Source organism: Castor canadensis, chromosome 1 (assembly GCF_047511655.1).
Source record: "Castor canadensis chromosome 1, mCasCan1.hap1v2, whole genome shotgun sequence".
Lineage (NCBI taxonomy): Eukaryota > Metazoa > Chordata > Mammalia > Rodentia > Castoridae > Castor > Castor canadensis.
Window position 1 is genome coordinate 20339833 of NC_133386.1, and position 964350 is coordinate 21304182.

The following is a 964350-nucleotide window of genomic DNA, read 5'->3' on the forward strand; positions in this document are numbered from 1 at the left end:
TTGTTATTGTATTGCAGGCATCTAATGGTGCTCAAAAATCTTTTTTTATTAAATGAATAAATAAGAGCAACAATTCATGTTTTTAAAAGTTCATTGTGATAGCTCAATATGAAAAACCAAATTTTCATGGACATAATTAAATGTAACAAGACATTTAAGTCATGTATGATAATCATCTAGCAGTGCAAATGGAGAGGACGGAATGGATCTCAGCCCTGTCAAGAAGTAGGATCATCATCTTATGTGGCTCAGATTTCATTCTGAAACTAGAACCTATCAGCCTAAAGAAATTGCTAAATGTCTGTCATGGTAATTTTAGATGTTTCTAGGCCTTTGGATTCAGAAATTTCCTCAAAGCAGAAAATTCCATTATTAATATGTAGGTTTATTTAAACAGTTACAAGAAGCTCTAAGGTAAATGGAAGTTGGTGCTATTTTGAGAGGTATACAGAGGGGAAGGGAAAGAGATCCCAGAGCATATATATTTCAAAAAGAAGTTCTTAATGTGAAATTTATATAAGTCCTGTGACTACTCCATCCATCTCATTGGCCCCTCATCTAAGCAATTTGGTTTGACTCCATTGAGGATGGGCAATGACTGTTATTAGAATGTTGATAACAACTTAGAGAATGTGTCAACTGTGAGCAGCAAGATATTTTATGTTGCAAATAGCTTATTCTAGATGAAAGGAATAATATTGTTTCTCATCTTCGTATCCAGTGTCTTAGAAAAGACTTAGGCAGTATAGTATAGTCTTAGGTCCCAATGAATTTCAGAGAAAACCTGTCAGTATGCTAATCTATTCTAAAGCAATTGAACAGAAAAGTCATCTTTCTAGTTTTCAAAAGATAACTTGAAGACCTGACTACAGCAACTCCATGTTTTTTCTCTTTCAACCATCTAAATGCATTTGGCTCTTATACATACAAGTTTCGGAATTTTCAGCGTGCTTTGTCACCCATGAATGTGCCTATTACGAAGCATTTGCAGAAATTTCTCTTTCAGTTAGTGTGCTTCTGTGAATGAACTCATCTTCTTAAATGTGGAAAAACATTAGGGCCATTCAAAGCACTCTGCAAGATGACTATTAGGGATGCAAATGTGCAGGATATGGACAAAAACAGTAGTTCCACTTGTGCAACATTTGGGTTTGGGGAATTTAACTTAGAGAAAAAGAACTGTAACTTTCCACTTGAGAAAAAGTTTTTAATTCTTCATATCTGCATATTCTCTGACTCTGTTTCCTTCCCTATCCCCAGATGTGGTTGTACACTTAGTCCTCAGCATTCCAACTTTCTTGTCCTACATTATTTACCACAGAACTCTCATTCACCTTCTTAGCTTCACTATTAGTTCTTTCCTATGGACTCCTAATTTACATTTGCTTCTCTGAGATTTAGTTCAACTTCTTTGACTACCTGCTAGGACATTTTTTACTCAAATTTAAGATGTCATAAACCAAGCTCATCACCTTATACCTACTGATACTCACAGAAACATTTTCTTTCAGTGGCAATGAACTGGTGGTAAGTCAGCCTTAGCTTAAAGCTTTCTGTGTAGACATTTTTGCATGGTAATCCAGTGCTAGTGACTCTCCCATCACTCCTGCTACTTGCCAAACCTCTCCTTATCTACCAGCATTCCCTTATCCTTGCCAAGAGTTTTTCTTGGCTGGCACCCATGGTTCATGGGTCACTTGCTCTAACCTTACCCAGGCTCTCAGTATGTTGTGTTCTGCCTGCAGCTGTTGCAGTGTCACTCTGGTGAGATCCAGAATACCTCTCACAAGCCAAGCTTCCTCACACTCCATCTCGCAATAGCTCTCACTGTATCTTCCTATAAGTATATCTGGTACTTATGTCCAAATACGTACTTGTCATTACTTCCAGGATATTAGTTCAAAAATAAACAAAAATAAATAAATATAAATAGCTGTTTTTGCTGTTCCAGTAAAAGTATGTGACATGCTGGTGGCCAGAGGCTTGTAGATCACAGAGCAAATGCCGTCAGTGGACTGGAGGTCTTTTCTACTGGTCTACCATTGGAGGTTCTGGATAATTGACTCTAAATTCTTTGGCCAATAATTATTTAAGTATATTGCATCTGTTCTGATTTTCCAAGTAAAAATCTCTTTTCCTTAAAAAACATCTATCTTGCCTCTTTTAGCTCCTGTACTATACCTGTCTTTCATTTCTGAGACAATTTCTATAATCAAATTCTCTCCATACACTTTTAAACTCAATGTTTTCTCACCTACTTAATCATTTGGCAATGTCTGACCAGCCATTAGATGCTAATGATATCACATTTCCAAGGTCATCAATGTTCTCTTTGCCTTTTTCAGTCTCCCTCACTATCCTGCCTTAACATTTAACTCTTTTCTGCCCCTTTATCTCTCTTGCATAGTTTCCATGGCATTGTGCTTCCTGCTCAGCAGAGCCTTTCCCTAACTTTGTGACTAAAAAATTATTCTTATCTTTCATTGATTCCCTCATAGCCCATCTTCATGGCTCATCACAGTTCTGGCCACATACTTTTATTTTCCTCATTATCTACGTTCTTTCTTGTTAATTTTTTCTATTACTACTATTTTTGCTTCAGGGCTCATTTCTATAGAAATAGATCTCACATTTTGTGTTTCTAGTCCCAATCCTCTTCTCATATTTCAGGTATTTATTCACTACTAACACATTTCCCCAGTTTTTGCGTGTCTAAAATCAAAATCATGATCTTTACTAATTGCCTCCACTTCCTGGGTTTCTTTTGTCTTTAATGGTCCCAGAATTTCTCCAGTCTGCATCTACTAAATGTGCTCTTTCAGCAAACGTTTAATATTCATACTGTATCAGTTTAAGCATCCAAACAGAAAACCAATTCACATGTCATAATATTCACTCACTGATGATGTATAATACAATGTTTTTTATTATAATCATGGAATTGTGCAAATACCACCACAATTTTAGAAGATTTTCATCACCTCAAAAGAAACCCTGTACTCATTAACTGTCACTCCCCACTGCTAAAAAAAAATCCTCTCCATTTCTTTGAAGACCAATTCAAGATCCAGTGATCCCTGTATTTAAGCATTACTCTCAATTCTGAAATCTGAAGCTTTACTATGCATACGACCCATTTGAATTCCCATAGTGTGATTCATCTTTTTATGCAAGTGTTCTGTCTCCCCAATTAGATTATAACCCTCTTAAGAACAAAACTCTTGTCTTGATTGGAGTTGGAAAAAAATATTTAGAATTGTAGCTTCCTCATCAAATTTAATCCTCTTTCATTTGTGCTTTGATTAACTCATATTACTGCAAATTTTTCCCCTAATAGAGGTTGCTTTTTTCCCCTTAATCATTTCCTCCAAGAAAATAATTCAAAACTGATGGAATAGATTTAACCAGAAAATCTAAGGAGGTCATTAAAATACAAAAATGGAAGAGATGAGAAGAAAAAAACACATCAAAAATTACTTGTTACTCTAATCTACTGTCAAGATGCATTTAAGATGTGCTGGAATTGTTAAAGTTTCTTTTATTCCAGCATTGCAACAGTGTCTCTGCACTGTAGTTTATAACAAGGGGAAAAAAGGAGGAATAAAACACATTTATTTCCTCTAATAGATGTTAATTTTACAAATTTAGCATGATATTATACTTAGTGCACCAGCTGATCAGTCTTTCAAATGCATAAATATTTCAATGTGGTATTAAATACATAGGTAAATATATCTTTAAACCTTTTTCTTGAATACTCATTTTAAAATTTTCCTTATTTTTAACAAATATCAGAGTTATCAATAAGTAAACTTTTCCTCCTTTATCTGTCTATACCTTTCTTTCCTTCATTTTTCTCATCTTTTCATTCTGTTCTTAAATCCCTCTTAGTCTTTCCATTTGCCTTAGGGAGACATTGATACAACATCTTATATTTCTTAGGAGCAATAGTTGTTGAAAAGCTAAGAAAATTAAAATAACTGTCAAAGGAAAGAACATTTATGTAAAAGTAGCACTAGGTTTTCCCCATCTTTGTATTGTATAATCACCATTAAAATCATAATAAGTCATATATACTGGTTTATATTAAGCATTGAAATAAATTCTTACATTGAATAGTATTTTGGAATATGGAAAATGTTTGAATTAGATAGCTACAGTAGCTATCTAATAAACTATTCTATAGTACTTATTCTGTCAAGACTTGTCTAAGTAGTTGGGGATGTTTCCTAATCCAGTTTAGAAAGATATATGAATAAAACAATTATAAGACAGTAATAAAAATAATACATACAGTGTCTTAAGATTCCTGACCATGATCATTCAGTTCACAAGTATTTGTAAAAGCTGAGCTTGTGCCAAATACTATCTGGATATTGTAAATGCAAACTATTTTCCTTCAAGCAATTCATGATTAACATAAAATGACCCTATGATGTGATCATCTCCAAGTCAAAGGTGAACACAGAATATTTCAGAAACTAGCACATGAGGCCCAGACTAAGAGGGGAATTTCAGGAATCAGGACAATATTTGAAAAGAGTTTTCTCCAGACTTGAATATTACACAATGAGTAAGTGTAGAATATGCTGTACTTCATAGGGAATAAAGACTCATGGAAATGGGAGGTTAAGGAAAGAGTATGAGATATAGAAGGGATGGCACACAATTAACTTAGTCCATTCAGCATGCTGTAGCAAAATGCCAGTAAACTATGTGGTTTATAAACAACTTGTGTTTTAGAATAGTCAGCCTACTTCAGTGACAGGATAATGTTAATATGTTTAGGGTTGGGGGAAAAAAGAGATAGAAGGAGACCCAAAAGAATCAGACTTGTTCCCCAGTAAGAAGTGATCTTTGTTTTAATCAAGGCACTGGTAATGGATGGAGTGGAAAGAAAGAAGGAGAGAAAGAGTTAGCTTAGAAACAACAGTACTTGTTCTTCTAATTGTAGAAAGGGAATAGAGAACAAAAATGATTCTTACATGTCTGGTTTGTAAAGCTTGTAAGGAACCAGGAAGAAGAATATTTGAAAAGAAATGAGATAAATTCTGATCATTCTATTTAGCCCTCTAAGAAATGTAACTTTTTTGGCATTTGGAGGTATGGTTGTATGTTTTAGGAAAGCTAGTAGTGCTTATGGTATGCAAGTATGATAGGGAGAGGGAAAGAGAGACCAATAATGTTAAGATATGGGTGAAACCACTAAAGAAAATGAACAGAATAAGAAGAGAAGAGATTTATGCCAAAATAAAGCTTCCAAAACACATAGGAGGAGAGATCTAAGATGGTGACTAGGGTGCAGAACCAGACAGCATGAGCTCCGTGACTCCAAAACCTTGCTGAGACACTGGAGCCACACTTGGCAGAAATAAAACACAAAGGAGGATCAAAACTTTGACATCCTTGAAGGATACATAGTCTTTTAATATTTGCCCATAAAAGAGTTCTCCAAAATTTCCAAATGTTATGCTTTAGGCAAAATTAGAAGATTTCTGGTTAACTGTGCTTTCCTAAATCTGCCCAACAAATTTTGTACTCATGTTCTTCTTAAATGATATGCAAAATAAATTGTACTTTTAAGGGTGTTAAAAAAAAAAAAAACTTTGACATCCTGAACTCCTAGCCCATGGAAAGCTTCTCCACACCATGTTACACTAAGAAAACAGGTGGTTTGCCCCCACCACTGCCATCACCAACACCACCAGCAGCTCCAAACCAGCCTGGAAGACATTCAGCAGATCAAACAGGTGAGCACCAAGCATCGTGCAGAATTTCCTCAGCCAGTCCCAGGATAAACCAGCAGAGCCCCCTGGGCAGACTGACCCCATCCCCCTGCCAAAAAAACCTGAACAATAAACAGCAAACTGAAATCTAGCACACAGCAGAAGGGGCAGGATAGCTGAAAGTGTACTGGAGAAATGGGGAGAGGAAAGGAGCTAATCTCCATGAACTATCAGTAAACAAATGCTGGAAAGGCAGAAGCCCAAGAAGAGGGTAGGTGATAAGCCACTCCCTGAAGCAGGGCAGATAGCAGATCACAAAACTCATCTCCTGAGCCAGTGAGCAGCATCCAAAGTCACACTGCTCCGCAAAATTGAAAAACAGACAGCGAACCATCACAACACACTGACAGCAGGGGAGCAGCTGGTGGATCACTGACCTTGTCCCAGAGAAAGGGGGTGATGCAAAGAAAAAAGCCCCCAGTAAACATGCACAGCAAAATGTCACCTCCAAAGCAGGACAACTAATAGACTACAGAGCTGATCTCCTGAACCTCCTGTGGCAAAAAACTGCCACACCTCACTGGGGAAGGAGTTAACCAAGCAGCTGCAGCTGAAAGACAGAAGAACAAAAAACTACCCACTACCTGGATAGACTACAACAGAGCTTCTGCTTAAAGGCCAACACCAGGACTGGATGCTGGAGGAGTAACACCAGATCTTAAACTAAGACTGAAATTCTATTGTTCCTGAACCTGGAGGTTTTTTTTGTTTTTTTATTTGTTTGTTTGTTTGTGTTTCTTGTTTGTTTGTTCTTCTCTCCCCATTGATTTCTTTGGGTTTTGTTTTGTTTTCTTTTATTAGTTTTATTATTGTGGGTTTCCTAGTTTTACTTTAATTCCTATTATCTTTTTTATTCCTTTCTCTTTCTATACTATCAACTTTACCATCACCATTCTCTCATCCCTACTCTCACCCCCTTCACTCTCCATCCTTCTCTTGCTAAAACCCATTGCTCCCCTCTCCAACAACTCGTTCTGCCCCCTCTCACCCACTGTCTTCTCCCAGCCCTCTCCTTTCCCTCCCATTCTTCCTGAACCTGTCACCAGACTACCCCTCCCTCCTTCACATTTGTCACCCACTGAACAGCCTACTATACCAAGTTTACACAAGCCCAAGCCCTTGCAATCCCTAACACAAACACCTTCTTCTACAACAACAGAAATATACCCAAACACACAAAAGGACCACAATAACAGCAGCCGCCACACTACTTTCCCTACTCATGGCCTTATTTCCCATCTCTACTTTTGGTGCCACCCTATCCAACTCCCCAAATTTCTATAGCTAGCATTACAAATGTTAACCTCCCAACTCCCACTGCTTACAGATATTATCACCAAGGGATCTTCTGTATAACACATAAACTATTGGTTGGGTATTAAACCTGTGAATTAGGTTATACTAAATTTTTCCCAGACGGGACAGAAATAGCATACCACTTTAGACAAAAACCCAAGACAGCCACAAAACAAAATTTAAATCAAAGGAAAGAAAGCAGGTGAGTGAAACCACCAACAAGAACACAGTTGCACAGCACCAAGTAGAGCAGTGGGAAGAAGAAAAAGGAATGGAAATAATTCTCCCCCCAAAAATAATTTGATACATGATTCAGAGGGAAATTAAGAAAATGGATACCCAGTTCCAGACTCCAAAAAAACAAATATAAATGGCACTAAGCTGGGTATTGAGGGGGTGGAGGGGAGAGGGAGGGGGCGGAGTGGATGGTAAGGGAGGGGGTGGGGGCAGGGGGGAGAAATGAAAGCCTTGTATGCACATGTGAATGATAAAACAATAATAAATAAATAAATAAATAAGAAATTAGAGTAAAGAAAAAAAATAAAATAAATCTGTTTTAGTTAAGGGAAGAACAGCATTGTGCTCACTATGGATTGGTAAACTTGTAAACCGCATCAGTAGAAAACAGTTATCAAATTTCAAAATACTCATGTCTTTATATCCAGAAACTCCACTTCTAAAATCGACTCCAGATGGACTAAGAGTGAACTCTTATGAAGAGACTAGATGTTAAGGTCAAAATCTAAGTGAAAATCGCAAAATACCCTGAAATCCTTTTAATCCACTTCTAAGTGCAAAATACCCTAGAGAGTTATAGTGCAATCCTTATGTAAGACATATATGTGTAGAGATGCATATGCAGGACATGATTTTACAGGACTTCTAGTATCAAAAGTGACTTGCACAATAAGTGAAATAAAAAGACAAAGCTGGCTTTATTGATTATTAAAATAAAAGGGAAGTAAGTGACTGAGGCATCTTCTTTCATAGAACAGACTGCTGATCTCAGCCAGGTTATTTTGAAAGCCTGGAGTTCAAGGCTAGCCCATTACCAGAGTGATAACATCACACATGAAGCCTGATAAACTACAGTGAGACTGCATTTGGACGGTTGGGTAGTTAGAACCAGTGGTGGCTTCATTAGATTATCTCATCCCTGACTGACTGAATTTCAGGAAAGAAGGGTTGACATCCACTAGTTCACTTGTAAAACTGTTTCATTGTTGATCCATTTGTTTATTATGCTCCTCATAAACTCTCATTAACTTATAATGTTCCTAATAAACAGTTCTGATGAAAAAAATAAATGACACTGAGGAACCCAATGATGTCCACAAGAACTCTCTCAAAGAAGAAATCCTGCAAGTAATCACTGAGAATTTCATGGAGATGTTACTAGATATGGTTAACCAAAATGTACACGAGGCACTCAAGAAATTTCAACACACCAAAAATAAAGAATATGAGAAGAAACAGAAACAAATAAATAAACTCATAGGAGCCCTAAATAAACACCAAGGTGAAGCAGAGAACACTATAAATAGAGAGATAAATTAATTAAAGATGAAAATAGACAATATTAAAGAAGAAGTGACCCATGATGTGAAAAACCTCAGAAAAAAGAATGAAACAGGAACACAAAAGACAGTGGAAGGCCACTCCAGCAGACTAGAACAAGTGGAAGACAGAATCTCAGAAATTGAAGATAAAAAGGAAACCAAAGGAAAAACTGAAGAGCTATTAGTCAAACAACCAAGTCCTGCAAAAGGAATGTGCAAGAACTCACCAACTCCATCAAACCAAACCTGAGAATCATGGGCATTGAAGAAGGAGAAGAGGTCCAAGCAAAAGGGATTCATAATATATTCAATAAAATAATGGCAGAAAATTTCCCAAATCTAGAGAAAGTTATGCCCATTCAGGTACAGGAAGCTTCTAGGACACCAAACAGACTTGACCAAAATAGAACTTCCCCATGACATATTATCATTAAAACAACAAGCACAGAGACTAGAAAAAGAATATTGAAGGCGATAAGAGAGAAAAAAACAAATAACCCATCAAAGGTAGACCCATCAAAATCACAGATTTCTCAACAGAAACCTTAAAAACAAGAAAGACATGGAGTGAGATATTCCGAATACTGAATGAAAATAACTTCAACCCTAGGATATTCTACCTAGCAAAACTATCATTCATAGTAGATGAAGTAATAAAAGTCTTCCATGATAAGTAGAAACTAAAACAATATATGACCACCAAGCCACCATTACAAAAGATTCTCTAAGGATTTCTGCACACAGAAAATGAAAGCATAAAAAACCATGAGAGGACAGGCAGCACCAAACCACAGGAGAAGAAAAGTTAAGGAATCAGAGAGTAACACTTGATTCAGCTGCACACAATCAAACCCTTAAACAAATAAAAGACAGGAATCACCACATACTTATCAATAGGAATGTCAACAGACTCAAAACCTCCATAAAAGACACCATCTGGCAAACTGGATTAAAAAGGAAGATCCAACAATCTGTTGCTTACAGGAGACCCATATCATTGACAGAAACAAACACTGGTTTTGGGTGAAAAGCTGGAAGAATATTTACCAAGCCAATGGCCCTTGAAAATAGGCAAGAGTAGCAACACTTATCTCAGACAAAGTAGTCTTCAAACTTACATTGATGAAACAAGATAAAGAAAGACACTCCATACTAATAAAAGGGAAAATACACCAAAAGGAAATAACAATTATCAACCTATATGCACCAACATCAATGCACCTAATTTCATCAAACATACTTTGAAGGACCTAAAAGCATATATTAACTCCAACACAGTGGTAGTGGGAGACTTTAATACCCCCCATCACCAATAGATAGGTCATCCAAACAAAACATCAATAAAGAAATTCTAGAACTAAATCACACCATAGATCAAATGGACCTAGCCTATGTCTAGTCTATGTTGGACCATTTCATCCAACATCCACACAATATACATTCTTCTCAACAGCCCATGGAACTTTCTCCAAATTTGATCATATCTTAGGGCACAAAGCAAGCCTTGGCAAATATAAGAAAAGAGAAATAATCCCATGCATTCTATCTGATCACAATGCATTAAAACTAGAACTTAACAATAAAAACAACAGCAGAACATGCAAGCAATTGGAAGCTGAACAACACATTGCTCAATGATCAATGGGTCATTGATGAAATAAAAGAGGAAATTACAAGGTTCCTGGAAGTTAATGAAAACATGACCTACCAGAACCTATGGACACAGCAAAGACAGTCCTAAGAGGAAAGTTTATAGCCATGAGTGCATATATTAAAAGGACAGAAAGATCTCAAATCAATGACCTAATGATACATCTTAAACTCCTAGAAAAACAAGAACAATCAAAACCCCAAACAAGCAGAAGAGAAATAATAAAAATAAGGGCCAAAATTAATGAAATAGAGACCTCCCCCCAAAAAAAAACCATACAAAGAATCAATGCAACAAAACGCTAGTTCTTGGAAAAAATAAATAACAGTGACAGACCCCTGGCAAATCTGACTAAAATGAGGAGAGAAAAAAAGCCATATCAGTAAAATCAGAAATGCAAAAAGGTAGATAACAACAAACACCACGGAAATCCAGAGAATCATCAGAGACTACTTTGAGAACCTACATTCCAATAAATTTGAAAATCTTGAAGAAATGAACAAATTTCTTGATACTTACAACCACCCAAAATTGAACCAAGAGGATATTAACCACCTAAATAGATCTATAACACGAAATGAAATTGAAGCAGCAACAGAGTCTCCCAAAAAATAAAAGTCCAGGATCTGATGGATTCTCTGCTGAATTCTATCAGACTTTTAAGGAAGAATTAACAGCAACTCTCCTTAAACTTTTTTGCAAAATAGAAAGGGAAGGAACACTGCCTAACTCATTCTATGAAACCAGTATTACACTCATCCCAAAACCAGACAAAGACACCTCCAAAAAAGAGAACTGTAAGCCAATCTCCTTAATGAACATCATTGCAAAAATCCTCAATAAAATAATGGTAAACTGAATCCAACAACAGATCAGAAAGATCATTCACCACCAAGTCAGCTTCATCCCAGGAATGTAAGGGTGGTTCAACATACTCAAATCTATTATTGTAATATATCACATTAAGAGAAGTAATGACAAAAACCACCGATCATCTCAATAGATGCAGAAAAGGCCTTTGATACGATCCAACACCACTTCATGATAAAAACTCTAAGAAAACTAGGAATAGAAGGAATGTACCTCAATATTGTAAAGGCTATATATGACAAACCTACAGCCAACATCATACTTAATGGTGAAAAACTGAAACTATTTCCCCTAATATCAGGAGTAAGACAAGGGTGCCAACTATCCCCACTCCTATTCAACATAGTCCTGGAACTCTTAGCCAGAACAATAAGGCAAGAAGAAGAAATAAAAGTAATACAAATAGGTAAAGAAACTGTCAAAATATCCCTATTTGCAGGCAACATGATCCCATATCTTAAAGACCAAAAAACTCTACTCAAAAACTCCTAGACACCATAAACAGCTATAGCAAGGTCGCAGGATACAAAATCAACTTAGAAAAATCATTAGCTTCTTTATACACCAACAATGAACAAATTGAGGAAGACTATATGGAAACAATTCCATTTACAATAGCCTCAAAAAAAATCAAATACCTAGGAGTAAACTTAACAAAAAATATGAATGACCTCTACAAGGAGAACTACAAACCCTGAAAAAGAGACTGAGGAAGACTACAGAAGATAGAAAGATCTCCCATGCTCATGGGTTGGTAGAATCAACATAGTAAAAATGCTAAAAGCAATCTACATGTTCAGTGCAATTCCCATCAAAATCACAATGACATTCATCACAGAGATTGAAAAATCTACCCTAAAGTTCATTTGGAAACACAAGAGACCACAAATAGCTAAGGCAATGCTCAGCAAAAAGAGCAATGCTGGAGGTATCACAATACCCGCCTTCAAACTATATTACAAAGCAACAAAAACAGCATGGTACTGGTGCAAAAGCAGATATGAAGACCAGTGGAACAGAATAAAGGACCCAGATATGAATCCACACAGCTATGCCCACCTTATTTTTGACAAAGGCACCAAAAACATACAATGCAGAAAAGACATCCTCTTCAACAAATGTTGCTGGGAAAAGTGGTTATCTGCCTGCAAAAAACTGAAACTAGATCCATGCCTATCACCCTGTACTCATATCAATGCAAAATGAATTAAGGACTTTAATACAGACCCCAAACCTTGAAGTTTCCTTAATAGAAAGAACAGGGAATATACTAGAAGCGATACGTATAGGCAAGGACTTCCTCAATAGAACCCCAGCAGCTCAGCAACTAAGAGAAAAAATGGACAAATGGGACTACACAAAATTTAAAAGCTTCTGCACTACAAAATAAATGGTCTCTAAACTGAAGAGACCACACACAGAATGGGAGAAAATATTTGCCAGCTATACATCAAACAAAGGACTGATAACCAGAAAATACAGGGAGCTCAAAAAGCTAAACTCCTCCAAAACCATTGAACCAATAAATAAATGGGCAACTGAACTTAACAGAAATTTTTCAAAGGGAGAAATTTAAATGGCCAAAAAACACATGAAAAAATGCTCACCATCTCTGGCCATAAAGGAAATGCAAATCAAAAGCACACTAAGATTCCACCTCATTCCTATTAGAAGAGCTATCATCAAAAACACCACCAACAAATGTTGGTGAGGATGTGGGGGAAAAGAAACTCTCATATACTGCTAGTGAGAATGCAAGCCAGTACAACCACTCTGGAAAACAGTATGAAGGCTTCTTAAAACTCTAAACATAGATCTGCCATATGATCCAGCAATCCCACTCCTGGGGATATACCCAAAAGAATGCGACTCAGGTTACTCCAGAGGCACCTGCACACCCATGTTTATTACAGCACTATTCACAATAGCCAAGTTATGGAAACAGCCAAGATGCCCCACTACTGATGAATGGATTAAGAAAATGTGGTGTTTATACACAATGGAATTTTACTCAGCCATGAAGAAGAATGAGATCTTATCATTTGCAAGTAAATGGATAGAACTGGAGAACATCATCTTAAACTAAGTTAGCCAGGCTCAGAAAGTCAAAAATCATATGTTCTCCCTCATATGCAGACTTTAGATCTAAAACAAATGCAGTAATATTATTAGATTTGGCTCACATGCTAAGGGGAGAACACATATAGGAGGAATAGAGAAAGGTAAGAAACCCAAAACTTGAAAGTGTTTGATGTTCCCACTGCAGAGGAGCCAATACAGTAACCTTAAAATTACAGAGGTCAATAAGGGAAGGTGACCAGGCTGTAGTAAAGAGGTTTGGTAGAGATGAATCAATTCTGGTTGCAGTACACTTGTACACGAAAGCAATGCTAGGAATCTCTCTGTATAGCTATCCTTATCTCATCTAGCAAAAATGCTATGTCTTTCTTATTATTGCTTATGTCTTCTCTTCAACAAAATTGGAGAAGAGGGCAGAACAGGTTCTGCCTTGAAGCAAGGGGGTTGGGGCAGAGAGGGAGGGAGTTGGAGACAGGAGGGAAAATGGCCCAAACAATGTATGCACATATGAATAAATGAACAAAGAAAAAAACCACATAGGAATACCAATAAACCTTAAGCCTTCTGCAGAGACACAGTCAAATGATAAAGAATAGAGAAGCAGAAGGAAAAGAATTACAGAAGTTGCTAGAACCAGAGGAGTAGTTCCAAAGGAGAAAAGATAACAATCTCAAGCTCCATAAGAAGGTATGCAAATTTGCTTTTGACATACATTTCTATTTTCTACCCTCATCATTTATTTTGCTAAATGAAAACTCTCATAACCAGCATCACTCCATTATTATGCATTATTAAGCATTATTCCTTATTTAATATTATTTCATGGGGAAAAAGTATATTCTTAAAGCCATGGAGACAACAAAATTTCTGTTTTACAATGTCATTTCCACTGATAGCAGTTTGGAAGTGTTAATAGTCCCTCCTTTTTTAGTCTATTTGGACCCCCAACAGATTGGACAATGCCCACTCATGGCTGCTCTCCTTCTTCAGTCTACTGATCCAAATGCTAATGTCTTTCAGAAACACTCTCATAGACACAACTAGACATAATGTTTTACCAGCTATCTGGACATTCTGTACCCAGCCAAGTTGATACATAAAATTAACCATCACAGAAGGGAAATGTAGAAGAAAATAAAAAACAATGCAGCATATTCTCCTAGGTAGTGTATCCTCCTTGTTTTCCATTCTAGACATACTCTAGTAGAGATTGGCTCTTCACTCCCCAGCATGTGGTATAATTACAATTTTTGCCTCCACTTGTAGTTGAGCGCACCTTTTGAGTTTTGGCAATAAATTGTGAGTAAATGGAAGTTGGGCCACTTAAAATTCACAGCACTTTCTTGCTAACAGGAGGCCCCTTAGAGTTCTCTTACCTGTGACACTGTAACCATTTTTGTTTGATTTGGTGGCTGGACAGTTGATGGCTGAGTTCTTGAATGATAACAGTGAGTAGAATTCTATTTGACCCACTGTAGATACTGCTGTGGTTTGAATATGATTTGTCCCCTCTTAAAATTCAAGTTTAAATTTGACTCCTATTGTGAGGTACCAAGAGGTTAGAAACTTAATCCAACTACCATGTTTAGAGGTAGGGTCTTGAGGAAGTAATTACAATTAGATGAAATCATTAGGGTAGGGCCCCCCAATTAGTTATTGATGTCTTTATAAGAACAGGGAGAGAAACCAGAAAAGTCACACACATATGTTCCCTGTTTCTTTACATGTGATACCTTGTCCCCACCTCAGGACTCTGCCAGAAAAAAGGCTCACACCACACGCAGCCTCTCAACCTGAGAACAGAACTGTGAGCTAGAATAAACCTCTTCTCTTTCTAACTTGCCCAGGGATGGTACTATGTTATTGGTGATAAAAAATGGACTAATATAGACACATGTCAGGAGTGAGAATTAAACTCCTGGGGCTCAAAGGCACCAAGACTTGGAAAGTCATCCTACACAAGCCTAGCCTAGCTCAACAGATATAAAAACTCCTGGTGGTTCAGGCACTGATGAATCCAGATCCACAACTCCAGCTCTAACTCCTGAAATCCAGACACTTATTTTGTCTGCCTTTGGGATTTCACATGCATTTCAATTTGACCAATCTAAAATGAACTCATTAGCAGTAACTGCATTTTTTTCCTGAGAACTTATTCTGTCCTAAGTGTTTCTTATGCCTTTTATATAAATTATATCTTCTAATTTATATAATATCCCCCAAGATCTAGACATTATTTATATCCCTGTTTTAAACTCTAAATCCCAAGGAAACCAAGAGGTAGTAAAGGGAATGGAGACAGTGTAATAAGAGATGTGGAAAGACCATGACAGCCAAAACAAGGAGGGAATGGTAGCCAATATGGAGACAGAGAAGGCAAAGGAGATGGGAATAAGATGATTCCACTGCCCTGAGGTTACTTGTAAGTTTGAGAAGTATATTCATAACTGTAGTGAGGTAAGGAGTACAAGAAATTTAAGGAAGTAAGAAGGGTAAGTGTGGAAAACTCAGAAACTTGGGTGGTAATCAAGAGAAGGAAGGAGATACGGTCTTAGCTGGAAGAGGGCTCAGGAGTTGAAAGGTTCAATTTGGGGCTGTTTTTTGTTTAATTTAGGGCTTTAACAGCAAAGTATGACATGAGTACATCTAGCATAGGTAGACCAAAAATATATGAACATAAATACAATAAACACGGTATTTCTCAGTAATTATTGGCATTATGGTTCAATTAAGCTAATTTTTATTCCATTTAATCTGAACAGCATGCTCTAAATTTTAAAGATTAAATTTATTTTAAGCTGATAGATAAAATCATAAAATTATACATATTAACAGAGTACCATGTGATACTTTTGATACAGGTATACACTGAACACTATGTAAGTAGATTAAACACATCTATATCTTCATTTCATTTTGTCATAGTAAAAACAGTAAAAATCTCTCTACCTTTTTGAAATGTACCATAGAGTATTGCCATCTGCAGTGAACCTAGTGTGAACTAGTGCACCAGAATGTCTTACTCCCTCCTAGGACCTAATACCCACTGATCAACCTTTCCCCACCCCCTCCAGGCCTTCCTACTTTCCCTAGCCTCTGCTAACCATGACACAATTCTCAACTTTTACGAGGTCAATGCTTGTATATTCCCCATATGAATGAGATCATGCAGTATTTGTCTTTCTGTGGCAGACTTTTCACTACCTAATGATCTCCAGTTCTATTCATGTCAGAAATGGCAGTATTTCATTCTTTTATTGCTGAATAGTATTCTATTGTGTATATATGCCACATTTTCTATATCCATTTATCAGTTGATAGACACTTCAATTATTTCTATTTCTTGGCTACTATGACTAGTGCTACAAAGATCATGAGAGTGTAGCTGTCTTCCACATATTGATTTCATTTCCTTGAGTACACAGCCAGTAGTAGGATTGCTGAGTCATATGGAAGTTTCATTTTTCATTTTTTGAATGATTGTACTAATTTACATTACCATCAAAAGTGCGCAGGGATTCCCTTTTCTCTACATTCTCACCAGCACTTGTTCTCCTTTGTCTTTTTGATAATAGTCATTCTTACTAGAGCAATGTGATGTTTAGTGTGGTTTTCATTTCCATTTCCCTAATGATTGGTGACAGTGAGCATTTTTCATATACCTGTTAGCCTATTTCTTCTTTTGAGAAATGTCTATTTAGATCTAGTGTCCATTTTTTAAATTAGGTTACTTGTTTGGGGGATTTTTATGGCATTTTTGCTATGCAATTTTTGGAGTTTCTTATATATTCTGGATATTAACTTGTCATCAGATGTGTAGTCTATAAATATTTTCTCCCATTATGTAGATTGTCTCTTTGTTTTGTGAATTGTATCTTTTGCTGCATAGAAACTTTTAATTTAATATAATTCCATTTGTCTATTTTTTTTTAACTGTGCTTTTGGGGTCCTGTCCAAGAAATTCTGAAGCATTCCCCTATACCTTTTTCTAGAAGTTTCATTGTATAAGATCTTATATTTGTTTAAGTCTTTAATCCAGTTTGAGTTGGTTTTTGTAACTGGTGAGAGATAGCAATCTAGTTTCCTTCCTCTGCACATGGATATATAATTTTCTCAGTACCACTTATTGAAGACTGTCCTTTCTCTACTGTACATTCTTACTACTCTGTTGAAAATAAGTTGCTATAGATCAAGATGGGGGAGTTGTGTCTATTCTCTTTACTCTGTTCCATTTGCCTATGTGGCAGTTTTTATGTGATACCACACATATTTTTTTAAATTTTATTTTATCATTTTTACATTTACTTACATGTATATACATTATTTGGGCCACTGCTCTGCCCCCCTCTCTGGTGGTGTTTTCAATGATAGCTATTCTAACAGGGGTGAGATGGAATCTTAGTGTGGTTTTGATTTGCATTTCCTTCATGGTCAGAGATGGTGAGCATTTTTTGGCCATTTGAAGTTCTTTCTTTGAAAAAGTTCTGTTTGGCTCAGTTGCCCACTTCTTTATTGGTTCATTAATTTTGGGGGAGTTTAGTTTTTTGAGCACCCTATATATTCTGGTTATCAGTTCCTTGTCTGATGTATAACTAGCAAAGATTTTTCTCCCATTCTGTGGGTGGTCTCTTCAATTTAGAGGCCAAATCTTTTATCATGCAGAAGCTTTTTAATTTCATGTAATCTCATTTGTCAATACTTCCTCTTAGTTGCTGAGCCACTTGAGTTCTACTGAGGAAGTCCTTGCCTATACGTATTGCTTCCAGTATATTCCCTGCTCTTTCTACCAAGGAAACTTCAAGGTTTGGGGTCTGTATTAAAGTCCTTAATTCATTTTGCATTGATGCTAGTACAGGGTGATAGGCATGGATCTAGTTTCAGTTTTTTGCAGGCAGATAACCACTTTTCCCAGCAACATTTGTTGAAGAGGATGTCTTTTCTGCATTGTATGTTTTTGGTGCCTTTGTCAAAAATAAGGTGGGTGTAGCTGTGTGGATTCATATCTGGTTCCTCTATTCTGTCCCACTGGTCTTCATATCTGTTTTCATGCTAGTACCATGCTGTTTTTATTGCTATGACTCTGTAATATAATTTGAAGTCAGGTATTGTGATACCTCCAGCATTGTTCTTTTTCTCAGTATTGCCTTGGCTATTCACTGTCTTTTGTGGCAAACACCACACTTTTGATCACTATAGCACTGGAAAATATTTTGAAATCAGGAAGTGGAATGTCCTCTGCTTTGCTCATTTTGCCTAAGATTGTTTCAGCTATTTGTGTATTTTTTGTGATTCCATACAAATATTAGGATTTTTTCCTAATTATGTGAAGGATGTCATTAGTACTTTGATAGGGCTTGCACTGAATATGTAGCTCATTTGGGGTTGTATGGACCTTTTGACAATATTGATTCTTCCAATTCATGAACAGAAGATGTCTGTCTGGTTTTTGTGTGTCCTCTCCATTTGTTTTTAAAGAGACATAGACCTATTTATAGACTAGAGATTAACATGAAAATTTAAACATGCAAGAAGAAAATGAAAGACTAAGCTCCATGAAGAGCTAAACAGAAATGGAACTATGAGCACAGATTTAGAGTTAGGCAGGAAAAGAAATTTCTATTCTTCTCAAATTAGGTAAGAAAGAGGGGCTCACAGTTTTGGTGGAAGAATCAAAACTTCTAAAAGTTCATATCTGAGGTTTCCAGAAATCCTTATTCAAATAGCAGGTCCATCTCCTCAGAATTCTAGAAGAACAGAGCAAGAGGGTCCTCTTAAAATGTTTGTTCAAGGAGGGATTCCAAGATGGCGGCTAGAGGGAGGAAGCAGAAAGCGAGCCTCCTATAGTGAAATCTTGGAGAGATGCTGGAGACACATTTTGCAGGCATAATCACTGAGAAAAGGCATAACTTTGACCCCTCCACACCTCCAGCCAGCACAGAGAATCTCCACTTCACGTCAAAAGGAGAAACCAGGAGGGCCCCCGGGCCGCCAGTTGCCAGCACCCAGACGGCTTGGGAAGACGCGGACCAGGTGAGCTTCACGGTACCGCGGTACTCCCACAGACAAGCCTGGGCCAGAGCAGTATAGCACCCTGGACAGACTGACCTCCACCTGGGGAAAAAAGAGAAACTGAGTAATAAGCAATAAGAGCAATAAAGACAAGCTGGAAAAGGGTGGGGCGCCCTGCTGAAGATTGGGGGAAGGGAATCCTTCCCGGGACTGTAAATAAACAAGCCGGGTGGGCCGGAGAGGCTCTGGCGGGAGCGGGGTGCGCACCCAGCAACCAGGAGCAGGGAAGCTTCTGAGAGTGGCGGAGGGAAGAAAACTCCACAGGAGAGGAGGGAAGACCCACTTCCCACGTGAGCTGTAAACAAACATGGCGGCTGGCAGGAGCAGCAGCACCACCCAGTAATCAGGAGCAGGAAAGCTTGTGAAAGTGGAGGTGGGAGGAGAACTGCACAGGAGAGGGGGGAAGACCCACCTCCCACATGAACTGTAAATAAACAAGCAGGCCTGAGAACGTGGGTGCAGTGTCACCTTTCCCAGTGCTTGGAAAGGGGAAAACCTGTAGCAGAGGCTCCCGCACAGGAGAAATCTGAGCAAATAAAGCCTGCAGGGCCAGGTGAGTGCTAAGCTCACCCCAGAGATCTGCATAAATAATGCCTCCAGCAACAGCAGACTGACAGCAGCGGGCAGGCAAGCCACAGCTGCAGATTCCATTCTCAGAACTGTCTCCAGACTCTTTTTTTTCTCTTTTTCTCCCTACCTTTGATGAGAGAACAACCGAATTACACCTGCAAGCTGAAAAACTTACTGAAACTGTATTGCATTTGAACTTGGGACACTTGGTGGGTTTTTTTTTGTGCGTGTGTGTGTGTGTGTGTGTGTGTGTGTAGTTCTGTTCTACTTTATGCGTCCCCTTTGATGAGACAACTACAGAACAACATCTGAGGCACCATCTCCAGGATTGGAGACTGAGACTTCACTGCATTTGAACTTGGAGGTTTTTGGTTTTTTGGTTTTTTTTAAATTTTCTATTTTTTCATTTTATTTTAATACATTTTTATAAATAGATTTTTCTTTCATTTACTTATTGTTTATTTTTATTCTTACCTTTTTTTTTTTGATTTTCAATCTTCTCTCTGTCTCTCTAATGTCTGTTCAGCTTACTGTCGATTAGTACACTAAAGCTCCCTGTTTATACCTTTGAAATCTTCTTGTCTGATACCTTGTTCTGTTTTCTCCCTCCAGTCTGTGTATTTGTTTTTCCCATTTCTTTAACTTCTTGCTTTCCATCTCAGCTCACCCTTCCATTCTAAATATTACCATTGTTATTATTACAAGCTAGAAAATACTTAATTGCACACAGTACAGGGACGGTAACAACACCAAAGATAATGACAGGAAGACAGAAAAAACAGGGAAACCAGTTTTCCCACAGAAAAAAATTAGTACAGGAACCAGAGGGGAATGAAGAAAACAGGTACTCAGATCCAGACTCCAACAAAATGAAGATAAACTATGCCAAAGGACCCAATGAAGCCCACAAGAATAATTTAAAAGAAGACATACTACAGGTACTCAATGAGAATTTTATAGAGATGATACTGGATAGGGTCAACCAAAATGTACAGGAGACACTCAAGAAATTCCAAGACAACAAAAATAGAGAATTTGAAAAACAAAAGAAGAAATAAAGGAAACCATAGAAGCACTGTATAAACACCAAAGTGAAAGAGAGAACACGATGAATAAACAGATAAATGAACTCAGGACAAAAATAGACAACATTAAAGAGGAAAACAGCCAGGATATGGAAAACCTCAGAAAAAAGAATGAAACAGAACTGCAAAACAAAATGGAAGGCCAATCCAGCAGAATAGAACAAACAGAAGACAGAATCTCAGAACTGGAAGATGAAATGGTAAATAAAGGAAAAACCGAAGAACTATTAATTAAACAACTCAAGACCTGTGAAAAGAAAATGCAAAAACTCACCGACTCCATCAAAAGACCAAACTTGAGAATCATGGGCATCGAAGAAGGAGAAGAGGTGCAAGTGAAGGGAATGTGTAATATATTTAACAAAATAATAACAGAAAATTTCACAAATCTAGAGAAAGATATACCCATACAGATGCAAGAGGCCTCCAGGACACCAAACAGACCAGATCAAAATAGAACTACCCCACGACATATCATCATTAAAATAACAAGTTCAGAAACTAAGGAAAGAATATTGAAGGCTGTAAGAGAGAAAAAACAAGTAACATACAAGGGTAAACCCATCAAAATCACAGCAGACTTCTCAACAGAAACATTAAAAGCAAGAAGTGCATGGGGTGAGATCTTCCGGCACTGAATGAAAATAACTTCAACCCCAGGATACTCTACCCAGCAAAACTATCATTCAAAATAGATGGAGCAATAAAAGTCTTCCATGATAAGCAGAAACTAAAACAATATGTGACCACAAAGCCACCACTACAAAAGATTCTTCAAGGGATTCTGCACACAGAAAGTGAAACCCAACTTAACCATGAAAAGACAGGCAGCACCAAACCACAGGAAAAGAAAAAGCAAGAAAGTAGAGAGTAACGTCAACTTAGGTACACACAATCAAACCTTCAAACAACTAAGACAACTAAATGACAGGAATCACCACATACCTATCAGTACTAATGCTTAATGTTAACAGAATTAATTCACCCATCAAAAGGCACCACTTAATGAAATGGATTAAAAAGGAAGATCCAACAATTTGTTGCTTACAGGAGACCCATCTCACCGACAGAAATAAGCATAGGCTTAGGATGAAAGGCTGGAAGAAGATTTACCAAGCCAATGGCCCCCGAAAACAGGCAGGAGTAGCAATACTTATCTCTGACAAAGTAGACTTCAAACCTACATTGATCAAACAAGATAAAGAAGGACATTCCATACTAATAAAAGGGGAAATAGACCAAAAGGAAATAATAATTATCAACCTGTATGCACCCAATGTCAATGCACCCAATTTCATCAAACGTATGCTGAAATACCTAAAAGCATATATAAACACCAACACAGTGGTTGTGGGAGACTTTAACACCCCATTATCATCAATAGATAGGTCATTCAAACAAAAAATCAATAAAGAAATCCAAGATCTAAAATATGCAATAGATCAAATGGACCTAGTTGATGTCTACAGAACATTTCATCCAACTTCTACACAATATACATTCTTCTCAGCAGCCCATGGAACCTTCTCCAAAATAGATCATATCCTAGGGCACAAAGCAAGTCTCAGCAAATATAAGAAAATAGAAATTATACCGTGCATACTATCTGATCACAATGCAGTAAAAGTAGAACTCAACAACAAAAGTAAAGACAAAAAATATGCAAACAGCTGGAAACTAAAGAACTCATTACTTAATGAAGAATGGATCATCGATGAAATAAAAGAGGAAATTAAAAAGTTCCTGGAAGTCAATGAAAATGAAAACACAACCTACCGGAACCTATGGGACACAGCTAAGGCAGTTCTGAGAGGAAAGTTTATAGCCATGAGTGCATATAGTAAAAAGACTGAAAGATCCCAAATCAATGACCTAATGATACATCTCAAACTCCTAGAAAAACAAGAACAAGCAAATCCCAAAACAAATAGAAGGAGAGAAATAATAAAAATAAGAGCTGAAATCAACGAAATAGAAACTAAAAAAACCATACAAAGAATTAATGAAACAAAAAGTTGGTTCTTTGAAAAAAATAAACAAGATCGATAGACCCCTGGCAAACCTGACTAAAATGAGAGAAAAAACCCAAATTAGTAGAATTAGGAATTACAAAAGGGGAGATAACAACAAACACCATGAAGTCCAGGAAATCATGAGAGACTACTTTGAGAACCTATATTGAAATAAATTTGAAAATCTTAAAGAAATGGACAGATTTCTAGAAACATATGACCACCCAAAACTGAACCAAGAGGAAATTAATCACCTGAATAGATCTATAACACAAAATGAAATTGAAGCAGCAATCAAAAGTCTCCCCAAAAAGAAAGGTTCAGGACCTGATGGATTCTCTGCTGAATTCTATCAGACCTTTAAAGAAGAACTGATACCAAGCCTCCTTAAACTGTTCCACGAAATAGAAAGGGAAGGAAAACTGCCTAACACATTTTATGAAGCCAGTATTACACTTATCCCAAAACCAGGCAAAGACACCTCCAAAAAGGAGAACTATAGGCCAATCTCCTTAATGAACATTGATGCAAAAATCCTCAACAAAATGATGGCAAACTGAATTCAACAACATATCAAAAAGATTATTCACCATGACCAAGTAGGCTTCATCCCAGGGATGCAGGGGTGGTTCAACATAAGAAAAATCAATAAACGTAATAAACCCCATTAACAGAAGCAAAGACAAAAACCACTTGATCATCTCAATAGATGCAGAAAAAGCCTTTGATAAGATCCATCACCATTTCATGAGAAAAGCTCTAAGAAAACTAGGAATAGAAGGAAAGTTCCTCAACATTATAAAAGCTATATATGACAAACCTACAGCCAGCATTGTACTTAACAGAGAAAAACTGAAACCATTCCCTCTAAAATCAGGAACTAGACAAGGATGCCCACTATCTCCACTCCTATTCAACACAGTACTGGAATTCCTAGCCAGAGCAATTAAGCAAGAAGAAGGAATAAAAGGAATACAAATAGGTAAAGAAACTGTCAAAATATCCCTATTTGCAGACGACATGATCCTATACCTTAAAGACCCAAAAAATTCTACTCAGAAGCTTCTAGACATCATCAATAGCTATAGCAAGGTACCAGGATATAAAATCAACATAGAAAAATCATTAGCATTTCTTTACACTAACAATGAGCAAACTGAAAAAGAATGTATGAAAACAATTCCATTTACAATAGCCTCAAAAAAAATCAAATACCTAGGTGTAAACTTAACAAAAGATGTGAATGACCTCTACAAGGAAAACTATACAATTCTGAAGAAAGAGATTGAGGAAGACTATAAAAAGTGGAGAGATCTCCCATGCTCATGGATTGGTAGAATCAACATAGTAAAAATGTCAATACTCCCAAAAAGTAATCTACATGTTTAATGCAATTCCCATCAAAATTCCAATGACATTCATTAAAGAGATTGAAAAATCTACCGTGAAATTTATATGGAAACACAAGAGGCCACGAATAGCCAAGGCAATACTCAGTCAAAAGAACAATGCAGGAGGCATCACAATACCTGACTTCAAACTATATTACAAAGCAATAACAATAAAAACATCATGGTACTGGCACAAAAACAGACATGAAGATCAGTGGAACAGAATAGAGGACCCAGATATGAAGCCACACAACTATAACCAACTTGTCTTTGACAAAGGAGCTAAAAATATACGATGGAGAAATAGCAGCCTCTTCAACAAAAACTGCTGGGAAAACTGGTTAGCCGTCTGCAAATAACTGAAATTAGATCCATGTTTATCACCCTATACCAGTATCAACTCAAAATGGATCAAGGATCTTAATATCAGACCCCAAACTCTAAAGTTGATACAGGAAAGAGTAGGAAATACTCTGGAGTTAGTAGGTATAGGTAAGAACTTTCTCAACGAAACCCCAGCAGCACAGCAACTAAGAGATAGCATAGATAAATGGGACCTCATAAAGCTAAAAAGCTTCTGTTCATCAAAAGAAATGGTCTCTAAACTGAAGAGAACACCCACAGAGTGGGAGAAAATATTTGCCAGCTATACATCAGACAAAGGACTGATAACCAGAATATATAGGGAACTTAAAAAACTAAATTCTCCCAAAACTAATGAACCAATAAAGAAATGGGCAAGTGAACTAAACAGAACTTTCTCAAAAGAAGAAATTCAAATGGCCAAAAAACACATGAAAAAATGCTCACCATCTCTAGCAATAAAGGAAATGCAAATTAAAACCACGCTAAGATTCCACCTCACCCCTGTTAGAATAGCTATCATCAGCAACACCACCAACAACAGGTGCTGGCAAGGATGCTGGGAGAAAGGAACCCTCTTACACTGTTGGTGGGAATGTAAACTAGTACAACCACTCTGGAAAAAAATTTGGAGGCTACTTAAAAAGCTAAACATTGATCTACCATTTGATCCTGCAATACCACTCTTGAGGATATACCCAAAAGACTGTGACACAGGTTACTCCAGAGGCACCTGCACACCCACGTTTATTGTGACATATTCACAATAGCCAAGTTATAGAAACAGCCAAGATGCCCCACCACTGACAAATGGATTAAGAAAATGTGGTATCTATACACAATGGAATTTTATGCAGCCATGAAGAAGAACGAAATGTTATCATTCGCTGGTAAATGGATGGAATTGGAGAACATCATTCTGAGTGAGGTTAGCCTGGCCCAAAAGACCAAAAATCATATGTTCTCCCTCATATGTGGACATTAGATCAAGGGCAAACACAACAATGGGATTGGACTTTGAGCACATGATAAAAGCTTTAGCACACAAGGGAGGGGTGAGGATAGGTAAGACACCTAAAAAATTAGCTAACATTTGTTGCCCTTAACGCAGAGAAACTAAAGCAGATACCTTAAAAGCAACTGAGGCCAATAGGAAAAGGGGACCAGGAACTAGAGAAAAGGTGAGATCAAAAAGAATTAACCTAGAAGGTAACACACACGCACAGGAAATTAATGTGAGTCAACTCCCTGTATAGCTATCCTTATCACAACTAGCAAAAACCCTTGTTACTTCCTATTATTGCTTATATTCTCTCTACAACAAAATTAGAAATAAGGGCAAAATAGTTTCTGCTGGGTATTGAGGGGGTGGGGGGAGAGGGAGGGGGCGGAGTGGGTGGCAAGGGAGGGGGTGGGGGCAGGGGGGAGAAATGACCCAAGCCTTGTATGCATATATGAATAATAAAAGAAAAAAAATATTTGTTCAAACTTATAAAAAATAAATATAAAATTAAATATCAAAGATGCAAACTGGAAAACATTTTCTAGAAAATAGTAAATTCCATAATGAGTGAAGAGTCAGTGCTTGTTCTTGGCCACAGTCACCTTCTATTTAATCATTCATGAAGCTAAGCGGAATGAGATGACTGCAGCTTACAAGGAAACTTAAACTTTGCTGTTGTCAATATTCTAATTTCCCCTAAGAATAAGTTTTCTGATGTGTCCCAAATATGTGATTTAAGTGACTTCTCAAGTTGGTAGGAAGACTGGTCAAATATATCATTGAACCAGCAATTAACAAACCTCACCCTTCCAAATTTTGCCACCTTCTGAAAGTTGCCTCCCTTACCTGTTTTTGTAATTACTCACTTGTCCACTCCAGCTCTATCACCTCAAATTACTTCCTTCTATTCTTCCTCCTTGCATGCCCATTTCCGTGTATAGTGAGAGGGCTTCTGACCTTTAAAAAGAAAGAAGATGCAAGAGAGTGAAGCATTTTGAGTAAACATCCAAATGCAACATCTGTCTCTGTGGATCAAGAACTTGCTCTCTTAACTGTAACTGTCTCCTCAATGTCCAGAGTGGTCATGGATCCTGGGGCCTTCTGGTGCAAGTGATAGCACAGCATAGGAGTTCCTTAAGCTTCAAATGGACTGTAAGAAAGTGTGTGTGCTTTATGTGTGTGTGGCTGTGAGTGGCAGGTGTTATGTGTGCGTGTATGTGGTATGCATCAGTGTGATACATACTGCTATAATCAATAAATTTACAATATAGCAGCTTACCATAAAGGACATTTCTTCCTTTCTCATGTTCCTGGTTTGTGGAAGTTTTTCCTTTGTGCAATAAGTCAGGGTCCCTTGCTCCTGCTGTCATGTGGTTCTGCCATCCACTCAGTTCTGAGTTACTGTGCAGGCAGAAGGGGAAAGATAAGGCAGAGAAAACATGCTCACTTCAGCCAGAAATAATGGACACCATTTTCTCTCCCACTTCCTTGGTGAGTACTGATCAAATGATCTCACCCTGAACAATGTGAGGCTGGCAACAGGGGCCACTGGCAAGGCACCATTTTCCCTCCAGCAACAACAATCATAATAAGCATCAGTAGTTAAGGAAAGTGAGATGCCTCTGCCACAGCCTGCCTCTCTGATTCGCCCTTCTCTCCTGACATAAAATACATTCACTGTCACCCCTAGGAAGGCAGCGTCAGACTATCCAGTTGCTCTGTTGGCAAAATGTCCAGGATATTCTGCTTTTGTACAGTGCTCCCCATTAGGGACAGATGTATGTCTGCATGTGCCAGTGCCCTATAGTCCAATTAAAAGTTCCCTTGCACTTCCTCCTCTTCTGTATGTGTGTGTGATATCTTCCTCTGCCTTCTCCTTATGAAGATGTATGCAATTGTATTTGGGACCTACCCAAATCATAATCTTCCCATTTCCTCATATGTGACCTCAACACATATGCAAAGAATCTTTCTCTAAATAAGGTGACATTTACAGATTCCAGGAATTAAGACCTGATATTATGTAGCCTATTATTCACCCCGTATTAGGGTAGCAGGTCATTAGCCATATCTGATTCAGGGAGTATGGATGGTTGTGTGTTATGTATGTTCTGGTAATTATGGGGGTATATTGTGGCATATATATTGTATGGAGTGTGTAGGGGATAACTGTATTTGTGATTTGAGGGAGTATGTGTCTTTGTTGAGTATGTGTCATGTAGTAGGAATGTGTGTTTAGGCATGTAATGTACACATCTGATAGTGTACAATGTGTGTGTTGTGTGTGTTTGCAGTGTACTTGAGTGTCATGTGGAGGGAAGTGCATTAATATGGTGCGTATGTCTGTGATGAGACTTGTTGGGTACATGCAGTATAACTGCATACTTAGGAGATGTGTATATTTATGATATTGTATAGCACAGAGGGTGTTTGGATGTGTGTGAGGGTATGCATTTGTGAAGTCTCAGCTGGTTTGTGTATGTGTGGTGGTGTGGTTCTGTGTGCAGATAATGTGTGTGTGATGTGTTTGTGCATGGTGCGTGTACATATGTGTATTGTGTGTGTGGTTTGAAGTGTATATACACATGCATATTTGTACTCTGTGTATGTATATAAGATTCTTCAAAGCCTCACCCAAGAAAATAGGAAACTACAGTCCAGAATTTTATAAATTGAACTCAGTTTCCATTTTCTTCTGTTGTATAGGGATTTTTCTAGCCCCCCACATCTTGGTGCCTCCTTGAGAGCTTTGAAGAATTTATTAGACAAAATTTCTCTCCTGGCTCTCACTAAGAACTCTGAATAACAGGAGTTTCCAGGGCCAAACTCTGAGCTGTGTCCTTGCACACAACAGACAATGTCATCCCAGTCCTGCGGTTGCCTTGTTAAGAAGGTGAACAATGAGAAGGTGTGGGCTGGGCCTCCAAGAGGAGGGGAATGAGGAGAACACTTGCTTTTGCTCTGTTGTCTCTACTTTGGTAAAGCAAACAAAAGCCCAAGATTTTCATATACATGAGGTATTCTTTGCAATACCTTGTCAAATAAATTGAGTCTTTAACGTGCAGTATGCTCTCCACCCCTCCCAAACTTTCACTATCAAGAAGACGCACTATCAAAGGGCTGCACACACTCAATTTCACGAACCAATAAACACAGATTTTGCATTAATTACCATTTTCAGCTCCTTGGAAAAGAGTGACAAGAGTTATCAGGAAGATGTTCATTATTGCCAGGCTTTATCTGATGGAAATGAATTTCTTGCTAGTCACAAACTGAAGATTCCCAAATGAGAATGAGCTATCACTTGAGGGAACAGAGCTGGCTGCTCCCAAAGAGTTAGCTCCTTGAACATTTTATTAGCAGCATTAGGCTGCAGGTAAAGCTTCTCCTTTTTGCAGTCTTCTCTCCATTGTCTGTAGTATCAACAGGATGTCAGTGTTCCTCAGTTCAAACCTCAGTGGGTCAAGACCATGTGACCTTGTGCTCTAGGCCATCAATAGAAGATCTAGATGAGCATCAATCTCACCCAAGCTGCCAGCCACAGTCTCTCCTATGCCTAATGGTAAGGGCTAGGGACTCATGTTCACTGAAGCCAAACTGAGTTCATGGCAAGAGTTGAAGGTAAAGAGGACATTATTTTCCGTTCTGAGACCCAGAGTTGCACTAAGCATTTTCCTTCCAAACTTCAGGCTGTTCAACCCTAACTTTATGAGCTTCCCTAATATCTCTAGTTTGTTCCAGTGACGTCCTTTAGTTTCATTTTTTTTAACTTATGAAAGATTGGTTTCTGTTTCTTGCAACCTAAAGAAATCAAATTAATATTTCCTTTGGGATATTGCTTAGAAACCACTAAGCCAATTATATTTTCAGCATATTGCAGAAAATGAGCCCTAAATCCTCCTGCAGAAAGGCCTCAACATTTTCAGAAAATGTGTAACCTTCCTCACTTCCCCCAGATTCTAAAAACAAATTTCAAGGAATCTGAGAATTCATCACACTCTACCCAGGGACTTGACCTGCTACATACCAAAGTACAGTTGCATCTGGGGACACATGGCAGAAGATAAATCAGGAAGAGAACAGGGTTTGAGAAATTTCTGTGTTTAAGCACACAAAAGTTTTCCTGATACCCTCTCAAGTACCTTCATAAAAAATTCCCCTCTCACACCAGACAGTGGATTTCCAGAAAGTTCTATAAGCTTGTACCACAGCCATTTCTATGCCATCCAGGGATCCATAACTCTGGAGCCCCATGGGTGGGGATGTCCTCCTTGGGGTCCTCTAGCTCAGTCTGAGGTGCAATGGCTGCTCTTTACATCTATTCTTCTTGTACACCTTAGAGTTTTCTTCACTTCCTGTTAGTCAATCTCTCATTACATTAATCCCATTAGAGTTTCTAATTTTTTTATACTAAACTTAAGTTCCAGCATAATTTCTGTCTCCCAGGTGCACGCTGACTGGCTCTATTTTAGAGTACTGGAATAGCAATTCTGACAATGAAGGCTCTTAGCCAGACCTGAAGATCCCAGTAGTCCACAGGACTTCTGCAGACATTCAGTGACTAAACAGGGCAATCTAGATAAAGTCTTTAGATATAAGGCCTTTTAAACCACTGCTACTTAGTGTGATCTGTAGACCTTTTCTGGTTTGCAAGCTGTTTATTACTGATGGCAGTGAGATAAGTACAAAAATTAGAAAGTTATTGCTGGTTTGTGTCCAGAGTTTCATGTGTTGTAGGCTTGGTCTCCAGTGTAGAGAGGTTAAAATGTGGTAGAACCTATAAGAAGTGGGGCTTTCTGGGAGGTGATTGGATCATAACTACTCTTTGGAAGAGTTAATGTTGGTCTCATGGAATGAGTTAGTTCTCTCAAGAGCAGGAAGCTTTAAAGCTAGAACACCTCCCTTGGCCTCTTCTTTACATGGTTGGTTCTCTTTACATTTCCTCATCAAGGGAGTCCTCACCAGGACACTGGCACCACACCGTATAAGCCCACCAGCCATAAGAATCTGAACCAAATAAAGCTCTTTACTTTATAAAGCACCCCCCTCAAGTATTTTATTATAGCAATAGAAAAAAAAAGTCTTATAAGTACAAAATCTCAGGGAGAATAAGTTTTTGATTTTGTTTTTGTTTTTGATGTCTAATGCACAGTGTGGTGGATATATTTAATAATAGTGTATCATACATTTCAAAATTGCTAAGACAATGAATTTCAAATGTTCTCACCACAAATAATAAGAAGTATTTGAGGAAATTGATATGATAATTAACTTGATTTAATTATTCTGCATTATATTTATAAGCTATAACATCACTTTGCATCCCTTAAATATATAAATATGAATTTTCAATTTACAATAAAATTTTAAAAGAAGAAAATTCCAAACTCCTGCAATATACAGCAGTTTGCATTTTTATTTTAGTCTACAAAAATACAAGTCCACAACAGATTGGCAATAAAGAGGGAAAGTTTAAATAACGACTGCTTCCTTTACCACAGTGTTTGAAACCTCAGGTCCAACATTGAGTATAAATGAACTCTGCAGTTTTTGCTGATCTTTGAATCATACATTGAGCAATAAGGATGGAGATGAAAAGAGATTATGGCTGGCATAATTATTCCCACAACATCAATGTGCAGTGAAGCACTATGGGATCAGCTATCTGCACTTAATTTTTTAAAGTATACGGCTCGATAGACGCTGTACAGAAATGTCTTTGGACTTCACAGTGTTTTAACCATATTAGCATAATCATCAATGTCTTTCCAGATATCTGCATCCATCATCAATTAAGGAAATATCAAATAAGCAGTCTAGATGAAGACAAAAGTTATATTTAGCCACATTAATTTTCTTATTCAAGGGAAGGTATAATTTATAAATATGTTCAAAATATGATAATGTGAATGAATACCTTTAGTTCTCATTACATTTCTTTTTATTTTTTGGTTCACTCTTATGCTTAGCTCTCACTACATTAATTGGTTGTCATATTTGCGAAATGACACATATATGGCAGACCTGAGCTAGTCTGTGGTGGATACAGAAGTCATATGAGATCCCTTGCATGCTATTTCATATATGAAATATATTATATAGAGAGACAAACATATGTATAGAGAGAAGGTGGGGAGTTTGAGGCCATCCTGGGATTATATATTTATACAATCTGACCCAATCTCAAGACTGTCAGGGAAGAATGGAAAAACAGCAATGGAATAAATTCTGTGGCATAAACTCTAACTATTCTAGAAGGTGTGAAAACAGAGAGCTCAGTAAGTGCTGAAATGATTGAGTCATGGGAAAGGAGGCTCTAAGTTGGTCCCTGACTATCCCTTCCCTATGCGGTGGCTAAGATAGCCTGACTGGAGGAACAGAAAAAGCAGTACAAAACACTTAGATCTAGAAAGACTAAAAACCAGAGAATTCCCCCAAAAAATGAGAGTTAGAAGCCTGCTTGTCACCACTCACAGCACATCAATCCTGCCTTTCTCTTTGGTTTTAGAGGATGTCACCACGAAAAGAACAGGTGTTCTAGATTCTCTTCCTTGGAAAATGCAAAATAGGCTGAGCTTCAGTCTGGTAATGTTTTCTTTGGCTGCTTTTCTTTGACTGCTAAGTAGAGGAGTGATCCTCAAAGAGAGAAAAGAGTTTGGAGGAGGAAGCGAAAATAAATTTATTTACAATTGTGTGTTTCTTATTAACAGAGTTTACTCAGTAGAATGCCTAGCAAAAGAAATGAACACCTTCAGATAATGAGTTTCCCTTTAAATTCCTTTTAAAACGTATTCAAAACAAAAAAAAAGTATACAAGAATTTTAACACACATTCATGTCTTTTTCATAAAAAAGTGCTAATTATAATATGATTTTTGTGGGAGAAGAGAATGAAGGGACACTACAGTTTATGCCTAGACTCAGTGGAATGGATTAGAGGCTGTTGTTTGCTTTGTTTTGTTTTGCTTTTTATGTTTACAATTTAGAATTTTTCCACTTTTCTTATAAGCAGGCTCTTTCGTGTTTTTGTTTGTTTTTTTATTTTGGACTAGGATCTTGCTATGTAGCCCAGGCTGGCCTGGAACTCATGATCCTCCTGCCTCTGCCTCTGGAGTGCTGGGATTACAGGTGTGCACCACCAAACCCGATTATTTTTTTCCTTAAATTATAATTGGAACCTTTGCTTTTACAGCTAGAAATTCTCTGCTCTCTGCTATCTACACATTTTCTATGGATACATGCCAACCAAACAAATAATAAAGTGCATTAGAATTGTGTGTAGAAAAAAAGTAAATAGATTTTGAGTAAAAACATGAATTACTCTTTATGAACCTTACGTCTTCAACACATATTCCTGATCTTGACATTTATTAAGTGTACTAAAAATTTTAATAATTTACCATGAAAGTTGTTAAGTAGAAAATTTCAACAAAGACAATGTCATTTAATTAGAGCTCATTTGATTTCTACATCTCAAGGAGGCTGCAGTTGTCAGATAAGTGAACTTCAGGTAGTTCTGTCACCTGGGGTCTGTCACTGCTTACTTTAGATAGCCCTTCAGAAGAAGCACTTTGACTCCCAGGAAATGTGGTCCTCATTCCTGCAATCTGAGCAGTGATCGCATCTCAAAACAGGGAACTCTCCTCATCAGTCAGCCTCTCCTAAGCTCAAAGAATCCAGCTTTACAAGGTCAGTCTTATGCAGAGATGGACACCCTTGCAACTGCTGTCCTCCTGCTAATTTGCTGTCCCTTAATTCTGGCCCTTTTCAAAAGCACAAAGTCACCTTCGTCTTACATTCTATGCAAAAAAAAAAAAAATGTTGCTTTCAATTTTGAGAAGTCAGTTGGATTATAGTCACCTCTTGGCCTGTGGGTCCAGTGGATATAAACGATTAAGTTAAAAAAAAAAATAACATCAGCCTTGGCTAAGATAAAGAGAAAGCGTAGCAGCTGAGGGTATTGAATAAGCCTTGGGAAGAAGCTCCTGATCTGGTCTGTTGTAGCTGCTGGACAGAAAAAGGATAAAAGGTGAGAAAATAGTAACATTCCTTGAAAGCAGGATGGAGTGAGCAAAGGGCACTGATAAAAGATCGTGTTGAATGAAAGTTTCCTCAGTTTATACCTCTATGGTCCCGTCTCGTTATCTTTACTGAGAGCAGCAGTGTGCTTCCTCAGATATTTAACTGTTTGCCATAAATTTTCTGTTTAAACTCTCAGAAATATAACCCCTAACCACAACGCGTACGAGGATCACAAAGCTCATAAAATTTTGATTTAAGAAATAAAATTCATTCCCATAATTTGTAAAAGAACACTTTCAGCCTTATCCACATAACATTTTTTATTTGGGTATTATTCATTTCCTTCTGGTATCAGACGACCTTATACCTTTCTGTCTCATTTTTTTCCCTTGAAGATGTATGAAAGAAAGGGTGTCTGCAGATTCTAACCCAAATGCACAACAAGAAGCCATTTTCTCCACTTTCACAAATACTGGTCTACAAACAAAGTTTCATGAGTCTGCAGAAACTTGAGGAAAACAAGGAAATGGTATATTTGTTGAACAAATTATTATTGAACACCTATTATGCGCTGGATAAACACAAAGTTTGTCCAAAACAAATTTATTTAAATTTAAAGACTCACTTATGCTGATATTATGCTCTTCCTACTGCTTGGGATGTTAAAATATGGTGATACAAAATGAAAGTTGGTTATTTTTAACTCCTCCTTGGCAAAATAAAATCTTTGCTGCTGGATACCAATACCCAAATTTATTTTTGCAATTTTTACTGCTCCCTGAAATTCCAAAAGGATGCACCACTCATCTTATTCCTTCTTCCTCTGACTTATCTATTCATGACTATAGATCCAGCACCTAAACTAGTCACCAAGTTATGCTTACTGAATAAATGATTTCTGGATGGATGGGTGCATGTATGCATGTATCCAAATCTCCAACCCAGTTTACTGGTTAGAAAAACCAAAGTGACTAAACCAGGGAACCAAGATGTTCCAGATGTGCCTGAATGGAACACCAGTCTACAGCAATACTATTATGTTATCCTGTGCCACCTACTCTAAGCCACTTGGGAATGCTAATTCATTTAGGCACAAAGTGAATCACTAAAGAAAATAATCTATAGCCTCATTTTACAGAGAGGAAACTGTTCCAGAGAAGATTAGAAATGTGTTTAAATGGAGAAGTCCAAGGTTCAGCTCCAGTTGCCAACATTACTCTGCTCTCTTTTACAAGGAAAGCTATAAGAAAATAAACCAGGAAGGGAGGACAGAAAATTTGCCAGTGGCTTCCAAATCTTACACACCCATCTCACTCCCATGTGGATTGTGCTACAAATTTTAACTCACAGAACTCCTGTTCTCTCAATCATGTCAAGCAAAGCTTATTGTTATCTTCAAGTTTTAGACTGTGTGTTCTTTAGGAACATCTCAGTGTCCATTCTGTCCTCTGTGGGGCCTAGGATTCTGTCCTGCTCACAGTAGGCACTCAACTATGTGTGTTCAATTACATTCTTCTGGAGTTCTAAGATTTGAACCTCGTAAGTGCAAGCTGCCAAATCACACAACTGAAGCAGCTGAGTGTGAGGTTAGGCAGAGGGACAGTTCCTGACATAAAGGAGCATCCTAAGGGCTTAAAATAAACATGCATGGAGATCACCAGAGGTTCTGAAGACTCAATCAATTATGTCGAAAGACCCAGGGAAATAAATACACCACCTCCACCTCCAAAAGAGCACCGAGCAAAGCCTTTGCAAGGCAGTACTTCCTTGGTGCACTGAAAGCACAATATTAACTGTGTGTACCCAATGGCAGTTCAATGTCATGTAAATTATTGCCATGACAACTATGTCTCCAGCAATGAAACTGAAAACCCCAATTTCCCTAGCAGACAGAAGACTTATGAGTAGCTATTCAGACACAGTTTAATGATCCCCCTCAGATATCATCACAGACAAAGCACCTGTCTAGCTATACAGATTCTTTCCACCTTAAAAACGGGGTGGTGTACCAGAAGACTATGGGAAGTGCTTGCATTTCAGGAGGAATTGTGCCATAAAGACAAACACGTAGGTATTGTTGGAGTTCCACACTTATCCACAGAGGCTGAGCAACACATGACAGCTAACATGGACTCCATTTGGGGAAGGGAGAGAATGTTCCTTGCCTAGATTCGTAAGCAATCAATAAAAGTAAGAAAATAAATGTACTCTGGAGAAAAGCCTCTACATGGTGTTGGTGTTTCCAGGTTGATGGTGTTACCTGGTTGCTTTGCTCTGGTAAAAGCCACCATCTCCAGCCATCTGCTTTCTGGTTCTCTCTACTTCTGCCTCACACACATCTCTTCCTCAACCTTTTCGGGTCCCTCTGAGCTCAGGATCTCTGGACATGTTACTTCCGTTTTGAAAGCTTCTATATTAAACATAAGGTCAAGCAAAGTTTACATTTATTTTCAGATTTGAGATTGCTGTGCTTGTTAGGTACATGCCTGGGTGTCCATTCTTTCTCTGCAGGGCCTACCATTGTGTCATGCTCACAGTAGGCACACAAGAATTATATAATCATGGAATATTATGAAGCCATAAAGAAAAATACAATTATGTCATTTTCTGGAAAATGAATTGAACTGGAGATGATCAAGTTGAGTGAGATAGGCCAAACTCAAAAACCCAAGTATCACATGTTCTCACTCATTTGAAGAAACTAAACCTAAAGTGATGGTGATGGTGGTGGTGGTGGTGATGTGACAATGGGGCATGAATGTGAAAGGGGGAGGGTTCAGCAGGAAAGGATAGGGAGAAAGGAGAGGACATTGGGAGGGGAAGAGGATCAAAATATATAGCATGTATATATTCAAAGACAGCATAATGAACTAACCAAACAATGCATAAAAAGGAGGGAAGGAGAGCAGGTAGTGGAAATATAACAGAGGGGTGAACTTGTTCAAAGTACACTGGACAGTGTATGGAATTACCATAGGAAACCCATTTGTATTATTAATAATACTAATCCAAAATATCATAAAACGGTCATTAAAAAGAAAAATAAAGTTAGTGGATTCAGCTAAGCTCCGCCTCTTCACCAAGCTACCCCTTATTCATCTTCACCTGTCAGACTGGGGGACCATCCAGAAGAGGTCCAACAGCAGACAGCACCCTGACCTGGGCATTTTTCTCAATCGTAACTGTTAGCAGTTACTGTGGTTACTTGTCTGAATACAGACACTCCTCAGTTTATGCTGGAGTTGCATCTGATGAACCTGTTGTGGACTGAAAATACCCCGAGTCTAAAATGCGCCAAACCAATCGACTGTCAGAGCTTTGCAACCAGTGGAGAGTATTGACTGTTTCCCCTCCTTGTTATGGGATGAGTAGGAGCTGTGGTTCATTACTGGGACCAGCTGAGAGAGAGAGAGACAGAGAGAGAAAAGTGAAAGAACTGGTAACTCAGGAAAAGATCAACATTCAAGCTTTTACTGAATGTGCATCACTTTTGCACACTGTAAAATCAAAAAGGCATAAGTCAGGGACAATGTTTCTTTAATCCTGTCTCCCCAACAAGTTCAATGTCAGCTGTCTTGGTCACTTCAATGTCTCCATCGCCTTTCCAGAGGCTGTGTTCAATATTTATTCTATAAATGAATTTTAAAACCAATCTCTTGAGAAAACATAATACAGGATTCTCAAACCGTGCAGCAGTGTAAAGATGTCTCAGAAATGCAAAAAGGAAGAGAAAAGGGATTTTCTAACCTGCTGAAAGAGAGGGAGGTTAGAGTTTCCACAGTGGAATAAACGTTGGGGAAAAGGTCAAAACACACGGGCGGCCCCATCCTTGCACGCTTTCTTTTCAGAGTAGACAGAATTGATAGGATGGACCATTGCATCTTAAAATCCCTAAGCCTGACCTGAAGGGAATGTTATGTGGATAGCCTAAGGCTGTCTGCATCAGTTTATCCCAGAAGGAAGACAAGCAGGATGATGTCAAAATACAGGTGGCAATTCATTCATTTAGTACAAACAAAATTTAGGAGTTTGTAACTTAGGAAATGCCATTTCAGGGAAGTACTAGTGCGACTTGATAAAATTAAGTTGAGTTAAGCTTATATTTTGTCTTTTCTCCATTCATTCAGTTTTTTACAGTGTCCCATGTCTTGAGCAAGGGCTCAAAGATGCAAGATGAAGAAGATGAGTACCACTGAGAAACTCAGAATGAAGAAACTGGACAAGTAATTATGAGACAAGGTCTTGTGAGTCTTTTGCCAAAAGTGTTCCACATGGATAATTCATCACAGGGGTTTGCCAGAGGGAAGGAGAGAGTTGACAGGGCTCTGGGCAGGGGAGCTTTCAAACTGAGATTCAGGAGCAAAGGAGTTTATCTGTCCAACAAGGCCAGGAAAGGAGGGAAGGAAGGGCATGCACCAGCTGAGCGCAGTAGTATGTATGTGGAGACAGGACAGGTTCTCTGTGGCTGGAACAGAGAATTCAGGTTGTAAACTAGCAGCCATGAGCCTGGAAAAGGAGCTGGGTTAGATCCTAAGCAGGTTTGCAGCTCACGCTTTTGAATTCCTTAAGACTAATGAATTTCAATCCCTGTAAACACACTCAGCTTCTTTCAGAATATCTTATCTCAAAGTCCAGCATAGGAAGTACAAAAAGGCAGAGTTTTTCTGGGGCCCACCAGGGCCACCATCTCTACCCCAGCCTAAGGTGCTTCTTTGAACTCCAAGACATCCAAGAAAATGACATCAGTGGAAAGTAGTGCCAGGTTTTTCAGGCAGAGCCTGGGCCTAATAAATAAATTAGCAAGAGTCACAAGACCAAGTGAGGCTTTCATTGGTGCTCTAATTTTTGCTTTTGACATTGTCCTGACTAGAATGCAAAAGCAATACAGCAAGGAGCAGATGCTGGTTAGAGCTGGGGTGCCAGGGTCACAGCTCAGAGTATTCTGTGCCCCTCACATTCCCCTACACACTCTTCTGCTCTCCAGAGTCCAGAGGAGAAATAAGTAATTACAATAATCCCTCCTTAGGCACAGTTTCATTTTCCATGATTTCAGCCACACATGTCCAAATAAATTAAATGACAATTTCCAGAAATAGACGGTTCACAAGGTTTTGTTTTGTTTACGGTACAAGGATTTGAACTCAAGGTCTCATGCTCGCTAGACAAGTGCTCTACCTCTTGAGCCACACTACCAGTCCTTTGATTTTGGGTTGTTTTGTTTGTTTGTTTGTTTGCTTGTTCAGATAGGGTCTCACACTTTTTGCCCAGCCATCCTCAGACCTCGAACCTCCTGCCTCTACCTCTGGATGAGCAGGGATTACTAATGTGTACTATCACACCCAGCTTGTTTTTGAGAAAGGGTCTCACTTTTTCCCAGGCTGGCCTTCAATCTTGATCCTCCTATCTCTGCCTCCCAAGTAGCTGGGATTATAGATGTACACTATCATGACCACCCAATTCATAAGCTTTAAATTGTGTGCTGTTCTGAATAACATGAGAAAAATCTTGCCTGACATTTGTCATCGTGCCTGAAATGTAACTCATTGATTTGTCTAGTGTATCCATGATGTTTATACTATTCATCACTTAATTGCTCAATAGCTATCTTGTTATATTGTATGCTTTTGTTTTTTAAGACAGTGTCTTGCTATGCAGCTCAGGCTGGACTTGAAATCATGATTCTCCTCTTAGCCTCCCAAGTGCTGGGATTATAGGCGTACACCACCATGCCTGGCTCTTGGTTATCTTTTCAATTGTGGCAGTATGGCCATGCTTGTGTTCAAGTCACACCTATTTTACTTTATAATGGCCCCCAAAGTGCATAGTAGTGATGAAAAAGAGGCATCGTAGAATGGGGAAGAAGAGATTAGCTCAGATACTATCTGGCCATACTGCAGGAAAAAACATACAGGTTGGGGCACCCGTGGTGGAAGAGGAACTTATCGCCTGCAGATAGGGCTGTACTGTGATCCTCAGGCAGAAGTTGGCTTCTGACAAGGGGAGAGCACATTTGGGTGATATAGAAATAGGTAGAAAACCCAAAACAAGAAAGCGTTTGATGTCCCCACTCCAGAGGAGCTAATACAAAAACCTTAAAGCAACAGAGGTTATCATGAGAAGGGGATCGGTAACCAGGGTAAAGATCAATTAGAGATGAATCAACATGGGTCATAACACATGTACATGAAAGCAATGCTAGGAATATTTCTGGATAGCTATCCTCAACTCAACTAGCAAAACCACTTTGTCTTCCTTATTATGCTTGTCTCTTTTCTTCAACAAAACTAGTGATAAAGGCAGAACAGGACCTGCCTGGAACTCAAGAGGGAAGAGAGAAGAGAGTGGAGGAGGGGGGCAGAGGGGAGAAATGACACAAACAATGTATGCACGTGTAAATAAAAGAATAATAAAATACAATAAATTTAAATAAAAAAAAGAAGTTGGCTTCTGACCTGCTCAGCTGAACCACAAGTGGCTCCAGGTAAGGAGAGGGTATCCCAATCTAGTAGGGATACTAAAATCAAAAGCAGAGACAGACCAAGAGTGTCATGCATGGGTCTGACGCTTAAACAATTTGAGAGGTGTCTTTAAAAGAAATACCAAGTCAAGACTACAAAATTAGATAAGAAACTACTTTAGACAGAGAAAAGAAATCACAATGAATTATAAATTTTGAAGGCATTTGAAAATGAATATGTATACATATGTAAATATGATGTTTTTATTTATGAACTGCTTTGCAATGCCATGTCATATGGTTTTCACTTATATTTTTAGCTTCATGTTTTCTTGTGCCTCTTCATATGATAATTGTTTATTTTCTATAGAAAAGATAGATAACTCAGTTTTTCTTCTAGCATGGTCAGTTGAATTCTGGTATATTACTGTCTTTAGTTATTATTGAAAGTTTAAAAAAGTTTCTTTCAGCTTTATAACTCCTTTTGGTAAAATCATGTAAGTTTTAGAATACTTAAATTTAGAAAAACCTCTATCAAGTTTCTTTTATATATGAGCTGCAAGATTTGGGGTCACTTCAAGTTTTCTGTTGTCCTGACAAGTTTTAAATACCCTTCTAATTGATGGTCCCCATTGACCAGTTTGTCACAGATATCTTCATTGTAGTGTATGATCATTGAAGTCATGGTGTTAAGTCAAAAGGCAAGAAATTTACATTTTTCCAATGTGTTCATGAGTCACTCAGATTCATTAATTGGATTATTACACAGTCCAAGGGCATGTTCATTACTTATGTTTATCACTTTCACACAGAAAGAAATTTTGGCTGGCAAAATAATTAAAGCCCTTCATGGGGTTTCGGTGAGAACAGCCACACATAATGACCAACTAACCACATTTGGTGTAGGCTTTTCAGTGAGGTAATAATAGTTGGTGTCTAGTTTATTTACCTGATTTAACACCACATTTTACACACTTTCCCATTGTGTCATTCTGATAAATGAGTTAGAAAATTAAATTACATTTTCTTTTTCATTTTGACATTTTCCCAAGGGCTCACATGAAAATTAATCAAATGCAGTAGTATATTCAGTAATTACCATGATTTCAATAACCATCATTATATAAAGAATGGTGCTCTCATCGCTTCCTCTCAAGATCAAAGCTCTCTCTCTTAAACCACTCGTAGACATCACCGATGTTTCAAATGCGTAAAAACAATGCTAAGCACTAATAAAAAAACTCTCATTTGTTTTTGGTTCTTGAAAGCATTGGTCTTGATTGACAGGTAATCCATAGCTTCCTGTCTGTGAATTCCCCCTCAGTTTCAGGAAGTTATGTGTGCCTATTAGAATACTTCTCAAACTGCGTAATGTATACAACGTCCTATCTTGGACTCACCACCTGGGATCTCATAACAGATTGAGCATTGTTCTTTTTTGCTGCTCTCTAAAATAACTTAAAAAATATTTCCATTGCTCGGCTGGGGTGTGGCTTAAGTGGTACAGAGCTTGCCTAACAAGCACAAGGCCTTGAGTTCAAACTCTAGTATGCCAACAAAAAATGGATTATTTCCATTGTCCATTACATGTTCTATTAAATTTCTTGTCAATATTACTTACATGATTTCTTTGATGAAGCAGTGCTGGAGGAAATTTATCAAGATAAACATGGTATTTATCAAAGTCAATTAATTTCCCAGTAAAGTTGTTGAAATTCCTGCATGGACAGGCTTCCACACAATTGTTTTGTTGTTTCCTTTTTTCTTCCTTCTGTTTGTTTTCAGTTTGGAAGTCTGTCAACTTCTTTATCTTTTCTATTAATATTCATGTTAGTTGCTCATGTTTTGTTTTGATGTGTATATCATGGTCCTTTTTTTATAGTTTCAACCCTCAGTTGCAATCTTTTTTTTCGTCCAATTTTGTCTGATATGTGCCAAGTTGTATTTACCAAAATTATCTTTTTATTACATCTCTGGTTTTCAGTAGAATACTGTCTCCTCATAGTATCTGGATTTTTATATAATTAATAATTCTGGATAACCATGTACAGAATTAATCTGAAATTAATTAAGGTATATATAAAATAATTCAAATACTATGTTGTAGTGAGTTCTATAGTTGCATAGTAATGATGCTTTAATATTAAATATATTAATAAATTGATGAGTGCATGAGGTCTAACATGGAATCCCTTGTTTCTTCTGGGGGCTTTGCTATGTTGGTGGTCATTTTTCATGACAGGTCATCAAGAACTCCCAAGTTTCTTCAAGACAATATGCCTCAGGTGCATGAAGAGCAGAGAAAAATGCTGGGATGCACAACACACAATTTTCACTCACAAAAGTACTTAGTGCTTTGAGAACTGCTATATATTTGTAGTGCTCTGTAGTATTTGTAGTGCTCTACAAGTATGGAAATTCTGATAAACAATATTTTTAAGATTTTCATTTTAAAAGAAAAAGGTATGTGCTATTTAATTCAATATAATGCATTCACAAGTATATTCCTTACACAACGTCTTGGCTAGTAGTCAGTAGCAATTGCTTCAACACTAGACATCCGAGAATGTTCCATAGACTAGCCTCTGCTCCCAGACTTCTCACACCTCACTTCTCTTGCGGAGACTCAGGCTGCACTTACATCACAATTGGCCTCTGGTCCTGCACCAGTGTTTCACCACACTTTGAGAGTTGTGGGATTTCTGGATGCCCACTCCTATTCAGACAGCTAGCAACAATGAACTCATACACAGGAGGCACTGAACATGACCTCAATGAACTAATTTTCCTCAGTTCAACCTCTACTTAGCAGGATCTCCAAGGTGCCAGCAGACCTCCAAAGCCACCCAACATAAGAAATCAGAATAGAGACAGTGGTCTCAACTGACATGGGTAAAATATTTTATATTTAAAAATTTGCACAAATAGATGACCAAGTGAACACCTGGCTAGGACCCGTCTAGTAACCTGGGAAGGGCTGTTATCAAGTGAGGGTCCTTGAGGCTAGTGTTATTAGTAAATCCAGTTCTGGGCAAAGGAATGTGAAAACATTGGGATCAGAAAGGAAAGGGAACCTGGCCTGTGCCATAAGTACCTCAGAGAAAGACTAACTGCTGCGTCTGAGGAGGCTGAAATCTTAACAGCAAAATGCCCTCACTCCATGAGACATCTAAGCCACAAAGACACCATCTTTCAAGGACTTCAAAATCTTGGGCAGTTGTGATTTTATAGCAAACTAGAGGGGCGATCTTTAAGCCAGATTTTTTTACCAATGCTTTTTTTTTTTTTTGTGGTAGGTCTGGTGCAAGGTCTTCGTGCTGGCAAAGCATGTACTCTTCACTTTAACCACGCCTTCAATCCATTTTGCTCTGTTTGTTTTGCTTTGCTTTACTGTTATTTCTAACTAATTAGGAACTGCCTACTCCCCAGAAATGGCCAGTTTATCACTCGTATGACAAGAAGTAGGTTAGGCTACACTAGAACACAATAATAAACTGTAATACCTCCTACCATGGGCAGGTATAATTTCAGTATTCTGTGTTATGTATGTAATATCCTAATGACACCTCAGTAAGAGAAAGGCTGGTAACAAACTTATATCATTATAGGTAAAAATACAGCATTAATCTAAGAAACTATTAAGGACTAAGATATCCCAAACATTCCTATCGGTATTTATTCATATTTCCCTTTTTGTCAGCACTGTAAAAAGTGACTGATTTCCAGCTCTGTAGTTACATTTTGTTTTCTTTATTGTTTAGGCCAAAAATCAGAGGGGAAATTTTTATTGAGAAAGAACATTACACTGCTTTGCACTTAAGTTTTTCTAGACCTTCTGTTGCAAGGTAATCAGAGACCATAAGTGATCTTGTACCTCCATGAGATTTTCTGGATAGAATCACCTTGCTTACAAGGTGGCCCTGGTTTCCAGCCAACACCAAAAGAACAGCAAGCATTGCATTCACAGTTCTGCAAAGAACATTGTAAAACACTGCTGCCTGACAAATAATCATTTCCCTGAAAATGATCTCATTGAGTTGAGCTCCTAGCACTGAATAAAGCACAGAGTATGTATTTGCTGGCCAATCTGAAACATGATATATTTTGAGTTATTCCAGCACATATGCAGTCTTTCAGCCTGTGACCTGTATACTACCATGAATAAGTGTAACACTGGGTGGGAATGTAGAGAAGAAAAGGGGATGATGGGTACACTGCCACCCCAAATTCCTAGAGGAAAAACAAATTCTAGGTGTTAAAGTCACAATAAATGGTACATAAAACAGGATGTCAGGAATAACTATTTTGAGACATAAGTCCCAGTTCCATTCTGCCACAGGATAAAGTATATTGATTTTTCATTCAGATTAAAAGAAAACCTTTGAGTGCTCTGCTATAACTTAAAGGATGATGACACTGCAATGTTTTCATCTCCCAGGGGAGATCTATCCCTAGCACCTCTAAGAAGTCCACATCCTTACAAGTGTTTTGGTCACTGTGAGACTGTAAGATCATACCGCATAGGCTGGAAGGGATCTGGAAGGAAATGTAGATGCTCAGCAGCTGAGGTAAGAGATGGCATCTGGTGAGTCATTCTGTGTTCCAAATCACCTGGCGTCACAGAGGCCTCAGGCTGGAAGAGGACTGCACAACTGGAAGGATTTATCTAGGAAAATGAAGGTACTCACTTCTCCTTCAAACTCACTGGTTTGAGGTCAGTCTCCTCCAAGGTAGGAATATCCACAGTAGGATCTGCATCATCTTGAAGCAATTATGTATTCCGTTGCTGAAAATGAGCCATTTTTCAAGAAGTAGGCAGAATGGTTAAGAATGGCTTGATCTGAACACAACTTATACTCTGTCCCTTTGCAATTTTTTTACAAATGACTTGTCTTGCTGAAATCTCAACTTCTTTCTTTCCTCGCATCCCCCATAGGGATCCAACCCAAGTCCTCACACATGCTAAACAAGCGCTCTACCGCTAAGTTATACCGTCAGCATATACTATTCATTTTTCCCTTGCTTTGTTGCCCAGGCTGGGCTCAAACTCTTAGACTCAAGCAATTCTCCTGCTTACTCTCCCATATAGCTGGGACTAAAAGCATCCACCACCAAACCTAGCTTCTTTTTCATAGAGATAATGCTATCTCTATAATTCTCTTATATTAGGCAAGATAATATTTATAAAGTGCCTGTCTTACAACAGACTAAAAAAATTGAGAGTAGTATTATATTCCAACTCCAGATGATACACTTTTCACTTTCGAGTCATCCATTCAGTCATTCTAAGTAAGAGTGTATTCATCAAATACACTCTGAACAACTGTGGGCCTCACGTTAAAATAGAGATTTGTGTACAATACGCAAGACATAGTCCTTGCCTACTCTACTTGCCCAAAAGACTAACCCTTCATCATCTTTCTTTCCCTTTTCCATCTCCTGGCAAACCTGAACATGGTAACTGAAAGATCTAGACCTGTGGAGTAAGAAATAAAATTCTCCATTTCAGCATTGCACTACTCCAGTCAGTATCAGAACTTGCATTGTAACATCAAGTGCCTTTCCAAACTAAGAAAGCTATACTTTCTTTCCTATTCAACTAAAATTAAATGCCTGGACTCTTAACAGGAAGGAGGTTTAGATGACACCCGCAAATCATCAAACATACTCCAGAAGTCTTCTTTCGGAAGATGCAATTTGAGAATGTGGACAGTGAGATTGGCAAAGACAGATGTTTCAGAAGATGGGGAGAAGGTGCAGGAAAGTGAGGAGACACACAAGAGTGTGGTGTCCATGGGAGGTAGTGAGAGCTTTGTCAGAGTGAAAAAAAGGGATCCCACCTTGATTCTGGGCTGGGACCTTGACAGAAAGTGCAGCAACTGCCCCTGAGAGTGAAAATCAGGATCAACAGTGGAAAATAACAAATTCTTGATCTTGACAACCCCAGGGCAGAAGCATGGACATGAAGAAGCTTATCTAATAGTTACACTTTCCAACATTTGCCCTCTCATTTATTCCTCAAAACAGCTTTCTAAAATAGGTCGTTAGCACATAAGAGATGAAGAAATAAAAGAACCAGTGATTTGCTTTATCCTTTGTCTTCTAAACCAGAATACTTTTGTGAATAAAAATGGGCCACTCTTAACAATACACTGAAGAGCAAATGTAAATTGAGATGGTCCTGTGAAATCTGGGAGAAAGTGTCCACATGGGTAACAGAGTATGAACTTAAATACAGAGCTCAAGTCCACACATTTGATGCTTGTTCTGCACTGTATCTGTCCTTGCAGTCATAGTAAAGCAGTGTTTAGTCCACCTGCTATGGTTTGGATGTTTTCCCCTCCCCCCCCCCACAGAGGTCTATATTGTGTGAGCTTGGTCTTCAGTGTCATAATGTTTGGAGTTATGAGCTTTAAGGTGTATGTGGGGGGTAGTGTAGGACGAGGTCCTTAGGTTAATGTGGTGCATGGGAATTAAGGTATTTCTTGTGGGACCTTGGTTAGTACTCATGAGAGTATTATTATAAAACCCTGAGTCTACAAAAATCACTAACTTCTCTATACTGACAAGGAACAATGAAAAAGAAGTCAGGAAAACAACCCATTAACACTAGCCTAGTAAATAACTAAATAATAGCTTAACCAAATCATAAACTTAACTAAAGATGTTAAAGGCCTATATAATGACAACTATAAAACATTGAAGAAAGTGCTAGAAAATGGGAAGACCATCCATGTTCAAGAAACAGCAGAATTAATATTGTTAAAATGGCCATATTATCAAAAGCAATTTATATACCCAATGCAATTCCCACCAAAACTTCAATTTCGTTTTTCACAGAATTAGAAAAAATAATCCTGAAAGTCATGTGGAAGCACAGAAGACCCCCAATAAAAAACAGTACTGAAGGTATCACAATACCTGACTTTAAACTTATACTACAGAGACATAGTAACAAAAACAGCATGGTATTGGGACAAAAACAGACATGTAGACCAATGGGATAGAAAAGAAGATCCCGAATTAAACCACACAGCTATAGCTTCCTGAACAAAGCTATCAAAAACAAATGTCGGAGAATGACCACCTCTTTAACAGATGGTGTTGGGAAAACTGGATACTTACACGTAGAGTATGGAAATTAGATCCTTACCTCTCACCCTGTGCAAAAATTCATTGAAAATGGATCAAAGACCTTAATATAAGACTTGAAACTTTGAAACTGCTATGGGAAAACACTCAACATATAGATATATGCAATGAATTTCTGAATTTCTCTAATAGCTCAGGAAATATGGGCAAGAATTGACAAATGGTATTACATTAAATTAAATGCTTCTGCACAGCTAAAGAAATAATCAACAAAGTAAAGAAACAGCATACAGAATGGGAGAAAATATTTGTCTACTATTCATCCAACAGGGTATTAATATTCACAATATATAAATAACTGAAAAACTTAAACACAAAAAGGACATGTAATAAAAATCAATAAATAGGCAAATGAACTGAATGGACACTTTCCAAAATGCAGAAGTAAAATTGGTTCTGAGTTTAAAGGAGTAGTGAGGAAAGTAATTTTGTTTACAACAACAATTCTTAAAATTATAAAAACATCAACAACAAAAGAAAATACAAGGGCAATTCAGTTCTTAAAGAAAAGGCAGAATTTGGTAGAACGATGAAAGTCTTTCTCTCACAACAAGAATTTAAATGAAGACAGAAACCTCATGTGTTTTTTTAAATTATTATATTATTGTTTTACTGGGACTGCATTGTGACATTTATCAAAGTTCTTAGTTGAATTCACTCCCTCCATTGTTCTCCCTTTTACCCCTTTCCCCCCATTCCTGGAATAGTTTCAGCTTATCTCGTTTTTCCATTTTCATACATGAGTACATAATGTTTCTATCATATTCACCTCCTTCACCATTTCCATACATCCTCCCCCTTCCCACTGGTACCAACGCCCAGACAGGACCTGTTTTATCTTCCTGGAGAGCTTCATGTGTTCTTCCTCTAATGCTTTCCTGAAAGTAGTAAGGAAGCCATTCCAACAAAGATGTATGTATCTAGAGTTACCGTTTCAGAAATTTCGGTGTACGTGTTTATTTACATGAGGGGAAACTGAAATGTAATTCCTTAAATCTTCAATTTTTAGGACTAGAAAATATTTGCCAATGGTCTTCAGAAATTTGTCTTAAAATTCTTGTTCATTTAATAAAGCTGTAACTTTATTTTTAAAAGAAGTACAAATGGCCAGTAAATACTAAAAAATATGTTCAACGTCTTTAGCCATCAGGAAAATGAAAATCAAAATGACATTGAGATCCATCTTATCCCAGCCAGAATGGTTATCATCAAGAAAAAAAACAAATGTTGATGAGGATACAGGGTGAAAAGCAGCCCTTTATGTACTGCTGAAGGGAATGTAAATTAGTCAGCACTGTAGGAATCAGCATGGAGAGTTCTCAAAAAAGCAAAAATAGAACCTCCATATGAACCAGCCATACCACTTCTGAGTACATACTCAAAAGAATCAAAGTCAGCTTATTACAGCGATACCTGCACGCCCATATTTATTGCAGCACTATTTTATGGATTCAGTCTAGGTGCTCCTCAATGGATGAATGGATTAAGAAAATGTAGTATATATATACACAATGGAGTTTTATTCAGCTATAAAGAAGAATGAAATATCATTTGCAAGAAAATGGATGGAACTGGAGATATCATATTAAGTGAAATGAGCCAGTCCCACAAAGACAAGCATTGTATGTTTTCTCTCATATGTGAAATCTGGGGTTGAGAGAATCACATGAAAATAAAAGGGGATTATCAGAGATGTGGAATGGGAAAGGGAAGAGAGGAAGGAGAACAAGAAAGTATAATAGCGAGGGTGGATATGATGAAAGTACATTATATGTGTGTATGGAAATATAATAATGAAACCTCTTACTTTGTACAATTCTTTAATGAAAAACCTAAGCCTAGGCCCAGCCGGTGTCTCTCCATCTTCTGCTTCATCATGTGGTCCCGTGTTCCTACATGTGCCATGATGGGATGCTATCGAGAGGACCATCCGCAGAGCTGAGCCAGTATAGGTTCCAAGCCCTTGAACATCTAGAACTATGAACTAAATAAACCTCTTTTTCTTCATAAGCAGCTGCTTCAGTACTTCATCAATCAACAAAAATGTACTAATATGCCATTCTAGAGCAGTGTTTAAAAGAAGCTTTTTATTTTTGAGATAAGATATTCTTATATAGTGCAAGTTGGCCTTGAACTCACAATCCTCCTGCCTCTGCCTTCCAACTGCTGCAGTTATAAGCATGCACCACCACATCTTGCTTTAAATAAGCTTTTAATAAGAGCAAATAATGGTTGGAGAATTTAAACCAATACCCTAACACATTCAGTAAAAGTCACAAATGTTTAATGCATACAAAATGAGACAAACAGGGCCTTAATTGCAGGTAATTTAGTTTTATAGTGAAAAGCCAAAGAAAATATAGATTTAATCCATTCTGTTTTACACCTCATGAAACAAATTGGACACAGGACTCCTTGCTGTGGCCAGTGATTTGTGTGAACAAAGGGAACTGGTGGGTGAGTGTGGAAGAGATTTCCCCTGGACTTGTGAATAGACTGACCTTAGAGCTCATCACCCAGACCATCCTGTTTCAGAGTGAAAGGTGATTTCGTCAGTAACTATGCCCACACATCAAGTGTAAATCTACTGCCTACGGAAAACTGGGGTGTAGGGTCACCCTTTAAAAGGGAAGGTGGAAGATTTTCTTCTTCATTCAGTCATGATGGTCTGGTTCACAAGCCTACCTTTCTTTTTAGAAAAATATTGCAGTTAATGAGGGTTTGCCCAGAAGATGCATTATTTTCTTTTAATTAAATAACACACTGTCCAGAAATGTATCTCTCTCATATCTGTAATTACAGGAAACTCTAGATGGTAAAGCAATCATAATTCCTGGAAATGTTTTGATTGTATATAATACAAACATTTATACATTAATAAATTCTTGTTTGCATGTATTATTAATAACTGTCTGCCCTAGACTAGAACAATGTTACATAAGCACAGCTGCTTTATCTAATAATACTGCTGAATAACTCTTAAGAAGTAAAGAAGCTGTGTGCTGGTGGCTCACACCTGTAATCCTAGCTACTCAGGAGGCAGAGATAAAGAGGAACGCAATTTGAACCCAGCCTGGAGAAATAGTTCGCAAGACCCTATCTAGAAAAAACATCACAAAAAGTGCTGGCTGGCAGAGTGGCTCAAGGTATAGGCCCTGAGTTCAAACCCAAGAGCAGTAAAAAAAAAAATAATAAAAAATAAAGAAAGGTCCATTTGGCCCAGAGGTTAATCTGAACAACTCGCATATAAGCAAGTCTAAATTTACACTTATCTCCTAAGTTTTTCAGTTCTTAATGAAAGTAAAATTTCATACAGAATTATGTAATAAAATATGAACAGGAAATTGGGTGTAGAAAAAATAATTTATCTTGACTTGGATACGTTTGAAGAAATTGGGCATCTTTTGTACATATTTCTCTATACATATTTTCTTTTAGTTATATCATCTTGGAAGTCTGAAAACAGAAAGCCCCCACCCCACCGTAACTTCTTGGACACACTTGCTTGGATCTGATCACCTCACAAGCAAGAGCAAGGGTCCTTTGGGTTTCCACAGTTGTGTTCCTAGTGGCCTCTGGGAAGCAACCAGAGAGGTGAGTGATTTGCCTTCACATTTGATTTATGTGTGTGGTCATTGCCTATGTTTCATGTTGTCACAGGGAACACAAAAGTGCTATTCTGGATGTTTGCCACCATTATGGACTTCAGCATTCAAAGATTTAAATGCAAATAAGATAAGAAGATCTAGAAATAGTCCCCAACACACTGTACCCAAAACACTTAGTGTGTATAGAATAGTAATACATAGCAGTAGCCACATGTGACTACTACAGTGACTACAGGTGCCGACTATCATTACTCTAAGGACATAACAGCAATTGGGTGAATCCTTATTCCTTGGTTGTGCTGATATTTCTTCAATAAACTGTAACCCCAAATGTTAGTCCATTGCTAGCTTTTTTAGAGGTTGATGTGGGGAGTCACTCATGGATTCTCCACTTCTCTGGGAGCTAAGAACCCAAGTAAATCTTCCCTCTGAATGCACAAAGCAATGATGTGTTAGTGATTTTGCATTTGCCAGATGCATTCTAATGTTCTTATTTGAAAGAGATGCTTTTTTGGCGTGTGTTCCAGTTATCTTTGTGTTGAAACAAACCATTGAAATTTAGTGACATAAAATTATGACCTTTTTATTATGCTTACACATTTTATACATTAGGATTTAGGAAACAGCATAGCAAGGACAGCTATTCTTTGCTGTAAAGTGTGTGGGGTCTTGGCCAGAAAGACTTGCATGGCTGATCAGTGGAAGAGCCAAGGCAAGAGGAGTCACTTCCAAGATGTCATCTTTGGTCACATGTCTGGTTCCAGGGATGGGTGACAAGAAGACTGATTAGCTAAGCTGTGGGACAGCACACATACATGTTGTCTGTCCATGTGGCTTTCTCACAGCATAAGGACAGGATTCTGAGTGAAAGTAGCCTACAAAGCCAGTTCCAGGAAGACAGGCAGATACTACACAAAGATTACTACTTTCCCTGTGCACTGTTGACCAAAGCATTAACAAATCCAGCCAGATGCACAAGGAAGGGATGCAGACCTCACCTCCTAGGAAGAGGAGTGACAAAGCATTTTGAAGCAATGTTTCAAAACCAACATACATCATGTTAACAAAAGTGTTCCTTTTTCCTTCATCCTTCTCATCAGAATTACAGTTAGGTCTTGCTATAACACAACCACAGCAACAGCCATTATAAGTCTTATTTTTTTTAAATATTGAACATGTTAATAGATGATTTAAGAAATAGAATATTGTTGCCAGTGTTTTTGCCACCTTCGAGGTAAGTAATCCAGGATGATAGTGCAAACAAAGAGTACAGAAAATACTGAATCCAAACCACTGACTCAGGACAACACTCAAGGCAAACCCACACAAGGCACACCATGGTCCACTGTCTGGTCAATGGTTTGCCCTCTTTCTCCGTCCACTCCTGCTAATCGTGGAGCTTCAAGCAGTTGCCATCCAGCCTGCTGAGACCTTACTTGCTCTCCAGGGACAGATACGCCAGGGCTTCTTTTCCCCATTTTTAGTCTTAGAGTCAACAGTCATTAGTTTGGGATAAAAGTATATTCAATGAAGACAAATGGTTAAGTGCTTGAATTGAGGGCCTTGGTGTCTGAGCCCCTAGACTCTGATGACCCTTTTGCTACTCATAGTACTTTTATATTGCTGGTTAAGCTGTTAGAACAAATTGCCAAAGACTGGATAGCTTAAACAACACACATTTATTTTTCACAGTACTGAGACTGGAAAGTCAAGATCAAGGTACCAGAGGTGTCTGGTGAAGACAGTCTTTCCAATTTGTAGAGGCTATCTTCTTGAATTTCACATAGTAAAGGAGAGATAAAGAGATCCCAGGTCTTCTCTTTTTCAAAGGGCATTAATCTCATGATGAGGTCCCATCCTTATAATCATATAAAACTTTACTCATCTTCCAAAGACTACACTTCCAAATACTGTCACATTGGAGGGTTAGGATTTCAGCAGATGAAGGGGAGGGCCCAAACATTCGTCCATAATAGTAGTGATGGTGGTATTTTAAATGCTGGTGGTATTCCTGCAAAGCTAATAATCAGTTCTGGAGCTAGTACAAGTGGGCTCCAGACCACCACTGGCCATGGCTCCTAAATATTAAAACATTATAATCATGAGAAATTTGAACTGGAATGGCTCTGAGCAATCAGCTTGTCCATTACTGGTCCCTGGTGAGTATGGGCTCCATTGTGTGGCAGTTTGAGGAGACTGGATCAGCAGAGTACATTCTGATCTGGTTCCCAGATTCCTGTGATATGAATCACGATGAAGAAAGCATCTCTAGCTATGAGGGCCCTTTTGAGGGGACTGAAGCAGGGGAATTAAAAGGTTTGAAAGATAGTAGAAATGATTGGGTTGGTCTTCTTTTTTTGTGCTGGTCATAGGTAAAAGTCCAAAGAACTAGAACAGCTCTCTTTCCCACCCCTCCATGTCTTTCTACCCCATCTAACTAGTGAAACCCAACCCTTTTTTTCTTGGTCCTAGTACATGGGACACTGATGGAGAGAAATGGTACAGTTGTATATATTAAGGATTCAAAGGTTTGTGACTTCTATGAATTCCAGCTCTGCCCTTTTCTAACTGTACTGTCTGTGTCACGATCTTAACCAGTTTCCCCTATCTGAAAAACTGAGAAAAGTACCAACTTTATATGGTGGTTGTAAAGCTTAAGTGAAATTATGCATGTAAAATGTTTAGCATATTATAAATATGCAGTAAATCAGTGAATGTTAACTGTTCTTAGCTATTATGATTCCAGTCCCAGCTGGAGTTGATGATTTTAACTTTTCCCTCTCCCATTCTGCATAATCACAATTTTGAAACTTCGTTTCTCCCCTTAAAGCTTTATCATTTTCATGCTTACCCTCAGTTGATTGCTTCTGAATTTACAGAGAAAATCTTTCCCTTGGGGGTACCCAGACACTCCCAAGGCTCCAAAGTTGTCTTAGGGTTTTAGAGTCTTGATATATGCCCATATGCATATATACAGCACAGAGCATGGCACATGGGAACAGAAGTTGGCCTGGCATTCAAACAAAGCCCACTCTCCTCCTCAAGAGCTGTCATTCCCCTGCTTCAGTCCCCTCAAAAGGGCCCTCATAGCTAGAGATGCTTTCTTCATGCATGATTCATATCACAGGAATCTGGGAACCAGATCAGAATGTACTCTACTGATCCAGTCTCCTCAAACTGCCACACAATGGAGCCCATACTCACCAGGGATCAGTAATGGACAGACAACTGATTGCACAAAGCCATTCCAGCTCGAATTTCTCATAATTATAATGTTTTAATATTTAGGAGCCATGGCCAGTGGTGGTCTGGAGCCCACTTGTACTAGCTCTAGAACTGATAATTAGCTTTGCAGGAATTTTTCAGCTGTTAAACAAAATCATTATTAAAAAATAAATCATGTAAACTTACAATGAAATTAATTATTAAAAAACAAAGGTAACAGGCCAAGAACCAACAGCTCACACCTATAATCCTGGAACTTGGGAGGCAGAAATCATGATTCAAGTCCAGTCTTGGCAAAAAGTTCATGAGACCCCATCTCAACCAACAGCTGGGTTTGATGGGGGTGTGCACCTGTTATCCCAGGTATGTGAGAGGCTGAGATTATGAGGATCGAGGTTCTGGGTCAGCCCAGGCAAAAAGATCACGAGACCCTCAACAGAAATAGCTGGGCATGGCAGTATGCACTTGACATCCCAGCTACTTTGGAACATATTAAGTAGGGATTCTTCTCCAGGCCAGCCTGAACAAAAACTGGGACCCTGTCTCCAAAATAACCAGAGCAAAAGGGTACAGATGTGGCTCCAGTCATAGAGCTTCTACCCAACAAACACAAAACCAGAAGTTCAAACCCCCGTACCAGGAAAAAATAATGACTGATCCTAACTCATCACATCCTAGTTGTTTTACTGCATTTTCCTATTATAAATGCCCTTGAGGTTTTTTTATGCTTATTATACAAGTATCGTAGGAACAATACACGATGACACACTACTGTGCATCTCTTCACAGCTATGCAATTGGTGACATTAGTAACTTTAAATTAGCCTCAGTGGCTACCAATCAGAGATTTATTTATTCTTTTTTGATAGTCTAAACATGAGAAAGTGAGGGAGAGCATGTTAATAATGCAGATTGAACTTACAAGTGTTGCCATTGCAATGTGAATAGCACAAAAAAATGAAAACTCCTCTCCCAGTATTTGATGCAAAGGGGTTGCTCACAGAATTGATGCATTAATGAGATTCTGACACACATATTTAGTGTATCTATTATTTCACTTTGGTCTTATTCATTAATTTAAATAAAAATATTGACCTACGTTCATATCAGACCTACACTGGTACAACAATTGCAAGCATAAGTTGGCTACATAAGGATGAAGAGTTCAACAAAAATTGGCCATAGGACCCTGTGAGAATGAAATGTCTAAACAGAATTTACAATAAAGAATACTGTGTATTTCGTTAGTTTTTGTCAATTGTGTGCTATGCATCCTTTAGAGAAGTAAAATTTATAATGAACTTATGTTCATTACACATACACATATATGTGCATAACTTTTTTTTGGAAATCTTATTGTGAAACACTTACCAGTTCTTCACTGGTGCTAGGACTGTTTCTATTATTTCCTTATAGAAAAGTCAGACAGAGGTCAGAAAATGTGAATCTATGTTCAAATGCCAGGTATGGGAGTTTCCAGAATTCCCAAAGCATTGATCTCTACTTCTTCAAACACTTGTGTCTTAGTCCATTTTCTGTTGCCAAAACTGGATACCACAGACTGGTTAATTTGTTAAGAAAACAAGTTTATTTGTCTTATGAACTAGAGATAGAAGCCCAACAGCATAGTACATGCATCTGAGGAAGCCTCTGTGGAGGAGGGCATTACATGGCAAGACAGAACAGGGACGCCAGCCCAGTTCTCTTTTTACAAAGCCACTATTGATGCCACCATGGCGTCCCATCTTTGTGACCTTTTTTAATTCTAATTACCTCCAAAGGCCTGGTCTGCAAATACTATCAACATATAAATTTGGAGATTAAGTTTCCAAACATGAATTTTGTGGGGACACATTCAAATTACAGCATCTTGTGATGACACCTTTGCCTTACAGTATGATAATGATGTAATTCATTAAGCTGAAGCAGTAACAGACCTCAGCCCTTGATCAGCCCAAGGAAGAAGTCCTAGATTTAGAATACAAAGAAAGCTTCATGAGGCACCAGCTCCCTAGCATCTGCCATTCTGTTTGGTGTTGGTGAAGGATTAGGACAAGGCAAAAAAGGTTCCCTGTGTGATGTTCTAGGTACAGATGGCATTTGATCTGCTCCATCCTTGTCCTGTTCTCTCACTGCCTCATTAGGCCTGACCTAGTGATACTAGCTGCTCCTCTTGCTCCACTAAAAGGAGGCACAAAGCCTTGTGGATTCCATCTAATCAGCAATAGTGTATGACTTAAACCTTTGATTACAAAAGGGGATAAGTCTTTGAGTGATTGCACAAAGGTCTTGTATGTACCTCTTTTCTCCAACAACTTGGCCAATGTAAATAATAATGACCCCATAGAGTTGCAAAGGACAACTCAGAGTGATTCAGCAGTCAGATGGAATGACATGTAAAGAGCCTAGAAGAGCAAATTTATGTAGTAGAAAAGAGGAGACTTGGAGGGACATGGTTATAGCCTATAAATTCTTTCAAAGTAACAATAAAGTACAGGAAGAGAATTGTTGGAAGCATGGATTAGTGGGAGTAAATGTCGACAATATTTGATGCAAAGGAAGAAAATCTCTGCCTTTGAGAACAGGAAATATTTTAGGAAAAAAGTAATTCATAAGTTGCCTTCTAAGGTAAATAAGATACTCTTTCTAATGAGTATTAAAGAATGAATTATATGTTACTGATATGAGGAAAATTATAATGAGGAAAGTTCAAAGTAAATGATGCTTTTATAGGAGAATATTTATTATATTCAATGGCAAAGACTGTATATGTCGGTTAACATTGAAACTACAACTTTATGGGTTCACTGGATCTGTGACCATATTTTTCCTTAAGACAGGGTTCACACAATAATAGCAACTTGTGGGTTCCTCCTTTGTACTTCTCACAATGATAAACTTATTGTGTATGATTTCATTGGGTTACCTAACTGGGAGTACAGATTAGATTTCTACATAATTGTTTGGATGTAACATTTTCATTAAAATCACATGTGAAATTCTAACAGTTTATTGAGTTTCTACCATGTGCAAGGCACAGCAACAATGGAGGAAATAATTAAGTAAAACACAAGTGCTAAGCACATCAACTCTGGGGAACCTATAATAACCTCAGAATTTTTCCATAAAGAAAAGAATATTATATTATGTATGAAAATGGAAAAATGAGACCTGTCAAAACTACCCAGGAATGGGGGGAGGGAGGACAAAAGAGAATGATGGAGGGGATGAATTTAAATATGATATATTGTAAGAACTTTTGTAAATGTCACAATGAACCCCCAGTACAATAATAATATGATAATTTTAAAAAAGAATATTTAACCTTTACCTTATTGGCTTTGGAAATTTCCAGTTTGCAATTTAGGAGATGAAATTTTACCTCCTGATCATTCTAAATCAAGAGCTTTTGAATACATTTAACACTGTTGTTGGGGTTTTTTCTAAATAAAAAAAGGAGCTGGAAAGGAAATGTAGAAATGAGATCAACAAACAGATTCAATAATTTACCATCAGAAGTTTCCTCAGAGCTGCCAGTAAATCCCTTGCAAAGTACACAATTAATATTTATGAGTGAGACATGTAGGTCCTACATCAGCCAATACTTGATAATTAATTTAACTTCTCTATGGCTTTCTTAGCTTTATGGTAGAATAAATTTACCCAACTCCCTTGGGTTAGGAGATAGGGTTTGATATGGAAAAAGAAAAGATTTAAAAATTTAAAAACATAATCTAGATTGAATCATCCTTCTTAGATGACAAAGAGAAACCAATTTGACCTAGAAGAGATTCTTGATCCAAACTCAGGAAAAAGTCACAGTCACTTATAATAATGCCAGGGTTTGTCATTCTTTCTGTACCTAAGATGTGACCATATTATCAAGGAAAAAGAAATTTTGGTTGTGACAATGAGTGTTAGAGTCCTATGAAAACTTATGAGGAAATTTACTTGACCTATCTTTGGTGGAGAGAACAAAGTAGATTGGAAGGTCCTATTTCCATCAGTACTTGCAAGATTGTGACCCATAGTCTCCCCTCTGAATAATAACCAAGCAGAGAAAAGACTCCTGCATTAATACTAGGATGAAGGCTGGATAGAAAGGGTAGTGGAAGGATTTTCACATAGAAAGTAATAAAGGTGATCAGGGAGAGATATCAAGAGACTAGAGGAATTATATTAAAGGGGGGAAGTAGACATGGAAAAGAGGGTATGGAGATGAAGGAGAGCAGGAGAAGGAGGGAGAGTTGCATATGGGCCAACCTCTTTTTGAGGCTAGGTCCTTAGATAAAGATACAATTTCCTCTCATCCTTTCTGAAGCCCAAGTCCTTAGGAAAACTGTCTTCCTCCTTCCTGGTTAGATATGCAATAGGTTAGAGAGGACTGGCAGGGTGGGGAGAAGAAGGAGGCTACCCTCAGGAGAAAGATATCCCTTGTCCCTTTCTTTGCAGGGATTTGATCATAGGTGGAATCAAGCAGAAACTCCTCCATCCACTTCCCGACTTCATACCAATCCTGGAGACTTCTAGGCAGAGCCACCAGTGACTCACAGAGGTAGAGATACATAGATCTGCAACAGCAAAGAACACCTCACTTGCCCACATAGTAAATAATCTAGAGATAATCTAGAAAGGAGCCATCTTCGAGAATGGGAAGCAATAAATCTTCAAAGGTGAACTATGAGCATCAAATGAAATGATTTAGATAAAACTACAGAAATAAAGATTTTTTTTATTATACACTAATAACCCAACTATGTACACCTTGATCTAAAGTTACTTGTCTTGTCTTCCATCTCTAATACCAAAGTAATTTTTGGAAATGCCTGCCTCTTACCATTTTGGTCTGAAAGTCACCTTGGATTAGGTATGGATTCTTTATCAAACAATTGGCATATTCTCAAGGTAGGCTAGGACAGAGTGTGAACAGAGATATCTGCAGCCTAGAGTCTAAGTAAGAAGGCATACATTCACTCACTGAACTATTTTGGAGCAACTACTTTGGCCCAGACAGTACGAAAGGTACCAAAGGCAAAACATAAAGAACAACTTGTACTCTCAGGACATGTCACTGTCAGGGAGGAGACAGATGACAATTCAGTTGAATTTAGGACAGGATGTGCTATGATAGGAGCATCATTCTTCTTGGGGACAAATCAAAGAGAAAAACATTTATTTTCCAAGGAGCTGACCAGCTATATGGCTCACAGAGTTAGCATACACCTCAGATACTATGCCTACCAGTAGGGAGCTAAAATGGATTGCCTCGTCATTGAGACTGGCATATTTGTTGTTACTTAGAATTAGATTTGTTAAGAACTTTGGGTTATAAGGAACATAAATTCCTTCTAGAATATGATATTTGTGGAAAGGGAGGGTGAACAGTAGAATAATAACAAACATGGAAAGAAAACACAAATCTCAAGCAGACAGAAGTGGTGTTCTATGAATTTAGAGTTTAGACTATGTTTGAATTCCACATCCTATTCCCTACTTGTGTGGCTTTGGGCAAGTTACTTAACGTTTTCTGCCTCCATATCTAATTTGTAAACTGGGTCAATAAAGAATAGCTTTATTAAAGAAAATATCCTTTCTTAAAAAACCTTTTAAAAGAGGTCTTACAAAAAAGCGAGGGTTCCATAAATGTTATATGTTATGTTTCTAGGTTCTCGATGTGGCTCAGGCAGTAGAGTGCCAGCCTCACAACCACAAAGCCCTAAGTTCAAACCTCAGTACTACAAAAAAAAAAAAAAAAAAGTTAAATGGCAAGAATTCTGGGGAAAGAATATCAATTTCAGGCAGGCCTCATGAAGTTTGGAATTACTGGGAAGTCATTGAGAATCTGAGTACTGCTGATGACCAAGTTATTCTTTTCCCATCCTCTTAAACCCCAATACTTGCTCAGCTAGCGATCTGCCTGCTGTCACCCAGCCTCATGATTGTGACTCAGCATTACTTCCACACTCTGTGTCTGTATTCCTTCCTTGATTTCCATGCTTTTGCCTTTATAGCTTCTCCTTCATGACATCCCCACCCTTTCTTTCTGGGTAGCACCTAACTCCTCTCCCCAACATCTACTCCTAGTGTCTCTGTATTTTACATTCAAATTTCCTAAGGGGGACTCTTAATTAGTCCTGAATATTCCTGCCAGGCAAAATATTCCTATCAACTATATGATGGGTATTTGGCAAAACGAGTATGCTTCCTTGAGTTGGGTATCTGCTGCTGGTGCAATTTGCAATTATGATGACATAGGATGGAGCAGAGAATGGTCACCCAAGTACCTATTTTGTACGTTTCCCATCCAAGTACTAACCAGGCCTGACCCCCCTTAGCTTCTGAGATTAGATGAGATTAGGCATGGTCAGGGTGATATGGCCTTAGACTAGTTTGTACATGTTTGTACATCCAATCTGTGCACCCCTTTTTGGTTACGTCTGTGTATCCATTTGCAAATGTACCCTTCCTTCATATGGACAAAAAGAATTAAATATTTAAATGCTTGAATGTTTGAAGGCTCCATTTTGCAGGAACAGAGACCCAGATCAGATGTGCAAATAGCTACTTGCAGATGAGAAGGGGTATATGGCACACATATACATAAATGAAGACCCATGTAAGTCTGCTTCCCAATCCAGAGCTTAGGCTGGACTCCCCATATGGGAACAGTGGCTACATGACAGAGTATGAAGCTTGAACTCTGGTTTACCAGTACACTTCCAACCACAATCTGTCAGAAAAATTAGTCACATACTTTTTAAAGTGCACAGAACACACAATAAAATAACACTACCTTCTGATAAGTTTCAAATGCAATAATTAACATGATGGAAGTTATTCTCAGTCATTATATGTCCAGAATTAACACTACTTGTGTCTTCTTTCATCAAAGAATCTATGAGGCTATAAATTTTGTTGATGACTAAAGGATCTAATTTCCCTTCTCTATAAAATAAGGCCACTATACTACATTGACCTTGAAGGTCTCAGCTCTGACATTCTGTAATCTGTGACTCCGTGTGTTCTATAACCTGTGTCCTGTGCTGCAGGCCACTTCTAACTCTCATGGGTTCAGGGCAAGAGTACAAATGGAATCCCACCTAACATAATATAGCACGAAGGTTATATAAAGCAAGAAAGCAAGATGAAATATATTTGATCCCTCTAACTTGATTAACACATCTTTAAAAGAACTGAGAAGCTAGATTTGAATTTAGATTCTTGGATTCCTTGCAGTGCTAGAAGGTGCCTGTGAGAGCCAGACACCCCACCCAGATCCCCTAGCTTACAGCCTGCTCCTCTTCCCTCCTTAGCTTAGGTACTATCCTGCACAGTGAGAGGTCCTGTGCACACATATGTAGATGTCACAGTTCACGTCAAAACCATTCCTCCTTGACAAGCCTTAGGCCTCTGGGTGTGCACACCTCAATCTGCTTAGGAATGTCAGACTTGGGAGGCTGGCTTGAGGTCATTTGGGCAGGGAACTTGAAAGTCTTAAATACTTCGAGTATTCTTGGTGAGGGGGACACAGGGGCTCTAGGAAGTCACATCCTATTGGTTCCCAACACGCCTCATGTGACTAGAAGTGGCTTGGACAGAGGAGGAAAGCCAAAGCAGGGGTCCTCTTACCTATGTCTCACAGGAGACAGACATGCTGCCTGCCATTCCCAACCTCTGCTATCAAATTCAGACAAATAAGTTACTAAGTAACTGTTTTTTCTGAATTTCTTTTTCTGGGCTTGAAATTCTATACACTTAACTTAATAAAGAAATAAACAGAAACATTTTACAGATTAATAGGTTTATTTGGTAAACTTTAATTTACATTGTACTGTGTCCAAAGCTGCCAGAAAGGAACCTTGTCTCTATAGTGATAGAGTCTTTAGTTCAATCCCCCAATAGCCTGACCTTTCAGATCTTATGAAGAAGAGGAAAGGGGCCTGAAATTCAATAAGATTTTAATTTTAGTTACTTGGTTCCTGCTATAGGTGAGTATACTTTTAAAGGTTATAGATTGTATTCATGTCATATTTTTAAAGAAATCTTGCTACTGTGAAAACTTAGAGAAACAGGGAGGAAATAGCCACACAAGACAAGCCATGAGAAAATGATATTAATGAGTTGCTAACATTTGTCACAAGTTTCCAAGCACTGGCCTCATGTTTCAACGCATTCTCTCATCTAACCTTACAAGAATTAAATGAGGCAAATGCTTTCATCCTCATTTATAGATTTCTGAATTACAAATTTCAGAAATACAGAAAAGTGAGACATAAAGAGTTTTCAGGGCTGAGTGTGGTGGTGTTGTCCTGTAATTCCAGCTATCTGAGAGGCAGAGGTAGAAGGATTGGGGTTCAAGGCCAGCCCCAGACAAATCCAGAAGACCCTATCTGAAAAACAAACTTAAAAGCAAAAGGGCTAGGGGAGTGACTCAAGTGGTAGATCCCTTGCCTAGCAAGCACGAGACCCTGAGTTCAATTCCCAGTATGACCAAAAAGAAAAAAAAAGCTTACAGGGTTTGACCACAACAGTTCTGAAGTGGTTATATGAGATTCTGACCAACTCCAAAGTCAAGATTCATTAATATTCTCAATTTCAATGAGATAAAACCTGTTTACAACATTCCTGTGACTAGGAATGAAGTATGGACTTCACCCTATTGACAAAAGTCATCTGAAAATATTTAGATTATGCTTATTTGCTCAAAGTAATATGTTTCATGCACAATTGAATTCCTGTGCAATGCATGAATGTAAAATAAAAGGAAATATATCTTTAAATTCAAATCATTGTGGTCTGCACAAGACAACAAATCCATTTATTAAAGAGGATATGTAAATTAGGACAGCCAACAGGATCAACAAAATCTGCTCTTCTCTTTAAAATATTGCAGTGCAACCTTAAAATTTAGTTGAGTTCAAATATACATGCACACACAAATAAGCAGAATATTCCTCTCTCGTACTCTGCAGGAAGGATGTTATTGGTTTTGATTCCCCAAAGTAAAAAATAGAATTTCTGCGTTCTTGTTTTTTTTAAAGGAATGAAAAGAAATTACCCATTTTAAGAAAACATTTTTGCCACCTCAGATAAAGGAAAACATAATTATTGTTTAATTTCCAGAACAATTGATTGTATTTTGCAAACCCAGAGAATTTCTGCAAATGGCAAGTTCACAGAGCCTTCTGGGTGAGGTTCCAGACATGCTTGTATTTGCCAGCCCCACACCACTCCCCTACATAGGTCATTACATTCTCTTGGTAATGAGCTTGCTCTTCTCTTTATGGAATGCCAGCCACCTCCTAAAACAACCAGTAAACTAAATCTTTAACATTAGGATTACTGAGAGAGATTTGTTAATAAACATTCGATAAGTTTACTTAATGCTTAATTTGTGATAAGCACTAGTATGGCTCTAAACACAAAGCAATAGAAGAAACAGACAAAAATATCTATCCCATGACACTTACATTCTAGTGATGGGACACAAAGAATGTTTAAAAAATAATTATCAGTAAAACCTTCGGGATGTTATATTAATTAATGCTATGAGGAATATAAATCAGGGAAAGGAAAAGAAAAATGGTGGAAGGCAGAGCTGGCAAGTTTACTAAGCGTGGCCTGGGAAGGTCCCACTGAAAATATTTGTGTAAATACCTACTTAAAGTTAATAAGAAAACAAGATGTGCATATTTGTGGAAAGAGTATTCTTGGCAAAGAGAACAAGTGCAAAGTCCCTGGGATGGTTGTATGTATTAGTCTGCTAAGGCTGGAGTGGCTTAAACAACAGAAAAAATTTTCCCATGCTTCTGCAGGCTGGAAGTCCAAGATCTAGTCTAGTTTCTTCTGAGATCTCTCTCCTTGGCTTGTGGATGACTCTGTGTTCTGTTGTTGTTGGATGGAATTACTGTAGATGTGTTTAATGTTCATTTAATCTATACTGTCACTTAATTCTGAAGTTTCTTTGTTGATTTGTTTATCTGAGTAATCAATCCAGTGGTGAGTGTGGGGAATTGAAGTCATACACTGTTATTGTGTTGAGAGATCTGATTTATGTCCAGTCATATTTGAAATTGTGTGCATTGATGTTTGGTGCATATATGTATGTGTACAATCATTGTATTCTTTGATGGATTGTTCCGTTTATCAATATGAAGTGAACTTTCTTGTCTCTTCTGACTAATTTTGGTTTGAAGTCTGCTTTGTCAGGTATGAATATAGCTATTCCTGCTTGCTTTTGTGCTCCATTTGCTTGTAATACCTTTTTCCATCCTTTCACTTTAAGTATGCATTTGTCATCACCAGTGTTGTGCATTTCTTACTGTCAACAAATGGTTAGGTCTTGTTTTATAAACCAACCCACCAATCTGTGTCTTTTCATTGGAGAAATGAGACCATTTGGAGTTATTATTGAAAGGTGTGGCTCAAGTGGTAGAGCACCTGCCTAGCAAGCATGAGGCTCTGAGTTCAAACCCCATTGCTGCCAAAAGAAAAAGATTTTAGAGGGTGTGGAGTAGTGGTCATTAATTCCTTTGGTTTTTGCTTATCATTGAAGGTTTTTATTTCTCCTGTAATTATGAAAGCTAGATTGAATGCAGTAATCTAGTTTGGCAGTTATTTTCTTTTAGGGTTTAAAATGCATCATTTCATCCCCTCCTGGCTTTTAGAGTTTCTGTTGAGAAATCTGCTGATATTCTGATGGATTCACCTTGATGCTTTGTGACTTGGGGCTTCTCCCTTTCAACTTTCAATATTTTTGTTTTGTATATACTAAGTGTTTCAACTGTAATATGATGTTAAGAGGGTTTTTTTTCTGGTCTTGTCTGTTTGGTGTTTTAAAAGCTTCCTTTACTATGAGATCATCTCTTTGTCAATATTTGAGAAATCTTCTATTACTATTTTATGAATTTGTTCTCTGTGTCTTTAAATTGTAACTCTTCTCCTTCCTCTATGCTTATGATTCATAGGTTTGGTCTTTTAATGGTGTCCCAGAGAGCTTAAATATTCCTTTCATACTTGCTTATTTTTATTCTTATCATTGTCTGAATATTCTGATTCATTTACCTTGTCTTCTTTCACATCTGAGCTCTTCACTGTTTAACTTCTCAACAGATCCATGTCAGTTACCTCTATCATGGCTGTCTCTCACTCAGACACTGTGGCTGGATGCCCCAGGTTCCCTGAATTACAATTGTTTCTCGTTTTTTGATCACTATCACAGCTCTGTCTCCAACAATACCCTCTACCTCAAGATGGCACCCCAAAAAGGGAATGAGAAAATGTCTTTCCTCTCCAATGCTAGCCTATTACACAGGAGTAGTCATTACAACACCAAATACCCACACTAGGTTTAAGGTTTGTGAGAAGTGTGGGCTTGTCCATGACTTGGTCTGCCAGTCTGTCACTAGAACCCTGTAGCTTACCTTGTTGTTATGCCTTTGGTTTCCCCTCTCCCCACTCCCAGGGAGCTGAGGTTGTAGGTGCCACTTTCCTCTGTCACTTTTCTGTTTCTCCATGCTTTTTAGATCTCCCAGCCCTCTTTTGTGACTGGACTTGTTCTCCTCTCTTCAAAATATACTCTCCTCTTTGTTGCCCTGATTCTGTTCATTCACAGAGTCAGAGGAGTTTCTAATCCACCATCTTGTCTCACTCAAAATAAAATTTTCATGCAACAGACAGATGACCATAATATGAAGGTCATGCATTTTGGAGTGAGAAAGACTTAGTTTGAATTCTCAACTGAATATATGGCAAACACCCTGACATCCATGAAATATAAATAATAACACTTACCTCACAAGTCTACTCTACTGAAATATTGAATGAAATGTATGTATCTATTTGTGTTTAATATAAGATACAGAGTGTACCACAATGTTAGCTTCCTTACTTATAAAGTGTTCATGTTTTTGCATATGTCAGGTTTTTTTTTAATGTCAACTATAAGTAAATCCTCCTTTTCTGGTAAGTAAATAGGTAATACAATTTCAGTCTCCTCATTTGTATGTGCAACTTGCCTTTTTGCTTGTAATGCCATAGTTACTGGATACAATAGACTAGTTTTCTCATACTACAAATATAATTCCTCCATGAGAGTAGGAAGCCAACTAAAAATACAGTATTAAGCCAAGTGTGGTGACTCTTTCTTGTAATTCTAGCTAACCAGGAGGTGGAGAATGAGAGGATTGCAGTTTGAAACCAGCACAGACAAACAGTTACCAAGACCCTATCTCAACCAATAAAATCTGGGTGTTGTGGTGTGCACCTGTCATCTCAGCTATATGGTAAACATAAACAGGATTGCAGTCCAGGCTAGCCTGGGCCCTACTCAGAAAAAAAAGTAAAGCAAAAAGGGTTGGCAGCATGGCTCAAGTGGTAAATGGCCTGCCTTACAATCACAAGGCCCTGAATTCAAACCCAAGTACTACCAATAAGTAAATAAATAAAGTATTAATGAAACAAAAATTGTTTGGGATGAGAGAATCACTCACAGAATCACACACACACACACACACACGCAACTTATCATGAACCTGCTTTCAAACTATAAAATTTGCATTCTGAATGCAAAACATAAGGTAAATTTAGAGTTTTTTCTTTCCTACCTATATTTAGACCAAAGAAAATTCAACTCAGCAGAATAAGAAACATAAAGATTTCATTGTTACTGTGTCTCTTAAATTTATGACAAGTATTCCCCCAAAATAGACCTTCTCAAATTATATAATTTATTCAAATTATACTAGAATTTCTGGCTTTTAATTTTAGAGGGAAGAAACAAGTTAATAGAAAATAAATTCATAATTAAAGCGATAAGGAGAGAAATTTTCAGACTCTGCCCTTGAGTCTTCTTTTTATTAGTATTTTACAGTTTCTACATCATAATTCTAGGTAATAAAATTAATACTCATAACATGTAGACATGGGGAAATTTCCTATGTTCAAGGGAAAATGACTTTTCCTCATAGTGTTTAATTTACAAAACAGGGAGGTAAGAGGACTGTGGTCCCAGGCTGGTTCAGGCCCCAGAGAAAAAGTAAGACCCTATCTGAAAAATAACCTAAAGCAAAGAAGACTGGAAGCACAGCCCAAATGATAGTGTTTGTGTAGCAAGCAAAAGGCACTGAGTTCAAGCCTCAATACTGCCAAAAAAAAAAAAAAAAAAAAAAACTTCTAATCAAAATTCAAAGGGCTCATAAGTAAAGCACTAGGATACAAACCTAAGTAAATTAGACTTGCTACAAAAATTGTTCAGATGTCTGGAGTATTTGACCCAAGAGTATTTGACCCAAATCTACTTGGAGAATGGGTACATTTTGGACATCTGTCTTTCATACTAAATTGTGGACACAAAACAGCCCCACTGTGGAATATATTGATGCTCCATCCTTTGTAGTGTTGCTGAATGTCTGAGACCATTTTCTGTTGCTAATAACACAACAGACAGGGTAAATTGGGTCCAGAATCAAGGCACTGCATCTGTTGATGACTTCTTGCTGGGAGAGTCCTGAGGTGGTACAGGGCATCACACGGGAAGAGATAGGGAGCACATGAGAGACCTAGTCAAACTAACTTTTATAGCAGACCTGCTCTTGAGATAAACCACTTACTCATTAATTACATGAATGAATTAACACATTCATAAGGGCAGAACCTGAATTACCACTTAAAGGCACTGCCGTAATGTCCCATAATGAGACTTAAATTTCAACATGAGTTTCAGAGAGGACAAACCATATTTAAACCATGGCACTGTGAATTGTACCAAACCACGCCCAAGATTATTCAAAAGAAAAGTAGATTCATGAAGAAGTCTGCTGTTTGTAGGACACTGATAGATAAGGCAAGCGAAAACACTATTCAACTCACCCTGCAGTGGTGGTTGGCTTGTTCACTGAAGCATGAAGACCCAATTCTCCTAACTTTGATTCTGCTGGAGTTCTTTTGCCTTTTTACATGGAAAAAAGGAGACTCCTTTGTTAGGTTTAAAATACCATTCCACTATGAAACGAAAATGACAAAGGTCAAGGTTACAAGACATTCAATCTTCAGGGAATATGCCTTGTCCATCGACTTTGTGCCAGACCATGTTTTGGGAAGCAGAGTCATAGGCAGAGCATTTAAATAGCCTCATAGAGTCTGCAGTCTGACAAAGAAGAAGATGGTGGGATAGTTACAACTATGATGATAATAGTTATGTAAATTAGCAAGGCACAATAACAACAAACTTCAGGCACCCTACCTCTGGAACGTCAGGCAAGAACATGCCTCTTAAAGTGTCATTTTAGCCTAATACCCTAAAGAATGTATAGAAATTGGTCATATGATTATGGAGGGGAAAATACTCCAGGCAGAGGGATGAGTTGTAGGTACAGTTCAAGCAGCAGACAGAAGGTCTTGTGACTGGAGTACAGTGAGAAATGTGTGTATGTATGGGTGTGGAGGGGGACAGAGAATAACGCTGGCGAGGAGGACAAGAACCAGAAAGCATGACCTCAGAGTCCATTAAAACTCTTGGACACTACTGTAAAATCACTCAGCAGCTCTGAAGATTTTAAACAGGAGAATTAAATGATTAGCTCTTACCATTTTACAAAAGATTGCTCAGGAGGTCAGCCAGGCCCAGAAGACAAAATCATATGTTCTCCCTCATATGTAGACATTAGATCTAGGGCAAATGCAGCAATGTGGTTGGACTTAGATCACATGACAAGGGGAGAGCACACACGGGAGATATAGGGATAGGTAGAAAACCCAAAACATGAAAGCGTTTGATGTCCCTACTCCAGAGGAACTAATACAGAAACCTTAAAATGACAGGTTATCATGAGCAGGGGATCAGGAACCAATGTAAAGATCATGGGTCGTAATACATGGGTACATGAAAGCAATGCTAGGAATCTCTCTGTATAGCTATCCTTAACTCATCCAGCAAAAACGCTTTGTCTTTCTTATTATGCTTATGTCATTTCTTCAACAAAATTAGTGATAAGGGCAGAACAGGAACTGCCTGGAACTGAGGGTAGGAGAGGGGCAGGGTGGAGAAATGACCCAAACAATGTATGCACATGTGAATAAATGAAAAAATAAAAAGATTGCTCAGAAAATGTAAGATAATAAATTTGTGTTGTTATATGACAAAAAAAAAAAGATTGCTCAGTGCTCAGTCTGAGGTTGGTTTTCCATGCTAAGAGAGGATTAACAAGCATATAACACAGGTAGCCCCTGCTTGCATAAGATGTGTTGGGCAAATGCAGGTGCTCATCACAGGGAAACTTTGGAAAACAACTTTCAGACATATCTTCTTCTGACTGCACAGAGCAATGGTCTGGCACAGATCAATTTCTCACCAGATCAGAACTCTTAGTTGCCCTTCATTGACATTGACCAGCACTATGGATATAAAAAAAAAAAATTCCCCTCAGAGGTTTTAACAGTCTGCTCTACAGTTCAGGTCATAGCCTGTCTCACAAATAACTTTTTGTCAAAAATCAGGCACCATTATGTCATCAAAGAGACTGTTTTTCCTTTGCTTCAATATTTCCTTTGTTAATCCCAGTAAGAACAAAAAAGAGCATGTGTTTCATGTAGGTGCCTTGGTTCATATGGATCTGTGGCTCTATGAAGTCCCTATTTTATTAAGTCGTATCAATGGCTTTATTATAGGACCCACTGTCTGGAGTTACATGCTCTAAGTCTTCTGTCTTAATAAAAGAAAAAAAAGCCTTCTTTTGGGGAATAGTTATAAGCAGTATGGGTGGTACTTTTACATTCCTGTTTTCTTGGAGGAAAATTTATGGTCTTCATACAAATATGTTTTTCTGATGGTGGTTCTGTTTGGAGGCTAATTTCCAGTGGTGTGAAATGTCCTTTTACCCCAAATGGTTTTTGCTTCAGTGTTTTATTCAAGACCTATATTGATATTCCAATATAGGGTACCAATTTCTTCTGACCAAAGAATCTAGTGGCACTTGGTTTTAGCATTAACTAGGGAACATGTTTGGTAAGAGCATATAGACCTCCGGTTACTATACTGTCTAATCAAAGAGGTAAAATTCTTTTCCTTCCATTGACTGCACCCCCATAACCTTCTTTCACCCTTACTCCTAGATTCACCAGGATACCAAAGGGTCTTGTACATTCCAGATTTACAAGACCCCAAATTTAGTCAACAATCTCAAATGTGTGGCCACTATCTGAGCTTCCCAGATTCAAACCTGGTGGATTCTATCTAGAACTAACCAGCCCACCTTTAAAAACTCCAAGAACAAAATTCAGTGCTTTGTCTCCAGAAGCATAAATACCCTAGGATTGTGTTCACAAAGCTTGATTTCCACATTTCTTTGGAGCCCAAAATCACGGTGGTTAAATGACACTTGGCTGAACCCTGACTTCATGGAACTCAACTCTGCATTATCACAGGTAGACCAAGTCTGAAATCTGGTTCAAGGATTCAATTTCATCTTGGCCAGCCAGATTTTTTATGTTATCAGATAAAAGTGGTTAGTTATTGAGACATTAGGATTTCCAAATTGATCTTCATAGGGTCCACTGTGCCAGATGAATGGAGAATGAACTCTAGAATAGACTTCTTCCCAGCAAACCGAGAGCCAAGGCCTCAAATAAGTAAAGATTGGGATGACACATCACAGACATTCCTCAATTCACATCTCCATCCCACTCTTCCCTTCTCCATCTGTGACCTATATGAGAAGAACACACTGCCTTTGTGAAAAACTTCTATTTAGTTTTAGACTTTATTTTTTAGAGCAATTTAGAATTTACAGAAAATTTGACCAAAAAGAGTTCCCATATTCTACCTTCCCTTATTTTTCCTATAATTAATATCTTGTATCAGTGTGGTACATTTGTTACTACTGATGAGCTGATATTGATACATTAGTATTAACCAGAGTTCACAGATTACATTCAGAGAGCCACTCGTAGTGTAGTATAATTGTATGGGTTTTGACAAATGTGTAATGTCAGGTATCCATTATTGCAATATGACATAAAATAGTTTCACTGTTCTAAAAATCCCCTGTACTCCACCTGCTTACTTCTCCCTTCCTCTCTCTGAATGTTTTGCAACCATGAAGCCTTTTCTGTCTGCATAGTTTGTTCTTTTCCAGAATATCATGTAAGTTGAAGTCATACAAAATGCAGCCTTTCCAGAGTGGCTTTGTGCATTTAGTCATATGTTTCTAAGTTTCTTCGATGTCTTCCTGTGGTTTGGTAGCTCATTTCTTCTTGCTTAATAATATCTCTTTGTCAGGATGCACCACCATTTCTACATATATTCACCTATTGAAGGACACTTTGTTGTTTGGCACCTATGAATAGAGCTGCTATAAACACTGACGTGCAGGCTTTTGTGTGGGCCTGTTTTCAACTCATTTGCGTGAATGCTGTGTCATATGGGAAAATTATGTTTACCTTCATAAGAAGCTTCCAAACTGTCTTCCAAAGTAACTGTACCATTTTCATTCTCACCAACAATAAGTTAGAGCCCCTATTTCTCCATAACCTCTGCAGCATTTGGTGCTTTCAGTATTTGGATTTTAGCTATTCTAATAGGTATTGTGGTATCTCGTTTTAATTTTCAATTCTCTAATGACATATGATGTTGAACATTTTTACTTATACAAATTCACCATCCATATATATTCTTTGGTGAAGTGTTTGTTCATTTTCTGTCCATTTTCAATGGGAGTTTTGCTTTCTTATTGTTGAATTTTAAGAGTTCCACATGTTTTAGATAACCAGCCTTTTATCAGAATGTTTTCCAAATATTCTCTCCTAATTTGTTTCTGGTCTTTTCAACCTCTTGAGTGTGTCTTCACAAAACAGACAGAAGAACACAATGCTTTTGTGAAACACCTGTATTGAGTTTAACCACACACTGGTTGTTGAAGGTAAGCCTAGTCAAAGTGCTCTAGACACTGTACGGCAAAAGTAAGTGAATAGGTAAAATAAGACTTTTTGGTATGCCAGTGTTATTCCTATATCTATAAGTAGGGTTATAATATAGTACTGTTTCCAATAATCTATAACTTCCAGGATTTCATTCTTGAATATATTTGATAAGGAGAAACAAGTGACTATATAGAAGCAATGGCATAGTTTCTCAAGAGCATAGCAAGAAGGGAGGTAATTGGCACCTTATGAGTTAGAGGAGCATGAAGAAAATATTCACTAATTCAACAAACACTGTGTGCCAAGTAATATTCTGATGCTTAGGCTATGTTAAAAAAAAGATCCTTACATTCATGGAAACTTACATTCTAGTGCATAAAACAAAGAATAAGAGAAAAATAAGGTGGAGAAAGTAGGATGACATGTTGTAGGTAGGGTGAAATCTTAGAGTGACAGGAAGTCCTTCCTTCCTCAGAAAGGTGACCTTTGAGGAAATACATAAAGGAAATGAACAAACTAGCCATGAGAATCTCTGCAAGACAGCAGTCCAGGCAGCTATATCAACGAATGCAAAGGCCTGGCATGGTTGACCAACAGTGAAAAGGCCAGTGTAACTGAAGTGGAACAGAGGAGGAGGGGAGAGGAAAGGAAGAAATATTTAGGAATGAGCCAGTTCACTCGGACCCATAGAAGGGACTTTGGCTTTCACTCAGAATAAAATAAGGAGCTACTGCTCTTGAGGTAGAGGCATGATGTGATTAGTGCTATATTTTCACAAGATCTGCAAAGGACAGAGGCAAGAACCAACTACAGATAATTGAAATAATGCAGGTGAGATTCAGTGGTAATTTGGGCTGTGACAGTAGTAAGAAGTGGTTAAATCTTTTTTCATTCTGTGTTCACTTGTCTGCTGTAGCTATTATTTTTCACTAGCAAAATAAAACATCTGAACAAGTGAATGGTTTAAAAGGTTGCTGATAGTCTCTGGCCTTGCTGCACAACCTTTGGATTATAGTCACAGGGTACCCCAGGAAGTGTCTAGACTTCCAAACTCAATAGTGTGACCACCTGGTATACTTCTAACCCCTGTATTTGGAAACTGGGATTTGGTTACATCAGGCAATAGAGAGAAACCAACAGACAGGCTAGTAGGTAGGCAAGCAGATGGAGACAGAAGTGCAAGTATCTACTTTGCCATTCCTTTCTCACAATGTGATTGTTTTTGAGAGTCCCCGGGCATACTTCTAGGCCATTGTGATGTTATTGCTTGGGTTGTATGCCATAGTTTGGATATGAAATGTGCCCCAAAGGCCCATCTGTTAAAGTCTTAAGCCCCAGCCTAGAGAGGGATTATAAGTCCCTAGTTTCTCTCTCTCAATCTCTCTCTCTCTCTTTCTCTCTCTCGCTCTCTGATTCCTGGCTACTTAAGTCATTGATGTGATACCTCATACTGAAAAGAATTAGTGCCAACCAACTATGGACTGAAACCTTCAAAAACAATAAGCTAAATTACACCTCACCTTTTTTTAAGTTTATTGTCTCAGGTATTTTGTTACAATGATGGAAAGCTGGCTAGCAATGTAATTCAGAGACAGGCAAAAAATGGAAGCACAATGTGGATGCTATCATTTTGGGCCTAGAGTACCCCACATGGGTCAAGGCATCCTGAGGGAAAATACAGAATTTAGAAAATAAACACCTTATTCTAGCCTAGAAAAGTGCATTCCCTGGCTCCTGGAAGAATCGGGCCCATCATTTTTCTTTTGTTTCTCTTTGTTCTGGTGAAGGTCTTTGCTCTCTGTGGAGTCAAGTTGCTTTACATCTGGTTCTTCTAGAAAACACAATGCTTCAATCATCTCCACTTTGAAACATCTCTTCTAAAGTCAAAGGTGTTTTTCAGCTGGCTCAGGGAGTTTACACTCACTTCCCATCTGTGATGAAATGGGAAGTCTCTCTCCCAAGTGCTGGGTCACTGAACAGTAGATTTAATCCAATCTAGTCTACTGGGGCCCCAAACTAGCCAGTCAGTTGTCACAACTAATTAAGAGAACACTTTAAATTCATCTCATGAATGAGTCACAGACATATCTCAGTGTCCTTTGTATTTCCATTGTCAGTGGATCACAGAAGTGAATATGCTTTTAAAATGTTCCATGGCTTAACTAGCAACCACTTCAGTCATTTGTCCTTTTTCCCTATTTGTCCTTAGCCCTATCAAGGGCCTTGAATTCTGGAAATTTTTTCTTTCATTTCATACAATTTACTTCTTAGCAGATCATCCTGTCACCAATTTTTCCCCTTAAGTCTCATGATTTCTGCTCTATTGTTTCTATGCTGTTAATTAGATGGTGTATCTTCCTAAACCATTATAACTACTATGTAATAATGGCCATCCTTAAGGCCTGCTACACAATAGTTTCAAGTATTCTGTCACCAATTCCAAGGTCAATGAACCAAACCCATAAGGAGTTATTAGAAAAGTAAATGGAAATTCCTCATGATTGTTATCTATTGGATCCCATAAATTTTTCATAGTGTTGATTAAGAAGATAAAACAATCACTTGACATCAAGTATGACAGTTTTACTACTAAACTTTCTCCAAAGGAAGTGAATTACCTAACATTTACAGCCTGTGTATTACTAATGCTGGCAGGTTATAATAGCTAAAAAATTCACTTGCTCACAGAATTCCATGCTTCCTAGCCAGCAGCCTGGCAGTGTAAGAAAGAGTGCCATCAGCTGCCATTTTTCATTCTCCCCCTTGATTCCTCCCTGCCTGGGATTGCAGATGAGCCAGTGCTCGTCTGCCCCCTCTACTAACCTGGCTTTCCCTGATGCTAAGAGGAAACATCCCAAGGCTTTGTTATACCCTATCTGTACCGCAAATACAGTAAAGGTAAATATTTATGTCCAGAATTGAGTCTTTGATTTGGCCCTTGATGTCTAGGGAAGATGCCAGGACCAGGTACAGAACAGACCATGCAAGGGAAATTCCTATGCTTTGCTGAGGAGGCGTCTCTCATCTTCGTAATTTGTGTTGTGATTATAGAATGTATACTTCAGTTTTCAAAGTCATGATGGAACAAGGAAGAAAGGAATGAACAAACAAGAAAGATGGAGTTTTATTGATGTGGATTAAAGACATAATAAATGACCTTGAATTGTCAGTGTTCAAACAGAGTATCTGACATCCTTTATTTAGGTTATACCTTTGCTGCATTTACAAAGGGAGTAAGATGGAACAAAATACGAACAAATGGCTTTTTCCCCTGAGTCAGATGGGGATTTTCTGTCCTGGAACTAGATCTCCAGAATTCTGGAGCTTTTGACCATGGATTTATCAAGAAGGTCAATGAGTTTTCCAGGTGTTATAAAGGAATTAGGTAGAAAATCAGCCTGCATGATAGGCTAATAGTTTGTGAAACATGAATACCAAAACAAAGATGGCTATAGACAGAGAGGCCACCGCAAAGAGAATCAACGGAGGATGAGAAGAGATTACGTTGAAAAGAGCAATTTCAAGATGCTTTGTTAAACTAGAAAAATCAATGGCTCCTTAATTAAAAGTTACACACCTTTTGAGTTCCAGTTGAATCTTCAGTGTGAAGCCTTGCTCACCATCTGACCCATCCCCTTCTTCTGTCTTCTATCAGTTCTTCTGTAGAACTGCCATCTGGACACTTTACATTGTAGCGCTATCATTAGTCTGTGGATTGTTTGCATTTATAACCAGATAAAGAAAAAATTTCCTTGCTAATCATGTCTTTTTATACTCTCTCCAAATGCATTCTATTCTTGAGAAACTGAGACTTAAGGTGGAAGAGAGCACAGACACTAAATGGCAGAATAGGACTTAAGGCCAGGTCTAGGCTATCGCATGTCTCAAATGGAACATTATGCTTCCTATAAAGTGTGATCAACCAATATCCTTTGATGGACTGTGTGTTAAGAGAGTACATAACTTAAGAACAATTTTAGAACTCTAAATCACTAGAAATTTGAGGAAAATATTTCCATAACATCAAATTCCATGTTTTAATTTCCTTAATAAAGACTTGGGATAGGATCTAGGAGTATGGAGAGAAGAAGGACAGTCATTTCTTTCCAATTCACCAGTAACTTGCATATATTTGTTAGTCAATGTTTTAACCTCATATACTTTGGTTTATCAGAAAAAAATGAAGACAACACCAGACATTAGGTTATGTTTTCTAATTATGTAAAGAATCTTAGGCAACCTGCACTGTTCTGAGCCATAGAATATTAACTGGAATTATACAGCATGCATTCCAAAAATTCTTGATTTTTAAGAATAACTAAAATAGAAAAAAGAAAAGAATCATAGAATGGGACATCTGCCATTGTGAAAACCAAAGTCTCAGAATTCACTGAACCGTATCAGCACAAAGATCCAGAATATACCATCACTGGACGCCTTCCTCCATTTCCTCAAGAGATGAAATTCAGAGCCGGTTTGAATGTGAGCAGCCAGTCCTCACCCACTGTGATCACACACACATGGAACCTTGGAGAAGACTGATAGGAGGAGAAGGAAGTTTTCTTTCCTGACACAGAGCAATTTATTACTGTTAACTCAATTATACTAAAGAAATATTGATTGAATGTCTACTATATAGTAGGCACTGTGCTCTGGACTGAGTACACTGCTATACCCACCTTATTTTAGACAAAGGCACCAAAAACATACAAAGGAGAAAAGACAGCCTCTTCAACACATGGTGTTGGGAAAAGTGGTTACCCATCTGCACAAAACTGAAACTAGATCCATGCCTATCACCCTGTACTAGTATCAACTCAAAATGGATCAAGGACCTAAATATCAGACCCGAAACTCTGAAGTTAGTACAGGAAAGAGCAGGGAATATTCTAGAATTAATAGGTATAAGCAAGGACTTCCTCAATAGAACTCCAGCAGCCCAGTAACTAAGAGAAAGAATGGACAAATGGGACTTCATAAAATTAGAAAGTTTCTGTACAACAAAAGAAATGGTCTCTAAACTGAAGAGTCCACCCACAGAGTGGGAGAAAATATTTGCCAACTACACATCAGACAAAGGACTGATAACCAAAATATACAGGGAACTTAAGAAACTAAACTCTCCCAAAATCAATGAACCAATAAAGAAATGGGCAAGTGAACTAAACAGAACTCTCTCAAAAGAAGAAATTCAAATGGCTAAAAAACACATGAAAAAATGCTCACCGTCTCTAGCCATAAAGGAATGGCAAATCAAAACCACACCAATATTCCACCTCACCCCTGTTAGAATAGCCATCATCAAAAATACCACCAACAAATGTTGGCAAGGATGTGGGGGAAAAGAAACTCTCATACACTGCTAGTGAGAATGCAAGCCAGTACAACCACTCTGGAAAACAATATGAAGGCTTCTTAAAACTCTAAACATAGATCTGCCACATGATCCAACAATCCCTCTCCTGGGGATATACCCAAAGGAATGCGACACAGGTTACTCCAAAGGAAGGCAACACAGGTTACTCCAGAGGCACCTGCACACCCATGTTTATTGCAGCACTATTCACAATAGCCAAGTTATGGAAACAGCCAAGATGCCCCACTGCAGATGAATGGATTAAGAAAATGTGGTACTTGTACACAATGGAATTTTACTCAGCCATGAAGAAGAACGAAATGTTATCATTCGCTGGTAAATGGATGGAACTGGAGAACATCATTCTGAGCGAGGTTAGCCAGGCTCAGAAGACCAAAACTCATATGTTCTGTCATATGCAGACTTTAGATCTAGGGCAAAGGCAGCAATGTGGTTGGACTTTGGTCACATGCTAAGTCTCGAGCACATACGGGAGGAATGGGGATAGGTAAGAAACCCAAAACATGGACGTGTTTAATGTCTCCACTGCAAAGGAGCTAATACAGATACCTTAAAATGACAGAGGTCATATGGGAAGGTGACCGGGAAGTCAAGTAGACTTGAAGAGGTCAGGTAGAGACGAATCAATTCAGGTTGTAACAGAGTTGTCCATGAAAGCAATGCTAGGAATCTCTCTGTATAGCTATCCTTATCTCAACAAGGAAAAACGCTTTGTCTTTCTTATTATGCTTATGTCTTCAACAAAATGGAGAAAAGGGCAGAGCAGGTTCTGCCTGGAAGCAAGGGGGTGTGGGGGAAAAGGGGGACTGGCGGTCAGGGCAGGGGAGAGAAATGGCCCAAACAATGTATGCACATGTGAATAAATGATTAAAAGAATTTTTTTTAAATGAGTTCTGCTCCAAGAACTTCACAGAAAGCCCAAGTGAATCCCTATGACTCAATGGTGTGGATAAAATAGAAATCAGAATCCGTTTCACTAGAGAAGAAGATAGCACACCAAAACTGGAAAAGCAAGCAGTATGTGAGGAAAAGACACAGAAGCAGTGCAGATGCACATGAGACAGAGCATGAAACAAGGGTAGCACAGCAAATACTTCAGTGGCAAAAAAAGAAGGGTGGTAGTGAGGAGGAAGGAAGCATGGTAGAGTCTGACAAGGTAATGTTGGAGAGGTAAACAGAGGTTGTGTCTTATAAGTCTGATAAGAAACTTAAGTTTGAAAGGCCCAGGGAGTACAGAGATTGTGATGTTGGAGTTTAAAATGCAATGTTATGAAAAGAGAGGATAGCAATAGTCTATGATGGTTTTGAAGACCAAGACTGATGTATAACAAAAGAGGTTGAAAAGTATGGGCTAGGTATCAAGGCTTTAAAAATCTACATGATTTGAAAATCAATGGACTATAGGTAGATAGAGAAGTAAATTAAATAAGTGAGACTCCTCTCAGGTATCTGGCTTGGAAATCAACTGATAGGTGATATCGTTCACCAATGTAGACAAAATGTTTGCTTATTTATTTATATGCACATGTGTTTAGATAAGATAATAAGATGTATGCTGCAGACATTGAGCTTGTGGTGCAGATATTCAAGGTCTTGAATATACAGAGATATGATCTAGGAGCCCAGGCTATTATATCTTTACACTTAAAACTTAGAAATTGGAATTATTGTTTAGGGAATATAGAGTAAGTGAATAAGAACATGAGGTTAGAACTGTCAGAAATTGAGAGGGATGGGCAGAGAGAATGAAGTGTCAGGAAGGAAGAAAGACATCCAGAGATAGTGGTATCTAGAAGACAAAAGAGAGGGTCTACAGCAGGAAGAGTCCTCAAAGTACCAAATCCCACAGCATTGATGAGAAAACAGCATAGCGCGTCAATTAAAGAGTGTAAACATCCTTTTCTAGGGGTTTGAGGGGTGAGTGGGCTCTGAAAAGCTAAAGGCAAACTACTTAATGGTAAAGGGGTGCCTTGATACAGGGCTCTAGCTGAAGAAATGCAAAGGATTGACAGAGGGATTCATTTAAAGTGAGAAGAATGCTATCACATTTGCAAGGTGTTGAGAAGCTAGTGAAGAGCAAAAGTCTAAAAATACAGAAAAGGGGTAAATATAGAAGACACAGGAGAGGATGAATGAGCTCAAGATCAGCTATAAATAAAAGCTCCTTTCTCTGAGGCTAGAAGGAAAGTGAAGATTTCAGGGAATGTGAAGTTTATCCCACTTCAACTTCAATTATCTTTGGGATGTAGACAGCATCTTTTCCAGCTAAGAGAGGAAAGGGCAAATGTGGAATGAAGAACTTGAACATGGTAGTAGTTAAAATCTGTGATACTCAGATGGTGAATGACAGAGGACACTGAGCAGAGGCAGATAAAGGTCTTGTTCAAGTGTATGATTTTTCTCTCAGATTGAACAATTCATGTGTAGAAACAGGAAAGGTAAACAGGTAAATTCAATTGCTTCTAAGACTTCACGCAAGAAAAACAAAAAGTAGTAATTGAACACCTAGGGAAACATTTAGTTGAAGTAACAAATTCGGAGATTTGCTCTGAATAGAGACAAACATTAAATCATAAGAAGAATGAATAGGGAGAAAGAAATAAAAGGATTGAGGGACAAGAGAGGGTGATGATGGTGAAGAATGACACATGTACCGGACATGCAGCCTGCAAGAAGGATGGTATTGATTCACAAAAGGAAGTTCTCTTTTGTTTCCCACTCAACCTTTAACCCTTTTGGGCAAGGACAGAAGATAGAGGGTCCTCTGCTTCTGGATGAAGGGGATCTCAACTCCTCTGGCCTTTCTCAGGTAGCAAAAAGTTCTACTGGTCCTTTAATTCATGAACAACTCAGTAATCAAACATACCCTGCTCCATATTAGCCCACAATTCAGTTCTCATTAAAAGATAAGCTTTATCCCCTATTCACTCTGGACTAAGGCTGGTTCCAGGTGGGCTGCCCGCCCTGGGAAGAGAATAGTTTCCTCTTCCTACTCCCCACTGCTGTTTCAGCCTTAGCCAGCAGGAAAGCAGTGGGGAGAGGTGAGGGAGGTTGGTAAGTTTATTTGACTACTCCTGTCTTCAGGTGTCTTTGCTCTCAGGATTAAGCAAATATTTTAAGCTTGATTCTTTATCTCAAGGATATTTTTGTGCCTTCTTCACGATCTTACCTTCCGGGCCTTGCTTACCACAATTATCTTAATGCCCAGAGTTCTTTCCTCCAGCTAACAACCCCTGATTCACCCTGTGTGTCTGTTTCTACTTTTAGCTTCTTGTTCCCTCACCTATCAGGCCAAAGTCTAGAGAAAAAATAAGTATAAAAATAAACACATTATGTAGTCGTGTTTAATAGTAGGGATACATCCCAAGAAATGCAGGTGGATGATTTCATCATTGTGCAAATGACAGTGTGCTTACACAAACCTGCATGCATGGATGATACAGCCATCATGTATGATACAGCCATGATCACATACACAAGCTGTTGTTAACCGAAGCATCATTATGTAGCATATGGCTGTATGCATAAGACATAGGTACCAGTTTTTTATAGACACACTTACATATATTCATTTCTTCCTGTAGATTTGAATAATTGTATGATGTCATTTCCAGAGTTCTTTGTATTTGTGGTAGGACAGGTCTGCTGGCACCAAATTCCCTCATTTTTATTTTATGGGAATATCTCTGTTTCACCTTCATTTTTGCAAGAAAGTTTCATTAGGTATAGGATTCCTGATGGACCATTTTTCTCCTTTCAGCACTTTGGAGATCATTCCTCTGACTTCTGGACCCCTTCTTTTGGGGAGAAGTCAATCCCCCACATGTCATTCACCTACATGTAATGAGTCACTCTTCTTTCTGCTTCCAATATTTTGTTTTTCCTTTTTGCTTGCTTACTTGTTTGTTTTGTTTTGTATGGTTGTTGTTACTGTTTTGTGGTACTGGGGGTTGAACACGAGTCTTTGCACTTACTAGGGAAGTGCTCTACCTCCCCCTGTCCTTTCATTTTGCTTTTGACTGTTATCAGTTTACTTATGATGTCTATAAGTGTTTGTCTTGGTATTTTTTGAGCTTCTGGGATTTGAAAATCAACATTTTTATCAAATTTGGAATGTCTCCAGTCATTATTTCTTCAGTATTTTCTTTTCTTTTCTCTCTTTCCTCTCCTTCCATTGAGGCCACTTATATTTTTACACTAGACATGTCCCACAGGACTCTGTTCATTTTTCTTCTATCTTTTTTGTCTCCGTTCTTCAGATTTATCCACATTAAAGTTCACTGGTTATTTTTTTTTTTTATTTTTTTTTTTTTTTGGCCATCTCAAATCTGCTCAAGAACCTCTAGTGAATTCCTTGTTTCAGGTGAGATTTTAGAAATTTGTTGATTTTAGCATTTGTTGCCCTTAACGCAGAGAAACTAAAGCAGATACCTTAAAAGCAACTGAGGCCAATAGGAAAAGGGGACCAGGAACTAGAGAAAAGGTTAGATCTAAAAGAATTAACCTAGAAGGTAACACACACACACAGGAAATCAATGTGAGTCAATGCCCTGTATAGCTATCCTTATCTCAACCAGCAAAAACCCTTGTTACTTCCTATTATTGCTTATACTATCTCTACAACAAAATTAGAAATAAGGGCAAAATAATTTCTGCTGGATATTGAGGGGGTTGGGGGGAGAGGGAGGGGGTGGAGTGGGTGGTAAGGGAGGGGGTGGGGGCAGGGGGGAAAAATGACCCAAGCCTTGTATGCACATATGAATAATAAAAGAAAAAAAAAGATAAACAAAGTAAAAATGGAACATGCAAGACCTCTGAGACACCATTAAAAGACCAGACCTACAAATCACTGACATAAAAAAGAGGTGCAAGCTAAAGGCATGGGAAAATATCCAATGAAATAATAGCAGAAAAATTCCCAAATCTTAAGAAAGATAGTCATTCACATACAGGAGTCTTTTAAGTCTCAAACAAAGACCAGTATACAAAAGCAAACCTTACACATTATATAAAATAGTTAATACATTTAGTACATAAAACAAGGAAAGAATATTGAAAGCTGCAAGAGAGGTGACAAATCACATATAAAGGAGAACCCATCAGAATAAAAAAACAAAAAAACCTAAAATTTCAAAGCTTTTATTTGTCTTTTTAGAGTCTCTACTTCTCTCTTGCAATTCCTTCAATGCTGATGCATTGTCATAATATTGTCTTTTAATTCTCTGAGCATATTTATAACAATTGCTTTGAAGTCCTCATTTGCTATGCTTACACTTAGAGCTACTCTGGGTCTATTAGCTGGTTCTTGTTCTTGAGTATAAGTCACACCTTCCTGTTTCTGTGTATGTTTTATAGTTTTAGGTTGAAAATGAATATTTAAGATCATTTATTATAATAACTGTGGATTAATTTATTTATCTGATTGCTACTTTTAAAATAATTTGTGTAGACATATACTGCCGTGTCTAGCTCCTCAACAGTGTACACCTTCTAATGTCTCTGATCAGATTTTTTATTCTTGTTTTATGTTAGCCTGACTTCCTACAGCAGTCTAACTCAGTGATCACCACTAACATGGCTGAGGTTATGCTTATAGGAGTCCATTGTCTGCCTACAGCTCTGCATGTAGGTTAGAAAGTGCAATCCAAGTTGCAGCCAGCTCTCATATGTCCCTGGTTTTATACATCACGATATGAGAAAGCTATAATAGGGCTGGCAGAGTAGCTCAAGTGATAGAGTGTCTGCCTAGCAAGCAAGAGGCCTTAAGTTCAAACCTCAGTACCACTACCACCAAGAGAAAAAAAAAAAAAACCTGGAATAAATGTAATTTCCCAGTAAATCAGGAGTATGGAGACTTTATCTCAGTCCTGCTATATCTTCTTTTTCCCAGAACCTTCTTATAAAATTTTTGCTAGCCCTCTGCTCACCTATACCAGGAACATAAATTTGGACCAGCAAAGTGATGAGTCTTCCCATTTATTCCCAACCAAGTTCTTCTCTTTTAGCTGACACAGTTATGGCTCTTTGACCCCTCTCCCAAATTGATTCTGTCTGTTTTGGCAATAAACCAGCTAGGTTTTGCAGCTATTCCCACGTGGTAAAACTGTACTTCTTGCCAGCTGCTCTAGGTTAGCTCAAGAAAAGGGCCATAGAATCTGCTGTTCTTACCCCCAAACACTCCAGTGTTTTAAGAACACATGCCTCTAAAATGCTGGTCACACAATTTGGGCTCTGTGATTCAGTCATTAAATATTCTTTTCTTCTTAAATTTTGCCCAGTTTGACTTGGAGGACTCAATAATTTCTTCTTGTGCCATAACTGGAAGTTCTCCTAGGACTGCTTCTTTTTAAATGACGTTGGCTGCCATGACTAGTGTGGATCCCACATGCAGTCCCCAGGAGTCACCCTCTGGGCTGCAGCTGAAAGGTAATGGTGTTCACACACACAAGCCACTTCCCATCACAACCACAAGTTAGCTATCTGTAGCATGAAACCAGTCCCATTCTGCTGAGCCTGCTACCTGCATTGACTGCACACCAAGAGCAATCCCCTTGGAGCTCCTCTTCACTAGACAGGTTTAGGAGACAACAACTCCTGGTACACATACATTCTCTTCTGGTAGTTTGAACTCAACGGGATAGTTCGCCCCAAAGAAATCTCCAAATTCTTCATACTCAGTAACTGGATAGTCTTTAACCTTTAATGTCATTGAAGAGTCAATTCAACCACAGTGGCCTGACTTACAATTCCTTCTTGAAGATGGCATCTACTGCCTTGACGTCATTTATATTGAGATAGGATAAGTCCAATTTTAACATCTTGCTACAGAAGTAATCTGGTGGAAGATTTGCAAGTTCATAGGTCAAGATTAGATGTGTTACAACATATTGTAACACAGAGGTTTACTTGGCCCAAATGGAAAGTGATTCTTCTAATTTAGGCACCTTCAATTTAGTCCAGTCTTAGAAATGAATTGACATCCTCCATTCCTGGTGGAAAGAAACAACTACCTTAGTGTGCAGCTCCTGCAGACAGCTAATTGGATGAAACAAAAGTTACCCCTAGCATAGGAAGTTTCATTAAAAGGCCTTTGCGGATGATTCAAGTAATTATGCCTGTCAAGGGAGGATATTATAGGAAGAGCAGAGAGAGTTATTAATGTTATATTTTGGCAGCCTGAGACATGGTAGTACCCTTTAATGTATCATTTCCCTTAAGAAGATCAAAGAAGAAATCTCTCTGTCTACCTTTTGCAGAAGTTAAGAGATTTAAGAATGGATGAGCTTGATTGTAATGCACGAAGTAAACAAGAGATTAGGGACTCTAGTAATTCCTGTTTCTATTTTTTTTTGTTGTTTTATTCACTCAACAATTGACTAATTAGGCTAAAGACAGGGTCACATCTCTCAGACGACAGTGCTTCAATATTGCCAATGTTGGTCAAGAAAGATCTGCTGTCATCTCCAACTCCCCTGAGGAGATATTCAATCAGAAACAAAGATGTTAAATGAATAATGTATATGTGGGTGCATTGGGAATGTTGATGAGATGGCGTGTACATTCATAACAAGCACTTTTTTATGTAAGCTGCCTTCTTAGATCTTTTTTTGGCACCCACAGAAAATAGTAAGCATACTGTTGGTCAAATTACTTTTTGAGGTCACCATTTCTCTACCTATATAATGAGAGAATTTAACTAAATCACAAATGGGAAATGAATTTTCCATTAAAATTCAATGGTAGTGGCTATCTGAGTTTCATAAACAAAAGGATTTTGAGGGTACAGAAGGGATTATAAAAAAAAGTGTGCTCTGATGGAAATGTGATGTCTTCCATAATTAAAGGATAAGAGAGTGATTTAAGTGGCAGTTTGACTGTCACTGGACAATATACGTAAGGATCCTTTAGGAAATTAAATTATCATACTATGCTGTCATCTGATAATATTGATAAGCCTGTATGTTTTTCCTGCAATTTTCAGTTTATCAAACACTTTCACATTCAATTTTTCTTGTGGATTGTTGTGATTTCATACTAACCCTATAAGGCAAATATCCTTGTTCTTATTTAAGGCAAAGAGCTTGGGATCTAGTGAGGCTATGTGAATTGGCTGCCCAAGATTCCCTGGCTAGAGATGATAAGCACTAGAGATAGAACCTGGACCCAAAGTATTTGACACCAAGTCCAGACAGTTTTACACCACACCACAGTTAATCCTTTATAGTAGTTTCCAACAGGAAGAAGAAAATAACATAAAATCAGTGAGTATGGAAGAAGGCAGAAATAAAAGATACTGGCGGGGAGTGGGGTCAAGTGTTTACAAAAGAAAAGGAGAATCAAAGTCCCTAAGCCACAAGTTACAGACTCCTCACCTTTGTATTTCAACACTGTGTCTACAAAAAGAATCATTGCCTTTTACCCCATCCTCTTACCCTGCCCAAATCCATTCCCTCCACAGTTTTCTGCATACCATTAGATGGTGAGTTATTGTTCTAGGGCTGCCATAACAAAATACCACAGACTGGATGGCTTAAACAACAGAAAATTATTTTCTCACACCTCTGGAGGCTGGAAGTCAAGCTCAATCTGTCATTGTGGTTGGTTCTGACAAGAGGTCTCTTCAACGCTTGTAGTCAGCTGCCTTCTTGCTATGTCCCCACTTGGACTTTCCTTGGTGTGTGTGCATGGAATGAAAAAGACCTCTTTCTCTTATATGCCTTGCCTCTCCTTCTTATAAAGGTGCCATTTCTATTGGATTAAGATTTAGCCTAATTAATTCCTTAGAGGCCCTATCCATTTTGGAATTTAGTATTTTAATATATGATTGGGGGTAATGAAATTTTGAATATAATACCTGAACAACCTTTTCCCAAATCACTTAGAATTCAATCTAAACTCCTTTCTAGAGTTGGGAACATCTTGAACAAGCTCATCTCCAAGCAATTTCCCCCAAGAGCATGAAGCTCTGCAGCCACCCATCCTGATGTTCTCTCTCCCTCCATCTCCCTTTACCTCTCTCCCTCCTCCATCTCTCCATCTCTCCTCTCTCTCTCTCTCTCTCTCTCACACACACATACACACACACACACACACACACACACACACACACACACACACACAGAGTGTCTCATTATGTAGCCCAGGCTGGCCTCAAACTTATGATCCTCCTACCTCAACTTCACCTCACCCTGTGTGGTGATAGCCCCACCCAGGTTCTCTTTCTTCTCCTTGAACATTCAAAATCCTTTCCATCTTAAAGGCCTGGGCTTCCTTTGACTAGAATATTAGATTTTCCCAGAACTGCCCATGGCTCAACCCTACTTCAGTCAGACTCTTTTCTTTCATCAACTGGGAGAGCCTTCCATGGTCACATCACTGAAGTAGCCCCTAGAACTCAAATTATGACAACCACACAGCTCAGGCACAACAGGCACCACCATTCTAGGAAACTCTTGCCCAGAATGATGAGGTTGAAGGTAACAGTTGTTGTTTATTTCAAAAACTTCCCAATATCCATTTATCCAAACAACAGCATACTTCATGTGAGCAAACTCCCCAAATCAGAACAATGAATTGTTCATATGGGCTCATAGAACACAGTGTATTCTTTAAATCTCTCTTTTTGATCTATGTTTCTCTGTTTCCAGCAATTCAAGTCAGACCCAACATTGAAAGATCTGCCCTAAACCAGACTTCAGGAACATCCCTCCCTTTACCCCAGCTGTGAAGTACTTTAAGACCTCATCAAGATAATGTCCTTTCTGCAAGAATGCAGATTAACCCAGCTTTGCTTTATTGGCAGATCATTTTGATGAAGTGGCAGGAGTTGGCATTTGACTCTACTCTCCTCTACTTACCCTTCTTCATTTGTATTCATATCACACCCAGAAGCACATAGATAGCAATTATTTGTTACACATTTATCGTTTTTCTCCCAGAGTAGAATATAAGATCCATAATGGCAGCCATCGTATCTGTCCTATTCTCAGCAAAATTCCTAGCAACCAGAACAGTGCCTGGCACATAGAAGCACCTCATTGAATGTAAAATGAAACACCAACAACAACAAATGCTGGCCAGGATGTGGGGGAAAAGAAACCCTCATATACTATGGGTGGGAATGGAAATTAGTGGAACCATTATGATCGCAGCATGGAGGTTCCTCGAGAAACTAAAAATAGAACTGCCCTATGATCCAGCAATACCAGGATGCAATAAAAACACCTGCACATCTGTGTTTATTGCAGCATTATTCACAATAGCCAAACCATGGAAACAGCCCAGATTTCCTATATCTGATGAATGGATTAAGAAAATGCAGCATAGAAAAGCAATGGAGTATGAATCTGCCATAAAGAAGAATGAAATTTTGTCATTCACAGGTAAATGGATGGAAGTAGAGAATGAATGTTAAGTGAGGTAAGCCAGGTTCAGAAAGACAAAGAGTCTGAGTCCCTGGCTCAGTCATTGCCATGAAGAAATAAATGAAGACCAATCAAGTGAGAATGCACAAGACTATTAAAGAAGATAGATCTAAATGCAAATACAAGCATCATCATGTATACATATATGCTAATAGAAAACATGATTCTAATAGCAGGACTATTAGAGGAGACCAGAGAAGTAGGGAAAGAAGAAGAGAATGATAGAGAGTAAATAATATTGAAATATGTCACATTTGTGTAGGAACAAAACACAACAAAATGCACTGAAAACTGTTGAACAATATAGGGTACTAGGGGAAGGGAAAATGAAGAGGGTAAAGAATGGTAAATGGGGTTAATGCATTTTATACCCATGTATGAAAGTGGGACACTGAAGCCTGTTGAGGTAATTTTAAGAAGGGGGAGGGACAATAATGGAGGAGATGAACCAAACTAGGGCACATTGTACACATATTTGGAAATGTCACGATGAAACCCCTTACACTACTAATATATAATAATAGAAACATTTTTTTTAAAAAGTGAAATGAGTGAGCTCTGTGATTTTGCTCACTCAGGATCAGAAAAACCAGACAGATAGAGAAAACCATCCACAGTCAGAAGAGTCATGTTTCTGGTCCCTGGGAGGACACAGAGGCTGTCAAAATTGCCCAACAGCAGAGCACAGAAGCCTTGGGTGCTGCAAGGCTTCTCTGCATGGATTCTGTCCTTTCTGGGGCCTCTGTCCCAAACACTGAGCTCACCAGTGCTCTGCTCTATGCTCCTCTCCCACCTTCATAGACAAAAGGACATGACAAAGTAGGAAAAGGACTGTTTCTGGTTCTTTCTGCCCTTCCTTCTGATGTCTGTGCTCCAAACAAAACCCAGGTAGAGAGAGGCTGCATGAGAAGCAGACATATGACAAAGTCACAGTCATGGCTGCTACTGGAGACATGGCGACACTTCAAGAAGAGAACCTGTATGTGGGCTGCTGGACTACATCCAGGAAGCTAAGTTGATTAAATAGTCAGATAACCAGTAAATACTATTTTAGCACTATAGGCCCACTAATCCATTTATACTACTTGTTATTTATCTGAAACTCAAATTTAACTGGGTAGTTTCTATTTTAATTTGCTAAGTCTGGTAACCCTAACCTATATACTTTTAGCAAGCATATATAATAAATATAAAGGAACAACTGAATGCAAGTTCTTATATATCAGGAGTTTTGCCAGTTTTTTTAAATATATAAATCCCGATTCAGATATATGAAAGCAGCATTAAGGAACACATGCTAAACTGAGCAAGAGATAGACAGGAATAAATAAAAGTCCCTGGATCATTCAGTGCCATGAGGAAATAAATGAAGACCAATCAAGTGAGAATGCACAAGACTATTTTTTCTGAGTTTGCAGAGGAGTTAGCCACTGTTACTTGTGTTTTGGCAAACACTCAACAGCAGGCAGAAAAGTGGGAAAGTTTACAATAGAAGAAAGAAGTTTCTTTGTATGCCCTAATTGCAGGTTGTTGGTCTGAGGAAGCTACAGGCAGCCTACCTGGTAATGGGATATTGTCATATGATTACCCAGGGCTGTGTGTCTGGCTTTCTCTGGTTGGTCTTCAATTAGAAGTGGAAATAAAAGTTAGGGAAGCTGTCAGTTATTATTCAATTCCTGGTCATTGCAAAAAATTATTTGGCTTAATTGGTTGTTATTGGAGATAGTGCTTTGACTTCCTACAAGCCTGACTTACAGCAGGCTGGCTTTCTGAGCATGGTTTCCTGGACAGATTGCTAGAGATAATGACTGTTTTTACAGACTGCGGCCATTGTCTGCTTGTATATTCAGTCCTTCAGGTACAAAGCTGCACCAACCAAACTGGTAGCCACTAGACATATATGACTATTGAAATTTAAATCAATTAAAATTAAAATTTCATTTTATGTCACATTAGCCATGTCACAAACATCAGTAGTCACATGTAGCCAGTGCACTACAAAGTTTGATGGTACAGCTATGGAAAATTTTCCACATTGCGGAAAGTTCTATTGAACAGCCCATGAGAGATGACAAAATGATTTTTAAACATTTTTAGACTTCTAAACACCTTTAGAAAAGTGCGGCACCATTATCACCCCACTGGAAGTTTACACCTTCTCATTTTCCCTCAGAGTCTCATTGATTCTGTTTTCCCACAGCTTTACATTCTTCATTCTCTTTCTTAATTAGCAGACTGTGCCTTTGCCCTGTTTTATGCTTTCCTAGTTTGCTGGGTTATGGTCTTCTTTATTCACAAGTAGTATTTTAAAAGTTACTCTAGTGAACATTTACTGAATCATTTAATTCTACTTTTCTAGAAATTGCCTTTTTCTCTGCTATCCAAGGTTAGTCTGACACTGACATGTTCGTACAGCAGGTCGCCCTTCCCAGCCCTGTGGTCTCATTGATTAGTACTAGGCACAGTTGGGCAATCAGTCCCTTTCCTGGGAATTGGGAAATAATTCTTTAGTTTGAGAGAATAAGAAATCTGCTTCCTACTGGGCCACTGGTCTGCTGTAAGCAACTGTTACTTGGACAGGAAGTGCCAGTCATGTATACAAGGCCAGATAGCTGATACGAAAGCAGTGAGAGAGTCAAGAAAGAGATGTACATGGTGAAAGGAAGAGATGAAACATGGAGCCAGGACTCTGGGTTCCCACCATTGGATTCCCAAGACCTGGCCACTTTATTGCCCTCAGATTTAACCATATAGTCCATTATCTTTCAAATAAATTTTCTTTTTATCACAGAGTAGTTTGATTTGATTTTCTGTTATTTGCAAGTGAAAGAGACCTAATCAATATAAATTGCAATAAAGGGAATTAGAAAATTGCCTACAGAGCATGTCTCTTCCTCAAAGTATGACCATCAAGCCAATTTTGTACTGGCTGGTGCAAGAGGTGTATGGCTAAGGACCCATCTCTTCAAAGAAAATGAAGGAACACAGGACACAATATGAATAGTAGGTTATACTTGTTTTTAGAATAAAGTACAGTACCACAATTAATAAAGTTTACATTCCAATCCTACCGTAAAAAAAACTAGTAAAAGGAAAAGGCAGAGGTGGCATTTTCTGTAACATTACCCAAGTCATTTTAACAGTCCATAATCATTTTTGAAAATAGAAAAAATAATCCTTGCTTTTTCTAGTCATTTATAATTTATTACTCAATAAATATTTACTGGACATCTTTTATGTGATGGGTACTATGGAAGATGCTGGTATTTCTAAAATATACCTTCCAAAAATCTACAAAATAAATACATATCAGAGCCATTACTCAACTTGATGAGAGAACTGGGGAGGGCAATTGTAATCCTTTCTCTATTGTTCAATATTCCTGCCCCGTATGGCCTCTTGAGCATTGAAGCAGACATGCTGTAAGGATAAGGAATGTCTCCTACCCCCTCTCCAGAGCCACTTGCTCTTCACATTTTAAGGATATTCTCCCACAGAGTGGCTCATCTCCTTTATGCTAGAGACATTCAAAAATAAATGACATATTCTTTATCTCCCTGCAAGCCAAACATTCACTTTCCAGTGTAAAGATCTTCTCTATAGTTTGGCAATTTGTTTACATTCTGGGTAAAATGTAATCTAGTGAGCCAGGTGCAGTGGCTCATGCCTATAATCCAGGGTACTTGGGAGGCAGAGCTCAGAAGGATCATGGATCCAGGCCAGCTTTGGCAAAAAAGTAGTAAGATTCCATCTCTGTCAATAAGCCAGGCACGGTGGTTCATGTCTATGGTCCCAACTGTGCAGAAAGCCATGTGTAAGAGGATCATGGTCCAGGGCCAGCCCAAGCAAAAATGCAACACCTTACTGGAAAATTAGCCTAAAGCAAAAAGACTGGAGGTATGGCTCAAGTCATAAAGCACCTGCCTAGCAAGTACATGGTCGAAACCTTGGTACCACCCAAAAAAATAAATAAAATAAAATAAAAAGAAGAAGAAGAAAAGATAATCTGGTGATGAATCTCTAATAATCTCTTTTTTTTCTCTAGAGGGAAGGATAGAGTACATGTTCCAGCTTCTATATTAACTCCAAGATTGATCATTTTGTAGCTTCTCTCCTATGGTAAAACTCCTAGACCAGAGGTACAACTACCTGGCTCTCGGTGAATTTACCAGTATGGTGTTGGACATGAGGAACCAGAAATACAGTGCTGTACAGTTATTGCTATGAATAACAAAGATGTTATTTTCCTATTCACAGTCTGGTGTTTCTGCAACTATGATAACTTATGAGATTCTTCAGTTTCTAATTTAGCAGGAAATTGAAAAATATCCAAAACTAGTTCAAAGGAGAATTTGAGGGAATGATAGATGATGATGATGATGATGATGATAGATAGATGATAGATAGATAGATGATAGAATTAGGAATGCTGAAATTAACTGACTGATTGGTATAAATGCAAAACTAGAATGCAATGTATTGGATGTTACCCTTTCAATAAGAAATAAAGATACCAAACAAGAATCATTTGCACATCTGTTTTCTGTTACTTAACTTCTACACATACAAAGCTGTAAAATTGCCAGTCAGCAGAAAGATAATCAAACAGACTCAGTTGCTCTTTGGAGGGTAAGCCAGCCTTCCATCACCATGATAAAATCATGATCACTTAGCTTGTTTGCTTCTAAGCTGATGGTGACACAGAACATCATGGCGGGGTGGAGCAAAACTACTCACCTCATGATAGCCAGGAAGAGAATGAGAGAGAGAGAGAGAGGAGAGAGAGATCAAGTTAAAATATACCTTTTAGGGGCATACCCATGGAAGCCTACTTACTCCAACTATGCCCCCACCTCTGGATTTATCCACGGATGAAGTTAGGGCCCTCATATCAAAACACCGTTCAAGGCTGCACTGCTGAACACTGCTGCTTTGAGGACCAAGCCTTCAGTACATGAGTTTTCATATCCAAATCACAATTAACCAAAGCCCAACACCCCAAAGAAAAGGCATCTGGTAACTTCTTTTGCCCATTTTCAAGAGCTGAGCAATTTTTCCTGATAGAAAAAAGAGCAAAAACAAACTTTGCCCTGACTTTCTAGAGTTTACAGTCTTGGGAAAGAGAGTCATATGATAGCAATCAAATAATCATAAAAATCTTTGAATAATTGAAAATTGCTGACTAAATTAAAGACATGGTATACAGTGATATGAAATAGGAAACCTGATATGATTTAGATCCAGAAAATAGCCCTTAGCAAAACTTTTTGTCATAAATCAAATGTTTTTCTTACGGTTAAATGTAGATGGTATAAAATTCCAAAGGTACCAAGTGATGTAAAATGAAAAGCAATTTTCCCTCCAAGTCTTCATCTCAAGTCACCCTGTTCCTTTTCTGGAATGAACAATGTCTACAAGTTGTGGTGTATTCTTCCATCAAACTGTAGACATGACATATTGGTAAATACACTCAAGTATACATACATTTTACATGAACAATTGCACGCTGTGTACTATATAAAAGACACCACTGTGTCTTTTTAAAATTTTAACAATATGTCTTTGAAATTACTTTGTATCAGTCCATGTAAAGAGTCTTATTCTGCTCAAAAGAAAACTGTCCATGGAAAGGGTATACTACCATTAATTTAATCATTTAGATAAATATTTTATTGAAGAAAAATATCTATGAATGTGAAAACTTTAACTAAAATACAAGCAGTGCTTCACATTTCATACGTAAGATTCATTTTGCCAAGGTCATATTAGCTATCACATAGGTGAAGAGAGTGTTAGGTTGGTTGATGTACTTATTAAGTACTAGACCTTGGGCAAATTAATTAACTTCAGTTGCCTGGAAATTTTGAATTAAAAATGCCTATCTAATCTGGTTTGAAGGTTGTGGTAATAATACACGTCCATGGCTTTGAAGCTTGATGCTTACAGCCCTAAGAGGCAGAGACCTGAGGGCTCTGAGACGCAATTACCTTCATGCCTTCCTCCACACACACCCTAACCTGAGTATCTCAGTCATTTACTCTGCTTGTTTATCTTAAGCTTCCAAGAAAGCCTTTATTTAGAGACAGAGGGAGAGAATATTATTGTTGACTTTTAATTTGGAAAAAGCCTGGGAAGTTATAAACTCCATAGCAGTGCATACATATAACATATCCTTGTTATTACCAGTAAGATAAAGAAGGAATCATAAAGAAAAGGGGTAACGCAATCAGGGTGCCAGCAAAGCCCCAGGTGCAGCAAAACTCATTTCCTGCCAAGTATGCCTTCCTGCAGTTGAGGCATCTGGTAAAAAGCAATCTTCTACCAGAAGCCATTGAGGGAGATCACTTAAGGAAGAAAACAAGAGTAGGAAACCCAATCCCAGTTTATTACTTCAGAACAAAAAGCCTGCGAGGAAAAGTCACCAAACGAATGACTAAGTATGCAATTTACAATCAAAGCATTGAGCCTACACTGGATCTCTGAATGGGTACAGGTCAGTAATCTGTGGGCTACTAAAATACTCAGCTTTTTCCTGAGAAAAGTGCACAAACCCTAACCAGTATCTTTGGCTTAAAACTTCTGGAAAGAGTGAGTCTTTTCTAGGTGTTATAAATTACCTTATTTTTTTAACTCAGTACCATTGGGTGAGACACACTTTGCAGTATCAACCCTCCAGAAGTGTAAAGCACCACGCAAATATTCTCAATACAGTGCAACAGATTTACCCACTAGATAAAAAATGTCTTCCTCTTCTGAGTCTAAGAAAGAAAGATTACCCACTAGATCACATGAAATGTCTTCCTCTTCTGAGTCTAAGAAAGAAAGATCTGTGTGCTCTTCCTGTGGGTTGAACACTGTACCAGGCACTGGAGATCCAGAAATGAGAGACATGCAAACACATTCAAAAACCTCGGTCTCAGGGGAGATGACCAGCAGGTGTCTAGGAAGGGCATTCCCAAATCGAGGCTTTGCTGGTGAGAATTATTGGGGTTAACAAGACTAAGCTCCATCTGCAAAAGTGGGAGGCTAAACCTAGAGCAGTAACAGAAGAAGAAACTGAAAGTATTTCAGTTACTTGACTGGGCTCTCTTCTGGTTTCACTTAACCCCTGTGGTTAAGTTAATCTTTTTTAAACCCTCCACTTAGCCATGCTTTAAGCTAGCTCTTAAAAAAGATGTATATATTTCCATACTGATGTTTTCTCCATTCTATTTTCATTTTATATTAGTGGTACAAAGGAACATTATTGAAGTTTGTATACTTTTGAGCTCTCTTTTAACCCAAAGACTTTGACCATTTATTTTCTTTGCTGTTCTTAAGAGATGGATAATATTTTTAAGCAATGGTAGTTTTACTTCCTTCTCTCCTGTCTTCATACCTATCATTTCATCTCTTTTTCTTATTGGAAAGGCCAAGACCTACATTTTAATAGTAAACAGTAAGCACTTTGTCTTATTCTTGCATTTAACAGGAATATGTTCTTAACAGTCCATCATTAAATATCATGTTTATCTTTGATACTTGTTAAATTAAGAAGTTTTATTCTGTTCTTAGTTTGCTAATTTATTTTTCTTTTGGTGGTGCTGGGGTTTGAACTTAGGGCTTCATGTTTGCTAGGTAAGTGCTCTACCACTTGAGTCATGCCTCCAATGGTTATCTTTAAGATAGGGTCTCACTTTTTCCCCAAGCCAGTGTAGACCACATCCTCATATTAATGCTTTTTGCTATGAACTGGGGTGACAGTGTACACCCCACCCCACCCAGCTACTGGTTGATACGTAGGTCTGCAAAGTTTTTGCCTGGGTTAACTTTGAAGTGCAATCCTTCTAACCTTAGCATTTGGAGTAGCTAAGATTTCAGGCATGAGCCACCATGCCCCAGCTAGTTTGCTAAAAATTTGTATTGCTAATAGATTTATCGTAAGTTGATGTTAAATTTTGTCAACTGCTTTTTTTCCTACAATGGTTCTTCTTTATGAATCTCCAGGTAATGAGGGCATTATATTGACAGATGTTCTAAAGATGAGCTATCTGTTCATTCTGCAATAGACCAACTTGGTTATGATGATTACTTTAATATTCTGTTAGATTCAATTTCCTGGACCACAATATTATTTTTTTTATTGTCTTTTTCCAATTTTTATAAATAAGGTAATAAAAATGAATCAAAGAGCCTCAGCTCTTTTTATATTTTTAGATACATGTCTTTAATAAAACATGACTTGACTTTTCTCTAAAAGTTTGCAAAAATTTGCCTATAGACTGGGCCTACTATATTTTGGGGGTGGAGGAGTAGACAAGGGAGGAATTTTTATTTGAATTTTTACTTCTCTGTTCATTATTGGTCTACAGATTTCAATTTGTTCCTCTTAAGTCAATTATTATAACTTACCATTTTCTTTAAATTTTTTCATTTCATCTAAGTTTTCTTTTTATGTCTTTCTCTTGCCCATGACAAGTGTGGTTCTCATCTTAACATTTTGCTCCAAGCATTTAGCAGATGCTGACCTCAAGAACTAACCAATCCAGTTTTCCTCTTGCTGAGACCCAATATTAACCAGCGTGGGTTGCTGCCTCTCAATAATAGTATGACACACTGGCTTCTTTCAGTTCTGTCAATGAATATCACATAACCCAGCTGTTACTGTGACAAGAGAGCTTCTTTACTGAGACTTTAAACTTTCAACTGGCTTCAGTACGAGGAAAATTATTTCTGTTGGTTGCATTTGCAATGGCTTAGAGTGATTCTTGTGAGGCAAGCCAAAGGGAAAGTTGTACATTTTTGCAATAAAATGTAGCTATGCAGCCTAACTATATTTTATGTGTTTTTTTTAACTTTAGTTTGAATTTGATGAAGAACAGAGAAGTCTTAACTACTTAAGGGGAACTTTTAGGTATCTAAAGAAGATCACTTTTTGAATGACATGGTTAAAGAGAATTTGAAAGGCTGGGCGGTGGCACACACCTGTACATAATCCCAGCTATAGGGGAGATGTAGGTAGGAGGGTCCTGGTCCAAGACTGGCCCCAGGCAAAAACATGAGGTCCTATCTGAAAAATAACTCAAGCAAAAAGGGCTGGGGTTTAGCTCAAGAGGTAGAGCACCTACCTAGCTAGTGTAAGGTCCTGAGTTCGAACCCCAGTAACACCACAAAAAAGAAAGAAAAGAATTTGACACTAAAAGAATGTAATCCAAAAGAAGATAGTGTAAATATTCTAAATCAGACCCAATGAGAAGCATTTCTTTTAGAATATTTAGTGCCCAGAATCACTCAACCAGAAAAACACAAATATGTGCCTAGATATTGTCAGACAAGAGATCCTTTTGCCTTTGAAAATAAAACACAATGAAAACTCTACCTGCTCTGTCATCAGCATGCTTGCCTTCTTCACGTTCCGAGCCCCTCCTGTCTGCTTCATCTGTGGTATTCTGATCCTTCTCCCTTGCTTCAGCACCCACTTCACCACCACAATTTGTCCTAATGTGATTGGTTGTGGTTTCAATGCCCACTTATAACACTTTTCAGGTATTTTATGTTTTTAGGTGCAATTATTTTCTTTTACCCTCTCTTCAGCCATGCAGCTCACGGCCATGCTTTGTCATCATGAAAGACTACATACAGTAGTCCCCCTTATCTGCAGCAGACACAGTCCAAGATACCCAGTAGATTCTTGAAACTGCAAATATTCTCAAACCCTATACTTGCTATATTTTTTCTTATGCATACATCCCTATAATAAGGTCAAGAACTTCTTTTACTGAATGAAGCACTTCATAGCTTCTGTTTGGTACGTCCTAATCCCCAGCATCAGTACTCCTGTGCTTTGGGAGTATTATTGTGTGAACTAAGGGTTCTTTGAGCACAAGTACTGTGATACTGCAATAGTTGATTCAATCACCTAGATGGCTACCAAGTGACTGCTAGGCGGGTAGCATAGACAGCATGGATACACCAGACAAAGGGATTATTTAAGTCCCAGGCAGAACAGCGCAGGACAGCAGAAGGGTGAGCAATTTAAAACTTAGGAGTACTCATTTTTTAAAGTTTTAATTTAATATTTTCAAGCAATAGTTGAAGTATTGTAGCTATGGTAGAAAATATCCTTAGGAGATATTTTCTCCTAATGTTAAATACTCTAATGTTAGAGTATTTAGAAATGCAGTGATGATGACAAAGTACCTTCAAATGGCTCCATAAAATATACTCTGTGTATGTGCAGAGAGGGAGAGAGAAACTGAGGTTCACTGAGGGAGGAGACACAAATATGGTAAAAATTAATAAGACTGGATGAAAGGTTGTTGGTTGCTCACTATACTATTCCTTTTTACTTTTTTGTATAGGTTTGATATTTTTCAAACTAATTTGAAAGTAATTTTAGAAAAATTAACAATGTTATGATAGTTTGGGAAAACTCTGAACTTTAGAAAAATCTTTTTTTCTACTTAAAGTAAAAAAAAGATTTTAATCTATTAAGCAAAGTATGTAGTCAATCCAAATCCTTTATGATTTTTCTTTTAAAAAAAACAGGAAATTAGGTTTAGAAGAGAACTTTCTTTTCATTTGATTGAAGAAATCTAACCAAATTCTTTATCCAACATAATTCTGAAAGGTGAAAATGCTTTTAAGTTCAAGACTGAAGTTCCTGGTAAATTAAATATGCAACAAATATTATACATACTCTTGAAAGGAGGAAATATAAGTGTCAACAGATGCAGAAAATAAGACCAGCTATATAGAAAACCCAACAGACACATTTCTGGCAATATGGTATGCCACCAATAACTGGAAATGCTCTCTTCTCTTGCAAAACACTAGAGATGCTGGAAAATATAATAAATATCTCACAAGAACTGGGAATTCCAGGAGCCAAAGCAAAGAAGACACTTTAAAAAATAAAACAGCAAGCAGAAGACCATGCTGCCACTGTGTGGCCCAAAGTGCACATCCTGGATACCAAAGGACTTGGGTTCTAAAAGCCCCACAGGAACAAAAATGAAGACCTCAGACTCACGTGAGGTAAGGAATTAGAACTAAAAGCCTCTCATGAAGCCAGGATTCTTGAGAGGCTAAAGATCCCATAAAATGGTAGATTAGAGAAATATCATTCATCATCCCAGTGAGATGACATGGCTTCTTGTCTGCCTAGGATTAGTATCTTGATTATTTTTTTTGAAAAAAATACCACCCAGAACACTCAGGCCCATGTATACCTGAATGTGGAGTTTGAATTTGCACTATCTGTGTCATCTAAGAATCCTTAGGGTAAGAAATCAACATACGAATTGTTCCAAGATGATGATAGCACATACTTAAGGAAATGTGTATACTCTTTGAAAGAATGAACTATCTTCTAAATACACAAGGTCACATCACACCCCACTAAACATGAGCTCATAACCATAGCTTGTATAGCTCACAAGGAAATGATTCTTCATAAGCAGAATGTAGCTGACATAACAAAAAGCAAAATCAATACCCTAAGAATTTGATATCATAGAATTATCGAAGAATAGGTTCAAAAATTAAAATGATTAAATATTTGTAGAAGGAATTTAAATTTATCTATGCTATGAAATTAAAATCTCAATGGACAAACCAAAGGATAACTGGGTGCACTAAAGAAATAGTAACATGGAAGATGAAACTTAAGAAATTAACCCACTGACCAAAAAATTGAATCATAGAAAATATGGAAGATTAGTAATGAAACAGAGAAGATGTAATGAGAAGATGCAACATACATCTCTTTCACTTAAACATTTTTTTTCAGAAGATGAGAATAGAAAGATTGGGAAAAGCTGCTATTTTAAGATACAGTTGAGAATTTTCCAGAATTGACAAAAGACACATTAGCTACCAGAAAAAGGAAGCTTTGGGTTTATTAATCCAAGCATTAAAATAAATGTATGACTAGCATAATAAATATGTAAAATACCAAAAACCTTAAAAAAACAGGCAGAAAATATGGTTCATTGACATGAAATGAATTGTACTAAAGAAAGATATATCTGTGTCAACAATTGAAAGCACAAAAGAATCAAGTAGATTTTCACTCAGGATTACATACTAACTAGCAATGAATTAAGGCAAAGTAAAAACTTTTCATATAGACATAATTTTAAAGTATATTAAACAGACTTCATATAAGGATGCATTCCAAGGAAGAAAAGAAAATGAACCAAGAGCAAGAGCCATTAAAAAGACACCTTATCTATATCAGTTATGTTGTTTTTTTTATTTAAAAGAAGCAGATATAGTCAAATGTTAACTACTGTCAATGCTGAGCGGCAGAAATATAGGTATTTGTTATATAGTTGTTGTATTGCTCTGAAATGTTTATATTTTTGCAAAATAAAATCATAAGGACACATAGTGGAATACCCTCAACAAACTCTACGAGACAATGAAGCTTACAATATTTTTTTAATATTGTAGGAAGTGAAATATTTTGAGCTTCTTTTAATTTAAACATAATTTACAAATTCTGCTATTTGTCAGACGTGGTGCCAGAAACTGTATAAGAGAAAAGATAAGTATTTTATCTAGCTAGTATATTTCAAGTACTTCCCTTAAAATATGGGAGGGAAATAAAAGCAGCATACAGATCATCATTTTCCTGTCATAATTTTAAATGCCCAATAAAGACAAAACTTGGTAAGCAAAAAACAACCAAAAGAACCATCATCACTTATGTGTTCATTGTATCTATTTGAATTAATATCAGAAATATTAATATTTATGATTCTTAAATTTGGTTCATTGTCTCTGGCCAAAATATAACTTGTTAATTCCAAAAAGTCACTGGTAAATTTTTAAAAAATGAAGCAATCTTGCCATCCAGAGACTGATAGCAATAACTCAGTATATACCTTGCTTAGAAGAAGGAAAATAGATGTCCCTGCTTTCAGGTATGTTTCTAAGATAACAGGAGATGGACCACTGACAAAAACCAGGAGCTAATATGATTGTCAATTAGAAAAATAGCAAGAAAAATGCATTTTAATAGGATCTCCAACTCTTATCCTGCAAGTGATTTGCAGGCAGACTCAATTTGTTTTCTGTACCTGAAATGCTCTTTTTCATTCTCAAATGAAAAGTGTTTTCAAACTATACCTTACTGTTCTCACATCGTATTTCAAGTAATAGGTAAAGGAATATAATTAGATTCTATTAACCCTTAGAATAACTACATAGATATAAGTTTATAAGGGGGGTATTTAGTTTTGTTATTAATAAAAGGACCTTAATTTTGACATAAAATACAGTTTTACTGAGTGTGGTTACTGACCTGAGTATTTTAAAACGCAAGTATAAGCAAGTAAAGTAAGTCATTGCTGGGGAGAGGTGGCAAGAAAGTGAGGGTCTCAGAGGAATAACTGGGACTTGAACAGGGTAAAGGCTCAGAAAGCATAAAAGGAACTGCTAAGATGTGAAATTTTTGCGAAAATTCTATCAGTCTTTAGTAACAGAACCAGTTAGTGGTATCTCTACAGTAGGGAACTGTTGCTGAGAGAAGGAAGATGGTCATTCCTTCAGAAGGTGTAAAACAGGAGATAAACAAGTGCCCATGTTTTGTTCCTTCTTCAGAATCCATTGGTATCAATATGAGGTAGTAGAAAGAACAATTCTTATGAGCACGTCTGACAGTAATTTAAATTCCAGCTCTGCCTGTCCCTTAGCCTAGAGCGTCTTAAGTACTTTATCTCATTGTTTTGCCTCAGTAAGATGGGAATTAAACTTTCCATCTTTTAGCATGGTTTAGGAGATGATAAATATTATTTTGATATGTGATCACATAGTAGGTACAAATATATAATAATTAATTTTTGTTGATAGTATCTTTCCAATTCCTTTGAGATAAATTATACTCTTTCATTCTATGTGCTTTGTACCAAATTACATATGATGCTTCTCAAGTAGGTAGATCCATGGCTTATAAATAAGAGCAATAAAATGATGTTCATTAAGGTTTACCTGTTGGTAACAGTGGTATCTTTTCGAATACTGGATGCTAGCATCTGCCTCCTATAAGCAGGTAGCATGTAAGTCAATGTATTATCAAGAGGACTGACTGGAGTGCAACTATCTTAATCCATTTTCTGTTACTATAACTGAATACCAAAGATTGGGTAATTTATAAAGAAAAGAGGTTTATTTAGTTCATGATTCTGAAAGTCCAAGAGCATTGGCACCAGACATCTGTTTAGCATTTGGTGGGGGCCTTCCTGCCAGATCATGGCATTACCAAAGGTATCACATGGCAAGAGAGACAAACTATCCTGAGAGAGCTCTTGGTTTCAATATGGGTATATTCTCCAGGTCTGTGTGTTAAAAGGCTTGGTCTACAAGGTGACACTATCAAGAGGTGCTGAGGATGTTTAAGAGGTGAGACCTTATGGGAGATCCTTGGGTCACTAGGGGCATGGAGTTGTGAAATCTCTCTCTCTCAAAATTCTCAAAATTCTCACAGAGAATTTTGATCCTACAATTTCTCTTCTGACAAGCTCCAACATAGCTAATACAGGTACAATGAAGCTGACTACTTCAGTTCCCTTTTATAACAAAACCATTCCCTAATAACTCATTAATCCACGAATCCACTAGTTTAAATGGGGATTAGTCTACCCCTGAGGTTAAAGCCCTCAAAATCCACTCACCTCTTAACAGTTCCACCTGGTCTCACCTCCTAATACCTAACAATGGAGAACAAATATAACATTACTTTGGAGGGGGCAGTAAAGTCACAGTAGTGAGGTAAGTGTATTTTCTCCTATATTTTTGTACTCGGCCCATCAGACAAGCCACTAGATTTTTGTACCTGTCTGATACAATTGTTTAGTTCAAACATCCTCCATTTCCTGCTGGGAATCTCTGAAGTCTTGAAGAGAGAGCTCCTGACTTATCAATTTCAGAATCAAGTGTCTGTTTAGACATATCTATACTAATCAGTTACAAAGTTGAAACCAACATATTAATCAGGCACTAAGCGAGAAACAGCAGCAGGAGACTTGTGCTTCTGGCCATGATGGAGAAACTAGCACCAATGTTTTCCATTCTCTTCAACAACTTAAAGGCTGGATAAACAAGAGCCCATCACTTTCAGGCAACAGACAACCAGGGGTGTAAGCGCTATAATTACTCTGGATTTCTGCTTGGAGGCACTTTCTGGATTGAAGAACAGGGAGAAGAAACAAAGAAGAAGGTAGTCTTGTGCGAGGAAAAATTAAAAGCTTCAGGGAAAAAAAAAAGATAAAGTGACTTTGACCTGAAAACAACAAAACAGACCATACAAACTGAATCACACAAAAAATAAGATAAAATGATTTTTTAAAAATTAACAGTTTCTTACTGACTTCTGAGACAATGTCATAATTTAATATACATGCAATCAAAGTATCAGAGAAAGGAAATGAATTTGAAAACACTTGAGTAAGTTATAGGCAAAAAAATCTCCAACTATACTAGAAGCTGTAATTTTACAAATCCAAGGAAATGAATATCCAACCTTGAGTAAAAGAAACAAAGAAAAATCACACCACAGTACAAGATAATAAAACTACTAAGAACTAGTGACAACAGTAAACTTGTTAATACAGACAAAAAAAATGAGTGAGTACAGACTTCATGTCAGAGGGGGGAAAAGGCAAGTTAAAAAATAATGGTGGAATATTACACCATCAACTTATAATTCTATAACTAGCAAAAATATTCTTCAAAACTGAAAGTGAAGCATCTGGAATTTATTGCAGGAAAGTGAATGTGGTTCAACATGAATGATCAATCAATGTGCTATACTATATTAATAGAATTAAAGAAGAAATGAAAGCACATGATCGTCTAACTCGTGTACAAAAATCACTTAACACATTATGAAACCCTCACCAATCTTGGACTGAAAGGATTTTCTTCGACACAAAAAGAACATCTATAAAATACCCATAGCTAACAACGTACTCAATGGTGAAACACTTAAATCTTTCCTAAAATCAGAGAAAAGACAAAATGTGCACTTTCATACTTGTTTACAATATTATATTGGAAGCTCTAGCCAGAGCACTTAAATAAGTAAAAGAAATGAAAGGCACTCATTGAAAAGAAAGAAGTAAAACCACAAATGCCATGAATTTGTACATAGGAAATAGAAAAAGAAATCACAAAAAAAATTAGAGTTAGTAAACTAATACAGTGAAGTTGTAAGATGCAAGATCAAAAAACACAATCGTCACTTGTATGTATAAATAGTAGCAATAAGCAATCTGAAAATGAAATTATGAAAAATTCTATTGACACTAGCATGAAAAGAATAAAACACTTAAGGATATATTTAGTCAAGTGGAGATATAAGACATGTACAGGAACCTACAAATGAAACATTACTGAAAGAAATTAAAGAAGACCTAAACAAATGGAAAGACATCTATAATTGCATTTGGAAATGATTTGGGACAGGCAAGTAGAAAAGGAACAGTGCACAGAGGAGCCAATGATGGAAGTGTTTTGGCTCCACACTGGGGTGATTGTCGGACAGCCTCGTGGGTGTGCTAACATCACCTGATTGTGCACTATGCAGCGGTTAAGAATATACTCTTTACAATGAGGTACAATTGTACCTCAATAAAAACACAAAAAAATTTTCAAGTCTGATTTTCCTCTCTCATTAAAAAGCAAAGAAAAGAGAGACTTTGTATAAACAAAAACTGAGAGAATTGATTCCATTATAAAATTATCATTAAGCTAATAAGAGAAGGAACCCAATAAAGACTGTGAGTGTGTAAGAAACCCCTTGGCTGGCGTCAGACCTAAGAGGGAAAAACTGAACTCTTTTTCACCTGAAATCAAGAATAAAACAAGGAGCCTATTTTCACCACTTCCAATTCAACAAATTACAAAAGAGCCTAATCAGTACAATGAGGCAAAAAAAAGAAATTAAAAGCATACAAATTGAAAAGAAAGGAATGGAACTATCTTTGCTGGAAGACAACATAGTCTTGTAAGTAGAAACCACAATTCACAGAAGACTAGTAAGTTAATTTAGCAAGGTCCCTGGAAGCAAGACACACATAAACACCCACACACATCCACACACACACCCACACACACACACATATACCCCCCCACACACACACTCACACACGCCCCAGGTATATTTCTCAGTGCTGTCAAAAAACAATTGAAAAGTGAAATTTTTAAAAATATCATCGTTCATATATTTCAGGAAAAGTGTCAGTAAAATGATACACTCATGGATAAATTTATCAACATATGCATTAAAATCTACATAATGAAATATCAAAATGTTTCTATAAATTATTATAAAACAAGTAGCGAGTTATACCATGATTGTAAACAAAAAGAGAAAATGTTGTAAAGATACCTTTCTACCCCAATTAATCTATAGATTGATCACAACTTCACTCACAATCCCAGTTGGATTGTTTAGTACATAAACCAATAACTGAACTTAAAAATTTTTACAGAAACTTATAAGATATACTGTACATGCATTTTTGCCTATGTTTTTGCAATGCTGAAGTTTGAACTTGGGGTGTTGTGCTTGCTAGGCAAGTGCTCCATCACTTGAGCTGTGTCTCAGATCCTTTTATGCTTTAGTTTATTTTTTAGGTAGGGTCTCACTTTTGCCCAGGTCCAGCCTTGGGCCACAATCCTCCTCTTAATGCTTCCCATATAGCTTCAATTACAGACATGTGCCACCATGCCTCATTTGTTTCTGAGAAAGATCTTGCTAACATTTTGTCCCCCCAAGCTGGCCTCGAACCATGATCCTCCCAGCTCCCCCCCACACGCAAATGGAATTACAGATGTGTACCCCTGCTGGTCCCCTACTTGGTTTTAAAGACATTACTAGAAAGTCTAAATATTTCAAAAGGTCAAGACTTATCTTTGAAACCTTGGGTTAAACAAAAGACTAAAAAGAAAAATTGACAAGTTGAACTTTATCGAAATTAAACTTTGGCTCTTTGAAACATAACATTAAGGGTGAAAAAGGGAAGTTCTATAGTGACAAAAAGGATTCATAATACATATACCTGACAGAGGCCTTACACCCAGAATTTATAAGGAAATTCTGCAAATGTAATTGGAAGACAATCTAATAGAAATGGATAAAGGATTGGAACAGACTCTTTAAAATGATGAAAAGGCACAGGAAAAGATGCTCATCACTAGACACCAGGAAAATCAAAATAAGATAAACGGACAGACCCATTTCAAGGACTAAAATTAAACACTGGCAATGCCAAATGTTGGAAGGACATGGAAAACTCATTCACTTTGCTGATGACAACACAAAGCAGAACAACCACTTTGGAAAAGTGGTGATTTCTTATAAAGTCAAATTAGTCTTACCATACAATGCATTGACTCAAGAGAATTGCTTGGTAGGCAATATTGCAATTACTGATATACAATTTATTCCAATAATGGATTGGCAAGATGATACATCCATACAATATAATTTTACTCATTGAGAAAAAGAAGTAAACTTTAGTTACACGCACAACTTGGGTAAGTTAAAAAATAAAACTTTTTAGCTATCCCTAGCTACTTGGGATGCTGAGAACAGGAAGATCACAGTTTAAGGCTAGCCTAAGCAGAGTTCTTGAGATTCCATCTCAACCAAAAGCTGGGTGTGGTGGTACATGCCTGTCCTCCAAGTTACCTGGGAGGTGAGATCCAGAGGATTTTAGCTCCAGGCCAGCCTGAGCAAAAAGGTTTGTAAAACCTCATCTCAAGGGAAAATCTGTGTGTAGTGTCACACTTCTATCATTCAGCAATATTGTGAAGCTTAAAATAGGAGAATTGCAGGTCATGCCAGCCTGGGTAAAAAGTAACATCTTATCTCCAAAATAGCCATAACAAAAAGGGCTTAAAAGCATAGCTCAAGTGGTAGAGTGCCAGCCTAGCAAGCACAAAACCCTGAATTCAAATCCCAGTACTATCTAAATAAATAAATAAATTCAATAAATAAACAAATAAAATAAAAAATACCCTGACTTCAAACTGTACTACAGAGCCATAGTAATAAAAACAGCATGGTACCAGCACAAAAATAGACATGAAGACCAATGGAACAGAATAGAGGACCCAGACATGAATCCATGCAGCTACAGCCATCTGATTTTTGACAAAGGACCCCAAAACACATGTTGAAGAAAAGATAGACTCCTCAACTAATGGTGCTGGGAAAACTGATTTCCACTTGCAGAAGACTGAAAGTAGATCTCAGTCTCTGACCCGGTACTAGTATCAACTCAAAGTGAATCAAGGATCTTAATGTAAGATCTGAAACTATGAAACTACTACAGGAGAGACCAGGAAAGACAGGGAACATATCAGCATAGGTAATAACTTCATGAACAGAACTCCAGTAGCTCAGCAATTAAAAGAAAACATTGACAAATGGGCCTGCGTCAAACTAAAAAGCAAAGTAAATAGTCACTAGATTAAAGAGAAAGCCTACAGAATGAGAGAAAATCTTTGCCAGCTTTACATCTGGCAAGGAATTAATGACCAGAATATACAGGGAGCTCATAAAACTAATCCCACAAAGAATCAACAACCCAATGAAGAAATGGGCAAATGAATTGAACAGACAGTTGTCGAAAGAAGAAATACAAATGGCCAATAAATACATGAAAAAGTACTCAAAACCTTGGCCTTAAAGGAAACACAAATCAAGACAATATTAAGATTTCACCTCACTCCAGTTAGAATGGCTGTCATCAAGAACATAAACAACAAATGCTGGTGAGGATGTAAGGAAAAGGAACCCTCATACACTGTTGGTGGGTAAGCAAATTCTTTCTTGCCTGAAATTAATGTTGGGTATCAGCATGAATTGCAAAGGAGATGATAGTAATTGAGTGCTTTGATGGTTACACAGAGCTACACATTTGTCAAAATTTATTAAAGTTTTTCTTTAAAATTATGCTTTTTTCTATACTTCTTCTGCACTGTTATGAATGGTGCAAGAAGAATGGAATCCTGTCATTGGCAGCAACACAAATGGAACTGGAGGTCATTATATTATGTGAAGCAAGGTGGACACAGAAAGGCAAATGCCATATGTTCTCACTTATTTGTAGAAACTAAAAAGTTGATGTCATAGAACAATAGAGTGGGATAATGGTCACTGGGGACAGGAAAGGGGAAATGGGAGGGGGACAGAGGGAAGTTAGGTAAGGGACACCAGAACACGGTCAGATAAGAGGAAAGTAGTGCTGTTTCTCTTCATCACACAAGGGTAATTGGTTATGACGATCTAGTCTATGATATGCTCATAATAACTGGAAAAGAGCCACAGAAGTTCCCAAAATGTAGAAATGTTTAAAGTTCGAGAAGACAGTGTTTATTACCTTATTACCTATTATTGTATTTTGATCCCTACACGTTTTATAACTGTATCAAATTATCTTACCATACCCCATAAAGAGGTACAGATATTATGTCTCAATTTCAAAATTGGTACATCTGTCTTAGGTGAACTATAACTCCATAAAACTAGTTTAAAAGATCAGAAAAGTGTAATACATATATTTTTAATGGTATTATATGTTAGGGCTCCTGTGGAGGAGTATTTTAATGTAGGAGTATTGAACATATATATGGGGGGGAACTTTTTTTTCCTTGCTGAGTAACATTTCATGAACCCCAGGCACATTTCTTCCTGGCAGACAAAGGACAATGGAGGAAAGGGAGGACTTTCTTGTGATAAAACCTGCCCCACCCGATTCTCAGTTCAGGCACTATGTGAAGAAACTTTCAGGAAGCCGCAAGGGCAGAGATCAAAGTCAGATCCAAAAGCAACTTCTAACCCACCACAAAAGAAAACCTCAGAACATCAGTTTTGGCAATGACAGGGAGTACAAAGGGCCCAGGATCAAGGTATGAAAATATCAGACATGGGGAGGTCTGCTGTGAGCATCACAAATCAAAGGTGAAGCCATGGCAACTCAGGAAGGGAACCTCTCAACTACCAGTTGAAATGTGAAATCTGACCACCAATGGCCCTGACCTTCACCACAGTCAGAAATTTCAGTGGATCATCCGTAGAGCTTTGAAACACATCATTTGATCAATGGATCATCCCTGTATCCAGATGGAGTATAAAAGAATTTCTCCCCTTTGCTGCTTCCTCAAGGAGTGAGGAATTTTTGTCATCAGAAAAAGAAGAAATTATCTCCTGATGACAAAGTAGTTGATTTAATAGTTTAGGACAGTGCAGCTACTCCATTAAGATTATTTTGCAGGTCTGATGTGAGCCTTGGAGATTCTAAGCAAGGTTTTATTCATTCCAGTGGATTCAGTCATTGTCTGGGTGCTATGTAGCATAAAGAGAGGACTGCTGGACTTGAGTTAGGGTCAGAGTCACTGCTCTGTCACTTGCTGCAGTGTGACCAATCTGTATTTAATTCCCAGTGGGCTAGACTCTATGATAAGGAAACTGGAACCCTTCAGGGTATAAGAAGTACAACCTGTAGAACGCTGGACAGCGAGAGGTCGTGGGTGAAAGATTTCAGGCTATATTACTAGAAGAGTGAAGTGAGAGGTTAACTCAGAAATGGAGTCTATTGCCAAGAAATTTCCATGGACAACCCTGTGTATGATGGATGGATGGATGGATGGATGGATGGATGGATGGATGGATGGATGAATTGAATTAGCTTAAAGAAGTCATCCAGGTAGACAGTTAATACCACTCACTGGATGGCATTCACAGTCACAGAGCAAGAAGGGTGCTTGTTCTATCCCCACAGAAGGAAGAGTGAACTCAGAGAGTTCTGCCTGAGGTCTTAGTAAAAAAGAAGGAGCCATCCACAGAACACGAACCAACAAGCACCTTGCTTTCATCTAGAAAAAGAAATGGAACCACCAACAACAGGTGTTGGCGAGGATGTGGAGAAAAAGGAACCCTTATACACTGCTGATGGGAATGTAAACTAGTACAACCATTCTGGAAAAAAATTTGGAGGCTTCTTAAAAATCTAAACATAGACCTGCCATTTGATCCAGCAATACCACTCTTGGGGATATACCCAAAAGACTGTGACACAGGTTACTCCAGAGGTACTTGTACACCCATGTTTATTGCAGCACTATTTGCAATAGTCAAGTTATGGAAACAGCCAAGATGCCCCACTACTGACAAATGGATTAAGAAAATGTGGTATCTATACACACTGGAATTTTACACAGCCATGAAGAAGAATGAAATCTTATCATTTGCAAGCAAATGGATAGAACTGGAGAACATCATCCTGAGCGAGGTTAGCCAGGCCCAGAAGACCAAAAATCGTATGTTCTCCCTCATATACAGACTTTAGATCAAGGGCAAACACAACAAGGGAATACGAATTTGATTACATGATAAGGCGAGTACATACAAGGGAGGTATGAGGATAGGTAGGTAACCCAAAAAACAAAAAATAATAAGATAGCATTTGATGTCTTCAATGCAAAGGAACTAATGCAGAAACTTTAAAGCAACAGAGGCCGATAGGAGAAGGGGACCAGGAACTAGAGAAAAGGTTAGTTTGAGAAGAATCAATTTAGAAAGTAACATATGTACATGGAAGAAAAACTAGGAATCTCCCTATACAGCTATCCTTACCTCAACTAGCAAAAACCCCTGGTCCTCCTTATTAATGTTTATATTCTCTCTTCAACAAAATTAGAGATAAGGGCAAAACAGTTTCTGCTTGGAAACGAGGGGGTGGGGGAGAGAAGGAGGGGTGGGAGGAAAGGGAGGGGGCAGGGGGAAGGGGGGAGTAATGACCCAATCATTGTATGCACATATGAATAAAGGAAATCAAAAAAAAAAAGAAAGAAAAAGAAATGGAATTGGAATTGTAAAACAAGTAGATTTCCTGATGTTCCCTGGCAACACCCTAAAACTGAATTACTTCCGCCCTAAATGCTAGGCTTTTGAAGCAGAGCAGAAGGTGTGGATAGGAACAATAGGCAGAGAATGAACCCCCAGGGAAAAGTGACTGCAGCCTTTAGGTGCCAAGGTGGCAGCCCTGTCAGGTTTCTCCCTGGGGAAGGCAGGGAGTAGAAAGAAAGGACATCACTGATTGTCCCTGCACAGTGACAGTCTTTGGTCATTTGATACAACTTCCTTGGGGGAGAAATGCCTGCTTCTTTGCGCTCTTGCTCTGTGTGCCCCTGGCCCTCTAATCTTGCACATCCACAAACTGGCACACAGTGGAGGCATCTGGTCTTTTCTGCACCGACCTGGGCCAGTGAAAAAGTCATCTATCTATCCATCGTCAGCCTAGCCTGCGGGGAGATAATTTCTGTGAACCTGAGGGATGTTCCTTCATGGTGCTGCAGGTGACAGAAGAATACAAATGATCTGTTTACAGTTGTCAGTACCAGGCACAGCAACCAGCTAGGTGGCCAGCATGAAAACATTGACAGATTTTAATATCTTGCTGTCCAGCTATGGGAATGTGTGCATAGGCTCCCAGAATCACACGTGACCTTAGGAGGAGCATCTTCTTTGTTCCTTTGTCTTCAAACAAATTGAACTTTCTCTGTGGAGAGCCTATCATTTATTCCCTCCCCCCGACTTTTCCCTTCAAAAACTGTGGGGAGCCAGCCGTGTGCCAGGCACTGAGCTAGTGCCAGAAGTGTGAGTGTGAGTGATTCCAGCTACACCTCAGGAGGTACATGAGAAACAGCCAACCTATCTGATGGCCAGAGGGCCTGCGGAACAAGGAGGCAGAAGTTTATCTTGCTGGGAATGTGAGCAAGGCAGATTTATAAAATCTGAGGCATCTAATTTTAAACCTTCCAGAGAAGGAGAAATTTTATAATCTTCAAGAACTCTGCAGAAACCCTATCTCCTGGGGAAGTAATTCATTTCCTTTTGTTCTCTCTTTAGTAGGCCAGTCTTCAGATTCTAAAGCATTCTCTTATTTGTACCTTAAAACAGGCATGTTCTCCCAATTAGTAAGCCAGTGAACTCATCTCTCTTTCATCCCATCCAACAAAAGCTCCTAAGAAAAGCAGAGGGGGACAGTGTTAGGGATGAGAAAGGGACAGGTTCAGCCTTTGTAATCCTACAGAGAAGAACCTACAAGGAACAGCAGGTTGGTCTAAGAGAGTAGAAGTTGGTACAGATAAGTCAAGAAGGAATAGTGAGAGCAATGAAATTTGAATCTGAACTTGGACAGAACATCTTTAAGTTGCCCTCACTTTGGGGACAAGTAGCACACATTCTTCTGCTCTCAAGTAGCCTGGGAAAACAGCTCAAGTGGGCATCAATGGGCCTGCCATTGGCCTGTCTTGGTAGAAGCGAGAAAACAAAACCAAGGATGTGCCAAGAGAGTCAGAAGGGTCTGTAGTCCCAGCAGGAGTGGAGGGAGACCCATTAAACCCAAGGACCAGACCAAGTGAAGATGTAACCATGAACTAGTCCAGCCCCCAATAACAGCTAAGAATGGCAACAGAAACAAGGGGCAAGAAACTGCTGTAAGACTAGAGGAGCCACATCAAAGGATCCTTCCATTCTACTGGCAGGATGACACAGGAAAGACTCTTTGTGCACCCAGAGAGCATCCCCGTGAAGAGAAAGGGCATAGGGGGGTGGGAGGAATCTGAAAGCCCAAGTATTCAACCCAAAGAGACTGCTCAGATTAGCAAATCAGCTAATCAGTTCTACCATGAACTTGAAGTGTTTTTATAATCAGAAAAATATGCTATGTTTACCATACTAAGATTACTGAATGATGCTAAATCAATCCTCCCACTCCACATCCCCCCACACACATTTACACATCCTATTCCTCATCCTATTTGGTGAGTACAGGTTCCCAAATTGATCAGTGATACAAAGAGAATAAAAGTCACATTTTCCCCTAAAGTTTAGGATGCAAAAATCGACAACCACCTTCTTCATTCCACCCCCACAGCCACCCCTGGAGCTCCAGCTTCTCTGCTGTCTCTTTTCTGACTTATCACACCCTTTGTCCCTCCAAAACAAACTAGCTTAGAATTCTTATTCCCATGTCCTGACCTATTCTTATATTTAGACATTATTTGTCCCACACACATCCCCTTTACCAGCGTTCCTTACTGGGATAAGGATTCATGATATTTTTTTAAAAAGAAAAAAAGGGGTGGGAAACAACTTTCTTTGTTTCTTTTATAAGAGTTGCCTATATTCCATGAAGACAATTCTTTCTCAACATGCCTAGTAACTTTTAATTAAATTGCCCATGGTATTCAACAAGCAAAAGCCAGGACTCCAAACAAAAAGATGAGCAAGTTAAACAAAAGAGTCCAATTTAAATCTCTTCATAAAAAAAACAACAGCCCATTAAGGAGTAAGTATCTCCTTAAGGTGAGTAAAGTGGTTGGGAGAAAGGAATTTTTTTACTTCCTAATAATAAGAAGAAGATAGAAGAAATAGAAAATCAGTCCCCTGGATTGGTGAGGCAGAAGAAGAGGTAACAGAAGCTCACACAGCAGGTGGGCTCTATCTTCTCTGGGCTGTTTAGCAATTCACCTCTATTCAATAATCCCAGACCCATCTTCTCTAAACCAAGGAACACATCTCTCAGCTAATCTGTGACAATTCTCTAGTTACTTCCCCTAGGTCTCTAGGGTGGAGCTCATAACCCTGGTGCAGCCAGTTTGAATCCAAGGAGAATGCTGGCCTTCCATATTTTCATTAAAAAAATTCTTCTAAATCTCAAGTCACTGTTTATCTCTTTTCTTCTGGTTCTTTGCTATCAAGTCTTTTCTCTGACATAAATTCTCTTACTTGTACTGTCACAGCCATTACAAGGGAGTTTTCCTAGACACCCTATCTTCTTCTGGACTTTCTTAAATACCACATAATATATTTCTGATCTCTTCTCCTAAGTCCTCAAGATATTTTGTGAGGCTGGCACCTACCTCATTGCCTTCCTGTCAGCTTTTCTAAGCTGAGCACTGTACTCCATCACAAAGTTTCTAGATGTCTTCATCCAAAGGAGACCCCCACCCTATCCTGCACTGGGGGACACTTGGCTTCATCTGGAGGTATTTTGAGTTATTAAACATGGGAGAGGGGATACTAGTATCAATTAAGTAGTGATCAAACAAGATACCAATCAGCTCCAATGTCCTAAACAGCACCCCAAGGAAAGAATTTGATAGACAAAAATTTCACAGTGCTCAGGGTAAAGGGCTATGCTCTAGCCCCAGTTGGTTACTTGAAGAGAATTCTTCAGCCCACCCCTCCAGCCCATCACCCAGCTAGCCTTTTCCCTTTTTTTGTTTTCTTACGAGTTCATGGAGTTGAAGAATACAAATATTGAAATGGCCTCGTTTCACAGACAAGGAAGCTGAGGGCCCAAGGAAAGACTCAGTTCCTCCAAGGTCAAATCAAGAGGTGGGGCTGTCTGGAACTTAATGTTCTGTTACAGTAAAAACTCCTCATTAATTTATCTGGCAGGCATTTTATTCAGAAATGGAAGCTAGGCCAACTGCACAGGACCCACTCTTGACAATTCTGTCCTGTGCTCTTCTGTTGTCCCTGTAGGACAATACAATGTCATTCTTCAGACAGGTTTCTGAACTATTTTTACATCACTGTGTCTATGTTTTCCTATATTATAAGAAACACTGGTGTCATTCCCTGTGTGTCAGCATTGTACTTAGTTTAATTATTGTGTTACCTACCAAGGCAACATTTTCCCCAGACTGACTCTTGCATTCTAAGACAGTCAGTAAGGCAGCAAGATGAGTGTCAATTTTGAAGTGATTCAAATTTGGATTTAAGATTTTGTAAGTTTTCTTTTCAGTTGTGGTGACAGAAACTCAACTCAGTCTATCTTCTGCCTGACAGAGAAATTTGGGGACTCACATATTTTAAGTCCAATGTTATGGCTGGTTTAAGAATGGCACAGTCCGGGGATTCAAATGTCACCAGAGGTCATTTCCTTTTTACCTTCATTTCTCCCTGATTCTTTGGAAATAAACAGTATTTTATTTAAACCAAAATTCTCTCCTTATGTGACAAAGATGACCCTCAAAATCTCAGTGCCTCTGGGATCTTAAGAGCCAGGGCATTTCTTGCTAGCATTCAACTCATTCTCCAAAAAGATCCTATCAAGCCTCACTTCTCAGAGGACTTGGGATGCTGCCTTAATTGCCAGGCTAAGCAGAATCACAGAGTGTGATTCCTTTCCCAAAGGAAGTATTCAAAGACAGAGCAAACACTAAACCATTGCAGCAATCAAAATAATGAACACATTCTTTCACCCAAAAATTTCTTCATGTCTGTATGTATTGTGCTATTTATCTTTCCTGGCTTTACCCTAACCTAAACCTAGGCCACAAATATACAGCTTTTTGTCATTGTAGATTACTTTGCAATTTCTAAATGTTAAATGAATTGAATCACGCAATACATCTTCTCACTTGCCATAATTATCTTCAAGTTTGTCCATGTTATTAATAACTTATTCCTTTTAATATATTCCACTGTGAGATGTACCACAATTAGTTTATCCTTTCCCCTGTTGATGGAAATTTGGGTTGTTTCCAGTTTAGGGACATAGCAGGAAGATGTATCTAAGTTGTAATTTCTGTTATATGTGAATTAAATCTTATTTAGAAATATGATCATTTTACAGATATCATTAAGTGAGGAACACAGGAAGAGATGATCCTGAACTTACAGCAGGCCTTAAATCCAATGACAGGAAAGAGGATCAGATAAAGTCAGAGCAGAGATGGAAGTTGTGCTGCAATCTGGCACCCAGGAGCAACCAGCTGCTGGAAGAGGCAGCAAAGGAATCCCAGGGGCCCTTTGGAAGGAGTATTGCTGATACCTCACTTCAAGTTTGTGCCTCTATTCCAAAAGATATAATTCCAATCACCACAATCCTAAATGTGAAAATCCCAAAAGGCCAAAATCCCCAAAGTCTAAATCCCAAAGAATGAAAATCCTGGACTTACAATACTGGAAAAAATGATTTTGCAAAATTCTTTAAAAAAATTTTTTTTACAGTTAATGGGATTTATTTGAGAAACATTAAAACACAAGAGATCCCTTCATGGACCACTTTATACAATGAAATAATAACACATATATTTTTGCAAACAGGGACACTCAGGAGTAACAGATATTTAAAATCTGCTTTTGCTGAAAATCACTGACCTCTTACTTGAGCCCACAAACTAACTGTGAGCAGGATAGAAGCTAAGCATCCCCACCTCATTTTATATCTGTACTCTTTGCTTTGAGCCACTCCTGCAGTCTTTTTGCAGCCATCTTGGAATCCAGGAAATGACTATCAAGACCTCTAGAGGACAGACCACCTACCAGGCAGCAAGGACTTTATGTAACAAGACCCTGTCTGACCAATCCTGGGACAGTGATCTACTGGACCACCTGTGGTCAACACCTAGGATCATCTAGGACCACCAGAACATAACTATGACTGGGACTACTTAATAATTATGCATACATTTCCCCCTGACCCAATTCTTCCTCTCCTATTTAAACCTAAAGCAAATGTTTGCATAGGGAAGATGAGTTAAAATGCTATCTTGTCTCCTTCCACAGTGTGCCCACTATGCGCCAATTAAATCTCCTTTCTTTGAGAAAGATCATTACTTCAGGCTCTGAAGTCTGATGCTTAGTAATTTCTTCCTGATTGGTGCACCTTGGCCTTGGCCTTCCTTTATCTCTGTTGTTAAGGGACTCTTCTGAGCCATTCAGGGTTCATCTGAACTAATTTGGGTTTTTGCTATTCTGACAGGGAGATTTGGACTCGGTAATTGTGTTAGCAATTAGCAAAGAAGTGGCAAAGTACAAGAAGAAACTAGGGTGTTTGTGTTTGAGGTCTCTGTTGTGATTTGCTTATGAAAAGTCTTGCCTATCCTGGCCAAAACTGAGTAAGTTTCTGTGGCATGCATCCCGATGCCTGACTCTGCCTATCTGAGAAGATCCATCTGGCCCTGTGAAAAGGAAGCATCTGTTGGTTCCATTTTGAGGGTAGCAGACACAATTTAAGTGACACTAGGGAATCTAGGGGATTTTTCCCCATTTGATTTGGATTTAGCTTGTGTCCCCTTCTGGCTTTTGTTAAAAGATTCCCATCTGTTGGCCTCAACTCTGGAAGATAATTCCAGTTTGTCTTGTGTTTTGTTTGTGTTTGTATGTTGTGTTTAACTTGGCTTTCTATTTCATCTGAAAGCCTTTTGGAAAAATCCTGTGGTCAACGTACAAGGAAAAAGAGATAAGACAATAAAACAGGAGACCTAATTAGGTTTTGGGTCTCTTTTCCAGTCCTGGGGACCAAGGGCTATTCTGAGGGGCCTGTCTGGCCCACCAGGATTGAAGAAAGGCAACACTGTTCCCACCTTCAACTCAGACTTGAGCCACCTGTCAGCATGGTTTACCAGGTCCATGTGGCTTCTCTAGGCCTCCATGTAAGGGGGCACAGCCTCCATCATAATGGCACCTGAATGGCATAGGTCCACATTTAGTCTGGGCTGTGCACCTGCCCCTCCAGTACTCTTTGCTAATAAGGCAGTGTAAAGAACAAAGGGTGAGAGTCCTAACTCAGAACCCTCCCGGTAAGGAGACATGGACAGATTGAAAAAAAAGTCCTAGTCTCCTTAAGGAAATCTTATATGGTTTGCATAAGAATAATAAACCCAAGTCAATCTTGCTACCCCCTAGGGAGAATTGTAACAAATTTATGATTGAAAGATTTATCTGAAAGTACACTCTAAATTAATATAATTGCTTATATGTGTTATTTTGGGGCAATAGTCTATCAAACATTAGGCAAAAACTTCATTTGCTCCTGTAATTCCAGAAAACATCTAGCTGCCTGCAGCCATTTTTCATTCTCCAGCTCATTTTTATGTACACTTTAGTCTGGGGATGCTTAATTTAAAACTTTTTGGTTTTGTGTGTGTGTGTGTGTGTGTGTGTGTGTGTGTGTGTGTGCATCTTTAGGATAGTTCTTAAATATGCAAAAGTTGTCCCTTCAAAAAAACATTTGTTAAAAAATCCCTTATCTCAGCCAGGTCTAACTGGAAAGCAAGCATTCAACAGATAACTTTCAGCAAAGGGGAATAATCATGTTAAAATGAAGCTTTTAAAATTGCCTGATTAGATATGGACAAAGAATTTTAATCTACTTCATTGTGTTATAATTATAATTTGGATTTAATTGTCTTCATACAGAGACATAGTTTAAGATTACCTTCTTCCTAAGTCTTTATTAAAATAAAAGATTACTAAATATTTTATTGAAAAAAAGAAACAGATTTGTCTAAGTTCAAAAATTTTGTGAAAGTTAATTCAAAATGCAAACAAAAAAGAAGAGACCATAAAGAACCAGCAAATAGGAAAAAGATATAAATATATATTTTTGGAGAAGAAAGTTAAAGGGAAAAGGAAGTGATTTTAGATGCGTAAAGATTTTTGTAGAATAAGGTTTGTTTTAAAGGACTTCCCCATAAATAGAAAAAGAAGGATAGGACAAAAAAAAACAGAAGGCTCAGAAAAGTTATAAAGTGTATATGAGCAGGTCTTAAGAAGTATATAAAATATGGAACTTATGAAGTTTATATGTGATTACATTGGCTATAACTTAAGAATTACCTAAAGAAGTTTCTAAAGTCAAATTTTAATGTATTGATACAAAACTAGAACCTAATTTTCTATGTCATTAACAATGAGGCCGCCCAGGAAACCATAAATTCTGCTCTTAGTAACATTTGCAAGAAAAGTAACATTTGCAATAAAGTGGTTTACAGGAAACATTTTTATTTAGTTTGTCAAGATAATTGTTTATGCTTTCTGAAGATTATATTGGCTTTTGACTACTTATGAAACAGCCTTAACTTAATCAGAGTTCATTTAAATATCTGTTTATGTCAGTCTTTTAAATGACCATCTTATAACTATGATTAAACAAACAACTATTATTTTAAGTGATTCTAATATATTTAGTGCCCTATATGTCTGTGACTAAAAAATTAAACTCATATGTCCAAACTTTATCTAAATATTGTATAAAACAACCAATATTGTGAAAAACAAGTTATGCTAAGGGGAGGTCACTAACAGGAGAGGAAGGGTATAAAAGGTGAATATGGTTGATATACTTTCTACATAAGAATGAATACAGAATGTTTAAACCTGTTGAAATCACCATAAGAGGTGACTAAGGCAGAAAGGAGAAAAATAGAGGGGATGAACCAATTCAGATTATAATACATGGAAATGTCACCATGAAACTCCCTGAATTGCTATCTTAAGCAAACAAAAATGTCTTTGTTCAAAAATGGAGAGCAGGGAGGTAAAACAGGTCTTGTCTGGGTGTTGGTACCAGTGAGAAGGGGGAGGATATAAGGAAAGGGTGTAGGAAAGTGAATATGGCAGAACTATTATGTACTACTTATGAAAAGGAAAAATGAGACCCATTAAAACTATTTCAGGGATGAGGGAAGGGGAGATAGAGAATGATGGAAGGACTGAATTCAACTATGATATAATGTAAGAACTTTTGCAGATGTCACAATGTTCCCCCAGTGCAACAATAATATGATAATAAAAAAGAAAAAAAAGTATAAATATTTCAGCTAAAAATGTGCAACTGTAATACATGTAAAATACCTAGCTAATACTTTCTTTTATACAAAATGGATTATACCTAAATCTTTTGCATGTAAAATGGTCAATAAAACTTTCACCATTTCTGCTGTTTACGATCATTACTATTTAGATGAGAAGAAATCCTGCCACATTGGCAGTCCTGCTATTTAAAACCTCGCCTACATCTAGTTGTCTTAACAAAAATGAGCATCATATATATATATATATATATATATACATATACATCTTATATATGAGATACATTTGTGCAATCAGAAATAAGGCTATTTGGAGTCACTGGTACTATTCCTACAACTTGCAAGAGATCTAAAGTTTTGATTTTTGTCAGTGCTCTTTACCTATTATCTTACCTTTCCAAATATTCAAACTTTTACCCCAAAGGTGAAAACTAAGTTAGTATGTACACATGACATCTGTGTAGCTGTGATGTTGATTGTTGCTGGTTACTTTGTATATTAAATGTATTTATGTTTCTCAAATATATAAGCATTCTCAAATGCAAAGCTTAAGAGAACACTTTGCCAAGCTGTGTCCTCTAAATGAAATTGTTAGTGATGCTAGCCTTTGGTAGTCTTGAGTCCATATTTTCTAATTATAGTAAGAGTTTGATATGCTATATGCAATGAAAATAACTAGACTGTTCTGTCAATTGCTAAACTGATTTTTAAAAATTTTATACATGGCTATTCTAAGATTTTTTTGTCATCTACTGTTTGACCCTTCTTTAGAGCATTTACCACCAGGCTGGTAAAGGATGATTTTCCAAGTATTTCTTTTTCAAACAAGTTTTGTAGTGGGGAGACTGCTCAGAAAAGAGGGAAGTTGTCAGAATTCAAGTGTAGTCATTTGCAGCAATCCAAAGTAGGGTTGCTAAGAGGTTATAAAGAAAAGGTCATAAACATGCTTATCTGACACTAAAACCCTTCCTGGCACCTGTGACAGAAGGGAAACTCAACTTTTGGCCAAGGCCTTCTATTTAAGTTATAGGCAAAAGAGACTATTTCTAACGGCTCCAAACATATCTTTTTAGTAGACCATGTTCATGGAGTTATTTAAAAGAGCATCCTTTAAACAATTTATTTAATTAGATGTCTTCTGGTTTTTTGTTGTTCATTTTTACTCCCTCTTGTAACCTGCTTTCTAATGGTGTTTCTACTTCTGGGCTGGAACGTAGAATCATTTGACTTACATACTTGAGCTGTTACAATTTATCCCCATCTCCTGTAGTGGATTACCACTGGCCAAAATATCTGCAAAATCAGATTGGCTGACACCCTAATTTCCTCAAGATTGAGGAAAATTCAAGCATAAGGGGCAATTGTAACAGATACTTAAGATTTGCTTCCCTGGGTCCACAAATTAAATGAAAGCAGAATAAAGGCTTGGTATCCCAGCTTCCATTTGTGTCTGTGTCCATAGAGACATTATGTCCTGAAGTTGCCTTGTAGCTATCTTGGATAGGGCCTCTGCAGGACAGACCACCTTCCAGGTAGCAATGACTTACTATGACACAGTCCCACCTGGCCAATCCTGAGACAATGAGCTACCCAACCACTTGTGACCATCTAAGACCACCAGAATACACCTGTGACGGGGACTGCTTAATGTCATGACTAGAAGCAAAAATCCCTCTAAAGATTCCTTTAGTATCTACTGAAGAAAAGAGACAAAGAAAGAAACACAGGTAGACCATAGGTGGCACCATTCAGCTATCATCAGGGAGATGCAAAATGGCAGCTTCGGTTAGTCTTGATGTGACACCCTAAGGAAATCTTTCTTTATTCAATTTTTTATTAAAAAACAAGAATTTTGTACCAATTTTTCTTCATATCTAATGACTTCACAAGTGTGCATGAAATTGTTAAAGATAGTGGACTTGAGGCCTGGCTCAGGTGGTAGAGTTGCCTGCCTCGCAAATGTGAAGGTCTGAGTTCAAACTTCAGTACTATAAAAAAATAAAATAAAATAAGAGAAAGACAGACAATAGTCAATTAACTTGGATCACCTTGGTTCCCACCTATTCTTTTGTTGATTAACTTGACAACAATTCCTTGATTTCATGTTATTATTTGAAATTAGTAATATTTCTGGAATATTATAATTCACTGTAGTGAACAAACATGAACAAGTCTTGTCTCTGCTTATAAGAGATATAAAGTCACAAAACAACTCAATGTGCTGGGATTAATGTAATTTTCTCCTTTTCAAATTCCTCCACTGCCATCTCTACTCATGCTTGCTCCTGAGTTCTTAAAGATTATTTTCTTCTGCTGCTCCATTCTCAAACATGCAGGTTTCTCTACTTGTATCTAATCTGTCCAGTTAGGATAGATCGGAGACCTTGTCAAAGTGGAAACTCAGCACAATAATAAGCTCTTGATAAGACGTATAACAACACCATTGTGTCTTTAGGTCCCATTTCCTTTCAGATTTTTCCATAAGACAAAGAGACAAAGAGGTCCCACCGCTCATGGTCCTGGCTTGGAGCAGAGTATAGGCCCATCTGAGTATTCTGCAGGAACAATGCATAGATCAAGACTTTATTTTATTTTAATATATATTTATATATGTACTATATATAGTTATTATAGCTTATATTTATTATATAACAAATTGTGTATTAACATATAATACATTATATATTTATATATTAAATATACAAATATACACATATATATGAACATATATTTTAAATGTTTCGTGGTACCCAGGGCCTTGCACTTGCTAAACAAACACTCTACCACTTGAGCCATGCTCCCAAAATTTAAATTTTTTTCCATCATTATCTTTACTTCTGTGTTCTTTGATGACAATGGAAAGACTAGCACTTAGAAAACAGTGAACATGTAGGATTTAGAAACCTAGTTACTATCTCTAAATATCCTAATATGATTTAGTATTGCCGCATCTGAGCAATAGTGAAAGCTTAATAAGTAAAATAGAAGCATTATTTTTTTTTTTAGTCTCTTGTTATTTTTCTCCCTTTTTATATGTGGAAGGACACATGCCACATTACTTAAGAGGATGATGACATTAGACTTTAATTTTTATTTGAACTAAAGCACCCTTTTATCTTCTGGTATTAACCATGTTTAGGAAAATTTAAATACAGACACGCACTTGTGTGTGAGAGGGAAAATAGCTACACTGAATATGCTATGATTCTTGCTCTGCCTCTGGCCCCTGCTGAGAAGGGAGAGATGAACACTGACAGGGCAGGACCTAGACCCCTGACCCCAGGGAAACCTAGCTGTGAGCTTGGTGGGTCCACCACAGCGATAGAGAACAAAAGGTGCTGCCCAGGCGGGTCGTGCCAACCATCTCTGCATGGAATTTGAGTGGTGCTGTGATTTGATTATATCCGCAAAGTTCATATATTCAAATTAATCATTTTAATCATTTAATTTAATTAAGATTAAAATGTAATCATTTTAAGAGCTGAGGCCTTTAAGAGATGGTCAAATCATGAAGACAGAGCTGTTCTATGGGATTAGTGCCTGCCATAGTTTGGAGGTACAATGTCCCCCAAAAGCCCATGTGTTAAAGACTTGGTCCCCATCGTGGAACTACTGGTAGAAGTTGTGGATCTTTAGGCTGGGTCTTGTTGGGAGTCCTTAAGTCATTGAGAATGCACCCCAAAAGGGGATTGTGGAAGCCCAGTTTTTTTCTCTCTGCTTTCTGGATTCAGATGTAAGAGTTTTTGAACCATCACATGCTCTGCCATGATACTCTGCCCTCATCAGAGGCCCTAAGCATGGGGACACCTATCTTTGGAGTGGAACTTCAAGAACCCTGGACTAAATAAACTCTTTTTTTGTTTATAAGTTAATTGCCTCAGGTATTTCATTAAATTAATGTGAAGCTGACTAATACAGTGCCCTTATAAAAGGGTTTGAGAAAGTGGGTTCATTCTCCTCCACTGTTCTGCTCTGTGAGGACACACTCTTCATTCCTTTTCATGCCTTTCCATCCATTCGTTCATATGAGGACACTTACACTGCACCATCTGTGAGAACAGGCCTGTGCCAGACACCACACCTACCAACACCTTGACCTTGGACTTTTCAGTCTCCAGAACTGTAAGAAATAATTTTCTACTGTTTATAAGTTACCCAGTCTTGGCTATTTTGTGATAGCAACAGAAACAGACTAACCCAGATGGTGAAGTGAACAAAAATTAGCCAGTGGGTAAATAGTGAGAAAACTAATGTAAAATAAAGAAAAACAAGCAGATACCAAAAGAGTAGATATTCACCAAGGTGAAATCACTTAGGTTAGCTGGATCGTGGAGGACCTGAGGTCTATCAGCACAGCCCTCTGGGGTCTTCTGAAGACTTAGTATCTCTTCCTGCTACTGATTCTACTGTGGAAGGTGGGATCGGGAAACTCCTGGTCAGCAAAGGACCTAAATCAATCCAGCATTTCCTATTATTACTCCTTGTAGTAGTAACAGCGTGTAATGAGTGGGTCCTGTGAGTGCTACCTGGTATCTATTTCTACCTACACCCCTGTTCCTTTATAACAACCTGAGAGGAAGAGAGAAATTGTTCAGAGGCTTCTGGGAAGTTTCTTGTTCCTAAGAAAATGTTATGAGAAGACGTGCTACTTCCTCCTGGCTGCTGAATGTCTGAAAAGAAGTTAACACCAAGAGGGCCAAAGGAGAGAAAGAGAAAAACCTGAACCACGAAATCAGCCTGGAGCCATTTCTACTCTTGGACTTGCAAGATTAAACAAACAACAAAACAAAAACAATCCTTTAACAAACAAAAATCCCAGGTCTGGGGGTACAGCTCAGAGGTAGAGCATGCACTTAGCATATATGAAACCCTGGGTTCAGTCCCTAACATCCACCCCCCCATTTTATTTGTGTTTAAACCTCTTTGAGTTGGAGTTCCCATTACTTTATAGAACTTTCACTGGAATGTGGCATTTTCCTTATTTTTCCTTTCTTCTCAAACATTCCTTGTAATGAAGATGGCGGGGAAGTTGGGGGCTACTAGAGTTTGCCTGTAATAAAGGGAAGATTTCGAAGAGGGAGCCCTGGCATCCCCCATTCAGGCCTGATGCTTCATCCCCTATACCAGGAAACAAAGGTCAGTTTCCCAGCCCACCACTTAACACTGGGCCTGAGGTTTGTGAGTAAACCAGAGGTGAGGAAGGGCCTCGTGTTCAGGGACCACTCAGGAAGGACATCTGCCCATCCTCATCTCTCCTGGATCCTCAACATTCACTTAGATCTTCACTCCTGGGATTCATGGCAGGGATCACAGTAATTTCAAATGACATGGCAACCCAGAGAAAGGGGACATTTCAAGTTCTCTTTGTCATTTCTACTTCAGTGTAAAGAAATTTGAGATGTTTCCTTTAAACTGAATTTTGTGGAAGAGAAAAAACAGAAATAAGACAGAGAGGCAATAAAATCCTCTACAGGGATGTATTTGTTTTCTAGGGCTGACAAAATGAACTGCCACAGACGGGAGACCATGACAACAGAAATGTTCCGGAGGTTGGAAGTCTGAGCTCACGATGCCATCAGGGTTGGTGTCCTCTGAGGCTTCTCTCCTTAGCTTGCAGGTGGACACAAGCCTTCACGTGGCTCTTTTCTGTGCACAACATGCGTTGTATCTCTTCATGAATCTAATTTCCTCTTCTTATAAGAACACCAGTCAGATTGGATTAGGGCTCACCCAAATAGCCTCATATTAATTTAACCATCTTTCAAAAATCCTGTCTCCAAGGGCTGAGTGCAATGGCTCACACTTGTAATCCCAACTACCCAGGAGAACCATAATTTAAGGCCAGCCCAGGTAAAAGTTAGCAAGACCCCATTTCATCAATAACTCAGGCATCATGGCACACACCTGTAATCCCAGCCACACATGAGTCACAGGTATGAGGGTTGATGCCTCAGACTGGCCTCAGGAAAAAAACGCAAGACCCTATCTGAAAAATATCTAAAGACAAAAAGGGCTGGGGACATGGTTCAAGAGGCAGAGTGCCTGGACCTATATTCCAGTACTGCCAAAAAAACCCAAACAAAACAAAAACCCCTAGTACTAAACTAGAGGTTAGCACTTTAATGTATGAATTTGGGAGGAGACATAACTAAACCCCTAACAAAGAAGAGGGGTTTTATGGTATTACTGAGAAAAAAATTCTTTCTGTACAGAGGCTGATTATTTGGTCTCAACAGTCATTAGGAAATCTGTGCACATTGTGTAGGTGAGCTCCAGCAGGGCACACCTCAGGAGGGCCCTGAGATAGCCTTACTGAGGCTGGACTACAGGCAAGCTCTGCTTTCCTTCAGCCTTGTCCTGTTTACAAAACACTGAGCCTGCTCGATTCCACTGAAGGATGGCCTATAGTCCTCCTAGCTCCTCCCAGCCCACTCCAGCCTGACCCCTTACCCAGACATCCTTGCCACTATGTCCCTGCTGTCATAGCCCAGAGTCTGCTGGACACCATGAGTCAGGCTTTCTTCACTCTCAGCCCTTCTTGGCAGCACAGTTGGCCCATTTGCTGAGATCTACTTGGGTTATTTTAAACTTGTGATTTTTAAAAATAGCCACCATAATCCAGCCTTGCTAGATTTCCATACACATCCAAAAGCCATGAGTTTATTCTCTGGCTCAAGCCAGGATGCTGAAATGTCCAGCTCCAGGGACTCCCACCGTCAAAGTCAAGCAGACTTTATTCCATATACTGGGAACCACTGTTTGCCTTAGTATCTATTAAAGTAGATGCACAGTGCCCAACTTCACAACCCCTTCTCATTCGAAAACTTCTATCTTTTGTGCCAGCTAACAAGCAGGGATTTCTACCAAGGGCTTCCAAGCACAACAGGCTGACCTTGAACTCCATGAGTTTTGAGAAACCAGTGGGGTGTTTCTTGTTGGCAAACCACAGTAAACATTTCCAAAAACTGTCACCACCTGTCAAACACACCCCAGTGTTGTCCCATGCCATCCGTATCTGAGAAAAGTGGTTATTGATCATGTATGAAAACAATGAGTGAAGGGAGCTGGATGCCTGTGGACTACTTTCCTACTTCGCAAAACTTGATGTCATTTCATCCAGATTGTATTTGCTATGCTGTATTTTTCCTCATGTTTCCAATAAAATTTTCACTTCCAGCATGACTGGGCTCTCATGTATTTGGACATCTCTGCCCCTGCCAGTTTCAGGTATTAGAAGAGACCTCACAAGTTCAAGATGGAAGGCAGTCCAGCCATGCATGGACTTCTTCCAGTCTCTAGCTCCCTCTTCTCTGGACTCTGCCTCTCCCAATACTTTTGTGGGTACCTCACCATTGTGCCTAAGAGCCACACCCGACCCTCTGTCCACTTTCTCTGTCATCATGAGATATGTGAGGCCTGATAATCAATTTTACTATGAAATTCGGCTTTCAAAATGACACACAACTACAACAGAAAGGAGGCATTTTCCAGAATGTTTCATTCTGCCTAGTTCCACACTAATGTCTCCAGGGGCTTCTGCCTACGTCACCAGTTGCATGTGTCTGCAGGAAGGATGAAGCCTGAATGTGCCACTTTGCCTCCAGGGAAGCATTTTCTGTCCCCCAGCCCCTTCCTTCTTTCCACGAATGGACACCATGATAAGGATGTACAAGGTAACAGCCTTAGAGGCGAAAAAAGACCATCCTTATCCCCATAATGTAAATTCTAATTTCCAATTAAGTAAATTTAGTGAAGGGTGGCGATGAGAATGGAACAAGATGAGAAGACTCCCTGGATATCTCTTGTCTGCTGAAATGGAATCATCACACTTCTGTGGCAATGATCTTGAATTGCTTGATCTCCATTTCTGTCACAACTAGCTTTAGCTTTCTGTCTCCAAGGGAATGTGTTCATTACAGTTAAGAGAAATGTGAAGCAAGGGAGGGGAAGTGACATTCTTATTCAAGCCCATGTCTTGCTCCATCAAGTTTTCACATTTTTTTCCACACTCTCTTTTTTGGGGGAAAATTGATAGGGACTATAATTACCATTGGAAAAAAATAGGTCAGACTCAGTTTTTTGCTTGCAAAGCGGGCTGCAAACATTAGAGGTGAAGGAGAGGTATCTTGGGTAAGACACTGCTTCCACCAGAAGAGGCACAAAAATACATGTCAGGAGTTAGGTTGACTGTCCTTGTCAGCAGCTCAGTGCAAGACTGAGAATACCCTTTTGGTCCTTTCTGACTCCATTTTTCCAAACTCTAGAATGATGCAGCCATTTAAAACTGTGCCATAATATACAGAAGAAGGAGCAAAGCTTAAGCTTCAGAAAATGGCTGCTAAGAAAGAATGAAGGAAGGGAAAGTGAGGTAACATCTCAGACCCCAGACTCACTCCCTAGGTGGCCATTTGGCTCCCAACACATCTGACAATGTGACAAGATTCTGTGTATGCTGAAGCCGTGGTACAGAATGAAGGTTTCCTTAGCTCTGCATCTAGAAGCCACCTGAAGCTTTGAGTGTACTTGACCTGACAGTTGATGGCATGGTCAAGTCACCCCTGCCCAGCTCTGTGGCTGCCTTCTGCAGCTCAAGCCTCCTGTCTTATCACTAACCTTCTTCATTTCCCTTTCTGCAGCCTGGCATGGTTCTTGCTCCTAACCTTGACTCTCCTGGACCCAGGTAGAAGCGTGGAGGTGAGTGTGAGAGAGGAGGTTAGGCTGTAAGGGAGGTGTTTGAACCAGGACATTCCTTCAAACTGTAGACAGATGTTTAAGAAATTTGGGGACACTTGGCTTTCTTCCTCTAATCATGTGATTTAATGTGTTCCAGGGTCCTTGGAGGTCAACTAGACTCAAATACTCAATATTTAAATGACCTGTTGGAACCTAGAACCCTCACCATGAATTCCCCTAATTCTTGATGGCTAGCTTGGCCAGGGTGCCTCTGTCTCCACTGCTGAGTCTAGGTGAGTGGCCTGTCACTGCCAGCTCACAAGCTTCTCCTTCCACTTAAGTTCATAATAAATGCACCCAAATTGTGCACGGGCATATTGACTATTCTGCCTATGTGAGCTGTTTTAGAGAAGAGTCTTATCACAAATCTTTTCTCTCATCAGACCCTAATGGTTTTTTTTTCTGTCCCTTTCTTGTGCATCTTTTTTTTTTCTTTTAAGAATAATAGACACATTTCTCCCTCTTTGTCCTACAGACGAATTGTTCTCCTTTCTAGAGCCTATGACATATCATTGGCTGTCTCCAAGTTCCACTAGGTTATTTTTTTCAAACACAAAAATGATTCTCCTTATAAAAGGAACTCCAGTCCAGATCTTTATCTAATAACATTGGCTACATTTCATTAGTTATATTGGCAATCTCAGAAATGAACTTTGTGTCCTCTGATGATAAAGGAAAGGCTGAACAATGGATGAGGTTATCAAAGGAGGAAAGACTAGTTAATTTTCTACCTACCACGCAGTCAAACTTTTCCCAACTTTTGTTTTCCTATTCTGGATGTTAGCAAGAGCAACAAATGAATTGTCTGGATTTCATGTTATTGTTTTGGGGTACATTCTAAGAAACAACAGTTGGGTCACTGGGTCTTATGAGATACAGTTTTCTCTTGGATGCCTCCCTGCTCAGCTGTGACATGAGCAGTAGTGGTCACCCTGCTTTATGACTCTCTTCTAAAACTGCCTTCTAGCACACATTAAGTAAAATGCAAACTTTAACTTCATTTTGAGAATGTCTTATCATTCCAGTGTGTCAGAAATATTGCAAGGAGAAATCATACCTTTAAAGGTATTCTCTTTGGGTATAAATATACATTGCTGAAAAGTACCTGTGTTTCAGTCTGCATATCACCACCTGGGTGATTAAAACAACAGAAATTTACTTTCTTACAGTTCTGGAGGCTGAAAATCCACTACCAAGGTACCATAAAGGTTGATTTCTGGAGAGACCTCTTTTCCTAGATTGTGGAGGGCACTGCTGTAGTTTAATTGTCCCTTCTAAAACTCTGCTGAATTTAAGTGCCATGTTGATGGTGCTGACATGGCTGGGTCATGAGAACAAAGTCATCGTGAATGGGCTACTGACATGTTGGCTAATTATTGTTAGTTATGATGAGAGTGGGCTCCTGACAAAAAGATAAACTCAGCTGTCTCTCTATCTCTCTGTCTTTGTCTCTCTCTCTCTATCTAGCCGTCTCATATACATACACCTACATTTGCCCTTCTACCTTCTTCTGCCTTCTCCAACGTGATCATGAAGATTAAAGGTTGTCCTCAGATACTAACACCTTTTCCAAACCTCCAGAACTATAAAAATTATATTTAAAATAACTTACCCAATATGCAGTATTCTGTTATGGCAGTAGAAAGTAAGACAGCCACCTTCTCACTGTGTCCCCATGTGACCTCTTCTCTGTGTACACATGGTAAGAGACAGATCTCTGGTGTCTCTTTCTCTTTTTATGAGAACAGTAGTCCAGTTGAAGTAGAGCCCTACCTTATGTCTTCTTGTAAACTTTATCATCTCTTTATTATCCCTATCTCCAAATATAGTCTCACTGGGGATTAGGGCATTAATATAAATTTAAGGGGGATACAAATCAGCCCATAACAGCTTTAAATCAAACTTTCCTCCTGGAACTGAGGGGGGAACGGGGGAGAGAGTGGGGGAGGGAGGCAGGGAGGAGAAATGACACAAACAATGTATGCACACGTGAATAAAAGAACTAAAAGAAAAGAAAAGAAAAAGAAATAAAATAGCTTAATAATGAAAATTAAAAAAAAAACTTTTCTACATGGGCAACTTCAAAAAGTGATCATAACAAAACAGCCCCTACTTTTCATAGTACAGATAAGTTCTGAGATACAACCAGACATATGGGTTTTATAGCATTGAATCTTTAAAAAACTTCAGGTTATCAATGATTTAAAGTCATCATTTCATTTGGTTCTTATTACCCTGTGAGACAGTCGAGGTGGGTATCATGGTCCTCATTTTGAATAGGACAGGCTTGCAGAGCACAGCTGGCTTTGGAAATACCTTTGGATGGTGGGGGCACAGCTAGGACTGGAGTCACCATTCTTGGCCTCAAGGGGCTCAGTATGGGGCTTATGCCTTACGGTGAGGCCTCAGCATGCACACATTTGCACAAAAGCCACAGTAAGGGTTTTCAAGAACACATAAAATAGGATAGCACCAGACACATTGAAATGTGTGGCAAGAGAGGGGCAGGAAGCGGAAAGTGGCAGTAAGAGAGAACAATCAGAGAGATAAAAACAGGGCCTGAACCAAGCTGGGTGATAGCCTAACATGAACCAGAGACTATGATAAACTCTACCTTCCACACCTGTCTAACAGCGATAAACGGCTCACTGCCCAGAATATCTCTAGTGCAATTGTTAGGGACGGCACAAGGAATACCCAATCTGGCTTTTCCAAGCCCTTAACTTGTAATGAGCAGGAAGAAAAGTTTAGAGTTCTGCTACAAACAGTTTTCATTCCCAAACCATTTTTACTTCATGATAACCTTGTCTTGCTGAAGCTTTAACCTGATGATGTTAGTTAAATTCCCTGTGTAACTCTTGCCCCTTTGAGAGGCTATTTTTGGAGGTAAGATCAGAGCTCTGGAGTGAGGTTTATGTGGGTTCAGAAGCTGTATCGACCTCCTGCCTGCTGAGCAGAGATCCTTTCCAGCAGCTTCTCCATGTCCGAAATGGGGCAATAATGGCTCTCCTACAGGCTTCCATGAGGACTGGAGCAAGGTATATAATGGGCTTGGTAAAGTATTTAACAACATAGAAGGTGTTTAATAAAGGCAGGGCTATCATCTTAATTTCTCATGAAGTTCCAGGAAAGTTTTAATAGAGGAATCTCAACGAGACAGAATGTAGTCTCCCAGTGTTTACAGAGCCCAGAGGCAATCAACGAGTGACCAGATTTAGAGGCAGGTTTTACCTTGGGGGAGTCATGTATGAAAGTAGAAAGGAATGAATTTCTATCGTTTTTAAACATCAGACATAAGCTTGGCTTGTAGGAATTCTAGACTGGCAACACATGTTCTTTCTTAGCTTTTTCAGAAATTATGTTGTCAAAGGAATTATCTCATGATTCCCTGAAGAAACACCTCGTTCTAGTAAGTCACAGAGAAAATGTGGCCTTAGACCAAGGACTATTGTATTGTAGTCCTGCGCTGCTCAGTGATATTGTACCAGCTGTTTCTAAAACAGATAAACAGGCAAGCTTCTCATTCAAAGAATCACAGAGTGTTCCTTGTTGGTAGTTGAAAAACTCCTTCATATATTTAGAACAAAATTACTTCCCCGGTATTAGAAATCACTCTTTGACTTTGAGTTTTGAGTGTGTGTGTGTGTGTGTGTGTGTGTGTGTGTGTGTGTGTGAGAGAGAGAGAGAGAGAGAGAGAGAGAGAGAGACAGAGACAGAGACAGAGACAGAAGGACAATTACCAGTGGAATGGACATAGGTCACCTGTCTGTTTCAGAGACAGGTTACAGAGAGAAACAGAGTTCTTAAAGAGAACTTTCAGAACTGCTTCCCCTGTTAATTTGAAAAGTAAGCCAACATTGAACTTGCTTAAATTCTTAGGAATTTGAGGATTGACGGAAAGAGAAGACTAAGATTTCGAATGCAAGATTTCTTGCTCTTATTTCTCTTCTTCGTCCTTGTTTTAACACTTTCAGCTTAATTTAAGGAGCTAAATAAAGTTTCTCAGTCCAGGCATAGTGGTACATACCTGCAATCCTAGTACTCAGGAATTAGAGGTAGGAGGATCTCTAGTTTAAGGCTGGCCTAGCCTACACAGCAAGACCCTACCACCAAAAAAAAGTTAGGTATGTTCATTTTGTATTTGAATTTGAGTCAAATTTGAATTTGCTATTTTTTTTTAAATATAGCAACAGTGTTCCAACTCTATATGCCAGAAGAGATCTCTACAAACCTTCGCAACTATAATTGGCTAAAATAACAGAAATTCTCCTGGCCTCAGTTAATCTTTCTGGTTGGCTTCTTTAGTTCCTACAAACCTGGGTGCCCAAAATATTCAGAAGGAGCTTGATGGCATGTTTCAATGTGATGTGATTTTTCCTAGGAGTAGAAGATTCTTAAACTCAAACCTGAATCAACCACCTCTAGAGCTCACTAAAGTATGGCTGCTGGGTTCAACCCCCAAGTTTCTGAGTCACTAGATCTGTAACCCAAGAATCTGTAGTTCTTATGAGTTCTCAGGTGATGGTGATGCTGGTGGTCCACAAACAACAATTTGACAACCAATATCTGAAAGTAAGCCTAAGTGTTTTGACTGCACTGTGATACGGACCATCTGATCTTGGTCTGAAGAGTTGATTTTATTGATAGGAGTTTTTGTCTCAAGATATTTGATAACCATTATCTAATTTATAAGTGGTTACTGGGATTTTTAGTATATTCAATCACACTCCTAGCCTCTTCATCCAAAATTCTATATACTCAAAAGTAAATTAAATGAATTTGTGCACTGTGTTTTCTGTTTGAGTTCATAAAATAAAAGAGTCCCACTCTATACCCCTGTACAATAAATCAAGTGTTCTTTGAGATGAGCCTTCTTAGATTCAAAACAAAAGATGCAATGTAATTTTCATTAAACATTTAATAATGTACAAGATGAAATTATAGAGTGAAGATCAGTTTTATTTAGACCACATTTATTGTGCATTGTCAACTTTAATATTGACATTTCTAAGTTTCCAGTCCATTTTTATAAATAATCTGATCACTGCATATGTATTCAAGTAGAGTAGTTACACTTTGTGTAACCCCAACTGAGATGAAGTGTATGATTGTGCACCCAGAATCCACATGTGCATAGCTTACTGTGTGAACTTGAGTTTACGAATAATATTACTTTTGTATTCACTATCTTCATAAACATGGTTTTACCATTCAGCAATCTCTTGCCCAGGAAGATAATCATGAAAGATAAAATGAAATAACTTCATTGCTTATTCCAAGTACATCTCACAACCCCATTTTTAAAATTTTTTTTATTGTTTTATTATTTATATGTGCATACTAGGCTTGGATCATTTCTCCCTGCTGCCCCCACCCCCTCCCTTACCACCCACTCCACCCCTTCCCTCTCCCCCCCACCCCCTCAATACCCAGCAGAAACTATTTTGCCCTTATCTCTAATTTTGTTGAAGAGATTGTATAAGCAATAATAGGAAGGAACAAGTGTTTTTGCTGGTTGAGATAAGGATAGCTATACAGGGAGTTGACTCACATTAATTTCCTGTGCATGTGTGTTACCTTCTAGGTTGATTCTTTTTGATCTAACCTTTTCTCTAGTTCCTGGTCCCCTTCTGCTATTGGCCTCAGTTGCTTTTAAGGTATCTGCTTTAGTTTCTCTGTGTTAAGGGCAACAAATGCTAGCTAATTTTTTTAGGTGTCTTACCTATCCTCACTCCTCCTTTGTGTGCTCTCACTTTTATCATGTGCTCAAAGTCCAATCCACTTGTCAGAACCCCATTTAAATGAAGATCTAACCACTCAATTCTTCAGTGAATGGATGTTCACTTCACAGAGACTTGAGCCTTTGCCTCAAAATCCTTGTCTTGCTATGTCCACAAATCATAAACTATTATAGGACAATCCTTATCCAATCCTAATAAAGCTGCTATATTGAAAATCCATCTTACACCAGACCCTAAGCCTTCATATGTAGACTGTGTTTGTCCTCTTCATTCAGGACTATCACATAGTGCTCTCCTCAGCTATATTTTATCAATGGGTTATTTTAGCATTTTGCTTTGTTCTATTTTCAGAAAACCAGTATTTGATAATCTTAGAGTCCCAACCAAAACTGTTCCAATGAGTCAAGACCTCTGTCTTAGAAAACAGGTATTTGAGTTCCCTTAGCATTGGGGAAACTTCCTAGAAATGCAAATTAAGCTCTACCACTGGATCAGAAATTCAGAGTACACTTCCTATATTCCAAGTTTAAGTCTTAGGAACAAGATATTCTTTTAGGAATTCTTTGTTACATGATCAGATTTGAAAAGCTTTTGCTCTTGATGTACTAATGCAACAACTCCTTGCTTCTGCCTGTCCATGATTTATTGTACATTTATAACCAAAAAAATTCACCAAACATGGAAAAACAGAGTCCCATTTCATCAAACTGGTGCTGGGAGAGTTTTTGTGGTTTTTAGAGAAGTTAATAACCTTCCCTCAGTCTTCAAATTTCATCCATGGACACCCAGTTTCAGGAATGATCTCCCCTCCATGTTTTTCCATCTTCTGTAATTAGCCATGTTTGTAGTCAGAGATCATATGAGCAAGGAGATGCACAAACCTCATTTCAACTAACTATTCACAGACTCCCATGGCTTTGTCTCAGTCACATATATGTTGGGTTGCATCCTCTCTGGTTCAGATATCTGCTTCCAAAAATTTTTATGGTATTACTTCAGAATATAAATTTAATTTTCTTGATAGATAATTCACCAACTGTGATGACTTTAATAGTACCTCTGATATAATCAAAATCATTCATTTGAAGCTAGGCACCGGTGAGTAAACCCTATAATCCTAGATACTTAGAAGGCTGAGATTGGGAAGAGTGAAGTTCCAGGCCAGTCTGGGTTAAAAAGTTTGTGAAAACCAATCTCAACTGAAAAATGTCATACCTTATCTACTGGAGGCCTGGCTCCAGAGTGCTTGCCTAACAAGCATGGAGCTCTGAGTTCAATCCTAATAACTACAGAAAAATAAATAAATAAGTAAAATAAATTATTCATTTGAGAGACACCTTAGAATTAAAAAGGAAGCAAAATGTCAAATATTCTAATTCTTTTTGATTTTTGAATGTATAAGGAAGGATCTCAAAGAAATTAGATTCCTTTTTTTTTCTTAAGAAAATTCTGGGCAAAACAAAAGACAACACGAAAAAAATGTTTGTTTCTGACACTTTAAAAATCACAGGATGATTAACCTTTATCCTGGTATTCCTTTGCCATCACACTGTACAATTTCATCTCCCTGCTACTCTTCTCTCTCCCATAGCACATTCCCCTTCCCTTTCATTGCCCAGAAACCCCCAAAACTTAATTAATTCTTAAAATTAAACTTCCCAAAAACCAGGGAAAGCTTCTTATGTATGATTTTGAATCTTTATATCCCTCTGACCTGAGAGCCATTGTCAAAATTTCAAAGCTGTATGCAAAATACAGAGAAATGTAAAGCAGTTTTAGAAACAAATAGTCCAGGGCTTTTAAATCTACACCAATTAATTAATTCATTAGTGAAAACTCAGACACAGAAAATTACAGCATAAGGCAGAATGGAAAAATCTCAAGGGTTTCCCTAAAAGAGCTCTAATTGCATAGGAAGCTAGAGGATTTTAGAAAAGCAGGAACTATTGAACACAATCTTTAGAGAGTTATTGCCAAAGACTTTCCCATAAAAATAGATTGGGCTCTGATGGTCTTGTAGGAAAAAAAAAAAGAACAGAGTCCATTTAATACTTCAGGGAATGCTCTCTACTACCTTTACGTAAACATGGCAGATACTGAGGCAGGTACCATGCCCAGCTTATAGAACTGTAGGAGAATCTGGAGTAAGCCACCACAAAACAGGAGCAGTAGAGACTAGAATGCAACCCCAAATAGGCATCTCTGGCATAAGGATTATTTTGAGTTGATTATTACTATTTTTTTTTACATTTAATAAAAAGTAAATTTACTACTCATGTTCAATCATCCAATATCAGAGTTAGGGGGAGCTTACAAATGACCTTATCTTAAAAATAGAAAAATGGAAGGCCACAGAGGCCCCTTGTTGACAGAGCCATCATTGCTTAGTGGTGGTTCATGAGGTATAGCATCTCACCTCCTCATGGAGTGGGCTGGTCCCACCATGTCTATAACCTGCCTTCATTCCTCACTCAGCCACTTTGGTCATTTCCAGTATCTGTTACATCTGTGTGATTTGCTGACCGTCCTAACAACCCATATTCTGCATTCTTTTTCCTTTTGTATTTCTTTTTGAGTTGGTTATTTTGAGAAACAGCAAACATAGCAGAAACTCTGAAAACAATATTGGTTGCCCTTCTGTAGTGAAAATTTACATTTATAAAAGAAGTCTCTATTTGTTAGGGTATCTCCCTTTCTTACCAGGAAGAGAAATTATGACAAAATAACAAGTGCTTCTCATTAATTCAGAACACGTGGTATCAAATCTGCACAATAAACCTTATTCTTGTTTACCTCTTTTCCTGGTCACCTTCTTAAAACTTGGCACCCTCACATCCTTTTTCCCTTTTAGTTGACTATGGTATTTAAGCCCAAGTTCTAGCCACCTCTGAAAGTTACTCTTCCCTAATTTCTCCATTGTGTATGAGATATATATACCTTCATGAACTTCAATTTATTTTTTGTCAGTCTGTCTTTTCCACTGAGGTCTCAGCTGAGAACTGAGAAGTATAGAAGGAAAGACTGCTCCTTCCCACCCCCGTACTCCTCACTTTCCATCAATAGTCTTAAACTAGAAATATAGGTTTTGATATGAAAGCAAATAAACAGTAATTAAATGGTAAATAGTCTGTGTAACAAGACTTTGCTATCTTTCTGGACATTCTGAAAAAGACTTTGGGTGGGGAACAGAATAAGACTCAGGATACTTTTATGGCTTCATAGAAAAAAAATTAAAAAATAAATCTCAAACCATCTATCTGCTCCCATCACCATGGGATGTGATGTATAGGAATGGTACAAGGATGATGAGCCCTTTCTTTCTTAGACTTTTGGCTTTTGGTTGTATATGCGGGGAAGGGAGTCTTTTGATGAAGACATAAAACTTCTGTGGGCAAATACTCTGTTGATGTAGGCAGTATTTTGGGGGCTGAGCCTAACTTACGGTTTGGATATGAAGTATGCTCCCAAAAGGCTCATGTGTTGATGGCTTGGTCCCCAGCTGGTGGATCCATTGAGAGGTGACTAGATCATGAGGACTCTGACTTTATCAGTGATTTATCCTGTTGACGAATTCATAATTTGATTGTGTTATTGAGAGGTGATGAAAAGTAGGAGATGAGACCCAGTTGGAGGAACTGCCTTTGAAGGATGTCTCTGGACATCCTTCCTGGACCCTTCCTCTTTTTCTCTCTCTGCTTTCTGACTACCCTGAAGTGAGCAGCCTCCTCCTCTGCCACCATGATGCTCTGCCTTACCTGAAGCTCACAGCAACAGAGCAAGTCAACCATGAAACCTCTGAAACCTCATGGGAGCCGATATAAATCCTTCCTCCTTTTAGATTGTTTCTGTCAGGTATTTGGCACATTGACAAAAAAGAAAAAAAAGAATATACTACCAACGATAAGACTGCTCTGTCTAAACCTGAACTCAAACTTTCACACTTACACAATACCCTCTTTATCAGAGGTTAATGAGGGACTACAACCAAAAGCCAAAAGTATAAGAAAGAAAGGGCTCATCATCCCTGTACCATTCCTATGACACTGATCACCCTGGTCAAAAATCCAGAAGACAGGACATCAGGATAGTTATTCCTTGCTTCTCTGTAGTACCAAACTCAAATACTACTTTCTTTTAGGTGGTTGCAAAAGCTACACCTTTATAATAGCAAATCTGTATTCTACTTGATTTACTATCTCTTCAGGTCCAAGTAGTAAACATTTGTTTGCTTGCTTCTGAAAAAATCAACAATATACCTGAATTTTATGCCTAAGACAGTTATTGGTACCTCCTTACTTTTCACAAATCCTCAAAACCATGACCTCAAAGACCTTAAATTTTCCCCGTTTCTATTCTTATTCAATCTGTGGATGACCTTTTGTTGCATTCTAAGGAGAAAGTGAGCTCTAAGATTGATTCCATCCATCTGTCGCCTATTTTGGCTCAGAGAGGACATTGAGTTTTCAAAGAGAAGTTACAATTTTTGTCAAAGTTCATTATTACCTAGAACATGACTCATCCCAAGGAGGTGAATTCCTCTTTTAACAGACTTGACCTTTATAGATTTTTCTCAGATCAGTAACTAAGAAATAATTAAGACAATTCAATAACTAGGTCTATCCACAGCAAGACAGACCATTAGAAATCTAAAATCCTTACCACACGCTTCCAGCCCATTTTGGAGAAGGGGTTTTGCATCTATTTGGCTAGTATTGGCCTCAAACCACGATCCTCCCAATCTCAGCCTCTCAAGTGGAGAGAATTATAAGTGTAAGCCACTAGTGCCTAGCTTCAGTTCGTTTTTTGACATAGGATCTCACTAACTTTTTGCATAGAATGGCCTTGAACCACGATCCTCCCATTCTCCACCTCTTGCGTAGTTGTGATAACAGGCATCACCACCACACCTCGCCCATAACAGAGGGTCTATAGTTGAGGGCTTTCTTTCATAGTTCTTACAAGTAAGACAGACCTTGCTTTAGAGCTACCTCATGATGTCAGCTCTACAAATTTCACTGGTGCCATTCCACTCTTGATGAATGGTACAAAAATTGTACAAAATTATTTGACAATGGCTCAACATTGTTTCATAGTGGTATTTTGGCAACAAACAAACAAATCAAATCATTAGATAGCCCTTCAATGATGGGCATTGTGTCTTTGCTATTACCTGGACAGGGACTTGTTATATTGAAAATTTTATGCCTACTTTCAGGATAATCCTTGACATGTCTAAGAATACACTTTGATTATCAACAAAGAAATAATTTCCTTTTCTCAAAAAAGAAATCATTAGATAATATTTTAAGAAATATACAAATTGGGCCTTGATTTGGGAACCCTTGCTATTCAAGGGGAGTTTTTCACTACTTTCTTCTCGCCACAAGAGTCTTCATCTCACATTTTATAGTAGCCTAAAGAGTGAGGCTTTATATCACAGCAGGAGAGTTAGCTAATACCACCATGGCTGTAACTCCCTGACCTTATTTCTCTAACACCTAGCTATGATGAACCTTACAAAGACTGATTAGGATTAAATTAATTCACTAAATAATTATCACAGGTACTTAAGTGCTACTTTTAATGAAAAGCACTAGCTCCTTTCTTGGGCCCACAATATACCAGAAAGAAGGATAAAACCTTGGCAATTTTGTCTCCATTTTGTATCTGTGTCTTTTGCTCTGAGTCTCCCTTCCCTGCAATCACCTTTGGATCCAGTAAGGACAGGACCAATGAATAACATCTTTACAATGATGGATGGAGGAAACTGTCCCCAAGAAAAGGGACAGCAGGGCCTATGCAGGACAGACCACCAGCCAGGCAACAATGACACACTTATACTGACCAGATTGCTGCTCCCAGGTGATGACAGTGAGAACTTTTCCTCCGACCCCCCTTGATATGATCAACCAGGCACTCTTTGATCAGGACTGTTTAATAATACCTTTCTCTCTTTAAATCTAAAGTTCTGTCTGTATTCTGAAGATGGGCTGAAGTGCATACTTTGCCTCTTCTTGTGGGTGTGTCAGTGCTGTGATAATAAATCTCCCTCTGTTTCCTTCACTACTACTCATTTCTTCTTTATTTGGCATATTGGGGTTGAGAGGCTGTACCTGGCACGTGGGACCCCTGGAGTGTAGCCACTGGTCAAATACTCCCATTACACAATTAGTCTTTGAGGTGAGGCCAATAATGGTGACATATACTCTTGTTCACAGGTTTTCTACTATGTGCTCTGATTCAGGAAATCCACATAATCAATGGTTTGATATGTGACAAAACTGGAAAGGACGGATACTTGATAAGTCACCTCAGGTGAGGCTCTTTTCCACATTTCCAATGACTGCTATTTAGGACCCCTTTAACTGGGTGTGATTATACCTGTAATCACAGTTACCAGGGAGGCAGAGATCAGTGAGATCATGGTTAGAGGTCAGCCCCGGCAAAAACAATTAGTGAGATCCCATCTCAATTAGTAAGTCAGGTTTGGTGGTACGTGACTTCACAGTCCAAGCTACATGGGAAGCATAGGTAAGTGGACTGTGGTCTAGGCTGGCGCCAGACAAAAGCATGAAAAACAGCTAAAGCAAAAAGGGCTGGGACATGACTCATGTGGTAGAGTACCTGCTTAGCAAGTGCAAGGTCCTGAGTTCAAACCCCACTACCACTTGTATATATATATTCAATAGAATGTGGGAAATATATAATAACTAGTATGTTTGCTCAATACACTAAAGGAGTAGATTTATAAACTATTTCAAACAATTCTAAAGCAGGGTGTTGCCTTTTAAAAGAAAAATGTGAGTTTTAACCAGCATACAAAAAACCCAGTCCCACAAATAAAAGGGGTATTTGGACAGAGAAAATAAATGGTATTCATAGCTCCATTACTTGGCAGAAACATTCTGACTGGATAATATGTTGATGAGTTTCAAAAACACCAGGAATTCCTATTACTAATTAAATAAACAAAAAATGGGATTTCCGGAAGCAACTTTTGGATCCCCAACCACTCCCAGCTCCTGTTAGTTTGCACTTCATCCCAGCTTTAGCAGCGCTGCAATACACATGACCCATCTCGAAGGCACAGCTTTTAAAAATACAATTTTTTTTAGAAATATGAATATTTTCTGAACTACATACAAAGGTAAGCAAAGGGCAATGTGTCACTTTCAATTTCCCTTTATCATTATCCACACTTCAGCATGTTTTTAATGTTAAGAATGTGCTGGAATAAAGGAAATGCAAATTAAAACCACACTAAGATTCCATCTCACCCCTGTTAGAATAGCCATCATCAGCAACACCACTAACAACAGGTGTTGGTGAGGATGCGGGGAAAAAGGAACCCTCTTACACTGTTGGTGGGAATGTAAACTAGTACAACCACTCTGGAAAAAAAATTGGAGGCTACTTAAAAAGCTAGACATCAATCTACCATTTGATCCAGCAATACCACTCTTGGGGATATACCCAAAACACTGTGACACAGGTTACTTCAGAGGCACCTGCACACCCATGTTTATTGCAGCACTATTCACAATAGCCAAGTTATGGAAACAGCCAAGATGCCCCACTACTGACGAATGGATTAAGAAAATGTGGTATTTACACACAATGGAATTTTATGCAGCCATGAAGAAGAATGAAATCTTATCATTCACAAGTAAATGGATGGAAATGGCGAACCTCATTCTGAGTTAGGTTAGCCTGACCCAAAAGACCAAAAATCATATGTTCTCCCTCATATGTGGACATTAGATCAAGGGCAAACACAACAAGGGGATTGGACTTTGATCACATGATAAAGCAAGAGCACACTAGGGAGGTATGAGGATAGGTAAGACACCCAAAAAACTAGCTAGCATTTGTTGCCCTCAATGCAGAGAAACTAAAGCAGATACTTTAAAGTGACAGAGGCCAATAGGAGAAGGGGACCAGGAACTAGAGAAAAGGTTAGTTCAAGAAGAATTAACTTAGAAGGTAACACACATGCACAGGAAATCAATTCGAGTCAACTCCCTGTATAGCTATCCTTATCTCAACTAGCAAAAACCCTTGGTCCTTCCTATTATTGCTTATACTCTCTCTTCAACAAAATTAGAGATAAGGGCAAAATAGTTTTTGCTGGGTAGCAAGGGGGTGGGAGGGAGAGGAAGGGGGCGGAGGGTAAGGGAGGGGGTGGGGGAAGGGGGGAGAAATGACCCAAACATTGTATGCACATATGAGTAAAAGAAAAAAAAATAAAAATAAAGAATGTGCTGGTTGTCATACAAGGCTGAGTTTCTTTTTAAAATCCTTAATATGATAAATGTATTATCATTCATTTGTCATTTTTATAGACTTCATGGATCTCTACCTATACATCTTTGTGAAGTGAAAACATATACTATTAATTCAGCACCCAACATTTACACTGCTGGATGCTACTAGGTAAGATACAAAAAGAGTGTTCTGTGGTTAAATGCTTTAGTACTAGAGAGTGATATGCATTTAACCAGGTTCCTTTCTTAGGATTTCTCAAAGCTGTAATATGTTCACGTGCACTGTGATTCTCCGAAGGGCACTAGTGCATGCAGAGTTTCTCAAAATCACTTAACCAGGGAGTCCTTTTACTGGGGAAATACTGCTGCAGCCATTGCACATTTGGTGAGCACTGTGATGTCTTTTTAGTACTCTTCCAACGAGTGCATCGAGACATCAGTTTTCAGAATGTTTCCACAGGTGGTGGTGAATTCCCTGCACTTTTTATCTTGAGTTGTATCTCTACATTTAGAGATTCTCCTGTGGGGTTGTACTCTATGTTCTTACAGGGACCTATTAATCCCCCTGCCAGGTCCCACTACTATCATTGCAACCACTTGCTCATCACTGGGTTTATCCATTAGATTAGGAACACCTCAGGGCAGGGACTATTCCTTCTGTTTTTAGCAACTTGAACAGTGTCTCACACACTCCAGGCATTTAGATAATGTAATCGCCATGAATTTTCAAATCAAGGCAGAATGCTGATCCATAGTTAATATCCTCCCATTAATCATAAAATGCTTTACAGCTTTTAAATATCATTAATGTATCATTGACATTTTGGGGATCCAACACACATTTTGCTTTGTACTAAGGAGAATTTTACACATCACTGACAATATAAACCTGTATATGGAGATGGGAAGATGAGACCGGGACACACAAGGACCTCATGAGACAAGAATGTGGGTACGGGAATCATGAGCAACATGTGTGGGATCAGAGCTTGCCCACAGGGTAAAGACAGCTTCTGATATCCATAGAGTATAATGTGCAAGACTATTCTGGATTTTGATAAAAGCTCACTTGAACTAGAGTTATACTAGAATGATTTTAATTCTTCCCAACAAATATAGCAGTGTCATCTTATTTTATCTAAATCAAAAGAAAAAGATAAAAATAATTGGAGCAAAGATTTAAAAATCAGTATTTTAATGTTTCTGAAAAATGGTCTTAAAATAATAACAGGAATTAATTGTAACTATACTCCATAGCATATACTCCTGGGAACTTACTCATTTCATTAGTGTAATGGTTAATTCTATATGTCAACATGACTGGACTAAGGGATGCCCACATAGCTGGTAAAATACTATTCCTGGGTGTGTCTGCTTGTTTCTGGAAGGGATTAATATTTGAATTATTAGATTGAATAAAGAAGACCACCTTCACATATGTGGGTAAGCATTTACTAATACACTGAAGACTGGAATAGAATATTAAAGAGGAGGAAGGACAGATCTGATCTTTCTGCTTGAGATGGGAAATCCATCTTCTAGTTTCTTCAGATATTGGTGCTTCTACTCCTTGGGCCTTTGGAATCAGACTGGAACTAGCACCATTGGCTCTCTTGGTTTTCAGACTTGTAAGTATGGACTATACCCACACAATCTTGCAGACAGCATATGGTGGAATTTCTCAGCCTCCATAATTGTGAGCCAACCTTTCAAAATAAATTTTTTTCTACCTAGCTCTCTCTATATAGTTTTCTTCTGTTTCTCAGCAGATCCCCAACTAATACAATTACAAATTCAACATTTGTGATTTCTGGACTGAGGCCAGAGCGAGGCTGAATACAAGTCATCAGTTTACTTCTCCTAATTACTCATATGCAAAATTAAAAACAGTATCAACAAATAAGCTGTCTGTAAAAGAGTATGTGAAAATATGGATACATGTTGACAGCAAAGATTCTAAAATCTCACAATGTGAAGGGTTCCAAAATAAGAGAATAATACCAAGTTTGAAAGTTTAGGCAAACTGAAAACAAATTGCATGTTTCCAAGCAGCCGCTAGGGAGGGGCACAACATCACATGTGCCCTACTCATTTGGGAAAAGTGAAAAGCCTCTTCTTTTAACAATTCCATTCAAATAAACCTTGTGAGTTTAGAACAGTCCCCTCAGTTCATTTTTCATCTAGAATTTCTCCCTCCCTCCTCCCCCCTTTTCTCTTTTTTCTTTTCCCTAATTTGACCTTTAGATTTTGGGCATGAATATTTCAACTTTTTCTGTGGGTCTTTTCTAAAATTGGATTGCTATCCTGGGCTGGAGGGGCTGATGTTCTTGACCTGTGTTTTAGGGAGTTTTGAAGGGGGTGCTTCCTTCCCATTTCATCCAGGTGGTAGATGTGAGGTCCAAGGAACTGGATATTTCAGTATCTTGGCCTTAAGTTCTCTATATTGCCTACTTTAAAATTTATATGGTGGAACCTAATGGCTCCAATCATTACCCTCTGTGAAGCTACACCTTTGGTCCTGTGACTTTGCAGTTACTCTCACTTACTATGGTAGAATCTATTTCTCATTCTTAGTCTTGTCCTATTTCTTTTAACCAACAGAATTTGACTGAAGTAAGGATGTGTCTGTTCTTAGCAATCCCATATCTCTGCTATTACATGAGAGCACACTCAGGAGAGGGCTGCTCATGGCTGAGGAAAATCAGCTAAGTTTCCTCAGTCATCCTAGGCTGCCCATCCCATACCACTCAATAGCCAGGAAACCCTGGACATGGGGGCAAGCCAGCCACCAGGGCATAACCTTGAGGTGATCCAAACTCATCCCAAATGTGTCAATAAACCCAGCTGAGACCACAAGAGTCCTTCCTGAGCTAGGTGGAGCACATATCCCATGAGCTAAATCAATGCTTACTACTGAGGTTTCACAGCTGCCAGGCAACACTATTGTGATAGAGAACTGAAACTGTAGGTATTGAATATACTGTAATTATGATTTTTGTCTCCTGGACTCCAGAGCAGGTTTCTTCAAAAACACAAGCTGACAGTAGATGTCAATGAAGATTGGGACCTTACCTATAGGTGTAAGCAGTTGTGTTAGTGGTGAGTGTATTTTCATTAAGCTCTCAACTAATGAAATTGGAAAGGCCTCTGGAAAAGTTGGTCTATTTCATTAGAAACAGTGTGTGTGTATGTGTGTATGTGTGTATCCAAGAGCAAACTACGTGCTTTAAAATATATATGTGATTTCAGTGATGTATATCAAGCTAAGGCTTAGTGTAAACACAAAACTTTAAAAATTTGTTCTTCCATTTCTCAAAATATTTACATACTATTATATTTTGAATTAGTATACATTAATAATACATGGGGGTTTCCTTGTGGTAATTCCATACCTATGTACAGTATACTTTAAACAAGTTCACTGCCTCCATTCTGTTCCCATTCTTATTTCTCACTTCCATTTTTAACTATCTACTCAGTAATTTGCTGGAAAACAATTGTTTAAAATGTTAGTTCACCAGACTGTATCAGCTTTCTTTTTAAACAAACTATATTTGGGGGGATTTTTCTGTTTCATACAGGAGTTTTAATTTTTGAATTAAGTAACATGATTTTTGACACTACTTTCCATTGGATCACTTCAAAAATTGATCAAATCTGCTGCCAGAATGGTTAAATTCCAGTGCACAGATGAAAAATACAAGAATTTAGCACCTCAAGCTAAAAGTGGATTCAAGAGAGTAGTCAACTAAATACCAACAATATCTCATTATAAAAGTAAAGACTTAACAGACTTTATGCATATAGTCTTGACATTCAACATTTTTCCTAATCAATAAACTTTCAATCTATATAGGAAACAGAATTATATAATTTTATATACAAGAAAGAGAATAAGAAAGAGATAATGAGAGCAAAAGATGACTGGATTAGTATGTAGGAGAGAAATTTCCAGAAAATAGGTAGATTTGAGGATATGCTCTTTCTCTAGTTTATTTTCATCCGTGTACATTCAAGGACAGAGTCCATTGGTCACAGCTGAAAAATATCAAAGTCATTTTGTGTTAAAATTACTTTTATTCAGGATGAAAAATACAACATGTAACCAGATTAGATGACAGTCTATGATTAGTTCTTTACCACATATTTCAAAAGAACAATATACTTATTTCCCATTGTTGTTAGTGTAATATATGCCTTTATTATTACTTAGAGGGTTACAATGTAGTGTTTTATGTAGCTTTATTGAAACAGCAGAAAGAGAATAGTTTGCATACAAATACAGGCAAATAACAATTAATACATGACTTTTCAAAGTAAGAACGAGGAAGACAACAAAGCTACAACTTGGAGTTCTGAGTTTAGGGAATTTTGTTTCCTTAAATAGGTACTTTTCTTGGGTATGGTATGGCCTGATGAAAACTCTAGGCTTTGCAAACTTCAGTGGCATAAAGCTATTTCCAACACGACAGAGGAAGATGGGTCTGAGGTAGAGAGGTGGTCATGGCTTTCTTCTTATATAAAACAATTTTCTTCTCAAAATATCTATGCTGCAAATAGACTCCCTTGCCCCCCAACCCACCCAACCTATCCTAAAAGAATAGCAATTTCTAACTTTAAGCCTCCTTCTGTCCAGATCCAAATGAAAGAGAGCCCACAGTTAAAATATCCTGATGTTTTAATATGTTTGAATCAAAACATATTATTTTCACTTTTATTTTTGGTTTCTCTACATTTGGTAATTAAATAACATGTTTACAATGAATCAATTAAATGTTAAGTAACAAATGGAACTAAACACCTAATTGAATGCACTCAGGGGTTGAGGTACAATCATCAAAGCACTAATTTCATTCTTCTGAAGAAGCAGCCATATAGGCTTTTGATAAACATCTTTCCTAGATGTGTTGACCAAGTGAAGGTAATAAGACATCTGTCCACTTACCCAAAAGGTAAAATGAGACATGCACTAAATCAGAGTCTGCTTTTAGAAAGAAAACAACTGGGAGTTTTAATAATTATAAGGGACTTAAAAATCCAAAAACAACCATAAAATTCTCTTCAAAGGGAATGAAAGACGATGATGTGTTCTGGTATGACAACAGGTCTGATGTGCATTTAATAATGAAAATCAAAGCCTGAGGACTAGGATTGTACCTAGTTTTGTTTGGTACAAAAATTGTACCAAGTTTTGTTTCTGTGTCAAAATGAAAATATGCATAAATGGACCACCTTTGGAAAATGATCTTTGAGATTATTAGAATTCAGTCTTCTCTATCATATAGATAGGGATAAGAAATAAATAAAGAGATCAAGATCTACTTATAGAGAGAAAGGAAAAAAAAGGAAAACAATCCCAACAGACATGCCATTTAGGCCCACAGGATTTTTATTGTGGTTATCCAAGTGGTCACTAACAAAATAAGTATATAATGTCAAATAAAGTTAAACAGAATACTCAGGGCTGTCACTTAATCCATATATATATATATATAATATTTGATTCAAATATATGAACTTATTCATTTGGGCAAATCATGAACACAAGTACACGGAATCTGCTTGGTCATATGGTTGATGACTTATAAATAACCAAAATGCAATGGTAAAAGAGGTAAAGAAATAAATGAGATTATTATACAAGATTAATATGAACAGCAGAAGGAATGTAAAAATGTAAAGTGGTCTTCTAATTCATATGCAATTTTTGTCACCATTATTAAAAAGACATTATCATATTAGAAAGCCCCCACCCACTTTCCCAAAGCTGTATACATTATACAAATCAGTGACAAATGTATAACCATTTCCAAATACCTCTCTGTTCATTAATTTACAGTTGCATAGAAAGGGAAGAAGAAAACAATAATATATGGTTATTATAAAAACAAAATATCCTTTTCTCTTTGGATAGTCAGTGTTTTACTCCCTCAGTAGAACACACAGTCAATACTCAACAACATGTGTCAAGGAGCCATGGAGTTTCAGATTAAATGGAACTTGGAATTAGCATTTGCACAGAAGGGCAACACTGTGAGACAGGAAATGTTGGTTGGCTAGATGAACACTTCACATTGCCTGTGGGAAGGGAAAATAGATCTGTCAAAACATTTCCATAAAGCATCACAGGTAGCAGACTGTCAACTCTTCAAGGAAATAGAAGTGTATCTTTCAGAACTAGTGAAACCTTGTTTTGCTGTCTTCAGAGGGAACTAATACCCTCTGAACTGTTACTTTTGTTCCCTGGGATAAGATTCTTCCCTATCATGTGGAAGTCACCATTTTATTACCACAGCCAACATAGAAGAAAGTCTTGACTTTTTTTTTCTTTCTTTCTCGGGCTAGAAACCAAGTTAAAATTGAGAGGACTTTCCCTCTTTCTGTGGAAAGTACCAATGGTGAGTGTGTAAGGCAGGTACAATCACCTTGTCCCTACCTGGGGGACCATGAGAGGTCTCCTGTAAAGGAACACCTGACAATTCCAACCTCTCAGTGTCAAGCTGGGGTCAAGAAAGGGGGAAGAGAAGACAGGAATCCTAATCCAAGGTTTTGCAGAGGTTTCTATTAAATTTAAATGTTCCAGGCAAGAGGCTCTAGATCCAATCAATCTTCCCAAGGGAAGGTCAAGCAGAGGTCTTTTAAAAGCATTTTGAATTTAGAAATACTTATTTTTAAATCACTCTGAAATAAAATCATCCAAATGGGGCCATGCCTCATAAATCCTGAGGGGCCTTTCAGGACTTCAGCAAAGACACCCCTGTCCTTGTCCTTGCCCTTTATTTATGAAGGACATTGGCATGAAGTTCTGGAACTACAGATTCTAAAGCAGTCTATGGAAAAGCTACCCAGGGCTCTGCTCCTTCCAGCTTTACCGAAAGCAGAAAGTACATCACTCTTGTCTACAAGCCTATGCTCCACTAAACCTGTGTCTATATTTTGAACATTTCATTGCCATGTTGGCATGAGTAAAAATTCAGCGAACATTGATGGTGTGTTCCAGATTCCTGGTTTTCCTTTCCCCCCTCACATTCTGTTCCATATGGAGATCTACACACCCCCTAGTGTGTCCCCATGTTCCATCCTCACTATGCCTTCTCTTGTGCCTTTTAGACCCTGTGGTCCATCACAGATAAAAACCACATCCAACTCTTCCTGGAATGCTTCCTGCCCTGCTTTCTCTAATCAACATGTGCCTGTCCCTGAAGACAGCTTCTCCCATAACCCATTCAAGTTGCATGTGACTTTTTCCCACAATCCTCTTCTAGGCATCTTGGAAACTCAGGTTAGCTTTTTTTCTCTTCTCTCTAAAAATACTAATTTGCATGTCACACCATCAGACTAAACAGCCCATTATGCAGTCATGCGCCAACCATCTAAGTCACGTTCTCTCACTTACAGAAAAACAAATGTCTCAATGTCATTCACCTTAAAGTTATTTTAAGTCTTAGTTATTTCATCCCCCACAGAGATGACTCTGACTCTGCCAACATTCTGATCTCTCAGTTCTTTGAGTTTCTCTCTTAGTGATCCTGTCCTCTACCCTTCTCAATCATTTGTCTAAAATATACATGATTACCAGCACTTACAGCTCCTCCTACATTTCAATTTCAATCATTCAACCTCTGACAACCACTTCTAACTTATCAGCCTGCTTCTGATAGGGTAGAACCACATCCATCTTTGATACTGCAATTGAGAGGTACTTGCCTCTTTTCTTTTTTTGCCTCCTATACCAGATGTGTCCTCACTTCTCTCACCATTGAGCTTAAGGTCCCAATTCAATCACCATAATCACTTTTTTGCCTCTTCTCTTGACTTGCACTTAAGTGGGAAACCATAACTTCAAGTTTTTTTTAATTATTAAATGCAAAACTCAGTCAACTCTGATTGGTGCTTGTGCTTATGAACTTGAATGTGGCCAGAGGTCTATACACAAGGCTGACCTCCTGTTAAATTCATCACTGGCACATTAAGTGATACACTTTAATGGGGAATGTGTGCCTCTGTTCTCCAAGCACATCCTGCAGTCTCTCCTTACACCTCTGCCATCTTCTGCCTTACCTCATTGCCTTCTAAAGTCTTGGCTTCCAATTCACTAAAACAGCAGAAGCAATCAGAAGACACCTAGCTCTCCCCATTGCATCACTAGTCTACTTCACAATCCCTTGTTTTCTAGCTAAGATTTCAGATCCTCTTGCCAAAAAGGCAATCAAAACGGTCACCATTTCAAAAAGACTAATCAACACATTCATGGAAGAAAATGTTCTCCAAAGAAAATGTGGACCTGAAGCACATTAATACTAAGAGTTCCTAATAAGGAAAATACTGGAAGGCTTAAGGCTATAACTACTAACAGATCTCAACAAATTTTTTAAATGAAAAATTGAAATTTTCCCCTCCAAATAACAATCTTTGTATCACCACTGTGGTATCAGACAGTTTTTTAAAGTCAGTATCTGTGACAGCTACCATAAAAAGACAATGGGAGATAAGCGATTGACCAGATCTACCCAATGTGACTTTATATAGTGCATAACATGACATTAGGACAAAGAGGATCAAATACAGGTATTTTTGCTATCCAGAAGAATCTGGTTTGGGAGTACAACTCCCCTCCTAAATCACTCCTCTCCAGATTGAAAAACTGTTACACAGAATCAACTAACATTTAAATGACAAGCAAGTTGACTTATTTACACGGAAAATGAAGTAAGACTAAAATCAATGGTTGCTAATCTGCTTACTGTAAATTGGGATCATCAACAATTGAGCCAACCAAGCTGTTAACTCTTACCTGTGGCCTGCTGGGGACATTTGCTGAAAAAGAAAACAGAAGAAATCAATTGAAGGCCCTGTTGTTGCTGTGTTGCTTTCTGCTTTTATGCATGCAAAATGCGAATGTATCACTCAGGGTGGGATAATAGATGCTAACATGAAAAACATGAGGCTAGTAAATAGATGCTAACATGAAAAACATGAGGACCAGGCTCCCCCAACCCCTGGCTAAATACCTTCACAGAGGATAGTTTTCACCTAGTCAGTTTCTTATATCCCATGTGATTTAAAGTATAAAAATCCCACCAAAAATATGTAAAGCATATGCTAGATCTTTCAAATAAACATGCACTAAAGCATTCAGTGAATACTTGGCTTTGCAAAAAAATCTCAAAACTTCCTATTTAAATTGTGCCATGTATTTGGTTTATGTATCAGAACCAGTAAATTCTATATACTTTGCTGAATAATTCAAAGTCTGATCAAGGGTTCTTGGGAACACAAAGTCTTTAGTTTGTGCCACCCTTGCCAAGAAGTTGTGGGAAGGTGGTGGCTGTATGCTTGGGCCAGCTTACTCCTTGCAGCCTGTGGACACGGGTAGTAATACTGCCTCAGAAGGGCCCAATAAAGAGCACCGGAGACATTAATTAGCCTTCATCCAGGTTGTTCAGTCTGATCTGCTGGGCTTTGTGAAGGCAACCACGACTAAATTCCTTCTTCAAAGTCTCTGCTTTTCCATCCCCCTCTCTCTGCACAATCATACTCAACACAGAGAGAGAAAGGAGAAGCTGTACTCCCCAGTCATGGCAACATCTATCCTTGGTCAAATAAGACCTGTCCCTAATCATCTAGCATATTGACCACCTTCCATCACCCATTTTTCTATGCTCAGGGTTGGGGGAAAGACGCCCACCCAGGGTGCCAACGGCTCTGTGAGGAGGTTGAAAAAAAAAAGAAGAAGAAGAAAGCAGAAGAGCCATCTCTATGAAGTCTAGCAGGAAAGTGTGAGTCCTAGTATTTGGGGAAGGAATCAGACTACAGCAAGCCTAGTCCTACCAGATGTGTAACTTATATCAGAGAAAAAAGAGTGAACTTCCACTAGTATGTGAGCTACAACCCAGGGATAGCTGACTTGAATTATTATTAAGTACATGTTATGTTTACACACCCTTAAAGATTAGTTTTACTTCTCTTGTAAGTAATAAATATAACAAATATTAGACAGAAGTCTAATCTACTTTGCTTCAAATCAATACTTTTAACCCTATAACTTTTCATCAAACAAAAGGCTATGGGTACTCCCCTGGATGAATCTTACAAACGTATTTTAAAAGGAAATTGGAAAATCATTGCATTTTAGTAGATTTTGAATTTTTGGTGAACGTCATTTGAGTTTAACAAACATGGACAATTCGCTGTGGAAATATGCTGGTGGGTTAATGATGAATTTAAAAGTACTTGTTGGTCTGTCAGCAACAATTACTCAGCTTCTTACCAGTATCCTGTACATTTGTAGGACATAACTGATAACAAGTGACAAAATATATTATACTAAAAAAGAAACAGTTACAGAAGTCAGTGGAAATTTTAGTACATATACTGGTTAATTGGCAACACAATTAAATTCCCTTCATTAACTCTTTGCCAGGAAGAGATGGCAATGCCTGCCTCTCTTCTCTGAAAGTCAACATCATTTTAAAAAGATTTTAAAAGGCCATAATTCAAGGATACTATGAGGATCAACTGGGAGATTAATTCAAGATGCAAGAATTCTAAAGTGTTAGATGCAACACTATGTGGATACAGTTTTTAAAAATGTCATGCTGAAGTAAGTAATTCATGCAATTAGAATTTATGGATACAGAGTTTCATTTTTATTCCAGGACTGCCAGAAGTGGAAATTAATTTGTGGCCATGCTAATTTTTAATCCACAAAGGATCAAAAGTCAAGATTAACATGCAGATCAATTCATTGTATGTTGGTGACAAGTGATTTAAAAGTTCTCATTAGTTACAGAGGCTCAAGAGACTGGTGTGGCATTCGGAGGATGCCAACTGGTTTGTTTAGATAAATTCTCCAAAGGTGATTACTAAGTGTTGGGAATTGTGAAGTCTTATTAGAATATTTGCTAGCTGAGCAACTTACAAGAAGCACTAAAGCAAATGAATCCTACAGAACCTTCTGGTACTACCTGGGAAAACTTCAACAACTAAACCTTTCCAGTTAGAAACATAATTATTCACTCATTTATTCTTCAATTCAGAATATGTATTTGGCATCAAGTCTATGCCATGAGCTGACTGCTTCTGTATTACTTTGTAAAAGATTTAATAACTGTAAGCAGAATTGTAAATAACTCTTAATTTTGAAAATCAGTCATTTAAAGTCTATTTTTTTATGGAAAGCTGTCTCTTTCTTGGAGAGTTTTATATTATCAAAGGAGAATATGAATATAAATCCCCAAAAGAGTAAACTAAACTCAAACTAATGGCATAATCTTCAGTCATCAAAAAAACAAAAACACTACATTTCACAGGATTCCAAACTACCGCATTCATCATTTCCTACATGAGAAGGACTTGGAGTCTTCAAAATAACACATGATTAGTAATGCTCATTTGCAGAAAACAAGTATCACAAACATTTGTAGATGTGCAAATGTAAGGAAAACATGGAGCCAGCTTCCCATTAAGGAACCTCAGGTCTCCATCAGTTACCTCTAAACACTGAGGTGACCCAGGTAAAGAGGCCCCAATACAAGGAAGAGGTTTAGCCTCTGTGGTGAGGGTTCCACTAATAAAGACTTTTATGGAGCCAGTGTACATAAATAGCTAATAACAGTTCTAGACAAAAGGAATTTTATATTTTCATTTAAAGGGGGGGGTCATCACCATCTCTAGCAATAAAGGAAATGCAAATTAAAACCACGCTAAGATTCCACCTCACCCCTGTTAGAATAGCCATCATCAGCAACACCACCAACAACAGGTGTTGGCGAGGATGCGGGGAAAAAGGAACCCTCTTACACTGTTGGTGGGAATGTAGACTAGTACAACCACTCTGGAAAAAAATTTGGAGGCTACTTAAAAAGCTGGACATCGATCTACCATTTGATCCAGCAATACCACTCTTGGGGATATACCCAAAAGACTGTTACTCCAGAGGCACCTGCACATCCATGTTTATTGCGGCACTATTCACAATAGCCAAGTTATGGAAACAGCCAAGATGCCCCAGCACTGACGAATGGATTAAGAAAATGTGGTATCTATACACAATGGAATTTTATGCAGCCATGAAGAAGAACGAAATGTTATCATTCACTGGTAAATGTATGGAATTGGAGAACATCATTCTGAGTGAGATTAGCCTGGCTCAAAAAACCAAAAATCGTATGTTCTCCCTCATATGTGGACATTAGATCAAGGGCAAACACAACAAGGGGATTGGACTATGAGCACATGATAAAAGCGAGAGCACACAAGGGAGGGGTGAGGATAGGTAAGACACCTAAAAAACTAGCTAGCATTTGTTGCCCGTAACGCAGAGAAACTAAAGCAGATACCTCAAGGCAACTGAGGCCAATAGGAAAAGGGGACCAGGTACTAGAGAAAAGGTTAGATCAAAAAGAATTAACCTAGAAGGTAACACCCACGCACAGGAAATCAATGTGAGTCAATGCCCTGTATAGCTATCCTTATCTCAACCAGCAAAAACTCTTTTTCCTTCCTATTATTGCTTATACTCTCTCTACAACAAGATTAGAAATAAGGGCAAAATAGTTTCTGCTGGGTATTGGGGGGGGGAAAGGGGGGGGAGAGGGAGGGGGCGGAGTGGGTGGTAAGGGAGGGGGTGGGGGCAGTGGGGAGAAATGAACCAATCCTTGTATGCACATATGAATAATAAAAGAAAAATGAAAAAAAAAAATAAAGGGGGGGGTCAGAACATTAAATGAACATATTTACTGAAGATTCATTTTTGCCCCATCATAATTCATTTTAATTGTATTCTGTTTTAAACAAGGCATAGATCAATCTTTTAAAAAATATACATATCAGAATATACCCTGATAAAAATTTAAGAGTACATGGTTTAGAAAATGAAATTTGTAAAAAAAAAAAATCATGTAGTCTAAAAGTCTTAATATGGAAAGTATACATTTTATATTCATTGCAAAGTTCACTGCCCGCTGATTTTTAAATTGAAATTGTCCACAATAACATTTAAATAAGAATTTCTAAACAGAATTTGATTTGTAGAATTCACTCTTTTTTATTATGAATGTATTTAGGTGTACATACAACTAAAAAGTAATCTCCTTAGGAAATTTAATTTGAAACTCTGACTTATAAAATGCAATTCAATCTTGAATTATATTAATATAACATTTTTTGTCTACTTTGGTGTCCACACAGCCTAGAAAATAAGCAACAATGTACTAGCATGTAGACATTGACCAACTCCCTTCAGTTTTTATGAAGCTGTAGAGTCAAAAGTGTGTAAGTGTGTACATGCGTTTGCACACACACAAACATACACATACTTTTTCTGGAGCAAATGTGGGAACTAACACACAGTAAATGTGATTCTACAAATTTCTGAGATGGAGAATAATAAAATTACAAGTAAAAACCTGAGAAACAACACACAAATATAAATACATATATTTATGTGTGTATGGAAACCATAATACACTCCTCAGGCTAATACTCCTGAAAATTCAGAGAAGAATGTATTTTAAATATATGTTTGCATATCCTGTTAATGATGGCATTTTTTTAAAAGACAACTGAGTAGTGTAAAATGAAGGAATTTAAAAAAAGACAATTGGTATGTCTTATTCATTTATAATGTGGTATCTTTTTCCTCATTTAGGAAAAAGGGATTTTTGAAGGAGATGACAGAAAAGGATTTATGTAAAATCTTAGTGACTGCCTAGTTTTACAATCAGTTTGAGAGGACATCACCCTAAAATGATAAAAGTACAATGTTCATATTCTTTAAAGGGTAGTTAAAATATAACTGCCATTAAGTGATGTGTGTGTGTGTGTACTGCTGCTGCCTGAATCCACAGAGCCACAGGTCTCTTAGGTGAGAGCTCAGCAGAAATCAAGAAATTGCAAGGTGGCAAGATGCCAAATACAAACCATTTGGAAAAAAGAAATCAATAAATTAGAATCATTATATAATTTCCCCTGGGATTTGGATTATTTTTATTTGGTGATTTTTCTGGCTCTTGGTTGTTCATATGGAAAATCTAGAGTCATAATCTGTGATGCCTTAAATTATTTGGCTTTTACACAATAATTGTTTTATTCTATGAAGAAAGAAATCAGCCAAAAGAGGAAAATCTGAAGATAATTTCTTTCTGAACCAGAATCTGATAACAGCTGACAATATCTAAAGAAAAGAGAGGGAATCACTGGAGAAAAGCAATTTCCATGCTTTTTTTTTATCATGCCACTAAAAGCTCTTTTTTGAAAGAATACAAGGTTCTTACAAGAGTTTGCATTGAAGAGGATAATTGTTGTTAAAATCAGGTTTCTTTTATTTGCCTCCATTTCATCACACAGAGACATATTGAAAACTGTTAAGAGTGGACTGCCATGTCAGCTGCCACAGGACCAGGTTGAGCTTGGTTTTCTTTGTCAATATATACAGAGTCTGCCTTGTTTTCAAATAACACTCAATCCTGTTTCTGGCTTGGTTTTTGTTATCTTACTAACAAGACGAAGGGCTACAAGAGGGAGAGATAGAAAGGGCAGGAGAGTGCATGGTGTGGTGTTATGGTCGTTCTACTCACGGCAGCAAGATGGAAATGTATTGTTGATCTGCTCCATGACCTCCGTGAGGTCCGTGCTGGTGTCATGAGGTGGGGCCAGCAGGTCCTCTGTCCCTGTGACAGCACAGAAAACGAACAACAGACCTTAATGTCCAGCTTTTTATCAAAAAACCTTCTTTCAGGGGAAAATACTACAACCAGCCTCAAAATAATCGATGGGACATGAGTTGTCATTGGAAAGGGCAATTTCAGAGGAAATAGCAAAAGCCTTGCTGTAACATAGCACACCCCCAGCCCTGGCAATCTATTTTTATATAGTCAAAAGTCTATCAGATGTTGTACAGAAGGAATCCACACAACAAGGGGAAATATAAGGTTGAAACATAAGTAACACAGTCATTGCATTTCAAAGTCTTGCTTGGAAATCTATTTTGGATTTCAAGTATTTTTCTACAAAAGGAAAATATTCTACCAATCTTCTTAATTCTTTTTGGAGCTTTGAGAATAGACTAGCTTATCCTGCCACAAAAGTAAAAGTATGTTGTAAGATACTTTTTCACCCTGCTGTGTTTTTTTTTCCCTATAATCGTCACAATAATTATCTAAGAAAATATTAAACTGACATTAATATTTTAATTTTTCTTCTGATTAGGGTACCAAAGGATATTCTGCCAATAAATTAATTTGGTTATAGTATGGTCTTCAGTAGAATTTTATTGATAATAAAAATGTCTTTCCTAAGTTCTAAAGAGTCCTCCCTAACAGGGGTGACAGCTCCCTACTGTGACCAGTGATGGCTGGGTACCTCTGCTTCAGAAGGAAGTTGGGGCAAGGCCCACAGGCACCAAGATAGATAAAGTATACATACACTTGGTCCTGGGCAGAGAAAACCACAATGTTTGGAATAATGTTCTTTGGTATTAACTTTTCAACATGTACAAATGTGAAAATTTCAGACACATAAGCATATGATAGCTAAATGTTGCATTTTTGATACTGTTAAAATTAATCCACATTAATTTCAGGTCCATGTGTCAAAATGCTAATAAAATGAGAAATAAATGGCAAGTACAAAGCAGACTGGGCACAGCAGCTGTACCTTGAGGACACTGACCTGCCTGGTGGAACTGTGGGCTTGGATCCGGATCAAGGGAGTAGTTCAGTGCAGAATGCTGTGGTGAAGCCCACGGAGAGACACCATTGATTCGGGAATCGGATTCAGGCTGAAATCACATGCAGAGGTTAAAGCAGAGAAAGGATTAGAATAATCAGGATAGAAAACAGCTCCTTTTCGGCTTTCCTTCCTACACCATGGATAATTAAACCCATAGAGTTCTTGACCTTCAGGAAACGTCAAATACAATCTCAGCATCCTTTGGGTTGGGACATTAGGACTTCTCTTGAATACCAAGTAGTCTTACCCTCCCCATTAGGCACCTTGAAGAGCTCAGTTATACTGCAAGATTTATTGATTGATGTCATTTTCACCTCTTAATTTTTAAAAATTATTTTTATAACAATCAAATGAATTTGGAAACATGCTGCATTCATCTTTCAAAAATTAGCACTAGGCTTCTAAAAGGGTAAATTTATCAAATGTATTGGAGAGGGTGGTGATGAATATGATTTTTGGATTCAGTTGTTTGAGTTCAAGCTCCAACTCTGTCACTCAGAAGTGGTGTAATTCTGGGCAAATGATACAACCTTGTGTGCCACTAATTCTTTATGTACAAAACGGGTGTAGTAGAAATAGTGCCTGTTTCATAGGATTTTGTGACGGGAGTGATCAATGAGTATTTCTAAAGTGATTTGCAGTCTGACAGCTAGCAAACACTTTGTAAATGCGCTCCTGCACAAATCTCTGAAATGGTGATGGATATGTTGACAAGTATATAATCAAATTGGAAAGAGGGATTGATTGTATAGGGAATGCAGAAATTACAAATTTTTAATGTAGATTTTTCATTAAATCTTATTAGTTGAAGTCTGGTAGTTTTGCCTGTTTATACTATCAGAGTTAAATTTTTCATCTACTTCTGGCAGTCATGCTAAATCGTTAAGAAGAGATAAGAGCTCCACTGTCTGGGATACTGAGAGCCATTTAGATATCAGTTATCTCCAAAAACATTACTGTGCAACTCTGAAAGCACGTGAGCCATTAGGCAGCTCTGCCTAATGGGATGGAGGGAGTAGGAGGAGGTAAGGGTGAACACAAGCGCCTTTAGCTCCCCTAAGAGTATCAACAAGCTATGGCAAATAAAGATTTCAGGCACCACTTCCTTCTGCAGTGAATCTATGTATGCACTACGTCATTAATACTAACACTTCATATGCTAAGCAAGGGACTACAAAAGAAAACTCACCCCTTATTCAGGCACCATTCACAACTTCAAATTCACTGTGTTAGCAATGTAATTTTTCCAATGTATCACTGATATAAGAAACATTCTGAGGTCTGAAAGCCAGGTCCTTGGCACGGGGCATGGTGGGGGGCAGGGTGGAGGGTAACTGGTGGGTCAGGGAGGAGGTGGGGAAAGGACACGGGAAGGTGAATATGGTGCAAATACTGTGTACACATGTATGTAAATGGTAAAGTGATACCTGTTGAAACTATTCGGGGATTGGGGGGAGGGGGATAAAGGAAAATGGTGGAGGGGGTGAATTCAAATATGATATATTGTAAGAACATTTGTAAATGCCACAAGTACCTCTACCCTGCACAACAACAATTAAAAAAAAAAAAAAAAAAAAAACCAGTTCTTGAGTCACTCTTGGGGAACTATCATTTTTCTAACGATGCAGAATTTGGAAGCCCTGAAGCAAGCCTTCCACAAAGCAGTGTCACACAAATTCTTGAAACAATGATAAATACAGAGAAAAGTTCATTCAGGTAATGAAGAAATTATAATGTTTTGAACAATTCTGAAAAGTTAAAAAAGACGCTGACAGCAACTGTGACAAGATGATTTTTTTAAACTGGAGCAAAGCACTGGACAGAAAGTTGTTTCTGCTTTGATTCAGCAAATCATTTCTGGAAAAAGGCAGTGCTGTAACATTGCAAGGGCTCCACACTGCACAGGCTGAAGAAAAAGGCAAGCAATGACACGAGTGTGGACATTATGGATTCTTTAAGTGAGCAGTTCCTGGCCCTTTTGCTGGGATTCTACCCTATATACACCTGCTATAAAGGCTTCTTCATTGCAGTTTTGTGCTGTGATTCTATACGTTCGGGCTAAATACTTACTCTACGGTTGTGTCTTCATACACCATACTCTCTTACTGTGGTCTTTAAAAAGACTGCAGCCTCAGAAAGGCAGGAACTGAGCCTGATGCTTATTTATAAACCAAAGAACAGTGTTTCTCAAAACTGTAAGACCTTACCCACTGATGAAATATAAATTCAATTTTGTAGAGTCTGATCAGCATTAAGAGAGAAAAGTAAGAGAAAAGAAAAAAGAAGGGAATAAGAAAGGAAGGAAGAAGAGAAAGAAGAAAGGAAAGAAAAGAAGGGATTCAGGGGGAAGGGACGGAGTGAGAGGAAGAGGGAAAAAAGTAGAAAACAAGAGATGCATTTTGCTACTAAGGTAAGTGCTATTTAGCATTCATCATACACATCTGTTTTCATCACAATGTAAATTTTATTTCCTATTGTCAAGAGAGTTAACAGGCAAATGCCAAAAAACATGTTAGGAAATAACAGTAGCAAATTAATACTCATCTGTTAATTTTATGAAAATAGGAAACAGTGACTTTGGAGTGTCCTGTTTCTGGTTCACTGGAAGAAGCAGGAAGTTGTATGTCATAGGATCTTTTCTATCCAATTATTCTGAGTGGAGATAGATTTCAGTGCTAAAGTAGAATGAGAAAGTCCACTGTTGATAGGGAAACAGATTTTTTTGTGCCAATGAGGATGTAATACATCCATGGAAAAAGGGACTTCTAAGTCAGTCAAATTAACTGTGGAAGTGAAAGACTGAAGGTGGACTGGTGGACTTTTACTGACACAGGCCCAAGCCTCTGGGAGGTGTGATGGCAGCCTACCTGTTCCAGCAGCTGTCGAAGGCGGTGCAGCTGTGACTCCAGTTGTTTATTGTGATCTTCTAAAATCTGCATCCTTGCCTCCAGCCGACCTTTGTGCTGCCGAAGGAGTTTTGCTTCTGCTATGAGTTCTGAATCCTCAGACGAGTGATGAGGAGATACCACTGAGTCTGGAGGTGAAGCGACTGGGAGCCCTCTTCTCAGATGTTGCTCCTTCAGTTGCTCATACTCCATCTGCAAATTTCTAATACAGAAAGGGAAAAATGGAATCACTGTTGTGGGCACTGTCTTCTCTCCCAAACTGTCTTATGAGCTCTAAATTTAGCTTTTGCTAATATTTCCTCTTACGTAAAAACACATGCTAACAGTAAGAGGAGCAAGCAGGAAGAAATCTGTGACTTCCGGCAAGAATGCTAATAGGTATCATTAACGAACCCACATATTGCTGGGCCTGCAGCTCACATCTCAGCATCTAATGTCCTCTAAAACATTAACTCCACTGTGATATCTTAGGTAGGAAAAGAGGATAGGGAAGGGCCACGTGGACCTTCACATGGGACCAAGGGTGACATATTTCCTTCTTTCAGGTCTAGCATACCTCTGTTCTTCCTCCAAGTCAGCAATGATGCGTTCCAGTTCTCCTCGTTCTTCCCTTTCCACAGACTTCAGGATCTGAGCTGGACTCTGAGGCTGGCTCACAGGGGACTCCCCACCGAGTGTCTGGCAGTACTGTTGGATAAGGGCATGTTCGTCCTCCCTAGTGAGACAAAGGCGGTGGACACAGAGGTTCATGTCTAGACCGTGAGGGCTCTGGACACAGCTCAGTGTCTCTGTGACCTCCCTTTTAAAACTCCAGCAAGATACTCATCCAACAGTGCATGTGTTTGATGTATACCAACATTTTACGCATGTTGTAGTCTACCAGCTATTTCTTACCAACCTCAGAAGACACATTTTATGCAGCAGAGGGAGCAAATTAAAGCACAGCAGTTAATATAAATAAGGCTAATTAGTTAATATAAGGCTTAAATAGTTAATATAAAGCAAGTAATATAAAAGACATTATAGGCAAAAATCACTCATTGAATACCTAAAGAGTAGATTTAAAGACCACTGAGCAAAAATATGCTGACCTCTTTGTCTTTAGCACTTGGCTGTAAACAAAGTTGAAATGTTTTACAATTCACGGGATGGGGTTTATAATACTTACATTCTTTTATTTAAATAACTCAGCACAAATGTAATTGAAGATATTTCAAAATATCTATAGGTATTTTACTTGATATCGTGAGAGGGTAATTTTTAGGATCTGTCATTCTTCATTAAAACATTAACTACAACTAATTCACCACAGTGCTCCCACTCATTAACTACTTGTCTAATGAACTAGTCATATCCATAATGGGATTAAGAACTGACCAAAGCAGAAGCATCATGAAGTACACAAAGTAGATGTGTTTATGAGGAGGAAATGTTTTTCAGTGGGCAGATCCCATCAGCTCCCATGTAAATGTGCAAATGCCGATTTCCTGACTGAAGCTAGTGCAGAGTATTGTTGCAGATTGTATGTGGCCTCTTTTAATGGCACCTGCTACACAGTCCTGGAATCCATGTATGTATAGGATAGGACTTTAGGAAAATGTTAGGGTGAACAAAGGGGAAGCCATGTTAGGATTGGACTCCCTCCCCCTGCAGACAGCTTACTGGAACACTACCCTTTACTGGAAGGATCACATCCAGCCTCACGGGAATGACAAACTTTCATCTCTCCAGGGGGTCTAGCGCTGTAAGCAACCTATGTAACTAGTTACCACTTATCTATTCTAGCTTCCCCTAGCAATCGCTAACTTTGGAAAAATTTTCCCGCCTGCAAAACTTCCCTTCCAGACCCCTGCCCTGTATCTACTCCTAGCCTATAAGTGACAGTGGTGTTCTCCCCTCCACAGGGTTTCTTCCCAAATAAACCATGTGCTGGTGTTTGAATCATCCCGCCTATCCATTCCACGCCTCTTTCAGTCTAACAGAAAACACCATGCAAGTTATGTAGCTATCAGAATATAAAATGAAGCCATCCCATGACTGAACCCTTCTATGCGAGCAATGTGGCTACGTATCTCATCTCTCTGAGGAATCTCATCTGTTCTCTGAGGCCAGAGTGTGTCCTGAGGCAGCCAACAATATCCTGGACTTCCCTCTGTTTCACTTGGGCCTTAAAACTGCCTGTGCTCTTGAGCTGATTAGTCCTGCCTGATACTGGGCAAGAGCTCTGACTCTAGTGAGTGTGATGTGAAAATCCAGCTCTGATTAATCACAGTTTACTCTGACAAAGAGGGAATTAAAATTACATGGACGATCTAGTGAGTTCTTAGAAAAGGTGTGTCCTAAACACTGAGATCAGACAAAGGAGATGAAGTCAAGAAGGAAAATGAGTGCTACGCTTGCCATTCTGCCACAGCAGAGGTTCCAAGGAGCCTCTTCTGACTAATGCTGCTTCCTTCCTTCCTTTTGTTCCCCCAAATATACATATATGTATACATACATAGCTATCGATATGTGTTTGTACATATATGTGTATGTGTATATATATATAAATTTTTTTTAAAAGCCATACACTTTGGTTAAGACCACAATATAAACTTAGATTACTAACCTTGCCTTTCTCCTTCTATCAAATAGGTTTTAAAAGTGGGGGTGGGATGAGCCTATCACAACAAAGTTAAAAACTGCAAATAAGGCACATGGTGGGATAAGGGGTGAAGTCAGCCACAGCACCTTCCTTTGATTTCTTTTCCTGAAAATAAGAAATGTAGCACCCCTGGGAAGTAAAGGAAGGAGGCTCTATCAGAATCCCTGCTTGCTCTGTGGTTTAAGGCGTGAGAAGAGCAGAAATGGGCACAGAACCACTGCAGACAAGCAGCATTTGCGAGCAGATCCGTACAGAAATCTGGCAGGGAATATGGAGGAAGTAAGCAGCCTAAACCTAACTGTTATGAAGGTAAGCTATGAGACTAATCCACCAACACCACTGGGGCACCACTAGCTGCAATGGATCCAAGTACTGCTCCAAGGCAAATCTCTCACTTCATGTGCAGAGAGAGGCAGTGAGACAGGATAACAAGTACAAGACTACCATGGGAACAGGACAAATGGATGAGATATGAAGTTACAGTGCACACAGAAGAAAAGTAACTGCAAACTAAGAATACAGCACATTTTGCAAATATTTCTCAGGCTAAAAGAGATCTGAGCATAGAAACTAAAAAGAAAGACTATCAAAGAAAAAGAAAGGAAAAAGCATCATGAGCAACAAAAGAAAATAGTAAGTCATCTACAGGGATGAAAAGATTTAGCCTCTTACTGCCCACAATATCATTTGCTCAAAAACAATGGGGCAATGTCCAGAGTTCTAACCCAGTCGTTCTTACAAGCAGCCAGATCACTCATTTGTACAGGCAAACTGCTTCGTGCACATGGCAAAAGAAAGAATGAGCAAGGTCAATGCAAAATAGGACAGAACTAGATGGAAACCTTAGATGTTGTAATAAATAAGAGGTAAGATGACTCTCACAGTGATTCAACAATCGTTAGATGACACATAGCAGCAGTATACCTAAAGAAAATTGTAAAAACTCAAAGTTTTTTTTTTAAGAAGTAATATAAGAACCTCATGAATCAGAAGAAAACTTAAACCCCAAAACTTCCTGGTTGATCTCCTGGCCACGATTTGACCATATTTTGGCACAGAGCTCCCTGAAATTGTAAAGCACCATTTGAACTTTATGCCCTGAGAACATGTATGCTACTGCCTGGTCCCACGGACTAAATTTAGTGCTCAACATTAACATAAACTAAACTTTTGTTTTAAAGTTTTGGGTACTATGAAATCCTGCTGAAATTAGGTTTGGGATACATTTTGTTGTAAACGTTTATATAAATTCATTTCTTTTGTAACATTCATGGGATTTAGCATATTATTATAATTATTGTCACTAACTCTGCATTCTTTGCTAATGTGTCTGGAAGAGAATTAAGGTTCTTTTTAAACAAAAATAAGAACTTAAGAATAATTTATATGTAACATACAACTTTAGTCTTAAATGTTTGTCACAGATTATTAGACCTAAAATATAAAAACAGACACATCCCAGTTCTTAATTACATATAGTAAAAACCAAAAGCAAGCTCTTTATGCAGATAGTACATGACACACCAGCTTAGGGTTATTAAACATCAATGATGCATCTCACGCTGAAACAGAAGATATTTTTAAAATGTCAGTCTGCATCAAGGGATACCATTAGATGGAGTACAATTATACTCTATTTGCTGCACATACTAAATACTATCTAATTACAAAATTAGTACCTATCAGATGACAAAACAACTATGATTCATTCAATGACCTTTTTAAAAGTAAGCAGCACATAAATAAAAAGAAAAATTTCCTTTCTTTTAAGGGATGTTCTATTCCAGGCTTCAGATTTGCAAATAACCATCTCAGTGCAAACATGTTCAGCCTCCCCTTCTGAGCCTTCCACATAAGAGTGTCACCCAAGGGTAGAAGGCAAGTGGGGTGAGGCATTCTGATGGCTACGGCTTCAGAACCACTGTCCTTGAGTTATGACTTCTGAGCCAGGACTGTCCTGGGTCCTGTCCTTTCCTGAGACATGGTTGTTCAAATCTTCCTTCAATGATACTTAGTATCCTTAAAATTAATGCCCTCTTAAATGGTTCAGAGTCAGATTTTCAGAGAAATGGGGAGCGTGAGGAATTGAGTATAAGTGGGGTTAACAAGCCATGAATGGATGGCAAAGAGAAACTGTTGAAAGACCATTGTGATGTTTCAGTATTTATTGTAGCAATACTTAATTCACTCAGTCAAATCAATAATACTAAATGAAAGGGATTTTTTTTTTGCAGTGTTGGGGATCCAATCCAGATCTTCACGAGCGCTAGACAAGCCCTCTACCACAGAGCCTAAAATGGAAGTGTTTAAAATAAATATTACAACTTAAGAGAGAAAAGTGAGCATTCCAAGCCAAACCACTGGATTAGGTCTAAATTAGGGTTTCAGTGATTCAGGCTCATTAGTAGTTTTCTAGCCCAAGTGGTAGAATTGCTGCATTTTTACAGGATGAGGACCCCAGGATACGTAGCAGTTCACACTGTGAAAGAGCAAAGGAATGCCACTACTGAGATTTACTAACGTATTCATTAAGAAAATATTACAGCTCCAGTAACTCTTTAGTGGTTCATACAGTCTTACACCATCGATGCAGGTTACTCTTACATAGAAGGGAGACCCCAGGTGCTGCCTTTTCCATCACCTTGAGGCCATCAGCATTCCTCCATTCTCAAAGCCAGCAGCATGGCATCTGCCAGTCTCTCTATCTGACCTTTACTTCCACCCTCACACATCCTCACACAGCTTTCCTCCTCGCTTGAAAGACCCTTGTGATTACATAGGGACTCCCTGGATCCTTCAGGATGCTCCTCACATTTCAGTATCTTTACTGTAATCACACTGTCAAAGTCTCTTTTGCCATGTGAATTAATACATTCATAGGTTTCAGGAATGAGAATGGGGACATCTTTGGGGGAGCACTATCATGTTATCACAAATGCCCTCATCATGTTCCCTCTCCTGAAGGAGCTCTTACCTGTCTCCCCTCTAACCTGTGAGATTTAGGAAGACAGTACCTACATCTGCAGACTTACTGTAGTATTGGGTGCATGGCAGTGGTATGCTAATGAATGCTTAACAACAGGTACTCCACAAGAAAAACTGCAAGGGCTTAATTAGTGGTGCTTCCAAGGTCTGTGTTTTAAATACTTTCATCATGGGCAATTTTAAGCTACTAATATCACTGAATGTAGAGCTGGGAAGGTACTCAGTTGCATATCACCTGACAGATAGAATACATTAGTGCTAAATTTTAAAATAGTGTTTGCTCTAGTTTGAAGATAGGATTTACTAAATTTGGGCATTTCATGTACTCTGTTCACACAGCAAGATAAATACATTTTAAAGATGTAAGACGTGGGTCTCTATTATTTTTAATTTCAAATAATTCTTCAGCTATTGTCAATCTTGGTAGGAATTACATTGATTTCAAAGATATTTAAGACATTTAACCCCTTTATATAAAACACATAATAGGAGGTAAAATATGAAACAAGCATTATGAACACACTATTATCTTAATTTGGGAACTATTTCAGATTCACAGTGCCTGAGTAATAAGAAGAACAGCAGCAGCATACAAAAAATTACTATGTTATTGTCAAGTATTGATACTAATCTTTTGCATTTAAAACTAAAAAACCTCCTGAGTGCTTTTATTTATAAGTTTAATGACAAACAAACTTTAAACAATATTGAAAGGAAGACATTGTGTGTCAGAGTGTGGAAGTTGTTTCTACTTGGCTTTCTGCATCATCTCTGCTAGTGGAAACACCCATGCATTATGGTTCTCCAACTTCTTTATCTTACAGCTTCCTACCAGATCCAAACCACAATGAACCTACAAGTGACATGAACCTCAGCCTTTTACGCATCACGTCAGAATTAATGTGAATCACGAGGCCAACAAAGGTTCCAAAGGAAAGGTGACATACAAAGAGTGGGGGCATCAGAGAGAAATTACTTGCCAAGAATGTCCCAAAAGCAAGTCGAATACACACAAATGAGGAAATCAAACATAAACCATTTGGCTAGAAAGCTTATAAAAAGGTATTCTAAAGTCAATGAGGCTTTTTCTAGTTCCTGACAAAATATTGGCAAGGAGTTACTTTATAATGAAGGCTGGGAAGTATGTTCAAGCATGTGCAGGCAAGCAGAAGAAAGAGGACTTTGCAAAAATGGCACATATCCCGAGGAATTAAACTTACAAAATTAATAAGAAACGTCAATATTATGTGATTATAAATACAACGGCCTGATTATCCTGAAGCAGTTTAGTTAAGCAATGTGGGTTTTTTTTTTCCATTAATAAACATATCCAGTTTATGCTCTCATGGCCTGAAAGCATAAAATCTGGGTAGACATTTTTGGAACCCACACTTATTGATTTTGACTAGAATCAAAATTCAGAGACACAGCCAAGGATGATTATTTCTGACAGCCATAATACAAGAACCAGTTTTCCCAGGGAGTGCTAATTTCACGATTTACTTACACACTTCCTGTGGTAGAGCTGCTATCAGTGAGGAAAGACCCATTAGTTCTTTCCATCTGAGCCAGTCTGAAAAAATGAAAATAAGGAGGTGAGGTAATATGGCTGCACAGAACATGGTCAACCGAAAACACATCTGTAGTAATTTGTGAAGTCAGAGTTCTGACAAAACAGAGAGGGGTCCTAATCTCCTACCATGATTGCAAAATTAAAACAACCTCTAATGTGGTTGTTTCTACCACCACTACCTCAAGACCTGTGGATCTTTATCTGAAACTATGTTATCTCCAAATTTACCGAATCTCCTAATGAGCTCCCAGGCCCTCCAGCCAGCATTCTACTCTGAAGTGAAGGTTACCCGCTCTTACAAATCCCATTATGTTCCTCTCATGTCTGAAGACTCTCCATGACTTCTCATTACCTAAGGACATGACCCAACTCCTTGGCAACTGGGCCCTTCATTACCAGACTGCAGTTCTGCCCCTCAGTGCTCTCTCAACTCCCTTACCCTTCTCTTCCTGCAGGTCAGTGAACAAGCCACAGTTCTTTCCCAGCAAAATGCTTTGGAGCATGTTTTTTCCATTAGCTCAAGCATGCCATCCTCCAAAAATCCTACCTAGTTTTGATTCGGCTCAAATGTTACTATTTTTATGATGCTTAAAACTAGCATTTTTAGGCCTAACTGGGTACTAGGACCATAACTGCTCACGTTACTAAAGTTTGTGCACAGCTTTAAGAGAGACATGTTTTATATTGTTTAGGGATTCTAAAGCAAACCCCTATAATAAAACATTAGCATAAATTTAATTACACTTTACAGCATCTCCTGAGAATACTTTCAATCCCTGCTTTCACTCACTGAAACCGGGTTACATTATCTAAATTCTGCTTGCACAATGTTTGGATTCTCATGAGCTTGGTAACCCATAGCCTACTGAGATTTATTCTTCACAGAATAAAAAGCAGGTGTTTGGTAAAGTGCAAAATGAAACATGAAAAGACGAAAGCCCAAATTCCAAATATAATGGAATCACAACTCCTGCAAACTGCATTCTTCAAAATCAAGGTATGTGAATAGTATCAGTTAATTCAGAAATAGATTTATTCTGGGTGGCAGTGTGGTGCTGCAAAGTGTCTTACCGGGTGGCATACTGCTCTATTCTTGAGTGGGTGTCATCGTGGAACAGCTGAGGAGACTGTGAGGGGCTGCAAAGTAAAAAAATAAAATAAAAGCAACAGTATTATGCCCAGATATTGACAGATGTTACCAGTAGGAATGTTAGTTTAGTTAAATAATGAATTTGACATGCAAACAAGACACCTGGATTGTTACCCAGGATGCAGAAAAAGAGTTTAGTAATTACCCCATGCTAATACACCTGTTCAGAACATCCCTCCACTGCACGTGGGCTGTGAATACTCACTCATAGTGCTCTGGCCACATACTGATGAGTGTGATAGGACTGTAGAGAGGGGAGAGGGAGACAAAAGTCACAGAACAAACATTTAGAGCAATTGCAGACAAAAGCAGATGGGGGTGGGGAGGGAGTGGTTGGTGCTCTTAGTTGTCTTCCAATCATATTTGGCTGCCCTGACCTTCGCTATGGGGAAATAAAAAGTAATACAACTCACAGTTTAGAGAAAATGCTGTGTATTTAAGTATCTACAGGGATTTTTTAGGGTATTTGTTACAGGATAGCAAACACATTTTAGAACAGTCTTATTGTGAAAAAAAAAAAGCAGACTATTTTAAAATAGCTCAAAATTATAGGTTAATTTTAAAGATAACATTCTAGAATATCCTAAGGGGAGATGAAATCATATTTTTGTTTTTCTTGGAGAAAAAAATCAGAAAACTAAAGTTATATATATATCACTAGATTATATATATTAATGACGGGGCTGAAGTAAAATCAGATTTTCCTTCCAATTTGAAGTGTAAAAATTCAAACCCTGAGGTATACAAAGTAGCTCAACTTCACAGATAAATTAAAAAAGGTGTAATCTACATGCTTTCCTGTATATCCTGCCAGAAGTGCCACAGCATCAATTCACTGAAAGCAACTTCTCTAGAGCAGGTATACTTTCCTCATACACAATTTTACCCACAAGTTCAATCTTGGAAACTGATGCCTGAAAAATGTGTTCCACTTGAATCAGGGGCTTAGGTCTGAGGCTGGATCACTGAGTATCACTCTCAGCCCAGGGGGCAGTCCCAAACTCTCACACCTCCTAAGTCTCCTCTAAGGGCCATTGAAAACAACCGATCCTAATTAAGGCTAATTCAAACCCTAACTTTTTGGGGGGGTGAGGTGGGAGACATTGATGAACGTAGAAATGTAAAGGTACACAGAAAATTAGTTCTGTATTTAATTAATAAAATAAAGACTCCTGTAAAAGCTAATGCTGATTGAAGCAAATTGCTTCTTGTTCTATCATATGTACACACTTAAGCAAAAGTTTCTGATCTCATTATCTCCTTCTGTGAAGCACACGTGGATGTGTGCACCGCCAAGACTGGAAAAAGAAGGGAAGTCATCTTACTGCCCTTCAGACCAGCTTTCAAAAATGGACATTTAGTCACTGTGCTTGTCAGACTATCTCTTCTGTAAGCAGACTTAATTACCTATGTGTAAAACAGACACATGGGCGACAGAACAACACAGTCCTGTTCAATACCCTTTTCTCATCACTACTTTTCATTAACCCTGAAATGGAGGTGCTAAGTGTCAGGTGACAGATTCTAAATACAGCAGCTGCTAAGATGGGGTTTTCTCCTCAAATTCAAGTGTACTGTAACATCTCACATGAGCTTTAAACAGAAGAAAAATGTGTATTTTTACTTTTAAATCGTAACAGACCTTGGAAAAGCTTTGTGAAACTGCTTGACTGAGTCTTGTGATATTAATTTAGTTAGCACAAAAGTGATTCATGAACTCAGATAAAAATGAAGGGGCAGAAAACTGAAACAAAAGTTTCTTGAAAAAAGTTTATTTTTATGAAAAATTTCAAAAAACAGAAAAAAGTCACACTTTAGGCTTCATTGACTTCAAAGCATTCTGGTTTGCAGGAAAAAAATTAAATGATAAGTTTTTTATTTACTTTTTAAGGAATAAAAACAATGCACTGCATAGTTAGAACCTATGATTGAAGGGGGTTAAAAATAAGACCTGGGCTAGGGGTGAAGCCCAGCAGTACAGCACTTGCCTAGCAGGAGTGAGGCCCTGGGTTCCAACCCCAGCACAAATAATTAAGTAAATAAATACAAGTTATAGATAAATGATAGATAGATGACAGATAGATTAGGTAGGTAGGTAGATAGATAGATTAGGCAAGTAGATAGGTAGATAGATGACAGATTAGGTACGTAGGAAGGTAGAAAGACAGACAAACAGAAAGATAGATAGATGATAGATAGATAAACAGATGATAGATAGATAAAGTACAATATGGGTGTTAGCCTACAGTTCATAATGCAGCCTCTCCATGTTTTCCAGTGTGGTTGGCTGAGCAGGGTTTTCTTATGAATCTCACACAAATATGCAAGGAATGAGATGCTACGAAATATACATATTATGTGAAACATAATCCAAACTTCAAAAATCTTAGTGACGCTTTTAGTGACTTAAATTTCCAGCAGTCTCCTTTTTATCTTTCTGATATTTTTTATTAGAATTTTGTCCTTTTTATCCTTCTTCAATCTACTTGTCCCAAAGAAGACAACTGGGGTTTGAGCTGATCTTTCATGGAAACTCTCAATGGCTCCCTACTCTTCTCAGGATAGACTCTAAATACTCAGCATGAATTCCAATGCCCTTGGTGATCTGGCTTCTGCTTCTCTCACCACTTTCTCTTTCTACCACTATTCTTAGCTCACCACTCTAGCTTCTCAGGTGATCTTACCTCCAGGCTTTTCAAAATACTTCATTTTCCCAGAGACTCTCTTTTTCTCTGAGCATACCAAACACTCAGCAATCAGGTCTCAGCTTAGTTGAACCTCTCCCTCTCAGTCCAAACACCCCTATAATTACACCTACTGAGTTGGTTCTTGCTATAGTAAGATGTTTAAAAAGTCAAGAAACTCACCTATTCCACCTTAACTAATAGCAGAGGCAGGCGTCTACTTTACTTTTTTTTATCATCAGTAATAATCTCTTACAACTCTCAAATTATTATTGCCACTATTTTAGCTTGTCAGGTTTATTTTCAATAATATACTCTGCAATTTTATTCATTAATTTTAGTTTTGAAAAATCTTGCATACATAGTTATAAAATTAAATGGGTAAACTTTATAAAATTACATGAGCAAACCTTACAATTAAATGGATAAAATTAAATGGGCATGTTTATGTCCCCTCTTAGTAATATAATTCTTTTTTCCACATAAATCCCCTTAATGAATGCATGTATGATTACTGGTCAGAGGATAAAACATTACTTTTTGTAAAGATAAGAAGAAAGAAACAAAGAAAATTCTAATCAGTTCCATAAATAACTTCAACACCTTCGTCACTTTACTGGGTTTTCACCAATGTTTTCCTCCTGTAAGTAGGAGAATAAATGAAATCAAACTCTTTCACTACCCACGCACATGAACTGTCATACCAGAGGTTAAGTGACCCTGTTGCAGAAAGGGCTCAACAGAGAAAATGAACTATATGAAATCCAGAGAGCTCCATCTAGGATTTAAAAAAGAATAAAACCTGCGCACTATCTCTAATACCTCATAACTCTTTGTCAGTGGGGATCTTGTAGCTTTCTTTCTTTCTTCCTTTTCTTTCCTCTCCTCTCCTCTCCTCTCTTTTTTAGTTGTTTTTGAAGATAGGGTGTCCCTATGTAGCCCAGACCTCTCTCAAACTCACAATCCCCCTGCGTCAGCCTCCCTAGTGTTGGGTAGCACATGCCACCATTTGCAGCTATGCGCCTTCCTTTCTTTCTCATTTCCCAGTCACTGCAAATGGTGGTAAATTACATTAAATAAGGTGAGCTATTTCCAGCATTATACCTCAAAATATTTGGCATTCTTTTTTGTTAATTTTTACATTAAAAGAGACACCTAAAATAGAATGATTTATACCAATAATTGTTTTGACACTGAAAGGCAAACTATTAAAATGCTAAAAAGAACATAAAAGATATATCTATCTGCATGATTTCTGTGGAGGATGTAGATATCTGAGACACACAATGCCAACAGTTTATCAAAAGAATACAAGGCATATTGCTTAGTTCAAACCTATCAATCAGTTCTTAAATCAGAACACCAAGTGCCAATACTTTGGAGTGTACTCCAAACAGCCACTCCAAAGGTTAATTGGCTCTGACACGAAGAAGTAAAACTTTATCACAGAATGTTCGGCATAAACTGCGTATTAAATACTAACATGAGTAAGAATTGTTAGTATACAACCTTCTGAAGCAGAAGACAAAAGCATGTTCACAAAAGAATAGGTCATCTACCTTTCTTAAATGTATTTGAATAGCTTCCCTTAAACAGAAATCAGATTCATAAAATCTCTTCTAACAGCTACTATAGAAACCATTAAGAAAGCGTGTATCTTAATTGTACACAATTTGCTGTCAACCAATTATCAAAAACGTCAAATTCTCGTGTTCTACACATACATGTGTTATATACACGGACCTGTACATGTGCATGTAAGTCTAGCAAAGCCGCTGGTCTAGAGGGGATTTATGAAAGAAATCAGGCCAAATAATCTATTTCTCTATTCTGACATCTATGAGACATTGACTATCAGAGCACAATGAATTATTAGTGTTTTCTGATGATCTCTCATATGTACAAAATCAATTATGAATTTTCAAGGTTTTGTGGAAGTTTCATGTCACAAAAATTATAGTAAACACACCTTTTGTACTTTTTCCTATTTCCTTCACACTTTGCACTTCAGCTTGGAGCCTTACACTTGGAGCCTCTGTTCTATGACTCATTTGAGAGGGTGTCTTTGTCCTACCAAAACTTTATTGCTCTCTACTGTGAGCCATTGATGACCATTCACTACACGAGTTCATTTTCCCCAGACACAAGCATAAGAAAATGGTCATGGCAGGCCTACTGATGCTGGCATTTTATTGTTGTTACTTGTTTGTTTGTTTTGGCTTTCTGAGACAGGGTCTTGCTATGTCACCCATGCTATGTAACTCAGCCTGGTCTTGAACTCTCATTCCTCCTGCCTCAGCCTTCCAAGTGCTGGGATATATGCACATGTTACCAGGCCCAATTCATCCTGATATTTAAAAAAGTAATTCAAAGATTTAAAATCATACCTATTTTGATCTTGATATATAATTGTTTAGCAACAAAATTACATCCTTAGGTTCTTCTGGCTTTAAAATTGTTGTTTTAAAATGATTTTTTCCTTTTCATTTCAGGCTACAAATTCTTAGTTTTTTCATAGGTTTATAATCCCATAGTGATTTTGTCATCTTAAAACTTCTATTTTTATCAATTCAAAAACATACTTTTAAGAAAATTTGCCTATATCATGTAATACATAAAGCTATTTAATTTTGCTACTTTCATATTTAATAAAAGATAGATAAGAAACATAATATGAAATTTTAGAATGGATTATATATTTAAAGGAAGAGATTAAGTATTATTAATAGATTTATATTTAAAAGATATAAAATGTACTACAAGAAATAATAAAGCACTTCCAAAAGGGAAAAAATGGAAAATTGGTAAGTTAGAAAGCGTGAAATGCCACATTTGATTTAAGTACTTTTAAAAGGAAAAGAGAAAAGAGATGACAAGTTTGGAAACACATTCAAGGTTAGGCCTAGAATTTTGGCTGTGACATTGTCAAGAGTAAATAATAAAAATTCCTAACTGTGAAGACTGATTCCAACTTTAATTTGCCTCATTTAAAATGAAACACTTTACCAAGACACAAATCTTTTTAGTATTAAATAATTTCTCTTTTTTTGTCACTAATATTTAAGAAATGAGACAAGGGCTGGGAGTGGTGGTATGCCACCACTTAGGCGGCCACTTAGGAGGTGGAGGTAGTGGAAACATAGTCTGAGGCCAGACAACAAAATCCAAAGAACCTACCTGAAAAACAAACTAAAAGCAAAAAGAGTGGGGCATGGCTCAAATGGTAGAGTACTTGCCTAGCAAATACAAAGCCCAAATTCAATCTCTTGTAATACCCTAGCCCCCTCCCCAAATAAAAAAGAGACAGTATCAGATATAAGTGGTCACAGAAGACTTAATAGTCAAATCAAACTTACGTCTCTAAGTTGTCACCTTCCAGAACTGTCTGGACAGGCAGGTAGCCAAGCCGAGGATGTTTGGCAAAGTATTTCTTTGACCTGAACTTGTTCTTCAGTACCTTTGTGAAGTCCCGCACATCTTCCCCAGATGTTGTCTATAATGTTGAGAAAATTACAGTTCTCGTTAAAATCAAAGGAGATAACCACACACTAAAATAAGAACAGATGTAAGCTGATGTAATTAAATGCCAACCATTTTAGGTAGTTGCATGCATTTTTTTGGAATAACATCCAGCGTAATGGACACATATGGCAATTGAGACTCATCATTAAATACATCCAGTGATTAGTTTATCATTTTTATTTTCTTTGGAAAATAAACCCGAACTAGTTCATTTCCCCAATATTTCCAAATTTGAGCCAAGAAGGAAAAGTATTTTTAGAAATGTAACTGGTTGATTCTTACCACTAAAACAAATTGCTGTTAAAAATATAGTGATGCTGAAATATTCTGGATATTATATGATTTTTAACCAGGTTGGAAAATTGAGGTTACTGTGTAGTGCATACTGGCCCTCTCCCCACAAGCCAGCACACATTCTAGTCTGGAAGAAAGAGAAAGAAATATGCAAAACAGAAAGTGAAGAGCCACAGTGGGGCTCCAATTTCTTTGTGATTTCCTAACGATGTAGGCATACAATTATTTTGCCAGGACTAAATATTTATAATGGTGATATACAATGTTACTGCTTTCTTAAAGATTTCAAGATGATCAGTTTGAATAATCATTTAGGGTAAGAGGTTCTAAAACTACCCCAAACCCACCTTACTCTATTTCTGTGAACTGTTCTCTAAGCCCCATCTTTTCTACCTTTGTCATTCTAGTGTTTATTTGCAACACAGACACAAACATTAGTCCTTCTGAAGACAGATTTAAATATTTCTATTATCTGTATACAACTGAATTAAGATCTTGATCTTCGGCCTTCTAGTTTGCTGCCCAACCACTCACAGAATAAACCTCACTCCCATCTTTACAAAGAGAGAATTTTTCTTCAGTAAAATAACCTGAGTGATAAATGAATTCATTTACTTTGTTGTCTGCTCCCTATCCCCATTCTCTCTTTTCCCTCATGACAAGCATGCCAAGGACTCATACAAACTTGTTTTGCAAGTAGAAACTTTAAAAAATATAATTATTTTTTAAAATAACTAACTTCTGAGTCAACTATAGTTTGGCTAATTTCTGTCTTCTCCCTTTCCACCTACATATGTTTGCTTCTAGAAACATTAAGGGGAACTTTTGATTCTATTATAGGCATGCAAAGCAGAAAAGAGGTATGAATAACCCCAAGCTAGCTATATGTCTAGTGATTTATAAACTAAAATTCATCAATTTTCATATTATTAAAACAAATATTTCTAGTAAAGACAGCCCATGCTATCATTACACCTTGCCAGCAACATCAAAGCTTTTTCTGAATAACTGAAAATAAACTATAATGATCAGAAGTTATACAGACATAGGTCATCCCAAATGTGACTCAGAGTGCAGGGTAAAAGCTGTTAATGAAAAGAAAAAAAGTTAGTGTAACTGTGGAGGAACAGGGCTGCTATGAAAGATAGTGGTCTGTGGGCAGTAAGACCTTCTCAGACAGAATAGGAGAAATCAGCAGAATAAAGTGAAAGTAAAGAAGGAGACTTTCAGAGAAGAAATACCTGGGACTGGGAATGAAGCCAGAAGGATATATCATCAACACAGGGGACATTCACTGTTTGCAATGGGTACCACACTACAGGTAAGTAATTCCTGGATGTGTTTCTCCTGCGTGTCTTGTAAAGAGGGAAAAGGGAAGAAACTTTCTATAACAGCAATGTAAAGAGAAGACCCTTGTGTAAGGAAAAGCATGTACGACCCATTATTTCTGGGTCTGCTCTTCACACAGTGTTAGGAGAGAAATACTTAATGAGGCAGTGTACGCCAGCCTTTACTTGGGCTGTCTCCATGCCTGGCAATGGCAATGTTTTCATCTTTTAGGCCAGTGGTTTTCAAGTCATATCTAGCCCTGAGTTTGGTGGGTGAGAACAGAGGCCAAGTGGGCAAGGAACCAAGCTCCTCGCCCAGTCTGCCTTTGTTAGGGCAGTGGCATTGTACAATTTGGTGGTTATTAGCATATTCGCACAATCAAAGTGCTATCATCACCACCTAATTAAGGAACAACTGCACCACCCCCAAAAGAAACTCTAAACCCACTACCCACCTCCCAACCTCTATCAAGCATTAATTTCTTTTCTGTCCATATGAATTTGCTTATTCTGGGTATTTCATAGAAATAGATTAATATAATATGTGGTCTTTCATGGCTAGCTTCTTTCACTTAGCATAATATTGTTTGTCTATGCTTATCTATATTTGGATTCATACATAACTCTTGACAAATCACTTAAAATTGCAAGTCTAATTTCACATCATCCATTCTTTAGATAAATATACTTAAGGACATGGAAGAGCAAAGTAAAACTAACCATCAAATTAAAAAAATTGATTCTTCTCTACCCTGCTCCCACCACACACACACACACACACACACCCCATTTCCCAAAAAGTTAAAGAGACTGAAATTAAATTGTTTCTAATAATTTTCATATGTATATATTTTTAAATTAGTGTGTTTTCACACAGAAACAGCACATTTTTATTTCCTCAACAATTTTTTATGTTGAGGGAGAAAACTACCAAAATTTGTAATCTACAGGGCATGAATTCCTTGGTGCTATAAACTTTATGCAATACTAAAAGAAAATGTGAAAGTAGCTCATCCCACAGCAACTAGAGATTACATTCAGGTTAGAAGAATTAAATTCTTTAGTTGGAATAGAGCCAAGAAAATGAATTCAGCCTCCTTTTGTACCAAAATTGTTAAAATATTTATGCACACTTGGTCTAATTTGCTATTTAATGACAATAAATAATAGTTCCCCATTTTATAGTGCTAATGCAATAGTTTGGCTAAAAAAAGAAAGAGAGAAAGAGAAAGTATACCACCCATCAAACATAATGAACAAATCCAATTCAACTCTACCTTACATTAGACATAATACTTTGTTCATCTTTTTTTAAAGCAAGTAACTAACACTATTATAATGGGAAGATGAAACTGACAGGAACACATGACCACACAAAACTATCCACTATATTAAATGGCACATAAATTTCGGTGAAGATTAGGTTTTTGCTTACTGCTGTAAGAGGAGAAGGCAGGGGAGAAGGGTGTACAGATTCCATTAGAGAAATGAGGGAAAGGGAGCACTGGACCTTGAGCCTCTGAATCATTTTCTAACCATGACAGCCTACAAGGAGAGTGTCATCAGGTTTCTTTCTCTCTTTCTTTTTTATCTGTAAAGAAACGAAAACTAAGCCTTCCAAGCACTTCAATCATGTTCAGTAAGCAAGAAGCTCCTCTGGCAAAATGGCCTTTCCATCCTATAAGCACTCTGTCACTTCTAGAAAAATGGAAACATTTTCAGTTTTGAAGAACCCATAGTCCTTGACTAAAAGATCTATTACTACATTCTGAATTCTCCCTTCATTTTAAAGTACTGTGAAGATGCCATGTGGCTGAAATTTTAAAATTTTATGTTGAGATGTCATTTCATAAATTTAAATTGCTTGTATAAGATGTGTCCATTGTAAGAACTATTAGAAAGAATATACAAATAAAGTAGCTAAAGGAAGAAATGAAAACTGCCAGCTGTTCAGCCATCTAGAGACAGACATTTTTAAAGTTTTGGTTATTGGACTGATTTACATTATAATCTTTCTTATTATGAAATAAAACAGAGACTTAGACAGTAAGTGTATGGCTTCATGAATTATTATAAGGTGACACCATCCACGGTCAGGATATGGAGCATGGATGGATGTTCTAGAAGCCCTTTCCATTCACAACAGACTTCTCTGTCCTGTATTAATCATTATCATAATTTTTAAAAACAACAATAACATTTTTATATTTTAAAAAGTTTTATTATTCCAATGTTTATCCATAAATACTGTGGTTTGGTCTTCTTCATTCAAAAAAAATCTGATACAGCTTAACCTACTAACTGTTTTTAACCTACAGATTTCTCATCTGTATCTGCCATTTCTTTAAAATTTATCAGTTGGAAAACACAGACAATTTGCCATACAGAGCATCTGAAGTTTGGATTTTGCACAATGCATGTTGTTGGTGCAATCTGGCTCCCCTCTCCTCTCGTTACCCTGAAATTGGCAGCTGGATCCAGAGAATGCATCAAACTTAGGTTTGATCTTTTGGCAAGAAATTGGTGGTGGATAGGATTGCAGGATTACAGGCACACAATATCTGGCCATCTCTCTTTTGGGATCTCAGTAGGTTTTTGTACCGCATGCCTACCTCCATTCACTGGGGGCTGCAAAATTGTGATATTCTACTAACCAGTTTCTTCATTTATTAGTTGACATAATTTTATAAAGAAACATTTTTACATCTACTATTTAGCTACTCAGTGGGACACTTCATTTATGAAATGTGGGATAATAATTTAATTCTCTTTCCTTTATTGAGCAATTTTCAACATCAAAAACCATCTTCCAAAGACAGCCAATTCCTTTTTGCTTTTAATTATGAACTCATAGATTCTACCATATTGGATGTGTTTCAATTATTGGAATTATTATCATTCCTGAGGCTCAAATGGTCCCATCTTTGGGTAGTAGAAACCTCTTTCATTTGGCTCCTGTTAGCATGGCTCTACTAGTCTTACAGAGTGTTCTTCCTAGCTGCTACTAAAAGATATTCTCGGCTCACGCTTGTCATTTCTAGGCCTTTATAGTGGACAGAGGTGGGAAACATGCATTTAAAGGTGAAATTCCTTCTTCATGAGGTGACACTGACTCATTTGATTTGTACTTCCTATGGCAGGGCTTTGACTTAACCTCTTCTCTATTACACATCCACCTCCTTTGTGCCATAAATAGAATCCCAGTAGCACTAAACAACCGATTTCTTGGTTTGTTTTTTTTTTTCATATTATATAAACATTAGTCTCAGAATACTAACATCAACATGTTTACTGGAAACACTGAAGTATAGATTTACTTTTGCATTCTTCTCCCATTTGTAAAGTAATTACACTGTCAATATTCTCAGATCAGCCTTGTGGACTACACGGGCTCCCTTCAACCCCATTCAATTTGAGCTCTACGGGCAACTAATGCTCTCCACCAGTTGTGCCATATGGCCTCTCTAGTAATTCTGGTTGTCTGAGGCACTTCCTGCAGAGTGCTCATAGGACCTGAGCTTGCACATGTGGTTTTCCTGTGTCCACTACTGGCTACTATACGTTGGTTTTCCTGGATATAAAATCCTGATTCACCTGTTTTTCCTTAAGTTTTTTAAATGTCTCTTCATTTTCTTTTGATATAAAGCAGAGATTTTGAAAAGTCTGATTATTATCTAATTTTCTTTTTCATATGAGTCATGTCTTTTCCTTTGGTTTAAAGGGTTTTTTTCTTTGAAGTTCAGAAAGTTTGGCAGGATGTTTTGGTATTGGTCATTGTCATTATTCTCAGGTATGTGACATACTCTTTCAGTATGTAGCTCTTTTTATTTTTATTTTTTTTTAAAAAGAGATTGAAGTTCTTGAATTTTCACTTTTATCATTTGTTTCCTGCTTTGCCCCCTTTTGAATTCCAGGGCCCCACAGCACTCAACCAACTGAGCCACACTGCCAGCCTTGTGTTTTTGCTTTGTTTTTGAAATGAAGTCTTGTCATCTTTGCCTGGACTGGCCTCTAACTGGAGATTCTCCTGTCTCTGCCTCCTGAGTAGCTGGGATTACAGGCGTGTACTGCCACACCAGGTCTATTTGTTCTGTTTTCTTGCTTCAGGTTTCTCCAGGAACTTCTACTATACATGCATTTTTCCTCCTTTCTTCAATGTTCTCATTTTCTCATGAATCTTTTTTTATTGCTTTCTTTGTTTCATTTTGAATTTTAAAGTTTTCCTCTTATTCAACTTCTATTTCTTTCAGTATATGTATGTGTTGCTTTATTCATTCTTATGTTTTGCCTTAATTTCTGAACTGATGTTTTGCTTTGATTTCTAAATTCTTTCTTGAATTCTGGCACCTCGTTTCTGAGATTTTTTTAGTTTTGTGATGATTTTCTCTCATATCTTATATCACTTTCTTAGGGTTTCACAGCTATTTCTGAAATACATGGTTAATGTTTCAAGTTGTTCAATGAGCATATTTCTGGCATGACTTATTTGTAATAATTTTATTTTGTTCCTTATCTCTTTTTATTATGATTCCTTTATATGAAATTTGATCTTAGTACTATTGTTGCTCAGTTTCTTTTTTGCTAGTAAATAATCTCCCTATATTTCTAGAATGAAGTAGGTTCACGAAAGTTTTCCTAACTTCACAGAGCTCTCTTTCCTTCTGTTTCGGTGTGGTATTTAAAAACATGACACATGTCTTAGTCTACCATAACACAATGCCACAGACTGGGTAGTTTATAAATGACACGAATTTATTTTTCATAGCTCTAGTCACTGGAAAGTGGAAGATCATAGCACTGGCAGCTTTGCTGTCTGCAGCAGACTCACTTTCTGTTAAAAACAGCCATCTTCTCACTATGTTCTCAAATACTGGCAGGATGAGGGAGGTTTTTGGGGTCCCTTTCATAAATGCATTAGTCTCATTCATAAGGGATCTTCCTAATTACTCCCAAAGACCCTACCTCCTACAACGTTATCACTGTGAGGACTGGGTTTCAACATAGGATCTGGGGAATGTAGACATTAGGTCTATAAACCACACTTGAGTTCTAGGACTTCCTGGTTCTGTTTCCCACCTCCTTAACCCCCAACACATACAGACAGACTTTGGAGCAGGTCTTTTCCTTCCTGCATCTGTTGCCATGATCTGCTCAATGCCGGTTCCATTCCCAATAGTCCATCCTCGGCATAGGAAACCACCTTCAGATCTGAGGACTCACATTCCAGAAATTTCACACCTTCGTATTTATGCTCTGAGCAGCACCTCCCAGGTGCTTTCGAGCCAGCCCTCTGTGCTTTCTGCAGAGTACAGGCTGCCTCTTGTGGAGTTCTCCAGCTTTCAGACACCTTTGCTTCCTTCTCTTTCCTCGAATACAGACAGTGATAATCTGGTAGATTTTTGTAGTTGGTGGTGGCGTGTGGCCATCCAGTTTTGTTTTGGGGATCTTGTCACCTAGTTTTGCTGTGAACATTGTCTGTAGGTTTTTTGTTTTGCTGTACAGCTGCTCTCTCTCTTTTTACATGGCTATTTCAGCAAATGTGAGGAAAATGGGAAAGGCAAAAAAGAGTGAGCAAGTTTGAAGCCATGCTGCAACCATCTTTCCCATGTCTTATTGGACTGACTTTTTTTTTTTTTTTTTTGGTAATACTTGGGCTTGAACTCAGGGTCTTGCACCTACTACGCAGGTGCTCTACCTCTTGAGACCTAGACCTTTTTGCTTTAGATATATTCCCAGTTGTGTCTCACTGTTTATGTCCAGGTTGGCCTGGACTAGATCCTCTTATTTCAGCTTCTCCAATAGCTGTGATGACAGGCATATGTGACCATGCTCAGCTTTTTATTGGTTGAGATGGTATCTTGATCCAGGCTGGCCTTGTTCCTCCTGATCTCCACCTCTCAAGTAGCTAGGATTACAGGTGTGAGCCACTGCACCCAGCCAGCCCACTGGACTGACTTCTAATAAGAACTCACATATATAAGTCATACCCTTCAAATGTTCATTCTTTTTGTAAAGCTAATGATAGCGAGTTACTATGAAAAACATTTAGAACTAAACCTACAGAGACAAGTAGGCATATGAATACTCGAAAAATATTCACTCCACTCCACTGCAGTTAAACAGTAAAACAATAAAAACTTACTTGAATAATAAGCAACTAGTTCTTGATTATTCCCCACCACCCAGTACAAATGAAAGAATAAAATATGAAAAAGTACTGCTGTATTAGAACATCTGGACAAATCTACCCATGTAAGTTTCTACCAAAACCCTAAAGAAATCCTGTGTTAAATGGAATTAGGGACAACTTTACATTCTTCAACAACAAAAAGTCAGGAGTATTTAAAAATTTCCTCCAATTATTCCTTAATTGAGAACAAATACAGACATTTCATATGATATCTATTTTTAAGTTGTTTATATTTTGCCTGAGTATGTACATTTATATGAAAGTACATGTGTAGTGCTATGTTATGTCCCCGTTCCATATTTCAAACTATATTCTTTAGCTTAAGTGCTGACACATATGCACTTTGGAACTTCAAAAACATAAATAGATGGCCAAAAGGGTTTTCCTTCTCACCAACGTGAGTCACAAATAAAAGCAAAGCTAAGGTGCTGAAGAATCTAGAACTCTGACCTCCATGGCATCCATAACCAAGTAGGCCCTTGAGTAAAATGCTTTACTCCTTCAGCTCGCAAGACTGTAAGTACCATAAATGCCAAAGATGCATGAGCAGCTCATATAAAGGGGTATTTACAATGATGCCAAACACCTCAAGGCTAAAACATCCAACTCCTAATTACTAACTTATAAATTACTACTTTAAACAAAATAATAAAAAGAAAAAACCCAAAACTATATTCATTTTTCATCTTCCAGCATTATTCTGTTAGTTTATAATTTGGGATGACGGTACTATCGATGTTTTCAACAAATATTCCTAACATTAAATTTTTAATTACTAAATATAAACGCGAACAAGTTCCATGCAGAGGAAGACAAGAAAATACAAAGACATAAATCAACATTATATAAGAAAACAACACAGTCACTTGGCACATGAACAGAACAATGAAACATCACCATTTGGATCCTGCACCAGTGCTAAAATCACTGGCAAGATTTACTTCTGAAATATAGAAGGCAATGGTCCCCAGAGGTGTGTGCGTGCTTCTAAACAACACATTCATGATCACAGCACTTATTTTAAAAACATTCTCAGTAATGCTTTTAAATTGCAAAATAACCTCTCAGTCTTCATTTAAGTTTCATTGATTTCAACAAGTTGAAATTCAGACACATTTAAAATTCAAAGATAAGATGAAATTAGTAAGAAAAGCTCAGAGCCTTTCAAGTCCTAATGGAAAAACATGAAACTAAAAAAGTTAGCATTAACAGAATCACCAAGAGGCCAAGAACAAGTAGGGTAATAAGTCATTCAAAGTAAAATGGATTTGGTCCAAATCTCACCTTAAAAGCTGATGACACGCTCTAAATGCACTAGACTTCCTGGGAAAATAATGTAAGGTAGATGAGACTTGAAAAACCTCTTCAGGATGCTGAGGTCAGAGAAAATGCAACGATGCTGCATTTTCAGTGTATTGGCCAATATCCCAAATCACATCTAAAGAAGCAAGACTGCCAAAAATGAACCACACTAACTCAACAAAGAATGAATCGGCATTTTCTCACAGTTGATTTTTCTGGCATTACCCGTATGTCGATGCTGGTTAGGGTGGAAGGGAGCAGACAAAGCGACCGTTTCTAGCTTTTACTCTTTTTTTTTTGTTTTGTGTTTTTGCCGATGATAGTTCATAAAGAAAAGACATAATGTAGCTTTTGACTGAAAAAAATTAAAACCTTTTCTCTTTTTTTTTTTCAGTAGAATTAATGAATCAGTTTCTAAAAACATAAAATGAAAAATTTGGGAATTAATATTAACAAAAAATATTCAAGCTTGTTGCTTTAAAAAACAACATGCACTTGCATAAAAACTGAATTACCAATCTGTTTTAAGTGATATTGATTTAATAAGTTGTTTCCCGTGGAAGTATTTTTTTCCTGTCCTTTCCTCTTCCCATCAAAATCTCAGTAAAACTAGTTTGTACTACCAGTTCTGTTCAAAGCTTAGCAAGTAAGCAGGGAAATTTACATTGAGTTCACCTCTATAATTAGGATGCTGAAAGTAGCTGATGTTGCTGGACTTTCAAACAAAATTTTGTAAATATCTGATCCCTTCATCCTGAGCTACCATGCCTCTCAAACCACCTTTCCATTCTAGGTAACCCATTGGATCCTGACATCCCATTTAGCAGTGGGTGAAGTACTCTCTATTACCTGTCCTCATTTCTTGTTTTCCCTCCATGGACTGGGCCACAGTCCCTTACCAGATGTATAAGGCCTCCGTCTTTCTTTTACTCCTCACTATCTGGGATTCTGTGTTTTTACATATTCCTCTACATCTTGTTCATAATTGCTATTTCAACCTCTGTCCATTAATGAATTCTGGTGCTTCTCTGATATACCCATCTTCCCTATAATCTTCATTATTGGCGGGGCAGTCTTTCCCTCACAAAGGCCAAGCAAAAAGGAGGGTTACATTTATTGCCTTTAGTACATGCTACACCAAAAGACAGCATTTCAAAGTCACTCTCTGACTTTTTCCCCTGAAGCAGGTCATAAAACTTCTATTCAAGAGGTATCCTCCCTATATCTGAAAGGAAGGACTATCATTCTTATCTTCTGCAAGGGATTGACTATGTTCCCCAAAGTTCATGTGTTAGAAACTTAATCCCCAGTGCAACAGTGTTGAAAGGTAGGACATTCACGAGGTGGTTAGGTCCTGAGGGCTCTGCTCTCAAAACTGGATTAATTCTGCTATCTTAGGAGAAAGTTAGTTATTGCATGTGTATGTTCTTGATGAAACAGGAGTATGGCACCCTTCTATGATTTCTGTACCCCTCTCCCTCTTGCATTGGCCTGCCTTGTGGTATCTTCTGCCACCAGATGACATGAAGTCTTTCACCAGATGCAGCCCCTCAATCTTGAATTTCACAGCCTCCAGAACCATGAGATAAATAAACATCTAGAGTTCATAAATTACTTAGTCTGCAGTATTCTGTTATAGCAGCAGGAAATGGACTAAGTTATCCCTGAAGCACAAGACACAGAGCCAAATCAGACAAACAGGCTAGAAGTTTCCCCCAGTTTATAATCATGAGACCATATCTCCTTTGTTCAATTACTCCTCCCCATGACTGTCTACTCTTCATGAAACCTAGCATAAAAATACACTGGTTTCCCTGCTTCTTTGGATCTTTATTTCCTTATGAGAACTTTTGTACAAGGTAAAAACCAAATAAATTTGTGTGTTTTTCTCTTGCTAGTCTGTCTTCTGCTATAGAGGACTCAGTCATGATCTTCAGAGGAGGAGAAAAGGTTTTTTTCTTCTTTAACACACTATTTGTACCTTAGCCTCACCTGCAAAAACCAATGGGTTCTTAAACTAACCTTTTATGTAAAATCCACACCCCTCAGTTGTCCTCATTTCTAGAGATGTGGTGACGCTTACAAGCCATCTCATTTCTAAAGCCTTCTATGTTCCACTTTAGTCACATACCACAATATGGTTATATCTCAGGCTATGTCAGAACTTAAAATATCTTTCAGTCCGAAGTCTCTACCTTGGAAAAGTTTTTAACTGGCCAGGCTCTTCTGAATTTTACTCTCCCTTCTTTAATGTGAATAAACCTCTTCTTACCCTCATCACTTTGGACACTAACACGTTGGCCCCCTTTACAATTTCTTTAGCATGGAGACAGCCTATATCAACCTCACTCCTATTAATAATTATGAATTTTTCTCTTTCTTGGCCTTCAACTAAGTTACTATCTTTTAATTTTAAAGCTACTGAGCAAAGATGGAGCCACAGACTTGCAATTCCTTGCCAGTAAACCTCAGCTGCACTCTGCAGCAATACAGCAATCTCTACTCATCTCTTGGTGACTCATGACTGACCCTGGTAGTAATTCAAATGCTGCCCATTCCCCTTGACATTTAACCCTATCCAGTTCTCTCACTGAAAACAATTGCACAAATTCTCATAAATCATGCAAACTCTGTATAATTTAAAGAAGGATTACCACTGGTAGTACCATCATCGAAAATAGTCTGCAAGTTCTTTTAAAAAAATTCAAAATAGAACTAGCAAATTATCTAGCAATTTTACTTCTGGGTACATAGCCAAAGAAAATAGCATCATTCTCTCAGAGATATTTGTACTCCCAGGTTCACTGCGGCATTATTGACAATAGCCAATAGATAAAGATATTACACATGTACACACACAGAGAAACATTTAGCCTTATAAAAGGAAACCCTACCATCTCCAAAAACATAGAGGAACTTAGAGGACATTATATTATGTGAAACAATCCAGATATGGAAAGACAAATATTGTGTCATCTCATTTACTTGTGGAATGTAAAAAAAAGAGTAGCAGATAGTAGAATGGTGATTACCAGAATCTGGAAGGTTTGGAAATGGAAAATACTTAAATATTCAGTTATAAGAGGAATAAGTTCCTGAGACCTCACATAGGGTATGGTGTAGCTATGGTTAAGAAAATACTGTAAATTTAAAATTAGCTCTGATAGTAGAGCTAAAAAAAAAAAAGACTTTTATGCATCTAAATAACATACAAAATTTGGTTATGTATAACAAAAATGTCTTTGAAGAAGATCCAATTAGGGTAATTTTCACTATGAAATTAAATGATCATAAACTGACATTCCAATAAAAAAGAAATTTAAGATCTGAATACTTTAAACATAAAATGTAGCTATTTTTAAACAAATGATAATCTCTAAATTCAAATATATACTATACAATAACAAGAGAAAACTGACCATCTGATCCTTAAGCTTAATTATTCTAAAAAATACAAACTAGTCTTGTTCAATTTGTTCATAGAAAGGCCTTCTCTCTTCTTCCTTGTATTCTCTCTATTGCTCTAGTCCCCAACAAAATGCCTATACTATGGCTTAAATATGTCTCTCTAAAGTTCATATATTAAAAACTTAATCTCCAATGTAATAGTGTCAAGAGGTGAGACCTTTAAGAACAGATTAGATCATGAAAGCTCATTACCATTGCTGACAAAAGAATGAGTTTGGCTCCCTTCCTTCTTTTGCATATATAAGCTCTCTTGGTTCTTTTTCTTCCTACCATGGAATGATGTAACAAAAAGGCTCCTGCCTCATCAGGGCCCCCTCAACCGTGGGCTTCACAGCCTCCAGAAACATTAGCCAAATAAGTTTATGTTCATTATAAACTATCCCATCCATGGCATTCTGTTAAGGTCGTGTAGAACAAACTAAGCCAGTTTAGATGTTGAATGTCCTCTGAAGGTCCAAGTGCTGAAGGTGTAGTCTGCAGGATGGTGTTACTGGGAGGTGGTGGGGCCTGTGGGAAGTCCTTTGGTCATCTGGGTTGTGGAATTGTAAGGCCCCATCTCTTCCTCTTTCTGTTTGCTTTCTGGCCCATGCTATAAGCAGCTTTGCTCTGCCACACATTCTCACCAACTCTTAGAAATAAAAGTTGAGCTGTTTTTGTGAAAAGGTGGGATTTAAATGAATAGAGAATGGTGACAGACATTAAATATTATCTATATCATGCTGTGTTTTTAATATACACCACTCTTATTGAGCCTAATGAAAGAATTATTAATATACAAATGTGGTGGGGGGAAATGAGTTTTAAAAATTTCCTAGAGAAAGAAAATTCCACTCCATTTCCTCATATAAATGTTTTATTATCAATATCATAAAATATCTTCACAAGTCATGATTGCTAATTCATACACTATTACTCTTCCTTCAGCTAAAAACAAACATTGTCACAAAAATAAGAAGAAATAGTGGTGAAATATTTTGAGAGTTCTAAGGGCTTAAAATAAAGTTTAAAAACTACAGAATTTTTTAATAATAGAAGCATTAAGAGATAGGTGAGAAAGGATCTTGTACAACAAAGAAATCAATTCAGTGATGTGATTAGAACTTTTTTTTTTAAACCAAAATGGAGATGAGCTATGGGAAATGGAAACATCAAGATCCTTATGGAAAGGTAAGATCCATTTAGTACTCTATCAGCGCTCATTCTTACCATACTGAACAAGTTCACATTGACGTTCATGTTCTAAGGCAGATATTTAATGAGTTTAGAGAATGTTGGGTAAAAGATTGGATATGCCATAAACAAGGTTACTTTAGAAAGGAGAGCAAAAAATTCAAAGAATGTGAGTGAAAAAGAAAATTTGGAAAGCAGTCATATTAAGTCATTTGTTACCATTTACTGCTAGAGTATGCCTTTCCAAGACTCAGTTTACATGTGTATATTTCTTGTTATGTTATAAAAAGTGGTAGGGAGGGCATTCAGATTTAGCTCAATGGCAGACTGTTTGCCTAGACTGCACAAGGTCTTGGGTTCCACCCAAGCACCAAAACAAAACAAAACAAAAATGTAGCTGTGATTTGTAAGCAGGCTGCTGATAAAGTCACTACACAAGCTCAAAAGGGGAAAAAGACCTCCCAAAGTGTTCCAAACACTGCAGGATAGGCTGGAATCTCAGAAATGCTAAATGTGACTTGGCAGGGTACATCTGTGAACAAGAAGAGTTTGGGGTAACTTAGAACTTTTATTTAAAATTGGTTGAGTAGGAGAATAGAATACATGTGTGGAACAGCAATTTTCAAGCTGGTCAACAACTGTTGAAGATACACTGATTTCAAATTTTTGTGTATGTTATGAAACCATTAGGAATAATTATATTTAATAACAAGAAAAGTAGCAATTTTATATACTTCGAGAGTAACCACACACATGTACTTTTATGATTTCCCCTTTTGATATTAGCTTTTTATAATCAGCTTCTTAAATTTCTAGCTATTATTATGTAGATATTATATTTCTTCACAATCCAAATTCCTTACAATGATCTGAAGGGTTCAATACAATCTAAAATCTGCCTTCCTCTTTAATCCCATGTCCTAGCATTCTCCCTTTTGTGAAAGGAAAAAAATCCCCCTGTGTGAACTTCTCCCCAGGACAGGCTTCATGGACAGTGCCATTGTAGTTGCAAAGGGTCCATGCTCAGAAGAGCCCCACGTTTGGCTTAATGTTCCATTGTTACCATCTTAATATTCTTAATACTTTTTGAACAGGGAAGGCAGCATTTCCATTTTGCAACAGGGACCTCAAATCACATACCACCCAGCACTGTCTACTACCCTCCACTTGCGGGACAGGTTCCACTTTCATCCTATACCCTGGTAGCCAATCTCTTTCCCACCTCTAGACCACTGTGTATGCTGCCTTTCCTTCTGAAGAGCATTGCCTCCCACTCCTAACTGAAGGCGGATTCTCTCACCTTCAGTCTCAGCTCAGAGGTCAAGTTCTCAGGCAGATCTCACCTGATTTCTTTTCCTAAAGTGCCTCCTCTAGTCACCATAGTTCATTATCCATTTTTCAAAAGGCACTCACTACATCTATAATCACATTTCTTTGTTTCCTTGGTCACTGTCATACATTCTCTCCTCTAAATGGAAAGTAGCAGGAGTGTCAGTACTCCTGTCTTTGGTAGTACACAGACACATTATCAGAGTTGACACTAGTGACAAATATGCTGCTTGACAAAGTGAAGTTGGCCTTCTCTGAGCCCTCTCTGCGACTGAAGCCTTGGCCTATAAAAAATGTAGATTCTCAGCACAAATTATTTCATCCAGCCCTGCCTAATCCCACTTTCCTTCAAGAGGCTTTGACACACATCATTTCAGACAGCTCAGGGCTATATTCTTAGGATGACCCCATTTCCCCCTTAACCTGCCTGCTTGAAAAATACCTCTAAGCTGCCAAAATAATTTACTGTTTGTTACAGCCAAAAGCTGAAGACAGGGCCAGACCAAAACTTTTACTAAGAGGGTATTATTATTTTGAATCCTTCCCCTTTGAAATGCGTATGTAATGCCTACAACTCAGAATTATCTTTTGTAAGGACCTGAAAGGATAGAGCCTTGGTCTGGTCTCTAGGTCTCTATAGAAAAACAGAATCCTAACTCCTTCAATTTCTAATTAACAGATCCAGCTGGCCTCAGGGCATTTACACTACCAACTCTTTGTCACTTTTCACTTCCCTGACAGGCCTAGGTCCCTCTCACCCTTGTACAAATTGAAGAGTAAACATACATGCATATATGAATAAAATCAGTATTTTCTTGATTTAAATCTGTGCTTACCACATTAATTAGTGTCTGGCATTATTTTCGACAATAGTGCCTAACACAGGATAAATGCTCAACATCAATTAAGTGAATAATTAGTAACAGCAAATATGATGCTTCACAAATTTTCTCAAGAGGATTTTGTTTCCCTGGTTAAAGTCAGGCATCAAGGGTATTTCATCCATTATAATTCAGCAACATTTTCTAGACATTTCTCTTTACACTGAGTCCCTATTTATTTGAGATAAGATACCACGAATGGGAGAATTATATGTGTGTATTTTCTAAATTGCTGCCTCTCTGTAGATTTATGATCCAAAAAGTAACTTAATTCCCTAAACTAAAGAAAATATACAACTCTATGAATAAATTTTGGCAGAAACTAGAAGGAAGCTAAAGAATAGCTATTGACAGAAAATGAGGGTAATTTCAGAAAAATAGCTTTAGATTAAAGGAAGAACAATAGCCACTCTCTGATGCTGTGAGGCAATGGTAAAATTTAACACATTAACAAAACGTGGTAACAATGTAAGGTGGCATAGACCTCTTTTGGAAAGTAATTTGGCATTACGTATTTTAGCCATAAAAATATTCATATTAATTCACTCAGACCATCTACTTCTAGAATTTTATTCAGTGGAAATGTACCTTAGGTAATATGTGGAAAGTGCTATCTTCACAAAAGTATTTGTGTTGTTTATCATACCAGGAAATAGAAAATAAACCGGAGAAACAAATTTAAGGGACTGGTTAGGTAAATTATAGTAATTCACTACAGTAAATATTTTGTGACAGGAAAAATTATACTGTATGACAAGATGGGGGGACAGGTACCGTACAGGTTTTTGTCAAGTGAAAAAATCAGGATCAAAAATACATATACAGAAAAATAAAGGCCTAACAAAATCAGAGCAGGAAAAACATTAGAGGGGAGCTTTCCCACACTCTTGTTAATATAATATTTAACCTTGAAAGCATATTTTAAATACATCAAAAAGAAACATGATTTTTTATCACAGTCTCATTTTCAATGTAGGACAGTCAATGAGTTCTTACTAAGATTGAATTTTTTGGAAATACTGGGATTTGAACTCAGGGCCTCATGCTTGCCAGGCTGGCACTCTACCACTTGAGCCATTCCATCACCCCTCAATGTGAGTTCTTAAAAGAGTTTGCTTCTGAAAAAAAGTTAACTTTGAAATTTAAATACATATTTAAAAACTTAACAAATTAGTTTTTTTGAGAAAGATATAATTTTTCTCAATTAATTCAACATAGGTGAAAAAAAAAGTTCAAAAAAAGTTAAGTGTAAAGTGAATAAAATTTTAGACACTAGTTAATTCAAAAGCAATGTATTAAAAAACAAAACAAGGCAATGGTTCAGTACTCACAGGTATACAATATTCCACCATCGGGTAATGTAATTTGTGACCTTTTGCTGTTCGACCGGAAAAAAAGCAACTTTGGCAGACATCGTAGTTAAAATGCTTTAGGCTTCTATATCTAGAGAGAAGAAAAGAAAATTCATTGGACTCCAAATCAACCATGTGTAGAAAGGATTTTCACTCATTCAGATTACTAAGGAAATAAAAGGTACATTTTATTATGGAATTTGCTTAATATCTCAGCTTCAAATTAGGACAAAGAGAAAACCATCTCTCCAGCCAGGGGGAAAAAAGTAAATTTTTGGAGTTTATCTCTGACATATGTTTTTATCTGTTTAGACATGATAAGAGGACAAATATCCATACAAGATATTCTGTAATGTCTGAATAGAAACAGAAAATGATACAGAAGACGAGTTATAATAATTAGCTTGATACATCAAATTCTAAAATACCAATTATATCATCAATAAGAAATGAAACTTAAAATTTCCTCCCGAGGGAACTGTATTTTACACTGAGTATTTTTATATTTACTTTAAACTAGTCATTAGGAAAAAATTCAAAAGCAAGGAATACCATGTAACAAAGAGAAAATTAAATGAAACCTTAATCACTATACACTTTTGAAAGGAAGTACTGCTTTTACATTTCTTGTGTGGGAGTAACACTGTATGCTGACTACTCTTTGCAGAAGCAAAACTCTAGATAATACTTTCTATGAGTCTGAGTGGAAAGCATGCCAAATTTTCCATTCAATAGCATAGTTGGAACTAAGAACGTAAATTATATCCATATTTACAGGGAAAAATGAAATGACAGGAGTAACATTGAAATGGAAAAAAATGCAAAGGTTATGTGAAGTTAATATTAGAAACTATTAAGTGCTGAATAGCTTCTAACATGACCTGAACAATCACTTGCAAGTTAATCTGCAGAAAATCAAGGTCTACACTACAGCCAGTTTACTTTATCAAGGAAGCTACCTGCCTTGAAACATTAACCTACGCTAACAACATTTCTTGATCATTAGCATGGCTTGACAATATGATCGACATCATCTCTTCTAAATGGAGCTGTGGTTATTGCTGATACCTGTTTTCCTTTTCTTCACTGGTCAGAAGTTCCTGTATTGTTAGCACATTTTAGCAATGTGCCCTACTAAAACGAACGCTGATTCTCAAGTCTCTCTTGTAGTAGTGGTAAGCAGTGCAATGCATGGCAAAGTCACTGGGTAGAGAGGTTCTACTGAGGATTTCAAGGGAATCACACTCAGTTGGGAGGAGGAATACTTCTAGCTCCTTGTTGAAAACGGACCTGACATCCAGAGGAACCATTTGGCTAGCATGAAGTGACCATGAAAATGGAAGACACATGTTGGGAATGACAGAGCATAAAGACAGAACCAGACTTCCTGGTGACCACAGAGCAACAACAGCGGTCTTGCATTGCCTACCTTTACACTATGTTTACGTGACAGGGACTAAACCTCTAATTTATGTAGGCTACTATTAAACAGATGTATGGGATTCTAACTGAAACAATTCCATGCTTAGCAAACATCCTGTAGATCTAAGATTTCATTAAAATTTAATTTGGAAGTAATCAGTGAAAGACTCTAGCAGTATTTACAATAGTTCAGAACACACACACACACACACACACACATTTCTGGTAACCCCCATTTCTCCATTTAATGGAAAACTTTAATGATACTCCCAGGCTTCGGGTTAATGTACTAGGCTGACCGTAACTACTAGCATTGTTGGTAATAATGAAAACAGCTTTGAATGCCTTCTCTGTTTGTGACAAGTACTGGCTTAGACACCTTCCACGTACTAACTATTACTTCAAAGAAACACTCAAACTGTAGGAAAAGCAAAGATATTGTAAGAGGTCTACTGCATACTTATCTCAAGAGAAGGCAATGCAAGGTCCAGGCTGACCACAACACTTCATCTTGGGACAAACCCTGCACAAAGACCCTCCACAGTCACATTGTAGGTCACAAACCAATGATTCTGACACACTGAATACATTTAAAAAGTGAACTTTAGCCACACTCCTCATGGGAAAGTGAACAGAAGAGTTGATCTACTCCACAACAACCTTGGCAGAAGTAACAGAATAATCTAATTACTTTTCAGTTGCTTCTTGTAAAGACCTTGGAACATCCACCAAATCCCATCAAGACTATATATTCAGTGGGCAATTATCCTCCTGCATGATGAACATTTCTGTGACTTAACTAAATAAAAATTCATTAAAAAAATTCTCTGGTCTGGACCAAACTAGTATAAATCATAATGATAAGTTCATGTAGTGGTTTTAAGAAGTGGTTAGACATTTTACTGTAGTGGCTAAGAAGGAAGTTAAGAAGGTGAATATGGTGGATGTTCTCTCTATACAAGAATGAATATAGAATTTTTTAACCTGTTGAAACCACCATATAAAGGGGACTAGGGTAGAAAGAAGAAAAATAGAAGGGATGAACCAATTCAGGTTATAATACATATATACATGAAAATGTCACATGGAAGCTCCCTGTATAGCTATGTTAAACAAACAAAAATGTCATTTTTCTTCTCTTACAAAATTGGAGAACAGGAGGGAAACTGGAGAGCAGGAGGGCAAAACAAGTCCTGTCTTGGGCGGTTGGTGCCAGTGGGAGTGGGGAGGAGGTGGGGAAAAGGTGTAGGTAGGTGAATATAGTGCAAATACTGTGTACACATGTATGTAAATGGAAAAATGATACCTGTTGAAACTATTCCAGGAAAGGTGGGAGAGGAGAATGGGGGAGGGGGTGAATTCAAGTATGATATATTTGATATATTGTAAGAACTTCTGTAAATGCCACAGTGTACCCTTACTCAGCACAACAATTTTAAAAAAGAAGGAATGCCACTTTTAGGTAGATAGAACACAACAGGCATCCCACATACTTTGGAGGCAAAGCTCCAGGGAAATAAATGGGGAAGGAAATTACATACCATGCAGACGTCACAAGGAGAAAGAAGTCGGCGTCTTGCCACCCTGGCAGAGCCTCTCACCTGAATCCGACAATGGGACACTCCTTGCAGATGTTGCATTTGGCCTGATGTTTTGCAGTCTCAGCTGCTGCTACTCGATGCAGAACCGGCAGCCACACCATGGACTGTGGCTCCAAACGCATCCAGTCTATGAACTCTTTCACGCTTATCTCTGGCTTGTTGTTATTCTGGTGAAGAAACAAATACATTAAAAGTGAGGATCATTTCTTCATTTAATTTCCAGCAAGTGATTTTGCTTCAGAATCTTTCGGAAATCTGTGCAGAATTCACAGAAAACTTATAAAACTCTTTCCAAATCAGTGAAGTCACAAAAGCTTTAAGATTCTTCTAGGAATTCTGGAATTTAAAAATAGAAAACGCAAATATTGTCATATAGGAAGAAGAAGAAAAAATCCTAATACCTTAAGACTCAGATTTTAAAAATCCCAAATCTAAAGGAAAGTCACACCATTCTAGGAAATCTTATCACGTAAATACTTGAATTTTATAAAATTCGTTCATCTAAGATGGTAAAAACTTGTGAAGCAGACTCACTGATGACCTCACAAAGCTGGAGGCCATCAGAAATGCCAACTGAAAGTTGTTATTGCTGTGTCCTGCTTTAGTCTGTCATGTCCTCACACTGGAGGCATTTTGCTGTGAATACACTTTGCAGGATTTGCAAGTTTATCATTAAATCATAGGAGACTTTTCAGCTTCTCTATTTTTTTTGTTTGTTTGTTTTTGCTTTTGAGACAGGGTCTCATTTTGTAAGTCCATGTTGGCCTCAAACTCTTGATCCTCCTGCCTCAGCCACCCGAGTCCTGGGATTACAGGTGTGTACCAGCACACCTGGCTACTAACTAGGTCCCTCTTTGAGTCCCCATTATGAGTAATTCTTGTATGCATAGAATTAAATTTCACCAACATTCTCCTGCTGTTTTTAAGGTCATTCAGTGAACTAACATATGTGACTATAAATCATATTTGGAAAAATCATTTGGTATTTTTTTATTTCTAAAATAAGAAAAAGGGCCATTATAAAATGTAATAACCCATGACATCGATTCTCCTCAAATATATAGTGTGAGCAATTTTTTTTCTCAGCAGTGATAAATCATTGGGGGTGCCTTGGCAAAACATCTGTAGCTTGTACTTTATGCATATGTATAAAATCAGTGTCATTTATAAAATGTCTTTACGTATAAGAAGCACTAAAAAGAAAGCTAACGTTCTTTTCCCAGGTGAAAATTAGCAACTTAGATTGGTGTAAAACTTTGCATATCAACTCTCCTGCCGTACGTATATTGTCAAAGTAAAGACTGCTATTTTAATATACTTATATTTATAAATATTTTCCTATGAAGACCACCAGGGTATTTTTACTCACGAATTTAGCAAACATTTATTAAAGTAGCTACGATGTTCAAGGTTTTATGCCCAAAGATATGCAATTGATGGAATGTTTATGTCCCTGAAAGATCCATATATCGACACCTGCGCCCCAGGGTGACAGTGTTAGGAGGCAGGGTCTTCGGACAGTGATTAGGTTAGGACGGTGAAGTCCTCATGGATGGAATTAGTATTGTTTTAAAGGTGACCTGACTGAGTTCACTTATTCCTCCCACCATGTGAGGACAAAACAAGTAAGGCCACTTATGAAGTGAGCCCTCACTAGACAAAATCTGCTGACACCCTCACCTTGGGCTTCCCAGCCTCTAGAGCTAAGCAATACATTTCTGTTGTTTATAAGCACCGTGATTGTGATGTTTTGTTATAGCAGCCAGAGCTAACTAACAAATGACATGACGGTAAAAATATAGATGCATTGCCTGTCTTTGTTGTCTTCATGGAGCTTTGGTGTCTATGGACAAATCAAATAATTAATTATACAATTCAGCGTGAAATCTTAACCATAAGGAGCTTGAGAAGGAAGAGGTTTGAAGTGAGTAGATTAGGGAAATACCCACATCTGAGAAGGTCGGAGAAGGGTGTGCAAAGGATTGAGAGCTAAGCTAACGTCTAAAGACTGAATAGGACAAGAGGGAGAAGCCAGCTTGTGTGTGGAAGGCAGGAAAGGCACTCTAAACACAGGACACGTGTCTGTCCAAGGGCATGAGGCAGAATCTAAGAACTAAACCCATTTAGGTGGAAAGGAGAGAAGCAGGGGAATGAGTGGCAAGAGATGAGGACAGCACAGAGGCAGGGTCAAACACAGCAACTCAATTTTTATTTTGTATTAAAATATGTAAGTGCTTGTGCAGGTGTCACATTTCCTTGAGTCAAATATGCCTTACAAAATCAAATACAACTTATGGGGATGGTGCCTGAAGTCCTGTAGACCATTTGACTACAGTCTAAACCCTCTCCCAACACCTACACACCAGTGATCCTCAGGTTTACCTGCTGGAAGCAACTGCGGACACTGGGCTCAATGTTACTGCCTCCGAAAGCTGCTACCTCCCCCAGCTGCCGAGGAATCTGGATGGCGTCGTGCAGTAACAGGCCGAGCTGCCGCTGGTCACACATCTCTGTTGGCCCTGCCACCTCCTTAAAGAGAACTGTAGAAGGGAGAGGCAAGGGTGAACTCCCATCTGCATCAAGTGTTCTTTTACCTAAAGCAGATCTTTGGAAATGTGGAGTAGACTTTGTACACAGAAAAAAATTCAGAGGGACACGAAATCTGAGTAGCTGTCTCTGAGGATCTGAATATTCTGTCGGGAACCGGTTAACCTATGCTTCTTCAAACAATCTCCTATTAAATGTTAATACATAAAAACAGATCAACTAATAAAAACTTCTAAACAGTACATTAAATGCACGTGGTTTGATGTTATGGTCTTAAGAAGGAATTCACTTGGGAAAGAAAATGAGCCAAAACAAAGCCTCCTTCATAACTTATCAAGGGAATAAATGTTCCTTAAATAGTATACCTTTAAATCTTAATGATTTGCTTAGCAACTTTGCATTCACTAGTCAATAGACTATTAAATATATACTTTAGCTTTTAAAAAGTATTCCTATGCTCAAATCTACTTAGATAGGAAATACTAAAAAAAATAAGGAGGTATAGTTTTTCTTTTTAAGGTAGATCTCTCATTCTTTGTTAGCTGTAAAAATTATTTTTCTTTATCTTATATCATGTAACAAGCACATTCATTCAACCTTAAGAGACTTAAAATTTTGCACATCTTTTCTCTTTCTTTGGCTTTTTCATTCATAAAACAAAACTGATCTGTTTTCTGACTTTCTTAAACCAATAAAATTAAACCTCTATTCTGTTCAGCACTGACTTATTTTCTATTCACTATATGCAGTGTTTCCCAATAATAAAGCTGATATACTAAGATAAGCAACTTTGGGTAGGGAGAAACTTCAAATAAAAATAATCCACTGCATTATACAAATCAATACTTTTTGGAAAGAATTTTCGAGTTCTAAAAATTCAAAAGCTCATGCAATCTAAATGCTCTTCAGTGATGTTTTCTAAAAAACTATTCTGAAATAATGTCTGATAAATAAATATCAGATAAGAATGTACCATGCCCTTTTGAAAGGGGACAATACTAGATCTAAGATAGTCAACAGTGAATTTTCAACCAGCTAAACCAAGCTCAGTGACATTGACACAGTCATAATGAAATATGGCTTTAATTATAAACATGCATAGGAGAAGCAAGTTCAATTTAGACAGATTTAATTTTTATTATCATTTGTGAACTTAGATTTGCTTAGAGCACAGCTTGTTTCTTTTCATTATTTAAAAATGAGATTATCATAAACAAAATATGTTTATCCAAGCATCTTCTTATGATGCTTATTTTAAGTCCATTCCTGGCTTATTCAGTAAATCCAGAGTTGATGAAAGAAAATAACAATCTTTATAAAGAAGTGCTCATTTTCAGCAGGATTATTGGTTCAGCTTTCCTCTTTTGAGGCAGAAAGCTATGCTGCCATGCCACTAAGGAGAGACTACTCAAAAAACCTAAGGAGAAACATGTCCTTCTATACTGTGACATATTTCTAAATTCTTATAACAGTTCACATTTTCAACATTACAGTCAGAAACAAAAAGCAGAGTCAGGATGAGGGAATGAGTCACCAGAAGAAAGTCTCAATCTCCAAACCAAATTTCCAGAAGTCAAAAGGATGCTTTATAAATCAGCTTTTGGTGAGGCCAGGAAGCCACTCAGCTAGGAGCACAAAGACAAGCGACTGTCAGATAGTACTCCAGGGCTATTCTCAGGAAGGCACAGAGAGAGGGAGATGTCACTGGGGTAAAGACACTGACTTTGAAAATTGCAAAATCAATGTTCAGATGGATACCAATGCCTCTCCCATTGAGTTTGAAGCATAAATTGTCTTGAATATTAATTCTAACAAAGGAAATAATAATGAGGACATGTTCTGATATCACTGGGGAAATCAACAATGGAATGTGAGTTGCTAAAGACCTAAATGTAAAAGGCGAAACATAACCTCATAACATTTCAGAGTTCTAATATCCAAGTAAAGATTTAGATTAAAGATGGCAACCCAAGAGATTTCTTATTTAATTAAGTTCTAGAATGGCATACAGATGGGTTAAATTAAATAGCAGAGATTTTCACGGTAGGGGCATCTGCTTTCCCTGCCCAAATCTGAACATTTAAGGCAGTATTAAGGAAATGCAAGCTTTGTGCTTATATTTCCATTTATTTGGGGGTAAATTCAGCCCTATGATATAACTGTTACTTTCAGAGAACCCTAATTCTTTCATGAGCACATTGAAACCTCAAATCAGAGATGATAAAACACTAATTTTGGAACACTGATGCTTTCATTAACATTTTCCTGTCCCAATCATTATAGAAATAACTTTTTAGCTTTGGAAATTATATCTTTTCGTGATTATGACTGAAGACCATTTAAGTTCTGCATAAAGTGCCACAAAACAAAAGCTTATGTGACTCTTTTTTTCTGCCTGGCTTAGTAGGCTATCAAAGTTCCTCACCTCTGGATCCTACAATCAATCAGCTTTTCTTTTCATTCAAATCTGCATCTGTTTTCATTGACATTCTTGTCAAACTGTGTAAGGAAATCAAGCCATCATGCTCTTGACTTGAAACTGAAAATTAAATAACCTCACAGCAATCCCAGAAAGTAAAACTTTTAAAAATGTATACATGATCCCATAAGACACAAAACTCAGCTAAGTTTACAGGAGCTCTGATGAAATACTTTCATGTGTTTTGTTTTTATTTTGGGAAAATGGGGTCATGTCTATTTGTTTTCTTGGTACTGGGAATGGAACCCAGGACCTTGTGCACACTATGTATGTGCTTTTACCACTGAGCTACAACCTCAGCCTCTCCTCTTACTTTTTGGTGTCTCTTCATTCATGAACTATTCCTCACCCTCTCTTCCAAATGCACAGATTTATCTGTATAGATCGTTTGGGAACAACCATGGTGGCATCAGGTCACTCACACTTAATGGACAAAACTATAAAAGATGCATTGTGGAGCTTAAGGGTTTGAAGACATAGCAGTCATTGCTATCATGTATTCAACAACTGTTATTTATAGGAATTTTTAATATATAATCTCTAATTCCTTCCCAAGCAGTAATTAATAACTTCATTTTTAAGGTAAAGAAATATCTCCAAATTTCAGTTTCCTACACTGTAAAGTGGGAGTAATATTACCCCTTGACTGGAAATACACAAAGGGATCAAGTGACCTGCCCAACAACACTCAGCCACTAAGTGGTGCAGGTTTAAAGGCAGTTCTCATCCTTGAGCATACACGGTTTCCAAACCAATGTGTCTTCCACCACGTGACATCTAAGAGGACATTGCTGGTTTATTTGGTGACTATACATAAATAAATTAAATTAAAAACATTTATCATCTTTTTTGTCACAACTATAAAATATAATTATTGAGAATTAGCATTTAACTGTATTCATAATGGTTCTGGTCCATCTTAACTTCTTTTATCAGCATTGGACATATACAGAAATAGGGTAAACTTGGGCTTTGGAGTTATAAACATCTCAGATCTAGTTCTAGCCCCATGATTTAGTGGCATTGCAGCTTGTGACTAGACTCTCAACTTATTTCAGAGTCAATTTTCTCAGGTGGAAAAATGGAAATCAAAATAACTACAATATGGGAAAATTATTCTAAAAATTAAATGACATAAAAATTTGTAAGTTCTCACTCCATCAAGACACCTGGACTTGTGGGCCCATAATCTGCTTTTCATTTCACACAAATCTCAATCTCTCTGCATTGCCACTTTTTGTCCAACATGGTAAATGTCATATTAGGAATTTAAGAAGTGGGATTATTGTCACTTCCTCAATCAATTGTTATAAGTATTATTATTATTAGAAACACTGTTGGTATAGGAAAGGTCTTACATACATCTGTACTTTTCTTCTAAGAGACCTTTGGAGAGAGACATCAATCCAATCTTCAGACTCTGCACTCTAATTTTTCCAGACCGACCCCTGAAATTATAAGAATGTCAATGTGTTAGATGCATACAGTACGTTAATTATTCCCAAATATCTATTTTCTTGAGAGCAAACCATTAAAAATAATTGTCTTAAAGATGCAACTTTTCTATTCACTTTTAACAATTAATGTTAAACCTGTACCATAACTTCATGACATAATTTTAACAATGTGTGTGACCAAGTCTGGAGAAATACACAGCTTGAAGTCACTTTATATGTAACACATAACCTCAGAAGAACAGATTAAAGCAAAGTGAGAACAATAATTACACAGATGAAAAGATTTCATTTTAATAAGTACTATGAAGAAAATTTGTTCATAATTATAAATACAAGAATCAAAATAGACAGCTAAACCCATATACAATATTCATGTAACTTAGCACAAGAAAGGGCTACTGATAAAGCTAAAAACAAAGATAAGAAAACTGAGTAGAAAACTAAGAATATAGTGAGGACTTAGCATTTGCTGAATACTTAAAACCTTATTGTCTTCATTTACTTTGATCTCTGTCAATGCAGTCTGTCAATTACTACAATTTTAATAGTCAATGGTCTGAAACAGACAGATGTGAAATCTGTACTTGGAGAAGTACCAAATTATCATTAAATACAGAATGCATTAATTAATCAACACTAGGAAGTAGTTCCCCAGTATGCCAACAAGGCATCATTTCAATTTCATTCTTCAGCTGACTAGAAGAAACATTTTATCTTTAACAGCAGAGTTTTCATTAGCTCAAGATTTATTAAAGAATCAGTAAGTTGTTCACCACATTGGTTGTGATATTATATCCTGGAGATGGGAAAAAAACCACAAAAATTAATAAGATATATTTTCAATAGATTCAATGAACACACAGTTCATAAAAAGGTTTATTGCTCTTATTTCAGCTTCAGGATCAGTCTTCAATGTAGATTTTCACAGAATACATTTTCAATACTCAAGTACAGCATAGCTAAAACCTATAATCAAATGTTTACATAATTACATGAGTACATAAGATTTAGTAATTCATACTATTTTTAAAAGTGAATATTTAACTGTAATCTGAAGTAGTCTTATTGTCAAGTCATAGATCAGTCCTGATTTTATTGGTATTTTTCATAGTAGATCTAGTTGATATTTTTCCATTCTCCAATTATGCATACTTACCTAAGTTTCTGCATACACATGACATAACAAATATAAATTTTTTTTAAAAAGGAAGACATACTTAGAGATTAGTGAAATGTGTTTTCAATATAGTTCCTCAACTATTTTGTTCAGAATTTATAATTATATTAAATCATCCCCAGTGCCAAGCACGGTGGTGCATACTTGTAATCCAAGTGACTCAAGAGGTATAAGTGAAAGAATCATATTCAAGGCCAGTCCTGGCAAAGTTAGCAAGGCCTTATCTTAAAAACAAGCCAGGTACAGTAATAAATGCCTGTAATCCCAGCTACATGGGAAGTGGAGGTAGGAGGATCTCAGTCCTATACCAGGCCAGGCAAAAGGACAAGACCCTATAAAAAACAAATTAAAGCAAAAAGAGCTGAGGGCATGGTTCAAGTGGTAGATTGCTTGCTAGAAAGCACAAAGATCTGAGTTCAACCCCACAACCACCAAAAAAAAAAAAAAAAAGCTATACAAAAAATTATTGACTCCTTTCCATGTATATGTACAATATTCAGAATTGGCTTATGCAATAATTAACACTTATATGCTAAAATGAAACTAAACCTTATTATAGAAATTCTAAATTAAAAATCATTCCAGCTTCTCACAATTAAAGAAATAAAAGTTTTGAATTAACCCTAAAGTAAGCCATGCTGCAAACTGTGCTTCTACTTAATATTTTTAGGAATTTCCTAATTATCACATGAAACAAACAATGTCTATTCTCTTCCTTTCAAAAATCAGAAGGTTTTTATCCTCTGAACACAGACAACAGACTTCAGAAAATAACAAAAGGCTATTGAATGGACTGAGAGACTAGTACATGAATGTGTGTAAGCACAAAGCGATCTTCAGGGAAAAAATGATCCTGGGAGATGCCTCAGTGCGTGACCTCCAGGCTATCATAACAACACAAGAAGGAAACATCATCAGGAGTACAGTGGAAATTGTCAATCATCCATTCAGCCACCATCAGCAGTTATAAAGGCTTACTGTGATCCCAGCATTGTTTTATGTACTGCAGAGATAAGTAAATTAGCAGACATGAATCCTACCCATGATAAGCTCACAAACTGTCCAGGGAGGTAAGACATGGAAATAACTAGAGAAAAATATGAAACCAATCTTTCCATATGGAAAAGAAGAACCAAGTGCACAATCAATGTGGCTGACAAGTAATAGTCTCACAACATCCAATAGAGAAGATAGGTTGAAAATCAGACATGGAAGGCATGATGTGGCTGGACTGTCTCAAGTAGGAGGAAGTAGAGCATCACAGGAAAGCCTGAACAAGGGGACAGAGGCAGGGCGTGAGCACCAGACTCAAGACCATCAGTCTTGAGGACTTGCACCCACGCTAATTGGTTGACCAAACTGTGCAGGTTATGCTGGGACATAGGATAGAGAGTTTTCATACCAAATAAGACATCTGAATTTGAGAGACAATAGGGAATGATAAAATTAAGGAGTGACTGACATAGCACAATATTTAAGCATTAGGTTCTCCTGAGAGTTTTTGTAACTCCTGAAATTGTTTTAACTGGAAAGGTAAGTATCTTTAAAATTAGAGCCATGGAATAGTGGGGAAAAAACGACTTAACTGCAACAAATGAAGCTAATATTCTGTATAGAGAAAAAAATTTAAACCAAGTGTTCCAGACTATTGCTTTAAATCATGAGTTAGACACTTCTGATTTCCATTAAATCTAGAAGGAAGATTGTGAAATTAAGACTTTTTAACCTGAGAAGATGAAGATTGAAGGAGCCTATGAATTCATAAATGGAATCAATTTTATCTTTATAGCTTATAAAGTCCCTTTTAAATGTATTAGTTCACTTTCCCTTCACAATAACCTTTTGTGTGGTAAGCTGAGCAGACATTTTTACCTCAATTTTTAAGGTGAGAAATTGAGATGTCAAAGTTAAGGTTGCTGCCAGGTCACACAGCAACCAGAACTCAAAATGTGAATTCTTGTCATCCACAACAGATGAAAACGGATTTTTTTCTCACAAAATTCTGAATACTAGGTGGAGTTGGGTACATGTGAAAACCCAAGAGTTTACTTAAAATGATTTATAAAGTACCATGTTCCAAGATATGTTAGTATCTAGGAATAACCAAGTTATTAGAAAAAATCTGAATATTAGTTCCATAACTATCATTAATACAACATGGATGGCTGTGGATAAATCTTTTTCTCTCTCTCTGCCGGCTTTTTAATCTGTAATATATAGAGGGCAGAATGGAAGATCCCAAAAGCCTTTCTACTTAGACCTACTATATTTGCATCCCATGGTATTTGAAGAGCTGGTTGAAGCTGAAAATGCCTGTCCTGGTTACATCCTACTACCCAAAATAAGGTAACTGAAAATATGTGATTAATGCTATAGTTTGGATCTGGAAGTCCTTAAGGCCCATGTGTTAGAGGCTTGGTCCCCACTGTGGTGGCACTGGAAGGTGGTGTAAACTTTAATAGTTGGGGCCTAGTTGGAGGCCTGTGGTCTCTGGGGGCATGTCCTTCAGGGGATTGTAGGGCCTGGTCTCTTCCTCTTTTTCTCATTCACTTCCTGGCCATGAGTTGAGCAGTTTTGCTCCACTATGTAATCTCCTGTGGTGTGCTGCCTCACCCAAAGTAATGGGTCAACTAATTATGGACTAAAACCTCTCAAACTGTGATCATGATAAAGCTTTTATCTGTGTAAGTGGATTATCTTAGCTATTTGCTATAGTGATGGAATGCTGACTAGCACAATGAATGAACATCTGATTGAATTAATGAATGGCTGAGTTGAAGATATCATTTCTAAGGTTTACAGATGTCTTAAGAGGATGCAGTGTTTTAATACATTGGAGAGAGTATATAGATCATAGATTCTATCAGATTCTCTCAAAGTACCATGGCATGAAAAGAGTTAATAAGTATTGTTTAGATAAATGAATAAGTCATAGCTAGTAGAGAAACTCAGGAAATCAATCATGGACATTTGAGTTTACCATTGTAAGAGTAATTGTGTTTTTACTTAGCTTAACCCACGATGCTCCTCTCCAAGATAGAAAGCTAGGCTGAACAGGGACCATTCTGACCTAGCAAGGTCTCTGCTACATGTCTTTGGCACGGAGAAGAGATAAGTGCCAAAGACATTCTTTCCCTTAAAAATGGAAAGTGAAAAAATTCAAGATACTGTCTTTGTAAATAAAACAAATTCTAGTATAGCATTTCCGTGTGCTCACATTTGATGGTGGGAAGTGAAACTATACCAACATTTAACTGCCTAGAATAAGAATCAACACTCATACACTGGTAACTTCTGACAAAGTGGGACAGTTCCTTTGGGTTGTACAATGCAAACAGCATCTGTGTGGGTTATGCTCTGAACTGTGTTCCTCTAGCAGTCACATATTTATGTCCTAACTCCCGTTACCTCGGAAGGTGACTGTACTTGGAGACGGTAGTCTTTAAAGATGCAATTACGTTAAAATAAGGTCTTTAGGGTGAGCTGTAATCCAATATGTCTGGTGTCCTTATAGAAAGAAAAGAGAAGCCCATTGACAGCACAGAAGAAAGACCAAGAGTACGTGCAGAGAGAAGACAACCATCTATACTCCAAGGAGAGAAGCCCTGGGGGGTGGTGGAAGGAAAGAAACTCTGCTCTGGTGACTCCCTGATCTCAGCCTTCTAGAACTATAAGGAAATAATCTTCTGTTGCTTAAGCCATGCAGTCTATTATTGCACACAGTGTTAACAGCCTAGAAAAAATAACAGTGTGTCACAGCCATGGGAGATGCAAGGGGAGAGTCATTTAGTCTCTTCTTCAGTTCTTCCTTAAAATGTGACTCAAGATGCTCACTCCACCATACTCCATAAGACCCATGAAGTTCCTAAATAAGTAGTCTATGAAGTTACAGTTCTTCCTGGGATGTAAATGTCAGTTAGGAGCTTTGGAGTTAAAATACTTGACAGCTATTTTGGTAAATTTACTAAAGAAAATGTCTCTTTTGAAGATTGAAAAAACTGAAGAACAAATTAACGATAGACTGATTCTAATGGTAATATTTTACCCTAGGAAAATCAGAAATTTACATTAAAATGCAATGTATTAAAAGATATTACAGAGGCATGCAGTAAATTCCATAATCATTATGGTAATTGAAATTCATGCTTCACTGAGTTTCTTAGGAGCCCTCAAGCATGCAATGACTATTTTATTATTTAAAAGGACTTTATGGTATTAGGGAACATTAAAAGATAAAAGACTTTTCTAGAGAAAAATACAAACAAAAATTTTAGATAAACCATCTCTAAAACTATTGTCATCATCATTTCCTCCTTGCACAGAATCAATCAGCTGCTAAACATGTTTGTATTTATGAACTATCTTCCATCTTCTTTCTTTCTAAATCAAATAAAAGACTAATAAATGCAAATTTTCATATAGCTAGCTAATGGAAAATAACTTTTAGATTCTGAGAGAAAAGCAGCAGTCCTAATTTTCTTATTTCATCTTTGCATACTTTCACCCCCTACCAGAAGAATGAATAATTCCTAATGTTTCAGAAATGTCACCCCACAGCAATTCTTTCTAAAACTGATTAGTTTGCAAATACATTGTCATAATCACAAGGGCTAAATTAATGGTAGATGAATTATGCTGAAGCTGGGACTGCTCTTTACGTAACAGTGAGCACCTAATTAAATTACAGATGTTAGATTGTCCTATAGCATTAATTATTTAGAATACCATATATACACAAAACCACCATGGCAATAAATAAAGCTAACATCAAAAGACACATTACATTCCATTCGCTGCCATTCAAAACACTCTTAAGCTCCCATACAAAGATTGTAGGGAAGATTATGAGTTGGTAAATTATTTTAGATTACAAAAACAAATGCAACTTTTTTCTTTTGAAAAAGAAAACAGGGTAATACATTAATGACGAAAGAGAGGGAAATCAGATGTGGCTACCTTAGGTTTCTTTAGTTTCTTGACAGAGAATTTATAAATTTAACAGCCTTTGGAAATTGTAGTAAAATCTTAAAATAATAGTTGCATATTCTCTTTTGTTCTGTTGTTAGTTAAGTACTCAATGACTTGGAAAGCCATTTATTTTCAACAATGAAAGTACTTTTTAGGACTGGGGATGTGTTCAAAAGGTACTGTGATTGTCTAGCAAGAACAAGGCCCTGAGTTCAAACCTTGGTACCACTTTTGGAGATTCCAAGATGGTGGCTACAGGGAGGAAGCAGAAAGCATGCCTCCTAAAGTAAAACCTTAGAGAGATGCTGGAGATACACCTTACAGGAAAAACTATCGAGAAGGGCAAAACTTTGACTCCTCCACACTTGCAGCCTGCACATAGCATCTCCACTTCATGTTAAATGGAGAAACCAGGAGGGTTCACGTGCCTCCAGGAGATGCCAGCGTCCAGGCCGCTTGAGAAGACACAACCACAAGGGGAGCTAAGCTGCATGCGGTACTCCCACAGACAATCCTGGGCCAGCGTTGCCCCCTGGACAGACCAACCCCTACCCAGGGAAAAAAGAAAAAAAAAAAACTGAATAATAAGCAATAACAACAAAAAAGATACGTAGCAAAGAGGGTGGGGTGCTCTGGGCGCCGAAGGGGGGGGAGGGGAAATCCTTCACAACAATCCGGCTGGAGAAGGCAGGAGTGGCAGCACACGCCCAGAAACCAGGAACAAAAAAGCTTGTAAAAGTGGCGGTGGGAGGAAAACTCCACAGGAGAGAGGAGAACACCCACAACACATGTGAACTGTAAATAAACACGCAGGCCTGACAACGCAGGTGTAGTGAAACCTTTCCCAGTGTGTTTGAAAGGGGAAAGCCTGTAGCAGAGGCTCACGCACAGGAGAACTCTGAGTAAACAAAGCCTGCGGGGCCAGGTGAGTGCTAAGCTCACCCCAGAGATCTGCATAAATAACGCCTCCAGCAACAGCAGGCTGACAGCAGCGGGCAGGTGAGCCACAGCCGCAGATAGACATTCACAGAACTGTCTCCAGACTCTTTTTTTTTCTCCCTACTTTTGATGAGACAACAACCGAACTACACCTACATGCTGAAAAACTTACTGAAACTGTACTGCATTTGAACTTGGGACACTTTGTGGAATTTTTTTTGTTTTGTTTATTTTAGTTTGTTTCGCCTTTGATGACACAATGACAGAACTACTTCTGAGACACCATCTCCAGGATTGGAGGCTGAGGGACGAACATGAAAACTATTAAGACTGAAACTTTATTGGATTTGAACTTGCAGATTTTATTTTTTTATTTAATTTTTTTAAATTTATAAATTTTTTATTTTTATATTTATTTTTTTTACTTTTTATTTTCAATCCTCTGTCTGTCACTCTAATTCCCGTTCAGCTTACTATTGATTAGTACACTATCTTTCCCTGTTTATATCTTTGAAACTTTTTTTGTTGTTTGTTTTGTTTTTTTCTACTTCTTTGTTTTTCCCTCTTTCTTTAACTTTATGCTTTCCATCTCCTCTCACCCTTCCATTCTAAATATCACCATTGTTATTATTACAAGCTAGAAAATACTTAATTGCACACAGTACAGGGACAGTAACAACACCAAGGACAATGATGGGAAGATAGAAAAAACAGGGAAACCAGTTTCACCATAGCAAAAAATCAGTACAGGAATTAAAGGGAAATGAAGAAAACAGATATTCAGATCCACACTCCAACAAAATGAAGATTAAACTATGCCAAAGAACCCAATGAAGCCCACAAGAATAATTTAAAAGAAGAAATAGTACAGGTAATCAATGAGAATTTTATAGAGATGATAATGGATATGGTCAACCAAAATGTACAGGAGACACTCAAGAAATTACAAGACAACAAAAATAGAGCATTTGAAAAAGCAAAAGAAGAAATAAAGGAAACCATAGAAGCACTGTATAAACACCAAAGTGAAACAGAGAACGTGATTAATAAAGAGATAAATGAACTCAGGACAAAAATAGACAACATTAAAGAGGAAACAACCCAGGATATGGAAAACCTCAGAAAAAAGAACGAAACAGAACTGCAAAACAAAATGGAAGGCCAATCCAGCAGAATGCAAGAAGCAGAAGAAAGAATCTCAGAACTCGAAGATGAAATGGTAATTAAAGGAAAAACAGAAGAACTATTAATTAAACAACTCAAGACTTGTGAAAAGAAAATGCAAAAAACTCACTGACCACATCAAAAGACCAAACCTGAGATATGGGCATCAAAGAAGGAGAAGAGGTGCAAGCAAAATGAATGCGTAATATATTCAACAAAATAATAACAGAAAATTTCCCAAATCTAGGGAAATCTATTCCGATACAGATGCAAGAGACCTCCAGAACACCAAACAGACCAGATCAAAATAGAACTACCTTCAGCATATCATCATTACAGAAACTAGAGAAAGAATATTGAAGGCTGTAAGAGAGAAAAAACAAATAACATACAAAGGTAAACCCATCAAAATCACAGCAGACTTCTCAACAGAAACATTAAAAGCAAGAAGAGCTTGGGGTGAGATCTTCCTGGCACTGAATGAAAATAACTTCAACCCCAGGATACTCTACCCAGCAAAACTATCATTCAAAGTAGATGGAGCAATAAAAGTCTTCCATGATAAGCAGAAACTAAAACAATATGTGACCACAAAGCCACCACTACAAAAGATTCTTCAAGGGATTCTGCACACAGAAAGTGAAAACCAACATAACCATGAAAGAGCAAGCAGCACCAAACTACAGGAAAAGAAAAGGCAACACAGTAGAGAGTAACATCAAGTTAGGTACACACAATCAAACCTTCAAACAACTAAGACAACTAAATGACAGGAATCACCACATACCTATCAGTACTAACTCTGAATGTTAATGCACTTAATTCCCCCATCAAAAGGCAACGTTTGACGAAATGGATTAAAAAGGAAGATCCAACAATTTGTTGCTTACAGAAGACCCATCTCACTGACAGAAATAAGCATAGGCTTAGGATGAAAAGGTTGGAAGAAGATTTACCAAGCCAATGGGCCCCAAAAACAGGCAGGAATAGCAATACTTATCTGTGACAACGTAGACTTCAAACCTACATTGATCAAACAAGATAAAGAAGGACATTCCATACTAATAAAAGGGGAAATAGACCAAAAGGAAATAGCAATTATCAACCTATATGCACCCAATGTCAACACACCCAATTTCATCAAACATATCCTGAAGGACCTAGAAGCATATATTAACTCCAACACAGCAGTCGTGGGAACTTTAACACCCCATTATCATCAATAGATAGGTCATCCGAACAAAAAATCAATAAAGAAATCCTAAATCTAAAATATACCATAGATCAAATGGAACTAGTTGATGTCTACAGAACATGTCATCCAACTTCTACACAATATATATTCTTCTCAGCAGCCCATGGAACCTTCTCCAAAATAGATCATATCTTAGGGCACAAAGCCAGCCTCAGCAAATATAAGAAAATACAAATTATGCCATGAATTCTATCTGATCACAATGCAATAAAACTAGAACTCAACAAAAAAAGAAAAGATAAAAAACAGGCAAACAGCTGGAAACTGAATAACTCATTGCTTAATGAACAGTGGGTCATTGATGAATTAAAGAGGAATTTAAAAAGTTTCTGGAAGTCAATGAAAATGAAAACACAATCTACGGGAACCTATAGGACACAACAAAGGCAGTCCTGAGAGGAAAGTGTATAGCCATGAGTGCATATATTAAAAAGACTGAAAGATCCCAAATCAATGACCTAATGATACATCTCAAACTCCCAGAAAAACAAGAACAAGCAAATCCCAAAACAAATAGGAAAGAAATAAAAAAAAAAAGAGCTGAAATCAATGAAACAGAAAACAAAAAAAACATTCAAGAATTAATGAAACAAAAAGTTGGTTCTTTGAAAAAATAAACAAGATCAACAGACCCCTGGTAAACCTGACTAAAACAAGGAGAAAAAAAACTCAAATTAGTAGAATCAGGAATGCAAAAGAGAGATAACAACAAACACCATGGAAGTCCAGGAAATCATCAGAGACCTATATTCAAATAAATTGGAAAAACTTAAAGAAATGGACAAATTTCTAGATACATATGATCATCCAAAACTGAACCAAGAGGATATTAATCACCTGAATAGATCTGTAACACAAAATGAAATTGAAGCAGCAATTAGTCTCCCTAAAAAGAAAGGTCCAGGACCTGATGGATTCTCTGCTGAATTCTACCAGACTTTTAAAGAAGGACTGATACCAACCTCCTTAAACTGTTCCACGAAATAGAAAGGGAAGGAAAACTGCCTAACACATTTTATGAAGCCAGTATTACACTTATACCAAAACCAGGCAAAGACACCTCCAAAAAGGAGAACTATAGGCCAATCTCCTTAATGAACATTGATGCAAAAATCCTCAACAAAATAATGGCAAACCGAATTCAACAACACATCAAAAAGATTATTCACCATGACCAAGTAGGCTTCATCCCAGGGATGCAGGGGTGGTTCAACATACAAAAATCAATAAATGTAATAAACCACATTAACAAAAGCAAAGACAAAAACTACTTGATCATCTCAACAGATGCAGAAAAAGCCTTTGATAAGATCCAACATCATTTCATGATAAAAGCTCTAAGAAAACAAGGAATAGAAGGAAAGTACCTCAACATTGTAAGGGCTATATATGACAAACCTACAGCCAGCATTATACTTAACGGAGAAAAACTGAAACCATTCCCTCTAAAATCAGGAACCAGACAAGGATGCCCACTATCTCCACTCCTATTCAACATAGTACTGGAATTCCTAGCTAGAGCAATTAGGCAAGAAGAAGGAATAAAAGGAATACAAATAGGTAAAGAAACTGTCAAAATATCCTTATTTGCAGATGATATGATTCTATACCTTAAAGACCCAAAAAACTCTACTCAAAAGCTCCTAGATACCATCAATAGCTACAGCAAGGTAGCAGGATATAAAATCAACATAGAAAAATCATTAGCATTTCTATACACTAATAAGGAACAAACTGAGAAAGAATATATGAAAACAATTCCATTTACAATAGCCTCAAAAAAAATCAAATACCTAAGTGTAAACCTAACAAAAGATGTGAAAGACCTCTACAAGAAAAACTATAAACTTCTGAAGAAAGAGATTGAGGAATACTATAGAAAGTGGAGAGATCTCCCATGCTCACGAATTGGTAGAATCAACATAGTAAAAATGTCTATACTCCCAAAAGTAATCTACATGTTTAATGCAATTCCCATCAAAATTCCAATGACATTCATTAAAGAGATTGAATGTCTATACTCCCAAAAGTAATCTACATGTTTAATGCAATTCCCATCAAAATTCCAATGACATTCATTAAAGAGATTAAATTTATATGGAAACACAAGAGGCCATGAATAGCCAAGGCAATACTCAGTCAAAAGAACAATGCAGGAGGTATCACAATACCTGACTTCAAACTATATTACAAAGCAATAACAATAAAAACAGCATGGTACTGGCACAAAAACAGACATAAAGACCAATGGAACAGAATAGAGGACCCAGATATGAAGCCACACAACTATAACCAACTTGTCTTTGACAAAGGAGCTAAAAATATACGATGGAGAAATAGCAGCCTCTTCAACAAAAACTGCTGGGAAAACTGGTTAACAGTCTGCAAAACACTGAAACCAGATCCATGTATATCACCCTATACCAATATTAACTCAAAATGGATCAAGGATCTTAATATCAGACCACAAACTCTTAAGTTGATACAGGAAAGAGTAGAAAATACTCTGGAGTTAGTAGGTATAGGTAAGAACTTTCTCAACGAAACCCCAGCAGCACAGCAACTAAGAGATAGCATAGATAAATGGGACCTCATAAAACTAAAAAGCTTCTGTTCATCAAAAGAAATGGTCTCTAAACTGAAGAGAACACCCACAGAGTGGGAGAAAATATTTGCCAGCTATACATCAGACAAAGGACTGATAACCAGAATATATAGGGAACTTAAAAAACTAAATTCTCCCATAACTAAAGAACCAATAAAGAAATGGACAAGTGAACTAAACAGAACTTTCTCAAAAGAAGAAATTCAAATGGCCAAAAAACACATGAAAAAATGCCCACCATCTCTAGCATTAAAGGAAATGCAAATTAAAACCACGCTAAGATTCCACCTCACCCCTGTTAGAATAGCCATCATTAGCAACACCAGCAATAACAGGTGTTGGCAAGGATGCGTGGAAAAAGGAACCCTCTTACACTGTTGGTGGGAATGTAAACTAGTACAACCACTCTGGAAAAAAATTTGGAGGCTACTTAAAAAGCTAAACATTGATCTACCATTTGATCCAGCAATACCACTCTTGGGGATATACCCAAAAGACTGTGACACAGGTTACTCCAGAGACACCTGCACACCCACGTTTACTGCAGCACTATTCACAATAGTCAAGTTATGGAAACAGCCAAGATGCCCCACCACTGACGAATGGATCAAGAAAATGTGGTATCTATACACAATAGAATTTTATACAGCCATGAAGAAGAATGAAATGTTACCATTCGCTGGTAAATGGATGGAATTGGAGAACATCATTCTGAGTGAGGTTAGCCTGGCCCAAAAGACCAAAAATCATATGTTCTCCCTCATATGTGGACATTAGATCAAGGGCAAACACAACAAGGGGATTGGACTTTGAGCACATGATAAAGCGAGAGCACAGAAGGAAGGTATGAGGACAGGTAAGACACCTAAAAAACTAGATAGCATTTGTTGCCCTCAATGCAGAGAAACTAAAGCAGATACCTTAAAGCAATGAGGCAGTAGACGAAGGGGACCAGGAACTAGAAAAAAGGTTAGTTTAAGAAGAATTAACTTAGAAGGTAACACACATGCACAGGAAATCTATGCGAGTCAACTCCCTGTATAACTATCGTTATCTCAACTAGCAAAAACCCTTGGTCCTTCCTATTATTGCTTATACTCTGTCTTCAACAAAATTAGAGATAAGGGCAGAATAGTTTCTGCCAGGTATCAAGGAGGTGGGGGCGAGAGGGAGGGGATGGGTGGGGGGTAAGAAAGGGTTGGGGGAAGGGGGGAGAAATGACCCAAACATTGTATGCACATATGAATAAAAAAATAAATAAATAAATAGACACTCTCTACTATCAACATATTTCATTCAATGATTGCAATTTACTGGGAAAAAATACAAACTTACGTGTCATACACATTGAGCAACCAGTTGAGGCACATATCCACACAGAGGGGAACATTGACCAGGTCCTTGTGCAACTGTTCAAGTCCATCGTAAGTTGTGGTCAGACAGTTGATGACATCGGGGACACTGAGGAGCTGGTCGTTTTGGTTCAGCTTGTGCTGTTTGAAAACTTCGTTTGTTGTATTCAGCTCTAAGAGATCCACTAATCAGGTGAGAAAAAGAATTGTGTGGTCATTGCATTGCATGCCAACATTAAAAAAAAAGCATTTCTAGTCTCAAGCACTTAGCTTCATGCTTAAATGTCAGAATTTATTCTTTCCAGTTCTCTTCCATTGCCAAAAGCATGACCAGCATTTCCAACCTCTTCTGTATCTACATTTCCATGCTTCTGAGAGTGAACTCTACAGATTTTACATCTTTTCTCATATTTTGCTCTTTGGAGTATCAATTTTTCCTCCTTTCCTTCTCTGGTATTTCCCTCTTTAGTCTCTTTCTTGCTTTAAATATAGAAAGGCTTATTACTCTCTAAATCCATTCCAAATGATAAAACATTTATATTACTATATCGGTCTCCTCATCTTAATTCCTGGAGATGCCTGCTTACTGCCTCCCATGCATCCTTTTTTAAATAATTATTTGATTTCATAATGATTTATTTTATTTCATATTACTTAAATTTATTTTTTAAACTGATACATAAAAACAAAGTGATTATACATATTAAAGGAGTGCTAGTGATCTTTATATATATACATATATATCCACACTTATGTGTGCATATATATTTATCTATCTATATATATATATACACACATATATAGCTATATATATATATGTTTAAATCCAGTTAAACAAATCTATCTGCTCAAATATTTATAATTTTTTAAACAGGGAAAACTTTCAAAACCCTTTCCTCTAGTTTTCTGAAATGTAAAGTACGTATGTGTTAGCACCTGGTGCACCAGAACTTCTTATTCTTATCTAACTATAACTTAGTACCCACTGAACAACCATCTTTCATATTACTACCAAGCTTAGTTGTCCTTAGGACAGTTTTTTTTAAACGTGTATATCATGACATACAAAGTTACTGAAAGCGGTAAGTTTAAAAGTAAAAATGAAACCCCAGGTTCTGCAGAAACTGAATGGCTCTCCACTGCCCAGAGAGAAGAAGTTAGAATCAGGCCTCATCAATGAGGCTCCCACATATCTGCCCTGAACCTGGTTTACTTCCTATGATGCTCCTCCATTCAGGCAACCTATGGTGAATTTGTACAGGTTCACAGAACACTGGCCTTCACATATTTATTTGCTCTGGTGTGTAAAACACCTACAGTAGGCGAGGACAGTGTTAGAGTATGTAGAGTGTGCACAGAGCCCTGATCTTTTATTTTTTCTTTTATTATTCATATGTGCATACAAGGCTTGGGTCATTTCTCCCCCCTGCCCCCACTCCCTCCCTTACCACCCACTCCGCCCCCTCCCTCTCCCACCTACCCCCTCAATACCCAGCAGAAACTATTTTGCCCTGATTTCTAATTTTGTTGTAGAGAGAGTATAAGCAATAATAGGAAGGAACAAGGGTTTTTGCTGGTTGAGATAAGGATAGCTATACAGAGCCCTGATCTTAAAGACATATTGATAACTTTACTAAAAAGAAAAGGGCCCTAAAAGAGGAATACACAGCTCTCCATGAGAGATAATACAGGATACGTATCCATGATTAGGAATGTTTGGGACGAGAAGTGTTTTTGATTTTGGATTTTTCTGAATTTGGGAACATTTGCATATGTGTAATGAAATCAAATTTGGGGGCTAGGACACAAGTCCAAACACAAAATTTATTTTATGTTTCATATGCACTTTATATATATAGTCTGAAGGTAACTTTATACAATATTTTCAGTGCACCTGAGTTTTCACTGTGACCCCATCATACAAGGTGAAATATGGACTCTTCCAATTGTGGGATCATGTCAGTACTAAAAATGTTTCAGATTTGGAGCATTTCACATTTCGTATTTTTTGGGTTAGGAATGCTCGGAGCCAGGACAACTTGAAAATTTCCCTGGGGAGGAGGAATTTGAAATGGGCATTGAAAAATAAATAAGCTACAAGAGATTCATGAAAGCAAGGAAGGCATTCCAGGAGGGAATGCTGCTTGAGAAAGGAATGGCAGACCCATTTTGCATCTGTGGCTCGCACATGACTGCTGTATGGTTACAGAGAAGCACAAACAGGTCGTGGGCCAAACACATATTGCCTTCAACAGCCAAAACAGGAGTTCAGAAAAAAATTATTTTTTTGTTGGTTTGTTTTTTTAAAATCAACTTTGAGTCATTCATTAGCTCACTGAAAAAAGAAACAAAGCAGATGATCAAAGTGCTGTGTGTCTACACATTTACTGAGTGTGGAAATGGCCCTTCCAAATCTATGCATACAGGGACAGAAAATTACAGAATTCACACTACCGTAAGGTCTTCTCATGGAAATTACTTTTCTTTAAAATTCACCCTCTCTATATTTTTCTTTTTGTATTAAAAGAAATCTCAGTGGAACATTTGAAATGATATAACCAACTACTTTCCTCTTGGCCTAACGAGAAAACTGTTTCCTTAAAAAAATAAGGATGTACGTTCTGAGTGAGGTTAGCCTGGCCCAAAAGACCAAAAATCGTATGTTCTCCCTCATATGTGGACATTAGATCAAGAGCAAACACAACAAGGGGATTGGACTATGAGCACATGATAAAAGCGAGAGCACACAAGGAAGGGATGAGGATAGGTAAGACACCTAAAAAATTAGCTAGCATTTGTTGCCCTTAACGCAGAGAAACTAAAGCAGATACCTTAAAAGCAACTGAGGCCAATAGGAAAAGGGGAACAGGAACTAGAGAAAATGTTAGATCAAAAAGAATTAACCTAGAAGGTAACACCCACGTACAGGAAATCAATGTGAGTCAATGCCCTGTATAGCTATCCTTATCTCAACCAGCAAAAACCCTTGTTCCTTCCTATTATTGCTTATACTCTCTCTACAACAAAATTAGAAATAAGGGCAAAATAGTTTCTGCTGGGTATTGAGGGGGTGGGGGGGAGAGGGAGGGGGCGGAGTGGGTAGTAAGGGAGGGGGTGGGGGCAGGGGGGAGAAATGAACCAAGCCTTGTATGCACATAGGAATAACAAAAAAAAAAAAAAAATAAGGATGTATTTTGACAATTAACCAGAAAAAAAAAATGGATAACTTCCTTTGCATGTATCTATTCCTAACCATTAAATAACTACTAATTTTAACTTTTAAGAATAATTATGAAACGTGTCTATGCTAGTTTCTTAAACAACATAATATTATTTTTTTCAAGTGTATACAATGAAAAAGAACTGCCTTTAAAATTATACAGACTGAAACAATGCCACATGGATGGCTTAGAAAAAGAAACACTCAATACAAAACATAAAAGTCTGTGAGATATCAAAGATATCATTGAGAAACTTAAGCAGATAAAAACATGACTTGCATAAGCTTCACATGAGTTAGATGGTGTCAGAAAAAAACCCAAGAACCATCTGGAACTTTCATTGTCATTTTTACCCCATTTCTTGGCACTCTACAATATTTTTAATTGTGAACCTCTGGACAGCAATAGCAAAATTCATTCTCCCCACTGCCTGACAATGGGAAGTACTTAATAAAAGACAGTAGCTACAGAATACAATTCCCCACAGATACAAAGAAATATATTCAAATACTGCCAAAATGCTCCAAGTCCTCTGAATTTCAACACTAATTATGCCAGCAACACAGCACTCTTACTGGATCCCCACATGGCAAAAGTGACAATAGAGCACATTCCAAAAAGACCTTTTCCTGAATTGGGCTGTTTTTCACTTCTTTCAGAAAGTCTCCCTTGTTATAAACTCTGTAACTGTGACAGTAATTTGCCACATCCCACAGACTATCATGCCTTCAATTTTCAGTGATTTATGCTGACACTTTGCCTCAGTGCCTAAGCCAAGCGTACATCTTCCTGAAGTGTGTCACATTTAGGTACCTTTAAAGAAATGACTACATTTAAATCACAGAAAATTATGATTTTGTCTTTTCAAAGAAAGACAAATGACAGTTCAGTCATGCAGTAAGTGAAACAAACAGCAGAATCATTTTCTAAGCAACTTCCTCTCTTTTTCTTTACTCCCACATATGGAGCACAAGGGATCAAATGGAAATGCATCATCATTCTCCTTTTTTGCAAAACAACTGAAAAGCTTAGCACCTGACTCAGCCTTTTCTGACTCTTCTTCAGGTCTCAGCTGTTTGCCTGTTTTTTCTTATGTCCTCATTCCTAAGCACCAAAGAAATACAGGTGGAGCTCAAGGTTTCATACTTGCCTTCCATTCTATAAGCCTACTGTCCTCAATCGCCTCACAAATTCCATGATGCCTTCTCTCTAGGTGATTTCAGATTCCCTTTCTCCTGTCTGAACACCAGACCCACATTCCTATTGCTGGGTAGCCTACTAGAGGTATACCAACTCTTTCTGGAACCTCTACCTTAGTGTGTTCCAAAGAAAAGTTTGCCTTTTTCTTGTGCTGAAATCCAGTCTACAGATCTTGAGATTTCAGAACTCTCCACAATTTACCAACTACCAAATGCCTACCCCACTAGTTTGCCCTCAGACAGTCTTATAAATCCCATCTGTTGTCTGCCCTTCCCTTACCACCAGCCAGCTCAGTCTCAGTCATCATTGACCTGAACCATCCATTCATCCCCTAGACCCTCTCCTTCAAACTTAGGTATTATCTAACACATACATCCTTCCTCTTCTTGCCTTTTCTCCAAACTCTCGCAAAACAGCTTTGTCCAGCTCCCTGCTCTCTAAAGGAAAATATCCAACATTATGAGAGCTTGAGAATCAAACTGCTAAAGGAATCAGAACAGTTTCGGGAAAGAAATGACCTTTGAACTGACCTAAACTGGATGTAAGGAAATTTTGGATACTGGACAAATAGCTAAGCTATTCCATTAAAACCCATTACTTGGTGTTTTCTGTTATGTAACCCTACCTTTGATTCTCAAGCATATAACCCCCTCCATTCTTATCCCTGATCAATAGCCACATGCCTAAATCCCATGTGGCTTCTATAGTCGGGCCAGTATGTCTGTTACCCAAGGTCAGTGGCTCTCTTTGTGATGTACTTCCCTTTGCTTCTCTGCTATTGTTTGCCCCAAGAAATACTTAAATCAACATGCAAAATATGTGTGTGCGTGTGTGTGTGTGTGTGTATATATATATATATATATATATATATATATATATATATATATGAAATACATGTGTGGTTTGAAGAAAAAATAGAAGAAATACCCATTAATCTGCCATGCTATAGAAACAGAATATGCCCACATCATGGGGATCCTTTAGCTTAGAAATCTTCCTTAATTATGCCCCTCAGAGAGGTAACTGCTAACCTTCAACATTTCTCTTTCAGTTCTTAAAAGTATGTTTGTGTCCCAAATAGTGTAGCATTTAGTTCTGCATGGTTTTGAACTACACAAACACAGAATTGAACTGTACAAGTTTCTTCTTGATTTTTCTTTATTCAACTTTGCAGTTCTAACATTCACCATGCTGATGCTAATTGCTAGTTCATTTATTTTTGCTTGCTAGTGTATCATACCATATTTATGAATATGCCAAAATTAAATAAATTTTACTATGAAAAAGCATGACTGTAAATCTCGCACGTGTCTTCTGGTATATCCCTATATAAGTTTTGAACTCAAATCATTCTCTTGAATGGGGTCCCCAGGGACCCCTTCTCTGCACTGGAAATTATATGAAACTTAAGTGGAGAGCACAGATTCAACTTTCTCATAAAAGCTTAATGCATTTGGAGAGAAAGACAGTAAATAGCACATAAATATAATGTTAAAAATTAACATTAGTTAGTGTCTGAACCAAGCACCATGGCAGGTTCCATGTAAGCAAAGAGCAGGTTTGATGCAATGGAGTACCAGGTCGACTTTCCAGGGTGGAGCCACAGAAAGCCTCATTAAAACACAGATGGCTATTGGCAAGCACCCGGCAGCCATGGAAAGAACACAGGCACCAAGAGCCAGGACCACAGCTTTTCAGGCAGAAAGAACAAATAGAAAGTCTGCCTTTTCAGTCATCAAGCAAACCAATGAGAGCCCAGAGAGGGTGAATGGATGGAGACATGGGCCAGGCGAAGCCACTCCATTCCAAGAGAACAGGAACCTGTTGACTGCCAGGGTGCCTTCACTGTTCTCTCTCTCTGGAATTTGAGTTCCTTGGATCAAGTATGGAAACTCCTAGAATGGAGTGTGGAAAGCACTTTTTTTTTCTTTATCTCCTACACAATCTTAGAGCCAAAAAAAAGGAATGAACAATGGCAGTAAAAATGACAGTGTGCTCTCTCCTTAGGGCAATGTAGTGGTGAGGATCTGCACAAAATGAGAGCTGATTCTGACCTGCCATTTCTCAGTAGAGACAGGGTACAACTTGCCCCATCCTCCCTATACACGACACTATCGCGTGCAGCAAGCATGTTGCTCAGGTGAGAAATTGCCATTACAGGCAACCATAAAGTACTGGAAAAACTGGAAGCAGGTGGGATGAGCTTGTAAATGTTTCCAAAAGAGGTAAAATTTTAACAGTATTGGGGAGGAATAAAGGGTTACAGACCGTTGCAGGGGAAGGGTCAGAGCACATCAAGTAAACAGAGAGGGTGGGAAAGGAAGGAGCGGATTAATCATAAACAGGTGAGCTTGACAAGTGGCACCCAGGCCCCAAGCTGCAGTGCAGTGGGGGCCAGAGGCTGTGGGAAAAGACAAAGCCACTGGCAACAAAGAGGTACCCTTGAATAGTTAAAACTCCATGTAACCCAGCCACCTGGCTCAGTGCCCTTAGTATAGAGGTTGGAGAAGTATGTCTTCTGTCCTCTCTGACTTGAGAGTCAGCCGAGGGGGGAGCTTTTTCTTCAGGGGTCAGAAAAATCCACAGAAGAAAACACCAAATGGGCATGAGTATGTTCTCTACCACATCCACAATGATACAGTCTTCTGTCAGTGGAGATTTTGTGGCTGAGTCATTTGTCCTCATTTTACAGTCCATCAAGCCTGGAAAGACCTTCCAGCCCTCTCAACTGGATACTGGACATGCAGCTGAGCCTCTTTGAAAACTGAGGCTCATGGACTTACTGAGCAGACCCAACAGCCCTTCTGAGTAGCTATAATTTACTTCCTACTCTCTTCTTGTTCAACATACAGATCACTGGCCAGAGTGCTGGCTCCCATTTTTTGAACAGGTCACTCCATAATACTTGTAACTACAGCCTGCTAGTCGTCTTTGGGACTCTGGATTATGCTTATCTGCAGGTGTTTCTCAGTCCTTTAGATTTCTCTTCCACATAGAGCTTGTTTTTGCTTATTCAATTTAACACTTTGCATTACTATGTTTTCTCTGAATAATTATACATCTGTCTTTACTCAACTCTCCTCATGTAGCCACCTTTAAATTTATCGCTAATTTCTACTGAATTTAAGGAGCACATTTTTCAGCTGTAACACATTATTTTTCTGAGGGTAATTTTCAAAGCTTTACTGAGTTACCTATACATATAACTGTTTTGTTTCTACAAAAGGTAGAAAATAAGAATATATGGAATTATTCAAATTACCATATCTTAAAAGTATAGGCAAACATTACCTTCCATATTAACTTTAAGACAAGCACATCAACTTAAATGTTCTCTGGGTAGACCTAATCATTAAAACTATACCCACAAATAGACTCCAGATAGCTTAAATCTATATGATAAGTATTCATATTTCTACTTAATTTCATGTGATTTGGGGAGAAATAACTTTTGGCAAAATAACTATCCTAGAATATCACTCTGAGCACACCCCCCACAGGAAAAATTCACTGAGAATACTGTTTCGAGACACATTACAAAGAAAATCGAGACTTTTCTCTCATGTTCTAAGGTGTCTGTTCACCTATGGATCAAAAATGTGATTGCTTTGTGTTTCTTCATTTTATATTGAGTCAAAGTATCTTCTAAATGATTACAAAGTACTAAAAGGGCAATGACTTACTATTTTGACTTCTCAATTTAATCCTTTTAAATTGGGTGGCAGCATGATTTCTAAAAAAGCTTTTTGTTACTCCTGTGTTTTGGTTAATTTAGTATTCCAACTGAGAATGGCATATGTTCTTTAATTTTACTACTGCATTCTGATGGGGTAAGTAATAAGGCATTTGTAGAAATACAGCCAACTCCTTGTGAGAGGTGCACTGAAAATCAGATTAGCGCTACAAACAACACATCGCCCTCTTTATCTTTGTCTTAAAAACACACACACACACACACACACACAAAGGCACTTCAGAGAGGAAGGGGATTAACTTTGGTGGAATAACTCACAACACAGTGCTTTCTGCAGTCTTCGGATTTTGATCGCTGTGCGGTAGGCAGAGAAACGTACATTATTCAGGTCAGCTGAAAGGGAAGGAAGAGCGATTTTAATGCGTGCTTATTATTTAACTTATATTGAATGCCAATAATGCATTTGCTCACTTTGGATGATAGAAAAACATTATGTCTGTCCACAACAAAAAAGAAAGTCTTCTACTAAATTTCACATCTATCGATGTAAGTGAACAATGGTTATCGCCGTGTTCAGATACATTTCAAAGCAATGCTATCTAGACAACTCCAAGGAAGTATTTTCGAAGAGGAGTTGGGGTTCAAAACACAGTGCTTTGGCACACTGAGTTCTCTCAATTGAAGAAGTTTGGAAGAGCCTGAGAAGCAAAGCCTTTCTGACCTTCTCCATTCCTTCAGTCTTCTCCTCCCCCCTCTCGCCTGAAACAAGTCATAGAAACCAGACTTCATCTCCCCAAGGTAATCATAGCACCTTAGACTCTCTTTTCCAAACCAAGCCTTCAAAATGAGAAATGTCACTCTCTGACCTTTCCATTTTCCCTTGCAGACCCTCATGTGACAAGTGTCCTAACCTATACTTGGAGGAAAAGAATGCCACAGCAAGGGAATCTTGCTAAGCTTCCCTCCCCACTATCCATTACCACTAAGTCACACCATTTTGTCTGATCACCTTTCTACACAGATTCATCAAACCTATGCAAAGAAATGTTTTTCTAGAGCATTTGGGTCTTCATTTCTCAGGACTCCAGTGTGACATAAAACTTTGAATAAATAAATTTGCTCTGGTTTTTTCTAGTTAACCTGTCTTATGTTATAGGAGATGGATGAGGAGAGGTAACACACCTTTCTGCCCCTAAAAGGAAAAGAAAGATGAGGAAAAGCAAGCACAGCTACTGTTACAGCCCAATAAATTCCATCTCTGCTGCTAACTGGGATTCTGCTCCTCTAGGGACATGTCCTCAAAGACAACTAGTTTTCCATCAACTAAGCTGTCCATGTGACCACTAACAAAGCTGGTCTTTTTCTATGTTCCTTCCATCCTGATCTATTTGCTTCTTCTACTCTTTCAGAGATCTGGTTACAATATTCCTATAATCACCATTCACATTTTGGAGACAATCGTTATCACAATTTCCTCCTCTGTTCCCTAAAGACAGCGTGTCAGAGACTAGTAGAGTTAGAAGAAAAGATAGGACTCATCAAATTTTGTCCCCTCAATTTAAAAACTAAGCCAACCAGTGGTTCTTCTCCTGCCTATTCAATTTAGCTTCCTCCTCACCTACCCAAATGTAAGATCATGCAAAATTTCAATGTTTAAAGAGGTAAAAAAGGGTGCAAGTACCTCTTGCTAAAATGGGAGGGAGAGGCTTAGGGTCTTACTCTCTCCCCAAAGTATCCCTTTAGCCCAAAAAGAAAACTTGAAAAACCACTGGTCCAACCTAAAGAAGGAAGGCTAAGGAGTCAGTTAAAAGTCAGTCTGTTAGAAGTTGAAACACAAGCAGAATTCTCATCTAGTGTATTTTCTTGCATTTTTATATTAAAATGAATTTAGCTTTTCATTCCATGAACAAAATTAAATTAGGTAAGCTAATTAAATAAAATTTCCTAAGTAAAAAGAGAACTAAAAGCAAATTTAAAACAACAGGTTAGAAGTTATTGTATTGTCAATGTATTCTTCATCTTTTTTACATGCAAAGCTGAAATTTAAGATGACTCATTATATAAGGGAGGTAACACCCGTAACACTTGTATTCCTCCTGGTACACAAACTATTTTTGGCTTAAACTCTTCTAGACTGCACATTCTCTTAGGAAGAGAGGTAATACTTGTTCACTGTTGTAGACAGTTGTTAGAAGTTCAACTGCTTTTACATGCCAATGTTGTGATTCTTTCACTGAAATATACCAGGTAAGTAAAGCTGGTGACAAGCTTTTAAGAATACACAGTTCTCAGGTGTTTAGGTTAATTCATTATTACTAAATAAAACACTCACCAAGGGACTGAAAGAGCTCAGTCATTTTAGGATGATCCCAACAGGTTGTCTGTGTTTGATGGCTGAGGAAAAAAATTAAAATTACGAACATAAATAAAAGCCTATACAATATAATATAGGACACACAGATAATACCCATAAGGATTTTTTTAAAATTTTAAAAATATGTGCAAATTAATCCCTATGATGATCACCCAGAAACCCAATACTCATTATTATTTAATATTGGAAACAATATTAAATTTTATTTGAGCAACTGTAGAGTGGAAGGACAGATGAAAAATTCTGCTTTACCTACTTCAAAAGGAATTACAACTGAAAACTAAAACTCAACATAAAAAGTGGCTTTGGTGGACCCTTGGGCCCAAGGCATGACGTGGCCCAGTCAACACAGGCTCTAGAATGGTTCCACTGAACCATTCTCATTTAGGACAAACCCTCTGACAGTGAAAGTGCTGTGTAGAGTTGCTATACATTAGAAGTCCTACTGGAATTTCCAAAGACCAGAGAAGTGAAAAGGTTAAGTCTGAGTAACATAACTGCAGGATCTGCAGGATTCCCTCCTGTGCAACCTCTGGTTTCTCCATCCTCAGTACATTTGCTCTTCCCACCTTCTGAGCATCTAGATTCCCCACTACCCTTTGGTAGGTGTCTCTCTCTTACCATTTTGACTCCACCCCACCCCAGCTTCCCTCAGTATCTAGTGTTATCATTTTGATTTGCAGTACGACATTTTCTTTATGATCCTATTCTTCACTTTAAGAGCAAGTTTTCTCTTTGTGCAAATTCCAAAGCAAATTCATATATTACTTGGAAGTCTAGGGAAACAGATAAATGTACTGCTTCCCTTATGGTGTGTGTGTGTGTGTGTGTGTGTGTGTGTGTGTGTGTGTGTGTGTGTGTGTGTGTGTGTTAAACAGCTCACATCTTTGAATGGGTTGGTGGATTTATATTTAAAAATAGTTTACTGTCCCTTATCTAGGTCAGAATAGGGTAATAACATTTAATAGTACTCAAAAGATTTTTTAGATGACACTCAGTTCTTACAAAACTGTTTAGTAAGCTAAGCAAAATAGCAAAGTATACAAGAGAGATGATATTAAGATATTCATAAAAACAAATTTAATGGAAATTATTTATTTAAAACCCTATGTAAAGTATCAAAACGTGGGGCATGTTCCTGGGAAAAGAACATAATTTCTGATATATATACTGGAGATAACAGAATCCTCAAAATAATTCATTATTTGATTTGATAGATATAAAGTTTGTATTTGAAATTCAGTATATGAGATGTTCCGGAAATTCTATAATCTCAAACAAAGCAACATACAATAATTCTACAATGGGAAGATCTGTTTCAGGAAGAGTTGAAAAGATAGCTGGCTCCTCTACTCTTGCTCTTGACTCTAGTGAAAAGGGGCTAGTATCTCCACTTGACCTGAACACCAACAAAAACATCCCACCTTGCTACCTAGATTGCTCTGAAGACCCCCAGGCATATACTAAATATGTCTGACCTAAACAATTTGTAGAAAATCTCAGAATGTCTTTCCTACCACCACCAAGAGTTAAAGAATAATTTGTTGAAAATATAGTATTATTCCAGTGTGTCATCATAGGCTCCCAGTCTTAGACAGCCAACCAAGATTCAGTTGATCTCTTGTCTTCTCTTTCAAGTAATTTCAGTCCTCATGGCAACACTACTTTCCAGAGACAGACAGCCCATCGTGATAAAACAAACCAAAGATCTTGGTAATGCAGAGCTGGACTTTATACTTAAGCCACAAATTCGAGAATGCTTTCTCTAGGACACAGGTGTGGAGTTTCACCTCACACAACTCTATGGAACCACAAAGGCAGAATCACTGTCTTTCAGGCACTGAGAATTCCAGGCAAACACCCGCTCGCTAATGGCTCTCTTTAGTGAAACCACTAAGTACTAGGATGGGAGAGAATACAAACATTTGGCAAACATATGGAGGAAGGAAAATGGAGTCTCCTTTGTGAATTCAATACCGGTTGATTCATTAGGCAGAACTGAAAATAAATACAGCCTCTGGTTACAAAAGTAAATGTATGGCTTGCCAAACAACAGTTAAAAAAAAAGTAGTAGCTGTTTGGCCTTCTTTCTTTCTTTCTTTCTTTTTTAAGTGGGAAGATGGGGTTAGAACAAAATCCACAACAAACCTAAAGCCTCAAAGTATTTGAACAGCTGCAGATTGCTCTGCAACATTTGCCAAAGTGCTTCCAGTTATTCCAGTAGGCAACCAAAACAGAATAGAGCAGCATCCCTGCCCTGCCCCCAATAACACCATTTAGCTTCCACCTAGTCTCTAAGATGAAGGGTGAGTGGGACTTAATATTGGACAGCTTGATAATCTAGCATGCAAAATTGTAATTTCATTACTAAAAATCCTCTTTTTAAAAGGCAACAGACACAGGAATTGGTCCAAGAAAAAAATGAAAAATCTAACAGAGAAGCAAATCTCTCATGAAGCAAGTAATAGTTAGAATAGGTGACATCTAATTAGGGTGCCCAACCATCCCAGTTTAATTAGGGGGTATCCTGCAAAACTTAAGTTATCTTTGAACTTCTTGAAACTCTGCAAATTGAAGAAAACTGACAATAGTGCATGATTTTTTGTGCAAGGTAAGCAGCCTTGCCCAGGTGCCCGGGTTTCCAGAAGAAGCCTATGACAGGATTTGTGAGTTCTCATTAGTTGGGGGAACTTGGCATGGAAGAGCTGAGGAGTTGTAGGTGGGACAGGATGCAAGGTTCTGGGTGGGGAGTGAGGGGTCCTGGAGGCAGGGCTGTCCCACAGGGCGCCTGCCAACCTGCACCTGTCTGTGAAGTATGTAGAGTGGGCAGAAGTTACAGTCGCCACTGCCAGGTGGCTCTGTCCTTTGCTTCTCTTGTTCCTAGCTCAGTTGTGATGCAGCAGCCACCCTCCCCACTGCCTCCCCAGCTCTCAGTGACCCCGACTGTTTCCCGACATAGCAGAGGTAAGGTCAGCACAGCAGACAGGGCCAGACTGGAGTAACAGGAGCTGAGCTGGGTTTACTGGGGAACAGCCACTGACCTATGCTTCTGACAGCCCCACGAGACACCTTGAGGAGGCCATCCCTCCCCACATCCTCCAGCCCCATGGACGCTTTGATGGAGGGACAACTGCTCAGGTTCTAATGGTCCCGCTCTCCTCTCTTTCCCCTGCAACCAGTTCAATCTCATCCCTCCCAGCAGCAACGCTTCCATCCCCGGAGGAACTGAAGATTGTCCTGGCCATGACCTGTGACCTCTGTGAGTGGAGGAAAGGGTGATCTATGTCTCTTTCCCCAGCAGCCTGGACCAGTCCCAGTCCCTGCCCCCCCACCTCCCCTTTCCTCAGGGGAGCTGGGGAATTCCTGCCAAATACCTTGAATGGGAAGAGCCTTGAAGCAAGCAGGGCTGGGGTCCGGCAGGGGTAGGGAGTTCCTGCTCTGCCCCTGCCTGTTCCACCTAATCTTGCCCTCCCATCCTCTCATCTATTCCCCCACTGGAGATGGAAGATCTTTTATTTTCTATTATTTTGACCTCAGACTTAGGACCCTGTTCTTTCTTGCCCAGTAACTTGTGTGACCTGTGTGAGAGACAGACAGATGCCTCACAAAGATGGTTAGACAAGGACTTTTACTTATCATTACATAAAAATATTTTTTAAATAAATACAATAAAAGTTTAAAAATGCTTTGGTGTAATTATTTAAAAAGTCTCTTTACTCTTAAGTTTTCCAGTTGGGATAATATACAGTCCCTCCATTTTATAGGCTTTAATTGAACATTGTATGGGAAGGTTAAGAAGCAGTATATACCTCTACCTATTATTTAGACTAATGTAGAAAACCACTGGAAGTAAAACACAAATACTATGAGCTGGTGTGCCAACACGTGAAACAATAAAATACTGAACCATAATATGGCAATGAAGCAATGACCCAACAGGAAAGTCCAGTATTTTTGATAAACAGGTAAGAGACTGATTTCTGGGCAAATGACCACTGTGAGAAAGAGATTTTTTTTTTAAGCCCATTTGTCTTCATTAAAATAGTCTCATTTTTTTCCCCCTGTAACCTTAAAAACTGATCAAAAGGCAATCTGCTTATCAAAAATCTGACACATAGCCAAATACACTTAGCTGTTACTTCCTATCCAAGTTTATGCTTGAAACTAGATTTGCTATTTATCATTTCATTCCAATTATAAATGCAAGAGAAAAACCCAAAGGTGAGTGAGTCAATTAAAAATATAAAAGTGAGAAAAACAACTATTATCTTGCTCTGGGATAAGACAATCACAGAAAGAGAACTATTTCTTCCTTGCTGTGCATCATGTAAGATAATGCACTAGGTCAAGGTGTATAAAGTTAATTACGGTAACCACTGTAATTCCAGTACTCGGGTTGTGTGTTCCTATGTGAAAGCTTCTCTTGTTTTACATGTAAACTCAATCCATGTTGTAATGCTATGATTTAGGTGACAAAATCATTACTGTTTTACACTTAAAGGAGACTAGGGCAGACAGTGCTTGGACAATTTGCCTATGGTCATATGCATGTAGCAGAAATGGGATTTGAACACAGATGGTGTAATTTAAGCCTGAGCTCTTGATATGGAAGTATATTTGCAAAATGAAGGTTTTTAAATATTTCTTGATGAGTCTATCCAAATTTCAGCACACAGTTTGTCATTATAATCATTACAAATAACCTCATCTCCCTTGCTTCTCTCTTACCCCTAGCAAAGTCCAGGCTCAATTACTTGCCTGTTTGGATCTTAAGCAGCTGTGGATGAATACAACTGGAGAAAAGCACTCAGCAGACAGACTGATTTTACTTTAAATATTTGATTTCAAACCTCAAATGCCCCACTGCTGCCAAGTGCACTCCATTCCCTAATAAACTTACTTCTCCAAATTCTAAGACAATAACTTCTTGCTGCCTTCTCATTCCCAAACCAAAAGTAACTTTCCTTCCCCACCATGGTATCATTTTGCTTCATCTCACACTTCATTGAAAAACCAAACACCACTAGATTAGGACTCCATTTTCCTACTCCCAAATAACCTCTTTTTGCCTGCCTTCCTCTCTCCTTTTTAACTAAGAAATTGTCAACATCCTGTAAATGGCCAATCCTTCCCAATGTTTTCCTTCAAAGCTCTTGTGCTGCATTATCAACCCCCCCTCTCTCTAAGACTGTTCTTCTTAGAATACAAATTTTACAGACCTGCCACCCTTAAACACACATTTACCTTGAATCTACATTTTTTGCTAGCTATCACCCTTTTCCTCCTCTTCATAAATGAAATTTACAATTGAGTTGTGTACTGCATGCATTTCTTCACGTCCCATTCTCTACTTGGCCCACATGTATTTGGCTTCCAGTTTCTTTCCTCCATCCAAACTGGTCTTATGAAAATTTCCAACTAGTTCCATGGTGCCAAGTGGAATGACTGCTCCTCAGGATGGGAGGATATACTTTCTAAGTAAGTTACATAGTGTATTCGAAGGTAAGGGGTGCTAAGAAAAAAACAGAAGTCTCAAAAAAATGAAGCCAGCTGAGGCAAAATGAAGGCATTGCTGACATTCACTTTATATATGTATATAAAAGTTATATATAGAAATCCAGTAAGAGAGCCCAGCTAATCAATTTTACATTCAGGTGACTAAAATATAAGAGTGAAAAAAATTCTGGCAATCTGGTCCAACATAATTTATTTGAGTAATACCTTCTTAAAGGTCTAAGAGGAGATGCTTATTTTGGAATTTGTAATCTTCTTAATCTTTCTTTCACTCACGGCAGAATATATAAACTAGAGTCCCCAAGGATAATGTTCCTCCTCACCCTATGCATGGGTTTGGGTGCTTATGTGCCTGTTTCGAGGGGCTGCTGGGGCCAGGAGGGGGTCGTAGATGAAGATGTTGTGTTTAAGGAGTAATTGATATGTCCTTCAGATTATCTGCAATTTCATGAATCCTTCAAAAACACTTTCTACTGTCTTCTGGGTCTTTAAAGGCAGGAAATACAAGATAATACTTTCAGAAACATGGTAGTAAATTTAAGGGAAAAGAAGAATGTTTGAATGTCAACATTTTGAGAAAAAAAAACTGTTCAAAATTTTAATAAAATATATGATCCCACTTGATAATGGATATTGTAAAAGTATAGACTCTTCCTAAATAAATGCCATTATCTCCTCATGACAATGAAGACATGAGGCAGGAAGACCAAAGTAAAATAATGAAGAACTCTGATTCTGTTGGATTTGACTATAAAAAGCATTTAAGGTAATTTCACCTTCAGCAGCTGGTACAAAGACACAAATATGCACAGGCTACCATACAGCCCCAAATCAAAATGTCAATATTGTTGGCAAAATTGATAGAACAAGGATTATAAAATGATGAGACAGGCTTGCTTGTGTTTATTGATAAATGAAGTAGTAGAATGAATTACCAAAACTGGTTGTGAGCAGAGGGACAGGTGAGACTTGGAGACACTGGAAGATTGTATGGAAGTACGAACATGAACAAACTCAGTAAATCCAGGGAGCCTCTACCTTGAGGATCTTTCTACTTGGGCCTAAAATGCATACAGAACTTCCATCCTCCCTAACCCTACCCCACATCCATGATTTTCAAAGTGGGGTAAATACTCCTCCATGTTATCTGAGGTTGCAATGGTCCCAGGGACCCTTGTAGGCCCTGTCTGAGGCTGTTAACACAAGGAGTATGTTCCCAGGGTTAAATTTATCATTGTATACTTTTGGTTTGCTTTTAAAAGCTAAGTTGTTATCTTTTAGCTTTTTAAAAAATGTTTACTATATTGTCTTTTTTGTTTATATATACCTATATGTATATAGATAAATAGGGAGATAGACAGATAGATACATAGATACATAGATAGAAGATAGACAGGTAGATTGATAGATAGGTATTTAAAGCAGGAATTAGTTACTTTTAATTTTTTCTATATGGTTGTATGAAATCTTTTATTGCATTACTTTACAGTCAGCACAGAAAGATAAATTCTATTTAATTGGAAATTCTTAATTATTATTACTTCTGTACTTCTGAAAATTAAAAATGAGATTAATGAAAATTAAAAATATTTAATCTTTACAAATTAAGCTGCAGATATATTTTTACCTAAGTGGCTCCCTAGCAAACTTTCCTGTACCATATGACAGACTGTTATTGACTGAATCCCTGATCCTAAAAATCAAACTTTGTAATAAGGATGATGGTGCTATTTGTAATGCAATGGTACTAGGTAATCTACAAGATTCTAAGCCAAAATTTCACCATGAGGCCCCAGCAGTGTACAGAAGAATGACAGGAAGGGCAATGTTGTTGAAAGTCTTGTTAGTCAACTGCCTTTTGAAAACAAAGCCAACTCCACCTGAATTGTCTCAATTAGCCAGCACACTGGTAAATGCACTGGGTTCCCAGTGACAGTTGTGCTTGTTCCCAGTGATGGCTGCCGGCTGTGCAGGGCAAGTTGTTTGCTGTTCTGTTTTCTAGTTATCCAAGATATGCTCATTTGTCTGAAGCTGCCTCCAAGTGCAGAAGTTTAATGATCTCAGGTGCTTAAATTCTTTCATAAAGTAATTTTATTCTTACCTCCCCATCAGCAGAGTTGGCCCAGTAAGTTTTAAATATTTATTTTCAATGAAGATAGAGTCACAAACCATTTCTTAGAAAAATAGACTCTAGTACATTTTCTTATGCTTCCATTCCATTTATTTCTTTATCACTAAAAGTAAAAAAACATAAGCTTCACATCTGGGACTCAAAGTGTATCCTAAGTGTTCTCTACTTAAAAATATAGAATGAAAGATCAGCATTCTTCCACTTGACAAGGGGGCAAGAGAAATGAAGACTGATGAAGAAATGCATTTATCTTTCATTGCTCATTATACCTTTGTTATGGATTTATTTTTTCTGGGATAAGTTTTCTGTAACTTTTAAAGACAAAATACTGTATGTTAGTTTTGTTGTTGGCGGAGATGGTAGGGCACCTTTGTTGGCTTTGACTTTCTTTAGGCTGAATATTGCCTACTGCGGCCTCTCCTCTGTTCTTATTTAAAGAAGAACTATTTCACCTGCATTGCCTAAGCTGTATCCACAATTCCTCTAAAGAAATGTGCGTTAGCCTGGAGTGATGGTACACACCTATAATCCCAGCACTCGGGAAATACAGACAGAAAGATCTTACGTGTGTGATCAGTCTGGGCTATATAGCAAGTTCAAGGCCAGCCTGAACAACCTAGTGAGACTCTGTCACAAAAAAATTGAGGGCTGGGAGAATAGCTCAGTGGTAGAGCATTTGTCCAGCATATACAAGGCTCTGGGTTCATCCCAGCACCACGTACACACAAAACAGTTCTCCTGTTTACCAAGACAAGTATACCTAGTACATGCATATGAACTGTATGACTGATATAAAGAAAGCACACATCCCAAGATTTCATTTGTAACTATAAACTTTTCCCCCAGTATTTAATGGATTAGGGCAAGTAGAAGTGACCTTGGAAGGCAAGAAGGGGTTCTCAAGCGTTGTTCTGGGTTATCAATCACGGACATAAGAACAGAAAAGAAAAACATAAAGGGAGATGCAAGAAATTGAGGAAAACCTTGATTTAGGTTTACTCAAAGCAGGAGTTAAAACAAGGAGTGAAATGTAAGATAGTGATATGTATAGACATGGATTGGTTTATTTTGGTTAATACTTTGTACTGTTCAGGAATGTCAGTTTTAGAGAATGTGTTATGCAGGTTCTACATAATCAGAGGCTACTAAAACGCCCACCACACTAGGGTTCTATACAGAACTAATGTATGCACGTCAGGTTCTGGTGAAAAAAATAAGAATTGTAGAACTGTTAAGCTGTAATGGTGAAGCCCTGTCCCAAGGACAAGGTAATTATTTGTACCAAAAGGAAGCCTTGCTAAAAGTAAAGCCGTTAGGGTTTAGAAAAGACATCACAGGGGAAGAAAGGAAAACCACCCCAACTAACTCACCTTCCTATATCCTGGTAAGAAGTATGCCTCAGCAACGGGCTGGATGTGTAGACAACCATGTGTAAGACCCATGGAACCTGTGAGTCAGCTTTGGTGGCCATCTTACGCATGAACAGAAATCTAGCCACCAACAGAAATCCCCTTCAATTTATTACAATCTCCCTTTATGCTTTTCTTTTTTCAGAATTCCTGCCAGAGTCTGACCAGCAGGACAGGAGAATGACATTGTCTTATCTATTGAAAAGCAACTTGGTCAGTTCCCAGACCACCATGTAAACTTTCCTTAAACATACAAACACAGAGAAACCCAAGGAAAAGCCTATACAAAGGAAGCGTGGGATACTGGAGAAGGCATGGGTGATCTCTTCGGACAGCTGTGCATAGTTTCTGGCACTTTATAGGTGCATAATTGATGGCAATCAGTCTCTAATATGAAAGAAAGGACGTTTGCTCATACTTCCTCCACTGTTCTTTTCCTTCCTAAATACACACCTTCATCCTACCCAACATTCTATGTGATTAAGAATTTCAGGTCTTTGCCTTAATACAGGGACCAGGAGGCAGTACTGTAGAGCTGGCAAGAGTTCCTGAGCTGGAGACAGTTCCTAGGTTTAAACACTAGTTCTTCCACTTACTGGCTGCATTATCTCAAGCAGGCTCTGCATGTGTGTAATAATAATATATTAATGTACTTATTAGTTACTATAAATGGAGGATAATGATAGTACCTAAACATCATGTTGCTTCTGACATCATTAAAAGAAACCATCCATGCACAGGATTTAGCACAGTGGCTGGCAAATAAATGAGTATTCAAAAAATGTAATTTATGTCAGTGATCATCACAATCAGCCATTATAACTATTTATTACTGTTCTGTTATTATTTTCTGGAGCAAAATGAAAAGCAATGATTTTTACATTATTAATGAGGCATATTAAGACGGTTTAACACAAAGCTTTTATCCATCTTTCCTTTTACCTCCCAAGTTTCTTGGAGATTAACTTTTAGCTGAGGAAATGAACAATTTGTGCAAAACACAAATATGTGACTAAAAAGAGATATGGTTTTTATGGTAGATTTTTGTGTATCACAGAGACACCAGAAGCCAAGTCAAATTTTCTTAAACTCACAGTATAGTGGGCTGCCATTGGATTCTATAAGAAAAATAAGTAGATCCATTTCAGAAAGTCCTCCTCTAGGCAGCAGATATAAACATGTGTTTCAACTGTAGGTATTGCTGCAGTTTAGCTCTTAAATATTTTCCAAAAGCCTATGTGTCTAAGTTTGCTCCCTGGAGTGGTGCTACTGGGCAGGCGTGGAACCTTTAAGGGTGGGGGTTTGTGGGAGGAGTGCGTCTTTGAAGGGGGCTGTGGACCCAAGTCCTTTCCTCTTCCTCGCTTGTGTTTCCTGGCTATAAGATGAGCTGTTCTGCTCTTCCAGATGGTTCCAACTTGCCACAGGCCCACTAGAAATGGGCAAATAGCCATGGGATTAGAGCCAAAATAAACCATTACCTCAGGCATTTGTTACTGTGTAGGAAAGCTGACCAACACAGATACTGACAAACACATGAATTCACACCACGTATACAATTACAACTCAGATCTACAGTCTATCATTCTTTGAAACAAGTGACCATGCATTCACTCTAATACATTTCAAAACATTAATGGCGAACTGCTGAGTGACAGAAATGCGCTGAGAAGCCATAAAAGTACAAAGTAACTAACTTAGATGAATAAAACATGCAATAAACATAATCTGTTCTCATTCCCATTCCAATTTTTCTTGCTGTAGCCTAGCATTACAGCACATATATATATTATAATATATTAAACTATATACTTAAAAACTGAAAATATCTACTATTTCTACTTGAATATTATTATTTTTTTGGCCATTGCAATTCATTCTAATTTGCCCCAGGAAATTCCAGTGGGGTGACAATCAAGCTGAACAGGTTTCTAACATTTTTCTTCTATTCATTTATGTAGCTATGCAAAGGGAAGTGTAGATTAAAGGACTTTTCAGTTAACATTTGCTTGCTTATTAATTTGTTTGGGAATTAAATTTTGTTTTCATAACAATTCTTCATGCAAAATACTGACTTTTATAACTCTATCTCCCAAGTTTGATGCTCCATTTTTATGAGGAAATAAACTATAAAGTTGCACAACAGAACAAGTAATGAAAGGTTCTGGTTAAACAAGTTTTATAAGAACAGACGAATATGCTCTAAAAATCTGAATGTCTTAAAGACATTTAAAACTAAAATCATATATGTCAACGGGGAAGAGATGGTGGGGGTGATCTAACCAATGTGCAATATAAGCCTATTTGGAGTTGTCACAATTGATCACTCCTGTATAACAGACAGATCTTAATAAAAAAAATTAACGGAAAAAAAATTTTTAAAATGTCAAAAAATGAGAGGAAAAAACCCAAAATGTTCTAAAGTAGGTTCTTTTCAATGTAATATTGTAGGAAGGAAAACTGGAAAATTAAAACAAATACAATCTTCAAAAAAGAAGGAAAAAGAAAATCCAATCTTTTACTTAGGACATAGAAGACAGTTAGGATGCTGTAGTGCTAAACGTCATCATTAAAACTACTGGCCACCATTGGATTATATATATTCTTTCAAATGCTGGTTATAGGTGTAGCCAATGAGACGTCAGGTAAACTAACTTTCACACTACCAATCTATGAGAAGAATTAGGATTGAGCAAGAATACAATCTAAGTGGATCCTACCAAAATGATAAACAGTCTGAATTAGAGAAATTCTGTTTAGTCTATTTAATTCTCAGTCACATATAACTGATGTGGGCATAAAAAATTCCTTTACTAGTGGAGTTAGCATTGAAGATGGGCTTTTAAAATTCGAAACCAAATAGAAGACCAATGTCTAAACATAAATGACAGTTTAGATATTGTGCAGTAAAATAAAAATCTGCTCAAGATCTAGCTTGCATTTTAAAAAAATCAGATTATAGAGGACTCTCACCAAGTCAGTCAATTAATTATTCTAATTCATTTGCATAGAATTCTAGATTTTGTATAGTACATGAATTAGTTTTCCATGGACTAAAATCAAGCTTAACAGGACTATGTTCCTCACTGGAGCTCTAGAAGAATCCCCTTTCATTTTCTTCCCAGTTTCTCAAGACTATCTGCATTTCCAAATTCATGGTCCTCTTCCTCCATCTATAAAGCCAGCAGCGTAGCATCTTTAAATCTCTGAGTCTGACCTCTCTTCTCTTCCACTTTTAGAGACCCTCAAGCTTGCATTAAACCTATCAAGACAATCTCCCTAATTTAAAGTCCAGTGATTTGCCACCCTGATTCTCCTCTGCTATACAACCTAACATATTCAGATTCCAGGGATTCAGGATGTGCACATCTTGAAGGAGGGACATTATTTTGCCTCAAATTTAAATCTAGTTCAAGTTGATATGAACCCAAGCAAATTAAATTTTCTATACCACTTTACTACTACTAGTAGTTATTCTTGTTATTACCTGAAATAAATATGCAAAAATATTTATTAAATGTTTTAAATTTGAGCCAACTGTTTGGTGGAACACACCTGTAATCCCAGCTACACGGGAGGCAAAGATGGGTTGGTTCAACGCCATCAATGGTAAAAAAAATAGTGAGTTCTTATTTGAAAAATAAACTAAAAAATAAAGACTGGAGTTATGGCTCAAGTGGTAGAGTGCTTACCTGGTAAGCACAATACTCTGAGTTCAAGCCACAGTACCACCTAAATAAATGGTTTTAAATTTGAATTAAATGATCACATCTGTATCAATAAAGACATGCCAATTTGCCCTCCCTCTGAATTCTTTCCATTTACACTTGTACAAATTAGACACAGATCAACTACTTCAATACCTTGTTATAAATTCATCACAACTCAGGACACTAGACATTGCACCTGAATATTCTCATAAGAGAATGAAATTCTCACAAGACAACCTAACATATATTGCTTATTATATTTGCTACATGTTGTGGAAAGGTTTTTAAATCTGAAATTACATTTTAGACTATAAGAAGAGACTCATAAGACAATGCTATTTCACTAACATTGGCTTCCCAAGTTTTTAGAAACAGACTTGAAAGAGGGAATGATCAGCAAGGGTGTAGTTTTGGAGATGTTACCTTTCGGAATGATAAAGGAAACTTGGCACAGAGATCTTTACCCAACCTGACTGAGGTCACACAGCTCATCTCAGACACAGATGCCACCTGAGGATAGGTGTGCATCCCCACAATTATGACACACTTCACATACACATAAAATAAGGTCATCCATGACTCTTACCGCTGTAAATTAGTAACACCATTGATTTATAATGTGACATATTATAAATCAATGGTGTTACTAACTTACACTTCAAGAGATGGAAAAAGTACAATTTTATCACTTTGTCCTGTGGTGATACATAGATAAAGCCAAGAATTAAACTATGTACATGATACAAAATTTATAGACTCTCACATAAGAAGAGAAATGGTGCCAAGAGAGGGAAAGCTAAGTCAACAAGACTCGTGATGATGAAGAGCCAAAACAGGTGATGAGTCTAAATTAATAATGCAAATAAACTTTCCCCAAAACAAGGAAAACTTAATAAATGATAGTTATCATTCTGACTCCATTTTTTCCTCCAGATAATAGGTCTGAATTCTATTTTTAAATCTTATGGGGGGAGCTCTTAAATAATCAATCTTCTTGGTATCACAAGGGAGAATTAAAGTCAACTTACTTGATGTAATAGGGCACTTTGTTATGTGAAATGGATCTTTGCCATGGCAGCTGGACTGAAGCTGAGGAAACAAAGCGAGATTATTGGAAACACTGGTAAATCCAAGGCCTCACACCTTAATGTAAAACAACTGAACACATTTTATAGCAAATCCAGTGAGACCTGTTCTGGCTTTTGAACTGCATTCCTATTACTATGAAATGTACTACGCCAAACAGAATGGTTTTAAAGATTCATTTGAAGTGAGGAAAAAACAACACAGGTTCAATTTCTAATGCCAATTTGAGCTAACTGAATCTGTTGATAAAAATACCATTAAAAAAAATCAGGTTGTATTGTTTATAACCATCACAACATAAAACTTAGTACCATCTGGAAACTAGGCTTGGTATATATTTTATATCCAGATTAAAAACTAGTTTTTTCAAGACTGAATTTCCAGATCACTAATAATATTTATTACTTTGCATCAATATTCAAATAATATTTGTTAATTTGTCTCATATTCAGACAAATCACATTTAGAGGGTACTTAAACAAATTCAATTATATGAAATTAAGCCAGAAAAATGAAAATAAAAATGGGCAAAGGGTTGTAAAGAATCAAGCCAATCACCTGGGCAGAAGAATCCCGGGAACCTATTTTCATTTGAAATAGACAAAACACACAGCTTCCTGCTTGTGCAGGAGAAATTATTAAAAATCTTAGGTTTTTTTATTGATGTACTTACTTTTTTATAATTTCAGTTATTCCTTACTTGCAAAAATATGTTATTACTACATTAAACCAATTATTTTAAGACTTAAGAAGAGTACCACATGTAAACTGAAAGCTATGAGGGAATTTTGCTAAATGAACTAATAAGCAAACTCAAACTTTTGCAAATATCAATAGGCCTTCATGTATTCTTGCCACTGATGACTTCTTTCTGAATTTCATATTAGATTGATATCTTACAAACATATAGCATTCTAAACTTTACTAAGCGTTTTCAAATATATCTTTTGCTTTAAAAGTCAGCAAAATACACATAAAGTTTTGTTCATTGGAGAAGAAATTAAGTACACAGATAAAGTAACTTCCCCAAAAGTGATAGCTAGTAAATAAATGCAGAGCTCAGATTTGACTTCAGGTCTAGGAATACTAGTTCAGAAAGTTTTCTACTCAAAAATTCTTTCTCTCTTCATCAAATACAAGTACCCCTTTCTCCCACTGCATCCAGGAAAGCAGAAACAGAGGACGAAGCCCAGCTTGGTGGTCCAGAAGTGAAATCCTAGCTACTCAGGAAATGGAGATAGGAAGGTCACTGTCCAAGCTGGCCCAGGTAAAAGCATGAGACCCTATCTTAAAAAAGAAAACAAAAGGGCTGGAGGTGCTGCTCAAGCAGTAGAGCTTGCCTTTCAACCTTGAGCTTGAATTCAAGCCCCAGTACTACAACCAGAAGAAGGGGGAGGAGGGTGGGGGGAGGGGGAGGAGGAGGAGAAGGAGGGAGAAAGAAGGAGAAGGGATGTGGGGGATGAAAATGAGGAGCTAGGTATATTAAATTTTTCATTAGAGCCAACCTCATTTCAGTGTTGGCACTAGGCTCATAGGTCAGTTTTTATTTTGTTCCTAATTACATTGGCTTATTTTATATCCATAGCTAAAGTCCAAGGAATAAAATAGAGCCAAAGATTCTAAGCAGCAAAGGATAACAATTACTAATTTTACTAATAGGGATTTTGTTCAGCTTTTCATTCATTTTAATAATTGCTTTGATTTGAATAGCTTCATCTTCCTTACTCCATCAGCACTAGAAAATGAAAGGCTGGACGCTCCCAAAGTGTGATGAACTTCAGAATATTTCATTCCTCAAAGAACGTGATTTCTAGAATGGGAGAGTGGGTGCTAACTGCAAATGCAGGGCTTCATCAATATTAATAGGAATCTGATCTTTAGAACTTAAAGAGAGTCTCAATTATTTTGTAAATTCCTTTATAATTTGGCTTTAATATGTAGTTTCACATTCTCTAACACATTATATAAAATTAAGTATAAGAAATCTGGAATAGTTAATAAATAATACTCCAAAAACCCATTTATTGATGCGAGTTTACTCAGCAGACAGTATTCCAGGAAGAACTACACATCCCTCAATAAACTGTATATGGGTTCATATGAGAAAATGGAGACAAGTGTGTGCTTGTAGGAGGGCGGGGTGAGGGGGATGACAGGAAATGACTGATTATGATTCTTGAAAATGTGAAAGAAAAGCCTGACCTTTAATTCAGGTAAAACAGTTTATCAACAAGGGAAAAGATTAATAGAAAAATACAAATATAATCAATTTATTTCTGAGATACAATATTATACTTCAATTTTCTCTATGGTTATAGATACAAAGAAGTTGTCATAATCCAGAAATATGCTTAGCTCTAAGTTTTAAACTTTACTTAAATTGAATTAAGCAAATTGCTCTCTTACATATGATTGCTAAAGGAAATGAAAAGGAATTAATATTTGCTGAAAACATTTGTGCCAAGAACTGGGCTAGGTGCTTTGTGTAACGTTATATCCTTTTCCACTTAATTCTCAAGGTAATCAGAGGAATTAGGTGTTAAAATATGCTATGACCAAGAGACTTTCAGAAATTCACAGGTCTGGTAAAAGGCAGAATGAATATTTAAACTCCATCTGGGAGACTCTCAATCGTATATTCTTTATTATCCTCAGCAGTGGGAGATAAATAAAAAAAGGAGCTCAAATTATTTAAGATGTCATGAAGTATATATAAAATTAAAAATCCTGTTTGGAGGATATTACATGAAAACTCAATTTGCAATGCTTGCCCAGAAGAAAAGCTAAGTATGACTGTACAGAGCCTAAGAAACCAAAGTTTTCTCATTTAAAATTTATGAAGAGTTAGGTTTTTTTTTTTTTTTAACTTTAAAAGCTGCAGGTGCATGTTAAACTAACAAGCACTTTCTGTGGAGAAAAATTTTAATCTTTTTTTGGTGGGGTGGGGCAGAACTGGGGTTTTGCAATCAGAGCCTTGCGTTTGCAAAGCAGGCGCCCTACTGCTTAAGCCACACCTCCAATCCATTTTGTTCTGGCTATTTAGGAGATGAGGTCTCTGGAATATTTGCCCAGGCTGACCATGCACTGCAATCCTCCTGATCTCAGCCTCCCAAATAGCTAGGATTACAGGGATGAGTCACTGGCGCCCAGATGACAAAAATTAAAATATTAAAATACAAAAATTATTTTTGTGTGAAAAAATTCATAACCTTTATATGACAAAGCAATGATATGATGTTATATTAGTTATCATAACAAACGATCAAGTGAAAACTCTTATCTAAAGACATTTTTCCCCAAAGACTTACCAATTATCACAGTAGTATAATAATAAACAATAAATAATATTTTTAACAATGTTAATACCTCCTCTTGTATATTGAGCTACTGCAAGTAAATATATTTACAGCAAAGAATATGGCTTCTTGAGTGAAAATGAAAAAATATACTATTTTATTCAACTAATGAGATCAGTCAAGTTTGCTAGTACTTACTAGACAGAAAATGTTGAGAGGATGGTCCAAAGTCTCTATGGGCTTCCTGAAGCTGCTTAAGGCGGTCGTCCACAGAGACCTGAACACCCATGAACAAGACAGATGAAAATATTTGATTTTTAGATAATGCCTTTAATAATATCCTTGATTTGGGTACTACGATAAATGATACTACTGCCCAAGATATTACTTCTCACACAGACTCCTCCTTTTCAGATATCAAAGTAATAATACGAAAATCAACTTCTGGCATCATAAAGCAATAAATGATGCCAGGTGTTCTCCTGAGGAATTTATACAAATTAACTTTTTTTTTTTTTTTTTTTGGTGGGACTGGGGTTTGAACTCAAGCTTCACATTTGTGAACAGTTACTCTACCACGTGAGTCACTCCTCAGTCCATTTTGCTCTGGTTATTTTGGAGATAGAGGTTTTGTGAACTGTATGCCTAGGCTGACCTCAAACCATGATCCTCCCCATCTCAGCCTTTCAAGTAGCTAGCATTACAGGCATGAGTCACTGGCACCCAGACCAAAATCAACTCTCTTAATCTTTACAATAACCATACGGCTAAATATAATCATTACCATTTTATCCATGAAGAAAAAACTGGGACATAAAGAAGTATCAAGGATATAGAACTAATAAGTGGCAGCACTACTATTGATACCGGGTCATCTGGTACCAGAATTTATGCCCCAACTTCCTCTAGGCAGAACTTCTGACGCACCTTATGGCAGGGTGGGGTCATGGGGTCAGTGGTTACTCATGTCTCCTTTGTAAGGCAGATGGTTAAAAAGGAATATAGGGAGTGAATGAAAAAAGAAGCCTGGAATACTCCAAGGAGGGAAAAACATAGATGGATAAACAGATAGGCAGACAGACAGACAGAAGACAATGAGGAAGAGAGAGAGAAGAAATGAGTCAGTGGAATGACAGAAAGTAGTAAAAAGACAAGTGAGTATGGAGTATCTTCTGATTTTCCTGATCATCTCTACCAGAGCTGCCCAGTGCAAGTGTCTGCTTGCGGTTGAGATATATGTGTAGTCCTATCTGCTATATTTGCTTGTACATATTCTATGGTTCGTTCTCTACATTATAAACATGCAAAGAGCTGTTACACTGAGAAACTAAACGGGAATCAATAGCAATTGCATGCAGCCTATTGACATTTCCACCGCCTTTTCCCTGCTCTTTGTCTATGCAGTGCTAGTCAGCCGTTCCATTTAGATCTCACTCTCAGCTGCTTTTAAATGAAACTTATGTACGTCTGGCTCATTGGGCAGCTCTGGTTTCTCCTGGTTTGCTATTTAAATCACATTAGAATGCACTTTATTCATTAAGACAAAGAATTCAAATGCCATAATTTATAAGATGCTATTCCTGAAACTTAACAATGTTGCCTGCTAGCATAGATTTTTCTCTTCTGTTCCAATCAGCAACTAACATCTGAGCTCCAGCAGTTACCAGGATCATAGGTAAGAAGTACAGAATGCATGTTCTCTTTCAAATTTAACAAATTCCCTGCCCTGCAATCTTTGAGATGATGGTGATAACAGAAACAGAAAAAGAATAACAGAAATAGTAGTAAATCAAGATAGACCACAGGGATCCTCACATGAAAAACTGAATTAGAGAGATGAAGCAGAAGAAAAAAGAAGGTCAAACATTTCTGTGGGCACATATACTTTTAATGATTTTGCTATGCTAATCCCAGATTATTAGCACTCTTTGCAAAGAGAGGAAAGGCTGCCAAACACCATAGACTCATTTCTTACCTCTTGAATTCCACTAATAAAATATGAGCCATTGGGTATTTTGATGTTTTAATTAACGTAGGAGACCAAACCATGCCATAAAATATTACATAATTCAAACAAAATGGCTTATATACTACAACGATATTGCATATTTACTAAACATCACATTTGGCCCAAACTATAGAAAGGACATAGTTAAGAATAATTTTTGTTATCTTTTACTTAAGTTGACCTGCTAATTCTCAGGGGGAAAGAATGATTATTGTTATTCCTAGGAACTCAACACCAAATATGACACAGCTCCATTGAGCCAGAGGCTTTTTTTTTGTTTGTCTGTTTGAGACAGTCTCTTTATATAGACCAGGGAGACCCTAAACTCATGATCCTCCTGCTTAGCCTCCAGGTGCTGGGATTTCAGGCACGAGCTGGCTCTAAACCATAAACTCTTGATTGACATTGATAGTGGCTTTCAAATATTGATACCTAGAAAGAAATCTCAAGAGAACTATTTGTGGTTTGGCTCTATTATATCTGGATCGAGCAAGTGGGGTCTAGAGTCATTAAAACTACCAACATAAAGCAGCTCAGATCTAAGAGATAAAGTATAAATGTGTTACCTGGAAAAACTAAGCAAGACACCTAAATAGCAAACAATCTGAAGAAAGATTAGGGAAACTTTCTTAAATTTTCAAAGGAAAAAATATATATACTAAAGGTAAGAAAAAATAACTCCCTGAGTTATGATGGGAAAAAATGTTTCTGGGATCTACTATGGGTTCCAATTACTGTAATTTATTTGATTTTATGCAATTTGCTATAAATGTCATATGAAAAGTACATAAAAATTACGTTGGAATCTGTAGTCACAAATAAATGAGGCCCTTGGGCTGAAGATACCAGAAGATAAATACCTGATGTCATTACTTGCTTAATTCTTCATCAAATCTCACCAGTAAAGAGAAAGAAAATAATTACATGGCCTAAAATAGTTAAGAAGGGTTTAAAGGTCATCCAAGCCTAGGCTGAAGTGGCTAAGCTGATACCTGGAGAAGTTTCCATCGCATATTAAGGTCATCCAGCTGGCGAGACATCTTTAAAGATGGATGTAGGTCAAGGGGAGATAGCTGGCTGGACAAATCATTCACCGTCTTAACTTTTAAGTTGATTGGTGCAATTTCTTCCCTAAATGCCTGCAAGAAACATAAAAAATATGTCACTGGAGAAAAATAAAGCAAAAGCTACTTTGTGGAGGCCATCCACTAGAGTTAATCACTCAACAATAGCCTGCTTGATCAGGTCTTTAGTAATCTGGATGACCAGCCTCACAATCCAGAGCATTTAAATAAATGTGTAAACAGAAAAATGATGATGCAAACTCATTTATCATGTGCAAATTAATCTGGAAAATTTTTGCTGTTATTGTCCACTTTATTGATTTCTAGTCTTGATTCAATCTTTAATTTTCTGTCCTATTTTCCTTTGCTTCCTAATATGATTACCTTAATACTTCTTTCACCTAATGCAACAATTTGATTTGAACCTGTTTTCACTTAAAGGAGGTGGCTAGTTAAAAACAACTTCCCTAACCATAGACCTGTGGCTATTCTTTCCTGACAAGGTTTGCTCGGCCTTTTAGAATCTCTTATGGTCACTGTCTGTGGTGAGTGGTGAGCAGGAAGAGCAGAGGTATAGGAAAAGAGATAAAGGGTCTTAGAACTGACAAATGGCACCTCTGGGCATAGTACAGGTAGGAGGTATGGGGGTTAGGGACAGATGTAAAGAAGGGCAAAACACCAATGACAATCTTAGGAGAGCAAACAGAGTAATGAGAACAGTAAGTTTCTCCACTGTCCACATAATTCTGCCTGCCTCTATGTTTATCTTCCCTTTTCCCAAGAGAAGTCTGTCTAGATGCTACAGATCCTTTAAAAGAATCAGCTAGGGTCCCCTACCCCTCAGGAAGACTTTCCTGAGGCCTTTTCCTCTGTAACCTTGGCTAGAGGCCCCTCCCTGCACTTTGGGACATTCTCTCTGGTCTCTCCAGGCTAGCCAGGATTATCAGCCAACACACATCAGAATACACAAATTGGATTTTAGAGTGGGGCTCTTCTGATTGTTCAGAATGTTCAGAGCCATACGAAACCTGTTGTTAAATATTTTACATATCAATCCTTATCAGAGCACTTACTTTGGGTAATATGAGCATCGATATCCTTGCTATTTCAACCAAGAATGAAAGCTTGCTCAGAACAGACTCTCTCTCTAACATTCACCTTAAGACTTGCAATGCCAAGATTGGCAGAATTTGTTTCTACCAACAAAGGCTCACAAAAATGTTATTGGAGGTACAACTAAATCAATACAGAAAGTCAGAAAAGAGAAGAGACGCTAAGAGAATAGCGTATTGTTTTTAACTCTTTGGTACATTACAAAAGTATAGTCTACCAAAAAAAAGTACTCTTCTACCAAACTTAACTCACAGGTAGATGGTATTATAAACATCCTATTAGCATTGTCAGATCTTATCATTTCTTCACTTCCTTCCATCTCCCCTTTTTTTCACCACCCCAAGTTTTGTTAATGCAATAACATACATCGAAGTGTTCTAAGGAATACATTCATTAACATTACTTTATCAATTTGGCTTCTTCCCGATGCATATAAAAAGAAAGCCTCTGTAACCACCCCCTTTTCCTCTTTCTTCCAAACTTTCCATCACCCTGTGTATCTCCCAACATGCTAGGTGGATGTAAGAATCAACTTGAGCTAAAGGCACTTTAAAAAGTAGTAGGTACAAAGAAGGCTACACTGACCTCCCCCACAATGTCTCCTCCTGAAAGTAGGAGGTAAAACTCATGGAAAATATCCTCCCCATACAGGAGGAAACTCACCTGTTTATCGTCAACAATGCAAGGCTGAGACCAACAACAGGCCGCACAGACTGTTAATGTAATGCTTCTCTTCCTTTAGTCTCTCACATAAATTAATTTTCCCCAATTGCCTGTCTTTGTTCAATCTAACAAAAAATTATTTAGGCCCTGCCATTTCTTTAGGTCTTCATTTCCAGATGGTTGCTCCTGTGTGACATAAAAACTGATTGAAATCTGTGCATTTCTCCTGTTACTTTGTCTTATGTCAGCTTAATTCTCAGACTCAGATGAAAAGCCTCCTCAGAGGGCAGAGGTAAAATTTTGCCTCCCCTACAAATACAAAGGCTAAAAGTAATCATTATGCTTGATAAACCTCAAGATAATATTGAGGAATCAACTACAGGTTTTAAAAAGGGTATTAATTTAAGTTAAACTGGAAGATATTATTTAGTGATTCAAATTTTTGCACATGCCTAAAAGATACATGAAGGAATCAAAGGTACAGATAACCAGCAAATAGTTGGTAGAAAGAACCAGGAGCCCAGAAGTGCATGGGAAATACACATGCTGTTGACATGTAGTATATGACAGTATATATATGACACACACACACATATATGACATATACATATATGACAGTGAGCACAGAAGTCAATAGGCATAAGTAAAGAATGTCACCAAAACTCTACAGACACCAATGTATCATAAGCAGGGACAAGAAGGGAGGCCTCAAAAGTTGTATGAACTGCTACAATATGGAAGACGAAGGAATTTAGGCTTGTGGTCACCCTTCTCCATTCCTGCATGGAGGACATAAGGTGATCACACAGACAGAGGCACAAATGCAGTTGTATGGTAACAGAGGCCTTACAGATGAAGAGGAGCAACAATTAATACCAAAGCCAGGGACAAAGCGGGTGTGGTAGGGAAGATAATTTTTCAGTCTGATCTTGTCACAGAACTCTTGAGTCATGAGTTTAACTTTATTGATTAATATATTCTTCATGGTTACCTTGGAAAACTTGAGAACTAGAATCAGCTTTTAAAATCAATGCCTTTATTTTAGGTATTAAAAAGGAAAAGTAAAATGCTAGAAAATGGTCTGAGACTTAATCATTTTACAATTTTAAATAATATCCAGTTTTATTTCAATAGATAGTAAAAAGGGTTTTAAAAATTAAATTATAATGTCAAGACAAGTTTTTTAAATCTTAAAGATTAATAAAGGAGTTTAAACTTTTCCCCTACCAAAATAATGTTTTTCCATTATAAGCCATAGGTGAAATTTTTAAAAAGAGCTTGGACAAACCTGTTCTCTGGTGCTTTATTTTTATTGTTATGACCAGGTGTTTAATGGCAATAAAGGATCTCTTTATCAAGAAGGTTTATCTTCTGCATTTTAAGGGCTTCCAAATTAAGGGGCCCGAATTAAAGCAACTTTTAAAATGGTTTCAGAACTGCCATGTGTTCTACTATAAAGAACCAATTTATCATGTTTTGACTGCCCTTTCCTTTAAGAGAATAAGAATCTGCATGGCCCCCCTTGCTGTGAAAACAGAAACATCTGCTAATTATCAAAGGTCCTAGTCCATCTGCTGGCAGGTGTGAATCTCAAACCTGGCTACTGCCAGAGTTGTATATTCTGCAAAAAAGAATGATTAAGGATAGTTTTAGGAGCTGAAATTATCTGATTATTCCCAAAGATTTTGTTTTCTGGTTGCTTTGCCATACATAATAATATTTAGCAATAACCTGATTACGGCTTCAATAGGATTTGGAATATACTTTAAGGCATATGTAGAATGTCCTAGATTTTGAGTTTATTTGGTTTAATGAGACTTAGGTTTATATTTTCTTTTTTCTGAATAAGGTGTTAAAATACTTTAATCCATAGTTGATTCTTTTCAATTAAAATATTAATTTTTTTGGCTTTCCACTTAAGCAGAGATTTGAACAATAAGATCTGGATGTACAGGCAGTAATTCCCATAATTACATGAGATTAACAACTCACAAACTTTGGGGCCTCTAATGATTCCAGATACAATTTCCATTTTTCCTCTTACATTAATCATCCTGAATTATAAATGGATACATTCAAATTCAAATGGGTAAACTCCTGCTCTAACCAGAAGGCTCTTTTGCTATCCAATAGGATGAACTTTCATAAGTCACTGAATTAAAATTTTTCAGTGTTTAAAACCATCCATTACAATATAACGACATACAATTCCCAAAAAAGCCACACTTCTGTGTTTTCTGAAGTTTGTTTGAAATTATTTCTATCCACAGATAATGGCTTTTGGGATACGAAGGTTGTAAAAAGAGGCCTACTTAACTCATATTGCCCAATACTCTTAGTAATAATTTAGAGCTTTAAATCAGAGTTGATCAAGGTTATATTTAATGGTTTTAGTATGAAGGAGGTCTCTGTAAGAAGGAGATGAACAAAAACAATCACAAAACAAAAATTCTACCACTTGGTTAGCTGTGTGGGCTTGAACAATTACCTTCAGTTTTTTAATGTGTAAAATAGGCTATAACAATAATACCTATGTTCTTGGGGGGGAAATTTAAAAAGATATACATATAAATTGTCTAAGAATAGTTCTTGGCACATAATAAGCTTCAATAAATGCTATCTATTATTTCTATGTCTCTATACGTGTACTGCACTGCTTATGTATTCAGTTCATTTTCTAGATCTTCTTTGCTCTCCTATTCAGTCACATGCATATAAAAAGAAGACTGTTATCCAATGTCTGTGCACAAAAGATGTATACTTTCTGCAATAAAATTTTCATACATGATAGATACTGTCAGACTAATCCTTTTAATTTTTTTATTCACTTGTCCCTTAATATGAGTCATGACTATCAAATATATAGCTTTATGTGTTATTATAAATTTTATGCTAAAGTTGTTATTGTACCTAAATTTCATTAAGTTTTGTTCTAGAGATGTTCAAGAATATGGGAAATCAAACAATGTTCAGACCATAGGGTTAGCATCCCTAATTTCAGGCAATTCCTGACTACCAGTGAAATTTAGAGCTAAATTCACCTTTTACTCCTGACTTGGGTTGGGGGGTACAGCACCACTGGCTTTAGATATAGATAAATGATAAGAGAGAGAATGATAGATGATTGATAGATAGATAGATAGATAGATAGATAGATAGATAGATAGATATGGCTCTTTATTTGTGTTATATTTAATAATGAGACATTCTTAAACCGTGCTGACCATGGTTTTCTCGATGTGATCCTGCAGAGAGTCAATGAGCAAGTCTCCCACTGGCTTCCAGCCATTCCGCACCGCTTCTGCCTCCTTCATGTCTGCGTCCAGGTCATCCATAGCTCCCTGCAGATCTCTGAGCTTCTCCAACGCCCTGTCCACTTGCTTCTGCCAATTACTGGTCACAGCATTCAGGCTGTCCCATTTCTCTTTGACTTCAGAAGACTGTTTACGCATGGCTTTGGCAATCTTTTGGGCTCTCTCCTCTGGAGTCAATTCTATGAATAAAGGGGGGAAAAGGAATAGTTTGAATAATCAATTGTATATTCTTCATAGCCAACTGGGGATAACACCTTTCTTATGGCAAGTACCAAGGTACACAGAGTTACCATGGTCAAGGTAAGAAGAAATTTCTCCACAACTAATTCACAGCTATATCTAAACACATACTCACATACTCAGATTAATAAATGGCATCATTTTTGGTGATTTCTTAATTTTTATATCCTTATAAACCATGAAATGTAACAAGATAACTCAAGGAACCAACAATTTTTAGCATAAACTTAGTTATGTAAAATCCAGTTTTCATTTATTGTTCTCAAGAGAAATTGGAAGTATAATTAGTAGAGAAGATGTAAGTTATGAAGAAAAGCCCTGAGAAAATAAGATTAATATACTGTGTTTTTAAAAAGAATTAACAGAAGACAAATCACATACCTTAGATACTTCATCATCCCTCTGTCTCTCTGGCAATTCATTTTTAATAAAGGACATTTTCTGTAGCCCAGAAATACCAACATTCACCAGCATTCACCAACATTGCAACAGGAAAGCAGCAAGATGACAAAGACCACCCTAGATGTGTAACATAGCAGGACGGCTTCAAGAGTGTCAGAAATAAACAGACTTTCAGATAGGAAGGGGAAGATAATGCAAAGCCAGGTGACACACAGGAAGTGGGTAGAAGAGTAAGTATCCAGAAGAGAAGCCAGAGACACAGAAATCAATGTCAAGTTCAAAGCCAAGAGTCAGAAACAGGTAGAGAGCAGACAAAAGAAGGGCAAAAGAGTGCAATGGACACAGATCACTCTCAAAGCAGATCAGAAAGGTTTCCTGCACAGCTTAACACTCCTGGGCCCTCATCACCCTCTACACCTGAAGATGCCTGCTGTCCTGCCTGTTTGGTTTGATGATGCTCTCCCAGCTGTTCCCTGGAAACAGACAGTAAAGGTAAACTGCAGATTAACTTAAGAGAGAAATGCATACAGGTACTCCTTGACTTATGATAGGGTTATGTCCTAATAATCCCCTCCTAAATTGAAAATACCATAAATTAAAAACACATCATAGCTTAGCCCAGTGAACATTAAGTGTGTTCAGAGCACTTATACTGGCCTACACAGGAGACGATGCAAAGCCTCTATTATAACAGTGTTGGATAGCTCGTGAAATGTACTGAATGCTGTACTGAACGTGAATGGAGAGTTTGCAGGAGCGTACTTTACACTACTAGAAAGTTAAAAAATCTTCAATGGAACCTTCAAAAGTCAGGGACCATCTATGCTCATTATTTGTGATAATTCCTATCTTTTAACTTGAATCTTTTAACACAAACCACATTACTGGCAATTTCCACTTCATCCCAAATGTTCCAAATCGCTGCTAAAATGAAGTATACTAAACTTCATTGTAAGACAAACTTCATCATAAGTTGACCTGAGGCAAGCTCTCCTACCTATCTGTCTTTAATTAATTAATTTTAATTTGGGTGGTGCTGGGTTTGGATTCAAGGCCTTGCACTACCTAAGTCACATCCCCTGCCCTTTCTACTATTAAGTTTACATTTATTTTTCAGATGGGGTCTCTATTTTAGTGTGAGGCCCCAATTTGATCCCCAGCACTGAAAAACAAGTAACAACCAAGAGATGAAGCCAAGTAGCCTGGAGAAAAGTCCTGACACAGGCAATGTCAGAATTCCAAGGTTTCTAAGGAAAAAGACTTTCTGAAGAAAGGCATGTGTTTGGAAAGGCAAACCTTATTTAAATCTTTGTATCTTTAGGATATCTATAAAAGGCTAAATATAACATTTACATTAAGTATTATACACTTTATATAAATGCAACATGCCAACTGTGAGCACCTCAGGAAGGAAGAAATGAAGGACTTTTATGATGGTAACACCTGTGTTGGTTAATAAGTCACTTGGGCTTTTTCAAAAATATATTTTAAACACTTGTATTTCACTGATTATTGTTAAAAAAAAAACCTGCCAATTTCAGAATAGACAACTTAATTATGATGATTTTCAGTGGATAAAATAAAAGGTGTTTCTGAGTCAGTCATTAAATAACTCAGCATGGAGAGAGACAGAGGCTTCTTTGTCCTGTGACAAAACACCTTCTAGTGACTATGACATTTTTTGTCTTCATTTAATGTCAGGTCTTCTGATTGAGCAGTGCTTTTGTGGCATTTATTATATAATCCCCACTGAAGCAGCTACTCAGAAGAAAGCAAAGATCTATATATAAAAAAAAATCTATATATAAAGATTTTTATATATATATAAAAATCTATATATAAAAAGTCTATATATAAAAAAAAATCAGCCTGTAACAATATAGAATCTAGTTCAATGTGTACTGTTAACCAAGAACAGAACAAAGTACAAGAGGAAACCAAAACTTTGCAGGATATTTGTGAGACATGAAATATCAAGTTATGATAATTCAGGGTAAAAAAAAGAAAAACAAACTAAACTTCAGAAAGGCAGAAAAAATGAAATACAGGGAAATGATTGCTTCTTTCAAAAATAAAATCCTCTCATTTGAAAATCAAAAGACAAATGTTCCCTTAGATTTTCTAAATGTTCTGTGGTAAATTCTAAAGCCCTCATAGGAGTCTGGTATTGCATTAGAAACCCTGCAGAGGGTTTTTAGTTCTAAAAGCTGATATCAGAGGTCCTACCTCACAGACACTCATCTAACTGGTCAAGGTGAGGCCTGGCATGGACACAGGTCCAGGCTCCCCAGGTGGTTTGAGTACTTAGGATAGAACATGCCTGGTCCATTGAAATAGAAGTTCATGTGTTTGGTCCCTGCAGCTGAATCATGGGACATTTCCCCTCCAGTGGGTATTCTGTCAACCCCATGTGGAGCACAGTCACTAAATATCAGAGGCCAAGGAGCAAAAAGAATGGAAACTAATTTGCATTTGAAAAGCAGTAACGGAGGCTGATGCTGGAGACAAAGGCAACAGCAGGAGAAAGGGATACAGATCTGCTAGCAATTCAGAGACCAGGATCTCTTCCTCTGTCACTTTCCCTACTTCCTAAGTGTGTATGTGCTTGCAGGTACCATGGGCGTTTGTGTCCCTGATTACTGTCACCTCTCCATTCTCCTCTTCCCACATCACCAAACTTCAAGGGTAGAGTTATATGTAATTTTTAAATTATTTATACATTTAGATTATTGACATATTATACATTGTAAATGTTATATTTATTTTCTACTTTCATTACTTTGAATAGCAATGCCTTTACTGTGTTACAAAGATAATTAAGAAATAATGGATAATGTTAGAAAGAAGAAAAAGGAAGAAAAGAGAAGAGAAAGGAAAGTTCGATCCAGAAATTTTCTTTCTTATCCAATCACCTTTATTTTTGCAAATATGCAAATTTGTTGAGCAGCATTTATGCCATGCTCTCTTTTACACCCTGGAGAGAAAGACTACAAATGAGGAAAACCAAACCTGACCCAGGAGCAGAGGCTGTGGCTTCAGTCTCTGGGCTCCTAGGCAAGCTAGGTGACTTTATAAACTGGAAAATGAAAGTATGTTTTGTTCATGAAATAATAAGACATTTCTGAAAATCATCTAGAATTGTTTTTAATAAAGAGTCTCCATCTTTATTGCATTTTTTCTCAATTATGGTACTGACTTATGATCTCCATTGTGACTTTTGATTCTTAACTTTAAATCCTTGTGTCATAAGTGTTTTTTTTCTTTCCATCTTGGTTTTGAAAACCTTAACCAGAGACTGGTATTGTCTTTAATATACAATCACTGAACTGAGTTGAACTGAATAGAATTTTTAGCTTTGCTTTTTTTTTTCTTTTTTGCAAATATTCAACTTCACAAAAGTTCTGCACTCAGTTTTTCTTTCTCTTCCCCCATCCACATAAAGCACTTACGTTTGTAACTGTGACAGGGAATGACAAGCTTTCCAAAGTCATTCCAAGCATGGTAATTCCATACATTTTATTGGTACTAGTTGCTTTTTTGGGGGGTGGGACTGGGATTTGAACTTGTGGCTTAATGCTTGCAAAGTAGGCACTCCAGTGCTTGAGCCACACCTCCAGTACATTTTGCTCTGGATATTTTGGAGATGGAGGGGATCTCAAAAACTATTAGCCCAGGCTGGCCTTGAAATGTAGTCCTTCTGATCTCAGCCTCCTGAGTAGGTAGGAATACAGGCATGAGACACCAGCACTAGGCACTATTTGCTTTTTTGCATGTATCAGAAATCTTATTGTTTTATTTCATCAAATAATGAAAATCAAAACTTAAAAGAAGCTAGGAAAAAAATTGTGAGTGGCATTTTTACTGCTGAACATGGTAACAAGAAAAGATGAAGAGAACCTACATCATTTCTAACAATAGCAGTAAGAATCCCATTCACTGTAAGTGATAGACCCCGTGCTCCCACTTGAATAGGCGGGAGGAGGGATGAATCTGCCCCAAAATTGGCCCACAAGAAGGCGCCTTCTAACAATAATACATAATCCTAAACTAAATCCCTTATTTCTTTGAACCTCAGTTTATATCTGCAAAGCACAAGATAAGCCCTGAGTGAAGGTTTTTCTTACATTCCTTTTATCGTTTTATTACTAAGTCTATGAGATTCACATTTCTCTAGAGATTTTCACAAAAGCAAACCAGATTGATTAGCCTACAAAATTTCAAGGGAAAAGATGTGACTTTCTCTCAGGATCTCCCCCCCCCCCCCCGCTTCTTTCTCTCTGTAACCAAAAGATGTTTCTGATTAATAGGTATCCAGTCTCCCAAGATTTCCTGATTAAATAATTAAAATCAACTTAATCTCTCTGAAATGTTCCATCAGAGTTTAGGAAGACTGCCCATATCCTCGTCTGTATGATGACTGATGAAAACAACTCACTCTGAACCAGATTACAAATGTATCATCAAATGCCACCAACTGATTAATGTTTCTAATTATGTTCATCTTATAAATTATAAGGATGACAATAATAAGAGGCTACTCAAAATAGAGCAACCTGGGAACGTGTAGTCTAAATCCTTCAGTAAGGATATTGATCTATCCATGAAGACAGATATCTCAAGTCCTGAGGGAGTGGGGAGATTAAGAAAGCCAAAGAGATTTAGGAAATACCTTTCCACAAATACCAAAATGCAAGGTAATAAGAGGGGGGAAATGAAGAGGAAATAAGAACATAGTCACACTGGGGAGATAGATTAATGGCACTTCTGAGTGGAAAAGCAATGAAGATAGAACTAGAGTCTAAATATGTTTTAGTTTCTGTAGAGTAAATAAAGCCAGTGTTGAGCTGCGGAAGAAGGAAAGGCAAACCACTAAGGAGATTAGTGTCCAGGGAACGAACTAGAACAGCAGAGAGATCCAGGAACAGATAATCAAGGCCCATCTAAGAACCTGAGATCCAACTTCCAATTTTCTGTAACTGAACATTCCTTAAATTTCCTCACAGCAATGGCAGTTTTGCAACTTATTCAAATTAGTTATCATGCTGTGCAGCTGCAGACAGGTCAGTGGGGGCGGGGAGGTGGCACTGAGAGGGGAGAAGGGAAACTGGGAATGTAAATTGAGGAGGTCAAGGACATCTGTCTTTTCCTTACTGTACTCCCAGTACCTAGCGAAGCACCTAGCACAAGGTGGGCACTTACATATTTATAAGATGGTTGGACAGACCTCTGCACATCTTGGACATAAGAAAAAGAAACATGGAAGAGAAGCAAGGAGAGGAGAACGGAAAAGAGAAAATTCGCTTGCACTCTCCTCCCCTTCCTCCTTTAGGAAGAGTCTGAGATCCCATCTCTCCTGGGATTGCTTCCCACGAGCTTAATTTCATCAAGCCACCGAAGTCAGGAGCATTCTTCTAAGCCTATAAAAGAAGGTAAGTACTGCATCCTTTGTACTCATGAACCACTACCATAAGGGAGGAATTTAGTGGAAGAGGAGGCTTTATGCCTTTGTTACGATTACGCTTCTAAAAAATGGTAAAACCTCAAATTCATTCTCGGATGATTCTAGTTCTCTACTGACTACACTATGTTGAAAGAGTCTAGCATCCTCCTATTCTTTATATTTAAATCAGAAAGTAATACCCCAGATGTTCTCATAAAAGGCATACATGTAAATGATGCTATTTTTTTAGGAGGCACAGATGATTTATGGATGGTCATAACATTGACTAGAGAAAGTAACAGACAGTGAACAATTAATTTAAACTGTGTGGCCATCAAGCTAACTTTGTCATCAACATCAAAAATGTTGATTTGTTATTTAATGGGATTTCATAAGAAAGAGTAATAGAAGAGGTGAATATGACCAAAGAACATTAGCTGGATGGATAAAATCCCTGACCATATCCAACTTTATCTATGTCATTAAAAAAATTTTAAAGAATTTCACAAAAACAGTAGTATAGGAAATGTCCCTTTTAATTTTAAGTATTAAATTCTCTTACTGTAAAAATTTTTAAGTGGGACTTTGCTACTATGGTATACATGAGCATGAAAAAAGAGCTTTGAAATTTGACTGAATTGATGGGCTTCCTCACTAATTCCTTATATTTTAGAAAAATCGAAGACTAGATGCACTACATCCATACGGATGTATGCTACAGAACCTTAATTCAGGAGGGATCACATTATTACGCTGTAGTTAGGAACAGTGGAAAAGACAGCAGCATTGTATTTTTCTTGTTTTTTCATGCATTACAACTTTACTAATTTGCACTTGTGAAACTAATTAAATTATTGCTGTGGTCTACAGGCTGGAAAGCAATTACTTATACTTCAACTTTTTATATGAAAATTAAAAAGACAAATCCTAACAGTGGCTAAACTCCTTCTCCCTTGGTGGCAGAAAGTCAGTGAACCCGTGTGTGATCGTATTAAGAGGCATGCTATTAGAGAAAAAGCAGCAGTGAAGGGAGATGCAGGGAGTCACATATTGAATTGTGAATTTTAAACTAAAATAATGTAAAAAATAAAATCTGACTTTCATTGACTATTTGGAAACACTGGTGTGTACTGAGATGGGTAAGACAGCATCCTATGATGGTGAGGAGTAGCACATTTGGTGACAAAAGCTGGGGTTTGGATTTCACACATGCTTCTAAACCTCTCAAAGTCCCAGTCTCCTCCTCTGACAAAGGGTTGGTAACAGGGGCCTCCCCAAGAGCTGTTCCAATAATGAGATGAAATAGGCAGGAGGGGTTCTCAGCACAGGCCGCACGCTGGCAACACTCTGGTAAGGGTTGGCTTGTTGTGAATGTCGTGTGTTCTAACACTTCTCACTTATCCCTTCTTTTATGGGCACTGACTCATCCTCCACCTAACATTATGATTATAAAGGGGAACTACCAATTCTAGAAGATCTTGGAGGTCGTTCCTCAAGCGAATCAACCAAAGCTCTCTCATAGAATGTTCTGGATCTAAGGAAGGGCTATCCCTACTTCTCTGTCATGAAGTTGTCAGAGCAAAGCTCAGAAAACAAAAACTTGCAAAGACAGAGAAGAAAATGGACAAAGGTTTCTGGGTGGCATTTCGGCCCCTGTATCCAGCTGGGTCCCTCGCCTTCTTGTGGGCCAATTTTGGGGCAGATTCATCCCTCCTCCCGCCTGTTCAAGTGGGAGCACAGGGTCTATCACTTACAGTGAATGGGATTCTAACTGCTAAAGCTGTTATTAGGAAAATAAACTAAAAATTGCCTTGGGGAGAAACACCTGTTAGTTTTACTAGCCTAATTATTTCTGTTAGGTAACCTGTGGTATGGCCTCATCATATATAATAATATAACCTTAAGTTACACTGAGAATTGGTATAAAAGTATCTTCTGTTAAAGTAGATGATAATTTCACGTCTTCACTCACTTAATGATCATGAAATTTTATTGGCTAAAACTGGCATAGAACGGACTGACATAATAGACTGAAAAATGTCATTTAGTACTTCTTTGTTATACCATAAAATATAGGAGACTTCACACGGGAGAGAAATACTGATAGTACTTGCTTTATAAAGTATTATGAAACATTTAAGAAAATACACCCTGTGTTAAAACATATTAAATACTACTGTAACACATAGCTAGCCATCAAAGGACAAAAAAGGAAAACATTCATCTGTACCTACTTTTTTAATCTGAAAAGATGATCAGTAGCCACTAATCACAGACACATTCATACACAACTATGAAGTTGTGTGTGCACATACACAACTACACATACTACATATAACCAACTGTACATGCACAAGCATACTTAATTAAGATCTGTGTTTTCTAGAACTATTAATGAAATATAATTTAAATGAAGCAAAATTGACTATACCAGGCTAAAACAGATATATGTTCAGACAGCCTGAGTGAAATAATAGTTTTAAGCCAAGCATAGTAGCTCATGCTTCTAAATCTCAGCTACTCAGGAGTTAGAAGTTGGAAGAACTTCAGTTCTAAGCTAGCCCGGGAAAAAGTTAGCAAGACTCCCATATCAATCAGTAAGCTGAGCATGGTGGTACATGCCTGTGATCCCAGCTATGTGGGAGGGACAGGAAGATCTTAGCCCAAGGCTAACCCTGGACAAAAACTGTGAGACCCTACCTGAAAAACAACTAAAGCAAAAAAGGGTGGAACACCTGCCTAGCAAATCTGAGGCCCTGAGTTCAAACCCCATACTGTCAAAAAAAAAAAAAAAAGTGGAGTAACACTTGTAGCAACAGTAGTACTTTCACTGGAATAATACATTCATGGGAAACAAACAAAGAAAATAATGCAACCTTTCCTTTCTTTCTGTGATGCTGGGATCAAGCCTACAGTCTTGCACATGCTAGGCTAGCACTCTACCACTGACTTACATTACAGCCCCCAACTATTTTTTAAGTTTGTAAACATCAAGAGTAGAAGATAAAAGAGTTTTTCTTATACATATATATAGTCAATGAATTGTGTAACTTATAAACACTTTCAGAGGTAAGATATTCTATAACATTGCTGTCAGTTTTGTGTACTGTTGACACCATAACCTCAAGTCATAAAATGTGTGTGCCAAGCATGGGACAGGGATGCATCCCTGTGTGGACCTTCCTGCCTGCATCTGCCTCTGTCTGTGATGGGAGAGGGGACAGATGCGGCTCTGACTGCCCATGCAAATGTGACTGTGAACCTGAACAGAAGGTAACGCACAGCTGAAAAGGCACAAGTATTCCCTGACGACCTCCAGAGGCCTGGGGTAGGAGTGGGCTAAGGACACCTATGGCTGAGTCCTCCAGTGCACGGCTTCATTATGTGACTGTGGTTTTCATAGGAACTCGGATGTGAAAATGAAAATGCAAAGAAAGGTTGGCAGCACAAAGGGAATCCAAGACACATGTATACAAGGTTAAGAGGCTCTAGACACTAAGAGTCAAGAAGGAACAGGAGGTCAATGGCCAGGTGGCTCCTCAGTGAGCAGAGATGGAAGAAATAAAATTAAAGCCATGAGCCAGACAGACACCAGTGGTCAGGGAAGGTCACCCTCTGGAAGCTGAGTGCTCTGTTCTTGTATCTCCCGGTCATTAGCTGAATGACCTTGGTTGGCACTGCAATATTTTCCAGGCCTTTGCTCTTGTATTTTCTTTTTTTTTTAAATCATACCTTATATTCTTCCCAACTCATTGAGATGTTCAGAGAATGAATATAAAAATGGGTTGGAAAGTAAAAGGAGCAATGCAAATGATGAGGCAATTGTTTCATTGTTCTAGTTTTTTATGAACAAATCAAAACAATGCAACTGCACTAACAGGAATTATATATTGAAATGATACCAATTAAATGACATTAAGTATTTCCATATCGTTTTAATAAGATAAGGGGACCATTGACAAAGCTGTGAACTCTTCCAATTTTTTATAATTATTCATATAATTTTAGTTCAGTTAAAAATCACATTTGCTTAATAACCATTTCCAAGCAGAATAATTTATTACGGTAGCTGACTTTTCTAGACAAACACATGTCACTCATTTAGCCCCATTTTTTATGGTTACCACTTTAGAAAGAAATTTATTAAAATATAGTATAAATTCTTATGCCTTCTTTTAACATTTATACTCTGCCTTGAAAAGTAAACCATAATTCATAGCTTTAGTTTTTTTAATTTTAAAGAGCCCAAAGACTACTCTGACTTTTAAAAAATTTTTCATAAATCCTTTGTATAGTTTTCTTTCTCCTCATTGCTATCAGACTGCCAGGGTCATTTCTCACTGTCAACCTTTTCCCTGCCTTCTCGCTTCCATTTTGCTAATTACTCAGAAGTTACTAGACTTCAAGTTCAACTGGTTACAGCAGTATCTAAAGTGTGAGATCATACCTCTGAGCAAGGGCTGTGTGGCTTGCCTGTGAGCTAAGAACAGAATCTGCACTGTATTTTTCTGTCTCGGCCAATCAGATCATAATTCATACTCAAATTTTCAATAAATTTGTTTGCTTACTAAGGAAAGAGCCAAGGCAAAGCTTCTGATGCAGATATTGGTAACACAGCTGGGGGTGGGGGGGTGACAGCAGGGGAGTGAAGGAAGAGAGCTCAGAAAGGGAAAGTGTCCAGAAGACACAGGCTGTGAGTGGAGTTGGGCAGGATGAACAGATGCTACACTGGTAAGAGAGGAAAACACAGGATGGACGATAGGACACCAGCAAGGCAGACCATGACTGAAGAACATTATCCATGCCGTCCAATGGATGGCAAGGAAAGAGAAGAGAGGCATGAGATGCAGCCAGACAGAAAAGCTGAGGCCAAACTTCTGTGCAGCCTCTGTGCCAGGAGAAGGAGCCTAGATCTCATTCCAGGGAACAGAAGGTTTTCAAAGCACAGAAATGAGTATCAATTCTATGCTTTATTAAATCGTTCTAGGGTCTACATTAATGGAGCGATTCCAATAAAGAAAGTATTGAAAGAGGCATAGCAAAAGATGGTAAAGAGGCTAATTCAGGGTAGTTCTGACTGATAATAGAAAAAAATGGGGGAGAGAAGGAGCTGGGAAAAGAAAAAGGCATTGGGGAGAAAAATGATGAAGAAAAGTACTTTCTGGAATTGAAAGTAAAGGGATGCATCCATCCTGGTACCCTAGGGCATAATACACATAGCATATTCAAAAACTGCTTGTTAAATACAACTGAAACCCCATAATAGGATTTCTATCAGCCCCAGTGCCTCAGCACTGCACAGGACAACTAATGCTCAAATGCTCTCTATTCCTGACAGCAGCTGACCTAAGTTATGCTAAACAACAAAGTGTAAAAGCTATTACGGATAATTTTCTTCATTTACTTTTAACAGCAGGTAAAATCAGCCACCATTACAGAAAATAATATCAAGAAAGGAGAGGGTATAAAATTGCTAATCACAAAACAAAACTAAATAAAAAAAACTCATAAAGTTAAATTGATGTAACTTTGTTTCTTTTGCCCAGCCCCAGATGTGCTATTTGAAAATGGGACTGAGAAACACCCTGAATATAACAGCAAACTAAGAAATGAAAAGGCAGGGTCTTTTTAACTCTTAAATGACCACTGAGGAGAAATTATAGCAAAGCAGCGCCTTAATGATGGCATCCTTTGTATTGCTATAAAACTGCTTACTGTAAAAACAATTCCTCCCTCTGCTTCCTAGGGAAGCAAGGAGACAAGAAAAGCAGATTGAAGGAAGACATTAAACTGAATGAGCAGTACAAGCAAACTTCTTATTCTTCTCCCAAATTAAAAAACAAAATCAAATAAACTGGAATAGCACCTCTTTTCTTGCTGTATGATATTAAAATGTTCTGCCAGACTTTCCAGGTCCCGAGCAATCTGAACCACGCAGCACACATAAACCCCTCATCCACACCTCTTGTCCAGGCTGCTCAGACCCCTCCCTTGTGTCCCCCTTCACCTCCCCCCCCAAACACAGCTGCTCCTCTCCCCACACCTGAGCTTTCTTCTGACATCCATGTCCCCAGTGTGGACATCCTCTTCCGGGAACCTACTCACTTCTTCCCACACTCCAATGACTTGCTCAGGAGCAACGGTCTCTACCCTGATCCTTGAGGTCTTTCTTTTTCTCTGGGAATACACACCTGAGTATCACAGGTTTTATTTGCTTTCTCACCTCATTTGCTAGGTTTGATCTCCAACTAAATTAAGCCCTTCTCAGGAACATATGTCTTACACTTCTCATTCATCTGCAACAGTGCTCAGCTGTACATCCCTTTATTCAATATAGGCAGTAAACACCTACTATGTTACAGACAATTTTAGATATTACAAAATACAGCAGTGAAAAACCAATCTCTGTCTTTCTTCCTGGAGCTTACTACATTCCACAAGTGTGAAAATGAAAGACCACAAAAGAGTACATACAGTGAACAGGCAAAATGCAGAACTTGCTGGACAAGAAATGCTAGGAAAGGTAGAAAAAGGGATGGATGGTGACCAATAGGCAGAGGATGCTAGAGAAGGCCTACCTAGAGACACTGTTGAGTAAAACCTGCAGGAATGGAGTGCATGAGCAGGTACGTGTAGAAGGAGCTGTCAAGGCAGAGGGAAAGAAGAGCAAAAGTTCATAAATGAGAGCACATCTGGGCTGTCCATGGATGGGTGGAAGGACCAGTGTGACCAGAGTGAGAACAACAGGAGACCAGGCCAGAGACAACATGGATCCAGCTGGCATTGGGCCTGTTAGCCATCCTAAGGAGTGTGACTTCTCTGAGAGGAAGGCCCTCAGGTGTGCAGCAGAGCACCGTGACTGCTGTGGTGGAAATCTTTTCCAAGGTGTGGGGGGGGGGGGGCAGTTAGGGCAAAGCAGAGAGATGAACTGAGAGGACCTGCAATAACTCAAGTGACAGGTGGCAGTGGCTTAGGCCAAGAGGTTGTGGTAGAAGTAGTGACAGAGGATCAGATTCTGGACTGTTTTGAACATAGCAATGATAGGATTTGCTGATAGAATGACTTTGGGTGAAAAAAAGCACAGAGGAACCCATAGTGCCCCAAAGGATTCTGGGCTGTGCAACTCAGAGCACAGAACTGCGTAAGGCAAGATGAAAGACTGCAGGAAAAACAGATGCAAGGTGGCAGAAAGGGGCAGAATCTGTTGACAGACAGGAAAAGGGCACCATATACACCAATTACTTATTCTAGAACAGTTGGCGTTAGTTTCCACTTCATCTTAAATCAATGATCTATCCCCTAGGACTGGTGCTCATCGTACAGCTTCTGGTTATACTGTGTGGACTTAAGACATGCACAACAGCGCAATTACCTCTTCTTTGCAGGACATAGGTTCCCTATGTACAACGGCACTGCATTTTCATAGAACCTGTGTCCATCTTCTCATAAACTTTTCTTTTCCTTTTGCAGTGCTGGGGATCAAACCCAAGACTTCCTGCCTACTATTCCCATATATTTTAACTCATGTCTAGATTAATTAAATACCCAATAAGATGTGAATGCTATGTAAATATACAGTTACACTGTATTACTTAGGGAATAATGACAAGAAAAAGTCTGTCCATGCTTGATAACAGATAGGATTTTTGACTAGCAGAAAACAAAACATGATGTTAGACCCCAAGTGTGCTCTGTGCACACACACACAAACACACACACACACACACACACACACACACACAAAGCTTGATTCAGGGGGGCAGGAAAATCATGCTTCCGGGAAATTTACTTGGATTGAAGAAAGCTTCCATGAGCAAGCCTTGGCAGGACAATGGCCACATGTCCTATTGAATGGCTGAGCCAGGGACAGCTACAGTCAAGGAAAGTGTTTCGAACCACGCTTCCCTTGAAAATACTAAATGGTCATGACTTACACACGAGGCACAGTGCGAGCCATGCTTCGAGGTCTGCTTTTGCTCTGTGAAGTGAGTGATGGAAAAATACCTTGAATGGCATGTCTGTTCTTAAAAACACATCAGAGGTGGATGCAGTAGCTCACATGTATAATCCCAGCTACTCAGGAGATGGAGATTGGGAGGATGGCGGTTGAAGGCCATTCAGGACAAAAAGTTAGCAAGATCCTCATCTCAACTAATAAAGTGTGCACCTGTAATCCCAGCTGCATAGGAAGTATAAATAGGAGTATCCCAGTCGAGAATAGCCCAAACAGAAATAAAAGACACTGTCCCCCCCACAAAAAAAAAACTAAAGCAAAAAGGGCTGGGTGTGTGCCTGTCTATAAAACATGAGGCCATTAGTTCAAACCCAAAACCAAAAAAAAAAGCATCAGTATGTTTTTATTGTCAACAGTGTAAAATCAAAATAGAGATAGGTATATGTAAGCCCCAAAATGCACTACAAACTTTCTTTCAAATTTACTACGTGGCAGATTGCCATTTGCTAGTAGGTAGTTCCTATTTTGATTTTAAGCCAAAATACATAGATTCAATAAGTTCCTTTTAAATTAAATGCTGTTGTCTACTTTCAGATGAAAGGCACTTTACTGTCTCATATTAACAGAAGTTTTAAGAAAATCTTACTTTATAGATATTTAAAATATTTTCTATATTTTCTATTGCACCTTTAATAACTCTTCTACTTGTAATTATGTATTAAGCAACTTGTTTTAATATAAGAAATACATATTTTTATTTCATAGAAAAATTATATTGGTAGTTACAGTATATTTTCTTGGGCTCCTTTTTTATTAGCATACATTAATTGGACAAAGGGGTTTCACTGTGATATTTCCATATATGCATATAATGTAACAGTATGCTTTTAAGATAATCATGTTTTTGCAGCTAATTTGTTTTGAAAATAATGACTCTGAAGTATTCCACAATTTTATTTTCTTAATTTAACAATTTAGATATTTGTTGAACTTGATGAAAAGTTTCTTAGATGAAAAGTTTTAAATACTAGATCCTGAATTGTACAAGGAAATTTCCTACTTGATTTGGTTTCCTTCTCCTAAAACATGTGTTTTTTATGGTGTATTAAAAGAACCAGTCTAACCTGTTTTTGATTGTGGGTTTCTTCTTGGTTCTTCAGGGGCCTCAATTGGCTGATCGGCCAGGAAAACTCGAGCTTGGTCTACTGCATTCAGGACAGAATATTCTTTCTCCTTTAGTTCACGTCTCAGTGCCTTTGCAAAAAGAAGAAAAAGATGAATTTGTAACCTCATGTGTTCAGCAAAAATGGAACGCCTTCAGTTAGACCACTTCTGACACACCTGTCCAAGGAATCATTAACAGCCAGCATTTAAGTGAAGTTAGAAGTAAAAATGTTAGTTTTACAGATAGGAATGGTGAAAAATATGAATAAAAGAAAAAAAAAAGATGATCCCTGCAGAATTTAAATATGCAAAAGAAAGGAAAGAAGAAGGAAGGAAGGAGGGAGGGCAGGAAGGAAGAAGCTTTAAGATATTCACCTAAGGGAAATTGTTACAGTGTATTAAACTTACACAAAACATGCTTTTAAGGTTTACACTAATGTCAGATTGCTAAAATATAATGGCTGTTCTAAAATTTTTTTTCTTATAAGACTGACCAAAAATTGCATCCAATGATACAGAAGAAGGTAATTTCACAAATAGTAATGAGATCCTCAGTGTTTTACATTCTTTAGAATACATTAAGAAAAACATTAAGAGACAGAAACAAATGAAAGTACGTGAAATCAAAACTAAACCAAAGTGAACACATAAAAGACGATCTCCAATTATCTTAAAATACGCTCCGTCTTCCATGCTGAGCCAATTACCATTTCTCCCTTGTGAGGTTTTTCATACAAATCTGTGGTTCTTACAATAGCTTGTCTTTAGCACATTTGTTCTTTTAAATAGGGCCAAACTTTCACCCCGTTCCTATGCAATGACTTGTGATTAAGACTGAGGATAGGTAAGACACCTAAAAAACTAGCTAGCATTTGTTGCCCTTAATGCAGAGAAACTAAAGCAGATACCTTAAAGCAACTGAGGCCAATAGGAAAAGGGGACCAGGAAGTAGAGAAAAGGTTAGATCAAAAAGAATTAACCTAGAAGGTAACACCCACACACAGGAAATCAATGTGAGTCAATGCTCTGTATAGCTATCCTTATCTCAACCAGCAAAACCCCTTGTTCCTTCCTATTATTGCTTATACTCTCTCTACAACAAAATTAGAAATAAGGGCAAAATAGTTTCTGCTGGGTATTGAGTGGGGGGAGCGGGAGGGGGTGGAGTGGGTGGTAAGGGAGGGGGTGGGGGCAGGGGGGAGAAATGAACCAAGCCTTGTATGCACATATAAACAATAAAAGAAAAATGAAAAAAAAAAAAGAGAAGAAAAAAAGCAAAGTAGAAGAAGAGAATAACACAGAAAAGAAGTAACAAGGCTGTTGTGCATCTCCTCCTGAGCGCCCAGCACACCTGACCCCAGCTTTATGCATGTTTGCCTTCTATCCTTTGTCCTTTCTGCATCTCCAGTAGCCCCCAGTTAGGTCAGGAGAACAGAGTTCAAAAAAGCTCGCAAGAACTGCATTTTTAATCTGGAAATGTATATGCATGTCTACAGTTCTTGAGCCAATTCTTTCCACTGAGATTATTTTGTTAGAGCAAGAAGCTCTAGAGGAACAGAAAAACTCCTAATATTTACTTACAAAACTACCTAGAAATAGAAAATTGTGATAAGACAAATTATGCTACTTAAAAAAAAAAACAGCATTGAAAAATAGTGGGTATTCCAGCAAAATTATAAAAAAATTTTTGCCGAAAGGTGCATATCTCCCAAACTCAAATCTGATCAGTAAATGTGGGCACAGTAAGGTTCTGCTAGAATTCTTGTCTGGGAAGGGAAGTACCAAGAATGCACCCCTTTAAATGGAAGGTGCTGCAGAGAAGACACCAGAAGACCACCTGCTCACTCTGGCTTTCCCACAGGGGAAGAAACCACACACAGCATTTGGGGACTTAGCACAAAAGAGAAACCAGAAAACACTAACAGGTAATGATACGGAAAAAAAAGTAAAAACTGTAGAAAGCTGAAACATAAAAAAATGCTTAAATGGCATATGTTTCACAGGATGAATTTATGGTAGAGAAAGGCGACAAGTAGATCCATGCAAGTTCAGTGCACAGTATTCCTGACCTGGGAATTCTGGACCAAAATAGTCCACAAACTGTGCCCTGGAAAGGGGTGTGGGAGGGAAAAAGGCAGAGTAAGATTTGTCTTAGAACTATTTTTAGAATAGAATCCAAGTGGAAATATGAGTTCATCTGCAGAAAGGATACTAGGTTGGAAAACTAACCAATCAATTCCCCCTTCTGGCTGCAATTCTATCAATTTATCATGGATTCTTTCAAAATATAGCAAGCAATTTCTTTAGCTGGATGTTTGCTGTGTCCAGAAAACTCTCCCCCAGATACCCGCAGCACATGTTCCCTCATTCCCTTTAAGGCCTTCTATATGAAGCCTACCTACTCAACCTATTTAATGTAGCATTTCACCTTTCCCATCCCCCACATTTCACATTTCCATTACTCTCCCTGTCTTTGTATTTCTAGACCTGTCACCTCTAATGTGCAAGACAAGTATTTGGTATTATGCTTATGACTTAATCTGTCTTTTTCAGATATAATGTAAGCTCCAGGGACTTTTTCTGAATTTTTCACTACAAGTAAACAAAGCACCCCATTCAACTGTGGAGTGCATCCTAGTAAAGATAGTGCCTAAATTGAGTCTTGTAGAGAGAGAAGGGTTCTCCCACCAGCAGACACCAAACAGGAGACTAGCAGGGGAAGGAGGGAAGAGCACAGATTTGTACACTGGAGGCGCTGGACCCATCTCAGCACCAGTAAGTTCAGATGAGGCTCAAGATGTAGGCAGAGTCAGGTCAGAAAGACCAACCTCTTGTGCATCTGATGCTTGACCAATATTGAGCAATGGAAAGTTGGTAGGGAGTGACTACCTGATTTTTACATTTTTGTTTTAAAAATATCACCATCAGGCCTCCTAGATTAATAAAAAGATAAATCAATCTGAGGAAGCCCCACTGGACTATTTTCCTTCCTGAGCACATTAAACTCCAGCACTTCATAGAAAAAAAAAAACATCCTCTCTGCACAGAATACTTGCTGGGGAATGTCTCCTGAGCTCCTTTGACAGGCAAAGGTAGGGAAGTACCAGAGGCAAGAGTGAGCAGGTAGGAGCTACCTCAAGTAAATAAAAACGCTGGGGTTCTGCCCCTAATGCCAACTCAACACCCAATACACTACAGAACAGCAACCATTTAATACTGTCCTTTCATACTCTACTTTGCAATTTAAATTTCTTATTCAATTTGTCCTGTTTCAATTATATTTAATTGCACGTCAGCAATGGATTTACCTTTCAAAAGCATTATACATATAATCATTTCATCACCCTTCACCTCTCAATTAGACATAAAAGAAAACCTGCATTTCCCAAACACCTGGTGAACATTAATGACTCCAATGAGTTATTTTGTAGACAAAGCTACAAAGTGACATTTGGTTTTATGTTCTAATATTGTGTGACTTATGCATGGGCCATCTTAAGTGGGTGCAACATAAGCTAATTGGAATTTCTCTATTTTAATGACTTTCTATTTTCAATAAAAACAATTATATCTCTGGACAATAACAAGTACTAGAAAGGATGTGAAGAAACTGGAACCCTCATGCATTGTTTGTAAGTAGGTAAAATGGTGTAGCCATGTTGGAAAATAGTGGCATTTCCTCAAAACGTTAAACCACAGAGTTACCACATGACCTGGCAGTTTCACTCTTTGATATGCACAGACTAGAACTGAAAACATATGTTTTCAGTTACAGTAAAAGCCACTGAACTGTATAATTTAAAGGGGTGAAATTTTGTGATTTGTAAATAATATCTCAATAAAGTTGTTCTTAAAGTAAAATGATTATGTTCTTTATATATAAAAAAAAAAATCCACCAGGTAATGTTTCTTTTCTAGTCTCTACGGCCACATTTGCAAAGTAGCAGCACATCTTCCATGTTGAGTATGTTCAATAACAATATGACTGCTCCCATGAGTGTCTCTGGAACACTTCTTCCTCTAACACAGTTTGTCCTGTACGTTGTGACCATGCACCTGTCCCCACCATTAAGCTGTAAGGCTCAAGTCTCAATCACTTGCAAGCCTAGCTCATGCCTAGACTAGATAGACAGCACTTAGTAAGTGCTTCTGCATAAAAAATATAGGAAGAACACTTTCAGAACTAAATACAACCATACAGTATTCCAAATTGTCCAGCAAAATATACAAAGTCTCCCAAATCTGTTCATCCTAAGTTAAAATAATAATGTATGCTGGTTAGCTCCAAATTATTTTAATTATGTACTTTACAAATTACTGGTAATAATTTTTAGTGTAGCTTTCTTCTACCATATTTCAGTTAGTCTGCACTATGTATTTCACTCCACTGTGGATATTTATTTTACTGATAACAAATATCCTTTTCTCTCCCTAGAGATACAAGAAACTGTGTCTGTGTTTACTCATCTCTCTCCCTTTTCCATACCCTAACCATAAAATAACTCCATAAGGTATTATTTCAAAACCATAGCTAGTCACTTCTTAAAGGGTATATCACTATTGTGTATCAAATCCATCCAAAACTTAGTGCCTTAAAGTGTTAATTTATTCTTCATTATTCACAGTGAGCCATTCGATTAGGTCTACTGCTCCAGCTGGGACGACTCCTGAGATGGCCTCACTCACATTACAATGGCAAGGGCACCTTAGTTTTCCTCTGTGTGGTCTCTAATTGCCTAGAGTTTGGACTAAGTTTCCTCAAAGCATAGTGCGAAGTCTTCCCAAAGGGCAGAGTGGAAGCTGCAAGGTCTCTATAAGGCATAAGCTCTAGAATAGCTGTCAATACAACTCTCTGCAGTGACTGAAATCTTCCCAAACTATGCTGTCCAGTGTGGTAACACTAGTTTTGGGAGATTGTTTGACATATGACTAGTACAACTGAGGAACTAGTACAACTGAGAAAGTTGTACTGGGAAAGTTGAACTGAGCTTTACATTTTACCTAATCGTAAGTGATTTAAATTTCAATCTAAATGGTCCCATGTCGCTAAGGAGTCCATCTTCAACAGTGCAGCTCTAGAGTTTGCACATGACTTCTGTCACCTTCTATTGCTTGAAGCAAGTTGTAAACCAGCAAAGATTCGAGAGAATGGAGAGATATATTCCATTCCTTAATGGCAGGAGCAACAATTTCCCTCTGCGTAAGTGTTAGGACACTGGATAATTCATTGCTGTAACAATCTACCACACAGGATAAAGGGGAAAGAGAGGGACAGCTCTTGGTCCACAAGCAGTAGGCCAGCATCAGCTGTTACAAGGAGGAAGATGCAAGGTACTTTCAAAAAAGGAAAACAGAGAGCTGAATGCTGCCAGGTCCAGTAGCTCACGCCTATAACCCTAACTACTGGAGAGGCTAAGATTGGGAAGTTTGAGGCCAGCCCAGGCAAATAGATCTCGAGACCCACCCCCCATCTTCTTCAAAATAACCAGAGCAAACTGGACTGGAGGTGTGGCTCAAGCAGTAGAGCACCTACTTTGCAAGCATGATGCTCTGAGTTCAAATTCTATAAAAAAAAGTGCCCCCCACACACACTCAAAAAAGCCAACCCTGCATGCTCTGAGATATTTAACAGAAGGGGATATAATCCCAGACCTCTGAACAGTCAAAATAATCAATGGAGAGTCCAAAAACTATTTTTGTGTTTACAAAAATTCCATAGCCCTATCCTAAGATTACCACCAAAATAAAACACTGAAAGCACATACTAATCTCATACAATGCATAAAGTAATAAACTAGGCATAAATCATAAACTATGATCCCAATTTGTAAGAAACTTACAGCATAAAAAGGGGAGGGGAGAAAAACACTGGTATGTGGTACCACAAGACTGAGAGGGGCACAAATGGGGAGCTGAAGAGCCCGTTATGCACCAAATAACTTCTCAACACACATGAACTTCTCATGGGAACTAGGTGTAGAAAAGAAAGTGGAATTCGAGTCAAGATAATTAGGAGAAAAGCAATTCAAGAAGCCAGAATTAATAAGGGCAAGGTAGTCAACTCTCCTGTTCTTTTGTCTGTTACATGCCTGAGTAAGCACATTTACACTAAATGAAGCATGAGAATGAAGACCTGAATGTAGAAAATCAGAATTTAGCTACTAAAGCGTCAGAGTTTTCACTATCACCAGAATATTTAAGAACCCAAAATCCCCTTTAGAAGAGACCTTCCTTTCTCCTTTCCCACCTCCCTAGCTCATTCAAACTCAGGGCTCTCTTTGGTAGCCACTGTGTTCCTCTGAGTGCCAGAAAGCATCATGAACTGCTGCTTATCCAACTTTAAATGTCCCAATCATCCTCTAATGATCTGGGAACATTTCTCCTCACCTGCTATAACTTAGTGGGAAGGACAGAGGATTAAGGGATAAGGAGGTATAAAGAAGTGACTAGCATGGCTTAGTTCAGAAACCCTGGCACGTCAATCAGCTGCACTTCATTTTCATCCTGAGCACAACATCAGCTCAGTGTAATGGCTGAGCCGCTGGAAGCAACCAACAACAATATCAGTTATTCCTGGCAGCACCAACATGGACAGGATCGTGCAAGCCTCTTCATAAGAAAACAGGATTTAAGAGAAGTTGGAATGAGGAGAAGAATCCCTGCTGTCCCCTTCTGTCCTAAACTAGCAGCCCCTCACACTGGACTAAGATAAGGAGAGGAGAAATGCAAACCCATGGGAGTATACTAAATCCTGGGTGTTATCCCCTGTCTTTAAATAACAACCCTGCTCACCTTTCTTCATTCTAAAGCCCTCATCCAACTTATCTGAATATCAAGCCCAAAATTTGCTAAGATGCACCTTCCTTAAAACTTTCTAGATTATGCTAACTGTCCATCCTGCTTAAAATCTCCTCCAATGGCTTCCTGTTGCATGTAGAACAACTTCAAAAGTTCCTGTCAAGATCTGACTCCTCCCTGCTCTGCAGCCTCATCTCCTAACTAACTAGTTCGAAGCTAACTTTTAGCTTCAAAATCCTTTTTTTCTGTTCCTAGAATGGGCCAGGATTTTCCTTCCTTATGGCTTTACAATTTGGAAACCTTCTGCTTCAAATCTTTAATGGCTGGGTGCTTCTTGTTAAGATTTCAGAACTTGGTTCATCTTTTATATGAATGAAAGAAGATATGAATAAAGAGACATAAAAGAAAATGCGGGCCCTCAGGAGCCTTAATTAGAGGGGAACTGAGGAAGGAAAACTCCTAGGAAGTAGAAGCAGTTCCCACAAAGCAGTGTGTGGAAGAGGACCGCTGGACCAAGTCTAAGCAGTAGCAGAAGGAAAAAGTCACTTCCTTCATAGCCACTGGGCTCCAAAAGAGCTTGCCATCCTCTGCAGGGAGCATTCACCACACCCGCTAGTCACAGTGTCTTTCCAAACCTGACCTCTGCATGGAACTGAGCCCACACTGCAGGCTCACATCTGTGTCCCAGAACATACAGTGGAAACTCAATTAATTTTTGTGTGGATAGAGGAGGAGATATTAAAAATACTGTTTTGTGGTGTAATAAAATCGGATAAAGACGTGCAACCCAAAGCCTGTGCTACATCTAGTCTACAACAGGTGGGCATAAACTAGGAGTCGCCGGACTTGTCCCTTAACCTTCTGCATGATGACAACATCTCTTATTCTGCTAACTTCAAAGCACGACAGCAAATAGAAGCAGATGTTGTAATGATTCAGTGCTGTGGAATACAAAATTCCTATTAAGACAATGCTAATCTAAAGGTCGTACCACCATTTTCAGCTTTTACCCAAGACTGAAAGTCTCTATTCACTGTTACTTGTTGACACAGTTTGGATAAATGTCCTCCGAAGGCCCTTATGCTAAAGGCTTGGTCACCACTGTGGTGCTACTGGGAGGGGGTGGAACCCTGCCCCTCCACCGGCTCTTTCTTTGCTTCCTAGCCACCATAAGGTGAGCAGCTTTGTTCCATCACACACTCCCCCCATAAGGAGCTGCCACATCACAGACCTGAAACCAATGGGGTCAGCCAGTCACAGCTAAAATCTTGGAAATGTCAGCTAAAATATACTTTTCCTCCTTTTAAGTTGATTATTTTAGGAATTTTGTCACAGCACTGAAAAACTGAGCCACGTACCAACCTTCCATTAGCAGATTAACTGGCTAATTAATTTAACACTTCTAAGGGATACATTCTTTAATTATGAAAAATGAAAAGCATTTCTCCAAAAGTAGAAAATTATTTTGCAAGGTATTTGTGTCGCTGTAGACTCTTGGAAACCAAAGAAATAAAACATAGTATCTTATTTATTTATTTATTTATTTATTTATTTTGTGGTCCTTGGGCTTGAACTCAGGGCCTTCACCTTGAGCCACTCCAGAAGTCCTTTTTTTGCGATGGGTTTTTCAAGATAGGGTCTCGCAAACTATTTGCCCTGGCTGGCTTCAAACTGCAATCCTCCTGATCTCTGCTTCCTGAGTAGTTAGGATTACAGGTGTGAGCCACCAGCACCAGAACAGAAGGAAACAAAGCTTTGGGGAGGTAAAAATGGTCATCCAGATGACATCACCCACATGAATTTGATACAATAGCAAATTACACCAGCTAATGAAGCCCAATACACCATGGGCAACTTCTTCTTTACCGTTCTGAGCACAACTAAATTGAGCACATCCAGCCAATTCTCCTCTCCCTTCTCTCTGTAAAGAGAGAAGCTTGAGTCAGGTGTCTGACATTCGAAAATGGCTTCATAAATTTATATACTGTCATGGACAACCAGTATTCCAATGCTAGCAATACAAAGTCTACAGAAAAGAGGGACAAGAGTGAGAAATTGCAGGGAAGAGTGCAGTAAAGTTGCACTTCATACATTGCTGGAGGCAGAAAATTGGTTCAACCATTAGGCAGAGCAAGTTGGCAGTATATCAAGAGCCATTACTATGGTCAATGTGTGAAATAAGACTTTTGCCTTTGGGGAGAGAGCTTAAGAAAATGAACTAGAAAAAGGTAAAAACACAAAAATATTCATTGCAACATTATTTCTGATTGTAAAAAAAAATGAGATCAACTTAAAGTCCAACATCTGGAAAATATTTAGGTTGTCTATGGTCCAGTCACATTAGGAACCATTATGTAACCTTGAAAAATTACTGTGATAAAGACCACATAGCAATATGAAGAAAAGAACATGACACACATCTGAAAGCAAAAAAAACATGATCAAAATGGCACACCCCATTAAAACTGGGAAAAGTAAATATGCAAAATGGAGATGGTTGTTTTACAGCACTAAAATTCTGGTCACATTTTTGATTCTTTCTTTTATAAAATCTGTCACATATTATTAGCATACTTAAAAATAAATACCAAATAGAACAGACCTCATTAATCTTTGAAGAAATTGCTACCTTTTAATATAAAATTTTAAGTTAATTTACTTTTTCTCTTTTTTTACTGACTTTTAATTGAGTAATAAATATATATTTATATTATAAAACACATCACTTTGAAATATGTATGCACTGTGGAGTGCCTAAATCTAGCTAATTAACATATACATTACTTTACATATAATTTTTTGTGGTAAGAAAACTTAAAATTAGTCTTTCAGCAATTATCAAGAATACAATACATTGTTATTACAATGTTGTACAACAGAACCCTTGAAGAAATTACTACTTTTAAAGAACAGCATTATTAAGAATCACAATGTGTTTTAGAAAGTCAACTTTTTACATCTGTAACAATTATAAAACCTTCCCATTATGTTTTACTTCAAAGACTCTCTGAAGCTACAGTTATTTATAAAGTGTAACACTACCACATAGTGACTAAACAAGAGACCCCATTTGTTTAAGCCACTCCCTATGTTTGCAAGAATCTCAACTCATCTGGCTCTCAAAGGCATCAAACTTCAGGGGTGGAGGGAGAGGAGGCACGAACACTGGAGGATCTGGCAGCACTCACCACAAACAGATAAAATATATTTTACAAATGGTCTCAGTAATCATAGGTTTGTCAAATCATTTTCCCTCATATGAAGATCTTTCCCACAACAGTAAGATAGGAAAGCTCCATGCTGGTGGCTCAAGCCTATAATTCTAGCTACTTGAGAAGATGAGATCAGAAGGATCAAGGTTCAAGGCCAGCCCAGGAAAATAGTTCCCAAGACCCCATCTCCAAATATCTAGGGCAAAATGGATGGAGTTGTGACTCAAATGATAAGAGTGTCTGCTTTGCAAGTGCGAAGCCCTGAGGTCAAATCCCAGTACTACCAAAAAAAAAAGTAACCTCTTAATTGACTATAATATTAGAGTATAATTGTATTGTATTGATGAGTTTTATTATATTTCAAATATTTCATATAATTAAAATTATTTCTAGCTCTTCAGAAAAGAGCTATATTTCTTGGTGAGCTATTATCTTTACTAAAAATTTAACTATTTAAGGTAGAACTATTTCAAAACCTATTATTCTTAGAATATGAACAAGTAAGAAGGGACTACTGAGAGATAGAGACAGAAGGAACATTCCTACCAAAAAGACATGCTCCCTTCAGGTATATTTCACTCAGTTAGCATTCAGCAAATATTTATTGAGCACCTAGAATACCAAGTGCAGACAAAGAGACAATAGGAAACATGTCAGTCGTGATGGTGATGATAAAAGCTAGAGAGAAAGAAGGAAGTAGAACAAAGCAAGAGATGAGGAGCCCTCTCAAGACAACTGAGCAAAACAGTTTGGGTAGCTCCCTTGGGAAGCAGTGAAGGAGTTAACCTTGCAGACTCCAGGAAAAGAGCAATCTAGGCACAGGCAGAGCATGTGATTGAAAGCACAGCAGGGAACCAGCATGGCAAAAACCAGGGTGTAGAGAAAACAGCAAGAGATGAGGAATGCATGGGAGGCATGGCCTTGCCGACCATTCTGAGATGTGGCTCTACTAGGAAGTGGATAGAAGCCACTGCAGAGTTCAATTTATTTTAGAATACTCTGGCTGCTGTGTTGAGAACATGAGAGACAGATGAGTGGAGAGAGGTTACAGATTCAGATTCTGAATTTTGAACAGAAAACCAACAGGATTTCCTAACAGACTTAATATGAGAGAGAAATAGGGTTGAAGGGAACTATTATTTCTTACATAAGCAACTAAAATAGGATTCCCACCAACTGAAACAGGGAAGCCTGGGTAGTACAAGGTCGGGGGGCCATTTCCAGAGTTCAGTTTGGCCATAGACAGTGAGATACTGTCTACTAGACTCCCAAGTAGAAATCTCACGTAAACACATATACCTTTGGAAGTAGGTTAGCTGTATATGGAATCTAAACCTAGAAAAGAGTGAGTACAGAGAAGCTGGTTCAGCATGATCCTTGGTGCATCCCAATTTTAGGAAGAGAAGAAGGGACCAGAAAATATGAATGAGCTGCCAATGATATGAGGGAAACACAAACCAAGTAAAGAGTGCAAGCAATAGTTAGTTGAGTCCCCAGGACCCTGGACCAATGTTCAGCTAACACTAACACACAGGCATGACAAGTTACAACTGAGGATGTGTAACTCAGGTGATGTATATGGTTGACTTGAAGAGACACAGATGCTTGAAGTAAGTTTTCAAGCCTTATTTTAAACGTATAAACAAGTAAGAGCATATCCATGAGTGTTCTTAATGCAAGCAGCTCTGGATACATAAATGCAGACCACAGTCTGCATTTGCAGGGCCCCTTGACCAAATAATACTAAGAATTTCAAGATTGCAGCAGAGCATTCAACCCCTCCTAAGACTGGGCCATGTGTGACTGCACAGGAAGTCTGAGAAACTGGCCCTAGAAACAGGCCATCTGAACTGTGACAGATTAGAGGCACTGCTTATACAACAGTCCTCTTTAGCTTTTGGTTTTAAAAAGCACTTTACTGCTTACTGGAGAATACAAGTCAAACAAACAAACAAAAAAAAAACAAGTGATACAAATGTAAGGAGAGTTGGCTAGAATGTAATTTACTTTCTCCCAACTTGCTTTCAAAGCTAAATCAGCATCTATGGATCTGAAGCCATTACAGTATGACAGCAAAAAGGGCAAAGAATCTTTAAATTTGATGGTGCTAATAAAACTACATGGAAAAAAAGAGAAAGAAATCAGGCTTCCTTTCCATTAGCATGCAGACAATTTTTTTTTAAATTTCCTTCATAATACTGTAAAAGTTTTGGTTCATGTTCCTAAGTGAACAGTTAATATATAAATTACTTTTGGTTCCACCCCATTGACATCAAAAATAAAGCCCAAATCAGAATACTAAATATGAATGCAAAAACAGAGACAGGAATCCTCCAGCTTCTTACAGTATTGAAAGTCTGCTTTTCTACACTCTTTTTTTTTTCTTTTATTCATATGTGCATACAATGCTTGGGTCATTTCTCCCCCCTTCCCCCCACCCTTCTACACTCTTTTAAGACACATGCACCCAGAAATGTATACCTGCATCCAGCAAATACATGTGCTTCCTTCTTTTATCAGGTACCATATTGTCAATCGGCCTGCACGTAAGCATCTTCTCTCTCAGCCTTACCCTATGTATAGGAAAGGGGAGGCATACCGCATCTCTTGCTCTGTCACATGCTGAGACCTGCAATTGGCAGGGCTTTTCTCCCCCAGGAGTTTGAATAACACTCTTTAGTGATTTCTTTCTTATTCCCAGGTCTCCTAGCTCAAAGGCTTCCTGCTCTGTAGAGTCTTTATTCATCTTCCTGAGCACAGTCAGGATTCATTTGTGCTCCCTGGCCATATGTTTATATCCACATTATATGGTTTTTGATAGCTACTGTAGTTGTTATCAAGCCTGTCCCTGCTGCTAGGCAGTGAGCTCTGTGGCAGCAAGGACCACTCAACAGACTCATGTGTGCTCAGTACGCAGCACAGAAGATGGCAAACGTCAGGTGTGACGTGACAGACTCCTGAATTAAACCACCAACCGCCAAGTAAAGGAAACTGTCTCTGGGCTAAATGAGTCCTAGAAGCAGTTCATAAGAACAGGGTTGACTGATGTAATAGAGCTCCATTCCTTCCCTATGTTTGCAGTCCATTTTTCATTTCACCATCAGAGAGTGACAGCCACGAGGCTGCCTCATCTCCCTCTAAATCAGGAGAGTCTCTGGCCCCATTGATTAGGGTCCAACTACATCTATCAAGCTTAGGAGGCAAGGCCAGGTGTAGACAGCCAGATGTACAGGGGCAGGTAGGTTGAGGCCCACTCAGGCTCTGGAACTGCTGTTCCAGGCTGCACATGGGCCAAGGGCTTCACCAGCAGACCTCAGGGAGCTGTGTGTTTGCTAAGAAAGGAGTCAATCCAACTGGTGAAGGCTGGAGGAGAACTTGGAAGTGCATTTTCTAAAATTCCAGAAAAAGGCCAATTTTCTCATAACACAGCAAGACCTCAAAATTACAGGCAGGCTCAGATTACTTTAATAGAGGGAAAAAAAATCCTGCACCCACATAGACATTCACACACAAATACATAGCTGAAATTTAATGGTGGTGTATTATTATTTTAAAGAAAATATTATAATTTGTTTTTCTAATGAGTAAATTTTCTAATGTATCTTGGCAATTCAGTTAAGGCCCAAGTGTCCTGACTCTTATATAATAAAGTTTGAATATAAAAATTAAACTGTGTTAAGCAAAGGACAGAGTAGCCCTGAGGGAAAGGACACATTAAAAAAAATTATACCTGAACCAAGCAATTTAATTATTCTTGCTGATTTGATTTTCTAAAACCAAACATGCATTTTATTGGAGAAAGGGTGTTAAAACTCTTATAATTTACAAAACTTGATATTTACATTGTTATGAAAATGAAGGCAAATTGAAGAGAAAATACTTCATCTACAGTTTTATCCAATCTAAGAGTGTCTGAATAAAGTAAATTTTATAGCATTATATGCTAACACTCCTGTGCTTAGATGTTTTTTAATTGTTGATTGAATAATTTCATGATCTTGACAGCAAAGTTGCATATAAGTCACCGTACTTTCTATCAAACTTGAAAAGTGGTACTAAGAATTTGATTTAAGTCATTAGATGGGAATAGTCAACTTTCCTTATACATTTTAAAAGTAATTTAAAATACTGTGAATTATAAAGTAGTAATTTATTTTAACTTTTGAAGGAATAAATATATACTTACTGAGGAAAGTAATATGGTTGTATTGTTTACCCCACTTGTAAGATGGGAAAGTGACCTTATATGATTCAACAGGTAAATCCTAAACAGTAACTAGGCACCAGTTCTGTTTGGTTATATTGATAGTAAATAGTAGGCTTTAATACAGTTTTATTTAACTGAAACAACTAAGATAGACTATGTAGTTTTAAAACAAAAATGATCAAAACCATTAAGACAGACTTTCAGCAGTAACAGGAGACATTGGCTCCCACTTACTGTTTACTGTGTCTCCGGCCCCAGGCCACACAGTTTACTGATGGAGCCCTGTAACATTGTTACTGTTGCTATTATTATTCTTACTATTATTATTATTATTCTCATTCTCACTTATGACTCTGCCTATGTATATGTATTATTTATTAAAGAACTGAACAAAACATTCATTATTGACGTTACTGAAAATGTGTCAATGTTCTAACTCACTGGTTAAAACATCCAAGAAAGCACAGGCATTTAATTAAGAGTCACAAATGCACTGATGTTTCATAATATCACAACATTTGCATTCCAGAAGGAAAGATGTGGATCCAGGACCTGCTCATTTCCACATGAACAGAGAGGTTATGAGCAGAGACTCTGCCGCTAGCCTTTCCACCTGCTCAACTTCCAGGGCTCTATGTTTTCTCAGCAGCATCTACCTCATTTGCTATTTTGCTTTTCTTTTTCTCTTGAAACCTTTTTATTAGGGTATACTAACTTCACAATGGAGTTTTATTGTGGTGTGTTTCTATACCCCTACATACTGTTTTAAGTTTTTCAACTTTGCTTTTAGCCTATATATGGCTTATCATGATTTGGAGACCATGTTTGATTTTCTGGTTTTTTGTATTTTATCTGTAATTGTTAGATGTGTGAACAAATGGGGTGCTTTAAAGCATCACTTTACAGAATGATTCTAACTAGAAGTGTCAGAGTCATTATCTAAAAATTTAAATGTTCAATATTCCTTTTGGATACAGCAACAAATCACAAGCACAAACCTCTGAGGAATGGGAACATGAAAATACATCCTGAGGTGCAGAAGCCGAGCTTTCAACTTTAACACATAAGGCACTCAGTACTGTGAGTGAACGGATGGATGGATGGATGGAATGGTACAACCAATCTCAAAGAAGCTGTGAAAAATGCCACTAAATCATAGGCATACACATAAAGCACTCATGTGTGCCTGTGCGTGTGTGTGTGCAGGAAGCAGCAGAATGAGAATATGTGAGTTCCTATAAGCCGTCCCTAAGTGTCCAGCATGACTACATGCATATATGGCAGCATCCAAACCCTGGCAGCCTCAAAAGGCATTTAGACTCATGTTAAACACTTACAATTTGCCTATTAACCTTTTATAAGTTAACTCAAGGAGGTACTTGAGGTATTTCTTATGGACTTGGCTTATCCACGATAAGCTGTTTTATTAAGAATAAGAAATAAATCATTTTTCAGTGTCTGGATTCCATTATGTTATCTTTTATAAATTCTCAAAAATATTGTTAATTCTATGACTTTATCCAATTTCCTGGGTGGTCTAAGACGTCTTTTAAGCTACCACTAAGTTAAAATGAAAATTGTAAGTTATGGTATTAAAACTTATAGTGAGTAAACATAATAAATTTAAGGGGGAAAAACCCACAAAATACAGACCTGAAACAACTAAAACTTAAAGTGAACTAGAAAATACAAATCTTAGTTTAAAGAATAACTCTAACAGATGTTGTCTAGGGAGCAGTTACCACATGAACTATGCTAAGTGGTTAAAAGATACTGAGAGGCAGAAACTACATACTGAACAGACTTGATGAGATGCCCTAAAGCCTAGATCATAGAACTAGTGAGAAGAGGAGACAAGAGCAAAACCAACTCTACCTATGTCCATCTTCTGGGCGTTCAACATAAAGGGTCTCACAAAATAAAATAATATCCCAGAACCCACATGAGAACAATCCCTGAGAAGTTCAATCAATGTGAAGATACAAACTGATAGTGACACAGGTAAAAGAGTCAGATGTATGTTTATAATTATTTTATTCCAATATTTCAAATGACTCTTTAAAAGCACTGGAAGCACTTAGCAATCTACTATATGCAATAACTCCATACCCACCTAAGGTACTGAGATATAGCTTTATTTTTTCTAACTTTGTATATAATGTTATCTCTAGCAATTTTATTTCAAAACTAAAGTACTTCTTCGAGTCACATTAGCACATGTGGTTTTAGATGGACCTTGTGGATGTGTATATTTGTCTTACTCATAATGGAAGAACATATAGTATTGTTTTTTCAACTGATTTTAAAAATTTGTATACAATGACATTCCAAACTTACCTATACGAGATTGTCTCTTACAGAAAAATGATCAACTCAGTGTTAATTGCTTTGTTTCCTTAAAAAAAAAAAAAGACCCTCCATTTGACATTGAAAGGTTATGCCATATTGAGTAGTGCTGTCTAGCTGGTAATACAGTAATTCATATCTGTAAAAGTCAGATTAGACAATAATTTGAAGTCAAATACATGATCTCTCTCTTTCTGTGGGGGAATTTTAGGGAGTAAAACATCTTGCCTTGTTTTAAGCTATTTAAGGGTAGATTTTGATTGATCCTAATTATATACTTTTAAGCTAGAAGGCAAGAGTTCTTTGAAGTTAAAAGTTTTTTTTAACTTTAGTATTATGATTGAAGACCTAAAAAGTGAATCAGAAAAAAATATTACTTACAGAGTTTCTAATAATGTACGAAAGTAAGAGAAAAGGAAAAAAGAAGCAACCTTACTTCACTATGACTGACAGATCTGAAAAATGAGTTTGAAGAGTTATTCAGTGTTCTGCTTAAAGCTGCATCTTAATATTATAATTGCAAAAGTCCTATAATCCCTTAAAAAGACCAGAACGGCAAGCATGCAAGAAATACAGCCAAAGGGACAAAGTTGGGGTTACAGAAAAGATGACTGGGCAAAGATCACCGGAGGTTTGGGATAGCAATGTGCACAGCCCTTTTTGGAAATGATTCTCATAACAAAACACAAACTGCAGGTTTAAGGATGAGCACAGGCTGTCCTGAGTGTAAATGCCATGTGGACAGTGGCTGGCTGTTTTCTGTGCCAGTGTCCCTCTAGTTTCTCAGAAATTGCCAGGCCTATAGAAAGCACATGGTAAGTGTTTGCTAGGGATGAGAAAGAAGGGGTAGAAACCTCAGATTCATTAACCACACTCACTGTGCCTCTTATCTTCCTCCATCACAAATAAAGGGACTGGACTAACATGTCTTATGTCACTTTCAGTTCTAACAATTGACAATTTTAAGTTACACATGAATTCACAATAAAAACAGATTTCTCCTAATAGAAAGAATCTGAAGGCAGAGAAAAAAACTGTACTGAGACTCTTCAATGATTATGGCTGGAATGGTCAGTAAGAAAGGTGAATAATTACAGATAAGTATCACATTGCTTTTTGTTGAGACAGGATGTTTCAGTGTATACCAGGCTGACCTCAAACTCTTCATCCTCTTGCCTCCACTTCCTAAGTGCTGGCATTATAGTTGTGTGCCACCATGCTCAGCAGATATCAAATTTACATTTCTATCTCTATAAGTTAATATTAATTATAAATATATATACATTTGCATTATATTTCTATCTTGACCATTGGGAAAGAAGGTCACCTTTGACAAAATCCACATACTTGAGTAAACTAACATACTTAAGAAACTAACAGTTTCTAAATTACTGCTATTTACATTATTTCATTTCATGCTCAGAAAAATTCTGTGTTGGCAAAGGGAACTATGTGAACGTTTATGTCCTCCCAAAATCCATTATGTTGAAATCCTAACTCCAAAGTAACAATAGGAAGAGGTGGGGGGCTTTAGGGGATGACTAAATTAAAACAGGAACTTCATAAATGGGATTAGTGCCCTTGTAAGAGTCCCCTCTGCTATGTGAGGACACAGGGAGAAGAGATGCTGTCTTTGAACCAAACAGCAGGCCCTCACCAGACACCAAATCTACCAGAACTATCTATCCTTCAGAACTGTTCTTATAAACAACAGTTCATAAGCCACCCAGGTTGTCATATTTTGTTATAACAACACAAATAACTAAGACACTTCCTATTGCTCCCATTTCACATGTGTGGAAACTAAAGGTTGGGTAGGTCTGGTAACCGTTTCGAGGGCACCCAGCTAGTATGTGACAAAACCAGTTCTTAAGTCCAGTATTCTCATTCTAGCTCAGGCCTCTCTTCCACTACCATTCCCTCGAGAAACAACACCTGCTCACGTCTTTGACCCACATTACAACAACACAGGTGAGAGCCAACCACCACTCCTTAACCCTCTCCAGGGTACCCTACACCACAGCCACACACAATTTCCAGCAAATTATCCAAATGACGGACCTTGTATCTTACAGAAAGAAAAGATACATGAACACTAGACTTTTAAGCCTTTACACAAAAAGCAATAAACAGCTAATGTCACAAGCTAAAAAGAAAAAATATGGAAGAACCATGCTTTAAGTTTTTATTTCTTCCCTTGAATTTCTCCTTTGTCTATAATTCACAGGGGGAAAGTCATATGTGCTACCAATTAGTACCCTGATGAATCAGTGATGACCACCCAGGAAAGGAACACTACACCCTGCCATCTGCTCCAGCAATGAATGATCTAAACAGATGCTTACTGCAAACCTAAGCACACTATTCTACTGGATCACATTCTATAAGGAAATGGGGAAACAGTGGGTTTTTTCTATAAAAGGTATGAATCAACCTACTCAACTAATACATACTGAGTATAATTTAGAAAACACATAGGCATGATGGCTGGTGTAGTCCCAGCCATACAGGAGGCAGAAACTGGGACAATCATGGTTCAAGGCTAGCCTGGGCAAAAAGTTAGCAATATTCCCCTCTTCCCTGTCAACAAACAAACCAGGTGTGGTGCTTCATGTCTGTAATCCCAACTAGGTGGGCGGCATGGGTAAGAGGATCATGAACTGAGGCAAGCTTGGGCAAAAAGCACAAGACTATCTTAAAAATAGATAAAGCATAAAAGGGCTGGGAGTGTGGCTCAAGTTGTAGAGTGCCTACCTGGCCAAGTATGAGGTCCTGAGCTCAAATTCCCATAACACACACACACACACAAAGTCCAGAATTAGAAAACATCCCCATTTTGTCCATCACCTGTTTGCTTACAGTTCATAGCCCCTTTCCCCAAATCCCAGTCCTGTGCCCCCCAATTGGAACAATTACTCAGCATCCTAGGAGGTCCAAGTCATTGACGTCTAAGACCATTTCCTTGCCCGTCACCTTTCTCATGCTCTCCTCAACCCCCTTCCCCAGGGTGAACTACATGCTCCCTCATTACTATGCCCCTTATTCAATCCTGCATCCTCTTTTTCTGTTCTTCCATGGCATTTGCTTGGCTAAAATCAACTCTGTACCAAACTCCTCAGCGTCCCTAGAGCAACTGAACGTGGATGAAGAAAAACATTCTCATTAACTGCTTTCCCTTTAAATTCATGACCACTGCCCTTAAGCCAACCCTTAATGTTGCACTGTAGTTTTCTTAGAAATTCTCAGTTTATTAACTCACCCATTTCTACACTATATTTGCTATCTCCTTTCTCCCGCCACACCCCGCTTCAGACTGGGGTTTGAACTCGGGGCCTGCACTTTGAGTCTCTCCACCAGCCCAGTTTTTTTGGATCTGATTTTTTTTTGAGATAGCGTCTCATGAATTATTTGCCCAGGCTGGTTTTAAACCACTGATATCTGCCCCCTGAGTAGCTAGGATTACAGGCGTGAGCCACTGGTGCTTGGCTTCCTTTCTCCTTGAACCTCCATGTCTTTTCTTTCTTCTATTCAGTTAATGCTCTTTCTTTTTATTTCATTGATAACATCTATATATTCCCACAGTCACATCCTCCAACCTCCTTTTATCTGTACCTGTGTTTCCACACTCCCCCTTGTTAAAATGGATGAACTGTTTGCCCTCCTAATACCAACCTCTCTACCTGTGCGCCAGAACTCAGGGTGGATCCATCCTGTCACTTCCTACATGGGACCTTCTCTCTTGCACCACTGACACTTCATTCACTTCATACAGTCATCCCATGAGCACAGAACATTCTCAATTATTCCCATCTGTCTCCGTGTCATCCTCCACTTACTGCCTCATTACTCTGTTTCCTGTAAAAATTCTGGAAATGTCTTTCTATACCTCTGGTCATATTCCCTCCTGCATCTACTCCAACTATACTTCCAGCTCCATCAGGCCCCTGAAATGACTCTTGTTTAAGGTCAACAAGACTGTCTTTGGACGGTTAACGTTCTGTTCTCATCCTACTGAACCTTGCAGCAATCTATGACTCATATTCACAGCCTCCTCTGCAAACTACTGGCTTCCTTTGATAGCAGACCCTGTCACTCTTGGCTCTTCTAACTTCTGGCTCTGCCCTCCCAGGCTCTCATCTTCCCAGACTCTAAAGTTGCAGGTCCTCACAGCTCACATCTTCAAATTCTTTTTTTTTTTTTAACTGTAATCACTCTCTCTGATCTTGTCCAATCCTAGTGGCTGATATTTAAGTGACAATTTTGATCTCTAATCTTGACCTTTACCCCAACTTCAGGTTATACCTTAAGCTTAACATGACAAAAACCAAACTCTTGGCATTCTTCCCCAGACTACTCCTCCAACAGCTGTTCACAACTGTCTAAATGGTACTTGCATTTTGACATTTATTTTGTCCAAAAACCTTTGACACTGATGTCCTTGGGCTCTTTCCCTCCCATCCCCTATATTCAATCCATCAGCAAATGTGTTGATTCTTTCTAAATGTGTTCAGAAACCAGTTATACCCCAATAACTCCACTGCTATATTCAAGTGCACATCACCACCACACCCACACGGATTACTAAAACACAATTCTGAATTCCTCACTATTCCAATATTCATAGTAGAACATGTCATTACTTTGTAATGTCATATCACACCACCACAGACATGGGAACCTTTCATGGTTTCCATTTCACTCAAAGTAAAAGCCAAAGTCGTCACAAAAAATTTTCAAGGACCTATGTGATCAGAACCACTTTCTCCCACTCCCACCCCTACCCTGTCTCCTGTCCCTCTCTCTGACTCAACAGCACTGACGTGACTGGTCTCCATGCTGTTCTTCACATACGCCCACAACACAGTAGCCTTGATGGCCTTTGGGCTTTCTGTCCCCATCCCTAAATTCTCTTCCCCCAGAGAGCAGCCTCACTTTCTTCAGGTTTCTTTCAAAAACCACACCATTTGTTTCACTTTCCTTACCTTGAACACATAAAATAGCATCTTTGCCTACATTCTTCCACCCCTCCCCCGATCTTACTTTATTTTTTTATGGCACTGAACACTATAGAACATTGCCTATCTATTTAGCATCCATCACTTACTCCTCAGAATCAGGCAAGGGCTTGTTTGGAATTTTGTTTGTGTGTGTGTGTGTGTGTGTGTGTGTGTGTGTGTGTGTTTGGTGTGGTTCTGGGGCTTTATGCATACTAATCAAATGCTCTACCACGGTATTCATTCACCAGTGGACTAGTACAGTGCCTAGTGTATAGTAGACACTCAATAAATACATGTAAAGAAATGATAGATTATTACCAGCAGCATTATCAGTATTACCTTTATTACTTAAATGCCTAGAACTAAAGGGCTGCAGCACAACAACTGCACGTGATGCTCTAAGACCAAGTGAAACGCAACTTAAGCCAGGTAACCTTGCTGGGAGGCAGGGATAGAAAGCAGCTAGAATTGACTGGGAAGGAAGATGGCACACTTTACATGGTAAGGCCAAAGTTACCTGAGGAAAATCATTTCATACCTCAAGATTCTGATGTTAATCAAAGCTAGTAGTACGATCATAAGCAGCTTTTATCCCACATAGAACACTATTAGAAGAACTTTGTATTATTCTATTTCATTACTAATACCCATGGAATATAAATGGTTAACAGAGGAGCAAGCTGAAAAAAGGAGAAAATGTGATTTTCTTAAATCAGTAATTTTAAATCTTCTATTACATCACACAATAACAATGTCTCCCTTTTTCTTATCATGTTCTCTTTTCAAGTAGAAAGAGAAAGCACACTCAAACTAGTAATTTTAATCATTTAGTCACAAGGGTTCAAAATAAAATAAATTTTAAGGTCATATCATTTTGTATTATAGTGACTTATTAAATAGATGATATCTTCTTTTAGGAAAAGCATGTGTTACTGTGTCCTTTTTTCAAATGGGAACAGAATTATAACATTGTGTCAAAATGTTAAAATTCAGAATGAAAATTTGCACAGCATGTGAACAGTAAATAATAAAACAAGGTGATATACAACATATCAGAGAAAATAATATGAAAGGTTATACGTAAGTTAATGGGGAAGTAGACAAGGCAAGAATTTTTAAAACACAAGGATTGAAGGTTGTGTCCATTGACAGCATTTTGGCATATCTATTTACTAACCAAAGTGCAAATGTGCACAGAAACCAAATTGAGCAGAATAAAAGCATAATTTAAAGAAAAGTTCAAGTTCAGAAAAATAAAACATATAAAGTGATCTTAGATACTTAGTCTTTGTTTGCTATAGGACTTAATTCTGTCCTTTTTTTCCACTATTATTTAATAAAAACAAGATCATTTATTTTTTTGGTGGTGCAAGAGACACAACCCAGGATTTCCACCATGCCACATAAGTACTTTACCTCTGAGTTACACTCTGAGACCGAGTTTGTGATTTTTTTATGACTCTATGACTTCTGAATTTAAAGTTAAGCTAATTTGCAGTCTAAATTTTTCCCAACATAATGTATTGATATTCCAAAAATCTATTAAAAAGTTAGATAAATTTCATGAGAAGCTAAAAGCATTATTATGCTTTACATACCTGAAATGTTTGGAAATTTTAATTAAATATGAAGGAACAACTTGACATGAAACCAATGGAAGCAACTAATGTAGTTTAAGAAAAATGTCTAAATACTGACAAAAGAGTTTGATATTTCTTTAGAACTTCATTTGAAGTAGTTGACAAAATTAAGTTAAAGATATCCCCCAGAGATAGCCAACCTACCTTACAGTGGTCATATTGGAGCTGTAAGGCTGGAACATCTCCTCCAATCGGCATCTGTTTTTTAAGCTCTTCATCTTTCATATTCAGCCATTTGATCAGTTCTTCTAAAGACGCCAGCAATCTGTTCCACTTCTCAGCACTGGCCTCCAAATGGGCCCTGTTGAGAGATAACGCTGATCACATTTAGAAGGTTGAATTGAATTCACAAATTATACACCTTTCTGTAGCCTAGCAATCTTGTTGGCCAACTAAAGTTCACATCCAAAAAAGACTGACATGGTACAAGTTATAATATCTAGAGGAAATGCTTGTATTACTAATTGAAAATTAAGACATGTACCTCCACAATACAAAGGCATAAATAAGAAGCTATCAAGAGGGACATCAATGAGATAATGAAAACCTACAAACCAAGTCCTGGTGGTAAATGTGTAGAATACATGCACAGCCAAATATTTCTCCTCATTTTATCTATACACAGGATGGGAGGGCAGAGACAAATTCTATGCCTATAAAACATTTTGAAGTGCTCTTAGTGGTGACATTTAGGGTCACTACTAAGAGCACGAAAACACCTAATTTTTTTTTTTTTGGTGGTTCTGGAGTTTGAACTCAGGGCCTCAAGCTTGCTAAGCAGTCACTCTACAGCTTGAGCCATCCCACCAGCCCAACACCTAATTTTTTTATGTTTTTGTATCACTTCAATATTTGCAACAGACTCATTATTTTGCTTTCCAAAATAAAAAACTGACTAATTGTTTAGATAGGAAATTACTGATTCTTAATTTCTCTTAGGCACTGTTTGATCAGGATACTATTTAGCTTAAGGCTGACTGACATCCAGTGACAAATGACCATTGTGAATAGAGAAAAATTAAGCAAAAATCATTGATTGCAGTACTTCATACTCCGATTGGTTGACTGATTGACTTTGTAGAATGACAGTTGAACCCAGGGCCTTGACATGCTAAGCAAGTACTACCACTGACCTCTATACTCAGCCATTATATTCTGATTTAAAGGTGACGTGTTTGTCTCAACAATCAGGTCTGTTTTAAGCACAGACATGCACCGCTAGAATACGTCAGTTATGAACTACATTATCAGGGACCATGGCTGGTAAGGATGTGGTTACAGTTCTAGACTACCAGTCTACTTGAGCCATGTCCCCAATGTGGTTAAGGTTCTAGTAAGAGCAAAAGCCCTTGAGAACAGAAGTATAAATCAAAGAATAAATCCCTCCTGCTCTTAAGCCCTGGAAAATCCCACTTACCCAGTCCCAAGCCCATAGAAAGGCTGGATTTAAAATATGGATCAATCAGGAAAACACTCCCAAAGACTCAAGGAATCAGGCTTTCCTCAAACCTGTCCCCTCAAACAGGAGACAAACATGAATGTGGACTTAAGTGCCAACTTCGTGAAAAGGAGTGGAACCTTCGCTGTCTGTGATCATTCAGGTTTAGCAGAGCAAGACTGGTCAGGGTGTGGTGATTCAAGCCTATAATCTCAGCTACTTGGGAAGTAGAGATCAGAAGTATCAAAGCTTGAGCAAAAACTTAACAAGACCCCATGTCAATAAGGTGGGCATGGTGGTACATTCCTGTTATCCCAACTACCCCGGAGGATATGGGCAGGTAGATCAGGACGAGGCCAGGAAGGGCAAAAACATGAGATCTTATTTGAAAAATAACTACAGCAAAAAGGGCTGGGGGCATGCTCAAGGGGTACAGTGCCTGCGTAGTGAGTGTGAGGCCCTGAGTTCAAATTCTACTACTACTACAAAAAAAAAGAGGGGCAAGGGACGTAGATGAAGATGGACAGATGGATAACCTTGTTACACAACAGCTTCCAAAGAAAGAAGACTTATGAGTTAAAAAGACGACCCACTGAGTTAATCCCACCTACAAGAGATCTCTGTTGACCAAGTTTCATATCTCCTCACACGACACCTCTCACCTTGACACTGGCATTATGATCCCCAGCTCCACACGTATGCTCCCTCGCTGACTGATAAGGGACCAACCAACCAGACACAAACTCTACAGCTTTTCAGGCTTCTCAGAAATTCCCCTTTTCACACATTTGACCTACGTGAGCCTCTATTCCCAAAGTCACAACTCTGCTATAGTTAATTGACAAAAATATTCTTCTATTGATCATATTAGATGGTGTTCCCAGCAACAGATATTCAAAAGTCTCAAACATCTTTGTGACAAAGTTCATATTTTCAGAAGAAAACAAGATTAGATTAGAAATGTCTAATCTCTACTTTGTCAGTGTCATAAAATAACGATAGTCTATCAAGCAATATGCTTGGTCAAAAGAAAAACAACTGGAGTTCTGCCTATCTTTTAAAATACCATGATTCAGCTAAAGGGATGACTTAGGTAGTAGAGAAACCCTGCCTAGCAAGTGCAATGTCCTGAGTTAAAACCCCAATACCACCAAAAGACAAATAAAACACAGGTATACACATAGGTATACACGAAAGATCAATTATCTTGTGATATTATTTATAATTCCATTGCCAATTGGCTGATATTTTTTTAAAATTCTATGTCATATTCAAAAAGGCTAGGTATGGAATAAAAATAATTTATAAATACAAAAAAGAGTTTGAGGCATTTTATAATTCTTTGAGAACTAAATGATTAGAAATTTATATTCTTGATCTTCTATTGTTAGAGCTTGTCCCAAGTACAATGATCAGCTTCACTTTACAAAACTGTACTTTAACAAGGTACTAATTTTGCCTTAGCTCCAGCCTCTCCATACTATTAATCAATTTTAGCCCAAATATGTAATTACATTTCCCTGATAAACAACAATTTTACTTGTCTCAGAGCTCAACTAAATAATTTCAATTATATTAGTTTAAAATTCTCTCTGCAGTTATGACCCATAATGCAACAAGTACATTTGACAGAACTACTGCCATTTCTTCTTTTTTAAATGCAAGAATCTAGTTAGAAATCAAAGGTCCTCAGTCGATCAAAAAGTGCTTGAGTGTCTCCTGTACAAATCACTATGCACATGCCCTGACCTCCTATTCAAATCTGAGCTGCCTCTTCAGTATTTGGTAGTTTCTCTCATTAATCAGTAACTAAGCCACACATTATATTCCTCTGAAATCCAGGTGCACACACTTATCGAAGAGCACACCAATGTCTTTCCTAATGCAATAAACTCTTCTGACTGCACAGGAATTATGAAACTGGTCATTGAACCTTATGGCATTCAGCACCTGAAGTACTACCTACAAAGACACAAATACTTTTTATAAGAGATGCTGAAGTGACTTTCAAACGAAAAAGAGAACATTGGTGTGTGGGCTTCTCTGCATCTTTGCTTCCCTACTGTAAAAAAGCAAGCTCATCTGGCAGAATCTTTGCTTGGCAAATCTCTTCTGGATATTCTCCAATAGATTATACCTCTGTGTTTAGTGGATTACTACCATATGCCTAAATACATGCCTGATTCTGTAGTAGCCTTCAGTATTCCAGCTCCATTTTAATTCTTTCATCTTTCAAGATGAAAGCCTTTTCTCAGGCAGTGGGTGCCTGCTATGTAAAAAGAAACTTTACATTGGGGTTTGGCTTAGTTGAACTTTGTCAGTGTTACTATAAACATTTTAAAACTTCAATCTCCCCAAGAGTACAGATGACAGGTCATCAATCATGCTTTCAGAATCTTCACTTAAATCATTGCTTTATCTGCACAAATCTGTAGGAACTCACATTTTTCCTTAGTTGAGTTATTCTAACTGCTTAACTGCTTCAGTTTATTCCTCGGGTACTTGATGTGTACAAAGCAATACTTTCCCTGACTGCATTATCAACATAAGATAACATCTATTACAGACTATGCTTCACACAAGAACCCCTTTTTAGATTAAATTGGTTTTTACAACTTTCTAAGTTTCACAGCTCTTTAAGTGACTAGTTATTCAAAATAATAATGCAAAAAATGTTGGAAGATAAAGATCCATAAAAATGCTACTTCAAGGACTGGAGGCGTGGCTCAAGTGGTAGAGCACCTGCCTGGCAAGTGAAAGCTCCTGAGTTCAAACCCCAGCTCTACCAAAAAAAAAAAAAAAAAAAAACTACTTCATCAAATATAATAAAAAAATAACTATGGAGGGAACCAGAAACTAATAACTATTTTAAATCATGAACAATGTCTGTCTTTTAAGCAAAGTGTCTATGTAAGAATATAAGGATCCAAATTAAGAGAGAGAAAAGATATACTACCTCCTATTGAATAAGGACTTCACAGAATTAAATTTGGAAGTCTGACTACAAATGTAACTCCTTTATGGTTTATGGCAAAATCGCACAGATTATAAATTGAAAGAAAATACCTTAATTAGTGCAAGAATAACAGGTAATATTATAAGAGGATTCATCCTTCTCCCAAGAAGAAAATAAAGACCTATGAGGAGAAGAAAATCAAGTCCTCAAAATTCAGCCCAAATGTGCTAAAAAACACCAAAGCTATGCTCTGGATATGGTAGCCACCAGCAACACATGGCTATTTAAGTCTAAATTTAGTTTCATTAAAAGTAATAAGATTTGATATCCAGTTCATCAGTGACACCAGGCAAATTTTAAGTGCTTAATATACCACAATGGCTCCTTGGTGTTGTACTGATCAGAGCAGATAGAGAACATTTCTGTCACGACAGATTATTCTATTGGAAAGTGAGGTAGCAGAGAAAAATGAGAAAGATGAGAGCAGGCTCTCCCTCTATTAGACTTGAGAGATTTTAGCAGTTTTATAATATAGTTAACAAAATCGACTATCTAAGACTGAAAGTTGGCGACAGTGACACTGTAAAATGTGATAACATGAGATGCAAAAGATGGTGTTAAAGGTTAATCTTCTCTTAGGGCTTTAAAAAGGTGCCCTGAGTTTTTAAGAGGCTCATAAAAGAAAGGGAAGATAGAATTTTATCTTTGAGCTCTGTTTTCATTAGATTTGGCAACTTCCCTGACCTTGGAAATCATCTGTTAACAAGGATCTCTATTAAACATCATTAAGCTTCTAAGTGGATATTTAACATAATCTTACATTAAGTAAACTTAACTTAAAATTTAAGCCATGTCATTCACAGCACTGAATTTATTAGTATATTTCCAGTTCACATTTTCCAGTGAGTATAATATATTGTCGAAGTCCCTAAAAGCCTATCTTGTAACAGAAGTTTCAAATCTTTTGCTATCTCCTCTTATATTGGTCAATAATTTGTATATTTATTGTTTTTAGATTGCTAAAGAATATCTGGCATATTAGATTTTAGAATTTAAAAACTATAATCAACGGTCCTCCCAAAACACAGTAAAGTAATACTGAGGATTTGAAACCATCTTGTTCCAACTACCACACGATGGTTAAAATAAGTGACAACTACTTTCACTTAAGGTAAGCACTTAGACTGGGTCTGGCCCATAAATGATCAAGAAATATCAACAGATATCCTCTTTCCTAAAAGTGATGATAAATTAGAGAAAACATTGCCTGCAGTGATAATAGCAAATGCCAGCACAATTAAAATACAACTTGAAATATATAACTCATGAATATTATATACTCCACAGAGCAGAAGGAGTATTAATTCGGTAGCCTCAGCCTCAGAAAATAAAGAAGCAAGGCTACCTGCAGAGAAGGAGATTTGGGGTCTACAGGGGAATAAGAACTTTTTTAAAAGACCTGGGTGTGAAGAAGATTAAAAAAATTCAAAAATCACAATACCAATTGGAAGTAGAAAGTATCAAATTATAGTAGAGGCGATGTTATCATTTTTCTCTTTCTAGTGCAATACTAGGTCATCCAAGACTAAGAGCAAGGTGATAGAAGGGTGTGGGTCATTAGAGTGAAAGAGACTGGAAAGATAGAAGAGAAAGGTCAAATGGGGGAAGAAATTGAAGGCTCTGACCTTACTAAAATATCTTCCAGTGAACTCCAAGCTACGTGGAAAGGGTTGAGGGAGATTTATATGAGGAAATGCTTAAGCAACAACAGATTAGAAGAAAGAAGGGCAGGTTCAGAAAGAAAAGGAAAATTTTCAAAGAAAATTAGGAATTGCATAGTTGAAAATACTGGAAGATATGCATGTTTAAACAATCTATGGTAGCTGGAGTTTTGTGGGTTAATTTATATATTGGATATAATTATAAAGTTTTGTGGGTTAGTTTATACACTGGATACAACTATAAATTAGACAGCAGCAGATAGATGGCCCCAGTATAAAATAAGCTAATAAAGATAGGCACCACCTGGAGAGGGTTCATTACTTTTATGTTACAGTTGTTTTACCTGTGATGTTGTAGGCAATCCTGACCTGATACAACAGAGGGCTCTTCTCTAATAAGCAGAGCAAAACCAGTTACATCAGGTGCACATGACCAGGTGGAATGTAGTCAAATAATGTGTGCCCTGAAGAACAGCCTGCCCTTGGTCCCCTGGACACTGAACATCTCAGGGGTGCAAGATGACCTGGATGCTTACCAAGTCCCAGGTTGACTTGGTCTATGGGACTTGAATAGGGCTGAAGGCTTTTACAGATAAAGTAAAAAGAAACTTGGAAATTAAAAGAAAAAATTTACCAATATGGATGACAGCCGAGGAAAAGACAGAGAACAGAAAATAAGTAGGATGCTCAAATCAAGGAGATATACACAAGAGTGACCTACCAATTAGGAGCAAGCAGGAATAAGATGACAAAAGGGTAGAGCTGTGGATGCATTAGCTTCTAAGAAGTTGAGAGATAGAGAAGGCTTAAGAAGTAGTCACAGAAGGCTGCAAGTTCTTCTCTTAACCCTTGTGTGACAGGTCACTGTTTAAGCCACAGTGGCTTCCAGGGACAATTTATGGCTGGGATTCTGATATTTAGTGTCCATAGCAGTTATAACTATTCAGAGTATTGGCTTTCAGGTGAGCAAAATCAACCTTCATTAAGGAGTATTTCAAGTAAAGCAGGCTATTAAGGGAAAAGCAAACTTTCAATTAATCATGGAGGAAAGGTGTGGGAATGTTTACAAAATATTAAAGACACAGGAGAATTTGATCCCAACAGAAGAGAATGTAAGGGACAGACTGGGCTTTAAAGGACCAAGAGGAAATAGTAGAGGACAGAAAGAAGAGCAAGCTCCACAGACGTCATCTGCAGGAAGGAGCAAAGGAGCCAGGCAATAGGTCACTTCTGCATTGGTTAGTGAGACCTCTTTCCCCCACTCCTTGGAAAGGGATTTGCTCATTGAACACACACTGACCTTTTCTTCCCTCCTTTACTTCCTGAGTATTCAGAGCCAATAACTGGAAGTGCTGAGCTCAGCCCATCTTTTCCCCTTGAGAACAGGCCTACAGAGAGGATTCTCTTCCACTAGGTCCCACAGGAGAAGCCACATTGACTGCTGGGAATTGTCATTCTGGGACTCAGTTAACAGCCCTGCTCTAAGTCACCTCCTCCAGTAATTCCCATAGCTTAGAAGTTCTTACTCCTGACTGTTGAGAACATATTTCTCCCCGCCCCCCGCAGTTGTTCAGATCCAGCCAGGAAAGAGGGATTGCATTTATTGGGGATCTTCTTGAAAATCCCCAACATTAATGACAAAGATAAGAAAAAAAAAAAGATACAGCAGGGAGAATTTCTATGTCTTCAAACATAGGAAGAATTTCTACATCTTCAACTTAACTGGTACCAAACAAAGTGAAAATGAGAATAATAATAATGGCTGAAAACGATGGGCCATTTACCACACACCACTGCTGTAGGCACTTTATATAGGTTAATTAAATGAAATATGAATGGCATCCATATAAGAAAGATAGTCTTAATTCACATGAGGAAACTGAGGCACATATGGATTCAGTAACCAACCCACTAAGTGGCAAAGCCAGTGTTTGAAAGAGTCTAGCTCCACAGTACAACACTATTCAACACTGTCCTCTACCACTGCTTCCTCACCTGTGCTTCCTATGTGACAACCCGTGAGAGATAGTAAACCTTGTTCTTTTATAAATATGCAAATAATAAATATGTTCATAATTTATTTTCTATCTTTTGAAGATAAAAATGAAGAATAAATCATTCACTTCTTTAGTTAAGCTTATCCAACCTTTGTGAAAGCTGGTTGATATAGATAGATAGATAGATAGATAGATAGATAGATAGATACTGCCTTTCAGCTGTTATAAACTCATGAGGCTAGATACATGTGTACAGCAACTGTGGTTTTCTCTCCTCTTCCTTCATTGGAGAGTTCCATGAGAAAACTAGACTGCACACTGTTCTATTTCTACTTCCTCACTTCCCGTTCCCTTTCTTGAGTCCTCTGCAATCTGATTTCTACTGCAACCAGAATATGACCCTGGCAAAAGCCCTTCTACTGGCTCCTGAGCTGGGCAGCCCTCAAGTGCTCCAGTTCTTTATCAGTTGACATTATGCCTTATGCCCTTCTTTCTGAAGTCCTCTCCTTCTTGGGTCTTGTCAATCTTCTCGCCTGGTCTCTTCCCTCTTCTAGGACAGCCGTTTCTCAGCTTCTTCTGATAGTTTCCGTTTGCTTCACCCATTCCTTCTGTTTCAATGTGCTAGGGTCTCTTTGCTTTGCCTTCTTAGGATGTTTCACCCTTTTGAACAGGTAACTCACAATGGTTGCCTGCCACCTCTACTGAACTCCACCTCCTCCTGTCTGTCTGTTTCACCTACAGCTCTTTTTTGAAAAGCAGATATCCACGCAATGGCCACTTCTTATCTGCTCCTGGACCTCTCACCAGCACCTCAACAATGCAAACGAAATTATACTCAATCTCTGCCCTCATCTCTATAGATGCTGAAAGTGTCTCTTAGTAGGTCTCCCCATCTGTAAAACTGGGCTTCTCCAATGCATGCTCCATTGTTGTGTGAGAGGGACTGTCCCAAAAGTCAAACCCAATATTGTCACCTGAATGATTCCAAATTCCATCACCAGTGGAATTTAGAATGGTGCACATAAGGGTTCCATGACTGGTCTCTTGCCTCTGCCTGTGCTTTTTTTGTAGCCATGGTCTTTTCCCCACCACGTCACCAAGAAAATTCTATTCTTAGTCAGAATGCACGTCTTAACTTTTTTATTAAAACACTATAATTTCAAGCCTCCTGCTTAGATGTTCTTCCCCAGTCCTCACCCAATTCACCTTGGGAATCACTGTACATTTTTCAAGGCTCAGCTTAGGAACCACCTCTTTTATGAACCCTTTGATTATAACATAAACTGAGAATCACCACTGTCTTCTTTGGACTCTACCTTAACCTGAACAGATCTGTGAGCCCTCAGGGACAGGTATGGCATCTTACTTAAGATTAGCAATGCCTTAATATAGAAGTAAGTCTTTATTAAACACTTGAATGAGTGTCTGAATCTCCTGAGGCGGGTTATCAAGCTAATATTTTCATTCATCATCACATTGATTCGTTATCACATTTTATTGGAATGTATGACATATCCGTACAATGCAGAGGTCCACTGACACAAACTTAATCTCCATCTTCGAAAAAAAGCATTAATTAATTTATTAAATAATGATCCAACTATGGTTTATGAGTTCTTCCTTTTCAGGTTAGAGAAAATGAGACTTTATAGGCTTAGGCAATACCTTCCAAGAAAGACCAAAAGACATTTTTGTTCATAGTTTCCCACTTGAAATGATCTATTTATGATATAGGCCTTCATTAAATCCTTCTACCTAAAGAACTCAGCTTCTCAACTCTCAAAATTCTAGCATACTGAGTACAATCTTCCCCAGAGCCACCCTTGCAGTTTTAGCTCACTAGCCTAGATACTGATTTTGTTAGATCCACAGTGAATGCTTTTCACTATTAACATTTTTGTATGTTTATTTGTTTATATTTATGAGGAACAGAAAGTTGCAACCCAATGGGCTCTAGCCAGTTGAAAATTCAAGTCTTAATCAAGATGGTCTCTCAGTGTACTATATACTCTAATTATCCTCTTATTAAAATAGAACACCTGGTGATGTTGACATAATCCCTAATGATCTTCAGGCCAAGAGGTCCCTTCCTTAAATGTAAGAGGAATTATAAAGTCCCCCTCTATGATCCACAGAAGAACAAAAGCCTTCTGGGGCATGAGATCAGAAATAAATTCTTAAGAAATTCATTCACAAGAAATAATCCTCAAAGATTTCTACTTTCTGTCAAGTCATTGTATGAAATCCACCAATCCAATTAAGGCAGATCAATTGAACCTTCCTTGTGAATGAAAAAATAAACTATATGCTACATTGGCCGGGTTCTACATAGATGTAGGAAATATCAGACCATCTCATTTGTTCTTCATAACAATCATGTGGGTTGAATACTTATATTCTGATTTTATAAGGTTCAGAGGGTCTAAGTAACTTGCCCAGGATTAAACAATGAATAGTATGGTCGAAGAGTCAAGTTCACCACCATTTGGTTTAAGATTTTACGTTTCCAACACATGATATAGCAAAAGAAACAGAGCCGGGACTTCCTACCAACATTCCTCTTACATTTTCACTCTACAGCATGTTCTTCAGTCACTCTTCCCTAAACTTATCCCCAATGAGAACTAACATCCATTAAATATGATCTTAAAGTATGCTTGCCCCAAATAACACTAATCATTCTGTCACTCTGAATAATTTTTGAAGAACTTTTCCTAGTCAGATTTCTGGTCCAAAAGTTCATACTGATTGAATTTTACACTCTCCAAATGGAGACCGAATCATCAGTTTTCCCTTTTAGTATCCATAAGAGATATTTAATCTCAATGATATCATCTTCAAATTGGATGTAAAAACAACCTGATGAAGCAAAATATGTTCAATGCCTAGAGTCAAAAAGATCTGACTCAAATTCTGAGTTGGTACTTGTTATTCCAAAAACTTAAGTTCCTTATATTCATTAAATCTCTGTCTCTTCACAGAAGATAGGATTTTGTCATCTACTGTGATTTTTCAAGTACAGTCATGTGTCACTTAACCATAGGGGCACATTCTGAGAAACACATTAGACAATTTTATCACTGTGTGAACATTACAAAGAGGACTTACAAAAACTGAGATGGCTACAACATCACTAGGCAACATGATTTTATGGGACCACCCACTTTATGCAATTGGTCATTGGTGGGAATATTGATATACAGCATGTGACTGTACTAAATAAAGTAAGGCCTTATGAAGATCCAAACACAGTATGCAGTCACAGTGAATACTCAGTAAATAGCAGGTATTGGTAACATTAGTAGTAGTAGTACTAAGAGGTTTAAAATCTGATATTAACACCTGTGAACCATCAGCAACAACTGGCAGAGAACACTGGATATAAACGGGGCTAAATAGATTTCAGATAGAGTCACAGTACTGGTCAACTGCCCTTTCCTTTTCTGACAAAAATCTAATCCCCCTCGTTAGTTTTATTTTGACACTGATGCTCTGACCTGATGCTGGCAGATTTTGCTTTCAAGTCGTTCCATCTTTGGTTCATGTCATCCAGCCGATGCTGAAGCATAGTAGCCTCTTCAGAATTTCCCAGAGCTTTCACCATTTTCTGCCTGTTTCCATCAATGCTTTTAAATATGTCATTATGGGCATCAATTTCTGCCTGGATGTCCTAAAGATAGGAAAAGCAAAGAGTTAATGCAAATGTTGGGATTACAACTTTATTTTTTTATATTTTCAGCCAAGTGAATATGTCATTTTTCCTTAAATTACATATAATAAATTCAAGTGTTTCTACAATTTTCACATTGAAACTATTGCTTAATATTGAAACAAATACCTTCTCCCCTTAAAAGGTGGGTTAAAAAAGTGAAAATATCAAGTATTATGCAGGTCATCATCAAATTTGTTTTTCACAAACTTGCTAATGGTTTGCCCTTTCAATCTTATAAAATTTATTCTGAAATTTAAAGAAAATTTTCTTATAAACATTTACCTTCGTTAAGAAAAAAAAACTTGGGAGGATGATTCCAAGATGGCGACTAGAGGCAGGAAGCAAAAAGCGTTCTTCCTAAGGTAAAACCTTGGAGAGACGCTAGAGATACACCTTGCAGGAAAAACCACCAAGAAGAGGTAAAACTCCAACACCTCCACACCCCCAGGCCATGCATAGCATCTCCACTCCACGTTAAACGGACAAACCAGAAGGGCTCTTGCACTGCCAGTGTCTAACCAGCTTGGGAGAAGCAGATGACCAGGTGAGCTAAGTGGTACACCATACTCCCACAGACAACCCTGGGCCAGCTCAGCATAGCCCCCTGGACAGACTGATTCGCTCCCATGGAAAAACAAAAAAACAAACTGAATAACAAACAATAAGAATAAAAAAGACATGTAGCAAAGAGGGTTGGGCACCCTGAGTGCCGAAGAGAGGGGGAGGGGCAATCCCTCACAGAACTGTAAACAAACAAGCCAGCCGGAGAAGGCAGGATCAGAGGCACACGCCCAGCAATCATAAGCAGGAAAGCTTGTAAAAGCAGCGGTGGGAGGAAAACTCCACAGGAAGGGAGGAAGACCCACTTCCCACATGAGCTGTAAACAAACACGCCAGCCTGAGAAAGCGGGTGCAGTGTCACCTCCCCCAGTGTGCTTGGAAAGGGGAAAGCTTGTAGCAGCGGCTCATGCACAGCAGAACTCTGAGTAAACAAAGTCTGTGGGGCCAGGTGAGTGCTAAGCTCACCCCTGAGATCTGCATAAATAACACCTCCAGCAACAGCAGGCTGACAGCAGCGGGCAGGTGAGCCACAGCCACAGATACCATTCACAGAACTGTCTACAGACTCTTGTTTTTTTTTTCCTAATCCTTTGATGAGAAAACAACCAAACTACACCTGCATGCTGAAAAACTTACTGAAACTGTAATGCATTTGAACTTGGGACACTTTGTTGTCTTTTTGGGGTTTTTTTTGCTTTTTTGGTTTTTTCCTTTTGATGAGACAAAAACACAGCTACTTCTGAGTCACCATCTCCAGGATTGGAGGTTGAGGGACTAACATCAAAATTATTAAGACTGAAACTTTATTGCATTTGAACTTGGAGATTTTTTTTAATTTTTATTTTACTTATTTTTATTTTTTTATCCTCTCTCTGTTCTATAATACCTGTTTAGCTTACTATTGATTAGTACACTATCTCTCCCTGTTTATATCTTTGAAGCAGTTTTTTGTTTCTTTGTTTGTTTTTTTACTTGTTTATTTGCTTTTCCCTTTTTCGTTACCTTCTTTGCTTTCTCTTTCCTCTCACCCTTCCATTATAAAAATCACCATTGTTATTATTACAAGCTAAAAAATACTTAATTGCACACAGTACAGGGACAGTAACAATACCAAGGGCAATGATGGGAAAACAGAAAAAAAGGGAAACAAGTTTCCCCACAGCAAAAAATTAGTACACGAACCAGAGGGACATGAAGAAAACAGATACTCAGATCCAGACTCCAACAAAATGAAGATAAACTATGCCAAAGAACCCAATGAAGCTCAAAACAACAATCTAAAAGAAGAAATGCGACAGGTAATCAATGAGAATTTTACAGAGATGATACTGGATATGATCAACCAAAATGTACAGGAGACACTCAAGAAATTCCAAGACAACAAAAATAGAGAATTTGAAAAAGCACAAGAAGAAATAAAAGAAACCATAGAAGCACTATGTAAACACCAAAGTGAAACAAAGAACACGATCAATAAAGAGATAAATGAACTCAGGACGAAAATAGACAACATTAAAGAGGAAACAACTCAGGATATGGAAAACCTCAGAAAAAAGAATGAAACAGAATTGCAAAACAAAATGGAAGGCCAATCCAGAAGAATAGAACAAACAGAAGACAGAATCTCAGAACTCGAAGATGAAATGGTAATTAAAGGAAAAACTGAAGAACTATTAATTAAACAACTCAAGAGCTGTGAAAAGAAAATGGAAGAACTCACTGACTCCATCAAAAAACCAAACTTGAGAATCATGGGCATTGAAGAAGTACAAGAGGTACAAGCAAAGGGAATGTGTGATATATTCAACAAAAACGTAACAGAAAATTTCCCAAATCTAGAGAAATCTATTCCCATACAGATGCAAGAGGCATGCAGAACACCAAACAGACCAGACCATGTCATTATCAAAACAACAACTACAAAAACTAGAGAAAGAATATTCAAGGCTGTAAGAGAGAAAAAACAAATAACATACAAAGGTAAAGCCATCTAAATCACAGCAGACTTCTCAACAGAAACATTAAAAGCAAGAAGAGCTTGGGGTGAGATCTTCCAGGCACTGAATGAAAATAACTTCAACCCTAGGATACTCTACCCAGCAAAACTATCATTCAAAATAGATGGAGCAATAAAAGTCTTCCATGATAAGCAGAAATTAAAACAATATGTGACCACAAAGCCACCACCACAAAAGATTCTTCAAGGGATTCTGCACACAGAAAGTGAAACCCAACTTAACCATGAAAAGACAGGCAGCACCAAACCACAGGAAAAGAAAAAGCAAGAAAGTAGGGAGTAACCTCAACTTAGGTACACACAATCAAACCTTCAAACAACTAAGACAACTAAATGACAGGAATCACCACATACCTATCAGTACTAACACTGAATGTTAATGGACTTAATTCCCCCATCAAAAGGCACCACTTGATGAAATGGATTAAAAAGGAAGATCCAACAATTTGTTGCTTACAGGAGACCCATCTCACCAACAGAAATAAGCATAGGCTTAGGATGAAAGGTTGGAAGAAGATTTACCAAGCCAATGGCCCCCAAAAACAGGCAGGAATAGCAATACTTATCTCTGACAAAGTAGACTTCAAACCTACATGGATCAAACAAGATAAAGAAGGACATTCCATACTAATAAAAGGGGAAATAGTCCAAAAGGAAATAGCAATTATCAACCTATATGCACCCAATGTCAACACACCCAATTTCATCAAACATACCCTGAAGGACCTAAAAGCATATATTAACTCCAACAAACTAGTCGTGGGAGACTTTAACATCCCATTATCATCAATACATAGGTCATCCGAACAAAAAATCAATAAAGAAATCCTAGATCTAAAATATACCATAGATCAAATGGGCCTAGTTGATGTCTACAGAATATTCCATCCAACTTCTACACAATATACATTCTTCTCAGCAGCCCATGGAACCTTCTCCAAAATAGATCATATCCTAGGGCACAAAGAGAGCCTCAGCAAATATAAGAAAATAGAAATTATACCATGCATTCTATCTGATAACAATATAGTAAAGTAGAACTCAACAACAAAAGAAAAGATAAAAAACATGCAAACAGCTGGAAACTGAATAACTGAATGCTTAATGAACAATGGGTCATTGATGAAATAAAAGAGGAAATTAAAAAGTTCCTGGAAATCAATGAAAATGAAAAGACAACCTATAGGAACCTATGGGACACAGCAAAGGCAGTCCTAAGAGGGACGTTTATAGCCATGAGTGCATATATTGAAAAGACTGAAAGATCCCAAATCAATGACCTAATGATACATCTCAAACTCCTAGAAAAACAAGAACAAGCAAATTCCAAAACAAATAGAAGGAGAGAAATAATAAAAATAAGAGCTGAAATCAATGAAATAGAATCAAAAAAACCATACAAAGAATTAATGAAACAAAAAGTTGGTTCTTTGAAAAAATAAACAAGATCGACAGACCACTGGCAAAACTGACTAAAATGAGGAGAGAAAAAAAACCCAAATTAGTAGAATCAGGAATGCAAAAGGAGAGATAACAACAAACACCATGGAAGTCCAGGAAATTATCAGAGACTACTTTGAGAACCTATATTCAAATAAATTTGAAAATCTTAAAGAAATGGACAGATTTCTACATACATATGATCATCCAAAACGGAACCAAGAGGATATTAATCACCTGAATAGATCTATAACACAAGATGAAATTGAAGCAGCAATCATAGTCTCCCTAAAAAGAAAGGTCCAGGACCTGATGGATTCTCTGCTGAATTCTATCAGACCTTTAAAGAAGAACTGATACCAACCCTCCTTAAACTGTTCCACAAACTAGAAAGGGAAGGAAAACTGCCAAACACATTTTATGAAGCCAGTATTACACTTATACCAAAACCAGGCAAAGACACCTCCAAAAAGGAGAACTATAGGCCAATCTCCTTAATGAACATTGATGCAAAAATCCTCAACAAAATAATGGCAAACTGAATTCAACAACACATCAAAAAGATTATTCACCACAACCAAATAGGCTTCATCCCAGGGATGCAGGGATGGTTCAACATACAAAAATCAATAAACGTAATAAACCACATTAACAGAAGCAAAGACAAAAACCACTTGATCATCTCAATAGATGCAGAAAAAGCCTTTGATAAGATCCAACACCATTTCATGATAAAAGCTCTAAGAAAACCAGGAATAGAAGGAAAGTACCTCAACATTATAAGAGCTATATATGACAAACCTACAGCCAGCATTAAGTATTAACGGAGAAAAACTGAAACCATTCCCTCTAAAATCAGGAACCAGACAAGGATACCCACTATCTCCACTCCTATTCAACATAGTCCTGGAATTCCTAGCCAGGGCAATTAGGCAAGAAGAAGGAATAAAAGGAATACAAATAGGTAAAGAAACTGTCAAAATATCCTTATTTGCAGACGTTATGATCCTATACCTTAAAGACCCAAAAAACTCTTCTCAAAAGCTCCTAGACATCATCAATAGCTACAGCAAGGTAGCAGGATATAAAATCAACATAGAAAAACCATGAGCATTTCTATACACTAATAATGAACAAACTGAGACAGAATATATGAAAACCATTCCATTTACAATAGTAAATAGTATTCCATCAAATACTTAGGTGTAAACCTAACAAAGGATGTGAATGACTTCTACAAGGAAAACTATAAACTTCTGAAGAAAAAGATTGAGGAAGACTACAGAAGGTGGAGAGATCTCCCATGCTCATGGATTGGTAGAATCAACATAGTAAAAATGTCTATACTCTCAAAAGTAATCTACATGTTTAATGAAATTCCCATCAAAATTCCAATGATATTCATTAAAGAGATTGAAAAAAATCTACTGTTAAATTTATATGGAAACACAAGAGGCCACGAATAGCCAAGGCAATACTCAGTCAAAAGAACAATGCTGGAGGTATCACAATACCTGACTTCAAACTATATTACAAAGCAATAACAATAAAAACAGCATGGTACTGGCACAAAAACAGACATGAAGACCAGTGGAACAGAATAGAGGACCCAGATATGAAGCCACACAACTATAACCAACTTGTCTTTGACAAAGGAGCCAAAAATATGCGATGGAGAAAAGACAGTTTTCTCAACAAAAACTGCCGGGAAAACTGGTTAGCAGTCTGCGTAAAACTGAAATTAGATCCATGTTTATCACCCTATACCAGTATCAACTCAAAATGGATCAAGGATCTTAATATCAGACCCCAAACTCTAAAGTTGATACAGGAAAGAGTAGGAAATACTCTGGAATTAGTAGGTATAGGTAAGAACTTTCTCAATGGAACCCCAGCAGCACAGCAACTAAGAGATAGCATAGATAAATGGGACTTCATAAAACTTAAAAGTTTCTGTTCAACAAAAAAATGATCTCTAAACTGAAGAGACCACCCACAGAGTGGGAGAAAATATTTGCCAGCTATACATCAGACAAAGGACTGATAACCAGAATATACAGGGAACTTAAAAAACTAAATTCTCCCAAAATTAATGAACCAATAAAGAAATGGACAAGTGAACTAAACAGAACTTTCTCAAAAGAGGAAATTCAAATGGCCAAAAAACACATGAAAAAATGCTCACCATCCCCAGCAATAAAGGAAATGCAAATTAAAACCAAGCTAAGATTCCATCTCACCCCTGTTAGGATAGCTATCATAAGCAACACCACTAACAACAGGTTTTGACAAGGATGCGGGGAAAAAGGAACCCTCTTACACTGCTGGTGGGAATGTAGACTAGTACAACCACTCTGGAAAAAAATTTGGAGGCTACTTAAAAATCTAAACATTGATCTACCATATGATCCAGCAATACCACTCTTGGGGATATACCCAAAAGACTGTGACACAGGTTACTTCAGAGGCACCTGCACACCCATGTTTATTGCGGCACTATTCACAATAGCCAAGTTATGGAAACAGCCAAGATGCCCCACCACTGACAAATGGATTAAGAAAATGTGGTATCTATACACAATGGAATTTTATGCAGCCATGAAGAAGAACAAAATGTTATCATTCGCAGGTAAATGGATGGTATTGGAGAACATCATTCTGAGTGAGGTTAGCCTGGCCCAAAAGACCAAAAATCGTATGTTCTCCCTCATATGTGGACATTAGATCAAGGGCAAACACAACAAGGGGATTGGACTTTGATCACATGATAAAAGCGAGAGCACACAAGGAAGGTATGAGGACAGGTAAGACACCTAAAAAACTAGATAGCATTTGTTGCCCTCAACTCAAACTAATGCAGATGCTTTAAAGCAACTGAGACCAATAGGAGAAGGGGACCAGGAACCAGAGAAAAGGTGAGATCAAAAAGAATTAACCTAGAAGGTAGCACACATGCACAGGAAATTAATGTGAGTCAACTCCCTGTATATCTATCCTTATCTCAACTAGCAAAAACCCTTGTTCCTTCCTATTATGGTTTATACTCTCTCTTCAACAAAATTAGAGATAAGGGCAGAATATTTTATGACTAGTAGCGAGCGGTAAGTGGGGGTAAGGGAGGGAGTGGGTGGGTAAAGGAGTGGGTTGGGGGGAGGGGTGGGGGCGGAGGGAAGGGGGGGAGAAATGACCCAAACAGTGTATGCACATATGAATAAAACAAAAATTTTTTAAATTAAAAAAAAAAAAAAAAGAAATAAAAACTTGGGCTGGTAGAGTGGCTCAAGAGATAACAGCATTTGCCTAGCAAGCATGAGGCCTAAGTTCAAACCCCAGTACTGCCAAAAAAGGAAATGAATAATATTTCCTTTTGTTTAACGGGAAAATAATTTATTTTCATAAAATAAACTTGGTAAAGGAAAAATGAATAAAGGAAAAATGTATAAAAAGAAAATTATTGTGCATAATAAAATTTGGTTAAGATTTTACAAAAGCACTTGGCAATTTGTACCAAAAACTGTAACACTATTGCCAAAATTATCCTAAGAAAATTAATGAATGAACATACTTAGCACATTGCTTTAAAGTAAAAAATGAAAACTGTTATGATACATTAATGGTAATATAATATTAAGTTTAAACACAAAAGTAAAAAAACTATATGCTATGGTTTCTTAATTCTTGAAAGTAGATGCTCAAATTATCATATGTATTCATATATAATTCAGCACAGAGATACATTAAGACTACTAAGAAGAGTAATCTCTATATCAGATATAGGTATAGATAAATTTAGTTTTACAAATTTAAGATTTGTAAAATTTTAGCCCTGAATGTGATAGTGATAGGAAGTGAGGGGCTGGAGTGTGCCCTCATGAATGGGAGGAGTGCCCATAAAAGAGGCCCCAACAGCTGCCTGGCCCTTCCAACATATGAGGACACAGCTGGAAGACACCACTGATGAACCAGAAAGTGGCTCTCACCAGACACCAATCTCCTGGTGCCTTGACCTTGGACTTGCTGGTCTCAAGAATTGTAAGAAATAACTTTCTACTATTTATAAGCTATCAGTTCATGGCATTGTGTTATTGGACTGTGTAGCCCAAACTCACTAATACAGTCCCATTCTTAAGTTTCTCCCATTCTAAGTGCTGAAACTTTAAATAGAATTTCTTTGAATATTCAGAATCCTTTTTATTCATTCTGAACCATCCTTGCATCCCTGGAATGAAACCAACTTGATCAAAGTGTGTTACCCTTTAATGTGCTGTTCGATTTGATTTGTAAGTACTTTATTGAGAATTTTTGCATCTATGTTTATCAAAGAAATTGGTGGTTCAACCAAAGCAACTCAATAATTGTAAAACAACACATAAACAGCATCAAGGACAAAAATGTATGATCATCTCAATAGATGCAGAAAAAGCCTTTTGACAAAATTTAACTTCCTTTCATGATAAAAGCTATGTAGAAAGTAGGAATAGAAGGAATATATGTCAGTATGATAACAGGATATATATATATATAAAACAAACCTACAGCTAATGGGAAAAGCTGAAATCACTTCCTCTAAGGTCAGGAACCAGACAAGGATGCCCACTCTCTCCACTCTTATTCAAAATAGTACTGGAATTCCTAGCCAGAGCAATAAGGCAAAGGAAAGAAATAAAAGGGATTCAAATAGGAAAGGAAGAAGTCAAATTATCCTATTTGTTGATCTTATATTTAAAAGACCTTAATGTCTCCACCAAGAGATCTGATTAACACCTTTGGCAAAGTAGCATGATACAAAATTAGCATAGAAAAATTTTAGTAGCTTTTCTGTGTACCAATAATGAACAGGCTGAGAAAGAAATGTTTTGAAAAGGTAGGGGGGGGTGGCTAAGGAAATAGAATTAAGGTAGTGAACTTGCTCAAAATACACTGTTTGCAAACATGGAGTTTTCACATGAAAACCTCTTGTACTATTAATGAATCCTAAATTAATTAGAATTCATTTCTGGTAAATATCCATGTATTCCATCAAGAACCAAGACTTAAGTGGTGGTTTAAACTGTAATCCTTGCTATGAAAGAGGTGGAGACAAGAGGATCCAAGTTTGAAGCCAGCCTGGCAAAAGTTAATGTGACATCCTATGGGAGAAGAGGGGAACTAAACTAAAACAGGACTGGGAGTGTGGCTCAAGTGGTAGAGCACTAGCCCAGCAAGCGTGAAACCCTGAGTACTCTGGGATGAAAAAATAAAAACTAAAAAAGCTTAGGGACCTGCATCTACATGTTTTTTCTTCAACTACCCACAAACCTACACTAAGGCATCCATGGACTGGTCTTTTGCACCTGATTAACCAATGAACATATTAGGAAGATATTACTGCCCTCTTATCATTTCTGTTGGGATTTGTGATGTCTGACTTAACACTGACAAGGTCAAATTTGGAGCGTGGATGAAATGAACAGAGAGTGTGATGGACTACTCCGACAAGCTCTATCCTACAAATTTAAAAACCCACTGACCTCTGAGGTTATCTGATCCTAATGACAAAGCCAAGTCAGGTTCACCTATAAAGTATGCACTGCACCTGTAGCAAAACCTGAGATTGTTCTGTTTTACATCTCATGCTAACTCTGCCTGAGAGCAGGGCAGGACAGGGAGAGAGCAGAAGGGGAAGCACGCAGGCTACGGATTCAAGGTCCTCAGGCTGAGCAATAGGCAATTGCATCACCCATCATCATGGATTGGGGCACTTCAAATAGAAATTCTCAGTGGAAAACAAAGTTGTTTTGAAAACTCCTTTGGTATACTCTCCTGGACAACATGGTTCCTAGAATGGAAATATCCTACATTTGTATCCTGAAACGCATTTTACGACATCTCAAGAGATATATTCAAAGGTCAGAAGACAATTTTTGTTACACCGTTTATCTGTGTGGCCACCATCCTTCTGAAGAAGGTGAGCAACACTTGGCAAGGCTTCACTTTGCTCTTTGTTGCCAGGGGAACCTGGCCTCACATTTCCTGTATAGGCTCCTAAGCATCATGATCAGTGGACCACACTCAAAATCACAAGACAACTTCAAACCACAACAGCCTGATGTATCATGACCACACTACTGACTTCCTTCCACACTCAAGAGAAGCAGAAAGACAGAAGTGTATTAAGATGCAACTTTTTAAGGTTCACTAGGGCTTCCCCAGCATCAGGTTTGGATGCCAAGAGCATGAAGCAAATTTACTCCCTCACATCAGTGAAGATGATGTGTTCCCCAATCCAAGAAGGATAGTGAATATGGAATGAAGAGCAGAGCTGCATAACCGGTCCAGGCAATGATTATATGTAACTCCTAAAAAACTCTCTCTAAGAGCACTACCGGTGATGGGATATTAAGGCCGAATATGACTTTCAATATGTGGAAAACCCTTCCACACATGAATGTCATCAACAGGAAGAAAACTCAACCACCAGAAAGTGGCCAAAGAAAGAAAAATCAACATACATTATTTCATTTTATTTGACATTTGGTGGTATTTTTTTTTTCAGATACACCCAGAGTACCTAAAAACAAAAAGTCATCTTATTATTTCTTCTCTATGGATACTTCAGTGTCTTAATAGAATAAGTCTTACACTAAATAGAATAAATCATATATGGATTAAATCATAAGCAAATGCATGAGCGAAATATACAAATAAGCTCATTTTGATTGACTAGCAAATTTTAGCCAATGCAGTGCCTGGAGAAAATAGGCACAAAGAATTGGGAAGAAATATAGTAATTATTCTGTTCAATTTCTTAACTTAAAAAAATCTAATATGAAGCACATAAAAGCATTTAGAAGCCTGTACTGTAAAGTCCTGGGCTTTTATTGGAGATTTAAAATTAAATGCAATTTAATGAATTGGTAGGTCACTGTGCAATGATGCACTGCTTTTAAAATCAGCATGGGAGGCTGAGTGCTCATGACCCTGAAGTAGCAACAAATGCTAAAGTAAGTTAAAGTTTGATACAAGAAGGCTTAGTGTCACTGCACAGCTGGGAGACTTGTCTCTACTAATGCTTACCTCTGTCACCTGCAAGACCTTCTGAAGGTTAAATAGCATCAAAGGGTTACTGATAATTAGTTCAGGAATATAATCCAGCTAGAAGCACAAAGCAATGCTCTTCCAAGCATTTAACATAAGCCAGTCATGTGCACTCAGGGGCCACAATAAGACACTCAAGTAGTAGAACCAACATCTGAAGACAGGGCAGGACAAAATTCTGGAGGATTCACTCCAAAAGGACATTTATAACCTGAGTATAATATAGAAGGTTAACAACAGCCAAGGGTGAGAAAAAGAGGAGCACATATTTTTCTCTAACTAAAATACCATCAATGCCATAAGCTGAAAATTCTCAGACCAGCCCTCCAAGAGATGGCTACAAAAGCTAACAGTTTGCTTAGCAGCAGTTAGTCCTTCTGTAAACAATACCAAGTCAAAAAAAAAAAATGTCACAAATACAGGGATTATGGATTTATTTATTTATTTACTTTGTACTTATTTAATAATTGGTATTTTATACTAATTTTGCCCTTAGCTGGATACTTCTTCAATGATAACTCACAGAGATATAACAGCAAACATTTTATAACAGATGTCACATATATTTGTTTATAATGTTTGAAAATCAAGAATAGCTACAATTATGTGAGTAAAAATGTATCTACAGAGTAGGACAAACAGGGCTGGGGGTGTGGCTCGATATATAGGTGCTTACCTAGTCAGGAAGTAGAGATTTGAAATAGTACCACCAGGAAGCCTTCAACAACTAATCTGGTGTTAGAATAGATTCATCCTCTCTGGGTCTTGTTGACAGAATTTTGGCTTATTTTTGCTCGGCATAATTGCCTAACACCTCATGGCCACAGCAATGTTTTCTCTGAAGGAGTTGTGACCCTGTTCCTAAAGGTGAAGCAGTGAGGTCAGCAACAGCTTCCCTACAGGGTCCCCATGCTCAGACTAAATAAATAAAGTTAGCCATGAGGGGAAAATAAATCCTTCTGCACCTGTCAAAAGTTGGACCAGACATCAGGGGCAGATCAGGATTGATCATCAGATGGCCTGTACAATTACTACCAGAGGTTTAAGTTTTGAAAATGAGGAATCACAATTTTTAAAAGACAGATATTACCTAAGTTATAATAAAATAACAAAATAACATCATCAAAGATTGTTATCTTTGTATCATTTGTATCATTTGTAAATACATTTTGAAACAGTTTGTGAGGTTTCCGAGGTAATGAGTAATTACAATTAATTATTCAGTTAATTACTGAAGGGCTGGTGGAGTGACTCAAGTTGTAGAGCACCTTCCTACCACGTGTGGGGCCCTGAGTTCAAACCCCAGTACCGCCAAAAAACAACCCCAAAACTTCCCTGACTCAATTAATTATTTCAATTACTTATTGATTTTAGTTTTTCAGTTCACTATCTTTATAGTTCATTTTCTTCCAATAAGTAATCTCACAGATTTTAATCACTCTATCAAATCATATTTTGACCACCATTAGATTACATTTTGACAATAAGGTTGGCAGTAGCCTTTATCAATGAAGAAATCAATGCCAATAATGTTCTTTTCTCATTATCTGTGATTATAAATGTAAGTAAGCCAGAGCAGAAAAGGTCAATTTCTAAGAGAACAAACTACAATTTACTGCACTTTCAAGATAATCTGAACAAGCCAATTTATAATGATAAAGAATCAATGAACGCATTACATTTTAAATATCAACCTAGTAAACACTGCTATGCACAAAATAGCTTTCACAACCAAAAAAAAAATGTTCCTCATTCCATAGCAATTGTTTCTAAAGCACACTAAAATCAAATTAAAATCAATTAAAATCTAGGGGGTTCCTTTCTAAGGTGTACTCCACATATACAGATTTGATCTGCACATGGCCACAGTTCCTTGGAAGCACTGATCAAATGTTTCAAGTGGCCAAACCATAATTTCTCCTCAATTCCTCATTCAGATAGTGCAATCAAACTTGAACAGTCGTGACAACCCAGTCATGAGTTATTATATTTAAATATTTAGAACTACACTCCTGGTGGCACACAACTTGTCCTTAACTCCTGACCTGTGTCAAAGCAGTTCCCATATCCCAGGAGCTTCCAAAGTCCTCCCCTGCCACATGTGCCTAGGTCACACATGTGTATGCATACCAGACACAAACCATATTTCCTTCCTTAAACCTCAGTACAAACTGTAAATTTCAGCTAAATGTAATTTCTCCAGGAAAGACTTCACAAACATTCAGATAAAGTAGGCCTACCATTGCTCCCATAGCTTCCTTGATTGATTGATTGATTGATTACATACTTGCCATTTAAAACCTCCTTGCTTAAGGTAATCCTCCCACTACACTGTGAGCTTAGTAAGGGAAGGATTTCCTTGTGGTCCATTCCATCCCTATGTTCAGACTAATGTCTGGTACTTCAGAAACATTTACTAAATATTAAATAAACAAGTAGACCTTAAAGTGTAAAGTCTGCTCATCTAGGACTCATCCACTTTCAAATGATATATTTCCCCAGTTATTTGGGAGGTTGAGACACAAGGATCATGGTTTGAGGTCAGCCTAGGGAAAAAGTAGCTCTGAAAAACCAGCTGGGCATTGTGGTACACACCTATAATCCCAGCAACTACGGATATGAGACAGGATGATCAGGGTCCCAAACCAGCCCAGGCAAAAGCATGAGACTGTATCTGAAAAACAAGCTAAAAGGAAAGTGACTGGGGGCATGGTTCAAGTGATTATTCAATCCCCAGGACTGCCAAAATAAAATAAAAATAATTCAAATTGAGCTATACAACATAGCTTTTTAAACTTCATAGTCATCCTAAAGGAGGATGTATGTACATGTGAATAAATGAAAAAAAATTAAAAACAAAACAAAACAAACAAAAAATTCATAGTCATCCTAAAGAAAGCAAGTGCCATAAAGAAATGCACTGAGTGCATTCTGTGTTGTCACTGTGAAGAGTATCTTTCTTCAAAGATTCACCAGGAGAATGGTATAACCAAAAAAACAAGCCAAAAAACCCTATCGTTTTGGCGATAGTCAACAATATTGTATCATATAATTAAAACTACTTATCAGAGAAGATTTTCAATGTTCTTATCACGAAAAAAGGATAAATGTCTGTGATGATTTAACTAGTACCCCATAAAGATGAACAATTATCTGTCAATACCATTATCATTAATCATCTAGTAACAGGGCTCCAAAAATTAATAAAAGTGAAGTCACTCAAAATGACATTGAGGTAAAACTGTCCATTACTCAATCTTCTATGACTACTAAGCACAAGGAACAGAACAGTACAACATGAAAATGTTCCAGAGGCAGTATAAAGCCATGAAATAGCTCCTTTATGAAGTACTTTCAAGGAGAAAATTAATTAAAATGAGAGTGGTAATCAAACTTCACCCGCAGGCTGGATTTCACACAGGTGCCCTGGTGGACCAGCTTTCTTTCTGTCTCTAGTCAACTGTGAATTTAAACTCTCAGGATGGTCACCGTAAGATCCATGGCCACAACTGCTCACCCTCATCACTGGGATAGAGAATTCGGTCCACCATGCTGCCAAGTAGTACATCTTGCCGGAAGGTACTCCTCCCTGGGCAAGAAGCTCTTGGAGTGTGCATGGTTCCCTCCATGGGGCTTCCTGGTCTTTGGTAAGCTATCATCCATAGGAGTAGAATGTTTCTGGCCTCCTGGATCTCCAGGAACTCCCAGAACTTCCTTTGGAGGAGATCAGAGTACCAAGTGTAATTTGCCCATGCCGTCTACACTGGAAACCACAGTCCTCGCATGACACATCACATAATGAAAATCATAAAACCACTGAATCTCTCTAAAATCACAAATAGCAAATAGACCATCCTTTTTGATGTACCTCCACAAACTGCTGCCTTCAAGTTATGCACAAGCTTCCTTCATCTGGGAACTCTAATTACCTGGTCTCTCTATCACAGCATCTTAGCCATCAGTAGAAGGTCTACTAAGCTGTTGATCTCAACGTCTGAATACATCAAGATTTGGATCCAGTATCCCAACATTAGATCCTAGCTTTCTTAAAGCCCGAAATGGCTTGAAGAACAAAGCAACATCAGTCTTTTGCTGTGACAACCTAAACACCAGGTTGAACAACTAGCTGCTGATATAAAAAAGGTGATATCACTCTGGTGAGATTTCTTTCTAGAAACAGATCACTCATAAGATGAGAAGACTGGACTAAGAGAATTGAGAGTAAAAGGATTCAAACTTTGTGTATACTAAGACAGCTACTTCTGAACTTCTGCTGGCTTTTCTATGAGAACAGTAGACTCTGGTCTTTCCCTAAGAATGACATTATTGCTTTCAGAGATGAGAAAAGTTAGACAGTTAAATTTGAGAGGTGTAAAGTAGTCAGACCATTCCATAATTCCAGGCAATGAGCCATATAACATAAACTCAATATATGAGACAGCTTTTGGGAAAATACACAAAGGATATTTTTAAGATCAGTTGAAGACAAATACATTCATATATGACAATTTGCCACAGGTGATAGCAAAGAGATTAACTTTCACTTAGATTTTTATAAAATTGTCCAACACAAAAATAAACATGGAGAACTCTAGGCTGTGAATTATACACAGCAGGATTGTTTCTTTGAATTTGCTTTGTCTCAAAAAACAAAAAAATTCAAATCAAGCCTTTGACAGACAGAAGCCAGTAGATTTCTTTTACTATCAATTCAACCACCCAATTAAGAATAAGAAATATTCAGATATTTTGGGAGTTAAAAGGGGAACATATCAATATAACCAGAACTTCTAACTGCAGATAAAGTGGCCTGAGGCTGAAAGAAGCAGGTTACTCACCTCTGGTATCTGACCTAAGCTGGAAGACTAATAACAGCACTTACAACACAAAAGTCCAACTACTACCCACAATTACTGCTTCTCAGGGGGTCTAAGTGATGAATTATTCATGTAACATATGCCCTAAACCTTTTTAGGAAGAAACAGACAAATCTACACAAAACAAGCTAACAGATCTCTTTATGGTCATAAAGTTTGTCACCTGCTGTTCCCAGCTGCCATAAGGAAGATATTCTTTCCCTTTCTGGCCCCTTCTAAAGGGCAAGCAAAATGACTGTGAACCATCTTATACTCTCAGGAATTTAGAGGCTTAACCGTGTATTAAAGAGAGAGGTCAAAGTCTGCCCTGCGTTACAAGCCTCACTAAGACAACTGGGGTGCAGGGAGGGCTGAAAAAGGGGAGCGTCTCCACCAAGAAGGAGCAAGTTCTGTAGGCTCTTCCAACTACACTGTTCCTGTCATCAGGAGGCCAGCGGTTGCTGCAATTGTTTTGGAAAGGCTTTCGAACTTTTCAAATGGCATGCTTTTACATCCTTTTCCTCTGGCAATTGTGGTTTATAAGAAAAACCCCATTATTCTTTTAATGACTCATTAGTCTTGCTTATATTTGTACTTGCAGTGAACCATGGGTTACTCATGGAGAATGCCACCGAGAGTTCTACAACTGATAAATGGTTGATTTGTGCAGATGGGGAGAAAGGACTCCGCCTCTTTGTTTTTTTTGTTTTTTGTTTTTTTTTAAGTCCCCTTTAAGGAGTGGAAATTGGAAGAAGATTGGTCCTTGGCATCCAAAGCCTGAGGAGGGCAAGAGCCCATACATGGCACGTTGAGGTCTTCTGTTTTGTTTAACTATAAATGTAAGGTAGCATTTGGCAGGGTAGACTCCATCCTAGAGTGTGCCAGGAGGCTTCCTATGGAAAATTACTAATCCGAGCACCACAGGGCCACAGTGCATCCACGCCCTCCACATTTAAAGCAGACACACTCAGATAAAAAGGAAAAGCCACGGGCAGCGTGAGGCAGCTTCTCCTGCTGCACAGAGCTGGATCCTCGCTCAGACAGGGCTGCGCAGGGCAGGCAGGCAGGCAGCGGCCTGAGAGATAAACAGTCCTGAGGGCAAGAAAGACAGGAGCCTGGCTGATGAAGTCAGACGTTGGCAACCAAGCCCAGCGTTTGCTGCTGGGTGTGTTTATTGTTTTGTTTTCTTCCCCAAATAGATTTCAGTTAAATCACCAGCTGACTTAGGTAGAAATGATGCCTTCCGATGTGGATTCTACAACTGACAAAGCATCAGGGAGAAGTCCCTGGCCAAAGGAAGGAACTGCTTTTCCTTGAAAAGCAATTTCAAAGAAATTATCAAAATCAAACATGCTTTATGAGTTACATTAATTAACCAAGAAGGCAACAGAGGCTGTACTATTGAAACGCATAAGAAAAAAAGGCAAGAAAAGGAAGAAGGAAAGAGCACAGTCAGGAGGTTTCTTTCCGCATACCTTTTCAAATTTTGTCAGCAATTCCCGTAAACTGAAGGTCAGACCAATCATCGTCCAGTAGCCCTTGAAGCCTACATCTTTCTGGCAAATTTCCTTCAGACAGCAGAGTTCAACTTCTAAAAACCGTATCTTTTCTGGCTATACTTTAAAATCCTTTGTAAAATCCTTCACAAGTCTTGCCCTTGAGCTATGGTCCATGAGCAGCAGCAGCTTGTGCTGGGACATTTTAGCCACCCCACTGTGGGTCCGTTTTTTCATGGACTTCGGAGCTCACAAGGAATAGACCTGGTTCTGTGTTTTCTGGAAGCTGTGTTCCACGAGACTGACATGGTCTCCTTTTTCTCTGGGAAGCCCAGGATCCCCTCCTGCTCACCTCACTAATGACCTGCAGGCCAGCACTGTTCTCTCCTGGGCCCAGGCTTAGAGTTTGGTCTCAATTACACCGAGGAAAAAAAAAAAAAAAAAGAAGCTATAGCCTGGAAACTTGCAAGTAGAAGGAGGGGAAATAAAAAAAAAAAAAAAAAAAAGAGCCAAGTATTACCAACTTCCTCCATTCAGACTGGTTTCAGAAAGAAAAAGAAAGAAAGAAAAAAAAAAAGTTCTGGGTAAAGAGCCAGTTTTCAAAGAGCATGACTTATGTAGAGTTCCAACAAGGCAGAATGTCCTCTTAGCTGAAGAAACCCCAAAACACTGGACAGGAGACCACCCGGTCCCATTTTCTCCAGGACGCCAGCAGTTAGGGTTGCTATGGTAACCACCAAGCTAGTTTCACTCCATTTCCCCAGGTCAGCCTGGCCTAAGGGATGCTGTCAACGCAGCAGAACTAAAGTTTTTCAAAAGTTGTTCTGTGCTCTTCTGGAGAAAAGTTCTCCCGGCAGCAAGTGTACTGGTCCCCTCTGCAGGGTTTGGGACAGAGGAAAGCAGCCTCAGTGAGCTCTGGCAGCTCCCCTGGCTGATCTGACAGCACTGTGGTAATCACTTCACTCTCCAGAGGTTGTTTATTATTTTAATCAGCATCCTCCCTTTCCTCCACCCCTCACACAGTTTGAAGTGAAGCTCACTCCCACTTCCTGGAGGCCTCCCTGCTCCAAACTTCATACAGGACCTCTTACATTGTCTCAACCCTGAATAGATCCCAGGATCTATCGTCCCTTTGGGAGCCCACCCGTGAAAACACAAGGGAGGGAATGTTGAATACTAGTCACAAAAGGAAGGAGTAGTAATTAATTTTATTATTTCTTTTTTAATTTTAAAAAAAGCTGTAAAGGTAAAATGATGAGGAAAACACTTTCAAAGGAAAGTTCTTTGATCTTCTGGATACAACTGAAAATCATCCTGACTGTTTTCAAATGGTGAATTTACTGTTTTCTGACACAAAACATAGTAAGTGAAACTACTTAGACTGTACCAACCAATTACATTGAATGTGTCTGCCACTTTACAGTTAAATTACTGGCACCAGGAACTCTCTCTTCTGCAACGTCTTAAGTGCAATCACTTTAGAGGAAAAAGTTCAATCCAAATTATATATTCTTTGTGCAGAGGTGATGGACACCATTCCAAGGCAGACTATGATTTTGCTTTTTTGCATTACATAGCTATTTAGGATACAAATAAAAGCTAAGAATGGCAGGAATGTCCACAGGAAACAAACTTCTCTAGTGTGCACCATTTCATGGTAAACACAATACTTTTAGTGGTGATGTATCACCAAAGGAATGATGCTACTCTTAACATAGCTAAGTTTACTTTTTACATCAGGGCAAAGAGCAAAGAGGGACAAAAATATCCATCAAATTAGAATATTCATCTCCTAAAAGGCTATGTGAGTTGCTGAAATATAAAGTTTATTAGCACTCATTTAATCATATGGAGAAAGATGTTTCATTAGGAGCAGAAAAGAATAAAACCTATCAGGGAATTGCATACAATGTGGTTATTGCACTTCAGATTTCCAAACCATTTTTCTTTCCATGTCATTTCTAACTTATTTTCCTATCAGAATTTACATAACATGTGTTTTACATATGTACATTTGTACAAAATTTAACAAGCTTCTAAAATATTTTCATTATTTATTCATGAAAAACTATACATCCCCAGGGGCAAAATGGCTTTATGGGATTTCTAACAGAATGTGTTTTACCTCAATGCACCAAATTCACATGTATTCACAGACACAACTGATTTCTAAAGCCACCATGTTAATCTAATGATTATTCACAAATTCATAAGTAAAAGTAATCTTCAATTTGGATCAAAACAGAACATCAACCTGCAGATCAACCCTCAGAAAGGCAGGGAGAACCTCATACAGACACTGACCAAGCCACAGAACCTGGTCTGTTGGGGGCCCTGGGGTCACATGCTGAGATCTTTCAACAGAAGCAAATAAACACTTTACATAAATCCAAGGCAAAAGAAACCACCAGCACAGTCACCAGTACCACCAGCACCACCAAAAATAAATCAATAAATAAAGGAGAGAGAGAAAAAGAACAATCTTTCTCAGCTGGGCAAACTTCCAACTACCACCCAGGGTGCTGGATGACTGTGATCACAGACATGTGCAAACATGTCATCCCTATGCACATATCAGAAGAGGAATTAAATAAAAACTCTGCCAAACAACAGGGAAAAAAATACCATCATCTTCCTCAAAAGTAGAATCTTAGGTTTGAAGTGTCTTAGTACCAAGACAATGAAAATATGTTAGTGGAAGAGCCCCAAATATTTTTTATTCTTACACAAAACTAAAGATGAGGGAAAAAGAGACATCATCCCTACGAGGGATTCTTTCCAAAAGAAAAGAGCAAGGAAACTTCGCTCAGCATGATAAGTATCTGCTGCACAGGTAAAGGGAAAGAGAATAAGAGAATGTTCCTGCCTAATCTAGAGGAGAAAGGCCAGAAGTCAATGGGCTAACTGGATGTGTAGTTAGCCATTCTTAGAACAGATGTCTTCTGCCAGTGAAGAAGAGAGAATACATAAATAAAGCTCCCTAACTACAGCTACAAAATAACAAAAACCAATGTTGATATGGACAAACATAGCTATGAAAATATCTTTAGGAGAAAAAGGTGGGGCACAAAACTGTGTGGGTCCTTATTTGAAAGGGGTAATTCAAAAAAGGTAGACCCATTCAAAAGAAAAAAATCAGTTTTAATTCTTAACAAATTTTAATTGCCTATGAACTATAATCTCACTAAAACACTGGAAAAGAACTGTGTTATTTTTTGTTTATTTATGTATTTATTTATTTGGTATGGAGGATTAAACCCAGAGCATCACTCTGAGCTACACCCCCAACCCCTCCAAAATGTTCTTTTTAAAGTATTAAAGAGAAATGGATTATTTGTGTAAAAATCCAAAGGTAATCTATAAAGTTTAAGTAGCTAAATATGTAATAAGTTATTCAAAATAATGTACTCCTTGGTAACTGGCATTTTAAAAGAAAGATTTGTAAATTAACTTTTATAACAATGAGCACATTTTACTATGAATTTGTGTTTCATAGCTATAGATAACAATATTTTCTAAATTTAAAATCAACTTACAAAATATCATCTTGGTAATATACCTATGGAACTGTTGATACACCATTTTTACCAAGCACTTCTTTGATACATTATCTCCTGTAATCCTGTAGTCATTACAGAAGCCTCCAGTGAGAAGCAATATATCACCAGAGAGACTTAATAAATTGGATGATGACATTTGAAGTAGTTGACATTTTGTCAGTTTAAACTCATGTGCAAATAAATTGTTCACTAATCCTCAAGAGAAGGCATGAACTCAAAACAATCAATTCCTATTGCAGATCAACACTGAATAAGCAGGCATCTCTAGCTAGCTAAATAAGCCAAGTCTCAAACATAAATGCATAGTTCCTTAAGGTTCTGGAACCACAGAGAAGCACAGGAAAACCCAGCAATGGAATCAATAAAATCCAAATCTAAATTACTCAATAAAAATCATATTCCAACGTCAAAACAAAGAAATGTATGTTTTTTGGCAAGAACTTTCAAAGGTTAGTCTAATTCAAAAAATGCTTCACACTTAAAAACTGTATTTCATACAATTTGTTTAAAGGTGACTTATTTAGTAATTTTATTAAAGCAGTAAGATTATTCAGGGTTCAAACAAGCAGAAAAGGAGCAGTCTAACTGCTTTGTTGAAAAACAAGTATCTTACTCCTACTGTGGATCTTAAACCATCCTTCCACTAAATACAAAGTTCGCATTTTTTAAATTGTAAAGACAAAGTATGTTTTCTGTGTAAAACTTAACAGCTTTCTCTTTATATTGGCCAATACAAAGAACAAAAAGCAAAGAGACTTTCTCAGGAGCCTCTTACAGTAAAGCATATGGAGGTCAATAGGTGATTCAAATAAATCCCAACACCATGGCCCACTCATTTGTCACTAAAATGAAGAGCTTTTGGGGTGGGCATAAGCCATTCTGACTCACAAGAAGATCCAGTTTATCTACAATTCCTTCCAGAACTCTGCTAACCTGGGAGTTAGAATGCAGAAATAAAATAGTTCCAAGACCCTAATCATGATCCGAAATTTCAACTCATTGTCTGCTGCCACTGAGGTTCCACTAGGAGAGGCTGCACCATCCATTACAGCTTTCCAGTTCACATCAGCCAGCAGCGAAGTCTGTCAGCTGGTAGCTATTTAAGGTAATATACAGCCCTAAAGGGCAGAAAGTTCAACTTGGAGATGGAGGCCTGAGCCCCTGATGAAAGCAGGAACTCTCCTTTTATCCCAGGAAGTTCAGGCAATATGCTTTCTACACAAAGAATCATTTTCAATGCTTACTTCCTCAACGAACGCCATCTATTTTGATAATGAGATGGGCAGTAATTAGGAAATAAAGATCATGATTCATAAGAAAAAGATTCAATATTTTATGTATTTCCATAACCTATAGCAGGAAGATCCTAATAGACATGTTAAAAGGCATGAAGAAGAGTTTTTCTCCTTTTGGGGAGTGGGTGGATGGGAAGGGGTTCAGCAGGAGAAATGCCAGCTGATCCTCTTCTGAATCAGCCAGCCAGGTGCAGGGGTCGGCCTCCAGCAACCTTCTAAATATTTAATGATTTGAGAGCACTTTATTAGGTGACTAAAAATAATGCCAAGACAAGTTAGCATTTCTAAGCCATATCTTCCTAAAAAGTATGCAGCATCAGACAAGACTGAAGCAATCTCAGGGAGGCCATGTCTCAAAATTCCAGATGTCTTCTGACAGCACGAATGTGTGGGATTTGCAACTAAATCGCACAAAGCTTTGGGGAAAAAAGTTCTGAAAGGTTTTCTAAAGGCTTTTCCAACTTTTCTCGGCTGTCTGGATTTAGAAAATAAAGCCAAAATTAAAATACAAATTTTAATAACAAGGAAAATGTCAAAATTGAAAATCCTATTTTCATGCACAAGCAAAAAAAAAAATTGGTACTCTTTCGCAGAAGGGCATTGTTGCTAAAATCTGAGTATGTGTTTAAGGAACTGAACATTGGGTGAATATAAAGGAAGCTCAAAGGAACCCCAGGAGGTGGGCTAGATTTCTGAGTATTATTCTGAACAGAAGATTTTCTGATGCTCGTGGGCTAGTCATAGCTCAATGACTGCTTCAACTCTCAGCCATGTTCCTGCCATCTTCCTGCTTAATATCCCATTTGGAATTCTCTGTAAAATCACACCCAGATCTACTTCAACTCCCTAATCATGACTCACCTTCACTTACTGCACCAATGGCCAGTTCACTTACCATATGAAACACTTAGAAATATGGCTCTCCAAAAGTCACAGACAATATTATTGTTTTTTTCTTTACCTTCCATAGTTAAATTCTGTGTTCTCATTTTCCTCATATTTTGCTGTAGGCAATGAGCTCTATATTATGTCTTTATTTCATCCCAAAAAGTCTCCCCCTAAAAAAACCTTTATAGACAGTGAATTCAGACAATGCATTATGCAGTTTATAAGGAAAGCAGCAGGCTGATACAGAATGAAGAATTCCTATGTTTGATAGAATTAAGCTAAACCATTAAAGTTCCTGAAGATTGTTAGAATCTGACAAATTTGGGGTCACAGGATAATTTTACAATACCCAATAGATATTAAAATACATATGAGCTTTGACTCAGAAATTCTATCCATGGGATTTGCAAAAATGTATGCAGGCATATATGCAAGAGTACTCGATAGTGAAAAGCTGAGAACAATCTAAATGTCTATCAGCAAGAAAATGTGTAAATAAATCATGTCAGAGTCACATAATAGAATGCTGGGCAGCTATGAAAAGGAAGGATGTGTGCTAACAAGTTATCTCTAATATGCATAGATAGATAGATAGGACATGTATGTGCATAAGATCTACAAAGATCTGTCAGAAGATAGCAGTACTGGTTACCTCTGAGTAAAGAACTGTAGTTATGAATAGAATGGGATACTTATTTTAAGTCTCTTCTACTTAAATAGAAAATTTTCCCATAACATGTGTTTACTCTTTTCTACACAAAATTAAATCAATAGAATATTCCCAAGTATAACACATTTATCTTTCTAGATAGATATCCATCCCGAAAATGATGGTATCATTGTAATTGAAAGTTAATGTCACCAGAGACAATCATTTTTATCTCTGAAAGTCTCAGAAGTTTTAAGTGCCAGATGGTCCACCATTCTAGAGAATCAGCCTTCAATAAAAATAAGCCTTCGGAAGCCATGGGGCTAGTCAATGGTAAACTTTTCTAAAGGACACATGGACAAAGTCCTTTTGTTCTCACAAGTTACTCTATAACCAGTAACTCCTACTTATTTCAATAACAACTTCATCGAATAGGTACTATATCATTCAAGCTACTCTCTTTTCAAGGAAACTAGTACTTCTATTGTTATCTAATACTGTGATATTCCCTGCTATATAACATACACATATAAAATACAATATAACACTTCACTACATATGTTTATAAAACCAGTTGACATACATCTATTCTATCATTACTTCATCTTTCCAATGGGTCTGAGTGAGCCCATGTAGGCTGCAACAGATGGGAAGCACCATAGCCTCCCAGGGACTAAAGAGATGCTACATTACAATATCAATTTCCATCATGGATCAAAATTACAGTAGTGAAAAAGAAAATAAACATGGTCCCTGCCTATCAAGTTAGGGGAAGGGATGTTTGATATGCTATGAAGGTAACTATTAAAAAAAAAAAACTGAAAGAAGTATACCAGTACAGATTGAGAAGCTATCTGACTTCTTGTTTGGCGGGGTGGGCACTTTGTAATGTTTCATCATCTCTAGCTCTACATTAAAAATTGCCAAAGCAAGGAATTTAAAGCATAATTTATATCCAGGATTTGAGCATGATAATGGTTTAACTTGAAAAAATTAAAATGTGGAGCAATTATAAACTAATCAAGTCTTTAAAAGTACTACACTAAATCTAGTATTTATCTACATAAAATGAATATTGGATTAAAGTCATAATGTTAAGAGCCTAAACAAATACCCAAGTAATGTTACTACTACATAGAACATTTTTGGAATAACACTTTGGGGAAAATGCCTTTATAATTAACAACAGATTTATATAAGAAAATTGATCATTCAATTTTCAATTACTTTGCAATGTTTCAATTATTTTACCAAAATTACAACACTCATATTGATTGCTAGACTTAACTGAGTGACTGATAATGTACAAAAACCAAATATGTACTCATAGGTGCTATGTTAATTAGCAGATTCAAAACACCATACATATTATTGTGGATGCTGCAAACCTGTATATTAAGAAATGTGAAACTAATTGAGAAAACTTCAGTGTAGCCTAAATATCACCATAAAATGCTTTGAGGAATCCCGATATTCTTGGACTCAGATCACAGAATTCCATTGCAGCTGCATTCCCACTCCCAAAGCCATTGGCTGCTTCTTTTTAGTTTAGTTTATATACATTTTAATGCCTCCTAATTACCCTAGAGTCAACACTGCACGCTCTTTATGGAAGAGTAAAGCTGAGGATGACGAGAACTTTCGTCCTTGGAAGATGGCTTTCTCATTAGAAATTGTGAATCAGGTCATTCTACTACTAGTCTAAAAAGTAATACAGAAAAATTTTTAATTATTAGAATGTATTAATTGATTTTATATCTGAACAAGGCTATTTGTTATTTTATCCCAGCCCTAAGATATTACATATTTCATGGGATAAATAAGGGTGACATTTTGTGGGGGAAAAAGGGAGGGGAAGGGGGCGGGGGAGGGGGCAAGGGGGAAGAAATGGCACATATGACTAAATGAATTTAAAAAAAAAAAGGAGAATGGTGGAGAGGTGAATTCAAGTATCATATATTTGATACATTGTAAGAACTTCTGTAAATTCCACAATGTACTCCCACCCAGCACAATAATTTAAAAAAATGTTTTTACTAGTACAAAATAGTTGTACAGGGCCATCTGTTGTGACATTTCCATATATGCACAAAATGTACCCTGGTTTGGTCATTTCTTCCATTATTCTTAAAGAGTCCCATTTTTTTAAGTCAAAAGACCTGTGTTGTCATTTCACCTCTGACACTTATCTTTCTGTATAAAATGTTCCTGCTACACTTGAGCAAACACTCTTATCAAAAAACAAAAAATGACAGCCACTGGCACCATACAGTTGGTCATTAGTGGCAACAAAAATTCTGGTAAGAGGATAATAAAGAGTTTCCTACAATTAAATGCACCACCAGGAGGTTTTAGAGATGAAGGTTCTGCTAAGTTTTCATATATTTCTGAAAAATAAATACAACTTTGAAAACACTTTACTATAAAATATTATTTTGAAGGGATAAGTGTATAATATTTTTATATCTCTACATATTTTCACCACAATGTTCACATTAAGAGTTAACATTAGCTATTATTAGCAACAATTTTTATTCATTTACTTATTTATTTTATGTGGTACTAGGTTTGAACTCAGGGCTTACCGCTTGGAAAGCAGGTGCTCTGTCACTTGAGCCATACTGCTAGTCCCTAGCAATAGATTACACAAAAGTTCAGCTATGATCACAATTCAAAAGCAATATTAAGTAATAAAGTATTCATCACATCAGTGAGTCCATTCCTAAAATAATAATACTCTATTTTGTTCACGGATATGTTCCCAGAGATTCTAACAGCAGTTACTGAATTACTGACTCAGTGTCATACTCAAAACAGTCTAAAACTTCAAAACAATTTGGAATCATCAAAAAGTATACTCACATTCCCAACTAATTAATACCAAAATCTCTTTTAAGATTTTTGATCCTCTCCTACTTCGGTTCTCTCCCTCACCTCCTAATGAAGTACCTAACACACAAGACCCTCCCATCTCCAGCCTCCTATCCTCTCTATCTTCCAATTACCCTCTGTATCTTACTAGCATGGCAACCAAACTGAATGCTCTTCAAAGCTGCTTTAATGAAAAGGTGCTTATTTTACTGCACTTTCTCCTCCCTCTACTACAAAACTTAGTACAGTAGTAGCTAATTTCAAGTAAATTAACTATGACATTTTAAAAAACACATGCAAACTGCTTAGATACATATGCTAGCAAGCTGTATTTGGTCCACTGAAATCATTTCATAGCAAATAAATAAGTAAACAAACAAAAATAAAATCAGTTCCCTACTTAGGGATTTAAAAATCAAACACTTTCTACTACATCAGCCCCATTATCTTTAATGGTTCTCCAGATTTGAACCCAAAAATATTTAAACTGAATGTTGTACTGTCCACTATAACTTTCTGTTATAATGGAAGTGTTCAATATCTTTTATGCTCAACAAAGTATGACTGTTGAACACTTGAAAGGTAGCTACTGTAACTGAGGAGCTAAATTATGATTTTGTATAATTTTTAATTAATCTAAAAATGTTAGATAGATACATGTAGCTAGTGGTTTTGGTATTTGAAAACATAGCTTGGACAGGAGCTGTAACTTGTTGATACAGTGCTTCCCTAACATACTAGAGGGCCTGGCTTGGATCTCTAGCACTGCAGGAGAGGGGGAGAGAGAGAGAGAGAGAGAGAGAGAGAGAGAGAGAAGCTGCAATACCTAGTTTTTAAGATGCCAAAAGAGAGAGCAGCTGTGATACCTAGTTTTTTAGATGCAATAATACAGCGTTGGTCTACAAATCAGGCATTATTTCCTCACAATATTCTCAAGAATATATTTTCATAACTCAGCGTAATTTATACTTTACCTTTTTTCTGTTGATAGGACTCTATTCTCTTAAATAATAGACTCTCATTTTTCTGTCTGTTCAAAATTTATCCAGCCATCAAGGTTCAATCCAATTTTCACCCTCTACTCAAAGCCCTGAACTATAGCTTTAATTCAATAGTTTTCAGCTCAAATGGGCTGTCTCCAGTATGCTGTATTTTTATTCTATACTTTACTTACTGCGTTGTTTGGTTTCCAGGTCATTTTGTCTGCTTGCTTTTTACCTTTTCTCTAACCCCATTGAAAGTAAACTCTTTGAGAGAAAAAGAATAGTTATTGTTATTTGTCCCTCAAAATGAGCTACAGAATGCTAAACATACAACTAATAAAAACAGCAAATAAATACCTCTTACTTACCAAGAGTAAAACAATTACAATATATCAAAATTATACACCCTTAATGTGATTCTATATTTAAAAGTCATGATTTTAGTAGACTCACATATTTACAATGTTACCAAAATAATTAATCTGATTCAACCTTCAAAGAAAAAAATTCTAGAGATTGATTATAACTCGTCTTTCCCTTTTCTAAAGGAATCCAAACTTACTTTAAAGATCTGCAATTATCTTATTCATAATTTTCCCCCAAAGAAAGAGAGGTTCCAGTCCTTTTGTAAAACACTCAAGCTTAACTTCATGACAGAAAAAGTTAATTTGACTGTATTTTTAAAAATCATGCTTTAAATTTTAAAAGAAAGTGCTGCCCTCTTGTGAAATGAGGTAGAAGATTTATCATTTCACTGACAGTTGAGTAAATACTGCAAAGGGATTAAAAGTTAAATTTTAACATTGAAATAAAAATAGTTTATCTCAAAGTTGTGTGTGTGTTTCTCCTGAGGTCTCTCCCACCTGCTCTTGGTAAATTTTTGAACTAAATGAGGAATGAACCATTAGGATGAACTGCTCACACTTGAACTGTGACTGAAAAATAATGAGTGGGTAGTATATTTTCACTATAACAGGAAGGGCAGGTTGCAGGCGTTTCATGTGTATTACTGAGGAGAGGAAAGGCCAGCTAAGGAGACAAACCAATGACCACATGGGAAATCTCAGGTCACTCACTATATAGGACCATGGACAGGATGCAGTCTGTCTTCATCCCACTCATTTTACCTATAAAGTAAGTATTTCAATGATACTCCAACACCATAGTCATGTTGAGGTTAAATGCAGTAACATAATTAAATAATGAGCACAGTGCTTGTCATGTAAGAGCTTATTACAACAGGCATTTAAACAACACAGTTGCTATGAAAGTTATTAAGTAAAAAATATTAGTTATTAAACTATAATATATGTCATTTATAGAAATATGTGAAAAGCCATTCATTTCATGGTGTCCTAAAGAACAAATATAAGCAGTTTCACAAGAACTGATCACTATAAATTCTAAGAGCTTTAAGGATTCAATTAAATATGTCAGTTTACTCAGAATGTATTTTGAGCCAGGCAAGATGGTACCTGTTTGTAAGGAGGCTAAGGCAGGAGGGCGAGTGCAAGGCCAGCCTGGGCTACATAGCCAGACCGCATCTCAAAAAAATAAAAACAAAAAACAAGTATATTTGAAGTTAGGTATAGTGGCACAAGTCCTGAAGTTCCAGCATTCTGGAGACTGAGGCAGGAGGATCTTGAGTTCAAAGCCAGCCTGTGCTATAATACTGTCTCAAAGAAAAAACCTTATTTGAGGAAAAATAATGTATTAATTGAATTCTAAAGTTACTAAGAACTATAATAAGAGAAAAAAAAATCTCAAACTTTGTATTATCCAATAGGGCTTCCACTCTGTCCCAACCTCACCTCTCAGAGTGGGATGGAGGGAGGATGAGAGATTACATGGACAAAATACTACAGCAAGAGTAGACCAAGACATCTCAACTTGACTATTTCTCCAACATTAGCAAATATGAGTAATTCACAAACCCACCACATTGGGACTCACATATAAACAACTACCATTTACATATGAATATTAGGAACAGGTGTGCATGCTTAAAACCACCCTTTAAAATTTAAAACGTTCTCTGGTGTAATTCTCAGCATACGTGGGGAGTTCATTGTCTATTTAAAGCAACCTTCAGGAAATTCTTTTGTAAAATAGAAGATCTTTTGTCAAATTGAAAGCTACCCTTAGACATATTTGCTTTCCCAGTTTGAATTTTTTATGTGGGGGGAGGAGGTTTTCTTTACTTGGGAAAACATCCCATTCTTCACTGGAATCATGGAGAATCATGAAGGGGAAAAGAGCCTCAAGGGAGCATATGGATCTTATATTTAGTTAATATGATACGTCTTTGAAACAGTTTCCTTAAAGAATCTGTAAAAATGGAAGAAAGTCAATCATTGTTGTTTTATTATTCTAATCAGTTGCTTCTCTGTTCAAATAGCAGACAGCCACAGAGGAACCTACTAACATTTCACTGAGCTAATTGAGAACAAAAAGTCTGCAATTAAATGTTAAGAAAATTAGCATGCACACAATTTATAATATTTTAAATTACTGCTTTGACCTCACTGGACTGAGGCACAAGAAATGTTGACTCATTACACACCTCAGGGAATGCTTCACACAAATAAATGAAGGTTTAAAAGGTAGAAAAACATATGCTTCAGTAACTTTTCAAGCTGACTAGAGCTGGGTGACACCTGCCACTAAGTTTTTTAATCTTGTGGAGGGGGTGTATGTCTGACAAAATGAACTGTTAGGCACACAGTAAAATAAAAAGAGCAGACCTAGGCCTTGTTACCATTTAGTTAGTCAGGTAAAACAGGACGCTTAGTGACCCATATTAAAGATCAATAAGAGAAGGTTTTCAAGTTCAGAGAATAAGAGAAATGCAACTCCAGAGTGTGTGCTAAATAATGTCTTCAATAAAGATGTGTTGATTCAATGTGATGGATCATTGAATACCATTTTGACATAAATTTTTTTAAAGAGTTGCTTTCTCCCTATTTCCATCGTCACCAGCCAACTCCACTCTGGTTTCCCACTATCTGCAGAGACAGATGCATGCTTTGAGTAGCCTACGATATTCATTCCTCCAGAACAGCCTTTTCTCTTAGATTTAAAAATATGCTTTTTGGTGGGAGGAGTGCTAGGGTCAAGCCCAGGGAATCTAGGCACATACTCTGCCATTGGGCTATATCCCCAGCCCTTGCAAAGCACCATCTGACAAAAACATGGATCATATTTCCGTTATTCACCTAAATGCTTATGTTTTCCCTATTCTTTTCTAACTGAAAAGAGAAAGGCCCAAGAAAGAATAAAAAAGTTGGCTTTGATGTCGTTAAGTAAAGTCATGAACAAAACAAAGTACTTTATAACTAAACAGTAGCTGAGGTCTGGAACTGCAAGTCTGTTGCAGTAAATGTGCAAAGTTATTCATTCTAATTAGGACAAACATAATTCTTTGCACATATGAATAAATGTAAAAACAATCAAAAAACATAATATTTTATAGTATCTGCAAAAATTAAAATTGCTTGGGATAAAGAATCCAATTTAATCATTTCCATGGATCTATATTTCCAGGCTTTAGAAAATTCTGTGCCAACAAGATTTGATTTCATTATCACTATTTAATGAAATCAAGATAAAGTTAGTTTCTCTAATAAGCTAAGACTTATGAAATGATAGTTATGTTTAAAAAGTAAAACACTATGAAAAATATAATTAAACACTAAGAAAAAATGTAAATTAGACCTCTACTTAATGTATGACTAATAAATAATCAAATTTAAAATTAAACATAATTTATGTTCTGTAGCTGACATAATTCTGGTTTCATATTCAGAACTCCTTTGGATTAAAATTTTAACAATACAAATATTATAAGACTAAAACAGTACTCTGTGTGTTTTAATTTATTTTTAAAGTTCTTAATCCATCAAATGAGAGACCATTCATTTTGAATGTCCTGTTACTTTATAGCAAAAACCTTAATTCAGTTTAGAAAGGTATTGACCCTATGAAACTCTGGGAGTCCAAAATTACCTATAAGCATCAACTATTGGAACCAGTCCAGGAGCTTTTCAATATTAACTTTAGAATTTATTTAAAATGGCATACACAATGAAGATTAGGAGTTTTTCATAACAAGTATTTAGTTTTATATATGGTTATATGGATTTTGCTTTCCTTGACATGCATTGATTTGCTTTAGAAATTGTGGAACCATGGCTTTTATTCACATTTGCCTATTTTTGTAAATATAAATATGGATATATGTGACATAATATAGAGGAAAAAACTCCTACTAAACTTACTTTTTACAGGAAAGTGAAAATAATTATACAGAAAAAAACATGATTTTTCTGTGTGCAGAAAATTACAATGGTACCCTTTTGATTCAGTTACAGGACTACCTCAGCAAAATTAACACAAAATTTTAACAAAATGATTTACAAAATAAATGGAAATACACACATTTTCCTTCAAAATGATCCAATACAACCTACTGTCTCACTAGAGAAAGTTAACCTCATTCCTTTCCTGTTTTACACACAAGCAATTATTCGGGGTTGGATCTTAACCTCGGCCTTGAGTATTTGTGGTCTCCTTAAAAACATTATATAACAGTTCTTTCGGGTAAACCAGAATCTAAATTTCCACTTCTGAAGCCCCTCCCCTCGTTACATGAAACTATTTCAATTCTGAAATGCTGACTACTGACATATTATGCTTTTTATATCCCATCATTTTCTGGTAGAAATAAGAGCTCCTAACTATCCAGTTGTGTTTACTTGCTTGTTTACTTAGGTTTTGGAAACAGGACCACACCGTATAGCCCAGGCTGGCCTCCAATTTTCAGTCCTCCTGCCTCAGCCTCCAAGTATTGAGGCTACTAGAATGTTCTGCCTTGCCCAGCTCTACGATACCTTTAACCTTTGGCTTATTCTTTACTTCTGTGCATCAGGCAATTTTCCAAGACAGTCTATTGCCATTTTTTTTCTAAAGTTATATGTTCATGTTGGATGAAAGAGGAAATGAAACAGAGAGTTCTAGGTTCTGACAGAGTCCATGGAAAAATTTAAAGTTTCTCTATATAAACCCAAAAGGAACAAAAAAAGTATATACATTGCCCAGTCATAAATATAATCCACCCAGGGAAATCAATATAATACAATAAAAGCATAGCAATATTTATTCCCCAATTCTAGGACTGATGATGATTTATTCTCAGAATAAAACAACTGCCCTCCTTGAGGGGGATCTCCTTTTCCATGGGCTGGGGAGATTATATCACTGTTTTTTAATTTCCAATTAAACAGATAAGAAAATGGAAAGTTGTAGCGTTCTTTGAGAGTGGAGGTGGGCAGATTTGTGACATTTTATCTCTAAACTGACTTTGCTGTCACTAGTATGAAACAGATAAGATGGAGCCACATGCAGTACACCTTTCCTGAGAAGGAGGAAAGCAAACAAACACCTCAGAAATTAAGAAACATCCTTCAAATTCCCTCAAAACATCAGCTTGGCCTTTGGGATTGAGGGGTAGGAAAAAAAATGGCTGCATACACACACACACACACACACACACACACACACAAAGATTATGGAGGTAATGATATCAGATTAACAGAAAGTTACAAGGAAAAGGTTAGAAAGAAAATCTAACTAATGACTAGGACAACTAAAAAAAAACCTGAAATAAAAGAAAAATGAAAAAAAAAAAAAAAAAAAAAACCTGAGCCTTATACAATGAATGCAACTTCTGTGAACCCATGGTACATATTAAATCCACACCTATATAGTTTCCTGATTCATAATTCATAATTTTTATGTGTGGTATGATTTAAAGGAAATTTAGTCATTAATGAAAAGACCAAGATGGATGGTACAACACCTGTAATCCTAGCATTCAGGAGGTTGAAACGCAGGACCAGGAGTTAGAGGCCAGCCTAGGCACAGGGCTGAGATGGAGCCATGAGAGCCTCATAACACTAAGCTACACCCCCAATCCCTTTCACAGCTTTTTAACTGAGTTAAAATTGGCTAACAAATACACAGATAATTATTACAGTACCATATTTTGTTAAAAAGACCTACACTCTATGTCTTGAGATCTCATTAAATTAGAATAAGTTCCAGTCAGAGACAAACAGGTTTTACATATCATACTAGATTTTAATTATAGTTAAATATAGTTGCTAATTTTATATTCATGTAAACACCTGCAATGCCTGTGTCAGGATTCCTCAGCAATAAGATTTCTGTGAACCTAAAAGCATAAAATCAACCAATCACAAATTAATTACCTCATTCATGGAAATATTATTCAGGTCTTGAGTGTTTTTTCCAAAATAACCAAGTTCCACACTACTGAATTTACCAAAAGCATGTGACAAATGCAGACTCTAAAAGTGGCTTATTATCACTTAATATAAGTATGACATCCAGAATCCACAATTATCGTAGCACCAAGGAATAATTTAAATAGTGGCTTATTATCATTGGTGAGAATGAGTTAGGATCTAAGAGTTAGGATCTTAGGGATCCTACCAAACCTGAGGCTTGACACAAGCCTTAACTAACACCTTAGTACATAGTGGTTTTTTAAAACTGAACTTGCCCAATTGTAAATAAAACAAAATAGAAATCATCTTATTTGGCTTTGTTTACTAATCAATCTGAAATAACTATTCTTTGTCCAAGAACTTCTGGCTTTTAAATAAACATACACACAATAACAAAAAAAGATTAGTAATAGAAATTATTTCAACTGCAGTAACTGAAAAAAACTCTAGTACATTTGTTTTTTTGTTTTTTTTTCTTTTAACAACAAAGAACACAGCTGAGAAGCAGGTCTTTTCAAAACATTTTGATCTACAATATAAATATTGGGACCATGTTGGCAGACTTTCATACAAACTCCTAACAATAACAGTTGCTATCACAAGTATTTATATAGCAATTTTCATATGACCAGAGCTTTAAACAAATAAATATAAGCTGTATTCATGATTATATACCTTCCCAACTCAAATCTATAAGTTGCAAGACTCTCTTTAAGGGATGTTGAAACTAAATATATTTTTCTGGCAATTTCTCAAAAAATTATAAGCTAAGAACCTTAGTAGAGAAATGAATAAATTGTATTTATGATACCTATTGAGAAAATTATATTTATGATACCTAATGAGATGTAAATGGGAGTTTAGACATTGTCTATTAAGTTATATATTCTTAAAAATATTTCCATGGTTAGTTAAAACTATAAATCTTCTAAGGTTCTTTAGTGTTATACTAAGGGACACTCTTAGTGTCCATGTACCATGCTTTGGGTTGGAAATAGTGGTGCCCTAGTCTACCTTATGTAATGATTTAATTCCACTATAATGTACTTGATAAGTACTTTCTAATTGCTATATGATTGCCTAATGTGATAGAGGACTGCTTCTCAATACATCAGATTCCAAACTTTCTTCTTTAGCCCCCCTTCTCTCTCCTGCCAATGTGACCAACACATTTCATCAGAAGTTTCTGCAGACATTCTTCCCTGGGAAGTCTGCTCTGACATCTCAAAGCTTAGTTAACACCTATCTTTTCCACACAGAAACTCTCCTAACAACATTCAGCAGACAGCCCTAGCACAGCGCTTATCACCTTGCCTATTTATATGGCTTCATGAGTCAAGTAATATTGAAAGTAAAAGTAATAAGAAAAAAAAAGAAGCAATAAGAATTGATATGTGATTGGATAAGGGAAAGGGTCGAAATGATGTACTTAAGAATGATACCTGAATTTCTGACTTGGGTAACTGGGCAAGGGTAGCCAAACAAGGGAATACAAGAAAATGCAAGCATTTGGGTTTTAGAGCATCTACTGAACTGAATTATCAACTCAAATGCCCAGTAAGCAGTTGAACTTATAATCTAGAGCACAGGAAAAACATAATGGCTTAGGAGTCATCAGCAATTAATTACAGAAGCCAGGGAGGAGTGTGGAGAGCAAAAAGGAAAGAGACTTGACCACAGACATCTGAAAATTAGGTTAAGTCTTCAGCAAAGGAAGGAAAGTTAACAATGAAGAAAGGGAAGAAATGGTCAAGCATAGCAATACATTTAAGAGCATGTGACAGGTCAAGCACTGAGAAGACCTGAAGGAGAATATTGCCAAAGTAAAGTGGTAAAGAAAGATACAACAAGGTAAGACCTGGGAAGAGGAATCTGTAAGACCTGGTCCTAGGAATGGGAGCATTCTGCTTGAAGCAGAACCTAATGCAATGAAAGGGAAAAGGGGAAGGAGAATGCCAAGAAAATGGAAGTAGAAGCTGTTTCAAGAGTTTGATAGTGAAAGAAAATAGGAATGATTGAAAGTTACAGAACAGCTTCTCTTAATAATCCATAAACCACTAAAACACACACTTTGTTAAGTTAATCGCTAACAAATGTAAGAATGTAAGACCCGTAATTTTAGTTTGACCTCTTTTAATTAAATACCTGTAAACTCCTAGCACTAATGTCACTTGTTGTGATCCTCTAGAAGGATCACAACCACTCATTCATGATATTCTCTCATAAAAGAAAAATACACATTAAGTACACCACAACTTCCATAAATAATTTTAGTACCATCATTAGCACCATTTCATAATTTCATCACCTGAAAATCTATCATGAACTAATTTTCCAAACAGAACCATCATAGACCCAAACTCTTAGCTAAGAAAATGGATGTTGTGCTACTATGATTGCTGCACACAATGGCAGATAAAGACAGACCTATATTTAGTGACTTCTTACCCTGTTGAACAAAAATTCTAGTGATTTACTACTTGCAAATCCATGTCTAAAGAAAGCAGCCAGGGTCTAGAGATAAGCAGTGCAAAATCAATATTTGCCACATTCAAAGTAAAACACTGTAGCCTGAAAGGATGACAGAAACATTAATTTTTCCTATCTTAATATGGCACCAAACAATACCAACAATGTGAGTCGACAAGGATGACAGATGCACGAGAGCTTAACTTCAGGCTATAATAGGCCCTATCTATAAAGAAAAATTCCCTGTTTTAAAATTATTTAAAATGTTCCAATTACAGAATCATTAGTTTTTTTAAACAGTACTCTCAGATGAAAAAAAAAATTTTCCCTAGTTTGTGAACTACATTTACTTTTTGAACTTCAGTACTAACTACATATTGAAAAGCAAATTCCTAAATATACCTTGTTCTTTAGATATTCCAGAGTGCTAAAATTATAGGAACACAGAGCAGCATTGAAAAATATCTGGTGCATGAAGTCGGATACATCTATTCGCCATAATTTAATCTTCCTATTCACTAAAAATTGTTTAAATGGCTCACAAAAGCCATAAGAAAATATTTTTAAAAATTTAAAAGAATTCAGCAAAGGAGGGGAAAAATTAAAGCAGAAAGTTGGGCTACAGCAGGAAACTGTAATGAGCTCAGGGACAGTAGTGACTGTAAATGGGTCCTGAGCTCCAGGTTGCCAAAACAAACAGAAAAGCAAAAATTAGTTACATCATTATCCAACGTCAGTTACAAGTGGAAGGAAAAAGCGAGATGTTGAAGCAGATGTAATGTATAGAATAACACTATTTCTTTTAAAAAATCACTCACATATGGGACTATAAATGCTTTAAAAATATTAAAACTTTCTGGAAGGCCATAAAGGACTCAGATGTGGCACTTGGGTGTGAAGAATCACAGAGCAAGAGACATTTCACTTTCAAGCATTTATATATAGCTATATTCATATTTTTCTTCCCAAAAATACATCATTTTACAATGAAAAATGTGATATAGTCTACAGTTTAAAATTTGTAATTTAAAAATATACAAATCAAAGCAGAACAATAAAGAAGATAGTAGAGGAGGGTATAACCTCAGGATCAAAACGCTACATTTGATTATGAACACGAGAACATGGCAAGCATTAAGGAAGCGTGATTTCAATCAAACCATTATGAAAGAGCTACCCTCAAAAACTCGGTGTAACTCTGTCATAAACAAAGATAGCTCAAACCAGAACAAGATCAGGGAGAAAAAGAATGAAATAGAGATCAAGAGAAAGAAATAACAAAGCCAAAGGAACAGGGAAGAGATATTTTCAGAATGATTCACAGGAAGCAAGTGAAACCCCAAATATATAAATTTTATTCTGCAAGTAACTGTAATTCTATGTTATAGCACTGGAGGAAGCCATAAAAATGCTATAAAAATGTCTGGGACATGAGGGAAAAGATATTTCTACTGTTAATATTTTTACCATTAAGGGGGAATTTTCTTGGAGAATCAAGTTAAAGACTACTAATAAAGTCACAAAACGAATTATGATAGCTTGCATTTCAATGGAAGGGAAACATTTATAAAAATTTGCAACATATACATCATAGTATGTATGATTACACTTTTAAAAAGAGTATTATCATATCTAAACTACTTAAAATTCATATATGCCAATTACAAACAAACACCCAGAAATAGTGTCAAGAGTCATCACATTCATGGAAGAAAGTAACAAAATAATTGCCTAAGGGGTCAAAGCTGAAAAAATGGAGAATTAGGCTTATACACTTTAATAATCTGAATTTTAAAAAGAAGGACTAGTTGCTAATAATAGTGAGAAGTCTCTCAATCCAGAAAATACTCTTGTACCAAAAGAAAAATGTAGAAAGCTTTGTAATTACAGCTAACTATAAATTTTAGGTTGTTTATTGTATCTAAAACTTACTTCATGCTTGGTGACAGTGTTTCTTAATATACAGAAAAGTTTAAAATGTACTAACATAACTGGAAATGTAACTTAGTAGTAGAGTGTGTGTGCAACATATGCAAGCCCCTGGGTTCGATCCCCAGCACCGTAGAAGAAAAAAAAGGAAAAAGCGTATAACAAGATCTATTAATTTTATCCTAGATGAAACATCCAAGAGAAATAAAAACAAATGTCCAAAGGAGCATTACTCACAATGGCCCCAAAGTGGAAATAACCCAAATATCCATCAACTGATGAACGGATAGCTAAAACACCAACATAAATTACCATGTCCATGTTTCACGGACAAACCGTGAAAGCATGATGCTAAGTGAAAGGAGCCAGTTGGAAAAGACCCCAAATTGTGTGATTCCATTTATATCAAATATCCAGAATGGCAAATCTATATGAACAGAAAGCAGATTTGCAGTTTCTAGGGGCGGGGCAATATAAGGATTAGGAGACAATGGCTAGAGAGTATGGGGTTTGTTTTGGGGGTGACGCATAATAAATTCTACAGTAGACTATGGTAATAGTGTGTTCCTTTGTGAATACACCATCATCCTATGTTATGTGTGGAGAAACTGATTCTGTGCCATCTCCACGGATACCAAAATGTAGAGACACTCAAGTCCATTGTATAAAATAATGTAATATTTGCACGTAACCTACACACACCCTCCCATACACTTTAAATAATCTCTTGATTATTTATAATGCTTAATACAAGGTTATGTTATGCAAATTATTATTATACTGTTTGTTTAGGGAATAATGACAAAACAAAAATTCTGTACATGTTCAATACAGAAGCAACTTTTTCCCCAAATATTTTCCATCCCTGGTTGGTTGAGTGCACAGATACAAAAGCTATGGAAGGATATGGAAGGACAACTATACAAAACAGCATTTAATATCAGCTTAAAATGGGTAAGTTACATGAAATGTGAGTTACATCTTAATAAGGCTTAAAAAAGCAAGACTCTTTGCCATTGTCTCCACTGATTTCCCTTTCCTTATTTTTTCCATAAACCTTATCCCTAAAACAACAGTGCCAGGGACAGAAGAAATCTAAGCTGTCCTCCTGTGCCTCTGTGAGGTTTTAGCATAAAGGCCTTTACTTATCACTTACATAGAAACTGTGGCCAGGGATGACCAACAGATCCCCATTCAATGGATAGTCACAAAGAGACAGGCTCCCACCAAAGGACCCCACTTGTCATAGAGCTTCTCTACCCCAATTCCTCAATTCATGACATATCTGGGTGGTCCCACTGTTGAAATTTTGTAAACCAAGGTTTTATGGGCCCCCTACTGGGCTCTGAACTCCTGTCTTGACCACCAGAAAGACCACGCAACCACACACCCCATGCCAGGATTCGCTCACTGTGCTCCAGCACCTGCCTAGATACTGAGTTTCTACTGCTTGGCACTGGAGTTTGCCTGATTATGGTTCAATGAGAGGTCCCTTGACCATCTGTCTGACTGCCAGCTTGACTATCTTTGCTCAGTTGTGCAGCTGGGCGTTTTTGAGCAGACAGACTGCCTCTGCCTACCCATCTAATCCAAGAACTTTGCACCTCAGGAGTAAACATTACACTAACAATCCTTGAGATTACAGTATAGTCAGGTATTGATGAGCTATTTCCTGACAAATTACAAAGTAATATTTTTTCAAGCATTTTCAGTTTCCTGGGGTTGAATGAAACCATTTTAAAAGAATCCATCATACCAAACGAGGAAAACCATTGTAAGAGATCACTAAAAATATCCAGTCAATTCATCAAATAGGACTCAAACCAGTATCAGTGTAGGACAGCATTTTTAGTGCTTTTGTATGACAACTTATGTGCTCACTGAGATAATGAACTTCCTAGAAAGAAATGGACAACTCTAAGCCAGTTTTCTAAGGAAAAAATATTTTTGTGACAAAAATGGAGATGCAGCAGGTCATATATATGAAATCTGATTACTCCTTAAGAAATGTACTTCTGACAGAATAAGTAAAATAATCACATATGTGCACTTTTGATTAATTTTATTAAATGTATTATCGTAGAAGCACTGGCAAAGCACCAAATTATGGTAAAAATAGACCGTTTAAACATCTATTTCACAAAGGTAAAATTTTAGAATATGAAATTAAATATATTCTTAGTACCTCAAACATTCATGAAAACTAATCACTGATGCGCTCTTATTAATAAGAGAAGCAAACATAAATAAAAATATTAGCTTTCAGAATAGGGAATTTCTGATGTTCAATATTGAGAACAATATTTCACAAAATTGTGTGTCTTTCTTATCAAGAAAACTCATTTAAAGATCTCTTTACATGGGAGACATGTTTTCTATTTCTTCATTCCTCTCATTTCTGGAATTTCCAGGGATAAATCAGTCAAGGAAAAGACTGCTCCTCAACCTGCCTATAAGTTTCTATTGTTTTCTAGATACATTACTCTGAGAGGTAACCCCCTCTTACTGACATTCTATATTCACAAAAGTCTCTCAGATATTGGTTTCCTTTTCAGTTTCATTATATTCAGAAAAGGTTTTTTTGCTTATTTATTTGTTTATTGTCAGCTGTGATGGGGATGGAACCCAGGGCTTTGTGCTTGCTAGGCAAACACGTTACCACTGAAGAACATCCCCAGTCCAAGAAAAGATTTGTTTAACAGTGGATATAATTATGGTACAGAACAGAGACAATATGAATAACCAAAAATAAGTGTTAAAAAAGAGGATTCATTTATTTTTTTATCAGAGCACTTGAGACATAAGTTGTTTTCAATTAGGACTAAGTTGAAAGGAAACCGAGTTTTCTCACTACAACTCTGGCTCTCTCAAGATCCTCTAAGAGCTGGTTGATCCACAGGGAACTCAGAAAGTATAGGAGGAGACATACATTCTAAGACATTTCTTTACATTCAGATGTACCCTGAGGTTTTCCAGGATCTCAGAGGAAAGGCATCTGAAAGACTGTCTTAGCACGTGAAAGGTAGAATTAATGCCAGTCCTTTAGCATAACTCAGGAAAGGTCACCATTAGTCCATCAGGGAAAATGAAGCCCCCATCATTTCTTCTAAGACATTTTCCTTCTTTTTCTTTCTTTTCAGAGCAGTAGTATTATGCCACAGTAAAGTACAGGACACTATACTTTATTTACTCTACTTACCCACAACATCACTGGAATATCACTTAAGACAAAAGACTTTTTTAAAACAAAGAGACAATGAACCCCAAAAGCCACAACAAGCTAGAAAAGAGACAAAAGGCAAATAAAGAGAACTGATCCACAGTAGACAAAAATATTCTGTGCTCCCTTGAAGACATGGCAAGTACCTCTGCAACATCCATGGCTGCCTGCTGCCCCATCACGATTTTCCAAAACATAAGCCAAGCCCTCCGTTCACCCTGCCTCTTCTTTCTGACACAAAACATTTCTTGCATTAACTATTTATTCCCACAAATGAGTAGTTTAGGGAATTTAGTGAATTAACAAACCATGAATAATACTTTACAAGTTTTCTAAAATGAAATTTCTTTCCAAGCTCCCATTTTCTACTCCAATTTTAGGAATAGAGTTTTTAAGATAAAATATCCAAGAATCAGCAGAGCTTGAGTTTACCAGGGGTACGGGGTGGATCCTAGGATATCACTCAGGAATAGTTCCAAGACATTGTAAACGTCATGGAACACACACACACACTTTTGTTTATACTCTGAGCAAAGCAATGTCAAAACTTTGTACATCTGAGAGGAATGTCACCTTTCAGATGGCACAACAGACAAGGACTGAGAAGGGTCTTCCACTGTAACTGATTCCCTCTGCTTCTTCTCAACTTAGGTCAGGGGACATCAGCTCTAATACAATTACAAGTACCAAGGAAGGGAAGAGAGAAGGACCAAATGAAAAGAATCAAAATATCTTCTTCCCACCTTTTTTCCTCTCATCGAGATAAAAAGAAACCCTAAAAGCCATCCTGGGATGCTTATTGTGAAATATGGGGAGCTGAGTGAGGGACAAGAAGGGGCAACGATTAGAGCCCAGGACATACAGTCAGTAGATAAATACGGAACATGAATTGAAATTTTAGACCAACAGAGAAAACGTATGATCAATGGTGAGCAGAATGTAAACATGCATAGGACACACAGTTCAGTTCTATTCAATAAATACTTATCAATAACCTCATTTGTATCCAGCACTCTGAAAAATCATGAAAATTAATGGGACTAAGCTCTCTTTTTGAATGTTAATCCTTCCCAAAATGCATAAGCTTCATAACTCCCAATATGAATGCCAGCTTTGAGTGCTCTAATATTTTTAAAACTGTCTTCTGTCTCCCAGATTCCCATTCTACATAAGCAGGCATGCAACATGCCTAACATGGTTGAATGATCTTCCAGTGGAATGATCTTTCACAAAGTTTCAGCACAGATGAGGCACATGTGATTACCAAGAAATTCTGCCCTGGAGTTCAAAACCACCATGAACTCATGAGTGCTTCAAAGAGTTTAGTCTTTACACTTAAACACTAGAGACAATAAGGACATTGATGCTGCAGAAGGGAAGGCAGTTGGGAGGAGAGAAGAACCAAACCAAAAACAATCAAAATGTCTTCTTCCTCCTTTTTTGATCTCGTGCAGGTCAACAGAAAACCTGAAAAGTCATCTTGGGATGCTTATTGTAAATGATGGGGACCTGAATGGACCCAGGACAGTTGCCACAAAGCTCAGGATTGTGATTATTTTTTGAGAAAACAGAAGATACAAATGAGAAGGCACCACCCACAGAGAGCTTCTAGGGACCAGCAATGCTTTTCCTGAGTGATTGTTTTAATTATGATTCTTTATACCACCTGCATTTTATATACTGTTCTGTGAGTATGCTGTACTTAAAAAGTGATACAACCACATGTCCCCGAAGAGCACACAGAAACTGGTGTTGCTGCCTGTCCTTCAAGACAGCAACTACAGTCTATAGTCAGAGAAAACGGTTTTCACTACACATCTTTTTTTTTTTTCTTCTTTTTTTTAAAGCTAAATACGTGTGCACCATTTCAAAAAAATAAGGGCAAGTAAACAAAGAAATATGTTTAAAATTTGCTCATAGGTACATTATATTAAAACTAAAGGTAAGCAATGGAGACCTGTGTCTACAGGGGAAGTGTTACATTCTACTGGCCATGCTCGGAATAAAAAAGTTGTATGAAGAGTCTTGCCAGTGGAATGACCAATTTTCCATATTTCTACAACCCAAAGATTCATGATATTTTATATGTAAAATGTCCAAAAAGGGTAAGTGTCCTGATTATTTAAGTCAATCCCCAGTACTTCCCAGGGCAGGCTACTACTGCCATAACTTCTGATATAACCCAAAAGATGAGAATTGCCAATTGTTCAAGGTATCACCCTCATCCTCGAGGGGCATCTCACCATTTCTTCCATGTATATACTTTAACTAGATATAAATCTTAATATTTTCATTAGGGATTTAATGCCAATCGAATAATTTAATCTTGATAGTCATTAGAGCACCTTGATTTTAGGTGTTTGTTTTTGGTTTTGGGTTTTTTTTTTTTTTGCTTTTTGTTTTTTACCAAAGCTGTGGACGTGAAATTTCAGAAGCATTAATTTTGTCTCATAAATCATTCATCTTCTCCTCTGTACTGAGGCTTCCCTCTGAGTAGAAACACATTCAGTTTTTTTACTTCCCCAGAAGGAAATCTCTCAAGCCATTACTCCTGCAGGATATTGAGGGCATTTGGTTTTATTGCCAAAAAGTATCTGTACTCACTTCCTTGAAGAGCACAACACTGTGGCATTAGTCTCCAGGGCTACCCGCTATACATTCCCCAGAGAGCTGACTTCCAGTACTATCTCAGCACTGTATTGCCAGCTGCCTGCTGGGTGTCTCTTACTGGAGAGCTTACTTATCTGCCAGAATGGTGATGAATTCGAAAGTAGTCTTCCTCCCCTTCTATTGTCTTCTGTGCCCAGCCACAGTCAACCTTAGCTTCACTCTACTCTTCCTGTAAGGATCCTCCTGACTCCCCCTTCTGGGTTTCCAAACCAGAAATTCTGGAAGGCATTTGCAACTCTCTCTTGTTCCCTCACAGAGCCCTGCCTCACAGTAGCCCAGCTGTCAGAGGCTGTCTTCTACCAATTCTAACTCCTGCTTTTTCCTTTTTCTTAACATTCTCGTTCCTTAGTCATCTAAGGACCCTTGCCTGAACTATTAACAGTCATTGTGCACGGTCTTCTGCCTCCTTCCTGCTATGCCTGTTCTGCCTTTGTCGCACATCATTGTCAGATTAACCTTTCTAAACTCAGTGATAATGCCCTTCCTCACTCAGAAGCCAGGTTAACTTCCTCAAGTCTAAAAACTATCAAGTTTAAGTTCTTTCACAACAACTCAAAATCCTGTAAACTGGCTTAATTCTACCTTTCTGTTCTTATTTTCCTACTATGTTCCTTTTTAACAGGCACTACTTGGCAACAAACTGCCTTTATCCCACTCCCTATCCACTACTCAATCTGCCCCCACTACTCTCTTCTCCTTGCCCACCCTACCCATCCTCAGAACCCCAACATGAAACATTCGCCAGGCAGCCAACATTCCCGATTAGAAGTAATGTCTCTCAGATCTGAATAAGCATTAAGATCTTGCTCCTGTCTTACAATAATGACTTCATTCTCTTGTTTTCTTCTGCTGCTACAGGGATAGAGTTTTATCTGCCATCCAAAATTCCAGTTTATTAACGACATCATATATTTTTCAACTTCCTATCTTCCTGCCCAGGACCAAAACAAGATAATTTCCCCCAAATATGTGCTATACCATGTTTTTGAATGAAGCAAAGATCACATGAATAATTTTTACAAAAATAATAAAAAAGCCTTGAAATTTGCAAAACACTGGCAAAGCAAGAAACGAATGGGGAATACTGAAAATGAATACATTAGTATAACTTTGAAGACTCTGGGACACTTTTACACCAGGAATTTCAACAGCTGACTTAGCATTCTACCTCAAAGAGAACAGCCCTTCTTCTCCACTAACTATATGTGTCATAATGAAATTAAAAGCAACCTTCCCCAGTATCCTAAAAGGGATCTATCTCAATTTACAGATTAAACAGAGTACAGCAATTAGAATCACTTAAAGTAATTTATAAAATAGGTTTAAACACCAATTCTTGCTACCCTTGTTACACTATAAAGAACTTCAGAAGTGAATTAAAGGTGTATTTTTATATCTCAGTGCATTAAATGATTGAAAAAAATGACTTGCAAGGCTCCAGGTTTACTAACATCGCTAATATTTCTATTAATATTGATAACACATAGTGCTAATCTAATTATTTCAACCTTCCTCATCTTACAGAAGAAGAAATGGAACTCGGAGAACTTCAATTCACACAGTAAAGTTGCACAGCCGTGATCCAACTCAAATGCTTAGTCCTCTATTGGCAGAGCCACTGCCTTGGCTGATAAAGTAAAAACAGCAAAATAATAACAATAATGTTTATATCAAAGACTCCTTTATATTTTCTGGAAGACACCTGGTTGATTGGGAGGAATGCCATTGAATTTCTTTAAAACGTCACTCATACTTGGATCCTCAAACATAAGTCACTAGCACTGTCTTTATAATTATATTTATGAAGTTGCTAACAATTTACTCATGTCAATTACTTTTATCTCATTTTTAAGTACAGATTAATCAAAATGAAATAAATATCGTCTCCAACAATCATAGCTCCAACATGAGAGCAAAGATCACTTTCCAAAGTAGATGGGAGTTTCTACAGTCCTTCCCTGTTTTCCAGAGCTGAATTTTCTCTTTGTGAGGAAACTTATTTAAAAGATCTATTTGTAAATAAAAGCCGATAAATGTTCATGATTTGTTTTCCCCTAAGATTAGGTGATATAGCATGACAATAAAGCTGATTTCTCATCAACCCATAAAGATTTCAAAGAAAACCCTTAGTATTAAACCATCAAAAATAATAACCAGTATAAATTTATCATCTGGTAATCCTACAAATTTATATATGGCTATTATTCTTAAATTTGATGTTACAATCTTACTAACACTTTTTCTTGAACATAGGACACCCATTTTAAGATAAAAAACTGATTCAATGATAGATTTAGGGGTTAGTATTTTATGTAAAAAATAGTTAAAAATAGAAATTACTCAACTGAGGATGGGAATGGAGAAAATGAATGGGGAGGAGAAAAATAACAAACATTATCCTTTCCACAAACCAAACATATAAAATTACCAGCTACCTTGAACATTTGCCAGGAAATAAAATAGTATTTATTACATTCTCAAAAAAAATCTCAGGTCAGGAGTGGTAGTATGTGCCTGTAATCCCAGCTGCTTGGGAGATGCAGATAGGTGGCTTGAGGTCCAAGGTTGACCTGGGCAAAAGCATGAGACCCATCTAAAAACAAACCTGAGCAAAAATGGCCGAGGGCATGGCTCAAATGGAGAGTGCTTGCCTAGCAAGCTCAAGGCCTTGAGTTCAAACCCAGTACTGCCAATGAAAAGAGAAGAAAGATCTCATATTCAGGATGAAACACAGTGATGACTGAGCTATCAGGAGAACTGACTTGGGACGCTATGAGAACACTACCTTTCCTCTCCCACCTGTTTCACATACACAGACTGTATGTTGATTGTTGAACTTAGAGGGTCTGTCACAGCCATCAGGAAGAGACCATACACAGATTAGAAGATAACTTTATAATGAGATAAGCACTAGACTAAACATATTAACTAAGTGCCACAAGGTAGGAAGTGCCAACATAGCAAGTAAACTAATTCTGCTTGGAGGAGTTCAAAAAGAATTTACCAGAAGATAACATTTGAGATGAGCACTGAAGGATGCAGAGAAGTTTCTAGAAGAAGGCATCCCAGGCATAAAGTCAGACACAAAGTCAGAGAAGTGATGGGTTTCTCTGAAGAACCCTGAAAAAATTCCTATAGAGAATAGTTTGTTTACATTAGCAATGAAACAAGGATTTCTATCTGAAATGGTTCAAAATTCATTCCCATTTCTAATAATACCTATTATTAAACATGAATATTATAAAAATAGGCAGTTTTCTAAGCACTTTTACCATGACAGAATAATTCATTTAATCCTGATAACAATCCTACGAGGCAATAAATCCACTACTGTCTCCATTTCATAGATGGAGACTGACAGGTTAACTAGTTTGCCCAAGGTCACAGTTTGACTTCAAGATGTCCTTAGAACCTAGGTGCTGAATCATCAACCCTTTCGTCCTGCACAAGCATCTCCTCACTGATGTTCCTCTAATCTCTGTACACTGTGAACAAAAATAATGTGAACTCCAGACATCAAACCCACCTCCTCCCACCTCCTGAGATCCCTCCTACTCTTCTCCTCTTCCTTCTTTCCTCTCAGTGTTCCGACCTCCATGCTGCCATTTCACTCTACAATGCTCCCTCACTTCCTCAACATTCTCATGGCAATGGCAACAGCAGGATTAAAAGGAAAAAGTAGCATCTACCCAAGGTCAACCTTGTCTTGGCTCAGCTCACAAAGCCTCTGTCAGGGAAGGAAGATTTTCAAGAAATACTGGAACAAAGATGTACAGAGGTAGGAGGGAAAAAGAGTAGTAAGAAAATTGGTGGGTAAATACAGTGGAAATATTTTGTACTTGTGTATGAAAATGGAAAAATGAGACCTGTTGAAAGTATTCCAGGAATGAGGGAAGGGAGAGATAAAGGAGAATGATAGAGGGGGTGAATTCAACTATGATATATTGTAAGAACTTTTCTAAATGTCACAATGTACTCCAAGTACAACAATAATATGAAAATAAAATTTTTAATAAAGCTATTTGAATTGGTTTAAAAAGGAAAGAAATGAAAAACACAACTTTTTGAATGCTACTTCTTATTCTTCACATTCATTGAAGTCAGAAATTTAACATCTTCCAAATAATATGTTTGAAACAGTATGGTTCTTCTTGCCCTTTAGAAACTGTACTTCTTAAAAATGATTTTTTTAACTAGGAAAGGCCTGCAAGTGTACCAATCAAGCAGATGGTGCCTTTATTAGAACAGGGACAGAAGCTAAAAGGGCAACAGCACACACGCCCGGATTAATTTACCTACACAGAAGAGTTAAAGGAACCAGGACTGGATAAAAACATATTAGACAATAAAATTCAAATGGAGGGTTTAGCAGCACAGGTGGGTACTTAAAATGATTTAAACAAACTGGAACATAGTGGTGACATTTTCCATTCTGCAATCATGGCCGTGACAATGATCTCATTAAATTCACAAGCTAACCTAAAAAAAGCCAGGCTCGATATAAGCAGAAGGTGTCTAACGTAAACCAAAGAAACAAGAGGAATCCAACATATAACATGCCATTTGCATCCTTGAGCAAAAGAGAGAGAGAGAGAGAAAGACGGACAGACAGACTCATAGGCACACAAGAGATCTGGAGGAGAGCTCTGGCTCAAGGCACAGCCAAACTTAATACATGTGGCGGTGAGCTGCACATTTACAGACCTTTCATATTAAAAATGGAATGCCCTTTGTGGGTGGTCTAGTGTTGAATCACCCACGTGGTTTTAAAATACTTCCTTATGTCTAACTCCATTGTAATATAAACATTAATTCACAAATCACACTCTCAGAATTGGTAGAGATCTTAAGAGGTCATTTTTAAGTCTTCTATGGAGTTGGTCTGACTTTGCCTTTTCCACCTGATATGATCAAATTAGAGAAGGTAGGCTACTTTATGGTTTTGGTACATTTTGTAAGTTCAATCAAATTGCAGGATTGCATGGATTAAAGGAACTCTGTGTATAACAAGAAATGTATTCACCATTGAGAAATTTCACAAGACCCATTATCACCTTTTTCCACTGAGACACTCAACAGTTTTAAAGGCAAACTGAACTTTTCCCACATTCTGGATGAAGAGCTTGTAAAGTTGTATTCTGCCTCATTAAGTAGTTATTCTATTTCATTCTATCCTGGTGGTTTTTCAAGATGGATCAAATTCATAAGTGGAGTTCTCAGATGATAATAGCATCACTTAAAGTAGAAGGCACTGTTTAAATACCAAAGAATCTTCCTTTACTAATGAATAGGAAATTATGGCCTTACTTCTAGCTATCAATTTAAAACACTAATAATAACCCAAGAGCGAACCACTCTATTGGCACAGAAGTAAATTGTGAATTGTCTATCAACCAACTTGAAATGTATTAGCTGGACTTATTTAATCACATAGATAGCAAATTTGTAATGTATGCCACTGAGACCTTGAGGGAGTCATTAGCGACTTTTAAACTTACTATGATCATGAAGCACTTATACCTAACATAATGGGCTATCTGCTAAGTGTCAACAAAATAAAATGGTTCTATTTTGAAAGACTGAATAGTTTAAAAAGAAAAAATTTAGCCAAATACATTTCTAAATTTGGAAGTACTGAACTGGAAGTGTGACTCAAGCCATAGAGCACCTGTAAGCATGAAGCTCTCAGTTCAAACCCCAGTCCCACAAAAAAAAAAAAAAAAAAAAACTGCTAAATTCTAGAACAAAAATAGGAAAGATACTCTAGGCCTTCTTAGATAATAGTAAATAAATAATATCAAATATCAAATAATATAAATATTACCATGTAGAGATAGACATCAAAGTAAAATATTTGACTTGGTCAATTGTATATTATATGGATTTCACCTCAATTTCTTAATCTTAAAAAACTGTATCAAAGTAAAATCTGTCAGGGAAAATGCAAAGTCCCAAAGCAACTAGTGAGCCATGATTGGTGAGGATACAAATATAATGGATTTCTAATTATGATTAGCATTATAATGCTTGCTGCTGCAAATTGCTATGGCTTGTGGCTTAATCAAAAAAATTGCTAGTAGTTATTTCTTTCATCTGCATGACACATTTTTATAATTTGAAAATATCCAATAAATTGTCTTTAAATTCTAGCCCCAAACCTGCCTTATTAAGTACTTGTCACACAGCAATGCTAATTATAGTTAAAAGTAAGAATTATTTAAGCAACAGTTCAGAGGACATCCTTCCTATATCATTTGATGTCACCAATATATGCTGTATCTAGGGTATTAAACATAAGATAAAATGTCATGCACTCCTGGGGCCCAGTGCTTCTAGTATGCAGGAATTACAGCACAGAATCAGTGAAAACTGTCTCGGGGAAGGTTGCAGTGATGCAAACTCCTGTGATAGGAGAATTTGATGTGTACAAAGACGAGAAAAGAGGTCAAGTATAGTGACGCAGGGGGACAGGAATGATTGGGAGTGGGGGATGGCCCAAGAGAGAAACAGAAGCCTGATCACACAGGACATACAGAGTGGGTTCAGGGATGGGAGACCTTCAGAGTGTTTCAGACAGAAAACCTAGAGAACTTGATCAATGTCTCCCTAAAATCACTGGGGCTAATGATCAGATTGAAAGAAAGTAATAATAAAAGGGAAAAGAACAGTTTAAGAGCTACAGCATTTGTCCTGTAGCCCTTAAACATTGATTTAACAATAAAGATGGAGAGAACCCATTGATTAAGAATAAAATCTGGGGGGGCAGGGTGGAGAAATGACCCAAATAATGTACGCATGTGTGAATAAATGAACAAAAAAATTTTTTAAAAAGGAATAAAATCTGGAGGCAGAAGCCAATGTCCTTACTGAAGTGGACCAAGTAAGAACTGAACAGAAAGCAGGTAAAGAAATGAGCAATTTGAAGCCAGGTATGGCATTGCATGCCTGTAATCCCAGCTATGTGGGAGGCACAGAAAGATGGATTGAGCTCTGAGGGCAAAGGAGTGAGACCCAACTTGAAAAACAAACTAAAGCAAAAAGGTCTTGGGGCATGGCTCAAATGACAGAGCACCTGCGTAACAAGTACAAGGCCTCGAATTCAAAGCCTGTTACCACCAAAAACAGAAAAGAAAAGAAGTGCATGACTGAGCATTACTCCTAGGGATCTGGCTTAAGATAAAAGATTCAGAAGCTAGCAGGGATGAAAATGGCAGGGCAAAATAAGTACTATAACAGCACAGAAAAACCTTACGCCAGGTATTAAAGCAGTCAAAATGTGCTTCTCACTGCAAAAAGGAATGAGACTCCCAGCCTCCTGAGAGAGCAGTCTACAGACAGAGGAGAGGAAATCCCGCTTATGAAGGTCAGAGGAAAACCATCAGATCCACACACTTGACACCCTGAATTCCTGTACTGCTACAACACATAATTCTAGGATGGCCACATAATACAGGAAATCATTGCTAGGAAGCTGCGCCATTGAGAGGCATGCAATTTCGTAAGTTCTATGTCTACTGATTCCTCACCAAAACCACAGGTTGAGCAATTTGCTGACATCCCTTCAATAGAAGTATTTCTAGAGAGTTATAAATACATTGTTTTTCACACACCAAAGACTGTGGCTGATTTGTAAAACTATTTCATAACAATTCAGTATTTTTCTGTATCTCAACTTTTCTATCAAATATTTGATTCCTCAATAAATGAACACCAGAAAAGAGGGATCCGTTACTTAGACAACTCCAGACAAAGCCTCTGATAAAAGGAAATAAAGTGCCCTAGAATGTTCGGGTTCCTGAAAGATTCAGATATTGAAAGCCAGAAGTTAGATTGTTGAATATCAAGACTTGCCCCTAAGTCCCTGTAACTTCCTGGTTGGAGAAAAACTTGGGAAAAGCTTATACTCCAACCTTACACAGACTCCACAGCCCACGGTGCTAAAGGGAATTTCTCCATCCTCACAGCACACTAGTTCATTACAAGTTCAGTGGTCGGGATCTTTCTGAGGAACGTATTGCTGGACCACTGGCCACAGGAACCTGACAGCATTCAAGGAATGCCAGGCTCTTTTGCTGCATTCACCCATTAACTCATACATTCATTAATTTTGCTCAAACAATATATAGTTGATATGTCATGAATTACACACCTGAGACAACTATAATTATTTTAGAATTCATACTTACTTAGGAAGACTACTTGCCACTAAAATGATACATTTAACTTAACCAGACTCAAAAACTCACTGGAAATTTCCTAGGAATCTAACTGAGGGAGGGTCGTGAGATTCTTTTGCATTTTTTTTCTTGTGAAAAAAATGACAATCTACACTACTCTTGTCATTAGCGTTCCTCCTTCACTTGTCTTCTTAGAATCAGCAGGGTCTTCTCTCCAAATTTTACTATTTATTTTTAAGTAATGTATGAATTTACATTGTTTGCCACTAAGAATTTCATTCAATACCTTTTCACAGCACCCTTTGAAAGCAAGCATTAAATACTAACACTGTCAGAATTTCTTTCAAGCTATCCTAAGAGCCAACAGAAAAATTAATGACAGGAAAGCCAGTTGGCTGAGCAGATTTCTAGTGCTAAGGCAAAATAGAAAATTAAAAAAAAGAAAAACAACAACAAAAAAAATAAGCTCTTGATTTATAATGTGAGAATTCATTCTTTCCTATAGTAACCAGGTGAGGGGCAGAAGAAACACATTAGTGACAATCTGACAAGCATTTTTAGTAGCAATAGTCAGAATAAAGAAAACAGTGTTTTAAAAACATGCACGCACAGCCAGGTGTGGTGGCACACATCTGTAATCCCAGAACACAGGAGGTAGAATGGAGGCAGAAGGATCTTGAAGTTGAGGATGGCCTGGGCTACACAGTAAGTCCAACACCACCTTGAATGATATCTCAAAAAATGAAAGGCTGGACATGAATTTCAGTGGTAGAGCACTTAGCCAGTAGAGGTGTGGCTCAAGCGGTAAAGGGCCTGCTTTGCAACTGTGAAGACCAGAGTTCAAACCTCAGTCTCATAAAAAAAAAGACACATATATATATATACACATACACACATACATAAAGGTTCACTAAACCTCAAATGTAAAATTAATTAACTCTATACCATAATAAGAAGAAAGTGAATTCTTGCCTCTTGGGTCTGGTGGAAGAAAGAGTAGCTTAATCAAAGTTACTAATGTAAAAAAAAAGTTACTGATGTAAAAAGAAAATGTGTCAGAAAAAAAATGGCGGCCAACATAGAAAAACAAGGAGGTAAGAACAAAATCTGGTTGCAGGTCCTTGATATTTATGTTAGTCACAGTACTTCAGAGAAACAGAAGAAATGAAGATGGAATGTTCACATGATCATGGAAGATTGGCAAGTCCAAAAGCTACATGGTCGGTAAGCAGGTTAGAGACCTATGGAAGAGCTACAGATCCGGAAGAAATGCAGTATGCTGGCAGAATTTCTTGTGGGAAGATCAATCTTTTTTCCATTAAGGCCTTCAACTAATTGGACAAGCCATACCCACATCATGGATGGTAACCTACTGATTTAAATGTTACTCTCTTTAAAAAAAAATTTTTTTCACAAAAACATGTAGGTTCATCCAAGATCTAAGAGCCAAATCCAGGCAAACTGACACATAAAAGTAACCATTTCACCGCTGGCAAGGAGAGAGGAAAAATGAAATCTGGGAAACCTAAGAAGTCACTATAATTGTGCTATGTGTTACCTGGAAGTAGGCTGAGTGACCATCCTGGTTTGGGAGACAGGGGTTTCTAGAGGCAAAGGGAGATCAGTGGTAAAACGGATATAGGATTGACCTAAGGGAAGTTATCTCATCCATTCTTGTTCTTGCTCCAATCTCTCAGTTTACCTCTGACCTTTCTCGTGATACTTCTAGAGACTAATGGCACACTAGTTTATGGACAAGGCACCTGTGACAGAAATTAATAAATTCACTGCTGCTTATATATCAGCCTCTTATGAATTTTAATATCAGTGCCCATTGCTTAGTCTAGGATCTAAGACCACCTCAATAATGCCATCAAAGTAACAAAGCCAAGGTGAGACATCTAGCCTTTATCTAGTGATAGCTATGTTCCTTTTTGCAAACTTCAACAAACAAAATAACAATTACATGTTAGTATGAATGGAACAGCATTCCCCAAACTCATTCCTATGAGAGAATCTCAGTCAGGAAAGGCTGGGGTATAGTTCAGTGGCAGAGCATTTGCCTAGCATGTACAGAGTACTGGATTCAATCTCTAGCAATACCCCCTCTACGCCTCTCCCATCTTACTCCCCAAAAAAGCTTGACAGAAAATAATGGTTTGGAAAACAATGAGATAAACATAGTTCAATGTTTGTTACTGCAGGACTTTTCATAGCCTTGAAACCATAATGTAGAACATGTAATTCCAAAGGAAGACATATGTGCCAAATTTTCCAAAGCCCTGGAACAAGGAAACCATAGTTTCCCTTCTCTCTGCTCCCAGTACACACTCTCTCCCAGAACTTGCTTCTACAGAAATTCAGTTTGCTAAACACAGGACTAACAAGACATAAGTGGGAAATATTTCAGCTCATCACAGTATTTCCAGAAACATAATTTCTGACTCAACATTAATATTATTAGCAATTATTCAGACCCCAATTTATGTTCATGTTTCTTAGTATATGACTGAAATGTTCTTTCAAGAGAAAATTGAGAATTTTTCTTCTTTCATTTTAACAAACTTTAAACCAGCAAACATGAGAAAAGCCTGCAGAGTAAGTTCAAGAATTGTGTAGAGCCAGGCAGCAGTGGCTCACACCTGTAATCCTAGCTACTCAGGAGGCAGGCATCAGGAGGAATGCAGTGCAAAACCAGTTAGGGCAAACAGTTCACTATATCCTATCTTGAAAATACCCAACACAACTAAGGCGTGGCAGAATGGCTCAAGTGGCACAGCACCTGCCTAACAAGTATAAAGTCCTGAGTTCAAAACTCAAACACACACACACACACATACACACACACCCTAGAGTAGCAGCACCTCACTTCTGTCTCCATAGTCCCCTGAGGAATGGGGAGGAGGATGCTCCTCTACAAGTGGGGAGTCATGGGTCAGGGGCCAATGGGTTGCCTGTCAAAAGACTCCAATAGACTTAAGCTCCACCAAGTTTTCAAAGTTAGTTCAAAGAAGAATTACAGAAAGAAAAATCAAGAAAATGAAGACAGTAAGATTTGAGGAAAATGTGTGTTACAAGTTGGGGCAGTTTTAACGCAGAGAGTACCTAAACCAAGCAGAAGCAAACGCAATGAGGGTCAATTCAAAAGTGCTGGACAATGTATGTTTACAATATTTTGAACCAATGTTACTCTGACCCACTGGAAACACAAGAGCTGATCCCAGATCAATTTGGAGAGAAGGGCTAAAGGATATTTTAATACAAGATAAGCCATTCATGCAAACTCAAAAGCAGGTATTTACTGGAATGAGACGATCCAAAACTAGTGAAAATATTGAAAATGTCAGTACATTGAGTGGCACTTAAACTGAGCATTAGCTAATTTTAATGATTGCTTTCTCCTGCAATCCTGCCAATATTGCCAGCAACAGATGTTGTTACTGAAAATGGTAATTATCATAGATCCTAGACACCATCTAGCCTGCTCTCTCTTTCTCTTTGTTGGTTTATATTAGCAACTACATCTGTACATGTAGAAGCCACAAACAATTTGAAGTTATGTTCTTGTGTGGGATGATGTCACCACGCAGAAATAACAAGGAGACCAGTCATACTATTTCCCGATGTCAAACAATGTTTTCTAAATAGTACTGAACAAAGCTAAGGTCATCTGTTATCACTGATCATTGTGTTGTCATATTTTAGCCCAGTGGGCTACAATCAGAATTTATATCCATTAGAGTCTAACAAGCAAATATCCTCAAATTAAACTGTTAAGACATGAAAGAAAATAATCACAAAATGTATTCCATGACAATGTCCAAAGAGAACCATTGCTGTATGAATTTGAATACTACAATAAAAAAGTAAACAACTTCAAAACAACTCTTTTTTAGCAGTGCACAAAGAAAAGCAAGGGAGATTCCAAATGAGATTAAAAACCTGTCTAAAATCCCCAAAATGACTTCTTCTACTTAATTTTTAAACATCCTAGATATCAGAAAACTTAGCCTGCATTTATACCAACCCAATCCGAAAATAGAGACTTCTTAGTTTATACTCAGTATTGTGCTCAGCTGTTAGATATAAACAATGCTAGACAAAAAACTGGTACACACACTGAAGTAAAAGAGTTCTAAGATTAGTTGCAAGAAACAGGACTGTGGCCTTTTAAAGTAGAAGTGGCACAATAAATAGAATATTGATTCATTTCTAAGTAATTTTCTACAAGTAACTGACAGGTTATCTGTTGCCAAAGGTGATGATGAGGGAAAAGTTACTGAGTCACAATGAAAGAGGAGTGGAAACAGAGCTGGAATTGGAGTTTAATGATGAAGCAGCAAAGTAAGATTTATTGTCAGTCATCTGTCCAGTACACCAACAGTCATATTCTACACTAAATCATTTCTCCAAGTGTTCCTGAATCACTCATGGGCCACTGCTATACACTGAGGTTAATTGTCATGGTAGAGCAAATTTTTGATGGTGTGCTATAAAATGCTGATACATATAAATGCTATTTTTGTTGCAAATACTGTGTCTTGCTGCATGGGGTATAACTATCAGAAAATCATGATGAACTGAATAGATCCTATGAGTTTGTACAAAGACCTGACAATCAGGCCCCCAAGCCAAGAGTTAACATCAAACCAGAGCCAAAGAGAGACCTTCTTTCACAGGTAATTGGAAGATTTTTTTTTCAGAACAGTAGAGTTTTACTCAGTAGTGACAGAGAGCTGTGGCGAGCTGAACCGTGATGACTGGATCTTTCCATAAACTCTGTAAGAGAGTAGGCTTGGATACAATATTTAGAGTTTAGTGATTTTATTGAATTTTGACGTTTTGTCTTTTAAAGCTATCAAGCATGCTACCAAACTCCAATATTCAAAAGTGAGCAACAATAACAAAATATCCCATATATTATACTGGGGAGGCACATGACAGAAAAAGATATGCTCTCGTAACATAAAGAATGCACCATTTGTGGAAGAATAATAAGCCTCTTTTCTAAAGCTCTTGTGTTAGAAATAAATAATCTTATTTCTAGAGATCTATTGTAATCTTGAAGATCAGCCTATAATTTTATTAAGTGCTGTGGTAACAAGTAATTCTTTAATCTCTCAAAATCAGCTCACTGATTTCTGAAGTCAAGATCATTTGTAATTGGGTAGAAGTTTCTCCACTTCACACTTCTTTTTCTCCATAATCCTGCTTGATTCTTAAGACCACCAGGGAGGAACACTTACAGTATTTACAGGATATCTTGTACATTTTTAGGCAGTGTAGTGGATAGAACCTTGCCATGCATAGTCTGTCTACGGACAGCCCTGAGATATAAATTATTGTTTCTATCTTACAATGTGGAAAACGGCTCATAAGCTTGAAAGTGACAAAATAGAATGTGTAGCAGTGTCCAACTCAAAGACTAACGGCTCCGAATTATAGAGAAACAGATGTGGGGATAAGAATGCAAAGTTAGACATTCTGATTCTCCAGTATCTTTTATCTCTACTACATCCTGACACCACAGCTGTGTCAAGTGGACTAGAACTTCTGAAAATTAATTAAAAATGTAAAAGTGAATTTCCTAAAAATATATTAATTATTTGTACCATGCTGGGACCAGTCTTGTAACTTCTGCCTTTGTCAGGGGGTGAGGGGCAGGGAGGTTGGAGGAGGAGACTAAAAAGTATCTGTTTCAACATTTCAATAAACCGTTAGGATGCCTGATTTTTCATAAGACATCAAAACTTTTTACTATAGGGACTGAAACTTGTTGTTTTGCTCTCAAATACTGAGGGAGCAATAGACATGATAACTATGATGACAGAATTGCTCCCTAAGTAATTCATATTCCTTATCATCAAGTAGATATTCTGCAGGTGTTGAAATATCAAACAGATGCATACCAGTGTCAAAGGAAATCAGAATTTTGTCATGAACAGAGGCCAATAAATATAAACAAAAATCGTACAAGCAAGCAGTGCTTTTAGTATAAAAAAATCTCAAATTAACACAGATCTCAGAATTATAAGACCCAAGGCTAACAAGAGTATGGTGAGCCCAGTATTGGTACACACTGTAGAGGTTTACATTGGGATAGTCTTTCTGGAGAGCCATCTAGCAATGCATGACCTTGAGCCATCAAAGCCACTTGCAGACACCTATTTTAATAAAAGCTAATAATCAACTACAAAAACAATCATCCATTACAAAGATTTAGATACAAAGAATCCATTCAAGCATTATAAGGTTACAACCAAAGAGAAAGTTATTTTCCAGTATACAAAATTCAATGAAATGCATGTGAGTCAACTCCCTGTATAGCTATCCTTATCTCAACCAGCAAAAACCCTTGTTCCTTCCTATTATTGCTTATACTCTCTCTTCAACAAAATTAGAGATAAGGGCAAAATAGTTTCTGCTGGGTATTGAGGGGGTAGGGGGGAGAGGGAGGGGGCGGAGTGGGTGGTAAGGGAGGGGGTGGGGGCAGGGGGGAGAAATGACCCAAGCCTTATATGCACATATGAATAAAAAAAAAAAGTAATGCATACCACTGCCATAAAAAAATCATGATTTTTCAAATAACATATAAAAGGAATAAAAAACAATATTCAAGAAAGCAAAAGGCATTATATAAAATGATTTCAAGTGTGTAAAAATACACTTTATATACATATATACAAAGAAGAATGAAACAAAATAAAGTAAAATGTTAGTAATATTCCTTTCTGAGCAGCAAAATTAACTGGTAAGTTTCATTTTCTTTTCCTTCCCTTCTGCATTTTAAAAAAAACAGGCACTTTCTTTTTAGATCAGTAAAAATGTAAATGCTATTTTTAAAACTAATGAAATCTGTTTCACTGCCAAACAAAATTAAAAGTGATTTGCTATATCTCCATATTCAAAACCTGACTTCATTATATTTCTCTAATAGCATAATTCAGGGATTTTTCTAAAAAACAATTTTTATGCCATAGAAAAACCAGCTTAGAGATAAAACAACAAAAATAACTTTATCACAATTAAGTGACATTCCCATTTCACTCAACCTTTAAAGGTTTGTACAGGAAGATAATCTCCCCAACTCCTGGCCTGGGGCTCCCTTCCCTAACCCTAACTGCTGCACAAATACCTTCATGTTTTACCTACCTCCCAAAAGATTTTATGTAATATAAAATAATACCACAGCTGAGATATAGCTCAGTGGCAGAGCAGGTGTCTAGTATTTGCCAAGCCCTGGGTTTAATCCCTAGCACTTCAAAAAAATAAAATTAAAATAATAGCATGAAGAATTACTTAAATGATTTTACTCCTCACTTCTTCCAACCCTAATCACTCACCCCACTTCCTATCCGTGCTTATACCCAAAGTTTACATGGGAAGATTCATGGGGAGATTGAGTCCTGGTCTTTGATTTCTGGCTTTTATCAAAACAGAAAACATTCTACTGCTATACACAGGAACTTGGGACTTAAATGAAGTTTTTCCTGACTGCAATAAATATTTGTTAATTTGGGTTTAATTAAAAGAGCAGGGAGATTAATCAAGAACAATTAATCAAGAGCACAAACTAGATGTTAGAAATAAATAAATTCATTTTAAAATCCTCCAACAAATCTATTTCTAGTCTGGCAATATTACATTCTAATTCAGTCTTGAAAATCGGTATAAAATGTGTTGTTCCACTTTAATTTTCAGTAAACAAGGAACAACTCTACATTTGAAATATTACAATTTCTAAGGGGAAAATTCACTTTATCTGGTAATGTGAGAAGAAGAGATGGATATAACAAGGTATAAAATATGATGATTTTAAAAACACAACAACCCACCTGTCCTGAAAAAACACACACCAGATGTGATTAAGTTAAATTATAAGATAGCTGCTTTAAGTAACAACTCAGAGAAATGAGAAAAGCAAATCAAAATAATACAAAATGAATGAATTTTACAGGCACTTATAGAAATAAATCATTCCTTTGACAAAACTGATGGTCTTTCCTAGATAAAGAGGATGGTAGTCCCAAAGTTCAAAGATTGAACTTGATAAATGTCTCCATACTCTGATAAATGGAAAAACCATAAAGACAGTTTGTCAACATCCCTCCCCACAAATGTCCTTTAAGCCTGCTTCAAACAAAAGTTATCGTTCCAAGCACGATCTGGAAAACCTTGATAAATAGGAATACAAACCATACTTTCTTATTAGACTGAATTTTAAAGGACGAATACTTTGAAAAGAGATGATTTTCTTTCTAATCTCTAGAGGACCTGGTAATCTGTATCAAATGAAAGCACCAAAGCTACATATTCCATGGTTTGGAAAGTCACAAAGTTTTGTGGGAGGTATATGCAGATTCACCTGGTAAATTAAGACATTCTTAAACTATTTAGCATTTATCACCATCTTAATTTGAAATGTGAAGAGCACACAAAGAGGTCCACAGAAGTTCTTTTGTGATTGTCAAAAGAGTTATATCTGCAAAGCTTCCAGTAATCTGACCAACTGTAATTGTAGCAGGGCTGCTGTTATTTTTACATTTTATCATGAAAACATTCAAAGCATATAAAATGATTGAAAGAATAGTAAAATAAACACCCATATGCTGACATTCAGGATTGGTACGTGTTAAGATGATACCATACATGCTTTGTTAGTGAGATATATTTTATGTATCTATTTTTGAGGATCATCTTCATGTAAATCATTTATGCCAACAGTGCTATCAACAGTCCATCTCAGGCCTATAAAAGGCACTTTTGTAGTAAAGTGCCATAAAATCAAAAAATAAATACATTCTCATCAAAGCAATCATCCATTGTCACTGTTAACACACCTAGGACAGATCACTTAACTCTTCGAAGCCTCTGGCTTTTCGTCTTCAAAAAGGAGGAAACTAAACTTGAAAATATTCAAAGTCACCACTGGTTATGAAATTTAATCATTTTGAATCCCATAAGAAAGCCCAACTCTTCCTGCCCTGTTCTGTCTGCATTTGGAGCTCAGAGAAACACCCACGGCCACCTGCCCAAAGCAGCCTCGCACCTTTGCCTCCCTCCGGTTTACGCCCAGCTAGCAATCTCCCTAGCTTTTTTGACGTTTGGCACAAGTAAACTTCTGGATTATTACACCATCTAATGAAGTGTCCGTTCTCAACCACATGTCATTTCCTGAAATTTTGGTCTCGATGGCACAATTTCTCAAATCTTCCACTAGCTTCCTGTTAAAACTCTGCAGCTTCTAGAAATACGCATAACAGGTCATGAGGCTTCCATTAGAAGAAATTACTTCAAAAAGTGGACGTGTTTCCCTTCTTTCCCTCCACTCCACACCACGTAATGATCTTCCCCAACGACAGGCTATGTAATGAAGCAATGTAGGCTTTCAAGAATGGATGCAAAACAGTGCTCAGTCACCATGGTCATTAATTTGGGCTTTTCACTAGCTATCAAAACCTCATTCTTAACAGAAGAGATTATGCAAAAAATCACTGGAGAATGCCTAGAGTGTTTAATTATGATTTAAACTCAAGGAAATTCTTCCTCAAGCGTTCCCAAGTGTTACATGTGCTCACTACTGTACAAATTTTAAAACTCATGGCTGCCCTAATTGTGGGTTGAATGAAGATTTCAGAACATTTTCTTTGACTGCATATTTTGGCCTCGGGGGCCATTAGGACTGCTCTGAAGACATGGTCCCTTTCATGAAGTCCCAATTGAGTCTAAGTTGTTTGGAGAAACCAGTGTGGTTACGCTGGCAGGGAATGGACCTTAATATGGAGGCTGGCTGTGTGCCCCGGGAAAGAAAAACAAAGTGACTGTGACCCAAAGGCATGAGTACGAGGTCCTCAGCACTCAACTTGCTGCCGCCTGATTTGGCACAAACAGAAGCTTCAGTTAGCATGTTCCTTCACTCTTTCCAAAACCTGTCCCAGCACTGAACTGTGCTAAAAGCCTGTGTAGACAGGTATTGTCATTGTTTGTTTACAGAAAAAGGAGTTACAAAAAACTAAATATTTCAATTTCATCAACATTCTAGATCTGTAGAACAAATTCGTGAGCATTAACTCATGGGCCCTGTGATGTCTCTCTGAAGTTCTTTCTGGGAAGCACTTTATTCCCATTGTCCAGATGAAGAAACTGAGGGTTGATCCGTCAATCAGATAGCAGGTGAGGAGGTCAATCGAGGCCTCCAAAGTCCAAATTCAGCATTGTATCCATTACACTTTACTTTTTTACTGCATTTTACATAATTCATAAGGAAAAGAAAGTATATACTTCTCCACGGTCTGTAAGTCATTGCACATGAGCTATTCCACTTGATATTAATAAGTAAAACTCAAAACTATCAAATTCTCTAAGACCAAGTAGTAAATTTACCACAATAAGTTAGAATGATTTCCCATGAGTAGTGCTTTACACTGTGGTATCAAACTCTTCCTCTAAATTTGATATTAAAAAAAGAAAAGCCAGGAAGAGAGTCAGTGGTTGCCTGAGGCAGGGGAAGAGAGAGGAGAGTGCGGACTCGTAGTTCTTTTTTGAAAGGCAACAAAAATGGCCAAAAATTAGATCACGGTGGTTGTACAACCCTTAAATAGGCTCAAAATATTAGTCTGTTCACTTTTAAAGACTAAATTATATCATATGTGAATTAATTTAAAGACTAAATTATATCATATGTCAATAAAGCTATTTTAAAAAGAAAAACTGGAATCAAAGTATATTGCGTTTCTGCTTTATCAACATTACAAGTTGAAATTTGGGTTGTTGATTCACAAACAGTGACCATGTTTAAAGAACACCACCAAAGTAAGATATAGCCTCAAATTCAAGAAGCTGACATTTCAGAATGTGAAACAGAGAAATAAACAGCTAAGCAGAATACCAAGCAAAATGACATACAAATTCTACAAAAAGAAGTCTACATGGGATGTACTGGCCCACACTCTTCCGGAAACTTACACAGGAAGCCGCTTGGCTGTGGGACCTCGGGCAGATTTCAGCAGGTGTCCAAGTACACCTGCTGGAAGAGTCAGTTCCACATAAATGTAACGCCTTGCTTCCTCATGCATACAATAAGGAAACGGGTGAAATAATTTCTACAATTTCCACAAACCCCAAAGTTCTATAAACCAAAAATTTAATACTAGATAGATGTTTTCTGTGAATAATTTCTCCTTTTTGGTTGAAATATTGTGCCTTTCTCTCATCAACTGCATCAGAACATAAAAGTGTAACATTTTTGTCACTACCAGACCAAAATAACTTACATCCAAAGGAAGGCTGTTCCCTGAAAAGAAGACATTCTGAAGAACTCTGTCCTTATTTCAATGATACAAACATTAAACAATTTCACTTTCAGAATCTCTGTGCTTGAATATCTCAAAATATTCACAAAATTATTCCTTTACAAATGGGTTCAATTTCACAAGTAGTCAAAAGTCAAACGTGAGCTGATCTATTAACTCATGCTTATAATCCCTGCAATTGAGGAGGGCTGAGGTACAAAGGCAAAAATGTTAGTGAGACCCTATCTTAAAGAACAAGGTGGGCATAAGTGGTACACCCCTGAAATTGCAGCTATGCAGCGGTAGGAAGGTCATGGTCCAAGGCTGCCCAAAAAGGGAGATACCCTATCTGAAAACTAACTACAGGAAAAAGGTCTGGAGGCATAGATCGAATGGCAGAGTTCCTGCCTAGGAAGCTCCAGGCCCAAAGCCCAGTACCACCAAAAAAATTTTTTTAAAAGTCAAATGTACAAATGTTTCTGGCACAAAAACTGCAATCAGAAGACTAGCTTAATGTTATTAAGATGAAAATGTTGATGAATGTGCTTCATAATCATTTCTAAAGACCAAGTGCCCAGTGTTCTCTGAATGCAGTCAACACTCCCTTTATGCTCCAAGTCTTGCTTGTTCAGTTGTCAATTCCCAGTAGCCTCTGCTTTACTGAAATTCCATCCACTCCTCAGGATCCATCTTAGGTACAACCTGTTCTCTGATCACACTGGCGATAACCTAGTTATCTAGTCATATTTTACTGCATGAACAAATTATGGTGCAGCCAGCTACTCAAAAGAATTTCATTTATACTTTTAAAAAATCATATGAGACATGTTTATTGACATGGACAGGCATCCACGATGTATAAAGTTTAAACGGATGATTATAAAATCCCAGAAGAAATTATAGTAGCAAATGGCTCTTCCCTTGCAAGTCATCCTCTCCTGGGGGTGCCAGGACCCCAGTCTGCACTGGGCAGGTGCACACATTCATGGTATTTTTTGAATTCTGACCCTAGGAAGGATAAATACGGTTTCAGACCATGTTTCCAACCAAAATCAAGTTCCCTTCTCTTCTACCTTCTTCACTCTTGTAAAGTTGATCCTTCGAAAACTAAAATTTCTCATTTTATAACATTTCTGAACCAAATAACAAGAAAATTTTAAAGGGTACCATTAGTAGTAGACCTATACCAAAAAAAAAAAAAATCACATGTTTTCAGGTCAACTTACACTAAAAACTCATGGCATTTGAAAACATAATTCTCACAGTTATCGAGAAATACATTTCAAAGAATCAGTATTTCTTTCCATTCTCTTCTACACAATGTTGGTTTTTCTTCCTGTGTTGGTCACTGTAAAAGTGACTTCTTTCCTCTGTGCTTTTGGTAGCAGGCAGAAGAGGACTTCTTTTTAATATGTTACATACGTAAACCAGCATTATATCAGTTTCATTGTGAGTTACACAGATTATTAGGTAGCATGTAGGAGCCTAGTGGATGATCTACAGGAGCCCCCGTAAATAGGGGAACACTCATCCAACAGGACTTGGCACCATAAGCCTATTGGTCAGGAGAAAGCACTGCTTGGACTTTTGCAAGGACAGTGGCAAACAGAGGAAGTAAGAACCCTCGGGAGACCTTCCAAGCTTGTTTACTCCTTAACCGGGGAAGGTGGTGGAGAGTGGTATCCCCACTGGGATGGTCCAGACTGCAGCAGATCCAGGGAGACAAAGGCTGTGGGGCATGAATGTCTTAGGGAAGTTCCCTGGGCAAGCGTAATGTGGACTTTTTTGTTGAGATTTCCGGGCCACATCTGTCTAAAGACAATGAGGACAGTGATAATTCCACTACACCCGAGAGACAGTAGGCCAGGATGGGCACCACACACGGATCACCTCCTGACGTGAGAAGGTTCATGGTATCAGTAATAACAATGACGGAGAGGGAGTTGAGGCACAGGTGTGTTAAGTGACCTGTCAAAGTGATATCACAGGTAAGTGACAAAGCCAATATTTGAATGCACATAGTCTTACTCTAGATTGGCACGAACTCTCTTAATAACTGAAGTTCTTCATAAACACTGACAACTACTATTTGCCAATTAAAAATAAATAAGAGCCAGCTTGGAAGTATGGCTCAAGTATTAAAGTGCCTGCCTAGCAAGCACAAGGCCCTAAGTTCAAACCCCAGCACCACCAAATGAACAAAGTAAGTAAGTAAGTAAAAAGAGTTGGGTATGGAAGTGCAGGTCTCTAATCCTAGAAGGATCATCAGTTTGAGGCCAGGTTGGCTACACAGTCTCAAAAAACCAAAATAAATAAATAAAGATTAAAAAAATTTTTTTTAATATTTTACTTAAAAACATTCTTCAGAACAACTTACGTGAAGGCCCTTGTTTCACACGGACAACTCGTCACTGCACTTCACGTGTAATCTACTTAGCGCATACCTCCAGCTCCTGGGAGCCACGGCCTTTCAACTCACTTAAAGAGGCACAGTGAATAAAGCTAGGCCACTCTTTTCCACCTAGTTTTTAAGGAGCTATTCTTTCCTTTTAAATATGATGATACGAAACTTCATTTGGGTATGGGGAATTGGATTCAGTGAACATAGAATTCAATATTTGTGGTGCTGAGACTCAAACCAAACTAAATTATGAATCAAAAACTAGAACCAACTTTATTAATTTGCATTAAAATGAACCGATCCATCCTTTGTACAAAGTTGCAAAATGAATCCATTTAAAAAAGCATCCAATGTACAAGTTTAAACTAGAACAAAGTCTTTGTTCTCTTAAAATTATATAGCCAGAACTTGACATCAAAATAGTTTTGAACAGAACATATTTCATTGTGCTTAAGCTTCTAGAAGAAAACAAGTCATCTAGCCAGCCCCAAAACTGTCAGCAATGAAATACCCATTATAGATGATCTGTTTCCTTGTCTGCACAATGAGATGGTTGAATCCGGTGATTTCCAATATGTCCTCACGAATTAGAATTCCACAGCTCATGCTTTAAAGGGACACCCTCTTCTGTTTCACAGCTCAAGGTAGCCCAGTAAAATTCCTAAAACCATCTTCAATTAAATGTAGGTCTGGTACCAGAAAAGGCATGTTTAATACGTCTTACCACATACTAGATGAGCGTCTTCCTTCACCTACTGAGGTGGTAACTGCAGACAATGACAATTTCTTTCCCCTCTCTTTAAGGGTGAACAATATGCATATTAATTAATAGTCTATTAATCATCCAAAATATGAGAACAAACTACAAGCTCTAAAACTATAAACATAAAGAAAATCTTGGCCAGGTGCAATGGCTCACACCTATAATATCAGCTATTTGGAAAGTGGCAATCAGAAGGATTGTTGTTCAAGACCATCCTGGGGAAAAAGTTAGGAAGACCCCATCTCAACCACTAACCCTGGCCAAGTGGTGCACACATTTTATCCCAACTATACAGGGATGGCAAGTAAGAAGATTGAGGTCCAGGCCAGCTACAGCAAAAAATGCAAGACCCTACCTGAAAAATAACTAAAGCAAAAAGGGCTGTGGGTGTGGCTCAAGTGGTAGAGCACCTGCCTAGCGAGCATGACGCCCTGAATTTAAACCCCAGCACTGGGGGCTAAGGAGACGAGGGGAAGCAATTTTTATCAATGTCTTCTCAGATATTTTCCCACCAGGCAGCTTAGTTATTGTTTGCTGTCGTAGACCATTTTTCTCTCCATTCTCTTAATACAAAAGCAAAATAGTTGCCTATTGTGAAAACAGTTTAACACTGTCTTCATTTGATGTTTTCCCAAGATTTCGTCCAAGGTTTATGATGCCATACTTTCTCACCAGCCTTTTATAAGTGAGCTTTGTTATAAATTAATCCTTTAGAATTCCACAGAATTGAACAGAGTAGAAGAAAAATGAATGGTAACCCTCGGAAGCACGCACTTCACCCCATTTCCAATTTCGATCATTTGGATTCATTTACCTCATCCGGAAATGAACAAACTTTATGAAACTGGGAAATCTACAATGGCATGAAATTTTCTATATTCTTCCATCTCTGTGGTAGGAGCTCTGCTAATTGCTTAATTTTGACAGCTAAAAATAAACTACCAGCTATACTCAGAGAAACTGGTAGTGCTCAGTCAAGAGTAAGAGGGAATGGTGCGTCTGTACATTGAAAATCCAGTATACATTCAGCTTGGAAATTCCCATTTGAAACCTAATGAACTTGACCCCTGGGTTATCCCCATCCATAATATTATGCTACTTCTCTCTCAGAAGAGCCTCTGTTTATTCCTGATTTGTACTGCTCTCATTCTTCTAGACTTAGATATTTTGGGCTGTTAATAAGCACTCTTGTACAGTGGCATTAATTTTTTTTTAAATTAAATGGCAAACCATTACATCAGTTCTAATTATATTGCTTTTAGCTAAAAGTCTAGTATGAGTTTTCTGGTAAACAAAATGTTAATTAGGTAACTTCTTAAAAACAAATCTTGATCTACAAATTGACTTGGGGCGCTTTGGTTAGGGAGTCATCTAAAATAGGGCTGCTGTTTTTCAGAAGCCGCAAGAAAAATATCTGATAGTGATAGGGAGGGAGAGATTCTTACTTGACCCCACTTCACTTTATTTGTATCATTGACCTGACCAGAGAGTGCAGAAAACTAGAGAAAATGGAGGAAAAACTCTGTCTGGGCTTTCCTGCAGCTCTTATGAAACACACAGTAAGCACATACATGGAAAGACCTGGATGAATCCTTTCACACATGCCATTTTTCTCCACTAAATCTCACCCTTCAGAAATGTTCTAAACTAACCAAACCAACAATTTCTCAGGAAACCAAGAAGGGACAATTCTTCATGTGATCAAGTGAGACGACTTATCATAATTCTGACCTTCCCTATGGTTCAAACAACATGGGTATGGTTTGTTCGTTTAGAGAAACTGAGGGAATCAGTTGAGAGTTGGCCTTAAAGCATGTGCATCTCAACATTCAGGCCAAGGCGAAGCAAAGCTCTATTGCTCTGAAATACTGCAGGATTTAATTGCCTAAGAACAGCAGCATTCTCCACCTAAAAATTAGGTAGGTGAATGCATTGATAATAAAAACTGTAAAATTCAACTACTCAAAAGTGCACCATTGCATCTGGCATGTTTTGCAAAAAAAAAATACATACCCAACCTTAAAAGAACCTTAAACTACACATACAAGTAACAAAAGGTATGTGAACTTGCTTATCTCAGAGTCTAATGAGAGACTGATGTGTCTTCGGAGTCCTACACTGGTAACTGGTGCTACGAGCATCCTCATAGTTCTATGTGGTCCACACGTTAAAATACATGAATGTACATACACAGTCTTTTGTACATATCACTGCTCAACCCTAATTTTCTAGAAGAAATCTTCTAGTGTCTATTTTTCAGAGTACTCAGCAGCATCTCTTCTGTTTGCACAGGACATGAGATTTTCCAGGGATGAGTTCAAGATCACCACCACCCTGAAAGACTGAGTCCCCAAAAGGCCAAGCTAGGAAGAGTCACAGTTTCATCATATTCGTGGACCACTAGCCAGCAATATACTGTGATCATACCACACAGAAAGCAAAGGACAACCAAGCTGGGATGCAAGAAGCAACAGAAAGCAAGTTCTTCTCTACTAAAATTTAATATACGAGTTTACCAGGGCATAAGTGTATACTTTTAAATGAACGTATGTCTACACATAGCTATGTTTAAAATATTTTTGCTGATAAAATTATTTAAGCTAAAGTAATTTACATACATATGCAAACAAAAGTTGCATTACTTAAATCAAAAGTTTTAAATGCTTAAGCCATGAAGAACTCAATTTGATAATACCATTTTTTCCATTTTTATTTAATGACTCATATCCCAATCTACTTTGTAAGATCTGCTTTTACCATGTCCCCAATTACTAAATTTTTTTGTGAAAATTGGCACTAAGAAAAAAAAGGAGGGTTTATAAAATTCCTTTCTGATTCAACAAAAACTCAATCAGCTTTTAATCCAAATATTTAATGACATAAAACACCCTCAAATAATCATATAATAAAAACAAATTAAAATCAGTATTGTTTTTCTTTAAATCATTTGCATTCAGCTTTGCTCTTACTGTGTTCTATAGGAAGAAAATTATTTTTTAGAGTCATTAATATTTCAAATGAACTAAGCAATTGAACCTAAATCCAGAAAAATTAGAACCCAGTGTAGGGTGATTTTAGGTCATCAGAGCAATTTCAATGCTGCTAATTATAGCTCCACATAAGCAGCACTTATGTTTCCATTTCTTGCCCAAATTTTATGGGTAGGAAGAAGTATTTTTAAAGGTGAAAAATACAAGTGAATGTGTAGATAGGTAGAAGGAGAAATGCAGAGAGCTGTGAATTTCCTTAGCACCTCTTGTGTCTCTTATTATTCCTTTACCTCTCCCTCTTTGAAATAGACAGGAAAAATCACTAAATGAGAGTATTTTTTTGCACAAATTTCCAATTGTGTAACACTTGAAATTATTTTCCAACAGTCAAAAGAAATATGAAAATAAACAAAGAAAGAGGAGGTGCCACTGAGGTGAAAAGAGAAGTGACTGAAATTCCATAAGTTATGTAAAAACAAAGATGATAAGAATGAAAGAGGACACAAATATTAACAAACACTGGATTCTGAAATGCCAACACGCATTTAAAATAGCCAAGTTTCCCTTAGATTATGCAGTATTTTTTCTCACTCATCTCAGTCAGTGAATGTATCTACAACAGACTGCCTCTATGTTTTTGTGGCAAAATACTGAAATTTATAGCATTTCCTTCGCAAAAAATTAAATTTAGAGAACGTAGGAGGAATAGGGAAAGATAAAGTCATGATAGACTTCACACTTAAAAGAGAAGGAAATTTACAGTATCTTAAGATAAATAAATACCAAACCCTACTTAAACTGACAAGTACTATACATGGAACTACTGATAATTAAAATAAAACTAAGTATATTCAGTTGGAATAAATACTTAAGTCAGTATTTGAGATGTCAATATTTAATTCTGCAATTAAAACTTATTTATATCTTATCAATTAATATAAACTAACATCAGTTTTCAAAATATAGTCAGGCAAATAAAATGTACCTGTTACTAGCTCATTTATGTCATGGCAATTGTGCCATTTCCTAATCTGAATTGGCAGTTACTTAGCCACTAGCACCTAGATCACTGCCTTACAGTGACACCTGCTGGAAAGTACTGGAATTATTTATTTCCCACTGCATTATCTGGATGGTTATTAATTTTTGCATATATGAAAAGAATATATAGAAGACCACATTTCCGATACAAATAAGACAAATTCAAATTTCCTAAAAGTAAAAGGTAGCGTTTATTCTAAACATTTAAATTTTAATGGCATTTTTAGGAAATTAGAAACATCAAGAAGTCTGCCCAAAGAAGACTTCTGATGACAGTTAACTTCCCCTGACTTCAGTAACTTAACTTGCACTTGTTTGGAGTCTAATTATAAAACTCATAATCAGCTTTCTCCAGTGTTTGACTTCTGTTTTGTACCTGGAACTGGTTTAACACCAGTCATAAGAACTTAAAATAATCTCTGCTTTGTGAAAGTACTCACAAAAATAGATGAGAAAAATGACCCGGCTAGGAAAAACAAATGTTTTACTTATTCACATAGATAGCTGAAAAAATAAAGTAACATACATTAGTGAGAGGATTTTTCTTCTGTATTATCAAAACTGATTTTCCATGAAAAACATGTTTTGCTAGAATACATTTATTCTTCAAAGTTAATGAAGGTACATTGCACTCAAACAGTTTCAAAACTTTTACAACTAAATTAATAAGTTATACTAAATTTTAATTAACCTCTTATACAAATGAGAAGATTTCTAAGTATCTCTACAAAGAATGTCCTATCTCCTAAAACTTTTCAAACAAAGTATGTTTCCAGGCAGAAATACAGTGAATTGGCTAAACTATAAAAAATAACAATATGATATGATCAAGTCAATAAAATATTGCACCCCCCTAACCCACTGCCTAATAAGCACAGTCAAAATGCTTAGGCATGTCTTATTGTACACCATCAGAAAAACAATATTGTCTTAGGGGCAGTCTTCCAGACACAAATGAGTTTGAGTTTGGCCAGCTAACACAGCAACAAGATACATTCTAGAGAATGGCACTAAAAATATGACAAGAATATGTTACTGCGGAGGTATAAAACTCACTTTAATATTTCTGTTGTAATCCCCTCCTTTTATATCAAATCACCTCATTTTTGACAAAAGTAATGAGACAGTATGAGTGTTATTTGAACAATATAAAATTATGATAAAAAAATATAACAACTGCTAGCTCAGTGGTTATGTTCAGGATGTCTGACGTGGTATTAGCAATGTCTAACTGTCAACCAAGTTACCTCCAAACTCTAATTCGTCCACCTGTCCAAATGAAACTGAGATCCTCAAGTTTAATTACAATATATGGCGATTCCAAGAACAGAGGGAATGCTTTAGGATGGGGCTACACCTGCTTTTTAAATGTTGCTTTAATTTTCTTAATTAAAAAGATAATTAGCTATAAAAAAGATGAACATTTTTAAGCAATGTACTGAAAAATTATTTTCAACTCTTCTTTTTACTTTCCTGAAATTTGCATAATATTAACTTACTAGTTAAATGTACTAGTCAACGTCAAGACGGTGGCAAGTAGCACAGAGGTAACAGGTCATAATGAATGTAGTCGTGCCATATTTTCTCTAACAGTTAGCTAGCCTGCCTCACAAGATAGGGTTGTGTCGATTGCAAAATAAACGATGTCCTGAAACAGCCCTGGTTTCAGATTCTTAAACAACATTTAATTAAGCAATTCACTTTAACAGCTTTTACAATCAGTTACTAGGAAAAGGGATCTTTTCTTTCCTTGCTAAGAACCAGTTTAAAAATTAGTTTTTCAGAGCCCAAGAAATAGTAAAATTGTCAGCCACCCCAGCTCATCAGTTACCTTACAGAGCTTCTGGTACCGAGGAGAAGACACTGCCATCCTTTGTAAACGATGCAACAAAACCACAACTTTCTGCAGAGACGTTCTCACCACAGCCATCATTTTAAGTTTACCACACTTCTGAAGACACCTCAGAATTTGCATTATAAATGAAGAGCCTCAATCATTTCCTCCCGGTCACTGGACAATGATTTGCCAGTTCTCTGAGCATGCTCCTTTCCAGAAATGCATTTGAAAGATACAAGGGTTTAGGATCTAGAGAAAAGGAGGCTGCTATTCCTTCAACTTCTCAATTGAGAAGAAAAAAAAAAACACAGACAAACGCCACCCAGACGGCCCCCAGCAGATGCTCACTGCCGGGACTTGCTCAGCTCAGCGTGGCCAGAGATGAAGCAAGTTGTCGGGCAGCCAGGCACGACTGCCGGGGAGGAGTGTGCTCAGTAGCCACAGAGGATGTTAAGTGAAACATGAAAGCTGCAGATGCAAAGCAGGCATCCCCTGGGAACAGAGATCCAACATACCGCTGCCGCCACCATGGTGCGTGCCTGGTGGCTGCTTTACAGGAGGAGCCAGAGTGGCAATTACCCTGGCACTCTAAAGAGGGCTGTGTGCTCTGCCCCACTACAGGCAGCCCTGGCTGTGTGTCTGGAATGAAAGAATAACAGATGCTGTCAGAAATCTTCCAAAGAGCAGGAGGGAACCTGACTCTAGTGACCACAACCCATACATACATTAAGTGCTAATCCATCACCTTCAGCCCCAAATCACCTAAACAAAACAAAACAAATGATATTTGTAGAGGCATGTGGCTTTACCTAAAATACCCTAAATGCAGAGCCATCCAGGGGGCTCCCACGTGCCTGCCCAGCAGCAAAGCCCCCATCAGAAATCGAATAGGCTAGAACTCATCCAATTAAACAGCAAAGTTAATAAAAAGAAAAGTCTAGAAATGACTACAGAACATTCCAAATTCCCCATCTCCCCTTAAACAGCATCTTCATGATCTCATTTTATTTGCTATAAAGCTGCTTAAATTTTATGAATAGAAAATGCAAGGCTATAATTATCTCGTATAAAGAGCCAGCACAGAATTTTGGGGTTTTATGCATGTGTATACATATTTGAGGTGCATTTTCGACTGCAGCTTGAATACCATTACAGTATCAACTAGAGTAAAGGTGGCATTAGGAGATGAGCAGGATGAGCCAGGAAGATTCACCGACTGGGTCAAAGAGCAGAGCCAGAAATAGAGTCCACATGCTTTTCACAATCAGGATGCTATTCAAACTAATAACCTGGTGAATACTGCAGTTCCCCTCTCTCTGACGTCAAAATTCTCTAAAAGACATGCAGGCTTTTCAAGAATTGCTTTGCCTTCATTTACTTCACCTGTAACCTCAGTCCTTCCTGGGAGCATGATTTCATATCCTATATTGGGTCTTTCAGAGGTGGGTACATCAAGAAGGTTTTGTGGGCTCCTGCTTCTGTGTTTTTCCCTGCAGTTCTCGAATGAGAACCTGTACTGCCTCCCTATGGTGAGCCCAACAGAGTCAACACATCCACCAAAGCCAAAAGCAGAGCACATATTCATTATCATAATTTAAAATGCTAAGTTCTTAGGCAAATAGATAGAAACAGGTTAGTGATTGCTGTGGGTGGAGGGACTGGCATTTGGAAACGGGATGATAGCTCAAGGCAGAGGGTTAAGATATGGAAATGACCCAAGTTGGCAATGGTGACGGTTGACAACTCTCTGACCATGCAAAAAACAACTGAACATAATATGGAAATGAACTGAACAGTGTGTGAACTATTGCCAATAAAGTTGCTATAATTATATGGAGTTACAATTTGAGTATCTCTTATCTGAAATGCTTAGGACCAGAAGTGCTTCAGATTTCAGATTTTTTGGATATTGGAACAGACTATCAAACTTTTTGCATATCCATAATAAGATATCCTGGGGGTGGGGGTGGGGGCAGGGGGGAGAAATGAACCAAGCCTTGTATGCACATATGAATAATAAAAGAAAAATGAAAAAAAAAAAAAGATATCCTGGGAATGACACCCAGGTCTAAACACAAAATTCATTTATGTTTCATACACAGCTATACACATAGCCTGAGGGTAATTTTTGTAATATTTTTAATAATTTTGTGCATGGAATAAAGTGTCATGGTGTGGAAATTTCCACTTATGGCCTCATGTCAACATTCAAAAAATTTTACATTTTGGGGCATGTGGATTTCATATTCTGGATTATGAATGCTCAGATGGTATAATTCCTATTCCAGAACCAGCAAGTGGAGTTTCCAGGCGACAAGTATTTTACCCCCCAAACCTGGTGCTGGGCACAGGCTGGGTACAAAGGAGAATCTGAAACAATGTACAAAGTCTGCATCTCTGGAATCTGAGGATAAAAATAAGGCTAAAAGCAAACCTTGGAAATGAAAATACAATAATCCTGAAACACAAATTGTTACAAAACAAAACCGGCCACCAATTATACCACTCAAGAAAGGCCTCAGGACCTCAGAATTTTATCCAGGAAAGAATACAAGCATCTTAATTAACTGGTGAAATGTAAAGACTAAACTTAAAAATATAATTAATACCAGTTTCCTAGAATGTGACCATGAAAATTAAGATGAATGCATAGAACTAATTAACCAATGGGCAAGTTGATAATGAGCTTTCACTCAAAGATGGTAAATAAATACACTTCTTCATGTTTTTCCCAGTCCTCTCATGTGAACACAGACACCCAACCACAACTACACACCAGGCCCCTCCACCGGATGTTACTCAATACAGTCAAAACGGAATTAGCTGTCCCCTCACACCTTTCGCTAACCTGCACCCCTGCCTCAACAGCCTAGACTCTGAAACTGCCCGCCATCTTCATTGTCCTTACTTTTGTCCCTCCCAACAAGCCATCAGGCCCACTCACACTGCCAGCGCCTCATTTCTGGTCACTATCACCTCTGGACTGCATGACTACAAAAGCACCCTAACAGACCTCCCTGCAGTCATTTCTTGCCTACTGCAGATTCATTTCTCATCATGCCATCAGCTAGATTTCTATAAAGCAGAAATCACAATGCATTGCTCTCTCATTTAATATCCTTTATGACTTCTAGCCATTGCCAGCAGGTTAAACTATAAAATACTTAGCTGACTTCACAAGGCCTTCTATGTGCTACACTGTTCAGCTCTCAGGAAGCATCTCTCTCCTACAAGTCTCCAAAGGACTGGCTTTTCTCTTAGCAAAGGGACTCTGATAAGAAGTAAAACCTACCAGCTTTCTGGGGGGACAACGAAACATAAATACACAAATCCAAATGATCACCCATGCTTAACAGAAATAGCATATAGCATTGCACACTCCCAGAAATAAATCCTCATCTTCCATTGTCTTCCAAACTACCTTTCATCAAAATCTACCCAAGATCTATTTTAAACTGAACATAAGAATAAATTCCATCTTATTGAAATAGTCCCCTGACCTTACACCTGGTTGTCATAAGACATGAAGCAAATATAAATAAACACAGAATGTGTCATCTCAGTACTTCTGTGCATGCCCCTGTGCATGGGGCACAAGTTTGCAAGGTCCTTATTCCATCTAACATAGTGCATATATATGGCTAACTCCACAATACCACAAGCACACCACAAAAAAAAAATTTATGATTTCAAGTGATTTTGTACATTCATTTTCTTCAGCACACACCTTTCCATTTCTCAACAAGTTTCCACTTAAATCACTCACACAAATGAGAATCATTAATAAATAAGCCTTCAGGAATATTAAAACTCCCTTGTCTCAGAAATACTCAGCCACAGGTACTGTCTCTAACAATCATTCAGCTACCAATAAGGTGCTGAAAAGAAAGCCATGCAATTCTTTCAGTAAGATGAAAAGAAAGCTTTAAAATTCAGAGCATTTAACAAGGGAAAAAGGGAGTGAAAAAACATGCAAATTACTGTAACATGAAACATCCAAACATAAACAAATACACACATTTATCTTCAGATAAACAAAGAAATATGAGTAGGCGCTTAGCAAATGCCCTCTCTAATATTTTATGTGAACCCAAAGAGACTATTTAAGCAACATTAAATTATTTTTGAGAAGCAAAATATATATTTTACTTATTTTTTTAAGAAGCAAAATATATTTTAGTATTTTCACCAGCAGCCTTTTTTTCTTCTTGCTGTTTGCTATAAGATAATTCGGGGCTTAGTTATTTTTAGTTTAAAAATTCTTAATATTTCTATTTAAATTTCTTTTTCCCCACAGTTTGAATATGCATTAAATATTGAGAGGAGTTTGGGTTATGGTAAGAATAAATCCTAAGATAAAATGTATCAGAAAACATCATTAAATTCCCCCACAGGCCTGTGTTTTGCTGGTCCTCATTACAAGGTTTATTTCAAGCCTCCTTTGTTCATTGTCTATAAACTGTTACCCACTCAAGTGAACAGTCTAGATATCTGTTGAAATTAACACCATTACCTAAATTAAATATCGATAAGTTTAAGTGATAAAAACTAATATATTCTACCATCTACCCTCTGGAACCCCCTAAAATTCAGATGATCATAAAATATTGTATCAATTAATATTGATGGTGACCTTAAGAGACTCTAGAGGGTGAGACAAAAGAAATCGTTTAACTTTGATCCTCACCTGGTCACAAGTCACAAGTATAATGCACAAAAGAAGCAATGTAAGTAAACAGAAATATTCATTAATCTTAAGATTACAACAGTAAAACACATTAAGAGTCTTCAGACACAGAAATAAGCTATGCGTAAGCCTATTCTGAAATGGCTCTTTAAAAAAGAAATTTAACATTTTTAATGGAAATTATTAGAATTGCAATAAGAGTAGTTCAAAAAAAAAAAAAGCCTCTACACCTGCACACCCATGTTTATTGCAGCACTATTCACAATAGCCAAGTTATGGAAACAGCCAAGATGCCCCACTACTGACGAATGGATTAAGAAAATGTGGTATCTATACACAATGGAATTTTACTCAGCCATGAAGAAGAATGAAATGTTATCATTCGCAGGTAAATGGATGGAACTGAGTGAGGTTAGCCTGGCCCAAAAGACCAAAAATCATATGTTCTCCCTCATATGTGGACATTAGATCAAGGGCAAACACAACAAGGGGATTGGACTTTGATCACATGATAAAGCAAGAGCACACTAGGGAGGTATGAGGGATAGGTAAGACACCAAAAAAAACTAGATAGTATTTGTTGCCCTCAATGCAGAGAAACTAAAGCAGATACTTTAAAGTGACAGAGGCCAATAGGAGAAGGGGACCAGGAACTAGAGAAAAGGTTAGATCAAAAAGAATTAACTTAGAAGGTAACACACATGCACAGGAAATCAATGTGAGTCAATGCCCTGTATAGCTATCCTTATCTCAACCAGCAAAAACCCTTGTTCCTTCCTATTATTGCTTATACTCTCTCTACAATAAAATTAGAAATAAGGGCAGAATAGTTTCTGCCAGGTAGCGAGGGGATGGGGGGGGAGGGAGGAGGTGGGGTGATTAATGGAGGGAGCAGGGGGAAGGGGGGAGAAATGACCCAAACATTGTATGTACATATGAATGAAAAAAAAAAAGCCTCTAGACCCTTCTCCCAGCTCTACATACTTGTTGACATGATACAAAATAGTCTCTGGGATGTTTGAAGGGAAAAGGGTTCCTACGAATGGCTTCACAAAGGTCATCAATATTGAGTGTCAACTGCAGCAGTCAGGGCCACGTAGCAGTCAGTGCTCACTCACGATTTGCACACGGTGCACCATAGTGGCACCAACCTGCATAACATCACCTCTGTCCTTGACGATCCAGGTGATCAACCAGGGTAGGTAGTAACATACATCAAATGAAAATGGGACATATGGTCACTAGGATATCAGCAATATTAATTGTCAAGCTGATGTGAAAAGGGCATGGCCTAGAAAATACCCAGTTACAAAGTGGTGGTAGACCTGAAGACTTACTCAGTGAAATAGGTTTTGAGCTAAGTTCGAAGGAAGAAGACCCAAATGATTGCCCTATTGGTCAATCCATGCAGAAAAAATGCAAAGTTTAAGGACACAGAACCGGCAGTACTAGGAGATCCAGACATGCTTCATAAGAGTTCTCATAAATTTGTTTAAAGGAAAGATTCAATATTAGCACATTTCTTGCAGACGAAAAATTTGAACCTCAGACTGCATATACAATCAAAGTTATCAAGCTAAAGACATAAAAGTAATACCTTCAAGTCTAATAGGCTTGGTTGTAAGCTAAGCCATAGAGCTTTTGTAGCTCTATATATTATATTAAGTATTTATAATAAATGGGGAAAAAAACAACTTCACATTAAGGGAAAATGCCCTTATAATTTAGGATTCAATGAAGCTAACTCTAATAGAGCTTAAAATGACAGAAAACAGAATAGCATGGTGCCTCCTAACTCTAAATAAACAATTATTACTTCCATAAAACAAGGTGAGTTTTTTCCTCTCTAATACTAAGGAAAAGTATTTTGTAGCTCTTATTTCCAGAAACCAATTATTCACAGGAGAACATGGGTTTCAGAACTGAATGAGGTGACAACCTCACTTTTTAACAGTAATAACTTTGTAGGTGGAGCCAAAGAGCACAGCTGACACCGCCTGCAGGTGTGGCTTCCCATGCCCTTACCTGCATCTGCTGCTTGAGCTCCTGGGCCAAGGTGCTATCCTGAAGTGCATCCTCCCGCTGAGAGGCATCAGCGAGCACATTGGCTGTGGTTTCTGCTTCTTGAAGCCACTTGAGGAAGTTCTCCAGGTCTCTACGAGAGGTCTGCACTATCTTCAGCTCAGCCTCCAGAGCGCTCTGTCTGTCAGCAATGCTGGAAGAAAACAACATGAGAGGCACAGCTCTGTTACTTTACAGGGTGGCACTGCACACTGTGTGCAACCTAAAGAAAAAGTTAACAGCCTCAAAAGAACTTTTATTTAATAAAGTCAGTGAACATAACTGGGAGATTGATTTACATTGTGTGTCTAGAATGATTCTCAACAAAGGAGTCCTGTGAATCATGAAATGTGAGAGGGAGACATATAAACAATAGCAAAATCACTTCCACATCACAAAATAATCACGACTACATTGTACATCCCATATTTGCACATGAAGCAGCTCCCACATCTATTTATATCAATACCTTAATATAATAGCTGACACTCAAAAGGTAGCATCAATAAATATTCGTAAAACCAGTAACCAAATGGACTCTAGCAAGGAGCAAAATCTCAAGAAATAGTTAAGATTTAAAACAATAAATAATTGAGTGACTGGCATGTGTAGCTGAGAGGTAGAGCAGTTGCCAACCATTTTCAGGGCCCTACATCCAAACCCCAGCACTGCAAAGATATTAATAACTTTAAGGACCTAACTTACATATCTGTGAGTAATTCTTCTACTCAATACAAATTGATTTAATAATAACTGGAAGACAGTAGACAACCAAGGTTTTACAAACCTTCCCTAAGTCTCCATCAAAATTTGAACTCAAAGAGTGGCTTGAATTAAACACACACATATAAATTCAACATTTAAAACTTCATATATGTCAGAACACAATAATAAGAAAACAACTCAATTTTTAAAATGGGAACCAACATTTTCACTCCTAGGTATTTAAACCTAAGAGAACCGAAAACGTGTCCACAGTAAAACTGGCTATAAATGGATGTTTATAGCAGTATTATTTATAATAGTCAAACAGTCCATTCAGCTTAAATGCTCATCAGTTGAAGGAAGAATTGATAGATATTTTATACCAATACATGGAGTATTATTCAGTCATAAAAAGAAATGGAATGTTGACCCATGCCATAACGCTAATGTATCTTGAAAACATGCTAAGTGAAGGAAGGCACGTACTGTGGAATTCCAATTATATGAAATTTCCCAAACAGGAAAATCCATAAAGAGGAAAATCAGAGTGCCTGTTGACTAGGATAGTGGGTAGTGGGCAATGGACTCTGTTATTGGGTATGGGGTCTCGTTTTCAGGTGATAACTTCTCTGAAAGAAAGAGTGATGAAGACCTGGCTGGGGGTTGGCATCAGTAGGAGGGGGAGGATATGGGGAGAGGGTGTAGGAGTGTGAATATGGCAGAAATATGTACTCATGTATGAGAATGGAAAAATGAGACCCATTGAAACTATTCTAAGAGTGGGGAGAGGGAAGATAAAGGAGAAGGATGGAGGGGATGAATTTAACTAAGGTATGTTGTAAGAATTTTTGTAAATATCAAAATGTATCCCCAGTATAATAATAAAAAATAAAAATAAAAGATGATGAAGAGCATGGCTTGGTGATGAACACCTGTAATCTCATCACTGGGGAGGCTGGAGCAGGAAGCTAATGAGTTTGAGGCCAACTCAGGTTACATAGCAAGATCCTGTCTCAAAAGTACAAAAACAAAACAAAAAAAATGTGAAGAGTGGTGATGGCTGTACAACATGGTGAACATACTTAAAAAACACTGTGTGGTACGCTTCAAAAAGGTGAGTTTCATAGTCTATGAATTATAACACAATAAAAACGCAGCATATCTAATATGAACACATTCATATTTTTTCTTTCTGTCTACTCATCCATCCATTCATTATCAACCTATCTACCTGTCCTTCTGTCGGTAAATATACAAAGATGGGGAAATGTCTGGATTGTTAATTTAATATTAATGTAGCTATTTCTGGGTTCTGAGAATTAAATTAGCTTACTTTCCTACTTGTAATTTTCTGTATTTTTAAATTTACAATGAACAAGCATCTTTTTCACATATCAATAAACACATTCTTCAAAGAAATGAGTCAAAGATTTAAACAGATAAATCACTTCAGAAGATATATGGACAGTAATAAGCACATGAAAAGATAAAAGAGGCCTAGGATCATTAACTATTAGAGAAGGTCCATCCAAAGCACAGAGTTATCACACAGATTCCAGTGGCTTTAAGAAAATGACGGCCCCAAGTGCTGGTGAGAACGTCAAGTAACTGCAACTCTAATTTGTTATGGGTAAGATGTGCAATGGTAGAGCCATGTTGAAAAATGGTTGGCAGTGAATCACAATGATGCACTTATTATACTCTCCAGCATGCTTCCTGCTCTGCAGCATATTTCTTGGAACTATCTCCATGTAAAAAGTTTATATCCACATTAAAATGTCCTTCCTACAATCTTCACTTAACAAAATCTTACCTGTCTTCTAAGGTTTAAAGACCTCTTCTTTAAGAATATTCATTCCCGATTAGGTTTCTTTACTCTGAGTTGATTAAAGGTTGGTACTCTCCCTCATACAGAAACTCATCACATAAATTCTAGAAAACCTCTTGGATTCTGATCTTATTTCACACCTAAATTTAACTTTGACAATACCATACCGGCTTTTTGTCTGTACCTCTATTCTACAGACTCACTACAGAAAAACATGTTTTTTCATATCTCCACATTCCCCAGCCCTTATTACAGTATTATAATAAATATTTACGAAATAATGATAGTAATATTCACAGCATGTCTCTAAGATTTACTCCCATGCACCATTTTTTAAGAAGTTCCTGGAACTCTCCTCCACAAAACTGTTTGCAAATCGAGAAGGAGGAAGACATGAGAAACATGAGAACAGCACCAGAAGCAGCCAAGGAGCTCTTATGCTACTGGGCGAAGGAGGTCACAAAAGAGAGACTGTGGATTCAAAATAGAACAGATGACAGCTGTCATCGCCATTCTGACTACTCTGTATTCTTGTTCTAACTGGATAAAATGTACAAAGGATACACTCAAGCAAAATAAGGATTTTATGCATGCCCCCCCAAAAGGAAAACAAACAAAACCAAACCATGAATCCAAGAAATGGATATTCCACACTTGGGAAAAACAAAAGCAACTGTCACTATGATGTCTATGCAGCAAGCCTTGAAGAGATGCCTCCAAAATAAGAATTTTAGAAGAGATAGATCGCATAACATGATTGACTCTGTGGAAAATTATGCCATCAAGCCATTGGAAAACGTAAGAAGAATTAGCAATAGGACCAAAGAAAACTAGGAATACTAAACAAGGCAACTATTAATTTCAGATAAAACAGAGAGGAAACAAAATTATAGTACATTTCAGTGTGTGGCTATTAATAAGGTCTGAACACAAATAATAAGGTCGACATTAAATGCTTACCTAGAACTTTAAAGGTAAAGGGAAGAGAGCAACCGCACAGGACAGCAATTCCCTATATATTCATCAAAATAGGGTGGTGGTAGACAATACCCATTATTAATGAATAGAGAAACACTGCCATGCTCATTTTATTTGCAATCTGCAAATGTGTAAGTGACATAAAAGAGTAGCTAACAGAGTACACTTGTCGCTAGGAAGGTAGACTGCCATGAGTAGACAGAAAACTACTGTATTTTGTCACAAACCTTTTAGCAGTCTTTGATTTTTTTTTGTAATCACATGTATATATTTCTTTAATTTTTAAAACTTAGGAGTCACCCACCACAACTTGGGTGGTTGGTAGAGTTTTATCCTCTCCAAACCATGCCCATATTTTCAACTTTTAAAGTATCAACAGGAAACAACATTAAGAATAACAACAACAACAAAAAAAGACTGAGCCAAAAAGGTAGCAGAAAGCAAACAGTTAAAAGAGTGCACACATGCAATTAACTCACCATGAACAGGCGATTTTTATTTTAAGGACATTCAACAGTAATTAGAAAATTTAGTAAAGTCAGACATATTCAGTTTCCATAATCAAAATCCTTTATTACTTAAGGATAGCTATAAGTACACAATAGGTTATGTAGCAACAACAAATATAAAAATAGATTAGTACAGATTAACTCTATTAAATCCTTAAGAATGCCCAGCCTAGGAAAAAAGGGGGCAAATATCTAAGCACCATAAGGGTAAAGCAAGGAATTCCCACACACGAGACATTTCTATACCCGATAAGCCTAAAGCACCACAGTAATGGGGAAGGTAGAAAATCTGAAGTCATCCTTCAGAGGAAAAGTGAGCTAAAAGGGTCAGGAGCACTTAGCCTTGGATGGTGCCCCAATGGACAGACAAATGCCAGCCACAGTGGGGGACCAGTGGAATGTTCTGAATCCAGAAACTAAGACACTTACTGTCAAATTGTCAACTGATGACCAGTGGAGGAGAAAATAGTATTTTAAAACTATATGCTTTGCAGGAAACTACCAGAGAAAAATTTTTAGTTGTTTTAGAAGATATGGCTGCTTTGTAGGATATACAAGCAAAAGAATGTTAGTTTTGGATCAAGGCAGACAGGGCTCCACCACAAGCTACCAGGGAAGCTGGAGAAATCTGCCTTGTCCCCTCAAGGCTCATTGTCATCATCCCTGTGTTTGGCACACACAGTTGTCCATGACCTGACTCTCCAAAACAGCATCTCATCACTCTAAGCCTCGTGCACTGCTTATCTACAAAAACAAATCAATTACTAATCTTCTGGGAGGCCACTGTCTCTGTCGCATCCAGAGCTTTGCATTTTAGTACTTTTAACCCTAAATATCCTTCCTCTTTCCTCTTCCTGCCACCAGCCTCCACTAATTTTTTTGCTTTTTATTGTTGTGCTGGGTGGCGGTACACTGTGGCATATACAAAGATTCTTACAATATGTGAAATAATTGAATTCACCCCCTCCACCATTCTCCTTCATTCCCCTCACTCACCATTCCTGGAACAGTTTCAACAGGTCTCATTTTTCCATTTACATACATGCAGACTCCACTAATTTTCTCTCCTACCTGATTAACTTTCACTGACCCTCCAGAAACTGGAGGACCAGACCCATGGTCCTCTCCCAAATGTCCCGTGACTCCCTTATCATGGCTGTTAAGTGTTTCATTGGGACTGAAATCAAACTCGGTGGCTCAGAACCATTTCTGTAGATTAGAATCTGGCACAAGCCTCCACCAGACAAAAATCACACTGTCGGGAGGGCTGTACTCTTTCCTGGGGGCTCTGGGAGTGAATCTGTTTCCTTGCTTTTTCAGCTTCTAGGGGCCACCAAAAGTACTGGGCTCGTCGCCACGTGCTCTACCTTCAAAGCCAGCAACAGAAGTTGAAGTCCTCACATTGCAGCTCTGTGACCCACTCTTCTGCCTCATCCTCCACTTTTAGGGGTTCATGAGATGAGATCCAGCCAACCCAGATGATCCAGGGTAACTCTCTCCTTGCTGGTGCCATTACTCTGACACCTAATGATGTGACAATGACTGGAGGTGATTATTTCCTTATCTCTTGGGAGCTTCTGAAACATCAGTGTGACTGGACCTGTGGTTCATAGAGTAGCAACTCAACAAGAATCTGCTGAATAAACACTTCCTTTGCAGCAATATTTTGGGGAGAAAATGAGGTATATCCACATAAGAATATCAAGATACGGTAACCTTGCATATGAATTTGGTGAAATACAGGGAAATTGATTTTGCTTATAGCATGGAAATATGAAATTTAATTATAAATGTCCTAGAGGATTTTTTTTGATGGTACTCCGTGCCTCACACTTGCTAGGCATGTGCTCTACCTCTTAAGTCACACTGACAGCCCTTTTTTGTATTGATTATTTTTGAAAAAGGGTCTAGCTTCGAGGATCTGGACCGTGGATCCTCCTCTTTATAGCTGGGATCCCCCACGTAGTTGGGATGACAGGCATGTGCCAAAGAGCACATGCGTCTTGAGAAATGCGGTCTTGAGAAATTTTTTCCTGGGCTAGCCTCCAACTGTAATCCTCCTGATCTCTGTCACCTCAGTATCTAGGATCACAGACCTAGAATTTTTTTAATACATTTACATCTGGTGTGAAATTATTCACCATCAACTTACCCAACTACTAAAATTAATGAACATACTAAAATCTAAACTCTATGTATAGTAGTCCAAATAATCTTCATACTGTTATAATGAATATACAGTTTAAATTAATAATCAGGAATTGGCCGTACAGTTCAGTGGAAGAGCACTTGCCTAGCATATGAGTCCCTGCGTTCAACCACCAGCACTGCAAACAAAATTATAATTAGAGTATATATGTTAATTTGTATTCTAATTTTTAAAATTAATACAATTTATATGAAATTTCTAATAGAATATGGTTCAATTCTGTTAGTTCCCTCTACCCTCTAGTTCATTTTGCCTTTTTTTAAAAAAAATTAGATCCAAAGCTACAGTATACTTGGTATTACAAGAAACTTTTATTCATTTTCAAGGAATTCCACATAATTTATCATAGTATTATAAGGCAAAAAAAAACCCATTAAAATTAGAGACTTGGGAATATGTGTGCACACTTTATTACACAAGCTAATAAATTACTTTTAATGTTACTTGTACACTGCTATCAGCAGAAAATGACCTAATTCTACCACCTCTGTCATTTACTAGCTATATGGCCTAGGATAAATCACTCCAGATCTCCAATTTATTATTTTTTTTCCTCCTTAAAATAAGGAGCGTGGACTAAATCAGTAAAAGACCCATTTTGAAATCTTCAGACGTCTTTTTAAAGCTACATAATCCATCTGAGAGACTGTAAAACCTACTAAGAAGAGTTCTTCCACTGTCACCCCCATCCCCAGCTTCAAGTTCAACATCATTAAGTCAGTGCTGTACATGAAATGTGACTAACAGGAACAGATGGGCAGTGTGCACACAGTGAAGGGGTTGGGAGTAGAGGGTTTCTAAGATCACATCCAGCACTGAACTCATATTAGTCTATGATCTCAACACAGATTTTACAGTTGGCAATTCTGGTTGCTATATCTCAAGAAAGATCAGAAAAGAGCTAGAGGGACTCCTGAGAAATGTAATGAAGTAACACAGGGGAATGAGCACTATTACAGGAAATGAGTTTTTAAGTTTAGGAAATTTGTAACCAGAAGACAAGGCAGAGAAGATTTTTTTATAAATCTTTTTTAAAATCTATAAATCACAATGAATAGGGACAGGCTGAAAACCCGTAAGATACAACAGTTAGAGTTTATAAGGGTGACTTTACTTGAAATCATTCTTACTTCAAACAGAAGAAATAACAAGAATTCTCTAGTGTAAGAAATGGTACAGACTGAAAATATAAATAGCTTCCCATAAAAGATTTAAGGACATCCGCAGGTAACAGATTTCTAAAAGTTTATATGAAAGGGAACTAGGAATATTTTAATGTAAAATCTTAACTTTCAAAGAGAAATCTACAATAAAATTGGATATGATAGGCCATAAAATAGCCAGTAGCCATTTTGTAACATAAAATATGGTCATTCACATAACAGGCTTTTTAAAATCTCATTTTAAAGATGTTAAGTAGTATTTGATATTTTAAGCTATAAGATGTATTATTTAATCAAGTGTACACATGTTTATAATTGGTCAAAAGAGTACCTGAAAACAAGTAAATGCTCTTAAGACTTTAACGGAAAAGAACTTCTTAGGAAGCCCATAGTTACATGTCACAAAATTTTAGTATACTTTCAAGGTGACCTTTATAATGATATGAGATTTAAATATATTTGTCCCTCTTACAGCAAAAAATAGTAGCATCAGTAGTCTGAGTGGCAGGTAGAAAACACAGAATGAAAATAGTCCTTAAGCTCTTCAACAGATACTCTCACAAGCTAATTTGTTCTTTTGTAAATAAAATAACATTTATTTGCAAAACATATTAAAGCATGCTATGGGGAATGCATTCTAAGTGAAGAACGAGTCATTGCAGACATGATCAATAGTCTTTTGGTGCCATAGTGATTGAAGCATCACCAAGACACTTAAAAAATTCAATGGGTGGGACTTAAAGAACTCTGTCCTAAGCTGCTAATGCGACACAAGTGGGAGGCTGAAGACAGGAGCCTGCACCTACCCCCACGATACCCACCCCCTGCCTTGTGTAACCAGGGAGCAGATGGGTCTCCTTGGGACTGCTATTGCCACCAAACAAATATGCAAGATCACAGGGCTCTGCTTCTGTAAGAGGAAGTAGCTTGCCACATGTTTTTTTTCTTTCTGTTTTTCTTAGCAAGATGACTACTGACATTTGGTCTTCATTAGCCAACCAACATTTCAATATCGAACTATAACACCAATGCTACTCTATAACTTCCCCATCTGCCCCAGTCCAAACCAAAACCCTTCTTTCATCATATCCCAAAGCTCCTACTTTATGATCAGCCAATTCCCTAGTTCCTGTAGTCATTCACCCCACCCCAAGCCCTGCCACCTCATCTTCACTAAAATGGGTTTCCCTATAGTCATCAATTGTCCTGCCCATGTTTAAGGATTTTTTTAATCATTTGTCCCCCAGATTTTCTACGTCCCAGTGTGAGGGGTTAGAAGGAGGGTCCTCCCTGCTCCCCACCACTACTTCCGGGCCACTGTTCTTCCATCTTCTGGGCAAAATCCTACTGTTTTGAAGCACAAGACATTTATCCATTAGGTCCATATACTAAGCTCCAGGTTTAGGGACACTGGATATAGCTATAAAGGTATCTACTACCTCAATAGGTTCATGGGTCTGAAACCCAACTCAAGATCTACCTGCCAAGCCACAGCTCTAGTGAAGGACTGCATCACTCAGAGAAGGAGACACTCTTCATTCTGGACTAGAGGAAGTCCTGGCTATAGTTCCATCCACAGCCTCCCTCTCTCTTGCTTCCTCTCTCTCTCTCTTTTACCCTCATTCTTTTTGATAACCTCTAAGTAACTAAACATTGCTAAAGAACACTTCAACAGCCTTTCTCTCCCTTTCATGTATTGTTAAAGACCACAACTTGGCACCCATCACTAGCTAACAATACTATGAAGTTCCCTGAGGAAACCCTCTGTCCCACTCACAAAGATTCTGAATACACATTCAACCCTCCTCCCTCCAGCTTCTCTCAGTCCTCTTCCAACCTCACAGAGAGCATGCCACATGGATGATAAAGAAAGTTCATCCTCATCTTTCCTCTTCCTACCACTAAGGCCCCTAGGCACATGCATCTTTACCCATGTTCTTCCTGGTTTTTCTTGTCACAATAGAAAATGCATCCCAGCTCTTACCAAACAGTTCTCCAGAGCTTCTTTCATTCCATGTATGCTCTTAGCCCTTACTCCTTCCTTTTTCCTGTCTTGAAACATCAGTCTCTCCTCTACTGGGTCATTCCCATAAGCATACAAACATGCTTCACCATCTCCCTTTCTAAAAAGAAAAGTTAACCAGGTCCTACCCAACTTCTCTGCCCCTCCTATCAGCAAACTTCTCTAAAGTTGTTTCCACAAATGGTGTCTACTTCCTCACCATCTCAGTCTCAAGCTTCTAGCCTGATCACTTTCTTAAATGAATTTAAATCAGAAATCTCCAACCCATGGAATTCTATGAACAGGGTTCTGTGTCATCTTTTCTTATTACTCAGCCTAATTCAACACAGTGGCTTATTCTTCCTTGTAATATATTCCTCTCTCCATTCTCTCTTAGAAACATTCTCTTTCTTCCAGGTGTGGTGGTACCTACCTATAATCCTAGCTACTAGGGAGATTGAGATAGATTGATCACTGTTCAAGACCAGCCTGAGCAAAAAAAAAAAAAAAAAAAAAAAATCATATCTCAGAAAACAGGTTGTGCACAGTATAATGGTATAGCATGCCTACAATTCTAGCTATCCAGGAGGTGGAGGCAGGAGGATCATGGTCTGAGGTCAGCCTGGGCACAGGTGAGGCCCTATCTGAAAAATAAACTACAACAAAAATGAATGTGAGCATGGTTCAAGTGGTAGAGCGCCTTCCTAGTAACTATGAGTCCCTGAGTTCAAACCCAAGTACCACAAAAAAAAAAAAAAAGAAAAGAAAAAGGAAATATTCTCTTCCTCTACTACTTCTAAACAAAATTCCCAGAATGTCTATCTCCTTCATTTGAATACTTTTTTCCTTCCCTTTTGCTCTCTCCTTTTTTGCTCAGTCACCCAAAGCCCTATGAATGTATTCAAGCCCCTCTTCTCTTCTATATCTTTGCTCTTTCCCTGGTGATCTCATCCAGTCCCAAAATTAAATCTCCAAACGTCAATGTTCAGAATTCCCCATTCACATCTGAGGTTCAAAACATTTGAGTTCCATGTTTACATTTCCAATGACCTATACATTTAGATATCAAGTTGACAGACACATTAATATGCATGAATGAGAAAACTAACATATCTCAACTCCAATTTTTAAATTTTTCCTCCCCAAACTCCCACAGCTTCTCCCAATTCAGTAGCTGATACCACCACTCATCCTTTTGCAAAACTCCATCTTTCATTATCCTACTCCCTTGATATATCTAATCCACCAAAGTATTTTCTCTATTTCCAAAGCGTATCTCAAGTTTATCATATTCTTTCTACCATTGTTGGCATACCTAGCCAAAGGTAGGGCCACTGTTAGACAGCAATCACTTCTTTTATGGTCTTCACAACTAATCTCCTTTATCCCAACAACCTACTCTCCACATAAGACCCAGAGGTACTAAACTCTGACCTACATATGAAAGTGTCACTCCAGACTTCATAATTCCAATAGTTTCCTACTATAGACTCCTTCCCACATTCTACAAGGTCAGCATAATCTGCCTCTGTCTCCTTCCCCCACACACCTCAAGCTGCACTTTATCACTCAACCACATTGTGCTCTTTCCTACCTCCTTACTTGTACAAGTACAGGTTACTCTGAAATCTTCTTTAGATGGTTCCTTAAAGAGTTAAGTGTTACCTTCTGATTTCTACTTTGTAAATTTACCCAAGCAATGTAAGTGCCTCTCTTACTCAGCACTTCTTTGATTTTTTTTTCTTCTCCAAAACAATCTTTGATAATTATGACTTATTTTCGTCTTTACTACACAGCTTCCCCCTATAGAATGTAAGCTTCCTGTAGCAAACTCGGGTATATTTGTGATGGTCGAATCTTCAAGGCTGACCACAAAGCTAGGCAAGCTGGAAGCTAAATAAATACTTGTTTAATTAACAGAGCATTAGTTAATGAGAGGATAAAAAACAAATGAAACAAAAATCAAATGCTACACACATCAGCCCTTCAGTTTACTTGACATATGAAGCTAACGTAGTAAGAATCTATCTGCCTGCTGGAGCCTAAGACATACAAAATGAAAACAGGCACGTTCTTAGGCATATATCACACAGACATGGCTGGTAGTATTTAAAAAAAAAAAAAAAAAGCAAGGCAGTATCGGAAATAATAAAACATAACCAAAGAAGAAAATATAGAAGAGTACAACTTTTATACTACTTTTCTTGTCAGTTTAATTCTCAACTTGAGAGAAAAAAAACCAAAAATGAAATGCTGGCCACAAGAAAAGCAAAACAGGTTGAAAAATAAAGGTGACTTTCAGGGAAAGAAGATTGCTTCCAAGAGGATAAATCAAGTTGACTGACCCAAATCTCTGACTCTCGTACTGGTGGACAGCTAGAAGGATAAGGACACCTGACTGTTCACCTCAGCCCATCAATTTTGGAGTGACAGCTGCTACAGCTTCCATTTTGAGAGCTCAAAGGCTGATTCAGATGTCAGGCTGTGAGATGTGGTCCCGATATGAGTATCTTCTATTGATTGCTCTTAAAAGGTATTGACCAAATCAGACAACGGATAAATGCTGAAAAGAAGGCATCATTTTCATTTAATCAATGGGAACAATAAAGAGTCTCTACTGGAAAAGCATGACAACAAAAGTTTCAAAATATGCAACAAAATAAATTGAAAAATCAATCATTTTATCATGCTTTATAAATTCAATCTTTAGTATACACACAAAATTTATATAATACTTTGTAATGTATGCACATTCCACATGTACAGACAGCAATTATTAGTAAGTTAATGAGCATTAATGAGAAAGACACTATCATTATAAAAGAAGAAACTAACATCTCTTCCCAATCCTTCTGTATTATATTCACAGCTCCCAAGTAATTGTGTCTGTTTAAAACTCTGCACCCTTTCTTCCCAAGATGGCTAGTCTGCTTTGGCAGAAAACACTTCAGTGCAACAAAAGTTCAGCAACTCATGCTGATGGCTTCACTAACCAAGAAAATTGCATTTTCTAAGAAGTTTCATCTACTGGCAAGTTGGAATAGTATGCCCTGCTACATCCAGGGAAGCAGATAATCAGTATATCATCCATGGTTTAAGCGAAGATCATTCTAAATGACTATGGACAAGCAACTGTAATGACTCCACTTCTGCTAACTTAGCCACAGAGAGTACTGGCAGCAGACTAAAGCAGGATGCATTTAAGAGGAAGACAACATGACAGAGCATGTGATAGTAACTCAGGCAGATTCTGCTAAGCATAAAGCATGTTCCAACAACTTTTGTGCTCACAACGACCCTACACAATAGATGAGTGCCTGACTCCATAACCAGGGAAAGTGAGACTTTATGAGTTGAAATAACTCGTTCCAGGTTAACACAGACGGCAAATGCATACGGCAGGATTTTAACCCAACAATTGTCAGATTCCATGCCAGATGTACTTTCTGCTCTGCTGAGACCACCCTAAAAATGCCTTAAAATAGGCCATGCAAAAAGATGCCCTCATGGGTGTAAGGACAAGGAGAAAAATCCATAGTGATTAGTAATTTATGAGAAATTATAGCTTACCTTATTATTATTATAAGGCAATTATATTGCCTTATATTCTTTACAATACTTCAGCATAGATAACTGTGTATATTCACAAACCCATACATACATATACATACATGCATGTCAAATGTCATTTTAGCTACATATAGGGTTAAAATAACCTTTCAGCCCTAAATCAGGCATCCATACTCCCAAAGGTACCCCAAATTGATCATGCCTAATTCAAAAATGTGAAATGATCCAAAATCTAAAAATTTTGAGTACTGATATGATGCCATGAGTGGAAAATTCCATACCACTAAACTTTGTTTCATGAACAAAATTATTAAACCATTGCATCAATTTCTTTCAGGCTAAGTATGAGGCATGTATATTTTTGTTTGTTTTATGGTGCTGGGGATTGAAGCTAGGGCCTCACTCATGCTGGCAGGTGCTCTGCCACTGACCTATACATCCAGTTGTACAAGGTTTATTACATAAATGAATTTCTTGTTTAATTTCAGATCCCATCACCTAGACATTTCATTTTATATATAAATGTAAATATTCCCATATCCAACACACTTTGATCCCAACCAAGCATTTCTAATAAGGGGTATTCAATTTGTACAAGCACATTTCAACTAATTCACTCTACACTAAATGAGTAATTCACATTAAGAAATGCAAGAGGGGTCAGGTGTGGTGGATCACACCTGTAATTCCAGCTATTTGGGAAGTAGAGAGAGAGAGAATCAAGGTTTGAGACCAGCCCAGGCAAAAATTAGTGAGACTCCCATCTTAACAAACAAGTCAGGCATGTTGGTGCACTCCTGTGATACCAGCTACGCAGAAGGCATAAGCAGATGAACTGTTCTTCAAGATCAGCCCCAGGCAAAAACTTGAGACCCAGATGGAAAAATAACTACAGCAAAAAGGGCTGAGGTCATGTCTCAAGTGGTTGGTAGACTGTGAGTCTAGCAAGTGCGAGGCCCTGAGATCAAACCTCAGTATCTATCGCAAAGAAAAAGCCATGAAGAGGTCAGAAAACATTAGAGACAGGCCTGCTGCTCACAGAATCCAAAATACCTATCAGTTGTATTTCAGAAATAAGAATTTTTAGGCATTACAGAAAATGAATGTGTCTACATCGTAGATTAGCCCTGAGCAGGGTCTGAGGTGGCAGCCAAAGACTTCAATATTTGTGCAAAGGCAAGGCTATTCACATACACGGCTTAAAATAAAAGACTATAACAACTAGTCACGGATCTCTGTTATCAGAGCTGTTTGGAATTTCTGCATTGTAGGTAAGGGATTGTGGACCTGTAACTGTGAGTGCCCAAATTACTTAGCACAACTGCAAAGCATATGCTTCCTTTGAAAGCTGGTATTAAGCTCCACGTGTTTCCATGTGCACATTCGGTAACCCTTCGGGTCTCTCCAGAACTGGGCTGACAGTGACATATATTCAGAGTACAGCATGGAGATAAGAGCACAGCCAGGGCAAAAGGCCTATGAAGGCTATAGAGTGGGTGCAATGCTGTGTGCTGGAAAGCTTTACATTATTCATAGAGAAGCTATATCTTTAATCTGATCTGGTTTCAAACTCAACATAGATAAGAACCAGATCTGAAAGGCAGGTACACAAAGCAGTCACCAGTAATCTGACATTTGATAATAAAGAAGAAAAATGAAACTCTTGTTAAAGGAGATAAGACCCTAACTGCACAGGCAAAGAGGCCTGAATTTCAATCCCAGCTCTACCAATAGGAGCTGTGCGATCTTGAATAACTCCTTAACTTCTCTGTGCTTCAGTTTATTCCTCAATTCAACATGGATGAAAATGCTGCCTGTCTCCAAGGTTGGCTGTTAGGATGAAATTAAATGATGCATGGGAAGAGCTTAGTGCAGTGCCTAACAATGACAGGGCACTTGGATAAAATTTATACACTAAAAGTGAAGTACAAATTCACACACAGTATAATAGCTTGAATAAGTTTAGACCAATTCTTCAGAACTCAGAACAAGGAGAGCATTACTACTTTTGGGTCTAGAAAATTACCATTTTGGCTGTTCTAGATGAACTTGAGTGTGTCATCTAACTTCTCTGGGCTGGAGAGTATTAGATTAGCCCAGATAGTTTTAAAGGAGGTAACAAGTGGTTCTAGGGAAGGAGTAGTAGAAAAAAAAAATTACTCTTTTTATGTCTGAACCACAACTACAGAAGTACAGACACAGATACACAGTCTTCCATAGTATTTGAATTTAGGTTCCCCAGGGGACCTAAAAGGCTCCTTTGAGAAGAGAAAATGAAAAAGTTGAGAAACACTGGGGTTTTTTTAGCCTATTTACAAGATTTTATTTTATTCACACACATGGGCCATAATTTAAAACATATAATACAGTACTATATACTGTAGTAGAGTACACTTTAGTATGCTAAATTATTTTATCCTTTTTAAAGTATGAAATATGTAAAAATTATACCTAAAAGTAGAAATTAGTGAAGTAAACAAAAACAAATAGAAATGTACATTTTTTGTCAGTAAATAACAGCTATAAATTATTAAGTTTTCAGGGAAGTTTGTCCTGTTCCTTTCATTTCCCTTCTACAAATACTTAAATATTTACAACAATTGGAAACACTGGTTTAGATAAAACTGTAAGGTTACTTACAGTTGTCAAGGTTCGTTATATCTATCTTCACAATAATAATCCAAAATTTCAAAAGTCTAATGGTCTCCCACAGATGGTTTAAGAAGGCAAGGAAAGATTCATTTATTCCAGAAAGATGTCCATTTAGAGCAGTTAAAACTTGTAAATATTACTCTGTTAAAAAGAGAAAATGAGCAAGGTGTGCTGGTATACACCTGTAGTCCCAGCTCCTTGGAAAGCCAAGATAGGTGGATCGTTTGAGGCCAGTCAAGATAAAAGCATGAGACCCTATTTGAAAATCAAACTAAAAACAAAAAGACTGGGGTTGTGGCTCAAATAGTAGAGCACTTGCTTAGCAAACATGAGGCCCTAAATTCTGAGTTCAATCCCCAGTACTCCCAAAATAGGGAGGGAGGGAGGGAGAGAGAAAAAGAGAGAGAGAGAGGACTCTCTCAATATACAGAAACCCTAGCTGCCATTTATGAAGGGATCTTGGGAGCTGGTTTTATATTTTCTTGGGTTTATAATAACAACATTATCTAAATCAGGTCTAAATATTAATATATTACATAAGGATAACTACTTGTAACTACAATAAAATTAGAACGCTGTGACTTTCTTAGCTATGATAAATGAAAGATCACCTTGGAATATAATTCATTTTTAATTGCCTCTTCCATCTAATCTACCTACTGCTGTAGGCTGTCTTAAAATATTTACCAAGTAAAAGCAAAAAAAGAACTGGAGGTGCTAAATAAAGCAGGTCGCTCATTCCTAAGTGATCAATTTTTCTAGTATTGTTTACAACAAAAGCAAAGTCATTAACTCTTACCTATGGAATTTTTGGAAATGAAGCAAGTCTAAGCACTAGCTCAGTTAAAGCTGTTCATCTTCCCTGCCTTAGTTTTTATGACCCTTACTCTACCCAAATAACCTGTTTTAAGAAAGAAAAAGAAAAAAGTTGTACTAAAAGGCTAGAAAGATCAAAATTATAGCCATTCTGCTTGACATTTGGTGAAATTCTATATTTGCTATCAGCTCGGTCTTACTTCCTCCAGAATCCAAGTTACACCTGGCAATACAATCGCGTTTATATACTCTCCTTGTAACTCTCTGTGTGCAGTTGTCAGAACTGCTTGAAAGATTCTATCTACAAGAACTACAAGGACCGAGGTTTCAGGCCACCCAAGGCAAAGGTAATGTGAGACCCTATCTGAAAAAAGAAAGGAAAAGCAAAAGGACTGGGGATGGGATGGAGGGTGCCTCAAGTGGGAGAGGCCATGAGTTCCATCCCCAGTACTGAGGGGAAAAATAAAGATTCTAACTAAAACTAACATTCAGAAATGCACAAAAATTCTTTATGTCAAGTTGTCCTTAAATGCTTGACCACACTATTACCAGGAATAGGTATCCTAAAGGGTTCTGATACTATCAATTTTATTACCAGCAAAATAAATGTGTATTGATATCAAATTACTTTTCAGAAATTGCATTTGAATAGAAAAAGATGTTTGAGAAAGCAGAATTTCACTTGGATGCAAGCACTACCAGTACTGTGTATGAAGTAAATACTTTCTTTTACTGATGATGACTATAAATGTACAGTTCTAAAGAGATGCTGACTTTGGCTTATAGTTCCTTAAATCCTAGGTGTTCAATTAGAGGAAAAATTTCTTCTATAAATACATATGCTATTTTAGGTTCTTCCAAATGTACAAACCAGACACTAAATACATATAGATTATTTCAGAGGACATGCTGGGTCCATGGTATCTGGTCCACAAGTAAGGATGTCCAGCCAAGCATCACACTGTTAGAATTACCACTAAGGATGATATTATTCAGAGGCATCTGTAAGTATATGCGTTCCTTACCAGAGTATACCAAATGTATTATAAATAATACTAAGAAGCACAAATAAACCAGAACAAATAAAATAATCATTGGCAAAGTTTAGGCTTATTCAAGGAAAAACTGCATTGTAGAAATTCAAGTAGGTGCTGTGTAAAAATATATTCTGCACAAAGTAAGCATGATAATTTCTACTCAGCACACCACAACATAAAAACAGAAAAAAAATATATAATTCTAGTGGCCACATATCCAGCCTGTTTCTGCGGGAAAGTCAAAGCAATCTCATTCTGGATTTGACAATACACGTCTTCACACAGGGGCAGTCGAGTTACCTTTGTTTTAGATTGATCCAGGATGTTTTTAAATACTCCGTGGTTTCTTTCACATTCCTTGTGTCATCATTACCATATTCCTCCAGCAGTTTCTGCAGGACATTATCAAATGCCATGAGGACACCATCGCCAGGACCCAGTTCTTGAAGCAACATCTAAGATACAAGTAGAGGTGTAATTGTTAGTCCTGGTCACTCAGTAACTAGTGTTACCTAACCACACTGGTACTCTTTGGATGTTTTGATATAATTTAGACACAATAACACAAAGAGAAAAAAACAGGGGCAAACTCTTGCCTATTAGCTTAAATAATAATTAATAATAATATAATATTATTATTATAAATAATATAATATAATAAATAATAAATAATAATATAATAATAATTCTAGAAGCTAAAAGAAAAATGTCTAGGAAATCAGGAACATAGCAAATGATAGTAAAAGATTGTTATATTTTCCTCTTTGAGATGTTTCACTTCCTCAAACCATTTGTCCTTCTCATTTTTTCTGCTACCCATCTGAATGCTACAGGACTGTGCATCACATAGGAATGGCCAGAGAGAGTTCCTCTAACTACAGTTGGAGAAATGACAGAAACCAACACTTTTCTGTCTTTTGTCCCATTGACTGTGTTTACAAAGCCAACTGCTTGGATGCACCAGGAGCCTAGCAAGGCACAATCACACTGACAATGAGTGTGTCTACAAGCACTGGTCTCTCGATATACATTTCAATCCCTGTGAGTCTCTGGATCAAGACATTCCTCATGAAATCTATATGACAGTCAAATGTCCTCTTAATGCTTTATGTAGAAACTGGGGAAATAAATCTACCCTAAGGTTTCAGAAGAAAAGAACTACACAGTTATTTAGATTAGAATAAAGTCTTCCATTGGTATCTGTGGAAGAGTGACTCCCTGAGCCTTCTCCTCGGGTGGATACTGAAATGCACAAATGCTCAAGTCTTAAATAAAATGACTTAGTATTTCATCTAACTTATGCATTTCCCCCTGCATACTTCAAATCATCTCAAGGATGCTACATTAATAGTTGTTCTATTTATTATTTATAAATAATGACAAGATTCTTTGCTTGTACATGTACAGTACAGATGCCTAATTCTATGGTACATGATCCAAGGTTGATTAAATCTGGATACCGATCCTGCAAAAACAAAGGGCCAACCAATCCTGAATATAGCAATGAAGTACTGATATCTTTTTAATTGCCTTTCTCTAGCTATGTGGCTAGGGGCTTTGCCACATATTACTTTGGATTCATTTGTTATAAATAATCAGTGGGTGTCATAAACACAGAGAATGATCCAGAAACCAATAGATCTGACTACTTGATAACCATGGAATGTCTACATTTATGAAAAATAAAATGTGACTCCAGGATTTAGATTTTGTTTCTATACATTCTTTTTCACTATATTCTCTATAAATATACACTTTCACCTTAGGCTACCTGAAAGGTAAATAAAATGTTACACCAAAATATAACCTCCCAGTCACAACCTTCAATTCAAGAATATTTGCTGTGATTGTAGAGGGAATTGAAAATAAAACTTTAAAAATACTCTAAGTGTTTGACATCATCAACTCTATAATCATCTGATCACAGTCCCTGCTATTGATAAAGCAGGGTGTTATAAAGGTATTAAAAAAAACAAATTAATTATTACCTGACTTGTTCACAGCAGCGACATTCAAATGAAAGTCTTAGGAATTTTTATAAATAAAAATAACCTCCAAGGTGGGCAGGAAAGGGAGTAAAATGAGGTTTCTGGAGTCCTGAAAAGGTTCTCTGTCTAAATGTTGGCTCATGCAGGTGATCCACTGACAAAAACGTACATTTTCTGTTTGTTATACCTCCAAGAAATTTCTCAGAAAACCTTCCTGATCAATTTCTTCCTATCTGTTTCAATATGGATTCTGAGAACTTAGGGAAGTATCATGACAGAATTCTAAGAATTATAGATAACAACAGAACAGTAAATTCAGCCAGGTGACACTGCGAGAAAAATCTCTGATGGTCTTACTTGGTTATCAGAAATCTGCTTGGGAAGTGGCTCCCTCCGGGCTTGCTGAAGCATGTAGAGACGAGCCTCAAATTTCCTCATCAGCTCCTCGGTCTCCTCCCTGTGGTCATCCCACCGAAGACTGTCGACAACCATGTCCTCCAGCTGCTGCCGTCTCAGCTCCACACCGTGCTGTGTGCTGTCCCACTGGCTCCTCACCTTTTCCACTGGGGGAAGCAGTATGAAAAAAAATCCCCCAAAGTGACTCTCAGGAGAGGGAAAAACACCTGCTCCCAAATTTAGCATAAATTATTCTACAAATAGAAAGGGGGCAAAATGATAAGTACATCTTAAAAGAGTTCTAATATTTGTCTGCCACATAATATAATTGGACATGTTTCTTTTTGTTTGTTTGTTTGTGACAGTCTCACTATGTAGCCCAGACTGGCCTTGAACTTGAGATCTGCCTGCCTCAGTAGCTGTAATTACAGGCATGAGCTTGTAATTCCCGGCACATGAAACTACCTTTGAGGAAAAAGTCTTGGATTAAATTCTATTTTAGATGCACTGAAAAATATAGCAATAAGAATATCTACTATTATAAACTAATAAAACAAGATTAAGAAAATAATCCTCTATTGAACCTTGTATTAAAAGAACTTGATTTGATGAAGGCACAATTTAATGGTAATTTATGACAGAACTTTAAGATAGAGATACAGTCACCTGTTACCCTCAAAGGAAATTGCTAATAAGGTAACCAGAATTTAAATTAAAAAAAAAAAAAACTAAGAATACTTTTTACATTTACTTTATTATAGCATGAAACCTCTCAAAAAGGAAACATTTTACCATGTTAAAGTAAAAGAGAAACACTAAAAGTAAAAAAGTTTCAAGTTCTGTATGCCAAAAATTCTATATTTGCTTTTTTTGGGGGGCAGGGGATAGTGCCATGAATTGAACTCAAGACCTGTTTGTTCTACCACTTGAACCATGTCCCCAGTCCTTTTGCTTTTTTAGTTTGTTTTTCAGAAAAGATCTCATGCTTTTTGTTTCAGACTGACCTCAGACTGATCCTCCAAGCTCTGCCTCCTGTGTAGCTAGGTATTATAAAAATGCACCATCCAACTGGCTTGTTTTTGAGCTTAGGTATTTCTAACTTTTGCCCAAACTGGTCTTGAATGAACCATAATCCTCCTACCTCCCATCTCTGCTGCCAAGTACCTGAGATTAGAGATGTGCACAAGCACACTCAGCCTTTCCCTAACCCTCCCTCCTTTAGTATCATTTCTTTCCACTCTTTCTTTCATTATGTTTTTTCTGTCTGTCCCTTCTCTCTGCTCATCTCCTCTCCTCTCTTTTTAAATATGTTTCTTTTTAAGAAACCTAAAGAAACTTAAACTTGATTAGTCACTTCAGAGGCAATTCAAGATCTTGGACTTAATACAATAGCTCTGAATATCAGTAACAACCCACTGAAAATAAGCAACTAAAAGGTCCACAATGAACTGAAAGCACGTGCTCCAGATCTCAGACAGATTGAGGGGCTAGAGTTAAGTACCAGGCCCAAGAAGAACCTAGCGACAAGATTAACCTTCCAGCTGAGTTATGGTAAAACATTCTAGCAAAATTCTTGGACTAATAGAGGGCTACAATAAACCATAAAAGCTATCAATTAAAGATCATTCAGAAGGCTAAAAATTACCCTTACATGTCATATCTCTAAAAAATTGTTTGATGAGATTATCCATTTTATACTACCTTCACAGTTTAAAGAAATTGCTTGTCAGTTAAAAAGTTATTTAAAGTACTTATGACTGATTATATTACTAAGAGAATCACTTAATATATTGAGCAAATACAACTTAAGATATCAAGCGACAGCAAATGTCAGTTTTATCGTGATGAATAAACAAATTATTTTATTCATTGTAAGGAGTGAACGCAGTCACTGTCAGTAACAAGCACACCCCAGCTAAGAAGGGTTTTTCATATACCAAGTAACAATGAAGACTCTGTGGTCTTTACACGCACGCACACACAACACGCACACATACACATGGAGGGAAAACAAGGAAGGGCATAAAGAGAAAGGAGAGATACTCAAACAAAGGAAAGTCTTGTTTAAAAAAAAACTTTAAAATCAGTTCTAATCATGTCTGATGGTAGATGAGCAGAATGGAGATGGTTGTTTAGTTTGGCGCCATTAACAAAAGGGCTCCCCAGCCAGGTAAGGAGAAATGAGATCACTTCAGAGCCCCTAAAAGGCATGAAAAATCAATTGATTAACAAAAAGAGGGAGAAGGAAGGAAAATGACTTGTTTGGTAAAAAATAAACCAATTTTTATGAGAATAGGCAAGAAACCCAAAAAAAACAAGATATCATTTGATGTCCTCAATGCAAAGGAACTAACACAGAAACTTTAAAGCAACAGAGGCCAATAGGAGAAGGGGACCAGGAACTAGAGAAAAGGTTAGCTCAAGAAGAATTAATTTAGAATGTAACACATATGTACAGGAAAGCAATGCGAGTAAACTCCCTTATCTCAACTAGCAAAAACCCTTGGTCCTTCCTATTATTGCTTATACTCTCTCTTCAACAAAACTAGAGATAAGGGCAAAATAGTTTCTGCCTGGTAGCGAGGGATTGAGGGGGAAAGGAAGGGGGCAGGAGGGAAAGGAAGGGGGTAGAGGGAAGGAGAGAGAAATGCCTCAAACATTGTATGCACATATGAATAAAAGAAATAAAAAATATATTTAAAAAAAACAATTTTATCATAACTGGAAGTTTTTTGGCTAATTCATCTCTTACAGTAACCTTGTTGCTAGAATGTTTATTTTGAAAGCAAAGCACACTTGTTAGTGTAAACACTTGACTTTCTTCTCTCTGGAGAGAATAGATTTTATTCTTGCACTGTATATTCTGCCACATGTATTTATTAAGTATTAATTTAATTAACTTGGGCCTTGTGGAAGGCCCAAGAGCCAGAAAGATGAGTATTCACAATGTATGGAAGGGGAAGAAAAATTAAAAGTAGCTAGAAGATCTACAGTGAGGCACAGAGAGTACATCCACAGCAAGAACAAAGATAGAAAACACAGTCCACTGGGGACAAGAAGAGAGTGGGACCGACTTCACAAAGGGGGAGACATTTTAACTGCTAAGGAGAATTTCACCTGGGGAGAAAAGGCAAAAGGAAAAAACAATGTGAATAAAGGTACGGAGACCAGGAAATGTCAGGACGTTGGAAAGAGTATATATAGTACAGAATACTTCCAGGTGCAGCCAAGGGCCACAGGGAGAGAGAGAATCATGAAAGCCCATTGTGACAGTCCCCAGATGTCATCATTGAGGATTTAAACTTTGTTCTATATACCAAACAGATTTAAGATGCTTTTGAAATATGAATGCAAACTCCACCCTGAGATCTTCATTTGTGGGTGTTTTTTATTTCTTGTGTGTGTGTGTGTGTGTGTGTGTGTGGCTTAATTTTGTTTTTAACTAAAGTATCCCCAAAATTTGTGCCAGTTGCATAGACACACAGCAGCTGCTCAGAAGACATGCATGGAATAGTTTTAAGGTGAGCTATAAAAGACATAGTGACACCTGGTTTTAGCGCCTATAGTACAGTAGAAGATTTGCATTCCTGGGGGTTTCTGTAACTTACAATGTTCTCATTTAAAAGAAATTCTACCTTAAGAGAAAAAAAATAATGTTTAAGTAATTGCTTTCAACTACTGATAATATTTTAAGGAATTTGTACAAAAAATAAGAGAAAGCTATATTTCTTCATAATTAACACCAAATTCAAATATTAGTTTCTAGCTCTTCAACTAGAAATTAGTTGAGTTTTTAAAATCTTTGAAAAAGTGTATTGTGATCATTTTTAAGACAAGTGGGTAGTAATACACAACCTTTTAATCAATAAAAGAAACTTACATTTTTCTGTGATTGCTGTTCTCACATCTGAACTAGAAGCTTTGTTTTTCAAATTCTGTGCCAATGTAAAAACATAATCCAGCTGAGGATGACGCTGTTCTAGGTCAGCCTTGGTGATCTGTCAAGAGAAGTGATTGCTAAGGTTAAAGTGCTCTGCAGTAAGAATGCGAACAAAGCAAACAGGTTTGTTGACATCAAGGTTGTTGATGTTTTCCTCATCAGTTACGTGCCAGAGGAAGAATGTATGATTTGGTTGGAGGTCTTGGGCTTAAATCTTAGCTTTTCCACTAACTTGCTGGGTCACCAGGCAAGGCACCTTGCCTTTCTGAGTTTTAGTTTACACAAAAAGAAATAAAATACTGATAGCTCAGTTGCATCAAGTCTGAGGAGATTATATTATGAAAACCTCTTGGGCCTGCATGGTGGTACACACCTGACCCCAGCACTTGGAGGCTGAGGCAGGAGGATGGGGAGTTTGAGGGGTACCTGGTCTTCACAGCAAGATCCTGTCTCCAAACAAATACACAAACAAAAATCTCTTTTTGAAGATGCTCTAAAAATATCAGCAGTTATTTTTGCCGATGTCTGTTTTGAATGAGATATAAACAAATGCTAACATCACCTACAAGGAAGAAAGTCATATTGGAAAAGTGTTAATTGGAGTAACTGCAAATTAAATCATCTTAGCCAGGAAAAACTGTGATTCTAGATGCACTGTGTCTCAGTACCGATAAATAGAGGGGAAGAGTTACCAATTTCAGGAAAAGAAAATGTTTTAATTACAGAACTAACAAACAGCCATCAAGATTAGAAAATGTGATTTACAAGTTCAAATCAGGCAGCAAAAGACTTTCCCAGTCCTTCCTCATTACAAATTCACTAGATTTGTAGATTTCAGTCACTGCTATGGGAACAAGTGTTATTTCTGATTGTATTTCTTTCAACTCTCTGTGCTGGATCCCACAGCACACTTCATGAATGGGGCTCCCTTTCTTCCCGATGGCATAAGGACCCCTCAACATGACAAACGCAAAACTAAATTGTGCAAACCTCACCCACACTTCACTTCTCCTACTTCTTATTTCCTCTGATTGCAATGCATTATCTTAGCCGCAGAAAAGACTCTTTTCCTTGACTTAAGCATCTTTTGCCTCCAATCCATCCTGGAACTGGTGACACCAGTTCCCAGCAACAATTCAGAAAAGGAAAGAAATGGGGAGAAATATGCTTGCAATGGCTTACCCACCACAAGCTCCTCCACAGGGAAGCCTGAGCTGCCTTTCCTGCCTCCCCCTTACCTCCCACCACATTTCACTTCTCTTTTTTCTGTTTGCAGTACTGAGGTTTGAGCTCAGGCCATGACACTTGCTAGGCAGGCACTCTACCACTTGAGCCATGCCCTCCTCCCCCAGTCCTTTTTTACTTCAGTTTGTATTTTTAGGTAGGGTTTCACATTTTTGCCTGGAGCTAGTCTCAGACTGCAATCCTCCTACCTCTACTTCCTGGGTAGCTGGGATTACAGACATAACTCACCATGCCCAGCTCCACAATATTTTTTATTGTACAAATGTTGACCCTAACATTCACCAACATCTCCCCATTTATTGTTCATTTTGTTCTCTATTCCTGGAATACCGTTCACTTTTTCTCCAAATGTCAAAATCCCATAGCCTGCCTTATATCACTGTAAAGACAACCCCTTATTCATCCTAGCTCCCCTAATAGGTGGCCTGCACCTGCCTTTTGAATTTTATAGGATTCTGCCTTGCTCTAACAACTGGTATGCTTAACACACTCACTAGCCCTGACTCTTTTAAGTTTAGGCTTATTAGTAATGTAAAAATAATAACCACACCTACCTCACAAGACAATTAAAGAAACAAATGAGATAAACCATGCAAAACACTCAGGATAACACCTAGCACACATTCAGCACTTAGCAAATTAGTAAATTAGCACTAATTAGCACTTAGTAACTTAGTAAAAGTTAGTGATAGCTGCTATTATTTTCTTGTACATTTCTACCTGAAATATTCTTTTCACTATCCCTCTATAACACACAGCCCAGAACACAGAAACCACTAAATATGGAAAAAGAATTTTACAAGTTGATATTAGATGGTATATGTACAGTAATAAAATTATACTCAGGACACTCATTCCTACAGTCAGAAATGCAATGAGCTCATGATGAAATCTAAGTTGACGTGGTGCTGTGGGAAATTACCGTGCATCACCCTGGGCCCTAATACAGCACTGCGCTGCATTGCCTTGATACGAATACACCTGGCTTTGTGATGTCAGTGTTAGATGTTAAAAATAGACTGAGTCTTTAGCTTAAATCCATAAATTTGTTCTTATAAATTCAAGGAAAGCTTTACTCTTTGGAGTTAGCTCTGGATGACTATTTGATAATTTTTTTTTCCCCTGCTAGTACTGGAGTTTGAACTCAGGGCCTCACAGTTGCTAGGCAGGTGCTCCTCTACCACTTGAGCTCTGATAAAGAAGTTTTTTAGCCTTTTTCTCTCAGAGTTTAGGATAAGCAAAAGGGATCCAGAGATCTCGTCTCTGAGTTGTGGTGTTGCCATGACAAGCTTTCACACTATGCACCTACTTTCATCCGGGACACTGTCTTATTGATCTCTTCCACATCTCCGACAGTGACAATGTTAGACTTCAGCATCTGGTCAATCAATACCAGCCAGTCAGCTAGTTCTGTGATGGTTTTATCCAGATCAGCAGGGACTGAGATTTCTGAGGTGTGGTGAGACTGCATGGGACTCTCTGATGCAGATGAGACTAGCACCACCTTTTGGACACCAGGATGAGCTGAAATAAAAATGTAGCAAAATGGGAATAAATCAACAGGACATTGTGATTATGGTGGTGTAAGAGTGACAAATGTATGTGTGTATTTAAGTAAATTTTAGTTTAAAAATTTCTAAGAGATTTTCTTTTTTTTCAGAATGAAATGTCTATGGCACAGTCTATAATATGTTTGTTTTTGGTAGCCAAAAAGTCAACTCAACAGAGAGTCTCACACAATTCTAGGCCACCAGTATCTCTCAAGTAACTGAGAAAAAATAACAAAACAAAATACACACCAACCATGAGAAAATTAGGAGCAGTATTTTATTGGGTCAGGATTTTTTTAATGATAAAACCAATTTATTCATAATTTTCTCCTTTTTCATTTAACTTTATGACATGAGTACATTCCACTCTTAATAAACACTAATGTGAACACCTGTGCAATATCCCACACATATATTCACTAATTTGTAATAAACTCTTTCCTTCAGCCAGACATGGGGATTGCTCCTCTCCTGACAACTGCTCTTTAAAAAGGAGCTTGCAAAGAGTATCTTTTTGTGCAGAGTATTTTCCACATTTCTGATCACTACCCTACCAGAGAGTTCCCAAAGCAGAATTAGTGGTTCAGAAGAAGTTTTCAAGTTTCTGTATTTAAGTTTATGTCAAATGGCTTTTCTTAAAAGTTGGGAATTTAGGTTTCCAATAGCAGCATGGGGAACTGGTATCCTGTACCTACACTGACAAGATCCAACTCATTGGATAAACACTGTTTTATTTAATGGCTTTTTAAAATTACTAGTAATGGTAAATATTTCCATGCCCATTATGGTATAATCCATAACTATGATTTTATCTGCTTCTTTATCAATTTGTATGAGCTTTTTTCTTTTTTATTGGGGGATGGGGATTTGAACTCAGGGCTTTGTGCTTACAAAGCAGGTGCTCTACCACTTGAGCCATACCTCCAGTTTATTTTGCTGTGGTTATTTTGGACATGGGGGTTTCTAGAACTGCTTGCCTAGGGTAACCTTGAACTGCAATCCTCCTGATCTCAGCCTCCCAAGTAACTAGGGTTACAGGAGTTAATCACGGTGCCTGGCTTGTTTGAACTCTTAAGATAACCCTTGCCATAGGGTTGAAAACAATGCTTGTATCTGGGAATTTTTTTTAAATGTGTATGAGAATTTTTTCTCTTTTTTTTTTTTTCCTTTCAACATTTATTTGAGGTAGTCAAATGCATAAATCTTTCTTGGAGAATTGTCTTCCCAAGAGTTTTAAAGTTAGAAATTATTATTATCTCCAAATATATGACAAATGTTTTCTTCCTCTTTTTTATTTGTTTTGTTTTGCTTTAATTTGTTTTTAAGGAGGCAAGGTTGACTCTTATTTGTCTTTGATTTTAAGACAGTTAAATTCATTATTAAATCTACTGGAACCTACTTTAGTATATGCTGTTTTAGATTAGGATTAAGCAAGTTTCTAAAAAAAATGTAGTCAAATACAAATTCAGTATAGTTGTAGTCAAAATTCCAACAGGTTTCCATGTAACTTGGCAAAATCATAGATTCAAGTTCCTGGTTGTAAAATTCAAATAGAAGAGGAAATAGTCAAATACAGTTTTAAAGAAATATTTCTGTAAGAGAGATGTGCTCTATAAGCTATTTAGGTGTAGTTCTTAACTAATGATAATTATCTCCCTTCATATATCTCCCTTCATAATGAGCTCAGACAGTCAAACACCAACAGAAGAGAAGAGCCCAGAGCAGAGGTGGTGGAGAAAGCTGCCCTTGGCAGTGACTAGACCACAGAGCAAGGGGAAAGATTTACTGTTGAACAAATAGTGTTAGAAAGGTGGTGACCTATGGAAGTGTGGGGAAGTGGTGGGACAGATTTTGACCTCACATGTATCACAGGAAAATTAATTCTTGAGGGATTAAGGACCTACCTATGAGAACCAAAATTACTAACTAAAAATCTAAAAGAATATCTTTATGACCTTAAAGCACTGAACACAGAATGGGGAAGCTATTAATAAATACTAATGTTTAAGAATTCCAAAAAGAGCACCATAGAGATCTTAAAAGTCTTTCAACAATTAAGGAAGAAGGTATCTTCTATATACATTGAAGTCAAAATTTTTTTTTTAAACTCTGGAAAAGTCAACAGATAATCCACAAAAGAGGAAACAAGAAAAGCAATAAGCAAAAGTATGAAAAACAAATACAAAAGATAGCTCAGAAAATACAAATTAAAATGCTCTGCATATCCAGGTCAGAGTGGCAAAGTAACATCTGAGAAGCTCTGACTTCTCCTAAGCAATGTGGATGTCTAAACTATCACCATCACCACCATCATCGAAGTCCCTTACTATTTCATGCTCATTTCCTCCCAAATGCACAGTGGTGCTTCACTCAAGGATATCCAACATGTGACATCACAACAGACCAAAGAAGAGACATGAAGCTAGCCATTTAAGATGTTTTGAAAATGTAAAGCAATGTCACTTTTCTAATTTTTTTGCTTTGAAAAATAGTTTTTTCTGTTATTGTTATAAAAATATATTTTGCTCACATATAATGGATCTATTACTATTATTTCAGAAGAAATTAATAAACATTTTTGAAATTTCTTATGCCAACTGAATGAAGCATTGCATGGGAGATCCAGAGCAGATAAATCCATAGAGAAGGGAACACAACTGTGGTTGCCAGGGGCTGGAGTCGGAAGAAATAAAGAGAGACTGCTTAATGAGGAAGAACTTTTACTGTAGGGAGATGGAAATATCTAAAACTAGCTACTGGTAGTACATTGTGAGTGTACTAAACACCAGTGCATTACTCACTTTAAAATGGTTAAGGTTAGTTTTAATATGATTTTAAAAAAAGAAAAAACCAGATTAAAACACTGTGTAGGAGGAGAGGGACGTGCTAAGATTAGCTTCAGATCTTATACTTGTCCTAGGTATGACTATCTTGTGAAGAATTAAGTATAGTTTTGCTGTCAATTTTGACATATGTATTCAAATGTTCCCTGCTCCTTTGCTTTAGTGATGGTAAGTAAGATAACCCACTGCTACTTTATAAGATGTATCAAATCCTTTCTTTATGGTTACAAAATTGAAATTATATTGGCAAGACAGAAAATGTCAATTCAAGACATTAATGAAGAAAACGAATCAATCCCCAAGTATTTCTTAAGCAAGACGCTGGTAAACACAAATAATGGAGAGGACAAATAAGCCTGCAATATCAAAAGAAAGAATTAAAAATCTTGTCATTCATCACTGTTTTCAGACTTCTCAGTTACAGACAGAGGAGGAGAATGAAACAGAAGAAAAGGAGAGAAGTGAAAGGGTGAAGAAAAGGTAGAAAAGGAGACAGCAGGAAGGAAGCAGGGGTAGGAAGAGAAGTGGAGGTGGAAAGAAAGGAGAACCCCCAGCAGCATCTGGCACAGGGTGAGTGGGGAGCTATGGTTAATCACATTTGGAGTTTTGCCAGGTGACTCAATAGAAGGCAAGCAGAGCCAGGTGATTAGGAGTGGTTGCAAGGCAGTGGTGACAGTAGCTGTGGTCTAAATGGAACAAGAAAGAAGGAAATAAGAAATAATGAGAAAACACCCTTTTTTCTCCACATCTAAGAGAATACTGCCTGTATGTGGATAGCTTCACTAGAAGGGAACCTTTCTAAATCCCCATCTCCCTCCCGCTTCTAAGGACTTCTAAACCTTCTGCTTTTACTCATGATGAGGGCAAAATTATGCAAGCCAAACACATTTTGCCATGACGGTTCTACCTGGTGACTTGAAAAGCTGTGTGTATCCATTAAACCCATCATCCCTGATTTCCTGACAAGCCCCTCCCCTTCCTTCCTCAGGACCCCTAGCTACCCAGCTGCTCCTTTTTTAAGGGAAAGGTGAGGCTCATCAACCATGAGTGAATGTCTTGCCCATGTTGGGCAGCCAAGGAAACCTTGAGTTTAAAGATACCCTTTTCTAATAATTAAAACTAGAATAATAAAATTGCATGATGTTTTAAAGTAATTTTTCCTAACATATATGATGTTCATGTCATAGATTTTTCTATGCTGATAAAAAGTGTTTAGGAATAAATGGTGCCTTACCAGCAATCCTTGTCTGTGAGACAGAGCAGGGCTCCTGGAGGCGTGTCTTCAGTGCGCCAGGCACCTCTCTGCATATCTATAGCATCAGGCCAAACAGAGAGAAGAATGCTTATAAATAAAGTTGATTATTTTCAAAAGACAGGCCTTATTCTAAATAACAGTGCTGCCACTTTTCTTCCCTAACACTTTAAGTTTCTGTGTCCACCCTCACCATCCCCTACCATCTTGCTTGAGCACTTCACTCCACTGACATTACTGTCAAGAGCGCCACGCAGTCCTCAGCTGCACCACTTCTGCTGACTTGCCCCCACCTCATCCCCAACTCCCTTGAATTCTGTTCATACTCTGCAATCCTGACTTTCTTCCTACTTCTCTTACTGGCTCTTCTCAGTTCCTTCACCAGCTCCTTTTCCTCTGTTCATCCATCAAATCCTAACATTCCACAGGGTAGTGTGTTTGTTTGATTTTTAAATCTTTTTATCCTTGACCCTGGACTCTCTGAGTCCTGGTTTTCAACAGTTTCATTTACTACATAGAGTTTTTAGAGGCTAAAGACTCCCAATAACAAATCTTCAGGGCAGCTTTCTCCATCAACTGGATATTCAGACGTGTCCAAATCTGAATTCCTTTTCTCTATCTTCCCTGAATCCCCTTCATAAACTTTTCTTAAGGCTCTGATACTTCTGTATCAATTCCTATGTGACTCCATCTATCTCTGCAGTGCAGCTATACAATCCTTCAGATATAACTTTCTTATGCTTAAAACACATCAATACCTCTCCTGCTTAAAACACATCAATACCTCTCCGTTATCCTCAAAACAATGAATTGTTCCAAGATGGTGCTCAAATTCCATAGAGCTCCATGCATGATGAGACTGCCAGGAACCGGTGTCTGCAGGCATCTCTTTGCTTATACTCTATATTGAGCTACTTCTAAGACCCAAATCACTGTGCTCATTCCATCTCCTCTAGACCCTTTTGCTTGTTGCTTCTTCCTACAATGCCCTCTCCATTCTTCATCTGACCATTACTTACTCATCCTAAGTCAGGCAGGATAATACTCCCCCAACCTTCCATGGTTACCCTCTAAAATCAACTAGGTGTTCCATCTATCTATTCCCACCAACACTTTTATACTATAATTGTTTGTCTCCCTGTTTCACCCAGGACAAGTTCTCTGGGTGAGGAACAGTCTCATACTCTTTTCTATATTCCTAATTCTTAAAATGGTACCTGGCTTCAAGTGGGAATCCAGTGAAAACCTACCAAGTGGTTAAATGAAAGGAGGAATGAACAAAATACCCAGGTTCATACTCCCTAACCTGTGCACTGAGATTCTCTGCACAATAAGTATTGCTTGGTCTTTGACATTCTTAATTCCCCAGAGTGAGCGATATTAAAATCTGTGTGAATTCCTGAAATAAAGGAAGCTTCAGCATTGTCTAACACTGTGCTCCAAAACTGCCCACCAATTTTCTATACAATACTTACTATACTATACAATACTCACTAGTATCCTTTGTGTTAAATAAATACATGTGCTCTAACTGAATATGGAAAAGCCAAGCCTGGCAAGTGACACAGGAGCCAATATGTCTGAAAAGCAGTATAAGGCAGAGACAGTAGCAGATAAAGTCATATAAACTGGAAGCCAGAGCACGAAAGCTCTTATAAATCATAGTAAAGCCTCAGGCTTTTATCTGAATGAGATGGAAAATCATTAGGGGACTTGGTTCAGAGGAGGTACTAGATCTGAATTATATGTTAACAAATCTCCTTGGCTGCTTTGTTGAGAAGAGACCAATAAAGGGCAAAGGAGGAGGCAGGTGAGACCAGGGAGGAGTTATAGAGAGAGGAAATGATGGCGGCTTGGGAACAAGTCTGTGGCAATGGCAGTAGTGAGATGTAGTCAAGTTTATATTTTTCAGACCTAAGAAAAATTGAAAGAATTTCAATTCAGGAATCACCCATGCGCCACCCAGTACTTCTAATTATCAAAATTCTTCTCTATTCATTTTATCGTATGTGGTCATCCATCCATCCACTAAACCATCCACCAAGTAAATGGGGGACACTGACAACAGTGGTTCTGAAGAACTATTGTTGGTGTTTTGTTTTGTTTTTTCTGGGGGTGGGGGGAGTTGTCTCTGAGATATAATTCTTATAAATACCATAAGATTGGTTCCAAGGTTTCTGAGCTGAGCACTAATAAGGATGTAAGGCCTTTAACTGAAATATGAGATGTGCATGAAGCACAGAGAGAAGAAGGAAATCGGGAACTCAAGTTTGTAGTGAATTTGGGACGTTTATTAAACATCCAATTAGAAACACTGAGCAGGCACTGGAACATGCAAGTCCAGAGGCCCGAGATACAGACGTGTGAGTAACTGTGACTCATCACACAATGACTCTCAATCAGATCTGGAGCTACGAAGCATCTGAATCGACACAAACTGAGATACGGATGATTTCCTCATTTTGTTTTCTTTTGTTTTGCTTTGCTTTTGGAGACACAGTCTTGCTACATAACCCAGACTGGCCTGGAATTCATAATCCTCCTGAGTACCGGGATTACAGGTGTGCGTGATTCTGCACAGCATGACTTGCACATAAAGAAAACTCATAAAAGATAAAAAATGAGTGATTTCCCACTTCCTGAAAATTACCTCACAGGCATTGAAAGATGGCATAACATGCACTAGGAGATTCACTGCAGCATTGTTACCAAAAATAAACTTTAGAACTGAAATGGGGGCTGGTTGAATAAATTATGCTACAACCAAAAAAGAAAAAAAAAAAGAGTGATTTGAGGTCCTACAAATGCAAACCAAAGGCAGGGGCATATCTGTTTAATGTCCCACACATACTCTGATATGGTACATACCAGGCTAAAAAGGAAAGAAACCTATGATTCATCTACCTTTGCCATTTCTACTACAAAAAAAGTAATAGTCCAATTTTAATCACGCAATTATATACTATTACATTCCTAATAAGTATACATTGAATGAGCAAAAGCACTGGAGAAAAAAAAGACACACACATGTGAAAGTCATGTACATCAGGAAGCCACTTTAAAGTTGTCGCTTTCAAAATATAATTGCTGGCATTTTATTACCTAATGTGCAACATACATTTATCACTTAATGCAGTATATAACATTTAAATCCCCTAGGCCAAAGAATTCCATGTAAAATAGAAGGCATTCTTTTTTGTTTATCATTTTTACATTTACTCACATGTGCACTCATTGTTTGCTCCCTGACCCCCACAGCCCCGATCCCACCCCCCCTTCCAGGCAGATCCTGTTCTGTCCTCTTGTTTTCCGATTTTGTTGAAGAGAAAACATAAGAGATAATAAGAAAGACACAGCATTTTTGCTAGCTTGAGATAAAGATATCTACAGAGAGAGATTCCTAGCGTTGCTTTCCATGCACACGTGTATTACAACCTGAATGGGTTCATCTCTACCTGACCTCTTCACTACTTCCTGGTCACCTTCCCATAGTGGCCTCTGTCAGTTCAAGATTATTTTATTTACTCCTCTACAGTGAGCACATCAACCACATTCAAGTTTTAGTTTTCCTTCCCTTTCTCTATTCCTCCTGTATGCATTCTCCCCTTAGTGTGTGACCCATTTCCAATAATATCACTGCATTTGTTTTGGGTCTATAATCCGCATATGAGGGATAACGTGATTTTTGACCTTCTGGGCCTGACTAATTTTGATAAAGCATTCTCTGAGAACATATGCTTCTGTCTATGATGAATGAAAAGAAATTGTAAACATGAATACGCATCGGTAAAATGGGCCCACATTTGGATAAACTTAAAGTAAGATGGTAGCAAGACTGTACTTCTTTGATCACAAAAGCAATAAATATAAGAAATGTGGTAGAGAAAACTCCAGAGGCACACCTTATTCCATGTCTTGTTTGCAGTTTTTAAGCTTTCTGAAAGTTTCTCTCTTTCCTGTAAACTCAGACTTTTATCTGAAAGCAATTCCAATTCAGTTCTATTCAGCCACTTGAGTTTGTCAGCTTGTGCCTCCATCTCTTGTGTTAATTCCTAAAAGAGTCAAAGACAGGTGTAGTTAGATGGCTGTTCTGCAAGGGAGTGTTCAAGTATTCTAAGAAATCTCCTGGGAAAGTGTTCTTGTCAGTGTCACGCTCAGAAACTAAGCTTAAAAAAAGTCTGGCTGCAGGTTAACAAGCTGCAACAGATAGGAACTGAGCACACACACACACCAGTGTGAACACTTGTGCACATGAACACAAACACACCAATGTGTTCTCTTATGGTCTATCTGGCTCTCAGCAAGATCTTATTATATCTTCTCTACCCTGTCATTCCTTTTGTAACTCTTCCCAAATTGTTTGCAAAAGGGACATTTCAAGAAAAATGTTCACATTTTTAGGTTAAACAGAGTATTAGACATTTTCACATTTTGAAAAGAAAACTTGATGCTTGTCACACCATAGTTTTCATCAATACTAAAAGCTCCTTCCAAAATATCTCAATTATATTCCTTTATGGATCAAATCTTTTATGAAATTGTAGCTATCCCTTCGTGTATGCTTTTATGCATGCATGCGTGTACACACTCAAGCACAATTTCCTTTTTTAGATAGAAACATGAGTGTGCTGTGCTCGTTGTTCTGGAACTAATAGGTCAATTCTTAACACAAAAATTATGATACAAAATGTTAGATATTCCAATATATCTGCATATCTATATAACTTTATGTATTTGTCAGACTGTATACATATCCAACTATAAGCAATTCTTGTTTGCAAATCAACAAAGAATAGCTGATTACCAGAGCCATGACAGTACACCTGTAGTGGGCTGCATGACCCTCAGTTTTCTTGCAAACCTCAACATTATAGATAATAATCAATAATTATCCTTCAAACATAAAAGCAAAAACTACACTTGCAGCTCTATTATATTCCAAAATTACTAAGTTGGTCTAAAATACCCTAAAAACCTTTGGCCTAACACAGAGACTGTGAGTGAGGCTTTAGCACTGTAAGATCCAAATTATAGCTGCTCTTTAAATAAGAAAATCTTCTTTCAAATCCACCACTCTTAAGACAAATTAAAGTCTCTTTCCCTTTTCTTCCTCAGTCATGCACTATCTTGTTTATGAGGGTATCGTGGGTATTGTCTGTGCATCAGAAGACCTTGGCAAATAAAGACAAGTGAGCGACTTACTGTTAATTCTTTCAGGTTTTCTTCCAGCTCAGTGGTTGATTGCTTCTGTACAGCATTCTCAGCCTTTGTTAACCAAAAGATAATGTCATCCAGCTTTTTTCTATATTCCATCACTTGCTTACTTTCTTCTTTTAGTCTAAAAGAACATATTATTGAAAAACATTAAAAGAAATTACCTAATTAAGCAGAACATTATATATTTGCTTTGGAAATTCTGATTAAACATCCCCTCAAAAATAATTCCTAATAATTTTAGTATGTATTCTCAAATTAATAATAATGTATACATTTTGCCATACTAAAGACTTGTGTACACTTATAAGTAATTATAAGAATAATAGGAATTTTCCCTAATTAAATTAAAAAACACTGAAACCAAATTATCTTTTCATCATAAAAAATTATACAGAAATTTAATAAAAACTTTTAAAGTTAGACAACTGTGAAAAACAATATGAAAAATGTCCTTACCTAAAATAATAAGGAAAGTCAGGTAATTTTGAGTGCTCCGTGGAGCTAAAAAGGCTTCACTAAATGGAAAATAATTCACAACAGGAAGCAACTCATACTCCAGTTTAGTCACAGAACAGAAAGACTATTAGTAAGGGATGATACTGAGAACTGAAAAACTGTGCTCATATTAGGAAAAAGAGGGAAAAATATAAATTTGATTAGTCCATTAAAGTAAGTATTATATTTCAATAAGGCACCAAATTATGAAAAGATCTAGGAAAAACACAGCAAAAGTTTGAAAGGATGCAGAGAAACAGAGGAATATAAAAATGGAACTGCCTTAATTAGATCTTTTAAATGCTGTAGGAATATGTTTATAAGAATACAAACCATCTGTCAGAAGATGAGAATATGATTAGACCCCAGATGACAAATAGGACTATCTACTTCTAAAGGAAACTGAAGGCTATTAAGAGCATCTATCATTAGATGCTTCTATCATTAGATGCCGGTGGAAAACTGAATGCACTTTTTCAATGAATTACATTGTGCATTCCTAATAAGAACTTGCATATTTTTTTATTACTGAGCCTTTTTATTTTTGATCATAAAACATCTAACATAAAGACATAATAAATATAAAATATTAAAGTTACTTATATCTTTAATAGCCAATATTTGAAGGACAGTATTATAATGCTTTAAGAAACTAATGAAAGTCACTAAAAAATGATAAATTTTAAGAAGAGAAGAGTACCTTGAGACTTAAAAATAATGTCTAAAGCAATAATACAGATTAAAATTATCAGTACTTAAAACAGGTAATCTACTTCATGTAATGAAAAGTATTTGGCCTACCAACTTTGGAAACATCCAAAATACTAAGATAGGCCTTTTGTTTCCAAAAAATGTTGAAATTTAAATTTTCAGTGCTTCATAACCATGACTAATTTAGTAGTCTGAAAATAGAACCACGAGAAAACTAACACTATCAAGTGATTTCAGTAAGACATATTTGAGTCATCAACAATTTTCATGGGAAAACTAGTTAAACATAATCTACATTTTAAATACTATCCCTAAGAGTAAAAACAAATTGCAAATTTCTGTTCAAACAGCAGATAACAATTGCTCATTAAAAAATGACACTGTAAATTGCTGACATGTACAAATATTTAACTAGAGGCACTCTCTACAAAAATCACTGCACTGTGAGATAATTCTCAATGACTTGATAACAGAAAACATACAAGCTCTTGAAGTGCCAAGCTAGCCCAATATAACAGAGGTTACAAACCTAACCTAAAGTGAAGTTCACCGAGAATTTATGAAAACAAATACTCTTCAGTCAAAATACAGGATGCTGGGGGAGAGATTCATTACTCCTTTCACTTGCAAACACTGAGTGAAACATGTATTAACTTCACCTTCCTTGTTTCAGGCGCAATAATCACTATATCTACAAGACATCCATTTGCAAATCTTTAGGGAACTTCTGCACATACTGTTCATACCTTGCCAACAGCAGGTACAAGTTTTCCTTAAAAAGGTGTGGAAATTAGATCAGGTCAAGTGAGCAGGACTCTCCACGCAAATTCATGAGCATGTAATGGCACCTCCCCTTCCAACCCTGTCCCTGGTTCTCTAAGCCCCTCTTCATCTCATCACCTGGCCATGCTGCTCATCCTCCCATCTTTGCACCGCTACTTCTTAAAATCCTCAAGAAAGCTGCTACAGTCTGGATCTGGAGTTGCCCCAGGCCCATGTATTCAGCTTGGTGCTACTGAAAGTGGTGGAAACCTTAAGAGGGGACCTAATGGTTGGGAGTGTGCCCCGGAAGTGGATAGTGGGACCTCAGCCCCTTCTTCCTTTGTTCTTTTTTGCTTTCCTGCCATGAGTAAGCAGTTTGCTCCATGACGCAGTCCCACCATGATGAGCTGCAGGAGAATCAAAGCAAGGAAACTAGCCAATCGTGGACTGAAACCTCTAAAGCTATGACCAAAATGAACCTTCCTCTTTATAAGTTAATTATCTCAGCTATGGTTATCACAACACAAAGGCTCTACCAAGAAAGAAATCGTGGAAAATTGCCATGATGCCTCAAAACTCAGCTTCCATAAGGCATCTCTCATCTTTAATGCCTCAATCCCACAGTCCATCATGCCTGCCTCTGCGGCAACACTGCATCATAGGAGGCATATTTTCTTTAATCATACAATATCATTTTTTTCCTTTAAACATTATCTTCTTAGTCTATGAGTTCCTTAGTGATATTTGCATCCCCAATGACAAATGCAAGGCTCAAAAATATTGACCAAATCAATTAATCACTAGCAAAATTCAGCAACAACACGGAGGATAAGTTCAAGAGAAACTTATTAGAAATAGATGTCGTGAGTGCTAACTATGAATAGTCAGGACATACACTTGTCATAAGTACTGCCTCAGTTAATCCTCGTGACCATCCTCTGATATGACAGTTCCCATTCACAGAGGGGAAGCCTTGGCCAGAGACCTCTATAGAGTTCCCAAGTTTGTACAGCAGAAAATTGAAGAGCTGGGAGCTGGGAGAGTGGCTCAAGTGGTAGTGTGCCTGCCAAGCAAGCCCGAAGCCCTGAGTTCAAACTCCAGTACCACAAAAAAAAAAGAGAGAGAGAGAGAGAGCCGGAAGTTAGCACCAACACTTACTTCCCATGAAACTTCAGACAAGATATGTCATCTCTTCTCTCTCAGCCTCAGTTTCCAAAGCTGGACAATGGGTCTAAGCATTGCCTCAAACAGTAGTTATGAGGATCAAATGAGTTGATGTGTCATGGCACCAAACACTGCCACATCGTAATCTCCCAACCAAAGCATGCAAATTATTATTTGTCTCTTACCAAAACATACAAAAAACAGACTCACCAAAAAAAAAAACCATATGTCACATCACACTTGAATATTTTATCACATATTATAATAAAGAACTTGATAAAATATTAGACAAAATATTAGTTTATTACTGAAAAAAACACATCCTCCTCAGATTTAAAAGCAGTAGAAAAAAGTATCCTGAACATCTTAATTCAAAACTACTGATAACTAAAAATGGGAAATCATTTATGAGGTGGAATATATTTGGTAAAGCTAAAATTATATATTATATCTTTACTTGGCCTCAGAAAATAACTTCAAGTAATTTTAAATATAATAAATATGAATGTATATTCTGATCTTATATTCACTGGTAATCAAGTTTGCAACCAGTAGACACCCTCACAAACTCTGGGGCATTATACCATAATTTGACATAAAAAATGTATTTGTTATGCTACATCGAAGAAGAATTTTACTGATCAAAAGTAACTGACTTACAGGGTATACCAAACCCTTTGACACTGACGACAGCCTAACATGATGGATGGGCAATGCAAACTCAGTCAGTAAATGAGGGAGGGAAGGCCTGACCCTAACCCTAACCTTCAGACTCAAAGTCCACTGTGTTCTTTCAACTTCCCACCATAATCACCATATCATATGCACAGAAATAAAAAGAATACAGTTTTCTTTTTACATACATGAGATCAGAGTAGAAAATCAAGACTTTCTGGATAGCCTAAAAACATAGCTTGGAGGCATGTGGACTGTGCAGATCTTAAATGTCAGCAAACTTTCTATCATGATATCAGATGATCGAAAAACTCTTTGAACTCATGAGAATGTGTCTGCTAGAATGCTTCTACCAGAAACATGGTGACCTCTCTGGCTCAAATGATGCAGCTGAATGCGTCACCTTGGCTGCCGATCTTTCACTTCCGTCACGATGGCACTCCACCTCTGGTTCAAGCTTGCCACCTTGTCCTGCAGGAAGCTGCCATCCCCGGGGGAGAATTTCTGCACCACTCCATCCCACCTTTGGTTCACTGCTGCCAAACTAGGCTGATGGCTGCTGATGCCCTCTTCGAGGTCCTGCGACAGAGCACAACTCAAGATTAATTCCACTACTCGATGTCACTGTGCTGATGTGATGAATCCACCCAAGTATTGTAGCATCAATTTAAGTGTTAGAGAAACAAGTTCCTGCAAGGATACTTTATGACCATGAAAAGGCATTTTAAAACAACTTCATTACATTTCAAGGAACACACAAAATGGAAATCTATCTTGAAATCGAACCCACCCTCACTGAGAACAGAAATAGGACAGCTTACTAACATAAAGCAAGCATCAGCTATTTGTATGGAAGAAGAAACACCAATCATGTTTATTTAAAGTGAACCACTCATCTTCTTCCTTGCAAGCACTTAAAAACATACCTTAAAAAAAACAAGCAGAAAATAAACAAACAAAAAACCTCAATTACCCCCATATTCTTTTATGTCCTGCCATATACAAATAAGCCTCAATGTGCATTTTTGTGAGACATTGGTTCACTGTCCTACAAATTTTTAAGCAACAGATTAAAGGAATATTCTAAAGTAAAATTTAAATATTTATCTGTAACTCCAAAAAATAAAAAAGTGCATTAACATGTTTATGAGAAAAATAGAAGCATTCTCTTTAATTTCTCAGGAACCTTCTACAGAAAATATATTTTAAAAATTTAATAGAAAAGGAAATATTTTCAGCAATGATAAAACTGAAATTGTTTGCTCTCTAGCATTATTTGTAAAGGCCTATTGTTATTAACAGAACTGACTTCTCTGTTGTGTTGGAGTTCCCATGACTGAATTAATTTCCTTGTACAATTATCAAGGATACAAATCAAAAAAACATGCCTAAATGTTTAAGGACAGAAAACAGAGGTAAGGGATGTATCTATTTTTCTTGTCTTGAGTAAAAACTTTTATAAATGTTACTCCAAATATAAAATTTCCAAAGAGAAAATGGTTTAAGCAAAAACTTTAAAAAGTATTTCTCCCATAACCATTTTTTTCTTAAACCTTTGAAACTGGAACCTAAAACTGGAGCAAAAATTACAAATCATCTAATACACATGAAAAATTAAGATACTGGGTCCCTACTTCTGAAAGTCTCAGTAGCCTGTGCTAAGCATGGGCGCAGCCATCCTGGCAGGCCTCCCTCCTGTGAAGACACTCACCTCTTGGAGGGACCTGGCTTTTTCTAAGTCCAGGCTGCCATCTGGAGTCCAGGTATCTGCCAGTAACTCTTCTGCTTCTGTTATCCACCCTGCAAGGTCGTTAAGATCACAGTGGAACTGTCTCCATTCATCCACAGCCCTATCGAAGTAACTAGAGGACAAGAAACAAGATAAAATAGGTTTCCCAACTTTCCAGAACTGCTTAGAAGCAGTATTTCTGAAAAAAACCTCAAATCTCATTTAAATAAAAAAACCCCAGAGGATTATTGTTCTATAAGACCAAGATCCACAGTGGTTATGATAAGAATTCCTATTGAGAAATAAGCATCATGCCAAGAATGAAGCAATCTGTACACCCCACCCCCCACAGAAAAAACCGTGGTCCTTAGAAGAAATGGAGACACGAGAGAGTGCTCTCATGCAAGGACAGAGCAAGAAGGTGCCATCTACAAGCCAGTAAGAAAGGCCTCCCCAGAATCTAGCACTGCTGGCACCTTGACCTTGGTTTCCAACCTCCCAAACTGTGAAAAAATGTCTGTTCTTTAATATACTCAGGTTGTGCTTTTTGTTATGACACCCAAAGACTAAATGCTTCAGGTAATGATAAATCCTAAGTGCTCTATTTACCTGAATGTAGCACTGCACAGATCAGGCAATGAGACAGAGGGATACTGAGATTTCCACTTACACCCAATTCTTTTAGAGAAGAGATAAAGCAAAACTCTAGTTGCTTATCATATTCAAATACCCAGAATAAGTAGAAAAAGGCAAAGCTTTGTTGCATAGAATTCTAAGAAGTTTTTCCTGTTTTGTTGCTGTTGTGTTTAGAGTAGTAGAGCTAGGAGAGTTTTAAAAGAGATCTCTGAAATTTTAACAATATTAATAAAAGTTATATTTGATACAATAAAATTATTTGAAGAATCATAGAATGATCCCTGATCTCATAACCCCCTATATAATGGTTGTATTGACTTCTACCACAAAAATTATTTGTAAAATTCAACTACAATTTGTTCACTGCTCACAGGGAAACAACATTCTGTAGGAGAAAAATAAGAAGACTTCCAACGAAAAAGACACTAAGGCGATCTTCATTAGCATCTGGAAACATGTGCACTAATGACACAACACTCACAACCTCCAACTTTTGAAAGGCTGCAGTATTAAGTAGGAAATATTGCTGGAAAGGCTGGTCCAAAGATCTAAAGACCTAGAGAATGCAAACCTGTGTAGAAAAAGATCAGTATCACCATTGTAAAACATTAAATTTCAAATAAATCAAAGCAGTGTAATTATGAATTAAACTGAGAAGAGGTATAAAAACTGTCACTGTCTAACCATACAGGAGGTGTCAGGGAATCATGGTCCATGGACCTCCAAGTCCAAGCCTCACTGGACACCAGAGATAGCAGCTAATCTTTCTCATCTTTGCTTGGCTGTAACTAGTCCACAGTCACTTGGCCCCATGGCTTCCGGGCCCCTGTGTGGTATGGTAAGACAGAACATCACGGTGAGGAGCACGGGCTGGAGAAAAGTGACTTACTCATGATGGACAGGAGGTAGAGCAAGCAAGAGAGGAGGAGCCTGGGGACAAGATACACATGTGAAAGTGACACCCACAGTGACTCACATCCTCCAGCTAAGCCCGAGGCTCTGCTTCCTAATTTCCACAGCTTCCCAATAATACCCTCAATTATGAATCCACTGATGAGGCTAGAGCCCTCATTATCCAACCACTTCCCCAAATCCCATCAACTGGCAATCAAGCCTTCAACAAAAAGCCTTTGGTGGATCTAAATCATAACAAATCTAAATCATAATCACAAATCATAACAAGTTTGTGAGTGCATCAAGAAAACTCACTGTTAGGGCCAGGCATGGTAGCACATGTCTATAATTGCAGCTACTTGATAGGTGTAGATGAGAGGATGATCAGGGTTTAACGCCAGTATAGGCAAAGTTAGCAAAATCCTATCTCGAAAACAAGACAGGCATGGTGGCTCACATCTGTGGTCCCGCTACAAGGGAGGTGGAGATAGGAGGGTAACAGGCAAAGACTTGAGACCCTACCTGAAAAACAAACTAAAAGCAAAGCAAGTGGTACATCACTTGCCAAGCAAGCAAAGCCCTGACTGAGGTCAATCCCCAGTGCTGGAGAGGGAGAGGGAGAAGGGGAAGGAAAGGGGAAGGGGAGGGCAGGGGAGAGGAGAATGAGGGAGGGAGGGAGGGAGGAGGAAAGCGAAGAAGGAAGGAAAGAGGAAAGGAAGGGAGGAAGGGAGGAAGGAAGGAAGGAAAGAAAGAAGGAAGGAAGGAAGGAAGGGGAAAGCAACGGAGGGAAGAAGCAAGGGAAGAGGGAAGGGTGGGAGGAAGGAAACTTTATTTTCTTTTTAGAACATTCATTTTGAACACACGTAACATGTTAGAAATGAGGCTAACTGGGGAACACTGTTAGAGCTTCTAAGTTTTAACACCTGATACATCTTAAAATAAAATTCAGATGGAGCAAATGATTAAATGTAAATGAAAATCTGTGTTTACAATATGCGTAAATATTCATTCTTGTAGTGAAAAGGTAATTATCTGAATATAAAAGTTGAGATGAACCTATAACTATAAAAGCGGCAAAAATCTTAAAAAAACAATCCTGTTAGTTAGCCAGGGTTCAACAAAGACGCATTTCCAAATGGTGTTCACATGGATCCAGTAACCAATCTCACCAGGTAATCCAGTCATAAAATGGCTTCATCTAATAACCAAGCCTAACAAAATATAAGGATGGATAAGGGTGTTCATAAAAAGATATTCTCTAAATGTACAAAGAGAAAAATTTAAAACACAAAGGAATAAAGGCTGCTAAAAGCTAGCTCCTCAATGATTGGGAAGTCACATGAAATATGAAAATTAAAATTTTTTCTTTAAAGAATATGATGCTTGGAGCCTGGCACTGGTGCTCACACCTGTAATCCCAGCTACTAAGAGGCTGAGAGCAGAGGATCGAGGTTCAAAGCCAGCCTGGGCAAATAGTTCACGAGACCCTATCTCAAAAAACCCTTCACAAATGAAGGGCTGGTGGAGTGGCTCAAGGTGAAAGTCCTGAGTTCAAACCCCAGTACCACAAAAAAAAAAAAAAAAAAAATGACACCTAGTTTTGTGTCTGTGAAGATTTCCACCATTCTGTTAAATTTCTCTTACACAGCACTTACTTTACATTGGGATATTTTATATCTTATTTCCAGTACATTCACAGCTCCTGGCAAAAATCTCAACCGTTTTTCTTCCTGCCTATCCATAGGCCCACTGAGAAGCTAGCAGGAAAACATTCTACTGATCGGAAAGCTCCGCCAGGACTCGGGGTTATCTGTGGATTCCAGTTATCTGTGGCTGTCTCTGTTCTTCACTCACATTAATCATTGAGTGTGGGGAGAAAGTGAACATGAATGAAAATCCCTTTTCATTTTCTAAAGAAAAGAGACATGTTTAGATACTAAACGTCAAGGGTGTTTCCATATTATTAAGATACTGTGTTGTAAATGGTCGTCTGTGTGTGATCCAATTTCCCTTTAAGGTGCTATGCTTCTCCCATTTTATCAGACAGACGTGAACCACATTCTCAGTAATCTCCACGCACCCATGAACTTGTTCACGCTCCGTGAACCTGGAGGCTGATTTTTAACAGTCAAGCGCTCATTGAATTCACACGTACCCCTTATGACTGTCGTACATTCTGTTCACTCTGTCCCATTTTGCATTCAGCTGAGTGAGCATGTCTCTGATCTGAATGGCTTCAGGTCCAGAGGCTTCTAGGATGACATCCGGCTGCTTTTCATGAATGATTGCCACCTGCTCTCCAAGTTTGTCCAGTCGATCTTTGATATTCTAGAAACATGTTGTCATATGTTAATGAAAAACCCAGCAAAGTAACAGAAAGAATGAAACCACAGATGACCAAAAATTTCCATTGTATAACACTCACTTCAAATAAAAATTAGGTCAATGATTGTTGCTCCTGAAATCTAGAAACTTTTCTGTATAAATCCACTATTTTGGCCAAAGTGTGAGGAATCCTATAATACTACTTGCAGGTGGAGGGAATCCTCACAGAGGTTCCAAGTAGCAATTCAACAGGACATATGAAAAGCTTCACTAATATTTTATGATGGTGACTGTAATCCCTCAGCACTCAGGAGGCCAAGGCATCAAGGGATCAAGAATGTAAGGCCAGCCTGAGTTACATAGTCAGGGAACCTGTCAAATAAATAAATAAATAAATTCTAAGAAGGTACTAGTGTTTGAAGCTAGAATAACTTATGTCTTCAAATATCTAATAATGCCAGTTTAAATGACAGAATAAGCTACCAAACCTGTCAAGTCTATCCATGAGTTTACTGTGCCTTTATATATAAATGAAAATGATATAAAAGTGCTTGAAAAATTTAGAAGTGTAACTTACAATCATGATGCCATTCCATACCTCAACAACTGGCCAATCTTAAATCATAGGTGGCCGAATAAATGCTGACATTTTCAAATGACAATCAAGTTCACAAGACAAGAATGGGGTCTATGTTTATGTTTGATTTGTAGACTGTTTCTGCCAGGCTCAGTGGTACACACCTGTAATCCCAGCACTCGGGAGGCTATGGCAGGAAGATCAGGAATTCAAGGCCAGCCTGGGCTACATAGCAAGACTGTCTCAAAACAAACAAATTAAAAAAAAAAAAAAAAAGTCTCCAACATTACAAATAATGAATAACTGCATGCATAAAAATCCATACCCACGTTTTAAAAAATTTGGTCTTATTTCATTGGTAAATACATGAAAGTTTTACTACTCATATACATTACTAATTCCGAGGCACAAATTATCAAAGCTATAGACCAGTAAGTAAGCACAATAACAAATTCCTTGCTTCGTTTCTGTATTCACTGTGGCCATTCTGATGCAGTGCCTGGCGATTTACCTTCAGAGCATTCTCCCGACAAGAGAAGTCCTCATACACAGTGGTGTTCAGCTCAGGAAGACCAAACAGTAATTCCACATCATGCATCCTACGTGAAACTTTGTTAATTTCCACCAGATAATCTGCAGGGACAGGTGACAGCCTGATTTCAGAAGCAAGTTGACTCGTCTCTCTTTGTTGAATAGGAACTGCCTGTAAAATAATAATAATAATAATGTACATACCTCAAACTGTCCCCACAGTGATTACTAGCAAACTGAAAAACAAATGGCAGGTTATTTCATGGGGGCATTCAAGATTTTAAAATCTTATTTCTAATTTTTGATATTAAACTCACATTCCTACAGAAACGCTTAACACTTTCTTCTCATTTTCATCTACGACCTGGGGTCAAACAACATAAATAAGTTAATATTCAAAAGGTTTTGCTGACTAGAGGCGTGGCTCAAATAGTAAAGCACCACCTAGCAAACACAAGGCCCTGAGTTCAAACCCCAGTACTACCAAAAATAAAGTGGAAAGGATTTTCTCTAAGATCTATGCCATCTAAACTCATTCAGCAAATAGGAAACACATTCATTCCTTCCCCCAAGATGTCAGGGAACTGAGAATATGATGCCTGCCAATCGCAAAGTTCTGAAGGAAATAAACCATTTTGAGATCATTATTATTTCACTCTTAAAAATACCCATTCAGTTAAACATGTCTGGGCCTCAATGTAGAAAACATAACTTAAACATACTTTCAAAATACAACAAGCTGGCCTGGCTATACACACTACTCAGGAGGTTGAGGGAGGAAAACCGCTTGAGTCCACGGGTTCAAGACCAGTCTAGGCAACATACCAAGACCTCCAGCTCAACTAAATAAATAAAAATAACATCAGAAATGCAAGGAAGATTTTGATGAAATTAATGTCCAGGTAGTTCTGTATATAATTGTAACCTTTGAGAACAATTCTATGGGGCATGGATATCCTATGTAAAACAATGGATCTACTAAACGCAGAGGGCTGAGGCCCCATGGCCCCTCATTTGACCTAATGAAGATTCTGGACCCTCTGCTCTGCACTTTCTAAAAACAGAGTACTCTCTGGCACAGGCCTCTAAGCCTCCAGGAGTCAAGTTCTTTATTCCTAGAGGCTAGAATTTAACAGACATTGTCTTCTACTTGCAAATGGCCACAGGGCAACTACTTATGAATTAAGGTAGCATCTTGGCACTTCCATTTCTTTACTAAACTTCTAAAATGGGATATCCATCCGAACAATCAAAGGCAATAATGGAAATGATCACAAATACGTGCTCATTCAGTTAGTGATCTTGAAAATGACTAAATTCCAAAAAGAAACCAAGACTCAAGATTAAAAGGCACTGAATGGGTAGCACCGCGCTGAACTCCGAGGTCTCTGTTTGCTGTCTCCTAGACTTTGATAAGATACTATTTTAACAATTGATGGGCATTCTGGATACCCAGGCCTGAAGCAAGCCTACAGATTGTGACATGATCAAAGGATTAATTATATTTTTCTCTAATACTTTATTCTCCTAATGTCACATGTTCAAATTTTAGTCAGAAAGCATTTATAGATATGAACCCATCAGATGTCTAAGAAAGCAAATCTAATTTTTAAGCAAGTTTAAAACAATGATAAAATAATGTATCTACCCAGAAACCATTTCTAAATAAAAATATTCTAATTTTTTTTTAAAAAGCAGTCTAATAATACTTCTTTTTAGCTTTTCCTTTCAAATACACCTTTTTTTTTTGGAAATCACAAATGAGGCTCAATTGTTCCTTCCCTCAACTGTAAGGAAAAAAAAAAAATAACTCAACACAAACTGGTTGGATCTACTTTCAGTAATCATGTCAAAGAGGTAAACAGAAAAGAAAGTCATCCTGAGAGCCTTCCCATCCCTTAGAACTAGGTCTTACTGGGAGGTTGTCTGTTCCTCCAAGACCAAAGCTGGCTCCAGATTTGCAGCTGCTTGACACTGAATTTCATGATACTTTTCCACATTTAACATCACTGGATTCACTATATGCTAGAATTTCTTTCTTTTTTTTTGCCATAGTAAATATCATTGAAAGCCACTTTTTTGCATCACTGCCTATGACAAAACCAGGGATGCCAGAATGCCTCCTTGGTTGTATTATTTGCCTTGTCATTCTAGGCCACATGAACCTGAGGCAGGATGAACTAGGGTATTATAAAGTCCTCACCTCAAAAAAAAAAAAAAAATCACATTCATCAAGACCATGACTTCTATTTGGACCACAAAGACAGTACGGGGCTTTTCTGAGCCTTCATACTCTTGCCGAAGCAGAGCAGCTCAAGATGTGCTTTCTAGCCCAAAATAGATTTCTTCCCCCTGGAAAGTGATTAATCAAATGCCAATAGGAGAAAAAGACATCCTTGGGATCTGATTAGACTTTGCTTCAGGATAATTTTATTTTTAAAGAATTCTGCCAGGACACAAAAACACAAATAGACTACAGGTTAGTACTGAAGTGAGACGGTATTACAGGATGTGACCCATCCACAAATCCACACACACCCACCTGGTTTTTAACAAAGGCACCCAAAACATACAATGAAGAAAAAGACAGCCTCTTCAACAAATGTTGCTGGGAAAACTGGGTAACTGCCTGCAGAAAATTGAAACTAGATCCGTGTCTGTCACCCTGGACAAGTATCAACTCAAAGTGGATTAAGGACCTTAATATAAGACCCGAAACTTTGAAGCTAGTGCAGGAAAGAGCAGGGAATACGTGGGAATTAATAGGCATAGGCAATAACTTCCTAAATAGAACTCAACTGGTTCACAACTAAGAGGAAAGACTGACAAATGGGACTACATGAAATTAAAAAGCTTCTGCATCACAAAAGACATAGTCATCAGGTTGAAGAGGCTGTCCACAGAATGGGAGAAAATCTTTGCCCACTGAACATCTGACAAGGGATTAATAACCAGAATATGCAAGGGGCTCAAAAAACTAAACTCCCCCAAAAATCAATGAACCAACTTAAAAAATGGGCAAATGAACTGAAAAGAGCTTTTTTAAAGGAAGAAATACAAATTGTCAAAAAACACAAGAAATGTTCAACATACCTGGCCATAAAGGAAATGCAAATCGAAATGTTGGCAAATATGTGGGGAAAAGAACCTTCATACATTGTACAATGTAAATTAGTACAACCACTATGGAAAACAGTAAGGAGGCTCCTTAAAAAACTAAAAATAGAACTGCTCTATGATCCAGCAATACCACTCCAAGGGATATACCCAAAGGAATGTAAGTCAAGATATAATAAAGACACTGGCACCCCCATGGGTCTTTTTATTTTCATGTTCATTTTCATTTTCAATTTCATTTTATTGCAGCACTGTTCACAATAGTTATGCTATGGAAATAGCCAAGATGCCCTACAACTGATGAATGGGTTAAGAAAATGTGGTATCTATATACAATGCAATTTTATTCAGCCATGAAAAAGAATGACATTTTGTTGTTTTCAGGAAAATAGATGGAACGGGAGAACATCATCTTAAGTGAAGTTAGGCAGGTTCAGAAAGCCAGAGGCCACATGTTTTCTCTCATATGTTGAATATAGGCCCAATACACATAGAAATACATACAGAACATGCATCCATAAGTGGGACTGGTAGAGCAGATAAAGGGAGGAGGAAAAGAAGGAAAGAAAGATAGTGAATAATGATGAAGTACACCACATCATCAAGACACAAGGAAACTCGCTGAAACTGTTTACACAGGATAGAGCTCTAGTAATGGAGGGGGTGGTTAGGCTGACTTAAGCACAATGATGTACAGGTAAAATAACAAGGCAAAAATCCTACTAAACAACAAACAGAAACCTAAAACGAAGGACAAGAATGAAACAGGTCACACTAAACAGAGGGATCTAATGGGAGTGGAGAGTAAAAGAAAGAAGTAAAGAAGGTGAAAATGTTTGATGTACTTTCCATACCAGAATGAATATAGAAATCAGCATAAGAGGAGGACTAAGGTAGAAGGGAGAAAAATGGAGGGATGAACCAATTTGGAATACAATACAGGTATATATAGAAATGTCATAATGAAACTCTCTGTATAGATATTGTAAACAAAAAATGTCTTTTTTTCAAAAATGGAGAACAGGAAGGTAAAACAAGTCCTGTCTGGTTGGTACCAGTGGGGAGGGAAAGGATATAAGGAAAGGGTGTAGGAGGGCGAGTACAGTTGAAATATTACGTACTCATGAATGAAAACGGAAAAAAGACATGTTGAAACTGTTCTGAGACTGGGGGGAAGGGGTGAATTTAACTAAGATATATTGTAAGCACTTTTGTAAATGTCACAGTGTACCCCCAGTACAACAATAACATGATAATAAAATTTTTAAAAAACCTCTATTAGGACACAGAAACAAAATAGACTGTAGGTCAGTACTGAAGTAAGACAGTATTATATGATGTGACTCAACTCCTACAGTAAACTAAAGTCCATACTGATGAAAAAGTTTGTTTTGTCTATTTTAGAAACTTTTCTAAGTTTTGTCTTATCAACCAGGGCTGACAGAGTGGCTCAAGTGCTAAAGTGCCTGCTAGCAAGCATAAGGCTGAGTTCAAACCTCAACACCACCAAAAAAAAAAAAAAAATTTATGTATTAAAAGTCTAAAAGTTATGTCTACTTTGGACCAGTAATCCATTAATAATTCCAAATCCTAGGCCTAAAGATGAATGAGATATGACCTGAATCTTTTAAGAAGTACCAGGAAAGAAAAGTTATTTTTAAAAGCAGCAATAAAGCAAATAATTAGAATGCAATTTGGTAGATGGTAGAAGTTAAAAAAAAAAAAAAAAAAAGAGCTAAGTCTTAAAAAGATAAAGCCTTTTTCAGATAAAATGTAAAGACAAACCCCACTCCAGGAAATTGAATAAAAACAGCAGGAGAACAGAGGTGCTAAGGCATATGCTGGTATTTAGGAAAATATAAAGAAATCCAGCAGTTATGCTATGTAGGAAAGGAAAGCAGATCAAAAAAGAGGTAGCCAGGGGTCAAGTACATCATTACATCATTAATTCTACACTTAAGTTATACTCTAATAAAGCTGTACAAAATTCACCGAAAACTTGTCACACAAAAATCTTTCTCCCAAAAATAAAAATTATGCAAAGTGGAAAAGGTATATCATTATGCTGATGAGTGTTGCACTTGAAGATTCTCCTGTATTTTGCAACATTTTTCTCAAGAATTTCTCAGGTAAAGGAAAGGCACAACTAGCCATTACTTTGGGGAAAACCATGCTGCAGAAGATATCGAAGACATGCCACAATTAGAAAAAGTAGACATAAAAAAAAACAGGGACATACAGCATACTAATATGAGAAGATCATAAGTCTGAATTGCAGAAACTTCAGTGAACCAGGAGAAAGTAAGTCCCTTTCCCACAGTCCTAAAACAAGCAACCTGGTAGCGTTCAGGTGCAAACCTACAGCTGGGTTCATTCAGCCTGGTCATTTTGATTCCTCTTTGACATGGTATGTGAAGAACACATACCATACTGAAGTTTCCTCCTTCAGAGACTGATGAGGTTTTAAGGTAACTATCTACAATTGGAAATAAAGTAGGAAACCCAGAATGGAAAAGCAGGGAGATGGCAAATTTAGTTTGGAAAATATAGGACTGCAGAACATGCAGACAGAGACATCAATAGTCAGCAAGCCAAGACACTGCAAATCCACTCAGATTCCAAAATTATCAAATAAAACTGGTCTACAGGAATTACCAAAAAACAGACCCCGTGGAGACACTCTGGGGGACACCAGCACCACTTAAAATCCAGCTGGGAAGGGCTTCCCTAAAAAAGGAGCCAGTAGTGAATCCTGTTCTAGAATATAAATCATAGTTTATCTGTTTCACAAATTTAATTATTGTGAGCTAGAAATTGTGTTGTTGTACGAAGAAGGCCACATCACATATAAAGTAAAGAACTGAAGGAGGCAGCCACTACTGAAAGGGACAGGTTTCCTTTAGATTTCATACATGATCAGAAATCTGAACAAGATGGCCAATAATAAGGTTTTACATTTCTATTTCTTTTCCACCTGCCCCATCCAAAAATATAAACATATCTAGCAAAGCACATAAGAAAGGAGATAATAGCCCATTGGCTTGTTGGTTTTAAAGTGTCCATAAACGTAATATCAAACATCTGAACGTCAAGAGCTGAGTGAGTTATTTTAATAGTCAGAAATTCCTCCTATCATATCACCTTTATTTTGTTGTATCTTGTGTGCAAAAGTAACAAGTGCAAACGGATTGTTTCTTTCTTATTATCTTCCATAGGCTGATGTAACATTTGTTCTCCTCTTTGCAGAACTTCCTCTATCTGGGCTCTCTTCTCATCCATCTGAATAGTTAAAGAAAAAAAATACATTCAAAAAGGAAAACAGACAGAGGCACTTACTGCTATCAACACCAAGAGGGAGAACTAACCTGCAAATGACAATGTAGGTCAAGCTGTGTTCATGAAAATGTTCAAACGATTCATGGTTCTCTTAAACCACTAAATTATTTTTAAGTAAAATATCCCAAAGCTAGTTTAGCATACACTAAAGATAATTTTCAGTGAGAAAATGTGGGGTATATGTGTTTTAAGTATTACATGAATTGCTTGAAAGATCTTACACTGACACTCAGAAAATCACGTGTGGATTTCTTCTGTCATGATTTGGGGGTACTCACTATCAATGTAAAAATATAATTAAATGAGAACATGGTTTTGAAAAGAACCAACCTTTTCTTCGTCATCCCTGGATTCTGAATGTTTTTCCACAACTTTCAACATTATTTCAAGGTCGTTTTCTAACCTTTCCAAGTCTGAAGAAGGTACACCAACTCCAACTGTTTCAGTAGTGACCAAACATTGGTATGATAATGGTTCCTGACCAATTAGCAACTGTGGAAGGAAAAGATGTCTCTGAAAGTATATTCTCACTTGACTTTCCATAATTAACCAGAGAGCTGGAGTGTCAAGAAAGGAACTAGTATTTATTTGAATGACTTTAATTTCACTCATTCTTATAGCAATGACTTTACTAACCTAGGCTTCTCTGAATTACTCATTTTCCAAACTATATCCAGGTATGTGAGGTGACATGTAATGTGTGACTGCCTGCAGTACAGTGTGGTGGATTCTAAGATCACATACAAACAGTAGGAAATAGGGCCATAGTCGAAAGTCATCACTGCCATGGCCACAGAATGGAAGAATGGTCATTCACTTCCCAGTGCAAGGACACCCCACAGAATGTCTCCCAGTCAAGTTTGCCCCAAATTCTCCATGGATTTGGATACTCAAATTCCAAAGAATACATTTCTAAATGCAGCATTTTCAGGTATCTATATAGAAAACCATCACAGCTGTATAACTGAAAGTCAGCATAGCAATTTTAATAAAACTAAAGGTAGGAGAATCACATAGTGTGAGGAAACAAGCACTATCCTGATTATGGACGTACACTTGACACCAACTTTCTATTCGGCTGTTAGGAGAGTTATTCAACAGGTTTTACGAGCACAAATTACACAACCAGGGAATTCTAGAAATTGATCCTAACAGCATAATAAGAGATAAGAAAATATGTATAAGATGATTTTAACAAATGCACATTCATAAAAGCACAATAAAAGTAGAAAGTTGACTTAGGAAATTATAACAGAGCAGAATATTCTACTACCATTAAAGACCATTTCAAAGAAACATATATAAAACATTGACATTTTAATTTCGTATACTTATGAATAAAAATAAACATATATGACATAATGTTTGCAAAGGTTATTTATGGGGATGATGAGAATTTGTCTCTTTATACTTCCTTTCACCCCATCCCCCCGTATCCACCTGTGTCTTATGCATTATTTCTCATACCAAGAAAAATTTCCCATAGATCTACTATAAAGGATAAAATCAACTTAATTCAGAAGGTTAAGAGATAAGGTTAAGGGTAAGGAAGACAAAAACTAAAGCAAGGGTAAGGAAGACAAAAACTAAAGCAAGGTTTTTGTTTATTTTCTCTAAATCATGAATGATCTAAGTATATTCCTAGGCTATGGAAAAAGTTTTGCCCTATTATATCAGATATTCCAAATTTTACATATTTATTTAATCCCTGCAAAAAAAATCTTGATCCTTCTTTAAAAATTTCAATATACAACTCTCTAGAAGTTAAATTAACTAAATAGTCAAAAAATGGTATCCTTAGTATGGTGGAATGGCTCAAGTGGTACAGCACCTGCCCAGCATGCATGAGGCCCTGACTTTAAACTCAGTACCATAAATAAATAAATAAATAAATAGCATCCTATCAGTCAAGAGCCTTAAGAATTGAAAATCCTATGATTCCTCATAGTGAAAGCCAGCTAGGCTTTTAATCCACCAAACTACAAAATGTCTTCATCTTTTAAGTTTAAGATTTACTGATGTTCAAACTCTACACCAGGCCTGAAGAACACTAAAGTGCTTGCGTTCTTCACCTTATAAAATGAAAATAAAAAAAGAATGGGAAAGGTGTGTGTGTGTGTGTGTGTGTGTGTGTGTGTGTGTAGCATAAACGCTTTTTGTAAAGGAAAGCTCTTATTTAAATTAATAAGGCTGCTTTTAAATTTATAAAATCAGACAGTATATTTCTCCATAAAATCTAAGTTGTGAAGTTACTTATAACTTTCAAATTTGTCAACATGTAAAGCACAAATAAGCGTGCTTAATATGAGCACATATATAAAAGTCTAATTTATGGAATCATGGGTTTAATACCCGTGCCTAGCTTGGGACTTCATCTCATTATTTCATGGCCTATCCTAACCTTCAAAACTTTTTCTCAGATGGTTATTGTTTTGACAGTAATTTCTCCCTATATGCATAATCACAGAATAAATGACAACAAACATCTTCCATTCAAACAAAAAGTGATTAAAATCATTTTAATTAAAAAATTCTTATGCATATATTATCTTTCATTAGGACACATCCCTGTGGGGAAAAAAGTTTTCTACAAGGAGACAATTACTCACTTTGGCACTTTTGATGTGTTGAGACACCTTTTCAAAGTTTCTGTTCAGTTCAGCTAATTTCGGTTCTACAAGCTCTCTGCTTGCACTGCCACGTGCATTCATCAAACTAACGGCTTGATCACGGACATTTCCAACCTGGAGGCTGGCATCGTCCAGCTCAGAAACCAAACGCTAATTGTGAAAAAAAAAAACACACACACAAAATTATCCCATGGGAAAAATCAAAACGCAACATGGGTGTGATGCTTACTGAGAACTAAGTTTCTATAAATGTGTGAAATTTCTCCTAAGAAAGATTTCAGCACAATTAACAAGAGTAAGAACTGTTCATATAAAATTCACTAGAAATCTCACTTTCTCTCACCCAAATAAATGTACATGAATCAACTGTATGGAAAGAACACACACACCAGTAACCCAGAGCATCCCACAAGTGATGACTACAGCAGCAAAACATTCCAGCCCCAAATATGTGGCTGATCCTCCAGGTTCGGGTTTGCTACCTGCACGATTTCTTCCCTTTTACTTGCTGGTTTTTTCTCAATTTCATCCAACAGAGCTTCGGCTTGATAAAGCCAGGTACTTATGTGGGCGACATTCCCATCAAATACTTCCAGCTGGCTTTGATGGTTCTACAAAGGAATTGATAAAATGCTGACACAATCATATGAAATATTTAAGATGATAACCTTAGAAGCGATTTAGAAGGCCTAAAGGAGCAAACTGCATGCTGCATTTAAAGACAGGTTTCCACTCCCTGCAAAGCTCTTCTTTAGTGAATAAATCTCAATCCTAAAGCTGCATAGCTATGGCGAAGCACTTTTTTAAATGATTTGATTTAGAATTCAACACGATAGGAAGATGAAGTAGAATAAACGACCCAAAGTTTCTTGTCCAATTTTATTTCAACTTTGTCTCTGATTCTTCATTCTTATATCACAACTAATCTCATTTGTCTCCCTCAGTCATATTTTTTCAAACTCATGTATTATGACTAAGGAAGTACTATAAAGGAATGATGGAAATGTGAACTGAGTAAGATTCTGCCTGCTGGCAGACCCGGTGCACTTTGAAGACAGGGTCTGTCTTTTCTCCTCGCTGCACTTAGCACTACTCCTGGCCCACACCTCAGGAGTGTTTCCTGAAAGAGGACACACAACAGACAGTGTGACTGAGAGAATGGACTTGAAAACAGAAGCTAACAGGTGAGCAGATTAAAACCAGGAAGAGCCAGTGAGATGAGAAATTAGAACTTGACCAAAAAGGGTGAGGCTAGGGTCATGATGAAACTGACATTCGAAAGCTGTATTTTACAGGATAAAGGAAACCAGGAAAAACTTAGAAAAGTCGATGAAAGGAAACAAGTTATTACTCTACAAAATGGAAAAGCCGCTGAAAAACAAAATATGATCTAATAAATGATATGAAAATGTGTATATATCTTATAATTTAAGTTTATAGATTGTATGTACATAATATATGTGACATACAAATATTTAAATTGAGTAACTAAATATACATAATTTCTGTTAAATTTTGATATCTTCTACAATTGTAATACATTAAGATATTAAATATTACTATATCCGTTTATTTTAATATGTAATAAATTACTTTTAATGTATTTAATATGTTAAAATTATGTTAAATATCTATTTAAGGTTATATATTTTATGCACATGTAGAAAATGAAGCTTAGTGACATTAAATAACTTGCCTGAGGTCATGCAGATTGGACTGGGATATAAATCTGTGACAGATCAAAGCCTTAGCCAGTGACCCTAACCACTCTATAGCTTAACAGACTTGAATAAATGCTTAGTCACATCACCATTTTTTCTCATTTCTACCCATTACCTGGTAATTCTATTAATTAGATAAAAGTTCTATCAGATAAGTCAGAATAGAAGAATAATATATAAATAATAATTCTCTTCTGAGAGGAAGGTGGAGTTGCTACACTCATTGTTAGAAGAGGGCCAAAATTCCACTATGAAAATTAAATATTCAATTTCCATGAAATAATTAACGATATAATGATAACCAAAAACTAACATACTTATAACATTTAACAATTATTATGACCCTAACGATACTTAAAATCATTACAAATATATGTTTTACATATATTTGTATAAGACTATTACATGTTTTAAGTCACTCAATGGTCACAAAAATACTAGGAGGTTAAAGTATAATAATGCCCATTTCACAGATGAGACAGCTGAGGCATGGAGAGCAATTAACTAACTTCCTCCCAGCTACTAATCAAAAATCTTATGCCTACCATCAGATGCTAAAACCTGTGCTCGTAACTAGTACCCTATTATTAGGCATCATAAAGATTACATATACAGCACATATAGATGCATATACCTCTATAAAAGTATGAAGACTAAATACTATCCAACATCATTAAAATGAAACACATGGAGCACATTTACTTAAATATTAAAGTACATATTTCCATCTGTACCACTAATATTTTCTTAGTTAACAGAGATATTAACAGTAACTGGCTTGTTTCCAGTTACTACCTCTTCAAGGGAGAAATAAAATGTAGTCTACTGAAATTAATTCACAAGAACACAGGACTTAGAATCCTTATCAAAGCTGTGTGCACGTAAAAATAATTAAAGGAGAGAGCTGTCACCACTAACGGTCCCCAGCAACCTACCAGCAAGGTGTTGCACCAATCCTCGGTCCAGGTGCGCACTCGGCTCCACCCAGCATTGAGAACACAGAGTCTCTCTTCTAAGACAGGCTGGCTGCCCGAGATCAGGTTCTGGAGGGTAGCACTGCTCTCCGTGATGGCATTTAAGTCAGCTTTTCTCTTTTCAAGATCCTTCAGAACATTCTAGCAAATAAAAACACCAGACCCACTCAATCTTTCAGAGTATTAGATAATTTACATAACCTTATTTTGTAATGTTTCTTCCCATATCCACAGCACTCCGTGGCTCCCTAGATAATCTGCAATACGTCCACGCTTTACAAAACTCCACTTGTTGATGTGGTAAGCATTCTAAAGTTCCAAATGAAAATTAAAATGTGTCATTAAGCCAATATGGAAGAATGCAAGAATTTCAGAGGTGAAAATTTTAATTATTTAAGTATAAATTCCATTTATTACAAACACCAATTAACTTCACCACAGCTCCAGATATAAAGACTCAGTTTCATTTTTACTAACTGCAAGCTAGCAAAGAAAAAAAATATTCCAGAACTCAAAATTCTAAAAAGTGCATCATAAATTTACCTTCTAGAATACTGGAAGAACCAGTGGTGTGTACCATACTTACTTATAAGGACAACATTGTGTAAATAGGTGACTTCATAAATAATCAGTTATATTAATATGACATCTTAAGTGAGTCAGAGGAGAACTGGCAATCTAAGCTTAGGTCTACCAGCTGCCAAAACATGGAAAGATACGCCTGTGGATAATGCATGAAGATAATTCTGAAGTGTGACCAGACAAAGTGTACATTCACAGAAACACAAAGTGTGCAGAAATACCCAAGGGAAATGTATAATTATCTACTTTATTATTAGTGCTGTGGTTGTACCTTGAAACTATTGCACCTTCTTAAACCAACATTTACACCGGTCATTAAGAGTTCAAGTCTGTATTTCAAGATCGCTAAATCACATTGAGTACGCACCGAAATTGTAAGTCCACAAGTGAGTTGAAGTTTAAACACTGACTTGTACATGTCAGTTCCTCGTCACTTAGGAGGATACTAAGATCCGTCTTTCATGCATCCTTTTCCACCAAAGGGAAAAAGGAAGAATACCACAGCCATGCTCTCTACACTCAAGACTCTGCATGTCTTCAGTGGTTATGCATCAATTGACTAAAATATTCTATAAGAACTGTGAGAAATTATTCAGCACAAGTCATTAAATTTAAATATATACACAATCCTAATGCATTTTATAATGAATAAAATATTGAAAATAATGATATTTAATCTATGGAATAGCAATGCTACTTAAACTTTCATTAAAAATAGTTTTACATAATCTTTAAGTATAAAAACACTAAAATAGTATTAAAAATGTTCCTTAAATCTGAAAACACAATGTTGAAAAATGAGTATGTTTCCTGCTGATGCTTAACTTGAATTATTTCAAATTTATACCAAGATTAAATGGAAATATAATAATACACATAATTCTATGAAAGAAAAACTTGTCATTATTTATATTTTACCTTAAAAACTGATAAGAATCAACTGGAAACAAATTGAAATTATGAGAAGAGAGAGCTGGATAATCAAATATTAAATATATGAAATTCAGTATCACCTATGTACTATGAGCAATTAGTAACAAAAGAAAAAAAGCCTAGCAATAAAATAAATATGTAAGAATAAACTTCTTTGAATATATACATGTTTATGAGGAAGAAAATCTAAATTTTTGTAGGATGTGAAAGAATTTGGGAGGGAATATGAGACAAACCACATTAATAAAAAGACTTAACAAGTTGTTAAATCCCCTCCAACAAATTTATAAATTTGAGGTAATTCAAACCAAAATTTCCAACAGAATTTCTTTTAAAAATTTTGAGAACAGTAATTCTAAACTTCATATATAAGAATATATGCCAAAAATAAGCATAAAGATAGGGAACCCTTAACTAGAATTATGATATATCATAAGAACTTTTGTAAATGCCACAGTATACCCCCACTCAGCACAACAATAAAAAAAAGAGACATATTCTAAAACTAGTTAGACAGCTGAAGAGCTGGTACAGAGACCAGACCAGTGGAGAAGAAAGCAAGGAAAAGAAGCAAGTAAATCAGAGCAGATGAACCTGGCATGCTAAGTCAGTGGGTAAGACTAATTAATCAATAAACAGTGCAAAGATCACTGGTTCACTATATACAGACAGGTGTATATAGTGACCTAATAGTACACAACCCAACACACTCCAGAGGATGAAAGGTAAAAAAGATGAAAGTATAAAAGGGCTCAAAGAAACCATAAATAATTATGTAAACAAATAATTTACCCTGGAGTAAAGTTGGTTTTACTAAACACTAAAGGCAGAAATAAGAAAAAAATATTTAATTCTTTAAAAATACATAATAATGGTATTTGTGAGGTGCTCCAGCACCTCAAAAAACAAAAACATGACACATTCTAACTAGGCAAGGTGTCACTCACCAAGGAGGAGGCAGGAGGATCAAGAGCTCGGGGTCAGCCTGAGCTACACAGCAATACCTTATCTCAAACAGCCAAGGGCTGGAGATGTAGCTCTGTGGTTGACTGCTTACTTCTCATATGCAAGGCAAGAGCCTGGTACAATCTCCAGTGCCACAAAAAAAATAATAAAATTAAATTTTAAAAAGTTAAAAAGACAGAAAGAAACTACAATGGCAAGAAAATTGTTTTTGTAATAATACACAACACACTAGGCACTAATATTCATAAAAGATAAAGAGCTCTAAATTGACCAACCAGGGGACACGGAAATGGGGTGTAGAAAACAGTAACAGAGGGGTGAGAGAGGGTAATGGCCAAAGAACATTATATGCCTGCATGGAAGTGTCACAATGAAACGTCTTTGTACAATTAGTACACACTAATAAAAGATTAATTAATTAACAGACCAATAGCAATAGAAAATGGTCTCAGTTACAAGAAAAAGTCTGTTTTAAAGAGAACTACAGGTGGCCTATAAGCTTACGGAAAGCGTCCTAACTAAATAACCACAGCACAATGCTCGGAGCTGTAGTGAAAACAAGCCTGCAGGAAAGCTCGTCAACAGGCGGTACCTGCAACATTTCCAGAGACCAATTTCAAAATCTGCACAAGACTTTAGAAGGACATATCCTTGTCCCAAGATCCTTAGGACTAATAATTTATCTTCAGGAAATGATTAGGAATGTGTGCTGTGATTTAAGTTCAAGTAGATTTGTCATAGCATTATATAAAATAGTGAGAACTCACAGAAATTCAAATGGACGCAGGAATGAGAAAATAAAAAGAAAAGTAAATACTGTGCCTATCTCTAACATAATATAAAAACACTTATAGGAAAGGAAAACGTTGAAGACAGATGTTTCCAGAAGGTTTTCAAATACCAGGTACATCTGTGTGTTGTACATGTCAATTACATGCCTTAAAAAATGAAAAGCTAACAGGGTAGACTGACTATAGGTGATTTTCGCTCATCCTTTTTTTATATTACACAGTGCAAATTTCATTTTGTGAGCTTACTGTGGTGCCCCATTAACAGAAATTTCAGTTAACCACTGTCTGAAAATATTACATGGAAAGTTTTAGAAATAAATGATTTAGAAGTTTTAAATTTTCTGCTGTTCTGAGAAGCACATTGAAATTTCACATCATCCAGTTCCTTCCTGAGCAGGGTGAGCATCATCCCTTTGTCTACTGCCTTCAAGACATACACCTTACACCCCCATCAGTCCCCGAGTAGCCAGCTCAGGTATCAGAGCCACTGTGGCTGCATCACAGTGCTGTGTCCAGGTAATTTTAATCTTACTTACTAATTGACCCAAAGCACAAGTTGTGATTCTAGCAATTCAGAATGTCACAGAAGTGTGTGACTTAGGAAGACAGGTCAATGTTCTCAATTTAAAAAGGAAAGAAAAAAACTGTGTGCTGCAGTTCCTAAAATCGGTGCTAAGAATGAATCTTCAATCCATGAAATCTTAAAGAAAGAAAAAGAAAGTTTGCTAGTTTTGCTCTCTCTTTCTCTTCAGACTGCAAAAATTATAGGCACAGAGCATGATCAGTGTTTAATTAAGATGGAAAGGCACTGAATTTGTGTACGTGAGTACAAGGGAACTCATAGTCCATAAAGGTTTTGCTACTATCTGCAGTTTTAGGGTCACTGGGGAGGGATCATGGAAACCTCCCCCCCAAAGAAAAGGGAAACACTGTTCATAAATTATGTTACTGATAAGTAAATAGTGGAACCAGGTGTGATGGTGCATGCCTGTAATTCTAGCACTTGGGAGGCTGAGGCAGAAGGATTGAAAGTTTGAGGTCAGCATGGGTGACATAGTGAGACCATGTCAGAAAGAAAGAAGAAAGAGAGAAGAGTGGAAGGGAAGGGGGAAGAGGAGAGGGGAAGGAAGGGAGAAGAGAATAGCAGTTTGTACTGTGTAAAGATGATAAACGTGACTGTGATGGGAATAAAGCTTAGTGCCTTTGTTTCACCTTCATGAAGAATACACTGATGGCTGGTGATGGTCTCCCTTCCCTCACACAACTCATGGCATAACCCCACTTCCCGTGAGCTATTTTCTTTCCAGGATATTCTTTCCAGGGACTAATATCCTCCCTCTTTCTGCAGTGTCACTCTATAGAGCGTCCAAGGTAAAAAAAAGTTGTGTCACCCAGTTACCTCATAGCACTTTCTCAGGAAGCCCACAGCAAACACCTGTGAAAAGCATCAATCCTGACAGCAGAGGCCTTATGTAAACACCTATTTTAGCATCAGTCATTTATTTTCAGCACTCCCTACAGGATGCCTGCTTCTTAGGAAATAAGCCAAGGAAAACAAAATGCCTTCATAAAAGAATTACTTCATGTTCCATTCAATTAGTTGTCTACGTCAGAAGCAAAAACTTGCAAATCAACTCTAATCTCTGCAATTTCAAAGTAACATAGAGGTAAAGAAAACTCTTGTGTTGATTTTTTTTAAATTTCTGTTGCTATGTTCTTTACATTGGTTAGTTTACAACAAGAAAAGATCAGTTCTTGATACAAAAATTATTAAAGAATTAAATCAGTATACTACTTTGTAAAGACTGAATAAATATCACCAATTTCAAAGGTGGCTAATGAAAATGTTTTCAAGTGTTACATAAGCATAGAGCTGATCTGTATGTATTTAATGCTACTGAAATCAGGATAAAAGCATCCCATGAAAATAATTGTTTCTAACGTGCTCTTCTTAGCACAGAAGAATGGTGAGAAGGAAAGGCTACATTTCATGGAGAATGAAGGACAACGGTGTCCACCTCCCTTGCCCCAACATGGCCTCAGCTACCCTGCGTGATATTGGTGCTGCAATTAAACTGAGACTCACTTTAGCCCAGGAGATCTCTGCATCCAAGTGGCCGAGCGTGCCCTCTGAAGTGGACTTCTGCACCAAGTCAGCTTCTGTAGCAGAAAGCCACTCAGAGAGACAGGCAGCCTCTTTTTCCATCCGCCGGGCCAGCTGACATGCTCTTTCCAGGTCCTGTTTTCCTTCTGTCACCTGAACAGCAGAGAGAGACCAAGACTGAGACAAGAATGAACATGAATGGGAACAAATTCAAATATTAACTATAGAGCTGGGTGCAGAGGCACATGCCTGTAGTCCTAGCTACTCAAGAGGCCAAAGCAGGAGGATCACCTAAGTCCAGGAGTTCAAGTCCAGTGTGAGCAATACAGTTCAAACAAACAAAAGAATATTAACCAGGACTAGAGTAGTGACTCACACCTATAATTCTTCAGGAGGCAGAGATGAGGAGGATCACAGTTCCAGGCCACACCAGGCAAAAAAGTTAGCAAAACCTCATCCTCAACAAATAAGCTGGCTGGTTCATGATTATGGGGGGTGGTGAGGGGAGGGTAGTAGGGAAGAAGGTGGGAGCAAACTAACCAGTGTACAAGGTAAGGCTATTGAGAATTGATCCAGTGACTCTCCCCTGCACAATGAATGTACGCTAATAAAAACAACAAAAAGATATGAGATGAAATTGTCTTGGATGATACAAAATGACATGAAGGTCAAATTTTATCGGTAAGTTACATGGGCTGCCACTTGGCTTTCCTCACCTCCAGGTTCAATTTCACTCTTTCATACCTCAGGGACTGGTTGTGATTAAATTTCCTCTTAAAAATGAAATATTTTCCTACCTGGAGTTTAATTAAAATTCATGACTTTAATTAATAGCACTTCAACAAAAGACAAATACTTGAATTATATTAAAAGATATTATGTATTCAAATGATACTTATCTGACTTGACATGCCTAGGCAGCTCCACAACTATCATAAAACTTAATGACATCAAAGATTTGTATATACCAGGAAGAAAGTAATTTATAGTTCAACCTATAACAATTTACACTTGTCTCCATCTAATCAATACATTTTAAGATGCACTGCATATAAACTAGGCCATATGAAGTAGTAAATCTTTAACCTAACCATTGACCCCTTCTCCCTCTCAACTACACAACTCTTCTTTCTAAACAGGAACCATTTTCATTTGCTATTAAGAACACTCATGCCTATCTCTCTCTCTCTCTCACACACGCACGCACGCGCGCACATGCACACAAAATCCCTTCTTCGAACTCACCTTCCCTTAGGACCTGTCTCTCCACTTTTCCCATTCAGAGCCTCAAAGCCATTGCCTTGTGACAGTGCTCCATTCCCTCACCTCCACACAGACCTCAAGTTATGCCATTCTGCCTTCTACTCCACTCCCCTTACTCCTCAGAAATTGCCCTTGCTAACTTCGATGCTAATCACCATGGCTCCAGATCTGATGGACATTTCTAAGTGTCAAGAACATGCAGAACAGGTGACTGCACTCATTCTTGAAACATTATTCTCCCTGGCTTCCCTGATCTAACACTGTCCTGGTGTGCCTACCACATCTTGCTACTTTAGTTTCTGTCTCAAACTTCGTGCTAAATGATGTAATTCTTAAGAGTTAGTCAAGGGCCAATTCCTCCTATATCTCTCCCTAGGCAATTTCATCATTCCCAAAACCTTAATTACCACCTATATGCAGATGACTCATAAAATTCATCTTTTCAACCTGGATCTATTCTCTAGACCTGGCACCATCATCTTCTATGTAATCAAACCTAACACCCAAGAGTTGTCTGTATCTTCCCTCTCCTCCATCCCCCATAGCTAATGCCTCACCAAATACTACTGATATCACTTCCTACATGGCTCTAAAGTCAACCCACTCCATCTCCATTGTCCTCCGTCCTTCTAGCCACCATCACCTCTCCTAAGAGCATAGCAAGAACTTTCCAGCTGTTCTCCACATCCACTCCTGCTTCCCACCAATTCAGTCTCCAAACCATAAAACTTTTTTAAAAATTTGTTTTGAGCATATCATCTGCCTACTAAAAATGCTATGGTAAGTGCTTATTGCCTTAAAGACAGGGATTAAAAATGTTAACGCAAACTCTGACACCAGCAGGGTCTATTCTCACCCCATCTCCCCAACACCATGATGTTCCCCAAAATGGCCCTCTCTCCAGCCACATAGATACACCATGCTTCCTCCTGCCAAGGGCCTTTACACATGGAGCTCCACAAGCCTCGAAAGCCCTCTCCTCTGTTTGCATACAGGTTATTCCAACTCATCCTTCAGATCTCAGCTTATGCATCACTTCCAGTAAAGCTCTCCCAACCCAAGACTAGGTCAAATCCCCTTTGTCTATACTTTAAAATCATCACACACATGCCTTCAGAATACATCAGAAGAGTAGTCTGAAATTACTTCATGTGAATATTTAATTAACCCTTACCCCTTTCACTACTCTGAACTTCTGTTTTTCCTTACTCTGTATCCCCACTACTCACCCAACTCTAGACACACAATGAAGTCTCAATTATGTTGAGTGAGAGACCTAATTAACACTAAAACTATGTTCACAATTAGAGAATTATCATAAGAACCAGCAAATCCATTCTTATTCATGAAATGTCCAGTCAGTTGAATAAATAGTATTTAACAAATAACAAATTGCCTAGAAAAAGTATGGAGTGTTCATTCTCATTGGTTTTAAATTGATAACAAAACTTCAGCTATTTTTCTCTGGGCTTATGCAGAAATTCCAATCTTAATTGAAGCAGAAGTTATTAATATACGACAATGGAAGTAGGATCCAAAATATTGCCTAGCACAGTTTCTCAACATTGCCTTCCTGAAACAAAGAGTTTCAAGGTCAGAGTGAAAAGCCCAATAACCCCGTGACGATTCACTAAACTGCCATATTACTGTTGTTTCCTGAAAGGATTTTAAATGCTGGTAGGTTAGTATACACTTCACTTAATTTTTACATATGTTACTTAATATTGAACAATTCTTAGTAGACTATTCAATTCAGTAGTCCAAAGTCCAATAACTTCAGTGTATACAAGAACTATTATTTTGTACAGTTTCCACAGAATAATTCATGAACTGTCAGTAGTCATTGAAAATACAAATACTAATTTGAATTAAATATTATAAATAAATTTCTATATAAATACTAATCATTACACTACTAAAGAAATACAGTGAAAATTGTTAGAACATGTATTAATGCCATGAAGTTCCAACAAGCATTTTCTAAGACCTCCTGAAACTATTCCAGGAATAGGGAGAGGGGAGATAAAGGAGAATAGTAGAGAGGGTGAATTCAACTATGATATATTTTAAGAACTTTTGCAATGTCTCAATGTACCCCCAGCACAATAATATTATGATAATAAAAAGATTTAGAAACACATGAGAGGGCTGAAAGAGCACATGCCTAGCCTGCACAGGCCCCAGGGTTCGATCCCCAGCACCAAAAATTATGAGAATATCACAGATACATGAAATGCGTGCTCTCCACACCTGGGCGCCCAGGTCATTGTAAAGGATCTTCAGAGACGTCAGCTGTTCATCCATGCTTTTCGGGTTGTCTGTCTGCTGCTTCTGGACAATGTGCCTTCCTGTTTTGATCACAGTCTCCACTTCAAGTTTGACTTCACTCAAAGTTTTATACAGTTTCTTTAAAAAAAAAAAAAGAAAAAAGGCAAATCTCACACTATAATAAAAGTGTGCCAATTGGAATCATTTTAGAACACAGCTGACACATTTTGACAGCTAAGAACTCAGAAGGAAGGTCAAAGGGCAGCACCTTCCTCAGATTTGACTTGAAGGGTGAGTGAAATGAGATCAAGGTTGTAACACTTCTTCAAAAGATAAGAAATTAGGATAATAGAGTTTGTACTTGTTTTAAAATCTCAGACATGTGTATCAAATGTTTATGAGAGTACCTAATAATGTACTATAAATATTTTTCCTACATAAATTGAGGAAAATATTAAAAGCAAAACCTCAATGTCAATCATATGTAATTAAGGGCTGAAAGCTTAGCATACACTCAGTATACAGAAGGCCCTGTACTTGATCCCCTGCACCAAAAATAAATAAATAAATACATAAAAAGTACACTTAAAAAAAATTCTAACTGCTATAACTAGAAGAAAGCCAACAACAGTGACTATTTCTGGCTACTGACATTTGGCATTATTAATATTTATTTATTTCCTTCTATTTCTCTGAAACAGCAAATCTATCATAATAGGTATGCATTGCTTATATGTTAAAAACACATATAAAAGTCAAAATAGCAAGATGGATATGACTACACAAAATCAAGTTCAAAAGGTCAGAGCTGTCCTCACTCCTGTCACCTTGACCCCTAAAGCTTTGTTTGGGCAGCTTCTCTTGACTCAAACATCACCATCCTAACCCAAAACAGGTCATGAGCACTGCCACCTAATAGACACTGGACCAGCTCACAGGAGATCCAAGAACATTGCTTGTTCTGTTTGGTGCTCTATCCCAACAAACAAACGCATGCTTACAGACTATCCTTGCCTGTTTGTGCGCTCTTCCACCATGTAAGAAACAGACATGGGGACACAGCAGTGGCAAAAAACATAAAGAACTCCTCTCGGACTGTGCTTGTCTCACAAGTGTTATCTGAAGTTTGTCATGATCCTCAAGCATCGCACTGTGTAAAGGTCATATCCTCCTGGTCGCATCTTTGTAAAATGTCTACTCAACTGAATTACTAAGTTCAAGGCTAAAACAGTAATAAGGCCTTTCCCATCTGTGGTTAGAACTCTGATTTAAACTTTTATTTTGCATCAAAGGAATGTTTTACCATAACATTCCTAATGTCCAGTCCCAGTGTGGCTCTTTAGCTACCTTAAATTTATCCTGGAAAGCTTGACTTATGAGTCACCTTCTATTCAAGTCACCCTAACTTCACATTGTGAATAAAATGTTCCTTTATTAATGCATGTTGTTTACACACCTATCCTTCTTCCCTTTCCTCAATAATCATCGATTTCACTCTCTCCCATCTCTTATCTCTTCTGATCTCCATAGAAGGAGAGACCACATTTCTTAATTTTTTAATATGTCTTCCATCATCAATCCTGTGCGTAGCCAGCTACAGACATGCCCATGCAGGTATACAAAACCGTAACAACTGCCAGAAAACCCACAGGACATGCATGTCCCCAACAGCCTCACCATACACTTGTCCAGATGGGCCTGGATGACCTCAGCATGCACACCCTTCACCTCCAGGACATGGAGCTCAGCTTTCACACCATCCAGCACGCGCTTACAGTCAACCATGCGTTGCTCAAAATTTGCAGGCTTCTGGAAAAGCTGGAATTTTGTGGACACCTCTCGAAGTTTCCTCTGTTTGCAAAAATGAAAGTAATAAGCAAGTCACACCAAAATGGCAATCTCTCTCACAAGATGATATTAGTATAAGACGTACTACTAAAAAGCTATGAAATAAAAATATTTCAGAGGAAGAAGAAATCCTAAAGGGATTCAGGGAGTCACCCAATCATCTAAGTGAGCTGCACACCCAGTGTCATGAGTTATGTCACACCCAGAGTCTCAATCTCAAGAATGATAAACTTGGCCTCACTGGAGTTAAAACTGCATTAGTTTCCTCCCTTGCTTCCTCACAGCTCTGAAACCTAGAACTCAAATGCCTTTCCTTCATCACAAGTTCAAAGTGAAAGTCAATGTCACATAAGCCATTAAGGAGTAAGTGAGGCTGCATCCCACGCACAGAGCCTGCCCAGTGCATCAGCCACAAGCAGACAGACACACAAGGACCCAGTACCAAAGGGCTCTGTACTATAAGAACAATCTACAGAAAACTAACTCTAAATCCAGCTTACTTCTCTCCTCTCACCTCAACTACAAAATCCCATTCAGTGTCTTCCTACTCACAGGACAATTCATCTCCAGTACCCTGGGCACATGAGCCTTTAATAGCTGTTTCCATGGTTCATATCATACCAAATACCCAAGTAGTCAACTCTCTCTCCTTTTCCCTTCCCAGGGAAGCACCTGGCCCTCACCTGCAGCACGTCCATCTGACTTCCTCCTTTGGTGGTCCTGCCATCTGGGGAGGTTGGCGGCTGGGAGCGGAGATTCCTTCTCAGCTCCTCCAGAGTGAGCTCATGGGCTGAGATCTCTGCTTGGATTTTCTGCCAAGAAGTTAGAAAGGGGAGAGGATGTGTTCTTTTTTTTTTAAAAAAAAGGCACATAAAGAGGCTGGACATGGTGACTCACACTTGTAAACCCAGCTACTCAGGAGGCAGAGATCAGGAGGATGGAGGTTTGAAACCAGCCCCCGGAAAAAGTCAGCAACACTCCACACCCAAGCTGGGTATGACAGTACACTTTTGTAATCCCAGGTGTGTAGGAGGCATAGGTAGGAGCATCATAGTATCAACTGACAAGACCCCATCTAAAAAATAACTAAAGCAAAAAGAGCTGGGGAGTGAGTGGCTCAAGTGGTAGAGCACTTGCAACCTGAGTTGAAACTCTGGTACTATCAATAAATAAATAAACAAATAAATAAATGTAAAAAAACAACACAGACGTTCCATACAGTGCACAAACATAGTACTATATTTTACAAACTTGAATCAGCTTACAATATATGTAATAAAGATATGGACTAGCATATATGACTACTGTGTGTTTCAACTTGCTAAGGTCTTTGCATTTGTCACTTCTAAGGTTCACAACTTATATATAGTTCTTATATTTCTTCTTTACAAAGAAGAAGTTATCCCAATGTCATAGCTAAGAAAATAAATATATTTAAGTGCATCAAAATCTCCCATAAGGAACAAGGGACCCACAAAACCCAGCTGCCACCCTGTGAGTAAAGTAACTCTTTTGCAAACTCTGGCAGGAGGTGTTCCCTGATGACTGAGGGGAATGCACACTCTCTTCCTCACAACTCAGAAGCACTAGATCTGCGGCAATACCAGAGCTTCCTGTGGAACTTGGAAAGCATCGATCCTGTCGGTCAGGTATGTGGTGAGCTGTTTGTCCAGCTCCCCCAAGCTCTCCTGCAGCACCTGAAGCATGTGGTCCGTCTCCCGCAGGACCTGCAGTTGCTTTTCCAAAGAAATCTGTTTGTTCTCTGCCTGCACAGGGGAGAAATGTCATCGTTAGCTGCTCAGCACAAATCTAAATAGCTGAATGTACTTCCTGGCCATTAAGAAAAGGCTATAAAATGCACGACTTTAGACTGACTTATAAATAAATAATAACTAGCAATGCAAGAGAGAGCACATCCTCCTAACAGCTTACATACCTTGCAGGTGAAGCAGTAATTCCTACTTCTCTCTATACAACATGACAAAATATGAAAATGCAGTATTTCCCATAGAACACTTTAAACAGAGTACAACATTTGTGATTCACTGTAAACTTGGAGCATTTTCAGGCATTACCAATGTCTCTCAGTAGAACAGCCATTTGGATCTTTTCTTGTTCCAAGGTTGAAAACACATCCTACATGTGCACAGTTGTGTGCATTTTAGATTAGGCTTGATGCTACCCATGGTCTAATTATCAACAGTTACTTTTTAGTATGTGTTTGAAGGCATGCAACACCTACTCAGCCACCCTACAAAGAGCAGCGTCCTTTCTCTAACCACTGATATGAATGTTCACGTTCAGATATGATCAGGATGCAACCTAAAAGGTCATGGCTTTCGTGGGAGTTTGTGTCACCTTCCAACGGACTTAATATTTACTAGGATAACAATGGAGCCTGGGTCAGCTCTGCATCCCACACACCCAACCACACTCGTGCGCACCCTCATGCTTACCAGGTGGCTCAGATCTTCATAGCGGCTGTTAAAAGCCTCCAGCCTCTCACTGATTATGTCATCGAGGATCCCGCCATCAATCAGAGTCTGGCCAAGTTCCCGAATCTGGGTGCGATTATCTGCTGGGTGGCGCAAAGCAGATTCCAGAGCCTGGACCAGGACAGGAAAAGGGTAATGCATTTGTTAAAGCGAGATGTATCAAATATCCAAGCATGCATTTTGTAAAACATATAATTCTATTTTCTAGGAAATCTAGAAATCTGGAAAGTTAACAAAATTGTCCATATGCTATTAATAAATTTATAAACTTGAGAAATTAGTATGAATAATATAATTCATAAAAATAATTTCAATAATTATTAATTATTTGAGAAAATTCCATGAAAAGACATGCAGGTTAAAAGAAACAGTACCATACAAACAAAATCTCAACTGTTATCAACCTTGTTACTAAAAACAAGTATTCAATTTTCTACTACACACACAGAATACAAAACACTATTTGTTATGTACATACTTCATTATTGTTAATGGTTTTGTCATTGCTGTTTTTGTTTTTTGAAACAGAATGTTTCTTTGTACCGCAGGCTGGCCTCAAACTCAAAATAACACTGCCTCAGCCTCCTGAGGCTGGGATTACAGGTGTATACCACCATGCCCACTTACACATACACACTTTTTTTTTTTTTGGCAGTACTAGAGTTTGAACTGAGTCTTGTGCATGTGCTCTGCCAGCCCTTTTTGCTTCGGTTATTTATCAAATAGTATCTCACAGTCCTGCGAGGGATAGCCTGGATGCCACCCCTCTATTCACACTTCCCATACAGCTGGGATGGCAGGGATGAGCCACTGTACCCAGCCTTTTATTGGCTGAGATGGGATCTTGCTAACCTTTAGCCTGGATTGGCCTTGACACATAATCCTCCTGATCTCCACCTCCCAAGTAGCCAGGTAACAGGCATGAGACACAAGTCTGACTCTATATACACACCTTTATAAACATAAATCTAATTAGTCATATGGGATCATTTACTCCCATTCTACAGGTGGGAAAACTGAATTCAGCTCAGAGAGTTTAAATACCTCGCCTACAGACATACAGTCAATAAAAGAAGAGCTAAGGTTCCAACATGGTCCCAAAGCCTCTGATTCGGTGCACCACCTGCCACTGTGTGGGCATTAAAATAGTAATAATAACTAGGGAGAAATATGTAATGTGTTTAAATGCGTTTATCTTACGGCTTGTCCTGCACCTCTGTATTTTCCCTATTTCTGAAGGCATGTGGACTGATTCATATTAGGAGAACCAGCTTTTTAAAAGTGGGTTTTCCATTACTTTTCATGCTCTGAACTCCTTGCTCTGCTGTATGTGAAAAATGACAGCTCTTCTCCATAAGACCATCCATCTCCCCGAACACAGGCTCCACAGTCACTCACTTCTGACCTTCAACTCAGTCACCCACTCAGTCTCCACGACATCTTTCAAAACTTACCTACCCTCCTCCCCTTTTTCTTAAGCAGCCCTACCCTGGTCACATGGTGATTCCGTTAAGAACAGTTATTACGTCATCAAATCCACAGATGGTGCTCGTGACTGAGGAGCAACAAAAAATCAGGGACATTTCTTGGCCCCAGGAGCTTGAAGTCCAGCCATGATGACAAGCCCCCACCACCTGGGTCCTCTGCACCAAACACACCAGCCCATCTGTGATGGTTAACATTCACAGATGTCAAAGTCTAGCACCACTGTACACAGTGCCGAGCTTAGAGGAAAAGTGACAAGAGAGTTGTCTTACTAACACATATTTTGTCCAGGCGTGGGCGAAATAAACTAGAACCCATGGAGAGCTTTTCTGTGTTTAAAATGCACTGTCAATTGTCTCACCACATCACCAGGCCGGTGATGGAAAGGGTCCATGATGCTCTAAATATGCCTGTTGTGACAACACCTCTGGCTACTGATATAAAACAGGTGAAGATAAGAACTACTGAGGAGGGGCTGGCGGGGTGGCTCAAGTGCTAGAGCACCTGCCTAGCAAGCCTAAGGCCCTGAGTTCAAAACCCCAGTACCTCCTAAAAAAAAGCAAAAACAACAAAGCAACAAAAACTACTGAGGAAGAGGACACATTTTTCTGCACAAAGCACTGTGTCTCACTTTAACAAGACAACAAAAAGAAATGCCACCAAGAGCACAGGTTCCAACCTCCAGGGCGTCATTGACAGCATCTGTCCTCTCGGGCAGGGTCTCTGTGTCCTTCATGCGCTCTTCCAAAGTGTTCAGCCAGTTGGTTTCAAGATCCAAATAGTGAAGCAGTTCAATCCAGCAGGACCAGACCTCCTAAAGTGTGCAAAGGAAAAATCAAATTCCACAAGAGACCACACCATGCCCTGTATCTCCAGGGCGGTAGGACACCCTCTTCAGGGAACAACAATTTCTTTTACATGTGAGTGAGGTGGGAACTTAGAAATTCATGAAGCTGGCATCTCAAATAAATGAAACAGAACCGAATCTGTCAATAAATTTTAGGCCAATGGGGAACAACAGGGATGAACAATAGGCTACCCTCATTTCTTATTTTACAATAAATTCCAGGATCTGACTTACATGTCAAAATCAAACTATCAAACTCATGAGAAAAACAAGATACAAACATTATTAGTTTGCTTTTTAGATAAAAGGTAAAATCCAGTCATACTTAAATATGTTCAATAATTCCATAGGAAATTGGAATTTGTAGGGAAACATTCGATTCCAGCTCAGTTAACTGAGATAAACAGTTTGCTGGGTAGCCTTCTCAACTGTCTTCTAAAATTCCTAAAGGCAGATCTCTACATGCAATGGGCCTCATAACCCAAAAGAACTGTATTTTTACAACTCGTTCCCCACAGCTAAGGCTTCCCAGGTTGGGGAGAAGGGAAATGCATACTGTCGTAGCTCATCTTGCTTGACACTTGTTTGGATTGAGAAGCACCTAAGGAGATTAGTAAAGCACACCTCTGAGAGTGACTGAGACAGCTAACTAAAGGGTAAACACCAGCCCTGAATGTGGGCAGCACTGTCCCATAGGCTGCGAACACAGAGAGAATAAGAGAGGAAACAAGAGAAAACCAGTGAGCACAGACATTCTCTCTGGCTGCTTCCTGGCTGCCATGATGTGATGCTCCTTCCATGATGGACTGAAACCTCTGAAACTGAGGCAAAATAAATCCCTCCTCCCCTGAGTTATTTACGTCAGGTATGTTGTCATAGCGACAAGAATGCAAACTAACACACTTACATTCTCTTTTGCATAGAAGAGGGAGCTGTCTGGTAAATTTAGGAGAAAGAACTCAGCACCGAACCCCCAGGCTCTGTTCTCTTTGGGATCTACTGACCGAGCACAGGCATTCCCATCTGTGCCCCATGGGAGCTCTGTGTGCTATAAAGAGCCAGGCAGAAGATACTTTAGGTTTTAGGGGTGACATCTGGTCTCTGTCATGGATCCTTCTTTAGTGCATGTAGTGTGTGGGTGAGTGTGTGTTTGTGGGTTTCTCAACCTTTTAGAAACAAGAAACACAGAAACTACTCTTTATCCAGACAAAAACAAGCCACAAATTCGGTTTGAGCCTTCAGCCACTATTTGCTGACCCTTGGCTTAGAATGAAAGGATAAAGAGATTTCTAGTTCCCCCAAATTTCAACAAGCAAAAAGTGGACTGAAGAAAAGGTTAGATCAAGAAGAATTAACCTAGAAGGTAACACACATGCACAGGAAATCAGTGCAAGTCAACTCCCTGTATAGCTATCCTTATCTCAACTAGCAAAAACCCTTGTTCCTTCCTATTATGGCTTATACTCTCTCTTCAACAAAATTACAAATAAGGGCAAAATAGTTTCTGCCAGGTAGTGAGGGGTTGGGGGAGAAGAGAGGGGGTGGGGGAAGGGAAGAAATGATCCAAACATTGTATGCACATATGAATAAAAAAAAAGGTGGACTGAAAGATCTACTCATATTCAAGTAGGACTTCCTTCCTTACAGGAGAAAAAAAGGACGTCAGAGATTCATTCGCTCCCTGGAGACAGAAGCATTTCCTAATCAAGTACCTTTCTTGCTAAGTAGTACCAATTAGGCATATTTATCTCAGCACCAGACAGACTCAGAAGAAACCGGTGATGAGCCAATCTAGCTTAAATACTGCCTTTGCCATTTTTCAAACTCTTTAGGATTGAACACAGCACAATCATTTGTTTTAGGCTGAATTAAACTGTTAAAAATTGAAATGCTTCTTAAATCATAAGTCATACTCATGAAAACAAATAAAAACTTAATTGCATTAAAATAATATCACAGAATAATTTACACCTGAAATATAATGAATAGAGGGTAAAAAAGATATTTTATCTAAGATCAAAACCTCAGTTCCCCTCTGTGTACTTAACCAGGTCAAAACAGAGAGGCTCACCGCACGTTCTGGGATTTGGGGACTGGACGAGACCCTGCAGATCATCTGAAGCATGAAAACCTTGATGCACACTTATAAAAAAATTAGGCTGAAGATATTAAATGACTTGCTAAAGAGCCTGCTGATAACTGCGGACAGAGCTTGGCTTCCCTTTTTAAAATTTTCTTTTTCATTTTTATCAGCCTATTCCATTAAAAAAATACTTTTTCTTTATTATCCAATATTAGGAAAAAATGAATCTTCTTTTCCCAAGATACAGAAATGCAAAATTTGGATCTCAGAAATATTCCACTGAGAAAAAAGGAAAACCTATCGTACCTCAAGTGTGTGGCTCTTCCCTCGAATTCTGTTACAAAGCAGCTGGTAATTCTCCAGCACTGCGTTCAGTGCAGACGTCAGCTCCTGGCCACCAGAGGGCGCCGTTGCAGCCAAGGACTTGATGTTATCCTTGAGAATCTTCACTCTGACCTCCTTCTGCAACACGTCCTCTTTCGCCCTCTGTTCCAAGAAAGAAATTGAAAAATGTGTCTCTGTAACCAGCTCCTTTCTTTTAAAAACAAAAGTAACTAAGCCTATATAAAACATCTAGATGACAGCCTCACCAGAACATTATTTAATTAATCACTATCGTGAGTGGTTTTTAAATGAGAATGCTAATTCACTGTTTGTTTTGTGCTTTGTTTGTGACAGGGTCTCACTATGCAGCCAAGGCTGGCCTTAAACACACAATCCTCGTGACTTTGCCTCCAGGGTGCTGGGATGACAGGTGTGTTCCACCATACCTAGCTACTAAAATTTCACTTTTGCATGTCCCAATGTGCATAGCCTCCACAATCACTTTCATTTAATAATACCAGGGTTAATATCCAAATTATCCTAAATTGTGCTTACTAACATGAGATATTTTCAAATTCTTGGTCCAGGATAAGATTACAAGTCAATTCATTTTAACCGACCACTGGAGATCTGAACATATTAGACTGCACAGAAATGGAGGGCCACAATGGTAGAGGCACCATTGCAGACCACCCTTTAAAAGGTCCTACTAGAAATGGAAACATTTTTCCTCCTAGAACCTAGGCACATCTCTCAGCCTGGTAGTGAACAGCATTCCAAAGAAGGTGGAGTTACTCTGGGACAATCCGGTCCAGAAATAGCTGCTTCCTGGCCCCCCTCAGTGCTCAGGCAAAAGAACTTGAAGCAGTTCACTTTCCCTTTAGCTTTCCTTACTGCTTAATGGTTCTCAGCTTCCTTGGGATGGGAGAAAAGTAATAAAGGGTAGTGGCTTTTAAATTCCTCATGGCTATTTGGAAAAATAAAAATAATTTACTTTTGATGGGAATGTTATCCCATCAAGGATTTTAATCTCATTTTTCTCAACCCTCAACTGTAATGACTTAAAAATGCCACAGCACTAGAACGTCAGTAGTGTAAAGGAGGAGACTAAATGAAGCTCATTCTTAATGTTCTAGGAATCCTTAAGATGTTTCCAAAAGAGCTACCCTACAATGTTTCAGTTACAATGTTACAGATTCAATAACAGTCTCTTGTCATATTTACTTTGACTCCTCTATAAATGTTTGAATGTCATATAATTCCTTTTTTAAAATATCAGCACAGAGATTTTTGCTTTAGTTATACTTTTAAGCCAGTTTTCTGTGGGGTAAAACATGTACTGTCATGCTGCTTAATTGTCTAGGAAAAAAATGGCCTTTAAGACACTATCTATCTCCATTGGCTTGAATTCTCAAGGACAACTGAAGTGTCAGAAGTTTAGGATTGATGCCAGTTCTTTTATTATATATATAAAAAGAAAAAGTTCAAGGCTATTGACACAAGAATTCAAGCTTACAGGAACTCCATCCCATGAAACCAACTGACATCCTCACTCTTGCCTCCTTCCTACCACCCCTCTCTCCTGCAGTAGGACATTTGGGGTTCATACGTGCCCCATGTTCCTGATAGCTGGTGAGTCAGAATAACTTCCAACTGACTCAAGAAGTCTTTCTCATTCCTTACAAACATCTTTCTTCCCCAAAAGTTCTGCAAACAAATAGTGGCAGCACCCTTTCCCTCTAAAAGCATCACAGCCACACTTCTTCTTTTTGTTTGTTTTTATTTAAGATCCTACTTTGAAAGATGATACCTATGGATGGTTCTTTAAAGATAGATAGATGTCTGATTGTTTTTTTTTTTCTTTTTCGCTTTGTCTTTTTTTCTGTTTTTTAAAATCATATTATTGTTATACTGGGGGTACATTGTGATATTTACAAAAGTTCTCTTATGATATATCACATTTGAATTCACCCCCTCCATCATTCTCTTTTATTCTCCCTCCCCGCGTTCCTGGAATAGCTTCAACAGGTCTAATTTCCATCTTCTCTACCACCACATTCTCTCCCTCCTGCACCTTCCTTCCCTTATATACTTGCCCCTCCCACTGCTACCAATCCCCAAACAGGACCTGTTTTGTCTTCCTGTTCACCATTTTTGAAAAAAGGAATTTTCGTTTGTTTAAGACAGCTATTGAGGGAGTTTCCTTGTGACATTTCCATGTATATATATATATATTATAACTCATATTGGTTCCTGCCCTCCATTTTTCTCCTGAGGGGCAAACCCCGTTGAACTGATTGTCCCAGCCTCACCTTCATTTCTTCCACGGCACTCTCAAGTTCTTCTGGTGACTTGTACTCGAAGTCCCTCTCCAGGTACTCCTCTTCAGCCTGGGTCATCCACTCCCGCATCTCGGCCAAGTCTTTCTTCAGGTTCACTACTTTTTCCTGACTTTCAGACAACCTGTTTTTTTGAATAGCAATCTAGAAAGAAAAAATCATTTTCCTAAATAAACAAATTTTAATATACTAAATTTCAAGTTCCAGTTTTTAATGTCTAATGGCACTATAATAATGTCCCTCGGCATTAATATTCAAGTAAAACTTTTTATACATTTTGTGCTGATGGTGGGAAATACAAGCAATACTAAAACTTCACAACTGAATTCTCTGCCTCATTTACACATGAGCCTTATCTAGGAATATCTACTGTAATTTTGATAATGTATAACTTTTGACAGAGTAATCCCAGATGTAGGAATCTTGTTATAGCTGCATAGGAATATTGTTATAGTGGTAACTTATACAGACTGAGTTTCCTGTAGCACTGTATTTTATTTTAAAAGAAAAAAAAATCCTGTACATAACCCAAGTGTCCATTTTTTTCTTTTTAATAGGATTTAAGATTTCATTTTTACAAAGCAGCAGAGCGAGTTTCTGTAAAAGATGTCATGTCATTGTTCTACAACATTTCTGCTTTATCTACTTTACCAGACACACACAGAAAAGCTACATTAAAAAGAGGGTATTTGTTTGAATCTGGCTCAGTAACTTCAGTGAACACTTCAGAGAAATTTGGAAATATTTTCAGGGTTCCTCACCCTAACCAGAACCTGACTTCTACTATGACAGAAGACACAGTGGCCCAGGAATGGTCCAGCCCTCCCCTGACAGGGCCAACCTCCTACTCTAATCAAACATCACAGTGGCAGCCACCTCGCCAAGTCTGGCTTGTCTGCTGAGCTGACATGAACCAAAGGCCAGAACAGAAATAGGAGAAAGGGTTGAGTAAGAGTTAGCAGCTTTCCTGTTTCCTCCCTCCAAACAGGATCACAGTCCTGAAAACAAACAGGGAGCCCTCCTTTCACGGCCCCCCCATGGTACTCCAGCAACCTGTGCCAGAAGCACACAAGCCGTTCCTACACCTGGCTGGTCAGCAGCTTTGCCTAGTGAACAATTCCTACTTTTCGTACACACACTCAGAGACACACACATGCAGAGACACATATACACAGCCATACACGTGCACACACACATTCTTGGGCCTGCTTCCAGAAAATTTGCTTTGCTACTACTTTCTAAACAGTAGTCAGCTTTATTCTTTTCATGGATCCACAGAGAAAAAGGAACAAATAAACAACCTAGTGGCCTTTCAAAACCTCCCCAAAATAATTAATGTACTTTCTGTTTTGGAGCATTAATATGTTCTTCTGTATATAACATGGGTATAACATATGTGAGAAGTTGTTTCTATCTGTTGATTTGTATTATATGCCTGTGTTTTCTTACTGAAATAAAAAACATTGTCCAAAATGTCTACATTTTTACTAGTCAATGAAATACAATTGTCTGGAACTGATCTAAATAATTACTCACACACGTGGTTGCCTTCTTGCTCAGTACACTTAAATTTTTCCCATATATTTATTCCCATACTTTGAATAAACAATAATTCAGAATGAATACTATGTTGTCATATGTGGATGGATGCATGGATGGATGAATAGATATAATCACCTTCTTGCCCCTTACTGCTATATCCAAACCATTTTCTCTATTCCTCAAAAAACCCAGCCACTCCAACACATAACATCCAATTATAGAACATATACAGAAATACAAACTTGGCTAGAGTGTTACATGACATTACAAAAAGATTATTTTCTTAAGTTTGATAATTTTGTAGTTTTATATATATATTCTTATTCTGGGGAGAAGCATACTAAAATATGTGGGAGTGATGTGTCATATTTTCAACGTCCTGTCAAAAGCACATTCTTAGGAAAGGAAAAGGGGTGACAGGGTGAAAGAGAGCAAGTGAGATAAAGCACTAACAATTGGAAAACCACAGAACGGGCATATGGGGACTCTCTCTACCATTAATTCAACGTTTCTTCACATTTGAGTTTGTTCAAAATAATAAAACTGGGGAAAGGCAACAAAAGAAAAACAAAATATGCAGTGATGCAAATACGGCTTTTTCCTATGTAAACACTTAGTCAAAAATTAAGAGATATGTACTATTTACCAGATGGTCTGTCCGGTCCCTATGTACTTCACATTTTCCCTCTATTTTTCAGCACTTTGTCACTCACTCAGCTACACAGAACCTCACTAACTTCATAGTAAAACTGAAATAATCAGAAGCAAGCAACGATATCCAGTTCTTATAGTCTTGACACGGCTCCCGTGACCGTGGGTGAAAGGCTGCACAGCAATGCCTGCACTGTAGGTCTCATCCCCACCCATATGATGGGGCTTCACTTCAGAAATTATCTTAGTCCTTTGCATCAACTGTTTTCTCCTAACTGAGACCCTTCCCTTCAGCATAAAACAACTTGTCCTATCTCTCATTAGTAAAAGTAACAAAAGTATCTATTTGGATCCCCAGCTCCAGCACTACCCTATTTTCCTCTGAAGAGAGTAAATTCTCAAAGTTGTTCATTCTTGTCCCCTCCTTCTCAACATTCTCCAATATGACTTGCTTCCTCACCATTCCAGGGAACCCTCTTTTCTCAAGGTCATTAGAAGCCTCCATTTCAAAATATCAATGCTGAAGCTTAAATTTCAGTCAGATGGCCTCTTCAGTCCTCAGCATGGGGCACTGTGAAAAGCTTTCTCCATCTGGCCCCTGGGATCCCACACTGCCTTAGTGACTCATTTCTTTCTGACCTTTCTTTCTTAGCATTCTTCTGCGCCCAGGTCCCATCTGCCTACCTAAAATCATCTCAAACTTAACCCTTGCAAGAAGCATCATTTCCCCTGTACCCACAGAAGCTTCCACTCCTCATCTTCATCATTCTGGTAAGCAGCACCACAATTCACACAAAATGGAAGCTTTGCAAACCTCCTAAGCTGCCCTCAACCACTCACTTTTTCTTCTATCCTAACTCCAATCCTCTACATGCACGAATCCTATCTCTATTTTCAAAATCTAGTCTGAATCTAGTATTTCTCGTGACCTACCCCACTACCTCCTAGCCCAAGGGACATCCCTCTCCTCAAGCCTGCAATACCTCATGAGTCTTCTCCCTCCTCTCATTCTTGCCTTCCCAAAGCAAATTATCCACATGAAAGCCAGTGTGACCTTAAAAGAGCTGTCAAGTGTCACCTCCCTGCAAAAACCCTCAACTGGCTTGACATGGCACTTGAAATAAAATCCAAAGTCCTTACCTCCAAGGTCAAATTCGAATCCATCTTCTGCCTACCTTCCGACCCCAGATATTCCCATTTTCCAGCCCACTAACTCTTCTTGCTCTACTCCAACTACACTGTCCTCATTCTTTACGAAAGAATGTTACTAGGATGCAAGTTCCTTAAAAGAGGGGATTTTTTCCTTGCTCATTGCTTTGTCCTCAGTGCCTAGAATGATGCATGACAGTTGAAATTAATTAATAAAATATTAGTGACTGATTAATAAATACTTGCTGAATAAATGGTCAGTGACTATAATTATGGAACAACATACTCGAGTGTCCTAGGGATATAGCAAATGACATAAATGTGTGTGTCAAGCTGGATTTAAAACAAAAAGAAAGACTAAGTCCTAGGTCAAACTGGACAATCAGTATGCTCAGTGAATTTAAACAAAAAAGTTTATTTTCGAGCCAACCTTCCACCCAGGTTGTAGTGATTCTAAACCACTGTTTTCAAGATGGAAGGGTTATAAAATCAATTTTGTTATCAAGAGAAGCCACTGTCTCCACCTCTTGGAAACCTCAGACAGTACAGTTGAAAGACTCACCTCCTTGCTAAATCTCTCCAGCTGGGTTTGATAGTCAACAAGCCTTGTCTGTACCCAAGTTTTGACTCCAGCAACTGGACAGCTTCGAAGGTTAGCCTCTATTTCTTTCATGTTTTTCAAAGACAATTCAATTGTTTCTATTTCATTAACAAAGCCCTGAACACAAGAAATAAAGCCCATGTTGAGTTTACTCCTATAGAAGTGGATGCCATAATTACAATTTTTCTGCTTGAATTCCTGCAAATATTATAGGAACAGACTGCTTGGGAGTCACGACTTTTAACTACTTAAGAAAGACTGTGTGCCTTAACTTCATTTCACCTGGGTACTGCACATAGCCATCTGCTAAATTAGATTGGAAATCCTTGACTCTCAGTGGGAAATACTGCTTTTAATTAATTTTGAGAAGCCTGATGATTTCACGAAGCATAAATTGCAGGCAGTATTACTAGGAAATTTCATTTGTTAAATGTTTTTCTTAAAGCCTCACCATGTGACCCAATAAAAGCAACACACAATTGGTGGTTATTACACTAAGAGCACCACTCTAATATTAGATGGCACCCCTAAGGAACTAAAATAATTCTTGTTCTCTGGTCACAAATTCTATAACCAAGGTCAAAAGTAAAAATATGAAAATCTGTCATTCTTTTATTAAATATGAAGTCCAAAAAGACTTATAATGAAAGATATTTTATCTAGACTTAATACCATGTCATGTTCTTGCTATTTTAATAATAGCAAATAACAAAGAAAAAGAAGAAAATGTTGCCTATTCCAGCAGGTTCGAGGGAACGGCAGAACTCACAGCACATTGGTCAAGCTGCCGCTGCAGACCTGCGGCATCTCCTTGGGCAGCCTGCTCTTTCATTAAGAAGTCTTTCACACCATCCATCCACTTCTCAATGACTTTTGAATCAGCCTAAATCGAACACAATAACAGAGGGGGATATTACTCAGTGACATTCAACCCACTACATCTCAAGATCTATTGCTACTGGGAAAAAAAAAAGGCAACGTTTCAAAATGTTGATAACATCATTTTCATTTATTTTATTTCTTTTTTTAAACTTCCCAACGTTGAAAATAATTATTTAGTTCAATCTTGACTAAAATTCCCTAGAGATAACAACCCAATGATCATACTACAAATTTCAAAACACTCTCCAACGAACAAACTCTTCTGCTTAAATGCAAGCATTATCTATGACTAAAAATTCAATTGAGAGGAAAAACTGTTTTTCTAGGTATAATCAACTAAAAAATCATTTGCTCTCATATAACTTACAATTTTTCTCCTTAAGTTAGCTACTCAGAGCAGGAAGAAACAAACAGAATTGTAAAGGAAATACAATCAATTGTTTTAGTTGTAGTGTTGGATGCTTTGTTAGCTGAGAACTCAGCACCATAAACTACCCAGATCCATTCTTTTATCCAACATTTACTAAGCACCAACTAATCCCAGTTACTATGTTTCCTGCTGGGAGTTCAAAGAAAACAAACATCTTGCAAAAAAAAAAAAAAAAAAAAAAAAAGACTTTAGATATGAGATAACATAAGAACTGGGCCTCAAAAAAATACAAAGTAGGGCTGAGGGCATGGTTAGAGCACCAGCCTACCAAGCATGAAGCCCTGAGTTCAAACCCCAATACCACCAAAAAAAAAAAAAAAAGAAGAAGAAGAAGAAGAAGAAAAGAAAGAAGAAGGAAAAGGAGGAGGAGGAGGAAGAAACAAAGAAAGAAAGAAAAAGAAAACCCAACATCGCTTTAATACTAAAGTGATGGCCGTACTGTCTTTGGTCAGTCTGCCCTGCCAACTTCCCTAGTGATGAGCTACTTGTGTCCTTGTACTTTCTTCAATTCTTTGTTTCTTGTTCATTCCTAGCAATGGAAACAAATTTACTATCATGTTCAAAACAATGTCACCATAATCGAGGGGAGCCACCATGTCTCTCCCTACCTCCTAATGGTTAAACATTCCTGATTACTTCTATGCCTGGGTACTTCACCCACCAGTCCAGCCAACAGGCTCTGGAACCTATATCAATTGTTTAATGTCCTTGAAATATGCCAGAGCAGCAGCTATTCTTATCCTTATAGTGTCGGGATGACTTACAAATATGGAACTTAACAGGATAACATACCATTTAAAATGTTCTTCTTTTACTTTTCTTATTGTATGGTTGCTTTGTGTTTCTTTTTGTTGTTGTTGTTCATAGATACATTACTCACAATATTATGGGTAAATACAATTCCAATATTCCCATTAACTACTTCAAAATGCACTTTTCCTAGCACATATTGCTTAATTAGCTGCTAGAATAGATTCAGAACTTGATAATTATAAATACTAAACTTTGTCTCATTATGTTGGCAGTAACAGTTAAAACAGACCAACAGCGAACCACAAAAGAACTTCAATTTGTATTCTTTCCACTTTCCAATCAGCTACTCCTGCCTTTCTCTTATTTGCAAATCTGACAGAGAAATATATTTTTTCTTGGTTTTTGTAGTTGTGGTTGTTTTTAGATTTTCCCAAGTGAAGAATAAAGCCAATGATGAGTTTGCCTGCGCATTCTGCTGTGAGGGTTCCATGTTACTCGTTTATCAAAATAAGAATCTACAGAATACTAGTATCTAGCTGGTTTTCTATCATCTTATAAGAGTACAAGAAAATATCCCAAATACTTTGCTGAAATCAAGACTTGCCAAGAATGACAGTTTGTGAACATTGTTTGAAGGAACTACATGGGTGTACAAGCTCCTTCAACTGTGAGTCCATCACTCTATATATCTAATAACCCAGTATTAGACCCAGTATTAACCCAGATAATAACCCAGTATTATCTGCCTCCAGAAAATTAGTTAAATAACTAAATGAACACTTAAAGGAAATTAGTCTGGGCAAGGCTTATTAGTGATGTCCTTGTTGGTTCTTTCCTAAGCACATATGGGGTTGGGGGGGAAGTGGCTAGAAGTGTGACTCAAGAGGTAGAGGGCCTGGTTAGCAAGCGTGAGGCCTTTTCTCTGATTGGGCATTTATCTTACAGCTTTGCCAGGAGCTAATATCAAGCTCACTTTAGGTCTTTAGCTTTTAGAAACTAATGTTCCCCCTTAATTAGAACATCCATCCATCTCCATTTTCCTGATAATTTCTCCCTAGGTCATATAATGACCCTAAGATCATCAGCAAAACTCCCAGTGCTACTTGGGATGCAGATTTTGACACCGGGAGGAGCTGAGTGGTTTTTCTGTGTGATTCATAGTTCAGATTCTAATGCACTCTCAAAAATGACTATTCCACACCTCTAGTTTTGAGGGCCAGTTTCTAAGGAAGATGGGAAGCCAGAAGTATTTGGACAGATAGGCTTCTTGCATCCTCTGTCAATATTACAGCATCCTGCTCAAGCACCTCTGCATTCTTTATTCCAAACTGTGGAGCCCCTGTAGTCACACTGTGCACTTTGCCCAAGCTTCCCTCTCCTCCATTCTGCCTGTCACCATCATATAGGTCTCTTCTGAGCACCCCAGCATTCTGAGAGACTTTTATTGAAGACTTCAGGGGAAAAAATGCTTGGGAAGGAGAGGGCAGGACAGCCAAAAAAGAAGTTCAGAAAGAGAGAAAGTATGACTAGAACTGTGAGGTTCACAAAAAAAAAAAACCTTTAAAAATCATCCACTTATCTTGTCACTGTAGATTCTAGAATTGTTAATCTCCATTCTAGACTTTTTACTTCTTTATTAAATCTTACTTCTTCATTAAAGCCACTTTTGAATAAGGAAAATTGATAGCTTCACTAGCCAAGGATTTTCAAAATTTATATGGGTACATTATCTTCCAAGGGAGTGTTTGAATCACAACCAGCATTGACCAATGTAAGCAGCCTGAACTCCCCCTCACTGGCAAATGAGAGGAAGTTTTATGCCATCGAATGCCTCCCTTCTTCCTTCGTCCCCACCCACACACACACAGACCCACATGGACACACACAATTCACTCGCTTCTGCAGTTTGATGTGGAAAAAAAAATAAAAAAGAGCGATAAGCCATGCAGAGTTGATACTCCCAACAGTGACAAAAGCAACAGATGGGAATCTGAAAAGACTACTGTTTTCTGTATAAAAATCCTGCCACTAACTCTAAGCATGCTGAGTTGTGAGAGAGGCTGTGTGCACAGGAAAGGAAAGATGAAGGACTGTCAAGTTCAGCATCTAACTAGCAATGTGGCTCTGAGAAGCTAATTTCTGTCCTTTCAGCCTCAGTTGCTCACCTGTAAAAGAGGAATGATAACACCACACTTGCTTGGCTGTTCTGAAAGACAAAGGCAATGTGTGGACAGAGACTGCTACGTGGAAGCATTCGGTAATGGTAATATCTACAAAACAAACTGCTTTATCACTACCAAGATGAACCTGATGGAAGTGTTACCACTCCCAACTTTTGGAGTTTATGTCCCATCAGAGACACCACAGGCATGAGCAGCCTGGTTGCTAAGATCAAGCCACTTTTTTTTAAACTGCTGCCAGTTCTATCCAATAATTGTTTAAAAATAACTATTTCCAAATGACTGTTTGAAAGAGTTGCTGCCTCTAGATTTGACTATACATGGTCAAATACAGCTTAGTAGAAGGAAGTTAAGTACATGTGGAAACTAGACACTCCAAACTCTAGAACTGCCTGGTAGCAGCAGATACACCAGGCATTCCGACCCAGTGGCCACACATGTGTTAGCAAAGGAAAGTCTCTAAACTCAGGACTAGCTGTCACCTGTGTGCAGGGAAGCAGGGAGTCAGGGGCTCTGCTCTGCACTTCTGTTCTCCCCTCAGTATCTAATTCTTCCCTGAAAGAAAAGTCTCAATCTATTAGAGCAGACGCTTCCTGTGCTTCTCAAACATACCAAAAACCTGTACATGGTTAAGCCAATTCCTCAGCAAAAAAGTTACAAAGAACATTAAAGAGCTCACATGAATATAGTGGTTTTCGATCCATTTAAAAATCACTCAGCTAACGCACTTAGGAGCTTCTAATCTACAATAATGAGTAACTTTTTCTTTACCTCCATCCAGTTACTGAATGAACACATGCGCGCACACACACACACACACACACACACTTCTTATAAAGCAACACAAAACAATTGCTAGTAAATTTCTAGTATAAATGTCTGCAAAAATTAAACTACGAGTACTAGTCTAGGGCCGGCACTTCTTATTCCTATTTTTACTCACAAATATTCAAACAAAGATAAAATTACTACTAGTATGGTATTTTTTGAATCAAGTTATCTAGTATTCTATCTCAAAAGGATCAAAATTTGACACTGGCCATCCCTGCTTAAAAGCAGTAATCTAGAAGCATCTTTGAGGGACAATGCCCTGCTTCTGGACCACAGAAGAGGAATGAATGCAAGGTCAACAGAACCGTCCTTTAGCCTTACCTCAGCCACTCTCCGAGCTGGGGATGGGGAAGGTTAAACCTCGGTAACTCTGGACTTAAGAGAGTAAAATTCCAAGGTACACAAGTGCCTCTAAGACTTGACTACAGCTAAATTCTTGGCATTTTATCTTCCTCCTCCCCCAACTATTGGAATGTCTACAGCTTAAAGCTGCTCATTTCTATCCCAAGACACAGACAAAGATAAAGAACTGTGCAATCAGAAATAGTATAGTAATTTAACAAGTAGTGGTTTCCAATTTTATTTGTCTTTATAATATTCATGACACAAACACTATTTTGACAAAGTATTTTGTCCCATAGTAGGGAAAACAAACAATGACATGTCTGAAGGCCTCTACGGAGCAATCACTTTCTCGTCCCAGCTCTATTCCCAGCTTACTTTCTGGGCAAAAATCCTCAAAAAAGCAAATGCCCAGGAGAAGAAGAGACACATGGTAGAATCCCAGAGATAAAAATGATTCTCTGGCTTGGGCATGGGGGTGAGCAGATGTCTGCAGAGGAAGCTTGTTCTTAAACAGTCAGCAGACCCCAGAAGGATGCAAAATCTTAGCAAGTACCTGTCATTTCCAAAGAAAGGCAATCATCCAGGTCCTCTGTGGCCCATCATAGTCTGACCACCTGATACAGCTCACGGTGGAGATACAGGCAGGGTATGAGCAAGGAAAGGACAAGGCTATGATGTGTACATGAAAGCACTTCAACCAGATCCTCTGCAGAAGGCTAACTCTGGCACCAGAATGGAAGAAGTCCAGAGGGAAGAGATGGGAAGTGGGACTCAGATTTTAAGGGTAATGGACTTTGTCAGGCAAAAGCTGACAGGAGATCTGACCCAGGCAGGAAGGGGCTACAGACAGAGTTCAGAGAGGCAAGCACTGTGGAAAATCTGAAGACCAGGTTTTGTGTGTGCTTTGGGGATGTGGTCATGATTTCCCAGTTATGTCCCACAGTACAGGGGCTCTTGAATGGGGAAAGGAAATACTACGAAATACCCTGCAGTCTCTGGATCCAAAGGTGTCACTGCTGGAGAGGACTGATAAAACACAGCCTGTTAGGATTTTATTTTATCTCATGATTCATAAGAAAATCCTGTCAGTGAAATCAATAATGACAAACACATTTCCTAGCTCATGTGTTTCAAGATGTTTTGCTGCTTTTCAAAGTGCAGTGGTGTAAACAAAGGGCATGTAGGTGAATGGATGCTGAAGAGTAACAGAAAGCTAATTTGCACACAAATCCTTCTGAGAATTGTAGGATTGTAAAAAGATGAAAAAATAAACACATAGTCAAGAAAATGCTTTCAAAGTGTAAATCTGCAGTACTGCTGAAAGGTATTATTTTTCTGCAGAGTGAGATTTGTATTCCAAGATCGATGGTATACTAGTTATCTAAATGTCTCTCACAAAAGTTCCAATATCATTTTTCATATAGTGTGGAAAAAATGCTCAGAATTGGCGATATTTGTGTACCTTTTTCTTTTTTTACTTTGAACACATAAACCTCCACCAAGGATCCTTTTTGTTTTGTTTTGTTTTTCTCTCACACTTGTTAGGCAGGTGCTCTACCATTTGAGCCATGCCTGCAGCCCTTTTTTGTGTTGAGTATTTTTGAGATAGGTCTCAAGAACTATTTGCCTCAAACTTCAATCCTCTTGATCTCTGCCTCCAGAACAGCTAGAATTATAGGTGTGAGCCACCAGCGCCAGGCAAAGATCCATTCTTCCTCTTCAAGACTTTCACCTTGAGCCACCGGCCCAATTTTTTGTGATAGGGTTTTTCGAGATAGGGTCTTGTGAGCTGTGAGCCAGGGCTGGCTTCACACTGCAATCCTCCTGACCCCTGCCTCCTTGAGTAGCTAGGACTATACAGGCGTGAACCACCAGTGCCAGGCTAAGGATCCATTCTTAATATTAGCTGATATAAGGAAATGAAATTACATTAGGGACAAACAGGAACTCTGAATGTACATTCTAAATACTTCTGTTACTCAATTCCTTCACAATTAGCAATCTTCAGGTATTATTTACATAAATAAAAATGCATTTTAAAAATAAAAAGCCCACTATTTTGTCCCTAAGAAACATCACTGCACTGAATTTAAACTGGCACTGAATCCAAAACCTATAGTGCTGCATGCCTTAAAGGCAACTAGAACTTAAATGACCATAATATTATATATCAGGACATTGAAAAGGGAAAACAATGTTAACCTGAAAGTGAATATTTACTACAACTACCTAAAAAGTTTTCCAAATGAATTGTGAGTTGTCAAATAACAAGCAATGCTTTCAAAGTACACAAGAGAGTAGAGTGTTGTTTAGAACTGAAAGAAGTTGCATGAAGAATACAGACACTGTCAACAATCCTGCAGTGAGCCTACTAAAAACCAAATTAAAAGAAATTATGGGATGTTACAATTTTGCTACTGTACTAACAAAAAGCACCTGAATATCAAGACCCATGTGTTTGATATGTTTTTAAAGCAAATAAACTCCTAGCACACTCTTCAACTGGCCAAGGTGAGTGCCGACACTTAATACATCAGTAACAACAATCCATGCAAATCTAAACTGGATTACTATACTAGAACCCCAGGATTCTTTTTGTATTTTAGAAGACTATGCATTCTCTTGAAACTTCATATTAAAATATTAGCATACATTTAGCTAACCCTAATATACTTGCAAAAGTCACTGGTTAATTTCCCTAAATACATGTGAGATTTAAATTTCAAAACAGAGGATGATCTTTTGAAAAGCTGGGAAACATTTAACCCAGCATTGCTCAACCTTGAGCTGTAGCTAGTTCTATTTCCAAGCGGGCAGTCCTGTGTGGGTAAAATGTTCAACTGCATCCTGGCTTTTGCTCTCCAGAAGCTCACAGCTGTGAGAGTCAAAACTGTCTCCAGACTAACAAATGTCTTATGGTAGGTAAAGTTGGTTAAGAATGACTGACAATTGAATCTGGAACCACTACCAAACTTTCTTGAATCACAGATAATGGTAATTCTCATTTTAAAAACTGGAAACCATTACAAACCGATAATATACAAGAAGTGGATCCACTCACAAGGCTAAAGGAGTTGAAAATACCAAGCCATCCATAATGCCCTCCGCTACATAATTACTGGTTTCTTTGAATGACATCTCAGTCTACAACTGCACTTCCACACAGAGAAAATGATCTACAGCCACAGCCACAGCCACCACACACCCACACATACCCACAACCATATTCTCCTATGGTCATTCATTGGAGCTGCCCATTGGTTCCTGGGTCAAAGTTCAGTAGTCACCACTCATCGAATCTCACTGGATACCTTCCATGCTGACCTTACAGTCTATAAGAACTCTTGTACTATGTGTTCTGTGTTTGATTTTTAAGACCATTTTTCATAAATTTTGTCACTACTCTTATTATTTTCACCTTTCTTAGAAGTATCCATTACACAAATTCTCTTGGGATGCAAATCAATCACATTATCTATCCAAATCTAAATCTCATTTCATTCATTATGATTACCAATCTCATTTCATTCCTTGACAAATATTTATTGAGTGGCTTCTCTATGCCAGACACTATTCTTGAAGTATATCTAGGAATACATTTGGGATAATGGTGGTGGGGGAAGATCCTGACTGAAGGAAAAGGGAAGAAGGACCAAGAGTCAGAGGTCCTGTTGAGCCTGGGGACTAGAGTGGAAGTGGCTAGTTCCCCGTCCAGACCTTCCCTATGAGATAATCAGGTGATGTGGAAACCCTGCTTCTCCACCTTTCTCATAAGCAGAACAAAAATCTGTCTTCTCTGTAACTGACTTCTACCCTTCCTCCATACAAGTGCTCATATCTACTATCTGCCTTCTCAAACATCACCACTACTTCATCTGTCAGCTTCTTCAGATGCAGCAAAGGATCCTGCTGCTGAATTTCTGTGTTGCCCAATAATTATCACTGTCCTACTTTGGATTTTCAACCCCAAATGTCAAAGACCTTTAAAAAAACCAGGTTCAAGGACTCCTCCCTCTGCAACTAACTAGATGACTTCTGCCACTCCTCCTGAGTTACCACTTAACCTAATCACCAGTTGATATTTCACTTAGGCTTCCCATGCTAGAACTCTATTCTGACCATTTTAAGCAACTCTACCAAAAAGCTTTCTCTGCAAGGCAAAAGAAATACCTGTGCTCACTGACACAGTAACAAGATGTCTTTGGTAAGCAAGTTATGAATCACAACTTAAGTAAATGAGAAAGGTAGAACTAGAAAGAATGCAAAATGCTCCAGTAGATAGATATCTGAGTCTTAGGTGAAAACCACCATTTACCCTGTAATAAGCTTAAACTCCTAATGGCCTCTGGATTTACCTCAAAAGCTCTGAGTTTGGAGGCAATTTCTTCAAGCAAATGTAGATCTTTGGAAAGCTTGGCCTTCAGTCTGTTCCACCTTTCCTGGGCACCATCAAGTTCTTTTTTATACATTTTTTCTACATCAGGAAGCACATTTTTCTCTAAAGCCTTTGTTTCTTCTGCAAGTTTACATAATGGGGGTTTTTGATTCTCAAGGATTTCATCCAGGGCCTAGAAAAAAAGTTTCAAAAGATTAAAAACAGGCACAAAAATGCATCTGTACAGATGTAATAAGAAGGGCTATATGCAGGAAATAAAGGCATTTTATCAAAAAAGAATTGTGAAAAACTCATGAAAAAAAAGACCTAATCAAAAAAGTTAAAGCTTTCCCTTCATGAGTTCTGTGTGGGCAACATAAATGTATTCTGCACACTCAAAATCACTGAAAAAGCACACTGAGTGCGTCAAGTGTGCACTGTCAAGGCTTGGTCTTTTTTTAATCTAAAGAAATAGTGTATTAAAGGCCACTCAATTAAGGACCTTAGATACATTTTATTCAATGCAGAATTTTTTAAATTATCAACCCAACCAATAATCCTCATTTTATAAGAGATATTTTAGCAGATTATAAAGATTGTAAATTTCATGCAAATTATAATAATAAGAGGAAATAAACATTTCTTCTATCAATACTTAAGAACTATATTTCCTCTTACCTAAGGTCCTACATTAAGGTAATTAACATTCAAAAATTATAAGAAATTTCTGAGCCAAGCATGGTGGTTAACACCTATAATCCCAGCTATTCAGGAGTCAAAGGCAGGAGGATCTTGAGTTTAAAGCCAACCTGGACAGTTAGTGAGACCCTGTCTCAAAAACTGAAATAGAAAAGGGCTAGGAGGGTGGCTCAAGTGGTAGAACACTTGCCTAGAGCACTTGCCTCCGCTGGATTTCCCAGAACAGCAAAAAGAAAAAAAGAAAGAAATTTCTAAACCAAAGATGACCATTTTTTTTTTTTTTTGTAAATCACTAAAGAAAAATTCAAAATACAAACTATCAGAAATGATATATATTACCTTTTTTTCTTGCAGGGCCTTTTCCACCTTTGTAAGGTCATTCAAGACATTCAGAGATGCCTGGGCTTTATTTTCTAGATCGTTTAACACATCTTTCAGTGTGTTCAATGTTTCCACATATGCATGTCCTGGTTGGTTCTTCAGTTCTGTTTATTTCAAAATACTTTGAGAAAATAATGCTAGGAACCTCATATTATTATCTGTACTATCAATCTGCATATAAAAAGTGAACTCTAATATACAAGTTAGACCCCATGATTAAAAGTAAAAAGAAGCTCTCTGTTAGTTAAATAGGTCATTCTGCTGGCATTTCTAAGAGACAGACAGTGACTTCATTCCTGCGGATGCTGGTGTTTGAAATATTAACTCACTATCATTTCTCTCCATTTTACCATGATAAAATGTCTCTATGAAACCAGAATGACAATGTCCCTTTTGTCCCATGCAATCTCCTCTTCCCCAACTGCTACACAAGGAATAAAAGAAAGCAAAGAGGCTGCACCAGTCTGCTGTGAGCTCCACATATAGACAAACCCATCTGCAGAGTGGCAGACACTGTAAGGGAAGCATGCAGCCAGGCTGTCACAAGTCATCTGAGGAACAGTGTCTCCTTCCACATCCAATGCAAGAATCACACATAAGCAACACTTGTGCAGAGAGAAAGTGAGTTGTATTTGCAAGACAAAGAGGTGAAGTCAAGTAGCCACTAAAGTTAAATGGACAGCCGGATGATCCTTTTGAGAAAGAGGTCCTCCTGAGCAGTTATGTCATTCTACCATAACTGGTTTCCTTGAACAGATGTGTCCAGTGCCTTTCCAGAAGAAAAACAACGTGACACACTTGCCTAGCAGGCACACATTCCTAATATCCTTGCATTACACAATCCATGAGTGCAGAAGTAAGGCAGTGGTGAAGGTACAGCTTTTAAATATGCACTGTCTGTACAGAATACAACACAAGCCCCAACTTCAAACGTGGCATAAGAGGAAAAAATGTAACTTGATGGATGTGCTTTCAAAACCTTTAACAGTTAACTTTCCAAAATAGGTTTATTCCAAAAGTAAGAACTCACTAAATATTTTCAGATTTTAGAAAGGGAATCTGATTCCTTTTAAAAGGGGATGGAACTGCTTAAGCCTTAACCATTATGAACAAACAGAAATTGACAATCATTCTTTTTAGTCTTACTGGGAATGAACAAAGAAAGAAACAGTGACTGTGTCTCCTTTTAAAATCTTCTGAAAGGCTGGGGTGCGGCTCAGTAGTAGAGTACTTGCCTAGAATACACGAGGCCCTGAGTTCTATGCTTAGCACCACAAAACAAAGCAAAATGAAAATCTCCTTAAAAACAATCATTTTATCCTATTACCACAATTTCAGAGCATGTGAAAGTGCGGGTATTTTTACAATGAAGCGTGAGCCCAGAAGACAGTCTGAATATACTTTAAAATCGTGAGCCACACAGACACTGAGGAACACAGGCCCAGCGAAGCTGGTACAACACACGGGTACACAAAAGGTCTAACATTAGGGGCAATTTTAAAATTAAGGCAAACTGAAGAAATATTACAATCAAAATCGAGAAAGAAAACCTTGAGCAAATGGGTTTACCATTCTGTAACTGCTGGTGATGATCCTCTAAGTCCTCCTGCAGAGTCTGGAAGCGGCTTAGAAAGCCATCCAAGCCCTGCTGGACAAAACCTGGGACAGAAGGCTGAGACGTCAGGGCTGAGCAGCTTGCATGCACCCTTTCAATCTTGGGGTGGAGGCCAAGGAGCTCTGTCAGTTCTCTCTATGGAAGAGAAAATTGGGGTCATGTGGCTCTATGAAGATGACCTTCCCACAAGAAGTGAATCAGAATTGACTTAAAGCTCACAGTACAAGAAGCACCCTCTTTAATAGAGGGAGTTGAACTGACCAAAATAACAGTATACTCAGAGCTGAGATATGTGGAGGAACCTTTTGGAACACTGACTACAGAATTTAAAATGAAGGACAGACTGTAAAATAGGTCCTGGTGGGGGGAGTACTTGTGGGAGGGAGAGGAGTGAATGAAAGGGATAAAGGAGGGTGAATATGATGGATGTGCTTTGTGTACATAGATAAAATAGAACAACGAAATCTTTTGCAGTTGTTTTAGGTGGCTGAAGGCATGAAGGGGAGATGGTGGGAGTGAACTTAACCAATGTACAACGTAAGCACATTCGCGATGCATCCCCTCTACAACTAATATATGCCAATAAAAATACTTTGAGAAAAATACATAAATAGTGAGCAACTGCCAAGATATTTTCCAAAGCAGCCCCATCATTTCACACTCCCGCTAGCAGTGTGGACAGTTCTGTTCTCTCCATCTTCACCAACACTGGCTATTGTCTTTTGGTTACAGGTCTCCTCGTGGGTAGGAAGTGGGCATCTCAGTGTGGTTTTGATTTGTGTTTAGCTAACGATTACTGATGTTGAGCACCTGGTGAGGGCCTCTGCGGTTTTGTCCCTCCATTCTCACTGAAACCAACTCATTCTTTCAACAATGCTTAACACTATCAATGATTCCCTTCCTCTTGGAATTCCTTCTTCCCTAGGCAGGCGGCACTTGCAATCTCCGGATTTGGTTCCTTCCTCAGTGTTCCTGACCTGCATCCTGCATCTCTTCAGGAGCGCCCCCCTGCTCGGTCTTCAGTTCTTCCCCACTCTATTCTGATTTCACAGCACTTACTTCTATTTGAAACAAGTCACTGACTGACTTATTTGTTTTTCTCATTGCCTACTGGAATAGAAGCTCTATGGAGACAGGAACTTTGTCTTACTCATCACTGTATTTCTCATTCCTAGATGAGCATCTGGCAACAAATATTTTTAAAAGAAGAAAAAAAGAGAAGCACACTGTTTTATATAGAAGACAGGCATAGAATGCTTGCGTGATCTCGGTGTTTGGCTCTTTACCTGACAGGAATCTTTCAAGTGTGACAAGGACTTCTGGGAAGATTTGGAAAAGCGCGTGTGCTGCACCCACTCCTCCTTTGTCTTCAGGATTTTCTCAAGCTCATCGAGCTGCTTAAAATAAGCATTTATGTCTTCCTGAAGCTGAATCTTTCTTGCCAGACCTTCCAGGTGCTGAGATATGCTCTTCCACTCTGAGGAAACCTTCTCCAGAACATTTTTTATTTCTTCAGTGGAAAGACCTTCTACATGAATAGAAAAATAAGCAGACACTTCATATAGTATCACAAAACTTGTTTTGAGATCGTTCTATAACACAGTAAAAAATGAGGCCATGTCACATATAACCGTCACACTCTTGTCCCTTTCAACACAACAACCACAGATTATAAAGACATACTTAAAAATAACTAAATCTGTTTTAACTTCTAGACCTAAGGGAGCTTAAAATAGCATTTAATAATGTGATCTTGTAAGGCTATCACAAAAACACATCAATTACTTCCTCTTCTACAGAACATGTTTCCAGACCTGACATCCTCCCACTGCTTCTTTAAAATCTAAGCCAGATTATAAACAAATTGTCTGACTTCGTCTGGGCCTCTGACATCAGAAGATATGCCTACTTTCTTAAGAATAAAAAGACAACTAGCTAGTAAACTAACTCAGGTCTGGTGACCAAAATACATTGTCCTATGAACTGCAAAATAAATGACCAAAATTCCTTTTACTGGGAAGCAACCAGGTACGTGAAGGAATGTGAAGCCAGCAGCCAGGCCCAGGAAGCACCAGCAAGCCTGCTAGGAATGCTGCACACAGATAAATACCAAAAATACCAAAGCAGTGGCAAGATTAGTTTGGAAACACATTCCAAAAATGCCATTACCTTTTTTTTATGGGAATCTCATAATTGTGTTTGCGTCATATTTTTGAATGGAAGAGAATGTTCCTAGAAATGATAAATTTCTATGTATAGCAATAGGCCTTTACAAAGTCCTTCCCTTGATATAAAAAAACCATCAAATCCTTTTGGATGGCTATGAGAAAGTGTGGGAGATCAGCAATGGGCTCTTTACAGAGAACACATGATAAGAAGGACGACAATAAAACAATTCTGCTTTGTATACACACACAATCAAACTTCAGGGTAATGAGAGCTTAAACTCAAAAAAAATGACTTGGAAAACAAAAGGTCACTTGTGATCCATAGACAAGGCAACTTGAAATTTTTTTATAACACACTGTATTCACTGCAAATTAGAAATGCAAACACATCGGGACATGATTTGGATAGATCACCCATCAGCTGTACACTGTCACACAGGTAAGCAAATATTAGATGTATCCAGAACATTTGCACCCAAACCATGTTCACTCATTCTGGACAAACTATCTGAACAATGGAGAAAGAGGCTGCACTTGGCAGGTCACTTCCATTCCAGGGAGACACAGGCAGAATAATATCAACTACTTCATTTTCAAGTCAGGGTAACTTATGCTGAACAAGGAAGAAAATTAAGCTGGCAAATAACATTGCTGAGATGGAAAATTACCAGCAGTCATCTAAAAAGCTGGCCAGAGGTTCTCCTTCCAGGTACAGCGCAGCTGGAGAAACCTCTCCAGTTACTTATTCATGATGTCTCCTCATCCATTCGTTGTGCCCCCTCAGACTCCCTCTAAACATTTAAATCTCCCTTCTCTAAGCCTGAGATACCGTTGGCTACAGTGATGTCAATTAATGATTAAAGTACACATCACATCTTAAAAAAGGAAATCTGTACATTTTCTTTACAAATAATTCTTTTGTTCCCAGAGCTCCAGTTATAAATTTTCTATGTCTATGGAACACTCAACTCTTCCAAATCAAAAGTTAAAATCAGTAATGATTAATAAAAGCACTTCATTTTGTTAATCATCTAGAAGGGACAACAGTCAGGCATGGTGAGTTATACCTGTAACCCCAGCACTCAGGAGGCAGAGGCCAGCCTGGGCTACAAAGAGACCTCATCTCAAATCACAAAAAAATAAAAACATTAAAACATAACAGGGACAACATGTAACATATTCCTGCTGCTTACTCTCACTTTACACTTCTTAACCTATCTCTGCTGAAATCAAGGGAAACATTTACAGAACATAGGACCACCACAGATTTCATAGGTTCACAGCTTAGCCAGCCATAATGGGTGTCAACGTGTAAGGCCACATCACACAAGTGCCAAACTATTACACTAGCTGACAATCTCCAGGAATAAGATAAGCTCAACCAAGAAAATTGGGCATAATGGCCAGGAAGGCCAAATGAAATAAATGATTTCATTTTTTAAAACATGCTGATGGTTCTGAGATGTCACAAAGCTTCAGTCAAATACATCAGGCAGGAAGGCCCTGGCAGATGTGTCCGAGGTTGGTTTCTTGATGGGACTGTCCTCGGGGAAACAATAACATGGTTATCTGACGTCTGTTTTACTGGAGTTCAGTCATTTATCTGCATCCCTACGTAGGTAGAAGTAGGATACATTTCACTCTGTAGAAAACTTCTTCTACATTAATTATTCATGTTCTAAAGTTGAACTCAAATTTCTTGGGAGGGGAAAGGAGAGGTAATAACCCAGCTGTGCTTCCACTTCTGTTCAAAACAAGATGTGATACTGGAAATTTAGAATAACGGATAAAATGGGAAGGCAGTAGGTAACAGAAAAAAATCTAATCTTTCCCTCATTAACAAAAGGCAAACAATCCCCCCAAAAAGGTGAGAAAACTAAACCCAAAACACACAGACTCTTCTCAGATCAATGCCCCATTTCCCAGCTTCCTAATGCATCCTAAAAAATGTTAATAACAGAAAGTCTTTTAAAATAGAATTATGATCTTTTAATGAATCCATTTCTAGTTCTATTAAAGCTCAACAAAAACCAAGGTAATGCAAAATATAAAAGGTTTCCTACAAAGCTGGAGAAGGATACATTAGGTTACCTACTTCATCCCTTTACAAAACCAAGGTACCTTACATCCCACCATGTTGCACTTAGCCCCTGTGAGTAGCAATTTCACATGAATTCGTTTCCAGAATATGCATGTTTAGGACCTGCCTATTCACAGAAGAGTTTATTGAGCAAAAGCTAACTTGGCTAAAAACTCTCTCAATTTCTAGACATAGAAGCCAAAAAAACATAGTGTTCCTTAACTCACCCAAAGACAGGAAACTAAAAAGGAACGGAGAACCAAGTTTGCCCACTCCACTGCCACTGTCATGACAACACAGCATCTGTCACTTCTCACCAGGTAGTCTTTCCTTTTGATTTCACTAATTCTGTCATACTAATTCTGTCTGTCACCTAAGAGTTGATGTAGAAGTAAGGGTAAATTCAGTGGCAGACTCAGGAAGTCCGGGTCCCAAGGAAGTATACTGAGGTAGAAGTAAAGAATCTATAATTGAAAGTAACATAGATTTACCACCCAATTGGAAAAAACCTGCATTTCTGGAGAAATCGTGGTCTGTTGTTGACTCTGAGTCTCTTCAAATAAATACTTGAATGAGAAAACAACTGGGGTGCCCACACCCAGGACAGCTAAGACAGCCTGCTACAGTGAATTTTGAATACACATACTATTGTATTTATCTGTTTTTTTAAAGGAAGAAATTAGCCTTTTCTAATAATGCATGGATTTGCAATAACATATTTTCATAATTTAAAAATAACTGGACATGTATTGGATACATATATTGAGATATGCTACATAGTTCTTATCTGTGTGTGTACATCTCCAACACAAACACAAAATAAGCAAACATATGTTTTTGAAAGGCTGGAGGCAAAAATAATCGAAGGGTTAAAAAACATAGAAGAGAAGTTTTCTAGGATTGAGGAGAGTAACTGATTCAAAAGGGTAATGAGAGAACATGCTGAAGAGATGAAAGCATCTGTATACTGATTCGTGTGCACAGGTTATTCAGGTATGCCTGTTTGCCAAAACACACAGGTAAGTTTTACAGACTTCAGTTTTTATCTCAGAAAAATTATTAGGGTGAGTAAAGGTATAAATAACCCAAGAATGCGAGAATCTCATTCGTTGTCAGAGTGAAAAACTTATACAAGGAGATTCGCTACACTATTCTGTTTACTTTGTATGCAGTTATGATTTCCAAAACAAGAAGTACAAAAATAAAGTTTGAAAACTACTACTTTGAAGATGTTTGTCAAACCAATATTCCTGACTCTGCCTTGGTTGTCTGCAGGGTTGGTCAAGGAGAGCGGTGGCAAACCCCAAAGCACCTCCATTGTTAGAATAAGGAAAAGTGACCAAGAAATGCCTTTCAAAGTTAGAGGGAAAACCACATGACAAACTGCACAGTAAAAAAATACTCATCTTTGCACTCCTCTGAGTCACTGGGGACTATGGCAACGAAAAAGTTCTTCAGTACAGGTAAATATTTCAAACACATGTACTATCTTACCAAATTTAACTATAAAAATCACTATAGCAAATTTGTGTCATGCACTGGAAGTGATCAAAAATGAAACACCGTAAGTATATGACCCTTAATGGAACTCATTTCCCAAATGTTGCCAAAGTAAAATTTTCTTTTGGTACTCCCCAATATAAAATCCCTAAGGAAGCAGTTTTTAAGTCTTCCTCACCACTGCATTGTAACTGCTGCTGAGGTTTCAGGGTTCCTGGTTCCCTGACCCCATGTGAAAATGAAACGACTTTGCTTTATCTGTTTTTAACAATCGGCTTCAGTATAAGATTTCATTCTTCAAAAGATTCTTCTGCTTAAAAACAATTTTTGGAGGCCAGGCTTGGTGGGTTAATCCTGTAATCCTAGATACTTGGAAGTTAATAGATTGGGAGGTTTGCATTTCAAAGCAATCCTGGGCAAAAAGTTCCCAAGGCATAGTGGCATGTACCTGTCATCCCTGCTATGCAGGGAAGCACAAATAGGAGGACAGTGGTGCAAGTCACCCAGGCAGAAAGTGAGGCCCTATCTCAAAATAGACAGTGTAGCAATGGCTGGAAGAGTGGCTCAAGTGACAAAGTGCCTGCCTAGCAAGTGCAAGGCCCTGTATTCAAACCCCAGTACCACAAAAACAACTTTAAAAAATAAAAAAAATTTTATAGCAAAAAAGAGGGTTGGTGTGTTAAATGTTTGATAGGTCAAACTGCAAATGTTATTCAAGGTCACTATCTAAAAAATCTTGGGGAAAAAAAAAAAAGGGTCTCACCTTTTCCCATTTGGTCCAAAAGAATTTGTCCAGTTTTGTTTAATTCATCCAGCCGGGGGCTTTTCTCTGTCTGTTCCTTTTCTAATCCCTGGAAATAAAGTCCCAATATCAGAATACTGAAAACTTTTTTCTCAATATAGTGTTAATGTTATTTTAAACTTTTATGTTTATTATCCCTCTCAGTTTTCTTTAGGTAAGTTTATGTATAAGAATACTACCAAAAAAATTACAAAATTCCAGGACACCCTCCAGCACTCCAGAAAGGAGTAAATCTGAAAAAGTAAATGTGGAAAAACAATGATGACAGCAACCATATTACTTTAGTCTGTTGCTGAAGTTGTGGCTCAGTGGTAGTGTGCTTGCTTAACATGCATGAGGCCCTGGGTTCAATCCCCACTACCACACAGATACACACACACCCCCCAAAAAAAGAAAAAAACAAAAAACCCTCAGTTTCTTTTACAATGACAAAAAAATTTACACTGTAATTAAGAGTTCCTATTAAGAGAAAAATAATTAAAATCAGTGTTCTAGATCTAGGATATGTGTTCACAAACACAGCCTGAGTATTTCACATCATAAAAATAATGGTTTGAGTCAAAACACTGGCCATGCTATGACAGAGACCACTGAGAAAAAAAATTATCAAGAAAAACAGAGGGCTGGTGGAGTGGCTCAAGTGGTAGAGTGCCTGCCTAGCAAGCATGAGGCCCTGCGTTCAAACCTCAGTACCACCAAAACAAAAAAAGAAAGAAAGAAAAACAGAAATATGTTGACCCTCAGTATTACTTTTGGCATTATAAACTCAAATTTATATATTACCTATATATAATACACACATAATTATATAAAATAATGAATCTAAGGCAAACTTCAAGCACATTTCATACATAATTTTTAAGTGAAGACAATAAGTAGAGCATTTTGTTCTTTACATTTGAGGAATGGTTCTTCATGTTTGAGGAGCCATCTCTTAGTATCTGGAGACAAAATCTTTGGAATAACACAAAGTCATAACTTAATAGGATTCAGGTAAATATAAATGAGTTTTAAAAATAGTAATAATGACCGGATCACCTTAATGAAACTAAACTAAGGTCAAGGTGAATGAGACACACAAACCTCAGTCCTCAAGAAGTATCCAGTCACTAGTAAGCAATGAAAAGTAATAGGTGATAAGAAAAGAAGTCTTATGTGCTAATTCCAGAAATTCACAGGAATGGCTCCTGATCCAATCAAGAGTAGGGTAACTTTGGAGTATAGCAGTGACCATGCTTTTCTAATAATTAACTGGATCAACTGGATAACAACTGGATTCCCTACTGTATAACAACTGGATTCTCTACTGTATACCTCTATCACTGAGGAGGAAAAAAGAATAAGCAATCCTGCTCCACACCGGGATCTGATGACAGCAAGGCTGATATTTTAGAAGCTACCTGCGGTCACATTTATTTCACAGGGAGCTTTTGGATTCCATCACCTCTCAATGTCAACAACAAATCTAGCCTGATAAAATATTTTATTCACTAGAATATTTGTTTTATGTTTTACCTTCAATTTCTTTTTCATTTCTGAAGTCTCTTGCATCTTCTTGTACTCTTTTATCTCTGCATTCTGAATGGCTGTCTTTGATTTCAAAATCCAGTTCAACAGCTCTGCACTTACAGCATCAAACCTGATTTAAAATTCAGATGTTACCATCTCTCATCTATATTCTTCCGCTATTTTACTTGGCTCAAAAAAGAATGACCCAAATGCCCATCACACATGTGTTTTCAAATAATCCCCCAAAATGGCAACTCAGAAATATAGTAAGCACACAAAATAAGATCATACACTTACAATGAAGAGTATGAAAACAGTATAATACTATAATATTATAAATAAGTGAATAAAATACATAAAATTTTTGAACTTTACAAGGAATCACTTGTATTTTTTTTATAAACTCTTATGATAATGAAAAGCAGGTGTGGTTAGAATTCAGAAAAGTTCAAGTACAAACACTCATGAATACGATGTCATCTTTGTTCAATATGTCAGGCACTGGGCTGGACTAAGATCAAGATGAATTAGATACAAAAATCTCTGTCCTCAAGGAGTGTCCAGTCATTAAGCAATGAAAAATAATAGGTGATAAGAAAAGAAGTGCCAGGTGCTAATTCCAGGAATTCACAGGAATGGATCCTGATCCAATCATGGGTGGAGTGACTTTGGAGCACAGCAGTGGCCATTAGTAGCTTTCCTTCCAAAGGGTCATGTTTTGCAAGCGACAAATAGGTGTGTCTGGAATCCCAAGTACTTACAGAGAAGGATAATTAACAAGGAAGCCAAGTCACAGGACCAATTACAAAAAGGCCCAGCAGGATGTGTTAAGGGGTTAGGACTCAACCAAAGAGCAACTAAAAGCCAGTGAAGGGTTTTAAGCATAAAACTGATAGGATTCTGTGCATACTTTTCTGTTCACTAGGAGACAGAATTCGAGAGGCAAGTGCAGAGAAAAGGTGACAACAGTTACAAGAGTCAGGACTCAGACAGGGAAAGGGGGGCAGAGGAAGAGTAGACAGATTCAAGAGGTGCTGAGAAGGCAGGTCAAAGCCACAGTAAGAAAGAAGAAGAGGAGCAAGAGCCATTGGTCACCGGGCAGAGTCCAGCTCCATTGGGAAGAGTCTCGCGTATATTATTAACTCAAAGAATGCTGACTGCCCTGTGAAGCACACATTATCATCGCTTTCAGTGCTGAAGCAACTGAGCTCACAGAGGCCTGAAGTAGCTGTCCATTCTATAAGAAGTGGCACAGTTGCTGTTCTCACAAAAGCAGTTGGTCCTCTTAACAAGCATACTCCCCACAGAGCTTATCTACGGTAAGCAGCAGCACAGGTTGTATGTGCTGATTCATTTGGGAAAATTCACTTAATGTGTTTCTAGCAAATTATGAGTAATTACCCTTGCATTGAGGTAAATGTTCCTTGTAATATGTGATAAAACAAAAATTCTGAGATGTCCTAAATTTAATTACAAAGGTCTAGCAATGAGGGAGTCAGAGATAAATGAAGTTAATCAGTTAACTTCTACCAACCAAAACCAACAGGAATATTCAACATTCCTATTAAAACCCTGGCTTAACAGCTGTGCTGACCTGACCCCACCACCCCAAGCCCAATCAATCCATAAGCAGAAAGTGCTTGTCTTTACAGACAGCCGTCATCCCACTCCTCTTATCTCAACGTAAGTTCAATGTAAATAACTTATGCTTTCTTTCTCCAAATTTTCATTATAAAAATACTCCTCGCTCTTGGATCCACAATACCTATTTCTAACTGCTATCTAAGCTTACTGCTAAAAGTTCTGGAACTTGTCCCAGGGCCTGGTCCTGTCTTGCTAGCATTGGTAACAACTCAGTATGCCCTTTTATTTCAGAGAAGCCGGGGTCCAAAGAGCTTTGGTGTTCCACTCCAAAAGCTCTTGGTCATGTGCCACATGACCTACCAGAGCACAGTCTTTCAGAGAAGAGGAAGGCCATGCAAAGATTGTGGCAGTGGGGAAGAAAATCATCCTTATTCTGTGAATGTGAAAGTCTAGAAAGGGCTGGTGGAGTGGCTCAAGTGGTGGAGTACCTGCCTAGCAAGCGTGAGGCCCTGAGTTCAAACCTCAGTACAGCTTTAAAAAAAAAACATCCAGAACAACAAACCTACTAAGTTGGTTATTGGGAAGTTGAGGTGATGAATTATGAACTTCAGTGTTTTGCCTCCCCTCTCTATTTTTTCCCTAATCTTTTATTTACTTTTGCCTTCCCTCCTGGTCTTTAATCTTTTAAGGATCCATCCTTTTCAAGTGATATTCTCTGTAACCCACCTTCCTCAACTCCTTTCGTGTGAATTGGCTTATAGGACCAGCAGGAGAAGAGAAGGGACCAGAGAGTAATGCATGGGGGGGTGGCATGTGATCAAAGTACATCATACGCATGTATGAAAATGTCATAATATGACCCATTATCTTGCACGATTATTATATGCTAATTTTTTAAAAAGAATTGCTTCATTAAAAAAAAGAAAGAATGCATACACTGCCACCAAGATGTGGAGATCCACATCCACTTTAAAGCGTGCTATGGGGTAGACAGATCAAAAGGAACTAACAGCACAAAGGAGCCAGGAGACAGGTGCAGTAGCATACATGTTCCATTATTGTCCCCAAGTAACAGCTGACTACAGTTAAGGTTTCATGCACACCTCCCCTCACATCACCGTCTTGGCTCTGATGACAGCTTATTAGGTAAACCACACCCCATTTCCCTGTTTTCACAGATGCCTTCTCGTTTCTTGGAAAACTTCACAGTTATGCACACACCCTTAAACCCTAGCCATAAAAGTGCCTAAGACCAGGGGATCAGGACACTGCTTGAGTAAGCTGCCTGCCCTCAGTTTCCTTTGGAGACATACTAAAATGTTACCATCACTTATTCTTTTATAAAAATTTAGCTTTTGCTTACATAAATCTGCTCTATTAAATACTCCTCCTGTGCATCTGCCCCAGAATTTTCTCTTTGGCGAGACCAAGGACTTGCTATCCTTTCCCCTGATGGACTGAAAATACGAAAAGATCTGGAAAGAATATCACACTAGGAATAGTTAAAGATACTCTGGGCTTTAAGATGATGAAAACAAGTATGAGCTGGTGTTCAAACCCCAGTACCACCAAAAAAGAAAACAAATATGAAAGCCATATTCAAATATTAACTGGGTACCATTTCAAAAAGAATATATTTAGCTCTACACTGCTCCAGAAAAAAGAATGAGCACACATGGGCAGACTTATAGGGGTAGAATTTAGGCATATGAATAACCTTTCTATAGACACTCTTTTTTTTGTTTGTTTTTTGACAGCACTGGGGTTTGAACTCAGGGCCTCACATTTGCTAGGCTGACACTCTTAACCGCTTGAGCCACACCATCAGTCCTTTAAAAATAACCCTTCTAATAATCAGATTTAACTGCCTTCAGCTATAATGGACTGGAGGAACTCAAGCCTCAATTTGTCCAGGGATTAACTGAAGGAATGTCTGCCTAATCCAATCCTGGAGTGGGTGACTGTGTCCCTCACAAAGGTTTGTTCACATCCCTCACTCTACACTTCCTCCTCACTATCTACCCTAGAACACAAACTAGAGAGACTGGAGAGACTAGGGTGCCTCTCACGCACCCAAGGCAAAAACAAATGACTGAATCCTGGCCTGTGATACCAAGGGAGCAGTTTGCTGAGAAGACAACAGTGAAAGTTAAAGCAACCATGTTACAGAATCTAAGGTCTGGAATCTATCAAAAACCTGGGAGACAGAAAGTGGTACAAGGAAGCAGGTTTATTATTCAAGACCTGCCTGAGGACAGTGGAGAAGATACCCCACCACCTGCAGCTCAAATCTCCTCTTTGCAGGGCTCAGAGAGTGTGAAGGACTTTTGCTGGACATAAGGGGTGACAGTAAAGCAATGAACAGAAAGTCCCTGTGCTGGGTGGGGACTTTCTCTTCTTGAAAGTCTATGTGGATTTCCACCTCCTGGGACCAGTATTAGCATTTTCTTGTTTAGATAAACCAATTAATGAGACTTGTGTGGAAAGGATGGATCACTTTTATCAGGGAAAGGATGCAGAGGGGAGGCAAAGTTAAAAAAAATTTTTTTAAAGGTTAGAGAAAAAAAAAAACAGAGAAGGGGGCCAGGCTATTTGGGAGGTAGAGGTAGGAGGATCAAGGTTCTAGGCCAGCCTTGGAAAAAGCACAAGATTCACTGAAATCCAAACTAAAAACAAAAGGACTGGGTGGTATGTCTCTAGTGGTAGAACACTTGCCTAGGGCATAGGTTCAATCCCCAGTACCAGAAAAAAGAGGAAGGGAAGGAGGGACGGAGGGAGGGAAGGAAGAAAAGGAAAAAAAGAAAGAAAAGGACAGAGGAGGCAAAAACTAAAGTCCCCAATTTTTCACCTCACATTCCAATTCTTCTCCTCCAAAATAAATAAATTAATGAGTTTGTTGCTCTGAACATTTTTTTCTATACCTCCACATTCACAGTTTAAATATGGTTTCCACCTGTTACAACCATAGGGAGCGTGGCAGAGAGGAAAGGAGGAGGGTGGCTGAAGTAGATCTTCCCATTAAAATTGCCCTATGGTCACCCTGAGTACTGGCCAGGCGATCCAGCTGAATTTCTACCCTCCCTACTCTCTTCACCTTGGAGGACAGGACACCACCTATAGGACAGAAGTCTCCCTTCAGGTGGACCGGCCAAAACTAATTGGCTCTATCATGCTTGCCAGTGACTAGCAGACAACCTCTAGCTTCACTGTAATCCCATCTGCATACGAAATGGCACATCCCAGCACCATGACAATTGACAGCTGCCATCACAACACTAGAAAGAACCATGAAAGGAATCAGGCACAGGTGGCCCATGCTTGTAAACTTAGCTACATGGAATGCTGAGATCAGAAGGACCATAGTTCCAGGCCAACTCAGGCAAAAAGTTTGCAAGACCCCATCTGGACAAAAACAACAACAAAGGCTGGGCTTGGTAGTATGCCCCAGTCATCCCAGGGACAGTGGGAGGCATAGAAAAGCAGAATCTCAGTCTAGGCCCACCTGGTCAAAAAAGTGAAACCCTATCTCCAAAATAACCAGAGGGCTGGAGGTGTGGCTGAAGCAATAGTGTGGCTGCCTAGCAATCACAGAGCCCTGAGTTCCAACCCCAGTACCACCAAAAAAAAAAAATCAAAGGAGCAAAAAGAAGTAGCATCAGAATTCATTCCCAGAAAATTCCTTCCCTCTATGAGCCTATCCTCCCCCACCCATTCCTTTTACCCTACATCTATAACCTCCTGCCCTATAAGGGTTGAGAGGTTGATTTCCAAGTTTATATCCCATTTCTATTCTTGGCCAAGAATAAAAGTCTCCTTCATGCTCAGTTTAGTGCTCGTAGTTCCAGAGAGAAAAAGGACCCAGTTTAGAGGCAAAACTGGAAATACTCCTCTGGTAATGACTTCTTGTCATGTGAGAGAATAATAACCTCATTGTTTAAAAAGTCACACTGGGTACAGAATTCCGTTTCTTGCAGAAAGCTCCCAATACACCACAGTTATGTCTAAGCTTCAACAGTGATGCACAGTAGTCTCTTCCAAAGCCAGCACTGGAAAGACACTCTGTCAGACACACCTGGCAGCTAAGGCACACAGCAAATGTGAGACTGACACTAATATTAGCTTGGGCAACATCTCCCTCCCATGCTGCCTTGCTCCAAAGGCAAAGGTTCCAAGGCTGCTATGTGCAACTCAGGGGACACTGGTCCTGCAAGAAGAGACTGTTCGGAAGCAGAAGCAGTCTATGAAAATGCAAATCATCTGGGAAACTGGATCCTGCTTTGTCTAACAGAAGTTAAGCTAGGAAAAACATATCAATTTTATTCAGGCCCCAAATAATTGCCCATTTACCCAAGCCCTGGGATCCTGCTGTATCAAAGGAGAATAACAGTACCTAAAAAGCAGTTGTTAGGATTCACTGCTACAGTACATATGAGGTACAGAAGCCAGGAACAGTATAGTTTGCATAAAGGAGGAGCCACAGACAATCATATCTTCTGAAGACAAATGATGGAAAAGAGAAAGGATTCCACCACTCAGTTCTCTAAGTTGAACACAGGATAAATAAAACCATCCAGGACAATGCTTAGCTCATGTAAAGCAGGACAGTCAAAAGACTCAAAGGCAGCAAACAGTTCAATAATTGACTTTCCATGATAGTGACTATGTCTAAATTTGTATTTGATTAGTGATTAATACCAGGTAAGTATTAACTATCAAATACACTGTACACAGCATTGGGTTTCTCTATTTGTTCTCACTTTTTTTTAGCTTCAATATCCACATGGATCTGTCTCTTCTTTGGGGGAGGAGGAGGAGGCAGTTCCTGCTTAGACTTTTTTGTAGTCACTTGTTCTCTTAAACGCACCGTTTCCAAGAGATCCTTCTGAGGAATCTGGGACATCCCCAGCTTTGCTATAGCCTGAGTCACCTGAAATAAAAATCATACATAGTTTTAATTTTGTATAAAGAGCTTTCTTGAGATACAATTCTCATAAAATTCTCCCTTTGAAAAAATGTACCATCCAAAGGTTTTTAGCATACAATTAGTAGTGATATAAGACCAACTCTACATTTTAACTCCAGCACCCCCAAAAAGAAACCACACCAATGAACAGCCACTTTCCAGTCCCCATTCCCCTTCTCCTCCATTGATGGACATTTGGTTGTTCCACTGTAACCATGACAAATAATGCTGCCATTAGCATTTGTATATAAAACCAACTTTTTATTTAATTCAATCAAATATTTTAACATTAATATGATTACTTAAGATTTAAAATTTTAAGAGCATTTATTTCATATTTGCCTAAATGTTACCAATTACTGCAAGTCGAACTACTGGATGTTAATAAGTATTTTTTAACATCTATTAAAATTTTCTTCAGAAAATTGAAGGGTATTTCCACGTCAATTATTCATCAGATAGAAGAAACCAACATTTTTACTTTACCCACAAGTCTTTTATTCCATAAAAACTAAAAGTAACCTGGACACTTCAATGTTTACATTATGGTACAATCACTATCCAGTTTAAAAGGTACCTGGTTGGAGGAATCTTCTAGTCTCTGAACCAAAGAATCCCATCTCTGAGTTAGCTCTTCAGAGTCACTGTTCATCTTCTTAGATGCTTTGGGATTATCAAGTAACTGGCCCACATCCTGCCCAATCTCACTCAGTTGATCCAATGTTTGACGCTTCATTTCCATGTCTTCCTTCAAAATCTAGTAATTCAGATATTTATTAGATGACTCTCTCAACAAGATTGTATCTTCCCATTCCCCAGTCAGGAAATGAAAACATGTATACATTACAATAAAATTTCCATTCCCTGAGTTCACTGAGCTAACACAGAAGACCCCTAGCTGTTAGGAGTTACAGAACAATACCCATAATCTGTGTTTACTGAGCTGTATTACCTTCCCTACCAACCACCAAGACATGGTAGACTGACACACAGACCTGACAATGCATCACTTACAGCCAGACGTCGAACACTGACACTTAGTTCCTTTTGGTCTTTGAAGCTGCTTGTCTGAACTTTATTCAAAGCCTCTTCTTTTTCAGTGAGCCACGCTTTTAACAAGCACTGCAAGTAATAACAACAATTGGAACTATATCTAGGAACTCAGTTGGTAGTTTAACTTAGTCAAGTTCCCAATTCTATAATTTTTATGAGTGGCTTTACCCTTAACCCAAGTGTAAGAAGGACTTCAAATACCTTAATACAAATAACTCAGAAAAACACCTTTAAAAACATTGTCCTTAGCAAATCAAGTTTGCATTGCCCCGTGCCAGGGTGACAGCTTTAGTTTACATATGGTTTCTGTGGGTCCCCCAAGTTTATGTGCTGGAGATTTGGCCTCTAGTTTGTGCTATGAGAGGCGGTGAACCTTGAGGAGGTGGAGTTAGTAGGAGGTCACTAAGGATGCTATCCTCAGGAGGAATTAATGTAGTTCTCTGGGTCCTCATCAGTTAGTTCCTGAAAGGACCTTTGTATAAGAACGAAACTGAGCCCTCCCTGCTCTCTGGCTTCCTGTTTTGTAACATGATCTCTCCCTTTATGTGCTCACCAATTGCCATAAAGTGCCACAAACAGGGAGCTCTCACCACAGCAGTGCCATGCTGTTTGGAGTGTCAGCCTCTTAAAACTGTGAGCTAAATAAGCCTCTCTTCTTTATGTATTATCCAGCCTCAGGAAATTTTGTTGTAACAACAGAAAATGGGTTAATACAGTAACTAAACCTCAGGGAGGTGGCTGAATGGAAATGCAAAATCTAATTACACAAGTCTCCAGAAGAATCATATATCTCTAGAGGCACCAGGAAGCTCAGAGATTGTCTTGTGCCAGCCTCTCATTTCAGAGAAGGAAAGAGAAGTCAAGTTACATGTTCAAGATCAACTGGCTGGTTAATGGCTGGGCTGAATCAAGAGTCCTCATCCCCAAAGCAAACTCTTCACAGCACCATGCAGGAAAACACCGCTGATGGGCAAACCTCAGTCATCATTAAAGAGGAAGTTTACAGATGGTTCAAAGTCAATAATGAAAGTATTTATTCTATACTTGTTCTTTAAGAATGAATGTTCTTTAAGAAGATACTATAAAGGGATGACCATGAAGAGGGATATAAACAACTGTGGCTGCACTGGGCTGGGATAATTCTCCCCAACATGTAGCAGCAAATACTACAAAAACCCTTCTCTATACAGCTGGGAGGAGAGAGAAATCTTGGTTCTGTATTTGCATTTGTATGAATTCTTTCTCAACTGTTTTATTCATCAATTTCTTTTGTAACTATTTCTCACTTCGATGTTCCACCAAAAAAAAGAAAATGAAGATTAGCAAAATCAAAGACAAATATGGATCCTATCCTTAGTCTAGTAAGGCTGATATATGCACAGAAACAACCACGAAACAAGATAGAACGAACACACACACACACACACACACACACACACACAAAGATATAATTAAATGTCCAATCAAAAGCAAAAAGTGAGTGGGAGGTTAATTTAAAACTTCAAGTGATAAGTGGCCAAAATACTAGCTACTCCCTAGTTTTTAAATATTTTTTAAATTATAAAACTAAAATTATTTCCAAATTTAAATTGTATCACTTGGTAGAAAAGTAACACCATGATTTAAAGTCCCCCATGGGCTTTTTTTTTTTTTTGGCAGTACTGGGGCCTGAACTCAGGGCCTTCACCTTGAGCCACTCTACCAGCCCTATTTTTGTGAAGGGTTTTCCGAGATAGGGTCTCACAAACTATTTGCCAGGGCTGGCTTCAAACTGTGATCCTCCTGATCTCTGTCTCCTGAGTAGCTAGGATTACAGAGGTGAGCCACCAGTGCCTAGCTCCCATTATTAAAGAAAAAAATTTAACTATTCTATGTGACTCTTTGAATACTAGGTTTGAAGTAAATGCAAATATTGGCAAAGTGCAACATAAATATTTCAGAAAGTAAAATCAGTCCATTATGTGAGTCTTAATGAGACAATTCTGACTGAAGATTGGGGGAAGTGGTGATGATTAATAATTTGTATTTGGTCAAATTTGCAACCTACTTTTTTAAAATGAGCTATCTGGTACCATCTCTACTTAACCACAAAACCTCCTACCCTTAGGTCCCCAATGCCCCCATCAACGAAATGCACTTAAAAGAAGCAGAATAGACACTGAGATGTGGGAAGAAAGCATCTGCTTATTTTCTAGAACACAGCTGTCTGGCATTTGGGGAGAAAAGTTTCTACTTCTTTATATTTTGTTTCGATGGCTACTTCTCTGGAAGGATGGAGGGAGGGCAAAGGGCCACCAGTCTGGCTAAAAAATTAAGATGGTAGCTTTGCATCATGGTTTCATTACCTGTGATGATCCCTACTGGAAAAATACATACTAAGTGTTTAATCATGGACATCACTAAAAAAATTTATTCACGCTTCTTTTAGTACTCACCCTAGTTACAAGTCAAGGAAAATTTAATGTTCACAATGTATCAAGTGGATTCATTTATTCGTTAATTAAGGAGCACAAACCACATGCTAGACATTTTTTAATACAAATTCAAACACGTTACCCAGCACAAATCCAATAGTAATTATAATGTCCAACAAATCACTAACACAGCATAGCTATGTACTAACATTCTAAGTAATGAACATAGATCAAATTATGATTATCGTGAAGCCAAGCAACGTGATTTTTCATGAGTAAGCTGCATGATCAGTTATAAAATGCACAGAAATCTGACTTTTAACATACTAAATAAATACTTGTATATTTTCCTTCTAAAGAGGGGAAGGTAACTTTGTTCTAATGCCATAAGAAAAGATGGTTTACTTTTCACTCTGTTTTGTACTTGATGGACAAGTTTCATACCTGTTCTTCCAATAATTCTTGCCATAATATATTGATTTCCTGTAATCTGTTCCAACGTTCTTCAGTCCAACGGCACACTGCCGTCCAGCGCTCACCAAGTTTCTAGGGAAGAAAGAAACCAGCCTTTGTCAACACAGCTTGAAAAGTTATCATAATCCTCCCAAAAATTCATGATTTCCATTGGTCTTTATTACAAAGTAATAATTTATGAAAATTACTTTTTTTTAATAAAAGTTGCTTTAAATTAACACAGATTGATCTTATAAAGACCAACGTGAATATAAATTTTCATAGAATTTAGTTGTTCACATTACCAAGCTTCAGAGAAGCACAACTAGAACTCTATTCTGCTCCTTCCATTTCATTGTGGTTTTAACACAGGAATGTAACATTTTCACATATATTTTTGAAGCAGAGCAAACATGTCCGCCTTTTGTACTTCAAATTTTTCAGGCTATAATTATCTTCAAAAAAGAAAGCAATACATCCATCTTATTTCTTAACTACCTTCTATGTGCCAAGAAAATTTTCATCTGTAGTACAAAAATTATGAAAAATATTTAAACTCATAAAAACTACGTTTTGAATAAGAGAATACATTTTATTCTATCAAGCAATAAAATGCTTCCTTGATTTATCTATATTACATGGTCCATAGAAAATTCCTCATAACAGATCTTATACGCAATACTAAATACACTTGAATAACTTCCAAAACTCCTTCATGGTGACTTTTCCTCTAATTATTTTATTATTATCTTATACATAGTAAGATGATAAAATTTACTTTGATGTGAACAAGAATTATTTAATTCACATTATACTATTTTGATATTCAAAAAGATATGAACTTTTTATAGTACAAAAAGTAAAGAATTTAGAGCCAAAATAAAGATCTCAGGTCTCAGCATGGTGACTCATTCTCTTTAAATCTTAGGAGCACACTTTAGTCTGTGAATTTCAGTTTCCTCACTAGTAAAAAGTAAAGACATGCCTACACACCTCTCAGATTACTGTCATACTTAAATATTACTGCAGTGAAGTCTCAGAACCATGGGCCAACTTTAAATATTACAAATTAAAAGGGATTTCAGGTGATGAAGTTGTAGTCTGAAAAGTTATGGGAAATCATAAATTGGCACTGTTATACAGGTAATCTAAGCATTATTCCAGTGAAATATCAATCAATCTCTTTAAAAAGATTTGTAAAGATATACCATTTCCTTGTGCAAAAAAAAAGAAAAGCAATTTTTGGGGCCTCCCAAAAATGTTATTCTCAAGTTATAAAATGCATATACATTTTTTTTTTTACAATGCACTGTGCTCATCCCTCTCTCCCCACCACCCCCTTGACCACCAGGGACTCAATTCTGCATGGGCTGGAATTCATATTTTCATAAGCCCTTCAAGTGATTCTGAGTAAGAAGATCTGTGGAGCCCTTTTACTCAATTCCTGTGCTTCCAAATTTTGTTCCTATTATGCACAAGAACATGGGCGACCAGACTCATCCATTTATCTCAAGTGCTGAAGTAAAGGAACCAATAAATGGGTCCTCCAGTAACCCACATGCTGTGGAACCCCAAACAGTTAGCACAACCAAAAGCAGGTGTTACAGTTTGTTCCTCCAAAATTATGCATGAGTTTAATCCCCTAAATCTTATGTAAATAGTACTAAAAGGGTGGAAACTTAATCTGATTGTGGTGTCTAGAGGTGGGGCTTCTGGCAAGTGACTATATTAGATTAGGTCATTAGGGTGGAGCTGCCATGACTGAATCCTAGTGATTTCAATCACAAAAGCCTGTGCTGTGTTGTTTGGACTTCCAATCTCCAAAACTGTGAGCTGAATAAACCTCTTGTCCTGATAAAGTAATCTGTCTCAGGTATCTTGTTATAGTAACAAAAAGTTGGCCACCACAGCAGCTTTTCTTCTACCTTTTTGGATAAATAATGAGACAGGATATGAATTATAGGATCAATTAGTGGAGCGATCTCATTTTACAAGGTCCTTACCTGTAACTGGTCTTCCAGAACAGCTGTAGCATTCTCACCACTATTTTCATCAACAATTACCACCATGTGAGTTAAGGAGTTCACCTTTACCTGTTCAGCCTCAAGATCATTTTGCAAACTCTGGAGGAAAAATACAATGATGTTAAACCATTATTCATGTTTCCCTACTTAAGATTCACTCCATTGTCAATAGTAATTAAGGACATCTAATGAGGCATTGTATAAAATTTCCAATCATTATCCTAAGTGTTCTGCTAGTGAGCAAGTCTGTTAGACATCTTTACATTTCATTATGAACCAGAGCAGTCTGAAATGCAATGACATAACAGATTGCAAATGGAGTGTCATCACTGGGGGGAATAAAATAGAAGACTTGAATATCTACATTAGGAAAGAAGACAAAAATGTAGAGTTGAAAAAGTCCAGAGTTTAAATCCACAGAACCAGAGATGGTGTTAGCTGGTAGAGAATGGTATAAAGTGACAGAGAAACAGAATCCTATATAATGTGCAGAAGCTATTCTAATTGCTACCAAAGAAAGCAATTAAAGACATATGGATGTCTTTTGTTCGTCCCTCTTCTGTGGGAAAACCAGTTACTGGACATATGTAGAAAGGTAATTTGTTTAAACACTGTCAGTAGTGTTGTGAAGTGCCTACTAAGTTGCATTTAATGTGTCCCTATTAATCAGTTATCTAGATGTTTCTTTGGTCAATAAGGATAGAGGATATTTTACTCTACTTTTCCTTATCTTGACTATGAAAAGTGATCTACTAAACTTGGTTGAAACTAAATCATCCACCAAATTTTGGTTCTTCGCTCAGTACCTGATGCCTACCTGGATCAGAGAACAGGCAACAGGTTTCCTTTAAGGATTACGGACAGCTACATCTCAGGATTTCCTGCTCCACCCACACCCTGCACTAATGCCAACATCCCAGGGTTCTTAACTACTCATGGGTTCAAAACCCCTTCTCTATTCTTCTACAAGCTATGCACTTTCATAAGAAAACCATGCATGTTCATATAAAGCCATACCTGCACTTGTGTCCCTGGCTCAGAAAAGGTCACATTCCCGTGAACTCTACCCTATGAGCTACTGAATAAAAGACAACAAGTCCTCACTCCATACTGGTAGAAGCCATGCATGACCCCTGTGGATGCTATGTGATGCTCATTCATATTTGATAATGTAGAAAAGAAATAAAATGTAGAATTACTTTATGCTCTTCGAGCAGCTTCTGCAGGGATGGCAAATCATCTTGCAGGGGACAGGTCTCCATCTTCTGGATGCGTTCCTCCGTGAGGGTTAGCCATGCCGAGAGCTGCTGCAGCTGCCTCTTCTGCAGTTCCATCAGCACATCGTGCAGCCTGGCCAGGGCGACACAGCGTCATTCCCACCCGTTTTCCCCACGCCTCTGCACACACACACACACTCACACCAGGCACCAGAGAAATGGAGCAGGGCATACACCCTTGTCTGACCACTGGAAGTTACAGGTAGTCTTTAAATATAGAAACCAGGAAAACAAAACCCTTTCATTTTCTTCCTAAATCAAGTTCATTAAACACAGTCAAAGAATGTACATAACAGCAGCCTGTATTTGTATCAGAATCATTGTTTCTTCAATCAGGAATTCCTGCTTATTAAATAGGTGGAAATGGTAACGGAATGCAACACACAATGCATGAAATAAAACAGACCATGGGAAAAGAGTGCCTTGAAAACATGTTACAAAACAGAACAGCAGGTCCACCAATGCAAATAGGTAACTGTCCATGTGAAATGCCTTTCCTCCTTACCAAACTCCATATTGCAACTCTGACCTTGACCTTTTAGCTTGGCTAACATATCAAAAAGAAAATGAAATGAATTCCAGCAACGTACACACAGAACTGAGTCAGAATGCCACAAGCGAGGTACGCACTGATCCTGTGTTCCCAGACACACCGACTTCTTTCTACTGGAGCTCAGTTGCGCAAGGCATCTATGGAGAAAAGCATTCACTTCCAGGTGCCACTCACCGGGACTGTCTGTCCATGCTCTCCACCCTGAGTGCCTCCCATCTAGCATTCAGTAGGGTCATCTGCTCCTGAACCTCAAACTCCTCTTCATCCGACAGCGCGCCTTGTGTAATCAGCTGGTTGCCTGCCTGCAGGACACTGCCCACACTGCTCTGGTGTGCGGTCAACTCCATCATGAAGGCCTAGCAAGTACACCGGGGTGATGCGTGAGCTGCTCATTGCAAAGAAATCATAGCCGATTGTTTGTGCATCATCTGATATCAGTACCACAGAGAAAGAGGCTTAGTGGACTGCGGATATGACAGACTTTGATGCCATGTTTTACTCTGAAAGTAGGAACTGGCACCTGGCATAAGTCAGAAGGGAAAAGGAGCAAGGAGAACAGTGCCAATGCTGATAATGCCTGCTTTTTTATAAATAATGCTGGAATGCTGGTTACGCTAAGAGACTGTGAGCATGACATTATGAATAAGTATGATAAAAGAAAAAGACAGGCTCACACAAGAGGACCTGTTGTGGAATATTGGCATTTTTAATCTTTCCAATGAAAACCAACAAATAAGATGTTATTTAACATACCAAAACAAAAAACTGCTTCACCAAATAGAAATCTCCACATACTCAAAATCACTATACATCAGTATAACACAGTCTCAAAATAACAAGAAACTCTTATTACATAAAATGGCATGGGAATTCTGAGTGTGACATTTGCTTAATCATTCAACAAATGAAAATTATCACTTCTTGGAGAACACTTAAATCTAAAGATTTGGTATATTGACTAGTCATTTTTTTTTTAAATATGGCAGTACATTTGAGAAAAAGGCAGTACTGTGGCACTGATTTCCACCAGTGGTTTTATGAAATACACAAGTTACCATAAAATCAGTCTGAAATCTGATTCTATGCACACTCCATCATCTACACCAGTGTTCTAACAAAGCTCTATTTAAATATCATGAGTCCCAAAACACTCCATGACCTTTTTGTGGAACAGAATTCAGTAAAAACAGACATCAGGGTGGAGCACATGCCCCATAGCAGGCAGATCCAGCTCATCAACTACAGACACTTACTTCATGGGTGGCAAATTGATCTTTGACTTCTTCAACATCATCAGAAATGTCTTCTTGCTCTTGGAAAGTGTCCTCAGCAGACAGCAACCAGGTCAGAACTTCCTCCAGGGCTATCTGGTAGCTGTCCAGATCCATGTCAACCTCAGTGACTGTGCTGGGGGTCTCAGCTCGGGGGCCCTCACGCTCCTCTGCCAGTGCTGCACTCTATGAAAACAAAATCAAGGGAAATTTAAATTAGTGAGAAAGCATTTCTTTAGTGCCCTGGGACAGCAGAAAGTACAAATGTGTCATGCATTCATGAGTTCTCTACTCACAGAGATTCTAATAGAGTCAGGGAGAGAAAAATAAGCCAAATGAATCACTGCTGAACAAAAATAAATGGCTCTGCGGTTATAAATGCCATCATCCCATTAGGGGTTGCTATTTGAGCTCACCAAGGGCTAAAACCGGGAGGAAAGTTTCATACAGGAGCTGAAACATGTTGGAGCTTGAACAATGGATGTAATTTACAGGAAAAGAGAGAGAAAGAGAGATTAGAACTCTGTTTTGACCCAAGGTTAAAATGCTTTCACTGAACTGCATAACATTGCATCTTAGACAATAAAAGACAGCAGTTACATACATGCTGACTGGTTTTTGTGTTTTGTTTTTTGAGGCAATGACTACCTAGATTAGTTGCTTGCTGGTCTTTCTTTTTAACACTCCCTAAGGGATCATGGAATAAATTTCTCTTTTTTTTTTTTTTTTTGCGGTACTGGGGTTTGAAACTCAGGGCTTATACCTAAAGCCACTCCACCAGCCCTATTTTTGTGATGAGTTTTTTCAGGATAGGGTCTCGAGAGCTACTTGCCTAGGCTGGCTTCAAACTGCGATCCTCCTGATCTCTGCCTCTTGAGTAGCTAGGATTACAGGCGTGAGCCACCAGCCTCCAGCTCTAAAGTTCTTTTTAAGCAACTGAGTTTTTCTTTATATACTTTAGGACTTTTTAAGTAAACCTACAGTATCTCTTGTTCTTTGATAAAACTTTAAACTTGCCTACAGATTATCTCCACATTGAACTCTCACCCACAATTTAAAAATATATATATCATGTACATAAGTGAACAGAAGTAGTAAAAGATATGGTCATGTATTTAATGGCTATGGATTGTTACAGTCCCTTTCTTTTGACTTGATATTGCCTCAAATCTCAACTGAAAAGTTCACAGCATCATCTGTAGGGTGATCATATAAGTAACAAACCAACTAGAAGATTTTTTATAACTGGGCTAGAATAACACACGTGAACCAGAAGCAAACCAAAATGCTGGACACCGCAAGTTTCTTACTTAAATCCTCTGTAGGGTTTCTAAGTACCTGACCACTTGTCACCTTCCAGAAGGTCTCCTAACTTGCGTCAGAAGCATCATACTGGTTTTCTCAAAGTCCAGTGACAACTTCCAGCCAATACATAATGAATTTCTTCAAAATTAGGTCAAAAGCTTTTCCTCTCACTGTATACTTTTCCTGAGTAAGTGCGTCTACTTATATTGAATTTAAAGAACCACCTATATCCTGCAGATTTCACCTTTACATTTCTGATCTTAAACGCTCTCCTGAAATCCAGAGTCCTGTATCACGTACCCTAACTTCTCCACTCTAATGTCTCATAGGCGTAGCAAACCACGTCCATAGTTACACCCTCCATTTTTTATCCCAAAACTTGTTCCTCCTCAGGTTGTATTCACCCAAGTACTCTAGCAAAAAAAAAAAAAAACAAACCTGGAAGCTAGCTTTGGTTTCTTTCTTCTTCCTTTCAGCTCCCATATTTAATATATATGCAATTCTTACCTTCAAACTTTACCTCAAACCCATCCAGACCTTTCCATCTCCACAACCACCTATGTCTCTCCTTTGGACATTAATGGCTTTTCACATTAGTCACTCACACTCTTACTTCCCACAATCCACACAATCCACTTCTCACAAGGCAACCAGAATGTTCTTTCACAAATGCAATCACACCATGGGGCTTCCCTACCTACAGTTTTTCACTGCCTTCTCAATGCTCTTACATCACAATTTAAAATTCTTAAATAGTTTACAAATATATTGTGATTGCAAGAAACAATGAAAGACAATATGTGTGTACAGAGCTGGATTTTAATAGATTGATCTGAGAAGACTTCTTAAAAGGTTCCAGTTAACTAAGGAAAAAGGAAGGGGGTAGAGGAACATTTTACAGAGGGAAACCTGCATGTATAGGAATCAGGGAACAAGAGGAGAAACTCCATTATGGCTATAGTGCAAAATAATGGGTTTTTTTTTTTCCAAACTCTAAAAGGTCTTAAATTAATATATAAACTTGAAAAAAAAAATTAAGACACATAAGACCCTTTGGGAGAAGAATCAAACAAGTCTGACCAACAGACGTACAAGCGCTAAATGAACCAGTGAGCACAAAGTGAAAACACTAGGTAATTAAGGGCCAGATGTGCCAAAAACAGAGGAAGGAAAATGAGTTAAGTTCTAAAACTAAAATCCTGACACTGTAGAGGTAAAACAACTTTAAAAAAAATCACTTAGGACCAAACCTCTAGACTATGATATAGATATCTAAAAACAAGCAAAGTTAGTAATCAGACAAAGGTCACTTGGATACACATACGATGCAAATAACTGTTCAGAACCTTTTAATTAAAAAAACACAAGGAGACTTTTAACTGGCATATATCTAAAGAGAAATACAGGAATTATTTGCTGCCTACCTAATGTTATACAGCCTATGTTTGTAGAAAGAACATAGCCAGAGAGGAAGGCTGGTTAACAGTATTCACTGGAGGTTAAAAAGTAGGGGAATAAACCTCGATCATGTTTATTTCTGATTAATGCAATTCAATCTCTACACCACTAATAAGAACATGCAAATGAAGAGGTTAGTATTAATATGCTCGCTCTTAAGCAAACAGAAAATGGTTGTAGCAATTCTTATCACACCACCATGAATCCTAAATAGAAATCATTATTTCATCTTTGAGAATGGCCTGAACAGTAAGAATTAAAATAGTCTATCTTTTTATCAAAATGAAATCCAATCCAATAAAGAAATGATTCTAAAAACCAAGAGGCAACTGAGCATCAGTGGCTCATGCCTGCAATCCTAGAACTCAGGATGTAGAGATCAGGAGAACTGTGATTCAAAGCCAGCCTGGACAAATAGTTCAAGAGACCCTATCTTGAAAACACCCATCACAAAAAAAAGGGTAGTGGATTGGCTCAAGATGTAGGCCCTGAGTTAAAGCTCCAGTATTGAAAAAACAAAAAACAAGAGGCAAACTCAGATTTATCTGATACACCTAACAAAGTCCATCATCAGTCAAAATAATGATTGCACTACAAGAGGCAAAGGCAACTAATTATATTAATCTAAGGGATTTCCTTAGCATGGCTTGATTTTCAAAACTAATTTAAAAAAAAAAAAGGCTGAGGTTCACAATCAGGCAGAATCTCTCACCTTCTTTTCCTCAGTTTTTTTTTCTTCTTCTAAAATTCATGCTAATTTTTGAAATAATAAAAAAGATTTGCACAAGCTGTCCAAAAGAAAATCTAAAAGAACTAAGTTCTCTGAATCTAATGGCTATGTCAGTTCAAGATTATTATCATAATATGGGAATTAAGTAACATTTTTATAAAGAAATTTGTTAAATGACAATACCAAAACAAACAGAGGAAAAATTATAATGGTAGCTGATGCTTACTGAGTGCTTGTTAATATCATTTTAGAACATTTCAATCCATTATCTTCATCAAGTAGGTAGTTTAACCACATTGGTTAGGAAGTTAAAAACTGACAAGGGCGATGTGGTGAGATCTAAGCTCCAGGCCCATGCTGGCTGCCTCCCCAAAATGGATTTCTTACAATTCCAAAATCCATGTGTATCTCCTTAGTTGCTTTGTTTGCTAAGATGACTTCCAAGATCTGATCCAACTAGGGAGTCTCTCATTTTATGAATTAAGAAGATTAATTAGATTAAAACAGAAAGAGACAAAATTTAGATTGATTCAAAGAAGGACAACAAAGGAAGGAAAACATTCATTATTTTATTTATATCTCATACCCTAACAAATAAAACCCTTGCATGAAAGACTTGAGGTAGATGACTTCTCCTAAAGGAATGGCAGAAGAAATGTTATATATTTTGACAGCCTTATGAGAATATAATGGGAAAATTATTTATTAATGGCCTCAAAAGAAAAAATTAGTACTTAGAGAAAAACAAGGATGGCATGAGGAAAATCATGACCACATGAGCACAGTGTCAGGGATGGAAGCCAGGATAGAAAAGTGTGGGTTCTTAAGCAGGTCATGCAGCAGCAAGAATCAGCTGTGGACCCTAAATCCAGCCTCGCTGTGTGAAATGACACCTTTTCCTTCTTAATAAAGCTGGTAGAGTTAAGGTTTTCCATTTACAGGCATGTGACAGCATGCTAACTGAAAAACTCAACTAAGAAATGTAAGCAGACAAACCAAGATGTCTCAGTTAAGGGAAAGGCCTGAAAAAGCATTGTTATCTGGTACCTACAAGAAAACAAATGTGGATAATCAAATGCTTAATAAAAATGTCCCAGTACCTGTATATTAATTTCTTCCTCTTCACATTCTTTCTTGTATTTCCTCGGGAGTGTCTCTACCTCTCGAATGGCATCTATTGTGACTTGCTGAGGTAGCACCTCAAACAAAGATGTTAAATACATAATTATAGATTTCTTGTCAGGAAGCTGAACAGCAACATCTAAAAGTGGAAGAAAGGAAGAGCCAGCTTAAATTAGATGTCCAAAATATGTGAACTGCTCAATATTAGGTTATAAAATAACTCTCCACAGTACCCATAAACAATACCTGATACGTCTTTGTAATACCAAGTCTCAGGAAATTGCTTTTTCATGTCATAAAATATGAGGAAAGGCAGAGACAATTACTTATTTTTATTCAGCACACATTTCTTAAAAATCTTCCCAAAGCTGAGCGTGGTAGCACACACTTATAATCCTAGCACTGGGGAGGCTGAAGTAGGGTGATCCTGAGTTTGAGGCCAGCCAAAGCTACACAGTGCAACTGGTTCTCAATTAACTCATTAATTTAAATAACTCTGGGAAAGCTTCCTCAAGGGCAGGGGATGGCTTGTGCAAGCAAGCACAAGAGCATGTGTGAGGCTCTGAGTTCAATCTCCACCATTATAAGGAAAAAAAATTGGCTACATATGTTACAATTAAAAATAAGTACATGGACTTCATTCCAACTATAAAGTCTAGAATTCAACCCTACAACATTTGTAACTAAAATTTGCACATCATATGTAAGAAATTCACACATAAATGCATTTTCATAAACTAAAAACACTGAACAATTCATCTAATAAGCAATTTCTAAAACTCTAAATTTTACTTGATATAGTTTATCACCCAATGATATAATTAAATTTCTGACTCAAGGAGTCTATAAATTACTAAGAAAGAGATAATAATTCATTTGCAATAAAATGTGTTATACCTATACTTCGAAAGGGAAAAGATTCCTCACTTAACATAATTCATTCTAAGAAGTAAAACAATACGGCTTTTCAAGGATTCAAAATTATAATGCAAAATCAAGCTTGAAAGTCAATACTGTACCATACCTTCAGGATCTAACAGCTTTTCAATTCCCAAGTAAGTCTGGGCCTTGCTGAAAGCATGTTCGAGCCTCTCAATGGGGGACATTTTGACAACTCTGTCCCAGCTGAAGAGATCAGGCCTGAAATCACCATGCAAATAAATTACAATGAAGACAGAAAATTGTGGAAACACAACAGGCATTGTTATCATCTGATACATTTCAGTTTGGGATTTTTTTTTTAAATCATGAAGTTTTTTTTTTTTTAAGTTAAAAAAAATCACAAAAGTTTGTCAAACACATAATATTTGAAAGTAGTGTACAAGTATGACAATAATAGGTAACAAATTCTAAGGTTCTTATATTAAATGTCCATTAAGATTTCTGGGGTAGCTACTGAAAGATTTGAGTATATTTCCAACAGAAAATAAAAAAGGGGGTTGGGGAGAACCAAAAGAAGACAAGAAAGAAAAAGGTACTGAAAAGGTAAGAGAAATAAGAAGCTCAAACTAAGAATTAAAACTGAACCTGCACATATCAATTACCACAATCAATGCTAATGGGCTAAATTCTCCAATTAAAAGCGCAAGACGCTAGGCATGTAATCCCAGCATTCTGGAGGCTGAGACAAAATGATTGTGAGTCTGAGGGCAGCATAGACTACATAGTGAGTTTGAAGCCAGCCTCATTTCAAAAAGAAAAAAAGAATGTCATGATTCAGCCTAGTATTATGTTACTGTATTTATAGTACTGCACAGTCTTAATTAATGTAGCTTCATAGTTTTGGTTTCTTTTTGGAAAATATTTCAGCCCGGTTCTTCAGAAGTGCACTGGACCTTTAGTCTTTTAAATACAAACTAGAATAATCTGTTTACAAGTTTCATGAGATAGTCATGTGGCTGCTTTTAATTGGAATTACAACAAATATGTAGAATTTTACCTCTGCCATAAAAATAAAAGCTAACACAATCTTTTCCCCACATTACTGTTTAGGGATGAATGAGTGGGGTTGAACTATGTGAAGTATTTTGCATGTTTTAACTTACAAATATGTAGGAGAAATCATGAGTGCAACACTGTTGCAATTTAAATCCTAAAGAAATACTTGACAAGTAGATTTCTCCTGTAATATTTCTTTCCTTAATGTTTTAGCAGAATATGTGCAGAGAGGAGGGCAGAGCCAGTGGGGAAGGGCTTTGGGGGGAAGATGGAGACATGAATCAGCAAAGCCCTGTTCAAAGCTGAGGAAGGTCTCACTTATGTCGGTGGAGGACAGCATTGAAGGCGAGGCCATCGGTCCAGCTAGTGGTGAAGTTGAGGACATTGACGTGGTCGTATGGCCTGGTGGTCTGGCGCACCCAGCTCAGCAGGATCTTCTCACTGTTTGTCTGCTGCAGGTCTGACATGATGTCCTTCATGACATCTTTCACCTACTCAAGAGAAACCACACCTGCTATACCTCATCCCTTCAAGCATGTCCCTGAATAAGGAAAAATACCTGAACCATGATGTATTTATTTTATATCCATTTTTTTCTTTAAACCCTAGAAAGATAAATTTTATCTTTTGAGGTAGTAGGATTTGGAGGTGAATTTTTTTAACCTCACTTTTGTACATTACTGTACTTCCTGTATTCTAAGCAATACTAGTATAGGTTTTATTACAATGAACATTACTTTCATAGTTACAACAAAGTCACATTTAATACTCCTCATATACAAAGACCTTTTCATATGAAAAGGGCAAAGAATAAAGTATTAGGAAAGGCTAACAGCAATAACAATTACACTCAAGATCTAACATTTCATGCTATTATTCTAAAGTAGTCTATAGAGCTTAAGGAAGTTTTCAAAAAATGATGTGGACATACCAAAAGAACCTACAAGCCAACTTAAAGGATCACTACTAGCGAAATCTAACTTCAGCATCAAAATGAATCACACTAGTAAAAGATGATCAACCTGTATAAAGGCCAAGAGACAGCCACTGATACATGGGTAGATGATAGATAGATGACAGATAGATGATAGATAGATAGATAGATATAGATAGATGATAGGTAGATAGATAGATATAGATAGATGATAGGTAGATAGATAGATATAGATAGATAGATGATAGACAGACAGACAGACAGACAGGAAAACTCTCTGTTACAAATATAAAGTCATCTGGCTTTCTATTTCTGTGGAAAGAGGGTAGGACACAATGACTCACCCCTGCAACCCCAACTACTCAAAGGCAGAGATTGCGAGGATCATGGTTTGAGGTTAGCCAAGGTAAAAAGTTATCAAGACCCTATCTCAACAAATAACCTAGGCATGATAGTGCATCCTTATAATTTCAGCTACATGGAAGGCATAGGCAGAAGGATCACAGTATTAGGGCAGCCCAGGCAAAAAGGCAAGACCCCATCTGAAAAACAAACTATGTGAAAAGGGGCAGGGGACATGACTCAAAGGTCCTGAGCTCAAACCACAGGACTGCTTTGAAGAAGAAAAAAAAAATGCAGGAGGAACAGCGAAGGTAAAAATTCACTATTTGCCAAGCATCTTAATAACAAGTGATCCATGTAAGAATTATGAAGGGATTAATTGAATATTTACACAGGTTCAAAGTACATCACCACAAGATACCACTTAGTAACAAAGGGTAGTCACTTTTACAGTGAAGGGACCCAGCTGATGCCACATTAACCAAAAGAAAAAGAGCTGAGGACAGCCCGTGCCCTTACACAGTACACTGAGAGCAGCCCCACACATACCTGTGGTTCCCCTGTCAAAATGTATAGCCCAAATCTAACCATGAGGAAATAGCACAGTCCCATGAAGCACATTCTACAAAATAACTGGCAGTAATCTTCAAAAATACTAAGGAAAGACTCAAGAGCTGCTCCAGTTTAAAGAAAACTAAAGAGAAATGACAAATGAATATAATCCATGCTCTTGGATCTTTTGGCTTTTAGGAAGTGTGTTACTATGGCAACTGGCAAAATCTCACGAGATCTGTGCATTTTTTCAATGTCATTTTCCTGATGTTGATAATGATGTATTATTTTAGTATACAATAATTTTGATAAAATAATAAAGTAAATACTAATATTTACATCATACAGATTTTTGGTGGTACTGTGTTTGAACTCAAGGCCTGCACTTGCTGTACAAGTGCTCTACTACTTAAGCTGAGTCCCAGGCCCCATCATGCATTTTTGAATAATATTAATATTATATGGTAATCATGTAAGAGAGTCTTTGTTTTGAGGAAGATACCATGTTTTTACAAAACACACAGGAAGTCTATGTCAGCACTGTACAGTGGAGAAAGTATACATAAGCATATAGCAGAACTAAGATGACCAAAATAAATAAAAGCAACTGTTACCTTCTGGAGAATCTGAATGAAGGGCATTTGGGAACTCTTTGAACTATTCTTAGAACATTTTTGTGAGTCTGAAGTTATAGCCATTTCTAAATGTACTATGAGAAAATTAGATACCTTTTTTCCTATGCCAGGAAAATGGACCAGTTGGTCAGCCTTTTCCATTTCAAACTGTTAAGAGCTGAGCTGTGCTCTCCCATAATACCTATACTTGGAATCTTGGTTCTAGTACCCCAGAATTGGGCTTTATTTGGAAACAGCATCATTACTCACATAACTAATTAAGATGAGGTTATACTGAGGTGGGGTGGGCCCCAAATACAATATGACTGGAGTCCTTACAAAAGGGGGAAATCTGGACTCGGACACAGACAAGGAGAATATCCTGTGAAGACCAGTGACACTGCCACAAACCAACAAACTGCAAAGATCACCAATAATCCACCAGAAACTGGAAAGAGGCAGGGAACAGATGCTCCCTCACAGCTCTCAGGAGGAATCCACCTGCCAACACCTTGATCTTGGACGTCTACACTCTAGAATTGTGAGACAATAAATTCTGTTGTTCAAGTCAAGCAGTTTGTGGCCGTTTGTTATGGCAGCCCTAATAAACTAATACACAAACAATACGTTATTAAGAAGTGAGTGGAAACTTCCCCACCTGCCAGTGTAAGATGATGGCCCACAGCAGCCCAAGAGTGAGCTTGGGGTTCCCGTCCACGATGTCAATTCCCCCTATGTTCACTAACTCCACCTAGCGAAAGAAAAGAAGTAGCTTTTACAAAAATTTCTTCCCCGGAACCCCAGATTTTTGACTTAGCACACCTGCACAGCAATATGAGTGGTAAGAGAAAATTCATTTCAGAGAACCAGGTAGACACAAATCTCAAAAATGTATTATTTATCCAGTAGATCAATCCAGCCATCAGAAAGAGCACATGGCAGTTCTCACTCATAGAAAAGGGCCAATACTTCTCCTGAGAAAAAGGTTTCCAAGAATCACTTAATGCCAGTGCACACAGCTGGTGGCTGGTTTCACAATAAATAATGCTGACAAGCCCCAAGTCACTTTGCAAGCTTACATTGTTCTGATGCAAAACCTGCAGCACTCTGTTGACGTTATTTAAGGCATGGACCCTCGTGGAACCACGTTCCTTTGGCTGGAAAATAAAAAACAAAAGCAAATAAGACCTCTTGTCCTTCTGTATGCCTGACAAACACTGACACTGAAATGTACACACAAGAAGTCAGCATTCAGCATCACTGAAGCCAGGAGCTCAGGGACCAGCCTGGACGCTAGTGAGCACAGGATGCAAATTCCCCAACTAACAAAATCTTAAAATACTGCTTCCCTAACTAGCCTGACATTAGAAACTCCTCGGAAGCTTCGAGAAATATGAGTGGCTGTGCCCTGCCCCACCCCAGACATTGTGACTTAAAGGATCTAGGATGTGGTTTGAGATTGGAATGTTTAAAAGACTGTCCTGGTGAATCTAACAGACAGACTAGTTTGGGCCAATGCTGTAGGACAGAGCCTCTTTTGCCTACATTGGTCTAAATGCAAAAGGATGTAGAAGTTGTGTCCCTTTATCCTGCTCAGGTGTGAACACACTGCAATGAGATTCAGAGGCACTTCCCAGGTTCCAGGTAGCACTAAAGAGCCCAATCGGAGGCAGGAATTCCCACCAGGACCTGGTGACCTGGGCAGCTTCCTTCTACCTCACTGGCCAGGAAATCTCATCTAAGGCAGATCAGACTCTCCAGCAGGTGCCTAGCCACCACCACGTGGGGGGCAGAAGGGAGAGGGTAACACCGCACGCTTTGGCAAGGAAAGAATTCATCCTCAGAAGCGCATCTCTCAGTAGTTCTGCCTCTAGTGTAAAGGTCTACACCCAGAAACTACGTATTCAGCATGAGCAGACTTACTTTCATGGGAAGAGAGAACCATACAGTAGTAGAGTTGGATTTAAGGAAGAATGAACACAAAGATAACACTGAACACCTGAATAAAATAGATGTCATAGTTTTTAACAAGCATTTCTTTAGGAAACACTTAAATGTAGTTGGCTCTCTACTGTCTTCCATTCAACACGTCATGGCCTCTTTACAAATCCATTCTCTCCACCACCCCCCGCTACCCACCCAACCTAGGCAGTGTCAAGAAATAAACATTCAAGGTAATTTTATCTTTGGTGAAAACAGAACCCTCAAGAAAGCCTAAATACTGCTCTATCCAAGCGCTATCAAAGACACGTTTTCAGTGTTCTTATTTCGGTCTTCACAAGGTAAGCAGCCATGGTGAGTCTTCAAGCAGCAGTGCTGACCAGAGACAGTCCCTTATCCTCATCCTCAAAGATGACGCCTCTCACCAGTGATGTGCCTGTGAGGCCTTCTAGAAGATCCAAAAGCTTCCTTCCATCTTTGAGGTCTATGAACATGTCATTGATGGGTGGTTTTCCACTCTACAATAAAGAAAAAAGTAAAATGTGGGTCACATCAGCAGGAGGAATTCCATACAGACCTGGCACATAAATGAGTGCTTTCATTTTTTTCCATTAGAGAGTTCTGGATAATCTATAGACTATTCTAGTTTGCCTTGTATAGAAAGAAGAAGAATAAAAACAAAAGAATTTTGAAATCGCATAGTGATCCTTTTAAGCTGAAAAATATAAATTAGATTATAATGGGAACAAACAAAACTGTGGTTCTACTGTTAATATGCCTTGACTATGGTATGTGTTCCTGAAAAAGGAAAGATAAAAGAACCATTAAAAAGTCCATAAGTGGGCTGGCGGAATGGCTCAAGCAGTAAGAGTGCCTGTCTAGCAAGCATGAGTCCCTGAGTTCAATCCCCCAGTGCCACCAAAAAAAAAAAAGTCCATAAGCACCTAGCACCTAGGGCTAAGAATGTGGGCATTCTTTTTTTTTTTAATTATCATATTATTGTTGTGCTGGGGGTACACACTGCAACATTTACAAAAGTGCTTACAATGCATCATAGTTGAATTCACCACCCCCTCCGTCACTCTCCTTTATCCCTCTTCCCCACTTCCTAGAATAGTTTCAACAGGTCTCATTTTCCCATTTCCATACATGAGTACGTAATATTTATACCATTTACCCTCGTTCACCCTTTCCTTATATCCTCCCCCCCACCCACTGGTACCAACCCCAGACAGGACCTGTTTTACCTTCCTGTCCTCCATATTAAAAAAAAAAAAAACACATTTTTTTGTTTAAGATATCTATACAGAGAGTTTCATTATGACATTTCTATGTATACTATATTGTATTCCAAATTGGTTCATCCCTCCATTTGTCTCCCTTCTACCTTAGTCCTCCTCTTATGCTGATTTCAACAAGTTTAAAAATTCTATATTCATTCTTAGTTAGAAAGTACATCAACCACATTCACCTTCTTTACATCCTTCTTTTACCTTCTCCCTCCCTAAGGAGCATGACCTGCTTTTTGTTCTTGTCCTTCATTGCTAGGTGTCAGAGGGATTTTTGCCTTGGTATCACACCTGTACATGCATTGTGCCTAAGTCAATGTAACCCCCTTCCACTGCACTTCCTCACCCTTTCTCCCCATCCTGTGTTGTTTAGCACTTTCAGCAAGTTTCCTTCTGTCTTGTTCCTACACAGATGTGGTAGACTTCATCATTATTCACTATTTTTCTTCCCTTCTTTTCCTCCTCCCTTGGTCTCCTCTACCAGTGAGAATGGGCATTCTGAGTCCATCACCGCCCTCACATTCTCAGTGACACCTGTCAGCACTGCCATTCATGGAAGCAGACCACTGCATAATCAATGTCAGCTCTTGGGTATCAGGCCTATATTTCTGGGCATTAATTTCTTAACAACTAAAAGTACTTTTGGCTCTGTGTCAAGTCCAGTCCAGTATTTGGACTGAGAAAGCACACAGAATTCGTAAAGTCTTGTCCCTGACTGATAAATACGATCAACTCTCACTGAGGGACACGGGGCAGTGTCTGACGCCACAGCTTCTCGCTGCATTCACTGTGAGTTCGCAGGCCCTTGCTGTGCTGTGACAGGGTGAGTTTTTCCTAAACCATGGGATAACAGCTCAGAAAATCAGGAAGCCTGGGTTTTAAGTCCAGTTTGACCACTAACTGCCTGGTGAATCTAGCTTAGTTACTTAACCTTTCAGCCACAACTTACTGCTAAGATCTAACAACATAACTTATATGAAAACTATAATGTACAATGTAATAAATTATTATCTTGCACCAAATTATTCTTTGTGTGAACTCTCCAAGGATTAATAGTCCTAGATCCTGACTACAATAGATCTTTTATAATCAGTCAGTACATGCTCATTTCTCACTTTTATACACATATCAATTCTAATGAAGCAAAATTTGACATTGAGCTTGAGATGGAGAAGGGAAGGAGTCATTGTGAAACTTTCCAAAACTCTGCATTTTTTTCTCCCCTTCTCACTTCTCACCTGTTTTTAAATAAGTAACTAATGAATGCCTTTTTCTTCATATACTCTTAAAAAAGAGAAGTATGACAAAGTTCTCACCATAGAATCGGTGAAGGATAAGCTGATTTTCTACACTACACTGCCACTGTGAAGGTAGCAATGGTGTTGGGGACACACAGATTGTCTCCAGTGATTACCATCACAAGCAGCTTTGATGGCATGAAGCCACATCCCAGGGGCAATACCTCAGGAAGCAGAGCCTGGAAAAAACTGAGGCCTTCCTAAACTGCTATTGGTGAAAGTAACGGGCAAACATTGCCCTTGTCGAGTGCCTGCTTCTAAGTCCTCCAACCAACCAGAGGACAGTTTCATGAATCAGCCACCAAATGACTAAGTCCCTTGCAAGTCCCAGACATAACAAAGAGGCAAGAATACAGGTAAAGTGCACGGGGAAAACAAGTAAAGTCACCTAAACACGGAAAGAACCTTGGGAAAGACAACCAGAACTTCATGGCAATCCAGCACCATCCATTGTCCATCAAATGGCCTAATTCAAAATAAAACAAGCAAATAGTTGTCCATGTGACAAATACTTATGGATGTTCTTCTCATCTGTAGACAAGAAGCCACTTACAAGCCATGCAACTTTGGGCAAGTTACAAGGGCTTTCTGCTGCTCTTTGTTTATCTGTCAAAAGCTCAGGTGGCAGATGTTTAATCAAAGCTGGTATTACCATTTATACCACACGCATGACGTTAGTGTTTCCTACTGTCCAAGAAGTGCCATAAACGTTCTACAATGCCTGAAAGGTCTTAGTAAAAGAATAAGCACTTTTATGCTTATTCTGACGTGACATAAATTGTTCTGTAAAGCTGGCTGAGAACATGAAAGCATGTAGGGCCAATTCATAGATATGTCCAAGACCCAAGTTCACTAACAGGATGATCTGCAGGGACATATCCCCATCCAAAATCATTCACAGGCGCTCTACCACTCGAGTCATTCCCCAACTCTTTTTGCTTTGGTTATTTTTGAAATAGGGATGTGCTTTATGCCTGGGCTGGCCTGGACTGCAATCTTCCTATGTATGCTTCCCACATAGCTGGGGTAACAAGTGTGAGCTGCCACACCAGCTATCTGTTGAGATGAAGTCTCTTGAACTTTTTACCAAGCTGGCCTCCAACGGCAATCCTCCCAAACTCTGCCTTCTGGTGCACCAATATGCACTATGGGAAAGAAGCATGTAACTGCCTTTCTAAAAGCAGCTCGGCGATACGGATTAGAGAATGTAGGACAGTGTTCCATTCTAGGATTACAGGAGTAAGCCACCATGCCTGGCCTAAAGCCCTTTTTTTCTTAAACACACACAGAAACAACAACTCAATTTCTTTCCTCTGTTTCCACATTTCAGATAAACGCTGATATCAATCAGTAAAAATTATGTCTTATCCATGTGTCCCCTTCTTCCAGCACTCTATCACACCACCACCAGGATTGGTGCTATTGGATGCTGCCATTTGTTTCCCTAAAGAACACACACACCTGTAGCATACACATAAGGGGGAGATATGGTCTGTGAATCTTCCACTGGACAGAGCAAAGGAAGGTGCCCAGGCTCCTATAGGGAATACATCCAAGACTGTGGTTCAAGACTTATGCAATCGGGCACAGTGGTGCATGCCTATAATCCCAGCACTCAGGAACACTAAGTCTTCAAGGAGAGTCTGGATATACAGTGAGACCCCGCCCCAAAACAAAACAAAAACAAACAAAAAGCCTCATACATACAACACACTCCCACACTAACCACACATATGACCAGTCACTACAAATGCTACACATTCCTGAAAAACTTAGGAACAGGAAAAAGATGTAAGGCCTGAAGGAGCCAACCTATGCTGAAGAGGAAGTGCCATTGACAGCCTTACAAAGTATACCTGCATCAGAATGATGACTCTGTACTCTGTCCTGTACAAAGGGATGAGAAGAAACTGTCTTTTATAAAGAACCAGACAGTGCATAATTTAGACCTTGGTGGGCTGGTGGTCTCTGTTGAAACTACTCACTTCCATTGTAATGTGAAAGCAGCTGTAAACAAATGAGCCAACTGGAAAACAACTGGGTTCTAATAAAACTTTATTTCATGGACATCAACATTTGAATTTCATAAAAATGAGTATTCCTTTGTTGCCAACTATTCTTTGTAACCACTTAGAAATGTAAAAACTACTCTTAAATCATGGGCCACATAAAAACAGGCAGAACAGTAACATGTTCTTAGATAAAACTAGTAAGCGTTGCTATGTGCTAAGAGAATTTTACTGACTTAGAAGTATTATTTACATGCATTATTTCTTTATAGTAACACTTTAAGGTATTATTATATTTACACCTCTATATTACAAGTGAAGAGACACAGAGGTGGCATAACAAGGGAAAAGCAAAACCAGGATCTGATACCACAAAATCTGGTTCCAAATCCATGTTCTCAATATCTGTGCTATACTGAAACTAAAATGGGGGCATACACCCGTAACATGTAGGAAAGGAAATACTTAATCACTACAGGTGGAGTGTGAAATATTTAACAACTTTGCAAAGAGGGCAATCAGACATAAAACACATTGAAATGAATTCAAACATGCATTGTTCTCAAGTTTAAAGCATGCCTGGTGTTTTTGTGTTACAGGCTGTGAACATGGGATATACTCTGTGGAAAATTCTGGAAATGTCAGAAGTCATCTTTTAATAAAAATAAAAATGAATTCATCCTGACAGTTAACCTCTTATTTAGATTTTTAAATCTTTGCCAAGACTTATTTGTAGAGACTTCTCTGACAGACAGAATACAGTTTAATAACTCAATTTGACAAATATTTGGTGAATACCATCTTTGTGCTGGGTCCTGAAGAAATGCCAAGTTCAGGTCACACTCCCCATTCACAACACAGGGTTTCCATAGTTTTCCAATAAACATAAGATGTATAAATGAACAATCCCCAACTTGGAAGACAGATAAAGCTTGGGTCCAATTTTAATTTGTACAGTCGGACACCATGCAAAAGTAAAGTGTTCACTTTAAAATGACTATGATGGGATGCTGAGTTTTCCATACTGTATCATTATTAAAAGTAAACACAAATAAATGGGAAAAAATATTAAAATTTTTCTTAATTAAAGGCAACATGATACCAGCCTAGAAGACAGATACTGCAGGTCTGGTTGTCCAACTCTCATCCCTTTCCACCAGTACTTCTTTACCTGCTCCAAGCCCCAGTTCTAATCCTCCTATTTTAACAAGAGGAACTGACATTAATACTTGCTGGTGGACAGTACTGCTGCTGGACTTAAGAGCACCAGAGCAAAGAAGCAAGTGTTATCATAATATGAAGGGAGGACCTGCAAACACCTACACGTGAGGAAGCCACATTTGGAGAATCAGCAGCTCTGCAGGCTGAAGGGAGCAGCCAGTGCTCAGCTCCAGCCAAGTGTGGCCATGTGGGAATTGAGGCTACTACAGACAGAACTTCCAGGTTTTCCAAAGAGGCTGGATAACTGAATTTGCATGTGTAATCTTCCAACACTGTAGTTCCCAAGAACATCATGCCAGCAAATAAGTCTTGTCTACAGGAATGACAGGTCACAGGGTGACTGATAAGCTGTCACTGGGTATTCTAGTTGCAAATGGTGATGGGACAAGAATTTTTGGCTTAATTATAAATAACAAATATATATCAGTAAGCTAATTGATATATTTTTCTCAATGCTAGAGAGAAAAAGAGAACCACATACAAGTGAAATATAGGATCAGTCAATAGTGAGTCCCTTGAGGAATCAGTAAACTCTGGATAGGCCACGCCCATCACAGTCACAAATGCAGGACCATGGATCACTGCATGATATATGGTCTATAATAATAGACCAAAGAAAATGAACCATTCCTGGTTCCTTGCCTTTCACTGACTCTCTACTCTAAGCCATCATCAAGCACTGTCCTCTGCCTCCCACAACACATCCAAACATGACCAGTGACCACTTGCCATCACCCTCACTGCCCCAACTCTACTCCAAACTGCCACCAGAGTCCCTTGCCTGAACTCCAGCACCAGGCTGACGGACCTCTGTGTTTCTATGTAAGAGCCAGCATAGTTGAATTTCAGTGTGCAGATCATATCCTGTCATTTCCCTGCTGTAACCTAATGAACTCCTCTCACAGGCAAAGCCAGTCCACACTGCAAATAACTGCCTCTGATGACAGTGTAGCTCTCTCTCTTCCCCCACACTACTCCCACATCACCATTTTCCATCCTAAGCCATGTTTCTCAGCATTACAGTAGTACTAGCAATAGGAATAACAAAAATCTGTAAAAGATTGAATAGGAAAATAATATTTAGTAAGTGCAGTTTGGGTGAAATGCTAACTGGTTTTTACCAATAATAAACAAGCATGAAGTAGAACGTGGACTTGGGTTTTTCCATGGGAAGATTGACCAGTGCCTACTGTGTCCTACACTGTTTGCATGCTGGGGTAGGCAGACAAGGGCAGGCTTCACCTTAAGGCTCAGAATCTAAACAAAGGGAAATAAAAACAGCACCCAGGCAACTGCTGAGCACAGGAAGGGGGACATAAGAACTTGCTCTGTCCAGGCAAAGCTGTGCAAAGCAACAGATACAGTACTATCTTATGACTTACCTAAACCCATCATAAATAATCACGTTAGAACTGCTTGTGTAAAATAAATAGTGAAAAGATTAACAGTTTTGAAATGCTTTCAGAATTAACAAGTCTGATATAACAAGTCTGTTATTAATTTATGTCCTGTCTATTTCCAAAAGGGAATTTGAGGCAGTCTATTCAACTCGGTAACTATTCCCACTGTTCTCTAGTGTGAGGGAGGTGTAAATATGTAGAGATATATGCAAAAAATACAAAGACAGCAAATATACCATCATGTATTTGAGTAATTCAGAAATGATGCCCCAGCATCTTATAATCTGATAAGTGTCAGTTTTATTCTCATATTCTCTCTCTCTCTCTCTCTCTCTCTCTCTCTCTCTCTCTCACACACACACACACACACACACACACACACACATTTTCTTCAAGGAGTTGGTTAATTTAAAAATTTTGAAAGGGAGCTTGCACCTATTATCCTAGCTACATGGGAGACTGAAATCAGGAAGATATCATTTTAAGGCCAGCCTTATTTTGGAGACCCCATGTCCAAAACAAGCAGAACCAAAATGGACTAGAGGTGTGGCTCAAGCAGTAGAGTGCCTACTTTACAAGCACAAAGCCCTGAGTTCAAACTCCAACCCATCATTTAAAAAAAAAAATCAAAAGGAGAGCTGGGTGTGGTGGCATACACCTGTAATCCCAACACTCAGAAAGAGCAGGAGTTTGAGGCCAGCCTGGGCTATATAGCAAGACCCAGCAATCAAGTATAAATAAATAAACAAATCTCAAAAAGAAATAAATAGTTTAATATTTCAAAATCTTTTTAACTTACAAACTCCAAATACCGGCACTAACAAAAACATATAGCATCCGTTTTGTTTGGTTCTTGCAATTCTCTATCTTCTTTAAAATCCATTCTGCATCAGGAAACACTACACACAATGTCATCTCAGCTAACTAGAATGTCTACATGCAAATACATTGTTTAAGTATTTTACTACACAATATTATACTTTTTCTCTTGGAGATGCAGTTAAAATTAGTTGAAATTTTTTTCTTTGGATTTCTTCTATGGCCTTTTTTTTAGTGTCTAAATGTGATTGTATAAAATAAACAATATTTTTTTTAAAGAATAGTATCTCTAGATTAGGCAACATGAAAAAATCCGGTTCACGTGGATTTCATGCATGACTTAATTGAGTGAACCGTGTGATCCTCTTCTGGTTCAAATCCACGGTGAAAGATGAAAACAGGTGCTTTTGACTGAGAGTTGGAAGCAAAATGAGGTGCTGAAGAGATGCTCCCGAGGCCCTCGCCCACCACAAAGGAGAAAAGTAGGACGTGACTCAGTCACACAGTGAGTACAGGGCTCAGAGCCACTCTCTTTAACACATCACGGTGTCAGCACAACGGGACTTTTTTGGGGATTTGAACTCGGGACTTCCTTCCCACTTGCTAGGCAAGTGTTGTACAATGTCCCCGATCCTTTTTGTACTTAACTTTTGGATAGGATCCTATTTTTGTTCAGGGCTGGCCTCAGGCAGGAATCCTCCTATCTATGACTCTTGTGTAGCTGGGATTACAGTTGTACACCACTATCGCCAGGTTTTTTTTTATTGTTGTTGAGATGGAGTCTTGCTAACTTTTTTCCCCAGGCTGGCCTTGAATCATAATCCTCCCCAAGACAAGTTCTTAAGGATTTAAAAAGATTCCATTTAGATGTTTGCTTGGAGGGAGAGAGGGATAGAAGAAAAGGAAGAGAGGAGAGAAAGACAAGCAAAACAGATGACTCAAGCAATTACTGACTAGTGCATGTTAACTACAGAGCGATGATTTACAATGTTCACACTGAAATCAAATCAATGGCATGCATCTGCCTTAAAACTACAACATACAAAACAAATTTTTTTTAAAAACCACATTAAACCAAGTAATACCCTTCAGGGAATCTTAAGTCACACAGACAAGTACTAGAATGTTTACCTTGATTTAAGTTAGAGAAGAAACTGGTACAATAATGATAAAAACTGGAATGAAGCCAGGCACCAGTGGCTCACACGTGTAATCCTAGCTCCTCAGGAGGCTCGTAATTCAAAGCCAGCTCTGCCAATTAGTTTGTGAGACCCTATGTTGAAAAGGCTCAACACAAAAAAGGGCTGGTGGGGTGGCTCAAGCAGTAGACTGCCAGCCTAGGAAGTGTGAGACCCTGAGTTCAAATCCCAGAGCCACAAAAAAAAAAAAAAAAGCAGGATGATAAGGAACCCTGTCTGGGACCCAGATAGTTAGGGCCAGAGAAAGGGTACCTGTACAGCCTGTGCATAAATAACAAGGAGAGGTCCACAGGCGAATCCATCCCAGCAATGTGCACACTAAGCAAGGTCTGCACTCGGTACAAAATACAGCTCACTCCAGGTACCACAACCAGCAAAGCAGTGGAAATGTTTGAAGAACACAGTTCCTCAAAAAATAGGCTTCCATGTGTGGGGAATGGCATTGCTGACAGTAATATAATAAATAAGGTGATAATTTCCTCAAGAAAGGAGAGGCACCTGCCTCAGTCCTCCCTCCCGGTAATGCAGCTCCTTAAAAACATCAGAGGCCAGTCATTTTGGTGAGGAGTTAAGTAAACTGGGTGTCCACAGTCACAATGCCAGGCAAACACAGCAACAGTTCAGATGGTGGACGGGGACATCCCAAGGCACATCTGTGCACCCGTCTGTCTGTCTCCCAAGGAGACAAGCAGTCACTGTTCTTTCACTACTTTATTGCATTTTTGTGTGATATTCTGTCTTCTGCCAACTGCCTGTGTGCACCCAGTGTGATATGCATGCTCAAAAAAATTTTATTTTCCCCGTATCCAACAGTGGTACCAGGCAATGTTTTCTAAGTATTTGTTTTTATGTCCCCAACAGATAACACCAAAATTAACAGGATTGGATACCCTTAAGTCAGTTCCCCTCGTGGCTGATGGACAGCTTTGTGTAGCAAGTACAACTGAAAGCTTCCTAGGGCAGGAACAGCAGAAAATGGATGCACACATTGTCTCCCTGCTGTATACAACAAAGAGCTTCTTCCCCAACCCACCACCTCATCTGCATCCTCCCTTTATAGCTCACTGGCCACTCACCTAGGCCTACACATCTGGTACCTAGAGATGGTGAGGCCACACGGGGCTCCGTGGAAAAGCACATGGCAGATGGCTGTGTCCTCCTTTCTAGGTGAAAGGTGAAGTCACCTCCTCTCAGCAGATCAATCCCAAAACTGATGGTCAATTGCAAACACTCAAGAGACACTACCAAATGTCTTCCATAATTACAGATACCAATAGGCTCTATCAAAACAATTTATTAAGTTCTGAATATGTACAACACATTAAATAATAAAGTGTTTTAACTTTAACTAGATGAAATTCATTTTGTATCATTTTGGGACAAAAAAACCAAATTTTTAAAAACCAAATCATACCAGTGGCTCACATCTGTAATCCTAGCTACTTAAGAGGCTGAGATCAGGAGAATCTGTTTAAAGATAGCCCAGGCCAAAAAAAAAAAAAAAAAATTAGGGGGACCCCCCCCCCATCTCAACAGAAAAAGGCTAGGCATGGAGGCACACACCTGTCATGCCAGCTACAGTGGGAGTCAAAAAACAGAAGAATCCTCGTCTGGCCGGCCTGAGCAAAAAGCAAGGACTCCATCTCCAGCACAACCAGAGCAAAAGGGGCTGGAGGCGTGGCTCAAGCAGTAGAGTGCCCTGTGCAGCAAGCAAGAAGCCCTGAGTTCCAACCCCAGTATCACCAAAAAAGAAAAATCAAATGGATTTCAATATTTTTTAAAAATCAAATGGAGTTAAAACAAACAAATAAAACAATAAAATAAAGAAGCTTACATAGGACTGCTAAAACACCTGGAAGCAAGTGCACAAGAATCTGGAGTACATTGCATGCCTTGCTTTTTAGAGGTATTAGTGAATAGACAAAAACTGAAATTTCTTTTTATAAAAAAAACCATCTGAATGGGTATGACTCCTAAACTCCTAAACCAAAGGTTGAGTTTCCATATGCATATTTACGAAATAAGCCATCAGCAGACCTGACAAGAAACTCAACTCAAACCCCTACTCATCACCACACAGGGAAGCCCACAGTCTCCCTCTCAGCACAGACAGAACTGAACACCACCAATGCACAGCGCTGGGGTTGCTTGTATCATTCTTCACAAACGGCCCTGCACATCTTCCCTGCTCCTATTTTGTGACCATCAACTTCCAACACACAAAAAGTAGAAAACACCAGGACACTTTCGGCTACACCCCACTGGGCCCAAAAGAAGCACATCTGAACAGCGCTTCGTAGGGAAACCTGTGAAAAATGCTTCACAGACTTCCTCTCTTATGTTCTGTCAACTTAAATTTCAAGTTTGGAATTGTAGCATATAAAACTTGGCTCATCTTTGTTTTAGAAAAGGCAAAAGCAGATATTCGCCTGAATTAAAGTTTAGCATTTTTAAGACTGCATATTCCCCCCATAACCTTTAGCTGTTAAACCTCCTTTGAGAATTGCCTCACTGAACTGATAAAAAAAAAAAAAGCACAACTGCAGATGAGCAGTTCTGAAGGTTGGCCAAAGAAAATGCAGGCTCAAAGTCAGAGCAAATTTCTCAACAGCAAAGCAATGAGGCTTTCACTGGCTCCCTTGGGAAACCAGCCTGCTTCCAAACCAGAGGCTCTGAAAATTAGAGGGTGCAAAACGTTCAAGAAAGTGGGCTTGATGAGCTGATGCTTTTTCCCATTTCTGTCTTAAAATATATTTGCAGCAGAGTCCAGGGATGTCACAAGCTAGGGCTGCCCCCTGGGATTTTATTTAGCACTGCTAAGCAATTACGATCTCCCGTTATGTTTCACGACAATACCCCAATATTTCTTGGCAATATGAGGCAGGTAATAATGATCAAGTATGTTTTACAGCTAAAGGAAAGAAAACAAAGTGACATAAAAATGTGACTAATGATTTGCCTGAGGTCATAAATACACGAGCAGCATACCCAGAAAGAAGTGTTCAATACCTCTTAGCTCCTTCACGTCATCTTATTTTTCAAAATTCCAGATCCATAATTTGCTCTACTCCTTATTACTTCTCAGAATATCCAAACTCTAAAGCACATAGCCTCTGTGACATATTAGGCAAGTGTGAGGCCCTGAGTTCAAACCCCAGTAATGACAAAAATACCTAAATAATAATATAAGCCAGGCGTTGGAGGCTCACAAGTGTAATTCTAGCTTCTTGGGAGGCTGACATCAGAAGGACTGCAGTTCCAAGCTAGTCTAGGCAAAAAGTTCTTGAAACCCCATCTTAACCAATAACCGGTATGAATGGTGTGTACCTGTCATCCCAACACCGGTGGGAAGAGTGAAATAGCAGGATGGTAGTTCAGGCCAGTCAGGGCAAAAAGTGAGACCCTATCTGCACAATAACCAGAGCAAAAAGGGCTGGAGGCTTGACTCAAGCAGGAGAGGGCCTGCCTCGCAAGTGTGAAGTCCTAAGATCAAATCCCCAGTTGGGGGGGTGAAAGGGTATTGAGAAAAAAAGAAAGTATGTATTAGACCCAAATGATTATTTAACAATTGTTCCAGCACAACTCCCATGAAAGCAGCTGAACAGGTAGTTTGCAAAGCAGGATTCATTTTTATTTTTTGGAAATAAATGCAGCAAAGGTCCTGAGCTACTGAATTCATTCTCATGAAATCACTAATCACACTATTTTACACTCATATCCATGCTTTTCTCCTCTCTCTTCCCCATACAATCATCTCAGGCTGGACATATAGTATTAGGCATATTAAACATATGTTTGTGTCATTGTCACTCATTATTCATAGCCAATAAACACTCACTGGGTGTTTACTAAACACCAAACATTGTACCAATGAACAAAACAGTCTCTGTACCCCTGAAGCTTGCCACTCCATAGGAAAGGATGGCTATAATTCACTTAAATTGGAAGTTTTCAAAGGGAACACTTTATACACAGCATATCTACCCTAGTCTGTGAGCTGGGAAAAGGGAGCCTTCAGAAAGTGAAATTTAAGCTCCAGCAGGAAAAAAAAAAAAAAAAATGAGCAGGAGTTGGCAAGAAAAAGATGGAGGAGGAAGGAAGTGTGTGGGGAGAGACCATGGAAGGCCCATCAGGTTTGGGGCACAGATGATATGGCTGTAGCACAATGGGGGAGCAAAAGCAAAATGAAAAGAAGTTAGGAATAGGTGAGGAGTAACTACCTAGGGCCTTACAGCCAATGTAGGTCAAATATCACACTGTATATCTTAAATACCTACAATGTCAATTTAAAAAGAAACTGAAAAGGACAACAGGCAACTAGTGAAAAAACTTACAGAAGAGAATGAAGTAATTAAGCTTACCCTTTGAGATCACTCTAGCTACTCTTGTCAAAAATAGCAAAGGGGCTGGGTGCAGTAGCTCATACCTGTAATCCTAGCTACCTAGGAGTCACAGATAGGGAGGATCACAATTCAAGGCCAGCCAGGCAAAAGTTTGGTAGACTCCATCTCAATCAATAAAAAGCTGAGCATAGTGGCACGTACCTGTCATTCCAGCTACTCAAGAAGCATAAACTGGAGAATCTGTGGTCCAGGTCAGCCCAGACATAAACGCAAGACACTATTCCTATAACAACTAAAGCAAAAAAGGCTGGAGGCATGACTTGAGGGTAGAGAGCCTTTCCAGCAAACATGAGGCTCTGAGTTCAAACCCCAATACATCAAATAAATAGATAAACAAACAAAATGAAAGGGAGGTGAAGGAGGAGAAACGTGAAAGGAAGAACTGGCTAGCAGATGGTTACAGTAGCCCACATGCTCAAAGACAACTTTCCAAATAGGCAAAGCAGTGACTGTCAGCCAAGTAACAAGAGTCTGTTGCAAAGACTTTGCGTAACTCATTTAGCACGGAGGGGACCCTGAAGATGTTCCAACTAGCTGAAAGGAGAATGAAACACTTGTTTGCATGCAAAAAGGGAAAACTGAAAATCGAATTACAAAAGATGGGAAAACTGTCTATCCAAAGCGCAGCATTCAGTTGCAGTTTTTATGACTAAGACTCCTTTGCCTTGTATCTACTTTCTACAACTGTTACACAGTTACAAAATAGCTCAAAAATAATGAAAGGCAGAAAAAACCCAAATGATTGAACCAGACAGGAAACTTGATAGTGTTTCTTGCCCATTTTAAGTTTTTTCACAAGTTTCTCTAACACAGATAAACAGCAGCATGGAAAAGAAAGGAGTCAGTGAAGAGGGAGAGGAGACAATTTGGAGGACATGTAGGTGTTGGAATTACAAGATTTGGTAATCCTGGGACAAATAATTTATGTGGGATTAAAGCCCCCATTTATACTACAAAATAATACATATATTATAATTGCCCACATCTAAATAACAAGTTCATTTAATAAACTATTGTGGTACTATTAGATTTTGTATTATTTGGGTCTTTTCAAAGATATCAATAACTCACCATAAAAACTAAAAACTGTCTTTTTCACCATTCTTTCTCAATTGTCAGCTGTATTATCCTACATACCCCCTTCCATGTTTTAGTGAGCAGCCTACTTCCCTTCATTCTCAAAAACAGGCACAGAACCAACCGACCCCTCAAATGTTCCCTCAACTCAGGTCCACAAAGAATACTGTGTTTTCAAAATGACCTTCAAAATGACCGTGAAGGCAATTCTTCCCTGATGAAAAAACTAAACTGCTAAAAACTACAGCTGCTTCACTTGTTAATCTGGACAATGACCCTGTTTCCCTCAACAGATAATCCTATCCACATGAGTACACACAACACCGCTGGGACATTCTCCAGACCCTCTGTTGCTAAAACAATGTTGCTCAGAATAGAGCCACAGCCGACAGAAGTTGTGGACACTGTGACATCTAAAACACACAGATTGGGGGCTGGTGGTGTGGCTCAAGTAGTAGAGTGCCTGCCTAGCAAGCATGAGGCCATGAGTTCAAACCCCAGTACCACCAAAAAAATAATAAAAAAATAAAATAAAATACATACATTACATACACCTGTAGAATAAAGCAATTTAAAATTTATCCAGAGCCAGGTGCCAGTGACTCACGCCTGTAATCCTCATTATACATGAGGCAAAGATCAGGAGGATTGTGGTTCAAAGCTAGCCTGGGCAAATAGTTCCATGAGACCCTATCTTGAAAAACCCTTCACAAAAATAGGGCTGGTGGAGTGACTCAAGGTGAAGGCCCTGAGTTCAAGCCCCCAGTACCATAAGAAAAAAAAAATTATCCAGAAATACCTACCTCTGCTTTGGAATATCCTTTACATAAAATCCCCAAATGTGGAGCACCTCTGCTAGTGTTATTCTGCACATTCTTAACTCCTGCCAGTCACTTTGTACACTCCTTACAGAATTCCTTTCACATCCTCAGAGGCACCACAGCATAGCCCTCACCAAAACTTGTAAAAGCTGAGAAATAGTGAAAGAAATATTAGAAAGCTGTAAGAAATACAGCTGTAAGTATTAGAATGTGGACCAAAGTTGTCTTCTTCTTTTTTCTCTCTTTTTTTTGTTTTAAGGGATGCACAGGCTGGTCTCGAACTCTGAGGCTCAAGCAATCCTCTTGCCTCAGCTTTCTGCGTGGCTGGGACTATAGCTGTGGCCCACTACACCTGACTTAAGGGATCCAGGACAATTTTTAAATTGTGCTGCTGCTTAAGGTAACCTTAAAACATCTTCATTTTTCCTCAAAGAACTACTAGTGTTTATTTCCCTTGTCTTTACAACTTTCTTAAACAGGAAATCACAGAGAATAACCTAATTAAAATAGCTGTCAGACTGTTTCAAATACCATAATGGTGTTTGTTCAAGAAAACTTATTTTTCGTCTTCTTACAGTGAGGTCCTACAATTGATGAAATGGAAGACTCTCTGTCCATCTCAGGCTTAGTGGACAAAACCCCAACTTCTATACGCAATGAGTGTAATCATCCTTGAGAACAAATGTGCTCTACCCCTAAAGCAAAATATTGATACAAGCCCTGATTGTGGTTAGAAAGGCCAAGAAAGAACAGATCTTTGGGGGTGGGGAAAAAGAACAGACACACGAAAAGAGCCACAGGGCAGAGAAACTTCATGAGCCACACACACAAGAAGGAAAAGCCCTGCCTGAGTGATGGCGCAGGATAGAGAGGCTGTGTGAATAATAATTTGGTTTTATCTAGGCAAAATGATACCATCATCTCACTTAACTCCGTGAACATGAAACTTTCCCAATGTAGCCAGGATTCACAGATTCAATCGAAAGGAGCAAACTGTTGGCTTAACCATCTGGAGAATGCTAGGTAAATGAATGAGCCTTACACAATTGTTCACATCGCAATTCCCAAGAAGAGCATTTTGGAGGAGAATAAAGAAGAAATGTTAGTCACATGCACTTCCAATCAAACTCCACCAACAGAACAAGACATCTCAATAACCAGAGGGTGCAAAAGTCTGCTTACCTTAGAAAACCGGGCATTTATCCATTTGGTAAAGGTTTTCTTCTGCACGTCATTGTGTTCATCTGCAGGGGGAAGGAGAGACAGGGACAGATGAGTGCTGGCACAGGGAGTAAGTGAACTCACCATCTGCATCCCGGGGAGTAAAACTGTCCTATTATTAGTAGTCATGAAGCCCAATAATGCGTGGCTAATGAAGAATTCTTTGACTCATCATCAAAGCCAACAGCTACAACAGAGCGAGGCCTGGGCACCTCGCCCCAGGGACCTGGCCGTCTCCTCTAGCCCATGTGCATCACTGCAGCCAGAAATTCAGGTTTGTGGGACAGAATCAGAACCACACCTGCTATTACACATACTACTCTCACTTGCACTTTAAGTGGAATTTCAAGCATGATAAAAATGTCAACATGTCCAAAGAAAACAGCGGAAGTTATCCAGTAAAAACTGAGGATGGCATGACATCCAGAACAGAAAGAACTGTAAGGTGTATAGTAGTCAGCTCTGTACCCACTTTCCTGTAAGCAGACTAACACGGGATTGGCATGATTTTGATCTATACAAACATTTCACAGGGAGAGAAATCAGAACAGTTTAAAAAATATTGTCAGCTTTGGTTTGGATGACCAATTCATCATTCAAACCACACCACATGGAAATTGACCTAAAGAACCCTACTTCTTGAAAGTGGCCCGAGTGTCTGAATTAGGCATACGAGGTCATATGCCATAATAAAAAGAGCAAAGGGCTTTAGAACCCAATAGACCCACCCCACTTTGGTATGACCTTGGGCAGGTCATCGCAACGCCTCCCAGCCCCATGGGCTTCACCTGGAAAGTGAAGATAAATTTTACCCCATTGTGGAAAACATTCCAGAAGGAACTGGTGTGCAGCTCACTGTTATTCTGATTATTATCAAAAATGTAACCAAATATCCATTTTTCCTAGTTTGTTACTTCCGGTCACGCACTCTTTGCCTATGCTCCAGTTTCTACTAAAACTAGTGACGAAGTCATTGCTAGCATGTTAACGATCCCTAAGTCATTCTGAAAGCTAAGGAACATCTGCATCAGTGCAGAAAGCTGTGGGTCACTTCGTATGTCCCTACTGACGACTCCTCTCCCACTCCCAGCCCCCACAGGTGCTCCCACTCATGACAGCCAAATAATAATCACAGAGGTGGCCCAGGACCTCTGCTGTCCGTGCACCCCCAATGCAAAGAGGCCTGTTACATGTAAATACAGACCTGCTCACAAATCTAAACAGTATCATTACAAATTCACCTGCCACCTGGCCAAGGCTACAGTTGGCATGCTCAACGTCTCCCAAAGGTCCATGTGTGACAGGCTCTGAGGTCACTGGTGGTGGCCCTGGAAGGGGATTGGAGACACCCTCCCCTCCCCCAACCCCCACCTCCTTCCTTCCCTGGCCATGAGGTGAGCGGTTTGCTCTGCCACACTCCCTGTCATTGCCATCTGGCGTCCCATGCAGAGGCCCAAATCCATGGGCTCCATCAATCATGGGCCGGAAGCCTCACAACTGTGAGCCAAAACAAACTTTTTCTCTCGGAAGTTAATTATCTCAGGTAGTTCACATAGTAATAAAAAGCTGACGGCCACATCTAGTTTGTGATAACTGTGTTCTTTATTCACTTTGGGAAGGAGGGTTTGTAATTAAAAGGTCATCCCTGTAATAAATATAGCAGCAGCTCTCCAAAAGAGTGCCCTATAACAGATGCATAAAGGTAATTGGAGACAGACCCCAAGACACAGAGGAAGCTGCTGGTATAACAAATACAACTGCTCTCTAAGAAACTTCTCGACATTAAGGTGCTGAGGGTGACCTTCCTCCCAGAAAGGACAGCCCCTCCTTCAGCCTGCATACCTTATCTGATCAATGCCACACTGGAGTCATTTATTAATGACTTGCTTACATTCCCTGAATATGCCAGCCTTTATCTTCTCACCCAAGGAGGAACAGAGCTAAGATTATAGCCAAAATACAGGGCTATCACCACCCAGCCTCACTAAAATGAATTTAATATTAAACATCTGTGTTCAGGGTACTTGGAAAATCCAATTATTTGTCCCACTGCCTTCCAAAGTATTTATTTTTTATAAACTTTGCCATATACATTATTCTGTAATCCTATGAATAAAAAATAGAAAGATCATAAATAAATATTACTAAGTTCTCAGAGTTTTATAAAATTAATAACATTTAAGGATTTTTGAGGTAGACTTGGTGGCTCATGTCTGCAATCCCAGCTACTCTGGAGGCAGAGATTGAGAGAATCTCAGATTGAGGCCAGCCCAGGCAAAAAATTATGGAGACCCCCCACCTCAACAAACAAGCCAGACATAGTGGTATACCTCTGTAATTCCAACTATGAGGGAGGGATAGGTAGGAGGATCATAAGTCTGAGGCTAGCCCCAGGCAAAAAGCGAGAGACCCTATCTGAAAAGTAACTAAAGCGAAAAAGGGCTGGAGTCGTGGCTTGGGAGGTAGAGCACCTGCCTGGCAAGCACAAGGCCCTGAGTTCAAATCCCGACTCTATCAAGGAAAAAGGAAAAAGAAGAATTTTGATGACAAAAATGGAAAAGTCCTAATTTCTTAGCATACATATTTTCAAAGCATTTAACTTTCTTATTTCAAAAACGTACTAAAATATTTAATACGATGTAGAGTTTTCTCTGCAGAGTGGACAAATAACTGAGTACCTATCACCTCATGAAATGCCAAGTAAGGTCTTCCCATCTTATCACATATGCAATGAGATCAAATTTAATAGAACTCCCCAAAGAGACATGTCTATAAAAATTAATAGGGTACTATTTCTAAAATAGTCTGTAATCTTTGAGTCAAATCAACATGTGAATGTGTCGAAGTAACTGCTATGAAATAAAGCTTTTGCCTGTCATAGATAAATTGTCTAACTTCCAAATATTCAAAAATGCTCCAAAATGTATAAGCACCCTTCTGTGTTCATTTTCTTGATACAGTTACAGCCAAGGGAAAAATGTTCATATTTCAATAACCCTGTAGTTTGCCTTTCTCTCTCTCTTTCTCTCTCTCTCTCTCTCTCTCTCATGCGCGTGCACACACTCTTCTTATGATCTACAGACAAGAGCTCAGTAAAAGAAGTCACCTGTGGCTTTTCCGTTATAAGACTGAAAGTGTAAAAAAGTGGAAGAGTCATCAGTAGCACAGAGCTGGGTCCACACCACGGTAAAGGCAGACGACCTTGACAGAGCCTTCTCCATCGGGAAGGTGAAAGGACAAGCAAACAGTAGTGGAGTGGCCAAAGATCTGCGATGCTATTGTGATCCTTTTGCCTTTCTAGAAATTTAGAGAACTTCAACAGACTCAAACTATAGCAACTCTCATGATCAAGCCAATTAGTTATTTTAACTTCTCCAAAACAAAAATGTGTAGGCATGAGACACAAACTTACAAATAACTAAAGTCTTTATGTGTGTGTCAGACACACGGGAATAACATGCACTCCACGCGTGCCTCCTCCTCTAAAAGTGAGCTTTCAGGCTTCCAAATGGAAACACGTGTTCTTTGATCTAGATTTTAGAAAACTGTGTCATTTCTGAAAACCTTCGCTGGCTTGGCAAATCTTGCCCGTTAATGACCATTCTCCATTAGGAGGAGAAACACGGGACTGACGTAGAGAAGAAAAATGCACTAAACCCCTTAAGGCTGCTTTTCCAAATTCTTCCTCTAAGTATTTCGCTCTTCTTAAAATGCTTCTGACATGTTCACACAGATCCGAGCTTCAGCTGCTGCCCGGCCTGGAACTTGACTGCTGAGACAGGGAAGCAAAATAAAGCAGGAAACATCCACAAGAGTGCTGGATACACCTTCCAGAAGTTGCTTTGAAAATGTTTTCACTTCGCCAGCTCAAGACACATTATCTAAAATTCTTTTAGCTGAACTTAGCTGCGAACCTCAACTTAAATCCTAAGCCAGAAATGCAGCAAGGAAATTAGGATTGTTTTCCGAGGACTCTGCAAGCATGGAGAAAACAGTATCATCCACACATCTTTTGAAGCAATTTAAGAGTGTGCAGTTGGTTGGCACCGACCGATATGAGTTCCACAAAATGCAGCTATTCAAAAGAAGTGCTTAGACTTTAAGTCCAAACAGACATGGCTTGTTAGATGATTTAAAACTTGGACTGACTTTATTAAAGCCTCTTACACAAACACGAAATTTAACACACTCTAGAGTCAAGATTACTTCAGAAGCAATAAAAGGATCGCAGACCACACTCCCAATTCTTCTTTTTCTGGGCACAACACATGAATCACTTCCAATCCACATCTACCACAAGACCCAATAGCATCAAGCATCCTCCTCCTCCTCCTCCTTTCTTCTTCTTCCTCTTTTTCTTCCTCCTCTTTCTCCTCCTCTTCTTCCCTTTCTCTCTCTCTCTCTCTCTCTCTCTCTCTCTCTCTCTCTCTCTCTCTCTCTCTCTCTCTCCCTCCCTCCCTCCCTTCCTGACAGTACTAGAGTTTGAACTTGGGGCCTCACACTTACTAGAAAGGCACTCTACCACTTGAGCTATACCCCTGCCCCCATTCTACTCTCTTGCTTTTTATCGGTCTCTGAAAAAAACCAATTCATTTCTTCAAATAATATGTATTAAAATGTCATATGGAAGTCAAAAATATTAAACAATAATCTGAAAAATACTATAAACACATAGATGTACAAACAGCCAACAGGAGACAGGCTGCTTGCAAGCAGAGTGCTTTAGCTCCCTGAGTTTGCTTCAAGCTGGACACCCACAGTGGCTCATGCCTGTAATCACAGACTTGTGAGGCTGAAATTGGGAAGATCATTGTTCAGAGACCAGCCCAGCAGATTCATGAGACCCCCCCATGTCCAAAAATAACCAGAACAAAATGGACTGGAGGTGTGGCTCAAGTGGTAGAGCACCTGCTTTGCAAGAGCAAAGCCTTGAGCTCAGACCCCAGTCCCACAAAAAGAAAAAAGAATTTGTTTCAAAATCTAACATTCTCAGAGAACAACAACAATTAAAAAAAAAACACTAAGTGCACAAGAAATTTAGATAATGAGCATTTCAGATAATATTTCTATAAGTTTCCTTCATTTACACATTGAAGTTATTTAAGCTAAAAACTATATTTAAAACAAATGTAAATGTCAGACACAGTGGCTCATACCTGTAATCTCAGTTACTCAGGAGGCAGAGGCAGGAGGATTGCCAGTTCAAGACCAAAGCAGGCAAAAAAGTGGCAAGACCCAATCTCAAAAACAAAAACAAAAAAGAAGGGAGAGGAGTTTGGGTGAAGCTCACGTGGTAGAACAAGGCCTTGGGTTCAACCTCCAGTACGTGAAAGAAAAAAAAAGACACTTCACTCTATAGAAGCAAAATACAACGTGATGATCTCTTTAGGAGAGGGGGAGATGGATAATGGATGGAGTAAAAGGAAAAGGAAAATAATTCCACCTTTCAAAGAAAACGGCTGAAGCCCTTGGGCAGAAGTTAAAAGAACTGTCCAACGTCCCCTGCAGAGCCAGGCTACCTGGGTGCTGAGGTGTGTTCAGTGCCATTTCAGATAACAAGGGGTTTGAGAGAGTTAGCTTCATAGGAAAAAGGAGCCTTTAAAATATACCTTACAGGCCAAATGAAGTGAGGTTCATACAGAGGTGGACAAAGGGCACTCTAGACAGAATAAGGTAATCCACACCTGCCTCACTTCAGCCACACACCCAGCACCTGGCCAGAAAAAGAGCTAATAATATAACTGTGTACCTACAAGGAAAGTCAGTCAACGTCCAACAAAGCCAGAACTAGGCTAAGAAAATGCAAAAAAATGGAAAAGCGCGTTTCCAATCCTCATAAAAAAGGAAAACAGTGGAGTTACAAATGCAGACTCAAAAAACGATCCTGTAAGAAAATAAAGATTCTTTGAAAGAAAATCAACATCTCTGAGCAAACGGACGTTCTGCCAGCCTGACACTTCAGCTCTAAAACTCCTGGTAATTCTGGAGCCCTTGGGTTTCAGGACAGCCACAGCTCTGTCAGCATCTGGACTGCACTGAGAACTGACGTGGTTACAGACGGGAGGACTGTGTTCACTCTGGCTGGCATCAACCAGAACGACCAAAGCTCTTGACCCTCTAGCACAGAACCATCAAGTTCGAGGTATATTAGAAGAGGTAGGTATGACAGAGGCACAGGGCCAAGCCCCACCCTGACACCAGAGATGGCAGGGCTTATCCCAACATGAATTTCACTGTGCCATAAACCAAATCAGGACCCACGCCTCCTTATCCACTATCCTCCTCCTCTTAAGATCAACTTTTTCCAAAGACAGCCTTATTGAGATTTAATTCATATACTGTATGATTGACCACTTAAAGTTGACAATTCAATGGGGTGTGATATGACATTAATTTGTAAGCTGTGATAAAATATATGCATTGGTCCCCCCCATCTGTGGGGGATGCAATCCAAAACACTCAGTGGATGTCTGAAACCACAGAAAATACTGAATCCTATGTATATACTAGAGTTCTTTCCCATGCATCGCTATGGTACAGTTTAATATACAACAAGCACAGTAAGAAATAATAACAGTACAATGAAACAGAACAATTACAGCAATGCACTGTGATAAAAGTTATGTGAGTAGTGTCTGCCTGTGTCTGCCCCTCTCTCTCGGCCTCTTCCCCGCTCCCCATCTCTCTCCTTCTCCCAAAACACCTCATACTTTCACCTTTTCACTGAACAGAAAACAGAGGCGCTTTCCTGCTTCCTTTGGCAGATGTAATGACCATCATCCCTGCTCTTGTGCCTTGGGGCAATTATTAAGAAAAATTTGGGTCACTTGAGCACAAACAGATACTGCATCAGCTATCTGACAACCAAGCCTGCCGCTATGACTACTAACGAGAGGGTAGTGTATACAGCGTGGACAGGCTGCACAAAGGGAGAGGTCACGCCCTGGAGAGGACAGAGCAGGATGGCCTGGATACAGTACACTCCTCAGAGGAGCATGCAGCTTAAAACTTATGAACTGTTTACTTCTGGAATTTTCCAACTGGCATCACTATGTCATGGTTAACCTCAGTTAATTGAACCCGTAAGGGGAGAACTCATGTGTTACAAAATGTGTGATTTTACCCATTTTAAAGTGTACAGTTCAGAGGCATTAATGACATTTACATTGTTGTACAACCATCACCACCATTTCCAAAATGTTTTCATCATGCCACACAGAAACTCTGTGACCACTAAACAGTAACTCCTCAGAGCCCTGGGTAGCTCCCAATCTACTTCTGTGTATTTGTCTATTTTAGATATACTTATTCATGGCTTATTTCATGTAGCAAAACGTCCTCAACATTCATCCATGTCATAGCAGGAATCAGAACTTCAGTCCTTTTTAAGGCTGAATAATATTCCACTAGACTGATACACGTTTATCCATTCATCCAAAGATGGAACTGCTCCTGCATTTTGGCTATTGTGAACAAAGCTACAACAAACACTGGCATACAAGTACCTGTTCTGGTTCCTGTTTTCAGTTTCTTTGGGCTGTCATATGGTAATTCTACACCATATGTTAACATTTTTGGGAAACCGCCAAATTGTTTCCCATAGAAGCTGCACCATCTTATACTCCCACAATAAGGCATAACACTTCCAATTTCCCCAACATTAATTTATTTTCCTTTTTGCTCTTTACTTATTTATTTTTTAATTTGTGGTGCTAGGCATTGAACTCAAGGCCTTGTGTGTACTAGGTGGGTGCCTCTGAGCTACATCCCCAACCCTTCCTTTTGCTTTTTAAATTATAACCATCCTAGTAGGTATGCGGTAGCATGTCACTGTGGTTTCAGTTGGCATGTCCCTAATGAGTAATGATGCTGAAACTAAGATTGCCTTTTCAAAATGAAAAATCTAAGCCAAGTACGGTGGCTTGCAATCCCAGCACTTGTAAATTAGGGGTAAGAAGTTAGTAAATTCAAGGCCAGGCTAGGCTACATAGAAAGAACTTGTCTCAAAAACAAACAAATGACAACAAAAGAAAACACCAAAAAATTCAATGAAGAACCAGGCAAAACCATCACACTGGGAGATATCCTAAGGACCTTCCAAACTAGTTCACATTCAACAGCAAGTGACCCTAGAGAGGCTGGGGCACAGATACTTGTTTTGCACTTAATCCATACGATACTGAGAAAGGATTAATTTGACTCAAAAGAATTATTTTCAGAATCAGATGTAACCATTAATTGCTGAGCGTCTATGTACCTCTTACCTCTTCTCTTGAGTTGTTTTAAGCAATGTGTAGGAATTCAGGAGGTACATTTTCTTATCTCACTTTCTAGAGCTGCCAAGCTTAACTGGAAAAATCTGTAAGATTTATAGGCATCTGGCATTGTTTGAAGTGTTCTCTCTAGAAATACATTCTGGGAGAAAAAGATCTTAACATTTTAGATATCAGACCTATTATTCGTGTTGCAAACGTGACAGCAGAAGGACTCAACTTTCTGAGGTAGAAATTGTCAGCCTTCCCTGCAAACACTTCACTGAGAGTGAACATTTTTACTAAAATCACTTGAACAAAAAGGGGCTATTTAGGAGGAGCTGAATGAGTCACAGTGATGATGAGTCACTGTCATGGAAAGCCATAAAAAACTCATTTTTTTAGTGACTGATGAAAGGGTAAACTAATTCATGAAAGAAAATTCCTATGAAATTAGATTCCTCAAGCGATCATTATTCTAATTAAATAAACATCTATTATGTCCTGCAAACTTTCCACAGAAATCTCCAGACCGTTCCATAAACACATATTTCTAGGTGCATAAAAATTCATGCAAGTAAAACCAGGGGAAAGAAGTCTTGAATGTAAGTGACCTGACCTGACGTCATGAAGAACAGTTCTACTCGTCAACAACTGCTAATTATCCAAGTAATATTCTTCGCATTTTAATTTCTTCTAGTATTGTAACCACGTTATAAGAAATCTCTTCAATCCTCATGATTCCTCGTGATGGATTTTTATGAAGAATTCAATAAAAACAATAAAAATATCCAAGAAATAATAATTCTCAAGAAAGACCTGAAGAAAAATATCCACAGAAAATGAGAAGGTACTCGAATATCTCCTTGCATTCATACCCAATGCTCTTATTTTCTACAGCTGATGTATGCTACGTCTTACCCACTCACAGTAATGTTCCAATTTCATATATGCAGTACACAATGGATACTGAGAGAATGAGCACTGCAAAATCCTATGATGGCATTCTAAAGCCAGCAACTGCAATGAATCAAAAGATGAGGCAATACCGTCCAGCCCTGCTTAGGACAACTTCAGTTCATCCTCTAGACACCTCAAGATAATAAAATCCAGGCCGTAATTATTCATATAAGCTTACACGGACTCTCAATTTTGCTAAGCAGGAGAGTCCCCAAGTAGCAGCGAAAAGCAATGTGACCTCAAGGAACTCTGATCAAAGGAGGAGTGTCTTGGCTCATCAGGATGAGACAGTACAGAAGTAGAGACAACCCTAAAGGCCAGAACCACCGCACCTCTTTACTACACCCATCTGAAGAAGCTTTGCAGTGAGACGCCCCCAATTTCCCCCCTCTTCATGCTCCTCTGTCTGTCCCACTTTTTCCTTTAACATCAACCTCCTTCCATCCTGCCTTCTTGAACAGTCTTTTTCAACACCCCTTCATAGGCTACTGCAAAACCTGCTTGGCCGCACCTGGCCTCCCCAAGCTCTTTTGTGTCTGTCTCTTTCTACTATTTCTCTTCTGGAGTATCTTTTGGCACCTCTTCTTTCTCTTCTTAACACCTCCTGTATGCCATCTCATATACTTTAGCAGATTGCAACATGGGACATGTGTTATTACATGTATATTACTTTAAGTCACAGGCTGCAAACACTTGCTCAAGAAACTCTCAAAGAATTCCCATCTACATTTCCAAGTTGATGACTAATATTTATCACAAACTTCAATATAAAAGATATCATTTCTAGCATTTTGTTAAAAATCTGCAAATTTAGCCTATTCAATTAATAGAAAGTGTCTCCTCTGTTACCTAGTTGGCAAAACTAGCCCTCCCTGTCAAACTCCTCAGCCAAATCAGACTTAACTTTCTGACAAGAGAAGTTTAACTTCAGCTTTCTATTTTAAAACCATGTTCTTACATGTCTCCAGGGAAATACCTTATTTCAGACTCTCTTTCCAGGATGGGTGGATGGATGAGTTGGTGAGTGGGTGGATGGATGAGCTAGTGGGTGGGTGGATGGATGGATAGCTGGCAGGTGGGCACAATGCCTTGCCCTGGTAAGAAGGCACAAGCCAGTTCAATAATTTTTAAAAGAACACTCTTTGCATTCTTAAATTGTCCCTTTGTTTAGTGCCTTGTACAAGGCATCAGTATGCTCTGAGGAGGGTGGGAGGTGTGTCTTTCTTATGGAAACTGGACTGAGGGGAAAAACAAAGATGGAAAAAGAGAAGGCAGGTGCCCAAGCTGCCTCCTCACATTCCTTAATCCTTGAAAAGGTTTTCATGGCCACAGGGAGCACAGAGTCCAGATGAAACCGCTCGGGAGTCTTGAACTTGTTCCAACCCAGGTTAACACCACAGAAAATCTCACTGTAATTGGATTAGAAAGGCTCAACTCCCAAGGAGCTGCTACAAAGGAAACAGTTATCTCTGTTGTCATTAACAGCAGAAGAAGCTTTCCTAATGAACCTAATGAGTGTTAGAAATATGCTTTTGCTGTGGCTTGAAAATTGGTATAATGAGAATGTTAAAAAATATCCCCATTGGAGAAGTTAGTGTTAGTTAATGAGCATGGATTGTTCCAAATATTCTATAGACATTCCCCACCACTGATGAAACAGAATGTAAAAGTCCCATGAATCTGGAGGCTAATCCCTCAGGGCCTGTGTCAACCAGTTATTGGAAGGATTCTGGTTATCCAAAGACTATCTAAATTCTCCCCCACAGTGGTATTGATCAATAGAAATATAATACAAGTCGCCCACATACTTTACATTGCTACTAGCCACATTTTATTTTAAAAAAAGCAGGTAAAATTCATTTTAGCAGTATGTGCTATGTGACTCAATATATCCAAAATATTAACATTTCAACAGATCCTCACTATTTTAAAATTCATTGATATTTGACACTATTATTGCTCCACTAAGTCTGAGGTCCAGTGAGCACTTTACATATCCAGCAGCATAGCAGCTTGGAGTAGTACAGGTCAGGTGCCCAGTAGGCTCATACTGGACAGAGAGCACATCTACAATACCTTTGCATTTACTGTAACTGCAACCTTCCTGTCCTTCAGAAGGACAGACAGCTGTAGCTTACCAAGCTCACAAGACAGGCTGTCTGAACTGGTTTTGAGCCTCCTTGCTAATGGCTATTGATCAGTGAAGAACAATGCTCACGGTGGGATTTGGTCTAAAGCAGCCTTCTATACTTCCCAGGAGGACAATGGTACTCCTTGCACCCCACTTTGAGGCACTTGGAGTTATTATCAATAAAAAAATATAGGAAAATGTAATAGTTGTGCATGGCCAACTTAGTTATATCATTTTGCAAGAGTTTTGCTCCAGTAAGTGGACATAAGAAGAACTGGAAATATTTCCAACTGTTCATTAAATTCACTGCTCAAAATCTTGTATTTTTCTGCTTAATGACAATTCGATATAAAACTGTTTTGTTGGAAACAGTATACAAAAATAAACAGTGTGTTTGCTGGTAAGAATGCCTGTCTTTGTAAGCATGAGGCCCTGCGTAAAATCCCAATGCTGCCAAAAAACATAAAGAATAAATAAATAAATAAATAAATACAACAAAAGAAAAACCGAGTGTCTACTATGTGTGACTTTCAAAAGAGATGCAAGAAAAATAACTGCTTTCAAGAACTTATGTTCCAGCCAGGTGCTGGTTGTTCACACCTGTAATCCTAGCTACTCAGGAGACAGAGTTCAGGAGGACCGCAGTTCAAAACCAGCCCAGGCAAAGAGTTCTTGAGACCCTATCCCAAAAGCCCAACACAAACCAGGGCTGGTAGAGTGGCTTAAGCAGTAGAGCAGCCACCTAGCAAATGTCAGGCCCTAAGTTCAAACCCCACTACTGCAAAAAAAAATTAAAAAAAGAAAAAGCAGCTATGGTCCTTTCCTTACTGGCTGAGGAATGAGGCAAGTATAAAAAAAAGACAATCGTGAGCAATGTATTAGCTACAGATAGATACGTAAATTCATGAGAAAAATATTTCTCAATGCAGAGAGCATCTGTTGAAAAAAGAAAGATGCAGTCACCTCCTAAGAGCACAGAAGGGGTGAAATGAGCAAGCAACCTGGCTACTGACTGTTTCTGAGAAAGAGCAGGACCTAAGGGCCAGAGCAGGGCACAAGTGGTAGAAGTCTGCCTAGCAAACATGAGGCCCTGAGTTCAAATCCCAGTACCACAAAAAAAAAAAAGAGAGAAAAACATGATCAGATGTGTGAGTCAGTGAGATTAAAAGGCAAGACGGATTATTTGTCAGGGAGGCTGTAAGAAAGTAAGCCACTTCAACGCTTATTACAGACTTCTGAAAGCCTGCAGGGGTGAGGAGCAAAGAACTAAGAAAGGGAGGGTTGGATACAATGCACTGAATTGTAGAGGTAAGGTTGCTGCTAGGTGGGAATGACCATTTCTTATTGTGCATTCCATTGTCAGTTAGATTCTATGGTTCTTCAAGGGTAATTTTTTTTTTTTGCCTTACATACTTACATGCTTACTTGTGATGAGCCCAATTAAATTCGACTCTCTTGACAATGTTAACTACCTCCACCACGTTGTACAATGGGTGTCTCGAACCTCTGTCTGTCTAACTATGTCCTTTGACCCCCATTACTGCCACCCACTGCATGCTGAGACTGGATTCCTGAACTACTGTAAGAGTTAGGAGGAATAAGAGAAATCACAAAATCATTTAACATACAGCTGTCATGTAACTTGAAGGATGCAAGGTAGCGCCTCTCCATTAATTTCAAATTTGAGCATTAAAATAAAAAACAGTACAGGAAGAGACTTAATGAGGGAGAGGTTAGGAGCCATTCAGGTGAAGACACCAAGCATGCCCGTGAATGTGAAAGGCCAGAGGTGATAGGAGAGGGTCTGCCCACAAAAAGACCCTCCCAGAAGCTCACGTTCTCAGAAGACAGGCAAGTTCAACAGTGTGAAAGCTTGAGTTGTGGGAAATGAAGCCAGAAAAAAGGTAAATAAATCTGCCCACTAAGACACAGCCATAGTTATGAGGCTGTGGGGGACCAGGACAGCTGGCTTCTGCAGGTAGACATGAAAGTCATCACAAATTTCTTGGAGCAATATGACAATATCTGCATAAAAACTGTCCAAAACAATGCAACCACTGACCCAGGAATTCTGGAACTTTATCATAAGGAAGTCAAGGACACATAAATATTTAGATATACTGAAAAGTATACCCTTCAAAGCACTCTGCAGAATTACCAAAAAAAAAAAAAAAAAAAAACTATGAGCAATCTAAAACTCCCTTCATAAGGGTTATTTAAACATACATTTTTCTTTTGGGTTTTGTTTTTTGAGACCAGGTCTCAGTAGGTAGCTGAAGCTGGCTCCAAATTCAAAATCCTCCTACCTCTGCCTCCCAAATGTTGAAATTACAGGCATATGTCACTACATCCAGCAAAAGGTATATTTCATGCACAAACTCAACCATTAAAAAATTACACAAAGAATATTATGGATTTTCAGAATATAGTAAGAGGCAAAAAATAGGTCATTAAAAGTGTTTCTTTTATGCATTGTGCACATGTATGACTAGAAAACCAGGAGCAAAAAAAAAGCACTGCATCTCTAAGTTAGAAGATTCTGAGAAGATTTTCATGATCTGCTTTTTATTTGCTGTATTTTCTAATTTTTATAACAAATATATACTTCCATTATATTTTTTCTTTAAGACAATCATCTTAAGAAAGATGTACTGTACTCCACTTTCAGATGGACAAGTAGGAGAGGAAAAGAATTTGGCAGCTAAAAAAAATAAACCAGGCTCCCAGAAGATCTGTCTGTCTCTTCAGGTATGAGATGGCAAGAATGGGGAGCTTTTAACATAGCTGTAATTACATGCAGACAGGAAGGATCTAGAAGGGAGGGAGGTATCTTAGATGTCAACAGGTAACAAAAAGAGCTCCCTTATAAAGCCAAATCCCAGAGGATGGAAGAGAGAAAGAGACCAACAGCCGAGCCCTTACCCTAGAAACCATTAAGCTCACATATTTGTAAAAATGAAACTCAGCAGATTAAACCACTTCTGTTGGCACTCTGGTAAGTTTTTCCCTTCAATCTGGAGTGGTAACTATCTCAGTGTAAAATATGTGTACCTCTGGGAAGGTCACTTTTCTCCTTCGCCTATCATGCACCTTTGCAGTAAATTCAAACATTGCAAGGCAAACTGATTAGAGTGTTGACCACTTAGTAAGATGGGGAAAAAACTGAAAGTTAATTCAAAACCAAATGTTACCAACAGACTCACCAAGCTGCCTAGACTTTCACAAAGACCTAATATTGTATTTGCTTTCAGAAAAAAAACAGAAACCTGGGAAAAAAATGAGAAGGATCTGTCTTCTGTTCATAAACTTTAATGAAATGCCACTTGCTATAAATATAACTTTTAAAGTAAGTCAAACAGTGTTTCAAAGGTAGTGTAGGGAATTTTTTATATTGCAGTTTTTGTCCGTATTTGGAGTACTTTAATGTTGAGCTATGACGAGTTAAAACCAAAATGTAAGATCATAAAAAAGAAAGAAGAGTCATTTTAATAATTCACAAAAATTTCCAACCCACTAAAATGCAATCCTTTGTCCAAGATAAATATTTATAATAAGCAGAAAAAACATGTCAGAAAGGAACACTGTGTTTCCCCTTAAAAACTCAGGGATAAAGATTTCTTCCCATGGACTGACTTCCTGGTTAAGAAATCAGCCCACACAACACAGAGCTCTTTGCTTTTAAGGATAAAAATTGAAAGCTAATGAGTAAAATAATTTAAATACTTAGTCTTATTCTGAAAAATACATAGCTCTTATTTCCAACTTACATAATAAAAAGTTTCTATAAGCCATTAAAACCTTTTTTATTGAAAAGTTTAATAAGGTAGGCTTAGACAGGGGAGAGAGATAAAATCTATGCTGTAGGCAAAAATTCAAGAAACTTCGTATCAAGCCGTTCGCCTAGCATGCTGATAAGAACGCTATCCGTTATGTCACTTTAAAATCAGGGTTCTACCTCAGATCAGCACTCTATTTAATAGTTCACTGTGGGTCTCACACTTATTTTCCTGTTTTTAAATGTTTATAAATTTAGTCTATACCATCACTGGGCAGAGCAAACTTGATCAATCATTACCTTCAAAGTAAAATAGCTCTTTCTTTTATTTTTCCTAAACATTTCTTTTTAAAGCATCAAAAAGTCCATGTCTGTTTAACAGCTGAAGATGAATAGAACAAGTTCATGTCTGCTTTTCTGAAATAAATGGTCGTGTAGCCGTCAAGTACACCAAGCCACCACTTTTATCTTTTTAGACTGAAGCATCCTAACCATTTTAGACAGTTCTACAAACATAACAAATGCGCTGCTCCAGGACTTGAGTTTCCCTCCCTGATAAATCATTTATATAGGGTACCAAATGCTATACATTAGCAGTCCCTGTGCACAGTCAGCACTGGCTTTGCAAAGAAAGGAAAATGGTCTCAGTCTTCTCCTTCATTTCCTCCCTAACGAAACTCTGGAGACCAGTGTCCTTTTACAAGGCAGCCATACAATGGCCAATGTCCTATGGGAATAACCCTGTTACTTTACTTCCATCCTTCCCTGATCCTACAGACTACATAAAATACAACTCATGATGACAAATTTTCCCTGGAGGTTACCAAGAGAGTGACTCAAGAACATTGGATGAATAATCCTTCTTCAGAGTTTTAACAACTTCTCCAAGACAAGTGTGAACCAGCTGATGATCAACAATCATGTCAAAAAGAAACTGAGTCTGAGTTAAAAGCACATGAAGTAAAATACTCACAAGAATTACAAGTAAGGTCTCAAAGAGATATTTGCACACTCATTTCATAAGAGAACTTTTCACAAAAGCCAAAAGATCAAAGCAACCCAAATGTCCATCAACAGATAAATGTTAACAAAATGTGGTAACATACAGAGTGGAATATTATTCAGCCTTAAAAGGAAAGAAATTCCGACATATACTACACACGGATGAACACTGGATCATTATACCAAGTGACATGTGCCAGTCACATGAAGACAACTATTGCATGATCCCATGTACAGAGCAGTCAAGTTAACAGGGACAGAAAGTGGGATGGTGGTTGCCAGGCACTGGTGGGAGTGACAGTTAACTGCTCAATGGGTGGGTAGAGTTTCAGTTTTTCAACACTAAAGCGTCTTGCAAAGGATACTGGTGATATTGCAACAATATGGACAGACACATGTTAAAATGATAAATTCTATGTCATGTGCATTTTACCTAAATAAAAAATATATTGGGGAAAAAGGCACATGCAATAAACATTCCTCATTTCCACATCACTGGGATTCTTAACTTGTTTAGCTTAGACAGTTCCCAACAAGACAAATGAAGACATTTCACTTGGCTCCAATTTCATCTTTTAACACTCTTTTTTTCAACATATCATTCTTTTCTCTTGTGAAAGTCTTGCTATATAGCTCAGGCTGGCCTTGAACTTGAAATCCTCCTGCTTCCTGAGTGCTGAGATTATAGGCATGCACCACCAAGCCTAGCTGTTCACCATATCATTCTTTTGCAATATAATTGCAGGGAGCCTGAATCCTGGAATCAGAATTGTCTTCACTGTGACTGCGCCTCTAGACACCTTAGTCAAAAGGAAAATATTTGCTCAAATTCATTGTGGTAAGTATTGCTAAGTTACCTCCTCAAACATCCTTTCTGCTCTTCACCTCCTTATTACCCTTATGGTAAGGCAGTCAGTTAAAATACTCACCTCCTCTTGCAACCAGGGATACCATAAGGGCCAGTTTGGGCCAGAGGTACACAGAGAGTACTGGGAGAGCTATTACGACCCTTAAGATCTTGCCATTGACCTTTCCCTTCCTGCAGGACGACAGAGGCAACCAGCTTCCTGCGCAGTTAACAGCCCTGCATCACCTACCTACAGAATGGAATTTACAGGAGAAATATGAGTCCTTTTTATATTGTCCCAAAAAGTGGAGCTTCTCTTATGTGTAACTAAACTCAATCCTAACTCATTCTGGCACTACTGAGATACATCCAAAGGAAGATATTCAGGAATGTTTCTGGTGTGCAAGATGGAGTCAGAACGTTTTTCCCCATAAAATAGACATTGATAAGACTGAAATGCAACAGCCCCTCATGCCACATGTCCTTCAGTCTAACCTAAGAAATACTGCAGGTCAACTGGAGCAATGAGCTGGATGCACTGAGGATGCAGGCAGAAAATCAATCCACACATAACATTTTCTCATAACAAAATGAGATTTGCTAAACACTCACTGTGTGCCACACACAGGGAAAATCACTTTATACGTGTTTCTCATTTAATCCTATATAAGGTTCAGCCATGCTCTCAACCACTTTTTCAACTAATTTTTTATCACTTCATGCCTTGAATAACTTCTTTAACTTCTCTGATTTTCCTCCTATAATCAGGAGAGAAAGCGTGCAACCCATCAACAACAGTTGTGAGAGTAACAGATAGCATCATCAGAGTGGGGAACAAGGACACACGGTTAATTATTAGTAAGACATCACTGCATCACCATCCAAGGGATGATGTAGTGCACAGATTCCCAGACTCAGCTAGACATCAGAAACCCCCTAGAAAATTTTCTTAAAACGCAGATTCCTCGCATCTCACCAGGCTTAATGAATCAAGTGGGGGCCAGTCATCGGGAGATGTGAAGGAATGTGGTCTGCAAGAATGTAAGCCATTATATTCTCAAGACACTGTAAACTTGACCATTTTGTCATTCTAAATCACTGGACCGCTCACCTTCTGTATCAGAGCGACCCTCTGCTTATACAGCACTTTCTCAGAACTTATATCTCTAGGAATGCTGCTTTCACCAAGACTTGAGAAAGTCCACCTCTGCAGATCTTGTGAAATTGCTTTCAAGGGCAACGAGCATCACTTCCTCTCACTCTGGAGGCCAGGAATAGGGCAGGTTATCCTCTTAAGTCAGAGAACTACTTTCTACTAGACAGTGGTGCTATTTCTTCCACTCATTGCTACCACCCTGTCTCAGTTATCAGAAAGTTCAGAGCACTATAGTTTTTCTAACAAGCTTTAAGTATCACTATGTCATTTTGCTTTTTGCTTTGGGAGAACGTTTGAAAATACATTACAAAAGCTCACATTTATGAAAGTTACAAATGGAAAAAAAAATTAAATCAACCATTTCCCCATCCAGAGAACATATCTGTATATTAACATATTTGTGTATATCCTCTTAAACAGTTTTGTCTGCTTCATTTTTACAAAAATAAAAATAAATATTTAAATATATAACCCTTCATTTAAAATACTCTGAACATGGTTTCAATAGAGTATATATCCTTTAATAATGTCACTTTTATGCTCCATAGGTACTCATTGTCTAGCAATTAAGTAATTTATTTACCACTGCCCCCATCTAGTTACTATGTTTTTTTTTTTTGCTTGTAAAGCTAGCTACCACTTGAGCCACACCTCCAGTCCACACTGCTTGGGTTATTTTGGAGATGGAATCTCACAAACTATTTCCCAGGTCTGGCCTCGAACCATGATCCTCCTAATCTCAGCCTCCCAAGAAGCTGCGATTACAGACATGAGCTACCAGAGCCTGGCAATATTATGCATTGTTAATGCTTTTTAAATTTTATAAGCATTTCTGTAATAACCAACTCAGAAGGAGATTTTTGTGTATATATATATATATGTAAATATATATATATATGTTGATTTATTTACTCATTCATTGTAAATACAAATCCTTAAAAGCAAAAGTCAAATAGCCATCATATAAGGCTTCCACACAGTAACAGCTTCCTGCCTGAGAAACACTCACTTGTCTTCTCAGATTCTCATTCCACAGCATGTCCTCTAAGTCAGATTTCCTAGAGATCAGTCCTAGGCTTCTTCCCATTACATTGTCTCTTAGTAAGTGGTTTCTCACCTACTAACTCACTCAGCTTCTATGTGCAAATTCCCAATGTTTGACTGCTGTCCAAACCTCTCTTCTGAATTACCAAAATAATGTGTCATGGTTTCAAAATATACTCACAAGTTATCTGACATTTCTTATTCAAGCCATGGAGCTTAATTTCCTACCCTGGAGTGGCAGCTGGGATTGGTGACTCACTACTGACAAAAGAATAGGACAGAAGTGATGATGGGGTCTTGAGACTATAAAAGGCACTGCAAGCCTCCTCCCTACACTCTTGCATCTTTCTTGCTCAAGGAGAAGCCTGGTGTGATGTTATGAAGACCCCCAGGCAGCTCTGCAGAGAGACCCAGCTGGCAAGGACACATGGCCTCCACCAAAAACCAGCAAGGACCTGAGACCTTCTGCAGAAAGCCACATGCACAAATCATCTTGGGATGGGATCCTCCCTGGGTCATGCCTTTGGATTGTGGCAATCCTGGCCAATGTCCTACATGTAACCTCCTGAGCCCCTGGGCCAGAATCACCTATCCGAGCCACTACCAAATTCCTGACCCAGAAACCTGCACCAGATACAAAGTATTTGCTGTTTTAAGCTGTTACATTTCAGAATAATTTGTTACATAGCAATAGATTAATTGCTAATATAGATCTGCTGCTGAGATATGGAGTAATTTGTTTTGCAGCAAGAGATAAATACATACCATGCACCTATTGAAAATCAGAAAATTGTACGCCAACATTTGCATTCTGATATGATGACTACTTTGAACCAAAGGACCAAAATCTGCCTGAACTTGTCCTGACCTCCTGCCTATCACCCTTTCAACCCTGAAACTCAGGGAAGAACATTCTCTGAACTTCCCTTATCTGACCAATTAGTTCCTGAATGTAATTGCTATGAGCCAGAGAACGCTAACTTTTGTCACAGGAAAGGAGGTAAGGGTCAGGTCCATGTTCATCTCCCAGAGACTTTGGCAGAGCCTGTCACCTATCTTTCTGAGGGCTGGTGCTTAAGAGACTTTATCTACATATCTTTGTTTCCCATAGCTTTCTTCCCGTCATCCTGCCCATAACCTGCCAGGAACCAGGAACACCTATTCCTTCCTGTAGCTTCAGATGCTCCCTGAACTTGAATAAGTTCAAGGCCCTTGAATAAGAGACTTGGCCTTTCTCAAGTCTCTTATTTTGTATGACTCCCATGCATATATGCACAAAATAAATTTCCAAGTCTTTTCCCCTATTAATCTATCTACTGTCACTTAATTTCATAGTCTCAAACTATGGAAACTTCAAAGGCTAGAAAGGACATTCTTTTGCCCTTTCAAACCTAACCACCTACCTGAGGTCTCCACTGAAATACTGCACATGATCATCTCAACCTTAACACATCTAATGCCATGGTCTTCTCTTAAGTCATCCTGCTTTTATCCAGCAACTTCCTCAGGACCCTGAATGAATCCCTGACACCCCTTCCCTAAAGTGTCAGTTCCTCAATACAGCTCCCATATCTCTTCATCTGCCTGCCACCCCCCATTCTGAGCCACTGTCATCTCTTGCCTCCAACCTAAAGCCAATAACCTTCAGATATTGTCTCCTAAATTCTGTTCTTATTCCTTTCTGATGAGTTCTCCAGATAACAGCAAGCTAGACAATGAAATTTGGAAAACTAAATTAACATGGTTTACAAGGTTGAGTCAACTAACCCTTTGCACAACCAGCCTTATCTTGCAGAACTGTTCCTCCTGTCTTTGGACTCCAGCCACTGGCCTTTGTGTCACCCAGCCCCACCCAGCCCTTTCCTGCCCCAGGACACTTGCTAATGCTACTTGCATGCCTACACTACTCCTCAGTCCATTCTCAGCCTCCTTGGAAAGTCCAATGGACATTTCAGGTTTAATTTTAAATGTCTTTGCTCAGAGAGGACATCTAGGCTCTCCAGTTACTCAGAGTATCATGATTTCTCCTCCCTTGCACCTTTGCACCTTACCTCAACTTGATTACATTTTGATTTGTTGAGTCCACCAGGGTGAGAAACATGTACCTGATTGCCGTGGTATCAGCAGCCCCCAACACAGGATATCAATAAAAAATTGAAGAATGAGTTTATTGAATGTATTCAGTAAGTCTAAATAAAGTATATATTTACCATAACTTGATCTAAGCCATTAACTGTTCTCACTTCAATAGAAAGAATGTGAATTTGTTACAACTCCTGTCTTTTCAAACTTTGGCAAAATTTTAAAACTATCAACATTAAGATGATCCACTGTCATTCTCATTTCATCTTTTCACGTATTTAAAGATCCTCTTATTATTGTCCAAGTGACAAATTGGCTTCTAGAAACATTAACAGGAAGAAAAGCTGGTATAAAAACAGTCCCTAAAGGCAGACAAGAAAAGCCATTCTAACACTCATTACAAAACTAAATTGACCCCTGATTGATTTAAATAGGAACATTCTATCCCAGCGGTTAGAGTTCTGACCAATAACCATTTCTCTTTTCCAAAGCTCAGTGTTTGTGGAAGCAGGGAGAATCATGACTCTGGCAAGATTATCTGAAATGGAGAAACCAGAGATGGTTGATACAAGAGCCAGAAATACTAAGAAGGACAAGCAGCAGAAAGCAATTCTGCCCAGCCTCTCTCTCCCACTTCCAGTAAGAGCCACGCTGACCTGTAATCAAGGTGCAGGTCTGTGAGCAGATTCTGTGGGTTACGAGGCAAAGCCACACACACGGCAGCATCCCCACCACAAGCAGAACAGCATGACTAACCAGAAAAGAAACCGTGCCAGGCACTAACAGTGGGAAGAATCAGAAACAGTCCATGCTTCAGCTTCCCACCTACACCCACACACGCACATGCATGCTGCCAGCCCAGTGATCACAGGGTCACAGAGGTGCACACACAAACGCATTACCATGCCAAACTGTGATAAGTGGTACATATTTCAAACAAACAGATTTATGAGAAGTCCACAGTGACAGAACCTGATGAACTCGTCTCTACACAGCTCATGTATAATCTATGCTTGCACCGTGGAGAATAAATGCACTTGGTATGAAAAATATGATATAGTCATTGAATTTGAAAACCATAGCTTTAGACATTCCACTCATGATGACAGTAAGGTACACATATTTCTCTGATCCGCAGCTCACAGTATAATATTATTATCATTAACTATGATTGATTCATTCGTATGAATCAAGTCATAAAGCTAGACCATTTGCACTTTGATAAATCTTTTCACTAAAAGTAAAATCTTAGTAAAAGATTATAACCTCAGCCACCTATAGCAGTTGTATACATAATTCTTTAATGTATAAATTGCCAGTATTTGCAATTGGCAATTATTATGTTAAAACTACTATAATCTATAAAAAGGCTGCTACCCCTGTGGAGAAAGAAAGCATGCTATGCAGAGGGTGGTGATTTTCAGAGAGCAGCATGTGTCCTGAACAGGACAGAGGTATCCCAAGCAGCCACCAGACAAAGAGGAAAAGCTAGGCAATAGGACACCAACGTTTCAGGTCTTTTTTGGGGGGATGTTCCAACCAGCAAGCCTGGCCCAAGCATCCGCCTGGCAGGAAGGCTAGATCTCCCCCTACTGAGTGGATCCCCCCAACGAGAAAGAGTCACAGTCACAGCTCCATCAAAGGCAAAAGCAAAATACTGAGAGTCAGTAGCCAGGCAAATCAACAGGGAGTATACGCATATAGTGATCGATGACAAGTCAAACAAGGTCACATATCCAAACAAAGAGCCTGGCAAAAAAGTCAGTGAGATGCCTAGCTATCAGGAAACTGACATGATCTGGAGGTTGGTAATAATGAAATTAACATACCCTTTAAGACTGAGGAAGGAAATCCAGAAAGGAAAGTTAGGGCCCAGATGAATTTTAGATCTATAATAGCTCATGTGCATTTCCTGAGCCATAATCAAATATTCTGACATGTTTATACAGTGTAATTGACTAAAATGTATGCACTTCTAGAAGCATCGCTTAATCCTTATACCATGAAATATCCCTAAAGTTCATCTGTTATTAGTTCAAAAAGGTCACAGTGTTTAAGATGTGTCGGTGCTTTTAGTAAACATAGTCCACATATTATCCTAAATAACTATCTAAAACAGAATCAATCTCTAACACATATCTTATGTAAAATAGTTTCAGAGAATATCCAAGTGTGGTTATGTTAGCACACTGGACTCATATTCCCCCAAAAGAAGACAGTCCTTAGTTCACTGGGAGGGGACACATGCAAAGGAAATTCCATCATCGAGATTGAGGAATTCAATAGAATTGTCATAGCCTTGGTTTCTTTCCCTTCTCCCTATCACAGAACCTGAATGTACAACCAGACAGATTAAGTGATAGAGAGAAAAAAGAAAAATCTATAAATAACATATGACCTGTGAAGAAGTCCTTTATCTTATACCAAGAAAGATGCAGCGTAAGCAGATGGCAAAACCACACACCCACAACAATTCAGAGAATTTCCATCCCAGGACCTGCTCACAGTGCAGACTTTTGAAAATATGTTGCAAGCATGAAATCACTAGTATTCGGGCAATGTGAAGGAAAGAACTAGAAATAACAGAACCACATTACAAGGAAGTGTCTTTGCAAGATAATAATGATACATGACAGCAACAGCAGAATTAGCTACTGTAACAGTGCTTACCATGTGTAGGCATGGTACCATTTTCCATGCTGTATTTTCCTTTTTGTCAACAAAGATATAATTTGCATGTTATAAAATCCATCTATCTAAAGTGTACAATCCACGTTCTTTTAGCAGATTCTCAAAGGTGTATGATAACAATCACTATCTATTTCCAAACACTGCCATCACCCCAAAAAGAAATATGTACCTTTCAGTTGTCATTGCTTATTCTCTTCCCTCCCCCTAGTCCTAGAACCCACTTTGTGTCTCTGAGATTTGCCTGTTGTAGACATTTCACATAAATGGAATTGGCTGATCCGTGGCCTTTCGTGCCAGGCCTCCTTCAAGTGAGCATTACGTTTTGAAGGCTCATGTATAGCGTAGCCTCTATCAGTACTGCATCTCTTGTTATGGCTGAAGAATGTTCCTTTGCACACAAAGACCTTATTTTGTTGGTTCACTCATCAAGCGATAGACATTTCAATAGTTTCCACTTTTACCTGTTAGGAATAATTGGACATCCTTGGATAATTTTTTGTGTGGACACAGGTTTTCTTTTCTCTTGAGAAAAGAACACAGCTGGGAAGGGAATTGCCGGGTTACACAATAACTCAACGCTTAACTTTCCAAGAAAGTGCCACATCATTTTCCAAGTCTGCTACACCACTGTGCATTTCCACCAGCAGTGTGCGGCTTTCATTGCCTCACATCCCTCACAACACTTGTTCTTTCCATATTTTTCATTATACTCATCCTAGTGTGTACAAAGCAGAATCTCACCATGCATTTGATATGAATTTCCCTGGTGATTAATATGTCAATCACCTCTTTTCATGGGCTTATTGGCCATTTGTGTATCCTCTTTAGAGAAATGTCTGTTCTTTTGCCCATTTTTTCATTGGGTTATTTGTCTGGATTGGTGCATAGAGCCCAATCCAGGTGGTCTGCCTATGTAGGTCACTCGTCCATAGATTCAACCAATCTCAGGTCAAAAATATTTGCATGAAAAAACCTCGCATCTGTACCAAGCATGCACAGACACTCTCCTTGTCATCAGTTCCTAACAATACAGTAAGCAACCATTTCCATAGCATTTACATTGTATTGGACATTGCAAGTTATCTACAGATGACTTCAAGTACGCAGGAGGCTATACATAGGTTCTGTGCAAATACTATGCCATTTTACATAAGCAACTTCAGCATCCATGAATTGGGGTCCCCTGGGGTGACAGTGGACACTGACAGCCACTGAAATGCCAGAACATGGAGTTTCTCGGATGCTTTATCAATAGGCACTAAACAAATAAGCCAGATACAAAATACCTCAGCATTACTGAAGCTTTGCACAGAATTACCAGAAGGCCCTTGTTTTTTCTTTTTTCCTTTTATTCATATATGCATATAATGTTTGGATCATTTCTCCCCCCTTCCTTACCCCCTCACCCCCTCCCTTCCCCCCCACCCCCTCACTATCAGGCAGAAAGAAGGTCCTTCTTTTGTTTATACCACTTTTCTTAACTTGAGAAGGAAGAGACTAAAACAAAGCACACTGAGCCTTAAAAGGCAGAACTTGGCCTCTAAACAGTGTCTATTCTTTTCAATTGTAGGAAACTTTCTTGAGTTATGTTGTTGAAACAAAGGAATTCAGAGTACAAGTGGTATTTTTGCTGAGATTCAGGCATTGTAAATAGTCACAGTGGGTGTTCTGTTAGGTACAGGCCCCTTTCTTAGTCAACACCCCCTCTTTACAAAATGTCTGCCTCCCCCAGCTCTGCCCAGCTACTGAGATGGGGACAAAGCAGTTTTAGCAACTTGGATGTCACTCCTTTTCTTATTTCTGCTACCAGCTATGGTAAATATAAACTTAATCTACAAATGATTTTAGTATGTCTGTGGAAGTGAGCTCATGCTAAACAAAGCAGAACAAAGTGATTAAAACGATATGCTAAGTACACATGTGCACTTGGACCACCACTTTGTACCCCTAAATATGAAAAATTGTTAGGTGCTAATTAAAAAGAAAATTTTTTAAAATGTAAAGAATATGCTAAACCTATAGGTACCAGCATGAAAAAGTACTAAATGTTTAGTTAGGACAAAAAAGAAGCCCAAAAAACTTATAAAGATATAAATAATATGATCTTGTGTTTAATATTAAAAGGAGCCAACAAAAATACCTATTATAACTTAAAGCCTAGTAAATGCACACGAACAAAACGCCACACAATGACAAGGATTCCCTCTCCCTCCCAGAGTAAGATGGAAATTTTATGTGATAAAATGTTTGACTTTTGGATATGCATATAGTATTTTTATTTTTTAAAAAAAAGGCATAATGGTACACACCTGCAATCTCAGCACCTGGGAGGCCAGAAACAGAGGCAGGAGGCTCTCTAGTTTCAGGGAAGCCTGGGCTACATAAGGAGTTCAAGGTCAGCCTGAGCTACATAGAGAGACCCTGTCTGGCCAAAGAAAACCAGGGGCTATGGATGTAGTTCAGTAGTAGAGCACTTGCCTAGCATGCACAGAGCCCTAGGTTTGACCCTCAACATCACAAAATCAGTTCTACAGACTTCAAAGTCATGGAAATGAATAAAATAAGCAAATAAACATATTTGGGTAAATTTTACTGACTTCACAAACTTCTGAAAGTGATAGGAAAACCAGTGCTTGTACTTGAATACATGAAGGCAGAAACTGAGTGGAGAGGCAGACATTCCATAACTTCCATATACTTGTACATACACTTTTTCTTTTTTTGAGACAGGGTCTCCCTATGTAGCCCATGCTGGCCTTCAAATTGCTATCCTGCCTCAGCCTCCTGAGTGTTGGAATTACAGGCATTCACCACCACCGCTAGATCTGTCAATTTTTAAATGGCTCTTCAATTAAAAAAAAAGTTTAACATTTATCTTAAAGTAATACCATAACATCTCATTTTATGAAAGATCAAAACAGAAGTTAAAGGATAAAAAAACAAATTCCTAAAGCCAAAGATAGTAAAGAAACCACTTCTTGAATCCCTGTATCTCTTTTAGGTCCTGCTCTGTAACTCTTAGGCTGACACTAACTTTATTTTTTGTTAAGTTTACAACATATATGGTTTTAATGTTGAAGATATGTTTCTCTTTTCTTGAGATACAACACAAGCTCCTTTCGAAAAGCAAAATAAGAAAAAAAATTCATGCTATAAAAACTAAACTTTAATCCCACATACAAACAAGCTATTCCATTTATTCCCTTTTTTTGATGATTCTCAGAGCCACTTAAAGCACAGTTTTCACTGCAAGTGTTGAGGGTTGGAAGGAGGTGACTATTTTCAAGCAAATGAATCACACACACCTTCCTCTCTGCCCCAAGGTGAACAGCCTGAGCTTCTGACAACAAAAATGCTTTTCCTTCTTCAAAAATGAATCCCATTCCTGAGCTGACAGCAGGACTCCAGGAAGAAGGAGGACAAAGGAAAAGGGCAAACTAATCGAGGAAGACAGAGTGATGTTTAAATTCTTCCCAGTGCGAACTGGAAAGAAAACACCCAGATCCAGCCATTCCCACTCAAGACTGCACTGCCTCCCCAGGGAGACTGAAGGCCAATGTGAACAACATTAATTTCATAACACTCCTCCCGGCAGTGCACCCAGTAAGCTCCAAGCCTGAGCAGAGGGGCCCTTGCTCAAGGGATGTAGCCTTCCGCTGCTGCTGTCTGTCTGGCCATAAAGGAGCAGTTAGTAGCTGTGTGGCTGTGGGGTGCAGGAGGGGCCAGAATAAGTAGCAAAGCAAATGAGAAGTATGTTCTGGGGCCGGATGACCCTGTGGACCACAGGCCCCTGTGATCTGCGTTAATCCTTCTCTGGATGCTTTCTGTTCAGGACAGCTTTAGGGGCAAATTCCAGCTTGTCCTTAAGGCTTACCACCTGTGGTCCTCACCTAACAGCTCAGCCAGCTCTGATGTGCTCTTTTCCTCTTGCACAGGCTGGGGGTCCTTTCCCCTGATGAACCATTCCAGATGGTAAGCCACAGCCCTGACCACAAAGGTCACAGAAAATGTGACATAGAGAGCATAGGTACGCAGTGAAGTCCAAAGCACAGGCCACGTGACATCAGATAGCTGGCACAGTTTACTGAGCAGCTACCCCACACAGGGCAATGTAAAGAAACAGCTGTCACTGAAATAACCTGTAGCCCTGCCCGCCCGCCTCGGCCTGGGCCCTCTCTTCACCTGCTAGCTGGGAGCACAGACTACACAGCTCCCAGCAGCCTGTGGAACAACAACCCATGATCAATTTATTCCCTTTTTTATATAAAAATATTTAATGAGCATCTATTATGTACCAGGCTCATTGTTCCTTTAGTTAACGTCATTCTTATTTGTCATATGGCAGGATTTTTGTTCTTTCTTCCAGATTCTAAAGAATTTTTAAAAAGAACTAAAGAAATGAAGGCCCAACATTAGGCTACTGTAAATGTCCACGTGATAATTCCCAACAGCCTGTGTGATGACTCTACATGGGAAATGAAGAGAAAGTGATGGCTGCACATGGTGGCACTTGCCTTCAATCACATGCCTCTATTTAGGAGGCAGAGATGGAGGGTTGTGGCTTGAAGCCATTCCAGGCAAAAAGTTAGCAAGACACTAAAAATCTCAATAAATAAGCCAGGCATGTTGGTGCATGTCTACAATCCTACCTACTACAAACATGGAGGTAGGAGAACAACAGTTCAAGACTGGCCCAGGCAAATGCACAAAACCCAATCTAAAGACAAACTAAAGCCAAAGGGCTAGGGGTGTGGCTCGAGTGATAGAGTGCTTGCCTAGCAAGAAGGGGCCCTGAGTTCAAAACCCAGCACTTGAGAGAGAGAGGAAGAAACAGAGAGAGAGAGAGAAGAAGGGAGGGAGAGAGAGAAAGAAAAAAAGAAAGAAACAAAGGAAAGAAGGAAGGAACAAAGGAAGGAAGGAGGGAGGAAGGAAGGAAGGAAGGAAGGAAAGAAGCAAGGAAGGAAGAAAAAGTGGTGACGAGCATATAAAAACCCAATTCTCAGGACATTAAGAATTATCCGTAGTAAACGCGCACATGCCCTTATATGGGGGCTTTAACCATTGCTGGAATTTTTCTCTTGGCTCTCGCCCAGGAAATAACTATCTTCTTAGAGATAATTTTCTCCATGAAAAGTTAGAACTGGTGGAATTGAACCACATGGATAGCTAGACAGTTATTACACTGTCAGCACAGACGTGTGTCCATGGCAAAACCCTACCTTCATTCTAACAGTAACCTGAGGATTTCAGGGTTACTGTTAACCCTGAAATATTTATTCTAAATATTCTAAATTTTATAATATTCTATTCCAAATAAACTAAATGTTATTCAAAAACAATGTCATTGTCTCTAAGATGATTCAGAAAAAGATCTTACCACTAAGATTTAATTCATGTCTATAAAACAAGAAAGAAGTGACATATCTAAGTGACTTATTATTTTCTTAACAAATCTTTGACTCATGTATGAACCCTTCTTAAAAACGTAGGTCGAAATTTCTGGAACGTGACATCTCCCACAGGTACACTTTTAGAGTTTCCCAGTAAATTAACCATGAACCATACAACTTGAACACATCGACTATTACATTCGTGTGATATTTACACTGCCCAGGTGATAGGCAGAAGTAGAACGTGACGCACATAAAATGTCCTTTTCCTGCCATAATATTATTTGAATGTATTGAAAATGAATTCCTTTCATTGACCAAATTACCATTGAATCCACAGATCCTCAAAACTAAAAACTTGTTGACTAATCTCTGAACATCTTCACTTTTCAAAAAATCAAAGTCATTCAAGTTCCACTTTTAGTCTGCACATTCACTTGCTTTCTTCCCACACACTCTGAACACTACCTTGGATGTGTTTCCTTAATACCACCCTGCCAAATGGCCAGAGAGAACACCATTAAATCCCATAACTGAGGCACGCGGCTCCAGAGCCAAGTGCAAAGGATGGACGATGTGAGCACTTTACACATTTCTGCTAACAATCTACTCTTCATGATTTGCCACAGAACTCAACCTGACACTGTCCACAAAGCTGAAAGTAGTTGGCTCATTCCTATCTTTTCCCCATCATCAGACAAACACATACACACCCCCTTAAAAAAAAAAAAAAACACTTAAGGAAAGCCTTGTCTACAGTTTTTTTTATTAACTGTAAGTTAGTTGCCAAAAGAAAGTGATGAAATTTATTTCAGACAACACGATAAACTGAAGAACCACTCTCCATTCTAATTTTTTTACATAGCAGTTCTTTTTTAAAAAAGAACTGAAAATCAAGAGTTATCCACTATGGCAGACAAAATAAAGCATGCTCCCTCCCTTGTTTCTCTGTGAAAAATGCCATGCCCTAATTCCAAAACCCTGTGGGTACATCCAGCCATGTGGCAAGGGAAGGTGAACATGGAACATAGGTTGCTAATAAACTGACTGTGCAACAGGGAAATTACCTTTGATTATCCTATGAACCCAGTGTGATCACGAGGGTCTTTATTCGATGGAAGGAAAAGAAAGGACAGTCTCCACGTGAGCAACATAAAAAGGACTTTGTGTTGGAAGGGGCTGTGAGCCAAGGAACGTGGGCAGCCTGTTGAAGCACCTATAATTCCAGTGGAACACAATCCTGCCAGCATGTGAAATTTATCCTATTGAGACCCACCACAGACTCCCGACCTCCAGAACTGTAAGATTAAATGTGTGCTGCTTTAAGCCATCAAGTTCATACAAATGGCAAACAGCAGCAAGAGGAAACCAGATCACCCCCATCTGCAGCAGGTCTCAGGCATTCACCTCCACCTGTGAATCACAGAGTGGAACATACAACCTCGGAAGCAGAAACACGACGCAGGTGAGCAGAGCCGGGAATCTGAGCCTCCAGCCCCAGCTGTCCAGAGCAGCAGCTACACACAAAACCTACGCAGGACAACCCCACACAAACTGACCCAAAGGGAGGGAAAATTAACCCATGTTCCCTTTACCTTTCGCAGGGAAAGTGGAAGAGAGACAGTGAGAGCCACAGATCACAGCCAGAAGCAATTTCTGCAGGTACCTGCTGAGTTCCCAACCCAGAAATCAATGGTGTAGATCCACTGAGGGGTAGTCCGTCCACATTCAAGCTCCTTCCATCACAGTCACACTCAAAAGACCAGTGAGCTCAGCTTTTGGCATTAGAATCTTAAATATTACATATTAAAAAAAAAAAAAAAGCTCACCATGCAGTGAGCTTTGCCATAACTCAATTTAATTGCTCAACAGAGCCAAGCTATTCCCAAACTACCAAGCTCAATGCCCAGGTCCTCACTAGCCTTCTTCAAGGTACTATGACTGCCTCCCACACTATCCTGTCTCCTGATAGCCTTGTCACCTCCACAGATTAACCTTCTGCTCACAAAATTCCTCTCACCAAAACCTCCGAACATTACCCACTGCCTTTGAAAACAGGTACGTGTATCTGGTACCAGATTAAATACCTACATAGTGTGGTATTTGGCGTGATTTCCTACAGCTGTCCCTATTAATTCTGGCCCTCTACATAAAGGGGCTTCCTTCAGCCTCCACAGCACATGGTACCCTCTCTCGTGAAATCATTAGAGAGAGTTTTCCCCCATCCTCACCTTTTCAATTCATATGGCATTTAATTCCTTAGTTATATTATGTAAAACATTTTATATCTCAGGCCTAAGTGGTGGACACTTCTGTGAGACTCTTCATTGTTGGAAGGAAGAAACTGTCTTATTCTTGGCCTCTCTGACATAGTTCCCTAAGCACCATAAATACACGATAAACATTACTGATTTACCAAAAAGCCTTTTTTGACTTTTTTCTTAAGGTGCATCCTTAAGAAAAAAGAGAAAAATCCTGATCTTTCTTCTAAAAACAAATTAAGAGTCGACTGTGTAATTAAACTTCTTCAACAGAAGTAAGTCAACTCCAGGAAAATTATAATGTTTCAGGTTTCTTCTTGCTGTTTTGAGTGCTGGGATTACAGGTGTGTACCACCATACCCAGCTGTTTTGTTCATTTTAAACAGGGAAAGATCCTAATGGGAAGGGCTGAGTCAAGAGTTTGTATCTCTGCCCATCTATACTTATTGTCACCACATAATCAAACTCCTACCAGCTCAACTAGGGCCTAGAAGCTGCCTAAGAGAGATTTAAGACACAGCTCGAAAGCAAATAAGTAATCACACCGTCCTCTACCATCTTCCACCACCCCAGTTCTGAAAAAATCAGGCTCTCCGTGTGTCAATTTCAAACTAAATCCATCCTGATTTAAGTTACAGCTGGGAGATGCTGTGGAATTTCACTATTAGGATGGACACACACAGAAACATTTGATAAGTGAAGGGACAGTGAGTTCTGTCAAGGAGTGGAGAAGTCAAAATGGGCAGACCAGCAGTCAATCTTTTCCTAACTTAATCAAATCCCTACAAAACACACTGAAAAGAAGATAAGCCAAAAAAAAAAGTTCTGTATGATACTGGGTTTCATGTACCTTGACCTATTTTTAAATTTAAGGGCTACTGTGTGCCCCACAATTATTATATGTGACTATTAAATTCTTTTGAAAACCATTTATGCAATTCAAACTAAATACTAAGAAACCTGATTCAAAATCTTACTTCAATGAAATAGTGTACCAATACAACATAAAACTCCAGAAAAACTGAGCTAATGACACAGTAGGTTTACTTACAACTAGTTCATGCCACAGTTCTTAGCACAAGTTCATTCTGAACAAGCTGACACACATAGGACCTCAATGAGGCTTTCTTTTAAAGTGCTAAGTCACAGTGCCAACTCAGCCTCCAAGGTCATATGGGGTGAGGACCCCCTATGTCACTGCATCAAGTGAAAGTTAACTTCCATGTCACATAAAGAATGGCACATCGATTTTTTTTTTCCTTCGTTCTCTGCCTTGTTTCTCAAACTATTCAGGTGTTGATGCAACCCTTTCTACCACATTTTGGCAAAGTTTATTTTGCACAGGCCGTTTCTCATGGCCTTGAAGTCTGTGTTCAACAATGAAATCATTTGGCTTTACATCCTACCCAGTTATTAATCATGAACAACAGAGGAAGAACTTTCACACAGATGATCTGAAATCTCTGCCAGCCAACATTCACTCTGGGTCGCCTTCACTTAGAGGGAAATTCATCAAAGCCTTGTGCAGTGACCTTGACTTTTTAGAAACTACATTCGACATTCTGCCAGAGAGGAAGAACAGCTAGCTATGTGACTTTATGAAAAATGCTTCTGGAAGTTTGCAGTCTGAATAGGGTATGCTGAGAGACAGCAGCAGGTGCTGGTCAGAGAGGAAGGTGTGAGGTAGGGGCAGGAAGCCTGGCCCCTTACAGGCTCAGCGTGCTGCGTCCCTGAGAGGACTCCTTCTGTCTATGCATGGGGGGAGAGGAGGATTTCCATCCTGACGTGGGGTTCCCACTCCAAGTCCTCAGCATTCTCACCTCTTCTATTTAAAAAAAGCCAGTTATTATATTCTAGCCAAATCTGACTTTTTAGTCAGATTCCTATGATGACACGGAATTTGGCCTGTTTTTTACTTAAATTTAACTAAGAATGTGGCAGAATAATGAATATAATCCCAGGAATCGACCTGTGCCTCTAACTGACAGGTACTTCTCCCCTTGTAGCCCTGCAAAGGCCCTTTTAGCATCCAGAAATAGAACCATCTGTTCTTCCTACAACTCCTGGATGATTTTCACTCAAACACAGTCCTCTGGACTAAGCCCAAAATTAAAACTAATACTGTTCTGGCTGCCAAGGTAAAAATGTTTTTCCAACACATTAATAATTAGCTCAAAATGAAGGACAAAATTAGGAGAGCAACACAGAAAGATTGCTCCCCTCTCCCTCCCCCACCCCTTCCTAATAACAGTCATGTGGGAAAAACCACAAACAACAAACAGTCTTTCTGAAGTCCTTCAAGTCCCTAAGTCAGCCATGCTGTGATGAAGAAGACAGGAAGTTACACTACCCAGAGGCACTAGAAGCCATCCTGCCATGGTTTTCATCTCATTGTGCAGTCTAGGAAGGTCTTCAGAAGATTTCTGAAGGTCTGATCTCTGCTCTTCTTTCATCAGTCAAGGTCAAGGGGAAAGTTGGCTAACACATCTTATTTTGGTTCCCCCAGAAGCAGACCCTGAGACGATTTAAGCCTCAGTAGTTTATTTTGGATGGGATCCCACAAAACACTCATGGGGAGTGAGAAATGAAGCAGGGAAGGAAGGAAGGCTGGCCAAGACAAGGCTCATTGTGGAGGAAGTGACTGTTGAATTGTAATCCACCTGGGCACCTGGAGATCCACTGTGAAATGCTCATCTCAACAGCAGCCCAAGGAAGATTCAAGATTCCTGGAGGACTCATAACTCAGCAGCCACTGGCTGTGGGCTAGTGGGGGCTGGTGCTTCCTGCCCACCCCAGGTGTGAACTTGTCCATACAGAGACTGCACGAGAGCAAAGCAATGCTGGTGTCCACAGATGCAAGTCCCAGGGCAAGGAAAGACAAGATGGAGGTGAACACCACCAACAGCCTCTTCTACAACTAGGGTTGGGATTATTTCCAAATGGGGACTTACACCAGGGGTTACCATGTCTGTTCAATGTAGTGTATCACAGAATACAAAGTTAAGTTCTGTTCCACAAAATTATCCTTCAAAAGGGAGGGTGTGACCTTATATTTAAATTCTGAGATGTCCATACCATAGGACACTGTCAATTACTGTCTTACAGCAAGGAACTGTGTGGGAATGACACAACAGTCTGAAAGGACCTCAAATCAATGTTTTTACCTGGATGCTATTAAAAGGTTGAAAAAAATTAATACAGATGTGGTTATGAAAGGGAAGGGTTAGATAGCAGAATGACTCAAAAAGAAGGTGAGAGGCTGGGTACAGTGGCTCACATCTATAATCCTAGCCACTTGGGAAGTGAAGATCAGGAAGATCTTTGTTCTAGGCTAGTCCAGGAAAAAAGTTTATGAGCCCCCATCTCAACCAATAGCTGAACACTATGGCATGCACCTGACATCCCAGCTACTCAGGGAAGTTTAAACAGGAGGATCGCAATTCAGGCTGACCAAGACCCTATCTCAAAAATAACCAACACAAAAATGGTTGGAGGTGAAGCTCAAGTGGTAGAACTCCCTAGCAAGCCCAAGGCCGAGTTCAAACTCCAGTGGTGCCAAAAAAAAAAAAAAAAAGGTGATTAGACAAACGCCATTGCTACAATCATAATATGCAGCAATACAACTAAAGAGACACAGGAAATGGGCTTGGCTTGGCCCATAGTTAGAGAAAGTGACGACAGAAAAAATGTAAAGAACGAGCAATTGGACATGGACAGATGTCAGAGACACTGACATTTATATAAACTAATAGCACCAAAGTATTAAAATTAACTCAGTCCTCTGTAGAGCACTTGTGATGCGTGTCAGCAGCCCTAAAATTAGACCTCTCATCTCAGAAATTATATTCCAAGGGATTTATCAGAAATAAATAACTAAAGTGAAGGAAGAGACCAAGGCCAATAATAAAAATAGCAAATACTTATCCAGCACTCTGAGAGTCGTGCCAGAAGGTTGTGACTGCTAATGTCAGGGTCTTTCAACTGGGCGCCATTTTGTCCCTAAGAGACACTTGTCACTAGAAGGACATTTTTGTTTGTCACTAGGGATTAGACGCCAGGTGTGCTGTTCAGCACTCACCATGCACAGAACAGTTCCCACAACAAAGACTCATCCAGCCCAAATGGCAAGAGTATTGTGGTTGAGGACTGTATTGGTAGTAGTGACAGTAACGTGTTACTCAGTGTTATATGGGTTCTCTCTACCCACTTACATAATCTTCACAACAACCTAGTAACAATTCACTATCTCCATTTTACAGATCAATACAGACAATTTTTCATTATTAACTATAATTCTAGAAAAAAAAAAAAAACAGAAATAAGCCAAATACTAAAAAAAAGGAACAGCTAAATAAACTAACTACCCAGCAAAATTCAGGGAAACGTTTATGAAATCACATAAAATTAATACAGCAGAACAAAAATTAAGAAATATTATATAATTATAATTTTTAAAGTATGACTATAGAGACTGAATGGAACAACAAGAAATAAGTTACTATAGGCTGACAGAGTAGCCCAAGTGGTAGAGCTCCCACCTAGCAAGCAGGAGGCCCTGAGCTCAAACCCCAGTACCACATAAAAAAAGGAAAGAACCCTATCTCCTCCCTACAAAACAAATAAACAAGTAAGAAATAAAAGCTAGTATTTAGTTAAGATGATAGAAGAGAATGGATTTTTTTTCTTTTCTAGTATTTTTTATATTACTATGATTTTTAAAAGGAAAAAACATTCAATAATGGTATAAGACTACCAATTTTCTTTTCTTTCTTTCTTTCTTTTTTCTGTGGTACAGGGGTTTGTTTGAACTCAGGGCCTTCACCTTGAGGCACTCCACCAGCCCATTTTTGTGAAGGGTTTTTCCAGATAGGGTCTTGTGAACTATTTGCTCAGACTGGCTTCAAACCACAATCCTCCTGATCTCTGCCTCCTGAGTAGCTAGGATTATAGACATGAGTCACCAGTGCCCAGCCCAATTTTCTTTTTGAAACAAGTTCTCACTATGTAGCCCAGGTTGGCCTTGAACTCGACATCCTCCTGCCTCAGCCTCCCGAGTGCTAGGATTACAAATATGCACCACCAAACCCAATCTAAAGTATCTTTATTTAACAACACAGAGCTGATAGACTCGGAAGAAGTTAATATGAAGAAATTAAGAATAAAAATGTTCACGAAATCACCTGAAATGTTAGTGCTTTAAATTCTGAAGTGATAATATTATTCAGGGTAAAGCTAAATAATTTGGATTCTAGATCTACCTCTTTCTATCCTTCAGTTATTTCACAGCTCACTATCACCCACAGAGAACAGACAAATTAAATCTCAATTCTGCCAAACCTGACTCATATTAGCAGTTCTGTTAACAGTAGCTGAAATTAATAGCAATAATAGTTGTAGGTGTAGCGTTATTATTGGTGCTCTCAGTAGCGACACGTTGGGACTGCTTCCTACATAAATTAGTAAGTAGCCTATCCCCATAATATCTACATGGGGTAGGTGCTTTTATTATCCACATTTTTCAACAGAGGTCACAGATACTGAAAATAAAGCGATTTGCCCAGCATTATAAAGCTAATAAGTAGAAAGATCAGAATTGCAATTCAGGTCCAAAGACCAAGTGTTTGAATCGAAATACTATAAGTGCCCTTGGGGACAAGATGAGAGTGCAAGGGCTGGCCCCTATCCCTCTTCCTCCATGCCTGTATCAAGGAACGGATCCCATCTGCCATGTGGATGGAAAACCTGGCTTTTGAAGTAAATTTACTAATTTGTCTGAATAAACAATCATAACTTAATTAACAGGATCTCATGTTAAGGAATTATTTTTATAATCAACCAATATTGGCAAGTAAATATTTGCTAAAAACAGCCAAGTAAATTCAAAGGAAGAAAAACCAAAGTAAAGTTGTGGAAGTTTCCATAGGAACAAGTCCTGAAGCCAAAGATTCTGACATGGGGTCCTCATCTGGTCCTCACATACCACTGGTTCCATGGATTTGAAAGTTCATTCTGATAATAGGAAGATGGATATATTAAATGCCATAGCAGAAGGACTGTTTAAACAACTGAAGCATCTCTCTCTAGCCCACTACACAGGTCAGGAAAGCTAAATATAAAACACTATTTGGAGATATTAAATTGTTGGGCTTCAACATCTCCAGGAGAGTCTCACCTACCCAGAGCATATATTACAAAATGAAGTCACAGAAAACAAAATGCTGTGATCTTCCCAGATCCCTGAAGCGCAGATTAACTTAACAAATAACAGGGATCAGGAGACTAATAACATATCATCATGGGGAAATGAGGGGGATTTGGCATGAGCTAAAGTACACACTGAGCCATGAGGAACAAAAAGTAGACGACTCAGGGAAGGCTGGACAGAGACCCAAACATCTGGCTCCAAATTCCACACCTATGCATCCTCCCAACAGTCTCCTGTTTGAACAGCTGCAGTGACAAAAGGGAAGATGGCAGGGGAAGGACAAACCTAACCTGGGAACAGACCTTACCTTCCTTACATTTCTACCATATGGTGTATATCTCCAACAAATTCTGACTAAATCTTCAAAATGCAACCTTTTCATCAAAACTGTAAACTTATTTTTAATACATGTGGTGATTCACTGTGTAAAGAAATCCTGATGTGTCTTCTAACTTGTATGCTTAAAACATCAGAAATAAGTAACTGAAATGAACAATTCCAAGAATAATAATAATAGAAATATTTGTATAGCACTTACTACCATAGTGGCAGGCTGTTCTAACTGCTTCATATCCAAGGTCCTCAGCTGGGAGACATTTGTCCAATGTCTGGAGACATTTTTATGGTGTCCTACACATGAATAGGACCTCCACTCACCGCGTCACTCCTCGTGATTATTTGGTATTCGGTCTGATTGGTTACTGCCTGTGCCATAGCTATGAAACATTTTGAGTAGTACCCTCATCCTATAGATTAAAACAAATATATGTCTAATGAAACTTGAGGTGTCAATAAGAATTATTTCCATCAATATGGAGTACTTTAAATAGACTGGCCAAAGTTAGCCTTTGAAAACACCTTGCCCTTTTCCAGGTTCTGAAAGGCAAATGACATTGAAAATATTACCTTATCTAATTATCATTAAGTCTTGACCTACTAGCTTTGTGGGTATATTTGAAACCATGGCTGCCTGGAAGAACTCAAAAGTTTTCAGTTTGAACTCACCCCAAACGAATTCAAATGCAGAACTTAATACATGCTATAAAATATTTCATCTATAAATCTGTAAGATTTTAATAGCAACTCTTAAGGAAGCCTTTGAGTTAGTATTAATAATAACTTTATGAATAATGATATGTCAACGTTTGTTTGCTTGTTGGGGCAAATGTAACAGCAATACGCCATTGCGGGGAGAGGCAGAAGACCGAGCACAGGGCAATACCACAACTCTTTGGACCATACAACTTTTCTCTAAATGTAAAACTGTTCTAAAATGAAGGTTTATTTCCAAAAAATTACAAATAATAAAATTAAGGTATATTTTCTCAGTTTGGACATACCAGAGCTAGTTCTGGGTATGTCTATATTATTCACTTTCATATCCTGTTGACTTGTAAAACAAAACAATGAGGAAAAATGGCGTGGAATCATACAGGTGGTGTTTGATTGTAGGGCTGGATTCCTCAGGCATGCCTGTTTCCACAAATTTCTGATTGCAATTTTATCTCACTTACTGACCAAAAAAAATTCTGGGCAACCAAAATGCGCCAGGAGTTGAGATAGTTCCGAGAACTCAAAGACAAGTAAGAACAGGACTGTCTTCAAGCTCATTGTCCAAAGCAAGCTTCCAGGCTGTGGAAAGATAGAAGCTTGGCAAAGATAGAAGCGGGCTTCCAAAAACACTGACCGATAACATCTGTCATAACACATATAGGAATCACTGCATTTGATCCCAGGGGGAACCTATGAAATCAGAGAAGAAGGACACCTGTACTTGGAGGACAGGAAAGAATTCTTGAACAAGGTGTCCTTGACCACCAGAAGAGCAAATGTTGACGATCTGAGAGCAGAATGACATGAGGACACGCCCTGCTTCCAGCTGCTCCCTGTCAAGCACCTAGACAGGGCTTCTCAAAGTCACTGCACACTGATTCCAAAGCATCAATCCACACAGCTGGAAGCCAGCAGCACAGATGAGCCAAACTCAGGCCACTCCAGAGCCAGAGAAAGGGGCTTTGCTTTAATGCAGTTGTGTCAGACAAAATACGAAAACAGGATTCTAGAGCCTGATTGAATGCTATAGCCCAGAAATCCCAATCTGCCTCCCTTAACTTGCATACTCACTTCAGTGAAGAGCTTTTGCACAGGCTAATTATTTTTCCAATTTTAGCATACCTGAGTAGCAAAATAAAGTGCTCTGTTAGCCCAGGTTGCCTAGCTTTGCCACTTTTTCATATTTTTTGTATTTTTTCATATTTTCTGCAATCAGCTTGTTGGCAGGCACATCTCATTACTATCAGGATGTCAATTTTAGCAGCACTCACACCCACTGCCTTTCTAATTTACTATCCTAGATCCAGAAACTGATGCCCAAGTGTGAAATAAGAAAAATTACAGAATGAGAGCCTAAGGCACTTTGCTGATGTGTCTGCACTGCACACTCAGGGGACAAAGGTCCATCTTAAGCTCTGTGCACCTTCTAGAAGCATACAGAGGGGCCCCGGGCCACTGGGACGTAGAATCATAAATTTAAAAGCAGTTTTAAAACCCGCCTACACTTCTACTAACTACCACAAGCCCAGGAAACAGCAGGTACTAAATAAATTTCACTGAATCGTTCATTTTCTTACTTCTAATTCTTACGCATGTGTAGCACAGGTGAGGTTGATAGAAAACTGGGCGCTACTCAAGAAGCATAGAAATTTTAAATACTTCCAGAGAAATCAATGCTTACATTCTTCTCAATACAAACCCAATCTGCTGAGAATTAGTCACCATAAAACAGCAGGCAAATACTACTGACTGAATGTCTTCCAAATTATGGGAAGCGAATGTCAATTGTTTATTTCAGTAGTCAAGATGCAGAGTTACCTTCAACACTTTCTTTTTTATTTTAGATTTTAATGCTCACAGAAATTTTGCAGCAGAAAGTCTAGCCACACATTCCGTGACTCCACAGAATGCAATCTAAAGGGATTTGCTAAATAATGTACCCTTCATTTAGCCACAAAATAAATTCTCACCATTAGACATAAAATTCTCCTTGTAAGAGCATGAGAACTGGCTAGGCAGGAGGTGGACAGATAAGAAGGGTCCAAAAACACATGAAAAGGAAATGAGTATTATTTTCTTAGCTCACTTGCCAAACACCCACAAACTCCCAGTTCAAAAATCCCATGCTATGAAATATATCATGATTTTTAATGCATGTGAGCAAAAATTGAGTGTGACCATAGTTACTTCTAGTTCAAGATTTTTTTCTCCTCTATTCCTAAATGTTCCTTGAGCCACTGTCACACATACACACACACACACACACACACACACAAGAAAAAAGACTACTTTTCCTGTGCAACTCCAGCTACTCAGAGTTAGATAATAAGAACTAGCAACTAACTAAACAGTTCTAAGAGTACTGGTAGACGCTCAGTTGCATGGGTGGGTTGAATTATATCAAAAGAAAGTGAGTCTGCTAGGGGAATAAGTTTCTTCTGTAAAACACAATCCAGGAGCTACTAACACCAGAAAGGGGGTCACTGCCATGAGGGCAAGCAGAAGCTAAGGCATGCAATCCAGAAGTCAAAGAGAAAATAGGCCAGGTCAGAAGCCTGGAGAATAACCCTGGCAAAAGTTCTCTGCAAGGGGCTGCCTGTGCCAGGAGGAAAGGGTCAGAGCAGGTGAGACAAGAGGAGGTGCTTCTCCCCAAGGGTCAAGCGATCACCATCTGATGAGGTCCACTGAAGCTGTGTAAATGACCTGGACGAATGAGTGAGGTGCCACTCTCTGAGTACCTGGAGGCCTCTCAGGGATCTGAATCAGCAACACCCAACTGACATTTCTCATGTTTCCAGACTACCATGGCAGTTCTCCTCTATTCAGAGAAATAACCCTCTGCAGGCCAAATAAGACTTTTTCTATAAGAGGCAAACAGGTCGTCTAGCACAGAACTACAGCGGAGGCTGCACACCCTCTCTCTACTTGCCTTGCTTGCTTGAAAACAATAAAGGTCTTTCTGAACAAATGACAGTGATCTTTGAAACCAGCAAAACATTTGGGCACCCTGCCACCAACATATCCTCCAAGCAACTGCAGGCCATTTGCTGTCCTGTACTGCCTGCTGTTTCCTGCCATGTAGAGGAGCTGTGGTCAAAGGAGCCCAGGCTAGAATGACAGCCTTGAGCTTTGATGTGAAAAGTCACAAGCAGATCCGGAATGAAAGATGAGGACAAATTAATAAATATTCAGTATAAAGATACATATGCAGCCTATTTAAACTAATGTTTAATCTTCATCTTAAATTAGGGTTTTTTTTAATCTGTATTAGATTGAAAGGCTCTACTCTCATAAAGAGTCACCATTTATTACAATCCTTCCCTCAATCTGGCCACATTGTAGACAAGAAATTTTACATATACCTTGTTTTTTTCTTTTATTCATATGTGCATACAATGTTTGGGTCATTTCTCGCCCCCCCCAACCCCTTCCCTTTCCCCCGCCAACATGTACCTTTAAAAAGTAACATGGGCCCGATGACCTCCACTCTGAATGTCAGAAAACAAAGGCTCATCAGGCACAGCATGGCTAGCATTATTAAGTCTAATTCCACAGCCTCTTTCTGCTAACTCCAGATTTCCATAAAATATATAGAAAATGGATTTTTCTCTAAGTAATTTTGGGTTTACCATCCACATGAACTTAATTTATCAGTGTATGAAAATGTAATAAAATAGTAAGGGCACATAAATAATTACTAGTCTCAGCTCCATTTGCATTGATGACAACTCCCACAGTAGCCAAAAGAAAAAGAGAATATGTGCAATCTAAGTTCCTAGACTCAAACCTTCATCCCAGAGAGCTGGAAATAATGTCTAACTTTTAGGCTTGAAGTTAACCACCTAAAACTCAAAAGAAATTCAATAAAGTCATTCAAAATCAACCAACTGAAAATATTCATTTTGAGTCATTAAGAGTTTAAAAGTCAGAAACCCAAACAACAGAAGTGGCCAATGTGCAAAAAGGCAATTCATTGAAAAATTTGTCCAAAGAGCTAGTAAACATCTACAGAAAAGTTCAATTTCACATGATTTTACAGAAGACATTAATCTACCACTTTTCCTCTTTCTATCCTTTGAAGATAGTGATTTAGTAAAAGCATATCTGCTCCAACATTTAGCCCAGTGAGCTAAAAATATGTATACATAGGTATTTTTAGTGGGCGTTTTTTTCCTTTTTAATGGGACACCACTAACAAAATGGTTTCAATTTTGGTCAAAAAGAAAAATTGTATTTGTGGAAACTAAAGACATAACACTTTATATTGTATATTCATAGAAAAACTGTAACAGGACAAACAAAACTACTAATCATGGCTATGGGATGGAAGAAAAAGAAGGAATGACAATTTTCTATTTTTATAATTTTCATTCTGCTTAGAATTTTTTCTTAAATAAGGAGTCTGATTAGTTAAGGTATTTTTAAAGATATATTGGAAGCACAAATAAAAATTAGATTTGGAGGTCAAAAACTTGTTGTAATAAAATTGTCCTTTAACATGAGAGCAATTCCACAGCTACCATCCCACTCATGCCTGCACAGCTCACAATCCACATTTCGATTATTCTGGTTTACACTGCAAGTCTGACCTGTTCTCCTCTAGCCCTGGCCTAAAATTTCACTTTGCACAATGGTAGAACTGGGCTGTGACTCATCTTCCTCTGCCAAACAATGGACATCCAGTGCAGTAGGAAAAGAACTACTTGAGTTGCCAGTTCACTGAACCGTTCAAATTAAGGTCAAAATATCGGGGCAGGAGTGAGGGAGCCACAGAGCCCAGACCCTATCTACTTCTCAAAGGCTTTCTGACCAAATCCTGAATTTGCTAACGGTTAAAAGAGGAAGCACCTGGCGCCCTCCAAGCAGGGGGTCAGAGAGGAAGAGACCCAGGACCCATATGTGAACACCTTTCAAGCAACGTCAAGGCAAAATACACTGAAAGGATGATGGCGTGTGCAACTTCAGCTGAAATAGCTTTTAAGTGCCATCATGAATATAAAGTCTGACTGTCCTATTCCTGGATTCTAAATAGCAGTCCAAGCCCATTATCAACTGACTAGGCTTTTATAATTTTACAGAACCTTATTCTTTCATTTATCTGGAGTTATTACTATAGCTTGCAAAGTGCTTTAAAATGGGTTACATCATAAACTCCAACCATGGTCCCCAGGGAAGCCTATTCGTTGACAGACCTGGTCTTGGAGGGTCAGACGCTCACTCCATCGATGGCAGGGGTTGCTGAAGGCCAGGACTAGGGTGCCAGGTCCCCTTCCTTAAAGAAGGGCTCTGTATCATGTTAATGACCCCCAAACTCTTTTGTTTCAAACAAGTCACTCCCTCTTTTTTTCTTCTCCCAATTTAGTAACTCTCATTCGCACATCTCTGAAATTTATATTTGATCTGGTCTTCCGAACCCCCACTCATTTCTCTTTAAACATCAAGGTCAGCTAAAAGAATCCCCAAGTCCTCAGAAAGCACTTCTACAGAGAAGCCTCATTGCACTCTGAACTCTGTGCCCCTACTCGGATCAGTCACCTGGTGGCTCAGGCAGCCCACACACAAGGCAAAAGTGACACATTCCTTCTCTTTGGCCCCCTCCAGACCTGCAGGCCCCTACCCCTCCCGGGAAGAGCCACCACCCCCATTTTATACCCTCAGCGCCTCCCTGGACAGGGTCCCGAACCAGAGGCCTAAATGTTGACTCAATACGTGAATGAATATAAAATTTTTTACAGAAGACTCAACAACCCAGAGTTGTCCTATACCTCCTGAGGTGTGACTGGAGTGCCTTAAGAACAAGCCATGGCTCAGGAGGACTCCTGGCAGTGTCCACAAAGAGCCCCGCCTCCACCATCACACACTCACACATATACACACACCAAGATGAAAATCTGGTTTCCTAAGTTCTCACCCTGCCTTACCTCTCAGGAGGTCACCATGATGAGCCCTAATGAGCCACTTGTTCTGTTGACCTTGTCCTAGAGCTTCCCAGGTGCCCACAGACGCTCAGCCTAGCACCCCACACCCTGACAGCAGCACACCTGGAAGCTAATGTCTGTCCAGCCCTCCTGCTGCCCCAGAAGTCATTCATTCATCCCATGGCAGATGTTAAGCCTTTCCTGACTGTCAGGTGCACAGTGAGAAAAATAGCCTCCTTCTTGTCCCTCTAATGTGGAACTGTCAGGCCAATGGGGGGTGAATAATACTGTCCTGTGTCCCTTTACCATGGCGCCACAGTGGACACCCTTAGATGGCTTTTGAAAAGTTTCAAAGTCAAGGCCTCAGTCCAACTACATCCAGATCTGGGATGGGGGTTCTAATGGTCAGCTGAGGTGACTCATCTAATCCATCCATCTAAAAGGGAAGCAACGACACGGACACGGAGTCCTGTGAGCCAACAAGAAAGCAGGAAATGTGGCAAGATCAGCCAGAAGTGTTTTCCTGAACTGGGGAAATAAATCAGCTCCTCATTAATACAGGCCTGGATGCCCTGGAATGCCTCCAAATAATTGTTTTATTTCACATCTTCAACGTTTTTTTAAACATTAGTTTCCCTCTGTTAGAATATTAATATTCAGTGAAAACGTTTCTTTTAACATTAAATTTAACATCTTTACTACTAACAAGATCACTAAAGAAATTTACACTATGAGCCAGACAGGGTAGCACATGCCTGTAATCTCAGCACAAAGGAGGCTGAGGCATGAGGATCCAGAGAGTCCAAGGCCAGCCAGGCTATCCAGCAATACCTTGTGTCCAAAAAGCAAAACAAATAAGCCAAAATTAAAAAAGTAAAAGATAAGAAAGAAAAAGAAATCTACACTACAAAAACAAGCAAAAATTCACTAACAACAGATGAAGGGAAATGGAGGTCCTCTTGAAATTTGAAGTCATGTACACATTGGCTTTCTATTTTTTATTAAAATAACATCCCTGAAATATTTTTATTTAAAAAAAAAATGCTTTCTATTTTCCTAAAGCTTTTTGACTGGTCAGAGGGCAGGAAAGAATGCTGTCTAAATAGACCAGAACTCAACCAGTAGAGCATTTAGATGCCTTTAAAGCTAGAGTCTACTCATTTAATTTGCTTACTGTTTAAAGGGCGTTCTTCTCAGTGTCCTCTGATTTGAGTTATAGCTACCCCAGACCCTCTGAAGCAAAACAGTAAACCAAAGACTAGCCAACCACAGAGACTATTCACTCCAGAGAAAGAAGGAGGACCCACAAAAATTTTAGGGAGGCTACAGCACTATAATGGCTGCTTCTATGCATGGGGTTTCATATCAGATCCCTGAAAGGTTCTTTCATTTTGTGCTGGGACCACAAAATCATTCAGTAAGACAGCAAAGAGCCAATGCAGACAGCGGTGTCACACTGACACCCTATGACACCTGGCCAAGAAACCAAACTCACTAAGGATACAGACTGCCCATTGATTTGAGTTTCAAATGTGCTCTGTACAGCAGATAGGACAAAAAGCACTTAGCATCTCAATCCCATGAAGCTAAGAAGGAAAACACAGAGAAGGAAAGAGCAATTGCAAAGGGAGGATAAACAAATTTTTAAGACTCTAAGTAGCCTAAAAGTGTTTCCATATTCAATACTCATTCATGGGAAATATAGTCTAACAAACACATCACATGGGGTTTATCGCAGAAAACTCACAGGGCCATTACAGACGTACATCCCTTTAACAAGACATGGATGCCTGAAAGATCTGATAATCTAAGAGAAGGGCCAACAACCCCGTATAAAGCTCAGTATAGGCCAAAAGCAAAATGCTTACATTGCTCCCCAGAATACAAATGTCTCCTTCTGCCCTTTCTCAGCTCTGAGCCACATATTTTAAAAAGAAAAATGCCTTTTCAGCTGACAAAGTAAATGGAATACAATATGGGATGAAGTCTACCATATTCAACATCACAAAGCCGGGCATCATGACACATGCCTATAATCCCAGCACTCTGGAGGCTGAGACGGGAGGATGATGAACTGGAGGCCAGTCTAGGCTATACACAGTGAGATCCTGTCTCAGGAAAAAAAAAAAAAATTCAACACCAGAGATGAAAGTTGTTCTGTTTTGGTTTTGTTTTTGATTTTGCGTTGGGACCACAAAATGCCAATAAACTGTCAAAACAACTTTGAAGAAATTAAGGTTCTTTAGCGCTTTTTCCAAAGAAGCAATGACTCTGGCACCTTGTCACCTGCGGAACAGCGTGTGCAGCAGACAGCTGGTCTCCACTTCTGGTGTCAGGAAGAGCAGACCACCGTGCCTGTCACCAGCCAGCTTTGTTTCTTAAAGAGTTAGGTCCAGGGAGGGAGAGGAATGCTACCCGCACTTGCCGTCCTCCCTGCAACACCTCCCTGGCCATCCAACTTGACAAGCTTACCTGGCGATTGCCTGCAAGCCTGGAGGGCTGCGTGCCCCGGCAAGTCCAATCTGCACTCCTTCCAGCGCAGCGTGGGCAGCATGGTGGCCACCCAGCTGCTCATCACCTACTTCTGCTGGGACCTGAGGCCAACGCCGCGGGAAATGGGCAACAAAGGCCGCCTGCGAACTGCACACTGGGATGTCCTGCTTCTTCTGGTGGCTGTTATTTTTCCCACGAGAGGATCTGACTAAGCCTAACCCACCCTCCCCTAAGCACCAGACAGGAAGTTACACTTTGCACTCACTGAAAACTTGTGAGGTGGGTTTTGCTTTTTTCTTTTTCATTTTGTTTTTTTAAATAGTCACAACTAAGGGCCTCTGAATGTTCCTGACCTACTACAGAGAGATAATAACTTTTCTTCCTGTTTTGACAGCATCTAGTGAGGGGCACTCCACCCACCTTCCCACTGAATACACATAAGCGTTTGTCCTGAGTGTACAGTGGCACTGATCTTTGGTTACACATTAACTCTACTTGGACCAATAAATTGAACTTATTATTTCACTAGAGTATCCAGACATACCTTGGGGAAATCAAACTCTCAAGGATTTCTTCCTAATCCCTTAGAAATTGTTATTATGGAAAAAAATAAACGTAACCACACAGCATCTTAGGTAGCAACCATTTTTGACTCATATTTTCCCCACTGTTCTATTTTGGGTATTTGCCTTTCTCTTTTGCTGACATTTGTGCACATGCTGTCCGCACATATGCAAAAAGCAAGGGAAATATGTATTCCTGTTATCTCACCTGCTTTACCAGTCTTTAGCTAATTCTTTTCTTTCCTGCTTTGAAACAGAAACTTTCTACTTATTGCAAAAAAGTTCAAAGAATCTGTATCTGTCAGGATGTACACGATTTCAAATTGAAAGGTATAACTCCACCTTCTACCGGCTGGTGTAGAAAAAAGGTACAGAAAAAGAAGAATCTAGCTCAGCCTCATTGTCCAAATCTGTGAAAGGGGAGAGTGACCTCACCTGTCTCCTAGGTGTGTTGAGGAGACACAGTGAGAAGCACAATGACACAGATTACACAGCACGGTCAGAGCCAAAACTGGGTAACGAGTCACACAGTAGACAAATGACCTAGTTATGGTACATAATTCAGTGATTACCAGTATGCGCCTAGAGTTAGTCGACCATCTTCACAATCAATTTTAGAACCTCTCATTACCCCAAAAGCAGCCACTCTCCATGACTTCTCTCCACCTCCCAGCCCAAGGCAGTCACTAAAATCTACTTCTGGTCTCCAGAGATTTGCCTGTTCTGGACATTTTCTATAAAGGAAATCTAATGCAATACGTACTCTTTTGCATCTGGCTTCTTGTACTTAGCATGTTTTCAAGATTCCACATCGTAGCAAGTATCAGCATTTCATTTTTTATGGCTGAATGATATTCCACTGCGTGGATAAGCCATATTTTACTTACTCATTCATCAGTTCATGGGCATTTGGATTGTTTCCACCTTCTGGCTAACATGATTATTTCATATCAGTCCCTGGATTAAGCTTTGCGTGCGAATTTCTATGTGGACATATGTTTTCATTTCTCTTTGTTACGAGTGAATACCCTAATTAAAGACAGGGGAACAAAAAATCATCTCAGCAATGCAAAACTTTCCTTCTGCCCAAATGTGGGCAAAAGCAGCACAAATGAGGGAGGGCAATCCATCCCCCTTTACAACCCTGAAGCAAATAGCCTGCCTCTTGAGCTGGATTGGCCCAGATCAAAAGTTCACACTCTTCTCAACCAGCTGAAATTCTATTCACCTACTTGGGGAAGGTGTTGAGACACACAGCATAGTGGGCAGTTCTCGTGGGCAGAGGAGGCTCAGCAGGAATCCAGACAAAGAAGCCAGAAATACAGGCAATTCAAATGGCGACATACACTTTGACAGAAAAGACTTATTTTCTCACATAAATCGCCAGAACACAATTGCTAGGTCACATAGTAACTCGATTTCTTAAACTTTTCATGAACTGTCAGGCAGCTCCCCAGAATGGCTGGACCATTCTACACTCCCACCAGCAGTGTATGAGCACCCCAACTTCCCTGCACCCTCCCCAACACATGTTGTCTTCCATCCTTTCATGACAGCCATCCTCGGAGGCATGAAGTGGTCACTCATTATCTCCTTTGCATTTCCGTGATGAGCATCAAAGTCTAATTTTTATCAGTAGCCTGAAATTCTCCACGCCTACAGGCAGAGCTAAACCTTCCAAATCAAAAACAAGCGTGAAAGCATAGTCCCCAGCCAATCAGAATGCCACTATGCTAAGGAAGCCAGGTCCTGAATTCCAGCACTTTCCTGGCCTGGTCTTGCATGTGCCTGCCCATTGACCATGGCTGGCCTTATGTCTCCTGTAAGAGGTCGCTAAAGCAGCTGGCACTTCGTCCTCACCACAGGGTTGCTTCTGAAATCTCGTAAGAAAATGAAATTCTAAGTGTAAATGTGACATTTCAATCATTTACAAACCTGTCTTTTGTACTTGTCTTTCTGTATACATATTCTTAAACAGAAATAACCTCAATTACAGCAGCCTTTTTTAAGTAAGTAGGTATAATTGTTTTTAGGAAGAAATTTAAGCCAGATGTGATTTCAGATTGAGAATCTGAAAATTTCTGAATGCAGTTATGGGGCATAACAAGTCAGGGCATAGACATGAATGACAATTACCCGTTCTCTCTCAAAAGCATGATAAAGGGACAAAAATAGTCAGTATTCCCAAAAACGCTAATCCAAAAGGATTATCTTTTTTCTTTTTTGAACCTTACCTTGGTTGAACAAATCTGTGTACATGGATATTAATTCCCTCCTTCCTTAAACATTCTATTTTAGGATCTAATTTTTAAACCTCTTCCCCCCAAAAAAAAAAATCTACAAAGAGTTCTACATAAAGTATAACAAAGAAAATATACCAAAAGGCTATTAACTTTAAAAAAATAAAAACCTTTTTCTTTCTTTTACAATAGAAGGCCTCAGGCCATGTAGCATGGATTAATAACATGAGTCATCCATCTTCTAAAAAACTTTCCATGTCCCGAGGCTGCACTATGTAATCCATTGTTGTGTTTATTTCTTGGCATATGGATGACTATGAAACTGACCGTTGAACTTTCATATGTCAAATAGAACTTTCCATTGTGGGAAATTTCTAAAACATTCATATTAAGCTAAGTGGAAATGTCTTCATAGCTCAAGAGCAAAGATGCCTGTTATTTAACCATATTCTAACTAGCTGAACAAACACGTGCCCAGGGAAGAAAATCAGGTTACCAAAAGTTATCTCAAGGTTCTTCTAAAAATATCTAAATGGAAGCCCTTTTTAAAATTCCTCCATAATGTCAGACCGCTTTTCATAGCCCTGTTCTTCTGCTAGATTACAGTGGCCTTGTTTCTAGTTCTTGGGAAATCAATACACCATTTATGTTGCAAGTATCTGTCTAGAGTTTGTACTTTCTTATTCAATCTAGTATTGACAGCAGTAATCAAATTTTGTATATACTACTACCTCTATTATAATTCCAACTGGTTGCCAGCCTAGGTTCACCCTCTTCAAAAGGAAAAGATAGGAGTAGAAAGAGAAATACCAAACAAATAGGTCGAATACAAGAGGTGGTGTAGAAGTGAGAGAGGGAAGTAAAGGCATGGAGACTACCTTTCTCCACGGGGAAAAAGACATGCCCAGTAGCTCAGCACTGCCCAGTCCAGACCATCTGAATTAGCCATAAGAGGTGCACATGTTCATTCTTCCTGTTAGCTACAAACCCTCTTGGCTTTGAACATCAAATTAGAACTGTCAGTCCAAAGTAATGAACCTACACTTAATCACGCAGAGCAAAAGACAAGAGCTAGAGCCAAGCCACACCTTCCAACACCAGGGAGGGTAAATGCAAGAAAGTTCTGGCACTTCTTGTGAACTCTGGACAACACTGGCTTCATTTGTTGATTCTTCTTTACATGTGCTTAAGCGGAGCCAAACTTAATTCTCAACGCAGAAAATGTTAAATTAATCTATGATATAAATGAGATCGGTTTAAAAAAAAAGTTGGGAAGGGGGTGGAAACCTGACTTGGAATTTTTACTTGACTTGCATTTTTAGAATTCAAATTCTCTAAGAAAACCAAACTTCTGCTAACAGATATTCTCTATTTAAAAGCAACATGGATGATACCATTCTCTAAGGGCCAAATTTTTTCTCATTTCTCTGCATATCTATCTTAAAATAATCTTAGACTTATAAAAGAAGTTATAAAAATAGTACACAGAATTCTCTTATTTCCTTCATCCAGCTTCCCCAAATGTGACCATTTTAACCAGAGAATAATTGAAACCAGAGAATTCACGTCGATGAATAGCATAAGCTAATCTACAGATCTGACACACAGTTCTCCAGCTGTCTCCTCTTTCTGGTCCAAGATTCAATCTAAGCTCCCACATACAAGCAACACAGGAAAACCCAAGATACAGCCTATTCACTAAGTCATGCCATATCTAGCGAATGCTTCTGATCCCAACACAAAGTTCTGCTTCCCTGCATGTTAATGAGGTAGTGTCATCATTAACCTCTGCGTCTTCCAGGCTAGAAAGTCCTCCTCCTGGGTTCTTTATCTGTCAGTCTTACTAACCTTGTCCTGTAGAGATAGGTCACACAGAGTTTCACAACTCTTATCCCATGCTCTAGCCAAAGCGTTGCCAAATCAGAATTCTTCCCACTTGAGAGAAAATATACAGCACAAATCATATCTTACATTAAAAACAAAAAGCAGCAAGATCCCAAGCTAAACACATGAGTGGCTGTGCAGCAAATATGTTTTATGACTGGTGAACAGGATCTCAGAAAGGAATTTTTTTTAAATCCCAAAAGTTCAGGTCAGACTTCGTGCCAAATAAGTTAAGGTCAAGCTCAGGTTCAACTGTCAAATGAATTAAAAAGAAAATACTTTTGGGTGTCAGAGCTCTTTTTGGATCATAACTGCAGATTTGTGAATCAACCCAAGAAGTCCAATTCACCCTCCCACAGAGTCACACTGTGACCTTTCTAAAACACCTGCACTGCCCTAACTCCAAAGTCCTTAAATGTTTTCCATGTGAGGATGGAGTCTAATCTTCACCAGAGTCGTGTGCCCTCCCCCACACACAATCTCAACCAAGTCCCCTGGCCAATCCTGCCAGCTATGTCCATTACACTGAAGAAGAATGCAAATGTGAGAAAGGCAACCTGTCCCCAAGACTCCCGAAGTCTAACTAAGTCCCTTTAATATTTTATCAGAGTAATTCTGTTTAGAACACAGCCCTCCTTCAGAATCTGTGGGGAACTGGTTCCAGGACCCCTGCAGAAATCAGAATCCACAGAAGCTCAATTCCTGATATTAAATGATATAACATTCATATATAACATCCATATGTCCTCATATATACTTTAAATCACCTCTAGATTATTTATAATACCTATTATGATGTAAATGATATTTAATAGAGTTTATCCTGTCTTATTCAGGGAGTAATGACAGGAAAATAATGTCTTTACATGTCCACTACGGATGTTATTTTTTTTGATTATGTTTGACCCATTGGGTCAAGTAACAATGATAAGCAGGCTGACTACACCTTTTCCAATACTCAAAGAACATTCTAGGATTTTTTTAATGCATTCTTGTCTAGCTAGGAGATTCTACCTTGGTTCTGATCACAATAAAGTTTATTAACAGAATCCCATATGTTAACATGAAGAGAATTTTTCACATGGTTATAACAACACATGTGCAAGAATACTTTCATTACTACTGGTCTGGTTAAAAAAAATTATAAAAAGCCAAAGCCAGGAAAAACTTTCTTAAAAAATAAGCAAACCCAAAAAAGCAATGTGAAGGATGCTATTTAATGGGCTGAGTGATTTCTCATGAGATTATTTTTCCAAAGCACTAAGATATAAATAAAATCTAAAATCACGTCTTTCTTTCCATATTAGTAAACTAACGGACTTGAGTGACATTAGCATCAACAAAATTGTTAGAGAAAGTCACGTCTATGTCCCCACCATCAAAAAGCTAAGAAATTATCCCCAACCACACAGAGGCAGATCTCAGTCATATACTTGAAGGAACTCCCCAACCAAAGCAGGAGATTATATTAAGAATTAGTTTTACTTTCTGTTGGCAAAGACACTTACTTGGAAAAATAAATTAAAAGGAAAATTCCTAGATCGTGTTTCAGGACTAAATGACAATGTTTCTCACAATGTCCTCAGGAAAGGGGCATGAAAGTAAGGACAGTGACAGTTACACAGGATCCCACCAAATCCCTCAATGAGGGGGAGGCGCAGCGATATAAACAGCTCTCCCTCCACCAAGAGAGGTGAGGAACGGCTTAAGGGGGAACTTGAGGTTCTCACACAGAGGAGCCCTCCTCTCACAGCACAGTGGCACTGTGTGTGTGTGTGTGTGTGTGTGTACACGTTTCTCACTGGCAGTTCGGTTTTGGAACCCAGTAGGATGGGGCACCCAGTGTTTGCAGCAGACCAGGCCAACACTACCTGGGTGCCAAGAGAGGACCCGGGCTCTGCAAGGAGCCCCTCATGGCTAACGGATTAAGGCAGGGGACCCACAGTGGCCACTCCAGCTGCAAACATCTCATGCTAGGGGCAGGGAGAAAGATCATGCCAGAGAGGCAACAGTTACTTAAGGAGAAAGCAAAAGACATAAATAAAACAATACATACTAAGAAAGAAAGAGGAATTTGAAAATATTTTTTAAGAGTAGGTGATTTTTCTGAATTGTCAACATGTTCTGCTTTTTTATAAATTTGTGAGCAACCTGCAGGTTGTGGCACAAAGGATAGTGAGTGAGTTTTCATGAAGTGCATTTGTTGGCATTATGAAGAAAACTCCAGTTTCTAGAGAGTTCTCAACTTTCAAGCTTCATGGCAAGGCATGGAGAGATGCTGGGAGATTTTTCTTTGACTTTAGCAATAAGATCTGGTAGGAGAAATGCCCAAGTGTCTTGTGAGGCCCAACAGCCTACGACACACACAACTTTGTCAACACAACACTATGTCCCTTAGGCACCTGCAGTGACAATCTCTACCACTCTCTACCACTGCCTGTCTCTCAATGCCTGCTGATTCACCAGGTCCTGGCCACTGTTTGCTGTCACTCAGCTTACCTGTAGAGATGCTAGAGTCTGGCTCTAAGGTCCCACACAACAGCTTTCCCCTCCATGACACAAGATCATCCCTTTCTGCAACCTGTCTTCTACTAGGCCCTACCTTCACAAACAGACCTGTGTCTGCCACTCAACCCTGATCATAAGACTCTTTCTTTTCTCATCCAAATCTGAGCGTGTGGGCCCTTCAGAAGATACAGGCATGGCCGCATGTGAGTCACCTGTAGATCCAGCCTGCAGCTGGTAGCAAACAAAGACAGCCTTGTACAATCATGAGCACTCCTAGCCAGACTCTCATGTGACATCTCTTCACTTGTGACAACTTAGGGCTGAGAGAGGGAAGAAAGTGAAGGACCCAAAACTGACTCTAAGGAAGTAACGAGGAGAAATTGACATCAGCTCCAGGATTCCCTTAGAAAGGTCCCTAGAGGCAACCCAGTGAGGACTAGAGAAGGCAGTAGTGGTTATCACTCCAGAGGATGAGACTCAGTGACAGTTCCTGAGGGGTAGAGGGGTTCGGGGGGTACACTGGGGTGAGCCAATCAGCTGGCTGACAGGTTCACCAGACGCCTATTCTGTTCCACCTTTGCAGCAGTAAAGACAGGTGCTATAGAATGGAGTATTGAGGCACTTGCTGTATCATTACCTCAGGTGTCAGGTTCAAGCACTGCCACAGGCCAGCACCTGCAAAGGGGGGAAGTAGAGGCCAGAGGCTGAGTAAACAGGTGGGAAGGAGCCCTGCAGAGAGCAAGAAACAACAAGCCAGCCTATGATGATAATGTTCCCAGGAGTCAGAAAAAGGGAGGCAGATGGGAGCAAGGAGCACAGCAACAATGTCAGAATGTCAACGGGATCCAGAAACAAGGCAAAAACAGAGCAGGACCCTCTTATTTCAGGACAGCCCCTCCCCACCATCTTCCCACCCCCTACTCTGCAAGCCAGTTCCCAGCTTGCAAGTTGGAACCATTTAAGTTTCATTCGGAAAGCTCCATTTCCATAAAAGTTTTCTCTTCCAGGGAATGCCCAGGAGTAAATCTATCTATAAATGTATACACACAGCAAATATGCAAGGTAGGTTTTAAAGTCGGAATGTTAAGCTTGAATAACTTCCTGTTGGCTGCCAGTTCAGCAGAGGTCTGGGACCACTCATGTTCCTGTTTGGTCCTCGGTGTGTAATTTGGTCAGTATTCACTTCTAGAGACCTCAGACCTTCACAGTTCTTTTGCATCGATTTTCACTGATGACTGCAACCTGCTTACAAGTTAAGCTGTGTCAGGATTTCAGGGCTCAGCTGCAAAAATGAGGTATCATAGCACCAAGGAAAACACCAAACTCATGCCATGAGTGGCCTGAACCTCAGCTCCGGGTCCCAGTCCAGCAGCCTTTCCCTCTGCAGGATCCTGTGCCCTGTGAAGTCACTGTGTCCTGGCTTGAAAAACAGTGCCTGGTCCCACGTGAAACCCAGAGAGCTCAAAGTTATTTTTATGAAAGTAAATGATACCATACAACACTTCCTCTTCCTCAGAGTTGCAGCCAAAAATCCTATGACGCCAAGAAGAAATACATGTTCCTCAACAGCAGAAAGGCTTCAGGTCTCAGGTAACAGCAGCAGCTGCTGAAAGCCTGTGCCACTCCACGCCAGTCTCAAACTGGCACAAACACATGCCAGACTCTTGAGACTGTGCAGGTGTGTCTTTCAGTGACAGAGGACAAAGGGAGCCAATGCTACCATTCCTGAGATCACAGCCCAGAAGGAAGAAGGTGGCTACTCTCTGCAGGAGTTACTAATCTGACCTTCACCCCCACCACACACACACCGGAAAGGTGGGGGGAGATGGAGGAAATGAAGGAAGTGACTCGAGGTTCTGGATTTCATATGCAAGAATAGCCAGCAACAGGTGCAGTGTTCCGGTGAAATGAAAGCTCTCCACAGGCAACAGGGGGCCAAGCACAGAAAGCCAGCACTAGGCGAGGATGGCAGATGTGCAAACTGTCATATTCTCCAGCCAGGAACAATTTTGTTTAAAAAAAAAAAAAAAAAGTTACCAACAGACCACAAAGTATTTCTCTGCTGACATGGAACTTCTTTCACATAACTAACCTTCTTCTAAAAATAGCTAAAGCATTGGTCACCATGCAACATTTTTTAATGCTCAGAGATCAGCCTAGTGCCTACCTGGCACATCGCAGTTGGGCAATAAATAATACTTACTGGATGAATGGTGGATGAAAACAAACAGGTAAGTAAAAAATTCTCTTCACAAATAAAGATAAACCAAAATGTCACCTGAAGGGCTGAATGTAAGTCTGTTTTGTTCCCATTTCTCCAAGAAGAGAACAGAAGGTTGGATCATGTCAAGGGCAAGAGACACAGCTAAGGAAGTTATCAGGGAGTACAAACCATCCTTCCCTGGCCGGAGCTGAGAAGCCCACATGGGAAACACAATTGTCACTTAGGCAATTTGCCTTTCCATTTTCCTTTCCTTCAATATGCCATTCAACATGACATCTCCCATCTGCTGTTATGAAAGAATTTACAAAATAAATTTTGTTGTGTCATCTCAACTCACATGATAAAAATGATCAGCTCAGAATATGTTATGGAAAATGTCTTATTATGCTACAGGTGACATGCGTACGAAAAATAGGAGTATTGATAAGGTGGTGTAGCAAGGAAACCATTGTGTGAGCTATAAAAACTGCCAGAAGGAGGGCATGGTGGTGCAGGCCTGTAATCCCAGCACTTGGGAGGCTGAGGCAGGAGAATCATTAGTTGAGATCAGGCTGGGCTCAACATTAGTTGAATTCCAGGCCAGCCTGAGCTATATACCAGGACCCTGTCCAAAAAAAATGACAGAAGTGGCAGAGAAAAATGACAATGAAATTGAACTCACAGATCAGGAATATCTGTCATATAAATCCTTTTATTGAATAAAAAAGAATCATGGCGGGACGGGGGTGTAGCTTGCTGGTGGACTGCCAGCCTTGCATGCATGAGGCCATGGGCTCACTCCCCAGCACTGGAAAAAAAATCCTGAGTTTAAGTGGGTTAGAAATAATAATAGCATTAATTATGAGAATAAAATATTGGAACCAGATAAGAATAAATCATCAAAATTATCAGGACATTTCAGAAAAATGAGCAGAACAAATAAAAATACAGTGTAATAACTATAAAATTACTATAAAGAAAGGGAATAGAACAAAGGAGGTGAAATTGTTCAAAGTACACTGCACACATATATGGAATTATTACAATGAAACTCCCTTATATAATTAATGTATGCTAATTCAAAAATAAAATTAAATTTAAAAAGAATGACTCCACTTAGTGATAATCTTTATAGAATTTTCTTTAAATTTGTTAACTTTCCCTTCTGTTTAGAATTTAAGTATTCCAAGCAGAATTTCTCTCTTCTCCATATATTAAATATTTTAAAACCCTTAGTTTTTCTTCAAGTTATTCCTTCCAAAAGTCAAAATAACTTTAAGGTAACACCCAAAGATCTCGAATATAATTCTTAGCTACGAACCTCAGTAAGGATTCCTCTGACTTCAAGGAATAAACAGCAATAGCAAGATCCTTGCAAGTGCTTTAGTTTTTCAAGTGATATCTTTTCATTCCTTCATCCCCAGGAAGGTGTCATCCTACAGGGCTGGCACTGCACTGTCCAAGGAACTGTGGCCACAAAGTGAGTAAGGCCACCTTGGTCCCTATCCCTGCAGAGATGACAGTCTCGAAGACATCTGAACACTGAAGCAAACAAAGAAAGCAGAGCAAGCAAATAGGCAGGTAGAAGAGGCTAGCCGGACCAGATCCACTCTAGAAGGTGTCCAGACAGGCTTCCCCGCAGAGATGCAATTAAACCCAATGCCCAATTCCAGACAGGGGAGGAGGAGCTGGCCAGGGACTGGGGAGCAGGCTAGGCAGAGAGAGGCTGCCTAGAGCTGAAGGGCAGCAGTGTGGCTGGATGGAGCAATGGGCAGAGAGAGGAGGCACACTACACCCTAAGTCCAAACCCTCATCCCACAAGTGATTCATACCTCCCAAGTGAGTCACCGAAATCGGCCTTGACACACACTTTCCCCTGGGCCTGGAATTCTACCCTTCCATGCCTCTCTCTGCCATCTTCAAAATCCCTTGTCCAAGAAACATTCCCTGAATCCTCCCAGGAAGCACAAAACTTCATGACTTAATCCTTCCTAATTCCTGGTCCCCCAACACCTCCTGTGTGTCAACAGCCTGCCTCTTACTGTGCTGAATCACTGCGTTCCAAAGCCAGGAAGCAGGGGTCTTGTTCTATTTGTCTGTTTCTAAGCAGCCTATCACGGAACTTGGCACCAGCAGAGATGAAATAAATGACAAGTGAGCAAGAGAACAAGCCAGGAGGAGAAAGGACAAATGACGACTCAGTTGTTGGGGATCAGGAATGGCCCCTTGCTTATAGCCCCTTTGCTCATTTGCAATTGGGGGTGGGGGGGTACAATTTCTTTCACCACATGATTTTCACACAAGAGATACTTCTGGGCAAATCTTGCATCACAGAGAGGCAATGGAAAAGTTTCACCGCGTCTCATTAAACACTGGACCCAACCCATTCACGTTTGACAAGCAGCCAGCAAGTGTCAGGTCCTGTGTCTCTAGTCTCCAGTGCTGACAGTGGTCCTGTCCTAGAAGGTTCACAAGTCTCATCAGCACAGCCAATGATGGTTCCAGAATGCCCCTAAAGACTAACATTGTCAAATACATGAGCTATTTGACATGATATAATATATTATATATAGCATAAAATATATAGATTTCATAGTATTATAGATTTCATAGTTTTTTTAATTCCTAGGTCACACAAAGGGCACGAGCATTTCACATCTGTTGCTCGGTAAGTTTCAGGCTAGGTCCTGGCTGACTGTGTCTGGCTCCCTTTTCCTTTCCCACACACCAGGACATTGTGGGCGAGAGTCTCCTTTACCTGCCTGTGGCTCCCTGCTGGCTCCATCTGTGGATTCAGATATCACGTCCATGTGTCCTCAGCTCAGCACGTCCTCCAAATGTGGGTAAGACTCCCGAACCGGCCGCGCATGTTTCTATGCCACAAAGATGTGTGGCCCTCGGCTGGGGGATGTGCCGTAATGGAGTGAAATTGAACAGGAACTGGGAGATGAGTGCCTCCCTACTGCCCCAACCAGAACGGTGGCATTCCTGCCTCTGAGCAGAGCCCAATCTGGTCTGCACCTCAGAGCCTCTGCCAGGCATGGAGTCTGTCGCCTTAAGAGCCAGACATGTGGCAGCTCTTATCTGCTTAGGACAGCAAGATAGGCATTTCTACCAACACCACCATTCAAGTGGCTCAGAAGATCAGGAGAGCCAAGCGCTTCCTCACTTTAATTTAGGTTTTCCTTCAATTCAAGCCAAAGCAAAATCTGAGTGAGCAGAACGTTAAAGAATTTAAGAGTAAGAAAATAATTTTTTTTAAGTTTCTAGCTCTCACAAGAAGCTTGTGTTTACGAACTTTACAATCAGTTTTTCAATTCCATATTCCAAATGAATCTCTAAAGCTTTTAGGAAACCACTTGCCCTCAAACCTCAGGATTAGAGACACAAACGAGTGACATGCCAGCTGCGGCTGTCTGCCCATCTCAGTGCACAGCCCTTGCTCACTTCACCACCAATGGCTGGCCTCGCACAGGTTTTCTGATCTCTGCCAGCTTTGGGGTTGCACAAGGTTCTTCGACCCTGAGACACTGACTAAAATGGCTCCCTTAAGGAGGCCCTCCCTGCCAGCCACCTTTTACCCCAGGTCTAGTGAAGTCCCCTCATGATTCATGGCAAGCCAACATTTGTTTCACTTATTTGTATATTCTATAGTTAGATCAGTTTGATAGCAGTTTCTTGCTGGTCTGCACTCCAGAGGCCAGACACCATGATGGTTGTGCTCACTGATTCTGTTGATCGTGCCCAGTAAAGGGCCTGGCAAAGGGGCACTCACCAAAGAGTTATTGCCACTTAAAATGTTCCTCTTCATTTATGTACTGTTGCCACTGGAGGCGTGGAAGAAATGAATACTTACTTAAAATCATCATCTTTACCCAGTTAGTACAAGGCAGGAGGTCCGTGAACATGAACAGAAGAAACAATCAAATATTTTCACTAACCTCTAACAGAAATTTGCAACTCCTTCCAGTGTGAAAGTAGATCACAAAACACAGCATTAATACCACCTTTCATAGACATTTTCAGATCAATGGATGGAGGTGTGGCTCAAGGGGTAGAATGCCTAGCAAGCTTGAAGCCCTGAGTTCAAATCCCAGTACTGTCAACAAAAAGACATTCATATTGAGGCAGGATAAATCAGGAAGACTGAGGCATGGGAAGTAACAGCAGGAATTCTGAGATAAACACTGCATTAATAACTGGCACATGGGCACTATTTTCTGTGCTTTAAATTTCACAATCTCAACAAGCTGCAACATTTAGTAAAAAGGAAAAAGAGCAGTTCTCTCCCCCTAATCTTGTCCATGTGCCCAAAAATAATTAGTGCTCACTGAGAACTGAGCCATATGAAAAAAACTTGGGAAAATGACTCCTCTAGACACAAAAAGTGTCTACAAGAAATACAGTTATCACAAGGATGGACACCATCTTGAAGGGAACATCTGGCAGGACCCATTCTTTGTTTAAAGAGATATGTCATACTGACCCAAATTTAATGAGTGAGCCAACCTTGATATCTTTGGGCCCAGTTGATGAATTAGCATAATAGCAAAAGTAACTAATTACACCAAGGGTCAGAACAAAGAGGAGCACTCTTCCTAAGGTAAATTCAAACAAAACTCTTAACCTACTTTTTTACCCTAAATACCCCTGATGTTAAAACATGCTTTACAGTTGTTCTCAGTTGCACCCGCACCCATGTCTGGGCTGTCTTTCCTTTGCTTTGCTTTACTAAATAAACTTTGTTGGTCTGTACCTTGATAGCTCCTAAAATTCTTTTGTGCTACAACATCACCAACTAGGTACCCAAGGGCCATTCGGAGGCCTCCTTCCTGTTGGAGACCTCCTCCCTGGAGTACCACTGCTTCCAGTAACAGTATCACTTTCTACCTGCAGCAGATACTTTGATGAAAATCACTGGGCTTCATCACCATTTCAGAAGAGCAGGGCAGTCACAGCTGCAACAAACATTTCCTATCACGGGTTTTAAGTATTTTGATAACTGCATGCCAATATAATTGCTTTCCTGCATAGCACATGTATTTTATTTTAGGCATTTAAAATGTTTGACTTTATCAAACTGCTGAAGGAGTCCATAAGAAAGAGGGCAGAAGGAGATACAGAATAAAAACTCTAACCGGCATCCCTATCACTAGATCTAAACATTTGATGCACTGAGAAAGACTTAGATTTTGTTTCCAGTGGATTAACACATTGTCACTCATTTTGGAAAAAAAAAAAAGTTTTTAAATTTTATTCTAAAAGGAAGCTCATCCTAGAGCCACTAGGCCCCTAGTGAGCTCATCAGACACGTAGGGATAGAAAACATATTACATTTCTCTTTGCACCCCACACCTTAAGAAGGCACCAAATGGAGAGTGGCCTCCTCTTATTTCTGTAACAACTCCGAACAGCTGCACATACCCACACAAGGAGTGACAGAGGAATGGTTAGCGCCTCGCTGCAAGTTGTTTTAATCAGCCAGCCACTAGTGCCACAACACCCCAGTGGAAAGGGAGCTTCCATGAGCAGGGGGAGGCCAGACTTGGGTGGAGTCTGGCCAGTAGGCACATCCAAGGGCAGGGTCAGCAGAAGAGAGAGTCAGAAGAGCCCCAAATCAAACTCTGCTGAATCGCCATGGCATTCTGAGGACTTCTGTAGAAGAGTGAACAGCACTTCCTTACACGAGGTTCAGACAGGTTCTGGCCAGTTCTGCTCAGCAGCTCCAGTTCCATTCTGGAACTTTCACTCCCTCTCCAGCCAAAAGGAAAATAACAGGAAGGAAATGATTCTTGCATCCTTTCTCCTCCTCTCCCTCCTCCCATTTCCCCACTCCCTGTTTTAATATCTGTAAAACTTAGACTTCAAGCCAAGGCCAGCCTGGTCGGCCAGCTTTAATCCACAGGTGTGTGTCCCGTGTCTTCTAGAACACTGACAAACCCCTCCACTTCACCAGCTGGATGAAGACCAGTCCTTGGAGACACCCATTCACCCGATCTGAATCCCTGCTGCGCACGGGTGAAACTCTTCTCAGTGCAAATCCAGAATACCATCCACACCTGAATGCGCTTTGAAGAAAAGTGAGCAGGAGGCCACGCCCTGCTCAGAGTGGTGTGTGTAAGTCAGAAAATGCTGGAAAGAGACCAGCTCAGCTTGCAAGTCTGTCTGCTCATTGGGGAGTCTCAGCTCCTCACGGGTGGGTTTCATTACTGGGGAGCTAAATATACCACAAGTGTGAAATGTCCAACAGAAAGCACGCCCATCATCACCGGAAAATGGAAAATGTGGCTGTCATGTGAGAGGAGGAACCAGCCTCAAATAATGCAGTGTAATGATGCAGATGATTCCTAACGCCACATGGTTTGTGGGGCCTGGCGGGAGATAAAGAAAATGTCAGGATAACCACAGTGAGAAGTTGGTGCCGAGAAAGACAGTTATAGCGAAAAAAAAAAAAAAATTAGGGAACCAATTTTTGATTTCCCAAAAAAAAAGTACTAATGTGCAGCAGTTTCTATTCTACCGATAAAATTTTTCAATAAAATGATTTCTTTTTTTTGGCAGTACTGGGGTTTGAACTCAGGGCCTTGTGTTACTATGCAGGAGCTTCTGAGCCATGTTTCCAGCCCTTTTTGCTCGAGTTATTTTTCAAGTAGGTTTTCACATTTATGCCTGGGTCAGCCTGGACCATGATTCTCCTATCTACACCTCCACATAGCTGGGATGACAGGCACATGCCACAATGCCTGCTGATTGGATGAGATGGGGGGCCTTGCTAACTTTCTGCCTGGGCTGACCTTAAACTATGATCCTCTCAGTCTCTGCCTCCTGGATAGCTAGGATTCCAGGTAAAAGCCTCTGTGCCCAGTTTAAAATGATTTCTAGAGTAAATCTCTTATTACAATTTTTGTACAAGTAATATTGCAGTCTGCTCTTATGAAATGCAGCAGGCCTGTCCCGTCCTGCTCTGAAGGGTGGCCACCTTTCCTCTGTCAGTTGCTTCTTCTGACATCAGGCTGTGCACTTCTATACATCACTGCTACTGTTTGATGAGGAATGCCCCACAAGGGCCTTACATCAAAGGCTCAGTCCCCAGAATGGTGCTGTTGTCACTGGGGCAAGCCCTGGAAGAGGCCTGTGAGACCCAAGTCTTCTCCTATCTTTCTTTTGCTACCTAGCCATGAGGTCAATGGTTTTGCCACACAGCTGCCATGCTGTGCTGCCTTGTCACATGCCCAAAAGCAAATGGAGCCAATCAAACATGGATTCTCTCCCTCTCTCTCTCTCTCTCTCTCTCTCTCTCCCTCTCCTTCCCTCCTTCCCTCCCTCCCCTCTTTGTCTTTGCTCAGTACTGGGGCTTACGCTAAGGGTCTTGTACTTGCTAGGCAAGCAGGAGCTCTAGCACCATGTCCCCAATTCTTTTATTTTTAGTTTCTTTTGAGACAGGGTCTCGCTAACTTTGCCCAGACTGACCTGAAATTCGTGATCCTGCTGCCTCTGCCTCTCAAGTACCTGAAATTATAGGAGCACAACATCATGTCCCACGTAACTTCTTCTCTTTACAAATTGATCATGTCAGGAATTTTTTATAGTAACACAACAAGCTTATATGCCCCTTCTTGACAACTGTTTCAATAGCTAAGGTTATATCTCTCTTTATCCACAAATACAGCCTCTGTTAAATTGAGCTTTTAATTTCTGATACCATAATTTTAATTTCCAAGATCTCTTTCCTCTATTCTGAACCTTAATTTTGGTCACACTATGTTCTTGTTTCAGAGATGCAATAATTTTCCTTCCTCTGTGAGGATATTTACTTTATGTGTCACATCCCTGTCTCCCCTAAGTTCCTTCTGGCTGTTGTCTGCTTCCGCACAGTTTTAATGATGAAAGCTTTCTTTAAACATCTGCTGACTCCTGGCGCCCTCCACATTCCAAGGTCAGGCACTGGTCTGTGGCTTGGGTTTGAAGTGGTGGGCTCAAAAGAGAAGAACCAATTATATGATGTAACTATATCACACTCCCCCAAAAGCATCCCTTAAATGATGGGCAGGGGATGGCAGGTAATAGCTTCAGGAATCTGGGGACATTCTAGTGTCATTTAATGTTCCTGATGTAAACCACAGCCTCGCCATCCTCTCTCTAACTCCAGGTTAGAGCTCAGTTTCTCCAGATAATTCATAAATCTCTGTTCACCCATCAGATGGGGAAGAGGGAAGATTCACAAGAAGCTCTCACAGTTTTCAGCCCCAAACTTCTTCCACTCTGCCCTGGCCCAACGTCGGATAGAAAAGATGACTCTCAATCAAGGGCTTACATCAGGAAGCCATAACTGTGACCCCTCCCCCCAGTCCTCCCAGTAGTTACCACTCCACCCTCGTCTCCTCAATTAACTTTTCTTCACTATAACAAAAGACCTGACATAAGATACTTATGAAGACAGGGAGATTCATTAGCTCACTGTTCAAAGTCTGAATGCCCTTCAAATGGATCATCTCATTGTGGAGCCACAGTGCTGGGGATTGGGGTGCAGAAGCAAGTGTGATTCCATCTTGAACCAGCAACAGAGAAGATGATAGGAGTCAGGCGTGTTCCTTTCCAAAGCCATCTTGAGAGATCACAGGATCACACAAGAACAATCTTGTGTGACCTGAGGACCTCTCCCTAGGCCCCATCTCCCAAAGGGGCCACCACCTCCCAACAGTGCTACACTGGGGACCAAGCAACCAATCACAGTGGACCATTGGGAAACACTAAACCACACCCAAGCTACAGTCTCCTCCAAAGGCAATGCTATTCCCTTTGGCCATGCATGTTTATCCTTTTGCTCTTTTGTCATTGATTACAGCAACAGTATGATAGCCAGCAGACAGAAACACATCCCATTCGACTGATTAAAGTTCTGCTGTCTTCCATTTACACTCAGGAAGCCTCCTACAGTGGTGTCATTTCCACAAGCTTGCCCCAGGTTTCATATAGTGTTGGGGTGTGAGCAGCATGTGACTCCCACGATCTCAAATGCCAAAGGATGGTCTCCATGAACATCAGTGGTCAAAACCAGACTGTGAGCAGTAAGTTGTTAACTTCAGCTCTAATTGTCAGGCCATTATTCTCTTTGTGATTAAGTCCAACTTGAAATCTGATTTCCATATTTACAGTATGATTTCACATATAGTGAAATTTTTGTAATAGCATAAAATTTCCTTTCCTGTATTTGCAAATAGAGCAAAGTGTGAAGTTTTACTCTATTCTTAGCAATTCAACACAGCCGAATTACAGTTGCTATTCTGAGACTTTAATATTCATTTAATGTACTGAAAATCCTAAATTGCATTAGAATTTTATTATACTTTTATTTTATCTTATTTCCTTATTTATGTATAAGGAACTAGGACTTGAAATCAGGGGCTGGTGCTTGTGGACAAGTGCTCTCCCACTTGAGCCACACCCCAGCCCTCTGGGCACTATTTCCTTTTTGGATAGGGTCTCACACTTTTGCCTGGGGCCAGCCTGTAGTCCAGCACAGCTAGCATTATAGACACACTCTACCACACCCAGATTGTGCTGGTGCTTTTTTAGAGAGGGTCTCACTTTTTGCCCAGACTGACCTCAAACCATGATTCTTCTATCTCCACCTCCCAAAGGTGGGATCACAGGCCTGAGCCACCATGCCTGGCTATTAAAATTTGAAATACAATTGATCTCTGAAAATGAATGCTAAAATAAACTCAAAAACTCAAAATTCATCTATCTGTACTAAATTTTTTAAATCAATAATAACAATATTGAGAATATTAGTAACACAGGAGAAAGCACCTAAGTAGATGTTTGCTCAGCTCTTGCAAAGCCTCCTGACCCACAGAAAGGTGTGCCTGTAATTTGTGAAAGCAGAAACCATTTCCCATCTTGGCTAAATGGGAGCACGTATGTTTCTGATAGTGACAGACTGAAATGAGGAAAGGCGGCCATAAGACCACATTTTAGGCCAGAAGGAACTTCACAGCTGGATACTAACATCCCCCGCAAAACCCAGGGAAATTGTCTGGGACTATCTGAGGAGAGTGGAAACTTCTGAAGCTAACAAAAGGAAGGTTTTTCTGGCATATTCATAAAACTGTAAGCTACTGCCCAAATTACTTGGTGTAGAAGCTCAGCTACACTCATTTTAACTAATACACTCAAAGTCATGGAAGCTTGTAAAAAATATCATGCACACATTGTGATATATGTTTAAGGATCGCAAAGGTACAAAGCAATAGAGAGAAAGAAAACGAATGTTGTATTCTTTACTTTCGGTAAAACTTTGTTTCTGAAAAAGATTACAGAAACCAAAGGCCATCACTACTAAGTGACTTCAGACTTTAAGGCAAATGCTGTTAACTTTTATGACCCTGGATTCAGATCCAGGAGCGTTTAGTACTCTGCAACATGTAAAACTGACTATCACAAAACCGTATCTCCCTGCTCCTTCATCATGAACTTGGGGAAGACTGTTCTGACAGTCTAAATGATCATGGCTTTGTCTAAAATAAGCCCAAAGATTAGCCATAAGTAGTAAGCAACAAAGATCAGGTTCAATTTTAAAAACTATTAATTTCTCACATTTTCTCATAACTGTGGACTGAGTTACTACAATTATTATTTGCTTGGAGTTAGAGAGTCATAAACACTAAGAAATACTACTCTGAAGTGACAAAGAGTGTGACACGGACATCAGGGTTTAAATTCCAGAGGTGTCACTCATGCCTGTGCAACATCGGACTAACAGTTACTTAACCACTCTGTGCCTTGGGTTCCTACTGTAAAATGAGGGTAATAAAGTACTTCCATTAAGAGGTAGGCATGGTGGCCCACACTTGTAATCTCAGCTACTCAGGAGACTGAGATAGGGAGGATTACAATTTGAGGCCACGAGAGCAAAAAGTTAGGAAGTCCTCATCCAACAAACAAGCCCAGAGTAGTGGTACATACCTGCAATCCCAGACACAGATAGGTGGATCACAGTCCAAGGCTGGCCCCAGGCAAAAACACAAGACTCTATTCAGAAAAATAACTAAAGCAGAAAGGGCTAGGGGTATGTCTCAAGTGGAAAAGTGCCTGCCTAGCAAGCATGAGGCCGTATTCAAATCCCAGAACCATCAAAATTAAAAAAGTACCTCTTTTATAACTTTATAGTAAGAATTACTATATACTGTAAGAATTAATGAATTTATGTATTTGCTATATAGATAGGTACATATACATATATATGTCTATGGGTGTGTGTATGTGTGTATAAATAACACGAAACAGTGATTGGCACAGGAAACATACAAAACCCCAGAAGCGACTCTTCAGGAAGAAAGACTCATTTGGCTCATAGTCTTAGAGCCTTCAGTCCATGGTCAGCTGGCTGTGAGGCTTTGGGGCCTGTGGCAGGCAGAGCATCCTGACAGGAGCACATGGTGGAGCTAAGCTGCTCACCTCATGGTGGCCAGAAAGCAAAGAAATTGAAAGAGTCCCCATGTCCCATTCAAGGTCACTTCCAAGAGCCTAACTTCCTTCCTCTAGGCCCCACTCCTAAAGGTTCCACCACCTCCCAATAGCACCACAGGCTGCTGATCAAGTCTTTAGCATATGGGCCTTTTGGGGGACTTTTAAGATCCAAGCCATAACAGTGTTTGAGATTAAAATTAGACAAGCACTAACAAGTGTGCAAGCATGTTCACTACTATGAGCTGGAAGCACCAGCAGCTGGCCTCCAGCCCTCCAGCTTATTTGAGTGCCTTCCACCTGCTCTGTCCCCATCAGGAGAGGCGACAGGAGAATTCAGTACACACGGCACAGCAGAATCAGGAGTGGGGAAAGGATGTCACAGACCTGTGAAGGACAACCAGGCAAATGCCCCAGTGTTGAACGAAGCACACGCAAGATGACTGTCAGCCTGAATGCGGACGGCTCACACATGGCTGAAAGAAGTGGGGGGAAACTCTGGATGACACTGCCTTCCTCGGTGGGTGGGTTTCCCGCTGTAATCCCACCGAGGAGCCACAAGTTACCCCTCTCTCCTCGCCTTCCTCCCTTCCACGTTCCTTTACTCCCTACATGATGAAATCTAACCAGAATGGCAGATTGTGTGTGTCTGAGAGCCAGGCCCAGTTCAACCAACTTACAACTTATTACTGCATAATAATTACAACAGTAACTCCATATGAATAATATATCATGATTTTAATAATTTTTTATCATTATTATTTATGACACTTACAAAGGCAAAATTCCACTCGCCTCACACATGGGTCCAATTTCATTTATCCAGGCCTGGTAACTTGGGCCAGGAGATGTCCCCTATCAACAACCCATAGAAAGCCACGGGCAAATGATGCAAAGAGAAGGAAGAGCAGGAACGGAGACAAAAATAACAATGACAATAACTAAAGCACATTCGAATAAGTTTAAATCACTCGATCTTCACAACTCCACTAAAACATAAATCACTGTTTTGGTTCTACTTAATCCCCAGATTTTACACCTTAAAGGTTACTTGAAAAAACCTGGAACCAAAAAATGAAGATAGAGACACACAATGTTTCAAATAAATCTTTTGGTATATAAAATTCTACAAAAAAGTCTCCTAAGCTCTCTTATTTACAGGAGTGATGATGAAGGCAGGAAGCTGAAGGAGGGTTAGTCAACCAAGTTCTTGTGAGACACAGCCATCATCTAAACCCCCAGTACCAAGTAAATGTCTCATAAAACAAGTTAAGACATTTTACAAATGCTTAAGTGTCAAGGTCTCTGACAAATGCAAATACAAAAACCCAGCACAGCCAAAAACAGCACTTCCACGGAAAATGCCGGACCCACAACTGAACAGCCTGATGGTCAGAATTACCACCCCGGCCACGCCTACAGGAGGGAGAAATTCACGTGGCTCAATTTAGAAAAACAGGAGTAAGTAAAGAGAAAAAAATGCATAACTAAGTACTGTAGTTTTTTACTTACTTCAAAAGGCTTTGAAACAGCTTTGCCTTTTGTTCAATACCTACTGGAAAGGAATTAAACTAAGCAATACTTCTTTTCTTGGTATCCCCTAAGTAAATTTAAAGAAGAAAAGTGGAATACACACTGATGCTTCTTCAAAGAATTGAGAGACATCCACAACCCTCAGTCCTTAACTCTGCTATCAGGCTCCTAACGGGCTGCCAAATATTTTCAGTGTATATTACAGAGCATTGAAAAAAATCCTAAAAGCAGAATACCTAAACCAAAAATGAAACTCAAGAGATAATAGGTCAAAAATGGTAAACCACACAGACTTGAAGTTTGTCAAAACAATCCCATCTGGAAACTATTTCCAAGAAGGCAAAGGCAGAACAAAGCTCAGAAAAAATGCCATGTTAAGATTTACCGACTGTGAGAGCAGAAATTCACGCATCCCCCGGAAAAAGTCCACCAAGATATGATCAATTATCAAAGGGTTCCTTGACAGGGGAGTCTGAGAACTGCTTTGAAAGATGAATTTATGAGAAGAGAAGGTCCTGACACCCTACTACAGCAACTTCTTAACTTACCAAGACAACACAATCGAAGTTTAAATTTCTTTGCAGATTAAAGCAAACCACTGGAGAACGTCCTCTCAGCTTGATTACTTAATGATTTCATTTATTTACACCTGGCTTACTCTTGGGCACAATGAGACTTCAGGTCATCATGATATTATGCATAGCTGCAGAAGTAGCATCTTCCATCATTCCTTGTTTCATTTATTAGGTTCTGGGAAAAAGGTTTTGGGGAGGGTTAGGGACAGGAGAAAAAAATGAAAAATGAACTGCTTCACTTGAGCAAATGCAGTTCTGAAAACTTATGGACAATGTCAATGTCATGACTGACAACCTTCCTCACTGCTTTGCCCGATATAACACCCTGAGACAAATTTACACCTCAAGTTTAACAGAGAACAGACAGGGTACCTCAGATAAAGCAGGCAGAATTTCCATGACAACCCACTCTTGCCTCTAGCTCATTAATCTACTCATTTCTTTTCCTCTGTATTTTTGTGGGTTTTTTTTTTTTTTCAAAATCTTACTTCTCAAGAGTTTTTCTGTGAGAATTTGGGATACGAATATTAGTAAGTCTTCTAAACATCATAAAAACTAAAGACCTAATAACTGAGGCATATCCTCAATCTTTGAAATAGAAACAAATATATTTATCTTCCCAAAGAAATACTGCAGGGAGTAAGTGACATAAAATAATTGAAAAGGCTCAAGACTTAGTTGTCTGCCTTCTCTACCCTTTCAGGAAATATTTTGCCCATGGAAAGTTAATTTTCCTCACGTGCTCCGGATTTAGCAAGCTATCACTTAGTTCACACGTTGGTAGCTTTTATGGTTTAAGTAACTGGCTACAATTTTAAAAGTTAATGTATATCCAAATACTTCCCCTTCGAAACATTGACCTTGGCTAAGACTCCTGGGACCCACACATTACATGAAGTAAAAGTTTAACAGATTACGTTAAATCTTAAATGAAATTGATATGAATGGAGATACCGTTAACAAAGCAAGTCACAAACTAACACATTCACACAGACCTTCTAATTTCCCACGCTGTCTTTTAACTTAAGTGTAGTTCCAACTCAGATGGCTCCCACATGGACACCACGGTGACACAGAATGAGAGCACGAATGAGAGCTACAGGGTCGGTAAGAGCCACCAAGTGTCACATATGTCCAAAGACGACCCAATGTCAGTCCATGTTTTGTTTATAATGCTGGGAGTCAAACCCAGAGCTCCAAGTATGCTGGGCAACGCTCTACCATTGAACTTCACCCCAGGCCCTGGTGGGGATGCTCCCCCTCCCTTCTTTGTTGTTTTGTTTTGATTTGGTTTGTTTAGTTTGGGTTTTGGCTTTTTTGCAGTGCTGGTCTATCCACGTCTTTTGTCTTTGGTTTATCCATGTCTTTTGTTTGTTTGTTTTTTGGTGGTACTGAGGTTTGAACTCAGGACCTCAAGCTTGCTTGGCAGGTGCTCTACTGCTTGTACCACTCTGCCAGCCCTTTTTGTGTTGAGTATTTTCAAGATAGGGTCTTACAAACTATTTGCCCAGGTTGGCTTTGAACTGCGATCCTCCTGATCTCTATGTCCTGCCTAGCTAAGATTACAGGCATGAGCCACCACGCCTGGCTATCCACATCTTAATACAATCATGGAAGATGAGAACATAGTGAAGAAGGAAGCACTTGGAGGAAATAAATCCTAGAACGCCCTAGCTGCCTCTTCCACTTTAGGGAAGGGAGTACACACTCCGACTGGGACAGCCATGCCCCATGGGGTATCAATATTGAGACGACCTTCAGCAATTCAGTGCCACTGCAGCATCTCATCTGTCAACTGACAGTAACAGCTATTCCAACAGCTCTCCACAGTTGCAAGGATTCCAGAATGCATAAAGTGCTTTTCAGGCAGATTTCTACTAAAGCCATGCTGTCTGAAGTCTGTGCTCTGCATACAGGATCCTGGCCAGGGTGCCAAACAGGGCAGAAATCCAGCCAGCACAGTGGACAGAGGAGAGAACACTGAGAAGTGTGTCCACAGAACTGTGTCTCTCCGGGTGGGTGGGGGAATCCCTTATCCAATAGTCCCTCCAAAGGGGCCACCTTGCGCTAACACTCACAAAGGCCAAGCCACAGTACTGATTAACACCACTGCCACATGAGAACAGAAGCAAGAATTTGGAGTTGGGCCTGCCCCAGCTACTGTCAGAATCTCAGTCAAAAGCCAATTCTCCCTTCCCTGACCTCTACCCACACCAAGCCCTGGAACCCTCCCAGGAACCCTACCCTCTTCCCTGCACTTCATCCGAGTTACCCACACTGCTGTGGATCCTGCCGACCTGCCACAGCCCCTGACAACTGTCCCTACTTCCTGCAGCCAGCCAGAAAGCTGCAGGAAGAGGACAACATATAGGCAGGACACAGACCTGCTTCATGACCTACACTTTCCTAAGAAATAATGCCATGTCACAAAAGATGAATAAAGACTGCTATGTGGTCCTTCTTTCTTTCTTCCTTCTTCCTTTCTTTTTTGAGACAGGGTTTCACTATGTAGCCCAGGCGAGCCTCAAAATCACAATTCTCTCACCTCAGCTATGTGGTCATCCTTCTAACGCTAAATGTAAAATAGGATACTACGAAGCAGGCTTATGTTCCAAAGTCTCAAACAAGCAAATTAGCAACTTTTTATAATACACCAAAGGGCTCAGCGTGTAGCTTAGTGGTGAAGTGTTTGCCTAGCATGCATGAGACCCTGGGGGAAGGAAGGAAGGGAGGAGAAAAAGAGAGAAGGAAAGGGAAGGAGGGAAGGGGAGAAAAGGGAGGAAGGGGAGGGAGGGAGGGAGGGAAGGAAAAAGAAAGGAAGAAGGAAGGAAGGAAGGAAGGAAGGAAGGAAGGAAGGAAGGAAGGGAGGGAAGGAGGGAGGAAGGAAGACACACCCAGACAGAAAAACAGACAGAGAGAGAAAGAGAGAAAAATAACTTTCAACATAGTTAACCTCACACAGTAAGTGCCCAAGCACAGCCACAGTTTCTACAGGCATGCCTGTTCTTGAGGCTGGGTATGAAGCCATTTACCATGACCTGAACTAACCTAAGTTATTTTTAACCTTGTTTGTGTCCCACTTAAGTGTAAACAGTCATACATTTTGCCACAGAAATATTAGTACATATGATTATAAGCCACTGCCAGGCTCCTCAGGGAGCCATTACCCAATCTACGGTACATATGCCATCACCTTCCTGAAATGGAAAAGAGATGATCATTAATTCTGAAACATCTGGTTCCAAGGGCTCTGTTTCTTGCAGTGCTGGGGATCAAATCCAGAGCGTCACACATGCTAGGCAAGCGCTCTACCATCAAGCTACAATCCCCGGTCCCAGTCCCAAGAATTTGAGGAAAAAGATTGTTTATATCATTTTATTCCAAGCTGAAAGAGGTGGCAGCTCCCTGGTCAAGCAAGCACAGCTTTATGAGCTAGACTTTCAACAACGTTGAACAGTTGCCATCAGCAAGCTGTCATGACATCAGCACACAGCAGTGGCTCGGCCCTGGGTAGGTGAGAACCAGTGGTCTGGTCCAGAATGGCTAGTCACAGAGAGGGGATGAGGAGGAAGCGATAAAGGCAAAGCAGAGAAAGAATGCAGCAGCCAGACCCACTGCAGGCTTCAGTTGCTCTCCAAGGACCGGAACCATCAAGCACGTTCTTAGTCACTTTTTTTATCTGTAGATTTTCAAAGTGATTCTAGTTTTCATTCCCAACACTGGCTCACTCCAGTCTGGGCAAACCGCCATTGAATCACAAGGGCCACTTGAAGGTTTTGGTTTTTTTGCTTTTTTCAGCTGTTGATCTTCTCCAGCCTCCTTCCCCACCCTTAATCATTTCAAAGATATTCTACTGAGTGGATTCAACATCTACTCTGTATCATAAGGATACATTAATGAAGTACAGACATGAGAAAAGTAAAATGTTTTGACATCTAAATCAATGTGATGTTTCTCTTAATAACACCACCCTTAGATATGAATGAGAAAGGACCCCACCCCTAAATCCTGCATGTCAGAGGTCCTCTTTCTGACCCTATTCCATCCCCACCTCTCTCCATGGGAGAGAGAAATCATAGGACCCAAGGGATATGTGTAGCTGGAGCCAGGCAGCTCCTTCCCAAACATGGTCCAGGGACCCAGCATTCCCATAAACTCTGCTCAAATGAACCCTGAGCTCACTGCCAAGGCTGAACCACACCACTGTTTGCAGTGGGTTATGGAAAGAGACCATGGATGTTTAAGCAGGGAACCACAACGCATGCAAAGCCCTTCTTGCTGCAGAATGGAGCCAGCATGGCAACACAAATAGCAACGACTACACGCTAAGCACCAGGAGCCAGCCTTCCCTGCCGCCATGCTCTGGCACAGAATTCTGGGGGAACTAGAGAATTCTAAACTCAAGCCTGGTCTACCACGTTGTTATAAAAGTATATTTGTCATTATCCTTTCTCTACTACTTCTTTCTTAGTATCAGAAATCTAAGCCAGGTGCTGGTGGCTCACACCTGCAATCCTAGCTATTCAGGAGGCAGAGATCAGGAGGATTGTGGTTCGAAGCCAACCCTGGGTAAATGGTTCTCAAGACCCCATCTCAAAAAATCCCATCACAAAAAAGGGCTGGTGGAGTGGCTCAAGGTGAAGGCCCTGAGTTCAAGCCCTAGTACTGCAGAAAGAAAGAAAGAAAGAAAGAAGGAAGGAAGGAAGGAAGGAAGAAAAGAAATGTAACCTCCTCCTCTATGTCCCTCAGTCTGAGCTCAGCACCATACTCCATAGAAACAACACCATAGAACAGCAGAACAACCAGAAATCAGGGAACTGGATCCCTGAAAGATGGAGCAGAGCCACGAACAATGAACTTGAGATGAAAGAGACATAAACTTTGACCTCATTTGAGCCACTGTACTCTGATCATTCAAAATACCAGTTTATACTCTAATACATTTACAAATGATCTAAATAAACTGCTTGCAAATTATATTTGCCAGGGGAGGGCAGTGATATGAGTCAACCACAGTAATTTTAGCCAAAAGAATGAAGTGTCTATCAATCTCTGGCAAGCGAAAAGAAAAAAGAAGGAGAAGAGACACTATAGGATGCAGTATCATTTCAAAAATCCTGCCAGTAAGCTGTACTGAATAAATAATTCAGCAGAAAAAGACAAAACAATCTCACATGCAAATTAACCACAGCATCAAAAAGTCAATAAAATGACCTTGAAATACTTAGTCTTTCTAAGAAGGTCTTATTAATCCGCCACGCAGGAGGCTGAGGTAGGAGAATCATGAGTTCGGGTTGAACCTATGCCACACAGTGAAACATTGTCTCACTAAAAAAAAAAAAAAAAAAGGCAAAATTCTGAATGTAAGTTTAGTTTGTGCAATGCAATTAAAACTAAGTCACATGCGTGTTTTCAAAAAGTGTAAAGAACCACAACCATATTACAGTAAGTATTTGTGTGGCAGTAACAGATAACATTTATTAAGTGCTTCTGTGTACCCAAGTGCTTTACAGATATTAATTCATTAATTTTTATAATTTAGGAAGTAGGGGCTACTGCTATCCTAACTTTATTGATAAGAAAACTGAAGCACAGAGCAATTTATCCAAGTTCACGCAGCAGGCAGGTGGCCATGATTAAACTCAAACCTACACCACGTGACACTGCTCTGAACCACTCCATACAATCTCTCCACAAGACAGCTTCAAAATGTGTAAGTCCTATAAGATTTTTCTTACTCTTCTTTTCCAATAATGGGGGAAATTATATGTTATACTCCAGACTCCATCCCTAGCCCAGATAAAAGGCCATTGCATAATCCCAGTAACAAGTGTGCAAGCTGGGCATGGAGGCCCACCCATGCAATCCCAGCACAGGGGCTGAGACAGGAGGATTACCAAATTCTAGGCCAGCCTGGGCTATATCTGGGCTATATGGTAAGACCTTGTCACCAAATTAAAAAAGAAAAAGGAAAAAGAATCAAAGTGTGCTAAATATTTGGAAGTATCGCCAGATTCATGCAGACAAAACAGAAACTACAATGGTGAGGATAAAAAGAGTAGATGCACAACAGCATTCACAATGAAGCTTTAACAATTTGGTTCTCTGGAGAGATCAGTGTGGGGTCATCTAATCCAATGTCCTTATCTTACAAACAAATCAATTAATTGTGCAAAAAGTGACTGATTCATTGAAGGTGGCACAATTGGTTATCTGCAGAGCCAAAACTAGGATCTAGCTCCTCTATAGACTAAGGAGAGCTCTTGCTACTTAACAGAGCCCCAGGCTTTCTAGAATTTGGCAACTAAAGCAGTGATTGCTAATTATGTTGCCAAAAAAAAAAAAACCACAAAGGACCCCCAAGAACCTGGGCTGACCTGCCACTGTCATCACCCCCAAACCCTGCTGTAGAGAAAGCCTCCTCCTGCCAGCCAGCAATACAATATCACATTCCTAAAATGGGCCTCCATCTAAGACTTGCTTATAGAAACTTCAAGGCAAAAATTAAAATAAAAAATTACACAACAAGGAATTCACATTTTTCCTTTCAAGATCCTTCAAGGCTATCCTTTCGGAAGTATTTAGTTAACCAAAAAAAAAGTTTCCTAAGCCAGAATTGATCTCATAGAAAAGCTATCATCACCATTTCATTAAATGAGTATGTTTATGCCACATAAAAACTTACTATAATCCCAGAATAAAAGACAATCTCGGAAAAAGAAAGGCAGTTGGCAACCATACCCTGACATGTGTCCACATTACACTGACCTTGGTCTTCTCCTTTTTGTGTCTGACTGTTGAAAATAACACCAAGTGATCTGTCATCAGCACTGGGAAACAGTCAAAGACTGACCTGGAGCAAATCAATCAGTACAATAAAGATACAATAAAGATTACAGTGATATTTGTCTCAGGGATTACATAGTTGCTGAAAGCAATTAAAAATACAACTCATTTATTCTCTCAGCATATTTACTGAGCACACTCTGCTACTCACTGATCTAGATACTAGCAATTCAACCCAACAAAAGACCTGCCAGGATACAGTTTATATTCTAGAGGGATGAGACAATCTGCATATACAATAAATTAATTAAAAAGTGTGGTACAGACCAAGTGGTACAGAAAAGAGAAAGCAAGGTAAAGTAGATGGAGGGTGCCATGGAATGGAGAGGTGGCTGTTTTAACCTGATTGCCAAGCAGGTCTCCAAAGAAGTGGGAGGTCAGCCATGATGGGTCGTTCTGTGGGAAGAGCGCTTACGCAAGGGGCTTCAACTTGGATATACTTGAAGTATTCAATGAACACAAAGGATTAAGGGGAAACGAAGCCACTAGTGTCTTCAGGGCCCTGTAGTTCACTGAAAGATCTTTAGCTTTTATTACAGTACAATGGGAGTCACTGAAGAGTTTCACACAAGGTGACATGGTCTGCTTCTGCCTCAGTAGACGGTCTTAGTCTATTTTGTAGTGTTATAACAGAATAATCAAGATGGGAAAGAAGGGGTAAATGTTTCAGGAGCCAGAAGACAGTATGAAGCAATCACGGAGAACAACGAGAGAAATATTTTAGCCAAGTAGCATTAAGGTCTCCTATGGGATCATGAATTGCACTAAGACAAGGAATTGGGGATGTGTGTTTTTCTACAGCCATTTCCTCTTCATGAGAGCTCATACAGAATTGATTCACCCAAGGAGGAGTGTGACACAGCTGTAGTGGAGCAAGACAGGCAAGGATTGAAGACATGTGCAAAGGAGTGACTGTGATTGACCATGGAAGCAAAGTAAAGAGCCAGGAGAGGACAGGAGCACTAAGTGACATTGTAAAGGTCACTCCACCCTCTGGTAGCATCACAGATCACTGGAGTTAAAAGGGAAAGTGAGTCTGAACTGTAAGACATAGTGGGCAGAAAGTGGGACAGCCACAAATGATGACCAGGATATAACCACCAGGGTGAAAGACAAGATGGCTAGGAAGAGAAATCAAGAAATTAAGAGAAGGTAGTGCTGGAAAGGTGACCTAATGTTTATACTGAAATGTCTGAAACGAGAGTGACTTATAGAGAGAGTGACAGTGAAACAGGAGCTAAAGTCACTGAGAAAGAACAAGAGTGATGCCGGAGGAAGACATCTCAACCATGCGTTTTGGTGGGATATGCAAAACCATGGCATGAGAGGGAAGCAGGGGGACCCAGGCCGGGTATGGAAAGAGAAGCAGGGGGACACTGCGTCACCACTACAGTAGCGTGAGGGGAAGGAGAAAAGCCACGTGAAAAGCATGTGGGCATGACAAATAAATAAATCAACCTTTTTGATGAAGAATTTCATGCAATGTCAGAAAAAATAAAGTCTTATGATACCTACTGCACCTGAGCGTGATGAAGACAAAGCTCGACAATAATCCAAACCAGTCTGTTAATTAGTAATTTATGTCTGATTATTTGCCACTTTTAGCAACAAAAGAGAAAGATTCATCCACAAATAAAAATTCATTGTATGCAAAACTGGGTCAAACATGATCACAAATTTCGTCCTTCAAACTTTGTGTCTATTCACCCTAATCTTAGTAATCAGGTCTTTTGTTTGAATGACTCTGGCACAGCAGAGGTGAACTGAGGCACAGGCTTTGAGTTACAGAAATAGTAGGAGGCCCTGAACTCTGAACTCATACCAGAATACTGGACTACCAACTTAACTTCCCTTAGAAAAAACAGAAGAACGACGAAGGCACAACCCTAATAATCTATCACCCTTCCCCATCTAAGACTTAACTTTCTGGTGGGCCATAGAATCTATGTGGGCACCCTTTCCAAGAAAATAAGCAGAAGCACAAGTATAAAAATTTCTGCACCAAAACTGGAGACGTAGCTCTGTGGCAGAGCTCAGGGCCAGCATGCATGATTCTATATCCATTGTAAAAATTTATTGATAACCTCTCCTCTTTCTCCCCAAGCCTCCAACTAGGTTAACTAGAGAGTTATTTTCAAGCTGGGCACTGATGACTCACACCTATAATCCTAACTACTTGGGAAGCTGAGATGGGGAGGATCACAGTTCGAGGCCAGCCTTGGCAAAGTTAATCTGAATTCTCAATATTTATTCTTTCTTTTTTTTTCCTTCTTGGTGGGACTGGGGTTTGAACTCAGGGCTTCACCCTTACAAAGCAGGCACTCTACCACTTGAACCACACGTCCTGTCAATTTTACTCTGGCTATTTTAGAGATGGAGTCTCACAAACTATTTGCCTGGGCTGGCCTCACACCATGATCCTACTAATCTCAGCCTCCCAAGTAACTAGGATTACAGACATAAAAAACTGACTCCCTGTGTAACCATCATAAACAAAGAAAAATGTCCTTTTTTTGAAAAATGAAGGACAGGAAGGTAAAACAAGTCCTGTATGGTGGGGGGGTGGGGGGGCAAGGCATAAGGAAATGGTGAAGGAGGGTGAATATGATAGAAATATTATGTATTCATGTATGAAAATGGAAAAATGAGACCTGTTGAAACTGTTCTAAGAGGGAAGGTGGGTAAAGGAGAAAGATGGAGGGGATGAAGCTAACTAAAATGTATTGTAAGCACTCTTTGGAAATGTCACAATGTACCTCCAGTGCAACTATAATATATTAATTAAAGAAAAAGTTAGTCCAACCGCATCCAATCTTATCTCAAAAACAAGCTGGATGTGGTAGCAGACATCTGTAATCTCAGCTACTTAGGATGCAGAGAAGGAGGATCATGGTCTAACCAGCCCTGGAAAAGTTATTGAGACCCTATTTCATAAATGAACTAAAAGCAAAAAGCGCAAGACCCTGAGTTCAAACACATGCACACACACAGAGCAGCAGAGCAGCACCAAGGCCTTTGAAAAGTGGGGCAGGAGACAGAAGGCACCTCTAGCTGCCCAAACACAAAGCAGTAAGCATGTGCCCTGGTACTGGGGCTCAGGTTTATGGTATGTTGGTAATAGTGTGTGTGTGTGTGTGTGTGTGTGTGCACGCACACAAACATACAATAATAAATGACACAACGTGTGAGACTGCAGTGTACCCTGTGTCACTACAAACCTGCCTTCAGGACCAGGGCAATGTGCACATTCACTCAGGAACTTAGGTTGGCTGAAGGAAACCGCCTTATCCAACTTCCATCTCGCCTGTTCCCACACTCAGCCTAAAACCCACTGGTGAAGGTCCCACAACTCAACACCATCAGGTCAATTGGGAAACCTGTGACGGCTCATCCCAGCACAACAGCCCCCAATGGACCTGCAGTGGTCCTGCAGTAACTCATCTGAGGTTCACCTCCCAACAACTCTTCCGTCACTTCAGTTGCAAAAAGTTCCCAAGTGCACAGGAATCTCTCCAACTCTTACAGAACAATCATCACCCAGCTTCAACAAAATAACATTGTTACTATGTTTCTTTTTATTGAAGAGTTAAATATTAGACTATGAAAGATCCTCTATCTATAAAGACATCTCAGTCTCAATCTTTAATTCAGTGCTTATAATTTCCACGAACATTTTTGTATATTGCTATATACTTATGAATACATAAACTGTCCAGAATAATTACTGTAGGTATTGGACTTTACATGGGATACCACTCAATACATTGTACAACTTGACTTTCATTTGTACTCAGAATTGTGTTTGAGATTCATCTATGCTCATACAGTTAGCTCTCAGGCACATGCCTGACTCCCAGGTACTCAGGAGGCAGAGGCAGGGGGAGCATGGCTGAGGCCAGCCTGGGGAAAGTTTGTGCAAGACCCTCTCTGAAAAACAAACTAAAAGCAAAGGACTCAGGGTGTGGCTTAAGTGGTGAACTGAAAATTTAGGCATCACAATTACACAGCCCAACAAAGTTGGCAAGAGTTTTCAAGTGAGATCCTTTGTTTTTCTTACCGGTTATGGGGACCACCATTTCTGAAATACTAGCTTACATATTAGAAATTTGAATCAGCTGGGCACCAGTGGCTCACACATGTAATCCTAGCTACTCAGGAAGCAGAGATCAGGAGGACCATATCTCAAAAAAAAACCCATCATAAAAAAGGGCTGGCAGAGTGGTTCAAGTAATAAAGGGCCTACCTAGCAAGCGTGAGGCCCTGAGTTCAAACTCTGGTGCTGCCATGACACCAGGATTTGAAAGATGGAACTTTCCATACAGCATAACATGAATAGCCTCTTCTTTTTCCCATTCCCAAAATCTCTGAAGCAGAGCATCACAGTAAGAAAGGCATCTGTTAGCTGAACAATTATGACTTCTGAGCATGGCAGCTCTATTGACTGAACTCAATGACCTTTGCACCATTTAATTTCTCCCTAAATGAAAGGTATTTTTCAGCATCTGCTCTTAATTTATTTTGATTTTGCATTTATTCTATCCTCTCTGTTAAATCTGAAATTAGTAATATAGGGTGATGCTATCTCCACAGTGTCACATCAAACAATCCACCCTTCAATTAAAGTTGAACCAAAATAGTTTTCCAGGCCTTTTTGCATATAGATTTTCTTTTAGCCATCCTAAGCTGTTATCCTCATTCTAAAACGAGATTAATATTACCCTTTTTCTTGCCTTTTCAAAGAACTATTACAGTGTGTTACATAAACGTAAGTAAACCTTTCTTCCCAGTTTAATTGGTCCACTTCTCCCTCAAGCATAACTTTCTTCCAGAACACTATTAGAAAAAGAAGCTACTGACTTCACGCAATCTGAAGCTACTTGCACAAACCAACCAAGAAGCAATGGGAGAAAAAGTCAGAGTCAACGAAGAAGTAGAAGTGTCTGTGGATGCTAAGACAGTCAAGTGAAGAAGGGTAACTCTAGAGGACGCCCTGCTGACCATCAGGACTTGAAAGATACAACTTTCCATATAGCATGATGGTACGAGCCTCTTCTTTTCCCCATCTCCAAAATCTCCAAATCACAGCATCGCAATAAGAAAAGCATCAGTCAGCTGAAGATTTTTGACTTCTGAGCAGAGGACAAGCTAATAACTAAAGCTCTGAAAATCTGAGCTATAATGTGATCTGAAAAACCTGAAACAATGCCACGAAAGTAAAGTTTCCTAATTAAGGCCTTATAAATGTTGTTACTAACTGCTGACCATATTTTACATCCTTCCCATGCTCCATCCCCAATCTGTATCACTCTGCCCAAGCCCCCATAGTCTCTACCCTTAACTATTCTTACCTTCCTTGGCTCCCTCCAACACTGCTTCCTTCCAAACGTATCATTCATACAGCCACGCTGTCTTTCTGCCAAACAGTGCTAAACCAGGCCTTAATCCACTGAAAATCCCAGAGTGGCTCACTGAGTCTGTTCTAAAGGGCTTTCAAAACCTGGCCTCACTGCTCCAGTCATCCCTATTACCATAGCCACACTCAATCAGCTACTGACTCAAAACTGGAGTGTTCCTCCCCCATTGTCTACATGCTGTCTCCAACACATTCTCTAAGACCTCCCTCAAACTCTGCTTGTTAAGGCCCTCTCTTACCCATTCTCACCCAGGCAAGAGCCTGTCCTTCCTCCTCCAAGGTCCCACAACCTTTTATGCACTTCCCTGGTTCTGGGGCAAGGTTGTCCATTAGTGTTTCCTTCCAACTAGCCAGAGGGCACCCCAAGAGAGGTGGGCGTGCTCACCTCTGAGTCCAGCATCTAGCAACAATGACTGAGCACATGCTGAGTAACCAAAGTATGTGTGCAAGCAAGTCTAAATTTTTTAAACCATGTGGCAGTGGTAGAGCAGCTGCCCAGCAAACATGAGGCCCTAAGTGCAAACCCCACTACTGCAAAAAAAAAAAAACACAAAGAGTAAAAACCCTTATTGAGCACTTACTGTGTGTGGAGACTCAGCTAATGTTTGGCATCAAAAAGTCAAGTAAGAAAAGCATATATATATATATATATATATATATATATATATCACACACACAAGCAAGAAGAGCCAAAATAGAAGTAAAAAGTGAGCAGGAAGGCTAGATCAATGCAGGATGGTGATCAGAAAAAAATGCCTTTTGGCATTTATGCTGATGTTTGAAGGATAATGGCTTCAGAATCACAGGGTAGGAAGAAAAGGAGCAATCAGGCACAGACACCCAAACAAATGGTGACCAAGGCAGGAGGATGGCCGTAGGCGGTCCTCACAGGGTACCATTTGCCTCCTGCACAGTGGTTTGGGGGACATGGGGCAGGGTGGAGCAATCCCGCCAGACAGGCAGGGTGACTTTAGACCTCCCCACAAGTCTCATTTAAACATGCAAACACGCTGAGCTCCCCTCCATGAGCTGTCAGTCTTGATGCGAGGTGCCCAGAATAAGATCTACCCTACACTGAACGCATAAAGGCGATCCTGAGACAGAATGACCATTGATAAACCACGTAAAAACATGGAAGTTAGCCTTCCTACACTCTGTGTATAACATTTCCTAAACACTTAGAGGAACTGCACAAGGTGACAGAAAAAGGCAGAACATGTAGAAAGTTTAACTTATGACCCTCCCAGAAAGCTGAGCCTTGTGGTAAGGCCAGAAGACTTTGCCACCAATTAAGACTCAAACTCTAAATGTCACAATGTACCCCCCCATTACAACAATAAAATTAAAAAAAGACAAGAAAGAAAAAGAAAAAAGACTCAAATTCATTCTCCCAGTTCTGAGTCAATTTTTGCATTTTAAATTTCAAAAGACAATATAATTTCAAAATTGGCAATGTAACAAGTCACTTTGAGAAATGAATCGCATACAGCTTACAACCAAATTTTGTTTTTTATGTCTATTCAAGAGGGTGGGCGGTAGATTTTACTAGTTTTATTTTGTGGTCTCTTTTGCCTAAAATAAATCTAAGAAGCTTCCTCCTAACTGGTTCATTAAAACTTACCTCACACTTGAACACGGCCAATGTCCACCCAAAAGTCTCTATCCAATATTGATCACCACCCCACAAAGGCCCTGACACATGTTCCCTTTTAGATTCTCAATCTCAAAACTGCCTCAGGAACATGTCTCAATAATTTTTGAGATGTGATCTCAAATTCCACACAGTGACATTCAGAGAAGCCAGTACTATCTCAAACCACCTTGAAGGCAAGGCTGCTTCATCAGTGAAGAACTAACCTTCCTTCCTACACCTTTAAAGAAGGTATTTCTGAAGACAATCGAAGGTCTGTAAGAGATCTGGGGTCTGAGGTTTGGTTGGGTAAGGTTTGGTTTCGTTAACTAAATGTAAGGATGTCGCAAGATCTCTGGGATGTCTTTATAGATCCTTAGGGAACTTGCTGTGGTGATGTAAGCCACTTAGCTCCTAAATCCATCTTTGACATACAAATCACTACTCAGCTTTTTAAATCCACTCATTTTGAAAGAATGGTAGGCAAATTACTTCATTTCAAAAGGAGACCTAATTATATAAAATAGAAATACCAGGCATCACCTATTTAGAATTAAAACCAACAGGGAGACAAATGTATCTCTAACACCTTTCTCCAACCCTAAAGAAGATATGGAGACTAGCACAGAAGGTCAATGTGAGCATTTTTTTTCCCCCACCATAAGTCACAAGCACAACTGTCTTGAAAATAATAATGTCTTAGAAAATGCACAATGAATTGACCCAAAGATGCCATGAAAGTGTTCAGGCTCCCGGCAGGAAGAGTTAAACACAGTGAGGTGACAGCTCAGGAACTCAATGAAGAAATACAACACTGCCCAATGTCTTGGTGCGATGTTCTGCTCAATGGCCACAATAAGAAATGCAGCAACACGTTTCACCGTTCTCCTGACCCACTTTCCTCTGTTTTACCTTGGCTTAGCATAAGCCAAACTCTACCAAATACAGGGTGCCCAATATCATGAAATCCATTCCCTTTTTAAACTGTTTAAAGGAAACTGTTTACAAGTAAAAATAATCACAAACATGTGCCTGTAGCCTTCCTTGCTCCTCTTAAGTGCAGACCACTTTCACTTTAATTCCAACACTCTGTAAACCTGCCTTTCTGGTCCATAAACAAAGGGCACAAGAAAGACAGCCCATGGGGCTTGTTGAAACTGCTGCCCAGACCCCACCACATCTGAGTCAGAATCTGAAAGATAGTTCCAACCCAACTGACTGAGTTAGGAGCTCTGTACACGACAAGTTCAAACCCCAATTTTCAAAATAAAAGCATGTGCACTAATATATGTAATTAAGGAAATAACGCTAAAATGTATCTCCTCCACAAACCTCTTCATACAGCATTGTATATCAGACACTTAATCAGAAAATCAAATTGAAGACACTTGCAATTATGACCACTAGGAAATCAGAGAGAACTAAACAGATGATACTTTGGAAACCACAGTAGAGGTGTGTACTTCAAAGCTGTGTTACTTAACAGACGAAAAGTCCCATTTTTTTACTGGATTTCTCTGCTACATCAGAAATGTCATTATGTCAGGGAAGGGGGAGGTTAAAGATTTTGTTACATATTAAGTATTAAAATTATTGGACTAGACATAAATAACAAGTATTAGCCAGCTAACAAAAAACAAGTAAATTTCAAAATATTCATCCATGAAATGTTACTCTTGTATCTGATGTATTGTTGAGTTTAACTGCTATGATAAAACTTATCTTTTTAAAGAAAAGGATTGGAACATCCCCAATCCTTAACCTCAGCTGTAGATGAAGTTCTCCTTACTAACAGAGCCAAGAGAACAAGCTTGTGACAGAGAAGTCCCATGGGATAGAAATAAACCTCAGGAATTTGATTGTCTAAAGGCACAGGTGTGAAAACTAGAGAACTTCATGGAAGAGAAGCTTGACCTTCCTCCTGGAGCAGACGAGTAAATCTAGAGACCGAGGAACCAAAAGTGTAAGGCCTGAGACTTGGTTTCCAGTTTTGGGTCCCCAAGCTATCACCTCACACTGGCTCACGTTACAAATGTTGAATTGCATGTAGTCCTTCTTAAGCAGTGAAGGTATACAAAAGATACATGTAAAAGTCCTAATAGTGTAAATGCCTATGCTTCCACACAGAGTCTGAAAAGGAAAAACCTAGTCAATATATCGGAAGCCACCTGCACACCCTTTCTCCTTTGCTTTAGATTAAATTTTAACTAGTATTTACAATTGCTCGAATGATCTCGCATGTTCCCTTGTTCCCAGAAAAATCATCCTATCTATATTGTTCAATAAAATTAAGCACTCTTAGCAGTTCACATCACCCGTGGTGAATGGATCTCTTGTACAGCCCGCACAACCAGAGTTCAAGTTCATAGGATTCACATTAGCACAGAAAACTTTCTTATAATTGCACTGTTCCCACCTATGAGGCAACAACACAGATAAGATTTTGACATGCCTTACAGGAATAGCTGCTATCCTGTACCAGGGTTGAATTTCCATAGGGTTCCTGTCTGTCCACCAGGCATATCCCCAGGGCTCATGGAAAAAAACAAACCTGCTCAAAGACTTCCTTTCAAAGCACAGGTATTCCAGCCAAGGAAAGCTTCAGAAGGAAAAATGGACTCCTCTATAGTCCCTTAATGTTTTAAGAAAAATCCCCTCAAAGATAGTTCTTAAATGTAAGAGGAAGAAGTGACCAATGACTCCCTCTATACAACTTGGCCATTGTCTTTCCTAAAAACAACCCCTGAAAGGTCACAAAGAAGGTCATCTTCATCATTATCCTAACACTGAATCTTGTTCAGCGTGTTAATTTATTGCAAACATCACATTTCTTCAGATGGCTTCGTATAAATGGAACTAGGTATAATTATCTGTATTAAAGAATTTGCTTCATTTTTATTTCACTGGCCTGTCTCTTCTTCCCTCTCCAAACACCTCTACCAACTCTTTCAATAACACAGTTACCTATCTGGGCATCAGACCAGTGCTCACCCTGTGCCAAATGTTAATGCATCTGAAATCCACTACCTTTTTCACTAACCTGCTAAAAGCCTTGAGCAGCAGTCAAAGAAAAAGAAAAAAGGGAACTCACGTCAGAAGTAAATTATCAAACTCTCTATCTTCCACCTGAAGGACTGCCTGTCTTCTGGTATTTCCCTTTGTCAGCTCTCAACAGAGAATGGCAGAGCAGAGCCAAAAACCAGGGAAGGCGAGAGCAGCAGGTTCTGTCTCTGACAATTGCCCTTCCTTGCCAAAGCCTGAGGACCTCTGCCTCCCAGCCCAGGGTTCCAACCTTGGTAACTATGAAGGAAGGCAGAGGCAGAAGGATGTTATAAGTACAAGCGGGGACAGATTTAGACACAAAATGAAGAAGAATCTCCCAGTGCCAAAGGATAAACTGCCTTGTAAATTAGAAGATTCAGCACTCACCTGGCAGGGTTTATGAAGTCAGATCACCTGAGTTCTAATCCCAGCTCTGGCAGTTTCAAGCTCTAAAGCCTTTATTCATTGAATAAATATTTATCACTAGGCACGGACTTGGTGCCGGGGATGTACTGGTCCCTGGTCTAGTGGGAAGAATGTTAACAAATACTTAATACCTTTCTTAAAGTACCAGATAATGATAAGAACAGTAGAGGGAACTTAAATAATGTGATACATTCAGGAGTGACTAGGCTTGCCATGGTAATACTTATCTGTAATCCCAACACTTGGGAGGCTGAGACAGGAGGATCAGTTTAGGCTACATAGCAAGACCCTGTCTCAAAAATAATTAATAAGTGGGGAGCTACTTTCCAGAGTCAGGAGGGAAAACATGACAAGGAACAAAATAAAAACAGAGAAAAGAAAAATGTGCAAAAGGCCTTGGTGGGAGGGGCACTACTGAGAAGTAGAAAAAAGGCCAGAGCAGCAAACTACTTCTGTATGCTCGTGTTCGTCATCTGTACAACAGTGGTTGTGAGGATTAAACTCAGTACCGCATCTGTGTCCAGTAAACGTGAGATGCTAAAAACATAAATAAACATAACATGCTAGAATTAGTGTCATCATCATCATCAGTATTCATAAGACCCAACCATTAGAGGCCAGGTGATCACATCACAAGCATGGCTTTCCATGGCCTCAACAAGAAGAGGCCAGGATTAGACAAGAACACAGAAGGTAAAGAAGAAATGACAAAACCGTTATTCTCAGGCTTCCTGCCCAAGGTTTATAAAAGAACTGACTCATACAACAATGAGTTTATCCAACTAATTCATCCAACATAACACGGCCCTGTCCCAGAGAACAAGCCTGGGCTGCGACACACCACACAGCACTGTGAAGAGCAGTTTTCAAGTGCATTTGTCGCTGACTGAATGAAATAATAGTGGGGGACTCTCTGAATTTGGATGCATCCCAAACCACTTTATTATTTCCCATTTTACAATGTGCGAAATTTATATGTATCACATACTCCAACAGCAATATATTTCACTTAAAAGTTATTATTCTTGGTCTTCTGGCTCAAAATCTTAACCAACTTGCTAAGCCTTCTGAAGCACACTAATGAAGGCTGTCAATAATATAGCTATTGATGACAAACTTGCCAAGTAGCCCTTAAAGAAGAGAAAGGTCTACTTTTACCCAGACCCAAATCCTTGATCAACAAAGATCAAATATTTTCCAGTTTTTTCCTAAACTTTACTCACATCCAAGTTAAATGCACTACAGCCATAAATAAGTATGTGGCTTTGATGTTCATGAAACTAATCCATTACCTACCCTTGATAACTTCATTTGCTTAGATGGTGGAAATAGCTCCTAAACATAAAACAAAAACCATCACACACAGCATAAGACAGAACTAGGGAAAAAACGTATATGTATTTTATTATGCAAACTTCTTGACTGTCCAAACTCAAGGACTTGGAGAAGAATCTTCATAAACCAAGAGACTGAACTGATCAATATATATTCAATATTAGTGTCCCCCTAATGCAATCCCCTGAAAGAAACTAGAGAAGCAGGTTATGCTCAAAATTTTCCATTAAGAAAATATTCCTTCTTAAAAAAAGAAAAGGCAACAAATTCAGCACCAAACATGTTCAGTGAGGAACTTTTAAAACTACGTATTAAATATAGATAATTACTACAACTTAAGGTAAAAATATAAATTTTGAGACGTGACCACTACAGTATCAAAATAGTACCTTCCTAAAAGCAAAATGGAGACTAGCGGGCTCATTTAAATCCAATTGTATCTACTGGCTTTTGCAACATAATCCAGCCAGAAGAATGTGATTCATATCTCAGCTATGCAACAGCTAAATTTTCAATGTGTTTTGAAGTACACGCCACTAAAGAAAAGAGTAACAGTCATAACTTTGGCATTAAAACACCGCAGGCAATTCAAGAGTCTTTAAAATATAAAATTAAGTAATACAAGTACATCAAAGAGCTTTAGAAAATATACATGGCACCGGAGGGGGTGAATTCAAATATGAAACATTTAATATATTGTAAGAACTACCTCAAATACTCCACTGTACACCCACCCAGCACAACAATAATAAAAAGAAAATACAATTGGATTAAAAAAAGAAAAATAATGACCATAAATGCCAATATGACCACTGTTAATATTTTAGTGTATATTCCACAAATTTTTAAGATATTTTGACATAAATGGCTTCACATACCATGTTTTTAAAATTAACAATATATGAAAAACAATATTTCTATGTTCATATACATACACATTTATATATTTATATATGTACACTAACAAACATATATATACACATATCAATTTCACTTTTAACATTACTTTTTTTTTTTTTGGCACTGGGGTTTTGAACTCAGGGCCTCACGCTTGCTAAGCAGACACTCTTACTGCTTGAGTCACTCCTCCAGCCATATCACTTTTTATGAGTACACAATCGTCTACTTTATGGATATAGTCTAAGTTAATGAGTTCCACTAGGATTCTTAGATACTCTATGGTAGAGAAACAGAGTAAGTTTATCATTATTTCTTAAAGTTACTTGAGCATGACATCCTTTTAAAATTACATGTTAATGATCTTAGAACTTGTGAGCCTTTCAAAATACTTTGGGAAATAATGACCAAACCAATGTCCAATACTGGATTTTTATGGTGATTCCAATTTTTTCTATTACAAATAACACTGTGATAAACTTCTTGAATGTACATTACATGTCCTACCTGGGGGAAAACTTGGAATTGCTTAGCCAATTCATATACCCTTGTTACAAACCCATTAAATTCAATTCTCAACACTGTTTTTGACAAACTATCTCCAGCAATGTATGAGTGTTATTAGCCTTTATAAACGACAATTTTAAATCTAAAAAATATTTTAGAAGTTTTTGTGCTTACCACCCATGTCCAGTATTTTACAACTTATATAATTACTCTTTAATGGACATAGCCAAAGTACCAGTTATAAATATCAAAGGTCTTACTGCAATGGAGGTAGACTCAGAAAACTGCTTATAAATACACCTCCTCACAACTCATAGAACATGGCTAGTATGAAGACATTAAATTGTCTCTCTTCCATTCTCCTTGCCACTTTTACGTATTTCCAAATGTATATTTTGTAAATATTCGTTTATTTATATACATCTCAAGTGGTAAAGCACTTGCATAGCAACTGTTTAATTCCCAGTAAAGGGGGTGGGGAGAGAGATCAGTAATCCCTTACTTTAATGTAATACTTTATACCAGTAAAACATTAAAAAAAAAAAAAAAACAGTTTAGAGGAACAGGACATTTGAAATCATACTTTAAAACATATACCATAGGATATGAAGCTATACCTCCAAAAGATACTTCAAGCTACACAAAAGTCACTGCATATTTACAGCCAAGTCTGTAATATCTGAACCCCTTACCAACCAACCAGCACCAGTATCACGAGAAAATATGTATCTGAAAACAGCTAATTTCAATTTTATTTTTGGCATATAGTGCTACAGCTTCAAATAATAAGAAATAAGCTCCTACCATAATGTATGAATGGTTCAGACAGAAAAAACAGGGTTTGGGTTTCTTTTTTTATTCTTAATGTGACACTAGATATAATTTTATAGCTTAAAGTAACTCTCAAAGTTACTTAAGTATAGTGTTCACACCCAGGGTAGAATTCTGTGTAATTTGCAAAAAAAAAAAAAAAAAAAAGTCCTACCTGCTCAAAATATCTCCAATTTAAGCCACTCTAGGAATCAAATTTGAAGGTTTTTACAAATACAGAAACGTATTCAATAGGTCTGGAGTGCAGCCAATGCATCTGTATTTGTAAAAACTCCCCAGTTGATTCACTTGTGCAGCCAGAATGGAAAAAACATTCAGTTATATAATAATACTATCTCGAGGTCCCCACTCTAAGAAAAATGGTCATATGAAAACCATTCATCTGTCTTAGTCTGGTTGATCCAATTACCTAGGGGAAAACTGCACCTTCAGAGGGTTCATAAGAAACTTCAAAAAGGGGAGTGAATGTAGGATGCCTTTTGGCCTAGCATTGGCCTCCAGGATGAAAGGGGGACATGGTAATAAAAGCAAACCATGAGAAGATCCTTCCTGCCAGAATATATAGTATTCCCTACTTCTAGCATACAGTTCCTTTAAATTTTCAGAAAATAAAGGGAAAACTCTCAGCTGGATTTGTGCATTCTTGTGGTGTAGTCTTAGAACTGAACAACACTCAGCTACAAGTAGCAATTTCGCCAAGCAATGCCAGTCAACAGACAACGAGACAAAACCAGGTTGAAAAATTAAAATAGGACACTCAGAGACATTATATTACCTTCTGCAAACAAAAAAATGGTGGTTGGTCAGAATTAAGTTTCTCAAAAGAAGTTTGCCTGAGAAAAACAATGCAAAACAAGCGAGAAACCTATGTCTTCTAAATGGTTTATGCATCAAATCCAGAGTTACCGTGAGGCTCCATTACTTACCAGATCTAGACTTAATGATGTCACTGAACTCATTCTGCCCATCATCAGGCCTGGCTTCATGTTCACCATACTTGGCCATATTGGCTGAATTTCAATGTAATCCAAAGATTTTCCCAAATCCTCTTTTTAAGACTTTTAGCTTTGTAGAATGGTCCAGTTTGACATTAATACCTAAAAAGAAAAGGAAAAGTAATATATATGCATATACATTCCTATATAATTTAATACATATTTATATGTGGTAACTTATTCAGCAAATATTTTTTGAGTGCCTGTCATGTCTAAGACACAAATCCAGGCCATGCAGACTTGACTGTGAAAAGACACATAGCTGCTGCCATTATGGAGCTCACAGACACTAAGCAATTAATTATTTAATGAATTATTTCATTATAATACTGATAGTCTACAAACGTACAAAGGAGAAGCATTAAGTAATAAGAGCAAACAGCAGAGGAATCCTACCAGCTCAGAGCAATTGAGAAGGCTTTCTTGAAGAACTGACATTTGAGCCCAGCCTTCAAGGATAAGAAATTAATTAGTCAAAAAAGGAAGTGGAAAAAATAAGAGCTTCACATGTGAAGGAGCAGAGAGAATCAAAGAGCAAAGAGCTAAGGCGAGTGTTTCTGAAGACAAGACAGCCAAGAAACAAGAGCATCTGTCAAACCAGGAAAGGAAGGAAGGCAGGAGCAGAGATGGCCTTGGAGACCATGTCAAGGTTCCTGGTCCTTATCTAAAGAGACTGGAGATCAGCAGATAGCTTTAAGAAGGGAGGTGACATGGTCAGCCCTGCTGACACTGGCTTGTAGATGGGCCACAGTAGCACGTTTGGAAGCAGTAAAGACATGGCAGAGTACAACAAAATACTAACTGAGTACTAAGCTATGTGCATATGGTTATTGAATGAAAAGTTACATGCTGGAAATTTTTTATTATAATATATTGAGGAAAAAAATTCCTAAACTTGACCAGTGATCAAACTTTACATAGCCAACAATGGGGCACCATTCGATACATCTATACAGTATCTTTGCCAAAATGTTTAATGTAAGATTACCACAAACAGAAAAATCCCAACTGTGGGTAGTTGTCAAATCAAATAGCCTGGTCCCTTCAAAACTGTCAATGTCCCCAAAAGCAAAACTACCAGGCGGAGGAGGAACTTTGTGGGTTAAAGGAGACTAAAATAGACATACCCGCCAAACGTGATCCTTGACTGAAATCAGAATCTTAAAACATTTTGGAGATCATTTTAAAGTAAGAATTTGAACTATACATTAGGCAATATACATTAGACAATAATATATGTTGAATCTCTTTAACGTTACTTAACGGTGTTGTTCTGCAGGAGAATGTCTTTGATTGAAGGAGACACCTAATGAAATATTTAGCAATGAAATGTGACAATCCCTTCACTTAATTTCAAACAGGACAATATCTATCTATATATGTATGCATATGGATATTTATTTATATGTGTATAAAGAGAGATACACACACAAAGACAGAGGAAGTAAATACTATCAATAAGAAGGGAAGACAATTTAAGGGACACCTGGGTATTTACTATACTAATCTTTGTATTATAAGGAAAAAAATTCCTTTGTATTATAATATTATGGGAGGTATGTGACTGTGGCCTAAACAGGGAGGATGGAAAGAAGAGTGAGTGAATGTGTGGACATCTTATTTAATAAAATAAGGAATGTCAGTAAGATTTGGGAACTGATAGGACATTAGGCATTCAGAATGCTAGCATACAGAATGACTCCCCAGTTGTGGCTGGGCAATTTGGGGGGGGGGCGGTGAGTCATTCATTGAGCTGGAGAGCAATGAAGGAGAGCAGGAAGGGAGGAAGAAATAATGAATAGTTTGGATTTGCTGAGGTTGAGGGGAGAGGTCAAAGGGCAGTTGGAAATGCAGATGGGGGTGGGGGGGGTCTCAGGAACACTCTGGATTTGAAATACAGATTTCACTGGCTATATGCTCTGTCCACTAACACAGGCTTTATTTTGGAAGGTTCATCACCGAAGTCCTGCTGAGTGATAAAATAATCCTCAACTGTAGTAAGTAGTGAAAAGAATCTAAAGAATTGAAAGAATTGAAGATTCTGCCCTGCAGCACCACGTTTTCTTTAAGAATGCTAATTGTGAGAGTTCTGCATTGACTCACTGCTTCCTGGAACGCACGGCCTTACCAACCCATGGAGAAGAATTCAATTTTAACCTCAGCAGTCTGTCTCTATCCACATAACAGCCCCTTTAAGAGTACCCCGAATGCCAATTAAACAGGTTAATCATTTAATTGGGAATTTAACAGTCAACACATCCAAACACTAATCTACAAATAAGGTATATTAATTCACATAGTAAAACAAGTATCAGAAGCAGGGCTTATATCTAGCCAGGACTGAACAACTCAATCCTCTAATTCAAAGATAAATCATATGGTATGGCTATTTTACAATATATAAAAGTTTATATGATATTAGAATTGTACATATTTTTATAATACGATATTCAAGAAATAAACCACACAAGATTATTATGTAAATATAAACAATATATAATACCTTTTTTCTGACCAGGTCAGAAAATGAGTATATTCTACTATAAGAGCAAAATTACTTAGAAAAGTTTTAACAGATGAAAGCTGGTAAAATGGTAAAGCTTAGAGAACCTTTTTCTCTGGTATGGAAGAATTTATGGATTGGATAATCCATATATGAGAGCATAAAAAACTTTTTAAATTTTTATATGGCTTTACTGCTATTAAGAATTTATGAATTATTGTGATGAAGTTCCTGTTTTCAGACACAAAACTATAAAAGACTTGCTAGATTCTTTTTTTTTTTCTCCCGGTACTGGGGGTTGAATTCAGGGCCCTCACACTTGCTAGTCAGGTACTCTACCACTTGAGTCACTCCACCAGCTCAACTTGCTAGATTGTTAAGTGTCTGAGTATATTCAATAACCAGAAACTGCTGGAAGTACAGCTCAAATGGTAGAGCACCTGCCTACCAAATGTGAGGCCTTGAGTTCAAATCCCAGAATGGCCAAAAGAAAAAAAAAAAAAGAACCAAAGACCTTATTCAAAAGAATGTATAGAGCCAGGTGTGGTGGTACACACACCTGGGACTACAGAATCCCAGCTACTTGGGAGGCGGATGTAGGAGGATCAAGGTCCCAAACCCACCAGGGCAAAAATTGAAACCATAGGTAAAAACAAACTAATGCAAAAAGGGCTGGGGACCTGGCTCAAGTGGTAGAGCACTTGAGGCCCTGGGTTCAAACCCCAGTTCTGCAAAAAAGAATAAAAAAATTTTAATTATGGAAAATCAGGTTTGCTTAAGAGAAATTCTCTTTCCTGGCAAGAACTCGTCTCTTTGAGAAATGAGTGCTATGCTCTCCTTCACAACTGGTTTCAGCCAAGGGTCTCCACATCAATGCTCTTAAAGACATTTTCCACTCCACAGACAAAAGCAGACTGTTTATATAGGACTTCATTTCATTTACAGGTGGCCAGAAATACTTCTTCACTACAATGTTTTATTTCCTTATTCTCCTTAAGATAATTTTCCCTTCTTGATCATGAAAATCTCATATATACTGTGAAAATATAGCAGGAAAAGGTGATCAAAGGACCAGAAAAGAAAGATGAGGAAAGAGAACAAGAGAAAGTCATTAACACAAGTAATAGCCCCTGACTGTTGTGGCTGCCACGTTGTAATGGCCAGGGAACTCTGGTTTGAGTAGCAGAGGTAAAGTCTGTCTCCTTCTAAGTCACCAAAGAGGCAGCAACTTATAACTGGTTGTGGGAGGCAGAGTCAAAGTCTCACCACTAACAACCTGCCCCCAAGCCAGCTTCCACTGGCACACTGTACTATGGAGGGAATGCCAGCCTCCACACAAAGCCAAGTGAGAAGCAGAATAACCAAATGGGACACTGCTGAGGGGCCTGAAGCCTTAAGCAACTGTAACAAGTTACAATTGCCCTGGGGTTGGGGGGTGGGGCGGGGAGAGGTGGGGGGGAGTGGCCCAAAAAACGTATATACATGCGAGTAAATGAAAAATGATAAACATATATATTTATCTATATAAATATACACAAATATGTATATATTTTGTATATACAATATAGTATATACAAAATATATATAGTAAATACAATATATATAGTATATACAATATATATATTTATGCATATATATATTTATGTATATATATATATATATATATATACACAAAAATAAATAATTTTTTTTAAAACTGCCCTAGGGGTTCCCTCCCTTCAAAGACATTCTATAAAGTTTAGCCAGAGGCTTCCTTATGAAACCGACCCACTCCACTGCACATTCACCGTCCCCTCCTTGGGAACATTTCTCTGTGTCCTACAAACCAGAAGGCAAAATTGTGTGGCAACAAACCTAAGGTGCAAAGGCAGGGGATGGCCTTAAAGGCAAAAGTAATGTTTTATTTTTTAACTTGGGAATCACACAATATAAGAATATGCAACATCCAACAAGGTGCCATTTTGAACAAACATTCAAGAATAGGAAAAGGTTTAAATTCTTGGGCAAAAACTCTCCCTTTCCACTAGGACCCAAAGCCTGGGAATGCCGGAGTCAGTACGTTGGAAGGGAAGCCACGGGAACCGGAGTTGGCCACTCTGCTGGAACCGTAGTAAAGAAAGCGCCGAGTGCCAAGAACTGCCATTCACACTCGCAAGCGCTCCAGGCAAGGTTAATACTGCTGTGATTAATGCTGTTTACAGGAGCAATAAATTTTAGGTAAACACCCAAAGGAGAGTTAAAGAGCCGTCTCATCCGTCCCGTAAATGCCGGCAAAGGGGGCGGGGGACCGCTCCACCGAAGCCCTGGCCCTCGCCGCCTGGTGCTCGCGACACAAGTGCCCAAGAGCTTCGCATTCCTTCAGCTCTCGCCGACCCGCGCTGTCCCCCCCCCGAGCTGCGGCCCCCGGAGCGGCGTGCAAGGTCCCGACCCCAGCCATCCAGCCTCACCCGGACTCGGGACGCTCTGGCCACCAGGGCCCCTAGTGCACCAGGGGAACTGACCTGCGAGGCCCCGGTGACCTAGGTGACCTGAGACTGGGAAAGAGGACGCGCTCCCCGAGACACCCAGGGAGTGGAGGCCGTGGAGTTACACCCCGGCCACACAAAAGTGTGGGTTCCTAGCTCCGGGAAGTCGGACACGTTTTCTCCTCCCCAGTCTCTGGGAATCCGGCTTGAAAAGAAAAGTCTCTTTTGACGATGTGCCCTATGAAAGTTGCACGGCCTACAATTACCGCTTTGCTGGTTTTGTAAGTGGCCTTGGGCAACCAGAGCCTCGGACCGCGAGCCAAAGGAGGACATGAATTACCTTGCCAGTTGCAGCAAGAGATGCCACGGGTCCGGGAAAACAGGCGACGGCGCGGGAACACGCACCAATGGGACACCCCTGTCCCCTCAGCTTCTCCAGAGCTGAGTGTGATCGCGCCACACTCCGGAGCCCCACACTCGGGAGCCGTGACCAGCCAGGGGTCGAGCACGTCTGCGGCCAGGTCGCTGGCTGGGAAGCACTCCCCTGCTCGCCACCGCACCACCACCCTCTCCTGGCGGACACCGCCGGGCCCCGCCTTCCCGGAGCCTGGGCGTGTGACAGGCTCTCTTAGAAGGCCACGTCCCCTGTAGGAGATCACTGGCCCCGCGCCCCGCTGGGCGCAATGCACAGACTCGGGACCCTGTCCCCCGGCGGGAAGGAGGGTTTCAGGAGCAAGGCAAGGAGTTGGAGTCCCTCGTCACTACTACGGATTCCGAGGACCTTCTCGCCGGAGCCCTCTCCTCGCTTCTGCGGATCCCTCTCCCGCCCCGGGAGGCAGAACTGAGCTTCCGAGGAACGCGCACGCAAAAGTTGGTTTCAGCTGCGACCGGGACCCCGGGCGGAAAAGCCGCAGCAAGGTCGAGCCTCCTCCCAGCCCCCGCCCCATTCCCTCGGGGCTGCGGTCCCAGAACCCCAGGCTGAGGCTCCAGGAACGCACAAGCTTACCTGCTCGCCCGCAGGCCGCCGAGCCTGCCCGTGCCGCGTCCCGCGCGGCCCAGGGCTCCTCGGAGCGGGTTTGGATGGTGGCGATCGCGGGGGTGTGCGCGACGGGGAGTTTGGTGCTGCTATGGGGGTTGGTCTGTTTGGGTTTTTTTTTGTGGGGGGGGGTGTTTTGTTTTGTTTTAAATGAAACGTGAAGCACTAGACAAGATCCGATGAAGAAGAAAAAAAAAAATTGACACCCGATTGGAAACGCCCCTGTCTTGTGCAATCTTCCTGCCCCGTAGTTCCGCCAAAAACAAAAACAGTCCAAGTGCAAACCTGGGGCCCGCACGCAGGCACCAAGTTGGCCAAACACTAATTTTCTGTCTCCAGGAATGACCCAAAAGAAGGGAGCACCGCTCCCCAAGACTCCCCGGTCCTCGGTCCCGGCGGGAGAAAGCCCGCGGCCGGCGGCTGCCGCTCCCCCTCTCCGATCTCTGGCGACCAAGCGACTCCACAACTTTGTGCGCGCGGGCGGCTGGCCGCGGCGCCGGCTCCTCCCAGTCCTCCCCGCCGCGGGCCGCCCCTTTGTTGGAGAGGAGCGCGGCGGGCCGAGGAGGGAGGTGGGGCGCGGGGACGGGCGGCCCCGCCGCCACCCCCGGGGAAGGGCTCGCGTCCCCGCACCCGGGGCTTCTCCCTCGCCAGGAGGCCGCGCAGATCGGAGCCACCGGTCCGCACCGCTCCAGCGCTCCGCTCCCCCTCGGCTCCCCGCCCCGCCGCCGGCGGCCCGACAACTTTCTTCCCGGAGATCGGTCCTTCTTGGCTCCGGGTTTGGCCCCGGCCGGGCCTCCGCGGCCGTACAGCTACCAAGCTCCGGGAACGTGGCGCCCAGGGTCACCTGACCGCAGCCCGGTCAATCAGCGCCCGCCCTACGCACCCTTCCCCGCCCGCAGCGAGTGGCTCCTGCAGCGCGCCCTGCGCGGCACCCCGGCCGAAGTGTGGGTGCTGGGAGCGGACACTAGAATGAAAGCCTCCCGCACACATGGCCCTCTTTATTCAGATTCTCTGAAAATGTGAGTCAAGCCCTCTAGGACTCTAGTTAGGGTGACTTTTTTTAGATGAATCTCAACTGACCCCATCTCATCTTGGTGACGTTATTATTTTTTCTTTTGGTTCTAGATCCAAAAGTGTATTTATTTTACATACCTTTCTCAAAGTCGTGATATTATAACCACTCTTTGCACTTTTCTCCTGTTAAAAATACAGATTCTTTTTGGAACCCATGGCCTCCTGCATCCCAAGCACACAGTACCACTGAGCTACAATCCTAGACCTATTTTACATAATTTTCTTAATGTTTTCAATATTCTGAAAATACTTGAAATTTCATTTCATATTAGCTCATATATGCAAATAATGTTTGCGCTGACCTTATTTTTCTGTTCTTCCAATTTACACACAAAAACATCTGTCCATAGTACCTGTCCCAGTCTTAAGGGGTTGGTCAAAAAATACCTGGGGAGAAGTGAACTTTTGCTCATTTACACTTTTCATTCCCGTATGTTGATGTGATTCTTTAACATTATCATCACACTTGGGAGAGAAAAGCAAAAACAACACTAAAGTTCCTAGTTCCTATAAACAAAGGGGAAAGGATGGTTGATAGATGAGTTCTGGCTTATTGCTGACTTGATATTTAAGAGTTAATTTACAAAGCAGTAAAAGGTAAATCATTAGGGACCTTGAATAAGTTTTTCAGATAGAATTCACTGCCCTTTTGTTAGTTATGAACTGAAAACCTCCCAGACTCTGTGCTGTGGGATTGTTGGTCCTGAAAGAGGCTTCCTTACAAGGTTTCTGGCTTAGCTTCCTTCCTTTTGGGGACTTTCTTCGTGTAAACCAAATAAAGTCCTAAGTATCAACCCAGAAAGGGAATGGTTGATTCATTCACTTTCATTCCTTCCTTCATTTAACAAACACCAGTCTGGGGCCTACCAGGCCTATGCAAAGAAGTCTGATAGACATCTTTCCATTAAAGACTATAGAATCCATCCAGTAGATGACATAAAAGACATTCAACATCCACAATAAGTGCCATAAGAAGAGAACAGATCAAATGCTACCTGATAATTCTATTTCTCCCTGTGTCCAGGTTGTATTGGTAAGCTTTTCATCACTGTAACAAAGTACATGACAGAAACAACTTACAGGAGGAAAGATTTATTTTGGGTCATGGTTTCAGAGGTCTGCACTCAAGGTTAGCTGCATCTACTGCTTTGGGTCTGAGGAGGCAGAATATCATGGCAGGGAAAGTGTGTGATAGAGGCTGCTCACTTCAAGGTGGCCAAGAAGTAGAGAGGGTCAGACAGAGGGGCTGCAAGAAGATACAACCCCCCAAGGATACACACACACCCTCGGTGACCTACTTCCTCCACGTAGGCCCTGCTTTGAAAGTTTCCATCACCTCTCAATAATGCTGTTAGGATTTGAATCCATCAGCGGATTAACCATCATCAGAGTCTTCAGGATTTGACCAGCTCTCCATGATTGGGTCTACCGGTCCTAAGTCCTTTTGGGGACTTCGTAGCCACACTGTAACACTGATGGAGTTAATGGAAATCAGATTTGTCCCTTTAAAATAGAAAACAAAACAAGTTGGAGTGTTCATGACTTTGTCACTCAAAAAGCGATGCAAGTGTAGAGCACTTTGTGAATTGTGAACTGCAGCACAGATATTATTTTGTTCAGTTTTTTGTATAAAACAGATGTTTTGTGTCCTGTAATTCCTGAATTTTTTTCATGAACATTTTCCTATGACAATAATGACTCCTCTGCTGACAACATGATTTTTATCTTTTTATTTTTTTATTTTACTTTTTATTTTATTCATATGTGCATACAAATTTTGGGTCATTTCTCCTCCCTTCCCCCCCCCTGTAATTTCTGAATTTTTAAGCTCTGAAGAAATATTAACTCATGTTCTCTGAAAGCCATATGGAAGGGACATGAGGGACAAAGCCATCGTCTGCATGTGACCACATCACCTCCAGAGGATGACAGGGAGTTACTGGACCAACTCTTTCTAGCTCTTCTCCCCTGGACAGAAGATGGTAATTCTTGAAGGTGGTGGTCAAAAAGGCCAAAGAAAGTCTCAGTGGAATGACGAAGTGGTCCCAAGCCAGTCCTGCTCCTTTGTTAGATGAGGAAGCCACATTTGGCAGGAGACCTGGAGCACAGGGGGCTCTATTTCCATGCAGTACACTGTGTAATCTTCCCTTCACATCCCCAAAATCTAGTTTATGGCATGGTGGAGAGGGGCCACCAGGAGACTGGGGAGTTATTAGTGTACCTGCAAAACACACACACACACACACACACACACACACCACACACACACACACACACACACACACACACACACACACACACACACACACACACACACACACACGGCAGGGGCACTGACAGTGCCTGCAAGGCTTTGCCCATCAGAAAGATCACTGTAGGGCATTTGGAAAAGCGATAAGAACAGAGCCCTGGGCTACTATTAATCCAGAGTCAGAATTGCCCTACAGTCACCATGGAGCAGGAACATTCTTTTTAAAGAAAACTGTATTTGTGACCCAGTAGGAGAGAAAGCCTTTCACACCAAAAAAATTATGATATGGGTAGTGTCTTCATAAATAAAGATATTTGCATCATATATGCAATACATATAGACAGGACACACACATTGTATATTGTTCACATACTGGGAACTGCATCATGATATTGTCAACAGTGCAGTTTGTCATCAGAAGACTTCCAAATTCTGTGTAGCCCACCAGAAAGAATCCATGGCAGGACACATGGATGTAAAGGGAGTTTATTAAAAGTTAGGGAAGAGAAATACAAAGGGAAGCATGATGGGGCCTAGATGGAAGCCCGAAGCCAAGAGAGGCATTTCTGCTCTCAGGTGCTTTAAAAATGTACCATAACCCACGGGAAGGGGAAACAAGAAGATTCCCACCCAATAATTAATGATTAGGGAGAGGCACGGGAGGCTCCCAGCCAGGTGAGGAAGGTTCCTGAGGCAAAGCATGGTTAATCTAAGATGTAATATTTTTTTCTTTGAGTCCCAAACTTTCCCTATTTTAGTCTGCCTCAATATGAGAGCTGAAAAGAAAATATTCTCTACCAAACTTTGTGTAAAAATATATGAATACAATTTCTCTTTGAACAATAGAAAAATGGGAAAATACACAAGTACTAAAAAAAAAAAAAAAAATCAAGACATTCCTTCAGCTTTACCCTTGCTGCAGATAAGGGGTAAAGAGGTGGGGGAAAGTTAGGGCATTTATCATTTCTAATCTTTCTCGGGTCAAGAAAATGCAAACCTGAGGCTTGTATAGAAGAGATAATAGAGGGCCGGGCGAGGTAAAGCACACCTGTAATTCCAGGAAATCAGGAGGCAGAGATATGAGGGTTAAAGGTGACCTGGGAAAAAGCACAAGACTCTCTTTAAAAACCTAAAAAGAGGTGTTGGCGGAGTGGGTCAAGTAATGGAGTGCCTGCCTACAAGCGTGAGGCCCTTAGCTCAAACCCCAGTACCACAAAAAAAAAAAAAGCATGAAACTTTTCCAGTATAAATAACAAAAAGAAGAGTTCTCACAATGAATTCAATGAGCTGAAGGATCACTGGGGAGGCATATTTTGAATTCAGATTGTCTGCCATCCACCAGAAACTGTGACTTAGAAGATGTGGTGGGGCGTGTTAGGAAAAACGCCGCTCACAAAGAAAGCTCACAAGAAAAGTCTCACGTCCAAGAGCAAGGTTTAAAGGCAGGCTCGCACTGCCAGGCTGGCCGGGGAAAGATGGTGCAGTGCTGACTCTGGGCTGGCCGTGGCTTTTATAGAAGAGGGAGCTTGAGGAAGTTAGTGTGTGCGTGGGAATCTCTGGTGTCTTAGAGCGTGGGAATTTCTGTTAAGGGTGGAGTTGCCTGGGGCTGGCTCCATTTCTCAAGAAGTAAGGCCTGAGGATAAAATGGCCACTGATTCACAAAATGGTGACATTATTACTCTATCAGGGCCCAAGCACCTTCAGCTTTAACAAGCAACCCAGGAGGTTTAAATGAGGGTGACTAGAGAACCACCCATGGGGCCTCCAATAGGTCACTTTGGATGGTTACAGGGGCCTAGCAATTGCCCTGCAAGGAAAAGCAATCCACTGGGGATCCACTCTTGAGTGTTCTCACAACCTTCAGCAGGTTCCTGGCAAGGTCACTGTGCTGGTGGGAGGCTGACTCATTCCCAGGATAAGGACCACAGGACCAGGAAGAGGGGTGTTCTAAGGATCCAGAGCTAAAATGCAGAGTCCAGAGAAGCTAAGAGCAAAAGAAAAGGACCAAGCTTCTGGCAAAGAGCAAGTGATAGAGCGAAAGCAGATAAAGGAGACTCAAAAAGGGAAGAACCAGGGAGACAGTGAGAGCGGGAAGCTTAGCCCACTCCACAGGTAAGCTGCCTACCAGATCCAAAAACCCTCGGGAGTAAAACACACCCTGTGACAGGCTTATTGCACAGGTTAATTTTGCTTGGTTTAATTTGCTTTGTATAATATTATAGTGTTGGTGTTGGATAAGATTTTGCAGAATATCTCCTTCAAACCTTTAATTTTACAGATAAAGAAGCAAACGAGAGCCAGGCACCAGTGGCTCATGCCTGTATTCCTAGCTACTTGGGAGGCTGAGATATGGAGGATCAAGGATCGAGGCCAGTCTGGGCAAACAGTTCACGAAACCCCATCTCCAAAATAACCAGAGCAAACTAGACTGGAGATGTGGCTCAAGTGGTAGAGTGTCTGCTTTGCAAGCATGACACCCTGAGTTCAAACCACAGTCCCACCAAAAAAAAAAAAAAAGAGAGAGAGAGAAGAAACAAACAAGATATAAAACTAGCTAGGGAGTACATTTAGGTAAAATAATAACTGAGGGGAAGAAGAAACGCAATTTACTAAGAAGTGAAAAGAAAGGATCCCTGGGTTGTAAAGAGTTCAGAGTTTACGAGAAGGAAGAAGGAGGGAAAGGAGAGGAGAGACAATTAGCACAGTTGATGGAGGAAGCTACATGTAAGTTGCCTAAGTGCTATTTGCGATTGGCACTTATTAGTTGTGTGTGCTCTTAAAACTTAACTTTTTGTGTAAAAGAGGAGGAAAAATGTCTCTGCCAAGCATTGTTGTGAGAATAAAATTGTATGACACTCGTTCCTCTGCACAGAAGGACTTGCTGCCCTTCTGTGATTATCTGTATTCCTTTATTGCAAGCATTTCTGGAACTCACATACCCAGCTGAGCGGCTGGGTATGCAAATAGGAATAAGCCAGTGCCCATCTTCAAAGTGCTCATGCATAAAAACACAATTAAAAATTAACACGGGTACACTGCTATGGCCAAGATGTAACATGAGCCAGGAGAGGGACACCTAACCCACGAGAGGAGGACAGCAACAACAGAGTATCAAGAAGGGACACCTGAGCTGAGCCCCAGCAGAGGGGCAGGAATCACAAAGGATACCTGTTGTCTTGCCTTTGCTCAGTACCTCTCCTCCCGGTGAGATGGAACCCAGGCTAGAGCTCTACCACAAAGCCACAGCCACATCACCAGCCCCCCCCCTTTTTAAAGGAACCCCATGTTTCCTTTGGAGGACTGCTCCTCTCCTGCTCCAACCAGATTTTGAGGGGCTGTGGATGCCTTCTCTGCCTAGCCTAGGAGTGGGCTCATGGCCCAGGAACAGCCAGTCATAGGGCCCTATCCCCAGCCATGGGCTAAGAGGGGACAAAAGATGCAGGCAAGGCCTATCATTCTTGGGAGGGAAAGTTCTCTTTTTTCCCTTTCAAATTAGTAACTGAGTAACTGGGACTTGAACTCAGGACTTCAAGCTTGTGAAGCAAGCACTTTACTGCTTGAGCCCTACCTCCTGCACTTTTGCTCCTGTTATTTTGGAGATAGGTTTTGTTTTTTTTGCCCAAGTTGGCCTGGACCTCCATCCTCCTACTTTATGCATCCCACCATAGCTGGGATGACAGGCACACACCACCATGCTCAGCTCTTGGTTGAGGTAGGGTCTCAAGAACTTTTTGCCTGGGATGGCCTCAAACAGAGATCCTTCTGATCTCACCCTCTCCTGAGTAGCTAGGATTACAGGTGTGAACCACGAGCACCTGGCTTGTACTTGAACTTTTGAAATGACCCTCTAACTGGTGTCACTCAGGCAGTAACTCCTCCTTCAGTCCATCGTATACTTTGCCATCACTTCGGCTTTTTGGCATGGTTATCATGTTTCCAAGAGTCTTCAGTGGCTCATAGGATGGTTTGAATATGGTTTTTAACCAAGAAAACTCATGTTGAAACATGAAACTTAATTCCTCAGTGCAGGGAGGCAGGACCTAGCAGGAAGTGTTTGGGTGATGAGGGTGGAGCCCTCACGAATGGATCAGTGCCTTTCTCCATAAAGGGAATAAGCTAACTATGGTAGGAGTTTGGACACCTTTTCTCTCTTCTGCAGGTGCCTACTTGCCTTTTCACTTTCCATCATGAGTTGAAGCAATGTAAGGCCTTCATCAGAAGCCAAGTGGATGTGACTACCCAATCTTGATCTCCCATCGTCCAGAACTATGAGCCAAAACTTTCTTTATAAATCACCCAGTCTCCAGTATTCTATTATAGCAACAGAAAACAAGTCAAGACAGTTCCCAACTGTCTTGGTAAAAATGGTAAAAGTGGCCATTGAGTTTGGCAGCTACTCTCAGGCTTTTCCCACCTCCATCAGAGACCAATTATGTGACCTTAGGGAAGTCACTTAACTTCTTGCTACTCTCAGACTTTTCCATCCACTTTTTTTATGTTGAAGTCTTTTACAGCTGACCTCATCCTCTTGGTCACTCTGTTCTTTCCTCTGGAGTGTCCTCTCATGGCTTCTTCTCCCCCTTAGTTAATGGGGCCACAGTCCACCTCCTTTGTAAAGCTTTTCCTGAGTACTCCAAGTGTCCCTTGGATTTTTAACACCTACCATCAGCATCGTTCTGTTCATTTACAGACATGCCATAGATTCCCTGCTGTTAGTTGCATTCTCCATATGAATCCTGTCTCCAGCTCCTTGAGGGCCCACTGGCTGTCTGATGCCAACTGGTGTTGGATGCATGGTGTGTGCCCATTAAGTAGATGACTTATACAGGGGAAAGTGTTCTTACTGGCCTTTTCAATTCTCATGCGAACACTGGGCATTTCAATGTGTCTGTTGTAAATATCACACCATGCAGCACTTTCTGTCCCAGAATTTTACACGTAAAAATGGTTGATACATTTAGTTATACAGTTAAAAGTCAAATGTATACCAAAGTCCACCTTTTATACATCTTCAAATTAGATCTGGAAATCTTAATGTGCCATCTACTTAGATAGAACCCTGGGTTGGAGCCCTAGCTAAAGCAGAGATCAAGTGCATGACCGCTGAGCCTCCCTGGCCAGCCTGTGACATGTGACCTGAGCGAATGGATTCTCTGGAGGAGCTCCCCCCACCCCACCCCCCAGACCTCTAGGACGCACGCATCACAGATTGGGGCTTGGGGAAAAAAATCCTGGTGCCGTTCCCGGATTCACAAACGCAGCCTAAGTGAGCAGAGCCTGTCCCACTGCCAGCCCTGCAGAGTCTGAAGTCAGTTTGGGACGCTGGTAGCAGCTGTGGGTTTGCAGTGCTGGGTTTGCGCTTGGCCCCACCCAGGCTGAGCCTCTCTTGGGAATTCCACAGGTTTAGGCTCCACAGCACCCAGTCCCAGCGGCACTCCCTGTGCTCGGCCCGCCGAGAAGGACGCCCTTCCTTTTGGTGTCCACTTGCCTGGCTCCAGTTTAATCCGTGGGGTGGGGGAGGGGTGGGAATAGCCAGTGCACCCCGGTGTTTGGGCAACGGGCTTTTTAGTTGGCTTAGCAAGATTTTCCAATTCTTTCTTAACTTCAAATTCGAAGTGATGGGACTTTGGTCTGCTTTGTAATTACAAAATTCTTTAAAATATATGCCTATTTTAAATGTTCCCACTTTTGGGAAAAGATACTGTTCTGATGGTTGTCTTTTGAAATTAATGACAAAAGTCGAAATTTCATTTTTTTTTTCCAAAGTAACAGTAGTTTTTGTGTGAGTTTGCAAAATTCTCTAGTAGGTCTTTTAGCTCAGGGTGGTTACAGTACTACAAATCTGTCAACTCAAAAGGCAATAATATTTATTAGTAGTCTTTAAAAGAGTGCTAGCACATTGTAAAATCCCAACTTGTAAATGCAAAGCAAGGGGGGGGGGGCTCATCTTCATTGTGGACCCCAGGTCCACCAGGCACACCAAGAGTCCTGAACAAAGGGCAAAGCCAAATACCTTAGGCCTGACATCACCCACTGTCGAGAGATCTTTGTTTAAAATAATAAAAAAAAGAAGACAGATTCTATCAAAGACTATTCTCTCACTAACCATTTAATCATTTAACGACTTGCTGACTTCTCTATGGGCTTTAAGGCGATTTATGAAGATTAAATAAAATAGAAACTAAGCCAATGAGGAAAACTGGACCAAAGAAAAATTATAGATGGCCAAAAAAACCCAAAAGAAATTATGGATGGCAAAGAATTGAGGCCAAGACAAAAAATACATGAGTAAATTTCTGCATATTTCTTGTTGCAAATAAATCCTTATTTAGTCATCACCAAATGTCATTTGCTCATTACTAGTAGAAGATTCTCCAAGAGTTGCTTCAGTCACCTGTCACCCTAGCCAGTCCACAGCTGTACATTTTCTTGCTCGTCTCCCTTGGTTATCCACGATAACCATAAGGTAATGAAGCAGGGGTGTGTTTTGTCCAATGTTAACTTAAGAGCCTAGACTCCCAGATCTGAATTCCAGAGCTTGCATTGTTCATTTTTCTGTCTTTTAGACTGATAAACTCCACTTGGCTGAATGAGTCGTGTGGTCTCTATGAGCCACCTCCCTGGACTTGACATCCAGCCACTCCAGTGGTTACCTTGAGAAGGCAAGTGTTTACAGCCTGCCAAATAGAGATTCAGTGGTTGTCCTGCTGGGAAGGAGGGTTTTCTGTCAGGTCTGTTGCATAGTTCAGTGATTATACTGTATTTTCTTCAGAAAACTCTAATACTACCTTGTATTAGAGTTTCATAACCAATATACCTTGTATTGGAATTTCATAACCAATATATTTGTAAATATTAAAAGTAGAACTGACTTTGTTTCTAATTCGGGTTTTTTTGTTGTTGTTTTTCCCCCTCCCCACCCCCCCAGCAGTACTGGAGTTTAAACTGAGAGCCTCTTGCACTTGCTAGGCAGGTGCTCTATCATTTAAACCACATCCCCAGCCCTCTTTACTTTAGTTATTTTGCAAATAGGATCTCACTTTTTTTTTTTTTTTTTGCCTATGGCCAGCCTCAGATGACACTACTCCTACCTGTGCTTCTTGCATTACAAAAGTATGCCACCATGCCTATTTACCAGTCAAGATGGGGGTTTGCCTGGGCTAGCATTGAATCTATGCCTCCCCAGTAGCTGGGATTATAGCTACACACCACCATACCCAGTCCCAGATAATTTTCTCAAAACTGAAACTCAATCCCAGCCTGCTTCTCAGTTTCTTTAAAAACTAAATTTTCTCTATTGAAGAGAGAGTTTCATCCTACAACCTGGGATGGAAGTGGAAAAGGTCACATAAGAATCCTTCTAGAGAAAAGGCTAGAAATGTGTCTACACCCCTTTGACTAATTGCAGACAGAAAACCAGGGGCTGGGTGACAGCTCACATAGGAGAGAATTCCAGCCAGAAAAGAATGTTACCCTGGGGCCACTGCTCTGAGAGCTCTCTTCACTCCAGCATGGATGTCAGGAGAGGAGGAGGGGAGGGAGAGGGGCAGGAACAGAACAGGCTCTGAGACTCTTTCTGGTCATTTGTCTCACTGTGAGGTCATGTATCCTGATATTCACTCAGCAAGTAAGGTGACCTTAAAGATAAAAGAACTGATTTCTCTTCTTCTCAGGCTTCTTATAAATATTTCTTGTAACCTCAGAACTCTTAGGTAAAAATATTCACTTAGATTTATTCATGAAAGTTTTAAATAATTAATTTCACATATTCCTATCTAAACACTAGAGGCAATAAATCACCCTAAAACACCTGCCCTGGTTCCAGCTTTAGCTGGGCCATTTGCCAGCAATAAATTCAGGAAAAATTGAACTTCTCAGTTTTCTCACCTGTGAAACGGTGATGATGATGATGCATACGTGACAACGGGTACCACGCACAACTCTCACGATATATATTCAATAAACAGCCACTGTCCTTTAGATTTTATTCAAAAGTGCACAGCCAGGCACTTTTTAATGTTTTCCTTTAGTTTTATCATGAGGCTGGACCAATGCCTATGAATCCCTTATTTAATTCTGAACCCTTACAAATAGGTATGATACATATTTTACACATAAAGAAACTGAAACTAAAAAATGCTTGTGTCCACCAAAACTCAAAGGTTGAAGCACTCATCCCCGAAGAGATGGTAATGGGAGATGCAGTACTCGGGGAGTGTTAGATGTAAATGAAGTCATGAGGGTGGGGTCTTCATGATGGGTTACTGCCCTTAAAGGAAGAGGGACAGACTGTAATCCTAGCTACTTGGGAGACTGAGATCTGGAAGACTGAGATTTGAGGCCAGCCTGGGCAAATAGTTTGTGAGACTTTATCTCTAAAATAACCAAAGCAAAATGGACTGAAGGTGTGGTTACCCTGTACTGCTTCAGAAAACTCTAATATAACCTTGTATTGTTCCCAAGAATTTCATAACCAATAAATTTGTAAAGTATTAAAATGTAAAGTATTAAAAGTAGAACTGACTTTTTTTTTATCCTGATTTTTTTTTTTCCCCAGAAGTACTGGAGTTTAAACATTCGGTGATGACTAAATGAGGATTTATTCGCACCAAGAACTATTGCAGAAATTTATTCATGTTTTCCTTGCCTCATATCTTTTCCTTGCCATCTATAATTTTTTAATTCTTTTTAAAATAATTTTTTATTAGGATATACTCATTATACGGGGGGATTCATAGTGACAATTCCGATTAGACTTACATTGTACATTGGTTACCTTGCCCCCATCGTCTCCCCCACCAGCCCCCTCCCTGCCCCACTTAAAGTAATTTCAAGAGGTTTTTTAGTTCTGTTTCATATAGGTATATGAAGTCCACCAACCACATACCATCATCTTAATCTCCTTAGCTCACCCGCCTCCCCCCACTAGCACTCCCCCACACACACTGTGCCTATTTATAGTCCTAGTTTTCATTATTAGTATTTAAGTGACATTCAAAGGGTTGTCTCAATGTATGCCCACTGTGGATAATTTTTGGGGGGAGCCATCTGTAATTTTTCTTTGGTCCAGTTTTCCTCATCGACTTAGTTTCTATTTTACTTAATCTTTATAAATCACCTTAAATCATTGCCTACTTTGCAAGTTTGAAGCCCTGAGTTCCCACAAAATAAGAAGAGGGAAAGACCAGAGCTCTGTCTCTTACTCTCTCTCTCTCCAGTTTGTGAAGATACAGCAAGAAGGGAGCCATCTGCAAATCCCCTCATGATCCAAGCTGACCAGCACTTTGATCTTGGACTTCCCAGACTCTAGAACTGTGAGAAAGAAATTTCTGTGGTTTAAGCCACCCAGTCTACAGTGTTTTGGAATAGCAGCCTGAGATGACTAAGTAGGGTCACCAGGATCACAGAGCTAGTGAGGCTGTGTCAGAACTTCATGCCAACACCCAGACTTTTGCTTTTCTTTTTTTTTAAATGAAAGCACACTGTCACCAACTTAGGAAGCAACTTGAGTTTCTATAGGTAGAAACTTCCCAAAGCAGGCCTGAACATTCACTATACACTGTTACCTGTTACTGTAATGGGATGTAAATGACATTGACTTGGATTCCTCATCTATGGAATGGAATCATAGTAATATTCTACCTGGATGAGCTAAGAGAATTCTGTGAAGACACTTAAGTTAAGAACAGTGACTGGGGCTGGGGATATAGTTCAATGGTAGAGTGCTTGCGTAGCAAAATAATGAAAATAAACCAACGAAAAACAGTGATCAGTGCCTGGCTTATTTTATTATTATTATCACTATTTATAAAATTATACACTATTTTTAGGAGATGGGAGGAAAGAAACTAATATTGTATTTTCAGCATAGGTTGAGGGCTTTCTATTTTTTTATTTATTAATTTTTTGGTGGTACTGGGATTTGAACTCAAGTCCTTTTGCTTGCTAGGCAGGTGCTCTACCACTTGAGCCACACCTCCAACACTACAACTAGTGTTGTAGTGTAGTACAACACTAACACCTTTCCTGTGGAATATTAATTTTACTTCCTGGTATTATCCCAGAGCATTTTAGAGCAGAACTTGTCTGGTCACCCAGAAGAACCCCAGAAGAACTTTTAGACAACATCTCAGCCCTCACTCTACCCCATCACCATGCCAGGCCAGGGTTGCATGGGTGGCCCACAAATCTCTACTTTTTGGGGTTTTTTTTTTTTTTTTTTTGTGGCACTAGGGCTTGAACTCAGCACCTTCACCTTGAGTTACTCCACCAGCCTATTTTTGTGAAGGGTTTTTTCGGGACAAGGGCTCATGAACTATTTTCCTGGGTTGGCTTTGAACCTCAATCCTTGTGATCTCTGCCTCCTGAGTAGCTAGGATTACAGGCATGAGCCATCAGTGCCTGGCAAATCTCTACATTTAACAAGTATTCCAAGTGATTCCAACATTCAGTCCTTAATCTAGTACATCTTAAAACAACACGAGTGAGACCAGAAAGGTTAAGTGATTTTCACACAGTTCAGGGCTTTGTTTGTTTTTTCTTGTGGTACTGGGATTGATCTCAGAGCCTCCTGCCCTCAAGCCCTTTGGTATTTAGTTTATTGTTGATACAGGGCCTTCCTAACTTTTTCCACGGCTGGTCTAGAACTGAAATCCTCCTGGCTTTGCCTCCCAAGTAGGTGAGATTAGAGGTTTTAGGGCTCTTTCTACTAAGGAGCTAACATTCACTTAAAGGCATGACCTAATATTCTTGTTTATTGTCTGGACAAGTTTTTGTTTTCTTTTGGTGGTACTTGGGTTTCAGCCTTTCTTGCTTTGGTTACTTTTTGAGACAAGTTCTCTCTTTTTGCCTAGACCATCCTGGACCAGGATGCTCCTATTTTATACTTCCTGCCATAGCTGGGATGGCAGGCACATGTCACATGCCCAGCTTTTGCCTGTGAGATGGCATCCTGGGCGGTCATGTCAGGACAAGGTTTGCACTTGTCAGTCACAGACTCGACTGACATGCTGAATTAGTTTACAGTTCCCTCCTGGGCACACCAGGAATGTTAGGTAGCTTGGGCTGGGGGCAGATGGACGTGCCAAAGCCCTCTCCCTCTTCTGTGGACTAAGGTGACAAACAGAAAAGTTAAGTCATGTCGTTGGGCTTGGACTCTGGCCTGCCATTAAGTACTTCTGGGTTCTCTGTATAAACAAGCAACTTCTCTTCTATTTGTCTGAGTTCTCGTGGAAAGATAACCCCAGCTTACCATACTGAAGCACATCTTATCTCTCTGGCATTTTTAAGAAGATATGATCCATTCTTCCTGGTGTTCAGGCTGCTGTTGACACTGTTTTGAGGGTGGCCCATTGATCCTTTGGAAGACACCCAAGTTGTCCATTTACTTATCCTGTGACAAGCTGAATTGTTCTTGTAGATCCCATAAATGGTTTGCATAGCAAAAATGTTTCTTACTAAAGGCATAGCTCACATGGTAGAACACTTGCCTAGCAAACACAAGGCTCTGAGTTCAAACCCAACTACCACCAAAAAAAAGTTTCTGTACTGCTGACTTTCAACATGGCCTTAACACGGTGGCACTTGCCTGTGATCCCAGGTACATGGGAAGCAGAGGTAGGAGTATCATGATTGAAGGATGCCTGGGCAAAAACACAAGACCCTCTCTGAGAACCCATCAAAGCAAAAAGTTCTGGGAGCTTGACTCAACTCATAGAGGGGCTTGCTGAGCAATCATGAGTTCAAATCCCAGTACCACCAAAATCCCCCAAAATGACAATAAAAACACTGTGTAAGGACTCTGAGGTATTTAAATAAATCTAAGGCAAACAAAATTCTCTTTAAGGCCTTCATGAAACCAATGGTTATTATGGTCTAATAACTGTCTCAATGGTTACTTTAACCATAACTTTTTGAGGGCAGTTTCTATGTACCTCCCAAGCAGGGAGAACAGCTGCAGCACCAAGAGAAAATCAAGAGAATGGTTACAAACACCTAGTCTTCCCAGTCAGTGGTCAAGCTGGAATAATGGTTATTGGTAAGGATACTTCTGTCTTCCTAAAAAGGAAGATAAAAATTAGTCATAGGGACTTGTTTCTACTGCTTAATACAGAAAACTCCCTGTGTGGACTCTTTCCTTTGGATTGCCAGGAGTGGGAAATTGGAGGGAAAAGTCTTTTTTTCTCTCTTTTTTTTTTTTTGCAACAGTGGGGATTGAATTTAGGGCCTTGTGCTTGCGAGGCACATACTCTACCACTTGAACCACTCCCCAAGTCCTGTTGCTTGTCTCATGCTTTGCCCTGGTCAGTCTCTGACCATAATCCTCCTGCCTCCTGAGTAGCTGGAATTATAGCTGTACACCACCACACCCATCATCATTTTTTTTAGCCCTGGTGATTTTTCCTACTGAAGCCTAGAGGGAAAAGAAATGTCTCTATAGAAAGCATTCCATACTTACTTTATTATGACACTCATCAGTGCTACAATTGCTTGTTCAATATCTGTCTATAAATTCTGTGAGAGTGACTGTGCTTTTCTTGCTCACTATTGTGTCTCTGGTTTGGAGGCCTAGCACATAGTTTGATGTGTAATAAGTAACTTTTGGATAAAATGCTTCATAAGTAGGTTGGAGCCATAGCCTCCAACAGGGAGAGTGAGAACCGCTGAGATTTAAGCTGCAGATGAAGACATTGTTTGGGGTAGAGGCTGCTCTATGTGTACTGGTAGAGGGATTTATAATAGAATTAATTACTAGATAAAAGAAGAGAAATTTACAGTTTTGAAGGCAAAAACAAGAGTCCCTGACATTGGTAATCATTAAGGACTTAAAAGAAAAATGTCAAATTATACATAGATCTTTCTTTCTTGAAATGCTTTTATTGGATAGTACTTAGCAATATTTTGGGCTCCATTTTGGGGGGTATTGGGGTTTGAACTCAGGCCCTCACTTGCTAGGCAAGCACTCTACCATTTGAGCCACTCCACTAGCCCTGTTTTTAGTGTTGGGTATTTTTGAGATAGGGTCTCTTGAATTATTTGCCCAGGCTGGCTTTGAACTGCAATCCTCCTAATCTCTGTCTCCTGAGCAATAGGATTACAGGAGTGAGCCACCTGGGCTCAGCTGGGTTCCATTTTTTTTTTTTAAACAAAGGGGGATTTTAGATTTTTTAAAAAAATACTCGTATAAAAGTAGTCACACTTGCAGTTTAAGTAAATAATTTCAACAACACTATTAGCAGCCTAAAGCTGTCTGGGATATTGTGGCATCACTGCTAGTTGTACTGTCGATAAATAAAGCTCTTAAAAGTAAATCTCTAAAGCTATGAGTATCTCCACTAAGTCATAAATACTACCTTCTTAAAAAACAAAAGAACTATATTATTTCATAGAACAACCTCTTCTGATGGGAGGAATTTCAGAAAACATGACAACGAAAGAGTCAAGTTGAAAAACGGTTGACAGCATACTTCTTATCTAACTTTAGTCCCTGGGTAATGCTACTTTTTCTGAAGACAACCAAGAGTCTTTGAATCAAAGTTATAAATCAGGTCAGCATCAGCAGTAGAGAGCTATGGGCATGAAAAGGAGACATATTTACCCACAGTTAAAGAAGTTTTAATAGATTATAATTAGGGGAAAAGAGATCATTAGAAATACGGTATGCCAGCAAATGGAAAACTTTGACTTGTTTTCATGAAATCCAGTTGACATCTTTGCTGAGATATAATGACGTACAATAAGCCATACATTTACAAAGCATTTAATTTAATGAGTTTTGATATTGCTTACACCTGTGAACCCATCGTCATAATCAGGGTAATTCATCACCTTTAAACGTTTCCTCCTAGCTCTTCATTATCCCTCACTCTCATTCTTTCCCCAGGGCAAACTGATCTACTTTCTTTCTTTTTAAAACTATGACTGTGGCATGACTCAAGTGGTAGTGCACCTGCTTAGCAAGTACACAGGCCCTAAGTTCAAACCCCAATACTGCCAACAAATAAGTAAATAAAATTATGATTAAAAAGAAGAAAACACATATACAGCATAAAATTTGCCATCGTAAACCTGTGGCTTGAGCACATCAGGCTAGAGTAGCAGGAGACTGAAGGTTAGACTAAGGAAAACACAGAAGTAGAGTCATGTTTTGAAGACTTGTAGTTTAGGTGCTTCATTAACTTGCCAGGCATGAGTCTAAAATAGCTAGCAGTTTAGAATTGAGTGCAGTTCTGTGGTCAGGACCTTGTGATGATGGAGGTAGAAGGAAAACAATTCAGTCACAATTATTTTCTACCAACAAATGAGACATGGCAATGTGGGAATTTGGGTGATGTCATCAAAAGACAACATGGTGCAGAATATCAGTATTCCTGCCAGGCCTCAGAGAGGTGGCACAGCAGTATGTGACAAAGGGGTGTAGAATTTTCGTGGGAGGGAAGTAAACAATGGTGAGCATGTGGATGAAAATGTGAGGTCACAGCAACAGTAATCATAACTGATAAAATTATATTTCTGAGGGACCAGACAAAAAAGAGAAGTCATAAAATGGATGATTTTCTTTGGCCATTGTTTGACAGACTGTCACTTCTAAATCATGTACTGTCTTTATAGTTTCTAAGGATAAGCATGAAAATATTTTTTCATTTAAAAAATAGAACTTCCAGGGCTGGGGGTATATCTCAGTGGTAGAGTATTTGCCTAGCATGCATCAGATCCTAGGTTTGAGCCCCAGTACAGAAAAAACAAAAGCAAAAGACTGCCAACAAAGGCAGGAGGACCAGAGGCTTCATTGAAGAGTTCTACCAAATATGTAGCAAATAATTAGCACCAATAGTCCTCAAACTCTTTTGAAAATTTTTAGAGAGGGAACATACCCAAGTTGATTCTATGAGGCTACTACGCCCATTACTCTGACACCAAAAAAAAGAGGGCAAAAACACTACAAGACTATAAGCCAGAATCCTCAGTGGATACTGATACAAAAGTGCTCAACCAAATACTAGCAAAGTGAATTTTCAGCACATTAAGAGGATTATATGCCATGTCCAATGGGGATTTATTCCTGAATCACAAGATGATTCAACATTAAAAAATATAAAATAGCACATTAACAAAATGAAGGACAAAAAAAAAAAACAAACCCATGAGATCATCTCAATAGATGCAGTAAGAGCATTTGACAAGATCAATACCCTTTCATGACAAAAGCACTCATCAAACTAAGAATAGAATACTTCTTAAACAAAGTAAAAGCCATACATGAAAAACTAAAAACTCTTCTAACACCAGGAACAAGACAAGGATGCCTGCTTTTGCCACTTCTGTTCAACAGAGTTTTGGACGTCTTAGCCAGTGCAATTAGGCAAGAAAAATAAATAAAAGGCATCTAAATTACAAAGGAAGAATTAAAATTATCTTTATTTGCAGGTGAATGGTCCTATATACAGAATACCCTAAATATTTCACAGACAAAAAATCCTTGTTAGAACTAATAAATTCAGCAAAATTGCATGATACAAAATCAATACTCAAAAATAAGTTGTGTTTCCATACACTGAGAGCAACTGGAAAAGGAAATTACAAAAACAATTTCATTAACAATAGTATCAAAAGAATAAAATACTTAGGAACAAATCCAAACAAGGAGGTGAAAATCTTATACACAGGAACATGTAAAACATTACTAAGCAAAGATTCATAAAGATGGAAGGTCATCACATACTCATGGATTAGAATACTTACTATTGGTAAAAAGTCTATACTATCTAGAGTAATTTGCAAATCCAGTGTAGTCCATGTCAAAATGCCAGTGGAATATTTTCTGAATTCTCCCTGTTCCCTTGTAATTGAAACACTGCTGAATTCTTAGCTTGTAATCACAATAACTGTATGGTGGAATCATTTCCCTTACTTTACAGATGACAGAACTAAGTCTTGGAGAAGTCCCATAGCATGCACAAGGCTAAACAAAGCCATGTTAAAGTCAGGGGCTGAAGAAACATCTAGAGTAGCTGGTGTTCCTGGGTTCTAACAGAAGCAATACATCAATTACCTGATGGTAACATCTTTTTTTATTTTACAGAATAATGGTTTCATTATGACATTCTCATATATGTATACAATGTATTTCAATCATATCTACCCCCTTCACCCTCTCTTCCTTGTCTTGTCTTCCTCCTTTCTATTGGTTCCCCCTCCCCACTAGTTCTCCTTGTACCTTTACGTTTGTTTGTTTGTTTTTAGGTCTGGATTCCACATATAAGAGTGAACACACAATGTTTGCTTTCCTGGGTCTGGCTTATTTCACTTAACCTGATGATCTCCAGTTGCATTCATTTTCTTGCAAATGACATTTTTCATTCTTCTTTATGGTTGAGTAATACTCCATTGTGTATATATACCATAATTTCTTTGTCCATTCGTCCATCTGTTGTAAATAGTGCCACAATAAACACTAGTGTGCAGGTATCTCTACTGTATGCTGATTTAGATTCCTTTGGGTATATGCCCAGGAGTGGTGTAGCAGGAGCATATGCTAGTTCTATTTTTAGTTTTTTCGAGGAACTTTCATACTGATCTTAATTGAAGTTCACAAGATCGCAATGTCACACATCTTGATTAAAGAATTCCTTATGTAACAGAGTTCTGGCTGTTCACCCTGAAGCTGACTGCCATTTCTCAATATATAAACATCAACAGCCTTCTTGTTAATTCCCACTGCTACACTTCCTAGTTGTGTGAGCTGTCTAATTTCTCTGTTCCTTTATCTTTAAAATGAAGAGAATAGAATGCACCTTGTTCCCTGGTTGTACTTAGAACAGTTCCTGGATGACAGTAAAGCATTCCCCAGTTTTCTTTAACTTCTAACATTTATCTTCGAATGCTTCCTTGTCTCTTATCAAGAGAGATAAGCCACTTTCTAAAAATTTCCTTCAGTTTAATGAATGACCTGTTAGATGCAATGCCTGGACGTTGCTGGGGACACAAAGCTGAGGCAGATGGGTGAATGCCTCCTCGGGAATCTCGCCATCTGCTAAGCGAAAGCCACGTGTGGCCTTTCCATATTATTAACATTGATATGCTCTGTGCTTTGTGGCTGGTTGGATTGTACATTTAAATTTTTGATTCTGCAACATTCTAACATGTTGTGAAATACTGTGAATGTCACATCTCATTTAGAGCTTTCTAAATCACCACCCTCCTTCTCAATATAAGTATTTCACTTCCTTTTACTGATGAGACAGGGAAACTTTAAGCTTAACACATTTTGGAATAAAAATTTTATAGTATTTTAAGTATGATAAAGTATGACTGGTGTCTTTATAAAAGGAGAAACTGAAGATTGGGTCTCACTTTTTTTCTGGACTATGATTCTCCTATTTTATACTTCCTGCCATAGCTGGGATGACAGTGTGTATCACCACGCCCAGCTATTGATCCAGATGAGGTCTCACAAACTTTTTGCCCAAATTGGCTTCAAACTCAGCCTCCCAAGTAGCTAGTGTTATAGGTGTGAGCCTTAGGCTGCGGGGAGACTTGAAATGAAAGGCTGTAGATCCCAGGGCGGGCCTCTGAATGACTGTTGCTACTGGAAAGATTTGGTAGGCTCTTACGCAGCAGTTACCACAAGGAGTCTTGGGAAATCCTCTAGCACCTGCTCCCCAAGATTGGTGCCTAGGCCAGCAGCACCAGCCCCATCTGGGAATTTGGTAGAAAAGCAACTTCTCAGGCTCCACTCCAGACCTTCTGAGTCAGAATCAGCATTGGAACAGGTTCTAGGCAAGAGAAAGGCCTAAGGATGAAGCGTCTGCCTCTGACCATGTCTGTCGAGACCACCCAGGCTGTGCTCTTTCCAGCTTCACTGAAGTGTTGCACTAAATGTGTCTGAAGTAACAGGAACCCTTGACAGCAGCCAGGGATATAAATACTCCTACTCTATCTGGTGCCTATAGATAGAGCCCAGCCTTGATCGTGAGAGGTCCTTAAAATTGCAGCACACAAGGAGTCTTTTAACAGTGTCTTTTAAACACTTTAACAGTGGTTATTTTGGGACATTCCAGTCTGAAGCCAAAACCAATCTCCCACCCAAGAAAGGAACTCCAAAGTTCCACACCAGGGACATAAATCCCATAATTAGAAAAAAAAAAAAACTGTGTAGGAAAAACACACAAATAAACTCAGAGGAATAATCCAGCCATTCAGGCAAATACTGAAGTCTGTGGGGAAATCGTTAGGATAAAGATCGGATGAAAGGAGGAGGAATAAGCCATGAATCATGAATCATGGATTCTGTAAACTGGTATCAGATGTTCTTGAGTACTGGAGATGCCAAGCAACATCCACAAGTCTTCCAAATAAGGAGCCTCAGCTACTGCTCTGAAAGACAACGATTCTGTCTTACCTGATTGTTTGGTTTAGCATGAACCATTGATTTCAGAACTGATGTGTACCCATACATGTAAGATTAGAAGAACCACACACACACACACACACACACACACACCCCTTCTGTACTGAGTCAGATTCTCCAGTGTATCAACTAAGCAAAGAATAGCGTAAATTCAACAACAGAAGCTATCTTAAGTTTCAGTTGTTGGTGAGGGAGTAAGATTTGTTTTCTCATTATAACATAGCAACTTGATTCCAGTGCTTCTCCTCATATGTATGAAAGGAGAGGCCAAATACTCCACAAGAGAATTTTCCTGAAGGTGCAGAGATGATCATTTGCCAACCTATGAGTTCTCAGATCTACAGTCAAAAGCAGCTACTTCAAGCTGAATGCTTAGACTCTAGAAAACTGAAAGATTAAATGAGCCACGTGTGGTGCATCATGACTGTAATCCCAACAATTTGGGATGCAGAGGTAGGAAGATCACAACCTGAGACTAACCCAGGCAAAGCATGAGACCCTATCTGGAAAACAAACTGAAAAAAAAGCAATAGTACTGGGGGTGTGGGTCAAGTGGTAGAGCACTTGCCTAGCAAATACAAGGCCCTGGGTTCAATCCCCAGCACTGCCCAAAACAAAACAAAACAAAAACAAAAGGAGTAAACAGCATAGGATTACCTCATAGAAAGAACTCTTAAGAGAGTGTTACGTAGGAGTCAGTAATTTGTCAGCATTCCCACTCCTTTGCTCTACATGGAAGTGGAGGTTCCTGGGCTAGAGGCAGCACTCCTGCCCCAGGTCAATAGTTCACACAGTGAACAACTGCTTTAGTTTACACAGTGTGCCAACAAATGCTGTTCTCTGTGTGTGACAGGTTGTGAAAAGACTGGGAAGCACTGGAGTGAATCTTACCCATCTTGTGCGCTTCCCACACTTGTGTGTACGTTGTGATTTTAGGTGTATGTGGGCTTGACATTAAAAGCATTTAGTTGCTTTAGTAAGAAGAGATTTCTTCCTTTCAATTCTCCTTCCATCCTTCTGAGTGGAGAAAGGTAAATGGTCTATTTGGTGCAGTCATATCTTCAACTATTGATCTCCCTTTTAACAATGAGAAATCAGATCTTGGGCAGAGATTTTGCCACACGACATCTGCTTAGAACTAAGAAACACTTTTGTTTTATTACATTAATTTTTGGTCAATAATTCATATACTTCATTTATAATAGTGATTGAAAGTTTCATTTTAAAATAAACTTACTTACATAATAAAGGGAGTTGATGCAAAGAAAATATTAAACCTTGGTTTAATGATGTAACTTATACCTTTGCCATATGGCAAAAACTATGAAGGTCATGTTAAAATGACTGAAGTTCAGAACATACCATCTCTTGAGTTGCCTAGATCCTCTGTATCTCTGGGAAGTCACCTTAAAGCCCTCTAGACATGGTAAACATGTTATCAATCCAACTCATTCCATTTTCAGACAAATTGTATAATTATGAACGATGGGAGTTAAAAATCTTTTTCCAGAATTTTCCTATCCTGAATTCTAATTTGTCTCCCTGGAGTCTAATAGAACAAATCTTATTATTCTCTAAACAGAAATTTTTTACATATTTGAAGCTGCCTCTCCTTTCACATTTGCCCCTGCACCTGTAACATCCTACTTCTGCTGAGACATATACACTCTAGACCTTCTTTACTCAAGCCAAGTTTACTTCAAGGTCTCCTTCTTAGACACAGTTCTGCTCACACTCACCACCCTGGCCATTTCTCTCTGGGCTTGTTCTAACTTCACAGCGTCTTTCTTAAGTGTGAGTTAGTTGAAACTATTCTGGTCACATATAGCAGAAAACCAAAGTTAGCTAGCTTACCTTACATAGTGTAAAACTTCACTAGAAGGAAATAAGAATAAGAATTGACCAAAAGGACTGCATCAAATTAAAAAGTTTCTGCCCATCAAAAGAAACAATCACTAGAATCAAGAGACAACCCACAAAATGGGAGAAAAACTTCGACAGATAAAGGATTACTATCCAAAGTATACAAACAGCTAAAAAAAAAAAAAAAACCCAAACAGCAAAACAACATAATTCAATTAATAAATGGGCAAGTTGTACAGTTCTAAGAAGAAATATAAATGGCTAATAAATCCATGAAGAAATGTTTAACATCCTAAGCCATAAAGGAAATGCAGATCAAAACTACACAAAGCTGGGTAATCCTCGCTACTCAGGAAGCAGAGATCAGAAGGATCAAAGCCAGCCACGGAAAATAGTTTGTGAGACCCTATCTCAAAAAAACCCATCATAAAAAAGGGCTGGTGGAGTGTCTGAAGGTGTAGGTTCTGAGTTCAAACTCCAGTGCCACAAAAAAGAAAAAAAAAAAAAAAACTACACCAAGATTCCATCTCACCCCAGTCAGGTTGGCCATCATCAAGAAAACAAACAGCAAATGCTAGTGAGGATTCAAGAGAAAAGACAGTCTCATACACTGTTGGTGGGAATGCAAACTGGTACAACCACTATCAGTATGGAATTTTTTCAAAAACTCAAAATAGACCTTCCTCGTGACTTCACTGTACCACTCTTGCGCATATATCCAAAGGACTGTAAATCAATATACAAGAGAGACACCTGCACACCTGTTTACTGCAGCTCTCTTCACAACAGCTAAACTGTGGAGTCAGCCATGGTACCCAACAACCCATGAATGGATAAAGAAAATTTAGATAGACAGATAGATGGATGGATAATGGAAAATTACTCAGGCATAAAGAAAAATGAAATTGTCATTTGCAGGAAAATGAATGCAGCTGTAGAGCATCATGCTGAGTGAGGTAAGATAGGCTCATTTGTGGAATCCAGACCTAGAATGATGGTGATGATGGAGGGAAAGGAAAGGATATTGAAGGGGGAAGAGGATCGAAATACACCACATGTATATGTTCAATGATGCAAAATGAAATCCATCACTTTCTGTAAAGGGAGAGAAGGGATGCAGAATGGGGATATAATGGAGGGCGAACTTATTCGAGGTCACTGTCCACGTGTATGGAATTACCACAATGAAACCCCCACATATTATCAATGTATACTAATTCAAAATACAATAAAACTATTTTTTTAAATCCAGTGAAGATCCATTGAAGGCATAGTTCACTCAGGGGCTCACAGAGGACCCCAAGAATCACGACTCACTGTCTCTCTCCTCCTGGCTGTTTTCTCTTACAGAAGTGTTGATATGTAAGCAGGCTTTTCCCCCAGGATAGCAAAATAATGAAAGAATCCCAGCTTTACCTTCTTATACACTTAAGTCTAGTGAAAAGAGCGAGAATCTTACAGAAATCCTAGGAAAAGTCTAATTGCACCTGAGTAGCTCTGAAATACCACATGCTAACCAAACAACCAGCACCAAAGAGGTCAACATGATTGCCCAGGAGCAAGGAGTACAAACCTCCTTGCTGGTAGCACACAGCCATAGAAGGGAAAACTGTTGAAGTTCCAAAGGGAAAGCAGACTAGGAAAACTCCTGTGGTCTTATCCAGACATGAACTGGGTGAGGTGTGACCAGGGGTACCTCTGTATATCACCCCCTTTATTATGAACTTCGTATCACAACATGGAAGTGAGGAACCGTTCTCCATTCTTAAACTCCACCAGGGGCTGTTACTTCCCAGTCTCCCTGCTGCTGGTAGCCTCTGCATGGTAGAAGTGTATAGAGCCTTATACCAACATAAAACAGTGCCTTTGGTTTCTAGACCAAAGCATATAGTGAGGAGGAGGAGACACTGCTGTTGTTCTAGTTTCTGGTACACTAATAGAAACTGTGTATGGAAGCCAAAGGCAAAAAAAGGAGATAGAAAAGTCTTGGCTAAGGTTAGCATGGTAGTACATGCCTGTAATCCAAGCTACTTGGGAGGCAGAAGTAGGAGGAGTGCAGTCTGAGGCCGGCCTGGGCAAAAAAGCTGGAGACTCTATCTGAAAAAGAAACTAAAGTAAAAGGGGCTGGAGTGCTTACCTAGCAGGCATGAGGCCCTGTGTTCAAACCCCAGTACTGCCAAAAAAGAAAAAACAGTGGTGACTGTAATTCAAAAAGTAGGGTAGAATTGCAAAAAAAGATGAACAAAGCCCCAGTTTCAAAACTTAATATAAAACTACCCTGGTCAAACTGTGGAATTGATATGAGCTGACAAATCAATAGAACGGTATTGAGAGCCCAGAAATAAACAGTACATTGATGGCCAACTGATTTTTTAAAAGGGACCAAGGTAATTCAATACGAATTGTCTTATTACAAATGGTGCAGGAACATTTAGATACCCACATGCAGAAAGATGGATTTCCATCCTTTCCTCTTACCACGCACAACAATTAACTGGAAATGATTCATAGGGAAGATGTGAAAGCATGATCTTTTAAAATTGCATTGGACACTGGTGGCTCATGCCTGTAATCCTAGCTACTGCGGAGGCATAGGTAGGAAGACTATGGACCCAGGCTTGCTGGCCCCTGCAAGAAGCATGAGACCCTATCTGAAAAATAACTAAGGTGAACAGGGCTGGAGGCGTGGCTTAAGTGGTAGAGTGTCTACTGAGTAAGTACAAGGCCCTGAGTTAAAAAAAAAGTTAAATGTAAATCTACCATATAATGCAGCAATTTCGCTTCTAGCTATTTACGAATCATGACCAAATTGCACATAAATGTGCATAGTAGTGTTATTCGTTATAGTCAAGAAGTGAAAACCACCCAATCTTATATGAAATGTTGAATGGATAAGTAAAGTAAGCTGTAGCCATATAAAGGACTACTCTGCAATAAAAAGGAACAAGTTACTGACACATGCTACAACATAGATGAACCTCATCTCCTCTGTGACATGATATACTAAATGGAAGAAGCCAGTCACAAAGGTCAAGTGACATATGACTGCATTTAGATGAAATGTCCAGCATAGGTAAATCCAGAAAGACAGAAAGTAGATCAGCATTGGCCCGGAGCTGGAGGGGGACAAAGATGAAGAATCGATTTGAACAGATAGAAATAGACTGAAATTGGGTTGCGATGATGATCATACAATCTTGTTTATTCAGTGACAGTCACTGAACTATATACTAAAAATTGGTGGCTTCTATAGTATGTAAATCATATCTCATTAAAGTGCCCCTTTTTTAAAAGCCATATATTCACAGTCACCCAGAAAAAACTTCGTAAGTACAGAAAATACAATTATGTTTCAACTATGTGATGAAATTATGAATTATTTTCATTTTTTACTATTTTGTTTAGTCTACATTAATATTACAAGGGGGTTTCCTGATGATAATTCCACAGATGCATACAGTGTACTTTGAACATGAATGATTTTAATACTTCATATTTTTCTACATATAATTAAAATATTCTTAAAGCAGAAGAAAACAATACAGATAATTTAAAAATTACTTTCTGAGTGGCAAACATAAAACTATGATATCATGAACCAGAGGACAGCTGTGTAAAGTCACTTTGATAAAGATACAGAATGATCTCAGGCCAGTAAGATTTGGCAGTTAACTGATTAAAGTTAGTAGCAAGCAAAGGAAAGGAGACTCAGTCAGCACAGAAGAAATCAAAGAGAGGCACAGTTGCTGAGGAGAGGCTTGCAGGGCTGGCCTGACGCCACCCAGCAAGGCTGGTGTGCACAACCTCGCCATGCAGGTGTTCAGATGTTACCCACCTCACAGAGCTTCAGGCATTCTAAGTGGGTGTCTTAGTCTGTTCAGCTGCTTTAACAAAAAATCACCACAAAAGGAATTTTCCATGGATTGGAGCCTGGGGAGACCAAGATCAAAACAGAGTCAAGTGTTGAAGGCCAAGGCCATGCACCTGCTTTCTGACTTGTCCATGGCTTCCTTTCTGTGCCCTTCCATGGTGGAAGGTGGCTCTCTCTCTGGCTTCTCTAATAAGGGCACTAATCCCATTCAGAGGGTTCTCCCCTTGTGACCTGATCACTTCCCGGCTTCTTCACCTCCTAATAATGGCCACCACCTTGTGGGGTGAGGATTTCAGCATACAGATTGGGGCAGGCAACATAAGCGTTCAGGCAATGGCAGTGTGGAGTAACACCTTTGTCTTGCTCTCTCTACGTGTTCACCATGTTACATTTTAATAAAGTTTTCTTTCCCAGGTAGTTTTGTGGGCTCAGTCATGTTAATATATTGTCATTTGAATGAACAGACGCTCTGGCTTTTATACTTCCGAATCCTGGGGTCCCGCTGTGTTGAGTTGGCTTGTCCAAGTCAACTCAATTCTACAATAGTAGCAAGATGGAAGTTACACACCTGGAAAGCTGGAAAGGCCAGGGGACAGATCAGCATCACCTTGGGAGATTGCATGGAAGCCAGTTGGTCAGCTCACTTTTTTTGGTGACAACCCAATGTTGAAAAGAGCTTTTCTCTCATTCCTACTTCTATGTGAAGAAATTCCAACACCACAACATATGGCAATTATTGCATGGTCAGCATACTTTATTTAAGAAGTCCCTTCTTGGAAGAATTTAAATTCTTCTCTCTCTTTTTTTTTGGCAGTACTGGGGTTTTGAACTCAGGGCTTACACCTTGAGCCACGCCATCAGCCCTTTTTTGTGAAGGGTTTTTTCAAGATAGAGTCTCAAACTATTTTCTGGGCTGGCTTAGAACCGCGATCATCCTGATCTCTGCCTCCTGAGTAGCTAGGATTACAGGTGTGAACCACCAGAGCCACTTGGCTTGGCTCCTTCTTCTCTTTCTTTCTTCTTCCCAGCTGCCATGAGGCAAGCATTCTCCTCTGCAATGCGTTCCCTGCCATGATGTTCTGCCTTATTACAGGCCCAAAGGCAACAGGGTCAAATGACCAGGGATAGAAACTTCTGAAACCATGAGCCAAAATAAATATTTCTTCTTTTGAAGTTAATTTTCTCAAGTATTTTGTCACAGCAACAGTCAGCTGACTAACACAGCCCCAAACACAGAGCTTCTATGCCCTCTACCCACGGAGTCAGGAGACTCCCTCCCCACACATCTATGTGTTCACGGACCAGGAAACTCCCCCAACCCCAGTGTCCAGAGTTTTTATTGGGTTTTCACTATGTAAACATGAATGACTGACTCACTGGGTACATGACTGAACTTAATCTCCAGCCCCTTCCTCTCCCTGGAAGTTGGGAGATTGAGTCAATCAAAGACCCAACCCTCTAATCACATAGTTGCTCTTTTCAGCACACCCAGTCCCCGTTCTGAGTCATCTCCTTAGCATGAACTCAGGTGTGGTGCCAGGGCCCACCACAAGTAAGGAAGACACTCCATCACTGGGGTAATTCCAAGAATTTAAAGTAGTCTTAGGAACCTGGCACAAAGGCCGGCCAAATTCTTTATTAGGCAGCAATTGAAGCTGCAATCACCTAGGAAAAAAATTTTTTTAATGTCCATGCTTGAATCCCACCAAAAGAGTCTCATATAATTGGTCTAGGGAGAAGCCTGGATAAAAGGATTTTTAAAATTGCTTATAAGAAAATGAGTTAGCCCCTAGCACTTTCCACCAAGATTTCCTTATATAGCCTGCAATTAGGAGATGGCAGATTGAAAGTATTTAAAATAAAAAGGGCAGGCGAGGAGAAGGGTAAATATAAACACTCTGACCAACCAAGGCCTCTCCCAAGAGCCTGGGAGGTACTCCCCAACAACGAACCAAGAAATTTCTGCAGCAGAAAAATAAATACGTTTTTTTTTTAAAGCAGAACTTGGCAACTACTACCAAGTAGATTTCAAATTACCACCCCAAATTGGTCCATTTCCTGAATGAAAACAGTGATTGTCTTTATGCATATTATATTTATCAAGTCACTTCAAGATACTTCTGTGAGCCATTTTATTTTTTCTCCATCCATCTAAGGAAAAAAAAATTTTCAGAAACTATTTCTTTCTGCCTCATACTGAAATAGGAAATAATGCTTGGCAAATTTCTTTTCTTTATTCTTTTTTCAAGGAAGTGAAGGGATGGGGATTATTTTTTGGTGTTATGATAGATTTTAAGTTACCTAAGAAAATTGCTAGATAGAAAAAATTGCCTCCTAAAAAGAAACCAAAGCACTCTAATAAAAAACTTCCCTAGCCCTAGCTTTGAAAGTTCTCTGAATTCCAAGCCTCTAGTCCTTAGTTCCAAGGGTCTGGATGAACTAACCAGTCCTGAGACTGACACTGTAGGACTCAATGCAAATCCTTACCAACATCTATTCTTGGCTGGTTGTCTTTGAAAAAAAATAAGTAAAATTTCCCAACTCATTCCACAAATCTCAATGATCTCATACAATTAGGGGGTCTGGAGATACAGAGGAAAACTTAAGGATTCCTACAAGCTGGTTTCCAAAGTGTCACTCGTGTGGGCTGAAGGTGCATATTAGTTTGGTTTTCACACCTCCTGTTCCTTTTCAACAGAATAAATAATTACAGTGATTTATCTTTGAAATGTGCGGCTTGAAGTTGGGTGTGGAGAAGCCAACATAATGGTGTCAGGGCTTCAGCCTGAAGTAAATAAAATGGTGAAATATATTTAGCAAGTGATCATGCAAGACCCTGCGAAACAGAGATAAAGGAAGAAACTGTTTCTACGTGACTAGGGAACTATACAAAATACCAAGTTCTAGCAAAGAAGGAAATAATGCTAGAAGTTATAAGCCTTCCAGGATCTAAATTTGCATCCTGATTCTGACCCCCTCAGACAGGTCAGTTTCTCAGGCACTTTCTTTGGTCCCATTTCAGCCTCCCTCCAAGTGGTGTCTAATTGAGGACTTGCTTAGATTGCAAAGGCCTCAAGGTCACTATGAATGTTCAAGCTAGTAGCTTCCTTTCTACCATCTGGAGTGGATTTACACAGCTGACATTTTCTGTGGTGACTGAGATGGAAGGCAGGGACTGAGCATATACTAGGCAAGGGCTCTGGCCTTGAGCCACCTCCTTGTCAAGACAACTGACTTGCATAGAATGTAACCAAACCCAAATTAGTGTGTGTGGTCAACAGGTCTTGGATACAGTGAAGCACAGAAGAATTCTGGTTCCTCCTCCTGTGTGAACACCGTGACCTCCCCCCACTCCTGCCACCTGCCACCGTTCTTGTTTCTGCCATCATGACCTCAGGATGACCTTGCTAGATCCAAGTCACCATCTATCGACTCAGATCTCATTCCCTGGACAAGACATGGGTGTTGCTTACCAGTTGATCAACAAAAGCCACTGGTAATGTTTTCGGTTTTTTTTCTTCAGCAGTTTTGACCACTCCTTCATAGTCCACCTGATGGGGTTCATTTTTCCCAGCCTCGACTTAAACACAAATTTTACATAGTATAGTTTTGTGTTGCTTCATGATGACATATTCCCCCCCCCCACTGGTACTGGGGATTCTGCACTTGAGTCACATCCACAGCCCACAATAGAGATACGTTCTAAGAATTGCACTGTTGTCTGGGCACTTGTGGCTCACGCCTGTAATCCTAGCTACTCAAGAGGCAGAGATCAGGTGGACCACAGTTCAAAGCTAGCCTGGGTAAACAGTTCGCAAGATCCTATCTCGAAAGTACCCAACATAAAACAGGGTTGTTGAAGTGGCTGAAGTGGTAGAGCTCTTGCCTGGCAAGCATAAGACCCTGAGTTCAAATCCTAGTGTCTCCAAAAAAAAACAAAAGAATTGCACCGTTAGGTAATTTCATCACTTTGTGAATATTACACAGTGTACTTATACAAAGCTCGATGGTATATCCTACTAATCTATCTGTCTACAGCTGTAATATATACATATTATGACCTATTGCTGCTCCTATGACCATGATGAATAAAATGAGATTAAATGAAAAATAAGAGAAAATTATTCCATCATGAGATATGGGTTGGCAGGGCATGGTGGCTCACACCTGTAATCCCAACTACTTAGGAGGTAGAGATGGAAGGATTGAAGTTCAAAGCCAGACCAGGCAAAAAGTCTGCGAGACCCCATCTTAACCAGTAAGAAGCTGAACATGGTGACACAGGCCTATCATCCCAGCTCTGGGGGAAGGGTAAATAGGCTGTCCCAGCCTGCCTGGGAATAAACTCGAGACTCTATTTAAAAAGTACTGGGGCTGTGGCTCAAGTGTACAGCACCTGCTTGGCAGTACAAGGCTCTGAGTTCCAATCCCCACTCCACCAAAAAAACCAGGCATGTGGCTAGAAAGTACAGTAAACACATAAACTAGCAACTTAAATGTTTATTATTGGAATCGAGTATTTGATACTGTACATAATTGCATGGGCTGTGCACTTATTTTAATTTTTTATTAACTTATTTTGCTGTTCTGTGGATCAAGTGCAGGCCTCACAAAGGCCAGACAAGCACTGTGCCACTGAGCCCCACCCTGGCCTCTGTGCCGTGCCTTTTTTATTTTTTTCTTTTATTATTCATATGTGCATACAAGGCTTGGGTCATTTCTCCCCCCTGCCCCCACCCCCTCCCTCTCCCTCCTACCCTCTAAATACCCAGCAGAAACTATTTTGCCCTTATTTCTAATTTTGTTGAAGAGAGAGTTTATACAAGGGTTTTTGCTGGTTGAGATAACAATAGCTATTCAGGGCATTGACTCACATTAATTTCCTGTGCGTGTGTGTTACCTTCTAGGTTAATTCTTTTCAATCTAATCTTTTCTCTAGTTCCTGGTCCCCTTTTCCTATTGGCCTCAGTTGCTTTTAAGGTATCTGCTTTAGTTTCTCTGCGTTAAGGGCAACAAATGCTAGCTAGTTTTTTAGGTGTCTTACCTATCCTCACCCCTCCCTTGTGTGCTCTCGCTTTTATCATGTGCTCATAGTCCAATCCCCTTGTTGTGTTTGCCCTTGATCTAATGTCCACATATGAGGGAGAACATACGATTTTTGGTCTTTTGGGCCAGGCTAACCTCACTCAGAATGATGTTCTCCAATTCCATCCATTTACCAGCGAATGATAACATTTCGTTCTTCTTCATGGCTGCATAAAATTCCATTGTGTATAGATACCACATTTTCTTAATCCATTCGTCAGTGCTGGGGCATCTTGGCTGTTTCCATAACTTGGCTATTGTGAATAGTGCCGCAATAAACATGGGTGTGCAGGTGCCTCTGGAGTAACCTGTGTCACTGTCTTTTGGGTATATCCCCAAGAGTGGTATTGCTGGATCAAATGGTAGATTGATGTCTAGCTTTTTAAGTAGCCTCCAAATTTTTTTCCAGAGTGGTTGTACTAGTCTACATTCCCACCAACAGTGTAAGAGGGTTCCTTTTTCCCCGCATCCTCGCCAACACCTGTTGTTCGTGGTGTTGCTGATGATGGCTATTCTAACAGGGGTGAGGTGGAATCTTAGTGTGGTTTTAATTTGCATTTCCTTTATTGCTAGAGATGGTGAGTGTGCTGTGCCTTTAAATGACTGGCAGTGTTTTGGTTTGCTTGCAGACATGTGGGTAGTGTGTTGTGCTGAAACATCACAATGGCTCCGACACCACCAGTCCCATTGGGATCTCTAGGGACCACGGTCACAGACCATGGCCAAACGTTGAGTGGATACCGTGCGACCCAGGACTGCACTGCCCAAGGCCCCCTTCTCATTGTCACCTGCAAATTCATGACTCCTACCTTATGTCTTTAGCCTCTCTCCTGAGTTTTATGAGGGTCCTTGGGGAAGTAGAGATTTGGGGAGCCACAGAGGAGGGCTACACCATAAGTACCACAGCCTGAAGGTTCAGAGCTCCCTTGCTTCTAAAGGGGAACTAAATGCATATCCAGGCTGTCATCTGCTCTGCCTGGCACCTCAGTGTCAGCAGCTGGCTGCTTTCACTTAGATCCATTTTCTTCTAGGCTGATGTTCAGGCTGTTGGGTTGAGAAGCTCGCAATTCCCTTAAATTGTATGTCTGTATTTCAGAGGGGAACCAAGAGGATGTGTGATAAAAAGAAAAAGCTGAGGTGGGCCTGCAATAGTTTGCAAGGCCGAGGGCTGGATCCCCAGAAACACACACGCGCTCCGGTTTTATTAGTATGAGTGGTGGGTGTGCGTGCGTGTGTGTCACTAGGGTCTTGTGTGTGCTAGGCAAGTACTCTACCACTAAGCTACCTTTCCAGACCTTCTTTGTTTGAGACAGGGTCTCACTCTGTAGCTCAGGCAGATTCCTGCCTCTGCCTCCCAAGTGCTGGGATTAGAGACATGAACCACCATGCCCAACCTTTGTTATATTTCTTATACTAATACTAATATGAGTTAACGTCAGGAGGACGAGCACTGGCTGCAGAAGAAAGACTCCCTAAGGAAGATTTTTGTTTTCATGTGCACATGAAGCTTGGAAGCCCAGGCCTGAGACAGTGGCTTTGCCTTTTAGTAAGGCCTCAGGAAGAAGCTCTTTCAAACTCACTTCTCCTTTAACCCCAGACCGTGACCTCCGTCCTCATGGTGCTATGTGATGGCTGATGTGCCAGCCATCACATACATGTGTCTGAGGGAAGGCAAAGAGCATGCATGTGTGCACAAGCACGCACAAGCACACACACACACACACACACACACACACACACACGGTCTTTTACAGATGTTTTCCTGGAAGCTGCCCAGTGTCACTTGTACTCCAAGTCATTGAACAGACTCCCACATTGCTGCTTTCAACTAAGAGAAAAGCTGAATAACGTGGGGTTTACCCCGCGCAGCTCTGTGTCCAGTGAAACGCTGTGCTGCAATTCCTATGGGACAAATGGAAGGGACAACCAGCAGTCTGCGCAGCTTTGTTCTCTGAACAATTCAAACACCCAGCACGAAATGAACAGATTTATTTGAGCAAGACAGGGGATGAAACAGTTACTACTGCGTGAAAATTGTATGGAGAGACAATGGATCTGTCTGGATGAAATGAACAAACTCTTAGGGTTCTTTTCAAGAGCCACTGTGCACACTAGAACTCAGACACATCCCAGGCCACTGTCCTAAGAGGTGGCAGAAAGCAAGAGTGGCAGTGGGCAGGCTCCTTTCAGTGGCTGCCAGCTGGGGACCATACGCACAAAACTGCCTCTGTGGCTTCATGCAATGTGTCTCTAAGGATTCCATGGGGACTCCCTTTTCTCTTCAATTCAGACTCCTGTGTGCGGATTTCTTCCCCATTCTCTCAACTCGAACCTTCCTGCGGTTAGCAGCTTTCCTCCTCCACCACCACCACCTCAAGAATGTGAGCTTTGCGCCTGTGATCCTAGCTGTGCAGGAGGCAGAGATCAGGAGGACCATGGCTCAAAGCCAGCCTGGGCAAATAGTTCACGAGACCCTATCTGGAAAACACCTAGAACACAAAAAAAGGGCTGGTGGAGTGGCTCAAGGTGTAGACCCTGAGTTCAAACCCCAGTACCAAAAAAAGAAAAGAACTTTGCACAGAACGTTTTACCAAGTCCAGTGAAACTGTCTCAACAGACAGCTCCTATATTTAAAGGCAGGTGTTTTGTTCTGTCTTGTTTTTTGTCTACCAAAGACACCTTATGCAGGTACAGGTGTCTCTTAAACGACTTTTGTGGCAGTTCTAAGTGCCTTTGATTAAAGGCATTAAAAAAAAGAAAAACAAGAAAACAACAGCAACAAATTCTTGACTCTCCGTGACTTACTCTCAATACTGATATTCTTAGAGATAAAATAATGTAGGGTAAAAACTTCCCAGTATAAATAATTGAAGTTCATAATTGTGTTTTAGGAATGCTTTGTTCTTATCAAAGACACTCACACCCTCTTTTCGACCTGAGGCTTCAATCAATACATCAAGTGACAATTCAGTAGGGCCTCTTCAAGAAACTGTTAAGAATGTCTGAACTTGGGCTGGTGGGATGGCTCAAGCGGTACAGTGCATGCCTAACAAACACAACGCCCTGAGTTCAAACCCCATTACTACCAAAAAGAAAGGAAAGAGACTGAACAAATAAAAATAGAGACCTGAAGCAGGAATAAATCCTGGACCCAGATTAACCCTTGTTTTACCCTTGTTTGCCTGTGGGCCAATACTTAAACCTGATAAGATCCAGACAATACCGAGGAAAGAGCGAGGTTTTAGAGTCCACCAGCCTGGGTTCAACTACAGGTCTTTACTTACTAGCTATGCTTGGAGCAAGTAATCCAACCCTCTGATAAGAATACTACAGGTGGCAGAAACCACTTGGGGTCATTAATAACAACATCTTGGGTGTTTAGACAGGGTCTCACTCTAGCCCAGGCTGGAACTCACAAACTCACAGTCCTTCTGTCTCAGCCTCCAGAGTGCTTGGAATCACAGGGGTGCACCAACACACCAGCTTGGCAAATTTGTTAAAGTGAGATCACTATACTAAGACAGAATGCATCTTGATTTTGGTACAGAATTAGAAAACACATCTCCAGATATCCTTGTGGTCACAACAAATAAGTGCAAACCAAATATTCATTAAAAATAATTTTGGGACAGGTTGGAGAGTACTATTCAAAGAATGTGAATTAACGTGTCGTTTATACCTGAATCAAACCTAGAGCCTCACGCATAGCTAGGCAGGTGCTCTACCACTTTGAGCTACACCCTCAGCCCTTAGAAAAAATATCTTTAACAGCAGGAAAGTCTTGCCCCTGTTATTTTTAAGATTTTATCAATAGCTAAAGTAAAAACATATTAACTACTTGAGTAGCCCAAAACTAGAAGGGACAGCCATGATCAAAGCTCAAAATAATTTTAATCACCTAAAACATAAGCTTAAATAAAACTGTTCTAAGAGCTGCATCGAATGCAGCCCTGGGTTTCACAGCTACCTGGGTTATGGCCATAGGGTTGAGGGTGGTATCAGGTCAGCATAACCAGGGCAAGCAGGCTGGACCCACTTGGCTAGATACCTCCCCACTTTCTCCTCTGCCCTCCACTTCCCTTCCCTCCTCCCCAGTCTTCTCTCCTCCCCCAGTGATGGGCAGATGGCTTCTGGCTACAGTTTAAGGAAAGTTCTATAAAATGTCTACGAAAGAATTCATGTTGTGTTTTACTGTTTAATCCCAAGAGGACAGGACCTGTCTTTCTTACTCAGTGCTGTGTCCCAGCACCCAGCATAGAGATGCCCATTGTGGGCACTTTAAAAATATTGTCGAATGAATGAGTTGTCCAGTGGGAACTAGACACTGCCAGCTTTCAGGGCTGTTTTCTCACACGGGACCTTACTAGACATTTGGAAAAGATGGAAGAGGACAGCAGTGGCTGTGTGTTCCATGGGCAGTCAGAAGCTGGCTCACGGGATGAGAGAAGGACAGAGAGAGTGAGAGAGAGAACAGAGGTATCCAGTGGGAGGGGCACATTCACCCCGATCCACCCACAAGGCTTCTCCACCCAGAACAATCCCAGGTCATCCCAGTTATTCGAGAAGGAAACTGCAATCAGCATTAAAGAAACTGACTAAGTGACTCAATTGGTATAATGTTGAGGTCACGTCAACTCATTAGGTCACTTTCAGCTTCAGCTGTTACTTGCAGCTAATCGAGTACACTTTTACACGAGGTTCTCTGTAGTGAACTAAAGGGATTAAGTGTTACTCTGAGTCACAGCAAGAGACTGTCAGATGTCAGGACCAGTCTATTCCAGGCGGCACTTTGCCACACTTAAAAGCAAGCTATTATATTTTATTTTGCATATTTTCTCAGTGATAGAAGTTTCTAATTTCTCTTACGGAGAATAAAAATTTTTTAAATCAGGTTGCATTTTAAAAAGCTGAACTGGGTGGGTCAGAATTGGTAGTGTTTAAAAAATGTGAACACCCTTAATATAGTCATTTGTGACTAACCCAGTGGGTGTGACACCCAGGGGGAAAACAATAAGCTCACTTATTGTGTGTTGAAAAATTAGGGTTTCTCGTTAAGAGTTTAGAACTCTGCTATTTTTCTCAGCAAAATTTATTCAAGGAATTACTCAAAGTTTTGCTTGAGGCTGTGATGGCCAGCTGTGGAGGCTCACACCTGTAATCCTTGCAACTTGGGAGGCAGAGATTTGGAAGATCGCCATTGGAGGACAGCCTGGGCAAAATTCATAAGCTCCCATCTTAAATAATGGCTGAGCAAGGTGGCACACACCTGCCATCCCAGCTATGTGAAGAAGCACGAATAGGAGTGCAGTCCAGGTTGCCAGCCATAAACGTGAGACCCTATTCAAAAAATACCTAAAAACAAAAAGGGCTGGAGGTGTGGTTTAGGTGGGAGAGCACCTGCTCAGCAGCTCAAGACCCTGAGTTTGAATCTCAGCACCACCAAAAAAATAAAATAAAGAGAGGCTGTGGGTGATGGAAAACTAGCCATTTAAAGACTTTTAAAATAAGGTTTAATCAGCAAATTAGGAAGATGTAATCAATACCCTTCTCCCATATTTCTCTTTTAAAAATGAAATCTTTTGTCAATGATCTTAATTTTATTGCACTGCAATTGTGATGACAAATGCAATGTACATCTAACTTCCACTCCATGAGCAAGGTGGCCATCGGAAAAACCTACAGTCAGTCCAGACAGACTCTTCATAAGAATCCCTTCAGAACAACGACAGTGTAACCTATCGATCATTCTCCATGCCAGGCACTTTCTAAGCACATTAGCAAATCACACACACCTCTCACCACAAATGTTTAATAGGTACTCTTTTATAAACCCAATTTATAGGCGAGAAGACAAAGTCTTGGAGAAGCTAAACAGCCCGTCTGAAGTCACACAGCTAACAGTGAGTGGAGCTAGGATGAAAACTTGAGCTGGCCGATTCCTAATCACAGTTCTGGGCTGCCTCATGGGACCTCTGCTGTGTGTTTCCAACACGCAGACTCTGTTTCATGCAGGAGACAGAGGCAAATACTCATCACTCTTCTTAACCCATCTCTGCACTGCAACTCCAAAGTGTTCTAGCGACTTTTCTAGTGACTGCTAGCCTCACTACCCTAAAGCAATGAAGAAAATGGCCAGAGTACAACCAAAGTCCAAAGATGAACTTGAGGTCTGAACGGTACAATGGATATAACCTACCCAGATGGCAAAGACCCTCGCAGTACTTGAGGGTCCGCCTCTGTGGGCTTCTGAATCTTGATTCTCCTAAGCAGACACAGCCCAGGCTAGCTGAGGAAGAAGAGCAGAGGCCAGGTGCCAGTGGCTCACACCTGCTGTCCTAGCTATTCAGGAGGCAGAGATCAGAAGAACTGTGGTTGGAAGCTAGCCAGGGTAAATAGTTTGGGAGACCCTATCTCAAAAAACCCTTCACAAAAAAGGGCTGGTGGAGTGACTCAAGGTGTAGGCTCTGAGTTCAAACCTTAGTACCAAAAAAAAGAAAAAAAAAAAAAGGAGAGGGAAGAAGAAGAAGTAAAAAACGTATGAGAAAGCCCAAACCCTACTGTATGGGATGCATTTTCTCATTTCCCATTTACCTGACGCTCTGGGAACTCGGGCCTCACTGTGGGGCAGGGACTGTCCCTTGCAGGGTTAGCTAATTCCTAGGGACCCCAGATTAACTGGGAGCAGCTCTCACACCCCAGAGCCTGCTGCCATTGCTCAAGTGGGCCAGGCCTGAGGCCGCTAACCCTGCTTGCCTGATCCTTCTGTGGAAACCGCAATACAGGCAGCTGCCTATGATTTCACTTCCTGTGCCTCCTGAATGACCCAGCTGCTTCCCCATGTGGCCCTGCACAGCCCGGCGTGACTCCTGCTCCTCAGGGTCTGTGCTATAAAAATGCTTTCCTTCACGACAGTTGTTTTTGTATTTGCGTGTCTTACCACGCCTGATTAAAAGGCACCCACATCCTGGTACAGTGTTCAGCACATACCCTGAGTGGGATGAGTGTGTTTGGTGCCCAGGACTGGGTTCCCTGCTTTGCACATCAGACCTCTCGAGATGGACGTCGCCCTTTGCATAACACTAATACTTACAATTTCAGATTCTGCTGCAATGTTGTTTTTCCTTTAAAATGCTGTAAAAACAACAATAGCAATCGTTCTTCTGTGCCAGGGATTCTAATAAATGGTTCAAAATCAATGTTGATGAACATGAAACAGGCCAGGTGGGTGGGTTCACAATGGCTTTCTCTCCAACTGTAAGCGATAAGTAGGTGCAAGGAAGCTAGAATTATGTTCTCTGCCTCTTACGTGGCATCTTTGAAACTCAACGGAGTCATTAAAACTTGGGGCATGAATATTACTCCCATTTGAACACCTGGCACATGGGTGATGTACAAGCATACATTCAATTTGTTCATCCACTAGTTGAAACTGCATTTAAAATTAAAACAAAAAGCGAAAGAAACTAATTAAGGTCTCCAGCCTCCAATTTACTACAAAGGACCAGAAGCTTCTGGTTCATAAAATCTGTGTTCTAAAGCTGATATCTAGATAAAGAGATATCCAGAAACCTAGTATCCTTCAACTTCCTACCCAGGTTTAGAGTTTGAAAACATATTAAATTAAACTGAAACAAAGATGATATGGTGAGATAAGGGTTCCATTTATACGATCAAAATGATGATTCACTCAAGTTCTATCAGTGATTTGGGATTCATTTCAAAGGCAAATTTGTCATTAATAATTGGAAGAGAAACAAGCCGCCTTGCTGTGGTGGACGTACCCTTAATCTCTTAGACACAGGAACTGAGAAACAATTTGTCAGAATTTCAGAGTCACAATAAGGCAGACAAACCTTAATAATTTGCCTGAAATTCACCAATAGGCGTCACTGTTTAAATGTATCAGTAACAGCTGTTTCTTCAGAGTTGGCTGTGCAAAGCCCAAAAGAAAATAAACAATTTTGTTTATTTTTTTTCCTGTTTAAACTCACGAAAAGAATGGCTTACAAATCCACACCCTTAATTTATCATTCAAAATAGCAACTTAAATGGTTATGTAACGGTTATCTAATAATTTTATTAGAAAGTCATTATAAGTTTGTATGCCTACAAATGATTCAACTGTACAAAACCTTTGCTAGCCTTTAAGAATGTTTCTAAGAGTCTAATAGAACAGTTCTACTTTCAAGAAAAAAAGAAAAAACGCTGGACTTTTAATGAGGAAGAGAAAGACTGAGCTCTCACTGGTTAGTGAGTCTTCCCCTGCCCCTCCTCCAATATTTTCCACCCCTTCAACAGGCCCACCACCCCGAGCACAGACAGACAGACAGACCGAGTCTCTGCATGGGTCGACCTGGATACGCCAAGGGTCAAGGTCATGACAGCAGAGACCCGGACTGTGATCTGGACTGGAGAAGCCCAAGCAGACAGACTAGCAACTGCAACGCACTGTGGTCACAGGAGATTTTTGCTATGAAGAAAACTACTGCGACTTCGGGTGACAACCGGCGTGGGACCCGAGGACTGGAGGGTGTAAATCGTCCATGCTCATTTCCCCACTTTAATGGCGCTATTGGGAGCGGCTGGTCAGCACCTGATTCTCAAATGATGGGGGGGGGTCTGCACTGAACCTGCAAATTTCGTTTAAAGTCTTGGATGCTTTCATTTTCAAAAACAAAATTGTTACGAAAAGAAAGTATTTTTAAAGAAAGGCTTCAAGTTCAGGGTGCGTTTTTAGAACAATGGGCATGCATAGTGTCTGCCTCTAGGAGTTGACTGCACAATTAACTTTGGCGACAAAAAGAAAAACAGAGGTGCATTTTGACGTTTGTGCACAGGCAGCTTTTAAAACAAGCTGGGGGATCACAAGCCAGCCCAACCCTTCCCGGCCCGGTCCGGGAGAACAGAGCCGAACCCGGGGGCTCGGACTGCAGTCGCACCCCACCCGCCGCGCGGTGCAGGGGTTTGCGCATCCTCCAGCCACCAGTCAGAAATCTCACTTTCAAGGCTTGGTGTACTCGGTGAGACTTGGATTTTCGTAAAATAGTCGGATACGTTTAAGGAAAAGGAAAATGACTTTACCAGGAGTGGGGTTCGAACCCACGCGGACATATGTCCATTGGATCTTAAGTCCAACGCCTTAACCACTCGGCCATCCTGGTACAGGCGAGCACACATCCTTCAGCTCTTCCTACAAAGCTGCCTCCGCCGTCCTCCTCGCGCCCTGCGTCAGGACTGCCTAGGCGCCGCCGCCGCCTTCGCTCTCCCAGCTCCCTCAGCCTCGGCTCTTTGCTTTCTCCTGGTTTTCCCGCCGCCATGGCTCACGGTTGCCCCAGGCCTGCCGCGGCAGCCAGGGCAACTGCAGCCGAGCGGCGCTCTCGGCTCGGCGGGCGGAGCTCGGGCCCCGCCAGGGCTGCTTCAACTTCCAGGTGCGCGGGCGCGGCAAACAAACACTGGCAAACTTCTAGGTTGCTAGGAGGATGCTTGCAGGAGCCCAGCCGGGGGTGCAGGGATGGAGTCTGGAGGGCGGCATTTGGTTTGCTGTATTCTAGGTAAATTAAGCTTCAGAGAGTGAGTTGCACGGGCTTCAGCTGACCTCTTGGACCCCTGCACCTGGGGGCTGCCTTTCTTCTTAGCTTGGCGGGAGGCAACCCGGAAGGAAGGAAGCTTTGTAGAAGTTTGTGTGCATCCTGCACCAAGCTACGTGCAGGGGAGTGTGGCCCAATCCCCAGTCGTCCTGCAGGCACCATCCCCATTGCTGGGCGGTGGCCTTCTCTTCGTCCCCTCCCACTCCCCCTGCACCGAGATGTTTTTGTTCCCGTAACTGACCTACCTAGTTCATGAACTCTTTCTGCAGTGCTCTGCTTCTTTTCTGTGCACAGGGACAGGACTTCTCCTTGTCCAGGACCTCCCCCTAGCACAGAGTCGAGGTTGGTGGCCCAGCTGGGAACCGGCAGCCCCACCCTGTGCCTCTGGTTCTTCTTCATACAGGACAGGTGGCCACTGTCTTTGACCAAGAACTTCTGATACCTTGAAACTGCACACGTGGACCTCACCGTGTTGGAGCTTACCCACGGCTCCCTGTCACTGTCAAGTTGCAAGAAACCCATTGATCAGTCATCTGCCAGCCTCTGCCCTGATTCTGTATCCTTTAGTCACCTCTTGAGATGGGTGCTCCTGGGAGAGCTCCTACCACAGCGATGGCCAGACTGTCCCTCCACCAACAACCTCGGGAGCTACCAGTGGGCTGTGCCTGAGTCCCACCCTCGTGGCCTCCTGAGTGTGAGGTCCGACCTCCACAGGACACAGAACAGTCAGGACTTGCCCAGCATGTGGAGAAAAGGGAACTTGGACTCCACCAGTCTCTGGAGACACACACAGGGTCACATCCACACCTACCATTTCCATTCTTATCCCACCACATGGTCGGAGGCCTCAGACTCCACACAATTGGCTTTCAAGGCACTTAAATGGCAATAAGAAGTTATACTGAGAACTCACTATGTGAGAAGCATTACTCTAAATTCTTTTCATATACTATCTAATTCAATTTTCTTAATGATCCTGTAAAGGAGGTGTTCATATCCCCGTTTTGAAGTTCAGCTCACAGAGGCCCAGTTACAATTCACTCAGAATAAGAAGAAACCTTCTGCTTTGCAGAGCTTTGCCAATCCAGGCCTCCCATCCTCTGCGATCTTCTGCAATGTGGCAATACACTGTTAGGATGCTGTTTTTATTTTATCCCAGACTGATCTTTGAACAAGCCCCTGCTATAAAACTGTTTAAACAACACGCTACACCATAGGACACTCCGAAGTTCTTCTGATACCTCACACTATGCTAAATGTGTCTGGCCACTGTTGGGATGGGCTTGGGACAAAGTATAATCAGAATTGCAGGGAACTCTGAGCTACTGGGGGAGAAAAGAAGTCAATCTGGGGGGAGGTCTGTGTTCTCCCTCGTTGAATCTGGAGAGCCTGTGTCTATGGCAGTGATGTTAAGTGACTTCCAAGTTTAGGTCATAAAGGAGCTAGTCTTTGCTTTGTTGTCTCGGAATGCCTCTTGGCACCTAGTCTCTATGCAGAAAGGAAAACAAATAGCCACATGCTGCTGCCAGCTAACTGCCTTTCAACCAACAGCTACAAATGGTAATGAGCAAGTTTTCAGATTCCAGTCCCTAGCTGTCAAGTGACCACCCCCACTCCCCAGCCATTGAGTTTGCTCAGGTAAAAACCCAGGTGTCATAGAGCGAGTCAGGTTGTCCCCACTGAACCTTTTTAAGTTCCTGGGCATGATAAAATCGTTACTGTTTTGCACCACTAAGCTTGTGTTTGTTTGTTTGTTTGTCGTTTAAGTGAAGCAATAGATAATGTCAGTTCCGAGATCGACAACATGGAGCACGAGGAGGCCATGCAGAGCCAGGCTGCCTGAGAATACAGCCAACACTGTGCCAGCAGAGCTGTGAGATGGAGATGAGTCCCTTACTGAGAACCTCCTCCATCCTTACTGAAAATGGAACCCAGGCCAGGCTGCTGTCTTCCACATCTACAGGTTACACGGCAGTGTCTGGGAGAACACAAGTTCCATCCCTGGGCTGCAGGAGAGGTCAGGAAGCGGCCCTTGAAATGCAGGAAATCCCCCCAAATAGAAAAAGGGTGCTCGAAAGATGCCAGCAACTGCAAAGTGGTGACAAATACTCACTTCGTGTTGGAACGAAATATGGACAATATTAGAGAGACAAGTGCTTCTTTTTTTTTTTGAGGCTGGGTCTATGGAAACTAGGTTGGCCTCGAACTGGAGATATTCCTGCCTTGGCCTCTGAAATGCTGGGAATACAGGCATCTATCACCGCATCTGGTCTATAAATGCTTTGATATTCTTCTCTTCAATTGGTAGAGCCTAATTCCTTCCTCTTGAGTGTGGACTGGGTCTATTGACTCATTTCTAAAGAAGACACTAAAATGGATGTATCCATGCAACCTCAGAGATGACCTGGTCATCACAGAGCCCTGCTGCTGCCTTCTTGGTTGCTCACTCTCAGATCATTCCATCTGGAGGAAGTCAGCTGCTCTGTCATGAGCAACCCTCTGCAGAGGCTCCCGTAGTGAAGAACTGAAGCTTCTACTCAGCTGCCAGCCACAGAACTAAGGGTCTCCATGACTGACCTTGGAAACGACTTCAACTAAGTCAAACCGTCAGATGACTGTAGTCCTAGCCAATGTCTTGACTGCAGCCTGGAAATCTGACCCATAGCCACTTTGAGGCCAACCTGGGCTATAAATCAAGATCCTGTCAAAAAAATAAGTAAATGAAAGATAGAAAGAAGGGAGGGAGGGGAGGGAGAGAGAGAGAGAGAAGAAAGAAAGAAGGAGGATTATCATTCTTGGTAACAGAATTTTCTATTTAGATACAAGAAAGTTTCACCTCAATATTTTTTTTCTTTTTTTGGGAGCATTGGGGTTTGAACTCAAGTGCTCATACTTGCTAAGTAGGCACTCTTACCCCTTGAGCCACTCTGCCAGCCTCTTTTTGTGATGTTTGTTTTCAAGATAGGGTCTCACACACTGTTTGCTAATGGCTGGCTTTGAACCATGATCCTCCTGATCTCTGCCTCCTGACTAGCTAGGATTATAGATACGAGCCCCGGCACTCATTGAGGCTTCACCTCAATTTTTATAAAACGTAATATATTCATATCCTATATACTAAGCAGAATGAGTTAGCTTTTTTGTCCATAATTAAGGGCTACCATTATGATAACAGTGAACTAGAGATAAAGCAAAAGGCAGCAGTATGCAGAAATACAAAGCTATTGTTTAAACTGTCAAATCTATGGACTTGTTTCAAATTCCAATTTTTTCCTAGCTGTGTAGGCAATTTATTTAACCTCTTCAGATCTCAGTTTCCTCATCTGTAAAATGCGAATAATAACTTATTATTATTTCTACCTCGGGAAGTGTGAGAATTAAGTGAAGTAGTGAATATGAGATGTGTGTATGGGTGCCTGGCATGAGGTGGGCCCCTGGTGGTCAACGTCACTGCTTAGTCCCGGCTCTTCTTCGTATTATTATTCAAGCAATGGACAGAGACGCCTTGATTTTGGAGAAGGTAGACGCCTCTCCCAGCCCCAGGGAATGAACCACTATTAGTCTAAACCAGAGATTGCCATCTCATCCCTTTTGTCCGGGTAGTACATGGTCCAGTTCTGGCCAATAAGAGATAAGGGTTCCGGGAAAGATTTTCATTGTAGATTTTAAAACAGATCCTCGGGGCATGAAAGCCTCATGCTATTCCTTCCTTTTGCTTCCTGCCTGGAACAATGTCATGTGTCAGTATGACTGTGGAAGCTGTGTTAGCCAGACTGTGACCTGGGGAGGCAGGAGGTTGGGAGGCTAAGGACAAGACTGGATAATGAGGAGCTAAAACCCAAAGATGTGTGAATACCTCACTCAACCACTACCTCCAGGCTTCTTGTTACAGGAGGCAATTAACATGACTTTAAAGGGAAGTCAGTGGTTCTCCAAGCTGCTTTTGGGACCCACAGCATCTAGATCTCCTGGGAACTTGCTGGGAATGATAACTGACTAACCCCCACCCCCAGTTTCCTGATCTGCACCTCAGTCTGGTGAATCTGAAGCATGCTCACTGTGACTGCAGCAGGGGCTCTCCCAAGGCATTCTTAGTGAGAGTCCTGTGCATTGGTGACAGTTCCCAAGTAGTCCCTACAAGGTGCTTTGTTGATTGAAGACACTATTGGTTAATGTCTTATCATTTACCTCTTCCCCATAAGCAAGCCTATCCCCAGAGAGTGCACTTGTTATCTGGTATGTGTGTACAAATTATGTCTTACATAGAGAATATGTGCAATATTGATTATATTTAAATATAATACATAAATATTATATAAATTCTTATGTGGAACCTCTGTGCAGACACGTGACTGATGGACATGTGAATTCTGCCAAGGGCTCTCAGCAGGACGTTTTGCTCCCTCGTGTCTTCTTTCTCCCTGCAGCTTCTGGTTTCCAATTTTATTAGAGACAATTTTTGTTTTGTGGAGCAATGCCTCAGCATCACAGTTCTGTGGGAAATATTCTACACGAATTATTTATTTAATGTTTCTTATCTTATTTCCCCATTTCAACTTTAGTTCTTTATTTTTTAAATGTTTTATCTCGACCTTGTTTTCCTGACTTTGTTGCTATTTCCTTTAAAACATCACTTTTGCATCCTTTTGATTCATGGTTCAGTTTAGAATTTTTGCTCCTAATCTGTGTTCATGTTTTTAATTTAATTTTATATTTGTGGGAGTTTTGTTTTGTTTTGTAGTGCTGGAGATCAAACCCAGGACCTCACTCAGGGCCAAGGGCAAATATTCTACCACTGATCTACACCCGCAGCCCCATTCAGTAGGGCTTTTTTTTTTCCTCTCTCTCTCTCTTAATCTTAAATCTAAGTATTTTAACTTAAAATGGTTCACTTTTCAATATATTCAAGTTTTAAGCTGTATTTTTAATTTCAAATTCTAGTTTTTCTCAACTTCTGGTATAAAAAACTTTTCTTTCTTCCTTAGGAATATTGGTTTTACCTTGTGTTTTTGGCTAGTAAAAAAGCTGACCTTGGGAAGTGGCAGTGAATTAAGTCCACATCTTCTGTTCCATTGGCTCCACATCAAGGAGAGAGGCAATTAAATGACAGGCAGGGTCTTCCTGCAGCAGCTCAGGATGGGGCTTAGGCTGAATCAGTATGATAATCATGTACAGGATGAACTCAGAAAAGGTCAAGCAAGGGCACTCCCAGATTACATATCATATCTATGATGGTTGACCATCACCCACATGTGGCCACTTCTGAAAGTATAAAAGGGAGTTATTAAAAATCATGCTCAGACAATAGATCCTCAAGAAGCTGGTCCCAGGCAACTTACAAAAGAATAAGAAATATATCTGCAAATTAGGGCCAAAATTAATTAACATCAGCTGTGTACAAAAAATATTTATTGAATAAACAACCACTAAGATGAGAGATTATATAACTTTAAGTTAAATCAAAACACTAATGTGTGGCCTCTAGTTGGGTCAGTTAGGCAAATCCAGACAGGAAATTAAGTTGCCTTTACAGCTGAAGTACCTGGTATGCATTTTAGATTACATTAAGCATACAATAGCATACAGATATTAATCTTGTTTTGGTATTATGTAATTTCATTTAGTTGTTGACAGAGAGGATGGAAATGAAGGTGAGTCTAGTCTTTTGCTCTGTAACACTGGCAAAATAATGATTCCATTAACTGAGGGAGGTCCCAAGAAGGAAGGGCAGAGCACAGTGTTTGAGGAATCCGTGGGCCATTCCAGAAGAGAAATCAACCAGTTAGTTATATGTAGGATATGAAGGATTCCCCCCCACCACCACAAAGTGCTCATATGTTAAAGGCTTGGTCCCTAATGTAGCATGTTCAGAGGTGGGGCTTTGGGGAAGTGACTGGATCAGGAAGTAGGTCACTGGGTGAGGTGCCCTTGGGAGGTATTTCTTGTAGCTGGCCCCTTCTCTCTAGTTTTCTCTCTGCTTTCTGGCTGTCATGAGGAGAGCAGCCTCCTCCACTATACACTACTACTGCCATGATGTTCTGCCTGACCTTAGGCCCAAAGCAAGGGAACCAGCGGACCTTGGACTGAAAGCCCCGAAACCAGGAACCAAAGTTAATGTTTCCTCTTTTACTTTACTTATTCTCAGGTATTTGTCACAGTGAAGGGAAATAGGCTAACACAGTAGCATATACAATCTGGATGGACCCCAGGCCATCCAAGCTTTAGCCTCAATCTGCAGCTATGGATTAATGAGGAATGGCTCCAGCAAAAGGCACAGCGGTCACACAGTACAGGAAGAGGGCAGCCCCAGGGTGATGCCCAGGTAGTGTCTTCACTCTGTGATGTGCTTCAACAAGATCCAGCTTGGGCCACTGTGGTCAGTCTTCCTTCCACTGGGACTTGGAAATTATTTCCATAAGGTAGCAAAGCCTTAGGATGGAAGAGATTGCTTAAAAAAAGGAAAGCGAATCCTTGCCTTTTCACATGTCCATGGGTGGGCTAACTCATTTGGGCCAATTCCCTGAAAAAATAAGTGAGGTAATGGTGTTTTCATGCAACCAAACACTGGGGAGCAACAAATGTCCTTTCCCCTTTTTCTGATTGCCTTAAGCCATCCAGTGACTTGGGGCTATGTAATGTGCAGGTACCACTAAGGACAGGGCAAATACTGTCAACCAAGCCCACCCAGAGGGCTGGCGAAGTAGCTCGGGTGCTAGAGTGCCTGCCTAGCAAGCATGAGGACCCAAATTCAAACTCCAGTCCCACAAAAAAAAAAAGAGAGAGAGAGAGTCCAAGCTCTCAGGGTCCAAGGGTCACTGACACTTTATGGACCTTTTTTTTGATGGGACTAAGGTTTGAACTCAGGACTTTATGCTTGCAAAGCAGACCCTCTACTGCTTGAGCCACACCTCCAGTCCATTTTGCTCTGGTTATTTTGGAGATGAGGTTTCATGAACTATTGGCCTGGGCTGGCCTCAAACCTCAATCCTCCTGAACTCAGCCTCCCCAAGTAGCTAGGACTACAAGCCTAAGCCACTGGTGTTCACCTTCCTTCTTTCCTTCCTTCTTCCTTTATTTCCTTCTTTTCCCTCCCTCCCTCCCTCCTTTCCTTCCCTTTTTCCCTTTCTTCTTTCCTTTAATTTTATAACTCCCATTCATTCACACCACTGCATTATTCCTTCCAAAAATACTTACTGTAAGCCTTTCTGTCTCACTTTTTTTTTGTGGTACTGGAGCTTGAACTCAGGGCCTACACTTTGAGCCATTCCTCCAGTCTCCCCCACCACCCATTTTTTTTTTGGCAATGGCTTTTTTCGAGATAGGGTCTCATAGAACTATGTGCTGAGGCTGGCTTTGAACCTCCATCCTCCCAATCTCTGCTCCTGAGTAGCTAAGATTACAGGTATGAGCCACTGGCATCCAGCTCACCTTTCTGTCTCTTGTCCAGGTAGAAAGACTTCTCTTTACCCCTTCTAAGTTCTTCAGTGCAGTTGGCCAGCCTGGTTTTCATGCAGTACTGAAATCCATGTCCATACAACAAAGACATTTTTTCTTATAAGGCTGTGGTTTCCTTTTGGAAATGAGACCTTGGTGCTAAATCACCTCAAATATCTATAATGGCCAATGCAGAGACATAATGCCAGCTGCTCCCCTCCTGATGGGGAAGCAGTGGCCATATTAGAACAGGCAATTTCTTCCATTTCCCAGACACTGTATTTTCCCCTGAGTGCAAGTCCTAACAGCTTGCCACTGGGTAACATTTCCTGTTTGACAGGTTTGTTCATCCATCAGATTACAAAGTGTGGGTGAAGACTATAGGAGAGACCATGTCACCTTATCTACGCCCTTTTAAGGGTGCATTAGATCAGGGCAAGGCAAAAGAATGAACTAGCCAAACATTCCTGCCAGCAAGAGGAATTCCTGTCTGTGTCACATGAAGCTAAATAGCTTCTTTTATCTCAGGATGACATTCCTTGTATTTGCTCTCTAGCCCCTAAGATTCTTTGCTTGATTTAGGGGAAACCCTCATGTTGAAGGACTTGCAGCAAGGGCTGCTGGGGGCGGCGGGTCTGCCAGGCCAGAGAAAGAGCCTGGGGGCCTGGCAGCCCAGCTGAGCAGGCAGCTCTGAGCAGGGCACGTTAGAGTCCTCTATGGCTTCTTGATCTTAAACTCCTACAGGCAGGGGAGGACCACATCTATTTTTCTGCAAAATGTACAGGCAGATAGGTGTTTGACACCCATTAAGCTCTGTGAATCCTAAGGAGTCTATATGTGTGTATTGGATGGGGTGGGGGAGGTGGTACCCTGAGAACGAATGCCCAGGAATGGACTGTGGCACCTCGGGCCCTTTGCATATACAGTGACTTGGGTGACTGAGGACATTTTAGATGAGCTAGGGTGCATTTAGGGTTGTGTGGCTGTAGAAAATGGAGAACATTTTAGGATTGAAGTCCAAAACACAATCTTCTATGATTGTAGGATTGAAGTCCAAAACACAATCTTCTATGATTGAGAGCAAATAGTTAGGTATTTTGCATAAATTACCCTACTAGATGTCACATTACAGTCAACACATTTTGCCCGGTGTGTGTGTATGTGTGTGTGTGTTTGTGTTTGCTAGGGAATGAACCCAAGGCCTTGACAATATATAACAAATGAGCTACACCCTCAGGCCCCAAAATCTTTGTCCATTTTTTTTGTTTTTAGATTTCTGGAAAAAAAAAAGAAAAAGAAGAAGAAGAGGAAGAGGAAGAGGAGGAGGAAGAAGAAGAAGAAGGAGGAGGAGGAGGAGGAGGAGGAGGAGGAGGAGGAGGAGGAGAAGAAGAAGAAGAAGAAGAAGAAGAAGAAGAAGAAGAAGAAGAAGAAGAAGAAGAAGAAGAAGAAGAAGGAGAAGAAGAGGAAGAAGAAAAGGAGATCTCTACCAGATAAAACAACTTTACAACTGTCTTTGCCTCCAGCCTGAGTCTGGACATTAACTGTGATGTTTCTCCCAGGCTCTGACTCACAGCCTCCAGTCCCTGCCTCTCTTGCCCGCTGTGTGCTGGCTTAAGTGCCTTAGTCTGCTCTCCCACCTGACCTGTGCTATGATTTGAGTATGTCTGCCTCACCAAAAGTTATGTTGAGTGTTGAGGCCTGGTCAGCACTGCCGCAGTGTGAGAAGAGGGGTCTAGCAGGAGGGTTGAGGCGTGGGGGCAGAGCCCTCATGAAAAAACTGACGCCTTCCTTGTAGAAGCTTAGTTCTGTTCTTTGGAGACTAGTTAGTTATCACAAGACTGGATTTTATAATATCCAGCCCACTCTGTCCCCTCTCCTTGCACACGATCGCTTCCCTTCCACCTCTTCACCACGCAAGGCCCTCACTGACGCTGGGCAGATGCAGTTGCCGGATCCCGGACTTCAGCTTCCAGAACGGTGAGCTAAATAAACCTCATTCTTTTATAAGTTACCCAGACTCAGGTACACTGTTATAGCAACAGAAAATGGACTAAGACAGTCTGCCTCTCCCCAAGTAGCTTTATCTCCAATTCCCTGTCTCTTCCCCTCACAAAGTGCCACTCTTGTTCCCAGGACACTACTCCCACGGCTGGCCCATCTCCCCAGCTCAGGTCCTCCAAGAGTGGGCATAGTAGACTTTGTGCTCTATTTTGTAAAATAAGCGCCTTCACAAAGGTATCCATAAAGTCACTCAGAAAAAAATTCTGAACATCTCTATTTCCGCACCAAGAACACAGACATGTGAACACATACTACATAATCGATGCCTTGCAGAGTGCTAAGTCCAAAACCAAGATGCTAGTTGTGGTGCTCGGTAATCAAAAAGCAGGGTAGTGAAGGGAGCAGAGTAGCCTGGTGAAGACAGGGCCACAAGAAGACACCTGGCAGAACTGCGGGCGCGGTGCTGGGCTCTGACATTCACGCACCTCTGCTGAGGCCGCGCCTCCCACCGCCTCTCAGCCAACCACAGAGCAGCTCGGGGAGGCAGCGGGTCCCTGGGATGTCCTGCTGGGCTCAAGGACGTCTCCCCTGTGGTGCTAGTGGCTTCTGCTTTACCCTCCCCGTCTCTCCTTCCCTGGAGAAGAGGGGCTGTATAGGAGTTGGACGGCACTTTCAGCCCAATCGGGCGCCCCATTATCCCTGTCTGGCATTTCCCTTGCAGCTTGAACCCCTTCTCCAAAGTCCCTGACTCCGCGGAAGTGGTCCCGGAGGCCATCAGCCTGCCAGAAGGACCAGCGCTGAGCAAGAAGAGAGAGGGCCGTGACAAGTGGCAGGTTGAGGACCTTGCATGACCTCTCTAAGGAGCTGGGGTTTTGTCCCAACAGCAGCAGAGTGCCTGGCAGAGGATGGCGCTCTTAACCACAGTGCTTGAGTCATGCCTCCAGCCCTTTTTGCTCTGTTTATTTTTGGACATAGGGTTTCTTTTTTGTCCAGACTGGCCAGGACTGGGATCCTCCTATTTTTAGGTTTCTCCACTGTAGCCGGGATGACAGGCCTATACCACTGTACCTGTCTATTGGTTGAGATGGAGCTACTGGTTGAGATGGCAGTTTTGTGAGCTTTTTGCCTGGGCTTGCTTAGAACCACAATTTTCCCAATCTTACCTTCCCAAGTAGCTAGGATTTATAGGCATGAGCCAACAGAGCCTGGCTTAGATTTTCTTGACCACAAGCAAGTCAGGTACTCAGCCCCAGAGTTCACATACTCCTCCTTCTACTCTTTTTAAAATTCCACCTGCTGAGCTGAATGTGGTGGTACATGCCTGTAATCTCAGCTACTTTGAAAGTAGAGTTTGAGGACTGAGTTTGAGGCCAATCTGGGCAAAAGTTGGTGAGACCCTGTCTCAAAAACAGAATACAAACAAAAAGTTGGGGGTGTGACTCAAGTGGTAGAGCACTTGCCTAGAACAAGGCCCTGGGTTCAATTCCAGTACCGGAAAAAATAAAGATAAAAATGTCCCACCTTCTGAAGGACCTGAGAAATGAAAATGCTGATTAAATCATCCGTGTATTAAATAATATGTAGAAAGAGTTGAGTTGACAGACAGGAAGTATGGTACATGTGGTTTAAGGCATTACAAATTTGCAAATGAAACCAAATTGCTAAAACATGCTGATTTCACTAAACTAACTTGAAAGAGAAAAAAAGCAAGACACTGGTATGAACTCTTCGAGTTTGCTATTTCCCCCCTCTGCTCTGAGTTCCACCCAAATATTTGGCCAAATATTTACTGAAAAAGTAAACTGATGATGATTTAAATGGCCAAAATACAACTATATAAGAGGGATGTTTATTAAGCTTATTTGAAAAACAAGGCTACTTGATTTTAAATAACTCCATTTTAATGTATGAAAGGAGTGGTCCACAGTAAAACAGAAGTACTGTTTCCAAAAACGTCATTTTCTCATCTCTGGTTCTCTTTGTGTTTTTAGCCTTCAACACCTGTGTTGTTCAAAATAAAGTTTTGACCCAAAGTGGGTTATGGAGCTGCAGATTGGAATAAGCTAAACTCAAAACAAGCAAAACAACACCAATAGCCTGAACGTGTTTTTCTTGTTATTTATGTGCTATACTTACAAAAACCCTGTTGGTCATTATGTACACGTTAGTGAAAATTAGTATTTTACATTTACATATATAGTTGCACATGGAATCAAGTAAAAAATGGTAAAAATTTAAATAAATGTTATCTGTGAAAAATACATGATGTGTGACTAATACAGATTTCAATTTGAGTGCTTGTTCAATATTCAGTGCTTAAAAACATTTGGAAAAATTATCCCAAAATGTATGCAGGCGGAAGATATGGTAAAAGTGAAAGACAGGGAAGCAGCAGGTGTTCGGTGTGATTAACAAGCACAGGAAAAGTCCGCCGCGAGGCAGGAATCACACACCATAACTCAGATGAAGAATTAGAAATGAAGGAAGTCCAGTTTTGCCCAAAGTCAAGGTCTCTCGAAATTGAACAGAGCCAAGAAACTTTCAGGATAGGGTGCACGAAGGTAAGCTTTGATGAGTTCATACACAGCATTAGCGAATACAGCACTGACTTCCTTCATTAGGAGAGTGCCTTGGACATTGAGCCTACAAGGTCAGATACACGGTCAGTGCCTTGTTTGACTCTGTCGGGAGGGTAAAAGGACAATGTGTCATCTACTGACATCACACAACTTCAGTAGGAAACTGTCCACACTGAAGAACCACTGGATGGTATCAGTCACTCTTTCAAGAAGGGCTGGGTTCCAATTCATGAACCCCACATTTCTCGTTTCTCTGAGGACCGAGTTCAAGGATCTAGGGGCTCTCAGCCCAGCGCAGACAGCCTGGCCTTGGGCGTGGCTCCTCGTGGACGGGGACGGGGACAGTGACAGGGTAGGGCGGGGGTGGCGTGCTCGCTGCTAGTTGAGGCACGGGCAGCAGAAGCAGCAGATGGCGCGGCAGGGGTTCTTCTTCTTGTACTGCACGGCCTTGCGCACCTGCGCCTTGGCCTGGCCGGTGTAGTCGAGGGTCTTCTGCACGTTGAGCTCGATGACGTCCAGCGTGTCGGCCTGCTGCTCCACCAGCACCGCCATCTGCAGGAAGAGCTCGTGCACGTCGCGGATGCGACTCTCCAGTCGCAGCAGCTCGCGGTGGCGGCTCTCGATCTCGCTGAGCGCCGCGCGCGCGCCCTTCACGTCGGCCAGCAGGTTTTCGGAGAACACGTCCCACTTGCCCTGCTCGAACATGTCCTCGATCTGGTCGCCCGAGACGTCCTTGCCCATGATCTCCAGCTGGCGCTGGATGCGGATCTTGCAGTTGTCGCGCTGCTTCATCTCGGCCTGGTTGTACTCGTGCATGGCGCGCTGGAAGGTGCGCGTGAGCGCGCGGTACTGCGCCTGCGCGATGCGCGCCACCGCCGAGTGCGCGCCGTGCCGGGCCTCGGCCGTCTCGCTCAGCTCCTTCATGGCTTGCAGCTTGCGGTGGATGCCCTCGCCCCGCGTCTTGATGGCCTTGGCGATGGAGTTGGTGTCGCGCTTGATGCTGCTGAGGCGCCGCATGGACGTGAGGAAGCGGGCGTTCTGCTTCCCCAGCCGCTTCACGTCGGCCATCAGAAGCTGGTTTTCAACCTGAATGTCCTGGATGTCCTGGTACAGGGACTCCAAGATGTGATCCGTCTCGAACACGATGTCCTCGTGGGGCGAGTCAAAGTCATCGTCCGCGTCTGGGAACTGCTGGTCATAGTTCCTGGATAACTCCAGAAGTTCTGCTAGCCGGTCCTTCATGTTGCCTGCAAGCAGAGACAGAATTTAAACTCCTGGAGGGTCAAATATTTGCATTCGAAGGGATTGAAGCTTTAAAGACACGTTCTGCTCAGCACTCCTAACTCTTTTTTCACACGTGTAGATGTTAAGTGCACTCAAGGAGCTAAGTGTTCTGTGGCATTTTACTTACAAGAGGTAAGAGGCATGGACAAGGTTGTGTTTCTAGACTATAGACGTCTGCAGGTCAGGATCTCAGGAGCTCAACCAACCACTTGAAACTGCTCTGGGAAACACTCTGTTTTTTTCTGCTTTATGTTTTCCAATCATCACGTCAAAACAGATACAGAAAAAAAAAAAAAGTAGGGGGACAATAGGAGGAAAGCCTTGCAAACAGGACTGTCGAATAAGGACAATTTACACTACAATACTAAGTGATTCCCATTTCGTAGCTACTTAAGCACTGTTGCACACCCCCTCCGGACATAAAGATGACTCCTGGATGAATCATGGCTTCAGATTTTTTCTCTTAAAAATGTGAAAGTAAAATATGCTTGAAGTAAAATAACAACAAAATAAAGATAAATCTAATAAGGCAATAACGCTATAAAAGCTGGAGGTTGAAACAGCAAGGAACAGCACGTGCTTGTAATCCCAGCTACTCTGGAGGCTGAATCCAAGCTCAGCCTGGCAACAGAGCTGAACTCCATCCTAAAAACAAACAGAAACAAACAAATGAAACTTTCTCCTTTCCCCAGTATCTTTCTCTAATGGTAAGCATCAGGAATAAAACTGGTTTTCTTGTTTTTGTTTTGACACTGAGCCTATATAATATAGGCCAAGCTGGCCTTGAACTTGTGATCCTCCTGCCTCACTCTCCCAGGCCAGGGACCAGCTTCAAAATTTGTTTTTCTTCTTTTTTTGGTGATACTGGGGTTTGAACTTGGTGCCTTGCACTCAGGAGCTCTTGAGCCTTGCCCCCCAACTCTTGTTTTTCTTTACTGGGGTTTGAACTCAAGACCTACACCTTGAGCCACTCCACCAGCCCTTTTTTTATGATGGGTTTTTTTGAGATAGGTTCTCATGAACTATTTGCCAGGGCTGGCTTCAAACTATATCCTCCTGAGTAGCTAGGACTACAGGCGTGAGCTAAAACCACCCAGCTGCTGGTTTTGGTTTTTGTATTTTTAAAAACTTTTACATGGAAAGTTTTAATGGTAGCAATAATATAACACACTCTTATTTAGCCATATAACAGAAATATTTTCCTGCTTTAAATAATCTTTTGAAACAAATTAGCAAGTCAAACAGAATTTTCATTTTTATAAGTGTGGTTCTGATCATTCCCCCTTAGCAAGGCAAAATAATGTTCTCTATAGTATACATACTTTGTCAGTAAAATGAAAACCTCTCATTTTAAATAGCATGTATATATGCCAAAATAGGGAATATTTTCCCTATGTACATGAGACTTCCTGGCTAGAAAGATTCTTCTATGTAATTTGCAGACAAATGGGAAAGCAGTAGCACTTAGTGGCTACACAATCTAGCGGGGATCTTGATCTTAAATTAAAAGTGTCTTCAGAATTGAGATAATTAATTTTATATAGCACCACCAATGGAATGCTGACAAGCTAAATTTACTCATAAATGGAAAATTATGAACTACTTCTAACACTGGCCTTCCATCCACCACAATCATTATTTATATAAATGAAGCAGACATTTTATTCTATGATGGTGATTTTTAGTACAACATGTTTTCCTACTTAAAATGCCATTTCTGCTAACTGGTATCTAAAATCAATACCAGACCTTCTCAGTGCTGGGGAAGGTGACTCTCCAAGCAGTGTGATTGAGGGACAGAAAACAACCCAGCCTAGACCAAAATCATGGCCACCTCTGGCCTGAGAATGTCTTGATATTCAAATATTTCTTTTCAACGAAGTTCAAAGGCAAAACAATTTTGGAGAAATTACAATATATGGTGGATGATGGTTAGGGTACTCAGTTTGCAGTTTTAATTATTTTAATTTTGGCGGGGAGGAGAAGTTCAAACTCAGGATTTCACGCTTGCCAGGCTCTGCTACTTGAAACTCCAGCCCTTTTTGCTCTGGTTATTTGGAGATAAGAGTCTCACTTTTTGCCCAGGCCAGCTGAAATCCTATTTTATTGGCATTACAGGCTGTGTCCCACCACTCTCAGCTATCGATTGAGATAGGGTCTCAAGAACTTTTTGCCCAGGCTGACCTTGAACTATGATTCTCCCAATCTCATTCTCCCAAGTAGCTAGGATTATAGGCATGAGCAACCAGAGCCCAAATATTTATCATGTCTTTATGCTGAAAACTTTTAAAATCTTGTCTTCTAGGTTTTTGAAATGTAGAGTGTATTTCTTAAAACTAGCAAGAAAATCACTCAACGACAATTCCTATAAGGATTAGCATAAGTGACAGAGGACTTAAGAGTAGCTGATATGTCTTAGTTCTTCTTGTATGCCTGGTTCTTTCTGGCACATTTCACATGATATCAACCATAGTCTTCATACAGACCCTGTGAAGGAGGTACTGTCACTATGAAAGTTGGTAGGAGCGGAGGGAGATCAAGGAACTTACCCAAGGTCGCCAATAAGGGATCAGGAAGGCTCCAGGACAGACACACTTAATCACTATACACAAAAAATCTTTAGCAAATGTACAGAAGTATAATCATAAAAAATAGTGAAATTTTTCTTTCTCCCTTCCCCCAAATTCATTACACTATCATTTCATAAAGTTGCCAAACTGAGTCCTGTTTTGATTCACATGGAGGTCAAGAATTCAAAAGAAAATTCATAAGCAAGTATGATCTGCTTCTGCTTTCTAACTTTCCTTTTAGGCGTGCATGTAATCTGTCCAGAAAACTAGATACAATAAGGAAGGAAGGGAGAGTTGCTTAAAGTTTCTTGTGTTAGGCAATAAAATTTTATGTAAGAGAACACAAAGGAACCAAGAGATGATGCAGCTGAGTGGCTTTCGGTCTTTAGGAGGCAACAGAGTCACCTGGAGAGCTTCAAAGATTGCAGATGCCTGGACCATCTAGTGGGTGATGTATGGTCTCCAAATTTGTGACCCATTCCTTTTGTGGCAGTTCTGGAGTACTCTAACCTCCCAGTTTGGGGGCAGTTTTAAGCAGCAAAGAATTGATAAGGAAGGACAATGGCCTCTTTCCCCACTGGAAAGCTGGTGGCTTTCACAAGCACTGCCTTCTGGTTCTTTGGGATGGATAGAGGCTAGATAAGAAACCAAGGTCAACTGAGAACTCACCCACTAGCTAGTGAATCATGACAATAATCTCTGAAGCCCAAAAGGTAGAGTCACCATGAATGTTAGAGTTTATTCCAACCTCTTTTTTGGGTGGAAAATTACAATTATTGCAGACACTCACCGAAGGGGAGTACAAACAAAACTGAAGACTGAGATTCACTATTATGTGGCACCTTCAAGTCCCTGAATGCATTCTCTAATAGCAGCCACCATGAACAACAGATGGCAATATTCTATTGACTAAATAAATTGGCCAGTGGGTCCTTCTGGGAAGAACCTACTGTAACTTGGCCTTAAAATTGTGACATTATCTATCAGGGCAGGAAGGAAAGATTCAAGAAGCAGGTTTCTACCTACCTCAGAAGATCAATGAGTGGGAATGATGGCTACATCAATGGCCAATACACTGGATGTTACAAGGAACAACCGTGAGAGTTATGGTCCTAACTACCCTCCTCAGGGAATCTTTTATAAACAGTGTATAGTGATATACAAAGGACACAGTTTGTGCCTACTTACTCTAGAGCTACAAGAAAAAAAAATTATTCATACGTTTTTATGAACTGAATTGGTTCCCTTACCACAATCCCTCCCAAATTCATATGTAGAATGAATTTCTAACCTCTGCACCTCAGAATGTGACTGTATTTGGAGCTATTAATGAGGTTAATTAAGTTAAAATGAAGTCTTAAGGGGCAGGCCCTAGCCAATAGAATTGATGGAAATTTCTCAGTAAGAGGAAATTTGCATACACAAACAAAGGGCCATGTGAAGACAGGGAAAAGGTGACCATCTGCCACCAAGGAAAAATGCCTCAGAAAAAACTAACCCTACCAATACCTTGATTTGAATTTACAGCTCCCCAGACTGAGAAATAAGTTTCTGTTGTTTAAGCTAGCCAGGCCAATGTACTTTGTTATGAAAGACCTAGCAAATCCATGCATACGTTGAGCAAATTTTGCCTAAAACCAAGAAATAAAAACTTTCCTGCTTTTCACAGAAATAGGCTACAGTATTACTATAAATAGTAACTTCACTTGGGGATAGGCAGTGCAGAACAGAGCAAGGCACAAATCAAATCGTGAAGTTTATTACAGAGATCAACATGTAGATTACAAGAGGGAAACAAACTAAAAGCATGTAGGGACCATCCTTTCTGTACTATGATAAATAAAAATGTTTTGACTTTATTCTGCTTGAAAGTAAGCTAGAAAGTTTAGCATTACTGTTTCACTAGGAGCAAAGTACACATTTATTTATTTTTGGTGGCACTGGGGTTTGAACTCAAGGCCTCATGCTTGCTAGGCAGGCACTCTACAACCTGAGTCACTTTACCAGCCCTATAGTACACATCTACACACACATGCACAGTTCGAATATGGTATTCAGCTACTAATGAAGCAAAAAAGATCTCGCTCCTAATATGAGTACTCCAAGTGAAGACTTCTGGAGAGTGTCCATATTTTGTGAGGGTCTGGTTTAATTTCATTTTTTTTTTAATTTTTTGGTGTGACTGGGATTTGAACTCAAGTCTTGGCACTTGCAAAGCAGGCACTCTACCACTTGAGCCACACCTCCACTTCATTTTGCTGTGGTTATTTTGGAAATGGAGTCTCACAAACTATTTGCCTGGGCTGGTCCTGTTTTTAGAATAAATTCTAAAGTGTTGTTAAAGAAAAGGATGAAGCCAAGTGTGGTGGCACATGCCTGCAATCCCAGATGCTTAGGAGAAAGAGGCAGGGGAACCAGTTCAAGGCCAGCCAGAGCAAAGTTAACAAGACCCTATCTCAGAAACAAAATTCAAAACCAAAAAGGGATGGGGACATAGCTCAAGTGGTAGAGCACTGGCCAAACAAGTGCAATGCCCTGGGCTCAATCCCCAGTACTGTATTTAAAAAAAAAAAAGAAAAAAAGGAAGAAAGAAAATTTGACTATGAATCATATGGCCCAGAGGCTTGGGCTTATATGGAATCTTTGAGAAAGCACAAGAGAGCCGCTTTCTGTGTGTGGCCTCAGCCTGCGTCCAGTCAGGCAGCTTGAGGAGCTGAACATGGGCTGGACTGCCAGCCCCTCCTACCCTTGATGAGGCCACAACTGCACAGCCAGCCCCATATGGTCTCCCTGTAGACATCTGGTCCAGTTCCTCCTGCCCAACCATGCCACAGACATCTGGTAGGAAACAGGAAATTCCACAGGTACTCTGTCATAGTAGTTTAGTGGTTACTTTCTAGCACACAGTATAGTCAACACACCCTAATTGACAGTGAGTGTCTGTCCCCCAATGGGTTGATTAAGGTCCATAAGTAATAATTTCACTCAATTGAGCAAAACTGTGTATTCTGTCCTGTTTTTTGATTTTAAAAATATGACACTTCCAAGAGGGAAAAATTGCTCTTTGACCTTCTAAACATTGTAAGTTTTTTCTAAATTATTATTGTTTAAATAGAGTTCCAGGCTAGGTGCAGTGGCTCAAGCCTGTAATCCTAGCTCCTTGGGAGGTGGAGATCAGAAGGATTGGAGTTTGAGGCCAGCAGGGCAAAAAGAGTTCAAGAGATCCCCACACCTCAACCAATAAAAACTGGGCATGGTGGTGATTTCCTGTCATGCCAACAAGGCATGAAGTGTAAATAGTAGGATTCAGGTCCAGACCTGCCTGGGCACAAAGACAAGAAGGGCTTAGAGTGTGGCTCAAGAGGTAGAGCACCTACCTGGCAAGCTCTAGCAAGGCCCTGAGCTCAACTCCAGGTACAACCAAAAAAAAAAAAAGAAAAGAGTTTCTAAAAGGTCTTATGTTTTTGTTCTTCTAAAGTTAATTTTAAAAATAAGACATTATATTGGCTTTTAAAGTACATAGGGTTAATTCAAAGCACAATTTAAATGCCTGAAGAATGTTAGTTGAGATGGGTTATAATTATGAAAGTCAAAGCTAAAAATAGTATAAACATGTCTCTTTACTCTAAAGCAGAAAGAAGAGCTCTTCGAAGCAGACAGTCTCCACCATCTGATCCGTCCACTCACTTTGTGCTCCTGACATTTTCTCTTCCAGTTCCCTGTCTCAGAGTTTTCTGCCATATGTGAACAGAAGGCGACAGTCAAATGTGCAGTCAGTAGCCAGGCAGAGTGGTGCTTTCACTTACGGCCATATGCTTTCAGATGCAGACTGTGGAAATACACTGTGCATTGAAGCAGCTGTGCTAAATAGATCACAGATATTCTGCTCTGTAGTCACCATGGTAGGCATTTATACTGTGCCAAACATTGTACTAAACAATGTGAAGAAATTCACTCATTTACCCCTACCATCCCCACATGCAGGTTGTGGAAACTTCGGACCAAGTAGGCTTAAGTAATTTGCCTGAAGTCACATAGTTAATGCAGGTGGGACTGAGATATGAATCCGAAAAGCATGACTTAAGGGCTGGAGGCGTGGCTCAAGTGGTAGAGCACTTCCTTTGTAAGCACTGAAGCCCAGAGTTCAAACCTCAGTCCCATCAAAAAAAAAAAAAAAAAAAAAGCATGACTTAAGAGTCCATCTGTGATCTGAAAAGCTGCACTAGCTTCTTTTTCCTAAGCACCCAACCCCCACAAAGTTTCCAAAATCTTTAATCTTATAGGGAACTTATTCTCTCATTGAGGTTTATATTTGGGACAATTCAGATCCTAACCTGGGTTAACACATGAAAATCTATTCACTATTAGAGTCACTACTTTCTTTCCCACTCTAATTTCTTCATATGGGAATTTCCTCAACACAGCAATATATAAATTGTTAGAGCTATCAATCAAGCAGTACGTAATCACCACATTCCCAAATTCCACAAAATTATTAGAAAGCATGGATACTTGGAGATATGTTTCGAGTCAGTGCATAGATGTGAAAGAAACAACAGCAGTTGAGCTTTCTAGGGGAGACAGTGGAGAGAGGCACAAATGGAGGTCAAAGCTGAAGGCATCTGTTCAAGTTTTTCCACTTTTGTCTGTCTTAGTATTTGCAAACTAAAACAGTTGTATCTTACATCTGATTTGGTTTTGGTACTCGAAGTTGAAGCAAACTTTTGGCTGGAAAAACACAAAAAATATGTGTAGAGGAGAAAATAGCAGGGAATAAATTTTGAGTTCAGATGGAAAACAGATGTGCCTTTTAGCTCATGCATTTATGTTTCATAAGTAGTATCTTTCAAAAGAAGATGTCAACAGAGATCCCTGAAGCATTAATGACCTTTCTAGCAATGCTGGTTAAGGAAAATCCAAGGGAATTTTTACATCCCTTTTTGTTTCGCTTCCTCCTAGACAACATTCTTTGAGCCTTTGTTCTAAACTTGATGCCTGGTCACTCCACTTAAGTTCTCCAAAACACCAAATATTATTTGATGGAGAGACATCTGGGTTATCCAACATCATCAGACCATGAGGTTTTCCCATATAAGTGACTTTGGCAGTCACTGATGTTTCTCCCTTCAGAGTCAAAGACATTCACTCATTTTTGTTGGAAATGCTCTTCCAAAATACACTGACACCCTTCATTGCTTCCTTAAAGAGAGCACGCTGGGCACAACTGATTGATAACTCTTCTGGTCATTACTAACAGCTTTGAACTTTGTGGTGATGCAACTGTGTTGATTTTAAGAAGGTTTCTCTTTTCTCCTGTCTAGGAGCGGGATTGGTGCCAGTGTGAGGGGAAGGATATAAGGAAGGGTGTAGGAGGGTGAATAGGGTGGGAATTCTATGTACACATGTATGAAAATGGAAAAATGAGACCAGATGAAACTATTCCAGGAATGGAGGGAGGGTTAAAGGAGAATGATGGAGGAAGTGAATATATATATAAAGTTTCTCTTTTCTTGGGGTTAAAATGGCAAAGTCTCCCTCAGTTATTCCATATCCCCCCACTGACAGTCTTCTCACTCCCTTCACAGATGGTGGAATGCATAGTAGACCATTAGTAGACATTTAATAATAGTAAGCTAGGTGCAGACAAGCCCTCAAGGATCAAGCCTGCTACATAAAGCAAGGAAGGAAAAACTAATGTCAGCGACACAGAGTGTCCATTATGAATCAGTCATTGTGCTGGACGATTGATATACAATCCATCAATAACCTTCATAATAACCTTGTAAGGCGGGTAACATAATCTTCAATTTCTTAATCACTGCATCCCAAAAAAGTTAAGGTCTGTATGCAATTCACCCAGTGAGAAAGGGAGAAAGGCGGAATTGAAATTCACGTTACTCCAGGTACTAAGTTAATGTCTTCCCTCTTGGCAGTCCCCCCACCATCTCCTCTCTCTTAAGTGGGCTACCACAGAGAACCTGTGTTCTCCTCTGCCCTCTTCCTGGTGAGGGTGGGGGCAGTCAGCTTTGGCCAGAGTTAGTAGGGAGGGTAAACTACAGAATTCCAGATTCAGGCTCATCCAGAGCACAGCCCTCCACAAGTGTAAGCTGCCTCCTGCAACACTGTTTTTGTCAATGACAAAGTGGATACTCTGGCCCTAACTGTTTTTTTCTATCTTTTCTCCATGCCTGGCATGGAACCCAGACAGGTAAGGGTAGTTACCAATCCTGTTCTCTCTTCCATCAGCTCAATAACCATGTTGAGTGAAGAGAAAAAGACTGTTCAGATGACCTTGCACCATGCCATAATTTTAAAACAAAGAAAGAGAGCTCATTGTATTTAAGTAACCTGCAAAGAACAATGAGAAGAAAGTCATAGTAAAATAGTTTAAACTTTTCATTAATCCCAAATTAAGGGGGAAAATCTCTTATGGAATATACATTTCCATTTATAGCAATGAAATTCTACTATGGGGAAAGCATTTCAATGAGCATGGCATATACTGGTATTTCAATAAATGATAGCTATTAATTTTACCTTTTTATTACCAGACAGCATCTGAACTCTGAGTGCATGGAACTGTCCCATTATTTCCATGATGTGCTGAACATCAATTCACATCCTACTCTCCTGAGCTGCCTTCTTCATTGCCCCATTCTTTCCTCCCAAATTTGTGCATATTTTGTGAAAGGTTGAAAAAAAATTAGATTTACTACACATGTTCTTCTGATCAAAAGACACAGACTGTTTCTCAACTTCTTGAATTTAAGTTTGGCCGTGAGACTGGGACTTGCTTTGGCCAATGAGACATGGGTAAACATGCCAAAGTTTGCAAAGCACTTGTGTGAAAGGCCTTGCTCTTGAGAACCCCTGATACAGCTCCAGGAAGCAGCTGGGTTTTCCTGTAGGAGGACAAGACCTAATTGTTTCAGTAATCCATGCTGAGTACAGCCCCCTGCTCACCACCAAATGACTCTGCATGAGTGAGCTCACAAAAGACCCACAGAAGAAGACTGCTCAGCCAATCCATGAAACTGTGAGAAATAACAGGTCATTGTTTTTTGAAGTCACTAAGATTTTCAGCAGTTTCTCTCTCTCTCTCTCTCTCTCTCTATATATATATATATATCTCTATCTCTATCTCCCTCTCTTCCCCCTCTCCCCCCATAGGGATTGAACCTAGGGAGCTACTCCCCCCATCCCTGAAGAAGTTTCTTATGCAGCAAATGGTCACTGATGTGAAAACTGGTACCTAGAAGTGGCGTGCTGTCAGAAGAGAAACCTAAAACATTCAATACTGGCTTTGGGTCCAGACAGCTGGTGAAATGCAGCAAGGCAGCTTCAACAAAACTGAGAAGGTGGCCTGCAATCTGTTGGAGAAGGATGGAAAAGTGCTGAGGGAACTACTAGAGTAGTCAGGGAAAAGGCAACCATATTACAGAAGACCAAGACAATTGGGAATGGGGTCATCTGTGGCAGTGCAAGCCTATTAACCTCCACTACTTGGGAGGCAGAATAGGAGGATCTCGGTTTGAAGCCAGCCAGGGAAAAAGTTAGTGAAACAATACCTCAAGTAGAGCATGGCCATGCACACCTGTGGTCCCAGCTATTTGAGAGGCAGAGGTATGTGTATCAAGATGATGCAAAAGCAAGAGACCCTATCTCATATTTTTGGTTAGCAATTCATTGCCAGTACTAAAATCATGGAAAGCAAAACTGTGGATAAGGTGGAGGTGGGGGAGCACTTTCTGCATGTCCCATCAAGAAACAGTGTTGAAGCTGGACGCCAGTGGCTCACGCCTATAATCCTAGCTACTTGGGAGGCTGAGATCAGGAGGATCGTGGCTGAGGCCAGCCTGTGCAAATACTTTAAGAGCCCCCATCTCCAAAATTATCAGAACAAAATGGACAGGAGGTGTGGTTCAGACAGTAGAGAGTCTGCTTTGCAAGTGTGAAGCCCTGAGTTCAAATCCCAATCCAACCAAAAAAAATAAGTAAAGAAATAGTGTTTGTTTCTCTACCCTTTGAATCTGGACTTGGTCATGACACTGGCTTTGACCAAAGGACACCAGAACATGTGATGCAAACAGATGTTAGAATGGCCTTGTCCTCTCTGGCTGCTGGGAACACTGTCAGAAGTTCAGTCTAGCCTCCTAGAGGATGGGGAGAGAGGCCAACCCCTTGCTGCTCTCCCAACACAGCAGCATGACAGAGCCCAGGTGAGCCTAGAGGCAAACCACCCAGAACTTACTACCTGCCAGGTTCTGTGGTTTCCATGCATTCTCTCATTTAACCTCACAACCAAGAGAAATAAAAAAGTTATTTGAGGGTGGTTTATTACACTGACCCACCCCTTAGGGTTTCTGTGGGTCCCTTAAAGTGTTCTCTTCTTTACACACAACTTAGGAGGCTGGCATGAATCATGCAGAAGTCAAAGTTCTTGGTAAGTAAATTCTCATGGATTTAAACTAAATGCTATTGCTCTAATTTTAAAATGTAAACATAAGCAGTAAATCCCAAATAATTGTTCTGATGGTGGATGCCACCTATTTTACAACTATGGCATTAAGTAGATGTTTTGGTTTTAATTCAGTATACATTTATGATATACTATTCATAGTCTATGCAAAAGCATACACATTTTTTTTAAAATGTCTGAGACAGCCCTTCCTTTCCTTTTGAAGAGTGTGGTCAATCATAATGATGAGAAAAAAAATGCTAAAAAAAGATGATCTCACACATAAGCAGCCTGCACAGAAAGATCTGCAAAGCTGTTTGACGTGCAGTGTGTTACACAGGAGTCCTTGAGCTGTGCAGTCAGCACAGCACACAGATATTTGACAGTTTTAACCCTGGCCCAGGTTCAGTGTGATTAGAGGTTTTGAGAACTCGAAGAGCCAGTTTTGCAATAGAGATGGATAGTTTTAAGAGCAGCACAAGTCCATGGTTCAGGTCACTGAAGTAAACAGCAGAAGGCAGGGACAGGGCTGCTCTCCAGATGACATGGCTCTGCTGCACAATGTCTTCACCATCTGGCCAGAGAAGTTTCTTGCCACCACACCAATGAGAACAAAAATTAGTAGGATGTACACTAGGTTTCTAAGCGAGGTCAGAGCTGATCATGACATTATTAACACAGCAAACGTTAAAGGCCATCAGTTTGAAATCTTCTCAGGGAAGTAGAGAGAGACCTAGGGCTCAGCTTGGGCAGACACGTGGAGTCACACTTCAATTGCTACCTCTGCCACTGCTGGGCCTCCCCTGGGCTTCCTCACTGGTTTCAGGGTTCCTAGCAGTGAGGGACGCCAATCCCCCAATGATGAGTGCAGTGCCTAACCTGTTAGTGCTTTAAAGCTTCTGCAAAATGTCACCTTTTTTTGGAAGTCATCCCTAAACCTTGTCTGTCCTGGGTATTAACACCACCTCCTAGGACAGGAGAACATTAAATGGGTGATCCATATAATGCTCAAAGACCAGTACCTGCCAGAGTAAACACTCTATAGCTACCTAGTCTCATCTAGTCATGTGATTTTAGTCCACTCACAAAACTAATGTAGCTTCAATAACTATTCATACGGTGTTTGCTAATGTACTACTAAAAATTTATTACCAATTTCATCTGCACTCATAAGTAAACACTAATCTCTGCAGAGACTCTATTATTTGAGTAAATAAGCTTCTTTTCCAATTATTTTATTGTGTCTCTATTTTTCTAAGAAAGCAATCCATGTGCTTTGTAACAATAAACACATCAAATAATACAGAATTGACATGAAACATAAGCATTTTCTAACATCTAGTAATATAACTATATTTAACTTTATAAAATAACTCATGATGAAAAACTAATACATATTCTGACAGATCTTTTTTTTTGTAGCAGCACTGGGGATTGAACTCAGGGTCTTGAGTTTTCTAGGCAGATGCTTTGCCACTCTAGCCACACCCTCAGTCCTCTGGATTCTTTTCTGCCCTAGCAGATTGTGAATATAAAACAGACAGCATTCAGAACTGACTCTGTTACTGTGAAATACAGAATATTCCCGGGTTACCTACAGGAGTTCCCTGAGGTTTCTTTTTGACAAGGGTGTCCACAGGCATGCAGAGACAGAGGGCAGATCACGCTGAACTTTCTACCATCAGAATTTTTGTGTAGGTGAAACCAAATGAAAGGACCACTGACAGCAACCTGGGAAAGGAAAAAAAGGTTCTAGAAAGGAAGAGAAAGCTAATGTGTACTGTCATGCTTATGCATTTCAAGGTGGCTACACCAATTCCACATACCTCTGAGGCTGTGAAAGAATCCTGAAGTGCCCCGCCAGTCTGAGGATGGATATCTTCATGACTTAGTGTGTATGAAGCCCATTGCTTGGCTTTTCTTTTGAAAAATTAGCAATCTCAATTCAATAGACATCCATCAAACATCTCCCTCATAAGGGCTTCATAAAAGTAAGATTCCTTTTTGACCCAATTAATTAATATGGTTTGTTTTTAATGGTGATAGATGGGGCAAAAGCAACAGACAGTCGATAGAAACTGTACTTCGGATTTTGAACATGATCTTTACCCAGGCCAGCACTATGCAGTTCCATCTTCTCTGGTGATACTGGTTGGCAGTAGCTGCCATGGCTCCCAGTCAGCACCACCAGGAAGGTAAACATCCATACTCTACCCATTCCTGTGTTGCTAATCTGTAGTATGCAGTAGGCTAGGTGTGTAAGTGCATTTTTGACTTTTGGTATTTCCAATTTAGAATGAGTTTATTGGGAACACGATCCCCTTGTATATTGAGGAAGATCTTTTGTTTCTTCCTTTTTTTTTTTTTTTTGTTGCAGTACTTGGGTTTGAACTCAAGGCTTACATCTTGAACCACTCCACTCCACCAGTCTGTTTTTGTGATTTTTTTTTTTTTGAGATAGGGTCTTGAAAACTACCAGTCCAGGCTGGTTTTGAACCGCAATCTTCCTGATCTCTGCCTTCAGAGTAGCTAGGATTACAGGCATGAGCCACCAGTGCCCAGCACATCTGTATTTTTAACTAGTGCTACCCAAAATCATTTTCTTTCACCAGTATTTCATCAAAATACTATAAATACTATTCCTTTGGAACCATATGCAGATCATGTGGTACAAATGACCCTATAGAGCCAAACCATAATTCTGTCATCAGTTTCTACATTACTCCTGGACTCTAGTGATACATATCAATGCCCTGTACTCAGGGAAAACCTTAGGGAAGCATGAGGTAAAGGCCTTGTCCTTGCTGTATAGAAGAGTGCCAATAAAACAAATCACATAGAGGACATTTTTATTTCACAGTGAACATCTAGCATTACACCTTTCAAAGAAGATCGATAACTTACTCTTCCTAAAATAAAACTAACAAACTAAAACATAATACTTTACCAAATTTCTCAGACATTACTGAACACACCCTATCCATGCAGCCGTTGTTCTGTTTACAGCTACACAGAATCCACATCTTAAATGTGAGCTTCTCTTTTGACGAAAGAGATGTTGCACCTTTGCACTTATTGGCAATACTCACAACAGGAAGGAGAGGGAAATGTAGAGAACACACCGTGCTGAGGAATAACGTCTTGTATTCTCTCATGAGCTGATTATCAGCATCCCAGTAAAATAATCCCCCAAATCATGAAATGCACACAACTTCTGATACTATAGTTCATTTTTACTTGCTATTGAATGTTCTTTGCAATTAGATTTCAACACGTTAAGTATCTCAGTTCCCTTATCTAAAATTTACACAATGGCACAGAAATAAAATTGAAAATGGTTTCTATGAAAATGTCAGAAATTGGAAATAAGAGTGATGAGATATTTAAGATAGAGACACTAATGAAGCTGGAACTGACTTGTGTAATGTCCCCATTTGTCAGCTGCCCAGTAGAGGCTGACGACACATTAAAAGACAGAAACTATGGAAGTTGTGAGAGGACACATCTTTGGTTTCTATTTACAATAAATTTTAATCGCTGGTGTCACTTATGACATAAAGATTTAATAGTTTAGGGTTTGAATGAAGCTGCAAAGTTCAATAAACCTGCATGGAACTCCCAGCGCTGAACAAACTGGAGTAGCATCACCCTCAGACACGGAGTCTGATACACAATGAACAAATTCTTGACAGAGGCAGGCGTGAAACATACACACTTTCTGTGAACACCAACAGGAAAACTTATAAATCCTCTTGAGTTATCTCCTTTTTACTCACTGCCCCTTAACCTGTCTTCCCCTAAAGAAACTCCGCTCTGGCATGCCATCTTAACCTGCTTTCCGTCGAAAAGTACCCTCCAACCAGAGGGGCATGCAGATTCAAACTTGTTCATCTGAACATCCCGTCCTGTGTTCCATCTCTCCATTTTGAGACAGTAAACAGCTATGTTGATGAAAATATCTGCTCTCAGGCACTCGTCTACTGCTCCACTCTGAAAACAAATTTGTATTTTTGAAGAGGCATTCAAAATGGCAAATCGAATATCACTTTTGTTCCCTTCCAAAACCCTATTAAAGGAGCTTTCTAAAAGACATAGCCAACTAGATTAAGGAATACAAGTAAAGAGAGTGGCAACACAATTTTGTAACTTAGGAAGCAAATGAAAAATTGATATGCTGTCTACCAGATATAAGAAAGTTGAATTCTCAGATGACAGTGGAAAACACCAAGAAACAATCTAAGTTATCCCATAAAATAAGTTTCTAAAGACTCAGGAATGTGAATTAACAGCTGGGAACTGATGGGAAGGAGGATAAGCTGGAATAATAACAAATTGGGTTTGATTAGAAGCTTTTTTTTTGGGCAGCACTGAGGTTTGAACTCAGGGCCTCGTGCTTGCTAGGCAGGTGCTCTTACTGCTTGAACCATTGTGCCAGTCTTTTTTTTTTTTTTTCTTTTTTTGTGATGGGTTTTTTCAGGTTAGGGTCTTGTGACCCTATTTGCCTGGCACTGACTTGGAACCATGATCCTCCTGTTCTTTGCTTCCTAGTAGCTAGGATTACAGGTGTGACCCACCAGCATCCAGTATGGATACAGGCTTTTTTACGAAGCTGAGACATGCTCCGTACCTTGTCTCATACAGGAAGGACACTGTACTGTGAAGAGGGTTAAAGAAAATTGTTAAAAGAATACAGGGGTAGATTACCCAACTAAAATAAAGATGGCTAAGTGAATGTTTTTTACATTGAATGTTAGACACCCATGCCTTCTTCCTTCACTTACTTTCCAGCACACTGACCTATATCCAATGGTAGGAAAATGGAAGATCCTTTCTATAAAGTAGAAAAATGAAAATGAGAGATTAAAAAATGTGGAGTAAAAAACAGAGTAAAGATAAGGAATTTAGAGGCCCAGTCCTTTATGCTAGAATGAGAAGAAGTCCAGGGAAAGGATACCATGTAAGTTTTCACAGGGGGAAATGAGGACACAGATTATAGAAGACAGACAGACAGAATGAGAGAGAGAGAGATCAAAAATTAGGATCCAAGTGCCTCTGAACTTATAAACAGCAACACTCGAAACTAACATAGTTTAACAGTGTTTTTAAATCTTTAAGGAAAATGTATTTCCACCCCAGAATTTTATGCCCAGTCAAGTTATCATGCAAATATGAAGGTAGAATAAAAACTTCTTCTGTTATAAAAAGCCTCAAGAATTCTTCCTTCCTATGTTTGGTTGTTTGTTTTCCTCAGAAAGAAAATATGCCAACAAAACAAGGAAGGGAAGCAAACAAGATACAGGGTATACAATCTTAACATGAGATTCAAGAGAGAGAGAGAGGGGAGCAAGGGGACCTCAGGATGACAGCAGAGAAAAACTCTAAGATGATCTGTGCATTGACTAAAAAGACCATCTGTCTCGATTAGGTAAAGAGGCTGCAGCCTTGTTCAGAAAGATGAAACTCAATTCCTGATGGTGGAAGTTTCTTTAGAAGAGATCTGGACAATTTGGTTGGAGTTGAATAGGTTGTAAATATAAAGAAAACCTGTACTCCCAGAACTGGGGAAGCTGAGGCAGGAGGATCCAGGAGTTCAAGGCCAGCCTAGGCAATAAGGAGAGACGATCTCAAACAAACAAACAAACAAACAAACAAAAAAAACCCCTCCTAAAATAAATCTCAAATAAAAATGATTAAATTTTTTATATATTGAAAAAAAAAAAACCCCACAGCACTGGTAAACTGAAGGAAATCCTAGCAGGCATTAACACCAATCATAAAACAATAATCAAAAGGACAACACTTTTGCAAACATAAGAATATAGGCAAATGAGAGCCAGGAGTGGTGGTCAATGTCTGTAATCCCAGTAACTTGGGAGGCTGAAGCAGGAGGATCACAAGTTCGAGGCCAGTCTGGGCAAAGGCAGCATTGAGACTCTGTCTCAAAAACCAAAGGGAAAAAAAAAAAAGACTGGGGCCCACCTGAAGTGATAGAGAACTTGGCTAGCCTGCACAAAGCCCCAGTTTTGGTCTCCAGTATGTAACTATAATCACAAACACAATGTGAGCATATGAACAAGTAGCCAGCAGGAAACAGGGTAGGGAAACGTTAAGCAGTCAGGCTGGTTTAATTGGCTAGCAAAAATTCTCTCTGATCCTTACCATAAACCCCATAATCCATAATAATCAAATAATTAAAAATGTAAAACCAATAACAGAAGCACTGATAGAAAATAAAGCTGAATATTAGTACTTTAAGATAATGATAACTTTCTCTGAAATTTCAAGCTGTGGAAGAAATCCCAAAGAAAAAGACAAGCAGCTCTTCCCGTAAGTGGCCTGCGGTGGTGACCTTTGAAAATGGTTCTCTATTCTCTAGACCTAGAAAATACCATGAAATCATACAACTTGAGAGGATCAGATCTTCAGAGTCACTTTAAAAACACCTGAGAACCCAGGGCATCAAGAATATGCATGTCTGAAAAATCACCAAATATCTGAAAGATCTCACTTTAAAGATGCAATGTGTGAAATTGAGCATGGTGGTACATGCTGTAATCACAGTTAAGAGGGAGACAGAGATAGGAGGATTCTAATTTGAGGCCAGCCTAGGCAAAAAAGTTAGGAAGATCCTATCTCAGAAAAGCAAAAAACAAAAAAAAAAAAACAAGCAGCACTTTATGGCATATGCTTATAATCCTACTATGTGGGCAACATAGGTAGGATTGTGGTGTAAAGCAGGCACAGGCAGAAGCAAGAGACCCTATCTGAAAAGTAAGCTAAAACAAAAAGGGTTGGGAGTGTGGCTCAAGTGGAAGAGCACTTGCCTAGTGAGCACAAGGCCCTGAGTTCAAACCCCAGTACCACCAAAAAAGAACAACATGTGTCATTCTCTCATTACAGTGGTGGAGTTGGAGGGTATGTCCAGGCCACAGTGTGGAGATGGACACAGGCTCGGTGGCCCTAAAAGTGGGCTTAATTTATGCAGAGAGTGTTGCTGAAAGTAAGGGTTTGGATGTAGATTCTCTGGTGAACATACCCAAAATTCACCTCCACACTTACAGAGCTTGTGATTGGATGAATCACACCTGAGCTCCTCCTGCCACACTGAGATGACCCTCTCTGAAGAGGAACAAACTTCCTAAACCAGAAGAGGAGGTCACCCAGAAGAAAAATATATCCTGGAAGAAGTTGAAGAAATGGAAACCTATGGCACAAGGATAAATTCAGCATAAAAGAAATGCAAATAAAAGTTTTTTTTTAAAAAGATAATCAAATTTGACTGCACAAAAATTGAAATCTCTGCACAAGAAAGAATAATTAATATTAAGAATCAAAGCAAGAGCCAGGCGCTGGTGGTGGCTCATGCTTGTGAGCCTAGCTACTTAAGAGGCAGAGATCAGGAGGATCACAGTTCGAAGCCAGCCCAGGCAAATAGTTTGCAAGACCCTGTTTCAAAAAACCCTTCACAAAAATAGGGCTGGTGGAGTGGCTCAAGATGAAGGCTCTGAGTTCAAGTCCCAGTACTGCAAAAAAAATCAAAGCAAGAGATTGAAAGAAAATATGTGCACCAAGGAGATATTGTACAGACAATCACTACTGCATAAAGAGATACTCCCAACTGATAGTAAAGTAACAGACAATAAAATACTGGGACATACATAGACAGTATTCTCAATAAAATATGAAATGATATCCATTATCTGCTATTTAGCAAATAAATTCAAATGAAAAATAAGATACTGGTTAGACTTACTGATAGTCAAAAATGAGAGAAATGATGACAATACAAGATTCGTCTATGCTTTCCTTACTAGAGCAGAGTCAGTAATGAAAAGTGGAAATATTTACTGTGTTCATGATGCTAATAGTGGTGGGTGTGTGTATATAGATGTCCATAACAAAGGAGAAACATTCAAAGTTCAGCAAAGAACAATTTTTAACTTGAGAAATTTTCCAATTAAACAACAAACATATGCCAACTAAGCAGTTCTTTCCCCTGTTACCTGTTAACCTTTTCAGATGACTGACACAATTATAATTTGTTTCCTTGAGGAACAAACTTCATTGTCTAAAAAGGTCTAATTTTTTTTGAAAAGAGAAAACATCACATTTTTCTTCCATTGCCTTTTATTTAAAAGCTCACATTTTCAGGGAAAGTGTAAAAGTAGCACTAATTTACAAGTAATAAAGTATTTGACTGGTTTCACAATGGCTTAACTCACTACCTATACTTCAACAATGAACCAATTTCAACCTATTCAAAACAGAAAGTGTAAGAACAATGTCTAGAATGATTTCCTTACCATGCGAATGCTTCTTTTATACAATACTTACAAAGCAAGGCAAAAAATAGAACATAAATTAAGTTATACTTGAAAGAAACCAAGGAGTAGGTCAAAGGATGTGAGAATCCATGGCAAACGGCCATCATAGGACACCAATGCCCACTCACTGGAAGTCACACTTCAAGGCTGACTTAATGTCCACTTGCACTAAGGTTTTTAGTTCCAGTTTTGGTATGTATGTTGTCAAGATGCTGAGTGTGCGCATATGTTAAAGTTGACTTAAATAGGACATGGGAGAGCATGATATACTGTCACCTACAGTGCTGCTTCATGATAACTTAGTCTTTTCTCCCTTGCAATTAGTCACCTGGGTGGTTTTCTTAGTAAGTAAGGTAGACAGTCAGAGGCTAGATATGCCATGCTAGCATTTGGTATATTTGAGTTGTGATGTCAGGTTGAACAAGGAGTGAATTCTTACTGGAGAAACAATCTGGTTACCTTTCCAAATCAAGGATGCCTGTTAATTTGCACACTAAATTTAAGCTCATTAATAAATGTAAATAAGCTGGAAGAAAAGTGTCTGCAAAGATTAAAAAATTAGAATTAAAGAAAACGTGGTAGATGTCCATCATGTGATTCAACTCAGCCCTTTAAAAAGGGAGAAATCCGTCCTTTGTGACAGCACGGAGGTACCTGCAGGACATCCGGCTAAGTGACGAGCCAGGTACAGAAAGACAAACTGGAATTTAGTAAGTTGAACACGTGGAAGTAGATGTTAAAATGATGGTGACTGGAGAGTGGCGGTGGTGGGGGAGGAAATAGGAGTGTTGATCAAGGGTACGAAGTCTCAGAAAGTAGGAATAGGTTTTGAGATCTATTATACACACACTGACCATCCTTGACAATAATGTATTATATAGTTCAAAATAAAAGTAACCTTCAAATGTCTCACCATATTAAAAAAAAGAAAAAAGGCAATCGCAAGCTACGTGGGAGACTGAGATCAGGAGAATCAAAGTTCCAAGTCAGCCCAGACAAAAAAGTTCGTAAGACCCCCAACTCAGTGGGAGAAAGCTGGGCGTGGTGGTGCACACCTGTCATCATAGTAATGGTGGGAAGCATAAAATAGGATCACAGTCCAGACCCACCCGGGCAGAAAGTCAGACCTTATCTCCAAAATAACCAGATGTTATTTTGCAAGCAGAAAAGTGCCTAGCAAGCACAGAGCCCTGACTTCAAACCCAAGTATGGCCAAAAAAAAAAAAAAAAAAAGGTAAAGAAGGTGACAGATTTGTTAACTAGTGACTTAGTTATGCCACATTGTGTGGCAAAACATCACATTGTTCCCACAAATGTACATAAATATGACTTGCCAATGAAAAAAACACTAATTTGTAATTAAAAAATTAAATCCTAAGAGTTAAAAAAGTCAAGAAGTCTTTGTTCTTGCCTCAAACTAAGTTTACAACTGATGGGGAGAAATAAGTCAGTAAACGATAACAAGAAAGCAAAAACTGTCTAGAAAAGGAGAAGAGGACTCAGCAGGAGCTGCTGAGCCGGGTGGAGGCTACAATTCGCAACAGTGTTGTGACCTCTTCATCTGGACTGGCAAGACGAGTGGAAAGATGAGAAGTCAGCAGACGCCTCGCTCCCTCCCAGCAAGTGTGCTTAACCCAGGGCCCCATGACACTCTCTGAGGCCAAATAATCAGATTCTTAAAGTTAATTTTTTGAAAGCTGTGACATAAGGTTATGATTTTTCTGAACTCTAAGTTTATGTCCTTCCATTGCATATTACATATTAAAATATTATACACTGACGTCTAGCAATGCACGGTGAATGAGACACACAGAAAATGCTTCTCTGTTCCTTGCTATTTTACTCATTAAACAAAGGAGTTGTTTTCTCTCTGCCTGCATTCACACTCACACACTGATGGGAACACACACACACACACACACACACACACACACACACACATACCCATCCATCAGGGAAGATCTGTCAATTTTGAACTAGGCAGACCAAAATATCTTCCTTTGTTAAAAAGAGGTCCCTGCCTTATAACAAAAGCCAGCCTCCTGACTTTCATTTGATATAAATGGTGTCTCATGAGAATGAGACATTTTCTCTGACCTTAGATTAGGCTGGGTTTCCAGCTCCCTGGCCTGATACCTCCCATTTCTTCCTTTGTCCTAATCCTTCCATATTCTATTTTATGACATAGTCTCAGGTTGACTGTGTTTGTTGCTGGTCCACAGGCTCCAGGGGGTCAGCGGCTGTACCTAGCATATTTGCAATGCACTCCAGAGCACCCAGCATCAAGCACAGCCTCGGTAAATATTTGCTGAATAAATAGCATCATGGAGATGATTATTTTCAGTCATTTTGATAAGGTTAGGTCTCTGTACATGAAGATGAAAAAGACAGTCCTTGCCCTCACAGGCTGGACTGGTAGAGAGAACAATGGTTCACAGGCTGGACTGGTAGAGAGAACAATGGTAACAAGAGGAATAAGAGGCAGAGAGAAAGAGAGAGAGGGGAGAGAGAGAGAGAAAGACAGAAAGAGGGAAAGAGAGAGAGAAGAGAGGGAAGAGAGAGGAGAGAGAGAGAGAGACAGAAAGAGGGAAAGAGAGAGAGAGAAGAGAGGGAAGTGAAAGAAGAGAGAGAGAGAGAGACAAGAGAAAGGGATGGGAATACTTTAAGAGCTCAGAGGAGGATGCTGAACTCATTTGGGATAAGAAGAAGGGAAGTCTTCCTAGAGAGGATGGAGTGAGTTGTAGGTGGCTTACCAGGAGGGACCTGGGAAAGGGAAGAGGACGGGATCCTAGCTGAGATACAACCTGAGCAAGGCCATGAAGGATGGAAGGTGTGGGAACTACAGCACCTTGGTATTGCAGGAGTCCAGTTTATTCTTTAGGTGATAAATACTTCCTGCAATGAGCTGACTCAAAATCAATAGATTTCAAATGCAAAACTTATTGCCCTTTCAATATATCACACACTATATTTTCCTACACTTATGCACATTTCACCTTCCTTCCAAAGTTATTGCTCTCCTCCTATCAGATGACTGTTAAAGTGTGAAGCCAGCGCCTCAGAGCTTCATCTGGCATGAGATTTCCTGGAACCTTCTGATTCTCCCAGGAAGTTTACAGATTTCTAGTTCATCAATTCACTTCCTTCACCTAGGACCTTTCAAGAAATTTGGCATCGCTCACGCTGCTATGGAAGACAGTAAAAGTCTAAGCCAGAGGCATCGCTCCCTCCCCGCAGCAGTCTTGGTCAGAAGCCATTCAAGGAAAGGGCTGAGAAATCCACTGGCCTGGTGGGAATTTAAGTGAAAAGCAGGGCGACTCACTTTACCAAACCCTCTGGAACTGAGGCTCAGGTGCTCCTCTGCTGTGCCTCAGAGTCTAGGGTGTCTGGTTCATTTGAAAAATCCCACCGTGCTTGGCCACCATCATGGGCACAATGGTTTAAAGTGACAGCTCTCTAAATATAGAATGTACCAAAATCACCTGGAGAAAATGTGTTGTAATGTTTGCTCATGAGCTCTGAGCTCCACCCCGAGAGTCTACTGGATCTAGAAGGTGATCTTGGATTTTTCTTTCTCTTTTTATTTGCTTCTTGGTTTTGGTTTTGAAATATCTTAGGTAATTCTGATGTATATAACCTATAGACTACACATTGAGATTCACCTGACTGGATTGGGGCCTTTCAAGGATTTAGAATGGGGGGGAGGGAAGGGGCAGGGGAGATAGAAGGAAATAAAGGAACTACAGCCTGATACGATCACATACCAATAACAATATTTTGGTCAACGACAGCCAGCATATGCGTCAGATTCCCATAAAGTAGTCCCATAAATATGGTAATCCCGTGAAATTCCCATCACCTAGTGAAGAAGAGGCAAGAGAAAAGGAAGCTGCAGGAAAAGAAAAAGAAGAATCCCCCCAAAATCCAATGAAAGGTTTAGCAGAAGCCTTTTCAGACCTCAACAAACTCTTCAAAAATTCTGAAAACCTGGTGTGGTGGTGCTCGCCTGTAATCCCAGCTACTAGGGAGACGGAGGTAGAAGGATTGCTGTTCAAGGCTGGCCTGGGCAAAAGCACAGACACCACCTAAAAAGCACTATAAGGCAAAAGGTTTAGTGGTGTGGCTCAAAGGGTAGAAGGCTGCGTGGCAAGACCAATGCCCCCCCACTAAAAAGTCTAAAAACATGGACCCCCAACTCCACAAGGTTTTCTTCAATAGAGAGGAATGTTCATGGTGCATTATCTGCTTACAAGCAAATCTGTGAATAAAAAAGAAAGAGAGAGAAGAAAGAAAGAAGGAAGGAAGGAAGGGAGGGAGGGAGGAAAGAAAAGAAAGAAAGAGAGAGAGAGAAAGAAAGAAAGAAAGAAAGAAAGAAAGAAAGAAAGAAAGAAAGAAAGAAAGAAAGAAAGAAAGAAAGAAAGAAAGAAAAACTAGTCAAGTCACCATGGATATATTTCTGAAAAGAGAACATCTCAAGAAGAGCCTCTGGAGGTGACAGCTCCATGATCTGAATCAACAGACACAAGTGAGGCCACTGCAGAGGAGAACGCTCTCTCTTGGGTACAAATGTAGTGGATGGAGGACTGCCCAGATCCTCTTGGGGTGAGGTCCTCACTGCCCTTGCTCCTAGCAAGGTTGATTGTCCAAGGCTTACAGCTCTGGGAATTGTCCTTGACTGATGGGAGCTGTTTATGGCAGCCCACATCAATGCCTGGTTGATGTTGGCGGATACAAAGGTCCAGCACCCTTGCCTCAGGGTAGCAGAACAACATGAAGTTCCATCTCAACTGCAAACTCCTCACATTGAGGCCACTGTTGTAGGGGCACTGAAATTCAATTTCTCCCTCTGAGCAGTCCTGCTTCCCTCCCTCCCTCCCCTGTGTGTCTCCAAGGCAATCCCCAATAAAAACTTCTGGTATGCAAAAATCAGTCTTAAGTCTGTTTCCTGGGAATTTGACCTAAGACAATGAACTTGCCCCTTTCAGTCAGGTACTGACTGCAAAACCCAACTTCTCTGGTAATCCTGGGTGGTCACTTAATCTGTTTCCTTCCTTATCTATAAAATGAGAGTACAGGCATCAACATTCACAGTAATAATGATACTTTTTATCTCTGTTCTGCCAGGCTGTTACGAGAATTAAAAGATAATATAGATAAGACTGAAAATAATAAAGAACCATGTAATATCATCATCTGGACAATTTGATGTTGGTTTCAGGAAATGTAGAAATATTATGGAATTCAGATTACTCATTGTGACTTACTTTGTTCCAAATCAGTAGATTCGTGTCACAAGGAAGTACACAGTAGAAACTCAGGAATAAAGTAGAAGAGACATGTGTTGTTGCAATACTGAAACTAAAAGAGGCAGAAGAGCCCGTGTCCCCTCAGTTTCCATATGAAGACAGCAACAGACAAATTTCCACTATTTTGAAAAGATGAAATTCACATTACTACCCAATCAGTTACGCAAGGAATGCCACTGTACTTTTTTGAGCAAGTAAGCAAATGGGACAGTTGTGTATACATAATGGAAGTCCTTTTTTAGGAAACTTGGTATCTAGACTGTCTTAGTATCCACTGAAAAGAAGGGGGAAAAAATCCCTTAAGTTAAAAGCATTTAATTATGTCAATGATAACTAGAAATACCAATTCTAGTCACACTAAAAATTATCCTACTATTAAGACTTACACAGAATATGAATGAGATGCATAAATAATATCCGTTATCTGTAGGCTCAGAGAGTGACCCACAAATGCTCACTCTGACAGATGGATTTATTATTAGCAAAATTCACAGAATGTTTAGAACTGGGAGGAGCCTAAGAGGGACCTAGGACTTAACCTCAGCCGTTCGGTTTTCAGGGAAACCCAGCAGAATTGATGAAGCAAGACAAACCCACACGAAATAGTAATCTGAATCCTGCCCTTTCTCGCTGCCTGCGCACTGCATGAATTACAGACCAACCAAGAGATAAGCATGGGAGCTTATCTGTGAGGAGTAAAAGACTTAATCCATTTACTGAGACCAGGTTAGCACATCATAGACACTCAATTAATTTTAGCTATTGTTATTCTCAGTCCAAATTTTGTTTAATGAGGGCTGGGTGTGGTATCACAAGCCTGTAATCCCTCTGCTCAGGAGGAGCACAAGTTTGAGGCCAGTCTGACAGCACAGCAAGTTCCAAGTCAGCCTGAGTTACATAGTGAGACCATGTCTGAAAAACAAACAAAATTAATGAGCAGTAATTACATACCAAGCACTCTGAGCTCCTCAACATCCTTTATCCCAAATCTATTTTTCCACATGGTAGAAGTTCCTATGTCGGTCATTACCTACAAATGTAGGCTTTATCCTAACTCCTCCCCCTTCCTCACTGCCCATTTCCAAGTCACCAGATGTGCTCTGCCTGCTGTCCATCTGTCAGTGCATCCCTCTTTTCCAGTTCTCATTGTCATTGCCTGATTCCACCTTCTTTACAAAGATCTCCCTCAGATCAACACCACTCTCATCTAATCTGTTCAGATTTTTATTCTAAATTAAATAAAAAACAAACATGAATCTGACAGCATTCAAAGGCCTCTATGTAGGATAAAGTTGCCATAGTTCCTTCTTGGACACAGGTCTTTGTGCTCAGGCCTGCCTGTCTCTCCAGCCTCTTCCCACTGCTTTCTCCTTGGTGTCCACACTAGCCAGGCTGGAGTTTCCTGACCATAGGATGCCTTTCACTCCTCCTACCACTGTTCCTTCTGCTGGGTCACCTACCCCTCCATCTGCCTGACAATTCCTTCTCCTACCTTCAGGTCGGTTGTTTAATCAATAAATACCTCCTTACTCATCATGAGTGAAACATCTGCCAAACTCAGGGAATATGATACTGAGTAACACTCAACCTTTCTTTCTCAAAGAAAAAGTAATTTTGAGGCTCTCAGGGAAAAATGAAATGTGGAAATTAAGGCAAAGCTCCTTCAAATTTAGCACTAGTTCTTTTATTGCTGGCTATCTTAGTGAATCAGGGAATATTCATATAAAGTAGTCCCCACTTATCCCCAGGGATACAACCAACACCCCCAGTGGATGCCCAGACTGAGAGTAGTGTATAGTCTTATTTATACTGTTTCTTTCTGTACTATAACCAAGATAAAGCTTAATTTATAAATTAGACACAGTAAGAGATGAACAATAGTAAAATAAAATAATAAATTGTAACAACATAGTGTAATAAAAGTGAAGTAAACATGGTTTCTCTCATAAAAGTATCTTACTGTTCTGGAATTTTCTATGGAATATTTTGTGCCTCTGTTGACCTCAGGTAACTAAAGCTATGGAAAGCCCAACTTCAGATAAAGAGGGATTACTGTATAAAAGCAATGAGCAGAAATTTGCTTCAATAGAGTGTTCCAAAGTTATAAACCATTAGCTAGTCACTTTTTAAAATGACATAAAACTAAAAGTGCCTGCAACTGCCCAGGGGTGATAATAAACTGGGTTTATTTTTACGTGGTTATTCAATAATATGAAACGTGGTTAATGTAAACACTTTAAAACCATGCCTCGATAATATATACAGGTAAAGAGAAAGAGAGAGAGAAACTATAGAGCCCAGAGAGGCCTCAAACTCATAATCCTTTTACCTCTGTCTCCTGAGGGCTGGGGTTACAGGCATGCATCACCGTGCCTGGTCACTAATATACTTTCATTTAATCACTTACTGAATGGAAACCAGACTGCTTACAAAGACAAGCAGAAGCGTAAACGCAAAACTTCCCTTGTTCTTCCAGCAAGAATCCAGTACATTCCAAATTGCAGAGCTGTCCTATTGGGACAGAGTCATCATTCTGGGTGTAGACTTATGGCACCCATCTCATTATGTGGGATTTTCTGGTGTATTTGCTGGCTTCCCTGAGACCTTGACATCCTTGTTATCAGGATCCTCTTATTTGTGGTTGGACAGGCTGAGCTCAGTGATCAGGGCTGCATAGCGAAGGCGACTGGTAATTGTTGTCCCCATAGACAACTCGTTCCCATAAAGCGTTTGCCACTGTCTCTACTGTGTGTTAAGATAGTACAGTCCCTTTCTAAGAATCCGTCTGCTTAAACATTTTAATTTCTCAGCTCCAGCTGCCATCCACCTTCACCAAAAATTTCCATAGGCTTTTAGCACTGGTGTAGTAAACTGTCTGAGATACTTTGATTTCAGAGAGTGACTTACAGTCACTATATAAAGTGACATTTCTAACACACAGTGACAATAACAGCAAAATGAATTTTCTCTTGGGCTTCAGTGGCAGAGCACAGGATTTTAAGGGTTATCTCAGATCAGCCTAGTGACCCCAGCTGGTATGTGGTCTCATCAGGCGCTCAGGCAAACTGAAAACTTGAATCGTTACTTCGTACACCGCCTGCCCCAGTTTTGCCAATGATGCCATTTCACATCTATAACTTTATTTTAAATACGGAGAGAACAAACCTCACTTTTCTGAAAAGTTCATTAACAAAGTAGCACAATGAAGAGAGCAGTCCGGTGACTCATTTTTGGATACCCGTGTGGAAATAACAACTCCTCCCTTTGCTGAGAAGCGCTTGAACAAGTGCGTGAGAGCCACAGGAAGTAATGCCGGTCTCGGCTGGTGGCCGTGCAGTTAGAAAGCGCATTCCCCGCCGTGGACCGGGTGGCTTTCCTGGGCACTGCCTCTACTTCTCCCCACCCTTCTGAAACGACAAGGCAAAGCCTTCCATGGGAACTGTGTCAGGGCGGTATCTCCGTCTCCGCATTTCCTGGCTCCTGAGTCACACTGTCAAGTTCAAGTACATTCTGCTGCGTTTGAGAAAGTAGACTCTAATAGGAAGTGAAGAGGTGATCAAACTGAAATACCGCCCCCATTCATTAAAAAAAAAATACTTCAGCCTTCTGACTTAAAGTTCCTAAGTGGATACTTTGTAAAGTCAGTCTATCAGTAAACATCTATGGAATTCCTACGAAGAACTAAATTAAATTCAAAAGGCATTCTGCTCTGTGACACATCCAACGTCGTGTCCCAGGGCACCTAGAGGACGTCGACCCATCCACAATCCCACGTACCCCTCAGCATTCCGTCCCCGCGACAGTAAGAGCCTCCTACCCACCGCGCCCCAAGCCCGCAGCAGCGGACGTGTCCCTGGTCCCCGAGAAGTCAGAGAATCGCAGCCCAGAGGAGGGAGAAACGCACCAGGTCCGCGGCGCGCGTGCGAGCCGAGAAGCCCCTGTCCTGGCCGGGTGCGTCCCGCGCTGCGCGAGGACACCTGTCGCGCGCCTCCCGGCGACTGCGCTCCTTCACCGCCGCATCTGGGTGCCGCCGGCCCCGCCCCCGCCGCTCGGGAAGCCACCACAGCTGGGGACCAGGCCCCGCCCCGGGACGACAGCGCTGGCGTGCGGCACCGGTCCCCGCCCTGGCTGGAGTCCTTGCGCCCCCGGCTGCCGGGAACCCGCGCGCGATCGAGCCTCCCCCGCTCGCTCGTGCGCCCCCGACCGTGCGGGCGGGCGGCACGGACCCCGCGGAAAGGGGGCTGCTGGCCCCCCAGGAACGACCTCCCCTAGTCCCTCACCGCCTAGGACGAGGAGGTGGACCGGACCTGAGGCGCCGGACTTTCCCGGGGAAACCCCGCTGCGCTGGTGGCATTTGCAGTCCCGTGCGCTTCCGAAGCCAGGACTCTAGAAGCGGTTTCTGAGCGTGGGTGTGGCGGCGGCACGCCGTGACCTAACTGGTGCCAGCGGGAACCCGAGAGGCACCGGAGCACCAGGCTGCGGGTCCCAAGGAACCTGAACACCGCCTTCCCGGAACCCACCCACCTAACCCCTCTCCGGCTGACCTGACCAGCATTTATTCCGTCCTGTGGATTGAGCGACCGCCGCAGTACTGCAAGACCTCGCACTCAAGTCCTGGTGCTTTAGTGGGGATGGACACGGAAAAAGTGTGTGTTAGGTGAGTTAGGTAAGCAACTTGAAAATCAAAGCTAAGCTTAAAAGTAAGGAGGAGCTCAAAAAAGAAGCAAAACCAAACCAAACCATACCTGCATGGATGGAAGAATGTCAATAGGGCGCAAAGGAAAGAGCTCCAGAAGACTAAAGCTGCAACAATTTGAGGAATAAAGTAAAATAGTATTGAGTATGGAAATAGCACAATGAAGCCCTATTGTACAATTAATATACACTAATAAAAAGATGGACCATAAAGAAGTATTGGATTACAATCCAAAATAAAAAATTCGTATCATATTGGTAAGAATAAATGACCGATTGAATAAATAAATAAACGGTGGAACAGAAGAGAGGAATCGCTCAGAATAATTCCAAATGATTGATGTAGATAATCCACTCTCAAAGAAGAAAAACCTAACTCTCCTCTCTTTAGGTGTCCGCTGTGTATAGTGACTGCCTCCAAAAAGTACAGTAGGGAGCCAGGAGCTAGTGACTCACACCTGTAATCCTAGGTACTTACCAGCCTGGCAAAAAAGTCTGGAGATTCCATCTCAACAATATCTGGGCATGGTGGCACATGCCTGTCATCCCAGCCATGTGGGAAGCATAAAATATGAAGGCTGTGGTCCAGGCCTCCCTGGGCAAAAAGGAACCAAACTCTATCTCCAAAATAACCAGAACCAAAAGTGCTGGAGGTGCGGCTCAAGTGGTAGAGCGCTTAGCAAGGGGTAAGTCCTGAGCTCAAACCTCAGAGGGAAAAGAGTGGCTCTACAAGGAAAAACCTGACAAACCCTACCCTATTCAGGTGTTCAAGGCAAACAATAATAGAATCATACTGATATTATGTGCCCTTGATATGTGTACATATGGTGGCAGCGATCGAGCCTCCCCCGCTCGCTTGTGTGCCTACAACAATGAAATGGTGATGAAAGTGGCACTTTACCTCCATGGTCTTCCTCCCAAAACCTGTAACGCCAGTTTTATCTTAAGAAAAATATCAAAGGAGTCCCAGTTGTCCTTTAAAATTCCTCAAAGTTTGTCATGTTTATCAAAAACAAAAAGGAAAGTTTTTTCAAACTGCCACAGCCTAAGGGGATATACTTGAAACTAGATGTAGTGAGGAACCTAGACTTGGTCCTGGGACAGAAAAGGGCTATTAGGTAGAAACTAAGAGGCAGGTAATGGTGGCACACCCCTGTAACCCTAGCTACTTGGGAGGATCTTGGTCCAGATCAGCTAGGGCAAAAAGTTTACAAGACCCCTGTTGAAATGGAAAAAAGCTGGGCACAATGGCATGGGCTGTCATCCCAGAGAAGCTAGAAGTGTAAAATAAGAGGATCGTGGTCCAGGCTGGCCTGGGTAAAAGTGAGACCCTATCCCCCAAATAATCACAGAGCAAAGAGCTGAAGGTATGGCTCAAACGGTAGAGCAACTTGAAAACTTCAAAACCCCAGTACTGTAAAAACAAGCAGACAAAAACCTAAGTGAATGTAAACAAAGTATGTAAACTATGTTGTTAATAACATATCAAAATTGATTCATTAGCGATGATGAATGTATCATGCTAATGTAAAATGGTAATAATGGGGGATCTGGGAACAAAGTTTACAGGAATTCTCTGTACTATCATTCCCCCCATTTTTATTAGGATATATTTGTTGTACAGGGGAGATTCACTGTGACAATTCTGAATAACTTTACATTGTACATTGGTTAGATTGTCCCCACAATCTTCCCCCCCATAAACTTCCCCTCCCCCCTTAAAGCAATTACAAGAGGTTTCATCATTCGATTTCATATATGAATATGAAGCCCACCAACTTTGTTCCCCCACTTTCATCTCCTTTGTTCACCCTCCCACCTCCAACAAGTACCTATTTTACAGTCCTGAATTTCATTAATAATTCCAAAGTAAATGTTCAAAGGGGTTTCTTGGTGTATCCCCACTGTGAGTCTACTTTACTTCAGTCCGTTCACCCCCTTGTTACTCTCCCTACCCCTTTCCTCCCACCCTGCATTATTCAACACATACAGCATTGTGTCCTGTACCTTTACAAATGTGATGTATTTCAGTATTGGTGGTGCTCTATCATTCTTTTCCTTTCCCTCCTCTCCCGAGTTCCATAGAGAAGTTCCACTATTACATATGAGTTTCTATATGATCATGTTTGGTTTTGTGTATATGTTTATCTTTTGGGTCTGTCTTCCTCATATGAGAGAAAAACATGCAGCCTTTGTCTTTCTGAACCTGACTTACTTCGTTTAACATGACGTCCTCCAGTTGCATCCATTTACCTTCAAATTGCATGGCTCCTCTCTGTACTATCTTTGCAATTCATAAACCTAAAAGTGTTCTAAAATTGCATTTATTTTTATTTTTACCACAGTGGAGATTGAACCCAGGGCCTTGTGGGTTATGCTAGGCAAATGGGGGTACCATGGAGCTTCACCCACAGTGCTATGCATATGAAAAGGAAGTAAAGTGAGAGGGATGAGGGGTACAGCCTATTTTAAAATAGATTTATTGCAAAGGCCTCTAAGATAAGGAAACCACTGAAGGAGGAAACAATGTGGCTGTTTGGATTAAGACCTTCAAGCCTAGGGATATGCAGATTAAAGCCCCTAAGGCAGGCAGGCTTGGCTTGTCTGGAAACATCTCTGTGGGCAGAATAGAGACAGTAGCAGAGGGTGGGGCTCTGGTGGTCATGATGGTCTTTAAATTTTACTTCTATTGAGATGGGAGACATTGAAGAGTTTTTTAGCAGAGGAGCAACAAGACATGGCTCTTTCCCCTCTTTATACAGATTAAAGGACAAAGATGGACTCTAGGCCTTTTTGCTGTTGTTATTTTGGAGATAGGGTCCCACTTTTTTCCTAGGCTAGCCTGGACCTCTACCCTACTTTAAGCTTCCTGCTATTGCTGGCATGACAGGTGTGCTCCACCACACCCAGCTTTTTACCATTGTGATGAGGACAAGAAAACTTGTTTGCACAGGTTGACTTGGAACCATGATCTTCCTGATCTCAGTCTCCTATGTGGCTTGGGATAACAGACATGAGCCACCAGGCCCAGCTATTGGTTGAGATGGGGTCTCATGAGCTTTTTTGCCCTGGCTGGTCTCAACCATAATCCACCCGATCTAGGCCTCCAAGTAGCTAGGATTACAGGTGTGAGCCATGGCACCTGGCTCTGAAAGCTACTTTTATGTGTCAACTTAATTGGGCAGTAAAGTGCCCAGATATTTGCTTAAACATTATTTTGGGTGAGACTGTAAAGGTGTTTGTGGATGAAATTGCCATTCAAATTGATAGACTCAATAAAGCAAATTACTTTGCCCAGTTCAATGGGCCTCATCCAGTTCACTGAAGGCCTGACTAAAACAGGTTGAGTATGACAAATTCCTTCTCTCTTTCCCTGTCTTTGGAGACATTGGTCTCAGACTGGAACTTACACTATTGGCTTTCCTACTTCTCCAGGCTTCAGACTCAGGCTAGAACTATACCATCAGCACTTCTGGGTCTCCAGCCTGCTGACTGCTGTTCTGTGGACTTCTCAGCCTCTGTAAGTATATGAACCAACTCCTTATGATACACACTGCATATGTTTTAGATATCTGCTACTTATTGCTTCTACTTCTCTGGTGAATCCTGGCTCATACAAAGCCACAGCAATGGTGCTGGCGAGAAGCAGGCAGGTTGCAGACACGTTCATAAGGAGAGGCTGGAGGGACTCACTGATAATGGAATGTAGCAAACAAGAGAGTGGGTCTGCTTTTATCCAGAGCGAGTAGAAGAAAGGAGTCTGTATGCTGAGAGGAGAGGACTACCTGAGAAGTTACAGGGGGGAAGAGGGAAAGTTCCACATTAAACACTTTCAGTCTGCAGTTGTCACATTGTCCCAAGGCAGGTGGTCAGATGACTGTGGGCCAATGATGAATATTTAGAAGTATTCAGCATATGTATGAAATGCAGATAAAGCTGAGATGTCTAAAGTCTGAGTCACCAGACAGTCCAAAGTTCAAAGGTCAGGAAGGCAAAGAATCAAGGAAGGGAAATGAGAAAGTATGAGTGAGATAGGAGGTCAGTCAAAGGAGTGTGATGTCCACAAGCCAAATGAAAAAATGTTTCAAGAAAGAATGACTCACTCTATCAAAGTGTGTGTGTGTGTGTGTGTGTGTGTGTGTGTGTGTGTGTGTGTGTATGGGGGGAGTGGAATTAGGCTGCAAATAGCAGTAGTCTTGGCCACATGGAGCTCAATGGTGACTTGATAAGAAGAGTTTTGGGCTGACAGAGTGGTTCAAGTAGTAGAGCACCTGCAACTATCCCAGTGCCACCAAAAAAAAATAGAGTTTTGATGCTGGATGACCAAAGCCTGGTTGGAGTGGGCCCAGGACACACAAAAGGAGAGTAAATGGAGTCCAAGAAATGAAGGAGTAATTGGAAGGAACTCTCAAAAAAGAGTTGTGTTCTTAAACAAATAAAAATATATACATGTTTATAAGCTCATGTGCATGAACCAAACAAAGGTGAAGAGAAAAGTGACAATACAGGAGAGAAAGGGGCACTTCCTGGAGCAATGTCCCTGAGTAGTAAGCAGGGGACAGTGAGTGCCAACACACAAATGAAAGATCAGTTTTCAGAGGAGAAAACTGCTAAGGGAGATGTATGCAGAATGGGCGGTGTGGCCACAGATGCTGTAAATATGTGAGCATGAACATCTTTCCTCAACGAGATGCAAAGCAAGGTCATCAGCTGAGAGTGAGGCGTGGGGAGGAAGCTTGAGGAGAGGGAAGGTGTGAAATAATCACAGAGGACAGAGAGAAAATGAAAATGGAGCTATACTGTGACATCAGTCAGGGCTTGTTTGAGGTCATGTTTCGTGAGCATAAAAGAAGTCAGTGTTTTCAACAGCATCATTTACCTACTTGGGTGCAAAGAAAACTAGACAGGGGGCTAGATACAGCTATCATTTGGAGTTGCCAGGTGAATACGCTGAAGGATAGAGGGACAAGGGGTTTGAGAGTGCATGCAAGAGAATGGTTATGATAAAGGACCCTGGCATCCTAACAAGATAGGGGTGGAAGAGAGGACATGAGTGACAGTATTGAGGAAAAGTGGAAAGGTTTTAGAGGGACGATGCACTGGAAGTCTTAGGGGATCAAGAAATTGTTACAGTTGAGCCAGCACCACATGCATGTAACCCCAGCACTCAAGAGGCTGAGGCAGGAGGATCTTGAGTTCAAGGTCTGGACTGCATAGTAAGACCTTGTCAAGAAAGAAAGAGAGAGAAAGGAAGAAAAAAGGAAGGAAGGAAGGAAGGAAGAAAGAAAGGAAGGAAGGAAAGATTGCAGTTGGGGACTAGAGAGATTCAGTGGGAAAAATACAAGATGGTTGTCAGCAAGTGGGATGTTTGCTACTGGGAATATAAAAGGATTCCTCTCTGCAAATGATCTTCCCACCCTCTGCTGAAACTCCAATTGGTTCGTTGTTGTTGTTTGGTTTATTTATTTATTTATTTATTTATTTATTGAGAGGTGGAGGCTGATGAGCACCTTAGGGCAAAGCCCAGATTAAGCAGGTCCAACACTTGCAGGGGCCATGACTACCAGATAAAGACTGCGACCCTCTTCTTGGACAGTTCTGGCATTGCCTCATTTTCCAGGCCCTTAAACCCAGTGATTCTCAGGGGTGAAAGGTGATTTAACACAGCCATGGGAGCTGCATGACACTCCACAGTCTTTAGCTATGAAGTTATCAGTATTCCTACACCAGGCTGTAATCACCAACTGCCATTTCCCCTTTCCACAAGGTTTTGGAACTCCTCAAGGACAGGATCTTTCTTTTCTTTTATCATAATAACATATATACAACATAAATTTTACTGTTGTAACCTTTTTTTTTCTTTTTGGGGTTTGAATTTAGGGCGGTGAGTAGTTGCTGGCACACACTCTACCACTTGAGCCATGCCCCCAGCCCTCTTAGCAGTAGTTATTTTTCAGATCGAGCTCTACATTTTTGCCTTGCAGGCTTTGGACTGCAATCTTTCTACCTTTTCCTGTCCCAGAACTGAGGTGGCAGGTGCATATGCCACCACTGCCAAGCTTATTTGTTGAGATGAGGTCTCACTAACTTTTTCCCTTGGGCTGGCATGGAACGATGATCCTGCCAATCTTTACTTCCCGGGTAGCTGGAATTAACAGACATGAGCCACAGTGTCTGTTTCCTGTTGTAATGATCGTAAGGTACACAGTTCAATGACATTAAGTATCCATGTTCATACTCGTGTAGCCATCAACAATTAAACATGTCCAGAACTTTTTCAACTTCCTAAACTAAAACTCTATACCCACAGACACTAACTCCCTGTTCTTCTCTTCCCATAGCCATTGGAAGCCATCACTACACTTTATCTTATGAACTTGACTAGTCTCAAAACATCATGTAGCAGAATCATATAATATTTGACCTCTTGTGACTGGCTTACTTCACTTAGCATAACGTTCATCTATGTTGTAGCGTGTGTCCAAGTTCCCTTCCTTTTTAGGCCTAAATAATATTTCATTGCACGCATGTGCCAGATTTTGTTTATGTGTTCCTCTGCCAACAGGCACTCGGGCTGCTCCCGTCCTTTACCCGTTTGGGACTAATTCTTGTACTTGGGAATGTAGCTCAGTGGTGGAGCACTTGCCTAGCATGCCAAGCCCTGGGCCCAATCCCCAGCACTGCAAAACAATAATAATAATGCTAAGAACACGGGTGCACAATTATCTCTTTGCCTCCCTGCTTTCATTTCTTTCGAGTATATACATCCAGATGTGGAATTGCTGGATCACACAGTAGTTTTATGTATAATTTTTTTTGTAAAATAATCATACTGTTTTCTGCTACACTAGGAGCAAGAAACAAGAGTTCCACTTCCTACCTCTTAGCTAACACTTGTGATTTTCATCATCCTGTCTTTGATTTGCCCCCTGCAGGGCACATGATGTGTGAAAAAATGAATATCAGTTCTTAACCCTGTGAAAAGAGAAATAATGAAGTTATATGGAGCAGGATGAGCACTGGAAGCTCTGGTCTTGTTCTAGACCTGCACTGTACCTTACCATAACCACATGTGGCTACTTAAATTTAATTAAAATCTAAAATTTTAAAAGTTCAGTTCCCCCCCTCCCCCAGGCTCATTGGCAGCATTTCAAGTGCTTAATTGTCACCATCCTGAGTGGCTACTGTACTGGACAGTGCCAAATAGAACTTTCTTTTATTGTAGACAGTTCTTTGGCTACTATGTTGGGTAGCCAACTAGATCTTGGTAGCCACCTCTGTCTTGTCTCACAAATCATATTTGGATAAGCTTTTCCAGAACTGGCTGGCTTACATTTTAACTTGATCTTTCTTTAGGGAAGGAGGAAAATATGCTGCCTTTAAAAAATTCTGTGACTCTTTGCACATGAATGGCAGCTCTGCAAGCTCTCCAATTTTCCTGTTTAAATATTCTATTTGTGTACTGAGTGGTCATGAGGTTCTGTAGCACTCCATGACTACCTTTCCTGAACACAGGCTTGTGGAGCTATTTACATCTTTCTTTGCATCATGTGACTGTAAGTTTCAAAAAGACAGGGATGGTGTCTGTTTCACTTACTACCTTTTACCCAGAGCCTGGCACAACACCTAGGATATTGGAGATCGTCAATAAATATTTGTTGAAAGGGGAGTGAATGAATGACAAAGCAAACACTGAGCACAGGGTCCTGAGACAGCTTTTTAGAGGTAAGCACTCAGACATAATGAGATTTAGAAATGTCTATCTAACTCTCCAATAGAAACTTTTTTTTTATTTTTATAGAACATAGATTTTTAAACTCGTATCCCTCATTTGTTCTTTCCTCTATGGTTCAAAAAATTTAAAACTTAATTCCTATGAGGGTCTTGCCTACTTCATGCTTAAAAAGCTACAACTCTTGCTTTAGAAACACTCACCAACATGAATACAATGAGAACAAATAGATCTTAAATTTTTATAACATAGCACGAGTGAGACATTTGCTTGGCCCTTTGGATCTGCTCCCCCCTTCTCCATCCTGTTCTCTGTCCTGACAGGTTGATCTGAGTGGATTAGTTTAACAGGTGCCTCATGGCGTCCCTTGGCCGATAAGGAGCTGTGGCTGGAGAGCAGAGGCGGGGATATCTCCCCTTCTCACAGTTCTAGCCCAGGCTTCTATCATGATTCCCTCTGCTGTGCCTATACCTTTGTATCAGCCCCTGGTTTATAAACTGCTTGAATCATCCTAAAGTGGATGTACCATCATTTCCCTTTAGGACCCCTAAGTGATGTGGTGTACTTAATTAGTAGCAAGAGTGTAGTCTCTGAGCCCCAGCTCTGAAAATTTTAAAACTACAGTTCTTCCAGAAATGTCCCTGATGATATCATCATATCCTTATTTCAATCCACTGTTTAGCTCTATGAAGCAATCGTTCTATGTGTCATAAATTTTTTTCCCAGTACACTCTGACTAGGAAAATATTCTTAGATTCACAGGTAAATCTGTTCGTATAGAGCTTCTCTACACAGATGTAATCTTTCAGAAATACACAGATGAGAATTCTCAAATGGGTTGTTAAGAACTTAAATATTTAAATATCTTCCTCAAGCCTGTAATCCTATCTACTCAGGAGCAGAAATCAGGAGATGGTGAAACCAGTCTGGGCAAATAGTTCGTGAGACTCTATCACAAAAAAAAAAAAAGAAAAAAAATCACGAAAGAGGACTGGTGGAGTGGCTAAAGGTGAAGGCCCTGAGTTCAAACCTCATACCACAAAAAAAAAAAATCTAATAAGCTTTAAAGTACTTATAGTTATGTAATGAGATCAGCAAAAGTTTCTGTACCACAAATAAGCCATCATTACTCAATACACACAGCCTTACCAGAGAACACGAATTCTAAACCTCAAAGCTTAAGATTCAAGTATTGCCAAATGTCAGACCTTTAAAACATAAACTTCATAATTCTAGTAGCAGTAGTAAAAAAAAAAAACTTACCATCCAGTTACAATGTTTTAACATTTTCATATAACATCTCATTTCATTCACATCACAAATTTAGGAGCTATGCACAACTCAATCCTATTTGACAGAGGAGTAAACTGTTCTTAAGATTTCCTGTCCACCATCCAGGCACCAACAAACGAAAGATCCTAGATTTAAATCCTAGGGTGCGCTACAAAAGTTCACATTTTTAACCACTGGTAAATAATCCAAGATCAACATCAATGACCACAGAACAATAAAAAGTAAAAACTTCCCAAAGCAGGTGATTTCTTTCATCTTGATGTCTGCACTCAAAGAGCAAGGTGAAACTCTAGGTGAGCTTTATAAAAATTATTTAAAAAGAAGAAAAAAAGTAAAGTGTGCAACAGAGAACTCTCACAGAAAAGCAAATTTGAGTCACTCCTTTATTTTTTCCATGCATGGTATACAAAATGAAACTGGATTCTTTTGCTAGTGGTTAAATTTCATCCCTGCCTGCAATTCCTGAAATAGCATTTATATTTTTTATTTTAACCCAAATTTCAATTTAATGAAAACCATCTTGTAAGAGATTTCAAGTTTAATATGACTGGTTGCTCTGTACATACAAGTAGAATATAAGTTCTCTGTGAAGGAAAACAGATTTTAAAAACAATTTGATCTAGAAGTAATATAGTTGCCTGCTTAGTGCTCTTGATGGAAACCAGTTTTTCTGCAACTATGTTTTTGCATAACAAGTTGCTAACATTTTTTAAGATGAGACTGTTGCTCAATACTCATTTCTGGAAACTTATTTTTGCACCATTGACTCTTCTGTGAAACTGATAAAAGTGAAACAGAAGGGGAGGGAGAATAACAGGCAGTGATGGGGGTGACTGACGCACGTTATCTGCATTATGAAAATGGCATACTGAAACCCACTATTTTGTACAATTAAAACACACTTTTAAAAAAGTGAAAGGGAACAGCATGAACAGAATGTGACCAAGAATTCATGCCTTTTACAGAGAACAGCTCAGGCTTCAGCCTCTTAATGTTAGTTTTGATTTCTTTTTTTTAAATTTGTTGTGGCTGTTTTGTGTTTTGGTGGCACTGGGGTTTGAACTCAGAGCCTCATGCTTGCTAGGGAGGAGCTCTTACCACTTGAGCCACTCCACCAGCTTAATGTTGGTTTTGAATTGAAATAATTAGTTGTCTGTGACTGTCATCACAAATAGGCTAAATGTCTTAATGTCCATCTTTTGTTCTTTGATATGAATTTGTGCACCTAGTTAGAAAGGATATATTTCTACACCAAAAAAGCCTTACTTTGGGGTTGAGACTGGGTTTTCCTCTCTTCTTCTCCTTCATCCATTTCATTCCCTTGTTGCAGCTCCATGTCTTTATTCATTGCTTTTCTCTTTACACACTCCTCAGATAGACCAATTGCTTCTCCACTGATGGCTTACTCTTTCTTTGTGTCCATGCACCACAGCCTGCAAGCATCCTTCCAGGATCCTAAAGATTTGAAAGTACAATATTGAACCACATAAGCCAAAAGTGATTCAAAAAAGGAACTCATTAAAAGTGACATAATGAAAACAGATTGAAGTCTGAGCAGTGAACTCACACACTCAGAGGACAGAGTCTTCCCTGGAGGTTATGCCCTGGGGGTGATGAGCTTGTCAAGGAGACCTTAAGAAGCTGACAGGCACTCTTCTCCATCCACAGCTGCTTACCTTACTCAGGTGCCCACGGGTGAAAAGGAATCTGTGGCAGGGGCTGGATGGCCTTGCACCACTAGCACCGTGTGTTGAAAGCAGGCTTTTCTCATGGGTTACTTTAAACACGATGTTCTACAAGTTAGTGACAAAGGTGAATTATGAAACAGGAACTTTTGCCATAACTCTGCATCTTAAGTCACAAAGAAACACGTACAAAACAAGTGCCCCATGCAAATCAGAATTCAAATTGATAACACTGCATTGTGGGTGCTGGACGTAATTTATTCATGGCTTATTTCTTCCACTGGCCTGGTAGGGCGTCACCTCTACTTAATTAATGAGTGAGCCCTTCTTCAAGGAAAGAAAACAAGTGGTACCCAGTGTTGATAAATTATTCCAACTATAATCTTCTTTGAAAATAATATGAATGCGATCTCACTTAAATATGAACATGGTATAAATTCCTGTGGCTACAGAACCTTTAAAAAACTATTAGGAGCCAAACCAATCCACACATTAAAACTATAAAATTAATAATATTCAAATAAGCAGCATTGATTTGCTCTCCATAAGAACAAAGCCACAAAGCTTTGTTCTAAAAGTGGAAAAAGTACAGTGGGAGTTTTGTTTGTCACTTCTTACCAATCAGAGCCTATTTTGAATACAGTAGACACTCATTTGAGTGGTTCCTCACTGATACTGTTATAACTTTTCCTGTTAGGCAAATGCTTTCACCCTGAGTCATCTATCCATGGCTCATTGGTGAGTTAACCAATCGAAACCTCTCTCTAAAATAAAGTGCTAAAACAGGGGCTCATTCTAATGAAAATACATTATTGAATAGTTGTGATCACATCCAGTACTAATGAACTGAAATACTGAGCATGACACATGGCTTTCTAACCAAACGTGCAGGTCCTCTGGGTTGGCTGAGCCCATACTGCTGAGGATGAAGGACAGGATGGTGGCCCGCCTCTCCTTCTACTTCTTCTTAGTGCTGCAGGCCACCCTGCCATCATTTGAGCTTGACTTTGGGGGTCAGGCCTTGATTTGTCACTATATAGTTGTCAACCAGATGCAAAGAGGGAGATTACATACTTACAAACTCAAGAATGCTGATAACCTTGAATTACAGCTGTTTATGTTTATCATCAAAATGAAAGTTCATTCTTGTGGAACAATTGGACCCCTGCAAACATCACTGCTAGCTGGAATCACGGGCCTAGTGTATGGTTGTGTTGTGTAGAAAATATGGCATAAAGGAAAGAAGGCTGGGTCAGATGTCTGAGTCCTTCACCTGGTATTCCAGGCCCACCCTGGCCCAATCCCACTGCATCTGTCAGGAAGACAAGACAGCCCACCAGGCAGTGTTAGTTCTGGAACCGGACTGCCTGAGTCAAAGCATGCAGTCATCATTTTTACAAGCATTGTGTCCTGCTTGAGTTTCCTCCATTCGGGAAGGGTGTTGTGTCCAACTGCTGGAAATGCAGATGGCAGGCAGCACCAGCTGTCAGTGGTTCAGGGTCTGTCTCAGCCACAGGGAGCTATTTTACACTTGTGTTATTCATTATTTTCAGTTCTAGATTCAATATATGAGAGAAAGCATACAATATTTTTTTTTTCAGTCTGGCTTATTTCACTTAACATTATGATCTTGGATTCCATACATTTTCCTGCCAATGTCATTTTGTTCTTATTTATGGCTGAATAATACTCCATCATGTATATATACCACATTTTTTTTACACATTCATCAGTTGATGGGCATCTGAGCTGACTGTATAGTTTGGCTATTGTGGATAGTGCTGCTAGAAACATGAGTGTACAGGTATCTCTATGTAGGCTACCTTACATCCCTTCAGATGTATGCCCATTACTCCACAACTTTTTGGTTGTTTGAATTTGGTCAAGTTAATTAACCTCTCTGTACTTCACTTTCCTAATCTGTAAAATGTGAATAGCAATACATTTTATTTAATAGGATACACCTTTCATTGTAAGATGCACTTCTCCTGCATATGGTATTAATCTACGTGAGGATGCTCTAACAGAAGACCTCAATATAGAGCTGATACTAAGACAAAGAAGAAATAAACCCACCATATAGATAAGGGTAAGAACACTTGTGTGTCTCAATCATTTTTTAATATGGAAACACATTTCATTATTATTATTTTACTTTATAACATATAGTGAATACACCCGATTACATTTTGTCAGCTGGCCAGAAAGCAAATGATAGCCTCTCTCTTTGATTCCCAAGAACTCCAAAGTTATCTGTCTTTGGAGGACCCAATTTCCTGTAACTCTGTGATACTGTTACAAGTGGTACTTAGCAGTAAAGAACACTGTGCTAGTTGCTCTGTCACTGGTCCTTGCTAGAGGTGTTCACAGTCCTTCTCTTCTGGCTTTCAGAGCCTGGTCTTGAGTTTCTTTATTATCAACAGGTAGGTCTTACGTGTTCCTATGGAATGTCCACAGAAGGATAGCAGCTTACTATCACCTGCCATCAGATGCCAAACTCAGCTCTACTTTACATTTATAACCATCAGGACAGGAAGAATACGTGGGCTTATGGCAGACAAATAGAAAGTTCTGTTTGGGATTGGAAAGAAGTATTTTAAGACAGTTCTGTTTGATATCAAACATTTTACTGTAGCTGTTTAATAATGAATCAAGATGCATATCAGTTGGAGGGAAAGCAGTGTTTAAAAGAGAAACTTTCTAAAATCTGCTTCTAGTCACACCTATTTTCATCCCTAGACCCTTCTCACTGGGAGCAGCCCTCTTGTCCCAATCCAAGTCCTGTGAATGATTAATCTTGATTGTCACTTGATTGGATTGAGAGAAACCTGGGAGATTAGTAAAGCACACCTCTGTGTGAGTCTCTGAGAGCATTTCCGCAGACAACTGGATCATGAGAGCTCTGATGTAATCAGTGGTTTAATCCACTGATGGATTCAAAATTGAATGGACTACGGGGAGGTAGTGAAACTGGGCAAGGTGGGGCCTTGGTGGAGGAAATGTATCATGGGGGAGCATGTCTTTGGAGGATGTATCTTGCTCTAGCTCCTCCTCCTCTTGCTCCTCCTCCTCTTCCTCCTGTTCTTCCTGTTCCTCCTCCTGCTCCTCCTCCTCTTCCACATGCTCCTGCCACCATGATATTCTGCCTCAGCTCAACCCCAAAGCAATGGGACCAAGCAGAATCTTCTGAAACATTGAGCCAAAATAAATCTTGTCTTCTTAAGTTGTTTTTTTTCTTAGATATTTTGTCACAGCAATGAAAAGTCTGACTAACATACCTTACTTGTGTCTCAATCTTGATACTAAGGGGAAGGAGAAAAAAATCTCCCTTCAGAACCTGCATAAGGTTGGAAATTTGAAGTTGGAATTTACATTACCCATGTGGGACAAAGCCTCAGGGAGTTAATTTAACTTCTAGTGGACTTGGGTTGATTATACCTCCCAGGTTACTGGCTGAAGCAAAAGCACGCCCTCTGGAAATATTAAACTTTAATCTATAATGGCAACACCGATGCCATGACAGCAGTGGAAAGATGCATTCTGATTTCAGAAATGTCAAAATGTGACAAAAATGTGCATTGCAGATGGTATGATATAGATGTAATGATAAATCAGTGTGATAACTCGTTCACACTGCGTAGGACAGTGCCTAGAAAGTAATAAGCCGTTGTCACTACCACCTTCTATCTTTATTTTCAACAACCAAAAATTTTCATCATGGGATAACAAACACAACCTAGTCAGCCTTTTCACAGTCGTTTCTTTCATTCTTTTGTTTGTGCAAGGTTGGATGGGAAAGTCCTTTGCTGAGGGTTGTAATAAGGATAACTGTTATTATTGTCTCTATCATTGTGCTAGCCCTACCCATAAGCACTTACTCTCTCTTAATAGGTCAAATCAAGAGGTAGACTAGGCGGTATTTTTTTTTAAAGCTTTTTATGAAAAATATCAGACTATTCAAAAGTGTCTAAAATAGTTAATTTACCAATAAATTCCCTCATATCTGCCTGGACTATTTCCAGGTATCATATAATTTTAGATCATTTAACTCTTACATGCTTCTGTAACTCTAAAAGTCATGATAAATTTAGAGATTCAAGGAAGCCTGCCTTAAGTCTTGGCTATTAGCAGTCACTTTTCTCTCCCCAGCTAAGTGAAACAAGTCTATTTGCTCTTCTACTGCTTAGGCAATACCTATAGATCGGCTTCTCACAGATAAGACAGAGTAGCAAGGACCAGATTTACCCTCCCAACTGTACAACAACCACAAAGAAAGACAAAATATGTAAGACACCAGTTTTATATACTTACATGGACATTAGATGATGGAGGACAGTGATTCTAAGAGGGAGGGCATGAACAAGGAGAGACCTCAATTGCCCCAGCTTCATGTCATTACAGTGTTTCCAATACATGGCACAGGGAAAGGAAGCCAGGTGACCACTGATCTTTGACTGTCCTCATGGTTTTGATTTTTCTAGAAAGCCAAATCTTTGGAATCATGCAGTACATGGCCGTTTGGGGCTGTATCTTTCACTTGACAATTCATATTTAAGTTTCCTCCATGTCTTTCATGGCTTGAGAGATGAGTTCCTTTTGGTTGACTACCATTTCTCTGTGGAATTTCCATTCACCTTTTGAAGGGCATCTTGGTTGCTTCCAAGTTTTAGCAATCATGTGTCTGGCTGGTATAAGCATTTGTGTGCAGGTTTCTGTGAACTTACTTAGTTTTGTGTTCATTTGAGAAGACACCAAGGGGAATGATTGCTTGATTATATGGTAAGAATATGTTTAGTTTGGAAGAAACTGCCAAACTGTCTTCCAAAGTGGTGATACCATTTTGCATTCCCATGACAAAGAAGGAAAGTTCTTATTGCTCCATTTCCTTGTCAGCATTTGGTGTTGTCGGTGTTTTGGATTTTCACCATTCTGTTAGGTGTGTAGTGGTTTCTAATTGTTATTTTAATTGCCTTTTATTTTTAATAGATAATTTTAGTATGTTTAATATTTTGAGATTTTACATTTACTTCATACTGTTGATAAAAATAAATTCAAAGTAAACTTTGAGTGTGATTACTATTCAATTTTAAATCCTTCAGATCATTATTATTAAGAGAACAAAAGTATGTGAAATCACTTTGGCATGGTGGTGTATGCCTGTAATCTCAGCACTTGGGAGGTTGAGGCAAGATTGCAAGTTTGAGGTCAGCCTGGGCTGCAGAGCAAGACCCTGTTCCAAAAAGAAAAATAAAAAAGCATGTGAACTCTCATGACAACATAATAATTTGCTTAATGAGGCAAGAAAGCCAAATCCACGCAGTATGTGCACCATAATGTGTGTTACTTTTATTTTTTTACTCATCAAAACATTGGTTGTCCATCAACACTCAAACCATGCTCAATAATGATTAAATGTGGTCATTTTTTATATTTTACTAAGGTAAAATGAAGAATATATTTAACAGTTTCTTAGTTTAATTTGTAACTCGACAATGTTCAGAGATGTGGAATGTTGGAACCTGGCTTAAGGTGGTCCCATGGTGAGGTGACTGGTTTGAGAATCACTGAGAGGCTGTGGATGGTCTCAGTAGAAACTCACACACTCTCTTCTCTTGTGCCCTTTCAGAACACCTGTTTGTACATTCATTCTCCTTCCTTCCTTCCTTCCTTCCTTCCTTCCTTCCTTCCTTCCTTCCTTCAATCACGTAATCACTCAACTGAGCGTGTGTAGTGCTGGGCGTTCTAGTCAGAGGTGGCTCCCGCTCTGTAAGAAGGTCACAGATTAAGCTGTAATCCCAACTGCTCAGAGGCAGAGGCAAGAGGATACAGAGCTTGAGGCCATCCTAGGCAAAGTTAGCACCAGTCCCTAAAATAAAATAAAGAAAAGGTCTGGCGGGGAGGGGAGGGTAGCTCAAGTGATAGAGCACTTGCTTACCACGGGTGAGGCCCTAGGTCCAATCTCCAGTACTGCAAAACAAACAAAAAAAGGCACAGGAAGGAGGAGGTGGAGAAAGGGTGTAGGAGAGTGAAAATGGTGCAAATACTGTGTATACATGTGTGTAAGGGGAAAATGACCCTTGCTGATACTTTACTGTGGGGGAAGGGGTATAAAGGAGAATGGTGGAGGGGGTGAATTCAAGTATGATACATTTGACATATTGTAAGATCCTTTGTAAATGCTACAATGTACACCTACCCAGCACAACAACAACAAAATAATAATAAAAAAGACTACAGACGAATGGAAGCACATCTCACTCAGCCCAGATGAAGGCCAGCAAGCAGAGACAAGGTTGTCAGACTGTTGGGTTGCCAGAGCCTGGCTCTGCCAATGCTCACTGAGTGACCTGGCCACCCTCTGCCTGTTCATCTGTAAAATAAGGAGAATGAGGACCCATGCCTCTTGGGGTCCACACGAGGATGAAGTAACTATGCATGGATCTGAGAGGATGTATGACAAGTAGTAAGAACCCAGTCAATTCTATAGTGATTATCACTGTGCATTGGAGGAAAGCGGCCATGGAGAGTGGACTGTTCTGAAAGTAAGTGTTGGAGCAACCCTGTCCCTCTCTCTGTGCTTGCCAATACTTGATAAAGACTATCCAGACCGATGCAGATGCCTGAATAGGCTAACCGGACAGGCACAGCCCTTTGGCAGGACTACTCTGCTGAACTGATTTAGGAACTTGTTATATACGTTTCAAGTGCGTTTGGTAACATCTGTCCCTGTTACCTCTTGACCTAAAGAGTGGCTGAGAGGTCACTATTCCCACGTGAGTTTGTTATTGTGGGGTTTTTTGTTTTGTTTTATCACTAGGTGGAACTAAGTTTGCAAAAGGTTTGTAAAAACTGAAAAGCCTGTTCTATAAAACTGTATTAATGCATTGCCCTTAGCAAGGCAGGCATTCATGGGCGTGAAGTCACAAGACTGATGTTTAGGATGGGAAGGTCATGGGCTACTCCGACACCAAGCAGGTAAGTGGCCTTTTAAGGCATTATACATTATTTTATTGAAACAGGGAGAGTTTGGAAACAGGAGATCTGCTTTCAAGTCATGGATTGTATTTCTAAAGCTGTTAGAGTGGGGAAGTCATTTAAACTTCCTGGGCCTCAGTTTCATCATCTGCATTTTTTGGTTAATGCTTCTGTCCAGGATTAAATCAGACAGTACTTAGGAAAGTGCTTGAAAATGAAGGGAAGGAAGGAAGAAAGGAAGGGGAGGGGAGGGAAGGGGAAGTGGAGGGAAGGGGAGAGAAGAAGAGGGGAGGAAGGAAGGAAGGGAGGAAGGAAGGAAGAAAGGAAGGAAGGGAGGGAGGGATGGGAAGGGGAGAAGAGAGGAAAGAAGAGGCAAAAAAAGAGGAAGGGAGGCATGAGGCTCAAATGTAGTCCAAATAGCCAGATTTACACTTGACATTCATACTTAAGGGCAAGAGTGTATTTGGGGAGTGTTTTGTTATGGTGTTGACTCTGAATTTAGGTTCACTAGCTTTTTGGAATAAGTGCATTTAGGGATTCAACTGTAGAGCTGTTTGCTTCTTTGTGTTATTATTATACTGGATTGTTGATCCCGAGTTCATGTCCTAGTAAAGTCAATGATTGAAGACACCAGACCAGGAGTTAAGAGTAAAGCAGGCACAAAGTTTATTGAAAGGATAGCAAAGCACCCTGACAGGTGGAACTTAGTAAAAGAGCTAAGCCAAACAGTGGCTAAAGTCTAGGAGATGATATAGGGCCCTAGCTGAAAACTACATTTGTGACTGGTTGGCACTGAGTCAGCTTCTTCCTGAACTCAGCCACCTGTCCCCCTCCTGATGGAACTGGGCATTCCAAGAAGGTCTGATCAGCTCATCCTGACCCTGGGGCCCACATCTTGCTGCTGCATTGTGTTATTTTGGTTAGAGGCTTGCTCTTTCTGTGAGAAACCTGTTGTTTCCCATGCCTCTTTTTTTATGTCTGTTTTTAAAGTGTCTCTCTCTTCCAAAATGGAGTCACCTCTGTCATTGCTTCCCTTACAATTACTTGAATAGCATATAACCTCCACACGCTTTCACCTTTAGAATAGCTGAGTTGCATTTTCAGTGCCTGACCATGAGTTATTGTGACTCAGAATGCTTAAAGAAGTTGACTAACATACAGAAAATTTATGAGTAAGAAAGAATGTGGCAGATTTCCATATTTCACTGTTATTGTAAGTTGAGTAAGTCTTTGCTAGGAAAATAATTTATGGGGCAATATTCCATTTGTGAGACACCAAAAATTAATGGTATTTGTCAAGATTATGATGAATTCATTCAATATTAGTGAAAAAGAACAAGTTTCACAGAAAATGTAAACCCAAGACAGGACTATTCAGGGAAAGTACCCAAACCAGGTCACGACGAATAGGTGACCTCCTTGCAGATTCTCTCAGGGAACAGGTGATCTAGTTCCACCCAGAACTGCTTCCAAATGCCCCTTTTGAAATCACCAAAAGCCATTCCTAAGTGTCACCCAACTCTGTTTCCCTTGCTCACCCCTCGTAGTATAAAAATATCCATCTGAGCCAAGCACTGCTGCTTTTGAGCTGCAAGTGCTGCTCTTAAGCCACCTTACTCAGAGCCTGTTTCTTCTACCCCCTTTCTTGGGGAGTGTACCTTCCTGCTTTCACTCACTCTCTCTCACACTTAAACTCTGCTGCTGCTTTGCAATCTGCATGTCTCCATCTAATTCTTTGTTCACAAAGCCAACGACCTGAGATCTTCTCAGCCAGAGTCTTGTGAGACCACCCACTGATAACAAACCCACACCAGATCATTTTTCATCATAACTATTTCAGGTTCTTTTGGTAAAATGAAGAAGTCTGGCTGAATTCTTCATCACTCTTTGAACTAGCTCTTCTCGTGTTCCCAAATCCATTCTTACTCATTCTGCCTGCTGCTCTGAGCAGAAGGCACTGGCAGAGACCAGAGGGCAGAATTGGGCAGGGTAGGTATTTCTTCTCTACTCCTTCTGGGTAACACCAAGTTTCTCACACTAGTTGTGTTCCTGATCCCTCCATCTCATCATGCCTGGATTCTGCAGAGGACTCTGGAAAGAGGACTTCCTGAGAGCATCAGTTTTCCATATTGGTTTCCTTCACTTTGCCTTCAGCAGTGTACATTTACAAGATTTTCACAACAGTCCTACCCAGTAAGGACTTGTTTTCCTGCTGAGGACCCAGCCAGATGTGTTCCCCATCACGCAAAGTCTATGAAACTCTTCTGGGGCATGGATCCCAAAGGAAACTTGGTCTAAATTCACCAGAAATCTATGTTATGCTTTCCAGATGGGTTTCAGACATTTTATCACCATATTCACTTTATTAAAAAATTTGGTTAAAGCCTGTAATCCCAGCTCTCAGGAGACCAAGGTAGGAGGACTGTGAGTTTAAAGCCAGCCCAAGCTACACAGTGAGACCCTATCTAAAAAATAAAAAAAGTTTTGTTGTTGTTGTTTTGGTTTTGTTGTGCTTTTTTTGGGGGGGAGAGGGTGTTTGTTTTGCTTAAATAAACGGAACTATGGGGCTGAAGGTGTGGCTCACGTGGTAGAATGCCTGTCTAGCAAGTGTGAGGCCGAGTTCACTACCACCCCCAACAAAAAGGAACTATCACATGTGGTGGCAGAGCTCGGTTACATTTCCCAGAATCCCTTTAGTATATGTTTCTGATTAGGAAGGGCTATAGGAAAGACAGTTTCGTGAGATTTGGAGGAAATAAAGCAGTAGACTGTTTTGTGATCTTTCACCACCTGGCTCACCTCGCTACGGGAGGCAGCAGTCAGGCCTTCAGCTGCTCCTCTTTTCCCAGGACCCCTCCTTCATCTTGTCCTATTCCTGGACCAGGTTGCTAAGGGTCTCCAGACTCTGCAGGGCACTCAGGCTATGGAGATCAGAGCCAGTGGGAACTGTCACTGTGTGTGTAAGAAATAAAATATTCACTGATCCTTTTGTGCCTTCCCTTTCAGCACTTTAAGTTGACTCTGGCTTATATGACAGTCTTACCTGTCCCTCTGGATTGAAAGGACCTTTTTTCTTACCACCTTAAAAATGTTTATATCAGTAATTTTCACTAGGTTGATTAAGCTATAGCTTGTTTTTTGGTTTGTTTTGTTTTTGAATTCTTTAGGATATGGCTAGGCAAGGAATTCTCTGACATGTCACCAAAAGCACAATCCATAGAAGAAGAAATAACTCAGAATTTGAAACTTTTATATTGTGAAAGATCTTGTAAAGAAGAATGAATGGGGCTGCAGGTATAGCTCAGTGATAGAACACTTACTAAGATGCACAGGCTATGGGTTCTATCCCCAGCATTGCAAGAAAAGAAAAAACAGGTGTGTGTGCGGGGGGAACCTTGCTAGGCATGGTGTGACAGACCTACAATCTCAGAACTCAGAAGGCTGAGACAATAGAATCACAAGGTCGAGGCCAGCCTGGATTACAAAGTTAGATTCTGTCTCAAAAGAAAAAAAAAAAAAAGGAGAGGGGGCAAGGGAGGATGAAAAGACAAGCTACAGAGCAGGAGAAAATATTTGTAAATTTGTACCCAACAATGACCTTATATCTAGAATATATAAAGATACATAAACCTAATAAAATGCAATAGCAGAGCCTACTTATAAAACGGGCAAAAGACACAAATATTGCACTAAAAAGAAAATTGTTGGTGGCATAAAAACTCATAGAATGATGCCCAACTTTAGCCATTAAGGAATAGAAATTAACACTACATGCCTAAAATTAAAAATAGCATTGACACAAAAGGCCACATATGATGCTATTTATGTGTAGTATCCAGAACAGGCAAATCTATAAAGATATAAGGTGAATTGGTGGTTGCTTGAGTCTTGGGGGTGGGGCAGGGATGGGGAATGACTGCTGATGGGTATGGGTTTCCTTTTGGGGAGAATCAAGTTTTTCTAAAATTAGATAGAGGTGATAGTTGCACATGTTTGGACATACACTAAAAACTACTGATTTGCCCCAAATACTACTTAGTTGTCCCCCTTTTCAAAAAATTATTTTTTTGTGGTGCTGGGGATCAAATTGAGGGCCTCTCACCTGCAAATTATTCACTTTAACACTGAGCTACACACCCACCATCCTGAATTGTCCCCTTTAAAATATGGTATGGGAATTACATCACAATAAAACACGAGTAATGATAATATTAACTGCTAGCCTTACACATTGCTGTGGCATAGCTACTGTGGAAAAATAATTTGGCAGTGTTTTAGAAACGAAATCATGTACTTACCATGCAACCCAGCAGTTAGTCGCACACTCAGGAATTTATCTTCAAGAAACAAAACCTTACATTCATCCAAAAATCTGTACCTGGATGCTCATAGCAATTTCATTCATGATAGAAAAAGACTGGATACAACTCAAACGGCCTTCCCTGGGTGAACAGTTGTAAAAACTGGTACATTTACATATTGGAGTGCTCCTCACTAATGCAAAGAAATGAAGGACTTAACTGATCAGATGGCTCCAAAGGCAATATGCTTAGTGAAAAATGTCACTCTTGGGAGGTTACCTACAGTAATGACTCCATGAAGACCTTCTCAGAATGATAAGATGATAACAATGGAGACCGATTAGTGGCTGCCAGTGCACAGGGAAGCGGGTGGCGGGGAGTAGGTGAGGAGTGCCTGCAAACATTGTTTCTTCATTGTGGTAGTGGATACACGAATCTATATTTGGAACAAAATTGCATAGAACTTTACACACATAATAGTGAATGAGAAGTTTTTAATGGTGAATGTTTGGATAGCTATCATTTAGTTAACAGTAACTTATCAGTCAATTTCCTGGTTCTGATACTGTACAGTTATATAAAATGTTACCATTGCAAAGAGGTTATCTGGGACTCTGAGCTATTTGTGTAAATTCCTATGAATCTATTATTTTTTGTTTGTTTGTTTGTTTAAGTTAAAAGAAAAACACAGTTATAAGAGCATATCCCCAAGAGTAATTACTAAATTTGAACTTACAAAGGCCGATTCACACACACAAATATACCACTGATATGATAAGTGGTTAATGTGTTATTTCAAACTAGAAAGAAAAATATGTACTACTTCCTCTTAGGTGTGTTACTCTCAGCAAAAGGTATTTAAAAAAAAAACAAAAAACTAGCTAGCTTACCAAGCATGGCAAGGCCCTGGGTTTGTTCCCCAGCATCACACACACACACACACAAAAGACAACTGGCTAGTTTATAGAAAATAAAAGTTGAGTTTTCTTCACCAAAATAAATGTAGAATGTAAATCTCAAAATAGGCAGTCAATAAGTATTTGCTGAGGGATGGGTAGGTGCTCTAAACCACACAGGCAAAGAGTTTGCGATTGTGAGGAATTATGGCTGTTATAGAAAGCTGAAGACAGGTGTTAGCCACGCTCATTTTCTGTCTTCTGAAAGCCTTAGACCACCCAGGGCAGAATCAGCACTACCAATTTCTCATTGTAGGTTAGGCAGGAGAGGGAATTGCTTTTGCAGGAGTCCAGCTTTCTTGGAAAGAAACCATTCCCATCACAAAGACATGTAGAGGGGTCAATGTGACCATGCACAGAAGGGCCTCACCAACTGCCTGGACAGACCTCTGTGACTGTGAGCTCCTGCACCACCTTATCTGCCCAAGGTGCAGAAAAGGAAAGACACCATCTGTTAAATTCATGTGCTTGAAAGGGCCTCACCAACAAAAACACAGATGAGTAGACAAACTCTTGTGGGAACAAAAAACTTGAGAACATTGAAGAGGATTTCACAAGGCCAGAGAGATTTCAAGGGCAAGGTCTTTCTCATCAGAAGGAATCAGAGGATGTGAACCCTGGCCATAAAGCCTGGCTCTGGGTCCAAATACTTACTGGAGTTAAGAGAAAGTGACATAATACATAGAGAAATGAAAACTGACTTATTTACAGTTTTGGCTAAGTCTGGGAGAGAGAGAACTTCTCAGTCCAGCTCCACCTTGCCATTGCAGTGTCATGACTTGTAGCAAGGATGAAACCAAAGCCAGGCAAATGTGCATTTGGAGATGAGTCTCTTTCCTGGGAGATGAGTCTTTCTCCTGCCTCAGGCCCCAGTGGGGCTCATCTTCACTCCAAGCATGGTATTTTCCTTTAGGAATCTCCTCTCCAACCTCTCTGCAGTAGCCTCCAGAAGTGTCTCTGCCTGAAGCCTGCACCTCTCCAGCTCTTTCCAGGCAAGGGGAGCAGATGGTCTCTGGTGATAGACTGTGCTGGCCATCTCATTCCCTTGCTTAAGACTTTGTGGCTCTTCACAGCTCATGGATGGAATAGCCTATTTGTCAGGATTAGGATCAGATATGGATGACAGAAAGTCCCACCAACAATAGTTTAAGCATTACAGAAGTTTATTTCTCTCAGATAAAGTCCTCAGGGAAGCAGTCCTGTCTGGCATAGTGAGTCAGGGTTGGGAAGTCAGAGTTCTTCCAGCTTGTGGCTTTACCATGTTTGGCTTCTGTGCTTGAGCCTACCACAAGATGGCTGCTCTGGTTCTAGTCATCATGTCCACATTCCAATCATGGTGCAGGGGGAGAAGAAAAGCTAATCTCTTCCTTGCATATCATTCCACAGACTATTTCCATTTATATCAATGGGCCAAGACTTAAAGACACAGCCCCATCTAACTGAAAGCAGGGGAGGAATTAATCTTTCTAAATGGACATGTGCCTAGTGAAAAGTGAGGCGAGGGTAGGGGTATAAGTAAAGAAAGAAGGACAGAATGGATACTGGGGGACAGTAAGCTGTCCTGCTACCAGTGTTCAGTTCTTTAAAGTCTTTTGACATGTAACCTCACCTATCACCTAAACTGTTTCCACTTAACAAATCTATCTGCCTACACTTTCTAAATAATTATCATTAGTCCTAAAATGTATGTTTAATTAAATTTCTGTTCTTTAATGAGTCCCCATTACTTACAGATCAAGTCCAATCTCTTTTGCTCCCATGAAAAGTAAGTCCTTCACAACAGCATTTCTGTTTGCTCTCCTTGTTCCTTCCCACCTTGCTTTCCTGTCTCCCCTGTTGGCTGTTCCCTCACTTTCAGTTCTCCATGACTTTCTCAAGACAGACTCCACCAAAATGGTCTCCCTAAAAAGTCATCACCAACTTTTGAAACACTCACAGACTTCTAAGCCTATCTGTGCCATTTCTTTTATAAACTCCTTTTTTATCATATGTATTAAAAGCTTCCACTCCTGCTCTGAATAGTTGCTGTTTTATGCTGCCTTCTGTTATAATAAATCATAAAAACTTCATGGTCATATCCACAGCTATACTGTACTTTACACAGAATTCATTACATTTTTATAGTCCTGGGAGAACCTCATCTCTGAATTTTTACCTGAAAGCTACACAATACATATTTATTAAGTGGAATTGGTATGTAAGCCTTGAATTCACAGAAAAAAAGAGAGAACTCAGGTCAGCTCTCTTTGGATGAAGGATTCATTTAAACTGGATTAAATGCTTTATCAATAATCTAGCATCATTTATTACACAATTCTCTCAAGTCTTCATGCACTCACTTGTAATTGTTTTGAGTGATTTGCATTAATAGTACAAGGCATAATATGAATTTGCACCAGAAAAACAACTTGTAAAGCTGACTATTCTCAGCTCTAACACGGAAGTGACAGTTTTTCAATTTTTAGCAGAAGTGTTAAAACTTATCTCAGTCAAACACCTGCTGTGATATTTAGTATGTCACTTATGCTATTTAACTTTCTATTTTAACTTCTAAGGCCTATGTGGAAATAAAATTTTAAAAAAGAAAAATATACTTTTGATCACTACTAATTTTCTTATGTCCAAAGGCAGAAATGAAAATCATTTCAATGCTGAATTGCTTGTGTACTAAATATGGCCAGACCAGGTTTTCGTAATTGTCCATGGTGGCCAATTTCATTAACTCTTTATTACGGTCAGACAGCAAAAATATGGCTATAGTGTTTGAAATAAACAGTAAGATCCCAATTAAGATTAAGAAATAATCTGAAAATGATAATTGGTTTTATAAGGTCACCTCTGCCTGAAAAAAATAGGACTTTGTGTCAACCCCTTTGTAAATTTATGTCCCTTGTGACATCTCTCTTCTTTGTCCTCTCTGACCTTTTTGTGCCCATAGTTCTTTTGTTCTGAGCTGATTATCTCCTGTACTTCACACTGACCTTGGTTGTATGGAAAGAATTGGAACATTGATCAGAGCTCAGGAGCAACATCACTTCAGCTGAATTCTAAGTTACAAAAGGTATGGGAAGTCAGGCATAGTGGTGCATATCTGTAATCCCAGATTCTTGGAAAGTTGAAGCAGGAAGATCAGAAGTTTGAAGCCAGCCTGTGTAACTTCAAAAGACCATCTCAAAATTTTAAAATAAAATAAAATAAAATAAAGAAGGGCTGGGGTGTAGCTCAGTGGTAGAATGCTTGTCTAACATACATGGTGCCCTGTCTTCTATCTCCAATATTGAAAAAAAAAAAAAGTAACTTGTTATTTAAGCCAGGCATGGTGGTCACACTTGTAATCCCAAATGTAATTAAGCAGTTTAGAGGCTTAAACAGGACAATCATGACTTTGAGACCAGCCTGGGCCACAAAGTGAGTTCTATATCCACCTGGGCTACAAGATGAAGCCCTGTCTCAAAAAAAAAAAAGAAGACTGATATGTTTTATTCTAGCTACATATCAGTTACAGTTTGGATATGAAATGTCCCCTACTGGATCATAAGTCCGTCCAGCATTTGGTCTCTAGCTGGTAGTGTTATTTTTGGGAGGTGATAGAAACTTCAGGATGTGGGATGTAGCTAGAAAAGAAGGTCCTATGGCACACACATTTGAAAGCTGGACCTGGTCCCTGGTACCTTCCTCCCTCCCTCTCTCTCTCTCTCTCTCTCTCTCTCTCTCTTTCTCTCTCTCTGCTTCCTGTTCTCCATGAAATGAATAGCCTCCTATTCCTCCACATATTTCCACAACCATGATGTTTTGCCCCACTAGCAGGCCCAGAATCAACAACCAAGACAATTAACTGAAATCTCTGAAATGGTGAGCCAAAATAAGTCCTTCCTCCTTAATATTTTTATGTCAGGTATTATGTCACCATGACCAAAAAATGTTATCATTCACTGGTAAATGGATGGAATTGGAGAACATCATTCTGAGTGAGGTTAGCCTGGCTCAAAAGACCAAAAATCGTATGTTCTCCCTCATATGTGGACATTAAATCAAGGGCAAACACAACAAGGGGATTGGACTTTGAGCACATGATAAAAGCGAGAGCACACAAGGGAGGGGTGAGGATAGGTAAGACACCTAAAAAACTAGCTAGCATTTGTTGCCCTTAACGCAGAGAAACTAAAGCAGATACCTTAAAAGCAACTGAGGCCAATAGGAAAAGGGGAACAGGAACTAGAGAAAAGGTGAGATCAAAAAGAATTAACCTAGAAGGAAATCAATGTGAGTCAATGCCCTGTAAGCTATCCTTATCTCAACCAGCAAAAACCTTTGTTTCTTCCTATTATTGCTTATACTCTCTCTACAACAAAATTAGAAATAAGGGCAAAATAGTTTCTGCTGGGTATTGAGGGGGGGGAGCGGGAGGGTGTGGAGTGGGTGGTAAGGGAGGGGGTGGGGGCAGGGGGGAGAAATGACCCAAGCCTTGTATGCACATATGAATAATAAAAGAAAAGAAAAACAAATTCTTTGGTGGTACTGGGGTTTGAACTCAGGGCTTCACCCTTGCTATGTAGGCGCTCTACCACTTGAGTTGAGCCAGGCCTCTAGACAATGAGTTATTTTTTAATATAAAGAGAGTCAGTTAACTTTCTTGGTGAAAGGAAAGCAAGAAAAAACAAATCACTCAGGCACTGACTCTAGGGAATCATTCATGTATAAAACTAATATTACAAAAAGATAAATAGTATCTTTTTTGTAAAAGCTAATTTTGGATACTAGATTTTCTAGCTTATTTCATCTTCCACCCACTTTGAATAAAGTGTTGCCATTTTGAAATTAGTAAAAAGTAACGTAGCTTTTGACAGACAATGTCATTAAATTTAAGAATCTGGGAGGGTAGGGCTGAGCAAGAGTATTCCTATAACTGATAGCAATTAAAATTTACAGTGGTGGGAAAGTAGCTTAGTGGAATAGTACTTGCCTAGCATGCTGGAGATCCTAGGTTCAATTCCCAGCACCACAAGAAAACAGGTTATATGTAAGGTGGCCTCCTGTTGACAGAAGGGCAGGAGGGTCACAGCACTGACTGGGGAGTGATGAGTAAGATAAGGAGTTGAGCATCTGCTATGAGCTCTATGCCCTAATGTCCTGCTAGGTGGTTTAGGCATGCTGGTACTATAACCAAGTGTCCCCAGGCTTTACCTGCCTAACACCAAGGACAGGGTCCTGGCAAATTTCTGGGAGTTCCCAGAGGGTTCTTATATGTTCTCGTAATTATCTGCACCTTACTTGCTGCCCTGTACTGCAGGGTCTCACGGCCATCGGCTGACAAGACTTCCCAAGCACAGCTGCCCCATCAGAGTGGGGACAACACCTTTGAGATGACAACTCTGTTGATGTTCTGTGTTCAGTGGAATTGCCCCCTACCAACCCCTACTCATGTTCAAACTTTGTTAGAAGAGTTCCAGAGCTATGTTCTTCATTTCAGGCATATTAGCAAAATACTCTCTTCGTTTTTACCTATTGCCCAATCTCAATTGGCCAAGTTCAGCATGCCTAGCCCCTGGCTCATTCAGCATGAGTTCTCTTCCCAAATGCTTCTTAGCTCCAAGACATACAGGAAAAGACTTTTCATGGGCCACCAGCTCAACTCCCACATGTTCAAACCAGTCAGAATGCTCACAGCCTTAGCAGAGAGCCACCCACAGAGAGCACTGTCTCAGCTCAGGCTGCTTAAGCAAAATACTACAGACTGGGTAGCTTATAAGCAAGAGAAGTTTATTTCTCACAGTTCTGAAGACTGGGAAGCCTGAGATGAAGGGGCCTGAAGATTTGATGGCTGGTGAGTGCCTCTCTTCTCACCAAAGACACTTTCTTGCTGTGTCCTCATATGCTCAAAGAGGCCAGGTTTCTCCCTGGTGTTCACTTCTATAAGCACGTAATCCTATCCACAAGGGCTCTTTATCCTCAAGATCTAATCACCTCCCAAAGGCCTACCTCTTAAGTGGTCACACTGCGGATTGGTTTCAATGTATGCAGTAAGGAACACAGCAAACATTCAGACAACAGTAAGCACTGCAGGATTTGCACAGGTATTGAATGAGGTGTAAATGAGAGGGTCTTTGCAGGGATGGTGTGAGTCTTCTCCCAGGATGCTCCTTGGTCTCCATGTGAACAGACTGCAGACAGGATTAGTGTGTCTGTTTTCCAGACACCCTGGAATGTCTAAATTCCGCTCGTATTCAAGCTGCCAGTCACTCAATTTCATTCACCTTGTAAGTAAATCTGTGAACTATCTACCGACATCCTTGATGGGATTCTGAATGCTGAGTTCCCTGGCTTAGGGAAGGGCAGTACACCTGTAGGATCAGGTCAAAACCAATCTCTCACATTTCACTGCCGCTCTTCTTCTCACATGCTCTTCCTTCTGAGAACATTGATCCAATAAGCCGCTTATACCCGGGTTCTTGTCTCAGGCTCTGCTGCTGGGAATCTCAACCTAAGACAACAGGTCCTAGAAGTAATTCTAAACAGATGACTTTGGGATGGGGTCCCAGAGTTGCTTCACTCTCAAGTCAGACAGCAATGAGAACCCCATTGCTAGTGGTAGGTGGGGGGTCAGGTAGCTCCTGGCAGAGATGAGGCTGCTAAGAGTTTTATCTATGGTGAACTTGATGAAATGGCACTGGCTCTGTAGTTTGAGAATTATGGGGGAAACAGCACCAGTAAACTAGAAGATTGGGAATCTATATTTGTGGCACTGACACACTGAAGAGAGAAAATCATAGGCTCTAGTGTACTAGTCACCGATTTAGAGCAAAGTGGGAGTCAGAAGACCTCCTAGCAGCATTTTGACAGATCTTCATCTCCTGCAGCCAGAAGGAAATGGTGCACAGGATTTAATTATAGGTGAGGGAAGGCTGAATTCATAGCTTGGTCAAGTCTCCCAGTCTACGTCAGGATCGTCATAGGAAAAGGGTCAGCCCCCACGAGTCAGCACAGATCATATGGACAGATTCTCCTGATTACTCTGAGCCCCCAAGCTCTTCTTTGCTCTCTAGTTTTGTACAAATAGCCAATTTTGCTTTGTTGGAAGACAGAGGCCATCTCTTGCAGATTTGGGAGGTACCTCAAATGAGACAGGTACCTTACAAGACTGTGCTGGCCACTCCTTAGGCTCTGTGCTCCCCTGCCTTCCTGTTCCCCATGCTGGTAATTAGGGCCACATTGCATGACTAAACTGGAAAGTGCAGCACCTGCAAAGAGATGAGAGTTCTAATTCAACAAAGTTACTGTACAGCCTTGCTAATGTAAATGGTGGGAACAGGGAAGGCATGCCTGGAAGTCCAGAGGGTGCCAGGACAAGGTGTGTGTGTTGGGGAGTGGAGGCTGCAGAATATAAAGGGAGCGTTTACCAACATGGAGGCACTTTGCCATGATACCAGATATAACATGCCTGCATGGACCCCAGGAAAGGGTCCAAATACATACCTGGAGTGACCCTCAGAAGATTTTTAAATCAATGGAACAGATTAAACCAAGCAGAGGAACCAGAATTGTCAGGTAGGCTGGAGGAAGGGACTGAAGTTCCCAGCAAAGTGTGCATGGTAAACAGGGTGGACTACATGAAACTGGAAATCTCAGCTAACTATGATTGTTAAAAGAGTATGGAGGACTTTATGCATCAAGGAAATTGCTGATGGGGGCGCCAGTGTCTCTGAGGTCACAAGTGGCTCCCCTCCATAGGTGAATAGAGATATTATTGCAGAATTACTATTGATCCTAACCGGCATGAGGATGATAAGATCCCAGGACACCAGAGGCCACATGGCAGCATTTTACACCAAAATTAAACCAACCCCAGATTCCTGATCACCAGAAACTGTGTGAGATAGTAAATGTTTATTTTTTGATCCACTAATTTTGGGCTAATTTGTTATACAGCATTAGCTAATTAATACATCTGAGTCTTTTTTAGAGGGGAGAGCTAGGTCCAGAAGATCAAAACCCACTCCTCCAAGGGATGCACCTCCTTCAAGCTTGCGTTCATTGAGAAGTCCCACCTAGTGTCACCACATGGTAGTTGAGTGGTGGAAACTTAACTGAATCTTGGCACCATGTATGTGCACCCTAGAGCAGGATAGCTGTGTTCAAATCCCAGCTTAGCCTCTTACTAACTTTATGACCCTGGCTAGTCACTTACCCTCTCCGGGCCTCAGTTTCCTCCTATATAAAACAGGGATATCAAGATTGATGGAAGAATTACATGATTTTTCTGTAGTTACTCAATTTGTCTTTTGAGTCTTATACTGGGTAGAATTGTGTGCTCAAAAGTATGTATCCAAGGGGTGGCAGAATGACTCAAGTGGTAAAGTGCCTGCCTCACAAGTGTGAAGCCCTGAATTCAAACTCTGGATAGCCAAAAAAATCCTATGCCCAAGTCTTAACTCTCAGCACCTAGGAGTATGACCTTGTTTGGAAATAGGGTTATTATAGATGTCATTAGATAAGGTAAGGTCAAAGTGGATTAAGATGGACGCTAAATCTGGCAGCTGATGTTGCTATAAGAAGAGAGAAGTTTGTACATCAAGACATGTGGTAGGCTTCATTATATGTTCAGGTAGTTTTCCATTTGGCCCTACAGAATCAAGTGAATCAGGGAGCATGACATTGAACTACTTCAACTTCTCCAAGTAGGAGTAGCTTCCATTGCATCTGCTGTTATTAGATTCGGTATATTTACTTTATCAGATTAACACAGTTTCTGCTGTGTGATTTGTGGCCATCTGTTTGCTTTCTTTTCAGTATCCATCAGAAGAAGGACCAGGCCCATACATGGATGGATAGCAATACACGTTCATGCTTTCACCCAAGCACTATGTCTGTCCTGTACTGCTCTGGTTCTCTAGCCGTGATGGTCCAAAAGGTTGTGTGCTATCTGCACAGTCTACAGAACTTTGCTTTGAGTCACTAAATGATTGAACTCACATTACTTGGACCTCATAAGCAAGAAGTGGCAATTACTCACAATGCCTTGTTAAGATGCATTATCTACAAAGATTCAGTGGCCTGACCCTTTAGTGGCATTCTTAGGTGGCAGTACTCTGGAAGATGCCAAGACATTCCTTCAAAGTAAAGGACAAGTTGCATTTCACACCTTGCTTTATGAACCACTTTTGGCTTTGAAGACAAAATATACCACACTTGGAAATGCTATTCCAATCCACTGATGGAGTGAAGCTGCTGGTCTTGAGTCTGGCCAAGAAAAAAGGACTCTGAAGCAGCCCTGACAAATGGGTCCAACACTGGAAACTCCCTCTCACCAGGTCTGATCTACCTACTGCTGTGGCTAAGTGGCTAACCTTCCAGCAAGAGAGACTAATCCTGAATCCCTCTTCCATCCAGCGTTATGGTGGTATAATTGACAAATAAAAAATGTACCTATTTAAGGAATACAGCATGGTGATTTGATATACATGTACATTGTGAAGTAATTACTCACAATAAAGTTAATACATACATCCAGGGTTACTTTGTGGGTACGTGATGTATGCTTTCTGCAAATTTCAAGTATACCATATAGTATCAATTATAGTCACCTTCCTGCACACTAGGTCCCCAGAACTTACTGGTATCACGCCTTGTGGTAACTAACCAGTCACTTGATAGCATGCTTTTTTTTTTTTTTTTTTTACCAGTTCCCTTTAACTCTGGAAGAGAAAACGTTTTATCTGGAATTGGACTGACACTTAGTCCAGATATGGATCAGCCTTTCAGCTCCTCAGCTGTCACCACTGGGCAAAGGCTCATAAAGTATATGATCTACTGCCCTGTGACCTCACCTGACATTGGCTTCGCACCAGAGGACCTTCTTCACAGCAAAGAAGGTGTGGCATTGGGCATGTTGCTCTCACTGTTTTGTGCTACTGTGGCAGAATAGGTGAGAGTGGGTCCTCTATAAAGAAAAGAAATTGATTGCTTACAGTTCTAGAAACTGGGAAGTCTCAAGTAGTGGGATCCACATTAGGTAGGGCCTTCTTGCTCCATGATCCCATGTTGAAAAGCAGAAATATAAGAGAGAAAAAAAGAGCTAGAGACAGGGGAGCGAGGGGGCGGAGAGAAAGGAGGAGAGAAAGGGGGGGAGGGGGAAGGGAGAAAGATTGAGATTGGGAAAGCTAAGGAGAAGGAGAAGTAGAAGGAAAAAAACTTGCTTTTTAAATAACCCACCAGGACTGGCAGAGTGGCTCAAGTGATAGAGTGCTTGCCTAGCAAGCCTGAGGCCCTTAGTTCAAAACCCCAGTACTGCCAAAAAAACAACCCACCAGCTTGAAGAAGATCCCATTATATGGTGCTGTATTCCAAGCATCTAGAATGCCTAGAACTCATGAGTGAAAGTTGGAATGATCACAAAATTAAACTTGCCATTTGCATGACGCTAGGCTTTGTGGAACTAAAGGTCCTGATTCTACCATGCAACACAAACAATAATGTCAAACTGTTTTCCAAAGTGACTGTCCAATTTACAGTACATTCATCACCTATATTTAATATTATGAAACTAAAAATTCGTGAATATGGAGAGAACATGCACTTTTATTTAGCATCTCTGTTTAGTAACTACATCAAGAACACTTTTCAATGTTTATTAGCCATTGGATTTCATCTCTTGTGAAATGCACAATTATTTGCTTATTTTTCTACTAATTTTTGCCTTTTTTTCTTACCAAATTTAAAGAAGATTTTTTTTTTTTGGTGGTACTGGGGTTTGAACTCAGGGTTTCACACTTACTAGGCAGGTGCTCTACACTCGGGCTACTCCACCAGCCTTCTTTGGTGTTGAGTATTTTTGAGATAAGGTTTCACAAACTATTTGCCTGGGCTGGCCTCGAACTGTAGTTCTCCTAATCTCTGCCTCCCGAGTAACTAGAATAACAGTCATGAACCACTAGCGCCCAACAAGAGTTTTATATAATATATGCATAGATATGTGCATATGTATATGTGAGTGTGTGTATATGTATATGTATGTGTGTGTGTATATGTATATGTATAGATAGATAGATAGATAGATATAGAGAGAGGGTGCAAAAGAAAGAGAGGCAATTTTTTGTTGCTATATAGGATGTAAATGCCTTTTCCCAGTCATTGCTTATATTTTTATTCTTTTAATAGTACTTGTTAATGAACAGAAGAATTTTATGTTAATGAAATTGAATTCACCAGCTTTCCTCTTATGGTTATTACTTTTTGTGTCATTAAAAAAATCTCTCTCCAGTCCCAGGTCGTGGAGACACTCTTCTGTATTAAGCATTGATGGCTTTATAATTTGCACTGTATCAGATCTCATACCCACTTGGCATTGACTTTCACCCTATCTCATCCTCTTCCCACGTGGTCCCCAATTGTCCCAGCACCACAAGTATCTGTTTGCATTTGAGCCATTTCATTTTCTTACTGCTGAAATACAGAAACACGGTTGCTTCCTCCTATTGATTTTGTATGGAGCAACCACCCTTAAACATTTTAAGCTGCACTAGTGGGTTTAATATGTTCAATTTACTTTTAGCATTTCAAATGCCTGACCAAGCAAACACATGATCCTATTAAGGAAAACCTCCCAAAGCATTTCAAATGCTTTTGAAATAGAGATCTCACTTTTAAAATCAGAAAATCCATTTCTCTTAAATATAACGGTATCACTTACATGCTTGTTCACGTACTTACTTTTTTAAACTTGAATTATCACTCAATTACATATTTTAAGTAAATGAAATTCCAAGACCTCTTTCAGGTAGTCTAATACGCTTATCTTTTAAGTATTTGAAATACCGTAAATGAAACATAAGCAGATTGTTGATAAGCCTAACATGAAAGGATTAACATTAGTATTACAATTTAATCTACTATACTTACATCTTTTTTTTTTCAAACCCCAGTAGGGATTTGAACTCAGGACCTCACACTTGCTAGGCAGGCGCTCTACCACTAGAGCCACTCCACCAGGCCTTTCTTGTGTTGGGTAATTTTTGAGATATGGTCTCACAAACTATTTGGCTGGGCTGTCTTTGAACCTCCATTCTCCTGATCTCTGCCTCTTGAGTAGCTAGGAATACAGGCACAAGCCACTGGCACTGCGCCCATCTTTATATCTAATTGATTGTAAGGTACTCACCCACTCAAAGAAGCAACTTTAATATCACTGGGAGTCAGAAATTCCACTTCAAGAAAACAGAGGTCCTACCTGGAACAGGTCATTGTCACTAAGTGGACAGTTTATGACCATAAAATTACTTACCAATGAGAAAATTGAAGCTGAGTTAGCAAAATGAGAATGCATAGGTAGAGAGTCATCTTTTCTGAGCCAAAGGTAGACACCTGTGTCCTTTAAAGTCATCTCTAGGTACAGAGATGACTAAGCCCAGCTCTTCAAATGCAGCTTCTCAGCCTGCTTCTCTGAGCTCACAAGTTCAGTCCTCCAGCTCACTGCAGTTCCTCGGGCACACTCGTGGCCCATGTGTGCACATCGGCAGCAAAGCATCCCTTGGGAGGCTTGGAAGAGGGACCGGGGTGTTTAGTGCTTGGAACTTGTGTTTCAAAACAGTCTGCATGTGTCCAGCCAGCATTTGGGGGAATGGGGAGCAGAGGGTGGGTTGACTCTAAGTAGGTGTGTCTCCTTGACCCAGGGTTTCTGCAGCTCATGGGAGGGTACAGCTATAGGGGAGCCATAGCAGGTCCCTCCAAAGTGGGGGCCCGAGGCACAGCCCATATTTGCCTTGATCTTAGGACAAAATTGCAGTGAAACTGAACTCCAGGTGTTTTGCTGACCTTTTAAAATAAAAGAATCAGACCAATGCAAAGACCATCTTAGCAAATCAAGAGACACAAATATAGAAATGAGAGTGGGCATGGTGGCACACACCTAGTACGCAGGAGGCTGAGGTAGGTAAGGCCAGCCTGGTCTATATAGTAAGACCCTGTCTCAAAAAAAAACAAAAACAGAACCAAAAAATCAGACAGATGAAAGGGCATATTCTTTCTTTCTTATTTTTTTTTAAACAGGGTCTCACCATGTAGCACTAGCTGGTCTTGAACTTGAGATCTGCCTGCCTTGGGATCTGGAGGGCTGGGATTACAGAGGTGCACTACCATGCTCAGCCTAGTTTCACTTTTTTGGGGGGGGGCAGTACCAGAGTTTGAACTCAGGGCCTCATTTTTTTGCTTAAGTTATTTTTCAGATAAGGTCTTATGCTTTTTGCCCAGGGTCAGCCTTGGACCATGGTTCTCCTACCTTTGCCTCCCTAATAGCTGGGATTACAGGGGTACTCCATCAACCCTGGCCTCCATGCTTATTTTTGTGATTTTATTTGTATTATTTTTCCTTCATCTGTCATCTATAAGTGTATCCTAACACAGAAGTCTTTGAAGGATCTAAGTTTAATATGCTATCTTCAGTGACCCCAAAAATGACAATGACACAGAAGCAAGCTTAATGTTTTTAATGCCATTAAATTGTTTGGGGAACTTAATACTACTAAAAAGGAGCTTGAGGGTAGGACAGATCGGCACCTGGAGTCATGGCTAAGAGCCACTGACACCATTCCCCCACCCGTTCTTTGGACGTTTTCTTCAGCTTATGTAAACTTCTATGCAAAGCAATTTCAAGTCTCTGTACTTCTGATTCATGTCTCTGAGTCTGTTTTATAGAGAAATGCTGGCATTAAGGTTGCAGAGAGTTCATGGGTTAACTGCTTTACCTATTTGAGAAACTGATTTGTCAGAAATATTTCTGGTCAGAGCCCCATCTTGGGTCCTTAAGCAAGCAAACTGCTGGTGGAGTGGCTCAAATGGTAGAGTGCCTGCCTAGCATACTTAAGGCCCTGAGTTCAAACACCTGTACCAAAAAATTGGAGTTTTTGAAAGTGGTTGTTTTACGAAAGTAAAGGCACCTTGTGAGATGTACCTGTCATCACTTCTGTACACATACATGTTCCAAAAAGTAAAGATGAAACAACTTCCTTGTGCTGATTTAAGACATTCAACCTTCCCTGAAAACTAGAAAATTCTTACACTTGCTCAAATTCAAATCAAAGGGAAGGTCAGCTCCTTTCCTATGGGCTCACCTGATACTTTTACCCTAGGTGAACGATAATGAATGACACATTTGATTGCATGCCTAAAGTGTTCAATATTTGCACGGAAGGTCAGTCAGTTCTATCCATTTCACCCCGTTTTTAGAGTCCCAATTTGTGATTAATGATGTTTAAAGCCCTCAGCTGAACTGACTTAGCTAGAAAAGACGGTTCTGTGCAATTCTGTCAGAAATTCACTGAACTCCACAGCAATTAAAATTTAGTGTGTTCACAATTTTGTAAAGTTTTCAGATGAATCTTCTTCTTTGATGTTAACACCACAGAAAAATTGTGATTTATAATTCACATCCCTTGGGCTTAGGATAAAGGATGGTTGCGACTTTGAGGTGACTAATCCCAACTCTTGGGGGACACTTTGAGATTTGGGTTATGTCCTTGCCTAATACATTGAGAGAGCAGTATTCTAACTCACAAGCATTTATTGAACACCTACTATGGGTAAGTCAGTGCTAGTACAATGGAGAACACAGTTGCATGTTTTTAAGGAATTTACATTCAAATAAGAAATATGCAGGCTGAAGGTGTGGCTCAAGTGGTGGAGTACATGCTTTGCAAGCACAAAGTCCTGAGTTCAAAGCCCAGTCCCACACACACAAAAAAAGAAACACATATGCCATCCTTACCTAGAAAATGATCAGAATCAGGTACGCTTAGAGAGGAGGGAAGTCAAGCAAGCCTTCAATGGAAAGCAAGCCACTGGAGCTGGGCCTTGAAGGAGAACTAGAATTTAAGCAGATGTTTCTCAAAACAGGTTAGGACTATGAGAAAATTTTGGAAATTTTGTGCAAAAAATGAATTACTCTATTTATTTGTTCTTTTCTTGTGATTTTAAGATAAAATCTGATGTGTGCACAGAAGAATGCACAATAGAAAGTATACAGTTGATGAATTTTCACACAGTGCGTACACCATAAAGGGTGTGGGGACAGGAAACACTGGCAAAGGAAGGAGAGGATTGCAATTTTCGGTAAGTTGCCCAGAAATGGCCTCACTAAAGAAGGAGACATTGTGAGTAAAGCCCAAGGGAAGCGAGGTCCATGCAGCTGGACTTCTAGAGAAGGAGCACTCCAGGCAGAAGAAGCAGGAAAAGACAGAGGGCAAAGCATGGCTGGCCAGTGTGTCTGCTCAAGCATCTTCATACAAACCATGACTTTGGTTGGACTTGGCGAGCTCTCTTCTTCACTCCCAGAACTGTCTTTCTGCATGTGGGCTTTCATAGTACCCCTCTGGCTTCAAACTGTTCCTTTGCCTTCCACTAGGGAGAAAATTCAAACAGACCCTGCAGTACCTGTACACCATCTAGTGGCACTCTGTGTCCCTGTCACTCTGCTCCAGCTATCCTGCAGCATCTAGAATAGTTTCTCTCTCTCCAGGGCCTTGTTCTATGCCTGGAATGCTCTTCAGGAGTCTCTGGCAGATGGCTACTTCTCACCTGCAGGACATGTAAATGTCACCTTCTGGAGTGACCTCCTTTCTCTCCCTCCACTCATTGCCTCCACCCCCTTTTCCATTATTCTCTATCAGAGCACCTGTTTGTTCCCTTCACTGAAGTTTAAAAGATCAAATTCCCTTACTTATACCAGAAACCTCCTTTCACTGTACATTTGATGATTTGCCTCTTAGAAAAACTATGAAAAAGACAAATAATGACTCTGAATTAGCTGTAGTCTAAATTTCTGTGCCCCCTTCCCATTCATCTGCTAAGTTCTAACCTCAAAGTGATGGTTTAAAGAGACAGGGGCTTAGGAAGGTGATTAGGTTCAGGGGTCAGAGCCCTCAAGACGGGAGTAGTGCCTCAGAGGCCTAAACTGGGCATGGCGCCCCTCTAATTCAAATATGTAAAACTGAGAAAGAGGACCACCAGTCAAAGGTCAGCCTGGGTTACACAGTAAGAGCCTATCTAAAAAAAAGAAAAGAAGAAGAAGAAGCCTAAGAGATGTCCCTTGTCCCTTCCACCATGTGAGGAGCCAGTGAAAGACAGCTACAAACCAGAAACTAGAAAGCAGGCCCTTACCAGACATCGAATCTACTGGTGCCTTGATCTTGGACTTTCTGGCCCCCAGAACTGTGAGAATTAATTTCTGTTGTTATCAAGTCACCCAGTCTGTGGTATTTTGTTATAACAACCTGTGCTAAGACAGTATTGCTCCTACAAAAATATCCTGCTCTAAAAGGAAATCTCATATCACTTCAACAATATAATGCTCAACGTTTCTTTGAGAAATTTCTCCCAGGAGAAATTGTTTAAAAATTGTAGCAGCTTGTGATTTAGTGTTATCACTAAAAGACAGTGAGGGACCAGTCTATTAAATCGCAAATGAGTTGTGGAATGGATGCCCAAGGCGTTCGTCTCTGCTCCAGGAGGGGTTATAAAAATGGTACAAGCAATTACCCCTTACAGTATATGCCAAATGAGGAGCAGCATCCTCTCCAAAACGACGCTTTAGATCTGCGTGGATCTTTTCCCACAATGCCTGGGAAAAGAAAAGCAGATGTTTTAACCATAGAAAAATAAGATCATAGCTAGCAGATTTTTTTCCCCCAGGACAGTGGGTTGAACTCAGGGCTTCACTATTGTTAGGCAGTCATGCTACCATTTGAGCCACACCTCTACAACTTTTTTGTGTTGGCTATTTTTCAGATAGGGCCTTACTTTATGCCCAGCCAGTCTGGACCACAGTCCTGTCATTTGTGCTGCCAGGAATAGCTGTAGTTGAGGCCACAATGCACAGTCATTGGTCAACATGGGGTCTCAAGAACTTTTTTTTTGCCCAGGCTGGCTTCAAACTTCTATCCTCCTGATTTCTGCCTCCCAAGTAGCTCAGATGACAGGCTTAAGCAAATTTGTTTTTAAATTCTCTACATTCCTTATCACCTAAATTCCACATCAACACTTATTCTAACTATAGAACTCCAAAGTAAAATTTGCCTGATGACAAGGAAATTGCTGCCTGCTTTTTTTCTGTCTTAGTTGTCTTTAAAAAACTCAGCAAACTGAAGTCTTCAGCATTTCAGTCACAAACCACAGTTGAGAAGTTAGCTTTAAATATGGTTTTGGCGACCCCTAGTGTGAAATGTCGTCTCAACACCCTACATAGCAAAAGTCCTTTCAATAGTTATAGTCAAGAATGGTATCTAAAATAATTTTTCACCAAAGGAAATGTGACTGTAGTTAATTTCCATGTGAGGTTCATGTTTGGTGAAGTCATAATAAAATCTGAATGTAATTTCTGGAAGCACAAGATATTTGAAAGTCACTGTGATTAGAAACCCAAGAACGAGTAGAAGGATTCATAAGAATTTCTCTAACCCACCAAAGTTTTCTCTTTTTTTCTTTTTTTTGGCGGCACTGGGGATTGAAGTCAGGACTTCAAACTTGCTAGGCAGGTACTGTACCACTTGAGCCACTCCACCAGCCATCTTACTTTTTTTTTTTTTTTGAGATAGGGTCTAATGAACAATTTGCCTAGGCTGGCTTCAAACAGTGATCCTCCTGATCGCTGCCTTCCATGTAGCTTGTATTACAGGCGTGAGCCACTGGTGCCTGGCCACCAACGTAATCTCCTGAAGGATACACAAGAAATTAACACCATGTGGTTACTTATCAAGGATGAGGATGGAAAACAAGAAGATGTCAGATAATGTATTCCTTGGTGTAGTTCTATATTTTGGAATTATACTTTGACTATTCAAAATACTGCCAAAAAAGACCAAGAAGGACAAGAAAGATTTTACTATAAAAGGCCAGACAAAACAAAATTTTCTGTCTAATATTTTTTCCTATCTCTCATACATTTTAAACTTCATGTTCTTTTCCAGTTGAAATCTTTTCTAGCATATTTTCGCTTACTTCCTGGTTGTCAGCTAGCATTTGATAGTTACATATAAGCAAGCTAACGGGCAATGTTGATTTGTAATATCTTGGAGCAAGAAGTTGTAACCGCTCTTCTGGCTGTTTTGCCAATAGGTCACTGGTTGCAGACCAAAGTTCTTTATCGGCAATAAGTATAAGAACTTGTGGTATTCCTAACCAGGCCACAAAGATTCATATGAAACATTTTTAAGTACATATGGCAGATCACCAGGAATAAATCTAACAGACGATTGGAAAAACTGAATGAAGAAAAGTAAAGCTTTATTTAACGTTTAAAAAAGTAGATTTATGTAAATGGAAATATATGCTTTGTGCATTGATAGATAATTTATACAGTTGACAAATTTCCCCCAAATTCACTGTAACTACAATTAAAATTACAGCAAGGTTTTCATATAATTTGAAAGCTGACCTTGTTAAATGTGAGGGTTTTGGATGCCTTGAAAGGCCATTTGGGGGAATATTTAGAGATTTATTTAAATTCTAAAAGTTAAATGTTCAACTTATTAAAAGTATAAATTAAAAAACTGACTTTTTCCCAAGCTTTTAAGTTCAACTAAAAATCTGAATCTATTTATAAGCTTAGCAGATTTTAGCAATCACTTCTGAAGGACATTTTAAGAAAGTTTAGTTCCACTCAAAATTTAAACTTTCTAACCTTTTAAGCTATACTTATTAATGTAACATATTTCATTTTCCTTATAAGCACTGCAATGGTCTAATTTAACAACAGCAACAAAACCCTTTTCAAGTTCGAAATGTATTTTTCACAAATGTAAGTATGTAGGAACCGAGGGTGTAACTGAGTGGTAGACCACTTGTCCAGCACCCACGAGGCCCTGGGCTCCATTTCCAGTGCTGAAAAAAACCCAACCCAACTTACATATGGCGTATCACTGTATGCAACTGTGATGGTTTGTTACGGTTAAATTCTCCTTTAAATTCTGTATGTGGCAGTTCTAACTTGCAATATTTCGGAACGTTGACTGTATTATGGTGGGCTCTGATTCAATACAACTAGCATCTTAGCCAGGCACAGAAGGAAAGTCACATGATGACTCAGAGAAAAGATGGCCATCTAGGAGCCAAGGAGAGAGAGAGAGGGTTGGAATCAACCCAACCCTGCACCATCTCAGTCTCCAGTACTACGAGGATATAAATTTTACTTTGTTATGGCAGCTTTAGCGATGCAATACACTTTGATCCTTAATTAATACATGTAAAGTACCTCCATCTAGCTTTAAAGGGTTTGGAATTTGAGAAATGCTCTCATATTCCCAGTCATTTTTCTTTTCAAACTTGTTTTTTTTTAATTAGCATGTAATAGTTGTACAGGGGATACACTGTGATATTTACATATGTGTTTACAATATATTTTAGTTAGATTTACCCCCTCCATTGTTCTCCTCCCCCCACCCCCGGCCCCCGTTCTTTAGAAGAATTTCAACAGGTGTTTTAATGGACATTCATTAACTATCTACTATGTTCTACAGTGTTAGGTACCAGAACTAGGGGAGAGAATTAGACAAACACAGACATGCATGAGTTATGAGAACTGTGAGACCAGAGAAAGGACCTATTAAACCTCCAAAAGGAGATAGGGTGAAGCTGAGACTTAAGAATGAAGGCCATTGCTTTTGTGCAATGTACCCTCTTACTTCTGTGTGATTTCTTCACTCCCTACAGCAACTCTTCCTTCCTCTGTACTTCTTCTTACCCTCTTGTTGTGATCATAGCTCTTTAAGGAATTCCTCTCTGACTGCTCCATCCTTACTAGTCTGGTAAGATGGCTCCTGGGTGCTCACTGAACCCATAAATAGCTGCATCCTCTTGTATTTTTGCCTACATAATCTCAGTCTCATGGACTAACAAAATCCAAGGCATGGATTCTTTGAAGCTTCTGGGAAAGTTTCTGGCTCTTCTCAAAAGCCTCTGAAAAATGTCCCTTTCACTTGATAGCCATCCTCCTACTTGCTACTGATAAAGCTGATCTATAGTAAGGGCAAACAATGAAAGGAAAACTAAGCCCACCCAGAGTCATTCTTAACGATATGGAAATACTAGATTTTCAGGTTTTTCTTTAGGCGATCACAATTTCCAAGAGGCTTTTACTGACAATTCTAAATTCATGTGATGAGCAAAGTATCAAGAATAATCAAGATATTTATGAAAGAAGAAAAGTATATAGGCTTTCACTCTTATCAAATAGTAAGACTTATTAAGAATATAGTAATTAAGATCTTATGTTACTGGTAAATGTATAGACAAAAGAGAGAGTGAGGAGAGAGAGAGAGAGAGAGAGAAAGGGAGAGAGAGAGAGAGAGAGAGAGGAAGAGAAGTTCCAGAAACACTCATGAATATCTCACAGAAGCACTGAAACTGAGCAGGGGAAGGATGTACTATGTAATGACAGATTGGTTATCATTGGGAACTAGATAGCCATTTAGGAAAATATTAAAAATTAGATCTCTAGAGAAGTTAATTTGAGTTTACCTCCCACTTCTATTCTGGGCCAAGAATAAAAGTCTCCAAAAAAAAAAAATTAGATCCCTAAAGTAATACAAAATAAAACTAAAATTTTAAAGATCTAAATATGAAAAAATCAGAATTCTATAACTATTAAGGGTAAAAAAGGATGTGAGAGTTATCTGGCTGCGACATCTGTCATCCCATTGATCGGCAGGGTTGACTCAGCTGATCTGGCTGGCTAGGTGAGTGTCCCCTTCCTTCCTCACCGCTCCATGTGTGTCCCTCCTGAAGCTCAGTTGAAGAGGAGACCATCCCCGATAGAGGAGGTCCATTCTTCGTTCTTGGGTCAAAGGTATACCAGCAGCTGTGTTCCCCTGCTAGAACCTCCAAACAAGCTCTCAAGGATATTAAAAAAACCAAAAAAACAAAAAACCACAACCTCTTTTTATGTCCCTATGGTGAGAAAGGATTTGAGTTTCATTTTTTTAAACCAAATGCAAAAAGCACAAACCATAAAAAGCTGACATATTTTACTACTTTAAATTTAAACTTCTGCACAACAAACAGTAACATAAAGGGGAAAAAAACAGCCTGGGAAAAGATATTTTTTGCACACAACTGCAAGCCTGGCATTCTGAATATTTAAAGATACTCCTAAAAATTAGCAAGAAAAAGACAAACAGCCAATAGAAACGAGCAAAGGATAAATATCCAACTGACAGAAGTAGAAATGAAAATAGGCCAATAAACACAGAGATGCCCAGCCTCCCTAGTAATGAGGGATATGGAAAACTAAGTCACAATGAAATTTCATTCCACCCATCAGATATGAAAATATGACAATACCAAACACTGAGAAGTACCAGGAGCAAAATGAATTGTCATCCTGCTGCTGGAGACCCAATGGATGGCCTCACCGTGAGGGGCGCCTTGAAGCGTGAAGACGCTCGACCCTATGTCCTAACGATGGCAATCCTCTGTATGCCTCACAGAAACTCTTCACATGCATAAAAAATACGTACGAGAATACTTTTTTTTATTAACCTGTAAAGATTCTACCTATCAGTGGAGGTGTGGTATTTCCATTCACACTCACAGTCAGCATTGTCAAATCCAACCACCCTTTCTCCACCTTCCCACAGCATTGTTCCCACGAGAAAAATACGGGGGACATCCATGATTGGTGTATGTATTGATATGGCTGCACTGGTACGTTGATTCAGTGACTTACTACACAGCAGTAAAAGTGAACGAAAGTTACGTTTATCAACATGGATACGAAAGGGACAGCAACTTTTATAACAATATATACAAAGCGTTATTTATATAAAGCTTTAACATATGCATGACAATATTAATTTTGTTGATGAGTACACAAACTTTCAGTAATCAAAAAATAAAACAGGATTAGGAACGATTAACTCCTGAGTTTATTTAGGAAATGAGCTTCACGATTATTCATATAGTATCATTTCTTTAACAACAAAGTTGGAAACAAGAATGGCAAAAGGAGGCCAGGCACGGTGGTGTAACGCTATAATCCCAGCAGGCCAGAGGCCGAGTTCGAGGCCAGCCTGGGCTACACAGCGAGACTCGGTGTCAAAAAACTAAACAAAAGGCAGGAGGGGAAGGTGCGGCACATCCAGAAGGTGAACCCACACGGTGACCTGTCTGCCACGGAGTCCCTTCTCTCTGGCCGTAAGTTCTTTACCCACTCACAGGAAACCGGGGACGCAGGGTCCCGGCGCGCGCGGAGCAGGTGGGCGGGGCCTCGGGGGAGGGCGGGGTCTCGAGAGGAAGGGGCGGGGCTTGACCGGGAGTCGGGGCGGGACTTGACTGGGAGCCGGATCGCGTCCCAATGGCCCCTATAGCTGCATCACCAGCTTAAATAACTGCACGCTACACAACTCCTAGAGGCAAAACTGGGACCAGCACTCGGGGCGGCTGGCGACAGAATGACCCAGTTACACCAAGAGTCCCTGTAGTCCTGACCTACTTGGTTTCCCATTCCTTCTCCGTCCCAAGCCACCCGGCTCCCCGCCACTCCAACGCCGCCCTGCGTTAGGCAGGCAAGTGCTTTTAAAACGCGTGGAGTCCCGGAAATCTGCGTCCGCGAACTCAGGAGACCACAACTCCCAGCATGCAACGCTCAAACTAAAAGGGGCCGCCCACCACTTTGTGGACCATCATGCAACGCTCTCAGAGGGGGGGCGGAACAGTTGCAGTGTCTTCTAGGCAACCCCAATTTCGTGACAGAACGCACTTCCGCTTCCGTCTCTTTACCCTATGGCTGAGCGTCTACGTAGCTTCGTCACAATGACGCCATTCTTCTGCGACTGTGCAAGTCGGGAGGTGGTGTGTTAGCGGCGTCTCTCCGGCGGGAAACCTGAGAGTGGCTACTCGCTTGTGGCCTCTGATCTGGGAGCAAGAAGAAGAGCGGCGAGATGACTGACCGGTACACCATCCACAGCCAGCTAGAGCACCTGCAGTCCAAGTACATCGGCACGGGCCACGCCGACACCACCAAGTGGGAGTGGCTGGTGAACCAGCACCGCGACTCGTACTGCTCCTACATGGGCCACTTTGATCTTCTCAACTACTTCGCCATTGCCGAGAACGAGAGCAAAGCGCGAGTCCGCTTCAACTTGATGGAGAAGATGCTGCAGCCCTGCGGGCCGCCAGCCGACAAGCCCGAGGAGAACTGAGACCGCCTCCTTGCCACCGCCGTCCTCCCGCTTGCCGTCATTGCCCGCGAATTTTCCTGGTGTGGACCTATTCTCCTTCAGTACTCGTCTTTCCGCGTTCAGAAGTGCTTTGCCTTGGGTGTCCCGCCTGACCCGCCTTCATGGGGACTCTACGGAACTTGGCATCGAGACACCGTCTGGAGCCCTGAGAACTGGGCGCGGGTTATGGGAGGTCCTAGACCTGGCAAGAGCCATGGCAAACGGCACTGGTGTGAGACGGCATTTGGAGGCTCGTTGTTGGCTGATTATCGTTGTTGCTTTATCCATAAAGTTTAGAAATTGTCAGATCTCTTGGTGTGCACTGCTTGTGTTGATGGGCGGATTCGGGGAGAGCCCTAGGGACCAGGGTTTCCCGGGTAGGAAATGGGGATGGGGGCGGCAGCACAGCACCTGCTCTCAGGCCCTTAAATCCACCATGCACACTTCTATAATATTCCTTCATCCCAACTCCCTCCTCGAGCGTTTATTTCGGGTCTACACTGCCTTCACGAATTGAGGTTTTCTTCGTCATAATATCTTTTTCTCATTTCAAAAGTATTTGCTGTCATCGACCCTGCCTGAATTTGTGGCCGTGTCTTCAGAAATGTCAAGCCGGCAAATGAGTTCTTTTATTCATTCATAATTCAGCAAATTTGTTGAGTTCTATGTGGCAGACATTTCCCTAGGCTTTTGACACTTACATTACGCTAGTTGGGGAATAGGGAGGCCAAATAAACTGTAGAAATAATAAGTGTTAGAAGATGATGAGAGATGGGACAGTTGGTAGGGTTACAATTTTAAATACGATGCTTAGGTAACTGAAATTATGACATCTGAACAGACTTTTAAAGGAATTGAGAGAAATAGCCATGTAGAAAACTGGAGGAATTGCTTTCCAGGTAATGGGAACTGCCAGTGCAATGGTCCTAAAACTGGGAGCGTGTGTTTGGCTTATTAAAGGAACAGCACGGAGGAAGTACAGCTAGAGTGAGCAAGGAAAAGCCCACAGGAACAGGAAGCGGAGGAGGAAACCAAGAGTAGACCCTTGCAGGCCAATACAAGAACATCTGAGGGAGGGTATCAGTGACATGACCTAATGCATTTTAGAAAAGCGGTTCTCAATCATTTGGGTCTTGGGACTCCATTAGAGTTAAAAATTATTGAAGACCCCCAAAGAGTCTTTTGTTTACGTGGGCTCTAGCTGTTAATATTCACCACAGTAGAAATTAAGACATTTAAAAATATTTAGTCATTCGTTTTAAAAAATAAAACATTGCATAATAAAAAAATTTATGGAAATAATCATGAAAAATAACTTTCCCAAAATATGTAACATAGTGAAGAGAATGGCTTTTTTGTTGTCATTTTCTCCAATATTGGAGATTGAACCACAGGTTCTGGCATGCTAGGAAAATTCTCTACAACTTGAGCCACGCCCCCAACCCCTTCCATATTTCTGGTTTTTTTTTTTGTGGTGCTAAGGATAAACTCAAGGCCTTGTGCATGTTTAACTGCTGAACTACATCCTCAGCACCCCCCCCATCCACTTTTCATAAATATGTAATACAGGAAGAATATTTAGCCTTTTCAGATAGTTGTGTGTATTCTTTGGTGATACTCTAGGAAATCAAAATAGTGGTGGTTTCTTAAAGTTACAATGTGGAATCAAACCAGACCAATAAACTTTATGTTGTGTTACATTAAAACTCATTCACCTATTTTGAACCAGAAATGGTTTGGAACATTATCAATTGTTTGGAAAGCATTAGCTCACTGAGTAATGCAGGTGTTCCAAATGTTGACACATTTGTACACATAAAAAAATCACATTCATTAATAATCACCCATTGCATTAGGAAGTCAGTCTCAATGCTTTCTACAAGTTTAAATTCTTGCTTGAAACTTTCTCAATGAAACCCCAGCAGCACAGCAACTAAGAGATAGCATAGATAAATGGGACCTCATAAAACTAAAAAGCTTCTGTTCATCAAAAGAAATGGTCTCTAAACTGAAGAGAACACCCACAGAGTGGGAGAAAATATTTGCCAATTATACATCAGACAAAGGACTGATAACCAGAATATACAGGGAACTTAAAAAACTAAATTCTCCCAAAACTAATGAACCAATAAAGAAATGGGCATGTGAACTAAACAGAACTTTCTCAAAAGAAGAAATTCAAATGGCCAGAAAACACATGAAAAAATGCCCACCATCTCTAGCAATAAAGGAAATGCAAATTAAAACCACACTATGCAGCCATGAAGAAGAACGAAATGTTATCATTCGCTGGTAAATGGATGGAACTGGAGAACATCATTCTGAGTGAGGTTAGCCTGGCCCAAAAGACCAAAAATCGTATGTTCTCCCTCATATGTGGACATTAGATCAAGGGCAAACACAACAAGGGGATTGGACTTTGAGCACATGATAAAAGGGAGAGCACACAAGGGAGGGGTGAGGATAGGTAAGACACCTAAAAAACTAGCTAGCATTTGTTGCCCTTAATGCAGAGAAACTAAAGCAGATACCTTAAAAGCAACTGAGGCCAATAGGAAAAGGGGAACAGGTACTAGAGAAAAGGTTAGATCAAAAAGAATTAACCTAGAAGGTAACACCCACGCACAGGAAATCAATGTGAGTCAATGCCCTGTATAGCTATCCTTATCTCAACCAGCAAAACCCCTTGTTCCTTCCTATTAATGCTTATACTGTCTCTACAACAAAATTAGAGATAAGGGGAAAATAGTTTCTGCTGGGTATTGAGGGGGGGGAGCGGGAGGGGGTGGAGTGGGTGGTAAGGGAGGGGGTGGGGGCAGGGGGGAAAAATGAACCAAGCCTTGTATGCACATATGAATAATAAAAGAAAAAAAAATAATAAATTCTTGCTGCTTGAGAACTTGAATTTGGTTCCTGGTAATAAATATGTCTTTTTCCCTTAAGTGACAGGCCCATTTGGTTCGTTTTCAAGAATATGTCTACCAAATACCCCGATCCAAAGTAATCTAGGGCTGAGCGTTGCCTAGCATGTTTCAGGCCCTGGGTTCAATCCCAAACACTGCAGAAATGACAAAAAATTTATAATTTGTTAATCTTTCATGTAAAAATGGTGTGTCTTAGAAAAGCAGCAGTTTGGTTTGCAACTCAAATTAGCAAAAAGTGCTTTTCCCTGAGAAAACCATCACTCTTTGTAGGCAACAGGAATGCTTTATAGACCCTTCCAATTTCATCACAACGTGTCTTTAAGGGCTAAGATTTCATAATATTAGTGACTTTTACTGCTTTATTAAGGACATTGTTAAGTGAAACTGAGGGGTTTTTAGTTTTATTTTTATTGAGAAAACGTGGCAGAGTACAATGATTACTAATAGTTTTGTGCCACTGTCTGGTTCATGCTAAGTGCTAGTAGTTTTATCAGTGTTTCTTTTGTACCATCTGTGCAAATGTTAACAGTGAAAAAGGCAACTAAAATCACAGTATTATTATGAAAATAGTTTGACTTCACAGATTCCTTGAAATTCCCACTATCTGTACTTGAACGAATGACAGATGGTAGGTGATGTAATGGTTTTTTACCCTGGATATTTGGCAGACATTTTCTCAAAAATGAAATGGGCCATCTCTCCAAGAAAGCAACTGAAATGCTGTATCAGAGGCTTTCTGGTGCTGTGTTGAGAATAGACATGAAATGGAACAGAGAATAGAAATCTCAGCAATTAAGTGTCAACCCTAATGGTTTTCCCTCTTTTACCTTAAATAATAGGATTGAATTATAAACACCATCCTTATAAGACTTGACAAAGGTATACAAATTGTTATTACGGTGAGCCCCTGTCCCTAATTGGAGGCCGTAGCAATAAACCAACAGAAATGACAACCCTGGAGAGAAAAAGGAAAGCATAGTCTATGTGAAGAACTGAATAACATGTGCATCAAGAATTGCAAAACTTGAGAGGGAAGTTAGTAATTTAGAGAAAGACCTCTATAAACTAGCTAGAACTCACATTAGGTTATACAAGGGCAAAGATTTCAATTTCATTAGCTGATGTGTAAGTGTCTAGAACAGTGTCTGGCCCTTCCCATGGTTTCAATAAAATGTTGAACATTGAATATGGGAAGATAGGACTTAGTCCAGACAATATATTACTAATTCAAGTACTCAGTCTTCAGCTTCACCAAGATAGGTGATACCAAAGAATGCATTGTAAGCATGCATCCTATCATAGTCATAATCGCTAACATATTGAGAGCTTTCATGGCATGCTGTGCATTTTACATTTTATCTTATGTAATCTTAGGAGATTTTATCTTTATTTTAAAGATGAAAGAGGTTGGACAAATTAATTTGCCCAAGTCACACAACTTGTTAGCTAAGACTATATTTGAACTAGGTCTTTCTACTTGCAAAGTCCAAATCTCAACTACACTATTGCCCCAAGTAGATCTAATATATAACAAAATGATAATTTCATATTAGTTATTGTCTCAGATTTAAAAAGTAGAAATATTAAAAGCTTAGTGGATGTCCTGCTGTGTTTTGATCATATGACCAGCTCTGGCCTGAGGTTTGTTTGGGTTTTTCTTTAGTTTGCCAGTGGCAGCTTCCAGGTGAGCGACTTTCCTCCATAGATGCCTCCCTGTTTACACCCTGAACTCTTCTTGGAGCTCTTAGTCCTCAATTCTGCAAGCTCATTGAGCAGGTTCCTGTTATGCTGTTGGTTTGCTACAAGAAGACAGTCATCCTCCTATCCAACTCTGTAGGGAAGACATCTGTAGCATATCAATTTGTGGAAGGCGAGTTCTTAGAAGGCTATGATCTTACAGTGGAGAATTCTTACAGGAAGATAGGTGACACTTGGCAAAGATGAATTTGATCTAACCCTGTTGGACCCAGGAGGGAAAAATGAGTCCAGCATTCTACCCTATTCATTCGTCACTGGGGTCCATGGTTATGTACTTGTTTATTCTGTCAGTTCTCTGCATGGCTCCCAAGTCACTGAGAGTCTGCACTAAAAGCTACATGAAGGCAGTGGGGAACAAAGCAGATCTTCTGAAAAGAGAGGTGCAGGCAGTTAATGGGAAGAAGCTAGCAGGATACTGGGGTCCTGCTTCACAGAACCAGCTGACTTAAGGCATTTTCACCAGTCATCCAGAAGATTGACCGGATGGAGAATTCCTGTGGGAAAGAAAGTCAATGCTGTCTCCTATGAGCCCCCTGCATGGGGTAACTGCCTTGTTTCTGCCCCGGAATTTGCCAGGCTCCAGTGGCACTTGCAGACCCCGAGGACCTCACAGGTTTGGTTGCCAGCTGTATCCCCGATCAGTGTGGCACTGTCGTATTTGCACACTTTCCCCAGGTTCAAGTGGCCTGAGTGTCAGTGTTTACCAAGGGGCGAGGATATCTTATGGACACTAATCTCTAGCTCCTGTTTTCCTAAATAAATTCTGTTATGACCTGAGGGTTTGGGATATGAGACCTGGACATTGTGTATCCAGGACCCAGCCTCCTGTGTAGGTTTTGGATATTGTGTGGGTAAGGAGTGCTGGTGATCCTGAAGTAGAGGTGACTGTCTGGGTGGCGGTATGTACACACAAATAAACAGAAATCTTTTTTTTTTCATTTTTCATAGCCTATGTTCATCATACAGGGGGAGATTTGTTGTGATGATTCTGTACATTGATTAGACTGCCCCCCTCCCCCCACCCCCTCCCATCAACCCTACTGGTTCATCTTCATGTCTTCCATTCAACCCCCCCTCCCACAAGTACCTCCCCACATACACAGTACCTATTTTAGTCTTGTCTTTCATGTTAATTCCAAAGGTAATGTTCCAAGGGTTTCTCAGTGTATCCCAGCTATGATTATACTTTACTTTGATCGATTCAACTCCCTCTATAAACAGAGAAATCTTTAACAACAACAACAAAAGTCAGGTGCCTCATGCATGTAATCCCAGGTACTCAGGAGGCAGAGATTAGGAGGATTGACATTCAAAGCCAACCCTGCCAAAGAGTTTGTGAGATCCCATCTCAAAAAAACCTATCACAAAAAAAGGCAGTGGAGCTCAAGATGTAGGCCCTGAGTTCATACCCCAGTACTGCAAAAAAAAAAAAAAAAAGAAAGAAAGAAAGAAAGCTTAGTGGATTATTTATACCAAAGAATATCATATCAACCTTGTAAAAATGTAACTTATAATAAATTGAATAAATAAATACAATCTTAGTGATAATAGTAATTTTATGTGGAAAAAAATCCATTTAGGTATCTGAAAGTAAAGTGCAGCCCAGAAAGTAATGTGCAGCCCAAATAGATTTAATTGAACCAGTCATTCTTATTCTTCTTGTTCTGGTGTTGAACAATATCTGTATCAAACACAGGAGGGCAGCAAATGGTAGAAATTACTTTTGGAAACAGCTGTAAACTTGTAGATTTCTGCTAACTTCAGAGAGAAATCAGCTGTTTCTACATTTATTCACTGTGATGCTGCAAGTAGGAAGCCGCTGGGTGAACTATAAAGTAATAGGCAAGTTTTTCATTAGACAAATTTGTAGTGATCCTTTCCAGATTGCTTCTTTACCTTACAAGGACAGGGCATGCCATGGATCCTGCTTTTGAAAGGATGAAAGTTGGCAAAATAAATGCAGCAGCACGTAAATAGCTGATCCTTAGTAGCCAGTGCTAAGTACCGAGGAAAGACGTAGAAAAAAGGCTAGAGGGGTTTTCAGGAAGAGATTATTGCAAAGTGCCAGAGAGGAAGTAGATGAGGACAATGTTGAGAAAGTTTTTGAGTAGGACCTTGAACAGGATTTATACAGATCAAGGCAAGGGCAAGGCATTAAGAGCCTCTGGGGGTATCACCAATTGCTTTGGGAAGAGCAGAGTCAGATCACTTTTCCCTATTTTAGACTGTTCTCTCCCCCTTCCCCTTTCCTCCTTCTCCAGGTTTTTGCTGCTGCTGTTGTTGTTGTTAGAACCTTGCTATGTAGCCCAGGTGGACCTTGAAATTGTGATCCTCTTGCCTCAGCCTCCCAAGTTCCTGAGGGCTGGATTACAGACATGTACCACTATGCCTGGCTCAAAACTGTTCTATTACTTCTAATAACTTATGGTTTACAAGGTCCCCTACTCTTTGGCCCCTACTTTCACAAAGCTAGAAAACCAAACTCCAAATCCTAGAATTACAGCAACAGTTTTATCTATTGAATATTTACTCTGTGCCAAGGACTTATCTAAATGATCTTAATCTTCCTAACAAGCCTGAGAAGGTTGTTATGCTGTTATACCAATAAGCACAGATAGAGGAAAATTAGTTGTTTGCCTAATATCACTGAGCAAGTGAGAAGCAGAGCAGGGATTTACCCTCAGGTCTTAATTCCAGCATCAAAGCTTTTCATAGATAAGGGTTTCTAGGACAGTGTTTTTGGAGGGTTGTTTGTGTTTTTTAGGGATGTGGTGAGGGGAGTATCTGTTAAATGTTTCAGAAATGCCACACACCTCGGAGATTCATGCTTCAGAAGAAAGTTTTACAGTAAGAAATCTTGTTTTATCATTTCCTAAACTTATTTGAGCTTGGAAATCCTTTTCTCAAGAAAAAACAAGATAGCTGGGCGCCAGTGGCTCATGCCTATAATCCTAGCTACTCAGGAGGCAGAGATCAGAGGATCATAGTGTAAGCCAGTCCTGGGGGCAAAAAGTGAGAGCCTATCTCAAAAATACCAATACATACAAAAAAAAGGGCTGGTGGAGTGGCTCAAGTGGTAGAGTGCCTGCCTATTAAGAACAAAGCCCTGAGTTCAAACCCCAGTACTGTAAAAAAGAAAGAAAAAGTAATACCAAGACAATGTTGAGAAATGTATTTGAGGGTTACTACTTTTGGTAAATGTTTTGATTTTGTTTTTTGTTATTAAATCCAGGGCCTCCAGACTGCTTGGGCAAGCCCTCTGCCACTTGAGCTATGCCCCCAGCCCTGGTAATGAAAGGATTCTAAAATAGAAAAATTATGTGTTCAACTCTGGGCCTGAGAAAGATGATTTTGGCTGCAGGGTGGCGGTTGGAACTCATAACCACAGTCAAGTCCCCTCTCCTGGTCTGCAATCCCTCACCGCAAAAAGATTATCTTTGGGAGCAGAAGTTCTTTGTTCTCAGCTCTGATTTTTTTTCCCAACTCTCTGACACTGGTAAGTTAAAAATATTAGAAAGAAAGGCATTAAATGTATCACACAAATTAGTGATAAAACTATCTCAGGTTCATTCTTTTCCAGGACTAGAGTAAGGGGGAAAAACAATTTTACTGAGGAATCTGGATATTTTTGTTCTCTGGATGTATTAGCAACTGGAAGATGTATTCTGACAGTTCACTTCAGCAGTAAATGATATGGCAACCAACAGTTGGTCTACTTGGGAGAGGTGACAATTTGTTCTTAATTTAATTGATTTTTTCTCTCACCTCCCACATTTCTACCAGATTCTACATGTTCTCTGTCTTCCTTACAGGCACTGCACATATACATGTCATCATCATATCCACCCACTTGGGTCACTGAACCCTGAAATAGTGAAAGCTGCAAAGTGGGGAGGGGTGCTGGTGGGGAGCCAAGGTATGGAAGCGTCTCATCTCTCACAAGTTGGTCTGCTGCAAGTGGCCCTTTGAAGTGCTCTCTCTTTGATCTGTTACCTCAGAATACTTCCTTTTCGCTGTCTCCCTCATTTCCCATCCACTGTTCTTAGTGTTATCTAGTCCCCTGCCTCTCCTCTTATCACCCTGTCCTCCTGCTTCAAAGTGTCTAATCCTTGCTTCCTCCTTGTCTTCTCACAAAACAGTGGCCTTCAAAGCAGAATGTCTTCATAACATTAAAAATGGGGATGGGAAGAATGCAGTAGGTAGTTTTAGGGGCTGTTATGCAGCATCAAAGAGGTGAGGTCTTCACCTCCTCAGCATCCCTTGCCTCAGTCCCATGCTTAACTGGCTGGCCAGTCTCTAGTCTGCCCATCTCTCATTCTGGTCCACTGCTGTCTGCTCCACCATTACTCCGCTCTTTAAAATGACATTGCTAGTACCAGCTTCTTCAGCAATTTTTTTCATCAATTTTGATATAAGTTTCAGATTATATGTTCTTTTTCAGAAAAAAAAAAAAAAAACAAGGTTTTTCAGCACTTGGATGGAATGCAGGCCCTGGGCCCTGGCACCCTAGGCAAGTAATCTACCACTGAGTAACATCCCCAGCCAAAGCTGTCTTTGTGTAGCTAAAAATGTAAGAAAGGTACAAAGAATAATAAATATAACGTAGATATTCCTTCTACCCCAAATTAACAAGTGTTTCTCTTTTGACAACTTCCTTCCCTTTTTTTTCGATTTAAAAAATTTTCAAGTAATGTATGTACATATACCCCTTTTTTAAAAATGAAAGGAGGCCTTACAGATAAAATAAATGACTCCTGTGACCATTTTTAGCCCAGGTTTTCCCCTTGCCTCCCGACCATTCCTACCTCCCATGTCCAGGAGCTGTTATTCTTATTACTAAGAGGCATTCCCATGTTGTTAGAAATATATAAATGAGACAGGTGGTTCTTCAAAAAGCTAGACAAAGAGTCATAAGATGATCCAATAATTCCATTCCTACACCCAAAGGAATCAAAAGCTAGGATTCAAACAGGTGTTTGTACGCCAGGGTTCATTGTAGCATTACTCACAATAGTTAAAAAGTGGAAGCAACCCAAGAGTCTACCAACAGGTGGATGAATAAGTAAAACATGGCTTCTAGAATATTCTTCAACCATAGAAATGAGTAAAGTTCTGATACATGCTACAACATACATGCATTTTGAAGACTTCATTTTAAGTGAAATAAGTAAGATGCAAAAAGATAAACATCATATGATTTCACTTCTATGATATACCTACAAGAGGCAAATTCACATCTGAAAGTAATCAAGCTTACTAGAGGTTGGGGGAAGGGAAATTGGGGAATTATTGCTTGATGGTTGCAGAACTTTTGGGTAATGAAAGTTTCAAAATGGTGGTGATGGTTGTACAAGATTGTGACTGTAATAACACTGAGATAACTGTATACTTTAAGATGGTTAAAATGGCAAATTTTATGTTACACATGCATTTTATTAGAATTTTAAATTAATAATAAACATACCAAAAGCACTGAATTATATGCTTTAAGTGAATGAATTGTGTGGTGTGTAAATTATCTCAATGAACTTGTTTTACTTTTTGACACAGGGTCTAGGAACTCACTGTGTACCCAGCCTTGGGATCATCCTGCCCCGCTTCCAGAGTGCTGGGATTACAGACATGTACCACCACTCACAGGTCAATAAAAGTATCTTAAAGTTGTATGTTTATGGCATTTGTTATACATATGATTTGGTGCTTTTTCACATATATTTTTAAGGGCAATCCAACTTGAGGGCTGTGTCCATGTCTATTCCTTTTTAATGTTGCATTGTGGGAATATACCACAATTAATATATCCATTCTAAGGACTCTTAGGTTGTTTCATTATTGCAGACAGTGCTACAATAAACATCTTCAAACTTACCTCCTCAGGTGTGGAAGATGTCCGGATGATACAGGTGTGTACCCTATATTTTGAAAAGTGTATATAAACATAAGGTTCTTACGGTCAAAACCTTGACTCTTGGTTGTGTATTTAACAAATGTTTTTGAACCTGCATCAAGGTAAGTAGAGTTATGGCTTTTGAGGATCTTCTAGTATGTGTGGAAGAAGACAAGTAATCGGTTGATTAGAATAATCAACAGGTGTTGGACTGGAGCAATTCAGTCTTCATAAGGCAGTCAACTCCTCCCTCTGTTTTTCATCTGGACCCACCTTGGCTGCTCACTCTTCCTTTGCTTCTGTCCCCATTTTCTCCCACTGTTTCCATTTATTCTTAAACCCTCCAGCTAGCCTCCTTTTTTTTTTTTGATTTTTTTTTTTTTACTAAATTGAGTAATATTCACAAACGTCACAAAACCAGAGGCTAACTATAATCCAAATAATTTTGAAAAGCTTGAAATAAGAATGTAATGAGAGAACATGTTTTTACATAATAAACCTTGTTGGGGGGAGAAAGAGTGGGCAGGGGAGGGGGTGGGGGGCAGGGGGGAGAAATGGCCCAATGTATACACATATAAATAAATAAAAAATAAATAAAATAAAAAAAACAAACTTACCGTGGATTGTTCCCATGGTGTTAAAACATCTAGCTATATTACTGTTCACAATTAGTAATGGTATATCTAAAAGACACATTGGTTGTCCTATTATATTCACTATTGTCATCCCTCATGCAGTTTAAGACATTACAGTATGCAACATGGAGCACTTTTTAGAACATTCCCAACAGTAACCAAACCGAGAACCCAGGTGTACTCTACATGTGGCCTTCAGACCATCAGCAGTGACATTCCTGGAAGCTTGTTAAAGGGCTGGGACAAAGCTCAGTGCTAGAACATTTGAGGCCCTGTGATTGATCTCCAGCACTGCAAAAGAGTAACAGTTAGAATTATGCAGCTGGTGGAGTGGCCCAAGTGGTAGAGCACCTGGCTAGCAAGCCTGGCAAGCGTGAGTTCAAGCCCCAGTACTGCCAAAAAAAAAAAAAAAAAGAATTATGGAGAGGGTGATAGGAGCATTAAAAAACCTAGAAACACCTTAATAAAATGAATAGGACCCAGAAGCTTGTTAGAAATAGGGAATTACAGGCTCCGCTCAGACCTAGTGATTCACAATCTGCATCTCAGTGATTTGATTGTATATTAAAATATAAGAATTGGGACCTATGGGGTTAGAATTTATGTTGCAAAATATGAAGGATAGGTAGATGACTGCCTCTTACTAAAATCACTCCATATCCAGCCAGCCTTTTAATTCTTCTCCCCTTTCTGTCAAGAGAGATCCTTTATCCTATTTTTCCATCTCACATTGTAAAAAAGAATGTAAGGCTTAAAGAAATTTTTCAAAAAAAGAATTTAAAAGGAAAAGCAAAAAGTCTATTTTTCCATGACATTGATATTTAGGGCCGGGAGTTTATTACTCCTGTCTTCTTGCTAGGCTAAATTAAACATCAAATGAAGTATTGCTAAGCAAGAACAGTATTTTTGTTGCTCTGTTCATATTGCTAAATATTTGTTAACAGGGGTGGGAGTGTGCATTGCCTAGCAAGGTTGAAGCTCTGAGTTCAAACCCTAGTACAAAAAAAAATAAAAATTTAAAAATGTGTTTGATCCACAACACTAATAATTTGTCATAAGACCATAAAAACCATAGTAATAGTCACTGCACAGCTACAAAGATGCTAACATCAGGTCCCATGCCTATGATTAAGGAAAATACAGTATCAATAGATCTTCAGGTTTCTAGAAGACTGCATGGCACACAGTGTGCACTCTATGGTATTTGTCGAATGTTGAATAAGTGAACAAATACACAACAAGCAATGATAATTGGTTAAAGTTGAACTGGGGTGTTAAAATATGCTAAGCAAAAATTGGCTCAAAATGTAATTGATGTTTTATGATGCATTAAAAACCTCACCTAAGTGATTTTAGTCTTATCAAGTCTGATGAGTACAGGAGATTTTTTTCAACCTCCATACCTCTCAAGGAAACACACACTTGTTTCTATCAGTTGACATGTGAATGAAGTGTAAAAAATATCATTTACCCACATAATTTGACAATGTCACATAAAATGAATGCCTAAAGCCAAATAAATCTCAAAATGCACTTGATTGAATAAGAAGTGTCATAATATCTATTTTTATAGGATCACATGGGAAGTTTGGCTTTAGGTTTCTTGGGGGAAAGAATATTTTGCTAAAAACATAATTCCTCCAATGTGTAGAAGGAAACAATTATTGACAGATGGAAAATGAGCTGGAGGAGTGGCTTGGGTGACAGAGCGTCTGCCTAGGAAGCATGAGGCTCTGAGTTCAAACTCCAGTACTGCCAAAAAAATAAAATAAAGTAAATATGTGCCATTTTGCTAGGCACCAGTGGCTCATGTCTGTAATCCTAGCTACTCAGGAGGCAGAGATCAGGAGGATTGTGGTTTGAAGCCAGCCTAGGCAAATAGTTTGCAAGACCCTATCTTGAAAAACCCTTCACACACAAAAAAATAGGACTGGTGGAGTGGCTCAAGATGAAGGCCCTGAGTTCAAGCTCCAGTACCACAAAAAAAAAAAAAAAAAGAACTCCAAGATAAATACATCTCAGTAGGGTAAGAACACAGTTGTGAGACAATGGATGACTATAGTGTGGTAGCACGGGACTAAATTTGAAACTTATTTTCCCATTCACTTAAATAGACCTATAATTTTTAGACAGCCAATTGCAGAAAATCAATACATTTACAGTCATGAAGTGGAAAGCTGATAGACATTAATTGTGTTCTAGCCCTTCAGTGTTTTCTCTGGTTTTGCTTCTATTTCCCTTCCAATGTATCTCCTTTTGGTTTTTGATATTCTGTGATTAGAAATTTAATAGACAATTACTATAGTGAAATTAATACATCTTTAATCCATTTCAGTTCTATGACTTCTTCAGAATTCACATATAGTGTAAATTAAACTTATACACTCCTGGAGTTTGTGGTAAATAGGCATATTTGCATGAAAAATTCTGTAGTTTGATTACATAAATTTGTTTTGATAAAATAAGCATTATTAATGGACAATTGAATGCCACCCAACAGTTATATGCTACATAGATACTGCAGAAGGCTTTGTGGATTATTCACTTGTAGGAACACCAGGCCATGTTGAATGTATGAATTAGACTTAAGCTGATTACTCATGCTTCTACCTCAAAAGTAAGAAAAACTTTAAGGTTATGAATTTATTTAGTGAGAAGTATTTTTTGGATGAGTCCACATTTATAGGTTTATTCACTATTTAAGCCAGTAACTTTGCCCACTATAAATTCTTAAATAAGGTACAAATTACATCCCTATCCAGGCCAGGACTCTTAATATTTCTAGCGGGAAAGTGGAGGACACTGTCTGAATGCTGTCACCAGAGAGCGATTTAATAGGCATGTTTTTCCAGTAACATCTGGCTACAGAGGCCAGAGTTGCTTCTTAATATCTTTTTTTTTTTTTTTGGTGTGGTACTGTATTTGAACTCAGGGCTTCATGCTTACTAGGCAGGAACTTTACCCCTTGACCCACTCTGCTAGCCCTTTTATGTGGTTGGGTGTTTTTGAAATAGGGTTCACTTTTGTTGCCTTGGCTGGCCTCAAACTGCAATCCTCTTGATCTCTGCCTTCTGACTTGATCTCTGCCTTAAGATTAGAGGCGTGAGCTGACAGTGGCCACCTCTTTTTTTTGGCAGTGCTAGAGATGGAACCCAGGGCCTTGTATATGGTAGACAAAGTTTTGAGGGTGGTATTTGTTATTTTTGTATTTCTGGAAGTATTCTTTCCATTTTTCAAAAAATATATGAAATATATAGTCAGTAATATATGAGTAGATATCACCATAAAGAAAGTTTATTGATTTTCAAAGCCTGTCAGCTACTCAGGAAGTGGAGATCAGAGGGATGGTGGTTCAGGGTCAGCCAGGGCAAAAAGTTAGGGAGACCCCATCTCTAAAAAGCCAGGCAATGGTGGCCCACGCTTGTCATCCCAACTACTATTAGGAGGCTTGCTATCTGAGGCAGGCCCTACGTAAAAATGGGAGACCCTTATTTAAAAAATAACCTAAAAGAAAAAAAATAGAAGGCTTGGGGCATGGCTCAAGTGGTAGAGAGTCTGCATCTCCCCAGTTACCACCCCACCAAAAAGAATTACCTCAAATTTAGATATGCTCAGTTTAGCTTTTCTCCATAAATGACAGGTTTTCCCTACACCTATGATTTCAAAGATCTTTAAGGCTCCTTTTAATTCTTTCTGCTTGTTTGTTTTGTTTGAAATAGTGTCTCACAATGTAGCCTGAGTGACAATGTAGCCCGAGTGACAATGTAGCTCGAGTAGGACTTGAAAACTTGTTTTTTTCTGTCTCAGTCTCCTAAATGCTAGGCACCTTTGGATTCTAATCCAAATCATTTCCAACTTGTGGAGAGAAAAATAGACTCTCACTGCATACCTGTTTGTAAGTTTCATATTATATATAAAATATAATATAATTAATATATTATAATATAAATGTGTGTATTATATATATTTCTACTGAAACTCTATGTTCCCCCTTAACATTTGATTTTTAAATTCCAATTAGTATTAACAATAACTTTTATATTTTCAAGTATGCACTGGAAATACAGACTTTTATGAGTTTCTTCTGACTAGGTCTGTTATTGGACTCTTCTGTGACAGACTGTTTATGGGAATGCTAAAATGCAGTTTCATGTGCCCGGCTTGTTAATAACCAGCATCCGTTGGCTTATTGCTGTCGTGGGAAAGCAGGGCACATCGTTTCCCTAATCTTCAGCCTAATCTGCTGAATATTTTCTTTTCCAGATTTCCCAGTAACAGAACCTTGACTATCAGTAACATGAAACTCATAAGCCTAAAAAGGTTTTAATTTAAGCTGTCCTCTGCTTTCCATGTGGATATCTTTAATAACCACTTCTTTGAAACACCAAGCTGGTTTTAAGAGATAATGGTAAATCTATATTCTAAATTGCTGTCATGTCTTAACTTTGTTACAAGGAGAGATTATGGTTATGAAAGGATGGAGTTTATCACAGTCATGTGGTTAATAGAAGTCCCAATGTACCCGTTATATGGCACAGCTACAGAAATCCCTTCCTACAAAACCATTAATGCAAAATTTACCTTTGTCCTGTTTGAGGTATGCAAAGGTTCCAGCAGAATGTCATCCTGAACTGGTGAAGGATTTTTTTCTTCCTACCTAGGAAGAGCTTGAGTCAGAGATGCTATTCTTCATTTTATAGTCCAGATTTAGTGCAGTAAGCATTTAATAAGTATTGTTGACTATATCTCTATGCCTAGAGGTTCTAGGCTCAAGATTATTTAAATTGCAAAGGAAAGATATTGAGGTCCCCAGTGGCTAAAGCTTGAGGGTTCATGTCACCAACCAGTTCAGGTGCTTCCATCTTGGTATTTCCAGGATTCAAATAAGTGATCAGACTTAATTTTTTTTCTCTTGACCTTCTTTTAATTTTGTGTGTGTTGGGGGACTGGGGGTTGAACAGGAAAGCACTCTATCAAGTTGAGCCATGCCCCTTTTTGTTTTGCGTTTTCTTTTTGAGATAGGATCTTGATAACTTTGCCAGGGTTGGCCTTGAATTCAAGATCCTTCAGCCTCTAACTCCTGAGTAGCTGTGATTGCAGCTGTATGCCACCAAGCCCAGCTTAGTTCTTACTTTTGACTGATCAGTGCTGTCTCTTGTTTCCTGAAGGCTGCTGCCAGTAGCTCCAGGAGTTAAACATGTCCACACTGTGCTTGGGTTCATCATTGTGACCAGGGGCATCGACATGGTGATTAATTTGTCAGAGAGCGCATGCCCCATGCCTGGATCACAGGTGGAGTCAATGCCTCTAGAAGTACCTGTGCCACGGTGCTTAACGGGGCAGACCCGTTGAGAGAAACAAGGGGATAGCTATCAGGAGAATGCTGAATGGATCCTGGAAGAAAATAGACGCCAGTTGTCCTTTATACACTCAAACTGTTTGTTAAATATTCAATTAGTTAACTACATGCTACATACTGCATTTTGTTTAAGATACACATTTTTTCCCTCCCAGTTTTAGGTCTCTGGAATCAGGCTGTATCATGTAATAACCAGTGGTCTGGTGACAGAGCTATGAATGTGCATACCCAAATGTCAAAAACTTCAACATCGCTGGACATGTGCTCATGTGCTATCTCTCTCTAATCCCAGCACTTGGGAAACAACTAAGGTAGGAGGACGGCAAGTTCGGGCTACATGGTAAGATCTGGTCTCAAAACAAACAAACATCCCCTTACTCCAAATTCCCTCCAACATCAAGACCTGTCAGAATGGGTGTCAGCAGCATGGGGAGAAATCCAGGGACAAATATTGGGGCATTTGAGTAGCTCTCAGGACACACAGGGTTATGGCAAAGCAGGGGGAGACATGGTGACTCTGATATGTTTATCAACATTTCTGAAGACAAGAAAGAAGGACGTTATCTGTGTATACATGAAAAGACAGTTTAAGAGCCAGTACCAGTGATTTTTAGTTATTTTACAGAATTTTTAGGTCTGTGCCTTGCCAACTCATTTATGGCCCAGAGGGTGATATATGACAGCAGTGTGTCCTATGTTGAGACGGCACATTTTTTTCCTCCAAGTAATACATAGTACATCCTACATCTGATAAACATTTTAAGTGTGATGAAATAAAACACTGGTTTGGTATCAGGAAGGAAAGGATTAAAGGAGGAGGAGGAGGATGAAGAGAAGGAGATAATATATTCTTGCCTTTTAAGGAATTTATAGTTTAACTGAAAAATGAAGGCATCTACTGGTTGTATTTATATGCAGTATTTATTTAATATAGTGGGTGGGCCAGGCATGGTGGCACACACCTGTAATCCCAGCACTCAGGGGGCTGAGGCAGGAGGATCTTGAGTCCTAGGCCAGCCTGAGCTACAAAAAAAAGACTTTGTCTCAAGAAAACTAAGAGCTGGGGATGTAGCTCAGTGGTAGGTGCTTGCCTATCAGGTGCAAGGCCCTGGGTTCCATCCCAGAACTGCAAAAACAGAAAGAAAAGAAAAAGAAAGAAAGAGAGAGAAAAAAAGGAAGGAGACAGAGAGAGAGAGAGAGAGAGAGAGAGAGAGAGAGAGAGAGAAGGAGGGAGGAAGAAAAGAAAGAAGGAAGAAAGAAGGGAGGGAGAGAGAGATGGAGGTAAGGAGGGTGAGCCAAATCAAGGTTTCCAAAGAGGTGATAACTGGGACTAGCACATGCCTAGAAATGGATCAGGGACTGTCTTCTGAAAGAAGATGGTTTTGAATGTGAGTAAGGATATGACTTAGGAACACAGGAAGAGAATAGGTGATACAAACAAACAAAAAATCCAGAAGTAGAGCCAAGTACCTGAAGCAAAGCCAATCAAAAGTGGGAGGGTCCTCAGGAGCTCCGCTGGAGGCCAGACTGTGAAAGACCCCATGCCAAGCCAAGGAGCTGGGACTCCATCTTGGGGTAATCGAGATTTCTGTGCAGAGATTTCCTCGTTCAGAGTTATGCCCCTGTAAGTCTAACCTGAAGCCGGTGACTCACAACAGTAATCCAGCTATGTGGGAGGCTGAGCTCAAAAGAGGATTGAGGTTTGAGGCCAGCCTGGGCAAACAGTTCTTGAGACACCTTCTCCAAAATAACCACAGCAAAATGGGCTGGAGGTGTGCCTCAATTGGTAGAGCACCTGCTTTGCACGCTTGAAGCCCTGAGTTCAAAAAGGTCTAACCTGGAATCAGTGTGCAGGAAGGACAAAAGAGGTGGAAGAGACAGGGGATAGAATCAGAATGGAGGAGAAGATTCTGTCATCAGAATGAAAACAGGGCAATTAATCCAAGAAAAATAAAAGCAGTAGAAGAAAACAAAAAGCAAAACATTAACTTGTATGAAAGGTCTATGGCTTGAACTGTGTGTACCCCAAAATGTATGTGTTGAAGTTCTAACCTGTAGCACCTGAGTGTGACCTCATTTGGGAATGTGAGCTTTACACAAGTAACCAAGCTTAAAATGAGGTCATGAGGATGCGGCCTAATCCAGTACAGCTCGTGTATTTATAAAACGGGGAAAATCAGCCACAGAGACAGACACACAGAGATGGTGGTGATAAGCCAAGGAACCCCAAAGATTGCCAGCCAGCTCCCACCAGAAACTCAAAGTCAGGTGTGGAACACATTGTGCCCCTAGTCCCTAGAAGGAACCAACCTTCTTGACACTTTGATCTCCGGCTCTAGGCCTCCAGAACTGTGAGACATTGAATATCTGTTGTGGAAGCTCCTCAGGTGTGGCCCTCCTCTCGGGCAGCCCTGGTCAACTAACTTTGCAAACAGTGTTAGCAGACATTTTCCAGGCCATGTAGAGTGGTTTCAGACATGGGAGATATTTTTTGCATCAAAACAAAGCAAACAAACAAAAAAACCCAACCAATTGTAATGCCTTCTTAATCTAGAAAGGCTTCCTTTACAGAAGACGCTTTGAAGAGCTAAAGTGAGCTTTTCAGCAGGAAGCACAAAAAGGCATGAGTGACAAGCAACTTTCTATTCAAGTCATTTCCCTCCATCTGATCCTCAGAATGTCAAGTCCACTCTCAGTGTTCTTGGAAGACCTGGCAGACCCAGCAAGGTGGCCTCTCCCAAACTTGGTCTAGATAAGGATACTTATATCCACTTCTTTCTCTACCTGCTGAAGTTGCTGTACACTGACTAGTCTGTCACAAGGGAAAATACTAGACTATTTCAAGTCTCTCAATAACTGGGGATTTCCACTGCTCTTCAAGGATGTTCTCAGATCTGCCTTCTGCTGCTCTGTTGGATGGGGATTCCAGGAGCTGCTCTGGAACAGAAGAAATCCCCTGGAGTGACTGGAGAAGAGAGCACTGACCCACCCAGGTGAATACCTGTCCAGTGGCTTCCACCTCCCTCCCCTCCTCTAAGACCAAACATGGCAAGTTTTGCACAGTGTGCAAGTTACTTGCTAAGGCTCGGACTAAGCTACTTAGACTCAGATCCTGGCTCTGGCATTTTCTGGTGTGAGAAAGACCTTAGAAAAGAAACCTAATTGATTTGTACTGCTGCTTCCTCATTAAGTGAGAAGGCTTCTAAAGCCTGGTTCCTAAGGGTTTTATGACAGCCAAGTGGCACATAATACATAAGGAGTGAGGCAAGCACCTGGCAGGTGGCACCTGGCACCTGGCACATGGCACGTGTCCAATACGCATAAGTAATTATGATAATTGTGCCATGTCTTCTATGAAATTTATGTGTGTTAATAAATCATAGTCAAGTCTAGAGAAACTTTATCTTCATGAAAAAGTTACATACATTTATGAAAAAATAACTATAGTATCTACATCTTCTTGGGAAAGACGTCACTTCATAGACCTCCAGTTTTGTTTTTTTTTATTCATATGTGCATATAATGTTTAGGTCATTTCTCCCCTTTTCCCCCGCCCCCTCCCTTACCTACCCCACCCCCTGCTCCCTCCCTTACCCACCCTACCCCCTTGCTACCAGGCAGAAACTATTTTGCCCTTATCTCTAATTTTGTTGAAGAGAGAGTAAAAGCAATAATAGGAAGGAACAAGGGTTTTTGCTAGTTGAGATAAGGATAGCTATACAGGGAGGTGACTCACATTAATTTCCTGTGCATGTGTGTTACCTTCTAAGTTAATTCTTCTAGAACTAGCCTTTTCTCTAATTCCTGGTCCATTATTGGCCTCAGTTGCTTTAAAGTATCTGCATTGAGGGCAACAAATGCTATCTAGTTTTTTGGGTGTCTTACTTATCCTCATACCTTCCTTGTGTGCTCTCGCTTTTATCTTGTGATCAAAGTCCAATCCCCTTGTTGTGTTTACCCTTGATCTAATGTCCACATATGAGGGAGAACATATGATTTTGGTCTTTTGGGCCAGGCTAACCTCACTCTGAATGATGTTCTCCAATTCCATCCATTTACCAGCGAATGATAACATTTCGTTCTTCTTCATGGCTGCATAAAATTCCATTGTGTATAGATACCACATTTTCTTAATCCATTCGTCAGTGGTGGGGCATCTTGGCTGTTTCCATAACTTGGCTATTGTGAATAGTGCCGCAATAAACATGGGTGTGCAGGTGCCTCTGGAGTAACCTGTGTCACAGTCTTTTGGGTATATCCCCAAGAGTGGTATTGCTGGATCATATGGTAGATCTATGCTTAGATTTTTAAGAAGCCTCCAAATTTTTTTCCAGAGTGGTTGTACTAGTTTACATTCCCACCAACCGTGTATGAGGGTTCCTTTTTCCCCACATCCTCGCCAACACCTGTTGTTAGTGGTGTTGCTAATGGTGGCTATTCTAACAGGGGTGAGGTGGAATCTTAGTGTGGTTTTAATTTGCATTTCCTTTATTGCTAGGGATGGTGAGCATTTTTTCATGTGTTTTTGGCCATTTGAATTTCTTCTTTTGAGAAAGTTCTGTTTAGTTCACTTGCCCATTTCTTTATTAGTTCATTGATTTTGGGAGAATTTAGTTTTTTGAGTTCCCTATATAATCTGGTTATCAGTCCTTTGTCTGATGTGTAGCTAGCAAATATTTTCTCCCACTCTGTGGGTGTTCTCTTCAGTTTAGAGACCATTTCTTTTGTTGAGCAGAGTTTTTTAGTTTTATGAAGTTCCATTTATCTATGCTATCTTAGTTGCTGAGCTTCTGGAGTTCCATTGAGGAAGTTCTTAGACCTCCAGTTTTTAATTTGTAAAACACAAGACTCCCTGCCCCCATCCTACCAAGTATAGCACACCTGCACAGATCTAGCTAAAACCCTCCAGCTATTTTAAAATAATTTCTCCTTGGCATCTAAAAACTTTAAAACTCATCCCTCCTCCTCAAAAATGGTAATTGACACAGGGGTATTTTATGTCTTTTAAATGAATAAATTTTTAGAAAGAGAATATTCTCCCAGTACAATCCATGGAATCAAAGAGCACAGTTATATGAAATAATGAGCATCACTTCCTAAATTTCTTCAAAAATAATTTTCTTTTAAATAGAGGAGATGACAAAATGGATCAAGGATCTTAATATCAGACCCCAAACTCTTAAGTTGATACAGGAAAGAGTAGGAAATACTTTGGAGTTAGTAGGTATAGGTAGGAACTTTCTCAATGAAACCCCAGCAGCACAGCAACTAAGAGATAGCATAGATAAATGGGACCTCATAAAACTAAAAAGCTTCTGTTCATCAAAAGAAATGGTCCCTAAACTGAAGAGAACACCCACAGAGTGGGAGAAAATATTTGCCAATTATACATCAGACAAAGGACTGATAACCAGAATATACAGGGAACTTAAAAAACTAAATTCTCCCAAAACTAATGAACCAATAAAGAAATGGGCAAGTGAACTAAACAGAACTTTCTCAAAAGAAGAAATTCAAATGGCCAGAAAACACATGAAAAAATGCCCACCATCTCTAGCAATAAAGGAAATGCAAATTAAAACCACACTAAGATTCCACCTCACCCCTGTTAGAATAGCCATCATCAGCAACACCACCAACAACAGGTGTTGGCGAGGATGCGGGGAAAAAGGAACCCTCTTACACTGTTGGTGGGAATGTAGACTAGTACAACCACTCTGGAAAAAAATTTGGAGGCTACTTAAAAAGCTGGACATCGATCTACCATTTGATCCAGCAATACCACTCTTGGGGATATACCCAAAAGACTGTTACTCCAGAGGCACCTGCACATCCATGTTTATTGCGGCACTATTCACAATAGCCAAGTTATGGAAACAGCCAAGATGTCCCAGCACTGACGAATGGATTAAGAAAATGTGGTATCTATACACAATGGAATTTTATGCAGCCATGAAGAAGAACGAAATGTTATCATTCGCTGGTAAATGGATGGAACTGGAGAACATCATTCTGAGTGAGGTTAGCCTGGCTCAAAAGACCAAAAATCGTATGTTCTCCCTCATATGTGGACATTAGATCAAGGGCAAACACAACAAGGGGATTGGACTTTGAGCACATGATAAAAGCGAGAGCACACAAGGGAGGGGTGAGGATAGGTAAGACACCTAAAAAACTAGCTAGCATTTGTTGCCCTTAATGCAGAGAAACTAAAGCAGATACCTTAAAGCAACTGAGGCCAATAGGAAAAGGGGACCAGGAACTAGAGAAAAGGTTAGATCAAAAAGAATTAACCTAGAAGGTAACACCCACGCACAGAAATCAATGTGAGTCAATGCCCTGTATAGCTATCCTTATCTCAACCAGCAAAACCCCTTGTTCCTTCCTATTATTGCTTATACTCTCTCTACAACAAAATTAGAGATAAGGGCAAAATAGTTTCTGCTGGGTATTGAGGGGGGGAGCGGGAGGGGGTGGAGTGGGTGGTAAGGGAGGGGGTGGGGGCAGGGGGGAGAAATGAACCAAGCCTTGTATGCACATATGAATAATAAAAGAAAAATGAAAAAAAAAATAAATAAATAGAGGAGATGAAACAAAGCAGGCTATAATACATCTATACATGGAAGTGCCACTAGGAATTCCCTATGTAACTACCTTAAAGAAGCAAAAATGTCATTTTATTCTTCTTTTACAAGATCAGAGACTAGAAACCTGGGAGGGGGGTGGGTGTGGTACCAGTGAGAGTGAAGAGAAGGTGGAAAAAGAGTGAAGGAGGGTGACTATGGTACATATACTGTGTACATGTGTATATAAATGGAAAAATGAGACCTGTTGAAACTGTTCCAGGAATTGGGGGAGGGGAGGATAAAGGAGAATGATGGAGGAGGTGAATTCAACTATGATATATTTGATTCATTGTAAGAACTTTTGTAAATGCCACAATGTACCCCCACCTAGCTCAACAATAAAAAATAAATAAAAGTTTCCTGAAAGAGCTAAAAAAATTTTTTTTCTTTTGTTAAACTTCCTGATGTTTGTGTCTTTAGATCCTGCATCTGTCTACTCTTAGGGAAAGCACTAGAATAAGGTTAGTTTATTGTGATTAGAACCTATTGGAAAGTCAAGAGCCAACCGAGATGAAGCCAGGAAAAGACACACTGAAAGACATATTTTTATGAGTTATCAATAGGTAGGGAGGTAACACATGAAATGTCAAAAACAAAATGAATGCACAAGTTACAGAAAATACGAAAAGTGAGAGAATGATAGCTAAATTACTCCACTAGGAAAGAAGAAAACACAAAAGCAGAATGTGGGACATTTGAATATTAGGGACCTGGTTTCTTCCACAAGTCAATGACATGAAAAATAAAAAGACTGAAAAGAAAGCCGGCAGTAGTGGTGCATGCCTGTAATCTCAGCAGTCTCAGAGCACCTGGAATTTCAGGCCAGCTTGAGCTACACAGCCAGACCCTATCTCAAAAAACTCAAACCAGAACAAAACAGAAACGCTAAAGGGCTTTGGAAATATAGGGCAGGGAAGGGTAATAAAGGGGGTCAGACTTATTAAAGTATAATACATTTACAGGTAAAATACCAAGGCACAGCTCCACTGAATAGTGAGCAGACACTAAAACAATGGAGGACAGGAAAGTAAAACAGCTCACGTTAAGAGGAGAAAAAGAGTGGGAGGGGAGGATAAATGAAAGAGGGGAATGGAGGGTGAATGTGGTGGATGAATATGGGACACTGAAACCTGTTGAAGTCATTTCACAAGAGGAATAGGAGAGCAGGGAGAAGTAGAGGGGATGAACCAAACCAGGGTACAATATATGTATATACGGAAATGTCACAACGACACCCCCCCTCGATAACTATCTTATACTAACGAAAACGTTTTTTTAAAAGGCAGGCGGGACTTTGGAGCCATAGCCAAATGCAACGGGTAGAACAAAAGAATACAGGCCAGTTGCAGTAGGTCAGGTCTGTAATCCTAGCCACTTGGGAGGCAGAAGTCAGGAGCACAGAGGTTCAAGGTTGGCCTGGGGAAAAGTTCATGAAACCCCCGCCCCCATCATCAACCTAGGGCTAGGAGCAGGGCCGAGCAGCTGTTACGCCAGGTACTTAGGGAGCAGAAAACAAAACCGTATCTCAAAAATAAGAAAGGCAAAAAGGGCTGGGGTGGGGGTGGTTCAAGTAGCAGAGTGCCTGCCTAGCAAGAACAAGGTTCTGAGTTCAAACCCCAGCACCAAAACCAAACAACAAGAAGAAGAATAAAAAAGTTGGAAAAACACACTTTTGACACAATAGAGAAAAATCTTAATATGGACTGAGAGTTATACAATTTTTGGTAGTGTTATAATGGCATTGTGACACTATTTTGTGCTTCTGTAACTGATACGCTTGCAAGGTTAAGCTTATGGCCTTGTCTTCTTCTTCTTTTTTTTTTTTTGAGGTACTGGTGTTTGAACTCAGAGCCTATAACTTGAGCCACTCCACCAGCCCTTTATTTGTATGTTTTTTTCAAGATAGGTCTCAAGAACTGGCTTGGAACCATGGTTCACCTTATTATTTCTGTCTCCCGAGTAGCTAGGATACAAGGCGTGAGCCACAGGTGCCCAGCCCTTGTCTGCTTCCTTTCTGTAAAGAAAGGCACATTGAAATAAGTAGGGGGGGTGAAACAAGCTGATATCTGAAGCTTGCTTTAAATAGTTCAGGGCCCATTTTACTATTTTCTATGTATGTTTAACTTTTTCATAATAAAATAAAATTTCAAAATGACATATACTTTAAAATGTTACTATTTTCTTATAGTAGGCAAAATATTATACATGTATATAATTTTATCCTGCTAAAATAAAATTATTTGAAGTAGAAGTTGGATTTTATACATTGTCCTTGTCAAAAATAACTTCACAGGATGGATAATATCCCTGATGTTAACCTAAGTATCTATATACTGTCACTCAAATTTCTTTCTGCAGCTTTTTCCTTAAAACCATTACATCCTATTATTCAAGTTGAAATAAGATCATCTTAAAGGTATCATGAAAATAAATATGACAAGCTTATTCTCAAAAGACTTTTGATAGTTTGGGAGGCATTATAGAGGGAGCAAAAGACAGAGATGCAGAGAGGCACCAAACTTTCAAATTCGAGTGTCTGGGAAAATGATGAATTATGAAAATTGAAATATGAACTAGTTTGTTTTTGTTTTGAGACTAAAATCTGTAGCCCAGATTGACCTAAAACTTATACTGTAGTTTACATTGGCCTTGAACTCATGACCCTCCAGCCTCAGTCTCACAAAGTCTAGGATTACAGGGCTCTGTCACAACTCCTGGCTTGAAACTACTTACTGTGATAAGATGCTTAGTTCTGTTTGGAATGTTGAGCTTAGGGCTGGTGGACGCCACGGGGAAGACATTGGTATTTGTGACTAAAGATCTTACAGGCCTGCAGATTTGGAATCTGTGTGCATAGAAGTGATTCATGATATACTTACTAAGGACACAGCGGGAAAGGAGAGAAGATTAGGGGAACTTTCTGATGCTAGGATATGGAAGGACCACCACATTTAGGCAAGAAGAGGAAAGGGTGGAGTGAAAGCAGGATTTTTGAGTGTTAGGAGAGCTAGGAGATACAGAAGCACAGAAGCTAGGAGAGGAACTGTTTTCAGCCAGGACTGGCTTTATCACCTCAACGCAGGGAAAATACATTTGAGTGGACAGAGAAGTTCATATAGGATTTCCTTTAGTTTCTTGATAATTACTTTGCCTCTGCTTAGAGTTGTGAGGTATTTCCTGAGAGTTACTTACAGCCTTTCTCCTTCTGCTCAGCAAACACATAGTTAGAAAATATTAAGAGTTTATCAATTCTATCTTAGTTTAGGTTCCTATAACAGAACCCCATAGACTGCTGCCCATTATTAATTTATCCAGAAATTATTTCTCATAGTTATGGAGGCTGAAAACCCAAGACTAGGGTGCCAGTATGCGTGGAGTCCAGTGAGGACCCTGACTGCAGTCTTATTGTATCCCCATGTGGAGGAAAGAGAGGAAAAGGCATTTTTAAGCCCCTCCATCTCCTAATAGCATCACTGAGGCAGTAGCATATCAATTGGGGGGCACAAACTTTCAGCCCATAATAAGTTAGCATAATTTTGATGTATGGCATGAGTACCCATGTAATCTGGCTTGCCTGAAACGTTCAAACTGATAGATTGTCAAAAATCCAAAACCACAAATGACAGTAACATCACTGGATATCATGATCAGAAAAGAGTAATAAAAATCCACTAAGTTTACCTTTTTAAAAAGGGAATACTGGGAAGACAGTGTGAAGGAGGAGAGCCAGGTTGACCTCCTAAGTGGTTCAGGAAAGTCAAGAATGTTGAAGACAGTCCAGTGGCTCAAAAGTTAGCATCTTACTATTAGTCATAAGAAAGAGCTAAAGTAGAGTAGAGAGCAAGCCAGGATCCCATGGGTGGATTCCAGGGGTTCAGTAGGATCTGAGGCAATGGGATGGGGCATGTAATAACAAAATTGGGTGCTAAGCGCCAATGGTTTGAAAGAATTGCAGAGGTTTTAGAAATTCTTATATTTACACTAATAGGATTTAAAGAATAAAGAGACTCAAACTTGAAGGCAGAAGCCTAAGAGCCAACAACATGAAAACACAAGTGAAATGTGACAGTTGACAGAATCCAATCCTGGGGAAGGCGGAGGTTTTGAGTTTAAGGCACAGGGATGAACTTTTGCAAGGAGGACCAGTTACTTGCAGAGGAAAAGAAAATGGGACACTGCAAAAAGTTTTGTGGAAGTTCTGATGGGAAATACTACTTCTGAAGGCAATCAGCTCTTTGAGAGTGAGGAGGGAGAACAGTTGGGGTCTTGGATGGAAAAGGTGGAGGTAGAAAGATGGAGTAATTATGAAAATGATGCTAGAAGTCTGTATGTGCTCTTCTGAGAGTGTGAATTGACAGTGGTCCCCATCAACATAGTCCTTTTTGTTTTGGATACAGGATCATATGGAGGTTCATTTTACTATTTTCTATGAATGTTTAACTTTTTCCACAATAAAATAGAATTTATTTTCAAAATGAATGACACATAGTTTTAAAATGTTATTATATAGCCCAGGCTGGCCTCTTGCCTCAGCCTCCTGAGTGCTGGGATTACAGATAGCATCGTCACATCTGGCTTCAACATGTTCTTTTGTTATCCCAGTAATACGTAACAATTTAGGAAAGTACCAAAGAGAGAGGATGTGGGAGATTCCTGAAGGAGAATGGAGGGAAGTCAGGGGATGAAGAGGAAATAAGTGGTAAGGAAATAAGTGCATCAAAGAACAAGACCCAATCACCACAACAAATACTCGACCTGCATTGCAGAGGGACACAAGAGAAGTCAGAATGGAGGTATTGGACTAAGAGAGTAGGAAGGGGTAAGTCTAGAGATGACATATTACAAAGAAGATAGAGAGCAAGACAGGCTGTGCTGTGAGAAGGGAATTCTATACCCTTGGAGTCATTTGTTCATCAAGCCAGTCCTTGCATTGGTAACTAATGAGTTCCTGAAAATATGTTCAAAAACCAAATGTGTACAGAAAAAAATCATTGATGTTACAGAGGTTCTTATAACTAGAGAAAAATGTTTACAAAAGTCCTTGTTATGGCTCTTTCTTTTGCTTTTTCTTTATAGTGGAACTGGGGTTTGATCTCAGGGCATCCACATTTTTAAAGCAGGTGCTCTCCAGCTTGGGACACACCTCCAGTCTGTTTTGGTTGTGGGTATTTTGGAGATAGAGTCTTGAGAATGACTTGAAAAAATTACTTCTGAAAAAATTCTTACTTGGGGTTATTGAAGGAGAATGGTCCATGTTCCATATCTACTTCAGAGCTGACAAGGGGCTGCCAACCCTACCTAACAGGGACATTGGCCCTTCTACCACTGTCCCTTGGGACTCATTTAGTCATCAGACAGTGTCTGTTGTCTGAATCTTTTGTCCAGCCTGATCAAGATTGTTCGTGGGAATCTTGTGCATCTCTGGAGATTGGAGATTGACAGCCCTGTTTCGTCATCATTTGGATCCTAAAGACTTTCATTCTGAAGAGATAAATCTGGTTAACAAGTTTAAAAGGCATGACCCGAACAAAAACACTGATAGGATCACCAGAAGGGGCCCTGCCAGGTTCAAACCAGGATGCCCCAAGTCTTGATCCATGTCTCCCAGGATTCCCATGATTGCCATCCATATACTATCTATCCTATCTCAAATACCTGAAGGCAGCAAATAGTTCAGTTTCTTTGAACTCCGGGCCTTCACCTTGAACCACTCTGCCAGTCCTTTTCTGTGATTTTTTTTTTTTTGAGATAGGGTCTCATGGAACTATTTGCCTTGGGCTAGCTTTGAATTTCAATCCTCATGATCACTGCCTCCTGTGTAGCTAGGATTACAGGCATGAGCACCAGTGCCCAGCAAAAGGTGCTTTCTTTACTATCCCTCTGCATCAAGACTCCCAATATCTCTACACCTTTGGGTGGGAGGATCCCTTTACAAGTATATCTGGTATATATCGTGTACTATACAACAGTATACCTGGACTGTCCTGCCTCAAGGGTTTCTAGATCGCTCTCACCTGTTTGCCAGACATTGGAAAAAGATTTGAGGGACCTTCAGATTGAGGAAGGAGGACTTCTTCAACATGTAGATGACCTTCTGAGCTTTAGCACAACTTGGTACATTTCAGATGCCAACACTGTCTTGGTTCTTAATTTCTTAGCTGATACAGGATATAAAGTCTCAAAAAAAAAAATAAGACCTAAGTCTCCTTACCAGAAGTCCACTATCTAAGGTATAGTCTCACTCCTGGAGCCCCAAGACTGTCAACTGAAAAGATAGAGAGCATCTGTAGCCTGGGAGTGCCACCAACTAAACATGAACTCTGTTCATTCTTGGGAATGTACCTGGATACCCAACTTTGGAGTCATAGCCAAGCCTCTAAATGAAGCCACAAAGGGGTCACATAATGAACCCTTAACATGGATTGGAGAAACAGATGATGCCTATAGGACACTAAAAGAGGCCCTCACTGAGGCCCCAGACCCAGGGATTCCCAGTTTAGCAAAACCATTTGAACTATATGTGCCAGAAAGAAAGGGAATTGCTGTGGGGGGTCCTGACCCAAAATTAGGGATGGAACCTCTTCCAGTGGCCTTTCTCAGAAGTTGGAGGGACAAACTTAGGCTGCCCAGGATATCTGAGGGCGGTAGCTGCTATTATTCTTCTAGTGAAAGAGGCCCTGAAAATAACCATAGGCCAACATCTAGAGAAATTCTGACTCCCCATCAGGCCAGACCCACCCTTGAATTCAAAAGTCACTTACAGATGTCCAGGTAAAGACTAACTAAATATCAAGCCATCCTTTTAGAATCCCCAGAAGTGACAAAAAAAAAAAAAAAAAAAGACTTGTAGTGTCTTCCAGGCTACAGGGAGAAATCTTTAACAGCTATACATCCAACAAGGGATTAATAACCAGAATATACAGGGAGCTCAAAAAACCTAACCTTTTAAAGAATCAATAACCCACTGAACAAACGAGCAAATGAGCTTAACAGACAATTTTTAAAATAAGTAGAAGTGGCTCAAAAAACATATGAAGAAATTCTCAATATCCCTGGCTATGCAAGGAAATGCAAATCATAACTACAGTGAGATTCCTTCTCACCCCAGTCAGAATGGCTGCCATCAATAACACAAATATCAACAAATGCTGGTGAGGATGTGGTGGAAAGGAACACTTCTACACTGCTGGTGGGACTGTAAATTAGTGCAACCACTATGGAAGGCAATATGGAGGTCCCTCAAAAAACTAAAACTAGAACTACCATACGATCCAGCGATATCACTCCTAGGCATATATCCAAAAGAATGTACTCCAGGATATGATACAGCTACTTGCACATCCATGTTTATTGTAGCACTGTTCACAACAGCTAAGCTTTGCAAGCAGCCCAGATGACACACACTGATGAATGGATAGAGAAAATGTGGTATGTATACACAATGGAGTTTTATTCAGCCATAAAGAAGAATGAAATTATGTTGTTTGCAGGTAAATGGATGGAACTGGGGAACTTCATGTTAAGTGAAGTAAGCCAAGCTCAAAAAAATCAAAGGTCACATGTTTTCTATCATATGTGGAAGCTAGACCTCTAAGTTAAATGCATATTTAGAAACATATGTGATCATATATGTAGTGACAGGACAAAATTATACTAGTGTGTCTGTCTGAGGGTGCTACAGGAGGTGAGAAAGAAAAAGTGTTAGAGAATGAAAAGTATTGAAACACCCCATGCATACATGAATATAATATCATGTACTGTGCAGTAAGCTGTTGAATGTTAGGGGAGCATGGTGATAGAGAATGAATAAGTAATGGAGAGAAGGGGGTTAATTTGATCAAAACATGATATATACAGACCTGAAGTACCAAGGCAAAAGCTCCCTCAGACTATCAATATACACTTAATTTTTAAAAATGAAAATCTTTTCTGGAGTAGGTACCAGTGGGAGGAGGGCAGGCACAAGGAAAGGGGGAATGAAAGTGTATGTGGTGGATGTGGTTTGTATACATACATGAAAATAGAAGAATGAAACCTGTTGAAATTGTTCTAAGAAGGGGAGAGGAGGGAAGAGGGAGAATGATGGAGGGGGTAAATTTAACTGAGATACATTGTAAGCACATTTGTAAATATCACAGTGTATCCCTCTACATAACTATTATATGCTAATAAAAGCATTAAAAAAGACTTGTAACATCTTAAATCCTACATCTTTGCTGTCTTCTGAACTGATGACTGTACATACTTGTGAGCAGGTGATGGTACAAACCTATGCCAGCAGCCCAGACTTGACAGATAAGCCACTCTCTGAGTCTGAGGATAAATGGTTTACTGATGGAAGTAGCTTTGTGCTAAGTGGAGAAAGAAAGGCAGGATATGCAGTGGTAAGTGACAAGAAAGTCATTGAGGTATGGTCCTTGGCCAAAAAGTTGAGTTAATATAACTAGAGCTTTGACTGTACTGATTCCAAATGTGCCTTCCTAGTGCTATGTGCTCATGCAGCTCTACGAAAAGAAAGGATGCCTCTGAGGGACCATCCCCTGTAACACATGGAAAGGAAATCCTCCAATGATTATAGCCTATTGACCTACCAAAGTTGGTGGCAGTGATTCATTGCCAGGGACATCAAAAAGATTTAACTCTGGTGTCCTAGAGAAACAACTTGGCAGACCAAGAGGCTAAACAGGTAGCTCTGTAGCCTTTAGGTGCCTCACCAGCCTCTGCCCTGGCACTTTTCGCCCCACAGGACCCTGTAGATCCAAAATATACTCCTGATGAGGACAAGGAGGCTGTCCAGAGGGAGGGCGTAAAAAGGGAGCATGGTGGCCTAAAAATGACAAGCTAGTCTTGCTCCAAGCAGCCCAATGGAAAATAATACATGTCTATACATGACACTTGCCACTTGTGCCAACCTAGGGACTGATAAACAGGCTGTTTGTGGGGACTAGAATAAGGTCTACAGTAAAGCAGGTTTGCTGAAGCTATTCCCAGTGCTCCTATAACAACTCTGATTCTCAGTTTCCCCTACTGGTCGAACCAATCTAGAGGCAGATCTCTTACCTGGGAGAGGACTGGCAGATTGATTTCACTCATATGCCCCCTGGCTAAGGATACAAGCAAATGCTAGTTTTCATAGATATTTTACAGGATGGATTGAGGCTTTTCTCACCCAGACAGAGGCCCTTCCAAAAGAGATTATGCTTTGGTTTGGCTTGCCCTAGACACTCCAAAGGGATAATGGACCAGCTTTTATTTCACAGGTTACCCAGGGAGTCCCCCAGGCCTTGGGAATTAAATATCATTTACATTCAGCTCATTCAAGGTGGAAAGGGCCAAATGGGCTTTGGCTAAACTTTGCCAAGAGACCGCCCCCCCAGGCTAAGATCTAAGACCTTTTGCAATGCTCTATGAAGGCCATTTCTCTCCAAGGACTTAGTGACGGATCCCAAGTCTGATGGTCTTTTAAAACATATAGTGGATCTAGGAACTTTTCAACAAGCAATCCAATGATTGGGAAACCAAGGGGGGAAAACTCAGAATTGAGCCAGGAGAACAGGTGTCAATTACGTCCTGGAAGGACAGAGCCCCAGCTGACCACATTCAACCTAAGTGGAAGGGCTCTTATCCAGTGATCCTGGCCACACCCACAGCTGTCAAAGGGCATGGGATGGATAGTTGGATAGTTGGATTCACCTTGCTAGGGTGAAACATGTGACAGGAATATGTTTCCAACCAAGCATAGCCTGAGGATGCTTACTCCTGTGATCAATAGAAGACCGAAAGCTCCTCATCCTGAGGAACCAAAAGGTTTCAACTGAAATGATAAGGAACAACTTTAGTATGGCTTCTTCTGCTATGCTTGTGTCTCTCCCAGTCCCATTTCCCACATACCACTAGTCTGTTTACTGCAAAGCTTTGAGACACCTCTTAAAAGTGTTTTGCCTTATTTTCCTCCTGGAACTGATTCTTGGCTTTGGCCAGTCCCTAGAAGATTCTTTAAATTGTACCCATTTACTAACTGCCCCAAGTCACACACCAGCTTGTAATTAAAACTGCTAGGGCTACATTGGCCAAAGCTTTGTCAGTATGGATAAATGAGGATAATAAATTCCCCCATATGTTGAACTGAATAAGCAGAATTTCTTCTTGGAAACGCCAGAAATATTTCCCCTGTGTGGGACTAATTTCTATCAATGTTTACACTCTTGACTGGACTAGCACCTAGATCTTCTGACAGCTAAAAGGACTTCCCACGGCAATCGTGGGAGTCCTGGGAGACATGGATTAAGACTTGGGTTCGGGCATCCTTGGTTACTGGACCTAGCAGGGCCCCTTCTGGTGCTCCTATCAGTGTTTATGTTCGGGTCATGCCTTTTAAACTTGGTAACCAGATTTCTCTCTTCAGGATGAAAGCCTTTAGGATCCAAATGATGATGCAACAGGGCTATCAATCTCTAATCTCCAGAGTTGCACGAGATTCCCATGAACAATCTTGATCAGGCTGGACAAAGATTCAGACAACAGACGCCATCTAATGACTAAATGAGTCCCAAGGGACAGTGGTAGGAAGGGCAATGTCCCTGTTAGGTAGGGTCTGTAGCCCCTTGTCAGCTCTGAAGTAGATATGGAACATGGACCATCCTCCCTCAACAAACACCCCAAAAGAATTTTTTAAAAAATATTGTCCCTCAGGGGGGAAGTTGAAGCAGGCTAGAAATTAGGGAAAGTTTGAGACTTTTAAAAACTGTATAGCCTGATTTAGAGCACGACACGTTAGACTCCTGTGTCACTCAGTTCCCCTGAGCCCAGAGACTCCTTTTCAATTGTGAATCTTTTAATTAAGCTAGAAAGAGTGAAAATTTCCTCCAGCGTGGACTTAAGGTACCTGAAAATCAGCATAAGCATATGTGCAGGTTGGCCCAGATCCTCTTCCAGCCGAAGGTCACTGGAGATAGGGAGTGACACAAGTTTTCTCCCCATCTCTAAGTTAAGGATGGTTTAAAATGATCTAAGACAGAAAATCTCCCTCTTTTTCCTGCACAGGGCTCCTCCATTCCACCTGGCAAGAGGCCACACCTGTAATAACTCTGTTATTTCCTCTACTACCCACATGTTCTGCTTGGATTCTTACTCGCCAGAGCACAAGAACCAAAATCTTCTGCTCAGAATTATCAGCGACTTCAACATTTTCTCTCCTGCAGTCTCTAGATTCGAGGGGCAAACTTGCTCTCCCGCACAGTGCCAAATAGCATAGGCTGAGTGTGGCTTGGGGTCAGTTGTCTGGATAAACGTTAAAAGTAGCTGTTATTCCTTTGATCAGAGCCACCATTCCATCCCCTCCTCTGACCTTCTGAAAAAACAATCACCTATTCCTTGAAAGTTGCATTTATGCCCCCCATCTCTCACTTCCTTTATTGAATCTGTTTTTGAAAGTCTTTGAAAGTTCACTTCCTGCATGAATGCTTCTCTGCCAGAGGCAAAGGCAGTGAAGTTGCCTTCCGTGTTTAAACGTACAACCTCCCATCCCCCAGGGCAGCCAAAGCCTCAGCACAGCTAATGTTGGGGGCTGGGGACGGACACAGGCGGACGCGGGTCTTATTTTCTGTGTTAGGAAAATACTGCTATGTTTATACCAATGCAATGAAAACCAAACTTTGGCTTCCCTTCCACAATTTACTGGAATTGTCATGCACTTTTGTGGGTTTTCATGTTTCTGAGGGAAACAGAATCTTTTCCCTCAGAGAAGTAGGCAAAGGCAAGGAAGTCGTCTCATCCTCCCAACCCCTTGCCTGGAGTCCTTTCATTCTCGCTGTTCTTTCTTCTACTCTCTTTGGGTTCCTTTTTAAAATTTGATTAGCCTGTTTTGTTAGTCAACAATTAACCAAAGAGAAAAAATAGAGTGTGTGTGGGGGGGGCGCTTTTCATTATGTGTCATATTTCAAGAACCACGTCTATTGACAGGTTGTGACTTAGAGGCACTACTAAGTACCATTTCACTAATTCTTTTATGAACCAATTCATTCAATATATGTCCTATTGCACCTGGCACTCTTAACAGGCATTCTTCCCTTCTCACCTTAGAAAACTAAGTTGTAGGTCTAAGTTTGATGTTACTTATCCTGCTAGAGAAACTTAATTTAAGAAAGCGCTGGGATTTGATGTGTTCTTTCTGGCACTTTGCAAGACATAAATGATTTCATATAGTTTTAATACTTTATTCTCTTCTCCCCAGGGGTAGAAAAAAAGAGTCAAGGTTTAGAACCCAGGCAAAATTGGGTTCAAGTCTTCCTGGCTATCTGTGAATTTAGATAAACTACTTTTGAGCTGGGTGCTGGAGGCTCATGCCTGTAATCCTACTTACTTGGGAGGCTGAGATTGGGAGGATCAAGATTCAAGGCCAGCAGAGACAAATAGTTCTTGTGATGCCAATCTCCAAAATAACCAGAGCAAAATGGACTGGAGGTGTGACTCAAGCAGTAGAGCACCTGCTGTGTCAGCATGAAGCCCTAAATTCAAACCCCAGTCCTACCAAAAATAACCACAAAACAACTTTAATTTCTCCTTTAATGGAGGGTCATTATAACCACAGCAAAGAGATGTGGAAATTCAATGAGAAAAGGTACTTTGAAGTGCCTTGCACAAACAGAGTTGCTTTCATTTTGTTGTTTTAGTTTGTAAACCTCCAGGGGATAGATTATAGAGTAATCTGCAGTGCAGTTGTATGACTAATCAATAGAAAAGGTAAGCAAGGACGCAGTAGGAAGAGAGCGAGCAGATGTGGAAGCTGAACACGTTTAACTGAAGCCATTTGTTGAGTTTTGCAGCCAGGTATTTCACATACAGGAGCATGCATTTGCTGTTCTGAGCTGGGGAAATTTCGCAGTGGAAGTTCAGAATTGGTATTACTGAAGCACTTTATTCTCTCATGGGGAATTTTTCTTTCCTTTTCTTGCCCCAACCACAAATTATAATAATTTATTTCCGTGTCAATACTTGTGAGATGAAACTGTGGAAAAACCAGATAGTTGTAATGTGGCAGATTTGGGTCTGGGAGCCCAAGAGCAAGTTACTGGATTTCCCTGAGCCTTAGTTTTTGGAGCTGTAAAATCTGCAGAGTGCGTCTACACGTTTGCATATGAGCATACTATGCATTTCAAACACCGGGCACGTGACCGACACTTATTTCCTCCTTTCCCAGGTCCCCCTGACCAGTTATAGGAAAATGAGCCCTATAAAGCAGGGACACCTGTTCGGGTGTGCCAGGCATAGGCTAGGCCTCTCCAGGCTCATCTCATTTCACTCTTGCTACAATTGCACGAAGGTGACAGAGGCAGTTTGGCACGTGAAGCTAATGACCTTTAAGCTGTGGGCTCCCTCACTTGTACCGATGGCGAGTTTTCTCTAAAGACCTCGTCCTCCCCCAGCTGTGCGAAGTCTCAGGCCCCCCACAACACGTGGCTTAGCCCTCGGATCGGTATGTTCACTTCCCTCCTTTTGCACAGAAAGGCCAAGTGAAGTTGCCTAAGATCGCACACGTGGAAGCGGCGGCGCAAGGTCTGCACGTGGTGGCCTGACCCCAAGAGCGCACGCTTAACCGCGGAAGGTGATGACAACAGCCTAGTGGGAGAGGCAAAGTCACCCAGTGGGGGCGGCTAAGGAACGCAGGCCGGGGTCGGGGTGGCTCGCCCGGCCGCCCGCCCCTTCCTCCCCTTCCCCTTCTCCTTTTCCGCGCCGCCGAGTGGGAGCCGCGCGGTGCGCCCGCCCTGTCCGGCTCGTGCCGCCAACTCCAGGGAGACTTGGCGACCAGGCGACACAAGCGCAGGTGAGGCGCGGGGCGGGAGCGGGGCGAGGCGCTCAGGTGGTGGCCGCGCCCGGCCTGCGCCACCATCCGGGCCGCAGGTGCAGCGCGGAGGCGCCGCGGGCCGGGCTGCTGTCCCCGTCCTGCCGGGGACGGCTGGACCCGGGTGGCCGCCTTTGTGCGGATCGGCTAGACGAGCTTCCCTTTTCCCGGGCGTCCGTGGCGCCCGGCCCCGCCGAGGGCGGGACGCGTGACGCGGGAGAGGGCACTGCCACCAAGAGCCCGCCGTCCCCGCCCGGGGGGCGTGGTCGCTGTCGCGGAGGCGGGGGCGGAGGAGGCTGACCGCACGGAAATAATGTCGGAACCTCCCAAACGTGAGACTCTCTAGTTGCAGCGTAGCCGCTCCCCCGAGAGAAGAGTTGATGGGAAGAAAGTGGCCAAGTGGCGGCGGGGGAAGTCCCCGCACACTTCGGCAGAAAAGGGACCCGGGGCTGGGGCGTCCCAGGGCTCCCGACCTCACGGCGAAAGACTACGGGGGGCGGGCGGGCGGACACACTTAGCACCGCGGTGACCATGGGGACTTTAGCGGGTGCACAGGTGCATAGTTTTTGTTTCGGTGACAGTGCAGGGGACCTTGGCCAAGGGAAAGCGATACCCAGGTGCTAGCTTAGTTTACCAAGTGTGCAGAGTGGGGACCGCGGAGCCAATCCTTCCATGGGGAAAAAAAGAAGCGACAACTGGCTATTACTCCGATGGAGGGGTAATGAGCGTCTGTTTGGTCACTTTGAATGAAAGAAGAAATAACGGCGAAGTGTTCAGGGAATGAGTAATGCTATTACAAGGTCTGTGTTCTTTGTTTCGGAGCTGCTGAACCCTAGGCGCGTCCCAGAAGCACCTGTTGGGCCCACCCAGAGGTCCTGAATTAGAAGCGATGTGGCTGACGCCCTGGGCGGGTGCATTTTGGTAAAAGCTTCCCCGGGGATTTTGCTGGGGATGCTTAGTTAGGAAGCAGGAGATAGCAGAACTTGGTTCCTGCACTCAAGTGTGACCTTGAACACATTTGAATGGTTTTCTGCCCCGAAAGACTTGTCATGGAGATAAAATGGTATTGGGTGTAGGAAGTGTGTGGAAAAGGGAGCGAGGAGAGTAAGATAGGAAATTCTGCTGCAGGTGGCCACAAAACCGACTCACAGCGTTCTGTTAGCGCTGTTTGGGGCCAAAGGAAAGGAGTGTGAAGAATATATCTACCCTTGCCAGGGGACAGACAGCAAGGGCTGGTTTTCAGGCGATCAGATCTGTTACGATGCTGGTTTCAAATCAAAATCATCACAATGAAAATGGAGCTGTCTCCAGGACGGTTTGACAAATGCACCATAACATGTGCGTTTCCTCTTCTTGAGAACCAGAGGCTTTATTTTCCTTTAGGCAAATTAGTAGCTAGTAGCCACCAACGTGTCCTACCCAGTGGTCACCCCAGACTGTCTGAAAGCTTCATGTTTGCCTGCTAATGTGAGTGGTGTTCCATCATTCAACAGATGTCTGGAGGATCTTGGTGTACCCAGTCTTCTCGGAATTCAGAGATGAATAAAATGCTAGGGATTTTTTTTTTGCCCTAGCTCTCTCCATTTAGTGGGAGAGGCTAATGTGAAAACAGGTCACACTATAACCTGGTGATGATGGTGATACAGGTGTAGAGTGAATTAAGTGCTGTGTGGCCCAGTGAGAGGAGCTGCTTCCTAGGGCTTGGAGGGGGAAGGGCATCTACAGGAGACAACCCAGCTGGGTCCACAGTGCCCTTCTATGGAAGCTACACATAGAGTGTAGGTTTTTGCTCTCTCTCTCTCTTTCTTATTTTTTTTCAATCTGATAAAACTCAAGTATAGTCATGTACTGATAATCTAAAGTGGAAATGGCTTTTGGTTTTGTGATGGCTCTTTTAAAAACTTAATTGGCATTCTGTCATTTTATCTTTGTGTAAAAGTCTCAGCTGTATCTAAAGTTTACCCAGCAAAGGGGTTAGTTAAAAAAAAAAAGACTTTAAATGTGCTCACTATTCCACTAAATATTTAGTTTCCCTAAAAATTCAGAGCTGGGTGCTGGTTGCTCACACCTGTAATCCTCGATATTTAGGAAGCAGAGATCAGGAGGATCTCGGTTCAAAGCCAGTCTGAACAACTAGTTTGTAAGACCCTATCTTGAAAATACTCAGTGCAAAAAAGAGCTGGTGGAGTGGCACAAGTGGTAGAGCACCTGCCTAGCAAGTGTGAGGCCCTGAATTCAAGCCCCAGTACTGCAAAGAAAAGAAAAAAATATATATTCAGGTAAATCATTTTGATTACCTGCACTTTCAAGAGTTTTAAATTTTTTGTTCTTGTGGTAGGTACAGAAGTTTAAAATGACATTAGAGGAGAGAGGCAGGAAAGGAAAACGGTCAGAAGAATAAAAAGGGAAGTCCTAGAAAAGCAAGATGGGAGGATAGAACTTTGCTAAAGTCAAAGGTAGGAAGTGGTGGTAAAAAAGAAATGATGAATCAAACCTGACAGCCAGCTGCTTCTTTGGGTACTTGTGTTGTACATTTTTGCTCCATATGTGTACAGATGTTTAGTTTCACAAGTTATTTGAAAACATGCGGAGGGACGCTGTATGAAGGGGAGGGTGAAATATGCCCCCAATAGCTCTGAGTTGGAATAACTTGCTAGCTGGCGATCGTGAACAGGTCCTCTATCTGCTCATTTGTCCGATGGGGATAGTAGGATGAGCTGCAAGAGACTATGAGGTTGGACAGTGAGGTTGTTTCAGAAGCACCTGGCTGTGATAAGGCTGTGATTAGGAGTGGCGGCTGCTCTTGGTCTTGGCTTTTCTTACATGATCGGGCGGAAGTGCTGTCCTCCTCCTAACAGCTGAAAAAAGAAAGTGGAGTTGGAAGTCACTAGATGGACATGGTGGTGCATGTCTACTAGGGAGGGGGAGATAGGAGGATTTCAAGTTCAAAGCCAGCCCAGGCAAAGTTAGAGAGACCCTGTCTCAAAAAATAAAATACAAACAAAGGGGCCAGGGGCATGGCTCAAATGGTAGAGGCTTGCAGGAGACACTGAATTCAGTCCTCACGACCATGCCCTGCAGCTGGTCAGTACAGAACCAAAAGGAGAAGCCACCTCTTTTAGAATTTAGTCCTGTGAATTAATCTGCTTCTGCTGTGATGACTCACCCGATGTTGAAAGAAACAAAGGCTGTTATCATGGCTGGCTGTTGCAGTTCTCCCCACACCTGCTACCTCTGCACTTCTCATTGTTGATTTCTTTGAAAATTACATTTTTCTTTCCCAGGCTAGTAGGTGTGAGTTAATTTCCTCTGGGGAGGAGACATTGGGAAAGCAATAGAGAAGTTTTACATGGAAGAGCTTTAAAAGGGGGACCCCTCTCTCCAACTTCCAGTAATCTGTGTTGTCATATTATTAGAAAAATAGCCTATTTCTGCTCAGCAGCTTAACTGTTTCCATCTGCAACTGGTGGTTCCAGTGTCAGAAAGCATATTTCCCTGCATGTCCCCTTTTATGTATGTCTGCTCCCTGGAGAAGTGTGAATCTGTACAAAGAACTCACAGAGGACAGGAGGTGTGGCTCCAGCAGTAGTGTTTAAACCCCAGTCCCATCCCACCCCCCCAAAAATGGATTCGGGTCAGCTTGTAATGAGGATGACTGTTGGTAACATGGAATGGAATGATAATGGCCAAGATTGTCCTCACTGACAAACAAGGACACAGATTTGTAAAGGAAGACTGTGTTTTGAGAATAGTTTGTCTTGTGCGTTCATTTTTTTCTTAGGAAGGGGCATCCTTAATCTGTAGAGACCCCCTTTCTAGTTTTAGGTGCATATAGGCCCTACTTTAATGTCTTTCAATTCAGCTGTAAAAAATAAAATTCTTGCTACATAATCTGACCTGGCCTTGAACCTGCACTCTCTGCCTCCTGACTACTGGGATTACAGCATACCCAACTCAATTCAGTATTTTTAACCTTTAAAATCAAGTCTGCAAAAGTGTGTATTGCATAAGCAATCATGTACCTAGACAATATTGGGTACTACATACAGGTGATACCCAAAGGCGAAAAGTCAATGTTTAACCAAGGGAGCAAGGAAGACAGCAACGGGTAAAATATCTAAATATAAATGCTAAGTGGTGTGACACAGTCTCTGAAGAGGAAGGGATAAGAGGGTGCTCATAACATTTGAGCTTCATGGAAGACGAGAGAGGGGTCACTACTGATAGAGGAATAAGAATGATCTTCCAAATATTTGGTCACCTGAGGCTAGGAGGTGGCATTAGGATAGGAAGTGAAAGAACCAGGCTTGGTGGCTCATACCTGTAATCACAGCTACTCAGGAGATGGAGATCAGGATGATTACAGTTCCAGGCCGGCAAATAAATTGACGTGGTGTTGTGTGCCTGTAATCCCAGCTATGTGGGAGACTAGATAGGAAGATTTCAGTCCAGGCTGGCCCCAAGCAAAAAGCATTAAACCATATTTGAAAAATAAATCAAAAAGGACTGGAGGTGTGGCACAAGTGGTGGTAAAGCACTTGCCTAGCAAGTGCAAGGTCCTGAGTTCAAACCTCAGAACTGGAAAACAAAAATGAGAGTGAAAGGTAGAGTAACTGAAGTGCTCCAAGATGGTTCCATGTCCCCCAGTTGTGGGGCAGGTTTCCTTGCTCGGCGGCCTCAGGATGGGAAAGTATTAGTGGCAAAGCATCCCTCAAATTTACAGCAGGTGAGAGAGACAGTGCTGGGCTAGGTGGTGGCTATTTGCTGAATGCATAGAAACATCGAGAAAGTTGTGATTAGAGTTAGGGTAAGAGCTGTGAATTCTGCAGTTGAGTCTCCTTTATCTGAAAACCTGAAACCCAGAATGCTCTAAAACTTCTCAAGTGCTGACATGATGCCACGAGTAGATAATTCCATGTGATAAAATGACCTCATGTCCCAAGGCTCAGTAAAAGCACAGGTGCCCTAAAACTCCTGTGTAAAATGACCTTCAGGCTGGGTGAATTAGGTGTATAAGAGACATATCGAATCTTCTGTTTAGACTCAGGTCCCCTCCCCCAGCTAGCTCATGGTTTACGTGCAAATATTCCAAAATAGGAAAGATCCAAATGGTCTCAAGCATTGTGATAATGGATACCCCAGCTGTATTCCTAAGGGCATCAGTCCTCTTTCCCGTTGTTAGGAAGGGAAGTCACTGAGCAGGAAGCCACAGGATCCCTGGGAAGAGGAATTGTAGAGGAGGGGTCTCAGGAGGTCTTTGGGACCTTTGTTAGCAGACAGATAAAACTGACACAGCAGGCTCTGACATCCTGCCCAGCTGCAAGGGAACTTTAGCAAGACCTATGGGTCTTGGGCATATGGAGTCAGCTCACAAGACACGGACACACCCCATTTCACATTATCAAAGGTGAACATGACTAACGAACTATACACTTTGTCTATAGCAGGTTTAACTTCTTTTTTTCTTGGCAATTAAACCAAGTAAAGGTTGGCAAGCTACCTTTCTTTTGGTGGTTCTGGATTTGAACTCAGAGCCTCTCACCTACTAGGCAGGTGCTCTATCACTGGAGTCACGTCCCTCAGCCCCTCTTTTGCTTTAGTTATTTTTCATATAGGGTCTCATTTTCCCCTAGGGCTGGCCTCACACCACAATCCTTCTACCTATGGCTTCCTGCTGGAATGACAGGTATGCTCCCACCATGCCTGGCTTGTGGGTTGAGATGGGTTCTTGTTAACTTTTTTGCAGCTGGCCTCAAATTGCAATTCTCCCAATGTTCACCTCCTGAGCAGCTGGGATTACAGGCATGAACCACTGTCCCTGCACTGGAGAGCCTATTCTTGAGAGAGTTAGAGCAAAGAGTCAACAGATCTTCAATGATAGTGGTGGGAAGCCCTGGGTGCCTGATGTGTCCATCATCTGTCTGTGACCAGTGACATCCTGGTTGGCAGATAGCCTGGCGTCTCCCTTATGCAGTATTGATTAAATGTTCCTCCTCCAGGCTTCCTTCCCTGGACTCCAGATCACTACCAGCCTTGTCTTATGTTTGTCAGCCACATTTTAGGTTTTCATGGTTTTGATTTAGTGCATTTTTTTTTTTTTTTTTGCTGGCAGTGGGATTTTGAACTCAGGTGCTCACACTTGCTAGGCAGGTGCTCTTACTGTTGAGCTTCTCCACCAGCCCTTTTTTTGTAATGGGCTTTTTGAGATAGGGTCTTGGGAACTATTTGCTGGAGGCTGGGTTACCAGTGCTTGACTTGATTTAATGAGTTTTTGTTTTGTTTTGTTTTTTTGCAATAGTGGGGTTTGAACTCAGGGCCTACACCTTGAGTCATTCCAGCAGCCCTTTTTTGTGAATGGTTTTTCAAGATAGGGTCTCACAAACTATTTGCCTGAGCTGGCTTTGAACTGTGAGCCTCCTGATCTCTGCCTCCTGAATAGCTGGGATTACAGGCGTGAGCTGCCAGTGCCTAGTGATTTGATAAGTTTGATAACTTCTCTCAGGTTGGGAGTGATTTCTCATAGGAGAAAGTCTAGTACATGCAAATTTATTTTTGATTTTGACAATTACACTGGTTTTTGCTTCAATGTAGGAATGTGAATTTGGGGGCACTTATGGAAGACAGTCAAGCATTCATTGGTTCAGCCTAAATCTGGACTGTGGGGTGATTGAAGGTACAACTGCCGTGATGATGATAATAAGAACAAGTTCCTTTGGGCACTAATTTGCGTGAGTCTGTGAACATGAGGTCTTTGGGCCGTGGGCTGCAAGAAAAGAGTGGCAGACAAGAGAAAGTCCCTGACTCCTGGTGTTTATTACAGATGAGAAAATCCAATCTCTGTAAAGTGCCCTGCCCAACTGGTAAATTATGACAGATTCCAAATTGAATGCTCCGTCCTCTAGAACACACTGTGTCACGTAATTTCACAGGACCCTCGTGAATAGCAGCAGAAGCAGTCTACTGCCTGTTCTCTGCCCCTCCCTCCCCAGTGGTGTCGACTCATTCCCTTACCACGTGAATGGTGTGAACACACAGAAGCCCTTTGATGGCTCTGGTGGCTTTACTCACATGTTATTTTTAATGACGTGATCATCTGTTGCCATTCAGAAAATGAGTATGGTTTGCCCTAGACCCAAAAAAGGTGTGAAGGAACCCTGTGGACAGTGTATAACTCATATACAGATGGTCCTAGACTTATGATGGGGTTATGTCCTGATAGATCCATTTTAAGTTAAAAATTTCCTAAGTCAGTGGTTAGTTGTGGTGGTGTAGGCCTACACTAGGAGGCAGGAGGATCATGAGTTTGAGGCCAGCCTAGGCTGCAAAGCGGAACTCTGTCTTAAAATTGTGTGTGTGTGTGAAAAATGCATTGGATACCCCTAATCTGCTAGGATTAATTTAGCAACACAGTACATGGTACTACTGTAGCAAGAGAGAGTGTGTCTTTTGTGTGTGTGTGTGTGTGTGTGTGTGTGTGTGTGGTACTGGGATTTGAACTCAAGGCCTACAACTTGAGCCACTCTGCCAGCCCTTTTTTGTGATGGGTTTTTTTTGAGATGGGGTCTTGTGAACTGTTTGCCCAGGCCAGCTTCGAACTTGATCCTCCTGATTTCTGCCTCCTGAATAGCTAGGATTACAGGCATGAGCCACTGGTGCCCAGCTAGAGTGTCTTTTGTTTCTCCTTATGATCCCGTGGTTGACTGGGAGCCGTGGCACTGCTGTCACCCAAGATCAGAAGAGAGTGTCATTCCACATTTAGCACAGCAAGAGATCAAAATTCACAATTCAAGGTCTGGTTCCTGGGAAAGCATTTTATTTTCACACCATCACAAAGTAAGACAATCTTAAATTGAAGCATTCTAAGTCAGGGACTATCTGTGGCTAGAGGAGAGATACTGTATATCTTTTTCTAGTTCTTGGGCACATCACCCTCATTTTCTGAACAGCAACTTAGGATCATGTCATTAAAAATAATATGACTAAAGTAATTGGAGCAGTATTTCTCTCTTTTTTTTTGTTGTACTGAGATTTGAACTCAGGGCCCTGGTGCTTGCTAGGCAGGTGCTCTATCACTTGAGCCACACCTCACCCCTTTTTGCTTTAGTTACTTTTCGAATGGGGTCTCACGTTGATGCCTGGGCGGGCCTGGACTGTGAGCCTCCTATTTCTGCTCCTGAATAGAAAGCCACGTTGTGGCGGGTGCCAACAATGTCCAGCTTTTTAACGGTTGAGATGGAGTCTCATTAACTTCCTACTCAGGCTGTCCTTTGAACTGCAATTTTCCTGATTTCTGCCTCCCAAGTAGTTAGAGTTACAAGTGGGAGTCACTGAGCCTGGCCAAACTCTTGAATTTTGATTTGGTAAAACAAAACTAGCATTAAAACAAAACAAAACAAAACCCTTCAAGTACATCATGAATAACAAGGTAAATATTTTATGCAAAGCATTTATTTCACGATATGTTTGAACTAGGTTGCAACCTGTTTTTCTTGCTGTTGGTTGTGATCGAAAGCATTGGAAACATTGGGTTAAGTGGAAAAATAGAGGTAAATGATTGTCGTTGGCTACTATTTGAATGTAGTGTGCCCTTGCACATGTGTTTTTACCTAAAGGATTCAAGGCAGTGAAGGAGAATTTGTGACATGAAAATACTAGAAGTTCTTTCTCATCAGAATATGCAGAATGGTCTCTTTCACTATACACAGGCTGCAGTGACAGGTTTCCCTGTGTCCTGTACTTTTGCTTGCTGTGGTTTCCTGTATGCGGAGTGGTTTTGTTAGGTTTTGAAACTTATTTATTTTGTTTTGTAATTTAATTATGTGATACACAGAGTAGCCCTTTGGAGAAATAAAGCATCCCATAGAGGCAGTTTCGTATGCATCTGATTTAAAAGGCCTACAGCTGTTTTTATTTTAATATGTCATTCCATATTACTGACTTATTTTAAAGATGATTTCAGATTTTATTTTTAAGTCTAATTTTAAAAATGCTTGTCAGTGGATTTTGCCTGAAGATATTATTTATAATAAAAGAGTGACAGATATAGTACCTATAATTGGGGTTTCTAATGGACTGTAGAAAGACACAATTAACTTGGAATTTGTGAATATTTAGAAAGGGATAGCACTAATACCTTGGAAATAGAAGAGCTTATTACCCTAAAAATAAACTGTATGAAGAGATGTTAAGCTTGGTGCCAGTGGCTCACACCTGTAATCCTAGCTACTCAGGAGGCAGAGATCAGGAGGATCGAGGTTCGAAGCCAGCCGGGGGAAAATAGTTGGTGTGCCCCTATCTCGAAAAAACCCATCACAAAAAAGGGCTGGCAGAGTGGCTCAAGGTGTAAGCCCTGAGTTTAAACAAACAAAAAAAAAGTTAAAGTTTTTAATCTATGTAAAAAACATCTTTGCAAGCATGAAGGAAAAATATCTTTTATATGTTATAATTTAATTCAGAGAGATATGTGGAATCTCAATTACCAAGGTGGCCAGAATGAGATATAGTTAAGTATTTTATGTTGCTTCTTTGCAAGGCACAAGTAAGATATGTTTATTCCCTATAATAAGCAGAGACATAAACATAGAAGAAAGATTAGACTTAAGACTAGAGAAGTATTTTTCTCTTCTCGCTCAGGACAGGAGAACATCAGGGCAGGAAAGCTGAGCAAGCTCTAGCTGCTGTTAACAAACACCTTATGGTGACATTGTGTTATGGGCACATCTAATTTGTTTGATTTCAACCAATCGAGGTCAAGAGGAAGAAATAGAAGAGTAACTAATGACTGGTTCAGAAGGTTGCCCTTTTAGCGTTTCACACAAAAATATGTACATCCTGGGATAAGTGTGTCATGGGCAATGTGACCCTTTTGTTCCCCTCAGCTGTCACTAGACACATAAATATTCTGAGTTCAACCCAGCCTGCACCCTCACTTGCTTTTAGGAAAAACCGGACCTCCTACCTTTTTCAAAATACAACAGAACAGAACAGAGGCTCTGAATTGTCAACTGCCTTCTTCCCATTAACTGTTCCCCACACCTGCCCCCCCTTTTCCCTCCTCTTTTTCCAGTCTCAGAGGTATCTTTTCTGGTCCAGACCTTTGGTGCTGCCGAACCTCCCTGCCTCAGTTACATCCTCTTCCTCCTATCCAGAAGCTAGATGGCACAAAGAATGAAACTCTGGCTTTGGGGCCATCAGCCAGATTAGAATACGGTTTAGTACTTTCTGAGTATGTGACTGTGGGCGTGTATTTAACGTCCATGTGCCTCAGTTTTACCACTTGTAAAATGGGACTGGTTATAGCGTACAGTACTGTGAGGATGCCATGAGTGAAGGTAGGTGGGTTGGAGCAATGTCTCCTACACTCTCCTAGAGACAGTAAGTTATCCTCTTCCCGTTACTACTGCTGTTTATGTGTGAAGCTCTAAATAGCTGTTGGCTTTCACCCCCAGCCCCTGTATATTCATGGATAGGACACGAATAAAGCCCGACTGCCTCTTGACTCCACTACCCTTCTAAATACTATATTTTTCTCTCTCTTCTTCCCATTCAAGTGTTATAAAGGTTATTTAAGGTTACCTATCTTTACTTCTTCACCTTCTATTAGCTTTTATTTTCTTTTTAGAAATTATTTTTAATTTATATCAAGTAGGTTAAAAACTTAATATTTTATATTTAGAGTACTTGATCGTTTTCTGTTGCTGTAACAAAATGCCTGACACTGGGTATTTTATGAGGGTATTTAAAGAAGTTTATTTAGCCAAGGGGGCCAATGACTCACTCCTGTAATCCTGGCTACCTAGGAGGCAGAGATTACGAAGATCGTGGTTTGATGCCAGCCTGGGCAAATAGTTTGCGAGAAATAACCTATCACAAATCTTGAAACAACCCATCACAAAACATTTAGAACACCTTCCTAGCAAGTGTGAGGCCCTGAGTTCAAACTCTGGTACCACCAAAAAAAAAAAAAGCAGCAGCAGCTTATCTACCTCACTGTCCTGGAGGTTAGCAGCATAAATCCAGCATCAGCCTCATAGTAGATGGCATCACAAAGCTCTCTCTCTGTGTGTGTGTGTGTGTGTGTGTGTGTGTGAGCCAGCACACACCATACGCACCCATGCTCTTCTCTACAGTTTTGCACAAATGGTAGCGTGCTATCAAACTGGTGTCTAGTTTACTTTTTTCCTTGCTGATACCTTGGGAATTGTTACACATCTATACATGAAGAGCTTCCTCTTTTTCTTGACAGCTGCATCCTACTCCCTGGTATGGGAGTATGAAAATTCATGTCTTCTATTATTAGACATTTGTTATTATAAATAATGCTTTATTGCTAGCCTTGTTCATATGGCATATTGCACATGGTAGTTTACAGGATATATTCTTAAAAGTGGAATAGTAAGGTCAAGGAGAACACACATTAATACTTGTGTATTAACTGGGTGCAGCCCACTTGCATTTCCAGAAGGCAGCACCATCCCTGCAGCAGTAGTCAGACGAGAGTGCCTTTCTCCACACCCTCCACAGCCCTGCGTGTGTGAAAACTCCTGGATCTTTGCCAATCTTATCAGTGAAAGAATCTGAGCGGAGTTTGAATTTGCATTTCTCTTATGGTGAGGAGCATCTTGTAACAGATGTAAGAGCTATTTCTCTTTCCTCACTAAGTGAGATGTGTCTGTTCATACCCTTTGTTCATTTAGTCAGTTGTTACTCTTTTCCCTCCTGATCTCTAGCAACTTTCTCTAGATTAAAAAAATGAGTTGTTTGTCATGAGTCATGGTCTCCTGACTCCCACCTCAGCATGTTGTTTTCTTTTGACTGTCCTTAGGGTGTGTTTCATCATGCAGAGAATTTGATTTTGTTACATGGTTAAGTTTATTAAGTTTATTTTTTTTCTTTCATGGCATTTGGGAATTTGTATCAAATTTAGGAATGCCTTCCTTACCTCAGGAAATAATTTAAAATGTACTGAAAGATTTATTTGTAAACCATGTATATTAAATTCTTTGTAAATTTCAAAAATTGACCATATAGAAGTCCAATAATTGGAGAATGTGCTTTAATTTGATACAGCTCCATGGTAGATTATTGGGCATCCTGTAGAATAGTTACAGAAATATCCTTAAACATATAGTAATATTTTTGTAAACATTGCAAATACATGTGTAAGAAGATGTTTGTTCAGGTTCATTATTTTATTTATTTTTGGCAGTACTGGGGTTTGAACTCAGGGCTTCACACTTGCTAGGCAGGCACTCTACCACTTGAGCCACTTTCTCCCAGCCCCTAAAATGGAGCAATTATTTAATTAATTTATTTATTTGTTGAGGTCGAGATTAGAATCAAGACCATACCTGTTCCAGATCATTTCAATTCAATAAAATACGGGAAGAGAAAAATCAGAAGCATATTTATAATTGGCTGACGAGATTATCTTATTATTTAAATGATTTTTTTTTCTTTTTGTCATAAACTCCTCCCCCCTTTTATTTTTGAGACAGTGTCACTATGTAGTCAGGCTGGCTGAAACTCACAGTCCTCCTGCCTTAGCCTTCTGAGTTCTGGGATTACAGGCAGCATCACCACCTCTGTCTCTGTCATAAACTTCCAAACAAGCCTGTCTTTTTGTAATGGGAAAAGTACAACACGGAAGCTCCCGTCCAGCTGGCATGCATGTAATAGACATTTGCATAAGATACTTGACATTTTCTACACTAGAAGTAAAGAAAACTCCGGGTGGTTTGTCCAGAATTAGAGCTGGTTCATCCAGATTTTCTTCTTTTTCTTTATAGTCAGATATCAGGATCCCAGGGAGTGCTCTATTCTATGTGTTTCATTGTACAGAAGGTGCAGCTCAGATTACGGGGGTACCCTAAAAATAGCACATTGCAGTAAAGTTTTATTTCTGTCTTTTTAAGTTCTTCCTCCTCATCTTTTAAAACTCCCCCACTCCATTGCACTCAGTTGTGTTTCTTTTTTCTCATCAGCTTATTAAGTTACAGTTTATAAACTGCAATAAAATGCAACCAAACTTAATACACAGGTTGAGTTGGAGAAGTGTGTTCAGCCTTGAGCTGCTACCAAAACTTATACAGATGATTTCCATCAGGAGACAATAGAGATCTGATTTTTACAAAATACAGTTTAAAAGATTAAAAGATACAATGTTTTGTTTTCCCCTGACATACTCTGGAACACTTATAAGAGTAACAGTTAATTTTAGGTAGAGTATTCAAAAGATATAAATGCTTGAAAAGTTAATGGCTTATACAGTAACTATATAGAGTTAAATAATTAACTTCATAAAGGACCTTGCTTTGGTTATAGCATAAAATTATAATAAGTAAAAGTGATTAAAAAAAACGTATGTGGAGCTGAGACTTCAAAGGAAGAATGCTTTGCAGTTTGGAGTTTTGCTTTCTCTACAGTTTCTTGCCCTCTTTCTTTAAATGCTGCATCTGTTTATTCTGATATTAAAACGAATGGTACTCTGTGGCAGTCAGGGTTTGAGCAAAACTCTTTTTTCAGGGTCTGATTATATGTGAGTCTGCACATATTTGCAAGATGAGACAAACTGAGATTGTGACAATAAATGATTAAGAATTCTCTGACAGAGCAAAGTGTTTCCCAGTGAAGAGACTGTTTTAAACATCTAACCTCATTTCAGAAGAACAGTTTGGAGCAAGGGGGCACGTTTGTGTAAATCAAATGACTCTATGATCTCAGCACATAATGTTGGTAACCCAGTGTTCCATTGAGGCTGCTTCAGTGGGTGCTGGAGGTTGGTGAGAGTGGGGACCCGTGTTGTCATCTGATCCGTGTTCTGGCTTTTGTACTCTGAGTGCATTATGCATCCATCTTTCCCAGTCCTTCCTACTTGCTCATCCCTTTCCTCTTCCTCCCTACCTTCTTCTCATGGAATTGTGGAAGAAACAAAAAGAGACCCTCATCTGTAATTTCCTTTTTCAATTCTGATACTTGCATATTTAACTTCTTAAGTACTCGGTGCTTCAGATAAAATGTCATTGACACTGAGTTCTTTTTATGTACTTATTTTGTATGGATGGGCCTGAGTGAATTGACCCAACCTGGAAGTCTTCAGTTAAGACGTTACTTTTTCATTCTTTATGTAGAAACTTTTCCATCTGCTTTGCTGGAATCATAGTGCTTTGTGGGGCATCCAAAGGATTAAAGTCTAATGGATCAAACTCTAATGGATCTCGAGCTTTGCTGTAATGTAGAAGTAATCTAGAGATTAAAAATCTGTGTTTATTTCATTATTTTATTTTTATTTCCAAGATTCCTAATAATTCAACTATATCCAAGATCCTGGTTTATATGCCAAATTTGACATCTTGGGGATAGTTGAATTATTGGGAATTATGGAAATAGGGATTTCAATAAAAATTTATCATCAGAAATTGGTCAGGCTATTTGTAGAGAAAATTTGTGCAACAATTGAGTACCAGTTCTTTTAAATTTCATAATTGGGGCAGTTGCCTTTTGGGGATATAGTAACATAAACTATAAGCAAATAATTATAAATACGCAATGTTACTTCTTAGGCTAAGATTGTGTGAATAGGTTAATATATGAACTATTTTTTTGTGTAAATCATAAAAACACACTGTCATATACTCTGTTTTCCAAGATTTACTTATCTTTTTCTTCTCAACTAAATTTAAGTTCCTTGAGGCCAGGGTCCTAATTTATTATAGTAGTTTTCAAACTCTTTTGGCTTTAACCTACATTAAAAAGTGCATTTTATTTCATTATTCAGGAGACACACACATAGAGGAATTTCCAAACCCTTATGTCAATTTCATTCTGATATATATATTTTTATCTTTCCATTTCAGAAAGAGAAAGAAAAGATTGGTTGTGACCCAGTAAACCGATGACCTACTAATGGGTTGTGACCCGTTGTTTATAAAAGAGTGGCTTGTTGGGGTTTGAATTCCTTGTAGCTTCCCCAGGACAGGTTAGGCTGTCTGCAAATGTTTATCAAAGCGTGAGTGAATTACTGAGTTGGGTGAGTAACAAGGAGCTGGCTAACTTGGAGTAATTTGTTAGAGATAGCACGCGCTGTCACTTAGCACTCCTGTCAGTCTTTATATGAGGCAGTGTTCCCACGCTGAATCCAGACCTCTTAGTGCAGCTCAGGCGGGCAGGTGTGTTGGTTTTGGTTTTTAATATACTTTTTGTTTTAGATTTTTAAAAAAGGTGGCAAAGATAACACAGGGAGTTCTTCCATATGGACACCTGGCTTCCCCTGTTGCTAACATCTTACATTTTTATGGTATTTTTTCACAAGTAATGAGCCAACAATGATATTAACTAAAATCTGTAATTTATTTGAATTTCATTCATCTTCCCCTAATGTCTTCTTTTTCTATTCCGGGATCCCATTCAGGAGACACATGACATTCAGTAATGTCTTCTGAGGGACTTCTTGACTGTGATAGTCTCTCAGTTTTTCCTTTCTCCTTCCCTTCCTCACTCCCTCCCTCTTTCCTCCCTCTTTCTTTCCCTCCCTTCCTTCCTCCTTTCTTTGGTGGTTGTCAGGAGTACTGAGCAAGTATTCTGTGTACAGTCCCTCCCTTTGGGTTTGTCTGATTGTTAGGGAAGTTTGGAGATTTGGGAGAGAAGAGCATAGAAGTAAAGAAAAGGGGACAGGCTCTGAATATGAATACATCTTGTCGCTGTTGCTGTTAACTTTGATCGCTTGGCTGGGGTAATAGTTGTGGTTTCTCCTCTGCACAGTTAGTTACCTTTTTTGTCCCTGTTTCCAGACTGTGCACTTTGAGGGAAGTCACTATGTGCAGCTCACACTCACACTCAGGGAGTGGGGACTTCTGTTCCAGCTTCTTTTTTTTTTTTTTTTTTTACAGTACTCATGCTCAAATGCAGGGCCTATACCTTAAGCCACTGCACCAGCCCTATTTTTGTGAAGGGTTTTTTTGAGATAGGGTCTAGTGAACTATTTGCCCGGGCTGGCTTTGAACCGTGATCCTCCTGTTCTTTGCCTCCAGAGTAGCTAGGGTTGCAGGTGTGAGCCACAGGTGTCTGGCCTCTTCCAGCTTCTCGAGGGTACATAAGTTACTTGGAATTCTCTTGTACAGAAGTTGTCTCTTCTGCTTCCCTTATTTAATTATGTCAGCATAAACTCATACTGATATAAATGGATATTTTATCCTTTGGGTTATAATTACATGAATTATTTGGTTGCTCAAATTATCCCAGTTTTGGCCACTTGGAACTTTCTGATTGGCTTCCTTGTCCCTGTTACATATCAATATTATTCTTTCATTTTGGAGCACCTCTGTATGTGTAGCATTACAAGGTGCTCCTGCCCCAGCCCTGGATTCAGCATATCTCCAAGGGTTCTGGTTTCTTTTGTTGGAGAATGGTATTAGAAACAAAAATCTGAATGCTGGGTATGTCTATTGCTACTAGAACGTTTGCATATAGGCCTTCTTAGCAGGCAGAAATAGGAAGCAGATGCACGTAGTCACCTGTGCATACACATGGAGCTACAGTTATTTATATACCCAGGTGCGTCTTCGTTAAGCTAAGCCTGAGTTCATAACAGCATCTCTGCCTAATCCAGTCCCACATGGAGCATCCTGCTTTCCCCTCTTGCTTACCTACCACCCACTATCTGCTTACTTACTGCCTTGTTCCCAGTGTGCTGCACCATGGCTCAGCACTGTTAGTCTATACCCTGAGGAAAACAACCTTATCAGCTAGAATCCAGTGATTATTTCCTTTCTTCTTCAGTCATTTCCAAGGTCACTTACACCTTTGTTCTCTGACACCCTTCAGTGAGTTTATGCCATACATAGTAATAGACTTAGAGGGTGTTGTCACAGTCTGTACCCCATCCTGCGATCCTTTGACCTCCTGTTAGACTTGTAAAAAATTTACATACATTAAACTTTACTCTTTGTCCAATAAAATTCTATGGGTTTTGTCAAATGTGTAATATTACATGTCCTCTACTGTATTACCATGCAGAATACGTTCACCGTCCTAAAAACAAATACCGTGTTCACCTAGTCAGTTAGCATCTCTCCCCAAACTCTTGGTCAAGTTTGCTCTGTTTTTCGTGTTGATAGTATTTATACTGGATTTACACAGTGCATAGTTAGTTCAAACTAACTCTTTCTACCTGGTGATGTTCACTGTGGCTGACCGCTGTATGCAGTGGCCATTCCTTTTGATTCCTGAGTAATGTTCCCCGTTAGGATGTTTCATAGCCCGTTTACCCACTTACCTATTGAAGGGCATTGTGGTTGCTCCCAGGTTTTGGCAATTTTGAAGAAAGCTACTATAAACACTCGTGTAGGTTTTTGTGTGGATATAGATTTCAGATCAACCAAAGAGTGTGATTGCAGCTTTGTAATAAGCTGCTGAGCTATTTTCCAAAGCAGTGGTACCATTTTGCTGTCCCTCTTCCAATGACAGGTTTTGCTCTGAATCCTTGGCAGTATCTGTATTGTGTGTAGCTGTCTTGTCATTTGGATACCTGGTCCCTAAAGACAAATGATGGTCTTTCTCGTCTCCTTTGGTGAGTGGTCTGTTTAGATCTTTTGCCCATTTTTAAATTGGATTGTTTCTTATTTAGTTTTAAGTATTCTTTGTTTATCTGAATGTAAGCCCTTTATCATATAAGTGATTTGCAAATATTTTCTCCCAGTCTGAAGTTTTCATTTGCCATATAAACTTTTTTTCTGTCTATTTTTTGTTTAAAAAATTTTTTTATTGTTGTGCTGGGGGTACATTGTAGCATTTACAAACGTTCTTACAATATATCATAGTTGATTTCACCCCCTCCACCATTCTCCTTCCCCACCCTTCTCCCATTCCTGGAATAGTTTCAACAGGTCTCATTTTTCCAATTACAGACATGTATACACAGTGTTTGCACCATATTTCTACAACCTTTCCTCACATCCTCCCCCCTCCCACTGATACCAACTCCTCAGTCAGGACCTGTTCTGCCCTCCTGTTCTCTGATTTTGTAAAAAAAAAAAAAAAAAGAAAAATGACATTTTTGTTTAGGACAACTATACAGGGGGTTTCCTTGTGACATACAGGTCACAGTCTTACTGGTCAGGCTCTGAGTCTTGACTGTCTCTTCTACTAAACAGAGCATTAAGTCATCTGCCAGAGAGCAGGTGGTTTTCAGTGTTCAGTTCTATGATGCCATGATCACTGGACCCTTTGAAACCCTCCTGGAATGCCACCACGATGGATAGATCTCTTTCCTTTCTAATTGCTTTCACAAACAAAAAGAACTGCCTGATCCAGACACAGACACCACTTAATTTCTTTGTGGAATTTTTATTGCTCCCGCTATCTAAAAGCTCAACGGTTGTGATGGCATGCCAGAAAGAAAGGAATCCCTCAGTTACCCTGCAATCACAATAGCACAGAAGTGGACTGGATCACGTCTCTGAGTCCTGCTCACAGGATGACCTCCATGTTAACCGTGCATCACGCACTTCATTCATTCGTAGGCAGGTGAGGAAGCAGTGTGGTAGTTCTTCTTCTATGTAGCAGTTACATCACTAAAGAGAATTTTTTTTTTATAAAAGTTGTTTTTCTCCCTACAAATGCATCCCCTGACGGGCAAACAGGAAAGCCACTAACAAGATATTAGGAAGGTTCACAAACAGTAAGGGTTCAATGCCTGGAAGGCTATCTGTAGGTGGAATGAGTTTTTAAAGGATTAGTTCTTTAGAATGACAACAAAAATACAGTAACAACTGGGAAAACTTCCTGAGGAAATAGAACTTGTAGAGGTTCTTACCCTAGCCTGTGGTGTTACTCAGTAAACCAAGTCCTCTTTCAGTTTCAGTTAGTGTAATGAATGATGGACTCACTCAGACCTCACAGTCAAAATGACCTATGACCCCCCTGAGTGTCTGCTTCTGTTCTCTGCTGTTATCCTCATGTCATCTTGATGATTTTGTGGGCGTGGCTTAGTACAGGCTCTGCAATCAGAGTTACAACTTGGTGACTTGGTAGCTAACAGACTTGGCCAGCTCCTTCACCTCCCTGAGCTTCATTTCCTCCTATGTCCTTGTCATCTCAGGGCGCTATGACAGATACATAGACTGGGTGGGTTCAACTATAGAAATTTAGTTCTCACAGTTCTAGATTCTGGGAAGTGCAGGATTAGTGATGCCAGATTTGGTGTCTGCTTTGCAGACAGTGGTCTCCAGGTGACAGAAAGTGGTGTCCCTTCTTATAAGGACATTGATCTCATCCTGAAGACTCCTCTCTTATGACATAATCACCCCCCCCAAAGCCTCCATCTCCAAATGTCATCACATTGGGGATTAGTGTCTCAACAAACAAATTTGGTGGGGGATGCAGGCATCCAGTAGGGTTGGGGGCAACACTGAGCAGAGCTCAGTCAGGAGTTTTGTTTACATTTGTGGGTAGTTTCCCAGGAGTTCTGAATGGCCTCACTGAAGGAATATCATAATTATATGGTTGAATCTGACTTGGAGGGTGTTTTCTTTTTAATAACTTTTCTGTGAGTTTGAAAATTTTTAAAATAGGCCAGGCACAGTGGCTCACACCTATATTAACAGCTACTTAGGAGGGAGAAACTGGGAGGATCAAGATTTAAGGCCAGCCCAGAAAAAAAGTTAGTAAGGCCTCATCTCAATCAATATACCGGGTATAGTGGTGTGCACCTGTCATCTCAGTTTCATGGGAGGCCTTATGTAGGTGGACATTGTCTGAGGCCAGCCCTGGACAAACACACACACACACACACACACACACACCCAAAAGAGCATTCTTGAAAGAAATAACTAAAAAGAAAAAAAGGTCTGGGGTATGCTCAAGTGGTAGAGCTCCTCCCTAGCAAGTGCTAAGCCCTGAGTTCAAATCCCATTGCCCCATCCATTTTTTTTTCCAAAATAGAAAGGTGGAAGCTGAGTGCAGTGGGACATGCCTGTAATCCCAACACTTTAGGGAGACTGAGGCAGAAGGATCTTAAGTTCAAGGCCAGTATGGGTTATATATATTGAGATCCTGCCTTAAACCAAGGGAATAGCACCAACCCTTCACTGAGATTCAGTAACATATAATGCCTATTCATTGTACTAAGCTGGTTGAGAGTAAGTTAGGTTTATGATAGACTAACCTTAAATACTTCAGCAGTATCGTCTAGGAACAATGGTGTTCTCCTATATAACCACAGTACAATTTTTATATTCAGGAGGTTTAGCACTGACACAATGCTGTTATTCGATGTATAGTCCACGTTCAAGTTTATCTGAATGTCTTAGTGCTGTTTATAACATTAAAAAAAATGTCCAGGGGTAATTTTGGGATCAAGCATTGAGCGTGGTGTTTTCATTTTCACGTAACCTGTAATCTTAGCCTTTCTTTTCTCTTTGTAACACTGATTTTTTTTTAATATCCCTCAGTATTGGTTTGTCTACTTATTCTATTATTTTAATTCTTAGGTTGTGTGTTTTTAGCAGGAATACTGCATACGTGATGTTTCCTCATTACCTTACTTGAGGAAACACATCAGTTCGCACCCTCACTGGTGAGGTTTGTTAAAGTTTATATTGAGAGAATTTAAATCCTTGTTAGAGTGGGCATTACTTTTTATTACTTACCTTTTAATGGACAAGTAAAATCGTGTATTGTGTATAGCGTGATACTTCGGTGTACTTACTTGTTGTAGAAGGGCTACGCCAAGCTAGTGACATCCCTTTCCTCACATATGAACCTTCTGTGTGTGGTGAGAATATTTAAAATTTATTCTCTCTGCAGTTTTCAAGTATATATTGTTATTAACTGTAGTCACGTTACAGACAACAGGTCTTCTTTCCCTCTGTGTGACTACAGTTTGTGCCCTTGACCCGGCCCTGGCCCCTGAGTGTGCATCACTGCAGTTCCCACCCTGGTTGTATGTATTTCTGTGAGTTTTCCCTTTTACCCCCACATCTAAGTGAGGTTATGTGGCGTTTGTTTTCTTCTGTGCTGCTTATTTCACTCAACATTATGTCCTCCAGGTTCATCCACATTGTTCAAAATGATAGGGTTGCCTTCTTTTTTTTTTTTTTTTAATACTGGATAGTATTCCACTTAGTAATATCCTGTATTTTCTTCATCCACTCACCTGCCGGTTGCCCTTTGGCTTGGTCCCACAGCATGGCTGCTGTGAGTACTGCTGCAGTGGACACAGGGGAGACAGCGCTTCAACATACTGAATTCTAAGGTGGGGTTAGGATTTGCGTGGCTTTTTCACTGTAAATTCTGTTTTCACCTTTTTTAGAGACAGGATAGCTCAGACTAGCCTTGAACTTACGATCCTTCTGGCCTTCTGCCTGTCAAGTGCTGGGATTACAGACATGCACTGCCACCTGGCTGTTTTCACCTCTTAAAAGCTATAGTTGTTACTTGAGAGGTGATGTTTTGAGGGTTCATATCCTTCAGGTATGTCCCCACAATGGGATGACACAACTTTAATCACTCGGTTGAAGTAGTATCTACTAGTGAATAGGATTCTTCATAAAGTTACCCTCACTTTTTTCTCCAGTTGTAATGATGTTTCATGTGAGGAGATAGATGCTTTGAGACTGTAGACGGTAAATATCCCATCCCTCAATTTGCCACAGTTGTGTGAGCATCCACTGATGATTCTTGCAGGTATCAATTATTATTATGATGCTTATGAAAAGCAATTCTTCTAGGGGGTGTGGTGTCGTACATCTGTAGTCCCAGCTACTCTGGAATCTGAGGTGGGAATATCACTTGAGCTGAGTTCAAAGCCTGGGCAATATGATACCCTGTCTCCAAAAAAAAAAAAAACCCAAAAAAACAAAAAAACAGGACAACTTAACTTTTCTTCTTCTTCCTTCTTCTTGTCTTCCTCTTCCTTTCTTTCTTCTTCTTCTTCCTCTTCCTCCTCCTCCTCCTCCTCTTCTTCTTCTTCTGCAAATTGCAAGTTTTCTAAATTCTTCCTTTTATGCTTGTTAATTGACTGGGCTGGAGCTTTGGCGTTTGGCTACCAAGATCTGAAGACAGTGTGAGAGAACCAAGACAGGAATGAGCCGCCCAGTCTGGGCTGGCTGAGGAAAGCGCAGGAGGAGACAGGTGACAAGGAAGGGGCTTGAGGGGAGGATGTCCTGCAGCAGTCAGAGTAAGAGGGTGAGCCATCTGAAGGCAGGAACTTATGGCTACAAGTGGGAATTTTGGAGTCTAAGATTTCCATCTAAGTTTAAGATCATCACATTCAGCAAAATAAGCCAGACTCAGAAAGACAAAGGTCACGTTTTCTCTTATATGCAGAATCTAGATTTAAAAAAAAAGATGTGAAAACAGAAGAGGGAGTATTTGGGAAGAGGAATGGGACCAAGGGGAAGGGGAGAAGTACAAGAGAGGGCTGTGTGGAGGTAACTATAACCAGAGCACCTTTTATACATGTATGAAAATATTATAATGAAATCCATTATTTTGTACAATTAATATACACTAATTAAAAAAACTAAAAAAATTTCCACTGTAGAGTAGGCCTGGATGTTGAGGCCTCAAGAGGTTTCAGTGGATTCAGAGGGTTGTTTGAGGAAAGTCTTCCATCAACAGGAAGTGAAAAAATTCCTACACAAAAGTATTGATTGCATCAATCATCCAAATGAAGATCAATGCCGAAGTCCTGCATTGAGCAGGATCCACATGGGGTCTGTGGGATCCACATGGGGTCTGTGGATGACAGTGACAAGGGCAGAGAAATCGGGCATAAGAGAAGGAGCAATGATGTAGATGTGGGTTAGGGAATAAAAATAAGAGAACCTCAGGACAGTCCTGAGATGAGAGTGACCTGTACGATAATTAGGATTGAAGGACAAGTACTAGAGACAGAGTGTTTCAAGCTGATGTCATGATTGTGCGTGGACCTTTAGGACATGGCCCTTTTTCTGTAATGGATTAGATGAATAATTTGGGCCATATAGATTCCTGTCACCCTTACTCAACTCTGCCATTGTGGCACGAAAACCACAGAGATGATTTTTAAACAAATGAGAGCAGTTGTGTTACAATAAAATTTCATTTATGGCCACTGAAATTTAAATTTCATATAATTTTCATACATGTCATTGGGTATTTATGAATTTTTTTCCCCAGCCATCAAAACATGTAAAACATGTTCTCAGCCTGTAGGCTGCTCAAAAAGAGCCATCAAGTCATATTTTTCCCCAGGGGTGTTGGCTTGCTAACCGTAACTCTCAGGTAGAGGGTCAGGTGTGTGTGTTAAGCCACAGTTGAGGAGTCACTGCAGACATTTTGGAAAAGGTTGTAAAATGTCTTTTGGTAATTATGGGTAAAAATCAGGTTATTACAAACTGGGCATGGTGGCATATACCTGTAACCCAGTATTCAAGAGGCTGATCATTGTTATTTTAATTTGCAAATTTTTTTAAAAATAAAAAACTGTGATGTATTTAAAGCCAATTACTGTATGTTCACATTCAGTTTTCAGATGTTTGGTAATTCTCTTGTTTTAAGCCTTCTATTTCTTGATTGCTGAGTCTGAATCTTTCTCAGTTTAGTTTAACCAGAAAGTTAATCTTTGGTTTCTTCTGGGGTGGAAAGGGTGGTTGCCTGACTCCCTGGAGTATCAGAAAGCATCTGTTACCCTTGCTTCCTAGTACTGTTAAGTGTTGAGCCCCTCTTAAGTTAGCCATTAATCTTACATCTGTTTTTCAAATTGTCTTTATCCACTGAGCTCTCACCTCTTCTGTGCCTATCTTCCCTCTAATGTCCTTATTTCAGCAGAGGCCTGGAAAGAAAAGATGAATGGGTCCGGTTAGCCTGCCGTATCCTTTTATTTTACAACAAGCAGCTGAGGGACTGAGCGCTTGTTAGTGCACTGGTAAAGTGGTTGGGTAACATGCAGGAGGCCCTGGGTTTGAGCCCAGTAGTGCAGATGACAACAACAAAACATCAAATACTTCTACATTATGAAAAGCCTTTGCCACTTTTTTTTTCCTGGTATCTTATGACCTATTATTGGTGAATTGTGTAACAAGGGTTTAATTATAGTAAATAGAAAAATAGAATAAATATCAATATTTGACATCCAAAAACTACTTTTCTTTGCTCCAAAGGTCAGCATTTGGTCGATCATAGTCAATTTGCTTTTTTTCCATGCTGCATGAAACAGAAATGAAACTGATGGCGCTAATTCTCTTTTAAATTGCTTCTCACTGATTCTGATTGCATACAGACGGTATTTTCCTTATTTTCGATGTATTTTGGTTTTAGGCTAGACACTGAATTCTTCTACTAAAAATTAAAAATTCATATCTCCATCGTCTATAATTTGAGTCACATCAGTGTATTTTGTTGTAAAAACAGCAAACAGAGTTAATCAAATCACTGACATTTTTTGATGGGAACTACAAGCTATTTTGTTCTCTCCCATACCATCTGAGTTAGTTATTTTTCTCATCACTGTGACCAAATATCTGACAGAAAATACCTTCCAAACATAAGGAAGGAAAGATTTATAGTACTTATGGTTTCAGAGGTGTAAACTCCATCATGGTGAGGAGGATATGGTAGAACATCTTTATAACATTTTTTTTCTTTTATTATTCATATGTGCATACAAGGCTTGGGTCATTTCTCCCCCCTGCCCCCACCCCCTCCCTTACCACCCACTCCGCCCCCTCCCTCTCCCCCCCACCCCCTCAATACCCAGCAGAAACTATTTTGCCCTTATTTCTAATTAACATCTTATAACATGGCAGACAGGAAGGGGTCAGGGTGAGATATATCCCCTGAGGACACACCCCCAGTGAACTGCTTCCTCCAGCTAGACTCCACCTTCCTCAGTTTCCACCTTCTCCTAATGTTTGTTCAGTTTTTGAATCCAGCAATGGAGAAAACCATTGATTAGATCAGAGCCTTCAAGATCTAATCCTCTGTAGAAACATCCTCACAGACACACTGAGAAGTGTGCTTTACTAATCTCTTAGGTATCTCTCAATCTAATCAAGGTGACAATCAAGATTAACCATCACACCATCTTGTAGTCCTTGGTATATAGCTAAGAAATAATCAGTTCCTTGTTGTACTTGCTTAGATGCATGTGAGATAGGAGTATTCTGCAGGTAGTCATTTCAGCAGAGGAACTACCTGCACCAAGCAGCTTCTTCTGAGCTGGCTGGCCGCTAAATGGCAATCAGCTGAAGATAGAAGTGGACACTAGGGTTGAAGAACGTTCTCATGGAAGCCCATTTGAGGAAATGATAACTGGATGGAGAAGTCGTTGCAAATAGTGACAAGTAGAGAAGGGGCAGAACCCTGTGAGCCAAGATGACAGTCTCATAAAAAGGAGAAGAGGCTTGGAGATGGACAGAGGCCAGCAAAAGGCCAATGAGAAGTGGTTTGGCCAGAAGCCATGAGACTCAAAGGTCTTGTATTTTTTTAATATTGGTCTTAAAGTGTTATTTTATTTTGGTTAGAGAAAATTAAATCTAGGTGCTTATTGAATGTTTGTTGAGTTGGATGCACTGAGAGCTTTTGTTCCAGTTGTTATGGTTTAAAATCTGGTTAGCAGAATGCAAACTGAATAGTGTGATTGCTTCCTGTGGCTGCTGGCTGTTGTTAAAGAACACCAAATGAGGAGTCAGAGGACAACTTGGATTGAGTTTCAGCTCTGCCACCTAAAGCCTCCCAGGTCAGAAAATAAACTGGTAATATCCTGGGGAGTGCTGATGAAGACGTTTGCCACCAAAAAGCAGGAGGTAAATTCTAATTCAGACTGCTGTGCATGGTGACTAAACATGCTGTCATGATCCTGCTGGCTTCCCATCCTATTCAAATGAGAACAGAAAAATTTAATGCAGTTTATCAATTTAACTTATGTGTCATAAAATGAACACAGGATGACAGATATAGAGCTGCATGCGACCTTACCAATCAAAGCGAGGCGCATTCCCACCACCCGCAGGGTTCCCTCCTGCTCTCCTCCATCTGCCCTAGGACACCACTGTAGATTAGTCGCATCTTTCTAAAAGTGATCGTAACGGTATGTCATCTCTTACATAGGATTTGACTCATCACAGTGTTTTATCGGTTCTCCTGTGTGAGTGAGAATACCCATAATTTGCTTGCTTTATTGCTGACGTCTGGGCTGTTTCTAGTTTGGGACTGCTATGAATACTTGCTTGTAAGACTTTACAAAGACATAGTGCATCTCTTGGACAAAGACCTAAGGGTGGAATTGGTGTGTCCTCTAATAAGTTTAACTTTATAAGCAGCTTTCAAACTGTATCGATTTATCTTTCTTCAGGAATGTGCGAGAGTTCCAGTTTCTTCACATTGTTCCCAACCCTTGGTATTGTCAGGCTTTTTATAGGTTTGTTTGACAGTGCTGGGGTTTGAACTCGGGGTCTTGAGCTTGTCAGGTAAGCACTGTTCACTTGAGCCATGCCCCCAGCCCTCATCACTCTTTCTAATTTTGCCTGTAACCATGGATATACAGTAGTATTTCACTGTGGTTTTAATTGTGTTAGTCATTGGGGAATGATAATTATCTTTCATGTGTCTATCGCACACTCACATATCACTTTGGTCAGGTTTTGTTAACACAGTTTGCTCATTCTTACTGCATTGTTTATCATGTCATCGAGTTGCATGAGTCCTTCAAATATTCTGATACAAGTCCTATGTCAGTATACCTATTGTGAATATTTTCCCCAGTATGTGGCTTGAATTGTCATTTCCTTATTGGTTTCTCCTTAAAAGAACCAAAGATTGCATTTTTAGTAAACCCAATTACCAACTTATTCTTTTACGATCATTGCTTCATGTAGCCTACCAACCAATCTTTGCCTGTTGCTAGGTTTTCTTCTAGACCAGTGCTGTCAAGCAATTATCATGTGAGCCACACAGGTAACTTAGAATTTTCTAGTAGTGACATTAAGGAAGTAAAATCAGGACTTATAAGTTAGACCATATGTATATATAATATATATTTACGTGTATATATGTGTGTGTATCTATACATGTATATACATGTGTATATATACACATGTATATATTTTTTCAGCAGTACTGGGGTTTGAACTCAGGCTCCTGTGCTTGATAAACAGGCTCTTTGCCCAGCCCGCTTTGCTTTTGTTATTTTCAAATAGTGTCTCACATTTATGGCTGGGCTTTCCTGGACTGCGATCTTCCTATTTGTACTTCCTACACAGCTGGGATGACAGGAGGGGGCCATCACACCCAGCTTTTTATTGGTTGAGATAGGGTATCGCTAACGTTTTTGCCCAGGCTGGTCTTGAGCCTCCATACTCCTGAGCTCTACCTCCCAAGTGGCAAATCAGCTACCTTTTTTTTTTTTTTTGGTGGTACTGGAGTTTGAAGGCCCTGAGGCCTTCCACCAGCCCTATTTTTGTGAAGGGTTTTTCAAGATAGGGTTTTGCAAACTGTTTGCCCAGGCTGGTTTCCAACTGAGATCCTCCTGATCTCTGCCTCCTGAGTAGCTAGGATTACAGGCGTGAGCCACCGGCACCCAGCTCCAGCCACCTTCAATCATACTCATCCTTTCACCTCTCTCCTTCCACTGATTCCCACCCCAAACAGTCCCTGTTTTATACTCCTGTCACTTGTTCTTGTTAAGGTTCAGATTCCGCATATGAGAACCGGCGATATTTGTCTTTCTCTGTCTGGCTTATTTCACTTAACATGATGGTCTCCAGTTCCATCCATTTTCCTGCAGATGACACAATTTCATTGTTCTTTCTGGCTGAATAATGCCCTTTCGTGTGCGTGTGTATGTATACACACATATATAGTTACAAATACATATACACACATAGCAGTCAGTGGGTGCCTAGGCTGATCCATTGCATGGCTATTGTGAGCAGTGCTGCTGTAAACATGGGTGCAGGTGTTTCTATTGCATGCTGATTTGCATTCCTTTGGATCTGTGTAATCAATATTCCTTCAGATATAGGCACTCAATATAAAATTATGAGCGAGATATTTTATATTTTTCTAATTGTGAGTCTTTGAAGGCTGGAGTATAATTTGTACTTATAAAATTTCAATTTGGATTCCCACAGTTCAGATGCTTGCATGGCTAATGGCTATTGTGGTGGAGAGTAGTTCTGGAAGTTTTATATTTCTTGCTTTTTATTTAGGTCTGGGATCTACTTTAATTTTCCTGTGTGGTGTGAAATGCAGGTGGAAGTTAATTTGTCTCCATATAGATAACCAGTTCTTATACCATTATTTATCTTCCCAATTGAATCACATATCAAGAACAATAGATTATATGTGGGAGTCCGTTTCTGAACTCGGCATACTTTTCCATTTTTTATGCCAGAATATTATACTGTCTTAATTATTCCAGGTTTTTTTTTTTTTGTACAATAGGTCTTAATATCAGGTAGCACAGGCTTCCGACTTTGTTCTTTAAGATTATTTTTTCTCTTTTAGGGTCTTTTCATTTCCATAGAAAGTTTAGAATCAGTTTGGTGATTTCTACAACATATCTGACATAGATTTTACTTATTGTAGAGGATTGGGAAATGGCCCTAATCCATGGAACCTATGAATGTCAACTTATTTGAAAAGAAAAAAAAAAGGGGGGCGGTCTTTACAGGTATAAAGGATTATTTTGTTATTCAGGTGGCTCCTAAATAGAATGACACGTGTTCTTAGAAGATTGACATGTAGGGGACAAAACACATGACACACATAGGATAAGGCAATGTGAAGACCAAGGCAGAGATGGAGACAAGCCACGCAAGCCAAGAAATGCCCACCACCACCAAAAACTAGAAGAGAGGAAGGAGTCTCTGCTACAGCCACTAGAGGGCGTGTGTGCTCTTTGCTTATACCTTGATTTCAGATTTCTGGTCTCTATAATTGGGAGAAAATACATTTCTTGTTTTGAGCCACCCATCTGTGGTAAATTATTATGGTGACTATAGAACACATCTATCTGTTATCAGACTGAGGGAGTTCCGTGCTGTTCCCAGTTTTTGTTTTCAAGAATGAAGTTTAGATTTTTATGCAATGTCTTTTCTGCACTAATTGAAACTGATATTTTTGTCCATTATTTTGTTAATGTGCCCATATCTGTATCAACTGTCTGTTCACTTGCTTAATATTTTAGCCCCATAACTGTTACCCCTAGAAAAAATCTGTTCATTGAAAGTGGGGGATCATGACACATATCAAATTATAAATATGATAGCATCAATCTTTTTATTTAATAAAAATATTTTTGAGAAGTCATTGAAGAGTCCATGGAACAAAACCATACTTAGACATACTTAGAAGAGAAAAAAAAATACTCATAATTTTTCTTTTTTTGTTGGAGGGGGCAGTACTGGGGCTTGAACTCAGAGCCACTCAATTGCAAACAGGTACTCTACCACATGAGTCTCTCCAACAGCGCTTTTTTTTTTTTTTTAATATGTGTGTGTTGGGTACTTTTCAAGATAGGATCTCACAAACTATTCCCCCAGCTGGCTTCAAACCACTATCCTCCTGATCTCTGCCTCCTGACTAGCTGGGATTATAGGTGTGAGCACTGGTGGCCTGGTCCAGAATTTTCCTTGAGTGGTTCTCTACAGCAGAAACCACACTAGAAACCCTTAGGTCCAGTTTTGCCATGAGGGATACTTCATTTGGCCTCAGTATTGTTTTAACAATTAGGAGATTTCATATGAAAATACTAGATATTATACTTGTCTTAAAAATTATACAGATTTGATGATACTGCCCTGAATTTCAGCAGGGCAGCCATTGGCATGAGTCACTTATGTCAAGAACATTCTTTTTGCGTTACCATACTTCTGTGTTTCCTCCTTGTTTTAGACCTTGTAGAGATCTGCGTCTGCAGCCTCGGCCCTCGAACCTTGCTGGGGCATGTTGTGATGCCAGGGCTGTGTCACAGAGGAAGGGGTAAGGAGGGTGCCACAGCTACCAGAACAACATAGTCATGCTCACAGAGAACTGTGGACATGACTGAAAGATGGAAAACGACTTTCATATAATTCATTATCAGTGAGAGCAACGGACATAAACAGCAAACAGCACACACACACACACACACACACACACACACCACACAGCTACAACCAAAGAAAGAAAAACAACACAGTCCTATAGTATAAAATTTGCAAAGTGACAGCAAAGCTAAGATGCTGTGAAGTGTCTCCAAGTGTCCCTATAGCCACTCTAACCCTCTTTCCGGCCCGGACACATGTGGAGGAGAAAAATGATCAAAGTCCAGAGAAGCCTCACAAATATCTTCCACTTGGGAATGGACTCAGAGGCAATCCTGTGGAATGTCCAGGAAACCAGACGCTTGATACTGCTGTGGATCTTGCCAGAGGCAGGCAAGTTTGCCCTCTTCTGGGGTGCTGTGCTCTCCACAGCAAGCTCAGTACTCATTCTCAGCCGCTTTCACACAACCCCTTCTCCTCTCCCTCCTTGTCCTAAACCCTTCACTTCACAGGATAGTAGACAAAAACAACACTAAGCCCTAAAAATGAAGCTGATTTCAGATATACACTATGCATGGATTATTATACTCAGGAAAGAACATAATCCAAAAATTGAAGGGTCATCCTATAAGCTGGGGGAAAAATTCTTACAGAATAACTGACGCGGTCATAGCTCAGATAAGGGTACCCAAGGGTGCTTTAATGATAAGGAGTTCTGTAACCATTCAGGCAGAAAAATCAAGTGACCTCCAAAGGGACAGATTACATAGGTTTCAGATATCTCCATAGAAATCTTCCATCAAAAACCAGTGAAGCAATTGCCTCCTTGTTCTATTAGGTTTTGAAAGAAGGTGTGATTTCAAAATATTGACCAGGTGCAGTTTTTATTTAGCTATAGAGGAAAAAACGGATCTTCTCAAACATGAAGGTAACGTACAAGCCCTCCTTAAGAAAACAGTTTGGAAAGGAAGGTAGTCCATGAAGCACTAAATACAAATAAAGAATTCAGGAATGAGTAAGTTACAGTAGCTCTCAGAATTCATGTAAACGTAGAATTAAGATTGTGGTGCCAGAGCTATTGTAAATGTTCTAGTTGGCCAATAAACCGAAAGTAATGGAAGCAATGGAAGGAAATCGAGAGTCTGGGGATGAGGATGGGTTGAAATGGAAGATGCTAGTTAACCTCCTATCTAGAGTTCTGAGACTGTGCAACTGAAATATGGAGGGAACGCCATGTCCCTTAGGGTTTTCTTCCTTAACGTTCATATTTCGGAACGTATGGTTTGCAGAGAAAAAAGTGATTGCTGGCGATTCGCTTTAATTTCTTTAACTCGCATAACATTACTTTAAAAAAATTACTTAAAGGATACCTAGTAAGAGCCCGTTATTACAAAATGACTTGTTTGTCATTTTCCTGTGCCTTGGTTTCCTGGGTTGTCCGAAGGCAACAGTAGTATCTGTCGCGGGGGTCGCGTGAGGATTAAATGGATTTACCTGTGAAGTGCTTACAACAAACAGGGCGCAGGGGTCCAGTTGAGGCTGCTGCACTTCACCCCTGCCCGCCCCCGAGGGGCTCAGCCAGGCCTATTGCAGGGCGCTGCCAGCATCTGTCGTGTTTCTCATTTATGATTTGGTTTAGGGCAGCTCATCCTGGTGGTGGTGACTTAAAGTGAACAGTATGCGCCTCGCTACGGGGGCTTCGGGCTGGCTGGGGTCTACCTGCGCCAGCTCTGCACCTGGGTGACCTTGGCTTTGCTCACACGGATGACTCAATCTGCCGGGCATCTGTCCTCCTCCCCCGCCCGGCCGCCGACCCCCTGGCTCCCCAGCGGGGCCTCCCCCCCCTGCCACGTGACGCCCCCGCCGGGGGCCCCAGCGCCCTCCTCGCAGACGCGCCGTTCCGGCTCCCGGGCTCCGCCTGTGCGCGGCCTCCTCGGCTCAGCCATCCTCTTGGCTGCGGCGGGCGGCAAAGCCCACGGCATCTGCCATTTGTCATTCAGCCCGTCGGGAACGCCCCGAGCCTTGATTTAGACACGTCTGGGGCGGACTCTGGCCTCACTCGCCTGGAGGGCGGTCAGACGGACAGACGGACCGGGCCGGGCTAGCTGAGCTCGCGGCGCTGCGCAGCGGAGCGGAGCGCGGGCCTTGGCGCGCGGGGCGCTTCCCCGCTGGTGTCGCCGTCATGGCCGCGGAGGCGGCGCGCGCGGGCGACCTCGCCTGAGTTCCGGGGGGCCGAGCGGCGCGCACGGTAGGAGGCTGGGGCTGGGGCTGCTGGGGACGGGCGCGGGCGCGGCATTGCCGCGGAGGGGACGGCGCTCGGTGCCCGTTCGCTCGCTGCCACACCAGGGAGGGTGTGCCATGCCGTGTCGCTGTCGCGACGCTCCGTGGGCAAAGTGGGAAAGTCCGACAGATGAATCGTGTCACCCCACTCGCCCAGGTGGCTGCTGCACACACTGTCGCCAGGTCCTTACGAATGCCACTTACTGACGCGCTCGCGTGTATTTGTATGCGGCAAATAGAGTCGAGTTTTAAGCTGGCATTTGGAACTCGCCAAGAGGCCAAAAAGAAAAAAAAGAGGAGGGGGGGAAGAGAGAAAAGTCTGTTACAAGTAGTGATGTGGCCAATGTTTGCATTCACATCCATTATGGGAAATGTGTAATTTTGATGCCTTAATATTAAGGACACTATCGATTGAACTCTGTGTTTACAAACGTGGGCACCTAAAAATTTCCAAGACTAGGGTACCGGATAACGCAACTTGGGTTGTTTAGTCTCAGCATCAAACTTTAAGGGTGGTAGCGGGGTTTTTAACTTTATGCTGAATATACTGCTGAAATTTTGGGAAAAAAAGAATTTCAATAAATGTGTGACTTTTATGATTTAGGAAACCAATAAAAATTAACAGTACCAACACCCAACTTAGGTTCTCCTTCTTCCAGGAATTCTCCTCTAACCCCACCTTTCCAGGCAGGATCGGAGACCCCTCCTGTGAGCTTTCGGGCACCTCACTGAGGTCCTGGTCCCCGAAGTGCTCCCCGCACTCTTCCTTTCCTGCGCGTTAGCCCATCAGCCTCGCGCTCGGAACCTGGTTGCTTACTTAGCACATGGTAAGTGATTAATCCTGTTTAGTGACGAATGAAAAGATAAAATGTTCTGATGTTTCATGGTTTTCATTCTACGAGAGTGGTAAATTTATATACTCTTAGATAAGACCATGTATTTAAAAGTTAAGGATCAGGAAAAGGCGACATCTGATGTCTGTGTCCCCTGAACCCAGCACTCCCACGTCTAGCTATTCATCCTCTAGGGGTGATATTTTTGAAAATCTGAAGCCCATTTTTGTGGGTCGTGAAATTTTGTGTGTAGATAGTAATCAAAAATGGAAAAAAACATGAACTAACAGGATAGAAAACGTCAGAATGTGTCTCAAGCCATGGGGCATTGGCTTTATGAAATTCCCCCCGTCATGGTTTTAGACATACACAGATCTGTGTAATGATAGAAAACGTCATTCCTTAGTATGAGTCATGGTCAAAAAAAGTTTGAAAGCCACTGCCCTAGATAAATGTTCATACATACACGCAGAAGGATGTGTACAAGAAGGTTACTGTAGTACCAAAAAGCTGGAAGCAACGTTTACGTCCATCCGAAGGAGAGACGTAAATTACATGCCAGGGGTAAAATGGAGCAGGGCACAACAGTGAATGAAGTGGTTTTGTGTTTCAACACAGACACGTTTCAATGTTAAGCCAGAAAAAAAAAAAAAGTAAGTTATTTAATACTACATGATTTCATCTATGTAAAATTCAGAACCTGGCAAGCAAAGCTGCTGTTTAGGGATGCACACATAGGCATTAAAAGTACTGAAGAGAAAAAGTGAATTAATATAAAAGTCAAGCCTGTGGTCACCTGGGGAGGAAAAGGGGGCTGTGGACTTGAAGGAACACACCAAGGACTCCTGCCAAGATGAGACGCCTGGTCCTTGAGCAGTGATCTGGGCAGTAATTGCAGCGGTGTTTACTCTCTAACTGTAAAGCAATACATATGAGTATATATGTTAAATGTTAAATTCCACCCTTCATGTTAAAATACAGGCATTACAGAGTGAAAAGCCTGAAACCAGGGCTCTAAGTCTATTGCTCATATTTTTCATATTTTAATTAAGTCTAACCAGGGAGATTAATATCAGTAATGCTTTACATTAGAATTTCTGTAGTGGACATACTGACATTCATTAAATTCTTTATATGTTTGTATATCTTAAACTTACAATATTTAAAAAAAAGTACTTAGAAAAAAAGCTGAATTCGTTTGGTTTGCTCTTTCTAAAAAGCTACTTTTACATATTTTGTGCACAATGAAATTACATTTTATTTAGTAATTTAAGCTAAAATCAGATTCTATTTTGAAAAAGTAACTGAAAAGCATATAAAAATGTAAGTTTATAGACCTCACTGAGGATTTACAAAGACTAACGTGTTGTCATATTTACTTCAACAATTTTAGCTCAACAGTTGGTCTAGGCAGCATTTCAAATGCTTTTTAATGTTACATTCTACTGTTTATAAAACCCATTTCTAACGTGCCAGAGTTTCTATTGGAAAACATTATTTAGATACAGATCATTTGTTAGTTATATAAACTTACAGATAATAAGCTGCAGACATTAATCTTTGTGCTTTTTTTTTGTGTCCTAAAAAAGCCTCTACCATTAATGAAATATATTCTGAAATTATTTCTACAGGTTTTTAAATTTTAATTTTGTTCACACACACTTAGTTCTCTATTTTGCCTGAGACATGTATGTATATGTGAGTACATAGATGTATATATTTTGTTTATGTTGTGAAGTCAAGATTAATTAATTTTATTTTTCCTCATGTGGAAAGTTAATTGTGCCTGTGCCAGTGACTTGGGGCACCACTTTTGCCATGTATAATACTCAAATGTGATTGGGTTTATTTCTGGGCTCTGTACCCATTTGTCATCTGAAAACATTGCCAGTGTTCATTACTGTCACTTTATATAATAGTATGTTGCTCAGTTTCAAGAAATAAAATTTTTTTCATTGTGATGGTTTCTCTTTCCCTATGAGAGTTTTTAGAAGTAGTCTCTGGTTGTAATCTGGAAGGTTTGGGGGGTTATTCTTTTATTGCTGATTACTAATTTGTACTGCGGTCAGCAAATGTGTGTATGGTATTGACCCTTTGAAATCTGAGAGTTGCCCTCGGGTCTGAATTGCTCCTTGGATGGTGCAGAAGATCGTGCACTCAGACGTTCAGGGAAAGGTATGTATTATGTGTGTGTACATACAGGTGTGTGTTATCTATGTGCATATAGTATATGCCTTTCGTCCGTTCTGGAAACTTTTATCCTATAATTATGTCTCTTCCTATTCTTTCCTTTAGGAACTGTGATTAGACTTGTGTTAGACTTCCTCACTCTTTCCAACCAGCTAGTGTTAAATTTTTTTTTATCCATGTTGAACTCTAGAAAATTTCTTTAGATCCCCATCCTAATCTCTGTTTAATTAGCATTTTCTCCAAATTGAGGTACAACTTGTGTACAACAAAACACAAAATAAAGGGTGTGGCTTGATGAAATTACATTATGTATGTGCCTGTGTGAGCCCTGAAAAACTTCCCTGGGTTCCCTCCTATAGACGGCCACTCCCTCCCCATCCAATTCCTGTCCTAATTTTAATCACCATGGATAATTTTCAAATGTTTTTGAACTTCATATAAATACAAGCATACAGCTTATTCTTTTGCTCACATTGTATTTTTGAGATCCAGTCACGTTATATGTAAGAATTTTGTTTTTACTTTATATCAAAGGTTGGCAAACTAAGGTTTGTAACCTAATTCCATCCTTTTTTTAAAAAATTTTTATTTTCATATTATGATTGAACAGGGGTACATTGTGACATTTACTAAAGTGTTTATAATATATCTTAGTCAAATTCACCCCCCATCATTCTTCATCCCCCTCCCCCTCTTTGGAATAGTTTCAACAGGTCTCATTTTTCCATTTTCATACATGAGTATATAATGTTTACACCATGTTCACCTTCTACACCTTCCTTAGCTCCTCCCCACCCCCCACAAGGCCTGTTTTACCTTCCTCCTCTCCATTTTTGTTTTTTTAAGATAGCTATACAGGGAATTTCATTGTGACATTTCCACGTATATATGTATTATAACCTGAGTTGGCTCATCCCTTCCATTTTTCTTCATTATTCCTTAGTCCCCTTCTTATGGGGATATACTTTTCATTTATAAAATTTTATTGAAACATAGCCACTCTTTCAGCAAAGTTCAGTAGCTATTACAGAGACACATGACTCATACAACCTAAAGTATTTACTTCCTGGCTCTTAACAGAAAAAGTAAGTTTACCCATCTTCTATAGTTTTGTGTTATGTGGTTATACTAACAATTTATTTACTCCCAGTCTTATAGATGAACATGTAAATTATTTTCAGTGTTGGGCCATTATAAATTAAACTGTTGCAAATGATCTTGAAACTCTCATTGATAGAGGTACATCTCTTGCATACAGGTTGGGAATTCCTAATCCAGAGGTCCAAAATCTTTCTGAAATACACCAGGTACCAAGTTTGTTGAGTACCAATATAATGCCACAGGGGCAAAATTCCACAACTGACTGCATGGGATGGGTCTTGCAAAATGCAAGCACACTGAAATTACTGTATAAAATTACCTTCAGGTTATGTGTATGAAGCATATATGAAGCGTAAGTGAACCGGGGATCACATAGCTCAGTGGTAAAGTGCTTGTCTGATACCTATGAGGCCCTGGGTTCAATCCCCAGCACTGCAAAAATGATTTAAGAAAAAAATGAATTTCCTGTTTAGACATGGGGCCCTTCCCCAAGATACCTCATTATTATATATATGCAAATATTTTAAGTTAAAAATTAGAAGCACTTCTGGCTCTAAACACTTTGGATAGGTGCTATTCAATCTAGTTTTCCAAGGAGCTGATCTTAGGGTCTATGAGTAGGTTGGTTGTATTTCCATGAACATTAAGAAAGATGAACCTTTTTATATCTTTATTAAACACTCACATTTCTTTTATTGAATACTTTAAGGACTTTGCCTATTTTTAAATTAGGTTTTTTTTTTTTTTTCAGTACTAGGGTTTGAACTCAGGATCTTGTGCTTGCTAGGCAGGCGCTTTACCATTTGAGCCACTCTACCAGCCCAGGAGGGGCTTTTTAGAAATGATTTTTAGTTCCTGATATATTGTGGAAAGGAAAGCTTTGTCAAGAACACACTTGCAAATATTTTTTATCCTGAAGTTTGTCTATTTAGTCAATCTCTCTCTGGTGTGAGAGCAAATCCATGTCTGTCACAGGCTAGACAAATGCTTTGCCACGGAACTACGCTCCAAACCCTATTTGGATTATTTTGCTTTTAATTTATTTTTTGATGGGACTACAGTTTGAACTCAGGCTTTCATGCTTACAAAGCAGGCACTCTATACCACTTGAGCCACACCTCCAGTCCATTTTGCTCTGGTTATGTTGGAGATGGGGTATTGCAAATTGTTCCATGGGCTGACCTTGAATCACGATCCTCCCAGTCTCAGCCTCCAAAGTAGCCAGAATTTCAGGCATGAGCCTGGCTCCTGTTGGGGTTTTAATGCTGGCTTTTGATGAGCAGAATTGTTTCTATGAAGTCCAGTTGATCCAGGGGTGTTTTGAGGGTTGAGTAAGGTAGTGGGCGGGGGAAAGTAGTACTTTTTTTGCAACCTGCCCACAAAATTTTCTCATGCTTTCATTTTTTTTCCTCCATACTTAAGCTCTGAAAGACATTTGCTTAGGGTTTCCTCCAGAAGCTTTGTAGTTTAGTCCTCACAGTTGGGTCTGTGATTGTTACCACTTTGTGTGTGTGTGTGTATCTGTGAGATGGGGATCAAATTTTTATTTTCCATCTGAGCAAAAAACTGTACAGATGTGCTGGAAAAACACTTTCTTTTTTCATTAATTACAGTGGAGCCTTTGTTGAAAGATAAAGAATCATGTAGTTGGGTCTCTTTCTAAGTCTGTTTTGTTTTATGTGGACTACTTATCAATTCTTGCATCAGTACCAGACTTTATCAGTGTAGTTTATAGTAAATTTTTGTTTTGGTTTTCTTTTTTGGTGGTGCTGGGAATTGAGTCCAAGGCTTTCTGCATGCTAGGCAATCCATTCTAATAGTGAGCGACATTTCTGTCCCTGTCATAAATCTTCACATAGTACTGTAACTTCTCCACTTTTGTTCTTAAACAATCATTTTGGCTATTTAAGTACTTTATGTATAAATTTTAGAATGAACATGTCAGTGTTTATTTCAAAAGTCTATCAGTGCCAGACACCAGTGGCTCATGCCTGCAGTACTAGCTACTCAGGAGGCAGAGATCAGGAGGATCACAGTTCGAATCCAGCCTGGGCAAGAGATCCTTTCTTGAAAAACCTTATCAGAAAAAAAAGGGGGAGAAGGTCTGGTAGAGTGGCTCCGGGTGTAACCTCTTCAAACCCCAGTGCTTCAAAATAAATAAATAAATAAATAGTCTGTCAGACTTAATTATGCTTGTACTGACTTCACAGAACAACTTTTGGAAAATGAGCATCTGAACAGTATTGACTTGCCATTTACAAATATGGTATATCTCTGCATTAAATAAATTCTTCGGTTACTCTCAGCATCATTTTGTGCTTTTCAGTGTAGAAGACTTACACATTGTTAAACTTGTTTCTATGCATTTATTTTTTATGCTATTGTAAATGATGTTTTTTTTCCCCAATCTTCTTGCTTTAATAAGGAAACATCAGTTTTTGTGTATTGATTTTATATTTTGTGACCTTGCTGAATTCACCCCTAGTTTCTATAGTGTGTAGATTTGGGGAGATTACCACAATTTACGATCATGCCATCTACAAAAACAAAAATAAATTTTGAAATATTTAAATCTGTTTTTCCAACCTTTATTTCCTTTTTCTTGCTTTATTGCATTGGATAAGCCCTCCAAAGGAATATTTAAAGAAGTTATTGGCATCCTTGTTTTCCTCATCTTAATGGAAGGAATACCTCAGTATTTCACAATTAAGGATGATGTTTACTGTTTTTTTTTTTTTTTCTTTTTTTGTGGATGCCCTTTACCAGTTTGAGGAAATTTATTTCTGCTCCTGGATTACTGTGATTTATTTCCACGACTGGATATTGAATAAAATTCTTTTTACTGAAATAAATTTAAATCTGAAAAGAGTTTCAAAGACAGTGTACAGTGTTCATATAGACAGCAACCAGTTTCCTCTCTTAACACATTTCATAGCTATTGTACATTTACCAAAATTAAGAAGCTAACATTGTACAATACTTTATAGACTTTATTCAGATTACCACAGTTTTCCTGTGAATGAATGCCCCTTGTCTATTCCAGGATCCAATCCATATACTACACTGCATTTAGCTGCCATATCTCCGTGGTTAATTCCAATTTGGGACAGCTTCCCAGTGTTTTATGAACTTGCCACTTTTGAAGAATATTGGTCATGTATTTTGTAAAACACCCGCAATTTGGGGTTATCTAATGTTTTCTCACAATGAATTATGGATTTGGGGTAAGGATTTGTGGTGTACTTTTCTCATGGTATTTTATCTGGATACCATAATACCTGGCATCCACATCATGTAGAGATGATAACCTAATCATATAGTTAAGGTGGTGCCTGCCGGGTTTCTCTCTCTCTCTCTCTCTCTCTGTCTCTTTCTCTCTGGTAGTACTGGGGTTTGAACTCAGGGTCTGCACCTTGAGCCATTCCACCAGCCGTTTTGTTTGATGGGTTTTTTCAAGGTAGGGTCTTGCGAACTATTTGCCTAGGCTGGCTTTGAACTGCAATTCTCCTGATCTCTGCCTCCTGAGTGGCTAGGATTACAGGTGTGAGCCACCAATGCCTGACAGGTTTCTCATTGTATTGTCACATTTTTTCCCCTTTCCCTATTCTGTTTGTCAGAATAAAGTTCATGCTCAAGGAAAGAATATCAATTATTTGTAGATATATATTAAAACTACCATGGTAATTAATATTTTGAGGGAAATACCTTGAGGTTGTACAAATATTCTATTTCTCCTGAGTTTTGCCCACTAACTTTAGTGTTCAGTGTATTTTACCCATAGCAATTATTGTATTGTATTCCAATGGTAATTTTACATTTCCTTAATTTATTAATTGTAATTCTTCTTTCAGGAAGATCTGTTCCCTTTCCCCCATTTATTCAATCATTTCATGAGTATCAGTGTGTATCATGGATATGTATTTTAGTCTCTGAGTTATAATCCACTGCTATGGTTATTATCTTGCTATATTATTTTAGCTTTGGCACTAGGATCTTTTTCAGGTTGGCTTCTTTGTTCTTTTGACATGTCCATGCTTTTTCTTTTTTTCCTGTTTCCTTACTGTCTGCCACTTTGATATGTTCTAATGACTCAGTCATTTCTTCTTTTTTTCCCTCTTTCTTTTTTTCTTTTTCTTTTGCAGTACTGGGGTTTGAACTCAGGGCTTTATGCTTGCTAAGCAGATACTCTACCTCTTAAGCCATGCCTCTAGTCTTTTTCGCTCTGGTTATTTTGGAGGTAGAGTCTTGTTTTTTTCCTAGGCCAACCTGGACCTCAATCCTATTTTATGCTGTTCACCATCACTGGCATGACAGGTGTGTGCTACCATTCCCAGCTTTTTTCCATTGAAATTAGGGTCTCACAAACTTCTTTTTTTGGTCTAGGTTGGCCCAGAACCACAATTCTCCCAATCTCAGCCTCTCAGATAGCTAGAATTACAAGTGTGAGCCACCAGTACTTGGCTAGAATCAGCCATTTCTTCAAGTAATGATTCTGTTTACTGAAGGATGGGATTTAGAGACCAGTATCTGGGTGCTTGGTGTCCTTGTTGCTAATGAGCTGTCACTGTTTTAGGCCCTCCCAGTGGCAGAGTGATGAATCTGTTTGTATTCTCAGTTTTATCAAATGCTTTTTCTGTTATCACATGATTTTTCTTTGTGGGGTGATGGGATGAATTACAAATATCTGACATGTTAAAGGATGTTTGTCCAGTACTTCTAGGTGTTCTATTGCAAGGTTTTGTTTTCAAAACATGTAGCTCTCAATGTTGCCTGAATAAATCTTCTAAAAATACCTCTATAATACAGTTTAATATGTCAAAGGTCACAAATGTTCTTTTGCTTTTCTGCTGAATTATCTTGTCTATTTTGGGACCTTTTCCATTCCATATGAATTTTAGTATAAATTTATTCATATTATAATTTTGATAGAAATGACTTTGAACTGATAGATTAATATGAAAACAATGGATGTATTTTTAATATTTCACCTTTCCATTCACCTCACATGTCTTTCAATAATATTTTATGAATAAAGGACTTATAGGTATTATGTTACATTTATTATGGACCCTTACGATTTTTCTTGCTACTCTTTCATCTTACTCTTTGTTTCTTGTCTTTTACTAGCTAGTACAGTGAAGAGTATTAATTAATTTTGAGTATTCTTGCTTGTTCCAGACTTAAATGGGAGTACTCTGTACTACCAAAACTTGGTTGTTGCTGAATATTTAATGTTTTCATTTGCTTTTAGTTCTCTAAGAGTTTTAACTTCTGAATTAGAGTGGGTTTTATTGAGTACATTTTCTGAATCTATTGGACTCTTGAGCTAGACTGCTTTGGTTCAGTTCCTAGTTCTGTCCCTTTGTTGCCACGTGGTGTAGTCTTACACAATTGGTTCTCTAGATCTCAGGTTTCTCATCTGTCAAATACAGATAGCAAGTGTCTACATATGAAGTTGCCGAGAGGATTAAGTAAGAGGATTAATGCATAGTAAGGGCTTGGAATTGTGCCTACCCCTCTGAGGCCCTCACTTTTTTCTTTATTTTTTCACATTAGAGTATTTTTAGCTTATTTTAGTAATTATTTACTAAATTGGTGTCTTACATTCTTAAGTAAATCTTGCACATATTTGTATGATTTGGACTTACTGTTTTAGATATTTTTCATGTTTAGATTTTTTTTCCTAAAACAACTGTTCTTCAACTGTAGCTAAGGACATAATAAATGATAGATTCCTAAAACAGGATTGCACAAGAGCTTAGCAACTGAAATGGCAACATTCCAAACTTTCTGGAGCGATTTGTATCTTTTGATGAGCAAGAAATAAAGATAGTTCTTGCAGGAGCAAATTCAACACTTGGTATATATTGTGGAAAATGCCACTCAACAGAAAGGAAGTCACTTTACCTCTCATTTCACATTCTGTCAGTCATGCATTGTATTATTTAATTTTGTGTGCGGAGGTTTTGGTGTCCGCACTCACCAACCATGTACTGATCGCTTTGAGGCCAGGCAGTGCATTTTGCTGGCTTTAGGTACACCTTTGATCTTCAGAACTTATGTGTCATTTTGATTGAAGTCAGGCCTACTTGTAACAATTTAGGTAAAATTGCATACATTAAAAAAAATTAACAAAATTAAACTTTCTAGTATTTTTCCTATCTGCTGCTTTCATTCCTATCAGCATCTTGTTCAGGCCTTTGTCTTCCTGCGCTGTTTCTCCAAGTGTTAAGATTTTCCTTCCCTTCCCGTCATGTGACAGGAAATGACCTTAGAGTCAGTTCACTTCTAAGAATTCTTCAGTGGCATTCTTGCACTGAGAAAAGTCCTTGGCTTCTTAGCCTGACAGTGGTCTGTTTGTCTGTTCTCAGCTTGCTTTACTGTCATTCCTAAGAGTCTGGTAGTCAGGTGGTCCTAAACTGTTACCCATCCCGAAGATTCATTCTACTGTGCTTGTGGCTGTATTCTTGGAAGGCAGCAATCTCACCACCATAGCACAAACTCTGTGTGACCATCCTCATTCATGCCTTTTCCTCTGCCCTAAATACATTCATCCCAGCTAATTTTCAACCAGAAAATTTCCAGGCTTTGTTCGGAGGATACATTACATTCTTCTTGCTAGATTGGAATCCTATAATTTGTGATCTATAGCTCTTGTTAAATTCTTACCTTTCACTGCCAATCTTTTTATCTAAATACCATTTCCAGATTGTCAGGTTCTTGAAGATGCAGTCAAATGCCTAGCATGGTACTTTGCATATAAAGAGCTATTGCTAAATAGCAACCACTATTAAGTACCTGCTATAATTGTGCTACAATTTTGCAAAGTAAGTATTATTATCTCTGTTTTAAATTATGAGGAAACTCCTTATCAAAGAGATTAAGCAACTTGCCCAACACCATATAGTTAGTAAGTGGCAAAACTGGTTTGTCTCATTCAAAAGCCCTTACTTGTCTATGCCTTACTGCTAAAAATAAATAGCTAATAAATGAAATCACTGAATAAAAGTATTTATGGTAAAACAAACACCGAAATTGCTTTGCTATCCTTGCCAGGGTTTTACTGGACTTTTCACCTCAGTGACCATGCTGGTTGTATGTATGGACTAGCTGGTGGGCTCCTACTTCCCTTTAGATTTTCCTTATAAGTTTTATATCAGTGCTAATGCATAAGGTTTAAATGTTCTGAATTGAGCTTATTTGGGGGTTTAGACAAACCAATTTACCCATGCATTGCTTGGTATTTATTTTTAAAATTTGTAATTTATTTTTGCACTGCTGATGCTTGAACCCAGGACCCTGCACATGCTAGGCAAGTGCTGTACCACTGAGCTATACTTACCACCCAACTTCCCCCTTTTCTTCCTATTCTGTTTCTACATTTTTGCCATAGTGTCTTTTAGCAAATCTCTAAGCAGTTTTGAATGTTTTTAGGAGTCTGTTCTGATAACCCAATATTTGTCACTTTCTTCTAAAGAGTGATAGTCTGATACCTAGTCATCAAGGTGTCGTCTCGGCCTGGTGGGAGAAGACAAAGTGCCTCTGCATTGTTACCGCATTGGGACAGTTAGATGCTTTGACATGGTGGAGTGCCACTCCAGGCTTTGTAGGACTTTGGTTAAAAAAATGATGATTGTGATACTTTTCTTTTAAATAACCACTTTACTGAGAGCTGATTGACATATAAGAGCTGTGGTTATTTCATACGTGCAACTTAATGTGCTTGAATAGGGGCATACACTGTGAAGCTGTCAGACCTGTGACTTTTACCATTACATCAAAGGTAATGACAGAGCCAACAGTTGTCACTAGCATTCCCTTATCTCTCAATTTATTTGGAGCTATAAAATTGTCTTTTTTTTTTTTAATATCCAGAAGTATATCCAGTGAGAAAGAAGACTCACTGAAAATAAGGGGATTGTTTAGGGAAAGGAACCAGTGGGAGGGAGAAAGGAAAGGGTGGTGGGAATTATGGGCAAAGTATTTTATATGCATATATGAAAATAGAATAATGAAATTTCATTGAAATTGTTTTTAAAAGGGGTAAAGGAGGATAAGACAGAGCAATAAAGAGGGAGTGAATTTGATCCAAGTACATTATATGCATATATGGAAATATCACGGTGAAACCCCTTTGTACAATTAATATGTGTGAATAAAATAATAATGATCTTTTGAGCCAGGTGTGGTGGTCCATGCCTGCAATCCCAGCATTTGGGAGGCAGAGGCAGGAGGATTGAGAATTCAAGGCCAGCCTGGGCTACATACAGCCTGGGCAAATCTCTGTCTTAAACAAAGCAACAAAAGCAAAAAATCTGGTGAGATCATTTAGCTGTGTACCTGAACTTTTACCAAATCATTAATTTGTAAAGGAATTTCAAAAACATTAAAGATGTTTGTTAGCATTAGCCTATTTATATTGTATCAGTTGTATCCTAGGAATTGTGTTGAAAAGCATGGAAGGGCCTTATTATAGTTGCATATGATTTAATATACCATTTGTACTCATTTTGATGAGAATTTAATGCTAACTTTACCCTTCGAGTTAGCATAGAAACTTGGGGTTGTTGTATCTTGTTTTTCCATGGCACTGCTGCTCGTAACAATGATTTGTGATTCTAACTCCTTAGTTATGAGCTCAGCCCTGTTATTGCATTGCTTTAAGGGAGACTGCATGATGAGTGTCTCAGTCAACTAGGGCTGCCATGTTACTACAGACGGGGTGGCTTAAACAACAGAAATTTATTTTTCACAGTTCTGGAGGGGGTTCAGAGTCTGTGATCAGGGTGTCAACAAATTCAGTTTCTGGAGAGGACTCTCTGGCACCCTGTCATCTGTCTTCATACGGCCTTTCCTGTGTGTGTGTGTGTGTGTGTGTGTGTGTGTGTGTGTGTGTGTGTGTGTGTGTGTGTGTGTGTGTGTGTTATGGAGAGAGAAAGAAATCACATCATTTCTTCATCTGTCATTTCCTCTTCTGCTTATGAGACACTCATTCATTGGATTAGGGCTGTACCCTTACAACCTCTCTAACCTTAATACTCTAATGGCCCTGTCTCTGCGTAACCATCACACTGGGGTTGAGGCATCAACCTGTGAATATTGGGGTACACAGTTAATCTGTAACAGTAAGTTTTCTAGGGGGCAGTGGTAAAACTGCATAGAGGCTGCTTTAGTGTCCACGCTGCTGACTCATTCCCTGTCATCTTTTGTAAGAGTAATATCATCATATTTGTAATGCCACTAGCTTAGCTCCTGCTTGAGATTTTGAGGGTGAAGTAGAGCTGTTTTGTTAATCTGTCCACACTTCTGTAAAAGTGTGATGGCGATGTCATATGCTTTAAGGGTAATACCTTGTTGCATTTAAAGAAATGTTTAAACCTGCAATCTAGAAAATTGCTTTTTGAACACTGAGGAAATACGCTTGTATTCTCGGAGGACATGATGCAGAACATATAGACATGCCATTCACTGGGAGGTTTTAATCTGTAATGTATAGGAAAATTACTGATTTTTTCAGACATCTCTCTTAAGATTATTAAAATATCACAAATGTAAACCTAGTCTTTATAATATAATACATTATAAATTTCACCAGTACACTCTTAGAGAGTCACTCACTGATCCACAGCAATTCTGAAACATGACACCCTGGGGGAGCAAAATATTTCTCAATTAGGACTTGATTCTTCCTTCCTATTCAATGTGGTTGTTAGAGAATTTTCTCCACTTGAGAACTGAGTGATTCGTTCTGCTCACTTCCCTTGTGTAGAAGGTTGAGGCCATAGGGACTGTTTTAACACTTCAACTGAGACTCTTTTTGTCTTTGGCAGCACAGTATTCTCCAAAGTTTGGAAGATTTTTTATGTTTGCAAACATTTCTTCTCTCTCCCTTTTTCCTTTTTTTTTTTTTTTTTTGGCAGTATTGGGGTTTGAACTCGGGGCCTCACACTTGCTAAGCAGGCATATTACTGCTTGAGCCACTCCACCAGCCCTGTTTTTGTGGTGGGTATTTTTGAGATAGGATCTCAAGAACTATTTGCTGGGGCTGGCTTTGAACCTCTATTCTCCTGATCTCTGCCTCCTGAGTAACTAGGATGACAAGTGTGAACCACCTGTGCCCTGCAGGTTTCCAGACATTTCTATGTGCTAATAAGCATATCTCTAATTTTGTCTTTTGTCTTGAGACCTGCTTCTCAGATATGCTGCTAAAGGAAGTTATCTGGAAAAATCTGATCTTTTCCCTCTGCCTTATGGATATACAGGAACAATTTAGTGGATATGTTATCTATCCTTGCCCTGGGGCAATTTAATTTAACAACAACAGCCACATTTTCCAGGGCTTATGTCCTTCACAGACTTCTCTTTAACTGTTAGTGTGGGGGTTGAAGATTTAGTAAAGTTAGTTCTTGTAACATAATAAAATCTAAAGTGTCTACAGTCTCCCCATTCCCCTCATTCCTTGAAGACCAGATAGTTCTTTTCTATGCTCATGTCTTTCTTGAAATGCCTTGCCAGAGGAAGCCAATAACAGTCAATGGACATTTACAATGTTTTGTTTTCTTACCTCTTCTCTTAGAGCCACAAGATCAAAAGGCAATAGATCTGCCTCCCCAGGTACTAGAGACAAATGTTTTGACAAACACATTGCTACCTTATAAAATACATCATCGTCTTTCTGGCTCTTAAGATCAGTTTACTCATTGCTTCCTGACCACCAAACCAAGGTTATATATATTTTAGGGTTTTGCTAAACAATGACCTACTTATGGCACCAATTTCTATATAGTCAGGATGGGCTAATGTCATTCTGTACTAACAAGCCACCCTCAAATCTCAGTGTCTTCACTCGGAAAGTTAATATTTTTGCTCTTACTAAATACCCATGGTGGATTTGCCTCACATAGTCAGAGACTCCAGCCTATGGGTGCACCACTATCTGTAGATGTATTGTACACTTTCTGGAATATTTAGCTTTCTTGGTTGCCATGGTCGGGGAAGAGAATGTTGAATGGTCTTGTACCAGTGCTGTCTATGAAGAGCCTAGAACTAGTCAATGCCCTTGCCCCACTATAAGTGGGGTAGATTCACCCAGAAATATAAGCAAAGACATTTGCCATATTATCTAAATATTTAAAAGTTATAAATTAAGCTAACAAATGAAATCTAAAATGCACTCTACCTTTCCTTGATAAACTTACCTCGTTACCTAAGAATTTTGTTTGCATATGGAATTCTTGTAGTCTGCACCTGTAGAACAGGGCAGTGTGGGATAAGCATAAGAAGCCTATCCAGTAGCTTTAGTTTTACAGTGAAGGATGAAGTGAGGATGTTAGCAGAAGGATAGATGCATAAGTATTAGGACTGGGGATGACAATTAGAAGACAGGACAGGAGATGGGAGATGACCACAGGGTGGGGAAATGCGAATTTGTTGTGCAGTCTCTAGAGTCCAGGTGAATCTGAACTAGAGAGTAAGAGTGTGTGTGTGCATGCATATGTTCACATGTATGTACATACATTCAGACTTTTCCCTTGCTTTTTTTTGATGCGAGATTTTGCAAGCTTTAAGGTATCTCAAAAAAGCTTGAATTGTTTTCATGTCTGTTTTAAGAACTTTAATGGACTAAGCCTTTGTGTTTCCCCCAAAATAATATGTTGAAACTCTACTCTTCGTGTGATGGTACTTTGGGGTGGGGCCTTTGGGAAGTAATTAGGTAACAAGGATGGAGCTCTCATGAATGGAATTAGTGCCCTCATAAGAAGAGGCTAAGAATAGCACTTCTTGTGCTATTTGAAGATACAGAAGACTGAAGTCTGCAGTCCAGAAGAGGATCCTCACCAGAATTCTACCGTTTTGCACTGTGATCTTGGACTTCCAGCTTCTATAACTGTGAGACATAAATGTTGCTTGAACCAGCCAGACCATGGTGCTTCATTAGTACAGTCTGAACTGACTAAGATGGTCATCATCAGTTGTTTATATCCTGAGTTTTAAATCCCTTTAATGTGAATTAATAGGGTAAACAAAATCAAAAGTTAAGCGCCCACACTAGCTGCTGCTGATGGGGCCTGCCTTTCAGTGAGGACCTTGGTTCCTTCCTTATGTCAGGGTCCAGGTTCTTGGAAACCACAGCTTCTGGCGAAGAAGAGCCAACCCACTTTTGTCTTTACAGTGACTATGCTCATCATTACTAAAAACATTCCTTGGATGGTTATGCATGGCTATTCTTTGTAAACTTAGTTGCCTAGGTATGGTTCTTGTCTTTTAAGAATTTACCAGTTAACAAAGAGCAGTGACATCAACATAAATGTCATATACTGAGGTAGCATCCAAACAAAACAAACATGAAAAGTTCAGTTGGCTTGTGAAATGTTTTAAAATGATTAGCCATGGTGAATATCACTAGGTGACTGTCACAGAGAGGGACACTGCTATTTTTCAGCACTTATTTGAGACATTTCATTGACAATGGGAAAAGGGGTTCTCAGTTTTTAGTTGGTATGTATGGAGAAAGCTTACTCTAAACAAAAAAAAAATGTGCTTTTAAAAAGAAGGATATGAGAAACTAGTCATGTTTAATGGAAATGGGGTATTGAATATTTTGTTCCTTAGAAGAATCCAAGACAAATGTGGCTTATGAAGAAATTTTGGTTTTTCTTTTTGCTTAGAACCTTGAAATCCATTTTATCCCAGTTTTTAGAGACAGAGCTTTCAGAAAAAAACTAATTTTGCTATCTCCTTTATATTTACCCAAGAAAACCATAGTATTTTTGAGATAATAATGCTTATACAAATCTTGGCTTTGGGATCTTTGAAAGGGGTACTGTAGCATTGTCCCCCAAGTCTGTCATTCTGGTCCATCCTGGATGTCTGGCATCATGGGGTGTTATCTGAAAACTCAGAGAGGGACTTCCTCACCCCATCCTCTACATTCTCACCCTTAAGAAAATGTGAGTTTTTAGGAACCAGGAAAGATCATAAAGTTTAGTTAAATTAATGGCCTTTTCTAGAAATTGCTTAAATTCTAAGCATTATAAAACTTCTTATACATTTTAAATGTTAATGAGGTAGAGTGCACTTCATCCCTTAATGACAGGAATGACAAGTGGCTTCATGTGGAAGGGGAACGTTAGCACTCCATTTCCCTAGTTCCTATGTATAACTTGGTTATATGCATGCCAAACAATGCTAATAATGCATTCTTCTCTCCTGCCTGTCTCTTGACCTTAGATCATCCAGGAGACATCTGTAAAATTAGCACTGTAAAGAAAGCCTAGCCAGAGTATTTGGAGCAGCACAGCAGTGGCTTACTGAGTAGGCATCTTGTAAGCATTGTTGAATGATTGGTAAAACTGTCACAACTATTCAGAAATGTGTCATGTGGTTTTGCAGAAGAAAATACTAATTCTCAGTATTAATGCTGTATCATTTAGCTAATAAACCTACAGAGAGCTAGCTAATAAGTTGTTATCTTGACATCATATTCTTCACACTTTTAGATGTCTCTATTGGCTGAGGAGCCTAATTTTGTAGCTGTTATTGATGACTGAAGATTTAAGTTCTTCCATCGTCATCTTTGCCCAGTTTAATAGGCTTTCTCAAGAATAATCCTGGCCATGTTAAAGTGCTGCTTGACAATCAGTAGCATCTGTTGAAAATTGAGGGCTGGCGAACAGTTTGCTCTTGGATACAGTTCTTCCCATGTGTTCCAGCCTTTGTGTTTGGTAATTTTCCATCATTTCTTGTTTGAATAAAAAACTATGTCCATTTTGTAAATCATTTGTTTTGGGCTGTGTGTGGTGGTAAAACACCTGTAATACCAGTGAGATGTGGAGGCAGGAGAAGCATGAGTTTGAGGCCAGCCTGGGCTATGTAGTGAGATCCTGTCTCAAAACAAAACCAAACCCCTAAATCATTATTTTGGGCATTCTCTTTTCTCACTTTCTATATATTAAAATGAAATCTGCCAACAATCAGGTGATTTGTGGTAGCAATAGATAACACCCTATCTTGGTTTTATTCTGGTTGGTTGGTTTGAGAGATAGAATAGTATGGATCCTAAGAATTTGGTTCCAGTTACCAGGATTTGTCAACTTGCCAGAAGTGTGACCTTAGCTAATTTATTAAAACCTCTTGGTGCCTACAAGGGAGGGGTGAGGATAGGTAAGACACCTAAAAAACTAGCTAGCATTTGTTGCCCTTAACGCAGAGAAACTAAAGCAGATACCTTAAAAGCAACTGAGGCCAATAGGAAAAGGGGACCAGGTACTAGAGAAAAGGTTAGATCAAAAAGAATTAACCTAGAAGGTAACACACACTCACAGGAAATCAATGTGAGTCAATGCCCTGTATAGCTATCCTTATCTCAACCAGCAAAACCCCTTGTTCCTTCCTATTATTGCTTATACTCTCTCTACAACAAAATTAGAGATAAGGGCAAAATAGTTTCTGCTGGGTATTGAGGGGGGGGAGCGGGAGGGGGTGGAGTGGGTGGTAAGGGAGGGGGTGGGGGCAGGGGGGAGAAATGAACCAAGCCTTGTATGCACATATGAATAATAAAAGAAAAATGAAAAAAAAAAAAAACAAAAAAAACCTCTTGGTGCCTTAGTTTGCTCCTGGGTCAAATGAGTGATAATGCTGTCTTAAGGACTAAATGACAAATGTCTATCCCTATATAGGTATGCATAGATAGTCTTATGGTCAGCACTCAGGTTTTTCAGTGGAATGTTGAAAATACAGAATGTGAGTACAGACAACATGTCTCACTGTTTTACCTTCCACCTTGTGATTTTTGAAGTGAGTGGTCTATGCTGTGGTAATAATGAGAAGAAACTTCTTTTTAGAAGATTTGTTTCTTAAACTGAAACCCATTCTTTAATGCAGAAAGGTAGAATTCCTTATTCATCACTTGACACATAACTTGGTCTCTTTTGACCAATGAGTAAAATACTTCCTGTTTGTAAATGGATGTTATTTTAATGTTAAAATAGATGTGGAAGGGATTTAGGTGCGAAGGGCTCTGATGGAGCAGGTGCCTGTGACCCTGGAAGAGCAACATGTGGAACCCTGGTTCAGGATATGACTGACTATGGTGGTAGAGATGTGAGTTCACGTGTGTGATAAAATTATGTAGAAGTAAACATGCACAGAGGATTCAACTGGGGAAATCTCAAGAGACCCCAGATCGTGTTAATGTAAATAAGCTGCTTATGACATTGTAACACAGCTTTGTGAACTGTTGCTGTTAGGGAAACTGAGCAAAGGCCCTCCTAACACCTCATATGAATCTGCAACAATCTCAAAGTGCTACTGACAAATGCAGTGCTCTCATGTAAAACTAATGGATAACGTTTGTTCGTTTGCAGATTGCTCCTTCTTGGTCTTACCCAGCATCATTGACTTTGTAAGTAGACATATCCATTTTTTTACCTTCTTCTCCCACACTCCATCTTCTCTAATCACACAAGAGTACATCTGTAGATGTACCCTTCTACCAATTTCTATCCCTTCGTTATTTTTATAATCACCATCTGACATATATTTTGTCTCCCTTTCATCCAAAGTTGAGCTCTACAGTACTAGGGATTCTAGGGTGTTTTATTTACACTGGTGAATCTCCAGAACTTAGAACAGCACTAGGAAAACAAGTTAAAACAATTGCGCAGTAAATTCTGTTTGAATGAAAAATAAAATGTTTTTTAAAAACATTTATGGCCAGGTATGATGGTACATGCCTGCAATATCACCTATATGGGAGGTGGAGCTGGGAGGATTACTGTCAAGGCCAGTCTAGGCAAAAAAAAAAAAAAAAAAAAAGTTAGGCCCTATCTCAAAAAAACAAGATGTGCCGATGTTGATGGTTCATGTCTATAATCCTAGCTACTCAGGAGGTAGAAGTCAGGAGAATTGTGGTTTGAAGCCAGCCCAGGGAAATAGTTCATGAGACCCTATCTCAAAAATACTGAACACAGAAAAGAGCTGGTGGAGTGACTCAAGTGGTAGAGCACCTGCCTAGCAAGCATGAGGCCCTGAGTTCAAACCCCAAACAAAACAAGACAAAAAACAAATGGTATGTGGTGGTTAATGTCTAATTCCAGCTACATGGAAGACTAAAACCAAAAAGGCTGGAGGTGTGGCTCAAGTAGTAGAGTGTTTGCCTAGGAGGCATGAGGCCCTAAGTTCAAATTTTAGTATCACCACCAACATCAAAAAAGGGAAGAGGGCTTTATTATCATTTGGATTCCATGTCTTAGGGTATAGCCCACAAAAATTGGAAAGTGGGTTTTGGGGGAAAGGATTGTCAAATGTTCTCTTCTCTTGATGGGTAACAACTCAATCTGGGGAAATTTCTTTGTAAATTAATAGCAAAAATGCAAATACATGGGATTGGAACTCATCCTGAGGATGTCTGTTTTCTGCTATGATGTAGGAATAAGAGCAGGACTTACTCTTCTGCATGAGACAGCTCCACTACTACCCCCCCAATTCCCTATAAAATATATGCAACAAAGGTGTTCAGATATTGGGTAAGTGGCACAAAACAGTGAACCCTAAAAGAAGGAAAACAAGTGATTTTGCCTTGACTGCAGTGCAAAAAAGCTGAGCTCAAGCCTGGTGGATATCCTCAATTGAGGTGATAGAATTAGGAATTCAGGGAGGCTGAGGCAACTAGAATTTGAAAGAGAGTAATAGAGAAGAGAGAGTTGCACACACAGTGATAGTTGGATTTCCTTGGTGCGTCTGTGTAAGAGAACTACCCGAGGCTGAGAAAAGAGCCTCAGGAAAGAAGAAAGGAGCTCACCTGGGGCTGAGAAAAATGCACACCCCTCCCCCAACTATTCAGAGTGGAAACACCTTGTAATAGAATAGGTGTTGGGTGCAGTACTCAGATAAGAAGTGCCTCATCTAGTCTTTAGGAAAAACTAGACCTAGTCTTTAGGCTGCTCTGATCCTGCCTAAAAAACATTAAAAGTAAGCTAGCAAGAAGGGTCATAAAACCTTCTGCAAAGGGCCAGATGAAAAATATCTTTGGGTTGTGGGCCATGTGGTCTCTGTTATAACTATGCACTTCTGTCATTATACTATGAAAAACAGCCAAAGATAAAATATAAATGGAGGTGGCTGTATTCTAATAAAATTTTATTTACTGAAGTAGGCAGTGGACCAGATTTGGTCTTTGGGCTATAGGTGTAAACTCTTGGCTTAAAGGATCAAATGTTTCAGCTTAATTGCATCTCAGAACAAAGTTTAAGGATATTTAAATAAATTTTTAAAAATCCAGTACCCAATAAAGTATACAATTCTAACATTCAGTCAAAATTTACCAGACATGTAAAGATAAATTCAATATGAAGAGAAAAATCAATCAATAGAAACAGACACAAAAATGACAGATTTAATAAAGGAAGATAACATAAACTTAATTAACTGATTTAATGCAATCATAAAAATTCAATAAGTAAACATTTAATAAGGGTATTAAAACATTTATTAGTATTTCCCATATGCTCAGGATGGTAGAGGAAAATATAAGCTTGTTAAGTAAAGATGGAAGTAAGAAAAAAAAAAGACTTAAATTGAACTCCTTATACTTTTAAAGATGACATAAATATCCGAGATGAAAAAAACACTGGATAGGACATCACAGAAAGAAGTAGTTGTGAAGTTGAAAATGTGAAATAGAAATTATACCAAATGAAAATCAGAAAGGAACAAAATGAGTACAATTTCAGTAAGCTGTGTGACAACTTCAAATACCTGAAAAAATATCATATATATGATTGGAGTCTCCAAAGGAAGGATGGGACAGAAATACTTAAGAAAATAAGATTGCAAATTTGCCAAACTGGATGGAAATAATAAACCTACAAATCTAAGAAGCTCAATGAATACTAAGTAAGTCCAAAACCCCAAAATTTGAGATTACATTACATACATGTAATCTCAGCTACTTGGGAGCAGATCAGGAGGGTTATAGTTCAAGGACAATGCAGGCACTTTATCTCAGTCAATAAATTGGGCTTGCTGGTGTGTGCCTATCATCCCAGCTATGTGGAAGGCATTAGGTAGGAGGATCGTAGTTCAGACTGGCCCAGGCAAAAAAAGTGAGATCCTATCTGAAAAATAACTATAGCACAAGGTGGTAGAAAATCTAGCAGGTACCAGTGATTTAAAAAAAAAAAAAAAAAGGTTTAAGTATGGGGGAAAAAAAGGGACTACACATTTAGAGCAGAACAAAGATAAGAATGACAGCAGACTTCTCCTCTTGGCAATGCAATCCAGAAAACAGTGGAACAACACCTCTAAAGTACTTAAACTGTCAACCTAAAAATCTGTAACTGTGAAAATATCTTTCAAAAAAAGATGGTGAAATAGAGACTTTCAGACATAGGTAACCCAAAAGAGTTCAACCAGAAGACCCATGGTATACATAATGAACTCCTTAAGGAAAAAGGAAGATAATATCAAATAGAAGTAAAGAGCACCAGAAATGGCAACCATTTCCATTATTATTATTTTAAATCTTTTTAAAAAGATAATTGATCATTTAAACAAAAATAATAATAATATGGCGTTTATACCACATAAAAGTAAAAGGTACATCAATAATTACACAAGTCAAGAAAAGAAAAGTAGAAATAATATATCATAAAGTTTTCATACTATCTATGTGCAGTGACATAATATCCCTTGAACTTACACCATGGTAAGTTAAAGTATATAGCTATAAACTCAAGCAACCACTAAAATATCAAAAAAGTTACAAGACATAGGTAAGTTAAAGGATGAAAAATACTGTAGCATGCTAGCTCTAATTTTCAAAAAGTCTGCTGTGGCTGTATCATATCCAACAAAGTAGAAATTACAGCAATGAACATTAGCAGATAAACAGGGTTATTTCATAATGATAAAGTGGTAAGTTCATTAAGAGGACATACCCTTAAGTGTTTATCTATCTTTGGTTTTAAACCAAAAATAATTTTGTTTATAGAAACTTAATGAGTTTATCTCTCCAATAAAAAAATTTCTATACACATTTACAAATAACCTAAGGACACATTCTAAATTATTAAAAACATTTTAATAAAATTAAAAGAACATAAAATATAGTCTTAGAACCTCTTGCCCATAAATTTGATAAAATAGAAGAAATAGACCAATTCTTTGAAATATGTTTACATTTATCAAAACTCAAGGAGGAATAGATGACCTAAATTTATTAAAGAAATCAAACCAACACCTTTCAGAAAAGAAAATAGCAGACCCAGATGGTTGTGAATTTTGCCAAATAACCATGGGACAAAAAAATAAAAATCAGCTAGCACTGAAATGAGATATCAAGCTATGGAAAGAAATGGAAGAAAATTAAATGAACAAGAATAAGTCAAGGAAACCAATCTAGAAAGGCTACATACTATAGGGTACCAGCTGTCATGGCTGACATTCTAGAAAAGGCAAAATGGTGGAAACAGTGAAATGGTTAGTTGTGGCCTGGGTTAGTGAGGAGGATGGATGACTAGGTGGAACACAGGAATTTTAGAGCAGCAAAACTTCTCTGGAAGCCAGGTGTGATAGTAGATACCTGTAATCAATGCAGGAGGATCAAGAGTTGGAGGCTAGCATAGGCTAAATAGCAATACTGTTTCAAAGCAATACAAAACCTGTATGATACTGTAATGATGGATATCTGTCATAAGTTTGTCCAAATTCAAAATGTACACCACCAAGAGTGAACCCCAGTGTAAACTATGGAGTTAGAATGATAATAATGTGTGAATTTAGGTTCATCAGCTGTATAAAAAAAAAAAAAGGGCCATTCTGGTGGGGAATGTTGATAATGTAGGGCCATCCTCATGTGAGGCAAGGAATAAATGAAAATCTCTGTGTCTTTAGCTCAGTTTTGCTGTGAACCTAAAACTACTCTAAAAAGTAGCCAATTTTTTTTTAAGGAAGGAAATTAGAAATCTTTCTGAACTAAATGAAAATGAAAATATTTTCGAATAACTAAGAAGCAACTATTGCAGTACTTGGAGGGAAATTCATAGCATTACATGCTCATCTTAGAAAAGAAAGACCTCAGTGACTCAGTGTAAGGGGTTGCCATAGGTGTCTTCAAATACCTGAATTTCTTTCATTTAAAAACATATTTGTTTTTATATTGTTGAAGTCCAAACTCGAATGGTTACAAAGAGGTAATTCTTCATAAGAAACAGTACTGCATCATACTTTCCAGTCATAGGCCATTTTTATTTAAAAATTTTTTATTTTTTAATTAGCATACATGAATAATATGAGGGTGTTTCATTGTGATAATTCCATATATGTGTACAGTATACTTTGAACAAGTTTCTCCCCTGCATTATATTTCCATTCTCTTCTCTGTTCCTCCACTATTTCTTTAGTAAAACATGTTTCCTGCGTGTTCTCAAGGGTCTTTCCGACTATTCATTTCTGAGATAAGTGGCAGTAAAGAAAAATTATTACTCAGTATTAACAATTTATAGACTAATGTTTACATTTAAAATGATACCTTGTAAAGTAGATAGTACAACATAAGAATGAGCAGAAACTTTACAAATAGTTGCCTCAAATTCCTGCCTTGGATGAATTTTAAAAAGGGGGGAAGGGTCCATTTAAGTTTGCAAGTGAACAAAAATAGTAATGAACTATATCATTGAATCATATTCTGGATTCAGAAAAATGTAAAAGTCAAGCACAGGGAATATTCCAGAAGTATTCCTGTACTAGCTAAAAGGTTGAGTAAGTGTCACCTCCTCTCCAAAGCCATTCTGACTCTTCTAAACTCAGGGGTCTCTGCCATCTTACAGTATTCTGTACACTGTATGTGGATTTGCACACCACCATCCATTAATAGAGTGTTATAAAAAATGAGACAAGTCGAGAAAAGTGAGGTTTGCTATTTACTTACCACTGGCAGTCTTTTCTTGTGCTAGAAAGTTAATCGTTGTTCCTTAGTAATGTAAGGGTCATATGAAATAACATACATATTAGTTCTCTGAAAACATTAAAGCACTAGCTACATACAACAAACACCCCATGTGTGTTTTCCCTTCATGTGCTGTCTGAGAATTCTTCCCATTATCAATACATTTCTACTTGAAATGTTTAAATGGTAAGAAGTAAAGCTAAATCGTACAGAAAAGACTATATTGCTATTTGATAGCAAATAAGAATTTGCCTCAAATAGGTGTTTTAAGATACTTCACTTAGTGTTTCTATTTTGTAAAGTAGCTTCTTTGTCTTTTATAACACTTTGATACTGGTTCATTAGTTGGTCCTCCTAAAATCCTAGGTGTGAATTCTAAACTTTTAATGCTAGAGGGATCATTTAAACTAAGACTGAAAGTTAAATTTTATGTCTTTTTATCAAAAAAGGAAGATTTTTTTTCTTTTAACAAGTCTTACCTTGATTTGATTTTCAGCATTGATGATTAAATCTTATTGAGCATTTATAATACACGCAGTCTAGGTCGTTATACAAGTTCTCTAATTTAATCCTCCACACAGCGGTAGTATTCCACTTTTATAGATGAGGAAACTGAGGTTTGTTAATGTTCAATTTATGAAATTATTAGAAGGTAACAGTAGAATTTAAATGTGGATTTTTCTTACCGTGGAGTCCATACTCTTTAAACACTACCTCATTAAATGAAATTGTACAACATACCAGGACTCAAAAATCAAGTATATCATGATTACTTAATATAATTATGACAAGAGAGCTTAAGTGAATCTTGATACCACACACAATGTGTCTAGGTAAAACGGAAGCAGCATGGAATTTAGAGAGAAAGTTTTAACCCCACTAGTTAGCTCTCTGACTTTGGCAAGTCCATCCCCATCTCCTGTCTCCCTGAGCCTAGTCTCTCTATACTAAAAACTAGATTAATAAACCTGGCTGTCTCAGATTGTTGTGGGGAAGTATAAATTAATATTTTTAAGTGCTTTGTAAATGCTTCTGGAAGATGTATAAATGAATTGATGGGGGTACTTGATCATTTGCCATAGATTTTTTTTTAGTACATTTTCTGAGTGCTTTGAAAGAAAATAATGTGGTTTAGAGGAACTTAATGAGTTTCCAGAGAGCCTCTAAATCACAGAGTGACTTGTGATTATATAAAGAAATTCTATGCATGAGACTTTCTTCAGTGAGATACACAAGTTTTGAGGAATTATTTCACAACACTTTGTAAAGGAGTTCTTGACAGGTATCCTTCATTCCTCCCTCCCTCCCTCCCTCCCATCTGAGACAGGGTCTCCTAGTATAGCACAAGCTGACCTTGAACTGGCTATATCACCTAGGCTGGATTCTAACTTGAGATTCTCCTGCCTCAGCCTTTCAAGTACTGGGATTATAGATGCACCCCACCAAGCCCAGCCAAGTTCTGTGTTATCTAAGCTTATTTCTGTCCCAATTTGAAAATAAACACAAGTCTTTTCTCTGTGAGGGCTGTTCAACAGCTCTATGAAATGGCATCGTTGGCAGTCAAAGATGACAGGATTCAGCAAGTTGATGACTCTGGAGATGTGTGGTGATCCCCAAGGTCAGTACTGAAGCTTATAGTTTGGCACACAGGAAGGCTTGCTCTGTTTCAAGGAATGAGCACTCCATACTTTTCATTCCAATATTGTTTATTTTCTTTTTGGTTTAGAAATTTTGAGGCTTCATGCATCTATTCCCATGTTCACTCAGGATATGTGACAGAAATGGAGTGTACCACAATAAAATGAACGCATTTTGTTACAGGCTTTCATGAAGGTTGGGTCAAAGAACCTGTTCCAAATTCAATGGCGAGTTTGGTAACCTTTTAATTGTACTTATTCAGTATAGGTAACCACTTAGGGAAAACTGATTTTTGTTTCAGATTCTTAGATTCCTTCTTGCAACAACCCCCCCTCCACTAGCCCTTTTCACTCGCACAAATACACAATATACAACTTATTCACACACAGTTATTCCCTAGATCAAATAAATAAGCTAACCGTTCCATCTCTGTTCACATTTTGCAAGCAGAGTTTACACAAACTTAACTCCCTCTTAAGCTTTGCAGCCTTCACTGGAGATCACCCTTTTGGGAAACCCTAGAAATTACAGCTTTTAATTCATCTCGTAGTAGGAGTATGCTGGGTGTAAGATCTTAGCCATAACACAGTACTGAGCGGATAAGGGCTGCACATGCAGTCTCACTCCTGTGACTGTTACAACTGTTAGACTGGGAATAAAGTTTCCAGATCATTTGGGTACAGTGACATGAAAGAAATTGCAGATTGTTAAGTGAGACCATCACTTGTGAGGTTGCAGGATAGAGAAAGAAAGGGATGGTGAGAGAGAGAAGTTTATTTATGGAATGTCAGGGGGCCATTGAGGCTCAGCAGGCCCTAGAAGTAGAGGACTTCCCTCAGTGCTTGTTTTCTCCCTCTGACCTTGGATGAACTAGCGAGCAGTATATTATGCCGGGTCATTGTGCTGGTTTGTCATGGTTAGCATTCTGGACTGTCACTGGAATGTAGGAAACGGATGAATTTGAATTGAACCATGAGGTGGTCTGCCAGGCCCTCTCCTGGTCTCAAGGAGACCTGTCGCTGTTTGTCTGGGCTGGGCCTAATGAAAGCAATGGAGGGAGAGAGAGGTAGGCCTTTGATCCCTTTGTTGCAGCTGCTCCCTGGGAACTTGCTGAAATCAATGCCCTGTTTTCCTGAAGGAGTGAATGGCTCTGCCTAACTAGCTTTGTGAAGCCCTGGGGAATTCACTGCCTCTGTTTATTGACAGCTGAAAAGGAGCACATGGGGTGGAATGGACCTTCTTGTGAAAACCAGGCACAGGGAAAATTAGACCTCAATTTAACACAGGAATTTGGAAACTCACCCCAAAGGAGACGGGAGTTTCTCATGCTTACATTAGAATGACTCGAGTTGGGAGCTAGTGTGTAATGAACAATGGAGGTTTTGTGACAACTATGTTATAAGTAGGAATATGGCATGCATAATAAGTGATGCTAAGTAGAGGTTGATTCAACACCCTCTTCCTTTTTTAAACACAGACAAACAGAAAGACAAGTATGAACCATGATATAATCAAGGTGATGCTTTTCTTTTTTGCTTTAAGAGGAGCTGATACTTCACATAAGCACTAAGATTCTATATGAATTCTCTAAAATGTGTATTTCACTCATTTATGTCTCAAGACACTTTGAACTTGGGATTGAAGTTCCACTCATGCTAGTGATTCATGCCCTTCTGTATTATGTGTGTTTCATGGGAATAAGATGATCACACACTTACTTAAATTTTTTTCTGCTCTTTGAATATTGTAAATGAAAGTTTGTGTCAAACATAAAAGAAGCTGGCTCATAGACCACGCACCTGAAATTACAATAGTTCCTCATCTTCAAATTACCACCTTCCTTGTTAGAACACAGTAAAGAAAACCTCCAGTTTATCACGAGGGAATATCACCATCCCTTCTTTTGCATCTCCCCTCACTTGCTTGATTTCCCAGGAAGAATTTATAGCCTCTTCCTTTGGCCCCCAGCCCTTTGTGCACACCTCGGTTACAGCACTTAACGCATTGCTCTTTGTTTAGGAGTATTCTTTTAGCTGGAAGTAAGGCAGCTGTGTCGTATTCATTTTTTATATCTTCAGGCCTAGCAGAGCTCTTGGCTCAGTAAATGCGGCTGAATGAATGGGGATTGATGGCTCCCTGTACATTCCTGTGAACGTAATTACTTATCCAGGCTTCAACTGTGAATACTAAATTTCAGGAAAACCTGATTGGTCTTTTGTTACCTGATTGGTGCTATTGCTTTTAAAAATCCTTCCCTTATGGAGAGTTATTAAACACTTTTTATTTTTTTTGCTGTTGCAAGTTTGTTGGGCAGTCTGTCAGAGTCTATGAAGAGACACTTAAAGTATATGGCTTTGTCCTTTTCAGAGCCAAGCTTTCTTAGAGGAGAGAGCTTTCCTAAAAATAAACCTCAGTGTAATGTTTAGGTATTTCCATTCTGATGAAAAAGCTTTCAATTAAGAATTTTGTAGACTTTCACTTGACCAAATTTAGTGATTGGGATGGGTAAAGCTTCCACTTGGTATGATTTAATTCTATGATGTAATGTTAATAACAAAACAAAAACAACCTTTGACAGTTTCTTTAACCAGATTTACTGCCACTGTAGGTTGTGAATCCCTTATCAAAGGAAGCAAACAAATTTCCCTTCCCAGCACAAAGTGAAAAGGAAAATTTGATTCTAAAAGATTGACTGCTCTGATTTCACAGCACCCTAAGACAAACCCAATTTCTGAGCTATTCTCAAGTTACAATCTGTTTCTTTTTTTGAGCCTGAGCTTTAAGTGGGAAATAGTTCTCCACATTCTTTGGGAAAATAGTATCTTAAAATCATAATGAGAATTTTTAGAAAATGTAGGGGGAGTACACAAGCACAGAAACTGTGCTCTTGTGTTATTTTTACCACTATGATTATTTTTTAAAGAAATCTGTTTTGATCCAAAGTGGGGATGAAGTTTGAAATAGAGGTTCACAGATCAGTGAGTTTGGGAATCCCCTAGAGGACATGGGTTGAACAAATAATGGTGGATTTAGCAAGTTGGGATGCTGCTAAGATTTTAGATTTCTTCTGAAACAGTCACCATGGCTTTGATCGTCTGTAGACTCTTACCTTCATTAGTATCAACTCATAGATAAGAGAGCATGAAGCATAGCACTTAGGCTTTATAATTTGGCAGCCCAGTCCTTCCAGTTTCTGGAAATATTTTCATGTGACATCATAACGAAAGTAGGGACAGGCAGAAGAAGAAAAAGTAGGAAATCCAGCCAGGCTTTTCCAGTTGATATTTTCAGCTTTCAGTGGTGAGGTATTTCTGTCTTAGTTCTTGATAGAACTACTTACAAGGAAGTGACTACTGATAAAAATTGTAGGCTTACTATATTTATAGAATCAGATAACTTCAACTATGGGATCCTCCATATCCCTGCTGTAATATCCAACAATAATTTCAAGTAATTTAAGAGTCAAGCCCACAAAATAGGTTTGGGGATCAACATCTGTTGGTCTGTGTGCTTGCATGTGTATTATCTACGTAAACAAACTTCCCGTAGAGAGATGCCAGATTCTTCACTCTTAGATGGCTTTCCATCCATCCAGATGGACTAAATAGAGTGCCCTTACATACCCAATAGGTTGAATGGCAACCAAAGCTATTTTGAAATATAAAACTATTTAAGATTATATGTAAGGTGTAGGTAAGGCCAGATGTTACTACTAGAAAGATCTTCTATAATTTCTTGATACCTAGTTATTTGTAATTAATCATCAGTGTATTAACGAGGCTATTATGTGTCAGTAGTTTAAATGTTTACTTTGAAACATTACTTACTGTCTCCTTTAGTGAGATATTTTTTCAACAAGGGAAGCCCTCAAGAGAAAAAAAAAAAACAACCCAACTCAGATCATACCTAAACTATTATATAGAGAGCATTAATAGAATTAAAATTAGTAGGGTTTTTCTATTAGGAAAAAACAAAAAAAACCAGCCTTCTGAGTTAGTACCTAAATATGAACCACCCAGAGAAGGAGGCTCTAATGGTTGGTGCTTAAATGTTTACCCGGTGAGATTGGACTGCTGGTTAATAATGGATTCGTGTCTGGGAGGGTGAGGTTTTGATGGGTCTGAGTTATTATTGATGTGTTTTCTGTATTCTTTTCACAAAAGAATGTATTGAAATCTTTTCAGTCTTTAAAAATTCCACCACTGCCTTCCCTTGCCTTTCCATCTCTGTCCTTTTCCTTCTCTCAAGGTGAATCATTGGGTATGCTCAAGGTCAAGTCCTGTCCTCCAGGCCTCCAGTAGTACTTTTGTCTTAGGGAAAAAAATGAGATTATGCAAAGGTGGTGTGTTTTGTTTTTGATATTTTACCTCTTAGAGACCTTTCCTTGTGCCTTAGGAGCCTTCCTCCCCACCCCTACCTCCACATCGACCCCCCAGCCCCAGCCCCAGCATCACCGCCATCCCTGCTCAGGTGCTTGCTTTCTTCATTGACACCCTTATATATCTTTTGTTTGGTTGGTTTTTTGTTTTTGTTTTTGGTGGTACTGGAGTTTGAACTTGGGGCCTCAAGCTTGCTAAGCAGTCACACTACCACTTGAACCACTTCACCAGCCCCCATTGACACTCTTTAAAAAGGAGCTGATTATCTTTTCATTTCTCTTTGAGGTTGTGAGGTAGTTTCACTTCGGGCCTCTGGAAAAGAAAAAAAAAAATGCAAATACATGAGTGTCCCTGGCCCACCAGACTGGATGTTAAGCTCTTTAGCTCAAATCAACTCAATTTAATCTCCAAAGGGTCTTGTGCTGTGGTGGATCATTGTCTGTGTTTCACAGGGGAGGAATCCAAGGTAGAAAGAAATCAAACATGCTGCATGAGGTTTCTGAGTGGTTCCAGGTGCACTAGGATCTGAATCTCTGCTTTCTGACATCATAACCATGCTCATAAACCATGTTGCTGTGTTGCTCTTTAAAATGAAAAACGCTTTCAGAACTTAAAGGTGTGCCTGCCTCTAGAATGCTAGAATGTGGCACAATGGCATGGGATGGAGAAAGTTTCCCTGACACTCCTGAGCTCGCATTCTGTGTAGGTAAATGTTGACTTACACTCTCTGAATGCCTTTTTTTTAACCTTTTGATTATGTATCCCTTCTAGGGTTGCTCTCACATCTGTGACCTCTACTTCAGGTCACAGCTAATATTCATCTGTGCCTCACATTGAAAGGTAAATATGTCCTCACTAAGCCCTCAGACACCTGCTTGCTTGCTCTTTTGTGGCCAATCAGGACTCTGTTCTCATTTTCTCCATGCATTGGAGTCCACACCAAAGTCTTTCACTTCTGACAGAGAAAGGGTTATAAGGTTCCAGAAAACACTGACTGTTAGAGAATTTGCATTTGAGGAATTTCAAGCCTTGAGGGAAAAATAGGATTGGGAGATAAAAGTTAAGAACTTATGAAACCTTATTTAAAAACTAAAAAATCAAGAGAACATGCTAAGAACCTCATTGCTATTTGTTCATATTAAATAAATAGTAGGTGTCTTACACTGATTTTTATGTTTTATGACTGGCTTACTAAACACTTTGTGATGCCCTTCCCTTATATTTTAAAAAGATGTTTTGAAATTGGTTTTTTCTTAAAAGAAAAAAAGAAATATTAGGAAAAAATGAGGTATTATCCTCTACTTAGAATCACGTCTGGTATATAATATAAAGTTGTGAAATATGAAGACGCAGTGTTTATTCAAAGGAATTCATGGTTGTTAGGGTCCTCATTATATGTCAGAAGTTTTTATTGCTTATTTCCACCATTCATGTGCGGATTGTGATTTGCTTTAACCACTCCTTTCAAGATAATGATCCCTCACTCAGCCTTAATTTCCCATCCAGCATTTTTGTGGTTTTTACCCATAGCATTTATTAGTTCTCTGTTCAAGCGCATTTCACCCTAAAGCACCCCTTCTCTCGTTTTGCAGTTCTCCTGCTGTTGCTTAACCATGACTCTTGGCCTCTTTCCACATATTTTTTTTGTAAAATGTCCTTGACTGTGATACCATAGGTTTTTTTTTTTTTAATTCTAGTTGTCTTTGTAAGTTTTTACATAATCCATCTTACTTTTGATTTTCTTGCCCTAAACTCACTAGATAAACCACTTTCCAATTTCTTCTATGATCTTGAGGCTAACTTGAAGAAAGATTGTCTCCAGCTGCCTCAGGTGGAAGCTAACCGAGTGAGGTGTGCCTGCTTAAATTCCTATTCTCTAGATGATACTAATTGCAACTGGTCTGCTTCCCCACCACTATGTTTAGAAGGAAAGAGTCAGCAAAGTCAAAAGTGCTTCAGTATGTCTTCTTGGTAACTTTATGATACTGGAAGACCCATCCATGCCAGGCCCATTTGTAACTATTCTCTGTCATTCGACCTGATTATGACATTAACAGCACAGCAAATAGTATTATTCTACTTAAGAATTTAGGAATATTTCCAATACGTGATATATAAAATGCTAAGGACAAGCATAATAATAGAAAAAATTTCACAGGAATACGGTAGGAGACGGAATGATGGTCACATCAAAGAAAGAGGATTGAAGCGAAACAACACTGTATACTCTGACTTTGTTATAGATGGATGGATGGGTAGGTAGGTAGGTAGATAGATGATTGATAGACCGTGTCCAAAATAAGTTATTAACATTTCCTAATTGTGAGCTTAGCCACTGTAAAATCGCTCTTGGCTCTTCTTAGTCACAAGCCATATCTACTTTGTACATCTATTTTGGACTCTGTACCCTTCATTGTGTCACTGTATGCACATACATACTGTATAATCTTATAACAGCTCTGCAAGACAGATAGATATCCCCATTTTATGGCAGGAGACACACAGGCTTAGAGAAGACTTGGTGACGTGGCTAAAATTACATACCTTCCAAGTAGCTGAGCCAGCATTCAAACCTAGAACCAAGGGACTCTAAAGCTACTAGGGGCTGTTACACAACATCTGTCTTGAGTTGTGTCTAGAACACTGTCATGTGGTTGGTACTTTAACCATAGAGCACAACCTAGTATTAAGTAGAGTGTGTTTACCATGTAGTGGAATGAAATAAGTAAAATGCATTATTGCAGTTTAGTGTAAAATGTATTACGTTTAGTGAGAAAAGTTACTATCTAAGGAATATCATTAAAACTTCTTTACTTCCCTTCTCCACAAGCAAATAAACAACACAAACAAAAAGTGAAAAGGAAGGAAGTAGAGCATCAATAGAAGAGTGTTAAATATTGTTATTAAAATGAGCAAATAGTGTGTTTCTCTGTCAGTGTTTAAAATAATGCTGGAAATTATTCATGTTTACACATAACAAAGCGTACTTTATTCTGGGGAATAACTTAATTGATGCGTTATGTAGCATTTACCAGGGTAATCCTTTTTCTTTTTGTTTCAGCTGCAAGGATTAAAAGTGATTCATAAAATACACACACAATCCCCATGTAAATTGGAACCACATTAAGATCACAGTCATTTTATGTCGTTTCCCTAAAATGGTATACTCATTCAGCCCATCTGTTCAACTCAGAGTGTGTAAGAATCTTGCTAGTTCTAATTCAGGGAAGATTTAGAATTCTCCGTAAATGGTTTTATAGAGAAACTACAGAGTTCAGTTATAGCATTTATTTTTTTGTGTGTGCATGGGATTTTTGTTGTTACTTGGTTTGTTTTTTTGCTGTGGGAATTACAATTCACCTGTTTTAATGCATATAATTGATAAATTCAGGGGAATAATCTCTGTGTCTGCAGTCTGAGGTCTCTTTCTTTAACACAATCCTGAACATATTGCTTTCCTGATTAAAAACATTCAGTGGTTCTGATTAGACAGGTCTCTTGGTTGCAGTTGACAGAAACTAATGGGACCATTGAAAAATTCCGAACAGGCAAGTGACAGGAACATATTTGCATGTTAGAAGAATCACTCTGACAGCAGCATTGTGAATAGAATGAAGGGAAGCCAGCCCCAAAACAGAGACTGGGGATCTCCGTCTCCAGCATGCAAACACCCCTTCACACTGAACTCACTGACTCCAGGCTCCTTGCTCACCAGGCTGGTGGTGCGTTTCAGGGAAGCCACAGAAAAGTTCATTTTGGGCTAATAGAGCCAACTGGCCCTCCTTTCCCCAGCATCCTTTCTCTTTTGCCCCCCAGGGTTGCCTTTGTTAGGTGATGGGGGGTGGTGAGGACATGAGCACTCACTATCTGTCGCTTTCTCTTTTTCTTTATGGGTCTCACCAGTTTGTTGGCACTTGCTTCTCTTGTCACACAGAGGCTAGACCCCATGAGACCAGAATGGTCCCACTCCTGATTGCTCTGGTTTTCCAAACCTCAGCCTGTTGTCCAACACACCTAGCTTCCACATTCCCTAAGAGTTCTCTTCTTGAGTACAACTTAGCACAATGGGCCCATCTTGGCTTTCTGCTTCAGACTCAAGGGGAACATCTTGGCAGACTCTGCCCTGTGGTAAGCACTTGTTACCCGGAGAACTCCTCCTCTCTTGGGACATGCCCCATACACCACATGCTCTGACTTAGTGGTGTGCCCATTTAGCAGGAGAATGGTGTCCCTGGTTGCTACTACTTGCCTGTCTAAAGTTTGAATCACTTTAGATTGCAGTGATAGTGCATTCTAATCACTACAAATGCCTGATGTATCTTGGCTTATCAAAAATCCTCTGGAGTTTTCATCAGGGTTTTTTCATAAGACTTCTTGGAAGGTCTCAGTCAGCTACAGAACTAAAGTGGAGTTTACCTGGAGGATGTGACTGACCTCACCGCCCCCCCCAAGCCCCACTAGTCATATCATTGGAGCTTCAAAGACCTAGCATTACTGCAACATGTTTGAGTCAACATCTTGTCACAAGATTGATTTCCTTTCTCCTAGGAAGGGATGCTGCTCTCCCCCGAAAGCACCTGAGTTCCAGCGCCCATCATTTCCATGTTATGGAAATGGACAGGCCCACTCCCTAGCTCAGCTGGCTGGGAGACCGTCCAGGCCTAGGCATTCTTGGAGCTCAAGTCTCCAGCAGCCCTGGCCTCTCTCTTTCCTCTTCCAACTAGACTTCCTTTTTCCCCCTTTTGGTTTTTGTTTGTTTTTAACAATTTGGAGCTTAAGATAAAGGCCTAAAGATAACTTTGTGCCTCTCCCTTTCTAGGTATTTGCATAGGAATCAGAGGCGTTAATCTTGTGAGTATACGCTAACGTCTGCCCTTGTTTCCTTTCTTTCTGCTCTGTCTGCCCCAGGGCACTATAGCACAGGACTGCCCCCAGGTCACCAGCACCTTCAGATCAAGTGTTTCTTCCTCCTGGAAACCAAGGGAGGCGGTTTTTGTTGTTGTTTTAATACATGGGCTTCAGTTCCAGCAGTTGTAGCTAGTCTGCAGCATAGACAGGCATGATTCTAAGTACAATTCTTGGCACCTCATTGAGGCACCCACAAATCCAAATCTCACTGCACAAAGGCAGTGAGATTATTACTTCTCATAACCATCTTCATTTAGACTCCAGCCCCCATTCTGCCAACCTAGAGAATTTCATTCTGGATGAGTTTTAGGTGCTTCCCCTTCCCCCATGGTATCTGCCCTTGAACTTAGAGATTTCCATGGCGCCTGGGAGGTGAGGAACTGGCCTCTGCCCTTCCATATATCACTGCAGCGGTGTCTTGAAGCCTTGCAGCTGTCTGCCGCAGAGTTGGGAGTGGAGGCTGGAAACCTCCTGGCTAAGGGTGGCCTCCCACGCAGCTGTCCTCTCAAGGATTCTGCCCGCTGCCTTAGGGAGCAAAGGAGAAGGGCCCCTCACTGGAGCACACAGATCTTTTCCTGTCCAGGCTGGGGTAGGAGTGGGATGGAGAGGACAGGGTCTTTTTTTTCACCCTCTCATTCATCCTTCTTCCTCTGCTCCCAGAAATCCAGCAGAGATTCTCTTTGGGTTCAGATGTTAACAAAGACTTTCTCAGGCCACTTCTGCCTTCAGCTGGGGAAAACGCAGGGGATTACAAATCCGCCACCTGTTTTAAATGAGCTTGAAAGGGAAATTGTTGAGAGGATAAAGTAAAATTCCTGAGTTATCTTGCCACACTGATTTGGTGGCTGTAATAAAGACAAAATGCACCCCAATGAGAGTTCACTGTGAGAGGAGGAAACAGATTTGAGAGGCAGTAAGCTCACAGGATCTGTACAGCTTAATCGGTGAGAAAAATCTACTCTGACACCACAGTTTCTGACTTTATAGAAGCTGTTGGGAATAGAGGGAAGGCACTGACTTTCAAATCACACAGTCTGGATCTACATCATAGAACCAGGCAAATTAGCACGACCTCCAAGCCTTGCTTTGCCTTAAGTAACTAGAGTTAATACTTCCTACTCATATGACCATTGAAGGCATTTCATGAAGTACTTAAAACATGGCCATCACCTGGGGACCATCAAAGAACTAATAATTGTTATCACACAGTGGTGCCATTAGCTAACTCAGGTAGTGCTGGGGAGGAGCCAGCCTGGGGGCTCTGCTTTAGAAGGTATGACCATGAGGAACACAGATGCATTAGTCTGGAATGTGAAAGAAAGTTTAGGACTGAAGACAGAGATTTGGGAGGCTTCTGAGCTCAAGTGGAATCCTTGGGTTGTGAATGAGGTCCCCCAGGGATTGTATATAATGTGAGAGCATAGCAGGCCAGACACCAAGCTCACAAATCTATTCAAACTAAATGTGACACCTCAGCAATTTACCCCTCTGTGGCATCTTTAAAAAAAGAGGATGCCATTGTTTGGAGGGGAATCCGAATAGACCACTTAGAGTCTATTTCAGAGACAAAACATCATCCACCATGATCCATCTCTTTGTAGTAAGATTTACTTATCTACAATCTACCGAGTCAGGGTGGGCTCTTTTCCATTTGGAATTCCAGTCTTTAAAAAATAAAATGGCCTATTTGAGAGGTTTTTAAAAAACAAACCTTGTACATTTATAATCTAGAGATTCTTTCTCTGAGAACCAGGGCAAACTTCCCAGGGTTGAGGGTTGCCCAATTCTTTCCCATCAAATCATTAGAAATAATAATAATAATAATAATAATAATAATAATATTAAGTAAAACCAGGAGTAAGTAGAAACAAATGAGCTGAAACTGGAAAACATCTCTTTGTTCAATTTGGGTTTCAGCGAAGACTCGGCAGGTGGCTAACCCAGTTCACTAACTGAGAAAAACTCAGTTAGTTTTCTCAGTTAATGTTCTAAACTGCTGTCAGAAGCAAAAATGCCCAGAGAGACACTGTGATGACAAAAGCGCATTCTAGAAACCATACACTCTAGATGCGTGCAACTTCCGTTTTGTTAATGAATGACACCTAAATAATATTTTCCATTCCTTTAAAATAATGAATGAATCTGTTTACTATGGGCCAATCTCCCTTCCTAAAAAAAATGTAATTTTTCTTGCTGCTCTGGAATTTAGAAACATCGATTGTTAGAATCACTTTAAAAAAAATTATAATTGACATTTGAAAACCATTTTCTACGCTTTTGAAATCTAAATCCTGACCTGAAAAGCAGCGTGCAAGTAGCGTCCTGTCAGACAGAGACAGGCTCTTTTTCCTGACTGTCTCTTCTCTGCTGTATTAAATTGTCATAGGCACATGGTCCTCCCCAGGCCCGGCCTGCCTTGGGTCTTCCTTTGCATTGTTAGCTCTGTTATGCGTGAGACTGGTGCTGGGATGGCAGGTGGGAAAGGCTGAGGACTTGATCTCCTCCCTGCCAGGACTCCCCTCTTTCACTAGTGCTGCTCATACTGAACAGCTGAAGAATAAGCTCCTGTGTGAGCCCTTGGAGGCCAAGTATTGTTGAATTCAGAAAGGAATTGCTTTCTTTTTGTGATGATTTGAATATTTTGACAATGAAGCTAAGCTGTTTCACTGCCTGGTTTGCGTACCTCATGTTCTGTGTGCCCCTTCCTGGGAAGCAGAAGAGAGCCCCTGCCTCTGAATACATAAATTGCTATTGTCTGCTTAGGAGATGGGCAAGCACAAAGAAGAATCATCCAGAACAATTTGATTCTTTTACTTTAATGTTTTTGAAAGCTCTTGAAAAAAGTTAATACAAGCCTTTGGGGGACCACCCAATTAAAGGACCACAGTAAATGTTGGTCATTTTGACACAAGAGGTGAGCCATGCATATGATTCAGTGTTTATACATGCAAAACAAGAGCTATATTGAAAACAAACTGAGTGCTTCAGACCAATAACCTGTTCACCTCCAGTGTTTTCCTGAATTGTGTGGGGTTATTTTTGAATGTTAGTTGTCTGAAAAGGGCCTTAATTTTCCATTTTTAACTTAGAAGGAGGTCCCTGTACAAAATAAGTAGACACATAGCCTTGTTGATCAAATTAAGAGAGCAGGAGCCAAGTGAATAAATCACTTAGGTGAGAAATAATTGGCTTCCGTTTGTATAGATTTTTCTTTGTACTGGCTAAGAAAATCCTGACACATTTCCCCTAGGAGGATCAATTGATTGGAACAGTCATAGCTGGAAAAGGCAAGTTTTAGAACTAATTGGGAAACACAAAAACTGGTTTCCAGATGTTCATCAGGGTTCAATGGTACAACGCTGGTGCCAGACTTGCTTCTGAGGACTTGGTAAAAACAGAAATTGTCGGGGCCCGGTCACGGTGTTTCGGTCTGTGCCATTTTGCCCTGTGGCATAGGAATCTATCTATATATTTTTAAAAGATTTTCCTGCTAATTCTAATGCACAGCCAGGTTTAGTAGCCGTTGAACTGAATATTCAATTTGGAGATGTCAACCATTTTGCCCTGCACATTCAATAAATCTGTATGTTTACATGAAGTTTTTGTGGAAAATGCATGCCAACTGGTTATTGCTGACTTTCCTTCAATTCATAATTTGTTTCAGGTTCTGTTATTGCATAGATTTGCATACCTGTTTTCTGGTATTTTAATACTGTTGGTTTAAAAGAAATACCATTTCCTCTGAGTGCTGTTTTGAATATTTTATGTAAGCAATTTCATGTGTTCTTTTTTTCTACTTGCAGAAAGCAGGGAAAAACTTGAGAGTTCTAATCCAGCTGCAAGTAGGCAAAGGATACAATATAAGTAAAGATCACCTATTAAAATGCTTGAAAACACAGCAGGAAATCTCTTCAGGACATAAGGGGTGTCCTGTATGTGTGTGTGTATGTACATGTGTGTGTGTGTGTGTGTGTGTGTGTGTTCGCTTCTAAAGCAAAACTGAGTTTGTAGCATCATGGGGGGAGTGTTCTTCTAGCTTCATTCACTGGAGATGTGCAAAGGTCTCTTCTTACAGGTTGGAGTCTTCGGGCAAACTTCCAGCGGACTCCATACCCACCTCAAAGCTGGCATTTCCTGTCATCGAGGAGGTATGCAAGTTTTTCAGTTATTTCTGGTTGAGCCTGTTCATTAATAATTGCTTTGAAACACAGAGCAAGCTTATGCTAGTGCTTTAGAGCCCTTCAAGAAGGTTCTAGCGAAGAGTAAATACATTTGCCCTCATTTTCTCCTTTATGATTCTGAGCCTTTTCTTTTGTTAAAGAATCGGTACACTCTGTATGTAGTTCAGGGAATGTGATGACGCCTCTGCTGTTCCACATGCATAGTCCAGTAAACCTGCAGGTCTGGAACTTTCTACTGACAGCCCTGTTAGTTCAAAAGCTTAAAGTTGTCCCTGATGACAGACCTAATTGTGTACCTAAGCGGCCTCACAGTTGCCCTCCACTTGCTGAAAAGCTGATCCAGATGCCTGCAATGCTGGCATCATTGCAGCTGTCCTAGGAAGTCCACTGCCCATTCTGAGGCCTTCTCTGTGGTTGGAGCTAGTGCTGAAGGTCTCTCCTTATGCACACACACAGCTTGGCTGGGTGAAAGTGGAAAGTTTATCCCAGAACACCTGGGTGCAGCCTCTTATCATACTCCTCTTTATCGATGGAGCACTCGCTGTGTACGAGGCACTTAGTACGGTACATGACTTGCATTATCTCAGTTAGGGCAATGAAGTTAAGTTTCTTAGCCTCAGTTTTCTCATCTGTCATATGGGGACATTGGTGCCTTTCTAGCTCACAGAGTTGTGCATTGAAAGGATTAGACCAAATAACATGAGAAGGCTTTTTGAGCTCAGCTGAATGACTGTTACTGTACTAAATATTATTTTGGTTCCTTTGTTACTAAGTATTATTTTGATTTGTTGACCAAGAAATTGAAATTCATTCCAAGAGGGCCAACATAGTGCACTAGGAACAGACAAAGGCACTAGAAATTCTGATTAGGTTTGGGAGGTCAGCGGGGCAGGTGGAAGAATCTCGCCTGGATCTTCTGTTTATAGCGTGCATGACGTTAGAGGACTGGGTGTTGATAACCAGGAAGACCCTGGAATATGTCTGTCCATATTTGAGTGGTGAGTTCATGGCTGAAGACAGGTTGAGGGTGGCCAGCACACCAGACAGCACCTGTCTCATTGGCTGAAGGGAGCAGGCCAAGTGGGATGGATGCAAGCAGGGAAGGAAACACTGCTTGAGACATGACTGGAGGGTCCTGGGAAGGAACAGCAAGCCTGGGCTTTAGTGAGAGCAAGGTACCTGGCCTCTGGGGTGACACATTGAGGCCTGTGAGGACTGGGGGAGGGACCACACATGTGGATTGCAAGGACAGCTACTTAAGAGAGTTCACATTCCTCCCCTCTTGAGCTGGGTATGATTGTGAGGGCCTGTTAAATAAACAAAGGACCTAAAACTGTGAATGGGGGAGGAAAAAAGAGTAAGGTGAAAAGGAGAGGAAGCCGGTCAACAAGTGTTCCACTCCTTTCTCCTGGTTGCCTAACATCCCTTTTCTCCGTGGGAAGCCATGTAGAGGCTTGGAAAGATCCCTTGTTTCTTTAGTGCCACTTTCTTCCAAACCTTAACGAAATGTTTATCAGTGTCTTTTTCTTTTGGTGGTGCTGAGATTTGAACTCAGAGCCTTCTGCTCACTTACCACTTGAGCCATGCCTCCAGTCCCTGGTTATTATTATTATTTTTAAAAATTAAAACCTGGATAATCTTAAAAGACTCGTGATAGATATTTTTATGTTTCAAAATTATCCTAGATGAACAATGTTTTGCACAGGCACAACAGTTTCACTTTTCTCACTTTTAAGTTCTGGATATTCATCCATCGAATAAGCTTTAAAAAAAATAGTGTACATTGTCATTTTTAAAGTGCCCGTCATGTTTGTGTCCAGGCTAATGGGACTTGACCCCTGTGTGTGATGAACTATTTGGAGTTTCAGAGCAGTGCCTGACTTTGTTCGCTTCAAGATAACACAGTCAAGCACAGGGGAGGATGGCTGATGGTCATGATGTTTTTCCTCTCTGTAACACAGTCTGTTGCTGAGATGTCCTGACCTTCACGGACTCCTAGTTCCCTGGTGATAAGCCTGCTTTCCCTTGTCCAGCCTCTCTTCCACTGCTGCCTGTCCACTAGCCCCCACATCAAGCAGACTGAATGATGGGCTCCATGATGCCCTGCGCCTGCATTCCTCTCTCCGTGTGCACAATACCTCTGTCTTCTATGTACCCGGTGCACTCCTGCACCCAATCTAAGTAGCCATTATCACTGGTCATTACTATCGTTAGTCATTACTCCTTTCTGAGTATCTGTACTGTCTTAAGTTGTATCATCTGTCACCCCCTCCCCAGACAGTCCCTGCTGACATACTGGGGTCCACACTGGTAGTTCTTTTCTATTTCTTTAGAGACGTTGCTGTCTTAGAACCAAAGAGTCCATCCTGGACTTGAGCATCATTTCTGGATAGCATAGACGAAAAGCTTCCTTTAGTTGATTTCAGCTCATGGATCTGCCTTCCCCTTTTGTCAGTGTGATGAGGATGTTTATCTTACTACTTTTCTCACTTTGAGCCTGTGGTCCCTTCACACTTCCTGAGAAGGAACCAGGCTTTTCTTTCCCCAATGGTGGCCTTATTGGGACAATAGGCCCTGCTGCTAATTAGAGTCTGGTTTCTGCATGTCCTGCACTTAGAGTCTCAGGAAAAAAGATCAGCCGTCAACTATAGAAGCAGACCCTAAAAAGGTCTGAAGGCCAGTCTGTGAGGATTTATAGGGAGGGAGGAGGGGGATATATTTTTAGCTGTCACAAAAGAATGGTCCCCATCCCTGACTTTAACAATTAGAAAATCTACTCTTAATACCAAAGGCTTTTGTCTGGATTTCGGGGCTTGCTCTCTACCCCTCACCCCCACCAGGCTACTTAGAGTCTCCATTAATAAATTGTCATCTTAAAACAAGGATGATGGTCTCTGATTGAAAGCCAATCCTGGACTTAACACTTGCCTTTCTGAATGATTATGTCTGTTTTGCTTACTTGTAGACACTTGTCTATTTCTTCCCGAATGTTCTGTTTAAGAATGTGGTTGTATGGTGGGGAGAAAAGGAGCATGAAAGTTTTAAGCATCTGTACAGGCAGCTCCTACTTGTTTTCTCCCCATGGGTGTTACACTGAATAAACCATCCAGCAGACGGCCTGTGATGCTGTCTGGGAATCCGAGCTGTCCCAATTCCTGCTTCCACACTGCGGAATGGGGAAGGGCAGAGAGCATGTATAGTGGCAGACCCAGCATTCTGCTCACCAGAGATGTCCTTTCCCCTTGGCTGTGTGGCTCCTGTCTTCTGTGGCCCTCCAAGGCTCACATTCACAGGTGTATGGGTTCTACCTATTCCTGATGAGACAGTTTCATTGGCCTTCTTGTCTCACTCTATCTCCATCTCATAAGGGGTCAGTGGCTAGCCTTGCCTGCATGGACTAAATCCTATTTTCAGTCTGCTAAACAATTTGTAACCAAGTCCCACTTGTAAAAAGTCCTCTTGTTGCTAGTGGATAGGCAACCAAGGGGTAATTTTTTAGGGCCTTATTTGTACTATCGGTGTACAGAGTTTTTTGAGGAACATCTTACCAAGGTTTTTGAACTGAGACTGAATTCTCCTTTGCTTATTTTTCTCCCTGATCACCCAGAAGGAAGCTGGGGAAGGTTCAGGCGCAGAGTTCCTTTTGTCTTTGGAGATGGGAGATGTACATGCCTCCACAAGCCTGCTTCCAGTCTTTCCACGAGCTGAGCAGATATCCTAAGGGAGGAGCAGTCTAGCTGCAGCCTGTCATAAAGCAAACAAATTCCTCCTTAGCCCAGGGCTAACCCACTCTACCAAACCACTCTGGGGAGGAGAAACACTGGTGATCAAGGTTGATCATGAGAGTGTCCTGACAGGATCTGAGGCCACCCATGAAGAGCTCAGAGTCATTTATGAAGCCACCTGGATAATCCATGTCAGAATGGCATCCACTTCCCTGAAGCCAGAGGGCATGCTGTCCACAGTTGTGTAGACTCAAGAGGGTTTCACCTCCATGCAGTGCTGCTCCTTGCTGACCCAAGTGCCTGTGGCACCATTTAAACAACATGTTCAAAGCTGCATTTCTAACTCCTACTTTTTGCTGGATTTTTCCATTTATACTGCCATCACCTCTTTCCACTAGCCTGAGACCTAATCTAACTCCCCACTCCTCTCCCTCTCCTACCTAGCCTTGACTGAATTCATTGATCTGCTAAAAATGTACAACAGAAAAAACTCACCTTCCACTAGCAGACTGGATTTATCATGACTTGGCTTCTGCCTGTTTGACCACTGTACTTCCAGTCCTTCTGAACTGCTTAGTTCCACGGGCCGTATGTTGGTCCTTTCCTTTGGCCAGAAGTAGATCACTTCCCCCTTGAACACCTGCTGAACTTACAAACTCAGCTGAAACTTGGACTTCTCCATGGAGCCTACTTTGATCTCCCTAGGCAAGCACTCTACCACTGGCCTACATCCTTAGTCTCCAACTCGACTTTTAAAAATTATTTTCACTTTTATCTGTTTCCATGCAGAAGTCATTATTGAGAAATTTAATTGTACTATGTCTGCCAACTCCAAAGGATAAGCACCTTTGGGTGCCTATATCCCGTCCTAGAGTCCAGTCTTGTGTATTGCCTCTTTCCCCTTTGTTGCCATTACTTGATAGTTTTATTTTGTAGCTAATATATCTGTTATCTTAAATTACCTTTCTGTTTGCTGGTATTTAGAAATGCATAGATTTTGTAGTTTGATCTTTATAACCAAACACCTTGCCAAACTTTGTTAATCTTCTGTGTGTGGGTTCCTTGGGGTCTTTTATGTAGACATACATCTTCAAACAGTGCAAGATTTACTCCATTCCAATTCTACAATTGCCTTCTTGCATGGTACACAGCTTCTAGTACGAAATGAAATATCTAGTGGGACCAGTGATAATAGGAACTTTGTCATGTGTTGAAGATAGTAACTTCTGTTTTATTGGAAAATCATCCCCTTCTTATTTCTTGGCATAGCCACACATATTATAACCGTTTTATCTGAGTGGTCTTACTGTTAGTCTCTTGGTTATATGCAAATGCACTTAATCATTAATAGCAAAAATAGCAGGCATTGTCAAAATAAGCTACTTTGCAAACATGAAGGTGCCTAAGAAACATTAGGGGAGGTAATTAAAATTGTAGATTCTCATATGCTCCCCTAGCAAGTTTGACTCAAAATACCTGTTACAGCCCATAGGCTCTTAGGCTTGCCACTGCCTTTTTTTTTTGGTTAGTGTTTTCTTAAAAAAATAATGCTGCCCTAACCATCTTTTAGGGATCTCTCTCCCTTACTCCTTCTTTAAGATATTAATAGTAGTCATCTTTACATTTTCCTTTCTTGATCTTTTTCCCCTCCTAGCTTTCTCTCTCCTCTCTCCTTCCCTCCCTCCCTTCCTTCCTTCCTTTTTTCTTTTTCTCTTTTTTTTGTCATGCTAGAGATGGAACCCTTGTACATGCGAGGCAAGTGTTGTACAACTGCGTGACATCCCCAGATCTTGGTTTCTGAGTCAGGGTCTCACTCTGTAGCTCAAGCTGACCTCAAACTTAAGATCCTCCTGCCTCAGTCTCCCAAGTGCTGGGATTACATGTGTGTCATCATTTCTGGGTATCTATTAATTTTGTATAGATGTTTTCTTCTGTTTTTTGGTGATCCTTGGCTACCTACTGAGTTATGAATAGAGAGCCATCAGAAAACTGACTGAGGCCATGTATACATAGGTAGAGCTGGTCAGTAAGGGCCTCACTGTCCAAGAATGCAGGTGAATCCTTGAGGAACCCCCAGCTATCCTTGTCTTTGGTAGAGTTGTGGACTGACCAGAGCTACTTGCTTTTTTAAATCCTCTACCTTTAACTAGATTTTCTTCATGCTTTTTGTAAAGAGAAGGCACCTGTCCTTTTTCACATTTATGGCAAGTATATAAATTTGATGTTCTAAAGCCATGATATAATACACTGGACAGCTTTCTTAATTTTCTCTGTGAATATTAGACAAAGATGTCATTTTAGCTTTCTTGCTTTATTTTAGTTCTCATTTATAAGCATATAAGAGCTTAGCCACTGGCTTAAGAAAATTAAGTTTCTCTAGGTGAGAGTTTAAAAGAATCTACAGGTATGGGTGGCCCTCTTCAAGCAGTGGGGGTTGCCAGGGCTTTCCTTCCACCAATAAGCACAAACTAGGGTGAAATGGTTTCAGACAGACACAGGTAGAAATGTCTGCTAGACTGTTAAGTGAACCCTACTGTGTGAATGAGGAACTCATTCCTCCATCTGGGAGAAACAGGAAAGTAGGATTTGCCAGGTAGACAGGGGATTGTGGGCATTCCAGGAGAACACATCTGTGCAAGAGAATGTAGTATATTAAGCAAATAGCAAGTGGATTGATCTTTGGCCTTGGTTGCCTTTAGGCTACCATGGGAGAGAAGTCTGGAAACATGACAGGGTGACAGGTTTGTGGATCCAGCCTTATGAGTTCATACTAGGCAAGTGTTTGCTTCCGATTAATGTGTCAGCTCAAATATCAGGGGATTTAAATAATATCTTAGCACTCAGTTGAGTGTGTGTGTGTGTGTGTGTGTGTGTGTGTGTGTGTGCGTATATGGGTTTGGGTTTTTTTTGCCTTATTATAGAAGTCTTTTAAAGAAGCTGACCAATGAACTCCTACAATTTGAGGGCAGCTTGCCCTCTAGTCATAATGTAGGCCTGTAATACAGGACAGGATCTGTTCTGTTAAATTATCATCTATACCCATATTTGAAATGAAATCAGTACAAATTGTTTACTGCTTGAATTCCAAACATAGCAGAACTTTCCCCCCCACTTTGCCCTGATAAATACAGTTGTATGTCTGTAATCTCAGCTTCCTGGGAGCAGAGATAAGAGGATCATAGCCCGAGGCTGGTCCAGGCAAAAGCACAAGACCCTATCTAAAAAACAAAACCTGAAGGACTGGAGGGTATGGCTCAAGTGGTAGAGTGCTTCTTATCCCCAAGAAATAGTGATGATTGGAATGAAAATAAGAACTTAGAGCAGCCTTCTTAGATGACCCAAAATGGAAATTCAGCTTCTTCTTAGAAGTGGATGGGTCTTGCATTGTGTCACTGGGGACAATGGAAATAGAAGCCAGAAGTCATGGTTTATTTTGAGAATGCGATAAAACAGTTGTTCCCCATTATATGATTGTGTTACACAGCACTGGGGAAGTCCTGGGTCTACATTTGTGCTCTGACCTCCCCCTTCACTGTTGTATATCACTACTCCCTAGGGTACATAGCTTTTCCTGGCTGTTGCCATATATATATATGTTCTTATTCCAGTCTGATCCTCTCTCCCCAAAATAATCAGGATGAGCAGAATGAAGCAGATGGCTGAAGCCTTCTTTGGCATACTGGCAGATCTGTATCACTCACTCAGTATTTTTAGAATTGAGGGGACTGAAAATTATGTCCTGAGATGTTTTGGGGGAAGACTTACTATCTTTCCAGGGTGACAGGTGTTGAAATAGTACCGTGTTTAAGATTCGAATGCAGTCTCTCTGTCAAGGCACAGAACAGACTGACTCTCATGAGGACCGTTGGCTTTGTCAGCTCTGTTAGGATTGCTGGTGGTTTGCCAGGTAATAGAAAGGAACCGTAAGTCTCAAGGATATGGCCAGATTTCAACCAAAGATTGGAATTATCAATATACATCCAGCACTGATCAAGTTCTTGGTGATGAGAGATACTGTATATAGCCACACTTTTTTTTTTTTTTAAACAGCTAAGCTTTGATCCTCAGCCAGAAAGATTTTATAGCCTGTTGGGAAAGACAATTTTATTTTTATAGAAGTTTGTGATTATATCATGAAAGCAGTGCAAATATTTGTATTCTAAGGTCCATGTTTATAAAATACACAGTTATGGTGACTAGAATGTTATCACTATTTATGAGTTTGAGTTCATCCTTAAAGACTTGATGAAGAAACTGAAGAATGCTAACTATGATGCAGTTTATTTAGCTCAACATTTAAGGACCAGCTTTGCACTTTGTGTTAGACTGGATGTGTTTAACACAAACCTAAAACTCAACGAGATAAAGTCTTGGAAAAAGATGTGCATGAAATAAGTATAAAATATTGGAGAAGCTTTTGTTTTTGAGGGAAAGTCTGGGGAGCTTGAAGTGCCTCACCCCTAAATAAAACATGGCTGTGTCTAACACTGTCTGATTGTACCCCATCTTTGAAGGCCTAAGGGAAATATAGGCATGAGTGCTATCCATGACTGTTGGAATTTTGAATTTAGGGAAGAAGTGATTAGAAAATGGATCTGAAAAACTTTATTCAGTGCCAAAGGGCAATTGCTAAAAATTGGATCAATCTTTGTGTGTGTGTGTGTGTGTGTGTGTGTGTGTGTGTGTGTGTGTGTGTGCTCATGGTATGTTGATAAATAGTCAAGGTTTCCCATCTGCTGAGAAACAAAACACTTCTTAGATACTTTCTGCATACATATTGTCCATGGCACTGTTCCTTTCCTTCCAGTATGAATAATTGATGGTGTAGACCTAGGGAGACAACATATGACTTTCTTCCACTATATGCATGGCTTAATGGTTAGATACCATTAGCTGAGCATTGAAACTACTTTTAATCCCAGTGTTTTATAAATACTATATGTATGTGTGGTGTTTTCTCAGATTACAGCATGTTTTAGGTTGTTTTATTTCAGTTGATTGCCCCCAACAGTCCATTTATATCCACTGGGGGAGTACTGTAAATGAAGAAACTGAAACTCAGGACACAGCCAACATGGCTAAGCTGAATTTAAACTGGGGAATCTTTCCACTTGTTCATAAAACAAGTGACATAACTTCCTCCTACGCTTCATGGAAAACACAGTTACATCCAAGGAAATTCTAGACTTGCCCTCATTTCTTGACAAGGAATCTAAGAGTCTGCCTGTGCCATTCAGTGCAGCTACCACACTATATGTGGCTAGTTAAGTTTCAATAATTTCATTGTCACAGTGGTACAATTTGAGTGTTTGGTAGCCATCTATGTATAATGTTCCATCATCACAGAAGGTTCTGTTGGACATACTGGTCATCTCATAAAACAAGCATTGGAGAGAATAAGTTTACTGAGATAAATTGAAAACAATGTATGTGACTGGAATTAGAAAGTAAGCCAGTTCCTCCAGAGTGACTAGTGCTATTTTGTGGTTAGCTATAAAGGGAAGGAGGAAAAATGCCCTTCAGACTTTGTAATCTGTATACGTTTTAGCCTTTTAAAGATAGGCCCGGAGAGAATACAGGGCAGTTTCCAGTGAATGAATGTACTTTATAGTTGGCCCAGTACTATGGCCAGACTTGGGCTAGATGAGAAATAGGACAGAACACGAGACCTGGCAACATGAGCTCACCACACCCAGTGGAATTCCTAGAAGGATCTGCAGCCAGGGCTGCTGGGGACATCTCAAGGAAGGGCCTACGGCATGAGCTGGAATTCTGGACAGGAATGAGGGGTTGGAGGAGAAATTGGGCAGAGTCAGGGCCCAGGGCTTAGTTAAAGTCATACTTGGTTACAGGAACAAGGTTATGCATGTTGCTAGAATCCAAACCATCAGAGAGGAGGTTTGGTGCCAAGATGCTGGCTGAGGATGCCTGTGTGTCCCTGCTGTGGATTAGCTCCAAACCTTCAGGTCAAAGCGCATAAGTCAGTGCTATAGTTTCCAAGCAGGTGGGGCAGGATGGTGAAGGGTATTTGCCTGGTGCTGTAACCTCTGCCCAGATGCTAAAACCATGTGATTCCATGAGATGAGGAATATTACAAGTGTCATGCAATTTTTTTCCAATTAGAAAAGGCATGTATGTTTGTCTGTGTATTTCATATTGGTATATTTAAAGGTTCTTGAGCTATTATTAAAATAGCGTTTCATTTAGCTTCCTGATTTGAAAGTAACTGAAAAGGTAAGTAAAGATTACCATTTAACAGTAGAGAACAGCTCTAAAGAGACTTGGCAATGACTGCTTTAAACACTTGCCTCATCTGCTTGATAAGGTTCAGAAAAGGTTGGCCTGCATACACAAGCTGCTTGGGTTTATCTAATGTAAGTGTATAGTTCAGCTTGCATATCCCTTATCCAAAATGCTTGAGAGCAAAAGTATTACAATTTTCAGAGTTCAGATTTTGGAATATTTGCATATATATATAATGAGATAGCTTGTGGATGAGACCTAAGCCTAAGCACAAAATTTACTCGTGTTTCATATACAGGCTATATACCATAGCCTGAGATCATTTTATCTGATATATTCAGGGTCTTTGGGTTTTGACTGTGACCCTATTATATGAAATCAGATGTGGAATTTTCTACGCATCACATCAGGTTGACACTCAAAACATTTTTGATTTTGGAGCACTTCAAATTTTCAGCTTCAGGATGCCCTACTTCTCTTAAGTGTAGTTACTTGGAAGGTCAGCATCCACCCACCCGAAAATGACTCTCTGAAATAGCACAGGGTTCTAACCATCCAGGGTTTGACTATAGTGTTCACGATGTCTACCTTAGACACTTAAGCCTTCAAATGATGGCCCATTGGTTGAAAACGAAGAGTTTGGTGCTAGATATCATCGGCTGAGTTAGAGGGATGATAATGACCTGCATTTGAAACAACTTGATTTGGCAGAGGCAGCAGGCCCACCTCCTTAAAGTGGCCTTCCCTTGGGCATTGAAGAGGAGGACATGTTCTCATAAACAGAAGGGGAAGAGACCAATAAAATAATTTTCTACATACTGGTGCTTACCAATGTAAATGTGGCCTGTACTTTCACTGGATCCATCAGTCTTGTTTCCATAGGAACATTTTCTCTCTCCTCATCTCATCAGTGCAAGTAGACTCGCTTTACTCCCATTCTGTTCATCAGCCCTTGTGCGTAGTGATCTTACAAACAAATTAACTCAGATGTATACAAATCATTCCTTCTCATCCCCTGGAAGTTTAAACAGGTGTCATAAACAACTTATGTTATACTAACAATGCGTGAAGAAGAAAAGCCAATAGTTTGAATAAGAGGGGTGATTTTGTTGTTGTTTATGGACCAGTAGCACATGGCAACACATGAAGGAAAGGCTTTTTCTTTAACTGGTCAACTGAGTCACTGACCTGAAATCATGAGGTAGCTGATGCTGAATCTGTGAGAGAGCCATGCTCATTACAGAGGAGCATGTGCTTCATCAGCCATCAATACTGCCCACATGCTTGTTGCCTTACTGCTCAGGAGAAGCAGATGGGTAGATTTCTGTGCAGAAGAGCCTCTTGAAGCACACAGCGAGTATGGGAAATTGTGCCTATTAGAGCCATTTAAAGGAACATGCTGACTGCGGGTCGTTGGCTCTGAAGTGGGAAGGAGGAAAAGCATGGTTTTCAAATGACTGAGGCAAGAAAACTGCTTCTCTTGTCTCCACAGACCGACCGTCTGGTGATGCAGGACCCCCAGCTGTAGTGATGCAGACCTGCTTCCTGCACCTGGATTTCTTCTGTGCTTCAGATGCTCTCCCCCAGCTCGAGGGACTCTAGAACATAGGAAAGCAGGAAACAAATTGAGAGTGACTGAGAGCTCCCTGTCTGGGTGAACCCAGGTTGTGATGCCACCGCTCACCTTCTCTGGAGCCCAACTGCAGTGACTCTGCTAATGTGCCCAACACTTTCCTTCCATTTGTGCTTAAATGGCACAGTGTTTGTTCAGTACATCTGAAAAGGAAGGTGTGAGAAGCAAAACCCATGGCCACGTTCCACTGCCAATTATGCGGCAAGACATTTCCCACCCTGGAGAAGTTCACCGTCCACAATTACTCCCACTCCAGGGAGCGGCCATTCAAGTGCATGCAGACTGACTGTGGCAAAGCCTTCGTTTCCAGATATAAATTGATGAGGTGAGAGGCTTCAGAAAGGTGTGCACTTTCATACGGACCTTTAAGTGGCCCTTCTCACCTTCAGAGCACTCACTGCAAGGAGAAGGGAGGCAGGATTTGGATGCCTATTAACCTTTTAGAGATTCTTTGAAGCTCTTTAGTAATTACTGTGGCACCTGAACAAATGGAGTTCACTTGGACACCAAGATGCTGAGTAGGTGCATTAGTCAGACTTCCAGAGGCATCCATGATATACCAAAGGCAGGACAGAAAGTGGTATAAAACTACTGTGTTAGCAGACAAGTCCTTTTTAAAAAATACATACATGGAATCCGAATTATTTCTCGAGGCTCTGTTAGGTACTCACTTCCCTGAAGGAAATGATATATGAGATGTTAGCTTCTGCTGCTGAAGGATTGTGGTAATGTCATAGAAAAGACAAACTATGCAATCTGACACTAGTCTGACAGTGAATGCTGTGTGCCTGACACCTACAGTGCTGTCGGGGCCACACAGAACTCCCACTTCACGTCTGCTTCTTTCAAGGCCACTTGCCTCTCATCTTCATGAAATGACTGTTAAAGCATCAACTTACTGACTACTCACTTACTAATGCATAGGTGAGAGTCAGAGTTAGCAAAAATGACTCCCCATCTGAGAGGTATTCATGGGATTGCATTAGTGTATCATCTTGGAGTACCCTGGAGGAAAGCATTTGAAAGAGGTGAAAGGAAGATGTAAATTATGCTCCTGGCCCTTAAGAATAAATAAATAGCACTGATACAGATAATACAGTATAAGCTGATTTTTAAAATAAGCCTGTAAATGCTCAGGTGTTTAAAATTCAAATGTCTTTTGCTGTACACGGCCATTCTCTAGTTGCCATACTAGCAGTACTGATTGCCTCCTGCGTGCACTGATTTTGTAGCAGTGGCTCCCTGTTTTGCTGTATATAGCAGGCATCCTTACCTAGACACTGCAGGCAGCTTTGGCTGCAGGTGAGCCCCATGAGAGTACCATAACTGTTGAAAAGCAAGACCCTTGGAGGACATAAATACCTGGAAAAGAGTGGAGCAAACACATCACTGCAATGACTAGAATTGGGATTACTGTGGTAAACCAACTGAAGACGATGTCTTAAGCACCACTTGGGAGGCAGTAGTTCAAGAGAAATGCCTTGTTCAGTTAAGGATGTGAAGAAGGCAAAAATGGGAAGCTCTATGCTTTATGCAAGACCCACTGTTCCTGCTCCAGCCCTTCTGGCCTCTCTGGCCCAAGGCCATGCTCTTACAAGGAATTGGAGAGTAGCGAGATGGCAGAAAGCTTTAGGTTTGGTTTAAAAAAAAAATGATAGGGCAGCATTCCATGCCATTTCCCAGCAGTTGCAAAATAAATTCCATTTTATAAGCAGAGATTGAAGGAGAAAATAACTGAATTGCTTAACCAGAAAAGAGAATGTAGGTCCCAGTACAGCAGTGGGTATAGACAGCAGTGGGCCAGAAAAGTCGATTTGGCAGAGCAGGCTAAAGTCCAAGGTTAGAACTCTTACTGTGAATGATCATTATGAAGACTTCTAAGACCACTGACATGATCCAGTTGCTACTCAAAGATGGCAGTGTTTGGTATTGACTAGGACATAATAAAATTAGTGGCTTCGTGGGTTGTGGGGTAAGAAGAGCAGTTGGTGGAAGGAAACAAGTTGAAGTGGTTTCAGCCATGAGATGATAATGCTGTGCATGGGGACTGTTGCATGAGGAAGTGAGGGAAAAATTAAATTAAAAAAGGAAAGAATTGGATGCCAGGCAAAGGAAAGTCATAAAACTCCATGGGAGCCTGTGAAAGTTGAAAGGTGGTGGTATTGCTCAGGAAAGAGTGCCAATTTGTGCCTCACTCAGAGGTAGAACAGGAAAGAATAGACAGGAAATACCAGGGCCAGAGTTACTAACCTGGTGTTGATCTGCATTTGGGTCATAGATGAAACCAAATCAGTTGAAAACCCTCAACAAAGAATGAAGGGGAGAAAGGCAAGCATAGAAGACCCAGGACAGAACTTGGAGACCCTCTTCATGAGTACTAAGCGGAATACAAAATGGCTGAAATGCCAAGTTTGTAAGCCAGCCTCCTTTTGTATTCATTCCTGTTAAACACACGTGGGCATCGTGAACAACATGGCCGTTTGCCCTCTAACATGCTCTAACCCCCCCTTCTGCAATTGAATTTATTTACTCACATTCAGACCATGGAGACCCCAACATATTTCAGATCTCAGTGTCTATTGCACTGGTTCTTATGCCTCAGTCTTACTCTTGCCTGATAGCAACTGCCATATCGTTTATACATGTCAAGCAGTGATTTCCTGGATGGAAGGGAGAAACTAGCTTTTCTTTTTATCCCCTGCACACAGCAGGTTACTTTTTTTGAAGGGAGAAAGGAAGGAGCATGAGGTTTTGCTTTATTTTTAAGAAAGTGACAGTTTCATTCAGATTGGCTTAATAATTTTTGAACTGGCTTCCAGTCTTCCACTTAGTGGGCCCGTGGCTGTCTTCTAAACCATTGCTGCTCTAGACCCTTTCCCTTTATATCACTAAGAAAGGATCAAGAATGGATAAAACAGGGCAGGTGGTGGGATGAAAGGTGTAAGTGTACTGTTGACTTTAACACACTATCTTAGAGATTGTATTTTTTTCTTACAGAATGAGTTGTTAGAAATTCTTTCATATCCACAGTCACTAGTTCAAAGGGTACAATTGCATTTAAATTGTTAGCAAGACAACTTAAGCTTCTAAAGAAGATCTAAAGGATGTGGCTGTCATAGGGATACAAAGCAACCTGTGGGCTACCTGCAAGCCACAGGTTGTAGTGAAGGATTCTGTTTTATATGAAGTTCTAACATACAGTACTTGGTATTTTATTTATTAAAGTGAGTCCTTTGAAGTTTAAGGATGGTAGAGTTTTAAAAGACTGGGTCTAGTTGAATACTAAGAGATTAAGGATTGACTTTTTAAGAGGCTCTGGAGAGTCTTATACCTCCAACCTGAACTTTTTGTCTCAATCAGTAGACATGCAGGAGTTGTACTAGGAACGAAAATCTAAAAGCTGATGCTGATGGGTTCTGTGTAGAAGGTAAATTGGGTCACTTTTGAAAATTTAGGAATTTCTGAAGAGTGTCAAATACCCATTTAACCCCTCTTGAAAAATATTTTCTGTGCTCACACATTTTTAAATACTTGAATTTGTTTAGAAAACTGTATACATTAGGAAAATATATGCTCATAAAGTCCCTATAGGTATAAAATTGCATTATGACTTTAGTGGTTCTTGACTTTAATAATGATAAAATTTTGTGTATTGGGAAAATACAAAAAGAGAGTTAAAAGATGCCAAGATTCAGAGAAAACGGTTATTAACATTTCAATATAATATTGCCTCTACCTTTCTTCAGCTCACAAAACCACTCTTGCAAAATGTTCCTCTTGCTCGTAGGCACATGGCTACCCACTCGCCCCAGAAGACTCACCAGTGTGCCCACTGTGAGAAGACATTCAACCGCAAGGACCATCTGAAGAACCACCTCCAGACCCACGACCCCAACAAAATGTCCTTCGGGTGTGAGGAATGTGGGAAGAAGTACCACACCGTGCTGGGCTACAAGAGGCACCTGGCGCTGCATGCCGCCAGCAGTGGAGACCTCACCTGTGGGGTCTGTGCCCTGGAGCTGGGGAGCACCGAGGTGCTGCTGGATCACCTCAAAACCCACGCAGAGGAAAAGCCCCCCAGTGGAACCAAGGAGAAGAAGCACCAGTGCGACCACTGCGCGAGATGCTTCTATACCCGGAAGGATGTGCGACGTCACCTGGTGGTCCACACAGGATGCAAGGACTTCCTGTGCCAGTTCTGCGCCCAGAGATTTGGGCGCAAGGATCATCTCACCCGTCACACCAAGAAGACACACTCGCAGGAGCTGATGAAAGAGAGCTTGCAGACCGGCGACCTTCTGAGCACCTTCCATCCCATGTCGCCCCCATTCCAGCTGAAGGCCGCTGCCTTGCCTCCTTTCCCGATAGGAGCTCCTGCCCAGAGCGGGCTTGTAGGTAGCTTGCCGGCTGAGGTCCATGGGCTCACCCTCAGTCCCCCCGAACAAGCCGTGCAGCCTGTGCCACTGCCAGAGTCCCTTGCTCCTCTGCATGCCATGATAGTCCCCGGCTCTCCTCCCCAGACCCTTCCCGATCAAAAGTACAGTGCCAGTTCGACCTCATACCCGCCACTTGCAGGCCTGCCTCTTAAAGCAGATACTAAAGGTTTCTGCAATATGAGCTTGTTTGAGGACTTCCCTCTGCAGGAGCCTCAGTCACCTCACAAGCTCAACCCAGGTTTTGAGCTGGCTAAGGGAGGGGCTGGGAAGGTTACCCTGCCCAAAGAGCTGCCCGCAGATGCTGTGAACCTAGCAATCCCTGCCTCTCTGGAGATTTCCTCCCTGTTGAGCTTCTGGCAGCTGCCCCCTCCAGCACCCCAAGATGGCTTTGGGAATGGCACTCTCCCTCTGGGGCCTGGAGAGCCTCTGCCCCATAGATTAAACTGTCTGGGGCAGCAGCAGCAGGAAGCCCCAATAGCCGTGGGCACTGTGAGCCTGGGTCAGCTCCCCCTGCCACCCATTCCCCACGTTTTCACAGCTGGCACCACCACTGCTATCCTGCCTCATTTCCATCATGCATTCAGATAATTTGGTTTTAAAACCATGCGTTTTTAAAAAAAAAAAAAAAAAATTCTGGAAGCTATTTTAAGAAGCGTTTTTAAACATCAGCTATTATATGAGGAAAGAAAGATTTGGAAAACAGGACTGGGACTATGGCTTATTCGGTGATGAGTAGCTTGAGAAAGAATTCTCAAACTGCATGTATCTGCCAATCTGTCCTGAGTGTTCATGCTTTGTACCAAATTTAACAAGCACATTTTCTGTAATCGAACTGCATATATATTGTCATAACCAACATCCAAAATGACAGCTGCTATATACAAGTGTATGTCATATTGCGTTTAATCATAAGCCATGATCAGAATAATGTTAGCTAAATGTTATGTAGCACTGCCTAGCAAAGGAATACAGAAAGGTTTGGCTCTCTCACCATGGGAGAATTGTTTTTAAAAGAAGACTATAATCTTTATATGGCATATTATAACTAGGCTGTGTATTTCTTTTCAGGGACTTTTCTACCTTTCAGGGTTGGATGTAGTTTAGTTACAATTACCGTAGCCAACCTGTAGCTTTACAGAAACAATTGCTTGTGGAGCAATAGATTTCTCCATTTAAAAAAGAGCATTTTAAGTGTAGTTTGAATATTTTCCACATAATGCTGCAATGTGAGTTATTACTTCATTTATCTTAAAGACAAAACTGGTCGTCAGTTACATCTGACAGAAAAAAAAAATCACTGTGTAACCAGGTTAAGTGGTAAAATAATCCAGGCATCAGTCAAAGGCATTTTGCTGACTATAATATTGATTATATTTTTAACAGGAATTTAAGAAAATATACTGGAATTTAAAAATATATATATAAATATATTAAACAAGAATTTTCTTTGCCTAGCTTAAACTATTACTCAAGCTGCTTAAGTTCCAAGTATTGTTTTTAATCACCAATACATAAATGCATTTGTAACTCATCAACTTAAGTCATTATTAGCTTTTATTCAAAGACGATTACATTTTACAATGTAACTGTACTTGTAATCTATCTCTTGAATTTGGTATCTTCTTAATGAATTTAAACAATGTAAACCCTAACCTTTTAAAAAGTCTTTTCTTTTGTTTTTAGAGACTCTTTTTTTCCATAAACATATATATCTTACATATAATAAACTTTACAGATCTTGCAGTCGGGCTTGCATAATTTTTCAGGTAGCGACACCAGCATTAACATGAGTCACACTCACATTGAGATAGAAAACGTTCCCAGCTCCTTTGTCAGCTCCCTCACGCCCCCTCCTGGACATTATTTCCCCCTGAGAAACTACTGTTCTACTAACCTCCATTAGAAACTACCTTTTTAACATAAAATCATTATGATTTATTATGATTTCACGGAAGCTTACATGCTTCAGCTAAATTCACCACACTGAATCCTTTTATAATGTTACGTAATTTATTTCTGAAGTGTAGGTCAGAATTTGCTAGCTACCAGAGTTTAGGTTTTCCTGGACCGCTATGATCCAGATTTGCAATTAACTTCTACTACAAGTTAGAATTTTACTTACTCTTTATTGGGATTTCTTCAGAAAGTATTAAATAGTGACAGGCCTTTTTTTTTTTTTTAATCTCTAAATATGGTGTGTAGCGAGGGGTAGGGGGTGCCGGCAGGAAGCCTTGCACATCCAAGAAGCCTATCAAGAGGCCCAGTGTGAGAAACCCAGATTGCTAGGAAGGGCAGAGAGCTAGTCAGGGCTGGGATGAAGCTCATGGAACCCACAGGAAGCCCGTGTTGACAGATCAGAGTCCTTAAGCTACAGCTGAGCAGAGAGGAGGACATGGGACAAAGTGAAATGGGGTACTTTACTAGGAGGAACCCTCTGCTCTCGGATGGCTAAGTAAATTGCTATAGTCCTTTCTCTTGGGGGGAAGCCAGTCTTTCAGAATGAAGTGGGAGTGCAATAGCTGACCTCAGCTGTGACCTCCCAATACCCAGTTACAGAAGCTTCCTCAATACTTTGACCTGGCTTCCTGCAAAGAGAAGGAAAAGTTGCCTCACCTCCCAACAGAGCTGTATAAACAAATGATAAAGAAATGGACAGGTGTCTTCTGATTTGGCCACGATATGTAAATGGCAGAAGGCCCTTAGAATGTTCTTCCACAAGGTAGAAGGTTTCTGTTAACTTTTTCCTTCTGGCTTTGGTTTCCCAAAACTATGGTCTCTGACTGGTCAGGTGAGACAATTCTACATGGTTTAGAGAAGAACATTTAAAACAGGAATAGTTACTAATTATAGGTTAATATTTATTCCATGCAAATATAAAGCCAGGATTTCATAGCTTTTATATAGAATAAAGCTAGTCAAAAACTGATTTTACTCATCAGTAAATATTGCTAGCACTTCAATGACTTATTTCACAAAAAGATTCAAATATCAAAGCAACATTGTCCTTAAATGCCTGAAAGACAATCAAAACTTCAAGTGAATGTTTAAATCAAACAGTGTACAGGTTGATGCATTTAATGATTTTGTTTTGAAAATTGAGAAGGAAGTAAATAAAGTTGAAGCTATGTTATTTGCTCTAAAGGATGCTGTGAGAAGACAAACAGCTTTGTCCTTCCCAAGGTGGCATTCCTGGGTGATAGGCCATCCAGGCTGCTGAGCTTCAGGTTCCATTCTGAAAGCAGAAAGAAAAGCCATTAGCTTTATCACCTCACTGCTTCCACCTTGAGAGGGTTAGATAACAGGCTTCTTCAGGCTTTTAAATGCTTTATGAACAATTCAACAATCTCATGGAACTATCATTTTGTGAGAGAGAATGTGTTTGAAAAAAGGAACAAGACATTAGCTTCCCAAGTTTGAAGTGAGGAATTTTCTGGGATGAATCAAGAACTGAATATCCTTTCAAAACTACATGCTTAACAAGACAGTTCTACGAACATAAATTGTGTTAACTCAGGGTTTGCCCGCTCTGCCTCCATTCCCTCGAAGGTGCGCTATCTGAATCTTGCACTTTACATGACCAGTAACACCTGGATTAGAAGTGGCTTTGTTCTTACCTGGCCTCTGTAGAACATTTACTAAATCCTTGTCTGAATTTGCTCCAGAAGCAGAATCTATGGCTAATCCTTTACAAATACAAACAGATTTGTTATGTCAAAAAACATTTCCAAGAAAAAATAAGGAATGATTGTGAAATCCCCACATTGAATTCCAAAGTCACTTTGGCGGGGGGAGGTAGGTATAGACAAATACCCACTTTCCAACTTGACACAAATAATAAGGAAAATGGGGCCATCTCAGGTGCATCCTCCCATCACCCCTAACCCTTTGTTTACCCATGAACCTCAGACTGCCACCTCAACTGACCCACTATTTATATAATATGACCTCAACATCCCTCCCCAGGACTGCTCTGGCTTTCAAAATTTACTCAGAGTATTTCATGTCTCCACAATTCTGCACCAACTCTCATACCAGAAAGGGTTTGCTAGGCCTCATAGAAGCCTAAGATGCCTCCTCCCAGGGGTTATTAAGTCCCAATGGACTCTATGCAAATCCAGAACTGTTAGGTATGGAGATAGAAGAGTCCACGGATATGAGCACACCATACCTTAGTCTGGTTTTGACTCACAGAAATCCTTCTTTATAAGAAGAATCAAGGTCCCTCTGTCTTAGAGGCTTCCTTTATATTCACTCAGTATTTTATGAAGAGGCACTCATAAGAAAATTTTGTGAATCAATCACAGGATAGAGGAATACAAAGAGCTTCCATTGGTTTACCCACAGATACTCAGGTTTTTCCTTCTGCTGTAGAGCCAGCAACTGACCCTCTGGTCCGCATTACATTTGCCACGCGATTCAATGTGGTGACGTGGGGGAGGATGCTTAGCTTGGTAACAACCCAACTGCGTCCAGAAACAAAAGCAGAGCCCATAGCAACATCACTACATAGTGCAGTTTAACAATTACCTGAAGCAATGCAGGTATAGAACAGTGAGTGTGGTCTCTGCATAAAGGTGCTGGAGAAGGAACTTGGTGGAACCTTCCAGGTACATTAGCTGCTCTTATACGAAGCCTTGAGAAGATAGCTGTGAGTAAGAACTTGCTAAGTCATGAACAACGTCAGAGTCTTTGTAGCAATGCAAGAAGAGCCCACACTTTTTTTCTGAAACAATTTCCTAATGTATATCTATAGTCTTGTTGTTTATATTTTTAAGCAGATAAAGCTTTGGGGAGAAGCTCTATTGCTTCCTATTTTCTTGCCTAAATTGCTTAACCTGTGATTTCCTCATCTGTAAAGCGGGGATATGAACACACATGGAGCTCCTCGGGCTGCTGAGAGGATTAAATGAGTTCCTCCAGGAAGTGCTTGGATAAGTCCTCAATGCAAGTGGGGGCCATGGTCTGTGAACCAGGGCTTATCTAAATAAGCTATGCTGTTATAGAAAAAAACTATAAGCAACAGACCTGCTCTGTCAGGAAAATGGCTAAATGAGTTAAGTAAGTTGTATTCCTGAGACGATGCTGTGTTTTCAAAGAAACTTCTGCCATAGGGAAATATTCAAAATGTGTCAGGTAGAAAAGGATGTGTAACTGTATATGGACTATAATTCTTACGTTGATGGAAAACAAAAAATGAAGAGCATGACCAGAAACAAATCGAGAAGACTGTCAATGTTAACAGTGGTTAGGGTGGAAGAACTGTGAATTATTTTTGCTATGTTCATACCTTTCCCTCCATTTCCCAATATCTTTTACAGTAAGCACGAATTTCTTACATAATACTCTAAAATGCTATTTCTCAAAAGGAATTTTTGGCAGGCTCACTTAAAGTGGCCATACAAGAAAATTTCCTAGACCATCAAAATTGCTAACTCACACGGATGTGCCTGACATACCAGGAGCCTAACACCAGCATTGGCACAAATGACAGGGACGTTTGAAGGCCTCGCAAGCACTAACTGCCCTCCTTGCCCTCATGCCTGCCTTCCATTCTGACTTCAACTTCTCCTTATACCCCAAATCTTTCCTACTTCTTGGCCAAACAGACCATGTGTTTCCAAAGCATGTCCTCTGATTCTCTTTCCCATCTTTGCTCATTTGTCCTTCAGTGTTCCTTCAATTGTCAAAATCTAGCTCCTCCTGAAAGTTTACCTCAAATGCCTCCGCTTTCAGGGAATGTCTCCTCTCTCCTCTCCCATACTGTAACCTAAGTCATCATGAATGCTGGGAAAAGTTGGCCTCTTTCTTGCATTCCATTAGGACTTTTCTACCCATGGCTAAATATTAGATATGATTATCAAGTCCCACTCCCAGGCTTAAGGATCATAGGAAACAGACATGCATAATAATTGTGTGCTCAGTGAAGGAACCTGCATGAGCACCGATGGCAATCATTTGTCACTTTCATCTAATGTCACCTACTCTTTGGTGTCAGAGATTTTTCTGTGCATGCTGCACCTTGTCGTAAGTCTCTGGGACAAGTAAGGTCTGTGACTTACACACACAGGTACTTTGCTGCTGTGAATTTAGAGTGCAGTGTTATACATAGGATATACTTTAGACTTATTTTACTGAAGAGAGTTGAACAATGAAAGCTGGAGTTTAGGAAGGTTGTTATAGTTTAGATGTGGTTTGGGTGTGTCCCCAAGGATTCATGTGTTGGAAGCTTGGCCCCCAGTATGGACATTAAGATGTGGTGAAGGCTGGTGGAGTCGCTCAAATGGTAGAATACCTAGCTAGTAAGTATGAGGCCCTGGGTTCAAACCCCAGTGCTGCCAAAAAAAAAAAAAAAAAAAGTGGTGGGATCATGGGAGAGTCACCCTAGGAGGCGTGAAGTAGTTTCCATTGAACTCCAGTTAGTTTTCCATAGAGTGATTGTTATAAAAAGAGTGAAGCCAGACCCTTCTTCTGTTTGGCTTCCTGTCTCACCATGTGATAGCTCCCTCATGCACGTACATCTGCCACTGTGGCGCCACCCACCACGAAGTCCTCACCACCTTAGTGTCATGACATTAATATGCCCACAAATTTAAAAAAGAAAGGTAACATCAAGCAGCTTTAACTAGTGATTGTCAACCTAGAATTAGCAACACCCAATAATAATTTTAAAAGACCTTGTCTTACTGCTATAACATGATAACATAATACCTAACACCAGGTAATTTATAAAGAAAAGATATTTTTTACATTTCTGTAATCTGAGAAGTCCAAGCTCAAGTGACCCATATCTAGCAAGGATCTTCTTGTTCTGTCATCCCATGGCAGATGACAGAAGGACAAGAAAGCACACACATACATACACAGAGAGAGAGAGAGACAGAGAAAGAGACAGAGTCAGAGAGAGACAAAGACACAGAGACATAGAGAGACACAGAGGAGAGAGGGATGGAGGGACAGAGCTCGCAAGACATAGTCATCTCCCAGAAATCTCTCCTGTCAACACTATTGCACTAGAGAATAAGTTTTCAACACATGAACTTTGAAGACACATTCAAACAATAGCATTCTACCCCAGCACCCAAAATATATGTCCTTCTCACATGCAAAATATTTCTATTCTATCCCAATAGTCCTGAAGTTTTAACTAATTTCAGTAACTAACTCAAAAGTTCATCTAGATCAGATATGGATAAAACTCAAAATAAAATTCTTCTGTGAGGCAGATTTCCTTCCAACTGTGAGCTTATAAAATTAAATACATTATTCACTTCCAAAATACAATGATGGGACAAAAGATAGACACTCCCATTGTAAAAAAGGAGACATAGGAAAGAAGCAAGGGTTAGCTCCTTTCTAAGAGGGAAAACAACATGAAATTCAAGATCCCAGAATAATCTCTTGTCACTCCATGACAGACATTCTGGGCACACTGGAGCAGGGGTTGGCCTCAAGCAGCCCAATTTGCATGACTTTGCTGTGCTTGGTCCACCCAGCAGCTGTTAATGGTTGGAGGCTTGTGCTGCAGCTTCCAGCTTTCCAGGCTGGTGTTACATGCTGGTGGTCCTATAGTTCCAGGGTCATGGGGGCCACCCCACTCCCACAGTTTAATTAGGTATTGTCCTAGTAAAGATTCACTCCAGGGGCTCTACTAGGAATTGCCCTAGTGTGAACTCTCTATGGTGACTACACCCATAGCAGGTTTCTGCCTGGGCCCTGAGGCTGTCCTTGGCATCGTTTGAAGTCTAGGTGGAGGTAACCATGGTGCCAGGGCTCTTACATTCTGTGCATTGGCAGATCCAGGACCAGGTGGATGCTGTCAAGGTTTATGAAACAATAGGCAGAACCATACTCGGGTCTGCTTGACTGGGGAGCCCTGACTGTGCCAGAATTTGGGAGCAGAGTCCTGAGGTACAGGAAAGTGAATGTTGAGGTTTAGTGGGCACCTCTGGAAAGTGTGCCCTCAAGGTCTTAGCTTGCCTCAAGCTTCTCTGCAATGCCTTCAGGTCATTCTCCCATTGACTTGATGACTAGAACCTTCCTTCTGTCCATGTTAATCTCTTTAGTAAACAGGCTCTTGACCACACCCTTCACACTCCCAAACATGCCTTTTTATTCCCTACATAGCCATGCTGAGAGAGTTCTAAATCCTACCATTCTGCTTCCGTTTTCATTATAAATTCCTAGTTTAAATCGCTTGTCTTCTCTCTCACGTTACTGTACTTGCTCAAAAGAAGCCGTGACACACCTTGAGTGCTTTGCTGCTTAGACAGTTCTTCTGCCAGATACCATAGTTCATTGCTCTTACGTTCTGCCTTCTACCAAATCCTATGACACAGACAAAATTCTGCCAAGTTCTTTGCAACTATATAAAAATGGTGCTCTTTACCCCAGTTTCCAATACCCTTTTTTCTCATTTCCCTCTGAGAACTCATTGGAATGGCCTTTGTCATCTATATTCCCATCAGCATTCAGACCACATCAACTTAAGTAGTCACACAGTCACTTCACAATGAGATACATTTTGAGAAGTCTGTTGTCAGGAAATTATGTGGTCATGAGAGCCTCACATTGTACACGTACACAGATGAAGATGGTGTAGTCAGTCACCCTATTATAAGGTGGTAAACCTACACCAGGCCAAGCTGACAGTGGCCAGACACCTGGTAAACACAAGAAGGATGAGGCTGCTACCAGCATATCCCACCATCCGGTTTTGCAGTAAACCTTTCCTTTTTAATGAGTTGGAGGAGTACACACTAAAAGAATGATTTTTTTAAAAGTATAGCATAGTAAATACATAAACCAGTGACCTGGCCAATTATTATCGTCATTCAGTATTGTGGAGTATGCTTTTGTACAAATGACAGAGCAGTGGGTTTGTTTACTCAGCATCACCATGGACACCAGGTCAGTAACGCATTGTACTACAACTTTATGGCAGCTATGACATCACTAGATAAAATGAAATTTTAAGCTTCACGGTAATCTTTTGAGATTGCCATTGTATATGCAGTCTGCTGCATCATGATGAGACTCATGACTGTAATCCTGACAATGACTTAGCCTCTTCTAAGCCCTCGCCAGAATTGCCCTTACCACTCCATTAACAACAAAATTGGCCCTCTCTATCCTGAGGCCCCAAATGCTTCCTGCCTCTTCCCATGACTCACTTTCAAAGCCACTTCCACATTTGCAGAGTACTTCTCTGCTATAGCAACAGCTATACTTCTTGGTACCAATTTCTATTTTAGTCTGTTTTGTGCTTCTGTAACAGAATATCTGAAACTGGATTTATTTAGACTGAGATTTATTTCTTTAGTTCTGGAGGTTGGAAAGTCCAAGGTCAAGGGGCCTGCATCTAGCCAAAGATCTTGTTGTATCAACCTTGGCAGAAGAACAAGAATGCATACATGTGAGTGAGAGAGAGGAAAGAGCAGAACTCATTCTTTTATATGGACATGTTCTGTGATAACCCACTCCCATGATTCCATGCATGAGGGCAGAGTCCAGATGAGCTATTTACATCTTAAAGTGCCAACCTCTCGATGCTGTTGTGTTGGAGATTAAGTTTCTAAAACGTAAATTTTAGGGGACCTTCCTATTACAAATAGACCTTCATACCATCACAGACCAAAGGCCATGATGCTGCATGGCCTCTGTATGACATTCACAAAAGGCATTCAGTGCTTTTCTCCAAATCTTAAATGTCTGGAGAGTCACCTTCAATAGGCTACTGCTTACTCCCAGGACAGCTTCAAATGACATGTGTCTAATTTCACACTAATCCTAGAATTTTTATTTGTACATGTAAGCAGGTAAGGCCATAAAAAGAAAAAGATACTAAAATTTGAAAGTATTTTAAACATGACATGAAAAAAAAAGCTATCTCCTAAAGCTGATTAACACATCAATTCTAGTTAAATACAATAATTTAAGTAAGAAATTATAGAATCACAATTTCTACTTTCTTCCATGTGTTTTACTCAAGAAGTACTTTGAGCATCTTAGATGTGCTATGAACAATTTTTAAAATAGGGATATAATAACACTTTTTAAAAATATATATAGTAAACAAACCCATGTCCTTTTGAAATTTACATTCCTTTTTCTGGGTGGGGAGAAGAAATTAATTTAATGTATGTTGAACAGTAGATGGTAATAAATGCTATGGGGACAAAAACTACAAAGGGAATTGGATATTTTAAAACAGAAGCTGGGGAAAACCTCACTGAGAAGATGATTCCTCATCAAAGCCTGAAGGAAATGCGTGAGTGAGAAGTTCAGATTGGTGGGGAATGTTTTCAGCAGAGGAAGCAGCCAGTGCAAAGGCCCAGCAGTCGTGCCATGCCTGTTGTGTTCAAGAAAAAACACAGAGGCCATTGCAGCTGGAGCAGAATTGAGACTAGAAGATGAAGTCATATATACATATTTGAAGAAATTTGCCTTTTTACTGAGCCCAAGCACAGTGGTTATAAACTTCCAATAACTAGTTAGAAGCAAACATACCATTTGTTCAGATCAACTGGCTTACTAATCTATTATCTGATGCATCAGAATGGTATCTTTATAGTGATCTGCTTATCATGACATACAAGGGACAAGACTTCTGAGTCCTAATTTAAGATGTTTTCACTTACGCCTTGCTGCCACTTTAAAGAAACTGTTACTCAAGGGAGGATATGCTGTCTTTTCCTATTACCAATCTCTCCCCAAGTTCACTAGATTAGAGATCAGTGCTTCTACACATCTGGTGTTGTAGTCAGATTCAACTTTACACATCATCAGAGTAATCTAATCCTGATGAATTAAGAAATATTCCCTCTTGGCAAATAATCTTTGGCCTTAATCTTTAAGGAGTCCTTTTCACTCTTTTAAGCATTTTCACATATTCTCTGAAAATAAGAGTATAAACAAATCATCTTTTTAGACATGAATAATTATGCTTTAGAAAAATCTTGTTGGTGAAAACTTCACTAAACACCAGTTTGAAATTTTTTTTTAAACAAAAACTGTAATCTACTTCAAAGTTACACTTTTGCACAGGTTAGGAGAACACTAGCACCAATTGTCAGAATTCTGGAAAGACGGCAGAGTAGGAATCACTAGGGCTCTGTTGCCCCATCCAGACACAACAGCCCTGGCAGAATTCCGTCTGCTGTAACTACTGTGGAACTCTGGAGTCTACTGAATGCTTGCAGCTTCCAGGGGAAGGCTTGGACAGTATAAAGTGCAGTTAATTTCACCAATTTCAACTCTTAGCACAGTAGCAATTACACAGTCCTCACTCCTCAGCCATGTGGTAGGCAGCTGTTCACATGTTCCAGGATCACTCTGCACATGGCTTGTGGGATCCAGCGTGGGCAGTAAGGGTCCTGGCCTGTAAATACCAATGATCTACGCTTTGCTGAGTGTTTTATTTATTTTTATTATTATTATTATTACTATTATTATTATTTTAGTTAACTCAATACTTTGTTGATTGGTGCTTCTAACCAAAGATATACAAAGAGGCAGGTGGGCATTGTTGCACCTCCCCCCATTGCTGCAGGCAAGATGCTATTCTGGCTAAAGTGACCTCCAGGGGGTTTAAAGAGCCACTGCCCCCCTCCTCCCACCTTCATTTTTGTCATTTTCCCTTTTTGGGAAGTAGACATTAGAAACTGGGCCATTCAAAAACAACTACATATATTGGAAACTTGTAATGTAACCATTACACAGTTTCAGAAAAGGCCTTAGAAAACCTTAAGCTTACACCTTGGGCTGATCATTGGAACAGAGATGGTCTACAACAAATTTTTTTAAATAACAAAAATCAGCATGCCATAGGTCAGAGGAAGGATCTAATTTCCAGAGTCACTGCATTACCAGATTGCAATTCTAGTTTTCAACAACAAAATCACAGGGCACAAAGAAAAATAAGAAAGTAAGGCTCATTCAAAGGAAAGAAATCAACAGAAAATGTCCCTGAAAAAGACCTGATGACAAAGTTACTAGACAGATCTAGTAGACACAGATATAAATAACTGTCTTAAATATGCTCAAAGAACTAAAGGAAGAAATAGAGAAAGTCAAGAACATTTTGTATGCACAAAACGGAAACATCAACAAAGAGAATTATTTGAGCAATGCTTGCAAGGTAGCTCTTATAATAACTCCTTAGGCTTTTATTTATCTGCAAATGTCTTAATTTCTCCCTTACTTTTGAAGAACAGTTTACAGGATATGGGACTCTAAGTTGACTTTTAAAAATGTTTAGTATTTTGAAGATATTGGCCCATTGGCCTCTGGGTTTCTGATGAAAAAACTCCTGATGGTGTTACCAAGGATCCCCTGTATGTGATGAGTTGCTTTCCTCTGCTGCTTTCTTTTTTCTTTTAAAAATTTGATTATGTCTTGGTGTTACTCTCCATGAATTTATCTTGCTTGGAGTTCATTGTACTTCTTGGATGTTTATAGTTATACTTTCATTAAATTTGGGAAATATGTGAGGTGCCAGTGGCTCACACCTGTAATCCTAGCTACTCAGGAGGCAGAGATCAGGAGGATCATGATTCAAAGCCAGCCTCGGCAAATAGTTCGTGAGACCCTATCACGAAAAAACTCATCACACACAAAAAAAAAAAAAAGGGCTGGTGGAGTGGCTCAAGGTTTAGCCCTGAGTTCAAACCCCAGTACCAAAAAAAAAAAGGGTGGGGGGGTGGCAAAATTTAAGAATCCTAGACAGTAACTCAATGCTGTGTGAAAAAAGAAAGACTTGATAAAGGTAAATACATGGGCAATTATAAAAGTATTATGAAAACTTTGGCTTGTAACTTCAAATGTTTTTTCAATTTTAAAAACAATTTATTTCTTTTAAGTGCTGACTGGTCACTTGAAGCTTTGCTCTACAATTGGGATATGAAATATGTCAATATTCCTCTGGAGTCTTTTGATGCAGATAAGGAAGATATGGCAGAATCTGCCCTTCCAGGAAGACATACTTTTGAAATGATGGTCATCGATTTTGCTCTCCTGGGACACTGTCAATACTGATCAGCAACGATGATCAGACATAACTTCAAATTTTGCTTTCTACATAATTTTTAAATTTTTCTTTTACTTTTTAATAAGTGTACACTGATAGTAGTAGTGGTTTCATTATGGTAATTCCACAGATGCATACAGTGCACTTCAAACAAATTTGCCCACCCCTTGTATTCCTTTCCCCCCTCTCTCCACTTCATATTTTCAAACAGCGTTTGGATTTCATTATGCTTTCTCCGTGTGTGTGTGTGTAAAGCATACTTTGATCCTCTTTACCCCTAAACATATTTTCCTTTCCTCCTCCCCTTCTCATGGATCCCTCCCTAGATAGTCCCCCTTTTACATTCATGTCCCATTATTATCATCCTCATCATTTTAGGTTTAGATTCTACAAATGATGATCATGCCTTAGCCTTTTGGCCAAGATCAAGTGTAGATTCTACAAATGAGTAAAAGCATTCAATAATTGGCTTTTTGAGCTCGTCTTGTCTCACTCAACATGATCTCCTTTTTCCTGCAAATGACGTAATTTCATTTTTCTTTATGATTGAATATACTCTCTCTCTATATATACATATACACACATACATATATACCATATTTTCCTTATCTATTCATTAGTTGTTGGGCACCTTGGCTGTTTCCACAGCTTGCTACAGTGAACAGAGAGCTACAATAAACATGTGTATACAGGTATCTCTCTTGTATATTCATATACACTCCTTCAGATATATGCCCAAGAGTGATGTGTCAGGGTCTTAAGATGGGTATACTTTTAGTTTGTTATGGAAGCTCCATACTGATTCCCATGGTGCTTGCACTAGCTTATATTCCCACCAATAGTGTATGAAGTTTCCTTTTTCTTTTCATCCTTGCCAACATTTATTATTTGTTTTCTTGATAATTGCCATTTTGATTGGGTTTCTATATAATTTAAGAGAGTAATAAATTTAAAAATATCATTAATTTAGGTTTGGGCACACAATGTAGAAAAACATACTTTTATGACATCAACATCTAAGGCGGGATCTGAACTGTTAGAGGAGTTCAGTTTGTTGTTATCAAAGATAAATGGTTATAAATTCAAATTAGAGTTAAATCTTTAGGATATTAAATGTAACTCCATGGTAATCATAAAGAAAATAGCTATAACATATTTATAAGTGCAAACAAGAAAGGGATTTTGATGTTTTGCTACAAAACACCCAACAAAACACCAATAAAGATAGTAATATAGGAAATGAGGGACAAAAAGCATAGCAGAAAGAAATAGCAAAAGGGCAGATATCCCTCTTTATCAGTAATTATTTTAAATGTAAATGGATTAAACTCTCCTAAAAGATAGAGATTGGTAAATGGATAAAACTTGATTCAACCGTATGCTGTGTATAAGAGACTCCTTTTGATTCAAAGACACAAATAGATTGAAAATTAAAGGACAGAAAAAGATATAGTGTATAAAGAGTTACAGAAAGAACTGGAAATGGATCATATGTTAGACCACAAGTTAAGTCTCAATCAATTAAAAAGATATGTGTCATACAAAGCATTTTCTCTGATCAAACAGGATGAAGTTAGAAATCAGTAACAAATAAAAATGGGAAAATTCACAATTTGTGGAAATTAAGCAACATATTCAAATAACCAATGGATTGAATAAGAAATCACAATAGAAACTAGAAAACACTTAGAAATTAGTAAAACTGAAAAATACAACACACCAAAACCTATGAGATGAAGCAAAAGCAGTGCTCAAGGGAACTCTATAAGCTATAAATGCTTATGTTAAGAAATAAAAAAAGATCCCAAATGAACAACCAAACTTTGCAAGTTAAGGACTGCAAAAGAAAAGAAACAAAGTGAAACTAAAGCTAGCAGAAGAAAGTAAATAATAAAGATTAGAGGAGAGATAAAGGATGTTGGGACTAGAAAAATAATAGAAAAAATACCAAAAGTTGTTTCTTTGGAAAGATCAAGAAATTGACAAATCATTACCTAGATGGATTTTAAAAATTTTAAATGAATTGGGCAGTGTAGCAGTATACAAAGTCAACACACATCAGGTCTATTTCTCTACAATAATAATGAAAAATCTGAACAGAAATTATGAAAACAATTCCATTTACAGTAACATCAGAAAGAATAAAGTTACTTGGAATTAACCAGGGAGGTGAAAATTCTGTACAATAAAAACTATAAAACGGCTAGGGGCATAGCTGGTGGTGTTTGTCTAGCAAGTTTAAGGCCCTGGAGTTGATCCCTAGTACTGCAAAAAACAAGCCAAACAAACAAAGAAACAAAAAACCAAAATGACTACAAAAAGTTGCTAAAAGAAATTAAAGACAAATAAATTGGAGCAGATCCCATAAGTCAGGGATTGAAAGATATTTTTGTTGTTAAAATGACCTTACTATCCCAAGAAATCTACTGATTTAGTGCAATTCCTATTAAAACCCCAATGACATTTTTTGCACAAGCAGAAAAACCCATCCTAAAAATCATTAAAATTTCAACAGAACCTAAATAACCAAAATAATATTGGCTGTATCTCAGAAGTCTCACATTTTCCGATATGAAAATTACTACAATGCTGCAATAGTCAAAACAATGTGGTACAGTATAAAGACAGATCATATAAACCAATGAAATACAGAGTCTAGGAACAAATAATTGCATATATGGTCAAATGATTTTGACAAGGGTACCAAGACCATTTAATGAAGGAAAGGACAGTCTTTTTTAACAAATGCTGCTCAAAAAACTAGATATTCACACACAAAAGAATGAAGTTGGACCCTTGCATAACACCAAGTACAAAAAAGAACTAAAAATGGATCAAAGACCTAGCTGTAAAACCTAAAACTATAAAGCTCTTAGGAGAAAACATAGGAGTAAGTCTCTGGGACCTATATTGGGTAGTAATTTCTTAGATTTATCACTAAGGGTACAGGCAGCCAAAGAAAAAGTAGACAAAGTAGACTTAATAAAAAAGATTTAAAACTTTATGAATCAAATGACAATGCCAGCAGAGTAAAAAGGCAACTGACAGGACAGGAGAAAGTATTTGCAAATCATATACCTGCTAAGGGTGGGATCCAGAATTTATAGAGAATTCTTAAATCTCAGCAGTGAAACAGTAAGTGACCAATTTAAAAATGGGCACATCTCTAATAGACATTTCTCAAAAGAAGATAAATAAGTGGCCAATAAGCACTTTAAAAGTTTAAAAGCATGAATCATTAAAGAAATGCAAATTAAAATTAAAATGTCAGTTGGGTGCCAGTGACTCAAGTCTATAATCCTAGCTAATTGGGAGACTGAAATCAGGAGAATCATGGCTCCCGCCAACCCAGGCAAAAAGATCCCAAGACTCCATCTCAACTAGTATCTGAGTGCAGTCACATGCACCTGTCATCCCAACCTACATGGGAGGTTGAGATCTGAAGGATTATGGTTCCTGGCCAGTCTGGGCAAAAAATTGGCAAGACCCTATGTCAATGAAAAAAAGCTGGGTATGATAACACATGCCTGTTATCCCAGCTATGGTGGGAAGCATGAAATAGAGTCAGATCCAGGCCAGCCTGAACAAAAAGCAAAACTCTATCTCAAAATTAGCCAGAGCAAAATGGGCTGGAGGCAGGCCTCAAGCGGTAGGGCACCTCTGTAGCAACTGTGAAGCCTTGTGTTCAAACCCCAGTATCATCAGGTGAAACAAAAGCTACACTGTGATTCATTTATGCCTAGTAGGACAGCTGTCAACAACCCTTCCCCACCAAAAAAAAAGTAACATTTTGGTGAGGAGGTAGAGAAAATGAAACCCTTGGTAGAAATGTAAAATGGTACAGGTGCCATGGAAAACATTATTGTGGTTCTTCAAAAAATTAAAAATAAAGGCTGCTATAGTGGCTCAAGTGGTAGAGTGCCTGCCTAACAAGTGTGAGGCCCTGAGTTCAAACCCCAGTACTGCCAAAAAAAGCAATTAAAAAATAGGTTAATGGTCAGTTCAGGCAAAAATAGTGAGACCACATCTTAACCAGTAAGTTGGGCATGGTGGTGCATTCCTGTCATCCCAACTACATGGAAGGCATAAATAGGATTGCTGTCCAGGCTGGCGTAGGCAAAAATGTGAGACCCTATTTAAAAACATAGCTAAAGCAAAAAGGACTAAGAATACAGCACAAGTGGTACAGCACTTGCTTAGCAAGTGTGAGGCCCCAAATTGTAAGTTAGATCTCAAAAACTCAAAGAAGAAATTCCAAGATGGCAGCTAGAGGGAGGAAGCAGAAAGCATGTCTCCTATAGTGAAATGTTGGAGAAACGCTGGAGACACACTTTGCAGACAAAACCACCGAGAAGAGACAAAACACTGACCCCTCCACAGCTCCAGCCTGCACAGAGAACCTCCACTTCACGTTAAATGGAGAAACCCGGAGGGCCCCAGGGCCACCAGTCGCCCGGCCCAGACGGCTTGGGAAGACGCAGACAAGGTGAGCTAAGCGGTACATGGTACTCCCACAGACAACCCTGGGCCAGATCAGCATAGCCCCCTGGACAGACCGACCTCCACCGGGGGAAAAAAGAGAAACTGAGTAATAAGCAATAAGAGCAATAAAGACATGTGGGACAGAGGGTGGGGCGCACCGAGCACTGAAGATTGGGGGAGGGGAATCATTCCTGGGACTGTAAATAAACAAGCCGGGCCTGGCTGGAGAGGCTCCAGCAGGAGTGGGGGCGCGCCCAGCAACCAGGAGCGGGAAAGCTTGTAAAATCGGTGGTGGGAGGAAAACTCCACAGGAGAGGGGGGAAGGCCCACTTCCCACATGAACTATAAATAAACATGCAGGCCTGAGAAAGTGGGTGCAGTGCCACCTCCCCCAGTGTGCTTGGAAAGGGGAAAGCTTGTAGCAGCAGCTCACACGCAGAACTCTGAGTAAAGATAAGCCTGAGGGGCCAGGTGAGTGCTAAGCTCACCCCTGAGCTCTGCATAAATAACGCCTCCAGCAGCAGCAGGCTGACAGCAGCGGGCAGGCAAGCCACAGCCGCAGATACCATTCTCAGAACTGACAGAACTGTCTCCAGACTCTTTTTTTGCTCTCTCCCTACCTTTGATGAGAGAACAACCAAATTAAACCTGCATGCTGAAAAACTTACTGAAACTGTATTGCATTTGAACTTGGGCCAATTTGTGGGTTTTTTTTTTTTATGTGCAGTTTTTTTCTACTTTATGTGTCCCCTTTGATGAGACAACTACAGAACAACATCTGAGGCACCTTCTCCAGGATTGGAGGCTGAGACAGACACCCAAATTATTAAGACTGAAACTTCATTGCATTTGAACTTGGAGGTTTTTTTTTATTTTCTATTTTTCATTTTGTTTTATTTTATATATATATATATATATATATATATATATTCTTTCATTTACTTATTTTTTATTTTTATTCTTATCTTTATTCTATTTTTATTTTCAATCCTCTCTCTGTCTCTCTAATGCCTATTCAGCTTCCAGTTGATTAGTACACTGTCTCTCCCTGTTTATATCTTTGAAACTTTTTTTGTTTGTTTCTTTGTATTGTTTTTTCTCTTTCTACTTGATTATTTGTTTTTCCCTTTTCCTTTAACTTCTTTGCTTTCCATCCCCTCTCACCCTTCCATTCTAAATATCACTAGTGCTATTATTATAAGACAGAAAATACTTAATTACACACAGTACAGGGACAATAACAACACCAAGGGCAATGATGGGAAGACAGAAAAAACAGGGAAACCAGTTTCCCCACAGCAAAAAAATAGTACAGGAACCAAGGGAAATGAAGAAAACAGATACTCAGATCCAGACTCCAACAAAATGAAGATAAACTATGCCAAAGAACCCAATGAAGCCCACAAGAATAATCTAATGAAGAAATACTACAGGTATTCAATGAGAATTTTATACAGATGATACTGGATAGGGTCAACCAAAATGTACAGGAGACACTCAAGAAATTCCAAGACAACAAAAATAGAGAATTTGAAAAAGCAAAAGAAGAAATAAAGGAAACCATAGAAGCACTGTATAAACACCAAAGTGAAACAGAGAACACGATTAATAAAGAGATAAATGAACTCAGGACAAAAATAGACAACATTAAAGAGGAAACCACCCAGAATATGGAAAAACTCAGAAAAAACAATGAAACAGAACTGCAAGACAAAACAGAAGGCCAATCAAGCAGAATAGAACAAACAGAAGATAGAATGTCAGAACTCAAAGACGAAATGGTAATTAAAGGAAAAACCGAAGAACTATTAATTAAACAACTCAAGACTTGTGAAAAGAAAATGCAAGAACTCACCAACTCCATCAAAAGACCAAACTTGAGAATCATGGGCATCGAAAAAGGAGAGGAGGTGCAAGCAAAGGGAATGCGCAATATATTCCCTTTTTTTTTTATTCAACAAAATAATAGCAGAAAATTTCCCAAATCTAGAGGAATATTCCCATACAGATGCAAGAGGCCTCCAGGACACCAAACAGACCACATCAAAACAGAACTACCCCACGACATATCATTAAAACAAGTTCAGAAACTAGGGAAAGAATATTGAAGGCTGTAAGAGAGAAAAAACAAATAACATACAAAGGTAAACCCATCAGAATCACAGCAGACTTCTCAACAGAAACATTAAAAGCAAGAAGAGCTTGGGGTGAGATCTTCCAGGCACTGAATGAAAATAACTTCAACTCCAGGATACTCTACCCAGCAAAACTATCATTCAAAATAGATGGAGCAATAAAAGTCTTCCATGATAAGCAGAAACTAAAACAATATGTGATCACAAAGCCACCACTACAAAAGATTCTTCAAGGGATTCTGCACACAGAAAGTGAAACCCAACTTAACCATGAAAAGACAGGCAGCACCAAACCACAGGAAAAGAAAAGGCAAGACAGTAGAGAGTAACCTCAATTTAGGTACACACAATCAAATCTTCAAACAACTAAGACAACTAAATGACAGGAATCACCACATACCTATCAGTACTAACGATTAATGTTAACGGACTTAATTCACCCATCAAAAGGCACCGCTTGATGAAATGGATTAAAAGGGAAGATCCAACAATTCGTTGCTTACAGGAGACCCATCTCACTGACAGAAATAAGCATAGGCTTAGGATGAAAGGCTGGAAGAAGATTTACCAAGCTAATGGCCCCTGAAAACAGGCAGGAGTAGCAATACTTATCTCTGACAAAGTAGACTTCAAACCTACATTGATCAAATGAGATAAAGAAGGACATTCCACACTAATAAAAGGGAAAATAGACCAAAAGGAAATAATAATTATCAACCTATATGCACCCAATGTCAATGCACCCAATTTCATCAAACATACCCTGAAAGACCTAAAAGCATGTATAAACTCCAACACAGTGGTTGTGGGAGACTTTAACACCCCATTATCATTAATAGATAGGTCATCCAAACAAAAAATCAATAAAGAAATCCTAGATCTAAAATATATAATAGATCAAATGGACCTACTTGATGTCTACAGAACATTTCATCCAACTTCTACACAATACACATTCTTCTCAGCAGCCCATGGAACCTTCTCCAAAATAGATCATATCCAAGAGCCCAAAGCAAGCCTCAGCAAATATAAGAAAATAGAAATTATACCGTGCATACTGTCTGATCACAATGCAGTAAAAGTAGAACTCAACAACAAAAGTAAAGACAAAAAACATGCAAACAGCTGGAAACTGAATAACTCATTACTTAATGAACAATAGATCATTGATGAAATAAAACAGGAAATTAAAAAGTTCCCGGAAGTCAATGAAAATGAAAACACAACCTACCGGAACCTATGGGACACAGCAAAGGCAGCCCTGAGAGGAAAGTTTATAACCATGTGTGAATATATTAAAAAGTCTGAAAGATTCCAAATCAATGACGTAATGATACATCTCAAACTCCTAGAAAAACAAGAACAAGCAAATCCCAAAACAAATAGAAGGAGAGAAATAATAAAAATAAGAGCTGAAATCAACGAAATAGAAACCAAAAAAAACCATACAAAGAATTAATGAAACAAAAAGTTGGTTCTTTGAAAAAATAAATAAGATCGATAGACCCCTGGCAAACCTGACTAAAATGAGGAGAGAAGAAACCCAAATTAGTAGAATCAGGAATGCAAAAGGGGAGGTAACAACAAACACCATGGAAGTCCAGGAAATCATCAGAGACTACTTTGAGAACCTATATTCAAATAAATTTGAAAATCTTAAAGAAATGGACAGATTTCTAGATACATCTGATCATCCAAAACTGAACTAAGAGGAAATTAATCACCTAAATAGATCTATAATACAAAATGAAATTGAAGCAGCAATCAAGAGTCTCCCCAAAAAGAAAAGTCCAGGACCTGATGGAGTCTCTGCTGAATTCTATCAGACCTTTAAGGAAGAACTGATACCAACCCTCCTTAAACTGTTCCACAAAATAGAAAGGGAAGGAAAACTGCCAAACACATTTTATGAAGCCAGTATTACACTTACCCCAAAACCAGGCAAAGACTCCTCCAAAAAGAAGAATTATAGGCCAATCTCCTTAATGAACATTGATCCAAAATCTTCAACAAAATAATGGCAAACTGAATTCAACAACACATCAAAAAGATTATTCACCACAACCAAGTAGGCTTCACCCCAGGAATGCAGGGGTGGTTCAACATAAGAAAATCAATAAACGTAATAAACCACATTAATAGAAACAAAGACAAAAACCACTTGATCATCTCAATAGATGCAGAAAAAGCCTTTGATAAGATCCAACATCATTTCATGATAAAAGCTCTAAGAAAACTAGGAATAGAAGGAAAGTACCTCAACATTATAAAAGCTATATATGACAAACCTACAGCCAGCATTATACTTAACGGAGAAAAACTGAAACCATTCCCTCTAAAATCAGGAACCAGACAAGGATGCCCACTATCTCCACTCCTATTCAACATAGTACTAGAATTCCTAGCCAGGGCAATTAGGCAAGAAGAAGAAATAAAAGGAATACAAATAGGTAAAGAAACTGTCAAAATATCCCTATTTGCAGATGACATGATCTGCAAATACCTTAAAGACCCAAAAAACTCTACTCAGAAGCTTCTAGACATCATCAATAGCTATAGCAAGGTAGCAGGTTATAAAATCAACATAGAAAAATCATTAGCATTTCTATACACTAACAATGAACAAACTGAAAAAGAATGTATGAAAACAATTACATTTACAATAGCCTCAAAAAAATCAAATACCTAGGTGTAAACCTAACAAAAGATGTGAATGACCTCTACAAGGAAAACTATAAACTTTTGAAGAAAGAGATTGAGGAAGACTATAGAAAGTGGAGAGATCTCCCATGCTCATGGATTGGTAGAATCAACATAGTAAAAATGTCGATACTCCCAAAAGTAATCTACATGTTTAATGCAATTCCCATCAAAATTCCAATGACATTCATTAAAGAGATTGAAAAATCTACCGTGAAATTTATAGGGAAACACAAGAGGTCATGAATAGCCAAGGCAATACTCAGTCAAAAGAACAATGCAGGAGGCATCACAATACCTGACTTCAAACTATATTACAAAGCAATAACAATAAAAACAGCATGGTACTGGCACAAAAACAGACGTGAAGACCAATGGAACAGAATAGAGGACCCAGATATGAAGCCACACAACTATAACCGACTTGTCTTTTACAAAGGAGCTAAAAATATATGATGGAGAAATAGCCTCTTCAACAAAAACTGCTGGGAAAACTGGTTAGCAGTCTGCAAAAACTGAAACTAGATCCATGTATATCATCCTATACCAAGATTAACTCAAAATGGATCAAGGATCTTAATATGAGACCACAAACTCTAAAGTTGATACAGGAAAGAGTAGGAAATACTCTGGAGTTAGTAGGTGTAGGTAAGAACTTTCTCAACGAAACCCCAGAAGCACAGCAACTAAGAGATAGCATAGATAAATGGGACCTCATAAAACTAAAAAGCTTCTGTTCATCAAAAGAAATGGTCTCTAAACTGAAGAGAACACCCACAGAGTGGGAGAAAATATTTGCCAGCTGTACATCAGACAAAGGACTGATAACCAGAATACATAGGGAACTTAAAAAACTAAATTCTCCCAAAACTAATGAACTAATAAAGAAATGGGCAAGTGAACTAAACAGAACTTTCTCTAAAGAAGAAATTCAAATGGCCAAAAAACACATGAAAAAATGCTCACCATCTCTAGCAATAAAGGAAATGCAAATTAAAACCACACTAAGATTCCACCTCACCCCTGTTAGAATAGTCATCATCAGCAACACCACCAACAACAGGTGTTGGCGAGGATGCGGGGGAAAAAGGAACCCTCTTATACTGTTGGTGGGAATGTAAACTAGTACAACCACTCTGGAAAAAAATTTGGAGGCTACTTAAAAAGCTAAACATTGATCTACCATTTGATCCAGCAATACCACTCTTGGGGATATACCCAAAAGACTGTGACACAGGTTACTCCAGAGGCATCTGCACACCCATGTTTATTGCGGCACTATTCACAATAGCCAAGTTATGGAAACAGCCGAGATGCGCCACCACTGACGAATGGATTAAGAAAATGTGGTATCTATACACAATGGAATTCTCTGCAGCCATGATGAAGAACGAAATGTTATCATTCGCTGGTAAATGGATGGAATTGGAGAACATCATTCTGAGTGAGGTTAGCCTGGCCCAAAAGACCAAAAATCGTATGTTCTCCCTCATATGTGGACATAGATCAAGGGCAAACACAACAATGGAATTGGACTTTGAGCACATGATAAAAGCGAGAGCACACAAGGAAGGGGTGAGGATAGGTAAGACATCTAAAAAATTAGGTAGCATTTGTTGCCCTTAACGCAGAGAAACTAAAGCAGATACCTTAAAAGCAACTGAGGCCAATAGGAGAAGGGGACCAGGAACTAGAGAAAAGGTGAGATCAAAAAGAATTAACCTAGAAGGTAACACACACGCACAGGAAATCAATGTGAGTCAACTCACTGTATAGCTATCCTTATCTCAACCAGCAAAAACCCTTGTTCCTTCCTATTATGGCTTATACTCTCTCTACAACAAAATTAGAGATAAGGGGAAAATAGTTTCTGCTGGGTATTGAGGGGGTGGGGGGGAGAGAGAGGGGACGGGGTGGGTGTAAAGGGAGGGGGTGGGGGCAGGGGGGAGAAATGACCCAAACATTGTATGCACATATGAATAAAAAAACAATAAAACAATAAATAAATTTAAAAAAAACTCAAAGAAGTTTTGAGAAGTCATCTATGTGTGTAGCAGCAACTTTCACAATAGTTAAAATGTGGAGACAATCCAAGTATACATGAATGGATGAGCGGGCAAGCAAAATATATCTACAAACAATGAAACAATATTAATCCATAAAAAGACATATGCTTCGACATGAATGGACCTTAAGGACACTATGCTAAGCAGGTCACTGTTACCACAAGGAAAAATGCTACATGATCCCACTTACACGAGGCACTTAGTGTGTCCTGGATCCTAGAGATGGAAAGTAGTTGCTGGGGGGAGGGGTAGGCGGGGGAGTGGGGAGCTGCTGCTAATGAGTACAGACTTTCAGTTTTTCAAGATGCAAAGAAGGTGGATGGTGGTGAGTGTTGCACAATGCTGTTTAAATTAGTATATTTAATACCACTGCCTTGTACACTTTAAAATGACTAAGATGCCAAATATTAAATAAAATTGGAAAAATGAAAAATGTTGAAATCATACAAACTCTATTGTTGCCAAAGCAAAAAAAATAAAATAAAATCCTAATGACTTGGGATTACAGTTCTGTGAGGACATTTTTAAAATATCAATTCAATTTTTAACCAATGATAAGCCACTCATAAGGAATTTTAAAACAAATAATAAAGGTTTTTGATGCTCTTATTTTATGGATTGTGAGACTGGTAGTTTTTAATCTAGTTCCAATAATACCTTCAAAATATGTCTACTGGTCACAAGTGCCACCATGGCCACATAATAATTCATGCTGCCTTTAAAGTACGTGTTGATCTGAAAGAAGACCACTCCAGGTCAGCAATGGAAGCAGGGAGGTGAGGCAAGATGACTCTGCAATTAAGAAGAGTGAGCGTAAGAAAGGAGATACTATGTTTAGAAGAGAGAAAGAGAAGAAGGCACTAGGAACCATGAAAGAGGGAAAGGAAAGATGAAACAAACAGAAACAGGCAACAGAGTCAATTAGGAAACAACTTGTAGCACTAGTCTTGGTTTCCCCACGGGAAGGGGAAGCCAAAGCTTCCCTATAATATAAACTAGGTGTGCTTGGGGACAGATTGGCAGACCTAAGCTGTGGGCCAAGCACACACCTCCTGGAAGCTTTAAACCCAGTGCAGGGATTTGGTAGTGTAGTGACTCCCTAGTGTGATAGGCTAGCATCAGACAAGAAAGACATTCTTTTCCCCCTGTCTTGGAGAGCTGTGGCAAGATGCCGTCTTGAAAGAGGGCCTGCTGGAGACTGAGATACTCAGGGGGCTTGAAACCAGGTCTTGGAGGGAGAGAGGGTCTGTCGTGGGCAAATTGAGCAGTTTAAGCAGCCAGGAGCTTGGGAAGTAAACGGTGGGGTGTCCATGGCTTTTCCCTCCCCTGTAAGAGCAAGCTCCATCCCCTAAGGATCACTGAGGAAACAGAGCATGGAGCCCCCTTGGCTGGGAGAGTGCTCAGGTTTTAGCAGCTGCTAGATGGCTGTGGAGGGTTGCTGCCAGGCAGTGTTTGTGACTGAACTACTCTGGGAACTTGAAAACCAGGAAGAATCATACTGAAGATGTCTTGGGACATCTAGACACAGTGTAGAAGGAAGACAGACACAAAAAGCAGTGGTAGAGAGGGAGACGATATGACATAGACCCACAGAGAAGTTTAAGTAGCTGGGAGTTTGGGCAGTGAAGGGCCTGGTGGTAGCTGGCCTGCCCTCCCTGGTAAGAGCAAGTCTTATTGACTGAGGATCACACTGGAAACAGAATGGACCAGTGGCTGGCGAAGTGTTTTAGTTCTAGGAGCTGCCTGCTAGACACAGGTGTTTGCTGCCAAGCAGGGTTTAAGACTGAGCCACTCTGGGGACTTGAATAGCATGGAACAACCACGGCTCAAGGCGTCTTAGAACACCCTGCCGCAGTGACTAGGTGGGGGAGAGTTATTAGAGGTGATTGTGGAGAGGGAAAGGTTTTGACATGGACCTGCTGAGTTCAGACAGCAAGGAGCTTGGGCAGCAAAGTGAAGTGCTCAGCCTCCAGGAGCTGCCTTCCAGCGGCTGGTGTTTGCTGCCAGGTAGGACTGAGAGTTCAAAGTATAGAACCCAGGCATCTAGAGATCTCCTCCAGCCTTCTCCTTCCCACAGGTTAATGAACTGTTGAACTGGGTCTGAAAGCACTGAGACCTGCAGGCAGGGTGCCTATGGCACCAGCACAAAACTCAATGCTCTATTGCCTCCCCCGCAACACCACCACTATCTGACATGTTGGGGGACTCCCTAAGTTTGCACACACACTGCCCCTGGAGGCACAAACTGAGGGGCCTGTGCAGCAAGTGGGAACCTGTCTGTTCTACAGACTACAAAAAAGTAAGGCAACCTGACTTCTCTGAAATACAAACAACCCCACAGCAATTGATACTAACGATAGTGAAGTGGATGAAATTCTAGACAAAGAATTCAAAAGAATGATTATAAGAATGATCAACAAAATTAAAGAGGGCATGATAAACACCTGAATGAATTCCAAGAGAAAAGAAACAAACAGCTAAATGAATTTCAAGAGAATACAAATAAACAGCTGAATAAAATAAGGCAATGCAGTATGTGAAAGAGAAATTCAATAAAGATACAGAAATCCTAAAAAAAGTCAAATCAAGGGCTGGGGATATAGCTCAGTGGTTTAATGTTTGCCTAGCATGCATGAGGCCCTGGGTTCAATCCCCAGTTCCACAAAAAAAAAAAAAAAAAAAAGAAACCCCAAAAAAAAAAGTCAAATCAAAATTCTGGAAATGAAAAGTTTAATAAGTCAAATGAAAAGCTCAGTTGAAATCCTCTTCGGTGGACTGGATCAATTGGAGACAGAATATCAGGGCTTGAAGACAAGGTAGATATATTAGAACACTTGGAGAAATAAAGAAAAAATATTAAAAAGTACAAACAGAACATGTAAGATTTCTTGGAAACCATTAAAAACTTATGGCTGGGCGCAGTGGCTCTTGCAGCTACTCAGGAGGTAGAAGTCAGGAGGATTATTGTTAAAGCCCAACCTGGGCAAAATAAAATTACTGAGACCCCAAAATAAAATTACTGAAACAACCAATAAACCTGGGGCATGGTGGCATGCACCTGTCATTCCAGCTATGCAGGAGGTGTAAATAGGAATGCTGCAATCCAGGCCAGCCTGGACAAAAACACAACACCCTATTTGAAAAATAACTAAAGCAACTGAGCATGGCTAAAGTGGTAGAGCACCTGTCTAGCAAGCATGAGGCCAAGTTCAAACCCCAGTAATGTGAACACACACACACACACACACACACACACACACACACACACACACACACAATTTATATACCCCACAAATCATGGGTGTAGAAGGAAAAGAGATGAAAGCTAAAGGCATAGAAGACATATTTAATAAAATAATAAGAGAAAGTTTCCCAAATTTTGAGAAAGAGACAGGCATCCAGGTAGAGAAAGCTTTTAGGACACCTAATAAACAATATTAGAAAAGATCCGCTCCAAATCACATTATAGTTAAGATAGTATATATACAGAATAAGGAAAGAATATTGAAAGCTGCAAGAGAGAAGCACCAAGTCACTTATGAAGAGAAATCAGTAAGAATAATAGATTTCTGAACAGGAATTCTAAAAGCAAGTAGGACATGGAATAATCTATTTCAAGTCCTGGAAGAAAATATCTGCTGACTTAGATTACTGTATCCAGCAAAGCTACCCTTCATAACTGAAGAAGTAAAAAAAAAAAACCTGAAGAAATTCATGACCCTAAACCAGCACTGCAGAAGATACCTTAAAGAATTCTACATGCAGAAATAGAACCAAGAAAATACAAGAAAGAATACATCTCACTAGATGCTTAATTCTTCAATGAAAAGATACAGACTGGTGAGTTGGATTATAAAATAAGACTCAATAATTTGTTGCCTACAAGAAACATACCTCATTGGCAGAGACAAAACGGTCTTAAACTGAAAGGATGGAAAAAGATATTCCAAACAAATGGAGCCCAAAAGCAAACAGGAATGGTTATACTCATATCTGACAAAGAAAACTTCAATCCAAAATTAGTCAGAAGAGATAAAGAAGGTCACTTCATATTAATAAAGTAAGCAATCCATCAAGAGGCGATAACAATTATAAACATATATGCACAAAATGTCAGCAACCTAATTTCATAAAACAAACACTACTGGACACAAAAGCATAGACAGATCCCAACACAATAATAGTGGGTAATTTCAATACTTCACAAACAGATAGGTCGCCCAGATCAAAAATATAAAACAAAACAAACAAACAAAAAACCAAATAAACTTCAGCATTAAATAACACTATAGACCAAATGAACTTAACAGACATCTACAAAATATTTTGCCAAACAAGCCACAGAATATACATTCTCATTAGCCAAAATAGAGTATATTTTAGGACATAAATCATCTCTTAAAAATACAATAAGATTTAAATAACTTCATTTATTTTATCAAACCAGAGTGGACTAAAACTAGAAATCTGCAGAAAATATTCCACACATGGAGTCTGAGTAATGCACTGCTGAATGATCAGCAGGTTGTTGAAGAGATAAGGAGGAGGGGAATAAAAAAACAGAATCAAAGAAAATGAAAACACAACTTACCAGAATCTTTGGGACATGGCAAAGGCAGTGCTAACAGGAAAGTTTATAGCTATGAGTAACAACATTAAAAAAATCATAGAGATCCCAAATTACCTAACGATGTACCTCGAACTCTTAGAAAAACAAGAACAAGCCAAACCAAAATTAGGAGGCAGAAAAGAAAGAGTAACATTCAGGGCAGAAATTAATGAAATGGAGACTAAAAATATACAAAGAATCAATGAAACAAAAGTTGATTCTTTGAAAAAATAACTAAGATTGACAAACCCTTAGCCAAACTAACCAATAGAAAGACAGAAAAGACCCAAATTAATGAGATTAGAGGTGAAAAAAGGAGATATCACAATAAATACCAATGAACTTCAGAGGATCATCAGGTAATATTTTGAAAATTTATATTCTAATACACTAGAAAATATAGAAGAAATGGATCACTTAGGTATATGACCTACCTAAATTGACTGAAGAAAACATCTACTACTTAAATAGATATGTAACAAGTAATGAGATTGAATCAGTAATAAACAGTTTCCCAATAAACAAGAGCCTAGGACCAGATGGATTCACTGCTGAATTATACCAAACCATTAAGGAAGAACTAACACCAATGCTCCTCAAACTATTCAATAAAACAGAAAGGCAAGGAAGACTACCAAACTCATTCTATGAAGCCGGTATTATCTTGATACCAAAACCAGATAGGGACAAAACAACAAAAAGAAAATTAAAGAGCAACTTCCTTGATGAACATAGATAAAAAAATTCTCAAAAGTATACCTGCAGACCAATTTTCTTTTGCAGTACTGGGGCTTGAACTCAGAGCCTACACCTTGAGCTGGTCCATCGGCCCATTTCTGTGAAAGTTTTTTGAGATAAGATCTTGTGAACTATTTTCCCAGGATGGCTTCAAACCGCATCCTCCTGTTCTCTGCCTCCTGAGTAGCTAGGATTATAGGCGTGAACCACTGGCATCAGGCATTGCAAACCAAATTTAACATTACATTAAAAAGATCATACACCATGATCAAGTTGGTTTCATTCCAGGCACTCAAGGATGTTGCAACATATACAAATCAATCAACATATATAGCCCATAAGCATAAAAAGGATAAAAATCTCATGATCCTCTCAATGGATGCAGAAAAAGCCTTTGACAAAGTCCAGCATCTCTTCATGATAAAAGCTCTAAGAAACTAGCAATAGAAGATCATACCTCAACATAATAAAGACTGAACTTATACCCAACATCAATTGTACTAAATGGGGAGAAACTGAAACCCTTAGTCAGGAATGAGACAAGGGTGACCACTCTCTCCACTCTTATTCAATATATTGCTTCAATTCCTACCAGGAGCAACAAGACAAGAGAAAGAAATAAAAGGGACATAAAGAAGAAAGGAAGAAGTCTACATTCTACTTAAAAGACCCTAAAACTCCACCAAAAAACTCAGATCTGATAAACACAGAAAAACATCAGGATACAAAATCAACATACAAAAATCAGTAGCTTTTCTATATGCCAACAACAAACAGGCTGGAAAAAAAAAGAAATAAGGAAAACAATCTGATTGACATAGTCTAAAAAATAAAACGCCTAGGAATCAGTTAACCAAGGAAGTGAGAGAATTTTATAAATGAAAACTATAAAGCATTCAAGAAAGAAATTGAAGAAGACATTAAAGACAGAAAGACCTCCCATGTTCATAGGTTAGGGGAATATTGTGAAAATGGCTATAATACTGAAAGCAATCTACAGATTCAGTGCAATCCCCATCAAAATCCTAATGTTATTCTTCATAGAAATAGAAAAATGAATCCTAAAATTCATAGGGAAGCATAAAAGACCCCAAACAGCCAAAGCAATCCTGAGCAAAAAGAGGAATGCTGAAGAAACCATAAGACCAGACTTCAAATTATTCTACAGAGCCACAGTAATGAAACTTCATGGTTCTGGCACAAAAACAAACATATAGGCAATGGAATAGAACAGAAGACCCAGAAATAAACACACAATTCCAGCCATCTGATTTTTTAAAAAGTAGCTAAAAACATATGCTGGAGAAAAGATAGCCTCTTCCACAAATGGAGTTGGGAAAACTGGATATCCATATGCAGAAGATTGAAGTTCTACATATGTTTATTGCAGCATATTCAAAATGGCCAAGCTATGGGATTAGCCTAGGTGTTGTTTAACACATACAATGGAATATTATTCGGCAATAAAGAAGAATGAAATCATGCCACTGCAGGAAAGTGGATGGAACTGGAGATGATCATGTGGAATGAGATAAGCCAAGCTCAGAAAGACAAATATTTTATGTTTCTGCTCATTTGCAAAATAAAGACCTAAAAACTAAAAATATGAAGGAGGACTGATGAGGGGGACCAGCAGGAGAGCAGATGGACAAGGAAAGTGTGATGGGGCAGTGAATATGACCTAAGTACATTATTTATGCATATGAAAATAGCATAATGAAATGCACTAAAAACTGCTTAGAAAGTGGAGGAGGGATAAGAAAAAGTAATAGAGGGGGTAAATTTGATCAAAGTACATTATACACATATATATAACAATGAAACTCCTTTGTACAATTAATTTATGCTAATAAACTTTTTAAAAAGATCCCTCCATTTATTAAGGAAGAGAGAGAGCACAGTTGATATCTCCTCCAGCCTTCTGGTTACCAGCTGTGCATCTTAGAAAAATAACGTAGCCTTTTTGAATCTCAGCTTCCCTTTTAATAGAATGTAGAGTAAAATACTTGGAAGATTATTGGGAGGAGGATAGAAAGCAGGTCTCCACATGGTCAAGTACTATCATGCTGGTCATGCCTTCTGCTACTTTGAAGAAACTACCCACATCAAGACAGAAAACTCTCCCCTTCTTTTCAATACGTCACCTGACATGTGATCTTCTCAATGTCTTTTCAACTTTAGTAGACTGCAGAACACTGATTCTAGACTCCTGCTGTTGTAATCAGACAGGACTTTGCACATTATCAATGTTGTACAATCCTGATAAATTAAGAAATATTCTGTCCTGGAAAATCAGCTTTAACCTCAAACACATCCACATGTCTTTTGCATCCCAAAGGAACATTGGATGTCATTGTAGTTTTTGTCAGCCAATTGATGATTCCCAAGGTCAGCTGTGGTGTCTCTGATCCATTACTCGAGAGCTGAAGTACACACACTGACTTACCTCACCTGTTGGGACCTCAGTCATGACTTCCAGGGCCCTGCTCTAAGGCAAAGCTCCCACACACAGCCCTGGTAACAGCTGGTTCCTTTTGGGGACTTGCCTGGGCCCTACCCAAGAGACAGAGAGAGAGAGAGAGAGAGAGAGAGAGAACAGCAAGCACTGTAATCTCAGGTATCACAAAGGAGGTAAAATTGCTTCCACTTCTAGCCCTGGATTAGAGTCACCTATAGGGACCCTGCACCCAGGGGCAGGGTAGACAAAGACACACCCTGTGCCTCAGTTAGCTCAGGTCCTGCTCTCCTGCTGGTGCTCAAAGCCACATCTGGGTTTTGGAGCTTTCATTCCATAATCAAGCCATTGGGATTGGTGGTAGTATGTTTATCCTATGAAATTATTGTATGGAAACATAAGAAATCACCTAATGTCAATAGGATATAGTTAGGGAACATTTTATTTTTCATTACACTTGAAAATGATTTTGTTTTCTAACATGAACAGAAAAGAGAAACAGAGATTGGCAGGCAGTGCATGTTTTAGCATGGAATTCCAACATCCCCAGGCCATCCCTGTCTCAGCAGAGAAGCAGTGGAATGTTAGATGAATGCAAAACCAGGACCCAAGGCCTATGGAAGCTACATTAGGAAGACAACCTGCTACTCCAGTTCAGAAGTCCCAACCAGGCAAGGGTGCTGTGAGATTAGGGCAGGTAGTCCCATCCAAACAATGAAAGTTATTTTTAGAGTCCTATATTGGTCTCTTTTGGTTAAAAGTAAGACACATTTTAAAAGTTGGTTATGTTTAAAATAGAAACACATTTTGGCTGTGCCATTAACAGCTCTTCAAGACTGAGACAACCGCTCCCTTCTTGTTTCATGTCTGAATAAGCTTCACTATTAGGCAAGGCCCCAGAGTGGTGGCATTGGCACAGAGGAACAAACACTGCTGTTCAGACAGACTCAACAGTGAGTGAAGGAATTCAGAGAACAAGCAATTTCTCTTCTATGTTCGCAGACACCACTTAGCTCTGGAAAACAAGAAGAGGAAGAGGGCCAGGTTACTGGTTACAGTCAGTACAGCCAGATGGCTTTCTTCAGGAGTAAAAAAAACCACTTCCGTTCTCTGCCTCCTTGCTCCCTCTTTGGCTCCACTAATTACCCACTAACCTCGTGGACTGGTTACAAGTACTGTTGCAGAAAAACGATTTCTCTGCTGCTGTACAAGGTGGAGGGAGAGTTGCACTTACAAACTTTTGCAAACTTGGGTTGATCTGAAGTTCAGTCATAGCTCTCCAAAACTGTACTGCCAACCCTACCTATTTAGAAGGAGGGTGGGGCAATGTGGAGACAGGAAAGGCAGAGGAACCATATTTACTAAGCACCTTCCTATATTAACTATAATTCTCCTGAGAACTCAACAAGGTACACATGTTTAAAACCATTTTATAAATTAAAATGAGTCTCAATTTATCTAAAGTAATAAATTATAGAAGTGAAAGTCAAACCCTGACTACTGATTGCAGAATCCTGGTTCTTTTGACATTGTACTGTTTTCCACATTGAGGGGTAAAGATTAAATTTCTAAAACTGCATTTATCCTCACCCCCAACATCCGCACATGCTCCTCCTTCCTATGTTCCTTTATTTACATTTATACTATGGACTGAGCATCCCTAACCCAAAAATCTGTAATCTGAAATGCTCCAAAACCAGAAAATTTTTGAGCACCAACATGAGGCCAAGAGTGGAAAATTCCACACCTGACTTCATGGGATGTCTGACAGTCAAGACACGGGTACAGGAGAAACATCGTATAAAATTACCCTCAGGCTGCATACGAGGTGAGTATGAATAAGCACGTATTCCGAAATCCAGAGACAATTGAAACCTGAGGCACTTGTGGTCCCAAGCATTTCAGATAAGGGATACTCAACCAGCGCTACTAACTGCCCAGGCTCTGGGGTCCACTTTTACCCTAGAGCCAATCATTTTCCCAGTCTCATCAGTTATTCTTTAAATCCATTCCAGGCCCTCATTATTTTCCTGTGGCTCCTTCTTCATCTCCTGCAATCCATCATTGGACAGTAATTGCAAGAGTGACCTTTCTGCCAAGACAATTATATGTCACTCCAGTTTCCACTTTTGAACCAGTCTACCCTGCCTACGGGATGATGCATGAGGCCACTAACAGGCAATAGGTGTGCTCGTATATGCCTGCAATGCCAGCACTTGGGAGGCTGAAGCAGGAGGATTACCAGTTCCAGACGAGCCTGGGCTACAAAGCAAGACTCTGTCTCAAACAAACAAATAAAAATTAGACCACAGGACCGAAAAACCAAGAAAACTAGCCTACAGAGAGAGAAGGCAGCCGGAAGAAAGGTCATGATGAATAGGTGGGAAGGAGGGTCACATGGGTCTCCTGGGACTTTCCAGGCTCTTAGGCCTGGCTGTCTTCAGATTTTAGGGCATCTATCCTATCAATTCCTTTTATCCTCCAAACCTGAATTTGAGTTGAAGCTCTTCTAGATCTGCTGCCCACTTTGCTGTCTCAGCCTGTCCCCTACCTCCAGACATTCTACACTTTAAGGGAGGCACTCAGGGCACAAGTTAGACATTTTGTGTATCCTGTTCTTCCCCTTCCCACTCTGGGCTGCTGAGCTCATTTTGATACTTAAGGGAAATTGGAAGGATCGCCCTCAGGAATATATGACCACTAAGCCACAATCATTCTGAATTGTTACATTGTCCCCTTTTTTGCACTACAAATTCCCTATCAACCAGTACCAAGCACAGAATCTGGTACACAGTAGACACTCAACTACTCTTGAATGTATGTGGACAAAGACCTTGGATTCCCTGGTCTGTGGGACGTGCTGTGCTAGAGGATTCTATCCCCATTAGACACAGGCTTTAATGGAAAGCTTTCTAAACATATTCTATACTCTTTTTGGGGGTGGGGCAGTACTGGGGTTTGAGCTCAAAGCCTTGTACTTGTTAGGGAGGTGCTTTACCACTTGAGCCATGCCTCCTTCCCTTTTTGCTTTAAGTTATTTTTCAGGTAGGGTCTCTCGTTTTTGCCTGATCCACATAGTTGGGACCACAGACATGTACCACCATGCCAGGCTTATTTGTTAAAGATGGGGGTTCACTAACTTCTTGCCTAGGACTGGCCTTGAACTATGATCCTCCCAATCTCTTTCCGGGATTACAGGCAAGAGCCACCATGCTTGGCACATGTTGTATACTTTTACAGTGTTTAGACAATTTAATACTTCTCTTGGTGGATGAGCCACACTCATGAAGTTAATGTTTTACTGTGAGTTATGTTCCTGGGATTTTTTTTTTTTTTTTTTTTAGATGGCACTGGGGTTTGAGTTCAGAACTTCATACTTGTTAGGCAGGACTCTTACTGCTTGAGCCACTCTGCCAGTCCTGTGTGTGTGTGTGTGTGTGTGTGTGTGTGTGTGTGTGTGTGTAATGGGTTGTATTTTGAGTTAGGGGCTCGTGAATTATTTGCCCAGGCTGGCTTTGAACTTTGATCCTCCTGACCTCTGCCTCCTGAGTAGCTAGGATTACAGGCGTGAGCCCCTGTGCTTGGGCTGTCCCTGGGATTTTTGATGTACATAGAGGTGTTTGCTAGCTGCAGTTCTGTAATTACAGAGCTATCGTTATCCTGCTCAGGTTGGCATTTTAGCAATTTGTACCTGTGTGTAACAGCTGCTTTCATTCATCATTCATCTACACACCCTTTAACCTGATGATTCTGTGGCTTTAAATAATATGCAGAATACCTTCTCTATAGGTCAGAACACAACATGAGGGATGTCTTGCTGGTGATAATTCATCACCCAGACCGGTTACAAATTCTTTTTTGGGTGGTTTAGGCTAATAATCAGAGTCGGATAAACAGGGTGTTAGCATAATGCTGAAGAATCATGTTTTTTTGTTGTTGTTTTTTAAAATATTGTAGTCTTTATTCTAAGAGGCCTGTATAGCTATCCTTATCTCAACCAGCAAAAACCCTTGTTCCTTCCTATTATTGCTTATACTCTCTCTACAACAAAATTAGAAATAAGGGCAAAATAGTTTCTGCTGGGTATTGGGGGGGAAGGAGGGGGCGGAGTGGGTGGTAAGGGAGGGGGTGGGGGCAGGGGGGAGAAATGAACCAAGCCTTGTATGCACATATGAATAATAAAAGAAAAAGGAAAAATAAAATAAAATAAAATATTGTAGTCTTTATTCTAAGAGGCTACAAGCACTGCAATAATATTTTTTCTGCAACAATAATTTTTCTTGCAACAGTAAGATTTTCACTGCCAGCTAGAAAGTGTGCCTCCAAAAGAGGATGGAGATGTGCTCTCTTGATCCTCACACCTTTTAAGATGGGCAGCAGAGGTTCCCTGGCAAATCCCACCTGCTTGGCCCAGGCATGTAGGGATACAAAGCCAACACCTGGGGGGAGATACTTACTTGAGCTCTGGATGCTAACTTGGCTACTGTCCGGGCTGGATCAAAGACATGGCAAGAAGACTGATACTTGCAGAAATTAATATGTTGCTTAGCAATTGGTTTCATTAAACCTCTTCATACAATATGGGCAATGAATGTAATCTGCATGTAAAGATAACAACAAATGACAATCAGCATTTCAAAACCAACTATGGAACTGACTATATGAAAAAGAAGAAATAAAAGATGTACTCTGCTCCAATGAGAAATAATCAGCTCCAAATTCTGGTTTAGGGCAGCCTATTCTAGAGGGGAAGGTGGAAATAAAGGACATGGCAGGGAAAATTTTTACTTGTTCCAAGGAACTCATTCCAGTTAAGAGTGGGCCTCTATAATGTTTGCACGATATTTTTCTTAGAAATACATTAATTATACTTAGGACCTTCCCAATTAAATGGATTCAATGAACCCTTTGTAAAGAAAGCAATTCTAAGGTGGGAGTGGGGACACATGTCATAAAGCAGCTACCTGGGAGGAGGAGATAGGGAATATCACAGTTCAAGGAGAGCTTGGGCAAAATGTTAGTGAAAGCTCATATCCCCATATTGAAAAACAAGCCAGCTGTGGTGTTTGGCACCTGTGATCCCAGCTACACTAGAGGCGTAGGTAGAAGGATCAAGATTCCAGGCCGACCTCGGGCAGAAGTAGGAGCCCCTAGCTGAAAGATAAAGTGGAAGAGTTTGGGGGTGCGACTCAAATGGCAGATACCCTGTCTCACAAGCACAAGGCCCTGAGTTCAAACCCCGGTGTTGCCAACAGGAGAAGGGCTAGATTTTTTTCACTTTACTAGGAGGTAAATAATACGTTAATGGTAAAAGGATAAAAGGTGCTAGGTGGTCAAAAAAACTGAAGAAAGGCCAAGGAAGGGTGACAGAACAGTAGCTTCAGAAACAGCTTCAGCTTCCCACGATGCAGGTCCCAGGTGGCTCCCTTCAGCCCTAGGTCCTCTATAGTTCTGTCAAATACCTTTTCTGTCTACATTTTTCTTTCACATGCAATTACCAGACATAATTGGCTAGTGAGGGATGTGGGAGGTAAGAAAGAGTCAAGGTTGCCTTAGAATGCAGGCTGCTCCCAGCAAAGCTGGGTTGGGGTCGGCTCCTCACTAAGCAGGCAGGGATTACGGATAGCTTTGTTTTCACTCATGCACTTTTAAGGGATAACGAAGTGGATTTGAGTGACATAAAAGAACTTTCCCCCTAGAAAGGGTCTAAGACTCCATCAGCCTTAAAGAATGAACCTTAAAGAATGAAGTTCAGATTAGTGCATAGTCAAAATTCCTCCATGTATGTTAGATAGTTAATGCAGTGAGGTCGTCCAAGTGTAGAGGTTTTAATAAGCCATTTCTTTGAGCAGTATGGGGAATTTTGTACTTGAACAAATCATTTCCTACAAATGAATACTCCTAAAATGTAAGAATTTCAAGTACTTCAGAATTACCTGGTAGTCTTCCCCTTTATTTCACATTCTGGAAGGCAGTACTTAATCATTAATTTAACACCTGTGTAGCCCAGGCTGTAGGAGCGGAGAGGCGATGTCTCTGCAATCAAGGAATAAGTGTTCTAATGCAGAGACAAAAAATAAAAATCTCACATGGTGAGGAATGCCTTAAAAAAATAAAGCAAAGCCGGACAGCATTGAGAAATGATGAAGAGCCTAGGTTCTGTAACCTGTCTGACTGGTTTTGAGCCTGAGTGCTTCCCTTGCTGTGTGTAAGCTTGGGCAAGTTACTCCAGCTCCTTAGGTCTCCATCTCTTCAGCAAGCACATCACCTGTATCATTTGTTTCATCAGGTTGTTGTGAAAGTTAGCAAGATAATCCACACGAGGGTGTGGCCCAGCAGGAGTGGCAGAATATACTGAGAACGTTATAAATGCTAGCTGTTGCTGTAAGGAAACAGACCCAGCAAGGTTATATTTCCAAGTACCAAGCAGGAGAGCAAATGCTTAGAGAGAACTTAAATAGAAAGGGCCAAGATCACTCAGAGCTCATTTATGATGCTGTAGGAAAACCATCTAGAATCCGGTGCTCAGTTTGGTGATTATTGCCTTAGGTCTTTCATTTAGAAAGTCAAGTCTTATACCACAGATGCTGCTACCAGAACCCTGGTCAGGTCAGGCAAAGTCCATGGCCATGCAGTGCTGAGATACATCCGCCTGCCGTTCATCCATTACCATCCTTCCGTGTATGCAGCAAGTCACGACAGAGGCAGCAATGGTTCCCTGCCGCAAGCATGTCAGAGAATCATTTCAGAAGATGCACACCTGTACTCATAGCACTGGAAGACTGGGACAGGAGAATCATGAGTTTGAGGCTGCCCTGGGCCACACAGCAAGACAAAAAACAAAATAAAACTAACAAATTATCAGAGATGACAAGACAAATAGACAATTAGACATTTGGAGGAATAAACTGTGAGAATCAGGACCACTAGCACAGGGTCCACAGGAGGAACGTGAGCCTAGCTGTAAGGGGAAGGGTCAGGTGAGGAGTTTGTGGCTGAGCATTCAGGATCGCTGGTAGCATTTGTTTTGAACTTCATATGCTCTGAGAGTGGAAAATGATTTTTCTACAGCAATCATTTAAACATGGCATGAGTAAGCTCCACGTGCTTCCCTATCTCAGTCAGAGTCACCTCTCTTCCTCTATCAATATTGCTTTCAAAAAATCATATTCCCTATTTATTTTAGCAGACAGTATTTTCAAAAGTCAGACCATAAATGGATTTTTATGAGGAATATGGTGAACAGATCTCATATAAAATTAAAATAGAAAAAAGTATAATTTTATTTTGCTTGTTCATTTATTGGTGTTACTGGGGCTTGAACTCAGGGTATGGCACTTGCTAGGCAGGTGGTCTATCACTTGAACCAGTTATTTTTTGCTGTAGTTATTTTTGGGATAGGGTCTCATGCTTTTGCCCAGGACTGGCCTAGACTACTGGGATCATAGGTGTACACCACTGTACCTGGTTTATTGATTGAGATGGGGTCTTGCTAGCTTTTTGCCTAGACTGGACTCAAACCATGATCTTCCTGATTTCTGCCTCCCAAGTAGCTGAGATTACAGGAAGGTCTACTGCCTACTTGAATAGGCCACCATGCCTACTCAAGCATCATTTTAAAATATAAACATTGTACTGAGACTCCTACGTAGTTATATGAAATGGTGACTAAAGATCCCAGGTCTCACAGAATAATCCCAATTATAAACATTATATGTCACTGTACCTATAAAGTGTTAAAGCATCCTGGAAATTTGATCATCAGCAAACTTGATTAAGTCAGTAAGAATAAATATATACATGTCATGGAAACAGGAAATCATGCTGAAAAAAACAAAAAGAAGGGCTAGAGGTATGGCTCAAATGGTAGAGTGCCTACCTAGCAAGCACAAGGCCTGTAGTTCAAATCCTAGTACTGCTGAAAAAAGGAAATTACTTGCAAACTCATGCATGTTAGGCCATATTATATAGACCTCTAGTTATACATGCATATACATTTTCTAGTACTTAAGACAGAGACTACAGGCTAATATAAAATTCCTGCATAATCAAAATAATCAAATTGTGGTAAAAATGTGCTAGTATAATCATTTTTACTTGTTGCATAAAATTACAGTTAAGTGCACAGGAAAGAATTTAATTATAAAGCTGTATTTCAGCATAAAATCTGAAAGGAAGAAAAATTAATTGAACATGGATGAGGCCTTGCAAAGGGAATTTTATTTTGGAGAAACAATAATCCACACATCTTAGATCCAACTTGGTAATGAGAGAAATTCACACAGCACAACCTCTGACATGGTTTCACTTATTCAATTAAAAAACCACAAGGCAGCCATCAACACGGCAGCTTCTGATCTTAAAATGAGGCCATGTCTCAGAAAAGATGTTTTTTATTCTATGGCACTTGTTGTCAACGTACTTGTGCATTACTAAAACCACAGCCACAAATGCTTCTCCCGAACATTCCAAGACAACACATTATTTTAAGCTACATTTTCATTAGTGCCCTCCCAAATTAGAGCAATTATGAAAGTTACTTTCTGGTAGAGAAGTTCAGATGATTTGGTTTTTAGATGATATTTTATAGTATGATTACACTGCAGCTTTTTGCTTTTGCATTTTTTCAAACGGACTTTTTTTGGGGGAATAATTTTATATACAATAAAATGCATCTATTTAAGTGAACAGTTCAGTGAGTCACGACGAATGTATACATTTGTGTAACCACCCCAATTAAAACGTAGACTTTCCACCACCCCCACATTTCCTTCAGGCCCATTGCTGGCAAGGTTCCCGCAAACTCAGTCGCAGGCAATCACGGATCTGTTTTCCAGCCAAGTACTGGTAACTTTTATTTGTTCATAATTTCACATAAAAGGACAGTCATGTTGCTACATAAAAAATACTACTTCCTTCTTTCTGTTGACTACCATTCCATTCTGTAAATGCTCCACAATATTTTTATCTATTCACTTCATGGTGGATATCTTTAGGTTTTGTCCTTGCTGGTACTGAGGTTTGAACTCAGGGCCTCACAGTTGCCAGGCAGGTGCTCCATCACTCGAGCCACAGCCTCAGCCCTTTTTGCTTAAGTTATTCTTCAAATAGGGTCTCGTCTCATGTTTATGCCTGGGCCAGCCTGGACCACAATTTTCTATTTAGACTATTTGCCTCATGCCCAGCTCATTGCTCAAGATGGCGCCTAACCTTTTGCCTAGGCTGGCCTCAAACCTTGATCCTCCTTATCTCCACTTCCTGAATACCTAGGATCATAGGTGTGAGTCACCATGCCTGGTTGACATTTTTAGTTTTTTTTTCAAGTTTTTGCTATATGAATAAGGCTATGAATATTTATGTATAAGTTTTTTATGGATATATTTTTAGTTTTTGCATAAACATCTAGAAGTGGAATTACTGTACAGGTTAAGTGTATGCTTAATTTAAGAAAATACTGGTGCAAAGTGGTTGCACTATTTTACACTCCCATTAATAGTCTTTGAGACTTCCAGTTGCCCCACTTCCTAGCCAATGCTTGTGTCATCAGTCTTTAATCTTAACCATCCAAGTGAGTGTGCATGGTATTTCATTGGTTTTATTTTTTATTTCTCTGCTGAAAATGATGATATTGAGTATCTTTTTATGTGCTTTTTGGTTATTATTTTGTGTCATGTCTGTCCAAATATATCTTTTGGTCTTTTCTTATTGGTTGTCTTACTATTGAGTGGTAAGAGTTCTTGATATGTTCTTCATATGAGCCTGTTATCAGATACATGCATTGTAAGCCTCAAGCTTGTCTTTCTATAATAGCATCCCTCAAAACTGAAATTTTTAATTTTAATGAAGTCCAATTTACCAAGTATGTTCATGTATATTTTTGAAAGAGTCTTGCTGTATAGTCTGGGCTTTGAAATCATGACCTTCCTGCCTCAGCTCCTGAGTGTTGTGATTACAGGCATGTGCCACCATGCTCAGTTTACCAAGTTCTTCTTCTTCTTCTTTTTTTTAATGTTACTGCATGTTATGTCCTGCCTGAGAAAGCTGTGTGTGTGTGTGTGATACTGGAGTTTGAACTCAGAGCTCATGTTTGCTCGGCAGGCACTCTATCACTTGAGCCACTCCCTTGGCTCTTCTTTGTGTTGGGGTATTTTTGAGATAGGGTCTCATAAACTATTTACATAGGCTGGCTTCAAACCATAATCCTCCTAATCTCTGAGCAGGATCCTACCTCCTGAGTAGCTAGGATTACAGGTGTGAGTCACCAGTGCCCAGCTTCTGATAACTATTTTTCAACAATTTTTGTTTGTAGAATTTTTATAGTTGAAGCCCTTAAGTCAATGATCCATTTTGAATTAAGTTTTATATATGGTATAATAATCAAGATTCATTTTTCCTATATGTATATACAGCTGTACTAGCATCATTTGCTGATAAGACTACCTTTCCCCTATTTAATTACCTTGTCATCTTAAAAAAAACAGTTGTGCATCGATTATGGGGTCTATATGTAATTATATTTTCTGTTTAATTGACATGGCAATACCAAGCTGTCAAGATTTCTGTATAGTAGTCTTGCCATTGGGGTAATGAAAGGCCTCCAACTTTGTGCTTCATTTTCCAAACTATTGTGGCTATTCCAGTTCCTTTCCATTTTCACATACACTTAAAATCAGTTGGTCAACTCCTACTTGGCAAAAAACAAAACAAAACCTGTAGGTATTTCCATTGGAATTAAGTTGAATCCATAGATCAATTTGGGTAGAATTGATATCAAACACAACATTGAGTCTCCCAAACCATGGAAAGAGTAAATCTTTCCAGTTATTTTGGTCCTCTTTAATTCCTTGAAGTAATGCTCTGTACTTTTCATTTTACACATTTTGTTAAGTAAATCCCTTTGTTAAGTATTTAATGTTTTTATGTTATTATAAATGGCATTTTAATTTAATCTTTGAATTATTTATGCCTCATATATAGAAGTACAATTCACTGTGTATACCTTATATTCTGAAATCATTTTATTGCTAGTAGCTTTCATGTGCTTCCCTAGGGTTTCCTGCATTCACTCATTCATGATTATTTATTTATTTATTTATCTGGTACTGGGTTTTGAACTTAGGGCCTTGTACTTGCTAGGCAAGCTCTCCACCACTTGAGCCACACCTCCAGTCCGATCATGGTGTATGTTGTTTGTGAATAAAGATAGCTTTATGATTCTTCCTTTCTAATCTTTATGCCATATATTACATATTTGTGTATATATTTATAATTTTTTTTTGCCTTCTGACACTAGGTACTGTCTCTAGTCGTGCTAAATAGAAGTGGTCAGAATGGATATCTTGCTTTTTTTCCTGATCTTGGTTGGGAAAGTGTTCAGATTTTCACCACAAAGTGTGATATGAACTGCAGATATTTCAAAAATGCCTTTTATGGAGGAAGTTCCCCTTTTATTTTTACTTTGCTGAGAGGTTTTTGTTTTTGCCAAAGACTTTTCTCTTTTGAGATGATATGCTTTAAAAAATGTTTTAGTATTATGATGAATTACATTTATTATTTTCTTCCCTTTACTTAATTTAGGTTTGATTTGTTCTTTTTCTAATTTTTTTTAAAGTGAAAGTTTAAGGTAATTGACTTAAACCTTTCTTTTTTCCAAATGTAAACATTTCAAGTTGTTAACTTTCCTCTAGGCACTATGTAAGCTGAATCCTCCTCACTTGATCTTTTCATTATCATTCAGTTAAAATATTTTAAAATTTATCTTGTAATCTCTTCTTGGATCTGTAGATTATTTAGAAATGTGTTATTTCTAAATGCTTAGCAATTTTCCAGATACATATTTTTTCAATAATTTCTAATTTAATTTTATTTGGCCAGAGCACATATTCTGTATGATTTCAATTGTTTTAAGTTTGTTGAGACCCACTCTACGTGATTTAACTTTGATCTATGTTCCATGTGAATTTGGCAAAAACGTGTATTCTGCTGTTGCTCTGTGTCATATTATAGCTATTGATCCCAATGAGATGGAACTGGTTGATTCTATTGCTCAAGTTTTCTATATCTTTACAGATTTTCCTGCTGCGTCTTCTTCAGCTACAAAAACAGGAATGATAAAATCTCCAAATACAATCATGAAGGTGTCTACTTCTCCTTCCAGTTTTGTCAGTTTTTGTTTCACATTCTTTGAAGCTGTTACTAGGTAAACATTAGAACTGATAGGTCTTTTTGATGAATAAATTCGAATCTTTATCTCTGTCCATACTTGTCCTGAATTACTTTGCCCTATATTAGCATAGTTACTTGAGCTTTATGATCATTTATGCGTACATCTTTTCCCATGCTTTTAACTTGTGTCTTTAAAGTGTGTTTCTTGTGAAAAACACACAGTTGGCTCTTGCTTTATTATTCAACTTGACAATCTCTGTCTTATCTGGAATATGTAGGGTATTTATGTGCAATTATTCATATGGTTAGATTTCAGGCTATGTATTTGTCTTTATCCTGTCTGTTCTCAGTTCTTTTCCCTGCCCTCTTTTGGATTGATTTTCCCCATTTTATCTCTACTTGGTGTATTATCTTATTAGCTATACATCATATTTTCAAGTGGCTATTCTAGTGACCTCTAGTCTAAACTATCTTCATTTCTTTCCTTCCTTCCTTCCTTCCTTTCTCCCTCCTTTCTTTCCTTCTTCTCTCCCTCCCTCTCTCCGTTCCTTCCTTCCTTCTTTTGTCCCCTCTCCTCCTTCACCTTCTCTCCTCTTTTTTTTTGGCAGCACTGGGGTTTAAACTCTGGCCTGTCAATTATTAGGCAGGTGCTCTGTCACTTGAGCCATTCCACCAGCCCATAGTCTATCTTTAAATAATACTATACCTATTCATGCATAATGTAAGGAACTTGTGATATGTGTCCATTTTCCTTACACAACTTTGTGCTATTGCATTCATATAGTTCACTTCCATATGTTGTAATACCATAGTTATGTGTTAAACAGTAAAGAATATTCCCTGGCTAACAATATATTCAGTGGAAACAAGACAAGGACACCTACTTTTGTCACTTCTATGCAGCATAGTATTGGAAGTTCCAGCCAGAGGATTTAGGCATAGAAATAAGTAAAAGGTATACAAATAGGAAGGCAAAAGTAAAATTGTCTGTTTACAGATAACATAATTTTATATGTAAAAACCGGTAAAGGGTATACAAAAAAATCCACAAAACACTGTTAGAGCTAATAAATGAACTCAGCAAAGTTGTAGGACACAAAGTCAAGCTACCAAAAAAGTTGCATTTTTATATAACAAGGAGCCATCTGAAAAAAGTCAACCATTTCATTCTATTTGTATGTATACAGTAAGAATAAAATACAAAGAAGTAAATGTAATCAAGAAGGCAAAAAAAAAAGCTTGTACATTGAAAACTATAAAACACTGATGAAAGAAATTAAAGAAAACATGAATAAATGTAAAGACATTCAGCAACCATGCACTAGAAGAGAATGCTGTTTAAATGATGATACTACTCAAAGTGATCTATAGGTTCAGTGGAAGCCCTGTTAAAATCCTCCAAAACAGCATTTTCACAGAAATAGAAATAAAATTTTTATGGAATCTCAAAGGACCCCAAATTGCCAAAAGAACCTTGGCTTTATTTCTATAAAGCTACAGTAATCAAAATAGTCTGGTACTGCCATCAAGGCAGATACATAGGCCAATGGAATAGAATAGAGAGCCCAGATTAACTCTTAATGGGTTTTTAATAAGAGTGCTAAGACCATTCAACCAGTGGTGGTGATAAAACTGACTGTGTGCAAAAGAGTGAAGTTGAAACCTTAACTTACATCACACACAAAAATTAAACAAGAGCTAAAACTATAGACTAAGAAAACACAGGGGATAAGTGTCATGGTGTTAGCTTTGGCAATGATTTTTAAGATATGACACCAAAAGCATAAGCAACAACAAAAAAATAGATCAAAATTTTAACAATGCTGTGCTTTAATTGAAGGCCACTACCAAAAGATTCAAAAGACAGTACACAGGGTAGGAGAAAATATTTTCAAACCATATATTTGATTAGGGCTTAAAATTAATCTAATTAAACCTCTAGCTCTGACTTCCAATTTATGAAAGATGGGCTAGAAGAACAAGTTAAACATTAATAATAAACAAGTAGGTAGACATAGAAAATGAGACATTTTAAAACATAAATAGCCTGGTAGGGGTAGAGTGGGAGATTTTAAAAGATTGAAAAGACAACAAATAAACCTTGACTGGATCCTGGATTGTGACTGGGGATAGGAAGGAGGGAAGGGACAAGCTTAAGATAATTGGGTAACTAGGAGTCTATATTTTAAGTGTGATAACAGTGTTGAAGCTACACAGGAAAATGTACTTAAGAGATATACTGAAGTATTTAAATGCTGATGATGTCTGAAACTTAACTTTTAAAGGTTCTGCCAGAGATGGACAGCAGGTAGGGAGCAATGTTGACAACTGTCACATTTCAGCAGCAGCCATGTGATAATCATTGTACTACTCCTTTTCTAGAGACTTGAAAACTTCCAAAATAAAAAGTTTGGAATAAAAAAACTGTGGGCCACTATACTGCACAACTTTAAATGGTTGCAATGGTGAACTTTGTGTTATATCACCTTTAAGAAAAAAAAAGAGCTACAGATAGATACTTAACTTTGTGAACCTAAATTAGAATGCTTAGATGCTAGAATGGCTTAGATGCTCGGCATGGCTTCTTGCCCCCTAGCCATAGTGGGAATGGTGTCCATGGAGTTAGGTAATGACATCATGAAGGCTCAGTGGTGCGCTGATGTCACAGTTAGGAAGAAACACAGAATCTTTATGTGAATTGGAAAAAAAAAAAGATGATACTCTATAAATGCTTTTACTCTCACATAATTGATAAAATTACTTCTATGTAATCGTTATTGTCAACTGTAGAGTATGTAGAAGCCATGACAACTTGGCCAACACTCAACTATGGCCTCAAAAGCAAACCAAAACCCACACACCTGGGTTGCCAGTAGAGGGGGTGGAGGCGGAAGAGGCAGACCTTCTCTCATGACTTCTCTCAATGTACTGCTTGGCTGATTGAAATGCATTAACGAAGCCCTGATTGTTGCCTGCAGCTAGATTTCCTCACAGATTGAGACTGTATGAAATAAAACCATCACACACTACCCTAGACTATGTATCTCTTGATTACCATTTTTTTTAAAAGCTGGGATTTGAATTTACAGGAAATTGGACTGTGTAATTTGAAGAGAAAGGACACATTTTTGCAAAAGAACTAAAGAGATTTGGAAGCTTTAGAAATAAAATTGCAAGTCTCGGTTGTGAGGAAAAACACAAAATAAACAACAGAAAAAATGAAACTGACAAATTTAAAGGAAAGAAAACGCAAGATTAAAAGTGCCTTTCTTCCTCAGTTAATTGCTAGATTTAAACTCACTTGAATGAAAATATAAGCAAAATTCTTTTTGCCACATCTGGAAAATGTCTCAAATAGATTTAGTAGTCTAAGTGAGCGAGATTATATAGAAAGTATCTGGTAAAGGCAATGATATTAAATGACATTACAATGCCTTATCAGCAAAAATGAAGCCAGAGAACCCAAAACGGACTTAAATGAACTTACTATAACAAAGAAGGTGTCAATTGTACCCTGCACTGAGAAGCCTTCATCACAGTAGGAATGTCAGAGCCTTGTAATCTTTGCTTCAAGGAATTGAAAGGTTTATGCTTTTTGTACAAGAGTTTTCTACATATTGGTCCATGTCTTTCCTACACAAGGAAAGGTAGAGCTTGGAGTTTTGGAAATACATAGTCACATAGTTTTTAATGTCTGCATGTACTTAAGACAACCCCCACTACTATAACTGGTTTGCTCCTTCAAAATAGTCCATTGTCTCTCAGGCCACAGCACAAGAAGTCCATTTGACTCTCCTCAAACATGTCACACATAATTCGATAGTTTGAACAAAGACAATAAAAGGCCCTTATAGTGCCTATCTATAGTTTAGATTATGAACGTTCTCTACCTAAGGCCCATGTGTTAAAAGCTTGATTCCTTGGGTGATGCTACGCAGAAGTTGTGGGAACTCTAAGAGATGAAGCCTGGTCTGGGCATGGTGGAACTCACCTGTAATCCCAGCACTGGGGACTGAGGCAGGAGGTTAGGGAGTTCCAGACCAGCTTGGGCTAGCAAGACCCTGTCTCAAAAACAAACAAACAAACAAACAAAAAACACCAGGCACAAAAGTTTATGCCTATAATCCTAGCAATTTGTGAGGTAGAGATTGTGAGGATTATAGTTTGAGGCCAGTCAGGGCAAAAAAGTTTATAAGACCCCATCTCAACCAATAAAAAGTTGGGTGCTGTGGTATGTGCCTGTCATTCTAGCTAAGTGGGATGCATAAATAGGAAGATCATGGCCCAGGCTTGCCTGAACATAAAGTGAGACCCTATTCAAAAAATAACTAATGCAAAAAGGGCTGAGGGTGTGGCCCAAGTGGTGGAGTACCTGCCTAACAAGCACAAGGCCCTGACTTCATGCTCCAGTAACACCAAAAAACAAAACAACCCAACCAAAACAAAGAGAAGAGGCTGAGTAGGAGGTTAGGTCTGTGGGGGCATGCCCATGGATTGTGTCTCTGGTCCCTTCTGCCTTTCTTTCTTTTGCATCCTAGTGTGAAGTGGGTGCTTTGGCTTTATGATGCACATTACTGTCTTGCTACAAGCCAAAAGCAAAAGGGCCAACTGACCATGGACTGGAATTGCTAGAACCGTAGCACAGAATAAACCTTTTCTCTTTTAATGTGATTATCTCAGGAATTCTGGTATAGTGATGCAAAGTTGACTAATGCAACAGCTAAACAGATTTACTTCAAATTTGGTTTTATACATTTAACTCTAAAAATTGGGCACTATGCTCTTTAATCCAACCTATAGTCTTTGTGTGTGTGTGTGTGTGTGTGTGTGTGTGTGTGTGGTACTGGGGCATGAGCTCAGGGCCTACACCTTGAGCCACTCCACCAGCCCCTTTTTTTTGTGAAGGGTTTTTTGAGACAGGATCTCATGGAACTATTTGCCTGGGCTGGCTTTGAACCTCCTCATCTCTGCCTTCTGAGTGGCTAGGATTACAGGTGTGAGCCACTGGCAACCTACAGTCCCTTAGGTACTCAACATTCTGGCACAAAAACTAGGGAACCGACTTGGACTTTGCCTGTGAACCATGCTCATAAAGTCTGTTTCTGTGCCTGTGTGGAATTACACCAACATCTTTGCCCTCTTTCTTGCTGGATATGTAAACACATGATAGCTACCATTTACAAAGTTGCTTTGTCAAGACCCAAATAATGTAGGCTCTATAAAAAACACTACACCTGGCTAGGAACAAGCACCCCATGTTAAACTGAAGGAGAGAGATATCAGATCACTTGACGGAATGTGCTCTGTTAGCCTAGCAATAGGTTTAAGGGATGCGTTGCAAATATATCCAAAACATACTTGACACTGAGGCTTGCAGCTCCTGGCAGGCAAAAGCAATGGCAGTACCCTTGCAAACTACAAGGGTACAACAGGTCCCATGAGCTACCCCTATATAGGTTTCAGGAGGCTCCACCCATAGGAGAAGAGATAGTTCATTTTTTAGGTTCCCTAGAAAAATAAAACCTACAACCTTTTATAGCCCTCAAATTTGGATTGCAGTCCAAATCCTGTAAATTCAATAAGTCTTTTCCTCTAGAACCTATTGATTGCATTAACATCCTAGATTTTTTTTTGAAGTCATCTTTCTCGCTAATCTCTTTATAATACTGGGGTCTACCATCTATTTGATTCCCCCAAGTTAGAAATAAATAAACCTTTTATTCAACTTTAAAGCCACTGGCCAAAGAACGTGATGTGCAGTTAGCTTGAACCTGGATAACAATTAGATCTTGGCATGGGCTCTACATCCATGTATTATTTTGTTCAAATGGTATAAGCCCCCTAAATCTGAGGATTCTGTATACGTGGCAAAGCGGAAAACAGGAAGGTTAAAGGACTTGTCAGAATTAGTGACAAATTTGCGGCTAAAAGCCAAGTTTCCAGATGCTTGAAATTCAATGCTCATTCCTTTTGACTAGCTAATTTCCCTGGTGTTTTGGCCTTGAAATTTAAATTTTTGATGCTTAAAGAAAAGGCGGAAGAGCCAAAGCTTCTCAAGGGATAATCAACTGTGCCAAGACCCTTCCATCTGGTGTGCTTTTAGGAGGACCCTGGTTAACAGGGTCACTTTTGAACGTGGCGGCATCAATCTGCCTCAGTGTCCTCCGGGCCTGGCAGTCACAGGTTATGTGCTTCTCCTCTTCCCATGCTTCCCTCCACATCTGTCTTTAATCTTGGCACCACCACCTCCTCACTGACTTGACAGTTCATTTAACTCCAGTGAAACACATCTACAAAATGTCTTTATGTTTACCAGAACATCTGCTGCAAAGCGTCCTCCATAGACTTCACAGGGAAATAACTCCTGATTGCCATCTGCGTGAGATTCAAGAGCACATTATGTTAGTTTCATGGAATTGCCTGGCTGAGAAGAAATGACTGACTGGAGGTGACCTCAATAGCCTAACATCCTCGTCTTTCTTCCTCACCAACAGCTTCTTCCTCTTAGGAAGATCCTTTGTAAGTTCACCTGATTATTTCTTTCTTACTGTCAAGCCCTGACTTCACCAAACAAGTAAGTTTCAGGCAACAGAGTATAGTTGTTTGATTTAGTGCTTAATATTCCTAAGTGCCTGATGGCTATGTTTTAGACCTATGCACAAAGTTAACATCTTTGTTAAGAAAGATCCAATGGCAGCATCTTTGGGATTCCTCTGAGGCTGAAGACTGAGCCCAGGGTTCCTCTCCCCAGTGTTACCAAGTACTTGAGTCATTGAGAATTGATCAATAAATCACTGAAGGTATAGACCAAACAAGAATTGAGTCTGTCAGAGGCCTAATCATTTATTCAATAAATAATTAAATACCAAGTATCTGTTATTATGCACTTCTACAGAAATATTGAGAAAAACTACATGAATCCAGCACAGAAAAAAGAGAAAGTTGGGAGATAAATTACTTTAAAAGAAGTTAGAAAGAAGGGCTGGAGGTATGGCTTAAGTGATATAAGTTAGAAAAAGCTGAGTGTGGTGGTACACAGCTGTAATCCCAGCTATTCAGGAGGCCTCAGGTTGGCTCCAGGCTGATCCTAGGCAAAAATGCAAACCCTACCTGAAAAATGACTAAAGCAAAAAAGGGCTGGAGGCATGGCTCAAGTGGTAGAGCACCTGCCTAGCAAGTGTGAGGCCCTGAGTTCAAACCCCAGTAATGCTGAAAAAAATGTTACAAAAGTTTCCAGAAAAAAGAAAAATGTTATGGAATTTTAAGAGCTTCACCTTACAATATTTTCTTTTAGCTCATCTGGATTTGAGTATGTAAAGATTAACAGTCAGAGGTCTGAGCATGGAGATTTATATTGGAATTATAGCACTCAGGGACCCTGAGGAAAAACCTAAACAGAGCTGTGGAAGAGGCACATGAAAAGGTAGGAAGGATAGGAGGTGAGAAGAGGGGAGTTAAGTTAAACTGATGGAGGCCTAAAATGGGAAGGAAAGAGGAAACTGACAGGGAATCTCTAACATGACTAGATTTGTAGGGGCTGAGGGGTGGCAGAGAAGGATTCTGAAGGATCATGCTAAATTTGCAGGCATAGAGAGTTGAGAAGGCAGTGAGCCTGGGATAGAAATAGGGAATCTGAAAAGAAGAAAGGCCATCTTAGGGAGAAAAATGATCTCAGCCTTGGAAATACTGAGCTGAAATGGAGTCGTCCGGCCAGCAGGATGGAAACGAGGGAGGTCAGGGACACAGATGCAGCTTTGAGGAATGAAGTAAAGCTGTATACTGCCAGGGAAGAAGTCATGGAAAGAGCATACAGAGAGGGTCCTTAGGGAAACTTACATGTAAGGGCCAAGAAAATGATGGTGATAAGCCAGGAGAAGCAGGAGAGAACAGGGTCATGGAAACCAGGGGAAGACAATCTGAAAGAGGAAGGTCTGGTTAACAGGAAGCAGATGGTAGCCTGCTACAGATGTTGTTGATTTAAATAATTTTTTCTCACGTCTGCTAATTGGTATTGTACTTTCAACACAGGTCATCCATCTCAGCACACAGAAGTACCTCTCCTTCTTGTCCTTTTGGCCTGCGCTCTGTAAAACTAGGTTTTTTGTTTTTTTCCCAGAAAAGTTACCCCAACCCTCCATATACTTACTTGTTAATAAAAAGTACTCATCCTGATTTAAAAATGGTTGCTGGGGAGCGGGGCAGGGCGGGGGGGTCAGGGGGAAGAAATGACCCAAACATTGTATGCACATATGAATAAAATAAAAAAAAAGGTTGCTGCTTTTTCTAAAACACTAGTGAAAGATAATCTGTTTTTATGAGTATTATAAAATGAGTCACATTTATATGGTGCTTCTCCTTTTCCCCTAAATATCTGGAACCTCTTGTGTGCCGCACAGTAAAGCTGTGAGGTTAGGGTCGGTACCATTTTAACAGATGAGAAGATGGAAACTCATGGTTAGGTGACTTCTGTAACACTGCGACTCAAACTTGAATCTGTTTCCACAGTCATCACACAACTATAAATGTCAGTTGTAACTTGCAAAGCATTTGGAAATTGCTAGAGAATCAGTAAGCTTGGCTTAAACCAGTGAGTTTTAATGAGCTGTAGGAACTTAAAATAACAGATAAGATTCAATGCAAAACTTGAGTGTAGCTGGACCATCATTCTGAACATGTTCAGTTTGGAAGCTTGTCAAGGAAGAGAACATCTGCCTAGCTGAATCAAACCTGGCGATCCAGGTCTACAGTATTTGTTACTGAAGGTTGAATCACATGAAAGATGTGATAGTGCTACAGTTTTAAAAGAGCGTTTTAAACCACCAAAATGCCCTCAATAGGTGAATCCTTAAATAAACTGTGGTATATCCCTGTCCCAGACTACTATTCAGCAATAAAAAGGAACATTATTGATGCATGTGATAATCAGTGACCTCAAAGCTAAGTGGAAAAAAAAATTAATTTCAGAAAGTCACACAGCTGGGCATTGGTGGTTCACTCCTGTTATCTTGGCTACTTGGAAGGCTGAGATCAGATCGGGAGAATTGCAGTTCAAGGCTAGACAGGGCAAATAGTTCTCAAAACCCCATCTCCAAAATAACCAGAGCTAAATGGACTGGAGGTGTGGCTCAAGCAGTAGAGTTTGTTTTGCAAGCACTAAGCCCAGAGTTCAAACCCCAGTCCCACCAAAAAAATAAAGTCACACAGTGTATGATTCCTTTTTATATCATTCTCAAAATGGCAAAATTATAGATAGAAAACATTAGATTGTCAAGGGGCAAGAATGGTTGGTGGAGGAGGAAAGTGGTTGTGACCACACAGAGGTGGACAAGGACAATCTTTATATGATGGAATACATCTGTGTCGTCATTGTTGGTGATGGCTATGCATTTTGTAAAATGGCATAGATTCATCTTTTGTTTATTTTTGCAAACAACATTTTATGGATACACAGCCATGCTCGTGTGTTTATATAGTATCTATTATTGTTTTCACACTGCACAGCTGAGTTATGTAGTTGTAACAGATAACACGTAACCTGTGAAAGCAAAAAAAAAAAAAAAAATCAGACTTGACCCTTTATAGAAAAAAGTTGTGAACTGATAAATCAGGACATAAATACTAGAAGTAGTTTGTAGGAGAGTAACATGAAAAGTGTTACTGCATATATTTACAAGACTGGGAAAACACATTGCATTTCAGTGGTAAGAATGTGATTATCATTCATTAGTTTCCTGAATTTTCAAAAATTTTTTTTACAAAGATTAAACATCACAATTTAAAAAATCAGAATAAATGACTGTTAAAAAAAAAACCTTTTAATAGAAAATGCTCTGCAACAGCAAATATCAATAGTTATTTTTCTTTTTCTCCTTTATTGGAACTATACTTTGTCAACTGTTATGGTGGGTATTATTTTTAAACATTGGTTTATAATCCTTGAAATTTTTTAAGATGAGAAAATGAATTGAAAAAAGTTTTACTTTTGTCTTTTTTTAAAACATTTTTTCAGTGTTGGGGATAAATCAGGGCCTTTCACATGCAAAGCAAACACTCTACCAGTGAGCTACCTCTCCCTTCCCCCTTTGGTTTTTAAGACAGTCTCCATATGTAGCTTAGATGGGCCTTGAACTCCCTATCCTTAGGTTGGCCTTGAACTCATGACCCTCCTGCCTCTGCCTCCCAAGTGCTCAATTACTGGTGTGCCCCATCACACCCAGCTTTAGACATTCTCTTTCTGAGCTGGAAGAATGCTTTCAGAAATACCTGAAAGATATGGTAGAGAAGGCAAAAGGAAGGCATTTTCTCTTCAAATGTCAATGAATCAAATAATTCTTAGTTTTCTTACAATATTTATCAATTTCTACATCTTTCATGGCCCATGACAAGGGACTGCCCAGTAGTCTAAATTTATTGCCCATCAACCTCAAATTATCAATTTTATCTCAGATATGAGTCTTGACATAAGGAGTTATGACTACTCAGTTAGGATGGCAGATAAAATACTCCATCTAATTTTGCTTTCTCTCCTCAGCCCTAATAAAACTAAAGAGACAAATGGGCATGGAAACAGAACCACAGGACAGGTTGGAAAAAAGGTAACAGAAACCTTGAAATCTGGCAAGCTGATGGACAGGGTAACTGACTTGTAGGACTAAAAGCCACATCAAAAATCCACTTCTTAAGTTGACACTAGGGGAGAACTATGAACCACCCAGATTTGCACCAAAGATCCTTAAATATCATAGGAACTCCTGGAGCAACATGTACATCTGTAACTGGGGCAGGATGAACAAGGAGGATAATGGGAAAATGTGGAAAACCAAGGTGAAAGTTGAACAACCTCTCCATCCCAATACATTCTGTCAATCCCCTATTCCCCTCTTTAGCAGGTCTACTTTCTGGAAGGATAAAAAGGAGTCTTGTGCATTCGTCCACACAAGGCACAGATGAAAACATGAGTCTATATACAAAAGAGCACATAGGTAGTTATAGGCCTACATTCACGCATATGGCAATTTTTTTTTTTTTTTGGTACTGGGGATTGAATTCAGGGCCTTACACTTGCTCTACCACTCATTACTTGTGGTAGATACTTTCCATATAATTAGTAAAGACTGAACCATTGATTGCTCCTAGGGGAAATAGAGTTAGGTTCCTGAGAGTCTCTGTGATAGCATCCTATTGAGAGATCAGTTCAAAACCTTATTTTATGTGGTTCTACTTAGAGACACCTAATATGTACTATTGACTCAATAGCATTGAATTAATGCCAAGTAGACCTCGTGCCTAAACAACTCATCTAACACATCTTAATATTCCTCAAAGCCTCGTACATAGGAACACTAGATGGCACTTCAGTACTGCAATTGGCGGCCATTTTAAACAACGAAGTCATCAAAAAAAACAATCAGCAAATAATCTTTGAAAATAATGCTTATTTACAATATGAGAGCTTAAATAAGGGTTACCTTGTTTGACCTCAGTTGGGAGAATATTGGGTGACAATTTTTTATGACTATGTGCATCTCCCAAAAAAGAGTGTAAAGATGTCATGAGTATTATGTTACAAGTAAAATTTTAGCAAGAAGGTGGATTTGCAAATATGGTATCCACAAAGACAGAGGACATATATCTGGATGAAATGATTTTTCTAGGAATGTAACCAAATAGCTCATCCAGACCACCATCCCACAATAAAGCTCAGTCTATCAAATGCTACTACTCACCTTCTTCAGAATTCTTAATATTTTTTTCTCAAATCTTAATCATGAGCAGATAGGAGTTATGAAAGATCTGAAGAAAGTCTCTAAGCATTTAAGTTCAAGCAACCAAAAAAAGCAATTTAAAGGAAAACCGAAGTTCTTGGAAATTTAAAAAAAAAAAAAAAAAGCCTTGTAGGAGACAAGTAGCAAGTTCAAAGATGACTGAAATGTGGAGTAAAATGGCAAAAAAAAAAAAAAAGAGGAATAGAAACATAAGCAAATGAGAGTACCAGTCTAGGTGGTCCTACTGGACTTTGAGAGACAAAAAGAAAATGCAGGGAAGGAAATAAAAATAATTTAACAATTTCCAGAAGGATAGGGGCTTCTTGGTTTAGAGAGCCCAGACGAAAATAGATGTGTAACAAACATATTTATGAAATTTCAGAACACTGAAGGCAGAGATTCCACAGAATTCCAGAGTAAAAGAACCAGCTACATAAAAACTCTCAGGAATCAGAACGGCTTCAGACTCCCAAAGAACAAAATGGGAAACTGAAATAAATGGAGGAAACCCTTCAAACTTTCAAGGTAAAATAATCTACAACCTGTAATTCTATTCCCAGTTTATGAGTTGAATATGAGAGTAGAATACATGTCTACATCTAAGTTCTCAAAAGGTTTATATCCCATGAACTCCCCTTATAGAAGTTTGTGGAGAATGTGACCCACAAAAATGTAAAAGATTCAGGAAAAGCAATTTAACATTGCAAAGAACATCATCTCAGAACAGCTGGTTATCAGAACAAGAAAGCAACTAATCCAAGTTGGAGGTGTGTGATTTGCAACAGCGATGTTGATGGCTGAGAAGACTAAGATTGTCACTGACTTCGTAGCAACCTTGGTTAGTTACATGCAAGGAAATCTGGCTCTTGTTCTGTTCTATACTTGGCTTATCTGACCATGTTCCAATGAAGTGTCTACTACCACTTTTACATCCTGATGTCTAGATGAGCTGATGCTCATTTCACCGGACAGGAAGGCTCTGCATTAACCTTGAGCGATGGAGATTAAGTCATAGTAAGCTCAGAAGCAGAAAACATACCCCAAGCATACAACCCTCTAAGCATGACTTTTCAGACCCATGATGTTCCACCTGTGGGGACTTGTTTCCTAGGACTCCTTCATCACTTTGCTTGTTCACAGGGCTCTTGTAAACTCTATAAGCTGAAGTCATACCCAGGGACTAATTGGAAGCAAATGCTGCTCTCAAGAGTTAGATTTGTACTTCTTCCTCAGTTGCTCAAAAATAAAGATCCTCTGCTAAGGGACACACATAGATGGTTTAAAGAATTTTTCAAAAAGGAAATGTTAAAAGTAACAACATGGATAGTTTATTGATGACTGTAGATTTCCTGAGGTAAAAGTAGAATGAAATTGAGACTGGACCCAGAGATGGCTTCTATGTTCTATTTCTTAACTTACATAGTGGGCCTGTGTTTGCTTTAAGTTTCGCAACTAAAATATAAGACCATAGAATTTTTACACTCTCTTTTTTTTCTTCTCCTGCCCTTTAACTAACATGCTTGATAAAGTAAATCACTGTCAATGCGCATGAAGAAACAACATAAAAGCACTGAAAACGTGAACAGTAAAAGCACAAGATGATTAGAGTTCTTTCACCCAAGGTGATGTGATGCTATCACAACAAAGGTTGTAAAGATACAAGATACAGTTCATCACAGGTAACATATGCAATTGGTAACGACAGTTAAGTAACAATGATACCAAAATATCTAACAAAGTGGTTTTAAACCAGTCCCAAGGTACGTAAACAAAGCAGGTTTAAAATTTAGCAAGCAAATTCATGATTTTGCCCCCCTACCTGGAACTGCTTAGGCCTTTGTCCTTGCTAACCCCAGTGAGTCTAGGTACTGCTGTTCTAAGATTAATTCTTTTTCCAAATGTCTTTGCCATATATCCATTTATTCATTCACTACTTAAGCGACTATATACCAAATGCCAGGGACTGGCTTAGATGGGGGAACAAAGCAGTAAACAAAAATTTCTGCCTTCTAGATCTGCTGTAGGGAAAGAATGGAAAATGGTCTCATATGCCAGTAAATGTTACAGAGAACCTAAAGCAGGGGAGGATAAAGAATGCTGGGCAGGCGGGTATGCTATTTTTAAACACATGTTCAGGGAAAAGCTTATATTGAAGATGACAACTGAGCACCAACCTGGAGGAAGGCTTCACTGCAGTGAAAGGATTCAGGAGAACATTGTGTACCAAGGTCCTCATTATAAGTGGTACTTATCATAGTGACAGCATTGCCAGTTATCTGTGCTGCATTCACCCTGCCCCCTCTGACATGCTGCTCTTGAAGACAAAATCCCTTTTATCTCTGTGAACATCCATCATTTAGCATGGAGCTTATATGTTCAGTTCCCAACCACTGTTTATAGATGACTAAAATATTAGCCAACTTGAGTGCCTGGGCGTGGGAGGGTGAGTTTAAGACTGATGTGCTGGGAGCGAGGGGAATAAAAAAATATTAGCAAGCTTGTTCAAATTATTATGAATTTATTATCCAGAATAAAATGAAGATCTTTAAGCGTGGAGGAGTATAATCAGTCTAAATCACAATATGCTTCATCAAAACTTGTGGCTTTTAGTCACATTCTCTTAAATGTAAAATACGTTACATGCTGATTTAAACCTCAGATGAATTTGAATAGCACCAAAACAAAGAAATTTTTGCTGGTTTTGAGAGCCTTCAGCGGAGATAGCCACCAAAATAAAAGGTCACTTCTTTTAGAATTTATGTCCCTAATACTCAAAGAAACCATCAACTGATCCCTTTGCTTCTGCAGGCTGGTATTTAATTAAATACACACTCCAATATCCTACTTCTGTAATGACAAGCTCTTCAGCCAGGTTTGCATTTTAAAATCAATGTTAGTAAAATATGTTATTGTTTTTCACAACTCTAAAAAATTCTACAATTTAAATTGGTACTTAGCAGCTCTGGAAAAGCCATAATCAACTGAATCACAGATGCAGAGACTTCTAATAATTTAGAGATGAAATGCAGCTCTCACTTGCCAAAGACGATTCTGCTCTAGTCATTCTGTTCTTCACTCAGATCAACACTGTCCTCAGATTTTAACATCTGATCCAGATACATTAGCGAGGGACACATGAACAAGGGCCACTAACTTGTCAGTTACAAGAAGTCAGTTTACCAAATAATTGGGGTAGTTGTCATTGCCTAACCCTTGAAACAAGTTATAGATGTTAAAACAGGGAAAGTGTTGAACTATTTTAAGTCTAAGTGGTTCCAAGCATTAAAATAATGTCGAATAAACTCTTATTTACTGAAGAAAGTATTTCTGTTTTTAAGCTAAGGATTCATTAAAACCAAAGAAGTTTAACTATTCTGGTATCTGACTTCACTGTTCCTAAATCCCCAAAGCAAGTCATCCAGTAATGTAACAGGAATTGTGAATTCTAACAACTTTAATTATTTAGTTTTACCATCTTTTTGAAATTGTCCTTTTGTATACAGCAAGGGAAAACTTAGCTTCCTACCAATGGAATCTTCTCAGGAAAACTCTTCTCACCACTGAGAAGAATAAACTCGGCATTTCAAAACTGAGCTTAACCAGGCCACTTTTCTACATACAGCAAATTAAAGCATGTAATTCCTGAAAAGGCGTGGAGAGGTTTCAAAGAAATATTTGAGAACATCTGCAAAAAACAACTATGACAACCACACAAATAAATGAATATGCCAATTGCACTCAAGTTATGAAGATATTTTCCTTTAATTTATCCAAACATTTCCCATGCATGAAGTCATTTATTTCAGAGGAAATCTAAGCTTATAATATTAAATTTAAAACGTTACAATATTTACAAGAAGTTGACAGGGAAACTTGCCATATAAAAATAATACAAATATTGTATTTTTCTCTTCAGTATCTGCCTGTAAAAGGGCTAGGCAAACAGTTTTATCTCTGAACATAGCCAGGAGTCCGTAACTGGGAATGTTCCACTGTCTACAGCTTTAGGCCCTCAACATTCTTCTTCAAGTTCAACAGCTCCTTTTCCTGCCTTCTTTTCTCCAGCTTGAATGCTAATCTGTTAGCTTTCTTCTCCACTCTTCTTTCCTGTACAGGAGGATCCTCATGTCATTTATATCTTTAAACTGATACAGATTACTTTCACAAAATTAAATTTCTGAAAATTCCCCTTCACCAGCTCTTTGAAAATTTCACATTTAGAAAATATACTTTACCTTGCGCTCCTCTTTTATAGCTTGCTTTCTTGCTCTTTTATCTTCTTTGCTTTCATTTTTAGAACGTGGTTGGGTTGATACCTTGGGCAGATCACTGCCATTAATCATCTGCATTCGTTCAACTTGCTTTGCTGTGAGTCCTTTTTTAGGTAAGACATTGAGAGGTATTCCTGTTTTAGAAGATATGTGGATTTGTTTGGGCTGAAACAAAGATAAAATGGAACTAGAGTTATTTCCCATTCCTACGAAAAATAGTTCACTAATGACCTACTGTTAGTGCTTTTCCTAACAGCAATGCCAGCGAAAAAGGAATAAAATTACTTTGAGAAAATTTGTAACTTCGTTTCCTGTACTGTATACTTCAAAAACCTCAGGATACCATGACTTACCTTTGGCTGATACTTGATAAGTTGTGGATGGTTGTATAAATTTGAGTATGTACCTAAAAAAAAAGTATCAATTAAGTATACTTTCAACTCAACAAAACAGTAAATTCCTACTACATTCCCAAACTTCAGTATTTTTACAGTGCAAAATAACACTAGAATCTCTCTTATAATCATTTTTAAATTGCTTGTAACTCAGTAATAGGAGTATTACTTTCTAAATCTTTTTCACAAATTCCCTAAACTTCAGCTGAAGTATTTTCAAAGTTGATATACTTAATACTTTAAAATCACTATCATACTTTTAGTAGTGAAATGAACATGCTAGTACTTACTGCAAATGGATTCACAATCCCACTTCTCTTTGGCTTCTTTGAGAACTACAGTAATAACCTCTTCTTCCTCAGATTCATCTAGCTCACTCATTGGTAGGTCTTGATCCTTACAGGGTTCAAGAGTATTCAACTTTATACAACTTTTGGTTGAGATTTTAAAAAAGAAAATGGAGAGGAGAAAAACACCCATTGTTATACTATGTCACAAAAACAGCTATGGGAACAATAGCAATCTTTAAAATCTACAGTCTTGTGCCTGTTACTTTTTGTCAGATTTTTCTGTCCCAGCCCTGCCTCGTCCATCTAGTCAAGTTTAGGCATTCACTCTGCTGAGAGATGGTAAGACCTATCTGTATCTTTGCAAGGTTTATGGTTATATATTAAAACAAGATGGCAGCTTCCCTAAGAGATTTTTTTAAAGCCTGGAAAAGCATCAGCCCATCCATCTCTCCAAAGTGTGTACATAATCCAGTCAAAATAAGTAGCTCCTTTCCTGCTGTGGGATCTCCATAAAGTAGTCATCATGGCACCTGACCTTTCTAGCAGATTTAAACCTCATCAGCTTCTCTCAGAAAAGTCATCTGGACTCAGATGGTGACTTGCCAAATAATTTGCTTGCCTATTCTGCTAACATAACTGAAGAGAAAAAACTCTTATTTATTAGCCATAACTATCTGCTTCTCAGAAGACCTAGCAGTTCAGAAAGATGAAATGAAAACGCATACTTATAATTAACTTCAATACTCTTAATACCAAAATGTAGACAAAACACATGAGCAGGATGAGCCAGTTTCTTTAATAACAATGGATTCTAACTAGGTGGATCTTTTCCCACAAGTCAGGCATGTAACAACAGGTATTATTTGGAAATAGAAAAAAAAAAGGAGCTAAAAGGGAAAAGAAAAGTTTTCATACTTCTCTGCCTTCTCTTTATAGTAGTCACTCAAAACTTCTTGTAAGCGATTGCTGTCTACTTGAATGGAACCTTCCAACTCGGCGTTATCTAGAGCTCCAATTTCAACATCATCATATTGTTCATAAAACTTGAATATAAACAAAGATACCATGAAAAATAAAGGTACTCATTAACTATAATATTAAATGTTATTTTTATGTTAACTTTATTCCTACATAATATCTAGGATCACAATTATCACTGAAAGTTCAGCAGGGAGGTAGTACAGTAACAACAGAGCACAGAAGACATTTCAGGCCAGTACTTTCAGAGTCACACCTAGACTGAAAATAAACTTCCATTTAACAGGAAAATGAACAGTGGTTACTGTATTCAGCTTGTAGAATAAAATGCTAGGCAGAGATCTTTGCCTCAAAACATTTTAAAGATACTTCAAAGTTCCTTGGTTATGTAGACTAAAAGATCAGGTCACTGAGCATAGCCTGTTAATACATAAATTTTATTCTCGTTTAGAGGTTTTCAGGGGATTATTCAAATGCTATTAACATTGTTAAGCTTTGTCAGAGTACGTGGGTGTTGATGTATCTCCTGATGAAAGTGGTTATTGGTGGCCTTTCTTGAAAAAGAGGAAAACTAACACTTTGTGGGAATGTGAAAAGTTAGAACCTGTGTACTGGGTTCACTTTTTCTTTACCGAACAAAGTGAATTTCTACCACTTTCAGGTTTGAGAAGTACCAGTGAGCAAAACACAACAGTCTCTGCCCTTGGAGAACTTATATTCTATCTGAGACAAACTTACACACAAGATACATAATAAATAAGCACAGTGGTGATGTCAAGAGGTGACAGTGCTACAGGACAGAACAGGTGGGATAATGAGTCTATAGGAAAAAACAGTCTGTAGGATAAAATTGTAACTCCTGGAGCTAATCTGTCATGGAAAACCAAATTCACTATGCCACAACTCAGGCTTTTAAAGTATCTCCTACTCTACTTTAGTGTTAGTTATGTCTGAAAATTCTACATATGAATAACTGAAAGAGATGGTATTTATTTGTATTCAGGCCAATGCTTAGGAAACAGAAAAATCTTGCAGATTGTGGTCAGAGAGATTCAAAATCAAAACATGAGAACTCAGGCTGGAGGCGTGGCTCAAGTGGTTAGTGTGCCTGCTTAAGGAAACATGAAGCCCTGGGTTCGTATGCCCCCCCCATCACTCCTGCCCTGCAAGAAAAACCCCAAAACATTACAACTCAAAGAGGAGAGACAGGATGTTTGTTTGGCTACCTCTTTGGACTTATACACATTCTTTCCAAAATTAAATCTAGGGTGGCTTTATGCTCTATTTTAATAAAAATAGACAGGCTGTTTCTCATCTGGAAAGTTTTAGCTTTTGGTCCCAATCTCTTGCTCTTTTTCAAAAATGACATATACTAAGAGATAGTATTAAAATGTCTTTTAGAGGCTCTCACCTTCTCAAACCTCTCATCGTGTAAGGTTAGCTGTTCATTTCTCCTCATAACTGAGGAAGTCATAGAGTACTCGGTGAATCGACTTTTTGTTTCCTCATTCCAGAACAAATGCTTTTCACAATCTCCATGAAGTGCCCCAGGGGCAGACATATCATCTTCATCTGACAATAGGCCTGCAGAGTCACAGTCACCGTCATCACTGCCTCTCTCCTTTTCATCATCCGTGTCTTCCCACTCACTGCCATCTTCACTCTCAGATTTCCTAAGGCCAAAGAGTCATAAAGTACCTGTCAAAACAACTTAAACAACAGAACAAAACAACTACACAAATAAAATTGGAAGGTATTTCAGGAAGAGTTCATGGGTAAGCAGGAACAGAGATGCTGCTTAACCAATCTGGCAGGGTAGGACAATTAGTTAAGTGGCAATCAGAATTCTTGGACTTTAGTCCCACCTATGGATAACATGTCTTAAATTTAAATATTTTTTGCTCTAAAATATAGAATTAAATGCTCTCAAAAGTCTCTTCCTATTTTAGGGTGGTTACCCTCCCAGTGAAGAAGCAACAGTCAGGTCATCTCTGCTTTCAAATATACCACGCATGTCGGACATCCATCCTCTCTTCCTCTCCAGATGGCTTATTGGCCTGAAAGATAAAGTCATCTTCGAGCAGATTATCTGGGTTGTCAAAGTCAAAATCATCATCAAGAGCAGCAACAATGTCAGGATCAAAATCCAGTCGAGGTCCTAGAAAGAAGAAACACTGAGCAAAACTTCCAAGAACAATTCATTCACTCTACATAATTTGACATGCTAGAAGCTATAATATGCTACATTCTACAATTATGCAGTGAGGATAGAAGAATGATTAAGACCTTTAAATTCAGCTGGGCATGCAGCTATAATCACAGCACTGGAGAGGCTGAGGTGGTAGGATCTTAAGTTCAAGACCAGCCCGGGCTACATAATGAGACCTACTCAAAAATAAACAACCCCCTCCTCAAAAAAAAAAAAAAACAAAAACAGAAAAACACAAAAAAAAAACTAGACTGAGTTGGAGTTCAGTCTAGTTAGAAACAGACATCAATGTGGAAGGAAAAATTTCCTCTCCTTTTAATATTCACTGGTAAAAACACTCTTCCACTATACATCTATCATATTAAACATTTGTCTATTTAGCAAAACTCAAAGCTATCACCTTCCAGGAAGAATCTGGGCTTTAAAGTCACTGCCATAAATAACTCAAATTAAATATCTGTAGACTGTTACACTTTGTCTTTCCAGACTATAAACCTTGTGGTACTGTGGTTTGACCTCAGGGCCTCACTCTCACTAGACAGGCACTCTACCACTTGAGCTGAGATCCTAGCCCTTTTTTGCTGTAGTTATTTTTCAAATAGGGCCTAAGTTTTTGCTTGGGAGTGGCTTTCGACCACAATTCTCCTATCTATGCCTCTACAGTAGTTGGAGATTATACAGGCATGAGCAACTGTGCCCAGCCCAGATTTTATTTATTTATTTTTTTTTAATTTTTTGTTTACTTTTATCCCTCCTAAGGAAACCCTTTCAAGTCCAAACTTAATCTAATATAGATCCCCAAACCATCTACTACATGACTACTGCTTAACTCTCCACCCCCATTTCTTACTAATCCTTACCCTTCTGGCATTCAAGAATGTATGCAGTTTCTGATATTCCTGTTCTCTTGCTTTTGTACATAGTCTTCTGCCAAATTATCTTCTCCACCCTTCTTTCCTCCTTCTACCTCCTCTTATTTAAGTCAACTGGGGACTGGGGATTCAGCTCAGTGGTAGAGCTCTTGCCTAGCATATGTGAGGTTCTGTCAACTTAGACAGCTCTTAGAAGTCCTGTTCAACACTGAGGCCAGGTCCAGTGCTCCTTGCTTACCAGCATTTACCATCCACACTCGTAACTGTAATTTTCCATTTATTACCTTTCCAACTGACGTAAATTCCTTGAGGTCAAGGACTATGCTTTATTTTGGTTTAACCCAAGACCCTGCCACACAATGGCAACTCAAAAGTCTGCAGAATAAATTAATAAATGAATGCCATAAGGCAAGTGTTAGCCAATAATTAAGGCAACTTAGAAAATACTAAACACTGCTTCTGTGGACTTTCCTTTTTGTTCTAAATTATAATGTTGGTACCAAAAAAAAAAAAAAAAAAAAAAAGAAACCCACAGATTACTGTTCAGAATCACACTATCTGTAATGAATGAACATCAATTATTTTTATCTTTAGTAAACGTTAAAATTCCCTTACTACTAGATACAAATCCCCACATTCCTCTCCAAATACAATTTCTAAAGAAAGGCTATTGCCCACTCTCCTCCCTTCCTCATGATTTATAATCTGAGTTCCAAACACATCTCAATTGTTTGAACTCTTCATCAAGGATGGCAAAATTCTACAACACCATGTTTCTTTTTGCAAAACACAAACATAGCTACTTAAAGATTAAAGAACTTGGACATACCTGAAACAGGAGCTGCTTTATTTAACAATCCAACATCTTCCTCAAATTCTGAGGCAAACACTGATGAAGGCAATTTAATTCCAGTGCTCTTGAAAAAGAAATTTCACAACTGTTAGGTTTACTCAACTACTGTACTTAGTAGTTGTCCCCTCAAAACTTACGTCCATTCAGTCCTTCCGACTGAGGTATTTGGAATAATGGCTTGTCCCCTTCTGAAACTCATGTTTAAATTTACTTCCCATAAGATATTAAGAGGTGAAACTTGAAGTGGTGATTAGAACTCTGCCCTCATGAATAAAATAATTCATTCATGTAAGTAATCAATTAACAGGTTATCTTGAGAGTGGTTTGGCTATAAAAGCTTGTTTGACTAGGTCTCTGCCAGCAAAGCCATTATCAGATATGGCTCCTTGCCCTTGGACACGAGCTAAAATAAACCTTTTTTTCTTTGTAACTAACTCAGTACTGTGGTATTATTACTAGTAACAGAAACCTCACTAAAACCTTAGAGATGTAATTAGTTAAGATGAGATCAACTGAATTAAGGAGTCCCATTCCACTGACTACTGTGCCTTTACAAAAGGCATGAGAAGACAGACACAGGGGAGGATGCGCTGTGAAGCCGGAGGCAGATTGGAGTGATGTGCTCACAAGCCAAGAACATGACAGTCAAATTGCTGGCTAGCTTTGGTAGCCAGGAGTATGTCAAAAGCAAGTCTCTCGAGCACCTAATAAGGAATCCATCCTGCCAATAACTGGATTTCTCACTTCTGACCTCTAGAACTGTGAGAATGACTATAAATCACTTAATTTGTGGTAATTTATTACCACAGTCCTAGGAAACTTATTTCAATTAATTTCCAAACCCTGTAAGATATCAGCATGTTACATTGACAAGCGTACTAGAGAAAGCATTGTGAAGTATTGTAGGGGATGGCTTTAGCATGGTGATGATAGAGTACACGTGATCAGAATATCTAACCAGCATACAGGCAAGACATTAGAGAATGTAATTGTAATAGTTTCCTAGGACTGTGGTAATAAATTACCACAAACTTAGTAATTTTAAAAAGTTACTTTTACCCATGATGAATAACAAATGAAAGCTAGCCTTGTACTGGTGAGTAGACGAATATTAAGACTTTATTAAAACTTTTCTCCCTAGGAAAGGTAAAACAGCTGAGCCATTATTTGGCCTCTTCAAGTCCCTTAGTGAGATAAAGGAAATGAGCCAGTAAGTACCCCATTACTGATATAATAGCCTCAGGGAAGAAGAAATAAAAAAGTTGACTCTATTATGATAAAATGTGTGGTGGTAGGGTGTGGGGGCCTTACAAGAGATTATGAATGGAACAGCTACAGTTATTGCCTCTTTGTGATGATATCCTGAATTCTAATTCTTCTTACTTTCCTTTAGTGATGAGCTATAAACTCAAAGAGCTGTGAGCATATATTCTGGGAGGAAAAGAATGCCCAGACCCTGACAGTATTGAAAAAGGAGAAGGGGGAACATGCTGTTTTTATCTCTTCCCTTTTGTTATAATCCCACTGGATGTGTCTTTTTAAGTGTCAGGCCATATAAAAGCTTTCTACAGTATTGCAAAAACAACAATTCCCACCAGTAAATTTTCTTTATACTAAATTAGAAGACAATAGTGGCACACAATATGGGTATCCTTAACACAGATGGGGAAAAACAGAACTTAACAAGAGTGGCAATAGTTCCATATAAATATAGGTTCTTATCTGTACTTAAGAGAAAAAGTATTAGAATGAACTCCACTTTTGTTGAGAAGAGGAATGGGCATTTCATTACAATCTATATATGCTGTTCTCTCCTAGGTTAGCCTGCAGCTTTTAAAAGTGTTAAAAACCCAAGCATTTCTCAAAAGTTATGTTCTATCTTAATGCAGTTTACTAAGATAGAATATATCAGCTGCTTTCTATTAAAAAGAGTTGCCTCCCACAACCATGACTATCAATCAAAATTTCTGAACTTGCCAAAAGAATGTTACTTTTGACAACTGTCACAGGACAAGAGATGGTTTATTCTCTTCTGATGGTGCAAATGTGCAGACACATACGATTTTAAGTGGAGACATGTCCATCTGTGTTCTTCATACTGACATAATTTCTTGCCCCAACTATCCTGATTTAAATATGAACAAGAAGTTTCTACACCCATTCTTTCACACTTAAAGGCTTACTGGAATTACTAAAGTTTCTTCTTTCTCCTCTCTGTTGTTGTGTGCACCAAGGGTACTGGCTGGAATAAGTTCTGAGGGTCCAAATGGTTCCTTCAGATGCTGCAGGTAGTCATAGTCATCATCAAAGAACACTCCATACTTCCTTTGTTCTGCTCGCCTTTCTTCATCATTTATCTTCAATAAAAAACAATGGAATTAATATCCCTTCCATTGGTAAGACCTAGGAACTTAACAATGGCACAATATTCAGAATAGGAGGCAGACTGCACATGAATAGTGGTTGACAGGAATGAGACAAAGAACACTTGAATGAGACAAAGGAAACAGTACTTCTAAGCCAGAGTGCTACATAAAATTAAAATGGAATGAAAACAAGTCAGGTGTGGTAACATATGCTATAGTCATAGCTACAGGGGAGGCTAGGTGGATCACTTGAGCTCACAAGTTTGAGAGGCTGAGGGTGTGTGCAAATCCTGAGTTCAAACCCCAGTACTGGAAAAAATAAACAAAAAATCCCAAAGAACTCACAAGTTCAAGACCAGCCTGGGTGACCCAATGAGACCTTCCCTCAAAAAACACAGAACAGAAATGAAAATAATTCCTCCTACTAGGCATTTCTGTGCAACAATTTGAACTAAGAAATACACACGCACACATACTTTATCATGTATTTAGAGGGTTAGGAGAAAAAACTTGGGGACTTTGAAAGATAAATATAATTTCTTGCATTTATAAGCAAAAAAAAATCCTCTTTGGAATAACAACAACAAACTGGCTTTACAAAAAAGCTGAAACATGGCCAATGTAACCCATCATTTTTTTTATATTGTCCACCCTTAACAAGTATGCTCTAACATAAGCAATCAAATCAACCTTCTTGAGGATCTCAGCATTTTCTAAAACTAATCCATGAGCTCATGTAGTTCATGAAATGAGTGACCAGACAAAATACAATCTATGAAAACACTGCTGCAAGATAGCAGATTAGGGAAAGGAGATTAAGCATATGATTGTGCCTTAAAATGACATCATGTAGCATTGTAGTTGATGGTTTAGTGAATATTCATCATCACTCTGTAAGTTTTGTTCATTTAATTTTTGGTTTTTTGGCAGTACTGGGGTTTGAACTCAGGGCCTCAGGTTTGCTAGGCAGATGCTCTACCACTTGAGCCACTCTGCCAGACCAGGTTTGTTCATTTAAATGTCTCAAATAAATGTGCTTTATCCTCCCAATTAAAATAAATACATGATGTAAAAATAATCAGCACACATACTGAAAACTGGTCATTTCCCAAAGGACCACTTATCTAAGAGTAACAGCTGACACACACACACACACACACACACACACACACACAAAACACTCCCCCCCACACACACACCCACCCACCCAAAAACTCAACAAAAAAAAACTAATAGGGATTGGGGATGTAGCACAGTGGTACACTTGTCAATCATGTGCAAGGCCCCTGAGTTCAATCTTCAGCACCACAAATCAAAAACAAAGCAAAACCCTCTAACCTCCCCCTACAAACTTACTAGCTAAAGAACAGGACCTACTTTCTGTGTGGGCAACAGAACCCTCTGGGGCGCAGTCTCATCTGCTGCTAAAGGATCTCGCTGGCTCCGGTGGACCAAGTGAAAAGACACAGCTTTCTTCTTTTCTATAAAGGGTTTTTTCTTCCTGTGAGGCTTCAATGGAAGAGAGACAGAACAAGTCATTAAAACAGAACCAAAAAAGAGTGAATACACTAGTCCTCCCATGCATCTTCAAGAAGCTTGTGAAAGGTGAACAAATTTTTAAAATCTACACTTTTAGGGCAGGCAGTAACAGCTGTGCTCTTACAAAATTCTTACTTACCTTCTTTTAACAAACATTAGTTGGGCACCTACTCTATTCCAGACATTATTATAGGAGCTGGGAATACAGCAGTGGGAAAGTCAAGGTCCCTTCTTAGAGCAAGAAAACAAGACAATGACTTTAGATTAAGAAAAACACTGTCAGGTGCAGATGCCTGAACAGTTCCTTTAGACTGCATGCTCTGGGAAAGTCCCCGACAGGTTGAACCTGATGGACAGGGGTCCTGCCACAATAAAATCTGGAGTGGACAGTTCCAAAAAGGGTGACACTACCTGCCAACTGGCAAATAAAAGCAGGCCACAGCCAGTTCATGTTTAATAAGATTCTCATCCCTTCCTACATTCCTATTCGCTACTCAACCTTGATTTTATAAGCTGAGAAGCCAACTGCATAAATGGTCTTGCTTAAGGCCCAAATTCACTCTTCCAAGTTCTCCTTCCCCAGAGCAAACAGGCAGACACCCGCCGCTCCAGTGTCTGAAGTGACCAGCAACTCCCTCTGCCCGACCCCAGGAAGCACTCAGTGGAGCAACTGGGTGGGTTGTCACAGGTGTTCAGTTAACCTAAAAGTGTGCAGAGCCCCTAGGAGATAACAGAGAGGCCATCTTCTCGGGCCACCCCACCACTGCAAAGTGTGCCAGGGTGATCCATTTCGGGGCAGTGTGCCGCAAGCGGCTTCTGGCATAAGCCGGCCACCCCAGGGGGCACCAGCCACTGGCATTACCGGAACCTGGTCTGTCGCTACAAAACAGCGCCCCGCCTACGAGAAAAGCAAGGCTTGCTCACCATGCTGCAGCCGCGCCGCGCTCACCCCCACAAAGGAGCGGCGACAAAACTTGGAACGCCGGGCGGAGTCAAAGCCCGGCAGAGTCAAGGTCCGGCAGAGTCAAGGCCCGGCTCACAGGTGACTCTGGAGGCCTAGGCACACGTGCGACCACAGGACCCGGGTGTACGTCACGCAACAGCCCGTGATAATGGGCCAATCGCGGAGGAACTGATGCGTCGCAACCGGAAGTTACGTTCGCTCGCGCCGTCTCAAACCTCGCGAGAACTTCCGGGAGGTGTGACCAGCCTGACTCCCACCTCCTGGGGGGCGGTGCTTCTAGCTCAGCCTGGGGGAAGGGAGTTGCCGGGCACTTTTGCCTCGCAGCGTAAAATGGGGCTTCTACTGATACGTGAACTTCGTTTTACACGGTCTACAGAGAGGCCAGCGGGAGAATCTAGCATCCCTGTTGACTGATAGCCATTTCCTGTTCCCAACTGTGAGCAAAACAACACAAAACCCTGAACAGGTTGGCCAAATGGAGGTGGCCACCATCCGGGTCATCAGTGTTTCAGGTTCTCAGACTTCTAGGCGGGGGCGGAGTCAGTTGCCTAGCGACGGAGGTTCATGGCCTGGCGTTGTGGGCTGCTTCAGTCTTAATCTTGTCTCCTCCACCTGCTAACAAGGTGCCTCCGTCCATCCCGTTAACAAAATCCCCGAGACTCTAGGAACATTCGTTGCAAAAAATACATATTCAGACTCTCTGTTGTTTACCTATAAAGTAAACTAATAATGCTTTATCTTGGTTTGAGCAAGTAGGCTATAAACATAGCTTCCTAGATTTCCGACAAGTGGAGCACTCACAAAGCCTTTATTGGGCAAAAGAGTTTTATCAGAGCTTTTCAACAATTTGGGTTTCCCCTTCCCAATTTCTGATGTCTTCTCGATATCTGAGTTATCCTGGAATGTGTGTCCAACATATTACCAATACAAATATTTGTGGATTATTATTATTTTCATACAACAAACAATGTGGAAATGATTTAGGGTAGGACCATAAAACTTGTCATGATACAGCGTAACAGCTATCGCACAACACCTTATGTGCTAGAGGTTACTCTGTGTTTTGTGGAAATAGGTCCATGAGGGCAGGATTTGTTTCACTTCAGTGTGTTTTATTTACTACTATAGCTAGTGCCTGACGCATGCGCTCAGTTAACACTTAAGTGAATAAATGTTCTGGCACTTCACCTGAATTATCTCATTTCTCCCTTACAATACAGTGAAAGAGTTGTTATCTTCATTATGTTAAAATACTAAATATGAGACATAAAAAAGCTAAGTGACTTAAAGTCACATAACTAGTAAATGGCAGATCAGAGGTTTAAGCCTAATGAACCTTGCTACTACAGCCTGCCCACCTAAACACATTGCTTGCTTTCTTTTATTCTTTTGAGTAATATGCTTGCTTTACATACTTGTCTGATATAAACACTAAACACACTGTGCTAAGCACTTTTGATTTATTATGTCATTTAATTCCTTCAACAAACCTGTGAAGCACAATTTGATAACGCTAAGCCAAACTCAGAGAAGTGAGTCTGACCTTCTAGAAATTGAGGTTATTTACCCAAGGTCACAGAGTAAGTAGGAAAGCCTAGAAGTATAGCCCATCAATTTGGTTTAGGAAAGTCATACCCTTACCCATATTTTCACTGCTTTCCAAAGGCAGTCAACCAGCTCATTCTGTTGATTCTACTTCTAAATCCTAATGTATCACTTCATTACTTCTCTTTTTACATTTATCATTTTTTACATTCTAATCTAGTCACTGTCCTGTATAATCTCTTCCTCCAGGATAAAGTTAAATTCTTTTTGCATGGTGACTAAGACTTCATATCATCTGGTTTCTAGCCATCAGTTTAATGCCATGTCCTCTTGTTTTGTCAAATACCACTCATGACCCAGCCCTGCCAAACTCTGTATTTTCCACATGCACCTGAGAGAGATAAACTCTGTCCTGCCCATCTAAAAGACTGTTCCTCTCCGCTCCCTGCTCCTCAAGTTGTACCCATCTGAATCCTTTGACTAGAGTCCCAAAAGGGGTGGCAATGGAGTTCTTGAAAGGGATTTATTCCAAACCACCCCAATATGTGGTCAGTTGGGATTCCAAAGAAGGAAACACTAAATACCAGGGTTATCAGTTCAAAGCATTTTTTTGGAGAACTTGTATATAGTGTGTTTCATCAGACTGTGAGAAGAGGTGTTCTACCAGGTATACTCACAACGAAAGGATTATGGGGACTATATGAGGATTTAAGAAATTTGGCTCAGGGTCAGGGCTAGTTTTAATGTGTTCAGCAACATATTTTGATCTTCCAGTGTTTCAGGCAACAACCTACACAGCTTTATCAGTGCCTGGGAATGTTCAAGGGCCCAGCTTGGGTTCAAGCCTGTAGGGAAAAAAACCACGCAGCTGGCCAGGTCACAGAGCGGTCAAGCTACTCTGTATTTCTGTCAGGACACAAAGAGAAAGTGGAGGGATCTGGGGTGGGGGGTGGGGGCCCTGTAACTTCTCTGCCTGTAGAAATTTTTCCCATATTCTTCAAAACTAGAGCTTGTTCCAAATGGTCTCACTGTATCCTGTGATTACACTACTCAGTTACAGGTAAATCCTTAGTTAATCTGTCTTTACAGTCAAGCTGCAGTAAACTGCTTGAAAGCAAGGATCTTTGCCTTAGTAACTACATAGTAGGGCTCAGTAATAATTGCTCTGTCACATCCTTGACCAAATAGTGTACCCTATTTCAAAAAAAATTCCCCAATTCCATACAAAACATGTGGTGAACTTACAGGGTCAGAGACTGTTTGGAGTGCTGTCTTAACACACAAAAATATTCTTTCCTACCAGTAAAAGCACATATCATTGAAATGTAGTAATGATATTAAACCCAAGTCATACTTCTTTCTTAGTAGTATGCTGTAATTAATGGTATCTATTTTAAAGTGATAAACAGAATTTCTGGTTTTATCTAGGCTTTGAAAAATTTTTCTAATAAAATTAAAATTTTGTTTATCATATTAACCCCATTTATATCTCATTTGCTAGTCCTCCTGTTAGAGAACTACTTTCCATCAGTGACACTCAGGGATTCCCGAACAGCAGGAAACCAATGTACACAGAAGTGGAGAAAAATTGCTCAGGATAGCCAAACTAAATAGACTCTTTACATGCTTGACAATATCAATAGTGCTTACAAAAGTTCTTAATTTATAAAAAGAGAACATGCATCCAGATGTGTGTACCAAGATGTTCATGTAACAGAGAAAAATAAAACAACTAAAAATGCATTAGTAAGGAATTAATTTAAAAAAACAAACCACTCATAAAATGGGCTACTGTAGAGCTGTTGAGGAAGCAGATTGACATACAGACACTATGTCAGTAAAAAGAAGATTGCAGAACACCATTGAAGATGGCATTGTTGGTTAAAAATTATAAAAAAAGAACATAGAGGAGTATCTGGAAGAATATGCATCAAACTGTTCATGGTAATTATCCCTGAGGAGCTGGGAAGGGATTTCATGGAAATTCCAGTGCCTAGTGCAGATCTGTTTTCATTGTTTACATTGAGCTAATATCTGTATCTGCATGGGATTAGTTCCAAGAGACCCCAAGGATGCTTGTGTCGCTTACATAAAATGGAGTAGTACGACCTATGCATATCGCCCCAGATGTTTTAAATAATCTCTAGAAGACTAATAAAACCTAATATAACATAAAATTATATAAATAGTTGTTAGACTGTATTGTTTAGGAGACAAGAGAAAACTTGGTATATGTTTAGTACAGAAACAATTTTTTTTTAAAAAAGCATGGATTTTAAAAAAAATCTGTGGTTGGGTGAATCTTTCAATGTAGAACTTTTGGGTATAGAGGACTGACTTTACTACATTTGGTGTATATGAAAAGGAAAGACACAAAAAACTAAAGCAGTGAGGGAGCAGGTTAGAAACTCATAATCTAGTCCAGTAAATATTGTTAAATTATGATTTTAAGTGGTAAATTTATGATTCATACACATGTGAGCACATGTTAAGGATTTTATTTTATGCATTATCAATGGGGCAGCAGATAAGATGTTACAATTAGTACAAAAACCAATTCATCTGGGTGCAGTGGCTCATGCCTGTAATGCTAGTTACTCTGGAGGCAGAGATCAGGAGGATGGCAGTTCAAGGCCAGCCAGGGCAAAAAGTTTGTGAGAGTCCATCTCATCCAGTAGCTGGATGTGGTGTGTGCAAACATAGAAAGATTGCCAAAAGCAAGACCCTATCCTCAAAATAAGTAAAACAAAAAGGGCTGGGGTGTGGGTCTAACAAGTGCAAGGCTCTGAGTTGAACACCATCATCATGAAATAAATGACAAAAAATTTTAAAATTCAAAAATCAGAAACATTTATAGCGCAGGAATATTAAGAAGAGTGCAAGTGGAGACAAAATCAGCTTCTTCCACAATGAGGAAGGGAAGTCAGTTGAACTTCCACTAGACAGAATTTATGTACCTGTCCAGAGATAAGAATTATTTTGCATTTCTGTTAGCTTTCTACAACTTCCAAAGTTGTAAAATAGTGTAAAGACAAGGAAAGGCACTGAGCCCTTGAAAAGTCAGCATGGGAAGGTTGGGCTCATCTATATAATGCAATGTTTCCTGAAGCACCAACCTTTCCCTACAATGTTAGATGATGATGGTAGAATGCATTGTATGCTAGCTGAAATTACTTTCTGGTGTTTGGTTCATTCTTAACTGTGTAACTTGGGGCAAGTGAGTATCAGTTTACTCACCTCAATGTTAAGTGAGATTGATAACTTTATTAATACTTAACCTCAGCGGGTTGCTTTTGGATTAAATAAGTGTGTGAAATATTTGGACTTGTGCCTAGATTTTAGTACATGTTTGATGATTGTGAGTCATTGTTCTCTTTACAGCTAAAAGTAATAACTAAATATATTGCGCCTATGATGGCATCTCCTGAAACCAGGACCTTCGGTGTCTTGGATGTGTCAGGGGATATGAGATTTGTAGCAAATTGGGTTCATATTATGACAACCTGTTCACTATCCCAAATCCTATCCTTTTGCTTTCCCCTAAATTTCTGGTACTTTTCAGAAGAGAAGAGAAGAGAATGTAGTAAATTCTGAATCTCTCACTTCTAAACCCTTATTGTCGTCCATGCTTCTAGTGTTTTGTTTTGTTTTTTTTTGAGATGGGAGTCTCACTAGGTTGCCCAGGCTGGGCTTGGACTCCTGAGCCTCTTGAGTAACTAAAACTATAGACGGGCATCACCATGCCTGACTTTGTTCTTTAAAATTAATTTTAACCACACAGTTTCTTCATATTTCTTGGCTCTCTATTAATGACTCTTGTTCTTAGCATCAAAAGTACATATATTTGATTGATGTATACACTTGGAAATATTAATTTGAATTTTCTTCACTGTTTTTGCGGTTCTAAAATTTTAACTTTTCTTTGGTAGGTTCCAGTTGCATTCACTCTAGTTTTAGGAACTAAATGTCTCATAAATCATTGTTAGTCCCCTTTCCTTTGAGTAACACATTATTGAAACAGGAAAACTTTTAAAAAATTATGTGATATTTGTATCGTGTATGTATTTCAGTATGAGCTTAACTCTGGTTTCAGCAAATGAGAACTAAAATTGTCAGCATTAGCACTGAGAGAGATTGTCATTGCATCAATGGCCACATCCTCAAAACACAGGTGAGCTGAGACATTTGTCAACTTTCCCCTATACATTCTGCTCCTACAGATGCACAATCACTCTGTCCTGTGCTGCTTACAAGTGAGCATCTCACTGCACTGAGTGTAATTCTTATACTTTAAAGGTGGTTAAGTTCCATGAAGTCATAAGTGGAAAATTCCATGCCTGAGCTCATGTGACAAATAGTAGTTGAAACACTGATGGGCTAAAAATATTGTGTGAAATTACTTTCAAGCTGTGTATATAATGTATATATGAAACATAAGTGAATTTCTTATTTACACTTGGGTGCCATTCCCAGGATGTCTCTCTCTATCTATACCTCTATCTATCTATCTCTAATATCTAAAAACAAATCAGAAATACTTCTAGTCCCAAGCTTTTTAGATAAAGGAGATTCAACTAATATAATATAGCAACTAAGACTAATTTCTTCATCTGTGGCCAAGTTAAAGAAACAACCATGTATTCCTGTGATGAAATAAAAATAGGTTGTAAGATTTATTGAGATAGGATATCTGTATATAGTACTTGGTGCAATGTAAGGAATTTTCAAATGTAATTTTTGCTTTACGACTTCATCTCCTGCATAAATACTATTCTCTTTCATTTAAAATCGAGCTAACTCTGTAAATTTAAAATTAGTTTAGCTCTGTTTAACACTCAGGTGATATGCAAATGATTTGATGTTATGGTCTCGGAGACAAAGACAATGAGAAAAGTTTACTAAATTTGTATTGATGTAATTTCGTAGTGGTCTTAAATTACATTTTCTGCTGGAGAAGTTTATGCAATTCCTCAGCTTTCATTGCATGTGCTGATGATTCTTGATTTCCTTTCTGTAGGCCAGACTTTTTTAAAAAAATTTTTATTGTTTTATTATTCACATGTGCATACAATGCTTGGGTCATTTCTCCCCCCTGCCCCCACCCCCTCCCTTACCAGCCACTCCACCCCCTCCCTCTACCCCCCACCCCCTCGATACCTGGCAGAAACTCTTTTGCCCTTATCTCTAATTTTGTTGAAGAGAGAGTATAAGCAATAATAGGAAGGAACAAGGGTTTTTGCTAGTTGAGATAAGGATAGCTATACAGGGAGTTGACTCACATTAATTTCCTGTGCATGTGTGTTACCTTCTAGGTTAATTCTTTTTGATATAACCTTTTCTCTAGTTCCTGGTCCCCTTCTCCTATTGGCCTCAGTTGCTTTTAAGGTATCTGCTTTAGTTTCTCTGCATTGAGTGTAGGCCAGACTTTTAAAACATTTTAAAAAATTTTGGCAGTAAGGAGGATTGAACCCAGGTCTGTGTGCATGCTAGGCAAGTACTCTTATCACTGACCTAAATCCCAAGCCCAAAGTCCAGACTTTTCCCCTGACCTTCAGACTTATATACAACAGACTGCAGCCCATGTATCCACATGTGTGTGTCCCAGAAGAAGGCAAACAAAGCAAATTGAATTGTGTGTCCACAATCGAAGGCCTTACTTCTCCATCTTTCTACCCTCCTACCCTACTCAGCTTTGTGTCAGCCTTACCTCTGCTGTTTTTTATTTCAGTGTCATCACCATGATCCTTCCCAACCACATGGTAGATAGACTTAACTTTTCCTTGTCCCTTCCTTCCATGCCACTTTTATTTCATAAATGCCCTTTGAATTTATTCATGTCTTCTCATTTCAATAGCTAATACCTTGATTGGGGCCACCGTCACCTCACAACTGGATTATGGCAATCAAAATAACCACTGTGCTTCCAATATTGCTTTCTTTAATACAGTCCGTTATGGCCAGGGTGATTAGTACAAATCTGAGGATTCTACATGAGCTTAAAATACTTTAAGGATAAATTCCAGATTCTTTGACAAGGTTTATAAGAACCCTCAAGTTTAAACTCTGTTAACCTTTTTTTCTCTTTTATTTTAGTATATATTAATTATACAGTGGTATCTCATTGTGATTTTTCCATACGTGCATATAATGTTCTTTGATCAGATTCACCATCTCTATTACTCTTTCTTGTCCCCCTTCCCACTTTTTTGAACATTTTAAATAGATTTCGTTATTTTATTTTCATACATGCATATGAAATACTTTGATAATATTCACTCCTGTTCAGCCGCTCCTTTCATCCTTTCCCCTCTTGGTTCTCACTTACAAACAGTCCCTTGTTTTATACTCATATTATTCTTTTTTTTCATCTTTTAGATCTAGATTCTGCATATGAGAGAGAACATGCTATATTTGTCTTTCTCAGTCTGGTTTATTTTTCTTAACATGATGATTTCCAGTTCCATCTATTTTTCTGCAAGTGACATAATTTCATTCTTCTTTAAAGCTGAATAACACTCAATTATGTATATATACCACATTTTCTTTATCCATTCATCAGTTGATAGACACCTAGGATGATTCATAGCTTGGCTGTTGAGAGTAGTGCTGCTATAAACATGGGTGTGCTGGTATCTCTCTTATATGCAGATTTACATTCCTTCAGATATATTCCCAGGAGCATTATAGCTGGATCAGTATGGCAGTTCTTTTAGTTTTTTGAGGAACTTCACACTGACCCATTGCACTAACTTGCATTCCCATCAATAGTGTATATTATAAGGGTTCCTTTCTCCCTTCACAGCCTTGCCAGCATTTGTTGTTTTGCTGATGATAGTCATTCTGACTGGGGTGAGCTGGAATCTCAGGGTTGTTTTTGTTTTCATTCTCTTTATGGTTAAGGATACTGAACATTTCTTCATTATCTCTTTAATTACATGACAGCTTCCACTTTGACTCAGCTTTTATATTTAATTGTGCCTTCCTGAGCACAACTGTAGAGTTCTGGTCATAGAAACAAATAAGTGCAGAACCTAGTTGGTGCCATCTAAGTGAGTTATGTTTAGTTGGAGAGATAGAGTATGAAAAGAAATACAAAATTTCAAGTAGGCCAGTAAAAGATTGTTGAAGGAAACTACTGAAACTTGGGAGTACAGACTTTCTTCCACTTACCAGAGAAAAGAAATGTTTAGGATACAGTTTGAATCTGGTTTAATAAAACCAATCTTCCTTGAAGGGTGTGGAAGTGGAGATTCCCTAATGTTACAAGGATTTAAAAATGGTTCTGAGTGTGTCTCTGTGGTTCAAGTAGATTATTCCCAGAAGTAACTTATGACACATTTTCCTTCCTTCCTTCCTTCCTTCCTTCCTTTCCTTCTTTCCTCTTCTTTCTTTCTCCCTCCCTTCCTTTCCCCACCTTTTGTGAGTACTAGGATTTGAATTCAAGGCCTCATGCTTGCTAGGCAGGCACTGTACCTCTGTAGCCATGTCCCCAGCCCTTTTTGCTTTAGTTGTTTTTCAGACAGGGTCTTCTGCCCTGGGTCGGCCTTGGACCATGACCTTCTTACATATCTTCCTGTGCAGATGGCATTCAGCTCATAAAATACATTTCTCAGCCATGGATTTTTGATCATTAAGCAAATGGTGAATTTTCAATCTAGTAATTTCAGGTTGCCTGAGGTCTTAAAATCTGCTTTTCTTAGAAACTGTTTTTTCATCCCAGGAAGGTTTAAAAGTACAAATATTAAATCAAAGCCAAAGTAATACTTTTGTATTTTACCTATGTTTCATAATTTTAGGGACAATTTACATTGCACTTGATATAAAAATGCTTGGAATGATTTTCTAAAAAATGGACTTGCAGAATCTGATGTCAGCTATGTAATTCCAATTTAAACTATGCAACTAATTTTAGACTTAGAAAGTCAAAAGTTACACTTTCACATTGGTAAATAATACTGAAATATTTCAGAAAATTTGGTTTATTGCATTTATAAATATAATTGTTAGAATTAAGTGTTGTTAAATGATTGTGGTCACATTTGGGCATTTGAAGTGCTTATAGGGAAGCATTAGCTCTGTATATTTATATACTGTATTCTGTTTAAAGAAACACTCTGAAGAAATTGTATTGCAAGCTGGGTGTGGTGTCTGTCATCCCACATGTGGGAGGCCTAAATTAGGAGGATCACAGTCCAGGCTGGCTTGGACAAAGTGAGACCCTAGCTCAAAAATTACCAAAGCATAAAGGACTGGAGGCATGGCTCAAGCAGTAGGTGTTACAAAGTCCTGAATTCAAACCCCAGTACCACAAAAAAAAAAAAAAAGGAAATTATAATGTAATAATTGGAGAAAACATTCAGATTGTTTCTAGAAGGATTTGCGGACTGTTAACACATAAAGAATTCCAAAATTCCAGTTGCAGGGAATGGCTAAACCAAAGTTGGGATGTTGGAAGCATGCATCACATACTTCAGGAACAGTGAGTTTTGCTTAATTTGCCCCAAGTGAGGGACAAAAGGGAGTGTAATCTAGAACTGTGTTCTGAGTTTAGACTACAGAATGTTTTGTGGAGTCATTCAGTAGACAGAGGATACTCACTGGAAAATTCTGGATAGAATATAGATGTAGTGACCTTTAGGAAGACTACTGTGCAGGATTCAGAGTGGGTTAGGTGGGGAAGACTCAGAAAGTTGATGAATGAGACTTCAGAGGACAGCAGGGACTGAACTAAAGTGAGAACAATTTGAAACTGATGGGCAAAGGTGATTGGAAACTCAAGTCTGCTGAGTACTGCTTCATGAACAATTAAAGGCAAATTCTGGCCAACGTTGAGTACCCTGCTCTGGTTGACTGATCTGGGCCAGAAAAGATCAAGTCTGTCCAGAACAAATCTTCAGGAAGAGGAACACTGAAAATGCTAGTTCTCTCCTTTTTTAGAGATTTACCTAATTACAAAAAACTAGCATCTGTGGCTTTCCATTCAGAATCCTGGAAATGGTGCCTGTTTTTTTAGCAAAAGAGCAAAAACCAAAGCCAAAACCAAAAACCCAAAAAGCAAAACAGAACAACAACAAAAAGTCCCAACTCAAAACCAAACCTTTACACAAACTTCAGGATCTTAGCCTTCCTCTAGTGTTTAAAGTATTCTGTTATTAGTCTCCTCCCTTTAAAGGGCAGAGTTCAGAACTCAAACTGAGCAAGGACTTGGGTTGTCTGTGGACAGCAATGTTAACAGTGATTCCATGCAAAAGTCTCAGATGAGGTTCAGCAAATATTTAAATCAGTAAATCAGAGGCATTGTATCACTGTAGAACATGAAAACTACGTCTTAGCTCCCCTTAGTTTGGAAAGTTCTGTTTTCAGTAGAGCCTGGTCTTGTCTTAGAAAGACAGGTGAAGGCAATAACTACTACCCCACACTGGAGAAATACAGCTCATTTTTAACAGCATACCTGCTCCAGCTCCTCAAGCCTACTTTTGAGGGTTTTTTGGTGTTAATCTTCTGTATGGTCTTTTTCCCTCTAGGACAATGACATACACATCACATTTCAACTTAGCTTTCCTATCTACAACCTTGTCCTGGAGTGGAAGGAGGCTGTTACTATTTGTAACCACTGCTGGGAAACATGGAAAGTATGTTCCAGTTTCTTTTCTGGTCAAAATGTACTCTCAGCCTCTCTCCTTGGTTGTAGTGCATTAAATAGTAAGCACCATGAGAAAGTCTGTTTATTTC

The 964350-nt window shown here is 39.2% G+C and overlaps 7 protein-coding genes, 2 non-coding genes and 2 pseudogenes across 28 annotated transcripts; 5 read left to right on the forward strand and 6 right to left on the reverse strand.

The window, feature by feature from the left end:
• Positions 1-146320: 146320 nt before the first annotated feature.
• On the reverse strand, positions 146321-667508 carry Utrn (utrophin). Of its 8 annotated transcripts, none has more exons than XM_074072723.1 (75): positions 667373-667508; positions 619666-619836; positions 527539-527600; positions 511246-511338; positions 509959-510036; positions 509538-509630; positions 506756-506928; positions 505524-505639; positions 504478-504638; positions 499867-500070; positions 498788-498969; positions 497983-498133; positions 496763-496882; positions 494751-494852; positions 491854-491961; positions 491417-491596; positions 490634-490803; positions 484299-484422; positions 482745-482832; positions 477520-477761; positions 476188-476368; positions 474577-474722; positions 473519-473731; positions 464512-464625; positions 463704-463859; positions 459773-459943; positions 457443-457622; positions 454886-455020; positions 452683-452832; positions 451831-451992; positions 450910-451038; positions 450056-450229; positions 448361-448516; positions 444830-445000; positions 439433-439612; positions 437259-437387; positions 436756-436926; positions 434477-434638; positions 433952-434089; positions 427674-427865; positions 426416-426588; positions 422713-422863; positions 421405-421580; positions 417180-417315; positions 415880-416029; positions 411960-412035; positions 407642-407856; positions 405028-405145; positions 401109-401314; positions 399064-399218; positions 381259-381448; positions 301543-301715; positions 290078-290234; positions 266694-266823; positions 251444-251712; positions 246372-246518; positions 243570-243648; positions 240018-240078; positions 226187-226248; positions 224173-224247; positions 215723-215924; positions 202185-202270; positions 198179-198336; positions 195797-195963; positions 192753-192864; positions 175294-175430; positions 169459-169497; positions 169175-169240; positions 168038-168103; positions 161458-161616; positions 160863-161103; positions 157936-158044; positions 156843-156935; positions 151058-151080; positions 146321-148341 (listed from the first exon to the last, which is right to left on the reverse strand). In XM_074072723.1, the coding sequence occupies exons 2-75, from the start codon at positions 619742-619744 to the stop codon at positions 148333-148335; spliced, it is 10302 nt and encodes a 3433-aa protein (XP_073928824.1). In that variant the 5' UTR covers positions 619745-619836; positions 667373-667508; the 3' UTR covers positions 146321-148332. The 8 variants fall into 8 exon arrangements, with proteins under 8 accessions (XP_073928824.1, XP_073928818.1, XP_073928809.1 ...); XM_074072717.1 differs by lacking the exon at positions 667373-667508 and adding an exon at positions 625709-626080; XM_074072708.1 differs by lacking the exon at positions 667373-667508 and adding an exon at positions 625043-625295.
• LOC141416567 (small nucleolar RNA SNORA15) lies at positions 516347-516469 on the forward strand. Its single transcript, XR_012441221.1, has one exon. It is a non-coding gene; the product is annotated as a small nucleolar RNA SNORA15 (small nucleolar RNA).
• On the reverse strand, positions 552963-556742 carry LOC109688179 (small integral membrane protein 12-like; annotated as a pseudogene).
• Positions 624281-628405, forward strand: LOC141415818 (uncharacterized). Its single transcript, XM_074053260.1, has 5 exons — positions 624281-624292; positions 624455-624751; positions 625006-625291; positions 625335-625620; positions 626078-628405. The coding sequence occupies exons 1-5, from the start codon at positions 624281-624283 to the stop codon at positions 626709-626711; spliced, it is 1515 nt and encodes a 504-aa protein (XP_073909361.1). The 3' UTR covers positions 626712-628405.
• Positions 667370-667452, reverse strand: Trnal-uaa (transfer RNA leucine (anticodon UAA)). Its single transcript has one exon. It is a non-coding gene; the product is annotated as a tRNA-Leu (tRNA).
• A 10937-nt stretch (positions 667509-678445) lies between the features above and the next one.
• On the reverse strand, positions 678446-721366 carry Stx11 (syntaxin 11). Of its 6 annotated transcripts, none has more exons than XM_074072764.1 (3): positions 721231-721366; positions 720821-721009; positions 678446-681139 (listed from the first exon to the last, which is right to left on the reverse strand). In XM_074072764.1, the coding sequence occupies exons 2-3, from the start codon at positions 720900-720902 to the stop codon at positions 680271-680273; spliced, it is 951 nt and encodes a 316-aa protein (XP_073928865.1). In that variant the 5' UTR covers positions 720903-721009; positions 721231-721366; the 3' UTR covers positions 678446-680270. The 6 variants fall into 6 exon arrangements, with proteins under 6 accessions (XP_073928865.1, XP_073928856.1, XP_073928889.1 ...); XM_074072755.1 differs by having other exon boundaries at positions 721122-721248; XM_074072788.1 differs by lacking the exons at positions 720821-721009; positions 721231-721366 and adding an exon at positions 710379-710473.
• Positions 721367-756256: 34890 nt separating this feature from the next.
• Positions 756257-756979, forward strand: Sf3b5 (splicing factor 3b subunit 5). Its single transcript, XM_020187153.2, has one exon. It carries the CDS (start codon positions 756391-756393, stop codon positions 756649-756651), a length of 261 nt encoding a protein of 86 aa, XP_020042742.1. The 5' UTR covers positions 756257-756390; the 3' UTR covers positions 756652-756979.
• A 4399-nt stretch (positions 756980-761378) lies between these two features.
• LOC109701623 (GTPase RhebL1 pseudogene) lies at positions 761379-761879 on the forward strand (annotated as a pseudogene).
• Positions 761880-793397: 31518 nt separating this feature from the next.
• On the forward strand, positions 793398-883940 carry Plagl1 (PLAG1 like zinc finger 1). Of its 8 annotated transcripts, none has more exons than XM_074072812.1 (8): positions 825564-825951; positions 826643-826810; positions 845473-845510; positions 857843-857911; positions 861891-861922; positions 865783-866127; positions 877621-878086; positions 881549-883940. In XM_074072812.1, exons 7-8 carry the CDS (start codon positions 877935-877937, stop codon positions 882783-882785), a joined length of 1389 nt encoding a protein of 462 aa, XP_073928913.1. In that variant the 5' UTR covers positions 825564-825951; positions 826643-826810; positions 845473-845510; positions 857843-857911; positions 861891-861922; positions 865783-866127; positions 877621-877934; the 3' UTR covers positions 882786-883940. The 8 variants fall into 8 exon arrangements, with proteins under 8 accessions (XP_073928919.1, XP_073928939.1, XP_073928913.1 ...); XM_074072806.1 differs by having other exon boundaries at positions 866055-866127; XM_074072818.1 differs by lacking the exons at positions 825564-825951; positions 826643-826810 and adding an exon at positions 793398-793680 and having other exon boundaries at positions 866055-866127.
• A 30473-nt stretch (positions 883941-914413) lies between these two features.
• Positions 914414-935938, reverse strand: Zc2hc1b (zinc finger C2HC-type containing 1B). The gene is given in 11 exon segments (XM_074053672.1): positions 914414-914510; positions 918865-918959; positions 918961-919004; positions 929433-929447; positions 929450-929499; positions 929501-929539; positions 929541-929572; positions 930085-930204; positions 932885-932946; positions 934408-934487; positions 935925-935938. Coding segments are annotated over 11 exon segments (648 nt in total).
• Positions 935939-942079: 6141 nt separating this feature from the next.
• Ltv1 (LTV1 ribosome biogenesis factor) lies at positions 942080-953245 on the reverse strand. Its single transcript, XM_020182572.2, has 11 exons — positions 953034-953245; positions 951948-952079; positions 950388-950561; positions 948181-948268; positions 946278-946428; positions 945682-945943; positions 944208-944335; positions 943293-943432; positions 942961-943013; positions 942572-942772; positions 942080-942443 (listed from the first exon to the last, which is right to left on the reverse strand). Exons 1-11 carry the CDS (start codon positions 953034-953036, stop codon positions 942333-942335), a joined length of 1443 nt encoding a protein of 480 aa, XP_020038161.1. The 5' UTR covers positions 953037-953245; the 3' UTR covers positions 942080-942332.
• Positions 953246-964350: the final 11105 nt, after the last annotated feature.

Bases quoted from the DNA above. Each gene is read 5' to 3' on its own strand.
- Utrn (XM_074072698.1), bottom strand. From the start codon at position 574,919: ATGAGCAGCTGGGTGGCCACCATGCTGCCCACGCTGCGCTGGAAGGAG. The intron at 482,833-484,298 runs GTAAAACATAAA...CTTTATTTCCAG, and splicing joins AAATGAAAAAGAAATTGAAG to GGATTAGAAAAGGAACAGAC. The intron at 243,649-246,371 runs GTATCAGCTTAG...ATGGGTGTTCAG, and splicing joins TGCGATGGAAACTTCTCCAG to GTCTCTGTGGACGACCGCCT.
- LOC141415818 (XM_074053260.1), top strand. The intron at 624,752-625,005 runs GTGACCTAGGTG...TTGGGCAACCAG, and splicing joins AACTGACCTGCGAGGCCCCG to AGCCTCGGACCGCGAGCCAA. The intron at 625,621-626,077 runs GTCGAGCCTCCT...TTCTGTCTCCAG, and splicing joins GGCGGAAAAGCCGCAGCAAG to GAATGACCCAAAAGAAGGGA.
- Stx11 (XM_074072764.1), bottom strand. From the start codon at position 720,902: ATGAATAAAGACATGGAGCTGCAACAAGGGAATGAAATGGATGAAGGA. The intron at 681,140-720,820 runs GTAAGGCTTTTT...CTCTGCTTGCAG, and splicing joins AACCCAGTCTCAACCCCAAA to GCAACATGAAGGACCGGCTA.
- Sf3b5 (XM_020187153.2), top strand. From the start codon at position 756,391: ATGACTGACCGGTACACCATCCACAGCCAGCTAGAGCACCTGCAGTCC.
- Plagl1 (XM_074072818.1), top strand. From the start codon at position 877,935: ATGGCCACGTTCCACTGCCAATTATGCGGCAAGACATTTCCCACCCTG. The intron at 878,087-881,548 runs GTGAGAGGCTTC...TCTTGCTCGTAG, and splicing joins TCCAGATATAAATTGATGAG to GCACATGGCTACCCACTCGC.
- Ltv1 (XM_020182572.2), bottom strand. The intron at 948,269-950,387 runs GTAAGCCTTTAA...TTCTTTTTCAAG, and splicing joins AAGAAACTTTAGTAATTCCA to AGCACTGGAATTAAATTGCC. The intron at 945,944-946,277 runs GTATATTTGAAA...CTTTGGCCTTAG, and splicing joins ATGGATGTCCGACATGCGTG to GAAATCTGAGAGTGAAGATG.